General features: G+C 40.3%; 6 protein-coding genes across 10 annotated transcripts; 2 read left to right on the forward strand and 4 right to left on the reverse strand.

The window, feature by feature from the left end:
• Positions 1-1,090: 1,090 nt before the first annotated feature.
• Positions 1,091-124,609, reverse strand: snx13 (sorting nexin 13). Of its 3 annotated transcripts, XM_052016407.1 has the most exons (27): positions 124,350-124,580; positions 120,340-120,492; positions 88,999-89,110; positions 69,292-69,394; positions 67,748-67,837; positions 62,331-62,452; positions 57,613-57,731; positions 53,667-53,768; positions 51,152-51,240; positions 43,102-43,185; positions 42,398-42,536; positions 37,925-38,013; positions 31,194-31,293; positions 30,308-30,501; positions 28,180-28,284; positions 26,230-26,362; positions 21,943-21,980; positions 21,202-21,271; positions 18,991-19,166; positions 10,984-11,091; positions 10,477-10,587; positions 7,457-7,618; positions 6,961-7,026; positions 5,922-6,067; positions 3,754-3,822; positions 3,555-3,667; positions 1,091-3,027 (listed from the first exon to the last, which is right to left on the reverse strand). In XM_052016407.1, the coding sequence occupies exons 3-27, from the start codon at positions 89,094-89,096 to the stop codon at positions 2,780-2,782; spliced, it is 2,874 nt and encodes a 957-aa protein (XP_051872367.1). In that variant the 5' UTR covers positions 89,097-89,110; positions 120,340-120,492; positions 124,350-124,580; the 3' UTR covers positions 1,091-2,779. The 3 variants fall into 3 exon arrangements, with proteins under 3 accessions (XP_051872367.1, XP_051872369.1, XP_051872368.1); XM_052016409.1 differs by lacking the exon at positions 120,340-120,492 and having other exon boundaries at positions 18,991-19,133; positions 124,350-124,609; XM_052016408.1 differs by lacking the exon at positions 120,340-120,492.
• A 95,197-nt stretch (positions 124,610-219,806) lies between these two features.
• LOC127570330 (histone deacetylase 9-like) lies at positions 219,807-696,013 on the forward strand. Of its 3 annotated transcripts, XM_052015776.1 has the most exons (14): positions 219,807-219,916; positions 305,294-305,437; positions 439,874-439,945; positions 516,442-516,683; positions 518,924-519,074; positions 527,169-527,292; positions 534,270-534,391; positions 572,759-572,890; positions 581,191-581,294; positions 587,472-587,609; positions 590,024-590,222; positions 607,146-607,372; positions 615,444-615,698; positions 693,244-696,013. In XM_052015776.1, exons 1-14 carry the CDS (start codon positions 219,895-219,897, stop codon positions 693,445-693,447), a joined length of 2,136 nt encoding a protein of 711 aa, XP_051871736.1. In that variant the 5' UTR covers positions 219,807-219,894; the 3' UTR covers positions 693,448-696,013. The 3 variants fall into 3 exon arrangements, with proteins under 3 accessions (XP_051871736.1, XP_051871737.1, XP_051871738.1); XM_052015777.1 differs by lacking the exons at positions 219,807-219,916; positions 587,472-587,609 and adding an exon at positions 285,115-285,158; XM_052015778.1 differs by lacking the exons at positions 219,807-219,916; positions 572,759-572,890; positions 587,472-587,609 and adding an exon at positions 285,115-285,158.
• A 1,385-nt stretch (positions 696,014-697,398) lies between these two features.
• On the forward strand, positions 697,399-804,138 carry LOC127570967 (histone deacetylase 4-like). Its single transcript, XM_052016935.1, has 14 exons — positions 697,399-697,513; positions 698,969-699,102; positions 704,236-704,356; positions 706,285-706,343; positions 711,123-711,230; positions 722,403-722,458; positions 722,714-722,801; positions 729,443-729,562; positions 729,840-729,937; positions 762,515-762,633; positions 778,666-778,799; positions 791,329-791,413; positions 794,964-795,117; positions 804,099-804,138. Exons 1-14 carry the CDS (start codon positions 697,399-697,401, stop codon positions 804,136-804,138), a joined length of 1,431 nt encoding a protein of 476 aa, XP_051872895.1.
• Positions 804,139-842,447: 38,309 nt separating this feature from the next.
• LOC127570332 (twist-related protein-like) lies at positions 842,448-844,220 on the reverse strand. Its single transcript, XM_052015780.1, has 2 exons — positions 843,603-844,220; positions 842,448-842,920 (listed from the first exon to the last, which is right to left on the reverse strand). The coding sequence occupies exon 1, from the start codon at positions 844,121-844,123 to the stop codon at positions 843,623-843,625; it is 501 nt and encodes a 166-aa protein (XP_051871740.1). The 5' UTR covers positions 844,124-844,220; the 3' UTR covers positions 842,448-842,920; positions 843,603-843,622.
• Positions 844,221-869,195: 24,975 nt separating this feature from the next.
• Positions 869,196-874,748, reverse strand: LOC127570968 (fer3-like protein; the record flags this gene model as incomplete). Its single annotated transcript, XM_052016936.1, has 3 exons — positions 869,196-869,694; positions 874,163-874,176; positions 874,656-874,748. Coding segments are annotated over 3 exons (606 nt in total), but the record flags the coding sequence as incomplete, so codon positions are not given.
• A 31,552-nt stretch (positions 874,749-906,300) lies between these two features.
• On the reverse strand, positions 906,301-907,798 carry LOC127570331 (transcription factor 15-like). Its single transcript, XM_052015779.1, has one exon. The coding sequence runs from the start codon at positions 907,140-907,142 to the stop codon at positions 906,633-906,635; it is 510 nt and encodes a 169-aa protein (XP_051871739.1). The 5' UTR covers positions 907,143-907,798; the 3' UTR covers positions 906,301-906,632.
• Positions 907,799-1,153,433: the final 245,635 nt, after the last annotated feature.

Below are 1,153,433 nucleotides of genomic sequence, written 5' to 3' on the forward strand. Positions count from 1 at the left end.
TGAAAAAAATTCCCTCCTTTGATACGTATTAATACAAGACAAATAACATTCCTGTTTCAAGTGGAATATTGTACTTATTTCATCAAAAATTATTTATAAAATAAACTATATTGGTATTAAGACAAACTGCTGAAGGAACTGAGCAGGTCAGGCAGCATCTGTAGAGGCATAAGGATGGTTGATATTTCTGGTTGAGACCTTGCATTAAACCCAGTCCTAATGCAGGGTCTGGACCCAAAATATTGACCACAGATGCTGCCTGAACCGCCAAGTTCCTCCAGCAGTTTGTTTTTTGCTCTAGATTACAGCAGCTATAGTCTGTTGTATCTATATTGTCATTAGATGCTCAGAAGGGAAGATAGTGTGCCTACAAAACTTGCATAGCTTTTGCTCTGCTTATTCATATTCAGTGGTTGTGAAACAGCAGTACACTCAGGATGGGGAAGAATTTGTTTTTAAAAACTAAGCAGCATCCATGTTCATGCAATATGGCATTGTAAAGTGATTATCTTAGAAATTTCATTACTGGATTCTAAAGTAGTATAGGGACAACAAAAAGTAAACATGCAATCACTTTTCAATAACTTAGATATCCCACTGATCATAAATAAAGTCTGTTTCAAACTCTTATTACAGTACTAAATTTTACACCCATTGTTCAGCAATCTGCTAACAAATAATCAGAACAGTTGAAAAAAAGCTTCTCAAACTCTAATGTATATAACCCATAACCAAAACAATCTCCACATTAAAACTTCTGTCAAATCACAAATTGTTTGTCGAATATATAAAAACAAACTTTAGAGTCCCTTCAAAAGACTAGCTTAGAGTCTTTCTCATTCTCTAAAGAAAAATAAACTCCAATTTATGCAGCAGCTCATCTACAAGTATGGAAAAAAATACAAATTTCACAAAGCCAAATGATGTTTGTGTGATCCTTCTTTCTAATGCTCTGGGCTGATGATTCAGTTTTGTCTGGAGAAGGTTACAAAAGCACAATAAATATAATAGATAACGATACACAATTTATTCTGAAACTTCAGGCATTGATGAGTTGGATGAAGAACATACATGAAAACACAAGCAAAAATTGTATTTCAGTTAATACTTTTATTTAGTGTGATACCTTTCATCTGTTCTACTGAACATTTTAATAGCTTAAAGCAAACTCAAAAATTTAGAGTTCCTCTTCAGTCTATTAAAAACCACCAAGACATTCTGATTGACATTTGTTCTTTCATTACAGAAATAAGAAAAAGTTGACAGTACAATTAGGCACACTGTTGACACTGTACAATGAAATGCACAAATTCATTAACAGCTATTTACCATGTGCTCTTAGGTTCCCCCTGTAGTTTACAAGCTGTGCTCGGATGAGGAAATTTCATCCGTGACAAGTGAGTCTTACAAGGAGTGACAACCAAGACTTTTAAAACAAGTCCTTAAATAAACTTATGCATCAACAACAGAATGCAAGTTGTTGGGTTAAGAAGACTGCTAAACATACGATTCAAAACATTAAAATTTTTCATTATACGATTTATTTAAATGCACATATGCTAAAGAAAATATTGCACAAAATTAAAATCTCAGTATAAAGTATGTGGGTGGGTCTACTTAAATTAGTTTTTATGAAGAAATCTGTCAGAATTAAGTTTTGGTAATATGCATAATGCATTTTACAGATCATACCTTCCTGACTATTGCAGAAATGGGCACTTTATTTCTGTGGCACGAGTGAAAACCAGCATTCAGAAAAGGTCTGGTCAGATTAAAATGAGAAAACTATTTTGTTTTAAACAGGACATTTAAGGCTAATCTCAATTACATTTGTTAGTGGCAACATTATTCTGATCAATCCTAATCAGAGCACTCACTTGTTACCTTGGACATTCCGACTTTGAAGTACATTAAAATCTCTGTACATTAAAATCTACAATCATGTCTGGAGGCTTTACAGTTGTATGAAAATACACGGCTCAGTAATTTCTTGAATAATGGATCAAGCACAGACATGTACGCAAAAAAAACACTCTATTCAGCTGTTTGGGGAGTGCAGGTAATGGGATGGAAGATAATCCAAAGTTGTGGATCTCTCAGTCCAGTGAGCAAGTTTCCATTTAACTCAAAATCCCAAAGTACCATTCCTGTCAATAGGAATGTTTATTTCTGGTCTTTAGGCTCTTTCACATTTATACTCTCTTAACTTTTTTTTAAACCAATTTCAATTAACCATCACATTCTCTCAATCATGTTTTGTTTTGAGTTGTGCAGAATTCATCATCTCCAAACTGGAGGCACACCAGTTCTATTCCAATGCAAAATCATTATAATTGTGCTTTGCTCTATCTTTAGGCAATATTGCTGCTACTCCCACTAACTGTCCACAAGACAATTTAAAAGATGTATAATTGGTTTTGATGCCAACTAGATACAAGAAGACAGCTACAAGATGCAGCAGTTGAACCATGCATCTACAGCTCTTCTATTACAAATGAATACAGATTTTCTCGATGAGCTATGAACATGTAATAAATACAAACCACTTATGATACACAGGGGTATTATGAGCAAAAAAGTGCATTAGAAATCAAACACGGCAGACAATGATGTCTTCCGATGTAAGCCACTGAGTCATGGCTCTGGAGGCTGGCACAGAGGTGGCATTGTAACTGGAACTTAGCTTTGAGAGCCCCAGAGAAATTGCCATAACATAGACTGAACTAGAGAAGGTGCCTAAGATCCTGTCCTCAGAGCACAGTTTTCATGCTTGGCAGCGTCACCTCTTTTGAGAGGAAGCAACTTGAGCTGACTGAGACTTCTGCTTGTATCTTTGCATCCGCTGCGATCGTGAATGCAACTTGATGAAAAGCTCACGAAACTTATACTGTGGAAAAAGGGTTTCAAGGAAGCCCTCTAGAAACACATAAACCAATCTTCTGTTTAGCTGGTTATGTTGAAACATCTCAAAGACTCGTAAAATGCCCTTGCGTGTGGTTTCAGCTCCAATAATATGTTTTAGCTCATCTGGGGAATAAAAATATCAATGAAGATAGAATCAAGGGGATATTACAACAGGATAGAATTTTAGTATCTAATTTAGTACACGATTTATTTAAACATTCCACTCTTCCTTATAACCTAAAATAACTCTGAAATGGGAAAAAATATCTCTCTGGGCAGGAGGAAAGGTTCATCAGTAATCTGTAACATGATTCTGTTTTCTCACCACCTGATGGTTCAGCTATGCATGTTATACAAATTAAATACAAGACACATTTCTCATTCTCCACAATTACCATTATGGCCTCTCAAACTCGTTTAGCACTAAGAAGTGGAGCTTGATAGGATGTAACTATGAGTTAGGTCATTGTTCCTTTAAACCTAAGAGCTCAAATCTAACTCTATGAGGAAAAAGTCTTCTGTTATTCTATGGATATTCCACTCAACTCCTAATCAGCAACAAAACCTGACCGAATGTTCCAATCTATATTAACTCAACCAATAAAGTTATAAATAGATGAAGTCTTCAGAATTGGGTAAAAATCTCTTACCTGGCATAATCATCAGCATTTTAGTCTTAGCTGCTACTCTTGACCTCATTCTTATGGCTTTTTCCCTGCGTGGTGCAGTTTCTGCTAAGATACCACTAGGCCAAAATGAATCTCTGTAAGCAAAACATAATTATTTTAAAGATGTTACCAAATGAAAAATGAATACAGGAAATGCGTATAAATATTTGTTGTTAAATACCTGAATCGTTTTACAGTTTCTGCAACTTGCTCTGGCGAAGTCATCCAATCAACATGGTCCACTATTTTTCTAGAAATGAAGTACCAGAATTGAAAACAAACTGTACAGTTATTCTGAAAAATATATTTCAATGAATTCATCACCCCCCGCCCCCCAGCACTCCAAGCACACAGTTTCATGACCATATCTGACTACAACCCTGCCTCAGTGAGAAGTATACCATTTTAAAAGAAACTCTGCCCATGTATGAATGACTAATACTTGAATTCACTACCACGTGCTCTGGGGAAAGAATGTTTCTGGCCATTGTGCTTTTTCCAAGAAATTTGGGAAATACCCAACTTGACAATTACATAACAAACTTTTTAAACAAATATATTTTCCTTTTGATATTGATCTTAAGCCAACACATTTACGAACAACTTAAAACATTTTTTCTTTTACCCTTAATAAATAATAGCCAATTTCAGTCACACTTTAAAATCATGCTCAATTTGTGAAGTGAGGGGTTGATGCCAAAGATACCTTAAGTATTCCATTTACTAGAATCCTACAAGCAAATGACCATGTGGCTTAATAATTTAATACAGGGGTTAAAATGGGAATTGGGCACATCAGAAAATAGTGAGTCACATCCCCAGAATTGCTTTGACAGCTGGTTAAGCCACAGTTCCAGGCTTACCATTGTCAAAAGTCCTTATGTATATCTGATGTTCACAACATTCAAACACCGAAAAAGCCATGCAAAATTTCACTTCACTCAAAAACACACTGGCCTCCACAAAGCTATTCCAATTAGGTTACGAATTAGGTTACTATTGGTGAATGTCCCTTTAGGTTACGAATTAGGTTACTATTGGTGAATGTCCAATTAGGTTACGAATTAGGTTACTATTGGTGAATGTTCCAATTAAGTTACGAATTAGGTTACTATTGGTGAATGTCCTTTTAAGACATAGCACTCTGTGCGTGTGTGTGTGATGTGCTTATGTCAACAGAAGATAAGGACGTAATGACGTTTTTGGAGCAGTCAGTCGAGAGGCGGAAGTGGGGGGGAAGGTTGGGGGAACCAGTCTGCTGGTCTCTGTATCGATGGATGAAAAACATCCATCTGTCACTACAATCCACGTATGGATTTTTGGAATAATCCAGTGGAGTCCACTTTGTCGTTAACCTGTAGAAGGAAACAGGTATTTGTGCCACGTCTCGGATGCCTTTCGGGGTGGCAGATACTTCGGAACAAAGGAATGGAGATCATCAGTGATTGAGGTGTTGTATGAGTTCCAAAGTGGAACGTTTGGATTTTGTAATTACTCTCTATTTTCTCCCTACATTTCCTCTTCAGTCAACCGTGGTTTTGCAGAAGCCTTTGCTCACGTTTCACCTTACGGCTTGCTGAACTGAACTTTGAGAACTATTCCTGGACTTCAAGTTTGGGAATTTGCCACACACATTTTGAGTTTTGTTTTTGGGGTTAATGTTTAAGATCTAACATTTTTACTTCTAAAATTTTAACATTTTTATTTTATTTTTCTTATTATCATAAGTAGTTATTAATAAAATAGTTTTTAACACTTATACATGACTCGGTGTGTTTCTTTTGTTGCTGGTACGTGACAATTCCTTCGAAATGAATGGAGTTTGCTGAACTGGTCTAAGCCAGCATATTTTCAGTGCACAGATTTCCTGGCACAATTGCTAGGAAACAGTAGGAAGTTGCAGCTCTATCACAAGCAGTCAGAATGCCAGCAACGAGGAAATCTGGTACTTTTGACTTTTCATGAGGGGATTCAGATTGCCAATCTGGCCCTCCCTTCAAAACATGCCACTGAAGTTGGTGGTGGGGGTGGGGGTGGGGGGAGAAGAATGCAGGGTGGAGGTGAAGAAACAAAAGTAACAAGTGTGAACATAAACACTAATGTGAAGTGCTCCAAATTACAAGTAGCTTTTTTTTTGCTTCCCATGGATAATGCTACTTCTTGCCAGAATTGCACCTCTCACCACTTGAACACAGCCCTTCTCAGAACTAGTCAAACTCACTCCAGCTGAAGCCTTATTTTGCCTCAGTATCAGTACATAACACTCAAGTTTGAGATTACAGAACATTCAGCAGTTTACTGTATAAAATGCTGATTTGTATTAAGGGGGATAATTTGGTATCAACAAACCTGTTAATTGTGTCTCCATAGGTAGCTCGGATAAGCTGCTGAAGCAAGTTTTTGATGTTCCTTCTTAACCAGTGATTTCTTTCTTTCAGGTCAAATACTTCATCCATTAGCAGCAGCATAACTCTAAGAGGAATATTGTCATCAACCTGTAACAGGTTTCAAGATAGGTAAGCATATAATCTTGATTAACATATAAAACACCTCTAAATAATGCTGAACTTGGATTTAATTAAATATTAAAATTGACTTGCTCAATGGTTATAAATTCTTAATATAGATAATTTCTCAAAACAGACTACTTATAATGTTCTCAACAAAGTGTCCTCTTAATAGTTAATACTTCACATACAATAGCAGCGATGACATCATAATCAATGAGCAGCAGTAATACACTATAAAACTTAAACATTTTAAGAAACTAATCAGAGTCATGGAAACGGGCCCTTCGGCACTAACCGCCAAGTACTCATTTTTACACCAATCCTACCCTAGCTGATTTTATTCTCCCCACATTTTCATCAGCTCCCCCCACCACCACCACCCCCCCCACCCCAGATTCTACCACTCATCTACACACCAGGGGCAATCCACAGTGGCCAATTAACCTAACCACCCTCACAATTTTTGGAATGCAGGAGGAAGCAGGAGCACCAACAAGAAACAAGCGCAGCCACAAGGAGACTGTGCAAATTTCACACACCAGATAGTACCAGAGGTCACGATTAAACCTGGGTCGCTGGAGCTGTGAGGCAGCAGCTCTACTTGCTGTGCCACTGATCTCTAACCCTTAGAGTGTGAATCTTAAGTGTGACCTTTGTTTTTGAAAATGGTGAACGGAAAGGATCATACGTATGCTTTAGACCAGTGCTTAATCATCAGCCCATCAGCAGAGGTAGGTAAAATAAAAACAAAATCCACAGGCTAAAGCAATTCCCTGAAAATAAAAAAAATCAATAGCATCTACATCTGCAAAAAAAAGTTAATCAAATATTAAGATTCATTGATTTCTCATAATGTTAAACACAAAAATGTAACGCACATTATCATCCAGTTGGGCAGAAACACGAATATGTTCACTACCTTCTTCTGGCTTTAATGGAGGAACCTGAAGCAAAAAATAGTTAAGTCAATCTTATTTGTAACAGTAAGATTAATGCAAGAAAAAATATTTTAAATACGGTATTTGGGAGAAGCTTTACATCTCCCAAAGCAGTAATTTTCACTACTGTGCCAAGTTTTAAGAAAGAAACCTCATTGATCTCTACCACATTGCACTCTCATACTGTACTTGTGCATCCTTGATTCAAATCATTTCACCAGTGGCAGCTGTGCTTTGATCCTAAACTCTTTAATTTATACTCTCGACCTCACCACCTCGTTCCTCTAGTACCACACTCCCTGCAGCCTTCTTCGTTGACTTGAGTTCTGCCCTAATATCTTTTTATGTGGCATGGTATCAAGTTTTATTGTGAAGTGCCTTAAGATGTTTTACCATATTAATACTGCTACATTAATGCAAGCTGTTGTCAGAATACCTTTAAAAATGTATTCTTAATTTCATGTCCTAGTTTATCAGACATTTTGCCCATATTGTCTGATACTTTTGTCATTCCTTCTGCCAGACTGTCTGGAATTGATTTCACAACATTTGAAACATTTCTCATTGAGTTACGCAGGGGATTTACTAGCGTGTCCATCTGCAAAACACAAACAAGATGCACAGAATGTATTAAACTAAAAAAAGCCATGATTCATTCAAACAAATTCTGCAGGTCAAATTATACATCTTGCAATCAATAAAGTATTTCTCACTCAGAAAAATTTAAACTTTTAACCAACTCTCAACCATTACCTGGATGACCTGTTACTGCAAATCATTCCATCGTCAAGCTTGTACATTACTTTTAACACAATTGGTGAAGACTCTCCATAAAAGGGCAACCTACTTTTTTTTAAAAAATGAATGATCAGGTCAAACTATAACAATCCTTTTTCTTTGTACACATCTAGCCTGGGCAGTTAAGGTATCCCATGATGCTATTGGGTATGGGGTTAAACCCAAAGGCTATGAATGATCCGTTACATACTTGCATATCTGGATTTTGTGGATCATAGAAATCAACTTGCTGGTGATGGCATTCCCATGTGCCTGCTACCTTTATGCTTTTAGGTGGTTGATGGTATGGAAGGCAGTAAATGGAGTGCTAATTGAAAAAAAATGCTGTCTTGTTCAACTACTTGGGTGTTGTTTGGTGACTGCACTCATTCACTTGCATGACAAGTAATGCACAATATCTCACCAGTGGTGATCCTGAAATCGTTGATGGTGAGAATCTTTGGGATGGTAAGGTCACTGAGGAACAGGGAAATGAATAATGTGTCTCACTAGAGAAAAGAATTGTCTAGGTCTTATTGTACCCATGGTGTTGTGAACAGACCTGAACACTGTGCAATCATCAAATGACCCTACTTCTGACCCTATGACAGAAGGAAGGTCATTATTATGAGCTTTGATGAATGGGACAGTAATTGACTGGACAGAATTTGCCCTACTTTGTGGACTGTACATATCCATGAATTTTCCAAATAGTTGAGGGAATACCAGCGTTGCAGTCATTGTAGAACAACTTGGTTAGTGGGCAAATTAGCTCTGAAGTACTTCATTGTTACTTTTGCTGGGGCATTCACTGAGTTAGCATTCCTAAATGGAATCAACTATTTTTTTTAAATATCACAGGGACCTAACCTCTATAAGCTGAAGACTTGTTTTTGTGATGGTGAGGTACTCTTTTCTCAAATATCCTATTTAGCATGGTGTTAGGGGCATAGAAATGACTGGTGTCACTGCATGAGGATGACACATCATTGCTACAATGTGGTTGACATTTGTACCATTATTGTCAATGGTTATTCTACAAATGGTGAGGACTGGATCAAATAAATTTATTCTTTATGCTGTTTTTCTTAACGCCAAATTGCACTAACTTGTCAGCTGCATCTTTCAAGATTACCATTTTGTCAGTGGTGTGCTACCATGTCATTCCTGGTGGTTGATATTGATGTCCTTCATTGTGTATACATTCTCTGTCCTTAATGAACAGTGCTTTTTCCAACTGGGATTCAGCATGGAGAGGAGAAGGTTCAGGGATGATGATGGACGTCTGGAACATTGGTTGACAGATATGATTCTGTGACTAATTTGGGATGTGTTACTAATCTTTGGGACAGTTCTTTCAATTTAAGTACAACTCCCCAGTTTTTCACGAGGACAACTTTTCAGGATCTAAGTCAAAAGCCCAGTTAATGTCAAGTGTCGTGCCTGATTTTATTTCTGTCATGTGCCACTAAGATAATAGCTGCAGAATGAAAGGCATGGGCCCAATACAAACCCTGCTCATGCTAGGATCACACCTACTTATGTTCTCTACTGTTTACCTTCCTTATAATTTTCAGGTTGAACAAGAATGAACTAACCTTGCATGGGATTGACAGGTGTACATTCTATATTCACTTGCTCCGTGCAGTTGGAATATTTGATGCCTAGCTATCCGTAGGGGAGAGAAGGAGAGTATCCTCTAGGTCTCATGCAGTTTTCTACCAGTCCCACATGAATAGGAACTACCAACATAGGAAGTAACCACACCTAGATCTACCAGGTGTCATGTCTCTTGGAATGGGTGACTGCACTCCTTAAAAGAATGCATGAAAATTTCCGAAACCCAGCACAACTGGGTCTTAGCCATTTTCTAGGAGACTTTCCAGAAATAAGATTCAGGTAAAAATCTCCATGATTGAGGCCATATTGTACGCAGTTCTCATTACGCCATTACAGGAAGGATGTGGAGGCTTTGGAGAGGGTGCAAAAGTTCACCAGGATGCTGCCCGTATTAGAGATTATATAAAAGGAGAAGCTGGACAAACTTGAATTATTTACACTGGAGTGTCAGAGTCTGAGGGGGGACCAGATATAGAGGTTTATAAAATATGAGACACACAGATAGGGTAGATAGTCAAAGTCCTTTTCCTGGGATAGAAATGTCAAATACTTGAGGACACAGCTTTAAGGTGAGAGGGGGAAAGTTTAATGGAGATATGTGAGCTAAGTGTTCACCCCCCCACCACAGAGAAAGTGGTAGGTGCCTGGTACATACTGCCAGGGCTGGTGGTGGATAAAAGTACAATAGTGGCATTTAGACAGGCACATGGACATGCAGGGAATGTACGGATATTAATCATGTGCAGATAGGTTTGGTTTAATTTGGCATCATGGTCAGCACAGACATCGTAGGCAGAACAGCCTGTTCCTGTGCTGTACTGTTCTAATATGCTATGATGAAATGCAAGTGGCTTCAGACACCAAAGTGATAATTTTTCATATGTAGAAAACGTCTAATAATGTTTTGTCACAAAATTGTTAAAAGTATTGATACCCATTTGTCAAATATCATAACTGAGAACCTGAGGTGTTTAGATACTGTGTCATAATACAAACACAAATGCAAAGGAGGCTTTGGTAAGCGCATTATGTAATCTGGCCAACAGATGGCAGACTTACCTTACGAGCAAAATCACCTTTTCCTTTGCTATAGGCTTTATTTTCCAGAAAGTCATTCACATATGGAATCAGAGCTGGACAAGCTTTTATCACTTCAGGGTTGATTAATAACTAAACAAAAGCAGAAAATAACTCAATTAACTATGTCTTAATCATTTAATATCAGAATGTTTGAGTTATTACTTTACAATAAACTTGAAAAGAGACATTAATGCTTATCTATTATGACAGAAGCTAATTATGCTGTTGGGATTCGATACAGATTTTGGAATTTAGATGAAACAGTTTAATATTTTCTTAAATTTTACAATCGATCAAGGTCTGGCTTGCTTATTTCAAGTTTTTCAATTAGCTATACGATTTGTGCAGTTGGTCATATATTTTTGATTTGTGTTTTGTTTTTAGTACCTCATACATAACTTAGAGTTAAATCATTTCAAAATAAACAATTCTAAAAGCAGTAACCTTGAATTAAGGCATTTTCCAACAGTGGCTGAAAAAGTTTACCTGCAAATATGTATTAAGGTCTTTTTTCCTCTTCCCCAAGAACTCTTTATCCATATTATTGAATGTTTTTTTCCCAGGAAGTTTAAGAAAACTTGAAAGATGTTCAAACTGAATAAAGAAAAACAATGTCATTTATTTTTCATATTATAATTAGAAATATTCATGTAACTACATTTTGCATAGAACATTTACTCTAAGAATACACGTTATATGGTACATTCAAACCACAGCTGTTTAAATGGTGCATTAATCCAGTTATTCTCATTTCCAGGTGTTAAATTGTAAGAATGCAGACAGATTAGTACAGGGCAGAGGGTACAGCTTTTGTCAACTGCTCCTTTTCAGTGGCAGCTGTTTAGTTTTCAGTCCTGCCAAATCTCATGCATTTTATGTGATACTTTAACATTTGCTGTTTCCCAAGCATAAGTTTGAGTTCTCATGCTTGGTGACCACAGGTCTGATAGTGAAAATTCTCTAATTCCTTGGACTCAGGATTGGTCACATACATTACCCTCTAAAAAAAATACTCCATGCATGTCACACAGGTGCAGAAGTTATGCATAAGTAACTTCAGAATGTTGCAAAGTCAAACTGAAGTCAGTGAGTGTTTTTTTTTCCATTTTGGGGAAGGGATCGCAACACATGTTGGGGAAAAAAGTCTCTCGCAAGTGAAAACTACATTTCTGCATTGAGTTTGGTTTGAGAGGAAATGCTTTGTAATCTGTTGGCTGTTATTAAAGTACCTTAAGATTAAACCTTCTATAATGTTTCTTTGTAATCAAAAAGGAAACATTTTTCATTAAATAACAGATGACAATGTTGTAACAACTTCAGCTGTAACACCATAACATGGAAATATATCTGACACTAAATCACAAATTGATGTCAAACCCAGAATACATGCCAATGTGCAGAAAGCATTAAAACCAAGTTACTTGCATGATTAGCTCAAAGAACAAAGCTCAAAGAGCATGGAAACAGGCCATTCAGCCCACCACATCCATGACGACGAGTAGGCACCCTTCTGTATTAATCTCATCTTCCAATACTTCGATCATGCAGCTACCACTTTCATTACTTTTTGTCTTCACATGTTGACTAATTAATTGATTCAAATACTCCTGGAACTGATTTTTGCCTGATTATATTAAATACCAGGATAAGAATTCACACAAATAAAAAAAGTCAACTTCATGAAAGGGTCAGAGAACCATGTATGTAACAACATGGTATCATATTTTGAAACTTAATTGAAAACCAAGTCAATATTGATCCTTTCAAATAGAACATAGAAAACCTACAGCACAATTAAGGCCCTTCGGCCCACAAAGCTGTGCCGAGCATGTCCCTACCTCAGAAATTACTAGGTTTACCTATAGCCCTCTATTTTACTCAGCTCCATGTACCTATCCAAAAGTTTCTTAAAAGACCCTGTCGTTTCCGCTTCCACCACCGTTGCCGGCAGCCCATTCCACGCACTCACCACTCTGAGTAAAAAACTTACCCCTGACATCTCCCCTATACTTACTCCTCCAGCACCTTAAACCTGTGTCCTCGTGGCAACCATTTCAGCCCTGGGGAAAAGCCTCTGACTATCTACCCGATCAATGCCTCTCATCATCTTATACACCTCTATCAGGTCCCCCCTCATCCTCCGTCGCTCCAAGGAGAAAAGGTCGAGTTCCCTCAACCTGCTTTCACAAGGCACGGTCTGCATTCCAGGCAGCATCCTTGTAGATCTCCTCTGCACCCTCTCTATGGCCTCCACATCCTTCCTGTAGTGAAGCAACCAGAACTGAGCACAGTACTCCAAGTGGGGTCTGACCAGGGTCCTATATAGCTGCAACAATACCTCACGGCTCCTAAATTCGATTCTCCGATTGATAAAGGACAATACACCATATGCCTTCTTAACTACAGAGTCACCCTGTGCAGCCGCTTTGAGTGTCCTGGGGACTTGGACCCCAAAATCACTCTGATCCTCCACACTGCCAAGAGTCCTACCATTAATACTGTACTCTGCCATCATATTTGACCTACCAAAATGAAACACTTCACACTTATCTAGGTTGAACTGCATCTGCCACTTCTCAGCCCAACTTTGCATCCTATGTCCCGCTGTAATAATTTATTCACTAGGGCTAACAATTATGGGATGTTTCATAATCCATTAAATGCTTAGCTGTTAGTTTACTCTGTGCACAAACTCAATTTGACAACCATCATATAATTTTTAGTTACGTTTTTTCTAATCTGCCCTAGAAATACTGTAAAAAAAAATCAAGTATGTTAGAACGTAGTATACTTGTATTCAAGTTACATTAGTTAGTCCTGCCTATCTAGACTAAATATAAATCTTACTTTTATTTAGTCACTTAGATGGAACATCTGCTGTTCTAAAGTTAATTCTTATCCTTCATGCACTTAATACAGCCATACTTACTAACAATTGGACACATACTAGATCATAAATAAAAAAGTAAACTATGAATATAAAATACAAGAAACAAAAGTAGCTGAACTTGCTTCTCTAACAACAAAGACAGACTGAAGTTTTGAGTGTACACCCTTTGCTGGATTAGAAGAGCAAAAATCATCATATCAACACATTTGGAAAAGAATGGTTAAGGAAAATGAATGGAATCACAAGTACTAACAGCAAGTGGATGAGCTATAAACTCTTAAGACTAAAGGTTCCACCCCGTATCGGGTGAGTTATCCCTAGCCCTGGCCAAATAGTCAGATGGCAATAGTTATCCCTTGAGCAAGAATGAATTAAAACAAATTAAAAAGTCAAAGTCACATTATGTTTGTGGAAGCATGCTGCAATACATCCCAGATTACAGTAGTAACAATAATTCAGAACTATTTCATTGGCTATAAACCACTTTGGAACTTTCTAAAATGGAAAATAAAAGCATTATACCACAAGGGAACACAGAGAAGGGTGAGGTTCTTTTGAGAAAATAGAGATCCTTTTCCTTGGGTAAGATAAAATTAATAAGGCAACTAAAGAGATATTTAAATTATGAATGGGGCATATGTGAGAAACATTTGCCACTTATCTAAACAGGCACCCAGACTAGCTTACCATTTGGAGGCTACTGTATTTGAGCAGGCTGCAATAATAGTAGCAGACAACAGGAAATCCCCAGAAGATGAGGTAAGGGTGGTGGAAAAATGAATGATAGTGGGTCAAGTATGAATTAGGAACAGTCCATGGCATTTTTATGATAACTGTTTAAGTAGCCATTGCCAGTTCAACTGTGGAGCATGCTCAATTTTTAAACAATTTGACATCAAAATCCAAAAACTGACTTTAGACCCTGGTCAGGATGTTCCACATCTTTTAAGGTGATATTTAGGTTACTTTCAGAGCAATCTAGCATGGGATATGACACACCAATTTCAACAACAACTTAATGCCCAGAAGCTTATCATAAGATGCACAAGTTCTCTTGTATCTCCAATTTCTTGTTTGCAAGCTATATAAATCAACTCATTACAAAAGGGAGAGAGACACAGTCTTTAATACCTACAGCTTAAACCCCTACACTGCTAAAATAACACAATTCATCATTTCAGTACACACAGGGAGAAAAGATCAGCATGGACGTCGTGGGTCAAAGGACCCCTTTCAGTGTTCTATGAGCAGAGATAAAAGATGATGATGAAAAACAAACTTGTTTTAAAATAAGAAACATTATTGACTGACCGAACATTCACTGAGGAGTAATTTAATAGAAACCTTTGATATTCTGACCACAGGAAGTGGTTATTAAAAAGTCATCTGAAATCATTAATTATTGAACCAGAACTTCTAACCATAATTCTCAGTTAAAAGCTAAACTATCAATGTGCACACCAATCAAACCAGGTGAAATTCACATTAACCTGTGAATTACAGGCATCAGCTGATAAGCATACTCAAAACAGATAAGAAAAACTTCAAATCTTTGAATTTTTCAGCTGGAAAACAGAAGCTATAATAGAAAACCTTTCTAAGATGAGCAGAGTGCTCCATGCTACATCAAGAAGAAATTAAGGCAGAGCTGAACAAGGTCAAAGCTGATTATAATATGAACTTAAGCCAAGAGAAACTATAACAGCTTACTTAAAAGTTATTCAGTTAAAGAAGTGAGATAGGTGACCGAGAGCTGCTCAGAAAGATTTAGAAAACTAACAGAGTAGGAAGTCTAACAGAAGGTTATTTTTTTTGGTAAGGGAGTCACAAACAAAAGCAGGCAAATATTGCTTTTCTTATATAGGGCTTTGGTGAAACAACTTCTAGAATACTTTCAGTTTTAGTCTCCTTATTTAATGATGTAAATGTATTGGAAGCTGTTCAGAGAAGATTTACTTGACTGACACCAGAAATGGGTAGGTTGCCTTATGAGAAAAAGTTGAATTGACTAGGCTTCCATCAACTGGAATTTAGAAGAATGAGAGCAACTTAATTAAAACACAAGATTTGAGAGAGCTTGATGAGGGGGAAGAGATGTTTCCTCTCATAGGAGAATCCTGAACTAGGGGTCATTGCTTAAAAACAAAGGATTGCATACTTGAGAAATAATGTGATGTTTTTTTCTCTCAAAGGGTCACAGACCCTTACAACGCTTCTTCGAATGGCAGTGGAAACAGAGTCTTTGAATATTTTTAAGGCAGAGATAGAGAAGCAAAGGGTGGGGGAGTAAATGAGAATGCAGAGATTATAGTCAGATTAGCTGTATATTTTATTGAATGGGAAGTGGGGCTGGGTGGCCTAATCCTGTTCCTAGTGCTCGTGTTCGCATGGAGTAAGAGATAAGGTAAAGTAAGGTATAAGACATCTTTATTAGTCACATGTACATCGAAACACACAGTGAAATGCATCTTTTGCATAGAGTGTTCTGGGGCAGCCCGCAAGTGTCGCCACGCTTCTGGCGCCAACATAGCATGCCCACAGCTTCCTAAGCTGTACGTCTTTGGAATGTGGGAGGAAACCGGAGCACCCGGAGGAAACCCATGCAGACACGGGGAGAACATACAAACTCCTTATAGACAGCGACAGGAATTGAACCCGGGTAGCTGGCACTATAAAGTGTTATGCTAACTGCTACACTACCGTGCCTGCCCCTGTCAAACTGGAAGGGTTTGGGAGAGTTCCACAATAAATGGACATAGCTGCTGGAAGTTTTGGCATGGTTGATAAGTAGAGTGAAGGGAGAGCCAGGAACATTGCAGAGGTAGGGTAGAGTAAAGGCATGGAAAAACCAAAACTCAATTTTTTTTCCCTCCTAAGGTAATGAGCTGAAAAATGGGAAGCCAGGTACCTGAGACTTAATAAAGGATAGCATGACTAAGTTCTTTATACATTCTTTATGAAGAAATCCAAATCTTAGTGATTAAACTGATGTGGAACAGATCAGTTGAAACTGTAACAAGATGCAGATTTTGTTTACCAAAGTAATAAACAGAGGAAGCTATGGAGGGATATTGCCAAATACAATAATTAAGTTACATCAAATGCTGGTCATCCAGGACTTGATTTCAATAGACAGGTTGCATGAGAATATTATGAGACAGAAAAAGTGTCACGATGGCCAGTATTTGAATGCAAATAAAAGCCAATTTGTTACATTAAAATACACTAACTTGTATAGAGGTTTATGCATCCACACTACAATAAATATTTAGGTTAAAACTTACACAACCAAAAAAGCAGCAGCATTCATCTCTAATAATGCAATGGGGTGCTCAGGGATTTTTGCTTGCATGTATCTAAATTCTAAGCAAACTATCTATAATTTCTATAATTCTATCAAACTGTCTCAAGGGACAATTTGGTAACATACTAATTTAATGATTTTAGCAAAAACCAATGGTTGCATTACTTGGCAGTTGGTTGGAATAGTCACAAGACCAACACGCTATACAAAGTAGAGTTAAAGAGGCAGCAACGGCATCTCACCCAAACCACCCAATTTACTTTGAGAATAGCTCTTATGTTATAGAGGCAATTGTATCACTAATATGGCTCAGAGTTCAAAGTAATCAATGCCACATGAAAATTTGCTGTGAAAAAGACCAGATTACAAGACAAATAATCTTGGGTGTGGATGATGTAGACAGTGTTAGGGATTATTCTAGTGTTATATTATGGATAGCAGATATTGATTGAGGACACAAGAGACTGCAGAACCAGTCTTCAGGAAATAAAACCTGCTCACAAATTAACTTCAACTGATACTTTAAGGCTATTGAAACCAATCATTGGGTGTGGGACATTCTGATTCAATTGAACGGTTCTCTAGTATGACTCTTTGTTACGAGCCAAGTTGCTACTTGGTGAATATCCCTTTAAGGCATCTGGACAGTAGTGTAGTAGTGTGTGTGTGTAGTGTTATTTGCAAGACGGCAACACTATATCTGGAGCGTACTGGCTGTTGCACAGAGAATCAGAGAGAGAGAGACTGCCGGTCTCTGTATCTATGGATGAAGAACAATAGCTGTCACTATACAATCCATGTATGGAATTTTGGAGCAATCTGTGGAGTCCACTTTGTCGTTAACCTGCACTGGAGAGCAGGTACATCTGTGGGGAGCAACGTATTGAATGCCCTCGGTGTGGCAGATACTTCAGAACAAAGCAATGGAGATCATTGGTGACTCAGGTGTCGTATGGGTTCCATCGTGGAACATGTGGATCTCGTAAATTCTCTGTACATTCTCTCTCTACAATCTACTGTGGTTTTCAAAAGGCACAGCTCATAGTTCTATCTTATGACTTGCTGAACTGAACTTTGAGAACTATTCCCAGACTTGGGGTTTGGGAATTTGCCACACACACACTTCGTTTATTTTTGGGATCAATGTTTAATATCTAACGTTTTTATTTCTCTTATTATTACAAGCAGTTATTAATAAATAGATTCTAACATTCATACATGGCTCTGTGTTTCTATTGTTGCTGGTACGTAACACTCTTGACCTCACAATCTACTTTGTTATGACCTTGAACCTTATTGTCTACCTGCACTACACTTTCTCTGTAGCTGTGACACTTTATTCTGCACTCTGTCATTGTTTTACCTTCTACTACCTCAATGCACTGTGTAATGAATTGATCTGTATGAATGGTATGCAAGACAAGTTCTTCACTGTGCCTCGGTACATGTGACAATAATAAACCAATTCCAATTCTGTCCCACTGAAACTATGCAGGGCAAGACAATAGGCAGTTAACTGGCAGTCACTGAAAACTTCAGGACGAGATCCAGGGAAGGCACAGCCACCTCCTGTATTAACACATTGTTGAAGGCATATCCCTGCCACTTAATGTGCAGTTCAAGACAGGTCTGTTTAGTGACTTAATATTCTGGCTAGTTGTATATTCAGGGAGCTGTCCCTTAACATTGTAATAAAAGAGGTATATGTTGGGTGTCTGGAGCTTGTACTCAGAAGCTTTTGGGTCAGCCACCAGTATTGAATATTTAAAGGGGTTCTGCTAGTTGAGATATGTTACCATTGTATATAAGTAATTCTGCAAAGTTACTTGCCTGTATTCAAAATGTTAAAGTTAACTAGGTGATTACAGCGATCGAAATTGTAGTTAATCATTTATTATTGTCTGTGTTCAAAAGGTATAACACATTGTGTCGGGACACGTGAACGAGATCCTCCCCAGAAGAGCTGCTGTGTTTAATAAAGACTTTTATATCTCCCAGTCACAGATTCTACGTGGCTCAGTTTAGTCAGTCACAACAGACAGCAATATACAAATAGAGGGATAAAAATGCTTGGTAGAATGACTCTGAAACTGATGTACAATTTTACAAAATTAGGATGATCAAAAATCAATCAATTTTTCAGTAATAATCCAGCATTGCTTATTGGAAGGGAAAAACAAATCTCTGTTTAAATTTGTATATTACATAATTGGTGACTCAATTGCACTAGTGGAAACAACCTTTGCCTAAAATACACTGATTGGAAAAAGCACAAACAATTATCAGGCAGGACCTTTACCTGCTCAGTTATCCGCATATGAAAGTCATGGAAATCGCTGTAGCGGCGATAAGTCTTCCAAATATCCTCACTTCCATCTGGGTTTCTCCTCTGAACAGTGATTGCATACAGAGCATAGGTCTTGCCATGGTCATTGCATACTCCTGCCACAGGATATGGTTCATAATCAGCATGGACTAGTCACAACGAAAAAGAAACAAAGGAGAGAAAAATGGGAAACACAAACATCCATGAAAATGGGACAGGAACATAAGTAGAGAGGAGAAAACATGAGAGACAACAGTATGAAGATAACTAGAATGACAAGTGAATGTGGATAGAGTAGAAATATTGCATGTCTGTTATCATCATCCCCAGTTGCCCAAGTTACATTTAAATGACATCAAATATTTTGAGCAACGAACACAAAAAGCTGAAGGAACTCAGCAGGTCAGACTTGGTCCCAATGAAGGGTCTCGGCCCAAAACATCAACTGTTCATTTCCCTCCATTGATGCTGCCTGACCTGCTGAGTTCCGCCAGCATTTTGTGTTCGTTGCTCCAGATTTCTAGCATCTACAGTCTCTCTTGTGTTTCAAGTGTTTTGAATTGTACTTTAACACATGATCTTTCATATTTTAATCTCGGGTTATAAACAAGTGCACATCACTGTTTTCTCTATCAGTTATTAAAGTCCAATATAAGATTAGTTGTTAGGATTAGTCTAGCTTTTAATAGGTCAGAGCTCACTGCAGAAAAGGCTTTCCCAAATTGATAATAACATTCACTAGGAGGCAAAAGTGTCTGCAGGACAGCTAAAAGTAGAATGAACTACCAGATGAGGAGATTTAGAAGGATTTGACAGGACCATTTCTTTTTACCTCCAGGGTTGCAGGGGTTTGAACTTGCAAACAAAGACTTGTACAGCAAGAAACCATCACACTTAAAAGGTACTGGGATGTGTACTTGGTACAACCTATAGGGACAAGTGCTGGAAATTAGGATTCGGCTGGGTAGCTTTTTTTCCCCAATTAGTATGCACACAATAGGCCAAGTTCCTCTTGTTTTGTAAGTTCACTGTGATTTGATAATTTGAAATAATGACAGGATCAAACAAGAAATAGCTTTAGTGTATGGTTGACATGGCTCAAAAGAAAGTTCAAATTGTCTGAAAATAAAGGAAAAAATGTTCAATTCTCAGGTTGTACTTGCATTAAGAAATGCAAAGAAAATACATTAAGTCTCAACGTCACTTCAGTGCACAGATATTGTCCCCAACCCACATCAAGCCATTGTTTGCTTCAATGTCTGGTAAGTTGGGCTTGAATGAAATATCATATCTGAACAGTGCAAGTGAAAATGAGCACAATGAAAAACTGCTGCCAGCTTCTGTGTCATGTGGATAGAAATAAAATATTTAAATTCCTTCGTATTTTATTTACACTGACAATGGAAAAAGCTTGACAGCTGTCAACTTTGAAAATACCTGACAACTCATTAAACACACAGAATACACTATTTAAACTTTTGCTATAACTAGAAAAAAATCTGTTGCCCACAGAGAACTGAAATATCCTATTATCGAATTAACGTCAAGTGAAAACTATAAAACCTAGAAGATATGCAGACGTGAAAACAACAGATAGTGAAAAATGAACAGAAATGTAAATGCACAAAGGAAGAATGATAATCAGAAACAGAGGACATTGTCCAATTCAATTACTGCCACAATTAGCTAACCTGATCATTTGGAAGAGCATATTCCAAAGAGACCAACGAAATTCCTTAACAAATCAAGCTCGTTTCTTTTAAGCTTATTATTATCAACCCATGCACATAACCCATCGATTAAAACTGCATATTTCCTGTTGCTAAATAGGGAATCAAGATTTACAAAGAACCAAGAAGCGTTCTGACCTTTAGCATCTGATGACTGACTAGTTTCTAGAGATAATCAACTCCTAAACTGTAATCTATAAAGAGTACAGTATGTATATATGCTTATTGTTACTCTTCCATTTTGGCTCAACAAAAATGCTCAGTTATCGAAGCAACAGGCATTATTTCAATTGATGTAACTGATCTGTAAGTACACAAAACACAATTGGTGCAACTGATACAGCTAATTTTGTTCTATTTCTGAAGTAAATCTAGTAGCTAAAGCAGCATGCAAACAAAATCATGAGATTTGTACAAATCAGCTTTGTCTGCAGGCTGTGTGCTTTTTACTTACCAGTGTCACTAATGGTTACTTGCAGTTGCAATGACTCTTCAGAGCTGGTATTTGAAAGATCATCTAGTGACTAGAGAACAAAACATAATAATTTTTCAACATGAATTTCAAACATTAAGCTTTCAGAGTGACACTAAGAAATCAAATTTTCACAGAATTAAACTTTTTTTTAAGAAAGGAAATTTGTTTAAATTCTCAAAAGTAACAACCATTAGCTACCAATACCTATGGAGACAAAGCTCCTCAATAGGCAGAGGGGACCCCTGGTTTCTTCACCATGAATTTACCTTTATGAAAAAATTATTTCACTTTCATTTTAACCTTTCCATAAATTTGTAAAAAATATTGTGTTCTAAAGCCAAACTACAAAATCTTTTGAGAACATCACCCAAGAGGGCAAAGATAGCTAAGTAGGGTATGCTGCAGAAACATAGACATTAGATATATTCTTTTGACTATTTATAGCTTGACACAAGGGAACAAAATTATTTAAGTGGTCATCCATTTCAGATAACAAACTGGGCCAGAACAAATTAATGCATTCATATTAAAATACCTACATAAGCAATTTAAATTCAAGTAGCCAACAAGTTTTGCCTCAAAGCACAGAAGCAAAAGCCTTGGCTTAGTTTAGGATTTGACAAACAGATAGAAAATAGGTTATTTTGTTCTGTGTACATGCAGACAAGGATGTTATCATCACCAAATGACCTAGGTTATGCAAAAGTCTCTAACACTTACCGAATTTAAACTACCAGTCGGGGAGCCGTTGAAAGACTCTAGAGAGAAAAAAAATCTCAATGTAAAAACAAAAGCTTGGTAAGCAACAATGAAATACAGTAGAAGGTCATGTACTTAAAATAAAAATCACAAAGTATGACTACACATTAAGAAAAATGACCAATTCATGGCAAAATTCCCAATAACTAACACTACAATACCCAAAGGATTCCTAGTAAAACAAGCATTTGCACCTGCAGGCAGCCACAAACTGAGCAGTCATGCACCAGAGAGTAGTTGATTTGCCATCTTAGGCTCATACTTTCAAAGTATTCTGCTTACTTTAAGACTGGTATTTAAAACATAATGCAAGTCAGTACACTGAGGGAAATTTTCTTTTTTATTTTCAGTTTTATCAGAATATGTGAGCATGCTACTGGTGCTGTGAAGGTACTGTTTTCCACAATTAACTTTGTAAACTTTGAAATAACATGTTTCAAAAATTTGCTAGTGTCAACAAATGACTGAGCTCAATGCCGGATTTCAGTATCAATGCAGGTAGTCTTTTCTTGCACAAGTACATTATGCAAAAATGAGATGTAGCTACTGGCAAAATAATATCTTCAATGGTATTATTTAGAAATCACATCAGTATTCAACATTTGTAATAATGCATGCCGAATAATGCACCCCAAAATATAGGGATACTTAAATAGTGTTGAGCATGGAAGCAAAACTGAGGAAAAGCATGCAGTTATAAGATGCAGGGAAGTGAAAGTCACGTGATTTGGCAGAAAAGATCAAGTTCTCTGTTAATTTCCCCCATTAATTTGGCTAAATACCTATGACTTTGCAAAAATGAAACAGCAATTTGGCTTCCAGCTTCTTGTTTTTCAGATTTAAAATTGCCAAATATTGGAAGGCCAAATACTATTCCATAAGTTACCAAATACTTAATAAAAACATAATCTAACTTTATTTAAGGAATAAAAGCCAGATGAACATGGAGTATTAGGACCCAGAAAAGTGGTGTCTATAATAGTATGCACTACAAAAACACTTGAAAAAGTAAAATTTAATAAAGACAACTTAAAACACTGAAGAATGGAAAACCCCATGCAATACTTTATTTTGCCACTAGATGTAGGTATAAAGCTTTACAAAACACAGAAACAATCTAGAAAGATTTGACAATTAATCCAAAAATCCTTTTCCCAATTCCAATTTAAAGTGTACTTTGATTCAATATAAACTTCTTGGGAGTCATCCAAAATCTATTGAACTTGGAATTTGAGCTGAATGTTATAGCCAGTACAAATGCACATCCCTGAGTTTAGTTATTAAAATGAACCCAGAAAAATGATTGTTCTATGTGACTGGAGTTTGATAGTTATTTAAATAACTCCCAATACATCAATTGTTATCAGTACTATTCTGTGTATAATGAGACTTTGCAGGTCTTAATCCTAATGTAGGACAAAGCAATAAAAAGACACCATTTTAACTACATTTATTTTGGCTCTTATTTTTATAATTGTATTTTACAAACTTCATTCAAAAGCAATGTCAGGAATTTTAAGCTATGAATATTTGCATAGATAATATTCTAAGACAACTTCAAAGTATACTTGCATCATCCCAGAGAGCTCAAATCTGAAATTTTGGAAGTTTATGCTTCTGTCATTGCGCAACTACTCTGCCCAGTGCTTATTGTTTGGGGAAGAAATGCCCAAACACTAGGTATTCTGTTACATTAAAAGAAAAGTGGATACACAAGGCAGGTTCAGACCACATCAGTCTATTGTGAGTGGGCAGGGAAATTTTTAGAGACAATAATGCAGGACAAAGTTACTTGGCATTTGGAAATGTAATCAATCAATGTCAACATGGATTTGTTAAAGGCAAATAGTATTTCACGAACCAAGTATGTTCATGAGTGCTAAAATTTCCAGCACTGAGGCCCTAGTTACACATTAAGCAGGCTAAATCAGTTGCATAATCCAACACCAGATTCCTGACATAGCCACTCTGAGTCTGTCATAAGATTACCAGTCCAACAGAGGAAAAGATTCAAGGTTGTGCTCAAAGCATTCTTGAAGAAATATAAAAAGCTACCCACCCACCTGTGGCTATATTGGCCTCATTAGCCACCTCAGAACCCAAAAAAACAGAATGAAGTAAACCAGCCTTGAGCTTGAAGAACCAGCTAAGAGGAGAAATTCACAAAGTAATGTGGAGGATTGAAAAGGGTAGTGCAGTGACATTGTTAGCAAAATTTAAATCCTGAGGATTAAAGGGAATGTTAAATTGACCAAGAATAGATAGCAATGCAGATATTTTGAATTGCAGGGAAGTATGCTTGTTTGCCTAGGATTCTGTAGTAAGACAGCACAGTTGCTCAACACTTGAGCCCCACAGCTCCAGTTCAATCCCAACCTCTGTGTGGTGTCCTCCCACATTCTCCGTTATCATGTGGGTTTTCTCTGGACACTCCAGTTTCCTCCCACATCCCAAAGATGTGCATAATTGGCCAATGTAAATCATTTCTAGTTTAGCCGGGTGATAAAACAATCAGGATGGAGTCAATGGGCATTTGAGAGAGAATACCTGACAGGGAAATGTGTGGGGGACTAAGGTTGATGGGATTGCTCTGAGAGCCTGCATGGATTCGATGGGTCAAGTGCCCTACTCCTATGTTGTGAGAAACATGAAAACACGAAAGGCCACTGTTATTTTAGATAAATGCTTGTGAATTAGATGTATAGTTTAATATTTCAAAATTACTTAGCCATTTCATTACGAGATTGTGACAAATTTCATTAGGACAAAAGTAGCTGGTGATATGTAGATACAAGTCAAATGAAATTCAATGTAGAGAACTATACTGTGATGCATTTTGGTGGACTGAATGCAAAACAGCAACATATCTACACAATATAATTTTTTTAAATAGGGAAACAGACATTGTTATGTTATATTCACAAACCTTCGAAGGTGAAGACGTTGAGAAATCTGACACAGCACCAGCGATGATCGGCTTTATTAACAGGTAGAATGCAAAAGAAAGATAGCACTAAACCTTTACAAAACACAGATTAAGCCTCAAACTGGAGTGCTGTGTTCAATTCTGGACACCACAATTTATAAAGGATGTCTAGATCCTAGAGGTGCAGCAGAAGTGATTAACTCGAATGATAAGGGAACAATAAAATGCAGAATAGGTATTCAGTTAAATAATGACGGTGGATAAGGTTACTGTAAAGCAGAGAAGCACACTTAAAGAATGACCTTTCATCAGAATTGTGTAAGATTAGAAATGTAAGAGATTTAATACAAATGCAACAGATAGGCGGGAAGGTGAAGTAGTAACAAGCTGTGATAAGGTGGCAGAAGAGAGATTAATGTAGAATGTAATGCAACAAAGGAATTAATGGAAAGATGGTCTGATTCTTTAACTTCAAACAAACAATTCCTCAACTATAGATTAGGAACTTCATAGACCTCTGAACTCAAGATTGAATATAATGATTTCAGAACACAACTCACATCTGCTCCTCTTTGGACGGGAAATGCTGACAATTAATTGCTATTGCCATTTATACTTCTTCCTGACCCCTCTTTTGTCTCTTTACCTGTCATTTTCACTCCCCTTCATCCTGTCATTTTATCACTCCTTCCTTATTAAAGATCTTGCCTTTGGTTCTTTGCTCTCCTCTCTTTCCATGCCTCTGGATTTGGTTAAATGTGTTACAACTCTAAACTTTTGTCAAAGCAGGAAGAGTTTAATGACCTGAAATATTAACTAATTTTCTCTCTCTACAGATGACACCAGACTCACTGAATTGTTTCAATATTTCTTGTTTTTCACGGCAGAAAGCCAGAATTCTTTGCATCTCTTTAAACTACTAGTGACATTTTTTTTTGCATATTGAAGTTAATGTCAAATGTTTTTGAGCTTCCACCGCAACGCATTAAGATGATTTCTATAAGAGATGTGTGCTATTGAGAGATAATACAGCAGTTGTGAACATCAAAGTTTTATAGATTAGAGAAGATTCCCTGGACAGATTTCCATATGCAAGTAGTGACCAAGAACTCTCAGAACGTGACAGGAAATACAATATTTAAAAGAACCACCAACAGTGAGAGCATAAAGGAACAGCCTAATGGAGCCTTCGTTCAGAATCTCAAGGACAACATATCTGTTATGAATATATATTATGTTAAAAGTTTTCAGTAAGGTAGTATGGTTATGTAGTAATAGTTGTTATGGTTTAAACTTTGTGTACACAAATACATTATTCATACCCAAATCTCCATCATCTGATCCTCTGATACTAGGATCTTTCAACATGTCCAACTCAGCCAACATCCGCACATAAAGAGCATTTTGCCTGAAAGAGGGGTAGAATTGCTCATCCTTCAGCATCATGTCATAGACCTTAATAAAACGTAAACAAAATACATCAGTTCTCTAAGGAATAACAGTTCAGATTTCATACAAAAATGTCAACATTTGAATTGCCACAAGATGACACTATTGTGGAGTAAGCCAATTCATTTTGGCCCATGATTCCTCACAATGCCAAGTTCTAAATTTATTCATATCACTAATGGGAAAACTACTAGCATTCATCAGATACCAGAATCCATCACACACTGTCCCGACTCAAAAACATAGAAAATAGGTAAAGGAATGGATTGGTCCACTGTTGAATATGATATCAATATTATACTCCCGCTCTCTCCTTATTTTCCTAATGTCTCATGTCTAGATATCAATCCACGCACTTGAGTATATTCAGCAAATTGGCCTCCACCACCTTGTGCATTTGAGAATCCTACAGATTCGTCACCCGCTGAGTGGAGAAATTTCACCACATCTCTGTCCTAAGTATCTTAACCCATATCCTGAGATTGATCTGTCATTTTGGACAAACCCCTCTCCAAACTACAGGAAATATCCTTCCTGTATCTAGCCTTGTCAGAATTTTGTATCTTTCAATGAGATACCCTCTCATTCTTCTAAACACAAATGTGTAAATGTTTGCTGCACCTGCATGTTTATTTTCAATGAATGGTGTACAAAGATAGTATATCAACATTTCCCAATCCATCACTATTTAAATAATAGTGTCCTTCTGTTTATCCCACTGGTAGATTACTTCACATCCATCCATGTTATACTGCACCTGCCATCTATTTGTGCACTCACTCAACTTCCTTGAATGTTCTTTGCATCTTCCTTAATTCACAATCACACCCAGACTACACATTTCATTTGGTTACCATATACAATCATTGATGTATTTTGTGATTAGCTTGGATTCATGCACTGATCCCCAAGGGGTAGTCCAGTGGTTATTGCCTGCCACCGAGAAAGTCCCATATATTCCTACGTTTCGTTCCTGTCTGTTAACCAATCTTCAATTCATGCCAATATTATACCCAAGTTTGCATACTAACTTCTTACGTGAACTTTAATAAAATCCTTGTTAAAAACTAAACACAAAATATCCATTAATTCTCCTTCATCTACTCTGCCAGTCATGGGCTCAAACAAACTCTAGTAGGTTTATCAAACATAATTTCCCTTCCAGAAATCCATGTTGACTTTGTCTGATACCATTGATAATTTCTAAGTGTCCTGTAAATACATCTATTATTAAAAACTATATTTTTCCTGTCACTGATGTTAGGGTAACCAGTCTGTAGTTTCCCATTTTCTCTCTTCCTCTCTATTAAACAATGGGATTATATTTGCTACCCTCCAATCTGCTGGTCCGTTGCACAGAATTTTGGTAGATGGCAACCAATGTATTTACTATTTCCATGGCTACTTTTTTAGTACTCCGGGATGCAATGATCAGAGCCCAGGGACTAATCAGCTTTCAGTGACATTAATTTCTCCAGTGCTTTTTTAAAAAAGAAAAAATACTCTCTTTAATTCCTCCTTTTCATTAGAACTTTCAATCCCAAACATTTTGGGAAAGTTAGTTGTGCCTTCTTCCATAAAAAAAGAGCCAATGTATTTGTTTAATTGCACTGTTGCTTTTTTGCTCTCAAAGAATCTTGTTTTTGACTATAATTTCCTATGTTTGTCTTCACCAATGTTTTTCTTCTTGCATATTAGTGGCAGTTTTTAAAGCTTATTTTTAATGTTCCTTGCAAGTTTAATCTCATTCTCTTATTTTTCTTCTCTTTATCAAACTCTTGGTCCTTTTTGCTAAAAATGTATCATTCTTTTATTGAACATACTTTCCTTTGTACATCATCAAATATTTCTGGTGTAGGATCCTCGTAATTCAACTTTTCTGCCAATTTAGCAACCAGGTTATCATCCACGTGGACTCTTGGCGATGCCTGGCAAAGGAGAAAACAGATCTTGTTGATAAATCAAAATTCCACTGGATGTTCATTTTATTTTGTTATTTGTGTAATTTGATGTCATCAGATATTTATATGAACCAACAGTATATTTTTACCCATAACTCAGAACAGCAGATTCCCTTTTTTTAAAAAACAAGAAACTATTGGAAACATACTTACCCTTCTCACTGACAAATCTCACCAAGTGAATAAAGCTTCCATCTTTCAATTTATGTTGCAATCTTGAAATATTAACATTTTTTCCTTTCATTCCCATAGGACTTACAGCAAAAAAAAATTAAACTGACCAATAGTTGGTGGTTTTCAATTATGAAAAGAGACAAACTCAAGGAAAGTACTCACCTGGGTTTTGGGAGAACCAATTTGACAATATCAAATTACAGGCTTAATCGGAGCCAGGATCGTAAACCAGTTTAATATTGTCAGACGTGATCAACCTTGGTGGGTGGGGCGGGGGGGTGGTGGTTTTAGGGGCAGTGGGTGTGGGTGCAAGAAAGTCACTTGCAGCCTGTAGAAGGGAAGGTGAAAGTTCTAATACACTTGTGCTTCATAATTTACAGTACTAAATTTTCCATTTGATATCAGGGGGACAGCATAAAACGTATTTAACACTTCCAAGCTGTCTTTATCAAATCTTACAACAAAGCAAGCTGTTCAGTTCCGTGAACAACAATAAAATCAATAATCATCATCTGTTTTTGTTTCTCCATTACTGATGTTGTATGGTTAATAAATATTGGGCAGGCTTGGAGTAGAAAATGAATTATTTTCTTGATTGTGCGATGGGATCTTCTAAAGAAACCTGACTCAGCACATCATCCAAAAGATTATATTTCAAAGCAGCACTTTTTCCCATGGATGCCACCTGAACTACTGAGTGGTTCCAACACTTATTTTTATCTCAGATTTCTACAAACTGCATTGTTTTTCTCTATTTTTTGTCAAGTTGAACAAGTTTATTTATTAAGTGAGAAATTTTAGTTCGTGTTCAACATTTAATATTAGAGGGATTATGTTTAAGGTTCAGGAGAAGGGCTTCAAACACAACCTTTTGATTTATAAGGCTACAGTGCTACCAGCAAATTCACAATTGTACATGAATAGACTAGTAATGATTAGTAATTGTCTATTTCAACTTTCAGTTACGGATTTGTGAAAAAAAAATCACTTGTTAATAATTGGAATTCATTAATAAAATCAAACTTTTAAAATATTTTTGGCAAGAAATGGAAACAATGGGCTGAATGACATAATTCTAAAGTATAAATTCTGATTTTTAACAAAGAGCAGACAACCTGAGATCAAGATTGAATCCTTATTTTCTTTATTCTGTGTGGAGTTTGCATATCTCCCTGTGACAATGTGGGTTTTATCTGGGTGCTCTGGCTTGCTCCCACATTTCAAACATGTGCAGATTGACTGGTTGGTTAATTGGCCACTTCAAATTGCCCTCTTCTGCAGATAATTCTACCCTCTTCGGTAGAATCTGAGGGTGAAAGTGGGGGGTGCGGGGAATGGGAATATGGGGATAATAAAATAAGATAGGGTTGGATTAGTGTAAAAATGGTTTCTTGATGGTTAGCAACAGCCTTTTTATGTGGTAGCTCTCCCTTCAACATGTAACGTTGGTTAGCAACAGCCTTTTTATGTGGTAGCTCTCCCTTCAACATGTAACATTGGTTAGCAACAGCCTTTTTATGTGGTAGCTCTCCCTTCAACATGTAACGTTACTGCAAATGAACATAATTTAAAGTTGACAACATTTATATTACTGATTTATCTGTATTTTAATATTTCAAAGGGTGTTGATGTTGATTGCTGCTACACTGCAAATTTTATGCGATCTTGAAAATTCTGGTTGATAAAAATCAAAATAAATGCATAAAAAATTAAAAGAAGTCTGTCAAAATTAAAAATAATAATAAAATTTTGGAAAGGCTACACATGATTACACTAAGTACTCCATTTCAAGCCAACAAGAATGGTGTACACTTACCTTTTCTGACAAATACTGATCATACACACCAACAGCTGCGGCACGCAACAATCCTTTGGTTTGCTTGCTCTGTCTTTCACCATCCTTTTGCACACTTTGTAAAACATCTAGCTGCTGTTGTGCAGTGACTCTGTATCCTTCCACAGTAAGCCAGAAGAAAAGATGTGCCTGACCTCCCGTCTGCTGCATATAATCTGGAACCAAAAAAAAAACTTAATTGCCTGTATCAGCTTAAAATAGTTCCATTTCATGGTTTGGAACAATTAAATAATTTTTCACGAATTTTATTAGAACTCAAATAATATCAACTTTCTTGGATAAATACAAAAATAAATTATTATTAGATCTTAAAATAAATAGAGTGAAAGATGAACTAATTGCTCTAAGCCCATTCTGAAAATTTTATGAATGTACTCTAGGTGTGATACTTGAATGTTCATCACCAAGAGCATATTAGTAATACTGACAGTTGTTAAGACCCAGAACCCATTGACTTCTTGGGGTATTTTTGCAAAGTGTGGGAAAAGTGCCTCTTTATTTCATTATTATATGAATTAACTCTAGTTCTAATACGTTCCTCTTGTTCTGTAGCTCCCCCACCAAGGGAAATAATTAAGGGAACTGACAGAAACTACGTTAACTAACTCAAATAAATCGTCAATCAAGTTATACAGAGGTAAGAATTATATATTCTGGTGCACAGGTTGCACATGCATGTTAAAAAGGTGCAATTTATGAATCATATATTTTTAGTGAAATAGAAATTTTTTTCTTAAAAATGGAAACAATATCAATTACAGAAAATACAGTCAAAGCATAAATTAAACATTCTTTGATGTTCATATCTCTATGTGATTGCTAAATGCAAGGATTTTAAAATACTTACCCATGAAAAATTGTAATGCAACATTATTCATGAGAATACTGTCAAGGGGGATTGTGCAAAGTTTTCCAAAGTTTGCAGCAAGCTTGAGCGTATCTACTTCCTGCAGATTAAAAATTTGTAATTAGCAGTTGAAAACCTGCCACACAATTTAAGTTTCAAAATTCCTGATTCAGCCCTATTTCAATGGTTTCTGAAAATAGATTTGATGGAGTAAAAAAAAAGTATCACATCCAACACAATGTTATAATCAAATGTGAAACTTTTAATAAGCTACCATACAAAGTTAGGAACTAGGATTTAAACAATGACCTTTTTGTCCATCTACACTGATCCCATTTGCCTGCAGTAGGACCATATCATGGAACATAGAACAGTACAGCACAGGTACAGGCCCTTCGACCCATGATGTCTATGCTGACCATGATGCTAAATTAAACTAATCCCATCTGCCTGTACATAGTCCATATCACTCCATTCCCTGCCTGTTCACATGCCTGTCTAAATGCCTCTAAACCAATGCTATCATATCTGCTTTCACCACTTCCCTGGCAGCACATTTCCCAACGTAAAAAAAATACTCGCTTTGTAAATCTTTTGAACTTTCCCCTCTCATCTTAAAGCTATGCCCTCCAGTATGTGACATGTCCACCCTAGGATCCACCCTACCTACGCCTCTCATAATTTTATATACTTCTATCAGGTCACCCCTCAGCCTCTGATGCTCCAGAGAAAACAATCCAAGTTTGCCCAACCTCTCCTTATTGCAAGTACTCTAACCCAGGTAAAATCTTAGTGAACCTTTTCTGCACCTACTTCAAAGCCACCACATCCTTTTTGTAATGTGGCAACCAGAATGGCACACAATGCTCCATATGTGGCCTAACCAAAGTTTTATACAGCTCCTTCTATGCCTTGCCAATTTAAGTATCTAAATGCTTTTTAAAATGGTAACTGTTTCTGATTCCACCACCTCCTCTGGCAGCGAGTTCCAGATATCAATCACTCACTAAAAAAACTCAGATCCCCTTTAAAACTCCTAACTCTCACCTTATACTTCTGCCCTTTTGGTTTTGATACCCTTACCATGGGAGAAAAATTTTGTCTATCTACCCTATCTATGCCTCTCATTATCTTGTACATTTCTATCAGGTCACTCCACACAATCCATTGCTCCAGGAGAAATGAGCCTAGCCTAAAGGCAGCATCCTGGTGAATCTCCTCTGCATATTCTCCAGTAGTGTTGTTGTGCAGGCAAAGAGTTTGTGGAAAGGGGAGAGAGGGAATTCCCTCAATTCTGGCTCAGGTATTGAACAGCTGGATGCAGAGGGGAGTTGAGGGGTGCAAGAAAGGGAAGAAGCAATGTGCCACTATTGCTTTGCCATGCCACATAGTAAGTGGCAGGATGATGTTTTGACTAGAAACACTAGGAGTGAGCAAGTCTTAAATCAATGTCAACTGAACCATCCATTTTTGTTTCTTGTTCTTGGTAAAAGGGCTTCACAAACACTTATTCCCTTTGTTAAATGCCCATGAGAAAATAATTACGTGATTATTAGCAACACTGAAGACTGAAGTCAGGCATACTGAAATACATGAAAATTGACTGAGCTATGGCAGTCCATGTAAATAAAATTTAAATAAACTCAGCTTTATTGCATATACATATTTTTGATTAAAACCTGATTTTTCAAGTAAATTTATCATTTAAAATAATCATAATCCAGATTACAGCAAACAGTTTAAATTACAGCCTTGAGAATTTACATTTCAAGTCTGTGAAGAACTGAATTTATATATTTAAGACTATAATTTTACTTGTTTGGTTCAACCTCCGAAATTGAGTAGTGGAGTCAGTAATACAAATGAAATTCCTACAGCAACAGCTATAACTTTCCTTACATTCAGAAGTATAATAAAGCACATTATGAAAAATGGATAATCATGAAAGGCATGCAAGGGTACTTTGCTTTGGATTGAATGCTTGGGACTTGAGAAAGACTGCAATCCACAACATTAAAACACTATACATTAGAAACAGGAGTAGTTGGCCAATTTGCCTCTTGATCCTGCTCTGCCATTCAAGATCATGAATGACCAAATCTTCATCTCATCACCACTTTCCTTTCTCCCCATACATATATTAATTTCCTTGCAGTTCAAATGTCTGTCGATCTCTTCCTTGAATATGTTTAATGACCATCTTCACAGCTCTCTGGAGTGTGGAATTCCAAAGTATCACCACTCTGAGAAGAAATTCCTCCTTATCTCCATCATAAGTAGACAGTATCTTATTCTCATACTAGTCCTCTACTTCTAGATACCCTCTTTTAGGGAAATATCCACTCAGCAGCAAGTTGTCAATACCCCTCAGAATCTTTTGTTTCTATTAGATTACCTCTCATTCTTCAAAACTGCAACTAGCATAGGCCCAGCCTGATTAACCTTTTTTCAATAGGGATGCAAGGGCTGACAAATGAACCATCTCAGCACTGCCCCCAATCGAAGTATTGCCTTCCTCAAATAGAGACCAAAATTGTATATAGTATGCAGTCTCAGCAGCAATCTACAAATTTTTCTCCAGAATCTAGTGAATATTTATAAATTAACACAGCCATCATCATTGCAGTCACTGCCTCTAAAAGCCCTGGATGCAGTCCATAAAATCCAGGCAACTTCTCGGACTCTAGTTCCCATAGTTTGACAAGTACTTTCTCAAGTAATTGAAATTGCTGTAAGTTCCTCCTTTGCTACAGCTCCATAGAATGATAGAACAATACAACACAATACAGGCCCTTTGGCCCACCATGTTGTGCCGCCCTTCAAACCACACCTAAGACTATCTAACCCGTTCCTCCCACATATCCCTCTATCTTAAATTCCTCCATATGCTTATCTAACAATCTCTTGAACTTGACCAACATATCAGCCTCCACCACCACCCCAGGCAGCGCATTCCATGCACCACTCTCTGGCTGAAAAACCTCCCTCTGACATCTCCCTTGAACTTCCCACCCATTACTTTAAAGCCATGTCCTCTTGCTTTGAGCATTGGTGCCCTGGGAAAGAGGCGCTGGCTGTCCACTCTATTCCTCTTAATATCTTGTATACCTCTATCATGCCTCCTCTCATCGTCCTTCTCTCCAATGAGTAAAGCCCTAGCTCCTTTAGTCTCTCCTCATAATCCAGACTCTCTAATCCAGGCAGCATCCTGGTAAATCTCCTCTGCACCCTTTCCAACGCTTCCACATCCTTCCTATAATGAGGCGACCAGAACTGGACACAGTACTCCAAGTGTGGTCTAACCAGAGTTTTGTAAAGCTGCATCATTACTTCGCGGCTCAACCTCGATCCCACGACTTATGAAAGCTAACATCCTATAAGCTTTCTTAACTACCCTATCTACCTGTGAGGCAACTTTCAGTGATCTGTGGATATGAATCCCCAGATCCCTCTGCTCCTCTACACTGCCCAGAATCCTGCCATTTACCTTGTATTCCGCCTTGGAGTTTGTCCTTCCAAAGTGTACCACCTCACACTTCTCTGGATTGAACTCCATCTGCCACTTCTCAGCCCAGCTCTGCATCCTATCAATATTCCTCTGTAAGCTTCGACAGCCCTCCACACTATCCACAACACCACCGATCTTTGTGTCATCTGCAAACTTGCTAACCCACCCTTCCACCCCCTCATCCAAGTCATTAATAAATATCACAAAAATAGATGTCCCAGAACCGATCCCTGTGGGACACCACTAGTCACAGCCCTCCAATTCGAATGCACTCCCTCCACCACAACCCTCTGCTTTCTACAGGCAAGCCAATTCTGAATCCACACTGCCAAGCCTCCCTGGATCCCTTGGCCTCTGACCTTCTGAAGAAGCCTACCATGCGGAACTTTATCAAACGCCTTACTAAAATCCATGTGGACCACATCCACTGCACTACCCTCATCAATCTTCCTGATCACCTCCTCAAAGAACCCTATCAGGCTTGTGAGGCAAGATCTTCCCTTCACAAAGCCATGCTGGCTGTCCCTAATCAGTCCATGATTCCCTAAATGCTCATAGATCCTATCTCTTAGAATCCTTTCTAACAGCTTACCCACCACAGACGCAAGGCTCACTGGTCTGTAATTCCCTGGACTATCCCTACTACCTTTTTTGAATAAGGGGACAACATTCGCCACCCTCCAATCCTCCAGTACCATCTCAGTGGACAACGAGGACTCAAAGATCCTAACCAACGGTTCAGCAATCTCCTCCCTCGCCTCACGAAGCAGCCTGGGGAATATTCCGTCAGGCCCTGGGGACTTATCTGTCCTAATATTTTCTAACAAGCCCCTTGATCATCTATTATTATTGAGGTCTGGTGTCTTCCACCACGAATACAAATCCAAAATAATTTAGAAATCTGTCATTGTGCTGATACCCATTGTTGAGTCGCTAACATCTAATTTAGGTATTATCTTCCTTTTCCTGTAAAAGCTCTTGAACTATTTTCATATTATTTCCTAGTTTACTCTCACATTGCATCTTTTTCTTCTTTATCACTGTTTAGTCAAACTTGGCTGATTTCTAAAAACCTCCAAATCTTCTGCTCTATCACTAATCTTCATAACTGTATATGCCTTTGAGCCAATAGCACAGATGCAGAAAGAGAAGCCAATGGAAGCTAATTCCCTGGTTTTCAGGCAGATAAAATGGAATATAGTAAAATAAAAGGCAGATAAAAATGGAACCAGTAAAGTGCTGTTACACCAAACTGGATTATTGTTGAGAAATGTCGTATATTCAGATTGCATTGCCTGCTGCCCTTGCCAGAGAAAAAAAAATCTTCATCAGGTATGACCTTTCCTCTACAATCCATGCTGGCTTTCCAATAAGCAAAAATGTTTTCAACCTTTTTAGCCAATCCATTTGTAACCTTTATTCTGTGGCAATTTCCTGAAAATGAAAAGCAAAATACCGTGGGATGCTGGTAGTATACATAATAGAAAACGCAGGAAAGAGCAGCCCTTCATGCTGCCTGATCGGAATATCTCTAGCATTTTCTGTTTTTATTCTTAAGAATGGCTGTTAGGCAAAATGACCAATAAGTTGCTAGTTTCTCTCTTTCTTAAAATATCAGAGGTGGATGTGCATTTTTCCAATCTAGTTAAAAATGGAACAGTTCTGAAACAAGATAACTATGAAGGATTATAATCAGGGAACATGTTCCCAACTTCCTAAGGAAGTTTTAAGGATATATCTGTTATTAGTGCCATTATTTTGTTCATGACTTGCTTGTGGTAGTTTCGAGTGCCTCTGTTCCTGAATCAATATTTGCTACATTTGGATTTTAATATGCTGTAAGTAAGGAAATAAAGTGTTCATTCAGCATGTCCACTATTCCTTGGTTTTCATTTACAACATTACTGTTAACAGTACTCCTAATCATTTCTTTAATAGAGCTGTATTTTTTCTTGATATCTCTGGCCAATTTCTTTTCATTAACCCATTTGCAGCTGTCTTGCCAGGCTTACTTATTCTTTCTTTCCCTCCCAATCCCCTAGATCAATGTTAGTTTTTTTGTGCATGAGGCCAACCTAAAAAGAAACACACACAAGAAACTTAGTCTTCCATTATCGTTTGCTTTGGCAAGTGATACTCTTCATTCTGATGGGTGAGGAGGTGGCTCTACACATGCTTTTGCTTTCCCTTCATGTTATTCATTTACAGATTTTCTCAGTTTACTGTGAACGGTCACCATCACGTTAAAGCAGTCTTATACATATCTACGTTTTAGCAACTCTTCATGTTCAAATATTACATTGAACTCAATTGTAATATAAATGCTATTAGACATAAAAGTTATCTAATGTTGGCATTTTATTAAGTAACATGGTCTAACTCCATTCCCAATACTCTGTTTATTGGTTCAAGGACATATAGATGCAGAAACTATTCTGAATACATAAGAAATTCAGTACATTTTTTTGACATAGGCTATATGAAAATTAAAATCTCACATGTCCATAATACTGAGCTAGAATACCAAGAAGTGTCAACATGCAATGCTGATGCATTTGCTTGGGACAGTATTGTTGACCTCAAGTGCTGATATCAATTTTTTTTGTTTACCCTGATGTACCAAATACCCACTTGAAATAAAAACTTAAACTTTACAATATGGTTATGATGGATTCTATTTACAAACACTAAAGCATGGCAAGGGGGTAAAAAACACCCAAAGAGTTTCATGGGCTGTATTTCAAATATAAACTGGAGATCAAATTCTGACACAAAGCCATCAATCTGCTCATTTCAATTTTCAATTCTAAAAGACCTAGCATCTGAAATGTTGTTACTTTTCTTTGTTACTGACTGAGATGCTGTATATTTTCATAGTTATATTTGTAGATTTTTTTAAAAACACATCTAATGCTGCTTTTGGAGTCTGTGGGCATTATGGAACATAATCAGCAGGAATGAAGACAGAAACTGCATATATAACCTAAATTTCACCTGCGTAACTCTTGAGATGCGGGAATTATACAAAAATTCCTTTCAAAACCAAACTGAACAACAGACAATTTATAATTCTTCAGATATTAAATCATTACCATTGTTTGGCAAGTAAAAACGATACAAATGGTTTTCCATGGCACTAAAGATTTTCAAATTAAGTAAAATATGTAATCTTAATTACTTCAGTTTTAAAGAACAATTCAAAAGCATTTAATAAATACATTACCTTTCCAGAGTTTAATCTCTGTACCCTCGATTCACAGATTTTCTTCACAAAAAGTAAACTGTTTATCTGATTCTTTATGGTGCTTATATCTAAAAGTAAGGTTGCAACAATTAAGCAAAACCTGATTCACTTAATTTTCTAAAACCTTACAATAATAAATTTATAGATATACTATCACGATTTAAGTCACGCTCAGATTAAAATAATGAATTGATACTATATCAATGTACCGAAAGGTATAGCATTAACCCTGTAAACGTGCTGTCAAATAAACATGGAAGATAAATGGCTGCTCGCAAGTTGCTTTTAGTTCCATGTTGGCACCATTATATACAGTACTTCTGATATTCAGGATTTACAGATCCTCCATTCAAAGCAATCTTTTGTCCAAATAGCAGTCTGCCTAAGAAATTATTCAGACAAGTTCTGCAACTAAGGCAAATCTAACGATTCAACCATTTATTTAAAATACAGCAGACTTATCCATAAGTGAAAGGATGTGTTCTAATAATTGTTTCATAACAACACCTTATATATCATGAGATTTATGTGCTGAGATTGAAGTGTCATTAACTGAGGGTAAGAGAGTTTTATTATTTTCAACAAAAATATAATGGTTGATATATTCAGAGTAAGACAGTTGATAGGATTGATGCCATCATTACAAGAGGACCATAATACAAGTTCATAAGATAACAGCAGGTCTGCAAAAAGTTACTACAATAAACTTATAAACAAGCTTGAGAGTGAAAACAGATCCTCCTCTAAAGTCAGTCCTAAGCCCCTGGTACAACATACAAAATGAAGAAAAAAATGAAATTACACAAATCAAAGTCTTGCATGTACATGACATTGTACCACATTACCAAAAAAATCCTCATTTCTTGTATGTATGATTAATTACTTGCTACCATAGACCCTGTTGGCTTATTCCAGTTGCCAGTTCATGCCCATTGCTCCTTGCGACCTGTGTTCAGATAGTGGACTAGCTGAACAAGCAGGAAGTGCACCTATTGTGCAAGCTTCTGACTACAAGAGAAGCTCAGGTTGAATCTTTTCAAGCTGATCCCTTGTGCCCAGGTAGATCCTGCTTAAGAGCTAATTTTATTAGGGATTTATTTTTGGAGGGGTGATGAAATAACTGGGTCATGTTGCTGGGATTATTAAACCTGGGGTCCACTTATAGCAGACATGTAATTAGGAACTTAAATCTAGCTAGGAAGCAGATGAATCCAGCACATGAATTTGTGACAGCTTTACAGATAAAGATCTGTACAATGCAGTTTACTGTAGAACATCTTACAAGCCAAGAGGATCTGCAGCAGGACATGCAAATAGCGAAGGTTACAAGTCCAATTAAAATGTAATTTTGAAAGCTCAGGTTGCTGATTCAGAGGCTGCCAGCTTCAATCTCAAAGAGGCTTATATATGTGATGACCAGAAAGGAAAGAACCTTGAGCTCTGCTTCACAGAGCTTTTGTTATCCTCAGACTCTCACATGGAGGTCAGTAACATGCTTTCAAAGTACTCTACAACACTGATGTGATTGATTCATCTCCTTACAATGCTACAGTAAGTCTGCCATGAAAGAAAAATGGCTGATTTTGTAGTTGATGAGCTGGAGCAGGGGGCAGGGAATGAGGTTCTTGGACCATTGGGATCTCTACTAAGAGTACTCTACTGAGCTGGCACTCTACAACATTGATACTCTACAACCTCCTAGGCTTAGGAGGTTGGTGATGAGTGAATCCCTTGACGACTATAAAAAGATTAAGAGTGAAATCAGGAGGACAAAGAGAGGGTACGAGATGTATCTGGCAGGTAAGGTTAAGGAAAATCCCAAGAGGTTCTACAGCTATATTAAAAGGGTGACTAGGGAGAGAGTAGGTCCCCTTAAAGATCAGCAGGGCCACCTATGTCTCGAGCTGCAGGAGATGGGTGGTATTTTTAACAAATATTTCTCCTCTGTGTTCATTGAGGAGAAAATCATGTTTGCTCGAGATAAGGGAAACAAGTGGAGATGTTTTGCAGGACATTCATATTACTAGGGAGGAGGTATTTGCAGCCTCACAGCACATTGAAGTGGATAAATCCCCAGGGCCTGACCGAGCACATCCTCGGACTTTGTGGGAGGCTAGAGAAGAAATTGCAGAGGCCCTTGCGAAGATATTTACTTCATCATTAGCCACTGGTGAAGTTCCCGAAGACTGAAAAGAGACTAATGCTATTCAGTTGTTTAAGAAGGGTTAAAATAGTTATGGAGAAGGATACAGCCAGTTCACAGGTTAAGGTCCTGAACCGGGGCAGAGCAAACTTTGGAGCCATTAAGTGGGATCTTGCAGTGGCTGAGTGAGCGAGATTATTTGCAGGGAAAGGAGTGTCTGTCAAGTGGGAGGCCTTTAAAAGTGTGATGTCAACAGCTCAGGGCCTGCATGTTCCTGTTAGAGTGAAGGGCAAGGCTGGCAGGTTTCAGAACCCTGGTTGACAAAAGATTGAGGCTCTGGTTAAGAAAAAGAGGGAGGCATACACTGTGCATATGCAATTGGGAACTAATGAATCTCCTGACTACAAGAAGTGTAGGTGTGCACTTTCTGTACTAAAACATACTCAACCCATCCCAACATCTCAGCTGTTGTTTCCTGGTACCAATCATAATAATCCAAATGTGAAACAGAGACCTTCTTCCTATGTACTACTGTATTTACATAGTTCAAATAAATAGCATTGTGCATAAAGCTCTTCAACCTGACATCTTTTGATAACATACAACAGACCTGCCTCTTTGGATTAAGAATGTTCGGAAATTAAGTTCTTGTCTATTTATGGAAATCACTATGTTTTGTCCAAATAATTGCTAATGCCCCTGAATTAAGCAGCCATTATGCTGTTTTTGTTGTTCAATGGGATAATAATGATGCCATAATACAATATTATATTATATAATATAATTGAACTCATTTTTATATTTTCTCATGATAGAGGTGGTGGTAAGGTGGCCATATAATTTATGCTGGATATCAAAGCTTTCCATTAATCCCATTCCCCCATGTATTTCCCTGAAACCTATTCTCTCTCACATGCCCGTCAATTTCCCCCTAATTCTTCTGCCACCCACCTACATCAGAGGTAAATTACAGTCATCAATTAACTGACCAGCACATCTGGGACTTCAGAGGAAACTGGAGCACAAGGGGGAAATCCATGTGGTCACAAAGAGTACACGCAGCATGAGGTCAGGATTGAACCTACATTACCAGAGCTGCAACTGCTGCACCACTGCTGACTGTAGCACAACTCAACATGCTGTAGTCACTTCCCTGATATATCTGAGGGTAGCAAATGTTCTGATACTGAAGAAGCCTTCTGGTAAGATCCGGATTTATACATTTTAAGAATGATGAGTATGACTTTCATAGCCATTCCTCAACTGAAAATCTTTATGGCAAATGACAAGAGTTTGCATCTGACCATTTGCTAAGCTAGAACCTTCAAAAAGTAGTATTTGTTTTATCACTGACAAGTTTATATTTATGTCTCAGCTTTTGGATAATGTGAGTGCCAGCAGAGCAAAATTGGACAGTCTGTATTTAAAGCCATCTTCTGCTATGCCCTTATCATCCCCATTTATACACTACTATTATTTGAAGTGAAAGCAATTCCTATAGTTATGAGACCCATTAGAAAAATAATTCCAAAACATGAAAGATCCTAGGTGGTCTCCAGAACCTTTTGAAGTAGCCAGGATGTGCACATTGCTTATGGAAACATGAATATTCCATTTCCCTCTCCACTCAAGTTAGTTAAACAAATACAATTTCAGCATAACCATTTATATAAAGTAATTTCAGGCTCCTGAAAGTAGGAACAGGTTCCTTCCCACAGAAAAATACCTCAATCATACCAAAATTTGGTGAGAATTGATTTGCAACATCATTTTATCTACACAGTGACACAAAATAGGGTATTTGGAATGTCAGGTAGAAATCTGAATATCTTTCAACTGTGTCAAGTGGAGAAACTTTTTAAACTGCATTTAGATGAAACCAATAAATTACAAAAATATTTGAAAGTTAAACCAGCAGCCTATCATATATTTTATCTTTTATTAGAACAAAACTGCCAGTTTACCTTTAATTAACTTGCCAAATGAGCTTATAACTGTCAGCTGTTATGAAACATATTATTAATTTCATTGTACAAACAGTTAAAGTAAGGAAAATTTCATAATATCTATGCAGAGGGCGTGACTAATGCCCATTTTGTTTTATATAATAGCATTGTAAAAACCTGCCAAACATTTTTCACTACCAAGTTGACCAAGTTTACTGGGAATCCTCACAAAATGAGACAACTTCCAATCAGCAACTTGTTCTACTTGCCATTAAGGGTGCCATTACTTACTCCACAATGTGGAATGCACCAGAATAACATACTTGAAAAGCCAAGGAAAACCAGATTAATTTAAATATTTACCATCACCAGCAGTATCTAAGGATCGAAGATACTGCAACTCTTCTGCAGCTCTGTCCCTCACTGCTTCCAGTTCTACAACTTTGTCACTTAGTTTGATAATATTCAAAAAAGCTTCATAATTACAATTGGCATCACGGATCTGAAACAAAGATACCCAGCCATTTCATAAACCTGTGCAATTTAGTCTCAAGTAGACCAAGTACAAACCAACAATTTCAATACCAAAAATTCCCAAAAATATCTACTGTTAAAAGTAATATAAAAATTAACTTCTTAGTAATTAATAAACATTCATTGTTGATTTTTCTACATATTTCAATTGTTCATAATTCTCACTTGTTTACTAAGAATTACTGAGGTACCAATCCCCAAATTAAGAAAAAAAGTTCCCAGTCGTCACCAGTAAAACTTTACACTAACTGACATTTAGCAATTAACCTTGACTTCATACAGTTATGTGTTCTTTAGATATCAGCAATCCTTCCTTTCTGTATTTGCAAGGACCTTGGCTTTATTCCTTATTTCCTTTATTTCTCTAATGAGAATGCAGTTATATAATAATTTTTCTCATCTTTTATTCTGCTCAAACAAATGAATACATCATAAATGTATTAAAGTTAACATTGTAGAAAAATATGCTTGTCATAGATCATCAAGAGCACATCAGGGTTGGCACAATTTCATTAATCATGCATGTTACTTACCATCCATATAATATACTGATTAACGTAGTCAGGATCACTGAGCTGGTCAATTAATGGAAGAAGGATTCCTTTTGCCAAAATTTCCTGAAAAATTAAAGTAATTCTTTTGGCTAGATTGTCATTTTAAAAATATAATTAAACTTTTTTAAAAACATACTCTTCACTGAGAATGGGGATGCAAGTAGTTGAATTATTGGATCAGAGGACCAGACTATTAATTCCAAAGGCATGATCGCAAATCCCACTAATGAAACTGGGAATTTAAATGCAGTTTAATTACATAACCTTCTGAATTTTGTAATTATAAGAAAAATCTTCAATAAAGGTGACCTTAAAATTGTCAGATCATATAAACTCATCTGATTCACTAATGTACTTAGGTACAGACCCAAAGCATCAAGGCTGACTCTATGGTCTAGTTTATTCAATCATATTATAACCCACTAGAGTAAAACAGTAAGAATAAAATTGGACTGACCAATTGACACTAACCCAAGTAAGGAATTCATACATAGCAGTTACTCCAACCCAGTTTATATTGTAGAGTCCTCATGAATACTTGGGGCCTGGTGTTTAAAATGAGAGCAGTCACACTCAAGCAACAACCTGACAGTTATCCTCATATCTTAAGACAACATGCCAACCTTTCCCATTAAAACCTTTGGTTATGGCCTAATCAGCTATAAAGGACAGAGCTACTGGAGGTGGCCGTACAATGACACATGCTAGCGTGAGTGGCCTGGGAGATTAATGCTGACTCCAAACCCCATGAGGTCTCATGGCATTAGGTAAAACTAGAAAACCTCTCTAAATTACCATGCATCATCCTCATTCAGCTGATGAATTGGTGCTATGCCACTTTGAACAACATTTAGAAGCCCCAAGACACAAGAACACTTGGAGTCACAGCTTGCACAAAGATGGTGCGGTTGTTTAAAATCAATTATCACAGCCTCAGGAAATCACTGCATGAAATCCTTGGGGAAGTGTCCTAGCTTCTGCTGCTTCAATTAATGAGCTTACTTTCATTTTAAGATCAAAAATAGGGATGTTCACTGATGACTGAATTATATTCAATTTTGTTAGAATTTTCAACTTCTTAGAGAGTGAAAGGGTTAGAATTGGGGTACATTATCAGCATGCAGCAGGACCTAGACAATATTGAGGCATAGGTGGGGTGGATAAGTAGTAAATAATATTTATAACATTTGTGTGTCATGCAACGACTATTTCAAACCTACCTTAAACATTCAATGGCATTATCATTGCTGAGACCACCATCAACATCCTGGGGGTTGTGTCACTACTCATTAGAAACTGCTCTGAACCAGCCATATCAATACTACACTACAAAATCAGATGAGCAACACACAAACTGCTGGAGGAACTCAAAAGGTTAGGTAGCATCCATGGAGGGAAATGGACAGTTGATGTTTCGGGTCGAGACCCTTCATCAGGACTGGGAAGAAAGTTGGGAGAAGCTAGTATAAAAGGGTAAGGGGAGGGGGTGGACTAAGAGCTGGTGAGTTATAGGTGAATCCAGGTGAGAGGGGAAAGATAGGTAGGTGGGGAAAGGGGAGAGTGGGAATGACACAAACTGGGAGGTGATAGGTGGAAGGGCTGAAGAAGATTGAATCTGACAGGAGAGGACAGTGGACCATGGAATGAAGGGAAGGAGGTGAGGAGTGGAACTGGAGGGAGGAATGTGTGAGTGATAGGCAGATCAATATGCTGGGGGAGGGGAAAGAGAAGGGGTGATGGGGCTGGTAGGATAAGGGAAAACAAAGGTTGGTGGGGGGGGGGGGGGAGGAGAGAGAGAGAGACAGAGAGGAGTGATAACCAGATGTTAGAGAAATTGATGTTCATGCCATCAGGTTGGAGACTACCAAGGCAGAATAAGAGGTGCTGTTCCTCTAATCTGTGTGTGGCCTCAATTTGGCAGTAGGGGAGGTCATGCGTGTGGGAATGGGAAGTGGAATTAAAATGGCTGGCCATTGGGAGATCCTGACTGTTACAACAGATGGAGCAAAGGTGCTTGACAAAGCAATCCTCCAATCTGTGTCGGATCTCACTGATGTAGAGGAGACTTCACCCGGATCAATAAATGACACCGATGGATTCACATGTGAAGGACTGCCTCATTTGGAAAGACTGTTTAGGTCCCTGAATGCTGGTGAGGGAAGAGGTGTAGGGGCAGGTGTAACACTTAGCGCAGTTGCAGGGATAAGTGCTGGGAGGGGAATTGGTGGGGAGGGATGAGTGGATGAGGGAGTCACAGAGAGAGTAATCCCTGTGGAAAGGGGGAGGGGAGGGTAAGTGGTGGTGGGAATGCACTGGAGATGGCGGAAGTTGCGGAGAATATGTTAGATGCGGAGACTTGTGGGGTGGTACCCTATCCCTCTTATATCTGGGGGTGAGTGGGGTGGGATGAGAGCAGACATGTGGGAAATAGAGGAGATGCAGATGAGGGCTGCAATGATAGCATTTTCTGAAAAATGAGGACAATCTCAGATGTCCTAAAATGGAAAGCCCCATCATGAGAACAGATGCGGCGGAGACGGAGGAACCAAGAGAAGGGAATAGCATCCTTGCAAGTGACAGGGTGGGAAGAGCTGTACTCAGGGTAACCATGGGAGTCAGTGGGTCTGTAGAAGATGTCAGTGGATGATTTGTCTCCCGAGATGGAGACAGAGAGATCAAGAAAGGGGAAAGGGGTATCGGAGATGCACCAAGTGAATTTGAGGATGGGGTGGAAGTTGGTAGCGAAGTTGATGAAAATGACAAGCTCCACATGGATGCAGGAAGTAGCACTAAGGCAGTCGTCAATGCAGCGCAGAAAGAGTTGCGGAGCAGACTTGGAACATGGATTGCTCCACGTAGCCAACGAAAAGGCAGGCAGAACTGGGACCCATGCAAGTGCCCATGGCTGCACCATTGGTCTGCAGATAGTGAGAAGAACCGAAGAGGGTGAGCACCAGTTCTGCCAGATGGAGGAGGGTGGTGATGGATGGGAACTGGTTGGGTCTGTTATCCAGAAAGAAGTGGAGAACTTGAGGCCTTCCTGACGGAGAATAGAAGTGTACAGGGTCTAGATGTCCATGGTGAAAGAGAGGTGTCGGGGCCAGGGAACTGAAAGTTGTTGAAGTGGTGGTGAGCATGTGAAGTGTCATGGATGTACGTGGGAAGGGACTGAACCAAGGGGGACAAGACAGAGTTGAGATGAGAGCTGGGTATCCAGTAGCTAGTGCCTCACCTGCTGGCATCCAAAGCCATTCCATCATCTACAAGAAAATGCACTTTGCTTGGTTAGATCTTCAACACTCAAGCTCAACTGGATTTGCACCCCATCCACTCAACTAAACATTCATTTCCTCCACCTCAGCCACATCTCATCACTTTTCTAACATTCACGAATGCTACCACCAGAAAAGTCAACGGCAGCAGTTGAAAGTCAATGAAAGTCAAGGGAATACCACCACCAATGGGTCCCCCTCCAAATTAACCTCCTGACTTAGAAATATATAGCTGTTCCTTCCTCACTGCTAGGTGGAAATCTTAGATCTTTCCACCTAGCAAAATTGAAGGAATATATATGTGCAAGGATTGGCTTAACACCTTTTTCTCAAAAGGTGATCAATGAGAAATTAATTCTGGTCTTACCAGCAACACGTCCATCCTGTAAATTAATTTTAAAAAGTCTTAAGTTTATATCTTGAAGTATAGAGCATAATTAACTTTTTGTATCCTCTCAACAAAATAACCAGTAATGGCATCAAAACTGCTTTCTGCTATCATCAATTATTAAAATAAGACATATTGGTCAATAAGTTTATAGATTAGAACATAGAACATAACAGCACTGTACAGGCCAGGCCCTTCGGCCCACAATGTTGTGCTGACATTTTATCCTGCTCCAAGATCTATCTAACCCTTCCATCCCACATAGCCCCTTATTTTTCTAAGAGTCTTAAATGTCCCTAACGTATCTGCCCCCACAACCTCTGCAGGCAGTGCATTCCACGCACCCACCACTCTGTGTAAAAAAAAAACTTACCCCTGACATCCCCCTTATACCTTCCTCCAATCAGCTTAAAATTATGCCTCCTTGTGTTAGCCATTGTCGCACTGGGAAAAAGTCTCTGTCCACTTGACTGTCCTCTTATCATCTTGCACACCTCTATCAAGTCACCTCTCATCCTCCTCCTCTCCAAAGAGAAAAGTCCAAGCTCACTCAACCTACCCTCATAAGACATGCTCTCCAATCCAGGCAACATCCTGGTAAATCTCCTTTGCACCTTCTCTAAAGCTTCCACATCCTTCTGATAATGAGGCAACCAGAACTGAACACAATACTCCAAGTGTGGTCTGACCAGAGTTCTATAGAGCTGCAACATTACCTTGCGGCTCTTGAACTCAATACCCTAACGAAGGCCAACACTCCATATGCCTTCTTAACAACTCTACTGACCTGCGTGGCAACCTTCAGGGATCTATGAACGTGGACCCCAAGATCCCTCTGTTCCTCCACACTGCTAAGAGTCCTGCCATTAACCTTGTACTCTGCCTTCAAATTCGATCTCTTGAAGTCTATCACTTCATACTTATCCGGGTTGAACTCCATCTGCCACTTTTCAGCCCAGCTCTGCATTCTATCAAAATCCTGTTGTAATCTACAGCAACCTTCTACACTATCCACAACACCACCAACCTTTGTATCATCAGCAAACTTAATAACCCACCAATTGATAGTAGAGACTGCTTAAAAGACAAACTGGAATCTGCACATTATAAAAAGTTAATTTCAGAATTCAGAAACCAAGAGATTTATCCAGTTATTTTCAGTTACATTTTTCCCCTCTCCATTAGCACACTCGAGCTTGCTATTTACAATGCTTCTCACTTCTCTGTCACCCTCCAAATGCCCCAATAACTCATCTTCCAGAGCAACCCTGACCTCAATCTATCACAGATATTCCCTTTGCTCTATCCACCCCTTCTCTCACCTTCTCTGCAACTTCAAATAAACTTTTTTTCTCTTTCCCAGTTTTGACAAAGGGTGTCTAACCTGAAACATGAATTCTGTTTCTCCATCCGCAGATGCTGTTTGACCTGCAGTTTCTAGTATTTCTGTTTTTGTTCAGATTGTCAACACTTGCAGATTTTTTTTGATTTTCTCTCCTTTACATTCTTGACATAATTCCCAACTATACTTTTTTTTAAAGAAATTGTACTTATCTTCACTTGTCATCTAATCATTCAATAATATGTACTGGTAACTTGGTGTAAATTAAACAACAACAACACAAAGAAAACATTTAACAACCTGCCTTGAACATGTGCACACCTGCCCTACAAAACTATGCTCTCAGAGAAATTAAAAATCAGCTTTTTGCAATTAATTTTATTGATTTTTTTTTACAACTGATGGGCCAATTTCCAAATCCCAAACTATGGTCAGGATACAAAACCCTAAATTTTGGGTTTTGATACACAAAGGGTTTTGTATCCCAACCATAGTGGAAAATGACTAACAGAATTTTAGACATTAAGAAATCAACACTGAAACAAATCAACATGCAGGTCCAACACCGATGATTAATTGTAAAAGCTAAAATTTACTTAATAGTTCAAACTGCTCTCAAACTCTGTTGACAGGGAAGAATGTCAAGTATTGAGGAAAGCCAAGTTTCAGTAGCTAAATGCTTGTTCTTAAATGGAAAAATGTCATGAATCTAAATGAGTTAATGAATTTATCATGCATCTTTTAAAATCTCACCACAATAATACCTATGGACTTACATTTATCTTTTATTAACAAAGGCAGCTTTGCTGCTACTCTACACTATTCATAGTGACTAGGTCACAGTGATGCTTAGAATGCTTTCAATAGCCATGGTATACAAATTACAATACATATTTTAAAATGTAATGTCAAAATTTTTAGCCATCATGATACCTACCTTGGACCTCCAGGGCCATACAGAAAGTTTTCAATTAAGTTTCTGTAATTACATATACATCTTGCAAACTTAAATGATGAAGTTTAAAATAATGCATTCAAGGAACACAAACACAAAAATATGAAACCACCCAAAACTTTGGAGAAACGGGGCACCTAAGACTGCATGATAGCAGTTTATTGAAAGAAGCAAACCAGGGAGAAAAAAAAGTGGTTAAGGTGACATATCGGATCTTGCTCTACTGGCTGAGGCATCGAACTGTATACAATACTGGTATAGTCACAACTGGAATACTGCACATATTTCAGGTCACACTTCAGGAAAAAATTTGGAGCACAAGAAGCTTGCAGGAAAGATTTACAAAAATATTACCCGGACTTAAGGAGCTCAGTTATGAAGAAAAATGTTTAGGCTGAGCTAGTTTTCTTTATAACTGGAGACTGAAGGAAGTTTTAATCAAGATGTATACAATCATGAGTTCTCCAGATAGGGTGAATTTAAAGGACACATTTCTCTCAGTAAAGGCTAAGAAGCAAGGAGATAGATGCAAGGTCCTAGGTATAAGCACTGGAGACAACTAAGCAAGAGTTTCTCAGCCTGTCCAGAGGGGGGTTTGGAACATACTGGCTGAAGGGATGGCTGTGACAGAATCCTATACTTCATTTAAAAAGTACCTGAATGAGCAACTGATGTACCATAACTTGCAAAGCTCCAGAAAGGTGAAACAAGATTATTCTGAAAAAGTTACTCAGATATGATGTAAATGGATTGAATGAGGGTAAGGCAGTGGATGTGATCTACATTAGTAAGGCATTTGATAAGGTCGCTCATAGTAGGTTGATTCAGAAGATAAAGATGCATGGGATCCAGGGTGAAATGCAAGTTTGGATTTGAAACTGGCTTGCCCATAGGAGACAGGGAGTAGGGGTGGAAGGTTGTAATTCTGGTTGGAGGGCCGTGACCAGTGGTATTCCACAAGGATCAGTGCTGGGACCTTGTTGTTTGTGATATGTATCAATGATTTGGATGAAAATGTAGATGGACGGATTAGCAAGTTTGCAGATGACACCAAGATTGGTGGAGTTCTGGACAATGTAAAGGACTATCAAAGAATACAGTGGGATATAGATCAGTTACAGAAATGGGCAGAGAAGTGGCAGATGGAGTTTAATCCAGGCAAGTGGTAGGTGCCTGAAATGGGTTACCGGGGGTAGTAGTGGAAGCAGACAGTTTGGTGGAATTTAATCGGCTTTTAGATAGACACATGAATATGGACAACATACAGGAGGACATTTAGTATAAAGGCATTGATCAGCACAACATTGTGGGCCGAACAGCCTGTCCATTGCTGAACTATTCTATGTAATGTTTTCCAAGAGTGCCATAAATTCTACAACATACACTGAAGGTTGAGCAAGGGCTATTTTTTTTAAGGTAGTTACTTCACTGAGATGATATAATGTTGAAGTGTAAAATCAGGACCTCTTAATCCTAACAGGAAGGCAAGTGATTAGAACACAAGGATAAAAGATTTAACAGCATAGGTCATCTGGCCCTTCAAGCCTATTCTGCCATTCATCAAGATCATGGCTGATCTTTTACCTCAGCTCCTTTTTTCTATACAATTGCCATGACCCTCGATTCCCTTAATATCCAGAAATCTATCAAGCTCCATTCTGAATGAATTCGACAGAACCTCTGCAGCCCTCTGAGGTAGAGAAATGCAAAGATTCACCACCATCTCCAAGAAGAAATTTCTCCTCATCAGTCCTGAATGGCCTATCCATTACTCTTGTTTGGATTAACAAGTCCCGATGTTTTAATTTTATGATTCATCCTCTGGTAAAGCAAATTTCACCAGTTCTTTTGAAATCTCCAGACTTATGAAGTGTGATCAGAAGAGAATCTTCATGTGGCCGTGGACTGTAATTTAGATACCTCAGTACCCACAACAGTTAACAGATCTGATTTCAAGCAAACCTCTTTTGAAATGAGAAAGTGATATTATAAGGCAGCTGAGAAATAGTTACAGCTCACATCACACTTTCCAATCATATAATCAGATTGAAAATTAAACTAGCTAATCTCACCCTCAGGAAGTATCTCATGTTCTTGTTATGGAAGTCTCCAGGAGGAAGAATCAAATACAATAGAACCTCACAGAGATCTCTCAGGAATGCTGCAAAAGTAAACAACTTGAATTCAACAATTGTGAATGCCAGACATATAGCTTCTGTATTTTTTCTGTTATTTACCCAGTTAGTCTTTACTTAAAAGTTATAACCATAGCAGAATTAGTTTAGATAAGTAATGCATTGTATTTTCTTCTAATTTATTTGTATAACAACAAAAATCTATCCAGCAAGCCCATTAAGAAATATATATTTCATTTTCCTTTGAAAAATAGAGTCATAGAGTAATTAAGCACGGAAACAGGATTTTCGGCCCAACTGGTCCACACTGACCACAGCACCCTCCCTGCTAGTCCCAGTTGTCCGCGTTCAACCCATAACCCTCCAAGCCCCTCCACTCCATGTACCTATCCAAACGTTTCTTAAAGATTGCAACTGTACCTGCCTCGACCATTTCCTCTGGCAGCTTCTTTACACTACCCTCTGTGTAAAGAAGTTACCCCTCAGGTCTCTTAAATTTCTTCCCTCTTATCTTCTATCTGTGCCCTCTAGTTTTAGACTCCCCAACCCTGGGGGAAAAAACTATGACCGGCCACCTTATCCATACTCTTCGTGATCTCATAAACTTCTATGAGGTCACCCCTCATTCTCCTACACTTCAAGGAATAAAGATCCAGTGTGGCCAACCTCTCCCTGTAACTCAGGCCCTATAGTCAAGGTAGCATCCTCATAAATCTCTTCTGCACCCTCATCAACTTGACAATGTCCCTCCTATAACAGGATGACTAAAACTGTACACAATACTCCAAGTGCAGCCTCACCAATTACTTATATAACTGCAACATAATGTGCCTACTCCTAAACTTGAAGAGTCCAATAGCAAAGCATTATAGGTAAAACCTGTGACCTCTTGCTTGTAAATTCAGAAATTCCATGTTTCAGCAGGAGTCCTGAACTTACCAACACACATAAGCCTTCAATTCAGCCACGATTTTAAAAACCTGATTTTAAACTGAAGATTTTTTAATTATAAAATTCTTTAACATGTGTTAACAATTAGTTATGAGCTAGTCATTTTAGATGACTGTACCATATACAAAATGATTTCAAAAGTCACTTGTTTTGTCAAGAAAAACAGGACTTGCACATATTGAATACAAGACAACAAAAGAATAAGCTATTTTGGAAAAGTAACTTCTAACTTTTAGAAATTTCTATGCTTCACAGTTGGTCTTAGTAACTTTTGTAAGTTGCATTTTATTAACAAACTGCGCTTCCTCTGCACATTAAACTTCTCAAGATGGAGATGAAGGCCACATATATCAGAAAATAACAAGTAGCAACACAAAGTAAAAATGAATTTAGGGAACTTATTATTTGCACTTCAAATGATTCCTGCAACTAATGTTCCAAATAAACTCTGCATACAAAAGGCAGGTTTAAATTCTTTTAACTCTGTTTCTATTTCCACAGAAGCTGCCTGATTTGCTGAGTATTTCCAGCATATTCCTGTTTAAATTTGTCAGATTTGCCAATTTTTTTGTTCTATTTTATGATTAAATTTAAGCTAACTCAAAAGGCTGATTTATGACAGCAACAAACTACTGAGCACAGTATATTAATCAGAAACACAACATATTTATTAAGTTGCATCCAGTACAAAGAAGAATACTTGAAGATAATAGTGTTCCTGAAAATCTCAGTGAGAATGGTGTTGTCCTTTCTCCCCCTACTGTCCTGTTGACTGAAGGTGCTCTTCCTTCTGGTTGTGCTTGCTCTCTCTCTGACCCCATACTTCATACATTTTTTCCTCTTTGATCTTCCATGCTAATGACCAATTTCCTTAGCTATCTGACCCCGGATCCTTGAAAAATACATTTTTAAAAAGTTTTATTCATTATTAGCCCCATTTCTTTTTTTTTCCCCTAGATTGAACTACTCCTTACCATTCTAGTTTACTTTCTCACAGACTGAGCTACTTCTTGAATGGGAATGTCACACTAATTGTGTCATAAATGGTGTTTGGTCCTTTGGACACTTCAAACACACTATTGCTCTTACTGTGTCACAGTTCTACCCCTAATTTACTTATTTCAAGTACCATACTTTACCTATAGCTCCTTTGCAGGTTTAAAGTGTCTACTCTTTCCCTAGTTATCTACGTTTCCACTATAATTCCACAGTATAAATTAGTGCCTTTACAATCAACATGCTTTAAATATAACTATATTTCAGCAGTCTTTACAGCTGGCATCATTTTGCCTTAATTGACCATCATACTTCACTTCTTGACCTTGCATATTTTCTATTTAATTTCATCATCTTTATAACACTGCCTCATTACAACTATCGTATTAAGATATACCAGAAACACTATTAGCACAAGAAACCAACTTTGTTCAGGTGAAAAATAGCTCCTTTCCATATCTATCTAATGACCCCTTTTAGTAGAAAGGCTAAAAACAAAGCAAACCTTCTTCATCTTTGCCTGAAGTACAAACGAGGTCACGGCACACTTCTTTCTCCATTTCCACTTCAACCTCAAAAAAAGTTTCAACAAATTCTTCGGCGATATCTGAAATGAGAGAATCACCGATCTTAATGACATATTGAAATCCACTTTATTACTGCTGTTGATTGTTTAAAAACATTGTTAGGTTTTGTTTGATAAGATTAGTTATGTAAAATGCAGACAAGATAAATGCAGACAAGATAAATGCAGACAAGATAAATGCAGACAAGATAAATGCAGACAAGATAAATGCAGAAATCTCAACTTCAGGTTTAGGGGGCCTTGTAGAGCAACAGCAAAATTATCTTTAGATTCTTGCTCATTAGTTATAAAGGCAAATGTAGCAGCAGTAAGTTACTTTTTTTGGTGAGGTGGGGTGGGGGTTGTAATAACTACATTAAACTTCTTTGGATCACTAGTGTTCTTAACTTTACACTATTTGAGTAAAGATCTGATCCACCCAATTTCAGCCCCAAATGTATGATCTGAAATATACATTGAAATGTATATTTCAACTGATTTTAAACCGAGATATCAGCTATTCAATCTACCAATGTCTCTGCAACTTTATTCTCTTATCAACACTAAGAGCTCCACCAACCAATCTGCGTTATCCATATCAATGAAAAATTACCATTTTGATGCAATAAACCTGAAACTTCTCTTTCTCCGTACTTCTCCTGAACTCCTGAGTATTTCAAATTTCATATTCTTTTTCTTATTGAATTGGAAGAGTTACATTCTTACACCAGGCTCAAAATTAAAATGCTTAGTGTGAATATACTAAACTAAGGACTTTTGACTGGAAATGAATAATCAAGTTCTGGAACTCTATACAAGTTCTCAATTGCAAGAGATTTCTTCAAAACAGTTTTGAAGTTCAGAAAATAAAATGGAAAATGTTCAGTTACATAATAGCCAAGTGTTAACTGCAATTGATGTAGGTTATAATGCCACCCTGTGTCTACAGTATGTCCATAGCTCAATGCATGCATTTTGAGGAATAAAAGGAAAATAATTCAAACAAAAGTCAGGTAATACACTAAAGAGTAAAAGTAAATGGCATTTGCACTATCCAAGTATCATATTCTTATCACCCTCAATAAGCAGGCAAGCAAAATAACATTTGTTTCCTCTTTCAGTCAAAGAATGTAAATTTCAATCATCCAGATCTGATGGGGATTGTGTTTGCTTCAAACAAGAAATAGGCACATGTTACAGCTTAAAATCAAAATGCATCTGGATGACACATATATTGCAAAGCCATGATAGAATTTCTATTAAAATCAGCATGCAATAATTTATTTCCAGGAAACTCGCTGTATTAAGTACCAAAGTTTGTACGTTTGTGTTTAGCTTGAACTCACTCCTCATTTTGTTTCCAAACAATGCAATCCAAACTCCTCCTCCTACCTATTCTCCTCCCCTCTGGGAGGCACACTTGGCTTCACACCTGCATATCAACAAAAATAATCTAAATTAACTGTCCTCACAATCCTTTTGACTTGAAGACCTCTACAAACTGATGACTAGATTTCAATTAATTCGAGAGGTCACATGCAACAGATTTTTCAAAGAAGACACACTAATTTTTCATAACAAAACGAAAAGCAAAATAACAACAGACTACAACTTGAATGTACTAATTGAAATTCTGTAGTAAAACAAAATTGGTGGTGGCTGCACTGTAGCTTAGGCCAGTGATGCTTGGCAGATTTTACAACATACAAGGAATATAACACTTTCTTCTCATTCTGAGCGTGTTTTTGTGTGAAACTCCCACGATAGCTTTACTTCAGAGCACTTTTGTTAATAGATCTATCACTTGCTAATAATCAAGACATGCAGCATATATCCTTACATTTGTGGTGCATGAACTCAAACCAACACATTCAAGCTACAGAGTCAGTACCTTCAACCATTTAGTCCATTACAAATATACTGTAAAAAATTACATGGAAACACTAAAAAGAAACAGGAGTAGGCCATTCATTACTATCATAGCTGATCATTTATTTCAATATCATAATCCCTCCTTCTACCCATAGCCCTGATGCATTTTGTAGCTAGAAACTTGCCTGCCTCCTCCTTCAGAAATATTCAGCAATTTGGCTTCAACGGCCTTTTGTGTTAGTGATTTTAACAAGTTCACCATCATCTGAATGGGATATTTCTTCTCATCACAGTCCTAAATGGCCTACACCTTATTGTGAGACTTCAACTCCTTTGCCAAGGAAAAACACTGTAGTGTGTGGAGTCATCTCATACAAAGGAACTTGGCTGTGATTGTTGGTCAATCATCCTATCCTCAGGATATCATTGCAGGAATTGCTCAGGATAGTGTCCTAAGCACAATAATCTTCAATAGTTTCATCAATGACCTTCCATTCATCACTGATGATTCCTCATTGTTCATTTCTATTGGTAACTGTTCAGCAATTGAAATAGTCCTTGCCTGCATGCAGGAAGACAAACAACATTCAGCTATGGGCTAATAAATGGAAAGCAGCACTGAAGCCACAAAAATGCCAAACAATAATCATGCCCAACAAGAAAGTTTAGCCATTGACTCTTGATATTCAATGGCATCATAATCTCGAGTCCACAACATCAATCCCCTGGGGATCACCATCGACCAGAGATTCACCAAAATAACTGGAAATGCCAGAAATCTACAATAAAAACAGAAAATGCTGGAAATACTTTGCAGGTCAAGTCACATCTCTGGGAAGAGAAGCAGTGTTAAGGTTTCAGGCCAAAAACCCTTTTGACAGACATTACCCAGACTTTGATTAGCCTTCTGCAGCCACATAAATACTATGGCTGTGAAGGACAAGGCACAGTCAGAGGTGTGATGGAATATTCATTATTTACAAAATTCACTGTGGTTACCCACCTGGACTATTCTGACAGCAGTTTTCTGAACCTATCACCTGTTCCACAAAAGAGGACAAGGGAAGCAGGCACTTGGGAACACTAGCACCCGCAGGCTCCCCTCCAAGTCAGCTTCACCGAAAGGACTTCAACAGTTCATCATTTTCTAAAGGTCAATTAGGGATGGGTAATAAATCCTGGCATTGGTGACAACACCTATGTCCCAAAAAGTGAAATTAAGTAGTATTAATCTAGACCTGACACTGAAAGTTTACCTGGAATGTTCTAACTGGTAAAGATACTTCTGCATTCATAGGGAGTTGGGTTTCACCCACCAAAAATATTCAAGTCAAAAACACATCCAGATTAAGTTTTTGTTCTGTTGCAGGTATCTGTTCAAGTTTGATACATGTCACTAAATGGCTTGAATGCACACATTCCTTAAAAAAGGAAGTACACTTCCACTGGATTGCTTATGTTCATGTGCTGGTGGGATCTGGGATTATAATGACCTTCCTTGTTATCTGGATTAGAACTGTCTGAAAATTCTTCCCTTCCAAGAACAGAGATCAAAGAAAACAGCTGAGACCAAGTGATAACTGCCTCCTAAATGAATAGGCCATTAATTAGAACTGGTGTAAAACAACCACACAAATACCTAGCATGATCAAACTGGCATGGCACTTTATGAAGACATGACTAGTTTCAGGTCTGCCTTTGTTCAACGTACACATTGATATGACCACTTCAGGCTGCCAAGATGCGAAATGAAAATTTGCCTTGTGCATAGTGACATTATGCATAGTCTCTTGCAATTTTCCCCACACAATGCAGGAAAAAAACACATCCCAAGGGATCTGAACTGCCAGCATGGCTGTGGCCAGACATCCCTGCAGTCCCAGCTTCACCATCGACAGATAACTAGATGCTATTCCCAGGTCATCTCCAATTGCAGCAAATTGAACACAATACAATGTAACAAAAGTAGAGATAACCACCTCAAGAAAAATTCAGCTTGATATTTATTCCTTACCTTTTTTTGGTCTCAGATCTTCTATCCTTTGCTGAGCTTTCCTGAATACACGAAGATGTGTAGCAAAGTCATCTACTAACCGTGTAGTAAAGTATGGTTGCCAGTCTACCTCCTTTGACCTGATTTTTCATGAGAGGGGAAACAAAGCCATAAAATCATGATTGACACAAGATGCAGGTTCTAAAACAAAATCAGAAGCGGTCCTTAGTAATTTTCCTGGTACCAATCTTAGAAACACACATGACAATTTTCTACAATGATTACCTACATTGATCTAAACATTTACACTGATGGATTTTGATACAATAACTAGGAAAATCTATTTTCACAAAGAGGACATAGAGGCAAGGTAATTTGCAAAGAAAAGAGGAGCGAAGGAGAAATATTTGTATGCTAAATGTTACAATGACCGGGAATTCACACCCCAAAAGGATGATGGAAGTGGAATTAATAGAAACCATCAGGGAGTTGGGTGCTTCAGACTCAACTACCCCCATAACATACATCATACTACTATTTATAGGTCGGAAATAGAAGTGATGCTAACATTGATCACTAAAGTCTTTAAAATAAAAACAGGAACCACTCAGCAGCTCAGGCAGTATCTGTGGAAAGGGAGAAAGAGTTAAATGTTTCAGGTGGAAGACCTTCAGAACTTTTGATCTGAACCATTAACTTTGTTTCTCTTTCCATAGATACTGCCTGACCTGCTGAGTATTATCAACATTTTTCATCTTTTTTTAATTTCAGACTTTCAGCATTAGCAGTTTATTGATTTTTCATTTATTGTTCAATTCATTGCCACTTCTCTCCCACCAATGCTAACCTTGAAGTTCTCTGCCACCCTTTGGTGGGATTTCCATCTGTTTCTTGTGCCTATTTTGCCCTCAGTGGTTTCAATTCTCATCTTTGATAACGTCTTAATGAAAATATGCTTCCACAGCCACATCTCTTAGCAAATGTCTCTGGCTTCAACTCGGTCCATGTGGATTCCATTTAAAATTCCACTTCTGACAATTCAGATCCACCCTGGATCTCAGGTAATTTCAAACTATGTAGTGCTTCTTGAGGCAGCATTCTCATCATATCCTTATATCCATACTTAATGTTGTGCCTCAGAACATGCATATTTTTTAATCTCACTCTGCAACAGCACCAACTATCACAAAGCTGTCCTGATCTGCTGTTCAACTTTATTCTTCACCACATTCGGTACTCCAATAGATGACTTTTTTTTCTTCGTTTCAGACATCAAAGATGACAAACTCCAACAGCACTTAAATTCCAGTCCTGATGAAAGGTCTTGATCCAAAACATCAATGTTTATTTCCCTCCATAGATGCTGCCTGGCCTGCTGAGTTCTTCCAGCGTTTTGTGTGTTAAATTCCAATACTTCTCTTAATACTTCTTTTCTCCCTCTACACTGTCCTCTGACCCCAAAGTTCCACCCCTGCTGTGTATACACCATTGCTTTGATCTTCTCCTGACCCCAAATGATCGGTCCTCTGGGGAGGCCACAGCTTGTCCCTCAATATCCATTCTGATGAAGGGTCTTCAACCAGCAACATCAACTGTTTCTCGTTCTACAGATACTATATGACCTGCTGAATGTTTCCAATATTTTGTTTTTTTTAATTTCAGATTGCCTGCATTTGTAATTTTTGATTTCCAATCCTTAAAATACTTTGCCAATCATGCATTGCTTCAGTCAATTTCTTATCCACTAATTTAAGGACATGAAAGATTTCCTCAATGTCTAGGTATAACAGGGCTTTCAAAATACACTTTATTTCAAACATTTCCTCAAACTTCTGCTGGTTCTAAACCCACGCTGGGGTGTTACTCTCATTTTGGCATTCTTCAGATTTTTTGTTAGTAATAAATCCTTTTTTAAAAACATACTTAAGATTTAAAGGGCTCAAGGATTCTGGATAATCATTTCCTGCTTCTGTGAAAATTACGTTACTGTGAAACTTGTTTCCAACTCATTGGAATGAGATTCCTTGCATTCAATGACTCAATTATGATAGTCAGCACTTGAGCCTCTCTTCAAAATACTCAGACAAACACATCATTTTTTGGAAACTTACTGGTTTTGAGTTGTTGAATATCACTTTAATTAAAATCTTAAGTGACAACGCCAGCTCTGGGTCGGTTTATGGCAAATCTGCTAATGGCATCTCCAGATGGTAGTTTCCACATAATCATTTTAGGTGTGATAAAACAAATAGATTCACTGGTCATTATCCAACTTTTGATGTCATTATCTGACTTTATACAAAGTTGCTGCTGTATTTAATGACACAATATTGACTACATTGAAAAAGTAATAAATCATTATAACATGCTTTGGCACATCAAAAAATTAAGGGGGGGGGGGGTCTTGATCAGCTGAGTAAGTAGGCCGAAGAATGGCAAATGGAGTTTAATTCTGATAAGTTCGAGGTTGTACTTTGGAAAGTCAATTCCCAGTTAGACTTTCGCAGTGAACGGTAGGGCCCTGGGGAGTGTTGTCACGAAAAGTGGAGTCACAGGTAGACAGGATAGTGAAAGCGGCTTTGGCACACTGACCATAGTCAGGGCATTGAGTATAAAAGTTGGGAGGTCATAGTGTGGTTGTACAGGATGCTGGTGAGGCCACATTTGGAGTATTGTGTTCAGTTTTGGTCGCCCTGATATAGCAAAGGTGTTTTTAAGCAGGAAAGAGTGCAGAAAAGATTTACAAGAATGTTGCTAGGACTTGAGGGACTGAGCAAAAGGGAGAGGTTGGACAGGCTAGGACTTTATTCCTTGAAGCGTTGGAGACTGGGAGGTGACCTTATAGAGGTGTATAAAATGATGAGGGGCATAGATAGGGTGAATGCACACAGTCATTTTCCCAGGGTTGGGGAATCAAGAACTAGAAGGCATAGGGAAAGATTTAATAGGAACTTGAGGGACAATTTTTTTTAAACACACAAAAGGTGGTATCTATGTAGAATGAGCTCCTAGAGGAAGTGGTTGAGGCAGGTACAATAACAACTTTTAAAAGACAGTTGGACAGCTATGGATTGGAAAAGTTTAGAAAGTTATGGGCCAAATGCTGGAAATGGGACTAACCTAGATGTGGCATCTTGGTCGGTATGGACTAGTGGGTCTTGGGGCCTGTTTCTGTGCTGTGTAACTCTATCACAAAAAGCACGTTCACCTTCTTCAGTTTGATTGCCACTTTCACTCATCTCTCTTTATATTTAAAGGCTTTGGCTCTATTTCACTTTGTATTCCCATTATGATATTTGGGATCATGGCTTTTTGTCAGAATTGACTACCTTTGCAATTATACATAGTTATCCTGCATTCTTAAGTACCCAAGTCATGGACTATATTTACAAGCTTTGATTCCAGACTACATAGAATTTCCATTTCATACTAATTAGATAAAATCCCTTACAGTTTCTTTCCCTTTAAACTCTCTTATCTAAAAGGTCTGTAAGTAATTCACAACAGTTTTCTCAGTCTGATCCTCAGTAACACCCTCATATCATCTTTAAGCTAACATTGGGTAATCTTAAAAAGGATCAACACATTGGATAGTTTTAACTGTATAAATAGATACGTTTGAATAACTCCAAGAGAATTACTCCAGTAATGCTGAATATTCTGGATCTGGGAGCAGCAAAAAGGTGAGAGAACAGAAATATGAGTAATGGAATGGATGCATTTGAGGTCCCTGTCAATTCTGGTGGAGTGAAATCTTTGGTTGAAGAGAAGGAAAATTATCTGAACCACTGATGACTGTTGAACATGACTGTGCCAATAGATGTTAACAAAATAAAAGACTTGCATTTTTATAACTTGCAAACATGCAGGAAACCCCGAAGTTTCCAGCATTTTGTTTTTATTTCAGGTTTCCAGCATCTGCACTTTTTTTGATTTTCATTTACTAATTCAAATAAATTTTCACCTTTTTTGTGCAGTAAACTATCACTTGAGAAATCTTAGGATCTTAGGATAGTATTTAACAGAAAGGCAAAAATTCTTTAAAATATTAACATTTTCTATGATGCTAAAGTTTGATGACGATCTTTGGAACTAAATTACGTCAATTTTTCAATAATTACCCTACTTGAGTCAACCACTTACAGGGAGCTATGGACTTGCACCCCTAAGTCTCTCTATTCATCAACATAAAGGTCCCTGCCATTTACTGTATATGTCCTAGCAAAATTTGTTTGCTTTAAAAAAAAGTCCCAGCAAGAAGATTCAAACATTCTGATATTAGTACAGTCTGCATTTCAACTTGTCTGGATTAAATTCCATCTGCCACTGCTCTGCCCAACTTTCCAGCTGATCTATGCCTCGCTGTATCCTTAAGCAACTTTCTTTGCTATCTACCACTTCACTATCTGCTAACCTACAATCATAACATCAGTTTCGTCTCATATGCAAATTTACTAATCCCCTGTATTCCTTTCTCCACTGTCCACACCCCCACTTTCATTATATCTTAATGTTTCATCACTTAACTTTTCTCCCCCGATCTAAAGGTCTTAAAATGTTAATTGTGTTTCTCTCCATAGATGCTGCCTATACTGAATATTTCCATTATTTTGTAATTATCCACAATAAGTTAATCTAAATTTTACTTTGACATTCAGTACAAAAAAATCTGAATATAGTTCTATACCACCAGTGATTAATTTTAACCATCAGCATACTATCAAGTGAATTCAACTTACCTTGTAGCAAACTGAACAAGTGCATTTTGTATAGTCTGTCTGACTTCAAGTAAAAAAGATTCATCATTGCTTAGCGTATAATACCAGTATTGAATATAGTCCCTTAGTGCAAACTGGATGACCTGTAAAAGAAAATGAAAGATAGAAAGAGCAAGCTTTTTCAATGACCCTACTATACTTTGTTTAAAAGGCAGTCCTGGCAAGAAGATTCAAACATTCTGATATTAATACAGTCTACATTTCAACATTGTCACCAGAGTGTATCATTCGTCCATGATGAAACATACATGGAATAGAATCATTACAGGCCTACTGCAAAGAGAACAAAATAATTGTTTAATAATGGTGGAAGCTACAAATAACCCAAAAGTATGTGTAATATAATGCCCCTTAAGTATCAATGGCTTCTTGAACATGACAGCAGATTATGAATTCAGTCCACATCAAAGACTTGGAAACAAAAATTTAAACTAATGTGCAAGTGCAATATTAAATGAGTACTGCATTGTCAAGAATGACATTCTCCTTGATGGCACTGTTGATAACTCCTCCAGTTCGACACAAAACATTGCTGCACGATTTTACCATCCCGTCAAAAAAAGAATGGAGAGCCACAATGACAATCTGAATAAATTCTGAGGACCACTCCTCAATAGTGGAAGTCATAAACATATGGAAATGTATGCATCCCATCCTAACTACCCTCTGATGTTACTGACATCTCAGTGGTGGTATGTCAAAATTCTGCAGTTATACTGGGAACTCAGGCCACTAAAGCCCAGGTCATGCAACTTCAGTTAACATTGTGTATGGCTCTAGTCTCCCAGCCTAAGAAAGGATATACCTGTGACAGAGTGCAGGAAAGTTACAGATTTCTGGAACAGAAGGTTTTCCATACAAATTGAGATTAAGCAGATAGGTGCTATAATCTCCCAAATTTCTAAGAATGAGAGGCAATCTCATTTAAACATACTAAATTCTCAGATTTATCAGAGTAAATGAGGAGCTGAGGTTTCCCCTGGCTGCAGAATCTAAAACCAAGGGTCAAAGCCTCAAAATAAAGGAACAGGTATTCAGGACAAAACTGAAGGGGAATTTCTTTACCCAGAGGAGAGCACATCTTTAGAATTCTTAACACAACAGGGCTGTGGAGGGTCACTATCATTGACCTGGAGTGGAAGTTGAAGAGACTAACAAAGAAGGTGCGGGAGGTGGAAGAGAGTATCTGGAGTAGATTGAAGGTGAGAGGAAGAAATTTTGAAGGGGATCTGAACGGTAATTTTTAAAAAAAATATACACCAAGTGGTTGATATCTGAAACTCTCTGCCAGAGGTAGTGGCTGAATCAGATATAATTACCATGTTTAAGAGGCATTTAGACACTTACTTAAATAGGCAAGTCACAGAAAGATGTCGCCCTAATGCAAGCAAAAGGGATTACTGTAGATGGGAAAAAAGGTCAGCTTTGTGTTGGGTTGAAGTGTTCATTTTTGTGCTCTACGACTATAACCTAATTGGTAGCAGTGGTCTTTTTGAAGGTCTGGGTACAAGTCAGATTAAATGTGTTGTGAAAGCGCCAGAGGAAGTGTGATTTAAATACAATTGATAAAAAAATTATGAATAATTAAATCAAGAGAAAAACATGTTTGCAAATGAAGCTTTGAGCATAACCTTAGATTGAAGGTTAGGGACTGGGGGGGGGAGTTGTACAAGGTGTCTCAATTAAGTGCATTTTTCCAAACTCAAGAGTATTTAAAAAAAATCAAAATGTTGGGGAACTATTGAAGTAATCTCAAATTGGGAGGGCACAATTTGGTAACCTTTGACAAGATGAAGCTGCAGGACCAAATGCATTGGGAACCAAAGGTACCAGACTACAAAAAGGAAAGGAAAACTTAAAGAATGTGATAAATAGCCTTAATGATTCAGGATGGCATCATTTCAATAACAGGAGAGAATATAATTAGAGATAAACCAGTAGTGGAGATTTTGTGGCATTAAAGGATTAAGACTGAAATGGGAGTTGTATAGACCTGCTGTATGTTTTATCAGAGCTGCTATCAATGTAATGAACAAATTGTGTACCAAAGCTTTCAGCAGGGGATTTTAACTTTCATACAGATTGAACTAACCAGACTGCTGTCAGAAAGGCAATACATTTTTCATTGTGTTATGTATAGTTTTCTGCTTTAAATTGTGCAAGTGAGGACAAGCCATTTAAAGTGATGAGCAATCAGTTAAATTTTGCTAACAGCAATGAGTGAACATGTCCAGTAGTGATTATAATATAGAATCTAATACAGTATTTTAGACATGAAAAAAACAAATAAGATCACTTAGAAAAGGATAATTTCAACATATTGAGATGGAGGATGTTCCAAGCAAATGGCACAAAACCATTTAATGATGAAATGCAGAAAAATAGTGGATACAGATAGTGATACAGAACCAGTTTGCACTCTTAGGAGGCAAGAGTTTCACTTTTCAAAACAAACACCCATGAACAAGTTTAAGGGACAACTTAGAAATATAAGAAAAAAGCCTAAGAAAAGCAAAACAAAAACACCTGGGTAGAAATATCAATAAGATAAAAGGATGGAAGATTGTTGATTTTGATAACCTTTAACACAAAGAAACAAATGCACTGTTTCCACTTCCTTAATAATAGATTCTAGCATCTTCCCTACTGATAGCAAGGTAACTGGTCCGTAGGTTTGTATTTTCTTTCTCCCTCCTTTCTCAATGCTATACTTTTCCAACCTGTGGGCACCATTCCCAAACCTATGACTTTTTTTTAAATGACTCAACCAAGGCATCCACTTTTTGCATCACTTCTTTCTAACTCAGTGGCTTCTTGGAAGTAATAGATAACCAGCTTAAAAGGACTAACCTCACAAACATCCGGTCTGCAAGAGTATGCTGGGTACTCAATTGACAGCAATTCACCTGAAGACTCCCAGAATCCTTCCCAACAATTAAAACTGCAAAATTCAGAACTGATTCAAGATTCTTAACATCATTTACAAGGAAGCATTGACTGCTTATAACACTCCAAGCAGATATGATCCCCAGCATTGTTCACATTCAATTCCATCCATGCCAAATCAGCCTGCCTAACCTATGCCTCATCAATTCTTCCAGCAATCATTTCTCCCACCACTGGCATAAATGACTGCGTTGTACATCATATGCAAAACACACTGCAGTTATTTAAAGCACCTTCATCAGTGCCCATCAAACCAAATCTTCACCTAGACATGTAACAGGTACTACATTTAGATGACACCATAGTCATGGGCCGGATCGCAAACAACGAGACCAGAGTAAAGGAAGAAGATGGAGAGCCTAGTGGCCTGGTGTTAAGACAACAACCTCTCCCTCAATGTCAGCAAAATGAAGGAGCTGGTCATCAACTACAGGAAATGGAGTGGAGTACACACCCGTCTGTAACAATGGTGCTGAGATGGAGATGGTTGAGAGCTTCAAGTTCTTAGTTGTAAATATCACCAACAATTTACCCTGGTTCACCACAATGACACTACAACCAAGAAAGCACACCAATGCCTCTACTTCCTCAGAAGGCTAAAGAAATTCGGCATATCCCCGATGACTCTTACCATTTTTTTTTACAGATGCACATTTTTTTTTAAAGCATGGTATCCAGATGCTTCACAGCTTGGTATGCCAACTGCTCTCGGGAAAGCAGCCAACATAATCAAGAACTCCTCCCCACAATCTGCCTGGATAGCATGCAAACAAGTTTTTCACTGTATCTCAGTGAACCTAACAATAATAAACCAATAACTAGGAGCATCACATTCTCTTAAGTAACACACAATCCCAAACGGGAAATATTGCTTTTCTTTCTCCACTGGTTAGTTAATATTGTGGAAATCCCAACCTGTGTCACCAGGCAACTACCTTCTCAACAAGGACCATAAATTGAAGGGGCTTGCTCATCACCACTGTCTCAATGGCAATTACTTACAGGCAACAAATGCTACCTTGCCAGCAACAATTACAACAGCACTATTACTTCAGAATTTACAGATGATACTAAACGGATCCACAGCCGACATGAATTTGTCAAAAGCGGCAATACAAGTTGCTCTAATTACTTGTTAACTAAGGGAAGGGATTTACTTGTAATGGAATGGAATAGAAATGTACTGGGGCAATGATGAATTTATGAAGAACCTTGACTAGATCACATATGTGTGTAAAATTCTGATCTATGCACTATAATGTAGCCTCTGAGAAAGTAGATGAGAAAGTACAGAAAATAATTAGAAAGGTGCTACCAGAACTTGGGGAATTGAAACCTTTGGAAAACTGGTGATTTTTTAAAATTTCAGTTATTTGATCAGGCATTCTAATGAAGCTGCCAATTTTAGAGACCAACTACAAGTTTTGATAATTCCCTTCAAGTAAATCCCGAGAGCAAAGGAGAGGTAATGGGGAAATGAAAGATGAACAAAGGACTGCAGAACTTTAAGGAGCATTAATTAAGTTGTCATACATTGGGAAAACCTGAATAATGCACACTTGTTTTCCATCAAATGTGATAACCATATTCTGAAGTAACCATTAGAGCTTCAATTAATATAATCCAGAACTTGCTGTGTCTCTAGCCAAGCCAACATCGTCAAAGCAATATAACAAAACCAGCATCTACAAAGCAAAGCACAGAATTTCCGTGATACTTTACCCACAGAAAGCAGGACAAATACAACCAACTGCTGCTCCAAGAATCATTAACAAAATGATTGAAGATGTCAACTGTATTAACAAGTGGCACAAACTCACAAATGTCTGAATTCTCCTAGAACTATTTTGACTCCAGATGTAATTTCAATCTTTGTCCAAACATATGAAAAAGAGATGAACTACAGAACTGAATTGAGAGTGACACAAAGACAATATCGTACCAACCATAACATTAAAGAGCCTTAATAAAATTCAAGTTAACAAAAATTGGAGTAATCTTCCACGTGCTGGCATTAACCTGGCTCCAAGGAAGATGACTATGTTAATTAGAGGCCAATCACCATAGCCGCAGGCCAACATTGCAGGAATTCTTTAGGGCCATGTCCTGGGCACAACTACTTTCAATTGCATCATCAAAAACCTCTTTCCATCAAAAAAATTACAACTGGGAATGTTCAGTGATTATTACAAAAAAAGACAATTTAGATTTTTAAAAATAAGTATGAGAGGTAATCAGACAAGGCATTGAATCAATACAGTCAACAGGTTTAGAAAAAATCTTCCACACTGAACCACAACACCTGAACATTCTATAATATGTTTCTTCACTTCACAAGGTTTAGGATCAAAATTGTGTCACTCTAAGACAGCAATACTGCTATAAAACAGGATAAATATATCATTAAAAAAAATATTTTTCTTTGTCATTACCTGTTGTAGAGGCTCATCAATGATACTTGAGCCAGTCAAACGTCGGTCAATCTTTATTTGCCTAGTTTCGCGTTTCATTTCTTCTAAAGCCTGGACAGAAGGGAACATTGAAGAATTCAATAGCAAATAGAACAGGCTGCTACAGGATGTTATTTTCAGCAGCATTTGCAGAACATGAATAATATCCAAGAAAGCTTACAACCAAAGTGCAGGCGTAAAGTTCAAGTTACATGATACCCAATCTATCTCTAGCTTGTTATAAATCTGGACTAGATCCATGGTCCAGAAGGATTAAAAAACTGAGTCATCTATCAAATTTGTTAACTATTTTTTTCCTAAATTTTTTTCCCCCACAAGGTCTGTGAAAAACCCAGCTTAAAATGTACAATCTTCAGCAGCGTTTGTTTTTCATCTATAATAAAAAACCTGATGAGCATTAGCAGTTCTGTTAACTCCAATCTTAAGTACTCAAAGCTTTAGAGGCTCCAGAATATTATCTATCAATGCTCAAATGATTTTTCTTATGATAGTTTAAAATCTAGTTCTCAGAAGCACTTCACACTCCACTCCAGCAGTGTTATGGCCTGGTTTTGGGTTTATGTTGCAATTTACAGTTCACAGCCTCAAAGCAAAAGCTGCTCTACAGTGACAAGGTTAGAATTATGCTCCATGTGACAAACAGATCTGAAGGGAACTTCTGCCATTCAGCTGTCTCTGTGCAAAAGTTAGACTTGTGCAAAACCATTTTAAGTCTGAAGCCTACCAAGTGATAAATGCCACTGCATCAGTAACTTTGATCAGTCATTGGACTCTACAAAATCAGCAGAAGCGCCCAATCTTGCTGAAATTCCTCAGCATTACACTAGGGTAATTCTCTCTCTCATCCTATGCTTAGCATTAGGAGTGGAGAGTCAGTACATCACCACGGGCATTTTCAACCTATAGAAAGTGGAAGATAAGGATTTTAAAAAAATGGTTTATGACCTGTAGATTTTTCAGGTGTTTTAATTAACTTCAGACTTTTTAAAAACATATTTTATTTACAACAATTTTAACAGTGTTAAGTGCCTGAACATCAGAGATTTTTGAGAACTAAAAAGCCTTCAAGCTTTGACAGAAGGCATAGCTCCAACTCAGGTCTGACTCTTGTCGTAAGCTTGTTATGGTGTTCGAGGACAGGGTCTGAGGACTAAGCGACCTGAGGTCTACTCACTGTCACATTCCTAGCAGCGAGATCAGCTATCTGCATCCTATCAACTAGAAATGGGCAGGGACAAACAGTGATTTTAGATAACGGAACAGGGTCAGCACAGAAGCAAACATCTGGTTCAATTTCTTTAATTTTACATAATATTAACATAACCCCCATCCCCTGAACTTAATTTTAAACAGCAGTTATTCACGACACAACAAAATTCTTTCCTTCCATACTTATACTGCAATGCAATTGACTTTATTCAGCACTAAGGCCACTTCTTATTAAATTATTGGACTAAGTTAATTCCATTAGACAAACAAAAGGTGGTTCAAATAAGTCAGCTTACTTTGGGGACTCCGGTTGGTGCCGCAGGAAGAAAAGTGTGCTCACACTTTTCAAGATATTTCTCAGAATTTGTCTTCCCAAAAAGCAATATGACTGCAAAACCCCTATAAAATAGGAAAAACAGATTTTCAAAATTCCAGCATTCAAATATTAGATTTGAATATAATCCAAATCAAATTACTGTAGGGTTCCATTTTGCATCTGTTTAGGCAATTATTTTTAGACATTTACATTAGCAGAGTTTTACAATACAACACAGATGGCATATTATTTACTATATCCTAGATATGCTTACTGCAAATTCTTAGCTTATATTTCAAATAGTTATTTAGCCTAACAATTATGCGATTCATAGTTACGACTGCTGAGGTGGTCTTGGTCCTGCTCAAATTGTGATACCAGATTCCATCCTTTACCTCAATGCTCCAAGCTGACATCCCAACTATGCCTTTAAGTCAACTGCAGCAATCTCTTTACTTCAATGCACAATTATCATAACAGATGGGAAAATGGTCATCCAAATAAATTATTTTTGAAAAAATGGGCTCTGATCATGGGGTTCCAAATCATCTGCTTTTATAAACCAGCTCGTTCTTTAAATCAACAGTCCAAATAAGCAGCTACTTCTTCATGCTCCCCAACCCCACATTCAAGAAGAATGAATGTGCCTCCATATTCTTGGTTTAATCATAATAGGGGGAACAAGTTACATCCAGATTGGAGCAAAGGTGGAGGCAAATTTAAATATCTTCCTACTTGACTGTTCATAAATTAATGAGTTTTAATCTCAAAGATTAGACTAATTCCCTCCTGAACTAATGGAAATTTGTTTACTGATCGAAATATGTAGTGGAGGTTGAAATAACAATTCCAATTTCCCTATGGTACCAAGTTAGCTCTGAGACTGAAACATTGTTGTGAAACAAAGTGTTTAATTATACACGTGTAGCTGGGTGCAACACCACTATCTGCTGTAAAGGTGCACGTTTCATGTAGTTTAAAAGATGTCAAATACAGCAAAACTCCAATAATCCAGCACCATCAGGACTTACGTGGTGCGTGACAGGCAGATTTTCCTGACTATTTAGTATTACTTCTCTAAAAACATTGACACACTTTTAATTCACTTTTTAAAAATGACACACAGCCGTATAATAATTTTTTGTAATTAACTCAATGTACTTGAAGGGAACAGATCTGTGTCTTTTAAAGCAGTGTGGGAAATAGGGTCTGTGCGTTTAAAAGGGACTACAGGTAATGGTGGCCCATCGTTTAAAGGAAGCACAGGAATTGGATTACTATTGCCACTTGTACTGAGGTACAGTGAAAAACTCATCTTGCATACTGTTCATAGAGATCAATTCATTACACAGTGCATTGAGGTAGTACAAGGTAAAATACAGAATGCAGAATAAAGTGTCACAGCTATAGAGAAAGTGCAGGTAGACAAATAAGATGCAAGGTCATAACAAGGTAGATTGTGAGGTCAAGAGTCCATCTTATCGTAATAGGGAACCATTCAATAGTCTTTTAAGAGCAGGATAGAAGCTGTCCTTGAGCCTGTTGGTATGTGCTTTCAGGCTTTTGTATCTGTGCCTGATGGGAGAGGGGAGAATGAGAGAATGTCCAGGGTGGGTGTGGTCTTTGTTATGCTGGCTGCTTACTGAGGCAGAAAGGATAGACCAAGGAGGGAGGCTGGTTTCCATGATGTGCCACGTCCACAGCTCTCTGCAGTTTCTTGCAGCCCTGTGCAGAGCAGTTGCCATACAGTGCCGTGATGCATCCAGATAGGATGCTTTCTATGGTGCAGCAATAGAAATTGGTGAGTGTCAAAGGGGACATGCCAAATTTCTTTAGCCTCTTAAGTAGAGGCACTGGCAAGCTTTCTTGGCCATGGCATCTACATGGTTCAACCAGGACAAGCTATTGAACTTGAAGCTCTGAAATAGGACCCTGGTGAGTTTAAAGGATCATGGGAAACAGGATGCCAGTGAACCAAATGAACAACTGGAGAGTGGATTATTGAAATTTTACTGCAAAGGCCTGTGGCCCAAATTCAGTCTACTGACCACTATTTGGTCTGCAGTAGGATAAAAGGTTACTGAGACTCCTGAAATGGAAATTGTATATCCCCTGGCTTGGTGATAGATTGCATATTTACTGTATCCATATGTAGTTTGATTCATTGTTATGTAATTCATTGGGCAACCCCTTTTTATTCTCTCCTAATATCTGTGTTGCAAAGGTGACTCAGAATTCTGTGACCTCTAACAAAAATCACATATTAAAAAAAATGTATATTCCTCAGGGAAACACAAGTGTAAATATTAAAAGAATGTTATCTTACCATGATGCTCATTTAAACCAATTTAACTTTTATTTTGATGGAAATTACAATGATCTATAACGTTAAAAAGGTTAGGCATAAATGGAAGCACTGCACGATGGCATCTGGATATACTCTACCATTATGTTATGCTCTACACATCCATGCCAAAAATGTGGCAGTCAAAAAGGAAAAAATTCAAGTGAACCTTTGAAACCCCTGTGATCATAACAAAGCTTGACTGGAACCTCATCAGCATTACAGAGATAAAGGCCCAAACAGCAGAATGTCAAAACTGGCAAAATATATAACCAGCATCATAAAGCAGTAAAAGTCACCAATAGTTTGTACACTAGAGTATTTTATTAGGTACATTAAACTGTCCACAGTGTTGTTCCATGAGTAAAGAAACTTCAGAGATGTCAAGCACTACATGTCATTGCCCTGGTCATACATTACTTGCCACTAATCAGCCCATGCCCAAAAACCTAGGTCTTGCTGAATGCAGAACTGGACTGCTTCATTTCTGATGAACTGCAAATAAAACTGAACATTGTGCAATCAATGAACATTTCCTGAGAGCAAATTGCTGATGAAGCAGCTGAAGTTGATTGGGCCATGTGCATTTCCACAAACAACACCTGTAGCAATGTTCTGGGGCCAATGATTGACCCTCAAGAACCACAACCATTTTTCTTCATGCAAAGTAAGAATTCAGCCATTGGAGTATTTTCCCCTTCCTGCTGATTGAACTCTATTTTACCAGGGCCTCTTGATATCACTCTGTCAATGGTGCCTTGAAACCAAGGGCAGTGGCCCTCAACTCAGTTTTAGAATGCAGGGCTTTAGTTCACACTTGGACCCAGACCACAATGAGGTGCAGATTCTATTAAAAGCTAAACAGAACATTGTTCAAAAGGTGAATACCAGTAAGTGCCATCTAATTAATGCTGTGGACAACACCTTTCAGTCACTTTGCTGATGACCAAAGGTAACTGTTTGGGGAGTAATTAACTGGATTACGTTTGGTTTTGTGCAGACAAGACATAAATTGGTCAGTTTTCCACATTGTCAGATTGATGCCAGTGTTGTAATCGTAATTGAGTAGATTGGCTTGAGGCAAGCTAGTCCTGGAGATCTATAATGTTATCTTGTCCTCTCACCTTAGCTATTTGCAATGCTCTCAGCCATTTCTTGATATGGAGGTATTAAAATTCAAGTGTATTAAATGGGGCTAATTAGCTGCAGGTGCATTTATCCACATGGGATGATGTTGTAACATTAATGGAGTTCTGATTAAACAAAGGGCAGAAATAGATTTCAGATATTCTTGGATAAAAGACATTTGGGAGAGGCAGAGGAGGAATGAAAGGAGGGGAATGGCAGCACTGACCAAGCCCATTGCAATGTGGCAGAGAGAATTTCCTGGAAAGATCAAGAACAGAAATCTGTCTGGATTAGAGGGTACGAGCTACAAGGAAAGGCTGGACAAACTTGGGTTGTTTTCTCTGGAGTGTCAGAGGCTGAGGGGAAACCTGATAGAAGTTTATAAAATTGAGAGTCACAGATGGGTTAGACTGTTAGAATCTTTTATTCCCCCCCAGAATAGAAATGTCGAGTACTGGAAGACATGAATTTAAGGTCAGATGGGAAAAGTTTAAAAGGAGATGTGCCACCAAGATTTTTTCCTATATGCAATGGCAGATACCTGAAACAGGCTACCAGGGGTAGTGGTGGAAGCAGATATAAAAGTGGCATTTAAGAGGCTGTTAAACATGAATATACAGAGAATGGAAGGATATGGATCATGTACAGGCAGAAGAAATTTAGTTTAATTCAGCATCATGCACAGCGCAGACATTGTGGGCCGAAGGGCCTGTACCTGTGCTGTACTTTTCTATGTTCCATATGAATAGTGGGTTGAAAGACACTGTTTTCATTAGAAGGATGAACAACTATAGATCATGGAATGAAGGTAACTGGTAAAGAAACTGGAAGTAACATGATAATTCGTAAAATATAGAATGAACACAAATATTGAATCTGCTATGACTACTATCCCTGGCAGTACAAAGTGGAGGAGGATGAGTATCTGGAAGGAAAGCATTTGCAAAATTATAGTAAAAAGACAAGGGAGTGAAACTAGCTGGACTGCTCTTAAATAGAGCCCACATATTCAGTGAGCCAAACTGTCTCTTTCTATGCTATAACTCCATTACATAGAGAAAATAGTTTTGGCTTCTATAATTGTGCAGATCTCAGGAGGAAGCCAATATGGATAATCCATTTGGCACTTTTGGTTGAATGTAGTTGCAAATGTTTCAGCCTCATCTTTGGCACTTGTGTTGGGCACCCCCCCCTCCCCTATTGTCGAGGATGGGAATGTTCTTTAAATCTCCTCATCCCATTACCCACTTCTTGTCCACTGCCAGTCAGAAAAGATTGGAAATTGCATAGCACAGCAAGCATTGACAGCATAGATAGATGATCTGGATATTGGAAGATTGCTTGCATTAAAACCGAACTGATTTCAGAGCAGTACTAAGTGTGCATTGTCTGACTAGTCTGCATGCTTGTTCTCTGTTTATTATAAACAAACCATCAATCATGAAGGAACACAATCAATGGTTTTCACTACCCAGTTGGAAATGTACTTGGCAGATGTACTAGTAGGAAGATATTAAGGGTTCTAATCATTTGTGATCCCCATCTGGAGGTGTGTACCCAAATCTGTGTGATGGCTGTTGAAATATATCATATAGGTAGCTGTGTTAGGCAGTCCTTGTAATCTTGCTGGTCCCAGCTGCACTCTGGAAGTTTTATTTATTTGAGACTTGGAACCCACAAATTCATGTGCATCTCAAAACGTAACTGGTAACAGTGGGTTTCATCAATGTTAGATTGGAAGCAATCGCATGGAAGATTGCATTTAGATCACATGGAATCTAGGGAGAGCTGACTAATTGGATACACAATTAGCTTGATGGTAGACGGCAAAGGGTGATGGTGGAAGGCTGTTTCTCTGACTGGAGGCCTGTGACTAGTGGTGTGCCTCAGGGGTCAGTGCTGGGCCCATTGTTGTTTGTCATCTAGATTAATGATTTGGTTATGTACAAGGCATGGTTAGTACATTTGTAGAGGACACTAAAATAGGTGATATAGTGGACAAAGGTTATCAAAAATTACAGGGGATCTTGATCAGCTGAGTAAGTGGGCTGAGGAATGGCAAATGGAGTTTGATTTGGATGCAGGGTGTTTCATTTTGGAAAATCAAATCCAGGTAGGGCTTTCACAATGAACGGCAGGACCCTGGGGAGTGTTGCAGAACAGAGGGACCTTGGAGTGCAAGTACATGGTTCCCTGAAAGTGGAGTCACAGGTAGACAGGGTGAAGGCAGCTTTTGGCATGCTGGCCTTCATAAGTCAGGGCATTGAGTACACAAGTTGGGAGGTCATGGTGTGGTTGTACAGGATGCTGGTGAGACTGCGATTGGGAGTATTATCTTCAGTTTTGGCTGCCCTGCTATAGGAAGGATGTTATTAAACTGGAAAGAGCGCAGAAAAGATTTACAAAGATGTTGCTAGAACTTGAGGGACTGAGTAGATGAGAGGTTGGACAAGCTAGGACTTTATTCCTTTGAGCATAGGAGACAGAGGATCTTATAGCAGTGTATAAAATCATGAGGGGCATGAATAGGATGAATGCACTCAGTCTTTCTTCCCCCCCCCCCCCACCCCCCCAACCAGAGTTGGGCAACTTTTTTTTTGACATAAAGGGTGGTAACTATGTGGAATGAGCTCCCAGAGGAAGTGGTTGAGGCAGGTACGATGACAACTTTTAAAACAGTTGGACAGGTACAGGGATTGGAAAGGTTTAGATTACGGGCCACATGCCAGCAAGTGGGACATCTTGGTTGGCATGGACCAATTGGGCCTTAGGGCCTGTTTCTGTGCTGTACAACTATGATTCTATAATCAGATAACCATGATTAGCCATCAACATCCAGGACAACCCAGGCTCCCACAGATGTCTCAACTATACTTCCTCCCACTGTAACTCCGGCAAGAAGTCTATTCTCTCAGTTCCTTCTCTCACATCATTTGCTCCAACAATGGAAGATTCCACACAGGTGCCTCAAATATCTTATCTTCTCCCTGAACCATGGCTTCCCCTCTACCATAGAGGACAGAGTCCTTGATCTTATCTCATCCAGTTCCTTCACTACTTCTCTCAACTCTTCTTTGTGGACAGGGCAAAAACAGACACTCCACCAGCCTCTTCATCCAATTGATCATCCTTTGCAATTTCCATCAATTCCAACAAGATTTCACCTCCAGACATTATTCCCTTCCCTTTTAGTTTTTGGGAGAGATCACTCCCTTTGCAATTCCCTGGTCTGCTCTGCCATGCCCCTTTACCATTCCCTGTGTTACGCCATTTTCCCATGCAACTGCAGGATGCTCAGCAGCCATTTTGCAGCAGCAGCAGCTTTCACCTTTTCCCATTCCACCATCCAGACACCCAAGGAGTCTTTCCATGCAAGGCAGTGATTCACATGCTGTACTGTACAGTATTCAGTATTCACAATGTGGCCAACCACCAGTTGGGCAAATGTCTTGCAGAGTACCCGTGCTTAGTCATCAGGAGTGACCCCGAGCTCCCAGTTGCCTGCCACTAATTCACCTTCCCACTCCAAACTTCACATGTAGCTCCCTGCACTGTTACAACTTGGTCTGAAGCAAGCTCGAGGAACAACACGTCATCTTCTGTTTGGGCACACTGCAACCTGCAGGACTCAATATTGAATTCCCCCAACTTTATAAAATAAGATATCTTTTAGTCACATGTATATCGAAACACACAGTGAAATACATTTTTTGTGTAGAGTGCTCTGGGGCAGCCCGCAAGTGTCGCCATGCTTCCGGCGCCAATATAGCATCCCCACAACTTTCTAACCTGTACGTTTTTGGAAAGTGGAAGGAAACCTGAGCACCCAGAGGAAACCCGAGCACCCAGAGGAAACCCATGCAGACACGGGGAGAACGTGCAAACTCCTTACAGACAGTGACCGGAATTGAACCTGGGTCGCTGGTGCTGTAAAGTGTTACACTAACTGCTACACAACCTCACTTTCATTTTATTTTTCTGAACTCCAAAGAATACAAACCCAGCCTGTTTCACTTATTACAGGACTATCTTATCATCCAAGAATTAGCCTGGTAAATCTATTTTGGACTTCCTACAATGCTACTATATCCCTTCTTAGCTAAGGGGACCAAAATTGTGTGTAGTATTCTAGATGTGGCCTCAACACCCAGTGCAATTGTAACAAAACTGCTCTATTTCTTAACTCCAACCCCTTTGTAATAAAGGTCAGTATGCCATATGCCCTCAAGTACTTCCTGCCCCTGCCTACTAACCCTTTTTTTTGGGTTGGGCTGGGTTGTTCTGTTATAAGGAGAGCACAAGATGTGAAAAAGGTGTTCAAAGAACACAGATGGTTCTTGATTGAATAATTCTGTCAATGATTCTCAGTAACCCAGGAATTATTGACAAAAGAATAAGATGCTAATATTTTGGTTTTAATGATCATCAACAGTGCTAAATTTCAGGTATTAGCAAGGGATATGTAGTGCCAACAGATATGCTGGGCCACATGTGTTAAATCAGAGAAATGTGTTTTTGTTCAGTATGAATTCTTATTCTTTTACACCTACTGAGAATTCAAGGTTATTTCTAAAAGGGTATTGAGTTGATGCACAACCACCAATGCAATGGAATGATTGTCTGAAAAGGTGATGGAAGCAGGTTCAAAAGTAACTTGCTAAAGGGGGTTAGATAAATGCTTGAAAATATCTTAAACAGGTCATGAAGAAAGAGACAGACAAAGTCGAATATCTTCATGGACACACCTAAAAATGAAAAGGATAAAATTTCAGATAAAATGAAAGAAATCATTGCCATACCTACAAAACTTCCGACTCAGAAGCTATGCTACAGCAGATCTACTACTTGATTAAAATCTAGTCTGCCATACTCTCGTAATCATGCACTTCACCCAGGCTTACCTACAGCTGAGATCTGACAGCATAATACAAGTTTCTGTACAAGAGGGTTTTTGACAGGTAGATTGCTGTTTTACTACTGAGGATCAAAGGTGGAGGGATGTAACAGAAGGCTCCAACATGATGACAAATAGACCCATCCATAAATTGTAAATAACAGGATGTAATCAGGTACTGCAACACCATGAAATTTCATAGCGCTACATCATAATGGCATTTACCAACAAGGATTGAGTATCAGATTAGGATAGATTCAGTGCTTCAGGGCCAATGAACAAGAAGCAGGCTCCAGCTCAAAACTATTTCATTGCACAAATACACAAAAACAAAAATCATGGTTTCGGGTGCAAATTCAGGATCTGCCGCTGAAAAATCATCGATAGATCATCTGCACCATGCCATAACTTGGTGCAATTAATATCAGATACATGAGTAATATTTAATCTCATCTCCTGCTTCAAAAAGTGCGGAGACACTTGTAAACGAGGATGCTGCATTTTCCCTTGCTAAAATCCCAGTAACCACTCCCCACAAAGTTGAAACATTTATGCCAATCCTAGAAACTCTTATGTTAATCACATACCCTTAAGCATCCAGAATGTACACTTAATGTACCCTGCCATCTTTGTGTCTCAACATGAACAAGCGATAGATTTCTTTGCCTTTGGGTTGTTTAAGTCTGTTTACTTAAGATACTTTCAGATTCTATGCTTCATTTGAAACCAAGTACATGAACCTTTAAGTGCTTTAACAGAGAACAATACAGCACAATACAGGCCCTTCAGCCCATGTTGTGCCAACCTTCAAACCACACCTAAGACTATCTAACCCCTTCCTCCCACATATCCTCCATCTTAAATTCCTCCATATGCTTATCTAACAATCTCTTGAACTTGACCAACATATCAGCCTCCACCACCACCCCAGGCAGCGCATTCCATGCATCAACCACTCTGGGTGAAAAACCTCCCTCTTACATGCCCCTTGAACTTCCCACCCACTACCTTAAAGCCATGCCCTCTTGTACTGAGCATTGGTGCCCTGGGAAAGAGGTGCTGGCTGTCCACTATCTATTCCTCTTAATATTTTGAATACCTCTATCACGTCTCCCCTCATCCTCCTCCTCTCCAATGAGTAAAGCCCTAGTTCCTTTAGTCTCTCCTCATAATCCATACTCTCTAATCCAGGTAGCATCCTGGTAAATCTCCTCTGTACCCTCTCCAACACCTCCACATCCTTCCTATAATGAGGCGACCAGAATTGGACACAGTGCTCTAAGTGTAGTCTAACCAGAGTTTTGTAAAGCTGCATCATTACTTCATGGCTCTTAAACTCGATCCCACGACTTATGAAGGCTAACATAGCTTTCTTAACTACCCTATCCACCTGTGAGGCAACTCAGTGATCTGTGGATACAGATCCCCAGATCCCTCTGCTCCTCCACGCTGCCCAGAATCCTGCCATTTACCTTGTACTCCGCCTTGGAGTTTGTCCTTCCAAAGTGCACTACCTCACACTTCCCTGGATTGAACTCCATCTGCCACTTGTCAGCCCAGCTCTGCATCCTATCAATATCCCTCTGCAAGCTTTGACAGCCCTCCACACTATCCACGACACCACCGATCTTTGTGTCATCTGCAAACTTGCTAACCCACCCTTCCACCCCCTCATCTAAGTCATTAATAAATATCACAAAAAGTAGAGGTCCCAGAACAGATCCCTGTGGGGCACCACTAGTCACAGCCCTCCAATCCAAATGCACTCCCTCCACTACAACCCTCTGCTTTCTACAGGCAAGCTAATTCTAAATCTACACGGCCAAGCCTCCCTGGATCCCTTGGCCTCTGACCCTTCTGAAGAAGCCTACCATGTGGAACCTTGTCAAACATCTTACTAAAATCCATGCAGACCACATCTACTGCACTACCCTCATCAATCTTCCTGGTCACCTCCTCAAAGAACCCTATCAGGCTTGAGAGGCAAGATCTTCCCTTCACAAAGTTATGCTGGCTGTCCCTAATCAGTCCATGATTCTCCAAATGCTCATCGATCCCATCTCTTAGGATCCTTTCTAATAGCTTACCCACCACAGACATAAGGCTCACTGGTCTGTAATTCCCTGGACTATCCCTACTACCTTTTTTGAATAAGGGGACAACATTCGCCACCCTCCAATCCTCCGATACGATTCCTGTGGCCAATGAGGACTCAAAGATCCTAGCCAACGGTTCAGCAACCTCCTCCCTCGCCTCACAAAGCAGCCTGGGGAATATTCCGTCAGGCCCTGGGGACTTATCTGTCCTAATATTTTCTAACAGCTCCAATACATCCTCTTGATATCTGCATTCTCTAGAACATTACCCTTACCAACACTGTCCTCAGCATCAAGACCCCTCTCCTTGGTGAATACTGAAGTATTCATTGAGAACCTCTCCCACTTCCACAGCTTCCAGGCACATCTTACCACCTTTGTCTTTAATCGGACCTACGTTTACTCTAGCCATCCTTCCTTCATGTACGAGAAAAAAAGCCTTGGGATTCTCCTTAACCCTACTTGCTAAAGCCTTTTCATGCTCCCTTCTTGCTCTCTTTAGCCCCTTCTTAAGTTCCTTGCTTGCTACTCCATATTCCTCACGAGCCCTATCTGATCCTTGCTGCTTACACCTTATGTATGCTGCCTCCTTCTTCCTAACTAGTTCTAACATGCTCTGACAAAATAAAATTCCTTCCTATTCCCGACACGTGAATATAATCATGAAATGTTTTAACAGGTACTAGCTCAAATATCCTTTGAAAGGAAGATTAAAATACTTCATTAGCTCCTCAATAAAGTAGTTGATTCCAATTCATGCTGAATCATTATGACCAGTGTGGCTACATGAATTTTGAGAAAAATTCTTTGTAAGCTCCAAAATTGACAGATCTGAAAGATAAGCTGAAAATGTAATTGATGGCATTGACAAAAGCTCCATGAATTTAAAGAGGCAATTATTTAAAGAGTTGGCAATCAAATCTTGAGAAAATTACAGCAAACAAGTCCTGTCCTATCCAGCCTCTCCTTGTAATATCCATGTAAATCTTTTTTTATACCCTTTCCAGTTTAATGACATCCTTCCCATTGCAGGGTGAGCAGAACTGTATGCTGTACTCCAAATGCAGCCTTACCAACTTCTTGTACAGATGTAACATGACGTCCCAACTCCTGTATTCAGTATCCTGACTGATGAAGGCAAGTGTGCCAAACACCTTCACCACCCCATCTGTGTCACCACTTTCAAGGAACTATGCACTGCACCCCTAGGTCTTTGTTCTGCAACACTCCCCGGGGTCCAACCATTTACTGTGCAAGCCCTGCCCTGGTTTGTCTAACCAAAGTGCAACACTTTGCATTTATCTGAATTAAACTCCTGCCATTCCTTGACCCGCTGGCCCAACAGATCAATGTAATCCACTACATCACCAATTGTAGCGTCATCCACAAATTTACTGACCACATCACCTACGTTCTCATCCAAGTTATGAATACAAATTACAGTGGACCCAGCACCAATCTGTGTGGCACACCACTGGTTACAGGCTTCTACCACCATCCTGTCTCCTACCATCAAGTGAATTTTGTATCCAATTAGCTAGCTTGCCCTGGATCCCATGTAATCTAATCTTCCAGACTAATTTACCATGCAGTACCTTGTCAAAGGCTTTGCTAAAGCCCACAGACAGTGTCTACTGCCCTGCCCCATCTTTCTTCTTAGTCACCTCTTCAAAAAAAAACCTCAAATCTTTGTAAGACACAATCTTCCAAGCACAAAGCTATGCTGACTATCCTAAGCAATCCTCGCCTTTCCAAATTCTTATAGATCCTGTCTCTCAGAATCCCCTCCAATAATTTATAAGGATACTGCAATTTTCCCTGACATTGGGCTCACTGCTCTTTCATTCAGACTTCATTGCAGCCTCTTAAGTAAAAAGGCACAACATTAGCTACCCTCCAGCCATCTGGCACCTCCCCCACGTCTATCATGATGCAGCTACATCCATCAGGAGCCAGCAATTTCTTCCCTAGCTTCCCACAATATCCTAGGATGCACTTGATCAGGTCCTGGTGACTCATGCATTTTAACCTTAAGCACCTCCTCTTCTGCAATGTGGACTCTCTTCAAGAGATCCCTAGCCTCCACGTCCTTCTCTATAGTAAATAGACTAGAGATTTTTGTTTAGAACCTCATCCATCTCCTGTGGTTTCACACACTGATGACCTCTGAGGGGCCCTATTCTCTCCCTAGTTATTCTTTTCATTCTACTACAACTGTGGAAGCTCTTTGGATTCTCCTTCACCCTGTCAAAGCTATCTCCCCTTTTTGCCCTCATGATTTCCCTCAAGTGCACTCTGACACCCTCTATACTCAAGTGATTCACTTGATCCTAGCTGCCCATACTTGACATGTCTTTTTTCTTAACCAGAGCCTTAATATCGCATCTTCCAGGGTCCCCTACTCCTGCCACCCTTACCTTTCGCTCTAACAGGAATAAATTGACCCTGAACTTTATCTCACTATTAAAAGCCTCCCACTTGCCAGACATCCTTTTTACCAGCAAACAGCCTCCCTTCATCAACTTTAGGAAGTTCCCATCAAAGACCATCAAAATTGGCTTTGCTCCAATTCAGGACTTTAACTTGTGAACTAGTCCTATCCTTTTCCACAACTACCTTAAAACTAATAGAATTATGGTCACTTGTCCCAAAGTGTCCCCTGCTTTCTCCATACACACTAATAGAATTATGGTCACTGGTTCCATACTCCTGCAATCACTTACCCTGTCTTGAATCCCAAGAGAAGGTCAAATTTTGCCTCTTCCTCTGGTAGGGCTATTTACATATTGATTGACAATTTTTTCCTGAATACACTCAAATTCCTCCCCATCCAAGCCCTTAATACTATGGCAGCCCCAGTCAAAGTTTGGAAAGTTAAAATCCTTTTCTACTGCAACCGTGTTATTCTTACAGCTAGTGATCTCCCTACATATTTGCCCCTCTAATTCCCACTGACAATTGGGGGGGTTGATGGTGAGGGAGGAAGAAGAGCTATGGTACAATTCCAAAGTGATCACCCCCTTATTTCTCAGTTCCACCTATATAGCCTCACTGGATGATCCCCCCGGAGTATCCTCACTAAGAACAACAGTACGGCACAGAAACAAGCCCTTCAGTCCATGTGGTGCCAAACTAATTAAGCTAATGACACCTAATTAAACCAATTCCTTCTGCCTGCACACAGTCCATATCCCTTCATTCTCTGCGTATTCATGTGCCTACCCAAGAGCGCCTTAAGTGATGTTCTCCCAAATCAAATTACTCCCCCTCTTCTCCTGCCTCCACCGCTATCCTTCCTATAACATCTGTACCCTGGAACATTGAGCTGCCAGTCCTGTCCCTCCTTCAGTCACATTTCTGTAATAGCTAAAATATCCCAGTCCCATGTACCCACCATGCCCAGAGTTCATGTGTCTTACCTGTCAGGTGTCTTGCATTGAAATAAAATGCAATTTAATCCATTAATCTTCACTTGCTCCCTGCTGTGCTCCTGCCTGACATGTCTACTGAACTTGCTCTAACTTCTGAATTTGCTTCAACCTTCTCATCTGCCTCACTACTGTTTTGGGTCCTATCTCCCTGCCACAATAGGAGCTCATATGTCAGGCTGCTGTACATCAACTACAGCTCAGCATTCAACACAATAATCCAATTCAAACTCATCATCAAGCTTTAAGACCTGGGCCTCTGTACCTCTCTCTGCAACTGGATAATCAACTTCCTCATTAGCACACCTCAGTGAGGATTGGTAATATTTCCTTCTCACTGACCATCAACACAGGTGCACCTCAAGGAAGTTCTTGAAACAACTGGCACAACCCTAATCACTACAGTTTAGCAACTCTATGACTGCTTTGATCACCTTGCATTAAAATGGACTTGTTCTAATTGTGTTTTCTTGTAAAAATTATGTTTAATTTAGGTTTTTCTTGTCATGCTGCTTATATGATACTATGTGTCTGTGATGCTGCTGCAATTAAGTTTTTCATTGCACTTGTGCATACATGTATGTGTGCATATGACAATAAACTCAGCTTTGACTTTGAAAATCCTCCCAAGTAGCTCTAGCTAATCTTTCCAGCAGGATATCACTCCCCTCCAGTTCAGCTGCAACTAGTCCCTATTGTACAGGTCACCTCTGCCCCAGAAGAGATCCCAATGGTCCAAAAAACTCAATATCAGCCCCCTGCAGCAGCTCCTCAGCCACATTTTCATCTGCTCTATTCTCCTATTCCTACTCACTAGCATGTGGCACCAGTTGTCATCCAGAGACTACTACCCTTAAGGTTCTGCTTTTTAACCTCCTGCCTAACTCCCCCCATTCACTCTGTAGGACCTCATCCTTTCTACCAATGTCATTGGTACCAATGTGTACAATGACCTCTGGCTGCTCACCTTGCCCCTTGTGAATGCTCTGCAACCAGAGTTCCTTGACCCTGACACCCAGGAGGCAACATATCATCTGCGGCCACAGAACCAGCTTTCTCCACCCTACCCCCCCCCCCCCCCCAAAGAGTATCCAAAATGGTACACGTTATTGAAGGGAATGGCCACAGGGAATCCTGCACTCTGCTTACCCTCTCCATCTCTCTTGGTGGTCACTCAATGACCTGTCACCTGCCTCTCAGGTGTAACCACCTCACTAAAGCTCCTATCTATGATGCTCCATGATTGCTCCTGAGCTCACCTGTAGTGCTAGCTGCTAAATGCAGTCAGTTAGGAGCTGCAGCTAGACACTTCCCACAAGTATAGTCACCAGGGACAGTGGAAGTCTTACTGACCTCTCACACCATGCAAGAGTATACTACTGCCCTAGATGCCATCCTAACTGCAATAAGGTTAAAGAGGAAAGTTGAAAAGACTACCTTATCCTACCACAGCTCAACCTAGAAGCTTCAAGCCAAAGTCTCAGCATTTTCTCCTCAAACACAGTACTTTCACGTCGATAGCCACTCCCAAACTGGCCCACATTTATATATCTGCCAATGTTAAATGCATACCAAACTTTAATTTGTTTTCCCAAAGGTTCTCATTCCTGCCGCATTGTACTTTGTTTGAAAAATAACTCTTCAAAATTAGGGATGCCATATATTTCTCATATTAATAAATCAAAATTGAAACATGCAAGGAATTTACATTGAACTGTTATTAAAACAACTAATTTCCTTGTAACTAGAGTACTGCATTCAATTCTGGTCACTGCACTGCAGGAAGGAAGTGAAGGCCCCAGAAAGATGGTACAGGAATGAGAAGGAATAGATTGGAGAAACTGGGATTATTCTCCACAGAGCAACAAAAAAAATGAAACACCAAGCAGCAATTTGAAGTGTCCAGACAAAATTAATAAAAATAAAAATAAAGCTTTTTCAGCTGAAATAAAAGGTCAATAACCAGAGGATTAAAATGCAATGCAATTGCAAAAGAACCAGTGCCAACCTGAGAAAAAAAACAAACTTTTACACAAGCAGTCATAATCTGGAATTCACTGTCTGAAAAACTGGTGGATGGAGATTCCATCACGAATTTCAAGTGGAGAGGGATCTACATACGAGTGAGATTAAAAAAAAGAGGGTTATATTGAAAGAGCTGAAAGTGGGACTGACTGGATTGCTCGAGGACAGCCAGTATAGACTTCATGGGTTGAATACCATTTCTGTGCTTCTTCCCACCCTTCATTTAATCTCATCAACATAATCCAGTAGGGATGGCAAAGGTGGGAAACAAGTTGAAGTTATGGCTTGTATGCCAGTGATGTGAAAACAAAAATTCCCAACAATCATATTGTTACTCACAAAACAGTGGACGACAAAATACAATTTCCCATGGAGTACATGCGTAGACACCAACTCAAAAGTTCAACACAAGGTAACTTTAAGCAAAATCCAGCAGAACTTCCTGAATGTTTGAGGCGGAGGACAATTTTAAATAATCCACTTGCTAACTTTGAAAGCAAAATACTATAGATACTCAAAAATCAGAAAAACAGAATGCCATAAATATTCAGCAGGTCAAGAAATGTGGACAGAGAAAATGAACTAATACTTCTCAATGATTTTTCAGACTAATTTTACTAATCAGACAAGGCAAGAATCATTACAGAACATTTAAGGTGCATGAAAGAAATAGTCTTTTCAATCCAAATTGATATCAAAGTTAACTTGTGCATTTCTGCACTTTGGATTCTGCGAAGTACATGCTCAACATTGTAAACCTATTCTGATTTATCTATGGTTAAACTATTGTTTAATTGCAACTTTTATTGTGAACAATGGCTATGAGCATCAATGATATGTCAGATGCAAATAAAATAGCTGTTCACACTGAACTTTGCCCCTGAAGTCTTCCAAGTGTAACAGGACACCTAAATGCCCATTTTATTGCAAATGTAATATTTGTACATATATAGACAATGCAGTTGTTATTCAAAAGTATTTTCAATGCAATCTTAGTGATTTGCCATATTTTTAATTCAAGCATCCATGTGCTGTGTCAACCTGGATAATTGCAGCAAATAAAATTAATGTCATATTACAAAGAATTCCCTGCCAAAATGTTAACATCACAATCTGCACTTTCTAACGAGTTTTTTTAAAAAAGAATTCCATTTTTAGGTTGTAGGCAACTGACATCTATTACCCATCCCTAGAATCCCCAAATGAATAAGTTGCTAGGCCACTTCAAAGTTAATTAAATCATATAGATCTGGAATTGAAATCATAATTTACAACCTTTACACTATGTCTATTTTTCTTTGAGAAACAAGTAAACAGCTAAATCCAGAATAATCTGAGGAAAAAAACATGGTCAGAGAAGGAAACACAAAGCCTGTGCAATGAGGACAATATGGGCCAAGGGAGACCATTTGAAAGATAAGGGGCTTTGCCTGCAATTCAACAGGCAATAAAACAATGCAACCGATGTTACAATGAAATGGACTAAATTGGTAGGAAAGTAAGTTGCATGCATGTTTTAAATGTTAAAAAAAAAGAAAATCCATGATATGAGAAAACAGTTATTTGCAGAGGAAAGCAAATATTGATTATTTGTTGATCTCTACTTTGGAATAAAAGGATAAACTGGCTGGGAGACGAGTGTAGTATTTAATGTGATTTACTTGTGTTACGGACTAGGTTACTATTGGTGAATGTCCCTTTAAGAGTGTGTGTGTGTGTGTGTGTGTGTGTGTGTGTGTGTGTGTGTGTGTGTGTGGTTACGACAACAGAAGATAAAGGATGTAATGACGTTTTTGAAGCAGTCAGAGGAGGAAATCAAAGTTCCCTTGTGGTTTCCTTTGAAGCCTATTCCTGTTTTTGGTGAACCCTTTTTGAAGGTGGTTATGGACTGTGTTACACCATTGCCAGAGGATTGGGATGAAGTAGATCATTTGCTTTTGTTTGCAGTGAGACAGTTAGTACAGGAATCCTTAGGTTTTGAATGTGTGTCTGGACATAGAGGAAAAGAAACTTTAAAATTGCCAGGAGAACAATGGGTTAATTTGCTGGACTCTGTTCAGAAATTTAAAAGCCTGTAGAAAGCCTGCCAGGTTGAAAGCATGATTGTTGTGACTGATAAGGGTCAGTTTAGACAAAGCAATGGAAGAACAAAACTGGAAAATAGAATTGAATTGAGAAACCTTGAAACAAAATTGGACCAGTTCCAATTGCAACAAGGTCAACACGTGAGAATTAATTTTGTTTGAAAATGGATAAAATGGAGTATAAACATGTGATATGTCACATGGAAGACAATCAGCCATGACTTTCCTGATGCTAAATGGGAGACATGTATCTTTACTAATCTGATATTCTGTAATTGTGTAGAATGATAGTTATTAACATATTACTAACTGTATGCACAGTTAATTTTTTTCCAGAAAAAAATTCTTTTTAGGTGGGAGGTGTGTTACAGACTAGGTTACTATTGGTGAATGTCCCTTTAAGATAGAGGTGTGTGGGGGCATGGTTACGACAACAGGAGATAAAGGACGTAATGACGTTGCGGGAGCGAAGCCTGTTAGTCTCTATCAATGAATGAAAAACAGTAACTGTGTCTGTCACTACAATCCACGCATGGAGTTTTGGAGTAATCTGGTGGAGTCCACTTTGTCGTTAACCTGCAGAGAGGAAACAGATATTTGTGTGGAAGCCACATCTCGGATGCCTTTTGGGGTGGCAGATACTTCGGAACAGAACAGTGGAGTTCACTTTGTTGTTGACCTGTAGAAGAAAACAATTTGAGAGCTTTTCGGGGTGAGGAAGATGCGGTGGAGTAGTCACTGCTGAGTAGACACTGAGGTGTCGTATGGGTTCCATCGTGGAACATTTGGATTCTTAATTACTCTATTTTCTCTCTACATCTATGTCTTATCTTCAGTCAATGGTGGTTTTGAAGAAGCCTTTGCTCACGTTTCACCTTACGGCTTGAACTGAACTTTGAAAACTATTCCTGGACTGGAGTTTGGGAATTTGCCACACATACACTACGAGTTAGTTTTGGGGTTAATGTTTAAGATTTAACATTTTACTTCTAACATTTTCACTTTTATTTTTTCTTATCATAAGTAGTTATTAATAAAGTAGTTTTAAACACTTATACATGACTTTTTGTTGCTGGTTCATAACACTTGGTTAGTATTTACTGGGCTAGCCATGCAGGATATATGCCACAGAAGCAGGCCATTCAGCTTAAACAGTACATCCAGTGGTTATGCTCCACACACTCCTCTCCTCAGTCTTCAGAAGTGGCTGGAAAGAACATTCAACTTATGAACTTAGGCCTAAATAAACAGGCAAAAGGGAACTTGAACAAAAAAAAAATCAAGAATCTTGGGAAAATTTAAAAAAATACAACCCAAGACCAGGGAGCAACTTTAGAGATTATTATCAATTTTCAATTTGCTGGAATAAGTGATAAGAGATCAATAGTACATTAAAACCCACTTTGCAAAAAACGATTTTTAAAAATTTACAGTTCATTCCATTTCTAAGTGTCCTGCTCAACCAATATCCTTAGAAAGCTAATTCAACATTTCAGTATTGTAGAAGTTATGAAACAGGCACAACTAGGCAAAATAGCAAATTGGATTTTAAATGTTTAGTAGCATTAATTTAAGTTTCAATGAAGGAACACAGTTAATATGCTAGATAATATGCAGAATATTACATTTATAATTAATCTACTAGATGGCATAGGAATAAATGTTTAAAAGATAAAAATTATACTCACCCACCCACAAAGCACAGGATATAAAACGCAAAGTAAAATATAGCAAAAGGTCCAAAAGTGACTAGAAAAAGAACGACACCAAGCATCCCCATCCCCATATGGAAACATCAGCCTGAAACAACAAAAAAACTGTAAGCAAGAATGCGGCGAGGATGTGAACACAAAAACATTTGTCAAATATGTTTGATGATTAAAAACTGAATTTGCAGCTTAAATAAGATAATAATGGGAAATCACAATCTAATTCACAAAATGAAACTAATGAAACCAAAATTTCACCAAGACAAGTTTAACATCTGGGACACAGCTTGCCTAATAACCAGTACCACGCATGGAACCTACTGTGGGCGATCAGAAAGAACAAATTTTTAACTACTGATTTCAATGGATGGAAAGATCAATTCACCTCAACTAAGTTTGATACTCCCGACATGAAATACACATGAAGCCTAGCTGGAAGCCTACACAAAGAAAAAAATGTTCTTCCAATCAACAGGTTTCTCTCACTAGTTCATCTGAAATGTACTTAACCTGACTCAATTCTGAAACTTTCCTTCCATATTATTTCAAAATACCTTGGCTACCTTTCAGGCACTTTCAATGTTTAGATTTACCCAACAAAAAAAAATCAGGTTCCATACTGGCCTACATTCCCCCAAAGATAAATGCATTTTTATATTAATAATATGGAAGGAAGGACAGGATTAACAAAATCCTGATATAAGACCCTTTGCTTTACATTAATGAGACTATATACCAATTAAATTCACAGCATGTTATAACATACTATTCAGCCCAAAACCGAAAACTTACTTGCTGGAATTATAATTCTACAGTAGCAAATAAATAAATATAGCATGATAACAGCAGCAATCAATATGAAGCAACCAGACACCCCTAAATAAAAACACAGCACTAATGGCCATATGTTAAGACTTAAAGCCCAAATCCCACAGACAAAAGTTTACAACTGGAAAAGGCAAATGTCTTGGCCTTTCTTAGGGATTAAACTCTGCCCTCATGTCCCAAAAAACACCTTGCAGAATACAAACCAATAATTAGGTCTCTGGCAGACAACTCTTAATTGTCAGGAGATGCATTCGAATTTAATGAGCATTAAATATTTGTAGTTCACTCTGATCTTGCAAATACTTTGAATGTAAAAATCAGATTAAAACTACCAAGATAATGAATGAAGATGCTTTCCTTCTATGTAAGTAGTTCACTACTTTTTAAAACCAAGACAGTTAAATGTTCCACCTTCTCAGAGACAGAGTTGACTGAAATGCTCTAAGCACAAGAACCCTTTGCCAATTCCTTGAATAGGAGCATCACCAGCTACCCTCCTCGGCCTGGCTCAATCCTACTTCAGCTGCACTCACTTCTTCCAAATCAGATGTATAGCACAAGGAAGCAGTATAGGTCCAAACTGTGCTTAGCTCTTTGTGGATAGTTCTTGTTTAAGTCCTACTCTGACCACTCCCCCATGTTTTTCTGGTTCAGTCATTGTATCAGTGCCACTTCCTGATGACAAAATGAATTCAAAAGTTTCATCACCTCCGCAACCAATTTCCACTCTGCTCACTTTCATCTAGTCCATCTGAGTTTCCCCCAACTTCACATGAATCTCAGGGTATAGGTTAATGACCACTCCCCACCACAAGCCCACAGGTTCCCAGCTACATTGAAAATACTTCCCCTAACCTTACCTCTCTAAGGACTTGTGTCCTAATCGTCATTAATGTTCTGAAAATGACACCAGTACATCCAATAGGTCTATTGTAGCGGTTGCTACCGCGAAATAAAACAAGATGCTAGTCGAAGGATTGTCAAACGAGAACTGGTTTATTTTCCGCCTTGTGCGGGCCTTTTAAGGGAGACTGTTCCCGCCCAATGCAACCGGCAATAACTTAAGTACTACATCATCAAGACTTTCCCGCGCGCAGGTTCTCCCCATCGCTCGGGAAGACTAGGCCCGCCGCCATCTTGGGCCTTGTCACTCCGACGCCACGCGACCCAACTGCCGAGCCGGTTCGGCTGACCAGACGGTGAGTCGCTACACAACTCCCCCTTCCCCCCAGAACCGGCGATACAGTCCCCAAGGTCCACGGGCTGCGCAGCCGCCGCTTAGGGGGTCGGCCTCTGCGTCGTGGCGTTGAAACCTCGACCGGTTGTTGCAGATCTAAATGGGCCGGTTGAGGTGGTCCGTCGTGAACACTGTTCCCTGCCCCCAACGTCCAAAATAAAGGTGGATCCATTATTCCGTATGACTCGGAATGGTCCCTCATATGGTCATTGCAACAGCACCCGAGGTGTGCCTCTGCGAACGAAAACAAACTTACAGTCTCGTAGTTCTTTGGGCTGGCAGGATGGGGCTTGACTGTGCCGCGAGGTGGGAATCGGGGCCAAGTTGCCAAGCTTCTCGCGCAGTCTTTGTAGGACCGCTGGGGCTGTTCCCCTTGGCTCGAAGGGCAGGTATGAAATCCCTGGGACAACTAGGGGCGCCCCGTACACAAGCTCAGCTGACGAAGTGCGGAGGTCTTCTTGGGGGCAGTGCGTATGCCGGGCAGGACCCAAAGCAGTTCGTCAACCCAGTTAGGACCCTTCAGGCGGGCCATCAAGGCTGATTTCAGATGGCGGTGAAAACGTTCCACCAACCTGTTTGATTGAGGATGGTAGGCCGTGGTGGTGTGCAGCTGCGTCCCTAGCAGGTTCACTAATGCAGCCAGAGACAAGTGAATTGGGTGCCTCTGTCCGAAGTGATGTGGGGGAACACCAAAATGTGAGACCCAAGTTGTGAGCAGTGCCCGGGCGCAGGAACCAGTCGTGATGCCAGTCAGGGGGGGGTTGCCTCTGGCCACCTCATGAACCGGTCCACGATGGTAAGGAGGTACGGGCTCCTCTGAAACTGGCAGAGGGTCGACGAGTATGTGATCGAACCTCCTATGGGTAGGCTCGAACTGCTGTGGCGGGACTTTGGTGTGTCGTTGGATTTTCAATGTCTGGCAGTGCGGACAAGTCCTGGCCCACTCACTGACCTGTTTGCGCAGGCCATGCCAGACAAACTTGCTGGCGACCAGTCGGACAGTTGATCTGATGGACGGTGCGCCAACCCATGTACCAAGTTGAAAACGCGTCTCCGCCAGGCTGCAGGGACTATAGGGCGGGGCTGACCTGTCGCGATGTCGCAAAGTAGGGTCTGCTGACCTAGACCAACAAGAAATCTCGGAGCTGCAGGCCCGAGACTGTGGTTCTGTAGCTGGGCAGCTCGTCGTCGGCTTGCTGTGCGTCAGCTAGGGCCGTGTAGTCGACACCCAAGGACAGGTTGTGGATGGTCGGTCTGGAAAGTGCATCAGCAACAACATTATCCTTTCCGGAGACATGTTGGATATCTGTTGTGAATTCGGAAATGTAGGATAAATGTCTCTGCTGACGAGCTGACCAGGGGTCGGAAACTTTGGAGAAGGCAAAGGCCTGCCTTCTAGAAAGTATCGGAAATGCCGGACCGCCAGATACAGCGCTAGAAGTTCCCGATCAAAAGCGCTGTATTTCAGTTCGGGTGGTCTAAGGTGCTTGCTGAAAAATGCCAAGGGTTGCCAGTGGCCTTCGATTAGCTGTTCCAGTACCCCACCCACCGCGGTGTTGGACACGTCCACTGTGAGGGCGGTTGGCACGTCTGTCCTAGGGTGTACAAGCATCATGGCGTCTGCCAGGGCGTCTTTGGCCTTAAGAAAGGCAGCCGCAGCCTCGTCAGTCCAGGTGATGTCCTTGCCTTACCAGCCAGCAGCGAGAACAGAGGGCGCATGATACGGGCTGCTGCAGGGATGAACCGATGGTAAAAGTTGACCATCCAAGGAATTCCTGTAGGCCTTTGACTGTGTCAGGGCGGGCAAAATGGCAGATAGCGTCTACCTTGGCAGGTAGGGTGTTGCCCTGTTGCTGGTGATTGTGTGGCCGAGGAAATCGATAGAGTCAAGTCCGAATTGGCACTTGGACGGGTTGATCGTGAGGCCGAAATCACGGAGACGGGAATACAGCTGGTGGAGGTGGGAAAGGTGTTCTTGGCGGTTACGGCTGGCGATCAGTATGTCTTCTAAATAAATGAACATGAAGTCCAGGTCTCGGCCTACCACGTCCATCAGCCGCTGGAAGGTCTGCGCGGCGTTCTTAAGGCCGAACGGCATTCGAAGAAATGCGAACAGGCCAAATGGGGTGATAACTGCAGTTTTGGGGACGTCATCCAGGTGGACCAGGATTTGGTGGTATCCCCAACGAGGTCCACTTTGGAAAAGATGCGGGCCCCGTGTAAGTTCGCTGCGAAGTCCTGGATGTGAGGGATGGGATAGCGGTCCGGGGTGGTGGCGTCATTCAGCCTGTGGTAGTCGCCGCAGGGCCTCCACCTCCGGTGGCTTTGGGGACCATGTGCAGCGGGGAGGCCAGGGGCTGTCTGACCTGCGAACAATCCCCAGCTCCTCCATGTGACGGAACTCTTCCTTTGCCAGGTGAAGCTTGTCTGGAGATAATCGTCGTGCTCAGGCATGAAGGGGTGGCCCTGTAGTAATGATGTGGTGTCGTACCCCATGTTTGGGCCTAAAATTTGTAAATGAAGGTGCCAAAATTGATGGGAATTCAGCTAGGAGCTTGGTGAAATCGTCACCAGAAATGGAAATGGAGTCCAGGCGTGGGGCTAGTAGGCTGATTTCCCAGGGGATAGGTCTGGAAAGCACTAGAGTGGACTAACCGCTTCCCTCGCAGGTCGACTAACAGGTTGTGGGCCCGAAGGAAATCGGCTCCTAGGAGTGGTCGGGCGACAGTGGCAAGGGTAAAGGTCCAGGTAAAACGGTTGCCGCCGAATTGCAATTGAAGTGTACGGGTGCCGAAAGACCGTATCGTTGTACTGTTGGCGGCATTGAGTACAGGACCTGGTGGTCTGTTACGAGTGTCGCGGCCGGTCGGGGGCAAAATACTGACCTCCGCTCCAGTATCAACGAGGAAATGCCGTCCAGATTTCTTGTCCTGAACGAATAGGAGGCTCTGTCGGCGGCCAGCCGCCGTAGCCATCAGCGGTGGCTGGCCCTGGCGTTTCCCTGAAACTTGCAGGGTGGGTGGCATCGACGGGCCTCCGCACCCCACTTCTGATGGTATAAACACAGCTGGGACTGGGCGAGGCGGGCGTTGGGCTCGCGGCCTGGTGATTTAGCCGACGGATGAACCGCTCTCGCGTTTGGCCTTCCACAGGACATCTGCTGGGCGGCTACCTCACAGGGGTTGCTGAAGTCGGCGTCAGCTAACAACAGGTGGATGTCATCGGGGAGCTGTTCGAGGAAGGCCTGTTTGAACATCAGGCATGGCTTGTGTCCCTCGGCCAATGCCAGCATCTCATTCATTAGGGCGGATGGGGATCTGTCCCCAGGCCGTCCAGATGAAGCAGGCGGGCGGTGCACTCACGACGGGAGAGGCCGAAGGTCCGAATCAAAGGGTCTTTGAAAGCCGGGTACTTATCTTCCTCCAGAGGTGACTGGATGAAGTCTCCGACCTGGGCGGCTGTCTCTTGGTCCAGAGAGCTAACCACATGGTAGTACTTCGTGGAGTCGGAGGTGATGTGCCAAAGGTGGAATTGCGCTTCGGCCTGGTCAAACCAGACGCTGGGCCGAAGTGTCCAAAAGGCGGGCAGCTTGAGGGCCACTGGTTGGCTGCTGCGTTATCGTCCATTGCGCGGGTCCAAAATCCATTTGGACCGTCGGGGTCACCAATGTAGCGGTTGCTACCGCAAAATAAAACAAGACACTAGTCGAAGGATTGTCAAACAAGAACTGGTTTATTTTCCCGCCTTGCGCTGGCCTTTTAAGGGAGACTGTTCCCGCCCAATACAACCGGCAATGACGTAAGTACTACGTCATCAAGTCTTTCCGCGTGTGAGTTCTCCCCGTCGCTCGGGAAAGACGAGGCCCGCCACCATCTTGGGCCTCGTCGCTCCGACGTCGCGCGACCCGACTGCCGAGCCGGTTCGCCTGACCGGACGGTGAGTCGCTACACTATTATATTTTCCTATGTTTTTCCTCAACCACACTGGCTTTATTTCCTGCAATTCTACTTTCGTCCCCTTTTCCTTCCAGAACAAGGATAGGATTACCTTGTTCTCCATCTTCTTCAATCTTCAGATTTACAACATATTATCTTCCACAATATCTGACAACTCCAACACATCACCACTGGTAATCTTCCTCTCTTTCATGTCAGCATTTCATTCCCTCCACAAATCTCTGGTCCACTCTGTCATCTCCACCAATAGCCATTTCTATTCTCTTCATGCTACTGCACTAAGTTCAATATGCACCTTTTTGCATCGCCCCTTCCCATCATGCAGAGATCAAAATAATCTCCCTGGGTGAAGCAGGAATTTATTTGTATTTCTTTCAATTTAATATAATACATTTAATGCCAGAAAACCAAAAACAGATTGCATAACATTCCATTCAGACTGCAAAGACAACCACAAGCTTCCAATTTCCTGTGTAGCAATGCCTACTGGAAGAGTGGTTGATTGCACCTACATTTAGTTCACTGCTGTCCAGCCCTGTTAAAAAATAGGGTCCTGGAACAAATCAGATCTTGATAATTGGAGAAGAACAATATTATACTAGAAGCTGATATACTTGTTTGCTAAAATTTTATGTGAGGAATTCATGATTACTAAATGTTAGTGTAGCTTCTCTTACTTACTCCTCAAATATGACTGCATTTACCAGCAGTGTAGTTTAAATATATGCTCTTTTAAAGACCAAGTGTATTACTTTTCTTATTAAACAAGCACCATCAAAAAAAGGATGTAATAAGAGTCTGCTTATCTAATAATTGAATAGTGCAGCTTCCTTTCATGCCTGAGAGAACTCAGCTATGTGGATGTACAAATTCAGAGAATAAAATAGATGTGGAAGGGATCAGTCAGGTGTCTACTCACGAGTTTTTTTTAAAGTTATTCATACAGCAAGCCTTATTGTCCTATAATAGAAGATAATTGTGCCTTTTGCCATTAGGGTTTTTTTTCCCCAAAATATAGACAAACATTCTTGTATCACTATCAAAATGGAGCTGGCTTGTTGCAAACACACACAAGTGTGGGAAATGAAGGTTTATTTCCCCAGCTAAAATGTATCCCACTATGAATGTGTGATCCTATTGAACCATTCTTTCACAATTTGAGTAACCCAAGTGAAATAGTGTTTGATCAACTGGAATTTAATTGAGAAATTATCACTTCTAATTTCAAAATTGTATCAAACAGCTGACATCAAAATTAGACAGAAAATGGAAAGCCGTGGCACTGTTTTCTCAGGCTGGGGAGTGGGGGGGGGGGGGGGGGTGGGGGAGTAGTGAGAATGATGATCAAAGCAGAAGCTGCAGTTGCTATGGTTTCACAACACTGAAATTTTACCTTAAAAGTAAGAAGTCTTCACAAGAGTTACTGCAGTCAGCAAGAGAGAGAACAGATCATTCACTCGCAGAGTGGGGCTGGAGTCAAGGAACTGAACAGTCATTCAACTGGGAGTTCTCTCTCATGGGTTCATTGGCAGTTGACCTAAGACACTCATCATATCTGCAGTGTTAAACTCACAGCAAGAATAGGTATGTGGCAGCTGTTACATTAAGACTACTTGATACATGAAGGTTTTTCCATAAGGAATTTGCTTCCCCCCCCCCCCCCCACCCCATTTACTAGAAATCCCTAGTCAGGATTTCTGTACTATTCTAAATGTACAAGGAGAGACCCCTGTCCTACACCTATCACTTTAATTCTCCAGTCTGACCTATCTGTGGCCTCCTATATTGTTTCAATTCGGAACAGCACATCATCTTCTAATTTGGCACATAACCTAACATTGTTGAATTCAGCAAATCTGAAGGTATAATCTGCCTTTCTAATCCTGTAAATTAGATTTCCAGCATTCAAGTTTTAGTTCTCCTCTCCTCTTTGTGGCATTTTCAGGCATGTCTTTATTACCTTTCACAAACACCTCTCCCTGATCTCCATCCTATCACAGATCTTCATTCTGGCTCTCTACTTTCCCCCCACTTTTGCTGCAACTTAAAACTTGTTCCATTTCTAATTTTTCCAAATTCTGAATAAAGGTCATCAACCCAAAACATCAATTCTGTTTCCCTCTCCACAGATGCTGTCTGACATGTTGAGTACTTCGTGTTTCCTGTTTTTATTTTAGACATTCACCATCTGCAGTTTTCACTTTCCGTTGGTTTCCTTTCATTACAAGGCCAAAAAGCCTTTCCATTTCAATCTGTAAATGTTTTGATTACTCTTATATAAAAACAGGAAATAATTTTGAAAAAGCATTTTTCTTTGAAAAAGAGACCATTGTGCACAATATTGGTCTCTTATACCCTAAAATCTATACTTGACAAGGATTTCTGTCACTACCACATTCACAGAAAATGTGTTTCCAGGTTCCCACTGTCCTGTTTCCTCATGTCCCTTCTGATTGTTCTACCAATGAGTTCAAATCTATGCCCCATACTTTAGCAAAGGAAGGCAAGTCCATACAATGCCAAGTTAATTCTCCTCGAAACTTCAAGTGCAATCACACCTTTTCTGTAATGTGGTGACCAGGAATATACATCTTGCTCAAGTTATTTTGTATACCATTCTAGCACAACTTCTCTGCTTTTATAGTTCTGGCCTCTGCCAACAAATGAAAGCATCCCCTGTACCTTTTTAATCACTTTACAAGTCTGTAGACATGTATACTAAGATACTTGTTCCTCCATTCATTTTAATCTGTTGCATTTGTTCCAACTATACATACTAATCCACCCCTTTCCTATTCAGCTATTTTCAAAGCAAAGTTGTGCATATTTGCTCAGTTAACCTTTCTCTCCTCCCAAGGGTTAGCAACCTCATTCTTCCTTAAAAGGTACTTAGACAGGTACATGGATATTAAAGGTTAGAGGGATATGGGCCAGACAGGAGCAAATGGGACTAACTCAGATGGGAATTTTGGTCAGCATGGACCAGTTGGGCTGAAGGGCCTGTTTCTGCGCTGTACAACTGATTTGATTGCACTTTGATTGCTTTATTTACCTACTCAAGATCACACAAGATGTTTGGATTTGTTCACCTTAGGATATTCTTTTCCTGCATACTGACCATTTTCACCTTCTGTAAGTGTAGAAGGCCTGCAGTGTCAAAAAATTAGCATGCCTCCATTCAAAAGTTGCTTTATCTCTGAAGCTAGCCCTTTTAAACTGGCCCAGAACTTCAGCAAGCATGATGTGCTACATATTGCAAATCTCAAAACAAAGCTTCCTACAAAAATCTAGGGTTACTTGTTTAGAGTGTTTCCCCTTTTCTGACAGCTACTGAAGTCAAGCATCAGTTCACAGGATCAGTGTCCAGCATCTGGGACAATGTTATTGGTAGCTCAGCCAACTTAGAATTCTCAAAGACAGCATACCATAGAGATCAATTTTTAGAAAGCTCATATTGCTTCACATTCCATTAAAATTCAATAATGCAAAAAAGCAAACATTTTCAGGATGTTTTACATTTAAAAAAAGTGCTTGATGAACTTTCATTCATGTCACTGTTTTTGTATGGAGGCTGCTAGAAAAATGCAGCTTGTGAAAGAGCACTGTTCAATACAGAAAACCTGAAACTCATGTGCAGAAATTTGCAAGTTCCTGTTTTTGTCAAAAAAATTGCAGCAAGAACAAATATCACAGCTCCAGGGACCTGGTCAATCCAGACCTTGGGTACTATCCATGACACACATAAGTTGTTCCCATGATGTGTTCTGGTTTCCTCCCACATCCCAAAGATGAGCTAGTTAGTTAATTGGTTATTGTAAATTACCATTATATAGGTTAATGGTTTAAAATTGAAAGCTGGACATGAGACAGAAGTTGTTACAGGTGTGTAGGGAAATAACAGAGTAAAACTAATGGAATTGCTGCCCAAGGAATCAGCATGGACCAGAAAAGCCAAAACAGTTGTTGGATTTGATTGTTTTAATTAGTTTTTTTTAAAAACATGTTTAATACACCTCAAGTGGCAGCACAAGGAATGGCTGCTTACTAGCTTATTGGTTCGTCCATCAGGTGAATGTGGTTTCTTCGTTGGTTGGTTTGGCCACAAGTATCTAATAGGTTTCCTGACTGGACTATTGTTAGCTAAAGAGTATCTCTTAGCTCAGGTATAAAAGGTGTCACTTTTTGTTACTCTCTCTCTTGCTCTTCTCCCCCCCCCCCCCCCCCCCCCCCCCCCCCCCCCCCCCCCCCCCCCCCCGGCCTGAGCTCATCTTTTGTTCCCTTTGTCTCAGCTCAAAGCCAGTGCATGTGCTCGGTGACTGTTTTTGTTTTAAACTTTTCCAATAAAACTTTGTGAAGCACCAAGCAAGTTGTTTTCAACTCATTCCTGGACTCCTGAAAGAACCTGTGGATTTGAAAATAACCAGATCCGACAGTTTTGGCGTAGTCGGCAAAGGATGGTTATGAAAAACAGTTTGAAAATTCCTCAGACAGAGAAGGTAAGAGTATCTTCCATTTCTGAACTGTTGGGGAGATCATCGGATTCTGCTTCAGTACACCATCTGAAGGAAGTTTAAGAGTGAGAAGAAAACTATTTTACCTTGCTATTTGAAATATTTCTGGTTGAAACTCTGTTGATAACTGCGATTAACACCTAAGTGAATAGTATTCATTGAGATTGAACTGAAGCAATGGCTGGAGTTAAGAAACAAACCACAGTATCTCCAACTGAGAGAGAACTGATAACTGGGAGTTTAAGTGCTTACCTGGATAAAGTATACCAATTTGATGTAATTAATGAAACAGTAACTCATTCCTGGACTCCTGAAAGAACCTGTGGATTCGAAAATAACTAGATCCAACACCGTCTTCTTCAGTGTGTCAAAGAGTCAGCTGTAGAGCACAGAAACAGGCTCTTCAACCCACCTTGTCCATGCCGACCAACTTACCTACCCAAGCTGGTCCCACTTGCCTGCATTTGGCCCATATCTCTTTAAACCTTTCCTATCCATGTACCTGCCCAATATTCTTTTAAATATTGTAATTTTACTCTCCATCAGCTTGTACCACATACCCACTAACCTGAAAAGTTGCCCCAGGCCCCCTTTAAGTTTATCACCTCACCCAAAATCTACACCTTTCAATATTACACTTCCCAACCCTAGGAAGACTAACCATTCACCTTATCTGTGCCCTAATGATTTTACACATCTCCACAAGGTCACTGCTCAGCCTTCTACACTCCAGGGTAAACAGCCCATCTAATCTTCTCTTACAACTCAAGCCTTCCAGTCCCAGTAACATCCTCCAGATACACCCTCACCAACATCCTGTACAGCTGTAACAAGACCATAAGACAAAGGAGCACAAGTCAGCCATTTGGCCCATCGAGTCTGCTCTGCCATTCTATCATGAGCTGATCCATTCTCCCATTAGCCCCACTCCCCTAGGAGTGGGACGTCCCACCTCTTGCACTCAATGCCTTGACCAACGAAGGCCTGGCTGTCAAATGTCTTCACCACCCTGTCTACCTGCATTGTCACTTCTCGGGAACTATGTACTTCTCCCTCAGGATTTTCTGATCTACAACACTCTTCAGCGCCCTGCCATTACTATGCACATCCTGCCTTGGTTCAATTTACCAAGATTCAACACCTTGCATTTACTGGGGTTAAATTCCATCTGCCATGCTTTGGCCCACTTTTCCAGTTGATCTGGATCTCATTGCAATCTTAGATAACCTTTACTATCATAGTAACCACTGAGTGGTCATAGGTTTCACCATCACTATATACACACACACATCAGGCTCCCAAACTTCAAAATTTCTCAGACATTATATACTGGCAGCAAGTTATAGACAAATAGATTTTTGGTATGGTTTCCTCCAGCATCATGTTTTTCATCTGAATTCCAGCAGCTGCAGTCCTTTGTTTCTTTGGCATGGTACAGTTGTTTCATCTCAAAAGTACAGCCAAATAGAAATTTATACAAAAAAAAAAATCACTCTACACCATGACCCCTTTCAGAATTGTAGCATACACATGGGAAGGTTAGTCTTGCACACATTACGAGAAAAAGCAGATATCAGTACCTTTTGAATTGAAATACATAACATCCACTACATTTGTTTTGTTAAATCAACATTTCTTATTTCTTCAAAGGGGTAGACTTTTTTAAAAAGTAAATCTGAACTGGCTGTTCCTAATTAGCCAATTTTTTTCCAATATAAAGAGGAAAAAATGAATAATAGGAAGAGCTGACTAGTTTCTCCTTTATTTTTCCTTTAGCAAAGTGTAATGATTTAATCCTAGTTAGAATTTCTGCATCCAATGATGCTTGAAAGATTGCTGTTCGAGCCTCCTCTATAATTTATTCAGAATTCTATAAGCCACTTCTAATTTTCTACTTTCATCATTTGTAACACAACTATCTTAACTGTGGTTATCCTGTTATCACATTTCCCACATTTATCCCCACAATATCTCTGGTTCAAACCAAGACAAGGTATTCATTTGGAATTCTCTACCCTAGAAAGCTGTGGAGGCTCAGTTATGTTCATTCAAAAGAGATTAATAGATTTCCAGATTCTAAAGGAATCAAGAGATATGGTCACGTGCTGGAAAATGGCACCAAGGCAGAAAATCAGCAATGACCTTGAAGCATGGCGAAGCAGGCTCAAAGGGCCAGGTAGCCCATTCTTCCTCCTACTTTGCATTTATATAAATTTCTCAATTATTTATCCTTGATTAATATTCCTGCCATAGTAGTTTGACCATAGTAGATCCTTTACAAGTATTCTTTACAGAAAATAGAATTGGGACTTGGACTTGAGCATAGCACTCTTTTGGATAAGTGGTTTATTAATGTTTCTGCCTCCTTTATGAAGCATTTGAACTCTATTTATCATGTGACCAAAAAGTTGTGTTTTAAACATTCGAAATGCTACTTCAACCATAGAAAGCCATGTCACAAGTGTTACTTTGCATGCTATTTTCTTGAACATCCCCCCCCCCCCATACAATACCCACTGCTTATAATCACTTGTTCCAGTGTTTAAACATTTCTCTTCATTGTTCAGTTACTCTATCAACTATCCTACTCTTAATGACTGGTCTTGAAGGAAGAATACAAACAATTCAAGCCAATTACAATCAATACAAAACTCTAGTGCAGGCCAAATTTAAAATATTCCATTACCCCTATTTGTGCAATCAAATTAAATAGTATCAAATCAGTCATGTGTACAAACCAACTAGTATACTTTAGAATTAAGATAGTGGCTCAACTTTACATCCAATAATTATATAGGTACATGAATAAACCAGCAGCTGACAAAAGACCAGTTCAAATTCTACCATACCAACTGACAAAATATTCAGAAATTATGCTAGTGTCAGTAAGAATGACGGCAGATGTTGCTATAAAAAAACTAGTTTGTAACATCTTTGAGGGAAGGGGATGGGGGTGGGGAATTCATTTTCCTAGCTGAGTAAAGAAACATGGCAAAGAATTAAACCCCAACTATATAGTTCTGCCATATCCAGTTGTGAACGATACACAGCTAACAGGGGGATAAGAACTGAGAGTGGTAGAAACACTGAGCATCTGTGAAGAGAAAATTAATGTTTCAGGTCTAAAAGCTGGAGCGGCAGAGGCTGAAGGGAGACCTGAGAGGTTTATAAGATTATGAGAGGCACAGAGTAGATAGCTGATATCCTTTCTCCCCCCCCCCCCCCCCCCCCAGGGTTGAGATATTAATACTAGAGGGCATGCACTTAAGGTGAGGGGACAAGTTCAAAGGAGATGTGTGGGGCAAGGGTTTTATATATATTACACACACACAATGGTGGGTGCCCAAAATGTGCTGCCAGCGGTGGTGGTGGAAGCAAATACGATAGTAGGTGTTTAAGAGGCTTTTGGATATGGACATTGTGTAGAGAGAAGGGATTAGCTTAGTTAGGCATTTAATTTTTGTTTAATTAGCTCAGCACAACATCATGGGCTGAAGGGCCTGTTTCTATGCTGTACCATTCCAATGTTCTAACCCTTCATTAGAACAAAAAAAAACAAGTTAGTTTTAAACTGAAGAGGGTGAGGAAAGGATGGCTGGGGGCAGGGGGTGGGTGGAAAAGAAAATATTCATATGAACACCACTAAAAATCGATAAATCTTCAACTAAAACCAGAAGTGCATGATCCACCTCAGTCTCAAGCTCTATAAATCACTGAAATGGCCTTCAGGCAATCCATACAATGCAAAGTAACAGAAGGTTTTTGGCCTCAACTGCTTTCCACAATGATGACTGCTTGTACTACAGAACCAGTTGTGCCTCTTGGCAACTTCTTCCTGTGTTTAAAACACAATGCATTACATTTGAAATGTTAGTAACATACGTGCAGGAAGATTAGGACAAATCCAACCTAATTAACTGCAACCCAATGTTCAAAATGATGGGAGTATGTTGGAGATAGTCCTATCAAATAACTTGCATACCAATAAACAAATCCGTGGGCAGTTTCAGTTCTACCAGTTCCACTAGGTTGTAGACATTATTACAACCAAATACCACAACATAATTGATTTCCAGAGGCAAGATGATGGCTTCCCCTACATTAAGTAAATGGCCAAGGAAGTCTGATAAAACTGTAGTACATGATATTTAAGGTGAAAACACTCCATTGGCTGGAGTTCGCACAATGGAAGCTAGATGGGTCTGTTGATCACCAAAATGTCAAAGCAAAAGTTCCTCATAGCAGTGTCCTTGGACCAACCCTTTTCAACTGGCCGGCCAATGACATTCTTAAATCTGTTGACAGATCAAGTTCCTGTTGCAACTCCTTAGATAATGAATCAGTTCATGCCCACTAGCGCAAGATAATATTCAAACTTAGACTGATTGAGACCAATAAACAATACAAGTATCAACATTAGCCATTTCCAACAAGAGTTAGCAAATACCTCCACATTTGGCATTGAATAGCATCCCCTAGCCATAACCAAATTACAAATATACAAGCACTAGGAGGTCATACAACTTTATGCAAGAACAATCTATGAGATCCAACTTCCCCCTCCTTAGCCCTGAATATCTTTCCTCAACTTCTCATCCAGCTCCCTTTTGAACACACAATTGATTCTGCCTCAAACTACCTCTGACAATGCATTCTAGATCTCGCATTTGCTGTGAAGAAAAAGATTTCTTCATTCTACTTGTACTTGACCTTCCAACAAGTGAGTTTGTATGTTCTCCCATGTCTGCATGGGTTTCCTCCGGGTGCTCCGGTTTCCTCCCACATTCTAAAGACTTACGGGTAGGTTAATATGGGGGTTTAATTTAAAGTGGGCGATGCGGACTCGATGGGCCGGAAGGGCCTGTTACCACGCTGTAAATGAAATTTAAAACTAATTTATTCCTCTATTATCTAGACCTTTCATGATTTTCAATTAGCCCTAACAAATCCCCTCTTAATCTCTTCCGACCAAATGGAGAACCATCCCAGCTTCTTCAGTCTATTCACATGACAAAGTTCCTCATCCCTGGAATTATTCCAGTAAATAACTTCTGCACACTGAAGCCTTTCTTTCCTCAAGTGTGATGCTCAAGACTGGACAATATCCCAGGTGTGACCTAGCCAGTGTTTTATAAAAAAAACCATGACTTCAAAAACTGGGAAAGAACTGCAGGTGCTGGAAATATTCAGGTCAGTGATTTTTGGTCAAGAAATGACCAATTAATTCCTTGCTGTTTTTGATACATACGAACCAAACTGCTTTATACTTTGGATAGTCATTTGTGAAATGAAAACAGAGTTCCATTTCACTTCAATTTATTCCATTTTTAAAAAAATATTAAATAGTTTGAGCAGATAGCTAGAATGCATTTCATTATTCAATCTTGAAAGATTTCATGTCAACACTATCAAGAGCAGAGTATAAAAATGGTATTTAGCATCATAAAAATGGTATTTAACATTTTAAAAAAATTATACCCTCTGATTCAATTGTCTGACCAACAATGATTGTCCAGAGAATTGTTTCTACTGGTGTTTAAGAGTTTCCCATGCCAACAAGTTACATTAAACTTCACAATACCAATGTAAACTGCAAGCTATGTTTGGTAACATCTGCCCAACAGCATTGATTGAAAAGGTTCAATCTGAAATAACATTTCCAGACACTCAATTTTTACTTTATAAACTATGAACTTAAAATAACCATTTTTGATAAAAACATTACAAATTAAGTGTTTTCAATGTGGACAACTGAAGAAGTTTTTCCAGTCAAAAACTAAATCTGATAGAGTTGTGCGACGCAACTCAAGTTTTAATGCAATTGAGTAGTGATATAAAATTCCACCACTTAGTCTACAGCCTGGCATTAATGCCAAGTTGCCAGTCATCAAGCAGAACTGAATGGCACAGTCAAAAGGAAATATGGAAATATCTGAAGACTCACTTTTCACAGCTTCTTCAGGTTACACCAAAATAATTTAAAGCCAGCCAAGTACCTTTGAAGTGTAAAAACTGCAGGGAATTGTCATTGTCTCTTGGCCAGGTTGTTAAACCAAGGCTCTCTCAAATGGATGTAAATGATTCCATAAAATTTTTCCCCAAAAGAGCAGTTATCCCCAGAAGCTCGGCCAATCTTGATTCCTCAATGAAATATTACTGAAACAGGTCATCCCATCAATTTACATCATGTGGGAGCATGATGCAAATTGACTGCAATATCACAATAGTGAATATACTTCCAAAGCACTTTACAAACTAATCACTTCTGGGCATTCCAAAAGAAACACTAAAGGCACTAATTACATTAATAGTCTTCCATGTTTTCCTGCTGTTGCCCTACTAGACACCTTAGAATATTCAGCAAAGCAGTTACAAATTACTACAGGATTGTTCTAACTTAAATGTTTTAGTTATGTCAAAAAGGGCTACTTAAAGACAAGTTTCAGGTTCAGGTATTTTCCTTTCTTCTACCAATTTCAAATTAGACAAAACCTATAATTAGATACCAAAGTAGTTAGGCCAATAATATTGTAGTATATGGAAATGATTATATTTGGAGTATTTTTCAGCTGAATGCAAATCTAATGAAATTATAAACAGTAGAAGATTTTCAAAGATTTTTCCCCCACAGTGCTCAACAAAAGTATATTCTAGTTAAAGCAAGAACAGCAAGGGTGGAGAGAGCCAGCCTTGGATAACTAAGGAAATAAAAGGAGGCATTAAGCTAAAAGCTCATGCATACAAAGGTGCCAACAGTAGTGGGAAACTGGAAGATTCGGAAAATTTTAAGAAAGCAACAAAGAGCCACTAAGCAAGCAATAAGGGAAGATAGATTTTGAAAGTAAACTAGTACAGAATCTAAAAACAGATAGTAAAAGTGTATTATATAAAGCAGAAAAAGGGTGGCTAAAGTGAACATAGGTCCCTCGGAAGAGGGAATTAATATTGGGTAATGTGGAAGTAGCCGGGGCCTTGAACAACTATTTTGTGTTGGTCTTTACAGTGGAGGACACCTTTAACATGTCAAAGAGATGTTTATGGATGTGATGGGAGGTGAGGACCTTGATACAATCACTGTCACTAAAGAGGTAGTGACGAGCAAGCTAGTGGGCCTAAAGGTAGATAAGTCCACTGGTCCTGATGGGATGCATCCAGGATACCAACAGAAATGGCAAAAGTTATAGTGAGGCGTTTGTGATAATTTACCAAAATTCTCTGGACTCTGGGTAGGTCCCGGCAGATTGGAAGACAGCGAATGTCACACCACTGTTTAAAAAAGGATGTAGACAAAAGGCAGGTAACTATAGGCCGGTTAGCTTGTCTATAGTCAGGAAAATGATTGAAGCTATCATTAAGGAAGAAATAGCGAGGCATCTAGATAGAAGTGGTTGAATTAGGCAGACACAGCATGGATTCAGGAAGGGCAGGTCCTGATTGATAAACTTACTGGAGTTCTTTGAGGACATAATGAGCACAGTGGATGGAGGGGAACAGGTGGGTGTTGTATACTTGGATTTCCAGAAGGTGTTTGATAAAAGACGCACACATAAGATAAGGATACATGGAGTTGGGGGTAAGGTATTAGCATGGATAGAGGATTGGTTAACCAATAGAAGGCAGAGAGTTGGGATAAATGGGCGTCTCTCTGGTTGGCAATCAATGGTGAGCAGGGTGCCACAGGGGTCAGTGCTGGGACTGCAGCTATTCACGAAATGCATTAATGATTTGGAAGAGGTGACCGAGTGTAGCGTATCCAAGTTTTCTGATGACACTAAATTGAGTGGAAAAGCAAATTGTACAGAGGATGCAGAGAGTCTGCAGAGATAGATAGGTTAAGTGAGTGGACAAGGGTCAGGCAGATGGAGTACGATGTTGGTAAATGCAAGGTCATCAACTTTGAAAGGAAAAATAGATCAGATTATCATTTAAATGGTGAAAGATTACAGCACGCTGTTGTGCAGAGTGACTTGTAATTCATGCACAAGCACTCCCAAAAAGGTTGGTTTGTAGGTGCAACAGGTTATCAAGGCGGCAAAAGGAAGTTGGCCTTCATTGCCAGAGGAATTGAACTTAAGAGCAGGGAGGTTATGCAACTGTACAGGGAACTGGTGAGACCACACCTGGAGTACTGTGTGCAGTTCTGGTCTCCTTACTTGATGAAGGATATACTGGGTTTGGAAGTGGTGCAGAGGAGGTTCACCAAGTGATTCCAGGGGTGAGGGGGGTTAGCCTATGAGGAGAGAGTGAGTCACCTGGGACTACACTTGCTGGAATTCAGAATGAGAGGGGATCTTATAGAAACATAAAATTATGAAAAGGATAGATAAACTAAAGACAGGAGAGACTAGAACTAGAGGACATAGCCTCAAGATTCAGGGGAATAGATTTAGAATGGAGATGAGGAGAAACTGCTTTTCCCAGAGAGTAGTGAATCTGTGGAATTCTCTGCCCAGGGAAGCAGTAGAGGCTACCTCGTTAAACATATTTAAGATACAGTTAGATAGATTTTTGCATAGTAGGGGAATTAAGGGTTTTGGGGAAAGGCAGATAGGTGGATCCGAGTCCATGGCCAAATCAGCCATAATCTTATTGAATGGCAGAGCAGGTTTGATGGGCCAGATGGCCTACTCACATTTCTTCTGTTATGTTCTTATTTCCCTGTAAGCTATCATCATCAGGCATATGCCAATTAACACCTCTTCTGATCACCCACCTACGTCAGCCAATTAATTTACAGATCTGCATATCTTTGGGATGTGAAAGGAAACCAAAGCACGAGAAAACCAGAAACCTATGACAGGCAGAATGTGCAAACTCTATACAGGCAGATCAGAATCCAAACCAAATCACTAGAACTACAAGACAGGAGCACCACCTAAAATATCACTGTTACTACTTGGATAGTGGGCATGGTTGAGACACAGGTTCGAAATAAATGTTTTACATCAATCTTCCCTGGAGAAACATTTGCTAAAAGGAAAAATCTTAAAGCATTGGCAGTCTTCAAAATAAGTCATTGACCTAGATGGGACAGATGCCCAATTACCTCAGGGAGCAAAGTTGGAAACTTTGAAAACGCTGTGGTCACAACCTTTCAATTTTCCTACATTATTAGGATAGTGATAAAGAGTGGAGGATTAAATGTTCCACTCTTTTTAATATGGAGATGGGATAAACTGTGCAGCTGGAAGACAAAGAAATACCTATAGAAATAATCTGAGACAAATGAATTGGCTTTTACAAAACCATAGCAATAAATTGTCTGACTTTCATTTGAGGCTTTGTTTGGCTGGTAAATCAGGTTTGTTGAAGCAGCTCTGGAGACACACGATGATACAGATTTGTGCTGCGCATATGCATTTTCAAAAGGTTTGCTAGTCATTCTCTGATGAAATTACCTTAGCAAAGTTAAAGCCTCTCATTAGGTTGCACACAAATTGGTTAGTGAACATAGTAGTGGTGATACAAGTTTTTCAGCTAGAGAAAGTGAAAGGAATATTATCACCCAGGGATGAATTCAAAGCTCATGACTTGCACTTGGGTATAGAGAATACACCTTAAGTTTCAATGTATAATTGATAAACAAGGATAATAACTGATTGCCTGGCTTACAGCAGTTTAATAAGGTACATGCTACCACCTTCTCACATGAAACATGGAATGGATTTACTAGTGGGTTTGTCATTGTTAAATAATACATGATAACAGAGAGAATAGAAGAGGCACTATGGACTAATGGTAAATTTTAATAAAGGTGCAAGAGAAAGCTTGACAATTAACACCTTTCCTGTGAAATGTCAAGGATCAGTAGTGGGAAAGAAATTAAAAACTGGTCATTTGTCAATTGGAGCAATGTGCTCTATCCAGCAAACTTTCAGAGATTTACCAGACCAATAACAGGGACGACAGACTTCAGTTATGTGGAGAAATTGAAGCTGCAGGAAAGCAGAAAAGGTGATTTGATAGCTTAAAATCATTTTGGGTTTTATGGAGGACAGACAATCTCAAGTGGCAGAAGGTATAATTAGAGGACAGATGTGATAGGTAAAATAAAAAGATACCAGCTATTATTAAAAATTACAGCAAACTGCAATCTGGAATCCATTAACCAGAGTCGTCGAGGATCCATCCCAATAGTACCGTTCAAAGGTGAAATTGATATGTGCTTAATTTGGAGCAGCAGTGGGGGTAATAGGAGTTTATGGGGCTTTGGGGAAATGGGTACTTGTTTTGGTAGAGCTAGCCAGTTTAATTTTCAAAGTAGCAGTGAGAGTAACACTGCTGGCATAAAGGTAACCAGAGAAGTTCAAAACGAGAGTTGCAAACATGCATATTTTGATCATTAATTTCATATTCCCTACCACTGGCTGCTGTTCAGTAACAATATCTGAAATTACAAACAACACTTTTTCGAAAACTGAGTAAAATGAAAAACAAATTGCATGCATCTTTTTTTATGCTCCTATAAATATTTGTATATTTTCCAGCTCACCACAAGTAACCCATTTTGAAACAGTTTCTCTGGTACTGACCAATTCATTGTATTAAGTAGTTCTAAAATCATTTGTTTTGGTGAACCAATGGCCATCAACAGAGGTGAAAAATAATTTTCCTCCCACACCACCCAAAAATCCTATACCAGCTACACTGCCTTCATATTACAAGGATAACCATATTTGCTTGTAACTTGATCTCAACTGATAATTCTTCTTAATGCATTAGAATTTTTTTAACCTGACTTATGCCTAAATTGTTAAAAACATTAACGTAATACACCCACGTTAGACTTTTGTCTACAGCTCCACCTTCCATACTATAATTCCAAGCAAACTTATCAAACTCAGAGACCCAGGACTTAACACCTCCCTTTGCAGTCTGTTGGCCAGGAAGTCAAGGATCCAGTTGCAATCAGTAAGGATAGGCAGCGACACCTTCACTATGATTATTCTCAACACTGGTGCCCCACAAGGCTGCATCTTCAGCCCCCTACTCCCTATAAACTCATGACTGGGTGGCCAGATTCTGCTCTAACTCCATTTACAAGTTTGTAGATGTACCACCATAGAAGGCCGTATCTCAAATAACCATGAGTTGGAGTACAGGAAGGAGATAGAGAGCTTAGTGGAATGGTGTCATGACAACAACCTTTCCCTCAATGTCAGCAAAACAAAAGAGCTGGTCATCGACTTCAGAAAGGGGGCAGTTCACATGTACCTATCTACATGAACAATGCTGAGGTCGAGAGGGTTGAGAGCTTCAAGTTCCTTGGAGTGAACGTCACCAATAGCCCATCCTTCTCCAACCACGTAGATGCCATGGCTAAGAATGCTCACCAGCACCTCTACTTCCTCAGGAGGCTAAGGAAATTTGGCATGTCCCCTTTGACACTCACCAATTTTTAAAAATCAATGCATCATAGAAAGCATCCTATCTGGATGCATCATGGCTTGGTATGGCAACTGCTCTACCCATGACCGTAAAGAAACTGCAGAGAGTTGTGGACGCAGCTCAGCACATCACTGAAACCAGTTTCCCCTTCATGCTGCCTCATTAAAGTAGCCAGCTTAATCAAAGACCCCACCCACCTTGGACATTCTCTCTTTTCCCATAAGGCAAAAGATACAAAAGCCTGAAAACATGTACCACCAGATTCAAGGACAGCTTCTATCCCGCTGTTAGAAGACTATTGAATGGTTCCCTAGCATGACAAGATGGACTCTTGAGCTCAACCTACCTTATGACCATAGATTTTATTCTCTACCTGCACTGCACTCTGTAGCTGTGACTTTATTCTGCATTCTGTATTGTTTTACCTTGCACTACCTCCATTCACTGTATATTGAATTGATCTGTATGAACGGTATGCAAGATGAGTTTTTCCACTGTACTTCAATACAAGTGACAATAAACTAATCCCAAATGTTCATCATAACTTAAAGGTATGTCCAGTTACATGGTTATTCAGCAAATACACAACTGTGAAAATATAATATTACAAAGAAAATTTGTACAGTTTACATTCTAGTGAAAAGGGCAAAAAGTCATTAATATAGTGAAAATAGATGTTTTGCTTAGAAATAACTTAAATAATTTGATCACATCTGCATTTTAACTCAAACATCCCTGAATGTAATTGCTAGATTTTATTAATCCCTCCATTTAGTTTTCTAAAAGGATAATATTAACCAAATCATTTTGAACCTAGGCACTATCCTTTACCTGGCTCTTAGTTACAGGAAAAAAGGTTATAGATAACAACAACTGAACAAAAGTATTCATCTAAAAATTTCAATGAAACATGACTACAATTTGAAAGCTAATCTGTCATTGCAATCACAGAATTTTACAACCAGAAAGTCAATTCAGCCACTACAACAGCATCAGTTTTTTGATGATCTTCCTAGCCCTTTTCCTTGCCATATCCTGCAAAAACATACCTGTAAAATTATTCTTTCATTCCATATCAAAAATCAAAATAAAGGCACTCTCAATATTGTTATAAGTAAACTGTTAATCCAAGTCTCCTGTCCTGATGACAATAAATGCTACAACCTTTAAAAAAAACAAGAACCCAACAACAGATTAAAATGAAAACAAGAAATGCCAACAATTTCCAGTGGGTCAGGTCCTATCAGTGGAAAGAAAGCATAGTTAACATTTCAGGTCAATGACCTTTCAGGAGAACCATGAAAGGTTAAAGTTGTAGTGAAAGAGGATGGGGGGGGGTGGTGGGAGAGAGATGGTCTGGTGAGCATGGGCAGAAAGAACTGGAGAGGGTTGAGGGGTCTGTAATAGGGTGGAGATCAGGAGATTGAATGTCACGTGGTTGTGGTGTTAGCAAAAGATAAAGGATACTATTCAAACTTTGCTACCACCAGACAACTTCATCAGTCCTCCAGTTTTGGGATTTGAACAGGCCATTCTCTCCACAGTACTCTCATCCACTATCATCTCCAACTATCTGCACTCCACCTTCCCATTCAACTGAAGATGCAACCGTCCTTTTACCTCAACCAATAGACACTTTACAGGTTCATTGATATTTCTTCCAATTTGATGTACTGTGTTCTGTGGTGATACAGAAACCAGATTGGGCCACTGTTTTGCAGAATGCCTCCATTCATTCTGCAAGGGAAGCCTGAGCTCCCAGTTGCAAGTTACTTTAGTTCTCCATTCCATTCTGATCAACATCTTTGATCTGTCACATTATTTCAAATAAGTTCCACACAAGCACCAGGAAAAGTTTTTAAAAATCTTGGCACTAAACATTTTTCATAATCCAAATGAATTGAACAATTTCAGATAAACAGTCATGCTAGAAGTCAAAGGACTGGAATATTTCTTTGCTCTTTCTTCTGGCATTTCAGATTTCATCCTTATCCTTGCATCAGCTTCAATCAATTTCAGTCATACTTGTAGCACCACTACTTGTGTCATTCTCTTGGCTTCTGCACTATTGTGGACCTTTTGTTTTCTCCAATACACCCACCTCTCTCTACAACTCGAAACTTGTTGATTTCTAACTTTTTCCTCAATCAGATGAAAAGTCATAGAAATAATATTACAAGTTGATCTCTCTTTCCATGGATGCTGCCTGGTCTAGAGTATTCCCAAAACTGCTCTTAATGCAGATTTCCAATATCCACAGTAATATTGGAATAGTATTTATGTTCATGCAATAATAGGTATTAGACTGTAATTACATAAAACACTACACTTTTTTGGGAGTGGTTCTAATCTTCCTTTTCAACTTAAATCAATCTAACTGCTGAAGAAATAACATATACAATCTGTACTTTTACGAACAAAAAAAAATCAGATCCGTCTCAAAGAGAATGAATACACTCATTAAAACAAAACTGGACCAGTCATTTGATGTATCCAATGAAAGATGACCAAGGGTCAAAACTGCAATTTAAAAATTTATTGTCAACAAGCCACATTTTCTTGCTCCACTGAAACTTGATAATCACTTCTTATAGACTAGACTGTATTTAAAATTGATACAAATTTTACAAAACTGGTACAACTTCTCATGCACATTCTCCCACCAAGCTTAGTTTAAAAAGTGAATATTTTTGGATATGCCAAAGCATAGGCTATTTTTTGAACCAACATTAGCTCTTGCCTTCATTTTACACTGCAAAGAGTTGATATCTTGTTCAAGAATATCACACAAAACTGATTGATTCTACTTCTTTCCACTATGATTTACATGCACTGGACTTGGCAAGACCAAGTTTTGAAATCAAATACTAAACTGCAAACTCACCTAGTTAAATACCTAAAATTATAAAGAAACTGAAAATTAGAATTTTGGAAATTTATACTGATAAGGCACTTAGTCTCAGAAAATAAAAATCAATTTCACAGCTTACGCTGTGTACCTATTCAACTGCACATGCCAAGTTTCATCTCAAATGTTTTATCAAATTATACATGTTGGAACTTGTTAAGTTTCAAGCAATACAAACTCAGCCAAATGTTAGTATATATCTGGATAGAATGATTCAAATGCTAGAACTGTGTACCACCCTATAGAATTAGTTAGATGCTAATGCAAATCTCCCCCTTGGCTCCCGTGAGCTGTTGGGTACTGCAGTGGTTTAAAAAGCAAACTGTATGCATTTTTTAATACAGTTCAAACATTCTGATCCTCATACAGCATGAATTGCCTATGGATTTGAGCTAACAGTTCTATTTTTTAAAAAAAGATGCAACTTTTATCTTTTATTAAAACTAAGCTACCAGTTTTTCCTTCCTCCATCCATATACGTTACTGACTTCAAGTAATACCTACCATCAATGTTTTAAGGGAGACAGATTGTAACAGACATCACTAGCAAGTATCTAACTTCAGCTCATTCCTATCTTCTGCACTTCAATGTGTAATCTCTATGGATACACTAACAAAAGGCAAGTACATCTCAGACCATTTACTGAACAAGAGTAAGTAGAGACCATGAAGGAATTTAAACAGAGGCACTGATTAAAGCAAATGCTAATGTTAAGGGATAAAAACAGCAGTAGTCACATCCACCAACTACGTCAAAACCACAGCTAAATTATAAATCACATTAGATGTAATTTCACCATGTGCAGATTAAATGCCTAGTTTGAGATCCATATACTCTAATTCTTGCCTCTAGCACAGTCCCCACAATACTTGCTCCAATGACCTAGATTTTGGAAATTTCTTCCAAACCCTCATTACTCTGCTCCATTCCTGTGCAAAGGCTAACCTGTGATCAAGGTTTGGGACACTTGCACCAATACCTCACATAGATCAGTGCTAAATTTTGACTGTACTCCTTGAAGCACCCAAGGTTATGTCAAAAAGGTGCTATTTAATAAAGCTCTGCATTTTCTATAATGCATTTCAAACTCAAGTTGCCTCAAAGTATCTTTAAATATTTTTGGAATTGTTGCAGTTGTAATGCAGAAAAAAGATACATGTTGCCACTGTTCCTATATGTCCATACATTTTCCTCAGGAAACAAGATGAATGGCACAAAGATATGCATTTTAATAAAAGTTTTAAAGGATTTGCTTTTGTAAAATGTGAAAGGAAGGAGAGGCAAATAATTAGTCATGTTGTTTGAAGGAAGGTTATACAGAGGTCAAGAAACTAGAAATTTTGTGCAAATGCTATTGTCTCTGAACTACTTGATGACTTCTCAGGCAGGTCAATGAGGGGTTAGCATGCATAATTGTCCTCACTGACAATCAACACAGGTACACCTCAAGCAGGCATGCTTAGCCCACAGCTCTACTCTGTACACTCACGACTGTGTGGCAAAGCACAGCTCAACGCCATCTATAAACTTGCAGATGACACCATTGTTGTTGGTAAAATCTTAGATAGCGATGAGGTGTACAGGAGTGAGATAGAGCACCTGGTTGAGTGGTGTTACAACAACCTCGCACTCAACGTCAGCAAGACCAAGGAATTGATTGTGGACTTCAGGAAGGGAAAGTCAGGAGAACACATGCCAATCCTCATTGAGGGGTCAGCGGTGGAAAGGGTGAGCAGCTCTAAGTTCCTGGGCACCAACATCAGAGTATCTATCCTAGGCCCAAGACATTGATGCAATCACAAAGGCAGCATGCCTGTGGCTCTACTTCGTTAGGAGTTTAAGGAGATTTGATACGTCAAAGAGTCTTGCAAATTTCTATAGACGTAAAGTGGACAGCATTCTGCTGGTTGCATCACTGCCTGGTATGGAGGCTCCAATGCACAGGATCACAAGAGGCTGCAGATTCAGCCAGCTCCATCACAGGCATAATCCTCCCCATCATCAAGGACATCTTCAAGGGGCAGTGCCTCAAGGCAGCATTCAGCAAGGATCCTCACCATCCGGGACATGCCCTCTTCCCCTTACTACCAACGGGGAGGAAGTACAGGAGCCCAAAGACCCACACGCACGGTAGTGTAGGGGCAGGCACAGTAGTGCAGCAGTTAGCGTAATGCTTTACAGTGTCAGCGACCTGGGTTCAATTCTGGCCGCTGTCTGTAAGGGGTTTGTATGTTCTCCCTGGGTTTCCTCCAGGTGCTCCCGTTTCCTCCCACATTCCAAAGATGTATGGGTTAGGAAGTTGTGGGCATGCTATGTTGGCGCCAGAAGCGTGGTGATACTTGCAGGCTGCCCCCAGAACACTCCACGCAAAAGATGCATTTCACTGTGTTTTGACGTACATGTGACTAATAAAGATATCTTATCAATGATTTAGGAACAGCTTCTTCCTCTCTACCATCAGATTTCTCAACAGTCCATGAACACTACTTTGTTATTTCTTTTGCACTAATTTATTTTGTAACTTATAGTACTTTGTCTTTGCTCTACACTGCTGCAAAACAGGTTTCACAACATACATGTCAGTGATAATAAACCTGATTCTGATTATTTTAAGTTGCAACAAATCTACATACCATTTTTACTTCTCAGTTAGCAAGAGCCCATAAACAGGTAATTCAAAGCCATCGTATTAACAATGAGTGAAACTACTAACATTCGCCATCTTTACACGATGACAGCACCCAGCAACTTGAGAATTCCAACTTGAACAGTTCTATCAAAGTCTGAAATTTGCTGTCAGCAATTCAATGATCCTCCACAGACTGCACATATGGCAACCTTAAATGTCAGGGGTAAGCTGTTGACTTGACTTTAAGATATCTATGAACCAAACTTGCTACAAAATACTCCCAAAATGTTACACTTTGTTGAATAAGGTAGGAGGTTCTCATTTGTGAGATGACAAGATTGATATTCAGCAAATTGTTTGGAGCAGTGTGTAAAAACAAAATGGGCTCATGGATTGCAAGTCCCCCTTTAGTGGATTTTATAAATTACATCTTGCCAAGACAAAATAATGACCTTTCAATTACTTAGTCATAAGTTCATGTCTTAATTTTTAACTCAGCACAAATGTTTTAGATAAAAATTATGGGGCTGAACTCTGCTCATTCAGCACACAGCCTGCTATCTTCCTTGCTCTACTTGGGATAGATGGAGGGTCAAAAAAGCTGATCCCCTGTTAGCAGATGTCCAAGAAAGCATCAAGAGGGCTAAACCAGTCCACTGCACACATCCTCCACATGAGAAAACCCAAACAATCTTTGAAAGGAAGAAAAGGCAGAGACCCATCACTCATTTAAGCTTTACAAGTTACTATTAACATTAAATTTTAATGATTGCAAAATTCTTGGCACAATCAACTTGTGTATGTCCACCTAAATGCAAGATTTACTTGCCTTGGGACAACTGAACCTTCAGTAGTTCCAAAGATTGGTTGTGCTTTTGGCTGGTTTGCTTGCTGAGCCAACTTGATGATATCACAGCTGTGGACAGAACCTATTTAACATCAGGAAAGGGGGGAAGCTCACTTTACAAGAAGAATTCACTAGATTTTTTTTTGAGAACATTGTTGAACATCGGGGCATGGACTGGTAGCATGCATTCTCAGTCCCCTACTCTACTCCCTATACACTCAAGTGTGTGGCCAGATTCTGCTAACTCCATCTACAAGTTTGCAGATGACACCACAGTAGTGGGCCGAATCTCAAATAATGATGTCAAGTACAGGAAGGAAATAGAGCCTAGTGACAATGTCATGACAACAACCTTTCCCTCAATGTCAGCAAAAAAAAAGAGCTGGTCATTGACTTTAGGAAGTGGCGGGACAGTGCACATGCTCTTGTTTACATCAACAGTGCTGAGATCAAGAGGGTTGAAAGCTTCAAGTTCCTATCACCAATAACCAGTCCTGGTCCACCACGTAGATGCCACCAAGAAAGCGCACCTGCACCTCAACTTCCTCAGGAGGCTAAAGAATTTTGGCATGTCCCCTTTGACACTTAATTTTTATCCATGCACCATAGAAAGCATCCTGTCTGGATGCATCACGATTTGGTATGGTAATTGCTCTGCCCGTGACCGCAAGAAACTGCAGAGAGTTGTGGATACAGCTCAGCACATCACAGAAACCAGCCTCCCCTCCATGGACTCTGTCTACACTTCTCACTGCTTTGGTAAAGCAGCCAACATAATCAAAGACCCCACCAACCCTGGATATTCTTTTCTCTTCCACCACCCCCCCCCCCCCAAAAAAAATCAGGCAGAATATACAAAAGCTTGAAAGCACATAGCACAAGGCTCAAAGACAGCTTCTATCCTGCTGTTAGGACTATTAAATGGTCTGTTAGTAATGATGAGATAGACCCTCGATCTCAATCTCCCTTGTTGTTGCCCTTGCAACCTTATTGTCTGCCTGTACTTTCTCTCTAACTGTAACACTTGTTATTGTTTTCCCTTGTACTGCCTCAATGCACTGTTGTAATGAAATCCATAATGCAAAATCTGGCATGCAAAACACTTTCACTGTACCTCAATACATGATAATAAACTGTCAATTATGACTCCATATTATCTCCATTGCACACAGCTCATCTCCAATTCCACTACATTACCAATGTCCATTATCCCCTCAGCCCATCTTGCACCGTAAAATAACTCTGCTTGATCCCTCTGGACAATACTATTCCAATACTTTGACTAGCCACATTTAAGATTACTAGTTGCATGTTCATTGAAATACAGTGAAATGCATCTTTTGCACAGTGTTCTGGGGGCAGTCCGCAAGTGTTGCCACGTTTCCAGCGCCAACATAGCATGCCCACAACTTCCTAACCTGTACGTCTTTGGAATGTGGGAGGAAACCAGAGTACCCGGAGGAAATCCACGCAGATGCGGGGAGGACGTTCAAACTCCTTACAGACAGCAGCTGAAATTGAACCCAGATCGCTGGCGCTGTAATAGCATTGCGCTAACCGTGCCTGCTACCTTTCAATTGAGCTTATCCAAAACTGTGCTTGTTATATTCACTGACCTTCAGGATATCAAAATTCCTTATGGTATCATCCCACTATTTCTGAATGTTTTTCCAATCCTACCAGTCCCAAAAACTGGGCAGTTTTCCAACTCCAGTCTCACACTCTTTTCATCCATCTATTAACACCTTCAAATGCACTGTAATCCCTTTAAACCACCACTTTTAAAATTTACCTCCCCCAACTTTATGATACCTTATCCTGATAGCTCCTGCTTTGGCTTAGAGTTAGTTTATATCTGTTTAGCTGACCATGTTTTTTTTCTAGTTTAAAAGGTACTACCCAATGTCAACAAACAAAATTTAATCCGAAATCAGTGTGCATTAATTAGAATCTACCTAAATGCTTTATTGGAAGTGTCAAACAAGAAACAAAAAGAGAATGACATAATATGAAATGTACAAAGTGGTATTCTTACACAGCTGAAATATAGCAGAGCTTTGGCCTCCAAATTTAAATGACATACTTGTATTAGAGACTGTGCAAAGGAGATTCACTGGATTGATTCTTAGGATGAGGGGTTGATGAAGAAAGTTTACATCTTATTACTGTTGTACAAAAGAATGAGAACTGATCTTATTTAAAGATGGGATTCTGAGGGGAATTGACAGTTTGGAAGCTGAGAGGATGTTTGTACTAATGATTCTCTCAAGCTCGAGACAATAGTTCCAAAGTAAGAATTTTCTCTACTCAGAGCTATAACTCTTTAGAATTCTTTACTCGTGAGAGCTGTGGAGGAAGAGTCACTGAATGAAGGTGTAGAATTAACAGATATTTAAACTATAAAGTTAAAGGTTACAGAGACAGCAGAAAAGTTGAACAGCAGTGCAGGCACAAAGTGACTGGCCTACCCTTCTGTTTCTTATGTAAACTTATTACATAGTACCTGTACATTTGATTATTTGTAATTGTAAGTTAAGGCTTCACACCTACAAACTCATCATGAAAGCATCCTGTCTGACAGATTTTTGTTATTTCATAACACTAAGATCATAATGAATCATTAAATCAATACCTAGAAAGGTAGATTTTCATTCAACTGTTTGTAATAACCTTGGCACATCTGCAAATATAGTAAAAAGGCAAAAGAAAATAGAAAGAGACATCTTCTGAAGAAGCTTGTAAAAGACATCAAATCAATGAGGGGGAAAAGTTAGCATTCATCTGAAACAACCCAAGACTTTAGGGACCAGTAACTCAGTGCTGAATCTGCTTTCCTTTTCAATAAACTCAAGGCTGATCCAATGTAGCCTCTGCTCCAAATTCCCATTCATCCCCAGTAACCTTTTACCCCTTGCTCATTAAGAAACTACTCTTTAAAAAAAATATTTGAAGGCTGCTTGACGAGGAGGAGCATACCAAAGACATGACCCTCAAACAAAAAAAAATTCACCTCACCTGTCTTAAATGGACAGCTCTAGTGCTTTCTAGACCTCCAGGATCTTGTGTTTGTCCAATTTTTCTTCATCACATGTCCATTCCATATATCTAGCAAACCTTCTCTGAACTGTTTCCAACACATCCTTACTTAAATGAAGAACTAATACAATACTGGAAAAGCAAAAAATGCAGATGCTAGAAATCTGAAAAAAAACAAAGCGCTGTAAATTCACCAACAGGTCAAGTGTTACGGACTCAGTGAAAGTCCCTTTAAGATAGAGAGTGTGTGTGTTTGTGTGTGTGGGGCGTGCTTACGTCAATAGAAGATAAAGGACGTAATGACGTGGTAGAAGAAGGCAGAAGAAGGAGAGAGAGAGAGAGAGAGAGAGAGAGAAGGGAGAGAGACACCAGCCTGCTTGTTTTCTCTATCGATGGATGAGAAACAATAACTGTGTTTGCCATAGAAATCCATGTATGGAAGTTGGAAGTAATCCGGTGGAGTTCACTTTGTTGCTGACCTGTAGAAGGAAACAGGTATTTATGTGTGGACGACCACGGTTCGGATGCTTTTCGGGGTGAGGAAGTCACTACCGAGTAAACACTGAAGTGTGTTTGGGTTCCATCGTGGAACATTTGGATTTCGTATGTACTCTCTCTATGTTTCTCTACGTCTACGTCTTATCTTCAGACAACGGTGGTTGTTGAAGAAGCCCTTGCTCATGTTTCACCTTATGGCTTGCGGAACTGAACTTTAAGAACCATTCTGGAACTGGGAGTTTTGGACTTTGCCACACACACACACAAAGAGTTTAGTTTTGGGGTTAACGTTCGAGGTTTAACATTTTTGAATTTTAACATACTAACATTTTTACTTTTATTTTACGTATTATCATAAGTAGTGATTAATAAAATAGTTTTTAACACTGAATCATGCTCAGTGTGTTTCTTTTGTTGCTGGTTCGTGACACAAGCAAAATCTATGGGAAGACAGAAAAAGAGTTAACTGATGAAGGGTGATTAACCTAAAATGGTAACTGTTTCTCTGTCAAAGATGTCACCTAACCTGTTAAGTGTTTCCAGCATTTAGTTCTATTACAGTACATAGCACTCCAGATGTCACAAAGCAAGTGACACTGTTGTATTCAATTTTGATAACATAAAGCTAACAGCATTATTGTTAGCTATAACCAGCATACTAGCCTTTTGTGAATCATGTACTAGAACACTCAGATCCCTCTAATCTTAGAACTTTTCAATCTCTCAAAAGATATAATGTGCTTGTTTTTCTGCCAAATGGACAATTTCATGTTTACTTTATAATCCATTTGCTAAATCATTGCCCACTCACTTAACCCCTTTCCCTTTAAGCTTCCATATGTTCTCCTCAAAACTTAATTTCCTACTTATATTTGTGTTATCAGCCCTTTCAGCAACCATACCTTTATTTGCTTCAGCTAGTTTCCCAACATACTGATCTAGAAATCAAGAGTCTAATCCCTGTGGCACACCATTTGTTGCATCTTGCCAAGACTTATTCATGGCTACTCTTTCTTGCCTCCTGACTTCTGGAAATCAGAGTACATCTTCCAAGCTGGACAAATTAAAAGATACAAATAATTGTATATAATTGCTACTACAAAAATGTGGCTACAGGACGATCACTCTTGGAAACTAGATATTCTAGAGTATTCAACATTTGGAAGATAACCTAAAAGGAAAAGGTGGGACAGCACTGTTAGGAAGGGATAGCATCAGACCAGCAAGTAGAAAGGATCTTGGCTCAGCAAACATGTAGAATTGGAATGTTTGGATGGAGTTGAGCAGCAGCAGGGGGCAGAAAACATGCATGTAATTTATTTATAGGCCTCCAAATAGTAATAGTTGTAGGCATGGTATATAAAAAAGGGAATTACAGGTACATGTGATGGGCAATTCAGTAATCAAAGATAACTAAGGTAGTATGAAAGGCATTCAATGGGTATGACAGTGGCTAGAATTTAAATTAGTACATGATATGCACAAAAATAGCAAGAGGAGGATTAGATGGTTTTAAATTTAAAATTCTAAAAGTTACCAGAAATAGTAGCATGCTTTAAGACTGAAAATGCTTTAGAATTAAAAAGATGACCAATCATTGATAAAGCAAAGGAAAATAGACAGTAAACTACTGAGAAAAACAGATTGCAGTAGCTCCTTTGGCTAAGCAAAAAAGGTTAATGAAGGCAATTGGGATCTTTAAAAATGCAAGAATTTATGATAATGAGGTAGAGAAATGAAACAAATACTTAGTTTTTTGTCATCTTTCATGTAGACAATCAGAAAAACTTGAAAACTGAGGATCCAGTGCAAACAAGGAAAAGAAAGTGGTATAGAAGCTAATGAGCCAGTAAACTGATGGATTCCAAGATTTACATTCAGAACTTAAGGTGGCAATTTATGAAAATAATGGATTCTCTGGTTATCATCTCCCAAAATTCCAGATTCTGGAATGGTCTCCTACAGAGATGTGGGGTTGCATTTGCTACACTCCATTTATGAAAACAGGGCACTGGTAGCTGGTAAAACCCTGGAATTTATAAGGATGCAATATTCAGATATTTAGAAAATAATGTGACTGGGCCAAATCTACATAAATTTGTTAAGGGAAACATGTTGATTCATCTGCATTTCTGAGATTTTTTTTCTGGTAGAGTAGATGAGGGGGGAAAACTACTGGATGTAGATATCTGGATTTTCAAGAACCTTTGGCAAGATCCTACACAGGTCGGTGAGCACATGGATTTGGGAGCTGGTTAACATACTAGCACTAATAAACAGTAGGAATGAACAGGCTCAAACTAATGAAGTGCTAGATGGACCCATCCTTAAGGACTCCAACAATACATAACTCCTAGCAATGACTTAGTCAAGAGAACCAAATGTAACATTTCCAAACTTGCTGCTTATTATACTGGAAGATTTGAGCACCACAGCAAGGTGCCTTACTTTAATTAGAGGACTTAATTGAGACCACACCTGGAGATTGCAGCTGTCCTTATGCAGAAAGTATACTTTGCTAAAGAGAGAATGCAGCAAAAAAAATACTGATTTCTAGGGTAGGTCTGTTATACAGGGAGAGATTAAGTAGAATAAACTCCTTTCAAGAGAAGGAAGGAATGATCATGCTGAAACTGGAATCACAGTCTCAAAATAAGGGATGGACCATTTAGAGCCACAATGAAGGAGACATTTCTCCAAACAGTGACGAATCCAGAGATTCGTGGATATTGGACAAATAAAGGGATTGCGTGAATAGAGCAGCATGATTATGGTGTAGAAGTTGATTGGAGAAAACAGCCTCGAAGGGCTGAATGTTCCTGTGTTCTTTATGGGGGGAGCGGGGCGGAACAGGGGGGCCAACGTGACATCGATGTTGACATGTCAACTTGTTTCATAGTGACTCATTCACAGGACGAGTCAAATATCGCTGGAGTTGCAGAACGGCAGACCCCCGCGCCCCCTGCCCATGAAGAAATTTGGCAGCCCAGGGTGCGAACAGCCGGCGGAGATAGCGATGTCCGCAGCGGCCAAATGCCGCCCGGATGGCCGAGATTGCGGGGGGGGGGGAAAGAGGCCAAGTGGGGTGGGGTGGGTGGCGGGCGGCAGCAGGCTGTGCGCCCACACTGCAGGTGTCCTCTGGCGGGCTGGGGGGTGGGCGGGAAGTGATGGGTGTGGCGCGCAGCTGCAGACAATGCGGGCCAGCAGGCGAGCTCGCACAAACCCCCCACCCACCCACCGCCACCGTTGCGGTGCGCCGGCGGCCCTCACCTCTCCCACCCTACTCCGGGAGGCGGCGGCGACGGCGGCGGAGGCAGCAGCCGCCGGCTCACCTGTAGCAGCTGTCAGGGAGTCGGCCGGTGGAGTACGCCGCAACCACCGCCCGGGGCCCACCCCTCGGGTTCAACAGGAGGGCTCGCTATCAACCCACCATGTCCACCTCTCCAGACGCGGAGTGCGCCCTGCGCGCCGCTCCCTCCCCCTTCCCTTACCTCCTGGTTCATCCTTCCCACACCCACGGCGAGCTATCAGCCACCCGCGCAGACGCAGCAACACATCCTCGCGTCTTGTTGACTAGCTCCGGCGGCTGTCGTTGGACCGGGCTGGTGCGGCGACCGAGTCACTGGCGAGCCGGCCTCGCTCTGCTTTTTTTAATGACCGTTACTCTTTCCGGAACAACCGCACCGCCGCCATCTTAACGCAGTTTACGTTTCACCGGGGGGGGGGGGGGGGGGAGTGCAACGTGCCGTCACGGCCGCTGCGTCCTCGTTGGCTGGGCTCGACGTCATCTGAGCCACGCCCACCTGCTGGGCAGGGAGCGTGTGAGCGCCGCCCTCACCAGCTTCTCCCAGGGTGGCGGTGGAATCGAGCTTGGCGATGTCATGGCGCAGGGTGAGGTCTGGAGCATCTGTGCTGCACTCCCCAACTCGGTTCAAGATCCAACATTTGAGTAGCAGGAACCAGTGTCGTCTTCAAGAATGCTTGACACGGTTGTCACCCTATTTAGTTTGTTGGTATAGGAGGGGGCAAGGGCAATAAGTTTTTTTCTTGATTGGTTAATGCCGCCTACCATCTACCCAATCAGGCCTCAGGCTGGACAAACAAACCAACCAATTATCACATGTCACTTTCTCTCCTTAGCTGCCCTGGAATTTAAATTTTTTTTAATGAGCTGTTGATTTTTTCCAATGTAGTTGTGGACGTGATTGGTAAGAAAAACAAAGAACAAATACTTCGCTGAACTGCACATGTTATTTTGTTCCTGAAAGAAAATTTATGTGGAATTGGTAATTGATATTTACAATGAAGATTGCAATCTTTCAGGAATTAGTATTCTTTGACTGTGTTTACGTGGAGGGATGAGAGAAACTGAGGTTATTCTTACGGCCAAAAAAGTTGACCAGAGAGTTAACATAGTCCTAAAAATCATATTTGATCTCTGAGAGAGCAAACGAGGAGAAATCCAAAGACCCCTCCCAAAATAAGTTTTGTTTCCTCTCAGATAAGGCTGAGACATGCAGATCAAATAAATGGTTAGCCTTCATTCCCCAGTACACAAGAAAGAGAGATGGAAACAGATTCATTGACAACTATGCTGTTTCATGTATTGGGGCCATATTATGAATGTTCCAACTGGCACAAATTTGTAATTGGTAAATTGGTTTATTATTGTCACATGTACTGAGGTACAGTGAAAAACTTGTCTTGCATCAGTCCATTCAGATCAATTCATTACAACAGTGCATTGAGGTAATACAGGGTAAAACAGTGAGAGTGCAGAATAAAATGATAAAGCACAGAAGAAGTGCAGTGCAGGAAGACAGTAAAGTGCAAGTTCACAATAAGGTAGATCGTGAGGTCAAGAGTCCATCTTATCGTACCATTCAATAGTCTTAGAGCAGTGGGATAGAAGCTGTCCTTGAGCCTGGTGGTACATGCTTTTAGGCTTTTGTATCTTCTGCCCAATGGGTGGGGGGAGAAGAGAGAATGTCTGGAGTGGGTGGGGTCTTTGATTATACTGGTAGCGAGAAGTGTACCAAGACAGCGAGAAGTGTAGACAGAGTACACGGAGGGGAGGCTGGTTTCCGTGATGTGCTGAGCTGTGTCCACACCCCTCTGCAGTTTCTTGTGGTTACAGGCAGAGCAGTTGATATACCAAGCCATGATGCATCTGGATAGGATGCTTTCTATTGTCCATCAGTAAAAATTGATGAGTGTCAAAGGGACATGCCAAATTTCTCTAGCCTCCTGAGGAAGTAGAGGCGCTGGTGAGCTTTCTTGGCTGCAACTTCTACGTGGTTGGACCAGGACAGGCTATTGGTGATGTTCACTCCTAGGAACTTGAAGCTTTCAACCCTTTTGACCTCAGCACTGTTAATATAGACAGGAGCATGTGCACCACCCCCCTTCCTGAAGTCAATAACTAGCTCTTTTGTTTTGCTGACATTGAGGGAAAGATTGTTGTCATGACACCATGTCACTAAGCTCTCTATCTCCTTCCTGTGCTCCAACTCATCGTTATTTGAGATGTGGCCCACCACAGTGGTATCATCTGCAATCTTGTAGATGGAGTTAGAGCAGAATCTGGCCATGCACTCATGAGTGTATAGGGAATAGAGTAAGGAGCTGAGGATGCAGCCTTGGGGGCGCCAGTATTGAGGATAATCATGGCAGAGGTGTTGCTGCCTATCCTCATTGATTGCAATCTGTTGGTCAGGAAGTCAAGGATCCAGTTGCAATGGGAGGTGTTGAGTCCCAGGTTTTGGAGTTTGGAGATGACTTTGCTTGGAATTATAGTATTGAAGGCAGAGCTGTAGTCAATAAGTAATAATCTAACATAGGTGTCTTTACTGTCCAGTTGCTCCAGAGATGAGTGTAGAGCCAGAGAGGTGGCAACTGCCGTAGACCTGTTTCGGCGGTAGGCAAATTGCAGTGGGTCGAGGTTGTCTGGGAGACTGGAGTTAATGTGTGCCATGACCCTCTCGAAGAATTTCATGATGGTGGATGTCAGAGCCACTCATCAAATAGATGGTTGCATATTTTATTTTAGAAACATCTGAGGCCCACCTCTAATTGGCTTGTTTTGGGTGATTTCCATAGTCATTTCATTTAAGCATGAACTATATTTTTCTTGGTTTGAAGTCACACTTCCAAGACCAACTAAGGATAACAAAATTCTCTCAAATATCTGAATTGAACAAGACTTTGTGTTTCCCTTTTTATTGTTGCTGTGGTCGTTTCATAGCAAGCATTATTTTCCTTATTAACTTTGCATTCAAGATATAGCCAATTACTAAATTACTGTACTAAATTAGCGGTGTAGTTAGGCCACTTTGCCCATGGTATTTCCCTGTTTATAAAGGAAACTTCACCTTGGATTACATCCTTTAACTTTGAAATCTCATTTATTTACAGCTATGATAAAGGTCCCTTGTTACCTTCAAGTAACTGGAAAGAGAAATTTAATAATGGAGCATTCAGCATTAACAAGAAAAAGTTCAACCAAGGGATTTTGGTTTTTAGGAATAAATGTCAGAAGAGTAAAATAGGTTAAAAATTACCACTTATGTTACTGGCTTATAAGAATATAAGAATCTCCCTGTTATTTTAATAGTTGTTTTAATTCTTGATACATTGTTGCCATTCTTGCCTCTGAATCAGAAGGCTGTTGGTGCAAACCTTACAACAGAGATTTTAACGCCTAATCTGGTTTGACCTTGATAGCAATGGTTTTCTGTATGATTGGAGGGGTATCCTTCATTGAAACTTAAGCCTCAACTGCCTCCTCAATTAGACATGAAAGATTCACTAGCACTATACACATATAATGCAGGACTTGCCCTGGTATTTTGGTCAAATTTGTCTCTGGCCAACATTCAGTTGTATAAGAAATGTACTAAAAGCATTGCAGACTAAATATCACTTGATAGCAAATTGCTGGTTCATGCCACAATGTAGCCCTTTACCAGAACTGGTTTAGTTTCTGTAACCTTAATTCATCAATATCCTTTTTGAAGGTCTCTCATTAAAACAATTAAATCAGCATATTCTCACCCCCATTTTACATCTAGGCTATAATGGGATCAGGAATGGTGACATAGGTGATACTTTTCTGAAAGCAGAATGAACAACTCCTTGGAAATTTTGCAGGTGTGTCACATAAACAGCTTCAGGTCACAGATTAATGATTAATCCAGATTCTAAACAAAAAGGCACTGGATCCAATATTGTACTGATATGCCTTTGTATATTTGATTTCCTTATCTAACATAACGACACCCTTCAAGGAGAAATTAGTTTTGACTTTAGAGGTGATAGTTCATGAAATACAAAATAATTTAAGCAAAGCATCAAAAACCTACTCAGGGAAGAGTATGTTCCAAAAGTAAATAGAATTGCCTCAAAATTGAATCCCATAGCATGAGGATTTTCTGCTCTACATGATCCAATTTCTATGAAAAATGAGACATAAATGGAAATTAGGTAGTTAATATATGATTCATATTTTCAATAATTTTCATACTGGAGACATTGCATCTGGCTTGTAATGCACAGAGGACTCTGAACACAGGTAATGGCATTCAACAACAGGCAATACATTCCTAAGTACCAATTCTGTTATTTTTAGTAGTGTATGGGTGCCCATGTCAGTTGCTGGTTTTCTCTGCACCAGCTCAGCAGGCATCTGTGTGACTTAAAGAGACCTCACTGAGCAGGTACCAGGCAGCAGGGAATCTCTGATTTATATTTGTGTCTTTAAGTAGTGTTTTGTTTTGGCTCTCCATCAGGCCCTACTACATATCCACTGATTTGTAATAGCTTTCTTCAACTCCAAGTTTACAACATACGTCTGCAGTGAGACACAAGAGATTGCAGATACTGGAATCTGGAGCAAAAAACAATCTGCTGGAGGAACTCAGCAGGTCGAGCGGCATCTGTGGCGGGAAAGGAATAGGCTGTCCCACGTAAGTAAAGTATGAGGGAAGGGAAAATAAATTCTCAAAGAAAAAAAGCAGAAAAATATTGGAAATCCTCAGCCATGTCACCAGAGCCATGTTGACAAAAGATTGGCAACGTGAAATGTTAACTCTTTCTTTCTGCTTCACCTGCCATGTATTTCTAGTAATTTTATTTTTTTGTTCAGTTTTCAATTTTTGCAACTTTTTGCTTTGCAACATTTCAGAAAAGCTGGGCAGCTAGACTTGCTTCAGTTTTGTGTAGGTGGATGCAATGGATTCAGGAAGAGGGTGTGTGGGATTGGTGAATCATAAAGCCCTTTGAGATGGGAAATAATTGATACTTTAAATTGAGGAACAAATGAGAGAGAACTCTGAGGAAAGCATAGGCAATTCTGGCTGTATTGCCAATAGAAGTACCAATTGCTATTAACACTTGGGAGGTCTGTTTTAAAACAGTGTTAATTTTCTGTCAAGCAAAAGGAATCCACAGGTCAATAGATAAAAATGACTTCAATGGAATGGACATTATGGCAAGTTATATGCTGATTCTATTGCCACATCCTGTCATCAAATAGTGTGTTTCTCTTCAGGAGGATCACCAATAAACATAATTGAAGCTACAATTACCAAGGGATTAACTTTAATACATCAATTATCAAAATGAATTTTATCATCATGTTAACAAATAGTTTAAATACTTCTGATATTTTAATCTGTTGCTATATTTATATTGCACATGACAATGTTTGGAGAACAATACCATTAAAGACATTTTTAATTAAGAAAGTCTAAACACAAACATAAACCTGAAAATTACAGACCAGAGGCAGCTGGAGACCATGTGTAGATTGAGCATTTTGTTAGTTTTTGACTGGTTAGCATTAACTACTGATTTCATTTGGTATACCATAATGCAGAGTTAAATCATCGTACAGGAGGTATATTAAATAATGCAGAGATAAGAAGACCTAACTTCTCTTAAATATATGAAACATCTCAAAGAAACCAGCAAGGAAATGAAAAATTTTAAAAGAATCCATTGCCAGATAAATGAAAGTAAAGATCCCCTCTTGGGCTAACAAAGGCTTGTTTCAAGAAATAAGAAAAGGGAATTCCTTCTCTCATTCACATTTCTAACACCTAACAGCAGATGGGATGAGACGGGAATAGAAAACGTAAAGGACAAATGGAGACACGAGGCTGCAGCTGCTGGAAATCTGGAGCAACAGACAAAGGAGCTGGAGGAACTCAACAGGTCGGCAGCATCTATGGAGGGAAATGGACAGTTGGCATTTCAGGTTGAGACCCTTCGTCAGGACTGGAATGCAAGACGGGACATAGCCAGTATAAAAAGCTTGGGGGAAGGGGTGGAACAAGAGCTGGCAGGTGATTGGTGGATCCAGGTGAGGGGGGTGGTGATAGGTAGGTGAGGGAGGGGGAAGAGTGGGAATGATGTAAGAAGCTGGGAGGTTGATAGGTGGAAGTAACAAAGGGCTGAAGAAGATGGAATCTGATAGGAGAGGACAGTGGAACATGAAATAAAAGGAAGGAGGTAAGGAGGGGAACCGGTGGGAGGAATGTGATGGGCAAATCGAGAGGGCAGGGGAGGATAAAGATGAGGTGATGGGGACTGGTGGGATAAATAAAAAGAGGGTCAGAGGGGTGTGGTCACCGGAAATTAGAGACATTGATGTTCATGCCATCAGGTGGAGACCACCAAGGTGGAATATAAGGTGCTGTTCCTCAAATCCACATCTAACCTCAACCTCAAGAGGAGATCGTGGACAGATATGTCGATGTGGGAATGGAAGTGGAATTAAAATGTCCTGGCCATCCCAGCAGGTATGGTGAATGGAGCGAAGGTGCTCGACGAAGTGATCCCTCAATCTGCATCGGGTCTCACCAATTTAGAGGAGGCTGCACAGGGAGAAACGGATGCAGTAAATGACACCAATGGATTCACATGTGAAGAAGATGTTTTCTTCTGCATCAGAAGTCTTGGAAGGACAGCAAAAGTACAATGTCTGTCTATTGTGTGATGCACTAGCAAAGACAGTCTTACAAATTATTCTTCTAAATATTATAAATCCTTTCATATAGTTATAGAATTACAGCAGAGAAAGGCCATTTGGCACATTTAGTCCTTTTTGGATTTATTGATAGAGTTTTCATTTCAGTGGCACTGTCCTGATTTTCCTCAATATGCAATATTTTCCATTCAGTATTTATCTAATTTCCTTTTAGAAGTTACCACAACCCTTTTAGGCAGTACTTTTTAAATCATAATACCTAGGAAACTAGGTAGCAATCCTGCAGTAAATGCTTAACATACATTAAGCTTCTGTTGCCTCTGGTTCTTTTAACAACCATCTGTACCCTCAAGTTACTAAGAGAGAAGGTAATAGAAAGTTTTATTTTTACTTCATTTTTAGAATCTGGGCCTCATTGTTATGGGTAGCATTTATTGCCTATCTTTAATTGCCCTTAAAGAGGCTGCAGTGAGCTGCCTGTTTGACCTAGTCATTCTAGTGAGGGTACTCCCATGCTGTCAGGTAGTAAGTTCTAGGATCTAGACCAAGGGATGATGAAGGATTGACAAAATATTTCCAAGTCAAGATGTTATGTGACCTTGCAAGCTAACCTGAATTTGATGGTGTTCCCAATCACCTGCTGCTTATCCATCTTGCAGGCAGAAGTCATGGATTTGGTGCTGTCAGAGAAGACAGAGGGAGTAACTGCAATGTTCTTGGTAGATAGTATGCACTTCAGCCTCTGTGCACTGGTGGGGGAGAGAATAATTGTTTAGGATGTTTGATGGGTGTCAGTCAAGCAGGCTGTATTCTGGATGATGTCAGGTTTTCTGAGAACTGTTGTTGCTGAATGTGGAGCAAGTTCTATCATCTCCTGTCATGTGCCTTGTAGATGGTGGAAACACTGGAGCGTCACAAAATAAGTAATTCACTAAGGGATACCCAGTCTCTGACCTTCTCTTGAAGAACTTTGAGTTTCTGGACAGTGGAGACCTCCAGAATGTTGCTGGCAAGGGACTTGACAATGTTAATGCTATTTAATGACAAGGAGAAGTGGGTAAACCCACTCGTAGGAGATGGTCATTCCCTAGTTGTTCTGTGGCATGAATAATATTTGCCACTTCAGCCCATGCCTGAATATTGTCTTGGTCTTGCTGCATGCAGGGGAGGATTGCTTCATTTGCTGGGGAACAGTGAATGGAATTGAACATTGTGCAATCATCAGCGAATGCCCCACCTCTGACCTTACGATGGAAGGAGGATGAAGCAGTTGAAGATAGTTGGACCTACAATAGTTGGACTCAGTGGCAATCCTGCAATGATAGCCTGGTACTGAGATGATTGGTTTCCAACAACTATAACCTTTGTGTGAGATGTGATTTAAATCACTCGGGTGTTCTCCCTTTGATACTCATACCTTGATGGCCCTCTTTGTTAAATGTTGCCTTGAGGTCAAGGGCAATCACTCTTACCTCACCTCTGGAATTCATCTTTCTGGTCTATGTTTGGACCAAGTTTATGATGAGGTTTGGAACTGAATGGTCCTAGTGAATCCCAACCTCAGCACTGGTGAGTGGGTTATTGGTGACTAAGTGCTACTTGATAGCACTGTTCATGACAACTTCCATCACATTGCAGATGATTGAGAGCAGTCTGATTGAGTGGTGATTAGCTGGATTGGAATTATCCTACTTTTTGTAAAAATGGCATACAGGGACAATTTTCAATATTGTCAGACAGTGTTATAGCTGTGCTGGACCAACTTGGCTGGAACCACAGCTAATTCTGGAGCACAAATCTTTCATACTGAACTGAGGTGTAGTCTGGTCCCAAAGCCTTTGCTGTATTCAGTGCTGTCAGTTGTTTCTTGTTCTCACTTGGACTGAATTGAATTGTCTGAAGACAGGCTTCCGTGATTGTCAGGATCTTAAAGGGAGGCAAGAGGGATAATCTATTCAGCAAGTCCGGCTGAATGTGGTTGCAAATGGCACAGCCTTGTCTTTAGTGCTCACATGCTGGGATGCACCATAATTGAGAATGAGGATATGACATAGAACATAGAACAGTACAGCACAATACTGGTCCTTCAGCCCACAATGTTGTGCCGAACTTTAAACCTTGCCTAAGACTATCTAACCCCTTCTTCCCACACATCCCTCTATTTTAAATTCCCCCATATGCTCATCTAGTAATCTCTTGAATTTGACCAATGTACCTGCCTCCACAACCGCCACAGACAGCGCATTCCATGTCACAACCACTCTCTGGGTAAAACCCTTCCTCTGATATCTCCCTTGAACTTTCCACCGATTACTTTAAAGCCATGCCCTTTTGTATTGAGCATTGGTTCCCTGGGAAAGAGGCACTGGCTGTCCACTCTGTCTATTCCTCTTAATATTTTGTATACCTCTATCATGTCTCCTCTCATCCTCCTTCTCTCCAATGAGTAGAGCCTTAGCTTAGTCTCCTCATGATCCATACTCTCTAATCCAGGCAGCATCCTGGTAAATCTCCTCTGCACCCTTTCCAATGTTTCCACATCTTTCCTATAATGAGGCGACCAGAACCGGACACAGTACTCTAAGTGTGTTCTAACCAGAGTTTTATAGAGCTGCATCATTACCTCGCGGCTCTTAAACTCGTTCCCTCAACTTATGAAAGCTAACAGCCCATAAGTTTTCTTAACTACCCTGTCCACCTGTGAGGCAACTTTCAGTGATCCGTGGATATGGAGCCCCAGATCCCTCTGCTCCTCCACACTACCAAGAATCCTGCCATTAACTTTGTACTCTGCCTTGGAGTTTGTCCTTCCAAAGTGTACCACCTCACACTTCTCCAGATTGAACTCCATCTGCCACTTCTCAGCCCAGCTCTGCATCCTATCAATGTCCCTCTGCAATCTTCGACAATCCTCGACACTATCCACAACACCACCAACCTTTGTGTCATCTGCAAACTTGCTAACCCACCCTTCTACCCCCTCATCCAAGTCATTAATAAAAATCACGAAAAGCAGAGGTTCTAGAACTGATCCTTGTGGGACACCACTAGTCACAGCTCTCCAATATGAATACACTCCCTCCACCGCAACCCTCTGCTTTCTATAGGCAAGCCTATTCTGAATCCACATGGCCACGCATCCCTGGATCCCATGCCCTCTGACCTTCTGAAGAAGCCTACCATGTGGAACTTTGTCAAATGCCTTACTAAAATCCATGTAGACCACATCTACTGCACTACCCTCATCAATCTGTCTGGTCACCTCTTCAAAGAACTTCAGGCTTGTGAGACATGATCTGCCCTTCACAAAGCCATGCTGGCTGTCCCTAATCAGTCCATGATTCTCTAAATGCTCATAGATCCTATCTCTAAAAATCCTTTCCAACAGTTTGCCCACCACAGGCGTAAGGCTCACTGGTCTATAATTCCCTGGACTATCCCTACTACCTTTTTTGAATAAGGGGAGAACATTTGCCACCCTCCAATCCTCCAGTACCATTCCTGTGGACACTGAGGACTCAAAGATCCAAGCCAAAGGCTCAGCAATCTCCTCCCTCGCCTCGCGGAGGAGCCTGGGGAATATTCCGTCAGGCCCCAAGACTTATCTGTCCTAATATTTTCTAACAGCCCCAACACATCTTCTCTTGATATTAACATGGTCTAGAACATTACCCTTACCAACACTGTCCTCAGTGTCATCAAGGCCCCTCTCCTCGGTGAATACTGAAGAGAAGTATTCATTGAGGACCTCACCCACTTCCACAGCTTCCAGGCACATCTTCCCACCTTTGTCCCTAATCAGTCCTTCCTTTATTGCCGTTATCCTTTTGCTCTTCACATAAGTGAAAAATGCCATGGGGTTTTCCCTAACCCTATTAGCCAAGGCCTTTTCATGTCCCCTTCTTGCTCTCCTCAGCCCCTTCTTAAGTTCCTTCCTTGCTACACTATAATCCTCAAGAGCCCTATCTGATCCTTGCTGCCTAAACTTTATGTATGCTGCCTTCTTCCTCCTAACTAGATGTTCCACCTCTCTTGTCACCCATGGTTCCTTCACCCTGCCATTCTTTCTCTGCCTCACCGGTACAAATTTATCTCTAACATCCTGCAAGAGATCCCTGAACAATGACCACATCTCCATAGTACATTTCCCTTCAAAGATGTCATCCCAATTCACACTCGCAAGTTCTAGCCTTATAGCCTCATTATTTTCCCTTCCCCAATTAAATATTTTCCTGTCCTCTTTGCTCCTATCCTTGTCTATGACAATGCTAAAGGTTAGGGAGCAGAGGTCACTGTCCCCCAAATGCTCACCCACTGAGAGATCTGTCACCTGACCCAGTTCATTACCTAATACTAGATCTAATATGGCATTCCCTCTAGTCAGACTGTCAATGTACTGTGATAGGAATCCATCCTGGACACACTTAAGAAACTCGGCCCATCTAAACCTTTGGTACTAAGCAGGTGCCAATCAATATTTGGGAAGTTGAAGTCTCCCATGATAACAACCCTGTTATTCTTGCACCTTTCCAAAATCTGCCTCCCAATCTGCTCCTCAGAATCCTTGCTGCTACCAGGGGGCCTATAGAATACTCCCAGTAGAGTAACTGCTCCTTTCTTGTTCCTAGCTTCCACCCAAACTGACTCTAGAGAGGATCCTTTTACATTATCTACCCTTTCTGCAGCTGTAATAGTATCCCTGACCAGTAACGACACCCATCCTCCTCTTCTCCCCCCCGCCCTATCCCTTTTAAAACACTGAAATCCGGGAATATTCAATTCCATTCCTGCCTGGTGACAGCCAAGTCTCTTCAAGAGCCACAATATCATAGTTCCATGTAGTTATCCAACCTCTCAGTTCATCACCCTTATTCCTGATGCTTCTTGCATTTAAGTAAATGCACTTTAGCCCATCCACCCTACTACTTTTATACCCTGTACTCTGCTTCTCCTTCCTCAAAGCCTCTCTATATGTTAGATCTGGCTTTACTCCATGCACTTCTTCCACTGACCTATCCCTCTGGTTCTCGTCCCCCTTGCAAACTAGTTTAAACCCTCCCGAACCACACTAGCAAACCTGCCTGCAAGGATATTGGTCCCCCTCGAGTTCAGGTGTAACCCATCCAATCTGTACAGGTCCCAGCTTCCCCAGAAGAGAGCCCAACGATCCAAAAATCTAAAATCTTGTTCCCTGCACCAACTCCTCAGCCACACATTCATCTGCCATCTCCTCCTATTCTTACCTTCACTATCACGTGGTACTGGCAGCAATCCTGAGATCGCCACCCTTGAGGTTCTGTTCTTCAGCCTTCTGCCTAGCTGCCTAAACTCACTTTTCAGGTCCTCATCCTTCTTTCTACCAATGTCGTTGGTACCAACATGTACCATGACTTCTGGCTGCTTTCCCTCCTGCACAAGAATGCTGTGGACCTGATCAGAGACATCCTGGACCCTGGCAGCTGGGAGGCAACATACCATCCGGAATTCTTGCTCATGTCCACAGAAACTCCTGTCTATTCCCCCGACGTCCCCATCACTATTGCCCTTGCCTTCTCCTCCCTTCCCTTCAGAGCAGCAGAACCAGTTCCAGTGCCAGAGACCTTGGTATTGCCGCTTGATACCCGTAGGTCATCCCCCTCAACAGCATCCAAAGCAGAATACCTGTTTTTGAGGGGAACAGCCTCCAGGGTCCTCTGCACTGTCTGCCTGTTCCTTTACTCTTTCTCTCCCCTGAAGTGTCACCCATCTATCTGCCTCCTGGACCCTAGAAGTATCTGCTCTAAGGGGGGGGGTGACTACCTCCCCATGCACAGCATCTACATAACTCCCTCCCTCCCTTCTCTATGGATAGAGAAACCAGTCAATGTTTCACCTCAGTGACTTGTTCTTGGAAGACTCATTGACCCACAACATTGACTGGTTTCACTTTTCACAGATACTGCTTGACTGACTGAGTTCTTCCAGCATTTCTGTTTTTGTTTCTGTTCTGAGATGCTCCCAGTTAGTATGTTTGTAGTGCCACACAAACCAATGGAAGTGTCCTCAGTGTGAGGATGAAACATTGTCTTCACAAAGACGGTACAGTATTCATTTCTAACAATGATCCGATGGTTAAGACCAGTTAGGTTTACCCCTTATGTTGGTTCACCCACTATCTTTTACCCACTATCTTGCCCTTCAGAGCTCAGCCAGTTCACTCAGTGGTGATGCAACCAAGCCACTCTTGGCGATGGATTTTGAAGTTCCCCCACCCAGATTACATTCTGTGCCCTTGCTAATTTCAGTACTTCTTCAAACTACTGTGACAGAGTCTAGCACATTGTAAGAAATTATTCTGTGAGTGCAAGTATACCAGACTGTTTTTGACGAGTCTGCGGGCAGCTTTCCCATTTTGGATTCTGCTTCCCGATGTTTGTGAGGAGGACATTGTAAGGCCAATCTGTCTGGGAGCAACTTTGCCATGTCTGAATTGTATGCTGAGGTTGATGTCGCTTTATCTACTTTAATTCCTTCTGTGTTTAAACGTGATGGTAATTGTACAACTGAATAGCTTGTTAGGCCATTTCAGAGGGGATTTAAGAGTCACCCACAAAGGGTGAATGTGGAGTCAGGTATACCCGAAAGACATTCTGGTACTTTTCTTGCTCATCACAACTAAGACTAGTTAGCATTTCTTTTCCACCCGATTCCAGATTTTTAACCACAGAACCATCGAACAATACAGGCCCTTCGGCCCACCATGTTGTGCCGGCCTTCAAACCACTCCTAAGACTATCTAACCTCTTCCTCCCATATATCCCTCTATCTTAAATTCCTCCATATGCTTATCTAACAATCCCTTGAACTTGACCAACATATCAGCCTCCACCACCACCCCTGGCAGTGCATTCAACACACCAACCACCCTCTGGGTGATAAACCTCCCTCTGACGCCTCCCTTGAACTTCCCACCCATTACCTTAAAGCCATGCCCTCTTGTATTGAGCATTGGTTCCCTGGGAAAGAGGCACTGGCTATCCACTCTGTCTATTCCTCAATATTTTGTATACCTCTATCATGTCTCCCCTCATCCTCCTTCTCTCCAATGAGTAGAGCCCTAGCTTAGTCTCCTCATGATCCATACTCTCTAATCCAGGCAGCATCCTGGTAAATCTCCTCTGCACCCTTTCCAACACCTCGACATTCTTCCTATAATGAGGCGACCAGAACCGGACACAGTACTCTAAGTGTGGCCTAACCAGAGTTTTATAGAGCTGCATCATTACTTTGCAGCTCTTAAACTCGATCCCACGACTTATGAAAGCTAACATCCCATAAGCCTTCTTAACTACCCTATCCACCTGTGAGGCAACTTTCAGTGATCTGTGGATATGAACCCCCAGATCCCGCTGCTCCTCTACACTGCCCAGAATCCTGCCATTTACCTTGTATTCCGCCTTGGAGTTTGTCCTTCCAAAGTGTACCACCTCACACTTCTCCGGATTGAACTCCATCTGCCACTTGTCAGCCCAGCTCTGCATCCTATCAATATCCCTCTGTAAGCTTCGACAGCCCTCCACACTATCCATAGCACTACCGATCTTTGTGTCATCTGCCAACTTGCTAACCCACCCTTCCACCCCCTCATCTAAGTCATTAATAAATATCACAAAAAGTAGAAGTCCCAGAACTGAACCCTGTGGGACACCACTAGTCACAGCTCTCCAATCTGAATGCACTCCCTCCACCACAACTCTGCTTTCTACAGGCAAGCCAATTCTGAATCCACACTGTCAAGCCTCCCTGGATTCCTTGGCCTCTGACCTTCTGAAGAAGCCTACCATGTGGAACCTTGTCAAACACCTTACTAAAGTCCATGTAGACCACATCTACTGCACTACCCTCATCAATCTGTCTGGTCACCTCCTCAAAGAACCCTATCAGGCTAGTGAGGCAAGGTCTTCCCTTCACAAATCCATGCTGGCTGTCCCTAATCAGTCCATGAAACTCTAAATGCTCATAGATCCTATCTAAGAATCCTTTTCAACAGCTTTCCCACAACAGACGCAAGGCTCACTGGTCTATAATTCCCTGGACTATCCCTACTACCTTTTTTGAATAAGGGGACAACATTCACCACTCTCCAATCCTCCGGTACCATCTTCGTGGACAACGAGGACTCAAAGATCCTAACCAACGGTTCAGCAATCTTCTCCCTCGCCTCATGAAGCAGCCTGGGGAATATTTTGTCAGGCCCCGGGGACTTATCTGTCCTAATATTTTCTAACAGCTCCAACACATCCTCTCTCTTGATATCTACATACTCCAGAACATTATCCTTACCAACACTGTCCTCAGCGTCATCAAGACCCCTCTCCTTGGTGAATACTGAAGAGAAGTATTCATTGAGAATTTCACCACTTCCACAGCTTCCAGGCACATCTTCCCAGCTTTGTCTTTAACCGGACCTACCTTGACTCTCGTCATCCTTCTGCCCTTCACGTATGAGTAAAAAGCCTTGGGATTCTCCTTAACCCTACTCGCCAAAGCCTTTTCATGTCCCCTTCTTGCTCTCCTTGGCCCCTTCTTAAGTTCCCTCCTTGCTACTCTATATTCCTCACGAGCCCTGTCTGATCCTTGCTGTTTACACCTTACGTATGCTTCCTTCTTCTTCCTAACTAGTTGTTCCACCTCCCTTGTCACCCACGGTTCCTTCACCCTGCCATTCCTTCTCTGCCTCACCGGGACAAATTTATCCCTAACATCCTGCAAGAGACCCCTGAACATCGACCACATCTCCACAGTACATTTCCCCTCGAAAATGTCACCCCAATTTACACTCCCTAGCCCCATAATTCGCCTTTCCCCAGTTAAATAACTTCGCGTCCTCTTTGCTCCTATCCCTGTCCATAACAATTCTAAAGGTTGTGGAGCAGTGGTCGCTGTCCCCCAAATGCTCACCCACCGATAGATCTGTCACCTGACCCAGTTCATTACCTAAAACTAGATCTAATATGGCATTCCCTCCAGTCAGCCTGTCAACATACTGTGACAGGAATCTGTCCTGGACACACTTAACAAACTCCGCACCATCTAAACCTTTGGCACTAAGCAGGTGCAAATCAATATTTGGGAAGTTGAAGTCTCCCACTATAATAACCCTGTTATTTTCACATCTTTCCAAAATCTGCCTCCCAATCTGCTCCTCAGTATCCCTGCTGCTACCGGGGGGCCTATAGAATACTCCCAGTAGAATAACTGCTCCTTTCTTGTTTCTAACTTCCACCCATATTGACTCTAACTAAATTTAAATTCTGCCATTGGATTTGAATTATGTTCTTTGGAGTGTTGGTCCAGGTCTCTGGATTACTAGTCCAGTAATGCATAAATACATAAACATACAATTTTGCCCAGCAGCTTTATGCTGGCATATTCTCTGTGAGTGAGCATTCCTCCACCCCTTTTTATCTCATTCTATCAGTGGAGCCTTCTGTTTCTTTCTCTGTCATGTGCTTATCTAGCTTCACTTAAATGCGTCCATATTGTTCACTTCAACCACCATTTGTAGCAGCAAGATATACTGTGAGTAAAGTGATCTTGGATGGTCATAGGGCTGGAGAAGGTTACAGAGATAGGGAAGGGCCAAAGGCAAAGAAGGATATTAACACAAGGATAGAGAATTTAAAAGTGGAAGGACTACGTGACCACAAATCAATTTCAGCTTGTGATCAGAGGGGTTGGTGATGAATTGGATCATACAAGCTCAGGTAAAGGGCAACAGAAAGTTTGAAAAGCTGGAAAAGAAAAGATAAAAGTAACTGGTACCAGCTGTGGAACAGAGATCAATATTTTCAGTTTGACTTATGCTCATGGATCAAGGCTCATTTCAGAGGCCTAAACACAAAATCTATGCTGGCAATGCAGTGGGAGTGCTATATTATCAGGTAAGCAATACCAAGGAAATACTGCACTGTCGGGTAGTGATCACAGGGGACTTTTTCATTCTGGGGAGTCAGGAGGAAAGAAGTACAGTTGGTGAGCCAATATTGAAGGAGTATTGTGGAATCTGAATGTTAGTACCAATGGATTAAGGCTGGTGCACTTATAGCGAGTCAGTACTGAAGAATATTTGTACTGTCGAAGGTTCAGCATTAAGAACATCAGCAATGCGGAAGTATTGCACCCTTGTGGAATCTGTACCAAGGAACTACTGTACTGTTGGAGGGTGTGCTGCAGTGTGGATGTATCAGTGATAAAGAAGGGGTGGACTGTAAAAGGACCATTACTCAGGAAGTGAAAAATAAACTTCTGGAAGAACTCAGCAGGTCAAGCAGCATCTGTGGGGGAGAAGAATTGTTGATGTTTCATGTCGAGACCCTGCCTCAGAACCCTGCATTACTCAGGGGGTGCTACACTGTCAGAGAGGTTGTCTTTCTCTTGAGAAATACATTGGTCCCTGCTGGAGTGATTAGAGGGGGCATGAGGGAAAAGGCTTTTTAACTCGAGAGTGATCAGGGTCTGGAACTCAGTACCTGAAAGAGTGGTAGAGACAACAACCTGTGCTTGAAGAGATGTTACCTGCAGGATTGTGGACCAGATGCTGAGAGGTGGAATTGGGCTGCATAGCTCCTTTTTGACTGGCATAGACATGATTTGCCCAAAATTATACAAAGAAAGACTAGCATGTATTTAGGGCCTTTCACAATTAGGTGGCATCTCAGGAGTTGTACATTTAATAATGTACCATGGAAATGAAAATACAATAATATAGAAAAATAGTAGTCTGTTTGGTCCCAAAAACATGAAGTTGACCATGACCGGTAAGCCACTGAACGTCCACAACCTTCTTGATGATGATTTCCAAAGATTCACAGTCATCTGGGTGACGACATTACTTTTCATCTCCGTCTTGGGTTCAGATCATTTAATCCTTTTAGAGTATCTTATGAATCACAGTGATTCTTCCACAGAACCAAAGCCCAATATGAAATCATCCTGAGAACTCAGGGGTTCAACTACGCATTGGTTAATTGTAGTAGAATGAGCTATCCAGCCTCTCAAGCGAGTTTTGCCATTCAAGTAGTCACTGGCGGATTACTACTTCTGTTCATTCACGGTTGCATATGGAAACAGAAAATGCTGGCAAAACTCTACAGATCAGACAGCATCTGAGGAAAGAGAAATGTCAACTGTTTCTCTTTCCACAGATGCTATCTGACCTCCTAAGCTTTCCAGCATTTTCTGTTTTTATTTCAGATTTTTTGTTTTTTTTACTTTCAGTTACAGTTTTTATATACGTCTTGACACTCTTACCCATCAATAATATTTCTTTATTTAGAGGCCTAATTCTAATCCTAAGATTGCTCCTCTTTTTTATTGATTGACCCTCAAATGAAAGAGTTTTCCTTTGGCTACCCAATTGAATGATTTACTTATTTTAGAGAACTCAAGTATGTCATCCTTAAAGCTCTTATGTTAAAGGGAATGCGAGCCAAACCTATTCAGCCTCATAAATTAATACTGTCATCGCTGTATCATTCTGTTAAATCTGCAGTGTACTATGAAGGCCATTTTTCCTGATATATTCATGTATGGATCTCTATGCAATGGAAACCTCAGCTGTTAATTTCTGTATTCTAAGCCCTTTGAGATAAAGGGAAACATTGCAATAGTGTTTTTAATTGCAACTTCAGCTACAAGTGAGCCTTTGATAAATCTTACGCTTGGAGATACATCGTAATCTCATACATCTTAATGCCTTTTGTTCTTAACAGCCATGAATTTTAAATAAAAATCAAGTTTGGCTTTTTTTCAGATTTAAAGTGGATGATATTGAACTTCATCCGCCATAGGTTTCCATGATCACTTCTTATTTATTTGCACACAGAGTGTGGATGTTTCTCGCAAGGCCAGCAATTTATTAACTATCACAAAACCTCACTTAATCCATTTCAAAAGCCAATTTAGTCATCCACATTGGCGGGTATGGAGTTGCAGGAGTTACATGTAGGACAGACTAGGGGTGGGGATGGCAGGTTCCTTCACCAGAGGAGGATTAGTGAACTTTATGTTTTTAATGATAACTCAGTTACCATTACTGATATTAACTTTTTATTTCAGATTTATTCAAGACTTTAAATACCCAGCAGGAGTCTGGACATTAGGTTGCAACTGCACAAGTCATTGGTGAGACTACATTTTGAGTATCATGTGCAGTTCTGGTTGCCCAGTTATAGGAAGGATATCATTAAGGTGGAAAGGGTGCAAAAAAGATTCACGAGGATGTTACCAGGACTGGAGGGCTTGAGTTATAAGGAGAGGCTGGATAGGCTGGGATATTTTTCCTTAGAGCATAAGAGACTAAGGGGGTGACCTTTATAGAGGTATATAAAATCAGTAGATAAGGTGGATGGTAGCAATCATTTTCCCTGGGTAGATAAATCTAAGACTAACAGACATAGATTTAAAGTGAAAGGGGAACATTTTAAAAGGGACCTGAGGGGAAACTTTTTCACACAGAGGGTGGTGGATATATGGAACGAACTGCCTTCAGAGGCTGTAGAGGTGGGTACAATTACAATGTTTAAAAGATGTTTAGACAAGTACCTGGATAGAAAAGGTTCAGCTGGTTATGGGCCAAATGCAGGCAAATGGGGCTAGCTTGGACAGACATCATGGTCGACATGGAAGAGTTGGGCTGTAGGGCCTTTTTTCTGTGCTGACTCTGCCCAGCTGACATGAATATAATTCAAATTTGCCTTCAGACCAGAAGTCTAGACCTCTGGATACTAGTCCAGTAATATAACCTATATGATACAGCATCTCTTAATCTGTCGGTGTTCCTTCATAACCTTCTGTTTCCATGTACACAACTTAGTGAGATTGTTAATTCAGTGTCATCTGCAAACTTGAATATACAACTCTCCATTCCCTTATCCAAGTTTATAATATAAATCGTGAAGAGCTGAGAATCCATTACAGATTTTCGGTGATTACAACTTTCCACTGTTCACCATATCCCAACATACAGAATATATTTATTTTATTCTCTGTCCAGTGACTTCAATTCAATTAGCATCCAATATCATAAGGTTATTTCCAGTTCATGCATTTTTTTGCTAGTGGCTTTTTAAGCAGAGCATTTCCAAATGTGTTCTGGAAGTCCATACAGATAAAATCCAAAATTACTTTCTTATCAACTATGTTGGTGCCCTTTTCATAAGATGCAGTTAGATAGGTCATACGTAACTTACCCTTCACAAAATCATGCCGGCCCCTATTAATCAGACTGCATTTGTTCATGAATTCAGTCATTCTGTCTTTGATGATCGATCAGTACTGGTATTGAAGCTATTGACAATTAGTAAGCTGTCGCTTGCTGCAATGCTTAATGGAAATGATTTCAAGATCTTACTCTTTGTAAAACATGTTTGCCTTGCATCATGGTATGGTTTTCCTTTAAAGTCCTCTTATTTACGTAACAGCAAGTTAAACTAGCTCAATATACATCTTCAATATGATGACGCATCAAAGTTACTCACCCTGATCAGTGATTTAATAGGATCCAACAAATGCTGGGATATGAATACCATTCCACACATGGCTCAATAATTCCAAAATAATAGATACAAACAGACTAATTTTCAGACTGTTGTTTCAATAATAACACAATTAGAAGAGATTATAAAAATAGGTGTAGGGTGGATTTTGCAGTCCAATGATGTACCAGATTAGTAGTTTATCTCTACTTGAGATTATGACGTTGCTTTGGATGTTCCTTATGTGCAACACAGAACCTGCTGTGGTAAGTAATAAAAAGTCCGTGCAAACAGAACGCTGAAGAATTGCTGCAAAAAAATCCCAGTTGAATTAATCCCAGCTGAATGTCCTTCAGACTATTCTAACACTAATCAGTGTTCTGCTGTCCATCAGTAGATCTAAATATCTATCTTCAAATATTTATTATTTCTTCCCTTATAACATGCAAAACACTATCTCAGTTATCCCTAGCAGCAATGTTTCAACAACCCAGCATAAACAAATTTCTCCTGTGCTATCAGTATTCAATGGCAGTTTTAAATTGATATAAACCACAAACAAGGGATAAAAGTTATCTACTTAATCACTTTGCCAAAATTATTTATAATTTTAAGATCCTCTGTTAAAGATACTCTCAACTTTCTCTGCTCCGGTAAAAACATACCAGTTATTTGAAATCATTATTAGTAACACCAGTTTCTCATATATGTGGCAAAGAAACGAACTGCTGGAGGAGCCCAGCGGGTCAGACTGTTCCTATATATGTCGCTGAACTGGTTAACATAGTTTCACTGGAAGTAAGAGTTAGACAACACAGAAACGGGCTCTTCAGCCCAGCGTCCATGCTGACCAAAGTGCCCACCTAAGGTAGTCGCATTTGCCCACATTTGGCCCATATCCCTCTCAACCCTTTCTATCCATGTACCTGTCCTAATGTCTTTTAAATGTTGTTATTTTACCTGCATCAACTATTTTCTCTGGCAGTTCGTTCTATATACGCACCACACTCTGCCTGAAGAAGTTGACCTCAAGTCCCTTTTCGTCCTAGTCTGCATGATTTTAGTTCCCTTTACCTGTTTTCTCCTTCCATGCTTCTCTTTATCCAATCCTTGATATCCCTTGACATCCAGGCTTCCCTGTACTTTTACTCTTGGCTTTCACCCTTATAGGAACATAGAGTTATAGAGTCATACAGCGTGGAAACAGGCCCTTCTGCCCAACTCAATCAATATACCTTCTTAAACCACTTCCATTTGCTGGACCTTTCCTATCCATGTACCTGTACAAATCTCTTTTAAGCATTGTAATTGTACCCGCCTCTACCACTTCCTCTGGCAGCTTGTTCCATATACCCACCACCCTCTGTGTGAAAAACTTGTTTCTCACATCCTTTTTACCTTTCACCTTAAAACCATGCCCTCTAATTTTAGACTGCCCTACCCTGGGAAAATGACTGTGACCATCCGCCTCATCTTTGACCTTCCCGATTTATGTTAGCCTGATCATTTGGTTGTAGGAGGCTCCATGAATTAGAGCTTTGTGTCCCTGGATGAGGGGTGGATCCCTGAGAATAACCTTTATTGGAGAATTTTTTTGATATACTGCAAAATTCCCAGGTGTACATTAATGCATTTTGTTTTGCAGTCAGCAGATTTAAGTTGGCTCATATTTTCACAGTGCACTTAATGCAATTGAAAGATTAACAATGGTAAAGTAATCAAGTTTAGCTTATAAACACAATGATTTTCTGGGAAATATTGCAATCAGTTTATCTACACCCTTGACCACAGTAAGTAGACTGTCTGCATTACAAATTTCTAGTCAACTGCTTCTGTTAATGAAAGGCCCTTCGGAAAAGTGTAGTAATATAATTGAACTTGACAGTCTTGTAGCTTTATAAAGAAGGGAATAGCTGACCATAAATAATGGGAATATTTTCTAAGGGAAAGGTATGTTTTTAGAAAGGTATGTTTTTAGAAAGGCTACCCACTATCAATTTTTTGCAATCTTGAGGTGGCTTTCAGCAAATACTTAAATAAATTAAATCTGTTGATTCCTGTTGTGTCTGCACCCTTTCATTTTGTAATCACTCAAGAGATAGAAGGCCAATTGAGTCTATGCCAGCGCTCAGTACAATCCCAAGAAACAATTTATTTCCCTGTAACCTATTCTCTCACTACGTCCCTTAACATATCCCTGACTCTCCCACTAGCCTCCCATACTGGGAGTAATATTGCAATCACCAATTAACCTAACACCAGCGCACATCTTTGGGATGTAAGAAGAAACCAGAGCACTGGGGAAACCATCTAGTCATGAGGGAATGTGCAAGTTCCACACAGACAGTACCTAAGGTCAAAACCAAACACATAGCCTTTACAGTTCACTATTCTATAACCAGTGTTCAAGGATACAGGTGGCACAGTTTAATCCTTAACATATAAATGCCAGAAATAAAGTGAAGAAAATAAGTTACTGAATCAATAGCCCTATGTCTCATTAGAAAATTTGGAAATTCAGGGTCTCTCTCAGTTACGAATGACCTGACCAATAAAATCCGATTTTACGCAAATACTCCATTATTAAAGCATTTTTCAAGCTAGTAATAATAATAATGATAAAATGATTCATGGTATTCATTAATACTAGATATAGTACATATTCCATTAGTTTAATTATAGGTATTATTAGGTTGATTATTCGATGAAATGAAATAATTATAGAAAGTGTATGTAGAGTGATATGATATGGGTAGCTATAGAAAATGGATGTTTCTGACTTGCAGAGAAATCAGCTTACCAACAATTCTCAGGAACAGAACCTTAACGTAACCTGGGTACTGCCTGTAGAGTTTACAGAAACTTAGTTTGTCTAGATAATGAAGAATGTCATCACAAAGGTTATAAGTGTTTCAGGAAGGTTAGGAGGGAAGAATTGTAGTTCTAATTGTTGAAAATATTAAACTGCCCTGGTAAGAGATGGTGTTACATCAAAAGTAACTGAATCTACCTGGATTAAATAAACATAAAGAATTTAATTTATTAATCAGTACCTGTTACAAGACTACCACATGAAGGACCTCCTATAAACAAAACTCTTTGATCAAGGTTTATTACAGCATCTAGATTAGATCATGTGTTTAAAGGAGTCCTAAACTTTCCTTAATTTAACTGGGTCAACAATATGCCATCATCAGTACATGGTTATCAGTGAACACAGTCATACCAACTATGCAAAGGCTATTAAAAGGTTAATTTTGATCCAAAAAGCTTATTATTGATTCTTAACTTCAGTGGGACCTATTTAAATAAGTTGCGTCGAGACATGGAAAAAGTTGAATGGACTACATAGTTAGGTAGGAAAAGTAATGCTGTGAATAAACAGATGGCAAAAGGAATCCACCAATGTCCAACGGATTACTGAGGAAATTCAGGGGCAAACTAACACAACCAAAACTTAAATTGACAAAAAGTTATTTCTACAGATTATGCGAACAGAACTTCCAAGAAAATAGAGGTACTTATCATGAACAATTAAAGATATCAACTACCACCATGCTAAGTTTGTTGATATTTACACAAGTAATGGGAAAAATTGATTTGAGTTACAGTAAGATTTTGGCGACCATTAAAGACTGCCAAGGACAACTAAAAGACCTTAATGTATGTCTAGTGCAGACTGGGGGCACAGCAAGTATGTTAAATAATGAAAATAAAAAAAACTGTACATGCTGGAAATCTGCAGTAAAAACAGACAATGTTGGAAACACTCAGCCAGTTAAACGGCATCAGGAGTAAGAGAAACTGAGTTAACATTTCAGATCATCTACCCTTCGTCAGAACTCAGTGACTGCCTTGTATCTATTAAGACTATTGGACATTATGTTCAACCAACAAATGTGGCTTGGATTGAAAATTGTAAAATCTACATTACTACGAGAAAGTATAAGATAACCTGGAATGAAGAAACTTAAAATGGATCAGGCTGCAGTTCTGGATGACATAAAATATGATTAAGAAGATGGAACATGTGATTTGCAAACCATGTACCATTTTCTTCAACACCTGGTTGGAGTCTGGTGATTTTTCATAGCTGCTGAGTCAGTTAGAGTAAACTGCAAACTTATAAACCCGATGCCAGTCCTAGGTAAGATGATGCAAGGATTTTAAGAAGTTCTCTTTTTGATTACACTGCTGCTGCATAACTGTGGTCTCATCAAGAAATCTGAACATGCCTTCTGGGAAGGGAAAAAGCAAAAAAAAATGTAGATATGTATTTACAACTTAGCAGAATGCTGTTGAATCTGCAAGGGTGACCTTGAGCTGCAGTTGTCTGTCATTTTGCACTGTTCATCCCACTTTCATTCTGATCTTTCTGTCTTTGACCTCCTTTATTTTCAACAAGCTCCACATAAGCTCCGTCTTCTAAAGTGGCACATTATTATCTTGAGCACTCCACTGAATTCAACAACTTCAGATAATCAGCTATTCCTAGGCTGTATCTCACATTTTCAGCTGTCTGTTGTTTTCTCTCTCTTCTGCTATCACGAATTTCATTTGTGTCCTTGTATTATCTCCTCTGAACATACCTTTACTGCTCTCTTTCCTCCAGCATTGTCACAATTCAATCTCTTCTGGTCTCCATCCTGTCATAGACCTTTCATGTTGTTCTCTCCACCAATCCCTACTTTCTCTACAATTTAAAACTTGTTTCATTTAACATTTCCCAATTCTGATCAAAGGTTATTGACCTGAAATATTGTCTGCTCCTCTCTCCACAGATGATGCCTGGCCTGCTGTGCATTTACAGCACTTTTGATTTCATTTCTCGGAAAGGGGGCTCTTTGCACATATCAACTGGAATATTTCAGTAAGTATAAGTTTTATGTAGATTTCCCAAGAAGTCTTTGATAAAATACTATAAAATAAATTACTCCCCAATCAAAATTTTGTGGTATCAGAAAACTATTGCATTGAATTAGGAATTGTTTCCTGTAGATAGAAAATTCAGGTCAGTAATAGCTACAAATCTGCTTGTAGGCTGGTTACTTGCAGAACTCCTACAGCTATCTGTCCTTGGACTGTTGCTTTTATCTTATTTTACCCAGATTTTAAATGATTTGACCCCCTTGTGAAGGCACAAACCTCATCAGTAGTTATCATATGAACATGTAACTAATTTCATCTTCTTAAATCTGCTTGGATAATGAGTTAGATCCTGATTACTGGGCATTAACTTAAATAAGTAATAGGGTACAGTATTGAACTTGGGCAGGATCAATACCATGTACACTTATACAAATAAAATTAGTTGAGAGAGGAACATACCTTTCAAGGTTTTACAGCCAATGCTTTTAAAGCATTGCTAAAACAAATAGGATATTAGACTGCATATGTAGAACAACTTGAGATGAAGCAAAATACCATTGCCTTGAAATTTATCCCTGGTTGGTAGTGTTACACATGCTATCTTTTCATGTCAGCACACTGTTCTCTGACTCCTAAAATTCATTCCATTGACTTCAAAAGAATGAATTTCAGAAGCAGAGCACAAAGTACTACTGTGACTATGCAGTGTGATTAGCAATGCTAATAGATGAATTTTTGGGCCACAAACTTATTCTTGTACAAAATCCCGAATAGGTCGAGTCTTGATCCCTTTCTCTGATGAACAATACAGAACCGCTCGAAAAAGTCCAAAGCAAGGGCACAAGGGCAACTTGCAGTTTAAAAGAGATGTTATTCAGAAAGGGTAAAGGGGCTGGTTAAGAAATACATAGACTTGAAGATGTTTTGAAACAAGTATTAGTGGATTGATTGTTGCTACTTCAGAGACCATTTAAACCGGATAGATTGAGAAAAGACATTTTATCACATTAACTATTCATTTTTAGGGATACAGATATCATTGGAAGGCCAACATTTATTGCCTTCCAAATCTTCCTGATTATTGCAGGCCTTCTGGTGAAAATGCTCCCACAGCGCAGTTGGGTAGGGAGTTACAGATTTAGTCCCAATGAAGATGAAGGAAAGACGATATTTGTCCAACTTGGAGGGTATCATGCAGGTGGTTCTGTGCTCATGTGCCTGCATGTGTAGGCCAGAGCCAGACTGTGTGGTTATTTTTTCTCAGAGGATGAAACTAGCTGCTTGTTTACATGATAACTACATGAGAGGTTCAAATATTTAAAATGCATGAAAAATAAGAATAACTAGACATTGTATCCAATTGTGCCCATTTTTATGTGTAAATCTTTCATTAATTTTACCATGGTTAGATTATAGTGACTAGCTCCAGGTGACTGGGTGGATCTGTGCACAATTCATCTAATTGCAGTTGACATTTTCCCAGTAGCAGTTGCATTCAGGATGATGTCATAGATCAGGTGTTGCATGCTTTCTACCTTGCTGGCACAAATTGGAGCTTTTGGGTACAATCTACAGTCTTCACTGAACTCTCACAAAAGAACTGGTATTACATTGTGCTGAGAACAACAATAAGACATCAAAGTGTGCACTTTGTGACATCATTGTCTTGTTCACAGTATCTTTCTTTCGCAGTTTTTGAGGGTCAGGATTATTGAAACCTAATTGTAGCCAATTTATACAACTTGCATCAGAGTAGCATGCTGCAACCTCTGTGCTTTCAGTGGCATGAGAACTTGTGCCCATGCTATTAAGGTCTGACACCCTTCCCAGTAATTAATGCGCTAATGACACAGAAGCTGGAATCTTTTCTAGCAGCTCCCATTGGGAACTGCACAGGTCCTGCTTTAACCCATGATTCCATGTGCAAACTACAGAGGTGCTAGCTTCAACATCTTTTTGGTCAGTCATTTGGAACTTCAACAGCTGGTAACTAGCAGAATAGATAAGACGAAACAGTTGATATATACTTGGACTTTAAGAAAGTCTTCAATGAGGTGCTGCACAAGAAGTTATTAAATAAAATTAATGTGCATGGTATTGGAGGGTTATATACCACTATGGGTTGGTGATTGGTTAATGGATAGAAGACAGAAAGTAGGAATAATGAATAGGTCAGTTTGGGAGATTGTTGATTGCTGCAGGGATGAGTACATGGATCCCAGTTACTCACAATCCATAACAGCAGTTTGCCTGAGAGGGTCAGTTATAACATATGCAAGTTTGCTGATTGTTTGAGCCTGTCCACCATCTACAAAGCTCAAGTCAGGAGTGCGATGGAGTACTCTCCACTTGCTTGGATGAGTGCAGCTTCAACAACACTCAAGATGCCTGACACTATGCGGGACACAGCAGCCAGCTTGACAGGCACACCATCCACAACCATTCACCCACTCCATCACCGAGGCACTCTAGCTGCGGTTTATACCATCCACAGGATGTACTGCAGGAACTCACCAAGATTCCTGAGACAGAACCTTCCAAGTTCATGACCATTACACCTCGAAGGACAAGGGCAGCAAAAGCATGAGAATGCCACCACCTGGAAGTTGCCCTCCAAGCCATACACCATCCTGACTTGGAAATATATTGCTGTTCCTTCTCCAGCACAGGGTCAAAATCCTGGAACTCCCTCCCTAACGGCACAATGGGTATACCCATTCCTCAAGGATTGCAGTGGTTCAAGAAGGCAGCTCACCAGCAACTTCTTGAGGGCAATTACGGGTGGGCAATTAAATGTTGGCTCAGCATGCAAACCCCATATCCCTTGAATAAGTGAAAAAACATACAAAGCTGGGTGGCTTGTGGGCCATGAGGAAAAAGCAGAGTGTCTTCAGAGGAATACAGACAACTTAAGTGAATGGACAAGGATCTGGCAGATGGAATATAATGTGGAAAAAATGTGAGGTCATCCACTTTGGTGGAAAGAATAGAGAACAACTGAGTAGTTGTTAAATGGTGAGATGTTGAAAAGTTTTAATGTTGAGACAGACCTGGATGTCCTTGTACATGACTTGCTGAAAGCTAATTTACTGGTACATCACTTAAGGATACATTCTCAGCAACTATTGCACCAATGGAATCAGCACTAGAATGGTTATTTTAGCATTATATGTAGAGAGATGCTTTATTCTCAGCACTGCTATGCTAGGAACATGGTGTGAACCCCTACTCTCCATGCTGTGACACACCAGAACCCAGGGACCTTGGGGTGAATCACAGCCCTATGCTGGTGCTCTGGCAGCATTGAATTGCCAAGGGCTTGATGTGGAGAGGCTGCCTGCAAGGACTGGTGATGGGTGGGCTGGGGCAAGAAGTGTGGCCACTCAGCATTGTACCAACCACCACTGTTGACTTTATTACCATAGAGGTATACCTGGGATGGGGAGAGCTGTACAGTCAAACAAAGAGAGGGAAAACAACAGCTTCCATCACATTCAACAGGAGGTGATGAGGGAGAGAGTAGGATACAGGTAGTATGTCAACACGTGGAGCAGGTGTTGCCCATCCCCAGTAATGGCCCACACACTTTATGCAAGGTAGAGTGCAGTCTTGTGCCCCTCATTGCAATGCTGAGCAGCCACAACACTTGCCCCAGTCTGCCAAGCACCGGCAATCGAAGCCACTCTCTTCATACCAAACCATTATGAAATGTTTAAATTCCATATTGATTCACAAGAGCTGCATTGTTTTTAGATGGAAAATGAGTTGTGTTCTTTGACCTTATCCTGGATATTACTGGAACAGTGTGAGAAAGCAAAGACAATAAGATCAGAATGGGAGTGGGACAGGCCATTAAGGTGATAGGTGACTAGAAGCTCAGGGTCACCCTTGTAGACTGGATGGAAGTGTTCTACAAAGTGGTCACCCAGCCTGTATTTGGGTTCTCCAATGTAGAAAGTGAATGCAAGACACTTAATTGGAGAACATGAAAGTAAATCGCTGAGTCACCTGGAAGGACTGCTTGGGTCTCTTGATGGTGGGAAGGGAGGAAATAAAAGGGCAGGTGCTAAATCTCTCACTGTTGCATGGGAAAGTTCTGTGAGAAATAGCGTAGTTATGGAGATGGAAAAGTGAACCACGGAGTCATAGAGGAAGTGGTTCCTTCCAAATGCTGAAAAGAAAAGGAAGAGGAAGATGTGTCCAGTGGTGGAATCCCACTGAAGGTGCCGTCATTATGGAGGATGATATTTTAAATTGGAGGCCTGTTGGTGGGGGGGGTGGGGGGGTGGCGGAAGGTGAGGAAAAGGGGATCCCAACCCCTTTTTTGGCAGCAAAGGTAATGAGATTTTGAAGTTCTGTGCTAAAGCACTGAAGATGTACCAATTCATCTTCAGTCTTTGGGCTAGACACCATTTAGTACAAACAACTGCGGGCAAACTCCTACCCCATTTTGTATGTCTTGAGTTATCAAAGAAAGGAGTATGTTGAAAAATCAGATTTAATGTATGAATCAAATGTCTATAAAATTTGTGTTCAGAAGGATTTTGATGAAAGTCTTGAAGAGAGCTTCCAGTGCCTTGCCTGGTAAAAAGCAAGCTATAAGAATGAAAGACTAAAAAAAAGGTAGAGGAAGCAAAACCAACACAGTCATTAACTTAATGCAAAAACTTGAGGAATGGAGCCTGAACAGGAACGAAACAATGATTTTTTGTCTTTTGTCTCCCACACCGTTCCAGTGATGCCTAATGGAAGCTCAAGCAGCAACAACCCATCTTCTGTCTGGGCACATTGCAGCTTTTGGAAATCAAATTGAATTCTTCAATTTCAGGTAATAACTTTTTCTTGCTGGATATTTCAGTTTCTGTTTTTTCCTTTGTTCCTTTTTTCATCTGTCTGTACCTTCCAATAAAGCAATTGTTCCAGGACGACTTTAGTCTTCAGCCCTGTAAATTAGTATATTGGTTTATTATTGTCACATGTACTGAGGTACAGTGAAAAACTTTGTTTTGCATGCATCCACACAGATCATTTCATTACAACAGTGCATTGAGGTAGTACAAGGGAAAGCAATAACAGAATGCAGAATAAAGTGTTACAGTTTCAGAGAAAGTGCAGTGCAGGCAGACAATAACGTGCAAGGCCATAACGACGTAGATTGTGAGGTCAAGAGTTGATCTTATCCTACTAGGGATCCCATTGAACAGTTTGCCTAGTACAATAAGATGGATTCTTAACCTCACAAGCTACCTTGTTATGACCTTGCACCTTGTAGATGTGACATATTATTCTGCATTCTGTATCTCTCACTACTCCCCTTCCGTTATCTCTGCTGCTCTCCAGCTCTTTGACCACGTGCTCACCCAGACTCACTTCCACAGCCACGTGGTCTTCCTGGGCACTTGCCTCCACAGCCATCTTGTGCCACATGGCTTCCAGCTCCACTTCCAGGCCTCCCAGTTTGGCCCCAACAAGGATCTCAGATACCTACGTTCCATTAACTGCTACTCCCTCTGCTTCTCCCACTGGATTCTATGCACCAGCCTTGCTGCCATGCAGAGATACCTGTGGACCCTATCTCTGTCCTGTTGCTCCATTCCACCACCTTGATGACCTGCCCATCTCCTCTCCTCCCCTCCTCCATCCTTTATTCCATGGTCCACTGCCTTCTCCTACTGGATTCCTTCTCCTTCAGCCCTTTGCCTCTTCAACCTATCACCTCTCAGCTTATTACATCCTCCCCCCCTCCCCATCCACCTACCTTCCCCCTCTCACCTGGACTCGCCTATCACCTGAACTCACCTATCACCTGCCTGTGTGTGCTCCTCCCCTTCCCCCCACCTTCTTATTCTGGCTTCTGCCTTTCCTTTCCAGTCCTGATGAAGGGTCTCGGCCCGAAACATCGGCCGTTTATTTCCCTCCATAGATACTGCCTGACCTGCTGAGTTTCTCCAGCACTTTTTGTGTATTGCTCCAGATTCCAGCATCTCTAGAATTTCTTGTGTCTCTGTCTTTGTTTTACCTTGTACTACTTCAATGAACCGTGTAATGAATTAATCTGTACCAACGGGATGCAAGACGAGTTTTTCACTGTACCTCAGTACAAGTGACAATAATAAACCAATTCCAATTCCAATTCTAATAGGGGACTGTTTATTAGAGTTATAACAGTGGAATAGAAGTTGTCCTTGAGCCTAGTGGTACATGCTTTCAGGCTTTTTTTCTCTTTTGTATCAAGACGTTCTCTCCATTCTCTTCACCCCTCCTTTCTTCAACTTAGAGCACACTTGCTTTCTCACTTCAGTTCTGCTGAAAAGTTATTGATCTGAAAAATCGACAAACATGACACATACTCCTATTTCTCTTGGCTCGCTGGGAAACCTTACCGATGTATACTTACACCATCACAATATTCATCTGGTCATTTCTCTTATGGTACCAACCTTACTACTAGAAGTAAACATAATTTTGGGTCTGACTAGTTATACCAGACCTCACCTTTTGAATCTTTTGCCTTGTGTTCATGGAACAAAAATTGCACAATCAAATTGTTAAGGTTAACTGCTGCACATCAAGTTATCATCGGGGCCAGAGCAAAGCAGTGTTATATCAAGTTCTGGGTTAGTTTGGTGGTGTTTTATAATAAAGTTTATACTTCTCTTTTGCTCGTAGTTTTTAGTTTTGTACAGTATCTGGAAATAATGATATGGTTAAAGTTATTCATTTCCGGGGTGTGGTACTGTTTGATGTGTCAGGGTACAGTTTAGATGACCTGAGTGTTTGTTTTTTTCCTGAAACTACAGGATGTGTGTATTCTTAATTGTTTACTTGTTTTCATGTCAATGTTGCAAAATGAAATAGCCATGATTGTTAAGATAGGAAATGGGACATTGCAGTTCAGAATAATTAGTTACGTCCTGAGTCACAAACAGGTTGATATCTGGTGTATTTGAAGGGAATAGTTCATTTCTGGAAGTCTTGTTTACACTATTTATTAAACAATTATCAATCAGCAACAATTATACTTGTGGGATACTTCCAATACAAATATCAAGCATTGCTTTATGGAGAGGAGGATTGGTGAAATTATATATTCATCCCAGAATATGCAATAATATAATATCTCTACTGATTAAAGGCCATCAGGGTAGAAATCCATCTTCAGTCACATAGGCTAAATTCTATTTAGTGCAAACAACTGAGGGCAAACTTCCACCCATTTTGTGAATCTGGAGTTCTCAATGAAGGAAGTATGTTTAAAAAGTTAGATTTAATGTCTGACTCAAACATCTATTGTGTTTGTGTTCAGAAGGATATTGATGAAAGCTTCAGAGAGAGCTACTAGTGCCTTGCCTGGTAAAAAAGCAAGCTATACAAAATGTCTCCAAGCTATAAAAAACATAATGAAATTTTCATTTACGGCAACCATCTATAAAAGAAATATTGCTTACCTGAAAGACTATTGCTTAATTTTTTGAAATGAATTGCTAGGACCTTATTGGACTTTGATACCAATGCACTCTTGAAAAATTTAGGGCAGTAATTTCATTTAGTGTGCATGAAGATCTGGGTTCAAAGTTCACTTCATGATAAATTACACAAGATAAAACAGAAAATTCTGGGTAGGGAAGGCAAAATAGACTCTCTCTACTGATACCTATCAAGTAAACTCAAATGAATGTGGGCATCAGCAGAATAACTTCAGGCTTGGCCATAATTTTTCCTGAGGTCAAATATCCTGCAAACATTTACTACCCAGATAACTACTTTATTTCAACACAATGCATGAGAAGACTTTATTAATTTCAGCTTGCAATACTTGTTAGGTCTCATACCTGGTAGCAATATTTTAAACCCTAACTACTGATTTTGGTTGTTATGTTTGTTTTAGGATAAGTATTTTTGGTTTCTTCCCTTCCACATATGTCATAAGTTTGAGTTGTGCCTGCTTTAAAATTTGTCTGATAAGGAATCATAAAATATAAACATTGGCATCCTGGATATACTCTGGTTTTATATTATGTCTCAATAGAATAGCAAAGTGAAAATTTCCTCTATAATGAGCCTCCGCCTGAACCTGAACCTGAACCTGAACCTCCTTGCAACCTGAAAAGGTAGAATATCTGAATGTAATGTTGATTTAGCTGGACTCTTGCTAATTTACTACTGGGATCATTAAGAAAATATGACCCTTCCCCTTGATCTTCCTGGAATTTAGAATGTAATAGAATAAGATAATAAAGAAAGCTTTGAACTCTCTGCTGTTTCAGGTCATCCCAAAATGGCCATTATAGTATTTTTGAAGTTGTTCACAGAGTCTGTAAGGGAGAGATTTGTCTTTGGACAGCAGTGTTAATGATGTGTCAAGTATCAGCTGCTGGTTGTACTTACGTCTATATGTTCATTTTAATTGAGGGGTGATGGTGCTATTGACAGGATATGCCAATTGAAGGTGAACCTGGATATTATGAATCAGATCATTAAACCTCTGCATAACACCTCCACGTTCTTGATACAAAACTTCAGGCATTAATCTCTATTGCTACCTCCTTTCATTACCTCCTGACCATATATCCAGTGGACTTTCTATTTCAACTACCTATCCCATTGCAGATAGCGGGAATGACTTTTTTCCCACTTATTTCACTGATTCCTGAATATTCCTTTTGCCAATCCTTAAAGTATCACAGCACAGATTCAGTTTTCATCACACTTCCACCACTTCTTGCAGTCACAATAGATCTTCTCTTTAAAGACTGCAAACTATCTTTGAAAAGTACTAGTCACTTGCAGTGTTCAGCCCCATTCTTATGGTTCTTGCCAACAAATAATTTTGGGAGGTATGCTGTATTAAGACATTGCATTTAAATCAACAGGAAGTACCAATAAAATTTAACCTAAAATACAACAAATTGGCAGTGGTTAATTCCAACCAATGACACCCATTTTGGCTTTTGGGAGTTAGTCCATTTCATTAAGACAAAAAAAAATACAGCACAACATGCAGAAGTAAAACATGTTAACTATTTTGCAAAAATGAGTGTATTAATTCAGTTGAGTCTGATCATAACTCTCATTCTGCTTGCATTTCTATAGCAAAGTTCACAAATTAAAAGTCTTTTGAAACACTTTCAACCAACAAGGTATTTTTAAGATTTAGTCTCCACTGTCATGAGTGAAATGCATCAAACTCCCAAGAATTACAAAATGATGATGACCAGAAGGTTTTTTTGTGATGTTAGTCATGGGATAAAATAGCACTCAGTGCAGTCCAGAGAATTTTCCTACTCTTTTCTTTCAAATAGTGGCATATAATCTTTTATGTCCACCCAAGAGTGGGATCAATGATACAATGATCCCAGTATTAAGTCTCATCGAGAAACAACATTTAAGTGCTGCAAGGCCACAGCACTTCACTGAATTGTCATCTTACATTTTGTGCATAAATCTCTTCTTAATTCTACAAGTTTCTGATTCATAAACAGAGATTGATAGATTTCTAGAACATAAGGAAATAAATGGATATGGTTATAATGCAGGAAAATGGTATTTAGGCAGAAGATCAGCCTTGGACTCGATGAATGGTGGAGCAGGCACTAAGGGCAGAATGGGTCTACTCCTGCTCCTGCTTCTGCCACTTGTGTTCCTAATAATATTACAGCTTGTACCTAAAGTGGTTTAATGATTTAGATTAGAATTTTTCTTAGTTCATCTTCTTAAATACAGAGTGAAATGACAGCATAAACAAAAGGCGCAAACCATAAGAGGGGATGAGTATAATAAATAAATTATTAATTGAGTTGAGTCTGATCACAACTCTCATTCTGCCTCTTTACTGCTATAGAAATACAAATGTAAATCTATAGATATCTGAGAGGAGAGACAGGCATCTCTGTATCTGAGAGAATACAAAACTTTTAATATTTAAAATGTATCGCTTATTTCATTGAAGTAGACTTTCCTTTTAAGAACTTGGTAACTTCTTTGGTAACATCAAGATGGGCAGAATGAAAGTTTGGTATTCTCTGTAGGGAATTTGAAAAGAAGAAAAGGTAAAGTCTTGGGCTGAAAAGGGAAGCATAATGTATTGTAGGTCAATAACTAATAGCAAGGAAATGACAAACCAGAAGATTTTCTGTATGAAATGCTGCAGTTTAATCATTCTCTTAATCAGAAATGTAGCATTGACTGCATTAAGTAATTCAAGGTGTAAGATGATATCAAGATTACTTGGAGTATCAGTAGCAAGTAGAAAACCATGAAGGTCTGTTGCACTTTAAAAATTTACACTCTGGCTTCCATTTTCCAACACAATTCCTCTTCTTTTACATTATAGTTAACTTATCGGTTGTTTGAGGCACACTGACCAGCAGAAAGTGTCCTTGCTGATTGAAAACAGTTAGAAAATGATTTGCTTCACTAACATTTCAGCAAAGATGGGAAGTATTTCTAATATTATGAACTGTGGTTCAGCCCATTAGGATGAAAGTAAAACAGTGAAAAAATGTACTTATAGTTCAGTTCTCATTTGACATATTGTTAAAAAAAATTGATACTGCGGTTAGTCAAGCTATCACATCTCATGATAATGAGCTTCCAAAAGACATAACAGAGAATAATCAAACTTACACTTGACTTTTTATTCATACTCTTTAAAATTAAAGGATTGATCTTCAACAAAGAAAAAAATAATGTAATCTCAAACTATCAATGCAGGAACATTTCATGTACAGTATATAATAAATTAATCAGTTTCAATGCCAACAAATCACAGAACAAATCAATAGGTTATGTTAGCAACTATTCTAATGGGTTTTCCTACCGTGGAATGGTGGGAAAATTGATTGGTCTCAGCATTGAACAGTTCAAGACCATGTTGCCATTACTTTGTGAATTTCTTTTCTTGTCAATAAAATCTCTTATATTTTGTGCCATCCTCGACCTGATAGTTTTGTAGGCAAAAATATTTTGTGGTATCGGGCGGAGATGGTTTGATTAATAATTCATAGAGTTAAGCAGGACATTTACTACTCTAACTGGCTTTGATGGTTTGGGTTTGAGGGAGACCTTATGGGAAGGTGTGTCTATGTGCACCAGGTTAAAGAAAGGATTGGGCTTGCAAGGGATGCCTTCCACAGCTATTGGGCTCACCGCTCAGCCTTGTATAGAAGAACAATCATTTATGTGTGATAGCAGAGAATTATGTCAACATCATTCAAGCCTTGGAGCTGTTATTAGTTCAGCAACCAAGAGTTAACTGAGCAGGTTTTTAGTATATTAGAAAATACACCCATTAACTCATGATTTAGTAATTAATTAGCATAAACAATATACCATAATTATATGCAGTGGTTTGATGAACTGCCCTGTGAAGTAACAAGAACTCCAAAGAAATTTTACAATGGTTAACACTATTAAGCTGCTTTATTTATATCACTTCAATATATTTCTTCAAAAGAGCATGGGATAGCAAATAATGTAATATTAATAAGCTATGGAGTTAAAGAAGACAACTGTTAGATGACACAATATTGCAGGGAGTAAGGGATTAGAACAATTATCATTTAGGCCACTTTCTGATATTCTAAATCTGTGGGCTTATTACAAAATGGTCTGGATTGTCATGCCTAACAGCACCGTGGGAGTACCTTCACCACATGGATTGCTGTGGTTCTAGATGGCTTACCACCAACACATCTGAGGCAATTACCAATGGAAAATAAATGCTAGCCCTAGAGAAATATATGCAAGTAAGTACATTTCAGTATAAACAAGCACCTGACCCAAGAAAAGGTATTTGAAAGTGTACTCTGTCCAAGTTCTTATTTAATACTTATGAAGAGGAGGCATGTGTAATGTTTCCATGGAACTAGGAACTCAGACGATGTGGGTCAGTACAGGACAATGTGGGTTAGTGGAAGTAAAAAAATAAGTTTGGCAAAGAATAGCATTATTAAGCTCCTTCATTTTTATCTCTTCAGTAGAACAGGGAACAGCATGGTGTAATATTAATATTAAGCCACAGAGGGCATAAATTAAAGAAGAATAGTTTGAAAAGCACATCATCACACAAAGGAAAAGAACAATTATCATCCATGCCACTTTCTGAATTGAATGGAAGAGCAGGAACTCCTGATCTTTCTCATGTGTACTTAGAATGCTTGAAAATACTTCTGTAGAGGAAAATTTATACAAACAAATCCATATGCCAGAATGTACTATAATTGTTAGAATCATTCACAAATAATTATGTCAATTCATTAGAACTTTTTTTTCTCTCATGCTTTGCTACTGCATAACTCCAGAGTTAAACCACAGCATTTTCAGAGTCATTTTATGGTTACTGGACAGGATGGGCTTAAATTGAATGTTTTGGTATGGACGCCATTGAAGAGATTACTCCTGCCATAATTGGATGGGAAATCATGGAAATAGCAATGAAGCTGGAAGCATCCCAACCTTGTAGATAATATTTTCAATAGATTCTTCTTCATTGTTTCTTCAATCCACCCTTTCTGCTTTCGATATTTTTCATAGGCCACAAATTCTAGCATCTGCAATCTCTTGTGCCTCCACTGCTTTTGTTGCCAGAAGTGTATTTGCATGATTGATGCCTGCATTCAGTGCATTCTTGGTAAGTTCTGGAGGATTACTTCCTGGAAGGTCAAATTTATCAACCAAGCACCAACTGTATTTTTACGTCATGTGACAATCTACTGATCAGTTGTCCCAAATTATACATGAATAACTTTACAGGGGTTATCTGACAATATGTGTCATGCATGAAATGGTTATTTGGCAATACATTTTATTACGTACTGTTATTTTGTTTTCTTGGGAATAGAAGAGTGCCATGTCATAGCCAGTACTTTTGTGGAGTGTACAGCATTGTGCATTGTGTGTATCACCTACACATTAAAAGGGGGTAATAAACTGTGAGACACAAAGAGGCCTCAATGTTAGTAAGCCAAGTAGAGTGAGTGGGCAAATATATGAAAGATTAAGTATAACATGCTTAAATGTGAAGTTGTCCACTTTGATAGGAAAAACAAAAAGGTTAAGTACTATTTAAGTGATGATAGATTGGGAAATACTGATGTACTAAGGAGCCTGGGTGCCCTTGTATACTTATCATTGAAAGCAAGCATATAGGTGCGGCAAGCAGTTAAGAAGGCAACTGTTTTGTTGGCCTTCATTGCAAGAGGTTTTGAATACAGTAACAACGATTTCTTGGTACAGTTATGGAGGACCTTGATGAGACAATGCTTGGAATATTGTGTGCAGTTTGGTCTCTTCATTAAGAAAGGATAGATTTTCCATATATTCATCACAGGCTGATTCTTGGGGTGGCAGGACAGTTGTATGAGAAGAGATGAAGTTGACTAGGTCTATATTCACTTGAATTTAGAAGAACGAGACAGGATGTTATTGAAATGTAGAAAATTCTCACAGGGGATGTTGACTGTCTACCCTAGCTATGTCTCTCAGAATCTTACATACTGCCGCTCGGTTACCTTCAGCCTCCTTTGCTCCAGGGAAAACAAGCCCAGCCTAACAAATCTCTTCCCATAACTAAAGTTGCCCAATCTAGGAAACATCCAGGCGAATCTCCTCTGCACTCTCTCCAACACAATCACTTCCTTTCTTTAAGACATTTGGGGTAAGATATTTATGACTGCATTGTTGGGAGATCTCTTCATTCAGATTTGGTGAACCTGTGGAATTCTTTGCTGCAGAAAGCTATGGAGGCCAAGTTGCTAAATACATTTATGAAAGAGGTAGACAAATTTCTAAGCACAAAATGCATCAAGGGGTATGGGAAGAGAGCAGAAATATGGTACTGAGACAGAGGGTTAGCCAATGTTATACTGAATAGTAGAGCAGGCTCAAAGGGCCAAATGTTTTAACGGTTTATTCCTGCTCTTATTTTCTATGTTTTTATAGCCTTCTAGGAACATTTTGTTTTAGGTTGGTTCCAGCCAGCTACCCACCCACCCACATCCCCCATGAACCTCTCCCCACCAACCACCACACACCACAGCCCAGACCCTATGAACATCTGCTCCTACTCTTAACTTACTTCATCTATGTTTCCTATTATATAATTGAGTGGTAAAATGGGCTAATGAAAATGTAGGGTGAATGAAATGGGATTAGTGTAGGATTAGTCTATAAAGGTGCTTAATGGTAGCAGTGGGCCAAATGGCCTGTTCCATGCTGTGTGACGCTATGACTTAGATTATGTTCTTATTGCGTAAGGTGTAGATAAAAAAAATTGATCCAGACTCAAAAGTGAAAAGGAAATTTAAGCTGTTAAATGACTTCAAGGGGTGGGGCAGTCAAATTGGTGAAGCTAGATTACAATGTCTAGCAAGATCCACCCTTGCTGCTGGAATATACTGTATGCTCTACCTCTTTCATAAATATATTTAGCAACTTGGCCTCCATATCTTTCTACAGCAAAGGATTCCACAGGTTCACCAAATCTGAATGAAGAGATCTCCCAACAATGCAGTCATAAATATCCTACCCTAAATGTCTTATAGAAAGGATGTGATTGTGCTGGAGAGGGTGTAGAGGAGATTCGCCTGGATGTTTCCTAGATTGGGCAACTTCAGCATGGGTACAGTTAGCACATCAGTTCAATTTTTTTTCATTTCATTTTTTAAGTATTGAATTATGATATTTTTATGTTCCCTGATTTTAATCAGGTAACATTGAAAAATGGTAGTTAAGTGCTTAAAAACTGGAACAAAAAAATATTACAGATGCCGGAAATCTGAATCAAAATAAGAGAATGTGGGAAGTACTCAGTCAGTCAAGTAGCATTAGTGGGGAGAGAAACAGCCAACATTTGGCATCAAGGACCCCTCATCAGAACTGGGGCAACAAGTGTGTTTAAGTTGTAGAGAGGGGAAGGGTGGAGATAATGGAGAGAATGGCTGTATTAGGCAAGTAATGATGATATATAGCTAATGTGCAAGGGTATATAAGCTTGTACCACGATGTATAAAGAATATACTTTTGCAGATTAATTTATTTCACATTACAATTCTGAAACAAGATTTGCTGGTGTGCAATCCTATTTTTATCTGGTGACTTTGTCAGAATGTATCACGTACAAATTTAATTTCTCCTTTGCAAGTAGTTCATACAATGACCTAAAACTTTAAATCAATTAACAACAAACACATTTATTGAACATCAAATATACTCTATGCTTTCAAGGTCTTACAACAATATTGATGGCTTTTGACTGGCTTTGTAATAAATGTGAAATGTTTATTTCAGCACCCAAAATAAATAGAATTCTAGCATGCAGATTCTATTCTGATTACACCAATAGAAATAGCATGTTTTAAAAATTCATAAATTCATACACTGAATATATCTAGGAGACACAAGAAACTACAGATGCTGGAATCTGGAGCAAAAAATAAACTCCTAGAAGGACTCAGCAGGTGTGAAGGCAAAGAGATGATCGACATTTCTGGTTGAGACCCTGCATCAGGACACAGAGTGTAGAGGGAAGATAGTAGGCGATAAGTGGAACTCAGTGACAGGTGGAACTAAATTTTATCTATTTTAATTTTAACAGAAATAGCATATTCAAAACATTGTGATAGTCAAATTGGTGTTGAGTTCAACATCTGTTTCACTTTGTAAATTGTTTTCTGAACAATGTACATTTCACTTCATTCAAGAGAAACATCTAATTATGAGAATGCTTTGTCTCTATAGCATGGATATAATTGTTGAAAGGCATTTAGTTAAATTGATACACTACAAAATTAATTTATTTTCAGATTCTGATAAGAACTTTCAAAGTTCAGGTTGTTCATTCATAGAATTGTGGAACTTTACAGATTCAAGGTAGGTCATTGTGACAGTTGGGCAAACAGTTATTGAGCCTAATTCCACTTTTCAGACCCCTAGTTTGGCAAGTTAGGACACTTCAAATTTGCATCCAAAACCTTTTCAGTTGCACTGAGCGTTTTGCCTTTTACCCCCTTCTGGGTAGTCAGACCTTGTAAATCTAACTCAGAAAAGTATTTTTTCACCTCCCTTCTACTCCTACTGATTACTATAAATAAACAACTTGCAGTTATTGAATAAAATTGTATCATTAGTGTGACTGACTAAACTGAGCCACATGGAAGTTGTAACTGGGAAATATAAAATTCTTTATTAAATACAGCAGATCTTCTGGAGACAACCTAGCTCACCCCTTCCTACACAGACACAAGATTCTGCAGATGCTGGAATCTGGAGCAACACACACAAAATGCTGGAGGAACTCAATGGATCAGGCAGCATCTATGGAGGGAAATAAACAGTTGACATTTCGGGTCGAGACCCTTTATCAGGACTGGAAAGGAAGAGGGCAGAAGCTGGAACAAGAAGGTCAGGGGAGAGGGAGGAGTACATTCAGGTAGGTGATATGTGAGTTTAGGTGATAGGTGAGTCCAGGTGAGAGGGGGAAGGTAGGAGGGTGGGGGAGGGGGGAGATGTAAGAAGCTGAGAGCTGATAGGTAGAAGAGGCAAAGGGCTGAAGAAGAAGGAATTCGGTAGGAGAGGGCAGTGGACCATGGAATAAAGAGAAGGAGGTGGGGAATAGATGGGCAGATCATAAGGGCGGGGGAAAGGATGGGCAGGTCATGAGGGTGGGGGAAGGGGAAAGATAAGATAAGGTAAGATATCTTTATTAGTCACATGTACATCGAAACACTGTGAAATGCATCTTTTGCGTAGAGTGTTCTGGGGGCAGCCCGCAAGTGTCGCCATGCTTCCTGCGCCAACATAGCATGCCCACAACTTCCTAACCTGTACATCTTTAGAATGTGGGAGGAAACCAGAGCACCTGGAGGAAACCCACGCAGACATGGGGAGAATGTACAAAAGCCTCACAGACAATGGCAGGAATTGAACCCGGGTCGCTGGCGCTGTAAGTCGTTACGCTAACCGCTACACTACCGTGCCTGGGGGGGGGTGGGGGGCACAGGAATGAGGGATGACAAAGGAGAAAAAAACAGGGGGGGTGGAGGGAGAAGAGGGAAGGGGTTACCAGAAGTTAGAGAAATCGATGTTGATGGCTCCTTGAATACACAGCAAGCCAGAATATTAAGTGACGAAATAGACTGTCCTGAATTGCACATTGAGTGGCAGGGATATGCCTTTTAACAATGCACAAATACAGGAGGTTGCCACTTAATGCCTTCCCTGATCTCATCCTGAAGTTTTCAATGAGCACCAATTAACATGAACATTCATCTATTGTCTTCCCCTGCGGAGTTTCAATGGTACAGAATCAGAATGTCCCCCACGCAATTAGTTTCAATAGCCTTAAGATATCAGTTGAAGTTAAAGTGTGAGCAGGTTTTATTTCCTGAAGACTGGTTCTGCAGTCTCTTGTGTCCTCATTTTAATTAATATCTGCTATCCATAATTTCAGAACTCCAGAATAATCCCTAACAATTATAATATATATAATTATAGCAAGGTTCTTCCTCTTTATGCAAATTGAACAGTGGATCAAAATTGTTTGCTGAAGTTATGGATCCACTCAATGGTATCAGCTTAAGTTTCAGTGGATAACTGCTTTGCCAGCATTGAAGAATTAATTATTTAGGGCAAGATTACAAAATATGAATCATGGGCATAACTGCAATCATAACTGGAATTGTCTTTTGCAGTTGTGCAGCAAAATATAAAAAAGATAAATAATGTAGTCACATTATAATTGTGAACATTTAACTTCAGTGCAGATAAAAACCATAAGGACTGCAGTTTTGTGTATATTTCTTTTGTAAATAAGTATACCTGTTTGGATAGGATATAACAGCGTGGTAATACCATCTTTAAAAGAAGCTAGGGGTGGGATGCCCACTGTGGTCACTAACCTTGACACCAGTCTCAGTGCTTTTTTCCAGAGCTAATAGACTTAGTTATAATCCTTGAGGCATCCCTGAGATATGTTTTGCATCGACACATATAAATGTTTGCTACATAGCACTATCCAACATATGAAATGGCATTTTCATTTCAATAGAATATCTATACTCATATATTATTTTTTCAGTGGACCAACATATAATACATGTAAGTGTGTGTATGTATATAAAATACAGTATCTGGTGCAAAAATAAATAAAAATCATTCTGCTTTGCAGTTGTTCTGGCTGAAAGCTCCACTTGGGGGTGTTGTTGCACTGGAATGCCAATGATCAGAGTGAAAAGTCTATAAATTTTATTTATAGACTTTTCACTCTGATCTTTGGCATTCCAGTGCAACAACACCCCCAAGTGGAGCTTTTAAATCCGGATAATAAACTATAGGAAAAATATGTTGGCAAATGAGCTTTGTGCCACTTAAATACTGGCACAAAGGTACAGTGGCATGCAAAAGTTTGGGCACCCCTGGTCAAAATTTCTGTTACTGTTAAGTGAGTAGGAGATGAACTGATCTCCAAAAGTCATAAAGATGAAACATTCTTTTCAACAATTTAAGCAAGATTAGTGTATTATTTTTGTTATGTACAATTTTAGAGTGAAAAAAAGGAAAGGAGTTTCATGCAAAAGTTTGGGTACCCCAAGAGATTTGAGCTCTCAGATAACTTTTAGCAAGGTCTCAGACCTTCATATCTTGTTAGGGCTATGGCTTGTTCATAGTCTTCGCTAGGAAAGGCCAGGTGATGCAAATTTCAAAGCCTTATAAATACCCTGACTCCTCAAACCTTGTCCCAACAATCAGCAGCCATGGGCTCCTCTAAGCAGCTGCCTAGCACTCTGAAAATTAAAATAAATGATGCCCACAAAGCAGGAGAAGGCTATAAGAAGATAGCAAAGCGTTTTCAGGTAGCCGTTTCCTCAGTTCATAATGTAATTAAGAAATGGCAGTTAACAGGAACGGTGGAGGTCAAGTTGAGGTCTGGAAGACAAAGAAAACTTTCCGAGAGAACTGCATGTAGGATTGCTAGAAAGGCAAATCAAAACCCCCGTTTGACTGCAAAAGACCTTCAGGAAGATTTAGCAGACTCTGGAGTGGTGGTGCACTGTTCTACTGTGCAGCGGCACCTCCACAAATATGACCTTCATGGAAGAGTCATCAGAAGAAAACCTTTCCTGCATCCTCACCACAAAATTCAGCATCAGAAGTTTGCAAAGGAACATCTAAACAAGCCTGATGCATTTTGGAAATAAGTCCTGTGGACTGGTGAAGTTAAAATGGAACTTCTTGGCCGCAATGAGCAAAGGTACGTTTGGAGAAAAAAGGGTGCAGAATTTCATGAAAAGAACACCTCTCCAACTGTTAAGCACAGGGGTGGATCAATCACGCTTTGGGCTTGTGTTGCAGCCAGTGGCACAGGGAACATTTCACTGGTAGAGGGAAGAATGAATTCAATTAAATACCAGCAAATTCTGGAAGCAAACATCACACCGTCTGTAACAAAGCTGAAGGTGAAAAGAGGATGGCTTCTACAACAGGATAATGATCCTAAACACACCTCAAAATCCACAATGGACTACCTCAAGAGGCACAAGCTGAAGGTTTTACAATGGCTCTCACAGTCCCCTGACCTAAACATAAATGAAAATCTGTGGATAGACCTCAAAAGAGCAGTACATGCAGGACAGCCCAAGAGTCTCACAGAACTAGAAGCCTTTTGCAAGGAAGAATGGCCAAAAATCCCCCAAACAAGAATTGAAAGACTCTTAGCTGGCTACAGAAAGTGTTTACAAGCTGTGATACTTGCCAAAGGGGATGTTACTAAGTGCTGACCATGCAGGGTGCCCAAACTTTTGCTTCGGGCCCTTTTCCTTTTTTGTTATTTTGAAACTGTAAAAGATGGAAATAAAAACGTAATCTTGCTTAAAATATTAAAGAAATGTGTCATCTTTAACTTTATGCCTTTTGGAAATCAGATCATCTTTTACTCGCTTAGCTATTCGCAGTAACAGAAATTTTGACCAGGGGTGCCCAAACTTTTGCATGCCACTGTATACGTAACTTGAGCATCAAATCACTTGAGCAGTTGCAATAGCCTGCATTTTGTAAGGTTCCTAATGATGAAAATGTCAGATTTCTAATTTTTCAAAGACAAAATGGTTACGGAATGAAGAAAATGTGAGGTCATTCCACTGAAACCAGAGAATTCCAAACTCTTTGTAAATCTGGTACAAAGCAGCTAACTTTTATAATCTAGGAGGTGTGAATGAATCCATTGCCCCTCTCATTACAGTTATTAAATAAGCCACCAAGATCAGAAATGGGACTGTAACTGCCCTTCTTTGAAATTCTGAATGAAACATTATTGTACATGAGTTACACATTAAACTCAGAGCCATGTAAGAGTAAGACAAAGAGTTAATTGTGCACATTTGGGATTGTTGGGAATATGTTAGCCTTGGGAACATACAATTCTTTTTTCTGTTAGGATTGTCTAATTGTTTCTATGATTCCAACAACCAATGAATCCAGCTGTGTGAAAGATCTATCTTTGTAACCTTATTCTGAAACACTGATTAATGTACAGGCATGAAAACTATATCTAGCTCAGGGATAAAATAAAAAAAGCCAACTTGGGAATTTAAATTTTTTGCTTCCAAATTGAAAAACAGTTTCTGTCTTTAGCTTTAGTTATAAAACTATGCACATATCCCATTTGGGTGCAGTTTGATTTTTTTAAAAGAAGGTTTATAAGAAATTTGTGTCAAAACCCTTTTGACCTACAGTGTAAAGGAACTAATATAAACTTTAGCTGAGACATTTTCCTGAAGGAACTTCCCATTCAGCAAAGATGGCAGCGTTTGACAACTAAAATCCTTGGGTATTTTTTGGATGCCAAGACTTCATGATGTTGAGAATAGGGAAACAATTAATGCATGTTCAAATGAAGATTAAGCAAACTGAAAATGAATTTTCTCAAATTCCCTTAACTGGAGCTAATTAAAAAAAACAAAATACTCATTAATATTTTTGCACCGACTGCTCAATATGACTAGAATGAAAACTAATGGGCAGTAGTGATTCCTGTTCTCCTATATGCTTCTCAGACCTGGTCTACCTGCAGAAGGCATCTCAAGACACTGGAATGATACCGTCAATGCTGTGTCTAGAAAATTATCCAAAATCACGGGAAGGATGAGCCAACCAACATTAGTGTCCTCTCCTAGGCCAATGTCCCCTGCACTGACTTCCAGTTCTAACTTCCTGGGTACTGACCCCTCTCTATCAAATCTGCAGTCATTATGCTGCTCATAAAAAAAGCAACACCGGACCCCTTTGTCCTTGTAAACTACTACCCTACCTCCGGCCTCCTTTGCCTCGCCAAAGTCATAGCGTCGTGCAACACAGAAACAGACCCTTTGGGCTACCATGTCCATGCCAGTCATTGAATACTTAACCATTCTAATCCCTTTTTTTCCAGCACTTTGCCCATAGTCTTCTATGCCAAGGCATTTCAAGTGGGCATTTGAATATTTTTTAAATGTTGTGAGCATCTCTTCCTCCATCATCCACTCACCAGATTTCAATTATCCTCAGAGTGAAAAACATCTTCCTCATATCCTTTCTAAATCTCTTATCTCTTACTTCAAATCAATGTCCTCCAGTTCTAGACACCTGTGTTAAGAGGACAGGTTTTTCGCTACTATTATCTCTGCTCCTCATCATTTTGTATACCTCAATTAGGTCTCCGCTTCGATGAAAACAAACCCAGTCTATCCATGTCTCTTAAGAGCCAAAACACTCCATTCCTGGTATGGAGGCTCCATTGCACAGGATCGCAAGAGGCTGCAGAGGGTTATAGGCTCAGCCAGCTTCATTACGGACACAGCCCTCCCCACACCATCGAGAACATCTTCAAAAGGCAGTGTCTCAAGAAGGCGGCATCCTTCATTAAGGACCCTCACCATCTGGGACATCCACTCTTCTTCTTACAATCATCGGGGAGGAGGTACAGGAGCCTGAAGACCCAAACTCAACGATTCAGGAACAGCTTCTTCCCCTCCACCATCAGAATTCTGAATGGTCCATGGACCCATGAACACTACCTCATTATTCCTTTTATTGCACTATTTAATTATTTTGGTAATTTATAGATTTTTATGTCTTTGCACTGTACTGCTGCTGCAAACCAACAAATTTCATGTTATATGTCAGTGATAATAATTCTGATTCTGATTCATCCTGGTGAATCTCCTCTGTACCCTCTCCAGGCCTTGAACATGTTACAACCTTCAAAATTCATGTCAATTTTCCTCACATCAGGTGGTTTGCATGGACAAGTTGAACTTGAAGAAGGCATGAGATGAGACAGGAAAGGTTTCATTCCTCATAACTGTACTAAAATAGTTTCAACAGAATTCATACATGAAATCCAATGTGATAAAGGTAATCCACCCCTCCTTGCACAGCTCAGCCTGTCTGCAGCCTTTGACTATTCTCCTCCAATTTCTCCCTATTGTATAGTTGTATGGGACCACATGCACTGTCTTATGACATCGTCAATGAAAGCAGAACCAGTTGCCACATGTAGGGTGATAGCAACCACACCATCACCTCCACTTTCCTTGATCCTGCCAATGTGTCTTCATTGTCAACCTACTTGTCTGATATTGATTACTGAATGAACAGAAATTTCCTCCAATTAAATATTGAGAAGAATAAAACTATTTTTGCAATCCTCATTATAAATTTTGGTTTATAACCATTGATTTTGTACCTCTCCCTGTTATCTGTCTGAAACTGAACTACAGTTTTTGCAGCCTTGGAGTCACATTTGACATTGAAATAAGCTCTGGACCACCTATTGCCCACCTATTTTCACTAATACTGCCCAACACTGCCTCTCACTCAACTCTGGTGTGGTTGACCCACTCATCCATGCTTTTGCTACTTCTAGACTTGATTCTTCCAATACACCCTTGGTCATCTTCCCTCACCATAATCTTGAGGTCATTAAAAACGCTGATATCTATTTTCCAACATGCACCGTCTCATTTGCCCTTCTTCCTTGGACTTGATCAGCATTGGCTGCTGGTTCAGCAAAACTGGTTTTAACATTCTGTTGTTTGCTTTCAAATCCCTCCATGACCTTGCTGCTTCCCATTCCCATAATGCTCTCCATCCCTCTGACTCTGAGCTACTTGCAGTGCTCCAGTTCTAACCTCTTGATCATCTCAAAATTGGTATTGGTTTATTATTGTCGCGTACCGAGGTACAATGTAAAACTTGTAATCATTCCTTCATTAGTGGCCCCAGTGTCAGCTGTTAAGACCCAAAGTTCTGGAATTCTCTCCCTAACTCCCTTTTTTCAAAACATTGGTTTTAAACAAGATCTCTGACCAATTTTTTGACCTTAATATCTCCTTTTATGTGTGGCTTCGTGTCAAAATATTTGGGATATTTTGCTGCATTAAAGTAACCATGGAAATATAAGCTTATGTTTTTTAGTCTTGGTTTTGCTAACCCATTTGATTTCCTTTGCACATCACAAGATGGAAACATAGGAGATGTATGTGAAGGTTATTGAATTTTCAAATACTTCTGATTTAAATTACTCTTATCAGCAGACCCACCATTGGTCCCACTGTCACTGGTTATAATCACAGAATAGAAAGCAAAACCTATTGCACCTAAAGATGAATTAACTAGCTAGATGTTATTGTAAATATAATTCAGTCACTCACGATAATAAGACAACTGTATAAGTATATGTTTACCAATTTGTATATATGAATGCAGTATGGGTTATATATAGACCATATGTGTACAAGTCCAGCTCGGAGTATGGATGCATTTCCTCCATTTCATTTTGTAATAAGCCTTGTCCGTCAAGTACACTACAAACATTATTTCTCAGTTGTGATGTATTTATTCCGCTGCCTGAATGTGGTACGAACAAGCTTTGTGCTTTTTAGACTCCTCAGATTATTGGATTGCTATTTTTAGAAAGCCCGAGCCGTGTGTTGCCACTAGTGCGGGCTCTGATCACAGCTCGGTGGCAGACTGGATTTTCTAACCATTAACCATCTCTCTTCCTCATCCTGCTTCCAATGAATATGGCGGGGTAGAGTCGATCGCAGTTCGCTCAGTTTCTCACCCAATTTCGTAACCTTTGACAGACGGGAACAAATCGCTGCCGAAAGGTCAGTCGTTGCTCCAAAATCCAACTAATCTTGCAATGCTATTGTGATCCGCAGATTAGAAGGTCGCCTTCGGCCGCGAGTTGGGAGCGGCAGAAGGCAAAATGTTCAAAACACTATAACGAAGTGGAAATATAAATTGTGCACTTCTTTAGAAGTCGGTTTTCAGAATTAGCAGGACGCATATACTGACAGTGTGTAACACGCGCGGGGACAGAGGCGGATTGCTCGCTGATCAACATACTTGCAAACTGTAGCAAAATAAGAGAAATAGACGTGAAACGACATAATTCAGTTGAGTCAGTGGAGACTCATGAACAATATGCTAAGAGAATGCTAATGTTCCTCTCCCTGTCACCTTCGCATCTCTTCCTTTCTCTTTGTATGCAATGAGTTGGTCTGGTGTACGTTTCACACAGGTGGTCAATGCATTTATTCATCAGTAGCAGCCACTTGCATTTCTATTTCGCGTGTGATATCTGTTGTGACTAATAGAGTTCATTTGATGTAGATGCAGTTGTTTTATGTCCGTAGGTCATTTTGATATAACTATGTTTATTATCTCCCACATATCGTTCCAACAGTATCTACGTGATACTGTCCTCATGTAACGGCAGGCAAAATTACTTAACTGACATAGCGAACAGAAGTGGAATTTCATTAGGCAGGTTTGAAACTTAAGCTTCTCGTTTGCAGACATCGCATAGCAAGTATGCATGCACACGCCTGGTGGATTTACGCCTGTTTGTATGACTCCTGATGCATTGCATCTTTTTAAAACCAGGCACGAGTTTTGAAGTAACATGTTGATTCTCTACAGCCGTAACTGCTTAGACAGCTGTGCTGGAATCGAATAGGGTGAGACGGGCTGGGAGTGGTGGTTGGTCGTGCGGTTGTGATTAAAAATGTTGCTGGGATTGAATGAGAATCTTTTGATTATTATCTTTAAGCGCTGAAATACGAATATAAAAATTTAACTAACACACACTTTTGAAGATTTTTTTTCAACTGGCAGCATTAGACAATTTTGCATTCATTTAAACAGGCGTGTCATGGCGAAGAAGAATTCATTTAAAAGAGAATTAGTAGGAGTTCAGGGCCAGCATGTTCGCGTAAGGGTGAAAGGCAAGGATGGCAACATCAGGGAATGGTGGACGACAAAGGATAATAAAGGTTTGATCAAGTGAAAAAGAGAAACATGGCAGAAGAGGCAACTGGGATCGAGGGTGTCTCTTGAGGAATGTAACAGGTATGAGAGAGAAGAAAGAAATTAGGAGGGCAAAATGGGACCACAAAATATCCCTGGCAAGTAAGATTAAGGGGAATTACAAAGCATTCTGTTAGTATATTAGAAGCAAAAGGGTAGCCAGGGAGGGTGTGGATTCCCTTAGAGACCAAAGTGGTAATCCATGTGTGGAGTCAGGAGATGTGGGCAGGGTCCTAAGTGAGTACTTCTCATCTGTATTAACCAAGGAGAAGGACATGGAAGATAGTGAATTCAGGGAGGGGTAAATGGATAATCTGGAACAGGTCAGTATGAAGAAGGAGGAGGTGTTAGATGTTATGTGATACATAGTGGTTGATAAATTCCCAGGGCCAGATGAGATCTATCTCAGGTTGCTATAGAGAGCAAGGTGGGAGACTGCTGGGGTCCTGATGGAGAATTTTTGCAACTTCTTTAGACAGAGGTGAGGTGCTGGAAAACTGGCAAACAGCTAATGTTGTTTCTTTATCTAAGAAAGGCAGAAGGAATAAGCCAAGTAACTATAGGCTGATGAGCCTCATGCCAGTAGTAGGGAAATTATTGGAGAAAATCCTAAAGCAGAAGTCATTGTCTATATAGACCTTAGTAAGGCATTTGACAAGGTCCTGCATGGCAGGCTGGCCCAGAAGGTTAAGGCACATGGGATCCAATGTGGTCTGGCTAATTGGATCCAAAATTGGCTTGGCGATAGGAAGCAGAGAGTAGCGGAGGAAGGGTGTTTTTCTGATTGGAAGTCTGAAACCAGTCGTGTACTGCAGGCTTCGGTGCTGGACCCTTGTTGTTTGTGATGTATATCCACAACTTGGATGTGAATGTAAGAGGCATGATTAGCAAGTTTGTGGATGACACAAGAGTTGGTGGTGTTGTGAATGGTGAAGAAGTTTGTCTAAGGTTACAGCACGATAGAGATCGGATGGAAAGTTGTATAGAGCATTAATGGATGGAATTTAAGCCTGATAAGTATGAGGTGATGCATTTTGGGAAGTCAGGTAGTAGTAGGACATATGGTAGGGCACTAAGGAAAGTTGACAAACAGAGGGACATTGGTGTTCAAGTCCATAGTTCCCTGAAAGTGGCAACACAGGTAGATAGCGGGGGGGGGGGGGGGGGGTGGTGGGGGGGGGTTGGTGAGGGACGCATAAGGCATGCTTACCTTCATGGGTCGGGGTATAGAAAATAAAAGTTGGCATGTTGTGTTGCAACTTTGCAAAACACTGTTTAGACCACACTTGGAGTATTGTGTGCAGTTCTTATCACCCCACAATAGGAGGGATGTGGTTATGCTGGAGAGCATGCAGAGGAGATTCACCAGGAGGTTGCCTGGACTGGAGGACTTGAATTATGGGAAGAGATTGGATAGGTTGGGTTTGTATTCCCTGGAGCAAAGAAGGCTGAGAGGTGACCTGATAGAGTAGAGGTGTATAAAACTATAAGAGCCATAGATAGGGTAGATGGTCAGAATCTTTCCCATGGTAGGGGTATTAAAAACAAGAGGGCAGAAGTTTAATGTGAGAGGAGGGAGTTTTAAAGGGGATTTGAGGGGAAAGTTTTTACACAGGGAACAGAGGAGATGGTGAAATCAATAAAATCACTATGTTTAAAGACATTTAGACAGGCACTTAAATAGGCAAAGCCTAGAAAGATACAGACAGTGTGGGAAAATTGAATGAGTGTTGATGGGTGAAAAGGTAAACATGAACATGGTGGGCTGAAGGGCCTATTTCTCTCCTGTAAAACTCTATGATTCTATTACCATTTGCTTGGAGTAAGTTATGTTTCTGCTCCAGTAGCGAATTGTTTTGTAAGACGCCGGAGGTTCTTTCTCTGGGATTACGAGAAATGTATCTCTAGGAACTAAAACAGAAGAAAATCTGGCCATTGCCTCTGAATTATATTATCTCTGGAGTTATATTGAGCAACTTGTCTGAGAACATAAGTAAATGTTAATACCAATAAATAATATATAACCCATGAAAAATCAAGCCCATGTCTAAAGTAAGTATCATATCCTGATACAGGGTCTCAACCCAAAACATTGACCATCCCTTTGCCTCCACAGATGCTGCTTGACTCACTGAGCTCTTCCAGCAGTTTATTTTTGCTCCAGATTCCAGCATCTGCAGTTTCTTGTGTCTCCATCATAGTTCCTGCTTTATTAAAGAAAATCATGGAGTAACTTCTTGAAAGAAATTTTTGCCAATCAAGAAGTTTACAGTGCAGCATTCCGTTGCAGTTGATTTCATATACCACTAATTTGTTAGCTGGAATGACAAACCAAATGACACAAGGGAAGCAGCTAATGAGCTACTTCATTGCTTTAAAGTGAAGCAGATTTCATTAATCCACATTTAGAATGTGCCAAACTGCTGTGAAATTAAGCAAGCTGCCTTCACTAGAAGTCCACTTGATCTGAGTTTTGAAACAAAAATTTGTCTGGATTGAAGTGTTGGAACTGAGTTTGCGGAGGAAATAATCATATGGAGGCCAAAGCCTATCCAGCTAATTACACTGAGGACCTGGAGACACAGAGGACTACGTTCAAATCCCACTATGGAAGATGTGGAATTTAAATTCAGTTAATAATGTGGAACTTGCAATATGAAGACCAGCAAGTCTTATTACGATGACCATGAAAATCATTGGATTGTCATGAAAGTTTCATCTGGTTCAATAATGACCTTTGAGGAAGGAAATCTCCATTTTTATCTGGTCTAGCCTACATATGGACTTCAGACTCTCCAATGAGGCTAACTTTTAAATGCCTTCTGAAGTAAGCAGAGCAAGCCACTCAGTTGCACTATTATGTTCAAATAGAGAAGGGTAAAAACTGGACAGACCATCTGGCATTGACGTAGACACTGAATGGACACATGACAAAGTTGCTCTCAGTCCAGTCGATCTTGCAAAGACCTCCTTTCAAACATCTGGGATTGAGACTCAATTGGGAGTGTTGCCCTATAGAGCAAGTCACCAGCCTGAACATAGTATTCATAATCACAGAATTGTATCTTACAGACAACGTGCCAGACACTTCCATCACAATCACTGGCTAGTTTTGTCCCAACCAACGGGACAGGCACAAATGAAGTGATGCCACAGTTGCATACAAGCAAGAGAGAGTAACACGTAGAGTATTCAACATTGACTCCAGACCCCATGAAGTCTCATAGTTTTAGGTCAAACATGGCAAGGAAACCTCTTCTTGAGTACCCATTATCATTCCTCTCTCAGTTGAGTACTCCTGCAGGTTGAACAACATTTGAAGAAGTATGAAAAGTAGCAAGTAGCAAAATGTGTTCTTGAGTAGGGGACTTTAGTGTCCATCATCAAGAGTGGTTTAGTAGCATTACCACTGACTGAGCTGCCCTAGTCCTGAAGAACACGGCAGCCAGACTGTGTCTGCGGAAGCTAGTGAGTAAACTCTCACGAGTGATAAACCCACTTGACCTCGACCTCACCAGCCTGCTTTGGGCAGATGCATCCACCTATGATAGCACTGGCAGAAGTGAGCACTGCATAGCCTTTGGGGACACAGTGCTACCAGATGACACGTGCTCACCAATAACTCAGTCCGATCAATACCACGTCTGGAACCACTCAGCTCTGAAGCTCATCACAGTTTTGGTGCACATAATTGACCAATAGCTGAATCCTAGAGGTGATGGTAGGTTAGAGTTGACTGCCCTTGACATCAAGCTCCTTTTGACTGAGCTTGGCATCAAGGTTTCCTGATAAAACGGAAGCCAGATGGGGATCAAAGAGGAAAACAGTGTAGTGACCAGAGTCATACCTTGCACAAAGGAAGATAGTTGTGGTTGTCAGAGCTCAGTCATCCCAGCCCTAGGATATCATTGCAGGAGTTCCTCATGCAGTGTTCTCAGCCTGACTATCTTCAGCTGCTTCATTCATGATTTTCCTTCCATCCTAAGGTCAGAAGTTGGGATATTTGCTGATGTTTACATAGTCTTCAATTCTACTTGCAAATCCTCAGCATGTGAAACAGCCCTTACCTGCATACAGCAAGATCCAAACAACATTCAGGCAAGGGCTGATAAACGACAAGTAACATTCATAGCATAGAAGTGCCAGATAATGACCATTTACAACAAGAGTGAGTTCAGCCATCTACTCTTGACATTCAATTGCACTATCACTGTCAAATCCCCAACCATCCATATCTTGGGCATCACACAATTGATTAGAAGGTGAAATGGATCAGCCACCATTAATACCATGACTGCAAGAGCAGGTTAGAGGTTGGGTATCCTGTGGCAAGTGACTATTTCTTGATACAAGGATATTCCACCATCTACAGGCACAAGCCAGGAGTGATGGATGGAATACTCCTCCACTTGGCCGGATAAGTGCAGCACAACAAGAATGTCGACAGGATTGAGCTCACTTGATTGGCACCCCATCAGCCACCCTAATTATTCATTCCTCCCCACTGCCGCACACCAGCTGTTGTGTCTACCAGCTACAAAATGCACAGCAGTTACTCTCCCAGACTACTCTGACAACACCCTGCAGATCTGCAACTTCTACCATCAAGATGGACAAGTCTATCCTGACTTGGAAATCTATTACCATTCCATCATTATCGCTGCATCTAAATCCTGGAACTTATACCCCAACAGCACTGTGGGAGGACCCGGCAGAAAGTCTGCAGTGGTTCAAGAAGGAGGCCCACCATCAGCTTCTCAAGGGCAATAAAGACTGGGCAATAAATTGCCAGCAGTTCTCAGATCCTGAAAATGAATTTTTAAAAAATTATTAGCTTGTAGCGACTCACTGCACCGGCATCGAACCGGCTCCCAACATCGCGACGTCGTCGGAGGCCCCAATCCAAGATGGCGCAGGGCCCTCCTTCTTCCCCAGCATTGGGCTGGGAAAGCCCGCTCGTGGGAAGGTCAGGTGACATGCGCATGACATCAGCGCGGGAACTGTAGCGCGGGAATTGCTCAGCTATTAAAGGCACACCGTGCCCTGGTCAGCATTAGACCTTCGATTTCAAAACCAGCGACTCTGTGTCTTGATTTGGTAGTGTGTAGCTAGCCGCTACATTGGTGACCCCGACAGGCCCAAACGTTTTTGGATCCACGATGTCTGCACAGCAAGAGGTACAGGCAGTAGCCCTTAAACTGCCCACCTTCTGGACCCTCCGGCCCAGTGTCTGGTTTGACCAGGCCGAGGCCCAGTTCCAGGTTCGCCAGATCACCAGGGACAACACCAAGTACTATTACGTGGTGGGTGCCCTCGACCAAGACACAGCCGCACAGGTCGAGGATTTCATCCAGGCGCCCCCGGAGGAGGAGAAGTACGATAAGTTCAAGACTCTCCTCCTCGAGACCTTCATCCTTCCCCGACGCGAGCGAGCCTCCCACCTCCTCCACCTCGATGGGTTGGGCGACAGGCCCCCCTCTGCGCTCATGAATGAGATGTTGGCCCTGGCAGACGGGCATAAGCCCTGCCTGCTGTTTGAGCAGATCTTCCTGGAGCAGTTACCCGATGACATCCACCTGCTCCTGGCGGATGCCGATTTCAGCGAACCCCGGAAGGTGGCCGCCCGAGCGGATGTTGTTTGGCGGGTGAAAAAGGAGAGCGGGGCGTCCGTCGAGCGCGTTACCACGGCACGTACCCAGCGGCCCAGCAGGCCAGACCCGGCGATCGAACACCCCCCACCCGCCACCAGGTCTAAGGCACCGACCAACCAATGGTGTTTCTACCACCGGCAGTGGGGTGCTGACGCCCACAGATGCCGGCCACCATGCCTGTTTCCGGGAAACGCCAGAGCCAGCCGCCGCTGATGGCTATGGCGGCTGGCCACCCGGACAGCCTCTTGCCTGTGTGGGACAGGCGTTCCGGACGTCGGTTCCTAGTGGACACCGGAGCTGAAGTCAGCATTGTGCCTCCCAACGGCAGTGAGACTCGCAACTGTACACCAGGAGCCACTCTCAGAGCCACCAATGGCAGCGCCATTCGGGCCTTTGGCACCTGGTTGGTCCACCTCCGATTCGGCACCTGCGACTTTACTTGGAAGTTCATCCTGGCCGCCATCGCGCAACCACTCCTTTGGGCTGACTTCCTTCGAGCCAACAGTCTGCTGGTTGACCTGCGGGGTAAGCGTTTGGTACATGCCAGGACCTTCCAAACGTTCTCATTGGGTGAGGCCAAGCTGCCGGCCCCACACCTCAACTCCGTCACCACATCGACCAACGAGTTTGCCAGGGTCCTGGCAGAGTTCCCGTCCATATTAACACCCCAGTTCTCCATCACCTTGCCCAAGCATGGCGTCCAGCACCACATCCCCACCCAGGGCCCTCCCCTCCACACCCGCGCCCAGCGGCTACCCCCAGACAAGCTCCGCCTCGCGAAGGAGGAATTCAGAAAAATGGAGGAGCTGGGGATCATCCGCAGGTTGGACAGCCCATGGGCCTCTCCTCTACACATGGTCCCCAAGGCAGTCGGAGGCTGGTGGCCCTGTGGCGATTACCGATGCCTCAACGACATCGCTACCCCAGACCAGTATCCCGTGCCGCACATTCAGGACTTTGCTGCCAATCTACATGGGCGGTCCATTTTTTCCAAGGTCGACTTCGTCCGTGGGTATCACCAGATCCCGATGCATTCCGCCCACATTCCGAAGACGGCGCTGATCACACCTTTCGGCCTCTTTGAATTTGTCCGGATGCCCTTTGGTCTCAAGAACTTTGCTCAGTCCTTCCAACGACTCATGGACGCAGTCGGGCGCGACCTTGACTTTGCCTTCATATACCTCAACGACATCTTGATCGCCAGCAACAGCCGCCAGGAACATTTCACGTACCACCGCCAACTCTTTTCTCGCCTGGGGGATTTCGGCCTGACCGTCAACCCAGCCAAATGCCAATTCGGGCTGGAGACAATCGATTTCCTGGGTCATCGGATCGGCAAACACGGTGCCTCGCCCCTGCCTGTGAAGGTCGACGCCATCCGCCATTTCGCCAGACCCACCTCTGTCAAGGGCCTGCAAGAATTCCTCGGTATGGTAAACTTTTATCACCGGTTCATACCATCCGCAGCCCGCATCATGCGCCCGTCGTTTGCTCTTTTGTTGGGCGGAAGCAAGGACATTGTTTGGTTGGAAGAGGCTCACACCGCGTTCATTGAAACCAAGCAGGCCTTGGCGGACGCGGTCATGTTGGTGCATCCTCGCACGGACATCCCAACCTGCCCCTCACGGTCGACGCCTCCAGCACAGCGGTCAGAGGTGTGCTAGAACAGCTTATCGAAGGGCGTTGGCAACTGCTGGCGTTCTTTAGCAGGCACCTTCGACCACCAGAGCTCAAATATAGTGCCTTCGACTGCGAGCTGTTGACGTTATACCTGGCCATCAGACACTTCCGTTACTTCTTGGAGGGCAGGCCGTTTACAGCTTTCACCGACCACAAGCCATTGACCTTCGCCTTCCACAAGGTCTCAGACCCCTGGTCAGCGTGGCAGCAGCGGCACTTGTCGTACATCTCGGAGTTCACCATTGACGTCCGCCATCTGTCGGGGAAAGAGAACGTGGTCGCGGATGCACTGTCACAGCCCACCATCCAAGTTTTATCCCGGGGGTGGATTTCGGCACCTTAGCGGAGGCACAGCGAACAGACATGGAGATGCCCAGCTATCGCACCACAGTCTTGGGCCTGCAACTGCAAGACCTACTGGTAGGCCCCGGTGAGTGCACCATACTCTGCGATATCTTCCACAGGTAGACCCGCCCCATTGTGCCAGCTGCCTGGCGCACACTGGTGTTTGATGCCATCCACGGCCTTGCACACGCATCCATCCGGACAGTAGTCCGGATGGTGTCAGACAAGTTTGTCTGGCATGGCCTGCGTAAACAGGTTTCCAAATGGGCCCAGTCCTGCACTCACTGCCAGACCTCGAAAGTACAGCAGCACGTCAAGGCCCCCTTGCAGGATTTTCAGCCTACCCGCCGGAGGTTCGACCATATCCATGTCGACCTGGTCGGCCCCCTCCCAGTCTCCCGAGGAGCGTGGTACCTCCTCACGATTGTCGACCATTTTACCCGCTGGCCTGAAGCCATTCCCCTCGCAGATACCTCCGCCCAGTCCCGCGCACGGGCCCTTTTGTCAACTTGGGTGGCCCGTTTTGGTATCCCGGCACATATCACTTCCGACAGGGGAGCTCAATTCACCTCCGGCCTGTGGTCTGCTGTCGCCGACTTGTGGGGTTCCCAGATCCACCTCACCACCGCCTATCACCTGCAATCCAATGGGCTGGTGGAGAGGTTCCATCGCCACCTGAGGTCGGCACTCATGGCCCGCCTTAAGGGGCCCAACTGGGTAGATGAACTCCCCTGGGTCCTGCTGGGGATACACACCGCGCCAAAAGAGGACCTGCATGCCCCGTCCGCGGAGATGGTCTACGGAACGCCCTTAGTCGTCCTGGGCGAGTTCCTACCAGCCCTCGGGGGCCAGAGGAAGGACCTACTGTGGCACTCGACCAGCTGCGCGAGCGGCTTGGAAGCCTGGTCCCGATTCCCATATGGACAGCATGGACAGGTCCCGGCCCATATGCCAACTTCCCTCCAAGACTGTAAGTTTGTCTTCGTCAGGAGGGGTGCACCCCGATCACCGCTGCAATGGCCGTATGAAGGACCGTTCCGGGTCGTCAGGAACAATGGATCTATGTTCGTGCTGGACATTGGGGGGGCGTGAGGAGGTGTTTACGGTTGACCGGCTGAAGCCGGCTCATTTAGACTCGGACCAGCCCGTGGTGGTACAGCGAGCGCGGCGCAGGGGCAGGCCACCCAAGTCATAGTTTCTTTAATTCTGGTTTTCGCGACGGTATTGCCGGTTCTGGGGGGGGGGGGTTATGTAGCGACTCACTGCACTGGCATCGAAGATCCAAGATGGCGCGGGGCCCTCCTTCTTCCCTAGCATTGGGCTGGGAAAGCCCGCGCGCGGCAAGGTCAGGTGACATGCGCGTGACGTCAGCACGGGAACTGTAGCGTGGGAATTGCTCAGCTATTAAAGGCGCACTGCGCCCCGGTCGGCATTAGACCTTCGATTTCAAAACCAGCGACTTTGTGTCTTGATTTGGTAATGTGTAGCTAGCCGCTACAAGCTACACTTTAAAAATAAGCACTGAGGCAAAGCAAAATGGGATCTTAGAACAATATATGTAGAAAAGTGCTATCTAAATTTGTGTATGAGATGTGCTGCTAAATTTTGTTTTGTAGATTCCTTCTGCTCTAGTACTGATTCTACACCTTAACTCAGGTATTCTCTTAAAATAGTTTCAAGCAAATTTTGTCCATGAAGCTTATCTCCTATACTCTTGAAAATTCCACATTTATTTAATTCCCTTCCTCGCATTACTGTTGGTGATATTGCACCTCTCTGAAAAACGATCTTCTGAAAAACTATCCTTCCTCCCATTTTCACAATCTCAATCTACTTTTCCTTTACAAAGTCCTGGGATGTTTTTTCACTTCAAATCTTTCCAGCACCTCCATTTCTGATTGACTTATTTTCATCAGGGTTACACCTCTACCACAGCTATGAAAAGACCCTCATCACAATCACATCTTCCACCCTATAAATCTATGATCTTCTTCTCTTCATCTTTTTGCCACCAGTGACAACATTCAAAAGCACTATATTGCATCCCACTTGCATGCTGATGACGTTCAAATGTACTTCACCACCTACTCATCTGATCTTCTCTGGTGCCCATCTGACATTCAGTCCTAGATGACCCCAACCAAGTTTCCTTGGATTGACCATTGAAAGACTGAACCCATTGCATTTGGCTTTATCATAGTATTTGTATAAAATCGGCGCTTAATGGACGGTGAAAACACAGTGGGCCGAAGAGCCTATTTCCATGCTGTATGGCTCTATGACAGCTATAAAATGTCCAACCTTTGCTTTATTTCTTATTGACTATTGCAACCATACTTCTATCCTTTTGTTAAATGTTTGCAGTATCTTAGTTATTTCAAATATCTACTAATACTGAACACTTTGGGTGAAGGACTAAGGTCCTTCCTCAAGAGGGTTGAGGTAAATTAACCTAAGCAAGAAACAAACTGCTGGAGGAACTCAGCGGTTTGAGCAGCACCTGTGTGGAGAAAGAAATTGTCAACGTTTCAGGTCGAGACCCTGTGTCAGGGCTGGGAGTGTAGAGAGAAGATAGCCAGTATAAAGAGGAGAGGGGGTGAGGTGGGGCAGGGGCCTGGAGGTGATAGGTGGATCAAGGAGGAGTGAGGGATGATGGGCAGATGTAGCAGGTGGGGAAGGGGGTGGAATTGGGAGATAGAGGCAGGTGGGTGATAGGTGGAAGCAGACAAGGTAAAAAAAGGCAGATGATTTGAGGTGGGGGGAGAAGAGGGTAAAGGTGAAGGCAGAGGCTGAAGGGTGATGTGGGGACACCAAGGTTATGTGCTGGAATCTGATAAGCAAGGAAGGTGATAATGGGAACCATTAGGTGAGAGATGAAGGGCAGATGGAACCAGATGGGATGAAAATGGGTGATGGCGAGTTGGAAGTGGGGTTTGGTAAAGGGAACAAAAATGGGAGGACTCAAAGTGAATCAGAAGGGTGGGGTGCTTAAGATCAGATTTTTAAAGATAAGATTGATAAAACTTATTTTAAAACCACATAAGAAATTGAATGATGAATCACAATTTCAAAACAGTGAGAAAACTGGAAAGAGATTATGGACTGGCATCCTCTGAGTTTATAATCAAGAAGGTTCTGTCAATATGATCATCATGTCAATATGGAGAAAATCAGAATCCTATAAAATGGTACGTTGAAAGCTGAAGCTGGTCTTTGATTGCCGAAATCTGTCTCTCAGTATGCAGCTTGCCCTTTTCAAATATCAGGTAAAATAGAAACTGAATGCAGTGACAGTTTCTTCCTCTTCTTCTTAAAAGTTTTGTCTGAAATCAATTTTGTGTATGTTAATCAAAATCTGGTAATACAAATGCAACAGAAACATTGAGTCTTGCCATGATAATTTTTTCAGACAATTGCAATATCACAACTGGCGAATATTTTATGATCTTTTGAGCTACTGGCTAATATTTTATGATTTTGCCTTCTTTATTTTCTACAAATGAAGATTATATGCTGCTGCAGTAATTTAAACATGTTGATTTATTTTGCATATGACATTCATGTGCTTTTAAAGGTTAGGATAGTCATCTCTAACAGAAATTCTACAATTAACACTAATTTTCTACTTTTGATTTCATTAGTACACCAACGTTTTCTTGCCCAGTAACTTACATAATTGATAAATGCACCCGGTGCTAATTATACCACTGAGGTGCTACATGCTTTAGCAGGGATGCAGGGGCCAATGTTATGTGTGACTGGTACCATTTAAAGCTACTGTAGCGACTAGCTACACACTAAAAAATAAAGACACGGAGTCTGTTGCTTGGAGTCAGAAGTCGACTGACCGTCAGGGGCGCGGTGCACCTTTTAATACTAAAACTCTTCCCGCACTTCCGTATCCGCGCTAACATCACGCGCGGGTCACCTGATCTTCCGGTGCGCGGGCTTTCCTAGCCCAATGATGGAGAAAAAGGAGGGCCCCGCGCCATCTTGGGTCGGGGCCTCCGATGACGCTCGCGATCTCGGGAGCCGGTTCGATACCAGTAAGGTGAGTCGCCACACTACTACTATTACTACACTACTAAAAGTTTGCAGAGATACATTGTGGCTGTAGTAGGTGGTAGAAATCATTCTAGGCGGGAAACTAATGGCATCACATGATAAATGGCAGATTGTAAAATTTTCTGACCATGCATGTACTCCAGAAAAACTCTCACTGGGATCAGATAGATATTAAACTCTCAAAAACAAGTCAAACTCCAAGCACTTGGATGTATTGCCTTAAATCCAATGACTTTACATTTGTGCTCAGTGAATACCTCTTCAAATGCCACATCCCACCATCTGCACGATTAGCGTAGATCCTTCTTGATTTAGACCCTTCTCATTTCATCACGTTATTATCACTCACCTACCAAAAACCCATCAATCAGCACTCACTCAATATTCACAGGTTCCTACACGCCAGCATACTTCGCAATGTAGCAAGACCCACACCCACCTCTTATAGCTTTACATAATGCCAGCTATTCAACCATTACCCAAGCTCATATAAAGTACTCTCATTAACACACTTTTCTTGCAGTGTGGGAAGGCAAGCAACTGAATAAAACAGCCATTAAAATGTAGAGGTCGGGCATAGTGATAATCCTTTTCTCCCAGGGAGGAGAAGATTGTTGCCATTAATAAGGTTGTGGCCAGTGGCAAGGCTGAAATGATACATTATCTTCATACCTAAAACCATACTTTTGCTTGCATCCTACTCTCACTTCATGCCCCAGTTTCTTGCATTTCAAAAGTTGCAGTTGGTATAAACACACACCTTTTGCAATCCCCATCTACTCTCTTCCTCACCAGTACCCTATCCTTGTGTATTTTCCCTTTCAAGTATCCAAAACCTGCAACCTGGTTGAGCAATATTTGAAGAACAAAGAGTGATGAGATAGCGAAGATGAAGGAACCCCTTCACATGATTTAATACTTGCAACCAACAGTCAAGTCCTCAGACTGTTCATAATTTGGAGGAACACTTAAAATCATGTGTTGTGACACAATATTTGAGGCACTGCAACTAGGACCTGGGGCAGGGGCAGCCCACATGAGAACACCTTGATAGTGAGGTTGTACATGATTTCTGCAGCAAAGAACTTCAACCAGTACTTAATTTGGAGCAGCTACAGATGGCAGCTGAATTGCTTGGTGTAATGTCAGATGATGAGAGGGTCCAGCACCAAGTGGACACAATGTTGCACAGAGCTTGGAGCCAATTCTCAACAATGTAGAATGAAGGGCAAGTCCACTTGCATCTTTATGCAGCCAACACTCCTAAATTGTCTAATGGTTGATGTCCTACCCACTATTGTAACATAAGCAGAAGTCAACTAAATTCTAAATGCTGCAATGGAAATTCAGACTCCTATCATGCAAATTTACTTCATTGCCATCAACCTCAGGCTGCTGTGATCATGACACTAGATCACAAAAGAATCCAGACATTTATTCTCCGCAGGTCACCAGGACTGCTTAAGTGCCAGCCTGGGAATATAGCAGTCACTCAATGGAGTTGTTAAGATAGCAGCATTTGTCATTCCATCACCGACAGTCCATGGAACATCCTTCACAGCTATTGCCCACTCCAACAAGATTCCACCACCAGACACATCTGCTTCACCTTTCCGTTTAGCATTCTGAAGGGACTGTTCCTTCATGATTCCCTGGTCCACTTTTCCATCTCCACTAACCATTCTGTGACTCATGGTACTTCTCTTGCAACCACAGGAGATTCAACTCCTAACCTTCTCACCATTCAGGGCCCAGCACTGCTGGAGATTGTCTTCTAAGGCCACATTTAATCTTCCCTACTGAGGGGTGAAGGATATAATTAAAAGGCACGGACGTTTAAGGAAGGAGTTCTAGTGCTGTTTAAGGCTCATTCTGCAATCAGAGCTGTAAAGAGACAGTTAGGAAACAAAGTTGGAGGAATCCACCTGTCTTAGAATGTTTTGGGGCTGGAGGAGATTAGAGAAGGAAAGCATTGGTTACTTAAAGAGGTTCTGTTTATTTGTCTCTCTTTCACACAATCTGTCACTGGTAGCCCACCAAAAAATTGTTGCATATGTTGCCCCTTGCTACTGTACCCTACAAGGGCAGTGCTGACATGACAGGAAGTTTGTATAGTGTGCAATAGACCACCATGAGTCTTAACATTTAACCTGCTGATTCTGCAGGGCTCATCCTGAGTGACAAAGCTGGTCATAACATTGCTTCAGTGCATCTACTCAATAATATACTTGGCAGCATGTACTTTGCAGTGTGCATGTTGCCCCTGTGAGTAGTGTTTGTGCATTAGAGTCATAAGTATCTCATCTGCTGACAGCCCCAAATCACCACTCTTTGGTTTAGCATGGGCTCAAATGCAACCAGCCTGGTGTCAGTGCCAGCAGTCAGGGCATTACATTGTATGATTTGTCGCCAATGTTTGTACACAGCAGTTGGATACTAAGGGATTAGAATCCCTTTTCATTTGTGATACATCTGCACTGAAAGAGTGTATAAATGAAGTTGATGGGATTCTGCACTGATTGCATGGTGTACAATCATTGCAAAGCTATATGATCTCTGGGAAGAGAGGATGAAATGTAGTCAGGACTCTTTGAAAAAAGAATATCAGTGACCTCTGTTGCATAGGTTGCCCAATGCAACCTGAGATTTCCAAATGCTTTTCAGGAATCTGTTGCCAATAAGTTCATGGACCCAGTCAACCTGATAGTCTTTCTATCCTCTTGATGCATTCGAGGCTGGAACTGGTGATAATTGTTGCAGAGCAGCTTGCACTATTCTCATTCAGGTTCACATTGGAGAACTGTTCCTTAAATTTTTGGGCTGAAAGTACCTTTGGTTCAGAGTCCTTCTACATATCTCTCTTCTAGCTGTTTGTTTTGCACTGTGTTTCCTCTCTCCTTTTTGTGCTGTACTCCATGGTGAATGCTTCCTAGGTATGCATTTGTGCAGAAACCATGAAATTAGGGAAAATACATCAGGACCTGTCACTTCACTCCCCAAAGGTGCTGGCTGTTGTGAATAAATCTAAAAGGCACCAAACAATTCTAATTATTGCCACAGATGATAGAAAACAACTACTTTAATTATAATTGTTGATTAATAATTCCATTAAGTAGCATTGGGCACATCTCCTTCTTGCAGTGTTCAGGCATGTAAGTTTAAAGACAGGCATTTGTTAGTAAGTGGAACTCCAAAATTGCAACACTAGTGCCAAATTGAATGTCACAATCTGCCTACCATGTACTTGTGGCAGACATTACTTACATCTGGGCTACTAGCTTCATTGTTAAGGCATTCAATATGATTTCCATTATGTTTGTGTGCATCTCATACCAATTTGAAATTATGACTAAATCCACAGCATTCTCAAAAGAATGCATAATCTGGAATTAAATTTTGCAATGATTAGTATCCTTGCCATTGCAGCCATTAACACCACTTAGAACAGACTTCATGCAGTCTTGGTGCATAACTCAATCCTGAGTTAATCTGCCACTCTGCTTTCAACAAAACGATTGTCTCTTCCACCTCCACCCGATGTTACTGCATTTGACACTGAAACACTTATCCTTGCCCTTGTCCTCTTCCCACTTGATGATTCAATTGTTTTTTTTTGCTTGGCCAGCATCCAAACTATGTGAAATTTGTAAACTTCTTTATGTTTCCTTGTCCCTCTTTTAATGGTCCACCCTAGAATCTATTTTTATGACTTAACAATTAGTCACCCCTCTAGATATCTATGTCTGATTATTCCTCTTTGAGATATATTAGGACTTGTTTTTCCCACAGCGCCTTTAATATTAAGGAAAAATGAGTTGTTAAATTACATTAAATGAGCAGCTGATGTAAATCATAGAAATGTTCATGCAATGAGTCATGTGCACAAGTATACATTTTCTAGATCTTTTTCATGTCTTTTTATTTTGAGTTTGCTTGCATGCAAAGGCAGTTCCCCATTTTGCATGCAATTATCAATGATTTGACTGTTCCTAAAGGACATGCTGGTAATGTAAATATCTAACTCCTTAATTTTAACACGGATCATGATTGAGGACTATGTACACATTTATGCTTCCAACTATAACCCAGAAAATGCTGTGGGGTAGTACATAAGTTGATTTTGTTAGAGCAATTGCTTTAACATTTAATAATATTAAAGAATAGCAAATGGCCATAATCTTGTGTTATTATACATGTAGTGTTTATCCAAATCAAATAATTTAATTTCCACAAATTGGACAGCAGCCATAAATTTACTTACAGAGAATGGGCCTTGAAATAAGATAATAGATTGTAGTAAAAAGAGAAGTGTGGTTAAATAGGACTTTTTTTTTTATTTGCAACACTGAGCAGTGGGTTAAGGTAGTTATTTCATCACTGGCACTGGCATTGATTGTTCATATAATAATATTCTGGAAATATATTTAAGAATACAATAATGCTGCAGCCGGAAAGACAAAACAAGGGATAATTTTCCTACAATTACACAACAAGGAGTTCACTCTGCCCATTATGCCTGTGATAGCTCTTTAAAACAGTTGCAATAACTGCACTTTTTCAAACATATGAATACACAGATGAGGAGCAGGACCAGGTCAATCAACCCATCAAGTCTACTCCAGCATTTAACAAATGATTGTAACCTTAACTTTTCGTTCTCATCTACCTGTGGTATCCATTTACTGCCTTGTTTGTCAAGAATCTATTTACCTCTGCATTTAAGTATTCAAAGACTGCTTCCATAACTGGTTGGGGAAGAGGGTTCCAAAGAGTCTTGACCTCTGAAAGAAAAATTTGCCTCATCTCTGTCTTAAATGGGTGAACCCTTGTTTTGAAACAATGACCCATAGTTACTTATCAAACTCTCTTTGGAAAGTTGCCATTGAATCTGCTTTTGTCATCTTTTCAAATAATGCATTGCAGGTCATAACTTACCGCAAAAGCAACCAATGTCTCTTTGCTTTCATTCTTTTGGTTGATATCTTAAATCCATGACCTCTGGTTGCTGACTCTCCTACTACAGAAAACAAGTTTCCTGGATATTGGTCATTCACTACCTTTTGTATGCCATGGATTCAAATTTAATTTAAAAAATCCAATGTCAGAAGACATGCACAAATTGCATGCATCTGTGTTTTACTGATGGGCTGCTGCATAGAGGGATTTATAATGCGCTGAGTGAACTTAGAACGTAGAACACAGAACAGTACAGCACAGGAACAGGCCCTTCGGCCCACGATGTCTGTGCTGAGCATGATGCCAAATTAAAATAATCCCTTCTTCCTGCACATGATCCACGTTCCTCCATTCCCTGCATAGTCATGTGCCTGTCTAAAAGCCTCTTCAATGCCTCCATTATATCTGCTTCCACTACCACCCCTAGCAGTGCATTCCAGGTACCTACCGCTCTTTGTGTAAAAAAACTTGCACCACCCATCCCCTTTAAACTTTCACTATCTCACCTGAAAGATATGGCCTCTAGTATTCAAGATTTCTATCCTGGGAAAAAGATTCTGGCTGTCTACCCTATCTATGCCTCTCATAACTTTATAAACTTTTATCAGGTCTCCCCTCAGCATCTGATGCTCCAGAGAATTCAATTTAAGTTTGTCCAACCTCTCCTGATAACTAATACCCTCTAATCCAGTCTGCTTCCTGGTAAACCTCTTCTGCACCCTCTCCAAAGCCTCCACACCCTTCCTGTAATGGGGTGACCAGAACTGCATGCAGTACTCCAAGTGCAGCCTAACCAAAGTTTTATACAACTGCATCATGACTTCCTGACTCTTATACTTGATGCCCCTAGTGATGAAGACAAACATGCCATTCGCCTTCTTTACCACTCTATCTACTTGTGTTGCTAGTTTCAGAGAGGTATGGACTTGGACCTCAAGATCAATGCTGTTAAGGGTCCTGCCATTAACTGTATATTTTCCCCTTACATTTGACCTCTCAAATGCAACACCTTACACTTGCCAGGTTACACTTCATCTGCCATTTCTCCATCCATATCTGTAACTGATCTCTATCCTGCTGTATCCTTTGACAACCTTCTTCACTATCTACAACTTCACCAATTTTTGTGTTGTCTGCAAACTTACTAACCAACCCATATCTACATTTTCATTCAAATCATTTATATATATCGCAGGCAACAGAGGTCCCAGCACTGATCCCTGCAGAACACCACTGGTCACAGACTTCCAGCCAGAATAACAGCCTTCCACCCCTACCCTCTGTCTTCTATGGGCAAGCCAGTTCTGAATCCAAGCTATCAAGTCACCCTGAATCCCATGCATCTTAATCTTCCTGATCAATCTTCCTTGAAGGACCTTGTCAAATGCCTTACTAAAATCCACGTAGACAACATCCACTGCTCTACCCTTGGTCATCTCCTCAAAAAACTCAGTTAAGTTTATCAGACATAACCTGCCCTGCGCAAAGTCATGCTGACTGTCCCATGTTCTTCCAAATGTGAATAAATCCTATCTCTAAGAATCCTGTCCAATAGCTTCCCTACCATTGATGTGAGGTTTACTAGCCTATAATTTCCTGGATTATCCCTATTTCCTTTCTTAAAAAAGGAATGACATTGGGTACTCTCCAGTCTTCCAGGACCTTGCCTGTGGTTAGAGAAGATACAAAGATCTTCAAAGAGTGGTGACCAATGCTGGGATTTTTGGATCACTTGCTTGAGTCACAAATGGTGCAGGGCACTTGTGCAGCAGCAGGCCTGCTTCAGCTTTAGTTAAAGAGGAGGATCTGCCAGACCAGGTTCCAGTCTACAATGCAACCCTAGTACCAAACCACAGCAATGGTTTTCTTCTGGCCTGCCAGCCCCTGGCAACCCCAACCCTAGTCAGACTTCCATCCACCTTCAACCTTAAAAATTCTTTCTGTGTGCAAGGACATATGCAGCAGCCTATGGTATCTTGGGCCTTGTGCACTACTGAATCTTCCAGTTTGTGTCAATGGGAGCAGCCTCTGCTTTCAGGCATTCAGGCTTCATTAAGAAAAAAATAGCATACCTGGACAGATGAATGGTGGGAGACCTCTAAATGTCAGAACCTTTGCCAGTACTTTTTTTCCATAAGTGTGTGTATCAGGACAATGTAGAGGAAAATAAGTATGGAGATATATGGAACTAATATGAGGAGCTAAAGCCTTGATTTGGAGTAAACATGTACATATTACTCCACGCTATTGGTACAGGGAGCCATGATCTGTAATTAACTGTGGAGCAGATAAAAAGAATGATCTTCATTATGATACCTCTCATGGTGATAGGGAGTCCAGATGGGACCCTGGAACCTAGTAATAGCTTCCATAGAAAAGCAGAGACAGTTAACTCTAATGGACATTTTCTAATTACTCAGGTTAGTCTTCTGCACAGTCACATCCCAGTTTGAGATCTTAACACAGAACCAGCTACATGTAATAAGTAAGTGCTCTGTTTAAGTTGAAACATTGGCACATTGTTATTTTGGCTTTTTTGCCTGGAGTGCATAGGGTTTGCAAACTAGATGTAATATCCCTTGGAGGAGTCTACAGCTTCTGGCAATTCAACAAATTTGTACAGCCATGATTAAGAACATTTTTCTATGATTTTCATTGTTTATAAAAATGTTATTCTACAAAATAGCTAAATATTTTAATGTTCTTTTCTCTCTGGAATAGGATGTCATTTAGATTGCAGATCCAATCAATTAAAATGAATGCCTTTTTCAGGCCACAAGGTGACCCTGAGCTACCTGTTGCCTGCAAATTTAATTCTCCATGTGGAGAGAATAAAATGGGATTAGTGTAATTGGGTGCTTGATGGTTGGAGTGGACTCAAATGAGTTGAAGGGCCTGTTACTGTACTGCATGACTCTGTATAATTCAAATATTCACTCAGTTTTTCTCTCTCCTTGAACATAACTTGACCTTCTGGGTATGCCCAGTTGCTCTGCATTTCACAGCTTTTACATTCCTTTATTTGTGTTTTTCCTTTTTAATTGCCCCCATTTCTTGTTTTTATGTTCCCTGGATTAGCTCTCCAACTGCCTTCATCGACCTATTAACCATAGCTTATCCCCATGGCAACCCTGGCATCAACCTATTGGAGATATTCCCTTTATGCTATCCATCTCTTCCCCACCCACTTTTCAACTTAAAAGCAACTTTTTTTTTTCTCTTTCCCAGTTCTGATGAAGGGTCTTAGACTTAAAACCTTAACTCTGTTTCTCTTTCCATAGATTCTTCCTGAAGTGCTGGGTGTTTTTATTGTGGATTTCCAGTTTCTGCAGTTCTGAACTCCTGCCTTTTTTAATTATTCCCACATTCCTTAATAATTAAATGGAATTTGGGTGTCAGGCATTTCCTGTGCATAGAAAAACAAGTTCCTTTTTGTGGAGAGGGAATGGGGTAGAATTCACTTTCAGCATGTGTGAGGACTGGTATTGTGACTTTCAGCACATGCCAGGAAGACCAATCCATCATGGGATGTGTAAATCTGAAGAACTGCTAAAATCCAAGAATTCGTCAGGGTTGATGAGGGATTGCTAAATGGCACAATTTGTAGTCTTCACTGTCAGGTAAAATACTGGTGAAGTCTGGGGTAGATATTCTGACCCAGTCTAGAACAATGAGAGGAGAGCTGCCCCTGCACCTATAAAGGAAAGGGAAGTTGTACAGATTGTGTCAGCACCAGTTGATCCCTTTCTGTCTGTTTTACAACCCTGTTGGTTAATTTTACCCACAGCATTTCACCTCCGAAATCGAGTTATCTGCATGTTTTTTTTCGATTGAACACTGTTCATAGCAACCGAAGATTTTTTGGGGCAATTTCTAGTTGGTTCATCTAATCTGACATTAATGAAAGAAACCTGAATAAACATTGTAAAAAGCCAATTTTAGACATTTATGCTCTTCCTCCCAGAGTTGTCTTGATCTTATGCTGAAGTGACAGCAGCAGCCTGGGAGAAATTCAAGGAAATGTATTTCATAATGAGATCTCCTCTACAGTGAATACTCCTGAACATAATGCACAAATGTGGATGCACTGGAGAACTGGAGGGATAAACAGAAAATAAAAGGCGGCATCGTTCATATCAAGTTATTTTGTAGGTTATTTAAATCCAACATATGATAAAAATAGATTTTTTAAGAAGCAGTTCAAGTTTGTTTTCCTGCTGACGGTCAGGGAGGTTTTGGAGGCTAAATCTCTGCATTGGCATTTGCAGATTAAAATCTCTTCATAACATTAATATAGCACATGATCTGGAAAAAAGTCAAGTCTCTTATGAAAGCTTATATTACTACAAGGGCTGAATTTGGAAAAGGAGATCTTGGTATGTGACCATTTCTTTTGGAGCTTATGCATAAATGAATTTGAGAGCATTATCCATTCTTTGCAAATAAAAAAATGACAGAAGCCCCAAAACTGAAATAAAAACAGGATTTGTTGGAAATGCTTAGTAAGTCAGGCAGCTTCTGTGGAAAGTGAAGCAGAGTTAACATTTCAGGTCAGAGACCCTTTGAGAGAATCTATTCTCTGCAATCTGGATTGCATACACATGTGCCTAATGTTACATGAAAACCCTTCTCAATTCTACCGTCAAAAATTGTGGCAGTAATTGTTTGAAAGTGAAAGATTGGATGATGGCAGCTCTTTGCTATCTTATTGTTCTTCTTCCAAAGGTCTGAGGGAGAAAAAAAAATGGAAACGCATTAGATATGTAGATACTCTCCTGAGTGATAGGAGTGAAGTAAATTAAGTATGGCAGTGCCATTGGTAGGTTGTACTTTTTGAAGATAAACTCATTCAAATGTTGAAAACTTGTATGCTGTTGAGCTACAAAAAGTAAAAGTTGAAATCATCTTTCCATAGATATTCTTCATTCCCAATTTGAACAAATGCCTTGCTACAGTTTTCCAGTTAATGTCTGAATGTAGTGGAGGCAGGTTCCGTTGTGGCCTTCAAGAGGGGATTTGGATAAAAATATAATGAAATAAAATTTGCATGACTACAGAGAAAGGGCTTGGGGACGGAAATAGTGAATTGCTCTGGTACAATGGGTCAAATAACCTCCTTCTGTGCTATAACCTTTCTCTAATTCTGTAATTCTATCCTGATTATATCAACAGAGTGGTATTTTTGGGTTACATTTATGTTCTTTTTCAATATCTCAAAGCTTTGATTTAAGCTAACTTGCTGGTTCGACAAGTGATCTTTATTGGAACAGGCTTGCCTGTGGCCCAGCTTTCTTGAGAGTGCATTACTAGTTGTGTCCCCTAACATAATAGTTCAGTACATTCTTGAAAAAAAAGATTGGTAAATTGGTTTATCATTGTCACATATACCCAGATACAGTGAAAAACTTTGTTTTGCGTGCGATCCACACAGATCATTTTATCATATCAGTACATCGAGGCAGTACAAGGGAAAAGCAATAACAGAATTCAGAATAGAGTGTTACAGTTACAGAGGAAGTACAGTGCAGGCAGACAATAAGGTGCAAAGCCATGACAAGGTAGATTGCGAGGTCAAGAGTCCATCTTATTGTACAAGGGGACTGTTCAATAGTCTTATAACAGCGGGATAGAAGCTGTTCTTGAGCCTGGTGGTACGTGCTTTCAGGCATTTATATCTTCTGCCCAATGTGAGGGGGGAGAGGAGAGAATGTGCATAGTGGATGGGGTCTTTCATTATGGTTGGATGCTTTACTGAAGCAATGAGAAGTGTAGATAGAGTCCATGGGGGGGAGACTGGTTTTCATGATGTGTTGAGCTGTGTCCACAACTTGCTGCAGATTCTAGCAGTCTTGATTTTAGGAAGAATGGCCTTCTGTTGTAAAATTAGTTTTACAACAATTATTAGCTTTGTTGTAAATAGTAAAATTTAGTTTTACTTGTTTTGCACTGTCATTTGTAGAATTTCTACTGATTTTACAATTTCTGCTTTTTAAAAATCAATTAAAAGATAGAAAAAAACATGCATAGTACTGCTGATGTATCATGATAGGTTAATTTGTCACATTGAACTATCCAGGTGCTTTTTGATTTTTATGGAGCTCATTGAACTTAGTACTGTGAATAATTCTTTCATCTTTGTTTAAATTGTCACTGAAGGCAAGGCTGCAGGAATATTAATGATGACCGCAGATACAGGAAGGATATGGAGACAAAGAAATAGGATTAGTTGCAATCTGCTTTTTTATCCACTGATTGTAAAAGGGAAAATGGGATAACAGTTCATTATGATTGTTGGCAATCAGCCTCTTCAATCTCTGGTGCGTGATTATAAGGGCATGGAAAGGAGAATGAATGACATCCAAAGAGCTTTTGGTAAAACTGATTTGTTCAATCTTTAAAAAGACCTGGTGAGTAAATAGAATTGCATAAGAGAAGCAGAAGCCAGATACCTTGCTACAACAATCTTAATTTTTTTCCTCATTATTTTCTACAAGATGATAATTTTATATTCTTTAAGTAACAAATGCATTTCACAACATGTTGGATACCTTACCCAGTAACACATTTTTATATTTATTTGTTCATGGAATGAGGACAGTACTGGCAATATCTTTCCATCCCTTATTGCCTCTGAACTGAGATTCAAGATCACATAATTATTTTTTCTCTTGATTTAACTTGGGAGTGCAGCATTTAAAAACTGGGAGGGTGCACTCTGACTTAACACCTATTTATCCACTCCCTTTCACATCTGCGCTAAGGAAAAGTGTTGAAAAACACTGAAATGTAATACTCACATTCTATCTAACATCAGAAAAACTAACTCATTGCCAGCTCTCAGCTATACTCCTAGCCGCACATCTGGCCCTGCTCTCCTGCCAGCTTTCCGCTGAGAACCACTTGCTGAGGGTAGGTGGCTAAGGCAGAAGCAGGTGAGCATGGGTAGCTGGTCATGACCAGGTTGAACTGGTTTTAAGTACAATACATAAACAATCGACCACCATAGTGGTAATTACATCAAGATATATCCTCATAATGAGGATGATGATATTGACCAGAGGGACTACGGTTCTCACTGAAAGACAGTCTTGAGACGTATTATTTAAGACTTCATCTCTTCAGCATCAACAAAAGCTTCCCTTCCCAATTTAATGCTTATGATTTGTTTGATACATGTTAAATTCCTTTATGAATCAGCATATGCCATATCTATGGCCAGTCGATATAAAGTGTAAGAAGGAAAGGAAGGTATCCCCTGTGCGCTGATTTCCTGGCATTGCTTTTCGATTTCAACAATGCTGCCAATGCGTCTGATAATATCCCTACAAGACTTGTATTTTTCCTACTAAAAGGACCAATGACCTTTAGAACATAAATTCTACAATAACGTTTTTGCCTAAGGGTACAGCATTGACAGTATTGTTGGAATACACCCACATGAGGTGCAGTCAGGGTAGAATTAGCTTGAAGTTCTGCAGGTTTTGTTTCACTAGATTCAAAGTAGTGCCCAAGGCTCCATTAATCCTGACTTTGACTCTAATGATATTGTTGCAAGCATGTAAACATGGTTGAGGGAAGGACAGTGACTATTGTTTGGTAAGCTTTAAGGTAGTCATGGGAAAAGGTAAATGTTGGTCCTCAAGTTAGGGCCCTAAATTGGGAGAAGGCAAATTTTGATAGTGTAAGACAGGACCTGGGAGAGGTAGAATGAGAGCAGCTGCTGGGGGAAACCAACATCAGAGTAGTGGGAGGTGTTTAAAAGTGAGATAGTAAGAGTTCAGAGTCAGCAAGTCCCCGTACTGGTAAGAGACAAAGATGGTAAGTTTTGGGAACCCTGGTTAACAAAGGATATTGAAGATTTGATTATGGAACAAAAAGGAAGCCTACGTCAGGTATAGGAAATTGTTATCAAACAAGTCATTTGAGTTCCAGAGAAGATCTAGGAAAATCCATAAGAAAGAGATTAGGAGGGGGAAAAGAAGGCATGAAACATAGGTAGGATTAAGGAGAATGGTAAAACCTTTTATAGATACATTAGAAACAAAAGGGTAGCTAAAGAAGGAATAGGTCCCCCCAGGGACCAGAGGGGTAATCTATACGTGGATCCAGGGGATATGAGGGAGATCCTAATTGAATACTTCCTCAGGAAGAAGGACATGCAGGCTGGAGAGTTAAATTTAAATTTTTAAAATTTTTTTTTAAATTTTAAATTTTATTTACAGGGTGGTAACAGGCCCTTCTGGCCCAACGAGTCCGCGCCGCCCATTTTAAACCCCCAAGTTAACCTACCCGTATGTCTTTAGAATGTGGGAGGAAACTGGAGCACCCGGAGGAAACCCACGCAGACACGGGAGAACACACAAACTCCTTACAGACAGCGATGGGAATCGAATCCCGATCGCTGGCACTGTAATAACATTGCGCTAACTGCTACGCTACCATACCGTGGAAGGGTATGCTGATATTCTGGAGCACGTTTATATTAGGAAGGAGGAAGTGTTAGAAATATTGGAGCACATTAGTGTGGATAAATTCCCAGTGCTGGATGGGATCTATCCCAGGATGTGAAGGAATCCAAGGGAGGAGATTGCTGGGGCTTTGACGGAGAGCTTTGCATTTTTGTTAGCAATGAATGAAGTACCACAAGACTGAAGGATAACTAATGTTGTCCTGTTGTTCAAAAGGGGCAGTAGGGATGAGCCTGGAAGCTACAGCCCGGTGATCCTTACATCAGTGGTTGGGAAGTTGTTGGAGAAGATTCTGAAGGACAAGATTTATGTTTGCTCAGAAAGACAGGAACTGATTAGGAGGAGTCAGCATGGTTTTTCAGGGGAGATTATGTCTCACAAATCTGATTAAATTTCTTGAGGGGAATAACTAAGGAAATTGATGAAGGCAGGGTGATAGATGTTATGCATATGGCTTTAGTATGGCTTTTGACAAGATCGCACATGGTAGGCTGGTCCACAAGGTTAAAGCACAAGGGATCTGAGGTGTGTTAATGGACTGGATCCAAAATTAGCTGGCTTTTAGGAGGCAGAGTGGATGGGTGCTTTTCTGATTGGAAATCTATATCAAATTGTGTATCACAGGGATCGGTGCTGGGACCTTTAGTGTTTGTAATATATATGAATGACTTGGATGATAATGTAGAGGGTATGATTAGTAAGTATGAAGATGACACAAAAATTGGTGTAGATAGCAAAGAAGGTTATTTAAAGATACAGCGGGATAAAGATCAGTTGGAAAATTGGGTGGCTTTGCAGCAGATGGAATTTAATCTGAACAAATGTGAGGTAAAGCACTTTTGGAGATCAAATTCTGTTAGCATATACAGGATAAATGGCAGGTGCCTTTGGAGCATTTTTATACCGAGAGACTTTGGCATTAAAGTTCATAGCTCCCTGAAAGTGGTGATGCAAGTGGATAGATTATTGAAAAAGGCATTGGGTATGTTTGCCTCCATAGGCTGATACATTGAGTATAAGAGTTGGGATGTCATGTTGCAGCTGTACAAAACATTGGTCAGGCAGCACAATCCTGGTGGCCACACCACAGGAAGGATATTGTAGCAATAGTGGGAGTGCAAAAGAGATTCACCAGGATGTTGGAGGGCTCTAGTTATAAGGAGAAATTAGATAAACTGAGTTTGTTCTCATTGGAACATAGGAGGCTAATGAGTGAAATTATAGAGGTTTATAGAACTTTGAATTGGCTTACAAAGCACGAATGGGGTTGATAGTCATAATCTTTTTTTCCCAGGGCAGGGGAGTCTAGAACTAGAGGACACAGGTTTGGGAGAAATTTAAAGGTTATCTGAGGAGTAACTTTTTCACACAGATGGTGGCAGTTATATGGAACAAGCTGCCAGAGGTGGTGGTAGAAGCAGATTTGGAAAGGTACCTTAATAGGAAAGGCACGGAGGGATACAGGCCTAATGCAGGCAAATGGGATTAGTGTAGATAGGCATCACAGTTGGTATGGACAAGGAGGGCTGCGAGGGCCCGTTTCTGCACTGCATGTTTCTATGATTCTATCCTTGTCTGCCATTTGTTTTGTTTCAGTAACATAATCATTTAGTAAAATTGAGTTATATTTTATTGTGAAATGCAACAGACATAAGGAGCCAGAACATATGAGACAATTTACCATTTATGTTATGATGTAAAAACGGGACTGTCCCACTTAAAATTGGATGTATAGTCACCCTATACATACAGTATTGGTCAGATTTCCTTCCCTGAAGGACATTAGTGAATCAGATGGGTTTTTGTAACACTCCAGCAGTTATCATATTTACCATTAACAAGTCTAGCTCTTTTAAAATTCCTGACTTATTTAATTACTTGAATTTAAATTTCCCAGCTGCCATAGTGGGATACAAGCAAATATTTCTGGATCATCTGGCTGTGAGTCCGCTATATGCTACTGTAACCCAATAGTAGGTAATAGTTAAAAGTTTTTACCCATAGGTAATTCTGTTATTCCAAGCATGTAATAACCAAAACATGCCATGAACAGTGAGGCATCAAGGATTAAATAATTGAGGGGAAGATAAATGAAAGAAAACTGAAAAGATGAAGATGAAATTGATGACACTGCCAGCAGTATCTGATAGTACTTGTAGGTCCCTGTAAAAGTTCATTATCACTATGATTTAATTGGTCTACGTGTTTTATTAATGAGCTTCATTCAGAGATGGAAGAGATTGACTGCTGAGCTTTATTCCAAGCTCTGTGTTATAATTCTGGGGGCTAAAGACCATATTCACTCTCTCTATAGCAACCCTGTCCTTTTATGATTTCCAATTTGAATACATAAGTCATCCTTGTTGGATGAGTTGTTGCCAAATATTCTTGCATCTGTTACAGTTAGTAAAATTGACCATCTGCTTAATATTTGTGACAAATGAATGGAATTAGTAAGAAATTCCTGGAAGTATTGCTGTATGGTTCTATTAGCAAATATCTACAGGTTGCTTTGCACGTGTAAGAGAATGTTTAACACAAGAATACTTACGATCAATGGTTTTCTTACATTGAAAACTTAATTATGGCACCTGGATTTTGCTTTGATTGATACTTTGCAGGCAAAGTAGTGAAAAATGATCTACTGTTTTTTATGTGATAATTCTGACAATGGCTCTTGAATTATTGTGTAAGGGCAAAAGAGAGAAAATTATTTGAAATAAAGAATATGTGACAAAGGAAAGCAAAAGATGCTGGAAACCTGATATAAAAACAGAAAATGCTTGAACTATTCAGCATGTAAATTAGCATCCATGGAGAGAGTGAAACAGGGGTAATGTTTGTTTGCTTTGATCTTTCCACTCCCCTCAATCACTCTGACGTACCCCTTCTGAACTTACTGAACCCCCTCTGCTCACTAAGAATCCCAATATCATCATCAAACTTGATGACGTGCAGTTATATTGTAGTCTTGCAAACTGACCTCTATCAGGCAGAAGCTGAACATCAGTTCTCAAACACATCTCAATACCTCCCTCCTCACCTACCGAACATCGGGCCATTGTCTTCCAGACAATTACTGATTTCATTTCCTTGGGAGGTCTTCCCTCCCTGTCTTCCAGTTTTATAGTCTCCCAGCTCTGCATAGCCCCCTTTTCCCTTTTGCCCAAGATCCACAATCAGGACTGTCTGTGCAGACCTATTGACATTGGTTTAGTTTTTTTACCCCATTTGCAGAGGCTGAGTTGGTCAGCATGTCCCAGAGGCCTGCATTTCATAGTTTTCACATTCCTTTGTCTGTGTTCTCACTCTTCAACTGCAGTCATTTCAGAGCTTTTGTTTCATTTTCCTCTCTCCACTTGCTTCCATTGACCCCATGACTCTTCAATTTATCCTGTCAGCAATCCAGGTCTCACCTTATCAGAGATGTTCCCTTTGTTCATCACTCCTGCACACTCTCTGTGACTTAAAACTGACTTGTTTTCTCTCTTTGCCAGTTCAGCTGAAGGGTCTTTAACCATTAATTCTGTTTCTCATTGTGTTTTGAACATTTTATATTTTTATTCACCAGAACTAGAAAAAGTTAGAAATCAAAACTGTTTTAAGTTGTAACATGGATGGAAACTTAAAGCATGTCTGCTTTCCTAGTTCTGATGAATGGTCATTGATTGAGAACTGTAACATTGACACAGAAATTGATCAATCCAGAGAGAGCTTGGGAAATAAACTATTCTTTTTTGAAATTCAAGTCAATAGACTGGAGGAAGTAGATTCAATTCATTATTTCTGTACATCAAGGAGATCTTTTCTCAGAAGATTGTTTTCAAATGCAAATGGTCGATCAGGCAGTTAGTAGGTGACTTTAAATAGCTTATACACTGATGTCTAACATTGGAAATACTGAGCACTGAAGCAATGTTTGATGATCAAAGGAGAATACTTTAACTTTATTGCTTTACATGAGCAATATCTGGTTGCATAGCATTTCCTCAGTCTCAGATCCTGTGCTTCACATTACTTTTTCCCACATAAGCTGAGGAAGCTACTGTGGAATCATTATGTGATCATGGAAAATTTAGGGCACAGAAGAAAGCCATTAGGTCCCCTGTGAATCCCTGAGCTGAATCCCTCTTTCCAACACTAGGTTTTCAGCACAATTTGGAGCTCTTGAAGTGCTCATCCAAGTATTTTTTTAAATTTGATGATGGTTTCTGCCTCTATGACCCTTTCAGGCAGTGAATTCTAGACCTCAAGCCGCTTTGAGCGTTTTTTGTTCCTCTTTCCCCTCCAATCCTTCTCCTAATTACTTTAATCCTTTGCTCCCAGTTTTTGACTACTCTGCTAAGGGAAATAGGTCCTTCCAATTTACTCTGTCTGGGTCCCTGATCTTCATCCAGTTTCAATGAAACATAAAATCAAAATCTCATCCCTAATTCTAATGGAGACTCACACTAAAATACACCCTGGACCCATTAATGTTGGTCTAAATACTTACTTGCAAGAATCACCAAATTACTCTGTGGAACAGTTTCACGCCTCTTTCAGCCTAGAGGTATAGAAGCCAATTAGGCCATCATTGAGATCAGCAATTGGGATAGATTAGGGATTGAAGCTCTAATCTTCTTGATCTAGATGGTAAAGTTGCAAATATATTTACCGAGCAGACCCTTTGTTAATACTGTTTTCCTCAATTTTTTCTGTGGAGAATGCTTTGCATTGCTGGTGGTTTAGTAACAAGAAGCTTTCTATTTTAGGATATAATTTCAAATTAATGCTTAAAAAAGAATTCTATCAGTATTTTGCAGAGCAGGGAATAATTAATGAAAATTATAAGATTCTGTTTAAGGATTATTTTTAAGATAACTTCCTCAAAATCTTTATTTGCAAAAATTTCCCCAGGGACTTGAGCTACTTTGCTTAATTTGCTTGGGTCAGTGACTACTCCTGAAGATATGGAATTATTTATTATATGATTTATTTACTAAGATTGAGTGAAGCTAAAGAGATAATGTGTATTAACAGGTATTCCCATTACTGTTTGAGACCTTGGGAGTTTAATGTTATAGTTATCAAAGACAATTGCATCAATATTACTGTGAAATATTTCTAATCCAATTTGGGTAATCTACCAATCAGAGCTGAAAAAATGCACAGTGTACATTTGGTAAACCTGCACAAAATGCTGAAAGGCTAAAAAAGATAACTCAACAATGACCTCAGAGAAGATTTTAATTACATTTTATAGGTAAAGAATATGCCTCTCTTTTCAGACTGACCACAAATATCCACTCTACAGACTTCCTTTGCTATGTTGATAATATTTCTTTCCACCCTGTCTCCTGTAAGGACTCCATTCCATTCTCCCAGTTCCTCCATCTCTGTCACATTTGCTCCAATAAAGAGACATTCTGTGTAGGTTCCTCTGGAATATGTTCCTTCTTCCCGAATCATAGCCCTTCTACCACAGTGGATAGAGCCTTTGTCTCCATCTAATCTATTTCCTGCACCTCTGCTTTTGGACAGAGCAAGAACAGAATTCACCTCATTCTTAAATACCACCCCACCAGCCTCTGCTGGTGATCATCCTTCAGATCCATCCATCCAACAGATCATCCTCCACAACTTTTTCCATCTCCAACAAGATTCCTCTATTAGACACATCTTTCCCTTCCCTGCCTTTTCGGTATTTCAAAAGGATTGCTCACTTAACAACTTCTTGATCCTGCTCTTCTGTTCCCAGCCACCACTTCCCACCTCTTCCTTTCCCATCTTTCAGGGACCCAAACAATCACTTGCATTTCTTCCTATCTAATGTACTGCAGGACTACAGCTGTACCTATAGGACTCAATATCAAATTCTCAAGCTTTAGATAATTCACTCTGCTTTTCTGCTAATACCAGAACTGGCCATTTTCGGCTATCATCATTTTGGCACAGTTTTTCTTTTTTTTTCTTTTTCCTTTTATTGTGTAGTCTGGCCTTCCAGGCTTGTTCTACAGCCTTATCAATAGCATCACGTTATAGAGATAAAGAAACTTAATCTGATTTTAACTGCCACATTAGATCATCTGGTCTCACTCTATTAGAGATATTCCATTTGTTCTACCAATTCCCTTCCTCCAGCCCTGCTACCAAAAAGTAAATTGTTTTCTCTCTTTCCCAGTTCTGATGAAGGGTCCTGAACCTGAAATGCTGATTGTTTCTCTTTCTGTGAATTCTAGCTGACCTGCTAAGTGTTTCGAACATTTTTTCTTTTTATTTTGGATTTCCAGCATCTGCAGTTTCTTTTTGATTTCCATGCTTCTTTTTGTCTTTTGTTTGCAATGAGCATGCAAAGGACACTCATAGCTATCATGGTAGCATCTGTGGAGGGAAATGGACAACACAAGAGACTGCGGATGCTGGAATTTGGGACACAAGAGACTACAGGTTCTGGAATCTGGAATACAAAAGACAGCAGTCCAGATGAAGGGTCCTGACCTGAAATGTCCTTTTCGTGCAGAATATGCTCAACACAGTGATAATATTAGAAATGGACCCTTGAGATGTCAAAAGCTGAAGAATTGGATGAAAAAAGTATGAATTTTAGAAAACGACATTACTCCCATGTAAGGTTTCTGAAAAAAAAATTTAATGATTGAGAATTCTGTTTTTGTAATTAATTTTGAGTCTTACAATCGCAGCAGGCAATGGAATATTTGCTTTTTGAAAAAAGCAGAGTGCCTTCCTTGTTGTTTATTTTCCCAGTGTACAACTCCATCAACTTATAGATTGTTAGAATGCAGAAATAGCTTGTTCTCCTTGGAGCAAAGAGAGGAGATTTGATTGAAGAACACAATATTGAATTATATTGGTTTAGATACGGCAAACAGTTAAGCTGTTACTCTTAACAGTTGTTTCAAGGACCAGAGGATATGGAGTTAATATTTTGGGCAAAAGCCACAAGGGGAATTTGGGTAAGAACTTATTTACTTGTTGAGCAGTTAGAATTTGGAATTCACTGTAAAAATAGAGGAAGCAGAGAAAATCTATGCTTTGTATTTTTTTATATATATAAATATATAATTAAATAAAATTATATATAAAAAATGTATAAATTATATAACAAAGGGAATTGTATCTACATTTGATAAAGAATAATCTAAGGCTATGGTGAAAAACTGGAGCAACAGGACTAAAGGATTGCTTGATAGCTAGTATAGATTCAATAGGTTGACTGTCCTCCTGTGCTGTAATAATTATGCGCTTCTCAATTCTGTCTCATTTCAGTGCAGTGGGTGAGTTTCTTTACATTATTTTTCAAAGATTTCTGTTTTGCCACATATCCTAAAAGTCAGGGAGGCATACTGCACAGCTGGATGTGCTCGCATGTGAAACACTTGATCTTCCATGAACCTTACTACTTACCGTATCTCAAAATTTAAGGATATAGCATTAACACATCCCAGAGTGGCCGTAAGTGCACATCAAATAAACATGAGCAAGACTCCCTCATTTTTCTCCACATTGACCCAAGAGGATAGAAGCAATTAGATTTCTAAAATCAGCAAATCAACACAGACTATAAGCTTAAAGGCACAGGAATTTGAGGAAATGTAACCATATGACAACTTTTTTTTGTTAAATCTATCACCATCATCAATCCCTTACATTCACCAGCTAGGGGATGAAAAGGTAGAGGTTTTTCTGACAGTGGTGATAGAAAAAAGCAGTTACAAGTGCATGCTAAACTTTTTGTATTTTGTTACTCAGAAGAAATTGTGGGATGATGAGGAAGATAGATAGGCAAAGGAGGTTAATTTCTTTGTGGTTCAGATAAGAAACCAATTCGCTATTATCCAGCTCGCAACATGAGGCAGTTATACCAGAGAAACAAAGGACTGCAAATGCTGGAATGTAGATGAAAAACACCATGATGGCTGGAGGAACTCAGTGGGCCAGGTAGCCACCTGCGCTCCGTCCGTAACCACGATCTGCATCTCCCCGTTGCCAGACACTTCAACTCCCCCTCTCACACTATCACAGATATGTCAGTCCTCAGCCTCCTCCACTAGCAGGAGAAGTCCAAGTGCAAACTGGAGGAACAGCACCTCATCTTCCATCTTGGAACCTTGCAGCCTAACATCATGAACATTGAATTCTTCCATGTTAAGTAATCCCCACAACAACCCCCCCACCACAATCTGCCCCAACCATGCCTCTTCTTTTCTTCTCTTTCCTAGCCTATCTCTCTTTTTTCTATCCCCCCCCCCCTTTTTCCTCCTTACCTTTGACCCATCGCTCAGTGGATCTGCTGTCCCCTCCCTCCCCACACCTGCCTATCACTATCTCTAACCTGCATCGACCTATCACCACTTTGTGCTCACCCCGCCTCCCCACTTCTGTTCACCTATCACTGCTCTGCTTTTCCCTCCCATATACTGGGCTTCCTCTTTCCCATCTTCAGTCCTGAAGAAGGGTCCTGACCTGAGACGTTGACTGCCTGCTTCTCTCCACAGATGCTGCCTGGCATGCTGAGTTCCTCCAGCATCATGGTGTTTTTCAACACTGTGCTAGACTGTATTAAGACATGGATAGCAGACTGGCTTGGGTGAGAGAGGACAGTGGAGGAATTAAGAAGCCTTAATCATCCTTACCTATCCTCTGTCAGCTAGCACCAACTCCACTTGTGTCATTCATTCTCTCTTGGTCTCCATCCTATCATATACACGTCTTTGTTCTCTCCACTCCACGCCCTTTCCTGCAATTTAGCTCTGACTTTTACTGGTTCATCAAACTGAAATGCTATCTCTCTCTCTCTTCATATGCTGCCAGACCTACTGAGTTTCTCCATCATTTTCAGATTTATTTCAGATTTCCGGCATATGTAGTATTTTACTTTTCATGAACAAACTGATGTTTGGCAAGTATGTATGTAGCTCACTCTTACAGTTTAGAAAAGGATGGATTTGTTTTTGGCATATCTGGTGTCAGCTGAAAATTAACTGAAAACCAATAAGAAATTTAAATTTGCTTAAATAGACACTAGTACAACAAGTATATCAAGACGCAAAAAACAAACTGCAGGAGAAACTCAGCAAGTCAGGCAGCATCTGTGGAGGGAAATAAACAGTCAACATTTCAGGTCAAGACCCTTCATCTGGACTGCCATCTTTTGTGTCCCAGATTCCAGCATCCGAAGTCTCTTGTGTTGTCCATTTCCCTCCACAGATGCTGCCTGATCGGTGGAGTTCCTCCAGCCGTTTGTTTTCTGCTCCAGATTCTAGCATCAGCAGTCTTCTGACTCTCCCAGACTATTGCCAGAAAGGTCTGGGATATATAATTAATAAATGTTTCACAATATAGCACACTGATCAAGACTACTGCAGAGGTTACTCACATAACCTCTGAAGGTTGTTGAAGGGTCGTATTCTGAGTGGAGGTCGGTGATCAGTGGTGTACCTCAGGGATCTGTACTGGGACCCTTACTATTTGTGATTTTTATAAATGACCTGGATGAGGAAGTGGAGGGATGGGTTAGTAAGTTTGCGGATGACATAAAGGTTGGGGGTGTTGTGGATAGTTTGTGGGGCTGTCAGAGGTTACAGAGGGACATAGATAGGATGCAGAGTTGGGCTGAGAAGTGGCAGACGCAGTTCAACCCAGCTAAGTGTGAAGTGGTTCATTTTGGTAGGTCAAACATGTTGGCGGAATGTAGTATTAATGGTAGGACTCTTGGCAGTGTGGAGGATCAGAGGGATCTTGGGGTCAGAGTCCACAGGACGCTCAAAGCTGCTGCGCGGGTTGACTCTGTGGTTAAGAAGGCATATGGTGTATTCTCCTTCATCAATCGGGGAATTGAATTTAGGAGCTGTGAGGTATTGTTGCAGCTATATAGGTCCGTGGTCAGACCCCACTTGGAGTATTGTGCTCAGTTCTGGTCGCCTCACTACAGGAAATATGTGGAAGCCATAGAGATGGTGCAGAGGAGATTTACAAGGATGCTGCCTGGAATGCGAGCATGCCTTATGAAAGCAGGTTGAGGGAACTCGGCCTTTTCTCCTTGGAGAGACGGAGGATGAGGGGGGACCTGATTGAGGTGTATAAGATGATGAGAGGTATTGATAGGGTAGATAGTCAGAGGCTTTTCCCCAGGGCTGAATTGGTGGCCACAAGAGGACATAGGTTTAAGGTGCTGGGGAGTAGATATAGAGGAGGTGTCAGGGGTAAGTTTTTTACTCAGAGAGTGGTGAGTGCGTGGAATGGGCTGCCGGAAACGGTGGTGGAGGCTGATATGATAGGGTCTTTCAAGAGACTGTCAGATAGGTATATGGAGCTGAGTAAAATAGAGGGCTATGGGTAAGCCTAGTAATTTCTAGGGTAGGGACATGTTCGGCACAGTTTTGTGGGCTGAAAGGCCTGAATTGTGCTGTAATTGTTCTATGTTCTATGTTCTATAACTTAGTCTGAGATATTAGTGCAACACCAAGAGGATGAATATTTTGACAGTGACATAAACATCAAGGAAAAAAGTCAGGATAGAACATAAAACATAGAACAGTACAGCACAGGAATAAGCCCTTTGATCCACCATCATGCTAATCTCACTAATCCCATCTCCCTGCACATGACCTATATCCTTCCATTCACTGCCTCTTAAACGTTGCTATCGTATCTGCTTCCACCACCTCCAGATAAGTGTGAGGTGATGCATTTTGGAAAGTCAAACCAGTGTAGAACTTATACTATGAATGGTAGGGCACTAAGGAGTGTAATGGAACAGAGGGACCAAGGAGTACAAGTGCATAGTTCGTTGAAATTGGCGTCACAGATACACAGGGTTGTGAAAAGGGTGTTTAGCATGCTGGCCTTCATCAGTCAGGGCACTGAGTATAGGAGTTGGGACATTATGTTGCAGTTGTATAAGTTGTTGGCGAGGCTGCACTTGGAGTACTGTGTACAGTTTTGGTCACCCTGTTATAGGAAAGATGTGGTTAAACTGGAAAGAGTGCAGAGATTTATGAGGATGTTGCCAGGACTAGAGGGCCTAAATTATAGGGAGAGGTTGACCAGGCTATGTCCTTATTCCTTGGAGCATAGGAAAATGAGGGGTAATCTTATAGAGATTACTAAAATCATGAGGGGCATAGATAAGGTGGATGGTAGGGGAGTCCAAAACTAGGGGGCTTAGATTTAGGGTGAGAGGGGAAAGATTAAGAGAGACTTGAGAGGCAACTTTTTCACGCAGAGGGTGGTGAGTATATGGAACGAGCTGCCAGAGAAGTGGTTGAGGCAGGTACAATAGTATCATTTAAAAAGCACCTGGATAGGTACATTCAGAGGCAGGGCTTGGAGGGATATGGGCCGAACGCAGGAAATTGGGACTAGATGGGTGGGCACCATGGTCTTCATGGACTAGCTGGGCCAAAGGGCCTGTATCTGCTGTATTGCTGTATGACTCTATGACCTCCCCAGCAACACATTCTGGCAACCTACCACTTCTATCAGGTCACCCCTCAGTTTCTGACTCTTCAGAGAAGACAAGTTTGTCCAACCTTTCCTTATAGCTAATACACTCCAATCCAGGCAACTTGGTGAACCTCTCCCGCACCTCTCCAAAGTCTTCATATCCTTCCTATAGTGTGGCGACCAGAACTGCACACAAGAGGAATAGGTTAGAAACAGGATTACCTGAAGAATGAATTAATCTGTTACTGATGTGAAACAGAACATTAAATTGACGTGAATTAAGCCCAAAATGAAACCAGAATTCAGTTATTCATCATTATGAAGGTCACACTCACTTAATTCCATAAGTCCTAATTCAGGGTCATGATCCGAAATGTCTACTGTCCCTTTGCCTCCACAGTTGCTGCTTGACCCATTGAGTTCTTCCAGCAGTTTATTTTTAGCTTCAGATTCTAGCATCTGTGGTCTCTTGTGTCTCCTCACTTAATTTTATGTACCATCTTTAGACAAAGGTTGTAATCAGGAGTGTGGATAATCTGATGGAATTCAAACTAATAAGCAAACTTGTACCACTTTGTAGTAATATTGATGATGCTTCCATGACTTTGCAGATGACTGAGAGTAAGATGATGGAGTGCGAGTTGGATTTTTGCTGCTTTTTGTCTTCAGGACACAAATGGACAAATTTTCCATTTCATGACAGATGTATCACAAAAAATTGACAAGAGCCACAATTGAGTCTAGAGCACATGTTTAGTGTCACATCCAGGCTAATGTTGATTTCATAACTTTGCATTTAACACTGGCATTTGTGACTGTGAGGACTGAGTTGGATAATTTAGTCCATTTGTCAGTGAAGATGCTTATAAACACTTCAGCTTTGTCTTTTAATTAAATCAACTTTTTAGTTAATTCAATTTCATATGATGTGAAGAGAGAAAATTGATTAACTGAACACAACCCTCATTGCCAGTAATATGTGATCTTTTATGAGGAGGTTTTAATAGTTTCATGTTGTAAAAGTGGATTGAATTATATAAATTGGAATACAATAACCCACAAGACATTTTATGCTGGAAATTCCTCAAATGGCCATTAACTTTATGAGAAGATTGGTGGAAACCCTGGTTACATTATGTAAACAAGGCATGAATGGTTTTACATTGAAGTTATAGATGTCAATCAGGACAACCTTTCCAAGGAATTCATTGGCAACAGGCTCTGAAATTCCTCAGGTTATAATCCTGACAATTGTACTGAGTTCAAAAATACATTACAGAACAGATATTGAAATTAAATTTTATGGCTATCTTTCCATTATCACAATGAACATGATATTTTAACAATAAATTAATTAAAGCAGTTTTTAGCCTAAATGTAGCGGTTGCTACCGCGAAATAAAACAAGACGCTAGTTGGAGGATTGTCGAACAAGAACTGGTTTATTTTCCCGCCTTGCGCGGGGCCTTTAAGGGAGACTGTTCCCGCCCAATGCAACCGGCAATGACGTAAGTACTATGTCATCAAGGCTTTCCCGCGCATGGGTTCTCCCCGTCACTCGGGAAAGACGAGGCCCGCCGCCATCTTGGGCCTCGTCGCTCCGACGCCGCGCAACCCGACTGCCGAGCCAGTTCGCCTGACTAAATGGTGAGTCGCCACACAACCCCCTCCAGAACCGGTGATACAGTCCCCAAGGTCCGCGGGCTGTACCAGCTGCCGCTTAGGGGGCCGGCCTCTGCGTCGCGGTGTTGCAACCTCGACAGGTTGTTGCAGATCCAAATGGGCCGGTTTGAGGCGGTCCGCCGTGAAAACCTGTTCCCTGCCTCCAATGTCCAAAATAAAGGTGGATCCATTATTCCTTATGAATCAGAACGGTCCCTCATATGGTCGTTGCAACGGTGCCCGAGGTGTGCCCCTGTGAACAAAAACAAACTTACAGTCCCGTAGTTCCTTGCGCTGGCAGGATGGGGCTTGACCGTGCCGCGAGGTGGGAATCGGGGCCAAGTTGCCAAGCTTCTCGCGCAGTCTTTGTAGGACTGCTGGGGGTTGTTCCCCTTGGTCCCGAAGGGCAGGTATGAAATCCCCTGGGACAACTAGGGGCGCCCCATACACAAGCTCAGCTGACGAAGTGCGGAGGTCTTCTTTGGGGGCAGTGCGTATGCCAAGCAGGACCCAAGGCAGCTTGTCAACCCAGTTAGGACCCTTCAGGCGGGCCATCAAGGCTGATTTCAGATGGCGGTGAAAACGTTCCACCAACCCGTTTGATTGAGGATGGTAGGCCGTGGTGGTGTGCAGCTGCGTCCCTAGCAGGTTCGCTAATGCAGCCCAGAGACTGGAAGTGAATTGGGTGCCTCTGTCTGAAGTGATGTGGGCCGGAACACCAAAACGTGAGACCCAAGTTGTGAGCAGCGCCCGGGCGCAGGAATCAGTTGTGATGTCAGTCAGGGGGGTTGCCTCAGGCCACCTCGTGAACCGGTCCACAATGGTAAGGAGGTACCGGGCTCCTCTTGAAACCGGCAGAGGGCCCATGAGATTGATGTGTATGTGGTCGAACCTCCTACGGGTAGGCTCGAACTGCTGTGGCGGGACCTTGGTGTGTCGCTGGATTTTTGACGTCTGGCAGTGCGGACAAGTCCTGGCCCACTCACTGACCTGTTTGCGCAGGCCATGCCAGACAAACTTGCTGGCGACCAGTCGGACAGTAGATATGATGGACGGGTGCGCCAACCCATGTACCGAGTCAAAAACGCGTCTCCGCCAGGCTGCTGGGACGATAGGGCGGGGCTGACCAGTCGCAACGTCACAAAGTAGGGTCCGCTGACCTGGACCAACCAAGAAATCTTGGAGCTGCAGGCCTGAGACTGCGGTTCTGTAGCTGGGCAGTTCGTCGTCGGCTTGCTGTGCGTCAGCTAGGGCCGTGTAGTCGACACCCAAGGATAGGTTGTGGACGGTCGGTCTGGAAAGTGCATCAGCAATGACATTATCCTTTCCGGAGACATGTTGGATGTCAGTTGTGAATTCGGAAATGTAGGATAATGTCTCTGCTGACGAGCTGACCAGGGATCGGAGACTTTGGAGAAGGCAAAGGACAAAGGCTTATGATCGGTGAAAGCGGTGAAAGGCCTGCCTTCTAGAAAGTATCGGAAATGCCGGACCGCCAGATACAGTGCTAGAAGTTCCCGATCAAAAGCGCTGTACTTCAGTTTGGGCGGTCTAAGGTGCTTGCTGAAAAATGCCAAGGGTTGCCAGTGGCCTTCGATTAGCTGTTCCAGTACCCCACCCACCATGGTGTTGGACGCGTCTACCGTGAGGGCGGTTGGGACGTCAGTCCTAGGGTGTACAAGCATCGTGGCGTCTGCCAGGGCGTCTTTGGCCTTAATGGAAGCAGCTGCAGCCTCGTCAGTCCAGGTGATGTCCTTGCCCTTACCAGCCAGCAGCGAGAACAGAGGGCGCATGATACAGGCTGCTGCAGGGATGAACCGATGGTAAAAGTTGACCATCCCAAGGAATCCCTGTAGGCCTTTGACTGTGTCGGGGCGGGCAAAATGGCGGATAGCGTCCACCTTGGCGGGTAGGGGTGTTGCCCCGTCGCTGGTGATTTTGTGGCCGAGGAAATCGATAGAGTCAAGTCCGAATTGGCACTTGGATGGGTTGATCGTGAGGCCAAAATCGCGGCGGCGGGAATACAGCTGGCGGAGGTGGGAAAGGTGTTCCTGGCGGTTATGGCTGGCGATCAGTATGTTGTCTAAGTAAATGAACATGAAGTCCAGGTCTCGGCCTACTGCGTCCATCAGCCGCTGGAAGGTCTGCTCGGCGTTCTTAAGGCCGAACGGCATCCGAAGGAATTCGAACAGGCCGAATGGGGTGATAATCGCAGTCTTGGGGACGTCATCCGGATGGACCGGGATTTGGTGGTATCCCCGAACGAGGTCCACTTTGGAAAAGATGCGGGCCCCTTGTAAGTTCGCTGCGAAGTCCTGGATGTGAGGGATGGGATAGCGGTCCGGGGTGGTAGCGTCATTCAGCCTGCGGTAGTCGCCGCAGGGCCTCCACCCTCCGGTGGCTTTGGGGACCATGTGCAGGGGGGAGGCCCAGGGGCTGTCTGACCTGCAAACAATCCCCAGCTCCTCCATGTGACGGAACTCTTCCTTTGCCAGGCGGAGCTTGTCTGGAGGTAATCGTCGTGCTCGGGCATGAAGGGGTGGCCCTGTAGTAATGATGTGGTGTCGTACCCCATGTTTGGGCCTAGAATTCGTAAACGAAGGTGCCAAAATTGATGGGAATTCGGCTAGGAGCTTGGCGAAATCGTCGCCAGAAAGGGAAATGGAGTCCAAGCGCGGGGCTGGTGTGCTGATTTCTCCCAGGGGATAGGTCTGGAAGGTGCTAGAGTGGACTAACCGCTTCCCTCGCAGGTCGACTAACAGGTTGTGGGCCCAAAGGAAATCGGCTCCTAGGAGTGGTCGGGCGACAGTGGCAAGGGTAAAGGTCCAGGTAAAACGGCTGCCGCCGAATTGTAATTGAAGTGTACGGGTGCCGAAAGACCGTATCGTTGTACCGTTGGCGGCATTGAGTAGAGGACCAGGTGGCCTGTTACGAGTGTCGCGGCCGGTCGGGGGCAAAATAGTGACCTCCGCTCCAGTATCAACGAGGAAACACCGTCCAGATTTCTTGTCCTGAACGAATAGGAGGCTCTGTCAGCGGCCAGCCGCCGTAGCCATCAGCGGTGGCTGGCCCTGGCGTTTCCCTGAAACTTGCAGGGTGGGCGGCATCGACAGGCCTCCGCACCCCACCTCTGATGGTAGAAGCACAGCTGGTCACCCGTGTCGTCGTCTGCGTTCCTGGGGTGTGGTTGCTCGGTTGCTGGGGCTGGGCGAGGCGGGCGTTGGGCTCGCGGCCTGGTGATTTGACTGACGGACGAACCGCTCTCGCGCTTGGCCCTCCACAGGACATCTGCCCGGGCAGCCACCTCACGGGGGTTGCTGAAGTCGGCGTCAGCTAACAACAGGTGGATGTCATCGGGGAGCTCTTCGAGGAAGGCCTGTTCGAACATCAGGCATGGCTTGTGTCCCTCGGCCAATGCCAGCATCTCATTCATTAGGGCGGATGGGGCTCTGTCCCCCAGGCCGTCCAGATGAAGCAGGCGGGCGGCACGCTCACGACGGGAGAGGCCGAAGGTCCGAATCAAAAGGTCTTTGAAAGCTGGATACTTATCTTCCTCCGGAGGCGACTGGATGAAGTCTCCAACCTGGGCAGCTGTCTCTTGGTCCAGAGAGCTAACCACATGGTAGTACTTCGTGGAGTCGGTGGTGATCTGCCGAAGGCGGAATTGTGCTTCGGCCTGGTCAAACCAGACGCTGGGCCGAAGTGTCCAAAAGCTGGGCAGCTTGAGGGCCACTGCGTTGGCTGCTGCGCTGTCGGCCATTGCGCGGGTCCAAAATCCGTTTGGACCGTCGGGGTCACCAATGTAGCGGTTGCTACCGCGAAATAAAACAAGACGCTAGTCGGAGGATTGTCGAACAAGAACTGGTTTATTTTCCCGCCTTGCGCGGGCCCTTTAAGGGAGACTGTTCCCGCCCAATGCAACCGGCAATGACGTAAGTACTATGTCATCAAGGCTTTCCCGCGCACGGGTTCTCCCCATCGCTCGGGAAAGACGAGGCCCACCGCCATCTTGGGCCTCGTCGCTCCGACGCCGCACAACCCGACTGCCGAGCCGGTTCGCCCGACTAAACGGTGAGTCGCCACATAAATATAATTAATGTGAAGATGGCAACTGACTCATAGCCACTTCCATGATGAATTTGATATCATTGTCCAAATTAAGTATTTGTCCAGAGAGTTTTTCTTAATTTATGCATAACTATTTTTCAGAATCTCCTCATAAAAGATCACATATTACTCTCTGCACATCATGTGAAATTTAATTAATTAAAAAGTTGATTTAATTAAAAGAAAAAGCTGAAGTGTTTGTAAATATCTTCACTGACAAATGGACTAAATTATCAAATCAGTGCTAAATACCTGCAGAAGATAATCAAGTAAAGTGAAGGCTGAAGAATGGAATTCTGTTCCTGGTCCATGAGGAACTAGATTACCATTTACGTCAAGCAGAATGGACATTTTAATCTGATAACACTGGACTCCCTTTAAATTAAGATTTTGGCAATGATGAGTCATATAGCTCAGCAGGATTTTCTTTAAAGATGATGTGCCTCCTCTAAATCTTGAATGTTCTTTGCACATTCTTAAGTTTAAGTTACATTAAATATACTTTAGTCAGCAGGTGATAATCATCTGAGAGCCTATAATCAGAATAATCCTTTGATCATACATTTATTAATTTCTTTGCCTGATTTTAGTTTGTGGTATTTGAAGGAGGATTTTTTTTCCTGGCTCAATTAAAGTTGATTAAAATTAATTAAGAATTTTGAGATCTAAACTTAACAATGTCACTGACAGCCCTTGAGCTGAGAAAACATTGCTATGTCATTATATACTGGTATTCATAATATGCTTGTGGAAGCCTTGGTGTAGATTTCAGTGTTAAAATGTAAGTCAACTTCGGTGTACAATCACGATGACATCAGAGATTCGGGCATGATACTTAGAATGATTTTTTTATGGAACCCTGAAACATCAATCATTAAAATCAATATATATAAAAAAAATAGGTGTTTTCCTGTCATCATAAAGATCTGTAGTTAGGGGATTTAAATGAAAATTCATTCGAAGCATTTCCGCTGTTTTTTCTTGAGTCAGGGTGACAGTTTACTTCAATGTCAAACTTGTCACATAGTGACACACTGGTTTCCCACAAATTCTGTGTTTTCTGAAACATCTTTTCCATTGTGTTTTTTCCCCTCTTGTTATTGAAAGGTTATGTGGTGAATTTGTAGTTCTCCCATTTAACTGTATCACATTCAGGAGAAGAAATGCAGAAAAATATTTCAATACTCACTAACCCTGGGAGGGTAACAGAAGATTGGAAAACAGCCAGTATGATTTCCTTGTACAAAAAGGAAGACAGAAGGTGGGGAATGAAAGACCATTTAGTTTAACATTTATTGTTGGCAATATGCTAGATCAATAATCAAATAGGAAATAACTAATCATTTAGGAAAGCTGAATGTCGTCAAACCTAGTCAACAAAGTTATATGAAAGGTAAATAATGTTTGACAAATTTGCTTGAATTCTTTAAGGATTTGACAGGGAGAGTTGATAGAGGGGGACCTGGAGGTGTAGTGGATTTATATTAGAGACTGGTAGATAAATTAAGAGCCCAAGTATTGGAAGAAGTGTTGGCATTGATTGAAAAGTGGCTGTCACATAGGAAACAGAGAGTTGAAATAAATGGGTCCTTCTCAAGGTGGAAGGGTGCAATGGTGAAGTACCTCAGAGATCAATTCTTAGCCCTCAATTCTTTAATATTTACAGTGATAACCTGGAAGATGAAACAAGATGTAAGGTTCCTAAGTTTGCTGATGATAGGAAAATAGGTGGAAGGGCATGTTATGATGTGGACATTGTGATTCTGCAATGGGATATAGGTAGATTGAGTGACTGGATAGAGATTATAACCTGCTCTCAAAACATTGAAATTTCTAACTTTTCAGAGATAACTTTGTCTATCCAGGTTCAGCGTATGTATAGAATTCTGTGTAAGTAAGTGTTTTATTTACTTATAAGTTCCAGCCAACCAAACAGTAGAGAACAGTAGACAGCAGTGAAAGGATTTTGGATTAGACCAAACCTAGACTGTTGCTTATGGTCTCAGACTATAAATATGTTGCAGATGAAAGGGCTTGACCCGAAACATTGACTGCCCATTTACCTTCCTAGATGCTGCTTGACCCACTGAGTTCCTCCAGCATCTTGTGTGTAAATATGTTCTAAATTGTTAAGTCTGAATGTACAGATTTTTTGTTAGAGAATGTAGATAATGGTAATGCTTGGTATTAATGCAGTTAATGCATATAATTGATGATTGAGACCCTTTATTGCCTGACTACATTGAATGATTCATCCATATTGTTATGTATTTAACTGATTTTTCTTTAAAAAAATCAAGATGAATCTGAAGGATCTACAGAAATGCAATTTCATTGGATGAAATAACTAATTTTGCTTGTGTTTTATGAAATCCTGTAGTGATAGAAATTACAACGGAGCCAAAATATCATGCTGCATTTTCAACTTTATGCATTTATGAGTGCCAAAACAAATAAACTACCTCCCACATTTCTCCTATGCATATTTCATTAGCAATTGGAATGAAAATGTCTTTTGTTCTTAAAACATGTGATCCCAAAGGATATGATATTCAAATATATCCCTCCTATTTTCAAATAAGTCACACTCCGCTTTCAAAGACTGCTGAATTGCAGTAAAATGCACTTTTAACCAAATGAGTTCAATTTTTTTTTAAAAATCATTTCAGTTGGTGTACAGTTGGGCAATTAACAATGTTGAAAGGAACTCTTATTTTAGATTCATCTGTAAAATAATTCTGATTCTAAGGGTAAATCTTTATATTTTCCCTTTAGGGTCCTCCTTGGTTTTGTGGTTTTGTATTGAACACAGCCGTTGCTAAAAGGGCGAGTCTATACTTCTGGTTTTGCAGAGGCTGCTGCATACTCTGTCTCTCTCTGCTCCATTCCATAAGAAATAGCTGATTAGAGGTACTCGGCGACTACGGAGTCATGAGTTCTCCAATACGTCCAGGTGAGCAGCACAAACTTCGTAATTTTTGTTTTTGTTGACTCTGGTCTCTAAATCTTGAAGATTTTAAATTATTTACCTGATGGTTTACATTGTACGTGTTTTTCTTTGAGTGCTTTTCTACGTGGGACTGACAAGTATTTTTCAACAGTCTCAGTGGAATAAAATTTAAATTGGACGGTGGTGGAGTCATATTCACTGTTGGAAGCAAATAGGCATACCCAACTGCACAAGGTTTCATGTTATTGTATGATAACTATGTTGTATATCAGTATTTTGTTAAGATTGTGCAGTAGATTAAATCAATGAACAAATTGTTGCTAGTTGAAAGATTTTTATGTGACTGATAATTATTAAATGATTTACATGCACCGTTGGGATCTACGGGAATTTTATGCCTCTTCTGTAGATTTAAGTTTATTTCACTGATGGACGAAGTTACGTATTTTACTTCATTCACTGTTAAGTATATTATTTGGCACCACTCCTATTTAAGTCAGAAATGAACCACGTCATGTCTTGATTTCAAATGTGGAATGGGGTGTGTGTGCCATATTTATCCATGGTGTGCAGGAATACAAAGAAGTTGAGAATGTTGAAATCTTTGCATATATTTTTTCAAAGATGTTGTTCCATAGTAGGAATAATTGACACACTTATATGCCCTTTTAAGTTTTAAACTCTACTACAGAAATTTATACTTAATTTGGGGCTGAGAGTTCTATATTGATTAGGGTCATTAAATGGAGAATAACTATTTTTTTACGCGGAGAGTGGTAGGTGCCTGGAATGGGCTATCAGGGGTAGTAGTGGAATCAGGCAGTTTACTGGACTTTAAGAGGCTTTTAGATAGACACATGAATATTAAGGGAATGGAGGGATATGGATGATAAACAGGAGGAAGACATTTAGTATAAATTGGCATAAGATCGGCACAACATCGTGGGCCGAATGGCCTGTCCAGCGCTGTACTGTTCTATGTTCTATCAAAAGCTTTTCACAATGTCAATGGATTCCATTAAATTTGTAAACTAGGATAAAATTATTATTCAGTTCAATTAATAATTGTGATTTGTGATAACATCAATGATGGTATTAGTCTAGGACAGTAAAATTCCTCAATTCAAACCCACTATGGCAAATTCTGAAACTAAACTGAACAATAGCTGGTTATTTTTGAACCAGCAATAGTAATGTGACCATGAGAACAGTTGGATTGTTATAAGTCCCATGCATTCACCTTGTGTGGTTTATATGTGTCTCCTAATGCACATAAGGCAACTTGGGATGGGAATTAATATTGGCTTGCCACTGCTGCCCTCCTTTGTTTCATATTTCATTGTCTTCCCTCACAAGCATACTCTTCATTTGATTTAGCTTTACTTGCGTGCTGATGGAGCGTGTATAAAAAGACACTGCTTTTTTGTTAGCTCTTACTTTGGCTCACCCAGTGGGTTGTGCTTGTTCTCAGTTATAATCAAAAATGACACAGGATTTTTAAGTTATAAGTTCTTTACTGATCTAAAGTCATGCTCATATCTGTAGAGGGAATAACTTGTTTTCTGAGGTGCAGAATCTCCCCAGCCATTTGGATAGTAACTGGAAGGAAGGAAAAAAAAAGGTTGTTAATGTGACTTTCTACACTCCCTTTTATTTTGTACAGCTTCTGCAAACAGTATAACCTACTTTTCCCATAATGCAGTTTTTCAAGTGAGCTTCACTTGTAGACTTGTTCCAGCCACAATCTGCACCCCCTTTGAGAGATCAGTACTATCTTCAAACAGAACAGGCTAACTTTAATTTGTGCTATCCAATCAAAATATTGGCTCGCTGCTGAAGCATCCAGTCATTGAACCTCTGGCTGGATGCCGCCATTATGGAAATAAACAAACAATATGAATGTGGTATGCTGCTTGCATTCCACTCAACAGACATAAGTTGTTTGTGCATCACAATCCGTGCACCTGTTTTTTCAGGGCTATTGTCCTTAGCTGTTGCAATCACTTGTCCACTTCTACAGTATTGACTTATCTCATGTTAGGAGACAAGAACCTTTATTAAATGAAATATTTAATAGTGTACATGATTATGGTTTATTTTGTTACAACACTTGTAAAAGGATAACACTGTATTCTGCATTCTATTATTGTGTTTTCTTTCGTGCTACCTCCTTGTACTTATGTTTGGAATGATCTCTCTGGATGGCATGCAAAACAAGCTTTTCAGTGTATCTCGGTATATGTGACAATAATAAACCACTTACCAATTACCATCTTGATACCACTGATGTTCTGGTGTAGATTTCTGTATAATGGAGGGAGCTTGTAATCAGACATCTTAGGCCAGTTTTCACATCTATAACACTGAACATTCCACATAAATAACATGATGAATAAGAATGAACATAGGAGGAGGAGTAAGTCATTCTGCCTCTTTGCCACTTGATGCATATTCATTTATCTTACCTTCATCCTTCTATGATCCTCCTCAAACATGTGTAGTTTTACTGGGGCACAAATGGCTGTATCTTCCAGTCAGCATATAATAGGAACTGAATTGAACTGAACTAGGGCAGGCACAGTAGTGTAGCGGTTAGCATAACGCTATTACAGCACCAGTGACCCAGGTTCAATTCCGGCCGCTGTCTGTAAGGAGCTTGTACCTTCTCCCTGTGTCTGCTTGGGTTTCCTCCAGGTGCTCCAGTTTCCTCCCACATTCCAAAGACATACGGGTTAGGAAGTTGTGGGAACGCTATATTGGTGCTGGAAACGTGGCACATTTGTGGGCTGCCCCCAGAACACTCTACGCAAAAGATGTATTTCACTGTGTGTTCGATGTACATGTGACTAATAAAGATCTGATCTGATCTTAATCACATTATGATTAACCCCAAAGCAAAACCCCAAAGTCCACGACATATGTTTGTCCCACCTGCATCCAACCAACAGAAGGTGACAACATAACTAAATGGTAACGTAAGCAAAATATTGTAGATGGTGCAAATTTGAAATAAAACAGAAAATGTTGGTCAGGCAGAATCTGCTAACGTTTCACGTTGATGAACTTTTATTGGAACTCTTAATATTGTGTGACTTACGTCATGCTTAAATGAGATATAACTTTCATTTAAATTAAGACAGCTCAATATTGAACATCTAAATACTGCTCATTTTTAGATTTCAGTCTTGAAGAAAAGCAGCCTCTTAGTTAAAGTGATTAATTGGGTATGTTGATTATTGCTTTATACAATCTTCATTAGTGACTGTATAGGTTACTGACAGCATGTGGTAAGAATGGTGAAATGTAATTACCGAAATATAATGATTGCTCTTCTCAGTTGAAAGTTTTCAAATCACTGATTTAAATTTCTTTTCAAGTGTCTAGAAATGGTATCAGATAATGTTTGATTCTACTCTTAATATTTATGTTTTTATGTAGTTGGCGCTAGAAGTTCGATTTAGAGATGCACAAGTATTTAAGGGGTTTTGCTTGGGGGGAATGCAGAAATAGAGATAGCTGAGGCTATGTAAGGTATTTAGAAATTAGAATGAGAATTTTCAAGTGAAGGTTTTGCTTAACTTGCAGGAAGTAAATGTCAGTAACCTTCTACTCTGTTCCAATGAAACCTGAAATAAGATCGAGGGACAGCATCTCATCCTTTAATTAGACAATTATAAACTCCTGGACTCAACAAGATTCAATAGTTTCAGACAGTGATTGAACTATTTCCATTTACATTTTTTGTAGACTCACTTGCAAATGGGCAACCTGGACTAGCTTGGTGGGCATCATGGTTGGCATAGACGAGTTGCGCTGAAGGGCCTGTTTCCATGATGTATTATTCTTTGACTCTATGACACTTCTGTTATCACTACTTTTTGCGTTTGCTCCATCATTCCTTTTGTCATTTCAACTTTGCTGCCTTCCACTCTATCACAGGCCTTTCATTTTGTTCTTTCCTCACTCCACCCTTCCTTTTCAGAGAAAAGACCTTTCATCTCAAACTTTCTGCAGTTCAGATGAAAGGTCATTGACCTGAAATGTTAACTCTGGCTGTCTGTGCAGATGCTGCTGAGTGTTCCAGCATTTTCTGGTTTCATTATATCTTTTGGGTCCGTTCCAATCCAAAACTAGATGCAGAACTAAATTGGGCTTAAATTCAGCTGTAGTAATGTGTTAAGTTTGGGTTGTTAAAGAACTTGCACTGGAATAATCAAGAAGGGAAAACTACTACAAACCTTTGTTCAAATGAACCATGAAATTTGATGTATTTTTATACCTGAGCCTACTCAGGTATATACTTTAATAAAATAATGTGTTTTTTTTAACCTTTATTAAGCTGATTGGAAAAACTGCTGCTCTGGACAATGTTGCGTTTTTTAAGTGTTTTTTCAGTACCAATCATTAAAGGAAATAATGAAAGGTCCATTGCCATTCCTAAGCTATGTCTTGTAGGTTGCGAAAGATTTTGCAGAATCAGGTTTCTCACCCTGCAGTACCTCATATTGGTTTACCCAACTAACCTGAGCATAGTTGGCTTGGAAATCTCTGCAAGTAACTCTTCCAACATCTTTGTATATTTAGTGGGACTTCATTTGTACATATCTTGAGCAGTGTGCAAAATGTAATGTTGCACTTCCTATTCATTCCAGGTTTTATCTATCAAGATAACATATTGCCTTTCTATTTCACTGTGTATAAACTGCACAAATCTGCAAGATTATAAATATGTTACAAAGCACATCAGGCATGCTGTCGGTCTGACTCCCAAACAGCTTCAGTTTTCCTTTGTGGCATTATGGTGGGTGAGGAGCAGGTGTTGAGTGGACACAATAGGGATGCAGCATGTTAAAGAATACCCAGATGTACAATTCTCCCACATCCAGTAAACACCCACATATATCTATGGAAGACCATTTTTTCCATAATAAAATTTTGCATTTCTGAGGCATGTAGATGGACCACAATCTAAACTGTAGATGCAATTGACAATAACAAAATACAATCTTAATGCAGTAATCTCGAAAGGAAAATGAGAGAGACTGATGATCAGAATGGAAATTATGATGCTGGCTTTTCCATACATCTTTCTGAACTGATGGAGAGAAGGGTAGTCACAAAGCACACAGAAGTTCTGCAAATTAGGATAATTAGCAGTTTAAAGTCTAATCATCTGTTGTCTTTCTTATGTTTGTTTTACTTCCACATTCATTGGTAATTTAGAGAGAAATAGGTTGATTTTAGCATTTAGCTTAAATCTTTTACATTTTTAACTTTAATTAGTTCCAGCCAATGAAGACAAATGCTCAGATTCTTTGGTCCAATAAATGCAAGGACCTTACTGCTGAAAATAAAGCTGGCAACTAACTCTAAATGCTTAATAATACACAGATTTCTCAATGCAGTGAATCATCAGAGGTCATGTTTTTCATAATAGGGATCTCATGAATAAAGTGTGATAGGCAAAGGGGGAAGTGTGACAGATAATGGAAGTGCTTTATGGAGCACATTTTTAAGGTGGTTTTGGAGAAGTTGACTGTACTGATTAAAAAAAGATGAGACAAAACATTAAAAAGAAACGAAATTAAAATTTTCAATTCTCATTACCAATTGTGGCAGGAGTCTTTATGTGTAGCATTGCCACAATTTTACTTTCCAGTTGTGCTCCAGTGAAGAAAACCTTCATTTTGATAAGCTAAAATGTGAAAAAATTAAAGCAAGGAAAATCTTAATTTTAAGGAGTAGGTGCATTTATCTTGGCAAGGAACAATTCTAAAAGGGAATATGAATTGTAGATCAGAATCAGCGGTGAAGTATAATAGCAACAGTTTATTTGTTTCTAAATTACTGTGGTGAGGGGTAGATGTTTGTTAGAGCTTGTCAATCGGCCCCCTTGAGTGAAGACATTTCTGCTTGTTTTAGTCCTAAGTGGCTCAGCCCTTATTTCTTTATACAATGATTTTCTGTGCAATTTCAAGACATCCAGAAGTCCTTCACAACTTAAAAAAGTACCTTTTTAAGATTTTTGTAAACCAGAAGATGCAGTTAGTATTTTATCCGGTTATTCTCACAAACAACCAAAATGGAGAAATTACTCTTTACTCAGCAGTATTGCATGGGTGCAACAGTATTTGCAATTCTTTCAACTTCCACTGACTTTTGGCTGAGGGATAATAATTGGCTACAACAATGGGGAGACCTGTTCTTTTTCAAAAGAGTGCTGAGAGGGCAGGCCAAGCCTCAGTTTATTGTCTCATCCGAGAAAGTTGGCATCTCTGATAGGGCTGCCCCCCCACCCCCCCACCACTGGCAGAGAGAAACTTCTGATATAAATTCAGAGCCTTTTCTTCCCCCTCTGGTATGAGGAGGAGATGGGGGTGAGGGTCATCTTACAGATGCCTTCTTCAAGAAAGGAGACAAATCTGATTGTACGTCATAGGGAAAGTTGTTGTAAGGATCCTCCTTAACCACCTGCTTCCAAAGGCCGAAAAAACTGCTGCCTGAATCAGAGTGTGGATTCTGCCCATCAAGAGTTTCAACAGACGTGATCATCACCACATGACAACTTTAAGAAAAATGCAGAAAGCAGCGCTAACCAACAAACTTGGCCGCCTTTGACTTCAGTAAAGCATTTTACTCTGTCAACCAACAGGGACTGTGGAGAATTCTTCTCAAATTTGGCAGCCTATGAAATTGGTCTGCATTCTACACCTGCTAGCTGATGGTAAGTCATAATTCTAACTGATGGATCAATTTCAGGGATTAGGCAGGGCTGGTCATAACTTCAGCCCTCCTCTCAATCTTGCTGTGTTATTGCACAAGAGTGGAGCTAATTTTCAGGATGAATGGTAAACTGTTCAACCCCAATCACTTTCACTGCAGAATCAAAGTCCCCCTAACCACAGTCACTGAACTGCAGGACGCAGTGTTCCATACGTGCACACTTTCATTCATTCATTGTTAATGGATACTGCACGTCTTGCATCTGAACTTTGCTCAATGTTAAGACCGTAAGACTATAAGATATAGGAGCAGAATTAGGCCATTTGGCCCATTAAGTCTGCTCCGCCATTCAATCATGTCTGATTTATTTTGTTTAACCCCATTCTCCTGCCTTCTCCCTGTAACCCTTAACCCCTTTACCAATCAAGAACCTATCAATTTCTGCCTTAAATACAGCCAATGACTTGGCCTCCACTGCCCTCCGTGGCAATGAACTCCACAGATTCACCAACCCCTGGCTGAAGAAATTCCTCCTCATTTCAGTTTTAAAAGGACGTCCCTTTATTCTAAGGCTGTGTTTTCAGATCCTAGGCTTTCCCACTAATGGACACATCCACTCTATCCAGGCCTTTCAGTACTCGGTAGGTTTCAATGAGCTGTCAAGTGCTCCTCATCCTCCTGAACTCCATCGAGTTCAGACCCAGAGCCATCAAGTGCTACTCATACATTACGCCTTTCATTCCTGGGATCATTTTTGTGAACTTCCTCTGGACCCTCTCCAGGGTCAGCGCAACTTTTCTTAGATACAGAGCCGAAAATTGCTCGCAATATTCCAAATGCAGTCTGACCAGCAGTACATCCTTATTTTTGTATCCCAGTCCTTTTGAAATGAATGCCAACATTGCATTTGCCTTCCTTACTACTGATTCAATCTGCAAGTTAAGGGAATCCTGAACTAGGACACCCAAGTCCCAAAGATGTTGGCATCTTTCATTATGGTTACACTATTTTTTCTCAATTATTTAATGTTTAATTTACTTAGAGAGCATTTACTCTTTCACATTATCATATTTGGTGTTAAAATAAAATTTTCTGTGCAAGCCTAGCCATAAAATAGCTGGAATGGGGAGCTGGTATTTTCCATGCTGGAAATTAAACAAATAATACTTGTTTTAGAAAACCTTATGCCTACTTCCTTACTCCCCAGACCGTCTACCATTTGTAGTGTTCTGTGAAAGGAAGAAACATGGCAGCTATTGGAAAGGGAAAGCAAAAAAAGTCAGAAATATGGATCAAGCCTTTCAGCATCTAAAATAGATGTCCAGGATTAATATCTTGGAGTGAACCATCCTGTTGAATAATATCCACCAAAAGTAATAATAAACTTTATAGCATCATGACTGATCAGTGATTCATTTCCAGCATAAAATGTTTATGTCCAGCTGTTGTTAGTCCTGAAAATATTTGCCTAATAGTCATGGATTGTGTTGGATAAAGGTTAAAGTTCAACATACTATATAAATTATTTAATATTGTGCAGAGAATTGTGTATCACATTAAGCCTGTAGTAAACATTCCTGTAGTTCTCAGGTTAGCTTTGCAGAAAATAATTTTACTAAATCCTGCAATGAGAGCAAAAGGTTTGAAGTAATGTTACTTTCTTTATTCCATAAGACTAAATCTACACGATTCACTGCAGTGATTAAGACATTATTCAGGAAGAGTCATTTTTGTATTTATTTTAGGTAGCTTGTTTTGTTCTGCTTTTTCTTTTCTGTTAAGAATTCTGCATTTTATTTTTAGAACATTGCCCTTTTTGTTCTGATCATTGAGAATTGAGAACTGATCCTCAGAATGTTGACTCTTTGTTCTGCTCTTTTATGTTAGTCCTATTAGAACTTAGCATTTGTTCAGTCTTTGTGTCTTTTCCAAGAATTAATGATAAATTGCCAGCCCATCAATAGCTTTACTCAAACCAAGGCTTTAATCAGCTCTGCACTTGTATGGTAGTAATGAAGAATCCAGTGAATTATATATCAAAGTGGAGGCTGATTAAAACATGAGGTAGAGTTGGCTCATTAAGCAGCTTGAACATTAGAGATGTTTGTATATTGACTTAAAAACATTTATTCAATAGAACAAAACTTCTTCCAAATCTCATGTGGGTGAACTTGGGTGACACCAGCCTTTGCCTGGCTGAAGGCATTTTCTTTGCTCAGGTGTATGTGCAGGTGAGATGGCAACAAGGGCATGTTCCAACCTGCTTCAATAATCATTGATCACATTAAGAATTCACACATGTGCATACAGTATGTGTTTAATGTGCCCCTTCAATCACCAACAAAAGCAATCAGATTTAAATTCCACACATGCCCCTGCCTTCACTGGAATGGTAGATTTGAGGCATTTTCAATATTGGGCATCCTTTAAGTTATATGAGCAAGCTGCATATGAATACTGCATAGATCAAGGCAGCCCACTTGGAGAGATTTCCTTTTTTCTCACAATACATTGGATGAGGTCTCATGAAAGCCCTGTTTGATTTTGACTTCCTTTCTCCTGCTATTCTCATCCCCTTGCACTAAAGGTAATATAACGTTTGCTTTTCTAATTGCTTATTGCACCTGTGTGTTTACTTTCTGCATCTTGTGAACAGCACACCAAGGGCCCGCTATACATCAGTATTTACCAGCTTCTCAATGTTTAAAAGATATTGTTTTTTTTCAATTTTTCTGCCAACATCACATTTCCCAACATTATATTCCATTAGCCAATTTCTTGCCCACTCATATCATATTTATATTCTTTTGCAGGATCTTTGTACATTTAGTGCAGCACTGCATTGCGGCCACTTTGGGAACTCCTGATGTTGTAGGGTTATAGTGGGGGCAGTGACACTTGAGAGAGTTATATGATGGGTTAATCAAGAGGAGGTGCAGGGGAAAGCAAGCACTACCAATGATCTTTGGGACTTCTGTGCAGGTTGCATTAACACTTCTTCTTCTCAAGATTTACACTCAAGTTTTTTTTGGACTCTTACCTTTATGTGGTAACCAGCACCTGTCTAGATTGCACGAAAACAACATTTTCCTCAACACAGCTGCCAGGTTTAGAGTGAACCAGTTTTATGACGTAATCCTGAAACTGCCTGTAGGTTTTATGGATCTTAAGGAAGGAAGGTAGAACAAGGCTATACAGCCCTTGAGGCTAGTCCACCATTCATCATAGTTGCTTCAATGCCTTATCCACTTTTCTGCCTAATCCCCATGTCGTCTGATTCACTTACTAATGAAAATTCTATCTTCGTATTGAATATACTAATCACTGATTATTTGTAGCCCTGTGGGGTAGAGAATTCTAAGGATTTACAACCTCTGACAGAAAGAAATTTCTCCTCATCTCAATTTAAACAGCAGATCATTATCCTGGGACTATACCCTACAGTTCTGGATTCCAGCTGGATACAATGTCTCAAATCTACCCTGCCAATCCCTCTCAAAATCTTGTACATCTAAGTAAAATTGATTCTCATTCTTCTCTCAGCTAACTTTAAATCTCACAAAACAAATCCCTTCAGCCCAAGAAATAATCAATTGAATTTATACAGCATTGATTCCAAGGGTTCCAAATATATCTTTCCCTGGTTCAGTGATCAAAACTGCACACAGTACTTCAGATGGGGTGTCATCAGAGCCCACTACAACCTCAGACTTCCCTACCATAGTAATGCAACCTTGCTGCTATAAAGTTCATCATATGACTTGCCTTCCTAACTATTTGCTGAACCTACATGTTTACTTGCATCTCAATAACCCATACAGAATGATCACTCTATTTACTCATAATTACAAGTTTCTTGTCTTTTTATTCTTACTACCAGGTAATGTCACATTTTTCCATAATTATGTCTGTCTGCCACCTTCTTGCTCACTTGCTTAATCTGTTTATATCCCTTAATTACTTTCCAACAAGCTCGCTATCCTCATTAAACATGGCTATGATATATTCTTTCACTTCATTTAAACTCATTAATTAAGATACTGAAAAGGTGAGCACCCAGCATCAATCACTGAACCAATCAAATAATAGCCATATGCTAACGGAAAATAACACAATTCCTTTGTCTGTTTAATAACACAATTCTTTTGTCTGTTTTCCATACTTTTTCCCGATCATTTATTGATGCTTCTCTGTTCCCCTTAATCTTGTGAGTATTAATGTAATTACCTTTTGTGTACTATCCTATAACAAAGTTTTTAAAAATCCACATATGATTTATTCACTAACATTCTAGTGTTAGGTCTGGACTTTAGATACTTTTTCTGTATCGTGAAGTATTTGGCATTGTATATTTGCAATTGACATGCTATTAGAAAACTCCCCTTAGGATTTCAAGGATGCAATCATTTGTATATACATAAGGATTAAGGATTGTCTTTTCCTTCTGTTGATTGCAGTGTCTTTTGTTGTGCTCCTATAAATTATAGTTTGCACATTAGTTAATTCCTATTCCTAAATCTGTTGCTTTTCAGTTTACATAGCACATAATACCACAAAATAAATTTATTGTACCATTAATTGATCAGGAACAGCTGGTATAACAAAAGGCAATCAGAGTTGTCAGAGAAAAATCTATATTTATTTGTAAAACATGTGCGTGCAGTGGATATCTGCAGCACTGTCTGCTGGAAGGCAAACTGCAGATAGGGCCTAGTTTTAATCCGGTTTTCTGACTGTAACCTGCTAGCCCAGCCCTCCACCAGTAGACGGATATAAATGTCCTACTCCCTGATGTTTGGATGTTGCATTTTGTTCCACACCTCTACGAAATTTAAAATGTCATCACTAAGTTTTGCAATGGTATCACAGGAGACCCAAGAGACTGCAGGTGCTATAATCTGGAGCCAAAAAACAAACTGTCAGAGGAACTCAGTGGGTTGAGCAGCATTTGTGGAGGGAAGGGAATTATAGAGTCATGGATTCCTAGAAGCAGGCCCTGGGGCCAAACTTGTCTGTGCCAAGCAAGGTGCCTTCCTGAATTAGTCCCATTTCCCTCAAAACTTTTCCTATCCACGAACCTCCCCAAAACTCTTTTAAACATTGTAATTGTAGCCACTTCTACCACTTCACTGGCAGTTCGTTCCATATACCCACCACCCTCTGTGTGAAAACCTGCCCTCAGGTCCCCTTGCCAACATTTCAGGTCTAGACCCTGGACTGGTCCTGATGCAGGATCTCAACCCAAAATGTTGACAACTCTCTTCCCTCCACAGGTGCTGCTTGATCTGTTCCTCCAGCAGTTTGTTTTTTGCAATGGTGTTACTTTGTCCATTTGTTCATTGTTCATGCAGTGGTGCAAAATTTAACAATACTATTTACGCATATACAACAATCCTGTTTAAGAATATAGATATGTTATGTGTGTGGATGATGCATTTTCAGAGATCACCATATATATACACCAAAAAACACATTTTATGAAGTGCAGAAGGTCTAAGTTAGTAAATTCTTTTTCCCACCAGCAGCAGTTCTCGATTGCTGTTGATAAATATTCATTCTAAAATATAGCAAACAAAGGAATTTAAATTACGTACATTATGGGCCAAGTCATGCTGTGTAATATGCTGTAAGTCATTTACATCTCAGAAAGTCATAAATTTCCCTGTTTGTGTGGTCAAACAAAGAAGTCCGAGAACCTTCTGATGGTCAGATAATGGCACGTAAGACTGCCTGCTCTGTCATTGAGCTCAGCGGTGCTATTAGTGACTCACTGAAGAGAGTGGCTGGGTGTACCCCAAATTCAAACCTCAGCTTTTTGTCAGGGATAGCTGTTGTATGAACAGTGGCCTGATTTGAATGGGGTCACTGACCCTGTATAAAAAGGTAAGTGCTTTATTTATTTTACTTTTTTTTCACTTTTTATTGCTTTGTTTTTAATTATGTGTTAATGTTTTAATGTCTTTTTAAAAATTTACATTTTTTTTAAGAATAACTTTTAGTAGGTTAATTTACCACTGTAAATTGCATCTAGTGTGCAGGTGAGTTGCAAATACAGGGAGAATTACAGGAACAAATAATAATTAATAATTAACCTACAATTAATGGATTACACTGTGAACCAGCAAGAACTCAAAGGACCAAATGGCCTCCTTCTATGTCATAAGGAAATATGGAAATATCTCTGGCTGTCAAAAATATCTAAAATCTGAGGTAGAGATATTTAAAAACTTTTGCAGATGACACAAAAATAGATGGTATTGTAGACAGTGAAGAAGGTTATCAAAAATTACAAGGGGACTTTGATCAGTTAGGTAAGTGGGCCAATGAACGGCAAATGGCTTTCAGTTCGGATAAGTGCGAGCTATTGCATTTTGGGAAGTCAACCCAGGGTAGGACTTTCACAGTGAATGGTGTGGGGAGTGCTGTAGAACAGAGGAACCTCAGAGTATAAGTACATATATGCTGAAAGTGGTGTCACAGGTAGACAGGTGGTGAAGAAGACGTTTGGCTTGCTGGTCTTCATCAGACAGGACATTGAGTATAAGAGCTGGGACATTATGTTGCAGTTGTACAAAACATTGGTGAGGCCACACCTGGAGATTTGTGTACAGTTTTGGTTCCCCTGTTATTGGAAAGATGCTACTAAGCAGGAAAGAATGCAAACAAGATTTATGAAAATGTTGCCAAGATTCAAGGGCCTAAGTTATAGGGAGAGGTTGGGCAGGCTAGGACTTTATTCCTTGGAGCACAGGAGACTGAGGGGTGACCTTATAGAGGTGTGAAAAATCATGATAGGCATAAATAGGGTGCAAGCACACTGTCTTTATCCCAGGGAAGGGGAATCAAAAACTAGACATTTAAGGTGAGAGGGGAAAGATTTAAAAGGCACCTGAGGGAGAAGTCCTTCATGTAGAGGGAGGTGAGTATATGGAACGAGCTGCCAGAGAAAGTGGTGGACGCAGGTACAACAAAACATTTAAAAGACACTCGGACAGGTACTGGATAGGAATGGTTTAGAACAATGTGTGCCTAACATGGACAAATGGGACAAACTTAGATGAGCACCTTGGTTGCCTTGGATGAGTTGGGCTGAAGGGCCTGTTTCCATGCTGTACTACTCTACATTACTCTATAACTGCTAAAAAGCCTTTTACAATTGGTGAGCTGCTTAAGGCTGTGAGGGCATTCTAGAACAGGGCTTTTGACTGAGGCCAACATACTTCGTAGAATTTCATTGGGTGTCAGTTGGTCCAACTCTTCCGATCTGGAAAGAATAAGTGTTTGGTGAGTCCAGGTGGTTGGCTGGGGCCAAGACCACCTACCCAGTGGCCTTAAAATATTGGCCTACTAAGTTGCATTCTAGCTGCCCTGAATTCTTATTTTCGATATTCACTAACAGGGTTTTTAAAATGGGTGATCTCTTCTTCAGAGATTGAAATACATTTGCAGCACATCCTATTATGATAATGTTTGATGAGATATCTGTATTTTCCAATTATATTTTGTGTAGTTTTTTTAATATTTTATACCAATAATTAATAAAGTACAATAAAAGGTGGAACTGCCTATCTTTGGATCTCCTACTAAAATAAAATCCATCTTTCTTTCAGGACCTGTAGTATATCAGATATTATATTGGGGAGAAATTAACCACACCAAAATTTAATGAACATTTTATTAAAGAGGAAGCCTTTGAAATGCATTGTATGTTATGAATACCTATTATAAGGCAATGTACATCTGGGTAAGTTCATTAACATTGATATTGTATATTTCTGAGCAACACATTTCTCAAAGATTACTTTGGAGAAAAATAAAACCAGCAAACTTTGTACTGAGAGTGAACAAATTATCTGGCAGTTGAGGATTCAAACTCTGGTTATAGGAGGTGAATATTTTGCTCAGTTAATCTAATTCGCCAGATCAGAATTTTAACCCTTGAGAGCAGTGAGTTTTGCTTAAATAGTTGTGAAGTATTTAACATTGAGAACCTGGATTTAATTTGTCAAGCAGTGATTGAGAGGTAAATTGTCCATTTAAATATCCTATTGCACTTTGAGACCAGCTATAATGGTAGCTGAGTTTGCACAAAATCTCTAAAATTTGCCAATGAAATCTTGGCAAGAATAGAGCAAGACTGGACAGGTAATGAATATAGTCTAAGTGTAGCGGCTAGTAGAATCACGCGATGACAGCACCAGCGACCCGGGTTCAATTTCGGCCGCTGCCTGTAAGGAGTTTGTACGTTCTCCCTGTGACTATGTGGGTTTCCTCTGAGTGCTCCAGTTTCCTCCCACGTTCCAAAGACGTACGGGTTAGGAAGTTTTGGGCATGCTATGTTGGCACCGGAGGCATGGCGACACTTGCGGGCTGCCCCAACACATTCTGGGCAAAGATGCATTTCACTGTGTATTTCGATGTACATGTGACTAATAAAGATATCTTATCTTCTGCTGTACTGTTGCTTTATTGTGAAAAGACTGTGAAAAGGTTGCTTTCTTGGAGAAAGTTTGGAGAGGATAACATCCCTACATTTCTAGAATTGTTTGCTTAGTTCCTGCAGTTAGGATGTCTTCAACAAGATTTGAAGATGGGTACTGCTTTGCACCAAACAAAGTGGGTCTCTGAGGATGTGAAGCTGGATAACCACAGGACACTCAGGATCTCGTGGCAGTCTCGTGCTGATCCATCCACTACAAGAGGGAGAGAGTCTTGAGGCAGAGCAGCACACCATAGAAACCTTATCCTGCATGCAGAGTCCCAGTTTCTACAGATAGAGTCCCAGTTTCTTCTATGTTTCTTCCATGTTGCAATATCAGTGCATCAGGAAGCTCAAGCTACCTGCAAGGTGAGGTGAATAAATTCTGTCTATGGCTGTTGAAGTGACTATAACCCTCAACTTATATTAAGAGGAATAGATAGAGTAGACAGCCAGTGCCTCTTTCCCAGGGCACCAATGCTCAATACAAGAGGGCATGGCCTTAAAGTAATGGGTGAGAAGTTCAAGGGAGATATCAGAGGAAGGTTTTTTACCCAGAGAGTGGCTGGGGTGTGGAATGCGCTGCCTGGGGCGGTGATGGAGGCAGGTCCATTGGTCAAATTCAAGAGATTGCTAGATAAGCATATGGAGGAATTTAAAATAGGGGGATATGTGGTAGGAAGGGCTTAGATAGTCTTAGGTGAGGTTTAAAGGTTGGCACAACGTTGTGGGCCGAAGGGTCTGTATTATGCTGTACTGTTCTATGATTCTATGATTCTACATATGCACATCATTTCATGGTTATAGAGGAGACATCTGTTGAATTTCTCAGATCACAGTATATCTCACAACATTGTTTCTCACAATGTATGGCAGTTAAATGTTGCCTTGTTTCTGAGCAATATAGTATGTATCAAATGTGCCATGGCTGAGATCAACTGGGGCGGGATAAGGCTTGGGTTTGCTCTGCTTGTTGGATTCCTGCAAATACAGGGGTAAGTGGATTCCACTTTTGCGGCAACCAAGACAACCACAGACCAGCCTGGAGTTTTCATCAGTTGGAAAGGGTTCCATTCCATAAAAACCCAGCTGGGCTACAACCACTGGAGGATGTTTCTCTGGGTTTGTGCAAGTACACAACAGCTGCCAAGGTTCTTTTGCCTGGAACACTCTATCTTCACTGTTGTCAAGTAGACTTATGTCTGACTACTTGATGATAAAGAATACCTGCGGATGAAAAATCAAGACATTAACCCCGTCCCTCTCTCCACAGCTGCTACCTGGCCTGTTGGGTATTTCTAGTACTTAGCTCCATTTCAGATTTCCAGCACTTGCAGTGTTGTGATTTTCATTTGAAGCAGGTGATCAGGAGCTGGAGTGTTGACTGACAATTAGTCGGGTAACAGGGGGATCTGAGATATGATTGGGGAATGGCTGACTGGCAGATGGTCAGGATGGGGAGGGAAGGTGGGCAGATGGTTGGGTATGAGGAGAGTCAGGCTCATGGTTGGGTGGGAGGGTGAGTCAGGCAGAAAGTCAGGTGGAAGGGAGAGTCAGGCGGACGGTCAGATGGGGGAGAGCCAGGAGGACAATTGAGCTGAGGGTGAGTTAGGCAGATGGTTGGCTGGGGTGTGGGAAGCGAGACGGATAATTCGGTAGGGGGAGTCAGGTGGACAGTCAAGTGAGAGGTCAGTCAGGCAAGTGGTTGGGTGGGGGGAGTGTCAGATGGTCATTTGGGTGTGGGGAATTCAGACACATGTTCGGATAGGTAGTAATCAGGTGGACAGTAGGTTGGGGGATGCATCTCATGTATACTGTCATTACTGTCACGTGGGGTGTTAGGTTAAGTGGACTGTCCAATAGGGGATGAGTTGGACTGATAGTCAATAGGGTTGTGTGAAGCAGATAGTAGGAGAGCGGGTCTGTTGAAGGGTCAGACAGGTGATTGAAATGTGAGCTGAGGATATCATCAGTGGGAGTGGGAGGGTGGAGACAATCAGTAATAGTGAAGAGTTAATGCCTATTTGGTGGATGATGGGACTCTGGGACTCTGGGACTCTTGGGTAATGGGCTGGGTAGGGTTGAGCCTTTAACTAATGCTGAAGAAACCCTTCAGGTAAGATCCATTTTAGTGCTCTTGCAGGGCTTGTATGTGCAGTATAATTTTACCCAAGTGACATCAAATGAGCATTGTACACGACGAATGTCACTGTGCTCGTCAGTGGCTTCCAAGTACTGGTATGTCACATGGATGGAGTTGCTGGCAACAACGTCGTCCCTCAGTGTCCAGCTCTAATCTGACTGAGGTTCTTAAAGTCCAAAGGTTTCAGCACAGCTGTAGAATTTAGGAAAAGCCTTTTAGGTGCCTTCTTTGTCATATTATGCATTCACCAGCATATCAAGAATGGTGGTTATCCATTGTGGATTATACAGCAGATGTAGCAGGGATGGTTGGCTAGAGGGTGAAAGGGAAGATAAGGGCTCTTTGGACAAAGAACAAGAGGAGGAGAAAAATGTATCAAGTGAAAGTGCAGAACACAATGCTGCATGGAATGGCTTGTGTGCATTTGTGGCTGACAGGCTCTGTCAGGGTATGGTAGTTGACATCTGAACGGCAAACCCATTGTGCTTCACCTTTTTCACCTGGAAAACAACTGCTCTTCAGCCCTCTATAAAATTGTTTGTCAACACTTTTTATAAGGTTCTTTTTTAAGTGTTTCTATAAGTTTTAGTCGGGAAGAATGAGCGCTTGACTGCGCAGGCACGTGACGTTTAAAAGGCACGGGCAGTTTAAAAAGCAAACCACCATATCCAGCGGGCAGCATCGGAGCGGGCAGCTGAGTAAGAGGGAGCAGAGTGGTTGGGCTTTGGCTTAAGAGGCTTAGGTGGTAAAGGGGCAAGGCAGGTGAGTAGCTGGTAGGTAGGTAAAGGTAAGGTTTACCTGTTATCTGTGATAAATATTTAAGTAGGAAAAACTAGGGGGAAAAAAGGAATTAGTTCAGATGGAGGACATGGTGGTGTGCTGCAGCTGCTTGATGTGGGAACTCGTGGACCTTGCTGTGGTCCAAGATGGCCGCATCTGCAGTAAGTGCTTGAGGCTGGAGGAACTTCGGCTCAGGCTCGAATAGCTGGAGTTACAGCTTCAAACACTGTGCAGCATCAGGGACGGGGAGAGTTTTGTAGATACTGTACTTAAGGAGACGGTCAACCCCCTTAGAGCAGGTAATTCTGGAGCCCAGGAAGTAGATAGAAGGGTGACTGTCAGGGAGAGAAAAGGACAAAGAAAACGAACAGGCAGATCGAGCAGAGGACCCCGGAGGCTGTTCCCCTCAGTAACAGGTTTTCCGCTTTGGAGGCTGTTGAGGGAGATGACCTGCCGGGGCCTAGCAGCAGTAGCCAGGTCTGTGGCACTGGGACCGTTCCTGCTGCTCAGAAGGGAAGGGAGGAGAAGAGGGGGGCCAACCTGAGGGGGGCCAATATCCTTGCGGCCAGGTTCGCTGGGGTGGTTCAGGAGCGTTTAAACTAGATTGCGAGGGGGAAGGGAACCGGAGGAGTAGGTCAGAGGAAGAAGGGGATGGGGAAAAGTCAGATATGACAGGTAGAGAGGCTTTGAGGAAGGAGAAGCAGAGTACAGGTTACAAAAGTAGTAAGGTGGATGGGCTAAAGTGTATTTACTTGAATGCAAGAAGCATCAGGAATAAGGGAGATGAACTGAGAGCTTGGATAAGTACATGGGACTACGATATTGTGGCTATTACAGAGACATGACTGACACCGGGGCAGGAATGGATATTGAATATTCCTGGTTTTCATTGTTTTAAAAGGGATGGTTGGGGGGGGAGAAGAGGAGGAGGGGTGGCAATACTGGTCAGGGACACAGTTACAGCTGCAGAAAGGGTAGATACTGTAGAAGGATCCTCTCTAGAGTCAATATGGGTGGAAGTTAGGAATAAGAAAGGGGCAGTTACCCTCCTGGGAGTATTCTGTAGGCCCCCCGGTAGCAGTAGGGATACTGAGGAGCAGATTGGGAGGCAGTTTTTGGAGAGTTGCGAAAATAACAGGGTTATTATAATGGGAGACTTCAACTATCCAAATATTGATTGGCACCTACTTAGTGCCAAAGGTTTAGACGGGGTGCAGTTTGTTGAATGTGTCCAGGACGGATTCCTGATGCAGTATGTTGACAGACCAACGAGAGGGAGTGCCATATTAGATCTAGTTTTAGGTAATGAACCGGGTCAGGTGACAGATCTATCAGTGGGTGAGCATTTGGGGGACAGTGACCATTGCTCCATAACCTTTAGAATTGTCACAGACAGGGATAGGAGCAAAGAGGATGGGAAGATATTTAATTGGGGAAAGGCAAATTATGAGGCTATAAGGCGAGAACTTGGGAGTGTGAATTGGGATGACATTTTTGAAGGGAAATATACTATGGAGATGTGGTCGATGTTCAGGGATCTTTTGCAGGATGTTAGGGATAAATTTGTCCTGGTGAGGCAGAGAAGGAATGGTAGGGTGAAGGAACCGTGGGTGACGAGAGAGGTGGAACGACTAGTTAGGAAGCAGAGGGCAGCATACATAAGGTGTAAGTAGCAAGGATCGGACAGGGCTCGTGAGGAATATAGAGTAGCAAGGAGGGAACTTAAGAAAGGGCTGAGGAGAGCAAGATGGGGACATGAAAAGGTTTTGGCGAGTAGGGTTAAGGAGAATCCCAAGGCTTTTTTCTCGTACGTGAAGGGCCAGAAGGATGGCTAGAGTAAAGGTAGGTCCGATTAAAGACAAAGGTGGGAGGATGTGCCTGGAAGCTGTGGAAGTGGGTGAGGTTCTCAATGAATACTTCACTTTAGTATTCACCAAGGAGAGGGGTCTTGATGATGCTGAGGACAGTGTTGGTCAGGGTAATGTTCTAGAGTATGTAGACATTAAGAGAGAGGATGTGTTGGAGTTGTTAGAAAATATTAGGACAGATAAGTCCCCGGGGCCTGACGGAATATTCTCCAGGCTGCTTCGTGAGGCAAGGGAGGAGATTGCTGAACCATTGGTTAGGATCTTGGAGTCCTCATTGTCAACGAGGATGGTACCGGAGGACTGGAGTGTGGCGAATGTTGTCCTCTTATTCAAAAAAGGTAGTAGGGATAGTCCAGGGAATTACAGACTGATGAGCCTTATGTCTGTGTTGGGTAAGCTGTTGGAAAGGATTCTAAGAGATAGGATCTGTGAGCATTTGGAGAAACATGAACTGATTAGGGACAGCCAGCATGGCTTTGTGAAGGAACGATCTTGCCTCACAAGCCTGATAGGGTTCTTTGAGGAGGTGACCAGGAAGATTGATGAGGGTAGTGCAGTGGATGTGGTCTGCATGGATTTTATTAAGGCGTTTGACAAGGTTCCGCATGGTAGGCTTCTTCAGACGGTCAGAGGCCAAGGGATCCGGGGAAGCTTGGCCGTGTGGATTCAAAATTGGCTTGCCTGTAGAAAGCAGAGGGTTGTGGTGGAGGGAGTGCATTCAGATTGGAGGGCAGTGACTAGTGGTGTCGCGCAAGGATCGGTTCTGGGACCTCTACTTTTTGTGACATTTATTAATGACTTAGATGAGGGGTGGAAGGCTGGGTTAGCAAGTTTGCAGATGACACAAAGATTGGTGGTGTTGTGGATAGTGTGGAGGGCTGTCAAAGCTTCCAGAGGGATATTGATAGGATGCAGAGCTGGGCTGAAAAGTGGCAGATGGAGTTCAATCCAGAGAAGTGTGAGGTAGTACACTTTGGAAGGACAAACTCCAAGGTGGAGTACAAGGTAAATGGCAGGATTCTGGGAAGTGTGGAGGAGCAGAGAGATCTGGGGGTTCATATCCACAGATCACTGAAAGTTGCCTCGCAGGTGGATAGGGTAGTTAAAAAAGCTTATGGGATGTTAGCTTTCATAAGTCGGGGGATCGAGTTTAAGAGCCACGAAGTGTTGATGCAGCTTTACAAAACTCTGGTTAGGCCACGCTTAGAGTACTGTGTCCAGTTCTGGTCGCCTCATTATAGGAAGGATGTGGAGGCGTTGGAAAGGGTGCAGAGGAGATTTACCAGGATGCTGCCTGGATTAGAGAGTATGGATTATGAGGAGAGACTAAAGGAGCTAGTGCTGTTCTCATTGGAGAGAAGGAGGATGAGGGGAGACATGATAGAGGTATACAAGGTATTGAGAGGAATAGATAGAGTGGACAGCCAGCGCCTCTTTCCCAGGGCACCAATGCTCAAAACAAGAGGACATGGCTTTTAGGTATTGGGTGGGAAGTTCAAGGGAGATGTCAGAGGGAGGTTTTTCACCCAGAGAGTGGTTGGTGCATGGAATGCGCTGCCTGAGGTGGTGGTGGAGGCTGATACATTGGACAAGTTCAGAAGATTGTTAAATAAGCATATGGGGGAATTTAAGTTAGAGGGATATGTGGGAGGAAGGAGTTAGATAGTTTTAGGTATGGTTTGAAGGGCGGCACAACATGGTGGGCCGAAGGGCCTGTATTGTGCCGTATTGTTCTATGGTTCTATGGTTCACTCAGTAGTCAGTTCAATCTCCCCATTCCATGCCCCACAAATACATAATAGCTATGGACCAGAAGATGTTGTCAAACGATTAACTATACACAATGGAAATTTCGCACTCCAGCACCGTATAGCACCCATGTGCTCCTTTCTTTCTGTAATTTCCTCGCAGCCAAGTGATGTAACCCCTCCAGCATCAGCAGAGGTGAAAGAAGGTAACTCAGATCCTTGCTCTGACACCTGAGATGCCCTTGTCTGATGCATTAAGGCTTTTGAAGTCCATGAGAACCCCTCCACTGACTGCTTCAACTCCACGTGTGCTGGAGAAGTCTTGGCCATCTGCTGCAAGCTAGCACATGGAACTGCAACTAGAGTGGGCATGCTTGTGGAGGGTAGGGAGCAGTGGTGGTGGATGGCCATGGGTGAATCCAGAAAGGACTATGATCAAAGCTTCTATTTATGTGTCCCCCGGCACCATCATCTCTCTCATGGTCGCATTTTCCTAGCAGCAATGAGCAATGACTTGCTGCAAGTAAACAACAAAGACTATGCGCTAAAAACAACTGCTGGAAGAACTCAGTGGGTCAAGTTCCTCGACCTGTTCGACCCACTGTTTGACCTGCTGAGCTCCTCCTGCAGTTTGTTTTTTTGCTCCAGATTCCAGCATCCGCAGTCTCTTGTGTCTCCAACAAAGACTGATAACTGTCTTCCTATTCAAAATGACATTCATGGTTTGCAAGCCCTCTGTAGACTCAGTGAATGCCTCTCCTGAACAGAGCTATTTCTAGCCAGGCAGATTAATGATTAGAAAACTGTATTTCTTCTGGGATTTTATTTAAGCCATAAACTTGATGTGTTTTGTAGGGAATGGAGCATAAAATAGTACATCTGTCATATATTAAACTATTGTACAACCATCCACCTTATATAGTCCCCATGTTCTATTTTTGTAACTTTTGAAATTTTACTTTCAGAGATTGCACGTTTGGCAGAGATTGCTTTGACTATATTTAAGATCTCAAGTTGACTGTGCGAAAAGGGCTGGGTTTAGTTGATATTATTACTGACATGCGAATTAGAAAGTGCTTTATAAAGTTGCATGGAACAAGCTCCAAGCTCCTTGTTTCTTAAACAATTGCACCAGTTTAAAGAACAAAAGCTGGTCTTAAGCACAATTCCATAAATTCTTTTACCAACTCAAATTCTTTGAACTTGTTTTGTATTCATTGAATTTCACTTTTTTTAAAAATCATGAATGAGGTTTTAAACTATCGCTGTATTGCTGATTTCCTACATTGTGACACAAAATTGGCAATATAACTTGGGAGTTCTGCACAAATCATGAAATTGAAGTGAAGCTTGTTTCCATCAGGGATGTCACACCCATTTTTCAGTTTTTGCAAAAGTTAAGGCTGTTAAAATGAAAGGTTGAGCTGGGTGACGTGGTATGTTGGAAGAAACTTGCATTTACTTGTGCGGTGTATGGGTTTAAACTGCTGCATTAAAGATTTCAAATATATAATTGATTGCAAAATGCAACAGTGGCCTTGTGGCATTAATGAGCTGCTTCTATGTGAATGATATGCCCGTGCAGAGCGTATAAAGTATGTGTAAAGGTGACAACATGTAACACCCAAATGACCTCATCTCCTTTGTAAATGAATCATGGAAATGTATTTACCACTCAGTGTAAACCTTGCACAAGTCTTTGCAGCATAGACCTCCACTGTGCTTTAGCTCTTTAAAAGGAATATCAACTTCTTTAAGGTTTATTGGGAAGTCAGTTGGAGTTGAGCTCACTTCATTCCAGAAGAATGTAGTTAAAAATATTGGGTGTAGGATGAGATCATTTACTTTTCATTGCTGTTCAGAATGAATGGTTGAATAACAGCCCTATTGGGTCTTCATATGACCTGGAGCATGTAGTGAGGGGCCATCATTTGTGGCAGGGCTTACATGCTATAATGGGCTACAAAATGAAGTAGGGCAGCATCGCCGACACAGCGCATCGCTTCCTGATGAGCTTAACGCATTCTATGCACATTTTGAACAGAAGGGGATTGGAATGTCACCAATCACCCCGACAGCCTCCAATGCAACTGAACCCATGGGCACCGTTGAGGATGTAAGATCAGTCTTCCGGAGAGTGAACCTGAGGAAAGCATCTGCCCCAGATGGTGTCCCTGGCCATGTCCTCAGATCCTGCGCAGATCAGTTGTGGGGGGGGGGGGGGGGTGGTGGTATTTGCAGATGTTTTTAACCTCTCCCTGCTTCAATCTGAGGTTCCCACTTGCTTTAAGAAGACCGCTATCATCCTAGTATCTAAGAAAAACCAAAGTAATGTGCCTTAATGACTACCGCTCGGTGACTCTGACATCCACCATCATGAAGTGCTTCGAGAGGCTGGTCATGGCACGCATTAACTCCAGCCTCCCAGAAAACCTCAACCCACTGCAATTCTCCTACCGCCGAAATAGATCTATGGCAGACACCATCCCCCTGGCCCTACACTCATCTCTGGAGCATCTGGAAAGTAAAGACACCTATGTTAGACACTGGTTATTGACTACAGCTCCCTTCAATACTATAATTCCAAGCAAACTCATCACCAGACTCAACACCTCCCTCTGTAACTGGATCCTCTGCAACACCTCTGCCATGATTATTCTCAACACTGGTGCCCCACAAGGCTGTGTCCTCAGCCCCCTACTCTACTCCCTATACACCCACAACTGCGTGGCCAGTTTCTGCTCTAACTCCATCTACAAGTTTGCAGGTAATACCACCGTAGTAGGCCGTATCTCAAATAATAATGAATCGGAGTATAGAAAGGAGATACAGAGCTTAGTGACATGGTGTCATGACAACAACCTTTCCCTCAATATCAGCAAAACAAAAGAGCTGGTTATTGACTTCAGAAATGGGGGTGGTACACATGCAACTTTCTACATCAACGGTGCTGAGGTTGAAAGGGTTGAGAGCTTCAAGTTCCTAAGAGTGAACATCACCAATAGCCTGCCCTGGTCCAACCACGTAGAAGCCACAGCCAAGAAGGCTCACCAGCGCTTCTACTTCCTAAGGCGGCTGAAGAAATTTGGCATGTCCCCTTTGACACTCACAAACTTTTATCGATGCACCACAGAAAGCATCCTATCTGGATACATCACGGCTTGGTATGGCAACTGCTCTGCCCAGGACCGCAAGAAACTGCAGAGAGTTGTGGACATAGCCCAACGCGTCACAGAAGCCAGTTTCCCCTCCATGGACCCTGTCTATACTTCTCACTGCCTCAGTAAAGCAGCCAGCATAAACAAAGACCCCACCCACCCGGGGCATTCTCTCTTCTCCCCTCTCCCATTAGGCAGAAAACACAGGAGCCTGAGAACACACACCACCAGGCTCAAGAACAGCTTCTATCCTGCTGTTATAAGACTATTGAATGGTTCCCTGGTACAATAAAATGGACTCTTGACCTCATAATCTACCTTGTTATGACCTTGTACCTTATTGCCTACCTACGCTGCACTTTCTCTGTAGCTGTGAAACTTTACACTGCATGCTATATTGTTTTACCTTGTACTACCTCAATGCTCTGTGTAATGAATTGATCTGTATGAACAATATGCAAGACAAGTTTTTCATTATACCTCAGTACAAGTGACAATAATAAACCAATTGCAATTCCAAAGGAAGGATGATTGCCAGAGTCCAGAGAAGGATGGGCAGGAAGCCTCTGGCTTGGAGAACCAATCCCTAAGTATGCTTAGGGACCACATTTTACCTCCACAAGTCAGAGAAGGCTAATGTTTTGTCAGGTGATGGTGACGATGATAGACGTTTGCCATCTGCAGCAGACAGAAATCCAGGCAGCAGTCAAAAATCTGTGCTTGAACTGCTCTGGCCGTGGTGTAAAGGTTGCTGCTGCTCTTAGTTGCTTCACTTCTGCATTATTCCATGCCTCAGTAGCTGATATATTTTACCATGTACAGTTTACTGCAACATCACAACACTTTCTGCTTTCACAGGGAGAAAGTTTTCTGCTCCCCTGAGGACAGTCTTACCTATAGAAGGCATGTGGATTTCCCAAAGTTTCCAGTGTTACAAAGGTTGGGAGAGCAATAGGCTGCACTCATGAACTGCTCTAAGGAATCCTAAACTCTCTATACATCCCAAAACCTTTGTCCAAAAATCATCATCAACACCTATGTCTAAGAAGTGTGCACAATACATTCAGTCTTCTATACTTGCTATACTTCAGCTTTTAGACAGGATAGATGGATGGTTCATGAGGAATGAGGACTATCTCTTCCATCCTTAGCACCTCATTCCAGTCCGAGTTCAGGGCTCCTGATCATGCTGGAGTGTATCATTATAGTCGCAACTGGGGTCAGTGAGGAAAAGGTGAAGAGTGCCACTTGAGCTCCAGAGATGAGGCTCTGCTGTCTGGGTCACTTCAATAATGTGATAGTCTCCAGAGAGTGTTGTCTGCTGAATGTTACATATCCTGTCCATCACAACGGTACAGCCTTTGCCAGCTGTGCAGTGGCATGAGGATGAGGAACAGATGGTGAGGAAGAGAGCATCTCCAAACCTGCACCAGATGCTGAATTACCATGGATGAAGCATCATTTCAAAGGCTGGAATGTTGCAGTGCGGTACAATACTCGTAATCTCATGATCTTTCCAACATCTCTTCTGGGGAAGGTGGGACCTGTACAGAGAAGACAGGTTACACCTGAACCCGAGGGGGGGGCAATATCCTTGCAGGCAGGTTTGCTGGGGTGGTTTGGGAGGGTTTAAACTAGTTTGCGAGGGAGAAGGGAACCAGAGGGGTAGGTCAGAGGAAGAAGGGGATGGGGAAAAGTCAGATCTAACAGGCAGAGAAGCTTTGAGGAAGGAGAGGCAGAGTACAGGGTATAAAAGTAGAAAGGTGGATGTTCTAAAGTGCATTTACTTAAATGCAAGAAGTATCAGGAATAAGGGTGATGAACTGAGAGCTTGGATAAGTACATGGGACTACGATATTGTGGCTCTTGCAGAGACTTGGCTGTCACTAGGGCAGGAATGGATATTGAATATTCCCGGTTTTCAGTGTTTTAAAAGGGATAGGGAGGGGGGGAGAAAAGGAGGAGGGGTGGCGATACTGGTCAGGGATACTATTACAGCTGCAGGAAGGGTGGATAATGCAGAAGGATCCTCTCTAAGGTCAGTATGGGTGGAAGTTAGGAACAAGAAAGGAGCAGTTACTCTACTGGGAGTATTCTATAGGCCTCCCGGTAGCAGTAGGGATACTGAGGAGCAGATTGGGAGGCAGATTTTGGAAAGATTCAAAAATAACAGGGTTGTTATCATGGGAGACTTCAACTTCCCAAATATTGATTGGCACCTGCTTATTGCCAAAGGTTTAGACGGGGCAGAGTTTGTTAAGTGTGTCCAGGACAGATTCCTGTCACAGTATGTTGACAGGCTGACCAGAGGGAATGCCATATTAGATCTAGTTTCAGGTAGTGAACTGGGTCAGGTGACAGATCTCTTGGTGGGTGAGCATTTGGGGGACAGTGACCACTGCTCCCTAACCTTTAGCATTGTCATGGACAAGGATAGGAACAAAGAGGATGTGAAGATATTTAATTGGGGAAGGGCAAATTATGAGGCTATAAGGCTAGAACTTGAGAGTGTAAATTGGGATGACATTTTTGAAGGGAAATGTACTATGGAGATGTGGTCGATGTTCAGGGATCTCTTGCAGGATGTTAGGGATAAATTTCTCCTGGTGAGGCAGAGAAAGAATGGCAGGGTGAAGGAACCATGGCTGACAAGACAGGTGGAACAACTAGTTTGGAAGAAGAAGGCAGCATACATAAGGTGTAAGCAGCAAGGATCAGATAGGGCTCATGCGGAATATAGAGTAGCAAGGAGGGAACTTAAGAAGGGGCTGAGGAGAGCAAGAAGGGGACATGAAAAGGCTTTGGTGAGTCGGGTTAAGGAGAATCCCAAGGCTTTTTTCTCATACGTGAAGAGCAGAAGGATGACGAGAGTAAAAGTAGGTCCGATTAGAGACAAAGGTGGGAAGATGTGCCTGGAAGCTGTGAAAGTGGGTGAGATCCTCAATGAGTACTTCTCTTCAGTATTCACCAAGGAGAGGGGTCTTGATGATGCTCAGGATTATGTTGGTAAGGTTAATGTTTTAGAGCATGTAGATATCAAGAGAGAGGATGTGTTGGAGCTGTTAGAAAATATTAGGACAGATAAGTCCCCAGGGCCTGACAGAATATTCCTCAGGCTGCTTCGTGAGGCGAGGGAGGAGATTGCTGAGCCTTTGGCTAGGATCTTTGAGTCCTCGTTTTCCATGGGAATGGTACCAGAGGATTGTAGGGTGGCAAATGTTGTTCCCTTATTCAAAAAAAGTAGTAGGGATAGTCCAGGGAATTACAGACCAGTGAGCCTTACGTCTGTGGTGGGCAAACTGTTGGAAAGGATTCTAAGAGATAGGATCTATGAGCATTTAAAGAATCATGGACTAATTAGGGACAGCCAGCATGGCTTTGTGAAGGAAAGATCTTGCCTCACAAGCCTGATAGGGTTCTTTGAGGAGGTGACCAGGAGGATTGATGAGGGTAGTGCAGTAGATGTGGTCTACATGGATTTTAGTAAGGTGTTTAACAAGGTTCCACATGTAGGTTTCTTCAGAAGGTCAGAGGGCAAGGGATCCAGGGAGACTTGGCCGTGTGGATTCATAATTGGCTTGCCTGTAGAAAGCAGAGGGTTGCGGTGGAGGGAGTGCATTCAGATTGAAGGGCTGTGACTAGTGGTGTCCCACAGGGATCGGTTCTGGGTCCTCTACTTTTTGTGATATTTATTAATGACTTGGATGATGGGGTGGAAGGGTGGGTTGGCAAGTTTGCAGATGACACAAAGGTCGGTGGTGTTGTGGATAGTGTGGAGGGCTGTCAAAGCTTACAGAGGGATATTGATAGGATGCAGAGCTGGGCTGAGAATGGCAGATGGAATTCAATCTGGAGAAGTGTGAGGTGGTACACTTTGGAAGGACAAACTCCAAGGTGGAGTACAAGGTAAATGGCAGGATTCTGGGGAGTGTCGAGGAGCAGAGGGATCTGGGGGTTCATATCCACAGATCACTGAAAGTTGCCTCACAGGTGGATAGGGTAATTAAGAAAGCTTATGGGGTGTTAGCTTTCATAAGTCATGGGATCGAGTTTAAGAGCCGCGAGGTAATGCTGCAGCTCTACAAAACTCTGATTAGACCACACTTAGTGTACTGCGTCCAATTCTGGTCGCCTCATTATAGGAAGGATGTGGAGGTGTTGGAAAGGGTGCAGAGGAGATTTACCAGGATGCTGCCTGGATTAGAGAGAATGGATTATGAGGAGAGACTAAAAGAGCTGGGGCTTTACTCATTGGAGAGAAGGAGGATGAGTGGAGACATGATAGAGGTATACAAAATATTAAGAGGAATAGATAGAGTGGACAGCCAGTGCCTCTTTCCCAGGGCACCAGTGCTCAATACAAGAGGGCATGGCTTTAAAGTAATGGGTAGGAAGTTCAAGGGAGATGTCAGAGGGAGCTTTTTCACCCATAGAATGGTTGGTGCATGGAGTGCACTGCCTGGGATGGTGGTGGAGGCTGATACGTTGGTCAAGTTCAAGAGATTGTTCGATAAGCATATGGAGGAATTTAAGTTAGAGGGATATGTGGGGGGAAGGGGTTAGATAGTCTTAGGCATGGTTTAAAGGTCTGCACAACATGGTGGGCCGAAGGGCCTGTATTGTGCTGTATTGTTCTATGGTTCTATATTCTTTCTATTCACTGAGTTAACCTAATAGATTGAAGCAAGGCAGGGTACTTCAGACCTAAGATGCATGCATCATTTACCATGTGGGAATGGTGCATTTCAGGAGGTGGTCACCCCACAGTTCGGGTGAGATTAGGCAGAGATGGAATACAGGACAGTGAGAAAGACAAACAAAAAGTATGTAGGGTATTTAGGAAACCCATGAGAGCACCTTGTTATGTAAACAGTATTCAGTACTGATGGAGGAGAGATTCTTCCTTGGTCATGCAACTGGAACCAAGACCAGAGCACCCTGTGTGGTTCAGTGAGGGAAAGATCAAGAGAGCAATGTTTAAAGGGATTCTATAGAGAAGAGAGCAGACAGGTATTTCTGTGGTTGCAGAAGAGATTCCAGGAAGCTATCTTGATCCCTGGTGCCAGGGTTAAGGAACAGCTGCAGAAAATACTGAAGGGGAAGGGTGAGCAGCCAGAGGTCATGGCCTATATAGGTACCAATGGTATATGTAGAGAAAGAGATGATGTCCTGCAGGCAGATTTTAAGGAAATAGGAAAGAGATCAAGAAGAGATCAAGAAGCAGGACCTCTATGGTAGTTGTCTCTGGATCACTCCTTGTGAAACATGTGTGAGTACAGAAACAGGAGGATAGTATAGGTAAATGCATGACCAGAGAGATGGTGTAGCAGTGAGTACTTTAGGTTCCTGGGACTATTTATGGGGGACTGGGATATGTATAGGCTAGATGCATTGCACCTCAACAGAGCTGAGACCAATGTCCTCAAGGCAAAGTTTCAGCACTGAAGATGGAGGTTCATACCGATTTAACCGAGGTTTGGGCACTGCAAGGAAGCATTGAAAAGGAGAAGGAAGATGCATTGAAGGATTGGGAGAGGTTAATACTCCAGTAGAGGTAGTACACATGAACATATGCAATGGAAGCAGGAGTAGGCTACTTAGCCCCTTGTGTCTGCTCAAGTGTTCTGATCTGACTGTAACCTCAATTCTGCATTTCCAGCTACTACCAATAATCTTTCATTCCCTTGTTTCTCAAAAACCTCTCCAGCTATGCCTTTAAAATATTCAAAAGTCTCAGCTTCCATTTAGAGAGGGACTTCCAAAGGATCATGGCCCTCTGAGATGTTGCCTTTGACTTAAATGGACAGACCCTTTATTTTGAAACTGAGTTCTCGAGTCTCTCATAAGAGGAAATATCCTTTCCACATCCAGCCTGTCAAAACCCCTCAAGATCTTCTATGTTTTGGACAAGTTCTCGCTCACTCTTCTGAGCTCCAGCAGATACATGCCTGAACCTCCCACACTTTCCTATTAAGACAAATGCTCCATACCAAGGTATTAGTCTAGTAAACATTCTCTGAACTGCTTCAGAGGTAAGTGGAATAAAAGGGACTGCAGTAGCTAGGACAGAAAATTGGCTGAGTAACAGGAAATAGAGTAGCAATGAAATACTGCTTTTCATATTGGAAAGAGTACAATGGACTGCTGTTTTTCTTAATACATTGTAGGGTTTACAGGGTAAAATTTCCAAATCTGCAGATGTCACAAAACATGGAGGCATTGTAAACTACGTGAAGGATAGTAATAAACTTCAAGGAGATATAGACAGGCTGTTAAAATGGGTGGAGAGGTGGCAGATGAAATATAATGCTGAGAAATGTGAAAGTGTTACATTGTTGTAGGAACATTGAGAAGAGGTAGTATAGAGGGTACAATTCCATTAAGGGGTAGAAGAGCAATGGGATATGGGGTTATATGTGTATTCATTGGAAATGGCAGGCGTGTTGTGAAAGTGGTCAAAAGTGTATAAGGGATTATGTATTTTCCAAAGAGAGAGAGAGAGAGAGAGAAAGTTCAAATGCAAGAAGTCATGATATACCTTTGCAAAACATTGGTTAGGCCACAACTTCAAGAACATGTCCAGTTCTGGGCACCAGATTTCAGGAAAAATGCAAAGGCTTTGGAGATGGTACAGAAGAGTTTTGCCAAAATGATTCCAAGAATGAAGAACTTCGGTGGATAGACTGAAGGAGATTCTTTTTTTCTCTCCTTGGAACTAAAGAGCTTGTAAGGAGATCAAATGGAGGTATTTAAAACTGTGAAAGGAATAGGCAGAATGGATAGAGAGAAACTGTTCCCATTAGTGAAGGGGTGAAGAAGTCTGGGACATAGAATAAAGATGACTGACAAAAAATGAAAAGTGGCATGAGGAAGAAGAGTCAGTGTCTGGAATGTGATACCAAAAGGAGTATTGATGGTGGATTCAATGTAAGCATTCAAAAGGGAGCTGGATAAATATTAGAAAGGAAAGAATTTGCTGGACAATGAAGAGAGGATAGGAGAGCGGCACAGATGGGTTCCCTTGCATTGAGCAGTACAGACATGACAGGCAAATGGCATCCATCCATTTTGTAACTATTCTGTGTGTTTCTTTGAAAGAGAAACAGAATTAATGTTTCAAGTTGATGACCTTTCTTCAGAGTCCACCTACTTTATAAATAAAGTTCTAGGGTAGAGGCATGTATAGACTACGTAAGGCCACAGTCAATGTACACTATTTAAGAAAGACTTCAGAACAATATTAAGTGGTTGACTTAAAATGCATCAAATTTTCAGAAATTTTTGTTTGAAACAGGGATTTTTCCACTGGAATTGAGAAAAGCTAAAAGGAAATGTATTTGTGGCTTTTAACACTATCAGATTAGACCAAATGAAATGGGGAAGATTGTGTCTTCTGATTGGAAGTTGGATAATGAGGGAAGTCAATTTAAAATTGATACTAAGGGAGAGAAGAGTGAGGAAAGAACAAAGACTCAAGAGTTTGGATCTTGCCCTCCGTTTGGGTATTGGACCAGCCTGCCCCAATGAGTTGCTCTATTCAATGCAAAGCCAATGCCATCAGTTATGCTATCTTGCAGATGAGGAACCTGTCAATGATGGAAGATGCTAAATTATCCCTGCATGCCGAGAAGCTTAGACTCTAGACTTCCAACCAGATCTCTGCAAGCGCCCCACCCCAGCTCTGCCCCTACCTCCTTAGCTTGCCCATTATTATCCAGGCTACTGAACTGAATAAGCCTCATACTGTAAATGTATGTGGTTCTTTGATTCTTTGAACTGATCTTCCTTCGTGACTATAACATCCTCAGACCAGTAGAAATGTTTGCCAAAATTGAAGGATTGTAATGTTTTGTTATAACAAGTCTCAGTAATGCTATGCTTCATCCAAGATCATTTTTGATATATAACTTGTTTTGTCATAAGTATACTGACACCACTGTTTATGATGAGCTTGCCAAATGCAATTATTTGAAATTGCCTCAGGAAAAGTTATGCAAAAATTGTCCAATTTTGTATGTTTTCCATTCCTTTGGTATTTGAGCATCTTTTATGTTTTTGCCAAATGAACAATTGCGATACTATCTTAAACAAATATAACTGTAATTAGTTACCAGCGCCTGAAATAAACCTCAGACATGCAGCTGTTGTACTTCTTGGCAATGTGGTTGAATATTTATGTGTTGACTATAAATGGTGAAAGTCCCACACACAGAAATTTCATAATTAATTTGAGAGCTATTTCTATAACAAATTATTTGTGTGTATTTAATGAAAGACTAAATATTCTAGAATGGTATAAATTGTGCTTTAAATAGTCAAAGAAATATAACTTTGAGATGAAATCCAGCATTTACAGGAAACCTGTAATGAAACACGTTTCGCCATCATCAATCCATTAACAAGTTCTTCCTTATTGGTTAGATATCTACACTTCATGTCAAATAACCATGGGGTTCACGTGTTGACTTGATTTAAGATTTTAAGATTTTCTTGACATACTGAAGTGGATATCTAACTACGTGCCTCATTGGACCTTTTTCTCCACCCTTCATCTTAATTTTTTCTTTGTGTTGCAATTGAATGAATTGATAACGACACAATAATGGCAGGGAATGTCAGGATCTCCAGTGGATGCTGGGATCAACACTGCATCTCTCTACCTTATGGGATACAAAAGTGGAGGAAGAAATGGAGGAATAATTGAGGAGGATGAATTAGTGTAGATAAATTAGAATCAAATCTGGTACAGAAAGAATAACAAAGCAAATGAAAGAAAGATTGAGAAAAGAGATAGAAAGAAAAAATAAGATATTTAGAAAAATTTTCAAACTCTATGTGTAATTCAGTATCTGATTAGTAGAACATTAGTGGTTCAATTCCTGGTCAAGAGAGGATGATTGACATTGCATGAACAACTATCACATTGTTTTAAATATATACAGTATATATATTTATGCTCTTGTTCTGTGGAAAATGTTAATGCCAACACAGCCAATTGAGCAATTTCAGCAAGTTGTTTAAAAAAATAATGGGGCTAGGACAGGGTGCCAAGGTTGAGGTACCATCCAGGTTATACAGATAATGGAGCCCTGTAAGTGCATGAATCAACTAACATAATCTGGATATTCAAATGCATTGAGTATCCCATATGTAATAGTTGTAAAAGTTATTTACACATTTAAAATAATTATTTGCCCATATACAATTTAGTTACGTTATAATACTATTATATTTAGCATTTTTAACAATGAGCAGAGAAATGTTATGGTCATGGCCAACAGCTTGGTCAAAGAGATAGCTTTTAAGTATTGTCTTGAAGGAAGAAAAGAAAGGTGGTGAGAAGGAGAGATTTGGAGAGGGAAATTCAGAGGTGAGAGCCTTGGGAGCGAAAGGAATGGCTGACAATAATGGAACAATTAAGTTTGAGGATGTTCCAGAGTTAAAAATGTAATAAGCAGAGATATCTTGCAGGAAAGGAAGAGATTTCAAAGGTATCTGGGAACAAGACCTCTGTAAGTAGACAATGGTTGCCCACTGCAAACTTGATCCATGACTGCTATCAGAAACTGGTACATTGACGATCAACAGCTTTGTAATGAAAGCTTCTGTGCATTTATGTGCTGAAGATACGCTTCAGCTCCTCCTCTAAATGAGGGGTAGCTGGGATCCCAGAATGCCATGATGTACTGTGCTCTGTTTATCACTGCTCACCAATAGGGGCTGGATTTCAAGAAGAACATTTCTAATTGCTCTGATTGTCCCTTATTACATTGGAGGGGAAGAGGAGGAATATGATGAGGGAAATTTACTCCCAGCTGCTCACATTGTGAACAAGGTTCAAGAAGTTTGGAATAGTTCACCCACATCATCAATAAAAATGCTTTGGGTCAGTCTCCCTTCAGGCTGCTTACAGAAAGTAATCTTGCAATGAATCAAAAAAGAATCCTTGAACATCCCCCACATTTTAAAACAACCCAGAAGTCAACATGTTGCCATGTATCCATGAATGAACAATTTGGGAACAAAAAAAACGTCAAAACAGTATTTCCAAAGACACTTGTGGACATTGATTGCAGGGTTACATGAGTTTATGTAAGTTGCTGGATGAGCAGCCAGAAGACTGGAAAATTAAGCAGAGATGTGATTTCAGTTCGCACCAAGGCAGCTGAGGGAATTTAAATTGAATTAAATAAAATTAGAAAAAAAATGATAGCCTTAATAAGGGTATCTCTTAAACTACCAGAGTCAAAAGACTCTGCAGATGCTGGAATCTAGAACAAACAAGAAACAATGCAGGTTTTGTTTTGGGTCAAGCAGCATCAACGGAGGCAAAAGGTGTAAGTCAACATTTTGGGTCTGGACCCTGCATCAAGACTGAGAGGGATGAGGAAAGATTGCCAGTATGCAGCAGTACGAGGTGAGGTGGGATGGAGGCTGGTAGGTGCTAGGTGGAACCAGGTGGGGAGGGGATGATGGGCAGATGGAACCAGGTGGGGGGAAGGGGGGGGAGACGATAGCTGGTAGGTGATAGGTGGAGCAGAGGGGGAGGGGATGATGGGCAGATGGAACCATTCTGTAAGATCATGCCTATTCTTCTCCCTCAAATACAATCTTCCTGCTCAATTCCCATATCCCTTGTTTTCATCAACATCTTAACATTTATTGATATCTGTCTCAAACACTATCATTGACTGACTCTGCACAGCCTTTCACGGTAGCGAATTGCACCCTTTGGGTGAAGGGATTTCTCCTTACTTCAGTCCTCATTATTTTGAGATTGTGAACCCCACCCCCCCTCCCCACGCCCCCCCCCCCCCCCCCCCACACACACACACACACACACACACACACACACACACGCAAAATCAGTTCTAGACTTCTCAATCAGGGAAATTTCCTCCTCATATCCACCAAGGTGAGCTCTCTAAGAATTTTGTACACTTCACTGATATCAGGTGGTGGTGAGTCAGCTTACTGGATTGAGATAGGACACCTGGTTGAGTGGTGCTGCAACAACAACCTCTTGCTCAATGTCAGCAAAAATAGAATTGATTGTTGACTTCAGGAAGGCGAAGGAGAGTGAACATATGTCAGTCTACACTCGGGGATCGGCAGTGGAGAGAATCAGCAGCTTTAAATTCCTGGGCGTTAAAATATCAGATGACCTGTCCTGGGCCCAGCACATAGATGTAATCATAAGGAAAGCGCGCCAGCGTCTTTACTTTCTTAGGAAATTAAGGAGGTTTGGCTTGTCACCGAATATACAAATAAACTTCTACAGACGTACTGTTGGAAGTATTCTGACTGGTTGCATCATGGTCTGGTATGGCAATTCAAATGCGCAGGAACATAAGAAGCTGCAGAGATTAATGAACTCTGCCCAATACGACACGGGCACATCCCTCCCCACCATCGGTGGTATCTACAGGAAGCGCTACCTCAAGAAGGCAACATCCATCATCAAAGATCCCCACCATTTGGGCCATGCCATCTTCTCGCAGCTACAATCGGGCAAGAGGTACAGAAGCCTGAAGTCCCACACCACCAGGTTCAAGAACAGCTACTTCCTTTCAACCATTTGTTTCTTGAACCAACTGGCAAAACCCTAATCACTACTACAGTTTAGCAACACTATGGCCACTCTGATCACTTTGCACTAAAATAGACATTTTTTATTCTAATTGTGTTTTTTTCTTGTGAATGTTGTTTCTCTGATGCAATGTGCCTGTGATCCTGCTGCAAGTAAGTTTTTGATTGCACCTGTGCATACATGTACTTGTGCAGATGACATTAAACTCGACTTTGACTTTTTGACTTCTCATTCTTCTAAATTCTAGAGAATATAGGCCTAGCATAATCAAATACTCATTTTGTGACAAACACACCTTTCCAGGAACAGGTCTGGTTAAAATTTATTGCAATCCCATAACAGCAAGTCGATGCTTTTTTAGAGAAGGAGACCCACATTGTACTCAACACTCCAGATGCAGTCTTTCCAAGAACCTCTATGAAACATATTTATTCTAGTCCTCACATTCTCTATCAATAAAGGTCAGTATATCAATTGTTTTATTCAATGACTGCTGCACTTGCATGTCAGCTTGAAATGAACTGTGTACAACAGGTTGCCAGGTTGCTTTGAGCATCAACATTTCCCAATCTCTCAACATTCAAAAAATTACCAGCATTTCTGCTTCTTTTTACCAAAGCGGATAACCTCACATTTTTCCATACTTTATTCACTCATTCATTTTCTCTATATCCCCTTAGACATTCTTCACATCCTTATCATTGCTCACATTTCCATTTTCTTTTGAGTTATTAGCGAACTTAGAAATATGCCATGTGGTCCCCTTAGTCAAATTATGGACATAGATGGTGAATAGTTGCAACCCAAACACTGATCCCCGTGTTATCCACTCTCCATAAGCAGCCACCCTGAGAAGGACCCATTTATTTCTATTCTTTGTTTTCTATCTATTAACCAACACTCATTACTTCTAATTCCATGTGCTTTAGCCCTGTTCATCAATCTCTTGGAATAAGGGAAATGAATTAGTCCTGGAGAAACAAGTATTTGTTACATCATTTCTTTTTGAAGATTATCATACTTCATTCAATTGAATCAAATATCAGATGCAAAGTAGAACAGAGAATGGATACCCTGATCATCCATTGACCAGGGACAGACTTCAAGTCCTGAAATCCTTTTACAATAAACTTCTTTCAAAACATGAAAGCTGTTTTTCCTTGTAAGGAATACCCTTTTGGTGGCATTTTGGTGAGGATATTTTAGATGAGTTATCCTTTCCTAAAAAATATCCTAGTGGTATTATTATTTCTGGTTCAGGGCTATTTGTTTGGAGACGTGATCAAGGAAAGCACTTAACATTTAAGACATGGTGAATCATTATCTCCCTATAAATTGGATTCAATGGTACTTGACATTTAATCTGTTGTATTTGCACTCAGTGTTCTAAATCAAAACAGACATAGTTGGTGAAGCTTTGAACTGCTGCTACATTCACTATGTTTATATTTTGTTGAAACTGCCAATACTGAGGGACTGCTGAGAAATCTTATTCTGATTGGATCATTTGTGGAATTTGGTTTCTGCTGCATATATAATTGATTTTCTGTTCTGTCTTCTTAGTGAATGTCACTGAATTTAATGTTTTCTTTTCGAAGATTATTAGTTGTTGAATATGAACACTGGGAAAATACACTTATGCAGTGAACACAAATCATGTTATATGGGTTTATTTGAGAGGGTATATTGTTTTTTGTGAGCATAGTCTTGAGACTATTATGGGTTGTAAGGCAGTGAGAAGACAGAAAATATTGTTCCATTGACAGAATACAATGAGTCATAGACAAAATATCTTTACTCCTGGTCGTTTGGTTTATTTATTTAAAGTTGGAGGTGAATTGATCTGTTCTTAATGTGCAAGAAATTAAACAATCTTGTGTTTGTTTCAAAATGGGCATGCAAGTCATGACTCTAACCAATGGGTCTACAACAGAGCCAATCTCAGTGAAAACTAGGGTCAGGCAAAGCTGTGTCATTACCCCAACACTTTTGCAGTCTTTCCCAATTTTAGTGCTGTATGTTGGAACTAATTTACAGGATGTAAGAGAGATTGTTCAATCTACAGTGCATCCACTCCAGAGCCAAAGTCATTCCAACCTCAAAGTAGTCAAGCCTTTTAACATGAGAAAACACAGGTAAGGGTTTCATTTCCACATGTTCGGAGGCTGAGCTTCCAATTCATCCTAAGCTCATTCAATAAGCCATAGGAGAGAATGGGCCTTAAACCTAATATCCTAAAGATAAAAGTCCTCTATCAACTTGCCCTTGCTGTAAGCACCATCCTTTGACAATAAAGGTTCAAAGTGAGATTTGACAGTGGTGAACTACTTTCCAAATCTTGACAGCCGCCTCTCAGCAAACATTGACATCAGTGATGAAATTCACTATTGCCTTCAGCGCGTTAGCACAGTCTTTGGCTAACTGATGAAAAGTGAGTGTGAAGATCAAGACCTCAAATCCAGTACAAAACTGATGGACTACCAGGCAGCAATGATCCCTGCTTTCCTTTTTGTTCTTATACCAGGACTATCTATAGCAGTCACCTCAAGGCATTACATAGATACCACCAATACTGTCTCAGCAACATCCTCCAAATCCGTTGGTAGGATAAGTGAGTTGGAGGTATGTTTTTGAGTTCTTTGTATACAAGGAATTAAACATGATGCAGCAAGTAGTTTTAGTATAAAGCACACTCAGGTCTGAGTGAACATGAGTTTGAAATAAATTACAACTCCTATGCTCTGCACCAACAATATGACAAAGTAGAGCAATGATTTTGTTTCTTTTCTACACTGTTGGTTCTTTCAACTCTGACAAAGTTAATTCACTTACAGTAACTTAAAAATCATTGGTTAATATCATCTAGACCCTTAGCTCATTTTATATTGCCCCAGTTTGGTTAACCTAGACACTGATTAACACTGCTAATAATTCAGAAAAATCAAATTGAAATTCCTTAAGAGAACTTTTACAGTATTTTGTCAATTTGGAATGGATTTTCAGATCCCAGAAGTGAAAAGACAGTTCATTAACATGCATTGATATTCTCCATAGCTGGTGGAAATAACATTTCTCAATCTCTCCCTCTCAACACAACACTGTTGGCATTGAAACTGAGCATTGATTATATTGGAAGTGCAGTGTCAACATTTAATGATTTGCAATCTACTTCTTCCATTGCATCTTTACTTGATTTTGCCAACAGTGTTGTGCTCTTTGCTGAATTGGAAGTTGTTTGGTAAGGACTGTGTGCTTTACATCCATTTTTCCATCTACTGAAACCAGATAACAAATTTCATAAGAAAACAAGAATCAAAGTAACTAAACATGGCATGGCTTATCTCTGCACAATATTTCTCGAACTGGAACTCCTGATAATTTATTGATGTGTAAAGCCGAATGTTGATATTGAGAAGCTGTTTATTATTTTGTAAATAATACATCATTTCATTAATATCTTTCCTTTCCCCAGCAACAAAATAGATTGCTTCAATTACAGTAATGTTATCCAGCCTGGAAAGTTGTTTCTTGAAGTTCCAGTGATTGTGCCATGCAGGCTTATAAATGACCTTACCAGTATGGAGAACTGTCCTTGATAGTTCATTATTTCTCATATTTAGTAAATGGAAAAAAATGTGCAATTATCTCAGACCTTTCACAGCTTCAGTGTCTTTCAAAGCATTTTAGAGTTAATGAAGTACTTTTGAAATTTAGACACAGTTGTAATCAAAGAAAATCAGTGTCCAATTTGCATAGCAAACTCCCATAAACAGCAAAGTTATATTGACCAGATAATGGGCTTGAAGTTCCAATGAGAACACAACATTTTTCTGCTAATAGATTGGAACTGAAAATTGATTGTTGCTGTGTGGTCATTGCACATTGTGGTAAATGGTACCCTTGCACATGGAGGGAGCTGACTGTGCAGCAGTGGTGTCAATCAGCATGTGATGATTAATTGATATTGTAGTACACACTTCAGAATGTCATGGGATTTGAATGCAGGAACATATCTTAATCAGAAAGTGAAAACTTGCTTCAGCAAGTTCAAGAGTCTGGCTTTACCTGAGCACCCACAGAGTGTCCACCAATGAAGATTGACCTGGAATCCTTGCAAATGATCTTGATATTGTCAGAAAGGAAAGGCTCCCTTCGTTCTTTAGGGAAGCAAGAAATGGCAGGGAATCAGCCCCACTGATCCTGGTCCTGGGTGTCTACCTCCAATCCCAGAGGGATTGGAAATCTCCTCTTTCACCTCCTTCATCAAAGCCAAAGTTGAGCTTATTGTCATATGCATGAGTACATGTGTGCACAGGTGCAGTGAAAAACCTACTTGCAGCAGCATCACAGGAACATAGCATCATATAAGCAGTATTCACAAGAAAACCATGAATTAAACATAAACTAAACACATTTTTTACAAGAAAGAACACAATTAGAACAAAAAGAAAACAAAGTCAGATTTTTATGCTCAGATTTCCAGAATGAGGCTTCAACCTGCAACCTTCTGACTCAGAGAAGTAAGCGCGCTAACAACTCAGGCATGGCTGATACCTTTATTGAAGTGAATTCTAACTACCTAAAGATCTGGGTGGTGAAAGGTGGGGAGTATGGGGCTACCTGTTGCCAACAGATGCAACATTTTCTGTAGCAAGCTTATCAGGGATGCTTTAGTGTAGCTAGAGACACAAGAGACTGCAGATGCTGGAGTAATGTTGACATCAGCAATTCCTTTCCCCTCTAAGATGCTGTTAGACCCACTGAATTCCTCCAGCAGATTGTTTCTTGCTTTAATGTTGCTGTTTTATTAAGATGTCCAGCTTTTCCAATCAGTTTTGCAAAGAAAGTATGAGATGATTACAAGATTATAATGATGATAATGAAATGATGACTATGTGTGTGTTAGAATTCACCTCCATTATTTAAAGGCAGTTTCACTGTTTAAACCATGAAAAATCCTGAAATTGGTTGACGAACACCATTGTGGTAGAAGCTGAGTTGTAGACTCAGCTGATTTGGCTTTATGACTTCTTATGACTTCTAACCAGCTGGGATATCATATTAGCAGAAAATGCTGGAAACACTAAGTGGGTCAGGCAGAATCTAATGGATAGAAAAACAGAACTAACAAGACCTCTGTGAGAGATAAGTGTTTCCAGCATTTCTGATTTTTTATTTCATATTTCCAGCATTTGAAGTTTTGGATTTTCAGGGACATCCATCACCTCGATCCAGGGACCCAAACAGTCCTTTCAGGTGAGACAGAGATTCACCTGCACCTCCCTTAATATTATCTACTGCATTCGGTGCTCCAAGTGTGGCCTCCTCTACATTGGTGAGACGAAACCCAGATCAGGTGACCATTTCGCAGAGTACCTGCACTCTGTCTGTAACTGCGATCTGCATCCACCCATTGCCAGTCACTTCAACTCCCCCTCCCACACTCCACTGCCAGGAGAATTCCAAGTACAAACTGGAGGAACAGCACTTCATTTTCTGTCTTGGAACCTTGCAGCCTAACGGCACGAACATTGAAGAACATTGACTTCTCCCACTTTAGGTAATCCCCACACAACCCCCACCATGCTTCTTCTCTTCTTCCCTTTCCTAGCCTCTTTTTTTCTACCTTTTTTTCCTGTCTCTCCTTACCTTTGACCCATCCCCCGGTGGATCTGCTCTCCCTTCCTCCCCCACACCTGCCCATCACTATCTCTTACCTGCATCTACCTATCACCACCTTGTGCCCATCCTGCCTCCCTTCTTTTGTCCACCTATCACTGTCTCCTTTTTGCTCCTATATATTAGGCTTCCCTTTTTCTTTCTTCAGTCCTGAAGAAAGGTCCTGACCTGAAACATTGACCACCTGCTTTTCTCCATGGATGCTGCCTGGCCTGCTGAGTTCCTCCAGCATCATCGTGTTTTCATCACATTCCCTGCTGTTGGGAGGAAGGTTGTCAGAGACACAAGTGTCACGAACAAGCAACAAAAGAAACACACTGAGCATGATTCAGTGTTAAAAACTATTTTATTAATCACTACTTATGATAATACGTAAAATAAAAGTAAAAATGTTAGTATGTTAGAATTCAAAAATGTTAAACCTTGAACGTTAACCCCAAAACTAAACTCATCGTGTGTGTGTGTGACAAAGTCCAAACTCCCAGTTCAGGAATGGTTCTTAAAGTTCAGTTCCGCAAGCCATAAGGTGAAACATGAGCAAGGGCTTCTTCAACAACCACCGTTGTCAGAAGATAAGACGTAGATGTAGAAAAACAGAGAGAGAGTACATACGAAATCCAAATGTTCCACGATGGAACCCAAATGACACTTCAGTGTTTACTCAGTAGTGACTTCCTCACCCCGAAAAGCATCCGAATCGTGGTCGTCCACACAAATACCTGTTTCCTTCTACAGGTCAGCAACAAAGTGAACTCCACCGGATTACTTCCAACTTCCATACATGGATTTCAGTGGCAAACACAGTTATTGTTTCTCATCCATTGATAGAGAAAACTAGCAGGCTGGTGTCTCTCTTCCTTCTCTCTCTCTCTCTCCTTCTTCTGACTTCTTCAACAACGTCACTACGTCCTTTATCTTCTATTGACGTAAGCACGCCCCACACACACATACACACACAGTCTCTATCTTAAAGGGACTTTCACTGAGTCCGTAACACAAGGAAGACATGGCTGCTGGTAGCCATTGATATTAGCAGGCCCCACTCATGGATTCATGACTTTAGAGCTTAATTATCAAATTAGGAAAGGTGAGCACTGTGGCACATTGATGTCTGTGCAATCTATTCCCTTCGATCTGCCCTCATGCGCACTCAAGTAGAACTCTTTTTACACCTCATATTCCATATTCATAGAAGCCTCTCAGCCAATAAACTTCACCAAATTCCCAATTGTCAGCCACTTCTGATATTCATCCTCAGCTTTATTGAGTGCCTTGCCTGAATCAAGAAGTTTCTTGCAGCTTCCTAGTAATAGAAATACATCTTATCCAACTACATTACCCACTTATGTGGACTTGTAATCAACAATGAGTAAAATGTGATCATGTGTATTATGATAACAAACATAACTTCCCAAGTTCTAATCTTTATGTTTAATCTCACCTTCACTTGTGCTGCAAGATGATGCACTTTTAACCATTTAACCCTTCTTACCCTCTTCCAAATCCATCCATAGGGTTTAAAGGTACCCCCATATTAATTCTTAAATATGCTGAAACATCTTTCATACTTTTCAGTAATACTACTTTTTTTTTACCATATTAGGAGAATATCAGTTCTCACATAATTGTTTTCTTTTAAATGTTTTTGTACTCAGTGATTTTTTTTGTATCCATTGTAACTTGAGAGGCACAGACCATAAATGTAACTACATTTGCTTCCAGAGACTATTTTTATCGCACTACTGTACCAATTGCACATTGAGAAATCTAAAAAAAACGAACATTTCACAATAAGGATCCTTCTTCTTTCAAATGCATGCCATCATTTGCAACAAAAAATGACATTTCCACTTTCCATGGATATATTCACATAAATCTGTATATGTCTGTACATAAAGCAAATTCTTATCATTGATGTTATGCAGAAAACATAGAGCAATTTACTAGTACAATTTATTTTAAATTGTTACTGTGTTATAATTTATTTAACAGCCATGTTCAAGATATGGTAAAGAAGAACCAACATTTATCAGACCTGGTGGAATCTAAAGTGCTTTATCTGAGAAGTCTGTTATTTTGCAGGCACGGACACCAGTCAATTTTACAACTGTCAAGAGATAGTTTGCTTTAAATTCAAGAATGACTGATGGCCAATCTACCAGGAGAATTCCTTGCCCTTCTTTGACTGATGCTGATATTTTTATTATTTTTATTTTGCCTGTCTGAACCATGGCCTTGAATTTTCAACTCTTCCTACAAACGATAACTGTACAAAAGTTCTACTGAAGAGCCATTTGAGGTCATGTGCTTGTCATTAAGGAGGGCTACCATCAGGTGTGCCTCACCTGTAATATTTCCTCCCATATATTTACTCAGATTTTCAGCATGGATGAGACCTTTACCTCTGTCAGTGGATGTTAGGGTTGTAATTAGAAACTCCTTTCGCTTTTAGCTGTTTGTCAGCATCAGGGTTTCCAAAGCAGACAGAGAATGGAAGAGAACAAAATTCCCTCTGCTTCTAATGACTTGTGATTTCTCCATTTCCCGCATGATTCATGTTTTTGAGCTCTCCAAACAAGATTTTCAAAGTGGTTGACCAGTTGAGAAGACTGTTTAACAAAACATATTGGATTTTTGGCATTGTTCAGAAAAAGAGAACACAAGCAAGGGAGCCAAACCTTTAGAAATCTGAATAGTCCTCGATTGGATATTGTGTTTTGTTTTGGCTATCGTACTCAAAGAAATCTGTCAAAGCCTTGGAAGGGGTGCAAAAGATATTTACTAACACATACAGTGGATGAGTGACTTTGGTTACAAGGAGAACCTGGGGAGGTTAGTGTTCTTAAAGCAAAGAAGGTTAAGAAGAGATTTGACAATATCAGAACTAAGCAGGATGTTTCTAAGGGCAGATTGTTGATGACATGAGATGCAGATATTTTTGTTATTGTTTGGAATGTTTACTTTGTTGCTGAGGCCAGCATTTATTAAGAATCTCTGATTTCTTGAGAAGATGGTATGAACCATCTTCTTGAGCCACTTTGGTTTCTGTGGCCAAGTGCTGTTGAATAGGGTGTTCCTTGATTTTGATCCAATAATGATGAATGCTAATGGTGTGCTACTTGGAGGGGAAGCTGCAAGTGGTGGTGTTCCCATACTCCTCCTGCCCTCGTGGTGTGGAATTAGCTGCATTGTTCCTGCAAAGAACTGGCTTGGTTTCAAAGGGCTGTTCACATCCAATAATTCATTGGTCACATTAGATCAAAGGAGGAGGCCTACAAAGTTATCAAAATAAGCAAGCCTGAGGATTTGAAAGGGAAACCAAAACATTGATAGATCAAAATAAGAGTGAACTAGCAAGAGACATTTCAAATCCTATACTTAATATAAGAGATGAGTGAAAGCAAAGGTGATACTTTTATGTGCAATGACAAAAAAATTTATAATGTGGAGTCAAAAAAAGAGATAACTTTATACTGGTGCTTATGGTAGTATGTAAGATAAGATAAGATATCTTTGTCAGTCACATGTACATTGAAACACGCAGTGAAACGCATCTTTTGCGTATAGTTTTCGGGGGGGGGGGGGGGCAGCCGCAAGTGTCGCCACGCTTCTGGCGCCACCATAGCATGCCCACAACTTCCTAACTCGTACGTCTTTGGAATGTGGGAGGAAACTGGAGCATCCGGAGGAAACCCATGCAGACATGAGAACATAGAAACTCCTTACAGACAGTGGCTGGAATTGAACGCAGGTCGCTGGCAATATAATAGCGTTATGCTAACTGCTGCACTACCATGCCTGCCCATATGTAAAGATCATTCCAGAAACAGCGAGAAACCAAGGGTGTAGTGAAAATGAGGAGCAAAAAGAAATTACTACTAGTACTAAAAAAGGTACTGGAGAGGTTAGTGTAACTAGAACCAAACAATTCAGTCATCCATTTGTGATATTCGCTCAGTTTGTTTGTGTTTTCTCTCATTTTTTAAAATCTTTTTTTACCTCTGGGAGTGGAGGACAGGACTAGCCTAACCTGCTGGGCATGATTTCCTGCTCTGCATTTTGCAACTCCTACATCCTTTTGTCAATGTTCTTTTCTCTATGTTCTCACTCTCTTTTCACTTATTAAGCAGATAACCTTGTTTACAGTTTCTCCCCATGGTCACCTGGTTTTACCGTATCAGAGACATTCCCCCTCCCTGCCCTCCCTGCAGCTTAACAAGCTTCTCCTCTCTCCTTCCCAGTACTGACAAAGGATCTTAGACCTGAAATATTAACTCTGTTTCTCTTCCCACAGATCTGGCCTGATCTGCTGAGTATTTACCGCATTTTCTGTTTTTATTTTACTTTTCCAGTGTCTGCAGTTTTGTTTTACTTTCCCTGGTTATTAGAATGGTCCCTGTGGTCTGAAAGGAAATATATATAAACCCTTAATACAAGAACGGAGGGAATGAGGGGAAAGAACACAGCCAGTCAAGCAGCATCAATGGAAAGAGAACAAAAACAGAATGCTGTAAGAACTGAGTGTCTGTGAAAGCAGTATCTGTTGAAGCAAAAGGTATAAGTCAACATTTCTGGTCGAGACTCTGCCTCAGGACCACTTTGAAGAGGTTTTCCTCCAGCAGAAGAGGTTTTACACCTTTTGCTTCCATAGATGCTGCTTGATTCACTCTTGATTCATTGTCTCTTTTGTCTTCAGTAGAATGAGAAATCAGTTAATATGTCAGGTCAGCAACCCTTCCTCTGAACTGGGGGAAAAGTGGCGGGTTGACAGTATTTGAAGCAGAGCTGGGGGAAGGAGTGAGGTATAAGGCAAAAGATGATATGGAGATAGGTTAACACAGATCAGGTGAGGTACTTTAGAGAAGCAAAGTGAAAAAGGGATATGAGCATGATAATGAAAAATGAGGAAAGAGCAGTTTTCCTGAAATTGGGAAAATTCCTGTTCATTCAAGTGCCCAGATGGAATATAAGATGTTGTTCCTGTAGTTTACATTGAGCCTCACTGTGGCAGTGGAGGAGGCCACAGACAGACAAATTGGAATAGGAGTGTGACTGAGAACTAAAGTGGCATGGAACAGGAAGCTCAATATCATCCCTGTGGACTGAGTGCAGGCACTTCACAAAGCAATCACCCAATCTATGCTTGCTTTCTCCAATGTAGAGGAGGCCCCATTGTGAATGCCAAATGCAGTAGACTAGGTTGGAAGAAGTGCAAGGGTAATGCTGCTTCATTTGTATTGATTGTTTGGGTCGCTGGATGGTGGGAAGGAAAAAGATGAATGGACAGATGTTGAACCTCTTCTAGTTCCATGAAATGGACCTTGCTATATGCTTATTGACAATATGAGACTGGGTGGAAAAGTAAGTTGTGAGGAGGATGCAAAAAACACAAAGATATAGACCAGCTAAGGGAGTTGGTAAAAAGATGCCTTATCAAGTATAATGTGAAGAAATGAGCAGTTTCCCCATCTTGTGAAGTAGAAAAGAAAAGCACTATATTTTTAAAAGGTGATGGACTGTCTTCAAAAGGAGTTGTGTGGATTTGTTGCTCCAATCACAGAAAATTAATAAATGGGAACAACTAGCAATTAGGGGTTATATGAGCTTTCATTACAAAAGGCAGAAGAGCATAGATATACCTTACCCGAGAAACCTAATAGCATGTGTAGTAAGAGGATATATTTACACCAAACTGATTTCTGGAATAGTGTGGAGGTTTGTCCAATGATGAGGCATTAAATAAACAATGACAGTCTATGCTAGAGTTTTGAAGAGTTTAGGTTTCATTGAAATGTATAAAATTATTAAAGGATTTAGACTGCAGGTGCTTCTCCTGGTTGTGGAGTCCAGAACTAGGGGATCTCAGTAGCTAAATAAGCTGGGGGGGGGGGGGGGTGCGGTTGGGGGTGGTGGTGACAGCCATTTATTATTCAGATCATGTGCGCCCACTTTATTAGAAATTATCATGCTTTCCTATTTCCACTTGTGCTTTTGCAATTGGGATTGATTTTTGATGTGAATAGAATACCTATACATTTAGGAATTGAACATTTCATTCTTGCCACATTGACAGGAGTTTATTACTTGTAACAAAATACTGAGTTGTAAATGGGAATGTCTTATTACTGTACTGCATTCTATGATTTCATTGACAATCCTGTACAACATATTTGCTTTTGTGTCATCCTGTGATTGTTTTCCATGCTATATGTATCTCTTTGCAACGTTTCTGCTTTAGATTTGGAGAACATAAAGCAGTACTAAGATAGAACATATGGTCCATATTAAAATTGTTGGCATAGATTTATTCAGGTTCAATATCCAGTTTGCAGGACCTTGCTGTGCAGATATCTGCCACGTTTGTATATAGAACAACAGCGGCTACACTCCAAAAAGTAATGATTTGATTGTAAAGACTTCAGGACACACTGGGTACTTGGAAGATAATGTTTAAATGAAAATTCTTTAATCATATTTATCATTATCATAGAATTCTGGGAGGTTTATTTTCAAAGCCCCTCAACAAATCTATTGCACGTAATTGATTTGCAGACCAGATGTAATATTTTAAAACTAGAAACAATATCTTCCCACCCTATGGTAAAGCTCAACAGCCCCAATCATGCTGCAGTAAGTACAGGAGGGAGCCGTCATGTGGTCGGAACTCCACTGATAACGTTTCAATGAGTAGGTCCAAGGGAGTGAAACTGGAATTAAGACATAGATACACTAGTGTTCACCAAAGGGACATTAGTGTTGTATCAGCTCTCATTCTCCAAGACAAAACAGGAGATGGTGATGATACCTCTGCCATCTTGAAAAGGCATTTTGAAAAAAACGTTAACTGATAATTAGTTGAAGAAAAGTTATAAAAGAGTTCACTTTGCAGAGAGCAAAAGGTTTCAGTTCCCAGTGAAGGTCTGTTACACATGGAGCTGATGTTATTTAAGTTTATTATAACTTAATTTAAGGAATGTGGAGTTTTACTCTACAAATGTACATGTTAACCACAGAATAAAAAAAGTTATATTCTACCAGAAAGCTACTGGTGATTTAAGATTAGTGTGTTTTAACAGCATTTAGGTTCTTTCACTTTTGTCTAGATTTGTATTGTTGGACTACATAGTTTATTCATGTAACAACAAATGGATTGAAATAAATAATATTATTTAAGGATGCAACAGCAATACAAGATGTGGCAATGTGGCTTTAGAATCCAGGGCTAATGAGAGATAAAATTAGGTAGAGCTCGATTTGTATTTTAAAAAAGTACAAGATGGGTGCAACGTTTGTGGATTGATGTCAGCTTTTGACTGTGTCTGAATTAGAGGCCTGATGCTGAAGCTCACAAGAAATTGGTGATGTTAATGTTGAAAAATATAGTGACCCATTTCCAAACGCCATGCCTAATGTGGAGGGTGATTAGTAAATGCAGTTGTGTGCCTATTTAACTGAAAGCCAGCTCACAATGATTTCTCAACAATGGACTGCCAAGTGACTAAGTATCCACATTAACACCTTTCATTGGCCACAGCAACATTCCATCAATGGAGTCACACAAATTGCACTTACTACACAAGTAGTCACTATTACTGACATTGAGTTCAATCTAAACAAGGACTTAAAGGAGATGATGGAATATTACTGGAGTTGGAGGGTCAAGCTAAATCCTCAGTAACTGTTTTTCATCTCGATAAAAATCTTGGATGTCATATTCTGTAGCAACAATGTGAAGCATGACCTCATCCCAATTTACCTCAGAGAGATTCTTGACTGAGCAATAACCTTCAAAGGCTACCTGAATAAGGAAACCAGCTGGACAAAGACATGAGTTAACTGATCCAGATACTAGCAAGTTCTAGTTAGAGAGCATCTATATCAGTGTAGCAGACATCAGCCATGATCACTGCACACTCAGTAGCTGAGTACTGTGCACCAGTTGGCCCAGATGCAGCACAACCATCTTGGTGATGTCCAACTCGATACCGTAATGCTATGCATCACTGGAACACTTAAATCTACATGGCTGACTGTGCTGAAAAATAGTTTTCCTCCATCCATATGTCAGAACATTAAGATCTTCTGCAAAGTACAATAAAATGAGTAGAAATACCTTGTCTTTCAACAGTTCATTATAATGTCACCTGCCAGCATTTGAAGTCCTTGTGGATCAATGCATTCAATATTCAGCAAGAAAATTTTGATCAGAATGGAACTTGGAAAGCTTATCTGACAAAAGGTTGCAAGTAAACACCTTCTGAAAGACCCAATGCAGAAAATTCCTGATTTTGACCTCCCATATAGGTTATGGTCATCTCTAAATTTCATCTGCACATATGGCTGGTATGGACAATTGATATACACAAGTGTAAATTAAGAACTTCTCCAATATATGACATGGAGGTGTCACAGCATTACATTTTGTCATCCCAGATGCAATTATCTGACTTCAAACTCAATGTGAAAAATTATAGTTGTGATTCTGCTGTAACATCAGAAAGTCATACGAAGCAAGCTATTACTATGATTATGGTGCAAGCAAGAAATGTTAAAAATAATTAACAAAATATGTTTCAGCTTAAAGATTAATAATTAAAGAAGTTTTGAGTTAAGGCCAACTGATTGATTTGCACCTAGCATATATCTTATACTTAAGAAACACTTATTGCCATTCAATTAAGGCTTCTTTCTTCTGAATTTACTGGAGAATGCTATGCCTTGCAATGGAAGGAGATTGCAAAATACAACAGGATTTTATTTAACAATTAATGATAAGGTATGGGAAAAGAATGAGCCATTGCAAAAATCACCCCTCCCCTATTTCAGCAAAAGAAGAAGTCTCACAGGCAGGGAAACCATAATTAGGAACAATGAGGTGAATGTGTCCGGCTATTTCCTGAGAAACTCACCTTAGAATGTGACACTATGAGCCTGTAAATAAAACAGAAGATTTGTATAACTTATATCTGTTTAAAATAAAATAAATTCTTTCTTGTAAAGTGATCCTAACTGGGCATAATTAATTGTTTTAATGATAAATGAATTCCATTCTATTGAATGACTAATAATTATGGACAATTTTTTGGATAGCTTGCAAATTGCTTAGTTATTAGTTTTCTTTTATTAGTAAAATAACTGCAAAATTGCTGTTATTTATATTCTAATAAGATCTAATGACTGAATAGGTTTAAAATGGCTGCAACATGCTGTTTACAGAAATGTTTCTTGCATTTAGTTTGATTGATTCATATGGAAACTTCTGTAACTTCATAGTAGATTCATCTAAAATAATCTTAGCAATTTTATGGAAATTTGTAAGCAAGCAGTGTGCTAAAAATAGTAAGTTATTTTAAAGAAGAACATATGGCCTTGAAAAACAAGAAACTGTTTTATATGGTAATGAACGCACACAGAAATTCAAGACACTGTGCTTGGGGAAACTTATTTATTTGTATTTTAATGTGACAAATTGGAAATAGAAATTGCATTTTCCTCCTGTTTTTGAATCTAGTAGATTCCAATTTATTACAATATTATGTTGTTTAAATGATGCATATAAAATTGAACAGGGCCTGAAATTCTGCAAACCTTTTGCTGATTTCTTGCTGGAGTTACAGTGGGAAACCCAAGGAACCCACAAAGAACTTCAGGCCAGGCTTTTTTTGGTGGTGAGGAGCGAGACAAAATTATACATTTCACAGTTCCATTTTTTAATGATGCTGGAAATTTGAGACAAAATGTGGTCATGCAGTGGTATGTAGGGTTCAACTCTTATTGTGTGGCTGTGGTCAAAGATGGAATGTGTTTAGAAAAACTTGTTAGTCTCAATATATGCAATTTCAATGTAGAATTGACATCTGTTCCTTTTTCAGAAGAAAGCTCACTTTGTGGGGGGTTTACACAGATCACATGGTAGATTTTTGAGATGACATTATGAACATAGAATATCAGCCAGTCCAAGTGCTGATGATAGAATTGGCTGCACAGGCCAGTCTGTCAGATTTGTGATTAACATAAGAAATAGAAGTAGCAGTAAGTATTTCAGTTCCTTGTTCTCTGTCATTCAACAGGATCGCAACTGATCTTTTAGCTCAGAACCCATTTCTCCAATCCTCTAATATCAGAAAATTTGTCATTGACTGAGCCTCCTCACCCTTCATGTATAGAGTTTTCCAAAGTTTCAATACCCTCCAGATGAAGAAATTTCTTCATCACTGCCTGACCCCTTATTTTGAGATTGTAACCTTTTTTTCAAGATGCTTCAGACAGGGCAATCATCATTTCCAAATCTACCTTGTCAAATGTAAGAATTTTATATGCTTCTATGCTTCCATGAAATCACCTCTCATTCTTCAATGTAGTCTCAGTTTACTTAATCACTCTTTTTAAAACAATCCCCCATCTCAAATTGTTGCATTCTCTATTTTGCAAGTATATCTTTTCTTAAATAGAGAGATCAGACCTCTTCTTAATATTCCAAGTGTAGTTTTATAAGGACCCCTTATAATTTGAATAAAACATCTTTACTCATATGCCCAAATCATGTTGCAATGGCCAACGTAACATTTGCCTTCCCAGTTGCTTGCTGTACTTACATGTACAAGAATACCTAACTTTCAATTTCTCATAATTTGAAAAAAACACTCTGCATTTGTATATATTCCTACCAAAGTTTTCCATATTATATTCTGCATGCCATGTGCTTGCTCATTCACTTTACCTGTCTTTATCTCCTTGAAGCCTCACTGTATCCTCCTCACAACACACACAGCCACCCAAAGAACTTGATCCATTCGTCCAAATCATTAGTATAGATTGTGAACAGCTGGGCCATCTTTTGCTCCTGTCTTTACTCCTCAAGGGGCTTATTTTTGCACACCTGATTCTTATGTTCTTGTTGAATAAGATATTGTGCCCAATAGTGTAATGTAATTTTATCAACCTATTTTAAACTTCACTTGCTAGTATGAACTCTCAATAAATAAGGATACACAATGCATAGCCTACCACATGTACATATGCATTTAATTCTATAAATCTTGCATTACACTTTCTTCCTTGTAATATTTGTAATACAGTTTTTTCCCAGATATTTAAGTGTGTGTATTTATCCCACAACAGCAACTTGCACATATATAGTACATTGAGATGTGGTTTCTAATGGATGCAGTTCTACTAACCAGCAACATAGGTCAAGAACTTAACTTTTCCCTGGAAGGGTGCTTCAATTTGGCAGTGCATGGCAGGCTAAGTAAAGTTTTTATTTGTAGCAGGTCCCCTTCAAGTAATGAAAAAGTAGCTCCCGCATACATTGTTAAAATTTGTTTTCTGCAAGGACGCCCAATCAAAATCTTGAAACTGGGGTCCAGACACATGTGCATACCATTGGAGGTCATTGTGCATGTTCAGATGCTTCTGTGCATTAGTGCATCAGCCACATCGAAAGAAAATTTTAAACATGGGAGTTCTCAGGGCAAGTCCCTGTTCATCATTATTAATATGTTTTATTCTGGTTGAAATTTTACTGCATAGCACACATACCATTGCGCTTTGCAGGAGAAATTCTAGACCTAGTTTTTTTCTCTGTCTGCAGTGCGTGAGATACAAAGCATTATGAATTAATTCCCAGGTTATATTTCTGTCCTTTGTAACTGTTTGGTGCTCAAATTTTGCAATTGTTATGATGGCAAAAATGCTACTATGCTCTGTTATTAGATTGTGAAGCTGACAGCAGATTTTGGACTTGGTACGTAAGTAATTAAATGCAGAAATGCAGAATTCACTCCTCCATCGGTGAGGTGTTGTAATCTATGATGTTTTGAAATCATTGAATTGATGAGAATTTAAATTTTTTGCACCTTAGTTAAATGGTATTAATGTCTATGATATTAATGTCACAGATACAAATGAACACTTCTCTGGCCCTGAAAACATTTCCAACACTTGCAGCTTTTTTTCATTTTTCATCTCTTAAACTATGTGGACTAATTTCATCGAGGTCACACATTAACAACCGTCATTTCACTGCTCACTGCAAAATACAGGTCAAAAGATATTCTGTGTCTATGTTCTATAATGGCTTGGTTGCTGGCCATTTTGATCTATGGTTATCATTACTCAGCATTGTCAATGAAGCCTGATATAAAAAAATTATAATGAAATAGAATGAAATAATTAGCATCTATGTACTGTTGGCATGTATTCTAATGTCAGTGTTGGGTGAGTAAAGGGAATATCCAAATATAAACCAGTCACAGCTGGAAAATTTTTCCTGATTGACTCATAATGCTTTGAATGAAGGATTGTCATTTAATTTTCTAGACACTTTGGCTTAGCATTCCTGCTCTTTGGTTTGAAGATGTGGATACAGGATCAGCAGTAAAATATCTGAAATGACACTTGAGTTCTGTTTTTATGTGATTAGGTCTTTTCAATGTGAAATGTGAACAACATAAGTAGGGCGAGATGATCTCCTGCATGGTTCAAAGGAAAAAAATATATTTTTGATATTTCTGGTTCCCACTCCTCCCTTAACCTAAACCATCAACAAATAAGGATGATCTGATCAGTCCAGTTTTAAATTTTGAAAACATTTTTTAAATGAAGTAGATTTAACTCTGAAGCAGCAAGTCAAGTGGCATCTATGGAGAGTACAAGATAGGTTTAGTGCATCAGGTCAATGACCTTTTGCCACAATGCTGAAAAGTTAAATGTAGACACAAGAGACTGCAGATGTTGGAAATCTGGAGCAACAGACAAAGGAGCTGGAGGAACTCAGTGGGTCAGGCAGCATCTACGGAGGAAAATGGACAGTCAACGTTTCAGGTTGAGACCCATTCTGATGAAAGGCCTCGAACCAAAATGTCGACTGTCTATTTCCCTCCATTGATACTGCCTGACCCACTGAGTTCCTCCAGCTTCTTCATGTGCTGCTGAAAAGTTAAACCTGTTTTTCCCTTTCCACAAACGCTGTCTGATCTGCTGGAAGTTCCCATTTTGGTTTTATTCGCAGATTCCAGTATCTATGGTCATCAGCTTCACTACTTTTATCTTCTGTTGATTTTCCTTCTTTTCAGTTTTGTAGATTTTTGCCTTCATTTCACCACATTGTCCTTCATTTTCTAAAACCTTTTTATGTCTTAGTAATAATTTTTTTTGATTGATTACGCTCCGACAGGATATCCTGCAACATATAAAGCTGCAACTTGTTCTTTTGTCATTGAACATGATTCACTGCTTCTTTTTCCTTGCACATTATACTGAATTTGCCATTTGTGTAGCTCCAAATTTATCACCCATTGCTTTGAACCAGTTTGAAATTTGCTGCTTACATTATTGACGTAATCATGCATAGGTTCAGTCAACCCAATGTTCCTGACTAAATTGCTGACCGGTCTAAAGTTACATAACTTGATGCGATTAGAAATGTATTTTATGAACTATGTAGCTTGGTATCAATACTACACAATGGGGAGGGGGGTGTTGAATATTTATATTTTTCATGACTTTTACTCTTTGTTCATTTCTTTGAACTGCTTTGTCTGACCTTGGTTGCAACATCGTGATTGCATTATGCATTCTCTTTATTTGATTGTGAACCACACTTTATGAATGCAGACAACAGTCAACCTGGTCTAGGGTGTCCCTGTGAAGTACATCTCCAAGTGTTATTTAAGTAGTGGTTCACAATCTTTTAGTATTTTAATGTGCTATTTTAATTAATTTTAATTCTGATAGTGCGGTCCTTTTTGTAAATGCAGGGGGAAAACAATTCTTTTTTAAACAATTAATTCTCCCCAGGGTAATTTGTGAATTACCTGAGTAATTGAGAAACAGAGATGGAATTTTTCTTTAATTCTTCTTGTGGTTTGTTTAAAGGCTGTGTGCAGTTTCTCTAAATGATCCAGGTTCTGCTTTCATGGAGTTTAATCCAGAAAACATTGGTGTTCCAAATGTGCTGAAGATGTGTTTATGGACTATGTTCAATTATTCTTTCTTTAAGTGTTTTCTGTTTTGTCCTGCAGCAGGTAGGCCACTATTCACTAATGTTTAGTAAAGTTGCTGCAGGTCCATTTTGTGTCAAAATGTTACCAAGGGCTTCAAAGGACTATTTTACTAATTACCCTCTGAATAAGCTGGAAAATTGCACTTGTTGGAACCAAGCTCAAAAAAGCCAGGGGAGTACTGTATAAGTTATGACCCTAAGGGATTTTATGGCACACCATGCACATTTTGCTGAATCTGATTAAGTTTGCTGCTGTTGACCTCAGGGTAGTCTGTTTAGCACTTTATGATTTGTACCCGGTAGCAAATAAGGCAATGATGAATAATTTTGAGTAGGAAATAATTTTGTTTTCATACTTATGAGGACTGGCTCTCTGATGACCTACAATTGCTTTCTATCAGTTTCTGGAGCTTTATGTTATGCAATAAGCAATTTAAAGACAAAAAGATGCAGCAGTCTGTTTTACCCATGAGGCAGCAAACATTGGATATCTGTCCCACAGGAAAGGGCACACAAATAACAGCTTGCCATCTTTTGGTGCTGCTGTTTTGATCTAACAACAAATGTGAATCCAGTGCAGTTACTATGATTAGAACTTCTGATGACCAATCAATTAAGCATTCTTTTGGCTAGGACAAACAAAGGAAAGGAGGACGTTTCATCCTAGTTTTCATGTAGATGTTATTGAACACAAAGCTGCACTGTAAAAGAGAGATCATAATAGTGTATCAGACTATTTTGAGATTAACAATATAAACTGCTGAAAGTTTTGTTTGCAATTGAGGAACCAAGTTGAGCCACAATATAGGACAAGATTGACAAGAGTTAAAGAAAAGTTAACATGAGAAGTAACAGCTGGAGCAAACCATTCAGTCCCTTGTTCCTGCTCCACATTCACTAATATCATAGTTGATCTTTAACCTCAGCACCAGTTTCCTGCAATTCTCCCAAAATCATTGATACCCAAATTATCTAAAAAATTTGTACTCAGTGAATGAGCCTCCACAACCCTCTTTGGGCACTAATGAGAGAAAAAAATTCTTCATTCAGTGAAGACTTAAATTAACCACATTCTGGGTGAAGATTTTTTTTCCTCTCATCAAAGTCCTGAATGACTGACCCTTTATTTTGAAGTTCTGGACACTCCAGCCAGGGAAAACACCATTCCTCTATCTACTCTGTGTAAGGTCATAAGAATGTTCTGTGTTTCAATTAGAACACCTCTCTTTCTTCTAAACTCAAGGTTTGCTTAACCTCTCCTCACAGGACACATCCCAGGAACCTCTGGTGAAACTTTATTGCACTTCCTCTTTCACCTTCCTTATATTGGGAAACCACATCTGTACATAATATCCCCAGTGAAGTCTTATCAGGACCCTATATAATTACGGGAATTTTGTACTCAAATCCTCTTGCAATAAAAGCCAATGTATTGCTTGCCTTCCTAACTGCTTGTTAAACCTGCAGTTTAACTTTCAGGAGTTCATGTACAAGTACACCTAAGTCCCTCTGAACTCCAATTGTCATTCACTCAGCATTTAAAAAATACTCTGTTTTTCTAGTTTTTCTGCCAATGTGGATGACCCTACATTTTTCCGCATAACTTCTCATCTGCCATATACTAGCCCATTCACTTAACCTGTATACAACCCCTTGAAGCTTCTCTGCACTTAACCATCTGTTGTACTTTCCCTTTCCTTATCAATGTCATGTCCATCCCTCGCTGAATTTTGTAATTTTCCCAATGCTCAGGCTTAGTGCTTTTTTGGCAATAATGTATGCCTTTTTCTTTGACTTGCCTTTAACGTCTCTCATTAGCCATAGCTGCAGCACTTTTCCTGTTGTTTCTATGTGCCTTAAGCTGTGCGGTAAACTTTGTATTAATTCTTTAATGGTTAGCCATTGCTTGTTTACTGCCATTACCTTTTAACTTGGTTTCCCACTCTAGCATAGCCAATTCATGCCTACATAGTTTGTTTTGTTTAGCTTTAGGACCTTGGTTTCAGATTGAGCTAAATCACTTACAATTTTCATATTATAATTACCTTTCTCTGAAGTGCCCTTAACTACAAGATTATTAGTTAATCCTTTGTTAATTAATCATTTTCGGTCATTGGTTTTTCAACATACTGATCTAGAAAATCATTCCTTGTATCTCCACAAATTGGTCTTCCACACCATCACTATTAAGTTGATTTGTCTGGTCTATAAGTAGATTAAAGTCCCCCAATATTATTGGATTGGCTAACATGTGTGTCTAGTTTCCTGATTTATACTAGGCCTATATTACCACTACTCCTTGAGGTCTATAGGTAACTTCCATCGATTTTTTCTACCTCTTCCTATTTCTTAATTTAACCAAACTGATACCACGACTTTATTTTTCAAATGAGGATCCTGTATCTTGACTGCCTTTATCCCATTGTTTATTATCAGGTTACCCCATCAACTTTTCCTTTCTGCATATCTCTTATAAAAGTTATGTATGCAGAATATTTGGTTCTCCACATTGGTCACTTTGCGACTGTGCCTCTATAATGGTCATTAGATAAAGCCCATTTATTTTGATTTATGCAATAAATTAATCTATCTGGTTATGACAACAAGCCTTCAATCTTGTCTTTTTACAACTTTGTCCCTGTTTTGACTCTAAATGGAGGTGTATTCTTATGCTTGAATGTTCTTTCCCTCCCTGCCATACTCTGGTTATCATTGCCCATTTTGCTGCTCAGCACAATTGCCTTGTCTTTTCTCTCCAATTTTCTGACTTTTCCTTAACGAGATGTTAAACTAACTAGCCTGTGGATTCCTGCTTTCTGTCTCTGTCTTTAGAAGACAGGAGTTATATTTGCTATTTTTGAATAAGAGCAAGAAGTGAAAGTGTTAATGACTAAGGGATTACTTTTCTCTACATGAAACTATCCATCGAACAACTGCAGCTTCTATTTATTGGAACCAGTGAGAAGCTTGTTTTGAATTTCATTTTTTTTTTTGCTTCTATTCTCCTGTTGTTTGTAATGAATAGTAATGAAAATAAAATTTTAGACTGGAAAAATACATTTCCTGATGCAAGTTTCCTTTCTCTGTGGCATAACATGGAGGAGGAAGTGAAAATGGTATACTGTAAGTTAGATCAGTGGTACTCAGAGTGAGCCATTACAGGAGACATTTGTTTGCCACCATTGATGACCCTTTCACTGGGTTTACAGACTTTCCTTTCTGTTAATCTTCAATTTAAAACAAAAGTTGGATGGGGAAATAAACCCCTCATGGGTTTCCAGTAAGTTCCCACCATTATCACTACACATGTACTTTACTCAATAAGACTTGACCTCTCAAACATTGTTGTGTATTCTTAATTCTGCATATTTGAGATGGCTCTATTTCAAATTCTCCATATTCATCTAATTAGTCAACTCAATTGCAAAAAACTCAGAAAATCTATGATGTTTCTGAAGTCAAAGTATTTCTACTCAGCAGAATGATGCGGACAATATTATGCTGACAGCTATAGGCACTTTATACTCACTGTTTACCTCTTGTGGTAGAGTCTTTCATTGAAATTTTTCTAAGCTTTTCAACAAGGTGGTTTTTCCCCAGTCAATGGGGGTTGAGAGGCAGGTAGCCAGAATATATCTGCTGAAGATTTCAAGGACCAAAGTGATCCTCATTTTGATGAAGATCCTATCTCTGGTAATCTTTCTCATGTCAAGACGTGCCAGGCCCAGGTCTGAGGTTTACTCAGATGTTGTCATTAGAGGGTCCATGGGCCTCACCTTCAGACCTGGGTGAGTCAATTGCATCTGTGACCATTTGTTGCAGGTCACATGTGCTGGGCACAGGCTCAAAATCTCCTATTACAACAGATAGTTTAGCACTAGGTCAGTCTTGGATGCTATGCTTTTCTGAATATCTGCGTCCTTAATTCTTGGCACCATAGATACTTCCTGGACTACAGCACTCTCTAAGGTATTCCCTTTGGTATTCTAAACATGAAGTTAGAAATGTGTACCTGGCCTTCTTCTATTTATCCGTCATTTCAGCTGCTTGCATGAAAGCCAATTCACCAGCTGTATATAAGCTTCAGTCTTGGCCCTGAGTCAGATGGGTTTGGTTTCACGTTACCCTCAACAGACTTGGGCACAAAAATCCTGGTAGTACTGAGGCAATAGTGCAAAGATGGAAGTGCCATCTTCGGAATGAATTCATCTGACCTATTGGTGCAATTGAAGGATCCCAATGATACAATATTGAAAGAGTTTAGAGTTATGCACAATATCTTAATCAACACTTGTCACTAAAAACAGGTTATATGATTGTTACTACAATCTTGTTAATGTAAGTTTGTTGTAAGCCATTGGCTGCTGTGATTCCAACAATAATGACACTCAGTTGGCTTTAAGTCTCTTCAGACTTCTTAAAGTGACTATACAATGAAAAGATCTTTTCTTTTCATGCTCTGGATTCATTGATTTTTGAAAGATCTCGTGATCTTGACTCAGGGCTCCCTAGTTAAGCACACGCATTTTGCTACTTCCTGAAGAGAAGAGTTTTCTTCTCTTCAGCTTCTAGATCCTTATATTCACAAGCTTCATCCTGTGAAAATCTTTCTGTTTGCCTACCCTCTTGAGTGGGTGTCAGTGGGCTAATGAAGGAGCTTGTGAGAAGCCGCAATGAAATTGTTAAGAATGGAATCCTGTAGTCTTTTCTTTCCTCTCTGTCAACGCTATCCCCTAGGATAATTAAAAATGCATTTCTTCAACTATATGAGCTATTATATTGTTTCTTGAAGATATACTGGTGAGTCAGTGTTATTTCTATGTTTTGATGTTCATTCCATTGCTCAAGTTGTTTCCAAAGAGCTTCTTGTATAAAAAGAACAAATGGTAACAGTGAGATTCTAACTATAATATTGACAATTAGACTGTTTAAGTGTTATTAAAAATTAAACTGATTCATTAATATTCTATTGGTATTGAATTTTATCATCCAATATAATTCATGCCAACTTCATGATAAAATAGCACAAGAGCAGATACAGTGCAGAGGTGAGAGCTCAGTACAAAGCATAGTAGAGATTTGTCCAATGTAAAGCAAGGAACTGCCCTACTATAAGATGGAGGAATGTGATTGGAATATACAAAGCAATGTAACTGCACATGGAGTAACAGTGATTGGTTACAGATATGTATAGTGTAGAGATTATGAGTTTTTGGCAGTTGTATTAAGTTAGTTCAAACAGTTGATTTTAGTGATTAGTTTTTTTGGTGCTTACTGATTCTGTGTTTTTGTTGTATCTGGAGTGTGAGATCATATTGTAATTAGGATTAGAGTATTAAAGGAAAGGGCCAAAGTCAAAATAAGCTCAAAGAGCCAATTTTAGTAATTTAGGAAGTGATTTACCATTTAGTTGGAAAAATAAGTTGACCAGGAAAACTACAAATGAACAACAAGGGATGTTCAAGGCAGGAGGAGTTTTGGTACAAATACCTAAAAGGTAGAAGAAAAGTTAGAGCCTCCTGGATGACAAAGGGAAGGGAGGTTAAAATAAAACAGAAATCAGAAATTTATGACTAAAGTCAGATGCAGAATACAATGAGAATATAGGAAGTGCAGGCACCTTCAGGGGCAACCAAAGATGGACAGGAAAGTCCAACCATGTCAGAACTTTATTCAGCCCAAGAATGGAAACAAAAATAACCAAACTTTGGAAAGTGGGTCACCTGCCTCTGCTCCAATTGTTTTTCCATTGAACACTAACATGAGAAGGAACCATGTTTCATTTCATTCTGATGTTTGTATCCATAGGCTTCCCTACAAAAACAACATGGCCCTTTTTACAGGCAATGTAAGTTTAAGTAGGGAATTAATATTTTGCAAATATTTTTACTGGAGATTCTCTGATATTGATTCCAAGAGGGCATGTGGAGGATTGGAATATTTTATACGTCTGTCATTTCAATAAGGTATATCTGGGTGCTTTGTCAATACATTGGGTAACTTGGTGAGTTTCTTAATCATCTTCTAAAGTGCATGTTTCTTCATAAAATGGAGGAGATTGAACTAAATGCTTCTGCCACACACCCACTGCCTCAAGCTACAATCTCCACATATAAACTCTAGTTTTCCCTTTCATTGAATTTAATGTCTCCTAAATGGTTTCTATTTCTGTTAGTATCATGTGATAACATAGAATTATGCTTGGCAGTTCAAGGTGACCAGATGTCATCCAGTGTGATTGGAAGGCAGTTAAGATGAGGGGAATTCCAATAGGGGACATTCACCTCTGACATTTTTGAGACTGGAGCTGATATTTTTTTGTGAAGCAGGCAAATTGAGATAATCTAATTGTACGGCAGAAGAGGACTGAATGGTCAATCCTAATCCCCAAATGCACAGTAAGTCAATGTTGAAATGGAGCCACAAGTTAGCTTGTTTATATGTACCTGTAATTGTTAACATCGCAAAAACCAGAAAACTTATTTCTCATCTCCTCTTATACGGAAGACTCACGCACTCACTCACTCACTCACTCACTCACTCACTCACTCACTCACTCACTCACTCACTCACTCACTCACTCACACACTCAGCTTTCCTAAAGTCAAAGCATTTGTGTTGGAAAACTAAACTTCCTGAGTTCTCCTTGTCTATCCTCAGCTTTAATTGGAAAGAAGTTTTAAGTTTGACCATCGAGCCCATAAGAGTTGCTAATATTTGAATAACCTGTCTCCTGTTCAAAGGAACCAACAGAATATTGGTGGTTGGTGTTAAGTGTTGATGGTTATGAGCTGATTTAACCCACAGTGCAAACTTAAATGTGAACGGTGCTGTGAAAATACCAGAACACTGTTAACTGCCTTACATATTACAAGAAATTTTAAGTTATATTTATTTGAAATATCAACATACTTAGCACTTTTCTAATTAAGTTATACTTAAAGAAATCTGTGCTTGAGTTTACTTAAAACAATTAATTTGTACTCCATAGTGGAACAGTATCAGAACAAGGCTGCTGGTCTCCATTGTTTTGTTGATTTCACAATGGCAGGAAGTTATTGGTGGTACAAGAATTCACTTAGCAGAGAAAGAGATAACATCAAGATTTAGAGATTTCAGTACTTTTATCAATTAAATTGAGGTGCATGTGTTTTTAATTGGAAATTTTGATTTAAAAAGCAAATGCCACATACACCTGAATTGAAAGGATTTGGAGTCTCAGAGTGGCATCAATGCTATCTCTCATTTCTGGTCACTGCAGTACTTGTCCACAATGCTGTGAGCATCTTTCAAATCTCCAGTAGGGATGTAGTTATCATTCGTCAGTCAACAATGTTCAAAATAACTTGTTAAATCTCACCCATTTTACAGAGGGTGCTTATAGGCATTAGCTTTGCAGTAAACCTATAGTAGCAAGAAGTATTATCCTCTGATGTTGAACCTGCTCAGTTTAATGCACTTTAGCCATTATCATTGGTCACTGGATGAAAACATTTGCATTTACTGGAACAGAAAGTGCCTTCTATTTTATTAGTGTTTAGATGGATGTAATTGCAGGAATATCATCACAAATTTAAACACTTGTGTTTATATAGTGCCTTTCATGATCCTAGACTATCCTAAAATACTTAATGGTCAATGAAATGCTTTTTAATTGTAGACACTGCTGAAGTATTGTAAATGCAGCAGGAAAATTGTGCACAGCACAATACCTCCAACAGCAATGTGATAATAACTTCAGAATCTGTTTATTAATGGTGGTTAAGTGATAAATATTGGACAAGAGACCATAACTTTTGCCTCAGTCCTTTTTCAGAATTGTATAGTCTGGTTTTACATAAGCAGCCTTAGAGGTCAGTCAGGTTTGCTTAATTTGCATTTGAAAGATGGCACATCCAATTTTGCAACACTTCCCCAGTATCCCATTGGAGAGTCAGGCTAGACATTTGTGATACACAAGAGACTGCAGATGCTGAAATCTAGAGCAACAAACAATCTGCTGGAGGAACTCAATGGGTTGAGTGGCATCTGTGGGAGGAAATGGATTGTCAACATTTAGGGTTGAAAACCTGCATCAGGACATTTGTACTTGATGTGTGGCCTTACTCTCTCAAGGTTATTGAAGGAATGAAGGAATTATTTTATCTTGAAAGCTCAGACTGACAGCAAAGACTCGAATACGTGGAATAAGATCCTAAGGGGTCATTGAGTCATAGAGAAACAAAGGACTGCAGATGCTGGAATATCTAGATGAAAAACACTATGATGCTGGAGGAACTCAGCAGGCCAGGCAGCATCTGTGGAGAAAAGCAGGTAGTCAATGTTTTGGGTCAGGACCCTTCTACAGGTCTGAAGATAGGAAAAAGGGAAGCCCAATATGTAGGTGGGGAAAACAGAGCAGTGATAGGTGGACAAAAGAGGGGAGGCGGGTGGGCACAAGGTGGTGATAGGTAAGAGATAGTGATAGGCAGGTGCGGGGGAGGTGGGGAGAGCAGATCCACCGGGGGATGGGTCAAAGGTAAGGAGGAAAAAAGGGTAGAAAAAAAAGAGCTAGGCTAGGAAAGGGGAAAAAAGAGACATGGTTGGAGGGGGGAGGTGTTGTGTTGGGGGGTGGGTGGTTGTGGGGATTATTTAAAGTGGGAGAATTCAATGTTCATGCCATTAGGCTGCAAGGAACAGCACCTCATTTTCTGTCTTGGAACAGAACCTGTCAGCACCTATTTTGTTAAAGGTATGCCTGGTAACAAAGTGATACTTCCACTGACTTGGTTTTGTAGATTAGTTTATAGGTTATTTAAACTACTTACTACTTTTGGATATTTCTGTGCAATCTATCAATGAGTATAGATGGATAGAAATATACTGCAGTGTTGAGTTCAGTTAGTACAGGTGCTCCCGTCAGTGAGTGGGAGGACCATAACTCGTAAGTGTAGCTATTGGTGTCGACAAACCACTTCCTCTGATTGTTGCTGCAAAAAAAAGGCAGTAACGTGGGTCCTGAGAACTTGTATTTGAACAAGCAAACCATCGCAGGTTAGATGAGCCTCTTGGGAAAGATGAAAAGTAGGACTGGTGAGTTCTTGATTTCAATAGTGTTGTTCTTTTTTATTAAGAATTATCCACAAATTGTTTACATTTTAGATATAAGCAAAATATGGCAGGAAGATAGACAAAAATGATTATTCGTAAATTAATATTGTTAACGCTCTGTGGGAGAATGAGAAACTTTGAAACTGCTGTTTTTGAAATATTAGCACATTGAGAAAAATTTAAAGATTTCAATCAAAGCATAGACTGCTGTGTCTGCATCACATGGTGCAATTACTATGCTTCCCTTAGTTAATGACTCAAATATAAAGATTTTATTCACTTTGCAGTGTTGTTAGTGTTTAATGTTTTAAAGAGTATGACACTTCACAAAGTAACAATGCCAGCAAATACTGAATGATTTGCCCCATTGCCACTAACTTTTAGTATAAAACTCTGGTGCAAATGCAACTTGTGTCATGTCTGTATTCTATCATTGCATGAATTTCAATCAGAATGTGCAAGGCCACACTCAAAATGTGATCAGTTTGTCATATTCAGCAGCAATCTACAAAGTAAAGATGTTTACTTTTTCCCATGGTAGTTGGTCAAATGTGAACTATGTGCTCTTAGCTCTGAGCTGATTAAAATCACAATTATCTATCGGTTGATACTCGTTCATTCCTCTATCCCCACACAGTTGAACTGTTACCAGACTGGTATTATCACATGATGTAAACAAATTAAAAATGTCATCTTAAAGGAACTAAGTTTAGATCTATAATAAAGGAAATGCATTATATATGGCTTCAATTGAGACTAAAGGAAGTGCAAGAATGATTTGGTAGTCAAGTATTAGTGGAATTAAATTCAAAAGTAGATGGTCAAAGGTTAATCTGATAATCTGTTAATCTGATCTCTTCAAGGTGGGCAATAGGAAAACTATCACTTTTCATAGTGCTCATATATGATCTACCTCTCACTGACACAGTTTTGATTGGCATTATTAGGCATTTTTTTATTCAAAATTTCTGCTGGATCCAATAATAATGTCTCGGTTTGATATTTACTTTTGCATGATTAATGTGAGCAAATTGGGGAGTGTAATCAGAAAATTGGATGGAGTTTTGCCTGATCTCTTGCAGTATCTTTGTTTTTCAAATCATCGCATGAATTGTCTGCCCATTTTTCAAGGATCTGGGCAAATAAAAGGTCTTAAATACAAGGAGGCCATTCAGACTATCGACACCATGCTGGCTCCCAGGGCAGCATTCCCATTAGTCCCTTTCTCCTTTTTAATTCCTTATACCCCTGCAACTTATTTTCTCTCACATAGAAGCTTCAACTCCCTTTTGAATCTTTTTGCCATTAACCTACACTAAAGGGTCACTTCCAATAGACAACTAACTACCAGCATGTCTTTGGGATATGGAGGAAACTGGAACACTCAGAGGAAGTCCACACAGTTATGGAGAAAATGTGCAAACTGAGGTCAGGAATGAATGTGCATTACCATGCACCATCATGCTGCCCTATAGTTCATTATGTGTTCAGGCATATGCTGAACAGCCCAGGTCTCCCATTGACATCATTCTACTGGTAGCTATTATACATGAAATATTTCGCTTCAAAGTCATTTCAGGCAGTCACCAAGGATGTCAGCAATGTGTTGCAATAAACTCTGATACATTTGGCAAATTGTAGATGCTTTAATACAACAGCTAGCAATTTAATCTCCTTCCTGAGGAACAAGAAGTGGTCAAATGACTCCTATATAAAATTCTGAACAGTTGAATGAATAACAGGTCACAATCACTGTGTATTTAATGCCGAAGTGGTTATATTTCTGGATGAATTGGTGTCATCCCAGGAGAGGGGCTATGCTTCAATAATTGGGAGAGACTCATGATTCTAGGCAATAAACAGTGGGGTTCCCAGGAGGGAGGCTTATTTGGTTGAGACCACAGATGGCCTGACAAGGATACCATTGTTTCCCCTAATCACCTGACATTTTTCAAGGCAGGCTTTTTTAGCTGACTGCCAAGTGAAGGTATGATATGTCATTTTTCCCAAGTTCAGAACTGCATGATAATTAAAAATTCTGCTTAAAGCTCCTGGCACAAGCAAATATATTGACTGGTGCAGAGCTGAGTCACATACGTGAGAAGGCTTCAATTTTGATCACTTGTTTCACTGGGATTGCTAATATAGGTTGGAAACAGCATATTTAACTTTACATTCCTGGGCTGGGGTAATGTGGAAGGATTTTAGTTTATATGAGTCCACTAAATTGACCCCTATTAATGGTTATACCTGTACGTCAGGTAATGTAATGAAATCCAGTCCAGGCAAGGAGCACTACCACACAAGAACAAGAACTTGGAATTTTACTTTTTTGCTCTCTGCACTTAAAAGTGAACAAAAAATTCTTGTTGAATTGTTGAACTTGAACCTGTCTCAATAGACAGACCACATGTTAAGAGCCTGAAACCTACATTTCCTAAACTTACTATCTAAGGCCACACATGACTAAAAGCAGCTCAGTGGGCTGGTGACATCTGAGTATGAGCAAGGACCATCAAGAGAAGAAGAAAAAAGGTTAGAAACATGAGCAGATGAAGGTCAGACCATTCTACCAGCTTGTGCAAGTAACTTTGTCTACTAGTTATCATTAAACAACCTTAGAACTATCTGCACAGTTCTAAATATATATTGTGAATAAAACTATTTCTATTCACAAAGATTTCATTTTCTTGTAAATGCAGTGCTTTGCCCTTCACTTCCTGGCTCAGACATAAAGATACTGGGTTACTTTTAAAAAGGACACTTTCATTTCTGTATTGTAATTGTGCAGTAGTATTTTACACAGAAGTGTTACAATACGTGCCTGTGATTTGTTGGTTTTATACTAAATACTGAACCAAATTCAAGTTGGACTAACTGGATAGTTCCTGAAAATAGACACACCTTACAGTGTGAGGTTAACCAGTGCTAATTGTTTACAATCGAGACAGAATGCCCACTTGCATTGCCTGCTTATCAAGATTACTGCATGCAGTCAGTGTGCATGACTGATTAATACCACTTAAAACTAGCTTGTGCTAGCCTGCTTATTGTAAGTGGGATGAGAAGTGGGGAGGTGTATCATGGATGTAACTGCTGATGAAAGTTGTTGAAGAGATTCATGTTGACATGGAAAAATAATCATACAATTGGCCAATTTGGGAAAGAGTAGACTTCAAGATATTCTGATGCTGTGTGGAGGCTTTGGCGGAGGAGTTAGGTGGAGAGAACTGCTCTATCCTTGGGGCCAGGAAGATCTTGAGATGTGTTCTCACATGGCAGTGAAGTCAGACAGATACACCAAATTATGCCAGAAATGAAGCTTTGGAACCTGATGGAGTGCAGTAAAATATTTCAATGACTTAAAATGATCTTTAAATCCTATATTCCATCAACAGTACTACTGGATGCAGATTCTGCTTGATGGACCCCACTCCCATTAAATACTCAGCAACAATATCAATCAGAACACATACCAAACATTTATATGTTAATTTTGCCTTCACACAATTTTTGCAACTCTACACCTACACCTCACAGTTTATCCACATTGCCAGCTATTCAAACACATTGTGCGAGATTCATTGCCTCATTTCTCATCTTAAAGGACATGACAATTCAAGGCACTATAAGGTCAGAAGTGGGAATATCTCCTGATGATTGCACAATGTTCAACTCCATTTGCAACTCATCAGCAAATGAACCAGCTCATGCCGACACACAGCAAGACCTGAGACAACATTTGGATATGGCCAATAAGTGGTAACTAACATTGGAACCATAAAAGTGCCTGGCAATGACCATCTCCAACAAGAGAGAGTCAAACCAATTATTCATGACATTCAATAGCATTACCATCACTGTGGCTGCACGAGCAGGTCTGAGGCTGGGTATCCTGTGGTGAATGAGTTACCTTTTGACACCCCAAATTCTTTCTACCATCTGCAAGACACAAGCAAGAGTATGATGAAATACTCTCCACTTGCTTGAATGGGTGCAGACAAGAAATCCAACAGCATACATGAAGACCACTTGACTGGTACCCCATGCACTGCCTTGAGCATTTGTTCCCTCCACCACTGATGCACAGTGGCTGCAATATGTACCATACACAAAATACATTGCGGTTATTCACCCCAGCATACTCCAAGAGTATCTCCCAAACCTAGTGATTTGCATTGCCAAGAATAGGGGCTTCAGGTGCATATGAACACCACCATCTGCAGGTTCCTTTCCTAGTTGACACCACCCGACTTGGAAATATATTGCCATTTCTTCTTCATCGCAGGTCTAAATTCTACATTTATCTATGCGTGTATCTCAACCAGAGGATTGTGGAAGTTCATCATATTCTCAACAACAATTAGGGGTAGGCAAGAAATGTTGCCCCTGCTGGCAAAGCCTAAATTAGGAAAAATGAAAAAAAGGAAAAAGCAGCAGTGTATATGCATGACTATGTCTTAATCCCAAGAAGAGACATTTATGAATGGCCATTACTGAAACCATGGCTGGAACTGTTTTTGAGTCAATTGAAGATGATGGTATCCTTGTATCTCATTCTCTTTGTAATTCCACTTCCTCTCACCCCACAAGCTATTGTGATTGACATGCTGCAGATCATATGATCATAGAATTAGAATAATTGAATATCTATAACATACGGTAGGCAATTTGGTGCATCCAAGTTTTGCAGGTCCCTAGTTGAGCAAATCCCTTAGTCCCATTACCCTATTCTTTCCACACAGCTTTGTACATTATTCTTCCAAGTGCCTATCCAATTGACTTTTACAGACACTGTTTCATTTTATTTCCACCACCCTTAAAGGTAGTGAGTTGCAGATCATTCCTAATGTCTGAGCAAATAAAAATACTTTCCTCACATCTCCCTTATATCTTTTGACCAAAATGTTCAATCTGTGTCCCCTGGTTCTTGAACTAAGGGGAATGTTTATCTAAGCCAATCACAATCTTGTACACCTTTATCATCTTTTCTCAAGAAAGTATTCACTGGCTTCTTCATAGGCAGAGAAGGTGGGCATTTGACCCAACATATTTATGCTAATTTAATTTTAAAGATCTAATCCCTCATCCCTGGAACTATTCCAGTAAATCCCTGCACCCTCTCAAGGGCTTCGCATCCTTTTGAAAGTGTAGCAATCAGAAATGGAGGTAGGGGTGCAGTTGTGGGCTGACCAGTGTTCTGTATAAGTTCAACTTATGATGAAAGGTCATCGATCTGAAATGTTAACACTGTTTCTGTCTCAGGAGGCGCTGCCTGATCTGTTGATTATTTCGAGCATTGTCTGTTTTTATTTTAGATTTCTAGCATCTGTCGTGTTTTGGTTCAAAATAACTTACCTGCTTTTGTACTTTATGTCTCTATTTATGAATCCTAGGATCCCATGTACTTCATTAACTGTTAGCTCTACATTAATTGCAATTTTCATGGCTTTATACATATAAACTCCTAGGTCCCTCTATTGCTGCACACCCTTTAGATCTGTGCTATTTACAGTAGCCTAGGAATTGGATTTCATCCATCTTTGTTGTGCTAAATGGGTGCTCATATGTCAAATCACATGACGATAAAAAGTCGCTGAACTGAGACATCCTTACTTTCAGAAATTGCTATTGTGCTTTTCTCCCATTTAATAACTGAAAGCCAACTTGAAAGTTGGTAGCTGTTGCATGAGCTCACAGCAGCCGAGTCATTTAGCACTTCCTGCAGGGAATTAGGTTGGAGCTTATCTGTGGCAGCCACTCAGGCGATGAAGGGTGGGGAGGGCAAGGAGGGTAGAAAATTGAGAGGGAGAGGGAGACTTTGGGGGAGCGGAAATCAGCGTGGAGAGAAGGGTGAAACTATGCACAGTTGGCCTTTTGGGCCCTATGCTGTGGCCAGACCCAGACATCAATCCGAGCCGCTTGTCATGAACAAGCCATGGTAATCATTAGGGCCAGAGGTCATGTCATCAAGTGTAGAGGTGCTGCAATATTTCTTAGTGCTGACTACCTGCAAAAGGACAGCATCTATGAATCAATGTTGGGAGAACCAGTGAAACTAAATTCTATATACCAGCAGGGAACCTTCAATTTATTTATGGTTTCCAAATTTCTGTTTGCTGCTTTCCTAGTTTTACTCGATGTGAACAATGAAGGTTTAATTTAACTGGTACATCAGAAGCTGATGGGCTGTCTGTTAATGGTGTTGTCAGATAAGAGGAATGACAAGAGGAAGTGCCTGTTCCAATTTCCCAAAGGGCGGAACCTTCTCTGGAAATGTCCACAAACACTCAAAGCAGGTGCAAAGCACATTTTATGTGGGATTGATACTTGAAAAATAAGCATACATTATTTTTCAAACTCCATTTCTGAGGTAATGTTTCTCATTCTTTCTGCCAAAGGGAATCACTTCATGCTTCTTGGTTTTAAATTTCATGTGCCACTTGCTCGCACATTTAGCCTATCCACGTCCTCCTGTGGTTTATCGCCACCCTCCTCTTATAATAACATACTCCCTTTGAGCCATCTACAAAATTGGAAATTCTATTCTGCATAACCATGTCCAGGTTGTGGCCCCAGTTGTCTGAGTCCAGTCACAGAGAAATACAGCATGGGGACAGGCCTTTTGGCCCAACTCATCCATGCCGACCATGGTGCCCACCAAACTAGTCCTATTTGCTGGCGTTTGGCCCATATGCCTCGGATCCCTTCCTATCCATGTACTCATCCAAATGCCTTTTCAATGTTGTTCTTGTACCTGCTTCAACCACTTTCTCTGACAGCTCAATCCATATATGGTCCACCCTCTGCATGAAGAAGTTGCTCCTCATTTCCCTTTGAAATCTTTCACCTCTCACCTCTAGTTTTTAGTTTTTAGTTTTTAGTTCCCCTTCTCTGGGGAAAAAAGACTATGTGCATTCATGCTATCTATGCCCCTCATAATTTTATACACATCTATAATGTCACCCCTCAGTCTCCCACACTAATAAGCAGGAGATGCTTCTCAACCCACTGAGTTCCTCCAGCAGATTGTTTGTTGCTCCAGATTCAAGCATCTGCAGTCTCTTGTGTCTCCACAACTTCAGTTAGTATTCCAAATATGCTTTCTGCCTCTATGCATTGATCACCTTCTTTATCAGTAAGTGACCCCACCTCTCATTTTACTAACTTTTTTAAAATTTACATGCCAATAAAATATTTTTGTTATCCCTTTTATGTTAAGTGACATTTCCGGAAGTAGAATGCACAATGTTATGGTTTTTTGGGTTGAATGAAGCCACTCCAGAAATTCCACCAGGCACTTCCCATTGCAAATTGAGCATGCACAGATGGGTCCTTTTCCATATCAGTTGCAGATTTAATGACATCATACTTCCTGCAGCAGAAGTTGATGCAAACCCCATCTGCCATTGGTGAATCACTACCAGGATTTCCTGGCATTTGAAAATCTGAAACAAAAACAGAAAATGCTGGAAACACATAGCAGGTCAGGCAGCATGTTTGGAAAGTGAAACAGTTAGCATTTCAGGTCTGGGACCCTTTGTCAGAATTGGGAAAGAGAGAATGCAAATTAGATTTAATTTGCAGAGAATACGGGGGAGAACAAAGGGAAATGGCTAAATGTGGTAGTTCAGAAGCAGATAAAATCAGATTAAATTTCTTTGTCTGTGTAATGTGTTGCTAATGGCATGGCTGTGGGTCCTGCGCAACAGGCCGGACTATACAAAAAAAAGGAGAAAAAAACTCGTGGTACTCTTTTTTTCTGCAGCTGTGTAATTGTAACCTTGATCTGAGGATTGTAGTGAGTTCTCCTTTCCACCCTGTGAGTTTAAATGGGCAGGAATCAATCTGCTTATTTATTTTTCTTCCAAAGAACAAGAATAACTCAATTTTAGAAAATGTACGTGAAGTGGTTTAAGATGTAATCTTCACTCCAGCTAGCATTGGGTCCTCCTTGGTGAAAGGATTTTATTTGCACTTTTGTTCTTAAATATTTGTTTTAAAATCAATGAGATTACTTATTGATTTCAATAGGGATGATTTGCACCTGGATAGTGTTGAATTAGGAATTGACTTTGGTGAAAAATCAGTTGGTGCAGTAATGATATTATATCACATTAGTTAAAGCCCACAGTAACAAATGTGACATAACACTCAACATTTTGTGTTTGTTTAGTATAGTTATTGGTGTTACCTGAAATTTCTTTGCATGTTATTTCAATTGCTTTTGACTCTGAAATCTCTCCCACTCCAGAAATATGAGTGCAAAAATGTAGGTTAACCCTTCAATTCATTGCTGAGAGATTATTGCATTGTCAGGAGTGGCAACTTTCAAATGAGAAGTTGTTTTTGGCATGCTCTATTGGGTAGAAATAAAAATAATATCCCTTGGCTATATCTCAGAGAAATGTTGAGTTCTCCCTTTTGTCCTGGTCAATACTTATCTTTCAATAGTACACAAAATAACCTAATTATGTAATGATTATTGGACCCTTTTTGTAGAAGGTTGCTGTGCACAAAGTCTTCGTCATATTTTTTCACACTACAAATGGAACTACTAATCTAAAAATTAGATACTGGTCTGTAAAGTGCTTTGGGATGTCCTGAGGTTGTGAAAGGCACCCCATGAAATCAAGTCTTTCTTTAATCAAGGTTCTATAATCAACTTCCTGTCTTTATTATTTAAACATAAAATGTAAATAAAATAATCCCCAAAAACTAAACTGCATGTAGCAAGAATTTAATACAATGAGTTTAAATTCTGTGAGAGGTATAGGTATGACATAACAGTATCCTGGATTTGTGGAAGACTTACATGGGTAGTGGTATGTCCATCACTGTTTGAGCTAGCACTGAAATTTCATTTACTGAATAATACTTGGATTATTATTTCATCCTTTAGATTACTTTATAGCATGGCCTGCAAGCTTAAAAATAATTATTTTAATAAGTATTTTTTAAATATAAAATCACAGTAGTATCTGTTAAGATTCAGAATTTAAGAAGTAAAATTATAGGCAAATCAGACACATCCTTGTAACCTTAATCTCTCAAAACATGGGGAAAAACAGCATGATTCTTGCATTTTATTGCAGAATTATGGGAATGATCAGATTATCATTATATGTTCAGATTATATGTTCGTGATTTAATAACTTCCCAAAGTTATGAGAATAACTTCATGTATTAAGTCTTTCATGTCTGGGCTTTAGGGTCCAAGTTAAAAGTTTTCTTAAAAATCTCCATGATCTTTGCTATTCATTGGTTTGATTATGATCCAGTTTAAATATCACCAACATTAAAAGCTAAACCATGTTAATATGACAATGAGAAACCAGGTTAACAAGGAAATTTGATGTAGGTTCAATTTACCAAAAAACTAATTTAAGGCTGATCATAAAGCATTCTTCCTTATGCAAAAATGATTTGTTTGTGAAATGGACATTAGAAGCAAAGGACTTGAATTATATGAAGGAGGTTGCATACTGCATGACAGGAGAGGTAGTTATTTGTGAATAAATGAGCCATAGAGAACCAACTGGATTTTTTGATTAATCTAAGAATATTAGAATAAAATAAATAGGAGAAAGACTGGACCATTCAGCCACATGAGCCTTTTCCACCTTCTAGCTGATTCTATTTCAAAGACTACTTTTCTGTCCTATCTCCATATCTGAATCAGAATCAGGTTTATTATCACTGACGTATGTCATGAAATTTATTGATATAGACATAAAAACATAAAAATTACTATAAGTTACAAAATAAATAAATAGTGCAAAAGGAATAACGAGGTAGTATTCGTGGGTTTGTGGACTGTTCAGAAATCTGAAGTTGGAGGGAAAGAAGCTATTCCTGAAACATTGAGTGTGGGTCTTCAGGCCTCCTGCCCAATGGTAGTTATGTGAAGAAGGCATGTCCCGGGAGGTAAGGGTCCTTAATGAAGGATGCCACCTTCTTGAGGTGCTGCCTTCGTGAGGCACCACCTCTTGAAGATGTCCTGAATGGCAGGGAGGGTTGTGCCCGTGATGGAGCTACTGAGTCTACAACCCTCTGCAGCCTCTTTCGATCCTGCAATTTCTTTAATATTCAGTAATCCAAGAACTTCTGTTATGCAAACTATCAATGACTGAGCCTTGCAGCCTCTGAAGCAAAGAATTCTGAAGAATCGTCATCTGTAGAGTGAAGAAATTCCTCCTGATTTCAGTCCTAAATGTGCTATCCTGTATTTTGAGAATGTGACTTATTCTAGACTCCTTAGCTGAGGAAACATCCACCGTGCATCTATCCTGCCAAGTCCTATAAAAATGTTGCACGCTTCAATGAGGTCATCTTTTGTTCTTATGAACTCTAAAGGAGGAGGTCTGGCCAACTTAATGTCTCCTCATATGACAGACCCACTATCCCAGAAATCAATCTGACAAATCTTTTCTGAACTTCCTCTACTGCATAAGTATTCTTTTGTCAGATCAAAATTGTACGGATCTCTTTTGTGATCATCTTGCATAGTTTCAAGCCTCCTTGGATGATACAGCTTCAGTAAATCAGTTGTCCACATTGGCTGTAGTTGATAATCTCTATTCAAGATTCTGCTATCAGTATAAACAGTGGAATAGAATTTTCCTTCTTGGTGCTCACAGGTAGATAACTTCTGAGTATGAGGAAGCAGCTGTTTGTGTCTTTTCTCTTCTGGGCCATTTGCATGGTTGAGGAGCTTCAGGCAAAGGCTTCCTTCTGGCTTGGCCAAGTGATTCAAAACTAATGGAGGAGGTGCAAACACAGCTGCTGATTCCTCCCAGAGCTCCAGGCCTGAGCACACTACAGCTGTGCACCTGACCTTTGAGATCAAGTCCATCTGGCTGTTGCTGGAAAATGGCTGTCTGATAGATCTAAATATTTCAAATCAACCACTAGAATGACTTCCTCATTGAAGAAAAATCTTATCATGCCTTTTTATCTTTTCACCTGCCCCACATAATATTGCAGCCTTCTAAAGCACAGGGCACAGAAGCCAAGACTTGGTGCTAGATCTCTGCAGCCAGCAAGAAATAAGGCTTGCTCCAATTTTTTTTATCATATCTTGCAATGTTCCACCTGCTATCTTCCAGTGGTGAAAAAAGAATATACCCACAGTGGATATATTTCTCAGAGTTTGGATTTGTGCAGGCAGGGCAGAAATCTGTCTCCTTTTTTCTTTCAAAAATAAATGATACCACTTTAGAGCTATTTCTATTTTCAGTGATTCAGCCCTTGCTCAGTGGGTCGCATTCTCTCACACTCAGAAGATTTTGATTCATGTTCCTCTCCGGGGACAAAAATCTGGGCGGGCATATCAGTGCAGAACTGAGGGAGTATTAGGCTCTTGGAGTGGCTGTCTTTCTGATGAGGTGTTAACCCGAGACTCCTGCAAATGTGAATGGCCCTGTGGTAGGATTTTGTGGAGCAAGTGACTTAGCCCAGAATTCTACCAGTGTTTATCTTTCAACCAATATATCTAAAAGCAGATGATCCAGTTGTTATTAGATTGTTGTTTAGGAGAGTTTGGTGTTTTTGAACTTGCTGCCATAGCTCGTAAGTTACAATAGTGAGCACACCTTTTAAAAGTTAATTTGTTGGCTGTGAAGTATTTTCAGACATCATGATAGCAGTGAAAGGGACTACATAAACATTAATCTTTACTTTTTTAAAATTGAACTACTATGATTATACAACTGGAGAATGACATATAATAAGATAGAATTAGGAAATAGACAGCAGAATAATAAGCTGCCATGTGGGAATTTGCACTTGAACTCAAACCCATTAGGATTAAGTATAAGTGATATACTTATATATCACTTATACACTTGTTAGGGCTATAATTACCATTGCCTGATTATGACATTCACACATTGGCAGAGTTGAAAATGTTTCGGTGAGGAGTCAGTCAAAAATATATATGGCTCTGGTTCCCACTGACCACAACACTAAGTCAGTACTTTAACTTGACCTTGAGAAGACTAGATTGGCTTCTTTCATTGAGTCTCATTTAACATTTAATCATCTTACAATTGCTATTGCATCAAACTCTTTCTGTTATCAAACTCCTCCTGCTTTTCTTCCTTTCCTTACAACTTTCCTTTTTTCTTGCTTAGCCTTTGCAATTTGATTCAGGTCTTAGGCCAGTACTTAAAATCAAGCAGTTCATCTATTTTAGCTTCAAGTGTCTGGACTTCTTGCCTTGTTGCAGTGATCTTCACATACATGCAAAGAAACATATGGGTGTAGGAAGATATTGAGGGATGAAGGCAGTGAGAGGCGAGCCATTGCGGGTGCCTGTAGTCATGAAGAGTGCTGTGGAACCAGGAAGAGCAACATTGTTCCATGTTGTTCCAAGTTCTTTTTTTTTAGAATTTCATTTTACCTTTAGAGTTGATGGTTTCTCAGCCATATCGTGACCTGATATCCTCACTGACCAGTCCTGAGAACTGTTGCACACAATGCAGCTTGGTTAATCCCCCCCTGTTCTTTCCACCCCTAACATTTTCTGCATATTAATGCATGCTTATTTTCTCATTTTTTCCAGTCATGATGAAAGGTCATCATTTGAATTATCAGCAGAATTCACCTTCTGTGGAATACATAAACATATTAGTTTCCCATCTGCATGATTGGGTATACAAAACAAAAGTGTTTCATTCTCCCACATCTCATGTTGTTTCTTGCTCCTTAAATTAAGGTTATTGGATATGAATTTCACTCCTGTTACACCTTAGTTTAGACACTAGTTTTACTGAATTGATTCCAATGAAGCATTGGAGGTATGTATACACATTTGTACTGCAAGTTGCATTAGGTATCATTTTGCTATGGGTGTTATTATGTAAGGTGACTTCATATATCCAAAGATGCCAGAAATCCGCAACTGGTCAAGTCTTCTCAATAATGGGGAGAGCTGTACCCATGATGGAACTGGCTGAGTCCACCGCTCTCTGTAGCCTTTTTCATTCCTGTGACATGAAGTTTCCATACCAGTCCGTGATGCAACCAGTCAGATTGCTTTCTACTGAACATCTGTACACGTTTGCCAGGGTCTTCAATGACGTGCTGTATCTCCTTAAAATTATCAGAAAGTAGAGATGCTGGGGCGTTGCCTTCATAGGTAGAAAGGATTGTGTGACTCAGATAAAGTGACTGTTTTAGAAAAAGGACATTACCTTGGACTGTGAGGAGGTCCAGAAGCCACTCATGCTTAGGGATGTAGGAGCCCCAACTGAGCAAACTATTGGTCAAATGGACTTCAGAGGCATTATGGAATCTCCAGCTAGCAAATGTTGGCTGGCCAAGGTTACAGGCTCTAACTTGAATGAGATATCTTTAGATAACAGTGGTTCAAGTGCAACCCAGTCAATGATGAGAGTGCAGTGAATACAGACAGCTCTATCCATGTGGACTGGTGTAGTGACCCAAGTATAGACTGGTATATTCCTCCAATTCTATATGATCCAAATTTATTCAATAACTTCCTATATGAGATGTTATCAAAAGCCTTCTGAGAATCTAAATATGCTACATCCATTTGGTTTCCCATCATCTACTGGATTTATCCTCAAAGAACTTCAAATATGTTGACGCTGCTCACTCATATTTTTTGAAGTGTCTTGATAACACCTCTGATGGATTCCAGCATTTTCCAATGTCAGACATACAGGTTGGTAGTTCCCTGTTTTATCTCTCTCTTTCCTTTTTTAAATGATGCAGTAACACTTGTTACTCTCCAATCTGCAGGAAAAATTCTAGAATCTGTAGAATCTTGGAAGATTTATTTTGCCTCTTTGTCCATGAAGACAGATGTAAAGTAATTGTTTAATACCTCTGCTATTGATATATTCCTCATTATAACTAAGGACTTCAGTGCAGTGTCAGAAGACTATGTGGGCTGCTTTTTTCTATAATTTGCTAAAAGTAGTTTGCAAGTTGCAAACTATTCAAGCATTTGCTGCAAAAAAAATGCAGTTCTCGTTAAGTTGCAGAGTGGCTTTTGAACTGACTTTGCCACAAATGAAATTGAGCCTTTATTGTGGGGAAGAAAAGCCATTGAATGGTATAATTATGCTGATTATATGGTTATGTCAATATAATAAGAATGCCATATGCATTTTGATGCACAAACTATTTTGGACCAAACAGACATAAGTTAACATGAGGTCTTTGAGCGTGAACATGAGATCTTTCTCAGGATCAATTCAATTTGTCCCTGATTTGCTTATTTTATTGAAAGGTTGTTTAAGCGTAGGAAATCACGGAAGCATTTTCTCCTTGTGATACATCCAAACTGTATTTAAATGAACATTATAACGGCAATTGTTTTTGATTGCTTATTGCTCCCCACTTGCCTTTTCTTCCCTAGTGTTTGACATGAATGTGCAAGATATCTGTCATTTCCTTTGGTACAATACAGATGCCAGAAATGATGAAAAGTGGCAAGATACAGAAATTGTGTTATCATGGCAATAGTAGGAAATTCCAATAATTTCTTCCCACTACCAACCAATGTGCATGTAACAGGTAATTGATTAGCGGTGAAAGGCAATAATTAATTAATAATTCTGTTGATATTATGAACAAGTTTGAAAAGTTTATAAGAGTACTGAAGTCATATTATTCCCTTAAAATCCCAGCTAGCTGATAGCAAGAAGGGTTTCTTGAGCCCACTGTCTCCCCCTCCCGTTGCATATTTATCTTTCAAAGGAATACTTAACAGATGTTAAGCATCTAACTAATTGCAAAGACATATTTTCTGTTTCAAAACTGGATTAACATCACACTGAGTTGACTTTCTAAATTATGTTTTACATACAATCAAGTGATGCCTCACATGTGGCAAAATGCAATGCTAATTTTCAGACCTAAGGTCCATGTAGAAATATTTTATTTATAAAGCACAATGATAATATGATTAAATAGCTGCATACATGTTGAAAAAATATTGTGCATATTTTAGACATGTTGGCTCATCAATGTCAATTTTGTGTTGCTTAAACTTGTCATAATAAGTAAGAAGCAAAGTCACAAATTGTTTCTGAAAGATAATTATGTTCAAGACATTCTAGGATCTTTGACATTTTTTTTCATTTTATACAGGAGTTCAGTTAAGTAACATGGTTCAAAGCTAAAAGGGGATGCCCTAATGTGGTGTAGTATGAATATAAAGCTCACCGTCTGAGCTAAAAATAGATGACATGACAATGTTATTCAGTTGGTGCTGTGCTACTTATCAGTAGAAAAAAAACAGTCAAATTAGGTTTCTGAGTATTTTCATTTCTATTCTGATTGCTTAAATTTCAGTAATATTTCAACATGTAGTTTGCTCCTAAATCTTGGGGTTACTATATTTAGTGTTGCTATGTGAATGACAACTCTGGTTGTTACTGAGGCATTAGCCTATCTCAAATTAAAGAGTTACTGCTTTTGTTAGGGTACACGTTAAAGGAATCTCAGAGCATCTATTCTTTGATACATACTGCATTCTCTAGGCCTAAAAAAAATGAAATCAGCTGCTATTTGTTTTAATCACTTTTGGTGCTTTGCCGCATGTAAAAAAAAATGCTTAATGACAATTAGAAATCTTAATGATATATTTTCTAACGTACACATACTCTGCTGTCAAAAGTAGCTTACTCTTTTGATAATTATTACTTGTCACACTCTGGTTCTTGTTGAGTCATGTTGTAAGGTGTCTTTAAGCTGTTGTCAAGATGAAGATGTGACTATTCCATCTTGGTAAGAGTCTTTGACCTCTGACCGCAAAATGCTTGATTTTTACAATTATTGTTTTGCCATGAGATGGTACAACAGCTTTTACAGCCGAAGCAAGCAATTTCAGTTCAGTTCTTTGCTGTATGGTATTGCCTTAAATATGTACAGTACCTGAAGCAGTATGGCATCTAATGCAGTGCACAAGATACAAACCTCAAGGGAAATAATGGCTGTGTGCCAATATTCCCACCCCATTCTAATAGCCACAATAAACCACTCCCACTGGAGCAATGGGAAACAACAACAGTAAACAACTTCCTCTGCACTGCAGTGGGGCTTGCAATAAACTTCTCCAAATGTACTGTTGTGGGAACCACTTCTATTGAAGTGCAGTAAAAATACAGAAAATTTCCAGTTCATCCTTGCAGTAAGAGTCACAGTAAACCATTTCTGATGGTTTGCAGTTAGAAACACAGATTTACAACATAGTGTGTCATGAGAACATAAGAAATAGGAGCAGGAGTAGGCTATCTGGCCTGTCGAGCCTGCTCCGCCATTCAATAAGATCATGGCTGATCTGGTCGTGGACTCAGATCCACCTACCTGCCTTTTCCCTATAATCCCTAATTCCCCAACTATGCAAAAATCTATCTAACTGTGTCTTAAATATATTTAATGAGGTAGCCTCTACTGCTTCCCTGGGCAGAGAATTCCACAGATTCACTACTCTCTGGGAAAAGCAGTTTCTCCTCATCTCCATCCTAAATCTATTCTCCCGAATCTTGAGGCTATTTCCCCTAGTTCTAGTCTCACCTATCAGTGGAAACAACCTTCCTGCTTCTATCTTATCTATCCCATTCATAATTTTATATGTTTCTATAAGATCCCCTCTGAATTCCAGCGAGTTGAGTCCCAGGCAACTCAATCTCTCCTCATAGGCCGACCCCCTCATCTCCGGAATCAACCTGGTGAACCTCCTCTGCACCACTTACAAAGCCAGTATATCCTTCCTCAAGTAAGGAGACCAGAACTGCACATAGTACTCCAGGTGCGGCCTCACCAGTACCCTGTACATTTGCAGCATAACCTCCCTGCTCTTAAATTCAATCCCTCTAGCAACGAAGGCCAACATTCCATTTGTTTTCTTGATAACCTGTTGCACCTACAAACCAACCTTTTGCGATTCATGCACGAGCACTCCCAAGTACCTCTAGCGACAGCATGCTGCAATCTTTCACTATTTAAATAACAATCTGATCTTCTATTTTTCTTCCAAAGTGGATGACCTCACATTTACCAACACTGTACTCCATCTACCAGACCCTTGCCCACTCACTTAACCTATCCATATTTCTCTGTAGACTCTCCGCATTCTATGCACAATTTGCTTTTCCACTCAATTTAGTGTCATTAGCAAACTTAGATCCGCTACACTCAGTCACTCTTCCAAATCATTAATGTGTATCATGAACAGTTGCGGGCCCAGCACTGACCCCTGCGGCACCTGCTCACCACTGATTGCCAACCAGAGAAATACCCATTTATCCCAACTCTCTGCCTTCTATTTGTTAACCAATCCTCTATCCATGCTAATACCTTACCCCCAACTCCATGCATCCTTATCTTATGGATAAGTCTTTTATCGAACACCTTCTGGAAATCCAAGGATACAACATCCACCTGTTCCCCTCTATCCACTGTGCTCAATATATCCTCAAAGAACTCCAGTAAGTTTGTCAAACAGGACCTGCCCTTCCTGAATCCATGCTGTGTCTGTCGGATAGAACCACTTCTATCCAGATGTCTCGCTGTTATTTCTTCCTTAATGATAGCTTCAAGCATTTTCCCAACTACAGATGTTAAGCTAACTGGCCTATAATTACCTGCCTTTTTTAAACAGTGGTGTGACATTGGCTGTCTTCCATTCCACTGGGACCTGCGCAGAGTCCAGAGAATTTTGGTAAATTATCTCAAATGTCTCTACTACAACTTCTGCCATTTCTTTCAGTACCCTGGGATGCATCCCATCAGGACCTGGGGACTTGTCTACCAGGGAATTACAGATTAAGGTCATAGACACAGGCTAAGGTTTAACTGACCTTTGGATTGCTGGCTAGCTGGAAAGCTCACATTGGCACCTTCCAGACATGTACCTGCACAGTGCATCATGGGAGTTCTTAACACACTTTGTCCCTGGACATACCACTGAGTCCAAGTACCATTCTATTATCATCTGAGATGAGGATCCAGATACTTTTGTATGCAGTCTCTTTGTGTTCATTTCAATGTGGTCCCCAAGTTTCTTCAACATTTTCTAAATTCTCTGATCATCAGAGACATTTAGAAATGTTGAAATCATCTTAGACATTATGAACTGTGAAGCCTCAAGATCACTGGGAGTCACATGGTTGCAAAAGATTAGTACAGTCCAGGGGGTAGTGCAGGGATTAACCACAAGGCTAGGCTGGGTCCAGTATTATCTGTAAATTAAAAGAACTGCAGATGCTGGAAGTTTGAAATAAAAATAGAAAATACTGGAAACACTTAGCATGTCAGGCAGCATCTGTGGAAAGAGAAACAGAGCTAAAGTTTCAGGTCCATAGCCCTTATCCACTGATGCTGTCTGACCTGCTGACTGTTTCCTGCATTTTCTATTTTTATTCCAGCACTATCTGGCCTAACTTTTCTATCATGTGAATAAAGATGACTGTGTATCTTCTGTCGACAGTTACATACAGTATATTTTTTATTGTTGAATGCTATTTGCTTGCATTGAGCTTGAAGTTGCTTGCATGAGGTACTGAGTATAATATTCAAGAGAACTATGTTAACAGACATAGTGGGAAGAGAATTCCTGCAGAAGCATGCTATTATCATGACTTTCCCTCAGGTACTAACAGGAATTAATGGATAATTACACACTGGCACCTTCCTTTTTCATTGATTTCAATTTTGTAAGAATAAGATTGCAAAAGGCAAATTGTAATTCCACAGCTGCATTCATTACCCAGGAATCTCCTATAGTACTCTACACAGACAGAATTTCTTTTAAGGTGTGGTTACTATTGCGAAAGATGTTATAAGAAAAATATGGTGACATTACTTGTAACCCATATCTGTCTTAACTGGCTAGTCTTGTATTCTAAAAGTATACCTCTTTGTTCTAGATTCCACCATGAGGGGAAAACATCCTCTCTGCATCCACTTCAGAATTTTGTATGTTTCAAAAGATCACCTCTTAGTCTTCCAAACTTAAATAAATATAGGCCCAGTCTACTCTATTGATTCTCATGAGACAACCTTTCTTTCCAGGTATTAATCTGGTGAACCTTCTCTAATGCAAGTATACTTCCTTAAATAAGATCAAAAATGTTTGCAGCACTCCAGGTATGGTCTGACCATTGCCCTGTACAGTTGTTGCAACTGTTCCAATCTTTGTCCTCAATCCTCCCTCCACCTCCCACAATAAAGGGCAGCATCCCATTTACCTTCCGAATTACATACCTTGCCTTCATGTTAACCGCTTGCATTTCATACTTCATACATTCAGCAGCATTCTGTAGTCTCTCACCATTTAACCAATAATCTGCTTTGCCATCCTTCCCACCAATATGGATAGCTTAACAGTTTCCTACATTTCCTCACATTATGCTCCACCTGCCCAATGCTTGTTCACTCACTTAACCTGTCTGTTTCCCTTTGCTGACACTCATATTTGCTTTCACACCTACTTTGCATCATTAGAAAATATGACCAAATTACACTTAATCCTTTCATCTAAGTCATTAAGGTATATTATAAATGGTTGAAGCCCCATCACTGATCCTAAGGCACCTTACTCAGTACAACTTGCCAACCTGGTATTTTTTATTATTAGTTAATCTTCTAATCATGCTGCTATATCCCCTCCAACTTGGTTGCTTCTTAATTTGAGTGGCAACCTCTTTTATGTAACACCTTATCAAATGCCTTTTGGAAATCCAAATGCAAATCATCGACAGGTTCCATTTTGTCCACCCTGTTAATCATTTCCTCAAAAAATTCTAATATTTCCAGTTCTAAACTTCTCCTTATAAAGTAGAATTAGATGTAAAAACAGTTTTACCTTTGTGACACAGAGTTAGTTAAATTACCAGTTTGTGCTCTCACCATGACCAGTTTTACTCTCAATGTTTCTGAATCTATTTCGGGTGTGGTAATGGAAATACTTTAAGTAGTTTCCACCATATTCAATTACAAATTAACATTAACTGCTCCAAGAAGAAACTTCTTTGCTATATTTTGGCTAAGGTTTTATGGTAGAATAGTCCAACTGTTTAAAATTAAGGTTAGAATTTTCCTGTTCTTGTGTTTAGTGGTTTTATTATTTTGCATTAAAGTCATTCTAGAGAGAAAACGAGCTGACTACAATGCAGAAGTGCCTATCAAGAAGCAGTTTGCTCATGCAAGAAGGTTCATCAACCTAAGCAGAGGCTTTGATCCATTTGCAACTACACTGCCTTGGTATCAACACTGGGGACATGGTGAGTGCACATTTAGTGGTGAGTAAAGAACAGTGAGATTATTGGCAATTACAATATTTTTACAACATTGAACATATAAAACTTAGTCAATGAGAAACTGAAATCATTAGAGTGTAACTAAAGCTCAAAAATGGTGACTGCAGTGCAACTGGACATTTTTGGACTGAATTGATGAGGATGTTAGTGCAATCACAGTGGACAACATGGTGACAATGCAAATATGGGGGAATGGGGGCTGGGGAGCATTTCATGACAGCAGTCAGTGTGCAAAGTAGATATGACACCAGAGTTGCTGTTCTGGAGTTTGGAGCTGACATCCTTATTCAATTTCTCATGTCTGGATATGCATTCAACAGCGGAGGTATCATTCACCATGGTTAATTAAATGAATCTTTAAACATCTACAGATATTTGTTTTTTTTTGTGAAGTTGCTATCATTTTATAAGTGTTGCTTTTTTCAGTTGCTTTAAGTTTCAGGGGTCTAGAGGGAGTGGCTTACCATGTGTTAATGGACATTTTGCTGACAAACACATGAGTGCATTAGTCATCATCTCTTTGGAATACTGTATAGCATGGTAGTGAGAAAGAAGCGAGAACATGTGGATTAGGATAAAAAGGTTAATCATAGAGGAGAAGCTCTTAGTGGAGAGCTGTGTACTGGATGTTATCAACTCAAGTGTTAAAAAAACAATTTTCCTACCAGAACATTAGCATGGAAGAAAAAATTGAATTCACTTAGGACAAAAATTTGAAATGTACCAACTATAAATGAACCGTGTGTAAATGGAAGAGTTCAAGTTAATGAGAATAAACATTTTCCAAATATTTTGTTCACTCATTTGCCTTTGCTTCAAGGCCTAACTGAGCATATGTGTTAGAAGCTGCAAGAAAACACCAAATACATACTTTTTGGTTATAAGTCATATAACTTCATAAAACGTTCTAACATGTTACCCTTGGTTTGTAATCCATCCAAGGTACAATAGCCAAGTTGACTTTGTAGCCTATACAACCAGAAACTAATTTATTTGGTTTTCTAGTACCTATCGACAGGTATCTTTAAAATATATTAACATTATAGTTATTTTCAAAGTGCTATTTCAAACTTGTGTAACCTTGAGATTAAATATTTTGTTTAGCCCTGGACGTAACTCAAAAGGGCAGTGAAAAACATAAGAACTTCCTTCTTATAGTAGCTGTCATGAAAATAAGGTATTGGTGGGAAAATAAATCATGTACCCTTTCCAACAATATTAATTATGTTTAAATGCTGTCCAAGACCTACTCTCACACTGTTATGAGAACTTGATTTAATTTACTAGAGATCATTCATACTATTTGTGGTTAGATTATGTGTTTGAGAACTATTTCTAATTGTAAATTGTATAGCATCCAAATTTAGCTAGAGTAAAATTTATAGAAATTATAAAAAAGTGAGTTGGTAAATATTCATATTTTCAGAGAATTCATCTGTAGTGAAGTGGTTGAATAGGAGGTATATTTGACATTGAAAATTGTATCTATGTTGTGTTGTAGTTTCAGCTGTGAAACACCTAACTGATAGGCTCTGACTTGTACTAGGTATGTAAAAGTGTTTTATAAGTGTAGTTTCTTGTCCATCAAAAACAAAGTGACAGCATCATAGTCCAAAACTTTATCTGAGGACTAAATATCTGAGAACTAACTGAACTGTGGTTCCTCTTCAGATCACTGTGGCTTGATTATTTATTTTGGTTTCCATTTTCTGTAGAGTAAAGGTCACATGCTTCATAAAATAATACACTTCTGTCCATTTTTAATCATTTATAATCATCATTCAAATAACTGTGGATACCGTTTGGACAGATGTCTTGTACTTCTGTGTTTAATTCTCCAAGGTTCTGCAAAGCTACACTCCAAACTTCTTTTTTCTGAATGATTTCTCTGTGGGTAGTTTTGCTCTTTTCTTGCATGAAAGGCACAAGTGTTTCTGGTTGTAAAGCATTATTATGCATCATTTCATTTTATAAATATCTTTTATTTGGATTTTGCGATAAAACCATCAGAGAAGATATCAGTCCTTCCAATAAATAAAGAGTAAATCAGGCAGCATCATCAAATTACTGCAGAAACAACTGAATGCGGAAATTAGGAATTTGCTGATCAATTTATCCTGCTTTTCCAGAAGCTTTACTGCAGGCATATCTCACGATAATGCTGCACTGAAAAATGTGTGAAATTGCTGTATTTGTTCTCTAGATGCCCATTAAGCTCACCAGGAAAAGTTAGGCCTTGTTCAATCTGATGCATGTAGATTTTACTTCATTTTACTTCTTTACTGCCAATTAAGCTGGCATTGAAAATGGTCTCATTTCTTCAGATTTAATTAGTATTGTAGATTTTAAAATATGTATTCCTGTTAGCTTATTTCTGTATTTTCCTCTCTAATGCTGTTATTATTATTTTCTCTCCCTTCATATGCTCATCTACTAAAAATCTATTGATTTATTTGACTGAACTCCAACAGCCTTTTGAAGGAAAAATATTTCTGATCTCAGTATTTCATATATGAAAGTATTTCCAGTCCTTCAGAGATAAAGGTCAAAATTTCAACAGCCTGTTTATTTACATTTTTTAATATGCTTGCTTTTAAGGAATTATATGCATATGTATTTAAAGAACATGAACCCTTCATGAATCTCAATCTTTACTATAAAATAAATATTTTCATTTAACTTTTTTGGATCAAAACTGGATTATTTTCCAACATTACATACCATCTATCAGAGTTTTATCCACACAATTGGTTATTCCTTTAACAATCTGTTGCCAGCTACTTATTCTGTCATGTTATTCTGTCTTCCAAATGATGTTGGCTCCCTCTACAATCCTGGGGAATGCATAAAATCTAAATTAGATGTTAGCGACTCAACAATGGGTAACAGCACAATGACAGATTTCTAAATTATTTTGGATTTGTATTCATGGTGGAAGACACCAGACATCTCAATAATAATAGACGATCAAGGAGCTTGTTAGAAAATATTAGGACAGATAAGGCCCCAGGGCCTGACGGAATATTCCCCAGGCTGCTTCGTGAGGTGAGGGAGGAGATTGCTGAACCATTGGTTAGTATCTTTGAGTCCTCATTGTCCACGGGGATGGTACCAGAGGATTGGAGGGTGGCGAATGTTGTCCCCTTATTCAAAAAAGGTAGTAGGGATAGTCCAGGGAATTACAGACCAGTGAGCCTTACGTCTGTGGTGGGTAAACTGTTAGAAAGGATTCTAAGAGATAGGATCTATGAGCATTTAGAGAATCATGGACTGATTAGGGACAGCAAGCATGGCTTTGTGAAGGGAAGATCTTGCCTCACAAGTCTGATAGGGTTCTTTGAGGAGGTGACCAGGAAGATTGATGAGGGTAGTGCAGTGGATGTGGTCCACATGGATTTTAGTAAGGCGTTTGATAAGGTTCCGCATGGTAGGCTTCTTCAGAAGGTCAGAGGCCAAGGGATCCAGGGAGGCTTGGCAGTGTGGGTTCAGATTTAGCTTGCCTGTAGAAAGCAGAGGGTTGTGGTGGAGGGAGTGCATTCAGATTGGAGGGCTGTGACTAGTCGTGCCCCACAGGGATCGGTTCTGAGACCTCTACTTTTTGTGATATTTATTAATGACTTAGATGAGGGGGTGGAAGGGTGGGTTAGCAAGTTTGCAGATGACACAAAGATCGGTGGTGTTGTGGATAGTGTGGAGGGCTGTCGAAGCTTACAGAGGGATATTGATAGGATGTAGAGCTGGGCTGAGAAGTGGCAGATGGAGTTCAATCCAGAGAAGTGTGAGGTGGTACACTTTAGAAGGACAAACTCCAAGGCAGAGTACAAGGTAAATGGCAGGATTCTGGGCAGTGTAGAGGAGCAGAGGGATCTGGGGGTTCATATCCACAGATCCCTGAAAGTTGCCTCACAGGTAGATAGGGTAACTAAGAAAGCTTATGGGATGTCAGCTTTCATAAATTGTGGGATTGAGTTTGAGCCGCGAAGTAATGATGCAGCTTTACAAAACTCTGGTCAGGCCACACTTAGAGTACTGTGTCCAGTTCTGGTCGTCTCATTATAGGAAGGATGTGGAGGCATTGGGAAGGGTGCAGAGGAGATTTACCAGGATGCTGCCTGGATTAGAGAGTATGGATTATGAGGAGAGACTAAAGGAGCTAGGGCTTTACTCATTGGAGAGAAGGAGGATGAGGGGAGACATGATAGAGGTATACAAAATATTAAGAGGAATAGATAGAGTGGACAGCCAGCGCCTCTTTCCCAGGGCACCAATACCCAAAACAAGAGGACATGGCTTTAAGGTAATGGGTGGGAAGTTCAAGGGAGATGTCAGAGGGAGGTTTTTCACCCAGAGAGTGGTGCAGGGAATGTGCTGCCTGGGGTGGTGGTGGAGGCTGATACTTTGGTCAAGTTCAAGAGATTGTTAGATAAGCATATGGAAGAATTTAAGATAGAGGGATATGTGGGAGGAAGGGGTTAGATAGTCTTAGGTGTGGTTTGAAGGTTGGCACAACATGGTGGGCCAAAGGGCCTGTATTGTGCTGTATTGTTCTATCGTTCATTTTGTCAGTTCCCAATAATAAGGGTCCATCCTTTTATCCTTCCTTCTACTTCCCAGCCTCCAAATACATGTATTTTAATTTTATGAATAAACTTTGCATTTATTCTGTAAACCACTTAAGAATTTTATATGTTTCAATCCAACAAATAACAATCTGCAAAAAAATTCAACCCACCTTAAATTCTTTGTCTAAGTAACTTAAGAAGGAAAGAAAGGTAATATGATAGACAAATTTTAAAAAAGTATTCAGTAAGATATTGCAAAATTAACTCATGGCTAATCTCAGAATGTCTTTGATAAGGGGAGAAATAGCAGGATGGAAATCAAGCGACAAAACAGGAAACACTTAGTATTGGTTAAAGGCAGTTACTCAGATGGACAAAGGTGGGAAGGAGATAACTGTTCACTCTTTAGATAAATAATTTGGAGTTGGGTGTTGGAAAAGGAATGTAAAAAAAATATGGCTGAGCCAATATTGAGGAATATAGTTAATGGAGAGGAAAACTGTGAGAAAAATACAGGAGGACAATATTATCATTATATTAACCTTCACCAGTGCTCTACATAGTTTTCATAATATGACCAGAATTGTTCACAGTACTCTGAGTGTGGTCTAAACATATTTAACATGATTTATCTACTTTTCATTTTATCCCTTCAGGCTATAAAAGGGTTTGTTAAGCTATATTTAGCAATAAATTTCCACTGCAGATGAGAAGTAAATATGTTACTGATAAATCTAAAAGAGAATTCAGAAGAAAGTTCCTTAACCAGAGAATGGTTAAAATGTGGAACCAGCTACCACAAGGTGTATAAGCAAAGATGCATTTAAGGGAACCTGGATAAACAAATGAGAATAGAAGACTATGTTGCTAAGATTTGATAAAGTAGGGTGAGAACAGGCTTGAGTGAAGCATACATAGTGGCTGGGATTGTCCAGTTGAATACGCTGTTTCTATGCTGTAGATATTGTGCAACATTCAATCAACATTTCTGTCATTTCCTTGTTCTTTGTGGTTTTGTCTGTATCTATTTTTAATGAGCCACATTTCTCTTAAGTTTACAAAAAGGCAAAATTGCCTTTTGTCTGCCAAAATTGACACCTCTTGCAAGTTTGTTTTTAAATTCCATTTTGCATATCATTATGTCCTTCATGTAAGTTGGTTACTTAATGCACACTTACTTATCCCCTGCATTTTCTTAGAATTATATGCACCTCTTCATTTGAAATTTCTTCTTACCTCACTTTTGTGACCAAGGCTTAATTGGAGCAGATTGAAATATGAGACCGACTGTTATCCTTTACTATTTTAGCACCTCTCTTTATTAGGTATAAAATCAGAGGTAGAATCACAAAAGCATGATTTTTTTTTTCATTTTTCAGAGTGTGGGTGTCACTGGCAAAGTCAGCATTTATAGAACCATACAGCACAAAACAGGCCCTTCGGCCCACCATGTTGTGCCATTATTGCCTATCTCGATTTGACCTGGGGAGGTGCTGGTGAACCACCTCTTTCAAATGCTGTCACCATTATGGTGTTGGATAGAGGGTTCCAGGATATAGATAAAATGATGATGAAGGAACGACGGCACAATTCCAAGTCATGATGATGTGTGACTTAAAGGGAATCTGCAGGTGGTGGTGTTCCCATGAACATTCTGCCCCTGACCTTCTTGTTAATTGAGGTTTTAGGTTTTGTGGGAGGTTCTTCTAGAGTAGTCTGGGTCAGTAACTGCAGAATATATTTTGTAGATGGTACACACTGCAACCATGGTGTAATGGAGGTGGAGGAAATGATTGCTTAGAGTGGTGGATTGGATACCAGGCTAATAGATTGCTTTTTGCTGGATGGTGTTGAGCTTCTTTGGAATTGTTGGAGCTGCATCTATCTAGGCCAGTCGATAGTATTCCATTACAGACCTTCTAAATGGAGGAAACACTTTGGGGTGAAAGGAGTTGAGTCATTCAATCGTAGGATATGCAGTGGAGACACAAGAGACTGCAGATGCTAAAATCTGGAGCAACCAACAAGGCACTGGAGTAACTCAGTAGGTCAGGCAGCATCTATGGACGGAAATAGACAGTCGACGTTTCGAGTCAAGACCCTTCATCTTGAACCCAGATGAAGGACTTCAGTCTAAATAAAGGGACTCAACACTGTCAATCCCTGACAATTTTCTGCCCTTGCACCTTATTGTCTACTTGCACTGCACTTTATCAGTAACTGTAACACAATATTTTGCCTTCTGTTATTGCTTTTCCCTTTGTACTACCTTGATATACTTATGTTTTGAAAGGACCTGTATGGATGGCATGCAAGACAATGTTTTTCACTGTATCTCAGTACATGGGACAATACTAAACCAATTACAAATTCCAAAAACGTATGGGTTAGGAAGTTGTGGGCATGCTATGTTGGCGCTGGAAGCGTGGCGACACTTGCGGGCTGCCCGCAGAACACTCTATGCAAAAGGTGCATTTCACTGTGTGTTTCGATGTACGTGTGACTAATAAGGATATCTTATCTTAAATGTTTCTTGCGACTTGAGACTACAAGCCTGAGTGTGGTCTTGATCTTTGTTGCATGCAGGCACAGGTTGCTTCATTTTCCAAGGAATTGCAAATAGAATTCAACACAGTGTATTCATTTGCCTCTTTTTTGAGGATTTCCTACACTTGTAGTTTCTGCAGGTCTGTGGGTGGAAGAAGTGCTTGAATAATCAATTGTTCTGGAATGTTGATCATATAAATTTTATTTTTTGAGAAGCATCTGTGGTGAAAACAGCTTTGTGGCCATTTTAAATGCAGTATTTTACAGCAAGTCACTTAATAAGAGGAAGCATTCGCACAAATGTTTATATTTCCCTTATGTTATGGGTGGACGCCATTTGACCCACTGAGTCTATGCTGGCTTTCAGAGCAATTCCACAAATCCCATTCCCCCACTTATTTCCCTATAATGCATTTTCTCACACATGCCCAGATAAGTGTGAAGTGGTTCATTTTGGTAGGTCAAATATGTTGGCGGAATATAGTATTAATGGTAGGACTCTTGGCAGTGTGGAGGATCAGAGGGATCTTGGGGTCTGAGTCCACAGGACGCTCAAAGCTGCTGCGCGGGTTGACTCTGTGGTTAAGAAGGCATATGGTGTATTGTCCTTCATCAATCGGGGAATTGAATTTAGGAGCCGTGAGGTATTGTTGCAGCTATATAGGTCCGTGGTCAGACCCCACTTGGAGTATTGTGCTCAGTTCTGGTCGCCTCACTACAGGAAAGATGTGGAAGCCATAGAGAGGCTGCAGAGGAGATTTACAAGGATGCTGCCTGGAATGCGGAGCATGCCTTATGAAAGCAGGTTGAGGGAACTCGGCCTTTTCTCCTTGGAGAGACGGAGGATGAGGGGGGACCTAATTGAGTTGTATAAGATGATGAGCAGTATTGATAGGGTAGATAGTCAGAGGCTTTTCCCCAGGACTGAATTGGTGGCCACAAGAGGACATAGGTTTAAGGTGCTGGGGAGTAGATATAGAGGAGATGTCAGGGGTAAGTTTTTTACTCAGAGAGTGGTGAGTGCGTGGAATGGGCTGCCGGAAACGGTGGTGGAGGCTGATACGATAGGGTCTTTCAACAGACTGTTAGATAGGTACATAGAGCTGGGTAAAATAGAGGGCTATGGGTAAGCCTTGTAATTTCTAGGGTAGGGACATGTTCGGCACAGCTTTGTGGGCCGAAGGGCCTGAATCGTGCTGTAATTGTTCTATGTTCTAACAACCTCTGATTCTGCTGCCAGCCAACTATGGTTGGTAATTTACAGTACCAATTAACCTCTCAACCAACACATCATTGGGATGTGAGATGAAACTGAATCACCCAGCAGAAACCCATTGTTGTCACAGGGAGAACGTGCAAACTCTGAACGCACAACACTGGAGGGCAGGATTGAAGCTGGGTTGCTGGTGTACCACTGTACCACATATAATGAAGGCCTCTCTGCTACATATATTGAAAGCTATCCTAATACTTTGTTTTGCTACGGTAAGAATATCCTGACCTTAAACCAGCTGAAGCAATAACTGATAAAATTCACCAGATATATGATTTGTTTAATGGCAAACTTTTCTTAAATGGTAATTGAAAAAAAATTACAATAACATGTCTCATTTGGACCACTCGTGTAAAATGAAATCAGGAAATGAGAGTAAAATATTGTTTAATTTCTAACATTTATAAGGTGAGAAGTTACCTTCTCAAATTAAGCAGATTGTTAAAATAAATGAGCATTAGCCTATGATATGGTGGTTGAATGTATCCTCTTGAAGGTGTGACTTTTAAATTTAATTATGCACTTCCTTTGTAGATGTGAACCACCATGCAAGATTGAGGAGATAAAAACAACCTGTAATTCAATATTAATTCTTTTCTTTTCTCTCTACATATTGCACTTGGGAAATAAATGCTTAAAAATTAAAATTCAGAGTGAAATGCCAGGTCACATGCTTGCCCTAGTGGCTGCAGCTTTATTAGGTGTAAAAAGAAGCTTACATGTTTATTTTTCTATAAGCTATTTTTGTTTTAACTTGTGTTGTTCTGTGCTATCCTGTCTCTCTGCATAGAAAGTAGTGCTGTTATTAGGAGAGTTCAAATTTATTGTAATGGGCATACATACCTAAGGTATATATGCCATGAAAGTTAGCTTTTTGCAGCAGCAGCACAGTACTTTACAAACATAAGATAAGATATAAGATATCTTTATTAGTCACATGTACATCGAAACACACAGTGAAATGCATCTTTTGCGCAGAGTGTTCTGGGAGCAGCCCACAAGTGTCGCCATGCTTTCGGCGCCAACATAGCATGCCCACAACTTCCTAACCCATACATCTTTGGAACATGTGAGGAAGCCGGAGCACCCAGAGGAAACCCACGCAGTCACAGGGAGAGCGTACAAACTCCTTACAGACAGCGGCCGGAATTGAACCCGGGTCGCTGGCACTGTAATAGCATTACGCTACTGTGCCTGCCATGACAAACATAAATTACATAAACTTAAATTAACAAAAATTATACTTAACTTACATGACACAATAAACAAAAAAAACATAACCACATTAGTGCAAATTGAGGAAATTATAATCCAAGGTAGTGTTAGGGTTTTTCAGGTCAGTTCAAGAACCTGATGGCATTGGGGATGAAGGTGTTGTTGAATCTTGAGGTCTGGGTCTTCAGGCTCCTGTACCTCCTTGCTGATGGCAACAATGAGAAGAAGGCATGGCCCTGATGGTGGGGGGTCCCTGATGATGGATGCCTCCTTCCTGAGATATTGCCTCTTGTAGATGTCCTCGATGGTAGGAGAGCTGTACCCGTGATGGAATTGGCTGAGTCCCCCACTCTCTGTAGCTTCTTGCATTTCTGTGCATTGAAGATTACATACCAGGCCATGATGTAACCAGTCAAAATGCTTTCCACAGTACATCTGTAGAAATTTGTCAGAGTTTTCGGTGACATGCTGAATCTCCTTGAACTTCCAACAAAATAGAGATGCTGGCACGCCTTCTTCATGGTTACATCTATGTGCTGGGTCCAGGATATTGGGTAGTCCGAGATGTTGACACCCAGGAACTTAAAGCTGCTCACCTTTTCCACTGCAGACCCTTCAGTGAGGACTGGTGCTAGTTTGCCTGATTTCCCCTTCCTAAAGTCTGCAACCAGCTCCTTGGTTTTACTGACATTGAGTGCAAGGTTGTTGTTATGACACCACTTGACCAGCTGACCTATCTCATAAACTTACTACATGGACACTTGAAGATTCTTGTCTATTTTGTCCTACATTACAAAGGTGACCATGCTTCATAAGTACTTCACAGGTTGTAAAAGTGCTTTGGAAATTCTGTGGTTGTGAAAGGCACTCTAAATATTTTTCTTGTGTTATTGTCCTCCCATCTCCATGTTGCAAGTGCAGAAGGGCAAGCCTGGGATCACAGATAAGGTCTTCAGCATAGATGACATAATGAGAAAGGAATTGGGCCAGTCAAAGTGAATAAAATTATTCCTTTAATCTGGTACATGAGCCAATGGTGGCAATAGTGAGTTGGCACCCTGAGAAGAATAAACTTTGCCATGCAATAATTTAAACATTTTTCTTTCACAGGAGGAACTGAGACTAAAGAAAATTCCCAGAACCTCTTTCCCAGAACTAGATCCTCAAGTGTTAATTTAGTTAGAAAATGAACTGCAGTGAATGATTCATTCATGATAAAATAAGATAGTCGCTCTCTGGTGTTGTTAATTGTGAGTCAGAGGATGTGCTCTTTTATCAGAACATCAGTGATATACCATGAACATATATTACAAATACTTAATTTCATGTAACACTGCCCCCAAACAATTTAAAAAAGGATAACATTTAAAAGACAGGAAATCCTGTTCTTGCACCAGAACATTGGTGTGGCAGACTTGTCCATATTCTTTCTCAGCTCTTACCCTATCCCAAATTCTGAGGAAGGGCTCATTCTAATGACAGGGAAGCAACATAATTCCGGAGTGGCTCCTTGTTCAATGTTTAGACTGGCCAAAGTGTTGGACAAGAATATTGTCAAGATATTCTGTTTCTGTAAGTGTTTGGTGATTTCCAGGGTCCTTCATAATTGATGAGGTCTTCAAGAGGTGGAGTGTGAGATGCTCACTTCAAGGTTTCAGCTCAAACTATTTGTTTCCAGATGCATTCCCAGATGTCAGAGTATTGTGAGGCTGGGAAAGTGAGCAGAAATTTGCAGAGAAGATAGGCTGGCAGGGGATGGGCAAGGTATGTAAATAGGAGGCCAAATCTGCCCAGCATATTTGGGGAGAACTCTCCTATCTGAACCTGCTAGGAGGAATTTGTGAGATAATTGTTCTTCAGAAGAATGTTTTCTTTGAAATCTGTCACCTGCTGCAGCTACAACTCTAAATAGCTTGTTGCCAATGACTCAGGCAATGAACATGTTTTGTCAAGATCCTTCCAAGCTAAGATAATAACATTAAAAAAACTGGTATTTTAGCATCATTGCTTGAATAAAATGGGCTAATGATGGATTTCTTTTCCAAGAAGTGTCAAATAATTTTTCTTATAAATAATAAAAAAAAAGAATATTCTCTGCAGATCAGGCAAAATCTGTGGAGAGAGAAAGAGAATCAATGTTTCAGGTCTGACCTTTCATCAGAACTCTCCCCTCAATTTCTTTTACTCTTGCCAAAGGGCAGCAGATGGGATTGGCAAATGACTTTAGGCTACACCAGGAGCCAATTGTCATTGACTGCACACCATATCTTTTTGTGAGTGTCACATGTCTGCTTTTTGATGTACCACAAGCAACAGGGATTCCAGTTCCTCAGTATTAGCTGGTTGACACCTACATTATGCAGGCCAGTTCCCAGGATCCTGGCAACAGTCCCAATACTTTTGTTCTGGAAGAGTCTGTTGTGCCATCCATGTTCCAGCCCCAGCTACAATCCAAAAGATGGTTACTAGATGATGACAGCTATCCATTGCAGCCAAGACACATGCCTGTGGAGGTGCCCTGAACAATACTTGTCAAGATTTGTGCTGGATCTGCTGGATAATGCACAGCTGTACAGCAAGCAGGAGTACGGGCAGAAGGAGAAGGAAGAGACATAACCTCGGTAAGTACCTTCTGATTGGGCTACCCACAATTTATCCAACTTCAGTACGAATATGCACCATAATAATTCACCCTCTAATTTGCCATTTTGCCACTATAAAAATAAGTCAGCATAAGCTAAATGTCTAAATCAACTTTAAAAATCAAAGCATGGAAAATTTACATGGAAATGCCAATTCATTACCCTTTGTTTTCATGTTCTGTGTATCCTTGCTTGTCCTACTCAGGCAGCATCAGCTCAGGTAGGAAAGGTAGAAGTCTGGGCAGCCTGGATGATAAGCAACAACTTAGATTCAGGTTTGTGCTTTTGAGAATTGCTGCCTTTCCCCTGGGATGATGTGGTCTGCTGGAGGACAGATTACTATGAAATGCTGTAATGTACTCTGAACATTGGCTTCCAAAGCAAAAAAGGCAGCAAGATGACTGCGTCTGTTAGAAGTCTTCCAGATATTGTGTGGCTTCTGCTAATCCTGCCACGGAGGCCTTGAGATCCTGAATTAAGGTTCAGATGAAATATTTTGGAAAGTTAGTTCTATTTTTCTTTCCACAGATGCTGCCTGGCCTGTTAAGTAGTTCTTGAACTTTCAATTTTTCTTTCAGATTTCCAGTGTAGTGTTTTGCTTTTATTCCCTCGGTGATGGTTTGGTAAATTATCCCCCGTTTCTATTTTAAAAAGGGTAGCCAGCAAACTCTGCATAAAGCCTTTTGCCAGGTTTCCTAATTCCTTTGTGTACTGAGTGACTGTGTTGCTTCCTCTTGACTCCTGTTCTTCAACTATTATCCCCCTGCTTTGCAGTTCTTGGAACTCAGAAAGGTAAAACGAATAAGGTTGTCAGAGGGATAATGGAATGAGGGGATCTGAAGAAGATAAAAACAATAGAAAAGCAAAATACTGCAGACTTTGAAAATCGGAAAAACCTGTACATGATATTCCAAGAGAAGTCTCACCAAGGCTCAAAGTAATTTCAGTAAGGTATCCTTATCTATGCACATATTCTCTTGCAATAAAGGCCAATGTACCCTTTGCCTTCCTGATTGCTTCCTGCTTCTTGCATGTTAATTTTCTGTGGTCTGTGTATGAAGATACTGAGATCCCACTGAACACCAACACCTTTCAATCTCTCATCATTTAAAAAGATGTACTGGTTTTCTACTTTTTACCACCAACGTAGATGACCTCATATTATATTCCATCTGCAATATACTTGCCCATTCATTTAGCCTATCTACATCCCCCTGAAGCCTGAGTCACAAGCTGCCGCCCAGCTTTGTATACAGGAGGATTTGGTATGAGCAAATGGAAATAACCTGTGGATTCAGCCAAGCTGTCGGTCACATAAGTCATTAAATTTGACCTCGTTTTCCCTAGCACACTTTGCCATGGAAGATAAAATGACAGAGCTGTGCCTCTCTGCAACGGGTAATTGCTGCAGATGGTGATTTTGTTTCAATTTGTCTTGCAAAAGAGTGTCATACGGTGTATTTAAGTGATGTGCTGCAAATTCTGAATTGATGCCAAGGTGTGAAAGCTATGCAAGGCTTGCAGCAATTCTGTGTGTGAAATTGTGGTGGAGTAGATAAACATTAGTTACAAGTCCTGATTGATAGAGGTTCTTCTTTTGGTGAGCCATTGCTCCAATAAACAGTGCATGAAACTAGTTGTGCACTTGCTCGGATATGGCATTTCAGGATGTGTTCACTGACTGTGACCATTTGGGTGAAATAATTGAAAAAATTGAGGCACTTTTATTCAGGTTCTAGGAATTTGAATCCTATCGTTGATTGCTCTTGTTATTTCCTTCCACTGCCTTCACAGAGATGCCTGCTGAATACCCCCCACAACCCCACCCTTCTCTCTTTTACTATACAACTCCTCGATCAAGGTTTTTGATACAGCATTAGAAGACTATGGTGCATGGACCCCCTGTGCCATTGTTGAATGTCTCCTAGTCACAACGTATTCCAGAATATTGTCAGAGGCTGAGGGGAGACCTGACAGAAGTTTATAAGAATATGAAAGGCATAGATAGGGTAGACAGTCAGAATCTTCTTCCCAGGGTAGAAATGTCGAGTACTAGAGGACATACATTTAAGGTGAGGGGGGGAATTTTAAAGGAGATGTGCAGAACAGGTTTTTTTTGCACAGTGAGTGGTAGGTACCCGGAACAGGCTGCCATGGATAGTGGTGGAAGCAGATATGATAGTGATGTTTAAAGAGGCTGTTAGATAGACACATGAATATGCAGGGAATAGAGGGATATGGATCATGTACAGGGAGAAGAGAATTAGTTTAACTCAGCATCATGTTCGGCACAGGCATTGTGGACTGATAGGCCTGTTGCTGTGCTGTATTTTTCTATGCTCTTATGTTCTATTTGTCAATAACTTCTGCAGCCACTGTATCCTTACCCCCTTAGAGCTGCAAGGCTGGTTTTAACTGGCCAGAAAACATATCTGATATTGATTCTTCTCCTTAGGCATTCTGTCAGGATCAAACATGATCTTGGATTCACTGCTGAAGTGATAAACTAATAAAAAGTCTGGGTAGTGCTGGCAGCATTTTTACTTAATCATTAAAAGTCTCTGTCAGAGCCACACTACAGGAAGGATGTGGTAGCAATAGAGAGAAAGCAGAAGAGGTTCACCAGCATGTCGCCTGGAATGGAGGGCTGTAGTTATAAGGAAAGATTGGATAGGCTGGCTTTATTCTCATGGAACGTCGGAGGCTGTGTGGTGACTTTATAGAGGTTTATAGAATTATGAGGGGCATAGATAGTCACAAACGTTTTCCCCAGGGCAGGGTTGTCTAGGAATAGAGGGCACAGGTTTGAGGTGAGAGAGGAAAAATTTAAAGGAGATCTGAAGGGTAAGTTTTTCGCACAGCTTGTTGATATCTGGAATGAGCTGCCAGAGGAGTAGTAGAAGCAAATGCCTTTTACAATGTTTAAAAGGCATTTTGACAGGTTCTTAGAAAGGAAGGGTATAGAGAGGAATATGGATCTAATGCAGGGATTTGTGTAGATAGGCATCATGGTCGGCCTGGAGGAGCTGAGCAGAAAGGACTTGTTATTGTTCTGTCTGTTTCCGTGATTCTGTGAAGTTTACTCAATGACTGTATTGGGATCAATGGATGTGCTTTAATCATGTATTGCAATCTCCACACCCATTCTTGAGACTGTCCCCTTTTCATTCAAGGAAATGCAGATGAAGGGCAAGTGCCAAAATGTCATCTGGGTGTGAAAAAGCTTTGTAAGTATATGTGTACCTTAATTATAAACATCTTGATGCTGAAGACCAAAGCCCTACTTGAGGCTGTACATTTAGTTTTAAGCTATTCCTTTCTCATACTCACATTTCGTGATTCCATTTAAAAACCATGTGGTAAATGGAAATTTCAGATAACTGGGAACTATATTCAATTTGGAACTCCTCTACTTAGATTAGAGATATGGAATTGCTAGTTACAGTCAGTAATATAAATCTATTCATTATTTTTGCTCCACTGGGTTAAGATTACTGTAATGAACTGCATTGTTCCAAAAGCAAATAGTGGTGTTTCTCTGAAAGGGACACATTACAAAAGGTGGGGTGGATATTTTACTGGCTTTATAAACATGATTGTTTCAGTTCCATACTCCATGAATAGAAAACTTTTTCAAGACTGATAGAGTCTAGAAATATTGCTCAACCTATTGACAGATTCATTGTCATTTTTATTTGTTTTATTCTAGGTGGTGAGTTAGTACTTGTTGCTTCAAGGTTTACAGTTGGTGAACATGATCACATTTAGTTAAAGATTTATTTGTTAGTGATCTAACAAGAATTGAGATATTTGTAATCTGGAAAGAATTAAATTATGTTTGCAATTAGTGGGTAGTGTTTGAATATATCTGGTGAAGGAAATTGATGCAATCTAAACAAAAGCATTAGCCTGGTTTATTTTAACTATAATTAGTCAGGTACTATGATTTACAAGAATCAATGCTGGAAGGAATACAATGAATTCTGTTTCTACCATCTCCTGCTGTTACTACTCAGTGGAATTAAACATGAAGCTTAACGTGCAATGTTACCACCAGATTTAAATCTACCATTAGAGTGCTATGACATTAATTTTGGGGATATGAAGGATACAGAATACATATTGCTAGTGAAAATCAGAGTGTATAATTGCAGTGTGGCTTGTTAATGAGAACAATCATATCAAGGGACTCATTTGCATTCTTTAGAAAGCATATACTTATGAGGCTTTGAAGAAATCTTTAAGCTTTAACAATCAATATTTGTTACACTATTATTTTGTAATTGATTAATTGTAGATATACAAAAGCATTGTATTTTACTGAGACGTTTTAAAAAGCCAATACGTGATGCCAATAGACCTTGGACATAATCATTTATTTAAAGTGGCAGCAAAAGAAAACAATTTATGTTTTTGTAAGTTGACACAAATTCCCTAAGCATAATTATTACAAATAGGTATTACTCACTTAATGAGAAACTGATGTTGCAAGGTTTAACAAATAATATTGGCTATATATTTCCTATACCTTTCCTACTCATTTTACTTGATTACAATGTTTAATTCATGTTTTTCCATTTTTGTTCTGGATTAAAATGTTTCCATTCCTGGTGGCCTGAGTTCAATTAGTACTAACTTTAGCCCTTCAAAGTTAGAACTGCGAAAGATAGTAAGTGTTACTTTCTTCATCAGCTTGCTGAATGTACTAAAGTTCTTAGCAGCAATTCCTCATTAAAGTTTAAAAATTAATAATTGCTCAAAATAAATCATCACTCTTCCTCCAACATTTAAAAATTATTGCTCACATTCAGTCTTACTGAAACACAGGATAGAGAGAATTAAAGTTTATTGTCAGACTATAGCTTCAATTATGTATAAAAGTTTATCCCTGCCACATAAATTAAGTGCATGTATTTTAGTCTATGTGCAAAATGTTTCACTTCTGAAATTCAGCTCCATTGAAGCCAACAGAATCAAATTGAAAAGTGGTGCATAATATGCAAATGCTACAATATCCAACATTCATTAAACTGAAGATGTATTTGCACTCTAGTTTTTCCATTACATATATCTTTACACCATAGGACCCACCCAACATTATTCAATGTTCAACCTTGAGGAATGTCTGATTTTATTACTTTTTAATATCTGATTTAACTCAATGAAACAGGTTATTTCTTCATTTCTCAACTTCCATCTTCCCTCCAAGAATACTTCACATCTACTTATTGGTGATATCCATTACACAATTCTATATTATCTCCCCACAACAATGTAATCACTTCCGTTTTTACCCACTGCACAATTCGTACATTCTGCCTCTTGTTCCATCAGAGTTAAATCTTCAAACCCTCAACCTTCATCCTCTGTTGGCAAGTAAACTTCTACCTGATTCTTACCTACCAGTCAGTGTCATTTTTTAAATAATAAAGACAGAAAATACTGGAAATACTCAGCAGGTCAGGCTGTGGACAGAAGCAGCGGAATCAGGAAAGGTTTGAAATCAAACATATTTGTGTTCTTTTTTTTTATGCCTGTCATGTACTCCCACTGCTCTCTCTGAAGTTTTCTTTGGTCAATAATAAAGGGAATGATAGAATGCTCCTTGTAGCTTCATTATCTATTATCTTTACTGTGCTGAAAAGTTCAGGATAGTTCCATCACTGTCATTGTGCAAGGATATGGTCAAAAAGATTTGACATCCCTAAAAGGCATGAAGGAGAATGTGGAAATAATAAGCAAACATGAAGAAGAATGTCTTTCCATCCTTGTCCAGAAATTTCCCAACCTTTCTTTAATGATTTCTCTAAGTGCTTCCTGTACACAGAGTCTGCTCACATTACTCCTGGCTGACAGGGGCTTTCAGATTTATTTTAAATTTTCTCAGGATGCATGGATATTGTTGGCAAGGTTGGAATGCATCATAGATACCATGAAATGGTGGTGAGACATTTTGGATGGGATGGATAGTTAATTGTCAACCATGTCAGAGTTATCCATAGGTCAAATTGAATAAAGACAGCAAGTTTCTTTCTGTAAAATGTATATTGCCTGTCTGGAAGCTTCAAGCCTCCAAAATCACAGTCTTTCCTTGTATTTTAGTTATACCCAGTAAAACATAACCTCAAGGTGTATACTATTTCAACCAATTTCATGGTGCCTCTGGTAATGGAGAGTATGACCAACTTTAATCACTTACTGTATGGTTATTGCTGATATTATTCCCCAGTTGTTTTGACCCCAATGAGATTTGAGGATTTTTCCATTGATGTTTAATGGGCTGTCACAATTCCTTTCTCTGAATAAGTTGTATTTGTTATCCTAAATGTACGTAATTCTATATGTTCTTTAGTATTTTCCCCGAGCAAGTGCAAACATTGTGAGTGTTATTCCTGTAGAGGTTTTAATATATTTCCCAAAGCATTTGCTTCAATGATTTTGCTATGATTAATATGATCAATACCTTGGTCAATAGATTGCATACTTGTAGGTGAGTGCAGTGCAGTAACTTGACCTGTATAAGTATGCCAGAGAAAATTATGGTTTAAAATTTACAAAACATGCCCAGATATTTTATGAGTTGCTAATAAGTGACCTTATGTGCAATGAATCAGCACTGTTATCATTCAACTGAGAAGTTTGTGCAGATTATTACTGCTATTAACTTTTTAATTATCTTAATGTACCTGTACCATAAAAAACCATGCTGAATACCATTCTTTTGCAATTTAAAATCTAACATAAAATTAAAACACTAACTTTCACAAATAAAGCAAATCATTTTTAAACAGCAGTGCACTTAGTCATTGTCACATGTTGCCCTTATATTCATCTTTTTTGATGATTTGGTAGTTCATAAGAGTGCAGAAAAGTACTATTTAATTGATCTGAGATTAATTTTCCCATTAAACAAGCTAATAGGATGGATTGCCCGCATTGAAGTCTACTGTAGATGGTGGGCCTGTAACAATATGGTCACTGGTCCAGGATCTGTTCCATCAACAATTTAAAGACATTCAGTTCCATGATTCTTAATTGGTTTGTAGTTTACAGCACAAATTATGCAAATCATTTTATGAAGTCACTATTCTTTTCAAGGTTAGGAACTCTGGACCTATGAAGCATTAGGGGAATCTGCCTTATCTGCTGCGAGTCATGATGCTTTGAGGCATTTACAGAATAAAACCTGAAAAAGGATACAGTGCGGCATTAGCTAATTCAGAATCTTATTGGTGCGCAACCACATAAATGTCAGAGCAACAATTCCACTTCATTTAATGCTTAGCATTGTCTTGCAATATTGCTGGATCAAGGTATTCAGGATCTCTTCAGATTGCTGCACTTCAAGCATAATCATCCTACGAAGGGGTATTGATGTGGACCAATGAGAAGAAGAGAACTGAATAGTCATTGACCAGCTGCCAAATGAGATGTCCGTGGAAAATATTAACAGCATTAATTTTAAGGCAGGCTTTGATGGATGGCCATTTAGGCTATTGCCTATAAATCCCACTCCTAATTTTCTGTGTGCATCTTGACATTGATCATCATTCTCCAAAACCATGCAATGCCATGTCTCCCTGTTTATATTATTCTGCCTCTTCTAAAAGAATTTATCACCCTACAGTGCATTCCACTATAAAAGCAGAAAATGCTGGAAGCACTCAGCAGTTCCGGCAGGATTTGTGGAAATGGAAATGGTTAATGTTTCAGGTCCAGGACCTTTCATTAGAACTGCAAAAGAGAGAAAACAAGTCAGTTTTGGGTAGCAGAGAAGGTAGTGCAGGAGAATGGGTAAAACAAAGGGAATGTCTCTGATAGAGTGAGACCAGATGCCCTAATATGGCACTGAAGTAGCAGTCAAGATCAGATTAAGTTTCTCTGTCTGTGTAATGTGTTGCTAACGGTAAGGCTGTAGAATGTGACCAGCAGGTCAGACCGTACAGAAAATGGAAAAAGAAAAAAATGAAAATCTGAGATAAAATGGTGATGACAGGTGGAAATGACTACTCCTGATATGGCGGAAGGAAAGTGAGCAAAATTGGGGAATTCAGTATAGAGTCTTGCAGGCTGCAACGTGGCCATCTGGAAGATCAGGCCTTGTTCCTCAAGTTTGTGGCGGGTCTCGTAAAGGGAAAACCTTAGGTAACTCGCTCTTTCTTTCCGTCTGTATCAAAACTTGCCATTTCTGCCTATCATCATTTTGGCTCAGTTTTTCTTTTCTTTTTCTGAATAGTCTGGCCTATTGGGCAGGTCCCACAGCCTTATCATTAGCAACATGTTACACAGACAACTCCCCCATTAAGTCATCTGGTCTCACCCCATCAGAGGTATTAACTTCTCTGCTGCCTAAAACTAACTTGTTTTCTTTCTTTCCAACTTCTGATGAAGCATCCTGGACTTGAAACATTAACTGTTTCTTTTTCCACAGATGAGGCCTGACCTGCTGAGTATTTCCAGCATTTTCTGCATTTATTTCAGATTTCCAGCATCTGCAGTTTTCTATACTTTTCATTGTGGTACAAGTATATTTAGCATGTATAATTTGTTGCTTAGTTTAGAATAGTTTAATTAGCCCCAGGTACTTTTTTGATGCCCATGAAGATGACTGTTTAACTTGGCTGTAATTTGTTGCATGTGGAATTTTCCAGGTTATATGTTTTTTATCTTATTTCCTAAAATTATAGGAAGCTCAGCGGACCAAACTAATTTTGCTGACAATTTACAAAAAGCTTTATAATTGTATCAATTCAAACTTGATACTATTATAACTAATACGTTTCTAGCCTATGAGTTTTCATAGGTGGCTGATTATTCAATGAAGCACAGAGCTTAATTGCAATAGTGGAACCCAATTTTGCAATTTAGTTAACTAATTCTTGTCTGATTTTTACTCTCCTCAAACAATGCACACCTCTGAGCAAAATGGGCTGGGAAATATAACCTGCTCTATTTAATAGCTGTTACCTTGTAATGTAATTGAACAGATCAAATTTGGTAGCTCAAAGTTGCGCATCTGTGAAGTGGTGTGTGCTGCCAGCAGTGGCAGAAGTGTATTCTTGCACAGTTTTAGCATGGGTCTATTCTATCATTCCCATCAAGCCAGGGAAAGAACTCTAGTTCAATGAAGGGTATAGAAGACATGCTGAAGATAGCAGCAGAAATACCTAATAAATGATTTGCCAGCTTAGTGGAAGCAACATGTAACAGATAGAGCTAAATAAGCCAAAACCAAGGGATCAAATCAAAGCCCTGCATTCCTACCCTGAGGGAATAAACAGAGCTGGATAATTGAGCAGCTAATAGTAAGAGGAGGTGCCCTGAATATTGCCATGATCAAAGATGGTGCTTTGTTTCCTATGAAGGATATGGTTGAAGTGCTTACTACCATCATTAGCAAGGAAAATCTGTTTTAACCTCCTCCTGAGGACTATATCATCATGGAAACCTGGCTTCGCCCAAATTGATTTACGTCTGATGATATTAAGAAATGGCAGACTGCACTGAATGTAGCAAGATCCATGAGCTCCAATGACATCCTGGCTGCAATGCTTCAGATGTAGCTGTGAGCCAAGCAAAGTTGTTCCAGAATGGCCACAAAACTGGAAGTCACCTGATGATGTGAAGAGTTGACCAGATTTGTCTTGTATACAAAAAGCAGAGCAAAAATAACCTAACTACCCACCGTCTCATTATTCTAAACTAAAGCGTTAGCAAAATGATGTAAAGTGTCATCTATAAGCTATTCAACAGCACTTACCCACCAAAAGTTCGGTCATTAATAGTTTTTGTTAACCCTTGCTCCTTTTTCTTGTGTTCTTATATTAATCTCTTGTAATGGAGATGAATCAGCAAACTGATTTCTCCCCCATTCTGAAAGGTCAATTGTGATATTGGGGAAGTTGGAGTGGAGAACTGAGCACCGTCACAACAGAAATTTGCCCACATTCGTGCTAATTTTGTTGTTTCTGCTACATGTGAACCTTGTCCTTTGAAACACTTTCAGTATCATTGACCTTGAGGCAGTAATTAACCATATTATAGATCAGATTACTTATCATTACCACAGGGACAACTGATGCTAAACACAGCAAAGCAGAGCAGTACAAACTTATATTGTTTAAAAGGACAAAGCAGGAGGAACAATAGATGAAAGGGATGAGGTCCATTGTTTGAATTTTATAGAATTTGCAAATTTTTGTAGTTTTCAAGGCTGCCTTACCTTTTAAGCTACTGTACATATCTAACTCCTGTAGCAATGATAAGCTCCATAGTGTGACTGGAAACAATTCGGAAAGCTTGCTAGCATCAGTGGCAGGTCTGTTGAAGTGCTTCCTCATCAGCATCCACTAGACAGGGAAACCTCAGCAAAATTAAGTTTTTGTCCACAGGAAAAAATAAAGTACTTGCAGTGCCAGTTGAATTGAACTGTGAATAGTAGTGATATAGGAAGATAGTGATGATATAGTGATATCAGTAAATGGGGTAACTTTTATGCTGGAAACAAAATGTAACACAACCACAAAGACTCAATTCTGATAAGTAACATTGATATGTAAGGAGGCAAGTGTATTTTTGTTGGCCCACCTCACTCTTTTAATCTGTCATATTCAGATGCTTCTTTTGATTTGCTTCTTGGCAGTAAAGAGCTAATAACCTTTGTCAGAGTGCTGAGTTCAAAACTCAGCATGAACAAATGTCCTTCAATGCATTTATTCTAAAATCTGGCTTAAGTATCTTTGACAGAGCTGCTGAAGATAGCCATGGTTGGCCACCAGCCTACCCACACTATGTTGTTTGGAAAATCAGAATACAGAAACACTGGGGACAGATAGGAAAACAAACAGCATTTTAAAAATCTGTCACTGTTAGTCATGAATATATGCAATCCACTGACTAAATCACTCCTTTTTTAGCTTTGTATAAACTAAGGCCTTGAACTCTATCTCCCAGAATTTCATCACTAAACCATTCTAGGTGTAGCATGCATTAATGTCTATAAATAACATTGCATTTTGAATCATCATTGATCTCATTTTCATGGAATGTCTGTTGATTTATTAGAAATGTCTCAGTAACCTTGCCCACTAACATTTATTGCATTCATAATCATAAACCACAGTGACTGCAGTAGAGAGGTGACAAATATCACATGATGGACTTAGTTACTTTTCTCAGATATTATCAGTTAACACTGCACACAAAGAAGTCTCACTATGATTATCAACAGCTGAGTTTAACTTTTTGTTCTGGAATATCAGCCTGTCAGTAGGTTAGAGGTTGGGTTGCTGGTCTTGGTCATGCTTTGTGTGTCAAACTGCTGCTTTTTATGCAAAAGTTTTCACATCTGAATGTTTTTAATGTGGCATTTATTTTACATCACCCTTTTATAAGCTTTTACCAACATTTACTCTTTTCCCTCACAAAGGCAAATATTAGATTATTTATTCTACTGTTGATAGTCCAACTGGCTACAAAGATTTAACCTTTGATTTTATTGTCCCTTGTTTTTGTACATTTCTCCCTTATCTACCATTTCCCCTGGTCTGAACTTTCTCAATGCTCCAAAGAGTAATCATGAACTCAAGTCTGAGTATAATCAAACCAATCACAAAATAACCAAACAGATGGGACAAAATATTAGAGCTTCAATCTTGAACACAATACACCTCCAAATCCTAACACACGAGCTCCTGATCACAATTGCATTAGTGTGAGGTGGCCCAAGCAGGTGAAAAGAAGAACAGCAAATTTCTACACTTTCTGTTTTGAATTGGCACAGAAAAGCAGTGAGAGAGGCCTTGGAATAGATTGCATGGTTACTTCCTCAATCAGAGGTGGATCATGACGACTGAAGGGGAAATTCAGTGGATGTGGTGCACACAAATATTCTAAGGGCTTTTGACCAGATGGTGTCCAGGAGACTGTTGGAGAAAGACTAGGGATAAGGATTTAGGGGGTAGAGTTACAGACTTGATGCATTGGAAAGCAGGAAACAAAAAGTAGGATTTAGAGGCAGTTCTTCACGTGTGGCACTGTTCTGCAGACTAATGTATAAGAACTCCTTCCAGTCATTATGTACAATTGGAATTTGTTCTTATTTTTTTGGGGATTAGGATATCACTTATTGCCCATGAGAAGGTGGTGATGAGCTGCCTTCTTGAACTGCTGTAATACCTCTGATGAAGATATTCTCACCATGCTATTGGGTAGTAAGTTTGAGGATTTAGACCCTGCAATGATTAAGGAACAACAATGAGGTTCCATATCAAGATAGTGTGTGACTTGCAAGGGAACCTGCAGATGGTGGTATTCCTATGAGAACCTCTGACTCTAGAATCTTAAAACAAGAACTATTCTCTCCTTTTTAGCAATGGCCAGTTTCCAGATGACATGCAATGCTGATGAGGCTAAGGAGAATTGGCCCAGTATCTGGTTCAATCCTCAGGACTCTGTTTTCCTGAAGGAGACTAGAACTGGCTTTGGACCTTTCACTTACATACACAAGAGACTGGATATCTGTTTCAAGAAAACAATAGGGCTGCTGCAAAATCGTCTGACCCACTTTCACGTGGGAAATCTTTTAGGCTTTAGAACGCTCAGTCTTGGTCTCTGAAATTGGGTTTTGTTGCAACTATTTCATACCCCTAACACTGAATAAAATTAAGCCTCATAACTACCGGCTTCCCCCACTACTGTGGAATAACACAAACCAATTATATTTTCAAGATATATAAAATATGTTAATTCCAGAAATGCCATGGCTAACTGGGAAATATATTAAACTGACATGTCTGTCCTTAGCCTCCTCCACTACCAGGTTGAGGCTAAATGCAAATTACAGGAAAAGCACCTCTTATTCCACCTGAATAGTCTACAACCTAGTGGCATGAACATTGAATTCTCCAACTGCTGGTAACTGCACCCTCCCCCCCACCCCATCCCTTTCCTCTTCCTAATCCACCTGGACCCCATCACCATGCTTCTTTCCCCTCCCCCACCCTCTCCATCTGTCCAGAACCCCCCACACTCCTCCCACCGGTTCCCTCCCCTCCTCCCTCGCTTTATTCCATGCTCCCTCTCCTATTGGATTCCATCATCTTCAGCTCTTTGTCACTTCCATCTATCATCTCCAGCTTCTGATGCAATTGTAACTCTCCCCTCCCCCATCTACCTATCACCCTTCTCACTTGGATCCACCTATTATCTGCCAACTCTGCTCCATCCCTTCCGTCTACCTTTTTATATTGGCTGTCTGCCCTCTATCTTTCAGTCCTGAAGAAGGGTCCTGACCCGAAACGTTGACCGCCTGCTTTTCTCCATGGATGCTGCCTGGCCTGCTGAGTTCCTCCAGCATTATCGTGTTTTTCTTCTAGATTCCATCATTTGCAGTCCTTTGTTTCTCTGTTGCCTGACCTGTTGAATTCCTCCAACATTTTGTGTGTTGCTCCAGATTCCAGCATCTGCAGTCTTTTGCGTCTCCTGGGAGAAATTATTAAGAGGGTATTAAACCTATGGTCTTCACTGTTAATGTGCGATTGTAAGTTAAAGAATTTTGGTAGAGGAAACATGAGGCATTTACAGTGAATTATTGCACATCATTTAAAGTGGAAAAGGTTTTGTAAGTCTTTGGCATGCCCATCTGTGAAAGTGGCATTTAAGAGGCATTTGGACAGACACATGAAGAATGGGGGGATATGGATCATGTGCAGGCAGATTGGATTCGTTTTATTTGGTATCACAGTTGGCACAGACATCGTGGGCTGAAGAACCTGTTCTTTATTCTCTTTTCTGTTCTCTGAGAGCTAAGTAGCATAGAATGTTATACACAAGTGATGATTTTATCTCAAAGGATCTGTGAGAAATTTTGCACCTTCACTTAAAAGGACCTTGACTTGTGTTCATGTACCTCCCTCAGAACATTAAATAAATTAAGGAGATGCACAGAACTCAGCAAGTTAGGGCTGTTGAATCTCATTCCATATTTAATGATCTTCATAGTGACCAATTTTACTTTTGTTGCTGAACAGATGTTCCAGCTCCATCCCCCTGGACACATCATGCAATCTTTCTCTTATTTTCTTTCAGAGAATGAGGATGGTTAGGCAATCAGAAATAAATGAGTTGAATGTAATAGCCTTATGAATTAGTAAGTGAAATGTCCTAGGCTATTAAACTGTGCTTAATCTGTCAGCTATTTGCTGCCATTGCAGACTATCATCTTCCAAATCTCCTTGTTGGAAGAAATGGAACTAACATTTCAAATGTCAATATATTCAACAATATTCCTTTGGATGATTCCTGGCAGAGTGATTTCCTTTATAAGGTTGGAATGGAGAAGGTGCCCCCCTTGGTGCAAAGGAGATGTGGTAAGGGTCAAGATTGTGACAATTTGATAAGAGTCAAGATTGTGACTGTTTTAGACAGGGTAAACAGAAGGAAACTCTTTACATTAGTGAATGGGGCAAGGATTCAGGGACACAGGTTTAAAATTTTGGACAAAAGATACAAGGAAGATGTGTGGAAAAATCTACTCGGTGAGTAGTTAGGATTTGGAATTTATTACCTGTATGGGCGGAAGAAACAAAATCATTTAGTTTCTTCAAAAGGGAATTGGATAGACACCAGAGAGAGAATAGTCTGTAGTATCATAGAATCATAGGGAGATACAACATGGAAACAGACAGTTCGGCCCACTGAGTCTGTGCCGACAATCAACTGCCCATTTATACTAATCTTACATTAATCCTGTTTTGTTCATTCCACCACGTTCTTATCCACTTCCCCCAGATTTTCCCACTCATCTACAAACCAGGCTCAAGTTACAGTGGCTGAATAACCTACCAATGTTGGAGAAATTAGAATAAATTCAATCCATGCAGTCACAGGGAGAACATGCAAACTCCACACAGACAGCACCTGAGGTCAGGATTGAAACCAGGTCTCCAGTGTAGTAAGGCAGCGGCTCTAATAGCTGCACCACTGTGCCACCCCTTGGGGAAAGAGCAGGAAAAAGAAAACCAGGTCATTGCTCAATCAGGGGTTGGCTTACATTCTTTGGACTGCTTGTCTTCTTTCTACGTATTATCAATTCTATGATTCCACAGTCTCTATCTATCAGCCTTAGTCGATCGTTTTTGTTTGCATTACTTATGTGCACCGTTACACCTAAAACAAAAGTATTATGGTGCAATAACAGTACAATGGTCAGGAAAAGCTTTATTATTGTAATCTTATCCTTAAATAGTTAAGATATACATCTAAAGCACAAATTTATTTAAAATAAATTTAATAATTTGCTGGATTTTGTCTGAAACTGTTCTGCTATAAACTGCTTTCTTTTATTTTGTCCCAGTGCTAAGAAAGAAAGTATTCAACTCTAATTATTATAAGTATGATCCTTTAAACTATATAGAACCAGAGAAACTTGCAAGAAACTGCAGATTAGTATGCTTTTCTTTTGCACTTAAGACATGGACTTTGAGACTTCACGATACTGCCAAAATAATTTTGGCAAAATATCAGGGAAACCCCCAGAGAAATGGCTGCACCGGGAATTTCTCTCAGTAAAGGGCAGAACTTGCATGGCAAGTGATGGCTGGAGGAAATTTAGATCATCTAAACCACCCTAAATCATTGAAATATTCATTACAGTGACACACAGGGAACATTGCAACATCAAACAAATGAGGGAAATTTTAAGTGCCTGGAAATTCATCCTGAGCCAGTACGCTAAATGCACTAAATATAGTTACTTCAGCATATCAGACTCTGTCTTTGCAATTCCTTTCCTCACCATCAATGCATGAAGTGTTTAGTACTTCTAGCCTGAGATGAATTTCTCAGCAAGCTGTTTTTAATGTTGTGTTAGTGTAGGGATATATGTCAGCAGAGTTCCTTTGCATTTCTTCAAAAGGAAGGAACAAGTAGGTCCTGGGTTTAATATCCCCTTGGAAATCTATTGCTTCTGACAGAACAAGACTCCCTCCATACCACATTGAAATGTTGGCCTGGATAACATGATCAACTCTGTGAACTGAGGCTTGAAGCCATTATCAACAAATTAGAGGCAAGAATGCCACTGCATAGTCTAATAGTAGCATGGAGAAAAAGTGAACAGTTTAAACCAACCCAATCATGGATAAAGGCTCAAGACCTTAAATTGCTGACAATTTATCACATGTTTGCACTGAGTTAGCAATGTCACACACACAGGCTATAAAACATGTAGAAAATGTAAACAAAAGTCCACATTTGTTTATGTAGTGCTACAATGAATTTGAAGAAAAAAGAGCTTGGAGTCATAGAGTCATACAGCATGCAAACAAGCCCCTCGGCCCATTCTGAGCTGGTCCCATTTGTCTGTGTTTGACCCATATCCCTTAAAACATTTCCTATCCGTGTACCAGTAATTGTACCCACCTCTACAGCTTCCTCTGGCAGCTCATTCCATACTCCTACCACGCGCTATGTGGAAAAAGTTTCCCCTTGGGTACCTTTTAAACTTTTGACCTCTCACCTTAAATCTGTGTCCTCTGGTTGGGAAAATGACAGTGGCCCCTTCAGAATTTCCTGGTGGTGTTACAGTTGATAAGCCATTTAATGCAGACTCTGAGGGAGTGAAGGGAGCAGGTGGAGAGTATGAATTTCCGCTGAAGTTTTACCAGTCTGCCTTTGCTGGAGGAATTACAGAAATGCTGGAAAAGCTCTGTCAATTGTTGTGTTTGTTCTTCATCAAGAGACAAACTTCATGTGGGTTTAACATCCGAACATTTTATTAACCAACCCCCAGACTGGCTTGCTTTCCCTCTCTTTTTGCAGCTACTTCCTGTCCTCCCATGTGACCCCTTGCATTGCCTACTGGGAACTGTAGTTCTTTATTATAACTACATAACAACACATAATAACACATCTTCCCCCTTTAAAGAAAAACAAACACAATACTTTGTCCTTATAGACCTGCCAAGAACCCTTGTCCACTCAGCAGCTTTCAGTCTCTGAGGTGACTTAATGGTCCTTTTTGGTCTGGTACTTGTTTCCACAGGTGTGTTGCTTTCACTTGCTGCATTGGTGTTTTCCTGGGAACTCTGGTCCACATGTTCATTTTCTCCATATGCTGGCCCCTTTGGTGTACTGACAGGGGACGGGTCACAGCCATGGGTTGGAGCTTGTGGCCATAGATCCACGCGGTTCCTCCTCAGAGGTGTCCCTCGCTCTTTCTGGATCTGGTATGAATGTGGATTTACTTCCTCTTGCACAACTCCTTGCATGGACCATGTGCCAGAATCATGATCTCAGATTCGCACTTGATCCCCAGGCTTCAGAACTGGTAGGCTTTTTGCTGTCTTGTTGTGATTCTGTTTCTGTTTTTCTTTCCCTTCCTCTTTAGCCTGTTTGACCTTGTGTGCTCCTTCAGGTGTCAACAGGTTTTCATGTATTGGAAGGTTAGTGTGTATGCGTCGACCCATCAGCATTTGGTCTGGTGAAAGGCCGTTCTGCAGTGGCACACTTCTGTAAATCATTAGACTTCTGTGGAAATCCTCTCGTCCATCTTGTGCTTTTTTCATGAGACCCTTCACCACCTTAACTGAACTCTCTGCTAGGCCTTTAGACTTTGGGTGATGTGGAATTGAGGTAAAATGTCGAAACCCCAAACATTGGCAAAGGATTCAAATTCACTGCTCGAAAATTGTGAACCATTGTCTGATACTACTTCACATGGAACTCCATGCCTCACAAACACAGCTTTCAGGGATGTGATAACTGCTTTGCTGGACATTGATTGCAATGTTGCAACCTCTGGGTAATTGGAAAAGTAGTCTGTTACAACAATATGGCTCTTCCCATTACAGTCAAACAAATCCACTCCAACTTTGAAATACGGCCTGTCTGGTACAGGGTGTGGTGTAAGTGGTTCTGCTTGCTGCTTTGGTCTGCAGGTAGGGCATATTTCACATGAAGCAGTGGTCCGGCTGACGTCTTGGTTCATTCTTGGCCAGTATATCACTTCACGTGCTCTATATTTACATTTTTCCTCCCCAAGATGCCCTTCGTGTATCTTCTGGAGCATCTCCTTGCGTAGTGACACTGGAATCATAAACCTGTTCCCTTTGAAAACCATATCTTTCACTACTGACAGTTCAGCTCTGCATGCCCAATAATCCAGAATACACATTGGACAATCATCCTTTGCTGCTGGTCATCCTTTCCGTATTGTATCCTTGAGTCCTCTGCTGCTTTCCTAATCTGCTCTGTTCTATCCAGAGATACTGGAAGAGAGGTGACAATCATGTCAACATAGGCCTGTATATCTGCATTAACCTGTTGGTCACTCTTTTCTGTCTTGTCGACTGCTTGAGACAGCACATCAGCATCAAGCATATATTTTCCCGGTGTGTAGATCATCTTCACATCATATTTCTGCAGCCTTATCAACATGCGCTGTATCCTCATGGGACAGTCATTCAGTGGTTTGGACATAATTGAGACCAATGGTTTATGGTCTGTCTCCACTTCAATAGCTTGCCCATAGATGTACTGATGGAACCTTTCACAAGCATATATACTGGCGAAGCTCTTTCTCTATCTGTGCATAGTTGGTTTCCGCACTTGCTAAAGCCCTTGATCCATAGGCCACAGGTTGTCATGTGCTATCATGCTGCTGCAGTAGTACTGATCCAAGGCCGTGCCGGGACGCATCAGCTGATACACCTTTCCAGATCATAAAATTTCAGCACGAGCTCTTCAGTTAGGACCCTTTTCAACATCTGGAAACACTCTTCTTGCTCATGAGACCAAATCCATCCATTTTGTTGCTCAAGGAGTGACCTAAGTGGTGCTGACACTATTGACAGTTGAGGGATGAACTTAGGCAAGTAAGTCACCATCCCTGAGAAACGTCTCACCTCCTCTTTCTTTTGGGGCCTCTCCACGTTTTCAATGGCTGACGTCTTTCTTGGGTCAGGCTTCACTCCCTCTTCAGGTCTGACATCTCCTATGAAGATCAGTGTCTTAACACCAAACTCACATTTCTCTTTATTTAATTTCAAATTGACATTCCTTGTCATGTCAAGCACTTGTCTCATTCGAGTATCATGTTCCTCCTTGGTGGACCCTTAGACGATGATGTCATCCATCATGGTCTCGACACCAGGTATGCCCTCAAAAATCATGTAGATGGTTTTATGGTAGACTTCTGGTGTGGACAGGATCCCATATGGCAGCCGAAGATAGTGATATCTTTCCTGTGGTGTGTTAAAAGTACACAGTCTCGAACTTGCCTTATCAAGCTTCATCTGCCAAAACCCAGATGATGTGTCCAACTTGCTAAACTATTTGGCACCTGAAAACCAGGACATGATCTCCTCCTGTGTTGGCAATTTAAAATGCTTTCTCTTGATGGCTTTTTTGAGATCTCTTGGGTCTAGACATATCCGCAATGCTCCATTCTTCTTTTGCACACTGACCAGTGAACTCACCCAATACGTTGGTTCTTCAATTTTCTGTGTGACATTCATCCATTCCATGCATGCTAGTTCTTGTTTGTTATCTCTAAGTTGAAAAAGAACTTTCCTGCATGCATAGACAACAGGAGCCACTGCCTCATCTATGTGAATTTTGTGTACACCAGGTAAGCATCCGAGCCCCTTAAAGACATCTGCATACTTTTCCATGAGTGTTGTGTGGTCATCTTTTGTATGTGAAGCTACTATGAAAACTCTTTTCACTAGGTTTAGCTTTTCTCATCCACTCAGACCTAATATTGGCTGTACTTTCTTTTCTACAATCATTAGCTGTGATTTTAAGTGCTGCCCTTTGTCCTTAAAGGTCACCATACAGCCCCCTTTTACTGGAACTTTCTCTCCAGTGTAGCCTGTCACTTTTAACTTCACAGGGTAAATCTTACTCTTTACTGTGAGAGTCTTATAATCATCCGTGGATAACTGATTCACCTGAGCTCCGGTGTCAAGCTTGAATGGAATTACTGTCTCATTCACAGTTACTGGAACAATCCATTCTGTTTTACCAGCAGCCATGGTCTGTACAGAATTCACAAAGAATTCCTCCATTTTCTCATCAACTGTGTGCACCTTTCTCTTGTTAGCCCCAGTTTTGCAGCACCTTACAAAGTGATTCTTCTTCCCACAGCTATTGTAGCACTTCCCATAAGCAGGACACATCTTTGGAGTGTGTCTACCTCCACATCTGCTGCATTTGCTGTTTGAGCCTTCTTCTTTGCTTTACTGTTGCTTTCAGAAATGCTTTGTGTGCTGCTTCTCTGTTTTCACAGCATGCACTGTTGTGTCTGCCCTGTGCAGCTCTTTAGCTTGTGCTTGTGTGGTTTCTGCTGACCTACACATATTCACCGCCTTTTCCAGGGTCAAATCTTTTTCACGCAACAGTCTTCCTCTGAGTCCATTATCTGGAATTCCACAAACTATTCTGTTTTTAACTAGTGAGTTTCTCAAATCTCCCAATTCACAAGACTTATTCAGTGTGTGAAGGTCAGCTAAGTATTGGCCGAAGCTAACACCTTGTTTCTGGTCACAGAAAAAAATTTATATCTCTCAAATGTGGTGTTTTTACTTGGGATAAAATACTCCTCAAATTTTTTCAAAGTGCCCAACTCGAAAGCTGTTATAGATGTCCAAAGCATCTTCGCCAATCACATGCAGAAAAATAGACGCTTTCAATTTTTCATCGTTCCCTCCCGCTCCACTAGCATTTAAATATACGTACAACCGCTGTTTGAAATGTTTCCAATTATCGGTTAGACTGCCCGTAAACTGCATAGGCGTGGGAGGACTTAGCTTATCCATAACGGGAACTCTCGCTCTCTCACCTGAATCTCTCGTGGCAAATCCGGTGACTGCTGAACTTCAGGAACAATGTGCTCCCTCGCCACGCCGGCCAGCTTTTTCTCCTTTTTACAGCTTTTCTTTCGTACTCACTGAGTCTCTTACTCAACTGCACACAGTATTCATCTACTCTCCCTGTTCAGACCTCACACCAACTTCTGACACCATGCTATGTTTGCTTTTCATCAAGAGACAAACTTGGCGTGGGTTTAACATCTGAACATTTTATTAACCAACCCCCAGACTGGCTAGCTTTCCCTCTCTTTTTACACTTCCTGTTCCCCCATGTGACCCCTTGCATTGCCTACTGGGAACTGTCATTCTTTATTATATCTACATAATAACACATAATAACACATCAATGATGTTGACATACTTTCTTCACAAAGTCTGCAGCTCTCCTGCAAAATTAGACACACACAGGGCCCCTGGTTAAAAGCCCCTGGAGTCCAGTATGGAAATGGTGCACTCTCTGGCATTAATGCTCCCAACTTTATGTGCAAAAGAAAGAAAATTCCAATGGCAATTTTCTCCAGTTTTGTCTTCTTTCGTTGCTCCCTTTGATAAAGAATAATGTTTAGGAAAAGCCTCAGATACGTGAGTCTTCCACTGAACCTTTGTTGAAGGAAGAGCAACAAGGGACAATGAGACCACGAGGAAATCCCCACAGTTTACTTTTGATGTTCCTGGTGCTCAGCTGATTTGTGCCAAGCACCTATAAAGGGAATTGCAGCAAGGACCATGTTATGTATGCAACACTGGTTATCTGACTTGAGCTCGCATTGAGTGTGAGAGTTTTGATTTAACCCTGTTGTGGCTGCCTGACTCACAAGAACTTCCATGATAGAGGTTTAAGACAAAACGTCACTCCAGAGGTTTGAAAACCTACAAATTTACCCAGAATCAGTTACAGCATTTGTCAAACAAAGCAGCTTTTGTTTCAGCTATTTTTCTCATTACATGCAGGAATTTTATAAAGTTTCTCTGTGGAAGAATTTTTTTTTAAGTTGAATGAGTGAGCCTGTGGAGTGTGCAAAAGTAGCTCAGCTTCCTAGATCACAGGAGTTTCTGCTGATTTCAGGAAAATGACCTCTAAGTAACCTCTTGTTTGAAAGTAGGTAGGGAAATTCTCTCATTGCCCACACAATGAAATTCCCAAAGTGTTTAGTTTCATTCCCGTTAATCCTTTTCTCCTTTACCATTAATGGCTAAGCTGCTGCCAACAAGAATAATGATGCAGAATTATTTCTCCCTCGGCCTGATTCTGGCAGGGCAAACAAAAATCTGAACCTATATCTTATTTTCAGCACACAACTGAAGGTGGATTCTTTACAAAACTATAAGCAAATATCCCTATCATATTAACATGGAATGTAAGTGCTGATTTAGTCATGATGTGCTTACAGAGCCTGCTCTTGCATTCCAGGAATGTAGTGTGAGCACCTGATTCATGCAAAACTGAATTAAGAATGAACATACAATCCTCACTTCAGTCAATCATAGACAAAGTGGTCCCAAGGATTAAATCAGCTCCTATTCACTTGTTCTCCGTTTCAGAATTGCTCATTCATTTCACATAGTTTGATTAGGATTTATTTATTTGACCTTTAGAAGTTTTGATTTTACTAAATGTTTAGTTTGTCACATGAAGCCCTCATTCTGTTCCTCTTATATGGCAGTATCCACTTTAGATTTAGTGCATTACTTATTGATTTGTCTGCTATTGCGTTTTGTATTATAACTCTACATTGGTGAGACCAACGGCAGACTAGGTGACCATCTGGCAGAGCACCTGCACTCTGTCTGTAACTGTGACCTGCATCCTTCCGTTGCCAGTCACTTCAACTCTCCCTCCCACACTATCACTGATATGTCAGTCCTCGGCCTCCTCCACTGCCAGGAGAATTCCAAGTACAAACTAAAGGAACAGCACCTCATTTTCCATCTTGGAACCTTGCAGCCTAACAGCATGAATATTGAATTCTCCCACTTTAGGTAATCCTTCCCCCCCCCCACCATGCTTCTTTTCTTCTCCCATTTCCTAGCCTCTTTTTTTCTACCTTTTTTCCTCTCTCTCTCTTTACCTTTGACCCACCCCCAAGTAGATCTGCTCTCCCTTCCTCCTATCACCTGCCTATCACTATCTCTTACCTGCATCTACCTATCACCACCTTGTGCCCACCCCACCTCCCCTCTTTTGTCCACCTATCACTGCTCTGCTTTTCCCTCCTATATATTGGGCTTCCCCTTTTCCTATCTTCAGTCCTGAAGAAGGGTTCTGACCTGAAACATTGACCGCCTGCTTTTCTCCACGGATGCTGCCTGGCTTGCTGAGTTCCTCATGATAGTGTAACGGTTAGCGTAACGCTTTACAGCGCCAGCGACCCAGGGTTCAATTCCGGCCACTGTCTGTAAGGAGTTTGTACGTCCTCCCCGTGTCTGCGTGGGTTTCCTCTGGGTGCTCCAGTTTCCTCCCACATTCCAAAAAAAACCGTACGAGTTAGGAAGTTGTGGGCATACTATGTTGGCGCCGGAAACATGGCGACACTTGCGGGCTGCCCCCAGAATGCTCTACACAAAAGGTGCATTTCACTGTGTGTTTCGATATACATGTGACTAATAAAGATATCTTATCCAGCATCATCGTGTTTTTCATGCTTTTCTCATATCATTGAAGCAGCTGCTTCATTAACACAAACTCCACTCTGCATTCTGATAATTGTGATGGATTTGTGGAAACAAGATGACCTGCAGCAGAAGCAGGTGCAATTGCAGTTCTGACCACCTGGTCTGATTCAAAGAATTGTGTCTTTAGACCAAGGTATTCACATTTGGAGATGTCTTTAAGCCTAGCCTCGTGTACATTGGAATATAATCAATCTTTAGACTCAGGTGCATATACTTGAAAACATAGTGAATCTTCAGATGCAAATGTAAATACTTGGGCAACAAACAATCAATGGGTCAAGCAGCATCTGTTGGGGGAAGGAATTGTCGATGTTTTGGGTCAAAATCTTACATCAGCGTTCAGCATCTGCAGGCTCTTGTGTCTCTGTAAATACTTGGGGATGTAGTGACTCCTTAGACCTAGCTGTATGTACCTGGGGATGCACTAAGACCATCAGACCTAGATGAACATACTTGAGGATATACTGAACCTTATTGATCCAGGTGTATGCTGTTGGGAGCCTATCCTAGGAATAGACCATTGACTGCTGCTGTGAAGTGCCATAAGGTTGACTCTGCACTTCACCCTGGAGTTATTCATACAAACCTAAATTATTTTATCCACATCTCCCTATCCAAGCTGATATTATTGGTATTGGCTGCATTAGTCATATCTCTGTATCATAAGCAAGGAGTTATATTTGTAATGGGACCTACTTTATCCGTGGAAAGAAACAACAGCATGTTAGTGGAACACATTTAGCAGGTGGAAGATTTTCATTGTTGAAGGCATCAGGTCTTCATCAAAAGTCCCACACCTTGTTAAGTTAGTAAAGGTGTTTATTCCATTAATGTGTAGAACGTGCCAGGTGACATGAATGGAAAATTATCTGTCAGTACACAGAACCCAGGCAGTAGCCACAGCACCTAGTTCTGTACCAGTCTTCCACATATCTCTTATTTGAAATTAGGTAGTTGGGTTCTAGGTCATAAAAGTGAAATGCAGAATCAGCCTGAATTCTGGTGGAATTCAAAGGAGGTTAAGGAGGATACAGCTCTAAATTACCGAGGTGCTCAGAATTATCTGCAATTGCTATATTTTACATACATTTTTTAACCAAAGTTCTAAATCCTCCACTTGAACTTTTTTGTAGGAACTCGGTAAGGTTTGGCAAATTTACAAACAACATGCATCACATTCAACAGCAGGTTCATGTTCTCACTATAAACTTTTTTATAGTGACAACATGATAAAATGTTTGGACATGCCCCCACACATTTTCCATCCATTAAAATGAAGATTAGAAAGCTTCAGAAGGATGGGAATGGAATATGTGGGAGATTCTGTTCCAGAAACATGATTTTGCCAAAAATCACTTTTCCTTGGAAGGCTCTTATTTATTTATTCCTCTTCGGCAATGTCCAAAAAAACCACCCCTCCAGGCATCTGTCTTTGGTTCAGTATGATAGTAAGTGCCCAGCTTTGTCCTCTTTCTCCATCAGCTCACTTAGAACAAATAATACTCATCCATCCATTCAGCATGAGTTTCTGTAATCATAAGCACAAAATTGTGGAAGAAACAGTGATCAGACATAGCGTATTGAAGGGCCTGTTCCTTTGCTGTACTTGTCTATGTTCTGTGTTCTATGTTCTACAACTTCCAATGTTCAGAATATTAAGCATACACAGCTGTGAAATGTCTACCTCTTCAATGCCCTGAAAACTGTTCAAACAACAAATTCACTCTTTATTTTTCACTGCTGCTTAATCTTGCAACTAAATTAAGGATACCATAGCCACAAATATCCGATGTCTAGGGTTTCACGTATGCCAACATTTAAAAAAAGCGGAAGATTGGTGTTACCATTAAAATGATATATGCATAGATGATGGTGAAGTGCTGTTGAGCAAGAATTTTCTGTGGTAGCAAACTGCCTCTTATACAAATAGCTCAAAGGGTTCTGTTCTCTGGAGATAGCATGAACGCTAAAACCACAAACCAAGTTCACAACTGCACGAAAGCGAGAGGTCTGCGTCTATTTGTGGAACTTTTGTTAAAGATAGCGAGTGCTTCCTGTGGCTGTACATGAATGCTTAATGTTGTAAGAAAGTATTGTTTATTATACCGCTTAATATATGGAAAATATAGAAGAACAAACCAGAACTCTGCAATTGCTGTTGTATCGGGTGGACTGTGAAACTGCCTTAAGTGCTAAAATTAGGGCATATTATAGTTTAACACCAATTTTATCCTCCAGTCTAATCAAATTAAGCTTGCTCACAGGGTTTGTTTTTAAAGGAAACCACCAGTTAGTCTTTATTCTACTTTTTATAATCTATTGCTTTTATTCATAGGGTCTTGTTACTGAGGCTTTGAATTATTTTTAATTTTTTTAAATTATAATTAGCTCTCCTTAAATTAGTAGATGAGATACTTGGAAACGCTGATACCAGCAGCATTTCCTCTCCAAAAATCTCAAACCTGCTGTTGGATCTTAAATCACTGCTCATCTTTCCCCCAGTTCCATGTCTGAATCTCTCAAGTCAGATTTCCATTTGTGCCAGGCAACACAACAGCTCCACTGTTGTGAGAAAAGGTTCTTTGAGGTCTCAAAGGCCAAGGACTCTGGGCACAGTCTTTGTCGTTTTAAAAATGATTTATTCACAAAGACAAATGCGGGAACAGAATGAATGGGTACGGATGCACACTCGCACACACACACACAGGTGATCACAAATGTGGGGGAAATCGCAATGGGGGTGAGATGTGCGCGCACACACACACAAACACAAACTGGTTACAGATGATCAGGAAAAAAACAATACAATGCCTGAACCCCCTGACTCTGTGCAAGTATTGGCTGTACGCTACTGGGAATCTACTTAGGATGCTCGTAACCCCTGTGGAAGTGCACACTCTTACCAATGGTCCCTTTAGTGTGGTTTTGATTCCTGCAGCAATCAAAAGAGAGAGAACCACACACATGTGGCATTCTTTATAGTGCTGGAGAGCTGGGTGGAGCCTGTCCAGGTAATTCAAAGGTCCAATAGGTCATGGCCAGGTACAAATGGTGTGTACAGAAGCCAGTGGTCAAGAGTGTGCACTAATGGGTGGGTGGAGCCAGACCTTGGTTGACAGTGGTGTCGCTTTCGACCATGTGTTTAATGGTGTCACGTGACAGCCATGATCTTTCACACTACATTCCACCCCTCGAAAGTTACACTACCTGCCAATCATGGGAATAGCTATAACTAAGCTAAGAAGTATGCGTCAGTATGCAGTACTAATGGAAGGCAGAAGTGGTTCTAATAATCTGACAAACACAGCAGAAAATACAGATAGCTGTAACAATTAGAACGAGGGCGGTGGCCCAGTGGATGACAGTTGCCCATCATCCCCCCAGTGACCCAAACAGCCACTAGTTTCCCCATGAGGTGTCGTGCTGGAGGAGCTGGTCCCTTGCTTTTTGAATTTTAGCCACTGAGTCCTGAATGTGAGCAGCCAGGTTGGTGATGTTGCTGGACTCACCAGGGATAAAGGTGCAGCACTCCTTACCAATCACTGCACAGGTACCACCATCTGCCGCAAGTAGGTAGTCCAGGGCCATTCGATTCTGCAGGGCTACCAACCTGATGGCAGCCAGCTCTGCTGCCATTCTCGTCAGGGCATCCTCAGTGCATTGCAGTGACATTTTCGTTTCATCAGCCAGCGTCTGGAACACGCTGGTCATCCAGATGACTTCACGGGACAGTTGAGCCATGCCACACATGGGAAAGGCTATCATCTAAAACCTCCGTCTCCATGATGGCTCTTTTGTCCCAGTGGCCGCTGTATGCCGGGTGCTCCCCAAGGTCATTGAGAGCATGGGCCACAAACGTTGGAAAACAGAAACCGTACCAGCTCGTGGGGAGCCATGGTTGGCACGGTGGCCACAAATCCAGTGGGTCCTGTTCAAAGTCCAGGGAGCCCCCAGCCTAGCGGCGCTGTCGGCAGTGGTCACTGAGGCCCCTGGGTACCAGTTTCGCTCACAATCACTGTGGCCAACTGAAAAGGTGGAACCGTGGTCATTCTGGAGTCTGCACCAGCATTCTCTTGGCTTACTCAGTGGCTGCGGGATGATTCTGAGGGGCAGGACTCGGGTTGAGGTCAAATTGTAGGAAGGGAAATACCAGCTCCTGAAACACCCACCCCATCGGGAATCGCTGGAAGGATTGTCCTGTAGTAGTGATGGGAGTGGTGGGGGACTGCCATCTGCACCGCCCCCCCCCCAAAACCAATCTACCGACCTCGACAGGTGCAAAAAGTCTGTGTAAGCAGTTCATTTGGAGATCATTGAGGGGGATCGCTGTGAGTGGTAGAGCTTCACTGGTGTGTGCTGGGGTCCGGATGCAAATCCAGTAGTCTGATTGGTTGGAGGTGTTGGTGTTGGCGATTCTGAGTAAGGTGTTAACAGGCATTCCGATGCCGACCATTGCAGTGAACAGGAGTGACTGGAGGAGTGCCATCATCCTGTGGGGGGGGGGGGGGGGGTGGTTGAGGAACAAACTCATTTTTGGTGGGTCAGGTGTTGGGTATGAAGACTGGATAGGTTACTTTGACCCGGAATTGCGACCCAACGGATGTCCCTGGGACCACGCATAATGACCTCTCCCTTCTGAGGGGGGCCCTGTGGCTGTCGGACCCACACTCTCCCCGAGTCTTAGGTCTCGGGGGGTTTGGGGTTTTGTAAGTCAGGTGGTGGGGAGTGCGTCAGATGGCGGGATAATGGGGACCCCCCTTGGCCAGTGAGCCGTGTAATTAGCTGGTCAACGGCCTGCTGCAGCATGCCCAACCGTCCCTGCTGTGTGCGGGAAGGTGTTAGCGTATGTACTGTTTCCTTCAGCATGTCGTTCATTCTTTCGATCAGGCCTGATGCCTGTGGATGGTAGAGGATATGGAACAGCCACAAGATCCCCGCCTCAGCTGCTCAGTTCTGGACTTTCACCCCAGCAAATTGTGAGCCCTGATCAGATTGTACCTCCCATGGGACTCCATAGATGGAGGAGAGGCACTGCAATCCTTTGATGGTGCTGTTCTGATCGGCCCTCTCACAGGGCACCGCCACCAGGACACCTGAGTATGTGTCCACCATCGTCAGGGCGTATTGCTTTTTATTATGGCATGGGAGCGGTCCGATATAGTCTATCTACCACACGTGACCTGCTCCCGTGCCGTGGCGAATGTGACCTGGCGGCCCTGCCGGCCAGCCTCATGGTTTCACTTGTTGGCAGATGGGGCAGTTCACGATAGTGGTCTTGCACTGATCCACTGTGAGGGCGACCCCGAACTGCTCTGCCCAGCGCCGCGTACCATCAGCCCCTAGGTGACCCCTCTTGTGGTGTGCCCATGCAGCTTAAAGCGCTGAGGTCAGGCTCCTCTGGGGAGGTGGTAGTGCAGCATATCTGGGCAGCCTGGTCACGTGTATGGCCTCCTGGGTATTTTTGTGGGTATGAGCATCCATGTGGTGGCCTGAAATCTGTCTTTGGGCAACCTGATCCCAGATAAAACGCCAATGTCCCTGTCCCCAGAGGGGGCGTCCATGAATTTCCCACCCCGTTTCATGCCACCGTGCCATCCACACCTCCATACCATTGGCCACTGCCCAAGAGTTGGTATAAATGTGGACTGGCCCGGTGGTGTTCTGTAAGGTGAGTGCTACTGCTGCTAATTCGGCCAATTGGCTAGAACCACCTGCCCCCTCCTTTGTCAAGGTTTTCCCCGTGACGGGATGAAGTGCTGCCGCTTTCCAATACTGTTTCCTGTTTTTCCAGCGGCTGGAGCCATCCGTGAACCAGGTGTGCAGTTTTTGTTCGGGGTCGAGGGAGTCGAAGGGTTGGCCCCAGGACACTGGGGAGGGCTGGATCTCAGGTATGTCCGGAGGTGGGTCCTGGAACTGGGGGAAGGCCATGACCTGTTTGTGGAGACAGATGACCCCTTCCGGACTGGGTTTGGCCTGGTCCGCGATGTACCATTTCCACTTCACTATTGAGGACCTCTGGGCTCGGCCCTCTTTGTGTGTAGAGTCAGGGGACTTGACCAAACGCATTATGGGCAGGTGAGGCGAAGGACCACAGGGTCGATACCGGTTTGGTGCTCGGTTGCAAGGAGCGCCAGGTAGCAGGCAAGCAGCTGGCACTTGAAGGGGCTGTCGCAGGTGGCGGCCTCAGGTAATGATTTGGTCCAGAAGCCAAGCGGGACTCTGCGCCCCTGGACCTTCTTCCAGAGGCTCCATTTGGCAACCGACTTGCTAGCGGAGACCTGTAACTCGAAGGGGACCCCTTCCTGGTGGGGGATGAGGGGCAGGGCTTGCTCCACCGCTTGTTTGGCTGCCTCAAAGACGGCCTGCTGTTCAGGTCCCCAGGAGAAGGCGGCTTTCTTGTGGGAGACCTTATAGAGGGGTCTCAGGAGCATGGTGAGATGGGGGATGTGCTGCTGCCAGTAGCCAAGGAGGCCCACAAAACTCTGGGAGTCAGTCTTGTTGGTGGGGATGGCAAAATTTAAAATTTTATTTCGTGCAGTTTCAGGAATGTCTCTTTTGCCTGCATGCCACTGGATCCTGAGAAACAATACATTCTGGGCTAGGCCTTTTACCTTTTCCATATTAATAGCCCAGCCTCGCTCTCTGAGGGAGGAGATTAGCATATCAAGAGCCTCTGAGACAATGGTGCCTGTAAGAGTATGTTGTCTATGTAATGGGTGGCTGACACCCCTGGGGGAAGTTGAATGGCTTGCAAATCCCGGGAGATTAACCCATGGCATATTGTGGGGCTATGAACGTACCCTTGTGGTAGACGTTGAAGTGTATATTGTCTCCCGTCCCAGGTGAATGCAAATTGGTCCTGGGAGGTGTGATGGAGGGGGATGGAGAAGAATGCATTGGCCAAATCCACAACGACATACCATGGTTTGTCCAGGCGCCTGAAATATCCTCGACCAGAGTGACTATGTCGGGTACGGCGGCAGCGAGGGGGGGGCAGCCTTATTAAGGTGTCTGTAGTCCACCGTCATGTGCCACATCCCACTCTTTTTGTGGACGGGCCAGACGGGGCTATTGAAGGGGGAGGCTGAGGTTTGAATGACTCCCTCCCACGGCAGGGCTTGGACGGCCTGTGAGGTCTTGGTGTCCCCCCAGCACCCTATACTGCCGACTGCCAGGGAGGGAGGGGGAACAACAGCCAGTTCCCACTTGGCCGCCCCGACTACCACTGTAGCCGGGGCGACTCCAAAAGTGAACACCCCGGTTGGTGTGTAGGGACTGTCCCTTTAAGACATTAATCCCCAGTATGCATTCAGGCGAGTCTGCGATTAAAACAGTTACAGTTCAAGGAGGTTGGTTTCCGATGGCCATGCAGACCCTGACTTCCCTCACGGGCAAAAGGGAATCCCCCCAACCCCTCTATCTGGATCTGTGCCCCCTTCCACGTAGCGGGCTTCCCCGGGGTGATGGTGTGCTGGGCACCCATGTCGACGAGTGCCATCCACCTCTGCATGTTCCCCTTTCCCCAGTGTACCACTACGGGTATGTGTGGCTTCAGGTCCCCTGGGCGGGGGAGAGTGATGGAGCAGACGCGCTGGGGACGGGGGTGGAGGTCTGCCACCCCGTCAGTGAGGATTCCTGCTGGCGGAAATGGGACATTTCCTGCCGCAGCAGGTCCCCAAGCTGAGCCCTGAGGGCAGGGAAGGCTGTTTCAGGTGTGGGGGGCAGAGGCAGTATCAGTGTCTGTGGAGGCAGCCCACATGGTCTGGCGGTTGGGGGTGCCCCTGTATCGGACTTGGACCCGGGGTGGTTGTGGGTCTTCCCCCAGCTGGGCATCACCCCACAGAGCTCTTTCCATCATGCGTGGAGAGTGGAGATCGGGACCCCATCTATGCCATTGCGGTCCACCCCTGCACGCAACAGGTCCAGGTACAACTGTTTGCGCGTGAGACGAGAAGTGGTGTCCCCAGCCCTCGCCTCCGCTCCGCGGACCGGGGTGGGCGCCCCCGCTGCATGTACTCCAGCCTTTCCAGGAGAGTGATGGTTTCCATACGGTCTTCCCACTAGCCGGTCCCATGAGTGCAGGACCACTGGCCTCAGGTTGGGGTGTGCGGTGGCGACCAGGTACCCCGCTAGCACTCTGGTCGCTGTGGTATTCTCTAACAGCTTGAGGTCGCCGGTCCCCACATAAACGCCAGTCACTGGTGCCCATTCCCTGATGACCCTGGTGCCCTCACTAACTGTGCTCCACTGTGGTCGCCCGTATAAGTCCCACTCGAGGAGGGTAGGGTACCGGGCCCTCACAGCGGTCACTACCCAATCCTACAGGGTAGCGGTGCCCCCCATCCTTCCTGATGGAGCCCGCAGGGCATTATTAATGCTCTGTTGGTCCGACGAGCTCCCCAGGGCGCTCGCTTTCTGGTGAGAGAGCCTCACGTTGGGGGCCCCCTCGTCCCACAGCTGCAGCAGCCATGTGGCCAGCTGTTCGCCCGACCGCTGGCAGTACCGATCCGCCAGCTGGGTAAGCTCCTTAATGGAGAAGTCCTGGGTCTCTGTGGTCTTGGAGGGACTGCGGTCACTTTTCCCTGCGGAGGTTCCATCCTGACTCCCTTCTCTTCTGTGGCGGACCTGGGACCAAGTGACAACAGGTCGAGCACGCAGGGGTTCGGGTGTGTAGGGGGGTGGGTGGGCGTGATGGGGGGAGGGCTCTTTGGGTACCCCATCCTCATCGTTGTCCATCCATATGTCCCTATCTCCCAGCCATGCGTCCAGCTTGTCGCCACGCTGGACCAAGGCTCGGATTTTAAATGGGTCTGGCTACCAGCCAGACCTGTGGGCTGCCTGTGCCTGCTGCAGTTGAATCAGCCTGCAGGTGACCTCAGTACCCCTGGCCTCAAGGTCGTTGGCCTGGGTCTGGGCAGTCTGAACTGCCTCCTGCAGCATACAGCATCGCTGCTGGAGCATCTCTATCTCCTTTTCCTTCTGGAGACATGTACTCTGCAACTGGCTAGTAGTCCCAACCTGGCATCTCAGGAGGGACGGCAGGAGCCAGAAGGCACCCCTTTGACTCCCTTTGGCTCTGGGGAACCCCGACTTCTGGAGGAGGGTGACCATGTGGTGCCCCAGTTTCTCACCATGTGGATCTAACTGCTCAGCCCAGTCCACTGGCTTACCGTGGTCTGCCAGCATGCTGGCCAAGCTCTCAAATCCTTCACTCTCATCGGTTCACCCGGGAATCCTCTCCTCAGTGCCTGCACTCGCCTTCTTCCCCCATTCCAAAACATCCTTCCCCGCGTCTGTGTCCAGCCAAGACCTTTAAGACCCTGCTCACAGTGCCAAATGTTGTGAGAAAAGGTTCTTTGAGGTCTCAAAGGCCAAGGACTCTGGGCACAGTCTTTGGCATTTTAAAAATGATTTATTCACAAAGACAAACGCAGGAACAGAATGAACAGGAATGGATGCACACTCGCGCGCGCGCACACACACACACACACACACACACACACACACACACATACACACACACACACACACACACAGGTGATCGCGAACGTGGGGGAAATCGCGACGGGGTGAGATGGACACACACACACACAACATACTGGTTACAAATGATCAGGGAAAAAACAATGCAATGTCTGAACCCCCTGACTCAGTGCAAGCATTGGCTCTACGCTACTGGGAATCTACTTAGGATGCTCGTAACCCCTGTGGAAGTGCACACTCTTACCAATGGTCCCTTTGGTGTGGTTTTGATTCCTGCAGCAATCAAAAGAGAGAGAACCACGCACATGTGGCATTCTTTATAGTGCTGGAGAACTGGGTGGAGCCAGTCCAGGTAATTCAAAAGGTCCAATAGGTCATGGCCAGGTACAAATGGTGTGTACAGAAGCCAATGGTCAAGAGTGTGCACTATGGGTGGGTGGGGCCAGACCTTGATTGACAGTGGTGTCGCTTTCGACCATGTGTTTAATGGTGTCACGTGACAGCCATGACCTTTCACACTACATCCACCCAAAACCACAAAGATATCCTCTGAGTCTGTGAATCTGGTGAATTATCAGCCTAACTACCTTAACCTACTGTATGTAGCTTTTGACAAAGTTAACTACATTGTCTACTATTGGTGCTTTTTCTCCCTTACCTACCTTAGCAGGATTACTCTCACTGCGTTGCAATCTACTGTATAGTTATAACCAGAAAATCCCCGCCAAGGCTACTCTTCCTGTCGCTACACTGTTACTTCAGGGGAGCTTCCAGAGCAGTACAGATGTGATGACCTGAATGGGTTTCTTTTGTGTTGTAACTATTCTGTGATTATGCTAAGATATCAGGATTTGTAAAATATGTTTAGATTTCAGATAGGATGCATGAATCAGTTTAGTATCGACAACAAAAGGCAATTTATTGTTCCAATGATTGTTCTAACATTGTTGCTTTAACCACTAAACTGCATTTGAACCCAGTAAAGGTCATTGCTAAATTCAACTGCTGAATACTCTGTTAGATTGGGAGAAAGATAGTGTGATTGAATGGTAACACTAAGTAGCAGACCACTTTTTGTCCTGGTCCAAACACCAAAATCCAGTGGTTTAATTTCTTGTGGCAAGTTATTGCTCAAAAACAAAATAGTTCTCAAATTGTGAGCAGATAAGATAATTGTCCATTGTGGAATTGTATCAACTGAGTGGATTAATTAATTCCTCAGTTTTGTTACTCTGCACATTCAGATGCAAAATGCATGAGTGGTGAGTGGAACTGACTTATCATTGTTATCCTGAGAGCCATTGCTTTTAGAGTCCATCAGCAATTTATAGGTTTCAGGTCAGGAGGGTAGGTAATTGGCTGGCTCCTACATTGAACTGGCTAGGTGTACTGGGAAATACTAGCAAGGCCTGGGAGCAGGCCAGACTTTCTGTTTCTCCTGCCCCAGTAAAAGAATAAATTCCAGAGATGGTTTCTGATTGTTGACCAGGAGTCTGGTTCATATGAATGGAGTATGAGGGCTCACATTCCAGATCTTTCTACCTCAAACTACAATCTGAGTTCTGTGTGTTCCTAAAACCCCAAATTCCATAAATGGCCTCCTGTCTGAACCCAAGATGCATGAGGCTTAAGCATCAAGTTAATGGGACAGGAAGTGAGCTGATACTACTTCAGGGCACTTGCTAGCCTGGAACAGATCAATAGTGATTCAGTCTGTGCCTTAATTATCCCACGTTTGATAGAATCTTATTCCCACTGTCTTGTCTATAAATGTTTTTGATTTATCGAAGCACACTTTCTTTTCATCTTGTTGAAACATGGCTGCATTTAAGTATCTCAGGCGAGAAATTCTGCCATGCATGAAAATGTACATTGAGAGTGTACTGCACAGGACACCCATGCCAGTCTGATGCAAAGCTACAGAAAAATGCCTTCCTCTCATGCATGACAACTAATGCATTTTATGTGGTAGACTTGCCCTCAAGTAAGTGGGAGCTCTGTGGGGCTGGTCATCATGTCCCTCATATCTGATGGAACATTGCACTGTGAGTGGGAAACATCAAGTGAAGGGATTGTGATCATTCCAGATCTTGCATTGGCAGCCTGCCTCCTCCAGCACCCCTTCCCTAACAAACAACATAAAAAGAAGCTAGAACAAGCTTTCATCATTCATGGTCTGCTCCAGTGTTCAATACCTGCACCCTACATCAACCAGGGTGAGAAATTTTGTAAGTGACATTAATTGTTGCAGACTGATGGATATCACTGCACATGCCCAGTGAACTCTGGGCACATGCATATCATGTGGATGGAGAACTAAGACAGAATTTCCTGGAGGATACTAAGCTTCTAATCACATTTAATGATCAGATTTTAGATAAAGTGTGATTATGTAGGAAATAAAAAAACATGTCACTGCAAACTAAATTTCTGGGCACTTGATTTTTGGCTATTTTACAAATTCATATATTTTTTTCTTCTGTGGATGCTCCCTATCTTACAGCTGGATCCAGAACTACCTCTTTCTTCACCAGGATAAACAAAAATGATCTGGAAAATAGAGAAATTTTGAAGAGGCCCCTTCCCTTCTTTTCCATGGCCTATCAGCCTGACCCTAATCTGTTTCTGGATATTTAGAGAAACTCATTTTTATGATACTTTTGTTTCTAATTTGCCTATGTCTCTTTCTCAATTTCCTTTCCAATGGTCAGCACACTGCAAAAAAACGTTCAGTGCTAAAATGGCTCTCTTAATCTTCAACTCTAGCTAATTAGAATTGGATATTTTTATCACCCTATTTGTTATTCGTTTTATGGGATGACCAGCATTTATTGGTTGCATATCCTTGAGAAGGTGAGCTGCCATCTTGATTCACTGCAGTCCTTCTTGTCAATAAACCCGCAGTGTATTTGGGTAGGGAGTTCCTGGACTCAGACACAATGACAGTGAAAGAACATTGATATATTGCTAAATGAGGATGATGTGTGACTTGAAAAGGGAAGCAACAGATGGTAGGTGTAATGGATTTGGGAGGTGTTGTCGAAGTAACCTCTCTCTCTATCATAAAGTCAGAGAATGTTAAAATACAGAAGTCATTTATTTGGCCCATCATCCTCTGCCTGCTCTTTCCCCATAACCCTGTGACATTTTTCTCTCTTCAGGTATTTTTCCAATTCTTTTCACTTTTCAAATAGAGTATTCCAAGATGTAACAACAACAGTTGGAAATAAAAGTTGTCCTATCCTTTGTGGCTCATTTGTGAATCACTTTAAATCTCTGTCTTCTAGTTACTTACCAAGACTTTTGCCATTTGAAATAGTTCCTCAAATATTCTATCAAAACTCTTCATTATTCTGAACAGCGCTAACAAAGCTTCTCTTAATCTTCCTGGGAGAACAACAATAGCTTCTCAGATCCTGGTTCTGTTTCCTCCTACACATCCTTTAAATTGGTTTAAATTACCTCCTTGTAGCGGCTGCTACCGCGATGCGAGAATAAAGACATGAGTCTGCGAACTGTGGAACAAGACTGATGTATTTACCCGCCTTGTGCGGGCCTTTTAAGCGGCACGGTTCCTGCCCTCTGAAAACGGAAATGATGTACGCGCTACGTCATCAAAACTTTTCGCGCGCGTGGGTTCTCCCCCGTGGCTCGGGGAAGACGAAGGCACAGCACCATCTTGGGCCTCGCCGCTCTGACGACACGCGCCCCTACCGCCGAGCCGGTTCGCTTGCGTGGTCGGTGAGTTGCCACACAACCCCGCCCCCCCCCCCAGAACCGGCGATAGTCCCCAAAGTTCACGGGCTGTGCTAGCCGTTGCTTGGGTGGTTGGCCTCTGCGTTGCGGTGTTGGGACCTCGACTGGTAAATGAGCTGGTTTGAGGCGGTCTGTCGTGAAGACCTCTTCCTTGCCCCAATGTCCAAAATAAAGGTGGACCCATTATTTCTGATGACCCGGAACAGCCCCTCGTATGGTTGTTGCAACGGTGCCCGTGGTGTGCCCCTGTGAACGAAAACAAACTTACAGTCTTGTAGTTCCTTGGGCACACAGGATGGGGACTGACCATGTCGCGAAGTGGGAATCAGTGCCAAGCTGCTGAGTCTCTCGCATAGTCTTCCTAGGACTGCCGTGGGTTGTTCCTCTTGCCCCCTAAGGGCGGGTATGAACTCCCCTGGGATGACCAGGGGCGTACCATACACGAGTTCAGCTGATGAAGCGTGGAGATCCTCCTTGGGGGCAGTGCGTATGCCGAGCAGGACCCAAGGAAGTTCGTCAACCCAGTTAGGACCTTTCAGGCGGGCCATCAGGGCTGATTTCAGATGGCGGTGGAAACGTTCTACCAACCCATTTGATTGAGGGTGGTAGGCCATGGTGGTGTGCAGCTGCTTTCCTAGCACGTTCGCTAATGTAGACCATAGGCTGGAGATAAACTGGGCGCCTCTGTCTGAAGTGATGTGAGCCGGAACACCAAAGCACGAGACCCAAGTTGTGAGCAGCGCCCAGGCGCAGGAATCGGTCGTGATGTCTGAGAGAGGGGTTGCCTCTGGCCACCTTGTGAACTGGTCCACGATGGTAAGGAGGTACCGCGCTCCTCTTGAAACAGGCAGGGGACCAACGAGGTCAACATGAATGTGGTCAAACCTTCTATGGGTAGGCTTGAACTGCTGTGGCGGGACCTTGGTGTGTCGTTGGATTTTTGATGTCTGGCAATGCGGACAAGTCTTGGCCCACTCACTGACCTGTTTGCGCAGGCCGTGCCAGACGAACTTGCTGGCAACTAGTCAGACAGTTGATCTGATGGATGGGTGCGCTAACCCGTGTACCGAGTCGAAAACGCATTTCTGCCAGGCTGCAGGAACTATAGGGTGGGGCTGACCTGTTGCAACGTCGCACAGGAGGGTCCGTTGACCTGGGCCAACTATGAAATCTCGGAGCTGCAGGCCTGAGACTGCGGTTCTGTAGCTGGGCAGCTCGTTGTCGGCTTGCTGTGTGTCAGCCAGGGCCGCGTAGTCTACACCCAGGGACAGGCTGTGGATGGCCAGTCTGGAGACCACGTCAGCAACAACATTGTCCTTTCTGGAGACATGTTGGATATCTGTTGTGAACTCGGAAATGTAGGACAAATGTCGCTGCTGGCAGGCTGACCAGGGATCGGAGACCTTAGAGAAGGCGAAAGACAATGGCTTGTGGTCAGTGAAAGCAGTGAAAGGCCTGCCTTCTAAAAAGTACTGGAAATGCCGGATTGCCAGGTATAGCGCTAGTAGTTCTCAATCAAAGGCGCTGTATTTAAGTTCGGGTGGCCTAAGGTGCCTGCTGAAAAATGCCAAGGGTTGCCAACAGCTTTCGATTAGTTGTTCCAGTACCCCACCGACCGCGGTGTTGGATGCATCCACCGTGAGGGTGGTTGGGACGTCTGTCCTGGGGTGCACCAGCATCATGGCATCTGCTAGGGCTTCTTTGGCCTTAATGAAGGCAGCCGTGGCCTCGTCGTTCCAGGCGATGTCCTTGCCCTTGCCAGACATCAGCGAGAACAAAGGGCGCACGATACGGGCTGCTGCGGGAATGAAACGATGGTAAAAGTTGACCATCCCCACGAACTCCTGCAGGCCTTTGACTGTATTGGGATGGGCAAAATGACGGATAGCATCTACCTTGGCGGGTAGGGGTGTTGCTCCCTCGCTGGTGTTTCTGTGGCCGAGAAAATCGATAGAGCCGAGGCCGAATTGGCACTTGGATGGGTTGATAGTGAGGCCGAAATCACTGAGGCGGGAGTACAGTTGGCGGAGGTGGGAAAGGTGTTCTTGGCGGTTACGGCTGGCGATGAGAATGTCATCTAAATAAATGAACACGAAGTCCAGGTTGCGGCCTACTGCATCCATCAGCTGCTGGAAGGTCTGCGTGGTGTTCTTAAGGCTGAACGGAATTCGAAGGAATTCGAAGAGGCCGAACGGAGTGATGAGCGCAGTTTTGGGGACGTCGTCAGGGTGTACCGGGATTGGTGGTATCCCCGGACGAGGTCACCTTGGAGAAGATGTGGGCCCTGTGTAGGTTTGCCGCAAAGTCCTGGATATGAGGGACGGGGTAGCGGTCTGGGGTGGTGGTGTCGTTCAGCCTGCGGTAGTCGCTGCAGGGGCCTCCACCACTGTGGCTTTGGGGACCATGTGCAGGGGGGAGGCACAGGGGCTTTCTGACCTGCGAATGATACCCAGCTCCTCCATGCGGCGGAACTCCTCCTTCGCCAGGCGGAGCTTGTCTGGAGGTACTCATTGTGCTCGGGCATGAAGGGGTGGCCCTGCCGTAGTGATGTGGTGCCGCACCCTGTGTTTGGGCATTGAATTTGTGATCTGAGGTGCCAGAACCGATGGGAACTCGTCTAGGAGCTTGGTGAACTCGTTGCCAGACAGGGAAACGGAGTCCGGGCGCGGGGCTGGGAGGCTGGCTTCTCCCAGAGAGTGAGTTTGGAAGGTTCTGGAGTGCACTAGCTGTTTTCCTCATAGGTCAACTAACAGGTTGTGGGCCCGGAGGAAGTCGGCTCCCAGGAGTGGCTGGGCGACGGCGGCAAGGGTAAAGTTCCAGGTAAAACTGCTGTCATCAAATTGTAATTGGATTGTACGGTACGGAAAAGTTCATATCGTTGTGCATTTGCGGCTTTGAGGGCGGGTCCCTGTTGCCTGCTGCGAGTGTCACGGCCGGCTGGGGGTAAAACACTGACCTCTGCTCCAGTATCGACAAGGAAACGACATCCGGACTGCTTGTCCTAAACAAATAGGACGCTGTGTTGGTGGCCAGCCTCCGTAGCCATCAGCGGTGACTGGCCCTGGCGTTTCCCTGAAACTTGCAGTGTGGGCGGCATCGACGGGCCTCCACGCCCCACCTCATCAGTGTCGTCGTCTGTGTTTCTGGTGTGTGCTCACTTGGCTGCTGGGACTGCTTTAGGTAGACGTTGGGCACGCGGTCTGGCGATTTGGCCGACGGACGAACCGCTCTCACGTTTGGCCTTCCGCAGGACATCTGCCCAGGTGGCTACCTCACATGGGTTGCTGAAGTCGCCGTTGGCCAACAACAGGTGAATGTCGTCGGGCAGCTGTTCGAGGAAGGCCTGCTCGAACATCAGGCAGGGCTTATGTCCCTCAGCCAAGGCCAGCATCTTGTTCATCAGGGCCGATGGAGATCTGTCCCCCAGGCCGTCGAGATGAAGTAGGCGGGTGGTGTGCTCATGACGGGAGAGGCCGAAGATCCGAATGAGGAGGGCCTTGAAAGCCGGGTACTTATCTTCCTCCGGAGGAGACTGGATGAAGTCTCCGACCTGGGCGCTGTCTCCTGGTCCAGGGAGCTGACCATGTGGTAGTACCATGTGGAGTCAGAGGTGATCTGGCCGCAGTTGGAACTGGGCTTCGGCCTGGTCAAACCACACACGGGGCCGAAGCATCCAAAAGGTGGGCAGCTTGAGTGCACTGCATTGGCTGTGCGTTTGTCGGTCATTGTGTGGGTCCCAAAATCCGTTTTGGACCATCGGGGTCACCAATGTAGCAGCTGCTACCACAATGCGAGAAATAAAAGACACGAGTCTGCAAGCTGTGGAACAGAGACTGATTTATTTACCTGCCTTGCGCAGGCCTTTAAGGCGGCACGGTTCCCGCCCTCCGAAAACGAAATGAATGTATGCGCTACGTCATCAAAATTTTTCGCAGGCGCGTAGCGGGTTCTCCCCCGTCACTCGGGGGAAGACGAAAGGCCCAGTGCCATCTTGGGCCTCGCTGGTCCGATGACCGCGCGGCCCCGACCACTGAGCCGTTCGCTTGCGCGGATGGTGAGTGGCCGACATCCTCTCATTTCCCTTACTGACAAAGTTATGATTAAATTCACCTTTGCTTTAAGATTTCATCTTACACCTCCCAGGTGCTGTCTGTCTCACCTCTTTACATCCTCAGGAAGTCTGCTGTTTTCATCACCATTATTTACCATATTCCTGATTTTCTTGTCATCTGCAATTTCAAAGTTACCTCTTAGAGACACAAGTCGAGAATATTAACATTTATCAAAAAGGAGCAGTGGGTCTAATTGTCATTCCTTTGGAATACCATTCTACATTTCCCTCCAGTGTTTTTGAAAAAAAGGAGCAGTTCACCATCTCTCTCTTTTTTACCTTATAGTTAGTGTCAGGTTTGACCACCCCTTTTAAATGCCAAGGGCTTTCCTTCTGCCTAAAAGTCTTTTGTACGTCCATTTCCTGCTAAAGGTTTTCATAATCTGGATTATAGTGCTCCTAATTTGGTCACCATCATCTATCACTAATCATTTTACCATTCCATGGACTTTTGTCCCTCAAGTTGACAATTATTTCCAACTGCTCATAAACTTGCCTTTATCAATTTCCAGATATTAGTAATTTTCATCTTTACTATTTTATTTCTCTTACCTTCCTATTTCTTTTGAGAGTAATTTTTTCCCCCCTGCTGCCTTGTCTTGTACAACACATGTTATTCTAAACCCTCCCTTTATGTGGGTTGGTGCTTTTCTATACTTGTACGTCTCTACACAGGCTATAAGGTTTGGTGTAATTCTTGACTAGGGAGGAATAAGAGAACCAAATTAAATTATGATTGCTGCTATCTGAAGTAATATGGAGATTGATATCAGAGATTGAGGCAGCCATGTTTTCTAGCACACTAAGGGGCTTAATTTGTCCATAGTGGCCTATGACATGGAAAGTTGCTATTTCCGTACATATACCTAGTAAGTGCAAATCACCGTTTGTTTTGTGCTGGGCAGTCCGTTTTCCATGGAAAAATTAAAATGTCATTGAAATTGTAGACTTGCTATGCGAATTATGATGTCCATGAATTTCATTCTGGGTCCTCCATGCATCTGACAAGCTAGGACACAGGGGATCCCAGACATACATAGTGGCATCTGACAATATCCAGAGCACGTTTTTTGCCACTTCTGGGATTTTCAAATAGGGTAAGTGCAGCCAATGCCATCCACAGGCTTCTCATGCAAAGACAAGCTTTCAGCTTATCGGTGAAGCCTCTTTGCATGATTCAAAGGAGAAGTGCCTGACCAGGTTACCAGGCTGGTGCTGACTTAGGTCTGTCCACCTTAAGTAATTTGTTTACCTGGTTATCCCTCACTACTTTATCCTGATGAATGTAGACTCAGGAGTTTAGTATGTTCAGTATATTAGAAAACATTCATTTTATGTATCAGTTTGTGTTACGCATCAAATTCTGCTACTAGCTATCTAAATTATGGAGATTCTTTTCATTACTTGTTGACCTATCCTGGGTCCAGCACACAGATGCAACCATTTAGGATTAAGATTAAGATTAAGATCTTTATTAGTCACAAAGTACATCAAAACACACAGTGAATCCATCTTTTGTGTAGAGTGTTCTGGGCGCAGCCCGCAAGTGTTGCCACACTTCCGGCACCAACATAGCATGCCCACAACTCCTAACCCTTACGTCTTTGGAATGTGGGAGGAAACCGGAGCACCCGAAGGAAACCCACGCAGACATGGTGAAACTCCTTACAGACAGTGGCCGGAATTGAACCCAGGTCACTGGCACTGTAAAGCGTTACGTTAACCGCTACACTATTGTGCCTGACCGTGCAGAAGGCACCGCAGCACTTCCACTTTCTTAAAAGCTGAGGGAGATTCGGCATGTCATTGAAGACTCTGACAGACTTCTACAGATGTACAGTGGAAAGCGCTCTGTGTGGTTGAATCATGGCCAGGAGTGCAAGAGGCTACAGAGAGTAGTGGACTCAGCCAGTTCCATCATGGGTACAGTTCTCCCTACCATTGCAGACATCTACAGGAGGTGATGTCTCAGGAAGGTGACATCCGTCATCTGAGACGCCACCATCTGGGTCATGCCCTCTTCTCAGTGTTGCCATCAGGCAGGAGGTGCAGGAGCCTGAAGACCCACATCTCAAAGTTCAACTACAGCTTCTTCCCCACTGCCATCAGGTTCTTGAACCAACCTGAAAAACCCTAACACTATCACAGACTATATTTCTTTTGCTCCCTCTCAACTTGCACTCGTATCATTATGTTTATTTTGTTGTGTAAATTATGTATAATTTATGTTTAAGTTTGTATTAACTTATGTTTGTAATGTACTGTGCTGCTGCTGCAAAAAGCTAATTTTCATGGCATTTGTACCCTGTGTGTGTATAACTATGATAATAAACTTGGACTTGAACTGTAAATTTGATCTCGATATCCCATTTCAGTTTCTGAGGTCTGCCTGTGAAGCCAAAAATCAAGATTCGTTTATTTTGTACCATTCCTACTTTCTTGTCATTGCCATCTGGATTGAAGCCCCCATGGAGAATTAAGTACATAAAAGCTTGCTAACACTGAAATGTGATACTCAGGAAGTGTTGCATTGCTGGTGAAAGCATCTTTTCCCCAGGGCTAAGCTTATATCCTATCTCTTTATCCTAATATGCAGAAAGAATCTGACTGGGGAGTTATTCAGTGGCTTCAGTCTCTTCCTGACAACATTAATTGGTAGATTCATCAAAGGGAACATGTACCTTAACAGAAGGACCATGTGAACATTGATATTACCACTCAGAAAATCAATCATCCATCATACTCGGAAAGATATGTGGAGCCACAGTGGACATTAAAAAACCAATATCTTATCCAAGACCCAACAGAAAAGGGCCCAGGTTTTGACCTCCGGTGTATAGCTTGTATATATCTAGTCCTGACTCATACCTGCATCCGGCAAGCAGGACACCTTGAAGCCCAGCACCAATGGCAGTGTGAACCTCCCCAAGTGTGGATGTTGCCAACCAACTTAAACATTGTAATTCATAGCCCTAATCGTTGCTAACAAGTTCTGGGGTGATCTCCGTGTGGTGATGCCTAGTACTTTCAAACAGATTACAGACGTCAATCTCGAACTCTAGTTTGCTATTTAAATACTTGGTAAAAAATATATCCTCTCATATCAGCTATTTCCCAGTTATACTTTAGACTTAGCTATAGATTTAAATTGTGGTTTTAGATCTTACATCTTTCTTGTCAATTGTGTTTTTGGGGATTATGCCAGGTGTGGTCATTTGCTCCCTCTACTGGTTAAAGTGCTTTTTGAACACGTTATGAATATGTTTGGTGATTTTTTTCCCCATTCGGTTTATCCTGAATGGATAAGTTCCCAGAACTATTTATGCTCCTAAATAGACCTGAGGTTCTTGTGTGATGAATGAAGTTTTCTCTATGGTGTTAAATTTTCCCCCCTGTTGAGGATACATTAGCACAGTAGAAGCTCATTGAGGTATATTTTCATCATTGCTGGAATGAAAGTGGGTCAGATTCTCCTGTGGACAAGTGAATAAGTTTACCAGATTTCCATACTGCTTCCAAAAATGAATACTTCACTTGATGTGTGCAAAGTTATAATAAGAAGGCTTAAATGTCAGCTTACACTGCTTTTCTCATTTCAATTCCTTTTTTTATTTCATTATTTTTCAGTAAAAATTCTTTGATAAAAATATTCCTCTTTGTAATGAACAAAGCTTCCCCAGAACTTAAGGAGCTGCAGTTCTTAAATATAAGCCAATGCCCCATGCCAGGAGCACAATAAGGAAAAGATTGCTGTGTTTATAAGTGTCATTCTAATTTCTCTTTGCATTTTTATTTAATCATTATATTTAATCCTTATTTTAAAGGATAATATTACTGATGGATTTAAGAACTTAGCCTCTGCCCTGAATGCTTGAATCTTTGGACCAGCTTGGTTTCCATTTCCTCCAAAGGATCATCGACCATTAAGCGCACACCCATGCCATCCAATCTCACATGTTTAAAAATGACCAATGAATGACCCTATTGTGCTTGTGGATGTGTGAATCAGATATCTAATTTTTCCATCAAAGTGAGAAGTCAGTGGAAAATTTATTTGAGCTTGAGGCTTGTATGAGCTGACAGTCTGGCAATAGGATCACATTACAAGGCTCACCAGGACTATATTGGCTTTATAACTCTTCTTTTTATATCCTTGTATTAGAGTAACATTACTTAGATGTCTGAGTAGACATGTTTGCTGAAGAATCAACACAATAAAGTAGCACCATATGCTAGGTTTGGATTTCAGGAGTATTGGGTAGAAGCCAATTATTAGTGCTGCCAATCACTGATGCCATCCCTAGATATATTCAAATTGCCCTGAGGAATATAAAGGATGGTGACCTGCCAATCAGTATCAGCTTTAGTTTGAAAAGTGCCGCACTAAATTCCAAGAAGTTGACACTCATGTTTCAAACTGATTTTGTATTGGCATTTTAATATTAGTAGCATTTGGATATGTTTTGCTGACCCATTACAGCATCAGAAATTATTCCATTAACAAGGAGATGAAAAACAAAGAAACAATGGTTGGGCTTTGCTGGACCAGCAAGAAAATCAGATGTCAAAAAATTTAAGACAGAGATGAGGATTTTTTTGTGGTGGATGCAGAGTCTCTGAATATTTATAAAACGATATGTAGACAGATGCTTGATAAGCAAGGGAGTGAAAGGTTACCATGGTAGAAGGGAATGTAGAGTTGAAGTTGCAATCAGATCAGCCATGATCTTATCAAATGGCAGAGCAGGCTCAAGGGGCAAAGAGGCCGACTGTTGTTCCTAATTCATCAGCTTGTATATTATTTGAATAGTTTCTCTCTCTTGAGACTTGCCATTTCTAATGGCCCATTGACCTAATTCCCACTTAGCTGCTGATCACCCAATTTGTCCTCTTGGTTCCAAAGTGAAGTAATATTGTTGAAGGTTCCTTCAACCAAGTATTACCCCTCCACTGTTCAAATTTTCTGGCATCAACCTTTTGCTCAGACTTTTGGTACTGCTTGCAAGTATTTGAACTTCTTCAGCCAAGGTGACAATACCAGAACAACACCTAGTGGAATTACAAATCGGTATTGGTTTATTATTGTCACTTGTACCAAGGTACAGTGAAAAACTTGTCTTGCATACTGTTCATACAGATCAATTCATTACACAGTGCATTGAGGGTAGTACAGGGTAAAAGAATACAGAATACAGAGTAAAGTGTCACAGCTACAGCGAAGTGCAGTGCAGGTAGACAATAAGAGTGCAAGGTCAAACAAGGTAGATCATGAGGTCAAGAGTCCATCTCATTATATTAGGGGAACTGTTCGATAGTCTTAACACTGTGGGATAGAAGCTGTCCTTGAGCCATGTGGTATGTGCCCTCAGCTCCTGTATCTTCTGCCTGATGGGGGAGGGAGAGAAGAGAGAATGACCCAGATGGGTGTGGTCTTTGATTAATGCTGGCTGTTTCACCAAGGCAGCGGGAGGTATAGTCCATGGAGGGGGGAGGCTGGTTTTCGTGATGCACTGGGCTGTGGTCCACAACTCTCTGCAGTTTTCTTGCGGTCCTGGGCAGAGCCGTTGCCATAACCAAGCCGTGATGCATCCCAACAGGATGCTTTCTATGGTGCCAATGATATAAAAAATTGTTGAGTGTCAAAGGGGGACATGCCAAACTTCTTCAGCCTCCTGAGGAAGTAGAGGTGCTGGTGACCTTCCTCGGCCATGGCGTCTACGGGGTTGGTCCAGGACAGGCTATGGTGTTGTTCACTTCCTAGGAACTTGAAGCTCTCAATCCTCATCGACCTCACACCACTGATGTAGACAGATGCATGTAACGCTGCCCCCTTCCCTGAAGTCAATGACCAGATCTTTTGTTTTTCTGACATTGAGGGAAAGGTTGTTGCATGATACCATGTTACTAAGCTCTCTATCTCCTTCCTGTAACTCTGACCGCATCATTATTTGAGATACGGCCTACTACGGTGGTATCATCTGCAGACTTGTAGATGGAGTTAGAGCAGAATCTGGCCACGCAGGTCATGAGCATATAGGGGGAGTGGAGTAGGAAGGCTGAGGATGCAGCCTGGTGGGGCATGAGTGTTTGCTGCCTTTCCTCACTTGATTGCAGTCCCTGTTGGTCAGAAAGTCAAGGATTCAGTTACAGAGGGAGGTGTTGAGTTTGGTGATGAGTTTGCTTGACATTATAGTATTGAAAGCAGAGCTGTAGTCAATAAACAATAGTCTAATGTAGGTATCTTTACTGTCCAGATAGTCCAGAGATGAGTGTAGGGCCAGGGAAATGGCGTCCACTGTGGACCTGTTATGGCGGGGAGGCGAATTGCAGTGGGAGGCTGGAGTTGATGCGTGCCATGACCAACTTCTCAAGAGCACTTCATGCTGGTGGATGTCAGAGCCACTAGTTGGTAGTCATTACCTTGCGTTTCTTCAGTACCGGATGATAGTGGTCTTCTTAAAACAGGTGGGAACTTACAGATTGAAGCAGGGAGAGGTTAAATATGTCTGCAAATACCCCCGCAGCTGATAGCACAAGATCTGAGCACTCTGCCAGGGACACCATCTGGGCCAGATGCTTTCCTCGGGTTCACTCTCCGGAAGACTGATCTTACATCCTCGACGGTGACCACAGATTCAGTTGCATTGGAGGCTGTCAGGGGTGGGTGGTGACAATCCACTTCCCTTCTGTTCAAAACGCAACATAGAATGCGTTAAGCTCATCAGGAAGGGATGTGCTGTGTGTTAACTATGCTGCCTGACTTCATTTGTAGCCCATTATAGCGTGTAAGCCTTGCCATAACTGACGGCTGGTCTGGGACTCTACTTTGAACCGTATTGTCTCTTGGCATTCCTGATAGCTTTCCAGAGGTCTTATTTTGATTTCTTGTAAAGGTCAGGGTCACCAGATTTGTATGCAACAGTTCTCAACTTTGGTAAGGAGCGGATCTCCTGGTTCATCCATGGCAGGGTGTATTTCTGTGATAAAGGGTAATCTCTCCCTCTTGTTCTTATCAATCAGTCTACAGCCTTTCTCAGGGTGACCAGAACCATCTTCACCACTATCCAGCTGGTTCCATTCATTACTATTTAGTCATAGTAGAGAACAACCCTGCAGTGACTTCTGCTCCCACAACCTTACCTTTGGGGTTACTAAGAGTTAACCCTTAAGCCCTTCCTATTTCTCATCTGCAACAGTATTGTGTGAAACTTGCCAGTTTCCTATCATAAACTTTGGCCACACAGATCTATCTCACTGCCATCACTCCTGACCTCTTCAAACCCTAAAGTGTCAGACTGCTTATCTGACACCAATGCTGGATGATCAGAAAATTTCCTTCAAATTAACATGTGGAAAGATCAAAGATTGTTGATTTTGCTTTCCTTTCAGAATGCATATCTGCTCTATCACCATGACTGCCCATTTAACATTGCAACATTGCCCGTTTCTGCCCTGCCTCATCTTGTCTGCTGGGGAAACCATCACCTGAGCTTTTGTCACTTTCAGACCTGACTATTCCAGCATAAGTTTGAGGATGAGGCAGAAGTTATTGCAGTGGTAGTTAGCGAAGAAGGTGGTGAAAGGATACAGAGGAACATTTTTGGAATGTTGGACGGACCAGTGGCAGATGGAATTTAATCCAGACGAGTATGAGGTAATGCATTTTGGGACATCAAATATTAACAGGACATGTACAGTAAATGGCAAGGACCTTATCAGTGCTGATTCACAGAGGCACTTTGGGGTGAAAGTTCATTGGTCCCTGAAAATGATGACACAGATGGATAGGCTAGTGAAGAAGGCATTCAGCATGCTTGATTTCATTGGCCAAGCCATTGGTTATAAGAGTTGGAGGCCATGTTGCAGCTGTACAAAACATTGGCTAGGCTGCACAGTTATGGTTGTCACTTTACAGGAAGGATGTTGTAGCATTACAAAGACTGCAGAAGAGATTCAGCAAGCTGTTGCCTGGAATAGAGGGCTTTACTCATGAGGAAAGGCTGGGTTTATTCTCATTGGAACATAGGAGGCTGAGTTGTAACCTTATAGGGGTTTATCAAATTATGAGGGCATAGGTAGGGTGACAATAGTAGCAGTTATATATAGGCCCCCTAATAGCAGTCAGGAAGTGGACGATAAGTTGCAGTTTGAAATAGAAAAAGCGTGCCAGAGTGACAATGTGAAGATAATTATTGGGGGATTTTAACATGAAGGTAGACTGGGAAATCCAGCAGTAGAACTCAGGAGAGTGAGTTTGTGGAATGTCTACGAGATGGTTTTTTGGAGCAACTTGTTGATGAACCCACCAGGGGATCAGCTGTTTTGGATTGGGTGCTATGTAATGAATCGGAGGTGATTAGGGAACTAAAGATAAAGGAACCACTGGGAACTAGTGATCACAATATGATTGAGTTCAGTTTCAAATTTGAGAAGGAGAAGCTGATAACTGGTGTATCGATATTTCAGTGGAACAAAGGAAATTACAGAGGTATGAGAGATGAGTTGGCCCAAATTGATTGGAAGGGTAAGTTAGCTGGAGGGACGGCGGAGCAGAAATGGAAGGAATTTCTACAAGTAATAAGGAAAATGCAGGATGGATATATTCTAAGAAAAAAGGTTTTGAATGTAAAAAAGGCACAAATGTGGATAACGAGAGAGGTGAAGGCTAAAATAAAAGCAAAAGGGAGGGCATATAAGGAAGCAAAAATTAGTGGGAAAACAGAAGACTGGGAAACTTTTAAAAACCTGCAGAAAGAAACTAAGAAATTCGTTAGGAAAGAAAAGATGAATTATGAAAGGAAGTTGGCAGATAACATTCGAAAGGATACTAAGAGTTTTTTTAAATATATAAGGAGTAAAGGACAGACATGGGTTGATATAGGACCAATTGATAATGGTGCAAGAGAGATTATAATGGATGATAAAGAGATGGCAGAAGAACTAAATGAGTATTTTGCATCGGTCTTCACTGTGGGGGACATCAGCAATATACCGGTTAGTCAGGGGTCTCACGGAATGGAACTGAGTTCAGTTAAGATTACTAGAGAGAAGGTGCTAGGAAAACTAAATAGGGTAAAGACTGATAAGTCTCCCGGACTGGATGAGGTGCATCCCCGGGTTCTGAAGGAGGTGGCTTTAGAGATAGCGGAGGCACTGGTGATAATTTTCCAGGAATCGATAGACTCTGGCATGGTTCCTGAGGACTGGAGGGTCGCAAATGTAGTTCCACTGTATAAAAACGGTGGAAGGCAGCATAAAGGAAATTACGGACCTATTAGTCTGACGTCAGTGGTGGGAAAGTTATTGGAATCGATCCTCAAGGATGGGGTTATGGAATACCTAGAGGTGCAAGGCAAGGTAGGTCCTAGCCAACATGGTTTTGTGAAGGGAAGATCCTGCCTGACCAACCTATTGGAGTTTTTTGAAGAAATCACAGGTAGGGTGGATAAGGGAGAGGCGGTAGATGTTGTGTATTTAGACTTTCAAAAGGCCTTCGACAAGGTGCCGCATAGGAGACTGATTAATAAGATGAGAGGTCATGGAATTACAGGTAGGATAACAGAATGGGTGGAGCATTGGCTGGTTGGCAGGAAGCAAAGAGTGGGAATAAAAGGATCTTGTTCTGGTTGGCTACCGGTTACTAGTGGTATTCCTCAGGGGTCAGTGTTGGGGCCGCTTCTTTTTACCTTGTACATTAACGATTTGGATGATGGAGTAAATGGTTTTGTGGCTAAGTTTGCGGATGACACTAAGATAGGTGGAGGAGTAGGGAGTATTGAGGAGACAGGAAGTTTGCAGAGAGACCTAGATAGTTTAGGAGAATGGGCAAGGAAGTGGCAGATGAGATTCAATGTTGAGAAATGTGCAGTTGTACACTTTGGAAACAGAAATAAATGGGCAGATTATTATTTAGAAGGAGAGAAAATTCAAAGTACAGAAGTACAAAGGGACTTGGGGGTATTCGTGCAGGATACCTTAAAGGTTAACCACCAGGTTGGATCGGTGGTAAAGAAAGTGAATGCTATGTTGGCATTTATTTCGTGGGGTATAGTGTATAAAAGTAAGGAAGTGTTGATGAGGCTCTACGGGGCACTAGTGAGGCCTCATTTGGAATACTGTGCACAGTTTTGGGCCCCATATCTTAGGAAAGATGTGCTGATGTTGGAGAGGGCTCAGAGGAGATTTATGAGGATGATTCCCGGAATGACAGGGCTTACATGTGATGAGTGTTTGTTGGCTCTTGGACTGTACTCACTGGAGTACAGAAGAATGAGAGGGGACCTCATAGAGACATTTAAAATGTTGAAAGGACTGGACAGAGCAGATGTGGCTAGGCTGGTTCCCTTGGTGGGTGAGTCCAGGACCTGAGGGCACAATCTTAGAACTAGAGTGTACGGGTTTAAAACAGAGATGAGGAGAAATTTCTTTAGCCAGAGGGTGGTGAATTTGTGGAATTCCTTGCAAGGTACAGCAGTGGAGGCCAGATTATTGGAGACATTTAAGGAAGAGATAGGTAGATATCTAAATAGTCGGGGTATCAAGGGATATGGGGATAAGGCCGGAAATTGGGGTTAGAATAGTTTTTTTTTCACCTGCCCACCCCCCCCCCCAATTTCTCATTTCTTTTTCTTTTTTCCCTTTTCCTTGGAGCAGACTCGATGGGCCAAATGACCTTCTTCTGCTCCCTTGTCTTGTGATCTTGTGATAGAGTCTTTTTCCTCGGATGGGGAGTCCTGAGCTAGAGGGGATAGGTTGGAGGTGAGAAGGGAGAAATTTAAAGGAGACCTGAGGAGTATGTTTTTCACACAGAGGATGGTGGTTGTATGGAAGGAGCTGCCAGAGGAAGTGTGTAGAGGCAGATACAGTTCCAATGTTTAAAAGGCATTTGGACGGGTACTTGGATAGAAAAGGAGTAGAAGAATATGGGCCTAAGGCAGGCAAATGGGATTACCTTAGATAGATATCACAGTTGGCATGGATGAGTTGGGCCGAAGGGCCCGTTTCTCTGCTGTGCAGCTCCATGACTGTATGATATACACATGCCTCACCATCCTGGCTTAATACTTCATGTATTTAAGTTAATCAAAACTCTCATGTGCTTGTCCTAACACATACCAAGACCTTTTCATCTAAGGCTCTGTGTCTGCCAACCTACCTTGTCTCTGGCCTCTGCTCACTGATCTATATTGTCCCAGCCTGTGCCCATTGACCTACATTGTCCTCTGCTTGCTGATCGAAATTGTCACTGGTCTGATATGCTTTGTCTCGGACCTGTGCTCACTGATCTATATTGTTTTTTTGTTTAATACCTCAGTTTTAAAATCTTTGATCTTGTTGCAATTCCCTTCATGCTCTTGCCCCTTCTGATCTCTGTAACCTCCTTCAACTTTACAACCTGTGAAATATATGGAATCCTTCAAATCAGCCCTCCTAAGCATCCCAGATTTTAATTGATCTAAAATAGACTGACATACCTTCAGCAATATCTCTTCATTTCTAAACCACATTTGTTTAAGAAGCTTATTTAAGAGCCAAACCTCTAAAATAATAGAACTAAGAATCTAGCTGCATTGTTCAATGTTGAAACTAACCCTTTGCTAGCTAAATTGGACTACTTTTGGAGTGGTGCTTAAATCAGTATAGTGTAGCCAGCTCCTGAAGTGCACTCTAAATTCCTTAATCTTCTACTCCTTTGAGGTCAATGATTTATCAGTTTGACTGCCACCAAACAACATGCAGAAGGTTCACATAACCTGTGCTTTGTAATGTTCTTAGAGGTAGCGAGAAAAGTCAACTTTGTATGTAATTATCAGTCGGGCTCTAGGGAAGGATTGGACTTTCACACCCTGTGCCCTGCTGTCAAACATGAAGTGCAGATTAAGAATAATTAGAGTTGAAAGAACAATTTAGCCACTGTGTGGATAAGTGTGTTAAATCAAAGCTTGAGCTGGCTTCATGCTTGTGAGTTAGATTGCATTCCTATCTCCACAGGGGGGCAATATCTTGAGTGTAACTGTAGCCCCACTGGAGAGTCCCTGAGGAGTCATAGCTCTTTTAACACACAGATCTTATAATATGCCTGCAACATCTCACTCTCTAAATCTGCAGCTTCCTTTTTGACTGGGTACTGCTAAACTGCTTTTAAATTTTGTGCACAGGTTCACTGGATTAAATTCATTTGCAGTCTTTGGAACTGGGCACCAAATCTTGAAGTAAGGTGGCTCTGATGCCTCACTGTGGAGAAAAAAACATAGCAGGGAAATTGCAAATGCCTTTTTAATTCTTCCTAATTGGTGAAAATATTTAAAGTGTCAAAGTTCATTTATAACTTGCTGTTTAACTCACCAGGCTCAAGGTCCTAATAAGCAATCAGATATCAGGACTAATTCTCCTGTTCTGAGTTCCTGAATGAATGAATTAATATTAGGACCAATTTGAAAGAAAGTAATAACAAATGCTTTTGCTTTTAATAAACCTGTTCAGGTGAAGGCCCAAAAAGGAGAGAAACAATTGGACTTGCCTTAGTGGGATCCTAGCCCCAAGTAGATCAATGAAAACCTGGTTGTCTGTAGAATACTCAATGACAAGTTCTCCTGGGTCAATAGAGACTAGTTTTCCCAGGGAATGACATCATGTGCTGCAGATTTGACACAAGAATTGTATCAGATGTACAAGTTTGAATCTTGACCAGAACTACCTGGTTGAGTTCCAGGTATGATGCGACTTGACCTGGAAATGGTCATTATTGAGTCCCCACTACCCAAAAAGTTGATGTTTGGACATGTAATGTTGGAAATGGAAACTACTGTGCATCTGAATTTCTAAATGTGGATGTTAGGTAAAAGAAAAATCTCACTGAATGTAAATAATACAGAAATGAAAGGGTTTGCTTACATTTTCCAGCTGCCGTTCTTTATAGGTGCTGAAAGATTTTTGTTTGCATACTTATCTCTTGAGGAACTGCACTCCTTGATTACATAAACAGAAAGGTTTTTACCTGCTCAATACTGTCATCTTGAATTCTCTTCTCAAACATCTCATTTGTTTCAATGGTTCTGGGACTTGTGCTTCATGCCACCTTCAATCTTTGTTCAAGGCTTTGATCAGCAGTAATGCCTGCCATGAGAAAAAAGGATTGCAGTGACTTATGAGCTTGGGGTGAGGGGACATTTTCCTTCCAGCCTGGCATGTAATTTGCTGAACAAACCTTGTTGCGTGGTTATTAGTGCAGGAGCAGTGTCAGTTTCAGTTTCAGAATGTAGCAAGGCAAATACAGAAAGCTGCAGTTTATTCACTAAATTAGCCTGGTCATATTTAAAGAAGATATTTATTTCTTTCCTTCTGTTATTTGTATATTTTGGTTTCATCTGTATGTAACAGTGAAATGGTTTACCTCTTGTCTGAAGTGGATCTCTCCCTGACCCTTGTAATCTGGTTTTGATGATAAAGGTGATTTTGTTGGATTTTTAAAAAAAATCATTTCAAAGCAAGCCACTGGTTAGGATTACTGAGAGTATTGACTCTTTTCTCACAATTTATTCCTGATTGTCAACAATCTGTTTTATTTGCTCTGATTGAATATCAGTCCCATTACCATACTCTTTAAATAAAGACTTGCATTAATATCATACTGCTTGCAACCATTGGATCTCCCATGTGCATATCAACAGATTGTGGTGTAAGACACTAGTCAGCCAATTTGAACACAGCAATCTCCCACAAACCGAAGTGCAATAATGACAAATAATTTATGCTTTAGTAATGTTAATTGAGATTAAAAATGGCCAGGGCACCTCAGATGATTAACTGTTTTTCTTCTAAGTAATGTTTTGGGATTTTACAAGGACACCTGAGAGATTAGACAGGGTGTCATCCAATAGATGGCAATGTGGACATGTGGCACTTTTTTGTTTTGTGCACTGGAGCGACAGCCTGAATTATTTGTTTAAGTTGCTAGAATGGAATTTGAAGCCATAGTGTTAAGGCCCAGAGGTGAAAATTGACTACTGAGCTAATGCTCACTTATGAATGAAATCCTTCATTAAGCTTTTTCAAGAACTTTGTTTGCTTGACCCCTTCAATACCAACCACATTACCAGAATTCAGAGCACCCCCACATGCACAAGCACGCATCCATGTGTGTACTTATGCATACAAGCACACAAACACACACACTTTGCCAATATTTCTCAATATTTCTTTAAACAGGCTGCTTGATATATTAATTGCTAAAATAAAAACAACTGAGGTGACATATTCTTAGAATCTGGCTAAATAAATATCTCAAATTAATCATTAAGCTGCAGTGTAGGTTAACATGGGTGTAATTGGGTGGCACAGGCTCGTTGGGCCAGAAGGGCCTGTTGCCATGCTGTATAAATAAAGTTTTAACGTTTTAAGCACCCTGCAATGTTCTAATGTTAAAGGCATTTTTTAACCGCTAAAAAGAATTTCAATATTACCTTGCTGAATACTTAAAATAGAAAATCTTGCCAAAACCTTCATAATTTTTTTCTGCTATTCTTTGTGAACAAAACATTTCATTAAATGGCTCTTGATTGTTAACTAGATCACATAAATACCAATATTGAATATTTGATCTACAACGAAGGGACTGATAAATGTTTATTGCATGGTAGCCTACATGTAGTAAATTTTCACATTTCAGTGCAAAAAAATGCAAATTTGAAATTACTGTCAGTCTGAAAGGAATACAGAAATCAAATGATAAAACTTTGACAAGAAATACAGATCTTGTTGCCAGCAGTGAGCAGTGCACACTCATCACTTATCTGTATGATAAGTACAGTACATCCTTGTCTTTTGTGGATCCAAGTAAGCCCAACCTATGGAACATTGACAGCCTGCTATACAGATCCTGGCTGTCAAACCCGTTAAAGTTAAATATTTCTGACACTTTGATATTCAGAAATATTAAAATAATCAAAAACTATAAAAATTATATGAACATTTACCACTGAAATTGTAAAAAAACGAGAAGCAAGAAACGAATCCAGAAATTGAATGTGAGATCTACATCACTAGTTGTGCTAGTTTTCTGCAAAAACATATCCAAAGTTATTATGATTCATGCAAAATACATTATTTTAAAAATGAATTGTGTTTGCTGCAAATCAAGTTTCCATTAACTTTGGTGGTAGTTTAAGAGCTATTGTTCTAGCCCAAAAAAATTGAGATTGGACATTTGATTTTGCCTATAATTGAAACTCTATATCCCTTTTTAATAATTTCTGAAGTTTATTTAGTTAATTTTTGAACATGAAAAGTCTCCATTGGGCATTTGTCACCCTTCTGACCAAAATGGAAAGGTCATATGCAAAATTCATTGGGTTGTGTTTGCCTTTTTGTTTGAACTTTGAAAATGCACAGGTTGTGCTGCACTCTATTGACAAAAACTATTCCATATGCAACATTTCACTCTTTAGTCCCTGGTGTTAAGTCACTTGTTATAAACTGCTCCAGGGATCTCAGTAGAACTTTGGCAATGATTTATTTTAGGTGGCTAATTCAGTATCACCCACTTTACAAGAATGTTCACTTACAAATTATTATTATAATGTCACTGACATTTTGAAAGCAATTTTATTTTGCTAAAGATTAAAATCTCTTAAAGATACACATGGTTGCTTTAACACAGTTAGCCTGATAGCCACATATGTAAATGTTAGGGAAGCAGGATTATGTTATTCTGGCAGTATAACTAAAGTACTTGAAGGAATGAAGGTGGGTTTTATGTTCACATTTGTTGATGCATCTACTCTATGGATCAGTAAATTAGTAAACCAGATTCCCAACACAATGAGCTGGTTTGTGTTTAATTGTGGGTCACAGTTCCATGGGGAACTGCTTCCCATCGAGCCACCACTGTTCAACACAACTTTGACTTTCAAATCTATGCACTGCTGCATAGAGGAAGGGGATGCCCTAGAGGTCACCACTGATGGACTGCTGAGTCCCTCAGCATCTCCAGGATATACTGGGTTAAGGGATCATCAACCTTCTTTGAAAGATTTTTGTTGTTGATGATTTTTCTTCATTTTATTGTACATTTATGTTTTAATTAACAATAATGTAACATTTCCAATGTTGTCATTTTTATTAATTTTTATTACTTGAATCTATTTCAACTCATATCAGAGGCATTCAAAACAATGAAAGATGCCTTTGACAGCAGTGAATTGTTCAATGCCAAGGTATAAGGTGGATGATAAGGTCACTCTTGAGACATCAGGGTAGAGAAGTGGTGGGGGTTGGACCTTGGGTTCCGCCACCTGAAGCCTGGTTGCCACTTGTGGTCCACCTTGCAGAAGAACCTCAGAGTACTGGCCTCCAGCACAGACAGTCCCACCGGTGCTGCAGGAGTTAAGTGCGCCTGCAAATATCAAGTGGGCCAAGTCCAGACAGTAGATCAGGTCGAGTACAAACCATCCCATTGTCTGAGGAAATTGCTTATTTCTTTGGTGAAAGGATGAACTAAAGCTCTGTGTAGTCCCCTCACTCAGAAACTTGTTACAGAACAAAACTGGAACATGCTTGGTGGAGCTTACCATTAGGAAATTGCATGGGCTGTCAGAGACTTTAATAAAATGACAGTAAAGATACATTGTAAAAGCAAAAGTATGGAACATTTTTTCAAGTGCAAAAAATCATGCTTTAGGTTTATTAATAACCCCTTTTTCCTTTTGCATGGTAAAACTAGATAAAAAGGAAGAAAAATATGCTGGCTGTCAATCAAACAGGAAGGCATGTATTTGAGTAAATCTCAAAGGTGACAACAAACATAGGTGATGAGCAAGAATGTCTTTAGGGAAATGCAGAGAAACATGAGATAAGATATCTTCATTAGTCACATGTACATCCAAACACAGTGAAATGTATCTTTTTGCATAGAGTGTTCTGGGGGCAGCCTGGAAGTGTCGCCACGCTTCCAGCGCCAACATAGCATGCCCACAACTTCCTAACCCATACGTATTTGGAACATGGGAGGAAACCGGAGCACCTGGAGGAAACCCACACAGACACGAGGAGAATGTACAAACTTCTTACAGACAGCGGCTGGCATTGAACCCGGGTCGCTGGTGCTGTAATAGTGTTATGCTACACTGCCGTGCCTGCAGAACATTTCAAGGACATCACCTTTGGAGCACAGATCAATAAAAAAGGAGCATTTTTCACGCATTCACTTCTTTAGTAATGTTTCCACAACAATTGTAATCATCGTTTGACAATGATAACATTTTCAGTTTACTTCAGAAACTGCTGCCTAGCATTGAATGCCTCAGAGTATCACCAACCATCCCTACTTGATAGTTTGTGTATGGAGAACAAAGGGTGGCTGTCACCAAGCTAAAATCACGAGTGTTCACAACCTTTTTGTTTGTATTTTAACTGTCATTTAGATCTACCTCCTGAAATTTCTCCTTCCCATTTCAACTCAATTATTATGATCACTGTTTTCATGTTGCTATTATTTTTTCTGTTCCTTTTGAAATTCTAGAGGACATTTAATTTTAATCCCTGAAAATAGATAGATTTGGTTGGAGCTACTGGTATTAGTATTGGTTTATTATTGTCACTTCTACCGAGGTACAGTGAAAAACTTGTCTTGCATACCGATCGTACAGGTCAATTCATTACACAGTGCAGTTACATTGAGTTAGTACAGAGTGCATTGATGTAGTACAGGTAAAAACAATAGCAGTACAGAGTAAAGTGTCACAGCCACAGAGAAACTGCAGTGCAATAAGGTGCAAGGTCACAACAAGGTAGATCGTGAGGTCATAGTCCATCTCATTGAAAAAGGGAACCGTTCAATAGTCTTATCACAGTGGGGTAGAAGCTGTCCTTAAGTCTGGTGGTACGTGCCCTCAGGCTCCTGTATCCTCTACCCGATGGAAGAGGAGAGAAGAGAGAATGTCCTGGGTGGGTGGGGTCTTTGATTATGCTGGCTGCGTTCACCAAGGATACGAGAGGTAAAGACAGAGTCCATGAGGGAGCTGGTGTCTGTGATGCGCTGGGCTGTGTCCACCAACTCTCTGCAGTTTCTTGCGGTCCTGGCAGAGCAGTTGCCGTACCAAGCCGTAATACATCCAAATAGGATGCTTTTCTGTGGCCCATCGGTAAAGTTGGTGAGAGTCAAAAGGGACAATACCAAATTTCGTTTAGCTTCCTGAGGAAGTAGAAGCACTGTTGAGCTTTCTTGGCCATGGCATCTACGTGATTTGACAGGGACAGGCTGTGTGGTGTGATGTCCATCCCAGGAACTTGAAGCTCTAACCCTCTCGACCTCAGTACCATTGATGGTAGACAGGTGCATGTAACACCGCCCCCTTTCCTGAAGTCAATGACCAGCTCTTTTGTTTTGTTGACATTGAGGAAGGTTTGTTGTCATGACACCATTCCACTAAGCTCTCTGTCCTCCTTCTGTACTCCGACTCATCGCTGTTTGAGAATATGGCCTACAATGGTGGTATCAATCTGCAAACTCTGAAATAGGAACGGAACCCATCTCCAAGGCTTATTAAGACTGTACAGGAAAGTAGGTAGGCAAGATCATATTAGCCATGACCTTTTCAATGATCTAGCAGGCTTGAAGGTCATAAGGCCTACTTCTGCACCTGTTCCAATGTTCTTATGTTCAGAGCACATCATTCTGAATATTGTGTTCCCCCTCCCACCATTGGTATTGGCAGGAGTTAAGCAATAATAACAAGAAGCCCCTTTTCAAGATTTCCTTCTGTTTTCCAGACATTGACATCAACCAATGGAAGACTCTCCTGTCCTCAAATTGAGTCGAAAATGCTGTCTCCATGCCTCCTGTCTCCTTTAGTCTAATGGAAAACCGGCCTCCTTTTTATCCATTGAAAATGCTCATTCTCTTGTTACGGACTCAGTGAAAGTCCTTTAAGATGAGAGTGTGTGTGTATGTGGGTGGTGGGGCGTGCTTACGTCAATAGAAGATAAAGGACGTAATGACGTGGTTGAAGAAGTTAGAAGGAAGAAGAAGGAGAGAGAGAGAGAAGGGAGAGAGACACCAGCCTGGTTGTTTTCTCTATCGCTGGATGAGAAACAATAACTGTGTGTGCCACTGAAATCCATGTATGGAGTTGGAAGTAATCCGTGGAGTTCACTTTGTTGCTGACCTGTAGAAGGAAACAGGTATTTGTATGTGGTACGACCACGTTTCGGATGCTTTTCGGGTGAGGAAGTCACTACCGAGTAACACTGAAGTGTCGTTTGGGTTCCATCGTGGAACATTTGATTTCATAGGTACTCTCTCTATGTGTTTCTACATCTACATCTTATCTTCAGACAACGGTGGTTGTTGAAGAAGCCCTTGCTCATGTTTCACCTTATGGCTTGCGGAACTGAACTTTAAGAACCATTCAGGAACTGGAGTTTTGGACTTTGTCACACACCACACACGAAGAGTTTAGTTTTGGGGTTAACGTTCGAGGTTTAACATTTTTGAATTCTAACATACTAACATTTTTTTAACTTTTATTTTACGTATTATCATAAGTAGTGATTAATAAAATAGTTTTTAACACTGAATCATGCTCAGTGTGTTCTTTTGTTGCTGGTTTGTGACACTCTCAATAAAGTCAGGTTCTGCCTCTTTCAATACAAAAACTTACCCCTCATACCCAGTGGAAAATCCTTTCCCTCACAATCCAGTGGAAATCCCTGTTGCACCTCAATCTATTCAGGAGTTACTATCACTGATATACCTGATACACTTCTCTAAAATATCAGGAAAGGCAAGTCAAAAATGAAGGATTATGGTTATCCATTGGATTATGTGAGGCAGAGTTTCACTGAATAGAACGTGACTTTCTTCGAAGCTCCACTGGATATAAAGCTTGTCTGTCCCAAACCTAAGTGCTTTACTATTATGCCTTCTGTAATAGCTTCTAACTTTTCCCCTATTACAGATGTCAAACTAACTGGCCTGTAGTTTCCTTTCTGTCTCTTTCCCTTTTTGCATAAAGCAGTTGCATTTGCTTTTTTTCCCTCGTCTAATGAAAGCTTCTCCCAAATTAGTGAATTTGGAAATTAAAGTCATGGTATTAACTATCTTACATGGCTTTTTGCAAGAAGCCCTAGAGACGAAGACCACCTGGGACCCAGGGACTTGTCCATCTGCAGCTCCACAACTTGATCATACCACTGTGTAATGAATAATTTTCCTGAATTTCTCCCGCTCTTTCGATTTCCAATTTACAGATATTTCTGAGATATTACCTCAATTGTCCATTGTGGTTGATGTAAAACACCAGTTTATTTCATCTATCATCGCTTGTTTACCATTATTAACACCGTTTACGATCTCAATCCAAGGTGCTTTACAACCAATTAATTTGTAAATGTAGTTACTGTAGAAATAACAGCCCATTTCTATTTTGCAAACACCAAAGTAATAATGACCAAGATAATCTCTTACAGTAATGTTGATTGAGTAATAAATACTGACAAGCCCCTGCCCCTCTTGAATATGCTGTCATGTGATCTTTGATATAAATCCGAGAGAAAAAAATGGTACTCTCTATATAACAATGCACTTAACTGAGTCAAAATACCTCAACATGTTTAATTAATTGAACAACAATTTAACTCAGAATAAAATCAGAAAATGCAGGAAATACTCAGTAGGTTACATGGAGAACTCTATGATTGATGAGGGCATAGATAGGGTTCAATTCTGCTCGTCTGTTAGCAGTTTGTACATCTCCCTGTGTCTGCATGGGTTTCCTCCAGGTGTGCCAGCTTCTTCCCACATTCCAATATGTACAGATTAGGAAGTTGTGGGCATGCTATGTTTGGTGCCAGAAGTGTGGCGCACTTACGGCTGCCCCCAGAGACACTCTACGCAAAGATGCATTTCACTGTGTGTTTCGAATGTAATGTGACTAATAAAGATATCTTAACTTTTCTTATGAATGTGCATCGTCTTTTTCCCCAGGGTTGGGGAATCAAGAACTGAGGGTATATATTTAAGGTGAGAGAAGAAGCCTGAGGAGCAACTTTTCACCCAGAAGGTGGTCAGAATAAATCATACAACTAACTTGTTAATAAATATATAAAACTAAAACCTCATGTCTGTACAATTAGCTCCTGATACACATCAATAAATAACATATTTAACACATCTTGCAAATGACTGCTTGAAAAATTCAGCACAAATTATTTCTTAAAGTACAAACACCAACTCTCTAACACCAGTCCCCATTCCATCACCCCTACAAACCCGAATTTCCCAAGGGTATTATGGCACCTTGACAAATAATAGATGCTCAGAAGGTATTTCTGCATTGCAGTAGTCAGTTCCAAAGGACTCATGGAAAATCTCTGTGCCAGCAATTAGAATCTCAGAAAGTCCAGTCTTAGTTCCCATTTTGCTCATCATCCGTCCATACCTCTAATAGAGAAAAACAATGATTTAATGTAAAAAGTCTGTAGAGATTTAGATTTTTCCATGCCAATGGAACTAACCAAGGTTCATGGAAGCATTCTCCCTTTCAGTAGGAAGGTTGTGGGTTGAATCCCACTGCTGAGACATGACTACAAAATCTAGGCTAACATTCAGTACAACAATGAGGGACTGCTGTACTGTCCACTGTGCCATCTTTTGCCAGGGAGAAGTTCTGATGAAGGATCTTTGACCTAAAACCTTTAATTCTGTTTCTCTTTCAACACAAGCTGCTTGATCTGTTAGAGTGTTTCCTGCATTTCTGTTTCTATTTCAGGTTTACTTAGCATCTGTATTTTTTTGATTTCTGAATCTGTTTTATCTTGTAGATGGTATAAAATAAAAAGTTCAATGATATCTCTCTGAGAACATCAAGGGAGTCATCACTCTATGCCTGCAATACACTGGGACTATCTGATCATTATTACATGATCTTGCTTCTTTTGGAAAATTTGTTGCCATCTACAACAGTGACCAACAATTTCAATTTCTACTATGATAAGTTTTAAAATGCTTCAGAATGTATTAAGATTATGAAAGGAACTTGCTGATGAAACTTAATTCTGATGCAGAATGAAAGATATACTCCCATGGAGAGCACAGTCATGCAGTTGTCCTGTGAGGAAAAAATGCGGCTGATATATCCTGCTCTATTCAATGGTGGTGAATAACCTAATTAACAGGAATGGGCAGAAATAGTAACGAATTTCCTTTGCTGGTACAGAAAATGTAAATCTGGACATTTCTACAGGCAGCATTTTGTTAATTTCTCTGGTATCTTGTATAAAATAAGACAAATTGGTAAATTGGTTTATTGTTGTCATATGTATCAAGGTACAGTGAAAAGCTTTGTTTTGCATGCCATCCTTACAGATCATTTCATCACATCAGTACATCAAGGCAGTACAAGGGAAAACAATAACAGAATGCAGAATATAGTGTTACAGTTACAGAGAAAGTGCGATGCGGGTAGACAATAAGGTGCAAGGCCATAACGAGGTAGATTGTGAGGTCAAGAGTTCATTTTATCGTTCTAGGGAACCTTTTCGGTAAGTCTTATAACAGCGGGATAGAAACTGTCCTTGAGCCTAGTGGTACATGCTTTCAGGCCTTTGTATCTTCTGCCCGATGGGAAGTGGGGGAAGAGAGAATATTGGGGTGGGTAGTGTCTTGATTATGTTGGCTGCTTTACTGAGACAGCGAGAAGTGTAGACAGAGTCCATGGAGGGGAGGTTGGTTTCTATGATGTGCTGAGCTATGTCCCAACTCTGTGGAGTTTCTTGCAAGTCCAGGGCAGAGCAGTTGCCATGCCAAGCCATGATGCATCCAGATAGAATGCTTTCTATGGTGCATCTGTAAAAATTGGTGAGTGTTAAAGGGGACATGCCGAATTTCTTTAGCCTCCTGACAAAGTAGAGGGTCTGGTGCACTTCTTGGCCTTGGCATCTACATGGTTGGATCAGGACAGGCTATTGGTGATGTTCACTCCTAGGAACTTGAAGCTCTCACCTCAGATGGTGATGTTCAGAACTAAAGACAAGGTCAGGCAATGAACAGTACATCTGGCTTCCCAGAACTGAGTTTATGCAGGTTGCACACATAGAGATCAGAAGAACAAAATACATATAGAGATCAGAAGAGGGATATAGGGGTACAAGTACATGGTTCCCTGAAAGTGGAGTCTCAGGTAGACAAGGTGGTCAAGAAGGAGTCCCTTTGTCAAAGTCAGAAATCGCAGGGTACTCAGCCTTTTGAATGTTGGAATGGATGATTTGTTTGCTAATTGTGGTGGTCTAATTTTACACCCTTCTCTCATTCCATCGAGGAGATTCTACACAAACTGCTTTTTCTTCAAAGTGTGCACATAACGTTCATATAGATTTTGTTGAATGAAACTAAACGTCTAAACTGGCAAGGATTATATGACCAATTTTTCCTACGTTCCTGGAGAACTTCAAAATCAATCCCTTTCAATATGTAAAACCATTGTACTAAATGTTTATGGTGTGCACTTTGTACTCAGATTACTGATCAAAAGGGATAGTTCTGTAAATAACTTGTGAATTCCTGAAGGAGGAAGCTGTTGGAGAATGTAAATAACCCTCTCCCTGCTCAGCTTTTACATAAATGGAATTGCTACATAGTACATTTTGACATGGATCAGTGTCTGGACTGATTATTACTGACAAAAATTGCAATAGGAAACAAAGCCATTGTTTTACATGTAAATGGATTTGAAGTATGCCCAGTGATTGAAACTTAAACGATGGATATGACCGATCTGTGACTAAATGTTTCGACATATACAGTAATATAATGGCAATTGTGGAAAGAATGTGTCATTGCTGTGCCAGGTATTGTATATAACTGGACATACTGATTGTAAAATAAATAAATTTCTAGTAATAACAAATGTGTAAAATATTTGTCCTACATTTTGACAGGAAAATATATTCATTCTGCTTTATTTTATGAATGCTTTGCATCATTTTAATTGATTTAAATGGATATAATTCTGAGGGTTTTTGACTGAAATTCATTCCTGATAGGAAGCACCAAAACACAATTTACAACATTTGCAATTTTTCAGACCTTTTTACTACTGCTCAATCCTGCACATTTGGAAGATTATGGTGAATCTCTGATTCTCTTATTTCTTTTTCAACAAGTTTGCCTCTTTGGTAGAATATTTCAGTATGTCCTTTAACATTCAAAGATTGACATATATGTAGACTTGTTGCCTAAATGCAGCAGGCTCAATGTAAGAGGTCTAATCTCTTGGGCCTCCTGAAACAATAGGCACCTCAAATTTAGCATTAGGACCAGGGCTGAGGCAGATATGTCATTGGCCATCCTTCTGCTGAAAGAGATATACTTTATGACTAAAACAGGCACAAAACTGTATTAACTTGATAGCTTTCATCAAGGTAATATAAATATACTGAAAAGGGTGGGGGGGGGGGGGGGTCAGTCATTTTAGCTCCTCTGCCAGCAAGTAATGTACATGTCATGAAATACTAACATGATAACCACAAAAATCTTCAGCAAGTATGGAAGTTGTATTTAAATTTGCCCGAGTCCTTCCAGAAAAACGTTAATAAAAAAATTACCCCATATTCTTTCAGGAGTCTGAGACTTGGTCTGAGACTTGTAGGAGACTCACATGGGGTAAGAATTAATTCTCGGTTGTATGCAAAATGGTGGTGTCTTGAACTCTAGTTCTGAATTTCAGATTTCCATTGTGATGAGTTTCAGAAGTAGAGTTCAATGGGAGTATGCTACCTGAAAAAAGATTATCCGTATTGTCCTGCTGAGAGATATACAGAAGTGAGAACGAGAATTGTAAAACATAAAACCACTTGAATAATGAGAGTCTGAACTGCAAGGAACAGTTGGAGATACAATTTTATTTTTATGTTTCATGAGAACAATGGTACCTAGGCAAATTGCACTATGTAATTGAGTGTTACATGGTTTAACACCCATGTGTCATAAAGCTGTGTATCTTCTGACTCGCTATTATCAATGCCATGAAATACCTATTACTTTCCTTAATAATTTCCAGAGGAATTACCTTGGGGAAAAAAAAGTTGATGTCTCATTCAGAAAATTTATTTGCAGCTTGCTGTTCTCACTGCTTTTTCTTTGAAGTAACCTTGTGGCGTCACAGGAATCGAGCCTTCCTCACCTCCGAACTTCCATCACAACCAGCTGTGGAGCATTGGACACAGGCAGCTAGGGATGTGGTTACACAATACTAATCCCAACCCACTCACCCACCCCCCACCACTGCAGATAGACGGTCCTTGAGCACCTGCTTTATAAGCAGGGAAGCAAGATCTGACTATACCCTTGTCTGTTATCCCATATTATCACACAAATACCAGACTGAGCTTGGAACAATCTATCACAATGCCACCTGTTGCGGTGTTGTCTACAGGAGCACAATGGCCACTGCATTCTCAGGATGTGATCACACCCTGCCCTAAGCAGCTGTGTCTTGCTCTGCCTTGCCCATCTGAGTGACTGTGGAACCTTCAAGCATCTACCACCAACTCTGTTTTCAATGCAGGCTGTCGTAATGGGGTGGCATGTTTCAAACAGCTGCTTCTATTTCAACCTAATTTCATAAAATTGTTATGCCTAATCTCTGAACAAATTTATACTTTTCCCTTCGAAGCAGTCTATGAATTGTGAGAATAGAGCAAATTTCACTCCCAGGACTATATACCACTAGCACGTTGATCACTAAGTGAATTCTTTATCTAATTAGGAGCCAAGTTGGTAGGAGTTCCATAGAGTTTGTCTTAAACAACTTTTAAACATTTAGTTGTCACAAGTTTGGATTGTTGCAATCCTTGATTACCACTGGAAAAAGTGCCCAGTTTGAAATTCATGAACTGTGAAGAGAAGGAAAAAAGGGTCTGGGACAAAATGTCTGCTCTTAATAATATTGTATTAGCATCAGCTTTGAAAAATACAGCAACTCCCTGCTCCCACTTGAATTACATGGAAAGCTCAAATTGGAATAGGAAAAATTTATATCACTAAAGATAATGTTAAAACCGGAGCAAAATGTTTTTATTAACATTGGAAAGACATTAAAATGGGTATGAAAATACAATAAATATTCACTATTTCAAGATGAATTTACCTGAGGGCTAATAATTCATAATAGATGCAAATTAACTAATACTTTTGTGGTTGTAAAATCAAGGACCTGCTCACAGAAGTCTGTTGGAATCCAATCTAAATGAGCACTGGTATGGAAATGGCTGTTAGTGGATGGTAAGAGGTTTACTGGTGATTTTAACAACAGTAAATCAGTATTGCATGAAGGAAACCATGCACGTTAAACATTTGCAAACTAAGCAATGACATCCATTTAAATATTTTAGGATGTTTATATTGTTTGCGAATAGCTAATGGATAATTAAATTTTCCATTGTAGCAGTACCATATTTTTGAATAGAACTTAAAGCTGCAAGTTTACAAAGTGAAATTCCACAAAAGCAAATTCACTTCTACCAAGTTAAAAAAAGTCTTCAAAATAAAGATTTAGAGGAAATTTGGTGAAAGCCACATAATGAAATCATTCTTCCTTTGTGAATCAATCTTCAGCAGGATTCGGATGGAGCTTGGTTTAAATTCAATATGATGGTCATTTTTAGAATTTAATGTTTTGCTGTCATCATGTAAGTAATACTATGCCTCTCTGGACATTGTCTAATTAGAGTGTGCAGCTTATTTTATTAAATAGTCTCTTTAGTGTTCCTACTGAAGAGACCGATAGACCTACAGCACGACTGCATTGTTACAGGTTTATGAATGTTTGGATTTTTCCAAGTTCAGGTTTATTATTGTCATCAATGCAATGAAAATTAACTTTTTGCAGCAGCAACATGGTACATTACAAGATGAAGATAAACATAAGTTAACATAAATTTAAATGAACATAAATTATAGATAACTTACGCATATGCAAAATAAACAATAAATAAACAATAACACCAATGCAAGACTGAGTGAGAGAGAATAAAAATATAGTCCAGGTAGTGTTAAGGTTCCAGCCCAGATTTATCATAGATTTGCATCTCCATCCAAGATGTTGCTTGGCTTTCAGTCAGTGCCCACCAGAGAGCTAAGTTTCTATTCTGTTCTGACTGTACAATCAATAGGTTTTCTATTGATACATTTTTTTCAGGTTAATAGATTGCAGAAAGGATTATGTAGAATGTTGCAGATTATGCACTATTGGGCATCAGTCAGAGTTTCAGTTGAGGATAATATCTCAAAGTATAGTAGGCTTTTGTAACAAGTTTCTGATTCGTGCAGTAATTTTAACCCTCCCACTTTTCAGCTGCCACAACCCTAATCTCTGGAATTCCACTTCTAAACCTCTTTGCATCTTTACCTCTTTGTCCTTTAAGACTCTTCTTAATACCTATGCCTTTGGTTTTAACCAAGTCATGGTCATAGTGCTCTCAGTTTTCCCATATATGGCTCTGTGTCAAAGTTTGTTTTGATAATACTTCTGCAGTGCACACGTTTATCCTTTGTTTAAAAAAAATTGTATTCTTCTATACAGCTTCTGTATAAGCTATTGGTTTTACACTGTAACCTTCAATGGAGAGATGGACTCATTATGGTTTGGGCGGAGATCCAATCTTAGAAGTTATATATGAAATACAGGCAATATAAGTTATGATCTTCATGGTCTTGGAGTAGCTTTGTTTACTCAAATTGTTTTTTTTTGTTTGATTTTGGTCTTTCCCAGGAGATTCCATGTCTTGCTGAAGAATGGTGAAGTAGCTAGTCAGCAATGCTTCAGATATTAGATTTGCATGAAGCAGAATATAAACCGCAAGTCTATTTCTGCCTATCATTATCATATTCTTTTCATGTATAACTTTGCAACGATGTAGTGAGTGAAAGCCACAACTTTGGAACCTCTTCCTCTGTCAAATAACTTCTGAGGGCTTCCTGCCATTGGCTGCACAACATGTGGTCTTTAAAACAGTGGTGAGCTGGACTAGAATGGGAGGAGGTTGGAGCAATCAACTGTACCTCCCAACTAGCATTTTTCTACCTGCCATATGACGGGTAGGTAAAAGGGGTCCATTAAAATCAATGGAAATTAAAATTGGGAAATGTGTCAAATGAAAAACTGCTGAAAGAAGTCAGCAGGTAAAGCAGCATCCGCGGAGGCACAGGTATGGTCAATGTTTCGGGTCGAGACCCTGCATCAGGACAGAGTGTAGAAGGGAGATAGCCTGTATAAAGAGGTGATGAGGGAGAGGTTACACAGGGGCTGGAAATATAAGAAAAAAAGACAGATGAAGTCAGTGGGAAGGGGAAGGGGATGGTAGAGACAAGAAGCTGTGGGTGATAGGTGGAAACGAATTGGAGGGATGATAGGCAGATGGACCAAGCAGGGGATGATGATGAATCTAGGTAATGAGAAAGGAAGGATGGAAAAGATGAACAAAGAGAGAGAGTGAGAGACATTGGTGGACTGATGGAGTGGGAAAGGAACATAGGAGTGGGTTCCCTGAAATGGGAAAATCCAATCTTCATGCCATTGGGCTGTAGGCTACCCAAGAGGAACATGAGGTGCTGTCTGTTAGTTTGCATTTGGCATCAACGTGGCAGTGGAGAAGGTGCAGTACATTCAGGTTGGTGGGGGAATGGGAAGGGAATTTGAAATGACATGCAACTGGAAGCTCAAGATGGCCATTGCAGAGAGGGCGCAGGTGGTCTGCAGATCAGTCGCTGAGTCTATGCTTGGTCTTGCCAATGTAGAGGAGGCCACATCTTGAGCTCTGAAAGAAATAGACCAGGGTGGAGGAGGTGCATGTGAGGCTCTGCATCACCTCGATGAGTTATTTAAGTTCCTGGATGGTGGTGAGGGAGGAGGTGTAGGGCCAGGAGTTTCACCTCACCAGGAGTTACAGGGGAAAGTGCGAGGGGATGGCAAGGGGTGGGTCAGAGGGGATGAGTGGACCAGGGAGTCAGAGAGAGAGAGGTCTCTGCGGAAAGCAGGAAGAGGGTAGAGGGGAAGATGTGGGATCCTGTTGAAGCTGGCAGAAGTGGCGAAGGATGAAATGCTGGATGGATGAAACACTAGTGTGGTGAAAGGTAAGGACCAGGGGAACTCTATCTCTGTTCTGTTTGGGGGTCGGGGAGGGGGGCCAGTGAGAGGAGATACCGGGGAAATGGAGGAAATGTGTGTGATGGCTTCATCAACTATGGCATAGGGGAAGCCACATTTCTTAAAGAAGGAGGACATTTAAGAAGTCCTAGAGTAGAAAGCCTTATCTTGATAAGCAGATGCAGCAGAGACAGAGGAACTGAGTGAAGTGCATGGCGAACTTACAGGAGATAAAGTGGGAGGAGGTACAGTTAAGGTAGCTGTGGGAGATGGTAAGTTTATAGTATATTTTGGTGGATAGTTTGCCTCATGAGATGAAGACAAAAAAAGATCCAGAAAAGGAAAGGAAGTGTCAAAGATGGTCCAGGTGAACTTGATAGTACAAGATGGTCAAGAGATTGTTAGATAAGCATATGGAGGAATTTAAAATAGGGGGATATGTGGGAGGAAGGGGTTAGATAGTCTTAGGCATGGTTTAAAGGTCGGCACAAACATGGTGGGCCGAAGGGCCTGTATTGTGCTGTATTGTTCTATGGTTCTATGGTGAACTTGAGGGCAGGGTGGAAGCTGGTTGCAAAGGGGATAAAGTTGATGAGTTCTGTGGAGACAAGCTATCTATCAGCAACCATCCCTTCACCTCCACAGATGCTGCTTGACCCTTTAATTTCTTTATGCAGTTTATTTTTTGTTCCAGATTCCAGCATCTGCAATCTCTTGTGTCTTCATGTCAAGTGAGCTGTCAACTTTCACTGTCATTAAAAGAAAGTAAAATCCATCCCTCATTGTTTAATAAAGTTACATTGGGGATTAGAATTTCGATGGTGAAGCAGTGTTAATTTTAGTGGTGGGTGACTGGTGATGGATTTTACCTGAGTGACAGTGGACTTTACCCAAGTGAACCACCACTATGTTGGAGGCTGGGGGGAGCAACCTGATAGAAGTATGTAAAATTATGAGAGGTATAGATAGGGTAGATGGTCAGAGTGTTTTTTCAAGGGAGGAAATGTCAAATGTTGGAGGGCAAAAGTTTAAGGTGAGAGGGGAAAGTTTAAAAGAGATGTGTGAGGCAAGTTATTTTTACACAGAGAGTGTAGGTGCCTGGAATGCACTGCCAGGGGAGGTGGGGGAAGCAGATAAGAGGCATTTAGACTGACACATGAACAGACAGGAAAAAGAAGGATATGGACTATGTGCAGGCTGATGGGATTAGTTAGATTGGCATCATGGTCGATGCATACTTGCTGGGCCGAAGGGCCTGTTCCTGTGCTGTACTCTTTAATGTTCTATGTACTATTTCTGGGCTGTTTCACATGGTCCTATAAACTTAAACAGGCATTCTTCTGTATGATTTAGACCTGCACATCTGACATGATTTCCATGTCAGACATTCATTAAATGGCATCATACCCCAACATGCGGTGTTCCTTTTGAGAAATTAGTAAAGTAGACCTTGACCCAGGTAGGCATATCATTGGGCACTTCTAGCACTGTACCAGTCTGGGTCCACACTAAGGCCACCGGTGTGGTATCGAGCCCTATCCCTTACCCCACAATTGTCCACACCCAGCAATCTCAGCTCTGACTTCCCAAATTGGCGACTCTCCAAACTGTTTGATCAAAATGCCATTCTTTGTGTACCTCTGCCCCACCCACAAGATGGTGATCTCCAGACAGTTGAACCCTCTCCTCCTAATAGACCACAGTCAAGTCCTCCATTGCCTAACAGTATAAGGCTTCCATGACCAACTTCATCCCCATCCCCTATATTCAGGCTCTGATTAAGCTTCTCATGCTAAATTACTCCCCTTTTTTCCTCCTTACCTTTGACCCATCCCCTGGTGGATCTGCTCTCCCCTCCTCCACTGCACCTGTCTATGATTATTTCTTACCTGCATCTACCTATCACCACCTTGTCCCCACCCTGCCTCCCCTCTTTTGTCCACCTATCACTACTCTGTTTCCCGCCCCCCTGTATATTGGGCTTCCCCTTTTCTTGTCTTCAGTCCTGAAGAAAGGTCCTGACCCGAAACATTGACCACCTGCTTTTCTCCACAGATGCTGTCTGGCCGGCTGAGTTTCTCCAACATCATAGTGTTTTTCGTCTAGATTCCAGCATCTGCAGTCCTTTATTTTTCTTGAGTTCCTCTATCATATTGTTTGTTAATCCTATTCAGTGGTACCTGTGCACTGGTCCTCAGCCATTACTGAATTTTGTTGTGATAGGTGCATGTCCAAAATGGTTATTAGTGCACTGCACAATTAGTGTGCAGTTTATATGCAAAACAATGTCCAGGCCCTTGTACTTGTTACTTCAAAACAATGTCCAGGCCCTGATACTTGTTACTTCTAAGAAAAGTATTGCAGGTCATCCCACTCCCATGGAACAGTGGGGAAAAAATCATATGACTGATTAAATAATTCAGTTTTTTATACTTCATTAAACTTTGCTCTTCATAAATTGCTATGGATAGGGTACATGGTAGGAAGCCCAACTGGTTTAGGTAAGTGGTATTTGGATAGATAATTTCTTTCTCCTGGTTATCTTTTGAATTCTGCAATTACTTTTCATGGTTAACATGTATCTTCCTGTTCCAAGATAAAAAAAAGTTGAAGCTGCTGAGGTCCATTTTGAAGCACTCAAATCTCAGCATGATAAACTATTCAACATTTGAAAATACATTAATTATTTGAAATTAACATTTGAAAGTACATTCAACATTAATTATCTTGGACTTCTGGAAAGAGTGATTTGGACCTTAATGGACAATGCGCTTAACTTTGCCCAATTCTATTAATAGACTAGAAAAGAATGCTTCATTGTATTTCTTATTATTCCTTCAGCAAGGGTAAAAATAGAATGTGGAAAGCAAAAAAATTAGTCTAGATTATTGAAATGACACAATTTTCTTCCTTTATTGGAATGTTTGGAAGACCGAGGGAAGGGGCCTCATAGCATGATTACCGAGGAAACAGCTAAAAAGAACACTGGGGAATAAATGGGGATGTGAAATAATTGTAATGACTGTAGCAGCAAAGTGTTTTGATTGAACAAGTAGAGAGCTCTGACCTGAGCAGAATTTAAAGGAAGTAGGAACTTGGGGGGAGAGACTTTTAAGATTTGTGCTTCTAGAATTGCAGCATTTTAAGCATGTTGCTTTTCATTAGTAAAGTTGAAAATCCAAAGGAACTCTCTTTATCCCAGATACATGTGCCAATTGTATGGTAATTACTGTGGAGGAGTCAGTTTTTGATGATACTGAAATATCTTTGTTCTTATTTTTGTGGTTTCCCTGTGAAGAGAACCTGAGAAGTTACAAGTCTCCAATGAATCAAATACAAACATTGAAACATTCCAGAAATGTGTAGATTTTCATGTCTTATTTACACTTAAATGAGGACAGGGTGGTTTCTAAGAGAAGATCAGTGAAAAAGCTTGAGTTTGGGCATCATGTGTCATATATTAGTTTTGTAACAGTTTTTAATGGGATTGTGTCATTAAGTTTAATGTACTTTAGGATTAATTTTAATCACAGAACTTATACTCAGCATTTCTTTCTCTGTGATTTCTTACAGTATTTAAAATGTGTATCAAACATCATAGTGTTTTTGCATTGTGATTGTTCGCTGATGAAATTAGCTTTGCAAGATTTTTATGCATGATGACATACCTCCCTCAGGTTTAGTATTGTCCACCTGTCCATACATCTGGGGCCAATTGCTAGTCTCTTACTTCACGGCAGTTTAAACAAACTTCATAAATAACTTCCTGTCATTAGATGCTTGCTTCCTTTAATGCACAGGAATGTGGACAATTGTTTGTGTAAGCACACATGTGTATACATGTCTCTGTGAAGACTTATCCACTTCATTTATTTGAAAATCTTTATTACATTTCAAACAATATGAATGAATGTCACTATTTGTCCCATGGGTAGAATTTTCAAAAGATATGGAGCAAAATATCATAGGAATAAATTATACATATCCTGTTGATGCTTTTATGCTTTTATTTAGGGTGTGCATTTTATAAAGAGTTAGGAACATTATGAGCTGGTCATGCACGCAAGTTGATGACCATCCCCTCATATGGCCTCAAATTATTTTTACTGTTTCAGCTCATTGTTCTAAATGATCTCACTAAGCAGTGGTGGAAGCAAAGTTTTCTTTAGTAGTGGATTGAAAGATTAATTAACCATTACTGGAGTGGATTTTTACCTCTAATAAAATTCATGTTTTCACTTTCATCTTCAATATTTCACATAAGAGAGTCTAATAATAACAAATATTCTGCTTCAGTAATCCTGGCTGAAGAATATATGTTAACTTCCCAGCTCTTTGTTAAAGTAGAAATGTGGGACCTTTTACATCTTCCTCAGAAGACAGGCAGAGGTTAAGTTTAATATCACATCTAAAGCACAGAACTGCTTAGAGTTTGTTGTCCTAAATTATATTGACTTCTGGATTGCAATTTGAATCCATACCTTCTGCATCAGAGACAAGAGTGTCACCAGTTAGTGGAAACTATAACAACAGCATGTATTTGCACTGAAGCAAAACCACCCAAAAAGCATTGTTAAAATATATGATGCTGGGCCACAAAATGCAATTTTAGAGCAAATGACTAAATGCATGGTCAAAGAGGTAGATTTAAAGGGGCATCTTAAAGAGAGAGACTGTCAAGTCTTGAGGTGACAAGATTGTGGATGAGGATTTCAGCAACAGATGTGGGTGGAGAGAGTGCAGAAGAGGTTCACCAGGATGTTGCCCAGATTATACAGTGTTAGCTATAATGAGAGCTTGGACAAACTTGGATTGTTTTCTCTGGAGTGCCAGAGGCAGAGTGGCGACCTACTCGAAGTATATAAAATTATGAGAAGCATAGATAGAATCTTATTCTCAGGGTGGAAATGTTAATTACGAAAGGGCATAGCTTTAAGATGAGAAGGGGAAAGTTTAAAGGAGATGGGCGAGTCAAGTTCTTTAGCCAGAGAGTGGTAGATGCCTGGAAAGCACTGTCAGGTTGGGTGGCGGAAGCAGGTACAATAGTGACATTTAAGAGGCATTTAACCAGGCACATGAACGTGCAGGAAATGGAGCAATATGGATCATGCACAAGCAGAGAGGATTAGTTTAATTTGGCATCATAGCTCCACAGACATTGTGGGCCGAAGAGCCTGTTTCTGTGCTGTACTGTTCCACATTCTATGAGCTGAAGCAGTGATGGAGTTGGGCCATGTTCAAGTGGTGGAAATAGGCCAGCTTAGTGATGCCATGGATATGTTGTGTGAAGCTTATCTCTATAATAAATGTCTCCATGACTAACACCCAATTAAAAGCTGTGTGTATTTGTTGATTCCTTTTACATTACTTTATATCATTTTATTATTTTAATAGACACCAAATTCAGTCTGCTTGGCAAACATATGAGTGTGAGTTGTAAATCTTATTGAATTTAATTATTCCTTCACAAAACCATTAATTTGTTGCTTGCTAGATAATGGCAGTTAAGAATTAATTTGGTCTTTCACTTAATCAAGTGGACAAATGCAGTTTAATCCACCATAGAGTTAATCTAGCACATAGACGTGGGCATCACACTTTGCCACAAACGCAAACTTCTATGCCACAACTCATTCAGATTGGGTCAGGTTTTATTTTCATAAAATAGCAACATATCACAATTAAGTCATTGCTTATTATTTTAAAAGACCATGAAAGAGAAAGTTAATCATTTCCTGCTGACTTCATCTCACTCTGAGGTGGAGCTTGCAAATTGCAATTAATTGCCGTTTTTCGGTTTCACAGCATCAGTAATTAGCATCTAATTGACCTCCACATGCAACCAAGAGTAATTGATGACTAATGATGTTAAAGTCTATTTGACCTTTTGATGTATCTATTTATAGCCATTAGACCTTGTAAGTAATTTCACTTTCACTGCCTGGGTAGTAATCTGGTGACCAGATTATCTGTCCTTTTCAAATTCAGATAATTCATTTTCCATACACAAAAAGACGTTTATAATTTCTGGGCAAATCAAGAAAACTTCCATTGAGTTTTGTAGCATGGTGTTAGGATTTCTTTTAGACAAGGTTATCACGACAGATCAAAACATTTTACTTTGCAACAAAATGTACCTATTTCTTTCAGATGAGACAATTCATCACTTTTAAATTGATCCTTGTCTTACTCCTCCTCACTTCTGCAACCTACAGCTTACTTTGCGATCGACTTTCTTCTCACAATACAATACCTCTGCTTTCCTTCTGGCAGAGACTTCTCTTAGTAAATCTCTTCTTTTATGTTTGCTTCAAAGATTCTCTTCAGAACCCTTTCCTTTCACTGTACATTTGCCTATATCCTTTAGTTTCTCACCTAACCCTCTTCATCAATTGCACTTCACCAAATGAAAATATATAATTTGCTGTTCTTTGTCATGCAATAATCTTCCCATCAGTTTACAGTGAAGGATTTAGAGAAAAGGGTCCACAGTTTAAGCCACTGTATTATATATACTATAAATAAATAGCCTATTAAGCTAAATTTTCTCTTCTCAATTCAAACGCATTTTTTCAATGATCATAGTAGCAAAGCTCATGAAAAACAGTTACATTATATTAAACTGAGGGTATTAAGCACATGACCCAGGGTGCATGGAGGTTGATAGTAATGGCAACCTCCAGAAGGGGACTCATTATATCTTCAGCATGGTAAATAATTTAGGAAAAGTGACAGAAAAAGGGGCTAACACCCACAGTCTGTCACTTTATGTGTCAGAACTTACCTGAATGTGATCTTCAGCACAGATCCCTGTACTTAGACATAAACATCCAAATTGGCAGAACACGCCTTCTGTTAGGAAGCCGAGACTTCATTAGTTATTTTGTCCACTGCACCTTTTGCCAAACGTTTTTTGGAGAGGTCACATGATAAAATGGTGGATTACAATTCTGTGCCTGCTGCCAGTGGACTTGACCTAAGCAACAGCATGCATTGTCCAATACAGTTATTACCCAGCATCTGCACATATTCTTAATGCAATGCAAACAATTCTCTTTTAACTACAGGACCAATAGCTTTAGATTTCCAAGCTCATAAACCAAGTGTTAATCCTCTGCCCAGTAACAGCTTCTTCTTCATGTGTCACCTTCTTCAGTGTTTTATTCATCTTGGTTAGACTGTCTTTGAATTGATTAATGAGAATGGCAAGGTGAAGATTTCTGACAGTTTCTTCCATATAAGTCCTGGCTTCTCCACTTACCAAAAGGATTGGTCATTTTTAATGCTGTAGCATGCCTGGGAGGTGGAAGAAATAAAGGTTAGAATGGTTTCTTCACTAGCCAAATTTCCTTGTTATGGTCAAGGGAATGAAGAGTATTATGGGATTAATTGGAATTGGTTTATTATTGTCACTTGTACTGAGGTACAATGAAAAACTTGTCTTGCATACCATCTGTACAGATCAATTCATTACACAGTTCATTGAGGTAGTACAAGGTAAAACAATACAGAATGCAGAATAAAGTTTAACAGTTACAAAGAAAGTGCAGTGCAGGTAGACAATAAGGTGCAAGGTCATAATGAGGTAGACTGTGAGGTCAAGAATCTATCTTATATTAGGGAACTGTTCAATAGTCTTATAACAGTGGGATAGAAACTGTCCTTGAGCCTGATGGTACATGCTTTCAGGCTTTTGTATCTTCTCTCCAATGGGAGAGGGGAGAAGAGAGAGTGTCCAGTGTGGGTGGGGTCTTTGATTATGCTGGTTGCTTTACTGAGGCAACAAGAAGTACAGACAAGAGTCCATGGAAGGGAGGCTGGTTTCCATCATGTGCTCAGCTGTGCCCACAATTCTCTGCAGTTTCTTGCGGTCCTGGGCATACCAAGCCATGATACATCCAGATAGGATGTTTTCTATAGTGCCTCAATAAAAATTGGTGAGTGTCAAAGGGGATATGCCGAATTTCTTTAGCCTCTTGAGGAAGTAGAGGCACTGGTGTCTTGTCCATGGCATCTATGTGGTTAGACCAGGACAGGCTATTGGTGATGTACACTGTGAGGAATTTGAAGCTCTTAACCCTCGCAACCTCAGCACTGTTGATGTAGATAAGAACATGTTCACTACCCCCCTTACTGAAGTCAATGACCAGCTCTTTTGTTTTGTTGATATTGAGGGAAAAGTTGTTGTCATGTCACCATGTTACTAAGCTCACTATCTCCTTTCTATACTCCGATTCATTATTATTTGAGATACGGCCCACTATGGTGGTATCGTCTGTAACTTGTAGATGGAGTTAGAGCAAATCTGGCCATGCAATCATGAGAGTAGAGTAGGGTGCTGAGGACACAGCCTTGTGGGGCACCAGTGTTGAGAATAATTGTGGCAGAGGTATTGCTGCCTATCCTTACTGACTGCGGTCTGATGGTCAGGAAGTCAAGGATCCAGTTGCAAAAGGAGGTGTTGAGTCCCAGGTTTTGGAGTTTGGTGATGAGTTTTGCTTGGAATTATAGTACTGAAAATGGAGCTGTAGTCAATAAACATTAGTCTAATGTAAGTGTTTTTACAGTCCAGATGCTCCAGAGATGTCTGTAGGGCCAGGGAGATGATGTCTGCCATAGACCTTTCTTGGTGGTAGGTGAATTGCAGTGGGCAAAAGCAGAGCATCGTTATAAACTGTTTGCTCATGTGACCTCCCTCATGTCTGGTCACTCAAGACCATGCCTATGCCAAGGTGGCTTGTTCTTTAAACAAAATAAGTGGTATGTTATTGAAAAGCCCTCACTTGTTCTTTCCCATACTGTTGTAGCTCCTGTAGTCCGAAAAACAAAATAACAAAAATGGCCACCATACAGTTTAACTACCAATGGTTAGCACTGTGTTGATCTGAGGTGTTTGGTCATTTTTATAATTCTTTTCAATCAAAAAAAACTGTGTTTCAGTGGGAAGCCAATCCCTGAACATAGCCAGGAATGTGCGTCAGATGTACAGAACCACCATCTTCCTGAAATCATGTTTGGCAAACCATGATGTGCTCATTAGGATGTGCTGGAATAGCATGAAAGCAATTTACGGACAGCTCATTCGCCCATTGTATAAAACTTAAGTTGTACCTGAGGCATTACAACAGATGGGCCATGCCACATTTTCATGCTACGCGGTCCCCGTTCTCTAATGGTTATGACCCTGAACAAGTTATGCACCTACCAAGTCTACAAGGTCCTGGTTAATCTGGTTGATTTGGTAAGGGTGGGGGTTTCTGATCATCCATTATGAGGATTATACAACTAATGATGACAAGGGAATGTGTGTACCTAGCAAAGTCCAGATCACTTTGGGAATTCTTATTTCTCTGCAGTTGAGAGGATCTGCATAAGACTAAAGGCCAACATGATAAGGCAAATTAGAAATACCAGCCTCGGGAAGGATGCACCCTACTTTAAGGAGTTTATCTAATCTGTGAAGGTTAAAATTAAAACAGGCTTCTTACTTTTAAAATGAAAATCAAATAAACTGCAGATGCTCAAAATCTGATATGTAAACAGGAAATGCTGGAAGCATTGAACAGGTGAGACATCTGTGGAAAGAGAAACAGTGTCAATGTTTGAGGTCCAAAACTCTTCATCAGATGAAGGGACTTTGATCTGAAATATTAACTTTGTTTCTCTTCGCACAGATGCTGCTTGACCTGCTGAGTGTTTCCAGCATTTGTTTCTTTCAGAATCTGGAATATGTGTGTGTGTGTGTGTGTGTGTGTGTGTGTGTGTGTGTGTGTGTGTGTGTGTGTGTGTGTGTGTGTTTGGGGGGGGAGGGTGCGAGGGGGGGTTGGGGGGAGGCGTTGCGGCAGGGGGCAATGAAAGTAGATTTTAGCTGAACCTCCTGGGATTAGAGAACTAAGTTAGAAAGAAAGGCAAAAGAAACATTTTTTTCAGTTTGAAAAGGAAACAATTGAGAAAAGGCATAATATGGATGTCAAGATAATAAGTATAACAGGGCCGGAACATCAACAATATATAATTAATAAAATCAAATTATTTTTTTCTGACATATGGTGCCAAGAACCACATTTTAAGTATGATTTAACCAGAGCTTTGTATACTGCGGTTGTAAATCTTGTATAAGGCCAAACATTCCAGGAATAATTTTGAATATTTTTATGACCATTTATGGTATATAAAGTCATAAAAATTAATAATAATCTATGGATAAAACTAAGTCTCTCTGGACCTCTCATACTTCCCGTTTCACCTTTTAGAAAATGAACTGATTTATCCTGTTCAAGCTCAAAGTGAATAACCTCAAATTTCCAATAATAGAATTCATTTGTGAATTTTTTTCATTTACTTTCTTAATATCTCTTAGTATTCCAGTTGTACCATTTTCAATGCCTGCAATGTCATCCATCTTTGTGTCATCGACAAACGTTTGTCCTTCTGTCCCATCATCCAAACCATTAATTAATACTATAAATAGCTGAAGCCTCAGCATGGATTCCTGTGGGGAATTACTAGTTACTTTATTGCAATTTGAATACCTACTACCTAATGTTGCTTAGCCAACCTCTCAGCAGATCAACAATTTGCTTCAGTTCCTTAAGCTTTAATTCTGGCTAACATATGGGATTTTATTGGGAGCATCCTGAATATTCATACAATTAACATCAACAGGTATTTCCTGTTCACTGCTTTATTATCTTTATCAAAACTTACATTGAGGTGTGTCAGACATGATCTACCCTTTACAATGGACAAAACAGCTTTTTTCATTCCTAGCTAGTTTATGATACGAGCATTATTTCTACTAAGGTGATATCACACATGATGGACACACAAGTGATCAATTAACTGTTTCACACAATTTGTGTGCTTTTGCATTCATTTCAGAAAAAGAGTATCACAATAGAATTTTTGAAATTTATCCTTTTTTAAAAGGAAACAATAAATACATTGTCAATTCTGCCCAACAATGAAATGTAACATTGACAAATTAAATAATGCTAAATGTCATTATTAATTAAATTGGCATCAAGATCTGCACAATATCATAGGCTGAATGGCCATCCAATTTTAGAATATTTTAATATTCCAAAATTACAGAAATTTCTCTTGTTCATAACAGAACATAGCACTGTCCTATGTTCTATTACGAACAAGAGTAATTTCTGTAATTTTAGAATATTAAAATATCTAGATGAATTTACTTCATGAATTATGTCATGGGTAGAAAATGTTAAAATGCACTCACACAGTAGGTGGCAGGGAAGTAGTCTTGAATTCTTCTTTGATAGAACAGCCTTTATTCAGATATTGCATTACTGTAATTCATGAGCTTTGTACAGGAATTCCTTGTCAGAAGCCACCCATTATTTCATTGACTGTTCATAGAATGATGTTTCGGAAAAGAATTTCAATTTACCAATGAAGCTTTTATATCTAAAGGAAATATTCTACATTAACTTTAAGTCTGTTATACCATTAGGGTCTGAATTCAGGTAACACTGAACATATTAGGAAATTTTTCAATTTAGTTCTGGGTGGGAAACAATGGTCAACTATCATACACCTGCTGACTTAGATTTAGTTGTCATCTTTTTTTCCTTTTCTTGCTTTTTCTCCCTTCCACAGTTGAGGGGAATTACAGGGGCAGATCTTCCAATGATTAGTGAGCTGCCCAAAGTCACTGGTCACGTGGTTTCTGTGGGTGTATCCCCCAGATGCAAAAACAATAGCCAAAACCCTGCAGAGCGAAGAGCTTTTCTGACTTTGAGTGACCGACTCTGCCTTTGATTGACCTTGAGATCCAAAGGGCTCTCACTTCTAACACTGCTGGCCACACATGATAGTGAGATTTCGTCATTCATTTAGACAGGATGCTCACTTCTTGGTGAAGCTGTGATTCCACTGTATGACTAGGTTGTTTCACTCCCTCCTGATAAATCCCATTTTTTATGGCATAGAAGGAGACTATTTTGGCCCATCAAGTCTCTGCTGGCTCACAGAGCAACCCATTCCCCACTAATTTTCCCTGTAATCTATTCCCTCCACATTCCCACCAACACCCCCTCAATTCTTCCACTCACCTACACACTAGAGGCAATTCACAGTGGTCAGTTAACCAACCAACCTGCAAGTCATTGCGATGTAGAAGGAAACCAAAGCATTTGGGGAAACCCACACGGTCAACAGGGGCAACGTGCAAACTCCACATGGACACCAATGAAGGTCAGGATTGAATCTGGGTCACTGTAGCTGTGAGGCAACAGCTCAGCCACCTGAGCCATAGTGCTGCCCATTGGCACAAATGACTTTCAGTCTTCATGTCCTTATAGGTGCCTGGAAGGTAGGGCTTTTTGTAAATATTAAGGCAACATTGACAGTTATAACTTTGTTTGTTAGGTTTAGGCTGGGTTATTGGTCAAGCGACAGACATGAGATAAGCTCAAGGGGTTGGTGGGCCACTTTTCCCTTTTCAAGTTCATAAAGAGCGCACACGCCAGCTGCTAATAATGATTTATGTTCAAAATTTAAATCTCTGGGAAACCACCACAACTCTTTGTTCTCGGGTGGCACAACACCCACAGTCCTATTCCCCATGTCTGAAGCTGTGTAATGCACAGCAGGATAAAACACTGAACAATTCCAGTGCTCTGCTGCTGCCAGGTTGCCAGTAGCGAAGGATCTTAGCAGAAAGTTCCACAGAGACTCCAGACTCCATGAAGGACAGACGTTTTTGCAGCATCCATTTGCCTATCTTGTGAGCCCCTGCCCATCGATTCAGAAATGGATACCACAGCTGGTTTGCTTATTTTCTGATACAAAAAGTCTGTAAGTGACATCAGTCTTGAAAGTAATGGCTGTTGGAACTTTGGAAGGTATGCTGCATAAATTTATTTCCTTTTCTATTTTGTGACTTTATTATCTATCTTAGCAGTTAGCATAATGCCATGACAGCACCAGCGACCCGGGTTCAATTCCGGCTGCTGTCTGTAAGGAGTTTTTACGTTCTTCCCGTGACTGCATGGGTTTCCTCTGGGTGCTCCGGTTTCTTCCCACATTCCAAAGACATACGGGTTAGAAGTTGTGGCCATGCTATGTCGGCACCAGAAGCATGGCGACACTTGCGGGCTGCCCCCAGAACACTCTGTGCAAAAAGATTAATTTCACTGTGTGTTTTGATGTACATGTGACTAATAAAGAAATCTTATCTTTCCTTATATTACCTTCCCATCTTCTATTTGGATGGCCTTTTTACTCTACATCCATTTCTTCTTTTGTTGCATGGCAGAAGGTGGCCTGTAATTGAATTTCATGGATCCCTGTTCTTCCTTCTCAGAATAGTGTTGGATGTACATAATGGGAATCTAAGGTTCCATTTGGGTTCCCCACCAACCCTGAGCACCTCAGTTGTATGACAATAGAACTAGAGGTGAAGGACAAATCAGTAATTTTTTTTTAATGTTTCATCTTGTTCATTTGGTTTTCCTATTCAGGTAAAGATGTAAAGGGACCAAGTTCCTGGAAACAGTGACTTTTTTTCTACAATCAGACTCTACAATTTGTTGTGCATTTACCAGAAGTGTACTGATTAAAGAAATAGCTATAGAAAGCATGCTGCACTGTAATTTATTTTTAAACTTACAAAAGTTTACAGTAATTAACCAGCATTAGGTTGCTGCTAGAAACTAAAATATGATGTTTATACAAATAAACAGTCAATTAACATATTAGCATTTACAATAGAGGATAAGGAAAATGAACAACAAAACCATATACGTACAACAAAAAATACTGTGATTATTATAGTCTCAACAGAAAAAGGTTTCCATGTAAATTAATAGACATATCAAGATTAAAAACAAATAAATTTAACAGGCGTGCACCAGAGTTGACTTTAATTATAGTTTTAAGGAGAAGCAGTGGAGAATAATAAGAGTATACATGGGTATGGGAGGAAAGGCCATGCACATAGTAATGAGAATGATTTAATTGTAAGCTAATGGAAGCCAAAATGCCAAATATATAGAAAACTAAACATATTTGGAGTTTTAGAATTAGAATTAAGGTTTTAGAATTATTGAGTTTCGTAGGGCAATGGGAAAAGAGTGGAAGGTTAAAATTGTTGGGATTGGTCTACTGGAAGCTGCCATCCACTCAGCAATTCCATGATTAGTTATCCCCAATAATAAAATTAGAGAACCTAAGAAGATAGGGGGAATCAATCCAAATTCAAAGGGGGTTGTGATGCATCATTGTGATTCATTTATTACAACACAGACAGTGCACCAACTTTTTGCCTCCTGATCATTTCAATGATTTCAGCATCTTAACCAGGGCTGACTGTACCATTGAAATGGCTGGATATATTGTATGGATGTCAATGTTATCAATGATGAGCTTCAATTAAAACTAGCTTGCAGTCTGTAAAACTGGCCTGCATGTCTTTCTTAGGAGATGCATTGTGGCTTGAGCAAGTGCTTGCAGTCATGCACAAAGAGATTATGACCCAGGAAATATTGAAAGAGGACAAAATATAGAAGAGCTGGTGTGGGGATCTTCCAGACACATGCTCAGAAGCCTTTTGGCCTGGATAGCCAGAGAGACAATTTCCAGTAGTCTAGTCCTGAAGACAAGGATGCAGTGCTACATGTAGGGGCAAGTAGAAGGAAAAACAAAATTCCTCCTCCCCAATAATCATAGAGAAAAAATGTGAGGTGATGGATGTACGTGCATATCCCATAATATTACACCCCTGGCTGTTTACAGATGAGTGACTTTAAATAAGTAGCTAAAGTTGGTGCATATAACTTTATATGCCATATATTGCCAACAGTGCCACGGGCCTCAATTTAGCTTGTATCCTCTTTCATTTATCGAAAATCCCAATTGGGGATCATAGCTAACACTCATGAACTTCATATCCCTCTCATTCATTCAGCAATGCTGCATGCCTCTCCTCTATATCCAACAGCTTTCCCATAATCCCTCCTCCTCATGCTCCTTTTCAGCTGCTTCCCATTTAGCTGGTGACATGAGTTGTGCTCTCACGACGTTAAGCTTGTGTAGCATGCAGCAGAACCCTTTCCTGCACAGTGCAAGGATGACATATGGCACCCACAAAGCGATGTGCAGGCAGTCGCTAGAACACATGGTGACTCTGTATTCTAACTGATGCATTACATTTGTGGTTTCCAGCAGGAGAAATTAAAACATATTTAGCTATTTTTCAATTGAAAGTTTCAATAACTTCTCTTACACAGTAGTTGATGGTAAACTGTGACACATTGCAAAAGCATAAACATTCATTGCCAGGGTAATTTTGGCAACCATTTGCATTGCAGCCTTTGCCTGTGCTGAGTTTGCTGTTATGTCTATGGCAGGTGACATATTTCAGTGAGAATAGCGCCCACAGTCTTACGGGATGTGAAGCAGAACAAACATTTCTTGAAAACCCTGGACTCCATAGTCTACTGAGAGTTTCACTTCCCCTTTCTCTCCCACTCTTTCCCCCTCTTTTCTCATCCTTTTCTAGAAGCTGGTGTCCCCTTTGCACATTTTCCCAGTCATGCTGGATTCCAAGCAGAATGCAAAATTAATGCACCCTTTTCTGGAAACGACTGGTTTTATTCAGAAGTCTAGTCATCAGCAGAAGGTTCTTTAATGCATACTGCACCACCATCTTGTAGACCTTTGCAGCTTGAAGTACAAACAGCACTAAACTCTCAGAACAATGGGGCAGTGCAGTGGCGCAGCTAGTAAAGCCACTGCCTCACAGCTCTGTCATCCCAGGTTTACGCCTGACCACTGCCTGTGTGAAGTTTGCACTTTTTCCCTGTGACTACATGGGTTTCCTCCAGACATCCCAAAGACATGCGGGTTGACAGGTTAATTGGCCGCTGTAAATTGCTCCTAATGTGTAGGTGAGTGATTGATTCTGGGGGAGTTGGTGGCAATGTGGAGGAAATAAAAAAAGAATTAATGTAAGATTTGTGTAAATGGGTGCTTGATCGTAGGCACAGATGTGGTGGACCTAAAGAATGTTTCCATGCTGTATAACTCTATGACTCCAATGAGAAAAAATTGACCAGCAGTTTATAAGCAGTAGATGATTATTCTAAAGAGCACCGGGTGGAAGAAGGTCCTCCTTGGTCCTAAAGGTCAAAGGTTATGAGAGAGTATTAGCTAGAATCCTGAGCTCCCTAATAGCGGAATGACATCAAATTGGAATTGTATGCCAACTGACATGATTTAGCTGGTCCACGTACTTCCAACAGATGTTCACTGCAGTGACACACTTACCTATGTGGTCTCCACTGCAATTTAGGCTATAAGTGTTTACTTTCACTGGTGACGTCATTTTGAACCACTGAGCATTGATAACACATAAAAAGAGTGTTAATGACTCTAATTTCTTGCTGTGATTATTGTTTGTGTACATCTGCGAGTCAATCTGGACACATGTAGTGTACTATTTCCTTTACACATGCAAGACATGCTGATTACTCCCTTGTAGAAATCTGCCAGCTCTTAGTAAATTCTGCTGTAGTTAACAATGTGTCATCACAGCATCCATCCATAAAATAATTCTAACTACATTTGAATAATGGTTATGCTGTTGTCCATTACATATTGTGTCAGTACTTCTTAACACAGGCAGAGAAAAGCTTTCTTACATGCTTTTTCAGTACCAGCTCCATCAACCCTCTCCCTCACTACTGTGAGAGGCAGAGCCACATTGCTCACAGCCTTGTGTCTTACTGTGATCTAAAACTACACATCCCTCTTCACTACATTTTACCTCTAAAACATAAACCTCACTTTGGTCCTACATCAGATTGTCTGCCGTTAAAAGCCTTTTTTCCTTCCTTTAATTTGCAGTAGACGATAGCCAAGCTTCATCTTCTTAATCTTAAATATGCAAAATTTTTCCTCGTCCTTCACCCTTACATTCACACTTGTACATTGTCGTCCATTTGGACAATGCCTGGATTTTTAAATTCTCATCCTTGCATTCAAAAGTTTTGGATACGCTCAGCCCAGGCAGCTAAGGTACAGCCACCAATGGTGGAGCAACTAAACTCTGGAGGAGTGCAGATATCTTGGAGTGTTATTGGAGAAGACTGGTGACTACAACAGATGAATTTATAGCAAGCATGATAATTTTAAAATGGGGAATTTCCTAAGTGGCATTATACTTGAAAAATGGAAGAAAACTTCCCTCAAGGTGTGGAGTTAGAGTAAAAGCTTCAAATTCAATCAACACGATTGTTTTCCTCATCCCTTTATCTACCTCCTTTCTATTATAATTTCCACTTCCCTCTGAGTTTTATTTCAGGGTTGGATGTGTTGATAGTTTTGCAATGCACTGTTTGAGGCAATCCCAAGTTTATGCATGTTCAACTACAATATACATCATCTTGACTGTTACGTGGGAGGTGAATATCCCCTGAATATCTTATTTCAATTATTTGATGCCTTTCCAATATTTTGAAATTGACATGTTACATGTTTATATGGTATATGTTGCAGGAATGTGCATACTATAAAGAGAGAATATCCCCTGGAGCCATCATTATAATAATGCATCATGTAATTGCGAGTATTCATTATCATCAAAATAGCAAGTGCTTCTTGACTCATCTATCTTCTTGTGCCTTATTCTTGTTTCTTACTTTTTAATCTTAGGTATTACTGTTAGTATTAATAGCTGAATGTTTGGCATGTGCTCATGAGATCGTAATTGAGTATAATTTTAAGATGAACAATTAAATTAGATATTTAGAAACATAGAAAAACTACAGCACAATTCAGGCCCTTTGGCCCACAAAGCTGTGCAGAACATATCCCTACCCTAGAAATTACTAGGCTTACCCATAGCCCTCTATTTTTCTCAGCTCCATGTACCTATCCAACAGTCTCTTAAAAGACCCTATCGTATCCGCCTCCACCACTGTTGCCAGCAGCCCATTCCACGCACTCACCACTCTCTGAGTAAAAAACTTACCCCTGACATCTCCCCTATACCTACTCCTCCAGCACCTTAAATCTATGTCCTCTCATGGCCACCATTTCAGCCCTGCGGAAAAGCCTCTGACTATCCATCCAATCAATACCTCTCATCATCTTATATACCTCTATCAGGTCTCCCCTCATCCCCCGTCGCTCCAAGGAGAAAAGACCGAGTTCCCTCAACCTACTTTCATAAGGCATGCTCCGCATTCCAGGCAGCATCCCAGTGAATCTCCTCTGCACCCTTTCTATGGCTTCCACATCCTTCCTGTAGTGAGGTGACCAGAACTGAGCACAGTACTCCAAGTGGGGTCTGACCAGGGACCTGTATAGCTGCAACAATACCTCTCTGCTCCTGAATTCAATTCCCCGATTGAAGGACAATACACCATATGCCTTCTTAACCACAGAGTCAACCTGCATAGCCGCTTTGAGTGTCCTATGGACCCCAAGATCCCTCCGATCCTCCACACTGTCAAGAGTCCTACCATTAAGACTATATTCTGCCATCATATTTGACCTACCAAAATGAACCACTTCACACTTATCTGGGTTGAACTGCATCTGCCACTTCTCAGTCCAACTTTGCATCCTATCTATGTCCCTCTGTAACCTCTGACAGCCCTCCAAACTATCCACAACACCCCCAACCTTCGTGTCATCCACAAACTTACTAACCCACCCCTCTACTTCCTCATCCAGGCCGTTTATAAAAATCACAAAGAGCAAGGGTCCCAGAACAGATCCCTGAGGTACACCACTGGTCACCGACCTCCACGCAGAATACGACCCTTCAACAACTACTCTTTGCCTTCTGTGGGCCAGCCAGTTCTGAATCCACATTGCAATGCCCCCTTGGATCCCACGCCTCCTTACTTTCTCAATAAGCCTTGCATGGGGTACCTTATCAAACGCTTTGCTGAAATCCATATACACTACATCTGCTGCTCTCCCTTTATCGATGTGTTTAGTCACATCCTCAAAAAATTCAATTAAGTTCGTAAGGCAGGACCTGCCCTTGCCAAAGCCATGCGGACTGTTCCTAATCATATTATACCTTTCCAAATGTTCATAAATCCTGCCTCTCAGGATCTTTTCCATTAGCTTACCAACCACTGAGGTGAAGACTCACTGGTCTATAATTCCCTGGGCTATCCCTACTCCCTTTCTTGAATAAGGGAACAACATCCGCAACCCTCCAATCTTCTGGAACCTCTCCCGTCTCCATCGACGATGCAAAAATCATCGTCAGAGGCTCCACAATCTCTTCCCTCGCCTCCCACAGCAGCCTGGGGTACATCTCATCCGGTCCTGGCGACTTATCCAACTCGATGCTTTCCAGAAGTTTCAGCACCTCCTCTTTCCTAATATCAACATGGTCAAGCTTTTCAGGCCACTGCAAGTCCCCACTACAATCCCCCAGATCTTTTTCCATAGTGAATACTGACATAAAGTATTCATTAAGTACCTCCGCCATTTCTTCCGGATCCATACACACTTTCCCACTGCTGCACTTGATAGGCCCTATTCTTTCGCATCTTATCCTCTTGCTCTTCACATACCTGTAGAATGCCTTGGGGTTTTCCTTAATCCTGCCCACCAAGGCCTTCTCATGCCCCCTTCTGGCTCTCCTAATCTCCTTCTTAAGCTCCTTCCTTTTAACCTTATACTCTTCCAGATCTCTAACATTACCTAGCTCTCTGTACCTTTTGTAAGCTATTCTTTTCCTTTTGACTAGATTTATTATAGCCCTTGTGCACCACAGTTCCTGTATCCTCTTGTGACTCCACTGTCTCATTGGAACATGCCTATGCAGATCTCCACACAAATATCCCCTGAATATTTGCCACATTTCTTCCGTACTTTTCCCTGAGAACATCTGTTCCCAATCTAATCTTCCAATTTCCTGCCTGAGAGCCTCATAATTCCCTTTACTCCAAGTAAATGCCTTTCTAGTCTGTCTGTTCCTATCTCTCTCCAGTGCTAACGTAAAGGAGATAGAATTATTATCACTATCACCAAAATGTTCACCCACTGAGAGATCTGACACCTGACCAGGTTCATTTCCCAATACCAAATCAAGCACAGCCTCTCCTCTTGTAGGCCTATCTAAATATTGTGTCAAGAATCCTTCCTGAACACACTTAACAAACTCTTCCCCATCTAAACCCCTCACTGTCTGGAGATGCCAATCGATGTTTGGGAAATCAAAATCCCCTATCACGATAACTCTGTTATTCTCACACCTTTCTAGGATCTGCTTCCCTATCTACTCCGCAATGTCCCGGTTACTATTGGGTGGCCTATAAAAAACACCCAGTAAAGTAATTGACCCCTTCCTGTTCCTAACCTCCACCCACAGAGACTCCGTAGACAGTCCCTCCACGACATCCACCTTTTCCGCAGCCGTGACTATCTCTGATCAACAGTGCCACTCCCCCACCTCTTTTGCCTCCCTCCCTGTCCTTTCTGAAACATCTGAAACCCGGCACTTGAAGCAACCATTCCAGTCCTTGAGCCATCCAAGTCTCCGTGATGGCCACCACATCATAGCTCCAAGTATTGATCCAAGCTCTAAGCTCATCTGCCTTCTTCACAATACTCCTTGCGTTAAAATAGACACATCTCAAACCTGTCTGAGCACGTCCCTTCTCTTTCACCTGCCTATCATACCTACTACTAGCCTTCTCTATTTGAGAGCCAAACACCTCTTCCCCAGTCTCTCCAGTTCAGATCTCACCCCCCAACAATTCTAGTTTAAACCCTCCCCAGTAGCCTTAGCAAACCTCCCCGCCAGGATATTGGTCCCCCTGGGAGTCAAGTGCAACCCGTCCTCTTTGAACAGGTCATACCTGCCCCAATGATCCAGAAATCTGAGTCCCTACTCCTTACTCCAATCCCTCAGCCACGCATTTAACCTCCTCCTCATTCTGTTCCTATACCCACTGTCACTTAGCACAGGCAGTAACCCAGAAATTACTACCTTTGAGGTCCTGCTTCTCAACTTGCTTCCTAATTCTCTATAGTCTTTTTTCAGGACCTCATTCCTTTCCCTACCAATATGTACCACGACCTCTGGCTGTTCTCCCTCCCCTTTCAGAATATCTTGGACGTGATCTGAAACATCCCGGACCCTGGCACCTGGGAGGCAAACTACCTTCCAAGTTTCTTTCCTCCATCCACAGAATCGCTTGTCTGTCCACCTAACTATAGAGTCCCCCATCAGTAGTGCCCTCCTCTCTCCTCCCCTACCCTCCTGAGCCACAGGGCCGGACTCTGTGCCAGAGACACTGCCACTGTTGCTTCCCCCAGGTAGGCTGTCTCCCCCAACAGCACTCAAGTAGGGGTACTTATTGTCAAGGGGTACAGCCACAGGGGTACTCTCTAGTACCTGACTCTTCCCCTTCCCCTTCCCCCTCCTGACTGTGACGCACTTGCCTGACTCCCGTGGCCCCAGTGTGACCGCCCGCCTATAACTCCTTTCTATCACTTCCTCATTCTCCCTGACCAGACGCAGGTCATCGAGCTGCATCTCCAGTTCCCTAACACGGTCCCTCAGTAGCTGCAGCTCGACACACCGGGTACAGATGTAGCCTTCCCGGAGGCAGGGAGACTCCAGGAACTCCCATATCTGACACCGAGTACTGGATACTGCACTCATACCCTTTCCTTTCCTCAAGTCACCTACCTTTCCTCACCCCTTTACGCCAATTGAGCCAAAGCCCAAAACACTCTGCTCCCTCTCACTCCGCTGCCCGCTCCGACGCTGCCCACTGGATATGGCGGTTTGCTTTTTAAGCTGCCCGCGCCGCACCTGCGCAGTCCAGCCCCCACTCCTCCCGATTAAAATTTATAAAACACTTAAAACAGAACCTGATAAAAATCTAACTCTAATAATAACAACCCTATTAAAAACTAACCCTTATAATTAAAACCTTATTAAAAAAGATAAAAAAGAAAAACTTATCTGCTCCAAAGTATTCTGAAGCGAAACCCATGATTGACATTTCAAAATAGCGGGCAAAAGCTGGCATTAGGAATTTAACAACTAATATCATGGATATCACTTTGAGGTCAAAATAAATTGTTAACATAATAACACAGTATGAAAATAACTCTTCAGTACTAAACTGACTCAAACCCTCATGGCCATCAAAATGCACAGCCCTCATCATCTTTCTATGGTGCTATTTGGCATCTTATGCAGAGTCAGGGTCCAATGTATACCTCGAAATTCATGTCAGGTCATTCCTTGGAATCAATTTCAGTGGCAGAGAACAAAGCACTAATACTGACATGTTAATTGCAATTATTGGAGATGAACTTCTAAACTGCACTTCTTTGGGCAGGAGGGTCGAAGAGATGGTCTATTTTCATTCAGATATTCAAATCTGAAGAGAGGTTAGATTTTCATTTTTATTGCCTTGTCATTAAGAATTGCCTTGGCAAAATAGAGAACAGAAAATCTGGTCATGGAAACTTCCTAAAAGTGATGAAAAGAAACATCTAATTATTTCTTTCCTGTTAACTCAAGGGGACTGATATAAAAAAGGATAGAACTATATAAAGCTGTGGTTAAGACTGTATCTGGACTACTGCATTCATTTCTTAGCACTGCACCTTGGGAGAGTGGGGGTGCTGAGGGGGTGGAATATATTGGCCTTGGTGGGGAGTACAGTGCAGAATGGCCAGACTGCTACTGAGCTGAAAGGGAAAGAAGACAAATTACATAGACAAGGCTTGTATTGGCTCAAGATAAAGAGGTGAATGAAGTAATGTGTTTAAGGTAGTTAAAGGAGTGGGTGCTGCACCACATAATTCCAATAATAAAAAGGGAGTAACTGTTTCTTCTTGTGGGACGAGGTAGGGCAAACAGACACAGCCTCAAAATTAGAGTTGGCTTGTTCCAGGATAAAGTGCCTCTTCACAGAGGGTGGTTGAAATCTGGAACTCTCTTCCTGAAAATGTTGTTGATGAAAAGCCAACTTAAAATGTCAAAAATGAAACTTTTTTTTGTAAGTTTGTGCAATGTAGAACCAAAGTAGATAAATGAAGTTAAGGTACGGATAAGCCGTGAATTGAAGAACAAACTTCAGCGCCTGAATGGCATGGCTTTAGTCATTTGCTATATCCCAGTCGATCCTTGGGCATCTGTTTTATACCAGTAAAATGGGCATTGTGCCAAGTAACTACAAAGAATTCTACAGAGTTTGACAATTTTACAGAATTCTACAGAGTTTGACTGATCTTTTCTCAGTGACGATGAATGCACTGTTGCATGCTACTTGTTATTATTGGAATTGTTTCAGCAATATGAGATGTTATTTCATTGCTGTGCAATCTCATGAGTTGTGCTGCTTGTTTCTCCTTTTTACATACATGCTATGTGGTATATAGAATAGCATCCTTTTACAGAAAATTATCTGTCATTGGACTTAAAGGCTTATTTTTTCATGTAACAAGATGTTATGCCTGTAGCAAATTACATCTTCTAGAATTTACTCTTTATCCAGCCCATATTTCCAAGCTTTAAGATATCTTTATTCTTTAAAGGCTCCACAAATGGCTCAAACAGTTAAATTTTCCAACCTTGCGCAGAAGAAAGAAGTGGTAGAACAGGCTGGGAAATGCAAGTAGTTCAGCTCAGAACTGTACTCATTTACTTCCTTAAAGAGTTCCAGCACCTGTGCAAATGCAGAAGTCATGAACTTGCTGGCTGATTTTCCTAATGCATTCTGATATGGAATTCAATGACAGATTGCAGTTTTGCTAGAGAATCAGCGCATCAAAACCTGCATCAGATTAGATCAGGTACAGGAACAGCAGAGAGGAAAGGCTGCCAAGGATAAGAATAAAATATTTTATAAAAAATTCTGTCAATGATGTTTATGAGTTTTTGAACATTTTTAAATGTTTCTGATTGGTGAACATTTAGAATCACTTGGCAGAGGTAGAGCATGAATTTCCCAGTTATCATAGATTATTCATATGTTTTGTGGATGGTGCTTTTTCTGACCTATCCATGGTATGCCAGAACAGAGTGCATGGCCCACAGATCCTCATGTTACTGGACTGGGATAGCTTCTGCAAAGAACTTCAAAGCAATGGATCCATGAAAGGTAAGTTTGTACTTACCACATATGTTAGGGATAAGGGTGGCTGGCTTGCCTTTGGCAGCAAGTTCTGCCCATTATATTTTCTCCTCTGGTCTTTGATACATTTATTGATTATAACTGCAGTGATGTTATAGTTACAAGTGGGAGGAAATAAAAAGGAACCCGTAATTAGTTTTGGTATCTCTGGGGCAAGGCAAGTAATGAATTAGTCATCTTTGATCAGTAACCTACATTAGAGGGTACTCTTGTCAATGCCCAATGAAGGTAGGATTAGGCTTGACTGTGAGGTACAATGATCAATTAGACCTCCGACACTAAGTAGATAGGAGTACATGTCAGATAGGCCATAAAAGTAAAGACCAGGTGGACTGTCAGCACCAGTGAAACCACACTTCAGTTAAGGAAAGAATCTGTTGATTTTCCACATTTTTCATTCCATGTTGCTGATCTCTATCTTATTTTTAAGGCAGATATTTTGCCTACAATTAAGTCAGGTGTTCAGTTTTGCTAACCCAGATACTTGAATGAATGTCTTTCAGTTTTTCATAATTTTGAGAACTACATTTACTTTGGAAAGCAGGAATTTTCACTTTTAATTCAGGGATGTAAATATATAACATAATGATAAAGGCTAGAATTAAGAGCCCATTGATGATAGAATAATTTGAATACCATGGGTCTGTTCTGAACTCACCAGACTCCTTCAACTGCCCATTTTGAAGTGTTGCCACAATTGCTTCTTTAACTAAGATTCTGATACCATATAAGACTTTGGGATTTTTTTTGTTTTCTTACATAGTAAAAATTGGAAATTAGAGGCAGATAAGGCAAGGAAAGTGGATAGGAGTATGACATGGCTACAAGTGATATTGGATATGTAGAATTAGATATTTTGTTGCATTGTGTGTTTAATTCCCAGTAAGATGTGGATCATGCCATTTATCCTCATATTAGTTTATAAATCTATTACGTCAAGAGAAAATGCCTCATTGTTATCACCATCTACACAATGAGAATCCATCTTAAGACAGCAGCAAGTGTGATCTGAATTAAGTTTAACTGAAAGAATATATTCCATGTATGTTTGTAGCCTTGCAAGGGCTGAACAATCACATACATCTGAATAATCTCCCAACCTTGCAATGTTAATTATTTGAAGTCTGAGGAGCGAGTGTTATGATAACATGTGTGGATAGAGTTCTAAAACTTATGGATAAATGAATCTTCCAAACCAAGTCGATCTATTGCTCACAGATTGTTGTGATACAACATATTGTGATCGGACAGCCTTCAACCTCCTGGCACCGCAGATTTAAAGCAAATGGACCACCAGCTAAATGGAATGAAGCTTGAAAAAAAATGGAAAACAGCAGTTGATGTTACAAAGATTTGACATCTCCAAGCAATTAACCCAGAAAAACAGGGTATTTTACTGCCGAATACAAAATCACAAGGACAGCAAAGAAGCTGCAATTTTTCTCTGACAATTTCTTTCATGTAATACAAAACAACAAATTTCACATCACATGTCAATGATAATAAATCTGATTTTGATATGTTCCATACATATGGGTATTCCAACATATTGAATGTTGATTGCTGTACTGAACAGCACCCTCTACTGGGGAGTTTTCCCACTATCAAGCAAGCAAACTCCCTGCTGTAATCTGCTCATCCTAATTTATGATTCTGAACTATTTAGAGTTCACCAACTTTTTGACTTTTCTCCCAAGAAATAATGGATCAGAGAATTAGAATATCTATTTTGAACCAAATTGGTTTCTTTACCATTCTTTCTTTCACATTTCAGTTGGACTGATTGAATTGCACTGGTCATATACCATGTTATCATATGTACTTCACTGTCTTGGTCATCCCCTGGATTTTAGGAGTGCTTTGCAACCAATAATTTGGTTCTAAAGTGCAGATACCATTGTTTTGTGGGTGACATGAAAGGTAAAAGAAGATTCCCAAAACATTAGTGCCTGGAAATTGAATTTCAGCTAATTTTGTTGCACTAAGGAGGTACTATGTTTTACCCTAATGCCTAATTTGGGGGTCATTAAAACTACCACCAAATGGGAACATCTTTTCTTTGGGAAATTGTCTTTGTGCTTTATTCCCTTCAGAAAGTGCTGAAATACAACTTGCATGTTCACAGATGGCAGCTCCAGCAAGATGCTGTCTCATTCACACCCTGCCTACTGGGAAGTGGGTCAGTGCTGTTAAAAGAGTTAGTAGTATGAAAGCTACATAGTCTGCCGTGGAGATGTGGGAATGTGGGGGTGGAATGTGGGAGAGTGACTGGTGGAAAGTGGGAAACAGACAGGAGGGGAGAAATTGGGGATTAGAGATGGTGGACATTGAATGGAGTGGCCCAAGAGCTTGGTGTTGCCATTGGACTCCACTGGGCTGCACTGCAGCCTTGGATTTAATCACAGTTGATGAAGTCATGCTGCTGCCTGTCTGAACATGGGGCAGGAGGGTTATGACATCTGACTCTCTAGAAAGACACCCTCCCCTACCACATGATATGTGCTGATTGCATCCTGTGCCATGCCTGGTTTCAAGCCACTGTAGGCAGTGGCAGCACTGGGGCCTGAATATTACAGAACACAGATATTTTGATCAGGTTGCTGGTGATGAGATATTTAATATCAGGGGTAAGTGGGGCTGTATATAATAAATACTAAAACCATATTCAAGTGGGAACACTTTAAATCATGCACAATCTACTATTTTCACTGCGTTTTGATCATTTCACCTTCTTGTTGAATTGTCATTGTTACAATAAAGGTCATATTCTTTGAACCAGTTTTTCCAATGTAATTGTTGGGTGCCATTCACATTGATACAATTTATTTAAAAGTAGAAATAATTGTTGAAGATCTACGCATTAATGTGTCATAATCCATAATTATGCATGAATCCAGCATGATAAATAACAGACAGAGGTGAACTTTCAATGTAACTGCCTGAGAAGAAAATTATCTTTCTGGATTTCAGTACGCAATCCCACCACACCATCACATGATTTATTACTTGCAGTAAAAGCAATTTTACTACTATGCAATGAATTGAAAACCTACTCCATTATTTGCTTGATACTCCAAATATGACCCATGAACTTCACATGATGTCAGTTTTTTAATGACTGCCCAAATAAGATTTGAACATGAGACATCTTGCCTGCACAAATTCTTATTCTGTTGTTTTTCTTTCCTTAAGCAAATATGTACATTCTTCTATTATTAAGGATGCAAGAGCATTTATTGCAATTATTTCATTTTTTTTCTTGCTTTAGGCTCAAAGTGCTTCTGACCTCAAGAAAGATAGATCACAGCTGAGTTTGAGTTGCAGGCCTGCTAAAGTTCTTGGTCTGAAAGTTTCATTCATGAGGCTTTGTCCCTTGCCAGACAATTAATGTGACTAAGAGTAGCAAGCCATGTCCGATACAAAGGAACAGAGATTAGGGTGACTATCATATAAAGTGAGTTTCCTTTTGCATTACTTGGATACGATTCTGCATTGATTTCCAGTCATTGCTAGAGTGACTCAGATAAGTCACCTGGTAACTGTACATAGCAATGCTTTAGCTAATCACTGATTAGTTTCCCATTAATTAGTTTCCCTTTAGCTAATCACCGATTAGTTTCCCATTATGAAAAATCTTACATAGAACTTGGCAAAATGAATGAATTTATTAAAGGAAAAGGCAAAAGGAAAAGGTGCTCATTTAATGATGGGAAAAAATGAGTCAGCCTCATTAAGAATTTTCATTCATAATAATTGCATATTTAGTCAAAAGAATTTCTCTCTTTGAATAGCTCCAGACTGGTCCACTGCTCCATTGTTCAGATCCAGAACTTCTTCTCATTCAAAACTCTAGTGGTCAAATGCTAATTTGCTCTTCCTTGTTCACTCATCCTATTGATCTACATAAACTTCTGGTCTGCAGTGCTTCAGATTTAAAATTTTCTGTCTTCTTAAAACCTCTCCAGGACTTTGCCACCCCTTATCTCTGTAATCTATGCCAGATCCATAATCCTCCTAGCTATTCCAATCCACAATGCCCTCCACCTGCTGTGGCAGCTATTTTTCATCAGTTCAGGTCTCAACTCTGCAATAATCTTCATCTCTCAACTGTTCTCTACTCTTTCCAAGTTTTTGATCATCTCTCCTAAAGTGACAATCTTCTTCAAATACAAAGGTAGTGAAGGTGCCATTTATAAATCAATGGAGGTAGGATGAGTGTTGCAGCTGTTCGCATTTTCTATGTAATAATGGTGACTAAAATTAAATACCAGCCTACTAAGGTGTCTTGTGTTTACTGCAGTTAGAGATTTTGTACAGGTTGGGCACTTCTTTTTCTGGAAGGACTGAGGATGACCTGAAAGGGTTTGACAGGAGAGATGGAGCCAAAAATATGGAAATGTTTTCCTTTGCAGGTGAGACCAGAACCAGGGAATGTATAAGCTGATCACTTATAAATGTAATGGGTATGCAGAAGATTTCCCTTTGCCTAGTTAAGGTAGTTATCTGAAACCTACCACAGGAGTAGCTGGATGTATTTACGGGATGTATTCAAAGGGAAGTTAGATAAATAAGTGGGAGCAGAGTATATGCTATTAGGATTCTATGTAGATGATTAGGAAGAGGCTTGGGCCAAGCTGTTGGGTCAAATGGTCTCTTTCAATGTTATACATGTTTTGTAATAGTTTGTGATTGTTTGCACAGTGTCTGAACAAACCCTGCGACAAAAGTGGAGTTCTCTTATTTAAAGATGGAAATAGCATCAATTTTTGTGTAACAAGGGACATTGTGAGTGAACACTGAACTGTGAGGGTCTATCAGACGAAGCATGGGCTATAATATGATTCACATCAGAAGGATTGTACAAATTTCATTTAAGCCTTTGAATTGAGTTCCTGGAGCGTAAAACATTTTTCAAGATTTTTGTTTATTTTTGTCTGGTGAACTGAATGCCAAGTAACCTAAAAATTGGAACAATTTCACTGAAACAGGACAAATTCGACATAATATTTTCTAGGAATTGATTGACTGAAAGCGGCAGCTGAAAGAACAGTCCAAGATTGGTGGCACAGCAAATTTGACAGTAAATTACTGAAATTTATATGAATTAATTTATTTGTGTAAGTGCATGCTAATGTTAATAACTCCACTGTTGTTATTACAGAGCATTTATGACAGCTGCTAAATAGATTACTTGATATTATGGAGTTTTCACTGGAAATAGAGCTGGCCATTATTTCTCCAATATTAAAATCTTATACAATTTCTGAATTAAAAGGCAGAGGCTGCGGGCTGCATTTAGACAATGCCACTAGATCTGCTCTTGAAAGTAGAGCATTGAGTTTTAATAGGCCTCTATTGTTGCTTTCAGATAAGAAAAGAAAGATTTATTTAACACTCTTGCAACCCAGGGCATTGGGAAATGGAGAAATATTGCTGAGGATTAGCATGTGTTTCTTTGAAGAGTGCAATGGGACCTTATATGTTCCTCTCACAAGTATATCCATACTTTTGAAATAAAATCAGAAAATGCTGGAACTACACAGATCAGATAGCACCTGTGGAGAGAAAGTGTTCATGTTTTGGTCTGATGGCCATGCATCAAAATTATGTTCCTGTTATTTGAATGGGTTCTGGAGAGGTCGAAGAAGACTGGAAAACTGCAGGTACAATATCTCTATTCAAGAACAGAAAGAGGAAGAGACAGAGAGCAGGAAACTATAGGCCAATTAGACTAACACCTGCCCTTGGGAAAATGCTGGAATCCATTATTAAGGAGGTATAGCAAGATATTTAGAAAATTATAAGACAATTAAGCAGAACCAACATAGTTTTATGACAGGAAAATCATGTTTGACAAATTTGCAAGAGTTCTTTGAGAATGCAATTGACAAGTGGTTAAAAGAGAAGCAATTGATGTTGTGTATTTGAATTTCTAGAGGACATTTGATAAGGTGACATTTAAAGTTTACTGCACAAGATAAGAGTGCATGGGTTGAGGGTAATATATTGTCATGAGTTGGGAAGTGACTAACTATGAGAGTTGGGATAAATGTGTCATTTTTGGATTGGCATTCACTAACAAGCTGGATGCCACAGTGATCAGTGCTGGGCCTCAACTATTTATTTTTACATTAATGACTTGGATGAGGGCACTGAATGTACTGTAGCTGAATTTGCTAATGATGATAAGATACCTGGGTCAGCAAGTTGCGAGGAGAACACAAAGACACAAAGTGTCTGGAAAGGGATAGGTTACGTAACTGAGCAAGTAGTGAACAGATGAAGTATAATGTGGGAAAGTGTTGTTATCCTCTTTGGAAGGAAGAATGAAAATGCAAATTATTCTTTAAATAGACAGAGACTATAAAATGTTGCAGTTGAAAAGCATATGGGCGTCCAGGTCCATGAAACACAAAGGGTTAGCATGAAGATATAGCAAGTAATTTGGAAGGCTACTGGAATGTTGGTCTTTAACCTAGAGTGCTCAGTGTACTTTTACTCCAGCTTGTCTCTGGAATTTCTTTCAGCATTTTGTCCAATCAAGTTTCCATGGTTCTCTGACTCTGCTCCTCCATGAAGTCCCCCTTACTTGTTCCTGGATCTTCTCATTTTCTAATGGAGTTTTCAACTGTTTAGGACCCACCCTCTGGAATTTCATACCTAAATGCCTTGACCTTCATTTGTCTTTAATTCATCACTGCTTGGCATATTATCTCCCTGTGTCATTTTATGTAATGATGTCATTTTACGAAATTAAAGGAAATTAAAGTGAAAATATCCTAAAATCTGTCTGGGTTTAACTGAACATTTTTATTTGGAAATTACTATGAAGGAGATTAAGTACCTTTGTAATATTTTGTTTGAAATTTGATTCTTTTGCACAAAACATAAATCATTGCTGTGGGCTTTAGTTAGGTTGATTTAAATAATATCCAATAGCGTTCAACAAATTTTGTAATTATCAAGAACAATTATATCAAAAGATTTTATGGAGTGATTCTTTTTACAATACTAAATTGTGTAAGGCCCTTGTAAGGTATGAGAAGTAAAACAAACACACAATTAATCCCAGGTTAACTCACATCACTGACTTTTCCAAAGCAACTATTTAAAGAGTGATTTTGATGTTACTATCAAAAGGGGAATAGTGACCCTCTAGCAAATATAAATGCCATCATTCTTTCTGGCTTTCTATGCATCTCTCTGATGTCTTAAAATGGCATCTGTGAATTGTGCCTTTAACTGTAAGTGCAGTAACTTCTTGGAACAGTTCTGTAGTGTAAATACCAGCATTTATTGTAGCAACATGATTGGCAAAGTGTGTTTTTCACCTCAGTTTGTACCCAGATCAAATTAATGGGATGAAAGTCTTCTCAACCTTAACAATTGCAAGGAAGCTAAGTTTAGTTTGGGCAGCGCATGTCACAAAACTGCCATTAATTTTCCCCTAATTAGGACTAAATTGATAATCTCACCCAAAAGGGGCCATAAAATAGCTGATGTAGGAAATAGAAAAAGTTAATGCTGGTACAGCAGGGATTTCCCGACAAAGCTCATGGGTGAGATATGGTGCCGGGCAGAGCGAAGAGCATGCAGCTTTGCAGCTGGTTGTGCTGCAGCTGACTTGGGGTGCTGTATGCTGATGTAGATAGGAGAAAGAAGGAAAAGAAAAAGAGAGCCCAGCGGATCAGCTGCAGGTCAGACAGATCACTGTTGTCTCAATATGAAGGTCTAAGCTGTGACCCAAGAGCTCTGTCAACATAGTTCATGGTGCATTTTTAATTGGTTATTCCCTGTCTCATCCATTTTTGAAGTTTGTGGACCTGCAGACTTGAGGATGGTATTTTTGACACCATGGATACAAAATTGCTGATTAAATGCTAAATCCTAATTTATGCATTGCAGTCCATAAAAGCAACCAGAATTAATTTGAAAAATCCCTGGTTTGCATGTGGGAATTATACTAAATCATCTAATCTGTGCAAATGCTAAGATAGCATCCACATTGTTGAAATAAAGTGGGTCATGTCCTGATTACTGTCTAGTAACTCCAACTGGAAAATGTTAATGTGAAAACTCTTGAGATTGTATCACAAAAAAGTTTCCTTACACCTGTGAACAATGGCATTTTTTCCCAAGGAATCAGATGATGATCAGCACCAACAAATATTACTTCATTCACGATACAGTGGTTGAGTAAACCAAAGGCTTGGATTAACAGAGATCTATTTAACTCCCACCATGGTGGATGGGGAATTCAGATTAATAATCTGGAAATTAAAATAAAATCAGTTAGTAATGATCACCATGAATCTACCACATTGTCATAAAAATCCATTTGGTTCACTCATATCCGGATCTGGTGTGGCCTATACTGTATGTGATTCCATACTCATTGCTAGTAGAGTTGATTCTGAAATAGCCTGTTCAGCGTTAAATAGTGATGGGCAATGAATAGTGGGCTTGTCAGGGATGTTCATCTCTGAGAAACAAATAAATTAAGAAAAAAAGTAACAGAGTGAAAGCACTAGGCTCCCAAATCCTGGGGCCTGTGACTGGAATTACATTGAAGGAGAGTGGAGGATGTTATTTAGATAGTTGGATGCCCTTGCCTGGCCAAGCTTTAATAGAATTAATTTGTGATATATTTGAATGATTGAATGTTGTCTCCACTTTTGCTTGGAAAAGATAGGTGCTTCATACTATCAGCAGGGTCACATCTGGTCTAGGAGATTTGGTTTAAAGCCAAATATCAGGAAATTGAGCATGAAACCTGTGAATGCAGTTCAATATAGCACAGAGGTGCAATGTTAAAGTGTTGTAGTGGTTCAACTAGATGATAAAACTCTAATGGAATTATTTGCAGAGAAAAGAGATGAGAGCTGTCCTAATGTTCTTGTCAATGATGATCCATTAGCTAATACTGGCAAGAACAGGCTAACGTCTCATTATTGTTTGAATGATCTTGCTCTGTTAACATGCTTACTGTGTTTGCCAAATAATAACTAGGAATTCAATTATTTGGTTAATCTCTTTTTTGCATCGTGCAATGGAATTTCACCAAAATACCAACTATTAAACACAATCATATTCTGAGAGGGCACATAGTCCACTTCTGAAATTTTGTCCAATTCCTCCATGTGTTTGTCAAGTAAACAGGAAAGCTATCAGGCTTGCACTGTGAGGTCAAAGAGTATGCAACCCATTTTGGCAACATTTTCTCAAAATTCCTCTGTACACACAAGGCCTGTAAATACAGCAATTCAAGGCAACCATAATCTTCCAAGTAGTTCTTTCATTAAGTAGTTTCCTGAGTGTTTGCTGCTTTGCTGTTGCAGTCCTTGGACCTCTTGGTGTTGGAGTTTCCTTGACCATACCCACCCTCATCACTCTTTAAAGTTTATCCACCTGCCCAAGCCTGAGGCACAGTCCTCTTCTTTGCCCAACCTTCACCTCTGATCCTCTCTTCAAGTAAGCCCTTCCTTGGACTACTTCTCTCAGAGACCCTAATCTCCAATATCCACTCAGATTGACCCTGAACTATCATCATCTTATTGTCCAACCCAACTCCTGATTCTCCCAATCCTCATTTTTCTTCCATCCCCAAGTTTCCCTATTCCCTGATCCTCTCTGAATACTTCTGATAGAGGGTACTCTATCCCATCCCCAGATTCTCTTTGCATCTGAGTAGTCATCTTTGTCCCCATTACTCTTTCTTTATCTCCAGGTTAATCCTACTGCCTGATTCTTTCTATCCTCCCTAATACCTGGTCTGTTCTCTATATCCCATGCCTCCCTGCTGCTAATTTTCCTTACACAGATCTTCCCTGTGCTATCTCCAATCCTCTCAGTAATTTTCCCCAGTACTTCCTAGCCCATGGATCTTTTCTCTATTCCTCTGATCATCTCTACCTGCAATCTCCTGTCGTGGGCCATAGTCCCTGATTTCCACCACTGGTTTTGCCATTGTGAAGCCAGCAAAGGAAGTGTCATCGTGAAGTATGCAAGGTCTGTTTTATTATGCCCAATGCCTTAGTCCTTAAGCACAATAGAATTTTGCTACTGAAGGGTCTCAGGCAAAACTGGGACAGCACACTTCCTCTGTCCTGTGCATCAACACTTAAACGTACGTTTTTAGGTGCTGTACCATTTTTAGCCCAACATTTTCATTGAATTTGAAAGTAATTATTGCTTCAAAAGTGGTTTGCAACATTTCACAGGAAAGTCCAATATAAAAGTGCTCTTTTTTGGGGCATGCTGAGGTTTCATCTTATTTGGTGAGCCTCAGTGCCTTATACAGTGCTGTATGTACATTACAGTGCTGCCACTAATGCATCCAAATTCATACTGGCTCTGGAAAGGCAGTGTGCAGTGTAAATCCTGTGGGGTCACAATCAGCTCCAAGCAAAAAATAATCAGTATAATCAGGCTGTATACACTAGGATATAAACAGGGTGTAAATTTCATTCATTCAAGGTTTTAATCTGTTTCCTGTGTTGTCAAACATTATCAGTGGCATCTCAGAAACAAGAGTAAGTGTTTTTTTTTCTGTGTAATTGATGAACACATTGACCTCTCTCCAGATTTCTCCAACGCAATCACTGCATTCAATAACCAGGCTGATTGGTGTGTTATGAAACATTGATTACTGAACATCCTACAATATTGTATAAAAGCCTCGATAGTCTTAGGTGAACCTTTTTGCTCGCATAACTGTTTGTATATTGTGATGTCTAATTCAATTTTAACATTAGACGAGGCATTCTCTCACTTTCTCTTTTTCCCTCTTTATCTCTCTTTCTCCTTCTCTGTCTCTCTCTCTCTCTCTCTCTCTCTCCCCCCCCCCCCCATAATGCATTGCATTGCTGTTTTGCAACTGATGTGATAAAAATGACCGCCTCACTGGTTGCAAAAGTCAAGCAGTCATGCCGTCAGCTAATTCACTGACGTATGTACTTAAATGCACTAATAGGCCTAAAAGAGGACAAAGGAGCTCAATGACGCACATTAAGGATAATAGTGGCACTAAATTTGCTTTGTATCTGGTCTACCCAGACTAAGCCATTTAAGTGCTAATTAAAATCTGGCAACCTTAATTTAGTACAGGAAGTCTAAATAGCACCAACTGTTTTGTAATTTGCTGCAACTAACAATAATACTTAAAAACTATTAATGTGAGTACTGTTCATCTCCAATTAAATTAAGTCTTTTAGACTAAGGAAAATCTAACTGATTCACAGATTGATTCCAAGGATGGAGTGATTGTTTTGTGAAGAAAGATTAAGTGGATTGAGCTTTCACGCTCTTGAGATGACAAGAGGAAGAAGTGATCTCATGAAATGTAATACATTTTTATGGGGCCTGACAGGGTAGATGCCAGGATGTTGTTTACTCTGGCTCGGGTGTCTAGAACCAGGGGTCGCAACTTCAAATTAAGGAATTATTTATTCAGGAAAGAAATTAGAAGAAATATCTTCATCCAGAGGGTATCCTCTACCCAAAGGGCCTTTGGAGGCTGAATGTATTGAAGATTTTTACACATTAAGGGAATCAAGGAATATGGAGCAAAGGAGGCTGAAGGGTGGCTTTACAGAGGTATATAAAATTATGAGAGGCACAGGTAGGGTAGAATCTTTTTCCCATGGTAGGGGTATTAAATAAAGAGTACATAGGTTTAAGTTGAGCGAGATGAGTATTAAAGGGGATCTGAGGAGAAAGGTTTTTTACAAAGGGAGTGGTTGATAACTGGAACTCACTGCTAGAGGAGGTGGTGGAGTCAGATATATTTCAGAGACATTTAGACAGGCACTTCTTGAGTAGGCAATGGATAGAAGGATAGGGATCTAATTAAGGAAAAAGGATTAGTGTAGACGGACACAATGATCGGCATGGACATAGTGGGCCAAAGGGCCTATTTCTCTGCTGTACAACTCTGACTCTGAGGGTAGTGTTGGAAAGTGAAATTGAGGTAAAGGAGTGAGTCATTAATTCATTGAATGTTGGAGCCTCTTTGGAAAAAATGCATCTTCTCCACTGACTCTTGCGAATCTCTGGCCCATGACTGCCCAAGGTAGATAAGAAACATTCAGGATAGTATCAACAAGCTCAAGTCCATATATCAAGAGCACTCAGAAGAAGTGCAAAATAACACAATGTATGCCCATCTCACCATTCACATCCTGCTTCATTTGTGGAAGAGTCTGTGGTTCTCACATCAGCGTAATCAGTCACCTCAGAACCCACAAAAATGGCGTAAAACAAGTCAAACTCCATGAGTGGTAATGGGCCAGAGGTTCACAGGAGTTGGTGAGGATGATGCATTTCTTCAAGGAAGCTTTAAACTTGAACATTTTTCTCTGTCCATCTGGCTCATAACAGAGCTTGAAATAGAATGTCTGTTTTGAGTAGGCATTTGAACAGAATGGCTAGCCAAATGTATTTGATTGAGAGTAACTTGGGCCTCAGTATTGGAGATGCTGGCCCGGGAGAGGATATTGACACCGGTTTGCATACCCTTCCAGTGAATTGGGGGGATTTAGCTGGGAGAGTATTGTTGTATTTTTCCAGTGCCTTGACATGCCTATTGTAGGTAGTCCAAGCCTCAGAAGCATATAGGATGGCAAAGAATGTGGCTGCCTGGTAGACCATAGTTTTATGCCAAGTCTGAGATCTTAAGATCATTGAATACTCTTTTCTTCAATTGTCCAAAGGCTGTTCTAGCATGTTGAATATAGAGACGAATAGACTTTTAGATATTAAGGGAATTGAGGATCATGAGGTTAGTGTAGGTAAGTAAAATTCAGGTAGAGGATTTAGCTATTAATTTGTTGAAGGTGAGGGTGAATTTCATCATCAATTCACTGAGAGGTGTCCCCCGAGATATGCGACCCATATTTTCTAAAGTCCCATTGTGAAAAATTTATTGTTGTAAAACTTCCTCATTTTGAAACTTTGAATGAACATTTAATGATGTTCATATAGATATCTTTTATAAAACTGTACTGAATGGTTATCAAGCAGCTTTAACTCATTTGATACCAATTTCTTTTATTCTTTTTGATACCCTTATTCTTTGCTTTGTGAAGTTCGTGCCTTCCCAGATCTGTAACATCCTGCAGCTCTTCAACAAGAACTCAGCACTTCTACAGATCAGGTTTATGGTTAACCTCCTACTTCCTTCCACAATTGCTGGCAGTTCTTTCAGCTAGCTGTATCCCATATCTAAAATCCCCTTTCTCTAATCATATCAAGCTCACCCTTCTCCCTTGATACTCCTTAAAATTAGTTTGTTTAACCAAGCTTTTATTTGTCTGTCCTAATGGCACTTCTTCACAACAATTTTTGTCTCAACACTCTTAGTCATAGAGTCACAGAGTTGTACAGCACAGAAACAGTCCCTTTGACTCACCTTGTCCACGCCAACCATGATGCCTATCTATGCTCATCCCAATTGCCCGTATTAGGCACATTATCCCTCTACTACTTTCCTTTCCTAGTACCTGTCCAAATGCCTTTCAAATGCTTTGATTATATCTGCCTCTACCACTTCCTCTGGCAGTTCATTCCATACAACCACCATCTCCTGTGTGAAAAACTTGCCCCTCAGATCTCCTTTAAATTTATCCCCTCTCACCTTAAACCTATGCTCTCTAATTTTAGACTCACCCACCCTTGGAAAAAGACTCTGATTATCTACCCTGCCCATGCCCCTCATAATTTTATAAACCTCTTATCTGAGAGTTACCTTATCTGAGGTCACCCCTCAGCCTCCTAAGTTCCAATGAGAATAAGCACATCCTTTCCGATCTTTCCTTATAAGTAAAGACTTCTATTCCAGGTAACATCTTGGTGGATCTCTCTGCACTCTTTCTAATGTTACCTAACTGAGAATTACTTTGGGCTGTTTTACTAGGCTTAAAGCAGTATGTTAACATAGAATGTTGGTGTTTTACATATTTCTAGTCAATTACATCCATACTAAGATTGAACTGTAGAGATCAGAAAGGTTTAAGGTTTAATCACCTATAAGAACTGTGTCACCAATCTCGGACACAGTGGTGACAAGGTGTTATGAGAAAGGTACTTTTGGTATTTTAAAGATAAAGGTATCTGGACACACAGTCTTTGTACTTTAAAAGGAGGATTTTATTCACAAAGACCGACGCGGGAACAGAATGTGAAGGAACAAATGCACCCTCGCACACTCGCACTAGGGTGATCGTGAAACGTGGGGGGAGTCGCAACAGGGGTGAAGTGCACACACGCTTACACACACACACACACACACACACACACACACACACACACACACACACACAATGAACTTGTACAAACGATCAGGGAACGAACAAGTACGTTGTCTGGACCCCCTGAATGGGGACAAGCAACGGCTCTATGCTACTGGGAATCTACTCAGGACGCTCCTAGACCCCTGTGGAAGTGCACCCTCTCACCTGTGGTCTCGACCCCAGCAGCCATCGGAAAAGAGGAAGAGAGCCCACGTGTACCATCTTTTATAGGGCTGTAGCGGGGTGGAGCCCGCTCAGGTGAAACAAGCCAATGATTCAGGGTCAAGAACAAAGGTGGGTTACGAGCCAATCCTCAGGTGTGCTCTTTAATGGGTGGGGCGGAGTTGGACCCTTGATTGACAGTGGTGTAGCTTCCGACCTGATAGGCAATGCTATCATCTGACCATGGGGGTCAGTAGTGTTGTCACTGTCATCTGACCCCTGGCCTTTCATACTACACAAGGATGTTGAAATTGGTCCCAACGTCCTATTGCCACAATCTAATGGGCACTGATCACAAATTAATGTAGTGGTACCTTGTATCAGACAGATGATCATTGGGCAAAACATGAGAAGGTGAGAACTAACAGATCATACTCAAACTCAACTACATGTTCAAAAGAAAAGATAAAAATTGGTAGAAAAAGAGTAGCATCCAAAAGGAATATGTCTGACAGGAAATTTGTATTGAGTATCAGAAAAATATCCCCATTATAAAGTTGATGGTAAAATTGAATATATTAAACTAAATGCCAAAAGCTGGAATAAGTGTTTTCAAAACACAAAGAAGTTGGGGCAGTCCTCATTAGGATAGGAAATCCCATTCTATATGGGACTGTTCTATATGAAACATGCTCGGTTGGGCACCTTAGGAATGTTTAAAATGTCCCACATTATGGTTTGGCATTTCCAAAACCCTCTGAGATGTGCCTAACAAAAGATTATTAAATAAATATTCTTGTCATTATCAGGAAAACTTTGGATTGGATAAAATACCAGTTGCATTCATATGGACTAAAACCTGTGTTGTTGGAGGAGATTCTACATGCCAGCCAGTAGTTAGATCAGTGTTGGAACCTTCTGCTTTTCACTCCCTTACAAGGGAGAAATTCCTCTTTGACCACCATTGCTAAATGTGCGCACGAGTCAGAGGAATCAAAGCGGCCGATACATGTGTATGCATTTAGCACCAGCATTCAGTCATGAGTGCTCCCCACTGATCATTGGCTGATGAGTTACTGCTGTTTAAATATTTTAACCAGAAACCACAGTGAAAGTGCACTCCATAATATCTTGTAAAACAGAAGTAGACATTTTAACATGGACACCCAATGGATGATAATGGAGAAATTACATTTGATTGATAATAAGTGAAAATCTTTTTCAGCATTTTTGCACAGTACAAGCACAATTAGCTTAGTAATATAATTCTATGTTGCAAGATTCCATAGTGGGGTGAATTTTCATTGGAGTTCTCCCACTTGTTCATTGTAACTTTGGCAGAAGAACTATGGAAATGCTGAAAAATATCTTTCAATTCCGTTGGAATGATGGCAGGCAGCCAGGAGAATCCTCATGGAATTTCAGGGCAGAGGAGCTGATGGCCATGGATTCCCATTTGACATAATGTCTGTCTCAGCTGTTATGCTGAGACACACAGCTGCTGTCAATCAATTCCAACAACATCCACGACAATAACTTCTATTTACAGTATATAGTGTCTTTTGCAGAACAGTACAGCACAGGAACCTTCAGCTCACCATATCTGCACTGACCATGATGCTAATCTAAGCTAATTCTGTATGCCTGCACATGCTCTGTATCTCTCTATTCCCTGCCTGTTCATGGACCTGTCTAAATGCCTCTTAAACATTGCTATCATATCTGCTTCTACCACTTTCTCTGGGAGCATGTTCCAAGCAGCTACCACTCTGTGTAAAAAAAAGCTTCCCTTGTACATCTCCTTTAAACTTTTCCCTTCTCATCTTAAACCTATGCCCTCCAGTATTTGACATTTCCACCCTGACTATCTACCCTATCCACCACTCTGCTTCCGATGCTCCAGAGAAAATAATCCAAGTTTGTCCAACCTCTCCTTTTAGATAATACAGACTAATACAGGCAACATCTTTGTGAACCTCTTCTGCACCCTCTCAAAGACTTGGCATCTTTCCTATAGTGTGATGATGAGAACTGCACACAATACTTGAAAAGAGGCCTAATCAAAGTTTTATACAGTTGCAACATGACTTCCCAACATTTATACTTAATGCTCAGACCAATAAAGGCATACATACCATACACCTTCTTTACTTGTGTTGCACTTTCATGGGGCTATGGATTTGTACCCCATGATCCCCAATGCTCTTCAGGGTCCGACATTTAATGTATACCTTGCTCTTGCATTAGACCCCTCCAAAAAGGCATTACCTCACAGTTATTGTACCAAAATATTGCAAGGTAGTTTACAGGTTAGTCCTGATTTTCTAAATCTTGGTTAAAATGTAATACTGTAAGATGTGCCTTGAATGAGGAAAGTGAAATTGTGAGCCTGTGGGAGTGAATTCCAGATTTTACAGCATTAGGCAGTTAAAGACAATGCTATTGTTAAATCATAGGCCAGTATTGGAGGAGTGTGAATATTTCAAAGGAATGTGGGGATGGAGGTAATTAAGGAGATAGGAAGTGGCAAAACCTAGAGGGATTTGTAAACAAAAGTTTTAAATATGAGCTGTATTTAGCTGGAAGCAAATGAATTTGATTCAGATTTACATGCATTTAAAATAGACCTTGGAGCTTTGGATAACTTTCTATTTATAAGCAGGAAGAAGTTGGAGATCAGCCAGGGGTACATTGGAATTTTCAAGTCTAGGGGAAAAAAAGACAAGGAAGAGGTGGAGTTGGGAAATGTTACAAAAGTTTTTGTCATGACATGGCTATTTAGTTAATCATATCAAGGTTATAGACAGGTTGAGAATCAATTTTTCTCAACAAATGGGTAAACTCCAGGTGTATGGTATTTGTTCTTAAATTCAATTCGTAACAGGCATAGAACTCCAAAACACATGTTTTGTAGATAAGATAAGATAAGATATCTTTATTAGTCACATGTACCTTGAAACACACAGTGAAATGCATCTTTTGCATAGAGCGTTCTGGGGGCAGCCCACAGGTGTCGCCACGCTTTTGGCGCCAACATAGCATGCCCACAATTTCCTAACCCATACATCTTTGGAATGTGGGAGGAAACTGGAGCACCCAGATGAAACCCATGCAGACATGGGGAGAATGTACAAACTCCTTACAGACAGCAGCCAGAATTGAACTCGGGTCGCTGGTTCTATAAAGTGTTACGCTAACTGCTACGCTACCATGCCTGCCCAAATCATCTTTGATGTAATCATCATCTTTGAATATATTGGGACAGAACTTGCTGACTTGGTACACCCTTTCCCTCCAGAAATGTTGTGCATTGCCCCCACATGGCTGTGTTTTGTTGGTCTGGATGCAGAAAGACTAGCTTACTTGCCTGAAGCATCTCGATCTCCATCAGATGGTCTTATTGTATAATTATTATTATCTAAATACAGAGAGAATACAGAGGGGGTTGGAGTTCAGAATCAGAATGAGATTTATTATCACTGTCTTATGACGTGAAATGTGTTGTTTTGCGGCAGTAGTACAGTGCAAAGACATAAAATCACTATAAATAAATAAATAAATAGTGCAAAAAAAAGAATATAATAATAGGGAGGTTTCATTACAGTTGTGTAGGGTGTTGGTGAAGCCACATCTGGAGAATTGTGTACAGATTTTGTCTCCTTACCTAATAAAGGATATAGAAGAATTGGTGGCAGTCCAAATGAGATTCATTGGCTAATTCCTGAGATGAGAGGGTTGTCCCACTAAGAGAGCCTAGATGGTTTGTGTCTGTATTCCTTGGAGCTAAGAAGAATGAGGCGTGACCTTACCCAACATATAAGATCCTAAGGGGATTGACAGAGGTAGATGTTGAGATGTTTCCACAAGTGGAAGACTCATGCACAAGGGGACATAGCTACCTTTAAAACTGAGATGCACAGAAATTTCTTCTCTCAGATGGTAGTGAATCTCTGGAATGCTCTACCACAGGGGGTGGTGTAAGCCAGGTTATTAGATATATTTAATGTGGAAATAGATAAATATTTGAAAGATTGACGAATTGGGCGATATGGGGAACTGGCACAAAAGAGGAGTTGAGGTCAGCATAGATCAGCCATGATCATATTGAAGTCCAGCTCTCCATCTTTGCCTTGAGCTTTGCCAACTGAAAGAAAAACTATGAATGACTTTTTTTATGATAAAAATAGAAAGTGCTTGAAATACTTGGCAGATTGGACAGCACCTGTGGAAAGAGAAACAGAATTAAGATTGTTAACAGGTTGAAGACATGACTGCCATAGTTGTGCAGCTGGTAGAGCTGCTGCCTCACAATGCCAGAGAACCAGCTTCAATCCTGACCCGAATGCTGTCTGTGTGGAGTCTGCATATTTTTCCTGTGACTGGGTGAGTTTCCTCCAGGTGCCCTGGTTTCCTCCCACATACCAAAGATTTGTGGGTTGCTAAATTAATTTGCTAGAATCTGGGGGGAATTAATGAGAATGTGGGAAGAATTAAAAAAATAGGATTAATATAGGATTAGTGTAAATAGGTGATTCATGGTCAGCATGGACTCAGTGGGATAAGCATTAAAAATGAAAACAGAAATGTTTAAACAAAAGTAATATAATTTCATGTATGCAGAATTACACATTATTTTGATATGTGGAAAATTAGGAGCTGTAGGTTCCCAGATTCCCAATTGGCATTCCTGTAGGCAAAGTTTTGTTCCAAGATCACTAATTTTTCAATTGCTTCTCTATTTTCATGACGTGGGGTCAATGTAAAACTCATTGTGTGACTCGTACTGCATAATGTATTTTACAAATTATTAGAAGCAAACAATGTACCTTCACGTCTTCCTCTAAAATCAAATACCTCAAGTTTGCCATCACAGTCTGCTGATCCATTTGAATAGTGAACAACAATGCGGACCCTGTTGGGAAAATGGCAAGTTACTAATTCCAAGAGAAGGTGAAGGTGAGTGGTTAACTATAGATCACACAAAATTCCAGCACTTACGTTTATTCACAGAAGGAATTTGTATACCTTTTTAGTCATGCTTTGGTCTTCACTGTTCACTTATGGTTCCTATGGTTGTCTGGAATTTCTCTGAAAAGTACAAACTTTGTAATCTCCATTCAAGAGATACCAAATAAAAATCCATAAGAATTAACCCAGGAGATATCTCCTTCCAAAATAATAGATTTAAGTAGTCTACGGTTTGCACAGTTTCTGTTAAATTGCACAAGTTGCAAGTTTTGTCTACTTTTGTTTACAAGTATCTCTTAACAAACCATGAATGGCTCTTTAAGTAAAAGCCTTTAAAATCCATTGCCTCTAAATAATGTTTCAATAAGTAGCTATTATAACTGCAATGATACAGAATTGATTTCTAAATCGTACAGAATTAATAAAAAATACTTGCATTGAATATGCTGCTAAAGAGTTGAGTTCAGAATAATCCTGCTTTAATAAAAGTAAAATAAACATAGATTCTTAAGGTAACCCTTTAATTAAATTGGCACAGATCTTCCACTGACTAGTGAGGTGCCTGAGCTCAAGTGACACCTCCCTTCAAGCCCCACTTTTACTCAGAATGAGCCCCAGATGTAGTCTTCCTGTTGAAGATGACTGTCAGCTCATAGGTGAAACCCAGTATTGCACAGAGCTTCTCCAGGTGTGAATGTTAGACTCCCACAATTGTGTTGTCGGCTGGTGAAGCCCCACCTCCACACTTACACTGCCAGAGTGTCTGTAAATGTTTCTGACATTCACAAACACTTAAAGCATTCAAAAACTGTTGAAAATAAAAACACTGTTTTAAATTATTTATGTAAATGCAAGTATAACATTGAAAACATTGGAGTGTTAAAAATTAATTACCTTCTGTCCAGAGAGATTTCTTCCCATTCATAACCAATGCTTAACCTACCAAACACTCAACAGGCTGATTTTGCAGCCAAACTGGCTGGGAAGTCACCAGATATTTGTGTTCCCCCTTTGAACTCCATAAGAAGTTCAGCTGGGCATTGCAAGTATCCAGGAGTGATTATCAGCTGAACAGAAGTTTAGAACGTGTGCTTTCACTTGAGAGTTCTGAACTTCCACCCAGATATGTGTGGCGTGTGGCACTCTTAGCTTTTTAAGTGGAAGATCCACCCCATTATAAGAAAATTAATTTAACATTGTTAGATTAAATGAAGATAATGTGAAACTGTTATGCCATATCTGAGACCAATGAGTGAGTACTCTTACAATTTCTTCGACAGTATATACAATATATTTATTCCTTAGTAAGATTTATGTCTGATGTTTAGATCCCTGAAATAGAGATAATGGTATAAGTAGCTCTAGCTGTCAAAGACCTAAACTGCTTTTAAAGAGACACAGCTTGAGTCTGGATGGCTCATCCTCAGTCCCCAATATGCTAACTTGACGGATATTATCATAGGAGCTCAGTTGAACATACTTGTTTTTTCTTTATTTATTTTTAAATCTATTGAATGTATTTGTATACTGAGATTAATATATCATTTCGTAGTTTTCAAACAGTTTTTCAAGCATAACTGAATACTGTAAATGGGTAACATACTGAAAGGGCAATGTATTAATACACAATTTTAATTCCATACAAGATTTGGTTGGAGAAGCTCTGAATGTGGCTTCATTGTTGGGCAACAGAACATACCTTAAATGGTTTTATTGTGTGAGTGATGAACTAGAGTGCAGAATTTAACTCCAAGCTAGAAAGACAACAAAGAGTGCTTTAGACTTATAACTCATGAAGCATGATGGTACAATATGCGGCTGCCTAAGTTCTGAATTTGCCCCTTGTATGCTGTGAGGACAGATAGCAGTAATAATGCTTGTACTGTGATTTGTTATTACAATTTCTCTTGGTGATTTTGCATCAATAATCCAAGCACTTCCAAAACGTTGGAGGGGTGGGTGTGAGTGAGTGGCAGGTGTGGTTGGAGGGTAAATTTGTAGGAATATAATGCAGAGGTACACCTCCTGTCATTTGTGCAGAGGAGCCAGATTTGTTCTGTACCGTCTTTGAAAGGATGCAAAATACCTGGAGCACAAAGCAAAACATCAGTTGTTTCCTCTTTCACTGTTTCCAGACCAAACATCCAACATTAAGGTTGGGTGTAAGAGCTCTATTGAGCTATATTTTCAAAATACCACAGCAAATGAAACCATAGAATTTTAAAATAAACTAATGGCGTAATAGAGTGATGACCAGAGACATTATTACATTGGAATAAAATATCACATCAACCAAGTGGACACTTCAGTGGTGAAAGGGTGCTGAAATGTTGAAGGTGCTGATTTTCAGATGACATATTAAGCCAAGGCCCTATTTACTTCTCAAAATTTTTAAGATCCTAAGGCATTGCTTTGAGACGGGGGCGGGGGGGGGGGGGGTTTCTGGCCATCATTAATCCCTTAAACTGCTCCATTTAATTGATTATTTTACTGGTGTCTGTGGGATTTGTTATGCATAATTTGGCTGCTACATATCATAGCAGTAACTGTAGTTCAGAAGAACTCAAATTTTCCCTGAAGAGTCTTGAATTCATCAGATAAGTTATAAAAATGCAAGCTAGTTTATCTTGAGTAATGAAAACCACAAATAACAACTTCTTACTGTTATGTTTGTTCTTCATCACGAGACAAACTTGGCGTGGGTTTAACATCTGAACATTTATTAAAACAACAAAACAAAAACAGGCTGCAACAGACTTACAACAGACAGGCTGGCTGCTTTTCCTGCTCTTTCCATCCACTTCCTGTTTCCCTATGTGACCCCTTGCGTTGCCTACTGGGAACTGTAGTTCTTTATTATAACTACATAACAACACATAATAACACATCTTCCCCTTTAAAGAAAAAAAAACAAACACAATAGTTTGTTCTTATAAACCTGACAAGAACCCTTGTCCACTCAGCAGCTTTCAATCAGTCTTTGAGGTGATTTAATGGTCCTTTTTGGTCTGGTACTTGTTTCCGCAGGTGTGTTGCTTTCACTTGCTGCATTGGTGTTTTCCTGGGAACTCTGGTCCGCATGTTCATTTTCTCCATATGCTGGCCCCTTTGGTGTACTGACAGAGGACAGGCCACAGCCATGGGTTGGAGCTTGTGGTCGTAGATCCACGCAGTTCCTCCTCAGAGGTGTCCCTCGCTCTGTCTGGATCTGGTATGCATATGGATTTACTTCCTCTTGCACAACTCCTTGCATGGACCATGTGCCAGAATCATGATCTCGGATTTGCACTTGATCCCTAGGCTTGAAGACTGGTAGGCTTTTCGCCATCTTGTCGTGATTCCATTTCTGTTTTTCTTTCCCTTCCTCTTTAGCCTGTTTGACCCTGTGTGCTCCTTCAAGTGTCAACAGGTTTTCATGTATTGGATGGTTAGTGCATATGCGTCGACCCATCAGCATTTGGGCTGGTGAAATGCCGTTCTGCAGTGGCGCACTTCTGTAAATCATTAGACTTCTATGGAAATCCTCTCGTCCATCTTGTGCTTTCTTCATGAGACCCTTCACCACCTTAACTGAACTCTCTGCTAGGCCATTAGATTTTGGGTGATGTGGGCTTGAGGTATTATGTTGAAACCCCCAAACATTGGCAAAGGATTCAAATTCACTGCTCAAAAATTGTGGACCATTGTTTGATACTACTTAACATGGAACCCCATGCCTCACAAACACAGCTTTCAGGAACATGATAACTGCTTTGCTGGACGTTGATTGCAGTGTCGCAACCTCTGAGTAATTGGAAAAGTAGTCTGTTACAACAATATGGCTCTTCCCATTACAGTCAAACAAATCCACTCCAACTTTGAAATACGGCCTGTCTGGTACAGGGTGTGGTGTAAGTGATTCTGCTTGCCGCTTTGGTCTGTAGGTAAGGCATATTTCACATGAAGCAGTGGTCCGGCTGATGTCTTGGTTCATTCTCAGCCAGTACATCACTTCACGTGCTCTATATTTACATTTTTCCTCCCCAAGATGCCCCTCGTGTATCTTCTGGAACATCTCCTTGTGTAGTGACACTGGAATCACAAACCTGTTCCCTTTGAAAACCATAACTTTCACTACTGACAGTTCCGCTCTGCATGCCCAATAATCCCGAATACACATTGGACAATCATCCTTTGCTGCTGGCCATCCTTTCCATATTGTATCCTTGAGTTCTTTCATTGTTTCATCTGCCTCTGCTGCTTTCCTAATCTGCTCTGTTCTATCCAGAGATACTGGAAGAGAGGTGACAATCATGTTGACATAGGCCTGTATATCTGCATTAACCTGTTGGTCACTCTTTTCTGTCTTGTCAACTGCTCGAGACAGAGCATCAGCAGCAAACATATATTTTCCCGGTGTGTAGATCATCTTCACATCATATTTCTGCAGCCTTATCAACATGCGCTGTATCGTCATGGGACAGTCATTCAGTGGTTTGGACATAATTGAGACCAATGGCTTATGGTCTGTCTCCACTTTAATAGCTTGCCCATAGATGTACTGATGGATCCTTTCACATGCATATGTAGTGGCGAGAAGCTCTTTCTCTATTTGTGCATAGTTGGCTTCTGCACTTGTTAAAGACCTTGATGCATAGGCCACAGGTTGCCATTTGCCATCATGCTGCTGCAGTAGTACTGCTCCAAGGCCATGCTGGGATGCATCAGCTGATGTCCTGATACACCTATCCAGATCATAAAACTTCAGCACGGGCTCTTCAGTTAGGACCCTTTTCAACGTCTGGAAACACTCTTCTTGCTCATGAGACCAAATCCATTCATTTTGTTGCTCAAGGAGTGACCTAAGTGGTGCTGACACTGTTGACAGTTGAGGGATGAACTTAGCCAGGTAAGTCACCATCCCTAAGAAGCATCTCACCTCCTCTTTGTTTTGAGGCCTCACTATGTTTGTAATGGATGATGTCTTTCTTGGGTCAGGCTTCACTCCCTCTTCAGATATGACATCTCCTATGAAAGTCAGTGTCTCTCTTTATTTCACATTTCTCTTTATTTAATTTCAAATTGACATTCCTTGTCACATCAAGCACTTGTCTCAGTCGAGTATCGTGTTCCTCCTTGGTGGACCCCCAGATGATGATGTCATCCATCATGGTCTCGACACCAAGTATGCCCTCAAAAATCATGTTGATGGTTTTATGGTAGACTTCTGGTGCGGGCAGCATCCCATATGGCAGTGGAAGGTAGCGATATCTTCCCTGTGGTGTGTGGAAAGTACACAGTCTCGAACTTGCCTCATCAAGCTTCATCTGCCAAATCCAGATGATGCGTCGAGCTTGCTAAACCATTTGGCACCTGAAAACCGGGACATGATCTCCTCCCGTGTTGGCAATTCAAAATGCTCTCTCTTGATGGCTTTATTGAGATCTCTTGGGTCTAGACATATCCGCAATGCTCCATTTTTCTTTTGCACAATGACCAGTGAACTCACCCAATCTGTTGGTTCTTCAATTTTCTGTATGAAATTTTTCCGTTCCATGCGTGCTAGTTCTTGTTTAAGTTCATCTCTAAGATGAGACGGAACTTTCCTGCATGCATGGACAACAGGAGCCACTGCCTCATCTATGTGAATTTTGTGTACACCAGGTAAGCATCCAAGCCCCTTAAAGACATCTGCATACTCTTCCATGAGTGTTGTGTGGTCATCATTGATATGTGAAGCTACTATGAAAACTCTTTTCACTAGGTTGAGCTTTTCACATGCACTCATACCTCATATTGGCTATACTCAGTAGCTGTGATTTTAAGTGCTGCCCTTTGTGCTTAAAGGTCGCCCTTTTACTGGAACTTTCTCTCCAGTGTAGCCTGTCACTTTTAACTTCACAGGGTAAATCACACTCTTTACTGTGAGGGTCTTATAATCATCCATGGATAACAGATTCATCTGAGCTCTGGTGTCAAGCTTGAATGGAATTACTGTCTCATTCACAGTTACTGGAACAATCCATTCTGTTTTACCAGCAGCCACAGTCTGTACAGAATCCACAAAGAATTCCTCCATTTTCTGATCAACTGTGTGCACCTTTCTCTTGTTAGCCCCAGCTTTGCAGCACCTTGCAAAGTGATTCTTCTTCCCACAGCTATTGCAGGACTTCCCATAATCAGGACACATCTTTGGAATGTGTCTACCTCCACATCTGCTGCATTTGCTGTTCGAGCCTTCCTCTTTGCTTTGCTGTTTCTTTCAGAAATGCTTTGTGTGCTGCTCTCTGTTTTCACAGCATGCACTGTTGTGTCTGCCCTGTGCAGCTCTTTAGCTTGTGCTTGTGTGGTTTCTGCTGACCTACACATATTCACCGCCTTTTCCAGGGTCAAATCTTTTTCACGCAACAGTCTTTCTCTGAGTCCATTATCTGGAATTCCACAAACTATTCTGTCTTTAACTAGTGAGTTTCTCAAAACTCCAAATTATTCAGTGTGTGAAGTTCAGCTAAGTATTGGTCGAAGCTAACACCTTGTTTCTGGTCACAGGAAAAAAAATTGTATCTCTCAAATGTGGTGTTTTTACTTGGGATAAAATACTCCTCAAATTTTTCCATCAAGGTGCCCAACTCAAATGCTGTCTCATCAATTTGAAAGCTGTTATAGATGTCCAAAGCATCTTCAACACTCACGTGCAGAAATTCAATTTTTCATCGTTCCTTCCCACTCCACTAGCATCTAAATATATGTTGAATCGCTGTTTGAAGCATTTCCAATTATCGGCTAGATGGCCAGTAAACTGCACAGGCTTGGGACGACTTAGCTTATCCATAACGGGAACTCTCAACATCTCACCTGAATCTCTCTTGGCAAATCTGGTGACTGCTGAACTTCAGGAACAAGGTGCTCCTTCGTCACGCCGGCCGGCTTTTTCTCCTTTTTACAGCTTTTCTTTCGTACACACTGAGTCTTATTCTCAATTGCACACAGTATTCGTCTACTTTCCTTGTTCAGACCTCACACCAACCTCTGACACCATGTCATGTTTGTTCTTCATCACGAGACAAACTTAGCATGGGTTTAACATCTGAACATTTATTAAAACAACAAAACAACAACAGGCTGCAACAGACTTACAACAGACAGGCTGGCTGCTTTACCCGCTCTTTCCAGCCACTTCCTGTTTCCCCATGTGACCCCTTGCACTGCCTACTGGGAAATGTAGTTCTTTATTATAACTGCATAACAACACATAATAACACACTTACCTGCTGCATTTACACTGGAATGATTATCTGCATGCATTGTTCTGATGCTATAAGATCAGCCAGCAATGTTAATCATTATACTAGGGCGTCCCAGCAGGACTACTTTTAAATAATTTTTGTATAATTGTCTGCACTTCAGTAAGATAATAAAGTGCATGACTGAAGCAGAAATTTGCTTATCAGCTAATTGAGTGCATCTAGGAAACTGACTGCACAAAACTGCCTTATAGTGAACCTGGCCACTGAAACTGAATTCCATTTTAACCCTGGAGCTTTCTTCAAGTCTCAACAAGTTCAGAAATGGAGCAGTTTTAATAAGGGGCGTGATTTATCGATGATAGCACTACTTATGCAATAGCTTCAAATTTGGATCTATAATTAACCTGAACAAATATGAATGGTTTTGACCTAATGTAAACAGGATCTGCTGATCAGCATCTATTCTGAGCATATGAACATAAATAGAAGTCAATACATTTTGAGATATTGCAGTAGGACTGAAGAGCAGGACTTCCAGCTGAAGGATTAGACAGCTGTACACTGTTTGCACTTGCAGTGATATTTTTCAAATGCATTAATACAGTTCAGTCTCCTGCCATGCATGACCTATTTTTGGTTAACAACAGCCATTGTTCTATTTTTGTCGCCTGCGGACTGTGTTGTTGTTGATTCATAAGAAAACGTTTTATTACTTGCTTTTACCAACTTGGAGGGGCAGAACACGCTAAGGGCAATGCTTTGGGCTAACTTGAAAACCCTCTGTTGCTTGCAAAGAAGGGGGGAAAAAAATCTTCCGTCAGCTGTTATTGCTGCACCTTTCCAGCTGGTTTTAGCTTCCTCCACAAAACGAACCAAACAGACTAAGAGGTAGAAAAAAATTAAGTATCTTTTGCAGAGGAGAGTTTGGGCTTATTTTTATAACTGGATGCCTTTTCGGCTTATTTGGAGTATAAAAGTGAGGGGGAAAATCAGCTTACAGTTTAAAAGTGTGTATATGTGTGTGTGTGTGCGTGTGCGTGTGTGTGTGTGTGTGTGTGTGTGTGTGTGTGTGTGTGTGCGTGTGCCTGTGTGTGTGTGTGTGTGTGTGTGTGTGTGTGTGTGCGTGCGCGCGTGTGTGTGTGTGTGTGTGTGAGAGAGAGAGAGAGAGAGCAGTTTACAATGTAGTGAGATGCTAATCATCTGATTCAGGAATTAGGGAGGAAATGACTCTACTGGTATTCTGATGAACCTTTTATGTGACTGAAGTAAGGACAAACGAAAGATGCTGCAGACTATTTATGAGACTGAATTATGTTTCTCCTCAGATGGGATTTCTGAGCGAGAGCAACCACTCCAGCTGTTGGCTCCACAACGAATGCATAGTATGCTCACCTCAGGTAAGCAGTTTTGTTTTCGTAGAGGTACTACATGAATGATGGTGCTTTCTCTTCTCAATTTACTGTTAAGTTGAGATACTTGAACTCTGTACTCTATATTCAGTGGAAATGTGTGGTAGAACCACAGGGAAATTCTGGTTTATTGTTGAAGATGGAATCAATGCAATATCAATAATTTATTTCAGCATTGCATATTTTAATATATTATTTGAATTTATTTTATATATGTTACATGTGGTCAAAGGACAGTTTCTGGCACAATATGTTCAAGTAGACAATATACAATTTTATGGCACTGGAAGATGAAAGATTAGCTTCAGTTCCCCGCTATTATCCTCCTTCTGAAATGCTAGTTTTAATAATGCTGCTTAAGGGAGATGCTTATGGACCGTTTACAGAGGGAAAGTGAAGATAGGAGACTGTGTTTGCAGAACTGTGGGTGTACAGCTCTCTTGCAAACAGATGTCCTCTGAGTATACAGTTGGATTCACAGAGAAAGAATGATAGTGCAGACTCATAGTGTGGATAAATATTCTTTTGACAGACATTGGTTTCAGCAGGGTAAGTGTGTGGATTCTGTTCTGTGTGAACTCTACACTTTCATCAGGGCTGTCCCTAAGTGAGTTGGTGCAGCTTTCTGGTCTGTCACTTTTGATAATCTCAGCTGCAACTGTCAGTAAGGGAGGCAATGGTTCAAGAAGAACATCCTCTGATAGAAATGACAGACTCTTGGAATCCTTTTCCACATGCCTATGCAATTTTTGAGGATTTCCAAATAAGGATACACTTCCACGTCCAGTTCCAAACAAGTCTCCTACAAAGGCTGAGTATAGTTGAGAATGCAGTATGTGGAAGTCTGTCCACATAACAACAAAAATAACAGCATATCAAAGCATCCAAAGAATCATTCCTAGCCTTGTGCAGGGTGCACATTAAGGTATTTTGCCACCTAGAGCAGGAGTAAATATAAAATGGATAAGTTATGTGGTACTACCAAATAAATGCCTTTCTCACTTTTTCTTACCACAATATTGTGCCTCATCTCCAGCAAGCTTCCTGCTAAGGAGGAGTTAATCTCGGGATGAATGGTTCCCACCCATGTTATTTCTACACCTATGTTTTTACACTAGCATAGTTGTTTATTTTGTTGTCTATTTTTGCACAGGTATAAGTTATGTATAATTTATGTTAATTTAAGTTTATGTTAACTTATGTTTGTCCTTGTCTTGTAATGTACTGTACTGCTGCTGCACAAAGCTAGTTTTCATGGCATTTATGCCATGGGCCTATGACAACAATAAACTTGAAATTGAACTTGAACTCCATTCCATCTGAGGAAAAGTGTCTGAAGATCAAGAGCTCAAACTTAGCACCATGATCATGGTCTCTTGGACAACTTTGATCTCTGAACTGCTGCAAACTTTTGAGACAAGGACCGCCCACAGTAGGCAACCTAAAGCACTAGAGAGGTGCCTTTACAAAATCCTCCAAGTCCAGTGGCAGGATAAACAATCCCAGAATCCAGGCTGTAATTATTCTCAGCCAACTCCAGTTGCTCACATGCCCAACACAAGACTGCCAGATCTGACACTAATTGTTTCTCTCTCCACAGTTGCTGCCTGACTTGCTGAGTTCTTCCAGCAACTTTGATTCTTATTTGGCAAGAGAAGACTGTCTTTTTAAGGCTAATGCTAAAAATAAATAAAAAGAAGGTTGGATTTTTAAACAAACCAGTTATCTTGGTTATGTTGACAATGATAGGAACTTAATGCTAATGTGTGCATGAGAGGGAATGAGCTCAAAACTGCATGGTGCATTTTAGTTTGGTGCACAGCAGATGTGCAGCAAAATTCTATCATGAATGCGACCAGAGACGTCATGCATGATAGTTCAGGCTTTGTGCACTGCACACAAGCCTTTTGTCTTTTGGTCATTGTGGAACTAATCTAAAGTGGTTGGGTACCGACTGTAGGGTTTGTAGAGCAGTGGGAAGTGATGATTGTGAAGAACTGAAGGAAGTGTGTAGACCTCTGAGTGGTCAGAGGGGAGTTGGGACAGGCATAGGAAGGATGGGTTAAAGATCGGGCAGTGGAGGGGTTGCTTAAGGAGAAGATTGGCTGAAGAGAGGATTGGAGGTTGGGTTCAGTGAAGATTAGGCAAACAGGTATTTGCTGACTATATGTGGAGGGAATATGGGGAGGGGGGACTGGTGGTTGGATGGACAGACAATCAGGGGTCCTGAGAACATTGGCAGCACGTCATTGGAAGTCATGGTACATGGTCTGCAACCTTTGTACCAATGCACATCATTTTTAGATGACCTGGAGCATAAATTTCTGGAAATGCACTACTCGAGTTCCAAGTTTTGTGATAAAATTGAGTCTTGGAATACATAGAAAGATTGGGCTATGGTAATAGAACGTCTAGGTAAGTAAATCCCTAAAACTTGAGATAGTTGGTATTAAAATATTATTGGAAGGGAGAAGGGAAAACAGAGTTTATTTTCACATTCTAATTCATTTCTTTTAAAGTATTACTTTGAGACCAAGAAAAAATATCTTAATCAAAGAAGGAAGTGAAGTTAGATGGATTGGGGAGAGAGTAAAGAAAGAATTGAGTGAAATGAAGGGGTTAAGAGAATGAATGAGAAGATGATAAGTGAGAAAAGTTGAGACAGATAAATGAAGACAGATTTACTTGTAACACATGCTGGAAATTCAACATGTGCTGTTAATCAATCTCTAATCATTTAGTTGAAAACATTTTTGGAGATCCTGTTGGAATTTCGAGCACAGCTTCTTGCCAGCAGTACAAAATTGGGAAATTACCACTGATATTTCTACTATCTGTAGCTTTTACATTTTCAAATCTGTCTAATGATTGGCATATCTGCAACTCTCGTGCAGAGCTGTTAGGGGTGGAAATTAATGCCTTTTTCAAAGTACAATTTCACAATGATTACATCACAGTAGAATTTCAATTATTCATGTCTGACCTACTGAGTTGAAATATAGGAGGCCTGTGAATGATCCTGGGATGATAGCCAACATGCAATTGTCCTCCTAGAAGAGGTAAAAAATGATAGGGAAGTGGGAGGTGGGGGGTGGGAATGCAGAATGTATGAAATGTTTTTCAGTTAGCTGTGTTATATGTCAAAATTATATTGCTCACCTTGAATCCAGTTAATCTCATTAATGGAAATACTAATTGTGTTGCAGGACATATTTGACATATTTAATGTATTCACAATTACTAGTTAAACCTTTGTGGATAGAATTTAAATTTGAATTTGTTTACAAAATATAAGGAATGGCAGATTTTTATGAACATAATTAGCAAATATTTTCATGACATTTATGATTTAATTTGCTATTTATCAATTAAATGAATCGTGACTTGGTTACTGTGTCAGTGCCGTAATACCTTATAAACTTCTTTCAATGTAGTCAGATAATGAGAATTGTAGACATCTAAGAGCGATTAACATTGCCTTTTAAGTGAAACCCTCATTGATAACATGCTAGTAAAATTATATAATCTCATGGGAATCTATTGCTGTAGTCACATTGCTAATGAAGTTCTCATGAGTTCCTTTCTGCTTGTTACAATATTGGCAAACATCCAGTGGGATTATGTGGTGAAAACAAGATATCAAAGAATTTCAGCTAGAAATTCATGATGTAGCAAAACTTTCTCAACATTATGTGGTTTAAAATTCATATGGATTGGGTTTTTTAATGACACAATTGTAACGTTGTTAATAAATTATGACTCTGGCTGACTCAGTGAGTGACAGTGATTATATCTGTGCTGAGTTTATTGTAGTCAACTGGTGCAGCAGTGAGTTCTGGGTACCACATCTTCAAGAGGATATATTGGGCTTGAAGGAAGTACTGCATAAATTTAACAGATTGTTACCTGGATGTCAGGATTAAGTTATGAGGAAAGGTAACACAAACTAGCACTGTATTCCTTGGAACTTAGTTGTTCAAGGACTGATTTGAATTAAGTTTTCAGGATATTTAGTTAAAAGCTAGGGTAGATAAAGATTACTTTTGTTGGCTAGAAGATCTAATATAAGAGGACGTTGTCAGAAAATTAATGAAAGGCTTTTCAGGAATGGAGTTATAATTGCTGTTTGCAGATGAGAGTTTAATATTTTTACCACTAGTGGTAAAATATTGAACTCTCATCTGCAAATGTCAATTGATGCGAGATCATTTATGAAATTTAAGTCTGAGACTGATTTTTGTTAATGAAAGATATTGAGGAAAAGGCAGGTATATGCGGTACCCTGTATAGATAGAACCAAGCCTTTCTTGAACGTGCTTGGTAGGAACTGGTCTGTGGTTTGGCCGATTATACAGAAAAGCTGATCACACGTTACTAAACCATCTTGCAATTTGATAAGAATGGGTTACAGATCAAGCATTCCTGTTCTGGCTGCCATAAATGATTTTTTTCCCCGTTGAAACTCCTCAAGAAACTTTCTTGGGCTAGAAAGCTGACAATTTATTTAAAAACAGCCGTGATTGAAATACCATGATTCCCCACCATGCCTGGGGACAAGAGAGTCTGTACATAGTTAAGGCCAGAGCAATGTTTTACGCTGTGCATCAATCCATCACCATTTGAATAAATACAAGTCATGCAGTTTGCATTTTGAATTTCCCAGGTAGGTGAGAGCTTTATAACATTTGAAGGATAGTGCCTGTTGACATGTTTCCTTTGGTGATGCTATAAGTGTGTGTGCCCACAGTAAAGGCCCTTAAAATGGATAGAAGAAAAAGTTCATTTCATTCTCCAAAGGCCTGCTTATGGATTATAAGTGCCTTATTTGGCCTATATGGAAATTAGAGAGTATATTCCCCTCTTCCGTCTTCACCAACTAATGCTGCAGTCCTTGGAGTTGTCTTCTTGTTGCATTTTTCTGCTTTTGCCCTTGATGGCTTTGTTGAGCTTGGGATGTTTTAATGCAGCTGATGTTAACTAAGCTTATTGTTCACTCTGGTGACCCATGGTTACCAATTAACTCACTTTAAATTGAGAGCTGTAGTTACTGAAACTTGAAAAGATGAATATTCTGAAATATAATTAATAAGTGAGAAATGTGCAGCATTTGTTCATTGTGTATAAGATCTCATGTCCAGTCATATGTAATTCAATTATATGCTTGAACCTGTTGTTGTCTTTTAATTGTATATCATAAGCTGAAAAGTAGAGGCCCAGAGATTACTTTTCACCACCTGTCTCTTAACAACGATATGTGCACGGTTTAATTTCCAGTCTATAAATTGTGTATGGTACATTTTTGTCTTTGCTAACTAGACCCATTCTGCAGGCTATAATATATCCACAGTACAATATTTAGTACAGAATAGAAAGCACTCTATTCTCAGTTCAGCATATCTGTGTGTGTTTCCTATATCCAGCCCATGGCATTATCGGAACATCTGAGCTGCTTCTTAAAATAACGAGACTCAGTAAATACTAAAATAGTTTTAGTTCAGTTACATATTTCATCATTTTTGTGGTAAGTTGAGGGTTTGCACATTTTTTTTAGAATCCACATATTTAATTGTTTAATCAAAATACATTGCAATTTTTCACTCCAAGAGGCTTGGTCTCAAAACCCTGTGTCAGTATTTGGCTGTATTTTTCTATACTGTTCTGGAAATGTCAAGTGTGACAATAATTAGTCACTTCAGTGACATTTGACAAAATTAATACATTTCTTCCCACTTTAAAAGAAAATAATAACCTTTTCTTACATTAGCTATTTTTAGCCATATTATTCAGGCTGTATTTTAAGTAGTTAATGGCCATAATCTTAGATATATCCAAACAGCATGCAATAGATTGATCTGGTATTTATGACATGTAACCTAGTAACAGGCATATGGCAATTTAAAATCAGATTAATTACATTTTTTCAAAGCAAATTAATTGTTTCTCCATTGATGTTCCCTGTTGACTGATTTTAGCAGCACATCACTGATTTCCTGGGAGCTTAATGTAATTATGCTTCCAATTCTCTGGTCTTGTAAGGTCCAGATCCTTTTTAGCTTCATGGCAGTTTGCTTCTGATACAGTGCTGTTGTTGTGGGGAGTATGTCTCCAATGCCTTGACAACATGGTACTGGGTGTGTGCTCACTTCCTTGTTGCTGAAACACAATTAAGAGTTGTCTTGTTAGTCTGATAATTGACTTACCAGCAATAATAGGGTATCCAGTTGCTTGGTTTGCCTCGTGGCTAATCATTTATTTTGGCTAACTAGCTATGTGAACAGTACTTTGATGGTTTAACAGTAATGTGCATCAGGTGGTTGGGGGCCAAGCATGTGTTACATTCATTGATTTTTTATGTTGAGTTACATGCTAGTCAATGAGGATATATAATCAAATGACCACATGTTGTGCAGTTTAGCAGTAAGTGAATGTCTGATTCCCATATTGTCAGCAGGTGATTTTCTCTTGATGACCTGCTTTGGGACTCCTGTGCATAATTTAGTCCTATTATTTGAACGGTGATTCCAGTTTAGGTGATCTGAACATTTAAACTAACTCTAATGCAATTGGAGTTAATGCAAATATTCATTCCCAGATAATGTTTCTCCTTGGGATATATCCCAAGCTTTATTCAAATCCCTTCTCATATTCAGTACAGTAATAGTTATGCAACTTAGTTTAGTGCAAGTTTATATTAGAGAATTTTGGGTTTATTAACCTTGTGAGCAAACACTTTGTAATCCTGCTTGGGTTTGGAAATAAATTCTACCTGAGTTCCACATTCTTCCTTCACTGCACTTAACATCGAAGGTGATGTGGCAATTACTGCAAAATCAGAACCAAGTGGTGGCAGTATGCTTAAGTATTGCCATCTTTTTATTTTCTTTTCCTTCTTCTTACCACTGTACTTTTGCTGGATTGTAATTCCATGCCAATTGTCCACTAATTCATCCAAATACCCATTTTTGCTGTGTGAAGCCCAACAATAAGCATTTGTTGGATCTTTGACCAGGGGCCATCATAATAAAAACATCATTCTGGCTTGGCACTCATACGTTAACATTAACGGTGATTAACAATGGGTATTAGAACATAAGATATTGTCACAGCAGTAGGCACTGGAACCCCTCAAGTTCACTTTGCCACAGAATAAGATCATGGCTGATTTAAACTAGGACTCAACTCTACTTTCCTCCATGATTCCCAAAATCCTTCATTCCCTGATGGTCCAAAAATCTGTACAAATCACCACTGAAGACCTTATACTTAATGGTTAAGCTGCCACAGATTTTTTTGAGTAAAGAATTCCAAAGCCCCTGACAGAAGAAATTCCTCCCGATCTCATTCTTAAGTGGTTAAATCATATTGAGACAATGCTCATTTCTTCTAGACTCCCACAGTAGGGGAAACATCCCTTCTACATCTACCACATCAAACCCCCACAGAATCTTACGTGTTTCAATGAGGTTATGTTTCATTCTTCTCCAGAGAGTCGGCTTATCCTGCTCAGTCTTTCCTCACCAGGCAACCCCTTTATCCCACAGCTCAATCTTGTGAATCTTCACTTTACTACCTCAGGGGCAGGTTTATCTTACTTTGAATAAGGAGACCAAAGTAGTATGCAGTGTTCTCGGTGTGATCTGATCAGACTTGTAAAATTGCAACATGATTTCCTTACTCTTGTGTTCCATCCCTCCTGCCATAAGATCCAATATTCCATTTGTCTTTTTAACTGCCTGCTGTGCATGCTAATATCTTGTGTACATGTTTCTGAACACCAACTTTTAATTGTTTTACACAATTTAAATTATATTCTGCTTTTTTAATCTTCCTACCTAAGTAGTTATCCTCATTTTACTCCTGGCTAATATTTCCTCTTTGCCCAGGTAGGGGCACTGAAGCCAATCAGAGTAATTTCATCTTTTCCTGATGGACGTGTATCACATCATGTAAAGCTGGAGAGCCCTAGCTCTTGTTTTGTACTGTAGTTACAGTTAAACAATCCCAATCAATGGGATGGAACTCATATCAGTTACAGACTGATTCCAACACCCAAGAGTTACCATGTAAAAATATAGTTTGAGCATTGCAATCTTTACTGTGTTGAAGTCTCTTAAAGTAAACATGTAGTAGTTCCTATCAAACCAGACCATTGATACTTGAGATGCCATGAAATCGTAGCAAGGTGATTTGAAAATTGCTCAAGAATTCCTGATAATTTCCCAGTGAAGTGGTGCTTTTCACTTAGTGATAGGTAATAAAATTTAAAAATACCTCAGCACCATAAATGTCAAGAGATTCAAGAGGACCTCTTCCTCAGGCAGCTGAATGGTGTTCATCTTGAAACATCAACTCTTTTTTTCTCAGACTTTCCTGCTGAGTCTTTCTGGAAATTTCTGATTTTGTTTCAGGTTCCAGAACATGCAGGGTTTTTTTTTGACTTTCATTTACAAGCAAGAGGTGAAGTTGAGGCGAAGATCAGAACAGTGATGAGCTCATTGAATGGCAGAGTAGGCTCAAAGAGCCATTTAGCATACTGCTGCTCCTGTTTCTTAATTGATGTTACAGTAAGTTTCATTAAGTTGTGGCATTCAGTTTCCATGTTTAAGTCATTGTTTTACCTGATTTCTCTATGGCTAAATAATTTGTGTACCTCATATAATGAGTTCTAGTCTGTACATTTGTATACCTTGAGGTGTTGAATTAGATTGGAGACTTCCTCATTAAGCAGTGATTCATTGAATCCATCACATAATTACCCTGAAGAGCAGTGGGGACAAAAGTTTGGAGAGAAAGCCTAAAATTTCATGGACTATGACCATGTAAATTATCATTATTGCAGATGGAGAAGCACTTAATGGCATTTGCAGCATTTGTATATGGCCACATAAAACTGCAAATGTTCTTTTTACTTTACCAGGTCTGCAAAGATAAGAGGAGTCAGCTATACCTCGGAATACACTACATAGTGTATATGACACCTGTATAACCTTCACGTAGCATTGTTTTATATACCTTGCCACTATTTTTCAGGAAGTATCACAATGCCCTTTAGACTCTCTGCCTTCATCCAGAAGTGATAGCATGTTTACATCATTACTTGCAATAACTCCATAACTTGGAAGTAAATGTTTGTGCTTGTCATCACACCCAGTACAGTAGACAGGCTCCCACTGGGTTTGACTACATGCCATCAGGAGACACCTTAGTTTTCCTTTTGTAGTTCTTTCTTCATGGAGATATGAAAGATATGAAAGGTTGGATGGCAAACCATCAAATATTCAAACTTTCACCCCCCATGGGGAAGAAGTTTTCAAATTCTGGATAGGGAAGCCCTTGATAATGTGAAGATCACTAAACCAGGGAGATAAACCATTGAAGATTGTGACTCTTTTCGTATCATTTCACCTGTACTGATTACAGTGACATGGTGGTTACGTTGCTGGACTAATAATCCAGGCACCTGGATTAGTGACCCTGAGGGATGAACCTGAATCACCCATAGCAACTGGATAGTTTAAATTCAGTTAATTAAATAACCCTGGAATAAGAATGTGACCTGAATGTACCAGCCAGTTACAAAAGTCCATCTTGTTAACTAACATCCCATGGGAAGGAAATCTGCCATTTTATTCAATCTGCTTTTTGTATAACTCCAGACACACATTGTTGCAGTTGACTGTAACTACCAACTGAAATGGTCTGGTAGGAAAAATCAGCAGTTAATGCCAGTCTTGCCAGGAATTCCCACATCCTGGTCAGAAATAGTAAACAACCCACATCAGTGAAGTGAAGTTGTGTCATGGAACTCCAAGCCACTCCTGTGGAAACTGAAATATGTGGTGGATCATGAAAAGCCCAATCAAACCTCCTTCTTCTTCCTCTGGATAGGTTTGCAAATGATGCCACAGGCTCCAGTAGATTTTCTGCATCAGTACTTCAAAACGTGGTTATTTTCTCCCCTAACAACCTAGAGATATTTTCTAAAGGGCTATTAGCGAATGCATTAAAGATAAAAGCTCCAAGTGAGCAGGAATAAGCAATGAAGATGTGGAATGGGGAATGAGGAGAATGTTATTGCTTCCATAAGGAACATGGTAAGTTGCCTGCACCTGAAAAGTCTGGGGACTAAGGACTCCACCAATCTGTTTTTGAATGAAAGTTGTTTGCAGATCATCAGATAAATGTGTAGATAATAGTGTTAGAAAGTGTGCAGCAGATGCTCGACTTCCTGGAGGAGTCCACAACTCACATTGGAGCTACTCTAATCAACAGCCTGCTGTCCATTTTGGAATTTGTCTGTGTAATGTTTTTTGGCTCATGGCAGCCAAGAATGGAACCAAGCAACAGCAGCCTGCAGCTCTCATGTGCAACCATAGGATGTTTAGCTTTGTACCCCTGTGACCACATGTGAAGGCATTTGTGAATGCAGAATGTTTGGAAGGTATAGGCTGGTTTTCTAAGACAGGAGAGGTTCCCATGACAGAACCTCCTGAGAACAGACTGTGTTTATGCCATGTAAGCTTAGACTGCTCCCAAAGACCTTGCGTGTAACATTGAAGAGAGCTGACTATACTGACTTCAAATGATTTTTGAAGGCAGTGCAGTCAGCTCTCAGTGGTATTACTGGTGTTGTTGGGTCTGCTGTCCCACTAATCAGCATTCAGTGCAGAGCAGAGCCAGTGTCTCATTTTAGCAGCAGAGCAGGAATGCACTCCAGTAATGTTGCTGTCTCTCGGGATAGCACCGCATGTCTGCCTTCACTAGTGTCTTCACATATGGCCAGAAAACTGCAAAGGCAGGTGTTCCACGGTTCTGAAGAGTTGCTCCTTTTCAGTCAGCTGCCTCCTGACACAAGACTTTAGAGTCTTAAGAGGCTCCTCAACCACAGCAGCAGCCAGTAACATCCTGCCCTCCTGCTGTTCTAAGAAGTAGGAGAACCATTAAATTAGGTGGAATATACCATATATCATTAACTATAAGTAGGGTAAGCGCAGTGGAAAGAATAAATGGGAAAATTGGAGTGAGAGAAATATTAAACTTTCAGTTGTGTTAATTTGCATTTCTGTTCAAACATTAGAAGCTATGTTTACCATTTCCTGTTCTTTGATGAAATGAATAAGAAGTTGTGCAATTTCTAAGGCACAGGAAAAGTTTTAATGATGATAGCATGTCAGTGTGGATGAAGATTATTTATGTAGTGGTGGTTGGGATAGCCAAGAAATAGTCTACTGCGTCACAGTGTCATGAATGTGTCTTGCAAACAGCATTGGGTTTCTCTCTGCATCCGCTAAGAGCTGATATTCCATTTTCCATTCAATGCCAGTAGGTGTGTTTCTAACTTTATTGTGATATAGGAACACCTGAAGATGTGTGTCACGCATCTCATGTGCACTCCAGAAGCCTCCTGGTGGTTACTTTCAACATCCTTCTACCAACTATCCACCCCACCACCACAACAACCGTACACTCTCCCCCTGTATTCCCCTCTTCCATAAAGCAAAGGTAGAATGAAACGCTATTGGGAATGTAATATGCCCTGTTTATGCAGGGACTCATGTATAAGATACAGTGAAGTGGACATAGTAACATCACAGTAAATAACAAGAGTAGATTCTTAAGAAACAAAATGATATTTTTGAAATATCATGTCAGTTGGAAAATAAGGATTATGCAAAACTTTCAAATATCTGTGCTTGGCTCTTTAAGTTTAGGTCTGTCAATTCCCTTGCAGTCCAGTGTCCCAGTTTTATGTGGGCGCATTTAAGTCTGAGTAAGTGTAGATTGATGTGAAGATGGCAGAAGATGGAATATTTTCACAACCTCATCAGGCCAAATACCAGCTGGTGGAATAGTGTGGAGAGTAAATCCAGGCTTCATTGTCCTGTTGGTTGGATTTTGTGTTTGTGGAAAAGACTGAACTTTTCCAGTTGCTTGATCCATGGTAACATTTCCTAATGGTTTTTAATGGGAAGCAGTAGTGCAGGGGTAAATGCTTTATGTGAGACATTTGTTTCTCATCTTATCTTTTAATGGTAGCTTCCGTATGAGGTGCATTGTTTTAAAATAGCATCCAGTTCTAGAGCTTGTCACAGAACTCAGGATTCCAATTTAGTGCAGAATCAGAGGGTGTACTCCCCAGAGCAAGTGATTGGGATTTCAGAAAATTTGTGCTCCACCATTGAACTCTATGTGGAGTGAAATGTCAGAGTGCAGCCAGCAGATCAATAGTTGAGCTCAGCCATCAAGTTTGAGACTTCCATATTTGTGTGTGAATTCTGAACTTGCTGATGCTCAAGGGGATGATTGCCAGCTGTTTGGTGAAGAATTTTCAGCATTTCCCAGCAAAGTGAATTAGAAAATGCAGCATGTGTGAGGGTAGGTGCCTTTCTAGATTGTTGCACCCAACATCATTAGAGTATGTCCATACAAAAACAGGGAAGCATTTGAACTGTAGGTTTGTTCATAAAGTTGGTCTTGTGTAATCCAAAGCACTGTGAGGCACATAATGAACCATGTACTTTACATAAATACCATTTGCAAAGAATTTTTGGAATTTTATTCAAGCTCATATATTTTACATGATATAATCTGTTTCCCTAAAATTCTCACTGGGGGCTTCTTGTTTACAGTTTTGCCATGGAATATTTTCAGTTTTCCATTGATTTTGTTTTATTTCTACTCTCACAAGTTTAAAAAGATGATAAGTTGTTTCTGGGGAACATTTAATCTTTTATATAAATGTATAAAATGCAGCTGTTATTGTTAGTTGAAGCAATACTTTACAAAATGCCTGAGGTAATGATGACTGCTGTATATGGTGATCAGTGTCATGATCTGCGTCATTGGAGATTACATTAAGTGTTGTCTTTATGCTCCCTGGGAGTCAAGGACTCATGGCATTGTTATTACATGGACTTTATCAAAAGCTACTTCAATAAGGAGATGTTTGACAATTTTATACACTGAATGGAGCAAAATTATTTTGTATTTAAGAAAACAACCAACACCAGTGATTTAGAGAAAAAAGATGCATTTAACATTCTGGTGTTTGTCAATGACAACAGAAGTCTTATTTCTATTTCCATTTTGTAAAACAGACATACTTTGCACAAAAGTGCTTGACCTTGGACCAAAATAAAATGAGGCTTTGGGGAATGGTGTAGCTTGAGGTAAAGCAAGTATATTTATGTAGCACTTTCTGGTTTTCATCTTTTATCTTTTCTATTTATTTTAAGCTGTTGCAACTATAGCAACATGCCACAGCTGTGAGTGTGAATTTTGGCAAGAAAAACATAAAACCCAAATATTTCAAAGTCTGAAGGGAGAGTGCTTTATTTTTGCACCATTACCTTAAATATTTTATAAGGTTCATTGTCACTGGTTGCTGATTTAAGCAGATCTCATGTTCACTATGATTTGTAGCATACCTTTTCTTGTCCAATATCTGGACAAAATATTGTGTGATGCAGCGACTGTAGCAGAGACTTGTTTCTCTTTACGTTATAAACTGGAATGTATTGTACAATTCCATTTGAATCCTCTTTGCTGACAGAAAACAAACTGGTATACCCTTCCCCTAAACACACCAGCCTTGAAACCAACAAATGGTTTGATTTACACAAGGCAAGTGAATGAACAGAAACCAGTGCAACACTTTGTATCTTTCCCTGTACGCTTTGAATATACAAAAATAATAAAAGTGCTACTTGCTCCCTTTCTAAAACATGCAACATGTATAAGTTCTTGTAAACTTCCTCCAGCTTCCCTCACTGACGAGCCTAGCGCTGAATTTGAAACTGTCTCCTGGCTGTGGTGTTTACTCACTGGCTGTAGACTGAAAACTAGCTATGAACTGCTAATGCAATTCTGACAGAGGCTTCAACTTCTCAAGGTGTCCATCAGCCTGTAGACCTACCTATTGGTTTAAGAGAGGGCTGCTGTTTCTTGATCAGTGACCAAGTGGCTTAGGAAGTGCCTACTATGCCTCAACAGATGTCCTAATAACATACAGAACAGAACATTGAACATTACAGCACAGTACAGACCCTATGGCCCACAATGTTGTGCCGACATTTTATCCTGCTCCAATATCTATCTAACCTTTCCCTCCCACATAGCCCATTTCTCTATCATTAATGTGGCTATGTAAGAGTCTCTTAAATGTCCCTAATGTATCTGCCCCCACTACCTCTGCCGGCAGTGCGTCCCACGCACCCACCACTCTCTGTGTAAAAGAACTTGCCTCTGACATCCCCTCAATACCTTCCTCCAATCACCTTAAAATTATGCCCCCTCATGTGAGCCATTTTCATCCCGGGAAAAAGTCTCTGACTGTCCACTCGATCTATGCCTCTTATTATCTTGTACACCTCTATCAAGTCACCTCTTATCCTCCTTCGCTCCAAAGAGAAAAGCCCTAGCTTGCTCAACCTATCCTCATAAGACATGTTCTCTAATCCAGGCAGCATCCTGGTAAATCTCCTCTGCACCTTCTCTAAAGCTTCCACATCCTTCCTATAATGAGGTGACCAGAAATGAACACAGTACTCCAAGTGTGGTCAAACCAGAGTTTTATAGAGCTGCAACATTACCTGGCAGCTCTTGAACTCATTACCCCAACTAATGAAGGCCAACACACCATATGCCTTCTTAACAACCCTATCAACCTGCGTGGCAACCTTGAGGGATCTATGGACATGGACCCCAAGATCCTCTGTTCCTCCACACTGCTAAGAGTCCTGCTATTAAGCTTGTATTCTGCCTTCAGATTCAATCTTCCAACGTGTATCACTTCACACTTTTCTGGGTTGAACTCCATATACCATTTCTCAGCCCAGCTCTGCACCCTATCAATGTCCTGTTGTAACCTACAGCAACGTTCTACACTATCCACACCACCACCAACCGTCATGTCATCTGCAAACTTACTAACCCACTCTTCAACATCCTCATCCAAGTCATTTAGAAAAATCACAAAGAGCAGGGGTCCCAGAACAGATCCCTGTGGAACACCACTGGTCACTGACCTCCAGGCAGAATAGGCTCCGTCTGCAACCACCCTCTGTTTTCTATGGGTGAGCCATTTCTGAACCTACACAGCCAAGTCTCCCTGGATCCTATGCCTGACTTTCTGAATGAGCCTTCCATGAGGAACCTTATCAAATGCCTTACTGAAATCTACGTACACCACATCCACTGCTCGACCTTCATCAATGTGCTTTGGTCACATCCTCAAAGAATTCAATCAGTTTCGTGAGGCATGACCTGTCCCTCACAAAGCCATGCTGACTGTCCCTCATCAGCTTTTGCTTCTCCAAATGCCCATTAATATTGTCTCTAACAATCTTCTCCAGTAATTTTCCCACCACTGGAGTAAATCTCATTGGCCTGTAATTCCTCGGGTTATTCCTACTCCCTTTCTTGAACAAAGGAACAACATTTGCCACCCTCCAATCATCTGGCACTACTCCTATGGCAAAGGTCATCGCCAAAGGTGCAGCAATCTCTTCCCTCGCTTCCTGTAATAACCTGATGATTGTGGCCATTGTTTATGTGTACTTTGCAACTAAATTCCAATACTTCTGTAGCTGGGAACACACTCCAGGTAAATTCTGTAAGTTGCATACTTATCTCTTGTGAAGGCATTCCCTCAGGACCCCCAAACTCCTACCCTTGCCCCACCATCTGATTACTTTCCAAATATCCTCACCTGCCCCATTAGCTTGCCTGATTCTTACCACCAAGAGCCAATCATGACCTATATTAACTTGACTTGGCCCTTAAGGTTCCATTCCCTCTTAGACCCACAACCATCCACCCTCCCCGGGGTCTTCTCCCACACAATACCCATGCCGCATGATCAGATTACATGACTTAGAACATCCATGCTGATGAATTGTTAGAAGGAATGACTTTCCAATTCACTAAGTGCATAAGGCCAGATCAAAACAACTTCTAGGGCCACATTTCATGACTTCATGAAAGAAAATAAGCACAGATTTAAGGGGAAACTTAATAGAGGTACTTTAAGTTGTTGAGAGGTTTTAATTAAGTAAGGAGAAACTTGTTCCATTGACAGGAAGATCAGTAGTTAAAGTTCAGAGAGTTACAACCAATGGCAAAAGGTCAAATGGGAGATAAATGTTTTATTTACACATAGCATATTGTTAAGGCCTCAAATGCATTGTCTGAAATAGTAGTGAACAGTTTTAATATTAGCTTTTAGAGGAGACCAATAAGTGTTTGAAGGGGAAACTTTGTTGGACCATAAATAATGATCAAGGGTGTGGGACTATTGACTAGATCTTTAAAAGAGCCAACACCAGTATGATGGACAAAATGACCTCTTTCTGTGAAATTTGATGTTTGGGTTCTATAAAATAGTTATTCCTTAAAATGCAGCTCCAGACATTTACCATTGGATGTGATAGAACTATAGATTCATACATCTCAGCCCAGTACAGCTTAGCACAGTCATACAGCCCACCACGTCCATGACAATCTTTTGGGCCATCTCCAAAGTGCCATTTGCCTATGTTAGGACCATATCCTTAGAGGCCTTGCCTATTTAGGTGTCTGCCTAAATGGTTCCTAAACATAGTGATTGTTTCTGATTCCACCACCTCCTCTGGCAGTATGTTCCAGAAGGCAACCACTCTCTGTATAATAAAACTTAGCCTTTGGATCCCCTTTAAGGCTCCTTCCTCTCACCTTAAACCTGTGGCCCAATGTTTTTGATATCCCCACCTTGGGAAAAAGATTTTGACTATCTTTGCCTTTCATAAACTTATATACTTCAATCAGGTCACCCCTCAGCCTCCTTCACTCCAGGGAAAACAAGCCAAACCTATCCAATCTTTCCACATAACTGAAGTCCTCCAATCTGGGTAACATCCTGGTGAATCTACTCTGCATTCTCTCCAGTGCAATCACATCCTTCCTATAGCATGAAGACCATCCTCCAAGTGCGGCCTAACCAGTGTTTTGTAAATTTGCAACCTAACGTGCCAACTTTTAGATTCTATGCCCTGACCCATGAAGGTAGGCATGCCATATGCCTTCTTCACTACCCTATCCACCTGTGTTGCCACTTTCAGGGAACTATGGATTTGGACCCCTGGGTCTCTGTTCATCAACATTCTTTATGTCCTACCCCTATTTGATTTTCTAAAATGCATCACTGTGCACTTGTCAGGATTAACTTCCATCTGCCAATGCTCTGCCCAATTTTCTAGCTGATCTATATCCTGCTGTACATTTAGAAAACCTTCCTTGCTACCCACGACACCACCAAGTGCAAGCATACGAATTCACATACACATCCACATTCACATCCAAGTTGTTAATATATATGACAAATACCGAAGGTCCCAGCACTGATCCCTGTGGTACACCACTAGGCACAGACCTATAATCAGAAAAACATCCTTCCACCACTACCACACAAATGCATTGGAGGAACTCACTGGGTCAGGCAGCATCTATTGGAGGGAGATGGATAGTCAACGTTTTGGGTTGAGACCCTTAATCTGGGCCACTACTCCCCTCCGCTACCACCACTACCCTCTGCCTCCTATCATCAAACCACTTTTGCATCCAATTACCCAACTTGCCTTGGATCCCATGTGCCTTAACCTTCTGGACCAGCTTACCATGCAGGACCTTGTCAAATGCCTTACTGAAGTCCATATAGACAACATCTACCACCCTGCCTTCATTGATATCCTTTGTTACCTCCTGAGAAAACTCAATCAAGTTAGTGAGACAGGACATTCCCCCTCACAAAGCTATGCTGACTATGCTTGATCCCTGCCTTTCTAAATATACACAAATCCCATCCCTTAGAACTTTCTCCAATAATTTCCACACCAGTGACACAAGTCTCAATGGCAATTTGTTACTTGGCTTATCCCTGCTGCCCTTCTTAAATAAAAGAACAATATTAGCTAGTCTCTAGTCTTCTGGCACCTCACTCGTGGCTAACAAAAGTATAAAAATCTGTATCAGGGCCCTTCCTTGTTTCCCATAGCATTCTGGAATAGAGGTCATCTGGCCCTGGGGATTTATCATCCCTTATGCATTCCAAGACATCTAACATCTCCACCTTCTTAATACCTACGTGTTCCAGGCAATCAATGTATCCCTCCCTGAACTCACTACCCTCTATGTCCTTTCCCTTGGTGAATACAGATGAGGAGTACTCAGTTAGGACCTCGCCCACCTCTGCTGGCTCCACACATAGATTACCCCTTTGATCCCACTCTTTCCATTGCTATCCTCTTGTTCCAAATATACATACAGAATACTTAGGATTCTCCTTAATCTTACCTACCTAGGATAATTCATGACTTCTTTTTGCTCTCTCCGTTTCCTTCTTAAGTTCTTTTCTATACTCTTTCTACTCCTCAAGGCATTCACTTGATTGTAGTTGCCCATACCTGTCATATGCTTTTTTTTCAATCAAACCTTCAATAACCTTTGTTATCTAATGTTCCCAATCCCTGCCATCTTTTCTTTTCATCTCTTATTCCTAAATTCTGCCCATATGGCCTTGTTGACAATCCCTCCAGGCTATCCTCTCAACATGCAGCTGTGATCCTCTCTCTAACGAGCAGTTCCACTCCCCTTCCTCTTTTGCATCTTCCTCCATTGTGCCTGAAACTTCTATACCTCCACCCAGTTTGGCAACTGGAACTCATTCCTCTCCTCAATCTCATCGTTAGTCCAATGAGAATCATCATTGTCAGTTTCTCTGAAGCCAAAATGTGTGCTTTCCTGTCAGAAATTATGGTCAGTATTGAAAAGTGGAAAGCACAGTGGTCAATTTGAAAGCATCCCAGCAAGAACCATTGGATTGCAATCAATAACATTACTGGATTATGACCCGAAGCCTGAACGATTGATCCAGAGGCACAGGTTCAATCCCACAATGGCAGCTAGAAATTTACATTCAATTAATTAACTATAAAAATCTTGCAACAGTATCCAGCCTCAAGAGAGCCAAGAGGCATGGGGAAGAAGTAGGAAAAGGCTGTTGAGGTCAAAATTGGATCATCCATGATCTTATTGAATGACAGCACATCTGAGGATCTGACCTTGTACTCCTGTTTCAGTAATGGCAATCATAAAACCCCACCTAGTTCACTAATATTCTTAATGCAAGGAAATTTTCCATTCTTTCCTGTCTTGCCTATATCTGACTCCAGATCTGATGAGGTTGAATCTTAACTGCTTCCTCTGTTCAGGAACAATTAAGGATGGATATAGCAATGTCCAAATCCTGTGAACAAATCAATTAAAAAACAAAGTACAACCCACTATTGACTTCTTCCCTAGTCCTGGAGCAAGGCCAGTCACCTATATTTTTTGCACAGGAAAATCACTGGATTGCAGAATTTAGTTCCCAAAGCTCCAGTTAAAAAAAACTCATACAAATGGAAGTTGGCATATTACTTTAGTGCAGGTCGAGGATCCTCCCATGATTAAATATATTCTTGCTTTATTGATACGTAATCTTCCTCCATGCATTTATCTCAATTTTGAATACACCAGACACATTCACAACCAGGGATGCCTGGGAGTAAAAAATGAGCACTGTCATCAGTAAACAGGAAATACAATTTCACTCTGTCCCTAATCCTATTAAGACTGTCAACAATTACCAAGACATTAAAAACTGGGGAAAAAATACCATTAACAGTTGTTTATGGCCTACAAAACTCTTTTTTTTAACATTCGCCCAAACTGTATGAGTAGATTTGATGCAAAAGAAGCACACATAACTGGAAATGTCATGGGTTTCAGATCTTTGAGTCAATTTGATATGTAATTTGGTTTGTGGTTAGTATGTCGCATTTTAGGTGCAATGATTAAAATCACCGGGTTTTTTCTGATGGAGCTTACTTAAAGTAATTTTCTGCAAATGTAAACATGAAGAGGGTGACTCACCGTCATACATTGCAAGCATAGAGCTCAGTACGAAGAAGGCAACCTGATGATACTGCCAGTATTTTGAGTATCCTCTGAAAGGAATTGTTTTATGTGAGTTGACAGTCTTCCTATTTTGGAGGACTACGTTGCCATGTTAAAATGTCTGGGGTTTAAAATAAGAACTTATTTCCTGCTTTAGCTGTGGTTAGTGTTTAAAATAGCCCTTAGAAATTTATAGTTATGATTACGTATGAAGCGCAGAGTTTAAAACGTTCTCCTAATAAAGTAATAATCAGTTAACTTGTACTTAACCATTTGCTTGTTCATTTTGGGATCATTTTTATTTTTTTCTATTTTTTAAAATTCAATTTACTAAATCTTTTAAGTATGTTCTCTTAATGGTCATAAAAACAAGAATACCGTAGATGTTGGAAATTCAAATTAAAAGCAAAATATTCTGGAAATACTGAACAGGTCAGACAGTATTCCTGGAGATAGAGGAACGGAACTGATTATACAGATCATCAGTCTGTTTCTCTATCCAAAGATGCTGTCTGACCAATTGAGTATTTCCAGCATTCTCTGCTTTTGTTAATTAAGTATTACTTAATTATGGACTTAACTCCTGCTAACACCAAACCATGCAAGCATGTGAGCATGTAATTTAATCAATACAGTACTGTAATATTGTTGATTGTGATTCTGTAACACAGTTTAGAAGAGAAAAATAGATCTTGTATGGTGCCTAGGCCAATATTCATCTCTCAATCAATTCTTTAGTTGTAATTTATGGGATATTGTTGTGTAAAGATGGTCAGTTGTGATGAACTAATAGTGGTAATGACTACCTTTCAGAAATAATTCATTAGCTGTGAGTCATTTGGACTATCCCCTGATCTAAAAGACTCGATGTAACTGCTTAGTATCCTTTCCAAAAAGTATTTTTCACTTGAAGTTCGAAGGGAGCTTAATAATCTCCTCAATACAACTTCAGTGGAAGGTGTGTGGAAGTTTCCATGAAAATATGGTGGCAATCCAGGTGGGTGTTTCCTCGCTCTTTATGAGAGATGAATGGACGCTTCTCACTTTATAAAGTGAATAATCGGCAGGGTAGGAGGTGTGGACCTCCAAAATTAGAGCTGGATAGAACTACAGAATAAAACTAAATAAAATACTACAGTGGATCATCTCCCTTGCTCAGTTGCTGAGGAGAATGTTGGTGAGGCTTAAAAGTGCTACTGCTCCCCCAGGTATATGGATGTTCAGGTTTCTATAGGAATGCAGCAGACAGATATCAAGACTGGAAGAACCTTTTTCTTCCTACTTTGACTCTATCCTCTCTGCCCATGTCCAATCCCTTCCCACTTATATACACAACACCTCTGATTCCTCTGTCACTTCGGCAGTTTCCCATTCCCTGCTTCCAAATGGTTCATCTTTACTGAAGATCTACAATCCCACTACACTTCTCTTCCACTCCAGGACAGTCTGAGGGACCTATTCTTCTTTCCTGAATAGAGTAACTCACTTTCTCTGTCTGTCCAAAAGGCATTTGACAAAGTGCCACATAAGAGGCTGGTGCATAAATTTAGAGCCCAAGTATTGGAGAAAGTGTGTTGGCAAGGACTGAAAACTAGCTGTCATATAGGGATGTTACAAATAGAATATCCCAGGGATTGGTTCTTGGCTCTCATTTGTTTACTGTGAACATTAATGACCTGGAAGGAAATGTTGTGGTGAGGACATTGTGATTCTGCTACGGGATATAGATACGAATAAAGTTCAAAGGATCTAGATGTTCTAGTGCATGAATCACAAAAAGTTAGCAGGCAGGTACAACAAGCAGTAAAGAAGGCAAATGGCATGTTGGCCTTTATTGTGAAAAGGTTGGAGTTTAAGAATAGAGAAGTTATGTTACAGTTAAGCAGCATGTTGTTGAAGCCACACCTGGAATCCTGTGCACAGTTTTGGTCCCCTTGTCGAGAAAAGCATATAGTAGCATTGGAGACAGTTCAAAGTAAATTCAGTAGGGTAATTCTTAGGATGAGAGGGTTGTCCTGCCAAGAGGCGCTGGCAGTTTGGATTTGTATTCCATGGAGTTTAGAAGAACGAGGGGATCTTATTCAAACAAACAAAATTGAACTTTAAAGCTGGCGCCAGAGAGAGGCGACTTTTTGTGTGTGACTCCCAAGGGGATTACAAAATACTCCCGTTTACAACTACTACAGCCGAAATCTGCAGCCACAGAGACTGCAATAAGCAACATTGTTTCAAGGCATTTAAAACAACTAGCAATCTTAAGAAATGACAGACTTGGGACACGCAGGGAGTGAGTGCGGCAACTGGAAGCTCAGGGAAGTCTCCATTGTTTCAGAAAACACGGCTGCAGGTAAAACTGAAATGCAGGGTCCTAAGAAACCCCCTCTCTACCATTCTCCTGGCTAATGTACAGTCCCTGGAAAACAAAATGGAAGACCTCAGAGCAAGACTGCAATACCAGAGGGACATCAGGGACTGTTGTGTATGCTGCTTCACAGAGGCATGACTCACCCACAGCACTCTGGACACAGTGCTCCAGCCCGAGGGCCTCACCATCTATTGCATGGACTAGATGGCGGCATCAGGTAAAGGCAGAGGCGGGGCGTTTGTTTCATGATTAACTCATCGTGGTGCACAGACCTGGCGGTTCTGTCATTGTCCTGCTCCCCTGACCTGGAACATCTGGCAGTCAAGTGTTGTCCGTTTTATCTGCCAAGGGAGTTCTCCGTCGTCATCCTGGTAGCTGTGTACATTCCAACCCGGGCAAATGGCAAGCTGGCACTGGAGGAACTGAGCACCATGATCAACAGTCACGGGACAGTGCATCCTGAGGCCTCTTGATCATTACGGGGGACTTCAACCAGGCCAGCTTGAAGAAGTCTCTGACAAACTACCACCAACATATTACCTGTGGAACCAGAGGAGCCAACACACTCGATCACTGTTACACCACAATCAGGAATGCTCATCATGTTATCCCACGCCAGCACTTTGGGAAAAGTCTGATCACCTGGCTGTACTTCTACTCCCAGCATATAGGCGGAGACTGAGGACCTCAGCACCAGTGGTGAGGACGGCAAAGATATGGTCAAGGGAGGTGGAGAAGTGTTTACAGGACTGCTTTGAATCAGTGGACTAGACCATGTTCAGGATTCATCTTTGGATCTGAATGAATATGCCATGGCTGTCACCGACTTCATCAAGACCTGTGTGGATGAGTGTGTGCGAGTGTATGAGAACATACCGAGTTTTCCCAAACCAAAGGTCCTGGATGAACCAGGAGATCTGGGGTCTGCTGAGGGCTAGATCTGTGGTGTTCAAGACCGGTGATCCAGAACCCTACAAGAAGTCCAGGTATGACCTATGGAAGGCATCATGGGAGCGAAAAGGCAATTCCATGTGAAGTTAGAGACACAATTGGATGTATGACAGCTGTGGCAGGGTTTGCATTCCATTATTTCCTATAGGCCGAAACCTAACAGCATAAATGACAGTGCTCCTTCACTCTCCGATGAGCTCAATACCTTTTAAGCACGCTTTGAAAGGGAGAATAACACTACATCTGTGCAAATCCCCACAGCATCTGGCGACCCTGATGAGCTCTGTCTCGGAGGCCAACGTCAGAACATCCTTCAACAGGGTGAACCCTTGTAATGTGTCAGGCCCCAGCGGTGTACCTGGCAGGGTACTGAAAATCTGTGCCAAACAACCTCTCACTGCTGCAGTCGGACGTTCCCACCTCCTTTAAAAGGGCATCAATCATACCGATGCCCAAGAAGAGCAGGGTGAGCTGCCTCAATGACTATTCCTCAGTAGCACTCATATCTACTGACACGAAGTGCTTTGAGAGGTTGGTCATGGCTAGAATTACCTCCTGCCTGAGCAAGGACCTGGACCTGCTGCAATTTGCCTACTGCCCCAACAGGTCTACAGCAGACGCAATCTCACTGGCTCTCTACTTGACTTTGAAGAACCTAGGCAACAGCAAAATCTACATCAGGCTGCTGTTTATCAATTTCAGCTCCTCAGTACTAATCAACAAGCTTCAAAGCCTGGGCCTCTGTACCTCCCTCTGCAACTAGATCCTTGACTTCCTCATTGGGAGACCACAGTCAGTGCAGATCAGTAGTCATATGTCCTCCATGCTGTCAATCAACACAGGCACACCTCAAGGATGCGTGCTTAGCCCACTGCTCTACTCTCTCTATACTCATCACTGTGTGGCTAGGCACAGCTCAAAAGCCATCTATAAATTCGCCACTGTTGGCAGAATCTCAGATGGCTATGAGGAGGCGTACAGGAGTCAGATAGATTGGCTGGTTGAGTGGTGTCACAACAACAATCTTGCACTCAACGTCAGCAAGAGCAAGGAATTGATTGTGGACTCCAGGAAAGGGAAGTCAGGAGAACACACACCAGTCTTCATTGAGGGGTCTGCGGTGGAAAGGATGAGCAGCTTCGGGTTTCTGGGCATCAAATCTCAGAGGATCTATCTTGGGCCCAACACATTGATGCAATCATGAAGAAAGCATGCCAGTGGCTCTACTCCATTAGGAACTTGAGGAGATCTGGTATGTCACCAAAGACTCTTGCAAATTTCGACAAAAATACAGCGAAGAACATTCTGACTGGTTGCATCACCACCTGGTATGGAGGCTCCAATTGTGCAGGATTGCAAGAGGCTGCCGAGGGTTGTAGACTCAGCCAGTACCATCACGGGCACAACCCTCCCCACCATCAAGGACATCTTTAAGAGGCGGTGTCTCAAGAAGGCAGCATTTAACATTAAAGACCTTCACCACCTGGGACATGCCCTCTTCATGTTACTACCATCAGGGAGGAGGTATAGGAGCCTGGAGACCCACACTCAACATTTCAGGAACAGCTTCTTTCCCTCCGCCATCAGATTTCTGAACAGTCCATGAACCCATGAACAATACCTTGTTATTTCTCTCTTGCACAGTTTATTTATTTTTGTAATTCATAGTAACTTTTATATCTTTATGTCTTAGACTGTACTGCTGCCACAAAACAACAAATTCCACGACATATGTCAGTGATAATAAACGTTATTCTGATTTTGATGTAAGATACTAAGAGGGCCAGATAGGGTCGAGGTTGAGATATTTCCACTGGTGGGAGAGTCTGAACAAGGGGACATAGTAGCAAGGTAAGTGCCAGGTCATTTAAAACTGAGGTGAGAAGAAATTTCTTCTCTCAGATGGTCATAATTCTTTGTGAATCTCTGGCATTGTTTGCCCCTGAGGTGATGGATGTACTTAAGATAAAGGTAGATAATTATTTGAAAGATCGAAGAATTGAAGGTTGAGGCCAACATAGATCAGCCATAATCATACTGAATGAGGAGCCTGGTGGCCTATTCCTGCTCCTATTTTCTTGTGTTCTTGTGTATCAGAATTGGCCACTTCTATTGTAACTCGTCCATCTGTGATAGTGGCTCCGTTTCTCTCTCTCCTCTCGGGTATGTCCCACAGCCCTGGATTTCACAACTTTTATATTCTTTATTTATGTTCTCACTCTCTAACTGCTCTCATTTCATAGCATTTGTTCCATTTATCTCTCTCTATCTGCCTCCATTAACCTATCAACTGGATGACCTCTACAACTTCTAGAAGTAGAGAAACCTTGCTACTTTTGTGTTGACGAGACTATACCCAGTGTACTATTCATAATTTTGGTCTCCTTATTCTAACAAGTGTTGTACTGCACTTCTTCTCCACAGAAAGTGACATAGTGGGCATTGTTTGCCTTGCACTTGCTAAGGTGAAAAGGTGAGAAGATGGATTTGGTTGGGTTTGATCACAGTCTCCACTTATAAAAATTATCACATGATAGGTCAGATGCCAGTGTCACTTCAAAATCCTTGAATGATTTTGTGGGTATGATCAGACCAATATCATCACAATAGATAAATCTGCACAATTATGCAGTCTGCAGTCATTTCTTTAGATGTTCGAATATTGGTGCAAGGACCCTGCCCTGTGGAAAACAAGTGTTAAGTTTTCTTGACATGCTAACCTTGTCGTGGAGGTGGACTCTGATCTTTCTGCTGCGCAGCCATATCCAGAACAGTCAGAGAAGTTTAGCACATGACAACAGCATGTGCCATTTGAACAACAGCTCCTATTTCCACACGGTAACCCAGACCAGGGAAATGTCCATGTACCCTTCAGTATTCACCAAGGAGAGGTGTCTTGATGACGCTGACGATAGTGTTGGTAAGGGTAATGTTCTAGAGTATATAGATATCAAGAGAGAGGATGTGTTGGAGCTGTTAGAAAATATTAGGACAGATAAGTCCCCGGGGCCTGATGGAATATTCCCTAGACTGCTTCATGAGGCTAGGGAGGAGATTGCTGAACCGTTGGCTAGGATCTTTGAGTCCTCGTTGTCCATGGGGATGGTACCGGAGGATTGGAAGGTGGCGAATGTTGTCCCCTTATTCAAAAAAGGTAGTAGGGATAGTCCAGGGAATTAAAGACCAGTGAGCCTTACATCTGTGGTGGGCAAGCTGTTAGAAAGGATTCCAGGAGATAAGATCTATGAGCATTTAGAGAATCATGGACTAATTAGGGACAGCCAGCATGGCTTTGTGAAGGGAAGATCTTACCTCACAAGCCTGATAGGGTTCTTTGAGGAGGTGACCAGGAAGATTGATGAGGGTAGTGCAGTAGATGTGGCCTACATGGATTTTAGTAAGGCGTTTGACAAAGTTCCGCTCGGTAGGCTTCTTCAGAAGGTCAGAGGCCAAGGGATCCAGGGAGGCTTGTCCGTGTGGATTCAGAATTGGTTTGCCTGTAGAAAGCAGAGGATTGCGGTGGAGGGAGTGCATTCGGATTGGAGGGCTGTGACTAGTGGTGTCCCACAGAGATCAGTTCTGGGACCTCTACTTTTTGTGATATTTATTAATGACTTAGATGAGGGGGTGGAAGGGTGGGTTAGCAAGTTTGCAGATGACACAAAGATCGGTGGTGTTGTGGATAGTGTGGAGGGCTGTCGAAGCTTACAGAAGGATATTGATAGGATGCAAAGCTGGGCTGACAAGTGGCAGATGGAGTTCAATCCGGAGAAGTGTGAGGTGGTACACTTTGGAAGGACAAACTTCAAGGCGGAATACAAGGTAAATGGCAGGATTCTGGGGAGTGTGGAGGAGCAGAGGGATCTGGGGTTCATATCCACAGATCCCTGAAAGTTGCCCCACAGGTGGATAGGGTAGTTAAGAAAGCTTATGGGATGTTAGCTTTCATAAATCGGGGGATTGAGTTTAAGAGCCGTAAATTAATGATGCAGCTTTACAAAACTCTGGTTAGACCACAATTAGAGTACTGTGTCCAGGTCTGGTCACCTCATTATAGGAAGGATGTGGAGGCATTGGAAAGGGTGCAGAGGAGATTTACCAGGATGCTGCCTGGATTAGAGAGTATGGATTATAAGGAGAGACTAAAGGAGCTAGGGCTTTACTCATTGGAGAGAAGGAGGATGAGGGGAGACATGATAGAGGTATACAAAATATTAAGATGAATAGATAGAGTGGACAGCCAGCGCCTCTTTCCCAGGGCACCAATGCTCAATACAAAAGGGCATGGCTTTAAGGTAATGGGGGAGAAGTTCAAGGGAGAATGTCAGAGGGAGGTTTTTCACCCAGAGAGTGGTTGGTGCATGGAATGCGCTGCCTGGGGTGGTGGTGAAGGCTGATACGTTGGTCAAGTTCAAGAGACTGTTAGAAAAGCATATAGAGGAATTTAAGATAGAGGGATATGTGGGAGGAAGGGGTTAGATATCTGAGGAGTGGTTTGAAGGTCGGCACAACATGGTGGGCCGAAGGACCTGTATTGTGTTGTATTGTTCTATGGTTTTATGAAAGCAGTCCAATCTTGAGAGCACGATGAAAGCCAGACTTGGTGCATGTGGTAATGGCAAGGACTTCACAGCATCTGCATTGTGGTCCAAACTGTGCCTGATCTTGGAGTGTGATTGGTTGATGGTGGTGCTGATTCTCAGTAGACAAGCTTCTCCACAAAGTTATAAGTCATCTGCTGATTTTAGCAACGCTATCACCATCGCATCATGGCAAATTAAGTGGAAGTAGCCATTGTGCATCACAGTTGGGAACAGTGCCAGGGCCCATTGTTTTGCCAGTTGTCCAAGATGCAGGAAAAAAATCTGGTGGAATACCAAGCTTTCCACCAGCTTTATTCTTCTTTGTTGGTGCAGTTCAATAAGAATAAAGTGCTCTGATAGCAGGGAAGGCTTGGACAGTTTGCCATTGTTTCCCTGAGATTTTTCTTGATCTCCCATTTGTGTTTATTAAGGTATCCTTCTGAGTTTGCCACTGATGTGACAGCAACAGAATTTGCATTAACTTATGTGTTGGTAGCATCTGTTGGATTTGATGCTACAAGTTTCCTCAGAAGGCTCCAGTCATGCAAAGGCTGTGGATTTTACACAGTTAAAGCCAGCATTGTTGTCTGTTGCTTTGCAGAGGTTTAAGTGTCTGCTATAGAGTCCCCAGTTGGTTGATACTGTTGCAGAAGACCTTCACCCTCAGGGGTCTGACAATATACTGGACTCTGAAACTATTTTGCTGCAGTAATGAGTAGGCCCTCAACACGACTGTACTGATCAGGAGTTGAAGAGATAATTTTCTCCACCTTGAGTGTAAAACCAAACCACTCTGCTTGATGGAAGTTCCATCTTGCCACTTGTTCAGACGTTGTGACAAGGATTTCAACACCCCTGTGAAAGATAGTCATCATGTTGGCTGTATGGAAGGTCTTGCAGTGAAGTTCATGACAAGCATATAGAGACACTTTTGCTTTCTGATGAGACAAGAACGAGGTCAGGATTATATTCCTCCCCCATCTTGTTGATTGAATGGTTGAAAAATGTTTAGCATCATACACAAGATGAACATCCTGGGCTGTCATCTAGTTAGTCACAGTTTACCCACCGCTACTAATCTTGCCTTATCCCCGCTTTGTGGTGACAAAGTCATACATGTTTATAGTTGAGTATTAGAGAGATAGGAGAGCTGGATTCGGCCATTCTTTGTTGGGTGGTTTGTCTATGCTGATGACATTTTGCTTGCCAACCTTGATAGTTGCTGTGACAATGCCTGTATGTCAAGTGGTATAATTAGTGATTTGATCATAGAGGCTGTATTTTGCACAGCATAGGTTTATACCAAGCTTATCACCATAGATCTTACAGCGGCAAGCTTGCACATCATTAACAGCATTCATTTCCTGTATCGGTAGAACATAAATAGGCTCCGCCCATTTAGCAAGAGGAATTTCTTCTCTCGAAGTTGAGAGATTTTGGAATTTTCTGCCTCAGAGAGTTATGGAGGATGTCATTAAATACAGTACATTCAAGGTTAAAAAACATATTTTTGGAACATAGAAGGGTCAAAGGTATGAGGAGTGAACAAGAAACTGACATTGAGGCCAATATCAGTCAGCCATGATTTTATTGAATGACAGAGCAGGCTCTCAGGACAATATGGACAACACCAGCTACTGTTTTTGTGTTTTTGTTACTTCTTGGGTAATGTTGAAGATGTATTCATCCAGGTAAATGGAGAATATTCCATAACTGTCCTGGTTTGAGCCTTGTAGATGGTGGAGAGGCTTTGAGAAATCAACTCCAGCCTCCCAGACAATCTTGACCCACTGCAATTCGCCTATTGCTGAATCAGGTCTACAGCGGATGCCATCTCCCTGGCCCTACACTCAGCTCTGGAGCATCTGGACAGTAAAGACACCTACGTTAGACTATTGTTTATTGACTACAGCTCTGCCTTCAATACAATAATCCCAAGCAAGCTTGTCATCAAACTCCAAGACCTAGGACTCAACACCTCCCTCTGTAACTGGATCCTTGACTTTCTAACCAACAGACTGTTAGAAACAGACTTTCCTCACAATCAGTGAGGAAAGGCAGCAATACCTCCAGCACGATTATTCTCAATACTGGTGCCCCACAAGGCTGCGTCCTCAGCCCTCTACTCCCTATACACTCATGACTGTGTTGCAAGACTGTGCTCTAACTCCAGCTACAAGTTTGCAGGTGATACCACTTTTGTAGGCTGTATCACAAACAGCGATGAGTTGGAGTACAGGAAGGAGATAGAAAGCTTAGTGACGTGACAACAACCTTTCCCTCAATGTCAGCAAAACAAAAGAGCTGGTCATTGACTTCAGGAAAGGGGGCGATGTACATGCACCTGTCTACATCAATGGTACTGAGGTCGAGAGGGTTGAGAGCTTCAAGTTCCTGGGAGTGAACATTACCAACAGCCTGTCCTTGTCAAATCATGTAGATGCCACGGCCAAGAAAGCTCACCAATGCCTCTCCTTCCTCAGGAGGCTAAAGAAATTCTGTTTGTCCCCTTTGACTCTCACCGACTTTTACCGATGTACCATAGAAAACATCCTATTTGGATGTTTCACGGCTTGGAATAGCAACTGCTCTGCCCAAGACCGCAAGAAACTGCAGAGAGTTGTGGACACAGCCCAGCGTATCACGGACACCAGCCTCCCCTCCTTGGACTCTACCTCTTGTTGTCTTAGTGAAGCAGCCAGCATAATCAAAGACCCCAACCACCCAAGTCATTCTCTCTTCTCTCCTCTTCCATCAGGTAGAAGATACAGGAGCCTGAGGGCACGTACCACCAGACTTAAGGACAGCTTCTACCCCACTGTGATAAGACTATTGAACAGTTCCCTTACACAATGAGATGGACTATGACCTCATGATCTACTTTGTTGTGACCTTGCGCCTCATTGCACTGCACTTTCTCTGTAGCTGTGACACTTTACTCTGTACTGTTATTGTTTTTACCTGTACTACATCAATGGACTCTGTACTAAGTCAATGTAACTGCATTGTGTAATGAATTGACCTGTATGATCAGTATGCAAGACAAGTTTTTCACTGTACCTCGGTACAAGTGACAATAATAAACCAATACCAACCCCAATACCAATATGAATAGCACCGCAGAATAGCCAATCTCTGAAATGTTCTTGCAGTCACAGAGTTTATATACTGCTTTAGTTATGCCTCCGGTTGTTGGTGATTGCTTGGAAATGATCATTGCCTTGAATTTGTCTAAAACAGATGTAACTTGCCTGAAAGTTGTCAAGGTCTTGCATGAGGGCTCAAGTTGCCTCATTGTCTCAGCAACTGCAAATGGATCTTAACTCCACCTAATTAGTTCCATTCCATATCAGTGTATGTATATACATGCATTCTTTTGGTGGAGGAAAGATCAATGATGAAGTAGATGGCGATAGTTGCTTATAGGGCATTATTCCTAAGAAACCCTTGCAGCTGAAAAGATTGACTTCAAATAACCATAAACATGTCACTTTGTGTGAGATATGACATCAGAGAGTGGAGCCCCACTGATTTCATTGTTTAATCCAGTGCTGCTCAGTAATATATTCAGTTAAATGCTGTCTGGATCTCAAACACTCAAGAACAGTTACTCCTACCTCACCTGTTACTCAGCTTTTTTGTTCATGTTTACTTAAGTCACACAGGAGATACCCTAACCTGAGCGATCTTTCAACACTTTGCAGATAAACAAGATGGCTAGTGGGGTTGGACAATAAATACTGGCCTTCCCAGTGATGCCCATGTTCCAAAAATGAAGACAAGTGATGGAGTGGGAATTGGCAGGATTGAATTTGTCCTCCTGGCTGTGGACAGGAACTACCAGAGTGACTTTCCATTTTGGTGGTGTGCCAGTGCTGTAGTCTTGTAGTTCATCTGGTTTTATTCTTATTCTTGTTTTGGTGTAATGCCTTGGGACAACTTGCTGAGCCACTTTCAGATTGTCATTAAGAATCAACTATTTTGCTGTGGATTGGAAGGACAAGAGTGAGGTTGATGCCTTTTTATTAATAATGTGGAAAAACGTGGACTTTTAAAATAACTTTATTTAAACAAAAAACTTTTGTTTTATTGTTTAAATGGAATAAAGTTGTCCATGGTCAACATTAATGTTACACAAGGACTTAGCAAACACAGCAAATTAATGGCCATGCTTTGTAGCTGTGGCTGAGCACAGTACCCATTAAGTATTATTATTGTTGTACGGACACTTGTACCTTGGCACACATCTGAAATATGTTTACATCCGTTCCTGGATCTGTACATAAAGGTTAAACACTGGTCATCTCCTCTGCCGGACACAGTGACTAGCTTGAACTCGAGGAAAGGTTCCCTTGACTGGCAATCCTTTCACTGATAAATTCTTTCATTTTCAGTTCAGTTTGCCAGCCATCAAACAGAAGATCGATGATATGACAATGCCTTATTTGTCCTTTTGCTGTATCTCAATATGGTTTACTTTCCCTTGTCCGTCTCTGCTTTCCCTCTGTAAATCATTTTGCTTCATTATGCAGTCATTTAATTAAAGTACGTGCTGTACAATATGTTTCTTTCCTGTCCTCAGAACACCATGAGCAATCCCACTGGGGACTCACCATGAAATATTACAATATTTATGCCAGATCTATCCTCTGCAATGTGATACCAACTGGGATCCCAATATAGTACCTGTATTTACCTTTGGGCAATTGTAATACTGAAACAGTACTAGTCAAGAAGTGATTTTTTTACAAGGAGACCACATGTAATAATTGGAGTCTCTCTTTTTAAAGCTTATATGTAAAAATATTTATTTCTTCCCCATCAACACTATTATGGAAATATATTCAATGTCTCCGCTGGACGTAAACAGTTCATAGGATGTATTTTTAATGATTGATATTCTAAAATGAATGTTTGGAATATTCCTTCACTCTTTTTCAGAATGAACTAATAGAATTTCTCATAAATAATCACACATTATATTACAAAAGACTGGTCAAGCTTTTGCATCCTCATTACTCTGCCCATGACACTGTTTGATCTCGTCTAATAATGGTTCCTGAACAATGAAAATGGTAATGATCAGACTGGAAACCTTTGCCTTGTACTCAGTGCAAGTGGGTCAGATACAGATATAGAGATTGAAATTCCTCTTTCTTAAAAACTAACTGCCAATTTTTAGTCAAAATAGAAACCTCATCACAAAATCCCAGAAATATACAATGTTAAATAGTTATTTCATCACAATGTAGGGGTGGATGCTTTGGAATAAGTTCCTGACAGGAAGCTCCCCCAGCAGAGATAGTAGCTGGAAATGCAGATTTTTATCTGCAGAGCCTCATTTAAATGCTACTGAATCATTTCCAATTTGGAATGGACATGATGAAGTTATAGAATGGCTGCTCAGTAACTTGGAGAAGGATTTGACAGGATCCTGTGGGATGGAAAGGAATGGCAAAGAGATATACAGGTAAGACAGACTACTTTCTTTGAGGGACAGGAAGAGCATTCCTGATCTGCTAGAGACCAGCTTTCATCTCAGACCCAAAACGTTTGCATCAATGTCCTATTGGTGTAATGGGATCCTAATAAAAAATGTTATTAATCATGCAAACTAAAAGTGTTGACAGTCAGATATGTTCAGTTTTGAACAACTTGTTGATCCAATTTTTGTTGCTTGTGTGGATTATACTCCACCCTAATTTTGTTAGGAAATTGTTGATAATGAACAAAGTCAAGGATTTTCTTTGCATTCTGGAAAATAGAAACGAAACCTCGGAAAAAGCATGGATTATATCTTGGCATAAGTGCTGTTGTTAAAAGGAAGGTAAATATTTAGAATATTTGTGATCGAGATTATAGAAGTAAATGATTGATTCCCACAGTGTCTTTGAATATTTCTTGGTTTTTCGAATACTGATTTCTCTTTTAAAATGTTCTGATCATATGTAGAACCCAGTAGAGTAAGAACATATGAATTATACATTGACCAACTCATCCTGGTATTCCTTTTGTTAATAAGTCCAAATCCAGGACCCTAGCAGAAAATTAGGGAAATAGGACCAGGTATTGGGTTTAATCCTGATTTCTGGTACTGTCTGTATTAAATCAACATATTTTCCCTTGTGAACTTGTGGGTTTCTTCTGGAAACTTTGATTTCCTCCCACATCCCAAGATTGATTAATTGACCATTGTAAATTGCCCCTTGTATGTAGGTAGCTGGTAGAATTTGGTGGTGGGGAAAACAATATAGGATGAGCTTAAACGGGTGCTTGATGGTTAACATGGACTTAGTGGACCAAAGGGCCTATTTCTGTGTTGTATGATTCTTTGAACCTATGGCACTTCCTGTCATGATTCACCCGAAGGCAGCTATCTTTTCCCTGTTGTATTTTGTACAACTGATGATATAATCAATGTGCCCAGCATCTATAAATTATTACTTGCAGAATTTGGTTCTAAAATGTGCATGAGCTAAGATCCTGTTTTTAGCTCTAACAAAGCAAAGAATACATTGCACTTAAAGTAGTGAATCATGCATTATTAAATTAGGACACCATATTTACAATTTATAAACCCCCTCACAGTCATTGTAATGAATTAACAATCTCAGATCAAACCTGTACACGGCTACCTTCTAGTCACAGAAATCTGTGACCCTGATGCTGCTGTCTCCCATATTGGTTTAGTTCACCTGCAGCATGGGGTGCTATCAGCCCTCTGTGTGGAGACCCATTCGCTGTTACCTGCTCCCCCCTGCAGTTTTCCATTATTCCCCTCACCACCAATACCATTTGTTTCAATTTGTAAACCCTGACCTGCATTTTCCCTTTTTTATTAAAGCATAGAAAGTCCCAATTTCATGAATTTCTTAATGTCATGCAAATTTTAAGCAAAAACGTCCCTTTGCCATTTTGATCCCTTTTTTGTCCAGGATACCACTGCCATAATTCTCATCAGCATTTTTAAATGTACATGTAAATAAATAAACAGGAAATAGTTTAACAGAGATAGCATTTCCAGCATTGCTTAAATACCTTTTATTGTGTACTCATTGCAGTTTTGGTGTGAAATTTCTGACCCAGAAAGCTTCACTAGCTGAGCTAAGCCGGCAGCTTCATTTGCCCACAGGGACTTTGTGTGATCATGCTCATAACCAATCAGAGCATTTTATAAGACACTATGTTGCCAAAGAAGACCATTTGGCCCTTTGAGTCCTTGCTGGCTCCCCATAGAACGATCCCATCAGTCCCATTCCTCCCTTCTTATTTCCCTATAATACGGCATTCTCTCACGTGCCCATCAACTCATATTTAATTATTTTGCCTCTTACCGACTCTAAGCTGTAATGTACAGTAGTCAATCAACCTACTATCACATTTTTAGGATGTAGGAGGAAACTAGACTATCTGGCAAAAACCCATGCACTCATGGGAAAAACGTGCAAACTCCACACAGACAATGTCCGAGGTCAGTATCAAGCCTGGGCTGTGGGAGCCATGAGGCAGCAGTACCAATTGTTGCCCCATTGTGCCACCCACTAATGTTGACAAAAATGACATATACATGTTATGGCGTTTGCTCTCTAAATACTAACAGACTCCTTAAATGCATCAGAGCTTTGAGTATTTCTAAAATTTGGCAACACAAGAGACTGCAGAAGCTGGAAATCTGGAAATCTGCAGATGGTAGAATGATGCTGAAAATTTGGCACTTTTCTATGCCAGTTTCATAGTTATCTCTAGATGTTATAGAGCTGACTTTGCCTAACTGTCACTTTGTCATCAACAGAAGAGATAAAAATTAAAGAAAAGTTTTTGATGTTTATTTTGATGAGGGTGCAAATAGCAGGTGTGAAATGGGTGCTGTGCTTATTTGAAAGTCTAGCTTTAACAGTTTTGGTCCTTAATTGCTGAATGCCATAATTTGAAGCTGTCTGAAGATGCTAAAACGGACCCATGCAGATGTAATGTTTAACCACAACTTACAAGTACTTTTCATAGAGAGTATATTTGGGTTCCACCCATTTCTACTGAAGGTGGACTGGCTGGTCAGATTCGTTGAGCACCTTCCCTCTGTCTGCCGCAAAAGCCAGGACCTCCCGGTGGCCACCCACTTCAATTCCACATCCCACTCCCATACTGACATGTCTATCCATGGGCTCCTCTACTGCCACGTTGAGGCTAGGCGCAGGTTGGAGGAACAACACCTCATATTCCGCCTTGAGTGTCTCCAACCTGACGGCCTCAACATCAATTTCTCTAACTTCCAGTAACCCCACCCCTTCTTTTTCTTCCCTCCCAACTCCTTTGTCTTCCCTTATTCCTGTGGTTCCCTTCCTATGCCTTGATGACCTTCCCATCTCCTCTCCTCCCCTCATCCATCCTTTATTCCAAGGTCCATTGCCCTCTCCTACCAGATTCCTTCTACTTTAGCCCTTTGCCTCTTCTACCTACCGCCTCTCAGCTTATTGCATCTTCTCCCCTCCCCCAAACATCTACCTTCCCCCCTCACCTGGACTTGCCTGTCAGCTGAACTCACCTATCCCCTGCCTACGTGTGCTCCTCCCCCTCCCCCCACCTTCTTATTCTGGCTTCTGCCTTCTTCCTTTCCTGCCCTGATGAAGGGTCTTGGCCCGAAATGTCGACTGTTTATTTCCCTTCATAGATACTGCCTGACCTGCTGAGTTCCTCCAGCACTTTTTGTGTATTGCTCCAGATTCCAGCAACTGCAGAATTTCTTGTGTCTCTGGTCAGATTTGAGATGGTTTACTTACTAAGTGAAAGGATAACCTGGCAATGGAGGTGCTGATGAAGGAGGTTCAGAGAAGGAGAGCTGTCCTGCACTTATAGGCAGGGAGGGGTCAATCACTGTTCATCTGACCCACTTTTCTTCAGTTGATGTTGCAATTGCCTGCTTTTTGATGCTTCTCCTATTCCTCCTGGAGATCAAGGGGGACCCCTGCCAATAACAGTCGAGCCTTGGTGGGATGATCGGCAGAAGTTTTGATACAAAGAAATCACTGGATGTGGGAAGAAATCAGAGAGGTTTTGGTGATGAGAGCAGTCAAAGTAATAATAGGGGTCAGGTAATGATGGGGTGTGGGGGAGGAGTTGAAGAAAGGGAGCAGAAAAGAATTGGTGATTGCAGGGGTGTCCACAGATAGTGAGGGGGTTTGTAAGGTTTGTGGGGGTCAGTGTTGAGGTGATCAGTGAGGGAATTGTTGGTTATCGGAGGTCAGTACTGCAGATGGTGCTTATAATGTGTCAGTGATAGAGGTGGGTTGTGGAGGTGTGGAGAGGGGTATATTTACAGAGTTGCTTGTTGGGAGGAACCATCTCCTTTGTACTAGGTCACAAGTAGTGCTGTAAAGGCACTTAGTTGAAGGATCCAGCACTCTGTCCTCTCTTTAACCATGATTTTTTAAGGCAAAAGAGATGTTGCAAATGTAGATTACATGCAGAAATCCATTTAAAATGAAGGCATGCAACCTCCTCAAAAGATTCTAAAAATATATGTTGTCAAGAATACCATTGAATATAATAATAATTGAAAATCCAGGATAAACTAACTAGGTCTGGCAGCATGATTGGAGCAACACAGAATTAACATTTCATTAAAATTACTTTTCAGTAGAACTGAAATGTTGGGGTAAATTTAACCCCCTGAGAGCAATCTGTCAATTCCCTTCATGTTTTTTTAAGTTTTTATGTGGTGAGTTCAAACCCATTTTGCATCTGCTTCAGATTTTCAATATTTTAACTTTCTACTCCAAACAAATCCACCCTGTGTCCACATTTCAGGTCAATATCAAGGTCAAGGTCAAGGTCAAGTTCTGATGAAAGGTCATCAACCTAAAAACTTAATTCTGTTTCAGTCTCCACCTGACCTGATTAGTAATTTTTTTTGTATTTGATGTCTTTATTATATTAGCAGGTATTGGCAATTTACAATGTGGGTAAGACCTTTTCTTTAATAACTTAAGAAATTAGAAATCTATTCACAGCATTGTTGAATTGATTTACTCTGTTAACAGTCTAACAATATTAAATTACCACTTCATTTTCACGTCAGAATTAATTGGCTGAATAACAGAGTGAATAAGTTCTTGTTGTTTCACCCAGCAGTAAGGAGGGGGACAAGAGGGTCACAACACCCCCAGTAATCATCAAAAACATGAGGTGATGGTTTTACCCATTATATTGAGGATAATCTTTCAATCCATTCCATAAATTAACAAACAAATTTTTGCAGGTGCCCCTTATGTTAACCCATCAGTTCTCTGTATATATTATATCAAAGCTAACTTAAAATAGCAAATTCTTCATCCAAGCTTTGAATTATGAATCATTTTCATGATACTAACAATCTAGCTCTTTGCAAAATAGCCTCTCAATTACTGATTTTTAAACGCTCTGCATTGTTAAACCTATTACCTAAAATTAGGAGCACATTTTACAGGCTCTGTGGACTTCTGTGTAAAGTTTATGTTCAAAACTTAAAGAAACACAAATGAGAAAAGGTCTTTCAGCCCATCAGTCCCAGTACATCCACAAATGATGCTCAACTCATTATATTTTCATTCTGACTCAGTGAATATACAGACCATTAAAGGGGATTTTTGAGACTAATGCTATTTTTAGATTCATTTGTGATAACGAGATAAATTTAAATGTGAGTAAGTGAGGCTCAAGTCATGCAATAAATGGAAAATAGTTGAAAGCTGGCACAATTGCATGGCAATATTCTCAAAGTATCATGCACTTCAACTTCATCTAAATCCTTCAAAGAAATGAAAATGAATATCACTCCAGGCTTTATTTAGAATCATCTTCATAATATTTGTTCAGAGTTAATGGGGATCTTTTATTTGCTGATAGTTACTGTTTCATCGCTGTGTAATGGAATCATTGTTAATGTATGAACGATGTTGACAAAGTACTTGAAGTTCACAATGTGATTAATATTGATTAATTACTTAAAATAACAGTAACTCTATATTGTAAATGTTTAATGTTCACCATGGGGATTGTTGCATGTGATTGGGAACTCTCAGTAGTATGATCAATTGGCCAGGACTTAGCCATTTGAATTTTGAACATTTTTTGATTAGACAGTAAAAAAAATTGTTATCATACGGTTAATCTAGAAGGTATTTTCTGGCAATGTTTGCATGTGACTCGTGTTTTATTCTTGACCTAAACTTGCAATGAGTTTCAGCCTAATTCTATCTTCAGTGTAACTTAATGTGAGTGCTTAGTTTTTTCAGTACCTATAAATGCATTTGAGTCAGATTATACTGTGATTAGACCATCTAAACTCATGGTTTAATACTAGCTTCGGGCTCTTTCAGTTTAGTTTTTGATAACTTTGTGCTTGTCTGTATGGTTTCCTTTCACTGTGGTTTCAATAGAAATAGCTATCTTTTCAGATACTGTTAGCATTTACTAAATTAAGGACTGCGGTTATATTTTTAGATGAAGGTGAAGTACAAAGTGTTTGCTTTTTTGGGTCATGGGCCAATCTTATGTTACTTTTGTTCCTACCTTCAAACATTCATCCCAAACTCTGCTGCTTCTCAGGATGTAAAAAATGGCACACTTGGACAGGAGGGGATAGGAGGTGGGATAGAACAATCAGCAACTGGAGAAAGCAAAAGTAAGAACAAGTCTTTCAGCCATCAAACCCATTGGGTAAGAACAAAATGAATAGACACATATTAGGCCATGCAGGACTTGACCTAATTTGCTATTTGATAAGATCCTGGCAGACCGTTTACCTCATCCATATTCCTGCCCATCCCTACACCACTTTGATCCTTTTAAAGTCAAACGCACGCCCTCACCCCACCCGATAGGAGTTGGCAAAATTTAAAAATATTTGAATTTTTTGCCCACTATACTGCTAGCTTGTTGTCAGGTAATTCAGGCAAAGACTTTCATTTGCACATAATATTTACAGAATTCACACTCTCTCCCTCACCACTTCCCCCCTCCCCAATTCTTCTCCCTTCTCTCCCCTCCACCCAACCGACTAATCCACAGACCACATGAATGGCTGCGGTATCGCTCATTTAGGGGCTCCCAACACCCAGCAGTCCATCTGTAATGGAAAATCTTTGTGGAGCTGGATCTGGGAGTCACCCACCAAAAAAAAGGCCTGGAGGTTCCACCTCCCAGCAGCACTGTGAAGGGCTGACCCCACACTGGCAAGGTTGAGGTCAAGATTCCTTTGACAAGGTCCTGCATGGCAGCTAGTCTGGAAGGTTAGATCGCATGGGATCCAATAGCTAATTGGATTCAAAATTAGCTCAATGGTAGGAAGCAGAGAGTGATGGTTGAAGGTTGTATTTCAGACTGGAGGCCTGTGACTAATGGTATGCCACAGGAATCGGTGCTGGGACCTTTCTTTGTTATTTATAAATGATTATACATGATTTGAAAGTGAGTGTAAAGACATGGTTAGTAATTTTGTGGATGATGCTAAAGTAGGTGATAGTGTAGACAGTGAAGAAAGTTCTCAAAAATTGCAGGGGGATCTTGATCAACTCAGATTAATCAGCTAAGTGGGTTGAGGATTGGCAAATTGGTTTCAATTCAGATGTGCGATGTATTGTATTTTGGGAAATCAGACCAGTGTAGGACTTATACAGCCAGGCCCTGGGGATGTCATGGAAGAGAGGGACCGAGGAGTACCAGTAGTTAGTTCGCTAAAAGCGATATCACAGTAGACAAGGTAGTGAGGAAGGCATTTGGAACACTGGCCTTTGTCAGTCAGGGCACTGAGTATAGGAACTGGGACGTAAAGTGTATTATTGTGTACAAAGGATGCTGCCAGGGCTCGAGGGACTGAGTTATTGGGCAGGCTACGACCTTATTCCTCAAAACATAGGAGATTGAGGTGTGACCTTACAGAGGGTTATATTGTAGATAAGGTGAATGCCTTCTTCCAGGAATGCCTTTTTCCCAGGAAATGGGGACTAAAAACTAGAAGGCATAGGTTTAAGGTGAGTGGTGAAAGGTTTAAAATGGACCTGAGGGGCAACTTCTTCATGCAGAGGGTAGTGCATATACTGTATTACTCTCTGACTCTATGAACAGGTAGAAGGTGTTTGACCTTGCAACCAGCAAACCACTCCAGCCATACAACCACATTCTGACCATAAAAAGGTGGGTGCTGGCAGTTCCAATGAACCTGCCAGCTAATGGGTCAAATTTCTGTTCAGTCATTGTGAATTTGGCCCATGCATGTCTATAAGATATATAACTGAGTGGGACATGACAGCAGAGCTCAGTCTTATTTTTCTCTCAATAATGGCATGGGGGATAAATAGTTCTATTGTAGTTATTGTAAAGAAAGAGTAAGAACATCTTACTGTTGTCTGTTGCCATACCATGCCAGTCAGAATACAGCAAAAAATAACAATTGCTTGCTGTCATTGTACCTGTATGTATTAATATCATTAGCTTGTACATGTACTAACAAAAGGTTGTAGATCAATAGCATAAAATAGTGATGCAGGTTATGTGTTTCATTATTCTCTTTGGTTATAAAGCATAATTTAGTCAGGGTTATATAGGCAGGCATGGTAGCATAGTGGTCAGCATAATGCTTTATAGTGCCAGAGACCCGGGTTCAAATCCGGCCACTGTCTGTAAGGAGTTTGTACCTTCTCCCCGTGTCTGTGTAGGTTTCCTCCAGGTGCTCTAGTTTCCTCTCACATTCCAAAGGTGTACAGGTTAGGAAGTTGTGGGCATGCTATGTTGGCACCGGAAGTGTGGCGACACTTGCGGGCTGCCCCCCAAAAAAATCACTATGCAAAAGATGTATTTCACTGTGTGTTTCGACGTACATGTGACTATTAAAGATCTTATATAGAAATATACTCATCGAGAAAAGTTGTCATGATAGAGAATTTTACTTCATTTTCATTTTAATCTGAATTTTAACAAGAAGGACAAATGAAGTTTACTAATGACATATAATGTTTCTTGGTAATTAAAACATTGGGCTCATAATTATTTCTTTTTCTTTTTTCCCTTTTTTATTTTCTCAGGTTTTGCACTTTGTTTTAATTAAAAGGGAAGCAAGATTGGATTACTAAACAGGAATGCTTTCTTACATTGACAATCTTAATGACATTTGAATGTTGAATATTTCAAAAGGGGTTATTTTTATAATGCTGATCATCCATGGGCTTTTCTCTTGGACAGAGGATTCTTATCGTTCATTGGAAAGCTATTAGCTAACCAATTAATTTTCTTTTTTATATTCTTTTAGATAAAAAGGAGTATCACAATAGTAACTAGCTCTGCCAGAATGATGGAATTGTTTATAAACTTGCCTTCAGTTGAAATGAATTTCAGAAGTGGAGTTCGACAGGCTTTCACTATTGTATTTTGTGGTATTTCCATGTAATGGGGACTGATTTCCACCATTACATCTGTACAGTTGTGAATGTCTTAACTAAGGAATGATATACTTACTCAATACTGGGTGCAACAAATGTTCACTGAATAGATATCTGGGATTAGAGGGTTTATGAATAAAAGGCCTATTTTTTATGGAATTCAGATGCTCTCATTAGAACATTTGACATTCCAGTGAGAATCTGATGCTGTTCCCCCTTGTTGGGGAGTCTAGCCTCAGTAAAATGAGTCAGGAATTTAGAACGTAGGTAAAGAGAAATGTCTTCATTAAGTCCTTTGAATTCTCTACTCATAAGGTTATGAATGCTCAGCTGATGTTTATTCAAGACTGAATTTGATAGATTTTTGGGCTCCAAGGGAATTGAGGTATTTGGGGATTTTAAATTGTGTTTTTTAGATTATAATTTGCATTTAAAAGTCATATACTTCTATCCAAGGATCTATTGTGGAAAGGATAGAAATAAAAAATTGTGAAGTTTAGAGTAGTAGTCACAATATCACAGAGTGACCAGAGAGGGTGCAAAAAATTTAAATAAGTTGATACTAAAACTGTGAGGTTATAACCATTAGTAAAGGATGAATAGGCTGCATCTCTTTTCTCTAGAAAAAATGTCTGAAGAGCCACTTTATAAATGTTCTTTAAAATTATGAAATATTTTGATGGAGAAAGCATAGAGAGAGTTTCCACCTGTGGGAGGAGTAACATTCATAGACATCAGTGTAACATGGTCAAGAGAAAAGCAAATGAGAAACTTGATGAAATGAAAAAAAAACTTCTTTAGACATGTAAGTATATTTTTTTTATTCTTTCATTGCCAATACCTGCATTTATCATCTGGCTCTGAGATGGTGAGCTTCCTTGTGAATGACTACAGACCATGTGGTGCATGTAATCAAGAACCTGAATGACTTGCTCAGTCATTTCAGAGGGTGGTTGTTAGATCAGTTACATTTCATGGGTCTGGTGTTACATGTATGTAAAGCTGAGGAAAGTTGACAGATTTCATTCCCTAAATTAGTTTGGTAAATCAGATGGATTCCTATAACAATTAGGTAGTTTCACAGTCATTACCAATGCAAGATTTATTTAATTGACCGATTTTAAATTCTCCAGCTGGCATGGTGAGTTTTGAGCTTGTCTACAGATCATTAGTTCAGCCACCCAAGTTACTAATCCAGTGATGTAATCACACTCATACTGTATCTATTAACATAGGGAGTGTTTGGGATGAATAGTTGTAGGTGCTTTTCAGGAGAAGCTAGATAATGTTTATTGGGAGAAGGGAATAGCAGGTTATGCTGATTGAGTTATATATAGAAGATTGGAAAGTTGCTTGAGAGGAACATAGATGTTGGCATGGACTAATTTAGCCTGATTCTTTGTATATTCTATGTAATTAAATTTACTTATTATCACTGTTCTCCAATTCCTGCTTCTTTGTACAACTTGCCAGCAAATTTGGTCTTCTACTTGCTTCCCATTATTTGGTGCCCTGTAACTTATGTTCAGTATCATAATAGTTCCCTGCTGTTCCTTAATTCAATCAAGCAGATTTTGTGTTTGATAGCCTCATCTTCATCATCCCCCTCCAGTGTTATAATGGCTTCTATGATTAATACTGCTCCTCCTTTTCTCTCCTTTCTATTCTTTCCTGAATGCCTTCTATCCAGCAATATTCTTCCCCAAGTTCTCAAACCTGCCCTTTAAGCCATTGTATTGGAGTCCCCATGGCAACATGTCTGTAACTCTCAAATTTTATTTGCTATGCCCCATGATTTGATAGTTATCTAAACACCAGCTTAGACATTATCTATTTCCCTTGCCTTGAGAATTAGAGAGCAGCTTCGACAATTTTTATTTTCACAAACTGGACTGAGTTATTTTGTTCATCTGTTTCCTTCTTGCCTCTCCTGGGGATTTTGTTGCTGCTTGTTGGCGGGGGAGGACGCAGGGGATTATGGCTCAATTGGATCTAGCAATGAGTGACAGGCTTGATGGTCTTTTAGTGTTCCGACATTTTCAGATGCTCATACTTCTGAATGAGCATGCAGGGATTGCTTGTTTGTTATTACATTTGTCAGCTGCCACTATTTTTGACATAATTATTGATTTACAAAAAGCATTATTTTCTGCCTACTGACTTTTCTACTCCCTCTACTGTACTGTAATCACCCTATGTAGATGCATTGTAAAAGTAAACTCAATCACCTTTTCCAAGTATTTGAGAGCGAACAGTAATATTTGTATCCATCCAGGTTTCGGTTTTCATCCAGCCATTCCTCTGCTCCCTGGTTTTGGTACACATTCAAGTGTCAGGGTTATTTGTGGCAAGCTCTGTAGAGTTTATACTGCACTGGGTGATCTCTCACTGCATGGGCAGGGTGTGGAGGTTGTTGTTGTAATCCTTACTGCAGCAGAGAAATTGCCAGGACTGGAAGGAGAATTTTTGTTTGTTTGAGTGGAGCAGTTGTTTATTCTATGTGCCAATAGACCTTCAGTATTTATAGTTCTTCAAAGCTTCAGCAGTATTGAGAGTCAGGAATGTTTATCATTGCACTTGCATTACAGATGGGAAAAAGGTGAAATGATATATTCCCACTTTTATTTGAACATTCCCATTTGTCCAAATATGGATTTAGCATCTTCATTCTCTACTTTCATTTCTGGCAGAACATTTTGGAAATGTTATTGGAGATGATGAAGCTGGTGGGCGTTCCCTGCTGCATGGTTTATTCCTGCCCTCAAAAAGCACACAAATATAAGTGAAGATTCACTGAAAAATCTAGCTTCTGTTATGTCACTGTAGATATTGAGGCAGGTTTTCCACTGTCTGGAGATTGCCAGTGACCTGTTCTTGGGCCACGCTCTTTCTTCCAGCCTGAGTCTTGGCACATTCTTCCGGTGAAAGCCCAGCTCCCATGGCCCACTGCAGGGTAGGAAAATGTATTTGTATACAAGTATCTAGCATTGGTCGGTGATGGGACCTCACCATCAGCTCACTGGCTGTCAAAGCTGTCACTGTCATTGAGTACTTGTGAACATTTTTGGCATTGTACTTACCTTCCTCGCAGCTGTTGATTTTTTTTACTGGTTTTTACAGAGTACTGTACCTGTGCCAGGTTTAACCAAGCTCAGAGCTGTGACCAGGAAGACTACGGAAGTTCGGAATTTTGGAGGAGGTTGAGCTAGAATGGGGCTTCTGCTGAGAAATTCAGATATGTCCAGTTATAAGTGCCAGTGATGGCAGAAGACATGCCTTGTTATTTTGTGGAGTTCCAGCCCTCTTTTTTAGGACCACTTGTATTCTTTATACCACCAGCCCTGAAAATATTGGGACCAATTGACCTGACCCATAGCTGTAGACAATGCCCATTACCCTTGGACAACGTTCAGGAACAATTTCAGGAAGTTGTAAGGAAGGTATTCATCCCTTTTACATTGGCCCACAAATGTTATTGGATGGGCATATGCTGGGCTTTCATTTGGAGTAGGTGCAGATTACTTGGGGCCAGGCAAATGGGCCAGCAGATGGCACTTACGGTTTCCTATCTGATTTTCCAGAATAACCTCTTCCCCAGTGGACTCTACTTGCATTAGACTGGTGGCCTGTGGAGAACATAAGAAAAAGGTGAAGACACAAACATCTTTTGATCCCCTAGAAAATGTATCAATTCAATCATAACATTCTAATCTCCTTTGCCAATAAGAAGATTGGAGCCTTGAAGAGTCTTTTACACTGGCAATTGGCCCAGGAATGGGCCAGCTCCAGAAGTCTTATTGGATATCCTCCCTTTCTGTCCTGGTACCAGACAGGAAAAACCTATTTTAGACTAGCTGCTTCAGGTCAGGGAGAAGCTTAATAAAATCAGCCCAGTTTTGTGCCATAGTAGTTGAAGAAGTTGGCCAAAAATTCTGAATATTGGCCTGAAGTAGAGGTAATTAAATAAACAAATAAATCCATTAATTTAGCCAAAACTATGTGAATGTTGTGGTCCTCACAACATGTTTATTTTCCTCTGATGTCAAGTTGGTACCATATATCATAGTTTACATTCACTGTCTGGTTAATACAAATGTAAACCAAATATTCTTTAGCTTTGTTTCCTTTACCTTTCTTTTTCCTGTGCATTCCAATAGTTTTGTGTTGTAATTTGGCTTGATCCTGCAGTACTGAGCCTGATAATCAAAAAGTAGGGTCAACTCAGATTTGCCTCAAATGTTGGAATTTCGGCGGAAATATGAGCACTTTATACCTCCCTTGAGCCTCATATTAGAGCTGCTTCCAACATGGGATGCAAGGGAGATGTAAAGTGCTCAAGCTACCACTGGAACTCCCACACTTGAAGTAAATCTGGGTTGGCCCTAATTTCTGGGAAGTCAGAATAATTGGGAATGGATCAATTATCAGAATAAGATAGCTTTATTTACCAAGTCTTCCTGGGCATTATTCCAAAGAACCATGTAATAAAGCCTACCTGGCAGATTGAAACATGAATGAAACAACCCTGAAATATTATTAGCAGACTCCGTTGTACTGCTGCAGTGTCGAGAGCTTACCTTTGATTGTGCATGCCTAACGAAGGCTAGTTATGGATGTTACTTGTATTACAAACAGCCAATGGACAGGTAAGGTTGTCATTTGTGATGAATTTTTGATTTGAAATCCACAGCTGCAACCATCACTGAATCTTTTGATGTCACTGTGCAGAGAACTTTGCCATGACAGCGGTAGTGATAAGGGGAAAGTGGATGGATTTGGCCTTTGACCATCAGTAAATTGCCTCAGGAGTTCTGTATATAATTGTGTCTAAAAATATATCAGTTTTGTGCATTTATCCAAATCCTCTGATCTTCAAATCTTCTGATCCTCAAAATAAAAATAGTGGTTACCCGATTATTCTGGAAGGTAGAGAACTTAAAAAAATCTATGAAGAAAAAGATTGTTTGGTGAGTCTGAGCAAAATGAACTGCATTTCAGGCAGAATAGTAATTTGATATTTGGATATGTGGCATTCCTTAGCTTCTTAGCAGTGGTCCCAGTGTCAGTAATGGGGAACTGGTGCTGGTGGGTACCCCCAGAAAGGAATAATGGACTATTAGTGAAAGTATTTCAGGTATTTGGGCGCAAACAGAGGTTACAGAGCTGCTTCAGAAGACTGCTGGGAGTAGGAAACCCTTTAGTCTTTAAGATGGGGTTGTGATGTATAGTGCTGGACGATTCTGAATGAGATGGGATTGGGAGAGGAGAGTAGGAATAGAAAATAACCAGCATAGTTAATTATTCTAGGAAGCAGTTCCTTCCAACCCTTGCGCCCTCAATATTAACATTGTGGGAAAGGTAGAAAGAGACCTGGCAGGAAGTAAATGCTCAGAAAAAGGCTAATTGGGTCCTTGATTCATTATAAGTACCCTGGTCGGTACAGTGGTTAAATGAAGGATGTGAAAGAGTTTAGCAACTTCACAATTCTATGCTGGTTGCGGGTGACTGTAACCCCACCATTTCAGCAGACAGCAGGAATGTGGGCAGATAAAATGCCCCAGGTCACACCCCTGCCCTGAAGCCACAGGGATCCTGCTGACCTCAGTATAAATCTGCTCTCCTGAGTTGGTGGGAAGGGCTGGAGATACTGTTGCATGTCAAGTCTCAGTGTCATAATCAGGACCTGGATGCAGTAAATTCATTTCTTGTTCTGGGCAGGAGTTAAAATAACTTCAGCCTAATTTCAGCCATATCTGTCCTTTCCACCTACTTATCTGAAGTTAAATGCCAGCTGAGGTGATCCTGGGAGACAACATTGCCTAGGGGGTGGGGTGAGAATCCAGAATTCTCAATCCTGATCTCAGTGCAGTGACCTGAGTCACTTCTAGGAGGAACTTGCTGTAGTACTCCCATGTTTAAGCCATGACCCTTACTATGTGGCTTCCCATGTGAGGAATTACTAGCTGAAGAGCAACCAGTAGCTGTGAAATAAAATGAAATGAACCAAGAGAGAGATCTAATCCATGGCAGATCCGACACCACAGCGCTCCATCCACCATGCCAGCTGGGATCTCCTGGTGGCCAGTTATTATAATTCCACTTCCCATTCCCACACCGACATGTCTGTCCACAGCCTCCTCCACTGCCGGGTTGAGGCTAAATGCAAATTAAAGGAACAGCACCTCACTTTCCGCCTGGGCAGTCTCCAACCTGGTGGCATGAACATCAAATTCTCAAACCTCCAATAACCACTCCCTCTCTGTCCCCTTTTCCTTTTTCTCTTTTCTGTCTCCTCCTGATCCACCTGGCCCCCATCACTCTATCTCTTTCCCCTCCCCCACCCTCTTCATCGGCCCATCACCCACACATTCCTCCAACTGGCTCCTCTCCCCACCTCCCTCCCTTTATTCCAGGCTACACCCTCTTCTCCTATCAGATTCCATCATCTTCAGCCCTTTGTCACCTCCACCTATCACCACCCAGCTTCTGACATCATTTCCACTCTCCCCCTCCCTCATCTGCCTATCACACCCCTCACCTGGATCCACTTATCACCTGCCAGCTCTTGCTCCACCCCTTCCCCCCACCTTTTTCCAGCTCTCATACCTCTTTATTTCAGTCCAGATGAAGGGTCTTAATCCGAATCGTTGACTGTCCATTTCCCTGTCCTGCCTGCCTGACCTGCTGAGTTACCCCAGTGCTTTGTGTGTTGCTGCAAATCCAAGGAGCGTTTGATGGCTCTGGGCCTGTACTCACTGGAGTTTAGGAGGATGAGGAGGGACCTCATTGAAACTACTGAATATTGAAAGGCCTGGATAGAGTGGACGTGGAAAGGATGTTTCCAGTAGTGGGAGAGTCTAGGACCAGAGGGCACAGCCTCAGAATAGAAGAATGTCCCTTTAGAACAGAGATGAGGAGGAATTTCTTTAGCCAGAGGGTGGTGAATCTGTGGAATTCATTGCTACAGATGGCTGTGGAGGCCAAGTCATTGAGTATATTTAAAGCAGAGGTTGATAGGTTCTTGATTTGTTTGGGTGTCAAAGGTTACGGGAAGAAGGCAGGAGAATGGGGTTGAGAGGGAAAATTAAATCAGCCATGATCGAATGGCAGAGCAGACTCAAAGGGCTGAATGGATTAATTCTGCTCCTATGTCTTATGGTCTCATGGCCAATATCACTCTTTTATATTATGATCCTGTGTCACTGTTCTATTGCACTGACAAAAATAAAATCAGTTCTTAAGCAACAGATCTGACAGGGCAGTAGATGATAATTCGTAGCACCTTTTGCCAAAGAGGAGGACCGAATGGGATCAGTTGAAATTACCGCATATTACAGATGCTGAACATTTTTTTTAAAAAAGCATTGCATTGTCCACTGTGCCTGTGGCCAATAACCTTGGTACAAACTAGAATATCAGCTGTAGGCAAGGGGAGAATGAAACATAAATTGCTGAGTTTATAAACATTGCTGGGTATGATGATGTAGTGATTGATTTACTGGTCTAGCATCCAAGGACCTGGACTGTTGATCTAGAGACATACGTTAAAATCCCAGCAAGGGAAAATTGAAATTTATATTCATGTAATTGAATGAAAATAAAATCTAGAATTAAAAGTAAGTATCAGTAACACTAACCATGAAACCGCTGGATTGTAATTAAAATAAAACATCTGGTGTTTTCAGTGTTAGGAAAGAAAATCTGCCATTCTTACCTGTTCTGGCCGATATATGACTGCACACCTCCAATGTGGCTGACTCCAAATAGCCTCCTCAGTTTGTGCAATTAGGGATGAATAATAAATTCTGGACTTACCAGTAACATCCACATCTAATGAACAAATGAAAAATAAGAAACAGGCCAATATCTCACTGGTAGATGAATTCCCTTCCTTTCCCTTGCCAGTTATTTAGATCAGTCAAACTTTGCAAATAGGTTACATTGTATTCCTTGGGAAGCATGTAGAATTGAAACTTACCCCTTGTGTATAAATATTGTTTTTGCAAGTGCTTGCATGTGGATTGGGAGATGGACCATATTGAGTTAAGTTCGGTTTGCGATGGATAGATAGATCTCCTTGGTGTCTTCCTTGGTTCAGTAGTGGAAGTTTGTTTATTTTTCTTGCCTGTCCTGTGGGGAAGCACCTGGACTCCAGTTGTTGCTTTCTGCAGATGGCTTGCTGTGTGCATTGGTTTTTCTTGTAACTTGCATTATTTTTCTTATCCTTTAACTTTATCTGCTTTGAAACCAACCATGAAGAAGAGAAGGAATCCAGCTTCCAGTCTGAGCATGATTCCATTTCCTTGGCTTCCATTTATTTTCCCTGAGATGAAGGTCTAATCTTTAATTCATGTTTCTGTCTGACTTCATGGCTCAGACTGGAAACCTGTTGTATGGGAAATTATAGTGAATCATCATATTGTTCCAACCATGTACAGTTAGGTACAGGTTGTATTCAATGCAGATATTTTATGATATTCCTGAAAAGAAGACTTTGGATCAATGTCTGTTCTTAACCAGTTTATTTGGATTGGTTAAGAAGCAGTAAATAATGGGATGAGTGCCTGCATTAAACTGGAACTAAGGCAGAGGTGGAAGTGAGAGTAGGGGACAGGGAGGAGGTGCAAAGCTGAAAACAAATATCTCCTCTGCAGTAGATAACAAAAATGTTCCAAAACATTGTTTATTTTTATTATGGTTCAATCACATGATGTATATGTCACTGTCACTGTATTTTTGCCCATCTTTCACTGGTCTTTAACCCATTGCAGCCTACTGTTCAAAGCATTTGAGTGGCTCATTCGGCTATTGGTTAGGAGTTACCTTCCGAGCAAACTGTGCAGGGAGGGTATAATTGCTTCCCGCAAGGACTATAGTGAACAAAATAGGTTTTACAAAAATGAAATGGCTTCATTGCTGATACTAGCTTTTTTAATTCTGGAATTATTTAGAGAATAGTAAACTTACCACCTGCTGTGGTGAGATTTAAATTCTTGTCTTGGATCATTGGTTCAGGCCTGAATTTATTGGCCCTGTCTCATAACCACAATGTTATTTTACCCCATGTGTGCGGAATGCTCAAAATGAATGGTTAAACTGACAATACATTCAAATTAGAATTGCTTTTGAGAGCACATTAGGCTGGAATTTAGAACCTAAGATCGTTTAGCTATCATATACATCCTACTGATTTGTGGACCACCTTCAAGCTTGAAAATTGTTTGAATAGTTATTTTTTTCTGATTGTTTAGTGAAGAGTTCATTGCAGAAGGTAAAGAGACTCATAAAATAGATTTGTGCATTTGAGTTCATGCACGCACAGGCATATGTGTGTGTCTGTATGTGTGTGTGCGTGAGTGCGTCCATGGTCATGTATCTGTGAGTCCACGCGTGCAATTGCACATGAGAGTCAGGGAAGTGGGAATTGAATAAATAAACTTAAAAGTACTATAATGTTTGAAATGTGATTTAAAATAATGGAGCATTCCAAGGAAAAATCTGCATGTGCAGCTATCAGACAAGAAGCCTTACTTATGCACCATTTGAAATGTTATTACAGCTGCCTAATTGCTATTTGGTCAGCTACGGGAATTTCTGTAATTTACTGTTAAGTATAACTTTCCTCCAGTTTGTGTATGAGCCAACATACTTTGTTTCATTTTGCAACGTTTTATGTTCTCCTCAAAATTTTGTTAAATAAGATATTACATTTTAAATTAAAACAACATATTCCTATTAATCATATCATTTTGTTTATAAAAGTAAGTAATATCTTAGTAATATAGCTGCAATAAAGACCCCTTGCAACAAAGTATATGTGAGCCTTTACACCATTGTTTTTCAATGTTCAACATCACTGTTCTTCTATCAGCATGTTCAGATTCATCACATTCATCTTCAGGGGAAAAAGAAGCTGTGGGCCACCTGTAATGATTGGTGGCAATCTGTTCATTTTTAATCTGAATCTAATGATTTTTTTGCCTGCTCCCCCAGCTCCATCACCAACCAGCCAAGAGATAATCAGCTCAAAGTCAAAGTCGAGTTTATTGTCATATGCGCAATTACGTGTATGGGTGCAATGAAAAACTTACGTGCAGCCGCATCACAGGCACATAGCATCATATAAGCAGCATGCACAAGAAAACATAAATTAAGCATAAATTATGCATAATTTTTACAAGAAAGAACACTATCAGAACAGAAACAAAAGTCCATTTTAGTGCAAAGTGATCAAAGTGGTCATAGTGTTGCGAAATTGTAGTAGTTAGGGTTTTGCCAGTTGGTTTAAGAATGGAATGGTTGAAGGGAAGAAGCTGTTCTTGAACCTGGTGGTGTGGGACTTCAGGCTTCTGTACCTCCTGCCTGATGGTAGCTATGAAAAGATGGCATGGCCTGGATGGTGGGGATCTTTGATGATTGATGTTGCCTTCTTGAGGCAGTGCCTCCTGTAGATACTACCGATGGTGGGGAGGGATGTGCCTGTGATGTATTGGACAGAGTCCACTACTCTCTGCAGCTTCTTACATTCCTGTGCCTTCAAATTGCTGTACCAGACCATGATGCAACCAGTCAGGATACTTTCAACAGTACATCTGTAGAAGTTTGTTGGAGTGTTCAGTGACAAGCCAAATCTCCTTAACCACCTAAGAAAGTAAAGACGCTGGCACACCATCCTTATGATTGTATCTATGTGCTGGGCCCAGGACAGGTCATCTGATATTTTAATACTCAGGACTCTCTCCACTGCCGGTCCTCCAATGTAGACTTGCATATGTTCACCCTCCTTCCCCTTCCTGAAGTCAATAATCTGATCTTTAGTTTTGCTGATGTTGAGCGAGAGGTTGTTGTTGTGGCACCACTCAACCAGGTATCCTATCTCACTCCGGTAAGCTGACTCATCGCTACCAGTGATTCATCCAACAACAGTAGTGTCATTGGCAAATTTGAAGACGGCATTGGAGCTGTGCTTAGCCACACAGTCATGTGTGTATAGGGAGTAGAGAAGGGGGCTAAGCACGCAGCCTTGAGGTGCACCTGTGTTGATGAACAGCGAGGAGGAGATGCTGTTACCAATCCTCACTGACTGAGGTCTGCCGATGAGGAAGTCGAGTATCTAGTTACAGAGGTCCAGGTCTTGAAGCTTGATGATGAGTTTGGATGGGATGATTGTGTTGAACACCGAGCTGTAGTCAATGAACAGCAGTCTGTGGTTATGAGTTCCTGTTGTTCAGATGGTCCAGAGCAGAGTGAGGAGCCAGAGAAATCAGATCTGCTGTTGACCTGTTGTGGCAGTAGGCAAATTGGAGCAGGTCCAGGTCATCTCTGAGGCAGGAGTTGATTCATGCCATAACCAACCCCTCAAAGCACTTCCTTACGGTACATGTAAGCGCTGCCCGACAGTAATTATTGAGACAGGTCAGTGCACTCTTCTAAGCTTGTCTACCTTTGGATAACGTATGGTTTTATCCATTAATTGTTGTTGAAAGCATTGGAAGATTTATATTTTCTTTCAAAATGCTAATTTAAACAAGTCACAATAATAAACAACAGATTTTCTGGTAATTATAAAGAAACGTTGTTTTCAATTATCTCAGTCCCAGGGATGTTAGCATGTTGTTGTCAATTCATTCACAGGATGTGGGCATTGCCAACAAGGCCAGGTTTTATTGCCCACTCCCAATTACCTTTGAATGGAATGGCCTGCTTGACCACTTCAAAAGTCTGGGGTTGTTGATGGATAAGTGCGGAGAATTTAAAAAATGGGGATTAGTGTGGGATTGGTGTAAGTGGGCACTTGGAGTTCAGCATGAACTCAGTGGGCCTAAGGGCCGGTTTCCTTGCATCATGACTCTATGACTTAACAGAGAGACACAGGAGACTGCAGATGCTGGAATCTGGAGCCACAAACAATCCGCTGGTTGAGCATCATTTGTAGGAGGAAAGGAACTGTCAACATTTCAGGTCGAAATCCTGCATTATCCCACATAAAGTCCTGATCCAGGGTTCCGACCTGAAACATCGACAATTCCTTTCCTCCCACAGAGGCTGCTCGATCCGTTGAATTCCTCCAGCAGATTGTTTGTTGCTCCATGACTTCACAGTCAGGTTCGGGCCAAACCCAATACGGATGTTAAATTTAAATCCCTGATGTTTATTGGTGTATCAGATGGATTTTCATTATGAAACTGGTAGCTTTACTGATACCAGTTTTTATAATTATACATGTATTTAAGTAAATGAATTTGTATTACTATTATGTTCAGATCTGAACTCTTCAGATAGTTTGCTTTAGGACTGAATTGCTAGGTTAGCAACATAAGCATTGTAATATTCTACCCCTAGTTATAAATAAAACTCCAATTTTCATATATGATTACTGGAACAAAACTTGAAATACTTGTTTCATTTTCTGCTACATTAGAGACTTCTCAACATTTTTGTCATTCAGTTAAGAGTTGTAGACATTGTTCCAGGACTGGTATTTATTTCCCACTGCAAATTGTTCTTGAGGTGATTGTGGTGAGTTGCCTTCTTGATCCTGTGCTGTCCTTGATCTGATGATACTCCCACAGTGTGAATGGATGGTAGATTCTTGGATTTAGATGCAGTTATGATAATGTAATGGGCATATATTGACCAGTCAGAATGGCAAGTATCTTAGAGAAAACTTGCACTCACATGTGCTGCTTCCCTTACCCTCTTGGTGGCAGAACATACAGATTTGTGAGGTGGTATCAAAGAAGCCTTGGCGGGTTGGTGCAATGTACTTTGTAGACGGGACAATATAAACGAACAGTGGAACAAATGCACGTTAAGGGTGGTGAATTGGATGCCAATCAAGTGGGATGCTTTGTCCTAGATGGTGTCCAGCTTCTTGAGCTGCACTCATCCAAGTAGGTGAAGAGTATTTCGCCTAGCTTGTGTGTAGTGGCAGGAGGTGAGTCATTTGCTGCAGGGATACCCAGCATCTGACCTGTTCTTGTAGCCAGTGTGTTTATGTTGGTAGCTGAGTTAAGTTTCTAGTTAGCTGTGTCCCACAAGATACTGATGGGGGTCTTAGAGTCAAAGAGTCAGACAATACAAAAACAGTCCCTTCAGCTCACTATATCTGTGCCAACCATCAAGCCACCTATTTACATTAATCTCCCACTGATCCCATTTTAATCTTCCCACTTACGCATCAACTCCCCCAGATTCTACCCCTCACCTATACCCTAAGGAAAATTTACAGTGGCCAATAATCCCCATGTCTTTGGGATGTGGGAGGAAACCTGCAGAAAATCTACACTGTCACAGGGAGATAGTCCAAACCCCACACAGACAGCACCAGTCTTGATGCAGGGTATCGACCTGAAGCGCCAACTTACACCCTTTGCCTCCACAGATGCTGCTTGACCCAATGAGTTCTTCCAGCATTGTTTATCATTAGCATCTGACTCTGTACAGCTGTATCACTTTATTTGGGACTGACAAAGTTATTACATGTTAAGGGAAGATGATTAGATTCTCTCATATTAGAAATGATTTTTCCCTGGCACTTGTATGGCACAGATATAAATTGGCATTTATCAATCTATGTCTGAACATTGTGTAGATCATCCCGCTTATGGGCATGATCTGGTTCATTCTGTGAGGACTTGTGAATGCAATTGAACATGCTGCACTCATTAGTGATCACCACTGCTTTTGGCTCTATAGTGCATTAAGTCATTGATCCAAGAAATTCCTGCAGTAAAACCATAGGGTTCAGATTGACCTTCAACAAATACAACCATGGTTCATTGTGCAAGATACTACACTATGGAGTGGAGATTATTTTCACTCAGTTCCCCGTGACCTCAAGCCTACAAGGATTCTTGATCCTGGATGAATGTCATCACACTGAACAACTTCTCCTTCATCTCCACTTTCGCTAGTGTAAAGGAGTAGCTAAAGGTACTTGTAATGGGCCCAAGCCACACCCGTCTCTTTGTAGATACATGGAACAACTTTTGTTTATGTCCTTTGTTTCAGGAAAAAAAGAAAACCCTGTGGTAAATTCTTATAAAGATTAGTTGACCAATTGGCTTCTAGGATTTCATGAACTGAACTCTTCTTTTCCCAACTATTGCTGGTGTGCAGCATTCAAAGGCCAAGCAGTAGGGTCACATTTTTGTACACCACATGTTCCCATTTTAATAAATCAACTGCAAAGGGATATCTTGGGTTTGCTGTGTATTCCACAAAGTCCATGATTTACTTTCTAAGTCACTCATGTACTTAGTGGTTAATGCATGTGCAGTGGCATACAGGGCACACTTGTATATCACTTGTGTTGATTCTGGACCATGTATGCCTGGCCAATGGAAATGCATGCCACCCTTGCAATGCTTATGAGCCCTATTTCATCATTAGGTAAACGGGCCCCAGTTGTGGTCTGTTGTTGAGATCCCACCTCAGGTAATTCAAAGAAGTAAAATACCTGTCTGTCACGACAGTCTTTCCTTGGGTTCCCTCCCCAAATGATCCGCACCCCCCCCCCATTAAATCATGCTGCAACCTTGACCTACTTCCAACCCCTATCGCAACTCCCACTGAAACAATCACAGCATGACCACGGCCCCACAGATCTGTTGCCCAACCCCACCCCTACTGAATACCTTCACCCCTGACAGTACCTTGCCTGAGCCCAACTAATCTGCTGCTTAATTCCCTCCACTAACTGATCTTCCACACTCGATCCCCAACAGATCCATTGCCTGATCTTGCAACCCTCCATGAATTGTTGTATTGTCTTTAAATGAACCCAGCAGCAGATCACAAACCTTCTTGACTCTTGAAGACCTATTAACCTCTGAATGACACCAGAACCATCCCATATCAAAGCCCTTCTACCTCAGCCTCTCCCTCCCTGCACTGTAACTTATTTACTCTGTACCACCTGTTTAATGTACTTCCATTCAATTTCCAGGCCAAAGTGTCTTAATTGGAATTAGACCCTTTGTTCATTTCACTCTTGTTCCCTTTTCCTTCCCTTAACTTCCTCTGAACTTGATGTTGTAGATTTTCCTTTCCAGCTGCTTTATGATTTAATTGGATCCCCATGGTATAATTGAAAGAAGAGAGGAATTTTCCCAGTCTCCTGATAATGTTTACTCCCCAACTAATGCCATCAAAACAGATTTAGTGGATATGCATTTCAATTGCTCTATGTGGGGTCTTTTTGTGTATACATGGGCTGCCAAGTTTTCATGTGAAGCAATTGTGACTCAACTGGAAACATAAATCATTAGCTCCCAAGCAATTTGGACATCCTGAGGAAGTAGAGGTGATGTATAAATTGGAAGTTTTTTTTGCCTTTAACTGGTTGTATATTGGACTTTTGGATTAGTTTCTATCCCCACTGTTTTATATTTGTTTTCCTGATCCATAGAATTAAAAAAAGATAGGAAATGTTGCAGATCTCACTGGTGAGTATATACACGGGATGGATCTCCAATTTTACAGTGACTTTATGGGAACTCCAGTTTTGTCTGAAGCCCGATGGGTAGTTTGTGGATACGGATGGTGACATCTGGCCCTCTGTATGTACAGAGGAACCCCAGCTGCTGAGTGACTGCAGAGAGGTGTAGTGTTATTGAGGATTGTACATTAGAGTATGTTGGAAGACTTCTGAATGTGGAGATCAGAGATTTAGTGAAGTCCATTATATTCTTGGTGAAAGTAAATTCTGGATAAATTTGTCAGATCTTATATATTTAGGTAAACAATATTATTTTTAAGGACGTGTGGCATGGTGGGTGAGGAATTACTGTAAGGGTTGTATCAAAGTGTATTCACTTCTCTGTGCTCATGTTCTGTAAAATGTTTTCTTGCTGACTCTGAAAGAGGAGTGAAGGCTTCATGAAATATTCAGGGCAAGAATCAAAAGCAGAAATATCAAATTAGGAAGGAGTAGAATAAAGAAGATTAAATACAGAATCAAAAAGAAGACAATTAGCCAGCACTTAACTGGTACAGGGCAGCACGGTGACACTGATAGTGGAACTCTTGCTTTCGCTTAGTTCCAGTGACCAGGCCTCAATCTTGATCCCTGAAGCTATCTGTGTGGAGTTTGCACATTATCCCTGTGACCACATGAGTTTCCTCCGCAGTTAACCCAGTATGACTCCAACACTTATAGTGGGTTAGTACTGCAAATCCTTTTCCTGATATCTTGGATATTGTGCACAGTAGGATATTGCAGTGGGTGGGGGGGGGGGGGCGCGGATCGTGGAAGTGTGTGTGGGGGGGGGGGAGGGGGTGTCTCATGGACAAAACCCACACTGACATCGCACATATTTCCAGTTTAAAAGTCTGAACAGGGAGGTTGGTCAGGAGGATTAGAAGGACCTTGGAAGGTTTGTGAGATTGAAGTGTTGGAGCTGGTCTTCAAGGGGGTGGCAATCAAAATCAGTGGGTCAGGGCTCGGATTTCCTTGCCCCAGTAAAGCCTAATGAGGAGTATTCCATGGACAACTTAGTTTCATTTCTCTGGAGCATTGCATGGAAATTTTATAATCACTTGCATGGCTGATTCAGAGAGATGTGCAAGTACAACTTACCCAAAGAAGTGCTTGGTTGAATTTCCAGACTGACACAAAATGGCCTGCAACTTTTTGTTATTGCATTTCACTTTTGGAAAGAATCAACATTTAATAGCTGTGTACTGCTGAAAATAACAGCACTGTGTGATTGAATTTCTAGGCAATGCTCTTTCCAAAAATATGCTTTCAGAATTCTAGGAGCTCTCTTGATTTGAACATGATAATGAAGAGACTTGTGCTTTTATTGCCAACAGTTATTCTTGGATTTCCTTCCCTGGTCTCATGCTGTCTAACTGTCCACAACTGGCATTACAATGGGGAAAAAAATCCTCTTTTTTTTTTCCAAGCTATGACTTTTTAAGGACATTCTAGGGAATCCACAAAGTGATAATTATTTCAAATGTTACATCAGTACTTGGCAATTATTGGATACACTTCTACAGAAATGAACTAGTCACGTTCTCACCCACAGTATTCTAAGATCTTAGCTATCATCTGACCTATTCATGAGAAGCAAGCTGTATAGCAGATTTGTATATCATGCCCTATTAATTAATGATGTATTCCTACACAGTGATTAAAGGTAATTTAAATTTCCTATCTTATCTTTATAATGCCACAGAAGGAAACTATTTGACCCATCGGGTTTAAACCAGGTCCTAGGGGAGCAGTCTATTAATCCCATTTCCCCCCTTTCCCTATTTCCCTGTACCCCTGCAAATTATTCTCTCTCATGCATGCCCATTAACTCCCTTTGGATTTTTCTGCCTTTAACCTACATGAGGGGTAATTTACATTAACCAATTAACCCCCCAGTATATCTTCGGGATATGAAAGGAACCCGGGCACTCAGGAGAAACATGCATGGTCACAGATAGAAACTGTCAATTCTGCACAGGTAGTGCCCAAGGTCAGGATTGATCCAGGTTCCTGAAGCTGTGAGGCAGCAGCACTAACTGCCGTGCCACTAGGCAGAATAACCAGGGCTACAAGTATTTCTTTCTCATCAGAGTAGATGAGCGTAAAGACTATTCAATGTGGTTTTCTGTACCATGTTCATTTCACAACCAAAGTAAGAATGAGGCTTTATGGTCTGAATACACAGTCTTTCTGCCCCACCAATCTTCATCCAGAACCATTCAAAAGGAATTAAAAGACCAAATTCACCAGATTGGAGTGAAGAGAGTTCGTCTTGTTGGACATGGAATTTGAGGTAGGATCCACTAATTCTTATTTTTCACCAGTCAGATATCAGGATGGGGAAATAGAACCAATGAGGGCTTTTAGAAGGAATTGGTTGGCACTTGAAGGAAAACAATTTGCAGGGCTGTTGGGGAAGAGCACAGGGAATGAAAGAGAATCAATTAATCTGCAAGGTGCTGGTATGAGATTAATGGGTTAATGGCTTCCTATTTTGTAATGGTTCCATAATTCTATAATATAGGTCTGTGATCCTTTGGGCAGGTGTACAGAAGGAATTCAGCTTCAGAGGGATGGAGCAAGAAGGTGGAATTCGGGTCAAAAATCAGAACAGACTTGAGAGGCTGGATGGCCTAATTCTGTTCCTACTAGTATTTTTAAAATGTCGTGAAATGCCGAGTATTTTCTATCAATTTCAACCTGGTTTTGACAGGCACGTAGAATGTCTGCATGTTCCTGACAGCAAAGGAATGTTGTGGTGGGGAGTGGAGAGGGAACTTAATAATGAAGAAGATTAATTTGGACTAGTTAATTACTCAATGGTGAAATATCAACTCCTGAAATGTATTTGCCACACTATAACAGTAGTGGTGCAGTAGTTAAATTACTGTATTAAGAATCTAGAAACTTGAGTTCAAATCCCACCACGGCAGCTGTGGAATTTAAATTCAGCTAATAAATCAGAAGTTTGAAAAAAAAAGTCATTAGTAAAGGATGACCACAAAGCTACTGGATTGTTGTAAAAAAAAACCACCTGGTTCATTAATGTCCTGCAGGGATGGAAATCTGTTATCCTACGCAGACTGACCTGTACTTGGCTCCAGACACACCAATCTTGTTGACTCTAAAATCCCTTCTGACATGTTGAAAGGCAGTTTGGGATGAGCAATAAATGCTGGCCTTGCCAGCAATAATCAGATCCTGAACAATTAATTTAAAATAAAATAAAATACAGCCTCATCTGTTCCAGTGCCACACTGCAGCAGAATTGCTCCCTCTCCCAAATCCAGTCCCGTTTGGTTTGAAAAAGATGCAGGCACCTACCTTCAGTTCATAAAAGTACCTTTTCTAAAAAGGGGGAAGAGTCAGTGGGCAAGGCTGTTTGTAAGCCCGGTGCTGTTGGTGTACGGGCACCCGGTGCGGTGCGGGGCAGGGCGCGCGGAGGATCTCCTGGTGGGTCTTCTGCTGGGCCTGGCCAAGCTGTCCATCCACGGGACGTGGCGACGGGCTGCCAAGGGTTCCGGCCGGTTGGCCTGCCTGTCTGTCTTCCGTGCTTACGTGCGCGCATGGGTGTCTTTGGAATGGGAGCACACGATCTCTGCGGGCGCCCTGGCCGAGTTCCACGCTTGGTGGCCCCCTCAGGGGATCGCGTATGTCATGGACGACACCAATACGATTTTGATATGAAGTATTGAGTGTTGCGGTAGCGCACGTAATGATGTATGTGTGTTTTCGCGGGTGTTAGTTTATGGTACTCTCTGAAGTTCTGTCGTTGACTAGCTTGTCCTTTCTGTATTGGATGTATATATTTGGTATTTGTAGTCTTCTGTAGTGCTTTTAGCTAATAAACGTTTTATACAAAAAAAAAGGCTGTTTGTAAAGGCAGGGCTTCATTAACACTCTGTCATTTCCCCTCCTGCTCATCAATGTTTGCGACGTATGACCTTGCTGGTAAAACTCAGTGGAGGCTGAGGGGTGCTGGTGGATTCTTCAAGGTCCCCAACAATCAGGGTATGGGCTGGGTGGTGAGGTTGACAATTGGAAGAAGGACTAGTCTTTGCTTAGGTGTGGTAGGGATAGACGTATTCAATCATGAATTGAGAGGGCCAGGGGTTTGGCAGGTGAACAAAGAGATGAAGGAGCAAGGCTTGTAATTCGGAACGGGGAGATCTATGATCAGCAGTGATTAGCACAGGTAGGGAAGGGAGAAACAGAAGCCTCTCATTGAGAGCAGCAGCAGCAGCAATTTGAGGAAGGCCAAAGGGTTCTTTGAGTTGCTAGGGGAGCACTCCTGATCCATAAGGTCTGCCAACAGTTTCCATCTCAATTATCTTGCCTGGATTCCTGATGTCTTCAAATCAGGATGCTAATTGCACAGCAGAATATGTGGATAGGCAAGTATATGGCTTAGTTCCAGACTTTTGTTCCCTTTTTTATGCTTCCCCACCGGTGTGAAGAGTGGAATTAACATTGGGTCATAGAGTCACAGGGAGATGCAGACCCTTCAGCCCACCAAGTCTGCACCAACCATCAAGCACCTATCTTTACACTAATCCTACACTAATCCCATTTTATTCTCCCCACTTTCCTGTCAACTCCCTCCAGATTCTACTACTCACTTACACACCAGGGGCAGTTTACGGTGCCTTTGGGACGTGGGAGGAAACTGGAGCACGCAGAGGGTGTCCCTGTGATCACTGGGGAGAGTGTGCACACTTCAAACTGACAGCATCAGCGGTGGGGATTGAATCGGGGTCACTGGAGCCGTGAGGCTGCAGCTCTACTAGCTGTGCCACGGTGCCATTTACAGTGTCTGTCACAGTGACAGAGCAAGCTGCACAAACCATATATCAGAAAGTAAATGAAGATGTGGGCTTCACCCTTTAAGACTCAGTAGGTTACGTCAGAAGATTGTAGACTCATTTTCCTCCAGACAGTTGGGCATAAGACTGAGGTTGACATTCTAGTGCAGCAAGGAGGGAGTGCTGCACTGTCATCTATTGAAGTAGATTGGAGACTGAGGTTCTACAGGCCTGTTTGCAAAACAAACCATGGCCCTGTTTGGAAGAAAACCAGTGAAATAATGCCCCGTGTTCTCACTAATATCTATATCACAAGAACAAGTTATTGGTCAGTGTTAAGGCTGTCTGTGGAATTTGCTGCGTGCAAATTGACTGCTGTGTTTCTTAAATTATGCATGTGATTAGGCTACAATATACTTTATTAGTGTGAGGTGCTCTGAGATGTCCCGTGGTTGTAAATATCACTCTTCCTTTCTTTCTGTCGACTTGAAGATCACCTGAAGTAGGGAAGTACTGAGCAAGAGCCAAGCTCTCGCCTTCCAAAAGGTGAGCCTAAATTGGAAGCCGAGCAGTTTGCTGTTCCACTTTGCCAAGGCAAAAATAGGGAAGAACCTTCTGCTCTCTCAGCAGCAAATGTTGGAAAAAGGAGAGGATTGGTTAAAAAAAAAGATTTTTGGCAACTGAATTACAAAGTAAATTCATTTTAAAAATAGCAAATTTAGTAACTTCTATTTATTATAAATTTTACACATTTTAAATTTTATCAGTCTTTCAAATAGAAGAGAAATAATAACTGATTCACGTGAACTGGTGTCAGAGAGAAATACAAATTCCCAATCTCCTCTTTTGGTTCTGGTTGCGGCCCTTCCTGAGTTGTTCAGTCTTATTCAAACCAACTTTTAATGTGATGTGCCCTACGAATGCTTTGAGTGGGTGGCATTTGTGACATGCAAAGGACAAGCAATTTTTCATCGCTGCAGTGAGTAATTGTGACTCAGCCTTTGGGCCAGTCTGCCCACTCAGAGCTCAGTTTGCTGATTACCATCGCCTGCTGCAATAAAATATTCATGTGCTTGCCCTGCACTTACCATGCACTATTGAATTTTTTTCCTGTAAACTAGGTTATATATAGTCCCAAAGGTTGGAATATAGATTATAGTCCAATAAATTAGATTTATGGCCAGATGCCTACTGTTTTGTTGAAATCTTGTTTTCTTTTTCTCGTTTTTTTGTTACCCTATTGATAACTGCAATAAGGATGTAGCAGCTAAGATTCCCTCAGCAAGCTGATGGTTTACTTTCCACAGAGTGCATTCTGTGAGTTTAAATAAGACTATATTGGTTAATCTGACTGTTGGTTTAAAATGACTTGTATTCAAGAGTTTGTGAGAAAATAATCCTGACTACCATATTTTGTGTGTATTGATAAAGGCAGTGTTTTTTTTTAATATATACAGAGCTTTTGACAGAGCAACTTGAAAGGTCTTGGCTGACAAAAAAAATCCTCTTTAGACTTATTTTAGTTATGTTACTTAAGGAAAAACTTTAAAAAGACTTGCACTTCTTTGATGTCCAGAACACTCAAGAGGCTGCTAAACATGGAGGGAGGCAGATTTTTCATAGCAGTCAGTTGGCTAACTGTGTGTGCACACCGATTTGTGGTGGCTTGTGGGGGGTGATTGGCTTGATAGCATTTTGCTGGCCCCATTCAAGTTAATATCAACTTCAAGCACCTGAAGAAAGACAAAATAGCATTGTCCCACAGAATTGTCATGATCTCACTGTATTGTGCAGCAAGACAGCAACACCCTTGCTTAAAGGGTGGTATGATTTTATTTTGTCACTTGGAGTTCCAAGTTGGATACTGTGTCTGGACATATGAGTAATCAAACTCATGTCCAGGTGAATTCTGTGGCAGCCTAAGTTTTACCAAACTGACCACAAAGTGATCCCAAAAGATGAAGGGTTACTGCCACAATGTGGGCAAAATGAGGTATAAATCAGCATTGCAGATTTACAGCAAAAAATATTATTTCAGATGTGGTGTAGCAGAAAACAGGTGCATTACTTTGAAAGCTGCCAAGGAGGCCGAGCGCTCAAAGGGTTGGCTATCAGCCCTCATTTATCTATTATGTGTGGTCTGTGGACTTTTGGGATAACCAGCAATCCGGATGTGCTTGCTGAGCACATCCCAAAAGCCATCAGTAGGGTATCTAAACAATAAAATCTAATGTTCAATGGTTGAACATAAATCTGCTTTAAAACAGTATGAGAGTTTAAGCAGATATTAAAATTCAATAATTTTCAGTAAACACTGTCATATTTGGAAGATGCAAATCTCAATAGATCATTGAGCACAACATCAGTGAACAAGTTGACAAATGGCTGTTTCCCCTCTTTGAACACAAAGTATTTATCAAACACTTTCTATTGAAAATCATTTCTCTTCTAATCAAGCTGTTCATTTAAAAAAACAGGATAAATCACTTGTCAAGATTTCAGAGGTAGAAGCTTTTAGTATCTTGTGTGGCGACTCACCTTCGACGCAAACAAACCGGCTCCGAAGTCGGCCCTCGCGTCGGCAATCAGGCCAGCCGCAAAATGGCGCTGGGCCTCCTTCTCCAACAGCGAAGGGAGAAAGCCCGCACGCGGGAAGGAGTTTGGTCGGTGCACCTCTGATGTCATCGCAGCGCATTGAGCGCGGGAACTTAACTGTTTAAAAGCCAGCGCAGCAAGGTTCGAATAAACTAGTCTTGAGTTCAACCCACCGACTACACGTCGTTATTCCTAGCTCAGTGCATAGCACTTCGCTACATTGGTGACCCCGATGGTCCAAACGGAATTTGGACCAAAGATGATCGACCCTTCATCTGTTCACGCGGTTTTGCTGAAACTGCCACCCTTCTGGATGCTGCGACCACACCTGTGGTTTGACCAAGCAGAGGCCCAGTTCCAGATTCGGCAGATGTCTTCCGACTCCACGCGTTACTATTACGTGGTGAGCTCCCTTGACCAGGAGACAACCTCCCAGGTTGCGGATCTCATACATTCACCCCCGGAGGAAGGCAAGTATGCAGCGTTCAAAGCGCTGCTCATTTGGACCTTCGGTCTCTCACGATGGGAGCACGGTACCCACTTGCTGCACCTGGATGGTTTGAGGGACCGGCCGCCGTCAGCATTAATGAATGAGGTGCTGGCCCTGGCTGACGGACACAAGCCCTGCCTCATGTTCGAGCAGGCGTTCCTAGAGCAACTGCCCGAGGACATACATCTGCTACTGGCTGATGCAGGTTTCAGTGACCCCCAGAAGGTAGTGGCCCGGGCAGACGTGCTGTGGAAAGCCAAGAGGGAAAGCGGGGCATCCGTCGGCCAGATTACCAAGCCACATGCCCAACGGCAGGACAGACCAGACCCGGCAATGGAGCGCACACAACCCAGAGGCAGGAGTGAGGAGGCCACTGTACAGTGGTGTTTCTACCACCAGCCGTGTGGTGTCACCCGCCCTGCAATTTCTCGGGAAACGCCAAGGCCAGCCGCCGCTAATAGCTACGGCGGCTGGCCACCAGGACAGCCTCTTGTCCGTCTAGGACAAACAGTCGGGACGCCGCTTCTTGGTTGACACCGGAGCGGAAATCAGAGCCTTACCCCCAACGGGGTATGACACCCACATCTGGGAGCCAGGACCCACCCTGAGGGCCACAAACGGCAGCACGATATGCACCTACGGCACCTGTACAGTGCAGCTGCAGTTCGACACCACCCGGTTCATGTGGGACTTCACACTAGCCGCCACCGTGGCCCAACCACTCCTGGGAGCGGACTTCCTGCGAGCCCACAGCCTCCTGGTCGACTTGCACAGGAGAAGACTGGTCCATGCTAAGACCTTCCAGATGTTCTCCCTGGGTGAAGCCAAGTTGCTGGCCCCGCATCTGGCCTCCGTTACACTGTCGGACCACGAATTCACCAGAATCCTGCTGGACTTCCCATCGGTTCTGGCACCGCAGTTCACAGCAGCCGTACCCAGACATAGGGTACAGCACCACATTTCAACCAAGGGACCACCCCTCCACGCCCGTGCACGATGTCTTTCCCCGGACAAGCTCCGCCTGGCGAAGGAGGAGTTCAAGAGGATGGATGAATTGGGGATCGTACGGAGGTCCGACAGCCCATGGCCTCCCCCCTGCACATGGTGCCCAAGGCAGCTGGGGGCTGGAGACCCTGTGGCGACTACCGCAGGCTGAATGAGGCTACAACCCCAGACTGCTACCCCATGCCGCATAGACAAGATTTCGCTGCAAACCTGCACGAGGCAAGCGTCTTTTCCAAAGTGCACCTCATCTGGGGATACCATCAGATCCCGGTACACCCAGAGGACATCCCCAAGCCAGCGCTCATCACCCCGTTCGGCCTGTTCAAGTTCCTCCGAATGCCGTTCGGTCTGAAGAACGCTGCACAGACATTCCAGCGGCTAATGGATGCAGTAGGATACGAACTGGACTTCGCGTTCATCTATTTGGATGACATCCTCATAGCCAGGCTGGATCGTCAGGAGCACCTGTCCCACCTCCGCCAGCTCTACTCCCGCCTGTGTGATTTTGGCCTCACGATCAATCTGGCCAAATGCCAGTTTGGACTCGACACCATCGACTTCCTGGGCCACAGGATTACCAAAGACGGGGCAACACCCCTGCCCGCCAAGGTAGACGCGATCCACCACTTCGCCCGGCCCAACACCGTCAAAGGCTTGCAGGAGTTTGTTGGTATGATCAACTTCTACCACCATTTCCTCCCCTCAGCAGTCCGTGTCATGCGGCCTTTGTTCACCCTGATGTCGGGTAAAGGCAAGGCCATTAGGTGGGACGAAGAGGCCGTGGCCGCTTTCGTTCAAGCCAAGGAAGCCTTGGCAGGCGCCGCGATGCTGGTACACCCCAGGACGGACGTTCCAACTGCCCTCACAGTGGACCCGTCCAATATAGCAGTCGGTGGGGTGCTGGAGCAACTCATCGGAGGGCGCTGGCAACCCCTAGCATTCTTCAGCAGGCACCTGTGGCAACCTGAACTCAAGTATAGTGTTTTCGACCGGGAGCTCTTGGCACTATATCTGGCAATTTGACATTTCAGGTATTTCTTAGAGGGCAGGCCGTTCACCATGTTCACTGACCACAAACCGTCGACCTTCGCGTTCACGAAGGTGTCCGATCCCTGGTCGGCCCACCAGCAGCGACATCTGTCCTACATCTCTGAGTACACGACGGACATCCAACATGTCTCGGGAAAGGACAACATCGTGGTGGACGCGCTCTCCAGACCAGCTATCCAGGCCCTGTCCCAGGGAGTGGACTATGCAGCTCTGGCGGAGGCGCAGCAGGCCGACGATGAGATGCCCAGCTACAGGACCGCAGTCTCGGGTTTGCAGCTACAAGACTTCCTAGTAGGCCCAGGTGGGAGGACCCTCCTGTGTGATGTAGCTACCGGCCAACCTTGCCCTTTCGTCTCAGCAGCCTGGTGGCGGCGTGTTTTCAACTCCATCCACGGCTTGGCGCACCCATCTATCAGGACAACCGTTCGGACGGTCTCCAGCAGGTTCGTGTGGCACGGGCTTCGCAAGCAGGTCAGCGAGTGGGCCAAAACGTGCGCGCAGTGTCAAACAGCCAAGGTGCAGCAGCACACCAAAGCCCCTCCACAGCACTTCGAGCCCACCCGCCGGAGGTTCGACCAGCTTCATGTGGATATCGTGGGACCCCTGCCAGTGTCGCGAGGAGCGCGGTACCTCCTAACTATGGTAGACCGGTTCACGGGATGGCCAGAGGCGACCCCGCTCACTGATATCTCCGCCGATTCCTGCGCCCGAGCGCTAATTTCAACCTGGGTAGCATGCTTCGGGGTACCGGCCCATATTACCTCCGACAGAGGCGCCCAGTTCACCTCCAGCCTGTGGTCGGCTGTGGCCAGCCTGTTGGGAGCACGACTACACCACACAACTGCATACCACCCACAGTCGAATGGACTGGTGGAGCATTTCCACCATCACTTGAAGTCGGCTCTCATGGCCCACCTGAAAGGCCCTAACTGGGTAGATGAGCTTCCCTGGGTTCTGCTTGGAATCCGCACTGCACCCAAAGAGAATCTGCACACCTCGTCGGCTGAGCTGGTGTACGGCACATTCCTGGTCATCCCAGGAGAGTTCATACCGGCCCCAAGGGGGCAAGGAGAAGAACCCGTGGCAGACCTGGACAGACTATGTGAGAGGCTTGGCAACCTGGCCCCCGTACCCACTTCACGGCATGGACAGACCCCGACCTGCGTACCCAAGGACCTGCAGAACTGTAAGTTTGTTTTTGTATGGACAGGCGCACACTGGCCACCGCTACAGCGGCCATATGAGGGGCCGTTCAAGGTACTCAAGAACAATGGGTCCACGTACGTTCTGGACATTGGGGGGAAAGAGGAAGTTTACCCCGTGGACCGGCTCAAACCAGCACATGTGGACTTGGCGCAGCCGGTCGAGGTTCAGGCTCTGCGGCGCAGGGACGAACCGCCTAGACAACGGCCGATACAGACTGTGGACATTGGGGGGGCATATCACCGGTTCTGGGGGGGGGGTTATGTGGCGACTCACCTTCGACGCAAGCGAACCGGCTCCGAAGTCGGCCTGCACGTCGGCAGTCAGGCCAGCCGCAAAATGGCGCTGGGCCTCCTTCTCCAACAGCGAAGGGAGAAAGCCCGCATGCGGGAAGGAGTTTGGTTGGTGCACCTCTGACGTCATCGCCGCGCATCGAGTGGCGCAGGAACTTAACTGTTTAAAAGCCAGCGCAGCAAGGTTCGAATAAACCAGTCTTGAGTTCAACCCACTGACTACGCCTCATTATTCCTAGCTCAGTGCATAGCACTTCGCTACACTTGCACTCAATTTCTAACACATTTTAAATTTTATTTTTATATCTTATTGCACTTTAAAGTATTTATGGCTTTTATTATTTTAAAACAGATTTGAAAATACAATGCTCTCTGATCTTTTCATTTTTGTCCCAGTATTTCCTCTCCTTCCTCACTCTGTGAAACCACGGTGTATAGCACCTGGGTCCTCTGTGTAAAAGAAAAATGAAGGGATAGCATTTATGATGTACTTCATCATATACATCAAAAACATATTAACAGATTAACAGTGAGCCAACCATGGCTCTTCCTCTCTGTACCCTTCTCCCCCTTTTCTTTCTCTCTCTCTCTCTCTCTCTCTATCTCCCCCCTTCCCACACCCACTCCTCTCTCTTTCTTTCCCACCCCTCTGCTCTCCCTCCCCTTCCCCTTCTCACTCCCTTCCCCTTCCTTGTCCATAGCTTCCATAAACTGGCAGCACAGGTTGATAGGGTGGTAAAGAAGGCATATGGAATGCTTGCCTTTATTAGTTGAGGCATTGAGTTCAAGAGTCAGGTAGTTATGTTGCAGTTTTATAAAACTTTAGGTAGGTCGGATCTGAAGTTTTGCATTCAGTTCTGGTCACCCCATTGTAAGAAGAATGTGGAGGCTTCGGAGAGGGTGCAGAACAGGTTTACCAGGATGCTGGCTGGATTAGAGGGCATCTGCTATGAGGAGTGACTAGACAAACTTGCGTTGCTTTCTCTGGAGATTAATGATTTTTAACGTATTTTTTTTCTGGAACTCACTGAGCTCTCATTCACTCTTTCTATCCTGAGCTCAACTCAACAGGTTTGAGAAAATTCTAAGGAAAATAGGATATCTCTCACCCATCTCCTTAAGAATAGTCAGTCATTGAAATAATGGAATTTCTGTTCAACTCAGGGCTGTTGGGAAACACACCCAAACATCTGGACTGGTCATGTGACCTACCTGTTTTTTTTGTGCTCTGTGATGGAAAGACATTTATAGTGGGTTAGGACTGAAAAACCTGTTCCTGATACCTTGGATATCGTTCACAGTGGATATTGCAGTAGGGGGTAGCAGGGGTGGAATGGTGGGGTCTCATGGACAAAACCCACATTGACATCCTACACATTTCCAGTTTAGTAGCCTGAGCAAGGGAGGTTGGTTAAGACCTGCCTGGAAAGTGAAAATGCCTCGAAGTATTACATCTTGCACTTTTCATTTGAGGAGAAGAGAGCAACAGTGCTCCTTCCAGAGCCTAGAGCTCCTCACCTTAGAGATCCCCCATATCCCACAGCCCCTAACCTCCCCATCATAATACCTCATCCAGCAATTTATCTGATGGATGGGAAGCTGCTTCTTGCCCACTTTCCAACTGGAACATGTTAATGAAGACCAGGAATCAAAATAGCCTAATCTCAGAATTACACCATCTGTTTTTCCAAGTGTTAATTCCTGAGATTTACCAGTCTCTTTTGGTACATAATAGACTTACAATCCATTGATTTTTCTTAACTGTCATGTGATCATTTGTCAGCAGTGAATCAGGACTGGAGGCTTTCTTTTGGTACTTCCTGTTATGTTTGTTCTTCATCACGAGACAAACTTGGCGTGGGTTTAACATCAGAACATTTATTGAAAAACAACAAAACAACAGACTGCACTGACTTACAACACCAGGCTGGCTGGCTGGCTTTCCCGCTCTTTCCAGCCACTTCCTGTTTCCCCATGTGACCCCTTGCATTGCCTGCTGGGAACTATAGTTCTTTATTATAACTACATAACAACACATAATAACACATCTTCCCCCTTTAAAGAAAAAAAACAAACAGAATACTTTGTCCTTATAAACCTGCCAAGAACCCTTGTCCACTCAGCAGCTTTCAATCAGTCTCTGAGGTGGTTTTATGGTCCTTTTTGGTCTGGTACTTGTTTCCGCTTTCATTTGCTGCATTACTATTGGTGTTTTCCTGGGAACTCTGGTCCACATGTTCATTTTCTCCATATTGTTGGCCCTTTTGGTGTACTGACAGGGGACGGGTCACAGCCATGGGTTGGAGCTTGTGGTCGTAGATCCACATGGTTCCTCCTCAGAGGTGTCCCTCGCTCTGTCTGGATCTGGTATGAATGTGGATTTACTTCCTCTTGCACAACTCCTTGCATGGACCATGTGCCAGAATCATGATCTCGGATTCGCACTTGATCCCCAGGCTTGAAGACTGGTAGGCTTTTCACTGTCTTGTCGTGGTTCTGTTTCTGTTTTTCTTTCCCTTCCTCTTTAGCCTGTTTGACCTTGTGTGCTCCTTCAGGTGTCAACAGGTTTTCATGTATTGGAAGGTTAGTGCGTATGTATTGACCGATCAGCATTTGGGCTGGTGAAAGGCCGTTCTGCAGTAGTGCACTTCTGTAAATCATTAGACTTCTATGGAAATCCTCTCGTCCATCTTGTGCTTTCTTCATGACACCCTTCGCCACCTTAACTGAACTCTCTGCTAGGCCATTAGATTTTGGGTGATGTGGGCTTGAGGTGAAATGTCGAAACCCCAAACATTGGCAAAGGATTCAAATTCACTGCTCGAAAATTGTGGACCATTGTCTGATACTACTTCACATGGAACCCCATGCCTCGCAAACACAGCTTTCAGGAACGTGATAACTGCTTTGCTGGACGTTGATTGCAGTGTCGCAACCTCTGGGTAATTGGAAAAGTAGTCTGTTACAACAATATGGCTCTTCCCATTACAGTCAAACAAATCCACTCCAACTTTGAAATACGGCCTGTCTGGTACAGGGTGTGGTGTAAGTGGTTCTGCTTGCTGCTCTGGTCTGTAGGTAAGGCATATTTCACATGAAGCAGTGGTCTGGCTGATGTCTTGGTTCATTCTTGGCCAGTACATCACTTTACGTGTTCTACGTTTACATTTTTCCTCCCCAAGATGCCCTTCATGTATCTTCTGGAGCATTTGAAAACCATATATTTCACTACTGGCAGTTCACTCTACATGCCCAATAATCCCGAATACACATTGGACAGTCATCCTTTGCTGCTGGCCATCCTTTCTGTATTGAATCTTTGAGTACTTTCATTGTTTCATCTGCCTCTGCTGCTTTCCTGATCTGCTCTGTTCTGTTCAGAGATACTGGAAGAGAGATGACTATCATGTCAACATAGGCCTGTATATCTGCATTAACCTGTTGGTCACCTTTTTCTGTCTTGTCGACTGCTCAAGACAGAGCATCAGCAGCAAACATATATTTTCCCGGTGTGTAGATCATCTTCACATCATATTTCTGCAGCCTTATCAACATGCGCTGTATCGTCATGGGACAGTCATTCAGTGGCTTGGACATAATTGAAACCAATGGTTTATGGTCTGTCTTCACTTCAATAGCTTGCCCATAGATGTACTGATGGAACTTTTCACATGCATATGTAGTGGCGAGAAGCTCTTTCTCTATTTGTGCATAGTTGGCTTCTGCACTTGTTAAAGCCCTTGATGCATAGGCCACAGGTTGCCATTTGCCATCATGCTGCTGCAGTAGTACTGCTCCAAGGCCATGCTGGGATGCATCAGCTGATGTCCTGATACACCTATCCAGATCATAAAACTTCAGCACGGGCTCTTCAGTTAGGACCCTTTTCAACGTCTGGAAACACTCTTCTTGCTCATGAGACCAAATCCATTCATTTTGTTGCTCAAGGAGTGATCTAAGTGGTGCTGACACTGTTGACAGTTGAGGGATGAACTTAGCCAGGTAAGTCACCATCCCTAAGAAGCATCTCACCTCCTCTTTGTTTTGAGGCCTCACTATGTTTGTAATGGATGATGTCTTTCTTGGGTCAGGCTTCACTCCCTCTTCAGATATGACATCTCCTATGAAAGTCAGTGTCTCTCTTTATTTCACATTTCTCTTTATTTAATTTCAAATTGACATTCCTTGTCACATCAAGCACTTGTATCAGGTGAGTATCATGTTCCTCCTTGGTGGACCCCCAGACGATGATGTCATCCATCATGGTCTCGACACCAGGTATGCCCTCAAAAATCATGTTGATGGTTTCATGGTAGACTTCTGGTGCGGACAGGATCCCATATGGCAGCCGAAGATATCGATATCTTCCCTGTGGTGTGTTGTAAGTACACAGTCTCGAACTTGCCTCATCAAGCTTCATCTGCCAAAATCCAAATGATGCGTCGAGCTTGCTAAACCATTTGGCACCTGAAAACCGGGTTATGATCTCCTCCCGTGTTGGCAATTCAAAATGCTCTCTCTTGATGGCTTTATTGAGATCTCTTGGGTCTAGACATATCCGCAATGCTCCATTTTTCTTTTGCACAATGACCAGTGAACTCACCCAATCTGTTGGTTCTTCAGTTTTCTGTATGAAATTTTTCCGTTCCATGCGTGCTAGTTCTTGTTTAAGTTTATCTCTTAATTGAAACAGAACTTTCCTGCATGCATGGACAACAGGGGCCACTGCCTCATCTATGTGAATTTTGTGTACACCAGGTAAGCATCCGAGCCCCTCAAAGACATCTGCATACTCTTCCATGAGTGTTGTGTGGTCATCTTTGATATGTGAAGCTACTATGAAAACTCTTTTCACTAGGTTGAGCTTTTCACATGCACTCAGACCTAATATTGGCTGTACTCTCTTTTCTACAATCATTAGCTGTGACTTTAAGTGCTGCCCTTTGTGCTTAAAGGTCACCATACAGCCCCCTTTTACTGGAACTTTCTCTTCAGTGTAGCCTGTCACTTTTAAATTCACAGGGTAAATCTTACTCTTTACTGTGAGAGTCTTATAATCATCCATGGATAACAGATTCACCTGAGCTCCGATGTCAAGCTTGAATGGAATTACTGTCTCATTCACAGTTACTGGAACAATCTATTCTGTTTTACCAGCAGCCACAGTCTGTACAGAATCCACAAAGAATTCCTCCATTTTCTCATCAACTGTGTGCACCATTCTCTTGTTAGCCCCAGCTTTTCAGTACCTTGCAAAGTGATTCTTCTTCCCACAGCTATTACAGGACTTCCCATAAGCAGGGCACATTTTTGGAAGGTGTTTACCTCCACATCTGCTGCATTTGCTGTTTGAGCCTTCCTCTTTGATTTGCTGTTGCTTTCAGAAATGCCTTGAGAGCTGCTTCTCTGTTTTCATAGCATGCACTGCTGTGTCTACTCTGTACAGCTCCTTAGCTTGTGCTCATGTGGTTTCTGCTGACCTACACATATTCACTGCCTTTTCCAGGGTCAAATCTTTTTCATGCAACAGTCTTTCTCTGAGTCTATTATCTGGAATTCCACAAACTATTCTGTCTTTAACTAGTGAGTTTCTCAAATCTCCAAATTCACAAGACTTACCCAGTGTGTGAAGCTTCAACCAATACATATTGGTCGAAGCTAACACCTTGTTTCTGGTCACAGGAAAACAATTTATATCCCTCAAATGTGATGTTTTTACTTGGGATAAAATACTCCTCAAAGTTTTCCATCAAGGTGCCCAACTCAAATGCTGTCTCATCAATTTGAAAGTTGTTATAGATGTCCAAAGCATCTTCGCCAATCACATGCAGAAAAATAGACGCTTTCAATTTTTCATCGTTCCTTCCCACTCCACTAACATCTAAATATATGTTGAATTGCTGTTTGAAGCATTTCAAATTATCGGCTAGATTGCCAGTAAACTGCATAGGCTTTGGAGGACTTAGCTTATCCGTAACGGGAACTCTCGGCCTCTCACCTGAATCTCTATTGGCAAATCTGGTGACTGCTGAACTTCAGGAACAATGTGCTCCCTCGCCACGCTGGCCGGCTTTTTCTCCATCTTTTTACAGCTTTTCTTTCGTACTCACTGAGTCTCTTTCTCAATTGCACACAGTATTCATTTACTTTCCTTGCTCAGACCTCACACCAACTTCTGACACCAAAAGCCAGCCAGCCTGGTGTTGTAAGTCTGTGCAGTCTGTTGTTTTGTTCTTTTTTCAATAAATGTTCAGATGTTGAACCCACGCCAAGTTTGTCTCGTGATGAAGAACAAACATAACACTTATGCTGAGATGTTGTTAGACCAATGGTTGGGCACTGAGGATTGCTGTTCCGTAGCTGAACTTGGGTGCTGGCTTCACTGTACTGACATAAAATCCATGGTGTAAAAATTAAACATGTTCAACAACAGGTGCGCTATCCAAACTGCCAGAAAACCTCCACCCATTAGACCGCAGAATAGTTATTGAGAAAATATATTACTTCACCCTTAAAAGTATTTTGTTCAATATTTGCAACTTCAGCTTTAAATTTTTTTACATTTTACCAGATGTTGGGAATACAATCTTTTGACTGGATAAGTCATTTGAAGCTGCGGACTTGGGTGGCAGTTCTTAGTTGAGCCAGCAGATGGAGTTTCATGTAGATGGAGTTCTGCCTTGGGTCAACTTGGCCTCCAGGGGAAAGATTCCAGGGGTAGATTTTGACTTTGTGTAAATCAGTAGCCAATTTCTCCCATTTGGAACTCCATTAACTTTAAGGGAAATTTCCTCCAGTGTCTTGTTCAATTTTAATCTTTAGGCCATTATTATTAAACCAGTGGTCATGTTGCAGTTTATAGGATAATTCTGCATGCAGATTGGCTGCTGCATTTGTTATAATGCTGTATGTTTAATGGTAACTACATTTCATTCAAATTTCACCAGCTCTAGCTTTGGAATGTCCTGCATTTATGAAAGGCACTCGATTTTGGGAATATCTTTCTTTCATTTGAATTATTTTCCTTTTTTTGAGCTTTTTTATCCATCGCTGTTTAATACTTCCTCACAAGGTCAGAATCTACCCCACATTGTTAACTTGTTTGATCTGCTACCTCTTGACAATAAAATTAAAGCAGGCTACAACACCTAAGTGGTTATTTTGATCTTGACAACTGTTATGAGGGTCAATGGATTAGGAAAATATGTACATGATAAATTTAAATATAAACATTTCCAAAAGAAATGACACTTTATCTATATATTCCTTTTCTCTGAATAGTTGAAGTCAGCTCACCACTGCCACTTGCGCTACAACCAACAGCCCCAATAGACTTACGAACTGATCTGCGGATTGCAATGCCAGTTGTGGACCCGGCTGCCAGGGAGAACCAACTGCAGCAAGAACTACTCCTGCTGCAGCAGCAGCACCAGCTTCAGAAACAACTTCTCTTTGCCGAGTTCCAGAAACAACATGAAACCCTCACCAGGCAACACCAAGTCCAGCTCCAGGAACACCTCAAGGTACAGCAGCTCAGAGTTCATCAAACCCAACCAAAATGCATTACATATAGTGACAGGGATGAGCACTGAAGTACTTTGAAATATTTGATTATTATCTGAATGGTTGAATAATTCTATTGTTAGATGGATCACAAGTAAGTGCTTTTCCATATGACCAGGGTTGAAAAATATTTTTTGTTGTGACATTGCTGATTTTTTTAATGAGAACAATATTGTTCACTATATCACTATTGTTCTGATTTTCATCAGTTATTCCATCCTGGTGTTGTGCAGTGGTTTTCCAACAATTTTTTCTGCCTATCCACTTTAACTAAATGGTTCACCCGCATGACCTATACCTGCACAAGATCTCCTGTCTGCAAATTGGAAATTATTTAAAGGAGTGGAAATGTTTATAAGATAAGATATCATTATTAGTCACATGTACATCAAAACACACAGTGAAATGCATCTTTTGCGTAGAGTGTTCTGGGGGCAGCCCGCAAGTGTCGCCATGCTTCCAGCGCCAACATAGCATGCCCACAACTTCCTAACCCCTACGTCTTTGGAATGCGGGAGGAAACCGGAGCACCTGGAGGAAACCCTTGTAGTCACACGGAGAACATACAATCTCCTTACAGACAGTGGCCAGAATTGAACCCGGGTTGCTGGCGCTGGAATAGCGTTACACTAACCGCAACATCCCATGACCCACCCAATGGTTGCAGCCCCCACTTGGAAACTCACTAGAATAGAGAAAGATACAGACTGGGAGGATTGATGGTGCTTCTACTCCTGCCATATTCGTAGGTGGTCATTAGGGCAGAATCAGGACCTCTGCTGTCATCCAGTTTGGAAGGACTAAGCACACAACTGTTGGGGGCCCAGCAACTGCTTTAAGCTGTGACCACCCTCATCAGATGCCACAGCCAGATGGCATGTGTGTGGGCACATGCTTTCCTTGTTGATTATAGCTTATTGCTTTCTTACTGATGGTTCTGCAAGGAAGCAGTTCATCTCATCAAAAACAGCCCTGACTAGGTAAGTCAGGTCATGGTGGAGTCTGGCCTGAGTCCATGTCAACTCACCTCCAACTGGAAGATGAAATTTCATGCCTGCATGGTCACACCATTGCCCTTAACTTTCCTTAACACAGCTACTTGAATAAGACTTGTCCAATAATTAAGTTTGTGCTCCTACACGCCTATTAATTGTAGGATAAATATTTATTAAAAATCAATGTATTGCTCTATGTTATTCCATTGTACTTAACAACATATTTTATAGTAGGTATCATATCCTATGATCAAACAATTGTATTTGCATCCCTGTTATAACTGCAAGATGATAGCATTGCAAAGCAGCCAAGCTCTTTCAAGTTTTATTTAAGATTGATTTCCTATAATTGGTCCAAAATTTCCACTCAAAAACTGCAGTACTGCATGGAACTGCCATAACAGTGCAAAGTTTCGAGTCTCCCATGTGAGTGTACACAAACACAGGAATCCCAACTTTCCACACAGTTGATTGCTGGGGATTTCCTCAATGTTGTCTGATGTTGGACTCCCAATGCGGTTTAGTGAGATTATTTTCAATGTTGCAGAAAAGCTGTGAGTGGGGGTGGGGGGTGAATTGGTAAATTACAGGTAATTTGCGTGGTTATTTAATTGAGTTCTGCAACTTTAACAAATTGTGATACTTAATTAAAACTTACACCTGGCAAAATATTCATGCCAATTTCTGAAAACAATTATTGAAGTCAAATTTGATCATGAGACTAAACTAAAGACCTATGATATTTGGCATCCTGGTACATAACTTGTAACAAGGTGTAGTTTTCATCCATTTTGTTCCTGTTTTTCAAAGCAAACAATTTTACATCCAGTCCATCCATCCAGCTGAAACAGCTTGGCCATTGGTCTTCTCATGTCCGCTGCCAATATAATCCGCAGCATGAAACAAGCAGAGAAACTTTGACAGTGCAGCTCATCTATACTTTCTTCACCCCAAGGTGAATCATCTTCTTGTTGTGCTTCAGCTCAAGGCCAAACTAAGGCTGATGAAAGTGAAGCTTACTCCACCAAGGCAGATGAAGGTAAATAACAGGCAGCCCAGCAATTCAAACTCAGCATGCTGTGGTTGAGACTCAACACTCAGTAGCATAAGCCATTCCCTTGACCCAGGGCTCAGGAGACAATTGTGAAGCTGATAGATTGCTTTGTAATATTTGTGTCCTAAAAACTGTTGTCTACATTTGAAAGCAACAACAGGAATTGCTAGCCATACAACATCAGCAGGAGCTTCTGGAGCAGGAACGTAAATTGGAAAAACAGCGGCAGCAGCAAGAGCTTGGGAGACAGCTACGCGAGCAGCACCTTCTGTTTCTTCGAAATAAAGAAAGGGGCAGAGAAAGTATGTACTTCCATCATTTAATCCAGTCGTACATTTACTGTGTAAATTACTTTGTATAGAAAATCCGCAAAAGTCTTTGGGGTCAAATATTGATAGCAACTGTTAATGGAGCCAGCAGTGGTAACAAAGCAATACAATATGGTTGATGCAATTAGAAGAATAGAAACGTAGATGCACAAGGAGGTGTTTAAGCCCTTTGAGCCTTCTCTGTGGTTCAACATTATCATGGATGACCATCTACTTCCTGCTCTCTCTCCATACCCCTTGATGCCTTTTGTGTCCAGATTATTAGTTCAGAATGCCAATAGTCTGTTTTGTTTTCATTGATGTAAGTATTTTTGGTAAAGGAGGAACAATTTTTATTTTAATTGCTATTTCCTATCATTTTCCCTGATCTCTGAATTTTATAATCAATATTAAGAGTGATATGAACATGCTAATAGAGGTAAATGAAGATATTTGCCAGCTATATCCTGATAGCTCAGTTGGTAAATACACCACGTAGTGTGATACATTGTCTCAAATACTAAGGAGATCCAGGTTTTACCTCTAAAGTTGGCTTTAGCAGCTTTGGGCTGGGGAGGAGAAAAATAGTCAATATTCCTACTCTTAATTTCCAGATAATGATCTTATGGAGACTGGACAAGTAGAATTTTGAGGGTTTCTGAATGATTTTGACTGTTTACTCAGACTTTCCAGTGATCTTCCATCTGTTACAGCAGCTGAACAGGAAAACTGCAAGGATAAGTCTTATAGGGTCAGGCCTGGCTGTGATAATCCTCTATTGCTAAATAATTTCACAAGAAAGAAATTTAGCTATTTGAATACTTCTGTGATAAATCAGTCCATGGTAATATTATCATTAAATGATGATTTGACTCATGGCATTGCCATCTATTACAGGGCTGAAAGAGGAAATGCCTTGAGCACATTAGCAGCAGCCACAGTAATTTCTACCTTTTAAGTTAGCTGACACTCCACCATCTATCTCATTTGGAGAACAGACCAGCATTCCTGCAGCTAGAATTGTTTCTCTCTTTCAACTAAAACTAAGAGTGCAACTTTAAGATTTCGGGAAAAACAGGCAGCCTTCACAGTTTATCAGCTGTCATAAAAGTCTAGGAACTACATTTACCGAAAGGAAATTGTGCAACTTTCACTGAGACTATTACCTTCTGGATTAGGAACTCAAGTAGGTGATGCATCAGTCTTTCATCTATTACGAAAAGCATGAGTGATATCCTGTCACTGCTATTTTCATGCATGGATGTTGTGAAATAACTATAAAGTTAAGAAAAAAACAGTGAATTATAGGAAAAATGGAGAAATCAGTTCAGGCCATTATAAATACCTAAAAAGAGTGAGTTTGCCTTTCATTGTGAAAGAGGAAAAGGATGATAGTTAGTGTGCAGTTTTGAACTTACTTTTACCATTACTTTTTTGTGCAAACAAGGTTGGAGCATGGCAAAAGTTATTGAAACTCACCTCTGTCTTCCTGACAAAGACATATCCAATGAATATTTCCTACAGACCCTGAATTAGCTGCCCAGCTTCCCCGCTTGAATAGATAGCTGCTTTTCTATAATATTTAAACCTATGCGTTTAGCACCTAGGTGTAATGCTGGTCTTCCAGTAGTCAAACCATGTCCAGATCAACTCTCCCAATGATTGTTGTGAGTCAGGAAGGTGTGCAAATGTTCTATCTTTCAATTGTCCTGTGCATGGAATTACTTTTTAATGGGGAATTTCTTACTTGGCTCTGCAAAATTTCCCACCTAGTTCAACAAGCTGTCAATCAATGTCCCGAGAGTATGTGTGTTCACTTAAAAGTAGTCTGATCTGATCTGATCTTCCACTGACATTGTGAGACAGGCCCCTGCACACTGCCTGTCCAAACTTTAAAAAGGAAGAACAGTTTATTTAAAATCAAAACAAAGTGGTGGATGCATTCAATAGATCAGGCACCATCTGCGGAGAGAGAAACAGAGTTAACATTTCAGGTAATAGTCCTTCATTAAAGTTCTAATGAAGGGTCATTGACCTGAAACATCAACCCTGCTTCTCTTTTCACAGACGCTGCCCGTCCTGCCGAGTTTTTCCAGCACTTTCTGTTTTTATTTCATACTCCCAGCATCTACAGTTCTTTTTAAATTTCAATACATTTAATTAATTTAGTTTTCTAATACATGTGGAAAATATATATATAGTTGTAAATCAATTCCTTATCATTTTCTGCTTATTTTACTAAATCTGCAAAAGGCACCAGTTGACATTGTTGTTAACCCAAGAATCCTGGCAGTTCTGATGGAGTATCAGATACAAAACCCAATAAGATGTTAACAAATCCTTAATCTACCACTATCTGCTTCCTATTTTACTTTTATTCACGAAGTGCCTTGGCTGTTGGAAATAAACTTTGCTGACTGAAAATTATGAAAACCACCTAACGTAATGAAAGGAGCCTTCAGTTGTACAACATGGAACAAACTACAGTTCAGTGTGAGACATAATACAGTGATTCTGATATGTGAACAGTGCTTCCAGGAAACAATTTAACTACAAAACGGTTTCAAATGCCCTATCCTGGTACATATTTTCAGTCAGTACTCACTGGAAAAAGGTCAGTTTCTGACGCCAGCAAATGCAATTGTAAATAACTGTGTGACAACAGTAAAATCTTTAGATTTTGCGGTTGCTTCACTGCCTGAACTTTAAAAATACTCATCTATGTAGCACAGAAAAAGGAGAAACAATTGACAACTGCATCAGTGGGAAGCTTGTCTTTAGGGGACAATACATTTCTTTGAAGTTTCCGTGCTTGTTGAAAGGGGTCAGTACATAGATCCAATAGGAACCGACGTATTTCACCAGCACAATTTAATTTGGTGTTTGGTGTCTGGTTCACTCATTCCTAACATTAATTAGCTTCTAATTAATTGAAAGGATGTTTCTGTTTGACTAAGGCATTGTTGTTAAATTAATAACAGATTTGGCATTTTCAGAGTGCAACCGGAACCCCATTTGTGGGGAAAACACAAATAATAAATGGATTTCGTAGCAGTGTGATGGCAATAAAATCAAAGAACATGTGAGGTTTTTCTAAAGCCTAACTATATTTTGCCACTTAGTAGCTCCAACCAGCATGGTGATCTCTGATGTTTAATATAAAGGACACCCTTCCCTTTTCTAGTTATGCTGTCAAGAACAATTGGACATACTCTATTTATGCCACAAGACAATTAATATGCTGCACTTTCTTTCCAAATTAATTCATGTAAACAGCCCTTTAATTACCTAGTGATCTGAATGATAGTGGTTTCAAGGATCGCAACAAATAAACATAGAGGATGGCATTTAGTTATCCACACTGCTATGTTAGCTGATTTCAGCTGGGACAGTATTGGGGCATCTGCAGTTAGCTTCAGTTGTTCTTATGGAAGGCACAATGACTTTTCTAGTCCTAAATATTTCTAGGTTCCTGTAAAGAGTATATCAGTTCTCATTCCAGTGTTTTTTCTGGCCATATTGTATGTAAATATGGGTCAGGTAAGAGCAGGAGTAGACTCAGCTACAATGTCTCCAAGCATTCATGTAGCCTGCCAACATCCATCCCGGTTCACGAGTGAAAAACAACAATTTGGCTTGCACACAGGAAGGCTGTTAGCACTGGGGAACTCTAGCCAAGCAAGGAGAGGAGAAAAGGAAAAGGTTTCAAGGAGAACCAGTATAAAACTAGAAATGTCTTATATTAATCTATGTCATTGCCTTACCATGTATTGTAGTTGCAATCAGCAATCATTGCTTACAAATGCTGAAAGTAACAGGGATTAAGGAAATCAGAATATCAGCACATTAGTTACATTGCTCCTTTCATCTATTGTATCTTATATCTGTTAAAATTTCTGTTTATAATGGGGAGCAATCAAAGTTGGGATTGCTGGTGTCAATTTTTTTCATTCCCCCACTTTTCTGGTCCTTGCATCTATCAGCACGGTCAGTTGGCACCAGCCAGCTCCCTCACCACACCCCCCTTCCCCCCAACCCCCATGCATCTACTTATAATTCCAGCAGGTTGATCTGGGAGAATTGGCCATAAAATAATGAAGTCTCAGTAACAAGAAACCTCTCCACCAGTTACAGAGACAACACTATGTTGCCTTTCAGGATATCTGTTGCCATTTGAAATGATCCCCTTTTTTAAAGCTAACAGAACCTTCTTATTTAAATGAAGAGTGAAGTGGTGTTGGTGAACATGTCCAACACCCAACAAGTGGAATTAGAGTTCATTGAAAAACCCTCTCAAAATGATGATCAGGGAGATGTAGTAGGAAAGTTTAAACTTTAAACTTTATCTGTACAGCACAGTAACAGGGCCTTCTGGCCCAACGAGCCCACACCGCCCAATTACACCCGTGTTAACCCATACGTCTTTGGAATGTGGGAGAAAACCGGAGCACCCAGAGGAAATCCACGCAGTCGCAGGGAGAACGTACAAACTCCTTACAGACAGCGGCAGGAATTGAACACCGATCGCTGGTGCTGTAATAGCGTTACGCTAACCACTACGCTACCATGTGGAGGAAAAAAAACAGAATGACAGAAAAATACCAGTTTTACTTTATTTTTCCCTGTACCTGATGGACAAAATCCTGCTTTCCTGTGATCTCCTGGCTCCCAGCCGGTTTCATGTCAATAGGTCTCATGGTGCCCTGTCTCATTATTGAAATACCTGAATCCCAGACAAGCAGAGGTCAGATTCTGCGACATCAGACCTTTCATTTCACTGCTGGGGTCACCATTGATTTAAGCAGCTAAGTAGTTTGTTGAAGAGAGAGGTGTAATTCACTTTGCCAGGAAAGACTGGCGTAAAAACAGGGACCCCATTCATTTGAATAGTCTTGACATCCCTCTGGAGAAAGGTAAGTGCAGTTAATTGCTCCGCTTATTTCACATTATTTATTTAAATCTACTTGAATAGTTTTTAAATATATTTGACCGTAAATGATATTTAAAAACTATTCAAAAGCCTTGACAGCATTCATGGGAGCTGGGCCTCAGCAGAAGATGCCTGAAGCCAAATTACTTGCATCTTGGAGCCTGGTCCACCACATGGAACATCAATTGGGTGCAGAAGGTCAGCTTCTTCTGCCCTCCACATCTGGAATAAAGTGAATCTGGGTGGGCAGGGATGATAGGTAACGCACAAGGACAGTGGATCAAGTCCAGGATCACTTGAATACGGAAGGGCTGAACTTGCTGACTGGGCTTCTCGGGCCATTTCCACCAGGAGTCCAGCAGCAGATCAAAAACTTGTTGAATTGCCCCACATGAATCAGCCCAATGAACTTACATCAGGTTAGATTGGCACAGGAACAGCAAGTCTTTGCATTTGAATGGAGAAATACAGTTTAAGTAAGATTAGTAAGTATGAGGATTTAAATATTTAAGTGTTTGCAGTAATTCCATTTAAAAATAATGATTTTGCATTTTTTAAATTACATAATTAATTTTTAAAAAGTTTTTGTAAGTTGTTCAAAGGTAGTGAAGCTTTGACAAATAGCAATGTTAGGGGGCATTGATTTACTGTTTGTCAAAGACTTGCACGGCCCTGTATTTAGTTGAATGGTGATATAAGTAATGGGGGCTGTGAAGATGGGGGAGAGATGTGGGTCCACAAATAAATTGCCATGTCCTGCACACATGACTCCCACATGCCTCTGATATTATTGAAGGCAGGACAAAAAAATGCTCAAAGTAAGAAATTCTTCAGAGTTGCACTTGGCTTATTAGTAGAAACATGTAGAAGATATCACTGAAATCATGTTTGGAACTGTGCTTCAGTTGTCCTTTCATTGAGGTAACACAGGAGCAAGTATTTTGGCCCAGATAAGGCAAATAAATTAATAAGCTGCTAATACAAACCATTTTTGTGGAAAGATGGATGCAGGATCCTGGTGCAGATCCTAGCTCTCATACCATATCCCAGATTTTAAACCAAAATGCTTTGGGGCAGAGATGAGGGTTGGACCCGAGTTAGGGAGAATTAGGGTAAGGAATGGTATCCTTGCTGGGCAAAATAGTGGAATTTTGGCCTGAAGCTGGTAATTGTGAAAGGGGTTCCATTTGATCATGGGGTTGTGATCCAGATCATGAGGAAAAACTCAGGGGAAGCATATTTGATCCTCTTGGCTCCTAAATGGTGCTGAAAAAGAACTTGCCACTTTCACACTGCATTCCATACCTCTCTTAATCTGAGAGATATCTCAAAGTTCAAGAAATACAGCTGGTCAAAGTTTAATTTAAAGTCTGAAACAAGCAACCTCATTAAAATATTTAAATAAAAAGCCTCCTGCTGTGATTCCCAGTTCTTCCTGTACCTGGCTCCCTTCAGTCCTTTTACACCTCATGGCAGCTCCCCAGCTGCCTACACTGCACCTGCAGATAAATTGATTCTCATACCAGTTCCATCTTGGCATGATGCCAAGAGTTGCTCTTGGCTGCCATTCCCTATCCATTTACCATCAAAATGAAGTAGCTGCACCCATTATCTCACTCAAAATGGCAATGTATCAGGTGAGATCATAGGTTTCCCTCGTGCATTAAGGCCTAAATCACATAAATTTTTGTAAAGAGTCAGCTTTCTGGAAATAAACTCAGATAAGTTAACCTGGTAACTAGACCAGAAATGTGAACTGGGTAGCTGGCCACATGAGGGCTTAGGTTGTACATTACATAGATGTGGAGAGAAGATGATTTGGGTTTTCCCAGTTGAAGAGCCAGCACCTCAGCCCAGGCTGAACAGTAGCTGGAGGCCTGTGCATTATAAGTTTGGGGCTGGGAAACAGGCTACACATCTCACATTCCAAGCCTGATCCTTTTTCTGGTACTGAGTATTTCCTGAATCACTCTGACAACTAGATAGCAGTTCTGTGGAAGATTGACGGTTAGCTGTGGTGTGCACTCCAAAGTGTTCCCAACTTCTGCACCTGCACACAGCAGCATGGAGTTATGGACTGCACTGGGGATCAGATGTGGTCTATCTGATACTTGCACTCACCATTGAGTCTAGGGATTTTCCTATTAATGGGGTTGCTGACTGACATTTAAAGTAAAAATATAGTTAAAAATTTTCCATATTTTCACTGCATTTTTTGTGTTTAATTAATTAAACAATTGTTTAATGTGATTTTAATTGAAATAATTACATTAATTTTAAATCAACTCCAACTGTTTTTAAACATTCCTGCTAATTACGCATGTAAAAATGCAGCAAAGCAGGTCTGATAGCATGAGCCATCAAAGACCATTAGGATGCTATTGAAGACAGGAACCCAGGATGCGACTCCTAATGGCCTGGCTGCCACTCACATTCTGCTCCACCTCATGGTATGGCCAAGCCACGGGGCCTGGAGGTTGTCAGTGGCTGGACGGCTGTGGGTGTGTGGAGTGACTGTTGGAGGCAGGTCAGATCAAACGTGATCTGGCCTAATCTTTTTGATTTATTTTCAGTGCATGAATGTGTGTTAAATGTTAAATAAAGAGTGTTTTATATTTTTAAATACTTTTTTAGAATGTTGAAATAGGTCCTAAGTATTAATAAGTGTTTGTGAATAACAAAGGCACTAAAACTGACAGTTTTGACAGCTGTTGAGCCTGGAGTGGAGCAGAGCTGGGGCAAGTCCTGATGCCACGCTCTGCCATGCTGAAGTAGGGGACCTTGGTTCCCAGTGGAAGACTGCATCAGCAGTTCATGCTGGAGCAAATGACATGGGCCAGAACAACAGAAGAACTGCCCAAATATTATAACTGCTAATTCGAACAAGCTTCATGATTGCCTGATTTTAAATGTACCTCTTTGTCACTGTGCTTGAATAAACTTGAGAAGTTTTCCATTTGATGAGTCCAGTTAATATTTAGTATTTGAAGTAACATATTAGTGTTTCAACCATCTATGGTCACCAGTTCTTTCATTAAAATTCTGTGACTATACTGTGTTTGCAGCATAATTAAATGTAAGTTTTTTTTCCCCCAAGATCACTTTTGTTAAATGTGCTTCATTGTTTGCAACAAAAACTGAATGAGGTCTTTCTTCAGGTGCAGTGGCCAGTACTGAGGTGAAACAGAAGCTTCAGGAGTTCCTGCTGAGCAAGTCAGCCAAAGAGTCTCCAATGAGTGGACAGAACCATTGTCTACCACAGCATCCCAAGCTCTGGTACATGTATGTATCATCATCCAGCTAATAGCAATTAAGTTTTGCAGCAAAACTCCTGGCTTCATGAAGTGACAATATTAAATCCCAGGAAAGTAATTTCAGTTGTCCTTTATTCATCATTTTCTTTGTTTTACCTGTGCTCCATTTGGCCAAAACTTGACATTTGTCCCACAAACCTGATTAATATTGTGAGAGTAAGTTATTTTAATTCAGAGAAAGATAAAAACCCATTATATAATTGAACCATTTTCAGCGTCCCTTAACGAGACAAAGTTGTACTTAAACTGCTTTATTATATCTCTAAGGATGTCACAAAATGTTCACTTATGATGAATTACTTTGAAGAAACTGTGCAGTTAAATATGGCAGTCATTTTGCACTCAGAAATCCAAACTGATATGAAAGAAATTAATTCCTTTTATTTAATGTTGAGAGAGGAATGTTACCTGGACAACTCTTTGGTGCCAAGGCAAAATATATATAAGGCTGCCTGTAGTAGTTTTTTGGCTTCATCCACTTTTGTGGAACTGAATGTACAGAGGTGAGTAAAACTGGCAGCTTATATTCTTGTACATGTTTAGTGAAGGCATTTCTCTCCCCCATTGCCCTGTGCCCATTACCTTTTTTGACTAATACTACACTATCTTTAATACCTATTCAAATAACATCTCTAATAATATAACTTCAGTATTGCAGTGAGGTCTCCATTAAATAATAAAGAAGATTGCTATTAGTTGAACCAGGATGGGACTCAATCGCTATTTTAGTATCTCAATCCTAACCAATCCACAAGTATCTTTAAGAAATTGATAGTCCACTTGCTTCAGGATTGCTTCGACCATGTTCAAGGATTTGTCAGCAACCTAAATGAAAATGCCACAGCTGTCACCAACTTCATAAGAACATGCATGGATGAGTGTGTACCCACAAAAACATTCTGAGTCTTCCCCAACCAGAAGCCTTGGATGAACCAGGAGATCAACCTGCTGAGGGCTAGATCTAGGGTGTTTAGGGCTTGTGACCCAGAATCATATTAGAAGTCCAGGTACAACCTCCGGAAAGCCATTGCAAGTGCAAAGAGGCAATTTCGGACTAACCTGGAATCACAGATGGATGCTCGACAGCAGGGTTTGCACAATATAACTTCCTACAAGGCAAGATCCATCACTCCTGGATAAGCTCAATGCCTTTTTTGGCAGGCTTTGATAGGGAGAAGTATGACACACCCACACAAGCCCCCACATCTCTGGTTTACCCTGTAATTTCAGGCTCTGAGGCCAATATCCAGGCATTCTTCAGAAGGGTGAATCCATGAAAGGCGTCTGCTCCAGACGGCATACCTGGCCAAATACTAAAGATCTGTGTAGACCAACTGGCTAAAGTATTTACGGACATATTCAACTCTTGCTTCTGTGGTCTGAAGTCCCCACCTGCTTCAAAAAGGCATCAATTGTACCGGTGCCCAAGAAGAGTGTGGTGACCTGCCTCAATAACTACTGTAGCATTATCCAAATAACATCAGCTGTAAGGAAGTGCTTCGAGTGGTTGGTTACGGCGCAAATCAACTCCTGCCTCAGAGGTGACCTGGATCCGCTCCAATTTGCCGACTGCCACAACAGGTCAACAGCAGATCTGATTTCTCTGGCTCTTCACTCTGCTCTGGACCATCTGGACAAAAGGAACTTATACGTCAGGCTGCTGTCCATCAACTGCAGCTCGGTGTCCAACACAGTCCTCCCATCTGAACTCATCATCAAGCTTCAAGACCTGGGCGTCTGTACCTCCCTCTGCAACTGGATACTCAACTTCCTCATCGGCAGACCTCAATCAGTCAGGATTAGTAACAACATCTCCTCCTCGCTGATCATCAACACAGGTGCACCTCAAGGCTGTGTGCTTAGCCCCCTGCTCTGCTCCCTATACACACGTGATTACCTGACTAAGCACAGCTCCAATGCCATCTTCAAATTTGCCGATGACACTACTGTTGTTGAACAAATCACAGTTGGTGATGAGTCGGCTTACCGGTTGAGTGGTGCCACAACAACAACCTCTCGCTCAATGTCAGCAAAAACTAAAGAGCTGGTTGTTGACTTCAGGAAGGCAAAGGAGGGTGAACATGCGCCAGCCTACATTGGGGGATCGGTGGTGGAGAGAGTCAGCAGCTTTAAAATACCTGGGCATTAATATATCGGATGATCCGTCCTGGGCCCAGCACATAGATGCAATCATAAGGAAAGCCACCAGCATCTTTACTTTCTTAGGAAGTTAAGGAGGTTGGCTTGTCACTGAACACTCTAACATAATTCTACAGATGTACTGTTAAAAATATCCTGACTGGTTGCATCGTGGTCTGGTACGGCAATTCAAATGCGCAGAAACGTAAGAAGCTACAGAGAGTAGTGGACTCTGTCCAATACATCATGGGCACATCTACAGGAGGCACTGCCTCAAGAAGGCAATATGCATCATCAAATATCTCCACCATCCAGGCCATGCCATCTTTTCACAGCAACCATCGGGCAGGAGCTACAGAAGCCTGAAGTCCAACACCACCAGGTTCAAGAACAGCTACTTCCCTTCAACCATTTGATTCTTGAACCAACCGACAAAACCCTAATCACTACAGTTTAGCAACACTATGACCACTTTGATCACCTTGCACTAAAATGGACTCTTTTTTGTTCTAATTGTGTTCTTGCTTGTAAAAATTGTGAATAATTTATGTTTAATTTATGTTTTTCTTGTGAATGCTGCTTATATGATGCTATGTGCCTGTGCTGCTGATGCAAGTAAGTTTTTCATTGCACCTGTGCATACATATACTTGTGCATATGACAAACTCTGACTTTGACCACAGCAGCTTACAGTGCTAAGTCATTTTATGTCTAATTGTTTTTTCCTCTGCTTTTTGTTCTCACAAATTTTCTATCTCAGTGGCACAACCCTCTAAAGTGGGTGTGTTTTTGTTCGATGGCAAGTTAAAATTGGTTATATTTCACACCCACCTCCAATTTATCCATTGCTGCTATTTTAGTAGATGTGGGATAAGAGGCAGAAGTCTAATGCATTCTAGGGGATGGGTCGGTTAGTATTTTTTTCAATGAGAATGAGTACTTCTTTTATAATGTTTACTGATGTTATTAAATGTTATATAATTGTAATGTTAATTCTATTTCTTGTTCATGATGGTTAGGTTTGCCAGGTCTTGAAAACCCAATAGGTTAAAGGAGACAAGAAAGACCATATCTGTTAAGTAAGTGCGTGTACAGCACTGCTTGATGTTTCTTCCAGGCCCAATTATCTCAAGTTCAAGTTTATTATTATAGGCATTTATACCCAGTGTATAAATGCCATGAAAGTTAGCTTTTTGCAGCAGCAGCACCATATATTACAAATGTGACAAACATAAGTTAACATAGACCTAAATTAACATAAATTATACATAATTTACTTGGCAAAATAAACAAAAATAAACATAATGATGTTAGTGCAAATTGAGAGAAAAAATTAAATATAATCCAAGGTAATGTTAGGGTTCAGGCTGTTTGAAGAACCTGATGGCAGTGGAGAAGAAGTTGATGTTGAACGTTGAGGTTTGGGTCTTCAGGCTCCTGTACCTCCTGCATGATGGCAACATTGAGAAGAGGGTATGGCCTGGATGGTGGGGGATCTTAATAATGGATGTTGCCTTCCTGGAACCTCACCTCTTGTAGATGCCCTCAGTGGTGGGAGGAGCTGTACCCTTGATGAAACTGGCTGAGTCCACCACTCTCTGTAGCCTCTTGTGTTTCTGTGCTTTGGAGTTTCCATACTAGGCCATGATGCAACCTGTGGGAATTCTTTCCACTGTACATCTGTAGGAGTTTGTCAGAGTCTTTGATGACATGCCGAGTCTCCTTAAACTTCTGAGAAAGTAAAGATGATGGCACCCCTTCTTCAGGATTGCATCTATGTGTTGGGCCCAGGATAGATCGTCAGAGATGTTGACACCCGGGAAGTTGAAACTGCTCACCCTTTCCACCAGCAACCTTTCAATGAGGACTGGTGCGTATTCGCTTGACTTCCTCTTCCTAAAGCCCACAATCAGCCCCTTGGTTTTGCTGATGTTGAATGCAAGGTTGTAGTTATGACACCACACAACTACCTGACCTCTCTCACTCCTGTACGCCTGCTCTGTGATTCTGCCAACAAAAGTGGTGTCATTGACGAATTTGTAGATGGCATTGGAGCTGTGCTTAGCCATGCAGACGTAGGTATAGAGGGAATATAGAAGGGGGCTAAACACGCAGCCCTGAGGTGTGCCTATATTGATGGTTAGTGAGGAGGAGATGAAGTTTCCCATCCATACTGAATGTGGTCTCCTAGTGAGGAAGTCGAGGATCCCGTTGTAGACCGAGGTACAGAGGCCCAGGACTTGGAGCTTGACGATAAGTCTTGAGGGGATGATAGTGTTGAACATCAAGCTGTAGTCAATGAACAGCAGCTTGACGTACATGTTCTGGTTGTCCAGGTGGTCCAGAACAGAGTTGGGAGCCAGCAAGATAGCATCTGCTATAGACCTACTGTGGCAATAGGTGAATTGAAGCAGGTCCAGGTCCTTATTGAGGCAGGAGTTGATTTGAGCTATAACCAAACTCTTGAAGCACTTCTTTACAATGGTTGTAAGCATTGCCAGACAGTAGTCATTGAAGCAGGTCACCCTGCTCTTCTTGGGTATCAGTACAAACATTGCTATCTTGAAGCAAGTGGGAACTGCAGAAATGAGAGGTTGAAGATGTCCCTGAACACTCCAGCCAGTTGGTCAGTGCAGGTTTTTAGCACTCGACTAGGTATGCTGACAGGACCTGACGCCTTGCAAGGGTTCACCCTCCTGAAGGATGTTCTGTCTTCAGCCTCAGAAACTGAGATCACAGGGTTGTCAGGTGCTGTGGGGACTCGTGTTTCATTATTCTCCCTCCCAAAGTGTGCGTGAAAGGATTTAAGCTCATCAGGGAATGATACGCCATTGCTGTTTATGTTATTTGATCTCACCTTGTACAAAGTGATGGCTTGCAAGCCCTACCACAGCTGTTGAGTATCTGTTTGTGTCTCCAGCTTCATCCAGAATTGCCTCTTCGCTCTAGCATTAGCCTTCCTGAGGTCGTACATGGACTTGTAGGTGTCTGGATCATCAGTCCTGAATGCCACAGATCTAGCCCTCAGCAGACTACAAATCTCCTGGTTCATCCAGGGCTTCTAGTTTTGGAAGGCCCGATATTTTTTTGTTGGCACACACTTGTCCAGGGAGGTCTTAATGAAGTTGGTGACTACCGTGGCATGTTCATTCAGATTGGTTGATGAATCCTTGAATAGGGTCCAGTCCACCGATTCAAAGCAATCCTGCATACACTCCTCCACCTCACTTGACCATACCTTCATGGTCCTCTCCACTGGTTCCGCACTCTTCAGTCTCTGCTTGTATGCAGGAAGTAGAAGCATGGCCAGATGGTCAGATTTTCCAAAGAATTTACACAGTATACTGTCAGATCCCTCCTAATTGAAATTTCTCCAGACTCTCACCGCCACTGTTTGAGACACCTGATATCTACCCCACTAACTGTTCACTTCAATCACCAGAACCTCCCCCTATCCTTATCACAGACCTACCAACTGCAAAAATTGACAGTTTGTGAAAAGGTTCTGGATTTATATCGTGCTGAACCACATCTTTGGGACATTTGAAAGTACTAATGGGTTGGTTATCTTTGGGGTTCAGTCAGTCTTGCCATAACTGGTTTGCATACTTCCAGTTCCCGCTTTGAATAACTAGTAGATTGTTTTCAGTAGTTTTCATTTTTTGACTCCTCTGTAATGTACTGAGCTGAATTTTAACCTCAAAGGGGGATATGTTGAGATCAAGTGAGATGTTAGAGTATTATGTGTCTCATGCCTGACCCTAATTTGCCTCCATCCAGTCCAATTCTGGGTAGAGGTGGGATCAGCAGTCCCATGCTGTGGGTTGTCCATTTAAAAATGTATCCGGATGTACAGAGTTAATCTGAGCTGCCTGTGTTTCCCAGGCTTCCAGAAAGCAGGCTGCAGAAGCAAGGTGAAGACAGCTTAGAGGAGAAGGCATGTGTTTCCTTACGCAGTCCTGTAAGCAACTGCATACCTCCAACCCCTTAGGCACCCTCCTCCAGGTCATATCTCCAGCCGTCCTCCCTCAGTTCAGGAATTAGACCCTCCTCTAGTGCTCCAACAAGCAGCAGCATGTGAATGAGCTGTGGCCACAGTCTCCTCTGGAGTGTTCCCTGCCAGACTAGGAGCCAAGTCTGTCAATCAGGCTGGCTTCCGGTGGTGAGCCTGTCAAAGCAAAACTATGTAGACTGCGGAGTTGTAACTGAATTTAAAAGGAGATTAGATAAATTGTTTGGGAGAAAAGCACATGAAAGCATATGGATAAATGGTAATGAAAAGGGATTGATATAAATTACTTCACTTAAGTTGGCACCAAGGACTGACACAGGGCACACTGAATATCTTCCTTCCCTGCTGTCATTTCTGCACTCCCTTTATCTGATGCTGAGACAACTTTGAAACAGTCTGGAATGTTGTGCTGGAGACCTTTGAGTGAAGGTCAGGATTGAGACGAAAATTGTTTTTAGGCTGAACAGAAAGTCTGAGTTCAATTTCCTCAAATTTTAAATAGGTTGCAATCATCTCTTAGTTTGATCATAACCCATTTAATGTAAATGGAATATGAAAAATAGGAAGGATTGGAGCAAGAAAAGAACACACCATTAAATAATAGGAAAGGAAATATGCCATAAGTCTAACTCATGATAATCCAACTGGTTCATACTGATAGAAGTATATAACTGATACAGTAAAACTCTCTCAAACTCAATGTGAAATCAGTCACCTGCGAGATTGTATTTCGATTTTATTATAGAGCCTTTAACGTGATTGTATTCATGTACTGTTCATTGTATCTGTGGCAGGGGAGCCCACCATGCTTCACTGGACCAGACCTCACCACCCCAGAGTGGAATTTCTCCGTCTTACAATCAACCATTGCCAGGGATTCAGAACACAAAGGATGATTTCCCCCTGCGAAAAACTGGTCAGTCAGGAATCAGTTCTTACCATTTGATTTGAGAATTTTTTTTAATACAGCTGAAATATTTATTTTTGATCAGGATAAATATGTTACTCGCCAGGTGATGCTTTTGCACTGAGAAATCTATAAAATTTTATAAATAATTTGATGATTTTCCATTTGGCTGATATTTGCTGCCAACCTTTTCTCTAAGAGTAACATTGTTTTTTCAAGAGCTGTCTATTTATACCAGGAACAGGAAATATTGGACTGTAGGTCTTGATAGCATAAAGGATGAATAAAGTATGAAACCTTTATCTGAGAAATGATCTATTCCCATAGTGACATGCTGTTCTTTCCACTCTTATGGTTGATCTGCGAAGAAGTTTCCACCTTTGTTCCTTATTTCTTGCAATAAAACTTTGCATTTCACTCATTAAACTGCTCTTGAAGTAATGCCATGATCCATTGATTGCCACATAATTGCATCAGTTATAAATGGATATTTTCTTCTGATGCTAGTGTCTCACAGATGTATCTTTTTTATATTTTCTTGTTGAAAACTGATATTGACGAGACACCCGTCAGTGCTCTGTAGATAGTTGCTATTCATGTGATGGTACATAACAGTAAATTTTATTGAAAGTGACTGATCTTAGATTGTTTTAATCTAGTAGCTAGTGCAACAGGAAAGTTATTAATTCCCTCTGTGGTACTGAGGGATTGTGGTACAGATAGTTAAGTTTAACATATTTCCCTTCTATCCGACTTTGGAATCATACCAGTAATACAGACCCCAACTTTTGTAGTTTTAAATATTATTTTGATCATATTTTAATGAGGCATACTCTAAATAGTAAAAACTAAAATTAAAGCTTCGCACGCTTTCACTATGCAGTGTGGCCTAGAGTTACTTAGACTTAAAGATCTGTCTTTGGTTGCATGCACTAAGTTCATATTGCACCAATATGTGCACATTGAAGTCTGCTTATGAAACTGAAATCATTGGAACCAATTTTCCAAAATGGAGATCAACGCACATACACTATTACATTGCATGTTTATTGCACAGAACAGAGAATGAATTTATACCCTGAAATGTTTTCAGTCTGCACGATTAGCTGACAGTCTGAAGGGCTTGGAGACCTTGTCATTTCACATGTGTTTCTGAAGAAATGCATTAAAATATCTCCTGGTCATTATCTGTAGACTGCACTGGAGAATGCACATACAATTTTGTTAAAGAGAGCAATATAGATGATATCTGCCCTGCAGATTAAAGGCCAAGTTTCAGTTATGATGAGTCCAGTAGTTAATATTTACTGTCTGTGCTCACTCATGAACAATGAACATGTGGGCCTGCTGCCAGGGATAAGCTGATAAGTAGCAATTCCTTGTGATCATCTTTAGCAGCAGAGGGAAGGTTTGAGGTACAAGTCCTGACTTCATTATTGAACTTAATTTCATACTTAATACATGGCAGAAAATGTAAGAGTCCTACAACCTTTCTAATACACTGCAGTTAAAGAAATACAATTTCTTTGTTATCATTATCAGATTTTCTTCATACACCTTAATAATGTTTAAGTGTACTAAAGATTTTTGAGTGATTACTGTAATATTTCATTGTGATTTAATGAAGTCAGGAACAGTTCTTTGCCATAAGCTATAAACTCATTCTCTTTCGTGAGTCAGTCACTTTATGTGTTACCAAGAGCTGGTGGGGTAATTTTAACTGACAATGGCAATTAAAACCAGAAGAATGTATAATGAAGTTCTGAATCAATATTTCCTGTTTTATACCACTACCTAAATTCAGAAATACCATGATTCTCACATAAGCATTTAAAATAGAAACAAAAAGGATAATGGGAAAATTTAGCAAATTTTGGAAAGGCAGAACAAACTTATATAGCTTCATATGAGATCTCAAGGCACCTGAAAGAACTTGCATGCAACAGAATGAAATTGGAGCTCTTTTAGACAAATGTGGAAGCTTTTTTATTCACAATGGTGTCTCCTAAATAGCAATAAGATTCTTTGCATTGTTAATTTGCATTAAAGATATTAGTTGAGGGGAGAATGTTGGCCTGAATATTGATAGAACTCCCCTTCTCTAGAAACTCATCCCCAGTCAGTGGTACTAAACATGCCATAGAGTGGCAGTGGCTCATTCGATCTTCCTCCAATTCCAGACAGGCACTGGGCTTGGCAGCGGGAATCATACCGTGACTGCTGACAGGCCTAGACTGGGACTGACACCAAGCAACAGATAGACCTGGCACCCAGAATCACTTTGGGACTGGCATCAAGGAGGAGATGAGGCTTGGAACCTGCTACTCACTCAAGCCTGAATCTATATTCTGGGCCAGGTTTCTATACAGCTTAAAATTGCGATGTACCATACTGATGGCACAGGTCTGTTGCCCTGGTACAGTACACATGTTAAATGGCATGAGATCTGTGCCCACCAGTATCAGGTGCCAAAGTTTAGAGCTGGAAATGGATAGGGAGAGGGAAAACTTTTTAGATTGATGATGAAAGTTTTCTCTCACCACGGGTGCTGTCAGACCTGCTAAGTATTTCCAGCATTTCTGTTCTATTTCAAATTTAAAGCATCTACAGTTTTTTTTTGGGGGGGTACAGTATTCATGGGTACAACTCTGTTGTATAACACCAGGGTAAGGTACAGGCAGTTGCAGACCTGTAACTATAACAGATGCAGTGTGGGTGGATACCATTTAGGCACTGTAACATGTACGGTTGTAGTAGATCTGTCATCATATAGCATCACTGTACAGTACAGGCAGGCTCACGTCTGTCATTGTATAACAAAGGGATACAGCACTGTTGGATACAGGTTTCTTGTTGGCACCAACTGCAATTTCAAGGAGCTGTTTTATAGAACTGTTACAAGCATGATGCTCGGTAACATTCTTTAAATTACCACCCATTCTTCAATGTTTTATTCTTGTTAGAGATGGGCACATTTACATGAACTTGAGGGACCCCAGATAAGGACACTTTTTTGAAGCTGGACAGGGAGGAAATGTATCCAGCTTCCTGAATTAGTGAAGTGTGAAATGTTTGTCCTCTGACAAGAAGGTGTGAACGGTGTACATTTTGGGAAAAAAACTTAGCTTTTATATTTTTTTTGTATAGCCTGGAGTGGTGCCTTCAGAGTTTACCTCTGAATGTAATCATGCACTTTGAGATTTTGCAAGAAATTGTCAGATTTCGGGAATGGCTAACTGACAAATTCTGTATTCTATTTTCTTTTTGTTCTTTTGCTTCTGTAATATCATTTAATGAAGTGCTTACAGTAACAAGAGACAGTCTGGCCCATTGAGCCTTTGTTTCTAGGATCTTCTGGTATACAGTGAGGCTTGCATCTAAGCCCACAATCATGCACATATACAACCTGTCTCTTATTGTTTGAGTACAATGTTGGTAGCCCTATTCTGATTCAAAGTTGAGATTGCTCCTAATAAAGCCAAGCTGAGGTGGTTTGTAGGAAGAGTGATTTACGGAAGAAATTTTCTTCAAGTGTATGGATAATTTTACTTCTCAGTTGAAGAGCCTCACTTGCTGTTAGTGCATTTGGAAAACACAGATACATGAGATGAATGATGTCTGACCAGTCACTTAATCAGTTAGAATATCATGTGCCTGAATTTCAGTGATGTGCTCTTGAAGGACAGAACCTTTGCTTTCAGCTGTAAGATCAACACCTCCCCATAACTTTTCCTTTCCATGTGTAAACCAGGATGCAGCAGTATCTAAATATAATAAAATGATCACGAGGGCTGTGTCAAAGTACACAGTGATTCATCGTGCTTTGTAAGGTCATTATACTTCTTCAGTCAGTGCTAATTTATGGGGAAGAAAACATTTAGGGCATCTTCTAGTCTAGTGGGAATTGAATCATCACATTTTAAAAATAGTCATTTGCCATGTTTAGTTGCCATTACTCAATCTGACAGCTTCTGCATTGAAAAAATTATTATCATAACATACCATATTGAACACAAGTCAGTAGTCATAGACAAGCAGTTGGTGTCCAGAACCAAACCAAAGAGGGTAATTTTAATCCTCAAGAATGGGTGGGTCCGGTTCAAGTGTGAAGTAAAACTGCTATATTCCTGCCACTGTCTGTAAGGTGTTTGTACATTCTCCCCGTGACTGCGTGGGTTTCCTCCAGGTGCTCCGGTTTCCTCCCACATTCCAAAGACGTACGGGTTAGGAAGTTGTGGGCATGCTATGTTGGCAGCAGAAGCGGGCGACACTTGCGGGCTGCCCCAGAACACTCTACGCAAAAGATGCATTTCACTGTGTGTTTCGATGTACATGTGACTAATAAAGATATCTATATGTTTCAAACCTATCCTCAACCTGTTTCTTCTGGCTTTAGCCAATGTGGATGGAAGGGCAGGCTGACAATCTATTGATAGGGTTCAGTCACTGAAATTCTATCTTGCTTTCATGATAATTGATGTTAGCTGGGTTTCTCGTTTTATATATACTTTAAGTAAATTTACAGAACTGCTTGTGAATTACAAGGAGCAGGAATATTTTCTCAATGCCCAATAAGTTGAACTCTCAATCTGTCCCATTACCTCAGCCTCCTCTCAGTCCCTGTGATCATCAACATCCCAATTCTGATCTCAGACTCTCTTCTTCCCCATCAACCATACCTCCTGACCCAAGCCTCAAAGTAAATATTGGAGTTTGGGTCTAATTAGTTATTTACTTTAGTAAGTGTTTGCAACCTTCCTTTATTTAGACTTTGTTATGGTGTGAGTTCACCTTTAGCTTCAAAAGTTATTTCTCCTTTTCTTTCACATCACTAGCCACACTTTTCCACATCAGCCCAATGCTCACTCACAACCATTTTCCAGCAGGGATCAATGAATAGCAATTAAGAAATGGAACCTTGGCTTGATTTTCACACCCCTAGTCCACGTTTAATGATGTCAGTTTTGTTAGCCCACTCCTCCACTGAACTCAACTCATCACAGCAGAGATCAGAAGTCCAACCTGGAACCTTTGGCCTTTATAGCTGTGTTTAAACCCACAACATGCTCAGGGAGGAACTTAGATTAAACTGAGATGTAAAGCAACATTTTACAAGAATAACTATAGAGTATAATTAGTTCATATTCCACCTGGCTATATAAGCAAAAATATTTCTTAACTGCGTAATCACTTCTCATTAGTAAGATTAAGTATTATGTAATAAACATCTCTTTGGAAAAATACAAGATATAATTAATATCTGCAGCACTTGACCTAAATTGATCTAACAATTTTTCAAGGACACAATTAAATAATCTATGGATTTATTTTCCTTTCCTGTCCTAGCTTTGCCACTAGATGAGTGACACACCTGAAGTATTTGACCTTGAGGCTGTATTAAGCTGAGTTTAATACCACAATAAATATTCGGGAAAAGTTTTCAGCCTGAAAATAGTGTTAGAAAACATTTCATGAATAGTGATGCCTTGTTTGCTCCTGCATCTGTAAGAATTTGATTGAAAAAATTGCCTTTTTCAAGTTGTAGCCCACTTTCAGTATATAAATCACAGGTACCATCAGACTCAAGGACAGCTTCTATCTCACTGTTATCAGACTCTTGAACGGACCTCTCATACGCTAAAAGATGAATTCTTGATCTCCCAATCTACTTCACTGTGGTCCTTTCACTTTATTTGTCCACCTGCACTGCACATTCTCTGTAACTGAGACACTATATTCTGCATTCTGTTTTCTTTTACTTACCTTGATGTAATTATGTATGGCATGATCTGTCTAGATGGCATGCAAAACAAAAGGTTTTCAGTGTATCTCATACATGTGACAATAATGAACCAACCAATCCAATACAGAGGACCATAATTATCATGTTAGGCCATAATCTGAATGTGAGTTGTCCACTCTTCAGCTGTTTCGGAATTTATCCTTGTTACATGGCACCAATATTGCGATAATGTAAGTGCATTGTGCAGTGCCTTTGAAATGTTCTCCAATGAAACTGATGGAATGAATTTTGGAAGCTGAGTAGGAAGTGCTGATACTACCATAAAGCATGTTTGGCACGATCAACTGGAATGAATTCCTAGGCAAACCTGTTTTACTGGTGATAGAGCTGAAAATGCCTCAGAATAGTACAATTTTTAAAATTATTGATTTAAAAATAACTTATAAGTTACAACTCTGGGGCTATTTCAACCCTATTGCCAATAATGCTGAACCTTTCCAAGCCCCACATTTTTCTCAGATCTAGGTGTTCTTGGTGCCTGCAGACCCAACCTTTGGCCCACCTGAATTCTTGTGATGACCTGAATTTGGCTCGCTACATCACCGTGCCTTAGGGCCAAACAACTCATTGACTCCTGGACCTTTTACTGGATTTAGGGTGGGTAGGTGATGGGCTGCCTCTGGAGTTCTGCTAGTTGGACTCAGTGATAAAAGTGCTTGAACCTGTCATGTTATGAATTTAGTCAATCTGAGATGTATTTGTAGTGCATCCATAGACTCCATCTTGGACACCTAACATTGTCACTAGTAAAAGAGACACGAAATTCAGTACTTCCACCAAATCTCAACCATCAGTTTTTTTTGCAAGGTTCTCAAACATTATTGAATTACAAGATCATTGATCAGTTATATATTATGAACATATAGCCAAGATGACTGGATTTAGTTGAGTGGAATAATGAACTTTGTGTAAATAATTTACTCAGGCAAGGATTTTACCTGTGTACTTTTGGCCATGTATTCGGAAGAAGGGAGCATATTGCAACTATATTCTTAATAAATTTTTCATTTCTGGTTTGACATTCCCATAGTTTTTTATAGTAGGCAATCTGTCAGATTAAAACACTAACACTGATAACTGTCATTGCACCCACAAGTTTAGGACCACTGCCAAATGTTCACTTTTGGTATAACACTAGGAGTAACTTCTGGCTCCACACAAGTGAAGTTAAATATGAAAATCCAGAAACTGTGATTCCCTGTCTTCAACAGAATGATTTGAAATGAACTTCAAATGTTAATGTATTCTCAATATCAGAAACGTTGAAAATTCTAAACCTTCTTTGATCTGGATTGACAGGGTCTTTAATTATGTTGACCAAACACTGGCACTAAAATTCAAATGTTACAAGTGGAAAGTCCCATTCCATCAGAATAATATTTAAACATTGCATGATATGTGGAATAACAAAAAAAATCTTTTGAAGTTCATAGTTTCATTTGTCGCTTAACCTAATTGCAGCTATATTCATTTCAATACCTGTACAATGGTTAAAATGTGAGTTATGATTCCTTCTTTTTACTTCCTGCTTTGCTGCCAGTAAGAGTTTATGATCTGATTAGCACATTAGTTTGCATGCTCTTTGTACTATGGCTGGACACCACAGGTGGCGCCAAACTCAAAGGCATGTCAGAATTGAGGAAATGGATGTTTTTGAGCTGATTAAGTCTTTGTGGGCAATTTTTTCAAGATCAGTAGCAAATATCGTCCTTTCGGCATTGACTACAGCAACTACACCAATGTCAAAATAGACCATGGAAAGAATATTAAATGTTCCCTAGGTTCCCTGATTAAATAAAAGCATGCACATTCTATATATAATTTTTGCATAAATACTGTTGTAAAGGGCTAATTAAAAGCAGATCACTGTATGTAAACTGAATAAGTATTTACTACAATGTGCATATTTTTGCCACAGCAGAACAGACCAGCAATTGCTCCACTATAAGCAGTCTTGTATATAACATGCCTTTAAGAAACAAATTGGAACTTTGTTTAAAAAAAAGTGTCAATGGAATTTACAAGGAGTTTGTTAATATCAAGTGTTCACATAAGTGGTTTTACTGGAATAGCAGTCAATTCTAGTTTAGCGTTTTGCTATATCTGTGCTTTTCATATGAGCTAAATGACGAGACAGAATTGTGCTGGACTGATGTGGGCAGCATTAGACAAGAGCTACGTAAAAGGTTAATGAAAAGACCAGAGCGCTTTAATTGTTTGCAGATGAGGCCACAATGAAGCATATGAGTTTGCGATCAACACATTACAGAGTGCTGCGCATAGCAATAGCATGAGCCATAGTTTACGTTACATGTCACTTGAAAAAAAACAAATGGGTTCTAACCCTATGTCCTTGGATCGATAACCTTATTGGTCCTGTGTCAGCTGACCTCTTGTCCTAAAGTTTTTCCAGGAAGAGCAACAGGAACAAGGATGACACATGCCAAATGACCCTAAACTAGCGAGATGACCATACTGCTTTGCCCAGACTCTTGGGACTACAAAGAGCCTGTGGCATCTCCACGGGACCATTTCTTGATGACTTGTCACAAGAACACCCACAGTATTGGCCAGACTCTTTGGCTGGACTTTAGGGTGACCTTTAACACAATGGCAAGCTGTTTCCCTTCCCTCCCCCCAGGCTAAAATTTGGCCTCCCCCAAAACCATAGGATAATCTGGCATTTGTACATAAATTCCCATCATCTTAGTTAGTCAAAACCAGACTGATATAACTAATCTTCTAATTGCCATCACAAAAAAATCATATCATGAGTCTTGTTAATATTTTAGTTCTATTTTTAATAAAAGTTGCCCCTTACTGCTCCACTGGTCTGAATAATAACACCAACTAGCACATCATTATTTATCAAACACGGAGAAACATTAGAGCAACCCTGATGACATACCCCTCTGTTTTTTATCAGTCCAAGGGCTATCAGAATACAGCTGTTGAGTGATGAGTTAAAATGAGGCCTGGCGGTTTAAGTTTGGATAATAATATCCCTACTGGTGATAATGTACGATACAGGTTTGAAGAAGTGCCATAATGTGTATCGAAGTTGATTGCCACACAAGATACTAGAATTATTATTTTAATCCTTTCCTGCCACATGAACTTAATAATACTAGGTACAAATTGACACAGCTGCAGAAATGTGCCACTGTTTTTATCTTAAGACCAGTATTTCAAATGAAATGGTTCAAGTGCCCAAAGGGACAAAACTATAATGGCACATCATCCCTTTAAAATATATTTTTTATGCATTTTCCTTCAGCAACTCTGGGGAACAGCATTCCCTGTGGTTACTGCAGCTGTTCTCCCTCTCACAAGAATAATGAGGTTTTGGTGATGTTAAACGGCACAGGCCACATTCAGTCTTTGTGTCACCTGATGCTCTGGCATCAACAAATGAAACTCAGCCTATATATTGTTTCCTCCAGGAGCAGAAAATCTGTTGGATTTATGCTCCTGTTATACCAGACAGTCACATCTAATATAAATTGCCTGTGATCAAAGTGGCAAAGTATTTTTAGCAAAGCATCAATAAACTGAGAGTCTGAGTCAGAAGGTCAATATTATTCTGTCTGCTTCTTTTTCAAAGAAATAACAAAATGAAGGCATATGATGTTTACAGTGAAGAATAAACTAGAAAAGACTGTCAGTCTTAGAAGATATGATTGTTGATAGATGTTGGGGCACTACAGAAATCAAAGGATATGGGATATGGCAGGTAAGAGGAGCTGACTGAGGAGCTCAACCACTCACTTTTGTAACTGTGGAGCAGGCCAGAGAGGCCATACAGTCTCCTTCTCTTACTTGTGTAATCTCTGCCTAATTGGGGATTGGTTGACATGTTTTACATTTTATTATAAAGTGCACAGCAATATCCATTTGGGTCCATTCAGCCATATTCTCCATCTCCTGCTCTATCTGGCATGATAGGTAACATGGAGAAATAGATTTATGGAATTGTGAGTAAACCACATTGTCTGCTGTCTCCACATCTCTCAAACCAGCCATCCTTCCTGATTTTATTTTTATTCCAAGGTAACGCCATTTAAAACAAAATCATTATTTAACAAAGTCACATTATGTGTATAAGGAAAGAGAGCAATGGCATAATATGCTCTGCATGACATTACCCTACACTAACATTGTGTGCCTGGTGGTGTGCAAGACTTCCATTTCCTTTAAGTTCAACATGTAGAGCTGATGCAACTAGTCCAGCAACCTGTGCTCAATCCAAACCTCAGTGCTGTCGGCGTACAGTTTGCGTGTTCTCTTTGTGACTGTGGGGGTTTCCCCAGGTGCTCCAATTTCCTACCACATACCAAAGGCATGTGACTGGGTGGGTTAATTGGCCACTGTGAGTTGCCCATCGTGTGTAGATGTATGGTAGAGTTTGGGAGGTGCTGGTGGAAATGCAGGAAGAATAGAAGTGGAATTAGTGTAGGATGAGTGTAGATGGTTGGCACAAACTTGGTGGGCCAAAGGACCTGTTTCTATACTGTAAGACTCCATGATCAGGCAGTAAAATTAAGTTTAAACATGAAGATTACAGCTGATAATATGAGCAGACAAACTACTCAATTGTCTCTCATTCTTCTGTCAGGTGTGTTAATTTGGACATTAATAACTGTCAATATCTCCATTTAGAAAGAGAGTCATTGAGACATAGAGCTGTACAGCACAGAGGTGGGTCCTTTGGCCAACACATCCATGCCGACTGTACTGCCGATCTACACTAACCCTATTTGCCTGCATTAGATTCATATCACTCTACTTCTTTCCTATCCAAGTATCTGTCCAAATGCCTTTTAAACATTGTAATTGTATCTGTGTCTACCACCTCCTCTGGCAGTTCATTCCATATAACCACCACTCTCTGTGTGAAAAAACTTGTCCCTCAGATCTCCTTTAAATTTCTCCCCTTTCACCTTAACCAATGACCTCTATTTTTAGACTCCCCTACCCTGGGGAGAAAAAAAACTATGATGATCTATCCTATCTGTGCCTCTCATAACCTTATATACCTCTCTAAGATCACCCTACAAATTACTATGCACCAGTGAGAACAAACCCAGCCTATCCAATCTCTCCTTGGAGCAGAGAAATTCCACATAAATAAACATAAAGTTCGGCAGAGCTCACAACAGTGATTTCCACCCTTTTGATGCACAAAAGCCATCAAGCTATAGTCAACATTGCCTTAAGTTAGCTGAACAGTATAGAGATGTTGCAATTGACCTCAGCATTCCTCAGCAATGGAGGGGGTAAATCATAGAGACATACACCACAGAAACTGGCCTTTCAGTCCAACATAAAGTCACATCATAAAGAGAGATACAGCTTGGAAACTCACCACCCAGCACCCATTTACACTTATCCTATGTTAATCAGATTGTTTATTATCCCCACACTCTCATCAACTCCCCTCAGATTCTACCACTCATCTGAACACTGAAGGGGGGGGGGGGGTGGCGGGTGGTAGTGGATTTACAATGGCCAATTAACCTACCAACCTGCACGTCTTTGACATGTGGGAAAAAAGTGGAGCACCTGAAGGAAACCCATGTGGTCACAGGGAGAACACACAAAGTCCAGGCAGACAGCACCCGAGGTCAGGATTGAACTGGACCTCTGGTGCTGTGCGGCAGCCACTCTGCTGGTCTGCCACTGTGCCATGAGTGTCCATGCTGACCATTGTACTGATCTGCACTTACCCCTTTTTTCTACATTTCACCTAGTGTTCCTACTTCTGGTATCCAGTGATCTTTCAGGAAGCATGTACAGTAGGTTGGATAAATGCAAGATCAAGCTCAAAAGTGATGCCTCTCTGCCCAAGCCTCCCCACTTTTAAAGGTGTGTCCAATAGGCAGAATTGCTGCTGTCATAATTTAAAATGTCATTTGAAGAATCTGATTTGGGAAAGGTGAGAAGATGGATGACTCCTGTGAACCATTTCCTATTGTGGTTCTGTGAGTTTGGATAAGGCACTAAAGTAAAAGAGCTGTAAAGTTCAGCAATGATTATGACAAAGCTGATTTCTGTAATAAGCTGGTATGAACTTTAATAGGACCTATATATATTCCCAAATCTGCCAAGACTTGCCCATTAGTAAAATTGAACAGGACTCTTATAAATCAGCATCCCCTTCTTTTTCTGTAGGTTTGGAAAACCTATTAAACACCATTAAGGCTGGAAGAAAAAGAAAAGAAAAGCCTTGCGGATTCTGGGCGGCTCATAACCATGTCATCAGTCACAAATGTTCTCTTTAATTTTCTCTTGGGGAAGTAGTAGAACCAAAAATGATACCTCCTGTTGCCTTTTACTATTACAAATTATAGTCATGCTCAAGTTTTGCTTAATTCTACTGTGCACTGAAGGAAATAGCTTTTAAATCCTTTTTGCTTAACATCACATTGAATTACAGTGACACACATTCGTGCCTGTTAAACTGATCTACTGTATAACAAGATGTATAATATATGGTAATTAGTGTAGAATGTGTAAGGTAAGATTTCCCATGCATGTATGCTGTGAAATGGCTTTAGACTTTATTTTCATTTAATGAGTGGGGCTTTATCTGAAACTATTTATGTGTTTATTGTGGTTGTTTCATTTAATCTACCTCATTGCCATCAGCATCAATGTAATAATTAGATTTAAATTAACTTTTAGTGCTTGCTTTCCTTTTAGTCTTTCCTTATTCTGTGGGCTTCCTCCATTGACCTGCCATTGGTGCTGTTTGAGTGCCACTCATTCTGCTATCAATGAAAATGTGGAAGAGGGAGAATTCAATCCAACTCCATGAAAGTGTTGACTAACAAAGGGTTAGCCAGCTTAGAGAGTGGGTTTCAGAGAATTGCAATGAAGCCTCCCGCCTCAAAGACGAAAAAAATAAGTGAAGAAAAGAAACAATTTGCATGTCTAGATAATACAATAGAAATTTAAAACATTACTTTATGGGATCCTGTTGCCAAAATGATTAATATTGCACCCTTCTTTCTCAAGGACCTGGATCAAATTTGTAAGGTCAGTATCACTCAATGATTGCACTACTAATAGTGTGAAGTGAGCTGAGCCAAGCTTCAACAATTAACAATTGAAGGCTCAGAGAGCATTGCTGCCAATAATTTGGTATTAAATTGATAGTCTCATTTAGATACTTCTGGAGGGTGTCTAAAGTGGGAACAGAAATTATCATGCAAGTGCAATAGATAGTGTTTTTCTTGACCTGGGTTATGGCATATTTAAGGATTGAGTAGACAGAGCTTTGCTAGCTTCTGACTGTACTATATCTAATTGCAGATCTTAGGCTTGTTTGTTTCTGTTATTGAGGGAAAGATAAGATATCTTTAATATTCACATGTACATCGAAACACACAGTGAAATGCATCTTTTGCATAGAGTGTTCTGGGGGCAGCCCGCAAAGTGTCACCATGCTTCCGGTGCCAACATAGCATGCCCACAACTTCCTAACCCGTATGCCTTTGGAATGTGGGAGGAAACTGGAGCACCTGGAGGAAACCCGTACAGACTCGGGGAAAACATACAAACTCCTTACAGACAGCAGCCGGAATTGAACCCGAGTCACTGGCGCTGTAAAGCGTTATGCTAACCACTACAGAAATATATTAATTTTTCCAGTAATGGGATTTCTAGCAAAAACACTTATCACTAAATTGCTGAGGTAAAATACAAATAAATAATAATAAATTATTATAATTCATGCAACAATTGCCATTGTAAAAATACTACATTAGTGACATGTTTGGGTATCTGTACCACAGAAAGGAATTAGACAATGGAACATTTAAGGTCAGCAGGGGTATAAAATCTGCAGTGGTACATCACTCATTCATTATAAGCCCCACATGAAAACTGGGCAGAGTGAATAATGAGTAGCTGATATGCTGTGCCTCATGTACACCACCTGTTCCTTTTGAAAGTTCCATATAGCATTTTTGAGAGAGCTCAGTACAGGATGGAGGACAAATATCTAAATTTAGTGGCTTGAGTTGAAAGAAAATGTTATCTGCTCTAGAAGTGAAGGATTGAAGGGGATTCTTAGATATCCAAAATTTTAATTTAGCTTGTGGAATCATAGACCATGGAAACAGGCCCTTTAGCCCATCGAGTCTGCACCAACCATCAAGCACCCATTTACACTAATCCTGTATATTTCCATTTAGTCTCCCACATTCCCCCTCAACTCCCCCCACCAATTCTACCACTCACCTGCACATTAGTTTCCAAATGACCTACTATCCTGCACATCTTTTGGAATGTAGAAGCAAACTGGAGCACCTGGAGGAAACCCACATGGTCACAGGGAGAATATGCAAACTCCACACAGACGGCTCCAGAGGTCAGATTGAACCTGACAGATTGGATCTGTGAGATAGCGTTGAAATTTAAGATTGTCAGGTGAAATAAAAGATAACCAGAGACTTTTTTTCAGATGATAACAGAAATATAGGATGGATTATTACTGGGGGTAGAATTAAAAACTGGAGAGCTTTTTTGAGGAAAGGACCAGAGTATGTCCTTCTAATAAATTGGATTTAGGCTCAATCTGAGGGTGGACCAATAGATTGCTCCTGAAAACATAACAGGACCAATAGAATGCTCCTGAAAACAAAACCCCACTTTGTATGGTGGTTTAGTGTTTTTATTATGCAAAGCAACAGTAGTAGCTTGTATCTTTATAGTCTCTTTATTGAAGGAAACTGTCCTAAGGCATTTAAAAGCAGCCAGGCTGACCTTCTGAGGCTGTGTCCACCTGAAAGACAGTGGAAGTGTTTCCTCCAGCCCTGACCCCAGATTTCCCTGATAGCCTTTTGAAACCTTTTTGCTGTCAAAGCCTTTTAAAGAATTTTTTAATTTCTCTGAAAAGCAGAGAAAATTAAAAGCAGTTCAAATAGGCTTGAATAATTAAAAAATAAAAATTATTTTAAAAATGTTTAGTTTGAAACATCTTAACATCCTAGAAATTAATTGGAACAATTAGATTAGTAAATAAAGGAAATTGAAAACAAAAACGCTAAAATAAATAAGAGTCATACTACCAAGGAGCCAGATGTGAAGTGTATCCAGCCCCTCAGCTCAGCACATCTCTATATAGGTCCTCCCTGGGTTATGTTCACTCGACTTATGGACACCTGTAATATGAACGAGCTCCCATAAATATTAGAACATAGAACATAGAACAATTACAGCACAATTCAGGCCCTTCGGCCCACAGAGCTGTGTCGAACATGTCCCTACCCTAGAAATTACTAGGCTTACCCATAGCCCTCTATTTTACTCAGCTCCATATACCGATCTAACAGTCTCTTGAAAGACCCTATCGTATCAGCCTCCACCACCATTTCCGGCAGCCCATTCCATGCACTCACCACTCTCTGAGTAAAAAACTTACCCCTGACATCTCCTCTATATCTACTCCCCAGCACCTTAAACCTATGTCCTCTTGTGGCCACCAATTCAGCCCTGGGGAAAAGCCTCTGACTATCTACCCTATCAATACCTCTCATCATCTTATACACCTCTATCAGGTCCCCCCCTCATACTCCGTCTCTCCAAGGAGAAAAGGCTGAGTTCCCTCAACCTGCTCAACCTGCTGTTGAATTATTAAATTCAAACCAGAAACAGTCTTGAAACAAAAGCCTGTTTACATATAACCTCCCTGCAGTAATCAGACACCATACTTGTGCAACAATACCCTCTTAAACAATGTAACATCCACCGATACTTCAAGCCCATCAAAACCAGCCATTTAGCGTGGGACATCCTGATTCTGTACCATTGTAACTAGGCAGGGGAAGACAATAAATAAGTGTTCATGTTAATTGGTTCTCATCAATGCTATTCATTATAATACAGTGAAAGTATGATTATCTTACCAAGTGATTTTGTATACCTTCCAAATATATGGACAATATAGTCAAAAATATGGACAAAATCAACCTATGGATGGCTGTAAAAAAGGAACCCATTCATAACCTGGGGATGACCTGTATCTCTTTCGATTAAGTTGTGCATCTAGTGACAGATCAGAAGGTCAGAAGTGTTGGCATTTGACATCTAGCATAAGTCAGAGATGAGTTGGACAATGAGAAGAACATTTCCAATGATTCCCTACATAGTTACCAGCAAGAGGATCTGGCTCAATAGGCTTTTGAAAAGTGAAATGGTGAATGGGACAGTTGTGCCTGGTATTATATTGCCAAAAGAAAACACATTCAAATAACCAAATGAATAAATTGTCAAATTAAATTATTCAATTAGATCTGAACCTGAAAGTGTATAGGACCCTGGCTACAATATCCTCTTGTCACTCAACTCTTTGCAATAAAAGATATTCTTTTTCATGGCCTTAATTGTGAAGTTATTTTTCTTAATAGTTAAAGGCCTTTGCCTTTGCCTTTGGTCATGCTTCAATAGATGATACTGGGTTTTGACCTGAAACATCAACAGTTCCTCCCCCGCCCCAGAGGCTGCTCGATCCGCTGAGTTCCTTCAAAAGATTGTTTGTTGCTCCGGATTCCAGCATCTGCAGTCTTTTGTGTCTCCATGCTTCAATAGAGACGGATATCAGGAAAAGATTAAAACAGAGAATAGCTACCAAAGTTTTCACTCTTTCCAAGGATCAAATTAAAATGTTTCTACCCCATAATCTTATATGAAACCATACTAAGTTTTTATTACAACTTGATGTTATGTATTTCCCCTGTAGTGAGAACTTACATCAGCTTGAATTGACAAGCGAGCAGCGATTTATTGCCATTATATAATAAAAGCCAAGCTGAGATGAATTGTTTTTGAAAAGTGTTTGTTAGATTCCATGGACATTTGGGGCACAGTCAGTCATTTAAACCATAGTTTCAATATATCCACTGTTGCTGTATTGTCCAACCAACAGTTCATTCTGCAAGAGATACGAGGATGAAGTTGGACTTGGGCAGGGTTGCAAAACAGATGGAATTGCTTTTAGCATCAATTAAATAAAGTCAATGGAACTGAAGATCAGGTGGAACAAATAATGGATCACCCATGCAATAATGTCCATTTTGCTTTACTCCCAAATCTAATTATAGCCTGACACCACATAATATTGTAACTTGAACAAGCCAATCAACTTTGTTTCAATTCTTTTATAACTTTTATTGGATATATTTATTTTATTAGCTTAGCATTGATGAAGAGCAGTTTCAGCTTTATAATAATGCAAACTTAGGTGACATTAATTGGATATTAACCCTTAACCTAACATCAAAATATAGGGATTGAGCATTTGCTCAGGGAATTTCAATTTGCTTTCCTCCAGCACTGGTCTGCCACAATTTTGCATTTGCACTATATTTACTTTACAGCTGATGTGAAGTGAAACTGATTTTCTTCTTATACCATTTTACTTTAAAAGAGCTCTTGCAGACATATATGACATCAATTACATCATTCCACATGTGCTTTCAAAATTATACTCTGATTGCTTTACCAGGATGACAGTGCCCTTTAACATCTCTCTTCATGGCCATGGGTTTCACAGGTGTAAAAATAATTTCCAACTAGCCTTTGCAGTCGAGTCATTTTGCCCTTTTGTTTTTCCTGCTTCACTGAATTGACATGCAAAGCAATGAAATCTTTTACTACCAAATTCTACAGAAATATCGACAGCTTCCAAGAAAGTCATTTCCTGTTGCTCAGATTTCCAAGTATTTGCTTTTTGGCCACCAGATCACTGACTGTTCATTGCAAGCCCCCTCCCCCATTTCCTGTCTGTCCTCATTAAGCCTTGATTTGAGGTCAGCACATAACAGAGTCCACACAAAGCTAGCACTTGTTCTTTCTAAATGTTATCAAACATGCCAGATTGGCAGCTGTCATTGGTAAAGAAAACAAACAATGTTTGAATGAAGCTTGACAAGAATCTTTGTTTTTTTATAAACAGGCTATTTTTATAACAGTGAGGTAGCATCAGCTGATGACCTCCAAAGTATACAGGAGGAAACCCTTTTTCAGTATAAATCAGCACCACATGAATTACAGTTTTTTAATGCTGATGGGTTCACTGATTGTCTAATATGATTCCATAACTTCTATAAGCTTTTTGATGTTAGCTGGGCTATTTTCTCATGGTATTTAGTCACACTATTCTTAAATATGAACTTCAACAATGGATACTTGGCTGACTGGTTTGTAATTGCTGGCTTCCCTCTCTTGTGTTATGCAAATAGCATAATGCCACTTAAGAGAACTTAGTTTCTAAAGAACTTTGGAAGATTATAGTTAAAGCATCTGTAATATTTTCATGTACTTTCTTTAAAAGACTGTAGAAAACCATCTGGTCCTGGGAACTTGTGATTCTTTTGTGACATCATACCCCTCGTTACTGTTACTTAGTAATCTTATATTAATTTTCCTCAAATTCCATCTGAATTATTTGGTTTGCTAATTCTCATTCTGCACTGTAAATGCCAACACAATAATTAATCAATATGTTGACATTATTTTCATTTTTGCTATCATTGTTTTTAAGGGACTCATTTTGCTCCTGTTCATTCATTTTTTCCTGACATATTTGGATTTTTTAATGTTAATTTTACTATTCTTTGCAATGATCCACTACATGCCCTTTTCTCTGACTCATACTGGCTGGTGGATCACCTTTTCTTTACCATTATAACTCTCCAGGCCAGCAGGTTTTGTGCCATCTTTTGCTTTTCTATTGACATCCTTTATGTGGGCCCTTATCTCTTTTGTCATTTGTGATTTGTTTTCTTCTGCACTTGGAGATCTCGTCTCTTTAGAGAGATATAAACATGTTCTGTACCCATACCAAGTTAGTTTTTGAACACCTTGCTTTGATGTTGTGTTGTTTTACCCATTCTACCATGAACAGCAAAATATCATCTTATGAAACTAAGCAAAACCTAGAATCTAGATAGCTGCTTTATGTTTCTCTCATATGAACATTACATTTAAATCAATCATATGATAACTATTAGATATATGTTCAAAAATTATTGTAAGATAAATCTGACTCCATTCTCAATACTGTATTTAAAATGCACAGATCTGTTGCTGGCTCTGAGACACACTATTGCAGAAAACTATACTGAGTGCACTTGACCAAAGTCTGCATTTATGGATTGCATCACTCCACAGCTGCTACAAGTGTTTTATGCAGAACTTGCATTGGAGTTTTAAATCCTTTTCTAATAACTTAATCAGAGTCTCCCTTGCCTGCTTATTTCTGGTTATTTCCTTGATTATCATGAAATAATTTCATCTTTAATTACAAAGAATGGAAATATGCCTTTTCTACCATTTTCCCTACTCATTCCTTAAGACCTTACAGCCTGTTATATCCAGCTTCCAGTTCTGATTATTTTGGAGCCATTTCTCAGAAAAGACTACCAAGTTGAATTGCTGCCTGCAAATCATTCAGTTTGTTTCTTGTGTTTTGTCTGCTTGTACTTAAAGCTTATCTGGGCCACACACCTGAATCTGTCCTTCTCTAGGCAGAACACAACTGAAGGAATGGCTTCCAATGGTGGAACAGTTAATTCTCAGATCTTCAAGAGCCCAGAATGTGAAAAACACAAAAACCTTGGAGGGTTGGAAGGCTGGATGAAATTACAGGGTTACAAAAGGGTGAGACAATGAAAGAATTTGAAAACACAGATCAGAATTTTAAAATCACTGTGCAGCAGACCAAGGAGTCAACATGTATCAGTGGGCAGGGGAGATTGCAACTTGGTAGCAGAAACGCAACTAGGTTTTGATAAACTCAAGATTAAAGAGGATGTGCAAGGTGTTTGGCCAGGAATTCAATGGTCTGGTCAAATCTAGGAGTAATTCAAGCTTGAATAAACATCTCAGCACCAGATAAGCTTTGGCAGGGTGGAGTTGGCAAAGTTACGGAGATGAAAATAGATCATCCTAGTCATGGTATGCATATGTGTTTAAAATCTATCTTGAGGTCAAATATTACACCAGTGTTACAAATAGTCTGGTGCAGTTTCAGTCTTTCCCAGGGAGAGGAATGGAATCTGTGCCAATGGAATAAGTTTGTGGCATAGACCAAAGGCTTTGATCTTTTCAATGTTTAGTTGGAGGAAATTCTGTTCATCTGATACTGCATTAAGGGCAATACTTCAGTGCCAATTCAACTGCAAAAATAAAGTGATGTTAGTATTTTATACAATAGATGGATGGGAATAAGATTTGAAATTGATATTCTAAGACTGAAATTTGCAGGTAATATTGAGAGTATTAAATAGTACATTTCCCAGTCATCGAACCATGTATTTCATTAGCAATTACAAAGAAATTGACTGACCTGCCAAACTTTCAGAAAATTTTCTTTTCATCTTTTAGAGTTCTTCAACTTTTAAACTATTGCTTTTTCCTCTTTGAAATCTCTGTATCTCTCATCATTGAGGGTTGAGGTACTTGCCATGCTATGGATAAAGATCTCTCACAGGACATTGAAGTGTCTCCCCAGATAATAATTATAAATGATTTCTCTTTGCTCAGCAACTTCCTGAAGCAGTGAAGCTGAGACAAAGACTTCAATAGATAAGGTAGCAAAACTCATGTCCCATCAAAATGCCATATGATGCAATGGTACTTGCACATTGAACTATAATGTACTGTGTTTCAGGGAGTGTGCTTGATGCTTGGTGGGTATGCAGACTCAAAGTGTAATTAAAAACTGAAACACAGCGTACATTTTAATACTTTTTTCCAATCAAAGGTGCTGGTTGAAGTTGACATTAGAACATTTCCATTAGCTGAAGGTGCTCTTTTGCAGTGGAGAACAGGTTTCTACTGTCATAGGAATCTTCAGTGACATGCCATAGGAACAAAAAGTCAAGGCCATCTGTCAGGAGACTATTGAGAAAAAACATTGATGGGATCCAATAGATCAAGTCCATTGTGCTAATACAGTACTCAACACATTTTTTATGTTGTGTTTTTAGTGGAGATCTTGTAGTGGTTTAACAAAATATGAATTGTATAATTATAAACTAAGGCAACACTGGAGTTCATTGCTGAGTCAGATCTTTTGTGGTGAGCATACCTATTTCCAAACAACATGATCTTTTAAATAACATTCCAGAACATCATACCTCTGGTAATGTGGAGAAATTTGCCAATGGGAAAATTGAATTCCCCGTAGTAAAGACATTATGTTTTAATACATTACCCATTGTTCTCTCCATTTAATTACACTACTGGGAATGTGATTCAGCTGTTTCTAATTCTTCTAGTCAAAGTTAATTGTGCCCATGGGTTTACTCTACGCACATAACTGTTGTTATATTTCGTTTGTGTTCCTGGAAATTTAAAGTCCTGTGGTAATTGGCATCTCATTTGGTAAAACAGCATTACAATTTACAGAATGATGGGTTACAATCCATTGAAGTGATTAATTCTAATAGTATGAGGCATGCGTGATGGTACAATATTCAGAAGAACTAGTCACCAGCCTATGCCATTGGGGAGACAAATGTTCAGGTTTTCTTTTCTGTTGAGCTGCTAATTTCAGCTGTTGTGCTTTAGATAAAAATGCAGAGAGAAAACCAAGCCCCTCATACACAGGGACAGTAAAATCAAAGGGAAAATACTTCTAAATCTGATTTACTGTGCCTCAATCTCAAATAGCAAGGTAATCCATTCACCTGCAGTTTACGGAGATCAATAGTCCGGTCAGAGTGGGGAGAAGATTGGGAAATTTACCCAAAGATTATAACTACTTCAATTTTATTTATCTTTGTACCTTGTGAGGTTCAGTCTTATTTTATGTCAGCTATTAACATAGCTTAATAGTTGCCATGATTTACAGGTAACATATTTAACTGAAATCTCATAGTTGCTGTGTCAAATGAAATGTTAAGACATATAGTTAATTAAGCATAAATTATACCTTGAATTGTTGGTTTTATTCTCAGAACTGAATCTAGATGACAGGAATTGTTCACTGTAGCACAAACCAATCCTGGTTGATGTAATACCAGGGAGAACTCTGAATCAAAAAACAACTACAGCATTGATTTCAATAACATTCTTAAAGTCAAGAAATGCTCCAAGCTCATTCAGAATGACATAATCAGAGAAAATTGGACACTGAACTCAAAAAGGATATGGTTGAAGTTGTGACCAAAAGCTTGTTGCAAGAATAAAAATAATTGGGCACATGGAAAGAGTCAACAGAGGGGATAGTGAAATATAAAATGAAAATAAATACAATCTGTGGCAACAAACAATGTGCTGGAAGAACTCAGCGGGTCATGCAGCATCTGTGGGAGGAAAATAATTGTCAATATTTCGGGTCAGAACCCTGCATCAGGACTGAGAGTGGAGAGGCGAGGTGGCCAGGGGAGTGGCGAGAAAGGATTCCAAGGCAATTGGTGGACTGAGGAAGGGTGTAAGATGACAGGCAGGTAGTGCCAGGTAGGGGAGGTGAGCGGGGGTGGAGTTGGGAGACTGTGCCAGGTGAATGATAGATGGAGGCAGACACAGAGAGAGAGGGAAAAGGAAAATCAACAGCTGGAGCAAGGTGGGGAGAAGGGAGTGTGAAGATAGGAGATGGCTGCTGGAGGGGATAAGCAGGAACACAAAGCGCTACCAGAGCTAGATTCGGATAAGTAAAGGAGGTGAGAATGGGAACCATTAGGGTTAGGAGAGAGGTGAACAACAGTTGGAACCAGATGGGGGGGGGGGGGGGTCTGTGTGTGAAGTGGGTGGATGGAGCCAGGAAGGGGAAGGGGACAAAGATGGGTGAAGGGGGGCTTGGGGAAGGTGGTAAAGGGGACAAAAATGGGGGATCAGAAGGAGGGAGAGGAAGTTAATGGGGGGGGGGGAGGAGAGGGAACTGAAAAAGGGAAAGAGAGGGTTATATAAACTTGGACAACTTGATTTTCATGCCTTTGGGTTGTAGACTTCCCAGGGGGAATATAAGGTGTTGTTTCTCCAGTTTGTGTTGCACTTCATCCTGGCAGTAGGGAAGGCCAAGGATGGACAGGTCAGAGTGGGAATGGGAAGGGGAGTTGAAATGGTCTACAGTTGGTAGCTTGGGGTGGCCATTGCGGACTGAGCATAGGTGCTCTGTGAAATGGTCACTGAGTCTGTGCTTGGTCTCACCAATGTAGAGGGGGGCCACATCGGGAGCACCGAATGCAGTAGACAAGGTTGTAGGAGATGCATGTGAACCTTTTCCTTGCCTGGAAGGACTGTTTAGGTCCCTGGATGGTGGTGAGGGATGAGGTGTAAGGACAAGTGTTATACCTCCTGTGAGGGCAGGGGAAAGTGCCAGGGGACAGGAAGGGATGGGTGTGGAGGAATGAGCAGAGCAAGGAATCATGGAGGGAGTGGTCCCTGCGGAAGGTAGAGAGGGATGGGGAGGAGAAGATGTGGCTGCTGGTGGGATCTCGTTGCAGCTGGCAGAAATGACAAAGGATGATATGCTGGATGCAGAGACTCATAGGGTGAAAGGTGAGGACCAGGGAAACTCTATCTCTGTTCTGTCTGGGAGGGAGCGGGGTGAGTGCAGAAGTACGAGAAACAGAGGAGATGCGAGATCAGGCTCCATCAACAGCAGCAGAAGGGAAGCCATACTTCCTTCAGGACTGAAGATGGGTCTTAACCCAAAACATCGACTGTCCATTCCCTCCATAGATGCTGCCTGACCCACTGAGTTCTTCCAGAATTTTGTGTGTTGCTCCAGATTTCTAGCATCTGTAGTCCTGCACTCACTTATGTCTCCTGTATGCATTTCACAGACTATATACATAAGTTTATATCAAGAGTTAAAGATTCACCTATGGGAATATTTTATAATTAACTAATTATTTACAAATACATATATACAGTCATATTTAACCAAATATTTAGCTACAGATTAACATCTACTCATTTCTTTAGTACTTGGCTATATATTTTCCCCCTTAAATTCACTTCCAAAATATTTGCAATATATTCTTAATCACCATAAATATATAACATTATCTAATTTAAATCTTTCTTCAGGTTTCTCATTTTCATGCCTCTGTGTTCACTCCACTTCATATCTTGACTTCCGCCTTGGCTTCAGTTGGATATTGGATCTTTGTCACTGCTGAACATTGAAAATTGTTGCCTTTGACTTAACCTCTGGATTACTTCCAATGTTTGCACGTTAGCCATAATTGTTTTCAACCCTCTTGATGCACCTTGGCCATTCTATACTGATCTTATTCATGGCCAAATATCTCTACAAATTTTGAAACATAGAGTCATAGAGCTGCACTGCACAGAAATGGGCCCTTCGCCCCAACTCGTCCATGCCAATGCCTATTTCCACTAATCCCATTTGCCTTCATTAGGCCCATATCCCTCTACTCCTTTCCTATGCAAGTAGCTTTTAAACCTTGTTATTGTATCTGCTTCTATCACCTTCTCTGGCAGTTCATTCCATACAACCACCACTATCTAAGTGAAAAACTTGCCCTTTAGATCTCCCTTAAATTTCTCTCCTCTCACCTTATGCCCTCTAGTTTTAGACTCCGCTACCACGGGAAAAAAGACTGATTAGCTATTCTATCTATGCTCTTCATAATCTTATACATTTCTATAATGTCACCCTCCGATCTCCTGTTCTCCAGTGAGAATGACCTCAGGCTATCCAGTCTCTCCTTGTAACTAAAGATTCCAGGCGATAACTTGGTGAATCACTTCTGCACCCTTTGTAATGCCACCACATTTTTCCTATAGTGTGCTGACCAGAACTATACACAGTACTCTAAATGCAGCCTAACAAGTTTTATACAGCTGCAACAAAATGTCCCAAGTCTTATACTCAATGTCTCGGCTTACAAAGGCATGTCTGTCAAATGCCTTCTTCACTACCCTATCCTCCTGTGCCATCATTTTCAAGAAACTATCAATTTGCAACCCAAAGTTTCTCTGCATATCGACATTCCTAAGGTCCCTGCCATTTGCTGTATATGCTCTGCTAGTATTTGACATCCCAAAATACATCACCCTGCACTTCAGTCTCTGCATATTCAGGTCATCCAGTCAATCTGAACTTGATTCAGCAATATCATCCAAATGGAGTAAAGTGGCATGACTACAACTCCTTGTGCCAAGTTTCTCACCTTCCATCTTACTAGTGTATTCTTGTGATGGCACTCCAAACACTCTGGTGAATTAGCTGTCACATTCCTCTCAAACATATCACAGACCCTCTTTCAAAGAGCCTAGTCTTGGAAATAGGCCTTTTGCTGAGAGAAACTAGGATCACTATCCACCTTCCTCTGTCCTTACCCCCACCTCCCTATGCTGGACTCAAATTGCTCCTCAGGGAGCATTCATTACATCTGACCTGAATTTCTGGTCCACTTAATGTTGTACTCCTGAATTTTGTCTTTCCATTCTATGATGACCTCTGCGGATGCTTTCACCTTAGGCATCCTCCACGCAGGTAGATCACTGCCATTGTACTGCAGCATCTGTTTAAATTGCTGCCCTGCAGCAAAGTAAACATGTGCACTTCTCATGCTGGTAGATACTCCAACAGTCAACATTGGGTTTCTCTAAGCATTCTTACTATTCGCTAAGTATTCCAAAAGAGATGTTCTTCACTGATATTACCAGCTCACAGTATAACCCCACTTCTGGGAATATCACCAACACTTGAGTCCATATCACTTGATTGTTTTGCAATTGATTTGGATTGTACTGGTGGTGTGCATTGGCCAAGAAAGGTCTTGCATTTAGCTGCTTAGCTCAGCTCCTTGCCAAGGCTTCACATTCCTCTTCAAGTAGACAATGGGATGTTAGAGTGAGATGTTTGGCAAATGATCACACATGAAAAGTGATTTATTCTTTGAATTTAACATTTGCTTTGTAAAACCTTGAGGCTTTTATGTTTGTATTTAACATGGAAATGCCTAAATTGTTTACCGTTATTAATTCCTGAGTCTCACTTCCCAGGAGTCCCACACTTACCTTAGCTTCCATCTTCCTTTTCATTTATCCATGGAAGCTTGATTTTTTTTTAATGTTACAAGTTTACTCTCATAATCAGTTTTCTTCCTCCTTATTAACTTCTTATTTCCTTGCTTCTGGTCCCTGAAAAGTTCCCAGTCCTCTGGTCTGCTGCTAGCTTTTGGCACTTTCTGTGCTCTCATTTTGATTTCATATTTTTCTTGACCTCCTTTGTTCATCAGGTTGAGTGGGCCCAGAGCTGGATTTTGATGGAGAGGGGTTAAGAGTTGTGATTGGAGGTAAGATTGGGTGCCCAAGTGAAAACCCTTGGGGGGGGATGTATGGTTTAATGAAGGACCTTTATGAGGTAGCTTCCCTGCACCAGACTCTATGACTTGGGAGCTGCTGAGGCTGGACACATTTAAGTCATACTATCTGCAAGCCACATATACAGTACACAACGGAAGTGACACTGAAGCATGCGATGCTTGTCCTTGGCCGATACTGCATGTCAGGGTGCTTCTGTATGCATGTATGCCAACCGTATAAAACAACTCAAAGGAAAATTCCAGATTTCACAAACCTCACTGTAAATCCTTAATTTTCGTTAACAGCAATGTCTTCATGGAAATTATATCATTTTACAAAATGGGTACCACATAAATGAATTTCTAGGCTTATAATTATTAACCCTGGAATTAGAGGTACACACTTAAACAAAGATTTGTTTGTCCAGTTGGTAGAGAAATGGTAGGTGTACAATATTAAAACAGCAATAATTAGCACTAAATTACCACCTTTATTTGAGAAAGAATTGGAAAAGTGAATGATGTGGAAGTAGAAATGTAGACACTTGTGCAATATAAAATTAGTTTGGGATGTATTGATTGTGGCAGGCTAGAAGAGATTTAACTCTGTAACTAAACACTATAACTAACATGGGAAAGTTTGATAGCTAAGGATGAGAGAGATAAAAGTGTTCTATTTGCCACCACTGACATTTCATATTTTCTCACAGTCAGACACAAACTAGCAACAAACATTTCTAAAGACTTGTAGTTAGGTTCTTTCATTCTGAATTATCTTAACTATTGATTTGTGAATTGGTGAACCTCTGATTCTCCTTACTCAAGTTTGGAAGAACATTCTTACTGAATTATATACGTGTGAGGGTATGAGAGTTATATCATTATTAGAACAACCTAGGACCAAAAGCTTTTCTGATTCATCCACATTGTAAACAGTTACCTCAAGACCTTTGACCTTTGATGTCATGTGTACGTCAAAAGGGTCCCAAACATCCCAAGTCAATTAGTAATGTTTAAATGCAATGTCATCCATGTCCAATGAAACCACAGACTGTGCTGGAAAGCTGATTTCAAAACTTCTTTGAGTTGAATGAAGCCTTCCATGAACATAGAACTCACTCCTCCCTATCTTCAAAGTATTTTTGTACTATTTGCACAGAGTTATTAGCAGCATGTACTAAGATCAAGCAATTTTTAAAAATTAACTTTTTGTATCTATCCAAAAGTTGCATCATATAACTTGCAGAATGAATGTGGTACAGGGAATGTTGCAACATGGCTATTGCTTGTTTTATTTTTCTAACACTGAAATATCCAGAAAAGCTTCTCTTTTTACTTCTTCAAGATTTCTACAATAAGTGTTACTGCAGCTTGTGTCTGCCAAGACCATTTGATTGATCATTGTCCAAGTGACATTTTGCAATGGTGAAAGTAAAGACCTGTTTTGTCTTTGATTTATTAGTTCCATTCACCCTGAACCTGGGAATCGTAGAATTGTAGCAAATTTGCAGCATAGAAAGAAGGCATTCAGTCCGCCGTGCTTGAGCCAGTCAAAAAAGAGCTACCGAGCCTAATTCCAACTTCCAGCACCTGCTCTATGATCCTCGAGCTCTTCAAGTGCACATCCAAGTACTTTTTATATGTAATAAGAGTTTCTGCCTCCATTCCCCTTTCAGGCAGTGAATTGCTGCTCCCCACCACCCACTGGGTGAAAAATAATTTCCTCATCTCCCCTTTAATCCTTCTACCAGTTCTTTTCAATCTATGTCACCTTGATTTGACCTCTCCATTTGGGAAAATAGGTCCTTGCTATTTACTATATCTAGGCCCCTCATAGTTTTCTACACCTCGGTTAAGTTCCCCCTCAGCCTCTTCTGTTCCAAAGAAAACAGTCTTAGCTTATCCAACCTTTCCTTACAGCTGCAATTTTCCAGTCTTGGCAATATCCTTGTATATCTCCTCTGCACTCTCTCTGGATTCTTATTTATCCAAGGGTTTTGAAATTCTTCTGAAATGACATGAAAAGCAGACTCCACAATTATTGCTACCTACATCCCTTTAAGATAACCACTTTCTTTGCAAGCCTTTGCAGCCTGCGAGTATTTATCCTTCAAGGATCATTCTTGGAATTTGCCTTATAGGCTGATTGCTGTGGTTTCAAATGTCTGCTCAGTTTCCCTGTTTAAGCTTGATAAGCACTTTAAGAGAGCCTTTAGAATGATAGCAGTGCTGATGAATTGGTATGATACACATTTGCAGCTGGGTTTCTGTAGAGGCTGAGTCCTTGAATCAGCAAATTCATATGAGATCTGCTCAGTATGATGCAAGGCAGGAAAGCACACAGGATCCATGACTTGTTCTTTGAATCTTGATATAGCTATTTAGAAAGTTCTGCTGCAATATGCATCACTGGGTATTCTTCCATCAACCTGCTGAACACATGACTGAACTCAGCACGCTGACCAGTGGCACCATCAATACAGCTTGGCATTCAGTGTGCCAGTGGGAGGGTTAAAGGTCACTTGACTAGCTGTTGCCGGCCCTGAAGGTATTCCCTCATTTCACAGATGATTGAAATGGAAACCCTCAGTGTTGCTTCTCTGCTCTGTCCTTTCTTCAAGAGCAGCCTCATTTCTGCCCCCTACCTCAAAAAAGGACACAGCTGAGAAATGTCACAGGGGTTTCCAGGGCAATTGGGAGTGTGAAAAATTTAAGAAGTATTTTAAAAACACTTTAGAAAAGATCAGCCCAGCTTCTGCCTTCACTTAATTGTTAATGGTTGGTACTTATGGGCAATAAATTATGTGGATAATGTTCAATAAATTCATCTCGCTAACTGCCCCCTCCCCCAAATCGCTCATTACATCCTAACCATAGGAGTCTTAAACTGAACCAGAGACTCTTGGAAAGGTTGGGTTCTTACTCAGCTAGAAACCTCCATTCAATGGTCCAACTACATTGAAAAATCTGATACAGACAGAAAGAGTGTGAGTTGCCTAAAGTTGGAAAATATGATATTGAGTCCAGAAAGTTGCAATGTGCCCACAGAAGTGCTGAAGATGAGGTGCTATTCCTCAGGCATATGCTGGTGTAACAGTGCAGGAGGCCACAGATAAAGATATCAGACTGAGAGTGGGATGGGGAATTAAAGTGGTGGGCAACTGGAATCTCAGGGTCACTCCTGCTGACTGTTTGCAGGTGCCTTTCAAACTGATCACCCAAACTATGCTGGTTTTTCCAGTGTAGAGGAGATCACACTGTGAACACTGAATGCAGTACACAAGGTTGGAAGAAGTGCAAGTGAATCACTGCTTCACCTGATAAGACTGTTTAGGTCCCTGAATAGTGGGAAGGGAAGAGTGAAATGACAGGTGCTGAACCTCCTGCGGTTGCGATGGAAAACTGCTGTAGGGTGGGAGTGGTGGATGGGGATGGAAGAGCTAGCCAGAGAGTCACGAAGAGAGCAATCCCACCAAAATGGGAAAGGAAGGTAATGTGTCTGGTGGCAGAATCTTGTTGGAGCTGGTGGACATTGCATTGAAGATGAGAAGCAGGGAAACTCTGTTCTTGCTCCACCCAGAAACAGAAAGTGTGAAAGCATAGGTGCGACAAGTAGATGAGATGTGGTTAAGAGCTCTGTCCCCTGTGGTAGAAGGGAAGCTACCATTCAGGAAGGTGGAAGATATTTCAGGAGCAGTTATGCGAATATCTCATCATCAGGGAACTGTTGTGGAGATGGAGGACCTAGGAAAATAGAATGGAGTCCTTGCAGGATGTGGGACATAAGGAAATAAGGTCAAGATAACTGCGGAAGTCTGAGGCTTATCTTGATGTTTGTCATTATCTCCTGAGATGGAGACAGAGAGATCCAGAAAGGAAAGGAAAGAATTAGAGAAGCCAGTGAAGGTGAGAACAGGGTGGAAATTGGCACCCAATGTGATGTTTTTGTTTAAAATTGTGCATGAATCCAGGTGGTAACACCAATACAGTTGTCAATGTTCTGGAAAAAGAGTTGAGACAATGGGCCTGTGTAGGACTGAGACAATGGGCCTGTGTAGGACTGAAACAAAGACTTTTCTGCATAGCTCAACAAAGGAGGAGTGGAGCTTGGCCCATTTGAAGACCTATAGCTACACCATTGATCTAGAGAGAGTGAGTGGACTTTTTCTGACTTTCACCAACTTTATAGTTGATATAACACCTGGAGCTCTACGTCATTCACAATATCATATTTGTTAGGTGCGGAAAATGTCAACATTGGAAAAAAGCTCGCCTCTAATGATAACTGATTTGCTTATGTGGGTCTGAATTTATTGGCACAGAGAGCAGAGAGAGCTTGTCTGTTAATCATACTCTTAACAACTTTCCACTCCACCACCCTCCTATTTACATTTAGGATTAACAGTGTGGTATTTTCCTTGTCATTCTCTTTGTGAGATAACTGGTTACCAAAATTAAAGGCACTTTTATTTTTCTGGAAGTTCTTGTTTTGCCCTAAGAACTAAGTTGGAAATTTCCATTGAATCACACAGCACCTTTTCAATTACTGAGGATATATTTTCATCCCCTCAAATGCACTCTATACAAGACCAACTACAAAGGCAAAGGATTTCCAAAAATCAATGAGATGTAGTGGAGAGGTAGAATTGCATTTGTGTAACAAAGTCATTGTACAGATTAGAGATTCAGGAACAATTTTTACTGTGGTAAAAACCCAAATATTATGAAAATATTTGTCAAAGATTGATGAGTGTTCACACTTTAGTAATCAAATCAGGTACAAACTCTACCTAGGAGCTTAGGCTATTTTTCAAATGTTCATAAGAGTCTCAAGCACAAACCCAATAACACAATAAGGAAATTGTGGTTTATTGGTTGGGACATCCACCATAGATTGTTCCACTTCAAAATAGTTGCTGCAGGAATGAGGGAACAGGAATAAACCATTCAGCTTCTTGAATATGTTCCACCATTCAGTTCAATCCCATATAATGTATAACCTATCTTCAGCTACACACAGTATTCTTGTTTCCCATAACAATCTTGGCTAATATGTATCTGGCAGTCACAGTTCTGAAGTTTTCAGTTGACTGAGCCTCAACCACTTTTTGAAGGATAAAATTCACAATTTCCACAACCCCTTGGCTAAGAAATTGCTGAGTGTCACAGTCATACAGCACATAAACAGGCCCTTCAACCCATCGCTCCATGCTAAGCATCATGTACCCATCTAAAGTCAATACTTCGTCATCATTGATAAACAGTGCAGCTCTCGGGCCATATCCTCTTTCTGTGGACTCCCCATCTGAGGAATGAGTTATCTCTTTCTGCCTTTCAACTCATCTGATCATTGAAACATTCCATTTGATTATTTGCTTTCAAGGGAATGCAAGTTTATTGTTTGGAACCTGACCTCATAATTTAACCCTTTTAGTTTTGGTATCATTCTGGTGAAACTGTGTTCCTGAAGCAAATATATATTAAAGGCTGTTTTGATTGTCTCTTACCACTTCACTTTATTCCAACATAAATGTGATTCCTTTCATTCCTTTCATTACCGTTATTGTAAAACCTGGCAAATAGGAAATTCTTTGAGCTCAGGCTATTTATTTTGTCCACAAGAAAATGCTTGCAGAATGTTACTTCTGCCTGAATAACGCTCACTTTTTTTACCCACAGAACAATTACAGTGGTGGAGCACAGTGAGAGAGCATACTGCTGTAGTTGTAAAGCTGTTAAATCTTCTCTCCTGTGTGAGCAGAGAGTTTCAGGACGCTTGACAGGAAGTGTTCTGTTTATACGATTGATCTGAATTGGAACAGGGGATGAATATATATCCAAAAATAGAAACTAATTTATGCAGCTGTGCATGAAGCAGATTTGCGGATAATTCCAGTTTCTTTCAGCTTGCCCTGAAGAGCTCTCACCAAACCCAGAGGATTTGCATTACATTAGTCAACTGCTCTAATGGAAACTTCTTTACTGTTTAGTGGTACATGATTATAAATAAAATGACTCTGAACAGAACAGGCGTGTGTTTCCTTGCTTTTTCCTGGAATGATTGTTGATGTGGCTTGAACGTGCAGTTTTACCACTGATGGTCATCCTTAGGAAACCCAGAAGATGAATTCCACTTCCTTTTAGTTTTTCGTGTTCTTACATGATCTTACAGCCTGCAAGGAGGCCAGTTAGTCCACTTTACACTATTGCTTCTTGAGACAGTTACCCATTCCCAGCCCTGATTATGAGCTGTTTGATTTTTAGACAGTTCTGCTATCCAGAAGGTAGATACCTCTTGATTTATGTAGCTCAGAAGTACTACTGTGTTTAACAGTACCTCACTCAATTAGGCTTCTTCAGGTGTCAGGCTAAATAATTATTGTCAGCAGCGTACTGAATGAGGGTCAACATCAAGGTGGATCTTGTCCTTATTCAAAGCATGCCAGTAGGAATCAGTGGAAGGAGAAGGACTGTAGCTGATCATCCTTTACTCCAGGAGTACAGGGTTCATTTAGAATACTCCAAGTCCTTCAGTTAGCTGAGAAGTGGCCATTGATTGACCTAAGTGCAGCGCTACATTTTCATTATCACATCAGTGGTGCCAAAGTGTCTAAGTAAGACAAGTGACTCATCTTCTGACTCTACAAAGGTTTTCCACAACTTACAAGTTGGAAGTCTGATGGAGGATGCTCCATTTGCTTGGCTAACTGCAATTCCAACAATACTCAAGAAGTGAGAACCAACAAGGACCAAAGATATTTGTTATAGCAACAACCAGCCTTGACCACCAGTACACTGTAGCTGGAGGATGCACCATCCATAAAATGCACCATTATTACCTGCCCAAGCTACTCCATAGCACCTCCCAAACTGCAATCACTGCCATCCTGTAGGGCAAGAGCAGCAGACACATAGGAACTCTGTCACTTCTAGGTTCCTGTGCAAGACAAACACTGTCACTTGGAAACGTATTATCTTTCCATCATCAATCCTGGTCTAAAACCTGGAATTCTCTGCTCTATAACACTGTGGGAGTACCTTCATCAGAAGAAATGAAGTGGTTCATGAGGGTGGTTCACTGCCACCTTTTAAAGAGCAGTTAGAGATGGGTAGTAAAGTGTATTGGTGAATTGTATCATTGCACTCTGCATGGACTGTTCCACCAAAATACACTATTAAGTGAGACATTAACTGTGGTCCAACTCTAAAATAAACTCTGTCCTGAATTATCATTGCTATTGGCTCCATCTCTTAAGTGTCAGTGTTTTTTTTAATTTAACAAAACATTTTTGGGTGCTGATCAAAGAACTGCAAAATTCTAAAACTCTGCTCTGAATCCTTTATCTGATATTAGGGAATATTATTGAAGCAAAGACTGAATTACAAAAAGAGGATTTTTACTTGCACTCCCTGATTTGTTAGCAATTGTCAGAATAAGAAAAGTGCTTTCTGAATCTTCATAATACAAGGGCGCTGTGGTTGATCTAGTCTACATGGATTTTAGTAAGGCCTGTAACAATGTCCCACGGGATACTGGTTCAAAAGTTAAGAGCCCATGGGATCCAGAGCAATTTGGCAAATTGGATCCAAAATTGGCTTGGCAATAATGGGCAAGAGGGTGACGGTGGAGGGTTGTTTCTGTGGTTGAAAGCCTGTGACCAGTGGTATACCACAGGGATCATTGCTGCAATCCTTGCTTTTTCTTATATATATATTGACAATTTTGATGTGAATATAGGACGGACAGTTAGTAAGTTTACTGATGACATAAAAATTGGTGATGTTGTTCATAGTGAGGAGGATAGTCTTAGACTACAGGCTGATAATGATGTTGGTAAAATGTGCAGAGCAATGCCAGATGGCATTTAATCCTGAAAAAGTAATGTGACACATTGTGGGAGGAATAATAAGACTAGGGTATACACAGTGAATGGTAGGGCCCTAGGGAATATTAAGAAACAGAGGGACCTTGGTATACAAATCCAAGGCTTACATAAAGGTGGCAGCACAGTAGATAGTGGTTAAGAATGCGTAAGTGGTGCTTGCCTTCATTAGCAAGGGCATGGAACATAAGAGTAGAGAGATTCTGGAACACCTTTATGAAACATTGGTTAGGACACAGCTTGAGTACTGTATGCAGTTCTGGTTGCTACACTATAGGAAGAAGATGATTGCACTGGAGAAGGTGCAGAGGAGATTCACCAGGGTGGTGCCTAGAATGGAGTGCTTTGGTAATGAGGAGAAACTGGATAGGCTGTGTTTCTTTTCCTTAGAGTGAAGGAGGCTGAGAGGGGAACCTGATAAAGGTATTCCAAATCGTGAGGGACATAGATACAGCAGATAGTAAGAAGTCTTTTCCCAGGACATGGCCTCAGAGCTGCACTGCTTATCAGAGACTTGAGAAAGTACTGACTAATGTACAGGTGGGCACTGATGCTCGGCATGAAGTGGTAGGTTGAATGGCCTGTTTATGCGCAGTATGACTCAATGACTCTCAACAATTTCTCAGCCAAGGGGTTGTGGAAATTGGGAATTTTTAAGGCAAAGGTTTAGCAAAAGGGGTAAGAGGTTAGGGGGATCTGAGGAGAAACTTTTCATCCAGATGATGGTTGGAACCTGGAGTACACTGTCTGAGGGGTGGTGGAGACTCACAACATTTAAGAAGTATCTGGATGAGCAATTGAATTGCCAAGGCAAAGAAGGCTACAGATCGAGTGCTGGAATATGGGACGTATAAATGACTGCTTCATGGTCAGCACGGACATGGTGGGCTGAAGGGCCTGCTTCTGTGCTGTATGTCCCTGTGACTCTGTGACTTACACCTTCACCTTCTACCCTTTACTACCTCTCCTTCATTATTGGGAATGTGTTGAACATTTTCATATCTTTGGAGCCAAAAATAGGTCCAGATGGACGTTACTTGTTAAATTCTATCGGAGCAGCAGATAACTTGAATGCTTTTATAAAAATGATTACAAAGGAAATACCTTTACAAGTAATGTAGTAAATATGACATTCAACTCACACTGAGTTGAAGAAGGCACCAAATCACTTATAATGAAAATTGGCCATGGGCTGTTGAGTAACTGGAATCTGGTTTAAATAAAATTGAAAAGAAACTTTTCTTTTTTCAAGATCACTTCTCTATGTCCATTCCTCTGGCACCCTCCGTTTTAATTTGTTGATCTCTGTCCATCAGCCATGAGAATGAAAGCATTACGTGGAAGACTAGATCCCCTATGCTAGATATGTGCACAATTGCATAATATTATCTTAACGCTGCAATACCACAAAACTAGATTTTCAGCTGGCCCACCGGTGTAGCTTTTTAAAACAAAAATAAACACAATGACACATACTTTATTTGGAGCTGGACTATGTTTCTTGGAATGGTTATGCTGGAAGGCCACAGAATCCTTAGCTGAATGCTGACAGTGAACAGCAAGAAAGAACAGAAGGCTGCTGGTACCTTGGGTACTGTATTGATCTCCAGAAAAGCTGGAATTTTGCCCAAATCCATTTCTTGCCTTTGGTTCTCCTGAACTTCAAACTAAATACACCACTGAAAATTATAGTGGAGGAGAACCCCAGAATGTCAGTTGTTCTCTCTCTCATTTAATCTGTGAATGACATTGCAATGCATTTTGCTGTTATGAAAATATGCAAACTGTGGGGGATTTTAAACATTACAATGAACTCCTCCTGTCAGATTCAGCAAGATCGGCACATTCCCCATAATACCAAGTTTCCAGGCCACGAAAAGCCACCCACTTTCTCTCTGCCTCCCCATAACTGGGGCTAAATTATCTAAGTATGTTTTATGGTTTGTGCAACTTTTCTCCATGGGGCTCATGGCCAGAATTCTAGTCTTAAGGATCACAAAATCAAAGAATTATTATATCACGGAAGGAAACATTTAGCCCACTGAATCTATGTTGGTTCCCAGTAGAGCAATCCAATTAATCCACTACCCTGCTCTTTCCCTATGGCCCTGCAAGTTTTTTCTCTCCCAAATGCCTATCCAATTCCCTTTTGAAGGCACAGACTGATTCCATTTCCACTACCCTTATAGGCAATGAATTCCAGATCATAGCTACCCTGAATAAAAGAAAATCTTCATTCTCTCCCCCACTCCACCTCACTCCATTGTGTATCTTTTGCCCAAAATTTTAAATCTGTGCACCAACTCTTTGAACTGTCTTTGATTTACTCTGATGTGTATTGTCACGCTCCATCTCCATGATTTCCTGATTGGAAAGGAGTCATTCTCAATGATTTCTCGAGTACAGAGACACAACGTGAGTATGAAAGTGTGAATATGTGTATGAAAGGGTGAATGAGTGTGGAGGAGAGGGGAAAGTTAAATACAAAGCAACAAAAGGCAAATAAACCAAAAATAAATAAAGATTGGCACTTAGAAACAGCACTTTAATGGGAGCAACTTCTCTCTAGTTACGCTTTCTAAACCAGTCATGATCTTGTACAACTTGATCTATTCTCCTCTTTGTCCTAATCCCAGTTCTCCCAGTTCCTCCAATGAGCTACCAGTGGAAGAAGAACAGGCTTTGGCAGTTCAATCAAATAATGTTAAAGAGCATCATTTACAAGCATGCCTTGACTTTCTGGCTGACCACACACCTTGCCCCAGATCCAAAGCACAAAGGAATTTCAGCCTGTTTTTCTCATTTTATTTTAATTCTCCAGATTTACTGTTTTCTTTATATATATATATATATATATGTATATATACACACACGCCAAAGTTTACTTTGAAGTTTGCTCAGTTTGTGATCTCTTTATTTTCTGTGCTGTTTTTCAGATTAAAGAGCCATTTCTAAGTGCCAATCTTTTTTTTATTTTTGGTTCATTTGTTTTATTGCTGGCTAAAATAAAACACAAGAGAAGTCATTTTGCAACCTTACCAGATGCAAAGTTAACTGGGAACATATCACTTTGTAGAGCTGTCTGATTGAAATCAATGGAATTGAAAATTGGATAGCTTCCATAACAGGATCAACAAGATATCAAGAGATGTACAATTTACTCTTTTTCCTTTTTACACTACTTAATTGGAAAATCTATGGACGTCTTGGAGCAGTTTTATTTTTGACACATCATAACCAAAATTTCTCAGCTATATTGGTTTCCATTTTAAATTCATTATCTTGTTTTATGAGTTGGTAGGGTGATCTGGTTTCCTGGCATGCCTCGAAGGTGTATTTATTGGTGTCTGTAAGTGGCCCCTAGTGTGTACATGAGTGGTAGAATCTATGGGAGAGTTGATGGGAATGTGAGGAGAATAAAATGGATTTGTGCAGGATTAGCATAAGGGGTGCTTGATGGTCAGTACATACTTGGTGGGTTGAAGAGCCTTTTTCTATTCTGTATGACTATATAACTCTAAGTGAGTTAATATGGTAGAAATCCTGCTATTATTGAGGATTATCTCTCAATTCCCTGAACACAAGGTGTGAATAAGCAGAAAAATTTACATTAGAGTCCTACATAGCTAACAATAGGGAGATTTTTCAATGATATTAGGATTGAGAAGCAGACCCTTCCCTCTCCATCCTCTCCAATCCTGTTCACTGTTGATGATTCCAGTTAAGCAGAGCACTTTAGCAGGAGCTTTCTTTCCAATCTTTGGATAGTTTGAGGAGGCCACCTGTCAGGTTCCTCATTTCTACCATCTGAAAATGAAGTGCAGACACAAGAGACTGCAGATGCTGGAATCTGGAGCAAAGCAAGAGGCGTTGGAGGAACTCAGTGGGTTGGTCAGCATCTATGGAGGGAAATGGACAGTCGATGTTTTGGGTCGAGAACCTTCATCAAGTCCAGGTGAAGGGTCTTGACTCGAAACATCGACTGCCCATTTCCCTCCATAGATGCTGCCTGACCCACTGAGTTCCTCCAGTGCCTCCTGTGTTGCTGAAGATGAAGTGCTATTCCTACTTCATTATTTTCAAGATTCTCTGCTTTTGCACTGACAGACTTGCATTTGATGGAGATAACTGAGTGCATTGCATTACTGCCGGGAATATGGGTAAGAGGTGGCCTAGAGGGCCACACTGAATTCTCATCTTGTGGCAAAACCTGATCAATTCAAATGGAATTTAGATTCCTGCTACCCTTAAACTAAGTCTTGCCTGTGATTTTCTTTTTCTTTTTAATGTATTCAGCTAAGTTCATTATTCCTAGCCTTGCATCACTCCCTGATACGTTATATGAATGTTATTTTGATACTCTTTGCCCACATCTGATATTCTCATGTTTTCACAGCCTCTGAGCCAAATTTGAAGGTGCGTTCCAGGTTAAAACAGAAAGTGACAGAGAGGAGGAGTAGTCCATTATTGCACAGAAAAGATGGCGCCATTATCAGCACCTTCAAGAAGAGAACGCTTGAGAGAACAGGTACAGGTCGTCCCTGGGTAACAAATGGGTTCCATTTTCTCAAACGTCCTTCAGTCAATTTGGTCCATAAGTTAGAAAATACATAAAAATCACTCAATATGGTAACCACACCTCCACAACATTGTAATTAATGACTTTAGGAACACATAAGACTGATGAGAAAGAACGATTACAAAAAGCGGAGAGAGAGAGGAAACTAGATCTGCCATTCGTAGGAATAAACATATGTCAGACTTTTGAATTTAATAATATTACGGGAGCTTGTTTGTATATACGGGTGTCCATACGTCGGGCGTTCGTAACCCAAGGATGACCTATAGTTGGAAAGAACATAATTCTCTTTGTAAAAGCTGGCATATTCTTTACGGATATCTTTATTCCAACATCCTGGCTGTGTGTCAGTTTTGTACAGTGACACAAAAATTAAAGCAGCCAATTGAACCTGTTCCTTTCAGAAGAAACAGTGGTTTTGCTGGGTCTGGGAGCAAATTTGACACAGGTCAGGGAAGAAAGTTCAAATACTAAATAACAAAACATAGCAGCAGGAAAAGTTACTTCATTCCAAATGACTGACTGTTTTTGCTTGATCATATCCCTGCATACCTGCTTTCCTGTCATATTCCTCAAACTGTCTTTTCCCTAGAACTATAGCTAATTATGTTTTAAATCAGTTAAAATTAATGTCTTAAATGGCCAGTAACAATCAAGGTCCATTATCCTAAATGTAAAATAGCTTCACCTCACATTCTTTCTTACTTTTAATTAATCTCAGCTAGCTTCTCATACTATTATGGCCCTTGGCTGCAGTTAACGTGCTTGCATATATCAATTTTAAAACTCCTTCAGGAATTTTAAAACTTCTTTTAGGTTATTCCAAACTAAGCTTTTTTGAGGCATTTTAAATTCTTTTACTTTCCTTCATAAGTTATAACTGATATGATTTAAGAATCCTAAGAAGGCAAGTTTCAAAACAGGGACTTGGGGCAGTCAGTCAATTAGCCTCCTTCATTGTACTTGAAAACCTCAAAGTTAGGGAATAGCATCTGGTATAGAGGACCAAGAGGTTGTTGTTGGACTTTAATTTCATCACTGGAGCACTGCAATGGCAGGGAAGACAAAAGGGTATTAATGAGCATACCCTCAACAATGGAACTGAGTATTTAATGAAACTTAGCCTCAACTTTCCAACCATTTCATGTTTAAAATAAATGAAAACAAATGGAATAGTTCTGGCATTGTATCACATTATTCGTGAATTTTGTCAGCAAAGTTTGGGTCAGCTTGATTTAGGATTTCCAATCTTAATACTGATTGGGATGTAGAAGCCATAGTTTCAGTATAACATTTAAAGGAGCAGTCAAGTGGACTGATAAAAGTTGCAACATGGAATTTACTTAGAAATACAAGAAAATGGAGAAATCTGTGCTTATAGGAGAGCATTGTTCTAACTGGAACTGTTCAAATAATGTTCAGTGATTTTTGTTTTATATCTTGTTTTGTAATTTAGTTGCCCTTGCAAATACCAAAAAATGTTGTCAATGTCCAGCAAGTCAGGCAGCATAAATGCAGAGAGAAACATAGGTCATTGGCCCAAGAAATTAACAATCATCAGAACTGGGAAAAGTTAGATGTTGAAAGGGAAAAGAATGTCCTTGGCTGCTGGTGCTCTAAGAATGAAGGGCTACATGGAGAATGCTTTTAGGCATGCCTGGTGGAACTATATAGTGCCCAAGGTCCCTCTGTTCATCAACACTTCTGAGGATCTTAACATTTACTGTATATGTCCTACCCTATTTGATCTGCCAAAATGCATCACTTAACAGTTTGCAGAATTAAATTCCATCAGCCATTGCTCCATCCAACTTTCCAGCTAATCAATATCATGCTACAGCCTAAAACAATTCTTCTTGCTATCTACAACATTTCAAATTTTCATGTCATCTGCAAATTAACTTATTAAACTTCCTACATTCACTTCCAACTCATTAATATATATCACAAATATCAAGGGCCCCAGCACTGTTCTTTCACTTTCTACCATTTCATGTTCTAAATAAATGCAAACAAATAGAACTTTTATTGGCATTGTGTTACATTGTTTATTGATTCTGTCAGCAAAGAGTTTAAATCACAGACTTCCAATCAGAAAAGCAATCCTCCACCACCACTCTGCTTCCTATTACCAAACCAATTTGGATTCAATTTGCCAGATTGCCTTGGATCCCATGGGCTCCAACTTTTTGAACCAGTCCACCATACAGGACCTTGTCCAAGGCCTTACTGAAGTTCACGTAGATAATATCTACAGCAATGTCGTTATCAACGTAATTAGTTAACTCTTCAAAAATGCAATCAGATGAGTGAGACAGGATTTCCCACAACCAAAGCAGAAGTCTGAGCTTTCACTTTAACATTCAGATAAAGTGGATTCTGCTGCTAGGAAGCTGCAATATTGACTATTAGAAATGGTGATTGAGCCATAAATGTTGAATTAGAGTGTCCACTGCTTTCTTGCTGTATGAAGATGGAAGGGTTGCATTATTGGTTAGGAAAAGTTCACGTTGGAGGTGCGCACTGACACTAACTTCAGCTTGTATATTAGAAGAGAGTCTAGGATATGGGCTAAGTGAGCTCTGAGAAGGTATAAGCGTATCAAAATCTGAATAATCTCTGCGCTACCACTGGCCATGAGCTTTGTGATAGCTGCTCCATTATTAGCGAGCACCTCCTTTTCCAACTTGCTAAACCCATGGGCATGGGCTTCTCTTCTGTCAATGAGATGATGGTGATTACATGCCATCTTTTTCCACAAGAAAAAGGGAAATGTGTTGGTATGTTGCAATGTGAGGGATAATGTGTCTGTCACAGTTAAATAACTGGCAATGCATGGAAATTGTGAGGGTTTGAGGTTTGGACTAATGGAAAATGTGTGAAGGTGCATGGTGCATGTGTGTTGGGAGTTGAACAAGTATTATTATGTGCCTGATGGAGCTGTATTGTAGGGAACAGTGTGAGAGTTTGGTCGTACAGTTTTTAGGAGATGTGATTTGATAGGTGTATCCTCTGAACTTGATCATATATGTGAGGTCATTAAACATCTTGCACTATATTCATCCTTAAGAACTGAAACTATAATCTTAAGAACATAAAATATAGATTGACAATTAGGCCAATCAGCCCATTATGTCTGCTCTGCCATTCAGTAATATCATGACTGATCCAATATTGGCCTCATCACCATTTTCCCACCTTCTCCCCATACCCCTCGATTCCCTTGTGATTCACATCTCTGCCATGAATACATTCAATGACTCTGCTTCCTCATCTCTCTGGGTAGAGAATGCCAAACAGTCATAACCTTCTGAGTGAAGAAATTCCACCTTGTCTCTGTTTTTAATGCATGACCCCCTTATTTTAAAATATTTGTTATATATTTTAGCCAATAGGGGAAACATGCTTTCAACACCCACCTTGTCAATCCCACTCATAATCTTGTATGATTCAATAAGATCAGCTCTCATTTTTCGAAACTCCAATTAATAATGGCCCAACCTGTTCAAATTTCATACATATGTAAACCCCTACACCCCAGGAATCTTGTGAATCCCTCTGCACTGCTTCCAATGCAAGTATATCCTTCCTGAAGAAACATTGGGGAGTGAAGTCTGAATCTACAACATGACTAAATCACAGCTTTCATCCAAGAGAGTGTAGGCATCTTCTCATACTCTTCTGATCGCTCACATTCTCCCTGAACTTTCACAGAAAAATTACCTTCAGGGCAATGAGATGTTAACGTAAACACTTTATTTTGTTTTTAGTTTTTGGTAATGTAATGTAAGTTGTTAATGCTTGTTAATGTAAGTTTAGTTTAAATAAAATTGGATCTTGAAAATATTTAGTTAGCCTTGTTTATCACAACTGTTCAAATATTAAAAAAAGTGAAGTCCTGTATGAATGAAAACCAGATTCTGGTTTCATCCATTGTAAATAATATGACCAGAAAGATTCAGGTCATTTGCTTGTGTTGATTAAATAATTGCAGTGTATCTATGTTCTAATTACAAATTTGATATGTATACCTTTAAGAACTTATTTACCTGATTAAGCAATTTGGGTAAATGCTGAATAAATGCACATTCTTTTACGTATTTAGTACCAACAAGAAGTCGGATACCTGGTTGGATTTTAGTTGGAAAAGTAAGCATCAGAGCCAAATCTAATTATTTAATCATGATGATATGTACTGTAATAAGTTGCTATTGAATAGTTTAATGATGTTCTTATAGAGTATAGGTTTTTCCTTAATAATGGTTATTGTAAATTACAGGTTAAAAAAATGTAGTGTAAAGTGACTGTCATTGGCAGGCCCTGAATCCTCTGTGACTGAAGGCAATACATCGATATAGAGTATATAGTAGATATAGTAGAGTCACAGGTAGACAGGGTTGTAAAAAAGGCTTTTGGCATCCCAGCATTTATAAATCAAAGTATTGAGTATAGGAGTTGGAATGTTTTGGTGAGGTTGTATAAGTCATTGGTGAGACCAAATTTAGAATATTGTGTGCAGTTCTGGTCGCCGAACTACAGGAAGGATGTCAGTAAGATTGAAAGAGTGCAGAGGAGATTTACAAGAATGTTGCCGGGTCTTCAGGAGTTGAGTTATAAGGAAAGATTGAGCATGTTAGGACTTTATTCCTTGGAGCGGAGAAGAATGAGGGGAGATATGATAGAGGTTTATAAAATGATGAGGGGCATAGACAGGGTTAATGCAAGTAGGCTCTTTCCACCTAGATTAGGAGAGATAAGTACGAGAGGACATGGCTTTAGGGTGAAAGGGGAAAGGTTTAGGGGGAACATTAGAGGGAACTTCTTCACTCAAAGAGTGGTGGGAATGTGGAATGGGCTGCCATCTGATGTGGTAAATGCGGGCTCGCTCTTAACTTTTAAGAGTAAATTGGATAGATACATGGACGAGAGAGGTCTGGAGGGGTATGGGCTGGGGGCAGGTAAATGGGACTAGCTGAATAATGTTTTGGCACAGACTAGAAGGGCCGAATGGCCTGTTTTCTGTGCTGTAGTTTTTCTATGGTTCTATGAGGCAGAGGATGGTGTATCATTTGAATGAAGCACATTGGTATTCTAATGCACCTGCTCTCCATGTCTTTCTGGATGGTAGAGATTGCAGATTTGACAGCTGTTGTTGAAGGCCATTTGTCAAATTGCTGCCATGGATCTTGGCAATGGTACATTCTGCTGCCACACTGCACCAGTGATGGAGGGAATGAATGTAAAAATGAATGCTGGGATTCCATTTCAAGTGGGCTATTTTGTCACAGATAATGTTGAGCTCTTCATTATTGTCCAGCAAGTGAAGAATATTTCATTGCACTCTGATGAGTCATCCACTGCAAAAGACCCAGTTTCCAATCTCTCTTATATTGTATTTATATGGATGGTGCAGTTACGTTTTGATAAGTATGATCCCATCAAGATGTTGATGGGAAGGGACTTGGTGATGGAAATGTCAAGGTAGATAGTTCAACTCTGTGCTATTGGAGAAGTACTTTGTCTGGCTCTTGTATGAAGCAAAAGTTACCTACTATTTAATAGCAAACTCTTGGAATGTTGTTGAGACCTTCTGCATGTGGACACACGGCACTTCATTATTTATGCATTTATAAATGGAACAAAACTCTTTTCAATCATCTGTACACATTAAGAATTTTGACCCAAAGAAGAAAAGTCATTAATCAAGCAGCTAAAAATTGTTGGGCTGAGGTCACTTTTCTCAAGAAAATCTGCAGTGGCTTGGATAATTGGTTTCCAAAAACCACAACCATCTTCCTTTTGGGTAGCAAATTTCAAAGATCCATTGCCCTCTGGATAAAGAAATTCCTTCTCATCTCAGTCCTGAATGGGCAATCCCTTATTTTGAGACTGTAACCCTTAGTTCTAAACACCTCAGCCAGGGGAAACATCATTACTACACCTACCCCTTAAAGCCCCTTAAAAGTGTTATACTGTATGTTTTTGCCCTGATTCCTTTTCACTTCAGTTTTACAGGGACTCCTTGATGCTTAACTTCATCAACAGTTGTTTTGATGTCACGAGTAGCCACTTTGGTACTGCATGTTTGGATGAAAACTATAGTGAATTCCAGAGCTGATTGTGCAGAACTGAATATTACTGGGCGGGTTATTTTGAGTAATTTATATTGCCTTACTGATTGAGATAAAGCAAATGTGATTAACTTATGGGTCTGGCATATCTATTTGAAACCATGCTACAAAAATACAATTATGTAAACATAAAACACACAAAACAGGTAAATACTGCACTTTAGTTTATGAGCAGGATGCCAGCTTTCCTGGGGCCAGAACCAGCTATATGTAGTAACACAAAGTAATGAGCTCTTTCCTATTGTTGCCTCCAGCAGGCCTGATAGTGATCAGTGATACATATGAAATGTACAATGTGAACAAAGGGATCATGGCAGTCAGGATTTTCTACTTGAGTTGTGCTAGAGTTAGTGTTTTCAACATAAAGTTTCATGCTGTAGGAGCGCAATAGCTCAATTTCTAGAGGTTCATCTCTGAACAAATGTACATCCATTTGGACATTAGTTAAGGAAAATTCTACAACTAAAATGAAACACCTATGCACTTCAGCTGCTGTGACAGATACTTATACACTCCCTATATCACTAACTTAACTATTGATGCTATTTTAACACTAGCAGATAATAAAAATAACACTGATCAGAAAGTTAAGATTGACTTGCCTGAGTCCTGCAGCCCAAATGTGCTAGGAGAATGGATACACCCACTTGATTTTTTTTCACTCATATTTTGGGAGGGGGCTTCACCCTCAAGGCCAATATTCATTGCACATCCCTAACTTCCCTTGAACAGAGTGGCATTTCTGAGCCATGCACCTTGGTTGCTCTGGAGTCACAAATATGCCCGACCAAGCAAGGATGGCAGATTTTATCTTCTGAAGGACCTTAATGACCTTAATGAAGGACCTTATAGTAATCTAGTAGCTTTTGTGGTCATCATTATATTTTTTTCCTCTGTATTATTAATTGAGTTCAAAATTCCGCAGTTACTGTGGTCGGTTTTGAATTTATGTCAGTGGACTGTGAGTGCAGGCGTCTGGATAACCAATCCTGCACATATCTGCCGCACCACCACTGCCTTACATATGTAAGAAATTATGATCAGTGAGAATGTCATCTGAACCCCAAGGTTCAAAGACAGTCTCAAAGTTACTCTGGAATATTGATGATGATGTTTTAGTTTTTAAATCCTCAGTCTACTGGCCTTTGCTTTCAGTGCACAGCGAGCAGGTTTCTACATGTCGTTAATGAAGGATTAAAGATAGTGATGCTGTCTTAATGATAAACACTTCAGAGTTAATGCTAAGTAGTTATGTTACTAATATATATTATGAAAGAAAAGTTTGGATGAGACAAGTAAAAAGTAAAACACAGGCCCCATCTATTGGCAGTTAATAGAATACGACCTATCTGTGAACTGTTGCAAACAGAATAAACAAGTCACCCACAAGATTTTTTAAAATAATGCTATGTTTGAATGGGCAGAGTGGTGCCTTCTTTCTGCATTTCTCCCATCTGTAAAATAAACATAAAAATGCATTGCGAGATTGGGTGCTCTATCAAACAGACAGCCTTGGTCTTTAAGTTGTGCCGAGCTCACTGGCTCCAGCCAAAGTGGTGTTAGAAGCACTACATTTGGTTCAAGTACTCTTGGGATAAGGAAAGAAAAATGTTAGCCAGCCTTCCAGTTCCTAACCAATATACACACAGCTTCAAAGTGTGTATATGTGGTCACCTAGTGGGAACAAGATGTAGTTTGGTAGTCATGTCTCAAAGGCCTGCCAACATTTCTAGTCTGGCTCACACACGATGGATCCTAGACCTTATAGAACAGGATACTGTTGTGAGTACATTAAGGTTAAGTTAAAATCAGATAAAACAAAACTGGGAAAAAAATGAAGAGTCAGTTAAGAATCCATCCTTGTTACTTCAGTTTGGGCTATTGAAAACTCAAAAATACACTGGATTTGATAAAAAAAAACATCTAAATACAAAATCAGCTTGAAATACAAAACAAGGCCATTTAGAAAGTGTAAACATTCTTCATATTCTGCTGGCTGCATAAAATAGAGAGACTGTAATTAACATAAGCAAAGTCTTTGTTTTGCTGATATCATTTACGCTATGGGTACCTTGTCCTGCTGTAGCTTTTGACTTGATTATTGTTTTCTTCTTAAAGATTCCTCAGTGTGTAGCAGTGCCCCAGGATCTGCTCCTAGCTCTCCTAACAATAATTCCAGTGGCATGTCAGTGGAGAATAGATTATCAAATTCACCTGCTGAGGTAAGACTTAAGTGTTTTATGTGATGAACCATTGTACTTCCTTTTTTTTGGTTTTCACACTCGTGTCCCGCAACACCTACCCTGAAACCACAAACTCTTCTGCCTCACCCTCTTGCACACTCACTCTTGACTCTCATGTTTTACTTTTCTTTTAAATTATTTTTGGCACCGATATCCGCAGAAGAAAATTCTTGGGGAATAATTTACACAATAAAGCATTGGAAAAGGCAGCTTGATAGAAAACAGCTGAGATTTCAGGTGTGCTGTCAGAGTTCTGTGAATGACTCATCCACTTGATGTTTGAACCCCCCTCAGCCTTTGCTGTGCCATTTACAGATGAGTGCTCTGTACAGTTATACTTAGGTCTACAAGAGGATTTTGATGGCAGCCACTGCATTACTTTTTTCTTTTGCTGAGAAGCATGAAAAACTTTTACCTTATCTTTCTAGTAAAGTATCAATAGAAAAAAATGTATAGTTATGCAGCCAAGGATCGGTTGTGTGAAGAAAAGAAACATGATTACCCTAGAGCTTCCCTAAGACTGAGAACACAATGGATTAAAGTTCAATTCTCCCAAGATAGCTGGAAGCATTGGAAGAGTAGTTTCTTTGGGCAATTTTTTGAGTTGGTGGGAATATTATTAATATATATGGGTTTCTGAAAATGTATTCTGTTCATTGTTTTAAGCAGAACCAGAGGTATTCTGCAATCAGTGCTGCAGGATACAATTTGAACTCTATTCAGGTACTCCAGTTGGATTGTGGGGGGTTGGGCAGGGGGGGGGGAATCCCTGTTTAAAATATTCTATATATGAGATTTGTCCTTTTTTTGTAGATACCTCCAAAACCTTTTGCAGTGTCAGCTATGCTTGTTGTGCAGAACCTATCAGCTACACCCAAAGCTACAGCTCACTGTGCTCAGCAGTAGGCTGATGATTTGCCAGTGTATATCAGCCTCAGTAATATACCAAATAGTTACCATTAAGCTACAATGGCTGAGACACAAAACCATCAGGTGACGCCATATTACTTTAGGTTTTATCACTTTATCAGCATCACTACACTTTCTTATTGGCCTATGCCCTCTTAGCTCCACTGTACAACTAAATTGCAAACACCTGCCAAAAAGCAGAAAAAAGTGACAAACCAAGCCTATTGGTTAGGACTAAAACATCTTTTGTGTGTTATATACAATAATAAATAGCCAACGTTAAGTTTAACGCAGTAATTTAATCTGAGTTCTCTTGATCTTCTAAAGCAGCTTGAGCTTCAAGACAGTGGCTTATCACATCATCGCTGCACCTCAGCTAAAGTACAGCCTTAAACATTGCCTGCAATCTATTAGTCTATGTATGTGATAAGAATTTGTAGAAAATCACTTTCCCAGATGTTACCTGATAGAAAGCGCGTGTTTGAATAACAGTACATTAAAGTCTGTAATTACAATTAACATCTTATTGTTTAAGCCTTCGTAGGCTATGGTAGCATTACTTCATCAAAAGTATGACAAGGATAATTGACTGGAACAAGCCACATTATTGTGAATTAGACATTTTCTGTTATTACCTCAATTACCCTATTCTACTACACTAATTACAAAATTTATGTCAAATGTTTTACAAGTTAAAACTGGTGCCTATTTTAAAAGTTACAACAAATTCATGGAGCATTGAAAGAAAAGAATATTCTGAAGCTAAAACTTTTAAAGAGCTAATAGTACAAATTAATGGAGTCATGTTCTACATGTTGAACACAACAATATCTCAAGTGACTAGTTTGTTTGTGTCTCAGCTGTTAAAGTAATTACACTACTACCTTCCTAATTCAATGAAAATAAAAAAAATGTTAAGATAGATTTGATGCTCAATTATTTCAAAGTGGCAGTGTATTTTGTGACCTAGATAAATCCTGGCACTTCCTGCATTAGCAGACAATCAATATTATGACACCTTTGTTTTCAGTGACCTGTTTATGGGTGCAGACTCTGTGACCTAACGTTTCATGTCAGAATGCCCCCATAAAGCCTCAGTGGGAGGCTCTGCTTTGAGCAAAAACACTCAGTGTTATTCTTCATGTTAAGAATCAGCCAAAGCCTGCAAGAGAAACAGCATGGTATTTGTGGGTTGCTTTTTAATGTTTTTTTTTGCCTAGGATAATTGATATCTCAGAACCTAAAGGTCCCAAAAGCGGAGGTGACAAATTATTATAATTCTGTCAGGCCAAGACCCTGTATGCTGTTTCCCTCATGGAGGTGGCTCCTTTTTTGAGTCACAGATGCTTTTTTGTTTGGGAAGTAAGCAATGATTGTTGCTGCACTGTTACACTAGGTGTTCTTTTACATCCCAGTTTCTCCTCTGTGGTCAGAGTCATGTTACAGCTGGGAGCCCCCAAGAAGCAACAAAATAAAAGGGAAACTGTGCAACCTTCTCTTGTGTTTTTGAGTGCAGAGCAGAACATGTGGGACAGAAATTGATCTAATTGGAAAAAATTCAGGCCAACTATCCTGCCCTTGCTGCTAAAATTTCAGCTACTATTTAAGAGAAAACGGAAGTGTGGATGGAATTAGTTCCTACTGCGCGTAACTGCGATGAGATATAGTAGAAAGTTGAACCATTATAACTGTACAGATTGCTGATATTATTGTCAACACAATGTTCAAAGAGTGGCATAAATCCAGCAGCACTTTGATTCAGAATAATATCCCTTCAGTTTGAATCGTAGCCTTGGAACAGAGTGCAAAGCAAGGGTGTGCAAGATACTGAAAATAGTTGGAAACTTAAACTATCAACAATGGTATTTGATTCATGAAACAGCTTACAGAACCAGGCGGTAACCTTACAATTGTTTTCTTTCTAAAAACATTCTTCTGGAACTTTTTTCTCCAAACACCAACACAACACCAAAAACAGTTAGTCACATGAAGCAATGCTTAAAAGGGTCATACAATTAAAGGAACAATTATTGTTCACAGACCAACATTACATTTAACATATTTGTTATGTGCTGCCTTTTAGATGAGACTTGAAAATTGAGAAGCCCTCTAACTATTCCAAAGATTCAAATAAAGAATAAAATTCCCATGACATGATTCACACAAAGCATGATGGGTAGATCTTGTCTCCTAGCTGACATACTTCCCTCAGCCAACATCCCCTAATCTTGTTACTTATATCAGTATCATTGTTGCATTGCATTTTAATATCGTGCCTTGTTTTTGGAGTTTTTATGGCATATTTGAGAAATATCACAAGTGCTCTTAAATCTATCGTTTGTTCTTCGTAATATGACATATCATTTCAAATGGTGGATAGAGCCTAATTATACTGTGCAAAAAAAGGAAAAAAAAATCATACCACATTTCAACTCATTTTAATCACATATCTGAAATATGCTGAGTTCTGTCCATTGACTATTGCCCGTTTTCATTGTCATTGTTACTGTGACAAAAGCGCATCATGATATTGGCTTATTGCATATTTGTGGCTCTCCATGTAGAGGTAAAAACCGGGTTTAGTCATTAAAAATCTCCCCTCTTGTTTAGATGTACAATAGCCCACAACAGATGTTATGCCTTGAACAGCTATCTGAAATTAGGCCAATCTATTCAATTCAAATATAAACACTTCATGGGTTTCCATATGTTTGATAGGCAGCTCTATTTAAATATTTTAATTGCTTGATAAAAAAACCGTCCAAAAACCTCTAGGAAATCACAGGTCAGCCACGATCAGCCATTCACATTGGGGTTTAACACAATGGGTACAAGTATCAGTTTCTGCCATTCTGTGTTGAAATAATTAAGTCTTCAACCACCATGATCCATTGCATGCACTTACCAATTTCATGTTTAATAAATTTGTTTTGTCAGTTTATAACCCAAGTTTATACAGGGTGTTCATTCTATCGGCACCTAAACTTGAGGTAATATACAAGGAGATGTGATGCAATTTGTGGACTGAAATACAAATTGTTTTCTTTTTAACCCCTGGCCTCACAGCACATTTCCTGGATAGCTTCATAAGGAATGATTCTAAACAATATAATTGATCTGAGGGACTGAACTTGAGAAAAAAGTATCTGGCGGAAAACCTCAACAATGTAACATTCACAATGCACTGTACACTGCCCTAAATAATCTTTAGACAGCTGCTGAAAAAATATAACAAAAATGTCCATTTGATGAATATGTGTTATACATGTCTTAAGCAGATGTAACCCTACTGTAATTATTTTTTTCCTAAATTATCTCAATTAAGCATAATGTCCTCCAGAGACTGAGGATCCTTGCAGAACTTGAAATGGATTTCTTAATTTTGCCAGTTTGCTGCAGATAGTAATACTCTGCTGCAATAATTAAAAAAGAAAATATTGAGAATTTTCAGAAGGTCAGGCAGATGGTAATACTTTGCTGCAGATAGTAATAATCTTCTACAATAATTAAAAAAAGAAAATATTGAGAATTTTCAGAAGGTCAAGCGTATATATGAAGAGAGAACCCGATTTAATGCTTCAGGTCAATGACCTTTCATCAGAACCGAATTTTGCTGTTTGACAAACACAAGGCTAGCTGCAGAGTTATATGATTTAACGATTATCTTTTTATTCCATTACAAGCTTATTTTCATCTGCATTATTAGCTTTGCCTAACAAGGATAGTGTACACCATGGCAAAAGGGTAGAGTGCTTTACTTCTTAATCCATGCTGGTGTTGGATAGAATTCTAGTAAGTGAGTAAGAATGGTCTCCACAGCTTTATCTTTTCAATCACAGAACTGTTGACATAATTCACTCACAACTTCCACTATTTGCAGTTTTAAAGCACAAGATTAATGTTGGACATTTTAAGAATGTAGGAAACTATATTTAAATTTCCCATGTGACTTATGAGCATTCTAAAACTATCATGAACTGCAAGACTTCTAAGTGAATTATATATGTTAGCAATAACCAATAATGGTCCCTTCAACCTTTATAAGTTTTATAGTTAGCTCTTATAAGCCCCTGCCTGAAATTAGGAACTGAACCCACATTCACAGGCCTGTATCACAGTCCTAATAGTCACAGCACTCTTAGAAAAAAAATCTGTATGTATAGAAAATAATACATGCCTGGGAAGGAATGGGAAACTGCATCTGATGTTCAGGGTCAGCTATTGTTCATTTGTTTGTTTGTGCACTTTATTTCTCAGAATGTATGCCAAGATTTCTCCAGGCCCCATCTATTTTCAAATACATTAGAGAGAAAATTGATTCCATAGCACATCCTCACATTCTCCATTTAGTTAGTCTTGCCTGGTTATCCTACAGCTGTTCTGAAGTTCCACAGGGAATATCTGACTAGCTGGAATGCGACTGTAGCATGCAATATGATATCATCATTGTACCCCCTGCACACCAGAACAAAGTCTCTTTTACTTTGCATGTCAGGAGTGCAACTTTATAAAATCTACATCTACCTCTTCTGATTTACATTCTTCTTATGTCCCATAAATGTCGGTGTAGGAGCCAAGCAGCCAATGCATATGTGACAACGTGAATTTGCCTACCCTAATTATTTTGGTTATATTGAAGATGTCCATTTAAAGATATTGTTTTAAGAATCACATACCATTAGGAGCCAATAACCCTTAGTAATTAAGCACACTGTGTTGTATATCTATGATGTCTAAAACTTTTACAATACTTTGGGAATATCTCCAGAGCTATCTAATTGCAAGGCCTCACTGCCTGCATGTTGAACATTGTTGGAAGGAAAGTTGAAGAGTTTCTTTAAGAGCTGTCTAAGTTACCCCCAGATTTTCCTTTCTTTGTTGCACACAGGTGCTGCATCATATCCAGGTCAACATGAAAATCCAATCTTAAGTATTGGCTCTCAAATCAGATCAAAATCCTATTTTAAAGTTCACTTTCATTCTGCAACGGCATTACTATGTGAACATATTCAGCTATTCTAAACTGGTACCTCTTTTGAATGCTTTCTTTGCAAATGGCTCTGCCCCTTTAAAAAAACCATAAAGCAAATGCTTGGGATACAGGATGACTACTATCTCTAATCCAATTCATTGTGCCACCCCCAATCTCCCCACTTCCAACCCACTCTCTCCCATTCTCCATGAATCCCATTGTATGCCTTAAACTGAGTGTTATACGCCAAGTCTTACAGTTGTTCTCCTCAACAGCAGTTGCAGCCGCATCACAGGATTCTGAATTGGGATGGATCAGTGAATGCAATAAATCTCTACACATCACCATCATTGCCCAATATTACTCTGGGTCTCCTAGCCACTGCTGTCTCTTCTACCTCCTCCCAGATCAACGTACGTAATTATGAGTCAAAGGGTTACTTAATCTCTCTAATCTGTAATGTTAGTTGTACATAATAATCCTTCCCGACCCACAATATTGCAGACAGCTATTGTAATATAGTTACCATACTTTAAAAAAAACACACCTCTAGATCTCTAACCTAACATTTCTAGGTAGGCTTGAATGAAGGAAGGAGATGGGCTTGCTCCTGAACTGAGGCCAGTGCCATGATGGTAAAGAGGTGGAAGGTTACATTCCTGGCCTTTCTTCATTCCTTTGCAACTTGTATCAGAACCCCAAAGGCCAGAGTCTGTGGGAGTTTAGGGGCAGCCTAAAGATCAACAAGTGACTCAATTCACCACAGCCAGAGTGCCCTAAAATTATTTGCCTGGAGCTGATAACTGTGCCATTGTTTCCAGTCCAGTTTTCTGCTTTGGCTATTTATTTTTCCTTTATAATTCAGTTCAGAATTCCCTGGTTCCATATACAATTCGCTAATCCAAAAAATTACAAATGAAGCTGCTGTAATGTAAGAACTAAGTATATTTAATCCAGGGCAAAAGTAATAACAACTTCAGAATGTTTTGAAATTAATTCCACCATGTAACATGGTATGATAACTCTTCAGAACAGGCAATAGGAAATTGTCAGCCAATTTTACATTGTGGCTATGTTTCTTTTCTAATTTCATCCCCTAGGTATTTCATGTATGAAACTATTAATCAGATTAAAAGACAATGAGATAAATGTCTCTGCACCTGTAGAGATGTCTTTTTTAGAGCTTTGTAAAGTTGCAGGACAATCTAAGACCTGCTTAGATGTCCAGAGGTGAAATTCTCTGATTGGCCAGCTGCCTTCACAAATCTTACCATAAATCAGCAGGTGTTTGACAGAATGCCAACAAACTCTTGATCAAATCAAGATCACCAGCTCCTGGGCTTCTGGTGTTTGCTCTGCATGCACCATACAAGGCCAGTGACATGAAGAGACAAGACTCATGATTAAGCCAAGGCGGGGAGTGCCTGCATCGGGAGTTTTCGTGACCCTGGTTAGGAACGAGCTAAGCACTTCTTTGGAACCCAGCATGCCCAGTGAGAATCGGACAACAGCCTGTTAAATGAGAAATATGGCAAAACTCGAGGGGACCAAGGCACGACAATAATCTGGACTCCCAAAAACCTAATAAGTAAGAATTATTTCAGTAGTTAATGCAACAACTCCCAGGACTGAACCGGGAGATTACATTTTGTAGCATTCCAAAATAGTGGACACACAGTATACAACAGCTTTGATATGGGCATCAATTCCCATATCAATTCTTGATTGAAGTGACCCCTTATCACCCTAGATACTCCAGATGGGTCAGCACCAGAGAGCATCAGGAACCATTGTCCTGATTTGGTTGAAGTGCAGAAATTAGTGCAGGAATGGAATAATAGAATCCCTATCCACTTAGAAATGATCATAGACTTTCTCCTAAGTTACAGAGACTTGGTCATTCAATAGACTTCTGCTGCTGCCTATAAGGGTATCTTGGCAACAGGTACTTCATCCAGACTTGTGAGGGAGATTGCACTACCATTACTCCACTGGAGGTCTCCAAGTACTTCCAGGCAAAAGGAAAATATAAACTGTACCAAACTGTACCAAACCTCAGCTGAAAATTAAAATACATTGCATTTATAAAGTGCCTCTTGGCAATCTCCGTAATCTCTGGAATACTTTATAATCAATTAAGTACTTTGACTGCTAGTTACTGTTGGAACATAGGAAAGAGCAATTAATTTGAACAAAACAAACAGCAAAACAATAATGGCCAGACTTTTTTTTAGTGATGTTGGTTGAAGGATGAATATCAGCCAGAATAATAGTGATAACTTACCCAGCTCTTCCTTGAAATAGTATTAATATCTCTTTTATGTCCATGTGAGGATATAAATGAGGCCTTGGTTTAATGTTCCTTCTTAATTATGGCACCTCCAAAGAGTTGAGTAGACTGATGCCCTGCACTGAAGTTTTAATTTAGATTTGTGTTCAAGTCTTTGGTGTTTGACTAGAACCCACAACCTGGAATACTACTAAATGAGACATGACTGTCATGAAAGAAACCATGATCTTTTAAGTTGTGAGGTAAATAGTTCCCTTTGAAAATGGTTGCCTTGGTCTGAGTATAGTTTCAGGCCTATTCACAAAACCTGAAAGGAATGTGGCAGCTGTCAACCTTTTTACGGGTATCAAGGGTGGATTTTCAAGGTGGCCAAAGTATCCCTTAATCTGACTGTGAAGGTGAGGGGGCGATACATGTGGGTAATGGTCAAATTTACAAGACGTTTTTACACTAGCAAAGAAAGATAAATTCATTGAATTGCGTACAAGATATGCATTTCAAATTAAATATTAACTTGAAAATAAAAATGTGTTATAGGTCTCAACAGCAAACCAAAATTCTGACAGACATACCATTCAGGGAACAGCTCTTACTGGACAGTTCAGACGAAGTACTCCTTTATCTGCTTTCTTGCCACCTGCACCTTTTGATGGGAAGGTTAACAGCACCCATCAAGCTCTGCTACAACACGTATTCCTGATGGAACAGGCTCGAAAACAGAGTCCACTCACAACCGGTGAGTTGAATTTGTAACTAAAACATTTGGAGTCATACTGAAAGTTCATACCATAACTGCTTTATACTTCCATGAAAACTTTGCATCAGGTCTTTTGCATAAAAGGAAGAAAAGGGAACTTAATACTTATTTCACAATGATTCTGTTTTCATGTTGGCACCTTGCACTATCTTGTGCAATGCTTAAAGAAATGTTAGAAGAACATTATAATTAAATTTAGAATAGTGACATACAAAATGTGCAGACAAAACTTCTCTGCACTCTTTTGGAAATAATATACAGAATACAACTTCAAAGGAAGCCTGAGAATGACTATTGGAAATTCTCAATTACATATTGTAACTTATTGAGTATTTTGGATTGCCAAAGAAAGTGAATTGCACAGCTTTGGAATACATAACGTCATTTTGTTTACAAATTATCACAAGTTCTCCCTCCTGCCCCCAAAATAATTGCTAGAAAATTCAGAAGCTTAGAAATTTGCTGACTTTATATCCTCTTCAAAAGCAGAAATTGGTTGCCTCAAAGTTCAATGTGGCAGGGAGTGTGTGCTCATTCTATCTTGAAAGTGGGATGCCTCTTTTGTTAGATCAGGACACTCAGAAGACATCAAGGATGATCTCATGAAGCATTTTAAATGCCATTTATTATACTCATATAGGGGTTTGTGTGCTTAGAAGATGTTTACATGAAGTTGGACAGCTTCAGTGCTGATTTGTCATTGATAGACTCAGCCAGAAAATCATTGCCAGTGGTACGAAACATACAGAAGCCTTATCAGTTTCATATGGGTTAGTTCCCGGTATGATCTATTAAGCTTATTAAACTCAGTTTATCACCATTTAACTTGTATCTCTTTTCAGCATGCAAGCCATGATCCTAAACAATGGGTCAACATCAGAGCCAATCTCAATAAAAACTGATATCAAACAAGGCAAACAAGTGTCAATGCCCTAACACTTTCCTCAATCGGTCTTGCCAGAATATTGAACCTCATCTACCGTGGGAGTGGAGCATATCTTCAGAACTAATAGGATGTTGAGAGAGTCAAATTTGTGAACCAAGTGCTTTATTAAAATAGGGCATCAGTACATAAGGTTAAATCAGTAAATAGTTACTGAACATTAAAGTTAAAGGCTCTTTCTCTAAATGTATGGGGCATTTATAACTAGATAAACAAAACAATAGCACAAATGGAGATAAATGGTTCTGATCCAAAAGAGGCATCGTTGCTTGGTGAGTAGATTCTGAACTCAATATTCCAGGGTGTCGGTGGAGAGAGGAACAGAGTTAACATTTCAGTTTAGTTAATCTTTGTAAATCTTTAAAATTCTCAACAACAGGACTGTGGATGCTCAGAATTTGATTATATTTGGGAATGAAATTGATAGAATTTTGGATTCAAGGAAAATGGAAATCAGGAAGGAAATTGGAATTGGGATGAGAGGACCAGCCAAAATTTTATTATGGGGGGAGCAGGGTCAGGAACCCATATGGTGTACTCCCTTTCCTGTTTCCTGGTTCATTGAAACCTTGTTTCTAGCTGCCATTAAAAATACCCGAAGCTAGTAAGTAGAATGAACAGGAATCAGATAAAAAAACTGCAGATGTTGGAAATCTAAAATGAAAACTGAAAATGCAACAAAACCTTCAGAAAATCTGTGTAAAGAAAAATAGAGTTAATGTTTCAGGTCAAAGAACTGGAAAGGAGAGAAAAAAATGATTGTTTTAAATGGCAGAAATGGTGATGGGTGGGACAATCCGTGATAGGGTAGGGCCAGGGCTGCCATAGAGATGAACTGGAGGGATCACCCAGACAAATGAGTTAATGGGGACTGTTAGAGAGTAATAACACAGACAAAGAAGTGTAATGTGTTGCTAATAGAGGACTGTAGGATATGGCCAGCAGGTCAACCTGTACTAATGGAGAGAGATAAACTGAGAGAATATCACAGAAGCATGATCTATAGCAGAAATGGTCAGTTCTGATACGGAGAGAGAAGATGAGTTACCTAAAGTTGGAGAATTCACTACTGAGTCCAGAAGGCTGCACTGTACCCAAACAGAAGATGAGATGTTGTTCCTCAAGCTTATATTGGGTCTCGTAGCAATGCGGCATGGGTAGTACAGATTAACTCTCTTGCACATGATAACATCTCTGTGAACAGTTTTCAAATACAATTGTGTTTCAAGGTTACATGTCTTGTCCTCATTCATGAATATTCCCAGCTCACCTTTACTCAATGTTATCTTCATTGATTCAAGGTAGCAAGTTAGAGTGGTATTATTAGATTCAGACCAGATGAATTTGGGAAGGGAAAGAAATCATTTAGGGTTAATGTTTCTGTTCGTGATTCTTTGACCTCATTTGGAAGATGCGTATACATGAATATTGGAAAATGATAAGATATGGTGTCCAGGTCCAGTGAAAAGAGGATAAATGTGTAGGAGTATGCATAAAGAGAGTGGGGATTGATTATTACAGTGGATTAAAGCAACAAGCATTAACATCTGAAAACTGAATACAAGTTCAGCCAATACTAAGAGCTTAAATGCTTTATTTCTGTCATAAAGATTTAAAATAAAATATTTTTGCTGAGTTTGAGACCATTTTCTAGTGTGATATTAAGTTGATTATTTCTAATGATATTAAGTTGACTGGGATTTTCAAATGGACCATAAGAAATCTGGTATGGAAAATTAGAACAATGCAGTGCTCACAGTCTTAATAAGGCCACAATCAAAGATCATGGAAGAAGCAAAGGAGGACAGTTTACCAGGACTGGTAGATCTAAACAAGATCAGTAACCTACCCCTCTCTGGAGAAATAGAGAATCGCAGGTATTCAAAACATGTGAAAGTGTAACCTAAACCTGACTGATGATCTAGTGGTTTGTCCAATATCACAGCAACTGCCAAAAACACCTCATTCTTCAGGTCAACAAGTTATAATTTCCACATCTCACACAACTGGACACAGGATAAAAAGCACGACGATGCTGGAGGAACTCAGCAGGCCAGGCATTAGTATTGGTTTATTATTGTCACTTGTACCGAGGTACAGTGAAAAACTTGTCTTACATACCAATCGTACAGGTCAATTCATTACATAGTGCAGTTACATTGAGTTAGTGCAGAGTGCATTGATGTAGTACAGGTAAAAACAATAACAGAACAGAGTAAAGTGTCACAGCTACGGAGAAAGTGCAGTGCAATAAGGTGCAAGGTCACAACAAGGTAGATCGTGAGGTCATAGTCCATCTCATCGTATAAGGGAACCATTCAATAGTCTTATCACAGTGGGATAGAAGCTGTCTTTAAGTCTGGTGGTACGTGCCCTCAGGCTCCTGTATCTTCTACCAGATGGAAGAGGAGAGAAGAGAGAATGACTTGGGTGGGTGGGGTCTTTGATTATGCTGGCTGCTTCACCAAGACAGCGAGAGGTAAAGACAGAGTCCAAGGAGGGGAGGCTGGTGTCCGTGATGCGCTAGGCTGTGTCCACAACTCTCTGCAGTTTCTTGTGGTCCTGGGCAGAGCAGTTGCTGTACCAAGCCATGATGCATCCAGATAGGATGCTTTCTAAGGTGCATCCATAAAAGTTGGTGAGTATCAAAGGGGACAAGCCGAATTTCTTTAGCCTCCTGAGGAAGGAGAGGCGCTGGTGAGCTTTCTTGGCTGTGGCATCTACGTGATTTGACCAGGACAGGCTGCTGGTGATGTTCACTCCCAGGAACTTGAAGCTCTCAACCCTCTCAACCTCAGCACCATTGATGTAGACAGGTTCATGTACACTGCCCCCTTTCCTGAAGTCAATGACCAGCTCTTTTGCTTTGTTGACATTGAGGGAAAGGTTGTTGTCATGACACCATACCACTAAACTCTCTATCTCCTTCCTGTACTCCGACTCATGGCTGTTTGAGATACGGCCTACAACAGTGGTATCAACTGCAAACTTGTAGGTGGAGTTAAAGCAGAATCTGGCCACACAGTCATGAGTGTATAGGGAGTAGAGTAGAGGGCTGACGATGCAGACTTGTGGGGCACCAGTGTTGAGCAAAGCATCCGTGGAGAAAAGCAGGCGGTCAAAGTTTCGCATCAGGACCCTTACCGTTGCCAGTCACTTCAACTCCCCCTCCTACAGTATCACTGATATGTCAGTCCTCGGCATCCTCCACTGCCAGGAGAATTCCAAGCGCAAACTGGAGGAACAGCACCTCATTTTCCGTCCTGGAACCTTGCAGCCTAACGGCATGAATATTGAATTCTCCCACTTTACGTAATCCCCACCCCTTCCCCACAACTTCCCCCCCCCCAACATACTTCTTCTCTTCTTCCCTTTCCTAGCCTTTTTTCCCTTTCTCTCCTAACCTTTGACCCATCCCCTGGTGGATCTGCTCTCCTCTCCTCCCCTGCACCTGCCTATCACTTGCATCTACCAATCACCACCTTGTGCCCACCCCTCCTCCCCTCTTTTGTCCACCTATCACTGCTCTGCTTTTCCCTCCTATATATTGGGCTTCCCCTTTTCCTATCTTCAGTCCTAAAGAAGGGTCCTGACCCAAAATGTTGACCACCTACTTTTCTCCACGGATGCTGCCTGGCCTGCTTGAGTTCCTCCAGCATCATCGTGTTTTTCATCTAGGTTCCAGCATCTGCAGCTCTTTATTTCTCTGGACACAGGATAAATCTGGTCACAGCTGTTACGTGATGAACAAATTTCAGTGAACATTATGATCAGCAGCTTGAACAGTCTTTCACAGTTGATCTAATTAAATATTCATGTGGAACCCAACCAGGATTGAAGCTATCGCTGGGAGCAATCTTGATACAAGCTGTGATTGCCTCTGCTTCTTTAACTGAGGGAGCTGATTTTCTGCAGGCCATCTATAAATCTGTTACAGCAAAACATGATGGGGAAGATCGTTCATTTAAAAGCCAGCAGATCCACTTGGACAGCTGCACTGTGTCGATAAAATCCTCAGGGCTTTTCGGCTGAGAAATCTGCCTGCTGAGCCTACACTAGACTAGACCTGGCTGATGTCCAACGGGCCCATTGAATTCAATGGGGAAAAAACATGGCACTCCACAGAACAAGAAGTCAGTCTTTCTAGTTAATTTAATTCATTAAAAGCAAATGGATTTAATTGTATTTAATATGAATGTAGAACATTAAACAATATAGCACAGGAACAGGCCCTTTGGCCCACCATGTCCATGCCAACCATGATACCATATTAAACTAATCCCATCTGCCTGCACGTGGTCCATATTCATCCATTCCCTGCCTGTTCATGTGCCTCTCCTGAAAGTTGCTATCGTAGCTGCATCCACCACCTCCCCTGTCAGTGGGTTCCAGGCACCTACCACTCTCCGTGTAAAAAACTTGCCTCACACATCTCCTTTAAAGCTTCATCCTCTCACTTTAACCCCGTGCCCTCCAGTAGTTGAAATTTCCAGTGTGGGAAAAAGATTCTATCTCCCCTATCTATCCCTCTGATAACATTGTATACTTCCATCAGGTTGCCCCTCAGTCTCCAATGCTCCAAAGAAAACAATTCAAGTTTGTCCAACCTCTCTTTATAGTTAACGCACTTCAATCCGAGCAACAACCCAGTGAACCTCTTCTGCACTCTCTCTAAAGTTTCCACATCCTTCCTGTAATGTGGCAACCAGAACTGCACACAATCTGTGGCCTAACCAAAGTGTGAGATTTTTTTGGTATTTTAATTCAAAAAATAGATTATTTAAATCTTATATATTTTAATTATGCTTGCTTGTTTTTGAATACTTTTTGAAATCACCTCCCTCCTTTTGAAACTCCCTTCATACAAAACTCAACAAGAAGGGCAGTTCAACTCCCTTCATTAAAATTATTGACTGGTATCAATTGAGGTAACTGCTTCTCGTTCCTAACTGTCAGAGAAAGCGTGTCAATATTTTTACTTTAACAGAGCAATCCAATCAATCCTAAAAGCTGTGGTGTATGGTTGTAAGATGAGTTTTCACCCTCAGTGATTTTGCCTTTATTTTGAAGCAAGATTTGAACACAATTTATCCTGGAACTGCTCACTTACTTATTACAGCACAGAAGAATACCACTTGGCCCATTAGGTTCATGCTAGCTCCCAACAGAGCAATAGTATTAGTCCCATTCCCCTCTCCTTCCAGGCTCTATTCATAACATAATGACTGAGAGCCCAAAACATGTCAGCCAAAAACAAACCATTGACAATTCAGAGTGTGAGAGGAAAACCTGCCCCTGGAAAATAGTGCAACACCCTGATGCCACAGCGAGCCTTCCAGTGATGCACTGCACATATTAGGAGCTGTAAGCATTGGTGCATTGATAAAGTTGTCACAAGGTAGACATTAGTCTGAAGTGACCTGAAGAAGTTAAATATCCACAGTTCTGCTTATCTTCATGGACAATGGCAAAGATATCCTAATCAAAGATTTGTCTGTAGGACCAGTTGAAGAATGTGGCATGTAATTACCATCCTTGTTGAAGGGAGATTTCCTGAAACATAAACTGAAACTCAAAAGGAAAACTGGAAAAAAAGCAGAAAGCAGTTCAGGTCGATGACCTTTCATAAGACTTGAAGTGTTCACTCTGTTTCTCCCTCCACAGATACTGCCTGAACTGTTCAATACCTCCAGCATTTTCTGCTTGCTTTTCCTAAGGCACATCTAGGTATACCAGTATCTTGCTTAAGTTCAGGCTGTGAATAGTGAAAGGAATGAGCACTAAAAGGCATCTTTGTCGCATTATGTGTAGGGAGATGCATTACTGATATCGCTGGGAACCTGGCGTGAGTCCCAGCCGTCTGTTTGCACTGTTGCAGCAATGTGGAGAGGCTGGTGTTGGGTAGGCTGAGGTGAGTGGATATGGGTCTCAGGTCTGCACCCCCTGGCTGGCACGATGAGTGTGAGCCATTCCTGGGGACTGGTGATTGCTGGTGATTGGACCTCCTCTGGGCTGCCAGACAAACAGCAGGGAGGCAACAACTTCCATCACATTCAAAAGGAGGTGATAAGAGAAAATGAATGTCTATCAATAAATAAAGAAGTTGCTGCCAGTTCCCAGCTTTGAGCCCCATACTTCAGCACTGAGCAGAGACACCGCTTGCCCTAGTGACCAACACCAGCCCTCGCAGAGAGTCTGTCTCTCTTAAATGGTAGGTAACAATTAAAATGAGTAAACCACTTTCCTTTCTTCACACAATCAGCAATCACATTCAAATGCTTTGCTAGGTCATTGCTTTGTCCTTGGATTCGGTCGTATGTCCAGTGGTGGAGCTGCAGGGTAGAGCTCTGAGCTTCTGAGCTCCAGTTCTTCTTTGACTTTGATGTCACAAAGCACACAGACAAAAGATGGAGACAATCTGAATAACAAGCAGGAATTAAACAGTGAGGGGCGCATCAGCAAAAGATAAGCAAAGATCTACATTAATTATCTTTCATTGGCATACCAAAGGAATTCTTGTTTGCAACACCTAAAATTGCAACAGCAAGAAACCTAACAGTTAGTGAATATAAGGAAAAACTAAAGCAGGAAAATCAATAACAAGAACAAACCAATTTCAGAGGATAGAATATTCCTTCTAGCATCTCTCATTCCCAACATGGAGACCACACCAGAAGGTCATTTGAATATATGGTAAATTGTGAGGCTCTACCTGAAGGTGAAATTCTACGGATGACGAAAGGCCTTATCTGATTTTCTCTCTGCACATGGACCTGGAAATCAGCCCACATCTTTGACCCATCATTTCGATGGAACACTTCAATCATGATGTGGAAGTTTCAGGAACTCTGCAGTATATTTATACCCTTCCGCTCAACACATTGCTCATATCAAAGATGTAGTGGCATTGAGTATTTTTAGAACAGCTTTAAGCACTCAGATCTGTGTTTGGTTTTATCTACACTCAACTTTTATGAGTGATTACTGTCATTAAAAAAATCTGAAACTAACTGGAAAAAAATGTGACTATAAATACCAGCTCAAACAAAGAATTGACATCAGTTTTTAATTTTTGTTTTGGCTTCAATGGATATTGGATCAAAGTATTATTTTCTTTAAAGTAGAAGTCGAAAGAAATGAATTAAAACACTCTTTACAAGCAGAGTGTCAGTCAGTAATATGCAACGGAATTCTTTCATGGAACTGCTGCCAGAACTGTTTAATCTGGTAATAATCTTGATGGAATTCACTAATCAGATACAGTATGGCTTTCTTGTTGGGTGGAGATTTTTGATTTCTTTCGTTCTTCATACTGGCATTAGAATCATGCAGTCATTATGCCAAACTTTGTATTGTATTCTTCATTACCAAGCATGGCTAAAACATTCTTCCTTATTTTCATTTAATATCTATGGGGTATTCACTGCTTTCAAAACATTGGCCATTGGATGTAAATCAATGTTTCAGGACTATAATAATGGTGCAAGATGTCTGAATTTCTCGGGCTGGATCTTAATGTGAAAATATGAGTGAAGTTAATTCCCACAATTACTTCTGCCAACTACACCTTTGCAATTTAACACAAAAATCTGCATTTTATTTTCTGAGATGCACTATTCTAAAAGCTTCAAAAAGTTGCATCATCTGACTCACTGCTAACAAAATAGGACAGTGTGCAGTTCCATCACTTATGTGAAAGATGCAGATTTGACTTGTAAAACAATAGTGTTAGGGCTGCTCCACTTGAGTCAACCTGCACTTTAAAAAGCATGGTGAATTTTACTAACTGCCAAACAACTTTGCTGACACTGAGAATTTACTTTTATGAGTGTGGAACCTCATTCATTCAATTACTTAATTATTGTGGTGTTTTATTTAATGTATTTTTCCATTTTTCCTGGTGCAGTGCTGGTATTTTTCTCTCTCTCAATGCAATATTTTGTTTTGTTCTTCAATTAACTTTCTATACATGTGCTGTTATTACATTCGGACTTTAATTAACAATTTCTGGTTCAAACTCTGGCCTGGTCATTAATGATTCTTCAATCTGTTTAGTCAGAGATATACTGTTGCCTGGTCTGCTTACACAGATCAAGATTCCTGTGGAGAGTGCTGTCCTTTTTGAATGGTTGATTGCTTGGCACACAAAATCCCATCAAAAATACATGGGAAGGAGTAAGTCCAGCCACTTCTTTGTAGCCCAGGGAAGAGTGAATCCCATTATCTACAGAACTTGAGATCGAAATAGACATTTTGTTTTATCGGGTGTCACGTTTTGTCAAATGTAAATTTTTAATTGTCACTTTGAAGTTTGTGCATTTTGCTGGGAGGATATTATGAATTAGCACAGATGGCTGATTATTTTATAACAGGTTTAATCATCTGTGCTAATTGTTAATATTATGAAATAACAATGGCCTATTATGTGCAACGTTGCAGCATTCGATGAAAGCAGAAAATGTGCAGTAAGAAACACCTGGAGGGGAGGTTAGAATTATTTCACAATCTTTGTTAACTGTTAAAGAAAAGCAGTAACAGTTCCTAAAAAATCATGTCCTGAAAATTGACAAAGCTTTAAGAAGATGGTGGTGGTGGGGCTGGAGGTGAGGTGTCTCAGCATTATAAACAAAATATGCTTGCCCCACCTTTCTACTGGTGAATCTGCAAAATGCTCTGCATTTAGGGGCTGGATTTGTATTCGCTTCTGCAAGGCACCAAGCTCAGAAGCATATCCTGCTAGTGGGACACACTGGAGAAATGCATTCCGAAGAATCATAAAACAAGCTTCATTCAACTATTGTAATCCAGACTTTATTATTCATTTATCAGAGATTGTCTTACTCAAACAAAAGTAGCTTTTACCCATTTTCTTACTCTGCTGATACATCATACATTTATTTAAGTGATGCTGCTGACTTTTTTTGCCAGGTTTCAGATTATCACTTATTGCAAATAAAATTATTCATTTTAGTCTTTCTCTGGTTGATGTAAGTAATATTGAAGAAAACTTTTTGGCACTGTGGAAGACCTTGTAAAATCCAGTAAATGGATAACACCAGCTGTGAACAACACAGGTAACCCCACAGCCATGCCTTTCTGTGAGAATACAGAAAACGTACAATTTCCAAACCATGGAGGGGCAGATGTTCACAGAAACAGAGAGAGGTGATTCTATGGGAGCTCAAAAAGAAAATGTTTTGGTTGATCTTTAGAAAGAGCTTTAAATTGTATTCGTTATTGTTCATTTTGTGTGTTCCATCTAAGCCAGTGGAAATCTGCTGGAAAAATAATTCTGCTGTGATCAATCACATCAGAGAGGATCTCTAGTTTGTCTGGAGGTGGTTTTCATCTGCATCCAAATCTTCCGTGTCCCAATCCTGGCTACTGTTCTAGTACCTAGGCATGCTCTATTTCTGACCCAGTCAGATTGTATACATGACCTAGTCAGTTGTATCTCCGTGACTCTATGCTGAACTACTAGTGCAGAGGAAACTTTGATATTGAGTCCTAGCCTTGAGACTTCCTCACAGCAATGGCTCAGGTGGATGTTCACTTCTTATTGGCCTTCTCAGAGACTTGGGCATCAGGGTGTGTTTTACCATATTTTGAAGTCCAGTGTTGTGCCTTTCAATTCCTGGACACGTTGTCTTAAAAAAATCATGTAAACATGCCAACATTTTTCTCTGAATGATAAAAGTGACATGATACTGACTGTACAAATCTGAATTAAATTAATCCCAAATTGGTGAAGTGCTTTATATATTTGAATGGAAAATTCCATTGGCACTACAACATCTGCTCACTAAGTTCTGATACATAACTTGAACATGTGTATTTCTGCAAAAGAAGTACGGATTCATAAAATTGCTTTCATAGTTTTCCCCAAATAACCTATCGTCTGTTTTTGGAACTGAATAAGCTTAAGGCTCATTGGACAAAATAGATTTTGGGGTCTTTCTGATGACTGATGGATACTGCATTTATAATATAATTAATGTTCATGTAGTTGTTCACTGACACAATATTCCTTTGACTATTGTTGACACATAATGTTATTACAATTTTATTCTACCAAACAGGTAAATTGTATGAATGATTTGAGATATGTGTTTGGATAACAATCAGTATGTTGATTTATTCAGTTGTAGATCCCAATCATTGGCAACTCCTAGCTTCTCAGACATTCAAATTTCTAGCCATTTCAGTCACTTGATTTCCTATTGGATTGTAATGAGGGAATCGCCACTAACATCAAGGTCAAAGTGAAGGGGGCCACAAGAGGTCGCAGATGTTGAGATCTGGAGCAAAAAACAAACTGCTTAAGGAACTCAGTGGGTCAAGCAGCATCTGTGGAGGCAAAGGGATGTTGACGTTTTGACCTATCACCCGCCAGCCCCTGCCTTACCCCTCCCTCTCACCTCTTTATACTGGCCGTCTCCCCTCTACACTCTCAGTCCTGAAGCAGGACCTCGACCCAAACTGTCAACTATCCCTTTGCCTCCACAGATGCTGCCTGACATGCTGAATTCCTCCATCAATTTGTTTCTTTGCTCATAGGGAAGGGAAATAGCTAAATCCACATGGAGGAGGAAAGAAATGGAAGATGTAGTAAGGGGAAGAGGACACATGTGTTTATAAGAAGAGAAGGAGAGAAAAAAGGAACAGAATCTGCAGAGTGTGAGACAGGAAGAGCAGAGACAGGAAAGGAGAGGGATGGGGAATGTAAAAGATGACTGAGTTGGAGAGCAAAACAGAGGGAGAAAATTGAATAGACATATTGAGTGAGGAGGGAGGTGAGGATTTTCTCTTGAGTAAATGCAGTACATTTTGCAGATGGTACCCACTTGCAGCCACTCCACCAGTGGTGGGGAGAGCAGATGTTTAAGGTGGGAGGTGAGGTGCCAATGAAATAGATTTGTTGAGCTTCTTGAGAGATGTTGCAGCTGCTCTCATTGAAGCAAGTGGAGAGTATTCCAGCATGCTCCTGAGCCTTGTAGATGGCAGAAGTTTCAGTAATGTTCACAGGCTACCCATCCTCTGTTATCTATTTAAGTGGTACATCTGAGATTCTAGTCACTGACAACTGGAGGATGTTGATGGTGGGGAACTCAGTGATGGTATTTCATTGAATGTCAGGAGTCAATGGTGAAACATTCTCTTGTTGGGAATTGTAAATAACTTGCACTTTTGTGGCACGAATGTTACTTGCCATTTATCAGCCCATGCCTGAATGTTGTCTAGGTCTTGCTGCATACACACATGGGGTGCTTCATTTGCTGAGGGTTTGTGAGTGAAAATGAGCATTGTGCAATCATCCCCACTCCTGACCTTATGATGGAAGCACAGGCAAGATGTTATTATATTTATGTGTTCATGTTGTGTTCTTGATTGCACAGGAGAAGCATGGTTTCCTGTCTATAAAACTATAACAATGCCACAGTCTTCAGCAAGAACTTAAGTCTCAACATTAGTTTATTTTAAGAGTTTTGCTTACCAAATATATCACTACCTCTATGGCTATATAAAATATGTGCTTCAGTAATTTGTGAAGATATTGTAATCTACCTCCAAATTTTATTTTCATCTCTTTATTTACTTTCACCAAATGGCTGCATGTGAGTAGATGGAGGCTGTAAAAGTTAGTCCAAAGGAAGTTTGGATGATTAGAAGCTACAAGCTCATGTAGACTCAATTTGTTTTTTTGACAATAATATCAATGTGCTATTGTTTAAAATTGCTTTTGTAGCTAATATTATGACACATTTAATATGAAAACAAAGCCACAAAGCATGATATAATAGTATAACAGGTACTGCAGTTAAATAATGACAGATTTTTACTGGACATCTCACCTCAGAGCTTTGGTATATTTTGAAAGGGAATGGAATGACTATATCAGCAGTTTTAAGATCTCATTGATTTCTTACTTTGAGTCTGTTAATAAATACTGGCAAAAGGGGAAATAATATTTCAGGTAATAAAAACAGAAAATGCTGGAAACACTCAGCAGGTCAGGCAGGAACCAGGAAAAGAAAACAGTTAAGGTTTCAGGTTGAAGACTCTTTGTTCTGACAGCATTTTCTGTTTTTCTTTTAATTTAAAATTTCCAGTATCTACAGTTTTTAATATTATTAATCTTTTAGGTATATGTTCTAATTTGGGGCAATTATATTTTGCTATATGGCTTACAGATTAATCTTTGAACAATATCAATTGTGTCTTTAATTTCCTAGTAAAATCAATACCCGTATTGTTGTCCCATTATACCATCTGTACAACATAATTGAAAAGTATCTATTTTTCTTGGTGTAAAATCATTATAGTCAGCTTCATATTAATAAGCAGATTTCATAATCTTGAGAAATACCCTCTAAGTTGCATAATGCTTGTATTTTAGTTGTAAAATAACAGTTGCCTTGAAGTGTGCTAATTGAATTAATTACATTTTGTGTAGTTCTCACAGTTAACAATGTCATCAAAATTTCAGATTGAATTACAACTATAATCACCATTTAAACTGCAGTTTGGTTCATTATTGACCAGATCACACAGCAACACTTTTTTGACCTAATCACACATCACTGATAAATGCAAAGCTTTCACTCTGCAGCATTTTAATGATTCAACATGGAAAATGTTTTTTTTACTACAATATCTGTAGAGGTTTATTGAGGAATAAAGCTGGTGCTGCTGAATCTTAGGTGATAATTTCAAGAATAAAACAGGGATTGAATAGAGTTCCTGAGCTGTTCTAAGGAACTCCTTCTGTAATTTCAGTAGGAACTCACTGAAAAGCTAGAAACGTATTTGGGGTCCTCATAAACAAGAATCAGGCCGCGGGACAAAGTTTCTAGGATGGATGTGATGGCAGAGTTATCAGATGATACTACAAAGATATCCCTGTGGAGGGAGCTGTATCATCCTATATCAGCAGTCTTCAAGCCCTGGCATCACCACTGTGAACACAAGTCTGCCCCAGCCAGGAGCAGTTTGCACCTCTGAAGACTCCTTCCTGACAACAACAGCAAATTGTACTCATATTGTGCCTTTAACATAATATAATGCCCTATTATGCCTCACAGGTATGATAAACAAAATTTGACACTAAGTGTCCTAAAGAAATATTAGGGCAGATAGGACATAGAGGTGAATTTTAAAGAGCACTTCAAGCTGAAAACCTTGATAGGCGAAGTTTTGGGAAGGACAAGTGAAACCCTGATGATGCGTGACAATACGAATGAGAGTTTTATAACTGAGGTGTGAATGAACTGGGAACTGGAAATTGCCGTTTTAGAAACAAAATAGTCAGTTTATCTGTGAGTATGTGTAATTATTTTATGCTGGTTTCATGTTGAAACATTCCTTCTAATATCCTCAATTCTTGCACACTTTCAAAAAGAAATTTTCTTATAGACAAGGAGGGCAAGGCTTAGGTAGTGAATGAGGTAGACTTAGCATCTGCTGTATGTCACAAGAGAAGAGGATGGTGCTAATATCACAGTAAATGAGGATGCAGTTAAGTTACAAATATAATAAAGAGAAGGCAAATAAAAGATTGGGACTTCTCAGAAGAAATTGGAAAAGGAAAATTCACTTCAGATGAGAACCATTGTAGGATGTTAAACAGTGCAAATTTCACAGGTTCTGGACAAAATATTCCAATCCTCCTGAGATATGACTGAAGGATTCCAAAATTACACAAACAAAAAAGAGAAAAGGGATAAACCTAGCTATTATAAGCTAGTTCATGTAACATTGATTATGGGAAAACTCTTAGCAATATTAATTTGACACAACATCGATTGCCAGTTGAATGAAATACAGGTTATTAAATGAAAGTCAGCACAATTTGTTAAAGGGAAATTGGGTTTGATTAACTTGATTGAATTATTTAATGAAATGTGTGGATGTGCATAGTATGTTTATCTTGAGTAAATGGACTTGTAAAAAGGCATTTGATAAAGTAAAACTTTATAGATTGGTTAGCAAAATTGAAGCCTTATTGATTAAAGAGACAGTAATATACAGACACTAAAACCGGTCAAGTGATAAGGAGCAGGGAGGGAAGGTTTATAGCTATTTTTCAGACAGGAGAGAAAAGTGATATGATGTCTGTTAGTGTTGAAAACACTTCTACCTTTTAGATATTTATTAATAACCTATATGTGCATGGTTATTTATAGCTAGCACAAAACTAAGAAAAGTTATAAACAGTGAAGATAATAGTAGCAGACTTCAGGAGGACATGGAAAATTGACAGAATGGCAGCTAAACTAAAACATGAGGTGATCCATTTTTGTAGGAAGACTGGAAAGAGGCAATTGAAGTTAAATAATATGATTTTAAGATGGACAGCAACAGAGAGATGTGTACGAATGTGTATCTGATTCTCTGGAAGTGGCAAGAGAGGTTCAGGTGATGGTCAAAGGGGTATATCAGATCCTTGAAATAGAAATTGATGAAAATACTCAGCAGGAGAAATAACATCTCTGGCAAGAGAAAGGACTAATATTATAGGCAAATGACCTATCATCAAGTTAACTCTCCTTCTCCCTTTAACCGATGCTACCTGAGCTTTTGAGTATTTCCAGCATTTTTTGTTTTATTTTAGATTTACAACATCTGCAGTATTTTGCTTTAGGATACAAGATCTTTGCCTTTGTTAATAAAGACAAGCAACAGAAAAGAAAAGTGAAATACTAAACTCCTAAAATACACTACTTACACACTAGTTGGAAATATTATGTCTAGAGAGTGGAGATAAAGTTTAATAGAATGGTATCAAGTATGAAGGGTCTAGTTATGAGGAAAGACCTTAGAACATAGAACGTTAAGCAGATTTGATAGAGGTATTCCAAATCTTGAATGCCCTTCATTGATTTTAAAGAAACATATCCTGTGCCAGACATGTCAGTAACTAATGGTCTCAAATTTTAAAAAAAGTATTTGTTGAAAGAACAAGAGGCATCATGAGGAAAGTCGGTGTACAGTGGAATGCAGTGCACTATCTGAAAGGTGGTAGACACAGTTTCAGTTGTGGTTTTCAAAAGAGTTTTGGACAGATGCTAGAAGAGGAAGAAGTCATGTGGTTAAGAAAAATGAACAGGAAAGAGCCATTAATACAATGAATTTTATACAACCCTCTTTTATTCAATGAGTCACCTCTGTTTGCTCCCCGTTTAAAAAAAATGTTTCCTAAATTTATGCCAGCAGTGAACTGGTGTAGATTTACATACAGATTTATAATGCAGCATGACCCCAATGTCACCTGATATCAGAATCACAGATATCTGGACAATGAAAACAATTCTCCTGCATGTTTTAAAATTCTCTTTATTGTGGCATACTCTATAACTTGAGTTAACTTGAAACTTTCAAAATCTCCATCATAACATTATCAAAATTGGGCTTTACAAATTTTGATATCAGTGCACAGAAGTAGGTATTTTGATGTCTAAATGAAATATTATGTGGTCAAGGGATCTATGTGTTTGTATTGGAGAAGGTCAGTGAATCCAAAGTAGATACAGTCCAGATGAAGAATCTCAACCCGAATTGTCGACTGTCCATTTCCCTCTACAGCTGCTGCCTGCCCCACTAAGTTCCTCCAGCAGCTTGTCATTTTTTGCTCCAGATTCCAGCATTTGCAGTCTCTTGTGTCTGCATGTAAGAAGCCCTAGAAATGCCTGAATTTGGTGAACTGGGAAACACAAGGTTATTCAACATGCTGTCTTCAGGATTCCCGTGCCTGGGCAGTCTCTGACAACAAAAGTTCAAAAAAATGCTCCCACTCCTTACATTGAAAGGTTTCCAAATAAGTGTTTCATTTTACACTCTGAATTGAATTTAGTTCCCATAGCTCCAATGCCTGTTGTAGTTGTCTCCAATTTGAAAGAATGTGGCATTATAAATTAACATCTCCAAGCTACTCTTAAACTAACTATTGTACTGTATTTTAGGTATGGTTCCTCTTCATGTTCACTCTGCATTGATACCAGTGGGCGAGAAATTGTCACCAACTCTTAGAGCTGCAAATAAGCTGCCACGCCACAGACCACTTAATCGAACACACTCTGCTCCACTCCCACAAAACACACAAGCGTTGGCACAGCTGGTTGTTCAACAGCAACATCAAGAATTCTTGGAAAAACAGAAGCAATACCAGCAGCAGATACAGTTGAACAAGGTCAGAGCTTGCTTTAAGTCAATAATTTGTCATAATTGCCATTTAAAATGTGCATACATGTGCGGAAAGCCACTTTTCACAAACTTCTCTAGCCAATCGTGAACCCTTTTAGCATAAATGTATCTGAAGCTGACATTTTCCTATAGTGGAGACAATCCGGCAGCTTTAGAGAATTGTGGTTCTCATTTATTCAACTATCATAAACAGCAAGAGGTAAGGTCTCCATACTAATGCAAAAGCTGATAATAGGATCATAGAAACGTACAGCACAGAAACGGGCCCTTTCAGCCCACCTCATCCATGCTGACCATGATGCCTGTCTACTTTAATTCCATTTGTCCACATTAGGCCTGTATCCCTCCATGTCTTTCCTATCTAAGAACCTGCCCAAACACCTTTTAAATATTGTAACTGTATCTGCTTCCACTACTTCCTCTGGCAGCTCATCCCAGATATTCACCACCCTCTTCCCCACCACTGTCACAGGCTGAACCAGATTATGTCTAATCTCAGTGTCTTTTTTGACGCCAAGTTGACCTTCCACCCCTTATCCAATCTATTATGAATACAGCACATTCTGGCTTTGAAACATTACCTATCGCAGTCCTTGCTTCTGCTACTGAAGTCCTGAAACTTGGCTGTTCATATCCTAACACTATGCCAAGTCCTTTAACCCCTGTGTCTGCTGACCCCAAACCTCCATCATCTCAGATTTGAAATTCTCAGCCTTTCCTTCAACTGCATTCATCCCTCTGAGAAATCCACCTCTGGTCTAGTGCCCATCGCTGACTCTCTCTTTGTCGGTCCATTGGCATTTTTGTTTTTAGCCACGTAGACTGAAACTCTGGAGCTCCCACCTTTCCAACTCTCTTTCTCTCTCTTCATAATGGATATTCTTTCAACACTATCTTTTAATCATCCCTCATTATGTCCCTCTTTGACAGTACATTTTTCATCTGTGCTTCTGAGGAGCATCGTAGGTGCTTTCTTGTGTTAAATTTGTGAGATTAATGCCCATTATTGTGGTCATTGTTGTCTTACCATTCATCATAGGCTGTGTATTGAACAAGGAATTTCTTCTACCCACATGGCTCCGTTGATCAATGAATAAATTCACTGAGGAAATTGGGTTTAAATATCATTACATACCTAAATCTTTGATCATGGTTTTCAGTCACCTCTTGTTATAGTTCTCATTCGTGAACTATTGATTTGCACGCCAACCTTTTGAATTGGTGCTTGTTTGCACTACTCCCAGGTTTTTACAAGAACACAGGGATTTTAAAAGATGTGTTGAACTATTCATTGATAACAATATAAAAAGTTATTCCCTGCATGATATTTTCACAGGCCCTATGTTCTTGGGCCAAGAACTAAGATATGTCTCCCACCTGCTGAGACAGACAGGTATTACTTTCTTTGATGTGCTTTCTACTAAGACTCCTGCAGTCATTCAATGACTCATTTAGTTGCATTCCTTTTCTCTCTCTGTAGCTGAGAGAGTCCTGTAAATTATGTACAGTTTAATTTCCTGAATTGAACTAGTTGTACATGAAAAATGGGAATTGATGTAGGCTTATAGAGTAAAACACTTTTTTGAGCAAAGCTTTGGGAGCATATTAACTTTTGTTTGATGAAATGCTATAATTAAAGTGACAGGGTTGCCTTCAAGTTTTATATCTTCAGTGGTCTACTTCCTTAATTTGCAGTACTGGTATTATTATATCACTGTGCGATTCATAAGCACCTATAAATATGAAGTCATTTAATTTTTAGAGGTTATTTTAAGACTTTAATGAGGCAAATAACATATTCATACGATCTTGAAATTGTTTGGTACAGAATGACACCATTCCAGCCATCAAGCTCATACCGTTTCTTTGAAGAGAAATCTGGTTACTCCAGTTCTCCCACTCTTTCTGTATTTCTGTAAATTATTCTCACTCAGATTCTTATCCAATTCCCTTTTGAAGTTCAGGATTGACTCTGTTCCCATAACATCTTATAGGCATTGTGTTCCAGATCAAAACCACTCTCTGTGTTTAACCAGCATCCTTTGCTTAACACTTCAAATCTATTTCCCCAGCTCCATGAATCATCCACCAATGGGAACAGCTTCTTCTATTTACTCTGTTTAAACACAGCATGATCTTCATTCAAATCTCCCCTCAACCTTCCTTGCACCAATGAAAACAACCCGTCGAACCTCATTGCTGAAATCCTTCATTCTTGCAAACATCCTCGTAAATCATTTCTGTACCCTGTCTAAGACCTTTACAACATTCCTAAAGTAGGCTGAACAGAACTTGATGCAATTCTACAAATGTTCCCAAACCATTGTTATACATAACCCAACTACCTTTCTATTCCATGCTTCTGTTTAGGAAGTCAAGGATCTACAATGCTTTACTAACTGCTCTCTCGTATATCCTGCTACTTTGAAAAATTTATGTGCAGATGCACCCACATTGCTCTGTTCCCGCATTTGCTTTAGAACTGTCCCATTTTATCCGTATTGTCTCTTGTTCTTCTCTAGCAGAGGTAGCATTTGCCAAACATATGCCAATCAATGGACTATTTGGAATCGTCAGGAGCATTTTTTGTCTTCAATCACAGGGCTGTAATCAGCTTACCAACTTACTAGAGAACCCATTTGGTATTAGTTCAATGCTCTAGAAACCACCATCCACAGAATGGTTTTCATAGCTACAGAAATGATTACCAGCAACTTCTGGAAGCAGTTTTCCCTTGTAAGTGGGTTGATGGATCACTGTTAAACAACCTAACTGAAAAGGACTTCAACAATCTCAAATCAGACCCAGCCTTAGCTGTCCATAACACTAATATATTTGGCACTGATTGAGCAATTTTCTTCCTCTCTGTCAATGGCAGATGTTGCAGGGAATGGAAATGATACTTCAGTGCAGAGTGATTAGCTGTTCCTTTTTTTGGATCTGAGTGATGTGCTTTGTTTTGTATAAATTGACACAGGTTGAGTTTATAAATCCATGATGCTGGTGCATTACAATTAGTAGATTGAACTCAGGATCAGACTCCTTGAATTTCTAATAAGCACTCTCAGCAAGCACGTTCCATAATTTCACATTTGCACTAACTAGAATTGCTCCTAATCTGAGAGTTCATCTTGATACATATGCAAAATTACTGAAGATTTCCTGTTTCGAATTATGTTCCCTCTCCTTCAGTGAAGAAAAGTAGTTTCCTCTGGAACAGAGGAACACAAGAAAATAGGAGCAGGAGTTAGTCACCAGGCACCTCAAGCCTGCCCCAATAGGATCTGACCTCTGCTGGCCTCAACTCCTCTTTTAGGTTCCTGTTTCTCTCCCGTTCTTCATAACCCTCAATTCCTCAATCTTTCAAATATTTATCCAACTCTACATCAAATATATCTAATGATCTGGTCTTCACCATCCTCAGTGGCAGAGAATTCTAGAGGTTCACTGCCCTCTGAGAGAAGTTTCCATGTATCTCAGTTTTAAATGACCAGCCCCTTATTTTGCAGCTACATCCCCTTGTTTGCAACTTTCCCATCAGTGAAGACACCTTGACTTATACCCTGTCAAGTGCCTTTAGGTTCTTATGTTTGAATTAGATCACCCCTCAATCTTCTGAACTCCTAGGAATATAGACCCAAACTGTTTAGCCTCTCTTGACAGGATAACCCTCTCATCTCAGGAATTAGCCTAGTGAATCTCTGTTGGACTGCTTCCAATTGTACGATATCCTTTGTTAGGTAAGGCGACAAAAACTGTGCACAGTCCTCCAGGTGCAGCCTCACCAACAACCTGTACAACTATAACACCACCGACCCCACACCTATTCTTAAACTCCAACCCCTTTGCAATAAAGGCCAACATGCCATTTGCCTTCTTATCTACATGTTGGACCTACCTGCTAACTTTTTGTGATTCATGCACCAGAACACCTAAATCCCTCTGAACTTCACTCATTTGTAGTATCTCTCGATTTAGATAATAATCCACCTTTTGATTCCTCTTACCGAAGTACAAGACCTCACACTTCCCCGCACTAAAAGACATATACCAGTTTTTCGCCCAATCACTTGATCTATTCATATCCTGTTGTAGAATCACAATTTCCTCATAACATCATACATTTGCATCTATTTTCATATCATGGAGTTTGGTAGGGGTTCTGGTTGAAGAAATAATTGATGGGTCAAGTTGGTTAGGCAGAATGGCATTATTCTTTATATATTATATAGCTTTGATTGTCCATATATAATTTCCTCCCCTTCATATGCTGCTCCCTATTTTATATACAGATATAAAGACCTGTATCCTATTTTGTTTTGTGTCTGATGACATACAGTTAATCTTCCAAGATATTGCATGATATTCCATTATATTGACTTCAGAAAGGGGGGGGGGGTGCACACACTCCTGTTTACATCAGTGGTGCTGAGGTTGAGAGGGTTGAGAGCTTCAAGTTCCTCAGAGTGAACATCACCAATAGCCTGTCCTGGTCCAACCATGCAGATGCCATGGCCAAGAAAGCTCACCAGCACCTCTACTTCCTCAGGAGGCTAAAGAAATTTAGCATGACCCCTTTGATTCTCACCAATTTGTATTGATGCACCACAGAAAGCATCCTATCCAGATGCATCATGGCTTGGTATGGCAACTGCTCTGCCCATGACCGCAAGAAACTGCAGAGAGTTGTTGACACAGCTCAACACATCACAGAAACCAGCCTCCCCTCCATGGACTCTGTCTACACTTCTTACTGCCTCGATAAATTGATAAATTGGTTTATTATTGTCACATGTACAGAGGCACAGTGAAAAACTTGTCTTGCATTACCGTTCATACAGATCAATTCATTACAACAGTGCATTGAGATAGTACAAGATAAAACAAAACAGAGTGCAAAATAAAATGTTACAGTTGCAGAGAAAGTTCAGTGCAGGTAGACAATAAGGTGCAAGGTCATAACAAGGTGGGTTGTGAGGTCAAGAATCCATCTTAACGTACTAGGGAACTGTTCAGTAGTCTTGTAACAGTGTGAGAGAAACTGTCCTTGACCCTGGTGGTACGTGCTTTCAGGCTTTTGTATCTTCTGCCCAATGGGAGAGGGGAGAAGAGAGAATGTCCGGGGTGGGTGGAGTCTTTGATTATGCTGGCTGCTTTACCGAGGCAGCGAGAAGTGTAGACAGAGTCCATGGAGGGAGGTTGGTATCCGTGATGTGCTGAGCTGTGAAACTATCTGCAGTTTATTGCAATCACAGGCAGAGCAGTTGCTATACCAAGCCGTGATGCATCCGGATAGGATGTTTTCTATGGTGCATCAATAAATATTGGTGAGAGTCAAAGGGACATGCCAAATTTCTTTAGCCTCCTGAGGAAGCAGAGGCACTGGTGAGCTTTCTTGGTCATGGCATCAACATGATTAGAGCAGGACAGGCTATTGGTGATGTTCACTCTGAGGAACTTGAAGCTCTCAACCCTCTCAACCTCAGCACCGTTGATGTAAACAGGAGTACTACACCGCTACCTCCCCCCTTCCTGAAGTCAATGACCAGCACTTCTGTTTTACTGACATTCAGGGAAAGGTTATTGTCAACATAGCAACCAACATAATCAAAGACCCCACCCCATCCCCAGACATTTCCTCTTCTTCCCCCTCCCATCGGGCAGAATATATAAAGCCTGAAAGCACATACCACCAGGCTCAAGGACAGCTTCTATCCTGCTGTTTGTTATAAGACTATCAAATGGTCCCCTAGTACAATAAGATGGACTCCTGACCTCCACAACCAGCTCGTTATGGCCCTGCATCTTATTATCTGCCTGCACTGCACTAACTGTAACACTTTATTCTGCGTTCTGTTATTGTTTCCCCTTGTACTACCTCAATGCACTGTTGTAATGAAATGATCTGTATGGTCAGCATGCAATACAAATTTTTCACTGTACATGTAACAATTATAAACCAGTTTACCAAATTTACTAATATTGGGTGATGTCAATTCATAAAATATAGTTGAATTGTTAGCTTTGCTGCACCTCTTCACCAGTATCGCCAGGATATTTTCAAGGACTGTAGCCATTTTTGTAATTGGAATTTGGCAATTGGTTAATTATTGTCACACATACAGTGGTATAGTGAAAAGCTTTTGACTGCATGCCATCCAGACCGATCATTCCATAATTACTTACATCTAGGTAGGGAAAAGCAATAACAGAATGCTGAATAAAGTGTTACAGTTACAGAGAAAGTGCAGAGCAGGTAGATAAATGAAGTGCATGGGCCATGATGAGGGAAATTTGAGAGATGAAGAGTTCATCTTTGCCGTATAAGGGGTCCATTTAAGAGTCTTATATCTGTGGATTAAAAGCTGTCCTTGAGCCTGGTGGTATGTGTTGTCAAGCTTTTGTATCTTCTGCCTGAATGGGAGGCGGGGGAGCAGAGAATAACCAGGGTAGGAGGGGTCCTTGATTATGTTGGCTGCTTTCCTGAGGCAGCGGTAAGTGTAGACAGAGTCAATGGAGGGGAGGTTGGTTTTTGTGACAGACTGGGCTGTGTTCACAACTCTCTGTAATTTCTTGCAGTACTGGGCTGAGCAGCTGCCATACCAAGCTGAATAGGACGCTTTCTCTGGTGCATCTGTAAAAATTGGTGAAGATCATCAGGAAGTGTACAAAACCTCTTATTGCCATTTGAATTGAATTAAATTAGTTGGTCATTGGCACAATGAAGTTTGGACTTTTGGAGAAGACCACATTTGAAAATCTATTTCGGACCTTTGACTAGATATTTAAATAAAACATTACAGTGTTGATCTTTGTGTATGCTTATTTCCACCATGATTGGTGATATTCTTAAAGCCTATTCTTTATTGGTTTTCTGGTTGTCCAATAAGATACTTAACTGCATGTTTCAGGGTTGCAAAGTGGTAAATTATTATGCAAGGTAGTACTGAAATCTGTGACTATAGCCTTCTATTTTCAAAGCTTAGCACGTAGGTAACTATGTTGCTGTTTTGCAAGGTAACTTGCTCTGTGATTTTCCCAGTACTTCTCCTGGAATGCCTCCTCCAAACCACATTAATTTAGAATTGGTTTCTCTCAATGATAGAGGAATGCCTGATAACAGAGAAGTGATCAGATTACGGATTATGGGGTGATACTGTGGGTGGTCCAAACTGTATCATAAATAGCCAGCTTTGAACTGCCAAATATCTCCCACTTAGCAGATTGGAAGTCCCATAATACACAGTGATGGTGTTCTCAGAGTGGAGGTCACAGTCTAAGGAAAAGGGATAAGCCAATTAAAACCAAAATAGGGAAAAATTACTTCTTCCAGAGTGGTGAACCTGTGGTATTCACTACACAGTAAATAGTTGAAGCCAAATCATGAATGTATTCAAGAAGGAGTTAGATATTGTTCTTAGGGCTAAAGGGATCAAGGGATATGGGGTGTAAGAAGAAACAGGTTGCTGAATTTGGATAATTGTTGACATGGATTTCTATATTTATGTTTCTATGAAAGAATAGTGGAAACTGATTCAGTAACAATTCAAAATATACTTGAAAAGAAGTGCTTGACAAGGAATGGCAAAAGAGTAGAGATGTGGGATTAATTGAATATCTCTTTCAAAGAAGCAGGATAGGCAAGAATGGCCATCTGCATTATATAATTTCATAAGTCACAGAAAATCTACACTTTCTACCATTTAAAAAATTATCCATTTAATGAAATAGTATAGCTTAATCATCATTGTTAATCATTTAGATTTACATACTGTACATATAAGGGATAATTTTATGACTTTGCATCTTTGATTTTAACTACCATCAAACCTAACAGAATTCACAGAAATTCGTGATACAAGATCACATTAGTCAAAGCATTGTCCAGGAAGCAGAAACTCACAAAATGTACCACATAGTAATTATTTTTAATGTCGTAATAATGTTGAACAAGGGAAAAGAGTTTCCTTTGTTTATATTGCAGCAAATATATTGCAGTAAAAATGAATCATTGCACAATTTGAATTATCTCCAATGAAGATCTTTATTTGTTGTAGACACTTTCCAAACCCCATGTGCAGCTTCAACAGCCTGAAAGACACCCAGAGCAGACAGAGGAAGAATGCTGCCAACAGCAAGTCATACAGGAGGATGAGGGGCCTCCCTGTGGTAGCAGCAGGAGCAACAGCAATAGTATCTACGAGAGAACAGCAACAGATACTGTGGAGGTGAAAAAGGAGCCTTCAGACAACAGTGATAAGATCCAATTAAAACAGAATGATCCTGTGGAAAAGAGCACATTTTTTCACCAGGTAAATAAAGAATCATGTAACCCAACGGTCTTTAAAAAAAAGAGAAAATGCAACAGCCTGAGTGAGTGACCATTGTCAATACCATTGTCCTTTACAAAAGTAGCAGATTCAAACTTATTGAATTATTTAGAGCTGTGTTTATTGAAAGTATAATCTACCTCAAAACATGGTGCATTGTTAAAGCAAGATTAATTTAATTCCTTAAAGATGGCATTTTTTAGAACTATGATTTTAGCTGTTGCTGAAGCAAGGAGTAAGATCAACAATGTTTTAGTATTTCCTCACCCCAAGGATGTTGAATTGTTTGAACAGATTCACTGGATAGGAAACAGTGTGTATTGATGAGTAGTACTAAATAAACCAAGGAAACAGTTGTCATTCAAGATCTATATTATGCTCATGTAGTGTGAAAGAGTTGGATCAGACAAGTTGTGTGCTCATACGATAACATGACTTTTAAATTTATAGCTGTGATTTGAAAATGCTGTTGCTGGAATTATTTCCAATATTATGGTTTTACTGTCCCTCAACAGTTGGACTTGGGAGGTGAATTGGACACTCTTTTCTCAAGTCTTAGAATTTTACTTACACTTTCCCCTTGTCTCCATCTATCACTTTTATTCTAACTGTTCTGATTATTTTTCTCTGATTGCCTTGCTTTGTGTACTAGTTACATTTTATGAAGTTTCCCAAAGTTAACAGTGGGTCCCATGACAAAAACAGAGTCACAGCGATCATGATTACAGATCTCCCTCAGCGTAGATGTTACTAAATACCCCACTGGTGTACATTGAGAAGAGTTGACAACAGAAATCCAAAAGTGTGTTCACATCCATTGGATAGATGACAGATTGTAGTGGTACACAAAAATTAAAGTATTTGTTCTGCAGCTGATGCAACTCAGCAAGTAATTAGGAAAGCCAGCAGAATGTTATCATTCATTGCCACTGTAATTGAAAACAAAAGTAGAGAGGTTATACTTCTTATATAAGAAATGATGATATAGCTACATATGCACATTTAATATAATATTACTAGTATAATAATATTCATTATATTACTTAAGGAAGGATGTTCATTGCATTGAAAGCAATTTAGAGAAGGTTTGCTGGACTAATACCTGGAATTGACAGATTATGAGGACAGGTTGGACTTGAATTTGGAAGAGTAAGAGTGGACTTTGTTGAAGTAGATAAGATCCCGAGGAGTTTTGAAGGGGTGGATGCGGAGAAGATGTTTCCTCTTGAGGGAGAATGTAGAACTAGGGGTCTCTGTTTAAAACATAAGGGCTAACCCACTGAAGGCAGAGATGAACCATTCATTTTCTTTCAGAGGATCGTAGGTTTTTGCAACTCTCTTCCTCAAAAGGTGGTGGAAGCAGAGTTTTTGAAGGTTTAGGGGAAGAGTAGATTGATTCATGATAAATGTGGGGATAAAGATTACCAAGGGTAGATGGGAATATGGAGTTGAAGTTACAGTCAGATTGGTCGTAATTTTACTAGATAGCACAGTAGGATAAAGGGGATAAGTGACCCACTGCTCCAAAGTTATATGGTCAGAAAGAACAGAACAGTACAGGAAAGGAACAGGCCCTTTGCCCATGATGTCTGTGCCAAACATGATGCCAAATTAAACTAATTCTCTTTTGCCTGGACATGACCCATATCCCTCTATTCTCTTCATATTCTTGTGTCTATCCACCAGACTCTTAAACAGGGCAGTAGACATGGTTTGCATCGACTTTAGCAAGGCCTTTAGACCGTAAGACCATATGACATAGGAGCAGAATTAGGCCATTCGACCCATCGAGTCTGCTCTGCCATTTGATCATGGCTGATTTATTTTTCCCTCTCAACTCCATTCTCCTTCCTTCTCCCTGTAACTATGATGCCCTTACTAATCAAGAACCTATCAACCTCCGCTTTAAATATACCCAATGACTTGGCTTCCACAGCCATCTGTGGCAATGAATTCCACAGATTCACCACCCTCTGGCTAAAGAAATTCCTCCTCATCTCAGTTCTAAAGGGATGTCCTTTTATTCTGTGGCTGTGCCCTCTGGTCCTAGACTCTCCCACTACTGGAAACATCCTCTCCATGTCCACTCCATCCAGGCCTTTCAATATTCGGTAGGTTTCAATGAGATCCCCCCTCATCCTTTAGACTCCAGCAAGTACAGGCCCAGAAACATCAAACGCTCCTCACACATGAACCCTTTCATCCCTGGGATCATTCTCTTAAAACTCTTTGGACCCTCTACAATGCCAGCACATCCTTCCTTAGATATGAGGCCCAAAACTGCTCACAATACTCCAAATGTGGTCTGACCAATGCCTTATAAAGCCTGAGTATTACATCCTTGCTTTGATATTCTAGTCCTCTTGAAGTGAATGCTACCATTGCATTTGCCTTCTTTACTGCTGCCTCAACCTGCAAGTTAACCTTTTGGGAATCCTGCACTAGCATTCCCAAGTCCCTTTGCACCTCCAATTTCTGGATTCTCTCCCCGTTTAGAAAATAGTCTATGCCTTTATTCCTTCTACCAAAGTGCATGACCATACACTTCCTTACGTTATATTCCATCTGCCACTTCGTTGCCCATTCTCACAACCTATCCAAGTCCTTCAACAGACTCCCTGCTTCAACACTGCCAGCCCCTCCACCTATCTTTGCATCATCCGCAAACTTGGCCACAAAGCCATCAATTCCGTCATCCAGATCATTAACATATAACATGAAAAGTAGCAGACCCAACACCGACCCCTGCAGAATACCAGTAGTCACCAGCAGCCAACTAGAAAAGGCCCCCTTTATTCCCACTCTTTGCCTTCTGACAGTCAGCCAATCTTCTATCCATGCTGGTACCCTTCCCATTATACCATGGGCTCCTATCTTGTTAGCAGCCTCATGTGCGGCACCTTGTCAAAGGCCTTCTGAAAATCCAAATTAACAACATCCACTGACTCTCCTTTGTCTATCCTGCTTGTTACTTCCTCAGAGAATTCCAACAGATTTGTCAGGCAAAATCTCCCCTTAAGTAAACCATGCTGACTGCGGCCTATTTTATCATGTGTTTCCAAGTGTCCCAAAACCTCATCCTTAATAATGGACTTTAAAATCTTAACAACCACCAAAGTCAGGCTAACTGGCCTATAAGTCCCTTTTTGCCTCTCTCCCTTCTTAAAGAGTGGAGTGACATCTGCGATTTTCCAGTCCTCTGGAACCATTCCTGACTCTAGTGATTCTTGAAAGATCACTACTAATGCCTCCAAAATCTCTTCAGCCACCTCTTTTAGAACCCTGGGGTGTAGTCCATCCAGTCCAGTAGACTTATCCACCTTCAGACCTTTTAGCTTCCCAAGCACCATCTCCTTAAAATACCGACTACACTCATTTCTGCCCTCTGACTCCCTTGAATTTCTGGCATGTGCTGGTGTCTTCCACAGTGAAGACTGACGCAAAATACTTATTCAGTTTGTCTGCCATTTCTTTGACAAGGTCCCACATGGTAGGCTGGTCCAGAGGTTAGAACACATGGGATCCAGGATAAGATAGCCAATTTGATACATAATTGACTTGGTGGTATGAGTCAGAGTGTGTTACTGGAGGGTTGTTTTTCAGATTGGAGGCCTGTGAACAGTGGTGTGCTGCAGGGATTGGTGCTGGGTCCACTGTTACTTGTCATCAATATTAATGATTTGGATGAAAATGTAGGCAGCATGGTTAGTAAATTTGTGGATAACATCAAAGTTGGTGATATAGTAGACAGTGAAGAAGATTATCTAAGATTACAACAGGATCTAGATCAACTGAGAAAGTGGGCCAAGGAATGGCAGATAGAATTTAACTCAGACAAGTGTGAAGTGTTGCATTTTGGTCAGCTAAACTAGGGCAGGACATATACAGTAAATGGCAGGGCCCTGGAGAGTGTTGTAGAATAGAGAGACCTAGGGGTGCAAGTTCATAGTTCCCTGAAAGTGATGACACAAGTAGACAGGGTGGTGAAGAAGGTGTATGGCACAATGGCTTTCATCAATCAGGGCACTGAGCACGAGAGTTGGTGTTGTATGAAATGGTTCTTTTCGGCCTTAAGGATCAAGGACTCTGGACACGAGCTTTGGATATCAAATCTAGTTTAATCACAAAGGCAAACACAGGACAGAATGGATGGGAACAGACACACTCTCACTGACACACAGGATACCATGAACACGAGAGGGAATCGCAACTAGGGTAAGGTACACACACACACACACACACACACACACTGATACACATAAGCACACAATAACAATGTACAACTTCAGGATATAACACTTCAATGCCTGACCCACACTAGCACTGGCTCTAACACTGCCCGGAGTCTGAGTGAAATGCTCCCAGCCCATGTGGTGATGCACTCTTACCAGTGATCTCTGCAGCGTTGTCTCACTACTCCTGGGGTCATCAAAGAGGAAGGGCTAGGGGATTGCAGCCCTTTTTATGGTGCTAGGAGGCTGGGTGGAGCCTCACTGAGTGATTTAAATGGGCCAATTGTTTGGGGGTCAAAGACAAAGGTACCTGCCACAGCCAATGGTCAGGCAAGTTCAGAGTGGTCAGGCAAGTTCAGAGGCAAAAGGTACTCTCACACCTGAGGGGTGGGTGGAGCCACACCTTGATTGACAGTAGTATCACTTCCGATCAGAGGAGCAATGCTGTCCTCCGACCAGCAGGGCTCAGTGTCGTTACTGTCACGTGACAGCCATGTGGATTTCTCACAACAGTTGGGACGTTACGTTTCAACTGTACAAGACATTGGTAAGATCACACTTGTAATATTGGGTGCAGTTCAAGTCACCTAGCTATAGGAAGGATGTCATTAAGCTGGAAAGGGTGCAGAAAAGATTGACAAGGATATTACCAGGACCAGAGGGCTTGTGTTATAAGGAGAGACCGGATAGGCTGGTATTTTTACCCTGGAGCATAGGATGTTGAGGGGTGACCTTGTAGAGGTATATAGAATCATTAACGGCATAGATAAGGTGAATGGTCATAGTCTTTTTCTCATGGTGGGGGAAACTAAAACTAAAACTAGAAGGCATAGATTTAAGGTGAGAGGGGAAAAGTTTAAAGGGGACCTGAGGAGCAACTTCTTCACACAGAGGGTGGTGGACATGTAGAATGAGCTGCCAGAAGCAATGATAGAAGCAAGTACAGTTGCAATGTTTAAAAGACATTTAGACAGGTACATGGCTAGGAAAGGTTTAGAGGGATATGGAGCAAACACGGGCAAATGGGACTAGCTCAGACAGGCAACTTGGTCAGCATGGTCAAGTTGGGGTGTAGGGCCTGTTTCCATGCTGTATGATTCTGTGACTATCACAAGGTGGCTGTTCACACAACACTTTCTCAGAGTTTGCTGCTGCTGCTGCATTTATCATTATAAAGGTCAGGCCACCAGCAGTTAATTGTCTAATGCCCTTGGGGGTTGTTTAAGAACTTATGATAACTTGGAGACTGCCCTTGAACAGGAGAAGAAAGTCCACAGGTTGTGGACTTTCCACTTCCCTCCCAGGAAAGCTCCACTTCCCCCTCGGCTTTCTAGCAGCAGTGATGTAAAGGCTTCAAAAGCATCTGATTTAAAAGATATTGTAACAGTCAACAATTTTCATATTTTGCTGGTTGTCATACCAGTGGTCTAAGATTGAGCCAGAGCCATTTGAAGACTAAACAAACTCTTCTACTTCCCTTTGGTCAAAATGTATTCTTACAAAACTTTGAAGGAAAGTGGTCTGATCAAATTTCATGTGCATTAACCACTGATGAAGAGGAAGATTATATGCATTATTCTTACATTTTCCAAGTCTTGTTGTTTACCTTGGACCTCATATTTTCATGTTGGCATTGGGATAGGAGAGAGGCCTTGTTTTCCATATGCATAATTTTTGCTTCATGAGATTTTCAGGTCTGTGTTATATGCCAGATAATTTTGTATAAGGAAAATGGTTTTGAGTATTTCCCCCACCATTCACAGTGACTTGGAAACCATTCTATCCTGAAGCTGAATGCCATACTAGGATATATATATATGCAGTACAAGAACATCCTCCTGTTCATGTCTGTCTTCTCCCACGTGACAAGTCAATCCTGTCAGACAACTATTGCCTTTAATTACAAGCAGAAAATAGCAACCATTCACGTGTATTTTTCTATATCGGAGGACTTTTTCCAGTGAAATAAATGGGATGATGAATGGAAGTTTGGATTGTTACTTAATCAGTTTTACGAATTTCTGTTGCCTCTCACAAAATATGTTGCTGCATAAACAATTCATAGTTATGCACAAGTTTTCAGTTTGAAATCATAATCTGTGTTATGACCTATTTATATTTGGAGGAGGTTGCAGAGGAAGGGAAGGATGAAGCTGCAAAAGCACTTTTAAATGACTACAACCATTCTGAATTCATGCTTTGGGGCACAGAAGGTCATTGTTGCAGTGGAATAGAACTGATAAGATAACTTTATTAGTCACATGTAAATCGAAACACACTGTGAAATGCATCTTTTGAGTAGAGTTCCGGTGCCAACATAGCACGCCCACAATTTCCTAACCCGTACGTCTTTGGAATGTGGGAGGAAACCGGAGCACCCGGAGGAAATTCACGCAGACACGGGGAGAACGTACAAACTGCTTACAGACAGCAGCGGGAATTGAACCCGGGTCGCTGGCGCTGTAATAGCGTTACGCTAACCGCTACACTATAGGATAGGATGTGGATGTTGAAGTTTGCAATAAATCGTGGTTTACTTTGGATGGCAGATTACATGTTCACTATCTCAAGCCTGGAAACAACAGCGGGGACAGGGATGAAGAGCTGATAAGGACAGTGTTGCAGAGGTAGAAATACTCAACCAAGCTAACAGATTGGATATGAAATTAGCAGCTAGGATGCATTTTTTTAAATGAGATGGGCTTGATTTTGTATTGATGCTTTTAAGCTGGACAAAACCTCTTGCTCATACATTTATTGTCAAGTGAGGATTTGCTGGAGAAGAAATAAAGCTTGTCAACAACATACACGTAAAAGTTGCTCGTTTTCCACAGATGACTTGTAAGGGTACATGATATAGATGATTAAGAGGAACAGAGTGGAGTGGAGGGCAGTGGTTGAACCAGACAAAGGGATTTTCATAGCATTTTTCGAGCCACTGTGCTGCCAGTTGAACTACACCTTAAGGTACAAACATGATATTCTCCCTGTATGTATGTATGTATGTATGTGTCATATTGTATTTAATTGGACAGGAGAGTCATGTGATGTACTTTCTCTGCATCAACATGTCATTATTACAGACATAAGTCTTGTAGCTTAAACTCTCGACATGTAAGAGTATACGTGTGCTGTCTTGTAAATGAACCAGAACATTTTTTTGGATACTTTTGCTGTATTGTAATGTATTTGTGAAGACATTACAGCTATTAGCAGGTTAGAACGAGCAGTGATTGTGATCTAACTCTCCAGGTGATAGGCTAACTCTGAAAGAAATCTATAAAGATTGTAATTAAATACCTACCCGAAATTTATAGTATTTACAACAACCCACCCTACCAGATTTTGGGTCTGTTGCTCAACCACAATATCAAAGCTACATGTGGGTGCATGGCAGGTACCAACGGCTCTTTCAAACTGAGCAACTGAAGCTTTGAGTCTCCCAGCCTCTGACAAAATGGGCATAACCAGTTTCTAGCCCTGCATGTCCTAAATATAATCCTTCCTCTGTTGCCAACCTGAAGAGATGTTTCAGGAAAGATCACTACAAATTTATATGGAGTTCTAGCTGGCTTTACCCAGGATTCAATAGATGTCCTTGTAAGGTTACAGGCTTAAATAAAGTGTAAAGCAGATATTTCAACTATTTCCCTTACTTCACACAATCTGTTTCTTTACATTCAGTGTTCATTCTTGTTTTTTTTTCAACACTGATGAGTGACATCAATGATGGAGAAATGCAAGGAAAACCGTTAAACTGCATTCTCTGGAATGTGACATGGGCTGTGTGTGATTCATCGGAAATATGCTAGTGTTTGCTTTCAACTTTCTGTTACTCCTTGTGAGACTGTTCAAGTAAGAACAAAGGATTGTGAGTTTATTTTTCTTTGCATGTCAGTGTACACTTAAGCAAATATGTGATTAAAATGATATATGTTATAAATAAGCCTAACAGATCTAGATTAAAAACTACATTGATTTAAAGATATATTTATTTAAAGTATAAAATGTCCAACAAAACTCAGCTATTTATCTGCTAAGTAGGTAAATGGTACAATTCACTTCGAGGCCTCAGATGGAACATCACATTCCATTTTAGATACCTTACTTTAGGATGGATGACAGGACCATGGAAAGAACTTGCACAGGAGTGAGAAGTTTTAGTGATGATGAGTGCTGAGAGTTGTGAGCTTCAGTCATTAAAAGATGCATTGAAAATTATGAAATGATTTGATATCACAAATAGGAAAATATTAGGAGAATTTTAAACCTCAAATACACATTTAGGATTGGGTTAGCTGTGACATTATATTGTAAAAATTGTAAAATTGAACCTTACCATCCAACTCCCTGGACCCACTTGCTTCCAGCTTTAACAGAGGTAGAGGATCAATAAACACTCAGGAGGTGGGTTGCTCATTTAAATATTCAACTGAGGTTGTGTGCCTCAGATTTTACTCTCTTTCTGCCTTAATATGGACTGACTGCATTTACAAAATATGTTTTCTGGGTCTTGGGAAATCTGCAATGCAAAGGCAGGTAAAGGTCCTAAAATTGCATGTAGATCAGGAAGAGCAGGAATCCTTTTCCCTAACCCACCAAGCAAAGCTATTTCCCATTCCACATGATCAGACACTCCCTGTGGAGCATCATCCCACTACCCTGCCATCCTGTAATTAGATCTCCCCCAATGGTTGGAGATCCCTCACAGTGATCAATCACTAACATCTATTTCCTACCCTCACTCTGAATGACCCCTACTGACCTCCCATCTTTGGTCCTGGATATTTATTTGATCCCTGTGGTTATCACTAGCTCTTAAAACCAAGATGTCCCCACAAAATGCTTGTGACATCTACTGCAAATGAAGACCTCTTATACAGCATTACTTGCTGATAGGGGGTCAAACTTGTCAAAGAGGTTGTCTTTCAGCCAGAAAACCTGTTAAATAAAAATCTACACATGCTATGGTATAAAAATGGTGTAGTGTTCAGGAAAACCTAGACTCCTGGTCCTGACCAAAAATGTACCCATGAAGATCCTGCTTCAGGAAATATTATTCCAGGAACATCTCAAATTCAGTCCTGTCTCCATTTAGTTGGCTGACCTGCGGTAATTCTAGGAGGGATGTCACAGTGCTAAAGGTATTAGAATAAATGATACACAAATATGTGCAAAATGTAAATTTACTGAAATAGTATTTATCTAATGTAACCATCTGGCAGTTTTGTAGGAACCCAGCATCCATTTAGTTAAAGAACAATAATAAAAACAGAAAATACAGGTAATATTCAGTAGATCAGGCCGCAGCTGTGGACAGATACACAGAGTTAGTGTTGCAGGTCAGTGATCTTTGATCAGGTCAATGTTTCTCTCTGTTTTTCTCTCTCGACAGATGCTGTCTGACCAGCTAAGTATTTCTAGCATCTTTGTTTTTATTTCATATTTCCAGCATCTGCAGTTTTTGCTTTCCAGTTTAAAGCAATGCTATTCTTGAAAATTCTGATAGTTCTTTTTAGTAAAAATTCTTTCAAATGATCAGATAATTTGAATCAACAATTTGAATAAAGAAGAATAGAGTACAAGTACAAACTTGTGAATTTTTCAAATAAATAACGGTTGAATTATTGTATGAGCTTCATGCATTTCACTTTGCCTTCTCCCAATAGCTGTTTAATTAAAACAAACAATAAGTGTTTTCAGTCATTTGAGGTGAGAATGATGTTTTCTATCTCTGTAACATCTGAGGCCAGTTTCATTACTGCCAGAAGCTCCCATTATTCATCTGGGACTATAGGTTTCATTGACAAAATGTATATGATTTGTGTGAATAAAATGCTTTCAGCATCTCACCAATTTAATCTGTATAATTTTGATGAGATGTCTAAAACCAGCTGACATTTGATTTCACTTTCACATGTTTCTCACTTTAACAGTTCCAAGTTAGATTTTATAAACATGGTCTTTCTGACATCACAGAATTTAACTGATTAACCATTATTACAATGCACATATCTTCTTTCATTCAGGACTACTCATTATATTAGAACAGATAGACCGAAGGTTGAAATCTTCGGTAGGTATGAGTGAATGACCTCCCATTTAAATATGTGCTAAGTGGCAATGGGTCACCTCAAATTCTTGCTCTGGAATGGAGGCATTCATCTAGTGCTTATCCCAGTTTAATGCAGTGCCAGTTCCACAAAGTGGATATGTTTGGATAAGCCTGGATTTCACATCTGGATTTATACTCATCCTGGGGCTTTTGGAATATCGTTTTTTTTTTCTGACCAGAATAGCCCTATGCTTCTTGCAGAGGAATGTCTTGTCAGGGTTGCTGATGGAATTATAACAGTGAACTCTGTGTGAGGATTATGTTAGACACGTCAAAGAGATGAAATGTGAGTGCAGGCATTGGACTTTAGCTCAATGAATTTGTCAAGCAAACCCACAATGTCCTTAGAGTTTCTTACTTCTTTATATTATGCAGTCAGATCTGAAAGACAATATTATAACCCAAAAATGTGCACTGTTATTATTAGTCAAGCCACAGATGACTGAATACCCAGATATTTGCGTAGAGTAAATATTTCAAATTCTGGGCCACCCTTTCTGTACTTCAAATCTGGAAATATGCGTGCTTCAGCTATTATGAAAACACATTTGAATGGAAAATAAAGTGTCATGGTAGAATTGTGCCACTTTTTGCTAAAGTTCAAATACTATTCTTCATGTCGTTCCTTGAATAACATCTCCAAGATATTGATATGCCTGATTTTTGAAAGATAAACATAGCCAAACACTTATTATGATTTAATGGTACAGTATTTCATGAAAGAAATGTTTTGAAAATGTATAATTTAGCTACCATGTTGATAATTAAGCAACAGGGGCAGCTCTGAATATAGTTTTGAACAGTTTTGTAAAGACACAGCAGCTGAAATGAACATCAGTGATGTGTGTTTTTCCGTTAATTTTCTTCCTCTTTTCAAATACCATATAACAATGGTTAAAAACCTATTAAACACTTATCTTTTGAAATCAATTTTTTAAAACACTCAAACTAAAAGGCTTAAATCCATATAAAATATGCTTGCATAATTTGAAAACTCTAACTTAACTAAATCTTACTAAATCCAAAAGAAAGAAAGAAATGTGTGAATAATACATGATAACAGAAGGACAAATTGGAATTTGTGACCAAATATACATTATTTATATAAACAGATGAAACAGTTGCAACAAACTGTATGCACTATAGGCACAAATTGCATCGATAATTTTATATTATTGCTTGGATTCTATGGTGAAATGGCAGCAGTCACCAATGAAGTACCTGGTATTTCACGTAACTCTCAGTAGTGCACAGATTTCCACACAAACATGTATATTGTGGTTAACTGCTCATGGTTCTTTTTCAGATTGGATCCACTGCTGAGCTTCACTTGGGGAATAGGCTATGTGGGTCTCTTAATCCTTCTAATCAAGGATATTATATATTCCCCCTAAATATTGAATCATGTGCAACTCCCCCTTTACCCACATTCTTCTTTTAGAGATCTTCCTGGTCCAAAGTGGTATGTTCAGCTATTGGTCTGAGAGATTTTAGCCATATCCACCACTTTGATTGGATCAGTCTGATGGATCCCTTAATTTACTTCATCTATGTTCCTCTTACAATAGGAATAGGAGGAGATGGCAAATAAATGTGTGGCTGAGAAGTTGGTGCAGGAGGGAGGGTTTTAGATTTTTGGATCATTGGGATCTCTTCTGGGGAAGGTGGGACCTGTACAGAGAGGATGGATTACACCCGAACCTGAGGGGGGCCAATATCCTTGCAGCCAGGTTTGCTAGGGTGGTTCAGGAGGGTTTAAACTAGATTGCGAGGGGGAAGGGAACCAGAGGAGTAGGTCAGAGGAAGAAGGGGATGGGGAAAAGTCAGATCTGACAGGTAGAGAGGCTTTGAGGAAGGAGAAGCAGAGTACAGGGTATAAAAGTAGTAAGGTGGATGGGCTAAAGTGCATTTACTTAAATGCGAGAAGCATCAGGAATAAGGTAGATGAACTGAGAGCTTGGATAAGTACATGGGACTATGATATTGTGGCTATTACAGAGACATGGCTGACATCAAGGCAGGAATGGATATTGAATATTCCTGGTTTTCAGTGTTTTAAAAGGGAAAGGGAGGGGGGGAGAAGAGGAGGAGGGGTGGTCAGTGACACTGTTACAGCTGCAGAAAGGGTAGATAATGTAGAAGGATCCTCTCTAGAGTCAATATGGGTGGCAGTTAGGAACAAGAAAGGGGCAGTTACCCTCCTGGGAGTATTCTATAGGCCCCCCCCAGTAGCAGTAGGGATACTGAGGAGCAGATTGGGAGGCAGTTTTTGGAAAGATGCGAAAATAACAGGGTTATTATAATGGGAGACTTCAACTTTCCAAACATTGCTTGGCACCTACATAGTGCCAAGGGTTTAGACGGGGCGCAGTTTGTTAAGTGTGTCCAGGACGGATTCCTGTCACAGTATGTTGACAGGCCGACTCGAGGGAATGCCATATTAGATCTAGTTTTAGGTAATGAACTGGGACAGGTGACAGATCTATAGGTGGGTGAGCATTTGGGGGACAGTGACCATTGCTCCATAACCTTTAGAATTGTCATAGACAGGGATAGGAGCAAAGAAGACGGGAAGATATTTAATTGGGGAAAGGTGAATTATGAGGCTATAAGGCGAGAACTTGGGAGTGTAAATTGCGATGACATTTTTGAAGGAAAATGTACTATGGAGATGTGGTCGATTTTCAGGGATCTTTTGCAGGATGTTAGGGATAAATTTGTCCCGGTGAGGCAGAGAAGGAATGGTAGGGTGAAGGAATCGTGGGTGATGAGAGAGGTGGAACAACTAGTTAGGAAGAAGAAGGCAGCATACATAAGGTGTAAGCAGCAAGGATCGGACAGGGCTCGTGAGGAATATAGAGTAGCAAGGAAGGAACTTAAGAAAGGGCTGAAGAAAGCGAGAAGGGGACATGAAAAGGTTTTGGCGAGTAAGGTTAAGGAGAATCCCAAGGCTTTTTACTCATACGTAAAGAGCAGAAGGATGGCTATGGGAAAGGTAGGTCCGATTAAAGACAAAGGTGGAAGGATGTGCCTGGAAGCTGTGGAAGTGGGTGAGGTTCTCAATGAATACTTCCCTTCAGTATTCACCAAGGAGAGGGGTCTTGATGATGCTGAGGACAGTGTTGGTGAGGGTAATGTTCTAGAGTATGTAGATATTAAGAGAGAGGATGGGTTGGAGTTGTTAGAAAATATTAGGACAGATAATTCGCAGGGGCCTGACGGAATATTCCCCAGGCTGCTTTGTCAGGCGAGGGAGGAGATTGCTGAACCATTGGTTAGGATCTTTGAGTCCTCGTTGTCCACGGGGATGGTACTGGAGGACTGGAGGGTGGCGAATGTTGTCCCCTTATTCAAAAAAGGTAGTAGGGATAGTCCAGGGAATTACAGACCAGTGAGCCTTACATCTGTGGTGGGTAAGCTGTTAGAAAGGATTCTAAGAGATAGGATCGATGAGCATTTAGAGAATCATGGACTGATTAGGGACAGTCAGCATGGCTTTGTGAAGGGAAGATCTTGCCTCACAAGCCTGATAGGGTTCTTTGAGGAGGTCACCAGGAAGATTGATGAGGGTAGTGCAGTGGATGTGGTCTACTTGGATCTTAGTAAGGCGTTTGACAAGGTTCTGTATGGTAGGCTTCTTCAGAAGGTCAGAGGCCAAGGGATCCAGGGAGGCTTGGCTGTGTGGATTCAGAATAGGCTTGCCTGTAGAAAGCAGAGGGTTGTGGTGGAGGGAGTGCATTCAGATTGGAGGGCTATGACTAGTGGTGTCCCACAGGGATCGGTTCTGGGACCTCTACTCTTTGTGATATTTATTAATGACTTAGATGAGGGGTCGGAAGGGTGGGTTAGCAAGTTTGCAGATGACACAAAGGTTGGTGGTGTTGTGGATAGTGTGGAGGGCTGTTGAAGCTTCCAGAGGGATATTGATAGGATGCAGAGCTGGGCTGACAAGTGGCAGATAGAGTTCAATCCAGAGAAGTGTGAGGTGGTACACTTTGGAAGGACAAACTCCAAGGCGGAATTCAAGGTAAATGGCAGGATTCTGAGCAGTGTGGAGGAGCAGAGGGATCTGGGGGTTCATATCCACAGATCACTGAAAGTCGCGTCACAGATGGATAGGGTAGTTAAGAAAGCTTATGGGATGTTAGCTTTCATAAATTGGGGGATCGAGTTTAAGAGCCGCGAAGTGATGATGCAGCTTTACAAAACTCTGGTTAGGCCACACTCAGAGTACTGTGTCCAGTTCTGGTCGCCTCATTATAGGAAGGATGTGGAGGCGTTGGAGAGGGTACAGAGGAGATTTACCAGGATGCTGCCTGGATTAGAGAGAATGGATTATGAGGAGAGACTAAAGGAGCTAGGGCTGTTCTCATTGGAGAGAAGGAGAATGAGGGGAGGCATGATAGAAGTATACAAGATATTGTGAGGAATAGATAGAGTGGACAGCCAGCGCCTCTTTTCCAGGGCACCAGTGCTCAAAATAAGAGGACATGGCTTTAAGGTAATGGGTGGGAAGTTCAAGGGAGATGTCAGAGGGAGGTTTTTCACCCAGAGAGTGGTTGGTGCATGGAATGCGCTGCCTGGGGTAGTGGTGGAGGCTGATACATTGGACAAGTTCAAGAGATTGTTAGATAAGCATATGGAGGAATTTAAGATTTGTGGGATATGTGGGAGGAAGGGGTTAGATAGTCTTAGGTGTGGTTTGAAGGGCGGCGCAACATGGTGGGCTGAAGGGCCTGTATTGTGCTGTATTGTTTTATGGTTCTATGGTTATCAGGCATTTCATCCCTGTTCTGTTCCTTCTTTTTGCTGTGGTGTGACTAAGGACTGGAACAAACTATTCAGATACTCCTCCCCTAAAAATGCCAGTTTTTTTTTACTCAGCTTCACCTCAATGATCCATAAATGTGATCCCTATTGCAAACATGTTTTCTTGGGCAATCTTGCTGCCCACACACTCCTGCATCAGATAGTCAGGACATACAATCTGTTCTGCCATTACTTTTCCATTTGAACATAAAACAGTACAGCACAGGGGCAGGCCCTTTGGCCCACATTATCTGTGCCGACCAGGATGCCAATCCAAACTAATCTCATCTGCTTGAACATGGTCTATATCCCACCATTCCTTGCCTGCAGTTAAAATTTATTGAACATATTTTCTTAGCCTGAACCTTCTTTAATTGTTTACACCAAAATGCAAACTTTAATCCAAACTTCAGTCATCAAAACAAAAGTAGACACCATAAACACTAATCAACAAACTAACTACTTTGACAAACCATTAAAGCTACTAATCTAAAAACTAAATATGTCTGCCACATAGCACTACCCACACTGCAGAGAATATTTTTCTCTCTGATTTCCTTCTGAGCTCTTCTTAGTCAGGCCTTTGTATCTTTCTCCCACCACTCTCACACAGCCACTTGAATTCCCACAACTGAAATGGTCTGCAACCTCTGTCTTCTCCTTAAAGCACCCTTTCAAAATCAAGCCCTCTAAGCTTCTCATGCCACTGCTCTCAGTCTCATTAAGTTTGTCATTCTGAAGCACTTTATAACCTTTATCATGTTCCCCTTTATTCAAAAGTGCATATTGTAATCATGTAGTTCAGTTGCATGCTGGAAAAGCTACTAACAAACTAAATGCTGGAGAAAATGAGTTTAGTTATAACCACAATATTTCAAAGTTCATAGAATATTTTTTTTTGTCCAGAAGACAAATGATTAGAGGAAATTGCAGGGTGAACAGTTGGTGGTTTGGTGCCTTTTTACTGTCAATTAGATGTGAAAAATTGTGCAGCTAAAATGGAGAGCTGTTAAAGTGAAACTTGACCGAGCTCCTTATGCTGTGCTTCAGCAATGGGGTTATTCCACACAGCTAAGCAGGAAATACCTTGTAGAAACAGGAAGTAAGAATGATTCATGCAGTGGTGAATGAAGGAAATCCAAGACATGGAAGACTAGAGGGCAGGCAATAATACTTCACTATGAGAGTTTTACACAACAATAGCAAGAATGTATTTCTTTGAAAAAGATTGAGCCAGGAAACCCACCAAATAAGGCACAGATTTATGGTTTCATGTTCTTATGGTGCTAAGATATTTTGTTTCCGGCTACACTTTTTAAGAAAATAATAATGAACATAAAATTGTAAATCTATATGTTCAGGCATGGACTGGAAATCCACTTCCGATATTACATTACGTTTATATTATATTTTATGTTATTAAGTGGCTGCATTTGAAATCAAACATAAAAAATCTTCCTTACAAAATGCATCCTCCTTTTTTACACGTTAATACCCTTTTTGTTCTAGCAGATAGGATGGCACAATCTGTGAATATTGCATCATTTTAGTGTATGTGCCAGATGGTGAACCTATACTGTCCATATTTTCTATCCTACCTCAATATCTGCACACTCTCTGGATACGCATAGAAAACATAGAAAACCTACAGCACAATTTAGGCCCGTCAGCCCACAAAGCTGTGCCGAACATGTCTCTACCTTAGAAATTACTAGGCATACCCATAGCCCTCTATTTTTCTCAGCTCCGTGTACCTATCCAAAAGTTTCTTAAAAGACCCTATCGTATCCACTTCCACTACCGTTGCCGGCAGCCCATTCCATGCACTCACCACTCTCTGAGTAAAAAACTTACCCCTGACATCTCCTCTATACCTACTCTCCAGCACCTTAAACCTAGGTCCTCTTGTGGCCACCATTTCAGCCCTGGGGAAAAGCCTCTGACTATCTACCCGATCAATGCCTCTCATCATCTTATGTACCTCTATCATGTCCCCCCTCATCCTCCGACGCTCCAAGGAGAAAAGGCCGAGTTCCCTCAACCTGCTTTCATAAGGCATGCTCCGCATTCCAGGCAGCATCCTTGTAAATCTCCTCTGCACCCTTTCTATGGCTTCCACATCCTTCCTGTAGTGAGCTGACCAGAACTGAGCACAGTACTCCAAGTGGGGTCTGACCAGGGTCCTATATACCTGCAACGTTACCTCTCGGCTCCTAAATTCAATTCCACGATTGATGAAGGACAATACACCACATGCCTTCTTAACCACAGAGTCAACCTATGCAGCTGCTTTGAGTGCCCTATGGACTCGGACCCCAAGATCCCTCTAATCCTCCACACTGCCAAGAATCCTACCATTAATATTATGTTCTGCCATCATATTTGACCTACCAAAATGAACCACTTCACACTTATCCGGGTTGAACTGCATCTGCCACTTCTCAGCCCAACTTTGCATCCTATCTATGTCCCGCTGTAACCTCCGACAGCCCTCTATACCATCCACAACATCTCCAACATTTGTGTCATCTGCAAACTTACTAACCCATCCCTCCACTTCCTCATCCAGGTCGTTTATAAAAATCACAAAGAGTAAGGGTCCCAGAACAGATCCCTGAGGTACACCACTGGTCACTGACCTCCATGCAGAATATGACCCCTCAACAACTAATCTTTGTCTTCTGTTGGCCAGCCAGTTCTGGATCCACATTGCAATGTCCCCTTGGATCCCATGCCTCCTTACTTAGTCTGACAGCAAATCTCCCTTTAACAAAGCTGAACAATGGAGAGATCCAACATATATCCTTTACCAAAGATTATTGTCTTTTTTAATGTAATAATAATGATATTTATGCACCTTAGTATGAATCTAAGGTCAACTGTTTCTTAGGACATTGATCATGTCAACAATTTCATGCCTTATGTAAATTAACTGTGTTATTTGAAATAATCCAATGATGGATCACACAAACTAATTAATGCTAATTTAATGGGAGGTCTTTTCCTATAACCTTTCACTGCTCACAATTATGAATGAATTTTTTCCAAAACTTCAGATTTGCAGAACGAATATACTAAATGGAATCAGCTGTAATTGTTTGAAGTATTGATTGTTACAATAGAGAAATTAGCTTCCCCGATTTAAATAACATCCTAATGAGAATACTAGTCCCATAATATTAAGTCCATGTCGATTGGCATACTTCATTGCCTCAAGACTAAAAGCTGTTTTAATAGTAAAGCAGTGAAACACTTAACAAAATATAATTGCAATATGAAAAGAATTCTGGAAGTTAGATGGCATTAAACAGCTCCTGGACCATCAACAACTTAAGCTGCAGACAATCAAGAGGTTGCTTAAGCAAGTAACTGACATCTCAAGAATTTGAGATAGAAGAAGGAAGAAATTAATTTTTCTTTAAACCTGAAGCCTGTTAGAATCCAGTGAAGTTTACACATGGACAGAAAGTAATAGTGGTAACTATGCACTTTCCCACTGAGAGGGTCACTTAAATTCCCAAGGAAAAGCATAATGTTTAAGATGATTGCATCACTTAAATTAGGAAATTAAATATCATCCAGGGAGCTGTTCAAAAGAATGGGAACTGATTTATCAGACATCCAACAATACATCTAACTTAGCCTGCTGTTAAAGCAGGAATTGGCACAATACTATGGCAAATGTTGGGTGGTTTACCTAAGGTTATTATTACAGAGGGATGGTGGGGGATTTGTTAGTAAGGGGAAAACAAGAGGCACTTCTGTGGCCAGGAGTGAGACCCCCGAATGGTATGTTCTCTCTCGGGTGTCAGGGTCAGGGATACCTCAACTTGGGCAGAGAACATTCTGAAGGGGAAGAGGGAACAGCCAGAGGTTGTAATACACGTTGGTACTAATAACATAGGTAGAAAGAGGGATAGTGAATTTAGCAAGTTAGGCAAAAGGTTATAAAGCAGGACCTCTCGGGTTGTAATCTCAGGATTACTCACATGACATTTGATTATGAGCATAGAAATAGGACTAGACAGAATAATAGGTGGCTAAAGAGCTGGTGCAGGGGAGAGGGCTTTAAATGTTTGGATCACTAGGATCACTTTAGGATAGGCGAGACCTGTACAAGAAAAATGGGTTGCACCAAAACTGGAAGGGTACTAATATCCTTGCAGGGAGGTTTGTTCTCACTGCTCTGGAGGGTTTAAACTAATTTGACAGGGTGGTGGGAAACTCAGTAAAAGTATGGCAAATGGAGAGATTCACCTGAATGTAGAGGATAAATTAAACAAGTCCAGTGGGGAGAGCAGACAGAGACAGATTAGCGAGCATGGGAGCACTGGCAGGTTCAACTGTTCCTTTAATGCAAAGAGCTTCACCAGTAAGTCAGATAACTTTCGAGCAAGGATCATTACATGGAATCATGATATTATTGCAATCTCAGAAACATGGTTGAGGCAAAAGCAGGACTGACACTTAATGTTCCAGGATATAGAAGTTTCAGACATTACAGAGAGTGGGGTGAGGGGTGTTGGGAATGTCACACGACTGATTAGAGAGAGCATCACAGCAGTATATAGAGAGGATATCCTGGAGATATTGTCCAATGATGCCAGATGTGTTTGGATCTTTGGAATAGGAGAGGGGTGATCACTTTGTTGAGGTTATAATTCAGCCCTCCCAATAGTCAATGAAAGTTAGAGGAACAGATATGTAATCAAATTGCAGAAAGGTGTAAGAGCAAACAAGGTTATAGTAGTAGGGCATTTTTACTTTCCCAATATTGACTGGAATTGCTTTAATAGAACAGGGCTTAGATGGAATGGAATTTGTTAAGTGTGTTCAAGAAGTTTTATTTGAGACAATATGTCGGGAGTCCCACCAGAGACAGGGCAGTACTTAACAGTATCTTAAGAAATAAAGCCAGGCAGTGGTGGAAATGTTGATTCGGGTATACTTTGGGAACAAGGGCCATAATTTTGTAAGTTTCAGGTTAATTATGGGAAGGAATAAGTTTGGTCCTCAAGTGAAATTCCTAAATTGGGGAAAGGATGACCTCAACGGTATAAGAAAGGACCTAGTGAAAGTAGTTTGGGAGCAGAAGCTTGCGGGTAAAATGACATCTGGCAAGGGTGAAAGACAAAGATGGCAAGATTAGGGAACCTTGGATAACAAAGCATGTGGAAGGTTTGATCAGGAAGAAGAAGGAAACATGACAGATATAGGCAGCTGGAATCGAGTGAGTCCCTTGAAGAAAATATAAAACGTAGGAGAGGACTTAAGAAAGAAATTAAGAGGGTAAGGAGGGGGCTTAATATATCCTTGACAAGTGAAATTAAGGAGAATTCCAAGACGTTCCATGAATATCAGAATCAAGAGGGTAGCTGGGGAAGCTGTTAGGAACCAAAGGGTGTAAGATGCATGTGGAGCAAGGGGATGTGGGCATGAATACTTCTTATCTGTATTCATCAAGGAGAAGGACATGGAAGATAATGAGTTTAGGGAGGGGTATGTTGATAGTCTGGAGCATTTGTGTATTAAGAAGGAGGAGGTGTTAAATGTCATGGAACGTGTAAGGGTTTATAAATCCCCAGGGCCAGATGCGCTCTATCCCAGGATGCCATGGGAAGCAAGGAAGGAGATTGCTGGGTCCCTGACTGAGAATTTTGCATCTTCATTAGTCATAGATGAGGTACAGAAAACCAGAGGCTAGCTAATGTTGTTCCTTTATTTAATATGGCAGCAGGGATAAGCCAGGTAACTGAAGGCAGCGGAGCCTTATGTCAGTGGTAGGAAAATTACTAGAGAAAATTCTAATAGATCTATATATGTTTGGAAAGGCAGGGGCTGATTAAGTATAGTCAGCATGGCTTTGTGCAAGGGAAATCCTGTCTCACTAATTTGAGACTTCTGAGGAGGTAACTAAGGAAATTGATGAAGGCAGTGAGGTAGACTTCATCTATATGGACTGTAGTTTTATATATATATATACGGACTGCATTTAACAAGGTTCTGCAAGGTAGACTGATCCAGAAGGTTAAGGCTCATGGGATCCAAGGAGAGCTGGCTAATTGTATCCAAAATTGGCTTGGTGATAGGAGGCAGAAGTAGGTGGTGGAGGGTTGCTTTCCTGATTGGAAGTCTGTAACCAGCAGTGTACTGCAGGGATCGATGCTGGGACTCTTACTGTTTGTGATATGTTTATAGGAGGAATGATTAGTAAGTTAATCATTAAGGAACATTGCCGAAGGCTACAGCTGAATGTAGATCAGTAAGTGTAAGGTGTTAAGCAATGTTGATGAACAGAGTGACCTTTGGGGTTCAAGTCCATAGTTCCCTGAAAGTGGCAACGCAGATAGATCAGGTGGTAAAGAAGACATATGGCTTGCCTGCCTTCATAGGTGGGGCATAGAATATCAAATTTGGGATGATAAGTTGCAACTTCAGCACTTGGAGTATTGTGTGCAGTTCTGATCACCACACTACAGGAAGGATGTGACAGTGCTGGAGAGAGTGCAGAAGAGATTCACCACGATGTTACCTGGAGTGAAGCACTTTAGTTATGGGGAGAGATTGTACAGGCCAGGCATGTAGGATGACCTGATAGAGTTATATAAAATTATAAGGGACATAGATTCGGTAGGCAGTCAGAATCTATCTTCCATGTTAGGAGTATCAAAAACAAAACAGCATAGATTGAAGGCGAGAGGGAGTTTTATAGAGGATTTGAGGGGACAGTTTTCTTTTTCCTCAGAGTGGCTGATATTTGGATCTCGCTGCCAGAGGAAGTGGTGGAATTGATACAATCACTTTGTTTCAGAGACATTTAGATAGGCATTTGAAAAGGCAAGGCATGGAAGGGGACAGACCTAATGTGGGCAAATGAGATTAATGTGGATGGGCAAAAAGGTCAGCATGAGCATGGTGAACCAAAGGGCCCGTTTCTGTGCAGCACAACTCTATGACTCTGTGCTTCCTTCTAAATTGCGTAGTTGTCAAGGAGCATTCCCATAATTCCCATTCTCCTCAACATGTGATTTTTGTCTACGCTATAGCTAAAGGTGGATGGGCAAAATAGCCATCAGATTCAACATATACTTAAAGATATTGACATTGTTGCAATATCATATTCACTGCAAATATTGTTATTGCACATATGTTTAGCAAAACTAAATTAATTTCATGAAACCAAATGAGAACAATTTATGAGCTTCTAATTGAGTGAATAATTAATTAAATTTTAAGTTGCAGGTTATATCTAATTTAATATTACATCAGAATCCAAATGACTATATTTAAATACTATTTGCATTGTAACCTACAGCAACATGTTATCAGAGTAATCACCTAACACTCAAAAGTCCTCAGCAACAAGGTTTTCCCCTTATTTAATCATTCATAACTAATTGCTTTTTATATTGTGTGTCTAATGAGATTTTACATTTTACTCAAGTGTTAGGTAATTAAAATAATATTTGTAAGATCATGGGAGACACAAGAGATCAACTGGAAGATCAATTTCCCTTTATAATAATGTGCAAGTCAGAATTAATTCCTTTATCACAACTACATGAAATTATTTCACTGTAATCACATCACAAGTAGCCTCTCAATGCCTTAAATCCATGTCATTTTACTTCTAAGTACAGCTGCCTGTTTTTGTAAAATGAAAAATGAAATGCGTTCTGGAAAAGTGGTAACACCAGGGTGAGAAGCCAGTTTAGATTCCAATGTTTATTGCTGACTGTATTAACTAATACCTTCACATCATAAAGTAAATGCAGGGATGATGGCTTTTAAAATTAATCACTTGAAAATCAGGAGTGCTGAAAATCAGAAGGGCTCCTGTTCTGTGATCCACACTGCCTTTTGTTGTCCAGCATATGTTTGAGACACACAATTCTAACTCTCCTTGTATCTATCTTTAGCATAGGTTTCATTTATTTGAAATATTTTTAAGACAAAGCAGATGGGTAATAAGTAAGCAAAGAGGTTAAAATTTCATTCTGAAGAGTTAAGTAGCTCTGTAAACCACACGAACTTCAATCTTATGACATAATCTGTAAAAATCAAATTAAGTCTTAGTTTTATTCCTCGCTTTCAATCAAATCCATGTGCTCCATTCATGAATTAATACCAAAAAAGTCATTGCAAAATTTGTTTTGATTAATATTCATACTAAAATAGCATCATTTAATTCATTTTGTTGCTAGAATTTAATGAATTGCCATATCTCTAAAGTTGCATCATCATAGTACCAGAAGAGCATTAATAAATATTTAAAGAAATTTCTTAAATTATAGAAACCATTGTAGTCTTAAATCACAATGAACGATGGCTGAGGTATGATTTTAAAATAATGATTGAATTCTATTTTGATAGGTTGGTTGTAAAATTGAGCAGCTTTCAACATCCATATTACATCCAAGCTTTATTATTCTTTAAAAGATGTTGAAATAATAGTGCCCTCAAAGTGTTATATTAATATAAAATAAAGTCAATGTAAATTATCCTTTTTAAATTTTATATATTTGTCTGTTTCCTTTTTATAGGTTTATCTCTGCTACAGGTCATTCCCTCACTAAGGGGAAAGTCTCCTCGCTTGCTGCCATGCCTTAGCCTGTGGTGTTCTGCAACCAGAGGCAAGGAGGAGCATGATCCCAATACAGGATTCATTTCCCTTTTTGTATTTTCCTTCCAATGAGAAACACAAGGCCTTTAGTTTGCTTTTCCCCAATGACACAACTCAGACCAACAACTAGTAAGAGCCATTGCATATCTTATCAACTCTTGGCATTTTCTAGTGAAGCAAGAACTTAACCACAGGTGTGTTTGGATCAGAGATGTGAACTTTATTGGCTTCATTGGATCAGAATATGTGCTAGGAATTAATAAGATTTACTTCTCAGTACTTTATATTTCCCAAGAAGCTTGTCAATTTCGTCAATTTCATCAATTTCTGGCCTTAAATTTCCTGAATACCTCTTCAAAACAAACTCATTTTTGATTAAAGGCCACTGACCCGAAATGATAATTTTGTTACTTTCTCCACAGATCTTGCCTGAGCTGCTCTATTTTTCTAGCACTTTCTGTTCTATTTCAGATTTTCAGCATCTGCAGTATTTTGCTTTCACACTAAACAACATTTTCTCCTCAGCTTTTCTCCACTCCAGCATCAGTTGTTAATCTTTCCATCATTACACCACTAAGTTAACAGGCAGATTACTTACTCGTTTGAATGGAACTCTTTACTTGGATTAATTGTCAAGTTCAAGTGATTGAAACAGATCATATTAATTACCTGAATGCAAAAAATTGAGGCATTATTAATTATTTGTGACTGTTTCAGACATCAGGAGTTTGCCTTCAAGTTAGTTGCTTTGTCAGAAACGTAGTTCTTGGAAACTCACCTGATGACTTTCAGTCCAATTTTGAGTGGAAACTGCCTAACTGTGAAACAAACCCCTTCCATGTGTTATTATTTTGTTTCAGTTCATATTTCAAGATTGTTGATATTATTAATGCCCTGATTCTCTCATTGATTTTTCCTTCACCAGGTAGTTGACAAGCTGGGTTGGCAGAAATGCCTGCACATACTTCACTTTATGAATAGTAGTACAGTGAAATGCTAAGATGGAGAGCTTCAAGAACTTAGGGCCATTTTTATTATGTTGTAATAGTTCACGAGATGTCAATGTTTCTGACATTTATTGCCCCATCCCTAGTTGTTTCTGAATTGAGGGACCATTAAGAATCAATCATATTGGTGGTGCTGAAGCCACATGTGAGCCAGAGTGGGTGAAGACAGCGGATTTCTCTCCCTGAAGGGCACTAATTAATCAAAGGTTTTTTGTAACAATCCAGTAGGTTTGTTCTTTCTGTTCCTGAAACTAGCTTTTTTTAAAACTTTATGTTTATTTAAATACTCGAATTTAAGCTCACCAGCTGCCATAGTGGAACCAAAACTCATGTCTCTGGATCAATGGTCTGGAACTCTGACAGCTAATTCAGCGATATAACCACTTTGCTAGTTTACCCTTAAAATAAGGGATTAAATAAAATTCTGATATGACTGCCTTTAGTCTTACTTTAATTAGATTTCTTAACAAACCCGATTTATAGTTTATTATCTTAGGGGCACAGCCTGTTGAAATGTTATTTATCCATCTGTGAAAGAAAACTAGGGAGTAAGTGGCATCTCAAACCAGTTTCAATGAGTGTATCAGAAGAAAAAAGGATGCACTGTTTACCCCGGACATATTATTCTTCCTTCCTCATACGATCCTCATACATTAGGTGATAGAGTTAGTTCATATATTTGTCTGTGGAGATGATCTTTTGCTCTGGGCATGAAGTAATTATCAGGAGAGTACCCAGATTATAACTATTATAACAATGCTAAATGTAGGTGCCACCAAATGAGTTGTTAATTAAGCAGGAATTAATGCCAGTGAGGTTAAGAAAAATCACAAGAACACAAATTCCTTGATGTAAAAACAAAACTGAAAATTTAAATAGTGTTTAAGACTATAGAAAAAATTGTCAGTCATTTGATTTATTAGCTGTTCTTCTCTACTCCAACAGTTTCCTCCCTTTCTCTTCCACGCCCTCCCTCCACCGCCACAGAGCTGACTTTATGTTGGTGCATGGTTTTATGGGTACCAGACTTTCTCCCATGCGGTATTATTCTTGTAGGTGGCTGCAAGTGGGTTAGGATGGGTGTTGGAGAGGAGAACATTATAATGTAACCATCCATCTTAAGTCACAGAAAAGATTGACTGACTGTATTCAGATGAAGGAACTGTGTCCGATGTTCCCCTTGTGAATCTAGGGACATCGAGATGAATTGTAGCACCCCTTTTGCTGCCCTGAGATCAGGTAACATAGTACAGGGCAGGGATCAAACCTGGGAACCTACTGGTAGCTATGGCTCAGCTGCCCACTAACTTAACCAGCTGAGTCATCGGGGACCCATAATGTTATTTAAAGGAATTTTTGCAGTCATTCCTTTCGGTTTGTTTTCTGGAATGTTCACCAGTAGTAAGTCCTGTGGTGGCATTTTTAGTCTGTGAATTCCTTGTGCGTAATGGTATGTGCTGAACCAAATGAGAGATCATTTTGAAAATAAAAAGTGAAATGTTTCCTGAAACTGAAAGATCTGTTAAGTTGCGATTTGAAAGCAACAGGCTCAGAACCATTGGAAATTTCACTGGTACTGACGTTCTGCTTCATGGAACGGGGTCATTAATTGTAAGTTAGATTGCTGAATGATGTGGCTAACAGCAGAATAATTTCCTTACAAATTTATGTGAGGGGTGATTAATCTTTGTGTGATCCTAATTGTTGCTTTGACATTCTTCCTAATAATGTTGATGATATTCCACTTAAATTTTTTAGCCATTATAATATTAATAGAGTGGAAACTATAATTTTATGAAGAGAAACAGCCATAATATTCCACCAAAACAGCTTGTTAACACAATATCAAGAACTAATCTCACATTAATACATACTCCAGTTTGTCAAGTCCCTGATCGAGAATGAGGTGATATTTCCAACTATGTTGGTAGTGCTAACACTTCAAGGATGGTTTAAGGGTCAGATTTCCACTCCAGAGACTTGAGCACAAAACATCAAGGCTGACAAGTCAGTGGTATACTGAAGGTGAGATTCATTGCTGTCATTTAAGGGTAGAGGAAATATCCTGGCTAATACCTATCTCTCAAACTACTATTGCTTTGGGAAGTTATTGTGTACAAATTGGCCACCGTGATGCCGATATTACAGGGTGACTTTATTTAAAAGAAGTAATTTATTGGCTGTAAAATGTTTTTGGATGTCCTGGGAATAGTGTGAAAAGAATATATAATGCAAATCTATTTTTAGTTAGTGAAGCTCATTTTCTGTGGAAACTAATGGCAGATAAAGAAAAGGTTAAATCATCTCACTATAATAACCAGATGAATAATTCCAACAAAAATATGAAATTTGTTTACCTGAGTTAACCTAGGTTGTAGTGAATAATATAATAACAATAATGGTATCAGAGTTTTTAAACACTGTCTGCCTGATTCGCCATCTTCCCTGCAGTTTCCAAAAGTAGACAGCACCTTTTCCACTCTATAATTTGCATTTATATTTACTACCTTTTGGTAAAAACTGAATTTGAAGACCAAAAAAACTGGGAAAGATCACCCACTAAACTTGATTAGTACAGGCTGAAATAATTATATGAGTTGATATGCACTTAGTAACATTCATAAGCAACGATGGAAGGATGTTAATAACATAAGTAATAACTATTAATATTACATCCTAAAGAATCAATTGCTCTTTGCTGCTTTTGGCACTGCCAGGCTGCATTGGATAATAGATCTCTGATCTGACATTCAGAGTGTCTACCACCATAGGAATTACTGAAGTAACTGTATGAATGTATGTGTCTACTATTTGCTGGTTAACAAGCACATTCCACAAGTTTGAGCAAGGTTTGTGGTGGTGGATTCCTTATCAATCCTCCTACCATATGCTCCAGTGAAGCAGACCTAGCAAAATTATCAGAACTCTTAATATATGCTTAAAGTTTAATGGTGGTGTATTTGGGAAATATGTGAATGAGTGGGATCATTAAATTACAATAATTAAATATCACATTTCATGTTATACGTACAGATGTTTTTAACTAAACATTAAGAGTGACTAAAATTGATCAAATGATAGTGTAAAAACTTAGAAGAAATCAATATTCCTGTTTCAAAATAATTCATAAGATGCAGTAAAAATATACACTTTGTCTCTTCTCATTTTCAACCCTCAACTTTTTGAAAACACTTTATTTCCAAACTATCTAACTTGTTCTGTGGAAAAAGGATTTACTGTTACACTTCCTGTGTGGCCAAACATATGGATAAAATGTTTCCTGCCATTAATTTAATTACAAGATTCACGTGCCGGCCTGCAGGCATGTCAGTAAAGTATCTAAATCCAGAGCTCTTTGTAAAAGATGAAGGGGACACAGTGCTTTACCTATTATTTAGTTTTCTTGTGATGTTTATACAAGAGCTTTCAAACATTTTTGTTTAAGAAATGCAGACAAGTAAGACTTATTAGTGTAGAAATCATATGACATAAAGGCATGTAAATCATTAAACAAGTGTTTGTGTGTTCAATATGGCAGACTGTACGTGCACATATTTTAAACCAAGATTTCTTTCTCTACTAAATGGTAAAGAGACATTCAGGCCCCACAACTGAAACCTTCACATCCAAGTAGAGTCTGTTTGAAGCCTTCTTTATCAAATTAGTTTGCCCTGGACGCAACTGACACTTGGCACTGACTGCCTGTACTGAAATGGAAGGCTACCAGTCGACCTGAAGCTTTAACTCAATTTCTCTCCCCACAGATACTGCCTGACCAGATGAGTGTTTCTGTCATTTTATGTGTAAAATTTCCCACATCTGCAACTTTTATTAAACTTTTGCAAATATGTATACTCAGGCGACTAAGTAAGTCACGAACTATGGTGGTTCCTATGCTACAACATGCACACAAAATCTGTATTACATAGAACAAACATAGAACTGTACTGCATAGGTACAGGCTCTTTGATCTACAATGTTGTGCTGAACTAATTAAGCTAATTATACATAATTAAACTAATCCTTTTTGCTTGTGCATGGTCCATATCCCTCCATTCTCTGCATGTTCATGTGCCTATCCAAGAACTTCTTAAATGCCTCTATCATATCTGCATCCACCACCACTCCTGGCAGCACATTCCAGGCACCTACCACTCTCTGTGTAATAATAAAAATAAAAATTACCCTGCACATCTCCTTTGAACCTTAGCTGTGCAAGCTTTGCTTACTAAAACTATCCTGCATTCAGGAAAGGACTTTCTCCAGGAGATTAAATGACTGATTCAATTCACTATCGGAATACATGATAAAAGATCCTTGGAGGAATTTGATGGGTCAATATTTTTGTCATTCTGTGTTCTCGTATTTTATTCATTACAACAATTCAAAAGTGAATTTACTGCTTTGTATTTAAAGACATGAGCGCGTGACTTACCACAATGCAGAAGAAAAGTATTTTCATTCCTCAAATCAGCAGGGTGCTGCTCACCAGCCAGGAGTCACATTTCAATACCTTGCTTCATCTGACTCCCTGTTTATTGTTCCAGATGCCGATTTCCTTCAGAGTATAAAATGGACATATTTTTCTCATCAGGGCCTTTACTGTTGTAAATGGACTAGAACCATTTTTTAAACCACCAGCGCTATGCAGCTGAGAACCAGCTAAATTTCCCTCGGTGATCTTCATTATATACTCAAGCTAAGCTTGGGGCCCTCCATATTGGTGTCTCTAATAGGGAACCTGCATGGTTGGGGGTTGAAAACCCATGGCCACCTCTAGAATAAGAGGGACAAGATGCCCATTTTGCCTTTCAGACCATGTGGATCAAACTAATATCTGAGGCTAATGCTTCTTCAGGAGAATAAAGTCTTTTATTTTGTAGGTGCCTCAGTTTGGCTATCACTTTTCATAATACCCCTGGGAAAAGAAGGCTTATGTCTGACTTGATTAACCATTCAGAAGAAGGTACATTTGACAGTGAATGCCTTGTCAGTCATTAAAGACTGCCTTCTGAAACCTGGATGTTATTGACTTTTCTCTAATGGGCAAACAGCAAAAGTTGAGAATAAAATCTAGGAAGTTACGTTTGAGAATAAAAGTTGGGAAGTCATGATACAGCTGTATAAAACTCTAGTCAGGCCGTATTTGAAGTATTGTGTGCAGTTCCGGTCACCACAGTATAAGGAGAATGTGGAGGCTTTGGAGAGAGTGCAGAAGAGTTTCACCAGGAAGTTGCCTGGATTAAACAGTAATAGATATGTTGGACAAACTTGGATTGTTTTCGCTGGAGTGTCAATGACTGAGAGGTGACTTGATATATAAAATTATGAGAGGCAAAGATAGGGCAGACAGAGTCTTTTCCCCAGGATGGAAATGTCAAATACTAGAGGTCAAAGGTTTAAGGTGAGGGGGGTAGCTTTAAAGGAGATGTCCTGGGTATTTTACTTTTACACAGAGAGTGGTAGATGCTTGGAATGCGCTGTTAGGAGAGGTGGTAGAAGCAGATATGACAGCAATGTGAAAGAGGCATTTAGACAGGACAGGCAGGGAATAGAGGGATATGGACCATGTGCAGGCACGTGGGATTAGTTTCTTTTGGGATCATGGTCAGCGCAGACATGGTGGGGTGTAGGCAATATTCCTGCGCCGTACTGTCCTATGTTCTAAGTTCTGTGTTTAGGAATTCTCGCTTTAGTGCCATTAGTGCCACATCAGAAGTCATTCATTCTGATTGAAAGGACATCAAAGGAAGTCACAGAGCTCTTAAACTGAAGGAAGGGTGCTGAATTTGTTGTCATGGCTATTTTTATTCCTGATAGAATATGTGGAGAAATTAGAGCAGAATCACCTGCAAATCTGAGGTTTGGTAACTCTCCAAGAAAGCTATGTCATAGAGTCATACAGCATGAAAACAGGCCCTTTGGTCCAACTAATCCATGCTGACTAAGTTGTCTACTTGAGCTCGTCCCAATTCCCCGTGTTTGGCCATATCCCTCAAAACCTTTCCTATCCATGTACCTGTAAACATTGTAATTGTACCTGCCTCTACCACCTCCTCTGGCAGCTCATTCCATGTACCCACCACCCTCTGTTGCCCCTCGGATCCCTTTTAAATTTTTCCCCTCTCACCTTAAACCTATGCCCTCGAGTTTTAGACTCCCCTACCCTGGGAAAAGGACTGTCACCATTCACTTTATCTGTTCCCTTATGATTTTATAAGCCTCTGTAAGGTCATCCCTCAGCCTCCTACACTCTAGGGGTAAAAGTCCCAGCCTATCCAGTGTCTCCTTATAACTCAAGCCCTCCAGTCCCAGTAAAATCCTCATGGAAATTTTCTGCATCCTTTCCAGCTTAATGACATCTTTCCTATACCCAGGTGACCAGAACTGCACACAGTATTCCAAGCGCAGTCTCACCAAAGTCTTGTACAGCTGTAACATGACAACCCAACTCTCGTACTCAGTGCCCTGACTGATGAAGGAAAGCATACCAAATGCCTTCTTCATCACCCTGTCTACCTATGTCTCTACTTTCAGGGAACTATGTACCTGTACCCCAAGGTCCCTCTGTTCCACAACACTTTCTAAGGCCCTACCATTTATTGTGTAAATCCTGCCCTGGTTGAACTTACCAAAGTGCAACACTTCGTACTTGTCCAAATTAAATTCCATTTGCCATTTTCTGGCTCACTTCTCAAGCTGGTCTAGAACCCTTGTAAACTTAGATAACCCTCTTCACTGTCCACTACACCACCGATTTTGGTGTCATCTACAAACTTACTAACCATATTAATGGCATTATCACCTAAATCGTTAATATAGATGACAAACAACAGTGGACCTAGCACTGATCCCTGAGGCACACCACTGGTCACAAGCCTCCAATCTGAAAAACAACCCTCCACTACAACCCTCTGCCTCCTTCCAACAAGTCAAGCCACATCAGGCAAAAACTAATACATTACCAAGGAAGTCCTGGTGGCAGTACACTTGTGGATAAAGGGTGTTCTGGTAACAGTACACACTTGGTTAAAGGTGGTCCTGGTGATAGTACACACTTGGTTAAAGAGGGTCATGGTGGCAGCATGTGTTTAGTTGAATTAAGTCTTAGTAGTAAGCTGGAAGATTTACCCTTTTAAGCTGTGAGGTAAATGCTTTTACCCAAGTATTTGTGAGGATAACTTTGGCTATAAAGGCAAAGCTGTGGATACCTTCAGGTAGATAGGATCTGGATGTCAGCTGAAATGTCTGTGTTGCTTGGGATATCTGAGATGGACTTTTTGATGCTCATTTTGTTTTTGATCCTTTAAACGGAAGAATAAATGACCCAAAGTCAAAATCTTGCAGATGCTGAAAAAACAAAATAAAACAGAAAATGTTGGAAATGCTCAACAAAGCAGTCAGCATCTATGACTCTAATTCAGAATTGCACAACTTTGTTTGTAAGGAGGATCCAATTTATAATCAGGTTTAATGTTAGTCATTCATAAACAGATACTAATATTTTTAGTCATATTCAAAGATACAATTACCATTGTTTTTGCTTCTTCAGTTGCAATGTTCCTTTCACTGTTCCTTTCCATCTTGTCAACAATCTCACTATTTCCCATGCTCTTTTTAAAATTTGCCTCTGATTGATGTGGAGAATGAGTTCTGAAAAATTAGCAGTCCCTTACACCCTGTGGAGTTCCTGAGGTTGACCATGTGCAGGGCATCATAATTTCACTGTACTTGAGCCTTCTCCTCATTGGACCAATCAAGAGTGGAGAGTTAACACAATCAGCCTAAGGACCTCACAGAACTCAGGCCAACAGCAAACTGTGCAGAGAAGTTAGGGTAGTTAGCATGGTGAGTATGGGCAGGTGGCCAGGCAGAACAAAAGCAAACCTCAGGGAGTATGTAGATGGGCTGGAATGGACTCATCCCACAGGCCAGATATTGTGGATGACAGCCTTTCTCTGAGAAAAATGCTCTCCAGGGACTGAATGTGTGCCAAAGATCCATGTTAATGAGCTGTTGTACTGAATCCCTCTGCACAGAATTCCTGTTCAGTGCCAATGAGCCCTGCCTCTACTGTTCTAGATAAATGAGAGGCCTAAGAAAAATTGTTTGTTATTTGAGCACCTCAACCTTTAACATATTGAAGTAACATTTGTTATTTTACCAGAAATGTTAACTTACTTAATTTAAAATAGTCTGTTTTACACCTGTCTGTTTTTTTGGCCACTGACTGAAGATTAGTTGTTAAACATTTTATGCTACTGTCAAAATCAAATCTCACCCTGTACTGTTTGCAATATTAGCATGTGGCATTTTTAAGAGGAGAGGTGAAGCAGCAACATGTACATTCTAAAAGCATGGAAGTCAGTAACTTGTAAGTGAAATGGAATTTGTACAACACCTAATAATTTACAATGTGTTTTGGAGTTCAGCTCCAAAAATGTAGCAGTGTGATCCATGAATTTTTAATGTCTTAAATGTATTTAATAATCAATAGTTATAATATATATGGCATAGCAATGTAACATTATAATGTATATGGCACAGCAATGTAACATTTTTGTCAGAAATGTTATCTTGGAAATATTTACATTTTTTCTTTTTCTCTGACAAGCAACAGAACAAAATGATTCAAAGTGCCATTTTTACACAAAACTCCGCAATATATCCATAACTTAGATTGCTATTTGTGAATTATTTTTTTCCAAGAATTCAGCCCTAAATCTATTATAAAACACACGGCAGTCTAAACAACTTTCAAAATGTTTTCCTCCCCATTTGGATCAAATTCCCAGTTTTGTATAAAAATATACAGTTTTATTTGTTATTGAATGTTTACATAGTATTTCCCAAATGGGGATATTTCTGAATGGCTGCCAATACCATCTTAAATGACAAACATAATAGTGTTTCCGGTATGGCACCTAACTGAATAATGATTGCCAAGAAGTTATAGAAAATTGATGCTAAAGTCATTGTTAATTCACTGCCAAGTTTACTTATTAGAGGTGGCGCAATTTTCCAATGCACAAAGTGTTTCCATAGCAAAGAGTAACAATCCACACTAGACATTATCTTCAGTCCCCAGAACTTTGCACTTGCCCTGAAGTCTGCATCTTGCTCTGTTTTACCTCTGCCTTGATTTGAATTATACTTCACTGTAGAAAAAAAGATCTGTAAGAACATGATTCTGGGTCAGATACAGATATAAGCTTTTGGATAGATTCCTCTTGTTACCAAATCTTTGGAAAATTTGACAGTACAATGTTTGGCTCTTTTATCCGACTTTCAACATCATAAAGCCAGCATAGAGTCTTTTTCCCAATAAGTATATACTTGCCAAATCCTAGTAACAGTGCAAATTTAAAATCTCTTACTAGCTGACAAATCTTTCCCAAACAATCTTATTCTATTTGCAATTATTTGGTCAATAGGATTGTATTTGAAACTTGATTGTATTTGAAACCTCTGAAACTTAAAAAAAATCAGTTCTAATGGCTTCTTCATTTATGAATTGCTACAGAATATTTGGTCTAACAGAAAGAAAAAGGAGACATTTAAAGGAAGATTGAGGCAAAGGATTGCAACTACCTTGTTTTGTTGTAATTTTCAGGGGTACCAGTTACAGAAAAATTAGGGAGCATTGAAGGTTTTTGTAGGTTATTGTCCCAGATGATGAACAATGGGTTTTCTTCAGGCAACATTGCAAATGAATAACATCAGTTATTACATCTATGTCCCATCTCAAGTGACAGTAGATAGAATATATTTGCTGAGAAGTCCTAATTCTTCTACATTCAGATAGTATCTAGTGTGATAGGAACTGCATGAGAGGAGGAAGTGTGTGTCATCTTGCAATGGCCAGAGGTGTGCCATTATTTGAGGCCATAAGGTTGAGGTAAATATCTGCTTATTAGTGGTAAAATTGATTTGTAATTATTTTTAACTTTCATAAATTTCAGTAAAGGTTCTTCTTTCAAACTTCTTGAGGTTTTCTAATTTTCATTGAGATTTTTTGAAAATGTTTGTAGAAATATTAATATCATGCGATCTTCTTTGAAACAATATTTTAAGTTTTACTCTTGTGGATCAAAATTAGTTCTGATGAAGGTCTTTGACCTCAGATGTCAACTTTGTTTTTCTTTCAATAAAAGCTGCCTGACATGCTGAGTGTTTCCATCATTTTCTACTTTTATTTGCCTCTGTGGGCTTGGGCTTCAGAAGCAGGAGGCTGTCCTGTTGGCTGCTTCCATTTTGAAATCAGAACAGAGGATGCTGGAAATACTCAACAGATCAGGCAGCATCTGCAGTCAGAGAAACAGGGTTAACATCTCAGGGCTACAAAAGTTAGAGGCATGGTGTATGGCATGCTGTTCTCGAGTGGCATGGGTCCATCCATCCCGCCTGCCTGCATCCTCCTATCTCACGGTTCCATGAGAGCCATTGCCTTCCCTGCTACCTGCCTGAGCTCTGAAAGGTTTGCTGCTGACCTGTGCTTTGTGTGGTCCTAATGTTTGTGGTGTTAACCTTTCAATCTCAATTAGTCAAAGAAGTATTTGAATGGTCCAGTCAAGGGGAGATTCCAGTACTGTGGCATCGTGCTGCACAGCACATGGGCTGCCTTAGGGGCTCCACAGGGCCCCAGTAACTGTAGTTATTATGTTGGACCATTTGAAGAAAGGCATTTAAAAAGCACTTAAGGTTTGGATTGTAAATCTGGCCCTGACAACAAAATGCTGTGCACCATCGAAAGAGGAAATCTGAAAGAAAAACACAACAGCAAGCCCAAGAGGCAATCTCTTGTGTATTGAAGTTACCACTCCTCCAATTCTGAATAAGAGTACGTTGTGTCAATAACATTTTTTTTACCCAACTAGCTATTGATACACGAGGATTGAAATCTTAGTGTCAACATAAGGGACAATCTGTTTTAAAACATCCCTTTTGGTCACACTTGGCTCTGATTCCTGGAGTTATAGAGTCATCCAGCACAGAAACAAGCCCTCCATGCTAACCATCAAGCATCCAGTTACACTAAAGAAACAAAGGACTGTAGATGCTGGAATCTAGATGAAAAACACAATGATGCTGGAGGAACTCAGCAGGCCAGGGAGCATCCATGGAGAAAAGCAGGTGGTCAAAGTTTTGTGTTAGGACCTTTCTTCAGAAGTCCTGAAGAAGGGTCCTGACCCGAAACGTTGATCGCCTGCTTTTCTCCATGGCTACTGCCTGGCCTGCTGAGTTCCTCCAGCATCATTGTGTTTTTCATCCAGTTACACTAAGCCTGTACTAATCCCATCTAATTCTCCTACATTCCCACCAACAACCCCCAGATTCTATTGCTAACCAATATATGAAGAACAATTTATTTGTGGCCAATTAACTTACCAACCTGCACATCTTTGGGATGTGGGAAGAAACAGAGCACCTGGAGGAAAAACACATGCTCACAGGGAGAATATGAAAACACGACACAGACTACAGCAGAGGTCAAGATTGCACCTGGGTTACTGGAGCTGTGAGGCAGTGACTCTACTAGCTATCACCCTGTACCACCCAAATTATGCTACTGTGCTGCCCTGCTGAGCCAATTGTGCTGTCCTGTTCCAGTGAAGTTTGGCTTGGCTGGTAAGTCATCCTTGCTTCCCCATTCAGAACTTAGGTTAAAGTAGCAGATCTAGTACCAGAAAGATTCAGGTCTTTGCTGGATTCAGGCTGATGTCTGTGTTATCTACAAAGTTGAATTTGGCAGAAATGAAATGGTAAATTTTCCTATGCAATTTTAACTGGTTATTTCTGCCAGAAGTAAGTTAAATTGTCTTCTGATTAAGCTCATTTGAATTATATCAATTTTGTTTTAGAATATTATGTTTCTGGATAAACTTGTCAACTCTCTGGGTTAGTTATTTCACTTATGACACCCTGATTAGGGTGTGTTGAATTGCTACTGATTCACCATTGGTTAAAATACAGCCTTAACTGCATTAATGTAATGTACGTAATTGTATGGCATATGCACACATGCGCTGTGTAATTGGAGAGAGTGGAATAAACAAGATGCACATGTTTTGGCAGTTCTCTCTGCCTCTTTGTGACTCACTATATTCCTGGCACTACATACTCTGTGAATAAGAGCCCATACAAAATATTACTCGTTGACAACAAGGAAGTGAAGAAAAGATCTTGCATTAAACAAGAAGTGAGCCTGTGAGCCGACAGTATTGTTGACCTGAGCAGCAGTTTGAGACACTGGCAGCATTGATGAGCACAGCAATAGCTAATTCTGTGTGTGTGCGTGCGTGCGTGCGTGCGTGTTTGGCAAGTCCTTGCAGAAAAGAGTGAGGCTATGCAAATGTAGTGCAGTCAGTGGAACGAATTTTGGTGTGTGAGTGCACTGGGACAAGAGAGCCAGTGGATTCAATGACAGGTTAAGAAAGGCTTTACAATTAATAAGTCAGGGAATACAACCATTAAACTAAACAGGTACTGAAGTGGCAAGAACTTTGTGTCTTCTGGTGTAGCATCATGAATTTCAGCAGGGTGGTGTCAGATGAAGAAGTCAATATAATGACTGATCAGACTCCGGCTAGCTCCACGAGTAGTCTTGCTGTAAATGATCAGGGACGAGAGCTTTTCAGTTCATACAGAACATGGAAATATTTTTATAGAGCAGATAACATAGTGGAAATTGATGGTAACAGTGAGATTGTGCCTGCACAAAATGATGCTATGCAAGAACGCAAGAAAGCTACTCTGTTATAGAGTCATAGGGTCATACAGCATAGAAACAGGCCTTTCGCCCTGCCATGTCCATGCCACCCTTGTACTATCTACACTAACCCTATTTAGTTGCGCTCTATCCATCCCTGCACCTGGTTCACCCTACCTGATCAGCTGGGCTGTCACCCTTTCAGGTCTGAGTGTACTCCAGCATGCCGTCACCCTTTCAGGTCCACTTAAGCTCCACCTTGACAACTGGAGTGCTTTCAAAATGTACAGTACATTAGAAAATCGTTTAAAGTCGTGATAGGCAAATGGGTAATTTAGTGAAGCAATGAAAAAATTATAGGATCCATTTAATCCTAAATCCTCAGAAGTTGTGGAGAGCCACAGTTTTGGAACTAAGAATCAAAGGACAGGCGAGGCTCAACAAATATCTCATTGAAGGTTCATTAACGTCATGAATGTGTTAGACCAGGCATAATGTGACAAGTTTGTGTTTTAATAGATGAGCAAATTCACACAAAATAGTTAAACACGTAGAATCTCACATGATCTTGCATGTGGCTATGGAAATGGTGTAGAGGAATGCTAAGGAATTTAATTTTGTGGAAGATACAAATATGACAGCAGCTAATTGCAATAGAGCAGCAGTGAAGGCTGCAGTTCCAAAACAGAATCAAAAGCACATGGGTGATACTGATGCAAATTGCTGCCACTGAAAAAATAAAATGTTTAACTGTAAGACTAAACAACATATACACTTAGCATGGAAGTATAAAGTCAAGCTAGTCATCCCAAGCACCGTCATAGGTGATTTCCTCACAGAAGTTTTCACAGTGACCGATCACATCTACATACCATTGAAGCCAATGATACCAATGGAGGATTGTTGTTATATTGCAACCAGTAACAATGTTGAAAAGCAGTTTGATTTCAAGATAAATGTGCGGTTACATGGGTAGTGTGTTGACATAAGCATTGTCACAGCAGCAGAATGTTGATAAAGATACAAATATCTGAGTAAATTCAGCCAAGAACCACTGAAAAAGAGTATGGCAAACATGAAAACTATAACCTAGATGAAATCTTTATTTGTCACAATGATCAACAAATGGAATACCAGTGTTTGTAGCTAATTAACTAATTGACCAACATTGATGGGAAAACATTGGGTCAGAAAATTAAATCTAGAGTGTAAAGAGGTGTTCAGCATGAATGAACATTGAAATAAAATAGTGGATGCTGGAAATCAGAAAAAATATATAAAATGCTTGAAGCCCTCAGCTGGTCAAGCAGCATTTGTGGAAAGAAGACCCCTTGAAGGGTCTTTGTCCTGAAACAATAAATTTGTTCTCTGACCTGCTGTGCATTTCCAGCATTTTCTGTTCTTGTTGATCATAGATGTTACTAAGTCATGCTTAGACATACCATTAGACATATTCCGCCATCAGATTTCTGAACGGTCCATGAACACTACCTCATTATTCCTCTTTTGCGCTATATATTTTTGTAACCTCGTAATTTTTATGTCTTTATGTCTTTGACTGTACTGCTGCCTCAAAACAAATTTCACGACATATGTCAGTGATAATAAACCTGATTCTGATTGTAAAAGTGTGCAAAATGATCCAAGATACATAGGCATTACAGTAGGCAGTACCCATATTTGCACTGAGCTGGGGGAAAACCAATCTACTGTAATCAACATTTCCTGCATGCTTGAAGAATTGGGTGGAAGAAGGGGTGGTTAGGCTAGAATGCAATGATGTGGACAAGCCAAAGTCACAGAACAACATCAAGTGTAGTGATGCCTAAAGTGAAGAAAATGGAAAATGGGTCACAAGGTGATAGTAAATGAGACAGTGTTTTTTTGCCAAATTGTAACTAATTACCAACTTCATCTATATGAGGGTTAACAGGAACACATGTTTTCACCAGGTTAGATCTGTCAGCTGAATGTGGATAAATGAGACATTAATATTTGACGATTAATACACATAAGGATCTGCTTTTGTACACAAAACTATTTCATGGTGTCATATCGCCTCCAAAAATCTTTCAAGCTGTCATGGATAAGAAACTGCAAGTTATAGAGTACTGGCTTTTCAATCAAGATGGTATTCTAATAATTACAAGTGCTAAAAAAGAAAATATTTGGATGTTAAAAGAAGTGTTCAGGCAGCTACATTAACACATTGTAAAGCTCAAAAGAAGCAAGTATATATTACAGAAAGGAGTAGTTTACCTTGAGCTAAAAGTAGATACAAGTAGATTGCAACCAGTCAAGAAAATAGTGGTAAAAATTTATGAAGGCAAAAAAAACCTGAAAACATTCTAAAGGTTGGATAATTTCTGGCATGGTACTATATTATGCTAGCATTTTCCCAGATCTTGCAACAGTACTGAATCCATTACCTCAATTACTGAAAAAAGACAAAGTGGAAATAGGACAAAGAACAGCAAAATGCATGTGGCTTATGCCAAGAGAATCTGAGTAGTGAGTCTTTGAATTGGTGTTTCATTCACAATGAAGCACCATCCACACTGAAACTTCAGATCATGGAGTAGGAGTTGTAATAAGTCATGTACTGGTCAAGGCATCACGTACAATGAAGAAGTGTGAGGAAAAACTACTCAAAATGAGAAAGAGACATTAGGAATTCTTTAGAGATAAACAGTTTCATCAATTTGTATTGGGCAGAACTTTTGCATTGATTACAGACCTATATCAGAAATACCAACAATTGCTCCATCAAGAATACAAAGGTCCAGTATCTTGCCCCAGTGTTGATCAATACACATAAGGGCCAGCTTTTGTGTGCAAAACTACTGTATGGTCTGAAATCATCTCCCATTTTTTTGAAGTACCATGGGTGAGAAAACACAATCAATACAGAACTTTGAAATGAATCATAGTTGCAGATGCATTATTAACGTTACCATATAAGAATTTAGACACAGGGAGCTAGAGTGTGATTTTCTTACAGAAGACAGCAAGTTATTTTCTGATTACAGCAATGGAGATGGCCAAGAAGAAACAAAGATATATTGTTATCAGGTGAGTATATGAGAAAATCTTGAAAGGATGCTCTGAATCAGACAGATATCCAGGTAACTATGTGAATTGGCAACAGAACAGAGTGGGTAATTGTAGATACAGAATTGATATATCAATTATGTTGAGAAGACAGATTTCAGGAGATGTTTTGCACTGAACATTCTGGTTTTGTGAGCATGAATGCAAATGCCAGCAGTTTTGTTTATTGGCTGGGATTGAGTAAAGATAAGTGTGCTTTCTTCTAGATTGCAGAGACGTGTTGAACTGGGTGCTGGTCACTTCCTATCCATCACCATCCATCCCAATTCCAACACTGAGTGATGGACTCTTCTCTCACCCTTGATTCCAATACCAAGAGATAGTCTTTCCCTGTCCTAAACACACATCCAGCCAATCCCACCCCATCCCCCAACTCAACACCTCACACCAATCCCATCACTAAACAGAGGTCCTGTCCCACCCAAATACCATGTGCCATTCTCCTGGTCCCGAATGCATGCTGGTCTCTGCTGCCAGCCTTGCCCTGCGACCCCTTTCCTTCCCCAGGCATCGCTATTGGGGTTGTGGCTACTGACTTCTTGAACATGGGCACAGGAAAGGGCAACATTTTCAGTTATGACCCAAGCAGTCAATGGTACCCAAATGCAGTGTCTTCCCAAGGCACCCTGATTTGTACACTAGAATTTCAAGATGAACATAATCTGACAGGTTGTAAAGTGATCCAAGAGAAGAACCACAGATGATTAATTACTCAATGATAACTAAAATTGGCTGATTTAAGGTCAAGCTTCACCAAATGCCCAATGATTTCATTGTTTTTAAACAGTGAAGGTTTTCTGAAGGTAAATTTAATATCCCTCCACTTATCACAATGGGCAGAGAACCAAAATCAGCAAATTTATGAAATCCAACCCCAAACTGGCAGAACACGCCTGCATCTCTTTTAACAGTGGAACTTCAGTGTAGCTGGGAATTCTGTGTATTTCACTTTCCCCCATCATGCATCCCCTTCCTTGGTAAGTACAGCCTCTTCAGAGGCCAAGGGATCCAAGGAAGCTTGGCTGTGTGGATTAGGAATTGGCTTGCATGTAGAAAGCAGAGGGTTATGGTGGAAGGAGTGCCCTCGGATTGGAAGGCAGTGACTAGTGGTGTCCCGCAGGGATCGGTTCTGGGACCTCTACTTTTTGTGATATTTATAGATGACTTAGATGAGGGGGTGGAGGGCTGGGTTAGTAAGTTTGCAGACGACACTAAGATAGGCGGTGTTGTGGATAGTGTGGAGGGCTGTCGGAGCTTACAGAGGGATATTGATAGGATGCAGAGCTGGGCTGACAAGTGGCAGATGGAGTTCAATCCGGAGAAGTGTGAGGTGGTACACTTTGGAAGGACAAACTCCAGGGCAGAGTACTGGGTGAATGGCAAGGTACTTGGCAGTGTGGAGGAGCAGAGGGATCTGGGGGTTCATATTCACAGTTCATTGAAAGTTGCCTCACAGGTGGAAAGAGCAGTTAAGAAGGCCAATGGGATGTTAGCTTTCCTAAGTCGCGGGATTGAGTTTAAGAGCCGCGAGGTGATGATGCAGCTTTACAAAACTCTAGTTAGGCCACACTTAGAGTACTGTGTTCAGTTCTGGTCGCCTCATTATAGGAAGGATGTGGAGGCATTGGAGAGGGTGCAGAGGAGATTTACCAGGATGCTGCCTGGATTGGAGAGTATTGAATATGAGGAGAGGCTTAAGGTGCTAGGGCTTTATTCACTGGAAAGGAGGAGGATGAGAGGAGACATGATAGAGGTATATAAAATATTGAGAGGAATAGATAGAGTAGACAGTCAGCGCCTCCTTTCCAGGGCACCAATGCTCAAGACGAGAGGTCATGGCTTTAAGGTTATGGGTGGGAGGTTCAGGGGAGATGTCAGAGGGAGGTTTTTCACCCAGAGAGTGGTTGGTGCATGGAATGCACTGCCTGGGGTGGTGGTGGAGGCAGATACATTGAACAGGTTCAAGGGTTTGTTGGATAGGCATATGGAGGAATGTGAGATAGAGGGATATGCGGGAGGAAGGGGTTAGGTAGTGTGAGGGTGGTCTGATGGATGGCACAACACGGTGGGCCGAAGGGCCTGTTTTGTGCTGTATGGTTCTATGGTTCTATGGTTCTATATCAGAGGCAGTGTTGCATTTAGTGGTTACACAATCGCTGTATTCCGAATCAAGTCAACTATCATGGTGGAACTCATTGGTATTGAAGTCTTGCTGATTATCTCTTCCATCCACATTGAGGTTATGAATATTAACCACTTTGCCTACTGCTCGTAAAATAAATCCAATACCTTAACTTATTGCTTCAATGCATTGTTTTATCCAATATGTCTGCAGTATCAAAAGAACCTACCACCATTAAGTCATGAATCAAATAAATAAAGAGTGCATTTGTTTTTAATATTGTTTGGTGACTACTTGTGAATTACAGCCAGAAATCCAGTATCTCTGTACTGTTGTTTAACTTTGCTTCTGTGATTTATGATACCAACTGAACTGTTGATTGAATTAGTGTTGTAGAATTTGTTGATTGTCATCCAATATTTTCTATATACTATACAAATTAATTATTTCACTGTCAGCAGGCTCAGGTGATAGCAAAATTCCCTCTGTCAAAAGGACATGGCTTCAAAAGCTCCCTATGTCTTTAGTTAGTACATATACTGTAGTCAGGGAGTGCTTCTGAAGTAGTGTATATGTCTAGTGGGATGACAAGAAGAGTGGGGAGTAAAACTGGGATCTTGATTGATATTCTTCCTCCAGTTAATGCAAGGTTAAAAAAGATATGAAGTCTGTTATTCTTAATAGATCTTTACACACAAAAACCCTTATAACTTATTGTTTGGAAATTCTAAATAAGTGCAATTCCTTCTTTTATAAGTCACAGAATGCCAGATACATCATTGTTCTCTGTTTTACCCTTTCACCCAAATCACGCCTCAGCAACCTTCAATCTGCCTAATGTGTAAAGATATGAAAAGTGAAAAAAAAATTTTTTTAAAGAAATAAACTATATTGTTATGAAGAATAACATACATCTGGCAGCGAATTTAAGGTAGTAATTGAATCTCAAGGCCCTTCTGAGGTTCATAAACTACTCAAGCCATAGTCATGCAATTTGAATCATACAATTTAAATTACTGCCTTGTAACACATTTCTAGCCATCTATTATCGCCAGTTTAACTTAAAAAAAAGTGTATATTAATCATAGTATGGAGAAATTTTGGAGTGTTTTACCTTATTTAATTTTTTTATACTTCTGCTATAGGTAATCAAACTGATTTATTATCTGTTGGCTGGTAGAACACCCAGTGGAGTAATTATGCTACAAAGAAAATAATAACCAATCACTGCAACATTAGTATGTGTTCAATTGGGCCTTCAGATTTCATTGGTGAAAACATGTTAACTTAATCTGACTGAAATGAGCATGTCAGGTAGCTTTAAGACCAAATGAGAGTGATTTATGTTTTTTGAGGCTGTTGAACTGTACCTTTGGAATGCATTGTAACGTGGATTATGGTTTAGTGCCAGAGCAGACCCAACTGCTGATTTAATCAAATGATTTTGATGAACCTTTAAGTTCAGGCTTGTGGCAATGCTGGGTAAGTCAGTAAAAAAATCTCAGTTTAGACTGCTGTTTTTCTCGAATATTGCAAATGTTATAGTGGAAATGATTTAGTGATTTTAGTGAATAAACTCAATAGAACCACATTCTTTAGTCTATTATTTAAGCCACTTTAATTTTCAAAGAAGTGCTGACCGACACCTTTGATTTAGATATGCACCAAGAGGCATGGTTATTAATTAAAACATAATAGAATAAAGACTAATGGAGCTAAAGACAGAAAATAGGCATTGAAAGAGTCACTAATTATCACAACGTGCCTCAAATTGGTTAAATAAAATGAGACTACCTGAGCAAAGTTTCTGCATTTAATGATCATTAGAAACTGTGTGATTGCTGATGATTATGTAATTGTTTTTGAGCCGATGATTACAAGAATATAGGATTCTGTCCAAATGAGAGGGTCACTGGTGGTCAGCTTCTCCTGAAGTTTGTGATTCATACTAGGGTATAATTCCAATTGTAGCAGCAATACTCCTGTACGTCTTTAGAAATAAGTGTCTGAATAAACTGTGAACTCGGGTACATCATTTGACCTTACTGCAGCATATAACAGGGCTATTGAAAGCAAGTACAAAGTAAGGTGCCATGGATGTTGGAAGCTTGAAAGAAAAATGGAAGATTCTGGAAATAGCCAGTAGTTTATGATGCATATGTGGAGAGAGTAACAAGGTTAATAGTTCAGGATCAATCTTCCAATAGGGCTAAAAAAATGAGAAATAATACAAATTTCTAACCAAATTTACAACAAGGAGAAGGGAGAAAAGAATAATACGAGAGAGATTAACCTACTATGTTAAATCAAAGTGCATCTTTAACTGAGTGCATCTTCAACAGAGTGTCAGAATTTGGCATTGGAGCAAAAAGGTGCAGCATTGATATTTCAAAAAAATCAGGATTAAATTAGTAAAAATTTCACAATGGTATAGACAATGATACAGCTGGATCTAGATTAACTGGGAAAATGGGCAAGGGAATGGCTGACGAAATTTAACTCAGACAAATGTGAAGTGTTGTATTTTTGTAAGTTAAACCATGGCAGGACTTACACAGTGATTGGCAGGGCCCCGGGGAGTGTTATTGAACAGTGAGACCTTGGGGTACAAATATACAGTTCCCTGAAAGTGGCGGCACAAGTAGACAGAGTGGTGAAGAGGCCACATGGTACGCTTGCCTTCATCAGCTGAGGCCTTGAGTGTGGGATTTGGGATGTCACATTACAGTTGTACAAATCTTTCCTTAGGCCACACTTGGAGTACTGTGTGCAGTTTTGGTCAGCATGCTATAGGAAGGATGTGACTAAGCTAGAGAAGGTGCAGAAAAGATTCACAGGAATGTTGCATGTACTGAAGGGCTTGAGTTATAAGGAGAGATTGCATTGGCTGGGACTGTTTTCCCTGGAGCGAAGAAGCTTGAGGAGTGACCATACAGAGGTTTATAAAATCATGAGGGACATAGATAGGGTAGAGAATCACAGACTTTTTCCCAGGATAGGGAAGTCTAAAACTAGAGGGCATAGGTTTAAGGTGAGAGGGGAAAGATTTAAAGGGGATCTGTGGGGCAAGATTTTACACAGGGGGTTGTGGGTATTTGGAACGAGCTGCCTGAGGAGGTGGTAGAGGCAGGTACAGTCATAATGTTTAAAAGACATTCTGACAGGTACATGGATAGTAAAGGTTGAGATATGGGCCAAACACAGGCAAATGGGATTAGCGTGGATAGTCATCTTGATTGGCAAGGAAGAGTTGAAAGGACCTTTTTCCATTGTGTTTTACTCTATGAACCTATGAATCTATTTGACCAGTGCTTAACTTGAGAATTTAGTAGAAAAGAGATTCTACTTCCTAACATAAACCTCTATCTTAATCTGGGAAGTTGCACTGCAAACAAAGAAAGTAATAGGGTGGTTCAAAAGGGGAAAGATTTAGTAAGTTTTTTTCTGCAAGAGAATAGAAGTTTCTTGCATTACAGAGTGATGGCAAAGATTTATTGGTTGCAGTTACTGCACAATGTAAGATCTTTAGGATATTTCATGTGCCCTGTGACACCATGTGAAGAAGAAGTCCCTCCAGTTGTTTGATGTCCAGGTCAAATTTTGTGAGGTTGAGAGGCATTTGGAGCCACTGCAGATCATTATAGAAGCTGAGAGTTTCCTGGATCATACATTCTAGGAGATAGTCACCCTATGGCTGCAGGGAATTCAGGAAAGTAAGTGGGTGGTCATCCAAAAAGGCAGGAAGAGGTAGTAAGTTCGGAAGTCTTCAGGGTGTATGTCCCTCAAACTGGTCATCACATTAGAGACTCATAGGAGTAATAATACCATGCAGGAGTTTAGTTTAGAGCATGGATGTCAGAGTGGTGCAACAGTTAGCTCTGTTGACTCACAGCTCCGGGAACTTGGGTTTGATTCAACTGCTGTCTGTTTGGAGTTTGCATGTTTTCCCCTTGGCTTGGTAGGTTTTTGTTGTGTGCTCTGGTTTCTTCCCACATCTAAATATGCGCTGTAATTAGCTACTGTGAATTACCACTTAGTGTAGGCAAGTGGCAAAAATAATCAAAGGGGAGTTGGGCATGCATGAGAAAGAATAAATTACAAGGGTACAAGAAAATAAGGAAAGCAGGAATGAGCCTGAAGGGATTGCTCTTTGATGGGCTGAATCATATTAAGTAAATAAGCATGCCACCAAGGCTCGGAGGATTGTACAGACACAATAGAAAAGTTTAGAAACTCAGTAGTTGTAAGGGTCTGCAGGGACAGGAATTTCTGTAATCATCAACATGAGTCTCATTTGATGTATTACCTCATCCATGCCAGAGTAAAAGACATCTTAAAGAGGGCACAGCAAACTTTGAATATGTAAGGAGAGGAGTCAGACATTGAAATAATAGGAAGAGAGAATATAGATTAAATGGCACACTTCTTAAGGCAGTTTGGAACTAAGGGACCTGGCGTTTATGTGAATGAAACTCTGAAAGTGGAAAGGCATAGAGTCATAGAGTAATACAGCATGGAAACAGGCCCTTCGGCCCAACTGGTCCATGCCGACCAGAGCATCGTCTCAGTTGCCCGTGTTTGGCCCATAACCTTCCCCATCCCCTCCATGTACCTATCCAAATGCATCTTAAATGTTGCAATTGTACCCACCTCGACCACTTCCTCTGGCACCTCATTCCAGGTACTCACTACCCTCTGTGTAAAGAAGTTACCTCTCGGGTCTCTTTTAAATCTCTCCCCTCTTGTCTCGTATTTGTGCCCTCTAGTTTTGGACTCCCCAACCCTGGCTATGACTTATCCACCTTATCCATAGCCCTCATGATTTTATAAACTTCTATGAGGTCACCCCTCATCCTCCTACGCTCCAAGGAATAAAGATCCCACATGGCTAACCTCTCCCTATAACTCAGGCCCTCTAGTCCAGGCAGCACCCTCATAAATGTCTTCTGTACATTCTCCAGCTTCACAATGTCTCTCCTATAACAGGGTGACCATAACTGTATGCAATACTCCAAGTGCAGCCTCACCAGAGACTGATATAACTGGAACATAATGTCCCTACTCCTAAACTCGATGCCTTGATAGATGGAGGCCAGCCTGCTAAACGACTTCTTCACCACCCTGTCTACTTGCGTGGCCGCTTGCTGCTTTCTGCGAACTGTGCATTTGTACTCACAGGTCCCCCTGCTCCACAAAACTCGTCAGTGCCATGCCATTCACTGTACAAGTACTACCCTGGTTTGACTTTCCAAAATGCATTACCTCATACTTATCTATGTTGAAATCCATTTGCTGTTCCTCAGCCCATCTCCCTAACTGATCATGATCTCTTTGTAACCTGCTTCATTGTCAACAAGACCCCCCCCCACTAATTTAGTATCATCAGCAAACTTGCTAATCGTGCCATGTACATTCATATCCAAATCATTTACATACATAATGAATAACAGCGGTCCCAACACTGACCCCTGGGGCACCCCACTAGTCACAGGCCTCCTGTCTGAGAATTGACCTTAAACCATCACCCTCTGCTTCCTATCACCTGATTCTACCTTTCCAGCTACCTGAATCCCAGATCAGCCTACCAGTGCAGGACCTTATCAAAGGCCTTGCCAAAGTCCAAACAGACAACATCCACTGCCCTACCTTCATCAATCCCCTTCGTTACCTCTTCGAAAAACACCAAAAGATTCGTCAGACATGACCTCCTATGCACAAAGCCGTGCTGTCTATTCCTGAAGGAGACGACAGTTGTACCAAGTTCCCATGTATTCAAACCTTCCTGTAATGGATGCCAACACACCACCCGCCTTGCCGATCATTCACCGCAGGCTCGTTTCGGCCTTACGCTGACATTCCCCAGCACCTTTGGCCCAAGAAGTTCAATGGAGATCACCCCCAACCCCTGCCGTCCTCAAGAACAGTCAAAAGCGGGAGCTGGGGTTCAACCAGCCCGATATCCATCTCCCAACAGCAGGAGGAGGGGTGGACTCTTCCTCCCCGTGGGAACGCTGGGGATTTGCAGATTTGGAGGGGTGGAGAAGGGGAACCTGGGTGCAGCACCGCACAAAGGTTGGGGGGGGGGGGGGCGATCCCACCTCTGGAGGTGTGCGGGTCTGAGCAAGAACCTGGTGTGGAGGACTCCACCAGCAGGGATCCCCTGCTGTCAAGTACAAGCGGAAACAAAAGTACTCACACAGACGGCTGACGGAAGATGACCATCCGCGGTGTGGTGTTCAGCTGGATCCGCTGGCGGGAGAATGGTTAATGAGTGGATCCTGGGCTTCCTAAATAAAGTCACTGAGTAAAAAATGAAGGAAAATATGTTGAACTTATATAAAACACTAGTTATGCCAAAATTGGAATATTGTGTCTAATACTGGTCACCACACTTTAGGATATATGTGAAGATCCACAAAACATGGATGTCAAGTGAACTGTGAGCAGGAAGAATAAACTGTGTGGCTAAGCTAGTGGTATTTGTGCATAGATTGATGGAAGTCACATGGAAGGTTGAGAAAGTAGTAAAAAAGCATACTGTACAGGATTCTGAGCATCATAAATAGCATTTGAGTACAAAAGCAAAGAAGCCATGATAAACCTTTATAAAACACTGGCTCATCCACAACACAATTATTGTGTCAGTTTTGTATGCCATAGATGTGAAGACCTGAGAGGGAGTGCAGAATGATTTCAGGGAAGAGGGAGTTTATTTATGTGAGTAGACTGGAAAAGCTGAGACTGTTCTCCTTGGAGCAGAGAAGTTTGTGAGGCAATTTGAAAGTGGTGTTTCAAATTATACCATAGAACCGTAGAACAATATAGCACAATACAGGCACTTCGGCCCACAATGTTGTGCCGACCATCAAGCCACACCTAAGACTATCGAACCCCCTTCCTCCCACTTATCCCTCTATCTTAAATTCCTCCATATGCTTATCTAGCAATCTCTTTAACTTGACCAACGTATCAGCCTCCACCACCACCCCAGGCAGCGCATTCCATGCACCAACCACTCTCTGGGTGAAAAACCTCCCTCTGACATCTTCCTTTAACTTCCCACCCATTACCTTAAAGCCATGCCCTCTTTTATTGATCATTGGTGCCCTGGGAAAGAGGCGCTGGCTGTCCACTCTATCTATTCATCTTAATATTTTGTATACCTCTATCATGTCTCCCCTCATCCTCCTTCTCTCCATTGAGGAAAGCCCTAGCTCCTTTAGTCTGTCGTCATAATCCATACTCTCTAATCCAGGCAGCATCCTGGTAAATATCCTCTGCACCCTCTCCAACGCCTCCACATCCTTCCTATAATGAGGTGACCAGAACTGGACATAGTACTCTAAGTGTGATCTAACCAGAGTTTTGTAAAGCTGCATCCTTACCTCACGGCTCTTAAACTCGATCCCACGACTTATGAAAGCTAACATCCCATAAGCTTTCTTAACTACCCTATCCACCTGCGAGGCAACTTTCAGTGATCTGTGGATATGAACCCCCAGATCCCTCTGCTCCTCCACACTGCCCAGAATCCTGCCATTTACCTTGTACTCCGCCTTGGAGTTTGTCCTTCCAAAGTGTACCACCTCACACTTCTCCAGATTGAACTCCATCTGCCACTTGTCAGCCCAGCTCTGCATCCTATCAATATCCCTCTGGAAGCTTCCACACTATCCACAACACCACCAATCTTTGTGTCATCTACAAACTTGCTAACCCACCCTTCCACCCCCTCATCTAAGTCATTAATAAATATCACAAAAAGTAGAAGTCCCAGAACCGATCCCTGTGGGACACCACTAGTCACAGCCCTCCAATCCGAATGCACTCCCTCCACCACAACCCTCTGCTTTCTACAGGCAAGCCAATACTGAATCTACACGGCCAAGTCTCCCTGGATCTCTTGGCCTCTGACCTTCTGAAGAAGCCTACCATGCGGAACCTTGTCAAACGCCTTACTAAAATCCATGTAGACCACATCTACTGCACCAACCTCATCTATCTTCCTGGTCACCTCCTCAAAGAACCCTATCAGACTTGTGAGGCAGGATCTTCCCTTCACAAAGCCATGCTGACTGTCCCTAATCAGTCCATGATTCTCTAAATGCTCATAGATCCTATCTCTTAGAATCCTTTCTAACAGCTTACCCACCACAGACGTAAGGCTCACTGGTCTGTAATTCTCTGGACTATCCCTACTAACTTTTTTGAATAAGGGGACAACATTTGCCACCCTCCAATCCTCTGGTACCATCCCCGTGGACAATGAGGACTCAAAGATCCTAGCCAATCTCCTCCCTCGCCTCACGAAGCAGCCTGGGGAATATTCCGTCAGGCCCTGGGACTTATCTGTCCTAATATTTTCTAACAGCTCCAACACATCCTCTCTCTTGATATCTACATAATCTAGAACATTACCCTTACCAACACTGTCCTCAGCGTCATCAAGACCCCTCTCCTTGGTGAATACTGAAGAGAAGTATTCATTGAGAACCTCACCCACTTCCACAGCTTCCAGGCACATCTTATGAAGGGTAAAGTAAGAGTAGATATAGAGAAACTGTACCAGTTGGTGGATGATCATGATCCAGGGGACGTAGAATGAAATTCATTGGCAAAAAGTCCCAAGTAACATGAGGAAAAGTTTTTTTTATGCAATGAGTGGTTAGAGTCTGGAATGCACTGCCAGGAATTGCTAGGAAGTAGATTCAATTGTAACATTTGAAAGGGAACTGTATAAGTATTGCAAAGGAAAGAAATTGCAAAGCATTGGGGATAGAGCATGGAGCTGATACTGACTTGACGGCTGAATGGCCTCCTTCCTTGCTGTAAAATTTCTGTGATTTCTCTGATAGAGAAAGTGCAGAAAAAATTTACCAAGATGGGTGAGGGATTTTCATCTTGAGCTGTAAGATTACACTGGAGAACGGGGTTTGTTTTCTTTGGATCAAAGATGTTTGAGAAGAGGTGTGATGGAAATGCACAAGGATGTAACTTGTGTTGATGCGGTTAGTTGAGGTAATTTGTTCTAATTGGCAAATGGTTCCACAATTGGAGTGAAGATTTTAAGCAGAAGTTACAAGGGGTATGTAAGGATTTTATATTATTCATGAGGAATACTGAAAATTTGGATCTAACAGTGTGTAATGGTGGTGGAAACAGAATCAGTCCTGATACTCAATAGGGAATTGGATAGATACTTGAGGGAAAAGAACTTGCAGAGGTTTGGGGAAAGAGCTAAGAAATGGGACCAACTGGACTGTTCTATTAAAAGCCGGCATAGATTAAATGGACCAAATAGCCTTCTTCTGTGCCATGACAACTGTATGATTTTGGGCTAACGTGCAAGGCAAATGCTTAGGATTATAGGAAAAAGTGGTGGGGAAGTGGAAGATGTTCAGGAGGTGATGCAAATAGCAACAGTCTTGAATCCATATGGTTGCAATGTGCCTAAAGTGAAGCGGTGTTCTTTGACCTAATGTTGAGCTTTGTTGAAGAAGTGTAGGAAGATTGGAGTGGAGTAAGCAATGAAACTGGCAGGTGTCCAGAGACATGTGGTCACACTTGGGACTAAGCAGAGGTATTCTGTAAAGTGGTCACCCAGCCTGTGGTTGGTCCCCGCAGTATAAAAAAGACCACATTGTGGGAAATGAATACAATATGCTAAATTGAAAGAAATATGTTTGGCTACATTGCCTTGAAGTAGTAGTTGGAACCCTGAAGAGCGGAGAGGAGGAAGATGAAAGGGTTTCATCTTCTGAGCTTGCCATGCAAAGAAGCAAGTAAATTAGGAGTGCATTAGGATGTCAAAAAGGAATGATCAGTTATGAATGCCAAAAATGGAGGGTTAATATCCTGGAGATTCTTTGTGCTCCTTGGTTAAAAAAAGTGCCAGACAAAACAATGGAAGGAGCAAAGTTCTTTCAGGAGGACTGCTAGGCAAGTCGCAATCATGAGAATGGAATAAAGAACAAACAAGTCAAATTCAGGTCTCCGCACTGCCATGCAGTGTACAAGAGTCACTGTGTGGTGAGCTAGGCAGAATCCTTCCTTGCTGAAGTGGGTTTAAGGATGGGTGGGGGATAGGTGTGGGGGGCTGGTTGAATGTGAGATGTAATATTACTTGCAACTTTTCTACCACTATCCCCAGCATGGCTGAGTACCTCAACACCTTCCCCATTTTAAGTTAATGCTCAACTAACCCACTTATACCAACTGATCACCATGGTTCTTGTGAATATAATTATATCCACCATGCTATTTGGTTTGTGTTTCTTGGTTAAAACCAAAACAGTGCCTGATAGAACTCTTGGACAGAACAATGGAAGGAACAAAGTTCAGGGTTTCTGGCTTCCATAAAGAGGAGACTCTAACAGGGGAGTAGATTTATCCAGTAGCTCTTTCCAGTGAAGTACCACTGTAGCCCTGAGCAAGCAGAAACACAATCCAGTGTTTATTAACTGAACCTATTGCATTACAACATTTAATTCAATAGACAGAGTTTTAACTAGAATATAACCAGTTAAAATATAAGGATCATATTTCTTCCTGATCCTTCTGCAAATATAATAGGTTTATTCAAGGATAACTGGAGGCCACTTTATGCATTTTTCTTGTATATTTGTTTATGTGAAGGGGATTTCATGTTCATTTTTAATCCTGATTGAATTCCCTGTTTTTTTTTAATCCTGGAGCCAAGGGTGGGGGCAATCAGATTAGGTAAAGGTTAAATCTGATACATTTGTGGATAGAACTGAAACACTCAGCTTTTACCAGATAAGGAGAAAGGGTGTTTATTGTCAAAATGAATCATCAACTATCCAGGGTAATGTTAAACATGCTTTTGTACAGATTAATTTTGCTTTTTCACTTTAATGAGATAAAGGGTGAAGGGGCAAAGCACCTCCTGTGTTCAAAGAGTATCAAGTGGATCAGACCTGGTTTATCTCAACATCTGATTGGTATATCTGACAGTTGATATGCAGCTACCATCGTAGCCTGATTAATGAGGCAGCATTTGGGTGACTGGCTGGCAAACTTGGCCTCCCTCAGCAGGAGGGGGCATCAATAACTAAATCTATCCCTCCATTGATCTACTTGAGCATCACCACAAAGACCACTGCACTGATTAAGATGCCGTTAATTTCCTGACTGGGTCCTGCACTTTGTTCCCTTTGATAGCCCTTCTTGATCTTGACATCAGACGTTTGGGTTTCTGGAGTGAAAGTCTTACAGTCAGGGAAATCAGTAACATTCATTTCCTTAAGATGCTTGGCACTGAATCAAAAGAAATTCATTTGCATGTTGTGTAAAGTTTTTAAAAAAAGGGATGATGTAGTTCAGCATAAAATTGAATTGCACAAGTTCAGAACAATGCATATTTATTTGGTTACAATTTCAATGTATTTTCTTTCTTAGTCTAACTATAGCCATGCTTCACCTCATTAATAGAGTTTGAGTGTTGAGTGTTAGCAATTTAATATACATACTGTAGCGTTCAAACAAACCTGAACTGTTATAAAGTTCAGTTGGCATGACAAGCTTTCTTTCCTAAATGAATCACATATGTAATGATTGGATAAAATATTTTGCTAAAATATTTCAGGAACTGCAATAAAGCTTTCCTTTTTTATGTAATGACAGCAATTTTGATAAACACAGGACTTTTACAAGTTAAACACAAATCGTCTGTGAATTTAAGAACTTATTAAGTAGTATAGAGGGACTAAGAGGAATAGCATTTGCTGATTAATAATTGTTCACGTCAAAAATAATATGTCTGGATACAGGTTAAATGAGAGATGAAAATAATTTTATAAAGCAGATGATAGACAATACGCAGATGTACCTCGAACTTATTATCAATATTTTGCAGAAGACATTGATTAAACACAAGGGGAAGGAACATGATTATTGTTTCTTGGTTGACAAAGGGACAAAAATATCTAATTTTCTTGCACCTCTGAAGTGCCTGAAGTACATCTGACAGATGATTCAGATGTGTTTGGTGGCCACCTTAAACAGATGTTAAGTCCCTTACAAGTGTTAATGAAGAGTTGGATGCTGTTCCAGAGTAGGTCAGTGAAGCATTCATTGAGGCAGCTCTGCTCCTTATTCCCCTTCCTTCTGTAATCTTTCTTTATAACGATGTGAAGATGAGGGCACTCCTCGGTTATGTTGGGTCTTATTCAAACTACTTTGGATGCTGGTACTCCCACACCACTTCATGTATCATCTCCAAACTCTCCCACCTCCACCACCCCAACTCTCCCCATCTCCAGCCTCTTCCCAGGAGTTGCTCTGAATCAGCATTAAAATCATTCTCAAATCACGGAGTTTACAAAGCTGACAATACTGTATTATTTTATATTCTGATCTTTTGCCCCCAATTCCCATTCTACATTTCTCAGCTGAACAAAGAGGCTACTACAATAATTCTAGGCTACTTTTTATTGCTGAAAGGCATGCAAGAAGCATGATAGTAAATTGGTAAATTGGTTTATTATTGTCACATGTACCAAGATGCAGTAAAAATCTTGTCTTGCATAGCGTTCACACAGATCAATTCATTACAACAGTGCATTGAGGTAGTAGAAGGTAAAACAATAACAGAGCGCAGAATAAAGTGTTAGAGTTACAGAAAAAGTGCAGTGCAGGGAGGCAATAAGGTGCAAGATCATAACGAGGTAGATTGTGAGGTCAAGAGTCCATCTTAATGAACTAGGGAACCATTCAATAGTCTTAGAATAGCGGGATAGAATCTGCCCTTGAGCCTGGCGGTACATGCCTTCAGTCTTCTGTATCTCCTGCTCGATGAGAGGGGGAAGAAGAGAGAATATCTGGGGTAGGTGGGATCATTGATTATGCTGGCTGCTTTACCAAGGCAGCAAGAAGTGTAGACAGAGTCCATGCCAGACCTCACCTTGTAAATTTTTTCTCTGACTTAAAATAAAGCACACCGTTTCTGCTTGCTACCTTCCACTAGCCTACCAACACCAACATTAGCAACTTCAGCGCTGATTTGAACCCAGCTACCTGGCTGGAACACGGTGTAATATTGGAGAGCCAGCATCCTTTCCCACAATATTTCTGCCTCCATCATTTTAAATCTCTGTATTATGCATGTGCTTTGAAAGGAGGATTCTGGTTGAAAGGTTAAAGTCTTAGTTTGTTGATGCTTTACACAGCCCCATTGCATTTTTATTCTGCCCTGCTCACTCTCAGGCCCCTCAGCATTACCCACTAGGACTGGGACCTTGAAATCTTCTGAGAAACATAGAAACATAGAAAACCTACAGCACAATACAGGCACTTTGGCCCACAAAGTTGTGCCGAACATGTCCTTACCTTAGAAATTACTAGGCTTACCCATAGCCCTCTACTTTTCTAAGCTCCATGTACCTATCCAAAAGTCTCTTAAAAGACCCTATCGTATCCGCCTCCACCACCGTTGCCGGCAGCCCATTCCACGCACTCACCACTCTCTGAGTAAAAAAACTTACCCCTGACATCTCCCCTGTACCTACTCCCCATCACCTTAAACCTGTGTCCTCTTGTGGCAACCATTTCAGCCCTGGGAAAAAGCCTCTGACTATGCACACAATAAATGCCTCTTATCATCTTATACACCTCTATCAGGTCACCTCTCATCCTCCGTCGCTCCAAGGAGAAAAGGCCGAGTTCACTCAACCTGTTTTCATAAGGCATGCTCCCCAATCCAGGCAACATCCTTGTAAATCTCTTCTGCACCCTCTCTATGGCTTCCACATCCTTCCTGTAGTGAGGTGACCAGAACTGAGCATAGTACTCCAAGTGGGGTCTGACCAGGGTCCTATATACCTGCAACATTACCTCTCGGTTCTTAAATTCAATTCCGCAATTGATGAAGGACAATACACCGTCTGCCTTCTTCACCACAGAGTCAACCTATGCAGCTGCTTTGAGTGTCCTATGGACTCGGACCCCAAGATCCCTCTGATCCTCCACCCTGCTAAGAGTCTTACCATTAATACTATATTCTGCCATCATATTTGACCTACCAAAATGAACCACTTCACACTTATCTGGGTTGAACTCCATCTGCCACTTCTCAGCCCAGTTTTGCATCCTATCTATATCCCACTGTAACCTCTGACAGCCCTCCACACTATCCACAACACCTCCAACCTTTGTGTCATCCGCAAACTTACTAACCCATCCCTCCACTTCCTCATCCAGGTCATTTATAAAAATCACAAAGAGTAAGGGTCCCAGAACAGATCCGTGAGGCACACCACTGGTCACTGACCTCCATGCAGAATACAACCCGTCAACAACCACTCTTTGCCTTCTGTGGGAAAGCCAGTTCTGGATCCAAAAAGCAATGTCCCCTTGGATCTCATGCCTCCTTACTTTCCCATAAACCTTGCATGGGGTACCTTATCAAATGCCATGCTGAAATCCATATACACCACATCTACTGCTCTCCTTTCATCAATGTGTTTAGTCACATCCTCTCAATGTGTTTAGTCACATCCTCAGTGCAATGAGAGAGGCTCTCCACTGCAGCTCACTGGATCTAAGGAGTCGGCAATGTGCATTGGATACTTTAGGGATCTCCAATCCTGTAGACTAAGACTCTGATGACGCAGCACTTAATGCTTGTGGCACTTAAGATCAAGTAAGATATGAAAATTTAAAAGAAAAAGCAGATGATAGAAAGCTGGAATAAAAATAGAAATACTGGAAGTACTCCACAGATCAGGCAGCTTGTGGAAAGAGAAACAGAGTTACATTTTTAGGTTGGAGACATTTCATCAGTTCTGCCTGTTTCTAGCATTTTCTGCTCTTATTTCAAAGTAGCACTTAATCTTTATGCTGCTGGTACCTCTCAAAGCGCCTGCTAAAAATCTCATCCACTTCAGAACATTGGAGGTATTGGTATTGGTAATGGTATTGGTATTGGTTTATTATTTTCACTTGTACCGAGGTACAGTGAAAAACTTGTCTTGCATACCGATTGTCCAGGTCAATTCATTACACAGTGCAGTTACATTGAGTTAGTACAGAGTGCATTGATGTAGTGCAGATAAAATCAATTACAGTACAGAGTAAAGTGTCACAGCTACAGAGAAAGTGCAGTGCAATAAGGTGCAAGGTCACAACAAGGTAGATCGTGAGGTCATAGTCCATCTCATTGTATAAGGGAACCGTTCAATAGTCTTATCACAGTGGGGTAGAAGCTGTCCTTAAGTCTGGCGGTACGTGCCCTCAGGCTCCTGTATCTTCTACCCGATGATAGAGGAGAGAAGAGAGAATGACCTGGGTGGTTGGGGTCTTTGATTATGCTGGCTGCTTCACCAAGACAACGAGAGGTAAAGACAGAGTCCAAGGAGGGGAGGCTGCCGTTGTGTTCTGCATGCTCAAAGGATCGATTATCTATCACTCCAGAGAAGATTGGAAGCAGAGAGCTCGAGGAGTTGTCAGGATTGTAGAACTACCAAGCACTGTATGAGTTTCTCACTTAAGCACACTGGTAGTGAGGAAAAGGAAGGAATTCCATTGCCTCAATGTGCAGCTTGCTGGCAGTGACCAGCAGCACATTTGCAGGTCTACCGTCCCTGGAGCTGGTATAATGATTTATAATGACACAACTGCTACAGAAGAGGGAATCCTGAGATTCAAAGACTAATGACTCCCCTGAGAAATGCCCAGACATGAGCTGGTTACTCTAACAGTGAGAGCCACTCACCTATCAGGAATATCAGTCAGCAGAAACTCAGGTCTTGAAAAATGTTTTGATGCTTTTGCCAATGAAGGGGAGGCCAGCAGTACCTTGCAGAGAAGGTTTGTCTTGATTCACCGTGATTTTATCCATGGATCACAATCTGGCAATCATGATGCTGTGGGTATTACTACCGGCTGTTGTGGGGAAAGGGCCAAGGACAGTCACCACAGCAGCAGCAGGAGGAGGAGGAGGAGCATATGATAACTTTGTGGTTATGACACTGGATTAGTAATCTAAAGGCCTGTGTTGAGATGCATGTATTTAAATCCCACTACTCCACCTGAAGTATCTAAATGTCAAGAATTAAAATCAAGCATCACTTGTCACTTTTTAAATTTATTCAATTATTATTATTTAATCATTTTTTCTGGGGATTTCAGCATTGCTGGCAAGGCCAACTTTTACTGCTGATCTCCAGTCAGCTTTGGGAAGGGTGGAGGTGAGCTGCCTTCTTGAACCTTTGCAGCTCTTCTCGTGTGTGTACTCCCACACTGCAATGGGATAAAGAGTTCAGGGAATTAGACCCAGCAATGATGAAGACTAGTGGTATATTTCCAGCTCAGAATGCTGTGTGAGTTGGAGAGAAACCTAAAGGTGCTGATGCACCAGAAGCACTTTTTCTTTTTGCTCTAAGACATCATGGGCTTGGGAAGGGCTGTTGGAATACCCTAAGTGAGTAACTGCAATGCATTTTGTAGGTGATATACATTACAGACACTCCGCTGCTGGTGGAGGGAATGTATATGTAAGGTGATGGATATGGGTGTCATTCAAGCGGTCTGCTTTGTTCTGAATTGTCGAGTTTCTTAAGTGTTGTTAGCACTGCTCTCATCCAAGCAAATGGAGACTATTTCATCGCATTGCTCATTTGTACCCAATAGGTGAAGCACTCTGCAGAAAATTCAACCTCAGACCTGCTCTTGTAGTAATAGTATTTTTATGGCTGGTTTTGTGGCATTTCTAATCAGTGGTGATCCTGAGAATATTGATGGTCAGCAATGGTAATGCCATATAAGTACCAGGAAATGACCATAACCAACAAGAGATGATCTAAGCAACTGAATATTCAGTACCATTAAAGTTTCCAGAATCACTATCTGAAGGTTGATGGAATACTCCCCACATGCTTGGATTAGTGCAGGTCCAACAACACTCAATAGATTTCACGCCATCCAGAGCAAAACAAGCACACTTGATGGCACACATCCACCCCTGTCTCTTCCTTGCTACAAATTGCAGCATGAGGGTACATTAAATAGAGCCTTTCAAATCCATTCTATCTGTCATCAAGAAAGATAAGGCCCTGAAGCACATGGGAGCACTACTTGAACGTTATCCTCCAATCACATGTCATTTTAAATTGTAAGTATATCAATATTCCTTCATTTCTGCAGGGCCTGAATTCTAAAACCTTGTACCTTACCACTGAGAGTACTGTTACCACACTAGCTGCTTTCTGAAGCACAGCTGAGATAAGACACTAAGTGCTGTCCTTACTGGCAATATTCATCCCTAAAAAAGAACAAAAACAGAAAGAAGATGAAGGGAGATCAGGACTGCATGACAGAGTTGTAAATAAAAGTTCAGCACATCATTTCCATCAGAGTGATGATCTCTTTTGAGGTATGTTCTCCACCAGCATATTCCAGATTGCTGTTGCCGTATGACATGCATTTCATAACGTAGAGACAATTAGCTAGTTTATCACCTGCACCCAATTCTTTCAATTCCTTCCTCATAATAAAGATTGATAATTCTTTTGCTGCCCTGTTACTATCATTGCTATTTAATTACATCAAAATCAAATTATGCAAACATGTCACAACTAACAGCACCTACAACTATTGACCTATGCACCCCAGTGCTTATGGTTAGTGCCTATCCCAGAAATTGGCTTGGAGCTAGGAAGCAGAGGGTGGTAGTTGATGGTTGTTTCTCAGAATGGAGGCTGGTGACTAGTGGTGTGTCGCAGGAATTGGTGTTGGGACCCTTGTTATTTATATAAATGATTTGGATGTGCATGCACAGGGCTTGATCAGTAAGTTTGCAGGTGAAACGAAAGTAAGAAGTGTTGTTGATAGTGAAGAAGGTTATCATAGATTACAGGGGGGATTGGATCAGTTAGGGAAGTGAGCTGAGGAATGGCAAATGGATTTAAGTTCAGATAAGTGTGAGGTGATGCATTTTGGAAGGTCAAACCAGAGCAGAACTTATACGATGAATGCTGGGGCATTAGGGAGTGTAATGGAACAGAGGGACCTAGGAGTACAAGTGCAAAGTTTGTTGGAAATTGCATCACAAGCAGACAGGGTGGTGAAAAAGGCATCTAGCATGCTGGCATTCATCAATCACGGTATTGAGAATAGGAGTTGGGACATTACATTCCAGTTGTATAGATTATTGGTGAGGCAACACTTAGATTACTGTGTACAGTTTTGGTCACCCTATTATAGGAGTGACATGGATAAACTGGAAAGAGTGCAGAAAAGATTTATGAGGATGTTGCCAGGACTAGAGGGTCTGAGTTATAGGGAGAGGTTGGCCAGGCTAGGTCTTTATTCCTTGGAGTGTAGGAGAATGAGGGGTGACCTTATATAGAGGTTTATAAAATCATGAGGGGCATAGATAGGGTAGATGGTAGCAGTCTTTTCCCTAGGGTAGGGGAGTACAAAACTAGGGGGCATAGATTAAGGGTGAGAGAAGATTTAAAAGGGACTTGAGGGGCAACTTCTTCATGCAGAAGGTGGTGAATATACGGAATGAGCTGCCAGAGGAAGTGGTTGAGGCGGATACAATAGTATCACTTAAGAAGCACTTGGATAGGTACATGCAGCGGCGGGGCTTAGTGGGATATGGGCTGAACGCAGAAAATTGGGACTAGATGGGTGGGCACTATGGTCAGCATGGACTCGTTGGGCCGAAGAGTCTGTATCCGTGCTTTATGACTCTATGACTCTAAGCTCCCTTTATAATTCAGTGGTTCTATAAAAGGCAACCCCAAAGGACTAGCAGGCACAGAACTGGTGCATGACTGCTGAGAATTTGGAGAAGGTTGTTCCATATCCTCCTGGGATGCTCTTGAGGCTCTGAACCATGATGGCTTATCTTAGGTTGCTGTGTTTCTGTATGGGCTGTGGTATTCTGGGTCTGCTAACTGATAGGGAATACAGAAATGGTAGGAAAGAGAGCAGCAGTGCACATTGAACACAGATAGCATCATAGGTCGGGGTTGAACAAGGATTATCGGCACTGTAGTGCTGCATGTCACCATGCCACCCGACAATGCTAATGCCATTGTGCGATCGCCTGCAACTTTGGTGGCGTGATGTTCCTTGAATCTCACTGCCTCAATCACTACATCCAGTGCCACCATCCCCCACCCAGTAAATCTACCCAACAAAACCCTGTCACAAATCATATCTGGCTGTAGTCTTAAGATGATGATGAGTTTGAAAGAATGCTTTTCCTGTTTATCCAATTTCATTTGAACAGTAAAATAATAAACCCTTACTTGTGCACTTTTTTTTAGTTTTGCATAACAAAGTTTTGGAATTGTTAACAAAGGGCATATGAGATAATTTCAGAAAAAGATAGCAGGAGGAGAAGGAAAGTAATGGTGAAAATACAGAGCAAACAGAAAAATTGCAACAAAAATGTCCACAGTGGAAACTTGTTTACACATATATTAATGGAGCATTTCTTCCTGTGTCTGCTCAGGATACATTGAATTAAACAGTGCATAATATTCCATTTTAATATGTCCTGGGAAGTATTGTACATGAAGATCGATCTAATAGATATATTTTTTTTATATATATATATATAAAAAAAATATAATGATTTCTTTAAAAATACAGATCAACATGATTTCCCCATTGTATTAGTACCTAAAGATACATCATGTTAAGGGAAATGTCAACCTCACATCCTTAAAGTGATGGGTGATACAAACTCAACTGCTTCTAATACATCTTTTCCAGTGTTCCTTTGTATTGACTAAAAGTGAAGTAAAATTTAGGACAGATATATAACAGCCCATTGTAAACCAGAGGCCACCATTTCTTAGTTTGATAGTGTTGTGCTTGGTAGTCCTTGCTTCATGATGTGCACATGTCAGCATGAAGGTCTCTAAAAATTTATTTTTTAAGTTATTGGAAATGTAATGTCGAGAGCAATGTTGTTGAATAAAGCACACATTCAAACCATATCAATAGCAGCTTGAATGCCTGTGGAACCAATTCATAGAGAAACATTCCCCCCACAACTTCCACCCACCCCCCAACCCTGTCACCATTTGCTCCCACTTCCCATCTAGCCCAGGGACACAAGCCAGCTGTGAAGTATGAACTGCTGCCCCTGCTTTAACTAACTCAATACAGACCAGGAACTGAACCTGGGATCTTCCTCATTTGTGCCACTGCATGGTGCTTGTTCCCACTCAGGTGTTGAGGTAGGAAACCTTTCTTTTAAATTGCGAAAAACCTTGCATCATGGGGCCATACACAAGTTTTAGTGACACATTAAAAACTACCAAAAAGTAATTAACTCCATTGTTATTGTATTGTACATCTATGCGCATATTACAAGACCAGCTAAATAGACTTTGATGTATTTTCACAGAGCAGTTCCAGTCTCACAAAGTAGACAGCTTTGTGTTTTTCAATCTCATTTGGTGCTCTGCTCAGAACTGTTAAAAATGCAATGGGATTTGACAAGCCCCAGATTATCACTGGTTGAAGTTCCTGTAGCTCACTTGTTCTCTGCAAATGTCAGGCATCTGAAATGTCTTCAAAATATTCTATCTTCATCCATCTTTCAATATATTGTATCTTTACAGCCATATTTATATCAGAAATTCTACATTGTATTGAAGATACTATTTTGACCCAATTCCATATTTGGGGTAGGGGATCTTCCGATCTCTCAAGAATAAAGGATATTTAATTAAATTGACTGCATAGTTAATGAAAATTTAATTAAGTAATTTATCTGTACGAGATCAGTGCTGTTTTCTTTTAATAGTGTCTAGCTTTTCTCCAGCGGCAGACTTCAAAAAAGTTCTCCGGAATGCCATTGCTAAATGAGTTATGCTTCGTCATATATCTAACATAAATAGCCCAAGGAGCTTCTGAAATGGAATCATAATGTCAAAAAAATTCTTTGAAAGGTTTGCCACACTTTGCTAATATTGTATTTCTTTAATCGCTGCTCTTTATGTGTTCGCCTGACCTTGCTATACTGGGTAGAAAGCACACTGCAATATCAAAGCCCTTCACCCCTGAGAGAGTGAATGGCCCTTTTGGAGACTTCCTGCCTCTGACAGCTGAAAGGAATTACTATAAACACTGTTTGCTGTCTTGCGGGCACTGTGCTGTCCAATTGTTGTGACTCTTCTTTATAGGGGTTGCGGTGGTCAGTAATTGCTTAACATTAGGAGAATGCCTCATTTAGAGATAATTGATTTATTTTGAGAGAGGCCACAAAAATGGCCTTGTAATCAATAGATCATTTTGTCAAAACATGTCTAACTTCCTGATTTAAAAATAATCAACAACAAAGGCTGTGTCCATATTAAACAGTGTGAGAAAGAAAGATTAGCTGAAAATTTATTTGAATAAAATATGAAATATAAAGGAGAAAGTCTGCATCATCATTCTAAGTAGCATCTCCTAGCATCATAAGCATTAGTTTATAAGTATTGATAACTACTCCAGAAAATTTACCACCGTCTTCTGTGATAAATGGAAAATATTTGGACAGTGCACTCAAAAGAGCATGAGTGCAAATTCTTTTTTTTAAAAAACTAAAATGACCAGAAATTCCATGGAAGATCTTTCAGAATAACACTCCATTATTATAGGTGGGTATATTCTCAAACAGTTAGCTAATATTCTGCCGTCCCTATGCTGAATTTCTCTGTTTTTTTATAGAATGGTACCATATAACTGATGTAATGATGCCCATTGCATACAGATCTTGAGATCTTGTGGTAAAATGAAGGGAAGAGACAAAAATAACAGCTTGAGGACTCCTCCAGCTGTAGTTCCTATTAAGCTCTGGTATGGCTATGATACTTTAGCTGTCATGCGTAAAAAAAATAACATTTTGATTATTTAACAACTTTCTGAATTCTTTAAGCCCTTTGTATAGGTGGCATCGTTTTTTTTAGTGGGATCAGGTCATGGATTCCAAAGGTCTATGGTGGTGTTTTTACTTCACATGCGGCTACATGTACCTTATTTTATACCTATCTATCTATGAATCTCCCATACTCCATTCTCCTTCATGTTCATATCTAGCTTCCCCTTTATATGCATCAATGATACAAACCTCAACAAATCCATGTTTTGACAAATTTCTGATAAGTCTCAGGGCAAATATTTTCCTTTGAACTCCTCATTGATTTTATTAATAATTCCCTAAACTTACGATCACTATTTCTGGGCTCCCACATATGTGGATTTCCTTTATGCCCACCCTGTTGAATCATAGATTCATAGAGTCAGCATCGAAATGGGCCCTTTGGCCCAACTCATCCATACTGACCTGAAGCCTATCTGCGCTAATCCCATCTGCCCGTCTTATTCCTCAACTCCTTTCCTAACCAAATACCTATTCAAATGCCTTTTAAATATTGTGATTGTATCTTCCACTTCCTTGGGTAGCTCTTTCCAATATAACTGCCATCTTCTGTGTGAAAAGCCTACCCCTCAGATTTGTTTTAAATCTCTCTCCTCTCACCTAAAGCTATGCCCTCTCGTGTTAGAATCCTCCACCCTAGGAAAAAAGCTCTGACTATCTATCCTGTCCATGCCCCTCATTATTTTATAAACCTCTATAAGGTCATCCTTCTATATTACAGGAAGAATAACCCAAGCCTGTCCAATATCTCTTTATATATAAAGCCCTCCATTCCAGGCAACATCCTGGTGAATCTCTCCTGCACTTTGATAACCCTGTTATAGGATAGAACATCAGAAATACAGAAAAGATTTACCAGGATGTTGCCTGGACTTGGAGGCTTGAGTTACAAGAAGAGGTTGCAGAGACCAGGACTTTATTCCCTGGAACGTGGGAGATTGAGGGGTGACCTGATAGAGGTATATAAGATCATGACTGGCATAGACAAGGTGACAGCACACAGTCTTTTTCCCAAGGAGGGGTATCTAAAATCAAGAGAGCATAGATTTAAGATCAGAGGCAAGAGTTTTAAAAGGGACATCAGGGGCAGCTTCTTCATTCAAAGGGTGGTGCATATTTGGAATGAGCTGCCAGTAATAGTGGTTGAGACGTGCACATTAGCAACATTTAAAAGCCATCTAGATAAGTACATGGATCGGAGATGTTCAGAGGACCATAGGCCAAGTGTGGGCAGATGGAACTAGCTCACTGGGCAACATAGTCAGCATGGATGAATTGGGCCAAGGGGCTTGTTTCCATGCTGTATGATGCTATGCACTCTTTGTAATGCTACCACATCCTCCCCATAGTGTGGCAACCAGAACTGTACACAATACTCCAAGTGCAGCCTAACCAATGTTTTGTATGGCTGCAATATGACATCCCAACTCTTAAATTCAATATCTTGGCCCATGAAGGTAAGCATGCCGAAGGCCTTCTTCAATATCCAATCTACCTGTGTTGCCTTTCCCAGGGAACAATGAATTTGCACCCAAGGGTCCATCTTTATCTAAATACTACTGAGGTCCCTGCCATTTACTGTATATGTCTATTAATATTTGACATCCCAAAATGCATTGCCTGACACTTGTCTAGATTAAATTCCATCTGCCTGTTCCTCTCTACCCTTCCACAGCATTCCATAATATGGAGACACAAACTGCTTACAACACTTTAAAAGGTGATCCAACCAAAGTTCTACATCTGTCATTTTGATTTTTGTTCCAGAGATTAACTCCTCTGGACTGACAAGAATGTGAGAAATATATATCTTTACATGCTTGACAATGTAAAAAGAATAAAGTGTCACTATTAAGCAAGTTCCTTTACAATGTGTGATCACATCACAGAGTTTTTGTCCAAGCTGAGTTCTTGGATGATCCAGCAGCAGCTTGCTCTGCCAAAATTTTGGGTAACATCATGGGGATGAGATTGAAATACCTATTTGATGTCAGTAAAACAGGTGTATTGCCCATCAACTATTGTATCAATGAACCATGCCTAAATGAAGGTATCTCCTCAAATATTGAAAAAAGAAAATGCTGGAAAAACTCAGCGGATTAGGCAGCATCCATGGAAAGAGTCCAATGAAGTGTTTCAGATCTGAGATATTAACTCTCTTTCAATAGATGCTGCCTGACCTGCTGAGTGTTTCTAGCATTTTGTTTTTATTTCTGATTTCTAGCAACTGCAGTTTTTTTTGACCTTCATTTAAATCTTGATGGGTTACTTTCAAGGAACCCCCTTGCTTGTCTAAAACAGATATTGGGCTACTTGTATATGTAAATGTGGGCCTAAAGTCTTACGGTTTGCTCACTCAGTGAACAAAAAGGAACAAAAGGTCAGTTTAAAGAAGAAACATTAATTGTTGTGGATCCAAAGTACATTATTAATCACCCATCTACACCGAACTCCCTCAGACATTCTGGCTGAAGTGGCACAGCAAAGGTGGGTAGCTCTCCCAATTAGTAAGGAGACTCAGGACCCAATTTAAGACCAATATTGGACTCTTCCCATCATCCCCAACCCATCTGTTAAGGGCACTTCCTCCAAGTGTGTTTTATACCTGAATACAAGACTAAAGAAATGTCAAACTCATTGTTCTTTAGATTACACAATGAATTAGTAGTTTAGAATTGCTTACCCTAGTAGTTTCAATATTTTATGGCTAATTCTTTAACAAAGGTTTCAGCTATTTTTCTTGCATGTGTTCATGACTGAGTTAAAATAGTGGAGAGAGAATTTCTAATGAGCATGTTGAGCTTTGTAAAATAATATCTTAGCTTATTTCAAGGTCTTCAATGTGTTTCACAGATTTCACTGTGCATGTTTGAATAAAATAACAATTTGAGACGTGGTGTATGATTGGATGTCATTGCATCATTAATCCCATCACTATTTGCAAGAGGGAACAAAATGCAGAAGGATATCATACTATACCTTTTCTCTTCTTTATCCTTCAATGTTACTGGGCAGCCTTCTTTGGAATGGTGACAGGTCTCACTACTTAGTTTATATTATAGAACCAAGGAAATTCAAGTATTTTTGGAGCTGAGTCCTCATTGGAGTAATAGCAGAAGATGCATTGTTTCATGTGTATAAACTAGACCTAAGCATATATTGAATGTGGCCGTGTGTGTAATAAAAAACAAGCAAGATTTCCACTGCAGTTAATTTGCCATCATATAAAATATCAATATTCTTAAAGTTACATTTTTCAATTGAATTTCCATGTTCTCATCCACATTAACTGGTCACTGCCACATATGTTTGCTCTCCACAATCACTGAACCAAATTGTATGACAAGATTGGTTTTAGTATTGTGGAGCACAATAGATGCATGTAGTTTTCATCAGCTATTTTGAGATGCATGAATAATATCTAAAATAAACTATAAAAAATGCCCAACCAGCTTTCAATATTGGTGGCATTTAAATAGCCCAGCTATGGATTTGTGTACCTCTGGAAATATTTCAAATCTAGCTGTAATATCCAAGGGTGACCTTGAGACCCATGTAGGAACCCCACATGTAATTTTATTGTTTTCAATGTTCTCTAATGGAGGAGTGCACAAAATAAATATTGCTCCTCATCATAAATTGCTGAATTGTGAGTGGTGAGTGTTGATTTCATGTGATATTTGAAAATATTGAACTGTGACATTATGATAATTGGTGACAAAGATGATTGATTCCTAAGCTGGAGGGTTTAAAGGTAAGTTTTATTTGTCTTTGAGTTTAGGTGCAGAGCAGTATGGTTTAATGAGACCAAATTCATTTCATTGATATAAATTCCTGTGACTGCATGACTTGGTTAAGTCAAAACGACTGCAATTGGTACTTATGATTCTTTCAAATTTCAACCAAGTCATAAAGTGAATATGTAGAAAGGATGGAATACCTTTTCACTTCAGATGACCAAGGAAGGGAAGAAGAAATTCAGTATGGTTTTAGCAACTGGAAGCAAGACATAGGCATTGAGAAAATGTTTGCCCACCTCCAACCAAACTAGGAGACAAGGCATTGGAAGAGTTGGTTAAAATAATTGAATACCCCCAATCTCATTGTTCAGTGGTGTAAGTTTAACACTGGAATCAGCTTTCAGATCTGACTGTGATGGATTTTGTTGCAGATTTGAGATGGATTGCTGAATGCAAAAGTTTGGGGGAGAGGTTGCAGGATCACATAGTTTTTTTAGAATCTAAAATGTGCAAACTCAAAGAAGCCTGCTCAGTGAGAAAAAATAAGTGAGTTTCAAGCAGGCATTTGATATTGTTCAGGAAGTGGAGACAGTGAAGGCTCAGAGAGTCAATGAGTTGGGGCCCATTTTTGACAACTTTTTAAAAAAGGGAAGAACAACTGGTAGGGGAGATGGTATAATTATGACAGTATGAAGAAACGAACTAATGAGTGCTGATCACTAGCATTTTAATAGTGGGGATATCTGTCAATTATTTGGTTTTAAGGGATCCCTGTCATTGCAAACTCAAGCAACCAAGCAATGTGAAGGGTAAAAGGCAATACTGTATACTCATGAACTGGTGAAAAAGGTGGTTGCCTGGATGTACTGTGTAGACTATTTACACTTAATACTGAAGCTTTCTGTACATTGGTGCACATTGAAGGGAAGAGCATCGGTGGAATGTAGCACTGCTATTGCAGTACCATTAATGGTTGAGCAGGAAGTTGAGCAATGTTTATAAAGTTCAAAGAGTTTTCCTTTTGTGTCTACCTTTGAGAAAGGATCGGGGTTCTAGGGATGTTAGAGTGAGTGAAAGTCAAAAAAATGCAGATTCTGGAAATTTGAAATAAAAACAGAAAATGCTGGAAATAGTCAGAAGGTCAGGGAGCATATGGGGATGGAAAACCTGTTAATATTTCACATCCAGGACTCTTCATCAGAATGTTCCAACAATTAATAGAGAAACACAACTAATCAAATAGTTCTCACCTTTGATTGATGACCTTTCATCACTCAGGAGGAGGACAGATCTTTACGGCCCTTGACATGTCACAGCTTATCAGCAAATTGAGTAGGGAAAATGTTCTAAGGAGTACTCAATAGTAAATACTCATCTTGCACTCTCCCAGGACAATATGTTTCCATATGGGATAGAATAAGCTCTGGGCATTTTCCAGAGGACAATGGACAATTTCATCCAAGGTCTGCCAGGTGCTGTAGGTTACCTAGACAATTTGTTGGTATCTGGAAAGAGAAATGAGAACCCAGGGATAACCTAGAAGGTGGACCAGTCCCCAAAACAGGATTATGGTTGAGGAAAAGCAAGTGTGTCTTTGCTACCTTTGAGGTAATTAAAGCTGAATTGGTTCTACATAGCCTAGCCTATTATATCTTTTCAACCACCGTGAAACTTCTTGTCACCTTAAGCAAAGACCTGCATACTAGATGCTGAATCACAAGACAATATGGAAACAAGAAGCTGTGTTTTAAGAATCAAAGCAGATGTTACTGAATTTGTGGTTTCTATGATACAATGAAGCAGATGTTGCTATCCTGTGGTGCATCATCTTACAGCAATGATATAGTTTCATCACAAGTCATGGAGAATGGGTTTTCATCAAGCTCTCTTTCCAAAGCAGAACAAAGGTACTCACAACAAGACAAAGAATGTTTAGCTATCATCTATGGAGTGATGAGAGCTTCACATGCCCAGAAATTTGTGATTTTCATAGACCGCAAGGCTAGGGAAGGGATTTTTGGTGAATCCCAGGAGATGCCTCAGATAGTGTCAGCTAGATTACAGAGATGGCTGTTATGATTATGATTGTATTCTGAAGCACAGTGGACAGTACTATTATAATCTGGATGTGCTGGGTCGATTGCCTGCAGGTGCAACTCCATGCCGACTGGGTGAGAATGTGTCACTACTGGAATAAATGGACAGTATTTTTGTCACCACCCAACAGTTTGCTAACATTACAGAATGTGATCTTGCCCTTTCATGGGTGCACAAATACGTCCAGAAAGGATGAGAAGAAAAATATGAAAATGAGGTGTTAATACCACACTACAGAGAGAAGATGTGAGCTAACCATCCAGGATAGTGTGGTTCTTTGGAAATGCACAGTTGTTGTTCCACCACCACAGGAAAGAACACTTATTGCTGAACAAACCATGCTTGATGATACAGGTCAATTTTCCAGGTCCATTTATGAGGGAAATGGTCAAGGTAGATGCACATTCAAAATAGATGGAAATATTACTTTTAGGTACTTCTACACCTCAAACACCAATCCGGAAATCAAGAATGATGTTGGCTACATGTAGCCTTCCAGAATTACTTGTGATGCATTAGGGAAGCAACTTCAGTGTGCATAATTTGTTAAAATATGAGGTGTCTGGTTTAAAGAAGATTTATTGAACTGGACCAGTGTCATTTGTGGTTTGGCTGAATGATAGTCACGTGAATAAGTGTCATCAAGACAATTTAAGACATCATTCACTGTAGCCATCTGTTCAACTTGAAGTGGCAACACCTTATATTGAAAAGGTGTTGCTCCATTATATTTAAATGGTTAAATTGAGAGAAGACACACCTTGAAATGACTTGCAACCATCTCTTGCACTGCACAAAGCACTGGAGGAACTCAGCAGGTCAGGCAGCATCCATAGAGGTAAATGGACAGTTGATATTTCAGATCAAGACCCTCCAACTGGACTGAAAGTGCAAACTGAGAAGTTGTTCATAACATAAATCTAAACTGCCAGAAAGAATGAACTTGTAAATAGTGAAATATTAATTTTGCAGTCTTTTTGTTTTTGACTCCATTTTATATACGTTTAAGAGGGAAGGGATGTAATAACCAAGTCAGTCTTTAGGATTCAAGTGGGAGTATGATGTTACGATCCAATTGTTGTTGCTCTTTAGTGGCGGAGTGAACAAAATACAATAGCTTTTCATTGCAAAGCTCTAATGTTAAACTATTGAATTGTGAATGCTGTTCTTATTTGATGTTCGAATAAATTGAATGGTGGCATGATGGTACCAGTATCAAAGTGAACTTGGCAGATTGCACATGGTAGTGGCACAGTGACATTTAAAGTCAATGTCTAGCTTCCTGTTTGATGAAATGGTATTGATGAGGTCTCAAGAAAAGGCTAAACTGCAGGTCCTGTCTGCCTATCACAAATGAAGACATTGGAAGAGCAGCTAAATAATGAAAATTTATGAATGATGTTAAGATAATTTGTGTGTTGTCATTTTACTATTTCATGTACCAGAGTTGCATATGCTGTCGCCTTCAAGGAAGGTTCAGTTGCTTTGTTAGAGAATGCCTACTGTTAACACAAAAAGAAGCTGAACGCTGTTGAGGATGGGATGGCGGTTGGATCATCTGGGTCATTTCACTAGGTATAGTCTACATATCTGACATGATTGCAGGAAATCTGCACAATACCAAGACTGCCTGTGACACATCAAGGAATGTTTTGCGCAATAATTAAGAGCCGACACTCATTTTGTTCAATTTTCTCTGCAGAATATTCACTCAGTAAACTCATTTGGTACAAATTCACAGCAAGCCCTGCTGTTAAAGTAACTTGAACTTTATCGATGATTTTAACCATAAGAATACAAAGCTGTCTTGGTGCAATCAATTTAATCTAGTCTCAGTCGGATAATATTTTTCACACTACTGTTTCTGTCACATTATTAACCTTCTCTAAGCTGTCAGATGACAGATTAAATAGACTTTTTTTAAAGCTCATGATTTCCAGATGTCAAAAGAAACTGGTCAGAAGAGTTAAACAATTGTGGTAAATTTGAATTTTGATGTGTAAATTACAATGTATTTTGCACAGAGATCCAAAAGTAAAGGAATCAATTTAATTTACTTAAGGATTTTTTTTTGTCAAACACTGATTTAGTGAAACAGGCATGCAATCTGAAAGAGACAGGACTATTCCAGGCAAATAATCATTTCTCTTTATTTGATGATGCAATGTAGTTATGAAATATGTGCATGAAATTTTGATCTATAGTTTCCAGTCTTCTGTGAGATATGAATCTTTTTTTTACTTAAATAGGTTTCTCCAGTTGAAACCTGAGCATTGAAGTCAGGACCATTCAATGGCCTCCTTTAGTAAACAGTCATTAACCATTATGGTTGGTGATGATAATTGAGATCTTTAACTGAAGGACACAAAATTTTAATCTATAACTTTTATTTAGTGGCATTGGCCTGATAGATTGGATTGGCTTTGCTCTATGATGTTGCTTAATAATGTAGAATAACTGAAAATATCTTTACAATCATGGAGATAATTTTAACTTTGGCTAATTATGTAAAATGGATGATACCAGATAGGTCATGTATTTTACACCAACATTATTTATCACTTCCATTGGAATCATAAATTAACATTAGCCGATTTATTTACAATGCAGGCATTTACTATTAAAATTGATGATCATGTTAACATTAATGTTTGGTTACAAGGTTGGATCACTTTATTACAGATGTAATATTCTCGATGTAAGTATTTGGTCTGTTAGATTAGATTATGATTGGAGGTTGATCTTTTATTGCATTACAGCTGAGAACAATCCTGATCCCACAATATATATTTGCCAGCAACTAGCATTCATTCTTTTTTTGAACAATTTAAAAACACTTTAATTATTATTGAGTCTAAAAATGCTTTTTGATGAGAAACAGGCATGTGTTCTGAAAGTGGGAACCCTGACTGATTTTTCCTATCATTAATCCAGAGGTGCTGAGTTTAGTTGTAGCACCCCAGCTGAGCTCAGTTACCTCAGCACAGACCAAGACTGAAGCCTAGGCCATCGTGGTGTGAGAATGCCTGAGTACCAGCTAGTACCACACACGATGGGGCATCTGTGCACTGAGCCACAAGGACAGCAATCCATCTTTTAAATATTTTGGCTTCTGGCATGACCAGTGTTCTAGGAGTTATTTACACCATGGACCTACTTTGAATTATTATGTGTGGAGATGTGATATGGTACAGTGAGTCACTCTATTGATTAATTATATACTGTGTGACATTTATGATACATGAAATTCACTCATTTCAATATGGCACAAATTGTTCATGATTCTGAAAAATGTAATGCAACAGCAATGGAAGCAGTATTATCACAACCCAGCTGAGAGCTCATTTATAAACTATGGCACCAGTAAAGGGAAAACACACATTAAATATGAGCATCATTTAGCACCCAAAACCTTTCCCTTATTGCTGCTTTCCCTCACAATGCAATAACATACGGCAGAGCAATGAAATAAACTGCTGATTAAAATGTTGAAGAATTATTGGATTTTTGCAGTAACCAGCTGGTGCAATTTGCTTAGTATAATATTATTATAACAATTTGCAAGCAACTTAATCACCTTCAAAAGCTGTTATTGATTACCTTAACAAAATGTTCTGTAGATTTGATTCATGAAACTTGAAAACAAGGATTGCATTCCAGCCATTTTGGAATAAACAATGGGGCCAGATTGTCGTTGGACTCAGCGTACGAGTTTCCTACTAGATGTTGCACTGAACTTTTGCTACCATGTGATTCCTAATATCCTTATAGCAAGGCCCCTCCACATAACAGAGCAGTCTGCACCCAGTCAAAACTAAAGCCTGCCCATGGTCCATCCTGATGCTCCCCTGCTTATCCACAGTTTCCAGAATGTCGTTCCAAACAAGAGGTTGAATGGCCTACTCCTACTTCAATTTCTTATGCCCTAATGTTCATAGGATATTGAGAAGTATGGATCCAAAGGTAAAAGTAGTCAGTTAGATAATGAACAATTTTAATAGGATGGAAACAGATCAAATCCTGGCGAATAAACTCGACTTGAACTAGAGGCCTTAAAGGTGAAGATGGTTCAGCTACAGTCTAGAGGGAGAGGAGTAGAGAAATTAAAGCAAGAGCTCCCTGAACAAAAATATAGATTGTAAAATAGGGCATGGGAAAAAAAACATGTGGCAAATACCAATTAACCCAAGTAGGAATCAGACTGAATAAAGGATGTTCAGAGGGGAAATAAAATAGGAATAAGGGAGAGCTTGAGAAAAGACTGACAGGAAACATAAAAGGGAATCCAAAAATATTTTAAGGAACTCAAATCTATTTTATTAGCATGCAAACAAGAAACAGATTGTAAGAGGAGAGGTAGAGCCAGTCAAAGGCAGAAAAAGAAATCTGCTCATGGAGGCAGAAGGTACGGCTGAAGTATCAGGTGAACATTTTATATCAGTCTTCACCAAGGAAGAAAAATCCTGCTGAAGTCACAGCAAAGAAAGATGTAATTGAGATTCTGAATGAGGTTAAAAATTGCTGAAGAGAAGACACTAAAAAGATTAGTTCCACTTAACATGGATAAATCACTTGCTCCAGATGTGATGTATCCTATGTTACTGAGGAAAGGAAGGGAGGAAACTGCAGAGGCACTGGCTATAATCGTCCGAACATCAACAGATTCAGGGGTGGTGCATGAGGCATGAAAAATTGCAAAACATTTGTTCAGAAAAGAGTGTAGGGATAAACTCAGTAACAATAGACAAATTACCTTAATCTTGATGTGTGAAAGTTCAAAAAACTAATAATCATGGACAGAATTAACAGTCAAATTGATTAGAGAAAATCAACATGGATTTATTAAAGACAAAATTCATCCCACTAAGAGCAGTTCAGAAAGGTTGTTTTTTTGGAAGTATACAGAAGAGATGTATATAATAGAGATATTCGGACAAGGGTTGGTATTCAGACTGTTACTTTTTCCAGTATGTATTATTGATTTGTACTGGCTGCAGAGAGCACAACTTCCAAATGTGCAAATGGCACAAAACTTGGAGACATAGTGAACACTGAGGAGGATAGTAATAGATTTCAAAGAGACATAAGAAAGGTTGGTGAAATGAACAATTTGTTGGCAAATGAAATTTCACACTGAGAAATGTAAAGTAGTACACTTTTGTAAGAAAATAAAGGAAATGCAATATAATAAAGAGTAAAATCTAAAAGTGGTGCAGAATATGAAGATAAAAGTACATGATTTGAAGATAATGGAAGAACAGGTTGAGAAAATGATTAACAATATATATGGAATCCTGGGTTTTATAAAGAGTGGCATAGAGTACAAGATCAAGAAAATCATGATGAACCTTTATAACATACCGGTTCATACACAACTAAAAGATTGTGTACTGTTCTGAGTGTCACTCTTTAGAAAAGGTGTGAAGGCCTTAGAAAGTATTGACAAATTAGATGGAAAGTAACTTTTCCCAATGGCAGACATTAAAGAACAAAGCAGAACAAAGTTGATTGGCAAAAAAAAACAGAAGTGACATGAAGGGAAACATTTCTACTCAGCAAGTAGAGCCTTCTGTGCACCATCAGGGATAGCGGGGAGGCAGATCCAAAAGTAGTATTCAAAAGGGAGTTGATAAGTATCTGAATATGGTTCTATAAACCTCTCCACCTCTTTTTTCCCTTTGTTCAGATGTTCCTCAAAATTTACCTCTTTGACTAAACTTTTGTTCAGTTGCCCTATATGTCATTTTATAATTCAAGACCATTTTATTTTTGTTTACTACTGCATTATAGGTGCTATATAAGTACTAGTTCTTTCTGTCTATTCTTTTGAAAATTTACTCTTCTTTGACGTTCTTAGCACTTTAAATGCTTGCTATATAAGTTCAAATATGCAAAAGTCGTATTACTGTATCTATACTGATTCAAGGATGTAGGTATTGTTCCAAATTATAAACTATCAGCAATTCCACATAATGAGGAACATTGATAAATTAATTACGGTACAGAAGAAACCATACATTAAAATTACATACATACAAAAATGTATTGCTGCTGCAAGGTAGTCTAATAATGCAATAAATTTCAAATTTGCTTCTTATTTTTTTCCTCTTTATGCCTGGATTCAGTCACCTAGAATTTCCCTCACATCGTGCAACATTTCTAATGCATTGAGTTGGTGAATATCTTCTCAAAGCCATAAAACTGAAATTCAAATCATGGTCCTCCATGCATACAAAGCAAGTATGTGTCCTGACATCACATGGTGGCCAATCCAAGATTGCTGACCCCCTTTGCTCTGTTGGTCATGCCCACTTTCCCCCTGGTGGGAGACTGCAGAAAAAAGGTCTTTGTCCTTGATCACAAATGCAAGGCTGTGCATGGTACAATATCTAATTCCCATGCCCTTGCCCCAGGCTGGTGTAGTCCCCTGCATTGCACCTTTCAAAATATGGAAACATATGTTGATGAATGTCCAGCTCAATGTATTTCTTATAAAGATCTATTTTCAATTTCAGCTTATGTATTTCCTGCTGCTTCCAGCTCTGTAATTGAGTGGACAAGGCATCAAAGTATTAAGACTATGTGATTTTCAGACACAGAACGGGAAAATCATACTTCATGGTCCAAAAGCTGCACAGTAATGTCCTGCATTAAATAGATTTGCAATGATAAAGTGTCATTATGCCCTTTGGATCATATCTTGACATTCCCATTGCCATATCACTGTATTTTAATTTTGATACATTTGTAAAATGCACATATTTTCCTCTTTATATTGCTGTAGAGTTAATATTCCATGAGTCTGTCATATATTTCAGAAAAGAATGCAGTCTCAGAAAGTATTCAATAAGTTCAAGAAACTTCTTATGCTAAATGGTGGTAGTGATTGACAGTGTGAGAACATCTGTTGAAGGGATTTATTGACTAGGCTTCAGGTCTTCACAGTGTTTATTATGGTTCTGACCTAATGAACTTAATTTGTTGACATGTTTCTCCAAGTGTCTTATTTGATCCCTCTCACATTTCTTCCTACTGTGTTGTTTCCATGGTAACAGCAGCTCCTGGATCATCAGCGTGTCCACCAGCTTGGAGCATACCAAACTCAGATGGCCATGGTTGGCATGACAGGATCAGGGAAGCAGAGGGCTGTTTCCAGGACACGGTCATCACCAGCTGCTTCCACATTACCGCACCCCTCCACAGACCATCCCATCAGGCACGTCCATTCCACTGGTAGGAGTCCCAAAGGAATTCTTTAATAGGCACTCTTAATTCAGTATTCTTAGGAGCTCAACAGATTCCAATGCTATAAATAACACAAATTGCACTTTTGTTACACTTCAATTATTATTTGTTTTTTTAAAACCGCTCAATGTCATGTAAATCTGTAGTTACTCAAAAGTAGAGATCAGTTGATCAGTCAGAACTAATTTGGTCCACACTCATTTTTTTTAATCTTAGATGTGCACTTACAACCAATTTCAGTTTAAAAGCAGTCTGGAATACATGCTGACAAACACTGCTGCTACTGGACATTGTGTTTGAATGGGCAAGTTCTGTCTTAAACCAGAGAACCCTAGCTCAACGAAACACATGCCATTGCCTTATTTTTTTAAAACATTTGCTGAATGCAACATGTCATATAGATATGATATCTATGCCACTGATTTATCTTCTAATAAAATTGTTATTCCTCTTTCTTTCTCCCATCATGTTTAGCTGATAGCAATCTTAGAACAAGGAGAAAAACAAGGTGTAAGCTCAGCCCAAACCAGCTTCTCTTTCTTTGGAAAATCAGATAGAATGCAAAAAAAGAATGAAAAATAACTATTTGAAAGATTTAGTTGATGTTGTACTGGCAAAATTATAAGAGCAAATTCTTTGACCCAATTAAGCTGCAAACATTTAATTCTGAAAGAATCATAACCTAAACTAAAATGACAAACCTTTTAGCAAAGGTGGGGAGAGAAAAAGAAATGATTTTATTTTATGTTGCTTTGGAAGATTAAAAAGAAAAGTTCACATTCATAAAGCATGCATAACAAAACAGATTATTGTAAATTAACTCAAAAATATCAACAATTGCTTTTTGACTTAATGAGAAGATTCTTCAGTTCTGCAACCATTTTGATTTCAGAAAATATTCTTAGTTTTATAAAGGAGGAACTTGCAACTATATGCATCCTTCACAGCTTCAGATTTTCTGCCAAGGAATTGCCTCCAAAATATAGTTCCTGTTGTAATATAGGAAGAGATGTTACTTTTGAGAGCTGGCTTTTTTATTCTTGGAGATCCATTTCTGCTATTTATTATTGCAAAAGTTATTCTCTGGAAACTTCCACAGTTAACATTCTAAGGTACAATTAGAGAAATTTACAGGATCAGTAGGAAATATATAACTCTGTATTCAGAAAATTAGCAGCAAGTTGTCATTTGTCTCTGTATCAGAATTCAAAGTTCTCTCCGAGAGATTATCGGAGAAATAATATTTCTTTGATTTGCTGATTTTCTAAACTAATTGAAAAAGTATTTACTGCTTTTAATTCCTTTTTATTCATTAGGTATGATATTAATATTTTGCGCAACAATGTAATGTTTTGTCACTACTAAAATTGTATTGAGTTGTAATGGAAATTCACAGTCTAATATTAAATTATATTGAATTTATGTGCTGCAGAACATTCTGCTAGACCGATGAAGAGCTCACAAAAATTCAATGTATGGAATAAATTAAACATAAAATTATGGTTGAATGTGTTATTTACTGTAAAGGAGAGAAAGGATCCCATTGAAGGGCTTCCCTTCCATTTTCATTGAATTTTTATGGTCATTAAATAGAAAAATCCTGGTTTTAATTTTGAACAAGGATTACACCCTTAAGATTTATTTTATTTCCTGGATTTTTGATAAAGTTGAAAGGTCTAAAATAAGAATAAACCATTTGGAAAATTGTGCCATCTTTAATAACTTGTTCCAGAAGATAGTGGTCACCTTCCTATTGCTGCTTGTGCACCATTAAGAGTTGCACTTCAATTGTATTTGACACTGGGATATGTTTTTTTTATATAGTGTGTTGTTTCTTTGAGAAACATGGGATAAAATGTCCAAGAACTTCTGTGTTTTTTTTATATATTAAAACTTGGGCAGAAGGTTGAGTGAAAGCCCTGAGACCTAAAGCAAATTGCTGAGAAATATTTCAATGTTCCTCTGGAATACCCGTGAATCCTCTGCCCAAGTTACAGCAGGAAGTCTGTTTACCTGTGGAGATTCTATCCCTGTGTATATATATAAATGAATCTTCAAAAGGAATGGTTAGAAATTTATAAGCCCAATCGGCACCTGGAAAAAAGCAATACAGATTAACACTTTCAGATAGAGATCCTTTGATTTATTGCTTTCTCTTACAGATGCTACATAGACACTGTAGTGTATTTCCAGCAGTTTAACATGTTCATTGTTTACATATTTTTCTTTTCCTTTCTGATATATATTTATATTCCGGTATTCCTACACCAATACGACCTTTCCAATTGGAAGTCATAATATGATTTTGGGATTTGGGTTGGGGTGAAGAGGAAGGAAGACAAATGGTGTCCACAAACGTGTCCAAAGAATTTGATGTATTTCATCAAGCAAGGCAATGAGTGACCAAAACCATTAATTGCATTTATTCACTGCCCTTTTTGGCACATGTCAAATTTTAAAACAAAAGGTTGTATTATTTTAAAATGTGTTTTTTTTAATGTTGCTTTTAAAGAGCTATTGGCTGCCAGCTTCAAAGTTCTAATTACAAGTGATGTATATTTTAGCCACTTTGCTGCAGAAGTCGGAAGACCATTAAAATGTATTGATGTGTGAAAAATTAATAAAAATTTAAATAGTTAAAACATGTATTTTATTTCTTTCTGTGTTATGCCCATGATATTTAAACTGGCATTCAAATTGCACTTTACTCACTTTCAAGTAAACTTGAGTTTTGAAAAATTTGTAAAATTTTTTAACTATATTACTTATACTGTTTGTGTGTCCATGTGAATGAAGTGTTATTGCATTTTTCTCAAAATATGCAAGAGGTTTCAGGTTTAAGTAAAAATCATGTCCTGTAATTTATGCTTGTACTTTACCTGGCCTGATCAATAACCCTCATCATGTGGAAGCTTTGAGTCTTCTTTTTGACTGTGCAAGAAATATATCCTAAAGTGCTTCGAGCTTCCAACTGATAAAAGTTAAATGTGCACCCCTTCACGTTTTAAGCAACAGGACATTCCTTCTAAGAAACTGGTTCACTCTGCAACAAAATTAAATACTATTATGTAAAAGGCTGTAGAAGATCTGAGAAGCAATTACTTTGTCTGATTGAGATTGTACACTGGATAGATTGAGAACAAAACTACAGGCTTTTTCTGACTCCCATTCCACCCAGCATTTATGTGGTAAAACTTCCAGGAAAAGGATACTTCAAATCATCTCTTCCCCTCTCTTTGGCTTATTTATATGAAGTGGCCTCAAATCAAGAACAAGTTTAAGAATTTCTTAATGGCATTTATCCTGCTAATAAATTAGTGCAAGTCGTGATTGCAAGTAAGGAAAATAACTCTCCCACAAAGGCCTGACAGTCATTCAAATTCACCTCTCCAGTCCAATCACTCAATAGACAGCAGGGTCATCAGATCACTGATGGACAGAGCCCTTTCTATTTGTTGGAGACAAGGCACTAACAGTGAAGACCAAACTGCATATCAGTGAGGCCCTCCAGTTTCATGGGTATTACCTTAGGGCCATATTCACAAAGCTTTCCTCGATCTCCTAAATTACGACTTTCCTCTTCTTTCCTGCTGGTCGGTGAACTTTTCTGTAAACATTCCGCACTAGACTAATTGCTGACAAATTAGAGAAAACCGTGCTTTACCATTTCAGTTTCAGTCTTTATTAGCCAGATCTTAGTTAACCTAAAAACAATCATTAAATAATTCATCCCAAACACATCAGGAACCTTACGTAAGATTCCATAACCTTTACACAAATACAAATCCTATTAAAACTCCATAAACAATAAAAAATGATTCCCTCTTCATTTAAGATCTAGTGGACATCACTCTGGACAAAATGCCATGAAGTAGGATCATTAGAGGGGGTGGTATGTTCAGAAATAGTTGAGGAGAAAAGGAATGCACACAAAGTAAATAGAAAGACAAAGGCCCTGATACAGAATGATGGGAAGGAAGCTGGCAAGTGTGCTTACAGTGGAGGTGGGGGACAAAGAATTACTGGAAGTTGTTGTGATGATCCTGCTCAATTTAACACCAGGAGCTGCAGAAATTGCAGGTGATCAGAATCTAGGGTAAATCCATGAGGAGAGGGAGGGATCATGAGGCATAGCAAATTGTGAAAGGGGAGGGTTGTGGGGTGGAAGGAATGGGTGGTGGTTGACTGATAATGGAGTAGTTGAGATCACGTCAGCAGGTTTTCCAGAGATGGTGGGAAGACTCCTGGATCCTCTTGCTCTAGGGGGTGAAAAAGCATGAACATACTGCAGCTGTCAGCTCACAATTCCTTGCAGCTATTTGGGTACCCCAACCAGAATATTGCGGAGAGTGCACCCTCATCTGCACATTTATTAGACGCCATGACCCATCGTGATTATACCAGAAGTTACCATAACCATATTAGGATAGGATCAGGTCTCTTGTTTGAATTTAAAACAAACTAATCAATAGATTTATAAAACAAAATTACTTAAGAATACAGCAGGATAAAATACAAAAGCTTCTAGTCACAATTGCAACAATTGCCACAAAATGTTTTGTTTTTGCTCAATTCACTTATGTGCACTTCCATTTTGAATATATCAAACCAAGGATTTTAATGTTTTGTTTGCATCTGGCTTCCACGGCTGCACAAAAACACTGAAACGGCATGTGCTTTTGCAAGTATTTGGATTTTGTATCAATATTTCTGTACAATTCATTTGATTTATCTCATGTAGCCTGGTGGGTATGTCACCAATGTATCTCTGGGTGCCTGTATAGTCAATATAACTATCTCCTGTTGATAGGGGAAACTGTAGTTGAGACTTCAACTTCCATAGTAATCAGGCAGGCCTCCAAAACTGAGACGTATTTTCTTTACATTCTTGAAGGTAGATAATATCCAAATCTCACTTTACTAAACACAGCATTTTTTGTGTGTGTGCGTGTTTTCTTCTAAATGTACAGACATTCCACACTATCTGAAGTAATTCAATTCTTCTTGCAAAATTCATTTAAATATTCATTCTCATACACACACAGCATATTGATACACACACAGCATACCTAGCACTTAACCATGGGAGTAGATGTAACAAAATAATTGAACTAGTTGCAATTCTGTGAAGATGGTATTGCTACAAGATGCTGAAAATTACACAAGATCCAATAACTCAGATTTCTTCAGCATGGAGGATTTTACTGTAGCAACAGCTGCAGGATTGTAAGTTTCTGTTTTAGTTTTTTTTGGAAGCTATGATTTTTTTAAATTCTTATTTATTCCACTGAAAAGTTTATCAACCTAATATTATTGTCTGGCATTAAACAAATTTTAATGATGTGTGAATGAAAGAACTTTGAAGAAATATAAGAATGTATAAATAAATTCTAACCACTGCAGCAAAGTGGTAAATCTTAAGGCCAGCAATATTAATGTTGCTCTTTTGTTATTGTGCAACTTGGACAGTGTAGTCAATTCAAGAAGTCCACTCTATTTGTTTTTTGTTCCCTTGCTGTTTTTATTTTACTACAGGTATAGTCTATGAGACCATCATGCTTAAACACCAATGTATCTGTGGTAACCACAGCAACCACCCCGAGCATGCTGGGAGGATACAGAGCATCTGGTTAAGGCTGCAGGAGAAAGGATTGGTCAGCGCTTGTGAGGTGAGATTGGAGTACTTGGAATCCCTCACCTTCATCTGCTGGCATTATAATTCAACCTGCAGTTCAGCAAGCAGAATGTGTATAATCACTTCCATGTTTTGGGCAGAATCCTGCTAGATTTGTCCGGGTGCCTGAAATAACCAAAATTCCACCCACCAGGCTCTTGCCTGGCACGAATGCATGGATCCAATTATTCTGGCCCATTCGAGTCTTGAATCAGGTAACAAGGCCTCAATGGGCATCCCACTGAGGTCCTGCCCCTAGAACACCATCACAGCCTTTGATAGGAGGTATTGCATTTGCAGGCTTTTTCATGTTGCTGCCTGCAGAATAAAAACATATAAAATGTTAATGTAAAATAAGTAGAAAATAAATTATTGAACTTATTTTTCCCTTTTCAATTTACCCCACATAATTACCAGAAAAAGACCTTGAGAAATTTCTGGGAAGTACATGTATGAAAAAAGGTAATAATAGTTGGGAATTTCAATTATCCTCACATTCACTGGGATGGTACTAACATAAAGAATATGAACAAAGGCAGAACTCCTGAAATCTATTCAGGAAAACTTTTGTTGATCAGTATGTAACAAGTAGCAAGCATGATAAGTACCTTCACTTAGTCCTGAGGGAATAAAGCTGGGCAAATGGAAAGGATTGCAGTGGGAGTACCATTTGGTGGCAGGAATCATAATTCAGTTACATTCAAGAAGGGGAATGATAATACAGGAGCAATAATTCTAAATTGGGTTAAGGCCCAGGAGATATGATTTAATAAGTGTGTGCTGAAAAAGCTAGTTAAAGGTAAATGAGGATCATAATAATGAGAGGCATTTGAGGACAAGGCAGTAAAGCTTCAGAATAACTACATGCCCAACAAAATAAATGATACCTCCCAAATCTAGACCTGTGAAGAGATCAAGGAAGAAGTCTGTTTGCATAAGGCAGAAAAGGGCACTCAACATTGCAGAGAGCCCAGGACTAGAGTAGTGAAGGGGTGAAATTAAAGATGAAAAAGTAAGGAAAAGAGGGAGCATGAAGATTATTGGCAAGTAAAATCAGGAAATCCCTAAGAGTCATAAACTCACACAGCATAGAAACCGGCCCTTTGACCCATTATAGCTATTGGAGCTGTCAAGTATCCATTCATACCAATACATTTACCAGTACTTGGTCCTTAGTCTTCTTTGCCTTGGCGATTCAAGTGTTCATCTAGATACTTCTTAAATGTTGCGAGAGCATGTGTCTTCACCACCTTCTCAGGCAGTGCACTCCAGATTGCAACCATTCACTGGGTGAAGAAAACAATATCCTCAGGTACCCTCTAACCCTCTTGCTCTTCACCTTTGATTTATGCCCTTTGGTTTTGGAAGTTTCAGTTAGAGGGAAAAGTTTTTCAATATCCTCCCTATCTAATCCTTTCATAATTTTGTGTGCCTGTATCAGGTAACACCTCAGCATCCTCTACTCCAAGGAAAACAAACCCAGTCTATCCAATCTCTCCTCATGTTCAAAACATTTAATCCCTGGCAATATCCTGGTAAATCTTTTCTGCACGATTCCAGTGCATTGACATCCTTCCCAGAGTGTGGTGACCAGAACTGCATATAATACTCCAGCTGTGGCATAAACAAACTTTAATAAAGTTGGATCATGACCTTCACACTCTTATATTCTGTGCCCTGGCTAATAAAGGCCAGTGTTCAGTATGCCTTTTTCACCACCTTATCTACCTGTGCTGCCATCTTTAGGGATTGATGGACTTGTAAACCAAGGTCCTTCTGTTCCTTAATACTCCCTGGGGCACTACCATTCGTGGTGTATGTCCTACCCATATTTTACCTCCCGAGATGCATCACCTCATGTTTATCAGAATTAAATTCCACTTACCATTGCTCTGTTCATCTTAACCACTTGTCAAAATCATTCTCTGATCTGACTATCCACCTCATCATCAAAACACCCCCAATTTTCATGTCACCTACAAGCTCATTAGTCCTACCTCCTACATTCATATCCAAATCGCTAATGTTAAGACTTTTTATAAATAGGTGCATGGAAACAAAGGAAAGAGAGTGTCCTATTAGATACCAAAAGATAGTCTGTGTGTGGAAGCAGAATGTGTAGCATTTTGGATGAGATACATGTGAGGGATGAATACATGAAGTTTTGGAAGTGATAAAAATAGAGAGGATATATTATGGTACCTTGTATCTTTGAAAGTAGATAAATCAACAGGTGTAGATAAAATATTTCTCAGGCTCTTCAAACAAATAAGCAAGGCAATAAGACAGGCTCTGACAATCAGTTTTGCAATTCTCTTTGACTAGTGGCAAGCTGTCAGAGGACTGAAAGGTTGCTGATGTGGTACCATTGTTCAAAAAGGACTAAATAATTGGATAAGTCAATCCAATATCTGCAGCAGGAAAACCATTGGAAAAGACTTTGAAGGATGGTATAAATTAACAGTTAGACACGATTAAGTTGGCATGGACTTCTTAAGGGGATATCATGTTTGATTAACAATTGAATTTTTTGATAAAGTAACAAAGATATTTGTTGATGGTAGCATGTTTGACATCATCTGGATAGATGATTGATTAGGAAAGTAAAGGACCATGTGATCCAAGTAGAAGTTGCAAGTTGAATTAAAAATTAGTGAGAGAAAGCAAAAGGAGACAGTTAATAGAAGTTTATAGCAACTGGAGGGCCGTGTGCACTGAAGTTTCACATGTTTCAGTACTTGGTCCTTCGCTTCTTTTTTATATTAATGGCTCGAACTTAAATTCCTCTTTTGCACTATTTATTTATTTTTGTAACTTATCATAATTTTTATGTCTTTATGTCTTGCACAGTACTGCTGCCACAAAACAACAAATTTCATGACATATGTCGATGATAATAAACCTGATTCTGATTCTGATAGCAATAGAATGGTTGGGTGGGCACAAAGTGGCAAATGGTATTGAATCCAGAGAAATGTGCACTAATGTTTTTGGGAAGGGCAAACAAAGTGAAGGAATACACAAGAAACTGCAGGATATGAAGAAGTGTAGAGAAACAGAAGAAACTTAGAGTACATCTTCATAGATCCATGAAAGTAGATAAAGGACAATGGAATACTTGACTGAGTAACAGAATATAAGAGCCAGGAGGTTGTGGTAGAACAGTATAAAATATTAGGGCAGCGCTAATGTACTGTGTGCCTTTATGGTCTGCAGAAAGGTTGTAATGGCACTAAGGATTCTGCAGTGATGATTTACAAGGATGTTACCAGGGATGAAGGATTCTGCTTGTGAAGAATGACAGGGCCCAATGGAGACTGTTTCAAATGCTCTGTCATTCCTCAAAAAAAAACAGATGCTGGAAATCTGAATCAAAAACAGAAAATGCTGGAAACGCTCAGCAGATCAAACAGCATCAGTGGAGAGAGGAATGGAGTTGATATCCTTAGTCAAGTACCCTTCAAATGTTGAATCTAAAATTCAGTGTCTGAAAGGGTGATGGAAGTAGACATCTCACCTTATTGATAATGGAATGAATTTCAGGGGTAGAAAATCATGAGCTGACACTACTATACTGCATGCTAATGCTAGCAACTAAGTGTGAATTCCTCCGTATGTATCTTGTTTTTTTTGCAAATTCTGCATTCTTAACATCAGAAAGGGATAACCTGCTGTACATTTACTTTTAATTATAAAATACACTTGTAATTCAAGCTTCAGTTGCTATTTGATTCCAATTTTCATAAGGTTAAGTGGTTTGAATTCTAGATCTCAACTCCTTCAGCATTCACTCTGTACAGAAAATCAAGCATTTCACTGATGCTTATATTTAATAATTAACCACACACAATGTAATTTTTAATGGTTAATGATAAATGTTGTTTACCTCTTCTATGGTATTGATTGGAAGTATTTTTTATAGAAGTACATATTTAAATCTTATGACTTATTTTCCAACATGTGTCCAATATTATAATATTGAATGTAATACATGCAGAAGTATAGGATCTGACTATTTTCTAATCATTATTACACTATGGTTTTGGTCTCTTATGAAGTTGAAATGGGATAACTATGTAGATTTAGCTGTTCAGAAGAAAAGAAAATCTTTTAGGAATTTTAATATATAATGCTGTTGACAATATCTCCATTGTAAAATATTGTTGTGGACCCCACTTGACAAGGCATGTTTTTTAAGATTTTTCTTGGTTTGATTTTCTGCCAGGTATCATATTTATAAATGCTTATCAGGATATCTCTCTTACACCTAAAACTGACACATCATGTTTGGCCTACCTCTTTTGAGTAGCTGAAGGTGTTGGGCTGAGGTTCACATAAAACACTGCTTTGGACCTAGCTACATAAACCCGAAGAGCTGGAGTAACCTTTTGGTGTCATAATACAGTTCATCCATCAGGGGCCTGGAAACCATGTGCAGATCCAATCTGGAGCAAGCCCATGAGAATTCCTAGAGGAATGGGAGTGAGAAGAAATAATACTGCAGATTGTCAGCAGATCACAGTATTCCTGTTAGAGCCAGAGATTAATTTTCTCTCTTTCTTTCTCACTTGTATTTTGGTGGCTGCAGCACTGAAGAAGGTGTTTTACTCTGTGGATCCCAATAAACGTATTCTGGAGGCCTAATTCCTGATTTAGGTTGGCATCCTAAACGCTCTAAATTTCCTCCCAGCCAGATGGGCAGTTCACTCAAATCTGGGGAGTCCATTCCAGGAAACCCGTGCCCTCAGTTTAGATTGCAGACATTGGGCAAGACAGAGGCTAGTTTCTTCCTTCATGTCTTCATTTAAATGTTTTAATGCCTCTGTTTTTTACCTCTCCAACCTCACTAGTGACACCACTCATTTTGGAAGGTTTTCAGCTATGCCATATGCCTGTACAGCAGAGCCCAGTTTTATAATTATGACTGAGTGGGGACAACTTTAATCTCGCCTGCTCTATGGGAAGTCAGGTGGATCAATGGTTTCATGCCATGCCTGCATTTAATCAGTATTGAATTCAGTGGAGAGTGATATTGTCAGATTGTAAACTTGACATTCCAGTTGATCTTTTCTAGGATCATGTAGGTTCCTGTGAGTGAATTTACTTTTTTTGTGCTTTCTTCATTTAGCGAATCCAAGGTCGAAAAGCCACTTTGGAGGAATTACAGATGGTGCACTCCGAATACCATTCGCTACTCTTTGGCACTAACCCCCTTAACAGGCAAAAGTTGAACATAAGGAAGCTGCTGGGTTTGTAGAGCTTTCTTCTGACGTCAACACATTCCACAACGTTCATCAGTCAGTACTCATGTCAGCTTAAAGCACTTGGCCCAAAGTGTATCGAATTGTCACTTCTCCCAACATATTTATCACTTCATAGGAATTTTTCATTATGGGGTACCATTTTGCCAGGAGGTGTAATTTACAACCAAGCATGCTTGTAACCTGTTGAGACAGACACTGGAGAACAAAGTTCTCAGGCTACTCTGGCTGGAAACCATTCAGCCCCTTCAAGTCCATGCTGGCTCCCAATATAGTAATTCTGTCAGTCCCTTTTTCCTGCTCTTACCCCATATCCCTGAAAATTATTCTCTCTTAACTACCAACAATTTTTATCTGAAAGCCCTGATTAATTCTGTTTCTACCAACCCTGCAGGTTCCTGATCATAAATACACTATTTCTGCACCATTACAGATTCAAGCCATTATATTTACGTTTGTCTATATCTCCACATACGTGATGATTGTTACTTCTTCTGAAGAACCATGGTTCACAAATTGATTGAAGAATGGGTAATGTCAAAAAAGCATGGTGATTTACATTTGGAAACTGGAAGGAGCCTAGCATATGGTACAAAGCCAGCAGAACTGAGAAGTATTGATGTATTGAACTAAGTGACAAGAAGCTTAATTTTGCGAGTATGACAGTAATTTTAGGTGATACTGCAAATGCCCAAAGTTGAATCAGCTAATTGTTAAACAGCTTGCCTGATTTTCCTGTCAATTGATTTCAACATAAAGGAACATTGGTGAGTTTATATAACAGACAATTGATTTGATATTGCATGTTACACTACGTGTCATAGCTAAAATTATTTCTTAGCATTCCTACAGTGAAGCCACACTGATTCTAATAGTGCATAGGGGACTTGATTCCTTTAAAGAACAATAGAAGTAAATACCATACGAATACTGGTTAGTCCTAATTCAACTAATCTTGGTGGAAACAAAGATGTGAGAGCATCCACACCCCAGGGTTCAGAAGAGTTACAGAAAAATTCCACTAGGATTCTGCTTCTGATTACTATTCAGTGGCCCTGATTGGAAAGCAGATGTGAAAGGATATCAAATGGCAGCAGGATGAGGAGTAAATATGATAACCAGTTTCAAGCTGCCGCTTTGAGTCTAATTTTGTGATTTACATACTAAAGGGAAAATAACTCCTCCATTGTCCTACACACCATTGAGAGGGATGGAAACAGATATCGCGACAGATGATATTGTTCCTGTGCCAGTCCTGGGTCCCTGATCCTGCTAATACCAGAATGGCCAAGAGGAGGATGACAATAATTTGAGTTACTTGAGTTAGCCAATGCAGTCCAATGTCTAGCAATATTCTCCCTCTCCCCCTGTATAAGCTGCAAATTTCTACCAGTTAAACATCAAGCGAGTCTGATGCCTAGAATAATTTTCTATTCTTCCACTTTGGGATGCTTCAACCCCTTTTAAACTACCTCCATCAATTCATATGGTGGTGGGTATCCATCAGGCAGTTCTATATTGTTGACAAAATAACTAATTAAAGCACATGTTAAGTACTCAACCTGCTTTGAACCAGGAAAAAAGAGTTGAATCAGGGTGATAAGAGACGTTTTCTCTCAGATATTTCTCCAAAATTAGGAAAATTCAGGTTAATGTTACCTGCGCTCCAAAGCAAGAGGGGAGAAGGTAAAGAAATTAGAAAGTAATGGGTGTTTATGAAATGAAGAGGGAATATTCCAGATTAACTCAACCCATTATATGAATCTCTTGTGAGGTTATGCAGGCTTGAGTGCCTTTTGTGTTCCATGCTCTTCTACCAAGATTCCTCTGTTTATGACATGGAACATGGCTTTAACAATTTAAAGAATGCAAAACTCAACCAGCAATAATTAAGAATCTACTTTTTTTTCCCCTAGCTCACCTAGGATCCGTCACACAAAATTTTTTCACTGCTCTCCCTTGTGGAGGTCTTGGGGTAAGTAAAACATTTGTTGTTATTCATTATACATATTTGGGTTTCTTTTAATTCTGTGCACTATATTAGGTCTTCGTCAGGCTTTCATTAAAGTCTGACAGCTGGAGAATTCCCTAACCATTCTCAAGCAAAACACAAGTTTCTCAGTGAGTCACTGAAACAATGTTCTCTAATGTTTAACCCCAGATGGAAAAGTCATCACTTGTGCACCCACTGTGTGACACTTTTAGCTGTCTTTTCTACTATGCTTTACGAAATCTCCCACATTGATTATTAAGGAAGATCTTGCTCTTAGTAATGCAACATTACCTCAGAAAAAATGACATAAAGTAGCATTTTCTTAAAGTTCCCCCACACCAATCACTCCCCCCTTAATTTTAATAGGACTGATGGTCTGACCTCACCATTCACCAGACAGGAAGAAGCAGTCACTGAGATTTACTGATGAGAGGCACTGATGATTTACAAACTAGTGGAAATATTTGTCTTGCGATATATCTTACAACAGCAATAAAAAAAGCTCTTAGTGATTCATCCTAAATTAAAATATATCATAAAACCCTTCTGAAATTCTAATTTTGACATCTAGACGCAAACACCCTCTTCCATGCCCCCCCCCCCAAAATGAATGGTAATAAAGCCTATTGTTGTAAATTGGAGCGAGACATTCTCCAGGAAATGAAAAGAGCTCATAAGTAAGTCTTGTGTAATGATGATCTTGTGTGGAAATGGGAGATAACAGTAAATATATACTGAATGGGAAAACCAAGATTTGGTGAGGTTGCAAACAACAGATATCAAAGTAAATAATGTGCAACAGTAATTGTTGAACATCTCCTAACGTGCACTGTGGTTGAAATGATTCACAATTGCCACTACACTAGCAATTTATGACTAATTCAACACTGCCAATGCTTGTGGCTTTGAGTCCTACAAGTTGCTGCCCTGAATATTTGTGGAGTGATTACTGATGCCAAAAATCATAACCATCCTAATTTCTAGATTAGTGGCTGAAAACAGTACTGAAACTGAGCCAGTTGCTTCATTTATTGCACAAAAAATACATCTGAAAGCTTTCAGCCTTTGCAGAAACAATTTGTCAAAGTGTGTCTTTGAAAAAGGGGTTACATAACATGCTTCTATATGACTCTTGAAAAAATTATTTTCAAGAGTCATATCAAATTGTTATAATGTGAACAAAACTAGTGACTATTAAAAATACATAGTGAGTCTTTCAATATCTGGATAGGGAGAACACAGATATAGATCATGTTTTTTTTGTCCGGAACTAATATAATGCTGAAATTTCCATTATCTTCTGCTTCAACATATTTCCTTATTACTTACAGCTTTTACTTGATTTGTAGAAGCATGAAAGCATATTTTTCTAAATTGTTATGTTGTTATATACAAGAATAGAGTGACAAACAACTGAATTAACATTTGCATGTTGATTAGTCTTAGCTTGAAATTGTCATTTCTTTTAAATAATCAAAGCCTTTAATCTCCTTGGTGGGTTAAAAAAAAACTGCAATTAGGAACAAGCCAGATTTTATGACAATACCATCATCAGCTGCTTTGCTTCAAAAGGCTTTGCAGCGTTTGTTGTCATTTATAACTTGGACCTGAAACAATCCATAATTCTCTAGGCACGCTTAGCAAAATTGATAACAGATCCTTTTCTCCGTTTGCATGGCTCAGAGGAGGCAATTCAAATCATCACCAATGGCAGCAAATATTACTTTTTGACAGGATCATAAAAATATAAAAGGACTGTGCCCATGACACTGGATGAGAAATGAGTTCTTAGGTTGGCTCGGGTTAATATATCTCGATTAGCTGGTGGCTGGGGGTATTTGATGTTTGCAAACAGGATATGATTTTATATAAGATGGTTTCTTTCCTGGTGCCCTGGAGAATTCCCAGCATACATCAGAGAATACCAGTTGGCTTGTCTCGTCTGAATTGGGGCAATTCATTGAAATTGTACCTAAAAGCTCCAGGATGGTAAAATTGGCAGAAAAATAACATAGGACTTCTTTGACTAGTGACTGGATCATTAGAATTAATTTTGACATGAGGTGAGTCAGTCGTATTGCATTCTGACAGTAATTTCTTTACTGAGGCATTTGCTTGAGAACAGTATCTTTTTAAGCTCAAAGAATGAATTGTTAGCAGTAAAATCACAGTTGTAGGAACTTTTAAAATGTTGTAGTCAATTTAAAAGAAATAAATAAACAGAACCTTACGTCCACATCCATATGCCAATGGCCTACTACAATGAAAATATGTATGTCACATGATGGGGAATCTGCAGCTGTGTGTTACTATTCTTCCTAATGGCTGACTCCATTTCCCTTATGACATATTATGCAAGAACAGATGCAATAGATTCAGTATATGCTTGTCTCTGAACTTGACAATGAGCAAGTGATGAGGCTACTGGGACCAATAGTTTGAGGGTGTAGTCTTCGGAAACATAAATATTAATTTTCTTCAAGAAAAAACACACCATACCTAAATTTCTTCAAAGAAAAATTCATGCAGGTATAAGTTAAATACTTCTACTTAAATTTTTTTAATTGCTTTCTTACTAAATCATGCAATGTCTCTCAGTGCACAAATTTAACTTACTTTGCATATCACTTACTGATAATTAATTTCAAATTTTGTCAGAATAATATTGAAATGCATCCATGTAAGTGTCAAACATGACTCATATATGGATAAAGTGATATAGTGCTTTTGGACACTGTCTTTCACATCAAGGGTCTGGGGTTGAATCAAGTCCAGAATGAAAAGTTGAAAGCCTCCAACTGCCAGCTGCAATAGTTCTGTGTAAAATATGGTTATGTCATTTCTGGCCAATTCTCAGTGAACCTACAGCATGGAACTATCTATAATCTGACACTAATTGTTTGCAATCTCACACTGCAGGGCCACGAAGATCCTTGGTATAAAATATAGAAAGATACTGGTGCAATACTTAGTGAGCTGTTCTGAAGTTGTCATTAAGTAATGTTATTGGATAATGTAGAAGGAGCTTGTCTGCTGACAGCTATTTAGGAAAAAAATGGCCAAAAATTGCGAAATCTTCAATTCTATTAGTTTGTAGGACAGTGGGTGCAGAAAATGGGCTCCCGTGATGGAAGTGGGTTTTATTTTAATATCTCATTACTAATGCTTTGTCTTGAAGAGATATAATGAAGCCCTTCAGCTGTGAAATATTGTATATTGCCGCCACTACTCAGTAAGTTCTCCAACTGCATCCCAGTGTTTCAGCTCCTTTGTGTATTTAACCCAAAGTACTTTTGACATAAATTTACACAAATAAAAGCAAAGTGTGCCATAGTACACCTGAAAATTGATTATACAACATATCTGGTCAAAGGATTTTTTGGCATTATTGGGCTGCAAGGTTGCACATTCTATATGATGCAGTATCTCAACCCAAAATGTTGACTATCCCTCTGCCTTCACAGATGCTGCCTGGACCATTGAGTTCTTCCAGCAGTTTGTTTATTGCTGCACATTCTAAATGGTGCACACTTACAAAAATTATTCATCTTCAGCCACCATCTAATTTAGATGTATGTGGAATGTGAGGATTACAAAGATCATTCTGACACTGGTCTTCCTATTGAGTTGTGTATTTAACATTGTTAAAATTTCACCATCAACCCTCAAGAGAAGCTGCCACTGGGTGGCTATTCTTCATGCCTGCAGATAAAATACTCATGATATTCAAATTATGTCCTCGCACAATACAGATTCACACACTAATTTTCTTCTCTATTCTTCCTCAGCATCTTCAAGAATCTCAATAATAAAAATGAATTGCATCATAAATTTCTCGGCCAAGTGAACTCATTCTATGTTTGGCATAAAAAAGACAAAATGGCTATTAATCATGCAAAAGGAAAATCATGTTATTATTATGACTACTTAGTATGATTATTAATCATGTTTCCTGTTAACTGTAAATAAACTGAAGGGTTTTTACTGCAGGATAGTTCTCTCCAACAAGCAGCAATAATAGTGTCAGCTTAATATATTCAGTGATTGTCATATTCAGTTATTTCTGAACAGTACTGTTTACAAAAATATGCATTCCTTCTTTAACTACAACATGTTATTGAAAGTGAAATGGTTAGGATAGAATTACAAAAATCATGAAAGTCAGCAAAGTACTGAAAATTTTATTAATGGATAGTGGATGTTCGTACAAGAGCCTTGTGTTTAGACATGATGAGTAGACAGATACATTTAATAAGACATAATCTTGTTACTTATTGCACTATAATTTAATCAACTAGATTGTTTCCTGTGACTAAAATACTGGAGGTAAAATAACATTTTTGAATAATACTTGTAAAGTTACTACGTATGCCTTCTGTTAATATCTAATGTGATAAACATTCAAATGGTTTTCTTTTCAATTTCTTTGGCACTTGTTTAACAGAGTCATGCACATACCACAGACCCCTGGCTCATATCAAACCACTACTGTAGCCTGTGTATAACAGTCTTGCAAAGTAATCCAGATCCGGTCCATGCATGTAATGTTGTTTGTAATGAAGTCTAAACACAGAATGGCAGTGAGGCATGACAGGAATGTATTTCCATTGGACATGGCTATGTATAAAAAAGTATAAGCAACCCGTGTCTAGAAGGTCCATTCAGCTGGCCAAGAAGGAAGACTAATGTTATTGTACATTGGCTGTCATCCTGCCAGCCCTCCCTCACAGATTTGTTTCTCTTTGCTGTCTGTTTGCTCAGGTGGACAGTGACACCATTTGGAATGAGATGTACTCGTCCAGTGCAGCATGCATGGCCGTTGGCTGTGTCATTGAGCTGGCTTCCAAAGTGGCCTCTGGAGAGCTAAAGGTGAGGTCCAACTGCGTTGTGTGTGGGAATTATTGAGGAAACAAAAGACAATAAAAGTTAACTCAAATCGTGCGGCACGTTCACTAGGAAATGAATTGGTTGACTGAGTAACTGTTGATCTTAAAGGTAACAGTCCACAGAAATCTTGTACTCTGTGAAATAGATTAATTCTAACGACACATTGTTGTCTTTCTACTGGTCTTTTAATTTCACTTTTCTTTACACTAAAATGTCTGGTGAGTCATAATTCTCCAAAAAATACTGTGCAAGCTGTTAGTAGCAAATCTGGAACCGATGAGAAGTTTTTAAAATGCACAGCCTTGATTCATTTGATGGCGATTATAGTTGAGATATAATCTGTTTATGCTTTTCTAACTAAGTTCATTTTTTGAGAATTTATTACAGCACCAAACAAAATATATAAAAATGGGAAAAATAATGAAACAGTGTAATGCATTAAAAATTAAACCCCTCACATGGAAGTTGTTGTCCTCATCCTGTGGAATTCATTTGCAGAGGAAGTTTGTGATGACTTAGTCAGTCAGTTCTTGGGTGGACAGGTTAAGGGGAAACTATACACTCTTTGTGGCTACAATTTGACCTTAAGGTCTGAGGCTACCAGCAGGAAATATCTGTATGTTTTCTCTCTTTACAATGAGGCAGAGAGTAATCTTAAGACTATCACATAGCTACAGAACTGTGAGCATGGGTTGGAAACAAAATAAATATCTGTTTTTTTTTACACGTCATCAGTCGCATCCTCACCCCTTCATATCCCACAGACTATGAAATAAAACAAGCTCATGCTAAATTTTTAAACAATTGCTAAATAAGCTCTCCTCCAACTCTAGCATATAATAAATCACTGGTATTGTTGGCAGGTGTACTCTTTCCTGCTTTGAGTATGCCACATTTACATTTACTCTCTATGTTCATAATTCCTTCCATTTAATTCTCCAGTTGACCTAGTGCTAAAATGCAAAAATGAATCCAGCCAGCTTGTTCTCCACCCCAATTAAGTTGAAACAAATTTTATCCTTGTACCATTTACTCTGGACTAGGCTATGTAATCTACACTCCATTGTTACAAAGGCTCCTACAGGCAACCTGAAGCAGCATTCTTTAGTATTTAGTAATGCTTTTGTCCATTGTTGGACCATACTTGCAGAGTTTGAAAAACATATTGAAACAGATTGCTTCAATAATAGATGATGCTGATGCGTTTTCCTTTTAGCATAAAGGTTGATTCAGAGCAAAATTATAGTTTGTAGAAAAATGCCTTGATCTTGCTTGGCTAGAAATAATACATGATTCCTAATGGATTCCAAATAAGCCAATAGGAATAAAGAATAGTGAAAATGTTTCTGTAGGCTTTGTAGGCTTTGTAACATGTACTAAGCTCCAAATGGAGTATTTATTCATTCCCTCAGCTGAGTCACAATATGTGGTCTATTGTGGAATGTTTTACCCAGCGTATCCACTTGTAGAGGCTACCTGCAGACAAATAACTATAATTGGGAAGCATGAGGGCAATAAAGTGGTGCATTGCTGTAAGAAAAAAAATGTATATTTTTTACCTATCATGTGTTTAATGGAAATGTATGTTAAATAGTTAATGAAGCTAAACTGAAATTTATCTTGCACTTGATTTCTCAACACACACCAGGGTGGATATTCAAGAGTTCCTATCTCTGCTTTAGTCAGTCTCTCTAACTTGGATTTATGCTTTGTCTTGAGTACTACTGGAATACACTTTGGAGGATGTATGCCCAACTGCTTCCACTCAGCTAGATCTAAATGATACTTGCCTTCTAATTTCCATGTTCCCTGAATTACATCAGCATAATCATTGGTGAACAGTGTAGCTGAGGTGACCGCTTGTGATTGAACAATCTTCATGTTCCTGGAATGGTATATTATTATCAGTTCTATTTGCTGTACAACTTCCAAGTCAAGATATGATACATTTCTAGTCTACTACAATGAAATCCACATCATATCCAATATTTATTGAGTTCACCACCTTTAGAAAACAATTCCTATTTCTCACATAGTTTCCCATCAACATTGGAAGCTTTATAGTTAATGCTGTGCCTCAGATCAATCCCATCAATCTCATTGCCCAACTTATTTCCCTGCAACCTATTCTCTCCTCAATTTAAATCTCCCCTTAGTGTCCTTTATTTCATAGAAAGTAATGCCTTCCTATCCAGTCCTGGCAGCTTTTTATCCAGTAGAATCAAATTGTTCCTGATGACCAGAACTGTATAAGGATATCAAACCATGGTCTAACTGGTGTTTTATACAGTTCTTGCAAAACATCCATGCTCTTATATTCTATGTCTCAGCTAATAATGAAAAAGCATCATATTTGCCTTTTATCCTGTTAGCTTTAATGATCTGTGGGCATGCACTCCCTCTATTCTTGTGCATCACCTGATATCCTAACAATTGCTGTGTATTTGCTAGTTGCATCTTCCCAAATGCCCTTCTCTGGACTCCATTTGCCTCTTTTTAGCACAACTGACCAGATCATCTATATCTTTGAGTAGTATATAGCTTTTCTCTTCACTGTCAACCACAAGGCCAACTTCTGTTTCTTCTGAAAACTACTTTATTGCACCCACTACATTAATTTATACAACAACAAGCAAGAGAAAGAATACGGAGTCCTGTGGAATCTCACTGGTAATAGCTTTAGAGTCACACAAACATCCATAAACCATTAGTCTTTGCTTCCTGAGTTTAGGACCTAACTTGCCGTGTTCTATTTATCCTTTGGCCTTTTATTTTTTGAGAGTTTGCCTTTGGGGATATGTACATGGGGACTTACCAAAAACTTTGCTAGCGTTGTATGTAGATGATGTCAAAAGTGTTGCCTTAATCAGACCTGTTACCCTCTTAAATCATTCAATCAAAGTAATCAGACCCAACCTCCGCTTAATAAGTCATTCAGAGTGTTTTTGATTCAAGTGTGCTTTCTCAAATCAAACTTTACACTGTCCTTAAAAGTTGAATTCAATAATTTCCCCACTACCAAACTTTACTCAGTTTATCCCTTCCTCCCTTTTTAAATAGTATCATGTTAGCAGTCTTCTAATCCTCTGTTATCATGCCTGTATCCAGGGAGGACTGAAAATGATAGTAAGTGTCTCTGCTGTTTCTTCACTTGCATCTTTTAACAGCCTGCTGTACATTTTGTTGTACACCATCAGCACATAACTCATTGGTCTTAACTCCACTGCCTTGAGATTGATGACTTGCTTGAGGAAGGAAAGTTTCGGGTGCCCTTGCTTGTGTGGGTGCCCTTGTATCAACACTTTGGTGAAGGCACATCCTGTGAGTGTTCTTCTCACAAAAATAATCCAGCTACATTGTTTTTGACTGGTACTCTGAATTCGATCCTGCCCTTGTTCCTGTACACATCATCTCAATCACTGTGGGCTTTTGATGTCCTCTTCATTGTGCACTCTTTGTAGAAATTATTTTCCAATCCATATCGTGCACATTTTTCCCAAACACAGGTCGCTTTTAGCCACTCATGTTGCTTTCTACAGTACTTGCTAAATCTAAACACTTTGATTATATCCCTTTTTTGCCTCTTGCCTAATACTTCTCCACATACACTTATTCCTGTTGGCCATCCAGAATTTTTATTCTACCCTTGTACGGTTCCAGAGCTTGCATTCTATAAATGCTTTCCTAAAATTAACTATGTCTCTTGTAGGAGCATTCCGTCCACTGAACTCATGAATTCCACAAAATAATTCAATCTGTGAAGAGTATGTCCTTTAGTTCTGTGAAATGGCAATTGTCTGCTAACAATTTTAACTTTGTTAACAAAGTATCAAAAGATTTTCCCTTTTGCTGGTTAACTGTAAAAGTGGTAACGGTTAATTGGTTCATTTCAATCTGCTTGTAATGCACCTAATACAATCTCCAGGGTCCTATTTGAATGGTTTGTGATACAGTAGAATTCTCTAATCTTGTGACCAATGAGATATAATAACATCTTTATTTTCATCTTCTCTGGTTTGTCTGCCATGTACAGTGTAAACCTTTCCTTCCATTCTCTCTATTGTTTAGACTGGAACTTGCCTGAAAATCTCAGGCAGTTTTATCTGTTACATCACATAGTCTGTCAAGTGAATGACACTGCTTGCATGTCCATGTGTAATCTCATTTGAGAGTAATCACACCTGGTGTTTGGTATTTTGATTTGGACACAATATTTACTGTAAACTTCATAATTTCAACAACTGGTACTTCTGAATCCATGTCTCAGTATCTCCCCTATTCATACTCTAAGGTGCTGAAAATAGTTGACAATTTAATCTAGCAACAAAGGTACTTTATTCATGAAATAGCTTTTAAAGCCAACCAGTATCCATACAATTACTTACTATCAACAACCTGCTTCTGAAACTTTCTTCATCAAGACTTTGCTGAAACACAAGTCAGCAGCAGGTCACTGAAACAATCCTTAAAGAGATGACAGCACAAGTACGGTAATTATCTTCCGAAATCTGAGATTACTTATGGTACAGATCTCTGGAATAGAAATAACCTCTTTTCACATCCGTAGAAAAATGCGTTCATGATCTACTTCAATAAATGTATTTGAAACATTTATGTTGAAACAACATATACTTGAGAGGAATGCACCCTCTCATCTCCCAAATGTCTGCATTCAAATCTGCAGTGGGGCTCACAGCTGACTTTCCAGTCACTATGCTGAGTAGTGCACCTTGGTAGGTGCTCTTGGAGTAGCCTAGGTGAGTAACTGCAGTGCATTTAGTAGGTGCTACAGACTTCAGGCACTGTGCAGAGAACAGGAAGATATGAACGCTCAGGATGGTAGCTGGAGTGCCAATCAATCAAGCTCCTTTGTACTGTTTGGTGTTAAGATGTCTGAGAATTGTTGGAGATGCACTCATCCAGGTGAGTGAAGAGAATTCTGGACTTGTGTTTTGTAGGTCATGGAAACGCCTTGGGTGGCAGGAGGTGAGTCACTTACTGCAGAATGACTAGTCTCAGACCTGCTCCTGTAGCTATTGTATTTATGGTGCTAGTCAAGTTGAGTTTCTGGTCAATGGTGAACCCTAGGATGTTGATGGTGGGGAACTTGTTGACGGTAATCCCATCGGATGTTAATGGTAAATGATTAAACTCTCATTGGAGATGGTCATTGCCTGACGCTTCTGCAGCGCAAATGTTACTTGCCACTTACCCATTCATGCCTGGATATTGTCAAGAAGGGTCTTGACCCAAAACGTCGACTGTTTATTTCCCTCCATAGATGTTGCCTGACCTGCTGAGTTCCTCTGTATGCAGGCATGGATTGTTTTATTAACTTAAGAGTTATGAATAGAATTGAAAATTGTGCATTCATCAGTAAACATTACACTTCGGACTTTATGATGGAACAGTGGACGATGGCGGTACAAAGAACACTCCTATGAAAACTCCTGCCATAATGTTCTGCGATTTAGATAAGTAACAACCACAGCCATCTTCTTTTGTGCAAAGTCTGACTCCAGCCATTGGACCCTTGATTCCATTGACTTGTTTACTTGGAGTCCTTGATGTCACATTCAGTCAAATGCTGCATTGATGTCAGTCACTCTCACCGCACCTATGGAACGTAGCTCTTTGGTCCATGTTTGGACCAAGACTGTGATGAGGTCTGGAACTGAGCTGGTTTAGCAAAAACTAAATTGAACATGGGTGAGTAGGTTATTGGTGAATAAGTGCTAATTTGCAACATTGTTGAAGGCAGCTTCCACTATATGCTGACAATTAAAGTATACTTGGCAGTAATTAACTAGATTGGATTTGTCCTGCTTTTTGGGAACAGCACATACCTGAGGAACTTTCCACCTTGTCAGGTAGATGTAACTTTACTGGGACAGCTTGGCTAGAGGTATGGCTAATTCTCTTTATATCAGCTCTGGTCTAGTCTCAAGGCATTTCTTGTATCCATTGATCTTAGCCATTTGTTGATACTGTGAGGAGACTGAAGGCTAATGTACTTAGTTTAGAAGAAATATATCAATGTTAAGGATTGGGGAATGTCATTTGTTTGCTAATCTATGAACGTTTAGAGAATCATGGACTGATTAGGGACAGCCAGCATGGCTTTGTGAAGGGAAGATTTTGCCTCACAAGCCTGATAGAGTTCTTTGAGTAGGTGACCAGGAAGATTGATGAGGTTGGTGCAGTAGATGTGGTCTACATGGATTTTAGTAAGGCGCTTGACAGGGTTCCACATGGTAGGCTTCTTCAGAAGGTCAGAGGGCATGGGATCCAGGGATGCTTGGCTGTGTAAATTCAGAATTGGCTTGCCTGTAGAAATCAGAGGGTTGTGGTGAAGGGAGTGCATTCAGATTGGAGGGCTGTGACTAGTGGTGTCCCACAAGGATTGGTTCTGGGACCTCTACTTTTTGTGATATTTATTAATGACTTGGATGAGGGGGTGGAAGGGTGGGTTAGCAAGTTTACAGACGACACAAAGGTCGGTGGTGTTGTGGATAGTGTGAAGGACTGTCGAAGCTTACAGAGAGATATTGATAGGATTCAGAGCTGGGCTGAGAAGTGGCAGATGGAGTTTAATCTAGAGAAGTGTGAGGTGGTACACTTTGGAAGGACAAACTCTAAGGCGGAGTACCAGGTTAATGGCAGGATTCTTGGCAGTGTGGAGGAGCAGAGGGATCTGGGGGTTCATATCCACAGATCACTGAAAGTTGCCTCACAGGTGGATAGGGTAGTTAAGAAAGCTTATGGGATGTTAGCTTTCATAAGTCGTGGGATCAAGTTTAAGAGCCGCGAGGTAATGATGCAGCTCTACAAAACTCTGGTTAGACCACACTTGGAGTACTGTGTCCAATTCTGGTCACCTCATTATAGGAAGGATGTGGAAGTGTTGGAAAGGGTGTAGAGGAGATTTACCAGGATGCTGCCTGGATTAGAGAGTATGAATTATGAGGAGAGACTAAGGGAGCTAGGGCTTTACTCATTGCAGAGAAGGGGGTGAGGGGAGACATGATAGAGGTATACAAAATATTACAAGGAGTAGATAGAGTGGACAGCCAGTGCCTCTTTCCCAGGGCACCAATACTCAATACAAGAGGGCATGGCTTTAAGGTAATGGGTGGGAAGTTCAAGGGAGATATCAGAGGGAGGTTTTTCACCCAGAGCGGTTGGTGCATGGAATGCGCTGCCTGGGGTAGTGGTGGAGGCTGATACGTTGGTCAAGTTCAAGAGATTGTTAGATAAGCATATGGAGGAAGTTAAAATAGGGGATACATGGGAGGAAGGAGTTAGTTAGTCTTAGGTGTGGTTTAAAGGTCGGCACAACACGGTGGGCCAAAGGGCCTGTTTTCTGCTGTATTGTTCTGTGGTTAATATAAAAAAAAACTGCTGCAAAGCATTGGGAAGGTCAGTCAAGTTGGTGTCCACCAAAAATCTGTTCACTCACCTCCCTTGATTTAGCATATTGTCTATACCCTCATTTAGACTGAATAAGACCTTGAAGTATAATGACATTCTGTTGCAATGGTCAGCAATTCTCAAACATTTTGACTGCAAACGGGGCAAAGGAGCTTGCTTGATTAGCACTTCAGCTGTCATTCCGAGGTTCATATCTTCCAGCTCCTCTGCATAGTGCTTGAAGTATATAGCAATTACTAAATGTACTGCAATTACTCACCTAGGCTATCATTGCTCTCTATCAGTACTTCATTGCTCATCTCTGTGCTTACCCTCATGTCTGAATGACCGATATTTCAGGACCAAAATTGGAAAGGCACCAAAGAAGGATTGTGATGCAGGAATTTTCCTTGTCCATCGCTTCCTATGCAGCCACATGCCTACTTAATGCTAGCTACTCATTCACATGATTTCAGTATGTAGTCAACACCAACTGTGCTGTTGATTGGCTAGATGCTTACAGCAGTGGGCATAAGAACATTAGAACTTAAGAAATAATATCTTTATCCCTCTTCATCATGGGTACCTAGATTGTAGCTGAAGCATTGTCACATTTATGCCTCTTTTTGAATTACAGCTTTATCTGCCAAAGTTTGATCTGTTTGCATCATATTAAAATCAGAACTTATGCAATTGACTACTTTTAACTTAGAATAGTTAATATTCTTCTCAATTGAATTTCTATGATCATTAGAGCATAAGAAATAGAAGCAGGAAGAGGCCATGAAACTCCTCAAGCTTGTTCTTACATTCAGTAAGATTGTGGTTTATCCTTTGCCTCATTGCCATTTTCTTGTACTAACCCTTGATTCCCTTAATAACTAACAATTTCTGACCTGGGAGATAGTGAAGAATGACATATACAAGAAGGAGTGGAAGAAAAAGAATTTTGCTGTCTATGCATAATCCCTTGGCAGTAAGTATGCTTTCAACAATCAAAGAATGCAGAGGAACTTAGCACCCATTGGACAATTCCAATGACACACTTGAGGACTCAATCATATTCACCATTTGATAGCCGATGCTGCAACTTCCCTTGCAGCACAATCAGAAGCTAACTGCCATAATGAGGATAGGTTGTCTTATGAGGATTAATGTCCTATGAGGATAGGTTGAGTGAGCTAGGGCTTTTCTATTTGGAGATAAGGGGAAAGAGAGGTGACGATAGAGGTGTGCAAGATGATAAGAGGCATAGGTTGAGTGGACCATCAGAGACTTTTTCCCAGAGAGACAATGGCTAACACAAGGGGGCATAATTTTAAGGTGATTGGAGGAAGGTATAAGGGGGATGTCAGGGGTAAGTTTTTTACACAGCGAGTGGTGGGTGTGTGGAATGCACTGCCGGCAGAGGTTGTGGGGGCAGGTACTTTAGGGAAGTTTAAGAGACTCTTAGATAGACACATGAATGATAGAGAAATGGAGGGCTATGCGGGAGGGAAGGGTTAGATAGATCTTAGAGCAGGATAAAATGTCAGCACTTCATCTTCTACTGTGCTGTAATGTTCTATGTTCTATGTTCAATAATGGTGCACAACAGAATTGCAGGTTTCTGCAATTTAAGTTCAGTTTGCCATCATTCAATCTTAGATTGGTCATGCAAGATGGCTTTGGTAATACTGTTCAAAAGTGCTTGTAGAGTGTCAAAGCTGTCCACCAATATGTTCTCCAACTGCTAGAATTGCTGAAGTGATGGTAATGGCAGTGGCTTTGTGGGCCACCAACCTTCTTTACTCTCTTGTGATATTAGGATTTGTCTTCCCATCACTGCCATTCTGACAGTCCCTTTGCTGTTGCATCTCAGCTAATGAGTCTAGATTGCTGCAGCTGGTGCTAAGGTGCCTTCTGAAAATGGGCTGCCTCAACCAATTTCCACCATTGGAAAGTATCAGTCACTTTCACCCTCTTCGTTGTTGTACACCTCAAGATTTGACATGCAACACCTGCAATTGTTGCAAATGTATATGCTGCTTTTGGAAAAAGAATGAAAGATAGCCCACCCTCTTGGGTCAGGAGTGCAGTGACCTCCCTCACACAAATATGGTGGAAAAACTGCAAGCTGTCAAAGAGGTTTGGATAACGACACCCTTAACATACTAGCCTCATTGTGGTTCAATGTAGAGATCCATTCCTTGTACCTCCTATAAAGGGCCCCTTGAGTGTCTAAAACTTGTACAATTATTGTGGCTGGGTATTACACTCCACTTCCAAATTTTGGTTCCATTGACTTCAAGCCTGAACAATCCCATTTGCATGCTCTGCCCTTCCAATTTTGGACATTTCCTAATTGCTTCTCCTTCTCCATCTGCCTCCTGCTCTGCTTGGCCTCTCTTTCAAGGAGACTGCCTCCTTATACACCATGTCTTGCACCAACTTGTTTGTACAGAAGCCTTGGAATCCAAATGAAGTCCTCCGGTGTCTGGCGCATCACTCTCCTTTGCAAAATTACAAAGCTCCGGAAAGTTGAAACCTCTTACAGAATCATAGCAAAAGCCATAAGGCATCAAACTTGAAAGTAGTTAATGACTCCTTTAAGTAATGCTGGTTGGGATCCTTCCTGCATTTGAATACTAGTAAAGATTAAGGAGCAGATGCAGTATAGAGCTCTCACTTCACAATGCATCAAATCAGCATTGCAATTTGCATTTTCCTTGACAGTGTTAGTTTGATACAGAGTAACACTCTCAATGATGTGGTGTCTGGTGTGACTTCCACCACAAACGTCTGTTGGGTGTCATTTTAAAGTCGAGCAGATATCGAAAATTGCCTGAAAATTGTGCTTTATGTCAAATTTTGTGCCACTCATCTTGTCACTTCAAAATTCATTGTGGTAATTTTTTATGGCCACTGCATTGCTTGTTATTTGGCAGAGTGAATTTCTTGCCCATTGTAGAACTCATACAGTTTTTATTCCATTAGTTCCCTTTGCTCTCACCTCAACTCGTAGCAAAGATTTTGAGCTGCATAATACACTGCTTTTAGAGGGGCACAGGAGCACTCTTCCTATGTGCCTCTCACTCTCTGATTTTCTCTTCTCCTCTGTACCCATTGTTCTTTAAAAGCCTTCAGCTATCCATAGTAAACTCCCACTTACCCTGCATGATGTTCCCTTCCTCTTTCTTTTTTCAGTAAAGTGCCTTGGGACATTGTGTGTGTTAAAAGTGCTTAAGAATGCAGGTCATTGTGACACTGAACTCCCTGTTATATGGTCAACCACTACAAAAATAGGGACCAGATTTATGCTGAGCTTTTATTATACCAAAGCTTACAGTTGTGTAAAATGAAACACTTTGCATTGTGCAGTGAAAACAATCTTACCCCATATTGGTAATTATGTCGTTTTTTGGGAGTGAGGTGGGGGTGCACTGGGAGGTATAGTTAAGTTCTGGTTCCTTTCAATTGCATGTAAAATAATTGTCAAGCTGGGGGTGATGATCAGGGGAGAAACACGAGGGGAAGAGACAGGCGGGTGTGTGTTAATTTTGTACTTTAGCTCACGTAGGGATGGCAGTGTACTAATTCAAAGGACTGCTGAGAACTTTGTAAATGCTGAACAGAAAAATGTTCTGTTTATTCCATCACAGTCAGCCTTCGATTTGCATGCACTAAAACAAAAATAAATAAAGGCTTCAAAGCCCACGGAAATCTGTCATTAGATTAAACCAGTATTTATTTTCTGTTTTATAGAATGGATTTGCTGTTGTCAGACCCCCTGGCCATCATGCCGAAGAGTCCATTGCCATGTAAGTACCAGAGGCATTGCCTGTTTTAACAGTGCTGGGGTTACTGCCAGTCACCTGCATAGCTCTGGCCTCTACAACACTCTAATTATTAACAGATGGCTGTAAAACCAAAAGGAAAAGCTTTCTAGGTACTCCCAGAAGCATATTTATGACCACAGAGATCATATAGCATTTAAAAAATGCCCCAGATCATTATTTATAGCCATTTTCCTGACAGATTTGCCTTTTTATTTCTCTCTTTTCTCTATTCCATAGGGGGTTCTGCTTCTTTAATTCTGTGGCAATTACTGCCAAGTACTTGAAACGCAAGCTAAATATAGGCAAGATATTAATCGTGGACTGGGTATGTATGCTTAATATTCAAGGCACAATAAGCAGAGATACTTTATAAACTTGTTATTTTTGATATTGCAGTTCACTAAGTTCAGATATAGTTGGCTGCCATTATCATACTCCTTGAAATCAAAGATGTTTAAAGTTGGTCCTTTTTCTGTCTCAATTATTCAATTGTTTGGGAGTTGTTGTTATTCTTTTACTCAGTGTCAAAACAAAAATGATCGATACCAATGTAATAGGTTGCTTAAGGGCAGTGCCACTTATACCACCTTCATAAGACACACTTCTTGAGCTAAGATATATAATTGTAGGAAAGCACAATAAGACTACAAGGAGATAATTTGTAAGGATCAATGGGAGACTCATCACTGGCTTGTTCTCACTCTGTTGCTAAGTTTCAGAATGGTATCATCAAAGGCTTAGGAGTAGATAGGATTGCAACACAAAGCAACCTAAATAAAAGAGAGGATAACCCACAAAAGATAGCCTTTTAAAAGATACTGACTTAATATCATCTTCTCATAGCATTTACCTTCAGTAACTTTATCAAAAAAGAAAGTTGATCTTCGTACACCTGGCCTATCACTTTTTGTAGAATAAATAAAGGGATTGCTTATTGATTGAAAATTAATAATCACTGGAGATTATCTTCAAATACATTGCACAATTTGTTTTGATGTAATAATATTTTTCATACATACTCCCTAACTTCCATCGCAAAATGAGTGATCTTTTGGTAAAATCGCTGATTCATCCTCTTGAGAGAAATCAACTCAAGAAGTCCTCAGTTTCTCGTGGAGTAACTTTACATATGATTGAAATTAAGATTCTGATATGAAGGACAACTTTGGAAATATTTTAAAGGACAGCAATATGAAGAATGGGTAATAGCTTAGTACAATATTGTACAATAATAAAATTTCAGTGTTGTCATTCAGTCATTCAGCCCTTTTGACATGCAGATTTTGAAAGAGCAATGTAAGTAACCCCATTCCAATACTTCTATGCTTTTGACATTTAAAAGTGCAATCCTTTTCAAATATTCACCAATTTCCTTTATCATTGTTATTTTCGTTTCTTCCATTGTTTCTGTTGGAGTATTCCATGTGCTATCAATATCTAATTGACAAATTGCTTTCCTTGTTACCCTCTTCCCTCCTCTACTTGTAGTACTTTAATTATTTTCAACTGTTGGAGAAGCTTAGAACCAAGTTGAATAATGATTGAAGTATTAACCCTGTTTCCGAATCCACCAGCCATTGGCATAGTATTTCCCCATGACCTTGTCAAACACTTCATAATTTTGAAAATTTATATTGGATTGCCTCAGAATTTACCTTGGTCTTGTGAAAAGAGCAAGATTCTCCCCATTCCTGGAGCTATCTCTGTGAAATCCTCCTGACCCATATGTTTCATGATGGCTTGTTGAGAAAGATAATACTGGAATTCTTATGTGAAAACAGTAGAAAATCCCTTTGTATTTTAATTTGCAGTTTAAATAGGTAGTCACTTATAGACCACTTAAACATAACTCTAAATGTTGCAATACTCTGCACATTGGTGATATGATTAATGTGCTTCCAAAGGAACCAAATATTGGAGTTGAAGTTGGCTTTTGGCTGCAGTGCAAGACACACTCTGCAAATCTGCAGTCTGTTTTGCATTTTATCCAATTTTCTAGAAAACCAACACTAGTGCAAACTGTCTGCCAATTCTCTATGAGCTTGTAAACCAATTTCACTCCCACTATAAATTATGCACAAATTATTCCAATAGTAATAACATTTGCCAAAATCTAAGCAGTTATATTATGAATAATGCTATTATCACGCTGAAGTGTATCAGTTGTAGCAGGTGAAATATATTCCAACCCACTTGCCCCTTGAAACAGCATAAAGCACTTCCAGAAATTTTGCAGCAAGCTGCAGATAAAAACTCCCCTCCTGACAACTGCTTTCTACCCTAACAATGGGAAATGATTTCTTAATCAAAATAATGGCCCATGCTTTCTTGTTAGCAGGCAAGTAATTCCTGTTCAAAAGTGAGGTACATTCTAGGGTAAGGTTACTTGTCTGCTGTCTTAAGATTCCTTACCCTCTTCAGAGTGTTGACTAGATGCTTCCTCCAGCTGGTTTTGGAGTTAGGAGCTTATTGGACAACTTGTTGTACCTTGCTGCTGAGTCTTTGATCTGGCTGTTCTCTGCTAGACATCCTCAAAATCTACCTTTCAAGCTGGACAAATGTTAAGGTATATGCCCCTCATTTTCACATCACTTCCATGCATATTCACAGGTCTCAGGCTGTCCTTCAGAATCAAGGATAACTTGCTTTCACTCCAGTTCTGTGGGTTCTGAGATGACTGATGAAGCCCATGTTGTGACCCACAGATGTTAACACAGGTTGAGCAGATATCTTTGCTGTGGCAGGTGGGAGGTGGTGCATACCTTCCACTATTTATGCTGAGCTTCTGTCAGCACCCTACACAAATGTCCACAAATGTACTTTATGGAGCAGTGGAAGAAGTAGAAACATTGCATGATATGTGCACAAACATATTTCTGATGTTGTCTGCCTAGGACCCACTGGAAAAAATTGACCAGGCAAAGTCAGAAAACCTAGGCCCTAAAACTATGGTACATTTAGCACCAAGAGGAATTCTTCCCAAATACATCTTTAAAAACGTGCATTATATTTTCATTTTCCATTTCAACCATCCTTGTTGTCCCTTTCAGTGGGACTGTGGCAATAAGTGTGACTGTGGCAATAAGTGTTGAAGTATTAGAGGTTGCTTGCTATGTTTTTTTTGGGAACTGAGTTGGGATTGCCCATTTCTTTATTTTTTAGTCAGAAGAACAGGTCTACAGCAATGCAATCTCACTGGCTCTCCACTCGACTTTGGAGCACCTAGATAACAGCTAAGCCTACAAATGGCTTCTGCTTATCAATTACAGCTCAGCATTCAACACCATCATCCCCTCAATACTATTCAACAAGCTTCAAAACCTGGGCCTCTGTACCTCCCTCTGCAACTGGATCCTCAACTTCCTCATCGGGAGACCACAGTCAGTGCAGCTTGATCGTAATATCTCCTCTTCACTGACAATCAACACAGGTGCACCTCAAGGATGCGTGCTTAGCCCACTGCTCTACTCTCTTTACACTCATGACTGTGTGACTAGGCATCTATAAATTCACCAATGATACCACTGTTGTTGGCAGAATCTCAGGCGGCAATGAGGAGGCGTACAGGAGTGAGACAGATTGGCTGGTTGAATGATGTTGCAACAACAACCTCGCACTCAACATCAGCAGGACCACTGAATTGATTGTGGACTTCAGGAAGGGGAAATCGGGAGAACACAAACCAATCCTCATTGAGGGGTCAGCGGTGGAAAGGATGAGCAGCTTCAAGTTCCTGGGCGTCAGCATCTCAGAGGATCTATCTTGGGCCCAACACATTGATGCAATCATGAAGAAGGTGCACCAGCGGCTCTACTTCATTTGGATTTTGAGGAGATTTGGGATGTCACCAAAGACTCTTGCAGATTTCTACAGATGTACGGTGGAGAGCATTCTATCTGGTTGCATCACCACCTGATATGAAGGCTCCAATGTGCAGGACTGAAAGAAGCTGCAGAGGGTTGTAGACTCAGCCAGCTCCATCACGGGCACAACCCTCCCCAACATTGAGGACATCTTCGAGAAGGCAGCATCCATCATCAAGGACCCTAACCACCCGAGACATCCTCTTCACGTTACTAGCATCAGGGAGGAGGTACAGGAGCCTGAAGACCCACACTCAGTGTTTCAGTAACAGCTTCTTCCCCTCCGCCATCAGATTTTTGAAGGGTCCATGAACCCATGAACACTACCTCGTTGTTCCTCTTTTGCATTATCGATTTATTTTTGTAACTTATAGTAATTTTTATGTCTTTATGTCTTGGACTGTACTGCTGCTGAAAAACAACATATTTCATGACATATGTCAGTGATGATAACCCTGATTCTGATTCTTCATCTATTGATCACTCACCCCAGAGGTAAAAACTGACTGCTTATTCTAACCACCCTAAACATGTTGAGCTTATGCTATTATGCTAACAATAAGCTATTATTTTTACATTCCAAAAAGCAAAACAAAAGTGCTTTAAACTAAAACCAGTGGCAAAACCAGTACTGATCATGTATCCAAAGTAACTATACAACCACAGTATACCAGTGAGAGGACTATTAGTACTCCACACAACAATTATGGATAGTAGGAAGTGAGTAATAAGGTTGTAATTTAATTGAAGGTTTCGGATAACATCATAAACCACAAGAGCAAAGTCCAAGTGGTTTATGGACGTCATACGAACCCTGAGATTAAATTGCAGCCTTTTACTTACCCAAAGACATCTGCATTGTTTTTTGTTAATATAGACCATGATATAAAGAAACTGAGAGCTCTATTGATGACAGCAAATTAAACTGATTGAAATATATTGTGACAATTTCAGTAGTATTGTTGCATGATTCACATTGAGTGATATTATGGAGGAATGATTAAAATCTGTAATGTAATCTCAAGGTTCAGATATCTTTTAGATCCCAAAGCTAAATTCAAAAAGTTTTTAATATTCATCTAAGCCCTTGAATCTCTTTGAAATCGCCCAATTATACATCTTTTAAAGAATTGAATGTCAAAATAAAAATCTGGAAAGTTTATTGAATTTTGAACTTGGTTATTTGCTGTCATAAATTCTACATCAAATGAACATTCAGAGCACAGTGTGTGCTGAGTGATGCCATAAATAGAAACTCATCCAAAAGTCTTCTTGCTCTTTTCTCAAATGAAGTCTGACTTGTCAATTAGCCTCAATAGTCCCTCAGTCCACTGTATTTAAAGTGTTATCATAGTTTGCAAGCCTTGTCATCATACTGCTGAAGCTAAAATGCTTCTATGTAACATCTCTGTCCATGCCTTGTGATCCTCTTACTCTATCCTCCTGTTCCTTTTCCCACCTCCCATCATTGCCCTTTTTCTGGAAGAACCTTCAGATGAGTCATTGTTCTGTTTCTTTCTTCTTTTTTTCAGCATTTATTTTCCTATCATTAAAACCTCTCCATAGAATCTAATTTCATTGGTCCTGTTGCAACCCACATTACACTTTGTGAATCACACAAGTACTGCACCATGCCAAAAAATGTATGACTAACAAGTTGCAGTCGTTTGTCAAAAATAATTTGTCATTAATGCTACAACAATGCTCTGAGCATCAGGTACTGTAAAAAATGCTTTCGTGGAAGAAAGTCAAAATTCAATGACTATTGTATGTCAACAAAGTATATGTGATCTGCATGAATGATTGGGAATGTACAAAATAAAATAGGCCATCTAAATGAAGATATTACAGTCTTTTGCAACTAGCCTCTGGGTGGTGCTGAAAACTTCTTAGCACCTTTAAAAATAACCATACCTCTCCATCAAGCATTTAAGTTACAAATAATAATGCAATTGACCACTCCATGTAATTGTTACAATTACATTGGCCTTGAAAACTAAATATTGATAAATGGATAGAATGTATTTGACTGTTCTAACAGTTCACAAGGTGATGCGATAAGCTAACCAGAGGAAATCAAGCTTGGCATCAAATAATGATCGGTCCCACCTGCAAGTAGCTCAAGCACTTTTTCAAATGATAAATCATTTCAGCACTATCCTGAATAATAATCCCTAAAATAAGTTAAATAACATTTGTTCAAAAACTGTTTTTATTTATGGCTACTCGCAAGATAAAGGATGCGATCCCAAAGGCCAATCAAATGTATTCAACATGTTTGTAAGTGTTTAGGGTCATTTAAGTTTTTGGTATAATCCTAACAGTGGAAATCTTTCAAGATTACATTGATTACTTTAGAAAAACATGTTTTTCACAACAGGCCAGAAAACAGGCATGGAAAGAAAAATTGAAATAATCCATCATCAGGGCTGTATGTAACTTGACTATGAGGAATGAGCCCAGGCCTTTCAACAGCTAACTAATCTAGGGGAGGAATGAATATTTTCTTTAATCCTAATATTTTACATCACTTCCTCCACAAGTAATGCTACTTCCTCACAAGTCTCATACTGGTACATTAGAAGCTTCCAGGACAACTGAACTTATTGCAATAGAGTTCACAAATGCTACTTTTGGAAACTTAACTTGTCATTGATTGGAAAGCCACTGAATTGTTGTGCTGTACAGATTATGTTAAAAAACTGTGTTTTTTGTAATGTAACACTTGATTTTCTTTAGCGGCTTTAGAGGTTTATTCAAGCAGTTAATTGATCCTGAGGGGTTATGAACTGTTGGCAGTTAATAAGTCATAAAATTCTTGTCTAAAGTGGGATGCTAGATTCCATCACCGAGGACCTAGAATATAAATATCTAAATGGAGAATAGAGCTGGGATTTCTCAGTGGCTGCTCTATTGGAGTCTCCAGGGCATGTTTACTATGGTTTCCTGAATAGAGAAACAAGCTTAAAAAATGAGCACATTAAGGAGTAATTTGTTTGAAGGTTCAGGAAGTTTGAGAGTAGGAGGAGGGGGAAGGCAAAAGTGACCTTTAAAGCAGGGCTAGACGTTATTACATTTGTCATTTGTTTCCTTTCACCTTTAGGATGTTCACCATGGTAACGGTACACAGCAAGCCTTTTATAATGACCCCAAGGTGCTTTATATTTCCCTCCACCGTTATGATGAAGGAAACTTCTTCCCTGGTAGTGGAGCCCCAGACGAAGTAGGTTGCATTTCTCATCGGCCTCTTTTATCGTTCCGGTCTAATTGCATTGCATGATTATTCCTAATTATCTCATTCTCTGCTGTTGCACTTTAAATTGCTGTGGATTGCAAAATTGTCCACCGGGACTGTGTCCCAGCACAGACCAAGTGCATGGCCCCAACCAGTGCTTGTCAAGCATCATCTGGCTGATTTTGCCATGTGCTTTGAAGTTGGTTTCAAAGGTATTTTAAGCAAAATTATGTATTTTCTTCTCTTAGAGCTGTTCTGTTTTCAGGTTGGAAGTGGTCCTGGTGAAGGCTTCACTGTGAATATTGCATGGACAGGTGGTCTTGATCCTCCTATGGGAGATGTGGAATACCTTACAGCATTCAGGTGTGTACCCACCTGTAGTGATGTTTGATCAAGTTCAAAGCTTTAAATTGTTTTACAAAGAACATTGAAGAAGTGTGTTTGATTTAAATCTGTGTCAGATGTATTTTAATATATTGCAGACTTCTTGAACTATTCACAGTATTGTATTTTTCATTTTTTGTCTGAAATGTAGTTATTCATTTTTATTTGCAAATAGCAAAATGGAAATGAATGCTTATATTGTACAATGAAAGAATTTCAAGCATACTAATAGATCTGTGTCCAAGTGAACAGATTAGAGAAAGGGAAACAGATTTATAATAACAGATTTAAACAACCTTACAATCAAAGTTAATAAAAAAGGAATACTAATTGTTTGGCAAATGGCTCATATTGTTTGGAAGATTTGCTTCATCCATCTCGAACAACATAGTCTTCATATTGCTGCATTTAGCCAATTGTCTCCAGCATTCTAGCTGGAAGTCCAAACCATGTGTTGATTGATCTCTGTGAAGGATTTTCTGATATCAGTCTGAAGTTACCTTTTAAGAGATTGAACCTATGCTCTTCTGTAGAATTTAAAGTCAAACTCAAGATTAAGCTCTAAATAATATATAACTAAAAGATCACAAATCAATCATATCTATTCTTGCCTGAACCTTCCAATCTCTTGAGTATCTCCTCATAACTCTGACATTTGATACTGGGTATCAGTCTTAGGGCTGTTCTGTACATTGTGTTTGACTGTCCCATATTTCTCATTACCCAGATTCAATAGCCAAGGTGTACTAGTCAGAGTCATACAGCATGGAAACAGGCCATTAGGCTCTCCAATTCTGCACTGGCCATTAAGCACCTATTTACATAAATCCTCATACTTTATTCTCCCCGCAATTTCATCAGCTTACCCCAGATTCTACTGCTCACTTACACATTAAGGCCAATTTACAGTGGTCAAGTAACCTACCAACCTACACATCCTTGAGATGTGGGAGAAAATTAGACCCACCTGGAGGAAACCCACAAGTTCACAGGGAGAATGTGCAAATTTCACTCAGACAACACTGGAGATCATGATTAAATCTAGACGACTGGAGAAGAGAAGAAACAGCTCCACAAGCTGTGCCAATATGTTGTTCAGAGCATTAACCAGAGCAATAGATGGTTTGACTTGTAGTATTCACTCTGACTTCAGTTTTCTAGACAGATCAGCAAGTACAACACCTATTTTGGCATTGTTGACTTCTGTTATGTATAACTTGGCATATTGAGTGTCAAATCAAGATTTACTTCATTTCATCCTTAGCTATTTCAATATAATTTTGTTTTCTACATAGAGTACTTTACATTCGTTTGCAGTAAATTTGATTTGCTACCTTTAATTCCATCATCTTGCTGAATTTGGTAAATGTAGGCTTTCAGAATCCAAACTATTGACATCAATTAAACAGAGCTGGCACCATAGAGAGTCATGGATATTCCATTCAATGTGTATCACATTTATCCTATTATTTCCTCTCTGGTCAGTACCCATTATTTCTTCCCAGTCCGAGAACGCTTGTTCGTCCTAAATATCCAAAGCTTTAAGCTTAATTAAAAATCTTACCTTTAATACTTTATCAAATATGTTTTGAAGGTGTTTGTGCATAATATAAAGTCCTCTACAATTGTCTTGGAATGTTGCTTCATTGAAGAATTCAAGGTTTGTCAGGCAAGAGGTTTGCTGAGTGATATATATTAGGGTTTATTTTGTCTCAACCCTTTGAAAACTAGGTTGTCTGTGTGGTGTGTCATACAGTGTGCATGATATGTACAAGACCTCTGAAAATGTGCATTGGCATTCTGTACAAACTTACCCTAGCATTGTGATGTTGCTGCATACCAATTTTCCTGCTTCAAGACACAAAGTTAGAGACATGTTTAAAAAAAGTCTCAGGGTCCAGATTATGGTTTATAACAATAATAAATGATGCAAATACAATGGAGAAATGATTTACATTTAATTTCAAGATACTACTGGATTATTGTATTGTGTTTCTTAAAAGAAACTGCTTGAGAGCAAATGTTCTGAGCAGTAGTTTTTTTTAAGAGTTTGAATGATTGAGTGTGATGTTATCTAAACCATTTGAGTGTATCGCAGCCTGTTCGCATGCTCCCACTCAGTATTTTTGCTCTGGTCTACAGCCACACTAATCACCATTGCAGAACAATCAGAAAATAGGAAAATGCCATAAACTAATAGTTCAAGATACAATAAGAAGCCATTATGAAATGATTCTCTTTCATGCTCTGATTAAATCAATCATCAAGAAATCTGAATAAATGGAAATAATATTTTATCATATACATAAAAAATATTTATGATACAGTTTTTTTTAATCTGTGAAATAATAAGCTAAGGAACATTTGGTGTTGGATCCAACCCATGTGCCAGACATACAGTTGAGAAGTAGTTTGCCAAAAATTTAATTTCAAGCCGCCAGTCAAGGACAAAGCTGATGTGTGGATGAAGTCTTTGAGTATGTTTGCAACAGTAAACATTTTAATTATTCTGATAATTCAAGAGTCATGATCAGAATTCTACTGAAATATTACAATGAATGTTTTAACCACCTGGAAGACATGTGAAGGGAAAATTCCACTGATATTATCACTTTATTCATCCTGCCTACACACTGTAGTCATAACAGTGATTTTCTTCTTAATGTAGGTTAATAACATGACACTCATATTAAAAAATTCTATCCTCTGTATACTGTATTTCTGAGGATTAGATAACATCCATAAATTGCATTTGCAGCATTCTTTGTTTATATTTCCAACACTCAATCTTGTTAAGTCTCATTGTTGAGTATAATCACTATAAAATACATAACTACAAAAAAATGAGCTACCTTCTTTCACTTACATTATTCACGCACACAATTACTTTACCCCACTCCCACTGAGGTCTTATCTTCATTATCATCATCTTTAGCATCAATTTGTCCAATGGTTTCCTTGGCGTTCATCCATGTCAACTCACATAAACTTCAGTTAGTCCAAACCTATTCTAATTCTCACTCTGCAAAAATTCTTCCATTAACTGTTCTTGCCAAGTTCCTTTGGCATCCAGTGTCCTAGCAAATCAATTTAGTCATGAACCTCTTTCTCTTACTTCAGTCTCTCCAAGGGAAATATATGGGAAATCTTTTCCAGCAACATTACCCACCACAATGGAATGAAAATAAAGTGTCTTTTATAAAGGCCATGAAGTCCACCCTCCCAGATAACCATCCAGGTGGTGAAGATAAAAATCAATCCCAATATATCACATTACAGTGTGCACATGGGTAGCATGGATTAGCTCTTTGGGGACCAAGAATACATTGTGCACTTAGAATTACTAGACAATGCAATAATGTTCAGGCATTTAATCCTGTTTACCCCCTTCCTGAAGAAAGGTTTGACTTAATTGGATGTTTTTATGTGAGGAAGATCTTGTCTACTTTCACTTATAATATTCAATCACATAATTACTTTTCCCCACTGCTACTGAGATATTATCTTCATTATTATCATCTTGAGCATCAGTTTATTCAATAATTTCCTTGGCATTCATCCATGTCAACTCACATAAACTTCAGTTAAACCAAACCTATCCCAATCCCCACTCTGCAAAACATTGTCTACTTTATGCCATTCAAAATAAATAGTAATGGATGAAGGAAGTGCACTCCTCGGGGCTTGCACTGCCTCTTGGATTCCCAGCGCTTTGAAAAAAAATGTATTTTAGGAGACAATATCAATATATTTGAATAAACAAATGTGGATATCAGAGAATGGAGACATAAGAAAGACCGCAGATGCTGGAAATCTGGGGCAACACACAAAAACTGCTAGAGGATCTCATCACATCAGGCAGCATGGGTCTTGGCTCAAAACATCAACTGCCCATTTTCCTCCATAGATGCTGCCTGATCTGCTAAGTTCCTCCAGCATTTTTTGTGTGAGAGCATCAGAGAAACAATTTTGCTTTTGAGATTGATTCTCCTATCTTGTCAAGGTTTGACCAAATTTGACCAAATGTTGCAATCCTGATTTTTATTTAGGGCTTGGTGTACAAAACAAGGACCTTGGTAGGCAGGAAATACTCAGCACGGCATCAGCTTGCTGATTGGACCACCTTAAATGTTTCCAAAACTAACTACCACTCAAACCTGGTGAGCAGCATTTTATTCATCAAAATGCTGCTGCCAGGTACTCAAGGGAATTATTCCCAACATAGAAGTAACTTGTGAGGTAAGGTTGACAAGTTTGTAGCCAAGCATGATTGGAAAATCAAGGTTGCAGGAGGTGCTGTAATGGGACAATCTATTCTCCCACTCTACAAAATAATCATAAAAAAGTTAAGTATTTCTTTGGCCTTTTCTAGTCCCAAATTACTCACTGATGTTTCAGTGATGGCTGTGGTACCAGGTACCAAAGACTAAATCACATTGGGATCCAAAGTACATCAGCAGATTCTGTTATTTGAATATTAATCAGATCCCTGCCTACCTGTGTCTGATCCAACTGCCCTGGCAAAAGCTCAGCATTTAAAATAGCAGTGAGCATGAGGTTATTAGGAAGGTAGTAAGACGTAGACAACCACAATCTTTGCCACTCACATGCCCGCTTCCTACTGGGAAGACAGGGTTAAATTCAGGCCTTTATTATTCAAACCCCCACTTCTGTACAATAATCAGGAATTCTACAAATGGGAAGTAAATATGAAGTTCAAAATCTGAACAATGGGTCTTTCATAATCAAACTGTGTGAACAAACCATGAAAATAATCCATTTTGAATGTTTTATATGGTAAACAATAAAGTTTAAGGTAAGAGTAAGTAAGATTATTTGGACTTGCATTATTATCATATTTAATTATCAGAGGCAGGGGGTAAGTGTTTTAATTAGCAGGTCCTCGGGACATTGAATGACTACAGGCTTTCTTAAACAACCACACAAACATACTGACTAGCTGCCTACCAGCCTTAGGGTCAAGCCTAAGATGAAAAAGATAAGATAATTAGCTGTAATGAAATCCAGAAGTTTGGAGCTTTCTTTGGGCAGAGCGTGTGGAAGTGAGCTTAATTCAAACCAGTTCAGCTCTGAGCCCACTCCTGTGACTTTGATATCGTTTGAAGTTATAAAAGTGTTTGGTGCACCATTAGCCTGCTGGGCTCAGCCTCCTTGGTTACCTTAATTACCAGACTTTACAGCCGACTTTACTGCACAGGAAAGGAGCCATTATATGTTTCATCAACATTGGCTGTTTTTGGATTTTAGGAAAAGCAAGGGTAAAGGTCACTATGGAAAGGAGAGAGGATAGATGAACTGGTTGAAACCTTATTAAAAAAAACTTCTAGTGAAAATTTATTGCAATCCTATACTTCCAAGCACTATCTGTGCCATACAAAATAGTCTTACAACAGTGAGAGTTACATTGGAATTACTTTACAAGTCATGCATGAACTTTACCTCCCCACCTATATTTTTGAACACTCACAATTATTCACCTGATTTCCTCATTCACAATTTCTTTTCGCTTTAGTGAGTATTAACAGATGAACTGAGGTAGGCTAGCTTTCATTGCTGCTTTCTACCAGAGTATGTTCATTCTTCTGGATTGACAGTGCTTTGTCCTTTCTTATTTGACTGATGGATCACTAAACATAGGCTTGAAATATATTTCATCCCTTTAAGTGTTTGAAATATATGTACCCGCTTCATACAGTGGAAGATTTCTAAATTCCAATATTGAAGGAAAATCTGGCTGATTATGCTGGTGCTGTGCGCACTTCTGATTATTTTTTTGTTGTTTATGCACTCCATCCAAGCAATACTTAATGGTCAGGCATTGAAGGCAAATGTCTACCCACTGCTCTACAGATATAAATGATTTAATGTCACTTTCTATGAATTTGGCCAGATATTATTATTGTAGGAAAACTCAGCAAGAATTCTTCTGATCATTCACTTAATGTAAATGCTTCTTTTTGTAGTTTTAACAGCTCTTGCTCTAGAGTAAAGGCAGCTAAGGGGAAAAATCACCATGGAAATTTAACCACAGTAGTTCTGCTGGTGCCTTTTTCTATTTTTTGTTTTATCTGAGCTGTGCCCATGTTAACTTTGCTGGCAAATTGAAAGCCTATTTAAATAAGTAGGAGCTATCCACATACAGGAAGCTAAGTATTAGTTATATCTTGAACAGTTTTGTACCAATTTAAATTTGGTACATCAGCATGTACCATTTTGAAATTGGTAAAATAAAAGGCAATTGTCAACAAAGAGAAATGCTTATATTGTTAGAGAAAAAAAACAAACCAAAAAGGAGATCCTGAAACATTTTGTCACAACAGTATAGCATCTTTAACGCAGGAAAACATACCGTAGAGCATTATCAAACAAATGTTAATCTTGAACTACATTGTAATGCAGTTTATTAATGCTTTTATGGTATGTTTTCTTGCGTTAAGGATGATATGCTCTTGTGGCAAAATGTTTCAGTATCTCCTTTTTTGGTTTGTTTCCATTCATAAGAAATTGTAAACATTTCTCCATGTAGTTATTCAGACAAATGACCAAATTGGTCACAACAGTGAGTTTTAAGGAGAGCCTGAAAGGATGAGATTGAGCCCGAGAGCTGGAGAGGTTCCGGGCGTGAATTCCAGAACATAAGATCTTAGCGGGTATGTATATTTTTCTACCAATAATAGAGTAATTAAAATCAGTGATGCACAAGAGACCACAAGTGGTAACACAAGTAGATAGAGTGGTAAAGAATGCGCATGGCATGTTTGCCTTCATTGGTCGGGGCACTGAGTATAAGTCAGGAAGTCATATTACAGCTGTAGTTAGGCCGCACTTGGAGTATTGTGTGCAGTTCTCATTACAGGAAAGATGTGGAGGCTTTGAAGAAGGTGCAGAAGAGGTTTACCAGGATGCTGCTTGTATTCGAGGATATTAGCTATATGGAGAGATTTGACAAACTTGGATTGTTTAGTCTGGAACGTGGAGGCTGAGGAAAGATTTGATAGAAGTTTATAAAATTGTGAGAGTCATTTGTAGGGTAGACAGTCAGAATCTTTTACCCAGGGTTAAATGTCAAATACGAGATGACATAGCTCTAAGGTGAGAGGGGGAAAGTTTAAAGGAAATGGGTGGGCCAAGATTTTTTTTACACAGCGAGTAGTGGGTGGCTGGAACACTCTGCCAGGGGTGGTGGTGGAAGCAGATATGATAATGGCTTTTAAGAAGCTTTTAGAGAGGCACACAAATATTGCAGAGAATGGAGGGATATGGATAATGTGCAGGCAGAAGGGGTTAGTTTAATTTGGCATCATGTTCAGCTCAGATATTGTGGGCCCAAGTGCCTGTTCCTGTGCTGTACTGTTCTATGTCCTATGTTCTGTAAATAAAGTAGTGCAAAGGTTTCAAAGGCTATAAGACTAGAAGAAGATACAGAGATTGGGAGGAGCAAAGTCATGATAGGATTTAAAAACAAGAACCAGGATCTTGCAACCAAACTGTTGCTGGACTGAGAACTAACATAGGTCAGTGAGCATAGTGGTAACAGGTGAAGTGGTCTGTGAATTAGGATATAGGCAGCAGAATATTGAATGAGAGTAAGTTTGAGGAAAGTGAGAAACGGTGGGCCAGGCAGGGAAGGATCAGGATATGAAAATCTACTGGTAACAAACAAAAGGTGAGAGCTTCAGCAGCTAGTAAACTGAAATGCTGCCTTCCATGGTGATTTCACATGTGAATGATTCAGAAATGTAGTTCAATAGAAATAATACTACTTCCTTTTCCATCAAGGCAGAGTTCTGAGAAATCTGTATTTTTTTTGTAAGAAGTATTTTGTAATTTTGTAAGAAGCATTCAGTGGAAATAAGCTGTGATTAACTTAATCCAAATGACACATAAATTATAATGAAACTACAAAGCACATACGTATGTTCATCATTTATTTGGATATGAGATGTACAATTAATTTTTAGTTTAATGAAATTGTATTTTGTATGGATTAAGGTAAACAGATTTTTTTAAATGGAGGTTTAAGTAAACCTCATTGATTGACTCCTGTAAACTCTAATTTCATAAACAAAAAGTACCAAATCCATACCCTACTAGACATGATACCACATATTGGTTACATTCAAAATACCCACTCACAATAAGTGATGGAATATTTGTTTTTACTGTTATACTGTGAATACTGTTTTGGTATTAGTTGTCTATCTTTTGGGAAATAGATATTCCTCTACATTATACATCAATGCCCGTAAACCATATTTGACCAATCAGAAGACTGTAATTTGAACTAACCCAATAATGTATTTCTAGGGGTGAATGCAACTTAAATTTCTTACTAGCACATTCATGTAAATTCCTTACCAGTGCAGTTGAATCACAAATATTAGCTTCAGCCACTTTCTTATTGGGATGCTTTGCCAGCCCACACTTGCTTACCTCTGTGTATTTCCCAATTAATATCTTTCCCTTTCCTCCAATGCAATCAGATTAATATCACCCATAATGTAAAATCTGATTCATATTATATCTCCTCCAGCTCCACAAATAATCTGACTAACAGCATCTTCATCCATCAGGAATACAAACTGAATGGTGTATTCACCACCTTCACCCCACAAGGAACACATAATCTGATTGAAATACACCTCACACAAGGAGATAAACATCAGGAAAATCTGATTGATATTAGTCACCAAACATAATCTGATAAATATCACCATACAATTCCCCCCATCCCTCCCATACTGATGACTGAAATTAATTTTGGATCATTTGGAACACTAGCCAATATTAGGGCATTATGCACACTATACAATGTTGGATTATTAATCCCTCTTTTCAAAATCATACCCTTATACACCCTGCCCAATGTTGGATCACCATAAATCCCAGCCAATATTGGATCATTATATACCATCACTCACCCTACTCAGTAATGAGATGATTCTACAACCTGCTTGATTATTATAAACCCAGTCTGTCTGATCATTATAAACCCTGCACAATTTTGGATCATTTTTCATCACTTTTTCTATGTTCAGAAATGGTATACCCTGCTCAAAAGAAAATCATTATACATCCTGCCTATCATTACACCCCGCTATCTACATTGGATCATGATACGCCCTACACGATATCACATCATTATTCATCCAAACCAATATTGAGCCACCATATCCTCCCTCATATCAGGTCATTATGCATTCAGCCCAATAAGAGATCATTACAGACCTAGCCCAAAATCAGATCATTATACTTCCTCTTTAATAGTGAATTATTAAAATAATTAGATGACTTCACAATCTGCACATATTTTTTCACTCATTATTAAGTTACTCTACTTCCTCCTCAATATTGGATCATTGTGCATCCTTCCTGATATCAGATCATTGTACACCCTGCCCAGATTCAAATCAGTATGAACTCTGGCCAATATCCCATAATTATAAATCATAATAATGGATACTGTATGCCCTGACAAAAAACAGACCACATGAACCCTGCACCGTTTTCAACATTATAACTACCTAATATCAAATCATTACACATCCTGTCCAATATCTGACCTTTATATAAATTGCTCGCTACCAGATCAATCCAAGCTTGGGTCATTACATCACGTTCCACAATGGATTATTTTGCAACCTGCAGAATAGATTGGTTTGTACCTTGCCCTTTGATATCAGTAGTGCCAATATCAGATGTACTGTCTGATATCAATGTACAGAAATAGTAATGGCTCAGCACATTGTTAAAAATTTAGTTACAGCATATTCTTTGTCCTTGCAACTGTTAAAAAGCAAAAGGACTGAAGATGCTGAAGTCTGAAATTAAACAGAAAATGCTGAAAACATGAACAGTTAACTTTTTTTTGCTTTTCAATTGCATACTGTCAAGTTTGACAGTGCAGTCTCTTCGAAATGAAACAAATGTGTGATATAGATGCCAGCACATTTCGGGACTACTATTACACAATAGATTTGAGAGTAATGCAGGACCAGCAAAGAGATGCCTGGCCCTGTGCTGCTACTGGGTAGTCAAAACTGGAGTTACATCTGGAAATACATTACCATCATGTGATTAAAACAGCAATAATAGCTTGCATTATATAGTGCTTTTAACATAATAAAGTATCTCCTTGCAAAACAAAAAGACAGCTAAATATTCAAATATTGTTATTCCTGTTTTGAACTTCACTTTCTGTTTACTGTACACAGGTCTGCAGTTATACTGCATGTACAAAATAGAAACAGTGCTTATAAGATAGTCTTTATCCACTTTGGCTGAATTAAGTTTGGCTGAATCCACTTTTGGCTGAATAGAGTTTGATTCCTCTAAAGCTGCAGCCACGAGCAATGCAATTCAACTAGTCTAACCTATTTTCAGATTACTATCTGTCCTGTACTATAAATGATGCAGAAAGTGGTATTATCGCACTTCTTTTCCCTCAACCTTAACAGAGAGACTATTTCTCATATATCAACTCCTTCAGGATGTTTCACTGAGAGAATATAGCACGGATGGCTGCAAGATCAAGCAAGTTTTCTCACTCAACTGTACATTAAAAATGCTCAGTGTCAAGGATACCTTTTTTCCCCCAAACATTTGTTTGCATGAATCTAATTCATTATGTTCCTTCCTCCCCACCCCACCCCCTGCACCGCTCCCCCCCCCCCCCCCCCGCCACCACCACAGAAAAATCTTGAGTCTTCACATTGTGGAAAACACTTCATGGAAAGAAAGTTCGTTTTTATGAGGCAAGACTTTAATGATCTCTTCACACGACAGTTCAAAATACCTGATTGTAGTAGTTTGTGTTCAGCCCATGCATGGATTTGTTTGAATTTACATTTCACGTCACACTAAAAGCCATTGTATAATTAGTGATGATGATGTTAGCATACAGAAATTGGAGTTAATTGCCTGAACATGGTTGAAGTTTTTCAAGAGAAGCTGTTTTTTTTATTCCTGGAACCAAGTTGATTTTCCCATTCTGGCATTTGTTAGCACTTATTTCATTACAAGTTCATCCACGAAGTTTGCACTTGGCATTTTGGCACCAGATCTGAAAAGTTACTGAAGTTTTGCATTTTTCATTTTATTTCTTTTCAGCTCATTAAATGCATACTGTTGAGTAGCTGTTCCATTAATATCTTGTTTTTTTTTAATTGAACGCCTACATATTTCTGAATGATTCTTCCCCTTGTTTATTTATGCTCACCATCTCCTTTCCCATGTCCACACATCATATTTCTTTTGTTCTTTGTCTGAAGAAATAGATAGGCTTATATATTTAGATCCCAGTAATATCATTCTAAATTGGAGATAACTGGTGCATGAGATTCCATCACAGGACAAAGGAATGAAGTAATGGAATGGAAATGTTGTTCTTATCTGTGCTTTTACGACGACAACTTCCATTGCCATAGCATCTTTAGCATAGCCAAAACATCCTTAGGCACTTCTCACCAGCTCTCTGACTGAAAATCACACAGAGCCACACAGAAAATATTAGGATAGGCAATCAAAGATTTTGTCAAGGAGGTAGATTTTAAGGAGCATTTTAAAGGTGAAGAGATTTTGGAAGGGATTTCCTGAAGGCAAGACAATGATGGAGATTAAAATTGCAAATGCGGAGAAGATCAGAATTGGTGAAGTGCAGACGTGTCAAAGAGTTAAACTTCTGAAGCAGATTACAGAGATAAGACGAGTGAGACCAAAGCAGCATTTGAAATCAAGGATGATTATTTTAAATCAACGTATGAAAACTGGAGAATCAGAATCAGATTTATTGTCACTGACATGTGACGTGAAATTTGTTGTTTTGCGGCATAAAAATCTATAAATTACAAAAATAAATAAATAGTGCAGAAAAAGGGAATAATGAGGTATTGTTCATAGGTTCATGGATCATTCAGAAATCTGATGGCAAAAAGGCATAAGCTATTCCTAAATCATTGAGTGTGGGTTTTCAGGCTCCTGTATCTCCTCCTTGATGGTAACAAGAAGAGGGCATGTCCCGGATGGTGATGGCCCTTAATGATAGATGCCACCTTCTTGGGACACTGCCTCTTGGAGATATCCTCAATGGTGGGGAGGGTTGTGTCTGTGATGGAGCTGGCCAAGTCTATAACCCTCTGCAGCCTCTTGTGATCCTGTCCATTGGAGGCTCCATACTGGGCTGTGATGAAACCATTCAGAACTCTCACCAACTTTTACCGATGCACCATAGAAAGCATCTTATCAGGATGTATCACGGCTTGGTATGGCAACTGCTCTGCCCAAGACCGCAAGAAGCTGCAGAGAGTTGTGGACACAGCCCAACGCATCACGGACACCAGTCTCCCCTCCTTGGACTCTGTCTTTACCTCTTGTTGTCTTGGTGAAGCAGCCAGCATAATCAAAGAACCCACCCACCTGGGACATTCTCTCTTCTCTACTTTTCCATCGGGTAGAAGATACAGGTGCCTGAGGGCACGTACCACCAGACTTAAGGACAGCTTCTACCCCACTGTGATAAGACTATTGAACAGTTCCCTTATACAATGAGATGGACTATGACCTATGACCTCATGACCTCACGACCTACCTTGTTGTGACCTTGCACCTTATTGCACTGCACTTTCTCTATAGCTGTGACACTTTACTCTGTTCTGTTATTTTTTTTACCTGTGCTACATCAATGCACTCTGTACTAACTTGATGTAACTGCACTGTAATGAATTGACCTGTAAGATCGGTTTGTAAGACAAGTTTTTCACTGTACCTCGGTACAAGTGACAATAATAAACCAATACCAATACCGATACCAAGAACGCTCTCCACCGTACATCCGTGGAAATTTGTAAGAGCCTTTGGTGACATACCAAATCTCCTCAAATTCCTAACGAAGTACAGCTACTGGTGTGCCTTCTTTGTGATTACATCAATGTGTTGAACCCAGGATAGGTCCTCTGAGATGTTGACACCCAGGAACTTGAAACTGCTCACCCTTTCCACCGCTAACCCCCTCAATGAGGACTGGTGTGTGTTCTCCCGACTTCCCTTTCCTGAAGTCCACAATCAATTCCTTGGTCTTGCTGACGTTGAGTGCAAGGTTGTTGTGACACCACTCAACCAGCCAATCTATCTCACTCCTGTATGCCTCTTCCTCGCCATCTGAGATTCTACCAACAACAGTGGTGTCAAATTAGGAAACACAGAGTTGATGGATGAATGGGACTTGGTTGTAGACTCATACAGCACAGAAACAGGCCCTTCAGCCCATTTGGCAGCAGAATTTAGGATGACTGAGCAGTGGAACAAGGGAATGCAACTGGAGTTTATCAGAATAAGAAAGAAAGAAAGATTTACATTTATTTAGCAACTTGTATGGCCTCAGGATATTCTAAAGCAACTTTAAAGCTAATGAGGACAGTTACAGTGACAAATCACGGCACCCAATTTGCACAGAGCAAACTGCCTCAAAAGCAACGAGATATGTGACCAGAACAGTCTGATGTTGTGACGTTGATTAAGAGGGATATTGGCCAGAACACTGGAAAGATCTCCCCACTCTTTTACAAAATTAGATCTGTTTACATTTACATTACTATCTCAGTACTACGCTGAAGGGTCAGCCAAGGTTTTGTGCTCAAATCTCTGAATTGTGATGAACCTACAACCTTTTTGCTCAAAGGTTAGGGCAATTAAATAAATGTATTAAATAAGTAATGCAATGATAAAGTCCTGGGATATTGATGCATTACAACAAGGATGACATAATAGCACACATGCCTGTGTCAGACATGTGCTGCTTGGTTTGCACCACTTAGAAAATGTTGTTATCATGCAGTTTGTTGATGAGCATAATTAACCTGTACTTGCTACCGGTTGAAACCCAGCTACATCCATATAGAGCTCTGATGAGATAACTGCTTGGAGCTCTCCAAGTGTTTTGGTCTTCATGCCCAGGGAAGTATGTATGTGCCTTAGAGTCATTGCAGTGTAGATAGATTCCTGAGATGAAAGGATTGTTCCATGAAGAAATTTTGAGGAAGACACAATGACTTTAGAAGAATGAGAAGTAGTCTCACTCAGTGTGCTGCTGATGTGCATGGTGAGTACAGACTTAGCTTTTCCACATGTATACATATTCCCAAAGCTATCCTGATACTGGATGGCAATGTTCTGTGTAGAAGCAGGGCTATTTTTGCCAAAATGCTGCCATTTGGGGGGGAATGGGGGGGGGGGGGGCATTACAGAACAAATCACCCGTGAAATAGCTGAAAAATTAACCTTGACAGCTATCAAAGTCACTTCCCAGGATAAGCTGGCTGTCAAAAACTGTCAAGGATTTTCAATATGCCTCCATGTTCCTAACATTCAAAAGTGTATAAAAATCGTTTAAAAGTGAAACAACAAAGAATAAAATAATATTTTAAAAATAACAGAATTAACACACTTGATTGTTCCAAACATTCAAAGGTATACAAAAATCATGAAGTGGTAATGAAAGGATGAAGAATAAAAGACTATTTTTTAAAATGTAACAAAATTAAGACACTTAAAACACTTAGAAATAGTTAAAAATATTAAGTGATCCCAATTAAAGAAAAGTAACTACATAATACTTATATGTTCTTCACAACATTCCTTCCCATTAAACGGAATAAACTCAGTGTTCCAGCACCAGATCGATCCCGCTACAGGTTCAGCAGGCAAAATCCGAGAGTAGTTTCTGGAGGATTGTAGAAAGTGTGAGCTCTCCCACTGGGCTTGAAAAGGCTTATACTGAGGAGCAGTCAGCAAGTTTGGAGCCTTTCCATTTGTCCTGGAACAAGAAACTTGCTGAAGAGGAGAAATGTTTTTAGATAGGTGTGGAACTGTTGCTTTTTCCTAGTAAGTTCAATTTCTAAATCAAACTACCCAATATACTACTACACTAGCATCTACCAAACAATGTGGAGAGTTGTTCAGGTATGTTCTGTTCACAAGAAACAGAGAAAATTCAGTCTGGCTCATTGCTGGCCAGTCAGTCTCAATCACTAGCTATATGATGGAAGGCATCATCAACAATGCTGCCAGGCAGCATTTATAGATTCGTAGAGCGTCTACTGTATGGAAGCAAGCCCTTCAACCCAATCTGTCCATGGCAACCAAGATACTTATCTATGCTAATCTCATTTGCCTGTACTCGGCCCACTTCTCTCTAAACCTTCCCTATCCATGCATCTTTCCAAATGTGTTTTAATTGTTATAATTGTACCTGCCTCTATCACTTCCTCTGGCAGCTCATTCTATATACCCACCACCCTCTGTGTGAAAAAAGCCATTCAGATCCCTTTAAATATTTCCCCTCTCACTTTAAAGCTATGCCTGGCCTAAGTTTAACTTCCACAATGTATCACTTCTGACTTGCATAAGTTAAATTCCAACACCATTCCCTTGCTTACTTTCCCAGTTGTTTTAGATTCTGTTGTAAACTTAGACAACCTTCTTCACTGTTCACCATGCCACCAATGTTGGTGTCATCTTCAAACTTTACTCATCAATAATCTGCTGACTGATGCCTAGTTCATTAAACTCAAGTTAACCAACAACATGGGGAAAGCACTCAAATGGTTGGAGTCATACTTTGCACACAGGGAAACGATTATAATTGTTGGCAGTCAATCATCCCAATCCTAGGACATCACTGTAAGAGTTCTTTACAGTAGTCTCCAAGTCTCAACCATCTACAACTGCTTCATCAATGACCTTCCTTTCATTACAAGGTTAGAAATGGGGACATTTGCTGATGTTTGCACAATCTTCAATTCCAATTGCAATCCCTCAGAGAATGAAGCAGCCCATGCCTGCAAGCAGCAGGACTTAGTCAACGTTCAATCCATTATTTTCCCCTTTCCCACACTTCCCCCAACCCCCTTCATCCATCTTCATCCCCTTCCCCCTCCTGGCTCCATCTACCCACTTCACACACAGGATCCCCCCCAGCTCCACTCCCCAATCTAGTTCCAACTATTGTTCACCTCTCCCCAACGGTTCCCATTCTCACCTCCTTTACTTATTCGAATCCGTCTCTGGTAGTGCTTTGTGTTCCTGCTTATCTTCCTCCAGCAGCTGTCTCCTAACTTCACACTCCCCTCCCCCCACCTTGCTCCAGCTGTTGTTTTCCTTTTTCCTCTCTCTCTGTGTCTGCCTCCATCTACCATTCACCTGGCACAGTCTCCCAACTCTACCCCCACTCACCTCCCCTACCTGGCACTACCTGCCTGAAATCTTTCACCCTTCCTCAGTCACCAATCACCTTGGAATCCTTTCTCACCACTCCTCTTCTCCTCTTTATGCCGGCCACCTCGGCTCTCCACTCTGGTGCAGGGTTTTGACCAGAAACACCAACAATTTCTTTCCTCCCACAGATGCGGCATGACCCGCTGAGTTCCTCTAGCACATTGTTGCTAGTCAACATTCAGAATGGGCAGATAAGTATCCAGTAACATTCACACCACAAAAGTGCCTAATAATGACTAGTGTTGGGCAATTTTGTGCTGTGAATGTTATTGAATGTTATTGAGAGAATCTTAGCTGCTACTCTTGACAATCAATAGCTTTACTGTTGCTGAGTCCCCAACAATAAAAATTCTGGAGATCACTATTGACCAGAAACTCATTTAGACCAGCCAAATGAATATTGAGCCCACAAAAGCAGGTTGGAGGCTTGGTATCCTGCAGCAATGACTTAAAGTCCCCAAAGCCTTTCCACCGCCCATAAAGTACAAGTCAGGAGCTTGATGGAATACTTTCCACTTGACTGGATAAGTGCAGCACCAACATTAAGAAGTTCAATACGATAGAGAAAAAATGTAGCCTATTTGATTGACATTTCATCCATCATTCTGAACATTTATTCCCTCAGCCCCAGTATACAGTTAATGGTAGGCCCCTTAATAGCATTGAGGTACAAAGGGATCTTGGGCACCAGGTCCATAGTTCACTGAAAGTGGCTACGCAAGTGGATAAGGTGGTAAGGAAGGCAAATGGCGTGCTTGCCTTCACTGGTAGGCAAGTTGAGTACAAGAGTAAGGAAGTCATGCTGCAGCTATATAAAACTTTAGTTAGACAACACTTGGAGTATTGGGTGCAGTTCTGGTCGCCCCATTATAGGAAGGATGTGGAGACTATGGAGAGGGTGGAGAAGAGGTTTACCGGGATGCTGGCTGGATTGGAGCTATAAGGACAGATTGGACAAACTTGGGTTGTTCTCCTTAGAGCATCGGAGGTTGAGAGGAGACCTGAGAAGGTTTTTATGATTATGAGAGGCATAGATCGGCTAGACAGTCAGAATCTTTTCCCCAGGGTAGAAATATCAAACACCTGAGGACATGCTTTTAAGGTTAGAGGGCAGAAGTTTAAAGGTGACATGAGGGGCAAGTCTTTTTTTATGCAGAGGGTGGTATAGGTTACCAGGGGTAGTAGTGGAATCGGCAGTTGGGTGAAGTTTAAGAGGCTTTTCAGTAGACACATGAATATGAAGGGAATGGAGGGATATGTATGATACACAGGAGGACATTTAGTATAAATGGCCTCAAGATCGGCACAGCATCATGGGCCAAATGTCCTGTCCGGTGTTGTACTGTTCTATGTTCTATGTCTCCAACCTCCACATTCCCCTCCCCCCACCTCGCTCCATCTGTCTCTCAGTTTTCTTCTCCTCCTCTTTGTCTGCCTCCATCTATCATTCACCTGCCACTGTCTCCCAACTCCACCCCTGGTGTCCTCCCCTTTCTGGTGCAACCTGCCTGTCATATTTCACCCCTCCTTAGTCCACCAATCACTCTCAGTTCTGATGTAGGGTTTCGACCGAAACGTCGACAATTCCTCTCCCCCACAGATGCTGCTTGACTCGCTGAGTTCCTCCCGCAGATCGCTTGTTGCTCCAGATTCCTAATTCTCTTGTGTGTCCACATATTATAATTGATTTCCATTGCCTAAATGGAAAACTATTTTAAGGCCAGGTGGCCTAGAAAAAGTGTAATTTAGATTTATATTTTTAATCAAAGTGCTAGGCTTTTATTCAAAGGAGTTGCTGAGATTCTAGTATCGTGACAAGTCCTGAAGTGCTTATTTTTCTATCGCTCCAACCCACTGTCTCATTCTTCAGTATTTTTATGTGTGATGCACAGGAGATCTAGCTTGTATCAAGGGACATCTCCACTGGAGCTGCTCCCACCTGGACAGAATGACCCTGACTGTAATTTTCTAATTGAAATGCTGAGCGCAATTTACAAGAACCACAGACTGCAGAAAGTAGATTAGGAATAAAATGTGCTCCAATCAACTCATGTGTAACTATCCCACTCCTTCGAATAAAAGTCAATCTTTCTAGTCTGGAATATGACTCTTTATCCCATTTTTAGCATTTTTGATCTACAAGTTTCCAGGATAAGGTGTCTCCAGACCCAACAGGCAGTAGTTCCAGTCAGAAGGACCAGCACATCAGACTAATAAGGTTTCTCAGCTCTTTCTTAATAATTTAGTTGTTAAATCAGCATAAAATTTCAGTTGAACATTACTCATAATTCTGGGAACTATTTTGGAGGATTCCCCTATTCCAGGGGTTTGGAGAATGTTCTCTTTGAAGGTATTTCAAGTATCATTCATTTGGAAGAACTTAGCGTTCTGTTCATCCTTTGTCTCTGTGTGGGATTCTGTCCGAAGGCTGACATTAGTCCGCTCACTGTTAAATTTCACAGATCACTCAGACTGAGAAGTAGAACAGAGTATTTGGACAGAGATTAATGTGCTGTGTTTCAAAAAGTGCTGTGTTCCCACTGGCCAGTACGTGAATGCATTACCACGGTAAATTGTTTAAATATCTTAATGTCTAATAGTGTGAAAGCAATCCCAGCCTTAAACACGTATTACTATTGGAGATGCAGTAATAATATTGTGCATATGTTATTAAATTTTCAAGCTGTGTTTGAAGTCATGAAATTTGTTTATTAGGGTTTAATTTGGCTTACCTGTCCTGAATCTGAATATAAGATAGCAAGAAAATTTAACCACAATAAAACATGTGGACCCTATTTTCTCCCCCAGCATTAAAGAGCCAGCCATGACTAACTTGACATTCACTGAAATATTCCATATTCATCATCCATAATGAATCTCCTCCATAAGCTTGCTGGAGTTACCTAAGATCCTCATTATCATTTTAACATACTCATACAATCGAGAAGTTGATCTGCACCAACATTTGAGATGCTCATGATTAGGTTGTTCAGCGGCCATGGTGCTAATCAGCAGCAAGCAGCCTTTAGCAGGGCATTGAAATGGTTAATCCATTCCCTGCAATCTGTATCCTGGTTTATTCTTCTTGGCTACTCATTGACTCCTTGGCCTTTTCTCCCTTTTACAAGTTATTGCTTGCTTTCTTATTTGTACTGTATTGTTTTCATCAGCTTTCATGGCAGCTATAATGCTGTCATGGGAGACTGACCATTGTATCAGAAGGATGAGGAAGAGCAGACAGGAGTAGCTGGGAGATGAGGGAGGAGACCACACCCACAGTGAGCCTTTCTCACTTCCCAGCAATAGTGAGGAAGAATGTCTTTGACGCCTCTACTTCACCAAATGAAGTGTTCAACGAGCTATATCAACTCCTCCAACCACAATCCAACCAGTTACCAGGTCATTCACAGAATACTGCCCATGGATGTCACAGGCCACAGGATGTTTAACCTTTTGCCATGTGGTCTTCCTGTAACTAATGCCATGATAGATGACCAATGTAGCATGGCATCAAGATGGCAATCAGTAGTTTGGTCTTACTTCACTTTCATTAGAGGAAAACTGCCTCTGGAAATTTGCGGCACTTGCACTAAAAGGCTTAGCCAGTCGAAGGTGTTTCTTTGCAGTTCAAGCTAATTGCCCCAACAAATTCTTGCTTTGCTTTAGTCGTACTTTGGACTGCACCCCTGTCAAACTGGGACTCCTCTATTGGTGCCAAGAATGAATCAAGAGTAATGTTTATTTATTTTGAAAACTTTTTGAAGCATATTTGAATTAAAATTATTCAACCCTATGACACATAATAACTTCTCTTGAATACCCTTAAAGGCCCAGTGCCATCTTTCTGAATGTTCCCATTATACCTAACTCAAGAAAAAGAATCTAATTTGAACCTAGCAAAGCCAAAGGTTTTCAGGACCCGTTCCAATTTGTGAATTAGAATTGTGCAAATAAATACCCAGTTCTACCAGAATCTGCAGCAGCTCCATGTTTGATTGCTCTAAGTTGTGGTGGACGATCTTAAGCTGTATGTGTTGTCTGCACAACATTGGTGGTGTGTGTGGAGAAGAGGAAATTTTGATTGGTGGATATGGTGAGTTGCTGAAACCAACCCATTCATTGTACACTAATGATGGTTTTAAAAAAAAATCTTGTGAAAGTATCCGAGTGATGTTTTGTGACTAATAAAAAAGAGACTGTTTTCTACCTTATGTCTAGAAATACTCCAAATGCAAGTTCAAACACAAAGTTCCTTCCTGCAGTCCCTTTAAATTGCAGCTGCAGATTTTAAGAACTGCAGCCTTATGTTATTTCCTGCCTCTGTTCACAGCAAGCTTCCATAGCCAGGCCCAATCCGTGCCAGGAACTTGCTGTGAAATGTAATAAAGTAAATCTTGGGAAGTCCTGCTGGATAGGCCCAGTGGAATTTCACCAAGCATTTTGTTCACCACAAAATTCATACCCTTTTAGTCCCAGAAGTTATCTAAAGATATTGCTAAAATGCAAAGCAGAACAGAGCAGATTGTTCTATTATTGCTCCTGGGTACAAATCATGGAGGAAAAGAGTCCAAGATGGATTGTACATACAACCTTGCCCGTTCTTCCTTTCACTTAAATGAGTGAGCAGGAAATTGGAAGTGATTCATTTTGATAGTAAGATCCTCCCAGACTAACATTCCTCCGTGTGGCATGCAGAGAGTTCTCTACACGTAAACATAAGGTCACTCTACCCTGATAGATTTTCATAATTTTGTTGGTAACCCTCTCTTTTATTTGTATTACGTAATGGATGGCACTGATTTCTTACGTAGCCCGGATTTCACGATGTGGATGCCAGGATCACCATGATGAATCATTCCAAGAATTCCTTTCCGTCTGGGTTTGAAATTGCATGGCACTTTATGAAGGGACAATGATGCAATGTTTTTTGTGGCCTGTAGGTGGGGAGCTTGAACTCGTTCAAATCTGCAAAACTAAAGGCAAGACATTCATCTACACCTAAAAAAGGGCATTGTAAAGTTGAAGATCACACTATCTCAAAGTAAAACAATTTTCTATACATCTCTGTAGAGAACTGTCTTAATTATAGTTTGTAACTTGAGAACAGTGGCTTGTATCCCACTGTTATAAGACTCTTGAATGGACCTCTTATATGGTAAAGATGAATTCTTAATTTCTCAATCTACCTCATCATGGTCCTGTGCACTTTATTCGTCTATCTGCACTGCATTTTCTCCACAACTGTGACACTATATTCTGCATTCTGTTTTTTTTCTTTTGTCCTACCTTGATGCATGGAATGATCTGTCTGGATGGCATGCAAACAAAAGTTTTTCACTGTATCTTGGGTACATGTGACAATAACCCAAATAACAATTAACTTCTATGCTGACACGTCCATGTTTGCCAGCACTTTTTCACCAAACATGACACCCAAAGTTTGTCATCAGCAAGATTTTCAACCAGAAAATACTGAAAAAGTCACTCCTTCATTCACAGAAGAATCAGCTTTTAATAGTGCTGAAGACTCGTACACAATGTTATTTAAAAAGCCAGTTACACTGAATCTGCATTCACAGTCAGATTGCTGCATACCAATTCCAAGACACTCACAGTTTACTCTGAACATGGTTCACTCTAAACACTCTGCCTAACACATGGCTTTCACTAACACATGACTCACACTAAACACTCAGCCTTTTGTGCATCTTCAAGAACTTTGCTGAAACAAAACTGCCTCCCAATAGCCATTTGTCCTGACTTACCACTCCACTTCATGGATATCGCAAACATGCAATCCTTCCAGCCATCATAGACACATGCTGTAGGCTACATGGGCTCAGCACCCAAAACCTTATCCACTCGGGCTTCATAGAGGAACAACATCTATGCAAGCAACCTTCCAAAAGTTAGTCCTCACTTCCATTTGAGCTCATAAAATGTTAAGCACAAGCTCACTCATGTGGCAGCACTGTTCTTACAGTAAAAATCCATGTTGTCCTGACTCTCAGCTTCCTGGCCTCAGGATCATTCTAACCTGTGGCTTCTGACACATGCTACATCCCACAATTTGCTGACCATCACAGTTTTAATATGGCCATTGGCAATCCCTGCGTAGCCAATGGTATTTATCTGAATTGCAATCTTCACCAAGGTGCGAACATCCAAAGACTGCACTCTTGTCCTTACAGAGACCTCAATTTCTTGCCAGGTAAGCCTAGCACCAGTCCTGAAGCATTGCAATTAGGGGAGCCAAGAGTCCTTTATTAAGGAAATGTCCTGTATTTAAATAGAAAATTGTCCAGCTGCATATTTAAACAGGACCCTATAATCATATAAGAAGGTTGAGAGTTGTTGACTGTTGCAAAGGGAATAAAGAAGGCAAATGTAAGTGAATACTGCTAATTACTTTTGTCAACAACTATTAGAAGAGGAAGGAAGGAACGTGGCAGGAAGGGGAGGGGTGCAATGGAGTGGTGGAAGATGAGGTGACTGGTGCAGAGTGGTGCAGGATGGGATGGGGTGCTAAATAAACTATGCTTTATTTTCAAAATAATATGTTGGCAATCCTATCTCTGTGGCTTCTTTGAACAGAGAACATCCATCTCATGGGTGATGGTTTACTAGCCTTCTGAAGACCCTGTCAATAAACCTGGGAGCATGATCCTTGCTCTCAGGAATCACTAGTGCACCAGAGTGAGATAAGTAGCAACCTTCATAATCAAAAGTGAGCTGGTAGATTTTGCCTTTCGGCACTGACTGATGAGCTCTCAGCTGCAAGAATAAGTGCTGGTGGTTGTGAGAAATTTAACTAGAGCTTTTCAGTAATATCCCCCTTTTACACAAGGGAACTTATTCATGTTATTTTTTTTAACTGCGGTTGAATTTTACCTTTACTGTATCCAGTTTACTCAGTCACTTTTTGATATCGGATTGAGTGAATCGAATTGGCTGAAAACTGTTTCCTATGACGGTGGGGGGACATCAGGAGGAAAGTGAGATGGATCACCTGCATAGTGCTTGTGGCTAAACTATTGCAAATGCTTAGCCTTGTTTCAGGCACTCAGACACTGTGCTGCAACATTGTTGGGGATGAGGATGTTCCTGGAGTTTTCTCCTCTTGTTAGCATCAGTCACAACCATTTGTGGCAAGACTGCAGAGCTTTGATTTGAATGTGGGATTACTTAGGATCTGTTGCTTGTTGTTTCTGCTGATTACTATGCTTGTGGTCCTGTTCATCAGCTTTGCTAGGCTGATACTTCACTTTGAATTAAGCTGTTGATGGTCCCAGCATGCCCTTCTCCACTCCGCATTCAACAAGGAATGACTGTAATGGTGGAGATGTCAAGCCATGAGGTTACAGATTGTGGTGGAATTTTATTATGCTTTCTCCCATTTTGAAATCTGCCATCCTTCCCTGACCAGGGTCTTTATGTCACTCTCAACTCATGGCAATGTGGTTACCTTGATTGCCTTAAGAAATAGACTAGCAAATTGCTCAGTGTTGGGGTAATTAGGGATGGGCAATAAATACCAGCTTTGCCAGCAAAGACCTTAATTGTGTGCAAATAATTTTTGTAATCTGTAAATCTGATTTTTGTAATCTGTAAATATTAGTTGCTCCCTCAATGAAGTAATTCAGTTATTTGGAGGGAACACTACCCAAAAGGAATGTATCTTATGTGCAGGGAAAATTTCAACACCGTGATCCTGAAATCCTCACCTTGTAATCCTCGTGCCCAACCATGTGATCTAGCACAGAATTCGACCAATGGAAGACCACCTGACTTACATGAGAATGCGTTCTTTGTAGATCTTCATTGTCCATTTCCCTTGACTGTTGGAAACTCAGCATCTGCCCATCATTGAGAAGGAAGGAGTAGTTCAGTTAACGCTTTCTTGACTCTGCCACAATCAAATCCCAACCACAACTTTGCAGAAAACAACAGTCTGTTTATTGGAGGGGTCCAGACCTGCTTCCAGGGCTTCAGATGGTTTCCCACTGGAACTTAGAGGTCTTCCAGGGTCAGTTTATGAATTTGTAATTTTATGAAATGATTAGAGAGAAAATGTTGCTTGGCCCATTGACCTCTGTGTTTACGTTTCAGATGTGCTCTCCCAGCAGGTGGGGCTCTGGGTCAGGAATGTACATTCCTACAACCTCATTCTATTACTGCAATTTTTGAGTTACCAATGATGGATTCCAGCCATTTATCCACTTCAGCTTGTCGTATGATTGCATTTGTTACATTAATGGCCAAGAGATCCATTTTACTTAAATGGAAGGATCCTATACTTCCTACCACATTTCAATGGTTTTCTCAAACTATAACATGTTGGAACTTAGAAAAAATTAGGAGTGGTACTGTCGATCCTTCGTTTAAATTTGAAGAAATTTGGAGTCCATTTATTCAGTATTTCCATATGATGTAAGCAGACCTTTTTCGAATCCCTTTCAATAACCTTTTATTTGAATATAGAGGAGCGGAGCTAACGACATAATAATGTTTTTTTTAACCAAAGAAATAACAGTCCAGCTTTTTTTTTGAAGTTTTTGGTTTGCTTTTGTTTATTATTTTTTTAATTTTGGGGTTCTCTTTTCATATAATCAAATTTCTTTTCAAATTATTTTGTATCATGTTCACTTGGTAAGAGATTGGGAGGTTCAGATTATATATTTTACTCCCTGTGATTGTATATGTCAACTGTTATTATTGTAATCCCGATCTCTTCGCGCCATGTGTATAATCACTATTGTTATGTGTATTAATTTGAAATTTAATAAAAAGATTGAAAAAGAAAGGAATGTACATTCATCAAACCTACTCTTATGATATGTTTTATTGTGGTGAAGTTTAACTTTTTTGCACTGTAAAGCATAGAAAATAATGTTGGTTGCTTCACATTTAAACAAATAAGAAATATCAATAATTTGGAGGAGAATTTGGTGCTGGGACATTGTGTGTTTGTATGACTGGATTACCAGCAATAATTTGAACCAAACTGAAAAACCAGATGGTTTTCAGAAAGAATCTTCTATTCTACAATTTCTTGTAGATTTAAATATATGAATAAATAATGATAGGAAGTCACTTCAGCGGGGTTGAATTCCTTTGTGCTATTATTAGCACATTGATTAACCAAATTCCTGTGTGTTCTACTTTATTGTGCTTGCTAACCTGTTAAAGTGGAAATTGATCAATCACTTTAACAGATCATTCTGCATGTAAATTTTCAACCAACCAACCATGTTAATTTGCTAAAACAGAAAGATTTCAGCCAACAGTTGTGGTAATCCTCAAAATCAGTGTAATTCAAGACTGGATCTCAAGTCAAGTTGAGTTTATTCTCATATACACAAGTACATGTATGCATAGATGCAATGAAAAACTTAATTGCAGCAGTACCACAGGCACATAGCATCATATAAACAGCATTTTCAAGAAAAACATAAATTAAACATAAATTATACACAATTTTTACAAGTGGGGATCTTTGATAATAGATGTTGCCTTCTTGTAGATACTACCAATGGTGGAGAGGGATGTGCCCATGATGTATTGGGCAGAGTCCACTACTCTCTGCAGCTTCTTACATTCCTGTACATTTGAATTGCTGTACCAGGCCATAATGCAACCAGTCAGGATACTTTCAAATGTACATCTGTGGAAGTTTATTAGAGTGTTCAGTGAAAGCCAAACCTCCTTACCTCCTAAGAAAGTAAACACGCAGCGCGCTTTCCTCTGATTGCATCTATGTGCTGGGCCCAGGAATTTAAAGCTGCTGACTGTCTCCACCCCTGATCCCCCAGTGTAGACTGGTGCATATTCGTCCTCCTCCCCTTCCTGAAGTCAACACTCAGCTCTCTAGTTTTGTTGACATTGAGTGAGAGGTTGTTGTTGCAGCACCACTTGACCAGGTGTCCTATCTTGCTCCAGTAAGTTGACTTATCATCACCTGTGATTCATCCAACAACAGTAGTGTTGTTGGCGAATTTGAAGGTGGCATTGGAGGTGTAGTTAGCCACACAGTCATGTGTATTTAGAGGGTAGAGCAGGGGCTGAAGCAGTCATTAGTGAATTAAAGTATTTCAACAGAAAATGTAGGATCTTATTTTCAAAGCATAATCATTAGGTTACGTTTTGTTTTATCGGGCTTTTAATTAATTAACACAGGGACCTGGAAAGGTTTTCACAAAATACAACATCGTCAGGTTATTTGAAGGAATTCAATTAAAAATCCAGTAATTAAAAACAATTGAATCCCTTATTGTGTGTTTCACTGATGTTTTACGTCACCATCCAATGAGGTCCTCAAATATTTGCGATGTTGATTTTGATGTCACTTGTACGAAATTCATTTTTGCATCTGTGGATCTTGAATGGCATGGGTCACTCACACAAAAGAACTACTTAAGGTGGTTCAGGCCTGCCTCTATGCTATTTAAAGGGACAGTCCCATCTTATTCATGGCAATTGAGACTGACATGAATCCTCCAAAAAGTTAGTTCTTTTTATAATCTTTACTTGTGTTCACTCCCACACTCCCCCATCACATCCTTACCTCTCAGCCAAAGTTGTTCTAGGTCCCTATCATGAAAATCTGATCTGACCATGACCCAACTTTCTCCCAGCCATCCAACTATAACCTGACTTTCTCCCAGACTGCATAGTTCTTCCTCGCCAACCTGATCCTACCCAACTCAATTGCATCCTGACACACTCCACCTGATCACATCCCAACCCTTCCTTTGTAAGCCATTGCGACCCTACTCCCGATGCCTTACCTGATCCTCAGAGTCACAACTCCTCAACAATGCTCCAACTTATCCCTTTCAGTTTCAAACCTTTCCCAAAAAGATCCTAGTAAAACTGATTGTTAGGAACAACTATTTGGTTGTTGTTTAGAATACAGTGAATGAATAACAAACATGATATTGATAATCTGCTTCCCATGCAGGTTTTTTTTGCATTTTTCTTTAATGTAATCATCTTTGAGAATCAGTGCTCACATGTTTCATATTGTCCTCTATTTTACTGTGTATTTTTTACAGTACTTGCCCAGTTAACCTGTGAACAGTTATCACATCATAAGAAAACTAACAGCATTGTTTGTGGCTGAGCTGTCGTCCTTTCCCCTGCCCAGAAGTATTCTGTTCGTTTCTCAACTGGCAGCCCATAAATGCACAGCTACCATCCCACATCTATATGATGCTTTAAATCATAGAGCATGAACAATTCTAACCTTTTGCAAGGTAGCAACATTAAACCATGGCTTTTTTCATTAAAAAGTTCAAAAACACCAGAGGTGCCATGAAGTCACCTCCACGTTCTACGAATTTACAACTGAGGCCTGCAGATTTGTTACTACTACCTAGTTCAGTGGCACTTGCTCCATGCCTTGGGGTTGGCATCAATGTCTCACCCAGGGAGAATGGATCTATCATCCAACAGAATATAATCATCATTGGGTCACCTTATGTTCAGTACTGCTGTTATGCATAACAGTGACAATTACTTTTCAGGCACAGGATGGCATCATAACTGTTGAGGTTATGCCTACTTTCCAAAAAAATTCTGGAGGCTTTTCTACTCTTTTGCAAAGTGCTATCACATTCCTTGGAACAGTATAAAATCCTGATCTCCATTTTCCATTCACTGCCTGGCATGTTTATACATGAGATCGTGACTGGATACTGATGATGTCATCTCTCACTATCCTATTTGTTTCATAAGCATTTACACAAGCATACCCTTTTAAAAGTGGTCCCAGCAATCTACAAGGGTCCCAACATCCACTTCCAGGATTCTACCATGACTGTGAACATGATCCACTATATGGCAGGTCAATGTCATTAGGTAGTTGCTACCCACCTTTAGCATATTGCAACCACAACATGAGATGGCTGCTATCATTCATGAAGTTTGCATCCTGGCACAAGCATATGTATACTGAGTAGCTTATTGATCCAGCTTTAAAGATAGATTCAGGCTTTGTAATCATGTTCGTAGATTTAACACACGTTTATGAAATCTTTTTTGGGAGTAACACTCATCCCTGGAATGCCACCATTTAGTTTCATTTACAATGCTCATAAAGTAAATCAATCTGTAATTAGGAATAGTTTCCATGCTATATGCACACATCAAAGGAAACTATAGTATGCATTATAAATCTGTCAAAGGTCATTCAAAGTCTGTTTAGGACCAACAGTAAAACTCAGCAGGCCAGGCTCAGGAATAAAATAACAGCTCTCAATTGGCACATATTAAAAGAACGCTATGAAACTCAATGCCTGTTAATGGATGCACTCCTTAGGGACCCTTCTGCTTAGCATCACCAAAGCATGTCTGCATTGAATCTACCGTCTGAAATAAGTGAATCTATAGATAACTCCTCAGAAAAAGAATAAGGTTAGCAAAGAAGGTTTCATTTAAAACTGTTTGTTGTGTGGCATACTTAAAAGTAAATAAAAATGTAGATTCTACAAATTCCATTCTGGGTGTGACACTGCTCATTCCATCAAGAGCATGGCCTAGTTATGTCCATATCTAAATTCCTGATCCACATTTCCTGTGCTCATGCCTGTGGGCCAGAAATATTTGTAAAATGAACCTCTGTACACACAAAGACATGCACAACCTTTTATAAGTCAATTCAAAGCCTCTTATTCCAAAGTACTTCACACAAAGCGGTAAAGTATACTATTTGACAATGGCTTTTGAGTTGTCAAGACAAGCACTGGGCTCGAACTGTATGCAGAAAGTGTGATGAAAACACAGTAGAACCTTGTAAAATTTTGGTTCCCACATCACTTTCTGACCAACATCATTGGAAATCTGAACAAACTTGCTTCTGCATGTTTACAAACGTCACCTGGTGGTTAGGAAACCTGGGTGCACTTCAATATTAGAATAACCCAACTATCTTAAGATTATAAGTGTCTATTATTTAGTTATTAAGATTATAACTATCTAAGATTCTAAGTGCTGAAAGTTCAAATAAGGAGGTTCCTACTTAATTAAACATTTATAAATGTGGCATCAAGTGGATTGTTGTTGTTATAGCTAGTATGCAAGGAGTTCCAACTATCTCCTGAAACTGGTCTCACATCTAATAGTTTTACAACATCCTGTGTTCCCTTACCTATTAACTTAAAAGTTGGACCTGTTTTGAATTGATAGGGTTCTGTAGCTTCATATTAAAAGCAGAAATGTTGGATTTGAACACTTTCAACTGAAAGAAGCCAGGGGCCCTGAAATTCCATGGGCTACTTCTAGTCTCCTAGTGTAACTTTGGCAGCAGATCTACGGAACCTCTGGAGAAATGACATAAGCAGCCCTTTCCAGTCACTTACACCGCTTCTCTGGGACTTCTGCCAGTCCCCCACTGAGGTAGCAGCAGGAGACCAGCAGAGCCCCCACAGAAATATCAGAGCCAGGATCGTTTAACTCCTCTGATTCCCTATTTTAACAAACAGTTTCACATGGAATAATCCTTGTTTTCCCAGGCCACAATTATGAGTCCATGCTGCTTGTTTTAAAAGCACAACCAAAGCCCAGTTTGCTGAGAATTTTACCAACAGAGCGGTGCTATTGGTTTGTTAATATGTCCAAATGAAATTTAAAGGAAATCTAGTCAAACTTGGATTACTTTGCACAAGTCAATAGGTGCAGCAGGATTACAACAACTACAAAAGTAGACCAAGATAGGGAAAGGGGCATGAAGACATGTTTGAGGAAAAGAAAGAGGTGAAAGGTGTGTGTGTGTGTGTGTGTGTGTGTGTGTGTGTGTGTGTGTGTGTGTGTGTGTGTCTCTACGTGCATGAAAGAGAGAGAGCAAAGTAAAATAAAAGGAAATAAGCAAATTAGTGGAGAAGGAATAGGATAATATTACTCTGATAGATTGAAAAGGATTAGGAAAGAGACAGCAGAGGGAGAAGAGGGACAATAGGGAAGGATGATGAGACGAGGGAGGTAATAGTGAAAGGGATGGGACATAAAGTGGGATGTAGTAGGGGGAGAATTGATAGGTCAAGGATGGGGAAAGAAATTGAGGGAAGGGGTTAGGTTGAGGGAGAAAAAGAGAAGGAAGATTGTAGGAACATAAAATTTCTAGCAGATTGGTGATTGAAGGGTTACTGTTTTTTGACTAAAGTGGCAGTGACAATGAAACGATTTCCTGCTTAGAATGGAAAGTGAGTCACAGGACCTAAATACTACATAGGACACATTGGAAAAGAAAGTGAATGAGGAAGGCTTTAAGAAGGTACATGTCTTGGAGAACAACTTTGCAAGACCAGAATTGATTCATAGAACTGTGATGTGATCTTTGGGAATTTAGAGGGCTGGTAGTACTGGATCTTTTTGCAGTCCAGCAGCCTAATAAGACAAAGTGGATCTAGTCATGAGCTGGCATTCTAGTGGGATAAGCCTATAGGTGAGGGAATCAGTTGTCCAAGATGAATGAGGCATTTTGTCAGCATGAGCAGAGTAGTCTTAAAGAACAGCTTTAATGCAGTGTTGTTTATTAAAAGCAACATTGTTTCCTTTATGCTGAGATATTTGCTTTTCCACTTAACAAAGCCACACAACCTAAAGCATTCCACAACAAGATGAATGAGTAAACTCTGCAATCAATCTCATGCAAACAGAAACATTTCTTTTTATATTCATATTTCATAACTCATAATCCATGATTTGGAAGGTTTATTCATTGGAATAAAGATAGGTGACAATGGGACCTGTGAGGATGCAGGGGGATTTAGACAAGTTAAGTGAATGGGTAAGGACACAGCAGATGGAATATAATCTAGAAGAATGTAAGGTCATCCACTTTGATGGAAAATGTAGAAAGGAAGGGTACTTTTTAAAGAGTGAGAGATAGAGAAGTGTTGGTTTTCTTGTACACAAATCACTGAATGTTAACATTCAGGTACAGCATGCAGTTGGTAGGGCTAACAGTATGTTGGTCTTTATTGCAAGAGGATTTCAATTCAAGTGTACAGAGACATTTTGCTCCAATTATAATGTGCCCTACTGGTTAGTCTGGAATATTGTATTGTGTCTCTACTTGTGGAAATATACACTTGCAATAATGGGAATGCAGTAACAGTTTACCAGTTTCATTCTGGGATGGCAGGTTTGTTGTATGAGGAAAAATTAAGCAGAGTAGGCGTATATTTTCTTGAATTTAAAAGAATGAGAGGTGATTTCCTTGAAACACAGAAAATACCTATGGAGCTTATCAGGATAGATATGATGTTTTCTGGCTGGGGCATCTAGAATCAGGGGTCACAGTCTAAAGATAAGAAATCAACTATTCAGGAAAGAGATGAGAGGAAATTTCTTCAGGCAGAGGGGAGTGAATCTTTAGAGTTCTCCACCAAAGAGGGCAGTAGAGCCTGAATTACCTAGTATATTAAAGACAGCAATCAATAAATACTTAGATTTTATAGAAGATTAAGGGCCAAGATGTTCGTGCAGGAAAGTAGGATGAATGTAGAGTCAGCCAAAATCTTATTGCATGGTTCTCTTTCTTCTGTTTTTGTATCCTTATGAAGACACCTATAAATTACCATCAATACACATAACTGATAATTCAGGTAAATTTTAATATGATAGTGCATCTTCTTATTGTGACACTATGATATATGACCTTATATAATGAATATTCAAATTGATCATAGTTCAACTAAGTGTTCAAGTTATTTTATTCCATATACACAAGGCTTATTTTACCAAGAGACCAAGGAGACTGCAGATGCTAGAATCTGGAGTAACAAACAATCTGCTGGAGGAACTCAGCAGGTCGAGCAGCATTTATGGGGGGAAAGGAATTGTTGACATTTTGGATCAAAACCTTATGATCAGGACTGGATTATTTTACCAGTTCAGTGCCCTGGCCTATTTGAGTGACCAATTTCCCTAATTTGTATTAATAATCTTGAAAAAAATATTATGTGTAAATAACTTCTGTAGTTAAGAATCTTGAAGTTGATTAGAAATCTGCCTTGTCTGTCACATGTTTAAAGTATAAAGTTTGTTTTTGGAACAGGACTTTTTGAATTAAAGACTGGCTGACCAAATTCTTAAAATGCATTCAACTGATATGAAATTGTCCTTCAAATATCTCTGTACAAATTTATGGAAAAATATATTTCTTGAAAGAAGAAAGCAGACACTGAATTTTTCCAGGTGGCTTGCTGTGAGAATGGTTAGGAATTTAATGCAGACACGTTCATAGTTTTTATCATTGTCCCACAGGACTGTGGTCATGCCAATCGCCAGTGAGTTCAATCCAGATGTGGTTTTGGTATCAGCTGGTTTTGATGCAGTCGAAGGTCATGCCTCTCCGTTGGGTGGATACAAAGTCAAAGCCAAATGTGAGTTCTTCTAGCTCTATGCTGCAACCAAGATTACACAGTAGGGAAACCTGTGAAAAGCAAACACTCAAAGCACAACTGTTATTTTGGTTTCTGTTCTATCAGGTTATGTCCTTCTTCCATTATAACTTAGCTGCTCCCTTCCATGCCTGTGGGAGATCTGACAAATGAGTCTGCAGACTACTGCACAACTTCTCTGGCAGGAATGTTCTTCATCACTCCTCCCTTCCAACTGTTGAACTTGGCTGATTTAACTGGCCCAGACCCCAAAACTTATTTCAGCTCAGAATTTTTTGACTGATAGCAGTTTTACAGTCTTTCAAAATAATAAAAATTGTGGAAAACATTTGTGGAAACGTGTCATTTGGCAAAGTTTTAACCATTACTGTATATTTTCAACAGTCAAATCTAAGATCCAGGTTGCGGTCTCTATTCTATTGGATAGATTTTACGATTTTCATCTCTCAGTGGGGGATTCTGCAAAGTCGGAGCACATTTTGTGAACTGGTTTGCAGAGGTCAGCAGTCCCCATAGAATTAGATCTTCATTTATTTTAAGACACTAGAGTGCAAATTCAAATTTAAAAATACTACCTTCTTGGAGAACTGTTTACTCTTGTATTGATACTTCACTTAACTGCTATCTCAGATTGCTGAGATGATCATTAACTGTCCCCAACAACTAGAAAGAATCTCAAGTGAAAAGGTACTGACCTATCTCAATTAACTTCATAGAGATAACAAGTCCACAGCATAATGACAACAACTCAACAATCATCTTACACTTTTTCTATATAATATTAAGCAGGCACAGAATCAAGGCAGTAAAGTAAAAACAACTTTAATGTACGTATAAAAATAGATGCAGCTGCAAGTATAGAAATGCAGATTGAATTTATTAATTCCTAAGACTACAATTTCTCAGTACCCTCAATCACCATAGCATTTGCCATTATTAACAACAACAATTTTAACATTATGGAATGTAATCAAACAAAATTTGACACCAATTTACTCAAAGAGATATTAAGACAGAAAGAGGCAGCCCTTGAGGAGAGTGCTGAAGGAGGAAAGAGAGTTAGCAATGTAAAGAGGTAGGGATTTAGGGAATGAATCTAGGGAGCATGCTCCAACGCTTGGGACCATGCGAGTGAAGAAGACATGGCAGCTGATAATGGAGAAGATCATTCAGCAATGATCAATGAAGCAGAAAATGAAGAGTGCAGCTATCTCAGAGAAATGTATGGCTGGAGGACATTCCAGGTACATGGAGGGGCAAGGCCATGGAGAGATTTCAGAACAAAGATGAAGAATTTAAGTCAAGAACTTCAGGAGCAGAAGATAATATGAAGTAGCAAATAAAGGGACAATAGTTGAAGCAGGATTACACAAATTAAGGCACGGGCAACAGTTCTCGATGGCATCAAATTTATAGAGGAACCTGACAAAGATGCCATGTCTACAGAAAGCAAAGACATGGGATGGGGGGGGGGGGTGGCTGGTGGGAAGCAGGGGGAAGCAGCTTCAACAGCAGATAAACTGTGGGAGAGCTGAATTCGGATGATGTTATCGGAGGTGGAAATAGACAGTGATGGCATGGATATGTTGTCCAGAGTCAAATTTGACTCCAAGACCTTGATAATGGATTAGAAAATTAATTTTTTCAGTATTTTTAGACATAAGTTGCACATAAAACATGTTCGGTGGATGTTTTGAAGCATTTGTGCCCATTTCTAGAAGTCCCATCCATCTGGAGATTGAACAGGCTTAATTCACCTCAGCGCAGGAGTCCCTTCTTCTGTCATATTTCGTGCACACCATGATATCACCAACTTGCAAAGATTGCATTTCTGTCTTACTGACGTACATCGTTCGCTCACAGCAAAATGAGTAAACTATCCAGAGAGCAGGAAAGTACAGGTTCCTGTACTTGAAAGTACTTGACTCTAGTTTCACTGACTTTCCCACACTGATTTACAATTGTTACTTCACAGGCAGAACTGAGAAAGGTCGCAGAACATCTGCACGCCTCTGCATCCTAAGGCTCAGATGTTTGTTGTGTTAGTGATCTGGTCATGCAAGGGATCTTATTGAGCTGCACCATAGCAGAGGGGCTCCATTACCCAACATTGTGCACTCTGGGCCTTCTCCTCACCCTAATTTGTCTTCAATTTCCTTTCCCCTGATTTTCTCCTCCTCCTTATTAACCTCCCTCCTTTTTTGCTGTCCCTCCTGTTCCATTTTCTGATCTCACCCCTGCACCACACCATCACTGTCCACACCCAACATACCCTCATCGTTATGTCAGCCTAGGTACCTTCTATGGACATACTCTCTAACAGCACTGACATACTTCGTGTATCCAACAGACACTGCACAAAAGAAAACAGTAGCTGGAAACACCAGTAGCAGCTGCCATCTGTGAACATGCAACTTGTATTCTACCACTTTTACATCAGAGGAAACCACAGTAATGATTTTTAAAGTGAGGATGTTCCAATTTAATAGTTTTAGTTCATGGCACCTAGTTTGACATCCAGGCAAAATGTACCACTTCCCATTTTGTGTAGCAAAATAAGTAAAATCCAAACTCAAAGCACAAGTTTGCAAACCATATGGTACAGCATCAGTCATCTGCCAAGTAGCAAGGTGGCATCAGTGGTCAGGGAATAGCTTGTGGTAAACAGCAGTAGAAAACAATGGCTTTGAATTTTGAATATCTACTTTTCTGAGGATCTCCCACAGTGGCAATATCCAGCCAACAAGTGTCTTCAAATTCAAATGTCAGTCAATTATATCTGTCAGACTTGCAATTTGTTGTGTGACATCCTACATTGTTTGTGTACTTTCTGTTTCTTAAAGGTACAGCAATCAGAATCCATGTTTCAAATAATTTTTTCTTTAGCTCAATCACTTCTTTACATAGCAAGATATATATGCTATATCTGGTGGAACAACTTGTTTTGCTTCTGTTTATCTTTGTCACTGAGTTGAGACAAAATCATCTGAACTTTCAAATATTATTAGAGGAGGAAGTTAGGGAATATTGGGGAGTAAGAATTAAGGTAATAAAAGATGAATGAAGTTATGAAGCAGAGAAAGGTTGGGGAAACAAATTGAAATATTCAATTTTGAGGCTTGGATTTCTTACTTCTTCTCAATTCTGGCCTTTTGTGTGTCTCAGGGGTCTAGTTTTTTATGAGTGGGAGAATGTGAGCTTTTGAAGGCAGTTTCCGTGTTTATATGAATATAGTGCTATTTTTGTTTTGTGCATGGCATTCCATGCTTACTGTGTCCTGGAGTCTTTGAATTTTCTTTGCATTGGGTTAGGTTTCTGTGAATTAATTTGTTTTGACGCAAAATGTTCAGTCCCACTCCAAAATATTTGACATCCTTCCTGAGAAGGCACCACAAATACAAGCTAACATTATAAAATGTGTGGAAGAGTTCACGATTCTGGGACAATTGACGATAAATAATAGTAACTTTGCAAAATATTTGGGACAACTTTCTACAAAATGCTAGCATTGGGCAGAGATCAGGCAGGACTCCAAGGTGACCTTTGCATGGCTCTTCCACCTCACAAATTGATCAAAAGTTACTCCTGTAGTTCGCACGATGAAGGCATTCTAAGATGCAAATAATTTCCCATCCAAGTCATTTTACATGATCAGAAATGAATATGTTACCAATCATTAAGACAAGAACCGCTATTTATTTGGCTACTTAAGGTGATGCGAATTGTTTTCTCAAGTACTTAAACTGAATTATCTCAGTATCATAATCTACTCTCCTATGCATTTCAAACATAAACCACAGAGAGTAGATGAATGATATTTAAAAGCCCAAGAGATTACCCTGTAACTCATTCCACTGCAGGGATTTAGGGACAGGGAAGGTCCTGCTGATTTTGAGGAGACTCTGATGTATGTCTCTGTGTGTTTTAGCTGCATGTGGTGATTAGAAACCATCTGTTCTTTGGTCTGCTAACTCTCAGGCTTTCACACCCTGCTAGTGTCTAGAGATTGGGCTGGTCCTAGCCCCAGGGAGCCTGAGGTGTCATAATGTTATTGTCTGGTTTTATTTACCATTGACAGAATGGGGAATGACATATTTTGAAACTTTCTGTTGAGAATCAGATCACAAGAGAATATTTTGTACATATAAAAGCATATATTAAATAGAATTATTCATTATACAGAAATATATTAAATTCTGTAAGTATAAAATGAGATAAAATTGGTTTTAAGGCATTTGTTACATTGTATTCTGTAGTTTACATTGTATAATATAAACCTATTAATGCTGTTAAGTAATGCACATTTACAAATAAATGAAAGTTACTATTGCAGTATTTTTTCTACATCAGAGTTTAAAAATATCAATGACAGGGTTGCGTGACTTGGCTTTACAGTATGTTGATGTACTAACATGCACTGCTGGAAAGTGGTAGGCTTTGGCTTCACTTTTGTGATTCTCTGGTGATTAATCTAAGACAGTCTAAAAGGAAGGCCATTTCATCCTTGCCACTGTTTCATGCACTTCCCTGGGTTCAAGGGCAGCAATTGAGTGATCTGGAAATAAATGTTCACCACGGCTGCTGGTTTAAGAAACGGTAGCAAATATGAGAAGTCTTAAAAGAATGGAAAAACTAACCAATAATGTAAAGGTTGAAGTGCTGTTTTATTCATTGTTTGTGTCAGCCTGAGTTGTGGATATATTGCAAAAATTTTTATTTAGTACTTTTGTCCCCTGAGCTGTATTATTGTTTGCAGGATTAATTCTTACAAAGAGGAGCAAAAGGAATGTAAAAATTATCAACATTGATTTCAGGATTGTATTTGGATGCTTGTGTTTTGTGTTAATGATCTAAATAGGACTAGTTTTAATTTTTTTATGCCAAAAGTTTTCAAGTTTGTCAGTGTAAAGTTGCCTTTGAATCAAATGTTACAAATTCAAGCTGCAGGCTTTGAGCAGCTTATCTAAACTAACACTTCAGTACAGTAACAAAGGACTCTAACATCATCAGTCCTTACCTTTTAATGAAATATTAAACCAAAGCTCTGTTTTCTTATTCTGATTATTCAGATTTATATTAAATATGATAAAACCAGATCCTCTAAAATTGCCTCCCTACATCTCCCTACCTCTTAAAGTAACTATTTAAAACCAAACTTTTTTCAGCTCTTTCTCTCCTTACATGTCTTGGATTTAGATTTTGTTCCATAATGTTCTAATGAAGCATCTTAAGCAGAAAAAGGTATATAGAACAGGTTGTTGTTGTTGTTGTTGTTGTAACACTATTCAAGGATGGAATATCTCTTCAGATATGTGAGCTAAAGACCTAGACATTCTTTTGCACTATTAAAAGGGTGCTCAAGAGTCATTTGATCATGGGTCTGGCAGGCTACTGATGCACACTTTCCTCTGAACACTGCAAAGTAAAGGAAATTTTCGGCCCATAGGTTTGGTCAAATAAGTAGCTGGTAATTTCTGCCACATGGTAAATTTGTTGGGAAGCTGTTGTGGCTTTGGGTGGTAATGGATTAATGCAAAATGAAATCTTTTGTTCAGAAGTTGGCTGTATGCAGTTACCCATACGTGAGAGAAATATGAGAAGAAATTTTTGTTCAGCACGCCAGGACTCCCTCCCTGGAAGATGGTACAACAGCAAGGACAGCATAGATTAGACAGCATAGATTAAGCACTGGCTCCCTGCTGCTTTTCACTATCTTTGCAGGGGCCCCATTAATAATGATTGGTGAGATTAAGGCAGGTGCAGTTAATCCAGCTGTGATGTAATTTGATCCCAATTAAATTATTTTACACTTCCTGTGATGTGAGATGTATCTTTTTAGAGTACATCTCACATCACATGAAGTATAAAATTATTTGATTGAGATCCTTTCCAGTCATTTCCCCAACAATAAGATAGCAGTTAATTTCCTGTGAGCTCTTCACTTCCTGCATTCAGTTAAATACAATGACCCATCCTAGGTGGTGTGTCTGTTGATATTGTGAAAGACATTTTACAGATCCTGTCTTCTTAAAGTTTTTTTTGTATTCCATTAAATGAGTTTTTGTGAAGTTATTTTTTTCTCCTCTGGTGTCACATGCAATGATTCAGCTGCTTCTTTCTTTCCACCATAGTTTAATCCAGAAAAACAAACAGCAACAATGTATGGGAACATTTATCGAAAATCTAAACATTTACACAAACTGGAATTTTATTTTTAAGGAATGAAGGGACTTGCAATTTTTTAATCACGCCATTCAAATTGGGATCATGCTGATTCCCTTTAATGTGCAATTAATGCTGAAAAAGAGGAAAAACAGGACAACTAGTGTTCTTCATTCGTATTTTGGATGCATGTTCCTGCTTGAAAAATGGGTTTGATTTGAATGTGATATCTCTTCCAACATAAATCTGCAGAGGCCATATTTTATCTGAGAAGTACATAGCAACAAAATTTCCCCATCTCCAATCATTGGAATCCTGTGGTGATGGAAACATGTCTTCTCATAAAGAATTCATCTTAGCCATAATGCATTTTAATAAAAGAAACTTTTATTGACTGAGAGGTGCACTGAATTACTCAGTGGTCTCTTAACTTTGAGTCACAAGTCAAACAGCATCCAGATGATCCTGACTATAATGATTTACTTGAAATAGCTTAGATAGTCTCAACTCAGTTTTTATTGGTCAGTGACCTTCAATGTAAAATGCCACTGGGTTTGAAGTTTTGGTGATGAACTTCTGCAAGATCTTTTGCATATCTGCCATAAATTACAGTGGCACAGTAGTGCTGCAGGTAGTGCAGCTGTCTCAACAACTCCAGTGACCAGGGTTTAATTTTGAGCTCTGGTGCTGCCTGTGTGGAATTTACACATTCTTCCCAGGACTGTGTAGGTTTCCTCCAGCTGCTCCAGTTTCCTCCCAGATCCCAAAAATATACTAGTTGGTAAGATACTTAGCTACTCCAAGTCACCCCTTGTGTAGGTGGGTGGTGGGAGAATCAGAGGGAGTGTTAATAGACATTTGGGAGAGAATAAGTTAGAGGAAAATAAGTAGAGGAGTGGGATTGATGGGTTTGCTCTGAGATCTAGAAGGCTCATTGGGCTGCAAGGGAATATGAAATACCAAATTACCAGAACTGGAGAAATTTGCTTATACTATTCTTTACTGGAGCTTCCACAACTCTCTGGTAAAGAAAACCTCACAGAAATTAATCCCTAATGGGGCTTAAATTTTGCTCTGTTGGGAGTACCAAGTATATCTTATCTGAAGTATATCTTATCTGCTATATTTGTTGCTGCTTGTACAGAGAAAGGATTCCTTTAGGTTTACCATGCTCCCCAAGTTCAGATGCAGCTGGTGAATTCCCAGTTTGTGTTTCAACGAATTGAAGCATAAAAGGTAGGAATTCTGGCCAGGTGCAGAAACACGTTGGTGCAACTGAGATCGTATAGCTTTTGCTGTGTTTCTTGCTGAGATAAGGCAGAAAGGTGCTGGTGTCCAAAAGGCAGAAAGAACAACCTGAGGCAGGCCTGCTTCTTTAAATGATGGAGCTCCGCAGTAAAATGTGAAATAAAACAGAAGGCATCAACTAAACATATAATACAGGCAATAATTAATGGGGCAATGGCAAGAAATCAAAACTGGCAAAGAAAGATAGCAGATAATCTTATCAAAGGTCAGTAAGGGCACTTTTAAGGCTATTCCCATTTGCAGAGTCTGCTATGCTCTGGATTTAAAAGGTTCATATCACAAACCTATCTCCTGGATTAGAAAGAACACACTTCCAATGTAGTACTGTCAGGTTTGACTCATGAACTCTTGGTTCCTTCAGTCCCTTCACAGCTCCATATGAAGTCCAGGGCTAGGGCAATAAGCTGCACTGACTTGCATCCCATTTATCTGTGTTCTTTGCTTTTGGTGTATACCAGTGCTACTAACATGTGGGAACAGATCTCCAGTCCCTGTTAACACTCTCACTTAGAGAGGGCACTGAATGCTGGTGCAGAAAGCATTTGTTGCTGCTACACTTTGCCTAAAACTAAAAGGATTAACACCTTTCAACTGGTGCTGTGGAAGCTTATACCCATGTCAGTTTTCAACTGTAAATTATGTTACTTGCCCTCACAAGTTCTGCATGTTTTTAACTCAGTTTTAGTGAATTATGAAATCTAAGAAAATGATCAAAGCAGCAGCAGAGAAATCTGCCACTTTTGGTTGGAAGAGGAGAGAGAAAATCAAAATTCCAATCTAGTTACATTTTGAATAAAAATACAAAAGCTGAATTTGATTTACATATTAAAATTCAATTGTATCATTTAAATGATTTTCAGGTTCAACTATATCTAATATTTTGATTTTTACTATGCAAAATTGTCTTTTCAAAAACTACATATAAATGGCTCCCATATTCTGATGATTTGGACTGGGGGTAAAGTGCATCTTCTCAGAGAAAATATGACAATTTGTATCATGCAGAATGATCAAAGGAAACATTCAGTTTCTTCATTTCAGGCCTGTGGTTTGTAGTTGTCCAAAGCATATGTAGGGTTGACTTTGACTTTAAAGAAACAAAAGGTAAATTATTCCTGCCTGTCTGTTTATTGCAGCCTGATGTCAAACTTGGCAGGATATCTGAGTCCTCTTTGAACTTAATATACAACAGGGATACCAGCCTTCTGGAATCGCAAACATAATGCATGACTTCCTCCATCCCAGATTTGGCTGAAGGTCTCTTATTTCATTGCTTCACACATTTAGAGTTCATGATTCATGGCGTTCAGGAGAGCTATTATGATAAAGACTTTTTCTGATATTAGCAATGATGTGATATGAAAATAGAATTACATTGTAAATTCTTTAGGATCTTCCCTCTTTATAAATGTCCTTGTCTTTCTGCGATTACCGTATAGCACTGGAAGTTTTGCATCATAGTTGAAAGGATAATTGTGCGACTCCACTCTGTAAGTCCAAGAGAGCAAAGCAAACAGAGACCTATTGAAAAAAATGGATAATTCATGACATGTAGCAGGAACAAAAGGGAATTAAACTGTTTGAAGTTTTCTCCAAATTTTAATTGGAAGTTTTAAAATAATATCATTTTTTAGGTCTCTTTGTCAAAGATTTGTAGGGAGGGGAACATTCTTCTCAGTGGAACTGTTAACACCAATTAAATGTTGTCTTAAAGATCCAAGGTATTTCTGCTCCTTGGAAATTAAACAGTAAAAAAAAAGTATGACATGACAATTTTAAAGGGCCCATCAGAAGTGGGCGGTACATATTATTTTCCTCATGCCTCTTGCAATGTTACTAAACAATATGTTATATAAAAATAGATTCACTCTGGCCATAGAACTTTAAAGAGTTGAGAATCTTTTTGAATCCATGCAGATATGGATGGAATTTTGTTCTGTTTCTTCTTGGAAATGGTCTTTTTGTGATCAGCTAAATTTTTTGATTAATTTGCATGAAAATCAGCCTTAACTCAAATTATGGTCCCAATGAGTCTTGTTCCAGCCATTAAAACTCTTGCCCAGATCATACTAAATATAGCCCCATGATCCTTTGAAGGTTCTGCCTCCTATCATTCATTCCCTTTGGGAGCCCACAATATACATCTGATAGCGCATAGGTCAAAGATTGAGGGCGGCACGGTAGCGTAGCGGTTAGCACGATGCTATTACAGCGCCAGCGATCGGGGTTCGATTCCCGTCGCTGTCTGTAAGGAGTTTGTACGTTCTCCCGTGTCTGCGTGGGTTTCCGCTGGGTTCTCCGGTTTCCTCCCACATTCTAAAGACGTACGGGTAGGCTAATTTGGGGATTAAAATGGGCAGTGCAGACTCGTTGGGCCAGAAGGGCCTGTTACCACACGATAAATAAAATTATATAAATAATTATATTATAAAACTATGAAGATTTCCTGAAATTAAAAGCAACTTCAAGATCACTATATTTATCCCCATAGCTATTAATATTTTTTCTTTGTTGAGTTGAAATTCTTATTATAATCAAGTGATTGAATATCATTGAAACCACCCTCAGTAATGAAGAAGAGTTTAATCCAATAAAACATGCAGTCTTATTCATTGGACATGATTCTGCCATCCTTGGGGAAACATAACTGCCAAATACAATTTTCACCATAACACCAACCACTAGAACAGTAGCAATAAACCATTGACAATGCCCCAGTTGTAATAGCACACAAATGCTGGGATAACGCAGCAGGTCAGGCAGCACTACAGAGGGAAATGAACAGTCGACATTTTCGGTCGAGACCCTTCATATGGACTGAAAGAAAGAGGGGAAGATAGACAGTATAAAAAGCTGAAGGGATGGGATGGATCAAGAGCTGGCAGGTGGATCCAGATGAGGTAGGTGATAGGCAGATGAGGGAGGGGGAGAGTGGGAATGATGTCAGAAGCTGGAAGGTGATAGGTTGAGGTGACAAAAGGTTGAAGATGATGGGATCTGATAGGGGAGGAATGTGGTGCATGGAATAAAGGGAGGGAGGTGGGGAGGGGAACTGGTGGGAGAAGTGTGTGGGTGATGGGCAGATGAAGAGGGTAGGGGAGGGGAAAGAGATAGGGTGAAGGGGGCCAGGTGGATCAGGAGGAGAGAGAAGAGAGAAACGGGAAAAGGGACAGAGGGCCACAGTTGTAATAGTGGGCTTTGGAAAATTTATTTCCTTGTGGCCAGCCATCTAAAACAGGTATTAGGCCCAAATATTGGGCTACCTGAGTGGAACAAGTATTTGCTCTGTTCAGGTTTAATGGGCAAGGATGCGCCCCCTTAGTCAACTGCCATCAAAAAGCTTAGATCATTTTGGTAACATTAACGTGCATCCCAACTCCACATCATTTCCGAGAGTTCCTGGTAATCTGAACTATTGTCCAGTCCAGTCCAGCCCACCACCTAACCATAATTTACCTAGCGGCTGATACCAGTGAGACAAGCTAAACTTATTCAGCTGCAATGGGAGCATCAATTGTAGGAAAGTGACAGATGTTGGCTATCTGGCTTATTTATTCTTATTTATTGAATTGGAGCATGAAACTTAATTTGCAGCTGGTCTCAAGCCTTATGATTGAGCAGAGCACCAACAGTTTTTGTTCCAGAAACCAATATGAAGCAAGAGAAAGGAATTTAGCCCACAACCTTGTTTTTTTTTCCCCACAGACCATTTCAATATGCTCTGTGGCAAACTCTACCCAATGGATTTAATCTCACAAAGGACTTCTGCAATGTTTTCCCTTTCTGCCACATTTAATTGTGTGAAACTTCAAATTACCTATCGAACTATACCTTATCTTTGATCACTTGTTTATCTTGGCATGACAGATCTATGATCTTAATGATGCATGATCAACAACAATTGAATTGCGCAGAAAGTTAATTATCTCTGTGTAAGCTTAACCTTGTAACCTTAAGTTACCAGATCTACATCTATTCTGCGGGTTTATTCAAAGGAAGGTCCCCATAAATACAGTACTTCCTGGATGCTTGATATTTAGAATGGCTTTCACACTTTTAGGAAACATCGTTATGCTTTATACTTATCAGTAAAGAATGATGCACTATTTCTCCCAGAGCATAAACTGTAACTAGTTATCTATTGCTCCCTCTTTAGTTGTCCTTAAGTTTCCGCCCAAAATTTTAGTCCTAAACTCAGTGATCATACTTAATCCTGTGGGCTAATTTTTGTCAAAATTCCCGTCCCAGCCATTCATTAGTACGCTTGGTAAATCTCACAGTGTCTCTCTCATTTTGCTTTCAAGCACAAGTCAGGAAGTACAGTCAGTAGGCAGGATTATCAACTGCAGTCTATTTTAACTGTAGGAAACTGGCTGGTTTCACGTTACAAAGAAAGCTGAGATATCTCACCTCACAGTAGACAAGGTAGGCATGATTGCTGACCAAATGCAAGCTGCACAATGTCACCAACCAGCTAGAACATACTTGGCTGAATCAGGGCTTAAAATTTTCAATAAGTAGAAAATAAAAAAAAAATCCCCAGACTTCCTCAGATTTTTTTCTTTTACCTAGAAATTCAAGCGTAACCCTCATCTTTACACAGCAGGGGAACAATAATGACCATTTAAATTGTGCCCCCACTGAAAACTTCACTTATGGCAAGATCTTGTATATTTTTGGAGTTGGGATCAGCATTTGGTATGTAGAGAAGGGGGTTGTTGGTGGGTATCAAGGAGCAAGTGACCAGGACTTGGTGTGGGTCAAGATCGAAAGCAGGAGACTGGCATGATGTGAAAGGGACATGAGGGGTTGGAGACCATCAACTGGTACACACGGATTGGGAAAAGGAGGCAGGCACTTAATTTGGAAGGGGATCGGAAGCAGGAGACTGGTCCAATATGGAAGGAGCATCAGGTGTGGAAGACTGGCAATTGATGCTGGATTATATCAGGGAGTGGGAGACAACACTTGGTATGGGATAGTATCAGAAGCAGACAACTATCACTTAGTATAGAAGGGGATTGGGAATGAAATATCTGCAATAACGTTAGTAGATTGGCACCTAGTAAGGATGGGTTTCAGCAATGGAAGAATGGCACTTGGTGTGGGTGGGGTAGAGTGAGTGAGAACCTGGCACATGATGTTGGTAAGGAGCAGCGAGTCACAGACTGGTGCAGTGTTGCTGGGGATTTGCAGCAGGAGAATTGCATAGATTGGGTAGCTATCAGTGAGTGAGAAACTAGTATTTGATTAGGGTGGCAAACTAGTCTGAGAAACCAGTGTTTGGGTGCCGATTCAGAGCGTAAGATTGGCATTGGTGTGGGTCAGCATTGGGATCAGAAGATGGCACTTGATGTGTGCCACAATTGGGATTGGAACACTGACACCAACTGTGGGTGAGAATCAGGAGAAGGAGCCTGGCATGGTATGGGCCAGGACTGGAAGCAGGAGATTGGCACTTTGTGTGGGTGGGGATCAGAGCATTGGAGAGAAACCCCTGATGTGGGCTGGGATTGCAAGGTGCGAGACCAACATTTGGTGTGGTACAGATTTGGAACATGAGACTGGCACTTTCTTGTGTGTGTGGATGAAGGATCAAGAGAAGCAGCTCATGTTGTGGTGTATTGGGAACAGCATTTTCAGTCAATGGGGGACATCAGGTCACCAGTGTGGGGTAGGTGAGACTGGATGTTGGGTGGTGAGGGGTGTTGGTTTAGTGTGTTGTGATGAAAACCAAAGATGAATATGAGTGATAGCCTCACCAGGCATCCATCCTGGTTTGGCACTGTGCTTGTAAGACCATATCCAGCATCAGGTGTGGAAGACTGGCAATTGATGCTGGATTATTTCAGGGAGTGGGAGACAACACTTGGTCTGGGAGAGTATCAGAAGCAGACAACTATCACTTGGTACAGAAGGGGATTGGGAATGAAATATCTGCAATAAAGTTAGTAGATTGGCACCTAGTGAGGATGGATTTCAGGAATGGGAGACTGGCACTTGGTGTGGATGGGGTAGAGTGAGTAGGAACCTGATCCATGAGAGCCCAATGAATGAAACCCCCAGAATAATGTGGTCCAAGTTTTCCAGCAATGCTCCAAAGGGAATGTTGCATGGTAAATAATGTGATCCTGTGCATGCACCTATGATACCACAATTACATCATTGTCACGAGGATGACTCCCACCAAGATCTATCCAATCGAATTTCCAGGGTAATACAAAATGACCTGGAAATGTTGTCATCATGTTTCACTGTGTAAGAAATTGATACATTTACCTAATGTTAAAAAAAAGAGCTATGCAATTGAATATTTAAGCATGTGTTGGCAATAAATTTTATAATGTCAAACATACACTTTGCTTTAAAGATGTGGCTTTCAAAATGTGAATATTGTGCATTGAATCCTGACCAATTGCATTTCATGATTCCAACATAGTCATATTTGTGAAGTTGTAATGGAATAAGAAAGAAATAAAACAGAATCAGAAAAACGCGCACATTAGTAGATGACTTTGAAATTCATGCGCTCTTATTGCTAGTATAAATTTACTTGCATGTATTATAAAAACCGAATGTTAATCTATTTACCCCAAAACCAAATAACCAAAAGCACCTGATTTTGCTAAACAATCATAATAACCAGGCAAGTACCTCCGAAGTAAACAGAAAGCAATATATGGTTACATATCATTCCAGGAGTGAAACAGTCATGCTTAACATATAGTTGTGTAGTGACATCACTAAAAAATTGTCTTCACTCATTGTTGAAATCCAAAAAAGGTAAGCAAGAGATACAAAAATATGGACTGCACTTCATTTCTGAGAACCATATTGAATTATAATGAGTTGAAAAAAATTGGTCTTAATTGATCACAATATGCACAATATACTAATAAAGAAAACATGCAGATATTGATTCATTTTGTCTCTCCAGGTTATGAGATTGTTCAGTAGATTTCAAATCGATTATTTAATTTTAGAAATGAATCAGTATCCTCTAGATCCATCATTCCACATACTCTAAAGAAAATTACAGAATTACTTTAACATTAATAACTGCAATGGTTTTCATTGCTACTAAACAATTAGATGTGGATGACACAAAATTAGGAGGTTTCGTTGATAGTGAAGAAGGTTATCATAGATTACAGGGGGATCTTGATCAGTTCGGGAAGTGGGGTGAGGAGTGACAAATGGATTTCAATACAGGTAAGTGTGAGGCGATGCATTTTGGAAGGTCAGACCAGAGTAGGACCTATACTATGAATGGGAGGACACCAGGGAGTGTAATGGAACAGAGAGACCTAGGAGTACAAGTGCATAGTTCGTTGAAAGCTGCATCACAGGGTGATGAAAAAGGCATTTAACACACTGGCCTTCATCCGTCAGGTCATTTGAGTATAGGAGTTGGGACATTATGTTGCAGTTGTATAAATCATTAGTGAGGCCACACTTGTAGTACTGTGTATAGCTTGGTCTCCCTGTTATAGGAAAGATGTGGTTAAACTGGAAAGAGTGCAGAAAAGAATTACGGGGATGTTGCCAGGACTAGAGGGCCTGAGTTATAGGGAGAGGCTGGCCAGGCTAGGTCTTTATTGCTTGGAGCATAGTAGAGTAAGGGATGACCTTATAGGGGTATATAAAATCATGAGGGACATAGATAAGGTGGATGGTAGCAGTCTTTTCCCCAGGGTAGGGGAGTCCCAAACTAGGGGGCGTAGATTTAGGGTGAGAGGGGAAAGACTTAAAAGGGACTTGAGGGGCAACTTTTTCATGCAGAGGGTGGTGAGTATGTGGAGGAAGCTGCCAGAGGAAGTGGTTGAGGCATATGGGCTGAACGCAGGAAATTGGGACGAAATGGGTGGGCACTATGATCAGCATGGACTCGTTGGGACGAAGGGCCTGTATCCATGTTGTATTAATCTATGATTCTATGACTCTATGCACAAAAGTGCATGATTATAATTTTAAAAAAAGCTTGTGATGAAGAATTATGAAACTGTGTTCCAAACATGTGACATAATTACAAATGGAATTCAATGAATTGTTCCAGAGAAATTTTGTTGCAAGTTTTTGGTAGGTTTTATAACAGAAGATTTTGAATTACACAGAACAAAGTGAGGAAAAGCAAATCTCCAATCCCTGCCCCCAAGCATCACCAACCCCTTCTCCATTATGAATTCTCAATCTCAATTGTACTTTAAGGAATTTAAACAAAACCTTCCCTGAGAAGAGCAAAGGAAAATGAGAGTAGTCACCTAGAGTTAGCAAAGGCCCGCCTATAGCTTGGTACTTAAATAGTATGGGACACAGGGAAATCCGGAAGGCGGAGACAAGATTTTTATTTGAATGGTGTACAGTTGAATACAGAACAGGCTCCAACCTCTATTGCTCCAGGCAAATAGAATAGAAACCATGCTGGCCCATTTGGATTAGAAAGTAAGAGAAGAGATTGCGCAGAGAATTGAGTTCATAGTACATAAATATCTAAATTACTTTAAGATATTAATGCTTTTGAACTTCTTCCTTTTCCTGCATTAGGTTTTCACTTCCTGACTAAGGAGCTAATGACCTTGGCAAAAGGACGTGTGATTTTGGCTCTGGAAGGTGGGCACAATCTTACTGCCATCTGCGATGCTTCAGAGGCCTGTCTTTATGCCCTGCTGGGAAATGAGGTACAATTTATTGGCATATCGGTGCTTAGCTAGAAACTTTCATTCTTTCCAGTCTTTTTTTCCCAGTTGTGATCACGTCTTCAAAGCAGTTTTTTCTTGCATTTAGTGGGTTACATTAGTAATGTGAATGATTTCAACAGTAACCTAATTATTTTCATTGTTCTCTTCACCTCTGATGGAAATATAGAAGACCTTCAAATACATGATCTGGATGACCCCTAATTTTCAATTCCTTTGACTTCTTAAAGTTCAGGCAATTTAAGTGGATTCCAGTTGTTAAAAAACACCCCAAGGACCTCTGTGCAGATATTTTGCACTTTCTCACATGTACTTATTCATGTGCTGGGAATTTAAACTCATAAACATTTGTTTCTTCCAAAATATTTGCCTTTGTATCTTGTTTTTTTTGGCCACAGGTTTCTGAAATAAGTAACATGCATACATCTTGGTGATCTATAGAATAATGGAAACTAATTGTGTGATAAGCAGTAATTTCAAGTTCTTTTTTTGAAGTGAATCAAATGTGTAGGTGTGGGCTAATTGCAACTGGAAAGCCTGTGGTCATCCTTCCTTACAAATAACTTTCAGCAAAATACTTTGATATACATTGATACTCTCCTGTTTGCCCAAATTGCATTTAATAAACAGCATATTAACTCAAAGTTCAAAGATTTTTCAATCAAACCTAAAAATTGTGTGACTTGGTAATGGCATTAACAGGTCAACCTAACATTGTTTATGGAAGTTTTCTAAATATCAAGAGCTTCCATTGTAACATTCAAAGAATAGGATTGGTAGGTTTTCCTATGTTATACAGCACTGTGTCAGTCTCAGCATGACATACTCTATCGCCAGTTCCTGCAAGTGCCAGTATTTAGCCTCACAGGTGAAATACCTGCAACCAGCTCTAAATATGACATGCCACTCAACATTGTGAATGAATGGCTGCTGCAATGAAAATGGTGTGTGACAGGAGAGTACTCTCAGGGAATCAGAGAGATCGGCACAGGCTGATGGAAACAGTCTTTACAGAAGGCATTTTCTTTGTGCAAAAGTGCCACGAAGACTCTTCAAGGATACATCTATGGGTGGGGGATGTTGGGGAGTGGGGAGGGGAATTAGACGGAGGACAGAGTATGCCTCTGGCAGGAGACTGCCAGGAAAATCTCTGCAAGGATTGAGTAAAGTATATGAATGTCTGCAATTTGGGGCAGCTTGCAATGTACAGTACCCTTGCCTGCACCACCGAGTCATGTTGGGCTGAAGGAAAAGTAGGTGAAGTCTCCTCTCCTTGATTTTGAGTTATCTTCTCAATGCAGCAGTAAACAACATATTGTGAGACGTGGCAGAGTTTAGCAGCAGCAGTCTCAAATTATCCTGAGAGTAGGAGTCCAGGGGAGTGACTATGACTGATGTTGACTGCCAATGGCAAAGCAATTAATGCACATTGTGAGCAATATTGAAGCTTGTAGGAAATCACAAGGTCTCAATGAGAACAAAAAAATTAGCTTGAGTTTTGGCCCTTTAAGTGGCTTCAGGGAATGCAGTGTTAGTCATTTCTAAGCCAAATTGTCTGATTCTATTGAGAATGAAAGCTTGGCTAAATACTACAATTAATTCAAATTCGTATCCAGGACTACAAATGGAAAACAAATTGATCATTTGGTAGGGATCACAGAACAAAAGAATTTGGGGTTGTGCATGTAAATTAATATTATGATATCCGGAATATTTCAGGGTGATTAGCATAGCATCCTTATGCTGTGCAGGTTATTTGCTACCCTAGTCATTCTCAATGTTTCATTCTGCAGCCCAGACAATTATCTACGCTTGTTTAGAGACCTCAAAGCTTTCTTTAACCTCTGTATGAGACTAGTATAAAGACTTCATGCAAAACTGTTTTTAAATCATTTTTTTGAAGCAAATTATCAGATTGTCACACTTTGCTTTTGCCATGAAAAACAAGGCACATGCAATGATCCATTCTAGTTAATTTAGGAAAAATAATATGCAGTTTGTTTAAAGTGAGAAAGCAAACTTTTTCCAACTCCTAACAAAAAAGTAAAAATATATTTAAAAAAAACAAAAGGCAGACTTTTCCTTTGAACTCTCCCACTCTGCTGCCATAAATTCCCAGAAATTCCTTTTGAAATCCTGATTTTGTGTGCAAACCGGATTTCCACTGCAATTTCAGAGAGGTTTCAACAACAGAGCATATGGAGCTCCAAAGGAATTCCTGGCCAAAATCATTTTATTCAATGTCAAAAACTCATTCATGTCTGTTACATTAAATGTCTCTGGTGAAAGTAGTATTATAAAAAGCATGCATTTCTTACATGCATGATATTGTCATTTGTGTCTTCATTGACAATTGTACTTTTCTTCAATCCTGAAGCAATTGACTCTTTGCTTTAATTGTGTTTTGATAGATCAAGGAAAAGAAGGTTGTGAAGAGGGTTCAGAGGGGTCCCTAAATATTCCCAGTGTCCAGATTCCCAAGAAATCTTAAACTGACTCTGCGGCTAGGAATCCAAACTCACTATATATAAATGGGGTTTAGAAAACATGGCCAAGCTCTCACCTCATTTCTCCCAACTTTTCCACCACATCCACTTCAAATACTTACCACCACTGAGTAAGTGATGCTAAGAGCAACGAAAAGTTAATCCTGATGCAGATATCGCTTTGGATAGATCTTTTTGTTTGCTTTCAATAATGCTTGGTGTTAATTTGCCTGGATACCTTTATTTTTAAATGATTTTAAAGTTCATTTAGGATTTCTTAGTTGAGCGTGATTCTGTTCAGCTTTACATTGAGATGCATTTGAAAGTGGAGTTAATCTCTGAAGTTAGCACAGAGGCTTTGGGCCCTAAATACAACAAAAGCCAGATTGATAGGAGGGTAAGGTTTTGAGCTGGCAAGGATAAGAACCATAAAATCCTGAATGACCTGTAGTTTCAAATTGCCAGTGTTGATTGTTGTAGTGGTCAGTTTACAGGACTATTTTCCAGTCACCTTCACTATTGATCTAGAGATAGGAATCTGAATTTCGCCGTTACTTTAAATTCAAGTTATTAAAAAAACCTGAAATAAAAAGTTAGTAACACTAAAGGTGACCATGAAACTATTTGATTGTTATAAAACCCACCTGGTTCACTAATTAACCATGGAAGAAAATTTGTCATCCTTAACGATATATGACTCCAGAGACCCCAAGCAATATTTTTTGAGTCTTAGCTGCCCTCTGAGAAAGCTACAGTCAGATCCTTCCTGTACAGGTAACACTGAAGCTGGGTCCTTCTTTTATTATGAATAAAGTTTATTTTGATTAAAAAAACATTGAAGCTGGGTCCTTGTCACATTTCATCCCCAGCAGCAGCATAACAGAGGATTCTCTGATCTACGGGCTGTTCCCGGGGACACACACAGAGACGGACATCAACTGCTGCTGGAAGGTCATCAACTCGGTGAAAGACGCCCTTTGGGCTGCCCGAAAATTGTTGGTCTCCCAGCATTGTGAGATGTCCGTAGGGGAATGCTGCCGACTGGCACATTCCAGGCTGCAGGAGTACGTGCTGAGGGACACACTGAAGCTGGGTGCAGCCAGCGCAAGGTCTCGGTGGGGAAGGACGACAGTTTAGGGTTCTTCTGCCACAGGAGAAGGAGGGGCGGGGTCAGGCGAGGAAGCCGCTCAAATGTTGTAAATATGGGATTGGGGTATCACCCCAGGGAGCCACACGTGTGGCATCGGTGCTGTGTTTTTTATACATAAAAAGGTAACACTAAGAATTGAACTGTACACGAATGTAAAGGTTTGAACAATTTTATTATTGTATATAGTTTCTTTTATTATGAATAAAGTTTATTTTGTATTAAAAAAACACTGAAGCTGGAGCGGGTCCAAAGGGCCACCATGCACTAGTCCCTGGACAATGGGGGTAAAGGTGTCCCTAGTGTCGCCCTCATCCTGATGACCACCTTCATCTGTGGCTGCATCAGGCTGTGCGTGGAACCCAAGTACATGGGCACCAAGTGTCTCTACGTACCGAGGTTCTACCTGTCCCTGCTGTTGCGAAGGATAGGCCTGGCCCCATGGCCACACAGCGTCCCAGTCAGCTGGACGCTGCCGTGCTACCTGTCCTTCGTGGAAAAGTTCTTCCAGACCAATACCTTTGACCACAAGTCCATCAGGCAGTGGTCAGCACGGAACATCCTGCAGGCACTGCAGGAGAAGGACTCAATGGATTCCATGGGGTGGTTCCCTGAGCAGATTGTCCAGACCATCTGGCAGAATGTCTCATCGCCAGAACTCACCAACAAGCACCAAGACCTCGCTTGGCTGGCGGTGAGAGGGGCCCTTCCAGTCAGATCCTTCCTGTATGGTTGGAACCTCACTCCCAGCATGCGCTGCCCCCAGGAGGACTGCGCTGGGAACAAGACGGTCGCCCACCTCTTTGCGGGCTGTAAGTTTGTGAGGAGGGTGTGGTCCTTTGCGAGGAGGGTGGGTCCTTGTCACAGTTCATCCCCAGCAGCAGCGTAACAGAGGATTCTCTGATCTACGGGCTGTTCCCGGGGACACACACAGAGACGGACATCAACTGCTGCTGGAAGGTCATCAACTCAGTGAAAGATGCTCTTTGGTCTGCCTGAAACTTGTTGGTCTTCCAGCACTGCGAGATGTCCGTAGGGGAATGCTGCCGACTGGCACATTCCAGGCTGCAGGAGTACGTGCTGAGGGACACACTGAAGCTGGGCGCAGCCAACGCAAAGGCTCGGTGGGGAAGGACTACAGTGTAGGGTTCTTCTGCCACTGGAGAGGGAGGGGCGGGGACAGGCGAGAAAGCCCCTAGATATTGTAAATACAGGACCGGGTAGCCCCCAGGGAGACACATGTGTGGCATGTAAGGGTTTGCACTGTTTTATAATTGTATATAGTTTGTCTTTTATTATGAATAAAGTTTATTTTGTTTAAAAAGAACACTGAAGCTGGATGCAGCCAATGCAAGGGCTTGGTGGGGTAGGACCACAGTTTAGTGTTCTTCTGCAACTGGACATGGAGGGGTGGGGTCAGGTGAGGAAGCCCCTTAAATATTGTAAATATTGGACTGGGGTATCACCCCAGGGAGCCACACGAGTGGCTTCGGTGCTATGGGTTTAAAAAAATAAGTTAACACTACTGAATGAATGGTACACAAATGTAAAGGGTTTGCACTGTTTAATCTTGTATATATATTTTTTTGTTTCTTATGATGAATAAAGTTTATTTTGTAATAAAAAAACACATCATCCCCAATGCACTCTGCCCTTGGGATGGCTGTGCTGGGGAAGAGACAGTCACCTACCTCTTTATAGACTGTGGATTTGCTAAGAGGGTGTGGAAAAGGATGCCAGGGTCCTTGTCTTGGTTCATCCCCAGCAGGTGCATAACAGAGGACTTTCTGATCTATGGGCAGTTCCCAGGGACAGACATCAAGTGCTGCTGGAAGATCATCAATTCAGTGAAAGACTTTGGTCTGCCCAAAACTTGTTGGTCTTAAAGCAGAGTGAGATGTTGGTAAGGACATGCTGCTGACTGGCACAGTCCAGGCTGCAGGAGTGCGTGCTGAGGGACGCACTGAAGCTGGGTGCAGCCAACTCAAAGGCTCTGTGAGGAAGGACCACAGTCTAGGCTGCATCTGAGACTGCACATGGAGGGGCAGAGTCAGGTGGAGAAGCCCCTCAAACAATGAAAAGATGTATCATTCCAAGGGCCCACATGAGTGGTAATGGTTCTTTAAAAAAATAAGTTAACATTACTGAATGTAATGACCATGAATGTTAAAGTTTTGCACTGTTTCTCCTTCAGTATATATCTTTTATTACAAATAAAATATATTTTTGAAAAAAAAGAACAATTAGAAATGAACAATAAGCAGTTTGCTAACATCAAAAACACAAACAAGGCCATCAAGAAAGTCATGCTTTAAAGAATAAATACATTGACACTCAATGAGTAAAGATAGAAATGCAAATGGAAAGGATTGTCTTAGTAATGAAATGGAGTTAGTGAATAGATTCCATCTCAAGGTGAAAGAGCAAATTTATAAATCATTTACTGTCAATAAAAGTTTGAAGAAAGAAAGAACTTCAAAGTGTGTGAAAGTGCACACAGTGGGAAGGTAGAAAATGCAAAAGGTCAGAATATTCGGGCCTTAAAAGGAAAGGATGGAAAAGATCAAAGAGTACTAATTATAGTGATGTTAATAAAGTAAATGAAAGAAAGATTAAACTGGAAAGAGAATGATAGAATGTTCAGATAAGACATGGATGACCTTCCCAGCTGGTCAGATAGCTTATCCAGGAATGTAAAGGAGGTGTTAGGAGACTGTTCCAAATACAAAGGCGATATTCCCAAAATTAAAGTACTGAAGTTAGTAAAGAGTTGAAGGGAAAAGAAGTATTTGGAATGAATAAGGAAACCATATTTCTGGAAAACAGTTTTAACTATATGGAAATTCAATTTGAAATCCAAAGAGATATCAGACTTCAAACTTCACATGCCCGCTCATTACTGACTCTGCACAACACATCTCTGTTCAGTAAAAGTTGTCCCTTGAAATGAGTCTGCAGAAGCAGACAGCATCACCTGGTTACACAGTTTGGTGACATTTCTCTGATAGGATGTCACCTTAGGCACACCCAGTGCTGCTTCTGGCATGCTTTTTTGCACTAATGTGTCATCTAAGGAAAGACTGAGAGCCACAACATTACACTTTGTAGGGAATACATTTCTGCAATAGTGTGCCACATAAACATGGAGTTGTAAGCAATTAAATCTGTTCTTACTTTATCTCAATTCTCACACGATGGGGTCTTCAGTATGAAGATGGCACATGAATTAATGCAAACTATTGTTTGAGTCAAACTTGATAAAAGTACAATATTAGAATAGCTGTTTCTAAAGAGGTGAAGTTGGATTAAACCAGCAACACTAAATGGAGTCAAATGGAATGGGCATTTTGTCCAATTTTCTTCACTACCACAGTAAATGGTAAAGGAAATGAAATCAGTGTGGAAAGGAATGTCCAGTTGGTGTCAGCCTGTTAAATTCTCCAGATATTAACCAAAATTACTTCAAAATCTTTTGCATAGATTTAGTCCTTAACAAAGTTGCAGCTATTATATTTGGTAGAAGGACATCCACTGAAGCTAAAGTATCTAAATGCAAGGTCACATTCTGCAACTGACAGACAACACCGCTGATTCCAAAGAGATTGTTTTCATTAGTCAGTGCATCAACTCTAGCATGAACCAATAGCGTAACAATATAAGTTTTGAACTTCTATCTCTGGGGAGTGTTTTGGTTAAAATGTACATTTGGCCAAATAGCAAAGCCAATATTAGATTGATTTGTCCCTGTTGGACACATATTATTCACTCCAGAAGCTATTCATATTTAACATCTTACAGACTTCCTCACTCAGTATTCTAGACCATTTCAGAAACGTCAAAGATTCAGTTTTTACTGGTGTCATTGTGTAATATCTGGTGACAAAGTCCTTGTGGTATTCATTTCAATTCAGTTGATATTGTTGAGGATACTTTTCAATATGTCAGCAGAGTGGAATCCTGGAATTCTCTTTCCCAGACTGCTCTGAATGTTGAGTGAATTGAAATTTTCAAGAGTGAAGCTAATAAATTTGTATTAGATGAGTTATCAAAGGATTAAGATGAGAAATAGAAACAGGAATAGCTCATTCAGCACCTTCCACCCTCCCCCATGCCTGCTCAAAATGAGAATGAGAATCAGAATCAGATTTATTATCATTGGCTTACATGACGTGAAATGTTTTGTTTTGCGGCAGCAGTACAGTTCAAAGACATAAAAATCACCAAAAATTACAAAAACAAATAGTGCAAAAAAAAAAGGAATAACCAGTTAGTGTTCATGGGTTCATAAACTGTTCAGAAATCTGCTCTACATTCAATACCATCACGGCCGATCTTTCACCTCAGTGCCACTTTCCTGCAACAAGTCCATATCCTCAATTCCCTTAATATCTTTTGATCTCTATCTTGAAAATACTCAGTGACTCGGCCTCCTGGACTTCATAAGATTCACCACCCTCGGGGTGAAGAAATTTCCTCTCAACTCTGTCCTGTGTGGCCAGACCTTATTCTGAAACTGTGACCCATGGTTCTAGGAACCACAGCCAGTGGAAACATCAACTCAGTATCTCCCCTGTCAAGCCCCTTAATAATTTTGTATGTTTCAGTAAGATCACTGCTCATTTAAACTCAGGAGAGCACAGTTCTGTTTGTTTAATGTTTCCACATAACACAGATCTGCCACTCCAGGAATCAACCTGGTGAATCTTCATAGTATTCCTTGCATTGCAAATATATTGTCCCTTAGGTAGGGAAACAGACCTGAATACAATATTCCAGATGTGGTCTCTCTGGTGCTCTGTACAATTGAGCCAAGATATCTCTACCTGTGCACTTGCCTTCCTAATTGCTTGCAGAACCTGTATCTACCTTCCAGTAATACATGTACAAGAACACCCAGGACTATTTGAACACTGGCAGCTTTCAATCTCTTACCTTTTGAAAAAATATTCCACCTTTTTATTTTTGTTATTAAAGTGGATGACCTCACATTTTGCATATTATTTTCAATCTGCCATGATTTAGAACATGCATGCAGCCTGTTCATATCTTCCGAAGCCCTCTGCATCATCTTCGCAGCCCATCTAGATTTGTATCGTCAGCAAACTCGGATCTACATCATGTGATGCTCTCTCCATGGTCTCCTATTAGGTACTTTTAAAGGTTCTGGTTCAAACATTCTTTTTTTCCAGACAGGACTGGCAAAATTAACAGAGTTCCCATGGCTATTCAGCATAGCTGCTTTCACTTGACTTGTCCTCTTTCAAGAAAAGACCAAGTACAAGAATTTCCAGCAGCATGAAGGAAAAGGGAGTTTCAAAAGTCAGGGCAGATTAACGTGGATATGGGGGATTTTACAAACTGAGATGTGTATGCATCACAAAATTGTATCCACTGAAAGAAAGGCATGCATTCAGTTTGTTTTGAAGATAATGCATTCTGCTTCAAAAGTAATATTTATAATTAATTAAACCATTTTGGAGTTTAATGTAATGTTGTTGAATCCTACTCAATTTTTTCCTCATGATCTGCATATTTTCCCATAAACAAGTCCTTATTCCCTTTATGTCACTTCACAAGGACAATTTCTGTTAATTTATCCTTGCTTAGAAATCAGATAAAGCCTTTTTTTGCTATATTTAACTGTATGAATATGACATAAGCCTTTTTATAATCTCTTTGAGATCATTCTGTCAAACTGTAGTCTAGATCCTAAGCTATTAATAGATATATTCAAAGTAATTGATAAATAAAAGCTATAGAGAATAAACTACCGTTTAAAGAAATTTATTCCTCTACAATAGAAAACTAATAATGCAAGTTTTTTATCCAAGTTTTGTAGCAATTCTAGGTCCATCTTACCTTTTTCATTTGCAGAAGTGCAAGAACTAGGGAACAAGGGGGAAGGTAATGGCAAAAGAATCAGAAGATAATTGAGGACTTTTTATTGCACATGAACTGTTTAGTACCCATAATGAACTGCCAAGGTAGTAGTGGATGCAGATTGAATTGTAGCATTCAAAAAGGAGGTCAAGTCAAGTCAAGTTTATTGTGATGTGCACAAGTAGAGAGAGGGACACATACAATGAAAAACATGCTTGCGGCAGTATCACAGACATGCAGATTCAAACATACAAAACATAAGACAGTGAAAAAAAAACTGAAAAGAATGGGCTATGGAGGCAACGTAGGGACTGGCAGGAGGTAGGGTCGGAGGGGGGGTGCAGTTGAAACTAGCTTGATTGCTGTTCCAAGGAGGTGGTACACACTCAACAGCTTTCTGTGGTGTAAACCATTCTGTCAATCTATGATATGCACACTAAATCTGCCCAGCTCAGGTTGGTGCTGTCGACACTCAGGACAAAATCACTGACAAGATTCGGATGGTAAAACATTTCAAAAGTGTTCTAGCAGGAGGGAGACCTCAAAATTCCATCCATAAAATATCCAAGGCCTTACTTCCATGCCCTCAATGGAAATATGAACCAAAGAATGCACAAAAATATGGCGAAAGTTTTCCAAACCTGGGGAGTAGAAAATAGCGGTAAAATACCCACCAGTTTCCAATTAACTCAAAACCTTGCAGATGGAATGGATCTCAGAAGATTATCTAATACTTTCCATCCCCTTTTTACGTTCACAAGGAGCAAAAAGATCAAATCTGTCCTCTGAATATTGTAAGAATTTATTAAACCGCCATTGTATTTAGAAGAAAATTCTTGCTCGATTTGAAGTTGAAATCTGAGATAAAAGAAAACAAAAGCAGAAACAGGTTTATTGGTTAATGTCAGAGTTCCTGAACCTTCCTTCTGATAGATGGCAAATGCCTGTTTGGGTGTTTCTCAGAACTTCAGTAAGGTTTTCAGGTAACTGATTTCAAAAAATAAAATATTAGGTTATTCAGCATTTGGGAAGAGATTGGATGAGACAATAAAAAAAATTATTTCCATTTTTGCTTCTGGTTTCTAACTTCCACAGTTTTGATTTATTTCTTACATGAATAATTCCTGATTTTATTGACCTTTTGAATACCATAGTCTCAGAAGTTTGAAATAAGTGAAATAATTCTAGCCAAACGTGCCCAAACATATCTCATATGTATATGCATTATGTGGCGTGGGCATGTTAACATAGCATGTATATTGGACATGTGACATGGAGGCAAAGAGGAGAACTGCCAATGCCACCAGTAGGAGGTCTGAGTTATTCACAGCTATAACAGGCAAGCTATAGCCACTGTTATAATGCAGGGAAATGTGATAGAAAATCTATGAGTAATACAATGCAAGTTAAAATCTCTCTTGATTATGGATTTGAGATGTCGCAGAAAAATTTAGTAGATTTATTGACGAAATTTTCTAAGAACAATTATCAAACACAGGAAGCAATTACACAGATAATAGATGTCCAAATTTTAAGGCATCAAGCCATCAATTAGCCTTGGCAAAACTAGATTCCCGTGGAGGTCAAAGATTTTCTTGTCTGTCAGATTACAAGGAGGCTATAATTTTCTGCAGTATAATCGAGCAAAATACCTTACTTTCATTTCATAAGCAGGAGAAACTGAAGTAATGACATAAATCTTAATCAAAGACATGTTTAAATGATGGTCTTAGAAGTTCAGAAATGGGAGACATGGCGTGCTTTGAAAATGGAATTCCAAATCGTAAATATCCGAACATAAAGCCATTGATGATATGAAAAAATAAGGTAGATGGACAAGAGGAAGGGTTGGAAGAAATAGTTCTTATTGGGGTATAGAGCTAGTGAAGGCTGCAGAGACTTAATGGAGGAAGGGGTATGGTGACAATGCAATGTAAAGATTTGAAGATCCCATTGAAAATCCTAGATAAGGAGCACAGCAGTGATAAGTGAGCAGATCTTGATGTGGCTCAGGATACAGGTGACAGAATTTTGGATGAGCTCAAATGTGTTAAGTACAGATAGCTAGCCAGGGCAGCATTGAACCACTGAGATCCAGAGAAGATAAAAACATGGATAAAGGTTCGACTGGCAATGCCAGATATGAGAAATGGAGGTAAAAATAGGGACCCTGTGCGACAGAGAAGATCACCAGTCTCAAGCTCTAATGCTGAGGTTGCGAATAGTCCAAGATAAACAAAAGTGGGGGTTGGAATCACTGGTGCGGGAATGGAGTTTGCCACAGAGCCAAGGACAATGACTTGGATGTTCTTGATGTTTGACTAGCCAGTTCAAATATTTTAGTTACTGGAAGTTGTCATTTCACAGAAAGCTATGCCATTCAGTTGTGTATATTGTGTAAATAATGCACTGTGAAGTGATTTTAACAGTGTAGTGTGATAATGTCAAAACTAATGCTGTCCAATAAATCCTAAGATAATTAAAAGAACTCATTGTCGCTTTCCTGGAAGGAAATATCCAGCGAGGTGCAAAGGGATTAATCATTTGGGTTTTCTATTAAGCTGAAATAAAAACACTGTGAACCTGTATCTGCTAAATAAAACAGGAATAAGGAAATAGCTATTCAATTTGAAAAAGATGAAGGGAAAACCATTAATCAAAATTAATCTAAATGAAGCTTAAGAATTCAGTGAAATACATTTGAAAGCTACTTAACATAACACTACAAATATACAGATAAATAATTTAGATACTTTAGTAATACAGGAGCATAAATTTACCATATATTCATTTACTTCAAGTCTCCATAGATAATTCAACTGTCAATAAAACAAAATTAAAGGTACTCAAAGTGATCCCCGATAGGATTCATTAGAAAACTTTGCTTTGATACATTCTGGAAAATGAATAGAAAGTCATGGGAAAATGTTTGAGGAGGAGTTCATTTTTAAATAGCAAATTGACTCATCTTATCACAAGGTTATTTGAATCTTTGCAGCTGGATCCCCTTCCCCAAGACGTTCAGCTTCAGAAGCCAAACAGCAATGCCGTAGCTTCTCTGGAAAAAACAATTGAAATTCAACGTAAGTCTGTTTGAGGAGCATTTGTTTAATCACAGGAAAATTATTTATTATCTGGAAGATGCCTGAAAGATCTCTGTTTATCACTTTTCTAAACCAAGATGTCAGAATCTAATCACACATGAGTTTCTCTTAAAATATGAAATCGTGTTGTGTTTACATAAATAAATTACAAAAACACAATGAAGAAAACTTTCATTTAATACAAAAAAACTGAAAGTAATAATTTACACAGAACCCATTCCTAAAATAAACAAATTTTAGACTGAAGGTTTTTTCCTTCAAAATGGAAAAGCTTTACTTTGTGTATTCCAGAAGATAAAAAAAAAGTCTTGGAAACTGTCCAGAATAAGCCACGATCTGTATCGCATTAATACATGTCCAGAAATTAACATCTTCAATTCTTTTCTTACAAAATCCATAATTCAATCATGAAGCAAACTGGCAGCCTTTTTTTTTTCAAATGAATAGCAAATAATCTAATGATGTTGGCAGCAGACTGTGCGGTGAGAATGAGTTGGCCCATTAACTCCCGGCATGTTAAATTTACTTTGCAGTTATGAGAAGTGGAATTTTTTCCACCACAATCTTTTTCAATTCCAAGTATGTATCTTGTAAAATTATCATAAATTGTATCAAATGAATGGGACTGTTGAGGATTTATTGCCAGGAATACATCCCGCTAAGTAAAGCTACAGCGCCTTTCTCCCATAGAAACAGTTTTTGCAGTTCTGGCAGATTGGAAATTATGTTATCAGTTTTCCACTACACTACAAAAGTTTCCACTAATCTTTTACACCAAATGTACATAAAACAGTGTGATTGGTGGTTTTACCATTCCACCCCACTGATTGTCCCTGTTGTATTTTTGCCCCAAACTCTGCTGGTGCTGCGTTAATCAAGACTACTCAACTCAGTCTCAGTGGGTGGTGCTTCATTGCTCCAGCACAGTCCTCAAAAACCATTCTCAATCCCTCTCTACATTAAAAGTCATCTTCATTCTCTACCTACATTAAAAGTTGCCTCAAATTCTCCCTATTCACTCAGTAGAGGAGTTTTATCATCGCATAGCATTAAGCCAAGGGCTGTGGAAGCTTAAATGATTTTGCAAATTATTGTGATATTTACTTGCTGCTCAGAGAAATGTTCCCAATATTGGCTGAGAAGCAGCAAATAGCTGGTATCACATCGAGTTCATTTGATCCATTTATTTAAAATATTTATACAGAAGAGTTCAGCCCAGTTAAGTCTGGCTGCATTTTAAATTTTAAATTTAAATTAAATTTTAAATTTTTAAATTTTTAAATTTTATTTACAGCATGGTAACAGGCCCTTCCGGCCCAAGGAGTCCGCGCCGCCCATTTTAAACCCAAATTAACGTCTTTAGAATGTGGGAGGAAACCGGACCACCCGGAGGAAACCCACGCAGACACGGGAGAACGTACAAACTCCTTACAGACAGCGACGGGAATCGAACCCCGATCGCTGGCGCTGTAATAACATCGCACTAACCACTACACTACCATGCCGCCCAGAAACTTACGTACTCTGATCTTGCAGAATTCTAACAAAACACACCGATATTTTTTAATTTTATTCATTTTTTAGAAATTATAAGAAGCCTAGATTTCTTTATTCATTTTTAATTACAGTGTACTGTTTACAATTGTATGACATCCCTGGGTCCATTCCTTCCACCTAGATCTACAGCCATAAATTCCAAGGAATACTCACACTGCTTACAATGATCTTCCTAAAATCAAGTTTTCAATTTTTTTACTGGAATATTTTTGAGGCCATTCCTTATTAAAGGGAAAATAGTACTTTGAGTCAGTCCCACTTAGAAAAACATGCTAATAGAATTATTTAAATGTTTAGTGCAGCTTAATGCAGCAAAAGGAGCATTTGGTTTCAATCTTGAAAAATTGACAAACTAATTTTAAGATATTCATATTTTAAAATGTAAGAAAAAAAGAACAGTACATACTCTTGTAGGTAAGTTGCTTCTTTTCTTTAAAAAAGATATTTGGTCAATGTTTTGTGCTTTTTGAAGTGAGTGGTGTTAAGTCTGAGAGATGGAACAATTTCTCACTTTTGTGAACTCTTGATCTAGATGTAAAAAGGTGAATTTAATTAATTGGAATCTCCTCTCCTGGAACTTAGCAAAGATTTCCTACAGGCATAGATTCTTTTTCAACTCATGAGGTGTTCACACAATCAGTGATCAATGAACATATGGAGACACAAGAGACTGCAGATGCTGGAATCTGGACCAACAAACAAGATGCTGGAGGAACTCAGCGGGCCAGGCAGCATTGGAGTCCAGACTCCAGAGTCCAGAAGAAGAGTCTTGGTACAAAATGTCGACCGTCCATTTCCTTCCACAGATACTGCCTGACCTGCTGAGTTCCTCCAGAATGTTGTTTGTTGATCATTGAGTATATGCCAGGTATACCAACCACTTCAGTGATTTATTGCAATGTTTAAATATTTTAATTGAACAGAACTCACACTATGATATTCACGTGGTATTTCAACATGATGCCATTCACTCATTTTGGACCATCTGAAGAAAGAATATGGAGCCAATAGTTTACTGATCTGATCTGATCTCAACAATTCATTTGCACAGTTGAGGTAAAGTGGGAATATTAACCTAGAGGTCACCATAGGTAACTTCAGAACAATTTTAGAACAATTCACCCCGATTTGAAAGGGGGAATGTTTGCTCTCCTTCCTCATTGGGAAAGAAGAAGGAATACAGTTAAAGCAGACCAACCCCTTTCCTCTATGTTCTTGTTCATTCTCCAGTTTAATGTTAGTGGTTTCAGTGGAGGATCAGGCTTCAGCTGGACTCTTGTCAGACCTTCAGTGCACCCTAAGTGCAATTCAGGATCTATAATCTACATTTTATTCTGTTCTGAGAAGCATCCCTTCTGGCTTCACAGAAAAGTAACACTGGCAGAAGGTAGTGAGACCCACAAAGGTAAGCTTTTTAAAAGAAAGATGGCAGAGTTGAGGCTTGGTGGAGCCAATGGAAGCATAGTGTAGGTTGCTATCTCCAAGATAGGATAAGATAAATTGAAAACCCATATTGAATCCATTAATTTGATTATTGTAATGTGATGCTGGTGAACATGACTTGAATAAACTACAGATGGGAGAACATCCAGTTCTGTTGTGAATGATGTGAAGCCCTAACTACTTCACTGGAGGCAGAATTTGCATATTTAATCAGTCCATCTCCTTATTCTGGTAAACTCTTTGATCACTGAAGGACTGGGCCATGATTGTTTTGGCCACACAATGGTGAAATTGAGATGGTAAGTCACTGTCCACATTTTGGAACCATTATTGCCTTGCTTCTGCTGGGCACTAGACTTCAAAATCACTGTTAAACATGTTTCTGTTTTTGCACCAAAGGAGCATGATGAATTGTGATTTCCCTTTATTAATACTGACAATCTTTTATGAAAATTAAGTAATAATTGTGATGCCTAGAAATCAGTTTTTTATTGTTAAACATTAACACCATCTTTGCATTCCTTCCAAGGAAAATATTGGAAATCATTACGACAGTATCCTTCAAAAGTCGACTTGTCTCTTAATGATATCCAAAGCCTGGACAGAGAAGAGATGGAAACTCTGACTGCCATGGCATCACTCTCAGTGGAGACCAAACATAGACATTCACAAGAAGAGAGCAGGTCAGCAACAACTAGGATAATGGGGCAACAAAATATACTGCACAATTGAAAGGGAATGCATGGCATGTGTATTTAATCTGAGTGTGTTTCAACTTCAGCTGAAAGAACATTGCAAAAATTCAGAATGATAATCTAGAAGTGGCTTAATTTCAAATAAGATTAAGGCAAAATTAATCTGTGGTAGCCTGGCTAAAAATTATATGCTTTTGCAGATGTGTACACTATTGGTGAATTTGTTAGTGGCAAGTCAGGGTGAAGTACCTGTACAAGTACAAGATGAAGTGTTTGAATCATTATTTAAATGTATTTTGCATCCCAAGGTATAACATGTAGAATAACCAAGATGTCTTTGTCTTCTACAACATTTTCATCCTCTTGTTGCCATTTTCTGAAGAAAGTAAATGAACAATAATTTGAGTATATCTGGACTTCAGTGTAGAAAATATTCTGAACACTAATCAATGGAGAAAAAATAAAAGAAATAAAATAATAGATGTTAGCCTATGCATTGGCAGAAAAGGACCAGCATGGATCACCAAGCATCAATAATGATGTGCTGAATTTAATGTGTGATAAGAAACAAATGGCAGCCTATGGAGAAAGGAAGGAAAACAATACAAAAAGAAATTAGACTAATCAAGTGTATAGTAGACAAGGATTACAGAGCTGCACTATAAATTATAATATGGCAAGTTTTTGAAGTTGGAATTAAGCCGTATTTGTGATACAAAGCATAAGGATTTGAAGTTTAGCTCAGGTAGAACAGGACACCAAGGTAACAAAGATAATCCTGTTTTTATTTAATCATTCATAGGTTGTGGGTGTAGCTAGCAAAGACAGTATTTATTGTCTAGTCCTAACCGCCCTTGAAAAAAAAGTGGGAAGCAACCTCCTCTAACAACTGCAGTAACTACACTGTCATAGTGCTGTTAGATCGGGAATTGCAGGATTTTGATCCAGCAACAATAAAGGAACAGCGATAGAGTAAATAACCTTCCTAATAGGAATGTGTCAGACTTGAAGAGATGTATACGTGATGATGTTTTTGTGCATCTGTTGCCCTTGGCTCCACACCAACCCCCCCCCCCCCCCCACAAGTGTAAAGAGGAACCTTGACAAATGACCAAAACTTGCCCTGTAGATGGCATACTGTGTAGCTTCAGTTCACCTGTAATAGGGAAACTGAATGTTTGTGGTGGTGAGTGGGTTGCCAATTAAGTACAATGTTTTTCTGGATAGTGTCTATGTTTACTGAATGCTGTTGAAGTTCCACTTAAAGAAAGGAGGAATCTCATCAGACTCCTGTGCTTTATGGAAATTGGAAGTCAAGAGGTGAGGTACCCATCGCAAACTGCCCAGTCTCTGTTCTATTTTTGTAGCCATTGTGTTTATCTGGATAGGTCCAGTTAAGTTTCTGATTAATGATGACCCTATGTTGGTGATGGTGGAAGATTCACCAATAACAACGTCATTGAATATCAAGGAGAGGGAATTAGAGTTTGTGGTAATGAAGATAGTCATTACCTGGCAGTAGTTTGGTAAAACAAAACATAACCCGAATATTGTCCAAGTCTTGTTACAGGTGAGCATGAAATGATTTATATATTTGTAAAAGGAAATGAAAGTGGACATCATGCAAGCATTATCCCTTCTGACCCTATGATGAAGCTGATCATGAAACAACTGATGATGATTGAGGAACTGCAGTGATGTATTGGGGATGAGATTATCCATAAATCACAACCATCTTCCTTAGTTTAGTTTTTCAATCATTGTCATTGGCTTCAATTTTATTACAGGAATACACAGATGCCAGATTTGGTCAATGACACCTTGATGTTAGGGGCAGTTACTTTTACCTCATATTTGGAATTTGCCTCTTTTCTCCAAATTTAAACCAAGGCTATAATGGGATGTGAAGGAAAGTGCTCCCAGCAGAATCTAAACTGAGCATTATTGAGGAGTTTATTGATGAGTAAAAGCAGCCGAATGACACTTTCAATGACACGTTCCATCACTTTGCTGATCATTGAGACTGAATGGTAACTGGATCAATTGGATTTATCCTGATTTGTATGGACAAAGCAATCTTTCACTCTGACAGGTAGATGCCAGTGTTTGAATAGTCTGACTAGAGCTGCTGCAAAGCTTCACTGTTGCATCTGTTCTGTTGTCAGCACCCTTAGCCTTTGCTATATCCAGTGCAGTTGGAGTGCATTTGCATTGAATTGAATTGTTGAACTTCTGTACAGCATGAAAAAGGTCCTTTCAGCCCAACTGGTCAATGCCAGCCAAGATTCCCATTTGCCGCATTTGAAACATATCCCTCTAATCCTTTCCTATCCATGTACCTGTAATGGTGCGGACCTGAGAAGGAGACTGAGTTGGGTCAAGAATGGCCTTTCAGGCTTCCACTTCTCTTCCAGGAAGCCTGAAAGGCCATTGTTGATGTTCTCCTCCGCTCTCCAACGGGATTCCCTTCTGGGCTTTATATTGATGAAAACTTGCTTCCACAGACACATCTCTGGTTCCAACTTATCTGACATGGATTTTCACAACATTTGCAACATATTACAAAGACAAAAGAGTTTAACTGTCTCTTAGCAGCTACATTATTCCACCTTATCACAGAAATCACTTTAATAATACCCTTTACCCTCTCCCACTTTTTCTGCTATCCAGACTAAATTGTCTTCTCTCTTTTTTCAGTTCTGATGAAAGGTCTTTGATCTGACACATTCTCTCTTTCTCTTTCTGCAGATGCTGATTTTTTTCAGAATTTTCTGTTTTTATTTCAGATTTTATTTCAGATTTCCAGCATCTGCAGTTGTTTTTTTTCTTTTCGGAGTCACATCATGAAGGGAAGTTACTTAGTCCATCATTTCTGTTGCTGCTAATTGATTTTTCCAGTTGGACCTTTCCCCTTTTTTTCCTTGGTGAAGTTGCCGGTAGGATCTTTGGCCATAGCCCATAAGTACAGCAAAGACGGAGCACAGTAGTAGCTGTGAGTAGTGAAGGAGATAAAGAAATGCTCAGCGGAAGACCTATCAGTAATTGAGACTTTTGAGACTGGTGACAAGATCAATTGGACAGTGATGGATAAAAGAATTTCTGTAAACAATTACATTGAGTGAGAAGATGAAGGTAGGGAAATTGAACAGCACATCTGCTTTCTGCAATAGTCTCTCCAAAATTTACTGCATCATTCCTGTTCATTTACATCAATATCTTGTCTATTCGCCATCATTAATCTATCTATGTATCATTATTTTATCCAATCACCCTCATTGTCCTGTTTATTCACGTCTCCTAAGTCATCCTGCATAATTCAATGTCCACTTCTTTATCTTTTTCTTCCTCTATAAAGTACTTTGGACAGTTTTCTTCCCTATAGACACAAACTGGGTTATGGTTGATTTATCATAATTATTTAACCAATGATTTGTCACATTTTAGCATGGCAATACCTAACCATTGGACTTGAACAATGGATTAGTGGGGACAGGCATCAAAATTACAGTCCTTTTTAGACATCAAATATAGAAAATTCTGGATAGCATCCTGTAATAAAGTATCTAGTTCAGAGATTCTAAACATATTTTTTGCTGAGCCCCACATTTGCTTATTCTATTCCCCTGCCACCCAATCACCACTTCCCATTCACCACTCTAATTATAAACACTGAACAGAAGTTATCTGTTTCAATAAGGAAATAATACTCAACAATGTATAACAAAGCACCTACTCAAAACTACTGCACATAAAAGAGCATTTCACATGGAAAATAACACTTGCCCAGTGAAAGGTTTGAGTCTGCTTTCTGGCATACAATCTGTGGTAACTTGTCTTGATTTTTGACAAATCATCTCAGATCCTTTCCACATTTATATGTTTTGTGTACTTATTCATGATGATGATGAGTGAATAAAATCCAAATGCACACAGTTATGATGAAGAGAAATACATATACTTTTCAGCCACTGTGTGGGACAACTTTGGGAGCTGTTTTTGCATTGGTGGCCAGAGATGATCAAGAGGCTTAACTTAAGAACTCCTCAAAACAAAAAGGAATTGTTTGTGTTCTTATTATCTGAAAAAATATCTGAATTTTTTTTCAAACAGAAGAAGTTCAGTTATTTCATTTGCATATCCTTTCATTCAACTAACAAGCCTACTGTTATCAAAATTTCAGCTTCCAAGAGTAATATTCCAAATTCTTTAGTTGCAGATGATGATGTTGGGGATATAATTACTCAATCTTGCACAAAATCTCTTCTCCAAAGAGAAAGATTTTGGAAAAATCAGTTTTGGGGCAATATGGAAGTTGCTGTTCTTTCTTTATAAAGAGCAGTTTTGTTATGCCATAGGTAAGGCCAGCATTTATTGCCCATCCCTGATTTCCCTTGAGAAAGTGTTGATGAGCCATGTTCTTGAACCATTACAGTTCTCTAGTGAAGATATCTCAATTGCACTGTTGGAGAAGAAGTTCCAGGATTTTCTTGTTTTTCTGATATATTCTTGTGGCCTCCTCACCCCTTCTCTTTCCCCTCCCCCACCCTCATGACCTGCCCATCTATTCCCCACCTCCTTCCCTTTATTCCATGGTCTACTATCCTCTCCAACCAGATTCCTCCTTCTTCAGCCCTTCGCCTCTTCTACCAATCACCTCTCAGCTTCTTACATCACTCCCTTTCATCTCCCTCCCCCACCCACCTACCTTCTCCCTCCCACATGGACTCACCTGCCAGCCTGTGCTCCTACCCCTCCCCTGACCTTCTTATTCTGGCTTCTGCCCTCTTCCTTTCCAGTCCTGATGGAGGGTCTCAACCCAGAACATTGACTACTTATTTCCCTCCATAGATGCTGTCTGACCTACTGAGTTCCTCCAGCATTTTATGTGTGTTGCTAATGATATATTTACAAGTCAGGATGATCCTTGGAGGGGAACCTGCAGGCAATGGTGTTCCCAAGCACTTGCTGCACTTGTCCATCTTGACAGTAGAGGTTGCAAGTTTGGAAGGTACAATTGGTAGTTGATTTATTATTGTCATGTGTATCAAGGTACAGTGAAAACCTTTGTTTTTCACCACATCAGTACATCAAGGTCGTACAAGGGAAATGCAATAACAGAATGCAAAATATAGTGTTACAGTCACAGAGAAAGTGCAGTGCAGGCAGGCAATTAGGTGCAAGGCCACGACGAGGTAGATTGTGAGGTCAAGAGTCCATCTTATCATACAAGAGCTTTGTTCAATAGTCTTATAATAGTGGGATAGAAATTGACCTTGAGCCTGTCCTTGAGGTGCCAGAGTAAACTGGCTGCGAAACTGAAGTGCATTTTGCAGATGTTCAACACTCTGTGTATCGAGGTGGAGGAAATGAAGACTTACTGTCGTCAGTGGGGAACCAATCAAATGGCAGCTTTGTCTTGGATGGTGTTGAAGTTCTTGAGTTGTTGGAGGGTATCCCGTCAACACCTGACTTGTGAATAGAAAATGGTGGAAAGGCCTTGAGGTGCCAGGAGGTGAGTCACTTGGATCAGGATACCCAGCCTCTGACTCACTGTTGTAGACATACTATTTATTTAGCTGGTCCAGCTGATTTTCTTGTCTATGGCGACCCCAAGGACCTTGATGGTGTGGGACCCAGTATTGACCATCAAGGGTAGGTGGTCAGATCCTTCCTTAGTAGAGATGGTCATTTCTTGCCACTTCTGTGCCATGTTACTTGTCAGTCCATGCTTGAATACTGACTATGCCTCACTTCAGGAAGGCAAAACTGCTTCATTTGCTGAAGAGTTGCAAATGAAATTGAATATTTTACAATTGTTAGCAAACATCCTCACTTCTGACCTTATGATGGAAGGAAGATAATTACTGAAGCAGCTGAAGAAGGGTGGGCCTTGGATACAACACCGAGGAATTCCTGCGGTGATATCCTGAGCTGGGATGATTGATCTCCGACAACCAAAATCATCTTCTTTTGTGCAAAGTAGGGCTCCAGGAACCAATGTGCTTCTCCTTTGATTTCAATTGACTTCAATTTTACCAAGGTACCTTGATGTCACACTTGGTGAACTGCTAATGTTGAAATCAATTATTTTAACCTCACCCCTGAAATTCAGCTCTTTGGCCCATGTTTGTGAAACCCAAATTGGACGTTGACATGAAGACTATTGGTTAGCATGTGCTCATTGAAAGCACTGTCAATGACAGCTTCCATTATTTTGCTGATGATTGAGAGTGGACAGCACTTAGCTGGATTGTATATGTCCTGCCTTCTGTAGACAAGACATGCCCTGCCAAATTTCCATATTGTCAGGAACAGAGTTGTGAGTTGTGGAATCTAGATACAATATGTCAATGCAATGTATCATGTATCAAAATGCAATTTTTTCAGGAAATGATTTTTTCACAATACACTGCAACATAGTGGAGTTTTGCAAATGTCTCATCACTCAAACAATGACACTACAGGAGAACACTTGGCAATTATAGTAATGTAACTAATGATATGTGCAGATGATGTGATATTAGTAAGAAAAATCCATGAGCACTGCAAGGATTCTCAAATTCAATGACTAAGAATTACAGTTTAATAGATTAAGAGAGTACAACCCATTCTAGAATTTCATCTGAATTCTCCTCTGTCTGACCATGCCAATTCAGAATGATGGTTTCAACATGAGCATTTCAGTTCCTGACTTCTGCATATTTTCTGCTTTAATTTCAGATTTCCATCAGCCTTCTTTTATGTATACTTATTACTTTGCTGTCAGTTGTTTATACTACAGGCATTGCAATTATTTTTTTCTCTTGTGAGCAATAAGCCCTCACAGGATGAATGAATGTTGCTGTTACTAGATTGCTTTAAGTGATAGCTTGTACTCCTTGGACTAATTTTTGACTGAGGGACTATGTAAGTTCTGCAATATTGATTTACTCAACTATCTTAAATCACTTTTGACTTCCGATTCCATTGATGCAGAATCACACTCGAGGAGATGGATAACAGGCAATCATTCCTAATAGCACATGTGACACTATGAGACACTCAGTTAAAATTACTTCACTAACTGACAAATCAGGTAAAAGCCTCAGGTAGGTGAGTGAATATTGGTGCAGGTGGGAGAATGAACAGACCATTCAGCCAGGGATAATACGTTCAGAATCCTGTCAAGGGAGGAGAAGTGGAGATGCATCTGGTGGTGGATTACATAGGAGGTGTCAGAAAGTGCAGAGGTGATCCATTGAATATGAAGTTTAGATGGGAAGAGAGAGATAAGGTGAGCTCTATCCAGCTTCTAGAGGTTTACAGGTGAAGGAGGGAAAGCAGAAATGTGGGAAATGGAAAGGACACGTTTGAAGGCTTTGTCAATTAAGAAGGAAAGGAATCCACAGTTGGAATTTGGAAGCACTGGTATACATGAGAACAATACTAGATGGAGACAGAGAATCTGGAAGAATGGAATGGAGTCTTTATAGGAGACAGTCTGTCAAGTGTACTATGGAAGTCATTGGGTTTGCACTGAATATTGATCACCACACGTCCTCTGAAATGGAGATAGAGAAGAGGAAGAGAACATAAGGGTCTGAAATGGACCATTTGAAGCTGACAGAGGTGGTAGAAATTAGCGGCAAAGGTGATTATTTTTTTATTTCAAGGTGGAGCAGAGAGTAGTATTAATACAGAGATAAGAGAATGGAGGGGACCTAGTTAAGACTGAAGTAGAGAACATTGCACATGTGAAGGGTGATTGAGTCAGCAAGGTTTCCACTCTCTACAGTCTGGCAGAATGAGAGGTGATCTAATGAAATCTTACACAATCCTGGATTTCTGAATATTCTGGGAATTGACGGATATTGTGATAGCACAGGAAGATCAGCCATGATCTCAATGAATGGCAGAGTATGCTGGAAAGGTAATTGGCCTTCTCTATGTTCTAATTCTTTCATCTTTATATTCTTTTATCTCTCAAAGGGACTAGCATAGCTTAGACCCATATTGGTTCCCACTGGCAACACCTTTTAGTTGGAGCAAAAAACAAACTGCAGGAGGAACTCATCAGCTCAAGCATCATCTGTGGAGGGATCCCTCTACAGTTGTTGCCTGACCTGCTGAGTTCCACCAGCAGTTTGTTTTTTGCTTCAGATTCCAGCATCTGCAGTCTCTTGTGTCTACCTTTCATTTGGAGACTGTGGTTGAAGTTCTTCCACTTGAGAAGCAAGTTGTGCAGTAGGGGAAATGTGAGGTAGATGGTCATAGAGTGAAGATATCTGTGGGAAATGAGGTCAGTGACACTCTGAGAAATGATAGCCTGGTGTTCTGTAGTAAGATCATATTCTATATGGAGGTATGAGGAGCTGATGAGCCTCAGCAAGTTAGAGGATGATTCACCAGACATCAACAAAATATCTTGGCAGCTAGTTTCATAGCAGAGATATAGGTCAGAGTAAAGGAGCAAAATGTAACAACTTAGGAAGTTGATATCTTTGCAACTCCATGTGGATTTCAGCCTAGCAATCAGGGCAGGTGTAAGAGGTATTTGACTTAATTTGATCTTTATTTTTGAATTTGTATTCATTTTTTTTGAATGCAAAACCAATAATGGGTTTCAAAGTAATTAAGACTCCAAATTGTCTCTCTGTCCAATGCCACTTGGTTAGTTGTTCATCCTGCATCTTGTAACCATTGTTACCCTGGCAATGGTTTTGAACCTTTGAACAGTAAGAGTCATGGAATATTTCTTCAAGTACACTTCAATGTTTCTGTTTCAAAGCTGGTCATTATTACAATGTATTTTGAAACAATTTTTGACAGTTAGTTATTTCCTTTTAATTTTGCTTCAGGAAAAGTTGCTTTATTTACATATGACTGGACAAGACAAATAAGCCTCAAGTACAATTCACATTTAACTATGGCCCCAACAGATTGTAAATATCTATGTGTACACTGTTCTGATTGCACGTTTATTTTTCTAGAACTCCTGATGAACCAATGGATGAAGAGCCAGCTTTGTGAAGTGCCAAGTTCATCTAGCTATTTCCTTAACATGACATCATTGTCAGTCCCCTAAGACTCTCCCAGACATGTCGTGTCTGCTGTTTGGACAGCGTAAATCAGCAGAATTGAACAGACAGGGCAGCCTGCAAATAACAACAACTTCACATGCTCTTGGACTACTTAAAAAGACACATTTACCAGAAGGTTTTTTTTTGAATAAAGAAATGTCTTACAGATCAGAGAGATTTCACAGATTTCTTTCTCTCAACTGTACTGCTAGTTGTTTTCTTTGGAGGCACTTACAGATTTTCAGTGATTCACTAAAACCACTCTGTTGTTTCTTGAAGGATGACTTTCTAAAACTGTTGAAAAGTGAGCTTGGCATGATATTGTTGCTGGGTCTTTGGAGGAGAGTGGAAAGAACCTTATGCTTTCATAAACAAATGCCTTAACGTAAACTGGTTCAATAGAAATGATTTTACTGTGGACACCTTTAAAAGCAATGAAGAATTACATTAAAATAATTTTGGAATGTCAAAAATGATCAGTAAGTCATTAACCCTTTATTTATTTATATAACTGCAATAGACTTTGCTATCACATTTATTTTTGTGACCGAGTTCTTCATTTGTTTTTGTATTTTGTGAACTATAAACAGGCTTCAACAACTGTATTAAAGCCATAAGTGAACATCCGTGTTCATTCTTTGATATATGCATTTAAACACAACCTTGACTTTGAATCTCATACAGTTTTCAATGATTTTACTAATTGTATACTTTAATCATAAAAATTAGGAAGACGTAACAAATCCAGTTATATTCAAATGAGAATATTTTTCCTTTTAGTCAAACAATATCAGTAAGTTTAAGGTCAAACCTTTCTCCCTTTCAAATACTTTTATAATTGTTAGTATTCCAGAAAATTCAATATGGTGTTGGGTGTCAAATATCTAACGACTTGGGTGTTTCTCTTCAGAGCCATTTAATTGCTTTATTCTTTCCAGTTTGTTTTACAACACACCTGGATCCTCATCAAGCAGAGAATTTGATTTAGAGGATTGTAAATACAGTATGTCCTAATGTATTCTCATTCAAAGTTCAAAATTAACTTTGAGGCAGTAAGTGAGCCATTGGCCAGGTTTAGAATTTTATAGTTGGCTTTTGACCTACAAGATAAGAAATTAGAGCCACATGATTGCTATAATGTGAATAAACTTATAAGCTCTGAAATATAACATGACCTTGCCATAGTATGTTATAAATTGACTACAGCATTGTTTGATCAAAAAGTTGGAGATCTTGGTTATGTTCAAATGGCCTCAACCTTTGCTTTGGATTTTTCTTTAATTTTTACCATTGAGAACTTTACTTTCATTTTTAAATGGTGTGGTATAGGCAATTTTACTAATTGATTGATAGAAATAAGAAATACATCTGGAGGATCAAATGACAGAGCCTCTCAGCCTAGTGACCTAATACAGGTGCATGTGCAATCATAAATTAAAGAAGGCTAAAATGGGAATGAGATGAAAACAATTATCCACAAATACTTGTAATCAGCGTCGATGGTTTTTAATTTTTTTGATGGCTTATGTGTGTTTGGCAGGCTCAAGCCTGTTCCTTGTATGGCCCCACAGTACAAAACCAGCCAAAATCAAATGGTAGTTCACTAGCAACTTTACTCAGGGGCCACAGGCAAATTTCACATTAGCACAAGAGGGAACACTAGACTGAGGATGTTAAACATAGAACAAAGAACAGTACAGCACAGGAACAGGCCCTTCAACCCATGACATCTGTGATGATCATGATGCCAGGTTAAACTGCACATCTGTCTGCATATGGCCTATATCCCTCCATTTCCTGCCTGTTTATGTGTTAAGGTTGGTCGATGCAGGAGAATTGGGGGAGATTTATTTTGTTTCTATCCAGAGAATGCTTGTTGCAGAACCAAATGTCAAATATGGAAGATGTTCTGTTTCCCCCTTGAATAATCCTGATGAGCAAAAGGAAAGATGTAGCTGGTAAAGAATATGATAAGTGTGAAGTTGTCTGTAAATGCTGAGAATTCTTAAAGCTTGAGATCCACTTTGGAGGGAACAGGTTAAATGGAAAAACATTAAATCATTAGACTATATGGTGATTCTGGCAATTATCTCCTTACCCCAAGCCCACTTAATTTGTAAACTGAACAAATACTGCTGGTTGGTATGGACTATTTCAAACAAAAACAGGAAATTCTGGAAACCTTCAATAAGTCAGACTGTATCTGTGAAAAGAGAAACAGAGTATACATTTCAGGACAAAGACCCTTTGTCAGAACTAGAAAAGTGAGAAATCAAGTTTGTTTCCAGTTGTGGAGACGGTAGGGGAGGGGAATGGATGGGGCAGCAGGAACACCTCTCAATAGGTGAGGCCAGGGTTGTATGCACTTCCTACTTGGGTTAGAGTTAAGAACAAGCCCTGTGAATGAATAATGCATCTTGTCCTGGGTTTTGATGAAATTATGCTAATGAAAAATTAAGTTGTATTGAGGAAAATTCTCCCCATAACCTTCTATCATGTGGGCAGTATGATACAGAAAATATATCATTTCTAGCTATTCCAAACCAAATTGTGAAGTCCTATTCTGTTTTAGACATAAGTTCACTATTTCTTTTAAACAATCAGCATTATTATCTTAATGAAGGGGGTGGGGTGCTATCTTTGAGATATGACTCAGTTGCATTGTCATCCAATGACATAACCATAAAGCATGCTTGATAGTCATTTTAATTGTGGGTGTTCACACTACTGTCAGGTTTCACGACCCTGTCAAGTTAGTTTCCCTGTCATTAATAGTGAAAGAGTGTTAATCATGATTTCATTTGTGGATTTGCATTCTGAAAGAAGTGGGAGGGACTTTATTTATGCACACTTTTCCTTTTGGTTCATTGAAGAAAGACCTTGGCCCAACCTTTCATCCAAAATGCATCCAATTTGAAAATCTTTTGGTGCCATCCAGCTGATTAGAAACTATTCCTAAAAGACTTTTCAGACAAGCTCCATATTTAATGTAAAGCACAATAGTTTCATTGTCATTAATGTTTAGTGTTTACCTTCACATACATTAATTGCTTAAGTATGAATTACTGTGTAATTACTGTTTCTAATCTATGGCCTTGCATTCATGTCTAGGTCAAGTCTGTTTCATGTCACGCCAATTCACTTCCTTGACTTTTCACTCTTTCACCCAAGAATAATATACTTTTAAATCAACTCCTGCTTCACTGTTCTCTCAATTGCAATGGCCATTGTTTATTTGATGCATTGTGTTCTGCACCTTCCATCCATTGCAGTTTACAAAATCTCAATTTATTCTTTGTATTGTCCTCAGCCATCATCTGATATGGTAGTTAAAATGTTGACACAAGAGATTCTGCAGATACTGGAAGCTGGAGCAATGCACACAAAATGCTGGAGGAACTCAGCAGGTCAGGCAGGATAGAGGGAAATAAACAGTCAACATTTCGGATCAAGACCCTTCATCAGGACTGGAAGGAAAGGGGGCAGAAGCTGGAATAAGAAGGTCAAGGGAGGGGGAGGAACACAGGCTGGCAGGTGATAGGTGAGTCCAGGTGAGGGGGGAAGGGTAGGTGGGTAGGGGAGGGGGGATGAAAGGGAATGATGTAAGAAGGTGAGAGGTGATAGGTAGAAGAAGCGAGTCTGGTTGAGCACATGGTCGAAGAGCTGGAGAGCAGCAGAGATCACAGACGGGGAGCAATGAGAGAGGACCTCACAGAACTCCTGTTGAAGAGAGGAGGAAAACTTCTTCAGGGTAGGCATACCTCGAAGAGACTTCACAGTGGAGCAGCAAAATGAAGACACAAGAGATTCTGCAGATGCTGGTTAAAATGTTAGATTCATAGTACTTTTGTCCTTTGGATAACCTGCTATCCATTTCTGTAAACTACAGAGTGTAAATCCTATATCCAACATTAGCATTATCCAAAAATAGTCTAATCAGCATAGTTAGCAGCAATAATCTTGTACTTGTTGCTTGTTGACTTTAGTTAATTAAAGTTGCAGCTGTCGCATGTAAAAAGAAGGAATGTCGGTATCCATCTTCTTCTCATCTATTTCATTTAATCATGCAATCTTCTTTCTGAAATAATTGAGAATGAGCTTGAAAATGTTGTGGTTTCTTTTGTGCAGTTACCTGCAGCTGATACAGGTTCTGCTATTGTTAATTTTCACCAGGTCACATTAAATACAGAGGCCAACTGTTTCCCAAGTATGAAGTGGGTGAGTTCAGACAGAGTTGAAGTCTCCAACAACAACAAAAATAAAAAAAAGTTTATCAACTGATTAAGTGGAGTCTTTGAAGACTGTTTAAAAGTTTGTGCAATAGCTTAAAGTTTCAGCATTTCAATTGGCTTATCTAACCAGCTTATACATGGTTTAATTTTTTTTTAAATTAATTTAATATGTTCCATGTATCCACTTTTGCTAAAGCATGCCCAAAACAGTCAAATAAAAACAATTAAGACTGTATCACTTAGATCTTTCAAGAAAAGAACTGGATAAATGTCTGGTGAAAAATGAGATTACAACCTAATAGAATAGACACCATCTGTGCTGATCAAATATATATTGTTCTCTTCTTAGCAAAAACAAGGAGACATTTCCAATTCCCACCACAGCAGTTTGCGAAGAATAAAGCTAGAAATAAAAAAAAAGCTCAAAATAAAAACACTTCTGTGGATTTGCATTCTGAGAGGGAGGATCTTTACTTAACTATGTCTTTCTCCTTTGTTCATTGAGAAAGGCTTTTGGCCCAATCTTTGGTCCAAAATATGTTAAACTTAGAAATCCAATAGGCCTATCCAGCCAATGAAACAGCAATTCTTTGAGTTTCAGGCAAGCTCAATATGCTACTGAATTGCTGTGGACAAACAATCATTTTCTGCCTGGCCTATGTATGACTTCAGTCTCACATCAATGTAGTAGACCCTTGGAGAATCTATAAAATGAGATCTAGAAGCCAGTCAGTCGTTTCGACTTTACAAGGCATTTAGGAAGGAGTAACGATTGTCGGCCCACACCCAAAAAACAAATAAATTGCTTGTAATGGCTTCATACATGAGGCTAAGTTATAACTTAGTTGATCATGCTCGACTCTGGCTTTAAATCATATGGGGTTCAACTGTTTTTAACCTTTTTGAGATGGACAAGAACCACACCTTAAGAAACCCAATATCGAAAAAGGCTAACCAGCAAATGCCACATTTGTCCAATGTCTCCTGACAGTTTGGCAATTAAATTGTTTTGTCAAACAGGCATTCCATGCTTGATGGAGAGTGACGATTTGTAGTAGCTTTTCAAATCTGATGTGTTTTGGTGAGCAGCTTAACAGCAGCTGATGGTCAGAGTTGAATCTAATCACGTCCATACTTGTATTTTATAACATCGGGCATTTTATATTTAAATTTGCATTTGTACAGTCTTTGTTGTTCATGTTTTAGGTACCCAGATTGAAATGTAAGCCACAAGTACCTCCAATGTCATTTTAGTTTGGTCAAGTTATACCAAATGGAATGACATTTGGAGGCAGAGTACAAGACGCTGATGCCACGTAAAGTGTGTAGTGCCACTGCCCAATATTGAATTTCAAAGCAAAACTGTTTAGAATCAAGGAGATATTAAAGCCCATAAGTTTTAGAAAATTACTGGTGATGTTAAGAAGTGAGTGTAAATTTATGAATCTTGAATCCTAATACAAATATTGAGCTATGCTTCCTTGAAATTCAGTCCCTGAAGTAATTTCTGCCCTGAACTCCATTTCTAAAAATTAATTAAATATTTCCAGTGTTTAACAGCACAGAATTATAAAATCTCTACCATTTAATTTATATTTCATTGATATTGGACATGTTCACAGGTGGATAGGGTAGTTAAGAAGCTTATGGGGTTTTAGCTTTCATAAGTCGAGGGATCGAGTTTAAGAGCAGCGAGGTAATGATGCAGCTCTATGAAACTCTGGTTAGACCACACTCAGAGTACTGTGTCCACTTCTGGTTGCCTCATTATAGGAAGGATGTGGAAGCGTTGGAAAGGGTGCAGAGGAGATTTACCAGGATGCTGCCTGGTTTAGAGAGTATGCATTACGACGAGAGACTAAGGGAGCTAGTGCTTTACTCTTTGGAGAGAAGGAGGATGAGAGGAGATGTGATAGAGGTGTACAAAATATTAAGAGGAATAGATAGAGTGGACAGCCAGCCCCTCTTTCCCAGGGCACCAATGCTCAATACAAGAGGGCATGGCTTTAAAGTAAGGGGTGGGAAGTTCAAGGGAGATATCAGAGGAAGGTTTTTTTACCCAGAGAGTGGTTGGGGCATGGAATGCGCTGCCTGGGGCAGTGGTGGAGGCAGGTACATTGGTCAAATTCAAGATATTACTAGATAAGCATATGGAAGAATTTAAAATAGAGGGATATGTGGGAGGAAAGGGTTAGATAGTCTTAGGCGAGGTTTAAAGGTCGGAACAACATTGTGGGCTGAAGGGCCTGTATTGTGCTGTACTGTTCTATGTTCTATGTTCTATCTGAATGATGCCACATGCAATAACAACAATAGTTATTTTTCATGCAGTAAAACATCCCAGATGAGATGAATAAATCTAAAAGATTGCAGATACAATAGTGGCGTTCTAGAGGCATTTAGACAGGCACATGTACAGGCAGGGAATGGACGGAATGGACCAGGTGCAGACAAAAGAGATTTTGTTTAATTTGGCATCATGTGTAGCATAGACCATATGGGCCAAAGGTTCCTGTGCTGTATTGTTCTATGTTCTATGTTCTAGGAGAGTGAGGCAGATGGGAGAAAGGATTTATCTTTATTTGTCACATGTACATCAAAACACACAGGGAAATGCATCTTTTGCGTAGAGTGTTCTGGGGGCAGCCCACAAGTGTCATCATGCTTCTGGCACCAACATAGCATGCCCACAACTTCCTAACCCCTATGTCTTTGGAATGTGGGAGGAAACAGGAGCACCCGGAGGAAACCCACGCAGACATAGGAATGTATTGTGGAGGTCATGGCTGTCATGATGACAGCACTTCCCCTACCTGGTCGGAAGACACACCACTGTCAATCAAGGTTTGGCTCCACTCCACTCATCAGTGCACACCTGACCATTGGTCCTTTTAAGCACCTTTGTACATGGCCTCGGGCAATTGGCCTGTTTGAACTACCTGGGCTGGATCCCCCAGCCTTCCAGCACGATAAAGAATGCCACGTGCTTGGTTCTGTCTCTTTTGTCTCCGAGGGATGCCTTGTTGGTAAGCTGTGCATTGAGAAATTAGCTAGCATCCCTGGGAGCATAGAGCCGAACCTGCACTGAGTCAAGGGGTGGTGGGTAGCGTATTGCTTTTCCTTGATTGTTTGTATCCAGTTCTGTGTATGTGTGTGTGTGTGTGTGTGTGTGTGTGTGTGTGTGTGTGTGTGTGTGTGTGTGTGTGTGTGTGTGTGTGTGTATTTTACCCTTGTTGTGATTTTCCCATGCTCGCTATCACCGGTGCGTTTACCTTTGTAAATAAATCATTTAACTCTAAGGCTGTGTTCAGTCTTTGTCCTTTGAGACCTCGAACTTGTCTCACAATAGGGGAGAACGTACACAACCTTCGCATTGTATGTATATAAATGTGAAGACCTGGTGTCTGAAATTTACAGCAACTCACAACCTCTTGTTAACCACAGCAGCAATCGCTAATGTTACAAACACCTACAGTTCCCTGGGTTCCCGTATGAGATATTCAAGTGGTGGCATTTAAAGCGCAATCAAAATTATCAGTTAGGCTTTACATCCATGCTCCAGACTCAGATTATCTTGAACAATATTACAGGGATATAATAGGTTAATAAAAACCACAATAAGTGAAGTAAGTTTCTTCTGAGCAATTGGGAAGCTACATTGAAAGGAAGTACATTTTATTGGCAGTTGGATCAAGGCTTAGGTTGTCTATTCCTATTGAAAAAGATTATTAAATGCTAATGTGCACAGTTCCCTCACTCCATCCTTTCTAACATCAAAAGTTTATTTGTCTGTATGCATTTGATGCATGTCTGAATCTTTCATATTATTTACACTAAAAAATATCTTTTCATATGTTGCTGAAACAATTCACATTCCAAGCAGTCTGATTTCATTCCTGTGGCTTGATCTTTTAGATTTATTTATATTTACTGAAATAAATAGCAATAAAATTATTAGTTTGCCATTTGTACCACTTCTCTAAGATTTCCAATGATCTTTATGCCAAAGTAATGCAGATCCCTGGAAAAAAAATCAAGTGAGAACTCAACTGCTTGTGTTTTTACATGAAAATTGACATATAAACCCTTTCAATTTCTCTGTTGGACTTCACATTTTTCCATCCGCTATATGTCTTATAGGGTGTATTAGCCCTGAGTTTCCATCAGTGTCGTCCCCATCACCTGGAGAAGCGATACATATTTAGTGACTGGCCCTGATCCTCTGACACTGAAGATACTGCAAATTTTTTTCTCCTCAGCTGTTCCATAACTATTTTATTACAATTCTACCTTCCATCCAAAGTTTAGGCTGCTTCCTCTCGCTTTCATTTCTCCTCCCCAGTGGGATCCACTTCTATTGGTTTAGAGGCTGGCATGCTTCAATCACTGCACTCACTCAATTCAAACAGTGTTACACTCTGTTCCCAAAGGGCCAAGAAAATGGGAAACACTTGTAATGAAATTCCTGCCCCCTGGATCTTTCCAGAAGTGACCTTCTGAATCGTGGGGGAGTCTACACTCTTTACAAGATAACCGTGAAAATTCCCAGCTAAGATCAAAATGTTCCACACCCACATTGCAGCCATTTTTGGCATCATTTTGGTAGATTTCTGCTCAAGCGACATCAGGAGTCCAGTAAATTGGCCTGAAGAATTGTGCTCCAGGCCACTCTGATTGACTATACTGTTAACTTTTATATTGTGTTTCATACTTATTCTGAGAATCTGCTCATGGCAGATATTATGTTCTCTTGTCTAAAATGCTTAATTCTTTCAAAAAAATACATGAAATGAGAGAAAAAGTTTTGGCAAAGGATATTAGATCGCAAAGAAAATGTAAGCATAATTTCCTGCTCTCCTTGCAAATGAAAATTTAGCACAGGTATGTAATTGACTAGAATGTTCTTTTATACTTGCAATGATGAGGGATGACCATATAAATGATATCGCCCTGGGGAGTGTTGTAGAACAGAGGGACCTAAGAGTACAGGTACGTGGTTTCCTGAAAGTGGCGTCATGGGTAGACAGGGTGGTGAAGAAGGCTTTTGGCAAGCTGGCCTTTATCAGTCAGAGCACTGAGAATATAAGTTGGGATATTATGTTGCAGTTGTACAAGACGTTGGTGAGGCCTCATTTGGAGTATTGTGTACAGCTTTGGTCACCTTGCTATAGGAAAGATGACATTAAGCCAGAAGGAGTGCAGAGGAGATTTATGTGGGTGTTGTCAGGACTCGAGGGACTGAGTTATAGAGAGAGGTTGAACAGGCAAAGACTTTATTCATTGGAACATAGGAGAATGAAAGGTGATCTTATAGAGGTACATAAAATCATGAGGGGCTTAGATAGGGTGAATGTACACATCTTTTTCCCAAGGGTAGGGAATCAAGAACTAGAGGGTATAGGTTTAGGGGGAAAGATTTAGTAAGAAACTGAGGACCAACTTTTTCACCCAGAGGGTGGTCTGTATATGGAATGAGCTGGCATAGAAAGTGGTGAGGCAGGTACATTAACAAGATTTAAAAGGCACTTGGACAGGTACATGGATAGGAAAGGTTTAGAAGGATATGGGTCAAAAACAGGCAAATGGGACTAGCTTAGATGGGCATCTTGGTCGATGTGGAATGGTTGGACAGAAAGGCCTGTTTCTGTGCTGTATGTATCTGTGACTCAATTTAAGTCAGATGTGCATTTGGTGAAAAAGGTTCATAATGAATTGAACTACCAAATATGAATGCTGTGAATATATTAAATGTACCAATTGGGTTGTGTTGCACTAGGAAATTTTCATATTATAAATCATGGATTTTTGAAAGGAAAATCATGTTTGACTAGTTTTCTGGAATTCTTTGAAGATATTGACAGTCAAAAAGTAAGGGTGAACCAGGGGATCAGGTATATTTGAATTTTGGAAAACATTTAGTAAGATGCCACTCAGGAGGTTGGTCAGAACACAAAGTAGGGAGTGATATATTGACGTGGATTGAGAATTTTTAGTCAAACAGAAAACAACGAGTGGGGATAAACAGGTAATTCTCAGTCTGGCAGGCACCAGCGTAGTACCAGTTTTTCACAATCTATATCAACAATATGACCGGGGAGACCAAGTGTCATATTTCCAAGTTTGCTGACAATACTAAACTAGCTGGGGTTGTGTGTATGGAGAGGGATGTAAAGGGGGTTTCAAGAGATATGGACATGTTGAGTGACTGGGTGAAAACATGGCAAATAGAACATAGTGTGGAAATATGAGAAGTTCTCCACTTTGGTGCATATAACAGAAGGCAGAGTATTTGTTAAATGGTGAGACATTGAGCAGTGCTGATGTTTAAAGGGACGGAGCTGTTTTTGTGCTCAAGTCATTGTAAGTCAACATGTAGGTGCAGCAGGTAATTGGGAAGGCAAATGGTATATCAGCATTTATAACAAGAGGGTTTGTGTATACAGGTCCTCCTCAGCTTACAAATGCCCGACTTATGTACAGCCCATGCATTTGAATGAGCATGTAGGAGCCTGTCGGGATGGATTTGCCAGCTGCTGAGGTGTTTCAGGCATCTTCTGCCAGATGGGAACTCGGTCTGTGGCCACATTACTGACTTGTGAAGTGTTCGTGTTACAAACAGCTTACAATAACCGAATCCTTTCGTAACCTGGGGAGATCCTGTAAGCATAGGATGTCATATTGCGGTTGTAGAGGGCCTTGGTGAGACCATACCTAATACAATTTTCGTCTCCTTACCTAAGAAAGGATATTCTTGTCACGGAGAAAGTGCAGTGAAGGTTCACTGGACTAATTCCAAGGATGGCAAGTTTGCCACATGAGTAGAGGTTGAGTAGATTGGGACTGTATCCTGTAGCGTTTAAAAGAATGCATTGTTTGCTTTTCCATTGAAGGTGGTTGCTATTGTAATTTTAACACCCCACCACTGAAGCAATTGAACTTATGGTCATGATGAACTCAAATAATTCTGTTGGGCTTTATGATTGAACCTAGGACATCTCTGGTATATTTGGACAAGGCAGCACCTGAACCACAATAGTTCACTAATTAACTGAACTGTATTCATATATCCTGGTTTGATTTCTGGATAGGAAGTGAAAGATGAGTACACCATATGCACATCATTAAACTGGTATCTCCATTATTTGACTTAACCAGAGCATATATTGAAGTGAAATAGCTATATTTGTTAAATTCATGCCAAGCATTTATTAACCAAGAATTCATTAGTGAAAAGATATATACCGCAAGTAATACGTAAATCATAGAAAACATAATCTAAACTAACTGCGGCCTTGTAGAGGTTACTATCTCTCTAACTGACAGTCCCTAAGTTGTTTCATAAATTACACTGAACTAGTATTTTTACTGTGTTTTGACAACTTGATATTGTCTTGTTGTAAATATAAAGTAAATATCTTCTCCTAAACCATGCCTGCTCGTTGAATGTAATTTCACAAGGAGAGAAATGACTCTTGAACAGAGTATTTTAAATACCTTTGTCATTAAGCCAAATGTCCCATGCTGCAGCAATGACAGAATGAAGAGACAGCTATTTTCAAAATGATAGATGTTAAGGAATTGTCACTTTTTGAAAAAATAAATCCAAATTCATTGATTTTTGTTGAATTGGAACAGGAATGAGAATTATTGTAACAGTATATGATAACTGATAAACATCTCAAGAGTGCATTGTAAAGTGACTGAGCTTGTAGAGACTGTTGGTGAAGAACTAGTTATCACTAATTGTAAACACATGAAAAAAGTACAGACAGGACCACCAAGCTCTTCATGCCCAGCACATACTGACAATCACTAGAACTCTTGACTCATTCTATAGCATGCAATCTTCTGAATGAAACAAAAATATGGAGGAAGCAAATCTGGGGTCAAGTCGGGAAAGAAAATGCAAGGAAATTTCTCATGGATTTATTAAGCTAGTCAAACAATGTTATAGTCACCCACAGATCTCTTTAAATGAACTTAACTACAACAGCTTGCATGTATTGAACACTTTAATGTAAATATACTCTCCAAAACAGTAAGTAACCTCAAAAAAATAAATAGGCTTTATGAATTCAATATAAAAACAGAGAACACTGGAAAAGCTCAGCAAGCCAAGTAGTGTCTATGGAGAGAGAAATACTGTTAAAAGGACAATGGTGTTTGGAGGCTTACATAAGGCTCAAAAATAAATAAATAATTGCTGAGATCTTACTCATAAATGCTGGCAGTTTCACCATGTGATGCTGATAATTACCACACAAACACCAGAAGGTTCAGGGCATTGGTGCACATGCATTCAAATAAAGAAATTCCAGTCTTGTTTACAGATTCCACCTGGCAATCTCTTTGCATGCTCCACCTCCAGGCTTACACTGGGGAATCAGTTCATGATCCCTTCAGCAGGTTGGTCCTTGTGCCAGGGAAGTGGTTGAGGCAGGTACAATTACAACATTTAAAAGGCATTTGGACAGGTTCATGGATAGGAATGGCTTAGAAGGATATAGGCCCAATGCAGGCAGATGGGACTCACTCAGGAAGACACCTCAGTCGACATAGATAAGTTGGGCCAAAGGGCCTGTTTCCATGCTGTAGAACTCTATGACCCTATTCACTTCAATGGAGACTTCACCACCATGAAAAAGGTAAGGATAAGGGAAGCAATTCTATTTTAACAACTTGTGTTTGCAGTATCCCTTTCATTTTTAAATGTACTTTTGAGTGATTTAATTTTCTTTTACTTTCTTTTATTGTCCATTTGAATTTTACTAGCTCCTTAATGTTTGATTACAATGTTTGATAGTTTTAATATGAGGAAAAACAAAGTTTTTGAGTTTGTTGTATGACAAAGATTTTCTCACCCTTTGTAGTGCTTCCAGGGCTTGTTCTGACTAGCATGCATGACTTGACTACATTGAACAAGTCCTGCCTCCATGCAGGACTAAATCTAAACCAGTTGAGTGTCTGTCAGTGGGGAATCCAAGACAGCAGTCCCCAGACAGCAACTTTAGGCTAATATAGACGAGAGTTAAAATGCATGGATTTATTTGTCTCATGATGGAAAAGGCATTTGACCACAGAGAAAATGCAACGTAGGATCACTGGATGGAAAACAATAGTTGTGAAAGAAAACCTGGAAATATTTTCCCTGAAACGTGGGTTATGAGGAGATTGATCTGGCATTGTAAAAGTTTCCAAGGTTTTAATGGGGACAACAGGGGAAAATGATTTCTTCACAGCAGTGACAAGAGGTGTCAACTTCAAGTTGCTATTGGGAGATTAGGGAATTAGGAAAAATACCTTCAAACTAAGATTTGGAGTATGAAGTGTTTTGTCATTAAGCCAAAATTCTATTTTGCCTTTTAGATGAAAGATGGATAAATATTTCAATCAGGGGAAAATGTGGGGAGACAACATGGCTTGATTAGTTTTGGATTGTTCGAGGACAGATCTCCAGTGGACATGGTCAGGCAAATGTCATCGGGTGCTGCACCCCATTAAATCCACAGTGAGCTGGCAATGGGATTCACCAGGCTATTGCCATAGAAAGAAATTATAGGTATGAGGATGGTTTTGAGTTAATTTGAGTTCTTTTTATGCACTTCTTGTTGAAATACTGATTGGGAGTAGAAATGCATTCTGCATTTTTCACCCTCATGCTGCCATACTAACACCTGCTAACGTCCTGATTGAGATCTTGACATTCAAGATCTTGAGAACTTGACACTCCAGCAGTTATACTTGTGGCCATCCAGGTATTATGGTTCAATTTCTCATTGAGCCTTATTCATCCCTCCTTATTCTGTCCTGGAAAAGTCATCTGGAACCTCCAGAACAGACTAGAATCCTATTTGCAGATCCTGGCCTAATTTATGATGTTTCTACAAGACTCCAAACACAGTTAAGGTACCAGTGCACTGGATGCTTATAACATGCTCTTAATCTAAGTTGTTGTAATCGTGGATGCACTGAACACCCTCCTGATGTTTCTGTTGGCCAAGTTGCAGCTACACACAGAGAAATATAATGGTGGTCCACAGTGTGCTTGTAGCAATCTGCTTCCCAGTCTCAGGCACGTGTGCAGCAGACATTCCCCTTTATTCCTTTTCCTCTTGGCAACACACATCAGTAACTTCTTGACATAACTAAGCAATCATGTTCTTCAAAGGATTCACTTTACAAATTACAGTTCAATATGAAAACAACTTATTAGCACAGAATACAAAAATTCTGTGTATTCATATTAGGATAATTAAACTACTAATGTGCATGCACACCAGATATAAAATCATGCTTAGACACAATAGGGCCATTGTTTATAGAATCCACCTAAAAGGAAAAATCCTGGGATGTCCCAAAAATTCCCAGTGCAAGTTTTATTATTCAGTTCTGAATACTGCTCCATTTGCCCCCATTTTATTAGAACCTTGAGTTTGTCCCATTTCAGCAATGAAATGGGCGTCCTAAAACATTAATAGGATCCAATTGGAATTCAGGTAAATCAGTGATAGTACATACCAGTGTACTGGGCAGCCCAGGCCAAAAACCGTATATAAAAAGAACAAACTAATTAGTAATTAATTAGGTTACTCAAATCCATTTGGAAACAAATTTCCTCTGACATTGACATGGTCACTGATTAATTTTTGCTCAGACAAGGGTTCTACCATGTGGATAGATGTAGAAGATTCTGGTAATACAGATTTGCGGTCAGTTGTTCCAGTCATTCCAGGGCTTTGGCATATTGTGGACAGAAAGTGAAGCCTGTACGTTGCAAAGACTTCCAATGGTCATTGTGAAAGATTTCAATAACAGTGAGGACAGGATCTAATCTACAGATAGAACAGATAAATGCTCTTGGTATTCCATTGCTGTAAATTTACTCCTAGATGCCAAAAGCATCCTTACCTGCCCAAATAGCAATACTTCTGCATTCTTAATCAGTGCATTTTGCTTAATGAAGAATGTATGGGCAAATGACCAATGAGATTCAAATGAGCCATTGTCAAAATAGTTAGTGCCTCTGGTTGATGATATTGAGTTGGTAATGGAAGCCTGTTCCTGCACATCATCTATCCAAAGTTTGCCAAAACTAATTTGGTTGTTATGTCCATAAACAGGAATGTTTCTTTAGGCAAGTATTGACTAATTTTAAATTTTAATCATTATTTCTGTAATTGGCACTGTTAAATTAGAAATGTATGATCATAAATGGTTGCCATAATGTGAGTTTTGTGAATGTCATCTTGCAGACTTAAGTATTTGACTACACTGGCAGACTAACTGATCAAGTTTGATCAGCAATAGAGTTGTGCAGCAACAAACAAACTTCTGGAAGAACTCAGCACGTCGAGCAGCATCTGTGGGAGGAAAGGAATTGTTGATGTTCCGGGTTGAAACCCTGCATCCTGACCTCCATGCTCCTCAATGGAATTATGGAATTTCCTGAATGGTAGTGATACATTAAATTGATTTTTGTCTTTTATCAATAACAATTCCTATGTTCCTTTAAAATCAATATAAAACAAAATTGGGAAAGTACATATGGAATCAAGGAGCTTTCAATTTTTTAATAGATTTTTTCATCTTAAAACACCAGTGTATGTACTCCTGTACAGTGAACCCACACTAGTCTGATCTAGTGCTGTTAGTGTCTGACATTAGGGTTGGAAAATAGCACATACTGCTGACAGTATGTTAATGCGAGACTGCAGAGAATGTTCAAGCTGGTTCATTGTGGTGATAGTACAATGGGCTGCTTCACACTGAAAGAAATGGAGCATTCTTCAATATTTTTGGAACACTACACATACATGCAGATTGAGAGCTTTCTTAAGAGCTGTTGAGAATGTCCCTCGTAATATGGACATGTGCATTTTAGAGGATTGACTTTTTATAGAAAGGAAATCAGTTCCTCACTGCAGCATCCCCACCCTCTTACACTCTTTTGCAGCAACAGTCAGCCCCTGCTTCAGGTCACTTCTGATCAATGGTGACCCTCTCTGCAGACCCCTGCAAGGCATCACTTTGAGCAGTCCAGGAAGCAGAATTGCACTTTACTCCTCCTAATTACTGAATTGTGTGTACATTCTCCAGCATTATCCTCAGCGAGAAGCTGAGGATAAAGGGGACAGCCCTTGCTCTTCAAGGCGTCTGGCTCATCAATGTAATATATCATGTACAGTGAACTCCCTCAGAATGAATGTGACATGCAAGCTTCTTCAGAGCATGACATTGACCGTAAGTATCTTTTCCAGGTTATCTCACATAATCTGGAGCTTCAAGGAGTGGACAGACCTTTCCAATTGATGAAGAACTATGTGCTGGCATATGAAGCTATGTTGACATCTGTCTATCACTCTGAGTTTTGATGAAGTCTCTTGCCTGATGCTCTTTTTATTCCTGAAGAAGATGTAAACTTCATCCTCCATGGGTAGCAAGCATCCATGACATTCCACGTGCAGTAGTTTGCTGGAAATTGGAAAACATGGCTTTTATCAGCTACTGCCATCTGGAATGATTTAGAGGCTAAGAACTTCAGGCTAATGCTGATCTTGACCTTTGTAGGTCCAGGTGCATAGGTGGATCTCTCCCTGTAGAAGAAGATAGATTTCTTTCTCTGCTCACCAAAACTGCAACAACACTTCTGCTAAGTCGTCAGTTGAACACATTGACCTCAGTTCCTACTGATTATCTAATAAGCCCACAAGTAATTAACAATCCCTTTAAATAGGTCTTAGATTTGTTCCTGCTGCTCAGACCTGATTTCCTATGTGTGGCCCACACTGTTTGTTAATTGCACAGAGGCATACCAATTTCACTGAATTGGTAACAATTGTGCATTGCTCAAGAATTGATTTCAATCCTGCATGTTCTCATGGAATCACATGAATGAAAGAAATGTTATGCACAATGCACACCAGAATGTTCCAGTCACATTTAACAATTGATTCTGTGCTATAATGCCTTTTTTTGTATCATTTGCACGATAAGAGTATATTGGCTTACTTATGTTTTTATTTTCTATTCAAGTTGCATTTCATTGTTTGCATTTGACAATATTGAGAGATTCATCTACAAATATCAATAAATTATTGTCTATATTTAAAATTGTGATTTCCAAATTATCTCCCCCTTTATATTCAAACTAAATAACAGAAAAAATCAGGATGTACTAAAATAATGCATTTCTACCTATGTCATGAACAGGGAAATAATGAGCTTTCTGCCTTCCATTTTGTACTTTATTTCTGATTAAATGTCTTTTATTTATACTTGTTATGCTTGATGCATAAACATCATAATGGTTTATTTTAAGAAAAGCAATAAAAAATGTGGATCCTAAACAGAAACCTTTATTCACAGATATTATGGATTAAAATCCAATGCATAGTCTGAAGACCCTGAACATTAATGTCCTTGTGAAAGGAATGGACACAACCCAGAATTTCTAAGAAGCACGTATTCATGTTCCTTCATTCCTGTCTTAAATTAGAACACAACGAAAATCTTAGTGCCCAAAATGATTACAAAACACAAGTGTTCCAAGTGTTAGCATATAGGCAGGAAATGAATGAAAATATTACAAACACTGAAAACATAAAGGAGCATTCAACCTATGAGCATTCAACAGAGTGGTATAACATTTCAAGGCAAAGGTTTTTCATACCACGTAGCTTTTGATTTCAGTCATACCATCATGAGAACACAAATAGAGGCAATCTAGTCATCCACAATAAAGAAATGAAAATCAGCGGGTGTGCTAATCATAGTTTCCCAATAAATGAGTTTCTCAGTGACTGGATTAGTAGTATATCAACAGAGCAGGCTGCCTTCCTCAGCATTTGAGTGAAAGGACAAGGAAAAGTATAAATTCAACAGGTAAATAATAGAGAACAAAAAATCAGAAATTATATGAAGCCTAAAACAAAACTGCAAGTGTGAAATAAAGTTCAAACATGTGTTATTAATGCATTAAAAATAGATAATATTACATTGATTTAAAGAAAACCTCCTTGGATGAATAACAGAGGATAAAAGTCATCATTCAAATCATCAGGCATGCTCATGTCAGGTCCAAAGCCTTTCAAAATAGCTGTTTTGAGTTGATGTGGGCAATGGAAGTATTTTAATCAGATGATGCAGAGAACCATTTCCTTGTAGTTAGAAGAAATAAATAGAAAAAAGAAACTAAAGTAGGTGATTGGCAAGATGGGTTATGCTTTCCAGAATTTCATTCTCAAGCTTAATATTGAACAAAAGGCTTAATGCAACACCAGATTCATTGTCACACAGTCCTTAGAAAACACTTACTAAAGAGACACATGAAAAGTTAACTCAAGCATATTGCAGCTGTAATCACACTAGAACAAACGTATGATTTAGGTTTCTCAGCAGTGGGTTATGTGATCCATCAAGTATGTATGGAGCAAATGTGTATTCTCAGAGCAATGACAGCCAGGTCTGTATGGGAAGTATTCATCATGGTTAAATTTGAGACTCCTCCTTAGAGACTTGAACCACAGATAAAGCTTCAAGAGCATTTATCAACAGATCATAAACCAAAAGTGAAGCAGAGAGATTGTCAATCCATGATCCAGGATCTATCACTGTGATGTCTGGGGAGTATCCACCTTCAAACCTTATGGCATCCAACTCCGACAGCTGATGGATATCAGCAAATTTACGTCAACAAATCTATGTATAAGAAAGGCAGTCATGGGAACTCTGGATATAACACACAAATATTTTGTTTTATTTATAGGCCTCAATATCAGCTGTCTTTTGGTGAGGAGAATTGAGGGAATACTACACAGAAAGAGTTGCCATCTTTCAGCAGAGTCATTATTGAAAAGAAACGTATTTCCAAGATAAGATAGAACAATTGCAAGTGGCGATGTTCCCCTGAACATGCTAACCTTGTCTTTCTAGATGGTTGAGCTTGTTTATTTAGTATGTACTTTTGAGGATGCCATGGAAAGTCGATACAATGCATGTTGCATTTGGTATGGAGTGCACTTACAGTGTGCTTGTGGTAGAGGGAATGAATACTTAGATGGTAGACTGAGTGCAAGTCAAACAGGCTCTTTTGTGCTGTTCGAGGTCTACTCAGCTGAAGAGAAAGTATTCCATCACTCGCCTGGCAGGCATGCTTTGTGGATGGTGGAAAGATTTTGGGGAGTCAAAATGTGAGTAAATTTGTCCATTCTCTGCTTGGCTATTGCAGCCACAGTATTTATGCCTGATTCAGTTAAGTTTAGTGAACTTTGTTGATGGAGGAAGACTGGGCAACAGTAAAACCATTAAACATAAAGGTGGGTGCTTAGATTACTTTTTGTTGGAGATGATCGGTGGCTCGCTGTTATATGACATAAACGTTACATGAACGTATTTCCACATCCTTGGGCAGCTGCCAGTGTTACTGCTGAACTGTAGCAGCTAGGCTGGAGTTGCCATTTGGGTACAAATCTTCAGAAATACAGACAAGCATTGTTGAATCTCATAACCCTTTCTTAACATCAGATATAGTGAAACGAATCAATTGATGTCTCCTCCTCCTCCTCCTCCTCCTCCTCCTGACAGCTGTTTAATTGTCCACCACAATTCACAACAGGATATAGCATTGGTTAAGGGATCACTTTGCATATACTAGATATTTAAACAATACAATGTGTAATTGGAAAAATGGGGGTTGTAGTGGACCTTTACTAACTGACCCAGGTATGACTGGACCCAGCTCTTGGTTTGGATCAGATCAGCTTTGAAAAGATCATGACTCCTTTAACTCAGGTGAGATTAAACAGTCTGGTCTTCAAATCCACTAATCACAGCAGTTTGATCTTTGGTGAACAAAAATACAAATTTACAAAGACCTCAAATTGAACCGGCACTCCTGTCTGCTTCCTGCTCTTGATCTCCCTCCCCTGGACCAAGAGGGTCAACTGCAACTCAGTTGGATTCAAGAGAGAGTGCCACACCCTGCACTGTGCATCCCAGAATCTTAATGTGGAACGTTAGTGTTTTCAGATTGCTGGGCGCCAGTGCTCTCTATGCCTTATGCAAGGTTCGGAGCTCAGGCACTGGCAAGCCAAGAATGAACACAAGGAAACTGAGGCTAGGAGGCAGCTCTGAGCAGACTGGTAAGACTTGGTGGACACTGTGGACAATGCCTACAACAAAGAGAACTGTCCAACTGACAGAGCCCATAGCCAGAGCAGCAACATTTCCCCCATCCTCTCTCCTGGACAGCAAATTATTGGACTCCAGTGCAAAAGTAAGAGAGGCCCTCAGTTGATAAGAAGCTCCATTTGGTGCAATGAATCCATTGCATCGCCCGGGTTGGTACAATAAATATATCTGTAGCAATGAGATTAGTGCAGAGCCAGAGTCTGTACTTGCTCAGTGCAATGAATCTGATGCCAGATGTATACTCAGGATCCAAAAGCAAAAATCTGCAAATGCTGGAAATCTGAAGTAAAAACAGACAATTATGGAAATATTCAGCAGTTCAGGCAGCATCTGTGGAGGGAGGAACAGAGTTAATGTTTCAAATCAATAACCTGGGTTCAGATGAAAGATCACCAACCTGAAACACTAACTTTGTTTCTCTCCACAGCCTGACCATCTGAGTATTTCAGCCATTTTGTGTTTTTTTATTTCACCCTCAGAATCCTGGGAAAGCTACTTTAAAGTCACAAACGCCAATATCTTTTCAGTGAAGCCAATAATTGTGTATGGAACCAGCTACCTGACCAGAGCCCAATGGGATCTGATCAAAGGTTTTGAGTTTGGGTTATCAAAAAAAAATTATATGTCTCTGAGCTTGTAGTGGGCTTAGCTGGTCGACTGGGTTTCAAATCTCCAGGTTGTAAAAGTTGATTTGAAGTCAAATTCAATTTTAGTGTTATTTGATGGCTTGCACTGATTTGAGTTGAGATAAATGGAGTTAACATTAACAAAACTGAACCAGGACCCCTGAAATTTAATCATGATGTCAATGGACCATCTATTGAAAATAAGTAAACGATAAATAAGGTACATATTCAGAACTTTAGTATTATTGCTCTAATAAATGAGAAATTGTTTTTTGGTAATAGTAATTTTCTGAATTAATTAAATAATTCTTGCTGGTAACTTTCAGTTTTGACAGACTTTTTAATTAAGGATGGTTTAGATTCTGATCCTTTCTAATGTCATTTCAACTAATGACATGCTGGAGAAGTAAGTTCAGTCTGAAGTGTGGTTTTGATAATTTTGTGCTATAAACTCATGCTCAGCGAAAACAGCAGATAAGACCATCAATGATGGTGGCAACATCACCTAGCCATGTACAATCTATTTTTCCTAGCAAAATGCCCCGAGGTGCCTCATCATAAGCCTCATCACAGGAGCCAAACTGACAAAGCATCTTCGACCAAAATCATTAACTGTTTCACTTTCCACAGTTGCTGCCTGATCCATTGATAGTTTCCAGCATTTTCTGATTTTGCTTTGGGCTTCCAGCATCAGAATTTATTTGATTTTCACATGGATGATGTGGTTCAGTGTGAACTGGGACACAACATGAACATTTTAGATGACCTCAGTTTATGGTGAACAGACAGAGGGAAGCAACTGGAAACTGTCAAGTCTAAAGGTAATAAAGTCGAGGAAGAAGCTTATGGAAAAAGATCCACTGAGGCAAGTGAGCAGGCAATCTTAATGATGTCCTGGATACAAGATCCAAAGCTCAACTTGGGGTTAAACATGACACCAAAGTTGTGAATGGTCTAGTTTCGGACCATTGCCAAGGAGAGAATTGGAAATGGTTGCTAGACAATGGAGTTGGTGATAGGTGTCAATAGTAACGGCTTTGGTCTTCCCAATATTAGACTAGTGGAAGTTTTGTTAATCCAGTTCTGAACATTGGACAATCAGTCTGGTAATTTGGAAATAAAGGATCAACAGAGGTTCTAATGAAGCAAGCTTGAACATCATTAGCCTCCCTGTGGAAACTAATGCTGTGTTATCAAATGATCTTGTTGTGGGGCAGTGGGAGGGGGGGCAAGGCCAGACTACCGACATTTATTTAAATCAGGACCTAACTCTTTGTTCTGTTTGACATACATAATATAATGTTCTGTTCAAGGATAAGCAATGCTTTTTGTCAATATTGCATGTGCTGGTCTTGCCGCTCTCGTATCCTGCCTACCTGCCGTTAGCTTAGCCAGATGCGGAGGGTAACCGAGCTAAGACCCACACCCAGCAGGTGCTGAGTAGTGAGGAGACCTCAGGTGGGATCATGAGTCCTCACCCCTGGAATCCCTTGAAAGTTTTTGTCAGGAGGACCTTGCCCCTTGCCAAACCCTGATGAGGCATTGCAACAGCTCTAATATTCAGAGATGCTTCCAAACAATTAAAATTACTACAAATCTTATGAAGTAAAGTTAAAATTAATCCAATCAGATTTAACAAAAATAATGTAAAACAAAACTAATTACTGATATTGGCTAAAATTATTTTACATTTTGAGAGTTTTGATAATTGCTTTCATTTTCAAATGAATTATATTAGAGTCATAGAGTGGTACAACATAGAAACAGGACCTTCAACCCACCACATCTATACTGACCATCATGCTTATCTATACTAATTCCAATTACCTCTATATGCCTGTCTCATTCAAATATCTGTCCAGATTCCTCTTAAATGTTGTTACTGTTCCTGCCTCCATCACCTTCTTTGGCAGTTCATTCCAGATAGCAACTACACGTTGCGTGAAAAATTTACCCCTCAGATCCCCTTTCAATCTCCTCCCTCTCACCTTAAACCTATGCTGTCTAGGTTTACACACCCTACCACATTAAACAAACTCTAGCTATCTACCCTATCTATGCCTCTCATAATTTTAAATACCTCTCTCATGTCACCTCTCAGCCTCCTTTGCTCCCAGGAAACCAGACCCAGCCTATTCAATCTTGCCTTAGAACACAAGCATCCCATTCCAGGCAACATCCTTGTGAATCTTTTCTGTACTCTCTTCAGCTTAATCACATCTTTCCTGTAATATGGCAACCAGAACTGCGCACAATGTTCCAAGTGCAGCCTAACCAATGTTTTGTCCAACTTGAATATAATGTCCCAGTCCTTGTACTCCGTGTCTCAGCCAATGGAGGCAGCATGTCATACACCTTCTTCACCACCCTGTCAACCTGTGTTGTCACTTGCAGAGGACTATGTACTTGTATCCTTTGGTCTCTGTTCAAACAGCATTCTCCAGGAACCTGCCATTCAATATGTATGTTGCAGCCTGGTTTAACTTCCCAAAATGGACCATAGCACTTGTCTGAGTTAAATTCCATCTGTTATTCCTTTGCCCGCTTTTCCAGTTGATAAATATCTTGTTGTAACCTTAGATAACCTTCTTCATTGTCCACCACTAATTTTTGTGTCAACTGCAAAATTTACTAATCATGCCACCTTTATTCACATCTAAATAATTAAAATATATGACAAACAACAGAGGGCCCAGCACCGATCCCTACAGCACACTACTGGTTACAGGCCTCCAATGTGAAAAACAACCCTCCACTACCACCCTCTGCTTCCTACCACCACCAATTTTGTATCTATTTGGCCAGCTCACCCTGGATCCCTTGCATTCTGACCTCCCAGATCAAGGACTATGCAGGAGGACCTTGTCAAAGTTCTTGCTAAAGTCCATGCAGACGACATCTACTGCCCTGTCCTCATCAATCTTCTTGGTCGAAAAGCTCACTCAGATTCTTGAGACATGCCTTCCCATGCACAAGGCCATGCTGACTATCCCTGAACAGTGCTTGCCTTTCCAAATGCAAGTAATTCCTGTCCCTCAGCACCCCTTCCAATAACTTTCCCACCACTGATGTAAGGCTCAACAAAATGTATTTCCCTGGCTTATCCTCTAGTCCTCCTGTACCTCACCTGTGGCTAATGAAGTTACAAAAGTTTCTGCCAGGGCCCCAGTAATCTCTTCCCTTGCTTCCCATAACATCCTAGGATACACCTGGTTAGGCCCCAGCTCTATGTATTTATCTATGGTTTATCCACCTCTATGTATTTCAGGACCTCCAACACCTTCTCCTTTCTAATTTTGATATGTTCCAGGATATCACTGTTCCCTCACCTGAACACATCAGCTTCCATGTCTTTCTCCATGGTAAAAAAAACAAGAAGTATTCATTTAAGACTTCACGTATTCCCTGCAGCTCCACACATAGATTACCATGTTGATCCTTAAAGGAACTACTCTTTCCCTAGCTACCCTGTTACTCTAATATACTTACAGAATCTTTTAGGATTCTCCTTTACCTTATCTGACAGGGATATCTTATGGGCCCTATTTTCCTCTTAATTGTGCACGTCACTTTCCTTATACTCTTCAAGAGACATGTTTAATCCTAGCTGTCTGCACCTAACATGTGCCTCCTTCATGTTCCTGACTAGACCATCAATATCCCTTGTTAACTAAGGTTCCCTAATCTTACCAGTCATGCCCTTTACTCTACCAGGAACATGGTGGCACTGAGCTCTTCTTATCTCACTTTTAAAAGTTTCCCATTTGCCACACTTGCCTGCAATCAGCCTCTCCCAATCAACTTCTCAGTCAATATTAGGGAAGTTATAATCACTTTCTATTACTACCCTATTATTCCTGCACCTAGTATCTGTGTTTTCCCTATGTACAGTATATGTTCCTCTAGTTCCTGATGCCTTTAGTATAATCCCATCAATGAGATTCCCCCCTTGTTTTTTTCAATGTACTATGCATATGGCCTCACTGGATGTTCCCCCTGGGATATGATCTAGCTACTGCAGTGATGTCTTCCATGATATATATTGCAACTTCCCCCCCCCCCTTACATTCAACTCAGTATCTGAAACAGAATCAGATCTATTATCACTGATACATGTATTGAAATCTGTTGTTTTGTGACAGCAGTACTCTACATAAAAATAACTATAAGTTACCAGTAAATAAATAAATAAATAGTGCAAAGGGGGAGTAACGAGGTAGCGTTCATGGACTGTTCAGAAATCTGATGGCGGAGGGGCAATAGCTGTTCCTAAAATGTTGAGTGTGGGTCTTCAGGCTACTGTTCCTCCTCCCCGATGGTAGTAATGGGAAGAGGGCATGTCCTGGATGGTGAGGGTCTTTAATGATGGATCCTGCCTTCTTGAGGCATCACCTCTTGAAGATGTATTCAATGGCGGGGATGGTTGTGCCCATGATGGAGCTGACTGAGTCTATAACCCTCTGCAGCCTCTTTCCATTCTGCACATTGGAGCCTCCATACCAGGCGGTGATGCAGCCAGTCACAATGCTCTCCACTGTACATACCAAATGATTACATACCAAATCTCCTCAAGCTCTGAATGAAGGAGAGCCACTGGCATACCTTCCTTGTGATTGCATCAATGTGTTGGGCCCAGGATAGATCCTCTGAGATGTTGACACCCAGGAACTTGAAGCTGCTCATCCTTTCCACTGCTGACCCCTCAATGAGGACTGATGTGTGTTCTCCCAACTTCCCCTTCCTGAAGTCCACAGTCAATTCCTTGGTCTTGCTGACATTGAGTGCGAGGTTGTTGTTGTGACACCACTCAACCAGATGATCTATCTCACTCCTGTACGTCCCTTCCTCACCATCTGAGATTCTGCCAGCAAAAGTACCCCTGGATATTGACCTGCCAGTCCTTCCCGTCCCTCAACCATGTTTCCATAATAGCTATATCATAATCCCATGTGTCTTCAAGCTCTGAGTTCATCTACCTTACCTGTGAGGCTTCTTACATTAAAGTAAATGCAGTTTAACCTATCAGACATTCTACACTTCCTGTCCTGCCTACTGGACTTACTTGCTTTAACCTCTTTTTTTTCATTTTTCTCATCTGATACACTACTTTGGGTCCCACCCCCTGCTATACCATTTTAAAACCTGCACTAGCAAACCTCTCCGCAAGGATGTTGGTCCCCCTCCAGTTCCGATGCAACCTGATCCTTTTAGACAGGTCACCTCTGCCCCAGAAGTCATTGCAATGGTCTAAGAAGCTGGAGGCCTCCCCTCTGCACCAGCTCCTCAGCCACACATTCATCTACCTTATCCTTCGATCCCTACCCTTTGCCTGTGTGTGACACAGACAGTAATCATGAGATAACAACGCTAGAGGTCCTGCTCTTGAACCTTCTGCCTAACTCCTTATATTCACTTTACAGAACCTCATATCTCTTTCTGCCTATGTCATTGGTACCAAGAAGGATCACCAACTTTGACTGCTCATTCTCCCCTTTCAGAATGTCCTCTGCCCCCTCAGAGACATGCTTGACTCCGGCACCAGGGAAGCAACACACCATTCTGGAGTCTTGTTTGCAGCCACAGAAATGCCTACCTGTGGCACTGACTATGGAGTTCCCTATTGCATTAGCTCTCTTAATGTTCCCCTTGTTCGCCTAATGTTCTCGCTGTTTCTTTCCCCTGAGAGACACCAGCAACCATCCTCCTGCTCCCCCAACCCCAACACCCAAAACAGTATACTTATTAGAGAGTGAACAGCTATAGGGGACTCCTGCACTATCTGCCTGCTAGAACAAAGTTTAAAAAGCTGCAAATGCTGAATATTGGCCAGGTTTCTTAAAGCCGGGTGAAGCAGGTTGTGAACTATCACAGCTCACATTCTAATGTAAAGTTTCTGCATAAGAACGTTAGGAGCTGGAATAGGCCATTGATCCTTTAAGTCTGTTCCACCATCAAAACTGCCAGAGGCAACACCTCTATCTGACATCACCACGGGTGCTGCTCACAACTTGGATCTCACGTTTTGGTGTCCCAGCCCACATCACTTCAGACAGAGGCACCCAATTTACCTGGCACCAATTTACCCAATTAACATGGCACAATTTTAAAAAAAGAGCAGATGACCATACTCCTCCCCCGCACCTCCTGCCCCCCCCCCCAACCCACACACCTCACTCTCTGTCCTGCCATTATTTATCTTTCAACACTTCCAAATAACTGGTTATCCATTCATTACTACACTTCTGTTTGTGGGATCTTGCCTTTTGAAAACTGGCTGTCATATTTTCTACCATACAATTGAGTACTATATTGGCCGTAAAGCAATTGGGTTGTCATAAAAAATGTGAAAACCACCATATTTTATTTATCATTCTCATTTTGTCTTTGGGTTAATGAGCATATCTATTTTCTGCACATCATTTCATTCAATGTTCTTTTTAATTATTACTATACTGTCTAAAGCATCAAAAGAAAAGCCATATGGACTTCAGTTAGATTATCCTCAAAATAAATGATGACACGATATGTTCACCACGGTGTATTGCATAACACTCTGTAGCAGGCTGCAGACTTGCCATATTTTAGTTCTTACTGAGGATGGCAGTGCAGGGTTTATTTTCAGAGAATATTTGATTCTGGATATAATCCCAGGATATCATTTCAGTTGGTTCATGTTCAAGAAATTCGTGAATAGTGCTCAGATTGTGTGACAGCGTATAATTAGCAGATGTCCAAAAGAATATATTTGATATACACCGAAAGAAGCGAAACTTTGAAGCTGCAACACTAAGTGTATTTCATGATAACAGATTAGAGCATTCAGCAGGGAAGTCATCCATGAAATGATATCAGTTATTAATCTTTGGGTACAGTTCAAACAGGGAGAAAAGAGGATGGACAATGCTTAAAACATTTTGAATAAATTTTGCTGATTCTGAAACTGAAAATGAACTGCTATTTTATGTAAAACAAACAAATAAACTTCTAAAACAACATTGTAGTATAAGGATTAAACATACATTTCCAGTGAAGTTTGTTGCTTCACACTTATTTTGTTGCTGGATGTGGAAAATACTCTGTAAAGGTTAGGCTAAAGGGATATTTTTTGGTCATTGAAGATTTTCTGTCCTTTACTTATGACTAAGACAACAGAAAGTGAACTCTGCCTTTAAGGTGTCAGGAAACTTGAATAAATTTTGCCAGATTCGGCTTCGTAAAATGCTAGCTAACGTTTTTCTACCTGCATATTGCACATTCATTCCATTAAATGTTGCACAGGCTGTAAATATGAATAGGGTAATAATGTCTACTTCACTTGGAGACAGGGTGGGCCAAAGGTCCTGGTATGTGGAACAAGTCATTTTTGTAAGGTAATGCACAGGTGGCCTATTGTCATTATTTAATCGCTTTAAGAATTCTATCACGTTTTGGACGGTTTAATTTCTGTTTAAATATGCTTCCTTTGATTTAAGTTCAACATTACTTAATACTGATATCATATTAATCACACTGCAAAAATTCAGTTTAATGCTTGAACCAAAGAACAGTCAGATTACTAATGATACTGAAGATTATTGTAAGGTTTCATAATTTCATTAATCTAACTTTTCTAAAACAAAGCAATTTGTTAAAACTTTAATATTTGTATTGTTATAAATTTTTAATTCGAATTCTTCATCAATTCTTTCATTTTAGAGGACAGAAGTTACTGGTGGAAATGCAGCTCTAAATATATTCACAAAATATTTGGTAACAATTGATACAAAAATCCATTTGATGCCCTTTATACATCATCTTTCATTGTGAGCAGAAGGAATAGACCATCTGGGAGTTTGGTGAACAAATGGACAACAATGCATGTTCTTAACTAATCAAATTGAAGAACCGAGAATTAAATAGAGAAAGACTAAGAAAGAGGGAATTTACAGAGGGTGAACTCACATAGAATCAGGTGCAGATAGAAATACAGGAGAAAGAAAGATTGGCTTAAGAGAACGTGGCAAAAAGAGACAGAATGGAAAAGTATGGATTTTTTAAAAAATCTTTAAACTCTTTTGTTTTCTTAGCCTTCTCTGTTTTATTAGAAATAGCTTCCAGTGCCTGAGGTCCACCTTTATAAATATAGTTTCCCAATCATCATACTGTTAAATTTGTGCTGCACACTTTCTGTTCTTACAATGCTCTTTCTATAAGGCCATCCAAAACAAGAAACAGGTTAGGAAGTTGTGGACATGCTATGTTGGCGCCAGAAATGTGGCGACACTTGCAGGCTGCCCCCAGAACACTCTACACAAAAGATGCATTTCACTGTGTGTTTCGATGTACATGTGACTAATAAAGAAATCTTATCTTATCTTATCTTATCTGTAACCTTGGCCATGTACAAAATTAATATTTCTTCTCTGCCCTTTAATCCAAAACTCCATTTATAAAATACAAAATATTCTTGATCATTCTAGGATTTTATCCACCTGCACTTGGAATTTTAATTGTGAACAGTGTATTAGAGCTTTTAGGTTTTAGATCATCTATATTCTTCAACACTGAATACATTTGCCCATTCTTTCTTTGATCCCAGAATCTATTACTTCATATTGATGGGATTGAAATACATCTTCCACTTTCTGCCCATTCTGTTCAACTCTTTTCCAATGTTAAAAATGATCAGCCTGGGGAGTAGAGCTCAGCAGAGTCTTATTCAGGTTTGCCTGTTGTTGACATTCCAATCCACAGAGAATACTTCTTGGACCAGTGGTTCCAGCAACTTAATTGGTCTAATTAGTATCACTGCACTGACAGCATAATAAATGAAGAACAAAGTCACTAGAAGTTAACGCTGGCCAGTCCATTTTGGGTCAAGGAGACCAATGGAATTACCTCTCTGACACTGATGTCACTTCAGCATTGTGCACATCCAGGAAAAATATATGCCCGCTTAGTTTTGTACATGGTGCACTAGTTATGTAATGGAAACAAAATGGATGAATTGTTTGCAGTTCTGACATTCATACCAAAGGTTAGACTTATTACCAGCATATCCACCATTCAACTGTTAAAGCAGGGTGCCATGTTGGCAGATTGATGATGATTAAATTATGGATGTGATGCTATATAAATAACTATTCATTATCTATTTATCTGAGATTGCAACGTTGTACAGGATGAAGACCAGATAATGATCACAATCACATTATCAATGCAATTTTCATTTAACAGTGTGTCTAGTCAGTCCTTCTTTAAGTTATGATTGTAACAATGCATTGTTAACGACAACAGGTAATACTTAGAAAGTCACATATTTTATTAATATAGCACACAGATATACAATGTGTGTTGTCTGTATTGCCCCGTACCATGCATGGGTAAGAAACTGCGCAGACATATGTTAACCCTTCCAATCCCTACAAGATCACTGAAGGTGGTTTCATGGATATTAGCTCATCTCTTTTGTTAAGCCGTGGCAGATATCAGTATTTGAAGTCTGACATCTGGTACTGTCAAATCAAGAACGTTTGCAATAAATCATCCTGTAGCAATCCAAATGAAACCGGCGTCCCGAGAGCCTTTCCATGCTGATAGTGAGGAACGGAGCGATCAAAGGCCGTGGTTCCGAACCATAAACATACTCTCCTTGTTATATTCCAACTTTTTTAGTCGGACAACTCTGCGAAAATCAGTAATTTTAAAACAGTCAAATCTTCTGATGATAAGCTCCACAAACGGTACGGAAAAATACTACACGAAGATATCTCCGTTTGCCTTAATTTAATGATTTTGCAGACAGAGCGTATTGAATGTGAGGATGGGAAAATGCTAAGTGAAAAATGTAACACCTTACCGACGACTCAATTTATCATTCAAGGACAGGCCATCAGTTTAAAATAAATTAGAATTTATTAAATTGGACTAAACTATAATCTGTTATTAAAACATATATCATAGCTATAAAGACCACGAGCAATGTTATAATAACATTTACTCTGTGAAGATTAATGCTATCTGTGGTTCCGATTTACTGATGGGTCTGGGAACTGAACTAGCCGTCAAGAAACTCAATACATTCCGATCTGCTGTACGACATTCTGGAGAAAACAAACATCAAAGCAAAAATAAAAGGTCGTTCATCTCTTTAAGATATGGCTGACCTTTTTGTTGCTAGAATTCAGACACTGGATATAATATGTTATAGAAGGATGGACATTGCATAAGTGTGAACAATGTTTAGATACGCTTCTATTTATACAAGACTTTGCACTGTGATTAAAAAGGCAAGGCATCGTGTAACGCAACCTGCCTATCCGCAATTACTGAATCAACACATTCTGCACTGTCCGTATCTGCAGGGCTCTTTCTATTTAAAACTAACGTCGCTGGTTAGCACTCGCGGCTTCCATGGGCGCGCTTTATCATTTATTAAAGTTCAAGTACTATTCGTCTTCCTGATAAATACAAAGATTGTTATGGTACATCAGTTATTAAGTAAAAGGCTACCCAATAAAATAACAATGAACTGAAATGCAACAGTTTAAAAGTTTATCATAACACCGGCACGTGCGTTTTACTGTGGAAAATCAAGGTGTCACGGTGATTTGGGAAGTTCATTGATGAGAAACCAATTCTTTCTCATTGTTGCTCTGCGTCCAGCATTCGTTAACATCGACCTGTTTTACCGATTAACATGCGGGTATGGAGACGTCTTAGCATCACATATTTCCACCTTTAGATAATGTTATACAAGTTTGTGTCGTTGGCATGCTCCTAATAAAGTTGTTTTGTCTGAGTAAATACAGTCGGGTGTCGGTTTGTTGCGGAACCATCTCATGTGCATGAATGCTTGCTCATAGGGCTGGTGCATTAAATCAATTATTGCATTTATTGTTGGAATACTGTCAAATGAAACATACGGGCCTGTTTTAAATTGGGATTGTTCGTGTTTACTCTGTTGCCATTTCACAGCTTCGAATTTCACCGGCATTCGGCATAATTTTTCAATCCGGAGCCCATTCCTACTTTCTTCAACGTATGATTTCAAGGTGCTATTAGTTGTATTCATGTTTTGCATATACGTCAATTGTTTTTCAGAAATAAGAAACCGCTTCCGTCCCCACAAAGTAGAAGAAAACGGCTTGTACGTGCATATCTTTATGTTGGATTTGCTGCATAAAATTGGTAAATTAAACAAAAATACGAGGTGATAAAATCTTAAGGGATATCTTGGTCAAAACGATCGGGTTATTGAACCACCTTACTTCAAGTGTGGAATAGTGCAATCTGCTTCGCTCTGCTAAAGAGGCTTGGGAAGAAGTTTCTTTATTGAGTTTCCCCCCCTTATTAAATAAACTAGATTTATATCAAACTGTTTGTTTAACTATGCTAGACCTTTAATGTGTCCTTTTCATGTTTGTATTTTACATCAAGGTCCAAAGATCGTAAAGGTGTCAATCAAGCAGTCCCAGTGGTTTCACGCACAAATACAAAGAATAACGTCTCCCTAAATAAACACGCGATGGATATATTGAACACTTTTAGAAGTAAATTTTACATCATTTAGTGCGCTGGTATCCTAATCTTTGCAGACGACAACTGTACCTATCCGCCGCGCAATCTTACGCTTTGCCAAACTTGAATACTGCAGCAACATTTAAAATTGGTCGGGAATGTAACTTACAAGAAAGCTTTGGTCAATAAGACCCGGAGTCGTGTCTAAAACCGGTAAATGGAGCTAATGGAATAATCAATCTCTTCTGTATAAGAGTGTATACAATCATTTAATGTTGTAGAGTCATTCTTAGCTGTACTGGAAAGATAAGAGGACCATGAATCTCAGTGATCGCAATAAGTTTAATGTATTCGATTAAAACAGCATTGTTCTACAGATACAAAATCAACAAATATATAACGTTTTGCTTACTTTTCTATTATAACATCTAAAAACTTGTAAACCATCGTCAGATGTTCCTTCACATCAACATATTCTATGAAAAATGGATAGGGCGATCAAATCACGTTTTGATTTCTGCACGTTGTTTTATTTGCAAACATCAATGAAAATTAATTAGAACTTTTCAATCAGATCAGTTGTAAATACCAAGTATTGTGGGTAAATGAACCGCAGTAAAGAAACTGGATTCCTAAAATTAGCGTTGAAATGTTTATTTTACATATTATGCCAAATACAAACGAAAGTTGAATAGATATATGCAACAGATAAAAAAAACAACTTGCATTTATAAAAGCCACTAATATTTTGGTATGGCTGATTATCATCAATGGTGCTTATTTCCTACCTATCAATCTTGATATTATCATTGTACAGTTCGGGTATATGACCTATGGCACATAAGAATACAATTTCGGACAGTTATTGTAAACCTGTAACATTGTTTTGCGTAAGAGTTAATTTTCATCAGAAAATATTTTTTAAAAACCGTTATTTTTTCACATGTTCCTGGTGAAGTAAGCAGGCCTTTTGGAGTTGTAGCTGCTGTATAAAGCGTACCGCTGTCTCTTTCATATCATCCATGCATCTTGTGGCTAGTGCGGCTGTCAGGACTGGCATTCCTGTTTCATGATGCTCCCTCTCGTCTTATCATCCTCAAACCCCATCAAACAGCAATCGATTAGTCTCAGCCTTCTGGCACCGAATCCGATACTTTCCCAAGGATCAAACAGCCACGTTCTCTAGCAAAAAAAAACAAGGAGAAAGAAAAAATAATAAAACAATCTGGTCGCTCTAACGCCTGCGGCACTCTATGAAATAAAATCAGAATTTTCGCTCCTTGGTTCTGACGAGTGATATATCGTCTATCTCAATCCATTTCATTGGAAGTGTTGGAAAGGCGTGGTGTTTGCAAACCTGCACATCTGTGTCTGCTGCACGTGACGTATTTGCACCATCTATAACATCTGCTTAAACAGGTTCAGGTAGACTGTGCTGGCAAGCATATTGATTTGATATCATCTTATTATCTTAATTTTCCGTTACTTTTAGCTTTGATGTCCAGGGATATGGCGATAATGTTTGCTTCAGATCACTTTTTGTGGGAAATAAAAAAAGGGAACCAAAGAGAAGCAGATTGCGCAAATGTGGCCTTCATTTTTCTTCAAACCATTCCCCCCACAGCTCTGACAGAAAAATAAACAGGGGGAGTTCCCAGCTGATCGCAGAGCGTACAGAACGCAAAGAATGTCTGTTGATGTTGCCCTACTGTGGGCACAGATTTGTACAACTGTTCAGAGCTGACTAAATCAAATAAATCCTCAAAGCTGAATAATCTTCATTGAGACCTCTTCAGTGTTCGTGTTATATACGGGACGTCTTACTACCTGTATTAAGCGTGAGTTTCATAATTTGTTAAAATTACCTCACAAAATCTAGCCTGTTTAAAATCATTATGAATTGGCAGCCATTTACTTCTGGCTATGTGTTTAATAAATTCACGATCAGAAGGCTATATTAGATAAGTGCAACCCCTGAAATAGTGAGCCTATTATTTTAAACAAAATGTTTAAACTATAAATCATATTTGTAGGAAATTATTTCAAACAGTAGTTTGAGCTGATCTGTTTTCTGCCACTGTTTCCTTGGACTGCTGGAAATTCCGTGGATGCATTGGAATTTTAATCACACACCTTCACAGGAAAGGTGCTTCATTTCAATATTAGATTTCACACTTAAGGACAAGTATTCGATTAGCAAAAGTTTATATGCCATGGGAAACTTGTTTCGTTTGCCTGTGTTTGTGGGGGAAGGGCACACAATAGTGGGTTAACATTCTCGATGGCTGGTGCTGCTTACGCACAGTCCCCAGGTGAGGAATGCTATTTTTGTTTTTATAATGTGTTTACGCCCACCTCAACCCCAGTTCGTATTATTATGCTTTTTAACACAGGAGATGGATTTTTTAAGGAGAAGCGTCTTACATCATTTCTCTGAGACACATGTTCACTTCAGAGGATTCCTGGGCAGCACTTCAAGTGAAATCATGTGCTTTGGAAGAGTTCGATACTGTACAAGGTCAGACTTTCTGCCAAAGCCGAGAGTTTGCGGAGCACTATACGGGCCAAAGCCTGCCTCAATCCCTGTCTTTAATAACAGTCAAACATAGGGTGTGCAAAATCGTTTTCGTCTTTTTTTTAAAAAAATACATCAATATTATGATTCTATGACGTTATGACTCTATAATAGCATTCATGAAATACTGTTTTGAGAGTTGTTAACTAAAAGCTCGCTTTCATTGAGCATCTGCAGCAGCGTTCTGTCATTGCGAACCCAACAACTCCATGCAAAGCCTATGTGGTCCTAAAAGATACTGTTGATCTGGCCCTAATATCATTCAAACCCCCATAGTATTCTACAGCTCGCTAACATTCCGACGGCCATTGCTTCAAAAGTTTGGCTCTGCTTTAATCACTTTTGGCGCAGATGCAAATTAATAAGAGGATGGAATGAAAGTGCAAGGCACGGGCTTGACCCCTTATGAAAAACTGTATGCTCATCGTTTATTTCCGCTCTGAAGTTACATAGTGAACACTTCAAATACTGTAGTCACGCATTCGCTGAGGGGAAATGCGAGGCGAAGGAGTTAATTCATTAAACAATACAGTGCTTCCCAATTCCAACACCAGTCAGCTGGAGATGCATGAAATATACCATAGCATTTTACTGCAGTTTGCAATCTGCAACTCTCTATGGCAACTTAGACAAATCACATCACACAGAACTTTTCTTTCCCCGGCTGAAAACTATGGAGAAAATCTATATATGTATACATATGTTAATAAAGAATAGTCGTCAAGGGTAAAAATTCACCCAGAGTACAAAGACGGTGAATGGGATATTCATACGTAAAATCTAGTTTTTAACCACATGTCCACTAATATAGTGGGGCCCATTTGCAAAAGCAATTCTTGTTTGAACTAATGCATAACTGATTTAATTGTAAATTAAGTTGCGTTCATTTCTATTAAAATACCCACTTAAACGTGAGTTCGTTGGATTTTTTTTAAATATTGAGTCTGTCTGACTTTGATTATTACCCTTCTCTTCCTCTTACTCTTCGGAGTTGACTGTTAAGGGGACTGGAAAAAAATTAAAATGTGCCTGTGGAAGTCGAGATATTTGACTTTGAATGAAGCTAACACAGGCCCACGGAGTCCTTAACTGAGATCGGCCTATCTCCCCCTTAAACAATTCCGTGCACCTTAATGCCCACTGATCCAGATCACACAATCATTATATTTCTGTGGTTTTCACTTTCAATACTATATATTAAAAAAATCTGAGGCGGGGTGAGGTCGGTGGGATGTGGGAAGGAATCCCCTTAAACGAGTCAAGAAGAGGGAAGGTTAAATCAATATTCGGCGGAGTACAACCGTTGAGAATTGCCTTCCAAAATTCACTTTAACACATGAAACATTTTTTGTGACATCAATGCTTGACAGAAATTTAGTGCAGGTTATATTTTCGACAGGTTTCTGGATTGAAATTCAGTCTTTGGGATTTTAAATGGGGGAGGGTGGAGGATTCGGTGCAGCTTTAAAAGTGTGACGGAATGTAGATCTCTGGATAGGTCTTTGATCTGTGCTGAAATGTCAAAGACCGACGAACGGCAATTGATGCCGAAGCCATATAAAATCGAGCCGTGGAACTCACATTCCCAGGATCGACAGGAATGTGGGAATTACTGTATTCACAATAACTCAAACCTACCACTTTAATCTCGACTTGATCCTAATTCCTTGCTTTCTCCCTTTACACGCATACAATTCACTTCATCATATAGATGTAACATTTAATACCAAACTACTTCAACCTGTTCAGACTTGATCAAACCGAAAAGTAGCTCGAAAATCAGGTACCAGTTAGACCATCGTGCCAAAATGCAACGGGCAAAGTGTAAAACAGAGAGAAACAAAATATACTTTGTATTAAACTTTTCGATATTTCAGTTAAAACGGTGAAAAGACAATACTGTAAAGGAAATAAATACCTTGCCATCCAAATCAATAAAAAAAGGCAAAGTAAAGCAATCCCCCTGTGTGGTAATATCCAGCGCAAGAGTAAAATTACAAAAACATTTCAGTTACGCATTACCACTGGCACGCTCTGTATTGGAAAAGTCAAAAGCTGTAAGAAAGTAGCTGCAGTGTCAACTCGCCTGCTCCAATTGCTTTCCTCGTCTATTAAGTGCAGAGTTTGTTATGTTAGACCATTTGGAATAATGCTTCACAAACCTCCACGCCTTTTTACAGGAAAGTCTTCGAATTTGCAACCAGCTGAGCCTCACTTGAAGGCATTTAAACCTCAATATCTGATTTTGTGTGACAATAGAACCAAACAGGCTTTTAGATTAGAAAGCCAAAGCAAATAAATAACTTACTTAATTGCCAGTGAAGTAAATATGTCGGATGTTTACATTCTACTTTTGGAGTAGTTTAAATAGTAAAAATAAATACACATTGCACAATTTGTTCCAATCAAGCATTTCGTATTAAAAGACTGATATTTATTTATGCCTAAATAATTCTCCTTAATTATTTAGAACAATGCACCTAATTTCCTTTCAATGAAATTACTTTGTCACGTGCATTTAAGATGTATGGATGTTTATGCTTCACAGCACATGAACAATATGTGAACACCAATCTATAAAAGGGTATATTTAATTTATAATATCTCCGGAGTTCACGAACTAACTTAGTTTACACAAACAACAGGGTACGAATCGCCCTTCCAGCATTCTTTTCACGGCCTGGAGTTACGTCCAAGCACTACAGTATGAACAAGACTCTAGAACTCGAAGCAACATAACATTGCTGTGCATGTTTTTAATTACTCTCTCTCTCCCCCTCTCTCTCTCTCTCTCTCTGTATCTGGAAGGTCAACAGTCAGCCAGTGCTAGACGGCGGTAAAACATTACCCCTCATTCTAGCTCGCCCGCCGTTGGCAGTAGCCGTTCTGTTTGCCTTTTCTGCACCGCTTGTTGGATCCCGCTATCTCCTGGGGGTCGTAACAATTCACTACAAACAGCTATTCATCATCAAATTTATCCCTTAAATACAAACCAAATTAAAACTTATATGTATATAACTGCCTTAAAGTTTAGATCATAGGTATTTATTGCAGAAAATATACAAAGATATTTACAAAACAATCACAAAAATATGAATGCATTTAGACACCAGATCTTTATGCATTGAAACATGGCACATCAATAAATAAATAAATGTTTCTCAAGAAAGGAAAGACTAACCAACTGCATAACAGTTTGGTCCATTTTCTATAAACTCATTGTCACTCTAGAGCTGTTCACTTTATCAGTTTTGGAAAACAAAAATAAAATAATTCAACTTTCCTGCGTCCTCAATAGCAGTTATAGACATGATTGTTGAAGGCATGCATAGTAAAGGAAGGAATGAGTTCCAACAACATTCATCGTCAGGATAAAATGATGTGAATGGCAAAAATACACCTCAGAAGTACAAATGATTGTATAGCCGCACGATTGGATGGGTCCACGTCCATGGCTCGTTTTCTGTAAGTGCTCCCCACGTCCTTTCCACTAGTTTTTTTTTACTCTTCTCTCATTATCCATCAACGGCAAGGATCAACGTGTTTAAGTATCCAGACGTCAAACTCTGTTGTCTGTCCAGCGGTTGGCCCTTTGTGACAAATCTCGCTCACCTAGGAAAACAGCAACGGATTACACTGAGATTAGTCCAACCCAAAAATGGTTGTTTTAGCACCTCGATTTATCAGCGGGGGAGGCAGGAGTGGGGGTAGGGACGGTGGGATGGTTAGAAAGAGGGAGAGAATCTCTATTTGGATGAACTCCTGCTTTCTGTACTCCTGATCTTATATAATTTATAATTATACTCCCTCTCGGCCACAGGCCTCCTGAACCCGATCACTTCATCTATTGGTTGTATTGGATTGGGCCGGGAACTGGTCTACAGAGAGGTCAGAAAGTGAAAGCGTCGAGTTCATTATAGACAATGGCGTTGGGGGCAGTTTGGATGAGGAGATGTGATTGACTAATTGATGAGAAGTGGTGATCTGTGGGACAAGAACAGGAAGAGAAAGAAGTAGCAGACCCTAGAGAACAAGAGGGAGGAAAAACGTGAAAACCAGAATTAATAACACTTTGATGGGAAGCACAAATTGTCGTTACCACAATAAACCTGCAGTCAAAAGATTTTTGAAAATGGTGGATTTGGATTTAAATGTCCCCAATAATGGTTCAGTTTAATGAAAATGCAACCCATCCGAATGCAGATGGGTCGCGAAGTTCTGGTTTACCTCTACTGGCGCAGCATCACATTATTTGTACAGGACATTCATTAAACCCTGCCAAGTTGATGCGTACCTTTGTCCTAAAGGGAACTGCTAGTGTGATGCGGACATGGACCAGGCTCCTTCCATCCTCCACACTGAGAACGCGTAACTGAGTCTCTCGTGTGCCACATAACTGCAGCTCGACATTTTGTTGTCCAGCTCGTCGCTTTGTAAGACCTGGTAAAGAAAATCGATGTACCTCGCTGCGAGTTTGAGGGTCTGGATTTTGCTCAGTTTATCCGATGGGAGAGTCGGAATAATTTTGCGCAGGGCAGAGAAGGCTTCGTTTAGAGACTGTGTCCTCTGGCGCTCCCTCACATTGGCCATGACCCTCTGGGTCTGCAGTTCTTCGAAGGACTGAGGGCTACCGTCCGTTTTCTTGCCTCTTTTCCCCGACGCAGGGCTGTCTGTTTCCTCGCCAGATTTCCTGCTCGGTCGCCTCTTTCTGACACTTTTCTTCTGCTGCCTGTCCCCCTCGTCCTCGCTGTTGCTCAGGCTCTCTATCGGAGACACCGAGGAGTTCTCTTCGTCCTGCATGATCGCCTCTAACATCGGTTTAAACAAATGCAAGGATATCCAGCTGTCGGCCGCGAGGCGGTTATCGAAGGCTTATTTAGTGTAATGAATTATCAAAGCGAGCTGAACTTATCCAAACGGTGACCTCTGAGAAACTGGTCTGAGTTACAGAAAACTTTTTCAGAGGGGGGTAATATAGTCCTCGGTCCCCGGACCTTTTGGAGATCGAGCTGATTGGCTGATATGAATTTTCATCACTGGATGAGGTGGAGCCTTGTTGCAAAGGCCATCAGTTAACAGATCTACTGCAGCAAAAAAAGATTTTAAACATGAGCTTCTATAGTGGCTGGTGGCGTCATTGTTGCACAGAGAATGTTGCTTAAAAGTATTTGATATTTATTTAACGGAGCAGTGTTTATTGCATTGGACGTTCCAATATTCTGCGCTGGTGATTCATAACGCTTTTATAATATGGATTTGAATTGCGGGCGGGTTCATAGGAATATATGCATTGTTTCTTACATATATAAATTCTATGTAAAGTGAATGGGAAACTCGCCCGGGAGGTGTTTGTTATAAGGATTTTGGATTACTTCAGAAAACATACATAGAACACATTTTTCAATAGACCTGAGGATATGTGTTGGAAAGTGATCTGAAGACGAATCATGATGATTTAAGGGCTTATTGACTTGACTTAACACTAACTCAGACTCTTGCTAGTTGACTTTTATCATAATCTGTTTGAATTTCACCTTTAATAGTTCAATGATGAATTATTCTCTTCCTCAAGCGCGCTATTGATAGCAAACACGTTCCATGTAATTCCTACAGATAAAGGAAAATTATATCAGCAATACGTCCGATTTTTAGTTTAAACAGTCTGAATGGCGATTCTTTCAGTGGAAGAAAGTATCTTCCAGCTACACAGAAAATTCTCCCTCTCTGAGGCTGTTGGTCAGCTCCAGAGATACTGTAATACTGCACATCGAGGCCTTGGTTTGTGACGTGCTTGGTATATGAAATATACCCCGGGTTTGTTGATGAAGTCTGCTGCTTGTTTGTGTGCATAATTTAAAAACAAACATGTGACTAAAAAAAGAAAATAAATAAATTATTTAAAAATTCGAAGGGTAATAGACGAGTTAATTGCATAAATCGTGCCAAGGACTAATTTATGCACAGTGGATCAATTAATCCATAAACTAAGCGGCGAAGAGATGATCGATAGCGGGGAGTCAGATAGAGCAAATGGCCAGATAACACCAAGCGGGGGCAGAAGTGACTAAAAGTACTTAAACTGAGAGTACTGAATTCCACTCCTGATTTATAACTGTTCAGGATCTCGGTGCATTTAAATGCGTGATATGCAGAAGGGATACCTGTGCAGTACACATGCTTTCCTTGAATGGATTCATTCAAATCTCCAGCCGGATACATCGACTTTGTTCCATCAGGGACAGGGAGTTCTAGTGCAAAGCTCCGGACGCAGCAGGATCTCCGAGGAACAGTCAAACCGTGAGGCCCAAAACGCAACATAAACATCACCTAGTGAGAGAAAAAGAGGAAAACCATCCAAGAATAGCACATAAAACTGTTTAATGTGAGCTGGTGCCGTTTAAAGTTGGCTATATGGCGCGACATTAATCGCAGTCAGTATTTTTAAATGACCAGTAGTAATTGTTCACCAGGGCATTGAACTTCTCCCGTGTAACCGCTTCGCCTTAATCAAAGAAAACAACCTTTGCTATATGAGGAAGTCTGAATAAAATATATTCACACACATTCACAGATATGTATACACACGCTAAATAGATATCGAGTCACTATATTTGCGCATGGAATTGTATTGTTCAATTTAGCAATTGTATTTATTTATGTTTTCAGTTTGACTGGATAAGATTAAATTCTAAACAATTGATGCAATAGTAATCTTAACGCGACTTACTTCCAGAATGTTGCAACTGTTCCACAGATAAGATAGTTTTCAATGGTATGTTCAGGAGAGCTCGTCCTTCTACTTCACAACCTTAAGGTACCGAGACAATAAACTCCCAGGCAGCAGAATAGGTTTTAATTTTCAAAACAAAATACAGTGAAAACTGCTGTAGAAAACGTTCTGTTTTAGCTTTAGAATCGTAAAGACAACAACCTCCATTTAGGAATCATATATATGCCAACAGCATTTCAATTTGCTCAGTTTGCTGCATATTTAAGTACCTTTATTTCACTATTTCAAAAGTACACATTTGAGGGTTTCGTTCTGATGTGCACAGACCAACCTTGGGCAATAGAGGGCGCAACTTCCCAGGAAAAGAGTTAAACAGAAATATTACGTTCAAAGAAATAAAGTCGTGAAAATGGAGAGACAGGGAATAAATATAGGAGAAAATGCTGTTGAGCGGAGCTTTTAGATCGATAAACTATTGAAATACAACGTCAATCAAGAGTAAAAAGACCTGCAAAATAATCTTGCCGCATATCAGAAAGTATATTAATACTGTCACGATTCGTTAATGATGTCACGACGAGTCACTTTAACTATGTAATGGTAGAAATTTCCTCATTGCAGTTATAAACAGTGCCAAAATGATCGGGCTGCTAAAGGTGAACAGTAAAATAAAATGAGGAAAATATCCCTTTATTTAATGGATCGTGCAGTTTTCTAAAACCTGTTGTGTTTCAGGCGAATGTTTACAAATTGCAATAATTTCTCAACGTGATTCTTCATGAAACCGATGCTATTAAAAGCAAACAATCTATGGGATTCATTAACAATCTTAACACGGTACTGCTTGCTGAGATACAACTTTGATGTCATTCTTCTAAAATACCAACCCGCTTGTCCGGACTAAACACTTAAGTGACGTACATGGCATATGAAACACAAGAATAACTATAATATTGCGTTCAATAACTCATTCTAACAACTAGATGACAACAAGCGGACGCTTCTTCAATGATGCTCTGGAGCGACCTCCTAGTTTAAGCCCTCACGTGGGACTCAACCCCATATGTTTGATTCAGAGGCAAGATACTACCAAATAAGTCTTGTATTTTATTTTCTTGATCTTTTGTTAATCACTGGTGGAGAAAGAGTAGAGAAATACTATGAACTAACTCCCTATCACTCAGGCCGAGCCACATGCATGATTCAAGATCTGATGTCCTGAACGCTCGCTTACATCCTTCCATTGCTCTGCACTTAAGTGAATGTTATTCTACAATTACTGTCGATAAGTAACGCCCATCGTCAGAGAACAATCCTCAATTGACACGTTGCACTGCCAACTCCACCTTACACAAAGCCCCACGGCAAGGATAGTTATATCGATGCATCAAAGACTCAATAAATTGAACAAGTCGACTTGGCAACAGGCTGGTGTGGCACAGCACTCAATAGTAGCTCTTGCCGCGCTGAGGACGACCCACACGCCTTTGTACATTGCTTCACTCATCTCGATTGCCTGCACTTAGAAGCCGTTGACTTGAGGATTTTTTTCCACCCTTGGATATCCAAAACTTCTTTATGTTAACATAAAACTGACAATAAAACTGCACTCTTGGTTTCGGCCAAACGAGGATAAACTATAGCTTTTTATTAGATAGGGATTTCCTAGCTGTATTATTTTACACAGTGATTGGTTAAAATAAAGCGAAAATGGCAGGATAGGGTCGTACTTAACGGTGTATTGTGACATATTAGAGTGGTATTAATTCAGTTTTATGACCAGATTTGCAATCCATCCCAGAGAGAGAAGAGGAGACAAGGGTCCCTTCCTGTCTACCAGCTGTCCCAATAAAAGTCCCAAAACGCGTTTCAGCAGAATTGCCCTCAGAGGTCACAAGCAGAACTCAAGCAGATCAGTGGAATGTCTATTTGGAGCATTAGGGGGCGCTTTAAGGAAAAAAAAAACACAAAACGTTTCCTAAAGGAGAACGCAGATTCCCAGATAGAGATTAAAGACTGCATTGTCTGACACTGTCATCTCTTAGTTTGATAAACAAACATTATATGGTGGATGCGCGTGAAAAAAAAAATCAAGGATGGAATATGGAGGGAAGGATGAGGTGGTCATGCAAAATGCCAACAGCAAACTAATGGACTGAAAGACCAGAAAATTATTTCATGAAATAAACATTCATTGAAATTAAAGATCATCAGTAAGATAATCAAAGAGAAATAATATGCACATACTGGAGGATGAAATAAAAACTTGAGAGGAAAAAAGGGAAATCGTGAAAGAAATAAGGCAAGATGCAAATCGCCTTAAAATTTAGAGAAAGTAGCCACTTAATGTGACAAAACCCATTATTTCGTGGATACTGACTGACCGTACATATTTGCAACAGTTTCAGTCTTCGTGTTCTTTGTACGTCAATAAAAGGATTCAGCACAACTCTGCCACACAATTTACAAAAATTACATCTAACTATTTTCAAAGAAGTATTCGCAACTCTCCATAGCACGGCGTTCCATGCAGTGTTTTAATGCCTCTCAATGACGCAAGTTGAACAAATCAATACTTTGTTCATAACCAAATCCCTTGCACCCTACGACACTCCATAGTTACCTTGGTGTAATATAGCACGCGTTTTTCTCATCAGCGCCAAACTCATCTGATTATACGGAGGCAGAAACTTTAGTGTGATTTTTACATATAATACTAACTAAAAAATCATAGTTTTGCAAAGAAAGCTATGTATTAAGAGGAAGCAATTGATGTTGATTTTAATCAAAGTCACAAAGATGTGCTGGAATGTGGGTGTTCTGCTTCTTTCATGCAATTTTCAACGCACCATATTTTACCATTGTTTTTATCGGACATAAATAACATTTATTTACCTTCAAATTCCAGTCCATTGTACCAAAGGTGCTGACTCTCATGGGATTCAATTCTATTGACACCAGTAAAACCTCATCTGTGATCCGAGAGTGATTCACCATAATTGGCATCACAAACTTCACCTTTTTTTTCGCTCTCTTGTTCACTCTTTGTCTGATATACAAAATGCCACGGAAATTATAGTATCACAGGTATGACAGTGAGGAGAGTTTCCATTCAACAGCCATGAATGGAATATTATGGAAAATACCAAATAAGGATAAAGTTGCTGATTCACATGGTTCACGTGCCTGGAGAGGTTGTATCATTGCAATTGTATCATTGATTCTTCATTGTTACTGGGGCAAAATCCTAAATTCCCTACTTGATGAATATCTTCACCATTTCAGAAACATCCTATTAGAGACATCAGTCACCATCCCCACCCCCGCAGCCTATTGAGATTGTTTCCTCTCCTTCCAGTTTTGACAAAGGGTCTTTGACCTGAAATTTTACTGTTGTTTCTCTTCCCACAGATGCAGCCGACCTACTGAGTATTTACAGCATGTGCTGTTTCTGTTTTATATTTCCAGCATCTGCAGTTATTTTTATTATTTTCATTTTCATTATTTAGACTGCAGTGAGCCAAGAAAGTAGCATAACACCACCTTCTTAAAGACAATAATGGCTGAGCAGTAAATGCTGGTCTTGCCAGTGGCACCCACAAATCAAGAATCTGATGTTATTTTGCCCAGATTTTGTTGACAGTGGTAACATTTGCCATTGTTGCAAGTCTGTACATAGCGTGGATCTTCCAAAGCAACTTGTCAGGTAAGGATGGTGGCACATGTAATGTAGCAGTTAGCGTAACGCTATTACAGCACCAGTGATTGGGGTTCAATTCCCATTTGTACGTTCTCCCCATTACTGCATGGGTTTCCTCCAGGTGCTCCGGTTTCTTCCCACATTCCAAAGAAGTACAGGTTAGTAGGTTAATACGAGTGTAATTGGGTGGTGCGGGCTTGTTGGGCCAGAAGGCCCTGTTACCGTGCTGTATAAATAAAGTCAAAGGTGGCACCTTTGTCATTGTGCCATGCCATGACCATGCATACATAAATCTCCTCACGTACGTGAGCCAGATCAAGCCACACCCCTGAAAATGTAGCAAAGAGCTAGCTATGCCTTATTGTTCAATTGGCAATCATCTATCAAAAAATATTGAATGCTTCAGAATGCTTTTGACATTTAAAAATATTCAAACTATTGAAAAGTTATAGGAATTATTAAAGATTGTTAAAATATTTAAAGCCAAAACACTTAAATACATTGTAGACCATATAGGTAAAGATCTTCAAAACATACAAATTAACTAAAAGTTGCCTCAGTTCTTCAGAACCATTCCTCTCCATAGAAATAAATGGAACATCGTTCTCTATTCAAGTGGATTACTGATCATAATTGATGTGCAGTTGCTACAACCTTGCCTTCTTCCACTTCCAGCAAGAGTGCTTAACTGGAGAGACCTCAGAAAATACATGCCAGGACAGTTCTGCATTCTCACATGCATGTTTGGAAATCTGAAGCTTGCTGGAACTTCCAAGGAGAGCTGCTGTCTGTTATGTTTGAATCTGTTGGTATTCCCCGATAAAACCTGCACAATTATCTTCACAAAGCCAAAAGCAGCAAGATTAAATGAGCATCATCATTGTGACTGTAACTTTAGGATGATAAAGATAATTTCTGCATATTTCAGTAAAGCTTTAATTCAAGGTACCTTGTTCAAAATAATTTTACTATTTCCATTTGGATATTATTGCAAATACATATATTAAAAATATTAAATATTTTAGTTATACAAATATATGCTGAATTAAAATGAAAATAATCTTTGTGCTTCAACTGATGATAATTTGAATTTCTTTACTAGTTTATGTTCCCATCTGAATCAATCATGCAAAATTAGTAAGAATTTTATTTATGTATTCCATAAAACCTCTTGATAAGGTTGATGGGATGCATTGTTATTGAAGTGTACAAATTCAATATCATTTCCAAGTTTGATGCCCAGCTTGCGTGGGGTTCATGAGAAATCATTGTTCTCTGACTAGCTATATTTCCAGAGTTCCTGTAGGGAAGAAATAGAAGGCATTTCTACCCCGACTGAAATCACAGGAATTCTGCCTAAGATCCTTGTGTGTGGCTATGTGGGCAGTCCTGCTTCCACCTGCTTTCAGTTGTCCTTTTTTTGCCATCCTAATGGTGGACTGGCTTCAATCTGAAGCACACGGGCAATCTGTCTTCCATGCATCCTGGTAATGAAGGTGATCATCTCTTCTTGACTGCACTGTATAGTTGGGTCTTGGTTTGAAATTGCTCCGGGCCAAAGGATAAAGAGGGTTATTCTGAGGCAGGCTGTTTAAAATGAAGACAATTTGTCATCATACTCTGCTATTTCCTGGTATCCTGCCTTCTCGATAAGTGTTGAAAGTATGAAGCTCTGATAGATGTTGAATTTAGTTTTTTTTGTTTTATTTTGATGACTTCCAGAGTATATTTAAGCTCTTGAAGATGTTCCAGGCTTTGTTGATTTTATTCTGGATATCCTGGTGTTGCCTAATTATGTGCATGTTTCCTTGTTAGTGAGAATGTGATCTTCTATCCATGCTGATGATGGTGAAGCAGTGTTAAAGATCATGATATCTGTTTCGTTGCAGTTGGTTTTCAGTTGAGTTTGCTGGCTGCATGCATTGAGTCAAGTTGATTTTTCTTTTAAGTAGTGTGTATGTGATGGGTGAGTGAGATCACTTTCAAAATAAAGGTCTTCAGGAGGTGAGAAAGATGTCAATCTTTTGCTCCTTGGCTTCTGTTGTTCATCATATTATCAATAAGTGACAATATTGAAGAAAATTGCAGACCTGGCTCATACATTTAGACCTCAAAACCAAACCTACTGCGATCAACACTGGACGTAAATTTGGACTAAGAAGCTTTTGATGACGCTCATTGTACAGAGAGAAAGGTTGCAAATATCTACAGAATAGACCATGGACTAGTCCTGTGAATGCAATTAAAAGCCTTCTTAAAATCTATGCAGCTTATATAGAGTTGTTGCCATTCTGAACATTGTTCCATTATGTTTCATAAAGGCTTGGTGTGTGTATCTTTTCCAAAACTGGCTTGCATTTTCTGAGAAGACTATCGGCTGCCTGCTCCTCTCTTATTTATGTTCACTATAACCCCAATGGGGCCCATTTATCTGGTGCTTTTTCCCTTTCCCAGACTGATGTATATTGAAGGGCGAGGAAAGTTGCTGCTTATTCAGGATTTACCTTCAACAACTCTGTATTGAATTTGTCCTCCCCAGGAACTTGCCAATTTTTTAAGGAATTGATGGCTTGTATGATTTTTTTTGATGGAATGTCTGTGTTGATATCTTCACCCTTCTAGAAGTTTACTTCCTTTCAAGGCAGGTCCCTGTTAAGCAATCACTTGAAGTGCCCTGTCCAGTGCGTTTCTTGATCTGTTTCTGTTGTCAATAGGTGGCATTGTTTGAGTCTGATGAGTATATTTACCATGGTCTGTCATTGGCCATTGATAAGCCCTGTCATATGGTCCTTTGTTCCCAATAGGCAGCTTCATCCTCTGTTTGCATTGCCAGGTAGCTAACATGATGAAAATCAAAAAAAAAACTAAAAGGGCTGGATATCTGAAATGAAACACTGAACACTGAGCACCTATGGAAAGAGAAACAGAATTACAATTTCAGGCCCAGGACCCAGGGTCCACTCATGCAAGACTTTTGCTGTACAGCTTGTGGAGCTTGTCCTTTAACCTCTGGAATTTTGTGCTTTCCATGTAGGGGTGAAATCTTTTTCATCTGCCTTTAACCCAAACAGGCTTCATTGCTCTTCTTATAGATAGGTGCCACTTTGTCCCACTTCTTGTTGATCTCCTCATTTGATTCTCCTCCTCTTCATCAAGGCCTGCAAAATGCCTGAAACCCATTCTTTAATCATAGAATCGAGTCCTGATGAAGGGTATCGACCTGAAATGTCGACCGTTTATTTCTCTCCATAGATACTGTCTGACCTGCTGAGTTCCTCCAGCATTTTGTGCCTGTTGCTTTAATCATAGAATGAAGGTTTTATGTATTTTTATGTTTTAGATTTCATGCACTATGCTGCTGCCGCAAGACAACAAATTTCACATCATATAAGTCAGTGATAATAAATCTGATTCTGATTCTTTCAGGTGACTTCAGCTTGTCATTGTCATAACATTGACTTGAAACTTACTTGGTGAACCCAAACTTCTCAGATTGAGCTGTCATAAAATGGAGTTCACTGACAAAATATCTCCTTGATCATGGATCATTGATCTTTTGGCAATGATCGCAACATGGTTATTTCTACCATTTGGAAAGCACTGTGTCAGTTCATGGATTTTGAAATGTTGAAATAATATTTAGCTGATGACCAGATGATTTTTACAGCAGACATCAACAAACCCCTGTCTGCTTTCATTCATGGTACTGCACCCAACTATTGGAATCTCATATTATCAAGTGCAAAATCTTGCCAGCCACTCAACCAGGAATTGCCTTAAACACTAAAAATTTCCAGATAATTTTGTACAATGATCGTTAAGACCATCAAAATTATTCGTAAAAAACAAAGCCCCATAATGTGAATGGAGTGCCTGAGCAATGTTCCAAGTTTATAAAAGTGCATCGAGAGCGAGGCCTGTTAATTCCTTCCCCTTGGTGATTATCTCTTCGTAATAAGCCCATCTGGTTTGTGTCCCTACATTTGTTTTGCCTGCAGCAGCTGTACTGAAATTGCATGATATACACCACAGGTTAATGCCTCAATACTCATTTATCGTGAAGTATTCCATGCTTCAATAACTATTTGCTTGGGGAAAATCTTCTAATTTTTCACTTTGCTCTTTTAATAATAATATTGAACTCACACTTCTTTTTTTTTACTTTTTATTTATTTTTAGGATCTGAATGCTGCCAGCAAGGCCAGCATTTATTACCCTCCTCTATTTTCTGATGAGAAGCTGATGGTGAGCTGCCTTCTTGAACCATTGCACTCCTTCTGGTGAATGCGGTCTCGCAGTGCTGCTGGGGAGGGAGTTCCAGGCTTTAGAACCAGTGACAATGAAGAATAGGGAATATATTTCTGAGTCCAAATGTTGTGCACTTAGTTAGAGCCGGCAGGTGGTGGTGTTCCTGTGTGCCTGTTTCCCTTATCTTTGGGTGGTGGACACTGTGTGAATAAGAGCTGTTTGGACTAACCTAAGTGAGTAACTGCAATGCATTTTGTAGATGATACATACAGTAACCATTGTGCACTGGTTGCGAAAAAGAAATTAATGTTTAAATGGGTTAAAGGGGTGCCAATAAAATGGTTTACTTTGTCCTGGATGGTGTTGAACTTCTTGAAAGTTTTTGGTGGTGCTCTCACGTGGGCATGTGGACAGTGCTGCGCTAGCTGGATGATGAAATACTGTCCACTTGCCTGGATGAATGCAAGCTTTGTAGATAGTGGGAAGGCTTTGGTATGTCAGGAGGTGAGTCACTCACCACAGAATGCCCTGCCTCTGACCTGCTTTTGTAGCCACAGTATTTGTGGAGCTGGTCCAGTTGTACTTCAAGTCAATGGTGACTCGCCGGATGTTGATGGTGGGGAACTCAGCAGTGGTAATGCCATTGACTATCAGGGTAGGTGGTTAAGTTCTTTCTTGTTGGAAATGTTCACTATCTGGAACTTCTGTGGAAGGAATGTTAGCTGTCACTTATTAACCCATGCCTCAGTATTGTCTAGGTCTTTCTCCATGCGGGCACGGGCTGCTTCATTAACTGAGGAGTCATAAAGTCATAACTATAGGAAAATATAGCACAGAGAGAGGCCCTTCAGCCCATCATGTCCATGCCAACCATTGTATCCATCTATGCTAATCCTATTTATTGGCATTTGGTCCACAGCTTTCTAGCCTTGGCAGTACAAGTGCTCATCTAGATACTTATTAAATGCTGAGAGATGACTTTACTTCACCATTCTCTCAGGCAGTGCATTCCATCTTGCCTCTGGGTGAAAAAAATTCCTCAGATATACTCCGGTGCTCTTACTCCTCACCTTAAACCTTTGGTTTTAGATGGCTCCATTATGAGGAAATGTTTCCTATTGTTTACTCTATGCCCCTCATAATTTTGTATACCTCCACCATGTCCCCCCTCAGCCTTCTATGCTCCAAGAAAAATATACTAAGCTCATCTGGTCTCTCCTCATAACTGAAACATTCCATCCTGGGCAACATCCTGCCATTACCATCATTGAATCCCTTACTTTCAATATCCTGGGAGTTACCATTGATCATGAATTGAATTGGAGTAGCCATTTACACAACGTGGTTACAAGAGCAGGTCAGAGGCTAGTAGTCCTGTGGCGAGTAGCTCACCTCCTAACTCCCCATAAAGACTGTCAATCTTCTACAAGCCTCAAGTCAGGAGTGTCATGGAACACTCTCCATTCGCCGTGATGAGTGCAGCTTCAACAACACTCAAGAAGCTCAACACCATACAGGCCATAACAGCCTGCTTGGTTAGAAACATAGAAACATAGAAAAACTATGGCACAATTCAGGCCCTTCAGCCCCAAAGCTGTGTCGAACATGTCCCTACCCTAGAAATTACTAGACTTACCCATAGCCCTCTATTTTATTCAGCTCCATGTACCTATCTAACAGTGTCTTGAAAGACCCTATTGTATCCACCTCCACCACCGTTTCCGGCAGCCCATTCCACGCACTCACCACTCTCTGAGTAAAAAACTTACCCCTGACATCTCCTCTATACTTACTCCCCAGCACCTTAAACCTATGTCCTCTTGGGGCCACCATTTCAGCTATGGGGAAAAGCCTCTGACTATCTACTTGATCAGTACCTCTCATCATCTTATACACCTCTATCAGGTCCCCCCTCACCCTCCGTCGCTCCAAGGAGAAAAGGCCAAGTTCCCTCAACCTGCTTTCATAAGGCGTGCTCTGCATTCCAGGCAGCATCCTTGTAAATCTTCTCTGCACCCTTTGTATGGCTTCCATATCCTTCCTGTAGTCAGGTGACCAGAACTGACCAGGGACCTATATAGCTGCAACAATACCTCTCGGCTCCTAAATTCAATTCCCCGACTGATGAAGGACAATACACCATATGCCTTCTTAATCACAGAGTCAACCTGTGCAGCCACTTTGTGCGTTCTATGGAATTGGACCCCAAGATCCCTCTGATCCTCCACACTGCCAAGAGTCCTACCATTAGTACTATATTCTGCCATCATATTTGACCTACCAAAATGAACCACTTCACACTTATCTGGGTCGAACTGCATCTGCCACTTCTCAGCCCAACTTTGCATCCTCTGTAACCTCTGTAACCTCTGACAGCCCTCCAAACTATCCACAACACACCCAATCTTTGTGTCATCTGCAAACTTACCAATCCCTCCACTTCCTCATCCAGGTCGTTTATAAAAATCACAAAGAGCAAGGGTCCCAGTACAGATTCCTGAGGTACACCACTGGTCACCAACCTCCACACAGAATACGACCCTTCAACAACTGCTCTTTGCCTTCTGTGGGCCAGCCAGTTCTGGATCCACACTGCAATGTCCCCTTGGATCCCATGCCTCCTTAGTTTCTCAATAAGCCTCGCATGGGGTAACTTATCAAATGCCTTGCTGAAATCCGTATACACTACTGCTCTCCCTTCATCGATGTGTTTAGTCACATCCTCAAAAAATTCAATCAGGCTCATAAGGCAGGACCTGTCCTTGACAAAGCCATGCTGACTACTCCTAATCATATTATACCTCTCCAAATGTTCATAAATCCTGCCTCTCATGATCTTCTCCATCAGCTTACCAACCACTGAGGTAAGACTCACTGGTCTATAATTCCCTGGGCTATCCCTACTCCCTTTCTTGAATAAGGGAACAACATCTGCTACCCTCCAATCTTCCGGAACCTCTCCCGTCTCCATCGACGATGAAAATATCATCGTCAGAGGCTCTGCAATCTCTTCCCTCACCTCCCACAGCAGTCTGGGGTACATCTCATCTGGTCCTGGCGACTTATCCAACTTGATGCTTTCCAAAAGTTTCAGCACCTCCTCTTTCCTAATATCTACATGCTCAAGCTTTTCAGACCGCTGCAAGTCCCCACTACAATCCCCCAGATCTTTTTCCGTAGTGAATACTGACGTAAAGTATTCATTAAGTACCTCCGCTATTTCTTCCGGATCCATACACACTTTCCCACTGCTGCACTTGATAGGCCCTATTCTTTCGCATCTTATCCTCTTGCTCTTCACATACCTGTAGAATGCCTTGGGGTTTTCCTTAATCCTACCCGCCAAGGCCTTCTCATGCCCCCTTCTGGCTCTCCTAATCTCCTTCTTAAACTCCTTCCTATTAGCCTTATACTCTTCCAGATCTGAGAGGTGATTACTAAGACTGGTAAGTTCCTTTAAGTTAATTAAAGTCAGGTTGGGTAATGAAGGCAGCAGTTAGGGCAGTTGTGTGCTCCGAATGCAGTATGTCGGAAGTCAGGGACAGCACACTTGTCCCTGATGACTCCACCTGTAAAGGGTGCATCCAGCTGCTCCTCCTGGCAAACCTCCTGGCAAACTGGAGCTGGAGCTGGAGCTGGATGAACTTCAGATCATTCGGGTGGTAGAGGCAGACATAGATAAGAGTTTCAGGGAGATAGTTACACCTAAAAGTCAGGAAGCAGGTAGCTGGGTGACTGTTAGGAAAGAGAAGGGGATTAGACAGAAGGAGCAGTGCACCCCTGTGGCCGTTCCCATCAACAATAAGTATAGCATTCTGGATACTGCTGGTGGGGACGAGCTACCAGGGACAAGTTGTAGTGGTCAAGTCTCTGGCACCGAGGCGGGACCCTCATCTCAGATAGGAGGGAAGGTAAAGAGGAGAGCAATAGTGATAGGGGATTCAATAGTTAGGGGGACAGATAGGAGGTTCTGTGGGACAGATCAAGAATCCCGGATGGTCTGTTGCCTCCCTGGTGCCAGAGTCCGTGATATCTCAGATCAAGTTCTTGATATTCTCAGGAGGGAGGGTGAGCAGCCAGATGTTGTGGTCCATGTAGGGACCAACGACGTGGATAGGAAGTAGGAGGGGGTCTTGCAAAGAGAGTTTAGGGAATTAGGTGCAAAGTTAAAGGACAGGACCTCCAAGGTTGCAATCTCAGGATTGCTACCAGTGCCACGTGCTAGTGAGGCTAGAAATAGGAAGGTCATGCAGCTAAGTACATGGCTAAGGAGTTGGTGCAGGAGGAAGGGCTTCAGGTTTCTGGATAATTGGGCTTTGTTCCAGGGAAGGTGGGATCTGTTCCGAAGGGACGGTTTACACCTGAACTAGAAGGGGACTAACATACTTGTGGGTAGGTTTGCTAGTGCTGCTCTGGTGGGTTTAAACTAGATTTGCAGGGGGAGGGGAACCAGAGTGTTAGAGAAGAAAGTGAGGAGGAAAATGATCATGCGAGGTCTGCAGGTATGGACAGAAATTGAAGGTTTGTACATGATAGTAATGTTCTCAGGTGCATCTATTTCAATGCAAGGAGTATTGTAGGTAAGGCGGATGAGTTTAGGGCATGGATTGGCACGTGGGATTATGATGTTATTGCTACTAGTGAGACATGGTTGCAGGAGGGGCAGGACTGGCAGCTTAATGTTCCAGGCTTCTGTTGTTTCAGACATGATAGAGGGGGAGGGATGAAAGAGAGAGGAGTGGCATTACTGGTCAGGGAACAGATCACAGCTGTGCGTAGACAGGACAGCCCAGGGGGCTCGTCTACAGAGGCCATACGGTGGAGCTGAGGAACAGGAAAGGTGTGGCCACACTAATAGGGTTGTATTATAGGCTGCCCAATAGTCAGAGAGAACCGGAGGAACAAATCTGTAGTGAGATAGCAGACCGATGAAGGAAGCAGAAAGTTGTAATAGTAGGGGATTTTAACTTTCCACATATTGACTGGGACTCCCACACTGCGAAAGGGTTGGATGGCTTGGAATTTGTCAAATGTGTTCAGGAAAGTTTTCTAAATCGATTTATAGAGGTACCAACAAGAGAGAATGCAATACTTGATCTCCTATTAGGGAACCAGGCAGGTCAGGTGACAGAAGTATGTGTAGGTGAGCATTTTGGGTCCAGCGACCATAATGCAATTAGTTTCAAGATAATTATGGATAAGGATAGGTCTGGTCCTCGAGTGGAGGTTCTAAGTTGGAGAAAGGCCAATTTTGTGGAAATGAGAAAGGATCTAGGTAGGGTGGAGTGGGATAAGTTATTTTCTGGCAAGAATATGCTTAGTAAATGGAAAGCCTTCAAAGCCAAAATTTTGAGAGTGCAGAGTTTTTATGTTCCTGTCAGGATTAAGGGCAAAGGTAACAAGCATAGGGAACCTTGGTTTTCAAGGGATATTGGTGAGCTGGTTAAGAAAAAGAGAGAGGTGTATTGCAGGTATAGGCAACTAGGAATGGATGAGGTACTTGAAGAGTATAGGAAATTGTAGAAAATACTAAAAAAGGAAATCAGGAAGGCAAAAAGAAGACATGAGGCTGCTTTGGCAGATAATGTGAAGGTAAACCCAAAGGGTTTCTACAAGTATATTAAGAGCAAAAGGATAGTAAGAGACAGAATTGGTCCCCTAGAAGATCAGAGTGGTCGTATATGTGTGGAGCCTCAGGAGATGGGGGAGGTCTTAAACAGTTTTTTTGCATCAGTATTTACTCAGGAAACTGGCATTGTGGATATGAAAGGAAGGGAAACAAGCACTAGTGTCATGATTAAAAAGGAGGAGGTACTTGATGCTTTACAGCGAATAAAGGTAGATAAATCCCCAGGACCTGACAAGATATTTCCTTGGACCTTGAGAGAGACTAGTGTAGAAATTGCAGGGGCCCTGACGGATATACTTAAAATGTCCTTAACCACGGGTGTGGTGCCAGAGGACTGGAGGATAGCTCATGTTGTTCCATTGTTTAAGAAAGGCTTGAAGAGTAAACCAGGTAATTACAGGCCAGTGAGCCTGACATCAGTAGTGGGTAAATTATTGGAAGATGTTCTGAGAGATAGGACATATAAGTATTTGGACAGCCAGGGGTTGATTAAGGATAGTCAGCATGGTTTTATGCGTGGTAGATTGTGTTTAATGAATCTTGTGGAGTTTTTTGAGGAGGTCACCAAGAAAGTAGATGAAGGAAAGACTGTGGATGTTGCCTACATGGACTTCAGTAAGGCCTTTGACAAGGTCCCACATGGGAGATTAGTTCTGAAGTTTCAGTCAATGGGTATCCATGGAAAGGTTGTAAACTGGATTTGAAACTGGCTGAGTGGGAGAAGACAGAGAGTGGTTGTGGATGGTTGTTTCTCAGATTGGAGGCCTGTGACTAGTGGTGTGCCTCAGGGATCTGTGTTGGGGCCATTGTTGTTTGTTGTATATATCATTGATCTAGACGATCATGTGGTAAATTGGATTAGTAAGTTTGCGGATGACACTAAGATTGGAGGTGTAGCAGACAGCGAGGAAGGCTTTCAAAGCTTACAGAGGGATCTGGACCAAATGGAAAAATGGTCCAGAAAATGGCAGATGGAATTTAATGCAGACAAGTGTGAGGTGTTGCATTTTGGAAGGACAAATCAAGGGAGGACATACACAGTAAATGGTAGGGCACTGAGGAGTGCGGAGGAACAAAGGGATCTGGGAGTTCAGATACATAATTCCCTGAAAGTAGAGTCACAGGTAGACAGGGTTGTAAAAAATGTTTTTGGCATCCTGGCATTTATAAATCAAAGTATTGAGTATAGGAGTTGGAATGTTTTGGTGAGGCTGTATAAGTTATTGGTGAGACCAAATTTGGAATATTGTGTGCAGTTCTGGTCGCCGAACTACAGTAAAGATGTCAGTAAGATTGAAAGAGTGCAGAGGAGATTTACTAGAATGTTGCCAGGTCTTCAGGAGTTGAGCTACAGGGAAATATTGAGCATGTTAGGACTTTATTCCTTGGAGCGGAGAAGAATGAGGGGAGATATGATAGAGGTTTACAAAGTGATGAGGGGCATAGACAGAGTTAATGCAAGTAGGTTCTTTCCACCTAGATTAGGAGAGATAAGTATGAGAGGACATGGCTTTAGGGTGAAAGGGGAAAGGTTTAGGGGGATCATTAGAGGGAACTTCTTCATTCAAAGAGTGGTGGGAGTGTGGAATGGGCTGACATCGTAAATGCGGGCTCACTCTTAACTTTTAAGAGTAAATTGGATAGATACATGGACGAGAGAAGTCTGGAGGGGTATGGGCTGGGGGCAGGTAAATGAGACTAGCAAAATAATGTTTCAGCACAGACTAGAAGGGCCGAATGGCCTGTTTTTTGTGCTGTAGTTTTCTATGGTTCTATGGTTCTATCTCTAACATTACCTAGCTCTCTGTACCTTTTGTAAGCTTTTCTTTTCCTTTTGACTAGATTTATTATAGCCTTTGTACACCATGGTTCCTGTATCCTCTCGTCACTCCCCTGTCTCATTGGAACATGCCTATGTTGTCACACTAGTCACAACCATTCATTCACTCCACTACTGATCCACAGTAGCATCAGTTTGTATCATCTACAGGATGCACTGTAGCAACTCACCAAGACTCCTTAGTCAGCACCTTCCAAACCCACCACCTCTACCAGCCAGAAGGACAAAGGCAACAAAAGCACAGGAACACCACCACCAGGAAGTTGCCCTCCAAGCTACACACATCCTGATTTGGAAATGGATCATCGTTCATTCACTGTAGCTGGGTCAAAATCCTGGAATTCTCTCCCTAACAACATTGTGTGTATACCCACTCCTCATGGATCGCAGCTGTTCATGAAGACAGCTCAACACTACCTTCCCAAGGGCAATTATGGATGGGCAATTAAATGCTTGCTCAGCCTGTGAAACCCACACCTCTTGAATGAATAAAAAAGTCTCCTCTGCACCTTCTCCTGTGCATTCACATCTTTCCTACAGTGTGGCAACCAGATCTGTACACAATACTCCAGATCTGATCTAACCAACGTTTTATAAAGTTGGTATTGGTATTGGTTTATTATTGTCACTTGTACCGAGGTACAGTGAAAAGCTTGTCTTACAAACCTATCATACATGTCAATTCATTACACAGTGCAATTCCATTGAGATAGTACAGAGTGCATTGATGTACCTCCATCTTTTGATATCCAACACCCTAGATAATGAAGACCAGCATTCTGTATTTCTTCTTCACCACTTTATTCACCTGTGTTGCCACCTTTAAGGATCTATAGACTAGAAATCCAAGGTCCCTCTGTTCCTCAGTGCTCCCTAGAGGCAACCCTTTCATTGAGAAAATGCTACTCAAAATAGACTTCCCAAAATGTGTCACCTTGCACTGGTCAGGATTATATTCCATCTGTCATTGCTCCACATAACTTACTAATTGATCAATATTATTATTTAACCTAAAGAATTATCAATGGCATTGAAAATGGTGCAATTATCATTGAAGATTCCCACATCTAATCTTATGATGGAAGGAAGGTCATTGACGAAGCAGATGAGCATGCTTGGGCCTAGGATATTATTGTAGGAAACTCCTGCAGTGATGACAACCACAACCAAATATGTTTCTGCAAAATACAACACCAATCACTGGAGCATTTTCCCCTTGATGCCCATTGTCTTCAGTTTTACCAGGGTGCCCTGATGACAAACTCAATAAAATACTCCAATCATATGAAGGGCAGTCACTTATACCTCACTTCTCAAATTCAGCTCTTTGGTCCATGTTCCAACCAAGGCCGTGATGGGATTCACAGCTGAGATGTCCTGATGTAACTGAAACTGGGCATCAGTGAGCAGGTTATTGGTGAGTAAATGCTGCTTAACAATACTGTGGATGGTAGCTTCCATCGCTTTGCTGATGAGCAAGAGTAGATTGATTAGGTGGTAATTAGCCAGAATGAATTTGTCCTCCCTTTTGTGAGCAATTTCCCACATTGTAGGGTATATGCCAGTGTTGTAACTGCATTGGAACAGCGGATCCAGAGATGCAGCTAGTTATGAACATAGAACATAGAACATACAACACAGGAACAGGCCCTTTGGCCCATGATGTTATGCCAAATGTGATGTTAAACACACACAGTGTGGAGCATGGGTCGACAGCATTGCAGCTGGGATGTAAACAGGTCCCATTGCCCTTGCTGTGTCCAGTGCTCTCAGCCATTTCTTGATATCATGTAGAGTGAATCGACTTCACTGGAGACTAGTTTCTGTGATAGTTGGGGATCACAGGAGGAAGCCAAAATATATCATCTATTTGGCATTTCTGGCTGAACATGGTTCCAATGCTTCAGCACTCCCATGCTCTGCCATTATTGTGGATGATAATGTGTCAGTTGCCTCCTCCTCCCAGTGATTGTTTAGCTTGATAGTAATAGTACAGTGAAGCATCTGTTGAGATTCTGGTAGCGTACATTTCTGCTGCTGATAGTAGTCCACAATGCCTCATGAATGACTAGGTTTGAGCTGCCAGATCTGTTCTGATTCTATGTTTAACATGTCTGTAAGCTACACGACATGATGTAGGATGTTCTAGGTGTAAAGACTAGACTTTGTTTCCACAAGCTCTGCTCACTTGTCATTCTGTCAATGCTATGATGGACAGATGCATCTGCCAAAGGTAGGTTGGTGAGGACAAGGTCAAGTTGATCTCTTCCTCATGTGGATCGCTCACTTCTTGATGATGAGAAGAGATGAGATGAGATATCTTTATTAGTCACATGTACATCGAAACACAGAGAAATGCATCTTTTGCATAGAGTGTTCTGGGGGCAGCCTGCAAATGTTGCCATGCTTCCAGTGCCAACATAGCATGCCCACAACTTCCTAACCCGTACATTTTTGGAATGTGGGAGGAAACTGTAGCACCTGGAGGAAACCCACGCAGACACGGGGAGAACATACAAACTCCTTATAGACAGTGGCCGGAATTGAACCCAGGTTGTTGGCGCTGTAATAGCATTGCCCTAACCGTTACACTATCATGCCTGTAACGTACCATGTTGACCGTGTCTGGCAGCTATGACTCTGTCAGGTCCATCAGTGGTGATGCTACCAAACCAATCTTCAAGATGGACATTGAAGTCCCTCACAAAGGCTATATTCTTTGATCCCGCTTCTTTCAATGCTTCATCCATAAATTACTCTTACTTATTCTTCACCATTTACTTGTCCACTTAAAATTTGAAAACTTTAATTCAATGTCATTTGGCATTGCTAATCTTCTCTGATTCCCTGCCATGTCTCTAATACAATTCCTAAAAGAGTCCGCCAATTTGCACTCAATATTTCCGTCTTGGTTGAATCAATGTTTTGTATAAATTCAGCATAACACAACTATGTCTGCTCCAGTGCCAACCTACCATCTGGCAATTTCAGAAACTTTTTTTTCTAACTTTATTCATACCTTTGAAAAGTTACTCCCACTAGTAGTCCATGGGTCTTCTTTCAGTTTCCATCCCAACTTTGACAGTAAGCCAGCAGAATCTTTAGAGAAAAAGTGCAAATAACCCCAGAGATAATTATGTCATTTCTCTTTGGATTTTGCCAGATCTTTCAAAGTTATAAGAGTCTGAGAGAACTCTGCAGAGTTTCAGGAGCATCATATTTTCTGCTTTGATCTCCTCTTCATCAAAGTTATATATCCTTTCACCCATTTTTATTAAAATGTGCACACTCCCATTCCCTGCTTTGACCTACATCTGCCAACCATTTCCTTAAGATGTGTATGTCCTTGAGGTGTTAAGGGCCATTGAAGATGTTTATGTTTGCTCTCACTCAGGAGAGCAGAAGGAATGTGAGAAATCTGTTTACTTGAATAATGTAGACTATTTGTTCTTGTTACTAGTTATGCAATAAAACAATTTTCGTGACCAGAACAACTTTGTAATAGGTCAGCAAAGTTCATTTACAAAACAGGAAATCAAGATAAGTCCTTGAACTCACAGCCAATCCAAAGGCGTGTAATTTAGTTTCATCATGGCAGATGGAGAATGAAAATATCTCTATTAGGAGTTTGGAATAAAAGAGTGTAACTGTGAAATTGCAGGATTGTTGTTATAACCCATTTGGTTTGCTATGTTCATCTTTACCTAGATTGGATAATATGTGGCACATTGCCACATGAATGACAGAAAAATGGAGGGCTATGTGGGAGGGAAGGGTTAGATAGATCTTAAAGCAGGATAAAATGTCGGCACAACATTGTGGGCCAAAGGATCTTTACTGTGCTGTAGTGTTCTATGTTCTATGTCACTCCATACCACGATTGTTGACTCTGCCTCTTGTGTTCAGGGGCAATAAGGATAGATAAGAAATGGTGGAATATCCAGTTGTATGAACATACAATCATATGAATTAGGAGCAGGAGTAGAAGCCGACCCCTTGGCCTCTCAAATCTGTTCTGACATTTGATAAAATCAGATCTGATCTCATTGTAACTGCATTCCTGTTCACCTTTGGCAACCTTTCACCCTGTTGCTTATCAAGTGTCTATGTACCTCTGCCTTAAAACAATACTCAAAGATTTGGCTTCCACTTCTCTTTCAGGGGGAGTTCTCATCCCACGAAAGAAATGATAAAAGTGATCCCAAGGAACATAATTTATCCTTTCATCCTATGCTACATTTTTGGGTACATTTGGAACACTAGTCTGGTCAGAGAGAAACGTCTTGGGTTTTGTTTCTAATTGGTGTGGGATCTTAAACAGTTTTTTCCATCTCTCTCAAGCTCATGTGGTTCTTAGTTGACAGTGAGTGTGCATACCATGATGAACAAGACATCACAACTGTGAAGGACAAACTAAATGGCCCAACCAAAAAACTATCATGTTTGCATGTTCTTACTTCTTCACAGGTTTGTTTCTGTTTCACAAGGCCTATCTAGCTGCAGTGGCTTTATTTACCCAAAGTTTTGATATGGAAATCTCTCCTCCAGTAGTCGGAAACCTGATGAATGTAGTTTTTGGAAATTTCAACTTAATTCAGATTAGTTCTGAAAAGTTAGCACAAATAAACAGAAATTGGAACTAAATTCACACTACCCTCGAAAGAGGATGAAACTATGACTCTAATGTAGGGAATGGAGGTGTCACACTTCAGCAGAAGGAGGTGCTCTCGAGTCAGGAAAAACTAGGTCACCAGATCACTTGAGATTGCTTCTTGTTCATTATCTTTACACCTGAAATCAGAAACCATGTAAAATTCAATTTACAAATCTGAGTGGAATATCATTATACATCATGAAGTTTCACACATCTTTGAAACGTGTTGCAATCCATGGCCAAGAAATCTCACCAGCTCCTCTACTTCCTTAGGAGACTAAGAAATTTGGCATGTCCCTTTTGACACTCAACAATTTTTGTCGATGCACCATAGAAAGCATCCTATCAGATGCATCACGGGTTGGTATGGCAACTGCTCCACCCATGACCACAAGAAACTGCAGAGAGTTGTGGACACAGCTCAGCACATCATGGAAACCATCCTCCCCTCCATGGACTCTGTCTATACTTCTCACTGCCTTGGTAAGGTAACCAGCATAACCAAAGACCCCACCCATCCCAGACATTCTCTCTTCTCCCCTCTCCCATCAGGCAGAAGATACAAAAGCCTGAAAGCATGTACCACAAGGCTCAAAGACAGTTTCTATCCCACTAAGACTTATTGAATAGTCACCTAGTGCAATAAAATAGATTCTTGACCTCGCAGCCTATGTCGTTATGACCTTGCACCTTACTGAACTTTCTCTGTAACTGTAGCACTTTTTTCTGCATTCCATTATTGTTTTACCTTGTACTACCTCAATGCACTGTTGTAATGATTTGATTTATATGAACGATATGCAGGACAAAACTGTATATACAACAATAATAAACCAATAAACCAATTTGGGATATTATATTGGTACCAAACAAAGCAATTTTTACTTAATCGCTGTGCATTTCAAACTGGATGTGGATGTAGCTCCTTGTAAGATAAGGACGTATGGTCTTTGACCCGGGGTCCATTCCAAACAATGCATACTTTTCGAATTGGCCCTTAATTAGCTGGGTGCCATATTATGAATCCTGAATTGTACAAATGTAGGAACTGCCTTTGGAATTTACACGTGTGCAGTTCAATTGTTTATATTAAAACACTTAATTAAAATTGCTTTGAGTTGCACACGTTAAAATTTAGCGGAACACAGTCGTCAAATTTAAATCTGTGAACTAGTTTACGAAACAAAATGTATACATGTTTAAACGGCAGCGATTGTATAGCTCACACATACTGATACTGAATGAGTGATAGGCAAACTACTCTTGCATTTAGAATGTTTGTTTGTTCCATTTTGTAACAATAAAAGTCAGGGGAGTGAGGTTCCAAGATGATTTAGTAAAAAGGTCGGAATGGAACCAATGAGTTGATACAGGAATCACCGGTGTTGATATTGAATTTGATATAATTTCAACAACACATTTAAGCAGCCGGGATAGAATTGTACCAAACTCGGCACTCGGGTTAACTGCAGCATGGATACACATTGATTTCGTAGACAGAGGGAAATCTCAACACTTCACAATGATCCCACTTCACACTTATTCGTTCAAAAGATGAAAGATGGCAGGAAAATGTTCCGTGTTGGAACTGCCGGCTAAGAGGCAGGAAAATATTGTATCCAGGGTGATGGTGGCCGGAATTAAACACAAGGATGGATGATGACGGCAGAAACGATATACTGAGAGCTACAAAGGCAAGGACAACAGTTTGACAAGTATACATCCAAATCAATGCATTTAATCATATGTGGAATGGAGCGCAGCGCCGATAATAACCAATTAAGTTCGAGAGCATCAGAATTTACTTTTACATTGAAATGGTCGCAACACTTTCCTACTGCAGAGATATTAGAGGGTTTGCTGTTTCCTTGGTAATGTTCAGAAAGGGACAGACGGAGAGGAGAATAAACCCGAAGTCAAATAAACACGAACAGCACTAAGGGAAATCCGGAACGTCTCAGCACAACACACCGGAACAAACTGTAACAGTACTGTACATAGACACGGAAGAATACAAACAGAATGACTTGAGTTTAACTTTTATTTACTTTGCCCTTTACAAACAGGCGCCGATGTTTACTTCTGTTTCCGCCACTTTAATTGGAATGCCCCACGCTAATTTCCAATCGCAATCAGTAACTGGTTCAATATCCTCCAGAAACCACGAGGCCGTTGTTTCAGAAAGTCGGCGAAGTACCCGCCTTTGAGGACATCCATTATGTATCATCATCATACCGAAATACGTTTTAAAAGGTTAATGCCAAAATAATTAAACTAGAGATTCGTTTAACTTTTCCTGCGAAGCCTAAGCCCTCCCACCTGCAGGTACAACGAGCTAGAATCAACAGTTATCAAAAGCCAATTAGTCCCCGTGTGAACCTCCAACAAAAGGATAGCCGCCGTTTCTAGGGCATCCAGTCGCAATGTTTGGGAACAATGGCTGGATAAGTGGTATCCACAGTTTCTAACATTATAGAACTCCCTTTCTCTCCTGGTATCACGACGTTTATAGATCTCAAAGATACTTCACATCGGCACTTCCGAACTATAGATCACAATGTTCAGTTTTTTTTCATTGCGTTTTCTCTTCTCCAATAATGCATCATTTAATGTGCATTAATCTAGTCTCTCTGCAACCACGTTTCTTTTTATTGATAATACATATTCGAAAGGATGAGTTTAAGTCAGAATATCCCTTTCCAAATGCACCCTTACATAATCGTGTTAAACGTCGCGAAAGTTTCAAGCTTCACGCAAAAAAAATATTTTATGATCTATGCAAGTGTGAATACCTTTTCCTTGAAATATTCGTGCCCCGTCAGTTGCTTTATCGGTTCCAACCTTTTTAAATCTACTGCATTTTGACGCACACAATATTAAATACCAAAACGTCAGAAGATGTGCCCATTAGGATCATAGAAAGAAGGATTATATTTAAACGCTCAAATGGTCCACCGTTGATCAACTATTTACAGTAAAATAGATTAGCATTGTAGGATCCTAGATCCCTAAGAGGACTTTGGGTACGATTAATACCACTCTAACCAAGAGGACGAGGGTTCTTTTCCGTGTAGTAAAGTAAAACATCATTCTGAAGCAGGTTTTTTTTCTTTATTGTTCAAAAGTTCAGTCATAAACGAAATATAGACAATGGCAAGACGTAGAGTTTCAATCCTAGACAGCCGTTTCTCATAAGCAAAAGTAGGCACCTTTTTCCTTAACTGATCAAATGCTTCATTCAGACTGAACATTCTTTTCCTCTCCCTGACGTTGGCAGCCTGGCGCTGGGCATAAGTGATCACACGTTTCCTTTTGGGTCTGACCATCAGGGAATTGAAAGATCCCATCTTAAAGGCCGTTCCCTGGTCCTCGAATCCATTCGCTTGCTCCGTGTCGCCTCCAAATGGAACTGACTGGTCCGCAAACGCCCGTATCCCAGCCAAATCGCACAGCCTGTCACAAAGGTCCACACTGTGCACTGAATTGACTTCGGTCTGGTCTGATTCTGGCGAACCCAGAGCAAAATCTGATTCTGTAACAAAGTCCAGAACAGAAGAGTCCATGAAGTTTTCTTGAAATTCCATGCTGTGTGTGTATATGTGTAGACTCAAAAGTTAACTTTCAGGAGTGTGCCTGGTGAAACAGGTGATAACATGTCAGTTAAAGGACAATCTCGATTGCTGTATTGCCTGTTGTGTGAGGACATCAATATTTATAACCGCAAAACTAACAGGATTAAAACAAGGGAGAGTAGAGACTACAAAAGAAAGCGGTCGAGTTTAACACTGATGAGTGAAGACAACCGATATTTTCAGGCGCGTGGAGACCTCAAGGAAAGTTTAAAAATGACCATATCCTTTCACCGCCACCAACTTTAGATCCTTGTTGGCAACTGTCCACAGACCTTACCTGCTGTGTGTTTTCAAATCTTCTTAACATACTTTGGACTGTAATTATTCTGTATTTTCCAAAGCAACCAGTTTGTTTCCCTTTCTCTCGAACTGATCTAGTAAACTCAGCTGAAATCTCCAGGCCCTTTGACAAGTGCATGTATGGTTTAATGATATTGAGAAGACAGGACCTGCACACAAAGGGTCACCATGAACTGTTGACGTTGTATCCCAGTGCAATGGAAGCTGAATAATGGGATCTCCATTATACTAACTAAGCAGTTGAGGGGACCGTATATAACATTCCTGTGAATAACTCAGACACTTTCCTTCAGCAAATAAGTTAAAAGATCTACTGTATGTAGCAACAAAAATAAAGAACCGAGGAGTATTTTATTGATTTGTGTGTTTCATACACAAACTGCGATTGTCGAAATGTTCAACGCCACTTTTGGTCTAAAATTGCTGTATATTCTTATTGTAATTTAAATTGTTCATTCAACAAATTGGTGCAAGCTTCTGACCGCCGTCCTGTCCATTGAATAGGGGGAGACTGTTGGCACTTTATTTAACATCATTTGATCCAGTTTTTCTTAAAGGGCTTGAACCAATTTTGGCGGTTTCTCGATTATTCCAAATGCACAGTCATATCATGTTCGTTTTAATTTACAATATATTTTTCGAATCAATCTTGATAAATTGACATCAAGCAGCGAATCTGTCTCAGGTGAGCTATTTCCAAAGAGAATTATGAATCTGGTCTTGATATTCTTTCCCTTCGGTTTTTGTATTGTTTCCAATGGGGCATTACTGTTTAAATAAAGTCGAGGTCTGTTCGTGGTTGTCCAGTTGTTGCTAGGACTGCGTTGCGTTATTTGATACAATCAGGACTGGTCCTGATAGTAATGATCATTTCACGGAAAACTTCATATAAAGTTAAGTATTTTCGCGCTATCAACGCTGGTAGCGTGTGCGTAAAATCTTAAGTCGGTTTGGTTGAAAGCTTTTTCTTCATTCGTTGCTCATTCAGCCAGCATTTGTGGCTTCATTCTAAATAGAGAGTTAGCCCGCATTGGGATCAGAGATGCTTGCAGAGTAGCAGTTAAATCCACAGTAAACACTCTGGGGCGTCCCTCCCAAAGCCGAGGAGACACAAGAGACTGCAGCTGCTGGAATCCGAAGCAACACACTCTGATGGAGGAACTCAGCGGGTCGAGCAGCGTCTGTGGGAGTAAAGGAACTGTCGACGTTTCGGGTCGAAACCCTGCACCAGGACCTGCTCGACCGGCTGAATTCCTCCAGCAGATTGTTCCTCCCAAAGCCGAGCCTTGTCATTATTTTTAGCGCAAACCAGGGGTGAAGCCATTGCGCCTCTGTCTGCGTGTGTGTGTGTGTGTGTGTGTGTGGAGTCTGTGTCTGTATGCGGAGTTTGTGTGTGTGTGTGTGTGTGTGGAGTTTGTGTGGTGCTGCGCAAAGGGGGTAGAGGGAATTGGTGGAGAGGTGTGTGCGGAGATGGAAGTTGGTGAAATTCAGTCAAGCTGTTCCATTCTCTGAGATGATGATTAGCGATGGACCAGCAAGTATTTGACCTCGGTCATGTCACGCATAAAAGTCAGGTTCCACCTGGTTATTGTCATTGCAGAACCTAGGCAGTGCTAACTGCGCTGATCTGCACATCGGCTTATATCCATGAGGTATATCTGAGCAGCCAGCATCAATTGATGTTGGCTAAAGCTGACTGAGGCCATGCCTGCACCCGTCATTGTCTCCAACCACTGCTGGAAGTCTTTGCCGAGGTTAAGAAGCTTGCTCCAAACTGTGGAGAGACTCCCTGATTTTCTGATGTGGCTCTGAGTGGGTTGGTCCAGGAGGGGAGAGAAGTTCTCCAGATAGGTAGACGCAAGCTCTAAACAGCAGGGAGGAGGTGGCCAGCAAGGTGAACACCAAGGATGATGCACTCACGATATGAAAGCAGCGCGGGAGAAGTTTAATTTAATTTGCTGGCACACGCGGTGAAGGTTGGTGAAAATAACAACAAATGCCATCTCCCAAATGTTACACCAATGACCTCACACCCTGTTCAGCGCAACATACCCCTCCCCCACTCATCTAATAACAATCTCCATCAAGCACGACATTTCCAAAATTCATAAGAACCACCATGCCTTCAGAAGCTAACCATCACACCAAGGCTCACATTCACTCTTCATACCTTATGTAAATTCACTGTTATTCAAAGATAGACACATCACCAAACACGTTTCAAGATATTCAACATTCTGTTTTTTTACATTTTTATTTACAGCGTGGTAACAGGCCCTTCCGGCCCAACGAGTCCGCGCCGCCCATTTTAAAACCAAATTAACCTACCCATACGTCTTTGGAATGTTACCTCTCTTGCTGGAGAAAGTGCCAATAATTGGCACCAGCAGCAACAGTGGTAGGTGGTGAGGCCATATCCATGAGCTCAGTGATCAGAATGAAAGAGTCTGGTCATCACTGGAGTGGCCACCACAGAGCCCATGGCCAGTGGCAGTGTCACAACATTGAAGATGTAGTTTGCTCATATCTGATTCCCCTTCTGACACTCCACTTACTCCTTATTCCACAATCCTTTCAGAGTTAGAAGAAACAGAAGGTGTAATTTGGACCTCTTAATAGCTCCCTCCCCTGGTTAAGAGGGCCAATCAAGTTGGCAGGGTGAAAATCCGAAGTCCATACACCATAGACACTGCAGTCAGTGGGAACTGTATAAATCAGGAAAGATGCCAACATAATAAGGTCAGTACAATAATTGTCTTAATCTATGCTGGGCAAACCAAATCCCCCTTAATAGTCTGGTGAGTATAAAATAAGTAGTTTTCTGGATCAGTACACTGAAGAAATGACAAAGAATCTGGCTGTTTGCATCTAAAATCATGCAATGAGAATTAATAATGTGGTGGTTAAAGGGCCTTTAGAGAAGAGTGATCATAATATGACAATTTTTAGAGAAAGATCAAAAGTGGTTTAGTTCAATCTAGAACTTGGGTCTTAAATCTAAACAGAGGAAACAGCAATAGTATACAGTGTGAGTTTGCTCAGCAGATTGAAACTATATTGAAATATGACAGTAAATAAGGTGTGACTGAAATTTTGTTTTGTTTTTTTTCTCAATTTATTATCACTGTCTTATGAGGTGAAATTTGTTGTTTTGTGGCAGCAGTACGGTGCAAAGACATAAAATTACTATAAATTACAAAATAAATAAATAGTGCAAAACAAGGAATAATGAAGTAGTGTTTATGGGTTCATGGATGGTTCAGAAATCTGATGGTGGAGGGGAAGAAGCTGTTTCTGAATCATTGAGAGTGGGTCTTCAGGCTCCTGTACCTCCCCCCTGATGGTAGTAATGAGAAGTGGGCCTGTCCTGGATGGCGAGGGCCCTTAGTGACGGATGCCACCTTCCTGAGGCACTGCCTCTTGAAGATGTCCTTGATGGTGGGGAGGGTTGTGGCTGTGATGGAGCTGGCTGAGTTTACAACCCTCTGCAGCCTCTTTCAATCCTGTGCATTGGAGCCTCCACACTAGGCTGTGATGAAACCAGTTAGAATGCTGTCCACCGTACATCTATAGTAATTTGCAAGAGTCTTTGGTGACATACCAAATCTCCTCAAAACTCTAGTGAAGTTACTGGCGTGCTTGGTGATTAACACAGAGAGGATGATGGTGTTGAATGCCAAACTATAATCTTGTTTTTTATTCCAAAATAAAATTTATTCATCATAAAAAACAAACTATATACAACAATAAAACAGTGCAAACCTTAACATTCGTGTACAGATCCATCATTAGTGTTACCTTTCTAAATAAAAAAAACACAGCACCGCTGCCCTCTCTGGGTTGACAGACAGCAGCCTGACATATGTTTTGCTGTTGTCTAGATGCTCTAAAGCAGAGTGGAGAGCCAGTGAGATTATGTCCACTCTAGACATGTTGCAGCAGTAGTCATATTGAGTGGGTCCAGGTCCTTGCTCAGGTAGGAGTTAATTCTAGCCATAACCAAACTCTCGAAGCACTTCATTATGGTTGATGTGAGTGCTACCAGTCAATAGTCATTGAGGCACCTCATCCTGCTCTTCTTGATTGCTGCCCTCCTGAGGCAGGTGTAATACATAATTTACATCTTCTTACAACACTACAAAAACAAACAGGGTCAAGTAATGGCTAATAAGGGAAGTTAAAAAGTATCACGTCAAAGATAAAGGCTTATAATACCACTAAAAAAGAGCAGCGTCAAAGAATTGGAAAAAAATAAACCTTAGAGCAAATGACAAGCTGAAATGAATTGCCATGAGCAAGAAAAAGACTGGAGAAATTAGTAGGATTGAAAATCAATAAATACCACAAAATGTTGACCTGCATACAATTGTTTTGAAAGAGGTAGTAACAGAGATCGTAGATGCATTGGTTGTCATTTTCCAGAATTTTATATATTGGAAGGTAGTGAATTTAACTCCATAATTTAAGAAAGAGAAGGGGGCAGGGGATGGGGAACCACAGAACAGTGATGGTAGTGCAGATGTTAGAATCTATCATGAAGGAAGTGGTAGCAGGGCATTTTGAAAATATTTGGCAGAGTCAACATGAATTTATGGAAAAGAAGTTATGTTTGACAAAGCTGTTAGAGTTTTTGAGGATGGAATTAGCAAAATAGATAAGTGAGACCCAGTTAAGGTGGTTTATTTGGACTGACTGAAGGTCTTCAATAAGGTGGTGCACAAGAGATCACTGGTCAAAATTAGAGCACATGGGATTGGGGTTAATACACTGGTTAATGGATAAAAAAGCAGAGAGTAGGAATAAGCAGGTAATTTTAGGGTTGGAAGACTGTAAGAACTGGGATGCTGCAGGGATTGGTGCTGGGCCCGAGTTATTCATCATCTATATCAATGATTTAGATGAGGGGATGGTATAATGATGCTAAAATGGATGACAATGTTGATTTTGATGAGCACACAGATAGGCTGCAAAGCAATATAGACTAGCTAAGTGAATAGGTAAGGACTGTTAGATCTGGAGATGATGTTGTCCAGAAGGTTCTTCAGAAGTCAAGAATGAAGCAAAAATCTTATGGCTACAACCATTTTATTGGGTGTTCATCATAGTATAGGTCGCACAGGGTCATCTTGCACCAGCAAGCAAGGCAAGTAAAGAAGTAACAAAGAAAATGAGCACATGCATTCCTTTTATGTTGCAAACCAATCTAAACCGGTTTTAGATAAGAAAGCTGTTAACAGGTACTGACTGAGTCACACTTCAGCTTTTCAGACAAAGAAACTACAGAAGCAGAGAACCAAATGTACTACATTACTAAAAGTTTACAGACAAACATGATTATACAAACATATAAACAAGAGTAAATAAAGCTATAACTACAAGGAAAAACACAATAAAAGCAACAATCTGGACCCTAATCCAACACGACTGAACAAGTGGAGTATAGTGTGGAAATATGTAGATTCATCATTTGATAGTAAAAAAGGCAGAATATGTTTTAAAGGGAAAAATATCGAAAGGTGTTGGTGTTCAGAGAAACCTGGGTCTCTTTGTACTTGAATCACTGAAAGTTAGCATACAGGCAGAGCAATCAGTTAGGAAAACAAATTGTGCATCAGCCTTTCTTGATAGGGGATTTTAAAACAGGAGGAAAGACAATTTATTGAAATGACAGGTTTGATGAGATTATTCCTGGAATATTGTGTGCTGGTCTCATCTCACAAGCTGAGGAAGTGCAATAATTGTTCACCAGATGAACTCCTAGGATGGGGGTGTGTGTGGGGAAAGGAGAGGAAGGGGCATTGGAGATTCCTATGAGATAGATTAATTCGTATGAGCCTATGCTCTCTAGAAAAGTGAGAGGTGATCTCATTGAGGAATTCAAAATTCATAAGGGACTTGACAGAGTAGACGCATGGATGGTATTTCCTCTGAAAATCAAAAAAAATTTGCAGATATTTGAAATCTGAAATAAAAACAGAAAATCCTGGAAATACTCAGCAGGTCAGGCAGCATCTGTGGAAAGAGAAAGAGAAGTAACATTTCAGGTCAAGACCCTTCTTCAGTTCTGCTGGACCTGCAACAGTAATTCTGCTTCCCTTTCCGTAAATGCAGACCGACATGTTGCTTCCAATATTTCTCCTTTTATCTATGGTGTTTCCCCTGGCTGCTGTGTTTAGCACCAGGGCTTACAGTCTCAAGATAAACGTTTGGCCATTCAGGGCAGAGATAAGAAGAAATTTCTTTACCCAGATGGTTGAGAATCTTTGAAATTTTCTACCAAAGGATGTCATGTGGGCTCATTCACTGAATATATACAAGATAAAACGTTGATAGATTTTTGGGTAGTAAGGGAATCAAGGGATATGGGGTTGCTGCAGAAAAATGGCACTAAGGTAAAAGATCAGCCATGATCTTGTTGAAAGGCAGAACAGGCTGAGGAACTGAAAATGTTACACTTCATGTATTCATTTTATTTCATGTATTCTTGAATCCTTTTTACAACTTCATAACTCTTAATTCCCATAGCTCTCTATATCCTTTGATCCAAAAATCTATCTACCCCAGGTGATTCAGTTTCCACAGCTCCCTTGGTAGAGAAATGCACAAACTTCAAAGATGTTTCTTCCTATCTCAGACTAAAATGGTGACCCCTTATCCTGAGACCATGTCTGCTAGTTTTAGACCCACCCATTTACCCTGTAAAGCTCCATTTGAATCTTGGAGACTCAAGGAGCTGCAGATGCTGGAACCTGGAGCAACAAACAATCTACAAGAGGGTTCTGATGCAATGTTTTGACCTGAAACATCAACGTCCTTTCCTACCACTGATGTTGCTTGACTCACTGAGTTCCTCCAGAAGATTGTTTGTTGTTCTATTTCAGTGGTTTTCAACCTTTTTCATGCTGTGGCCCCTCAGAACATGTCCTTGTTAGATGGCGGACCCCCAAAGCCCACAAAATCAAACAATCGATAATTCATGTGTACAACATTGCACATTGGCCCTATTGAAATAGTGACTATTTCAATCACCGATAATTACCAGCGGTGTCTTTCAGTGTTCAGTTCAATGTGAAGTTTGTGCCTGTTTTGCACTGCAGAGTTTGTCCAAACGTGGTGGTATGTGCGACAAACATACAAGTATGTCATCTTCAATATTCAGTCTTGATCTGTATTTGGTTTTCCTGGCAGTGACTGCAGAAAATGCTATTTTGCACAAGTAAGTGGTTGCAAATGGTAACAGAACATTGATGGCTTTGCCAGACAGCAGTGGATACTCCTGGAAACATGCTATCCAGAACGACAACAGTGACATTCGATTGAACTGCAAGCACAAAGTCCTGTCAGATGACAGTTCAGCCAATTCTTCTTGTTCACGTCCAGTTAAATCAGTAAGCATGCATTCAAACGGATTTCGAATCCAATCAAACATGCTCATGTCATCGTCGCCAAAATACTCATGGAAATAATGTGACAGCTGTTGAATATGGTTCAAACCTGTGCTCACAATTGCCTCTGTCTTAGTCTCGTTCACTGTCAGAAAGTCAGCCAGCAATGGAAACATATCACAGACGCCTTTCTCACATCTTCCCTTCCAGATATGGAGTTTTTTCTGGAAGGCATTGATTTTGTCATGCATTTTCAGAACATTTGAGCCAGGTCCTTGCAATGATAGATTAAAGCTGTTCAAAATGTTGAAAATATCTGCAAGATAAGCTAATCTGGCAACCCATGTCTCATCTGTCAAGAACTGTGCCAATGATCCGTTGTGTTCATTTAGAAAAATGAGCAGTTCATCTCGCAATTCATATACACGCTGCACAACGCGGCCTCATGACAGCCATCTGACTTCTCTATGTAGCAACAAAAGCTTATGCTCAGCTTCCATTTCATGGCATATGTTTTCAAACAAACGATTGAGCGGCCAGGCTTTGATAAAGTTAACGATTTTAATGCACGTGGAAAACACATCCGCAAGATTTTCATCCATATCCTTTGTAGCCAAAGCCTCACAGTGAATCATGCAGTGGGTAGCTGCTACATGTGGAGCCACTTCTTTCACATGTGCGACTAGACCCAACTTCCGTCCCGTCATTGTGGCACCACCATCCGTGCATACTCCAATACACTTTGTCCACGCCAATGCCGATTGTACAGAAGAAGTGTCAAGCACACGGGAAAGTTCTTCACTGGTTGTACGCCCTGGGAGCGCCTTGCAAAACAAAAAGTCTTCCAAACCCTCTCCTTCCCAGCGATATTGAACATAAACCAACAACTGCTCAGCACTCCAACATCAGTACTTTCATCAAGCTGAATCGCAAATCTGACTTGCTGAAGATGTGCTATCAGCTGGCTCTGTATATCTTCCACCATATCGCCAATTCTTCTGCTTACTGTGTTATCAGACGGTGGAATGGCTTTCAGTTTTTGACTGGATTCTTTTCCCAGTACAACTTCGCACATATCTACTGCTGCAGGCAGTATAAGCTCTTCTCCAATTGTGTGAGGCTTTCTGGAACGTGCTATTCGTAATGCTACCAAATATGATGCGCGAAGGGCCTTCTCATTTACAGTGGCGCAGGCTGTCATTTTGCCTTTCTGCTTGAGGTACAGCTCTTTTTGCCGCTCAAAATATTCCTTCGGCTTACTGGTAATATCTGGATGCACTGTTGTTAAATGGTGCTTCAATTTCGCTGGTTTCACTGCATCGTTGGACAGTGTTTGCAAACACACAACACAGAGAGGTTGGTCCGCATTTGACCCCACTGCGAAGAAGCCATATGAAATGTATTCTGGATCGTACTTGCGTTGTTTTCTCTTTTGGTCAGCCTTATCCCCTTCGTCATCAGAATCTTCCAGTTTCTGGTCAGCTTTTCTCTTCAGAAATTTCTCCATACTCAGCAATACATGCTGGACAGTTTAATTACTATTACTGATAAACAAAATTATCAAAACTAATCTAAAATTTACACACTTGCGCAATTTTCGTTTAACAATGGTGTCACTGTGGCGTAAATGCACGGTAAGGAAGCACACCAACAACGTCACTCAGTCTCGCTAACACTACAGTGCACAACAGAATAGTAGTGAGTAGTGAACACTACTGACTACTATTCTGACTACACAAATCGAATATTAAGCAGCAGTTTACCAGAAGGGAACACCTTCTAAGTCTTTAAGATTGCCGCCGATAACAGATAGAATAGATATGGCAGATTTTCTGAATAGTGGAAAACTGGAGCAAGCAAGTAAGCTACATCTTTGTAACAGGTTGCTTGCCCATTTTTTTCCTGGCTTGCTGGTGGACCCCCTGGCAGGTTGAAAACCTCTGCTCTATTTGAACTTTACTTGTTTCAATGACATCAGCTAACATTTATCTCAGCTCATGCTGCTCTATGAATCTTCAGAGGATAACCTCCTCAACCCAGGAATCAATCTAATGAATCTTCACTATACCTTTGTTAAAGCAAATATACCTTTCCTTAAAAATGGACACCTAAACTCTAATAATGGTCTCACCAAAGTCATGTAAACTTGCAGCAACATTTCACTACTCTTGTACTCCACCCCTCCTAAAGACCAACAGTCCATTTGCCATGGCCTGTCTGCATGCTAACCTTACGTGTTTAATATATCAGAACACTCTGATGTCTCTGAATGTTGACAGTTAATAATCTCACTCCATTTAAGTAGCAGCCTTTAATTCTGGCCTCTTGCTCATCTCTTTCACAACTGGTAGTCATGTCTTCTGCTTCCAAGAAACTAAACTAAAGAATTCTTACCTTAGAAATATTCACTTCTCCTTTCCTAAAAGACATTCCTTTAAATCAATCTCTTAGAGCAAATCTTCACCTGTCCTGAAATCCCCATGGGCATCAATCAATATTTATCTGATCACACTTTGGCACATTAAAGCTGCTATCGGAATAGAAGTTGATATCACTTTATGTTTGCCTTTATGACTTTCAAGAGAGGGCTTATTACTTAAATAACAATTGAACTATATAAGTTATTTAGGCTTAAGGTAGACAAATCATAAGAACTGCAGATTAACTTTCAAGATTCTGGATGAAATTATATAAAAAGTCACAGAAAGTCTCGTTATAAGTTTCTTAAGTTTTGACTAGAGAATGACAAATAAGGAGATAGAGATAAATCCCTAAATATCATAGATTAAGTGTCATTAAACTAGTAGAGCTTGCAAGGGAGAATTTTAGTCAGTGTCTTCCCATCTTCCTCCCATAACCCTGATGACAAATTGATATGTGTCAATATAAGCTAAAATGTTCATGCAGAATGAACATCAACACAGATTTAATGTGCTAAGTAGCCTCTAATGTAACATTTTATAATTCCATAATTCTTTCAAATGATGACTTTCTTCTAATTCTTTCATGTAACGAATGGAGAGAATGTTCATGAAAATGTTTTAACTTGGCTGGATAAGGTTGGCTTTTAAGGTGGAATTTAACCTTTTAATAATCAATATCTCCACTGATGAGATGAACATGATGCATCATCTCATTTATCAGTTGTCATGTTAGTGCAGATTTTCTGGTGAAGGATCACACAGACACATATCCTCGAGACTGCTTCCCACACTGTTTTAAGTGGTTAACTTCTGGGGAATTTGCAGCCCAGAACTTCCTTTCTGCAGCACCTAGTAACAGCAACACTATCAAGCAAATTAAGAGTTCTGGCAAACAAGGAAACAAATGACAGGGGTTCTTAATGACTTTAAAAATATTTTATGTAAAAGTAAAATAAAGATTGGGATATACATATTGGATAAATGTAAAAGATGAAGCATGACAGGAACCCACAAAAATACATATTTTTATTATTTTGGAAATCATGGTATCTTCAAATATTGTTCTGAGGGAAGAGCATGTCAATCATAAAATTATTTTTTCAGGGACAGGAATATTGTTTAATAGCAATTATGGTTTAACACATCTTAAGAAACACAGTTGCACCTCATTCAACTATACTTAAAAGTTGCAACTTTTTTCATGTGAATGATACAATGAATTTGAAGTTCCTGTCAGATCACAGATTTTGCATTGGTTGGATCTACAAAGAGTGCAAAAAACATCTTGTGGAGGAGCATAGTATCCCTGTGAACATTTTCTGGATTTCCATGTTTTACTTCATATGTACTGTACAGCTGCTACCAGCTTTCTTGAGAGTAGTGGAGGCCTGTGTTGACAGTCTTATTACATCTGTAAATTCTGGGCCGATGTGATGGCAAAGAAATTAATAAACTAAATTATACAATGTACTTCTTTCTTTTGCACTCTAGAAACAATGGGGCAAGTCCATCTCCATGTTCTAAATTTGTCCTTGGCTGGGTTTAAAATTTCCAATATTCTTAACTGCAGTTAAGTTACTTCCTAAATTTAACCCAGTCTTCTCAGAAACCTTTCTGATCTATGTATCCATCTATCTTGTGACATAAAGGTAACTAATTACATTTACCCTCTTTTGAGAAGTTTTATTTTCCTCAGATTTTTTTCCATTCACTTCTCCCATTAGCCTCAATAAGAACCTTTTCATCATTAATTTATGAATGAGTGTTTTTTTTCTCTCTTAAATGTATGGCTGTATCTCCTCAAGGTCGCTTTTCCCTTTAGAAACTTTAATCTTCTTTACGCTGGCAACATTTTCTGATAAAGAGGTCATGACATTTCTTACCAGACAAGTCCGTTTTATTCTCATTGTGTTTTTCAGGAAAGAACAAATGACAGATTGATTCCAGAGAAAAGTCTGAAGTTAATGTTTAATTGCAAGATTTTTCAATCTGACATGAATTAATTTTCATGATTCATGTGCCGGAATCCTGGATTTTATCCTTCCTGGAACAATCTGTATTCACTTTTGACATTTGTGTGGTATGAAAATAATTCCATCCTGTCATTTTTGTCTTAAAATCTTTTTATGTAATTAAGTTTGGTTTTATTTAACCCAGCTGAATATTTACAATCATTGTCTTAAAAAGTATGGTTACAATCTTCTGTCTTCATAATATAGATCCAACTCCAAAGGAAGTCAATAAGCCGATGTTATATCTTCTTCTTTCTTGCTGTAAGCTTGCTGAAAGATATGATACAACCTTTTGTACTTTGAGACTTGCAGTATACATGTTACTGCCAATCACTTTATTGCAATTGTTTCTTGAATAAAACACATTCCATTCACTCTACATATAACACAAGGTACAGATTGATAATGAGCATTTCCTGTTGAGTCACTTGTGGACAAGAATGGAAATTGGTTTGATGGAATGCTAAATGTTGAACTGCACTGTTATGCTTCGTTGTCTTTCCCTGGAATGGATATTACTGTTTTTGTGCCAGCTCTTGTTCTAACTCTAAGTCAAGATGGTATGGAATCAAGACCTGTCACAGAGAGTTGAGCACAAGATCTAGGTTGACACTTTAGTGCAGTAAAGAGAGAGGTTTACAGAGCGAGGTGTCACATTTCAGATGAGGTACTAAACTGACTTCTGTCTTCTCAGATAAGCACCAAATATCATTGGTGTTTGCTTGAAATAAACCTGTCAAATTCTTGTCAGTGTCCCAGCCAATATTTATTCCTCAACTAGCATCCCTGAAACAGATTATGTGGTCAGTATCCATTCCACTTCTTGGGAGCATGCTCTGTGCAAATCAACTGTTGTGTTTTGTAAACAGTTATCAACCACTGTCCTCAGCCAGAGTATTTGGTCCCATACTTAGACGATTCTAACAATAGCTCCTATACCCTCTATCACCAAGAAGGACAAAGGCCTCAGTGAACACCATCACCTGCAGGTTCTCCACCAAGTCACACACAATTCTAAGGAGGAAATCAATCACTGCTCTTTCATTGTCGCTTCTTCTAAACCCTGTGACTCTCTCCCTGATGGGACTGTGGGAGTACCTATGTATATCAGAGTGCCTTCAGTATTTTAAGAAGATGACATCACTGCTTTCCTGGTGTTATTAGAAATGGGCAATAATGGCCAAATCACAAAAAAAGGAATAATTTAGAAAAGTGGTATACTTCACATGTAGGGAGGTAGGGAGGTTCCCATTTGAAGAGGAAAAGTTAAGGGTAATTGTTATATAGTCACAGAAACAGGCCCTTCAACCCATCTAGTCCATGTCACCTGATCTTCTACTTAGTCCTATCTACCTGCACCCAGACCATATCCCTCCAAACCCCTCCCATCCATGCACCTATCCAAACCTCTCTTAAATGTTACAATTGAACCCTCATCTACCACTTCTGCTGGCAGCTCATTCTACACTTGCACCATCCTCTGGGTGAAGAAGTTTCCCCTTAGATTCCCCTTATATATTTCACCTTTCACCTGTTACGAGCCAGGTTGCTATTTGGTGAAGGTCCCTTTAAGGCACCTGGATAGTAGAGTAGTAGTGCGTGTGTGGTGTCGTCATGACAGCAAGATTACAACATGCTGATGGTTTTTGCTCAGTGAGTCGAAGTGAGTCGAGAAGGGAGAGAGAGAGAGAGAGAGACAGACAGAGAGAGAGAGAGAGACAGAGACACTGACTACTGGTCTCCATAACAATGGATGAAGAACAATAACTGTGTCTGTCACCACAATCCATGTATGGATTTTTGGAGCAAACAAGTGGAGTCCACTTTGTCATTAACCTGTAGAGGGAAACAGGTATTTGTGTCGACTGCCACATCTCGAATGCCTTCCAGGTTGGAAGATACTTTGGAACAAAGCAATGGAGATCATCAGTGATTGAGGTGTCATATGAGTTCCATCGTGGAACATCTGGATTTCATAATTTCTCTCTATATTCTCTCTCTACATTTTGTCTTCAGTCAACTGTGGTTTTGCAAAAGCCTTTGCTCACGTTTCACCTTATTGATTTGCTGAACTGAACTTTGAGAACTATTCCTGAACTTGGAGTTTGGGAATTTGCCACACACGCACTTCGAGTTTAGTTTTGGGGATTATATTTGATATCCAACATTTTTACTTTTCTTATCATTACAAGTAGTTATTAATAAAATAGTTTTTAACACTTGTACATGGCTCAGTGTGTTTCTATTGTTGCTGGTACATAACAAAATTGGGGGATCATCCGGCATAGATCCCAAGATTGATGAGAGTAGTCCGAGATTGAACTCAAGACTGGTACGAGAGGTCTGGGTTTGAACAAATTGGGTCTTATTGGATGACTGATTGTTGGTCGGCCTGGTACATTCCTTTTTGATTGGCTTGCATGTGTGGAAACCAGCAACAATGGATACATTTTTGAAAAAGCCAACCTCTGTGGGATTGCAGGGGATGAGGAAGAATGATTTGTTGAAAATTGCTACAGAGCTAAACCTTGAAGCAGTAACGTGGTTTATGAGAAAGGCAGATATTCAGAGATTGATAGCCGGCCATTATGTGGAGGAGAAGGTGTTTGGGGAGGAGGTGTTATAACAGTTTCCTGGGAGTGAACCAGTGATTTCTGATGCTCAGTTGCAGCTAGCAAAGATAGAGGCCAAACGAGAACAAAGAAAACTAGAGCTAGAACAAAAGAAGTTAGAGGCTGAGACAGAGCAAAGGAAGATAAATGCCCAGATAGAAATGAGGAAGATGGAGCTGGATAGGGAAGAAAAGGAGAAACAGCGGCAACATGAGTTAGCAATGAACCATAGAACCATAGAACCATACAGCACAAAACAGGCCCTTCGGCCCACCATGTTGTGCCGTAATGGTGAAGCGAAGGAGTTTGGAATCTGATTCTGATGATTTTTTTTAGCCAGTAGGGAGGTTTGATTAGTCCCCCCTTTTGAGGAAGATTAGGTTGATCAGTATTTCCAACATTTTGAAAAAGTTGCTGAGAGTTCAAAGTGGCCACGGAACAGATGGGCTCTTATGTTACAGAGTGTGATTAAAGGTAAAGCTCAACAAGTTTATTCTGCCTTGTCTGTTGTGGATGCAGCTGATTATACGAAGGAAAAACAAGCTGTGCTTAAAGCTTATGAATTGGTACCTGAAGCTTACAGACAGAAATTTAGAGACCTGAGGAAGTCTGCAGACCAGACGTACATGGAATTTGCCAATGGAAAGAGAATATGTTTTGAACGATGGTGCACGTCTAAAAATATAGATGGGGTTTGTGATAGATTGAGTGAATTGATTTTAGTGGAGGACTTTAAAAAGTGTGTCCCAGTTGAAATAACAACATATCTAAATGAGAAGGAGATGGAAACTTTGCAAGAAACTGCTAGGTTGGCAGATGAGTATGCTTTAACCCATAAATCCAAATGGGGACAAACTAAGACCTTTCAAAAGAGTTATAAGGACAATCCAGGTAAACCGGAGATTAAATTGGGAAGTTGTCAAAAGGGGAAGGATGATTGAAAGCCAGTGTTGGAGAAACCTGCTGAGAGCACTTGTTATTACTATAAGAAACCTGGTCACATGATAGCTAATTTTTCCCTCTTGAAGAAAAAGAAAGAAAAGGAGGCTGTGCCAAATGCTTGTTTTCACGTGGTTAAACCCAAAAATCAAAAGGGTTTTGGACATGTTGTTAAAGATCAGTCCTTGCCAGAAGTAAAGGCTGCAGTGTTGGATGAGGTTAGGGAAGAATTCCATTCTTATGTATCAGAGGCTTTTGTCTCACTGAACGTTGGGTCACCCCAAGTGCCAGTGAAAATCCTTAGAGATACTGGGGCTTCCCAATCCATCTTGTTGGACAGTGTTTTAAATTTTGGTGAAGAAACTGATACTGGCGAGGTAAATCTAGTGCGAGGTATTACAGGTGACACTGTGTCTGTACCCTTGCACCAGGTAATTTTAAAGTCAGAGTTCATAGAAGGACCTGTTAAGATAGGGATACGACCTAGTTTACAAGTGGAAGGAGTTTCTTTGTTATTAGGGAATGACCTTGCAGGAGGAAAAATTGTCCCTGTGGTACAGTTACTGACCAAACCAATTATTGATAAGTCCAAGAACAATCCAGATGTTTATCCATCCTGTGCAGTGACTCGAGCTGGGGCTAAAGAGTTAGCCTAGGCCGATTGTCCTGTGCAGCCTGATTTTGTTCCTTGTGACAGCCCTAAACAGGATGCAAGTTATGATGACTTGTCCGAGACTTTTCTGTCTTCACTTGAAGATCAAAATCCTTGTATTGAGCCTGAATATAAAGATGTGTCTCTATCCAGGAAGGAATTTATAGTGGAGCAGACTAAAGATCTTGAGCTTACTGAATTGAGAGAAAAAACACTCTCAAGTGATGAGATTGAGACGGTGCCAACTGGATATTATGTCAAGAATGGAGTGCTAATGAGGAAATGGAGACCTCCTCATGTCCCTGCTAATGAGCAATGGGAAGTTATTCACCAGGTTGTGGTTCCTAAAGTTTATAGGAATGAGATTTTAAACCTGGCCCATATTATGCCTTTAGGTGGTCATTTTGGTGTGAATAAAACTATAAGAAAGATTTTGAAACAATTCTTTTGGTCTCGGGTGAGGAAGAATGTTGTAATGTTTTGTAGAACTTGTCACACATGTCAGATGGTAGGTAAACTGAATCAAAGTCCCCCTGTGGCTCCTTTACAGCCTATTCCTGCTTTTGGTGAACCCTTTTTGAAGGTGATTGTGGACTGTGTTGACCCATTGCCAAAGTCTAAAGCTGGGAATCAGTATTTGTTAACCATCATGTGTGTAATTTCTAGATTTCCAGAGGCAATACCGCTCAGAAATACTAAGGTCAAGACTGTGTCAAAGGCTCTTTTAAAATTTTTCACTTTGGTTGGTTTGCCAAAAGAAATCCAATCTGACCAGGGGAGTAACTTTATGTCAGGTTTATTTCAACAATTAGTCTACGAGCTGGGAGCAAAGCAGATTGTATCATCTGCATATCATCCAGAATCTCAGGGAGCTCTGGAGAGATTTCATGCTACCCTCAAAAATATGCTGAAGACTTATTGCTTTGAAAACACAAAGGATTGGGATGAAAGGATTCATTTACTTTTGTTTGCAGTAAGGGAGTCAGTGCAGGAATCCTTGGGGTTCAGTCCTTTTGAACTTGTATTTGGACATCAGGTTAAAGGACCTTAGAATTGCTAAGAGAACAATTAGTTAATGAGGAGATGCTTTTGAATTTATTGGACTATGTTCAGACATTTAAAAATCGGCTGCAGAGAGTTTGCCAGTTAGCGAGAGCGAATTTGAAAACAAGCCAAATGAAAATGAAAACATACTTTGATAAACATACTCGCTCAAGGGAGATAAAGTGTTAGTATTTTTCCCTATTCAAAACAACCCTCTCGAGGCCCGATTTCATGGACGATACATAATTGAGTCTAAGATTAATGATTTAAATTATGTGATCGAAACACCTGATCGATGTAAGAAAAAACAACTCTGTCATGTAAACATGCTTAAACCTTATTACGAGAAGAGTACAGCTGTGGCCATGGTTGATAATGTGGGTGTTGACCCAAGGATATCTGAAGATGAGGCTGGGGAAGATCAGTTTAGACCAAACATTGTATCACCGAAGTTGGGAAACCAAAATCTCCTAGAAAACATTGATACAAAGTTGGAACATTTACAACTTACGCAAAAACAACAGATGAAGCAGTTAATTCTAAAATTTCAAAATTTGTTTCAGGATGTTCCAAAGAGAACGTCAATAACTAATCATGACGTTGACGTTGGGGATGCAAAGCCAATCAAACAACCCATATCGAATGAATGTAGAAAAGAGTAAACTTGTTGACCAAGAGATTGAATATATGTTAGAGAATGATATTATTAGACATTCCACTTCAATTTGTTCACCCTGTGTTATTGTGCCTAAACCAGATGGGAGTGTTAGGTTTTGCACTGATTATAGAAAAGTGAATGCTGTAACTAAGTCAGATGTTTGCCCTATCCCTAGGGTGGATGATTGCATTGACAGAGTGGGAAAGGCTAAATTTCTTACAAAGATTGACCTATTGAAAGGGTACTGGTGTGTCCCATTGACAGATAGAGGAAGGGAGATTTCTGCCTTTGTAACCCCTTCTGGATTGTATGAATACAATGTTTTGCCAGTTGGAATGAAAAATGCTCCAGCAACATTTCAAAGAATGATTAATTCTGTAATTCATGGGTTAAAACATATAGATGTCGACATTGACGACTTAGTGACAGGGAATGAACATGGGAAGATCACATTTCCGCATTAGAAAGGTTGTTTGAAAGACTTTCCAAAGCCAACCTTGCAGTTTACTTGGCCAGAAGTGAATTTGGCCATGCCACTGTGTCGTATCTTGGTTATGCTGTAGGTCAAGGCAAGTTAGTTCCCGTTCAGGCAAAAGTTCAAGCAATATCTGAGTTCCCCATTCCAATGGGTATGAGAACCGTTAGAAGGTTTCTGGGAATGGTTGGATATTATTGCAAATTTTGTAAAAATTTTGCTGATATTGCTCTTCCCTTAACTAATCTTCTGAAGAAGGGAGTGAAGTTTGTTTGGACAGATCCTTGCCAAGAAGCATTTGAGAAACTGAAAGCCATTTTATGCTACCATCCTGTGCTCAAAAATCACCTGACTTTGAAAAGCCATTTTTATTTGCAATAGATGCCAGTGATGAAGCTGCAGGAGCTGTGTTGTTGCAGAAGAGTGACTGTGATGATATTGACCATCCTGTAGCTTACTTTTCAAAGAAGTTTAATGAGCATCAAAAGAATTATTCCACCATAGAGAAAGAATTACTGTTGCTTGTTTAACTTTGCAGCATTTTGATGTGTATGGCTGCACCGCTCAGAAACCACTGACTGTGTATACAGATCATAACCCATTGGTATTTCTGAGCCGAGTGAAAAACAAGAACAGAAGGCTGTTAAACTGGAGTTTAATTTTACAAGAGTTTGATCTCATGATAAATCACATAAAAGGCAAAGATAACATAATTGCTGATTGCCTTTCCCAATGTAAAATGGAAAAATGTATCTTTACTAATCTGATTTTCTGTAATTGCGTAGAATGATTATTATAACACATTGCTTTACTAATAGTATGCACAGTTAAAAATTTTGCTCTTGCAGAGAAAAATTTTTTTTAGGGGGGAGGTGTTACGAGCCAGGTTGCTATTTGGTGAAGGTCCCTTTAAGGCACCTGGACAGTAGAGTAGTAGTGTGTATGTGGTGTCGTCACAACAGCAAGAGTACAACGTGCGGACGGTTTTTGCTCAGTGAGTCGAAGTGAGTCGAGGAGAGAGAGTGAGAGAGAGAGAGAGAGAGAGAGAGAGACTGCTGATGTCCGTAACGATGGATGAAGAAATGAAGAATAATAACTGTGTCTGTCACTACAATCCATGTATGGATTTTTGGAGCAAACAAGTGGAGTCCACTTTGTCATTAACCTGTAGAGGGAAACAGGTATTTGTGTGGACTGCCATATCTTGAATGCTTTTCAGGGTGGCAGATACTTCGGAACAAAGCAATGGAGATCATCAGTGATTGAGGTGTCGTATGGGTTCCATCGTGGAACATTTGGATTTTGTAATTTCTCTCTATATTCTCTCTCTATATTTTATCTTCAGTCAACTGTGATCTTGCAAAAGCCTTTGCTCACATTTCACCTTGTGACTTGCTGAACTGAACTTTGAGAGCTATTCCTGAACTTGGAGTTTGGGAATTTGCCACACACACACTTTGAGTTTAGTTTTGGGGATTATATTTGATATCTAACATTTTTACTTTTCTTATCATTACAAGTAGTTATTAATAAAATAGTTTTTAACACTTGTCCATAGCCCGGTGTGTTTCTATTGTTTCTATTGTTAATACACCCTAACCCTATGTCCTCTAGTTCTAGTTTCACCCAACCTTAGGGGAAAAAGTCTGCATGCATTTACCCTATATATACCCCTCATAATTTTGTATGCCTCTATAAGATCTCCCTTCATTCTCCTGCACTCCAGGGAATAAAGTCCTAACCTCTTCAACCAATCCCTATAACTCAGGTCCTCAAGTCCCAGCAACATCCTTGTAAATTTTCTCTGCATTTTTCAAGCTTATTGATATCTTTCCTGTAGGTAGGTGACCAGAACGGTACACAATACTCAAAATTTGGCCTCACCAACATCTTATACAACTTCAAACATAACATCCCAACTCCTGTACTCAGTGCCCTTATTGATGAAGGCCAAAGTGCCAGAAACTTTCTTTATGACCCTATCTACCTGTGCCACCACTTTCAAGGAACTATGGATCTATGTTCCCAGATCCCTTTGTTCTACCTCACACCTCAGAGCCCTACCATTCATTGTGTAGGTCTTACCCTGGTCTGTCCTCCCAAAGTGCAACACCTCACACTTGTCTGCATTAAATTCCATCTGCTATTTTTCAGCCCATTTACGTAGCTGGTCAAGCTCATGCTGTAGGCTTTGATAGCCTTCCTCACTGTCTTCTACACCCCCAATCTTGGTGTCATCCTTAAATATGCTGATCCAGTTTACCACATTATCGTCTAAATCATTAATATAGATGAAAAGCAACAACAGACCCAGCACTGATCCCTGTGGGACACCATTAGATACAGGCCTCCATCAGAGAGACAACCATCTATTACCACTCTTTGGCTTCTCCCGCTAAGCCAATTGACTATTTCATCCTGAATGCCAAACAATTTAACCTTCTGGACCAGCCTCCCATGTGGGACTTTGCCAAGGGCCTTGCTAAAGACCATGTAGACAATGTCCACCGCCTTTCTCTCATTGACCTTCTTGGTAACCTCCTCAAAAAACTCTATAAGATTGGTTAGACATGACCTACCACACACAAAGCCATGTTGACTATCCACAATCAGACCCTGTCTATCCAAATACTTATATATCCTATCCCTTAGAATAGCTTCCAATAACTTACCCATGACTGACGTCAGGTTCACCGGCCTATAATTTTATGGCTTATTCTTAGAGCCTTTCTTGAACAACAGAACAATATTAGCTATCCTCCAGTCCTCTGGCACTTCATCCGTGGCTAAGGACATTTTAAATACTCTGCCAGGGCCCCTGTAATTTCTGCACTAGCCTCCCACAAGGTCTGAGGGGACACTTTGTCAGACCCTGGTGATTTATCCACCTTAATTTGCTTCAAGACAGCCAGCACCTCCTCTTCCTTAATCCGGATACGGTCCATGACCTCACTACTCTTTTGTCTCAGTTCTATAGACTCTGTGTCTTTCTCCAGAATAAATACAAATGCAAAAATTCATTTAACATTTCCCCCATTTCTTTCGGCTCCATGCATAGATGGTCACACTGATCTTCAAGAGGACCAATTTTGTCCCTTTCTACCCTTTTGCTCTCAATATAGCTATAGAAACCCTTGGGATTCTCTTTCACACTGTCTGCAGAGCAACCTCGTCCTCTTTTTGCCCTCCTGATTTCTCTCTTAAGTGTTCTCTTGCATTTCTTATACGCCTCAAGTGCCTCCTTTGATCCTTTCTGCCCTTACCTGATAAGCGCCTCCTTTTTCTTTACTCTCGTCAATATCCCTTGATAGCCAAGGTTCCCTAACCCTATTAGCCTGGCCTTTTATTCTAACAGGAACACTCTGTACTCTCAGTATTTCACTTTTGAAAGCCTCCCACTTACCAAGAATCTCTTTGCTGGAAAACGGCCTATACCAGTCCACGCCTGCCAGATCCTGTCTGATGGCATCAAAATTGACCTTCCTCCAATTTGGAATCTCAACCCAAGGACCAGTCCTATCCTTCTCTATAATTATCTTGACTCTAATGGAATTATGATCACTGGATCCAAAATGTTCCCCTACACCTGCCCTGTCTCATTCCCTCAGAGGAGATCCAGTATCATGCTCTCTCTATTGTTGGGACCTCCATATATTGATTAAGGAAACTTTCCTGAACACATTTGACAAACTCTATCCCATTCAATCCCTTTACAGTATGGGAGTCCCAGTCAATATGTGCAAAGTTAAAATTACCTACCATCACAACCTCATTTTTCTTGCAACTGTCTGCTATCCCTCTACAAATATGTTGCCCTAAATCCCACTAACTATTGGGAGGTCTTTAATATGGTCCCATTAACGTGGTCATCCCTTCTAGGTTGCTCAAAGCTATGAGGGATTTGTTAAAAATGATAGGGTGAAACTATTCATAATGCGAGTGGAGCCAGTAACCAAGGGACACAGATTTAGGATAATTGACAAAAAACACAGTAAGGAAATGGGATTTTTGTTCTGCAGCAAGTTGTCATGATGGATGGTAGAAGTAGATTCAATAGTATTTTTCATAAAGGAATTTAATGAATACTTAAAAAGAAAAATCTGCAGAGAGGTTAAGATTGGGTGCTAGCTATAGTGTGGAGTATTACTCTCACAATATTGGTGTCAATCAGCATTGGACTTCTGCATCTTGATCTGCCTATTCTATGTACTATGTGCAAGCTTTCACTTTGAATGATATGGCACCCTCACCAACGTGACAACTGACAAAATTTGTACATGGGCATCAGTCACCAGACTGAAAAGAATTCAGCACCCACAGTCTCCCAATATCACTGCAGACTCAAAATTTATGGCCAATAACCTGTTTCCAGAGTATTGCAAACTGATAATTAATGGTTATCTGTAATTTATACTTTGACCTGCCAGGTGGTATGACAGCTTGACAAAGTCAGGGATTAAAGTACTAAAGATAGAAGTGGTACAAATGGTACAGAGTTTGCTTAGTACCATCTTCCCCTTCGGAATGATGTCCAATTTTTCAGTTCAGGATCAGAGGCTGGTAAAGCTGGGAAGTATGTTGATTCACTGCCATTAGTAAATACTAGGTTAAAACAAATGTTTTCTTGATTAGAAGTACCTAATTTTTTGAAAAAGATACAGAGTAGAGTATGGCTCTGCTCTGAAAGTTGCATACATTACCTCCATGAAGTACACTTCTTAAAACGAATAAAGTTAGGTTAAGTAAATAAAATTCTCCAGATGATTATATATTAAACTGTTATTTTAGTCTTGAGATGTAATCAGTACTTCTTTTGTTTTCTAAAGACTGATCTAACAGTTGAAAGATGCATTTCCCTGTTATTAGCAGGCCATGACCTAGGAACACTGAGGGAATTTGCTTTCATTTTCTGAGAAGGTAGATCTTATAATTGGAACAGATCAGTGGCCCTGTCAAACAGGCAAAGGTAGAGCTCTGGCAAACTGGCCCTGCCAAAGTGGAGAAAAGATGCAATGTCATATTTCTCAGGAGATGGTGTGAGCAAGTTGCCGGGTAACTTGTGTTTTCTATTATGCTGTCACTAACTGAATAATCTGTTAAAGCTGTATACATCTATAGATGTACTGCAAACAGCAAACTGCAAAACATCCCGACCATAATGCTGAAGTGTTTCCTACTAGATCTGTTCTAATCTAATATCAGAAGGAATTTTTTATATGATCTGGGAAGACTCATCTTTCTCTGGCTTTATGTTGTTCATGTGTATACATTTAACCTTTGCAAACTCAGGAAAAAAAGGCATAGACAAATCAATGTTGTCTTTCAGGTTCAGCATTGTCAACACAGGATATAAAGAATAGTGAAAGATAAATCCAATCTGGCAAATGTTTAATTTATTTGTTAAGTAACAGTTTGCAGCTCACAAAAAAAACTGGCCATCTGAGATGCAGCCAGCCTTTGAAATATTCCCGTGCAGGGAATATATTTTTAAAAGTGCAATCCAGTTACAAGCAAATATATTTATGACTTTGATGTTTTGATGTATTTGGTGAAAATTAATATGCAAAAAATAGACTGCAACCAATGCAAAGCTGCAGAGACTCATAAACCTTCTGCCACTGTGTTTTGCATGGTGAAATCCTGGAAATTGTATGATAACTTTTTCAGGAATTATAGAATATGTTAACCTCATTACGTTCATTATTCTGAACAGAAGCAATTGACCTAAAACATTAATTCTATGTCTTTCTCTATAGGTGCTGCCTGATCTGGTGAGTATTTATAGCATTTTCTATTTATATTTCAGTTTCCAGCATTCATAACTTTATTTGTCAATGCTGATTAAAGGAAAAGAGCTTTTGCAGTACTGTGCCAAAAAATTAGAAAAATGTTTCACAAAAAGAGATAGTAACTGAACAACTGATATTTTCTTTTTTTTTGAGAACCTTTGTCTCAGTTTCCTTCATTGTTGGCGGTTTCACCCCTGGTCTGCAAGTTTATGAGAACAGGCCACATTCTAATACTGGAACATGCTGATGTTTTTAGTACAGGTCTGAGAGAGTGCTTCATTGTTAGAGGTGCTTCTTTTGGTGTTGAAACAAACATTGACCAGTCTATTCGAGTGGGTGTAAAAAAACCCCTGGTGCTATTCAAAGAAGAGGACGGAAGAACACTTACTTATTTTGTGTACTGGATGGTTTATTTGTCTCAAACTGGTAGGAGTGAAAAGTGGAGCAACTTTGCAAAACCAGAAACAGTTTATTAATACCCCTCCATCAGACTTTTAGATGGATAGTGTTCCCTCACTTAAACACAGATGAGTTTTGGGGAAATACAAAACAGTGTTTCTAAACACATTATTCATTATTTGTCCAGTAGAGGACACCAAAACAGGGTGTTACAATGCAACCACTTGCAAAGAGCATTCAAAGGTCATTCGACAACATATATAATTAACATCTTGAATGAACAAGTAACAACAATGTTAGCACTTTAATTTATAAGATAAATGTGTGCATTTTGGGACACAGAAATTAAAGCATATTACAGTAACATATTTTGTAATCCTTACAAGATGAAAAATTCACAGGCACACTGTTTTAACAATTTTGTCACAACTATCATTCATCAAGTAAAAATAATGCACTATATAATGCATAATTTATACATAGTTAAACATACATAACATATTAGCAGAATATTGCTTAGACATTAGATCACTCTCTCCATGTGGAGCTGTGACTAAGATGAGGCAAGCAACATAGATCATTTAAGAATAAAGGAGCAATGCAATCTCCTGAGGTACATGGCATTGACCAGGAGAATTATTTTCTTAGCATTAACTATGAGTTGAATGTTCAGGATTTGATAGCTCCCACCATTCATGGAAGATTTTGGGGTCTTGAGCGGAGCCCTAATCCCATATGAGTACCATCTATCACTGTCTGAAATCTTGAAACTTTAATGATTCTCAAAGGCCTGCTCAGCCTGATGGTGTTTATTCAAGGAAAAGGAGACAAAGTTGACATTGCTAATGCTGTGGTCTGCAGCAACTGGAAAATGTGGCATAGATCAGCCACCACTACCATAGCCTGGAATGATGCAGAGGCCAGGGAATTCAAAGTTACAGTGAACTTGACCTCTCTTGCCAAAGCAATCACCAGGGACAGACCCAAGACTTGAGCTCTATCTACAGAAGGTTCATTAAACTCCATTTTGTTGACTCAGAGAAACCTATCTGACAGGTATATTGGAGAGCTGGATACAGAAGCAAGGCTCGCTGACTTCTCTTGGGGATTGTGTATCCAGACTTTAGTCCTTGCTCAAGTCTCTTGAATTACCCAGGGGTTTCTGGCTGGTCTCTGATGTCCATCCCACTGCTCTAGCTTGTGCAGTGCACCTTGCAAAACCACCAGAGAGGTATACACAGCAACAGATGAAGAGGTGGGAGTCTAGATCTATTAACCCATCTGATTCCACAGGCAGCCTCCAGAGTTTCCTGCAGCAGACTGCAGAAGTAGGTTACAAGTGGCTGAGTGGTCCTTTGAATAGCATTTCTAAAGTGAGCGGAACACTTTGAAATTGTGACCGATATTCAGCTACCTAAGGTCCAAATGAGCACAAAAGAGCTTATGGCATTCTGTGCTTGTCCTTTGTGTAATGGGTCTAATGTGTGTATTGTTGCATACCTCATCTAGAAGTGCCAGTCAAATCTCAGAAGCTCAGAAAATAACCGTCTTTATCTCATGTGTGCTTAAAAAGTTGCATGCCACTGATAAACACAATGCTCTATGATGGTATTGGTACCTCTTTTTTGTGCCTTTGGTAGAATGATAAATATTGATTGAAGCAACTAAGAGAACTTAAAATCAGAGGATGCTGGAAATACTCAGGAGGTCGGGCAGCATCTGTGATGAGCTTCCATCAACTGGAAAATGTGACCCAAATTCATTTGCCAAAACTCCAAATGAGCACATGACAGATGATGGTATTCTGTGTTTGTCCTCTGCACAAGATGTCTGATGCTTGTCATTGCATTCCAGGAACGGAAAAGCGAGGTCAAATTTTAGAATGTAAGGTCATTAACCTGAAACATTAGCTTTGTTTCCTCTCCATAGATGCTGCCTGGCCCACTGAGTAGCTCCAACATTTTCTGTTTTTAATTTCAGTTTTCTAGCATCTTCAAGATAATGCTTTCTGAACAGGAGAACATGCATGCTAGTCTACAAAATAGCGGTGGTTCAAAATCTTATGTGTCCACTTCTTGAGGCAGGTGAAGCTTTACAATGTGTTAATGAAAATGCATCAGTTCTGAGAGTGCAGTAGAGTAATGAAATGTCAAACTAAATTTGTTTTATTCCTCTCTGCACTGGAACCTGATCTCATAACCCCTTTGCCTCAAATATTAAAACTCTGTGCCAAAGTCTTAAGGAGTGCAACCTCAAATCTGTTACTCAAAAAATTATACCCTAATTATCCTCTAAAATTGTCCTCCTTAATACCACTGGCAGCCCAATCTGGTGATGCAGGACTTAAAGTCTATCCTTTGTTGCTCCAATGCTATTAAGAACTTTTAACCAAAGGCCAGACTATGCAGGAGTGGCAGGTTTCTTCTGTTATGACATTCTGATGATTTTACCAATGTTTTCTGGATTCAGTTTCACCACTGCCCACGCTGGCTGAGGCTCACCACTCAGACCTGATATCTGACAACGTTTACAGAAATCCTCAAAAAGTGCCTGCTGTGGATTAGTTTGTAATATTCCTGTCTATTAGTTAAAAGGTTCAATATTCCAAACATTGTGGAGATTTGAGAACAAAATTTTAGGCTGACACTCTCGTCCACTAATGAAGAATGCTGTGCGTTATGATGAGCCTGATTTCAAATGGGTTCACAAACCAAGGCCTTATCTACCTCGTAGGTAGAATAAAATATCTCATTGCACCATTTCAAAATAGAATAAGCTACTTATCCAATCTCTTCCAAATATGACCAAATAATTACTTGCATTATACATCTAGTGGCTGGAATTACAGGAGGTATGTGATGTGCATGCCATATTATAAAGGCATTTTATGTGTCTATTTTTATGATTAAGAGCATAGGAAATAGAAACAAAAGGAGGTTAAGGACACCTCCCTTCAATAATGTTATGGTTGATCCCTCCCTTTAAGTCCACCTTTTGAACTGATCACCATGTCCTCTGAGTCTCTTGTTTCCAAAAGTCAATTGATCTCAGCTTTGAAAAGACTCAATGACTGTTGTAGTAATTTCCAAATACCTACTAACCTCTGCATGAAAAAAATGTTTCATTTCATTTCTAAATGGACAACCTCCCACCCTGAGTCCATTTCCTCTAGATTTGGACTCTCTAGCCCACAAAAACAACATCCGTGCATTAGGACAAAGTGGCTGTTACCTCTCAATAAGGCAGTGATGCCCTTAAAGACTAACAGATATCCTTGTACAATGTAGAGTGGACAGTTGCTTGAGTATCTTGAGAGTTTGCCCATTACTTTATTGAATTCCCCAACACGCGGGTGCTGAGAAAGCAATTGAATGATATGTAAGGAGGTGAATAAAGGTAGTAGAAAGGTAATGGCAGGATGATTTAGTCTTTTATTAGCCACATTCTGATTCACTTGATCTTGTTCAACACTTCATTGTAACTTTTGTGATGTTGTCAGTTGCTTTAATGGCATCTGTTATCTCCTTCCAGACAGAGGCACCTCTATTGTGATCTCCTACCCTGAATGCCCAAAAATCACCGTCTTCTGATCCCCACTCTGCAGGGCAAACCTTGAGTACCTTAGGGTTCTTCCAGTTGCTGTCACCTCATGCTTGCTGCTCTTCCCTACTAAACTTCCTGTGGCTTTTTAAGTAACTGCAACATTTCAAGTACTCCTGCAGATGACATCTCATTTCAGAATGAAATGGCAATTGGATAGTAGTGAATGCACAAAGGCCGGCAGTAATCTCATTGCTCAACTGTTACCAGTTTGATTAACTAATCCAGATTAGAAAATTGGTTAGTAAATCTTGTACTTACCCTTGCTAACTAACAAAATCATCAGAGTGGAATACTTCTATAATCTCCCATGTACTTGAATTAATTAACTCGAGAGCACACACTTTTCTGTAGGCATTTTTGTTCATATACATTGGATGCTTAAAGACAAGGTGGATTGTCTGATCCCTGAGGAATGCTTAATCTTTTTTTAGGATTTGTATTTGTTTTTGGGATGTATTCAGAAATGGTAATGCAGGATTTAAAGAGCATCCTTAATTTTTCTGAGACAATTAAGATCTTCTCCACAAAAGCTACACTACGTATGATTAGCAGTCTTCTTCTATTATGACAGTCCAAGTATTTCCCTGACATTTTCCATTTCATGACTTTCTACAGCGGGATTTGCAATGAAGAACCTATGAATTACTAGTTCAGCACCACAGTCACTTGAAGACTGGGCCTAATTGATCTTGTTAATTATTACCCTTTTTATGGATTTGATTTTTCCTTGATGGAAGTGACTGTTCGTCATGAGATATTTCTTGAGGAATAAAACTGAGTTCAGGAATGAAGAAAAGCAAGATCTCAAAACCTCCCATTAATACTCCGTCTTATTTCAGCATTTGGTGCTACACTGGTAAGTGTCACAAAGCTAGGCAAAGTCCAGAGGGTGGCATGGAATCATTCATGTCATCTTAAACTGGCAGGCGGCTTGTTTGGTGTGTCATGAAATTAACTGCTTATTTGGCAATGCAATATTTCCTCAATACTTCATTAAAAAGTTAGCCTAACTTAACTGCTCAAACCCCAGAGTGACTTGAAGCCCAAATGATCTGTCTCAAATATCAAATTTCTACTAAAGATGACGGAGAAGGAAGAAATTTCCTGCATTATTATCGACATACACGATAAAATTATTGACTTTGCACAGAGGCTCTGCAAAGGGATACAGATAGTGTTTGGAAAAATTATGCAAATGGCAAATTATGTGTGGAGATGTGAGGTCATCTGCTTTGGTAGGAAGAAATGGATAATGTTGTTTAAATGGAGAGATATGATAGAACGCTGCTGTACAAGAGGATCTGTGTGTATTCCTACATGAAACACAGAAAATTACCATGCAGTACAGCAAGTTATTAAGAGGCTAAATAGAATTTTGGATTTTCTTGCAATAGGGAGTTGGGGTAAGTTAGTAATGTAAAATAGAGGAAGCCTTGCTTCAATTGTAAAGGGAATTGGTAAGAACACACTCGGAGTATGCAGACAATTTCAGTCTCTTTGTACTGCATTATGCAGGGAAAATTCATTTGGTTGATTCCTGGGATAAAGTGTTTTCTTTTATAAGGAAATGTTGAGAGCTTGAGCCTATGTTGGAGATTTTTTTTTGTTAAATGGTCTTTTGGGATAAAGGATGGTTTGCTTTCACCCCAGTTCTGTGGGAGTTGAGGTGGCTGATGAAGCCTATGGGGAACCCACAAACACACCAAAAATGACCAGAAGTTGCCTGACAATGCAGGCAGGTGGGTACTTTGTGAAGTAGTGTGCACCCCACAATGCTTACACTGGGATTTTTTGTGCTCCCAGTGTATGGACTCGAGGTTCTCAGAGTCATGCTGAATGCTCCTTCTCCACTGTGAGTAGTCGTGCACCAGGTATTCCCAATAGTCAGTGTGCATAATACATTTTTTTCACATAGATTTTGAGAACATCTTGGTATTGGTATTGGTTTATTATTGTCACTTGTACCGAGGTACAGTGAAAAACTTGTCTTGCATAACGATCGTACAGGTCAATTCATTACACAGTGCAGTTACATTGAGTTAGTACAGAATGTATTGATGTAGTAGGTAAAAACAGTAACAGTACAAAGTAAAGTGTCACAGCTACAGAGAAAGTGCAGTGCAATAAGGTGCAAGGTCAGAACAAGGTAGATCGTGAACTTCAAATCTTTTCCTCTGTCCATGTGGTAATGTCTTCCCATGACATAATGAGAGGTGAGCTTTTAAAATTATGTGGGATTCTGTGGGGGATTGGTAGGGTAAATGCTGAGAAAATCTGGAACTTGGGGGCACAGTTTCATTGGAATTCTTTACCCTCGAGATCTATAGAGGCTGATTCACTGAATGTATTCAAGGCTGAAAAAGGTAGAATTTTGGATTGTAGAGACGTCAAAGATTAAGGGTACAAGGTAGGAAAGTGGAGTTCAGGTGAAGATCTGCTGTGATATTGAATGGCAGAGCATGCCTGAGGGGCGTAAAGCTTACTGTTGCGTCATTCCCTTATGTTCTTTTATGTTTACCTGTGGCCTGACACTTTAACTCTCCCTCGTATTCTTTCCCTGGCTTCTCTGTCATTAGCTTTACACTTTGCAACAACAAAACTCATTTGTCCATTGTGATTACTTACTTGGGTAAATTTCAAACAATTTTAATGATTCTCTTTTAATTTTTTACTTGCCCCACATTTTTCCCACAGTTTCCATCCATTCTATTCTCTTGCATTTATTTCGATCTTCTGCTTCCTTGGCTATACAAATCCATCTAACGTGGTTAATGCTATTATGCTACTTGCTTAGTTGAATAGTTGTATCAAAACATGTGATCCCACTTTCTCTCTATTTGCCTTCTTTCTAAAAAAAAATTCTTACCATCCCCTTATTCTGGCTAAAAAGGCACCAGCCTATCTTTTATTTTTCAGTTCTGAAGAATATTTGTTTCAGCAATATCAATGTGTCTGTTCTGTCCACAGAAGGTAATAGACATGGTGAATCTGTCCAGTCATTTTCTCTCTCTGTCTCATATTTCCAGCATCTACAGTATTTTGCAATTGATTCAATTTATTCATATTCATTATCAACACAAAATGGAGTATGAGGAACTCAGTGGGTCTGGCAGCATCTATGGAGGGAAATAGACAGTCGGCGTTTTGGGTTGAGACCCTTCAAAAGGACTGGAAAGAAAGAGGGGAGATAGCCAGTATAAAAAGATGGGGGGAAGGGGTGGATCAAGAGCTGGGAGGTGATAGGTGGAAGTGACAAAGGGATAAAGAAGATGGAATCTGATAGGACAGTAGACCACGGAATAAAGGGAAGGGGGGTGAGGAGAGGATCCGGTGGGAGGAATGAGTGACTGATGGGCAGATCAAGAGGGTGAGGGAGGGAAAAGAGATGGGGTGATGGGGGCCAGTGGGATAAGGGGAAAAATGGGGACAGAGAAGAGTGGTTACCAGAATTTGGAGAAATCAATGTTGATGCCATCAGGTTGGAGACTACCAAGGCGGAATATGAGGTGCTGCTCCTCTAATCTGCATCTAGCATCAACTTGGCAGTAGAGGAGGTCATGGGCAGACATGTTGGTGTGGGAATGGGAAGTGGAGTTAAAATGGCTGGCCACCAGGAGATCCTGGCTGGTAGGACAGGAAGAACCCTCCCCCCCACCACACACACACACACACACACACACACACACACACACACACACACACACACACACACGCACACGCACACGCACACACGCACGCACACCTTTTTATGCTGGCTTCCTCCCTTCTTTCTCTCCTGTCTAGATGAAGGGTCTCAACCTGAAACATCGACTGTCCATTTCCCTCCATAGATCCTGCATGACCTTCTAAGTTCCTCCAACTCCTTTGTGTGTTGATCTAGACTTCCAGCATCTGCAGTCTCTTGTGTCTCCATTCACATTCATTGTTTTTGTTTGTGGATCCTACAATCCACATTGTTCCTGTCTTCTTGAAAAGTTAAGGTAGGCCTTTATGTCTTGCCCTTTTGTGTAATATACAGCTCCTGACTTGAAAAGCCAGAATTATTTTATCTAGATGCAATTTAGACAATTAAAGAAAAGTGGATTGCTGGGGATAAATAAATAATAGAACATGGAACATAGAACAATTACAGCACAATTCAGGCCCTTCAGCCCACAAAGCTGTGCCGAACATGTCCCTACCCTAGAAATTACTAGGCTTACCCATAGCCCTCTATTTTACTCAGCTCCATGTACCTATCTAACAGTCTCTTGAAAGACCCTATCGTATCAGCCTCCACCACCGTTTCTGGCAGCCCATTCCAAGCACTCACCACTCTCTGAGTAAAAAACTTACCCCTGACATCTCGTCTATATCTACTCCCCAGCACCTTAAACCTATGTCCTCTTGTGGCCACCAATTCAGCCCTGGGGAAAAGTCTCTGACTATCTACCCTACAATACCTCTCATCATCTTATACACCTCAATCAGGTCCCCCTTCATCTTCCGTCTCTCCAAGGAGAAAAGGCCAAGTTCCCTCAACCTGCTTTCATAAGGCATGCTCCGCATTCCAGGCAGCATCCTTGTAAATCTCCTCTGCACCCTCTCTATGGCTTCCACATCTTTCCTGTAGTGAGGCAACCAGAACTGAGCACAATACTCCAAGTGGGGTCTGACCAGGGACCTATATAGCTGCAACAATACCTCTCGGCTCCTAAATTCAATTCCCCGATTGATGAAGGACAATACACCATATGCCTTCTTAACCACAGAGTCAACCTGTGCAGCCACTTTGAGTGTCCTATGGACTTAGACCCCAAGATCCCTCTGATCCTCCACACTGTCAAGAGTTCTACCATTAATACTATATTCTGCCAACATATTTGACCTACCAAAATGAACCACTTCACACTTATCTGGGTTGAACTGCGTCTGCCACTTTTCAGCCCAACTCTGCATCCTATCTATGTCCCTCTGTAACCTCTGACAGCCCTCCAAACTATCCACAACACCCCCAACCTTTGCGTCATCCACAAACTTACTAACCCACCCCTCCACTTCCTAATCCAGGTCATTTTTAAAAATCACAAATAGTAAGGGTCCCAGTACATATCCCTAAGGTACACCACTGGTCATCGACCTCCACTCAGAATACAACCCTTTAACAACCACTCTTTGCCTTCTGTGGGCCAGCCAGTTCTGGATCCACACTGCAACGTACCCTTGGATCCCATGACTCCTCATCTTCTCCATAAGCCTCGCATGGGGTACCTTATCAAACACCTTGCTGAAATCTATATACACTACATCCACTGCTCTCCCTTCATCGATGTGCTCAGTCACATCCTCAAAAAATTCCATCGGGCTCGTAAGGCAGGACCTGCCCTTAACAAAGCCATGCTGACTATTCCTAATCATATTATATCTCTCCAAATGTTCATAAATCATGCCTCTCAGGATCTTCTCCATCAGCTTACCAACCACTGAGGTAAGACTCACCAGTCTATAATTTCCTGAGCTATCCCTGCTCCCCTTCTTGAATAAGGGAACAACATCCACAACCCTCCAATCTTCTGGAACTTCTCCTGTCTCCATGGACGACACAAAGATCATCGTCAGGGGCTCTGCAATCTCCTCCCTCGCCTCCCACAGCAACCTGGGGTACATCTCATCCAGTCCCAGTGACTTATCTAACTTGATGCTTTCCAAAAGTTTCAGCACCACCTCTTTTCTAATATCTACATGCTCAAGCTTTTCAGGCCGCTGCAAGTCCCCACTACAATCCCCCAGATCTTTTTCCGTGGTGAATACTGATGTAAAGTATTCATTAAGTACCTCCGCTATTTCTTCCGGATCCATACACACTTTCCCACTGCTGCACTTGATAGGCCCTATCCTTTCACATTTCATCCTCTTACTCTTCACATACTTGTAGAATGCCTTGGGGTTTTCCTTAATCCTGCCCACCAAGGCCTTCTCATGTCCCCTTCTGGCTCTCCTAATCTCTTTCTTAAGTTCCTTCCTTTTCGCCTTGTACTCCTCCAGATTTCTAACATTACCTAGCTCTCTGTACCTTTTGTATGCATTTCTTTTCCTTTTGACTAGATTTATTATAGCCTTCGTACACCATGGTTCCTGTATCCTATCATGACTCCCCTGTCTCATCGGAACATGTCTATGCAGAGCTCCACACAAATATCCCCTGAATATTTGCCACATATCTTCCGTACTTTTCCCAGAGAAAACCTGTTCCCAATTTAATCTTCCAATTTCCTGCCTGAGAGCCTCATAATTCCCTTTACTCCAAGTAAACACCTTTCTAGCCTGTCTGTTCCTATCCCTCTCCAGTGCTAACATAAAGGAGATAGAATTATGATCACTATCACCAAAATGTTCACCCACTGAGAGATCTGACACCTGACCAGGTTCATTACCCAATATCAAATCAAGCACAGCCTCTCCTCTTGTAGGTCTATCTACATACTGAACACACCTAACAAACTCTACCCCATCTAAACCCCTCACGTTCTGGAGATGATTGCTTTTATTCTGGATTATTCTTATATTGCAATTATTCTGGAGAATAATTGCTTTTGTTTTACTAGTAGCTCAAATTGATGATAAATTCTTATTTGGCAGCAAGGTAAGAAGTGTTGGAAGGTCATTTCTAAAATAATGCAGCTTTGGAATTTGCTCTTCACAGTTCTTCAATCACACTTCTGAAATTCTTGGAGAGCAGGGCACTCTACCCAAATCTAATCATCTGGAAACAAATTGATATGTTAGTTTTCAATGTTAACATGTCATAGGTTGCATGCACACTGCGCTGTTATTTCCATTCATTAAAAGCTGAAGCTTTCAGGCAAATATGTGCCTCTAGTGCATTCTGAAACCCAAGGATGGATTCAATGCAGATGTTCCGCTGCTTCACAGGAGTTGGAAAAACATGTCATTGATGAAGTGAATGATGACTCCCTGTTGTCAGAGCAATACTTTGTAGCGAAGGTCAGATTCAGACTGTGCCAACTAATTTTGGCAGGCTATTATAATAAAACGTTATGTCACGCCTTGCACAAGAAAACACTCCCTGAGACCTCAGTGTGCAGCGAGGCCATTGCTCATTTTATCCACAGCGGGTGCACAGAGTAACACTTGAAGGTTCGATTTCAAATCAATGCCAAACACATTGCTTTCATAACCTATGGAAAGAATACTACTACCCTTCTTTTGCTGTATAAAACAACCACCGGCTGGCAAAGAGGAGAGCCGCAGTGCTGAAAATTGAACTGTCGGCTGAACAAAAGAAGACTCATAAAATGCCACACACAAAGGAATCAGATAATTTTTAACAGGGCGCTGATCCTGAATGTAGAGAGACATTAAGGTTCGGGCGAGTCTTTGTGTTGTGCGCCTAATCTCATCCTTGATACGCGAATGTTCTCAAGGGTTTGAGCATTCCCTGAAAGCTTCAATAGCCTTCACGCTGCGTTCAAGTCTTGCAAGGCTGTGGTCCATGCAGACTGAAAGACCCTTCAAGGCAGCTTGCCAAACTGAGGCATAAAAGAAACTGTATTTGCATTTATTGGCTCAATTTCACAGAAAAAAAAGTTTTCGATCTATAACATTATTAACGTTATATTAACTGTGAGCGTTGGAGTTTATTTGGAGAAATCAGAAGCAATGAACTTGCAAAAATGGTGACAAAACTGTACAGAGATCGAAGGTGTTTTGAGATGAATATAACATTTAGAGTATTTCATTTTCGCCCAATACAATTTCAGTCCAATGACATTTATAATCCAACGCTGGAAACATTAAGAGATGGTGACTGATTGAAATGACTTGGAAACACTGAACACTGAGAGGTTGACACGACTAACAACAATTGGGATGCTGGATCTTGACCTGGGAAGCAAAAACACCGACCCAAACCAAATGCTGCAAGACATCACCAGTCAGGTAACTGAAGAAGCAATGTAAAATATCCAGCTAACATATAGTGGGTTTAAGTTAGTAAACATTAAACAAGCCGCCGTCGAAGTCGACCTTATTCCTGCGTTTATAAGGTTTACAAAAAGGGTTTGAGAAATTCGCAAGTATTTATTTATGTTTATACACAATTAACAATTGATATTTTGAACATTTAATGCTGGTATCTGGTGGTTGAACACTTCGACGAGATCTGTTCTCAAATACACGACATAAAGATACTCCAGGTTGTATTTCAATTTGGTGTTTATCTTTAGATCAGCTTTTTTACATCAGCTTCTTGAAAAATGTTCTGTATAGTTGTAGATCCGTTCCAGGACTAACCCTCCTGGATAACATTAACCAAATCATCTCAGAAAACTCAACATCAAAGTGATTTAATACATTTCTTCAAATAATCCAGCCGCATTTGAACTCAGTGGTCTGCTTCCATACCAACACACAACATAATGATTCTATAATCAAGAAATATTTTTGACATTCTCGGCCTGATCAAACGCCTTTGATTAGATTTGCAAATGATGGCCTGATTGACGCCTCTTTGCAGTCCCTGTGTCAGTTTCAACCCATTCACGGGCTAAACATGGGAGAAACTGACACGTACTTAACTTTCAGCACCACGCTTGGTCCGTCTAGTGCAAGCATGGAGAAAAATAGCCATTTTCCAGGGACATCTCATGACCAGCGAAAGAACGGAGACTCGAGAAGTCACCAATAGCACAACCGCCGAGGTACAGCGGGTCCTCAGTCTGACAGATGATAAAGTCTGTCGCCAGTTCTTCACAGACTCGAGTCAATTCCGTCAGTTTTTCGCCTAGTTCCACCGACAAGCCGTTTTCGCGCTGATGTTGTTTTTGATCATCCAGGAGCAGCACGGTGGTGAGATGAGCTATCCACTTAGCGGCCAGCCTGAGGATATCGATTTTCGACACTTCTACTTCAGACAGGACCGGCAGGAGCTTACGCAAGTCCTGAAAAGCCAGGTTGACTCCATGAACCCGTTGTCTCTCCCTTGTGTTGGCAGCTCTTCTCTGACGACTGACCCCTGTCAACATCTTCTTCCTCCTTCGTATTTTCTTTTTCTTCGCCGATCTTTTATCCTGGTCACTGTTTTCTACACAAACCCCATGCAAAACGTCCATAATTTTCGTCTTCTACCGGTGCTCGAAAAGTTGGCTCAAAGTTTTGGCCGCGCAAGCCGAAGCCACATTCAGAAGCCGGGTTCCTTGTTAAAAGTGAACGGCCAGCTGCTTCTGAGCTGCTAAAGTCAGGATGAAAGGAACAAAAGAGGCCACTTGGTTAGATTCAACTTAGAAACTGATTATCATATTGAAAAGAATCGGCCTTTAGAGGCTGCGGATCGTGTGCAATTCCCCGAGAGGGAGGAGGGTGAGCCTTGAATTTTACATTGCTGTTTACATATGATTTGTTCAAACCCGAACTCCAGTGTTTCAAATCAAGTTCGGAATAATCTGTAATTCTGCAGTTGATATTCATATACAGAGTCAGTGTCATTATCCACGCCGTGCCGACAACCATGCTGAGTATTGTGTTGATTAACGCAGACGCTGCACTCTTTCAATGCTGATTTATTTAATTGCACGAACTTTATCCAACTACTGTTCTAACCAGGTCGCTTATCTGAAAAAAAAACGGGCAATCTCATAATCTACTTTCAAAGGAAAACTATAATTAATGTTTATCTAAAATACAAACCATGTTGGTATAACACAATGCGCTGATAAGCAAGATAATACAAGACTGGTTATACAGTGTACGTGTTCGAACAAATTATCAATGGTGAATTCCATTTATCGGTGTGTTGATCTTACAGCTGTACCCAGTTGATTAGCAAATGAAAAATAAAACTTAACTATATGCTCGGGACTTTGATGGTGCTGGACTAGCAGATTTTTCGGACTATTACTACACCAACATATTATTAATTTTGTTTTTATAATGTTACACAGTATTATTATAACTTTCCCTGTGAACCAGGTCTGTTTAAAGGGAAATGAGACCATGGTCAATATAAAAAATGTGCAGGAACCATGGCGCAGGTGAATCGAAAGGGAGTGTGGCATAGGTTGACTGGTGAGCCAGACGCCGAACCATTGGGATTTCTTAATGGTTGAATAGCAGATTAACAGGGTGTCTTTTGACAACACTGTGTCCATATGTTGAAAGATGTGGGGTCCAATCTGAGCCCATAGCGGGCTATTCATTGTGCAGAAAAATCAATTTACTCTATTCCGTAAGGAGTGGAGGAAGCAATACTGATGACAAAAAGTACAGCATCCTCTCCAAATAAAAACAGGAAATATTCTACAGAAAGATACACTGAGTGGAGTTAGTTATATTAATTATGTGTATCATATCAATCTCCATCATTTACAACAATATTATCAACAGACTACACAATTTTGTGTAGTCTGAGAGTCATGGACTCTCCCCTCAGATCCTCTTTAAAATTCCTTGCTATTACTCTTGTTTAGATATCTCCACCATTATCCCCAGTCTTCCTGTGCCTAGCATTGTTAATATACACAGCTTTGAAAGTATTGTTCACAAAGAAGTCCCTGATGCTCACTGACTTGCAGGTGATAGCAGTCTCAGGGTAAAACTGTTTGTAGCTTCTTTCCTAGGAAGATTTGCAAGTAACTGATCCTCCCCAAAGACTTAAAGAGAAAATCAAGATTGAGAAATCTACATTTCAGGCATTCTACAGTACAAGAGTCTCTAATTTGCTTCCTACCATTAACTCTATCAAGCAGTAACAAGAAGAAACAATAACAATTCTTTTTGACTGTATACTTAAGTTAAATCTCATCTGTAAAAATGTTGAGGGTCAATGATATTTTTCCATATTAAATCCTGGAAAATGGAATAAACAATGACTTTCATGTGTTTCATGAAATAATTTTTATATGTTTTAATAGATTCAGTGCACCCACAGGTCATTCCCAAGAACGTGCACTGCTCATCTTGGACCTTCTGTTCACAATTCCCCTTGTTGTGCATTCACATATCAAATATGCCTCTGTGATCCTACAATCACCTACTTCAGTTTTCTTGGAGCCCTGTGAACTCCCTCCCAATGCCCTATGAGCTGGAAGTACCATTAAACATAAAGACACCACCCTTGTCATTGCTGGACAAGAGTATCCTCAACAAACAAGATGCTGGAGGAACTCAGTGGGTCAGGCAGCATCAGTGGAGGGAAATGGACAGTCGTCTGCTGTTCCTTCTGTCCCTGACAATGCAGAATATCTTGTCATTTTTTAAAAGCCTTACAACTGTAATGGCATGAGAGTGTTATTTAACATCTATCATCTGCAGTCATAATTTGGTCAATAGTTTCCTTATCAGTTTTTCAAATTCTTACCATCTTCAAACTGGTTATTCTCCACCATCCCATCAAGCAACCAACCCATTAAAGAATTTTCATGGACATAAAATTAGGAAACATTTTATACTCAGCTCTTACAGTAGTAAAGTTGTAACATATGCAAATGAGTAAAAAGATGGAACATTGTAATCTTACTTTTACTTTGATATCTCTCATACTTTGAAATATTCATGTAAAGAAATTATAGTGCATAAAAAATTAGATTTTTTTGGTTCTGTTTCCAAAACATGTTAAGGTTGCTACTAAGGGTGATGAACTTAGAGCATGGGTAAGTACATGGAATTATGACATGGTGGCCATTACAGAGTCTTGGCTGTCACAAGGGCAGGAATGGCTCCTGGATATTCCGGGGTTCAAATGTTTCAAAAAGGACAGGGACTGAGCTAAAAGAAGTGAGGGAGTGGCTTTGCTGATCAGGGACAGTGTCACAGCTGTAGAAAGGGAGGATATCCTGGAGGGATCATCCACTGAGTCATTGTGGGTGGAAGTCAGAAACAGGAAGGGAGCAATCACTTTATTGGGAGTATTCTACAGACACTCCCAATAGCAGCAGAGATGCTGAAGAGCAGATCCAGACGCAGATTTTGGAGAGGTGCAAAAATAACAAGGTTGTCGTCATGGGTGATTTCAACTTCCCTCATATTGATTGGCACCTCCTTAGTATAAAGGGGATAGATGGGGCAGAGTTTGTAAGGTGTGTCCAGGAAGGATTCCTGACAAATTATGTTGACAGGCCGATGAGAGGAGGGGCCATACTGGACCTGGTACTAGGCAATGAGCCTGATCAGGTTTCAGATCTCTCGGTGGGAGAGCATTTTGGAGATAGTGACCATAACTCCTTGATCTTTACCATAGCCTTGGAGCAGGATAGGAGCAGATGATATGGGAAAGTATTTAACTGGGGGAGGGAGAATTATGATGCTATTAGGCAGGAACCTGGGAGCGTAAATTGGGAACCGATGTTCTTGGGGAAGTGCAGAGCGGAAATGTGGAGGTTGTTTAAGGAGTACTTGCATGGGGTTCTGGATAGGTTTGTCCCATTGAGGCAGGGTAAGGAATCGTGGTTGACAAGAGATGTAGAATATCTTGTCAAGAGGAAGAAAGAAGCTTATGTGAGGTTTAGAAAGCATGGATCAGACAGGGCTCTGGAGAATTACAGGGTAGCCAGGAGGGAGCTTAAGAATGGACTTAGGAGAGCTAGAAGAAGGAATAAGAAGTCCTTGGCGAGTAGGATCAGGGAAAATCCCAAAGCGTTCTACACATATGTAAAGAATAGGAGGATGAACAGAGTGAGGGTTGGACTGATCAGGGATAAAAGAGGAAATGTGTGCCTGGAGTCGGAAAAGTTAGGGGAGGTCCTTAATGAATACTTTGCTTCAGTATTCACCACAAGGAGAGACCTTGACATTTATGAGGATGGCGTATGACAGACTGATATGCTAGGGCATGTCGAAGTGAGTAAAGTGGATGTGCTGGAACTTTCAAAAAACATTAAGTAGAAAGTTCACCGGGGCTGGATGGGATATATCCAAGGTTATTACGGGAAGAAAGGGAAGCGATTGCTGCACCTTTGGCAATGATCTTTGCATCCTTACTGGCCACAGGAGAAGTGCCAGGTGATTGGAGGGTGGCAAATGTTGTTCTTTTGTTTAAGAAAGGGAGTAGGGATAACCCTGGGAATTACAGACCAGTGAGTTTTACTTCAGTGGTGGGCAAATTACTGAAGAAGATTTTTAGAGACAGGATTTATGGGCATTTAGAGAAACATAGGCTGATTAGGGACAGTCAGCATGGCTTTGTGAGGGGCAGGTTGTGCCTCAGGAGCCTGATTGAATTCTTTGAGGATGTGAGAAAACACATTGATGAAGGTAGACCATGTGGTGTACATGGATTTTAGTAATGCATTTGATAAGGTTCCTCTTGGAAGGCTCATTCAGAAAGTCAAGAGGCATGGGATCTAAGGAAACTTGGCTGTGTGGATTCAGAATTGGCTCTCTCATAGAAGGCAGAGGGTGGTGGTAGATGGAACGTATTCTGCCTGGAGGTCGGTGACCAGTGGTGTTCTGCAGGGATCTGTTCTGGGACCCCTGCTCTTTGTGATTTTTATAAACGACTTGGATGAGGATGTGGAAGGGTGGGTTAGTAAGTTTGCTGATGATACAAAGGTTGGTGGTGTTGTGGATAGTGTAGAAGGTTGCTGTAGATTACAACAGAACATTGATAGAATGCAGAGCTGGGCTGAGAAGTGGCAGATGGAGTTCAACCTGGGAAAGTGTGAAGTGTACACTTTGGGAGATCGAATTTGAAGGCAGAATACAAGGTTAATGGCAGGACTCTTAGCAGTGTGGAGCAACAGTGGAATCTTGGGATTCATGTCCATAGATCCCTCAAGGTTGCCGTGCAGGTCAATAGGGTTGTTAAGAAGGCGTATGGTGTGTTGGCCTTCATTAGTGGGGGTATAGAGTTCAAGAGTCGTGAGGTGATGTTACAGCTCTATGGAACTCTGGTTAGACCACCCTTGAAGTATTGTGTTCAGTTAAGTTCGCCTCATTATAGGAAGGATGTGCAGGCTTTGGAGAGGGTGCAGAGGAGATTTACCAGGATGCTGCCTGGATTGGAGAGCATGTCTTATGAGGATAGGTTGAGTGAGCTGGGGCTTTTCTCTTTGGAGAGAAGGAGGATGAGAGGTGACTTGATAATGGTGTACAAGATGATAAGAGGCATAAATTGAGTGGACAGTCAGGGACTTTTTCCCAGGGTGACAATGGCTAACACGAGGTGACATAATTTTAAAGTGATTGGAGGAAGATATAAGGAGGATGTCAGGGATAAATTTTTTGTACAGAGAGTGGTGGGTGCATAGAATGCACTGCCGGCAGAGATTGTGGGGGCAGATACATTAGAGGCATTTAAGAGACTCTTAGATAGACACATGAATGATAGAGAAATGGAGGGCTCTGTGGGAGGGAAAGATTAGATAGATCTTAGAGCAGGATAAAATGTTGGCACAACATTGTGGGCCGAAGGACCTGTACTGTGCTGCAATGTTCTATGTTCTATGTTCTAAAATAGTGCATGATTTTCAGAATATTTTACCATGGGACATGTTCATAAAAAGCTTAATTCACATCAGCTCAATTAGTTTCAGCTTGATTGGCCTAATGAGAGTCTGTGAAGGCTTTCTAGTATTTCCATGTAAACTCTTTGTGTGTGTGTGTGTGTGTGTGTGTGTGTGTGTGTGTGTGTGAGAGAGAGAGAGAGAGAGGGAGAGAGAGACAGAGAGAGAGAGTGGGGGGAATCACTATCAGTTCCATAGAGTGTTGACAAAAAATAAACAGGTAGTTTCACACGTGTAAGTGTTGCAAATTCCAGGCTGTATATTCTCCTCGGTGTCAATCATGACTTGATAGTAGCATTGTCTCCTCTGATTAAGAAGATTGTGCTTGAGCAGAAAATCGACATTGACACTGCAGGGTAGGATTGAGAGACTGTTGTACTGCATCTTTTGGATGAATTGTTAAACAAAGCCTACGCCCTCAGGTGATAGTAAAAGACTCCAGTTTTTAGGACTGCAGTGAATTCCTCAGTGTGTCCTGCCTAATATTTGTTCCTCAACTAATAACTTTTTGACACATTTTATATTTGTAGAACTTTGCTTCATGCAGTTTGGCTGCTGAGTTTCTGAAATAGTAATAGAAATGTTGCCAATGCTGAGTCTTCTCCCTCCACATTGTGATAGATTTCTACATTTTGTGCCTCATTATCAATGAGGATTTAAATCTCCATTCAGCTCATCCTTTCTCATTCAATTTCTCTCCCCCTTTTATCCTGAGTTAATTCATCCATATATTCTCTCTGATCTATAGTCAATGTTATCCCTCAGCTTTACCAACATACATGGTCTTTTTTACTCGCAAGGTCATCTCTGGCCATCTCCATTTACCACTCACCACCCACAATCCCTTTTTCCATTTTCATCTCACAGCTTTCTTTATCTACACCTGGAAGCACCCATTGACATTACTTCCAGTCGCTGGCAACCATTTGCCAAGTTACTTCTGCATTTACATAATCTGATCATACACACCCTCTCCTCCACCTTTCGAACCTTTGTCTCCATTAAAACCTTTATGCCCAGAAATTCATCCTCAGGTTAAGCAAGTAATACAGTAATATCCACTTCTTATATTGACCTCTGAAATTTGGATCCATTCAGTGGAACCCTTCCTCCTCCTCCTTCCCCCCCCCCCCCCACACACACACATCATCTGATTATATGTCCTGATTTTTCTAGTTTCTCTAAAATATTTGGCATGTTATTATTTGGCCCCAGTGATACATGGCCTGCTGCTGCCATGTAAAGTCATGAACCTCTACCTAATCCCACAAATCTTGGTGCTGTCAGTCGCACGTAGGTCTAAATCCTTGGTGGGATTTACTTTGTTATAAAATATTAAAATTGACATTTCTTTGATTCAGTCAAACATGTTAAAATAAAGAGAATACGCAAAATTTGAACAATTAAGAACAAACTGAAAATTTCTATTGACCAAATTCTGATTCATCAAATTTGGAAAAAAAAGCAGAATCAATCACAACCTTCAGCAATTTTTTCCAGCCTGTGTAGTCTTCACATGTTTAAGATAACAAAGGGCCCTACAGAGTTAAACAAATCAAAGTTATTTAAATGTTTTAAATTAGTGCAAAACAATGGCTTGTCCTCTGTCCTTAAAAGACAAATGAACTGACGTGGCATCTCAGACATTTAGTACATTCTGCAATTGCATTCATTTACAAAGCAGGCTGACATTTGTAATCTTTTTCAAAATGAGTTTAGTGGGTTTTGTGGGAACTTGAGCTATTTATTTCTCCTTTGTTTAATTTCTTTACAAATTTAAGAGCTAACATATAAATATGGTTATTGTGTGATGGCAGCTTTTCTATAGAATGGCTGATATTCCCTTAAGTATTTTGAGAATCTTTCATATAGCTGCCTTTATCAATTTTATTTGCAATTGCTGCCTAATTGTTAATTGTGGCAGGAAAGAAGCAGTATATGGTGTTTAAGTTATAGAACTTTCTACTCTTGACACAGGTACCTCAGGAAGCACAAGAATAGGTATTGGGGCAGATTTTAGTGAGCTGGATCATTTAGGGAAATATCAGCTGCTCATTATGGAATTTAGAATTTCTAGATCTGCTGGGTTATGAGCCGTGCTTCAGTGTTTGACTCCTTATGGAATCTGGATTGGAGCTAAATTCTGACAGTTCCCTAACACTTAGGCTGGAAAATCTGCCTAAACCTGCACTAAATTAGATGCAGCATGGAAAAGTGAGTTAATTCAATTGAATGGAGAGGAACAGCTGTGAGGGAGCTTGGTATGTGTTATGTAATCCACATTTTTTAATTGAGATTAAATATTTTAATTGCTTAAAGATGTTCTGACATACTGTAATTGTTTTAGTTTCATTTTTTAAAGATTTAAATAATTTATTTTTTCATTGTGTCGTTGTCTTTTAATAGATTCATGCAGGCTAGAAACAAGTCCTTTGGACTACCAAGTCTGTGCCAGTCATTGAGCACCATTTACACTAATCCTAAACTAGTCCCATTTTATTCTCTCCATGTTGCCATCAACTCCTGCCATATTCTAATGCTCACCTACAAACTAGGGGAGATTTACAGTGGCCAGTTAGGTTCCCACCTGCATGTCTTTGGGATGTGGGAGGAAACCGAAGTGCCAAGAGTAAATACATAGAGCCACAGGGAGGACCTGCAAACACCATGCAGAAAGCACCAGAGGGCAGGACTGAACCTAGGTTGCTGGATATGTGAGGCAGCAGTTCTACTAGCTGTGCCACTCTGCTGCCCTTTGCTACCCTGGCTGGCATGGTGAGTCCAATCCAGCAAGGTGAATGCTGGCTGTTGTTGGAGACTGGGGGCACTTGCTTTGGGCTGGGCACAGCCAATAGAGGGAAGGGAGACTACAAACTTTCATCACATCCAACAGGAGATAATGAGAGAAACTGTAGGATCCGGGCAGTCCGTCAACACTGGAGGAGCTGCCGCCTCAGCCCGGCTGCACTCTCCATGTTGGTCAGGTTGCAGTCTTGAGCCCCACATCTCAGCATTCAGCTGACACACAGCTCATCTCAGCCGGCCCTGAACCAGCCCTTCCTAACCCACTACCTCGGACACCTAAAAGAGAGGGATATCAGGCACTTGGGGACATTGTTACAGTCAAGCTCCCCTCCAAGTTAGATACCCGCCTGATTTGAAAATATATCAAGACTTCTTCAATGTTACTGTGTCAAATCCTGAAACTCCCCACTAAACAGATTTGTGGGAGTACCTTCACTACAAGAATTGCAAGTGCATCATGAAGCCAGATCACCATCACCTTTTCAAGGTTAATTAATTATTGGTGTTAGAATATGGCCTTGTCAGCTACACATAAATTCTAGGAATTATTTGTAAACTAAAATAACAGTTCCATATTAAAATTACTGAAATCATTGTAAGAACAAAAGAAAGAGAAACAAAAGCCTGGACAGTCACTCGAATCTGCTCTGCTATTTATTAGGATTGAGAATGAAACTGCCTTATTTCACATTCTCGTCTGATCCCCATTTAATATAATGGTGAAGAAATTTATTTCTTTTTCTTTTCAATCTTTTTATTAATTTCAAGTTAATAAACATAACAGTAGTAATTAAACACATGATATAAAGAGATCGGGATTACAATAATAACAGTTAACGTATGCAGACACAGAGTAAAATATGTAACCTGAACCTCCCAATCTCTTGATAATTGAACATAAAAAAATTTAAAAGAAATTTGATTATACGAGAACAAAAAGCCCCAAACTAAGAAAAAGGAGTAACAAAACAAAATGAATGGTAATAATAAACAAAAACTACCCAAGAACTAAACAAAAGCTGGGCTGTCGTACTTCATCAATTAAAAAAAAATTATTATGTCATTAACTCTGCTCCTCTCTATTCAAATAGAAAGTTATTGAGAAGGATTCAGAAAAGGTCAGCTTACATCATATGAAAATGCTGGATAAATGGGCTCCAAGTTTCTTCAAAATTAGCCAAAGGATCAATAGTACCACTCCTAATTTTTTCTAAGCTTAAACATGTTATAGTTTGGGAAAACCATTGGAATGTAGTAGGAGGTTTAGAATCTTTCCATTTAAATAGAATGGATCTTCTGGCTATTAATGTAACAAATGCAATCATATGACAAACTGAGGCAGATAAATGGCCAGAATCCATCATTGGTAACCCAAAAATTGCAGTAATAGGATGTGGTTGTAAATCAATATTCAATACCACTAAAATGATATCAAAAATGTATTTCCAATATCTTTCCAAAAGAGGACAGGCCCAAAACATATGTGTCAGGGAAGCCACCTCCGAATTACATCTATCACAGATAGGATTTATATGGTCATAAAAGCGAGCTAGCTTATCCTTAGACATATGAGCCCTATGAACCACCTTAAACTGTATTAGAGAGTGTCTAGCACACATTGAAGAGGTATTAACTAATTGAAGAATTTTCTTCCATGTCTCTGTAGGTAGAGGTATCTGAAGTTCTCTTTCCCATTCATTCTTAATTTTATCCAGTATCCCTAAACGTATTTTCATAATCAAATCATAAATTATTGCTATCAAGCCCTTCCGATGTTTAAAACTTAAAATTTTTTCTGTAATTTCAATTGGATGTGGTATCAGGAAAGTAGGTAGAGTAACATATAAAAATTTTCCAATCTGTAAATATCTGAAAAAATGTGATCTAGGCAAATTGTATTTATTAGACAACTGTTCAAAAGACAAAAAATAGTTATCAACAAATAGATCACGAAAACATGTTATTCACTTTGTTTTCCATAAAAGAAAAGCTAGATCAATTCTAGATCATTGAAAGAAAAAATTAGATAGAATAGGACTTGATAAGATAAATTTATTCAATCCAAAAAATTCACAAAATTGAAACCATATTCGTATTGTGTGTTTAGTTATTGGATTAATCATTTGTCTATTCAATTTGATAAGTGCAAAGGGGAGCGAGGCCCCTAAGATAGAAGCCAATGAAAACCCTTGCACTGACTCATGCTTAAGATACACCCATTGTGGATAGAATAGGACTTGATAAGACAAATTTATTCAATCCAAAAAATTCACAAAATTGAAACCATATTCGTATTGTGTGTTTAGTTATTGGATTAATCATTTGTCTATTCAATTTGATAAGTGCAAAGGGGAGCGAGGCCCCTAAGATAGAAGCCAATGAAAACCCTTGCACTGACTCATGCTTAAGATACACCCATTGTGGACATTGAATTACATCTAAATCTTGTGTCTAAAAAATTAAATGTTGAATATTAATTGCCCAATAGTAAAATCTAAAATTAGTCAAAGCCATAAGGCCATCCTTTTTTAATTTCTGTAAATATTTCTCACCTAACCTTGGGTTTTTATTCTGCCATATATATGAACGAATTTTAGAATCAATAATATCAAAAAAGGATTTAGAGATAAAGTTTGGAACCGCCTGAAATAGATACAGAAATTTAGGTAAAGTAGTCACCTTAACAGCATTGATTCGACCAATCAGTGGTAAGGACAATGGGGACCATTTAGTAAACAATTGTTTAACATGATCAATTAAGGGTAAAAAGTTAACTTTAAATAAGTCCTTATACTTCTTGGTAATTTTAACACCTAAATAAGTAAAATAATCAGTCACTAATCTAAATGGTAATTGCCCATAGATTGGAACTTGCACATTTAATGAGAAAAGCTCACTTTTATGAACATTTAGTTTATAACCAGAAAAACCACTAAATTGAGCAAGCAATGATAATGCTGCAGGGATGAATTCCTCAGGGTTAGAGATATAAAGTAACAGATCATCTGCATATAGTGATACCTTATGCGTCCCATCTCCACGACTAATACCAGATATGTTGGAAGAGTCACGAAAAGCAATTGCCAAAGGTTCCAAGGCAATATCAAATAGTAAAGGACTTAAGGGGCAGTCCTGTCTAGTACCTCGGAAAAGCCTGAAAAAGGGGATCTCTGATTATTGGTATGTACAGCAGCCAAGGGTGTACAATATATCAATTTGATCGTGGATATATAATTTTGACCAAAATTAAATTTCTCAAGCGTGTTAAATAAATAATCCCATTCAACCCTATCAACCACCTTCTCGGCATCAAGCGAAATAACACATTCTGGAATTTTAGATGAAGGGGTATAAGCAATATTCATTAATCTCCTAATATTAAACTGCAAATACCGATTTTTAATAAATCCTGTCTGATCATCAGAAATAATTTGTGGAAGTACATTTTCCATTCTAGTAACCAATATTTTGGAAAAGATTTTAGAGTCCACATTCAATAAGGAGATAGGTCTGTATGATGCACATTCAGAAGGATCTTTATCTTTTTTAGGAATTAAAGAAATAGATGCTTCATAAAAGGATTGTGGTAATTTGCCTACAAATAGGGCATCTTTAAAAAATTTACATAGAAATTTATTTCTTGATGCACTTGAAGTTAGGTCAAGCTTACCTATAAGGTGTAATGTTAAGTGTCATATTACTGCTAATGGCCGTGTCAAAGTCTTAAATGGTGTTATTTTGCCATCTACAAAAGCAAAGTAGAATCACGTGAAAGCAGAGGTTAAGATTATTAACTGAAATAAGTGGAAGAGGTTTCTCCATTTAATTTCTGGAAATACAATGTATTTACCTAGATAGTTAAGCCAGTAAAAACACCTTTTCCAGGACATTTTGAGCACTGGCTCTCCTATGAGTAACATGGAGGCCAAAAATATCTAGCAACTGAAAAAAAGTCAAGAATTTTAAAAACATTAAACTCTCCAACTAAACTTAATTCTCCCTTGACAAGGTTTGGCATACACGACTGTCTGACTATGTCGGAGCTGAGTGAACTTTGGGACGCTGAGCACCTTCACACACGATTCTCAAATGAGTGCTGTACAATGTCTGGACACTGTTGAAATAACACCTCACTGCTCATGTATCCCATTAATTGTTTATTGAGTAAAATCAATTGATGCTGAAGGATAGAAATTATTGTTAATATCCACTGCAGATTATTATTTTGCACACATATGCTTGTAAACAAGTAAACAGACATTTGTTAAGAGTCTAAGGCCAGCAGTCATTGTTAGCTTTTTATACTTTAGGAAGGGTTCCAGTAATGAGAATGTATTGCCTTTCTTTACTGTGACTTTAAATAGGTAAAGTCAAAGTCGAGTTTATTGTCATATGCACAAGTACATGTGTGCACAGGTGCAATGAAAAACTTACTTGCAGCAACATCACAGGCACATAGCATCATATAAGCAGCATTCATAAGAAAAACAGAAATTAAACATAAAATATGCACAATTTTTACAAGAAAAATAGTACAAAAAAACAAAATCCATTTTAGTGCAAAGTGATCAAAGTGGTCAGAGTGTTGCTAAACTGTAGTGATTAGGGTTTTGCTGGTTGGTTCAAGAACTGAATGGTTGATTCTGGTAGCCATTGTAATCATAGTTATTGTACCCTTAATGGCATGATCGATTGCAAAAATAGCTGAGATTAGAAATACTTCCTAAAGTTGTGTAAAACTTGAAAGCTCTTGCAGCTTTAATAGTCAGTGGATAACTCCACTATCTATCAATTGTCTTGCAGGTACTGTTATACAAGGGTGGTGACAATCTTTACTTGGTGCTGAGTTTCTTACGTGCATCTTACCGAACCCAATCTTGGGAAACTGCAGATAGCCAAACCTTAGGGTGAACCTGACTAGAATTATGCTTTGCATCCTTCCTTGTGAAACCTTCCTTGAGCATTTCATAATGATTGATACCACATGCTCTATTTAGGTAGATGCTCTCAGAGAATGAAACTGCAATATTGCTGAGATCATAGCAGTTACAGCAGCATCCTGCACAAAAGTAATCAATTAGCTGGATAGTTTGTTAGACTTTTCTTTGTGCAGTAGCATATAGGCTTACACAGTATTTGCATTATTATTAATTATGTCCAAAATATTTAACTTTGATTGGGGTGTCACCTTGCCTTCTATCCTGCAGAACAGGATTTGTAAACAGATTATACATGTTCACCTGCAGCTGTCCAGACCAGGCCACTTGATTTTCCTGTCACAAATGACCCTACCAAGATAAGATATCTTTATTAGTCACATGTACATCGAAACACTCAGTGAAATGCATCTTTTGAGTAGTGTTCTGGGGGCAGTCCACAAGTGTCGCCATGCTTCCGGCGCGAACATAGCATGCCCACAACTTCCTAACCTGTATGTCTTCTGGAATGTGGGAGGAAACCAGAGCACCTGGAGGAAACCCACGCAGACAGTTATCCTCACATTGGTCAGTCTCATATCAGAAGCCTTGTCACTGCCTCAATGTACAGTCCCTGAGTGAGGCAGAATTACAGAGAATGTTACTTTCTCTGTTACTCAGAGAAAGCCATCGTTATGTAAAATTAGCTCAATTGCCTTAATTCCCATTTCACACACAGTACCAAGCAGAGGAGAAAGAAGCAGTCTACTCTCAAGAATTTGCAGTTGATTATGGTCTCTTTAAAAGGTGTGAGGATCTTCTTGCCGCTAAATGCAGTTTTATCTCATGGCATCAGATTATTACCAGGACCTACTTTGGAGTGTTGGTAACATGGCTACTTTGCACATTTCCACCATACAAGAGCATCACACATACCACCACCCTCACCAAATGCTAAAAATCTACAATTCCAACCAAAATTGCCCCCTTATCATCCGAACAATGGGAAACATGGTGTTCAGTTGCATTGCTAGGGATTTTAGCATTTAAGTTGGGTCTTAAGAATGAAGAACACTGTCATCAACTCAGGACATCATGGGATAATTGTCATCCAATTTGGTGGCCAGGAAACCCATGGATGCAAGTAAAACCAACATTTTTAAATCTCATTCCATATTAATTTTCATCAGCTTACCTGGACAGTAAAACCTGGAATGGTGGAAAATCTGCATTGTTATGCAGAAAATCTTATTAGCTAGTGGTCAGTCGGAAACCAGTGTCATTGCTGTTTTTTTCATTGATATTCTAACCTTAATTGTAAGTTACAATTTCTAAACTTCCTCATTGATTTCCTTGTGCAAGATTCAGCTGTTATACCAATGGTTCCCATTTGGGAAGGAGCAAGTGTTACTTTCTGCAAAGATTGGGAAATAGTTTAGCTGTTTTCATGAATATTTATTTCTTGGTTAGCAGTTTTTTTGTTAGAGTACAACAAAACTTAAATTATGTGTGAAGTTAAATCAATCTGTATGATTAATTATTTATATTACTTGGAAGGCTCTGAAATTTTTTCTGCTGAAATGTCTGTTCATGTTCATGTGTTTTATGTTCTATGAAAGGTCAATGACAGAAATATTAACTCTGTCCTCTTCTCCACTGATGCTGCCTGACCCTGTAAGTATTTACAACATGTACAACATTTTCTATTTCTATTTCACATTTTGAGAACCCAAATATTTTGCTTCTGAAATATTTGTTCACTGATTCTTGAGATAACGTTTTGAATGAAAAAGCGACTGATGAGCGGCTTGTAATCGGTGGTTTACCTTGTACTTTATTCTTCTAATTACTAATGGATCTATTGAATGTTTTTAGCTTCCCCTGACCTTAAACATAAAGGAGCTGCAATCATGCCAGGCACTATAGTATCATCAGAATTGCTGGAGATACTCAGCAGGCCAGCCAGCATCTGTGGAGAAAGATATAGAATTAATATTTCAGGCTGATGGCCTTTCAGGTTAACTGAGAAAGGTTAGAGGTAATCAAGATTTAGGATACATGCATAAGAAGGAGGGGATAGAATAAAAGGAAAGTATTGTGAAAAAGTAAATTGAAGGAGAAATTAAATGACAAAAGAACAATTTTTCTCTCTTTAGTTTCTCCTGCAATCTGATCTAATCCTCTTTTGAGTAACTTGTAGGCCGATGCCTCATCTCTTTGGTGTACTCACCTTCAGTCCAATAAATGGATCCTGGAAGCAAAAACATTATCAAGACAAATATCATTCATTCTTGTGATGTTATTAGCCTTATAGAGTAGGCATCCAGTAAATGGAGATTGGAGAGTGGTGGGGGCAGAGCAGGTCTTTGGGAATCAAGAGGGGAAGAAAGAAGGAACCAGGAAGGAGGTGGATGAAGAGGGAGGGAACTGAGAGGGTGTTGGGAAACAGGTTCGAGGTCTCAGTGGCAAGGCGCGCGCGTGCGCACACACACACACACACAATGAACTGGGTACAGACAATCAACGAAAAACAATACGATACCCGCCACCCCTTGACTCAGAGCAGGCACAGCTCTATGCTACCAAGGATACTAACTAAGATGCTCCCACCCCTTTTAACAGTGCACACATCACTAATGATTTCTCCAGCGCCGTTTCACAGTGCTCGACCTGGAACGAAGCAGGGTCATCCCTTGGAGACAAAAGAGGCCAAGCCAAGCACATGCGGCACTCTTTATGGTGCTGGAAGGCTGGGGGGGGTCCAGCCCAGGTAATTTAAAATAGCCAATGGCCAGGTGTGTGCTGATGGGTGGGACAGGGCCAAACCTTGATTGGCAGTGGTGTGTCTTCTGACCAGGTAGGGGCAGTGCTGTCATCCAACCAGGTAGAGGCAGTGTTGTCACGTGACAGCCATGACACTCCACAATACAGAGGGATAGGGACCAAGGGACTAAGGAAACTGTAGGAGACAATAGGGGAAAAGGGTAAGAGGCAGGGAGATTGAGGGAGGGGATAAAGGTAGAGGGAAGGGAGCTGAGGAACAGAATATGTGCAAGATTATGTGTCTCTATTCATGGCGAGTTGGTGGTCAGAGAATGTCTGAGTGTGCTCAAGTCTGTGTATGTACTAAGTCTGTACAGCTAAGCTTGATTTCCAGTTGTCTTGGACCTCCTTGTCATTTGAACAAGACCTCATTCGGTGTGATAGCTGCGTGCAATGACTATCCGCTTTTAAAAGAAATCATGCAAAGCAGCTTCCACTCCTGAGTGGAAGCAAATCATTCTTTATCCTATGGGACTGTAAAAGAAAAAAGAAAAGAAAGAGGCAAATAACTGTTCCAAAAAGATGTACAGAAAATAATGAAATAGAAAAACACTGCTATTTACCAATGGTTTCTACTGGAGTTATGGAGCAATTTCAGCAGAATTCTGAGGATTTTGAGAGCCTTTGCTCCCATTTCGTATTTCTAACCTACTCAGAATGTTTCCATTCATCTATGGAAGTTATTTCATCCATAGTAGGAAATGGTTAATTGCAAAATAATTTATTTCTCTGCATTGCACATAACCCTGACTGTGATATTGTGGTAGGACCAGTTTCCTTGTCACTAGGACATGGGGAATGCTGAGAAAACCGAGAAATTTGAGAGATTCAAGTGCTGCGGAAATCCCTTCCTACATCTCCTGGCCTCCAACTTGTCTCCTTTAAAGACCTTAAGTCCTTGACTTTCGATCATATTTTGGTCTTAATATGTACTTACATGGCTCTACAACAAATTTTGTTTGATAGTGCTCTGGCTAAGAGATTTAAGATGTTTGCTATGTTAAACGTGCTCCTCTGTCTTCACTGTCCCCCACCCCACATTCACCATCCATCCTGGATAAAAGGAAATGTTAAATGTTAATTTGCAATGCATCAAAATTCAGGTCGTAAGCAATATAACTTACATGGAGCTAGAAATCAAGAAAATTGAATTCAAAATAAATTATTTTTTAAAAGACTGCAGACAATGCAAATCCTGTTCATCAAGTAACACTGCTGGGTCTTGATTTCGTAAAAATTCAACATTATTCTCTGAAAAACATGCATACAAAACATACATATTTTCTATAAAATGTATAATCAGGCACCCTTTGTTGAGTCAGGCCACAGGAATGTCTGCCCGGTTAAAATGATACAAATGCCATACACTGCAACAAAATTTGAGTTCCCACTTCTTTTTATCCAGACAGTATTTCCCAACAGCTGGGGAAAAACGGAACCTACTCCCCAGCTAAAGCAGAAGTCAGGCTTCAAAAACAACATACTTGAGTGATTAGTAGCCTGTTACCCACCAAATATTCATGATAAACATTTCTATGTCTGCAAAATGTTATGGCTTCTACGTAGCCTATCCCATGGGTACTGACAGAATCATTTTCTTTCAACAGCACTGTTGATATTGGATCCATCACTCAGTTATGCATAAATCTATGAAAAACCCAAGTTAATTTGCCAACTTTTACATTTTAAGAAGTCTGTACTGCCACTTCAAAACATTATCGTTGAAGAATGAATCTCAAGAAAAACAAATCTTCCTGATTAAAAAAAAATAATTGCTCATGTTTTCTTCTAATTTTGTTTTAGTTCTTGAGGGTTCTTACCTAATTGGTAAGCTGTCAAGCATTGTCGGAGTGCCCTCTTTCCTTGCAATATTGTTATGAACTTTAAAGTACATGTTCAGGAAAAGCAAAGAATTACATCATGAGACAGGCTTGTGGGGGCCAACCATTTTCTCCTGTATTCTTATAAAATGGATTTCTGTGGGGATGAGCAGTAAACAAATATCAAAAGACAAGCATAAAAAAACTATGTTTCCAGACACAGAAATGCTAGAAAATGTACATTCCTTCGCTAAAGTGAACCTAAAGCCAATCATACTGATTTTTTCCCAGCAAACTGCAATTATTTCTCAGTTTGGCCACCTTCTATTTAGATACAGCTGACCCTTTGTCTATTGAAGGTTCATAAGTGCAAAGAATGCAGTTTATATTTGTGTAAAAACTTTTTTTATATTTTAAAAAAGGCAGATTTGACTGAACTTACAACAAATAGATGCAGGGTGGCAATTAAAGCAGACAAAAGTATTTCTTCATGGTGTGGCAAAGAATTTTATCTGAAAACAAGCACATTTTTGCTGAAACTTAATAAGGCCAGAATTTACCACATTTCAGCAGTTTGCCTTGCTTCCACTGATTGAGCCTTTCACATAAACTTAGCTATCAAGACAATTATTAACCTCAAGAATCTATAATCTTAGGCACATGAATATACAGAGAATGGAGGGGTATGGGCCATATGCAGGCAGAAGCGTTTAAGTGTCATTAGCTTAACTAATTTGGCACAACATCTTCGGATGAGGGGCCTGTTCCTGTGCTGTACTGTTCTATGTTCTAAAGAGTCTCCTTGATGACTCAGTGCATAAAGGCAATATCTGCTACAGCTCCGGACATTGGGCAAGAAGATCACTTGGTTGATTTCCTTTAGGCACAGACCTCAACCAGGGTAATAGATGTGGCACCGCACTTGTTTTCAGAAGCCCCTAGACAGGCAGAAAAATATCAATTTGGGGTTGTTCTTTAAATTGCTTTGTATTGGGCACTCCTTGATGACAAGAGTGTGTAGACATTGGATTAAGAACATGATTAGACTGATCTGCAATGCCTTGAATGAAAAGAATTAATTTATCATTATTTAGCACCTCTCATACACTCAGAGTACTCCAAAATATTTCACAGTGAACATAAGAACATAAGAAAGTTGGAGCAGTAATCGGCCACTTGACCACTCAAGCTTTCCCCACCATTCAATATAATCGTGGCCAATCTGCTGTAGGCTTCCTTTCCTCATCTGTGTCAGTTCCCCATAGTCCTCAATTCCCTAATCTTCCAGAAATTTATCCACTTGATTTTTTAAAAATCCCAATGATGCAACCTCCATAAACCTCCTGGGTAGAGAATTCCAGAAATTCATCACCCTCTGCAGGAAGAACATATAACACAGAACAGTGCACCACAGCAACAGGATCTTCTGTCCACCATGTCTACAACAACCATGATGCCAATCTAATCCTATTTGCCTACACATAGTTTGTACCCCTCTATTCCCTGCCTGTTCCTGTGTCTGTATAAATGCCTTTTAAATGTTGCTATTGTACCTGCTCCTACGACCTCCCCAGCAGTGTGTTCCAGACACCTATTACTCTCAGAGTAAAAAACTTGCATTGCAAATCTTTTTTAAAATTTCTTCTTCTCACCTTAATTCATGCCCCCTAGTATTTGACACTTCCACCCTGAGAAAAGACTCTGACTACCTACCTTATCTATGCCTCTCATAATTTTATATACTTCTATCAGGTCACTTCTCAGCCTCCGACGCTCCAGAGTAAACAATCCAAGTCTGTCCAACCTCTCCTTATTGTTAATACACTCCAATCCAGGCAACGTCCTCGGGAACCTGTTCTGCACCCTCTCCAAAGCCTCCCCATCCTTGATCAGAACTGCACACAATACTCCTAATGTCACATAAGCAAAGTTTTATACAGTGCAACATGACTTGCTAACTTTTAATACTCATTGCCCTGACCGATGAAGGCAAGCATGCCATATGTCCCTCCACTATTACTTTCTGTTTCCTATCACCAAGCCAATGTTATATCCTGTGCACCTCAGTTTTAAATGACCATCCTCTAAGCTTGGAACTATACCCCCTTGTATGAGGTTCTTGCATGAGTAGAAACATCTCAACCAGTACCCTGATGCAGGGTTTCGACCTGAAATGTTGACAACCTCTTGCCCCCACAGAAATTGCTCGACCTGCTGAGCTTCTCCAGCAGATTGTGTGTTGCTCAACATGTCATGTCCCCTGAGTATCTTATATGCTTCAATAAGATTACCCCTCATTCTTCTGAAGTCCAACGAATATAGATCTAATTTCTTTCGCTGCTCTTGATAGGATAACCCCATATCCCAGGAGTTAGTCCAGTGAGTAGCATATTGTAAATGTAGATATGATTGTAACACAGGAAATAGCATTCAATTTGTGCACAACATGATCCCATATGGCCAGATACCCTACTTTAGTGATGTAGGTTGGGGAATAAATATTGATTAGACACTGGGGAGAATTAAACTACTCTCCATCCCTTAGTATTTTGGAATCTTCTATATTCATCTGAGAGAGTAGACAAAGCCTCAGTGTGTCATCCTACCTGAGAGAAACTCCTGTGGTTACAATGCCATACTCAGTATTGCACTGGAATATCAGACTAGGTTCTGCACTAAAATCTCAGATGTCAGGTTGAACCACAACTTTCTGATTCTGTGTTTAATTAAGCCAAGGCTAATGCTAAATTTAAAGTAATTGTCAAATAGCTGTTGATGCATATCTTCTGAACCATTGGATGCCAAATGCTCATGTTGAAACCTATTCTTTAAGTTGGCACTCTACACTTGACCTATCATCTTTTTCCCTCATTAAGCTAAAAATGCTCCTGCCACACTAACTTTGGCCTCCTACACTGCTTCATCAAAGATTATTGTAAGCTCAAGGAACATTTTCTCATCTTCCACTTTGGCACATTATATCACTCAGGGTTTAACAATGAATTCAATAATTTCAGATAACCAGCCTTTCCAGTTTGTATCAGAACTCGCCACTTCTGATTAAGGGTCATCAACCTGAAATGTTAACTCTATTTTTGTCTCTCCACTGATGCAGCCAAAGTATTTCCAGCATTCTCTGTTTATATTTCAAATGTCCAAAATCTGTTGTTTTATTTCTCCTGTGTTTAGTATCTCATATTTTCGGCATTGCTTTGTTACCCCCTCTCCTTCTCTGTTTTCATTCACTTCCTTCAACTGACTTCTCTCCAGGTGGATCAACTGTGGCTAACAAGCTTCACCACCCTCTCTCAACTGGCACAACTGCCACGTGTCATTCAGTCTTTGTTGGTTTTAAAAAATTCCCTTTGTTTTCTCCACCCCTCACCCTTCTCTGCAACTTAAAACGTGTTTGATTTATAAGATGAAAAACACGATGATGCTGGAGGAACTCAGCAAGCCAAGCCGCATCTGTGGAGAAAAGCAGACAGTCAACATTTTGGGTCAGGACCCTTCTTTGGGACTGAAGATAGGAAAAGGGGAAGCCCAATATATAGGAGGGAAAAGCAGAGCAGTGATAGGTGGACAAAGGAGGGGAGGTGGGGTGGGCACAAGGTGGTGATAGGTAGATGCAGATAAGAGATAGTGATTGGCAGGTGCAGGGGAGGAGGGGAGAGCAGATCCACCGGGCGATGGGTCAAAGGTAAGAAGAGGAAGGAAAAAAGGGATAGAAAAAAGAGATAGGCTAGGAAAGAGAAGAAGAGAAGCATGGTGGGGGGTGGGATGTGGGATGGTTGTGGGGAAGGGGTGTGGGGATTACTTAAAGTGGGAGAATTCAATGTCACTGCTCTGCTTTTCCCTTCTATATATTGGGCTTCCCCTTTTTCTATCTTCAGTCTTAAAGAAGGGTCCTAACCCGAAACATTGACCGCCTGCTTTTCTCCATGGATGCTGCCTGGCCTGCTGAGTTCCTCCAGCATCATAGTGTTTTTCATCTAGATTCCAGCAACTGCAGTCCTTTGTTTCTCATGTTTGATTTATAACTTTTCCCAGTTCCAATGAATGATCATCATTCTGAAACATTAACTCTCCCTCCAGAAATGCTGCCTGAATGACTGAGTACTTCTAGCATTTTCTGTTTTTATTTCAATGCCTCATTTCATCATTTTGTGCAATACAGCAGACTAAGAAAAGAGATACCAGTAGAGAAATGAATCTCTTGTTACATTATGAACCATCAACAGTGATTTTCTGAAATTATGTTCTCAAGCTTCAGATCTATGTAAGGGGAATGTGGCAAAGTGAAATCAGCTTTCATACTTTGGCTGAAAAACCAAACAAGAAAATTAATTCCCCTTAAATACCAAATGCAAAATTCGCAAGAGAAATATGGTTGCCTAGCCTCAATCTTCTACATCATACAGTCAGTCTCATTAGGCCACCTAATTTAGCAACAATGAAGAGGCAATGTGTTTATAATACTAACCAGTGTGATAAATAGAAAAAAATACTGCCCTCTGTGATTGAGAGTAAGGTGATAATTTTTCATAATGCTTCCTTTCCATGCACTGCAGTTTTGTCGCAAACACCATTTACCCAGGGTTTCCCGAGATTTTCCTAAAGGGTTTTGGACAGGTTCAAGAGCTTGTTGGATAGGCGTATGGAGGAGTGTGGGATGGGGGGATATGCGGGAGGAAGGGGTTAGGTAGTGTGAGGGTGGTTTGATGGACGGCACAACATGGTGGGCCGAAGGGCCTGTTTTGTGCTGTATGGTTCTATGGTTCTATGGTTATGGTGCATGTCAGAGTCAAGTTTATTGTCAGAGGCACAAGTACATGTATGCACAGGTGCAATGAAAAACTTGCTTCTGACAGTGTTACAGGCACATAGAATCAGATACACAACATTGACGAGAAAAAATATAATTAAACATAAACTATACACAATTTTTACAAGAAAGAACACAATTAGAACAAAATAGAAGTCCCTTGTAGTGCAAAGTGGTCAAAGTGATCAGGGTCTTGCTATACTGATCAGGGTTGTGCAGGTTGGTTCAAGAACTGAATAGTTAAAGGGAAGTAACTGTTCTTAACCTTGTGGTGTGGGACTTCAGGCTTCTGTACCTCCTGCCGGATGGTAGCTGCGAGAAGATGGAATGTCCTAGAAGGTAGAGATCTTTGATGCCGGATGTTGCCTTCCTGAGGTAGCGCCTCATGTAGATACTGCTGATGGTGAGGAGGCATGTCTCCGTGTTGTGTTGGGCTCAGTTCACTACGCTCTGCAGTTTCTTATGTTACTGCATATTCGAATTGCCATATCAGACTATGATGCAACTTGTCAGGATACTTTCAACAGTACATCTGTAGAGGTTGGTGACAAGCTGAACCTCCTTAACCTTCAAAGAAAGTAAAGACACTGGCATGGCTTCCTTATTATTACGTCTATGTGCTGAGCCCAGGACAGATCATCCAACATGTTAATGCCCAGGAACTTAAAGATAAGATAGGATCTTTATTAGTCACATGTACATTGAAACACACAGTGAAATGCATTTTTTGCGTAGTGTTCTGGGGGGCAGCCCGCAAGTGTTGCCACACTTCTGGTGCCAGCATAGCATGCCCACAACTTCCTAACCTATACGTCTTTGGAATGTGGAAGGAAACTGGAGCACCTGGAGGAAACCCACACAGACATGGGGAGAACGTACAAACTCCTTACAGACAGTGGTGGGAATTGAACCCAGGTCGCTAGCACTGTAAAGCGTTACGCTAAGCTGCTGACCCTCTCCACCTCTGATCCAGCAATGTAGACCAGTGCATGTTCACCCTCCTTCCCCTTCCTGAAGTCAACAATCAGTTCTATAGTTTTATTGACGTTGAGCGAGAGTGTGTTGTTGTTGTGGCACCACTCGCTCCTGTACGCTGACTCATCACCGCCTTTAATTAGTCCAACAACAGTGGTGTTATCGGTATAAGAGAATCCTTGTGAAATCCACTCTGTAAGGGACATTAAGGTGGCTTAGTCTGTACTTTACACCTGGATCTGTTATATCCAGAATGGAAACTTACACAACTTTCATATTAAGATTGCTAAATATGTAAAATCATGAAAGTTACTCAGGCACCTTCTTAGCTTAAGAGAACTGATAAACAGGAGACTTTGTGACCCTCAATGCAAAATTTAAATGTGATGGATCTGTGCTTAACCACAAAATACAAGGGTATGTGAATGGTATAGCTCCTGAGCATTTGAATTCAGAATTTACTGAAGAGTTCCAATACAACTTTGGTTCTTTGGCCTTATTGGGTCAGAAGCTTCCTTCAATGTTTCACTGAGGCTAATGCTATTATTATTAAAATGCTATATTAACGAGGCCAGAGGTAGATTTTTTTTAATACTGCAGTTGTAGGGATTGCTAAAAAGTCAGTCTGATTGCCCTTGAGGAGATGGTGAGGAATTGGCTTCTCAAACAACTGCAATTCTTGTGATGCAGGTACTGTCACAGTACTACTAGATGGGAAGTTCCAAGATTTTGATTTTTATGTATTATATTATGGTACAATTCTCTGCCTTTGCTCTTGATGGTCACTTGGTAAAATTCATGTAACAATAAATGCCTGGATAGCATGTTAGTCACATAGTTCTACTCTTAAAAGGGTACATACCCAATATTACTGAAGCCACATATGTTACAGAGGACATAGATTTGGGAGGTGCTTTTGAAGAAGCCTTAGCAAGTTACTGCAGTAAGTCTTACAAAGGCAGCCTGTGATCTCTGCTGAGCAAATTAAACACAAATGTTATGCCATTTCATATTTAACTTTTCAAAAACAGCAAACTACTTTCTGTTCCACCATGGAAAAAGATAGAATGGTTTGAGTTTACTATCCTTGCATTATATGAACTGAGCACAGAAAACCGTCTTGTTATTTCAAGTGCTGATCAACATCTCTGGCATTGAAAACTAACAATCATAAATTTGGAATCACATTTCTTCAGGTATTACATATTGTTGCAGATTTTGCAGATTTTAATGATATGTGTTAAAGATAAAATGTTTTTTTAAGATTTTCTTTCCCTCTTTCAATCTAATTTTACTTTTGCCTTTTTCTCTTTCCTTTGTGCTTCTGATGTGACATTGATTTCAGCAATTCTAATGAACTTGCACTATTTATTTTGCAATCCAACTGGTTAAGAAGATACACAGCTGCTAGTCCTGTTCTTTCAGATCTTGGAAGCCCAATTTCCTTCACTGCGTCGTATTCAGTTTTCACTTTCTGCAAATTAACACAAAATATTTTACAATGCCAGAAGTGCAAGAGCATATCTACTAAAGGTTAATTCCTTTACTTGCTGTGAAACAACAAATTATGTCCAAGTATTTCATGGGCCCAGTGCAAGTATATTTTCAATTCACAAGTGAAATGGATGCTTTAGGAAGGACAATTTATCTCCTGAAATTAAGATTTCTTTTTAGCAATGACTTTATGAATATGAATATATCGTACTCTATCTTTGATGGACCAGACAGATGGCATGGTAGCATAGAAATAGTGCTGCTGCTTACAGCTCTGGGGATTCAGATTCCTGTTCTCAGATGCTGTCTATGTGAAGTTGGCATATTCTCCTTGTGACCTTGTATGTTTTTCCCAGGAACTCTGGTTTCCTCTCACATTCCAAAGACATGCTAGTGGGTTAATTGGTTGTTGTAAATTACTCCTACTGTAGGTGAATGGCAAGAGAATTGAGGGTGGGAGTGGACTTGATGGACATGTGAGCAAGAATAGGTTACAGGGAAGAAAGAAGGGGGAATGGAACTGATGGGATTTATCTACTCGGAACTGGCATGAACTCTCTGGGCTGAATAACCTCCTTTTGTGTCATAGTAAGTCTGAACAAAAATATTTGGGAAAATATTTGATGTGGGAGGCACTTTAAGACCTAACCTTCAGAAGAAAAGTTATATTTTATTTGCTACTTGTAGTAAAGTCAAAAGTAACAATATTTAAATAAAAGCAGTTAAAATTTCACTGCTAACAGAGATCAGTGTGAAACTTCTTCTCAAGTAATATCAAGTAGAGTATAAATTACTTCAGAAAGCATTTTGAATCTGCATGTGGTTGTTTGCACTGATGTTTTTGGATAAACAATTCAAAAATTATTTGCCAAAAATCTTTTATGAAACCATGTCTCTTAAAAATGAATTTAAACCACATTCCTACTCATTATAAGATAAGATATCTTTATTAGTCACATGTACATCGAAACACACAGTGAAATGCGTCTTTTGCGTAGAATGTTCTGGGGGCAGCCCGCAAGTGTCGCCACGCTTCCGGCCCCAACATAGCATGCCCACAACTTCCTAACCTGTACGTCTTTGGAATGTGGGAGGAAACCAGAGCACACAGAGGAAACTCACGCAGACATGGGGAGAACGTACAAACATCCTTACAGACAGTGGCCGAATTGAACCCGGGTCACTGGCGCTGTAAAGCGTTACGCTAAGTTACGTTACATTATGCTAACTGCTACACTACCATGCCTGCCTTGTCTGTCCCTGTGGTGGCATTGTAATATAATGGGCAGTGACAGTGGTGAGGTTTGACCATTTTTAATCTGAGGAAGTTCAATAATTTAGTATATGGTCTTTTTTTACATTTTATAACTTGGAAACCAGAGTTATTGTGATGAGGAGGTGGATGGAGAGAAAGAATGTTGGAATAGTAAATTTATTGAGAAGGTGTGTGCCCTTAAAATTAATATAGATCTGCCTGGTCCCTATTAGTGCAGTGATGTATAAACTTTGTGGTTTCATGATGATACCTGGTGGTTAGATAGTATATGTCTACTTCAGCTGTGATTGTTTTAAAGAGAGAAAGTTAGTATGTGCATTTCATCTTTGGAATCCAATGGTGAGTTTGTTGTATCCATTCATTCGACTGTAGATGCTTTCATTGTGATAATTAGGTTATCCAATTACTGTCTCTGCTCTTTGATTTCTTTTATCAATGCTGAGTACACTGCCAGACTTCCTAACCCATGTTCTGTCTCAGTTATCATTGCACAAGGGAGAATAAATAAGATCCACAGTCTTTTGATTTGGTGTGCCACTTGTATATGCCAAAGTACTTCTTGGTTGCCTCCTGAAAAGATGGCCTTCTGAAAAAAGAACAGCTGCTCAGACAAAGAAGCATTAAAGCCAGTGAAAGAAACGACAGATGCTGGAAATCTGAAATTAAAACAGAAAATGTTGGAAAAACTCAATAGAACAGCACCCATCTGTGGAAAGAGAAAAAGTTAATATTTCAGGTCGAAGGCCCTTCAAAGTATCAAAGTAAGTCCAATTGCTAAGTCCATAGAGGTAAATCAGTCTGCTCTTCCCTTTTGAGTTCAACACTTCAGCGTCAAAGTCCTTCATAGTTTATCATATTGGAGACCGGTATGAGAACCTAGAACCTGACTAGGAGAAGCCTGAGATTACACTTTTTGATATACTCAGTTTAATAAAACCTAAAAATAACATTGAAAAAAAATCCAGATTTGAATTTCCTGCCAAAGCTCTGTGTTCAAGACAGTATTCAGCAGTACTTAGCGAACAACAAAGCATATATTAAATTACATGGTTTCTGGAAGGCAGTCAAAACTTCTGTCTTACAGAAAATAGAAGATGGGTTATACTGTATTTTTAAAGCGTTTTCTTGGTTCGTCGAGGTGATATTTCCTTTCCTGGCACTCAGTGACATTGTTAAGCAATCCCAGGGTTGGTACTGCACAGAGAAAAACAACCTGAAGTTCCTCTTTCTCTGCTCCAAATATGTGCCATGATTTCAGCCTTAGAACAGCACCCTCAATTTTATTTCCATGTCCAGGGCCAATTCAGTGCTAAATTGCATTTTGTTGTTCATCTGAACCTACTAGAAACTGTGCTGAGTCTGTGCAAACATTTCACTCACAGTAATTTCACTAAATTAGTGTGGAGCAGGTTCAAACCCGAATTTCAGACTGAGAGATCAGTGGATGTAATTTTCTGAGTGTGCATTGTCTACTAGGATTCTTCCTGACCCCGAATATCCAGCTTACAATTTTCTGATATGTATACTGGTATCAGGTAATGTTTCATGTTGCCATTGAGTACCTGAACAATGGCACCTACTGCATCACACCAAGCATTAACTCATTACCTACCAACCAGTCTTTTCTTCCAGGTGATCCTGTAATTCATTCACTTGTAATGTAATTTGATTACAGTAAACTGCTTTTGGATCGTATGTTGGAAAGATGGGAAAAAGTATCCAGTGAGAATTCTATTATAAGTTCAGCAGGTCAATTAGCACCTCTGGAGGCAAATGGTGTATGTCGATGTTTTGGGTCCGAATATCCCAAATCATTGACTTACATCTTTTGCCTCTACAGATGCTGATTGACCCACTGAGTTCTTTCAGCATTCTGTTTCATCACTTTCTGTGTAAAGCTCTTTGCTACAATGTTCTTTTAACTAAATTATGCCAAAAATCTCCCTGTCCTGCAGCTATTGTTTATTATTGAACAGTGTTTAAGAATAACATTTTTTATCCACTTATTATGTAAGTTCACTTCCAAGATCATAATAATTATTCACCATCTTACCTCACCATTTTTAGGTAATCTTCTTCAGCTAAAACTGACACCTAATACCCTCCAACCATCTGAACTTGGATCAGATCGTCTCTCTGTAGCTTTTGCTGCATTCTTTCATAGTGCATCTCTCCCTCTTCTTCCAAACCCTCCAAACACTAGCACTTTGACTGAACTCTCACCAAATTCTGTTATTTCCTATTGAATGTCTGGCCCTCTGTATCCCCCTCCTTTCCCTCTCCAAACTGCACCAGGATGTTCTTTTGCAAAGTTAATTGTTAGATGAATATTGCTGTATGTGACCTGGGAGACCATGATGCTGCCTGAAATGGAAAGAGATGCACTTCCAAAAATAACATCCTTCAGCTTGATGTACTCAAAATCTACAGAAACATAAACAACAAATAAACTCGAGTCTGGCAGACAGTCTCAGAACAGCACCTGCAGCCAGGAGCCTTTATGTGTAATGGTTGCTGGCTGCACATTTATATTGATTCCTGCTGTTTCCAGGGAAACTTGGATCAATTCCTCAGTGATTTCTTTTCTTTGTGTCAGGTAATGTCTGGCAAAGAAGAAATATTTCTAACTTACTTGAAGTAGAAACTAAAGATCAGTGCGTTATACCTCAAATAATAATTCATTTTTCTGATGGCGTTTTAGTAATTAGCATGTTGCTAATATGTGTTATGAATGCATTAGACAGTTATTATTCATTCCACACCCAAACTGCTTATTTTGGGATGAAGTTAAACCATATCCTGAATGTATTCAAAATGGAATCAAGTGACTTTGATTTCATCATTGATTCAATGCTTCTTTTGCAATTGATGAGTGTTTTGTAGCTGTAGTACTACTGCAGATTTAATTGCGCCTTGAGGGGAAGGTGATGGGCAGAAGTTAATCACCTCTGTATGAGGTGATAAGGAATTTTGCAGACCAGGATTATTCTCATACACTTCTAAATAAGTAGCTCTGGATAGACATTGACAAAGGCCTGGGTGCACATTGTCTTTCCACCCAGCTGAAGAATGGTGCATTGTATGACATAACGTGGGATAAGAAAGCACAATTCATTAAAGGTCAAGGACCTTCCAACAAGAAGAGGAAGAAAAAACACTCACACAAAACTAGCCAAGGAAATTAAAAGCAGGCAATGAACGTTTATACAGGTATATAAAAGGGAAGAGAGCAACTAAAGTGAACCTTAACACAAGAGATTTTGCAGATGCTGGAATCTGGAGCAACACACACAAAATGCAGGAGCAACTCAGCAGGTCAGGCAGTCCTGATGAAGGGTCTTGACCAGAAACGTCGATTGTTTATTTCTCTCCATAGATGCTACCTAAAGTGAACCTTGTTCCTTTAGAGAATAAGACAAGGAAATTTAAAATAATTATTAGTACTAATTAGTAATACTAAAGGCTGGATCTTCTTGTCTGCATCATAGGATATTAAAATAGTGGCTGTAGCGAAAATGGGTACATTAGTTGTGAATTTCCACATTTTTCTAAATTCTGGAAAGGTTCCAACAGATTAGAAAACTGGAAACATAATGCTCATATTCAAGGAATTAGAGGCACAGAAAGCAAGAAACTGTCAGCCAGTTAGCCTAACATCTACTTTTTTTGGAAAATGCTGAAGTCCATTATTAGGGAAATATAATCAAGACATGAAGTAAATAATAATGTTATTCAGCAGAACCCACATAGTTTTTGAAAAGAAAATAATGTTTGGCAAATTTATTAGTGTTCTCTGCAGATGTGACAAGGAGGATGGATAAAAGGTAAACAGTGGTTGCAGTGTATTTGGATTACCAAAGGGCATTTGCTGAAGTATCACATAACAGGCTACTGCACATGGAATTGAAGCAATAGAATGGAAGGAGGATTGCTTAACAGACAACAGTGAGTCCAAATAATTGGATCATCTTCAGGTTGTTTAACTGTAACTGATGGATGCCATCTGGATCAATACTAGGGATTCACCCGTTTACAATCCTCATAAATGACTTCAGTGAAAAGACCAGGTTTGTTGCAGCCAAATTTGCTAACCACACAAAGATGGATAACAGAGCCATTTTGTGTGGAGCATGCAAAGAGTTTGCAAAAGGATACAGAGAGCTAAAGTGAGTAGTCCAAATTTTGGCAGATTTTGTATGATGTAGGGAAATATAAGGTTATCACTTTTGGTAGGAAGAATAGAAAAATAGAACATTATTTAAATGGAAAGAGACTACAGAATGCTGCTATAAGAGATATGTGATTGTTATCATGCTTGAAACCCAAGGTTAGCATGAAGGTCCATCATTTACTTAGGAAAAGAAATGGAATATTAGTCTAGACTGTAAGAGGGATATAATACAAAAGTAGGCAAATCCTCCTAAAACTGAACAACACATAGGTGAGATCACACCAGGAATATTACATGTAGATTTGATCTCCTTATTACTCCTCTGTAATTTGATAGATTGATTCCTGGGATGAAGAATTGAGTAATGATTTAGTATGGTGACATATTTATTCGAATTTAGAGGAAAGGGAGCTAATCTTGTTGAAACATATAACATTCTGAGTGGGGTTGATAAGGTAAATGTTGAAAGGATATTTCTCCTCATGTGGGAATGCAGAACTGGAGGGCATTGTATCAGAATAATGTGTTGCCCATTTATGGTGGTGAGGAGGATTTTCATCTCTCAGAACTGTGAATATTGTGAAATTCACCACAAAGGACTGTGGAGACTGAGTCACTGAATAAATTCAAAGTTGAGGAGCATAGTTATTTCAATGATAGATAAATCAATAATTATAGGGATTGAGCAGAAAAGTGGCATTGATCCCAAGATCAGATCAGCCTTATTGAATAGTGGAATAGGATCAAAGGGCCATATTGTCTACTCCTGTTCATTCCTATTTCTTATGCTACAAGCACAGCTGCTCAAAGGCAGGAGCGGAGTCTTCAGCTTGCTTCAGGATGACTACAAAAGAAGAAATATTTTTGTAACATCATTAAAATCAGAATACTATAATAATACATTGATACGTCTCAACCTCTGATGTTGGATGGACAACACCTCTACCAGCAACTCTAAAGGAAGGGAGAAGAGCACTTCACAACTCTTTTTACTTGGATGAAAGTGTATCCATGAATTTGAAACACCACATCACAGAGAGAAACCATCCTCTTGCATAATGGAGTAGTGTCTCCTTGTGACAATACATTTATCTATTGTTTATTTTTTTTCTCTATTGCATGGTGTAATGTTAAGGAGTTTGGACTGTCTTAGAAGAGTGGTGTTGAGAATCATAATCCGGCGACCTTAGATCTGGACATGGCAAATGGCCGTACTTAATCAGTAGTGGGGAGTGTCCTATGTAATCTTGGCAAAAACAAAATCAATAGCATTGCTGTTTGAAATAACAATTAGAATTCACCTTCAATAGTGCCGAGGCCAGACTGAGCCCATTGTACTTGGCCATGCTTGGAAAAAGCTGGTACATTAACATAAAGCAGTAAGTCCCATCTTGTAAACCGTAAAAATGAGTTCCATGTGAAGCTATCTCATTATATACAGTAATTCTTTTCAGCAGCAGTAAAGATTAACAGTAGCCTTTTGTGTATGTTTTAGGTTACACTTTCAATTGCTCTGCTGGGACTGTTGTGGTTTAATTATTTGTGAGACATGATACATTTTCAGTATACGATTAATTAAATCCTAAGCACTCCCTTGTTACTGACACTAAACAGCCCCAGCCACTTGTGAGAGCTCATCTGGAAACTGTGTTTGTGTGTGCTAGCACATTTCCCATAAATCGTGTCACTTAGTTTGGAGATAGTGCAAGGAGCCTTAAGTATGAGCTGTTGACCTTGGTCTCTTTGACTCTTGTGATATTTGAACTGTGTTGAAGTGCTGGAGCAAGCAGTTCACACTTAGCGGGAAGAAAGACTAAATATTCCCAATTCTCAATAGTCTTCATAACAAACTGAAAACTGGCAGAATATTGTTGAGGCAAATTACTACAGGAATTAGCTATGATATTAATTTGAAATAATTCTGTGTGCCCTTTGCTCAATTACTTTATTCTGTTAATCCATTAATAAAGTAATTTATTTTCAGTTGACTAATTGCACTGCTGCCTGTTGTTTCAATTTGCAAAGAAACATTGAAACAGGAGTAGGTGATTTAGCCCCTGGAATTTGTTCCTTCGTTTAATGGGATAGTGCTTAATCAAGTCAATAGATTAACCAAGATTTTGAGATTTTAATGCACCAATGGGCTGGTATGAAGATTAAAGAGTGCAACAATTATCTGTTGATGATAATATTTTTATAAAATCCATGGCCTGATGTGAATATTAAAGGTCATAACACAATCTGCAGCAAAGATGGAGAAGTCCCAAGGCAGTGCTGCCTGCCCGGTGCTAGAGTTAAGGGCATCTCTTTTGGGCTGGAGAAGTGGGAGGGGGTAGATCCAGTTGTGGTTCACCTGGGCATTAATGATATTGGAAGGAGGTTCTGCTGAGGAATTTTGAACAGCTTGAGACAACGTTGAAAAGTAGAACCACAGAAGTGGTAATCTCAGGATTATTACCTGAGCCTCATGCAAATTGGCAGAGGGTAAGTAAGGTTAGAGAAGGACAATTGCAATGGTATGAAGGTACATTTGTCTGGAGTAGACAGTGTATATGGGCTAAGCGATAGGTCAGTGGATGAGCAGTGGCAGATATTTTAACATGTGTAGAGCTCAGCAGAAATTCACCTCAATTAGAAAGGTCCATGATCAAAAAGGGAGGTTAAGGAAAATATTAAATCAAAGACTAGAGCCTACAAAGTGGCAAGGGCTGGTAGTAGACCAGAGGACTGGGAATTAAGAACCAGTAGCAAGAGACTGAAAACTTAATAAGAAAGGAAAAGATTGTTTGTGAGAGAAAACTGGTAGGTAATATCAAACAAACAGCAAGGACATCTATCTATATATGACAAGGAAGAGGTTAGCTGGGGTAAGTGTGGGGCCCCCTAGACTGCGAGATTGGGGAATTAATAATGGGAAACAAGGATATGCCAGATAAGCTAAATTAATATTTTACATCCCTCTTCACAGGAGAGGACATTGCAAATATCTGAAAGATATTTGATGGACTAATTTCAAACAATGCAAGCAATTGTAACAATCACTATGACAAGGTATTGGAAAAACTAATGGAACTAAAGGCAGACAAGTCATAAAATCTATTGATATCATTGAAGAAAGGTATTTGTATACTAGTCTTACTGCTGTTTTTTTTAACCAAGTTTCTCATTGATTAATTTTATCAATCAATTTCCAGCTGTACGAAAGATGCAGGAGATTATTTTCAAGAGTGGGCACTGAATGCATGTTCCGAGTAAGTCACATAGCAGGGGAGATATGTCAGAGGTTCTCCAGGTGGGGTTGAAGTTTATTTTCATCCAGCTATGAACCTTAGCTAATTATTTTAAGTACATATTGCATGTGTATAGTTGCCTGGGTATTTGTGGTCTTTCGAGACCGGTGGTTGTTATTTATACATACACTCAATGAATGGTTTACATTTAGTAGGTACATGTGACAATAATAAACCAACTCCAATTCCAATTTCAATGTATTGATCTTGGCACGACTGGCATTTCTATATGCCCTCTCTTGCTTAACAAGAGGCAGAGAACATGTTTCCCAGCAATCTCCATTTCTTGTTAGTCTTCATTTTACCCCATAGTTCTTAACTTTTAATTTGCTTGATCTTTTCCTCTCTTCAAAGTGTGGGGACCTTCTTGTCACAGAGTGCCATCTCTCCCACACAAGTTTGTTCCTTCAAATTTACTTCGTTGTTTCTCTTTCAGGTTTTTTTTTGCCTCTTCCCACTTTTCATCAGTGGTCACCATACCTCCTCATTCTCTCTCCATTCAATCTCAATATGATGAGTGAACTCTCCGTATTTAAACACAAACACGTCTTTCTCTTTCCCAGATTTTCAATGCCTCATATTTCATGCAATGCCACATCTTCTGCTTTAATAAATACAAGAAATGTACTTTCAGTTATGAAAGATCCATTTGCCCTTCATGGAAATTGGATACAAAATTAGTGGCCTTTATTAATCAAACCAGGAAACAGAAACACCTTTGTGTTTCAGTTAGTTTTTGAGTGTGCTACTGAGAAGGAATATGGTGAGTCTCTCCCAAAGATGTCCTATTACTGTGCGGAAGGTTGCACCTCTCTGCAGACCAAATAAGTGCAGTGCTACTCTGGAATCCCTCTTCACGCTCTCCACACTCCAGTCCATGTTCTCTTTATGGATAGATCACCTAGGATGGAACTGAAGTCCAGAGCCACAATAATAGAAGTCTTAACTCCTCCCAGAGCTCTCATCAAGGGCACCATTATTGTAATCTCTATTGCAGTGTTTCTAGAGATGACTATTTGTTTCATGCTTCATATTGTCTGAATGCCATTTTGGATAGCTGTGTGCATAAACTTTCTGGTAGCATGAACTGATGACTTAAATGAACTGATGTATACGGTTTAATCACTGATTGTAGGCTGTGTCCTCAAAATCTTCACTTGTCACCTTTCCTTCAAGCCCAAGGTGCAGGCTATCCCTTTGACTACATACTTCCTGGGCCTGCTCCCTGCTCATTAACACTAAGTAAATCTTTCAGTGCAAAGTCATTCCAGTCCATCCTCTACTGTATACATATTGACAGTTTCTGAGCATATTTAAAGTTATTATTCATTTGACACTTACCATGTGTTTCTCACTTCTCCAAAAACATGGTGATGTAGCTTCTTGACCTGCAGCTGACCACATTGTATAGATGCTTCTACAACGCTACTGACGAAGATTTACAGCATTTTGATCTTACACTGATTGCAGAATAGCAACATTTCTGTCATTTAAGGTGACTTGAACTTGGATCAGAAGGTAGCTCCGGTATAATTTGATACCCTTGTTCTTCAGGTGGAAGAGACAGTGAAGGATGTGTGGATAAGGTAAGTTTAGTGAGTTGCTGTGGTGCATCCATTAGATGGTCTGTGCTGCAGAATGCACCAGTGATAAGTAAGTAAACACCGAACAAGAGAAGAGTTGAAAGTGGGCTGGTCTAGGTTGTGTGGTGTACTGTTGAGAACGTGTTTGAAACTATGCTGTGATGTGACTACACAAGCAAGAATTTACACAACGGTAACTGGTAAGAAATTTGCTACTTTTATCTCTGGGTAGGAGTGGACTGCTTTGTACTGCATGATGTTGAGTTTCTTAATCTTTGGTGTTGCTGGACCCATCCATCTGTGAATATCCATCACAGTACCAATTTGAGCCTTGCGAATGACAGTGTTATTGAGAGGGTTTAATTAACATCTTAGCTGTTAATTAACTGCTGTTGTCATATAGGGAAATACACAAACAACTTTGCACATATCTTCCCACAAACATGTTCAGTTGATTTATTTTAGTGGATGAAGAATAAAAGTTGGCCAAAATAGATAGAAAGAACCATCACTGTTTTTCAATAATGCCATGTCTACTTCAAAAGAGGGATGGGAGGCCTGTTTAACATCTCATCCGATAAATGGAACATCCAGCATTACAGCGTCTCTCTGTAGCACACTAGTCTGGAAATTTTGCCCCAACACCAGCCCTAGTGCTGGGTATCCCCTGCAGCAGTATTAATTTCCACATTGCCTTAGGCCTAAGCTGGCAGTGATATTTCCACTCTGCCACTGTGAGCTGATGACTGTCCCTGTGCTACACATGGATTCCTTTCTTCTATAGAAATGTGCTTTATTCATGAAATTTACCAGTATATAATATAGTACATTCATAGATTGCCATTCTCTGTACAATCCGTATAATTCCATTTATTAATTGGATTTATATATCAGAGCAGCATCTATTTTTTCCTTTACATTCATTGCTTGTCTGAGGAGATTTTAGAGACACAATAGACTGCAGAATCTGGAGCAACACACAAAGTGCTGGATGAATTCAGCAGGTCAGGCAGTATTTATGGAGGGAAATGGACAGTCGACATTTTGTGTTGAGACCCTTGAGGTCCAGTCCAGATGAAGGGTCTCAACCCAAAACATTGACTGTCTGTTTCCCTCCATAGATGCTGCCCAACCTACTGAGTTCCTCCAGCACTCTGTGTGTTGATGAGGGGATTTTAGATGGCTTCTAGACCCTCTGTGTACCGTGGTGGGAGAGCCTTAAACTGAGTCCTTTTAACATACTGCTTTTGTGGAAGTCACACCAAGCATCAGCTCATCCTTCAGACCTTGGAAAGTGCCAGTCTGCACCAGTTGGTCACAGATAGCTCCTTGTACTAGAAGATGTAAGAATGACTTTCACTGATTTGATAGTCTTCCAGGATCACTTGATGTTTATCGCAGTGTGTGCCCCTGGGACCAGCCCATTGAGCAAAGAGTCCTGTATTACGCAGCTGTTCAGGATGAACCTCGACAAAGATTATTGCATGTCTTTCCAGATCTTCTTGGCAAAGGAACATTCGAGTAGGAATTGGATGACAGCCTTAATGCCACCACTGTTGGCTCAGAGAACTATTTTTTTCCTTTTCAAAAAATGTACTTTATTTATAAAATTTGCAATCATATAAAATAGGGCATTCATATGTTGCCATTCTGTGGATAAGCCATATCTTTCCATTTACAAGCCATATCATTTTTCCTTTAACATAAGGAATCCAAAGGGGCAGCACAAGCATTCAAGTTCTCAAGGTGGAAAGTCTGCTAGTGCAATAGTTTCCATTAAATTGAATTGGAGAAATTAGTTGTTGAAAAAAATGGTAAGTAGATGTGTTTTCATTTATTATTTATTTTAATCATTTCAATATTTTAATTGTTCGCTTGTGTGTGAATTAAAAGTTTACTGAGATAATATTTTTATTATCATTTCATTGACTCAGATAACAGTCAGATCTTCGACTGCTGGTCATTCTAGGACTGAATCCTCAAAGACTATCAAAGCTGTTCTGTGAGTGGTGCTGGCTCTCATGCACTGAGATGGGCCCAAAGCTGCAACCTGTAATGCCAAAGTGCTGGGAACCAGGTCCCAAGTGAATGACTGCACCAGGAACTGTACGGGAACAACTAGCAAAGCCCAGAGCAGGTTAATGGTCATTTTGGGAGCTGCTCTAATGAAGTTTCATCCTAGATGATGTGAGGGTAAGTGTTTCAAGTTAAAAGGTTATAGTGCTAGCACCCAGCCCAGCTGGTTATTTCCTCTCATATGGTAAAATTTACTTGCTACTTGTCAATTTTATCTGGATTTGATTCAGGCCCTCCTGTAGGCTGGCATGGGCTGCTTCCTTATCAGATTAGTTCTGAATGGATATGTATATTGTAAAGTTCTTAGGGAGCAGCCCCATTCTTGTCATTATAACAAGGGAAACGCAGTGACAAAGCAGCTGGATCTCGTTGACCTCAAAATGCTGCCCTGAAGAATCCTAGCAAGTGCCCTGATTGGCTGTTGATTATCCTCTGATGTTTACTATCGTTCTGTATGATGCGTACTGAGCTGACAACTGGAAGATTTTTCCATTGATATCATTTGTTCTGGGACTCCTTGATTGTACAGATGTTTGCTGCTCAACACAATTACTTCTTGTTTCCATGTCTGGCCATGATGAAGTTATGATTTGTATGGCATAGGTGGAGCTTGAACGGTATTGGTAAATACTATTTTTTTGTTACTACATGTAATTTAAAGTTACTTATAACAATTAGAATTAGGTGATAATTGCCTAGGTTAGGACTATCTTTCTATTTGTGAAAAACATATCTTGGGCAATTTTTCTCCCTTATCAGATGACAAACAAATAAATTGGCTGGGGATAGTGCAGATTGTAGGGCTTGATGGGTACAGTGGCGAAGGGGTTACTGATGGTTTTGCTGCACTGTAGCTGGAATGTTATCATAGATTATGTTCTTTGATGTGGACAATCTAATCAGATTATTAATGCATTGTTATTCACGAGACTTTGATTTACACCTCTTTGATTCTGTTTGCCAATAAATATAACAACAGTGGCTACACTTCAAAGTACTTCACTGACTGCAAAGCCCTTTGTCCTGCTCGGGGGCATTAAATCACTGTATAACTTTCTTTACTCAGTTGCTTCTTAACATCATGTGAATAAAACTAAGTGGCTTGATGTTGGTATGTATCATGGTGGAGCCTCAGGAACAGCAGAAATAGGATCACCTACTTGGTGCTTCCCATTGCTCTGGTGGCAAAGACTAATTTGTCAAGAAGTAAATGTTATCCTGGTTTTTATAAGTTGCAGCTATAATATTCTAGAAAGAATGTCAAAGTGATGGAAAGGATACAGATGGCACTTGTTGAAGTATGTGTGCGTTCTCTGTCCATTGAAGGTTTGTTGTAAATTCAAAAATCAGTCATCATTGTACATCTAGATTTTATGTTTTCTTTTGCTTTACAGGCTTGCCAGTCCCATTTTGAAAGAACTGTGCAGCTGTTGACAATAGTTACAATGCTTCTGCTCTGCTGACCACACAGATTTCAGGTTGTCATGGATGCTCAGAACTTTAGATCCTCAGAACTGGAGCGCTTCCAGCAACAGTGTACTACACCCGCAACATTAAAAGTATTTCAGAATAGAGATGGTGAGAGATATTAATTATGATATAGGGTGGATATTGGAACTCTTTTTGTTGCAACAATTTCCTTCCAGTGAATCTTGCTGTATGTTTTGTTAGTCATTAATTTTCTATCTTCTGTTACTGAGTAGTTTTTAATATCCTATTAACTACTAATAATTTGTTCTGAATCAGTGGACACTTTTTTGTATTTATTTAGATATCCAGTTTTATAATTCCAATATTGGTATAAAACTTATTTTTGCAGCTTTTGTTAATACAAACATTAAATCTTTTCCAAGGCAACAACAACAAATAGCAAATGGTGATCTTGGAATATTGGAATGGGTAAACATGATCTGATGTTCAACAAGGATAATATTGATATATTATTGGCACTGGGAATAATAATAGTTCAGAATTTGCTAGCAAAATAAATGTTTAATGAACAAAGATGTACCGGTTTTTAAAGAGGAGAAACATATGCCCTTAAAAATATAATCTTAGTGTCAGCCTCACTATGTACATCAAGAAGTTGCTGAATGTGTGCCATAAATAAAAGTTAAACTCATGGAGAATGTTAAGGCTTCCGTTTTAGTAAGAGATTCTGTGGTCATGTTACTCAAACTGTGAAAAAAAACAGTGGAAGTGATTAGTGGTGAACTGCTCCTAGAGAATTTCTTACATTTTAAGTTACTATATTTTTTCACAACTTTTCCTCAATTGGATCTGAGAGGTGAAAAGTTATACATCTCATGGTATATGCCATGTGCCCATAAATGCCCAGCTAGGCTAATATCCTCAATATAAGAACAAGGAACAAACAAAACCTAGAGGTGATTAAACTAAAGTGAAGTAGTTTATGGTGGCAAGTAGATTCAAATCTGAATGGGAAATTTAAATACTAGTTTCAAGGAAAGACAAAACTGTAAGTTTAGGTCAAAAACCTCTGTCTCTAGACATCCAACGGTGAGAAACAATTAGATTTCTACTCCATTATAGTGGTACAATGTTACTTCTTCATTACACACACTCTCTTGTTAGGCCTTTTGAACAAGATGTAGCAAGCGAGTGAAGTGAGTAGAACTCAACTTTAGGATGTATGTACATTAAGGATCAATGTCTTACACTGGCCTGTGGGAAAGAGCAGCAGCTCTCTTATCATAAATTAAAGACCATTTCCATTTGCTTGGGGCACCCACTGAGTCACTTTTAATTAATATGCTCTGTGAACAGCCAAGAGCAGTTAGTTAACTAGTGAAGGGCCCAAATCTATCCAGAATGAATGGAAAATCAGTAATTCAAACAGTTCTTTTCATTGGCATCTTCCCATAGCAGTTGACCTTTGCCATTGCAAATGGAAATTTGCTTGACCTGCTCTTATGCACTGTCCATTAAGAAAGAAGATTGCCAGTAAGGATTTGGTTCAGCAACATGGCGCTTTGTACACCTGATACTAATTTTACACTGAGTTGTCTTCTGTTTATTTAAGATGGTTGTGAATTAGCCAGTGAGCAGTCCCATTCTCATTCCTTGACACCTGCCAGAGTGTTATGTCAAGCTTCACATTATGACTATACTATTTTCCTTCTTTTTGGACATGTTAATAAGGCAATTATATAAATTGTAAAAGAAGTGCCATTTTGATTGACCGTGGAACTTAGGACTTAGTTCTTTCTGTTTTAAGTTATGTAGTTCTAATCATTTCCCAGAAACAGTTGTTTAGAGCTCAGACAATCCATTTCCTCTTTGTCCAAAATTGTATGTTTGTTAAAATTAATGGAAATAAAAATGATGAGATTCGTGAAACATGGTACAGCCCATATCACATTTTATATCACCACATAAAGTTAATATTATCCTCACTGAAAATGATTTCTGCAATTATTCCTTGGATAATTGGATCATCTGTGGTCAATATAATGGAAAGGATCCATGGTGAAATTTTGGCAAAAAAATAGTATGCCCTGATGAATACAAGACTATTGATGTAAATAGGAAGAAAATCTGACCAGTTGCATTACATGTAGACCATTTTTTATGACCAATATTTTAATTTACACTGCTAGCTTGAGATACATTGCTATGAGTGGAAGGTTTACAATTTATTTTTGTTTATTCATGTTTGAAGATTCAGGTGTCACTGCCTAGCCAAGGATTTATCATCATCCCTAATTGCCCTTCAGGAGGTTTTGCTGAGTTGTCTTCCTATACTAAAGAGTCCTAGTGAAGGTGGTCCCTCAGTGCTGCAGGGTAGGGAGTTCCAGGTCTTAGACCCAGTAACAATAAAGAAATGGTAACATATATCTAACTCAGGATGGTGTGTGGCTGATGAACTTGAAGCCTTGTCCTTCTTGGAGCTTGAGATTCTAGGATGTGCATTTGGAGTAGCCTGGGAGAGTAACTGCGAAGAATTTTGTAGATGGTATACACCACAGTGGCTCTGTGATGGTAATGGAGGGAATTAATATTTAAGTGTTTGATGGGGTGCCAATAAAGTGGGTAGCTTTGTTCTGGATGATGTCGAGCTTCCTGAGGGTTGTTGGTACTGCACTCACTTTGGATAGTGGAAAGTATTCCATCATAATCTTGTCTCATGCCTTGCAGATAGAGGAAAATGTTGGGAGGTGAGTCACTTGCCACAGGTTTCCCAGTCTCTGACCTGCTCTTCTATCCATGATATTTATGTGGTTGATCCAGTTGAGTTTCTGATCAGTGATGACCAGTGGGTGGGAGGCTCGATGGTGGTAAGTGACAGAACTGCAGAGCTTTAATCTGCTCTGTGTCTTGTTTGCCATTTTGCTGTTTCGCTTGCATGCATTTCAGAGTGGCAGCTTCATTAGGCTGGCATCTCATTATTCTTAGATCTACCTGATGCTGCTCCGGGCATGTTTTTCATTGAATATGGGGAGATCCCATGACTTGATAGTTATAGTAGAGTGAGGGCAATGCTGGGCTGTGAGGTTACAGATTATCTTTTGTATATTTCTTCTGCAGCTGAATGGCCACAGTGCCTCATGGATGCCCACTTTTGAGCTGCCTGATCAGTTCTGAGTCACGACACAAGAGACTGCAGATACTGGAATCTGGAGCGTGAAATAAACTGCTGCAGGAACTCAGCGGGTTGCTTGACATTTCAGGTCGAGACCCTACATCAGGACTGAGATGCAGAGGGGAGATAGTTGGTATAATGATGCAAGAGGGAAGGGTGAGACAGGGGCTAGTGGGTGATAGGTGGAACCAGGTGATGAGGGGATGATGGGCAGGTGGAGTCATGTGGGGCAGGTGGGACTTTAGAGACAGAGACTGGTGGATGATAGGTAGAACTAGATAAGGAAAATATATCAGGCAGATGGAACCAGGTGGTGGAGGATGATAGGATGGGCACCTGGTTCCACCTGCCCATCACCCACTCACCGATCCACCTGGATTTCTTCTCCCTTGACCCACCCTTCCGATCCCCTCCCCATCTAGTTCCATCTGCACATTATCCCTCCCTTATCTAGTTCCACATCATCTTCTAGCCTCTGTGTCTACCTCCACCCCTCCCCTCCCCTCCCCAGCTCCATCTACAATTTTGTTTTCTTTATCTGTTTCTACTTATCACTCACTGGCCCGTCTCTTATCCTTTCCTTTTACACTCTCAGTACTGATGCAGGGTCTTGACCCGAAACACGGACTATCCCTTTACCTCCACAATTGCTGCTTGATCTGCTGAGTTCCTCCAGCAGTTTGTTTTTCGCTCCAGTTCTGAGTCAATTCTTTTAGCATGAATGTGGTATCACATAACATAATGGAGAATATCCTTGCTATGAGGATGGTAAGTGGTAATCATGTGGAGGTAACCTTGCCCACGTTTGACCTCCTGCATTAGACTTCATGGGCTTCTCATGTCTAATCCTTCCTCCATGTATACCACTGCATTGCCCTCTCTGGTGGATCTATCCTGTTGATACTGTAGGACATACTCAGGGATTGTGACGGAGAAGTCTCGTACATGGTCTATGAGGTAACAAATAGTCTGCTGGAGAAACTTAGCGGGTTGAGCAGCATCTGTGGGGGGAAGGGAATTGTCAATGTTTCTCGTTGAAACCCTGAATCACGACCCATTAAGTTCCCTTAGCAGATTGTTGGAGCATCTGCAGTCTCTTGTGTCTCTGTTAGTCTATGAGATATGCTGCTATGTAGACAATGATGTCAGACTATTCTGTAGGACACTCTCCCAATTTAGACACCTGTCCCCAAATGTGGTGAGGTGCCAAGATCAATCCTAGGTGTTCCATCCAGCTTTGGTCTTTCTCTGTCTCAATGGTACCAGTTATGGTACCACTGAATGACTTGCTGAACCATTTTAGAGGGCTTGCAACAGTCAACCACATTGACTCTAGAGTCACATACAACTGGACCAAGTAGTGTTGACAAATTTTCTTGTTGAAGAACATTAGTGAACCAGATGTATTTTGATGACAGTGCAGTGGTGTTGTGGTCACCAGTATGAATGTCAATTTTTGTTTCAGAAACAGTCACAGAGTGCAGAACATAGAACAGTCCAGCAGAGGGATGATGTCTGTGTTGACTGTGCCAGTTTTAACAAATCCCATCTGCTTACACATGGTGGATATCTATCGATTTCCTGCCTGTTCATGTGCCTGCCTAAATGCTTCTTAAACATTGTTGTTGTATCTGCTTCCACCACTTCCCCTGGCAGCATGTTCCAGCACGTACTACTCTCTATGTAAAATATTTTCCTCATAAATCTCCTTTAAACATTTCCCCTCTCATCTTAAAGCTATGCCCTCCAGTATTGGACATTTCCTCCCTGGGAAAAAGTCTCTAACTATCTACCCTATCTGTGACACTCATAATTTTATGTACTTCTATCAGATAACCCATCAGTCTCCAATGCTCCAGAGAAAACAATCCGTTTATCCAACCTCTCCTTATAGCTGATACTAGCTGATATTGCCAATGCAGGCAACATCTTGGTGAACTCTGCACTCTCTCCAAAGCCTCCGCATCCTTCCTGTAATGTGGCATTCAGAACTGCACACTCTACTCCAAATGTGGCCTAACCAAAGTTTTATACAGCTGCAACATGACTTCCCTACCCTTATGTTCAACACCTTGACCGATGAAGGCAAGTATGCCACATACCTTCTTTACCACTCTCTCTACTTGTATTGCCACTTTCAGGGAGCTATGGACTTGCACGCCAAAATCCCTCTGTACATCAATGCTCCTAAAGGCCCTGCCATTTACTGTATAGTTTCCTCCAATCAATGGGTGTAGGTGAGATAGATGCTGTCCTTGAGTCTGATGGTTCATGCTGTCAAGTTTTTGTATCTTCTGTCCAACGAGAGAGGAGAGGAGAGAGAATGACCAGAGTGGATCCTTGATTATGTTAGCTACTTTCCCAAGACGCTGGGAAGTGTAGACGGAGTTGATGGAGGGGAGATTGATTTGTGCGATGGACTGGGCTGCGTTCACAACTCTCTGCAATTTCCTGCAGTTCAGGAGGCTCTCTTGAAAACATTTGTTCAAAATCACATCATTGTCTAATTTTGCTATTAATGTTGGGCACCAGGACAATAAAACATTGATTGGTGTTTTGGAGAGAGGCAACTCACTTAAAACCCCACATTGCAAATTATTGTCGCGTGGATTTATGTTTGTACTGAGAATGAAATTTAGCAAAGGATAACATCTTCTGCAAATCTGGCTCCCATTGCAATAGAATAGAATTTTAACAGCCAAACCTTCCAGCCCTTGTTGAGCTCCTATTTCACTTTGCCAAAATGTTCGGTGCCAATCTTTAAAAATAGCAGTACATAAATTCATTTTCCAAGCGGTGGTCATTGCAGCTAGCTTTCTCTCTACCCCCTGGTGGCAGAGGCTGCTTCTTCTTTCCTTGTTTTCTTTACTAACGGGAAACATGATGCTCACATTCCATCAATTGCTATGACAACGCTGAGAAACTGCAGCTGCAGTAGGGTAGCTGCATGACTATGAAGTAATCTCAAACACTGGAGGCTAGGTAAACACTCTTTCAGAAAAGCAACTATAAAGCTGTAAGCAACCCAAGCACCACGAAGTAAATTTGGTTAATGCCTACCATTGCTTCGCCAAACAGTTTTTGCTTTAGATCTCTTTTGAATTAGGTTTTCAAATTCTTTTTCAAGTTTTGTGCTGAAGATTTTCTTCGTGCTTGTCAAGCTGTGCACAAGTAAATGCTGAACAGTGGGCTCAATGTAACCTATATTTAAAGGAGTACTTCATCCATAGTCTAATTTTCCTCTGACAATTAATTTCAATGAAGCAACATCCTGATTTAAGCAATTCCATATTTCAGGTTATTTTTTCAATAGTATTATCGTCAGTATGATGATAAGAAGGGTTGCCTCAATGAACAGATTAATTTGTGTTGAATGTGTTTTTCTGTAGGTTTTGTATCCCCTTTGCAGATTCATCTGTGTGCTTATAAAAGCACGTTTTTCATTTAGGAAGGAAAAGAAATGGAAGATTTTTGATATGTTGGGTGGCTTGACTATTCTGTTGGAATTTATTTGACTCACTGCATGCAAATGAGTTTTAAGAATGGGGTTGCTTTGCACTTTTTTATGAGGTTTGTTGGGCTTTCTAAAGAATGTTATCAAGTAAACAAAGGTATTCAAATTTGCTGTTTCCTGCTTCCTACCTGAAAAAAATCGGTAGCAGGTTGTTTAATTTTGTGCCTGGTGGGGGTGGGGGGGTGGGGTGGCAGTGGTGGGGGAAGCAGAGGACAAACCTTTGTCATCCCATTAATGGTCCAGGCCTGCCTTTTGCTATACTTGGTGGGCTTGTCAAAGGGTGTGCAACCTGCCTGCCTGAAGTAAACTTAAGACAGCTTAAGTTTGAAAATAGTGGCCATACAATGATTGTAAGATCCTAACTGCAATATTCAGCTGCACATGGCAGAAGATCATGAACATTCCACTTAATTGGTGAAGAGTAGCTGTACAAAGGTAAGTAAAACAAAATATTCTTTTGCAAGGAGATAGTGGCCTGCGGTGAGACACCTGCTTGTTGTCCATTGTTCCACAATGACATATTAATGAAGAAATAGCATATACTGGGTCTTAGGATGAAAAGAATGTCTGGGTGGACAGCTCATGCTACTGAGTTCATGCCTGTTTTGGATGAAAGTGAAATCTTTCCTTCATCAGGTTTAACAATGATTGATGTGACATTAATATATCTCTCTGTGAGTTGAAGGTGTTATTTTGTTAAATTCTGTTACTTTATCCATGATGTGCCCAGATATGGACACTGTGAAGAACTCCTTCATTCTTTTTCAAATCGTAAAAGAGGTCTCCTATGTACAGACTGGGAAGATACACAGGGTTCTGGTTTGAAAGGTGTACACCCCCAACTGTGCAGAACTTCCTCAGTGCAGTGTTATCAACCAACACTTTGTGCTTACAACTCTGGAATGGGATTTGAAACATCAGCTTCATAGCTCCGAGGCAAGTGACTCAAGGCAGATAAATTTTTTTGGGTTTCATCGTACCTGTTTTACACCTGATGAATAGACACAATAAGACCTGAGTTCAATCACTTAAAATACAGACCTCATTGCAGTACTGCTTGAGGTAAATCTGCCTATTTGTATTCGTGGGCCTACTTGATGGTAACATCAACATTATACTCTTGGTTTCATGCAACAAATTTGTTGTTGATTTCAGTCATACCAACAGTGACAAATGTGCATGTGAGGTACAAATTAAAGTCTGGGAGCAATGTAGATAGTGGTTTATGATTAAGCCTTACTATACTTTGCTTGAGAGCATTCAATACTCACACAAAGTGACAAAACAGGAGATTTTAATTAATCTCAAAAAAACTCCCCCATCAGATTTGTGTTAATTAAAACTTTGCAAACTTTCTTTGCTATTATTTGACCTTGAATACATCAGATTCTCAATAAATGCTCTGTACTATGGACTGATCTAAAACATAATCAATAAAACATCAACTCTGTAAGATTCAGGAAAATAACATGTACTCCACTTGAGGGCCCAAATAATAATTTACAACTAAGATGAAGACTGCTCATTGCAAAAGTGACTACTTCAAATACTTTGCCTACTATAAAGAGCTTTGAGACACCCTAAGATCAAGAAAGAAGTTACATAATACAATTTTCTATGAATAATAACATATGGGCTGGAAGCATTTTCCATGGCATATTCTATGGGTGCTGCAGAGAAAAATAGTCATTACATCAATTAAATGTGTATAACTAATGAAGCAACTGCTATAACTTCATAAAGGAAGCTTCTAATAAAGGTGAGTTAAGAGGCTTGATTTTGTAGAAGTAATGGCAAAATCATTAGCACTCTTCACAAAAATGGCTGCAACTTAAGAATTTCCAAGCATGTGTAGGTCAAAGCAGAAATCTCAAAGTTGGTGTGAGTGATTCACCAAACTCATACATTCTGTTTTGCTTCCAGCCTTCACCAATGGAATCAGGCAAAATCCTTTAAAATGACTTGAATTTAAGCCATAAAGGAATAAGCCCCACATATACTTTGAAAATGTCATTGTTTTTCCATATATAAAGCATAATTAGAGTCATAGAGCCATAGAGCAATACAGCACGGATGCAGGCCCTTCAGACCAATGAGTCCATGCCGACTACAATGCTCACCCAGCTAGTCCCAATTTCCTGCGTTTGGCCCATATCTCTCCAAGCCCCACCCCTGCATGTACCTATCCAAGTGCTTCTTAAATAATACTATTGTACCTGCCTCGACCACCTTCTCTGGCAGCTTGTTCCATATACTCACCACCCTCTGCATGAAAAAGTTGTCCCTCAGGTCCATTTTAAATCTTTCCCCTCTCACCCTAAACCTATGCCCCCTAGTTTTGGACTCCCCTACCTTGGGGAAAGGACTGCTACCATCCACCTTATCTGTGCCCCTCATTATTTTTATAAACCTCTATAAGGTCGTCCCTCATTTCCCTACTCTCCAAGGAATAAAGACCTAGCCTGACCAATCTCACCCTATAACTCAGGCCCTCTAGTCCTGGCAACATCCTCGTAAATCTTTTCTGCATTCTTTCCACTAACTCTGTCTTTCCTATAACAGGGTGACCAAAACTGCTCACAGTACTCCAAGTACAGCCTTACCAATGACTTATGCAACTGCAACATAATGTCCCAACTCCTATACTCAATTCTCAGCCACTGAGCTAAATGCCTTCTTCAACACCCCGTCTGCCTGTGATGCCACTTTCAACAAACTATGCACTTGTACTCCCAGGTCCCTCTGTTTTATTACACTCCACATGACATCACATGCTGGCAACCAGATCTTCCCGAAATGATGCTGGTAGAGGGCAAACTCTTAACACTGAAATGCCAAATCCTTGTGGAGAATTTTTTTCAAGGTCAGGGGCAACTGCTCCCACTTTCCTGACTGGTATAAATTCAGTGCACATTTGTGTAAAAGAAAAGAAAGAAGTGAGAGAGAGTGAAAAATGGTTGGAAGAAATATTTGCTTCCATTCAGCATTAACATAGATTTTAAATATTGGTTAGAAAATAAATCGCTTGTGTGGAACTGATCTGTCAATAAATGTATTTAAATAGGATACCTTAAAGTGAATCTCAGACAAGTGTGTGGATACGAAAACAAATCAGTTCTAGGTTATGGCTCCATCATGTGGGTTAAAAACAAATTACAGCCAGGATGAAAAAAATCTTGCTTTTTCTTGAGTGATCCAAAATCATTTCTCCCCCTGACCCCAACCCCCCTAGTTCTGATGAAAAGTGATCACTTTCGTTCTGTTTCTCTGAATTCACAGATGTTACCTGACCCAATGAATATATTCAGATTTTTTTAATGTTAGATTTACAGCATCCACATTACATTTGTATTACTTTTGTCTTTAGAGGGACCACAGTGTTCAGCACTCATGAAGCATGGATACAAATGTTTACCAATGTACTACTAAATGCCTACAGGTTTCAGTATGAAGGTTCTTTATATCTCCAAGGCATATATGAGCTGCAAAGGAAGATGGAGGTGACACAGTGCTGGAGCTAGTAAAGCTGCTGCCTCACAGCTCTTTTGACCTGGGTTCAATCCTGACCTCCGGTACTCTTTATGTGGAGTTTATATATTCCTACTGTGGCCATGGAGCTTTCCTCTGGGTTCTCCAGTTTCCTTCCACATCCCAATGACATGCTGATTAGTAGGTTGGGTACTGTAAATTGCCCCTAGTGTGCAGGTTGAGTGGTAGAACCTGGAGGGAGTTGATGAATGTGGGGAGAATAAATTGGGATTAGTGTAATGAATGCTAATGGTCGACACAGTTTCAGTAGGCTGAAGGGCTTTCTTTGGGTGCTGTACAAATCGATATGAAAATGGCCAACAAGAAAGGAAAATGGAGAGAATGATGTCTAGCTGAAATGTTTCTCACAAAAATTGTGACCATCTAGTCAATTAAGTTGTTTACGTGGGTGTTATAACAGCCTGAACAGTGGGGACTCCCTCATTACATTTGACAAGGATGTAGCCAATGTTGCCTATATTTCACTCAGCAGGCATAATGATAATAATTAAGAAGATTAACAACAGAAATGTGGTGAAATCTCCAGATGTTAATCAATTATTCAGGACTTCCTCCTTCTTCACTTCATCAGGTAGACCCAGTGTGTCAATGGCTCACTAGGAGTCTTTTCCTGAGCAGCCACTTTCCTGTAAAAGGAGCCTTCAGTGCAAAACATGAGGCTTATGTAATACTGGGTGTGCATCACTTCAAGAGTTTTACCATGTCTGATTTCTCTCTATGTTTGTAATGTTACATTATTAGTGTTGAATGCATTGGAATTAGTTGCTCTGTTAGGAGCCACGTGGAAATGTTCTCCTGTGTTCTCTGAACATTGTTACTTAGGTTTACTACGAGCCTTCAGAAAGTAATAACCAGTGGGATGTGAAAGACATTTCCAAGGGATACCCAGCTTCCCATTTCCTTTGCCTCCCAGCCAGTCACTCTTTTTTATTCTAGTCAGTCACCATTATTCTGTCAAACTGATTGTTGAGGTTCTTAGTCTCAAATGGGGTGGACTCCTTATTCCAAGTTTTTTTTGGGTAAACTATTTTGTATACTTTATGGAACTTGTGATGATAAGGCTGATCAATGGTAACATGTAAGTAGCAGGTTTAAATGGCATAAAATGAATCCATTTTGGTTGGTTCACAGGGAATGCTTCCTGCACCAAGTTCCCAAACAATTTTATAGCTCTCTCTTTGCAATATATTTATACGACAGAAAAGCACATGCTCAAAACTTTTCTGCTGTTAAGTCTTTTGAGGGCATCACATAAAACTATTGTAACACACTTACTGACATCTGGCATGGACCTCCGTTGGGCATATGCGGCCATGAATAACTTTAATAATTGCAGACCTAAAGTGACATTGAACAACTGGGTCATGCTGTTTATTTCATGAGATGAGAATGCAGGCTGTTCAATATAACAAGCATTTTTTCAACCTGCAAGGAGTGCATTAACTGATGATTGCATTCTTAGCTGTTAATGAGCTGAAAGTATAAGGGGTTTCTTTCTGATGCTGGAAACAGGCTTTGGGTATTTTGAGTGTTGGCTTCATTAGGGATTTCTACATCTTTTAGTTGAGTCAGAGATGTTATGATGGCATATCAAGGATTATTAAAGCTGAGGACTTCTTCATTTTGGGAATTCAGCTCTCATTATTCTCCCTGGGCTGATCAACTGGAGCAGATTGACAAGAGCAACCTACACCATTTTGCTTCACCCTCACTTTCAACTAATTCTTCCTTACATCTCTCTCCATTGTAAAGAGCCTCTGGGCTGCACACTACTGCTCCTGTTGTTGCATGGCTCTCAAAGTACCTGAGTTATATATGTGGCATGAGGTTGTGACTATCAACTACCCATCGATATTAATCCCTTTTACCAGCACTTGTCCTATAGCGTTCTATGCATTGACCATTCATGCACTCAACTAAGAACATAGAACATAGAACATTACAGCACAGTACAGGCCCTTCAGCCCACGATGTTGTGCCAACATTTTATCCTGCTCTAAGATCTATCTGATCCTTCCCTCCCACATAGCCCTCCATTTCTTTATCAAATGTGTCTAAAAGTCTCTTAAGTGTCCCTAATGTATCTGCCCCCACAACCTCTGCCGGCAGTGCGTTCCATGCACCCACCACTCTCTGTGTAAAAGACTTACCTCTGACATCCCCCTTATATCTTCCTCCAATCACCTTAAAATTATGCCCCCTCATATTAGCCATTTTTACCCTGGGAAAACGTCTCTGACTGTCCACTCGATCTATGCCTCATCATCTTGTACACCTCTATCAAGTCACCTCCCATCCTCCTTCTCTCCAGAGAGAAAAGCCCCAGCTCACTCAACCTATCCTCATAAGACATGGTCTCCAATCCAGGCAGCATCCTGGTAAATCTCCTCTGCACTATCTCTAAAGCTTCCACATCCTTCCTATAATGAAGCGACTAGAACTGAACACAATACTCCAAGTGTGGTCTAACCAGAGTTCTGTAGAGCTGCAACATTACCTCACAGTGCTTGAACTCAATACCCCCACTAATGAAGGCCAACACACCATATGCCTTCTTAACAACCCTATCGACCTGTGTGGCAGCCTTGAGGGATCTATGGACGTGGACCCCAAGATCTCTCTGTTCCTCCATACTGCTAAGAGTCCTGCTTAAATGATACTACTTAAATGTTGTGAGAGTCTCTGCCTCCACCATCACTCAGGCAGTGAGTTCCAGATTCAAATCATTCTCTGAATGAAATAATTCTCCCTCAAATCTCCTCTAAACCTCTTACTCCTTTCTTTAAACCTATGCCCTCTGGTTTTAGAACCTCTGTTAAGGAGTAAATTTCTCACTATATACCCCGTCAATGCCCCTCATAATTTTGTGTACCTCAACCAAGTCCCTCCTTATCCTCTCCTGCTCCAAGTCAAACAAACCCAGTCTATCCAATCTCTCCTCATAACTGAATTTGTGTCACAGAAGGAGCAAAATATGGAGCATATTATTCAATCCCCTTATTTTCTATACGAATTCGTGCTCTTACATTCACACTTTTTTTGCCAATTATTGCACTCTGTTTTGACCCCTTCGGAGGTTGGGGTATTTGCTTCAATAATACTGCCTCCCATTAATCCCCCAAACAAAATGTTCAAGCCCAGATTCACAGGTTTATTACTGCATGTAAAATAAGTTGTCTGAGTTTCAGCTAAGACATCTTAGCCCCAGTATTGTGCCATGTGCAGCTGGCTTAATGTCAAATGATGTATACATTATTGAAGCTGCTGTTATAGCACTTGAGAAGTGTGAAATAATTTGGCGTTAGTATCTTGGCATCAACTTTAATGTCAAACTGATGAAAGATCATTCACTTGAGGAACTTAGTGCAGGGAATGACAGCCTGAAGTGCTAGACTGTAGTATTGTTTCAGCGATTGACTATGTGCAAGTATATTCGCAGTACACAAGGCTGTAATGTTGGCATGTTTAAATCTATTACGAGATGAAAGAGACAGAAAAAAATTAGGCATGAAGCATATAAAACCAGATGTTAATTTTTTAATGGCCTTTGAGAAGCAGGAGTGAATGAACCAAAAGTGTGCAGGAAATCCAGACGTTGTCTGTTAATGGCTTTCTAACTCAATCACGGCATCATAAGTTTACTTTTGGGTTACCTGCCTTGGCAAATTAATTTACCAAATATATATCCATTCTATAAGCTTACTAATGTCTTCTTGTGATACACTTCTGTTCTCCCAATACGACATAAACCACAAATGTAGAAATTCTGTGTTTCTTTTATCCCAAAGTCCAAATTAATCAGAATCAGCATCAGGTTTATTATCACTGACATACACCATGAAATTTGTTGTTCTGCTGCAGCAGTACAGAGCAAGACATAAAAATTACTATAAATTACAAAAATAATTATGTAGTGCAAACAAGGATTCATGGGTTCATGGACCGTTCAGAAATCTGATGGCGGAGGGGAAGAAGCTGTTCCTAAATCGTTGAGTGTGGGTCTTCAGGCTCCTGTACCTCCTCCCTGATGGTAGTAACATGAAGAGGGCATGTCCCAGGTGATGAGGGTCTTTAATGACAGATACCGCCTTCTTGAGGCACTGCCTCTTGAAGATGTCCTTGATGGCGGGGAGTGTTGTGCCCATGATGGAGCTGGCTGAATCTACAACCCTCTGCAGCCTCTTGCAATCCTCCATACCATTTATATATTGTGAACAGAAGTAGTGACTGCAGTAAAACTTTCCATCACTCTGAATAGCTGATCTTTACTCATCATCCTGTCTCATCATCTTCGGTTGTTTGCCCCTGGATGGAGTGTAGTGGACCTCACAAGATGCTGTCAGATGACCTGACCCTGAGCATGTTGTCCTGATGATCATCATCCAAAATCTCAATGATTGAGGTTAGCCTTAATGTGGTCTCTGCCCACATGGATTGTGGTCTACCCCGAGGTTGCTCTTATCCTGTGATAGGCCATTGATGCTGATGCACACAGTTCTTCTGTAATGGGTCTGTAATCAGCCTGGACATCGTTTGTGAAGAACAAATTTTTCCCAGCTCTGGGCATTACCCGCTGGTAAACGCACCCTGTTTCTTGCACACAGATGCTGTCACTAATTAGGTCCCTGAGCTGAACAGCAGTATGAGGAAGCTGTACACATTGTGGAGGGTGTTGCCATTATAATGTTAAAGCAGTCAGTGAGTCTGTCAAGCCGTTTCATGAACAGTTTTCTTAATGTCTGCTTTGCTGATTCCCCTTTCTTGCAGGTTGCAGCCAAGATATACGGTATGAATGATTTTACCACTCATCATTGCAGCCCATTTTTTGTGCTTTGCTCAGGGTGTGCTGTCGCTCTTCAGTGATCTTTACTGCTTCTCTCCAGTTCTTATCTTGGAGCCAGAATGCTCACTAATTTGATGAACTTACTAAAAAAGTGAATTGGCTAAGTTTCTACAGTGTGACTACACTTTTAAAGCAGAAGGTTTATAACTTGACAACAGGTCTCCTCTAACATGTGTCAGAAATCAGAGTGAATTCCAAATGCAAATCGTCACTACCCAATTGAAAAGCAAATGAGATCACATTTTTAAGAGTCATTAAATTTAGAAACTGAACCTTTACCACTGTGGATTTTTTATTTTAAAATGTCTGAGGGGGCATACTTAGTTTAGGATTAATAAGAAAATTGTTTGGATCAAAAAGTTTCAGTTGGCTATAATTTTTCCAGATCTTTGTGGGTTTTTTTTTGCCTTCTGTAGGTAAGCCTCAACTCAACTTCACTGATTAAAACAAAACAAACAAAAATGTCCCTTCTCACCCTGGAAATCATAGGAGGAGTCTTGTTCTCAGTGGGACAGGACCCTGAACAAGACTCTTAGTGTTCAGATGCCATTCATGAGCTGAGTGGGGAGAGACCTCAATGAAAACCCATTGCACAGCCTTCCTCTCTCATTTTAGGTAGACTTTGCACTCTCTCCTTATTGTTGCCAGTGGGTGGTATTCTGATCTAAATATTGTCAGATGTTACATTTTGTTATACCAAACCAGTTGTTACCAAATTAGGAAAATAACACCAATAATGCCAATACTGTGTCCTAAATGTGTAAACATAATCTAAGTTTTAGATTATTTTGATGCCCAGGAAGCTACCTTTTTATATACATATGAGTAATGTGTTAATATTCCATGAACTGCTTAATGTATCACTAAATGTAGCAGTAGATTTTCTGCAAAAGCATGTTGGCTAGAGATTATTGAGAGCAGCATTTACTGAGAACAGCACTTGTAAAGTACTCACAACATCTGTCAATATAAGTAACATAATATCACACAACACGCAGCTCTTTCTGTTGCCTTCAGTTTTCCATCCAAACAGTTGATAACAATCAAATGTTGACATTACCAGGAAATACAGCTTTACTAATTATTTGGACTATGCATCTGGCATTTGACAGTTAACAGCTGCACAGTTCAATCCTATGCACATGCTCTGGGGTCCAAAATTGTCTGACGTATGAAAGAGAAAGCAATTAGCAGATAAATCAATACCATGCTGAAGGAACAGTCAACAAAATGTACCTGCAATGCTTATACCCTGCAAAGCTATGAATGCTTGAAGGAGTAGAAACAGGATTAAGAGATCTCATTGTTAGCCCAAAGGGATTACTCATTTTACAATAAGTGACATACATCATTCTGCGAAGAAGTAAATGCGGTTCCCCTCTCAAGGTCCAGATCATGATTGTGGTAAATATTTCAGGTCTTAAGTTGGAGGTCCCCTTTAAGGAGGGCTGCAGGGTGTCTCTTAAGAATACCTTATTTGTGGCCTTAAAGCTGACAATGCCCAAAATGTGCCTTTAACGATGAGAGCAATTATTAAAGAGTATGATGGTGGTGGAGTGGTTTATTTATCAGACAAGTAATCTAGAAGCCAGGACTAACAATTTAGAGACCTGAGTTCAAATCCCACCAATGAATTTAAATTCAACTAACAATTGTAATTTAAAAACAAAACAACAATTAGTAATGGCAACAATTAGTAATGGGCGGCACAGCAGTGTAGTGGTTAGCATGACGGTATTACAGTGCCAGCGACCCGGGTTCAATTCCTGCTGCTGCCTGTAAGGAGTTTGTACATTCTCCCTGTGTCTGCGTGGGTTTCCTCCAAGCGCTCCGGTTTCCTCCCACATTCCAAAGGCGTACAGGTTGGGAGCTGTGGGCATGCTATGTTGGTGCCAGAAGAGTGGCAAACCTTGCGAGCTGCCCCCAGCACATTATTAGTAATGCAAAAAGACGTATTTCACTGTGTGTTTCAATGTACATGTGACTAATAAATAAATATCTAATATCTGACTACTAAACTCATGTAGCTTATTAATGTCCTTCAGGGGGAAGTATGACTTCCTTGCCTGCTCGAGCCCATATATGACTCCAGACTACAGACCCACTTGAATAGCTAATAAGCCACTTAGTTAAAGAAGAATCAAGGATGGGCAATAAATGCTGGCCTTGCTGATGATGCTCATTTTCTGAAAAATTGTTTAAAAAAAAGGTATTTATGTCAAGTTGGTTCATCCCGACCCCTTTGCATTTTCATCTCAAATGTCACCGTGAGGGTTGATCACATTGATATTAAAATAGTTACTGTTTCTTTTATTTTATAATAGATTAAAAAATATTTCTAATATTTAACTTTTTTGATTAAGTTCCGGGATAACTGTTGGATAGGCAAAGTACAGCAGATGCTAGGAATTTGAAAAGTAAACAGGAAATATTGGAAATACTCAGCAGGTTAGGCAGCATCCATGGAAAGAGAAAGGCAGCGTTAGCTTTTCAGGTTGAACTGAAACATTATTACTGTTTTTCCCTTTATGGGTGCTACTCGAGTATTTCCAGTATTTCCTATTTTAACAGCAAAATACTATTGTAACAGCCAACTGGGGAATGGAAGCTGCCTTAGTATGTATAGTCAGTGCTGTCTTAGTATGTATAGTCAGTGTGAGGCTTAAAGAAAATATTTTATGTTTTACTTAATTAGTGGAGACATGGCGACACACACTCTGCCATGATTTTAATGGTGTTCAAATTTAGCAATCATTTGCTGTATTTTTGCATCTTTTTTTTGTGAAATGCAAAAATAATCATAAGAACATAGAACATAGAACACTACAGCACAGTACAGGCCCTTTGGCTCAGTATGTTGTGCTGACATTTTATCCTGCTCTAAAATCTATCTAACCCTTCCCTCTCACATAGCCCTCCATTTCTTTATCATTCATGGGTCTATCTACAAGTCTCTTAAATGTCCCTAATGTAACTGGCCCCACAACCTCTGCCGGCGGTGTGTTCCATGCACCCACCACTCTCTGTGTAAAAAAACTTACCTCTGACATCCCCCTTATACCTTCCTCCAATCACCTTAAAATTATGTCCCCTCGTATTAGCCATTGTCACACTAGGAAAAAATCTCTGACTGTCCATTCGATCTATGCCTTTTATCATCCTGTACACCTCTATCAATTCACCTCTCATCCTCCTTCTCTCCAAAGAGAAAAGCCCTAGCTCACTCAACCTATCCTCATAAGACATGCTCTTCAATCCAGGCAACATAATGTGAATATAATCCCCACTGTTGATAAATCTGGTGTTGAGTGTGGATGGGAAAGATTAGTAAAAGTAGTTGGAAGCTTGACCAAAGAATGGCTCCAGTGGATGATGATAGAGTGGAAGGAGCAGACAAATTTAGGAGGCAATTCTAAGTAATGGAACTTGGGGACTGTTACCAGCCCCATTTGAGAGGAATGGGGAAGTGGGGAGCTGGGAGATGTATGGAAGGCAGGAGTCACGGGAAGGGTACAGCTAAAGAAACAGGGAAGGAGAATATTGAAGGGAGAGGATGGAGTGAGTTTATGGTGGGATTTATCAAAGAAGCTAAAGATCTTCCTGCAATATTTACCCAGTTTTTCTCTCTCCACTAACACTGTCTGATTTGCTGAGCACCTACTACAGCTTTGACCTGCGTTTCACAGATTTTACTTGTCCCTTGATTTGTTTACTCTATCTCTAACTTCTCTCATTAATTTATAAACCCAAAGGGATTCATTAACAACTCATCCCCATGGCGCCCATGGCTCCACCTTATCAGAAATATTCCTTTGTCCTATCCACTCGTCCCCACCCTCTGTGTAACTTAAAAATAACTTGTCTTCCCTCTTTTTCATTCTGATGAAGTGCTTTGACCTGAAACGTTAACTTTTTGTTAGCACATAGTTTCTTATGTGGTAATATTTTAAGCCATTTCAAGTTATTAGTAAAAGTGACTCTGTCAAAATATTATGTTAGAGTCATAAATGACACAGGTGTGAGCAACATTGAGAGGATAGTAAACAAAAGTAATGTATTTGGAATTAGTATTCTGTTATAGTTATGATTAATATTTTTGTAATTAATAGTTGCTTAGTTAAAATGGACTATTGGATAAAATAATCAAAACTGATCATGGAAAACTTTCAAATCACCAGCTACTGAAGCCTCAAACATGGCTTTACCATGTTTAGAAATGCCTGATCCAATGCCTTCTACCCAGTCTCTCTGAGCTTGAGCTTATCCAAATCTCTACTGCTCATGTCCTAACAGACACTAGCCTTATCTTGGTGGATCTAAAGTAACTCTTGGTTCAGCAAAGCCACAATTTTTAAACTCTTGAACTTATTTTCAAATCCCTCTATGGCCTTGCTGTTAATATCATTCTCACCTACTTCCACCTCACAGCTGAGATATCTAGCCACTTTGTACATACCCATTGGGGAATTCCTTAAGCTAAGGAATTCCTTCTTTTTCCTTTTACCCCTGTTAATATATTCCTTAAAACTTGAGGAGTCATAGAGCCATACATCATGGAAACAGGCTCTTCAGCCCAACTTATCCATGCCGATCAAGTTGCCTAACTGAGCTAGTCCCATTGGCCTGCGTTTGGTCTGTCCCTCTAAACCTTTCTTGTCCATGTACGTGTCCAAATGTCTTTTAAATTTTCTAATTGTACCCACCTCTGAGTCTTTTGGTCATTATCACTAAATCTCCCTGGAGTCAAACTTTGTTTGATAAAGTGAAGCATCTTAGTATGATCTTAGGATCTTAGGATACACGGTAGTGTAGCGGTTAGCGTAATGTTATTACAGTGCCAGCGACCCAGGTTCAATTCCGGCCGCTCTCTGTAAGGAGTTTGTACGTTCTCCCCGTGTCTGCATGGGTTTCCTCTGGGTGCTCCAGTTTCCTCCCACATTCCAAAGGCATATGGGTTAGGAAGTTGCGGAAGTTGGTGCCGGAAGTGTGGCGACACTTGCGGGATGCTCCCAGAACACTCTACTCAAAAAGATGCATTTCACTGTGTGTCTTGATGTACATGTGACTAATAAAGATATCTGGTCTTATGTTTTAATGCATTCAATATACTACATAAATCCAAGTTGCTGTTGTTTGCTTTTGCAATGTGAACAATATAATACCACAATATGGTGCCATAAAATTGTAGGTTTTGAGTTTTTGTCTACAATTCTTTCACGTTTTAATGGGAATAACAGGAAGAGAGTTAATTAGATTTACTTTCAATTGCTTCTGCAAAAAGCTGACACAGACAGGAGCTAATTTGGCTTCTTTCTGTGTTGGAGTGCCCAGAACCTCATCCTCCACCATTAGCTGTAACTGCTATATATAACTGCACTATAAACTGCCTCTGAAGATTCCTTCATTCACTTCAATGCTTCATATTTTGGAGGCAGAGTAGAAAATCGGAATGCTTCTAGGTATCTTGTTTAGCAGAAGATGAATTTCTAGGCATTGCTCAGTGATCTCCAGTTCTTATCAGGATAGAGATCAAAAATTAAATCATAGAGATAGGATCACATTCCACTATACAATCCAGTTTTGATTTTGCTGGGAATTAATCACGTTAGCAATCATTTGCAGATGAAATCATGCAGGATGTGAAATCAGACCGGGCACTTCCTGTCAGGATTCACATTTTCCTGGTGTCGGATGTACAGCCAATGATGTATGAAGGTTAATTCCATTTTCCACCTGTACCATCAAAAATTGGAGCGCAAAGCTCCACACGTTATCTGTCATAGAACTGTCTCACTTACAAAAGGAACACTTATGATAGCTTATTTTTATTGCTTTTTAAAGAGGCACACTGCTAATGTTGGGAGACCAGATTGTCAGATTCAAAACCAACAGCAGAATGCTCCCACACCTTCCAAAGTTCACAGCATGTGCTAAAACTGAGGAAAAGTTATTTCTCCAGCATTCAATGGATGTCTTAGTGGCACCGAGACTGCTGGCAGGACTGCATAATTAGGGAAAATCAGATGAGCATAGTTGGCCACCCAGGGGGTGGGGGACACAAGGGCAGGACCTCAGACATCAACTCTGTGTTCCATTTCTGATGTCATTCTCATTCACCAGGACTTCTATATCCTTCTCAGTGAATTATGGAGCTCTCTCTCTCTGTTCTGCAATTTCTCTCTCTCCTCCATGGCAGCCCCATTATGTTTTGCTGCTCTGTTGTCACTTAAAGGATGACACCAACTCTCTGATTATTGTGCAGCAGAGTCCAAAACATCTGCACTAAACTGTGCATGGTCCAGTTGGGAACTGTGGAGGCTGGGATTTAGCACTTGTTTTTGGGTTTAAAACATTCTAACATTGTTCCACACTTATGCATTTCATGATTTTATAATCTTTTTGGAGAGGGACCCAAGGTAGTATTAACACAAAATGCAATGCATTATCACACTGAAAATAGGTGTAACCCATTGTCTAGACATAGATGTCCTTATCAGCATTACGTTAATGGAGAAAATAACTGTTTAGAAATTGGATTAGACTGGGGGTGAACTGAAGGCTACATTCAGTCACAGCTAGGCTAGGAGTAAACTGGGGAGTGTGATTGCACATGTTTTAATGTGGTAAAATTCATAGAAGAATCAGAGGGTGATCCATAAAATACAAAATCAAATCAATCAGGAATCACTATTTGCAGCGCGATATTTTCCACATTTTATTTGGAGTAAATAACACAGGTCATAGGCTTTAATCTTATTTCTGTAGTTAGGTAATGGGGTGCAAGTACAGTCTAAAACAAGTAGTAGTAGGCTTGCATAATGCTGCCTGTGTTCATTTGTGTCAATGTTAACTGCCAGACAAAAGCAGGAAGAAGGAAAATGGATGCAGCAAATTTGCTAATATTCATACTTACTAAAAAGAGAAAATGGGGACAAAAATAGTCTAATAAAGCAAAGATTTATGAGGATGTTGCCAGGACTTGAGGGACTGAGTTATAGAGAGATTGAGCAGGCTAGGACTTTATTCATTGGAGCATAGGAGAATGAGGGATAATCTTATAGAGGTGCATAAAATCATGAAGGGCATAGATAGGGTGAATGCACAGAGTCTTTTTCCCAGGGTTGGGGAATCAAGAAATAGAGGGCATAGGTTTAAGGTGAGAGGGAAAGGATTTAATAGGAACTTGAGGGGCAACTTTTTCAGCCAGAGAGTGGTCCATATATGGAATGAGCTGTCAGAGGAAGTGGTTCAGGCAGGTACATTAACAACATTTAAAAGGTACTTGGACAGGTACATGGATAGGAATGGTTTAGAGGGATATGGGCTAAACACAGGCAAATGGGACTAGCTAGATGGGCATCCTGGTTGGCATCAACTGGTTGGGCCAAAAGGTCAGTTTCTGTGCTGTATGACCTATGACTCTATGATTCTATGACTAATTAATATGAGACACACATTAGTAATATTATCTTATATGGGAAACACAATGGACAAAAGAAATATGTGTTAGGGTGAATCATGACAGGTAGTGTCCAGTCCAATGTCCTCACTGGCCAGGACTTGCCTTGTAGCTTTTCCACAAGCTATACCTAAGGGTGTAGCTACTGGAAAAGGCCTACACCATGCCTCTGTCCAAATGTTGGTTGTTGGTTGGGCAGAATCTCCTGAAAGAAAAAAACAATAGACAACTATCTCCTTTCCACTCTTGCTCCGTCCTGGTTTACTTCCAGCCAACCCCTGAGGACAGTTAAATTAGGAGGTCCTGATGTGAGTAATCAAAACTCTAACCCTAGCCTTTCTTACGTTAATGTATAGTATTTGAGTCAGAAATAGGCCATGGTAAATTTCTCAGCCTTAGGCCAAAGGGCATGGAGCATTTGGAATTTTGGCTCATCTCTGGATTTTCTGGCATACTCCCACCAAAAATATAGTGCGAATTCACAAGAAATTCTAGAGATTTTTGAGGACAGCATATCTGTTAAGGGAGGAGAATTACCTAGTTGGGCTTTTGTCCAAATTTTACTCACAGTAATCACTCCCTGTCAGTGTGGAACTGAATATTATGGGAATGGAGTTCAGGAAAATACATCCACTTTCCCTAAACATATAAGGAGATTCTCACACAAGACATCAGATTTGCCTTTGTGAATAAATGAATTTTATGTGCCTCTACAAACTGGGACAGGATCATTAATAAATAATAAGTATAATATGGAGTTATGATCTTTCACCTTATCCAGACACCAGTCAAGCTCCAGTGGGGTTAAAAGATAAATGTGTTCTAGGTAGTCAGTTACATTTCTTTTTCCTTTTACTCAAAATGATGATCATTTTATTGTCTGATCTTTATTTTGTTGCTAAAATTACACATCATTCTGTCAAGATATTGCTTACAACAGAAAAATCCTTCAGCCTTCCCATGCATTCTTGACAAGGTTTCATTTGATAAAGACTTTTATGTTTAATGTCACATATATGATATAAAAATAAGACAAGTCTTTTCTTGGCATGAGTTGTGCACTGCAGACCACTTCCCCTGTAAATCCCCTTTGTTGGCTTTCCCATGCGTTGTTATTTGCATTCTTTGCAACCACATCCTTTGCTGATTTTCCGAGGGGCATTGTATATAATGTTCCCCAAACTCCTATAAAAAGGACATTCTATCCCTCTCTTTACATCTGGTTTGTGTAGATAGCTGCTAATTTTAGCTCTAGTATGCTGGAACTTACTGTATTAAATGTACCCCATGCATAGTTTTCCCTATTCATTTAAGTAACAGTATCTCTTTTGTGGCACTACCCAGCCTGTGTTTATAAGTCATTTAAAAGAATCTTGTAATGCTGTTATTGAAATACATCAGTCGTTTCAAAGAAGCATTCTCTAAGATATGTAAAATAACTCTTAACCAGCCTGTACTTAAAAGATTTCTTTAAATATTTGGTTTCTTGACATCATTGAGATTTCATTACATTTAAACATTTATTTCACAGAAGACTATTTGGACTATAATGCAACTTTAAGTGATAATTTTGATTAAATGAGAAATTATTTTATTTACAATTTAAACTTCTGACAATAACGTTCATTAATCATATGTCATTTTTAAACAATGGTTCCTTCTGCCCAACATGCAAAATCCTCCCTACAATTCACCCTACAGTCACAGCTTAGAAAAACCCAAGATTGAAATTGCTTATCCAGTAAACTGCAGTAGAAAATATATTTTTTCATCATCAATGATCTCCTTATGACTTCTTCAGGAATTATTAGCTTTCTCACACAGATATCAACACTTGGAATAGAGCCCCCAGGAGGCTAATGGAAGCAAGGCTCTCAGTATCATTTAGGAGACAGTTGGATACTGATATAGGGGCACAGAATGGTTTTCTGGAAGGATGATAAAATAGCTTTCCTCATTTCAATTTTCTATATAATTTTGTTTATCATCTGGGTTGCTACTAATGCCAGTAATGGCCTAATAGATGAATGGATAATAGAATGACAAAGAATTCTATCGATGGTCTAACACATTTCTGAGCACTGGGAAATATGCATTAATCATTTTAGTTTTATATGCTTGTGTGCCACCGTTATCAAATTTTAAAACGGAAAGAGATGTGACTAACACATCGTGTTAAGCATACCACCAGAAGATAAAGGTAAATTGCATAGATTGAAAATCATTGCCATTTTGTTAAAGTGAGAAAACCTGGACCAATGTTGATGCCAACTGAAATATTAACAAAAGGCAATCATCTTGGGACTGCATGCCCCCCTGTCCACTCCAAAGTAAGTAAAGCTCCAATAATCCAGTTTGCTCAAGGTGCCAAACCAGCAGATCTTCCAGACTATTGGATGTTATTGCCTGTTAATGACCCAACACATTTTTTTAATTTGATTTTTTGATGTCACACATTATTATAATAAATTTCCCAGTCAATACAGTAAGTATAAAAGGAACCAAGATCCAGGTCATTTTAAAGAGAGTGTGGGAAGTGGGGCTCTAGTGGTCAGAGTCAGGTACCACAGCCCTGATAAATCAGAGGGACACATGCATTTAGCACATAATACAAAATATATCCCAAGTATTGCATCACAAGAAGAGTACATTCAAATGAAAGTATGGTAGCAGTGACAGATGGAGATGGAACAATTCGGAAATCAATAGATTTTGAGATTTTTAGGTATCCAGGATTATGGAGCTAGTGCAGGAAAGAGGCTCTGAGATAAAAGATCAGACATGGTCTCATTGGATGGAAGAACAGATACTCCTGCATCTATTTCTTAGGTGACCAACCTGAAAACGAAGGCCTAATCCCCGCTCACTGCTTCCTGCTTTTTAGCCAATCCTCTGTCCATGCAAATGTGTTACCCCCAACACCATGAACTCTTACCTTGCAAAGTAACCATTTTGTGGTACCTATTCAAAAGCATTTTGAAAGTCCAATCTACTGGTTTCTCTATCCACTCTGGTTGTTTCTCCCTTAAAATACTTTAACAGGTTTGTCAAACTTGATTTCCCCTACACGAAACCATGATGATTCTACATGATCAGATTCTGACTTTCTAAATGTTCTGCTATTACCTCCTTAATAGTTGATTCCAACCTGTTTCCAATAATTATCATAAGGCTAAGCAGCCTAGCTCCTCCCACCTTCTTTGAATAAGGTATCACACTGGCAGTTTTCCAATTCTTCAGTACATCTCCAGAATCTAAGGCTCTTTGGAAGATTACAACCAATACATCCACTATCTCTGTAGCAACCTCTTCTTATGTTCAAAAGCATATGTGGAAAATCAAACAGGGTTGTCTATGTTTTGCAATTATTCTATCATTCAAGAGGTTTCTCGTTTTGTTCATTGGTTCTCACCAAATTCATGTGTTTTCTATATTTATCTGTGTCATGAAGGAAACATTGATAGCTCTTTCATAACCTGTATTAATAGACCCACTAAGCCCCCCCTTGTCACTGGTGTTCATCTTGAATACATATTAAGGAGATGGCGAGTTGTGTGTGCTGCATTCCCAAACCTGCTCCCACCCAGCTCCACACCAGGCCACCCTCACAATTCAAAGCTCACGTGCTTCCTATGTCATTTTTGTGGCGAGGCTTAATTTAAATTAGATCATCAAGCTACAACACATTAAGAGAGAGGAGGTTTTATAGTGGGAAATTCATGTGCAGTAGGATTGAGCTACAGTGGGAAGATGATTTTAATGCTGGCCCTGAAGTTCTCCTGTGTTGACTGACAGAGTGAACACAAAATAGACGTCCCATTCTACAGATTAGACAAATTAGATAAGTATGGAGTGGGTGGCAGAAAATATCATGATACCAGTACTGTCCCCAAAGCCCATCAACAAGCAAATGAAAATTAATGATTTGATCAGGGTTCCCAATGTAAGTCTCTCCTTTGTATCTTTGCAAATCCTCATGTAATTGTTCTTCAGGCTCAATGCTACCATTCCTTTCTTTACCTGTTCAATTTCTTTTTGCTTGATGGAATTGGAATTGGTTTATACATTTTACCAAAATACAGTGAAAAGCTTGTCTTGCATACCATTCATACAGATCAATTCATTACACAGTGCATTGAGGTAGTACAAGGTAAAACAATACAGAATGCAGAGTAAAGTGTCACAGCTACAGAGAAAGTGCAGTGCAGGTAGACAATAAGGTGCAAGATCATAATGAGGTAGACTGTGAGGTCAAGAGTCCATCTTATCAAACTAGGGAACCGTTCAATAGTCTTAAAACAGTGGGTTAGAAACTGTCCTTGAGCCTGGTGGTACGTGCTTTGAGTCTGGTGGTATGTGCTTGTTCTCAGGAAGGAGACAATCAACACAACAGGAAGTCATGTTGCTCCACAAACATCAGCTCAAGTGCAAAACTGGATCAGAGAAAGTAGGTTAGGATCAATAGGTTCTATGTGCATCTTTTATCCTTTCCTCCATCTTTCTATTCATAAAGTGACTGTTTCTGTGCTGTACAACTCTGACTCAATGACTCTATACTATTTCTCCTCTTTGCCGAGATCTATTTTGAAAATCATTATTCCTGTTACACAAATTGAGCAGAGAACTCTTCAAAAGTTGCACTGCCACTTACTCCAAACCCTCAAAGCATGAAAGCACCATATAAAAATTAGCACTCTATGAAATAGAGATGCCTGTGTTGGGTGGTTTACTGAGCACAAATGCAAAGCAGCAGGTGCTGCTGAAAAGAACAACCTTGAAAAAGGTTCACCACAGCGAGATCTTGCATCCACTTTAATGAAGAGTTGCAGATTTTGACAACCCAACATTTAAAAGAGAAGTGGTTTCTTTGGAAAATTATTACTGAATGCAGTTCCTCTGGAGTTTCCAGCACACGTCATTCCTAATTCATTACTAATTGAATGGTGTTCTCCTATTTGTTATCAGAAGCCCAAAGCATTTCATGTGCTCACCCCAATGGATGCTGCATCTGAGTCAGTTCTACACCAATAATAGCTCCTCACCAGGATGTTCATAGTGGAGTTAAGGAATCAGTTGGATCACCAAAGTCCTGCAATATGCTCTCCCACAAGTTAGCAGCATTGAGGCAAAATCTGATTGCAGGGGTAATGGAGAAAAAGGAATGGAATGTGTTACTTTGGCTTGTGATGAACCTTCATGACCTTCTGCCCATCCTGATAACAGAATGTGTCTGAGGCTAGGGAGCCTCAGCTTTCAAAGTGCATCCTCTGAGCCCACAGTTAAGTTGCAGTGGATTCCATCAGGAGGCATAGGTGGTTGCACCATATGGAAGTACTCGAGTCGACAAGGCAGCACAAGAGACAGAATATGATAATTAGCTTGAATGCATTTATATAATGGAGAACATGCGATTATGCAATTATATAATATAGGTTTTGTTGAAACATTTGTTGTTGAAATAGCTTGTGATTCTACAAAGTTTGTTCATGTGAATTTTGGTCTTGCACTCAGCAAAGAGATCAATAAAATTCTCAAGCAATAAGCAATTCTGATGCCTGGGTAGGTGGTGGAATCTTGTAAAGTAGCCTAAAAGATCCTTTTTCTGATAGTTCCATGTATAATATTGCTTCGCAATGGTTCAGAGGTGGCACCAAAATTGCTGTTCCTGGGTAACAAACAGATTCCCTTTTTATGGACGTCCATAAGTCAATTTTGTTCATAAGTCAGAAAATACACAAAAATCTCTTGCTATGGTAACCATACCTCCACAAGTATTGTAATGAATAACATCAAAAGCACATAAGACTGATGAGAAAGAACAATTACTAAAGGTGGAGAGAGAGAAGAAACTAGTGGAAACTAGTTCTGTCCTTCATGGGACAGACGTATGTGCATAGTCTGACTTTTGAATTTAATAATGTTATGGGAGTTCGTTCTTATGCAGGGGTGTCCGTAAGTTGGGCAGTTTTAAGCCAAGAAGGCCTGTATCGTGGACAGTGAAGAAGGTTATCTAAGGTTACAGCAGAATGTAGATCAATTAGACAATTGGGCAAGGGGATAGCAAATGGAATTTAACTCAGACAAGTGCAAAGTGATGCATTTTGAGAAGTCAAACCAGGGCAGGACATGCACAGTAAATGGATGGGCCCTGGGGAGAGTTGTTGAACAGAGAGACCTTGGAGTGCATTGTTCTCTGAAAACTGGAACATAGGTGAAAGGCTGTGAGGAAAGTGCGTGGTATGCTTGGCTGAGACACTGAGTACAAGGGTTGGGACATCGTGTTACAGCTGTACAAAACATTTGGAATATTGTGTGCAGTTATGGTCACCAGACTTTAGAAAGGATGTGATTAAACTGGAGAGAATGCAGAGAAGATTTACAAGGATGTTGCCTGGACTGGAGAGCTTGAGTTATCAGGAGAGATTGGATTGGCTAGGTCTCTTATTCTTTGGAGTGAAGGAGACTGAGATGTGACTCCACCACCTCCTCTAGCAGTTAGTTCCAGATTGTCAACCACTTACTGTGTAAAAAACTTTCTCTATAGATCCCCTTTCAAACTCCCACCCCTCACGTTATAAATATGCCCTCTTGTTTTTGAGTTAGTTGCTCATTAAATCAATTTTAATCTTAGCATATGATTTGAAAACTAAGATATTTGAAGCACTCTTAATTTTCTTGTGCAGTTGCTGCCAGATGAAATATAGCAAAGTAGGCAGTAAGGACACTTTGATCATGTTTAAGATTTATTCAGATTCTGATATCAGTTTAATAGCAGCAAATGGTCAGTAAACTAAAATCATAAATTTAGCCGAGATTTGGAAGGAAAACCTAATCCATTTAAGTACCTCTGTGGATTCTAGAATTTTAATCCTTTACTTCAGTTCTAAGTTACACTTTGACCAAATTTTATTATTGCTAACAGATGTAAGTCAATAGTTTCAATAATGTATTATTAAACATATGCTTTTATTTCAATTATATTGTGCTTAAATCTAACAGAGCAATTATGAGGCATTATGCTGTACGCACCAGTTCTTTCCAATGATTTTTTCTCATCCAAAATATTCAATAACTCTTTTTACTTCTGACTGCAAAGTTATAATTTCATATACAGGATATGTTTGCAGCAGTTTTGAGGAGTAAATAATTATATTTTACAGGCTAAGAAGGATAATTTAACAAATGTACATTCTCACATAGAAGGTGATTTGTGACAACTCCCAGTATCAGGAATTCTAGAAATAGCAGTGTTACGACTTCATTAATTCATAGAACATAGAACATGGAACAGTACACCTCAGAAACAGGCCCTTCGGCCCACAATGTCTATGCCAATTTAAACTGCACATCTGTCCGCACACGGTCTATATTCCTCCATTCCCTCCCTGTCTAAATATTTCTTAACTTTGCTATCTCATCTACTTCCACCATTACCCATGACAGCACAATTGAGGCACTCTCTGTGTAAAAAACTTGCCTTGTGAATCTTCTTAAATCTATGCCCTCTAGTGTTTGCCATTTCTGCCCTGGGAAAAAGACTGAATATATACCCTATCTATGCCTCTCATAATTTTAAATACTTCAAGAAGTTTAACCTTCAGCCTTCGACACACCAGAGCGAAAGATTTAAGTTTGTCCAGCCTCTCCTTATAGGTAGTACTCTCTAATCCAGGCAACATCTTGCTGAACCTCTTCTTTAACCTCTCCAAAACCTCCACATCCTTCCTGTAATGCAGTGACCAGAACTGCACACAATACTCCAAAATGGGCTAACCAAAGTGTTATTCAGCTGCAAAATGACTTCCCAACTTTTATACTCAATGCCCTGACCATCTTATCTATTTGCGTTGCCACTTTCAGGGAGCTATGGACTTTCACCACTATCCCTCTGTAAATCAGTGCTCCCATGGGTCCAGCAATTTACTATATACTTTCCTCTTATATTCGACCTCTCAAAGTGCAACACCTCACAGTTGTCCAGATTAAACTCCATCTGCCATTTCTCTGCCCATACTCCCATCCTGCTGTATCCTTTGACAACCTTCCTTGCTACCCACAACTCCACTAATTTTTGTGTCGTCTGAAAACTTATGAATCAGCCCACCTATGTTTTCATCTAAATCATTTATATTCATCACTGGCAATAGACGCCCCGGCACTGATCCTTGTGGAACACCACAGCTACAGAACTCCAGTCAGAATAACACCCGTCCATCACTTTCCTGTGTCTTCTATGGCCACAGCAATTTTAAATACAAACTATCAAGTCACTGTAGATCAAATAGGCCTTAATGTTTTGGACCAGCCTACCATAAGGGACCTTGCTGAATGCTTTACTAAATTCCATGGAGATAACATCCATTGCCATACCCTCATCAATAACCTTCGTCAACTCAAGTAATGGAAAATCCTGAAGTTAGTTCTGCATTGCTGATAATACATATGGTGGTTAAAGTTATAATACATTAATACAGTTATGATATAATGGGAAGTAAATTGAATGTGGTGTATATTGATTTTATACATTTCAAAAGGTATGCAATAAGAGACTGACTATGTGAAAGATAATGGAGAGAAGGTTTGGGTGAAATAAAAAGAAAGTAGATGTATTGTGGAGGGTCGTGGCTGTCACGTGACAACACTGCCCCTACCTGGTCGGAAGATACACCACTGCCAATCAAGGTTTGGCCCCACCCCACCCATCAGTGAACATCTGAACATTGGCCTTTGTGATCGATTAGTCCTTGCTGACACTGGGCCATTGGCCTTTTTAAATTACCTGGGCTGGACCCCCCAGCCCTCCAGCACTATAGAGAGTGCCACATGTGCTCAGCTCTCTCTCTCTTTTGTCTCTGAGGGATGACCCTACTTTGCTCCAGGCCGAGCACTGTGAAACGGCGCTGGAGAAATCGTTGGTGGGGTGTGCACTGTTAAAAGGGTTGGGAGCATCTTAGCTAGTATCCCTGGTAGCATAGAGCCGTGCCTGCACTGAGTCAAGGGGTGGCGGGTATCGTATTGTTTTTCCTTGATTGTCTGTACCTAGTTTATTGTGTGTATGTGTATTTTACCCCTGTTGCAATTTTCCCACACTCGCTATATTTCCTACGCACATGTGTGTGTTATTCCTGTTACCCTTTCCCCGTGTTTGTGTTTTGTAAATAGATCATTTATCTCTAACTCTGTGTTCAGAGTCCTTGCCTCTGAGACCCCAAAGCTGTTTCACAACAGTAGACTAGTTCAGATATTTGATTATTAAGATATAGAAAGTGGTATCTTCAAGAATCTGTACTCAAACCAAATGCTTGAGCATCATTACAAAGAGAAGATCATTTAAGTTTGCCATTAATGCCAAGAACTTGGGGTTGGTAATGGTAAGGAAGAATGAAGGAGATAAAGAAGATTGTTAGGTTAATGAGTTAAAAGATTGAGATGTTGTCCCACGCAGGGTTTTAGTATGTAGATAAACCCTACAGTAAATTGTACTCTACAGTAAAATCCTTAATATGTTCGAGGAGGAGAGGACTGAGGCATGCTAATATATAAGTAGGAGATAGGAAAAGTAACAGTAAATCAACTGAGGTTTTTGGTTTTAAAAATAGGGCATTGAAGACCTCAGATAGAACAGTTAGGAAAACTGTACACAGTTCAGAGTAGGCAATCACACGTAAAAATATGAGAGTTATGGAAAAGCTGCAATGGTGATTTGCCAGGATGACACTGAGAATAAAAGATTATGATTGAGGAAGGCACATTTGAAAACTGGATATTTTTTCTCTACGCATTGGAACAGAAGAGATTTTGGATTGGCAAAAGAGAAGTGTTTTAAGAGGATAAATGGTAAAATATTATTTTCATTCTTACTGAATCAATATCATATTAGGAATTGGAAAAATAAAGGCAGAAATTCAGAAGTTAAAAGAAATGTTCCACACGCAGCATTATTGAAACTTAGAATATTTTATCATAATTACACTTCAAAACAGAATCTTTAGCATTATTTAAAATGGAGTTGGATAAATATTTGAAAGAATAGAATATTAAAAGGAATGGGGGAAAGGCAAGAAAATGGGATTAAACTTGGAAGAGTTAGTATCAGCTGTGGTTTAATGATCTGCACGTAATCTGCAGTACTGCAGTTTTTTAAATTGTTTGATCATTGTTTTATTAGGTGCATATTTGGTCAAAGAACCTGTGCAACCCTAATCACTACTTCAGTATAGCAACAGAATGGCCTTGACCATTTTGCACTATGGTGAATTTTGCTTTTTTTTTCTAATTGTGTCCTTTCTTGTAAAAATTTTGTATAATTTATGTTTAACATGTTTTCTTGTGAATGCTGCTTATCTCATGCTATATGCCTGTGATGCTGCTGCAGGTAAGTTTATCATTACACCTGTGCATGAATATACTTGTGCATGTGACAATAGACTTGGCTTTGACTTTAATTTGGCTTAGCTTTCTGTGGGCAAGAGATCTTGTGCAAGTTACATCCAGCACCTCTTGAAGTACTTTTCTGATAATGATTACTGCTCATCATAATTAGTGAATTAAATATGGAGTTCAGTTTCTGCTAGCCAAATTTCTTTCAACCTGTCCCTAAGCATTAGTGAAGTAGATATAAATTGTCTTGCTGGATGGATTTTCTCAAAGTGTGGCATAAGTGTCACATTGAAGTGTTAAATAGTGTGGTTCATGTATCCCTATTCCATCCATCAGCTCCCTACCTTCATCTTGTCTATTTCTTGAGACTTTATATTTCACCAGATGTTTCTCAGAGATGATTCTGTGTAAAATCCTCCCCCACCTCAAGTACAACGTGCAAGATCTGGGCATGAATTCCCTGCCATTGACATGTGTGGTATGCTTTGTCAAATATGATGACTTGGTATTCTTCAAGGAGAAGGACATAGATGATGATAAGATCAGGGAACAGTATGTTGATATTCTAGGGCATGTTGTTATTAAAAAGGACGAGGTGTTGGGTTTCATGAAAAACGTTAAGGTAGATAGGTCCCCAGGATCTGAGGAATCTATCCCAGGATAATAAGGGAGGTAAGAGAGGAGATAGTTAGGGCTTTGTCTAGAGATCTTTGCATCCTCTTTAACCATAGACAAAGTCTCAGAAAATTGGAGAATAGCCAATATTATTCCTTTGTTTCAGAAGGGAAACAGGGATAAACCATGAAATTAAAGGCTGTGAGCTTTATGTCAGTAGTAGGGAAATTATGGGAGAAGGTTCTTAGGGACAGGATTTACTTGTATTTGAAAAAGAATGAATTTATTAGGGATAGTCAGCATGGCTTTGTGAGGGGAGATCCTGTATCATAAAATTAATTGAGTTTTTTGAGGAGGTGACAAAGATGATTGATGAGGCAGTGGATATTGTCTACATGGATTTGATAAAGCATTTGACAAGATCCCTCATGGTAGACTGGTTCAGAGGATTATGCCACATTGAATCCAAGGTGATTTGGTAAAAATATACAAAATTTGCTCGGTCATAAAAGATACAGAGCCATGATGGAGGTATGTTTCTCTGGCTGGAGTTCTATGACCAGTGGTGTTCCACAAGGATCAGTGCTGGGACCTCTCTTGCTTGTAATATATATAAATGATTTGGATGAAAATGTAGGTGGTCTGATTAGTAAATTTGCATGAGACATGAACATTGGTGGAGTTATGGATAATGAGGATACAGTAAATTGTCAAAGGATATCTCAGGATATAGATCAGTTGGAAATTTGGGCAGGGAAATGGCAGATGGAGTTTAATCCAGACAAGTGTGAGGTGATATGTTTTGGGAGGTCAAATGCATGAAGAAAGTACACAGTATACAGTAAATGGAAAGACTCTTAGGAGCATTGATGTAGAGAGGAATCTTAGAGTGCAAGTCCATAGCTCCCTGACAAATCAACATAAGTGAACCGGGTGGCCGCCTTCATCAGTTGGGGCATTTAATGTAAAAGTTGGCAAGTCATGTTGCAGCTTTATAAAACTTTGGTTAGGCCACATTTAGAGTATTCTGTCCAGTTCCAGTTGCCACATTATAGGAAGGATGTGTTGCCTGGATTTACTGCTCTGCCTTTGTGAAGCTCACGGTCTCCCTGAACTTCTCAATCTTCAGATCATACCAGGGAACAGTAGCTATTACTTGGCTCATGTTGCTCTATGCATTATGACACTATCTACTTAAGAAGAGAGAAACCCATCTCACTGTCCCTGAGTACACTGGATTAGGGAGGGAGTGCACATGTACTTGTCCAGATTGCAGGGAACCCAAAGATTCCAGAAGAGATGGACTACATCAGGTGGTGCTCCAATCTCCATGAGGCAGCATAGAATTTCTGAGTAGTGAGGAGCTCTAAGTATAAAGACCAAATGGGAATTTATTCATTATCAAAACTGACCCCAGAAAAACATTAATTTCACTTATGCCCATTAGGGGAGGAAATCTGCCATCCTTACCTGGTCTGGTCTACATGTGACTTCAGACCTCCACCAGTGTGACTAACCTTGCAGTGGCTGAGCAAACCACCCAGTTCAATGACAGTTAGGGATGGGCAGTTACAGCATCCCGTGCCAGCACTGTCCAGATCCCAACAAATGAATTTAAAAAAACTTTGTGGGTTCTGAGGTGACTGATTAGATTAATATGGGATCTGCAGACTTCTCCACATATGAGGCAGGAGGTGCTTGACTTTAGTTTGTGAAGTCGTACTCTCCCGTCATTTATACATGGCTTTTGTATTCTTGTGGCTTGAGAGCTGGTGTGTTCTTTCCATTGTTTATGCTGGACTTCTGTGTGCTTCCAATGAATGGACTTGCACTTCTCAATGCCAACTCAAATACTTCTCCATTTTGAGGAAACAGGGCCAGGAATTTCCATGACTCGGTGGTGATCATACACTATTACAAGGAGGCTTTGAGAACATCCTTTAATCATTTCTGTGGGCCACTGGGCAACCCTTTGGTGTGATGGAGTTTGGAGTAGAGTATCTGTTTAAGGAGTCTGATGTCAAGTATGAGGGTATTGTGGCCCGCCCATCAGAGATGGCCGAATGTAATTAGAGTCTCAATGGAGAGGATATTGGCCTGGGAGAGGATGCTGCTGTTAATTCACTGTCCTGCCAGAGGAATTAGAGGATTGGTGGTATATCTCCAGTTTTTGAGGTGCCTCCTGTATGTGGTCCACGCCCCAACACCTTCCAGATGAGTATGGATCAGTGCAACCTGGTGGACAATGAGTTTTTTGCCAGGTTTGAGGTCTTGATCTTCAAACACTTTGATCCTCAGACAGCCATTGGCTGCAATCCTACATTGAAGGCAATTGGGAATTTCTTCACTGATGTCTGCTTTCATTGAGATATGGGTCTCAAAATGTGGGAAGTGATCCCTGTTTTTCTGGGACTCACTGTGGACCCTGAAAGTTGGGTGAATGGAAGATGGTAGAGAAACATTGTTTTGTGGATGTTAATTATAAGACAAACAAGTTGATGATTTGGAGCTCAGCTTCTAAATGTGCTCACATGCAAACATTGTTTGCATGCTGCAGCTCGACAACTGAGGTTGGAGTGACTTTGGCTTTGGAATAGAGATAACATAGGTTCAACAATTTCTAAATCATCTTGTAGATTAGCTCCACCCCATCTGAAAGCGTGTTAAAGATGAGCTGCAGTACAGGTGACCCCCACATTATGGCTGACCGGGTTACAGAAATTCATCCTTACGGAATTCACAAATCACTACCCAAAAATCCAAGAAACGGAATAAAATTCACTCTTACAGAATTTATGTGGTGTTGGGGGTGGGGGGGGGCAGAGCTAAATAAATACAAAATGTGAAAGAAGCAACAAATTTTGTCTATTTTTATCTTTTCACCTTGCATTTCTTGATGCAAGTGCTGATAATGTGGTGGGTTGCTTTTTAGCGCGGTAGGTTCATTTTGCTGTCTAGCGGTTTTTTCCCCAAGAGTTTTCCATATTATTTTCCCTAGAGATGTCCAGAACAGGACCAGCATGTCTAAGTGCAAGTTGTAAACCTAAATGCTCACTGTTATTTGTTGTGAGCTCTATCATTAAACTACCTTACCTATTTTTGATATGTTTAAAAGTGGGTGTCTCTATTCAAACTGAAGGCTGGAAAGTGATAATAATCTGCAGTCGCTTATGTCTCCAAACGTAGCTGCTGGCCACTTAAAATCACAAGACAACCTCTTAAGTGCCCCAGCCCCCTTCCTCGCCCCCGCCCTGCTGCGGTACTCATCATTACTGTTGAGAGGAAAGCATCCTGTCGGAACTGTTGTGACTTGTGACAAAGCCACTGGAGACGGAAGCTGCTGGATGTAAAAGATCTTCATTCAAAACAAGCAGGTTTTCTGGAGAATCTATTTCTCCTCTCCAGGCACTCAACAGTACAGTGATGTTTTATGGGTGAGCTGTGCACTGTACACATTCCAACCAGTGACGTAAGAACTTCTAATCCAAACACAGGCCCTGACCGTGGCTTAATCAACGATTTGTTGAAAGGCTGCCTCTTGAAATGCCCTGAATATCTCCAGCTTGCTACCAGCCTTTTCTAGGTTCTCCAAAGGATTGTCTCGACCTATCTCTGCTCTGACCTCTGTCAGCTGTCTACAAGTGCATCCGGGCACCTTTGTCACATACTTCTCGAAGAATCCACAATAAAAGCAGCAACTTGAAGAAATCAGCATTGTAATCTGATGTCTACATCTTATGCTAACTCTGTGAGGGACTGTAATTATAGCAAATATACATAAAACCCCATACTTAAGGTTTTAAGCACAGACTAACAGTGGGACATTGATTGCAAAGTAATGTAGTACCCTGATTGGCCTCATGGATAACAAACTAGCAGAACACAAGAACCCATACTTTGCATGTATAGATAAGCAATGAGGCCATACACTAAAGAGTCAATATCCTCTGCTTGATTAGAATAATTACACCAGTGCCATTAGAACTTCTAAACCAAACACAGGCATCACGAAAGCAGTAGTTCAGTACATAGTGGGAAAGGATGTTAAAAAAAGAATTAAGCATGATGACAGGAAACCACTAACCAGTTATTTTTTTAACAAATTCTCTGAGATTAAGAGCAAAGGCTCAGTGTTGGGCAGTAAATATGATGCTTTCATTGCACTTACACTTTGTTCTTGATCCGTCAGAGGACCTGTTTAGTCTCAATTGTCATACTTCATCTTTGTCATCCAAATTAGTTGGCTGGGGGTCAAATATAGTTAAAAGGCAATATAAATTACTGCGGCTCCACCATCTAGCTCATATACAAGATCCAGTCAGTGGCTGGATGCATCACAAGTAAAATTGGTAGTCTTGGTCTTTCCATTTTATACCTAGAAGGTATCTTCCATTCTGATCTAACTTAAATCTAACTAATTCTGATGGTTAGAATGGTCAAGTGACAAATATTCAAACCAGAACATAGTCATGACATCATAAGCATTACTAATGGCAGGAATTGAATTAAATATTCTTTTAGTGCACATTGCAAATGTTGCAACTGGAAGGACAGAAAACATTTAAGTAGAAATCAGCAAAACCATAGACACTGATTGTGTTAAATTTGTCTTTGATTGTATGCTGTAAATGTGTGATATAGCAATGTATACACTTTGTACTCTGCTTCTGAAATTCGTAAATGACTGAAAATGAATTTCTATGCCAGTGCTTTTTTATTAGCGGAGCCTGAATAACTGCCTGACTACAGAGGCAAAGTGTTTTTTAGCATTCGAAGCTAAAAAAAAGTGCAGAACTTGGAAATCTGAACCAAAAACAAAAAGTGCCATGAAACAATCAGTAGCTCAATAGATAGAGAATGGGTTACTATTTCAGGCCAATAACCCTTCAACAGAGCTGTATATTCCTGACATAGGGACTGATGACACTATTTTACTCTCCACCTTTGCTGATGAGCGTTTCCAGCATTTTCTGTTTTTATTTCTTAAAAGGGAGATAGACGATGGCAGTAATTTAATTAATTTTAATGGTGCGGAGCAGGGACACTGCTTTTTGGTTACAGACTGAAGGTGCAGAAGAAGGAGGGTGGTGAGAGGAGGGATGTTTGCATTATTTATATTGGCCCCAAATTAATCCATGTGTTTTTGCAACAACTGCAGACAGAAAAGGTAACCACTGGAAACTCAGCTCTGAGGACCCATTTGTGATGCAGGAAACAGTTTCATAACCAGTGAAACTTCATAGCCATGAAGGCAGTTGCCAGCCAACACTGTGGAATCACCATCTTCATCCTGTTCCCAGTGATGCAGTGACTGTGCTTGCCCCTTCCTATGTCAAAAATGTGCATCACTAATGACAACTGGTGACACTTGCTCTGGTCTGTATTGAAGATTCATGAGACAAGATTTCAGGTGATATCATTAGTTCCCATCCAAACAGCCTGCCATCTATTGCTTTGGGTGGAAAAGAGATTTTATTGGCAGTTGATGCGGGATGAAGGCATTGTGACTACACTAGGATGCCAGGTGCAGTCTTACATATATTCATTGCCTATGGTGATAAACAAGTTCCACACTGAGGACTGGAACCTCTTTCTTTTCTGTTACAGCGATTGATCTTCCTTGTACAGCATCATGCAGCAGTGTGTGAACACAATAGATGTTCCCAGCCTTTGAGGAAATCCAGATTCTGTAACTGTGCTCTCCCCCTGCTTGGCAGCCTCCAGTGGGTTGGTGATGAATTGCTGGTGGGTAATAGCAACAAGGGGACCGGGGAATATGGTGTTCAGGTGGCAAAATGGACTTGAGGCACAAAATAAGCCATGACCTCATTGAAGTGTAGAGCAGGCTCAAATTGTCATATGCCCACCCCCCTAACCATTTCTGTTTCTTATGGAATAAAAGGATTGTTGTGGTACAAATGAAAGCCATTCAGCCCATTGAGCCTATGCTATTTGTGTTCCATAACAGTTCATCTGTAACCTCCTTGTTGCTGTGAGTTCAGCCGACTAAGGTATATTACAGATTTCACCAGTTAGAGCCAGGTGAATGAAAGTTTCAGGTCACTATATTCTTTGCAGCTATAGGGCTTCTTCCTCACCAGGCCTTCAACCATGGATGACCTGCTTCCTTTTCAGTTTTGCAGGTTCTAAAGCTGCTGATGAGGCCAATGCAGGACCCATAGCCTCTGCCACAGGTGGGGCAGGAGGTGCACACTGGGGAGACCAAGTGTTAGTTTGAGAGGCGGTGTACTCCTTCTGCTGGTTATGTTGGACTCTATGTGTTCCTGATGAATGGACCTGAGCTTCTCAGTACAATCTATCTGCCTTGATTTCCCTGAGTTAATATGGATGTTAGACCTTTTCCAGGAGACCTTGAGAATATCCTTGAATCTTTAAGAAAATCCTTAAATCTTAGATTCCTGTCCACCTGGTAATCCTTTGCTGTGTCAGAGCTCAGAGTGTTGTGTCTGTTTCAGGAACCATATGTTGGACAAGTGAATGCTGTGGTCTGATAAGGTTGTGAAATTGTGACTGGAGTTGCTCTCTGCAGGTTTCTGAACATCAGCAGGAATACCATCTGATACCAGACTATGTTGCTACAATCACCCTGATTTGGAGTCAAATCTGACTTGGAACATAGAACATAGAACAGTACAGCACAGGAACAGGCCCTTTGGCCCACAATGTCTGCTCCAAACATGATGCCAAATTAAACTAAATCTATTCTGCCTGTACTTGATCCATGTCCCTCAATTCCCTGCATATTCATGTTACTATCTAACAGCCTCATAAATGCCACCATCATATCTGCTTCCACCCCCACCGCCCCCCCACCCCTGACAGCCTTTTCCAGGCACCAACCACTTCTGTGTAAAATAACTTGCCCCGCACATCTCATTTAAACTTTCTCCCTCTCACTTTAAATGCATATTCTCTTGTACTTGACCTTCTACCCTGGGAAACATACTGTCTACTCTATCTATGCCTCTCATAATCTTATAAACTTCTATCAGGTTTCCCCTCAGCCTCCGCCGCTCTAGAGGAAACAACCCAAGTTTGTCCAACCTCTCCTTATGGCACAAACCCTCTAATCCAGGCAACATTCCGGTAAACCCCTTTTGAGAGCCTTCACATCCTTCCTGTGAAGGCAGAGTAGATGGCACCTACTTCAGTAGGTGACAGAGCTCTGTCACTGACCACAACCTTTTGCAGTCCATAGAACACTACAGTACAGAAAACAGGCCATTCGGCCCTCCTAGTCTGTGCCAAAAATTTATTCCACTGGTCCCATTGACCTGCACCCCGTCCATAACCCTCCAGACCTCTCCCATCCATGTATCTATCCAATTTATTCTTAAAACTTAAGAGTGAGCCTACATTTACCACATCAGATGGCAGCTCATTCCACACTCCCACCACTCTCTGAGTGAAGAAGTTCCCCCTAATGTTCCCCCTAAACCTTTCCCCTTTCATTCTAAAGCCATGTCCTCTTGTACTTATCTCTCCTAATCTCAATGGAAAGAGCCTACTCGCATTTACTCTGTCTATACCCCTCATAACTTTGTAAACCTCTTATCAAATCTCCCCACGTTCTTCTACGCTCCTAGTCATTCTGTAAAATTGAGGCAGGAAATCCAGTTGACGTGCATTCTCATGGTGTAAGATGTTTTGCCTCGCCTCTCCCAACATAGGCCTCTGTTGTTCCCTTTCAGCTGCTGCTTCGCACCCCCCCCCCACCCCCCTTATCCCAACCTAAACTTCAACAAACGCAAATACCTTTTCCCATGAGTTTAGGAAGGCAATGATTTGACACAGTACAGGACCTCTCAAAAATCACTTCCTGATTTCAGCTTCGTGAAACTGGAGCCAAAGGTACTAGAAAAAAAAACATAATGTTCGCCAATCACCTATTCAGTTGAAATAAAGATTAACCTTCAATTTCCTTTTAGCTAGTAGCATGTTCCCTGGCTATTAAGACAATAACTTCCTGGTCAAGGATAAAATTCAGCAAATCAGGTGCTTAAGTATAGAAATTTATGAAATGGAAACTTGTTCAGGCACAGGACCCTCATTACAATAAATACTGGTCTCCTTACCGGCAGCTGCTGAGCTACATATAAAAGGTCATAAGGTGAATAAAGCAATACTGCCTCCCCAGGTGACCATACAGATCAGGGGCAGGATGAAATATTACTCTTGGAAGCAGGTACATGGAACCTAGGTCCTTATTAAATTGATAGTTGAAGCTGTCCTGGTCAAGGTGATGTGCCATAGCAAAGAGAAATCAGAAATAGGTTACGGGGAAGCATTTTAATGTAATTTGCTAAACAATAAAACAGAAGAACCAGAAGAAGAAACACTTATGATTTTAAAAAGTATTGCTATTTCAATGAGATAACTTCATTTGCAGATATTGAAAGATAGACCTCTGCAGAAACCACACTTGTGTTATGTAAGATTTTATAGCTCCATTCCTTAGCTAGCACAACATACTTATGACACATGGAGGCACAAGAGTCTGAAGATGCTGGAATTTGGAGCAACTGAATATGAACTGAATGAATGACCATGCTACGCAATTTCTCATAAGACACACGATCAAAAGAGTCCTTCCCTCATGAACAAGTCATGTTTTTAAGAGAACAGTATCTGAAGAAGCTGTTTACTTGACCACTTTGATTTCTTCAAGCCCCAGAGTTCATTGACTCAGAGCAAATTACATCATATTGTTCTGTTTATTCATTTGATTTGCTTTGGATGTGTTGGTTTTACTTTTCTAAACTTACTCCCATTCTGAGAGGCTTCCTTTTAATATGGATAGAAATTTGAAATCTTCACCCAAATAACTGTGATGTTCTTCAACAGTCCTTTAGTTCTATCTTTTCTCCTCATGATTATCTACTTTGCTAGGTAGATTTGGCATTGAAACTAAGGGAAGCACTAGATTTTCTCACATGCAATTGGACATCTCAAAAGATTTAGAATGCCAATCTGTTTATACATTTTTCTGAATGTCTGAAACAATTAAACTGTAAAATTCAGCAATGCTTTGCTAGGAAACAAGGCTCTGTTTCCAGGGGCAGGGCCTCAGCACCAAGTCACCCATGGCACAATCGCTGTCTAGATCTTGCCATTATACTCTGAGCCACAGAGCAATAGCGAGATTGGATCTTTGTCACCAACCCAGGTCAATGCATGCATGAGGGGATCACGAGCAATGATTGTGGGCAATGAGTTTGGTCCAGCACGATCTAGACTAAAGTGTTTTGATAAAGCATTAGGAGTCCTAAACTTATCTAGGAGAGTTGATGAGTTTGACGTATTTTACTCATCCCAGATCTGAATGCTGTACTGTCATGTAGTGAAAAGAATGAGAATCAAGGTCATCTGGATTAAAATCACATGGAAAGAATACCAAAGAATAACAAATTTCATGACATATAAGTTAATAAACCTGATTCTGATTCTGAATAAATATTTTCTGTGTTTTGCTAATGGCTCTGGCTCAGCATTTTGCACTTTAGCCTCAGAGAAGGCTGTGGGTTGAAATCTCACTCCAGACAGTTAAGCACAACAATTAAGGCTGATACTCCAGTACAGTACAAAGAATCCTTTGAATGTGTCACCATTCAGATCAGGTGGAAAACTAAGACCTCATCTGCTCTCTTAGATAGTGGTGATACTCTAGATTTTTGGATATCAGGGAAATCACAGTATTCAGGGGAAGTAGAAAAAAGTGAAACTGGATCTTACTGAATGGTAAAGCAGGTACAAAGAGCCAAATAATCTCCCCCTGCTTCAACTTGAAGAGGAGCTGTTAAGTTAACCAAGGTGCTCTGGGCAATACTTAGTCCTTTAATCCATAGTGCCATAAACAAATGTTTTGATTGTTGTCACATAGCTGCTCTGGGGGCTTGGTGAATCCAAACTGGGAATGTTAGAACATTAACTGTTCTTAGAATACTTTATACTTAGAGTACTTTATTGACTAAAGGCCACGAGACATCCTGAGGTCATGAACAATGACATATCATTTTAACAATTCCATTTTGTTCATAATCACTTTCGGCACCATTTGATACATACTGACATATTGTCAGAATAATGTTTATTTAACTGTTCTGTGTCAACATTACATTTAAGATTTTCAAATTTTGTGCTCATATCTGGTGACACCTTTTCTAAGAGAGGATCTTTCATCATTGTGGCATTCAGAATCATTAAAAGAAATTCTAAAAGATTTTAAAATATTAAAATATGAAAAAAGGCAGAGGAAAATAAATAATTAAATGTTAAAACATCCAAATATATACAAACAATAACAAAAATCTAACAATGCTAACACCTTACTTTTGCATTATCATTTATTTCCTTTGAAATCCTTCAGGAAGTTAGAGACTTGCATCTTCACACATATCTATGTGGGAACCATGACCCTGTGATGAATTGCCTGCAGTTCCATGCAAAACCTGCCCAGTTGTTTTATTGTGCACAGTTAGAAATTGTGCCCCATCTGTTTTTGATGTTAAACACATTTTAATGGAAAATTTTGAAGTCGGCATAAGTGATGAACTTTCGAATCAGAATCAGGTTTATTATCACTGACTTACACGTAATGAAATGTCTTGTTTTGCAGCAGAATACAAGTGCAAAGACATAGAAATTATTATAAATTACAAAATAAATAAATAGATCAAAAAAAAAGAACAACAAAGTAGTGTTCATGGGTTTATGGACCGTTCAGGAATCTGATGATGGAGAGAAAGAAGCTGTTCCTAAATCACTGAGTGTGGGTCTTCAGGCTCCTGCCTCCTCCCCAATGGTAGAGATGAGAAGAGCGCATGTCCTGAATGGTGAAAACTTTGAAAGTTTAATGAAGTTATTTATGTACTTATTTGGAAGATTGTGCTTGTTAGAGACTGCATAAATCTGTGTGTAAATAATGCACACCTGGAGTGTACCTAGGAAATTACATATCCACAGGTTATGATTTTCTAACTGTTAATTTTAACAAGCAATTAGTTTATGCTTGAAACTATGAATGCATATTATAATGATGAGAAAATTGGTGTTGATATCTCTGACATCCAAAATACATGAAGCAAGATATTGATGTCTGGAAAGAGTCATAGAGAGCCATAGAATTAAATAGCACAGATACGGGGCCTTCAAGCCACCATGTCCATGCCGATTTTTTTGCCCATCTACACTAATCCCATTTCTGCATAAGGTCCAAATCCTTCTACGCCTTGCCTTTTCAAGTACCTGTTTAAATGGTCTCTTAAACAGAGTAGTTGTATCTGATTCCACTACCTCCTTTGGCAGCGAGATCCAGATATCAACCACTCTGTGTAAAAAGAACTTTCCCCTCAAATCCTCTTTAAAGCTCATTCTTCTCAGTTTAAACTGATGTCCACTTGTTTTTGATACCCTTACCATGGGAATTTTTCTCCTGCCATTTTTCTCCAATATTGTCAGATTCCAACAATTCCCTTCAGAGACTAACTGAAACTTAGGCACTTCTCCTCAAACATTCTCTCTTCATTTCAATGATTAGAAACCTCACTACCACAGGGGACACAGATTTAAAGAATTGGGAAAATGTACAGGGGTTCTGAAGAAAAAGTTTCTTATGCAGTGTGGCTTTGACCTCGAAGTCACTACAATACAAGGAAGGTGGAAATTGCATCATTCAGAGCTTTCCAAAGAGATTTTATTAGACAATTAGAGGAAAATAATTTACAGAAACATGGGACTGATGAGATTGCTCCACCAGAACTTGGCACAGATTCAATGGGCAAAGTGGCCTCCCAATGCACCAAACAATTTACAAGGGGGTGACCAGGACAGATTGCTAGAGTTGTTTCCATTGGAACAGAGGAGACTGTGGAAAGACTTAATTTAGGTGTACAAATTGAGAGGCCTGGCGAGAGAAAATAAGAAGAACCAAATTCTTCTAGTTGAGGGTTATAAATCAAGGGACAAAGAGTTAAAGCAGTTGGTAGATAGATTGGAGGGGAAATGAGAAAATGTTTTCTCACTCAGGAAGTGGGAAGGGTCCAACATGCATTGCCCATCGTCACATGTAAAAATGTGCCTGCATCTGCATTTGAGCTGTAACCTGCAGAACTACTAACCAATGTTAGAAGGTTGTATTAGAATGAATGGCTATTTTCCAACTAGCATGAATATGATGGACCACATGATCTTCTTCTATGCCATAATTTTTTATGATTCTATGATTTTATGAATCTTCCTAAAAATTATATATTTACTGTGGTGTAGGAGCATTAGGGAGCCAGGATATCAAATTGCAATAGCTTAATGGGAAAGCCTGAGTGGATCAGCAGGTCCAGTTTAATCCACTTAACATTTATGTTTTTATGTAGTTATCTTGTATCAGTGGAAATAATATACTTTTTGACCATCTACATATTATCTGAAAGAAAGGCAGCATTTTTTTAACTCATGTGTGGAAAATATCTGGGATTTATTGCCTCATTATTTCCAAGACATAGAGAACAGTGTCCTGGATATATGACCAAATGCATCTTCATTTAAGATCATAGTTTGCAGCGGTGAAAATTGGAACCAAGGCAACAAATCCTCAGCATAGAAGAAGAAGGTAGATATCAATATCATAAAGATTACAATTTTATTTTTAATCAAAAGTAATGAAACAGATTGTTTTTAAATCCATTGGAAAATGGTATGCGCAGTTCCTGTTGCTACATTACAAGAAGGATGTGGAGGCTTTGGAGAGAGTACAGGGGTGGTTCTCCGGGATGTTGCCTGGATTAGAGAGTATTAGATAAAAGGGGAGGTTGGACAAACTTGGATTGTTTTCCCTGGAACATCAAAGGCTGAGTGGAAACCTGATACAAGTTTATAAAATTATGGGAGGCATAGATAGGGTAGATAGTGTCTTTTTCCACGGGTGGAAATGCTTTAAGGTGAGAAAGGGAAAGCTTAAAGGAGATTTACAATACAAATATTTTATGCAGAGGTCTCTGCCTGAGAGTTGGTGAAAGCAGATAGTGACATTTAGATAGACGCATGAACATGCAGGGAATGGAGGGATATTGATAATATACAAGCAATGGGATTAGTTTAATTTGGCATCATGATCAACACAGACATCAGAGGCTGAAGGACCTGTTCCTGTGCTGTATTCTTTGATGTTCAATGTAAGCAATTAATTGACAATTTGTAAAAAGAAATGTGCAGGAAAACAGAAAAGGAGTATACAGAAAAATATTCTGAACACAATCAAATATTTTAATTCATGAAGTAAGATAATTATAGCGGAATAATGGTTGTAATATGGCCCAAAGTAGGATCTGGCATTATTCTTCCCCATTTAAACTAACCAAGAGTTTCCAGTAGAAGTGAACAGGCCTTTTACACTTATGCTGTGGCAGCAATTTGAGGCACTTTGGAGGACATTCCTGAGAAGCTCAGAAATTTAGGTCAAAACACCTGTTAGATTGACTGAGAAGTAGAAAAGAAATCAGCAAATAATAATCTTCTGAAGATCCGAAGGGAAGGAATGATTGCCATAACCAAATATATTTTCTTTATCTTTTGGGAAGAATGTGTATCCTGTTCTTTGGCTTCCAGTTACTCTGGAACACAAGGCAGTACAGCTGTTGCACCACTGAACGCATTAGCATCCTTGTTGCTTGTTTAAATGACTCATCAGGTGAAAGCAGTGGGTGGAAGTGATGCCCCATTGATTCAAAAGCTCCACATAGATGGAAAGGTGTGCACAGACCTTAAGTAGTAATGAAATAAAGCCTGATGAATAAAACAATGGGAAGACTCTTGGCCTTGTCTTGTGCAATGATATCTTTCAGCAAGGCAAGTTAACCCAGGATGAGAGGGAGATTAATAGAAGTTTTGAAGTCTAGATTTATCACCTGGGGAAAACTACAAAGAAATATAAAGTTACTAACTTTGCTGAAAGATTACAAGTGCACATGATATCATTCATTCAAACAGTAGAAAGGGAGAAACAAGCAATGATAGAGTAAAAGAGGTGATAATGATATTTACATTAAGGTAGGTCATTAAGAGAGAAAATGTGCTTTCATTTGGATTTCACAGTTCTCTAAAAGAAGTTGAAGACTTTTTTCATGAGACAATGCATATATATTCTATAGAAGCATAACTGGAATCCACTTGTTTATGAATTAAAAACACATTCTTATTATACTAATTTTAAAATTTAGTCAAAACCAATTTTCTGGCACTGGGGCTGGTCCTGCTGCTCAGAAGGGAAGGGAGGAGAAGAGGAGAGCAATAGTGATAGGGGACTCAATAGTCAAGGGAACAGACAGGAGGTTCTGTGGACATGAGCAAGAATCCCGGTTGGTATGTTGCCTCCCAGGTGCCAGGGTCCAGGATGTCTCTGATTGGGTCCACAGCATTCTTGAGCAGGAGGGAAAGCAGCCAGAAGTCGTGATACATGTTGGTGCCAACGACAATGGTAGAAAGAGGGATGAGGTCCTGCAGAGCGAGTTTAGGGAGTTAGGCAGAAGGCTGAAGAACAGGACCTCAAGGGTAGCAATCTCAGGATTGCTGCCAGTGCCATGTGATAGTGAAGGTAAGAACAGGAGGAGATGGCAGATGAATGTGTGGCTGAGGAGTTGGTTCAGGGGGCAAGGTTTTAGATTTTTGGATCATTGGGATCTCTTCTGGGGAAGGTGGGACCAGTACAGAATGGATGGATTACACTTGAAGTCGAGGGGGACAAATATCCTTGCAGGCAGGTTTGTTAGTGTGGTTCAGGAGGGTTTAAACTAGTTTGCGAGGGGGATGGGAACCGGAGGGGTAGGTCAGTGGAAGAAGTGAATGAAGTAAAGTCAGATCTAACATATAGAAAGGCTTTGAGGAAGGAGAAGCAGAGTACAGGGTATAAAAGTAGAAAGGTGGATGGGTTAAGGTGCATTTACATAAAATGCAAGAAGTATCAGGAATAAGGGTGATGAATTGAGAGCTTGGATAAATACATGGAACTATGATATTGTGGCTCTTGCAGAGACTTGGCTGTCACCAAGGCAGGAATGGATACTGAATATTCCTGGATTTCAGTGTTTTAAAAGGGATGGGGAGGGGGGGGAGAAGAGGGGGAGGGGTGGTGTTACTGGTCAGGGATACTATTACAGCTGCAGAAAGGGTGGATAATGTAGAAGGATCCTCTCTAGAGTCAGTATGGGTGGAAGTTAGGAACAAGAAAGGAGCAGTTACTCTACTGGGAGTATTCCATATGGCCCCCGGTAGCAGCAGAGATACTGAGGAGCAGATTGGGAGGCAGATTTTGGAAAGGTGCAAAAATAACAGGGTTGTCATCATGGGGAACTTCAACTTCCTAAATATCGATTGGCACCTGCTTAGTACCAAAGGTTTAGATGGGGCAGAGTTTGTTAAATGTGTCCGAGATGGATTCCTGTCACAGTATGTTGACAGGCTGACTAGAGGGAATGCCATATTAGATCTAGTATTAGGTAATGAACTGGGTAAGGTGACAGATCTCTCAGTGGGTGAGCATTTAGGAGACAGTGACCACCGCTCCCTAACCTTTAGTATTTTCATGGACAAGGATAGGAGCAAAGAGGACAGGAAGATATTTAATTGGGGAAGGGCAAATTATGAGGCTATAAGGCTAGAACTTGCGAGTGTAAATTGGGATGACATTTTTGAAGGGAAATGTACTATGGAGATATGGTCGTTGTTCAGGGATCTCTTGCAGGATGTTAAGGATAAATTTGTCCTGGTGAGGCAGGGAAGGAATAGCAGTGTGAAGGAACCATGGGTGACAAGAGAGGTGGAACACCTAGTTAGGAGGAAGAAAGCAGCATCCATAAGGTTTAGGAAGCAAGGATCAGACAGGTCTCTTGAGGAATATAGGGTAGCAAGGAAGGAACACACGAAGGGGCTGTGGAGAGCAAGAAGGGGACTTGAAAAGGCCTTGGCGAGTAGGGTTAAGGAAAATCCCAAGGCTTTTTTCACATACATGAAGAGCAGAAGGATGACAAGAGTAAAGGTAGGACTGATTAGAGACAAAGGTGGGAAGATGTGCCTGGAAGCTGTGGAAGTGGGTGAGATCCTCAATGAATACTTCTCTTCAGTATTCACCAAGGACAGGGGCCTTGATAATGCTGAGGACAGGGTTGGTAAGGTTAATGTTCTGGAGCATGTAGATATCAACAGGGAGGATGTGTTGGAACTGTTAGAAAATATTAGGACAGATAAGTCCCCGGAGCCTGACGGAATATTCCCTGGGCTGCTCTGCGAGGCGAGGGAGGAGAATGCTGAACTGTTGGCTAGGATCTTTGAGTCCTCGTTGTCCATGGGAATGGTACCAGAGGATTGGAGGGTGGCAAATGTTGTCCCCTTATTCAAAAAAGGTAGTAGGGATAGTCCAGGGAATTATAGACCAGTGAGCCTTACGTCTGTGGTGGGCAAGCTGTTGGAAAGGATTCTTAGAGGTAGAATCTATGAGCATTTAGAGAATCATGGTCTGATCAGGGACAGCCAGCATGGCTTTCTGAAGGGTTGATCATGTCTCACAAGCCTGATAAGGTTCTTTGAGGAGATGAGGGTAGTGCAGTAGATGTTGCCTACATGGATTTTAGTAAGGCATTTGACAAGGTTCCACATGGTAAGCTTCTGCAGAAGGTCAGAGCGTAGGGGATCCAGGGGAGCTTGGCCCTGTGGATTCAGAATTGGCTTGCCTGTAGAAAGCAAAGGGTTGTGGTGGAGGGAGTGCATTCAGATTGGAATTCAGCTGTGACTAGTGGTGTCCCACAAGGATCGGTTCTGGGACCTTTATTTTGTGTGATTTTTATTAATGACCTGGATGAAGGGGTAGAAGGGTGGGTTGGCAAGTTTGCAGATGACACAAAGGTTGGTGGTGTTGTGAATAGTGTGGAGGATTGTTGAAGATTGCAGAGGGACATTGATAGGAAGCAGAGCTGGGCTGAGAAGTGGCAGATAGAGTTCAATCCGGAGAAGTGTGAGGTGGTACACTTTGGAAGGACAAACTCCAAGGCAGAGTACAAAGTTAATGGCAGGATTCTGGGTAGCGTGGAGGAGCAGAGGGATCTGGGGGGTTCATATGCACAGAGCCCTGAAAGTTGCCTCACAGGTGGATAGGGTAGTTAAGAAAGCTTATGGGATGTTAGCATTCATAAGTTGTGAGATCGAGTTTAAGAGCCGTGAGGTAATGATGCAGCTCTACAGAACTCTGGTTAGACCACACTCAGAGTACTGTGTCCAGTTCTGGTCACCTCATTATAGGAAGGATGTGGAAGTGTTGGAAAGGGTGCAGAGGAGATTTAGCAGGATGCTGCCTGGATTGGAGGGTATGGATTATGAGGAGAGACTAAGGGAGCTAGGGCTTTACTCTTTGGAGAGAAGGAGGATGAGGGTAGACATGATAGAGGTACACAAGATATTAAGAGGAATAGATAGAGTGGACAGCCAGCTCCTCTTTCCCAGGACACCAATGTTCAATACAAGAGGGCATGGCTTTAAAGTAATGGGTGAGAAGTTCAAGGGAAATATCAGAGGGAGGTTTTTTACCCAGAGAGTTGTTGGGGCATGGTATGCGCTGCCTGGGGTGGTGGTGGAGGCAGGTACATTGGTCAAATTCAAGAGATTGCTAGACAAGCATATGGAGGAATTTAAAATAGAGGGATATGTGGGAGGAAGAGTTTAGATAGCCTTTGGCGAGGTTTAAAGGTCGGCACAACATTGTGGGCCAAACGGCCTGTATTGTGCTGTACTGTTCTATGATTCTATAATTCAGTTCAGATTAATTGGGGTTGTTAAAAATACTAATCTTGTTTTTTGGTGAAATTACAATAATTGACCTTCACATTGTGTGCATTTTCCACACACAAATAAATGTTGACGACAATTTTCCGAGTAATGGAAATATCCTTTCATAAATTTAAATGAAAATTGCACTTTAATTTGCTACTCAGAAAATGTATTATACAGCAAAACATGGGAAGAAATTAATTATTTTGTTCGACAATATATTATATGTAACCTCTTCTGGAGTCTGCAACAACTTGGACAGTGAGTATAGGAGCTGGAGATAAGGATTTAATGTTTTTCATTCAAAATGAATATTTGATATAGTAGTGCTGGCTGATTTCAGCACTGTAACGCCTGTCCCAAAGTACTCTTTCTACGGTTTTGCACCTTTTTGTCACGTTATCAATGATAATTTATACAATAATCATGGAGTATTTAACAGATAAAAAATTATTACCTGATTAATAATGTTTTAATAATTATTATTAATTATTATTATTGATGAGTATAAATTAAGATGGGGGTAGAGTAATCTTAACTTAAAGACAAGTGCATTTGAATTGAATAGGTGCATAAAAATTGTAAACAAATCGAATCTCATCTAACAATTACAATTTAAGTGGAGCCAGGAAGTCATTGCTTGCAGGAGGTTGATTGCTCATTTAAAAGTTGCTAAAAAGATGGCTCCTTGGAATGAAACATGATTTTGAATTTAACACTGGCCAGCTGTGTCTCATGGGCTTCAAAAACCCTTCAGCTGAAGGGAGTCAAGGGGTGCTGGCCACCATGACTTAACAAGTCATGACAAAGCAGTTCTGGCTCTGGATGCAACATTCGGCAGAGTTATGTTTAGACCTTCCTGCTGAACTTGGATTACCTCAGATGCTGCTCCCCAAAGAAGTGCTAAAGACAAGGCTGAGCCCCTCGCAAAAAATGTTCAGCCAGAAATATTGCGTAAGTGAACTATCTCGGTTCCTCCTGAGATTCCCATCATCACAGAAGCCAGTCTCCAGCCAATTTGATTCACTCCATGTGATCTCAAGAAACAACTGAGAACCTAGGATACAACAAAGGCTGCAGAACCATGCACCTTCTCTACCGTAGTAGGGAAGAGCCATGCTCCAAAACTACCTATCACAGCTATCCAAGTAGACCATGAGCCTTGTGCTAGATGTGGGGTCTTGATCATCCAAACATACCTTTCCTCAAATGCTCAGAGCCTTTGCTGGTACCCTAAACAAGAGTGTATTTTATCATCAATAGCTACCTTAATTGAGAGGGATCTCAGAAACATGGGAACAGTCCAACTTTTGGGATCCTCATGGGTCTTTATTTTTAGGTATGACACTGTATAGCTGGGACAACTGACTTACAGATCTTAAGTGGAAGGTCTATTCACCTGCAGCCTTCAGTGAACAAGCCAACGATGAACTGGAGTTCAGCCTCCAAACGTGTGCACGTCCGTGTACTGGAACTAGGTGACTCTGGTTTGAGTGACTTTGATTCTATAATGAAGGTAATGTAACTCAGCACAATTTGGCTCCTACTAAGCTGACTGATGAAATGTATCTACTCTGATGCCAGATAATTGAAAGAGAAAATCGCTGCTGAGTTTTCAGACTTGGATGAAGGTGTTGTTGGGGGTTGATTTGAAATGGAGCTGAAATGAGAAGTAGGTTGGGACCTTGCTATATTAAGCAGGAGAAAAAACAGTTTCCCATTCGCACTGCACTTTCTCTGTAGCTGTGACACTTTAATCTGTACTGTTATTGTTTTTATCTGTACTACCTCAATGCACTCTGTACTTCCTCAATGCTGAGTTCTGGAGCCATGATGCAGCCTTGCTTGACACCAGTTCACAATTGACAACAGATGGATCCTCTTCCTCTGTGGCTGGAGCATGCTGGCTGGGCCTACCTGGAATCACAATCCATTGCCCATCCATATTCCTATTTAGCTGGCCCAATGCAGAAGGCCTGTCTCATTGAGCATTACCTGGCCTGCAGTCTGGCAGCATGGTCTGGTGCCAAAGGGGGTCTCAGAACTTCATTGCCTGATGCCTCTTTTCCTAAAGGTCTCTCACAGCCCAAACTGCTGGGGAAGAAGTGGGTGGGACTTTGCCAGCTGCAAAATCTATAAATGGTGGTAATGGTTTTTAAATGTTTCTAACTTTTAGAGACATTTAAAAACCTTAACAATTGAAGTGAATAATTTTTTAAAAAGTAAAATTAGTAGTGACTTTATAAATAAAAAGGTAAATGAAATCACATAAATTATTAAAAACATTAAAGGAAAATAATTTTACAAAGGAACATAACTCTCCCTTTGCCTCCTAATCCATAGATTTGCAATCTTCACATGAATCACTTCAGTCTCTGATCCTCTGCCAGGCCTCCTGAATATGTCAGTAAGTTCCAGACCTCACCTCGTGTGCAGTGGTCTCAGACTGATGGTCATTTAAAGGTTGACAGTTCCAATGGCAGAACTCGGCGCAATTTGGCCCCTACCAGGCTGACTGGAAAATGTATGCATTCAGATGCCAGATAATTGAAAGGGAAAATGGCTGCTGAGGATTCAGACTTGGATGAAGGGAATATTAGTGGTTGATTTGAACTAGTGCTGAAATGGAAGGTAGGATTGGACCAGGAAAAGAACAGGTTTGGTTAGCAACCAGATGTAGGAATTATGTGAGCAAAGTCTTGGTCATGCAATTGGTATTACTTGATAGAACATGTGAGAAACACTCACTTGAAGGCCTGGTGAAAGGGCCATTTTGCATGCATAAGTTGGGATATAACAGTGCAAACTGTCAATAGGTTGTGTGGAAGAACCAGAAGGATTTTGGACAGATGAAATTAGAAGAGAAGGTTAAAATGGGCTTCAGTTCGGAGGACTTTGGAGCAGCTAAGTTTTTTCTGTTTATCACTTTTATTAGGGTTTTAAGGGTAAGGGTTAGTTTTTGTTAGGGTTTTAAGTATAAGGGTTAGATTTTTATAACTTTCTTTAGTAAGTGTTTTAAAAGTTTTTTCTAACTAGTTAAGTGGGGGCTGGACCGCAGGCGCGGAACGGGCAGCTTAAAAAAGCAAATAGCCTATAGAGCGGGCAGCGTCGGAGCGGGTAGCTGAGTGAGAGGCAGCAGAGTGGTCGGGCTTTGGCTCAAGGGGCTTCGGCGTAAAGGGGCAAGGAAGGTAAGTAGCTGGTAAGTAGGTAAAGGTAAGGTTTACCTGTTGTCTATTATAGATTTGTAGGTGGGATTAACTAGGGGGAAAGGAAAACAAGGTAGTCAGATGGAGGACATGGTGGTGTGCTGCAGCTGTTTGATGTGGGAACTCGTGGACCTTGCTGCGGTCCAAGATGGCCACATATGCAGTAAGTGCTTGAGGCTGGACAAACTTCGGCTCAGAGTCACAACTACAAACACTGCGCAGCATAAGGGAGGGAGAGAGTTATATAGACACAGTCCATCAGGAGGCAGTCACCCCCCTTAGAGCAGGTACATCTGAGGTTCAGGATGCAGATAGAGTGGTGACTGTCAGGGAAGGGAAGAGGAAGAAGAAGTCAGGCAGGCAGACAGAGCAGGGAACCCTGGAGGTTGTTCCCCTCGGAAACAGGTTTTCCGCCTTGGAGGTTCTTGAGGGGGATGACCTGCAGGGGCCTAGTTGCAGTAACCAGGTCTCTGGCACTGGGACTGGTACTGCTGCTCAGAAGGGAAGGGTGGGAAAGAGACATGTGGTAGTGATAGGGGACTCGATAGTCAGGGAAACAGATAGGAGGTTCTGTGGCAGTGAGCATGAATCCCGGATGGTATGTTGCCTCCCAGGTGCCAGGGTCGGGGATGTCACTGATCAGGTCCACAGGATTCTTGAGCGGGAGGGAGAGCAGCCAGAAGTTGTGGTCCATGTTGGCACCAACGACATAGGTAGGAAGGGGGATGAGGTCCTGAAGAGCGAGTTCAGGGAGCTAGGCAGAAGACTGAGGAACAGGACCTCAAGGGTAGCAATCTCGGGATTGCTGCCGGTGCCATGCGTTAGTGAAGGCAGGAATAGGAGGAGGTGGCAGATAAATGCGTGGCTGAGAAGTTGGTGCAGGAGGGAGGGTTTTAGATTTCTGGATCATTGGGATCTCTTCTCGGGAAGGTGGGACCTGTACAGAGAGGACGGGTTACACCCGAACCAGAAGGGGGCCAATGTCCTTGCGGCTAGGTTTGCTAGGGTGGTTCGGGAGGGTTTAAACTAGATTGTGAGGGGGAAGGGAACCGGAGGAGTAGGTCAGAGGAAGAAGGGGATGGGGAAAAGTTAGATCAAACAGGTAGAGAGGCTTTGGAGAAGGAGAAGCAGAATACAGGCTATAAAAGTAGTAAGGTAGATGGACTGAAGTGTGTTTACTTAAATGCAAGAAGTGTCAGGAATAAGGGAGATGAACTGAGGGCTTGGATAAGTATGGGGGATTATGATATTGTGGCTATTACTGAGACGTGGCTGACGTCAGGGCAGGAGTGGATATTGAATATTCCTGGTTTTTGGTGTTTTAAGAGGGACAGGGAAGTGGGGAGAAGAGGAAGAGGGGTGGCGATACTGGTCAGGGACACTGTTACAGCTGTGGAAAGGATGGATGTTGTAGAAGGATCATCTCTAGAGTCTGTATGGGTGGAAGTAAGGAACAAGAAAGGAGCAGTTACTCTACTAGAAGTATTCTATAGGCCCCCCCGGTAGCGGTAGAGATATAGAGGAGCAGATGGGCAGGCAGTGTTTGGAGAGAAGCCAAAATAACAGGGTTGTTATAATGGGAGACTTCAACTTCCCAAATATAGACTGTAACATGCTTAGTGTCAAAGGTTTATATGGGACGGAATTTGTTAAATGTGTCCAGGAGGGATTCCTGATGCAGTACGTTGACAGGCCAACTAGAGGGAATGCCATGCTAGATCTAGTTTTAGGAAATGAACCAGGACAGGTGAAGGATCTATTGGTGGGTGAGCATTTGGGGGACAGTGACCATTGCTCCATAACCTTTAAAATTGTCATGGACAGGGACAGGTGCAGAGAGGACAAGAAGATATTTAATTGGGGAAGGGCGAACTATGAGGCTATAAGGAGAGAACTTGGGAGTGCAAAGTGGGATGTCCTTTTTGAAGGGAAATGTACCATGGAGATGTGGTCGATGTTCAGGGATCTTAGGCAGGATGTTAGGGATAAATATGTCCCGGTGAGGCAGAGAAGGAATGGCAGGGTGAAGAAGCCATGAATGACAAGAGAGGTTGAACGACTAGTTAGGGAGAAGAAGGTAGCATACGTAAGGTATAAGCAGCAAAGTTCAGACAGGGCCCGTGAGGAATATAGAGTAGCGAGGAAGGAACTTAAGAAAGGGCTGAGGAGAGCTAGAAGGGGACATGAAAAGGCATTGGCTAGTAAGGTTAAGGAAAATCCCAAGGCCTTTTTCACGTACGTGAAGGGTAGGAGGATGGCTAGGGTAAAGGTAGGTCCGATTAAAGATAAAGGTGGGAGAACATGCCTGGAGGCGGCAGAAGTGGGAGAAGTTCTCAATGAATACTTCTCTTCGGTATTCACCAAGGAGAGGGGTCTTGATGACGCGGAAGGGAGTGCTGGTAAGGGTAATGTTCTCGAGGTTGTATATATCAAGAGAGAGGATGTGTTGAAGTTGTTAAATAATATCAAGACAGATAAATCTCCGGGTCCTGACGGGATTTTCCCCAGGCTGCTTGGAGAGGCGAGGGAGGAGATTGCTGAACTGCTGGTAAGGATCTTTGAGTCCTCGTTGTCCACGGGGATGGTGCCGGAGGATTGGAGGGTGGCAAATGGTGTCCCCTTGTTCAAAGAAGGTAGTAGGGATAGTCCAGGGAATTACAGACTGGTGAGCCTTACGTCTGTGGTGGGTAAGCTGTTAGAAAGGATTCTAAGGGATAGGATCTATGAACTCCTGGAGAATAATGGACTGATTAGGGACAGCCAGCATGGATTTGTGAAGGGAAGATCTTGCCTCACAAGCCTGATAGAGTTCTTTGAGGAGGTGACGAGGAAGATTGATGAGGGTAGTGCAGTGGATGTGGTCTATATGGATTTTAGTAAGGCGTTTGATAAGGTACCTCATGGTAGGCTTCTTCAGAAGGTCAGAGGCCAAGGGATCCAGGGAAGCTTGGCTGTGTGGATTAGGAATTGGCTTGCCTGTAGAAAGCAGAGGGTTGTGGTGGAAGGAATGCCCTCGGATTGGAGGGCAGTGACTAGTGGTGTCCCGCAGGGATCGTTTCCGGGACCTCTACTTTTTGTGATATTTATAGATGACTTAGATGAGGGGGTGGAAGGCTGGGTTAGTAAGTTTGTGGACGACACTAAGATAGGCGGTGTTGTGGATAGTGTGGAGGGCTGTCGGAGCTTACAGAGGGATATTGATAGGATGCAGAGCTGGGCTGACAAGTGGCAGATGGAGTTCAATCCAGAGAAGTGTGAGATGATACACTTTGGAAGGACAAACTCCAGGGCAGAGTACAGGGTAAATGGCAAGGTACTTGGCAGTGTAGAGGAGCAGAGGGATCTGGGGGTTCATATTCACAGTTCACTGAAAGTTGCCTCACAGGTGGATAGAACAATTAAGGAGGCCTATGGGATGGTAGCTTTCATAAGTCATGGGACTGAGTTTAAGAGCCGCAAAGTGATGATGCAGCTTTACAAAACTCTAGTTAGACCACACTTGGAGTACTGTGTTCAGTTCTGGTCGCCGCATTATAGGAAGGATGTGGAGGCATTGGAGAGGGTGCAGAGGAGATTTACCAGGATGCTGCCTGGATTAGAGCGTATGGAATATGAGGAGAGGCTTAAGGTGCTAGGGCTTTATTCACTGGAAAGGAGGAGGATGAGGGGAGACATGATAGAGGTATATAAAATATTGAGAGGAATAGATAGAGTAGACAGCCAGCGCCTCCTTTCCAGGGCACCAATGCTCAAGACCAGAGGGCATGGCTTTAAGGTTATGGGTGGGAGGTTCAGGGGAGATGTCACAGGGAGGTTTTTCACCCAGAGAGTGGTTGTGGTTGGTGCATGGAATGCACTGCCTGGGGTGGTGGTGGAGGCAGATACATTGGACAGGTTCAAGAGTTTGTTGGATAGGCACATGGAGGAATGTGAGAAAGAGGGATATGCAGGAGGAAAGGTTTAGATAGTGTGAGGGTGGTTTGATGGACGGCACAACATGGTGGGCCGAAGGGCCTGTTTTGTGCTGTATGGTTCTATGGTTCTAAAATCTAGGTGGAATCTGAGAAAATTGATGGTTAGAATTGATGTAGAGTTGGGGGTCATATTTCTGGCTTCCCTGGTTTCTGTTTTTTTCTTCACTCTGTATCTTGGTTACCGTCTTCCCATCCTGTTATCCTTATTCTTCCCTGACACCTGCAATATTATTGAAGCCACATGTGGAAAGCACATCCAAATTCTGCTGAACTTCACATGAACTGGAATCCTATAAATCTTCATCCTCTAAAAAAAATCTGCACTTCTGGTAATAATGTATGTGTCTATATGTTTTAGACTGGAAAACAAGCCAGTAGCATTTGCAGAAAATTCATTTCCAAACCACGGGAAATTACTAATGTGTGATATATCTTTTATAGACATGAAGGTTGACTGGATTAAATTTAAGATCTTCTTCATCATTGTCCTCCATTTGAAGTTATTAGTTTGGTTTAGTTATGGCAACATCACTTCAAAAACCAAAGGTCAATGATTCAAGTGTTCAGCATAAGATGCGGGTTACATTGTCAAATATGGTTAATTAAGGTACTGTCCACCTGTTATAATGGTTCAGTTATACTTTAGAAAGATCAGAAAGCACTGCTTTGTGAGCCAACATTCCTCTCGATCAGCACCTTAAAAAGTGGATAAACAAGTCATTCTTTTCACTGGTGGAAAATGGCAAATTTATTCATGTGACAAATTTCTCTGATGTAATGTAATTTGTTGACAAGTGTTGCAAGAACCACTTAGTTCTGTCTCAGAGGGTTGTAAATTCAAACCTCACTCCAGAATTTAGACCAATACATCAGTCAGGAGGTGTTGCATTGTCACATTCACTTCCTGTTGGCTGGGGTGCAAAGTCCAAATCATACCTGCTTACTTTAGCTAACGCCAAAGATCTTGTGGCACTTTGAGGGCAAGTTTTCCTCACGTCCCAGTCATCATTCATTGCTCAGCCATAGCCACCAAACATAAACTGACTGTCATGTTTAGTAACATAATAACAGTTGTGACAGTAATTATTTAGTTGTGAAGTATTTTGAGATGTCCAAAGGATTTGAAAAATGAGATAGGAATGCGAATACTTTGGGTGTAAAATTCAGCCGCATGTTGGACACTAAATGCAATGGCTTTCTCCCAGTTAGAACCTCAATGGTCACATACGAACATTATTGGTGGCAACCACCTTTTTGGGAAGAAGGCCAGCATAAGTACCATGCCTGAATACCCAAGGTATGCATGGTAGGTAGACTGTAAAATCAGTGATTGATTTGATGTCAGTGCTGCCAAATTGGAGCTCATTCATGGAACTACTATCACCATTTTACTGTTTCAACTCAAGGTATGTTTGAAAACAGGAAGGACCACTCAGCCATTTCCTCCACCCCAACCATCCATCCTAACCTTCCTTTCCATGTTGTACAATTATCAGCAAACATCTGATTTAATGAAGGAAGGAAGGTCATTGATGAAGCAACTGAAGACTGTTAGATCTAAGGCTACCCTGGGGAACTCCTACAGTGATGTCATTGGCTGAGATGAATAAGCTCCAACAACTACAATGAACTTTTACACAAGGTATGACTTAAACCACAGGCATGTTTTCTTTTTGCTGCTCAGTCACTTCAGCTTATCAGAATTTTTTGATGTTGCACTCAAATGCAGCCTCAATGTCAAGTGTAGTCACTCTCACATAACCTATAGAATTCAGCTCTTTGATGCACATTTGGACCAAGGCTTTGATGAGATCTGAAGCTGAATAATCCTGGTGAAACCTAAATTAGGAACGAGTGAATAAGCTATTGGTGAGTGAGTGCCTGTCAATAACACTGCTGATAACACCTTCAGTTAAGATAAGACAAGATATCTTTATTAGTCACACGTACATCGAAACACACAGCAAAATGCATCTTTTTGCGTTGAGTGTTCTGGGGGCAGCCCGCAAGTGTCGCTACACTTCCGGAACCAACATAACATGCCCCAACTTCATAACCTGTATGTCTTTAGAATGTGGGAGGAAACTGGAGCACCCGGAGGAAACCCACGCAGACATGGGGAGAATGTACAAACTCCTTACAGACAGTGGCGGGAATTGAACCCAGGTCGCTGGTGCTGCAATAACGTTGTGCTAACTGCTATACTACTGTGCCTGCCTTACAGTTTCTATCATATTGCTGATGATTGAAAAAAGACTGATTGGGTGGTATTTAGCCAGATAGGAATTGTCTTGTTTATTGTGAATAGGACATAACTGGGAAATGTTCTGCATTGTTAAATAGATGCCAGTATTGTAGCTACCTAATGGAGAAGAAACATTTAGGATGGCATTGAAAATCTCAAATTATTCTGTTGGAAGCACACAGAATCCTAATGTAAATGGTTGAAGGAATAAATGATGACCCAAACTACCAATCCACCCATTGCATCAAGCACATCCTGCCCCATCCCTGCAAGGGTCAGTGGTCCCATTTTGGTCTCATCTGCCACCTCAGAACCCAACAACCCAGAGTGGAAGCAAGTATTCCTTGACCTCAAGAGGCTTATTGAGAAGGCAGAGTATCATTGGCCAGTATGTACAACTTCTTGCTTAGCCTGGGGTACAACAGTGATGCAACTCCAGTGACTTGCGTTCATTCCTGTCCTCGGATGCTGTCTGTGTCAAATTTGCACATTCTCCTGTGATCATTTGGGTTTCCTCTGGTGCTCCAGTTTCCTCCCAAGTCCTAAACATGTACAGGTTGGTAGTTTGATTGTCCACTGTAAATTACCCTTAATGTAGCATGGGCATGGGAGAAAAATTAGGTTACTAGAGGGGGAATGGGATTGCTCTGCTGGGAGCTGGCATTGACCTGATAGTTTAAATAGCTTCCTCCTGTGTCATAATAGGTAAGTACTCAAACTCAGATGCTCAATGAGTTTCAGATAACTACATCGATTGTGGCAAAACTCTGAGGGTGCTGTGTTTTGTTCCACGTACTTTCTTTCCTCTCAACGTGTTTCTGTGCGATGATAGAACTAGCCCATGTTGAGTGGAGGAAACTCAAGAGACCAGCGATGCCATCAGCTTGCAAATGAATAATAAAAATACAGGCATTACTGATTTAGTTGTCTGTTTTACATCTCTACACCTTTCCTTATTTTCATTTCCACTGACTTCAAGATTACTCCCCACTGTTCTTTGCTCCTTTGCCAGTGTCTGCTGAATATTCAACATTTTGCTCCTTCTTCATGTTGTGTATGATCAATGCAGTCTTTATATTTATGACTTTCCTACCACAGTAGAACATTTTGTTTTCCTTTAGTCGGCATTTAGTAATCTCTGAGAAAGAATTGCATTGAATTATCTTTCATTGTCCCATTTTAGCAATGGATCAAGATTCTAAGAGGAGTAGAAATAGAAACTGCAACTTCCACATGATTAGTACAGATGCATTGATTTGTAACTGGCTAATTGTTATTGCTCTAACCAATGATGAACCAATCTAACAACTCATAAACAATGAAACAAAGGACTTCAGATGCTGGAATCTAGATGAAAATCATTATGATACTGGAGGAACTCAGCAGGTCAGGACCCGAAACATTGATCGCTTGCTTTTCTCCATGGATGCTGCCTGGCCTGCTGGGTTCCTCCAGCACCATAATGTTTTTCAACTCATAAACAATAATTGATGAGTATTGGCTAAATTCATAAAAATTAGCATTGATTAACCTTTTCATAAAAATCAGGGAATAAGTATTGTTAGTTTTGAGTAGTTAGTGAAGAGTAGGTCAGCTCAAGTTGAACCCCAGTCAATCATTTAATTTTCTTAAAGGTAAGTTACTGAAATGATTGGAAATGTGAGACGACGTTTAATAGTTATGATCTGAATTTATAACCTTCCCCTTTGTGCTAATACTCAAGAATATTTCTATGCTTCTGGATTGGCCACTTAATTAGCAACACAGGAGAGTGCAGATGCTGGAATCTGGAGCAATAAACAATCTGCTAGATGAACTCAGTGATTCGACCAGGATCTGTAGGGGGAAAGGTATTGCTGACACTTTGAGTCAAGACCTTGCATCAGGACTACAGGTACTGATTGACGTTCTGATTTCCTCCAGCAGATTGTTTGTTGCACTCAATAGAGTCACAGAGTTAAACAGCATGGAAACTGGTGCTTCAGTCCATCTCAGCGATGCTGACCAAGATGTCGATCTGCCTGCTAGTCCCATTTGCCTGCATTTGGCCCATGTCCCTCTATTAGCCTTACCTGTCCAAATGTCTTTTAAACAATGTAACTGTACCCATCTCTACAGCTTCCTCTGGCAGCTTGTCCCATATACCCACTACCCTCTGTGTGAAAAGGTTGTTCCTCAGGTCCCTTTAAATCTTTCCCCGTTCATCTTCAATCTATATCATCTAGTTTTAGATTCCCCTACACCGGGAAAAAGACTGACCATTCACCTTATCTACTCTCCTCATTATTTTATATACCATTATACCCTACTACCCTCCAAGGAAAAAAATTCCAGCCTATCCAAACTCTCCTATTAACTCAAGCCCTCCGGTTCCAGCAACGTCCTCATCAATCTTTTCAGCACCCTTTCCAGCTTAACGTTATCCTTCCTCTAGCTGGGTGACCAGCACTGTACATAATACTCCTAGTGTGGTCTCACCATTGACTAGTTCAGTTGCAACATGACATACTGTACTCAATGCCATGACTGATGAACGCAGGCATGCCAAATGCCCTCTTCATCACCCTATCTACCTGTGTTGCCATTTTCAGTGAACTATGTACCTGTACTCCCAGATCTCTCTGTTCTACAACACTCTCCAGGACCCTTCCAGTTTACTGTATAAGTCCCACCCTGGTTTAACTGACTAAAATGTAACATCCGGCATTTGTCCGAGCTAAATTTCATCTGCCATTCCTTGGCCCACTTCTCCAGTTCTTCTAGATCCTGTTGTAATCTTATAGAACCTTCGTCATTGTCCACTATACCACCGGTTTTGGTGTCATCTGCAAACTCCATGTTAACAACATTGTCATCCAGGGAAACAAAGGACTGCAGATACTGGAATCTAGATGAAAAACACTATGATGCTGGAGGACTTTCAATTTCGAGGACAACTTCACTTTCAATTCCTTTCACTTTCTACAGACCAAGGGGATAGCTATGGGCACTCACATGGGCCCCAGCTATGTCTGCCTCTTCATTGGCTACGTTGAACAGTCTCTGTTCCAAGCCTACTCCAGCCCCACTATATCCATCTCCACTATATTGATGACTGCATTGGTGCCACCTCTTGTACCTGTGCAGAACTTGACAGTTTCATAAATTTCACCACAAATTTTCACCCTGCACACAAATTCACTTGGACTATCTCTGACACCTCTCTCTCCTTCATCGATCTTTCCATTTCATCTCAAGAGATTCCTTATCCACCAACATCTTCTACAAACCCACTGATGCCCACAGCTACCTCGATTACAATTCCTCCCACCCTGTCTCTTGAAAGGACGCGATCTCTTTTTCTCAATTCCTCTGGCTCTGCCACATCATCTCCCATGATGAGGCTTTCCACTCTAGGACATCTGAGATGTCCAACCTTTTTAACCGGGACTTCCCCCCGACTGTGGTTGAGAGAGCTCACACCTGTATCTCTGCCATTTCCCGCACCTCTGCTCTCACCCCCACCCCTCCCAGACCCAACAGGGATAGTGTCACCCTTGACCTCACATTTCATCCCACCAGCCTATGTATCATTCTCTGCCACTTCTGCCATCTCCAACCGGACCCCACTACCAAACATATCTTCCCCTCCCCACCCCTTTCTACCTTTTACAGGGACCACTCTCTCTGCGACTCCCTAGTTCACTCCTCCCCCATCCATCCTGCTCCCACCCCAGGAACTTTCCACTGCCCCTGCCATAGGTGCAACACCTACCCCTACACTACCTCCATCCAGGGACCCAAACAGTCCTTTCAGGTGAGACAGAGATTTACCTGCACCTCCCTTAATGTCATCTACTGCATTCGGTGCTCCAAGTGTGGCCTCCTGTACATTGGTGAGACCAAATGCAGACTAGGTGACCGTTTTGCAGAACACCTGTGCTGTCTGTAACCGCGATCTGCATCTCTCCTTTGCCAGTCTCTCCAGCATCTTAACATTGTCATCCAAATTGTTAATATAGATGACAATCAACAGAGGACCCAGCACTGATCCTTACAGTTCATCACTGGTCACAGGCCTCCAATCTGAATAACAACCCTCTACCACCCTCTGACTCCTTCCACTAAGCTAATTTTGTATCCAATTGGCTATCTGAGGATGGATCCCATGAGACCTAAACTTCCAGATTAGCCTACTACACAGGACATTGTCAGAAGCCTTGTTAAATTCCATGTGGACAACATCTACCACCCTGCATTTATCAATCTTCTTTGTCACCTCTTCAAAAGACTCAATCAGATTTCTGAGACATGATTTCCCACACACAAAGCCACGCTGACTATTCCTAATCAGTCCTTGCTTTTCTAAGTGCGGGCCGATCCTGTCCCTCAGCACCCCCTTTAGTAACTTTCCCACCACTGATGTTAGGCTCACCAGCCTGTAGTTCCCTGGCTTGTCCTTGCAGCCCTTATTAAATATAGGAACAATATTAGCTACTCTCCAGTCCTCCAGTACCTCACTGTGGCTAAAATGATGCAAATATATCTGCCAGGGCCCCAAATAATTTCTTCCCTAGCTTCTCACCATGTCCTAGGATACATTTGATCATGCCCCAGGGATTTACCCACCTTAATATACGTTAACACTGCCAGCACTTCTTCTTTTGCCATGTGAATGTGTTCCAGTACATCACAATTCATTTCCCTTAACTCCTTAGCCTCCGTGGCCTTCTCCATGGTAAATTCAGATGAGAAATATTCATATAACACCTCACCCATCTCCTGTTGCTCCACGCATAGATAACCATGTTGATTCTTAAGGGGACCTACTCTCCCTAATTACCCTTTTGTTCTTAATATGTTTGTGGAATCTCTTTAGATTCTCCTTTGATTGGCAAACTGGACCAGTGTTTTGTACTCAGTGAGTTTTGAACCTTTGGTCAATTGCAAAGCGTATAGATTGAAGCATGTGGATATATAAGGCACTCAAATGACTTGTGTCTAGTTTAAGGGATCTCCACAGACTGCCTATGGAATTTTCAACATACACTAGTGCCCCTCTTAGCACTCAGTATGCATTCCCAGAAATGAGATCATAAATGGAATCAGTGTTAAAAGGGGTCGTTATAACATTCTATGTTGATCAGTCATTGACAGCTCTGTGTTGCTGGAAATCTGGCACAAACTCCTTCCTTCCCCATTGTTTTGCACTGATCATGCCAGGAACCTGGTGTAAATCCAGCAATGAATCACCCTGTGGCTCACTGTGGAGAGGCTGGCCCTGACGACTGGTAATGAGTGGATTGAGATAAGCAATGCAGTCTGCTTAATCCTCAGATGTGAGGCTCAGTGCTGCACTCTGGTTGGACCAATGCTGGGATCTGGCAGCACCCACTCCATGTGTTGACAGATTATCCAGATCCTACAGTCTCTCTCATCACCTCCTATTGGAGGGTTTGTAAGCTGTTGTCTCCCATTCTTTTTGTTTGGCTGCAATGCTCTCCTCAGCTTGGAGATCTCACAATGGTAACAAACTCAATGGCTAGAGATATATGTATCTATGAGTGCTTGAACTGGAGTACAAATAATAATAAATCAGTGCAATCAGAGGTGGAATATATTGGTAAGAAGAAAATAAGCAACAAAGTGGGGTAGGGGTGCAGAGAGAACGAAGGTTTTGCAGTCACTAATAATGCAGGTTACAGTGGTTATACTGTGAGGGATGGACTGATAAATCAAATCCCATCATTAAAGCTGTAGTATTTAAATTCTGGATTTTCCTGCAGCGGGTCCCGAACAGGTACGGTGGGAGTGCTTGAAAGGCTTGTGAGTTTCCATGGGGTTTTCTTTTACAGAATCGGCCCAGGAGACATTGGAGCAGCGGGTCCTGAACAGGTATGGTGAGAGTACTTAAAAAGCTCGTGTGTTTTGTGTGTTTTCGCGGACACTTTTTCCTCTAGCAGAATTTAGAAGGGCCAATAAAAAGGAGGTATTGTCAAACGGAGCGGCCATTCTGGAGCGGCCATTGTCGGAGTGGACAGAGTCAGAGTGACTGGCTTTGGCACAACAGGCTTCGGCATCAAGAGGCGGAGGACATCTGCAACAACACTGCTGAGTAGCTGGTAAGTAAAGGTAAGGTTTACTGTTATTGTTATAATTTTTAAGTAGACTACAGCTAGATAGGAGAAAAAATAGTTCAGATGGAGGGCAAGGCGATGTGTTACAGCTGCATGATGTGGGAGCTAGTGGACCCTGCTGTGGTGCACAGTGACCACATCTGCAGTAAGTGCTTGAGGCTGGAGGAACTTCGGCTCAAAATTGATGAACTGGAGTCGCAGCTTCAGACACTGCAAAACATCAGGGAGGGAGAGAGTTATGTAGATGCTGTGCATCGGGAGACTGTCACCCCCCCCCCCCCCCCCCACAGAGCAGGTACTTCTAGGGTCCAGGAGGAATATAGATGGGTGATTGTCAGGAGAGAGAGAGAGAGAAAGGGAACAGGCAGACAGTGCAGAGGACCCCAGGGACTGTTCCCCTCAAAAACAGGTATTCAGCTTTGGATGTTGTTGAGGGGGATGATCTACAGGGATCAAGCGGCAGTAGCCAGGTCTCTGGCACTGGGACTGGTCCTGCTGCTCAGAAGGGAAGGGAGGAGAAGCGGAGGGCAATAATGATAGGGGACTTGATAGTCAGGGGAACAGACAGGAGATTCTGTGGGATGGTATGTTGCCTCCCAGGTGCCAGGGTCCAGGATGTCTCTGATCTGGTCCACAGCATTCTTGACGGGAGGGAAAGCAGCCAGAAGTTGTGGTACATGTTGGTACCAATGATATAGGTAGAAAGAGGGATGAGGTCCTGAAAAGTGAGTTTAGGGAGTTAGGCAGAAGGCTGAAGAACAGGACCACAAAGGTAGTAAACTCGGGATTACTACCTGTGCCACACGACAGTGAGTATCGAAATAGAATGAGGTGGAGGATAAATGCATGGCTGAAGGATTGGAGCAGGGGGTACGGATTCAGGTTTCTGGATCATTGGGACCTCTTTTGGAACAGGTGTGACCTGTACAAAAAGGACGGGTTGCACTTGAATCCTAGGAGGACCAATACCCTGGCAGGGAGATTTGCTAACACTGCTGGGGAGAATTTAAAAAAGAATTGTTGGGGGGTGGGAACCGAACTGAAGAGACTGGGGGAAGAGGCAGTTGGTTCTCAAATAGAGAAAGCTTGTAGACAGTGCGAGAGGGAGGATAGGCAGATGATAGAGAAGGGATGCTTCAGACCGACAGTTTGAGATGTGTCTATTTTAACGCAAGGAGTATTGTGAACAAAGTGGATGAGCTTAGAGCGTGGATCAGTACTTGAAGCTATGATGTGGTGGCCATTACGGAGACTTGGATGGCTCAGGGACAGGAATGGTTACTTCAAGTGCCAGATTTTAAATGTTTCAGAAAGGACAGGGAAGGAGGCAAAAGAGGTGGGAGAGTGGCACTGTTGATCAGAGATAGTGCCACGGCTGCAGAAAAGGTGGACATCATGGAGGGACTGTCTACAGAGTCTCTGTGGGTGGAAGTTAGGAACAGGAAGGGGTCAATAACTTTTCTGAGTGTTTTTTATAGGCCGCCCAATAGTAACAGGGATATTGGGGAGCAGATAGGGAAACAGATCCTGGAAAGGTGTGATAATAACAGAGTTGTCTTGATGGGAGATTTTAATTTTCCAAATGTCGTTTGGCATCTCCCTAGAGCAAAGGGTTTAGATGGGGTGGAGTTTGTTAGGTGTGTTCAGGAAGGATTCTTGACACTATAGATAAACCTACAAGGGGAGAGACTGTACTTGATCTGGTATTGGGAAATGAACCTGGTCAGGTGTTAGATCTCTCAGTGGGAGAGCATTTTGGTGATAGTGATCATAATTCTATCTCCTTTACTATAGCATTAGAGAGAGACAGGAACAGACAAGTTAAAAAGTGTTTAATTGGAGTCAGGGGAATTATGAGGCTCTCAGGCAGGAAATTGGAAGCTTAAATTGGGAACAGATGTTCTCAGGAAAATGTACAGAAGAAATGTGGCAAATATTCATGGGACACTTGTGTGGAGTTCTGCATAGGTACGTTCCAATGGGACAGGGGAGTTATGGTAGGGTACAGGAACTGTGGTGTACAAAGGCTGTAATAAATCTAGTCAAGAAGAAAAGAAAAGCTTACGAAAGGTTCAGAGAGCTTGGTAATGTTAGAGATCTGGAAGATTATAAGGCTAACAGGAAGCAGCTTAAGAAGGAAATTAGGAGAGCCAGAAAGGACCATGAGAAGGCCTTGGTGGGCAGGATTAAGGAAAACCCCAAGGCATTCTACAGGTATGTGAAGAGCAAGAGGATAGGACATGAAAGAATAGGACCCATCAAGTGTAACAGTGGGAAAGTGTGTATGGATCTGGAAGAAATGGCAGAGGTACTTAATGAATACTTTACTTCAGTATTCGCTATGGAAAAGGATCTTGGTGATTGTAGTGATAACTTGCAGCAGACTGAAAAGCTTGAGCATGTAGATATTAAGAAAGAGGATGTGCTGGAGCTTTTGGAAAGCATCAAGTTGGATAAGTCTCCAGGACTGGATGAGATGTACCCCAGGCTACTGTGGGAGGTGAGGGAGGAGATTACTGAGCATCTGGCGATGATCTTTGAATCATCGATGGGGATGGGAGAGGTTCCGCAGGATTAGAGGGTTGCAGATGTTGTTCCTTTATTCAAGAAAGGGAGTAGAGATAGCCCAGGAAATTATAGACCAGTGAGTCTTACTTCAGTGGTTGGTAAGCTGATAGATAAGATCCTGAGAGGCAGAATTTATGAACATTTGGAGAGGTATAATATGGTTAGAAGTAGTCAGCATGGCTTTGTCAAGGGCAGGTCCTGCCTTATGAGCCTGATTGAATTTTTTGAGGAGATGACTAAACACATTGATGAAGGAAGAGCAGTAGATGTAGTGTATATGGATTTCAGCAAGGCATTTGATAAGGTACCCCATGCAAGACTTATTGAGAAAGTAAGGAGGCATGGGATCCAAGGGGACATTGCTTTGTGGATCCAGAACTGGCTTGCCCACAGAAGGCAAAGAGTGGTTATTGACGGGTTATATTCTGCATGGAGGTCAGTGACCAGTGGTGTGCCTCAGGGATCTGTTCTGGGACCCTTACTCTTCATGATTTTTATAAATGACCTGGATGAGGAAGTGGAGGTCTGTGTTAGTAAGTTTGCTGATGACACAAAGGTTGGAGGTGTTGTGGATAGTATAGAGGGCTGTCAGAGGTTACAGCAGGACATAGATGGGATGCAAAACTGGGCTGAGAAGTGGCAGATGTTCAACCCAGGTAAGTGTGAAGTGGTTCATTTTAGTAGGTCAAATATGATCGCAGAATATAGTGTTAATGGTAAGACTATAGGCAGTGTGGAGGATCAGAGGAATCTTGGGGTCCGAGTCCACGGGACATTCAAAGCAGCTACACTGGTTGACTCTTTGGTGAAGAAGGCATATGGGGTATTGTCCTTCATCAACTGTGGAATAGAATTTAGGAGCCGAGAGGTATTGTTGCAGCTATATAGGACCCTGGTCAGACCCCACTTGGAGTACTGTGCTCAGTTCTAGTCACCTCACTACAGGAAGGATGTGGAAGCCATAGAAGGGTGCAGAAGAGATTTACAAGGACGTTGCCTGGATTGGGGAGCATGCCTTATAAAAACAGATTGAGTGAACTCAGCCTTTTCTCCTTTGAGTGACAGAGGATGAGAGGTGACCTAATAGAGGTGCATAAGATGATAAGAGGCATTGATCATGTGGATAGTAGGAGGCTTTTTCCAGGGCTGAAATGGTTGCCACAAGAGGACATAGATTTAAGGTGCTGGGGAGTAGGTATAGAGGAGAAGTCAGGGGTAAGTTTTTTACTCAGAGAGTGGTGAGTACATGGAATGTGCTGCCGGCAATGGTGGTGGAGGCGTATATGATAGGGTCTTTTAAGAGACTTTTGGATAGGTACATGGAGCTTAGAAAAGTAGAGGACTATGGGTAAGCCTAGTAATTTCTAAGGTAGGGACATGTTTGCAACAACTTTGTGGGCTGAAGGGCCTGTATTGTGTTGTAGGTTTTCTAAGTTTCTATGTTTCTAAAAAGGCAACTATTCTTTGCAATTACGTTGATAAAAAGGTTGCAATAAAAATCCACCTGTTTTACGAGTGTCCATCAGAGGAAGAAATCTGCTATCCTCACCTGGTTTGGACTATGCGTGACTCTGGATCCACTGGTTGACTCTTAACTGTTCCTTGAAAGGACCTAGAATGTTCAGGACAGTTAAAGATGTAGATAAATGCTGGTTTTGCAAATAATTCCTACATCCTGATAAATGAAAGAAAATCATAGGGATTTACTTCAAGTATGATGAAATTGAAAATAAATGATGTGTGAAACTTGGTTATTTGCTCACTAAATCACTACATGAAGTATTGTGAACAATTTTGGTCTCCATATTACAAAAAATCACTGAAGAATTGAGAAAAAGGATTTGCCAGATTGATATCAGCTCTTAAAGGTTATGCTTATTAGGGAAGATTGACCAGGTTGGGATCCTTTACCCTTGGACTGAGAAGATGGTAGGGTTCTTTATGGTTGTGAAAGATTTAGTAGGGTAGACATAGAAAAGATATTTTCAGTTGTGGATGAAAAAGGGTCATAAATAAAGGAAGGTCACCATTAAATGCAATGATGAATTTGGGAAAATGTCTTGATCCAGGAAGGGAAATTACAGAAAACAATTATGGTGAAAATGCTCATTCGAAGAAAAGTTGGGTAGAAACAAGAAAGAAAAATGAATTGAAGAATAGTTTAATGGAATTAGATGGCAGAGGCTTGCATAGAGCACAAGCACCAATATGGAGTCATTGGGCTAATTACTTGTTTATGTGGTGCAAAACCATATACTTTTATCTAAGTATAATATGTATTTTAGCATTTCTTAAACAGGCTAAAGGAACCATAAGGTGACTAAAACAGTCATTTTAGCTTTGGTGTTCTAATTAGTTCTGTTTACTATTCAAATATGAAGTGTACTGGAATTTTCAGCAGACTACCAAGTTTTCATCCCGTAATTACAATGTGCAATCAGCACAGGTTTTCTACAGGCATGCATCCTCCAGATGAGATGGTACAACTCCACAGCAAGGCAATAAAATACTTTGGGAACAGAGCTACAGAATGGACTGTGCCCTCTAAACATTTTCCGTACTCTTCCAATTAAAGGCTCTCTTACACAATATCAGAATAGCTTATTTAGAAAACTGATAAAAATTAACCACTGGTTTCAAAATGCTGAAATATCTCCAACTTTGCTGATGATACCAAGCTGCTTGGCAGAGTGGATTGTGAGGACGATGCAGAGATGATTCAAGAGGATATTTATGGGCCAAATGAATGGGCGAGGTCATGGCAAATTCAGCATAATGTGGAAAGATGTGAGGTCATCCACATTGTGGGGAAAAAATAGTAAGGCTGAATGTCTTTTAAGTGGTGAGAAATTGAAAGTTTTTGGTGTTCAGAGGGACCTTGTTATTCCTGCATACAATTTACAGAAAGTTGGTCTGCAGGTACAGCAAGCAATTAAGAATGCAAACTATATGTTGCCCTTGATTGCAGGAGAAATTGGGTGCAAGCAATTAGATACGGCCTTGGTAAGAACCACACTTGGAATATTGTGTAAAGATGTATGTATTATGTGAAGGTCATGTATTATGTAAAGGGAATGTATTATGAGGAAAAAGTAATCAGACCATGCCTGCATTTTCTTAGGTGATCTCATTACAAAATACCTATTGAGCTTTACCATGTAGACATGGGGATGATGTTTCCTCTAATTGGGGTTATTAGAACAAGAAGTCACAGTTTCAAAATAAAGAATCAGCCTTGCAGGACAGAGATGCAAGTAAAACTCTTCACCCGGTGTGTAATGAATCCTTAGAGCTCTTGCTAAGGTTGAGGGGTGGGGATTGTGGCGGAGGCTCAGTTGTTGAATGTATTTAAGAAAGAGATTGATAGATTTTTGGATGTTTGAATCAAGGGATATGGGATTAATGCAGGAAGGTGACACAGAAGTAATATGTCAGTCATGATCTTATTGCAGAGCAGGCACAAAGAGGCAGGTGACCTACTTCAGCTTTTATTCTTATGTTTTTAATTTCAAATTTAGCAGGGCTGCCCTTCTGGAGTGCAAGTATTATGGGATCGTGAAGTTTTAAGTGAGAAATTGATTGGCAATATCTTTCTGTAAGAATGAAAACTTACTTAGTGAAGTGATGATAGGTGTGGGGTCTTTTGTGAGAAAGGAAAGCGATTCGTGCACAAGTAAATCTTGCACACTATTTCACAGGTAACAAACCTGTTGGCAGTCAAGGCCTTTTGGAAACAATGACAGAATTCAGTTACTTTGGCCCATCAATCAATGCAGGGAGATGGGAACCTAAGCAGGATGAATGGGAAGAGAGAAATAAAGGCAGAGATGAAATAAAGAAGAATAGAATACTACAGCAGAAGGCAGGGAAATCAAGGACAAAGGGGCAAATAAGGACACACTACAAATAAAAGATAAAATGATTAAAAAAGGCTTTGTATCTTAACATGTGAAGTATTCGTAATAAGATAGAAGAAATAATGGTACAAATAAAAGTGAATGAGTATGATAAGATGGTCATGACGGAGGCATGGTTGCAAGGAGATTAAAGCTGGAAACAATATTCATGGATATTTGACTTCAAGGAAGGACTGATAGGTAGGAAAAGGGCAGCACTATTAATAGTTAAAATAAGTACAGTGGCAAGAGATGATATGGTCTCATCTCTTGAGGCTACATTGAGTTCATTTGGGTGGAAGTTAAAAACAAGGGATGGAAGACTCTGGTGAAGTATAGACCCTGGAAGAGTAGTACACTGTAGGAAAGGGTATAAATTAACAAATAATGGGGGCATCTAAATAGAGCAGTGCAATAATAATGTGAGACTTTAATCTGCATGTAGATTGGGTTAATCAGGTTGGAAAGGATTGCAAGAGAAAGAATTCATAGAATGCATTTGGGACAGCATCAAGAGAATTTTATTATGGAGTTAACCAGGGAACAACTATCATTGATCTGGTGACTGGTAATGAGGCAGGTTCAATAAATGACTAGAGAGTAAAAGATCCCCCTGGAATGAGTAAATAGGGCATGATAGACTTTTGTATTGAGTTTGAGAGGGAGAAATTTGTATCAGAAACAACTATGTTTAACGTATGGAAGGGGAATTACAACAAAATGAGGATAGAGTTGACTAAAGTGGACTTGGCTGATTGATTAGCAGGAAAGACAGTTGGTAAGCAATGCTAGACATTTAAGGAGGTAACTCATAACCGTGAGCAAAAATTGTAAGTGACCTGCATAACCCTAATCCTACCTCAGCAACAACACACCACAGACCATCCTTGCACTACCATGGACTTGTCTCAGATTGTGTTTTTTCTTTCTTTTTTTGCATTAATGTCTTGTCTTGCAGAGTCTTTTTTTTCTCTTCACAGTCTTGTATAATTCATGTATAATTTATATGCTGTGTGTTGTCTGAAACTATGTGCCTGTGATGCTACAGCAAGCAAATTCTTCATTGTACCTGTACCTTACTGTACTTGTGCACATGAGAATAAGCTCAAATTGACTTGATTTGATTTGAACGTTTCTAAGGGAGGGATGAACCTTGTGTGTAAGGTCATTGAATATTTGGCTGTAATGCCTCCATTTGTTTTTTTCCTCAAATTTAATTGGTGTCTCCTCCAGCTGCCTCTCCACATTAGCCTGAAATTCTTCCTGGAGCCATTGGGAGAGGATGCTTCTCTTATTTTCCACTCTATCTACTAAGACCACTAATGGCATATTTAAAGAATTGATTGCCCACTCTTGCCCATAATTGGTTGTCTCCGCAAGCAAGCTCCAAAGACCTTTGTAATGACTTCCACTGCCAATTCCAGCTATAAATAAACTTAATTATTCTGAACTGATGCTAGCCAATCAAGGAATTGACGTTGATGTGCTAGGGCAATAAACAGCATATTTAGTGCTGGTCTCTGAATGAATGATAATGAAGTTGTAGCACAGAGGTTGCGTGTAGTTGTGAGAGTCCTTGTGATCCCAGCTCCTGTTTTCCAGTGCAATACATTAAATCCCTTGATCTACTGAACTAGTTGTTAACCACCACTTTATCAAAATCATAAATTGAAGCTTCTGGGTACAACCTATGACTTTTATTAACCATTTACAGAGGAAGTAGGGGAACATCATGCAGGGATGAGATGACAATTAAAAGGACTTCACTCTGACATTGTTATCTTGCATACAGCACATGCCAGCCTCGATTTTAAGTTATCAGGATTATAAAAACCTCATCATCAGTTATCTCTTCACTGTTCACAGCCTTTCTTTACAGTTTGCCTTGGAGGTGTGTGCTCTGGTGTTTGGCCCCCTGATGCGCCTTGGCCTCATGCACACAAGAGATTACCATATCTGACCCACCCCACAGTTTTCCTCAGCCCCATTGCAACGCTTTAATACAGCTGCTATATGGCTATCATGGGCAGCTGGGGTGGTGAGGAGGTTCACTTAAGGGGTCTCATGTGCTTCGTAGTGATCAGCACAGGAATGACCTATCAGTCACCAGGCCTTCATAGAGCTTGTGAAATTTTGACCTACTTTTCATCAATGGCATCCTGGTACAACTGTTTCCTTTCTGCTGATGGTGAAAGCAAATGCCTAATAAGAGGGCAATAGTTGTGCAACATGCAAAATTGATCTGCAGTGTGATTTTTCATCCTCTCTGACCTGAACAACCAGGCTTACTAGTCCCAAATCCCCTAGTGTCATGTTATTTAAAGAACCAACAATCACCCTACAATCTCTTCACTGAAGTCTATGAACAACGATTTTGAATACAATATCACTTTGTGCCTTGATTGTAGGTGTCAAGGTCATGGGTGTTCTCATCTTTCTAGCCTCAGGATCATTCCAGGCTTCTGCTATTTATCTCTAGCACATCTCTGATGCAAGCCACAAACTGTGAGATGTGTTAGAAATTACCCAAACTTCATAGTCAGGAGAAATCATCAGCATATCCTTCAGACCACAGGAGCAGACAGTGTGGACATTTGCCTGTATAGTAGGTTTCTCAGAGCCTGATGCAAAGATCTCGGCTGCTGAACTTTATGCTGGCAGTAGTGAGAACTTGTACACATCAACAGAGATCACTCATCTGAAAGTGAGAAGATCAGTTTCAAGCTCAGGCTATTGAGGGAAACCCAACAATGCTGTTCTGTGAATCTTGCAGTTGAAGTCTTCATTTTGTTTTTGATTTTCACAATGTTATGGTGACCTGAAATGACGTTTAAACCACCAAAAAATTATATACAACTACTTCTAAACTTTTTGTGCAGGTTCCCTGAATAGGGGTCATTGCTTCTGATAGTTTGGGAAATTCAAGCTGCACATCATTGATTATGAAATGAAAGTTAATGATGTTGTAAAACTAAACAAATGACAACAAATGGAAACAAAGATCAATAGTAGTGGTAATTATTTTAGACTAAATAAGTATATCATGTTGGAATAAAATGTTTTAATCATACTTTAGATTAATGTTCTGCAAAAAGACAATCAAAGGGAAGAATTGTTTTAATGACTATCTCATTATGTTGGTTTTGAGTGACAATAAAATACACAGAGAATAAAACAATCATAGTAGGCATTTGATGTATGGCACTTCTAACCTAAAGGTCTGTTTGTGTTTACAAAGTTACATCAAGAGTTTTTGCACTAAATGGTAGGGAATGTTTGCCACAGACTGATAGGAAAGACAATAATGCCATTTTATATTAAGTGGGACCATAACTCAATACTTTTTTTGAAATTGTGTATCGCAGGTTGATAATGAAAGATATATTTGAGCACGGTAGTGTAGCAGTTAGCGCAATGCTATTACAGCGCCAGTGATCGGGGTTCAATTCCCGTCGCTGTCTGTAAGGAGTTTGTGCGTTCTCCTGTGTCTGCGTAGGTTTCCTCCGGGTGCTCCAGTTTCCTCCCACATTTTGGAGGTTTAAAATGGGCGGCACTGACTCGTTGGGCCGGAAGGGCCTGTTACCACGCTGTAAGTAAAAAAATTTTTTAAAAATTTTAAAGAAAATTTAGAAAAAAATATGATAAATCAGCTCATTCAACGTTGCTTTTTAACTCAGAGAAAATTTGACTAAAATTTACAGATAAAAATAAATCTTGACTTGTGGAAGTAAATATTACATTCACGGATAGGCTGCTGAGGGTGAATTTTCCAATTGGTGGTCGAGGCACCGATAGTAGGATCTGACAATCTGAGGGCTGAGAAACTAAGTGGCTAGCAGTTTCACCAAATCCCTGGAAATTTACACAATTAATCCTTCTTGTTATGAGTTGCTGTCTCTGTTTAATTTTGTATTCAGTCAGCTTTCCAACATAGGCCATTTCAAAGACCAGATGTTTAACCAAAAATGCATTATAGACTGCCATTAAAGGGAACCTGGTAAAAGTTCCAAATGAAGGTGAGAATTTTGAAACATTGCTTTTGAAATTATTTAGGGGAAAATCAAATAATGTTTACAATAGCTATTATTTTTGTAATCTGAATTTCCATGTATATTTTCAAACTTCTGCGTTTCAGATTGAAACTTTTGCTTCATGATTCAAGTCTCTGAAAAATTGTGGTAATTTTACCAATCCTCCTCCATCCCCCACAAAACACCCCTTCCAGAACAAAATTTTTGCAGTGGGAGCTGGGGGTTAAATTTCAAAATGTTGGAAATGAAATCCCCACTTCTGGAAATGAGCCTTCTTTCAGATGGATGATTAACTTGCTCTGGACAGGTGACTCATTAGTTATAACATGTAAATCTGATTCAATGTCTTAACAATCATTTTTGGGACAGGTTTCCTGGTGTTCTGGGTAACCAGCAGTTAAAGGGAGCCCAGACCTGCAGATTCCTGCACTGTTTCCAGACCTAGACAGACAAGAGAGGGATACCTCATCCACATCTGCCACAATGGAGTTCCCTCCACCCAGCTTCCAGATACTTCTCCCTGATCTATTGAACCTTTTATCTCCCCCTTCTCCACAGTCTATCCTGCCCTCATGATCCCATGCAATCTCTCAAACACCCTGTAGTCTTTCCTTTCCTGCTCTCCACCATGATCCAAAACCTCCAACACTCCTAACCCCTAATCTCCCATGATGACCCCAGATCTTCTTGCTAACTGAAGACATCCCTTAATGCTTCCTAGTTGCTGTCTTCTAACAGGAGCTATCTACCTTCTCACTATGGCAGGAAAAAATATTAACAAGCTCTCATGAAGCCCGGCCATTAAATACATTGATCCCAGCATACCTGGGTTACCCGATCACTGCTGGTAAACCCCACTCCCTCCCTGGCTATCTACAGATACTGGGGCCTTTGTCACTGATGTCATGACAAATTGACGATAAAACAACTTTCACCATGAATTCTATAGAATGAGAGACGTTTGAAGAATTAGAAGATCTTTAGAGAAGACCTGATCTGAAGTTTTGTTCACAATGTCATTCCACCTCATATTACAACACTGTACCTAACTGGAAATAGAGCAGGAATGGTGCTTTTAGTATGTCTTCAAAACCTGATCATGATCTCTCACAGAATAACCACTACAAGATGCACTTAAGCATTATGTAGGGATGACAAGGTACCACAGGCATGTTGGTGGATCCTCCACAATGTCAAAAACCACATCTGTAGGTCCTGATATACCTAAATGGGAGAAACATGTAATACTCATTTTACAGGCTGCAAGGTGCAGACAACAATTCCATTCATTGCAAAGATTTTTCAGCCAACCGACACATAAGGACTGTCTCTTTCAGTGTTAATCAAGGTTATCCACATTCTCACATTTTTTGGCTCAGCCTTCTTCCAATTTGACATGTTGCACCTGCATTATCAGCTATCGATGTTCAAATCTCCGACAAGTATCAGTCAATGCTGACACCCATTTCATCTCATTTAATGCTGACAAGCAATGGGAACACAATGCAGTGATGGAATGCCAACACACAATACTTCTGTTTCTTCAGACAAGTGTCTTGTCATTAGCACCTCTTTTGAAATGTCAATGAAAAATAATTTTGATTACTTTCTTTTTTTCTGCAATTTTCTCTTTCTGTCTTATGACAGCAGATAAAGGGGACAAGTACCTGGCTTGTGAATTACCACACATCTCCATCTCTTAATATATGTAGATAAAAACCTGGGCACTGTCCTGTGGTTATTTACAATGATTGACTTTCTCAGTAATGTGCAGAGTTTTCTACAGACTTGAAGGCGTGACTCAAAAGTATGAAATATTTTTTAAAATGTAAAAGAAATGCTGATACAATTATTGTAAGCAGGATTATATAAATGGTATAACCACAGCAGAAAATACTTTTGCTCCATTTCTTTTTTGCCATTCAAGTTTCTTTACCACTGTTCATACAAAGTGGCTTTATCATGCTGCTTCTAAATTTTCAAAACAAAAAATGGTCATTATTGTGTCCAAGATGGCTAAATAGAAATGAAGCATATTTGTAAAGAGGTGAAGAAAATACCCCAAAAATTAGCTGCATCTCCTTCAGCTTCCCTGTTCTCTTGCCTAATTCACATTTTAATCTGTTTCAAACTGTGTGCATGCATTTAAGTTCATTAACATCAAAAGCAATTAAAGGGATAACTTTAACATAGATTCTGGCTAATAAACTCTGTTCTCGTGTTTTTTATACAATGTAACTTATAAATGTGTCTGCAGACAAGCCTTATCAGCCCCAATGTTTTCATTATCCCTTGATCTGAAGTTCCTGACTGACCCTTTAACCAGATAAGAGCGGAAGTACTGCTGAAGAGAAAAAAGTATCCATGTTCATTGCCTCCACCCCTCCACTCTTAAGAAAAAGTTCAAATTTGGCCCTTTTCATTTTAAAGATCAGCAGTCGAGTAAAAAAATAGATTAAGACATTTGATAAATAGGAAGGAAATAATATTATCACAGCATGCCATCTGTAAGTGGACACTGGTGGAATGAAGGAATCTGTATGCAAATAGAAATTCAATTACAGAAAGATTTTCCACTTGTCACAAATAATTGTATCCCTCTCAGCAACATTTGAAGTCCAGTACAAGGGCAGGATTGTTGACCACAGACAGGAACTGGGGAGAACAGTTTTTTTTCTCTGTAGAAGTATTATAATTAAAAGTACCAGCAAAAATGATGTGTGAAACTATCTCTGATAATTATTTTGTTGAAGCCACACTCATCCCTTATTTGGTCCTGTCTCATTCTCATATTAATGGGTCAACCTGGAATAGATCCGTGTTTGATCACAATTGCTGGGACTGTCTATTTAATTTATTATCTTGATTCTTAGCTGGCCCTAAGCTTTATTTAATAAAGCATGTTCTCCTGAATTGTGATATTCTTAATGACATTAAGGTTTAGGTTGAAGCTCAGCCTCTCCAGGATGTCAGCAGCGAAGCGCAGGATTGTTAAATACAGAATGTCACAAACCAAAGCCTCCACTGAAGTATACCATTTGACATTACATAAAATAAAAGTTTTTGATCCTCTCCCACCCTCTCATAGACCCATTGAGCATGGCCTGAGGTTAAGTGTTGCATTGAAAAAGATATGTCTGCCTGTGTGATCAGAGACTTCAGTCCAATGTACTCTGGAGTAAAGCCAAGCTGAGTCGAGTCTCCATCCCCCATAGCTCCCCCCCCACCCAATCTCTCCCCCTCCCCTTGTTAACTTTGGCAAACACATAACCGTGATGGCTGCAGTTATCTTTTATAAAGAATCACAAAGAAGATCACAACTAACACAATAAAGCCAGTCTAATAAAAGTTCAATTAAAGTAATGTTATAGTGAGAGTTTTATGAAATAACTGTCCAAGGAAAGGGAGTACAGATTGACCTAACTTCTTTCAGTCCAGCCTTTGAAGTTTCTGTGATACTGTTGCCCATCTATAAAAGAGTTTATTTATAACCTGCATGTCTTACTTCTTTCCCACCATATCAACAGGCTTTCGGGATTTTTCAGGCTATAGCTGCAAAAGCTGTTTTAAAGACTTGTCAAAGTTTTGCTACCCCCCGAGGAGTCAAACCATCAAACAGTCTGTTTGCTATGACAGGCCTTCATATGAAAGCATTCAGGGAAATGACAGCCCTGGTGCCAGCGGCATTGTAACTGAAAGTGGTGTTTAACTTTAAAAAAATAACATTAGCAAATCAGCTTATAATTGGCTTTCCCTTTTCTCAGTCCTTTCTGTGGGTTCTCATCAAAGACAGCGTTAAGAAAATAAACCATAGCACCTTCCATGGAGAAATATGTTAATTAACCTTTGGAAAAGCAATGTTTCTTCTTTCAGGCAAAAGAAATTAAACTCTCCTCCAGTTCTACTTGCTGAAAAAATGAATATTGATACTTTTGAAACACTTGATTGAATTAAATTGTATCACATTCAAAGATGATACAACTTAATTTGAACAGAAATATCTCCATAATGTAAGAAGCTTCATCAAATTGTGCAGTTTATGTCATGTCGTTGTAAGTTAATATTTATCCTGTTAAAATATCAACATAGAATGACAATGAAATACTAGGACGTATAATTCAATTCTGGACCAAAAGGTGTGCATACTTTACTGGTGCTTTGACAAGGAAAACATTAATTTATAACAATACTGTGTAAACAATTTATGAGTAGAAAGATACATTGTCAAATATTGTAAGATATGATTTATATCCCACAAATAACCTGACCTTAAAATTCATGACCAACAAATTCTCAAGTGAGTTATGGTCAGCAGCATGAGTGGAATATAAATTGCACCCTATAGCCTGTCATCACATACTTTGTTTTTAGCTTACCTCCTATAATAATAAAAATGAGTAGACATATGAACTCTAACACAAAAATAATAGGATATTCAGTGTTTTGGTAACTTTACTGCAAAGTTACTTTGATGATATTACTTGAGTGCTGTTAACACCACTCTGCACCTTCACTATAGCTTTAACAATGTTCAGTGCTTACTGTTGGTGGATTAAAAGCCATTTGAGCTAATTGGCCAATTAAATACAGCAATAGAACTGGCAGAAGTTGCATTTCATTATTGCTCAAAGTATCAATATCTTACAATTTTGAAAAGTTTTTGATATTAAGTACTTTCTGCTGAAATTTGCAACATAAAAGGCATTTTGTAATTTATAATATAAATTATATAAATTTATAATATAAATTGGAGTTCAACCTGGATAAGTGTGGAGTGATACACTTTGGGAGATCGAATCTGAAGCCAGAATGCAAGGTTAATGGCAGGACTCTTAGCAGTGTGGAACAACAGAGGGATCTTGGGATCTACGTCCATAGATCCCTCAAGGTTGCCGGGCAGGCCGATAGGGTTGTTAAGAAGGCATATGGAGTGTTGGCCTTCATTAGTCAGGGTATTGAGATCAAGAGCCATGAGGTGATGTTGCAGCTCTGTAGAACTCTGGTTAGACCACACTTGGAGTATTGTGTTCGGTTCTGGTTGCCTCATTATAGGAAGGATGTGGAAGCTTTACAGATGGTGCAGAGGAGATTTACCAGGATGCTGCTTGGATTGGAGAGCATGACTTATGAGGGTAGGTTGAGTGAGCTAGGGCTTTTCTCTTTGGAGAGAAGGAGGATGAGAGGTGACTTGATAGAGGTGTACAAGATGATAAGAGGCATAGATCGAGTGGACAGTCAGTGACTTTTTCCCATGGTGACAATGGCTAACACGAGGGGACATAATTCTAAGGTGATTGGAGGAAGATACAAGGGGGATGTCAGGGGTAAGTTTTTTACACAGAGAGTGGTGGATGCGTGGAATGCACTGCCGGCAGAGGTTGTGGGGGCAGATATATTAGGGACAATTAAGAGACTCTTAGATAGACGCATGAATGATAGAGAAATGGGGGGCTATGTGGGTGGGAAGGGTTAGATAGATTTTAGAGCAGGATAAAATGTCAGAACAACATTGTGGGCCGAAGGGCCTGTACTGTGCTGTAATGTTCTAAAACTAAATAATGCACAAATAATTTGCCAGATATGTTAGGACTAAGCCTGTAGCATTCCAAACTCTGGATCAGAAATGGAAGTTTTCAACCCAAAGCCACTCCACTCTGAATACTTGTATAACATACAAGTTTATGCAGAAGTTTATGTGCTCCCTGTATTATTTGTAATGGGACAATCCATAAAACCCTCCCACTGCATTAGACTAATCATTCTATTGCTAGCATAAAAATGGTTTCAACCATGTAATGAATGCTTACATTGTGACCCATCAAAGTGTAATTTAGCATGCTAATCCTTTCACTACTTCCCACCACTTGGCAAAAAAAGTATAAAGGTATGAAACTAACTTCGATCTGCATAGAAAACAGTATTCATATCACTACCATTTGACTTAGTGTGAAATTTCAGTATTCCAATAGCAAATTGTGCAGTATTTTCAAAAGGAAGGAAGTTAGATTTCCATGGTGTGCCATGCCATGCTGTGTCTCAATATTTAAGATCATCTACTGTACCCTGATGATGACCTATCAAGATAGCAATGCTAATATTCAGCATTATGCTTGGCCCATTATTTGCAGCTTACCTAAGGCATAATTCTGTACGAATGCCTTGGGAAGTGTGAAACAAAATAGATCTACAAAGTAACTCAGGTTGAAAATTCCATATTACAAACTTTACAAGGAGTTACAGAAACAGGTTTAGAATATTTAGTTTATGTTGGCAGTGATGAGCAAAAGTCCTAGTTTCATTTGCATGCTTCACCCTTCATCCATCTATCTCCGTTCAGTTAATCAACTATATAACCCATTTTTCATGTTAATGTAGTGTCACAGATTCATAAACCATGGCAACAGACCCATCAGCCCACCACATCTGCACTAACCATTAAGCACCCATCAACATTAATCCTATTTTCCCTCTAACATCCCACTCAGCTGACATCCATCCCCTACCCATTTCTTCTGCCACTCACCTACATTAGGGCAGTTAAGAATCATCAAATTAACCTACCACCAGCACATCTGGGATGAAACTGGAGCACCTTGGGGGAAACCTATACTGTCACAGGGAGAATGTGCAAACTCCACACAGACAGCATCCATGATCAGAATCAGAATCAGGTTTATTATCACTGACATGTATATCATGAAATTTGTTGTTTTGCAGCAGCAGTACAGTGCAAAGATATAAAATTACTATAAATTACAAGATGAATAAATAGTGCAAAGAAAGTAATGTTCATGGATTCATGGACCATTCAGAAATCAGATGGCGGAGGGGAAGAAGCAGTTCCTAAATCATTGAGTGTGGGTCTTCAGGCTCCATAGTTCCTGCCTAATGGCAGTAATGAGAAGAGGGCATGTCCTAGATCAGAGGTTTTCAACCTGTAGTCCGCGGACCCCTGGGGATCCGCGGTGGGTTGCCAGGGGGTCCGCGAGCAAGCCAAGAAAAAAATGGAAAAGCGACCTGTTACAAAGACGTAGCTTACTTGCTTGCTCCAGTTTTCCACTGTTCAGAAAATCAGCCATATCTATTCTGTTATAGGCGACAATCTTAGAGACTTAGATGGTGTTCCCTTCTGGTAAGCTGCCGCTTAATATTCGATTTGTGTAGTCAGAGTAGTCAGTAGTGTTCACTACTCGCTACTACTCTGTTGTGCATTGTAGTGTTAGCGAGACTGAGTGATGTTGTTGGTGTGCCTTAATAATATTGCTTACTTACCGTGCATTTATGCCACAGTGACGTCGCTGTTAAACGAAAAGTGCGCAAGTGTGTAAATTTTAGATTAATTTTGATAATTTTGTTATCAGTAATAGTAACTAAACTGTCCAGCATGTATTGCTGAGTATGGAGAAATTTCTGAAGAGAAAAGCTGACCAGAAACTGGAAGATTCTGATGACGAAGGGGATAAGGGTGACCGAAAGAGAAAACAACGCAAGTACGATCCAGAATACATTTCATATGGCTTCATCGCAGTGGGAACAAATGCGGACCAGACTCTCTGTGCTGTGTGTTTGCAAACACTGTCCAATGATGCAATGAAACCAGTGAAATTGAAGTGCCATTTAACAACAGTGCATCCAGATATTGCCAGTAAGCGGAAGGAATATTTTGAGCGTCAAAAGGAGCTGTACCTCAAGCAGAAAGGCAAAATGACAGCCTGCGCCACTGTAAGTGAGAAGGCTCTTTGCACATCATATTTGGTAGCATTATGAATCGCACGTTCCAGAAAGCCTCACACAATTGGAGAAGAGCTTATACTATCTGCAGCAGTACATATGTGCGAAGTTGCACTGGGAAAAGAATCCAGTCAAAAACTGAAAGCCATTCCACTGTCTGATAACACAGTAAGCAGAAGAATTGGCGATATGGCAGAAGATACACAGAGCCAGCTGATAGCACATCTTCAGCAAGTCAGACTTGCGATTCAGCTTGATGAAAGTACTGATGTTGCCAGTGCTGTGCAGTTGTTGGTTTATGTTTGATATTGCTGGGAAGGAGATGCTTTGGAAGACTTTTTGTTTTGCAAGGCGCTCCCAGGGCGTACAACCAGCGAAGAACTTTTCCGTGTGCTTGACACTTCTTTTGTACAATCGGCATTAGCGTGGACACAGTGTATTGGAGTATGCACGGATGGTGCTGCCGCAATGATAGGACAGAAGTCGGGTCTAGTTGCACGAGTGAAAGAAGTAGCTCCACATGTAGCAGCAACCCATTGCATGATTCACCGTGAGACTTTGGCTGCAAAGGATATGGATGAAAATCTTGCGGATGTGTTTTCCACGTGCATTAAAATCGTTAACTTTATCAAAGCCAGGCCGCTCAATCGTTTGTTTGAAAACATATGCCATGAAATGGAAGCTGAGCATAAGCTTTTGTTGCTACATAGAGAAGTCAGATGGCTGTCATGAGGCCGCATTGTGCAGCGTGTATATGAATTGCAAGATGAACTGCTCATTTTCCTCAATGAGCATAACGGATCATTGGCACAGTTCTTGACAGATGAGACGTTGGTTGCCAGATTAGCTTATCTTGCAGATATTTTCAACATTTTGAACAGCTTAAATCTATCATTGCAAGGACCTGGCTCAAATGTTCTGAAAACGCATGACAAAATCAATGCCTTCCAGAAAAAACTCCGTATCTGGAAGGGAAGATGCGAGTGAGGCGTCTATGATATGTTTCCTTTGCTGGCTGACTTTCTGACAGTGAACGAGACTAAGACAGAGACCAATGTGAGCACAGTTTTGAAACATATTCAACAGCTGTCACATTATTTCCATGAGTATTTCGGCGACGATGACGCAAGCATGTTTGATTGGATTCAAAATCCGTTTGAATGCATGCTTACTGATTTAACTGGACGTGAACAAGAAGAATTGGCTGAACTGTCATCTGACAGGACTTTGTGCTTGCAGTTCAATCGAATGTAACTGTTGTCGTTCTGGATAGCATGTTCCCAGGAGTATCCACTGCTGTCCGGCAAATCCGTCAATGTTCTGTTACCATTTGCAAACACTTACTTGTGCAAAGTAGCATTTTCTGCAGTCACTGCCAGGAAAACTAAATACAGATCAAAACTGAATATTGAAGATGACATACTTGTATGTTTGTCGCACATACCACCACATTTGGACAAACTCTCCAGTGCAAAACAGGCACAACCTTCACATTGAACTGAACACTGAAAGACACCGCTGGTAATTATCGGTGATTGAAATAGTCACTATTTCAATAGGGCCTATGTGCAGTAATTTAAGTGTTGTACACATGAATTATCAATTGTTTGATTTTGTGGGCTTTGGGGGTCTGCCATCTAACAAGGACATGTTCTGGGAGTCCGCAGCATGAAAAACGTTGAAAACCACTGTCCTAGATGGTGTGGGTCCTTAGTGATGGACGCCGCCATACCTTATTTGTGATTGCATCAATGTGTTGGGCCCAGGAAAAATCCTCTGAGATGTTGACGAGCTGAACTTGAAGCTGCTCACCCTTTCCACCTCTGACCCCTCAATGAGGGCTGATGTGTGTTCTCCCAACTTCCCCTTCCTGAAGTCCACAATCAATTCTTCGGACTTGCTGACGTTGAGTGCGAGGTTGTTGTTGCTCAACCTCAACCACTCAACCAGCTGATCTATCTCACTCCTGTAAGCCTCCTCGCTGCCATCTGAGGTTCTACCAACAACAGTGGTGTCATTGGCAAATTTAGAGATGGTGTTTGAACTGTGATTAGCCACACAGTCATGAGTGTAGAGAGACTAGAGTAGTGGGCTAAGCACACATCCTTGAGGTACACCTATGTTGATTGTCAGCAAGGGGGAGATGTTACTACTGATCCATACTGACTGTGGTCTCCCGGTGAGGAAGTTGAGGATCCAGTTGCAGAGGGACATACAGAGGCCCAGGTTTTGAAGCTTGTTGATTAGTGCTGAGGGTATAATGGTGTTGAATGCCAAAATGTAATCGAGAAAAAGCAGCCGTATGTTTTGCTGTTGTCTATGTGCTCCAAAGCAGAGTGGAGCTTAGGAGATTGCGTCCTCTGTAGATCTGTTATGGTGGTAGGCAAATTGCAGCAGGTCCAGGTCCATCTTTGGAACTATGAAGCAAAAATATTCTCTTCTTCAGTTACTAACTCACCATTTAACATCCCAAAATCCTTAGATCCTGTATGTATCCCATTTGATCCAATGACTATCTTCCATCAGATAGCAAGAATTCCATCAGATCAGGAGAAAACACTCCATATTTTTTTTAAATTGCATTCAAGAAGGTGAAAAAAAATCAAATATTGATCTTCCAATTATGTTCATTACCTATAAGAAAAGAACTGGTTTGAGGGAGAAAAATCATATGCTAAGCAAGGTCAATAATAAATTGCTAATGAAAAGGTATTTTAATTCGCTATATACAAATATTTGACCTCAGCACAACATTACATAGAGCTAACAATGTCCGATTTAAAATATGTAAGATACTAATAGAGGGGAAGGAAAAATTGTTCTTTGGGTTGCAATCTCATATTTGATTGTCTAACACTCAGAAAATCTAGATGAACCTAAAATGACCCTTGAGATGGGTTCCCATGAATTCCCTATGAGAGTTTTCATTTTTCTTAATGGTATAATGAAGCAGGCTCACTGAGGAGATAATTTGATCCATCATTTGTATGTGGTCCAGTTGTGAAATATTAACCAATAATGTCATGTCATTGTGAACTTCCACGTTGCCAAACTGGAAAGTGACATGCATTTGATCTGATGGGACAGATAAATTCCTTCCTCCAATATAATACTGCACCATATTTGGTTGTTAGTAATTGACTGAAACCAATACCTTTTTTTAATCAGCTGCCTGCTCAAATATGTGTTGGATTAAACAGTTAATCAAACAAAACTGATCACAAGCTATGTTATTTAGGTGAGAAGAATAATTTAAGATTAAATAAACCTCTTTGTGATTAGTGGGGTTTCTATTTGACTGACAGCTTCTTTGCAAATCTGAACAATCCTGGATTCAAAATCTCGGAAGTCCAAGTGGTGGGTTTTCAGGATACAAAGCTGCTCAATATAAAGTGAGTATATTCAAAGAGGTGAGATTGAATGAAATTGGCAGAAAAACCTGGGATTGTGTTGATATGAGTCCTAACTTATTTCCTATTCTCCCACCAAAACTATAGTGGCTTGGAATGCCTGTAAAAACTCATGATTTCTGTCTTGTTTGCTTTTCTGTTGCCCAGGTAATTATATCCAAAATGTTTGTGCAATCTTCCATTTATGTGCTGTAAAATTATGTATCTCTACAATGTCCAATATTTCTTAATAAATATCCTCTCAATTAATTACCTTATCTTTCATCTGAAATAACTTCTCAATTTAAACTTTTCCCCTTGTTCTGCTTTCTTTTGCCAAATAAATAACACTGATTTTCTTAATTACTGAGTTATTTTAATTTGAGGATTTCATTCAAATTTTCTTTCCAATCTAATGAGGCAAATGATATATTTTCACTTTCAGCATCAGTGACAACTGGTTGCGAGTTGGTTGGTTATTTTGATGCGCCCATCCCAGATGACCTTCCCGCTGACCAGACAACTCACACCTGTAAGCAAAATCTCTGTGTTATACTCTAACCATCTTGTCATCATAAGGAAAATCATCTTTTCCACTATTGGTTCATCCTTTCATTGATGTATCTACATGGTATACTCATGGCAACTAGATATTTAACAATGGTATTGTGGCGACTCACCGTCTAGTCGGGCGAACTGGCTCGGCAGTCGGGTCGCGCGGCGTCGGAGCGACGAGGCCCAAGATGGTGGCGGGCCTCGTCTTTCCGAGCAACGGGGAGAACCCACGCGCGGGAAAGTCCTGATGACGTAGGACTTACGTCATTACCTGTTGTTTTGGGTGGGAACATTCTCCCTTAAAGGGCCCGCGCAAGGCGGGAAAAAAAACCAGTTCTGTTTGGCAATCCTCCGAGTAGAGTCTTGTTTTATTCCGCGGTAGCAACCGCTACATTGGTGACCCCGACGGTCCAAACGGCTTTTGGACCCGCGAAATGAATGACAGCGCAGCAGCCAACGCAGTGGCCCTCAAGCTGCCCACCTTTTGGACACTTCGGCCCAGCGTATGGTTTGACCAGGCCGAAGCGCAATTCCACCTTCGGCAGATCACCTCCGACTCCACGAAGTACTACCATGTGGTTAGCTCTCTGGACCAGGAGACAGCCGCCCAGGTTGGAGACTTCATCCAGTCGCCTCCGGAGGAAGATAAGTACCCGGCTTTCAAAGACCTTTTGATTCGGACCTTCGGCCTCTCCCGTCGTGAGCGCGCCGCCCGCCTGCTTCATCTGGACGACCTGGGGGACAGATCCCCATCCGCCCTAATGAATGAGATGCTGGCATTGGCCGAGGGACACAAGCCATGCCTAATGTTCGAACAGGCCTTCCTCAAACAGCTCCCCGATGACATCCACTTGTTGTTAGCTGACGCCGACTTCAGCAACCCCCGTGAGGTGGCTGCCCGGGCAGATGTCCTGTGGAGGGCCAAGCGCGAGAGCGGCTCGTTCGTCAGTCAAATCACCAGGCCGCGAGCCCAACGCCCGCCTCGCCCGGCCCCAGCAACCGAGCAACCACGCCCCAGGAACGCAGACGACGACACGGGTGACCAGCTGTGCTTCTACCATCAGAGATGGGGTACGGAGGCCCGTCGATGCCGCCCACCCTGCAAGTTTCAGGGAAATGCCAGGGCCAGCCGCTGCTGATGGCTACGGCGGCTGGCCGCCGACAGAGCCTCCTATTCATTCAGGACAAGAAATCTGGATGGCGTTTCCTCGTTGATACTGGAGCGGAGGTCAGTATTTTGCCCCCGACAGGCCACGACACTCGTGACAGGCCACCAGGTCCTCTACTCAATGCCGCCAACGGTACAACGATACGGTCTTTCGACACCCGTACGCTTCAAATACACTTTGGTGGCAGCCGTTTTACCTGGACCTTTACTCTTGCCACCGTTGCCCGACCACTCCTAGGAGCCGATTTCCTTCGGGCCCACAACCTGTTAGTCGACCTGCGAAGGAAGCGGTTAGTCCACTCTAGCACTCTCCGGACCTATCCCCTGGGAGAAATCAGCCTACCAGCCCCACGTCTGGACTCCATTTCCCTTTCTGCCGACGATTTCGCCAAGCTCCTAGCCGAATTCCCATCGATTTTGGCACCTTCGTTTACAAATTCTAGGCCCACACACGGGGTACAACACCACATCATTACCACAGGGCCACCCCTTCATGCCCGAGCACGACGATTACCTCCAGACAAGCTCCGCCTGGCAAAGGAAGAGTTCCGTCACATGGAGGAGCGGGGGATTGTTCGCAGGTCAGACAGCCCCTGGGCCTCCCCCCTGCACATGGTCCCCAAAGCCACCGGAGGGTGGAGGCCCTGCGGCGACTACCGCAGGCTGAATGACGCCACCACCCCGGACCGCTATCCCATCCCTCACATCCAGGACTTCGCAGCGAACTTACACGGGGCCCGCATCTTTTCCAAAGTGGACCTCGTTAGGGGATACCACCAAATCCCGGTCCATCCGGATGACGAGCCCAAAACTGCGATTATCACCCCATTCGGCCTGTTCGAATTCCTTCGGATGCCGTTCGGCCTTAAGAACGCCGCGCAGACCTTCCAGCGGCTGATGGATGCGGTAGGCCGAGACCTGGACTTCGTGTTCATTTACTTGGACGACATACTGATCGCCAGCCGTAACCGCCAGGAACACCTTTCCCACCTCCGCCAGCTGTATTCCCGCCTCCGCGATTTTAGCCTCACGATCAACCCGTCCAAGTGCCAATTCGGACTTGACTCTATCGATTTCCTCGGCCACAAAATCACCAGCGACGGGGCAACACCCCTACCCGCCAAGGTGGATGCTATCCGCCATTTTGCCCACCCTGACACAGTCAAAGGCCTACAGGAATTCCTTGGGATGGTCAACTTTTACCATCGTTTCATCCCTGCAGCAGCCCGTATCATGAGCCCTCTGTTCTCGCTGCTGGCTGGTAAGGGCAAGGACATCACCTGGACTGACGAGGCTGCGGCTGCTTTCGTTAAGGCCAAAGACGCCCTGGCAGATGCCACGATGCTGGTACACCCCAGGACTGACGTCCCGACTGCCCTCACGGTAGACGCGTCCAACACCGCGGTGGGTGGGGTACTGGAACAGCTACTCGAAGGCCGCTGACAACCCTTGGCATTTTTCAGCAAGCACCTTAGACCGCCCGAACTGAAGTACAGCGCTTTTGATCGGGAACTTCTAGCGCTGTATCTGGCGGTCCGGCATTTCCGATACTTTCTAGAAGGCAGGCCTTTCACTGCTTTCACCGATCATAAGCCTCTGTCCTTTGCCTTCTCCAAAGTCTCCGATCCCTGGTCAGCTCGTCAGCAGAGACATTTATCCTACATTTCCAAGTTCACAACTGACATCCAACATGTCTCCGGAAAGGATAATGTCGTTGCTGATGCACTTTCCAGACCAACCATCCACAACCTATCCTTGGGTGTCGACTACACGGCCCTAGCTGACGCACAGCAAGCCGACGACGAACTGCCCAGCTACAGAACCGCAGTCTCGGGTCTGCAGCTCTGAGATTTCTTCGTTGGTCCAGGTCAGCGGACCCTACTTTGCGACGTTGCGACTGGTCAGCCCTGCCCTATAGTCCCTGCAGCCTGGCGGAGACGCGTTTTTGACTCGGTACATGGGTTGGCGCACCCGTCCATCAGATCTACTGTCCGACTGGTCGCCAGCAAGTTTGTCCGGCATGGCCTACGCAAACCGGTCAGTGAGTGGGCCAGGACTTGTCCGCACTGCCAGATGTCAAAAATCCAGCGACACACCAAGGTCCCACCACAGCAGTTCGAGCCTACCCGTAGGAGGTTCGACCACATACACATCGACCTCATGGGCCCTCTGCCGGTTTCAAGAGGAGCCCTGTACCTCCTTACCATCGTGGACCAGTTCACGAGGTGGCCTGAGGCAACCCCCCTGACTGACATCACCACTGATTCCTGCGCCCGGGCGCTGCTCACAACTTGGGCCTCACGTTTTGGCGTTCCGGCCCACATCACTTCAGACAGAGGCACCCAATTCACTTCCAGTCTCTGGGCTGCATTAGCAAACCTGCTAGGGATGCAGCTGCACACCACCACGGCCTACCATCCTCAATCAAACGGGTTGGTGGAACGTTTTCACCGCCATCTGAAATCGGCCTTGATGGCCCGCCTGAAGGGTCCTAACTGGGTTGACGAGCTGCCTTGGGTCCTGCTCGGCATACGCACTGCCCCCAAAGAAGACCTCTGCACTTCGTCAGCTGAGCTTGTATACGGGGTGCCACTAGTTGTCCCCGGGGATTTCATACCTGCCCTTCGGGACCAAGGGGAACAACCCCCAGCAGTCCTACAAAGACTGCGCGAGAAGCTTGGCGACTTGGCCCCGATTCCCACCTCACGGCACGGTCAAGCCCCATCCTGCCAGCCCAAGGAACTACGGGACTGTAAATTTGTTTTCGTTCGCAGGGGCACACCTCAGGCGCCATTGCAACGACCATATGAGGGACCGTTCCGAGTCATACGCAATAACGGATCCACTTTTATTTTGGACATTGGAGGCAGGGAACAGGTATTCACTGCGGACCACCTCAAACCGGCCCATTTGGATCTGCAACAGCCTGTCAAGGTTGCCACGCCGCGACACAGAGGCCGCCCCCCTAAGTGGCAGCTGGCACAGCCCACGGACCTTGGGGACTGTATCGCCGGTTCTGGGGGGGGTTGTGTGGCGACTCACCGTCTAGTCGGGCGAACCGGCTCGGCAGTCGGGTCGCGCGGTGTCGGATCGACGAGGCCCAAGATGGCGGCGGGCCTCGTCTTTCCGAGCGACGGGGAGAACCCGCGCACGGGAAAGTCCTGATGACGTAGGACTTACGTCATTACCGGTTGTTTTGGGCGGGAACATTCTCCCTTAAAGGGCCCGCGCAAGGCGGGAAAAAAAACCAGTTCTGTTTGGCAGTCGTCCGAGTAGAGTCTTGTTTTATTCCGCGGTAGCAACCGCTACAGTATACATATAATAATTTCCATCCAAATCTGTTCTATTTTATATACATTCAGTTGAGGCTTTGTTGCATTCATCTATTAAGGTCCAAAATTATTAAATATCTTTTTGTGCTAGAGATTTGTAATGCTTCCCATTTATCCATTTTCCTCATGCTGATACCTCCCAACATTACCACATTGTGCAATGTACACTACAAACATCAGCATTATTCAGTGCCTGTGCTGGGGTAAAATTCTGGGAGATGCTCCTGATTTATGTGGGCTGCAGACTCAACCATTCAAGTCTCCAATTTGCAGCTGAGTGAATACCCTGATTCTGTCATTGGTGTCACTGACTCACTCCACAGCCTTATTAATTGTCACTGATAGCATCAGTAATATTTTAAAAATACAGTTGGAATATCAAGTGGACATCTATCTATCCAATCTTCTATATCGCTAGAATGCTGATTGAAAGATTGGGCAATTGCAGGATATTGCATGGTGACTCCCAGACCTGGGAAATAAAGTATCATTGCATCACACACTGTTAGTACATTTTCCATTTGTATTTGTTTAGCTTTACTTAATGGAACCTCAGTAAGATGTAGTTCAGGAATTGAAAATCAGAGAACACACTTCAGGATGATTGTCAAAAGAATCAATGGCATCATTAGTACACCAAGAATAGTAAGGATGTGGAATACAATGCCTGATCAGGTAATAGAAAACAATTCACAAGTAGCATTCAAAATATATTTGGATTAATAGTGTCACCACCTTCAATATTCCTTCCCTCTGCCACTGGAGCACAGTGGCTACATATTGCACTGGAGTTACTCGCACGGACTATTCTATTACCATCTGCCAATCCCGTGGCCTCTACTATCAGGAGGGACTAGGGGGCAGCAAGCAAGTGGGAACCGCACCAATGTTAGGTTCTCCTCCAAAACGCACAAAACTTGATCTGGAAATATATCATCAATCTCCAATTGAAAGAGATCTGCAAATGTCTAAAACAACACTTAATGTGTTTTAAAAAGTCAATATGATTTTTCATTTCCTGGTGAGGGATTATTTTGGGGGCATAGGGCAAGTTTTGCCAGGCTAGTCACATTGCCACTCATTCATGCAAAGGGCAAATAATTCAAGTTATTTTTTTAACGACAGTCCAATACATTACACTTGATATAAAACAAATATATCGGTTTGTCAGACCTTTAAGCTATATTACATCAAAAGCAGCTCAATGTGTATGGAAGTAAGGGATAAATTCCTATGTTATCTTATGCCACTATGTGAACCCTAAACTGGACTCCACTCCTTTCACATCCATTAGATTATGGATACTGGCATAGCCTTTTACACACCTATGCCCTGTCTGATGGATCGGCCAGAATTCATCATTCCTTGGCAATCAGTGTCCCTGCACAATTTCAGAGTCAAGGAGAAGTTATCAGGTAATTTCTTGAAATCAAAGATCTGTTGTGTCCCCTAAGCTGTTCCAGGGCTAGAACATCACTGGCCGTATGCAGAAAACTCATTTATTTCACTCTTCTGGTGAAGTTACAATGACAAAGCAGGAATAGCTTCAGGAAAATTCACTATCAAAATGGATCGATGCTATCGTTATGTCTAAAACCACTGAGAAGGACCATCAATACATCAGTGATGCTACAACATTGATGACATCCAAACTTATGTTACAGTTGAACTAGCCACGAGCATGCTGAAAAAACTCTAGTGGAGACTCTCTGCAGTATGCTTGCAGCATGATTTGAGGCGGCCAGCTTTGTTTTCCTCAATTTCATGGAATTTGAGATTTGGGAAAAAGGGAATGAAGTCAAAAACTGAATTCCTAAGCTGGTGGAACTTGGCCAAAGTGAGGGCATGGCAGGGTCACAGACAGTTGCTGGTATATAGCTGTGAGACAAAGTCATCTAAGAGATTTTCAGTAATCTTGATATAACCATATAACATCTATAACAACCAGGATGTTCCACATAATTTAAATGTACAATACTTCAGAACACTTCATTCATCATTAACAGCAGAAGTCCCAGGAGAGTTTCAGGTCCACATTTTTTTAGATCCTGTGCAGTTTTAAGTATTCTGCAATAAAAATTCATGGCCATCATAACACCACTTCTGCCTACAAAAATTATTAGTTATTATTGGAATCATACAGCTGAAAAAATCAGTTTGGCTCATCACTGCACTCCCCTTATAACCCTTCCCTCCTTGTTGCTTCTTAAGTTCCAACAGTGAGTTTGAGTTGTGGCAGGTTCTGTAAACAAATATGAGATTCTTGAGATAGAGTGAATCTTCCTTTAAGAACATAAAGAGTCATGCTATATATCCACTTCTCAGAGGCCCAGTTCTTCACAGACCAACCCTGCTGAAGTTTATGTTTCTGTAGAAGTAGCAGAGGCAACTAAACATTAACTCCCTGGTACTCCTGTCCTATGGAAGTCAGAATCCTCACAGCCATCTTCTATTCTGCTTTTAGGAATGGGATCAGATCATTAGTTTCTCTTGATACATTGAAGAGGACTGGATCAAGGTTTTGTCTCTTACAAAACAAAACTGTAAATCCCAATTCAGGTTGGAAGCCTACTCATCAGTTCCCAATGTCTTATTTAGCCCTTCTACCTGATTCCCACTCAATACCCTAAAAGCTAAAATGATAAAGGAGTTGTTATGTGTATTGATGTCTACCATTCAATACCAAGTAACATCAGTGTAAGTAATTTACATCAATATGTAATTTACTTACATATATAGCAGGAATATCTCTCATGAATACTCTCATTTTCTATAAAGATACCATCACTAATACCTTCTACGTAGGATGGCTCTATAGAAACCAAACCTGTGTTTACTTTGACTAGCATATTAAGTTCCGAATGTTGCACAAACAAGTGTAAGTGTACCTTTACAAAGTGATTACAATGTTTTATCACTTTTGACACATTGTTGTACCAGAAACTATGATTGAGAGTCTACTGTCTTCGGTGAAGAATGTTTGGTTGATAGCTCTATCTCTGTTATCTGCAGACAACAACACTTGAGGAAAGCCCACAGGCACAACATGCAGCAGCCACTCACTCACCCCCCTCCCCCCCACCATACCCCCCACCTCAGCTCCAGTAATTAGTCACGCCACGGTGCAAGATTTCTAGGAACCTCCCAGATTAGCCTAATGTTGTTGAATCTAGAATGCATGACAGGATAAGAAGAAAAACTAGGGGGGCGGAATTTCCTGATTTTCCATATTTTTATGGTGGTGGATTAGGCTTATAGAAATTTGGGCCCTCTAATTTTTTTTCTGAAATTAGTGAGCAGAAGACATGGCCTTCTATGACCCTTGACATAAGTTCCTAATTATAGCAGGGTAGTCAGGTGTTTCCCTGTAGGAAGGAGGGGGAGGAGGAAATTAGCCCCTTAGCTTTCCAGTAGTAGTTTTAAAAGTGGCGTCAGCAAAGGCTTGTCATGGGTTGGTTACTCTTTTGAAAACTAAAGAACCACATTGACATAAGCACCAAAAAGGGACAAATCTAAGTAAACAGTTGATTTCTGCAACTTCAAGCCTTGTCTACTTTTCTGGAATTTTCAATAAGAGCTTATGTTTGACATTTTCTTAAATCCTGAAGAGATGGAATAAACACTGAATGCAGAACAGTTGATTTCCAATTGCCTATTCAACAGGAAATGCATTTTCTTTCCTAAGGCTCAGATCTCAATGTTCTGCACAAGGTTAAGTTAGGTTGTCTCAAGGGAACTCTATCAGCTCCTTTCCTGCTTGAAGCAACATTCATGACATCGTGTAATCATCTCAGTATCACATTAAAATTCATGGATATGATGATGAAAGAATTATAAGGAGAGCTAAATTGTTTCATCAAGCCCATGGATTTGCAACTGAATCTTTGATTTCTCTTCTGCTATAACTATAGATATTCAGCACCTGACAATCCCTAGCAATACACAATACCAGAAGGCAGAAACTGATTATTAATGATAATTGAATAACTCTTTTATTCTTTGGTTGACATGTGAAACATTTTGTCTACAATATAAAATATGTGCTAGAATCAACATTGACAATCACAGTTAAAATATTATAAATAAGAATGCTTTGGTTTGTTTCGTAAGCATTGTTGTAATCCTTGAAATTCTAAAACAAATCAGCAAATCATGTTTAATTTTGAAAAAATATGGAAGAATTTGCTTTTGATAGAGAAAGGAAAATCAGATTTTAATCTCACTGATTACAGAAATGAAATGAATGCAGGATAGTTTGTGATATTGCAAGTGTATTATATTATATTTTCTTAATTAGTTCATATATTGTTCGGAGGAAAAATTAGAAACAATAGAGAGATGGTATTTCAGAAATATTTTGGTAGTTTCAGAGAATAGTATGCACTGGGATCAGGATTTCTGTTAGTAACAATATCCTTTTCAATTGAGAATTGAGTCATTGCATATCCAAAGCTGTTTTGGTGACAATGGAACAATTTTACTTGAATCTGACTTGTTTACATTTTCTGTGGATGATCCAGTTCCCTACAGATATGTCTTTTTTTTCTTTTAATAGAAGTAAAAGTTTCTCTCAACAGATGTGGTTATTAAGAATTATTTTGTGATGATCACTCTATAACGAGAGTTTGGTTTTGACTTCTCAAAAATGCTAAATTGTCCAAGGTTCAAGATTGTAACATGCAGAATGCACTGGACAAATTTAGTATAAACCTAAACTCATTTGTCAAATGATCTAAGAACAGCTTCAGTTGCTTTCTTAATGAATTGACTTAAATTAATTTAATGATCTGGTTGTGAGAATGAAAAAGAAACTATATAGAAATGGTAATCCTTTCAAAATATCTAAACATCTGTTCTGCAGTTAAATATCAGCTAAAAATACATTTTCATCTTGGGATTAGTTGTAGTGAGAATATACAGTATTAAAGGAGAAAATTTGCATTTAGATATTATTTTATCACATCCCCAGATCTCACTACCAAATGAACAACTCTAGTGTAATTATTAATATTTCAAGGGCAGATGCATGAAATAGCTAACTTATACACAGCCAGAGTCCACATTCAATAAAAAATGATTTCTTACTGTTGTTGATGAGGGGCCATTTGTGCAGGTTACCTTGTATTCTTGTTCACATAGTGCAATGAAATCCTTTTCATATATCTAAGCATGCAGATAGGATTTTGATTTTAAAAAAGTGTCATCTGACAGACAAGATGTATGACAACATTCCCTCTCTCCGTCCAGCCTGTGGGTACGCAGGAAGATGATTTACATATCAAAGACCCAGAGAACATACAGCAAGATACATCATAAGATTAGCCACATAAGGTTATTCAGTACAAGGGAACAAAAGTGTTATATACACTGGGGAAAAAGTGTTATGACAGAAAACAAAATGGTTATGATGGACAGACAAAGCATAATTTTCAATAGAAGGTTAAGATCACATTGAAATTTGTGCTGAATCTGGATTGTGTGGAGTCTAACTGTCAATTTAAGAGAATACTGGCCATCAAGATGTGCAAGCATTTTGAGCTTAGAGGAGAAGGAGCCAAGTCATCCAATTCTAAGTTGTATCTTTTGTACTTAGAGTGCAAAGTCACAATTTAAAATAGTCATTACAGAGAAAGCACCCTCTCGGTATTCAGCTGATGCTGTGACTCTGCCAACGAATACGAATCCAGGGCCGTTATGTTTTACACGCTGAAAGTGCAGGTGGTTAAAGTTCTTGGAGTGATCTACTCATATGCCATACCATTTTAACTGAGACTTTTCTGGTCAGCTATTGAGATCGTTACATCTTGCAGAGAGGTCGGCCACATTAAAACACAAAAGTCAAGGTCTGACAACTCAGACACCATCTACATTTTAACTCTGGACTGCTGCATGCCAAATGAAGAAAGCAAAATATTTTTTTCTAATATTTCCTTGTTGAACAGAAAGAATCTGTGATCCTCTAGAGCCCAAGTGGAAGCATAGAACACCAGGCTGTGACTGCCCATGCCCAGAGCTGTACCACAACCTGCTTCATTACTGCTGAGACTCATTCTTGAGGATCCCTGGCAATAATCTCCTGCTACACTTGCCTGACTCTTGTTCTCCTAGTTATCACTTGTTGTTGATTCCTGGTTTGAGAAAAAGTCAGGGTTACTGTTATAAAATGAGACCCAGGAAGCCAAATTGCTTTGCTTTTTATTGGGGAACTGGGACAAACAAAATGTAACTCTTTGTCTCCGATTAAAACAGGGATATGTAAAAAATGCAGATGTTATTAATATTTCTGAACAAAGATAACAGTTATGTCAATTTATTAACAAATCAAGATGGAACAAAAGCATGAGTGAGAAATATATCCAAAACAAGCAGAAGTGCCATTATTAGAGATATCTGAAAAAAGTTTTAATTCAGCTTCATTCATCAATCAGTTCAAATGGTTGCCATCATTAAGCATTTGCAGTATTGCCCTCTTTATTTCCTTCCATTATGAACTCAGCCTACAAGCAAAGTTACTGTTTTCAGTGTAGGCCAGAACCCAAGTTATCCATGTCCCGGACAAAGCTCTGAGCCATCTGCTGCACTCACACTTTGGGTGTGTACCAGAAGAGCTGAGAAATTTCTGTTTCTCTTTGATTTTGGAGAGTAGCCACCTTCTATTGAAAGTCTGAAATATTTATGAGAGATGAAAACTAAACCATAGAACATAGAACAATGACAGCACAATTCAGGCCCTTCGGCCCACAAAGCTGTGCTGAACATGTCCCTACCCTAGAAATTACTAGGCTTACCCATAGCCCTCTATTTTACTCAGCTCCATGTATCTATCTAACAGTGTCTTGAAAGACCCTATCATATCAGCCTCCACCACCGTTTCCGGCAGCCCATTCCACGCACTCACCACTCTCTGAGTAAAAAACTTACTCTGACATCTCCTCTATATCCACTCCCCAGCACCTTAAACCTCTGTCCTCTTGTGGCCACCAATTCAGCCCTGGGGAAAAGCCTCTGACTATCTACCCGATCAATGCTTCTCATCATCTTATATACCTCTATGAGGTCCCCCCTTATCCTCCGTCTCTCTAAGGAGAAAAGGTCAAGTTCCCTCAACCTGTTTTCATAAGGTATGCTCCACATTCCAGGCAGCATCCTTGTAAATCTCCTCTGCACCGTCTCTATGGCTTCCACATCTTTCCTGTAGTGAGGCGACCAGAATTGAGCACAATACTCCAAGTGGGGTCTGACCAACAACAATACCTCATGGCTCCTAAATTCAATTCCCCGAATGATGAAGGACAATACACCATATGCCTTCTTAACCACAGAGTCAACCTGCACAGCCTCTTTGAGCATCCTATGGACTCGGACCCCAAGATCCCTCTGATCCTCCACACTGCCAAGAGTCTTACCATTAATACTATATTCCACCAACATATTTGACCTACCAAAATGAACCACTTCACACTTATCTGGGTTGAACTGCATCTGCTACTTCTCAGCCCAACTCTGCATCCTATCTATGTCCCTCTGTAACCTCTGACAGCCCTCCAAACTATCCACAACACCCCCAACCTTTGTGTCATCCGCAAACTTACTAACCCACCCCTCCACTTCCTCATCTAGGTCGTTTATAAAAATCACAAATAGTAAGAGTCCCAGTACAGATCCCTGAGGTACACCACTGGTCACCCACCTCCACTCAGAATACGACTCTTCAACAACCACTCTTTGCCTTCTGTGGGCCAGCCAGTTCTGGATCCACACTGCAATATCCCCTTGGATCCCATGTCTCCTCACCTTCTCCATAAACCTCGCTTATAAGCCTTCTCCATAAACCAGTAACAATAATTTAAAAATAGCTTTAGTGGTACCCTATTAATGCTTAAGTATTCAGATTTGATTTTGCTAAAGAAAATGTTCATTGTCCATCATCATAATAATTGTTGATTTGTAGTTTGTCAGCCCTTTTAAAGACAAGTTTAAATATTATTGCAGATAATGCTGGATAGTAGTGGGATTTATTGACTCCTAGTCATCCTAATTCACCTGCTTCTACCTAATTTTGGCTGGGATTTGATCATTAGAAGTGCCTTGTCTTCAAAGTGAAGACAAATCTCCCAGGCCAAGCATTCTGCTGAAGGCAATGTGTTTACAGGCCTTTTTCATCCAATTTGGCCCAAGTTCTGAGTGAGGGAGGAAACATGGCCCAAAAAGAGGGAATAAACACATTTAAAAAGGAGTTCTGTCCAATGAAAATATGAGTAATTATATAATGCAAGGAAACTCTGTTTCCAACCTGCCAGATTCCCACAGTGGATTTTATTCTTTCCAGTTCTTCCATTTTAAAGAATAGCACCAAAAACCTCCCCTATATTTTCATTAACCAATCACCAAGCTTCAGTTAAAGATTGTTCAATCCCTCAGATAATCACCTAAAATTGGTTGTCTATGTTGTTTCCCAAAGGTTTCCACTGTCCTGTTTATGTAGGTATCTTTAAATCAGCTCAGGAGCTTGGTCTGGTTTGCCCCTATGTGAATATGCACAATCCTTTTTCATTTATATTTTACTCCTGACACCCCAAAACTACCATGAGCTGGATGTGATGAACTGGGTTTGTGTTTCACTTTTGCCAAATCACTGACAGCAATGGCCATTCAGTAGCTTTGATATTTCTCCTTGGTCCCTATGTCCAGATAGAAAGTTAAGAAAAAAGAACATTGAGTTAGAAGGGTAGTTCTACATCTGCTTTGCATTCCCCCATGTTTCCTTTGGAGTGCCAATTGTACACAACACCATTGCCCTACAGAAGGACGTTGCTATTAACATCACATGTAAATAAGTGGCAGTAGGTTGTAAGGAGCTTTGGAATGTGCTGAGGTCATGAAAAGCACTAGAGAAATCCAAGTTCTTCTCTTTCTATATTTCTCTGAACAGCTTTCTTCCCTTTCCCCTGGATGCAGGTGACATGCAGGCTATTTTACGAAAACTGAATGCCAAATCCACAGAGCCACATGAAAACAACACGGACTGTTAAAGGGGCAGGCTGTATGTTCAGTGGGAAGCTACAGTACCTCAGTGAGCCTTTGGATTTTAGTGCACAAACCCCAAGCCTGTATTGGCAGGCAGCTCCACCTCTGGGTGACTACTGTCTTTCTCTTCAGAATTTAGTAAACCCTACATTTGTGCTTCAGGAGGAGGTGCAGCTGACGGAAAGTGATTTGATTTGATTTGAGTCTGCTTATTGGAGCAACTAACATGGACATCTGTGAAAAACTGGATCCTTCTATAAATATGTTGAACAGACTTTAGCGATGTTTTCAGGGCCTGACTACAACTTTAACCATGCAGTGTGGCTTTCCATCCAGGTCAACCTAATGGGAAGAGGAATTAGGATTTGGAAGGACCTAAAATTTATGTTATTAACCTACATTGTGGAGCCAGAAAATGCAGGAGTATTTTTCCAGATACTGCACAGCAAGATTAGATCTTCTCTGCATTGGTCTTCCATCTTTATCTGCAACCCCTAACTGTCAATCACGGGATCTTTTCAAATCCCTTCCCTGTAACATTCTGGAGCACGTGCTCTTGTGTTTCCACTCCCTCCATAAACCACACTACAATAGACAATTCACTTTGCCCCGCCAATGATTTCCATTTATCACAAGATCACAAGATCACAAGACAAGGGAGCAGAAGCAGGCCATTCGGCCCATCGAGTCTGCTCCAAGGAAAGGGAAATAGAAATGAGAAATGGGGAATGGGGGAAGAAGAAAAAAAAACTATTCTAATCCCAATTACCGGCCTTATCCCCATATCCCTTGATATCCTGACTATTTAGATATCTATCTATCTCCTCCTTGAATGCCCCCACTGATCTGGCTTCCACTGCTGTATGTGGCAAGGAGTTCCACAAATTCACCACCCTCATCTATTTTCAGTAGGGAAAAGTGAATTGTGGAATTAATGTTTCACATTGTCAAAGTCAGGATGGTTTACCCTTCTCCTTGGACTCACATTACCTTGTCTCCAGTCACTGTTGTATCCCAAAATTATCCCAGAATTCTCACAAAACCTCATCCTTCCCGATGATGCTAAGGTGCTTCAACCTGCACCACCTCAACTGCATTTCATGTAACCACATTCTTTCCAAATACCCAGTATCATGATCTTAATCGTTGAAATAGTATTCCATAAAAGTAAATAACTGAAGCACAGAAGGAAACAATCAAATAATTTAGAATATTCAACAAATGACTCATCAGCATAAACTCTTGCTTATGTTTGAAAATTCAGGTCATCAGCTCAATCTTCTTGGCAGTCCTGTAATATACACTGTTTATATTGTCTAAGTGCTGTTGGCATCAGACTTCTGATTATTTTCCTCTTTAACAAAAAAGAAGCAACAGCTCATCCTCGTCAAAGTATTTATCTATGTCTCTTCACTCCCCAAGTGAGCACTGGTTCGTCCCATGCATCATCTTTTAGTTGGCAGTTCTTGTTCCATCTAGTGAGGTGAGCCATACTGATTCTGTTCATTCTTCTAATGAACCATGTGACTCTGATACCAGGGTTCAAAAACACAGGGTGATATCAAGTAAGTACGTCAGAATTTAGCAGCATCCTCTATTGGATTGCTGTTCATTTTCTGCATACTGACACACTTGCTGCAAAATGTATATTTTCAAATTGCTCCATCATGCACAGCAGAGCAGAACATATCAGAAGAAACAACTGTTGATGTCGGAGCATATGAAATGGGGAGACATGGAACTGGCTGATATTAGAAATCACAGAAACTGGAGTGAGTGAGTCTGTGGCAAGTTTCACAGTGAGAACTTTGCTGAAGATAGTGGTGATGGGGATACAGAACTTGTTGAGTCCTGTGCTGTGGATCTACCTGAAATAGCCACCTACTCCAAGGCGCATGTCTTTGGAGCTATTTTTTGGGAAAAGGAAAAGCGATGATTTCACTGATGAAGAACAGGCATCCCTGAAAGAAAGGACCTGGCTGATATTCACCTCACAGATTGCTGATGGATTGCCAAATCTAGAAGAGAACCAGAAGAGATGAAAGAAAGCTGAATTACAGCAAAAGTTACAGAAAGGAAAATAGCAGAATATAAAAGTTGCTTAAATATCTAGGTCAGTATGCCAGTGGGATTCATGCAAAGCAATGAATGAAGGCACAGTTTGAGGTGGAGGTTGGGAGTGTTGAGAAAACAGTGACTGCTCCAGAAAATTAATGGGAAGCTCTTTCAGCATGGACACAACACACAATTGCTCCTTACCTTTTCATAACAGGTGGATACATGCATATTGACTCACAGGTTGCAACTCATTCAAAGAAACTCAAAAATTTTCTGCTTGTTCTCCACTAATTTATAATATGATCGACCTGAAGGGGTAGGTCCAGCTATGGGAGAATTGATATGGTGCTATTTCAGGTCACTGGAGTGGGATGAGGTGTCTGCTGATTGGAAACTTACCAGTTCCTGCTATGATGCTTATTCCGAAAAAGAGGGCCTGGAGAGAAGGAGGATACAAGCAGAAGTTCCTAGCTTCTCTTTTTCTGATCAGCCTTTGGGAAAACACTATTCAAACTGAACGGAAGTGTCCCCTCTGTGTGTCGAACCTATTTGGCTGCCATGATTTTGAATGTCAAGTTGCCATCAGAAATACAGTCACAAGGATCCAGGCTCAGCCCAAGTACCAGGCAAACTAGGGATGCAGAAAGAAAAAGTCTGCACCAATAAAGAAGCTTAATTCTATGAATGACTCAAAGTGGACCTGTTTCTTGCTCTTGTCACCAGTTAATCAATGTGGATAGGTTGGACAAGAAGACTATTGAAAACTGCATCCAATATGCATAATCAGCTCAACACATGAATATGAACATAAAGCTAAAAGCCAATCTGTTATCTGGCATTATTGCAGTTACTTGTGTCTCTACCTATTACTGCTGATAATTTTGCCCAACCTTAGTACAACATTAAGTGCCCTCAGAAATACATATAAAATATAGACATATGTATATAATTCCAATGATATTATTGCAATATTTAAGTTTGGAAAAGCATCATCTGAATGCAGAACTGGATGAAAGAATTATACATCTGTCAGGCGCAGGTTTTTGCAATGGGTATGTATGTCAATTTTATTCTCAGTGTTCATAGCTTTACTCACCAGCCCACCCTGCCAAAGCCCTGCAACTGTTTGCACAGCTGCACTTGTGGCTGTGGGAGTCCTAGGAATCCCACGAGCCTTCAGTTCCTCTGACCCCTTCACCGTTACCAGTGCACACACGCACATTGAACTAAATTAGAGGGAAACTGTCTGGCTAGCAGGTTAGTCCCGAGCAACTCGGGGACCTGTTTATTTTCTTTGCTGAATTCCCCCTTGTTACACTGAGTAAACCGGTCAATTTATGAGCGCTCCAGCATCATTCTTTTTAAACGTTGTCATTTTATGAATGGAAAGTAAAAAGCAACCTGATTGAACTCATTTGTTTTTCTTTTTTTATTGCAAGTGTATACATTTGCTGAAATTGGCATGCCAAAGAACAAAGCTTGCAATGCCAAATTCTGAAGTAATGTTGTGAAATTATTCATTTGATTTCTACCAGAAGAACAGAGGATCCATTCAATACTCACGCACTGACCTTCTAGTACTTGTGAAGTGCTTTCCCCTCCAACCATTGAAAAAGCAGTCTAATAAAACATACATCAAATCAAACGTTGTCAATTTCCTTTGCTTAGGTCTAGCAAAAATATTTAGATTATAAGCTAGGGGATGGGGGTGGAGGGAGGTCTGAGAGCTGAGAAGTGAGCAGGGAAGGCTCAAGTGACTTGCATATCAGGACCATAAAATGTTTTTACACCAGTCAAAACAGACTTCAGCTCTGCACAATGTTAATATTAAGATTACAGTCAATTGTGCATAACTTTCATTAGGAATGTTCGCAACTAAGGCAGGGACCTGCATAAAAATAGTTTAGGTATGTCGCTGAAAAACAAAGGAATAAAGAAAATGTGCAAGGGGTAAGATAATGACATTAGAAATATAATTAGGAGTAGGCCATTCGACCCCTAATGCCTGCTCTCCAATTGAATAAGATCAATGCTGATCACTTACCTCAGCACCACTTTCCTGCACTGACCCCATATTTCTTCTTTCCCCTATTCACACTTATGAGACAATGCCCATGCGAATGATAAACATGAGGCTGAAAGAGTGGCCTGTAATATAAAGACACTTCAAAAATAATGACATGATTGGGCAGAGTAGACATGGATTTATGGAGGGGAAATCAATGAGATGAATGGTCTATTCCTGCTGCTCCTGTTTTCTATGTTTTTGAAAGCTATTATCCAGGTGCAGCAGGCAATTAGGAAGGCAAATGACAATTGGTCTTCATTGCACTGTTACAATGAGGCCCAAAGCAAACTTCAGGAACAGCTTCTGACTGGGCACATTGTAGCCCTTTGGACAATATTGCATTCTACAACTTCAGGTAACTTGATTTCTCTGTCTGTATCAGTCATCCACCTGTGATATTGGCTCAGCTTGTCCTTTGTCCTCTTTTTTTTTCCCTCTGGTGGTGGAGGACAGGCCCAGCCTGACCCATCGGCCATGTTTACTGCTCAGCATTTCACTATTCTTATGTTGTGTTATTCACATTCTTTTGTCTATGTTCTCACTCTCCAACTGCTCCCATTCACTCACGGACCTTGTTAATAGCTTATTCCCATGGTCACCCCAGTTTTATCCTTTCAGAAACATCCCCTCTCCCCCATCTTCCTTGTATCTTAACAAGCTTCCCAGTTCTGATGAAGGGTCTTTAACCTGAACCACTGACTCTGTTTCTCTCCCCACAGATGTAGTCTGACCTGCTAGGTATTTCTTACATTTTCTATCTTTGTTTTAGATTTCCAGGATTTGCAGGGGGTTTTTTGATTTTCAGAAGAGGTATTACTTTGATTGGAAAAGTCCTTTGTGAGACCACATCTGGAGTATTTGGTACAAAAAAGAGTATATATGCTCTAGAAGGAGGTGACAAAGATTCATCATACTGGTTCCAGGGATGGCAGGCCCATCACATGAGGGGAGATTGAGTAGGCTGGGCCTCTATTCTCTGGAGTTTGAAAGAATGAGAGGTGAGCTCAATGAAATATACAGAATTACTCAACAAGGTGGATGTGAGAAAGAGATATCCCCTAGCCTAGGTGTCTAGAACTATATGTCACAATCTTAAAATAAGGAGTAGGCCACATAGGACTAAAATGAGTAGAGATTTCTTCATTCAATAGTGGTGAATCATTGGAATTCTCTACTCTGGAGAGCTGTGGAGGTTCAGTTATTGTGCTCAAAACAGAGAGCAATGGCTTTCACTATCTTAAGGGAATAAAAAGGTATGAGGATAGGGTGGGAAAATCATGCTTGAGGTAGAATATCAACTATGGTACGTTGAATAGTGCAGCAGGTTACTCCTGTTCTTATTTCATATGGTCTTATGTACTCGTGGGGTTATTAAACCAAATGGCCTGCTTCCATGTTGTAATTTCTTTATTGAAAATAAATATATTGTCACGCTAGAGTTAACTGTAACCTGGTACCTGAATGGAGCAACATGACCACTGGAACTATTATAAAGCTGGTTCTTCCCTTTCTTTCCATTATGGGCTTAGTGTTCATGTTGTTTACTTCTCTATACCATCAAGACATCAGGCTTGTATTTTAAGTTGGCACATTCACCGTTCAAGTGAATTTCTGGCAAGATAGACAGCAGAAAGCAAAAGCTCTGGCCCAAACAATTTTATAGCCATCAGAATGTCACTGCTTCTGGGGAAGAGGCAGGGGCTACAATGCAGGAGTGATAAAAAGCACAGGTCACATTAAAAGACTCATCTGACAGTGAGGGCTTCAGCAGATTTGTGCAAAGTGGAAGAAGTAGGGGCCACTAAACATCATCTCACTGAAAGGTGAATGTTGTTTCTCTCCCCACAGTTGCTACCTGACCTGCTGAGTACCTCCACATTTTCTGTCTTTATTTCAGAATATCTGCACATTTTTTTTCTTTGTCTTGGGCACCTGGAAGTTCCTACAGTAAGATACCCTTTGAAAAAGAGCTAACAAGACATTTCATTAAAATACTTGGGATCCTGTCAATTGTCCTAAATGGAAATTTCATTTTTAGGTCTGAAATTTATAGAAGAGAAAAAAATAAATAAAGTGGAACTTTAGTAATAAAAAAGTTGAGTTCTATCAAAGTGCCTTAACCAAGACCCAACTTAAATGATTTTGTGAACCTATAATCATAACAAAATTTCTGGTAGCATTGATTATGTGCTTTATACTTGATCAATTAGTACCTGATGTAAACAGCAATATAATATACAACATGGCAGTAGAGCAATATAAAACAAGTTTGTTTCTGCATCTGTCAAGATCAATAGTTGAAAATGTCTCGTACACCTTCCATCAGTAATGATAAGCACCAATGAAGAAATCAGCTCCTTGTGGTGGGGACAGGGTCATGATGGATCTTTGTCTTCTGAATGGTTAGTTTAAAGCCCTTCCTCTCATACACTTTGGTGAAAGAGTCAACCTTGGTGTGGAGCTCACCTTCTGACTGTATATGTACACAAATGTTGTTTGCAATATGCAATTCAATGCCTTAGATAAGAGTGATCTTGGTTCTGGGAAGGGAAAAGATCAGCAAATGCCGGACAGTTTGCAGTTCATCCGATAGATTAACTCCACCCAACAGGAAACTTGTTGGAGGTGAAGACGATGGAGAAGAGGGCTGGTGCAATGACACACCCACGTTTTACTCCAGTCAGCACTGGGATTTGGTCTATGGTAGGTCTGTAAACATCTTGCATGGAATCATACAGCAGATGAAGGATTGTGACAAATTTTTGAGTACAGCCAAATTTGAGAAAGATTTTCAAAAATTCCTATCCACAGATGAAATCCATAGAGGCCATGTACAATAGATGATGGTGCTCTCTACATTTATGCTACATTTACCATGCAATGAAGATCAAGTACATTGTGGCTCTTGGTGGACATAGTAGTCATTGCAACTCTGGGAGGAGATCTTCGCCCACTTGGAGGAAGCGATTGAGGACAACCCTGGTGATGTCATTCCTTATGAACGACACTGGGATGACTCCTTTACAGTTACTGCAACTGGATCGGATCCTTTCTTGAGGTTGGTCACAAAGGTCAGCGTTTTCTGATCTGTCATCTTAACTGTCTTATCTACAGAGATCAGTGGGCACAACAGCAAGATTCCTTCACTCCTTTACACTTCACAATATTCCACTGCTTATTGTGTATCCCATACCTTGCCTTTCCTGCCAAATGCATTACCTCATATTTTTCTTGATTGAATTCCACTTGCCATTTCCATGCCACCTAAAAACACCATTGATTTCTTTCAGCAGCCTAAAATTTCCTTCTTAACCTCATTGAAAATCTTGGAATTGTCAGCAAACTTCTTAACTGAGCTCCCTACATTCGTCCAAACTATTGATATGTATCACAAAAGGCAGAGGACCTTATGTTTTACCCCACTGTGTATAGAACTCCAGTCTTTAAAATTCCCATAAACCATTACCTTTTGCTCTTTCCCCTCTGAACCAATTTTTAATCCAATTTGCCATTTCCCTCTTGGATCATGTGTGCTTTTATTTTCCAGTTCAATCTGTAATGTTGGACTTTGTCAAATGCCTTGTTAAAATTAACCCTCTCTGTTGCTTCCTTTAAAAAAATAATCAATTTGCCAAAGCAAGGCCTTTCTGAATAAAATCCATGCTGACTGGGCTTCTCTAAATACTGCTGTTTTGGAACTCTCTTGCTCAAAGTGCAGAGTCTTATTTTTAAGGGAGAGGGAGATAGCTTCTTGATAGCAAGGATATAGATGGAAATGCAGAGTCAAAGTTACAATCAGATTAACTTAGATGTTCTTACTAAATGGCAGAGCAGGCTCGAGAGACCATGTCGTCTTCTCCTGTTCCTTATTCATACGTTCATATGTTCTGGGAGCTCAAAAGCAGTTTCCAATCCCCACATCTGTACAAATAGCTACATGAAATTGGAAGACTGATGAAAGATCATTGGCCTGAAACATTGTTTCTCCCTCCACAGATGTTGCCTGACCTGCTGTGTATTTCCTATATCTTCTGTTTTTACTTCAAGGTTACAAGAGTTGGTCCCAAGGTATACAAGTATTGAATGCCGAAGCAAATGAATAAGGCATGAACTACTTTCATGAGGACTATTAAAATAAGTAGAATGGTATGAGGCATGCTTTAGATATTATATTTTGGGAGCCCTGGTGGACATATAAAGGGGCTGTATCTGTGGACATTGCTATAGGTCCCATTCCAAATTGTGTGGTTGTGATCATTATCATCTCTGTACAGTTGACCGCACATGTTCGTATCTGACCCCATTTGCAACATAATTTGAAATGGCACAAACTCTCACTGAGGAACAAACCATTTCAAGCTTAAAAGGGAACTGATACTTTCTATGCAGGGTTTGAGCCTGGCTACCTCTCTGCAGACAACAGCTCTGTGGGACATCAAATGGAAAATCTCTAAGGGAGGCCTAAGAACTCCTCTACTCTTACTGTGCCTTTCGCCTGGGAAAGTTGACACAAAGTTCATAGGGGGAGGTTAACATTTTGATTCAGTTTTTAACTGGATGACAACAAAGTCCAAAATCTTAAAGTTTGGAAATGAACAAAGAAAACTAGAATTTTGATAGAAGTTTGTGAAATCTAATTTCAGGTACCTGATAGCTCCTAAAGAGAATTTCTTAGAACAAACTAGAATTTACTATACTTGCATTGACCACCTTCAGTACTTTTGGCAGAATATCACAGATGTTATTGGGATTACAACATTACAGTCTTTAATATGTTTCTGTTTATTGGAAAAAGCAACATACCCACTTTCAAGATAAGAAAATGCATTTGGGTTCATTGCAAAATTCTTACATCTGCTGACTTTTTAATTTAGTAATACTTATTTTCATTTTTTAATTTATTTTACTTTTATGCTCTTTCTTTAGTTGTTCCTGAAGCACTTTACATTCACCAACCAAGGAGAATGGAAAGGAATCTATCATTACACTTTGGCCTAGTGCTAGAGAATAATTTGAAGTGATCTGAGTGGGGTCATCCTCTGGCTCTTCAATTTCTATATTTAAGGTAGGATGTGCTGCATGGAAGGCAATGCAGAGAAAGTTCACTTAGTTGATTCCATGGATAAAAGAGTTGATGTATGAATTGGGTGGGCCTGTGCTCATTGGAGTGCAGAAGAATGACAAGTGATCTGAATGGACAAAGAAGATTCTGGGGGGCATTGACAGAGTGAATTCTGAGATGATGTTTTCCCATGTGAGGGTAGCTTGAAGTAGGGGGCATGGTTTCAGAATGAGTCACCCATTTAAGACAGAAATGAGGATGAATTCCTTCTCATAATTCAGATGAATTTTCATTGCATAATTTCAACCACTGCATTGCAATGACATTTCCAAAAAGCAAACAAATGCAAATGCAGGAAATCTGAAATAAAAAAAGAAAATGTTGGAAACACTCTGCAGGTCAGGCAGCATCTGCAAAAAGAGAAACAGGGTTAACATTTCAGATCATCATAACTGGACTGGTGAGAGAACCTTCATTTAAAAGATGTTTATTTTCTTACTTCTCCAGTTCTGATGAAAGATAATCAGCCATAATCATTAACTCAGTTTTGCTTTCCACAGATGCTGCCTAACCTGCTGAGTATCTTCAATAATCTGATTTTATTGTTATACAGTTTGCTGTTTCATTTCCTCTATCATCTTTTTATCTGTCTTATGCATACACATGGAGTGATTCTCAGAGATTTAGTACTGTTATGTATTGTTCCTGCATGAAATTTCAAGAGTCAAATGAGAAGCACAAATTTACATACACAACTTTCTGCCATGGCTCTTAAAGTAACAGTTCCCAAAAGGAAACAATGCCTCAAGTAAGAGCCTGAATTGAAATTGTTTATACCAGGAGCAGCAGGTAAGAGACAGGACCAGACACCTTACATGTCCAATAGAAAACTAAGCATCATGTTAGCAGAACTGGACACTTCAGGGGACCATCAGAGCAGTGATCCCCCTCCATCTCCAATCAAAAGAAAGAAGGTCTTCCCTTGACTAGGAAGATATCTGGAGAAGATCCTACAGTTTACTTCAGTGGGACTCTCACTGGTAGTGGCTCGAGTAAGGATGCGCCCTGTGTCTTAAGCTTGAGTAGAGCATTGCCCTCCCATTAAGTCATATTCTGAAAGTCGAGGCCCATCCAGCCTCTTTATCACGTATATGTACTTGAATCCTAAAGAGCAATGCCAAATGTGTGCTCTACCTTGTTGGTTCACACTGCACGCAGTGCCAGCAATTCAATTTCACAGTGCAAGTTATAGTGTTACTTAGATTTCAAGTCACCAAGATACAATTAAGTTTATATCTTATATTCTGCTTACTTGTATCTGTGCTTGCTTTTGCTGAAAACATTGATATAATAATATGAATAGCAAAAACATTCTTTTTTATTTTTGATCCAAACAGAAGGCTGTTTGAACTACGTTTTGGAATGTATTCTGAATGGCTCAGAATGGTAGAAACCACATAAGTTCACAACTTACTGAAAATAATATTCCTGCTTGAGTTCAAGCTGTTTTCCTTAGACTAACTCTTCATATCCACTTTGGTAAGATTGATTCCAATCTGTCATTGTACAGTGGTCTACACTTTAGTAGGAAATGTTATTTTTGGAACAATATATAGTATATACTGCCATTTTACTGTCAGTTGATAGAAATTATTAGTGATGGTCTGTGTGTAGCAATTTATCAACAGCCACATGCATTCACACTTTTTGCAAACCTCATATCACTAGACTAACAAATAGTTACCAGTCAATCTCCTTTTAAACTGTTAATGAAAGACAGGGTTTGCCTAGTGCCTCTCTAGGGAACAGCTGATTCTAACCACAGAGACTTTGGTTATGCTCCTACAGACCTTGTCCTAAAAAGAGCTGACAGAGTCCAGAACAAGAGTCCTGACTGATGCAGAGAGTATGTAAACACAGATGCAATGAGCACAGAGACTAGCATTCAACTGAGGTTGTCTAATATATGGTAATTAAGTTGCTGTCAATGGAAAATGCCAAAATTGCCTAACTGAGAAAGCCATCTCCTTTACCCAAGAAAACAAAGTAAACCTGATGGTTTTATTGTTCTTTCAATTACTCACTAATTTAAAATGTGGACTATTTGTTTATTACAGACTGAATACCTTAGACCTAATCAAGTGTATGCAGCATGTAAGAATAATAGTTACCTAACTCATTGACTAAAAATCACTTTGGATTTAGTCCACTGAAGACACTATCTTTTCATCTTCTGTAGTGTCTGACTTGTTTAGAATGATTTATATCTGTACCACTATCTTCCAACTGAGAACATGGATAAACGAGGCTGGGATTTGTCTGTAGTGTTTGGTTTTCCAGCGATAACTTTCCTTGACCTGCTTCAGTTACTTCAAACTCATCAGGCTGGGAGGAATGAGACTTGTTTGCATTGTTTAAATATACTTCCACTATCAGGGTGAGATATTACTCAACCATCTGAGGAGAAATGCAAGCTTAATTCGTTTTTCCATTCATGCCTCAGCATCTGGCACAGAAGACTTGCTGCACCAGTGTAATTGTTTCTTCTTGCCTCTGGGGTCATCCTTCTGAGTAAGATTCTGAGTATTAACCAGAATGTTACTGAGCTCCTTGCAAAATTGTGCTAGTGAATCTCTCTTCAGAGGATGCAACAAACAATCTGCTGGAAGAACTCGGTGGATTGAGCAACATCTGTGGGAGGAAAGGAATTGTCGATGTTCCAGGTTTCGACCCAAAACATCAAGATAACTCAAAATATTCTGGGTGTTGAAAAGAGAAAGAATGTGCAGGTGGCCAGTGAACACAAGAATACAAGAAAACAGGATCAGAAGTAGGGCACCTGGCACCCCAACTTTCAATATGGTCATGACTGATCTACCTTAAACCTCAACTCCTCTCTTCTGTGCCAGATCCCCAAAGTCCTCAATTCCCTGACCTTTCAAATATTATCTAACTAAAATTTACCAGTAAATATTGGGAGTTCCATGGCAAACTATCCTATTATATACTACTACTAATTTATGTAGAAATCCAGAGGAATGAGTAAGAGCACTGTATATAATTTTGAAATTGTGCAAATTGATGTTCTTGTGACACCCCATCTTACATTGAAGAGAAGTGTTGTGTCAAGTGGCCACCTAATCTGTTTTCTGCTTCCCAAATGTAGAAGAGAGCACACTATAAGGACCTTCTCCCTTTCTTCACTCCTTCCCATGTCTTTTTAACTTTTCCTAGTTAAGAGAAAAAGACATTGACCTGAAATAATAAAACAGTTGACACAATAGACTGCAGATGCTGGAATCTGGAGCAAAATAAAACTGCTGAAGGAACTCAACGGGTCAGGTAGCATCTGTGGAGGCCAGGACTGGGTCTCGACCCGAAACTTGGACTATCCCTTTGTCTCTACAAATGCTGCCTGACCTGATGAATGTTTCTGGCATTTCCTAATTCATTTCAGATTTCCAGCATCTGTAGTATCTTGCTTTTGGATACAAATCTTCAAACTCTACCAGTTTTAGGTCTCTCTAGACAATGTGCCCATTAATTGCACTTTGCCTGGTTTGAAGGAGAAGAAGAAAGTCACAAAAAGCTCACAAAGTAATGTAACTGATTACTTTGTGAGCTTTTTGTGTTGCTTGAAATGAAGTGCATGTAAGGTTATTCTGTAACTTAAACAGTGGTCCTGTCACACAATAAACAGAACCCAGAAAAGATGCAGAAACTAGCAAATCACCTACATCAGAGCATCAGGAAAACAAATAACACAGCCACGGGCAAGGGACAAAGTCAATCTTTGGTTAAAATTGCCATGGCAGATCTGTCAAACCTATGAACATATTACTTCAGATAACTTTTGAAAGGAAAACAGAATTAATTTAACAAAGTACTTTCTTTAACTACTCTTCTTTTTGTAAGATTGATTTGATGCCAATGGACAACAGTAACAATAGTAAAGTATTTTAATAAGACAAGATATCTTTATTAGTCACATGTACATCGAAACATACAGTGAAACGCATCTTTGCATAGAGTGCTCTGGGGACAGCCCACAAGTGTTGCCACGCTTCTGGCACCAACATAGCATGCCCACAACTTCCTAACCCGTATGTCTTTGGAATGTGGGAGGAAACTGGAGCACCTGGAGGAAATGCACACAGTCATAGGGAGAACATACAAACTCCTTACAGAGAGCTGTCAGAATTCAACCCGGGTCACTGGCGCTGTAATAGCGTTATGCTAACCGCTACACTACTGTGTCTGCCAAGTATATAAGATTGAGTTGATGGTATGGTTAGAAATGATAACAGGACAGAATTAATTAACACCATCAGAGAAAGCTGATTCTAGAATATTTACTTCATGGAATTTCTACTGGGCCTGATGATCTTCCCTATGCTCATGCTGTCAGGCAAGTAGATATTCAATCCCTGGGACTTCCTGTCTATCAACATTGTTCAATATCTTCTCATATCCATCCTTTTAATTACTTTTGTCCCTGTGGATTAAATTTACATAATGTACCCACCATTTTGCTCATCCATAACTTTGCTTAAGAAAACATGTTAAGAAAACATGGGGTAGAATTTCTTCCTTAATTCCATGCATGAAATGTGTCATTTTGCAAAGTATGCATGTTATAATCTGCTTCTGAAAGTTAATTTATTTAAGTCAATGGAACTGAATTTAAGAATAGAAGTCAGTGAATGTGCATAATGTATATAACAGAGGATGCTATTTTACTTTTTCCTTAGTGATTCTGAGCTAGATTGGATAGACATAAATTTCCCAGCATTGAATTCCATCTGTTACATTTGAAACCATTCATTTAATCTGTCCAAGTCCCTTTGCAGTTCCTGGCTACACAAGTAATTTTCCTGAAACTATTTTTTCTAAAAGTTATTCCTCTTATATCTTCAATGTAGGATCATTCAGTATCAGTGCATTTTTTGAAATAGTTTACAGAATCATCTTTTGATCTTCACTTCTAATGTAACCGCCATTTTTATTTTTACAGTGATGCACACTGAGAATTTCTATTCCTTTCTTAAAACCCTTATTTTGGTGCAGCTAGGTCAGTAAGTACACTCAATTCTTCAGAAAGTAGTGAATGTGCCACTTTCATGAACAGCTGCAGCCATACGTCAAAGCTATTCTCCTGGTGCTGTCAGGTTAGGAGTTCCAGAATGTTGATCTAATGATAATGGAAGATCAATAATTTCCAAGTCAGAATGTTATTTGGCTTGGAGGGAAGCTTGCAGAAGGTACTATGGTGTTGTACCATATAACTGATGCACTGCTAGCAGTAGAAGTCATTAATTTGGAGGTGCTATCATAGACATCTGCATACTTCTGCAGTGTGCACTGTAGATGATATATATGCCATCTACAATGTACAGACTGAGTGTTTAAGTTGGTGAATAGAGTGCCAACAAGTAGACTGCTTTGAGCTGGATGGTATAGAGTTTCTTGAGTGTTGTTGGGGTTGCACATCCAGATAAATGGCGGGTTTTCCATCATGTGTTCCCCACAGAGAGTGAAAGTCTTTAGTGAGTTAAGAGTTCAGTATCCAGTCTCTGACCTGCTCTTGTAACCACAATATTTATGTGTCTGGTCCAATTCAGTTTTTGGTTAGTGGTTATCCCCAGGATGTTGATGGACGGATATACAGTAATGGTAATACTACATGGTGTCACAGGGATATGATTTAACTGTTTCGTTGCAGAAGGCCATCATCTGACTCATGTCTATTGCCACTTACCATCTCAAGTCTGCATAGTGTCCAGATCATGCTGTGTGTGGCATGTACAGCTTCATTTTGTGAATGGAAGTATATAATTTCAGATCTTGTGAAGGCCACTGATAAAATAGCTGAAGGTGGTCAGGATTTGGATACCAACCTGAGGAAAATCTCCAATGATATCCAATGACAGAGGCAATTGATCTTCAACAACATAGTCATTTTCCTTGTGTAAATTTTGACCCCACCCCTTGAAGTTTTTCCCTGATTTCCATTGGCTTCAACTTTAATAGGGTTATATGGATAGTCAGATCTTGCCCTAATATCAAGGCCAATTACTTATCCTAAACTGTGATAGAATTTCTGAGAAATTCTCATAAACAGGTACAGTTTTTTAGTATTCAAGTGAAGAACCCTTGAAGAAATTCTCATCATTTGTCTCTAATTATTTCACTTCTTTTCTGAAAATATTTTCTCACTGTTTCAGCTTAGGGTTTTGCTTCAATTCCAGGTTTTATTAATCCTATTCTACTTTCTTACCCCTTCCTAACTAATGTAAATTCTACCACTCCCTACCCCAAGCTTAATTTATCTTTTATGCAAAAGTATTGCTAAAAGACAGACCTTGAATAAATCCTATCTTTGCTCCAAAGCTCATTCTAATATCTGAAGAATCTGACTTCTCCTTTCCAGAACCAAACCCATACCCAAACATCGGCTCATTTAAACTTATTTTTGTTAACCTGTGGTAGGAAATGCTTCTGGCTGCATAAACCCTTGCAGTCAGCAGTTTAACAAATTAAATTATGTTCTATTTATGGCCTTTTTTCTGACTCAAGCAAGTTCAATTCTGTAATCTCTGTTTGATTAGGTGGTTTAATCAGCTAATAATTCACCAAAAGCAGTACAGGGACTAATTTTATGAGAGGAGACTTGGTGCAGATTTAAGATTTGGACTTAAGGCTCCATTTCTGGTAAATTTGCACCCTTATAATTCTAGTTTGTCATGAAATGTTGTACTTGGATTCAAATTTTGTTTTGATAAAAAGTTGAAGCCAATTGCAAATCCAAATAGTCAATTGACAAAAATGTTCCACTGCTGAACTGTGAGTTCAAACAAAACAATAGAAAACACCTAATAAAGATCAAGATTTAAATGGTGCTGTTGTCTCTAAATGAAATTTGGCAGTATTTTGGCTATGGTTAATATGCAGAAATTTAGAAACTGGATATTAATGGAACATTTTATGCTTGTATCAGGATTTTGTATTCAAATGTTTTGCTTGGGTCAGGCATCCTGGGCAATGGAAATGAATAGGAAATGGTTTAATACAATGGAATTTAATGCATGGATCAGATTAATGTTTGGATGTGGTACATATTTATCTGGAGCTAAATATAAATTGAGAAAGTCTTACAATTACAATCTATAAAATGAAACTGCCAATGTGAACAAAGTTAAACACAATTCCACTAGGTATCTGTTAAATATTGCTTTGAGACAAACAAGAGATATTAATGTCACATCTTAACTTATCCCCCAGCTAGAAATTTATTGAGCACTGTGGAAATTTCCAACAGGGTAGTAAGTTAACTTTTTTATAAAATGGGATTAAACACTTTAATCAGGCAAGCACACAGCAAAGTTTGCTTTCACTTAACTCTTGTGATCTGCCATGCTTGCTCTTAGCAGTGCAACTGTATTAGAATTAATAGTATATTGAATGACTTGTCCTGGGCCCAGCACATAGCTGCAAGCATAAGGAAGCACGCCAGTGTCCTTACTTTCTTAGGAGGTTAAGGGGGTTTGGCTTGTCACCGAACACTCTAACAAACTTCTATAGATGTACTGTTGAAAGTATCCTGACTGATTGCATTATTACGACAATTCAAATGCATTGGAACATAAGAAGCTGCAGAGAGTAGTGGATTCTGCCTAATACATCATGGGCACATCCCACCCAACCATTGGTAGTATCTACAGGAAGTGCTAGCTCAAGAAGGCAACATCTATCATCAAAGATCCCCACCATCCGGGCCATACTATCCTTTCACAGCTAGCATTGGGCAGGAGGTACAGAAGCCTGAAGTTCCACACCACCAGATTGAAGAAGGGCTACTTCCCTTCAACCATTTGGTTCTTGAACCAATCGGCAAAACCCTAATCACTACAGTTTAGCAACACTATGACCACCTTGATCACTTTGCACTAAAATGAACTTCATTTTTTTAAATTCTAATTGTGTTCTTTCTTGTAAAAATTGTGTACAATTTATGTTTACTTTATACTTTTCTTATGAATACTGCTTATCTGATGCTATGTGCCTGTGATGTTCCTGCAAGTAAGTTTTTCATTGCACCTGTGCATATATGTACTTGTGCATATGACAACAAACTCAACTTGATTTGAGCTGTGCCACACCCCATACCCCAAGAAACCTTTTACTTGAAAGCACACAACAAAAAAACTTGCCTGCTTGCTTGAATGACAATCACATGGAGGAAAATAATAGCTGTATCCTAGCACTGCAGTCTGAGGGAAGGATATCAAGAGTTCTAATGTTTAAAAGACTAACAGAAGAGGGTTAAACTTGATTTCTTTAAAGATTAAAACTGTTGCTATAACAAAGGCAACAAATTACTTGTTCTATCTATTGATTCAAGTGCATTTTGATCAAAAACATTCAGTGCTAATACTTAGGCCTTATGGATGTCTTAGGTTTAAAGGGAAGAAGTTATTTTTATTATTTTGCTCACAACATTTCATTTATTTTTGACAAATTTTGCTCAGACTATTTCACCTTCAACTTGAAATAAACAATGATGAAATTTAAAGAAAGTAAAGTTTAAAAAAAATGCCATTTAAAGTTTACTTGTGTGTTTCACATTTTATAACAAAATGTGAAGACATTTCTTGGGCATTGTTTTACTCCAAGAAACTTATATGAAACAGTGTAGGATGATTGTTTATGAATAGGCTAACATGACAAATAACGCAAAGTATTCCAGACAGGTGAATGCCATAAAGACCTCACATGAGTTTAGAACAATGTGCTTTGCAAAACAATGAAATCCTTATTGTGGTGAAGTAATTTATAATTGAGAAATATATCAGCAAAGTGTATACACAGTGAGGTTGCTGGAACAGCATTAAAATAAATAAGGAGAGCATCTGTTTTAATAGTGCCAACTGAGGAATAAATATTGGCCAGAACTTTTCTTTCAAAAATGATTTAGATTCTTTTGCAACTACCTGAAAAGAAGAGGGGCACTGAGTTTTCATTTGACAGGTAAGCACCTTTTGTTTGGTATTGCATTAAAGTCTCTGTCTCAATTATGCATTGAAGTCTCTTGAACTTGAATCTATGGCTTTCCTAGCTCTGAGTGAAGATTACTATTCCTGAGTTTACATGTGATGGAATGTTAATTTTATGATATACTTAAAGAAGTAAAAATATCCAAGAAAACAGATTTTAAAACATTTTGTTGAAATAAATGACCAGTCGTAATCATATTGAGAGGTGGAGCATGCTCAGCTGATTGAATAGTCTACTCCAGCTCCTATTTTTTCTGTTTCCTTGGCTACAATCTATGGGAGATGATGATCATCTAGTTCCATTCCATGAAATATGTCTATTGGTATTGGTATTGGTTTATTATTGTCACTTGTACTGAGGTACACTGGAAAGCTTGTCTTACAAACCGATTGTACAGGTCAATTCATTACACAGTGCCGTTACATTGAGTTAGTACAAAGTGCACTGATGTAGTACAGGTAAAAACAGTAACAGTACAGAGTAAAGTGTCACAGCTACAGAGAAAGTGCAGTGCAATAAGGTGCAAGGTCACAACAAGGTAGATCATGAGGTCATAGTCCATCTCATTGTATAAGGGAACCATTCAATAGTCTTATCACAGTGGGGTAGAAACTGTCTTTAAGTCTGGTGGTACGTGCCCTCAGGCTCCTGTATCTTCTACACGATGGAAGAGGAGAGAAGAGAGAATGTCCTGGGTGGGTGGGGTCTTTGATTATGCTGGCTGCTACGCCAAGACAACGAAAGGTAAAGACAGAGTCCAAGGAGGGGAGGCTGGTGTCCGTGATGCGCTGGGCTGTGTCCACAACTCTCTGCAGCTTCTTGAGGTCCTGAGTAGAGCACTTGCCGTACCAAGCCATGATACATCCAGATAGGATGCTTTCTATGGTGCATCGGTAAAAGTTGGTGAGAGTCTAAGGGGACAAACCAAATTTCTTTAGCCTCCTGAGGAAGTAGAGGCGCTGGTGAGCTTTCTTGGCTGTGGCATCTGCGTGATTTGACCAGGACAGGCTGTTGGTGATGTTCACTCCCAGGAACTTGAAGCTCTCAACCCTCTTGACCTCAGCATCATTGATGTAGACAGGTGCAAGTACACCGCCCCCTTTCCTGAAGTCAATGACCAGCTCTTTTGTTTTGTTGACATTGAGGAAAGGTTGTTGTCATGACACCATTCCACTAAGCTCTCTATCTCCTTCCTGTACTCCACCTCATTGCTGTTTGAGATATGGCCTACAATGGTGGTATCATCTGCAAACTTGTAGATGGAGTTAGAGCAGAATCTGGACACACAGTCATGAGTGTATAAGGAGTAGAGTAGAGCGCTGAGGATGCAGCCTTGTGGGCCACCAGTGTTGAGAATAATCGTGCCGGAGGTATTGCTGCCTATCCTCACTGATTGCGGTCTATTTGTTAGAAAGTCAAGGATCCAGTTACAGAGGGAGGTGTTGAGTCCTAGGTCTTGGAGTTTGGTGACAATCTTGCTTGGAATTATCGTATTGAAGGCACAGCTGTAGTCAATAAGCAATAGTCTAACGTATGTGTCTTTACTGTCCAGATGCTCCAGAGCTGAGTGTAGGGCCAGGGAAATGGCATCTGCTGTAGACCTGTTTTACCAATAGGTGAATTGCAATAGGTCCAGGTTGTCTGGTAGGCTGGAGTTGATGTGTGCCATGACCAACCTCTCAAAGCACTTCATGATGGTGGATGTCAGAGCCACTGGTCGGTAGTCATTGAGGCATGTTACCTTGCTTTTCTTTGGTACCTAATCTTCTTTGGTATCTAATGCATCAGTTCTGAAATACTCTTGGTTTCCTTTTCCAGGTTTTTGATGATTTCAGATTTCTAGTGCTGGCTTTAATTCTTGACTTTGTGCTAGATTTTAATTTTATCGAGAATGATCATGCATATCCACAGTGTGACGATTTTCCCAGGATGTACAACATCTCTCTTTTCATATATCCATGAATTGATTCCACAGATATTTTCTGCTTGTGCTAAGATGTTCCTGCAGTATTTTTAAGAGTTGTAGTTTCCTTCATTATTATTATTATAGATGTTTTTGGACAGGTCCCCTATTGTGTGTTAGATTTTTACACTCTTGTTTTCTGAAACTGTATCTATATTAAAACTCCAGAAAGTATGCTAACAAGAAATTTTAAAAATGTACTTTTGAAATAAGAGCAAATACAAAGTGAAAGGAACAAGCTTTTGGGGTAGGGGGATCAGTTGCCATTTGAGCAGCTATTAAAGCTGATCAGCAGTAGAACCAGGGAAGAAATGAGAACAAGTGATTGTGTTATATTGGTGAGTTGCTGTGATCTTCAACGTTTTGCCTGAAAGGGTGCTATGAACAGCTTCAGTAGTTGCATCCTACTTACTGCAGGACCTCACCCTGGTCTTTCCCCTCTCTCTACTCCCATCCTCTCCCCAAAGTATTGACTTCACCTTCCCTATCGCCCCTCCTGTCTCCAATCCTCTCTCCTACACTCATTACCACCACAGCCCTGCCCCATAATCCACTGTCCACTGCCTGATGCTCTCTCTGGAACCACCACTCTGCAATACGGAGGATTGTGCATGTTTGCTTAGGTAAGGCTTTTCGACTGTGCATGACCTTTTGTGTAGTAAATATCAGGTCCTGGGGCCACCAGCCCCCACCCCCCCCCCCAACCACCCCAACAGTGCACTTCCCCAACATTTGAAACGTGCAACAAGGAATTTTATTTCAAGGATCCTTTTAACTACTTCCTCAATTTGTCCTGCTAACTTCAGTCTTGTGTACAAATGTCTCCAGATCTTCCATTCTCCAATTCTCATTAATATAATACTATATACCCCACAGGATACTTACTCCAAGGTGCATCATTCATACTTCTTTCTATTAAATTTCATTATCTGCATTTGCTTACCTCACCATTCAATGTCCTCCCAAGATTTGGTGCCTATTCTTTTCCTTTTTTTCACATTTCCCAATTATTTGCTGACTGCAAACATGGGCATTGGCCCTTTTTATCCAAGTCCAAATTATTAATATATTTCCACTTGTCAACATAGGGGAACATAATGCTTTGCACCCGTTCAGTCCAGAAAATCACCATTTACCATTGGTCTCCACTTTTCAGTCCTTTTCCAAATTAATATCCACAGTAAAGGGCACGGTAGCATAGCGGTTAGTGCGACATTATTACAGCGCCGGCGATTAGGGTTCGATTCCTGCCACTGTCTGTAAGGAGTTTGTACGTTCTCCCGTGTCTGCGTGGGTTTCCTCCGGGTGCTCCGATTTCCTCCCACATCTCAAAGATGTACGGGTAGGTTAATTTGGGTTTAAAATGGGCGGCATGGACTCGTTGGGCCAGAAGGGCCTGTTACCACACTGTAAATAAAATTAAAATTAAAAAATTAAATTAAATTGTCTGCTTAATCTCATCAGATTTAATTTTATTATTGAGTCATTACAGTTGTCAATCCTTATGCTAATGTACAAAAGAAAACTTGCAATTGATTGAGCATGCCCTCAACATTCAAATTTCCAATATGCACTTAATATCATATTAGAAGTCTGGTAAGAAAACTGTTACAAAATTTGCTTCTACTTTTACGTGAATATGTCAAAAATTTTCCTCTCTTTGCCAGATTAAGGCAAACAGAGGACAGGAACAACTTATGTGAACCCATACTTAACCTTCCCAATGTTCTTCCCAAGGTCTCAAAGGAAAATTGTAAAGCAGCTGTAGAAGGGAAGAGAGATTTGATCTCATACTGTGTTTTTCATAGCCTCATAACATTTAGAGCCAATGAAGTATTTTGAAATGTAGTCATTGTTGTAATGTAGAAATAATGGCAGCCAATTTGCTTTCATAAACAGCGAGGGAATACCAATGTTATGCTCATTTTTTGTGATATAGATTGAAAGACAAACATTGACCAAGACATTATGGATAACTCTTTTCCTCCTCTTTGAAATAATGCCAAGAGACTTTTATATATTTAAGAATTGACCTGGGCTCAATGCATTATTCAAAAGTCAGCAATTCCAAGAGAGGATCTTGCACAATGCTTCACTGAGGAGTCAACCAATACTTTTGTATTCTAGCCTCTGGAATGGGAATTTAATCCAGAGGATTGTGATTCAGAAATGGGAATAAAAGCTATGGCTACCAGAATTAGAAAATGTAGTCCTGCTACAACAAGTTAAAGAGCGGCATTATCTTTCTGTCTCAAGCAGCAGGACTGAGGATGGACAGACTGTTAGCTGATAAAAAAGCTCTTAGATTCTCAGATACATCTGCGCAAGTCTCTCTGGTAGAACTTAAGGCAAGTATTTTGGGTACTAGGACAGGAACAGACAAAATGGTTTCTTCATGTTGCCTCTAAGTAGATTCAGAGTCTATTGGTGCAATCTGTAAAATGCCAAAAATGCCAGCACACTTTGCCAGAAAGTGCTTTAATATACTCCTGATTATCCACATTACTGAAGTACTTCACCCCATGGCCTTATGCACTGGTGGAACCAAATTTATGATTCTGATCATCCAGGGTATCATTAATTCAAAGGCAACTTTTCATAATACTTAAGACACCTTCAAAAATAACCTCTGCTAGTTTTTAAAGAAAGTAATTTCAAAATGACTGTGTACCTCCAGATGTGATGAACGTACATATTCCAGAATTATGAGTGTAAGATCACCTATGGAGATGCAACTGTCCTCCTAAATTGCATTAAGGTGATTTTTTTAGTGTGTGTCTTGCCAAAGTGATGGATCAATGAACTGGCCAGCTTAGGTTCAGCAATGTTTTATTGTGTGCTATCATCTCAGGAAGAAACCCAGTCTGATATTTCTAATTCCATTAAACTGTCTCTGATTATGGCTGCCAAATTAGTGTCTAATAGCATTCCTTTTTCATCATTTGAGAAAGCATTTGATTTCAAATCATGTCTTATCACATAGAAAATTAGATTACATTTAGTGAGTTGCATTTTAAAAGGTAGCCATTGTCAAGTAGGTAAAGGTGGCAGCCAATTTGTGCGCAACAGGATGCCATTACCAGTTTTATTTTAATTTATAAATTCACAAGATATGGAAGTCACTGTCAGTGTTGGCCTCTGTTGTTCTTCCCTCAGTGTCCCTGAACTGGTAAGACAGTTAAAAGTAAATCAAGTTGATGGGTCTGGAGTCACATATAGACCAGACCAGGTAAGGTTGACAGAGTTCCTTTCCTGAAGGACTTGGGAACTTGATAGACAGTATGGACATGGTAGCCTGAAGAATCTGTTTCTGTGCTGCATGACTTTAAAACTTTAGTGAAACCCAGCTGAGCTTTTATGTGACAATCTGGTAATTTCAGGCACTGATTTTATTTCCAGATTTATTGAATTATTTTCATTTAAATTTCCTGGCTGCCACAGCGCAATCTGAAGTTGTGATTCTGGATCACTGGTCCAGAACTTTGTCTGCTGTTCCAGAACCTTAAACTACCTTACCATGAGACGAAAGGCAAATAAATCTGTTTCTGGTGATGTTGACTGAGGCAGAACTGCATTTGCCTACATGACAATAATAATTAAACTTGAAAAATAATTTGATTCTCATGAAATCCTTTACAATATTGCAGGAAGCATTAAGTCACAACACTTGCAAGTTTTTTTTCTTTTTTACATTGATTCATTTAGACAAAATAAAGATAAAATCTATAGACTGCAAATTTTCACTGCTGTATTCTTAGTGTCATTGCCATGACTTTGCTATGTTGTTTTTTTAAAGTGGTATTAATCCATTAGTAGTAAATAGATTAACACCTCTGATAAAATAACAGATGAATGGACTGAACATCCATCAAATAGAACTGCTATTAGTAAACTTTAAGTTAATTTGCTCTTTTAATATTTTTCTCAAAAGTCAATTGCATCCTTTCTAGATGGCCATGTGGACAAAAATAGCTCCCTTATAGAGTTGTGTCATACCATCATCAACAACACTTTGTATTTATGTAGCACCTTCAATGTGGTTGGGTATCCCAAGGCAGTTCATAGGCACATTATTAAAGTAATCTGAAACCAAGTAACATTATTAACTATTATAATGGAGTACCTAAAGCTCAATCAGAGAGGTAGATTTTAAAAGTGTCTAAAAGAAGAATTGTAAAGATTTACAGAGGGAATTCCAAGATTCAGCAGCTGAGAATGTAACTGCAAAGGTAGTGATTAAAGTTTGGGATTTGCAAAAGAATAGAATTAGAGGAGCACGGATATCTCTGAGGGTTGTAGGACTGCAGTAGATTACTGAAAAAGGAGGGCAAGGCTATGGAGGGATTTGAAAACAATGCTGAGAATTTTCGAATTCAGGATGGAGCAAGTGTAGGTCAGTGAGCTAAAGAGTAATGGGTGAGCAAAGCTTAGTGCATGTCAGGACACAGACAGAAAGGCTTTGAATAATCTCAGGTTTATGGACAGTGGAAAATGGGAGATCAGCCAAGTGCTGGTTAAAATTACAGAGCACACCATGAAGGAGTTAGTCATTTGTATAATGGAGACACAAGAGACTGCAGATGCTGGAATCTGGAGCAAAAAAACAAACTGTTGGAAGAACTCAGCAGGTCAAGCAGTATCTGTGGAGGTAAAGGGATGGTCAATGTTTCGGGTTGAGTTCCTGCATCAGTAGTGAGAGTGTAGAGGGAAGATAGCCAGTACAAAGAGGAGAGGAAAGGGTGAAACAGAGGCTAGTAAGTGAGAGTTGGAACCAAGTGAGGAAGGATGGGGGACAGATGGAGTCAGGTGGGGGAGGGAAGAATGAAGGCTGTTAGGTGACAGGTGGAACAAAGTCACCCAGATGCTCTTTCCCTTTGTTCACCTTGTCCATCTCTCCTGCCCCTCACCCAGTTGCCTGGACCAGTTACCCTCCCTCACTTGATTCCACCTGCCAATCACACACATTCCTCTCTGCCTGGGTTTCTTCTCCATTGGTTCACCTTTCATATCCCCTCCTCCACCTGACTCCATCTGCCCATCATCCCCCCTCATCTGGTTCCACCTCTTACCTACCAGCCTCTGTTACACCCCTCCTCTCACTTCTGTATGCTGGCTATCTTCCCTCTACACTGATTCAGGGACTCAACCCAAAACATTGACCATCCCTTTGCCTCCACAGACGCTGCTTGACCCTCTGTGTTCTTCCGACAGGTTGTTTTTTGCCCCAGTTGTTGGTATAATTTTGTCAGTACATGCACCCCAAGTATGTTGTCTTTGCAAAGAGAGGCCATATGCATCTGTAATTAATATGTAATTGGGCCTAATTATTTGAATGGTGAAGTGGACGTGTGTTGGACTACAACCAAGAGGAAGCTAAGCCAAACTGTGCATTAAAATGAAGGACATTTTGTGAATCATCCATCAAACATCTTTTAAGTGTATGTTAGCATGCCTAAATCATTACATTTTCTTGGATTTGTTATTCTTTTTCAGGTATCAAAAACCTCTTCAGACAAATTGCCTCCTGGAAACAATTTGTGAGAGTCACATAACTCCAAAGAATCAATACCAAACTCAAAGAACTCTGTCATAGCTCCTTGCAAATGCTGCACAACAGCTGTTGACATTAATGAGCTGATAGAAATAATGGATGGAAAATCATGCACGCAGCTATTTGGGTAAACTGACATCCTTGGACAAATTGCCAACACACTCTGAAAATGAAGGTAAAGTAACAAAAGGTAAATTGGGAAAAATATCTTGAAAAATGAAGGAAGTAGTGGGATATCTTTAAAAGGGCAATCAATGAAATTCAAGGGAAGTGCATTCCATTAAGAGTCAAAAACAAGAAAGCTAATTATGGAAAATTGTAGACAAACAAATAACTTGAGGAAAACTGAATCCAAATAAAGATAAAAATTGCCCAGACATTAAAGGAGGTGACAAAAGAGAATATAAATGCATGAGAGAAATGAAACAAAACTCATCAGGAAGGCAATTATAAAATCAAATGATAGAAATCTAATAGATGAGTAGAATCACTAAAAGAGGAACGACACAAGTAATGAAAAAGACTTAGAAGAGATATTTGCTGAAGAATAAAACATTTCACCTAAATTGGTAAATTGGTTTATTGTTGTCATATGTACTGAGGTACAGTGAAAAACGTTGTTTTGCATCCCATCCATACAGATGATTTCATCACATCAGTACATTGAGGTAGTACAAGAGAAAAGCAGTAACTGAATGCAGAATATGGTGTTACAGTTACAGAGAAAGTGCAGTGTGAGCAGACAATAAGGTGCAAGGCCATGACAAGGTAGATTGTGACGTCAAGAGTTCATCATATTGTTCAGTGGCTCTGACATCCACCATCAAGAAGTGCTTTGAGACCCACTGCAATTCACCTACCGCCATAACAGGTCTACAGTGGACGCCATCTCCCTGACCCTACACTCAGCTCTGGAGCATCTGGACAGTAAAGACACCTATGTTAGACTAGTATTTATCGACTACCACTCCACCTTCAATACTATAATTCCAAGCAAACTCGTTACCAAACTCCGAGACCTGGGACTCAACACATCCCTCTGTAACTGGATCCTTGACTTTCTGACCAACAGACCGCAATCAGTGAGGATAGGCAGCAATACCTCCAGCATGATTATTCTCAACACTGGTGCCCCACAAGGCTGCATCCTCAGCCCTCAACTCTACTCCCTATATACTCATGACTGCATGGCCAGATTCTGCCCTAACTCCATCTACAAGTTTGCCAGTGATACCACTGTAGTGGGCCATATCTCAAATAATGATGAGTCGGAGTACAGGAAAGAGATAGAGAACTTAGTGACATGGTGTCATAACAACAACCTTTCCCTCAATGTCAGCAAAACAAAAGAGCTGATCATCGACTTCAGGGAAGGGGTCAGTGTACATTCTCTCTTCTCTCCTCTCCCATCAGGCAGAAGATACAGGAGCCTGAGGGCACATACCGCCAGGCTCAAGGACAGCTTCTATCCCACTGCGATAAGGTTCCCTTGTACGATGAGATGGACTCTTGACCTCACAATCTACCTTGTTATGACCTTGCACCTTATTGTCCACCTGCAATGCACTTCCCTGTAGCTGTGACACTTTACTCTGTACTCTGTTATTGTTTTTACCTGTACTACCTCAATAACTCAATGTATCTGCACTGTGTAATAAATTGATCTGTATGAACGGTATGCAAGACAAGTTTTTCACTGTACCTCAGTACGTGACAATAATAAACCAATACCAAGACCAGTAGTCTTATAACAGCAGGATAGAAGCTGTCCTTGGTGGCACATGCTTTCAGGATTTTGTGTCTTCTGCCCAATGGGAGGGGGGAAAAGAGAGAATTTGTCCAGGGTGGGAGGGGTCTTTGATTATGTTAGCTGCTTTACCGAGGCAGCAAGAAGTGTAGACAGAGTCAGTGGAGGGGAGGGTGATTTTCATGACATAATAAGCTGTGTCCACATCTCTATCCAGTTTCCTGCGGTCTTGGGCAGAGCAGTTGTCATACCAAGCCGTGATGCATCCAGTGCATCTGTAAAAATTGGTGAGGGTCTATGGGAACATGTTGAATTTCTTTAGCCTCCTGAGGAAGTAGAGGTGCTAGTGAGCTTTCTTAGCCATGGTGTCTACGTGGTTGGACCAGGACTGGCTATTGGTGATGTTCACTCCTAGGAACCTAAAGCTCTCAAGCATGTGTACCATCCCGCTTTCTAAAGCTCTTTTGTGTTACAGACAATGAGGGAAAGGTTGTTGTTATGACACCATGTCACTCGGCTCTCTATCTCCTTCCTGTACTTCGACTCATCATTATTTGAGATTTGGCCCACTACGGTGGTATTATCTGAAAACTTGTCGGTGGAGCTACAGCATAATCTAGGTGCTCAGTCATGAATGTATAGGGAGTAGAGTCATAGAGTCCTAGAGATAGAGTCTTAAAATCATTGAATCAATCAGCACAGAAACAGGCCCTTCAGCCCAACCAGTCAATGTCAGCCAGGATGCCCCTCTATGCTCATCCTATTTGTCCCCATTTGGCCCCATAACTCTCTGAACCTTTCCTGTCCATGTACCTGTCCAAGTGCCTTTTAAATACTGTTAATAATCTTGAAAAGGAATAAAAAGGAAGAAAGTTATTAACAAACTAAAAAATAAGATTGAAAAATCTCAGGTCCAGATGGTGCTTATACATAGTCAATAAAGTTGGAGAGAAGAAAGCAGATTTGTTTTATACATAGAAAAAAATCACAGATGGCAATCATGCCAGAAGACTAATGGACAGTTAATATTGTACCTATTTACAATAGGTGAGGCATGAGAAAGGGTTATAGACCAATCAACTTAATGTCTGTTACAGGAAGTTACTGTTATTGCTCACCCCTAACTGCCCCAGTGGAGGTGATACCGATCTGCCTTGTAGAACCACAACAGCTCTTCCGATGAATGTGCTCCTACTTTGCTGTTGGATTGCAAATACCAAGATTTAGAACCAGTGCAGATGAAGGAACAGCGATACAGTATATGTTCAAGTCAGTTAGTGCAAAAGTATAAGGGAACCTTATGGTTCCCATATCTGTCCTTCTTAGTGTAGTGACCATGTGTTTTAGAAGTGTTATTGGAATAATTTTGATAAAACATTTTGTACGAGGTACACAATGCAACCACAGTGTGCTGGTAAATAGGTGCTGATAAAATGAGCTGTTTTTTCTGGATGCTTTTGAGCTTCTTCAGTGTAACTCTACATTCAGCCAGGCAAGTGGAGAGTATTACATTGCATTCATGACTCATGTCTTATAGATGGTAGATAGACTTTGGACTTTAGAAATTAAGACGTTCATGATTATATGCTATGCTCTTGTGGCCATAGTGTTCATCTGGCTATTCCATTTAAACGCTGGGTCTATGGTGATCTGATAAGACCATAAGATGTAGGAGCAGAATTAGGCCATTCAGCCCATTGGGTCTGATCCGCCATTCAATCATGGCTGATTTTTCTTCAACCCCATCCTCCTGCCTTCACCCTGTAACCCTTAACCAATCAAGAACCTATCAATCTCTGCCTTAAATATACCCAATGACTTGGCCTCCACAGCAATCCATGGCAATGAGTTCCACAGATTCACCACCCTCTGGCTGAAGAAATTCCACTTCATCTCAATTTTAAAGGGACACCGCTGTATTCCGAGGCTGTGCCCTTGGATCCTAGACTCTCCTACTGATGGAAGCATCCTCACCACATCCACTCTACCCAGTGGAAATAGTCATTACCTGACAAGTCCATATTGGGATATTGCCTAAGATCTTGGTACATGTAGGCATTGACTTCTTCACTTTCTCAATTATTGCAAATGGAGCTGAACATTATGCAATGCTGAACATTCTCATTTCCCACTTTATATTGGAGAAAGGACATTGATGAAACTGCTGAAGATGGTTGGGCCTTGGACACCACCCTGAGAAATGCTTTCAGTGATGTTTTAGGGATGTGATGAATGACCCCTTCATGGGAATTTTGACTCTAGCCGGAGGAAATTTATGCCCTTGATTCTCATGGTCTTCCAGTTTACCAGGGCTCCTTAACGCCAAGCTTGATCTAGTGATGCCTTAATGTCAAGGGCAATCACTCTCATTTCACCTCTATAATTCAGCCTCTTTGTCCATACTTGCAACAAGGCTACAATAAAGTCTCAGTCTGGATTTGTGGGCTCTTGACAAAACCTAAAGTGTGCAGTGGTGATAATCAAAATTATTCCAAATGAAGTGAGAGAGAATCTCTAAAAGTAGAAATAGGAATTAAAAATACATGTGTTTTGAAACGTTAATTCATGCTTTACTAAACAGATATAATTGGACAGTATAGTAGCCCAGCTAATAGACCCATTGCCTCACAGCACCAGAGATCCAGATTCAATCCTGACCTTGGGTCCTGTCTGTGTGGAATTTGCAAGAACTCCTTGTGACTGTGTGGTTTTCCACCAGGTGCTCTGGTTTCCTCCCACACTCCAGACACATGCAGGTTGGAAGGTTAATTGCCACTGTAGATTTCTCCTATTGTGTACATGAGTGGTAGAATCTGGGAGGAGTTGATGAGAATATGAGGAGAATAAATGGCATTAATTTAGGATTAGTGTAAGTGGGTGGGTGATGATGAGTACAGACTGCTGAGCTGAAGGGCCTGTTTCCATGCTGTTTGTCTCCATCATTCTTTGAAGAGACAATGGGAGGTGTAGACTTGTGCAGTGCTATAGATGTCCTTGAATTTTCAAAAAGGACTTTGCTAAGGTTTCAAATAACTGGTTCATCATGAGGTTAGCATCTGAAGTGTCAGGGGATAAATAGTTCAATCTATATCAAACGTGTTAAAAAGATAAAAAGCAGAAAGCTAGGGTGGATGATAAATATTCAGATTTTTGGTAAGTAATGCAACACTAGGATTGATACTGAATCCACTGTATTTCAAAATTGAAAATTATTTGGATTTAGGAATAAATAACTCACCATCAACATCTGTAGAAATGCCAAACTGGATGAGTGAAATGGTACATAATTAGAAGCTGAGAAAGAATGTAACATGATACAAGACCTTATAAAACATGTATATGTTGCAGCTAAATATCAGGTGAACTCCTACATTGATAAATGTGAAGTGGCCTACTTCAGTAGAAAGTTAGAAAGATGAAAGGCAAAGACAAGTAAGGTTAGAATGAACAAATCATCAAAAGTAGCAGAGGTCAGCAAGCAGCAAATGCATTAGCAAAGCACTGGGATTTATTTTTAGAGATGTGGAAGTCAGAAGTCTAAAAACAGTAAAGTGCTGGGCCAGCTTGTGCTTCATTGAGGGTGACATTCTGTAAGATACTAATGTCCATCTGTCCATTGCCCCCCACTCCACTGCTGGACTCACACTTGCTGGTTGCTGTGCACAGCCCAGTGAAAGAGTTGCAGAGTGGAAACCTCAAGCACAGCCGACCCTGCAGCTGGTAATGTGGGCATGGAACTGCATGTGGGTCGAGTGTGAATGGTGGGTCAAGTTGACTATGACCTGGCCCAATGTTAAGCATGTACAGGCCTCGAGTCTGAGTCCATTCTATTCTATGTCATGAAAAAAAACAGAAGCACTGTGAAAACACACACTTGATTTTCAAGGACTGGACCAGAGCTGAGACTATTAGGAAAGATTTAACAGCTTGGAACATTTTCTTAAAGGGAGGACGTGGAGATCCTTAAGCTTATGAATGGGCTTTAGTGGGTAGCAGACTTTTCATTAGGAAGAAGCAATTTTATATATTGATACCACTACATGGACCAACACAACTACTATCTTAGAAATTAGGGTATAACCCAGGTCTGCACAAGGAGATGCACAAGGTACCAGGGGGCATTAGCCGTGCCAAGGGGTTTATCAGAAGAGACAACACAGGTGCCATTTTGCTAGAAAACAAGGATGCACACTTGTTCTGATAACAGGAAGTTGGTTAAGGATTTTGTAGGCCTTCAGAATGAAGCATATACATTTATCAAAGCTAAAAATTGGTTAAAGCACATCCTCTCTCAGAGTTTATGAGTTATAAGCATGGGCTTGGAGATCTGCAGCCTGATCATTGTTTTGAAGGAGAGCCTGGAAAACACTCACTCCAGTGAGGAGACTCTGCCTAATTTTAATCTGGTAAATTCTGGAAATCAATATCATGCAACATCTGATAACTAAGCAACACACACAAAATGCTGGAGGAACTCAGCAACTCAGGCAGCACCAATGAAGGGAAATAAACAGTTGACGTTTCGGGTCGAGACCCTCTATCAGGACTGGAAGGGAAGAGGCAGAAACCAGAATAAGAAGGTCGGGGGAGGGGGAGGAGCACAGGCTGGCAGGTGATAGGTAAGTCCAGGTGAGAGGGAAGGGTAGGTGGGTGGGGGAGGGGGGATAAAAAGGAGTGATGTAAGAAGCTGAGAGGTGATAGGTACAAGAGGCAAAGGTCTGAAGAAGAAGGAATCTGGTAAGGAGAGGACAGTAGACCATGGAATAAAGGGAAGGAAGTGGGGAACAGATGGGCAGGTCATGAGGGTGGGAAAGAGAAGGGGTGAGGAGGTGACAGGAATGAGGGAAAACAAAGGGGGGGAAGGGAAGTAGTCTCCAGTCTGACGGCCTCAAAATTGATTTCTCTAACTTCTGGAAACCCCTCCCCTCTTCCCCCCACCTTGTTCTCCCTCATTCCTGTAGCCCCCTCCCCCCTTCTCTTGCCCTCCCATGACCTGCCCATCTGCCTCACCTCCCTCCCTTTATTCCATGCCCCACTGCCTTCTCCTACCAGATTCCTTCTTCTTCAGACCTTTGCTTCTTCTACCTATCAGCTTCTTACATCACACCCTTTCATTCCCCCTCCCCCACCCACCTACCTTCCCCCTCTCTCCTGGACTCACCTGCCAGCCTGTGCTCCTCCCTCTCCCCCAACCTTCATATTCTGGCTTCTGCCCTCTTCCCTTCCAGTCCTGATGAAGGGTCTCGACCCGAAATGTTGACTGTTTATGCTCCATAGATGCTGCCTGACCTACTGAGCTCCTCCAACGTTTTGTGTGTGTTGCTGCAGATTCTAGCATCTGCAGAATCTCTTGTGTATCTGATAACTAAGATAGAGATTTCCATGGAAGGAAAAGTCCTGCAATGGAAGCTAAAGCAGATAACACCATGGCTCTGATGACAAGGGCAGGCAGAATGTCTGAGGCAGCCAGAAATCTGTCCACCAGCAGATGGATGGCTGGATTAAGTGGTGTGGGAATCATCTCTCTAGATAGCAAGACCTCTACTTCTTACACTGCCACTGCATCATTGCCATTGCTGGTGTCAATCTGCTGGATGGACAAGCCTATTGAAAACCACGCTGGGACAATGGAGTCTGAGGTAGGAGCCACAGCACATAAAGGCATTTTAGGATACCTGAGTTGCCCTCTTCCAAATCTCATTTACATTTTTAGAAGCACCAGAATGGCAGAGAGAATCGGGTAGAAGATACAGGTGCCTGAGGGCACGCACCACCAGACTTAAGGACAGCTTCTACCCCACTGTGATAAGACTATTGAATGGTTCCTTTATACAATGAGATGGACTATGACCTCACGATCTACCTTGTTGTGACCTTATTGCACTGCACTTTCTCTGTAGCTGTGACACTTTACTCTGTACTGTTATTGTTTTTACCTGTACCACATCAATGCACTTTATACTAACTCAATGTAACTGCACTGTGTAATGAATTGACCTGCACGATCGGTTTGTAAGACAAGCTTTTCACGGTACCTCGGTACAAGTGACAATAATAAACCAATACCAATACCAATACAAAGTCAATAAAATTGAACACCACATTGAGCAGTTTCACAGTGCTAAAGATTGTCTTATACTTCCATTGATTTTGGCATTGGTGAAGAATGATTGTGGTAATTGTTTAGCGTGGAAATGGCATTTGTTTTATTTTGATCTGCATGGGGAGTGAGTTAAAAAGATTCATATGTAAATAAGGAGCTGCTTATCTCAGTCGTGCAAGTTTGAAGCATTGGCAATCTGAAGTGAGATACTGGAGGAGAAGTTCTCAAAAGAGCTCATCAGTTAATGGAAGTAAGCATCCCTCTGGCAATAGAACTTCAACCTGGAATCCTCAGGCCATTCCAGTATTCCTCATATTCTTCTCTCCAGCCTTTTTCTCCTCTTACAATTTCTGTGATTGCTGGTGGCTACAGCTAAACCCTCTTGATCACCAGATTGTGATGTGTGCAACAACTGCTTCCATTAGAAGAGTGGTCAAGATCTGGTCAAGGGACAGAGAATAAAGGTGATAGGTAAAAGAACCAGAATTAACATGAGGATTCTGTTGCTTTTACTCAGAGAAGCATAATGAACAGTAAGGAGGATAGCAATTAAATCAAGGAGGCATAGATAGACTGTTGGAAGAGAAGAATAACTGGCTGATCAAATTTTATGCTGGGAAATGTGAAGTGTTACATTTCGGTGGGAGGAATGCCATCAGGCAATACAGACTAAAGAGCACAACTCCAAAAGGGATACAAAAACAGAGAGATCTGGGGTCATATGTATGTAGTTTGTTAAGAGTGTCAGGACAGGTGGAGAACTCAATTTTTAAAAAAATGCATGTTAGATCCTGAGCTTTATTTATAGAGGCCTAGTGTACAAGAGATGCAGAGCAAAGCAGCCATAATGAACCTTCTTCCAGCATTATGCCCAGTTCTGTTCAGCACACCTTAGGAAAGATGTGAAAACTTTGGTGAGGGTCCAGATGAGATTTACTAAAATGATTCCAGGGATGAGGGACTTTGGCTTTACATTTGGTTTTACTTGGGTTCTACAAGCTGAGGTCATTCTTGGAGCTGAGAAAGTTGTAAAGGAGATCTGCCAAAGGTGTTTAAAAATATTAAGGGTACAGATAGAATAGATAGAGTGAAACTGTTCTCAGTTGTAGAGGGGAAACAGAAAAAAATGTACTCAGCTGAAGAACCTAAAGTAGCTAGAGCTTGGAAGACAGTGCCAGGGAAGAAGTGGAGGCAGATTCAGCAGCAGCATTCAGAGGGAAGCTGGATAAATATCTGAAAGGAAAAGAAAATGCAGGGCTATGAGGAAATGGTATGGGAGAGGGACTAGCTGGATTGTTTATATGGAACCAGTTTAGACTTGACAGGCTGAATTGCCTCCTTCCATGCTACAACCGTTCTGTGATTCTATGAAGTGAAATGTGAAATTTAATATTTTCTTTACTCCTGCTCAAATGTTTGCTATTAGAAGCTCTTGCTAATTATAGAACTAACCAGTAAAATGCTGTGCAGCCTCTTTCATGAACATTAGGAGTCAATTTAATTGTCAGCCAGCGCTTTAGCCATCTGCAAGCCAACCATTCCAGCACACATTAAAGTGAGTCAAAACCTAAAGTCAAGCTTATTTGTGAGTGCAGTTCAAGACCTAATTTTAGGCTTCTTAAAAGCTTGTAAGCCCCTGAAGAATCTGGGGAAAACACACATTTTCAACCAATATCATGCTGAAATATATCCACTCTGAATTTTCACAGCTAATCCCATCAAAGGTCATAAAACATTTTCATTTTCATACCAATAATGGTATCTGGCATGATAAGTGGAATATGAAGATTATCTTTGATATATATATTACCAGTGAAACAAGCTAAGGGTGTGAGACCAGGAATTACTACAGATCCCAGTGATAGTCTCTGATACAATCAGATCCAATGTATCCTGGTAACAAACATGTTTGGGGAACATAGAAGTTTCATTTGCAAGAGGAAATCATGGGTACTTAGCACGTTCAGTTTCCAGCCTCATCTAGCTCCCTCCAGCTCATTCCAGCTGACCGGCTGATCATTCAAGAACATTCAAGTTACCTGCACAATTCCATTGTCTACATTTAAGTAATATCCTGATGATTTTTATCAGAGACCCCAACATCCAACAAATCATATGATTATAATAAGTACTACACCTTTACACTTCTGTTCAGGAAATGTTCTGCTTTCTTTAGTGTTGTGTGTCTCACATGTGAAGGTATTGATTCACCATGTATTCATGTATTGTTTTGAATCTTTGTGTCATATTCTTCTATGCCTTTGAATGAACAACAGTGTTACCTCTAAACCACTCAATTGCCTTTCATCATCCATCTAAACTCAACGATGCAATGGCTTATCTTTATCTTTCATACCACACTTGCAATCAGGAGTTAATTGAGTTATCTATTTGCAGTTGAACCAGGGAACCAAACATGAAGATAAAAGGAAACCGGTTGATCACTTCTATGTGATTTGCTCAGGAACATGTTGTGAATCTCAGTTTCCATCAGCTTTTTATCATTAATCTAAATACCCATTCATCAATGTTAAACCTTGAAAGCCTCTTAATATTCCCAAAGCCAAAACCAAAGAAATGTCTTCCCAAAGCTCTCAGATGCAGTGGCTCTGATAGCATGTGTTGTCTGCAAAAATAGGATCCTATTTGACTCTGAGCTGAGCTTCAATTGTCAATTGTCAAGTTTATTGTCATACAGGGTATAAATGTCATGAAGATTAGCTTTTTGCAGCAACAGCACAGTCCATTACAAACATGTTAACATAAACTTAAATTAACATAAATTATACATAACTTACATGACAAAATACATATAACAACACTAATGTGTTTGATGGCTCTGGGCCTGTACTCGCTGGAGTTTAGAAGGATGAAGGGGGATCTCATTGAAACTACCGAATATTGAAAGGTCTGGATAGAGTGGACGTGGAAAGGATGTTTCCAGTAGTGGGAGAGTCTAGGACCAGAGGGCACAGCCTTAGGATAAAAGGACGTCCCTTTAGAACAGAGATGAGGAGGAATTTCTTTAGCCAGAGGGTGGTGAATCTGTGGAATTCATTGCCACAGATTGCTGTGGAGGCCAAGTCATTGGGTATATTTAAAGTGGAGGTTGATAGGTTCTTGATTAGTAAGGGCTTCAAAGGTTACGGGGGGGGGGGGGGGGGAAGGCAGGAGAATGGGGTTGAGAGGGAAAAATAAATCAGCCATGATCGAATGGCGGAGCAGACTTGAAGGACTGAATGGCCTAATTCTGCTCCTATGTCTTATGGTCTAATGCAAGTTGAGAGAGAGAAAAAGAAATATATTCCAAGATAGTGTTATGATTTTTCAGGTCAGTTCAAAACCCTGATGGCAGTGGAGAAGAAGCTGTCATTAAACCTTAAGGTGTGGGTCTTCAGCGTCCTGTACCTCCTACCTGATTGCAGCATCGAGAAGAGGGCATGACCTGGATGGTGGGGTCTCGGATGATGGATGTCACCTTCTTGAGACATCACCCCTTGTAGATGCCTGCAATGGTGGGGAAGAACAGTACCCGAGATGGAACTGGCTGAGTCCATCAATCTCTGTAGCCTCTTGTGTTCCTGTGCATTGGAGTTTCTATACCAGGCCATAATGTGACCAGTCAGAATACTTTCCACTATTCATCTGTAGAAGTTAGTCAGGGTCTTCGATGACATGGCGAATCTCCCTAAACTTCTAAGAAAGTAGAGACACTAGCATGCTTTCTTCATGGTTACATTTATGTGCTGGGTCCAGGATAGGTCCTCAGAGATGTTGATACCCAGGAACTTGAAACTGCTTATCCTTTCCACTGCAGACACTTTAATATGGACTGGCATGTGTTTGTCTGACTTCCTCTTCCTAAAGTCCACACTCAGTTCCTTGGTTTTGCTGACGTTGAGCGCAAGGTTGTTCTTACCAGCTGACCTATCTCATTTCTGCATGCCATCTCACCACTATCTATAATTCTGCCAAAAGTGGCATCATTGGCCAATTTGTAGATGGCATTGGGGTGTAGAGCAGAGGACTAAGCATGCAGCCCTGAAGTGCGCCTGTGTTGGTGATCAGTGATGAAGAGATGACGTTTCTGATCTGAATGTGGTCTCCCAGTGAGGAAGTCAAGGTTCCAGTTGCAGAGGGAGGTACAGAGGCTGTTTGTAAGAACTCTCAGACACATCTTTACTCATACTATTCTGGTTCATCCAAAACTCTTCTGTCCCTATTCTAACGTGTACCATCCCCATACTCATACAAATCTATTTGCTCTTGTCACCAAAACATATCGATCTTATAATTCACTAACTGTGATATCTTGAGTTGTAGTACAATGCAGTTCTGTTCTACAATATGTACTTGCCTAGACTGAGAGAAGAGTTTTTAATCACTAATTATCCCTTCTAGACTTTACTCTCCCTTTAATTATGCAACTTTCCCCACAATTTTCTATACAATTATAAAAGTATGCACTTATCCTTCTATATTTTTTGCTGCAGAAAATGAATTGTAAACTGTAATTTGCCAGCAATGGTAATGCATTAGTTGTTTTCAATCTGTTTCCATAAGCCTTTTAATGTCACTCACAGCTTACAATTAGATGCCACAGTAATAAACAAAAAACCTTCCAGTGTCTGACCCTTGTCCCATTTATCACAGCAGTACAACTTGTATTGCACTGTACAATATATAGTTGCAATGCGTGTGGCTTCAAATGACCACGCCTTGCAGTTATAAAGCACTAAGCATGTGTTTTTGATCCTTCACTTTGTTGATTATTTCACAATATACCACTTGTTTAGTTTCTGTCTCAATCAAATGTGGCTTTAATCAAGGGTCCCTGTCATTAAAGAAACATTCCAGTGAAGGTTACAGAAATAACTGTTACAATCCATATGCTTGAATCTTCTCATAAAATCATAGAATCAAAAAACATACAGCACAGCAATAGACTGATTTGGCCCACTTCATCCATGCCAATCTTGATGTCTATCTACTCTAATCCCATTTGCCTGCATTCAGGTCATATCTTTCTGCACCTTTCCTATCCACGTACTTGTACAAATGCCTTTTAAATGTTGTAATTATACCTGCCTCCACTACCTCTTCTGACAGCTTGTTCCAGATATCCACCACCCTCTGTGTGAAAGAACTTACCCCTCAGATCTATTTTAATTTCTCCTCTCTGTGTCCTCTAGTTCTGGACTCCACTGCCCTGGGAAAAAGATTCTGATTATCTATGCCCCTCATAATCCTATAAACCTTGATAAAGTCACCCATCAGCCTCCTTTGTTGCAGTGGAAATAAACCCAGACTATCCAATGTGTCCTTATAACCATTCCAGGCAACATCTTAGTGAATCTCTTCTGCACTCTCTCTATTGCTACCACATCCTTCCTGTCATATGACAACCAGAACTGCACACAATACTCCAAGAATGTCAGTTTAAAAAAGTAAGTCAAGGTCATATATACTTGCAAATTACTGTCAGGCCAATCACAGTATTAGCCAATTCTTGTCTGCTGATTCAATGAAATACAATGCTGAAAATTGATAGGCTAATGTGAAGCTTCAGATCTGTACTTTCCAGTTTGACTAATGAGTCATGTAGTGACCTGGCAAAGATATTTCATTTTGTCAAAAGCTACCTATATGCAAAATACTTACACCAGAAATCTTATGAATGAAAATATCCCTAATTATTACAAGTGCTTCAACAATAGTTTGAGCTTTTTTAATCAGTGCGGGGTCAATTCCACTGTGTCAGTTTTACAAGACATGATAATTCCACTCGCATCTCGAGATTGTGCTTTCGAACTGAGCTCCATTGTCATGATGATAAAGACTTAAAAATTGACCTTATAATCTATCCATGAGCTAATGTCTATGGTTCAGTTAGTTAGATATCAGTCTTTTCCAGAAGACCTCTCCAAGAGGTTAGCAGGCCTCAATAATTGCTCAGGGATACTTCATTTCTCATAACTTAATTCTAATAAAACCCTGCAGAAAAGTGGATGTAATCCAGTTATGTCTGGTCCTAGTCATTTCCTAGAGTCTTCTGGTTGCAAGCCAATGTTGTCCTGGGGCTAGGACCAAAGGCAGCTGCTTGCTAATTGACAGTTCCTTCTCCTTAAGGTGGTTTAGGAACTGCAATACTAATGAAGAATGTTTTGTCAAAGGAGATAAGGTTTTCTGGAATGTATAAGGCTGAATATGAGCTGACCATACCACAAAGGCAAAGTTTTGACTGATCCCCTGGTGAGCTGAAGAGGCAGAATCTGAGGAATCCCTTTTCCCAAGGGTGGGCTTATGGTGGAGTCTTCAGTAATGATGGGTAGGTGGGTGGTGGCACGTGCCACCTTGTCCTTTAACAGGGATACCAACTCACTTTGGTGAGGTTGGCACTGAAAGGTGTGGTGCCATTATAATTAGCTATTCGATGACTTATGAAAATTCAGTCAGAGCAAAGATTTCTGATGGTGGAAATAGTAAAAAAAAGACAATGTTAAGAGGACTCAGCAGGTCAAGCAGCAATGGTGGGGAGGGAAACAGAGTTGATAAACAGACTCTTCATTAGAACTAGGGAAGTGAGAAGACATTGCACTTTAAATTGCAGAGAGGGGTGAGGTATAGGGATTGGAGAGGGATGTCTGCGATAGGGTGCAGACCAAAGCACAGGAACATTTACTTCAAACACCAGTAGTTGGAACAAAATGGTACAGAAACAATTTGAAATATAATTGAAACAGTAAGTTACATCTATGTAAAAAATGGGTTTACCTGAAATTGTTAAACTCAGTATTAAATCCTTAGAGACACAAGAGTGCTGATACAGGGTTTTGACCCAAAACATCGACAATTCCTTTTCACCCCACAGATGCTGCTCTGAGTTCTTCCAGCAGATTCTTTCATTAAATGCTGAGAGTTGTAGTGTGCAGGGTCAGAGGATGAGGTACCGTTCCTCGAGGTCATGCTGGGCATTGTTGGAGCAAGGTTGGAGCAAAGGTAATACCTGGAGCACAAGAATCTAGCCTGATAATCCAGTGCAATACCAAAGAACATCACCAAAGCTGTTGACAGTCACCTGGATAGTACTTTAATTGACCCATGAGCAGGCTTTCAGTTCTGCCCAATGCCTGCTACTTCAGACCTGTAACATTCATAAATTGTGTATTTGTGTTGGAACATCATGAACTGATGTCAATCTTATATGGGTGTCTATTGCATGTATGACAATTTCCATGTGCATGCACAGATTTCCTAATTGGGTAAAAAGAGAAAAACAGGCTTGAATGTGATATCACCACGCCACCCCATCTGACCTCATATAATGAAATAGTCCAGTTATAGTCCTTGGATACACTTTAAGTTAACTGGCATGTCAACAAGAGATAAAATGTTGAAAGGTCATTGTTTCTCTCTCCACAGATGTGAACTAGTTGGCTGAATATTCCCGGGTTTAGTATCACAGAGAAATAGCATTGCAAATAAAGCATAACACTTGATGTGGGGGTACAAGGAAGTAGGCAATAGATAGTTTATTCTTAATAAAGCCTTTAAATAACTCTGTCCCGCTGATTGATGTGGTGAAATAGATATGGGAGTTTCAGGAATGCAGATTCTTCGTGCAAGGGAAATCCCACATTTAACATTGACAAACAAAGGAATGTACCCTCCTCCCATTCCATAACTCCACCACACCATTACAATTACCAAGCTGAGTCACATCTCCCTCTCACACAAATACAAACTGGAAATGAGTAATAGTGAGCAATAGGATCAACAAAGTCTGAAAAGTGTATTTTTGGTTTAGGAAACTGTGATGCGCCCAAAAACTGGATGAGCCATGGAAACTAGAAACATCAAAGCTCTGATCTATCCCAATTTTTGCTGAGATACCCAACCTCTCTGGGCAACAGCACAGAACAGCTCCTTCCCCTCTGCCATCAGATTCCCGAATGGTCCATGAACCCATGAACACTACCTCATTATTCCTCTTTTGCACTATTTATTTATTTTTGTAACTTATAGTAATTTTTTTATGTCTTTAGGTCTTGCACTGTACTGCTGCCACAAAACAACAAATTTCATGACATAGGTCAGTGATATTATATCTGAATCTGATTCTGAAACTATAGCTGTCCTTAAAACTCCAAGTGAGGAGAAAAATTGTCCAGGTTGTTCACAGATAAAGAGATCACCTGCTATCAATTTATCTGATCGGATATCTATATGAAATGGGGTAGAGTGATATAGAGATAATACATGCAAGCCTAACCTTATTTTCACTTGAATAGGCTGCCTATAGTCCCTGGGGATCCATTAACTGTTTCTATCTAGCAGGCATCGCCAACATTGAGTCAAGGGGTGAAAGTTACAGACATTGCACAGTATATATAAAAAGCACAGAAAAAGGCCATTCAGTTCAACTGATCGATATCAATGTTCAGGAAAGATTTTTCTCACCCTACTTCCTAACCTTTTCTATTCCTTAATCTATTCTTTTCTCCTCCTATGTTTGTCCCATGAATTAATTTCTGTCACTTGTCTCAACTACTCCATGCAGTAATGAGATTCATGATTAGCCACTGCTGTTCTCTCTCCACTTTAGTGCCATTCTTCTGTGCACAAACTCTGAACAGCTTGGGCACTCACTTGGATCGAATAGGAGCCACATGAATCCATGCAAAATAGGGCTTGGAAATAAAGTAGGCACTCCACTCTGTGGACTCTGGTGAACGTGAGAAAAAACACCAACAGGATAAATGTTGAAATTATTTTTAAGGACCTGTGAGGAGCAGTTGCACTTCTACTGGGATGCAGCAAGAAAAATGAGGGAGAAGTGAGGGAAGCTGCAATAATTAGCTTCCATAAGGCCCAGCCTACCATTTTTTTGGTCTTGCACTGAAAGAATCAGGCTGCTGGCCTACCCAATGATCAGCAACTAGAAGGTGGTTGACACTGTTCAGCACTGCCAAGGCAACTATCACCAGCACAGTGAAAATGCAAATGCCAAATTTTAAAAAAAGATTATTTACGTACAGTTGTGGGTTCTGCACATTTTTATCAATGAGCAGAAATTTAGAGCCATTATGCAATGACATAATTTGTAGCTGGGCTTCTGTGATGTTTTGTTGTAGCCAGGAGAATCAGGACATTTTAATCAGCTGACTTTTGAACTTTGTTCTTTTACACATTGTGTACATACTTGTAAATATCCAATGTTCTATTAGATACCTGTTGGTTGTACAAGTTCAGTACTTTTGATTAAGTACAGTCAAACAAATGAAATCTTTTAAAATTTTGAAATCATCATATTGAATTAGAAATACATTCCTTTCCAATAGATTTCTGTTCTTTAAAGGTTTTATTGAGAATTCATGTTAAATTCACTTCGGTCAATTTGAGTCACCTAGTTGACTAATCCCTAGCAACCAGGCCTAATACTGCTCTGCACTAATAATAAAAGTCCAGGCTTCTGCTCAGCAAATTATAACAAGAAGCTTTGATTTGTTTTTTCCTTTCTTCCCCTCACCATTTGAAAACTGCATTTTAAAATAACTCCAAACTCATAAATCAATAGTATGTACATTGAATGATTTATTATTTGATTTCAATCATGTTTAATCATCATAAAATTTAGTTGCATTTAATATTATTCATTAAGATTTGCGTCAATCCTTTACACACTTGCTTCCCCCCACCCACTGCCCCTCATTAAAATTAGGTTTAGATTTATTAGGTAAATTGGCTCCACTTTCTGAATACGAGTACATTTCTGCTGAACAAAACTTTCAAAGCTGCAGATGTGGTCCAAGGCAATATAACTTTCTTCATCTTTGCAATCAGGGCGTCGAATGCTCCTCTACCAGCTACAGAACAAGTTGAGTCCTATGGAAAGATCTCCATGTGATTCAGTTAATCTTCCTGATTTTACTTCAATAGCTTTTTACCTCAATTGTGAAAGATTTTTGTGAAAGAATGACTGCCCAGAATCAGTGTCAGGATTGCATGTGGAAAGTTAGGTAACGTTAGAAATATGTTAGACTGTAGGTTCTCACAGTGCCACAAAAATGTAGATTTAAAAATAAAGAGTTACACCCATAGATTACTTTTGCCATTGTGGGCATAGGAAAAAATTTCTTTTGCAGTGGGATAGAAATTCAACTGTGTCCTAGAGCCTTCCAAGTATAGAACAGAACGGAAAGGACAATTGGCAGAAAATGCTGCTCTATAAAGGGAAAACAGAACAGAGATAACTATGCACCAAAATTTTATTTTGGTTAAGAGCAATTTGCTCCATTGCCCAAATGTAATAATAGGGACTAGATGTTGGAATGAGTGTGTTTGAACTGTAAATTCAAAAAGTGCCTCTCTGCTCCAAAGAGCCAAGTTGATGTTTCCATTTCCTGCACTAGTCATTTTAGAGATTGAATTAAGCTAATATTGAATGAAACTGCCTCACTAATGCCAAATCATGGTGAATTCTGTGTCTTGGGTTATAAAAACTGGAACTGGTTTGAAGTTGCTCGAGCTAGTCTAGTTTCAATTTTATCACCTACTGATGAGTAAGAATTTCAGCTTTATTCTCTGCCAAGAATCCTTTTGCACAGTTCAATGGTTTTGTGTACCATGCAATTACAAGTTCATCAAAAATCCAATCATGTTGTATTTAATGCGTGAGAAGCACATTTCTGGAAATTTGTTCTGAGCCCTCTATGGCTAGGATGCATTTAACACATATGAGCCAAAAGGCATGAAGAAAGATCTGTGACACATGTTTTGACATCACATGTATGAAATTTTTCTGTACAACCAACAGCATTGGAAATTCACACTTATGCAAGACTTAACTGGAGTGTTTAGATCTGCTTTGGTGTTAGTTATAAGGGACTCAATACAATTTTAACTGGTCCAATGACTTTGTCCTCCAGGTGGGCCTGTTTTCGAGCTCGCTCCTGCACTCTCACTCATTGACAAAGTCCTCATAGCACCAGTGCTTGTCTGAACAAAACCACCCTCCTCAAACATGGCCAAATTTCCTGGGTATCTGAGCCCGGGTAACTATCCAATCTCTCGCTGCAAATCACCTGTCTGCTGATACCACCAACCCCAATTCCTTCACTGATCCCAGCCCTGATCATAGACTCCAGCCAGATTAACTGCACATGTGGTGCAAACAGCCCTTCTATTTATTCATTTTTAAAGACCTGTGCAACATTTGCAAGGCTAGCATTAATTGTCCTTCCTAGCTCCTATTCAAAAGCGTTAGCTGCCTGGAACGGGCTACTGAAGGGAGTGGTGGAAGCAGATACGATAGTGGTGTTTAAGAGGCTATTAGGTAGATACATGAATATGCAGGGAACAGAGGGATATGGATCATGAATTAGTTTAATTCAGCATCATGTTCAGTGTAGACATTGTGGGCTGAAGGGCCTGTTCCTGTGCAGTACTGTTCTTTATTCTATAATTGCACTTAGGTGGTGAGCTTCCTTCTTTAACCACTGTAGTCCAACTCGTGAAAATAGTCTTACTGTGCTGTTGGGTAGGAAATTCCAAGATATAGGGAGAAAAACGACTGTAATGCCACGGACATCAATGGTAGATGATTAGACATTCTCTTGCTGGAGCTAGTGATTGCCTGGTACCTTGGTAGTGCAAATGCTATTTGCCACATCAGCACATATCTGAATGTTGTCTAAGTGCTGCTGCATGCAGGCATGCATCAGTTATTTTGCTGAGAAGCTGAGAATGGAATTGAACATTGTGCAATCATTAGCAAATGTCCCCACTTTTGACCTTATGTTGAACAGTTGAAGATAGTTGGGCCAAAGACATTGCCCTGAGGAGCTCCTGCAGCAATGTCCTGGGGCTGGGATAATTGACCCCCTACAACGACAGCCATTTTCTTTTGGGCAAGATATGATTCCAACCATTGAAGTGCCCTTTATGACCATCAGTTTTACCAGGGTTCCTTGACGGGGAGAAAGAGAACTAATGTTTAATGTCGCTGACTTTTCATCGGATTACTATACACTTCCTTCAAATGCACCAAATGTAGATTTTATTTTCACGTTCTATGTAAACCAGTCACAAGTCCTGTCTTAGTAAAACTTCTTGTTTTTTCTTGTATTTATGGTGAAGACCATTGCATTTTGTATTTGAACTCAGGCATCGACCATAAGCCAATAAACCCATACAGCTTCTGAACATTGAATGCTTGATTCTGGTCAGCAGTTGACATCCCTTCTACATGCAGTGGAATAATAATGTAACTGAGTTTCAATTCATCACATTTACCTGACTTGCCTTGAATGTACAACACTGTCCTCTATTGTGATAGTTGGATAGGAGTGGAATTAGGGAATTTTGGAATTATTTACAGCAAATTTAAGAGATAGTAGGAACCGCAATATAGCAAATAGGTTGTGAATCCATCTCTGAGAACATCATTTTTATTGCATCGTACATTTACAGTGTTCACATATTTACAGTGGTATATTTACAGTGTTCTGTAGATGAATGTGAGGTATTAATGGCAATGGCAATGACGAAATTCAATTCTAAAACTAATTGGGAAGAGAGCCATGAGAAACTGGTCCCCTTATATTATCAGTATGAGGCCAGAGTGCTGTGGCCCAAAGCCTAATGCACCATTTACAAAGATAATGTCATCATTGGACCTATCATAAGTCCTGTAAATACCCTAACCTGTACAGCAACCCTGAATAAGCACTCACATCACACCCTCCATTGAATCCAGTAGAGTCAATTTTACTCCTGAACAACTGGTATTGCATGATCTAATTGCTAAGCTCATTTAATAACTGGGATACATCAATATATTTTGTTAAGCAATTGAAAAAGCCCATCTTTCTTGGACTATTCTCACAGTGATATAAAAATTTGGCAGCTGTGTCATGACCAGACTCAAGCCATCAATCACTGAGGTGGAGATCACAGGGAATGACTCATAACTGAATAAGGCTGCTACAATTCAACTGAACTCAAACAAAATGGAAAGGACATTTTACGTATGTAAAAAAGATTAAAATGCACTTTTTCTGTCTGAGACTGTTTATAAGTTACTAAGTACTTGATACAATGCTGCTCTCAAGCTTACTAACTCTGTATTAGAAGAATGGAAGTGTTGTGAAGCAATGAAATAACTTTAATTCATGACTGTGCTGTACTTGTTTTTCACACTGCTCAAACTGAACTGCCCCAGCTGGGGAATGATTAATGCTTTTCGTAAGCCCTCATATATGTCAGACATCATCTCCTGTGGCTTTTTAACTGAGGGAAAACATCTGGTAAATAAACTGAAATCTGTCCCAAATAGAGAGAATTGTTTTAGTGAAATTAATGTGAAGTTTTAATTAGTAAACACAGAGCATGATATGAGAAATAAACCAAAAATTGAGGACATTGTCTTATTGAAGCCATCAAAATATACGTAGAAGGTGATATATAATAAACAGAAACACACTTTCTCTTCCAAAGTACTGTAATGTTACTTCATGTGTCAGCATAAATTCTGATGGAAAATTAATGCAAAATTCCATCAGTAAAAGTTATACAAGATGTTAAAAACTGTATAATCTTGAGGACTATTTTAACTCTATCAACCTGGCAGGAACAAAGCTGGTGGAGCCCCAAAGCCACAATAATTCACTCATCACTTAAATCCCATTCAGTTCTTTTTACGGCCATCTTTGTTGGACCCTCCCATTGATCAGTCTGTTTCAACCTGTGGAAATCCAGTTGCTGAGTTTTTTAAAAAAGAGATTAATGAATTTGTGGATATTAAATTAATTGTGGGATATTAACTCAGTACAAGAAATTGGCACTGAGATAAATGATTAAACATGCTCTTACTGAATTGTGGAGCAGTTGCAATACTTATATTCTTAGGAGCGTACTTGCAATATATTACTTAGAGTCTACGAAATACAAAGAACCACAACACAATTCTGAAGTATTAATCGACAAGGGGTTTGCTGAAAATTAACCCTGAAAATGCTGACTTTAATGTTTTAGACATCTTTCTGAAGCCAGGAGACAGGCTGAAACTACATATCCCTTTCAAAACTATTTCAGACCCACCACTGTCCTGTCTGCTACCTCCAAGCCAAATTAACATTTGCAGCTCTGCCCAAGGTCTTTTCTGAGGTTTTCACTCAACTTACAGAGACATACAGATCCTCAGAAATATATTATCAGGTAAAGTTTAACACCAAGGGAACAATGCTAACTCAGTCCACCTGGCAGAGTGGATAAAGGGCAGAGGTGCAAGCAAATGCAGTTCTATCAGCTGCCCCTCTTACATACCACTTAACTTCACTTTTACTTCAAGAGCAGTAAATGCAGCTAAAATTACCCCTTCAGTGTGAGCACCACATTACACTTGTAGTAAGATTTATGGTCATCTTTCTACAAGTAGAAACAAATGAGTAAGATCAAAATTACCCTATTTATGCAAGTTGTGCTATGAATGAGTTAAGGCGGTATAGTGGTAGAAGTTTAATAAATAAATTAACATATAGAAGTTGATTGAAAATATTTTTTCAAAGTTATCAGTGATAAGCAGCACAATAGGACTAATTATAATTGATGACTTAATAAGAGCATTTGCATCTGTTCATATAATAATATTTGATTTCAGGTTCAAAACAATTTAAGTTAAATACAATATTAGATTACAGTTCTTTGTTAAATCAACAAGTTGTGCCTCACAATACAGAGACTGCATTGAAGGCTTTGTAACTAGCAGTAGTCATTCAGCACATTTAATTTCTGTACTTTATCACCTAAATGTCCATCATGAAGGGTCAGTTAACGGGTCCTTTATGAGCATGTTAGATACATGAAAGGGAATTCCCCTGGTATCTATTCATCAAGTGACAGAAACAAGAATGTAAATGCTGAGGTAAGAGTGGTTCATTCACTTTTCAACAGATGTCTACCATTTCTTATTGCCTGTTGCATCAGTAACCTGTATCTGTTGAATGTTATTCTGCAGTTTTAGTTTGAGTTTTACTATCATGAAGATGCTTATTCTCCAGTGCAGAAACACAGCTAGGATCTTGTTTCCAGAATTCCATTAACATTTTGTATGTTTCATTTCTAGGATTCTTAATTGGATACTAGATTTTTCCCTAAGGTTTGCATTATACGTGTCTTTATTCATTTACAGGATGAGTGTGTTGCTAATATTGCCAGCATTTATGTCCATCCCTAATTGCCCATGAGAAGGAAATGATGAGGTTGTAGCGGCTGCTACCGCAATGTGAAAGCAAGACACTAGTCGATGGGTTGCAGAACAAGAACTGGTTTATTTTCCCGCCTCTCGCGGGCCTTTTAAGAGAGACTGTTCCCGCCCACCAAAAACAGAAATGACGTATACGCTACGTCATCAAATCTTTCCCGCGCACGGGTTCTCCCCGTCACTCGGGGAAGACAAAGGCCCAACACCATCTTGGGCCTCGCTGCTCCAACAACGTGTGACCTGACCGCCGAGCCGGTTCGCTTGCTCGGGCGGTGAGTCGCTACAAGGTACCTTTTTAATTCACTGCAGTCCATCTGGAGAAGAGACTCCCACGGTGTTGTTGGAACAGAGTTCCAAGATTTAGATGCAGCAATGATAGAAGAATGGCAACATACTTCCAAGTTAGGATATTATGTATCTTGGAGGGAATTTTGCCAGTGGGGGTGTTCCCATGCAACTGATGCCTTGTCCTTCTTATTCATAGGGATCATAGGAACAGGAAGGTAGCTTAATCAAGTAATTGCAGTCCCTTTTGAATTTGGCATCTGCTGAACTGGTAGCAGAGGGAATGGTGTCTTGGACAGCATTCAGCTTCTTGTTCGACTTGTACTAATCCAGCCAGGTAGGAAGTATTCCATTGCAGCTGTATCTTGTAAATAATGGAAAGGCTTTGGAAAATCATTTGACACACAATTTCTCTGGCCTGTTCTTGTTACCAGAGAATTTATCTGGCTCATTCAATTAAGCTTCTGGTCAGTGGTGACACACAGAAAGCAGACGATGGGAGCCTCAGTCATGGTAACGCCATTGAATATCAAAGGGACGGTGATTTGACTCCTCCTTGTTGGAAGGAGTCATTGACTGGCACTTCTCTGGCATAAAAGGTACTTGACTTTTATTAAACGTCAACAAGCATGATGTGTTTCATTTTCTGAAGAGATGTTAAATGGAATGAAGTACTGTAGAGTAAACTGACCTTATAATGGAAAGAAGCATTGGGAGCATTTTGTTTCTGCTTATGAAGGAAAGTCATGAATGAACTTGCTAATGGTGACCAGGATGACTAATTTACAACAGCAACCACAACCATTAGAGTGTTTTCCCATTGATGCCCATTGACAGATTTACCAGGGCTTCTTGGTGGCAGATTCAGTCAAATTCTGCCTTGATGTCAAGGGTGGGTACTCTCAGTTTACTTCTGGAGTTCAGCTCTCTGGTCCATATGTACACCACATCTGTGAAAGGGTATGGAGCCAGGTGTTTCTGACAAAAGGCAAACTGAGCAATGGTGAGCAGGTTAATGATGAGTAAGAGTTGCTTGATAGCTCCGTCAATAACACCAACCATCACCTTTTGAAGACTGGGGTAGATTCAGTCTGGAAGTTGAGAGCTGGAGGCTGCTTCCTAAAGCTCCTGGGATGTTTTCCCATTAAGCCCCCTTCTGTATCCAATCCCACCACTTTGAATCCCATTGTATTTGTAGTGCAGAAACGACTCCTAATTCAGGAAATTCTGCTGATAATTTTGAATTCAAAAAAGGTTGTGTGAAGAGTTACAGATTAATTTACACTGATGTCTTCATAATAACTTTACATATTGTACTTCTGTGTGCTTGCCTATTTATGTGACTATTACTATTTGATTAGCTGCGATTTTCCTTCTGGTACAGCTCAGAGAAACTGTCCAGAAATAGTAAATAGAGATTATGGTTTCATTTGTTTAACTACCTTTGACCTGTACCTACTCCTTTCTTGCATTTTTTTCCGCGTTAAAATAGTGTCATAAAGTCACTGGAGGTGAAGGTTTGACAGTGAAATCAAATCCAATTAAATTGAGTAAATAAACTACACTAACTGTTTGGTTGTGCTTGCTGAAACAACATTGTGATGGAAGAAATGGAGACAGTTCCAAACTGTAGGAGACCAAGTCCATGGATAGAACAACAATAACTTGCATCTACATTGTGCCTTTGCAGTACTGAATGACCAAAGATGCTAAATGTAATGTCATGAACCCGCAACAAAAGAAACACACTGAGTCATGATTCAGTGTTAAAAACTACTTTAATAATAACTACTTATGATAATAAGAAAAATAAAAGTAAAAATGTTAGAATGTTAGAAGTAAAAATGTTAAACCTTGAACATTAACCCCAAAAACTAAACTCGTCGCGTGTGTGTGGCAAATTCCCAAACTCCAAGTCCAGGAATAGTTTTCAAAGTTCAGTTCAGCAAGCTGTAAGGTGAAACATGAGCAAAGGCTTCTTCAACAACCACCGTTGTCTGAAGATAAGACGTAGATGTAGAGAACATAGTGAGAGTAATTACGAAATCCAAATGCTCCACAATGGAACCCAAACGACACCTCAGTGTTTACGGTAGTGACTTCCTCACCCCGAAAAGCATCCGAATCATGGTCATCCACACAAATACCTGTTTTCCTCTACAGGTCAGCAACAAAGTGAACTCCACTGGATTACTCCCAATTTCCATATGTGGATTGTAGTAACAGACACAGTTATTGTTTCTCATCCATCGATAGAGAAACTAGCAGGCTGGTGTCTCTCTCTCTCTTTTCTCTCTCTCTCTTCACTGACTGACTTCGACTGACTTCTTCAACAACGTCATTATGTCCTTTATCTTTGGTTGACGTAAGCACGCCACACACACACACACACACACACACACACACACACACACTACTAACTCTATCTTAAAGGGACATTCACCGAGTCCATAACAGTAATCAGACAGAAATTAATACCAAACTAAATAAGGAGACACAAAGATTAACAAGGTAAGTTTTAAGGGCCACGTTGTATAAGAAAAGAGAGAGATGGAGAAATAGAGTGGTTTAGGAAGGGAAATTGAAAGCTCAGGAGCTGGACAACTACCGTACATCAAAAAAATGTGAGACAGTTGGACAAATGCAAAGTTTTTAGAGCATGCTTTAGCTGTAGAGGGTTTCAGATACAGGCAGAGGCTATAAACGATTTAAACAGGAGAGTGAAATTTTAATGCTGACCCAATGAGGAACAGACCCAATATTCCTGAGCAAGAACTGAGCGGATGACTGAGCAGGACTTGGTGGGAATTAGGGGACAGGCACAGACTTTCTGACGAATTTAAATTTATAGAGGTTTGAGAATGAAGGGGCTGGCCAGACCACTAAAATAGTCAAGTGTCGGGATAACAGCAGACAAATAGATGACTTTTGCAGCATATGAGCTGAGATGGCGGCAAGGGCAGGCAATGTTTCAGAAGGAGAAGTAGGTAACTGCTGGACTATGGGAAAAGAGATAGCAGGAAGAAAATGAGAATGAACATGTGTAAATCTTGAGCTCAGATTCAGAAGACTATTCCTCATTGCGAAGTCTGATACAGTTTCTATTTCACACACCAGCCATCTTCCTGGCTTTTTGAATATAATTTCCATTTAATGCATTCATGACCATTTAGTATCCTCATCTTGGCCTTATTGCCTGGGCTGCATTGGCCAAACTTATTATATCTGGGAGCTCTAAAGGCTGAATAGAGGATTCATCCTTTCAATCAAGTTTGGAATTAAACCTATTTACTGCACTGAAAATTCAGTGCTTAAAAGCTCCACCAGTCGATGCCTTAGAAAAACATAGAAATATAGTAAAACTACAGCACAGTTCAGGCTCTTCAGCCCACAAAGCTGTGCCGAACATGTCTCTACCCTAGAAATTACTAGGCTTACCCATAACCCTTAATTTTATTCAGCTCCATGTACCTATCTAACAGTCTCTTTAAAGACCCTATCGTATCTGCCTCCACCACCGTTTCCGGTGGCCCATTCCACGCACTCACCACTCTCTGAGTAAAAAACTTACCCTGACATCTCCTCTATATCCACTCCCCAGAACCTTAAACCTATGTCCTCTTGTGGCCACCATTTCAGCCCTGGGGAAAAGCCTCTGACTATCTACCCGATCAATACCTCTCATCATGGTACGATAAGGTTCCTCATGGTAGGCTTCTTCAGAAGGTCAGAGGCCGAGGGATCCAAGGAAGCTTGGCTGTGTGGATTAGGAATTGGCTTGCATGTAGAAAGCAGAGGGTTGTGGTGGAAGGAGTGCCCTCGGATTGGAAGGCAGTGACTAGTGGTGTCCCGCAGGGATCGGTTCTGGGACCTCTACTTTTTGTGATATTTATAGATGACTTAGATGAGGGGGTGGAGGGCTGGGTTAGTAAGTTTGCGGACGACACTAAGATAGGCGGTGTTGTGGATAGTGTGGAGGGCTGTCGGAGCTTACAGAGGGATATTGATAGGATGCAGAGCTGGGCTGACAAGTGGCAGATGGAGTTCAATCCGGAGAAGTGTGAGGTGGTACACTTTGGAAGGACAAACTCCAGGGCAGAGTACAGGGTAAACGGCAAGGTACTTGGCAGTGTGGAGGAGCAGAGGGATCTGGGGGTTCATATTCACAGTTCGTTGAAAGTTGCCTCACAGGTGGAAAGAGCAGTTAAGAAGGCCAATGGGATGTTGGCTTTCATAAGTCACGGGATTGAGTTTAAGAGCCGCGAGGTTATGATGCAGCTTTACAAAACTCTAGTTAGGCCACACTTAGAGTACTGTGTTCAGTTCTGTTCGCCTCATTATAGGAAGGATGTGGAGGCGTTGGAGAGGGTGCAGAGGAGATTTACCAGGATGCTGCCTGGATTGGAGGGTATTGAATATGAGGAGAGGCTTAAGGTGCTAGGGCTTTATTCACTGGAAAGGAGGAGGATGAGAGGAGACATGATAGAGGTATATAAAATATTGAGAGGAATAGATAGAGTAGACAGTCAGCGCCTCCTTCCCAGGGCACCAATGCTCAAGACGAGAGGTCATGGCTTTAAGGTTATGGGTGGGAGGTTCAGGGGAGATGTCAGAGGGAGGTTTTTCACCCAGAGAGTGGTTGGTGCATGGAATGCACTGCCTGGGGTGGTGGTGGAGGCAGATACATTGAACAGGTTCAAGAGCTTGTTGGATGGGCATATGGAGGAACGTGAGATAGAGGGATATGCGGGAGGAAGGGGTTAGGTAGTGTGAGGGTGGTCTGATGGACGGCACGACACGGTGGGCTGAAGGGCCTGTTTTGTGCTGTATGGTTCTATGGTTCATCTTATAAACCTCTATCAGGTCCCCCCTCATCCTCCGTCTCTCCAAGGAGAAAAGGCTGAGTTCCCTCAGCCTGCTTTCATAAGGCATGCTCCGCATTCCAGGCAGCATCCTTGTAAATCTCCTCTATACCCTCTCTATGGCTTCCACATCTTTCCTATAGTGAGGCGACCAGAACTGAGCACAATACTCCAAGTGGGGTCTGACCAGGGACCTATATAGCTGCTATATAGCCTTGTTTTTAATTTTACCGCAATTAATTTTACCAAATTAATTTTCTCATCTTTGATAACTTTTCTGCTACATAATGAAAATGCAGGTCATCCAGTGGACACTTTAGTGTACAATTGTATCGATCTTAGCTCCAGTGTGACTTTAACTCTGCTGTGTATGGCAATGGGATATCAGTAGTTATTTAGACCATAAGCATGCTTTCCCTATGCACTTCCCTTTTGGGAAGCATTTATCAAAAGTAGATTATTCTACATTTTTGTGTTTTCATAACGGGCATAAAAACACATATATATTTTGCAGAGATGTCTACAATCCTATCACAGAGATGCCTTTCATTTAAATCCATATTTCTTATTGAAGGTCAAATTGTAACTGTTCTCCAAAGGTAAAATCTGGTCTGAAGTTTTTCACAAGTATGTCATCCAGCTGTAGTGTGAAAGGTCATGGCTGTCATGTGACACCATCGAGTACTGGTCGAAAGTGACACCACTGTCAATCAAAGTCTAGCTCCACCCAGCCATTAGCAAACACCCTTGACCATTGGTCCCCGTGCACACCTCTCATAACTGGTTACGACTCATTGGACCTGTTGAATTACCTGAGCTAGCTCCACCCAGCTCTCCAGCACTATAAGGGATGCCACACGTGCATGGCTCTTTCTCTTTGTGATTACTGCTGGGGTTGAAACCACATTGAGGGACCACTGGTAAGAGTGTGTGCTTCCACAGGGGTTTAGGAGCATCTTAAGTAGATTCCCAGTAGCGTAGAGCTGATGCTTGCCCAATCAGGGGGTTCAGGCACTGTATTGCGTTTTCCCTGATCATTTGTAACTAGTTCACTGTGTGTGTGCGCGCACGTGCACTTCACCCTCATTGCGACTCCCCTCTCGTTCCGCGATCACCTGAGTGCATGTGTGTGAGTGTGCACCCGTTCCCATTCATTCTGTTCCTGTGTTTGTCTTTGTAAATAAATTCCTTTTTAAAATCCAAAGACTGTGTCTGGTGCCCTCTACCTTTGAGACACAAAAGAACCTTTTCCCACAACACCTGCATTCCTCATGAGGACATGCTTATTGGTGGAATGCAGTAGAAGAAGAATGACTTTGGTTTAAAACAGGCATGGGATTGATACTATCAGAATAGTATGGGTGTGATGCAGTTTATTGCACAGCACAGGACTGACCCATTGATATCATGGATCTCATTCAACTGTGAACATCTTTATGTGACTTATTTTAGATTTGTGATTCCCCAAGGATTCCTGCACATATCACCCAATTGGCTCAGTTGTGTGTTGGCAGTTTAGATCTTATAGAGACATAGAACATTACAGCATAGTACAGGGCCTTCAGCCCATGATGTTGTGCTGGCCTTTTAACCTACTCTAAGATCAATCTAACCCTTCCCTCCCACATAGTCCTCCATTTTTCTATCATCCATGTGCCCATCTAAGAGTCTCTTAAATGTCCCTAATGTATCTGCCTCTACCAGCAACCCTGGCAGCATGTTCCATGCACCGACCACTCACTGTGTAAAACAAAAACTTACCTCTGCTATCCCCCCTTGTACTTTCCTCCAGTCACCTTAAAATTATGCCCCCTTGTGTTAGCCATTTCCGTCCTGGGAAAAAGTCTCTGGCTGTCCACTCAGTCTATGCCTCATCATCTTGTACACCTCTATTAGGTCACCTCTCATCGTCCTTCGCTCCAAAGAGGAAAAACCCCAGGTCGCTCAACCTATCCTCATAAGACATACTCTCCAATCCAGGTAGCATTCTGGTAAATCTCCTCTGCACCCTTTCTAAAGCTTCCACATCCTTTCTATAATGAGGCAACCAGAACTGAACACAATATTGTGTGGTCTAACCAGGGTTTTATACAGCTGCAACATTACCTCACTGCCCTTGAACTCAATCCCCTGACTAATGAAGGCCAACGCGCCATACCCCTTAACAAACCTATCAACATGAGGGATCTATGGACTTGGACCCCAAGATCCCTCTGTTCCTCCACACTGCTAAGAATCCTGCCATTAACCCTGTATTCTGCCTTCAGATTCGACCTTCCAAAGTGAGTCACTTCACACTTTTCTGGGTTGAACTTCATCTGCCACTTCTCAGCCCAGCTTTGCATCCTATCAATGTCCCATTGTAACCCTCAACAACCTTCTACACTATCCACAACACCACCAACCTTCATGTCATCTGCAAACTTACTAATTCACTCTTCCACTCCCTCATCCAAGTCATTTATAAAAATCACAAAGAGCAGGGGTCCCAGAACAGATCCCTGCAGAACACCGCTGGTCACCTACCTCCAGGAAGAATACGCTCCATCTACAACCACCCTCTGCCTTCTATGGACAAGCCAATTCTGAATCCACACAGCCAAGTTTCCCTGGATCCCATGCATCCTGACTTTCTGAATGAGACTTCCATGAGGAACCTTATCAAATGCCTTACTGAAATCCATATACACCAAATCTGCTGCTCTACTCTCATCAATGTGTTTTGTCACATCCTCAAAGAATGCAATCAGGCTAATGAGGCATGAACTGCCCTTCACAAAGCCATGCTGACTATCCCTAATCAGAGTATGCTTCTCCAAATGTTCAAAAATCCTATCCCTAGGAATCTTTTTCCAATAATTTGCTCATCAATGAAGTAAGACTCACTGGTCTATAATTCCCAGGGTTATCCCTATTCCCTTTCTTGAACAAAACAATAACATTTGCCACCCTCCAATCATCTGGTACTGCTCCTGTGACCAGTGAGGACACAAAGATCATCACCAAGGGCTCAGAAATCTCTTCCCTCGCTTCGGTAGTATCCTGGGATATATCCCATCCAGCCTCGGGAACTTACCCATCCCAATGTTTTTCAAAAGTTCCAACACCTTCTCCTCCTTACCCTCAACATGTTCTAGCTTATCAGCCTGCTTTGCGCTGTCCTCACAAACATCAAGGTCTGTCTCACAAGTAAATACAGAAGCAAAGTATTTATTAAGGACCTCCCCTACCTCCTCCAGCTCCAGGCACATGTTTCCTCCTCTATCCCTAATCAGTCCTACCTTCACTCTAGTCATTCTCCTGTTCTTTACATACTTGTAGAACAGGGGTTTTCCTTAATCCTACTGGCCAAGGCCTTCTCATGCTCCCTTCTAGCTCTCTTCAGTCCATTCTTAAGCTCCTTCCTGGCTACCTTGTAACTGTCTAGAGTCCTGTCTGATCCTTGCTTCCTAAACCTTAAGTAAACTTCTTTCTACTTCTTTACTAGATATTCCAGAGTCTTATTCTGGGGTAATAGAGCCATACAGCATGGATACAGCCCAACCAGTCCATGCCAACCATGGTGCCCACCCAGCTAATTCCAATCTCCTGTGTTTGGTCCATATCTCTCTAAACCCTGCCCCTCCATGTACCTATCCAAGTGCTTCTTAAATGATACTATTTTACCTGCCTCAACCACTTCCTCTGGCAGCTCATTCCATATACTCACCACCCTCTGCATGCAAACGTTGCCCCTCAGTTCCCTTATAAATCTTTCCCCGCTCACCCTAAACCAATGCCCTGTAGTTTTGGACTCCCCTACCCTGGGGAAAAGACTGTTACCATTCACCTTATCTATGCCACTCACAATTTTAACATTTCTATAAGGTTGGCCTTTATTCTCCTGTGTTCCAAGGAATAAAAACCTAGCCTGGCCCACTTCTCCCTATAACTCAGGCCCTCTAGTTCTAGCAACATCCTCATAAATCTTCTCTGCATTCTTTCCAATTTAGCCATGTGTTTTCTTTAATAGGGTGACCAAAATTGTACACAGTACTCCAAGTGCGGCCTCACCAATGACTTATACAACTGCAACATAATGTCCCAACTCCTATACTCAGTGCCCTGACTGATGAAGGCCAGTGTGCTAAGCACCTTTTTCACCACCCTTTCTACCTGTGATGCTGCTTTCAATGAGCTATGCATTTATACTCCTAGGTCCCTCTATTCAATTACACTCCCTAGTGACCTACCATTCATAGTTGAAGTCCTATGCTGCTTTGACTTTCCAAAATGCATTACCTCACACTTGCCCATATTGAAATCCATTTGCAAATCCTCAGCCCACTTCCCTAACTGATCAAGATCCCCCTGTAATCTAGGATAATCTTCTTCACTGTCAACAACCTTCCTAATTTCGTGTCATCTGCAAATTTACTGATCAAGCCTTGTGCATTCATGTCCAAATCATTTATATAAATAATGAAGAACAAGTGTCCCAACACCAACCCCTGCGACACACTACTAGTCACCGGCCTCCATTCCAAGAAACAACCTTCAACCACCACTCTCTGCTTCCTACCTCCGAGCCAATTTTGAATCCACCTAACTAGTTTTCCATGGGACCTAACCTTCCAGACCAGCCTACCATGCGGGACCTTGTTGAAGGCCTTGCTGAAGTCCAAATAGACAACATCCACTACCCCACCCTCATCTCCCCTTTTGGTTTCTTATGCTGACTCCTTGCTCTTTTAAAACTCCCGTACAAAATTGTGAACTGCAATCTTATGGGATGAGCACTGTGCAACATTATTTTTTAAATTTTTAAATTTTATTTACAGCGTGGTAACGTGGTAATTATCCTGTGCAGTTGTTCCCCCCATCCTACCTTTAATGCCACATGCCTTCTGATTAGTTCTGAGCATGCCTTGTTCTCCGACCTCCTTTGGAAGGCTGACTTTGATATAGTTGACCATATAGTGGAATCTTTGGAATACATGAATCCTGCATGCATTGGACACCCAATGGAGTTCTGCAATGAAATTCAATCTTGCCGAAATTCCTCAACGAAAATTGACACAGGGTTTTACTGACAATTATAGGGCTCTGGGGAAGACAAGAAAGGAGAAACTAAGTTCCTTTTCCTTAATTACTTATGTCTTGTTTTGTTTTGTCTTCAGTAATTTAAAATGTGATTTTAATGTCAGAGATTCAGAAACATCTAAAAAAATCTGACACTTCTGACCTGTCAGCAAAGCTTGGGTGTACCTTTGCCCATAGTCACATCTGTCAGAAGAACTGCAATGGTAGGGTTTCTCCACTGTACAGCTCAAGACCTTGCTGCCATTCCTGCCTCACTGCTGGAGTATGGGATACTTTCGACCGGGACGATAGGCCCTTCACATCCTGACCAATAATTTCTGGTGATTGTGGTAGACAACTGAAGGCAGAAGATCTGTGCCAGCATTATCTGGCCTGATATATTTATCTGATGTTCTTCATTGTCAGAGCTGCTGTGAGAGGGGTTACAATGAGAAAATAGGTATGTCTTGCACCAGGTACCTCAACAATTCTGTGGTACAAAGCACCCTCTGCTGACAGTTGTACTAACTACAAGTGTAATTGGAAGATAGCATTGAGATTTGATGACAATGGATATTTTTGTTTAATATTTGTGAATGTAATAAATAATGATTTTGTGGAATCATCAACATTAGTCTCAGTGATACAGTCAAGAGCTATCCAATAATGGGACAAGAAGTTCATTGGTTCTCAAGCATGTTGACATTGTGAAGTTCTCCCCATTTAGTAGGTGAAAGTTTAAACACGTTCACTGATAAGAATCATTTGCAGTTTCACCACATATAATGATCAAGAGAATTACAAACTCAAACTCGATCAAATTGCAATACAATATAACAATGTGAAATTCTGTTTTAGTCACAATTTGTTTGAATAATTTATTGCCATGCACTCTTGTTCACTTTCAGCCGAGTTGAGACAGTGCAAGCTCATTTCACTTGACACCTTGAATGACAATCAGAGGGAGGAAACTTACATTCTCTCTGTCTGGATTGGACTTGAGCCTAGGTCCTAGACATGAAAAGACAGCACTGTAACTCCCACTGAATCCCTGGTGCATCATCTATTTTTGTGACTGGATTGTAACCTCATTTTATATATAAGGTTTTTACAGTGAAAAGGTTTAAAGGTGACACAATGTAGTAGCTATGATTAAATGCCTGTACTTTTTTGCAGAATTATTTAAGTACTATGTGTTAAATGCATGATATTATAAAACATTTCCAATAAGTGTTATATCATTAACTCTTGGTGAAAATCATGACTTTTGAAATCCAAGCTCCATTACATCTTGTTTTAATTCACCCTAGAAATCCATAATGGATTTTATGGCTGACACTTCAGATTTTAGATTCCATATTGTCAGGATGAATGAAGATAGAATTGATGTTTGGATGTATATTTCAGAGCACCATTCATATCTGGACTCATTTCTGCTAAATCTGATAAGGCAATGTTGGTGCTGCAGAGTCCTTAATCTATAATCTACCAAGTTTTCCCAAACCAGAGGCCCTGGATGAACCAGGAAATACGCAGTTTTCTGAGGACTAGATCTGTGGCTTTGAAGACCAGCGATCCAGAATCTTACAAGAAGCCCAAGCACGACCTCAGGAAGGCCATCATGAGAGCAAAAAGGCAACTCCATGTAAAGTTAGACACAGTCGGATGCATGAAAACTGTGGCAGGGTTGGCATGCCATTACTTCCTATAAGGCAAAACATAACAGTATAAGTAGCAGTGGTGCTTCACTCCCTCATGAGCTCAACACCTTTTATGCACGCTTTGAAAGGGAGAATAACACTACACTTGTGTGAATCCCCACAGCATCTGGTGACCCTGTGATCTGTCTTGGAAGCCGATGTCAGAGCACCCTTCAAGAGGGTGAACCCTTGCAAGGTGTCAGGCCCCAACAGTGTACCTGGCTGGGTACTGAAAACCTGTGCTGACCAACTGGCTGGAGTGTTCAAGGATATCTTCAACCTCTCACTGCTGCAGTCAGAGGTTCCCACCTGCTTCAAAAGGGCATCAATCATACCAGTGCCCAAGAAGAGCAGAGTGAGCTGCTTCAACAACTATCGCCCAGTAGCACTCACATCTACTGTGACAGTGTTTTGAGAGGTTGGTTATAGCTAGAATTAACTCCTGCCTGATTAAGGACCTGAACCCACTGCAGTTCACCTACCGCCACAACAGGTCTACAGCAGACGCAATCTCAATGGGTCTGCACTCGGCTTTGGAGCACCTAGACAACAGCAAAACATACATCAGGCTGCTGTTTATTGATTACAGCTTAGCGTTCAACACCATTATCCCCTCAGTATTAATCACCAAGCTTCAACTCGGTACCTCCTTCTGCAACTGGATCCTCGACTTCCTTATCGGGAGAACACAGTAAGTGTAGATCGGTAATAACGTCTCCTCCTTGCTGACAATCAACACAGGTGTACCTCAAGGATACGTGCTTAACCGACTGCTTTACCTTCTCTACACTCATGACTATGTGGCTAAGCACAGCTGAAATGCCATCTATATATTTGCCAATGACACCACTGTTGTTGGTAAAATCCCAGATGGTGAAGAGTAGATGTACGGGAGTGAGATAGTTTGGCTGGTTGAGTGGTGTCACGACAACAACCTCACACTCAACGTCAGCAAGACCAAAGAATTGATTATGGATTTCAGGAAGGGGAAGTTGGGAGAACACACACCAGTCCTCATTGAGGGGTCAGCAGTGGAAAGGGTGAGCAGCTTCAAGCTCCTGGGTGTCAACATCTCAGAGGATCTATGCTGGGCCCAACACATTGATGCAATCACAAAGAAGACAAGCCAGCAGATCTACATTGTTAGGAGTTTGAGGAGATTTGGTATGTCACCAAAGACTCGTGCAAATTTCTATAGATATATGGTGGAGAGCATTCTGACTGGTTGCATCACTGCCTGGTATGGAGGCTCCAATGCACAGGATTGCATGAGGCTGCAGAGGGTTGTAGACTCAGCCAGCTCCATCATGGGCACAACCCTCCCCACCATCGAGGACATCTTCAAGAGGTAGTGCCTCAAGAAGGCAGCATCCATCACAAAGGACCCTCACCATCCGGGACATGCCTTCTTCTCGTTACTACCATCGGGGAGGAGGTACAGGAGCCTGAAGACCCACACTCAACGATTTAGGAACAGCTTCTTCCCCTCCACCATCAGATGTCTGAACAGTCTATGAACCCATGAATACTATATCATTATTCCTTTTATTTGCACTATTTATTTATTTTGTAATTTATGGTAATTTTTATGTCTTTGCACTGTATTGCTGCTGCAAAACAACAAATTTCACTTCACGTAAGTCAGTGATAATAAACCTGATTCTGATTCTATTCTTGAAGTGGTTCTAATCTAGGGAGAAAGTTAAAATAATAGTTTCCTAACTAAATGGATTTGACCAATCCAATTTCCAAAGTAAGAGTAAATGCCATGGTGTGGGTAGTGACAATTGTAGGCAGTTTAGGACAATGATTAAACGTTCTGATTGTATCTGAAATGGTACTGGTAGTTAAGTTATGATTGAGATGAAATTTAAATTTGGGAATTCTAAAACTACAAAAAAAATGTTTCTTTTAAATGCACAAATAATTACAGTGCAACAGCACCTTATGTTTTTTTTTTGTTTTTCACTGTGTGATTCCAAATCATATTTATTTTTATCCCGCATCATTGTTCTGGATGATAGAACACATTTCTGTACCTTTAGTTCCTCCAATATTAACTATGTAATTCTGTAAAATAGGTAATAAAAGATTAACAGCCAATTGTCCATCTTTTCCAAACTTTCCAATCTGCCCAACAATGTGGAAAATTGCCTATACCACAAAAAGCAGGACATAACCAACAACGAACTATCATTTCATCAGTCCACCCTTCATCTTCAGCAAGATGATGGAAAGTACCTTCGGCAGAGCTATCAAGTGATGGTTACTCACTGGTAACCTGCTTATTTCCAATGTTCTATTTGAATTTCACCAGCACCACTTGGCTCCAGACCTCATTACATCCTTCAATCAAACATGATTAAAAAATGACTGCCCTTAACATTAAAAAAAAACTACATTTTGAATTCTTTAAGTGCCTCGATTCTCTTGCCTAGAATTGAATCCCCAGGGAGTAGTGCTATACAGTGGTGAGAGTGCATTCTTTTCCAACATTTGTTTCATTGATTTCAATGGAATGAATTTTATGGGCAGGGTTTAATGATACCAACCATGGATGAATTTCTAGTCATACGCATCTTCGCCCATCCTTGTGCTTTCACACATTGCTGTCCCAGTAGCTGTGGTATGGCTGGCAGAAGAAGGTTCTTGATATTAGCAGAGGAAATCACAGCCTCTTCCACTGTTACAATGAAGCCCAATATAAGCTTGAGGAATACATCCCATCTTCCTCCCAGGCACATTTAGGACTTGGGTCTGTGGTAAGTTCAACAATTTTGAATAACCAGTTTGTGTCAGAACAGCTCCCTTGAGATGACAGGTCATCAATCATAGTCCTAACTTAGTATTTTTTCTCTCCACACATGCTGCCTGCACTGCTAAATATTTCCACCATTCTCTTTTATAACAGATTTCCAGCATCTGTGGTGTTATAGAGCTCACTGCTGCAACATTGTTATTTTTCTCTCTCCTCTGTCCTCATCCATCTCCTACTTAGACCTTCTTAAAGCATGTCAGCTGCGATTAAACACCCTTTCTTAGCTGCATCATTAACACCACTTGTGTCATTCAATCTCAGGGTCTCCAGCCCAATACAGACATTCTGATTGTTCTTTCCTCTCCTCCCCCATGCCTGCAACTAATTGTTCATTCTAACTTTTCTGACGTTCTCAAAAATCTTTGCCCAGAAACATAAGCTCTGTTTTTCTCTCCACAGCTGTCGCCTGATTTTCTGGGTAATTCCATCATTCTTTGTGTTTGTTTTGCAGATTTCATGCATGTGCAGATTTTAGGCCTGAGATGACGGATGGCCACATAGGGCATCCTTGATCAACTCTGGACCAATCAGGTCTGGGGTGGATTGGCTGGCTGACAGCATTGGCCTGAGCATTAATGGGACCAGGCAGTCATTGTCCTGAGACATGACAAAAGATTGATTCTGTATACAGCCTTTGCTTCAGCAATCTAAAAACCCATTGGAGGACAGATTGATGTAAAATACTGAACAATCAAATGCTCAGCCATGCTGGGAGCAGTCTGGGATGAGATGACATACATAAGAGCAGTCCAAGATGTTTCTGCTACATCCAGATACCAAGTGACTACTACTTTGCAGCAATGGAAATTGAGATATTGACCAACAGACAGTGCATTATTCTAGGATTGAAGAGACACCCACCACTTCTGTGATAGAAGAGATGGGCTGAAGCCCACAAACACTGCACAAAAGCCCTGTGCAAAGTTGCTGCTAGGTTTCTTCATGTTTATTGGCAATGCAAGCAGAGTTCTTGGCAGACCAACCAGTGTGCCAAACACTTGGTTGTGCATACCATTAGATGCTTCTGTTTATTTCCCTATCAAAGTTCTCAGCTTTTCCCTGCAGCAGAACTTGTTTGGAATCTTATACTTTGGGGAAATAGCACCTGTTGTCCCTTTTGTCTGGCCCTGGCTATGCGCTCCTTACCTGGTGTCTCTCCCCTCTAAGCCAGTATAGAGTTATGTACACTCCCACTGTATTTTTGTGTCAAACAACAGCTGTTTTTTGTTTCATGTTAAAGGATCATGTTTCTTCATCTTCACTCTCTTCAAGTCCTTCTAATACTGCTTGGCCAGGAAAATGGCATAAGAGTGAAGATGCATTGAGGAGAGGTGTCAGGTGGGGCAAAGCATGATGTGCACATTTAAACTATCTACAACATGAAAATTAGAGAGAGCGTAAGGTGAAAGTGAAGTGAGATGTAAGAAGGAGGATTAAGCAAGATGATTTTTCAAAGTCCAAGGCCCACCATTGACTGTGGTTACAGTAATAGCTGTCACAATTATGGGGAGTGCTCTTTCCTTTGATTGAGGGTAAGATGACAGATTAAGGATGACAACGACTTCATCCCTCATTGGTTAACTGCTGTTGGCACTTTATGTTGTGACTGACAAAACTGAGCCATGCGAAAGCTGTAACTGGGAAATATAAAAGTCTTTAACACAGCAGATCTTCTGTAGAGAACCTAAAAGCCTTTCCTCACACAATTTTTTATACTTTTTAAACACAAAAACAATAATGAACAATTAACTACAGTTTCAATGACTATAATCACTTACTTAACTTTAACATTTTGAATACAGTCAGATAACTTTGCAGAATTACATATTTACAATGGGAGTACATCCCAACCAGCAGAACCCCTTTCAATATTCAGATACATGTAGCTGGTAGAGCTTCTAAGCAGAAGCTCCAGACACCCAAAATATACCTCTTTTGTTATAGTGTTGAGGGATGGCTCCATGAATATACAACTAACCAGAAGATTAAGTGAGAAAACAGACTTGTCCTGAACTGGAGCAACACACACAAAATGCTGGAGGAACTCAGCAGGTCAGGCAGCGTCTATGGAGGGAAATAAACAGTCAATGTTTCGGGTTGAGACCCTTCATCAGGCCAGTCCTTAAAGTCCTTCAACAGCCTTAAAGTATCAGTTGAAATTGAATTTTGAACAGGTTTTATTTCCTGAAGACTAGTTCTACAGTCTCTTGTGTCCTCATTTTAATTAATATCTACTATCCATAGTTTCATCCCTAACATACCCTCCTGATGGCCCCTGGACAGAAATCTGTCCCAGTAAAGCCAAACTTTAAGGAGGTTCTGATTGTGTAGGGCAGCAAAAATGCCCTTCACTAAGATCCCATCCCCAATTACTCAGCTATCACATCTCTTTGTGGACCTATATCTAAACTATCGGTTGCCCTTAACTGGCTAGCTACAAAGTTTTTGCAGTGATGGCAATAAAGTGTTGTTCCAGGCATTTGACCTTGCCTCGATGATTTCAACCAGTCTTTAAAATTATGTCTTTGTCATTCATGACACTTTGCTTGCTGCCTACTTCCCTGCTGACCCATTACAGTATACACTGCATCCTTCCCTTTGCCTATTCAATTTCTGATAACCAAAACTAATAGACACAACTATTAGCAGTTACTGTGTGGGCAGGGGGTACCAGCTGGGTAACTTAATTCATCTCAGGATCACAGGGAATGACAAAAGATTGTCAGAATAATCACAACTCTCTCAGTCCCTTTGATCATTCTACAAGAGGGTTTGGGGTGGTCTCTATTTGAATGGCTGTAAGGACCTCACTCCAAGTGCCCTTTCGCTCACTGGCCCAACCACTGAAAGGGCCCAGCTTATTTGGTTCACTCCCATCCAGGCTGGAATGGCTGCCTTCAGATGCTCTGTGTAGAATTCTTCTCCCTCTCTCGGCCTGGTCTGCCTTGCTTTCAAGGTTGTGGAACTTGATGTCTCTGACATAATTCAGATCTCTTCCCATCTATTTTCCCAATATCTTTCTATTCTGACCTATATAACTAAACCTCTACCTCCCAGAATCAGCCTTCATTACAAAGCACAATTACCATTATACTTTTAACACTTTAATCACAGCTTGCTGACACACGCTCTGTGCTGTCTGCATTCATGTTCCTGTTCCATTTCATTTGCAGATCTGCTTCTATCAGGAGCAGTCAGATGTGAATCAACAGGCTGGTGTTCATCACTTAGATTCTCTGTAATGACATTGTTAGTGGGTGGATTTGGACCCTTGGTCTGCCTGTGAGTGTGTGAAGAAGGTGAGTCATACCGTTTGACTTGAGTCCAGTGTTTCCACTGGCTGCCTCGCCAGGTCTGCACACAGACACTGTACTTTGGTACAAGTGACAATAATAAACCAATACCAATCCACCTGGGAGCAAACCCTGTCTTTTCAAGCAGCTCCCTCACCATGACTTGGTCACCCGGCTATGGGGGGATTACCTTCACTCCCTCTGGCTCTCTCTGATCAGCGACATGTTGTTGTTTTGCTCGATCCCTCAATATTTTAACCCGGTCACAATGGTCCTTCACATCTTCATATAATTTTACTAAATTGGCTTTGGTAGTTCATTTCTCAACACTCGTAATTTCTGTGGTCTTCTGTTCTTCTGCCACTCTTTTTTGTATTGTTATTAGTTTATTATTGTCACTTGTACGAAGTACAGTGAAAAACTTGTCTTGTATACCGCATGTACAGGTCAATTCATTACACAGTGCAGTTACATTGAGTTAGTACAGAGCGCATTGAGGTAGTACAGGTAAAAACAATAACAGTACAGAGTAAAGTGTCATAGCTACAGAGAAAGTGCAGTGCAGGTAGACAATAAGGTGCAAGGTCACAAGGTAGATCGTGAGGTCAGAGTCCATCTCATCGTATAAGGAAACCGTTCAATAGTCTTATCACAGTTGGGTAGAAGCTGTCCTTGAGCCTGGTGGCATGTGCCATCAGGCTCCTGTATCTTCTACCTGACGGAAGAGGAGGGGAGAGAGAATGGCTGGGGTGGGTGGGGTCTTTGATTATGCTGGCTGCTTCACCAAGGCAGCGAGAGGTAAAGACAGAGTCCAAGGAGGGAAGGCTGGTGTCCGTGATGCACTGGGTGGTGTCCACAACTCTCTGCAGTTTCTTGTGGTCCTGAGCAGAGCAGTTGCCATACCAAGCCATGTTGCATCCAGATAGGATGCTTTCTATGGTTTTTGCCCTGTTGCCTGCCCACTCTTTCCCCTTCTGTTCCTTACTTTCCCCTTTCCAGTGTGTCTTTGCTTTAATTGCTGCTACCTCTGCAGGTGGCCGCACTGCTTCTGACCATTCCTGCCTGTGTTTGGCCCCCACCCCTGAGACCTCCAGACATGATTCATACAGATTTTCCTGTCTCCAGTCCTTGCCTCAGGGCTGCTGTGGTTCTGTGGGCCACGTCTGCTCTGTGGATTGTGTGTGTTCGCTGCCCCTGACTTTTCCATGCTATTTCTCCCTTACCTGAATCTATAACAACCCCTGCATCCCTCAGTATGTCTATTCCCAGGATAGTACCCTCATTATTTGGACAGACCCAGAAATACAGGGAGATGCATTCCACTTATTTCAAGTATCTGTGATTTGCTTCTCTCTGCCTTCACTGTTTTCCCACCTACATCCGGTACATAAATAGCCTTCCCAGTTGTTGGTCAGGGTAGGTCAATTATCGAGACCGATGCCCTTGTGTTGACTAACATATCGCATTGCTGACCCCCTAACGGGGGGGCTTTTGTGTACATCTGTGGGTCACCAGTGCTGGCAATGGGGGGCACTGCCAGCTGTTTGTCCGAGCTGGATGCTGTCTTCACCAGCTCTATGATCTGGTCAGCAGTCAGATTGGACAGAGAGGGTGCTGATGGGGTGGGACAGTGAGCTTCTGTTGTAGTTTCTGCCTATTTTGGAAGATGACCCTCACGCCTTCCTCCCTTGTCAGGACAATGTCTCCAACCATGATCTTTGAGGCCACAACTATCACATATCATCTCCCTTGTCCTCTTGGGTCCAGTGCGGCAGTCCTTCACTAAGTGCCCCGGTCGCTGGCACACAAAGCAGGTCTTCTGTGTCCTTGCAGCGGCTGTATTCACTACAGTGACCTTGCGACTTCTCTTCCCTCTCCTCCGGTCTATCTCCCCTGCTCATGAAACTGTGACAGGGTAGGTTGATCCCTAAATCTAAAACTTCCTGGTGGGCTGAGCTTAGCCCTTCCTTGAGCATTTTCAGGAAGACTGTGTCATCCCTCCCTGGATTGTCCAGCCCTGAGTATTCCTCATAGGCCGGATATTTACACTCTGCATAATCCATGGGGGGCTCACCAGCTTTCTGAACCATTGACATTATCATTTCCCACTCCTCCCCCCAGTCGCTGCCTCACTTCTCCCTTAAAGTTCTAATATCTCTCCTCGTTACTGGCACACCCACTAGTTGCCCATGTACCATCCCGAACCCTTCGGCCACACAGTCCCACATATTCCATGGGCATTTGGCTTTAACCAACACGTGTATGTCTTTTGGGTGCTTCTGTTGCATTTCAATCATTCCTTCCAGTTTATGCCAAAACTCTGCATTCCCACAAGCAACTTTCAGTAAGGGCAGTTCAGACAAAATGCTTTGCTTCTCCCAGGGGGTTGAAGCGTTTATGAATTAGAATCAGGATTATTATCACTGACTGATATGTTGTGAAATTTGTCGTTTTGCAGCAGCAGTACAGTGCAAAGACATAAAATTACCATAAATTACAAAATAAATAAATAGTGCAAAACAAAAGGAATAATGAAGTGATGTTCAAGGGTTCATGAACCATTCAGAAATCTGATGGTGGAGGGGAACAAGCTGTTCCTGAATCATTGAGCGAGGGTCTTCAGGCTCCTATATCTCCTCCCTGATGCAGTAACGAGAAACATGCATGTCATGGATCGTGTGGTTCCCTAGTGATGGATGTCACCTTCTTGAGGCACTGTCCTCGATGGCAGGGAGGATTGTGCTCACGATGGAGCTGGCTGAGTCTACAACCCTCTGCAGCCTCTTGCAATCCTGTGCAATGGAGCTTCCACACCAGGCTGTGAATGCAACCAGTCAGAATGCTCTCCACCATATATCGGTAGAAATTTGCAAGAGTCTTAGGTGTCATACCAAATCACCTCTAACTCCTAACGAAGTAGAGCCGCTGACGTGCCTTCTTTGTGATTGCATCAAATTGTTGGGCCCAGGATAGATGCCCAGGAACTTGTTCATCCTTTCCACCACTGACCCCTCAATGAGGACTGGTGTGTGTTCTCCTGACTTCCCTTCCTGAAGTTCACAGTCAATTCCTGGATGGTGGTAATCAGTGTCAAGGGCTGGCTGAGGTCATCAGCACTCTGGACCTCCAGTTGTTTGACCTCAGTAGGTGTCATCCCAGCAGGCATGGCTGGGTATAACTCTCCCTCAAATATTTTCACATTAATTCTGATATTAAACAAAGACAAGGGAAGGATAAAAATAAAACAGCACATATTTAAACCTGAGAGAATATAAACATAGAAACATAGAAAACATAGAAAAACTACAGCACAATTCAGGCCCTTCGGCCCACAAAGCTGTGCCAAACATGTCCTTACCCTAGAAATTACTAGGCTTACCCATAGCCCTTTATTTTACTTAGCTCCATATACCGATCTAACAGTATCTTGAAAGACCCTATCGTATCAGCCTCCACCACCATTGCAGGCAGCCCATTCCACGCACTCACCACTCTCTGAGTAAAAAACTTATCCCTGACATCTCCTCTATATCTACTCCCCAGCACCTCTTGTGGCCACCATTTCAGCCCTGGGGAAAAGCCTCTGACTATCTACCCAATCAATACCTCTCATCATCTTATACACCTCTATCAGGTCCCCCATCTGATCTGCCATTCCCATTTCTTTGTCACTGAACTCATGATGGCCTTTGTATTCCCTTTCATATAAAACAGTGTTACCCCAAAGTTTCAAACTTATTCTTAACTCACACAAACACATTCACAAACAAGTACATTCCTCTGGCATCCCAAATGGTCAGTAACCACCTTTCGCAATTGGTGGCTCTGTCTCACCAAACTACCCAATACTGTCTGATAGCTTACACAAACAAACATACATACATGCACACCACACTTTTATATCTACCAGTTCAGCTCTCCGTCATTTTCTTTGATGCTTCGTGATCCTGTGGTCATTGGCCTGAATAGATCTAAGGAGGGGTTCTACACTTAAAAATACTCACCCCCTTAGACTGCTAAGGTTGCTGGCCACATACTGGGTCATGATCACACCCTGGACAAGCCCCCAAGTGTTGTGACTGACTAAACTGAGCCACATGGAAGCTTTAACTGGGAAATATAGAAGTCTTTATTTAACACAGCAGATCTACTGGAAAGAACTTCAAAACCTCTCCTCACACAATGTTTTATATGTTTTAAAGACAAAGACAATAATAAACAATTAACTACAGTTTCAATGACTACAATCACCTACTTAAATTTAACATTTTGAATGTAGACAGGTAACTTTGCAGAATTACATATTTACAATGGGAGCACATCCCAACTAGCAGAACCCCTTTCAATATTCAAACACCAGTAGCTGGTCCAAGAACTTCTGAGCAGAAACTCCAGACACCCAAAATATACCCCTTTTGTTACAGTGTTGAGGGATGGTCCATGAATATACAACTAGTCAGAAGATTAAGTGACAAAATTTAACGATGCGTTAACACAGGAAATGGACACTTAATGCCTCCTTGATCCCGTCCTGAAGTTTTCAATGACCACCAATTAACATGAACGTTCATCTATTGTCTTTCCCTGCATACTTTCAATGGCACAGAGTCAGAATGTCCCACACCCAATGATTGGTTTCAACAGTCTTAAAGTATCAGTTGAAGTTAATTTATGAACAGGTTTTATTTCCTGAAGACTAGTTCTGCAGTTTCTTAACATACTTCCTAGAACAGTACAGCATTGGATAGGCCGTTCGACCCACGATGTTGTGCCGATCTTGATGCCAATTTATAATAAATGTCCTCCTCCTGTGTATCATCCACATCCCTCCATTCTCTTCATATTCATGTGTCTACCGAAAAGTTTCTTAAACTCCACCAAACTGCCTGATTCCACTACTACCCCTGGTAACCTATTCCAGGCACCTACCACTCTCTGCATAAAAAACTTGCCCCTCACATAGCCTTTAAACTTCACCCTCTAACCTTAAAAGCATGAGCTCTGGTAATTGACAAAGATTCTGACTGTCTACCCAGCTATGCCTCTCATATTTTTAAAAAAGCTCTATCAGGTCTCCCCTTAGCCTCCGACTCTCTAAGAAGAACAAACCAAGTTTGTCCAAACTTGCCTTATAGCTCACACCTTCTAATCCAGGCAGCATCCTGGGTAACGTCTTCTGCACCCTTTCCACAGTCTCCACATCCTTCCTATAATGGGGTGACCAGAACTGCACGCAATACTTCAAGTGTGATCTGACTAAAGTTTTATATAGCTGCAGCATGACTTCCTTACTCTTGTACTCAACTTGCCTACCAATGAAGGCAAGCATTATTTACCACCTTATTGTGAACTCACAACCTACATTGTTTGACCATGCACCTTATTGTCTACCTGCAATGCACTTCCCTGTACCTGTGACACTTTACTCTGTATTCTGTTATTGTTTTTACCCTGTACTACCTCAATGCATTCTGTACTACCTCAATGCACTGTGTAGTGAATTGATCTGTACAAACGGTATGCAAGACAAGTTTTTCACTGTACCTCAGTACAAGTGACAATAATAAACCAATACCAATACCAATATCCACTTGTGTAGCCAACTCTCAGTGGGCTATGGACCTGGACCCCAAGATCCCTCTGTACCTCAATACTATTAAGGGGTCTATCATTAACTGTATACTTTCTCCTTACATTTGACCTCCCAAGGTGCAACACTCCACACTTGCCCAACTTAAACTCCATTTGCCACTTGTCTGCCCATATCTGATCTACATTCCACTGAATTTTTTGATAGTCCTTTACACTGTCCCGATTCCACCAATCTTGGTGTCATCTGCAAATTTGCTAATCCTCCCATCTACACTTTCATCCAAATCATTGATAGATATCACAAACAACAGAGGTCCCAGCACCTGTCCTTGCAGAACACCACTGGTCACGGACCTCCAGCCAGAATAACAGCCTTCCACCCCTACTCTCTGTCTTCTATGGGCAAGCCACTTCTGAATCCAAACTTGCAATTCACCCTGGATCCCATGCATCTTTATCTTCTGAATCAAGCTACCAAGAGTGACCTCATTAAATGCCTTACTAAAGACCATGGAGATAACGTCCATTGCCTTACCCTCATCAAGCACCTTCATCACCTCCTCAAATAACTCGATCAAATTTGTAAGCCATGACCTACCCCACACAAAGCCATGCTGACTGTCCCTAAGCAGGCCATGCCTTTCCAAACATGCATAAATCATGTCCCTCAGTATCCTCTCCAATAGCTTCCCTACCACTGACGTGAGGCTCAAAGGTCTATAATTACCCGGATTACCCCTATTTCCCTTCTTGAACAAAAGCACAATATTTGCTACTTTCCAGTCCTCCGGCACCTTGCCTGTTGCTAGTGAGGACAAAAGAGATCCTTGTCAAAGCCCTAGCAATCTCTCCACTTGCTTCTTTCAGTATTCTGGGATAGAATCAGGCCCTGGGGACTTATCGACCTTAATGATTTTCAGAAGACCCAGCACTACCTCCTCCTTAATCTCCTATAATGTCCCAGCACATTAGCATGCCCCATTCTGCCTTCACTATCCTCCAAATCCTTCTCCTCGGTAAATACCGACACAAACTATTCATTTAGTACCTCAGCCACTTGCTCTGACTCCAAGCACAAATTCCCTCCTTTATCCTTGAGTGGACCTACCCTCTCCTTAGTTATCCTCTTTTTCTTAATATGAGTATAAAATGCTTTAGGATTATCCTTGATCCTGCTTGCCAAGGACATTTCGTTTCCCCTTTTGGCCTTCCTAATCGCCTGCTTAAGCACTTTTCTGCTGTCTTTATAAGGGACCAGTCTGATTTTATCTTCCTAAAGTCATGCTTCCTTTTTTTCTTTCTGACTAAATTTAGGACCTCTCGGGTTATCCAAGGTTTCCTTACGTTACCATCCTCGTCTTTACTCCTTACTGGAACATGCTGATCCTGAACTCTGATCAGCTGGTCTTTAAACAACTTCCTCACGTTAGACGTGGACTTGTCCAACAGCCGCTGCTTCCAATCAGCGCCCCTTAGCTCCTGTCTTACCCTGTCGTAATTTTCCCTCCCCCAATTTAGTACCTTCCTGTAAGATCCAATTTTATCCTTACTCATAACTATCTTAAAACATAATGAGTTGTGGTCACTATTCCCAAAATGTTCACCCACTATCAGGTCTGTCACCTGGCCTGGCTCATTTCCCAAAACCAGGTCCAATCTGTTTTCTCCTCTAATTGGACTCTCCACATGCTGTTTCAAGAACCCCTCTTGGATGCACTGAATACTGGGGAAGTTAAAGTCCCTACTATGACAACCCTGTTGTTTCTGCACTTTTCCATAATCTGTCTACATACCTGTTTCTCCACCTCTCGGTGGCTATTGGTGGGCCTGTAGTATAATCCCATCAGTGTAATTGAACTACTGAACAGTTCCCTAGTATAATAAAATGGACCCTTGACCTCACAATTTACCTCGTTATGACTTTGCACCTTATTGTATCCCTGCACTGCACTTTCTCTGTAGCTGTGACACTTTACTCTGCATTCTGCATTATTTTACCTCAATGCAATGTGTAATGAATTGATCTGTATGAATGGTATGCATGACAAGTTTTCACTGTACCTTGGTACAAGTGACAACAATAAACCAATTCCAATTCCAAATTGCACCTTTCTTATTTCGGAGCTCCACCCAAATTGCCTCTGTGGTTGAGCCCTCCAGTATTTCCTCTCTGAGTACAGCTGTGACATTCTCCCTGTATCAGTAGTGCATCCCCTCTGCTTCTTTTACTCCCTTCTCTATCACTTCTAAAACAACAAAACACAGGAACATTGAGGTGCTAGTCTTGTCCCTCACGCATCCGGGTCTTTGTAATGGCAACAACATTGTAATTCCATGCACTGATCCAGGCTCTAAACTCATCCTCCTTACCATTGAAATAAACACATTTCAGCCCATCAGTCCCATCATGTTTATTAGCCTGTCCCTCGCTGTCCTTCCTTTCAGTCTTGTCCTCATTTTAATTAATATCTGCTATCCATAATTTCATAACTCCAGAATAATCCCCAACACATTGCACCATTTTTTTCTTGCCTGTGGAAGAGAACCATGTGTTGTTGGTCACATTTGAGCAAAGGTGCCTGTCGTGGTCAAACTGGCTGACGGATGAGTGAACAGAATGTGGTGAACAGAACAGCTGTTGGTCTGGTGGTGCAGTTAGTGGATATGAAATTTGAAATTGAGTTTTACTGACCTTGACCACACATGAGCTCATTGATCTTCCTACAGCTATGAATTCAGGCCCCACAAGGCTTGACTACTGGCATTAGCACATCAGTTACCCTCCCCAAAGCCTCTGATTTGTGGGTCTGGAACCTGCAAACACAAGGCATCTCATTTACTTTACAGCTCTTCATAAAGGCCTCCAGGGCAACATCCAAACCTGTGGAGTCCACTGAATCCAATGCTGTGTCATTTTTCACAACTTTGCAGGTCAGCTTTGGCTTTTGAACAGCTGCCAGTATTTGTTGCAGCTTCTCAATGTGTGGCTGGTTTAAGTAATGCGAACTAGCTTTGAGTCATGGGAGTCACTCTTGGTAATGGCCCAGCCAATAGCTGTGTAGTTAGTGCTGGCTGCGCACAGCAATTGTACAAATGAGTGAGAAGCTTGAAGTTGGAGGATGCTTACATTCAAAGGAAAGGGCAAGGGTTAATCATGTATTGTGATCTCCAGAGCTGCAAGGCATTTAAACTAAACATGGCTGTGACCATTTCATGGACCTAAACCAGGAAAGAAAAAACTGAAAAAAAGTGTTGTGCCTGTAAAAATATAAACATAATGCAGAACACTCACGTACAGATGTCTGGTTTCCAATACTAAAAAACAGAGACCACACCTCAAAAGTACTTCATTGCCCATAAAGCACTTTGCGATGTTCTAAAAGGCATATGAAATGCACTATATAAAGAAAGGCAGGCATGGTAGTGTAGCGGTTAGCGTAATGCTATTACTGTGCCGGCGACCCAGGTTCAATTCCGGCTGCTGTCTGTAAGGAGTTTGTACGTTCTCTCCGTGTCTGTGTGGGTTTCCTCCGGGTGCTCCAGTTTCCTCCCACATTCCAAAGACATATGGGTTAGGAAGCTGTGGGCATGCTTTGTTGGCACTGGAAGCACGGCGACACTTGCGGGCTACACCCACAATACGCAAAAGATGCATTTGTGTTTCGATGTACATGTGACTAATAAAGATATCTTAATCTTAATTTTAGGCTTTTCCTCTTCCAGGATATAAAACAAAGGGCATTGTCACATCATCTTTGTTGGATGGAGCCACAGAGTCATACAGCATGGAAACAGACCCTTCGGCCCAATTCATCCATACCAACTATATTGCCCAGCGAGCTAGTCCTATCTGCCTGCGTATGGCTTTTAAATGTTGCTAATGTGCCTGCCTCAACTACTATTTCTGGCAGCTCATTCCTGATATGCACCACCCTTTGAGTGAAGAAGCTGCCCCTGTTGTCCCTTTTAAGTCTCTCATCTTTGAGCTTAAACTCATGCCCTCTTGTTTTTAGCGCCCCCACCCCCCGGGAAAAAGATGATGTACTTTCAACCTGTCAATGCCCCTCATGATCTTATCTACCTCCATCAGGTCACCCCTCAGTCCACTATGTTCCAGGGAATAAAGTCCTTGTCTACGCAACCTGTCCTTGTAACTCTGGTTCCCAAGTCCAGGTAACATACTGATAAATCTTTTCTTTACTCTTTCTAGTTTAATAACATCTTTCCTATAATAGGGTGACCAAAACTGTACACAGTACTCCAAGTGCACAGCCCACCACATCACATAACGGAAACCAGCCTCCCCTCCATGGACTCTGTCTATACCCCTTGCTGCCTTGGTGAAGCAGCCAGCATAATCAAAGACCCCACCCACCCGGGTCATTCTCTCTTCTCTCCTCTCCCATCAGGCAGAAGATACAGGATCCTGAGGGCACATGCCACCAGGCTCAAGGACAGCTTCTATCCCACTGTGGTAAGACTATTGAACGGTTTCCTTATACGATGAGATGGACCCTTGACCTCACAATCTACCTTGTTATGTATGACCTTGCACCTTATTGTCTACCTGCAATGCACTTCCCTGTAGCTGTGACACTTTACTCTGTATTCTGTTATAGTTTTTACTCTGTACTATCTCAATGTACTCTGTACTACCTCAATGAACTGTGTAATGAATTGATCTGTACGAACAGTATGCAAGACAAGTTTTTTACTGTACCTCGGTACAAGTGACAATAATAAACCAATACCAATACAATACCAACATTGTATATGATTACAGCATAACTTCTCAATTCCTATACTCGATGCCCCAGCCGATGAAGGCCAGCATTCCGAATGCCTTCTTCACCACCTTACCTACCTGTGATGCCGCTTTCAGCAAACTATGCACTTGCACTCCTAGGTCCCTTTGTTCCATAACACTCCCCAGGGCATTAGCATTCACTGTATAAGTCCTACCCTGGTTTGATCTCCCAAAATGCAATGCCTCACATTTATCTGGATTGAAAGCCATTTGCCAATCCTCAGCCCACATACCTAGCTGATCAAGATCCCCCTGTAATTTTTCATAAACTTCTACACTATCTACAACACCACCTATTTTACTGTCATCCGCAAACTTACTAACCATGCCTTGTACATTCACATCCAAGTCGTTTATATAAATTACAAACAACAAAGGTACCATCACCGACCCCTATAGCACACCACTAGACACAGGCCTCCAGTCTGAAAAACAACCCTCGACCATCACCCTCTGCCTCCTACCACTGAGCCAATTATGAATCCAACCCGCTATCTCCCCTGGATCCCATGCAATCTAACCTTCCAGGGACCTTGTCAAATGTCCCTTTAGCAAGTCCATATATCATCCACTGCCCTACCCTCATCTACCCTCTTAATTACCTTCTCGAACTTCAGGATAATTACAAATAATGGAACAACATGTAATGGAACAACATAAAACATGTTCACAATATTAATTTCCTGATCTGATGCACTGTACCATTGAGGGAGAGCTGAATAAAGCCAGGCTTGTCATCACTGAAACATCATTTAGGTACTAGAGGGAAACCAGTCCAAGTCATAGAACATACAAAAGTACAGGACAGGAACAAGTCCTTTGGCCCACCATGTCTGCACCAACCATGATGCCAAATTAAACTGATCCCATCTGCCTGCATGTAGTGCTTCTCCCTCTGCTCCCTGCCTGTTCATGTTTCTGTCTAAATGCCTCCTGAATGTTGCTGTTATATCTGCTTCTACCATCTACACTGGCAGTGAGTTCTAAGCACCTAGCACTCTCTGTGTTAAAAAAACTTGCCTCGCACATCTTTCTTAACCTTTCTTGCCCTCACCTTAAACCTATGCCCTCCAGTATTTGACATTTCCTGTGAAAAAGACTCACAGTATCGACCCTATCTATACCCTTCATCAATTTATATACTTCTAACAGGTCAGCCTCCAGCTCTCCAGAGAAAACAATCCAACCTAACCTGTCCTATGGCTAAAACACTCTAATCCAGGCAACACCCTGGAAAACCTCTTCTGCACCCTCTCCAATGCCTCCAAGTCATTCCTATAGTTTGGCGACCAGAATTGCGCACAATATTTCAAATGTAGCCTAACCAAAGTTTTATACAGCTGCAATATAACTTCCTGACTTTTATAGTCAATGTCGCAACTGATGGAGGCAAGAATGCTGTATGCCTTCTTTACCACCCTATCCACGTGTTGCCACTTTCAGGGAGCTATGGACATACCCTGATATTCTTCTGTACATCAATGCTCCTCAGGGTCTTGCCATTTACTGTATATTTCCTCTTGCGTTTGATCTCCCAAAATGCATCATCTCACGCCACTTCCAATTTGGGTGGGGAAATGGTGCCATGTGCCATTTCCCCACCCCAATTTCCAACTGGTCTATATCCTGCTGTATCATTTGACAACCTTCCTCACCGTCCACAGCTCCACCAATTTCTGTGTCATTTAAAAACTTACTAATCAAGTCAGATGTCCTGCAGGCTTGATGATGATCAAAGTTCAAACAAAGAGGACAGATTGCCTCTGCTAAGGAGAATCATACCTTTAAGATATAATATTGTCTGTTTTTACCATGCATATGTTCACATACTACAGATACATGCTTTCAAATAGGAGCCATTCCCTACACAGCCTGGTCCTTGCTTAGTAAGAACAATTGAATAAAAAGAACACTGAGTACTCAGTGTTTCATCAAAGAAGTTCTGCCTGTATTTTCTCATTAATGTGTGTAAAATCTGGAAGTTGGGAAAACATTCCTAATTTCCAGATCAATTAAAACTGCTGCAGTCTGGTGATTTGTACCAAATTAAATGTAATTGTGAATTCCAACATAAAAAACATGTTAAATGTACTGATTAATCAGCTCTCTACTTCAAAGTTGTAATATAATGAGGGAAAGCAGTTAATTGCCAGATGCAGTGAAAGGTAACACACATACAGATGCCTTTCAGAATATAATTACTGACTATTTAAATTCCATGCATGATGGCTCATTCCACACACTGTGATTTGGCTGTGCTAGGATCAGCTGTCTGAATGTTTAATCAAAGGTTCAAGAAGTATTTTTGTACATTTTGTTATTGTTAGAATGGAAACTCTGCATGGAATCTGTAATTAGCCCTGCTGCTCTAATGCTTACTGTGTCACCAAAATTTGTTATATGAATGTGTGTATTTGTTTATCTTAAATACAGAAGATATTAAAGTCTGTTATTTCTGTAAGTTAATAGGATATTTTTGCATTCTGAATGTGAGTTTATACTTTCATATATTTAAATTGTTCGGTAAGAGTACGGGATTACAATTGGGTTAGTCATACATTTCTGTGTTTGCCACACTATACTAGCTGTGGATTAGCAAAGCCTTAATTTTAAAATTCTCATTCTTGGTTTCAACTCCCTCCATGATTTCAAGTCCTCCTAGCTCTGCAACTTCTGTAGCCCTATAAGCCTTCTAGATTTACTTTCCTCTAATGCTTATCCCTGAGCATCTCCAAGTTTAATGAGTCTGCCATTGGCAGCTGTGCCTTTGGATGCAAAAGTAACTCTTGACTTCCCTCCCTAAATCTCTTTGCTCCTTTAAGATACACATTTCTTAAAGCCAGTTTTCTGCCTATTGCCCCAACACCTTATGTAGTCTGGATCAAAAATAGAACACCTTTGGGGGGGTGGAGTTTGTTGCTGAATTAAGAGTGCTGTACATATAGAAGTTGCAGCTGTATTTTTTTCAGCTATGGTCTCAGTATTCCAGTTCACCACTCTAGAATTTTATAGGTCACACCACAGATCATATTACATGGAAGTGAAATGGGGAAATTCACCCATTGGTCATCTAGCACCTTAATTGCTGGTATAGTTTTTCAGAAGGTTGCACGAAACTGTGCCTGAAGATGATGTATTGGCTCAGTCAGCAGGCTGTAAATTCAAGGCTCATTCAAGAGACACAAACTACACTCACATATCAGTGCAATGTTCTACAATTGCTGTAATCTCAACAATGCCATCTTTTGTATGAGATGTTAAATTGAGACCCAATCTGTCCTCTCAAGTGGATGCAAAAGATTCTATGGTAAACCAGCAAAGGAGGATCTTTTGCAAAGCAATGACTTATCCTATTTATTCCTTAATTAACCTCACTAAAACAGGTTATTTAGCCTTTATCACATTGTTGTGATTCAACATTAACAAAACTTCAAATGTATTTCATTGGCTTTAAAGTCTTTGGAACGTCCTGAAAGGCACAATACAAAAGAAATTTCAATCTATTTTCTTTGAATTTAAATTGCACCCTGGTGAATCAGTTACCTGCCACCCTAGATAATCCTGCACTCACACCAAGTACAATTCAGAAGCAATCTGTAACTATTTAAGTGCTTTTACTCTGAAAGGCATGGGTCATTGTTGCCAAGAAAGGTTAATAGTATTGATAGTTGGTAAAACTGCAAAGAGTTGCAGTTCCATTTCCCCTGGTGACGCCACAGTGTGCTGCTAAAGTGGTAGGTAGCCTCAGCCATCAGTAAGGAGTTCCTTCCTCCTTAACCTTTGCCAATTCCATACCATCAATGCTCACCACATATGCTAGCAGTGGACAGCTTGTGCAATGAATGGAAAGGATACTGAAACAAAAAAAAGAGAAACTCCTCACCCCCTAGGTTCACTATAGAAGAGAAAGCGTGAGACTAAGAATGTATTGAGCTGCATTTAAATAATCACCTCCTCCCAGCACTTGATTTTGCTCACTCCAAAGCAGTCATTGAACTACCTCAGTGCATCCATGGTGTTTAATAATCCTGCTGGGGTTCAGTTCTTTACTGTCATGCATTATAAAAAGGCATTATGAACTTTTTTTTGTCGCATACTGCAAGGGTCAACAATGCTCTCTGCCTGCAATACCTATTCTATGCCCCTTACTTTCCTTTACATCTGCTGCCATCCTGCCAATATCAAGGAGCAGAACTTTAAAATTGCAAAAAAAAATTAACATCCCAGAGATGATTTCACTTGCACATAATTGGAATATCTTTTTGATGAAACCTTAAAATGTCATTATATTTGACAATGCAACACCATGAGCACCAACCCATTTTCTGCTTATGGATTCAGGCCAATCAATAGTAGTATTATTGCACATTCCAATTTTTGTATTGTTACTCAGTGTCTCACTGGGGCTCAATTCGAGGTCTATAAAGGCCGATATTTTCTTAAATCTCTCATCAGCTTGGAGCCTGCACATAACATGTGAAGCCAAAGTCTGCTTACACTGTGCTGCTGTAAACTCTGACAGGAAATCCTGATAGATCATTATTTCACCCAGGTGCAGCGCCAGTGCACTTCAGACTTGTTGATCAGGGGCCACCCTCCTGGGAAAATTGGCCATTATGCTACTTTTATGTGCTTACATATTAAGAGAGTACCAAAATAAGCATTACAAATATTTCAGGTTTGCCTGTTTCCAAATAATTTAACTTTTTTACTGTTTCTACAAAATCTTGTTTTCTTAAGTAGGGCTAATTTCAGGCCAAACCAATTTCCTCACCAATTCATTGTCCATCTCTAAATCTTCCCTTCCCTTCCCTTCCCTATTTTCATTTCTGGAAAATATCCATTAAATGCCAACTGGTTCACAGAGCTTCTTTACCACACTTCCTCTTACTCTGCTTCCTATAAGGACCCCTTCTTCCATTCTTTTGATTTCTGACTCTGTCATATCTCTCTTGATAATTCTACCTTCTATTTCGGTGTTTCTAATATGTATTCCTTTTTTTTCAGCCAAGGATTCCCCTCCACCACGTTTGGACTGCTGGTCCAAACCATTCCATTTCACAACTATCTTCCCCCTCCCAATTTCTTCCCTTCTGAACTGCAATGGCAATTCCTTACCATTATTTTTCACTCAGTCAGGCTACATGTTTAATTGATCATCCTCCACTACTTCCGCCTCCTCTAGTGTGATGCCACAAACACATTCCTTTCTCTTTGCCTTTCAGCATTCAGATGAAACACCCTGGTCCATTACCCTGAACATCCACTTCCTTACCCACAATAATTTACCCTTCTGAGTGCAGGAGATACTCCACCTGCATTTTTGTCTCTTCCTTTCCTTTACAATGTCCAGTGTCCAAATATTTCTATCAAATGTAAGGTGACAGTACACTGCTAATAGCAAGACCCTTAACAGTGTTGATATACAGAGGGATCTTGGGGTCCAAGTCCATAGCTCCCTGAAAGTGGCTGCATAAGTTGATAGGGTAGTAAAGAAGGCATTGGGCATGCTTGCCTTTATTAGTCGGAGCACTGAGTTCAAGAGTCGGGAAGTTATGTTGCAGCTTTATAAAACTCTAGTTAGGCCACATCTGGAGCATTGCATTCAATTCTCATCACGCTATTGTAGGAAGGATGTGGAGGCTTTGAAGAGGATACAGAAGAGGTTTACTGGGATGCTGCCTGGAATAGAGGGCATGTGCTATGAGGAGAGGTTAGACAAACTTGGGTCATTTTCTCTGGAACAGCAGAGACTGAGGGGAGACCTGACAGAAGTTTATAATATTATGAGAGGCATAGATAGAGCAGATAGCCAGTATCTTTTCCCCAGGATCGAAATGTCTAATACTAGGCATGCATTTGAGAGGGGGTAAGTTCAAAGGAGATGTGCAGGGCAAGTTTTTTTTACACAGAGAATCTTGGGTGCCTGGAATGTGCTGCCAAGGGTGGTAGTGGAGACAAATACAATAGAGATGTTTAAGAGGCTCTTAAATAACCATATGAATATGCAGAGAATGGAAGAATATGGACATTGTGTAAGCAAAGGGGATTAGTTTAATTAGGCACTTAATTACTAGTTTATTAAGTTCGGCACAATATTGTGGGCCAAGGACCTGCTCCTGTGCTGTACTGTTCTATGTTCCATGTGAAACTGATTTATTTGTACTCCTCTCAATTAATTGAATTTGTTGTTTGTAATGCAGTTGTTTCTTAACACTAGAAAGATCAAGCTGGGCAACTGCATTATTGGTTGATTTAGGGATTATTAGGAACATTATTGTTAGGGATAAATATGTCCCGGTGAGGCAGAGAAGGAATGGCAGGGTGAAGGAACCATGGGTGACGAGAGAGGTGGAACAATTAGTTAGGGAGAAGAAGGTAGCATACATAAGGTATAAGCAGCAACGTTCAGATAGGGCCCGTGAGGAATATAGAGTAGCAAGGAAGGAAATTAAGAAAGGGCTGAGGAGAGCTAGAAGGGGACATGAAAAGGTTTTGGCTAGTAGGGTTAAGGAAAATCCCAAGGCCTTTTTCACGTACGTGAAGGGTAGGAGGATGGCTAGGGTAAAGGTAGGTCCGATTAAAGACAAAGGTGGGAGAACGTGCCTGGAGGCGGTGGAAGTGGGAGAAGTTCTCAATGAATACTTCTCTTTGGTATTCACCAAGGAGAGGGGTCTTGATGACGCGGAAGGAAGTGCTGGTAAGGGTAATGTTCTCGAGGTTGTAGCCATCAAGAGAGAGGATGTGTTGAAGTTGTTAAATAATATCAAGACAGATAAATCTCTGGGGCCTGACGGGATATTCCCCAGGCTGCTTGGAGAGGCGAGGGAGGAGATTGTTGAACCACTGGTAAGGATCTTTGAGTCCTCGTTGTCCACGGGGACGGTGCCGGAGGATTGGAGGGTGGCGAATGTTGTCCCCTTGTTCAAAAAAGGTAGTAGAGATAGTCCAGGGAATTACAGACCAGTGAGTCTCACTTCTGTGGCGGGTAAGCTGTTAGAAAGGATTCTAAGGGATAGGATCTATGAACACCTGGAGAATCATGGACTGATTAGGGACAGCCAGCATGGCTTTGTGAAGGGAAGATCTTGCCTCACAAACCTGATAGAGTTCTTTGAGGAGGTGACGAGGAAGATTGATGAGGGTAGTGCAGTGGATGTGGTCTATATGGATTTTAGTAAGGTGTTTGACAAGGTTCCACATGGTAGGCTTCTTCAGAAGGTCAGACGCCAAGGGATCCAGGGAAGCTTGGCTGTGTGGATTAGGAATTGGCTTGCCTGTAGAAAGCAGAGGGTTGTGGTGGAGGGAGTGCCCTCGGATTGGAGGCAGTGACTAGTGGTGTCCCGCAGGGATCGGTTCTGGGACCTCTACTTTTTGTGATATTTGTAGATGACTTAGATGAGGGGGTGGAAGGCTGGGTTAGTAAGTTTGTGGACGACACTAAAATCGGCGGTGTTGTGGATAGTGTGGAGGGCTGACGGAGCTTACAGAGGGATATTGATAGGATGCAGAGCTGGGCTGACAAGTGGCAGATGGAGTTCAATCCAGAGAAGTGTGAGGTGGTGCACACTCACAAGGTGAGTGGCAAGGTACTTGGCGGTGTAGAGGAGCAGAGGGATCTGGGGGTTCATATCACAGTTCACTGAAAGTTGCTTCAGAGGTGGATAGAGCAGTTAAGAAGGCCTATGGGATGTTAGCTTTCATAAATTGTGGGATTGAGTTTAAGAGCCGCAAAGTGATGATGCAGCTTTACAAAACTCTAGTTAGACCACACTTAGAGTACTATGTTCAGTTCTGGTCACCGCATTATAGGAAGGATGTGGAGGCATTGGAGAGGGTGCAGAGGAGATTTACCAGGATGCTGCCTGGATTAGAGCGTATGGAATATGAGGAGAGGCTTAAGGTGCTAGGGCTTTATTCACTGGAAAGGAGGAGGATGAGAGGAGACATGATAGAGGTATATAAAATATTGAGAGGAATAGATAGAGTAGACAGTCAGTGCCTGTTTCCCAGGGCACCAATGCTCAAGGCAAGAGGACATTGCTTTAAGGTTATGGGTGGGAGGTTCAGGGGAGATGTCAGGGGGAGGTTTTTCACCCAGAGAGTGGTTGGTGTATGGAATGCACTGCCTGAGGTGGTGGTGGAGGCAAATACATTGGACAGGTTCAAGAGTTTGTTGGATAGGCATATGGAGAAATGTGAGATAGAGGGATATGTGGGAGGAAAGGGTTAGATAGTGTGAGGGTGGTTTGATGGACGGCACAACATGGTGGGCCGAAGGGCCTGTTTTGTGCTGTATGGTTCTATGGTTCTGTGGTTTTTGTCCAGTCCTTGGGCTCCCAGTCACTCGGTATTTTATTGCTCCAAACCAATTATACTCTGACCTTGTCCCCTTATGCTGCTCAAATGGAGCTCTAGAGAAGCTTGAGGAAGAGCACTTTACAGGTTTCTGGACACATTTTTGAGTTTTACAATTTCACATCACAATCACTGCTTTAATTTTCTTAGACAGCACCTGTTTACGATTCCCATTCACATCTTCTCCCATTTACTCTTTTGCCTTTTATTTCTTTGCCCTTTGCCTCTGCACATTTTTTTAAAATGATGTTGCATCTCTAACTACTTCCAGTTTTGTTGAAAATTCACCAGCCTGAAATACTTACCCTATTTTTCACTCCACAGATGCTCCCTGTTTCAGCAACCATAGTATTTTGCTTTTAAATATGTGGATAGTATGGAAAAGTATAAGTGACAATGCACTGACAGAGTTCACATATCCTCAAACATTATCGGTTCAGCACTAAATGCTATACAAATCCCTGGGTTATCTAAGAGTTCGGTTCCTGAAAAATGTCTGTAAGCCAATTTCTCCATAAGTCAAAAATGTACATTTTCTAGAGTGACCCATATCATATTGCTCTATACACACTTGTGTATTTTTTGTTCTTTCATTTCATTGAACAATCAGCTGAACAATACCCATAATTAAACTAATGGAATATATACTGTATCCAGTCAGTAATGAATATCACAAAACATTATTACTACTATGATCTTGAAAAATGTTTTAAAAATGTATGGGAGAATTTGCATAAAGTTGGATCTCCATAAGTCAGGTCATCTGTAACCTAGGAAGTCCCTGAGTTTGTGCAATTACTGAGCAAATAAGTTTGCTCTCATTTAGCATTCTAATAAATTACCTGGACATGTTTCCTTACTCACATTACAAGATTTGTGCTTTGTTTTGACAAGATTCCTTAATATTCCATGGCTCCTAACCTATTTCAACAATAACAAACTGATCTTTGTGGTCAGTAGCGAGATTCTCTTTCATATACATACAATTAAATGTTTGTGAAGAACAAGAGATAAAGTAAGGGTCAATATGGTAATGGAATTAGGGTAAAACTGAGGGAAAGTTTGGATGCATTTATATTGCAACTTCAATTTTGGTGCAAAGTAACTTCTTTGGTCACGAAATCCAGAATTCTGTCCATTGCTCCTGGAGAAAATGAGAATAAAATATTCCCACAATGCATTTGTGAGGCAACGTGGAGAATCAATTCAGTGCAAATTTAAAACCAAATTGCAAAATGGTTCAGGAATTATTTAAATGGAATTCTGCCTGGCTGCAGACAAACAATAATGATTAGCTTCAAGTAGTTAGATGGAGCATTAAATACACCTGTACTGTAGCTGATCAGTATATGCACAGGATTCAGTTTTACAGTTTAACAAAAATGTGCTTTAGAACGTGAAATATATATTTGGTGGGTGAAACAAATGGCCCAATACTTTTCTTGTCAAATGTTCAGACTTGGTAATTCTTCCAAACATTGGCCAGAAAGCAGTATGGTATTTCATTCTGATCTCTCCAGGCTTAGCCTGATGATTGGCCCAAAGAGCTGTCCTTTGGAGCTGCTGTTTAATTAGATGGGAACTAATTGAAGATATGTGGATTAGAACCAATCCACACAGGAAGAATTGCAGAAGCTGAAAAAAAATCAGATAGGAAATATATTTGAATTGAAAATAAAAATCAGGATAGAGTCATTGGGCTAGAAATATTCTCATTCTGAGGAAAAATAATCAGTAATTTGTTGCTGAAAATCGACTTAAGTGTAGTGTAATTTTGCACATATTTCTGGATGATATAGCTCCCTACAGGAAATAATTCTCCCCATTTTTCAGTAGGATTTTTGTTCTCCCTGGTGCTTTTATTCCAGTGTAAAACACGCCTAAATATCATCAACGGTATTGTAACACACAAAATTCACACACAATGAAAGTTTCCACCTCACTGCTCTGAAACAGGGTACTTACAGAACAACCAGATTTCATTAACCCTATTTCCTCTGGATTATTTAAATGGTCAGCATTCAAACTGCATTTGTTGGCCTTGCTGTTACTGCATTTTGCCCCAAAGCTAAATTATGATTCATTAAAAAAAATCACGAAATTGGACATCCTCACTGTAAGAGACCACTATCATGGTTTTCTCCACCTTGAAGCATTAAAATGAGACCTCTGTAGTGTTTGGTTGCCACTTGAGAGTTGTATGTCGGTTCTGAAAATACACGTACCAGCTCACAAATGGCCTGCGCCTGAATGAGCAAAAGAATTTTGCATAAATTATATCAAACTATGTGCTGCATTTTATTTGTAACCAACCCGTCCAGCAAATTTGCGTAAGTGAGCTACCCACACACACTAAGGGTTAAAAGTTCACAAGTGCGGTGCCCAAAAAATATTGAGGTTTAAGAGACTTCCAAGCGCATGATATATTCAACAGTTTATTAGATTATTTGAAGATATAACATACATCTTACATATGTAGTGCATGGATGTTGGTGATATGCCATAAGTATAGAAATTTAGATAAGGGGCTCACGTTTTAAGTATCACTGTAAATGTATAAGAACAAATCAATGCTTAAAACAATACATTGAACTCACTAAATCTGTTACAACTAAAAATATTGTTGCTGTTCTGTGTGCACGATTGTGTCTGATTGAAACAATACATCATATGTGCAGTACTGTGTTATTTATCAAAATTGAGCAAGTGCCAATCTCTGAAGTGCTGCCTGGTATGTATCTTGGAAATTTTCTAAATGTATTTACTTTGGAACCCTCTAAACAATAACAGAAATGTTTGAAAAATTTCAGTGAAGCATCTTTACTCACTCAATGGCTCGTATATTTGCTGTAAAAACACTTTGGTTTACTCTTACAATGTTCCTTTTTTCATACAATGTGTCTGCCTTGTTTTCCAAAGAGAACAAAAAGTCACAGAATTAATTTGCTGTTGTAAAGAGATTTAATTCATGTGAATACAATATGGCATTTTCATAGTTTCTGAAAATGGTAGTACTGTTGTGCCATAACATTCTCTGAATGGAAAGGATGATTAAACATTTCAGTGTGGTATTTCCCTGGTGTTTTGCCAGTAATTTAGGTGCATCCTTTAGCAGATTGAGTAGGGACCTCAAAAGGTTTGTTGGACGTATGGAAGTGATAAGACTCAGTTTTTCTATTGCTGGAGTTTTTTATATACTTATTTGTGGCAAAATGATCTGTAACAGTATCTACATTCTTAATAGGGCCATGTTTTTGAAGTGCTTCGAAAGATTGGTCATGGCAACTCCAGCCTCAGAAATGACCTGAATCCCCTTCTATTTGCCTATCGCCACAACAGGTCAACAGCTGATGTTATTTCACTAGCTCTCCACTCAGTTCTTGATCATCTGGACAATGGTAATGCATACATGATCCTGCTGTTCATTGATACAGTTTGGCCTTCAACTCCATCATCCCCTCCAAACTTATCAATAAGCTCCAAGATCCAGCCCACTGTACTTTGCAACTGGATCCTTGACATCCTCATCAGCAGACCTCAATCAGTTCAAGTTGGTAACAACATTTCCTCCTCACTGGTCATCAGCACAAGTGCACCTCAAGGCTACGTGCTTAGCCTCCTGCTCTACTCTATTTACACCCACAAGTGTGTTGCTAAGCACAGCTCCAATACTATCCATAACTTTGCAGACAATGTCACTGTTGTTGGCCAAATCACAGGTGGTGATGAGTCAGTGTACAGGAGCGAGATAGAACATTTGGTTGAGTGGTGCTGCAACAACATCCTTGCACTTAACATCCACAAAACCAAGGAGTTAATCATTGACGTTAGAAAGGGGAAGCTGGGAGACCACATACCAGTTCTCATTGGTGGGTCAGAGGCGGAGAGAGTAAGCAAATTCCTGGGTGGTAGCATCTTAGGTGACCTGTTCTAGGCCCAGCACATTGATGCAATCATGAAGAAGGCACGCCAGTGCACCTACTTTCTTAGACACTTAAGCAGATTTGGCATGTCACCAAATACTCCAACAAACTTCTACAGGTGCACTGTTGAAAGTATCCTGACTGGTTGCATTGTGGCCTGGTACAGCAATTCCAATGCATGGGAATGCAAGAGGCTACAGAGTTGTGGACACAGTCTGGTCTATCATGGGCACAGCCACCCCCCACTCCCACAATTGACAGCATCCACAAGAGGCACTGCCTCAAGGAGGCAACATCTATTATCAAAGATCTCTCAAGGTTGCTGCACAGGTCGATAGGATTTTTAAGAAGGCATATGGAATGTTGGCCTTCATTAGTTGGGGTATTGAGTTCAAGAGCCACGAGGTGATGTTGCAGCTCTATAGAACTCTGGTTAGACCACACTTGGAGTATTATGTTCGGTTCTGGTCACTTCATTATAGGAAGGATGTAGAAGCTTTAGAGAGGGTGCAGAGGACATTTACCAGGATGCTGCCTGGATTGGAGACCATGTCTTATGAGGATAGGTTGAGTGAGCTAGGGCTTTTCTCTTTGGAGAGAAGGAAGGTGGGAGGTGACTTGATAGAGGTGTACAAGATGATAAGAGGCATAGATCGAGTGGACAGTCAGATACTTTTTCCCAGGGTGAAAATGGCTAATACAAGGGGGCATAATTTTAAGGTGACTGGAGGAAGATATAAGGGGGATGTCATAGGTAAGTTTTTTACACAGAGAGTGGTGGGTGCGTGAACGCACTGCCGCAGAGGTAGTGGGGGCAGATACATTAGGGACATTTAAGAGACTTTTAGATGGACACATGAATGATAGAGAAATGGGGGAGAAGAGAAGGGAAGGGAAGGGTGGGAGGGAAGTGTTAGATGGATCTTAGAGCAGGATAAAATGTCGACACTACATTGTGGACCAAAGAGCCTGTACTCTGCTGTAGTGTTCTATGTTCTATGTTCTCACCATCCGGGTCTTGCCCTCTTCTCCCTGCTACCATCAGACAGGAGGTATAGAAGCCTGAAGTTCAGCACCAATATGTTGAGGAACAGCTACTTTCCTACAACCGTCAGGTTCTTGAACCTACCTGCACAATCCTAACCCTACCTCAGCAATGGAACACTATGGACCACCTCATGGACTACCATACAGTTATAGAGTCATTGAGTCATACAGCATGGAAACAGGCCCTTTGGCCCAACTGGTCTAAACTAGTCCCATTTGCCCATGTTTGGCCCATATCCCTCTAAATCCTTCCAACCTATGTGCCTGTCCAAGTGACTTTTAAATGTTGTTAATGTACACTTCCTCTGGCAGCTCATTCCATACACAGACCACCCTCGGGGTGAAAAAAAGTTGTCCCTCAGATTTCTATTAAATCTCTCCCCTCTCACCTTAAACCTATTCCTTCACATTCTTGATTCCCCAACCCTGGGAAAAAGACTCTGTGCATTCACCTTTTCCATGATCTTATACATCTCTATAAGATCACCAATCATTCTCCTATGCCCCAAGGAATAAAGTCCCAGCTTGCTCAACCTCAGTTCCTCGAGTCCCAGCAACATCCTCATAAATCTCCACTGCACTCTTTCCAGGTACCATGGATTTGTCTTCGATTGTGTCTTTTTTTTGCACAGTCTTGCCTATGCACAGTTCTACTTTTTGCTGCATGGTATAACTTTTATGTATAATTTATGTATAATTTATATTCTGTGTGTTGTCTGTACCTATGTGCCTGTGATGCTGCTGCAGGCAGGTTTTTCATTGTACTTGCATCTCACCGTACTTGCAGACATGACAATAAACTTGGCTTGAGACTTGGGAAATAAAGTTCCAAGTACAAGGTCATGAATTGAAGGAAGATTAGCATTGGATTAGTCCAGGAATCCTGGACTTTACTGAGTCCAGGATTCCTGGGGTCTTCACTAAAGACTGAGCCCATGCCTGCAACAGCCCCACAGAAGGAATCAGAAAGGGATTTCTTTACATATGATTATACGGATGAAAATGTATTCTCATGAGTGACTTGGGTCTACAGGGCAGATTGTAGAAACAAGGTCCAAGATTGGCAATTCAAATTCACATAAAGCTTTGTAGATCACGTGTGTTACAGTTTCCAGATTATTTCTTCCCATTTTACTTTTCCAGTACCATATGGTTGCTGCCTCAGTTGGAAAGATTCTCTATAGTTTTCACTTAGCTGATTTTTCTTGCTGAAAATTCTGAAACTAAAATATTTACAGTAAGGGAAAGGAAAGGGAAATAGAGATAAAACATGTGTTTTTGGAATAATAGAAAGCAGATCACATGTATTTTATAAACATGCTTTCTTCAATGTTTGCCAGGCCTATTCCTGTTTGGTCATTAACACATGAGGAATTAATGTAAATCCTATTAAAATGGATCATCAATGGCCCTACTTTTCCTTCCAAACAAAAATAAAGGTTTTATTAATCATTCTTACTTAAGATGATGGAGTGCCCTTCACATTCAGCCAGGGACCATATGAGCAAAATGTAGTTAAAGGTATTTTGCTCCCTCTAGCTAACTGAATCATCATTGCTATCAATAATTGGCATGTTGTTAATAAGATTTGTGGTTGTGTCTTTATTTTCTCTTTTTATGTAAGAATGAGAGGAATTAATCAGTTAATTTTCTCAGGTGATTTGTGGTTCATATTTATTGACTTCAACATTTGGAGTTCTTAATAGGGAAATTCTACCATTTAAATTTAGTTTTGTCAAATGCTAAATGAAAGATCCATTCTGTAAGTGGTGAATATCATTTGTCTTATTGCACACTTTCCTATTTTTTATTGATTTTTTTAAGCATTACACTTGCATTACACTTACAATTGCTTATCATTTTGGTTTATCATGCTATTATGTTTTAGCATGTTTGCAAGTTCATGTTTCCAGCAAAGAAACACTTGCTACATAGTGGAAACAATTAATTCAGAATCAATATAAAATTATAAATTCTGCTAACTAAATATCAGACATTAAAATAATTGTCAATATATCCTCCATCAGAAAAAAAATGTTTTTAGGATTATTTATTTAAATAGACAACATAAGAAAGCATTTTACATTACACAGACTGCAATTTCAAAATGGTTTCATTTTTCATTCTCAAGATATTTCAATTAAAGCTACTAATTGTTTAATAAATACTGTGTTTTTAATCAGTATAACTGGTTTTCCACCATTTGACCAGAAAGTAAATTGGTAAGTTGGTTTATTATTGTCACATGTACCAAGGTACAGTCAAAAACTTTGTTTTGCATTCCATCCATACAGATCATTTTATCACATCAGTACATCGAGTTAGTACAAGGGAAAGGCATGAACAGAATGCAGGATAGTGTTACAGTTACAGAGAAAGTACAGTGCAGACAGACATTAAGGCGCAAGGCCATGATGACGTTATTTGTGAGGTCAAGAGACAATCATCACACAAGAGGTCTGTTCAATAGTCTTCTAACAGCAAGATAGAAGCTGTTCCTGCTTTCAGGCTTTTGTATCTTCTGCCCGATGGAAGGAGGGAGAAGAGAGAATATCCAGGGTAGGAGGGATCTTTGATTTTGTTGGTTGCTTTACCTAGGCAGCGAAAAGTGTTGACAGAGTCCATGGAGGGGAGATTGGTTTTCGTGATGTGCTGAGCTGTGTCCACAACTCTCTGCAGTTTCTTGCATTCTTGGGTAGCGCAGTTGCCATACTAAGCCATGATGCATCAGGATATGTTGCTTTCAATGGTGCATCTATAAAAATTGGTGAGTGTCAAAGGGACCATGCCAAATTTCTTTGGCAAACCATGCCAAACTTCCTGAGGAAGTAGAGGCGCTCGTGCACTTTCTTGGCCTTGGCATTGACATGGTTGGACCAGGACACGCTATTGGTGATGTTCACACCTAGGAACTTGAAGTATAATTGTTGGTCCGATTTTATTCTGTGGGAAGGAAATGGGCAATCAAGAACTTTGGCAACATGAAGTCCAGGATGTCTTAACTCCTGCAAGTCCCATCACAGTTAGATCCCTGCCTGAAAATGGCAGGAAGTTGGAAGTAGACCAACAAATGGAACCAGAATAAGTTGGATCATCTAGGAACTGGCTTACTGCTGGTTATTACTGCTGTTGCCCACATGCCTGCAGTAGCCTAATTGTGAAGGACCAACCCCTCAAGAGTTGCCCTGCGCTGCAGATGGGGCTGAAAACTGTAACTAGATCTCAGCTAGCAGATCCTAGGGTCCTGTCCCTGGAAAACCTTGACAGTTTTTATCAGATCACTGGTCTCAAAGGAATTAGAACTATTTTCAAATTTTACTTATAATTGGAGCCATTTGAAAATTGTTGAAATTGATTAAATAGCTTAAAATATTTTTTAATGAAAATGTAAGTGTAATTAAAAGACATTGATATACTAGTAATAAATTTAAAGCATTAATGTAATGTAAAATAAATAAACCACCTGCTTTCACTTCGTATTTTACTCAAGATTAGCATTCTCATTTAAATGAATAAGCTTGTGCCAATTCCATCCATAACTCTGGTGAAAAACTGGGGAGTTGAGTGTGAATTGCACCTGGCCCCTCACCTTAGCATGTCTGTGCTCCATGGTTAGTCAGGTGCTGGCAAACCTGACATTCAGGCTATCCCCCTCCTCCACATTTCCAAGCACAGACATGGAAGTCAGAGGTGACCTGAAGATTGAATGGCAGTCATTCTCAGCTGAAAGTAAGCATGATCCACTCTGAATTTGGACAGTAGAAGGGCTTGGGGACTAAACATATAATTTAGGCCAGGGAGTGTATTCCTGCCCAGTGAAGTAATTCAAAATCACTCACAGGTTCCCAACTGAGTCACACACCATCCGACTTAAAAATATATTGCTTCTCTTTCATCAGCTCTGAGTCTAAATACTGGAACTATTTGCCCAACAGCATTGCAGGAACACCTTCATCACACGGACTACAACATTTAAAGAAGTATCACCATACCCTTTCAATGCTCAATAGGGATTGGAAATCTTGTAAGTGAAAAATAATAACCAAAAAATTTATACCTACCTTTGTGGGTTTTCTTGGCTTTCAGTCACTTTCTGTGAACTTTAACTGTTGGGAATGCCAAAGCACACTTCTGCTCATTGTTTGAAATTGCAGCAGTGCCAAGATAACCCTAATTTCTGATGTGTGTCCTTTCTTACTATTCAGAAGATTGGTTTCCAAGGAAAAGAAGCATTTTTTGTCTTCCAGGGAAATTTAACTGCCATGCTTAATTGAGGAAAGTTTAGGTTTTCCTTGCCCACCAGTTTTAAATTCATCCTAAAATCCCCTGACCATCAGTTATTTGATTGTTGTGGATTGTTCCCTTAATCCCTTGAGGCAGCCTCCTGTCCCTTCACATTGCAATTCCATCCAACTGCCACATCTCACTGGTTTGGCTTCATACTCTCAAGGACAGTTTACACAATTTCCAACCCAGGTTAAAATTAGAGTTATATACATTTCTGTTTCACCTGAATAGCCCAAATTTCATATCAAGAAGACAACAAAAAATTACATTGGAGCATAAAAAATAATAGGAAACAGAAGTAGATCAACTGTTGGCTGAGAAGCTCAAGAACTAGGAATCAAAAATGGATAAGGAACAAATTAGGTTGCATCAAATATTTCTTTTGAAAATCCTTTTAACCACTACCTTGTTTCCTTCATTAAATTGAGTCTAAGTTATTGCAGATGAGACTTGTGCTGGAATGATCATGTAAATATTGCATCTCCCGTAGAATCTCAACTTATCTTACAACTTTGTGAAGCACGTTGAGAGAATTCTTTGCCTTTTGAGCCTGTGGTTGCTGGCACTCCCCCTCGAGTTATAGAACCCTGGAGTGTCACTGGAAACCTTTCACATATGGTTTTTCTGCTTTAGCTACTCCAAATAACCCATTCTTTTTCTCCCACAATAACAAAATTCAAAAAGAGATATAGAATATCACGTATGACCACCACACTCAATTAAAAAAATAAATAAAGTTAGAAATCATTTTGAGCCTGCTGAGATAGCTCTGCAGACAGCTAAGAAACAGAATGTATAATCATTGTTTTTACCTTCCAGAACTATAAGCATTAGTAGGGATCAGAAAGTCATGACCTAAACTTTACACTAATAACTGACATTGTTGATTGATCAGTAGTGACACAGTGATCTGTAAGTTATTATCCAATCAGCTATTTTTGCAACTTGTTTAGTCGTTATATAGTATGTAGATATGTTAAAGAGATAGAAGATACTAATCAAGAGCTTTGAGATTTATAATAAACTATACAGAAGCAGCTTACATAAATTACACAGGTTATCTTAATCCTAATTTTCCCACTATGTTTAACTCCTGTCTAATTTCTGAAATAACTTTCTCTCCTAATTTATATTGATATGTTTTCCAGCATTTGATTACATTTTATCCTAGTATAGATTATTTTTGTAATTATGTCACTGTACATGTTACAGAAGTTGTAATTTAAATAAATGAAAGAAGTATAAAGAAAACTGGCTTTTCTTTAGACTTTTCATTAACAGGACACCTTAGAGTGCTTCACTGCCAATGAAATAATATTTCAAATATAGTTTTGGTTACAATATATGGAAACAAATAATAGTACAAGGTATATTTTTGCAATGAGACACCAGATTATTGCCTGCCTTCTATATAATTATGCATAAAGTATATTTGTGAAGAGTATGTTTGAAATATTTTGTTTTTCTTTAAGTTTCAACTGTTTCCTTCTTGAAGTTGCAATCACCCACAATATCTTTTGGTAACCAAGTGGTTTCTCAGGATTCACATCTGCTAAAGCTGTTTGTTTTGTGGTATAATTAACTTATTCAGGGTTTGAGGGTCTGACATCGTCAAATCTATGCTGTAGGAAAAATAAACAGGGCAGCACGGTGGTGCAGCTAGTGGAGATGCTGCCTCTCAGCTCCAGCGACCCAGGTTCAATCATGACCTCTGGTGCTGTCTGTGTGGAGTTTACACATTCTCCCTGTGACTGCATGGGTTTCCTCCACATTTCAAAGGCTTATCAGTTAGTGTATTAATTGGCTACTGTAAATTGTCCTTAGTGTGTGGTAGAATCTGGCGGGAGCTGTTGGGATGTCGGGAGAACAAAACGGGACTGTTGTTGGATTAGTGGAAATGATGCTTGATGGTTGGCATGAACTTGGTGGGCTGAAGGGCCGATTTCTGTGCTGTGTGACTTTATGAGTTATTACTTGGAAGGTGTGAGTCCAGATGAGGTAAAAGAACAGAGTGATCTCAGAGTACAAATGCACCAGTTAGTAAAAGAGATGTCAGAACTTAGGAAAGCTATTTTTTTTAAATAGATTTTATTTCTAGAGGGAGAGCTTTGAAAATTAAGGAAGCTATTCTCAACCCGTATTGAACCCTGAAGTACTGCTTACTGAGTATTGCTGGCATATTATAAAAAGATTATAGAGATTCTGATGATTTACAAAGATGATACAGAAATATGTGTATTCATCAGCAAAAAAATGAATAGAGTGGGTCACTTCTTGACACAAAAATAGGCTGAAGGGGACCTAAAAGAAGTTTTTAAAATTACAAAGGGTTCATTGGATTCATTACTTTCAGAATATTCCATTATCATCCCAGTGCAAAATATTATTTGGCATAGATCCTGAAGAAAAATGCATGGATATCTGTGGTGAACATGTAAATTGATTTTGTTTTAGTGAAATGATGTCAAGATATGCTCAAGCCATGTCAAACCATTAAGAATGCACAGTCTATAGCTGTTGATTTTGCTCAGCAAGGAACACTTCAGGGAAAAAGCTGTTAATTTATCATCTCCAGATCACTGTTTGCTTTCAGTGCTATAAATCAATCTCATCATGTCACTGGAGCTTCATCAATTAAAACATATTTTGTATTGATTTAAATTGCAGGCAGCAGTTTACCACTTTTTTCCATTTATCATTATTAATAAAACAAATTTTGAATAATAAATGATTGAGATAGTAGTTAGTAAATAAACGACTGAGAAAGAAGATTCTAAAAGAAATAAATCATAAATTAACCCCAAGGATTATTCCAAACTTCTGACATGGAAGAGGATTCACATGCTATTCTTTAAGAGAAATTTTTATTACTTTATTTTACGAAAGAGTTTTATAAAATCCTGGTCACTTCAGAGGGAATAAAGCCTTGTGGGATTGGGGTGGGTGGGGGCCAGAAAATGAACTGAGGGGAAAAATGAAAGTAGGAAGGAGAAGTAAAGACAGGAAAATCCAAGAAATAGAGACCAAAACAAACAAAGAATATATAACAGAATAGGAAGACAGGACAAGGAGAGCACAGAGCAAGAAGGTGGGAAATGCAGGAAATTCCTTTTAGAAGTATGATTTTCCAATAACAATAAAGCTGCTGTTCAGTGGAATTGCACAGAACATTAATTTTCCATGGTACCGGCATTGCTGGTTATATTCTATTACTCCTAAGCCACATGATTATCTTGTAAAAAGCAAAACTGTGCATTTTTTGAAACAAAACCTTTGATAACTGACACCTCATTGAGAAGATACTAGTCATAACAATCTATTTTGCTAAGCTGAAAGGGCATTTATGTTTCACCTTTTAAGGAAAGGATTAGCACTTTCATGGTTTTTTTCACTGTGACTATGGATCACTGTTGAATGATTGGTATTATAAACTGAAGGACTAACGAGTGGAAGGTCATCTTACACCACGGTAGTGCACTGGAGCTGAAACACAAGGAAGTAGCCATTGCTTTAAATGAAATGCAGTGTCATAAAATGAATAGTGAATCCTTCTTAGCTGATGCTCTTGAATAGAGTTATCAGTAGTTGCAAGTAAAAACTGAGGACAAAAGGTCAAAATAGGTAAAAGGCAAAAAGAGGAACTCATCAATTGATAAATGAACATTTGAACACACAGGCAGACAATGAGCAAAGAGAGAAAGGACATTTTCTCACATTCAAAAAGTCTACTCTGATTTTAATGACCCTGGTAAATGCAGGTCTGGTTATCACTTTGTGTTAGTTCATAATTCAGTCCTGTAATATTATTTATCTGATATTCATACACTTGGTCTGTTCAATGTTTAACTTAGTGAACTGATATTTGGAAGGTTTCTTTTCCTTGAGAACACTGCCTATTACAAATGTTATTGGGAAATCCATAGGGTAGAGTGAAACTGAGAAGCTGGAAGCTCAGACTGTCAAATACACACTTCTCGACCAGTGAACGGGTCTTCTAGAGTTAGGTATGTAAATAGCATGTGAAATAATGGATGATATGCACAGGGAAATTGAGTGCTAATCTTTTGTTCTTTTCTGCTCCTGTCATTGAATTTCCTGTCCAGCTTCTCCAAAGTCTGCAGCAGACATGAAGAGGTGCTATAATGTAGATTGCACATATATGAATGTCTAATGACTCTAGAAGCAAATTTCCTGAAGTAGCATTGAGTGTCGTTCAAGGGCAGACTGCTCCCATAAGAAGAAAACTGGCAGTACTCAGTGCAGAGCTGACATATAGCTGCTGTGTATGCCAATGAACAGGCTGGTATTGTCATGAAAAATTTTTATTTTCAACCTTTGTAATGAAAATAGTCTTCATTAATGTAGTATCTGTTGCAGAATGGATAATCACGAAGCAGCTAACTGCCACACTTAGTTTGCTTGCCATCTCCTGAATCATTGTCACCTGCAAGGATTTCTTTAGCCAATACTTCTCAATGTACTGCAAAAGAGTTACTTTAAAAAAAACAAACTGGTCAACTTTCTAACAAAGATACTTATTTATTTAGAACATTTCAACTATGTAAACTGTCACAAGGAGCTTCGAGAGTAATTATCAAAGAGACCATGAACACAACATCACATAAGGAGGTATTAGAACAGATGGCCAAGAGATAGATCAAAGAAGTAGGTTTTAAGAAGTGACTTAAAGGAGGAAAGGGAGACAGAGAAATGGAGGTGTGGTTTTGGTGGCCTCGGCAGCTGAAATCACAGCCATCAGTGATGGAGCAATTAAAATCAGGAATGCACAAAAGGCCAGATTTGAACTGATACAGAAGTCTCAGTGGGTTGTACAGCTGGAGGAGATCGCAGATATGGGGAGTTTCTAGGATAAGGAGGCAATTAAAAAGGGGAATGAGAATTTTTAAATCAAAGCATTGCTTATCTGGAAACTAGCGGAGGACAGAGTGAACATCTCTCTTGAGTGTTGCACTGGTACAGATTAGGACTCAAGTAAGAAAGACCCCCAAGTTAACTGTTAAACATTAAAGTAAGGGAGGCCAGCCAGGAATGTGTTGTAGTAGTCGTATCTAGAGGTAACAAAGGCTTATGACTTCATGATTGCAATCAGTTTGGTAATTTTTCAGGCAATTGTCAGAGAAGGTGATGGATCTGATAACTTATGCCATGGATTTGTGGCAAGAACTGAAACCAACAGCATTGTACTTCCCAATTGGAAGAAAGTTATCCTCACCCAATGCTGGAAATCCAGCAATCAAAGGACATTTTACAGACAGCAGAGTTGGTTTGAGGGTGGTTGTTATGAGACAGCTTTGTGTTGAGAGTGTACAAATGAAAACTGGTTTCATGTTTTTGGATAATGTCACTAAAGAGCAGCACACAGATGAGAAACACATGGAAGCTAAGGATAGATCTGCAGGAGACATCAGAGTACTGGGTTGGAAGAGATGATTTTCTGACTGGTTAAGAATAGGATGAAGTGAGAAATAGCTTCATCGACATGGATCTCAGTGGAAAGAGTTGCATGATCAATTGTGCCAAAGGCTATAGAAAGGTTGGAAAGAATGAAGAGCTTGTCTTTTGTGATTTTTTACCTTCAGCATCACTTTTCTGCACTAACCCCATTTGCCTTGATTTCACGTGGCAGAAGATGACTGCAGCCCCGCAGCAGCTGGCAAATCCATCCTGCTAGTCTCACAAATGCTTATTCTTATGTCTGGACTGTACATATCTTGGGTATTCTTACACTGGAGAGGACATGTACAGGGAAATAGCATAGGAACAAAAACATTCTGGCAGTCAAGACTTTAAACAGGATACTGCTGGTGTAGGGTTTAGAAGGTCATAATCCAGTAAAACTGTTAAACATTATCTTTATTGTCAATTTAGTTGGTTTACTGATTGTTTTATATTCCACAGAAATAATCTGTCACGATTGAATCAAATACAATAAAAACTGCTGCTCTGCTGATTCATTTCCTGTTTGAGATGTAACATCTTGGCAATATATTTTGCTTTATTGTCTCTTTGGGAGTACTTAATCCTAATCCCTAAAGTATTTTCCAGAGGCTGATGTATGCCGGACTATGAAATATACCATTGTTCCCGAGTTGATGGGTGAACTTGGGGAAAGTGACAACATCAAAAGATGCTCTCCTGGTCAGAATGCCAACTTATATTACAAATATAAGTACATAATATTATAGTACAAGTACGTATTTCTATCTACAATAGAACCTGTGAAGATTTTTTTGTTTGGATTAACTTTATTTGTACACTACCAAATGCTAAACAATGACAAGAAAAACATTTATTTATATAGCACATGAAATGGAGTAAAATGTTCCAAGATGCTCCACAGGAACACTGTCAAACAAAATTTGACATCAGGACAAAAACGGCTCTTGGAGTATGTGTCCAAAAGGTAAGTTTAAATATGCATTAAAAATTGCTGATCATCTGAGATTTGTGGGTTTTATTCAGTACGTTGTTTTGCCTGATACTGGTAATTGATCACATCTTTTGTCCCATCAAACATAGAAACATAGAAACCTACAGCACAATTCAGGCCCTTTGGCCCACAAAGCTGTGCCGAACAAGTCCCTACTCTAGAAATTACAAGGCTTACCCATAGCCCTCTATTTTTCTCAGCTCCATGTACCTATCTAACAGTCTCTTAAAAGACCCTATCGTATCCGCCTCCACCACCGTTGCCGGCAGCCCATTCCACGCACTCACCACTCTCTGAGTAAAAAACTTACCCCTGACATCTCCTCTATATCTGCTCTCCAGCACCTTAAACCTATATCCTCTTGTGGCCACCATTTCAGCCCTGGGGAAAAGCCTCTGACTATCTACCCAATCAATGCCTCTCATCATCTTATCTACCTCTATCAGGTCGCCCCTCATCCTCTGTCGCTCCAAGGAGAAAAGGCTGAGTTCCCTCAACCTCCTTTCATAAGGCATGCTCCACATTCCAGGCAGCATCCTTGTAAATCTCCTCTGCACCCTTTCTATGGCTTCCACATCCTTCCTGTAAGTGAGGCGACCAGAACTGAGCACAGTACTCCAAGTGGGGTCTGACCAGGGTCCTATATAGCTGCAATAATACCTCTCGGCTCCAAAATTCAATTCCCCGATTGATGAAGGACAATACACCATATGCCTTCTTAACCACAGAGTCAACCTGCACAGCCGCTTTGAGCATCCTATGGACTTGGACCCCAAGATCCCTCTGATCCTCCACACTGCCAAGAGTCCTACCATTAATACTATATTCTGCCATCATATTTGACCTACCAAAATGAACCACTTCACACTTACCTGGGTTGAACTGCATCTGCCACTTCTCAGCCCAACTTTGTATCCTATCTATGTCCCTCTTTAACCTCTGACAGCCCTCCAAACTATCCACAACACCCCCAACCTTTGTGTCATTCGCAAACTTACTAACCCACCCCTCCACTTCCTCATCCAGGTCGTTTATAAAAATCACAAAGAGCAAGGGTCCAAGTACAGATCCCTGAGGTACACCACTGGTCACCCACCTCCACGCAGAATACGACCCTTCAACAACCACTCTTTGCCTTCTGTGGGCAAGCCAGTTCTGGATCCACAATGCAATGTCCCCTTGGATCCCATGCCTCCTTACTTTCTCAATTAGCCTTGCATGGGGTACCTTATCAAACGCTTCGCTGAAATCCATATACACTACATCTACTGCTCTCTCTTCATCGATGAGTTTAGTCACATCCTCAAAAAATTCAATCAGGCTCGTAAGGCAGGACCTGACCTTGACAAAGCCATGCTGACTATTCCTAATCATGTTATACCTCTCCAAATGTTCATAAATACTGCCTCTCAGGATCTTTTCCATTAGCTTACCAACAACTGAAGTGAAACTCACTGGTCAACATCCGTAACCCTCCAATCTTCTGGAACCTCTCACATCTCCATCGACGATGCAAAGATCATCGGCAGAGGCTCCGCAATCTCTTCCCTCACCTCCCACAGCAGCCTGGGGTACATCTCATCTGGTCCCGGCGACTTATCCAACTTGATGTTTTCCAAAAGTTTCAGCACCTCCTCTTTCCTAATATCTACATGCTCAAGCTTTTCAACCACTGTAAGTCCCCACTACAATCCCCCAGATCTTTTTCCATCGTGAATACTGACATAGAGTATTCATTAAGTACCTCCGCCATTTCTTCTGGATCCATAAACACTTTCCCACTGCTGCACTTGATAGGCCCTATTCTTTCGCACCTTATCCTCTTGCTCTTCACATACCTATAGAATGCCTTGGGGTTTTCCTTAATCCTGCCCGCCAAGGCCTTCTCATGCCCCCTTCTGGCTCTCCTAATCTCCTTCTTAAGCTCCTTCCTATTAGCCTTATACTCTTCCAGATCTCTAACATTACCTAGCTCTCTGTACCTTTTGTAAGCTTTTCTTTTCCTTTTGACTAGATTTATTCTAGCCTTTGTACACCATGGTTCCTGTATCCTCTCATGACTCCCCTGTCTCACTGGAACATGCCTATGCAGAACTCCACACAAATATCCCCTGAATATTTGCCACATTTCTTCTGTACTTTTCCCAGAGAACATCTGTTCCCAATTTAATCTTCCAATTTCCTGCCTGAGAGCCTCATAATTCCCTTTAATCCAAGTAAACTCCTTTCTATCTATCTCCAGTGCTAACGTAAAGGAGATAGAATTATGATCACCATCACCAAAATGTTCACCCACTGAGAGATCTGACACCTGACCAGGTTCATTTCCCAATACCAAATCAAGCACAGCCTCTCCTCTTGTAGGCCTGTCTACATATTGTGTCAAGAATCCTTCCTGAACACACTTAACAAACTCTTCCCCATCTAAACCCCTCACTGTCTGGAGATGCCAATCGATGTTTGGGAAATTAAAATCCCCCATCACAACAACTCTGTTATTCTCACACCTTTCTGGGATCTGCTTCCCTATCTGTTCCTCAATATCCTTGTTACTATTGGGCGGCCTATAAAAAACACCCAGTAAAGTTATTGACCCCTTCCTGTTCCTAACCTCCACCCACAGAGACTCCAGAGACAGTCCCTCCACGACGTCCACCTTTTCCGCAGCCGTGACATTATCTCTGATCAACAGTTCCACTCCGCCACCTCTTTTGCCTCCCTCCCTGTCCTTTCTGAAACCTCTAAAACCCAGCACTTAAAGAAACCATTCCAGTCCCTGAGCCATCCAAGTCTCCGTAATGGCCACCACATCATAGCTCCAAGTATTGATGCAAGCTCTAAGCTCATCCGCCTTGTTCACAATACTCCTTGCGTTAAAATAGATACATCTCAAACCTGTCAGAGCACGTCCCTTCTCTATCACCTGCCTATCGTACTTACTACTAGCTTTCTCTATTTGAGAGCCAAACAGCTCTTCCCCAGTCTCTCCAGTTCAGATCCCACCCCCCAACAATTCTAATTTAAACTCTCCCCAGTAGCCTTAGCAAACCTCCCCGCCAGGATATTGGTCCCCCTGGGAGTCAAGTGCAACCTGTCCTCTTTGAACAGGTCATACCTGCCCCAAAAGAAGCCCCAGTGATCCAGAAATCTGAATCCCTGCTCCTTACTCCGATCCCTCAGCCACGCATTTAACCTCCTCCTCATTCTGTTCCTATACCCACTGTCACTTAGCACAGGCAGTAACCCAGAAATTACTACCTTTGAGGTCCTGCTTCTCAACTTCCTTCCTAACTCCCTATAGTCTTTTATCAGGACCTCATTCCTTTCCCTACCTATGTCATTGGTACCAATATGTACCACGGCCTCTGGCTGTTCTCCCTCCCTCTGCAGGATATCTTGGACGCGATCTGAAGCATCCTGGACCCTGGCACCTGGGAGGCAAACTACCTCCCGAGTTTCTTTCCTGCATCCAC

This window comes from Pristis pectinata, chromosome 5 (assembly GCF_009764475.1).
Source record: "Pristis pectinata isolate sPriPec2 chromosome 5, sPriPec2.1.pri, whole genome shotgun sequence".
Classification (NCBI taxonomy): Eukaryota; Metazoa; Chordata; class Chondrichthyes; order Rhinopristiformes; family Pristidae; genus Pristis; species Pristis pectinata.

Coding starts and splice junctions, on each gene's coding strand:
- LOC127570332 (XM_052015780.1), bottom strand. CDS start 844,123: ATGTTAGAGGCGATCATGCAGGACGAAGAGAACTCCTCGGTGTCTCCG.
- LOC127570331 (XM_052015779.1), bottom strand. CDS start 907,142: ATGGACGTTTTGCATGGGGTTTGTGTAGAAAACAGTGACCAGGATAAA.
- LOC127570967 (XM_052016935.1), top strand. CDS start 697,399: ATGATGGGAAGGAAGCTGGCAAGTGTGCTTACAGTGGAGGTGGGGGAC. Junction 699,103..704,235: donor GATTGGTCAGCGCTTGTGAG/GTGAGATTGGAG, acceptor TTCTTCATTTAG/CGAATCCAAGGTCGAAAAGC. Junction 778,800..791,328: donor ATGCCCTGCTGGGAAATGAG/GTACAATTTATT, acceptor GAATCTTTGCAG/CTGGATCCCCTTCCCCAAGA.
- snx13 (XM_052016408.1), bottom strand. CDS start 89,096: ATGGGGATGGGGATGCTTGGTGTCGTTCTTTTTCTAGTCACTTTTGGA. Junction 53,769..57,612: donor AGATCTGAGACCAAAAAAAG/GTAAGGAATAAA, acceptor CTCTCATTTCAG/ATATCGCCGAAGAATTTGTT. Junction 7,619..10,476: donor AAGGTGATTTTGCTCGTAAG/GTAAGTCTGCCA, acceptor TGTGTTTTGCAG/ATGGACACGCTAGTAAATCC.
- LOC127570330 (XM_052015776.1), top strand. CDS start 219,895: ATGAGTTCTCCAATACGTCCAG. Junction 519,075..527,168: donor TAAAGAAAGGGGCAGAGAAA/GTATGTACTTCC, acceptor GTCTTTCTTCAG/GTGCAGTGGCCAGTACTGAG. Junction 534,392..572,758: donor TTTCCCCCTGCGAAAAACTG/GTCAGTCAGGAA, acceptor ATGTTTTCACAG/CCTCTGAGCCAAATTTGAAG.